General features: G+C 38.4%; 15 protein-coding genes and 5 long non-coding RNA genes across 33 annotated transcripts; 8 read left to right on the plus strand and 12 right to left on the minus strand.

The window, feature by feature from the left end:
• Window positions 1-21,065: 21,065 nt before the first annotated feature.
• On the minus strand, window positions 21,066-107,449 carry LOC115258710 (rab3 GTPase-activating protein catalytic subunit). 4 transcript variants are annotated; one of them, XM_062850548.1, is made up of 7 exons: window positions 107,235-107,449; window positions 100,002-101,553; window positions 32,730-32,944; window positions 22,751-23,493; window positions 21,833-22,090; window positions 21,665-21,753; window positions 21,066-21,592 (listed from the first exon to the last, which is right to left on the minus strand). In XM_062850548.1, exons 2-7 carry the CDS (start codon window positions 101,465-101,467, stop codon window positions 21,526-21,528), a joined length of 2,838 nt encoding a protein of 945 aa, XP_062706532.1. In that variant the 5' UTR covers window positions 101,468-101,553; window positions 107,235-107,449; the 3' UTR covers window positions 21,066-21,525. The 4 variants fall into 4 exon arrangements, with proteins under 4 accessions (XP_062706532.1, XP_062706535.1, XP_062706533.1 ...); XM_062850551.1 differs by having other exon boundaries at window positions 21,866-22,090; window positions 107,235-107,435; XM_062850549.1 differs by having other exon boundaries at window positions 107,309-107,364.
• A 14,137-nt stretch (window positions 107,450-121,586) lies between these two features.
• Window positions 121,587-826,926, plus strand: LOC109416537 (nyctalopin). Of its 6 annotated transcripts, XM_062850557.1 has the most exons (12): window positions 121,587-123,202; window positions 420,426-420,506; window positions 597,036-597,080; window positions 773,479-774,140; window positions 774,561-775,511; window positions 775,574-775,699; window positions 775,931-776,133; window positions 776,202-776,558; window positions 776,787-776,946; window positions 814,370-814,613; window positions 814,676-814,886; window positions 823,084-826,926. In XM_062850557.1, exons 4-12 carry the CDS (start codon window positions 773,979-773,981, stop codon window positions 823,214-823,216), a joined length of 2,547 nt encoding a protein of 848 aa, XP_062706541.1. In that variant the 5' UTR covers window positions 121,587-123,202; window positions 420,426-420,506; window positions 597,036-597,080; window positions 773,479-773,978; the 3' UTR covers window positions 823,217-826,926. The 6 variants fall into 6 exon arrangements, with proteins under 6 accessions (XP_062706541.1, XP_062706536.1, XP_062706538.1 ...); XM_062850552.1 differs by having other exon boundaries at window positions 775,574-776,133; XM_062850554.1 differs by having other exon boundaries at window positions 775,574-776,133; window positions 814,691-814,886.
• LOC134287743 (uncharacterized) lies at window positions 140,260-144,653 on the minus strand. The gene is made up of 3 exons (XR_009997505.1): window positions 144,146-144,653; window positions 143,730-144,081; window positions 140,260-140,379 (listed from the first exon to the last, which is right to left on the minus strand). It is a non-coding gene; the product is annotated as an uncharacterized LOC134287743 (long non-coding RNA).
• Window positions 171,296-177,601, minus strand: LOC134286209 (uncharacterized). Its single transcript, XM_062847793.1, has 4 exons — window positions 177,418-177,601; window positions 173,590-177,356; window positions 171,460-172,347; window positions 171,296-171,379 (listed from the first exon to the last, which is right to left on the minus strand). Exons 2-4 carry the CDS (start codon window positions 177,247-177,249, stop codon window positions 171,296-171,298), a joined length of 4,632 nt encoding a protein of 1,543 aa, XP_062703777.1. The 5' UTR covers window positions 177,250-177,356; window positions 177,418-177,601.
• Window positions 255,774-271,026, minus strand: LOC134287744 (uncharacterized). Its single transcript, XR_009997506.1, has 3 exons — window positions 270,441-271,026; window positions 257,737-260,474; window positions 255,774-256,110 (listed from the first exon to the last, which is right to left on the minus strand). It is a non-coding gene; the product is annotated as an uncharacterized LOC134287744 (long non-coding RNA).
• On the plus strand, window positions 279,972-299,221 carry LOC134286210 (uncharacterized). Its single transcript, XM_062847794.1, has 6 exons — window positions 279,972-280,011; window positions 280,369-281,705; window positions 281,771-284,126; window positions 297,075-297,325; window positions 298,216-298,423; window positions 298,497-299,221. The coding sequence occupies exons 1-6, from the start codon at window positions 279,972-279,974 to the stop codon at window positions 299,219-299,221; spliced, it is 4,917 nt and encodes a 1,638-aa protein (XP_062703778.1).
• LOC134287745 (uncharacterized) lies at window positions 613,673-718,309 on the minus strand. The gene is made up of 2 exons (XM_062850559.1): window positions 718,218-718,309; window positions 613,673-619,083 (listed from the first exon to the last, which is right to left on the minus strand). Exon 2 carries the CDS (start codon window positions 615,981-615,983, stop codon window positions 615,033-615,035), a length of 951 nt encoding a protein of 316 aa, XP_062706543.1. The 5' UTR covers window positions 615,984-619,083; window positions 718,218-718,309; the 3' UTR covers window positions 613,673-615,032.
• LOC109416536 (serine protease snake-like) lies at window positions 674,190-675,048 on the plus strand. The gene is made up of 2 exons (XM_062855076.1): window positions 674,190-674,391; window positions 674,466-675,048. Exons 1-2 carry the CDS (start codon window positions 674,283-674,285, stop codon window positions 674,936-674,938), a joined length of 582 nt encoding a protein of 193 aa, XP_062711060.1. The 5' UTR covers window positions 674,190-674,282; the 3' UTR covers window positions 674,939-675,048.
• On the plus strand, window positions 708,598-713,898 carry LOC134286212 (uncharacterized). Its single transcript, XM_062847795.1, has one exon. It carries the CDS (start codon window positions 708,598-708,600, stop codon window positions 713,896-713,898), a length of 5,301 nt encoding a protein of 1,766 aa, XP_062703779.1.
• LOC134286213 (uncharacterized) lies at window positions 755,773-766,866 on the minus strand. Its single transcript, XM_062847796.1, has 2 exons — window positions 766,449-766,866; window positions 755,773-756,938 (listed from the first exon to the last, which is right to left on the minus strand). Exons 1-2 carry the CDS (start codon window positions 766,864-766,866, stop codon window positions 755,773-755,775), a joined length of 1,584 nt encoding a protein of 527 aa, XP_062703780.1.
• On the minus strand, window positions 766,979-770,176 carry LOC134286214 (uncharacterized). The gene has a single exon (XM_062847797.1). It carries the CDS (start codon window positions 770,174-770,176, stop codon window positions 766,979-766,981), a length of 3,198 nt encoding a protein of 1,065 aa, XP_062703781.1.
• A 32,000-nt stretch (window positions 826,927-858,926) lies between the features above and the next one.
• Window positions 858,927-860,667, minus strand: LOC109416535 (rab3 GTPase-activating protein catalytic subunit). The gene has a single exon (XM_019690613.3). It carries the CDS (start codon window positions 860,433-860,435, stop codon window positions 858,927-858,929), a length of 1,509 nt encoding a protein of 502 aa, XP_019546158.3. The 5' UTR covers window positions 860,436-860,667.
• Window positions 860,668-861,389: 722 nt separating this feature from the next.
• Window positions 861,390-862,015, plus strand: LOC134289080 (uncharacterized). Its single transcript, XR_009998259.1, has 2 exons — window positions 861,390-861,827; window positions 861,897-862,015. It is a non-coding gene; the product is annotated as an uncharacterized LOC134289080 (long non-coding RNA).
• A 7,324-nt stretch (window positions 862,016-869,339) lies between these two features.
• Window positions 869,340-870,708, plus strand: LOC134289081 (uncharacterized). Its single transcript, XR_009998260.1, has 2 exons — window positions 869,340-870,040; window positions 870,108-870,708. It is a non-coding gene; the product is annotated as an uncharacterized LOC134289081 (long non-coding RNA).
• Window positions 870,709-881,070: 10,362 nt separating this feature from the next.
• On the plus strand, window positions 881,071-883,706 carry LOC109405612 (methylcrotonoyl-CoA carboxylase subunit alpha, mitochondrial). Its single transcript, XM_019678672.3, has 3 exons — window positions 881,071-881,291; window positions 881,364-883,140; window positions 883,203-883,706. The coding sequence occupies exons 1-3, from the start codon at window positions 881,260-881,262 to the stop codon at window positions 883,491-883,493; spliced, it is 2,100 nt and encodes a 699-aa protein (XP_019534217.3). The 5' UTR covers window positions 881,071-881,259; the 3' UTR covers window positions 883,494-883,706.
• Window positions 883,707-883,723: 17 nt separating this feature from the next.
• On the minus strand, window positions 883,724-885,447 carry LOC109405613 (zinc finger protein 99). The gene is made up of 2 exons (XM_062850560.1): window positions 885,245-885,447; window positions 883,724-885,117 (listed from the first exon to the last, which is right to left on the minus strand). The coding sequence occupies exons 1-2, from the start codon at window positions 885,295-885,297 to the stop codon at window positions 883,872-883,874; spliced, it is 1,299 nt and encodes a 432-aa protein (XP_062706544.1). The 5' UTR covers window positions 885,298-885,447; the 3' UTR covers window positions 883,724-883,871.
• A 32,308-nt stretch (window positions 885,448-917,755) lies between these two features.
• Window positions 917,756-933,845, plus strand: LOC109416534 (beta-ureidopropionase). The gene is made up of 4 exons (XM_019690612.3): window positions 917,756-918,157; window positions 932,603-932,865; window positions 932,924-933,336; window positions 933,393-933,845. Exons 1-4 carry the CDS (start codon window positions 918,054-918,056, stop codon window positions 933,771-933,773), a joined length of 1,161 nt encoding a protein of 386 aa, XP_019546157.3. The 5' UTR covers window positions 917,756-918,053; the 3' UTR covers window positions 933,774-933,845.
• Window positions 933,846-942,640: 8,795 nt separating this feature from the next.
• Window positions 942,641-1,042,990, minus strand: LOC109405615 (MAGUK p55 subfamily member 7). Of its 6 annotated transcripts, none has more exons than XM_029858677.2 (12): window positions 1,042,400-1,042,990; window positions 1,012,364-1,012,675; window positions 990,295-990,476; window positions 990,135-990,230; window positions 976,472-976,603; window positions 961,334-961,366; window positions 960,764-960,931; window positions 960,516-960,698; window positions 945,106-945,241; window positions 944,553-944,831; window positions 944,144-944,487; window positions 942,641-944,077 (listed from the first exon to the last, which is right to left on the minus strand). In XM_029858677.2, the coding sequence occupies exons 2-12, from the start codon at window positions 1,012,407-1,012,409 to the stop codon at window positions 943,901-943,903; spliced, it is 1,776 nt and encodes a 591-aa protein (XP_029714537.2). In that variant the 5' UTR covers window positions 1,012,410-1,012,675; window positions 1,042,400-1,042,990; the 3' UTR covers window positions 942,641-943,900. The 6 variants fall into 6 exon arrangements, with proteins under 6 accessions (XP_029714537.2, XP_029714540.2, XP_062706545.1 ...); XM_029858680.2 differs by having other exon boundaries at window positions 944,553-944,732; window positions 1,042,400-1,042,987; XM_062850561.1 differs by lacking the exon at window positions 1,042,400-1,042,990 and adding an exon at window positions 1,042,228-1,042,345.
• Window positions 979,424-979,973, minus strand: LOC134287747 (uncharacterized). The gene is made up of 2 exons (XR_009997507.1): window positions 979,679-979,973; window positions 979,424-979,619 (listed from the first exon to the last, which is right to left on the minus strand). It is a non-coding gene; the product is annotated as an uncharacterized LOC134287747 (long non-coding RNA).
• LOC134287746 (uncharacterized) lies at window positions 979,983-990,125 on the minus strand. Its single transcript, XM_062850563.1, has 2 exons — window positions 989,230-990,125; window positions 979,983-989,160 (listed from the first exon to the last, which is right to left on the minus strand). The coding sequence occupies exon 2, from the start codon at window positions 983,429-983,431 to the stop codon at window positions 982,241-982,243; it is 1,191 nt and encodes a 396-aa protein (XP_062706547.1). The 5' UTR covers window positions 983,432-989,160; window positions 989,230-990,125; the 3' UTR covers window positions 979,983-982,240.
• Window positions 1,042,991-1,048,750: the final 5,760 nt, after the last annotated feature.

Raw genomic sequence — 1,048,750 nt, forward strand, 5'->3', positions numbered from 1 at the left:
GATTTTAAAGTACTCACCTTTAATAATTAGGGATTTCATTGTTTTATTTCTTGATACGCACCAGAGACTTCTTAAAAATTCCGAATAAAACACTTCGGCAGCGACTAAAATTATTGATAACAATTTTTTACCCATTAAAGTGTAAAAAAATACTCATTTATAAGCTGAATAAGGATGATTAAAATGGGTATTTTTTCACCCTTTTTATTTTGATACATTTATACATTTTATGACAGATAAACATGCTATTCGAAAATGGGTGATTTTTTACCCATCAATGGGTTTTCACAAACAACCGTGTAGGGAACACTGACACCGTAGGGCGAAAACAATTTTTTTTGTCTGTGTGGTTAGTTACGGAGTTCTATTTTTAGCTAAATACTTCGAATTTCCAATAACTACAAAAGAACCTTCACAAGATAACGATGACAAGAAAACTGCAGTGCAAAATAGCACCAATCACAAACATAAACAATGACTGTAGCACAGGTAAAAACTGGGTTAAAAGAGCCGTAAAATTGCGCGAACGATTCACAACATTACACAGTTGTCACAGTTTCGGGGGGATTTACAAAACTGCAGATAACTTTTGATAGGAAAAAAAGACATCTATAATTTTTTGATATGTTATGTATAAATGTCTCAGCTTTCAATTGATGCAAAAATTTTGAAAATCGGTGGTTGCCCACATGGTGAAAAAATGTTTTGGTATAAAAATCCAAGATGGTGGCCAAAATCAATATGGCCGACCCAACTTTTTATTATTGTAAATAGTAGCTCTATCTTTCTTCTTTTCAACAACAATTTGTTTTGAGGTGGTTTTTGGAGAAACTTTCGAGCTATAACGGTTTATATGAGCCACCATTTGACCAAAATCGAGGGGTCTGCAAAAACTGTCGTGTCTCTAACTAACGGGGGGTCCATCAATTTGAGTAACCAAATGCATTTTTCTTACTTTTTAGCGAGGGCTTTCAGAAAATCGGCACCCTTAACATTTTTGAAGACAAGGTGTAAATAGTGGGCCGGTCTCAGCGAGAATTACCCTGTGATTTTCGAAATTTTGGGCTTCCATTTTAAAAATTGTTAGCTCATCAAAACGTTTGAAAATTTGACTATAAGTTCTTCAAGTAAGTCATAATAAGTGGAGAAAATTTCATTATTATCGGTTCAGTACTTTTTTTAACAATTAAAAAAAACGGGGTTTCAAATTTTGGGCACTTTTTAACATTTTAAAATCAGTGTGCATTATTTTGACTGTAGTATTGGCAACACTGTCCCGATTATTTTTTTTAACTTTGACAGTGTAAAATCGTTGTGTTAATCTGTTCTCAGTGAAAATTTCAGCCATTTTGATTGAACATTTTAAAAGTTAGAGCAGTTTGAATGTCACTATACCAAAAACCACATCTGCTTATTGTGGCATAGTGCTACATTGTATGGCTATAACTTTTTAAAGGTCAAATCAAATTGAATGAAATTTTGACACAATACATATGCATACATACTTTTTGTACAGAAAAATTTTCATTGAAATCGGTTCAGTATTTTTGGCTCTACAGTTTAAGGTAAAAAATGTGGTATTTTTTAAAGTGTTTGTTTGGCCCAAGATTCTCAAATGGTAAGTCTCTTGTTTCGACGATATCTCCGCCAACACTTAACCGATTTTGATGAAATTTTTTATGGTATTAGCTACACATAATGTACTATTCCTGGTCAAATAATCAGCTATTTTTGTGCACGCAATCAAAAGTTATACATTATTCTTTGTGTCTCATTTTTTTCAAGTCCAGTATTTATATCACATATGTGATGTGATTAACAAAAACTGATATCATTTTCAACAAATCACTGGTCGATTTTGTAAGAGAAAAATGAACTCAAGGTCAGATTTCGGCATGTTAGATTAAAATTGTCAAAATTTGTTGCCACTGCCTTATACAGGATCAAAGGAAATCCAGGAATGAATTTTTGAAGGACAAATTTTTAAATAAATTCTCTGTCTACAGGTCCTATTTCTAAAGGACTTCAAGAACAAAAACATTTATCATAATAATTTTAACAATAATAATACTTATAATTATTATTAGCTCAGGGTAACACAAAAACATGAGAATTACTCGAGAATTTTATAAAATCATTTTTTGGAAGAAACTCTAAAAGAATTTCTAGAATAATGCGCAGACAAAAGTCTGGATGAATCCTTGCAAGAATTCTCATGAACATGTGTAATCCTTGGAAAAATATTCAGTGAACTATTTGGAGGGTTCTTTAGGGGTGATCCATAAAGTACGTCGTGCTTATAGGGGGAAGGGGGTTTGCAAAAATATGACAAACACGAAAAGGGATGGGTTGGTACTTAATGGATGCTCCCTTAGTAGAACCCATAAACCACGTGGCTATTTTTTTGGGACTTTTTACCCCCCCCCCCCCCAATGACCACGTGGTTTATGGACAGCCCCTAATACCTATTTTTTTATTCTGATCTTAATTTTATTTTACGTCTTTTGAAATCTATTTCAACATGTTTTGGTAGGGAATTGCAAGAAAACGATAAGAGATAGAAGTTTGATGTCAAAGAACGAATTGTAGAGTGGAGCAGGGGCCACAACTTTGCCAAAGAAAGAATTTTAAATTATTACGCATTTTACAAAGATAATTGACAAACACAAATTAAAACACACTATTTTAGCTATTTTGCTCTAGAAAACTTAGTTATTTAACTAAACCAATCGGTTCAAAGATACCATTTGATAGAAAATTCAATAATCTTTCGAATAAGGGTAAAAAAAATTGCGATAAGTTTGACCATTTTAAAGTTACAGCCAGTTAAGGCAATAAGAGTCAAAAACATGGGGAGTTCAATAACTACGTAAAGGTTGAAGATTTTACCATATGCGTAGAACAATTTTTTTCATCATTTACGGTACTCTATCACCCTTTAAAAAGTTTGCACTCAGGAACCTAACACCCTGTATACATAAAGTGTTTTCGTTCGGTTTTTGTGAGCAATATGTAAGAAAGATGGGGTCTCCAGTCAGCCTAGTGGTTAAGGCTATGGATCGCCATTCCAGAGACGGCGGGTTAGATTCCCGTTCCGGTCGGGAACATTTTCTCGACTCCCTGGACATAATGTATCATTGTACTTGCCACACAATGTACAAATTCATGCAATGGAAGGCAAAGAAAGCCCTTCAATTAATAACTGTGGAAGTGCTCTAAGAACACTAAGTTGGAGAAAGGCAGGCCAAGTTCCAATGCGAACGTCGAGCTATAATGAAGAAAAGGAAGAAGAAATGTAGGAAAGATATAGAACTGGTTGTGCAACCATAGATAAAGACAATTCAATTAGAATATCATAATATTTTTACATTCAGAACAAATTTCAGTTACTATTTAAGGGGCCCATGGCAATCTGAATTTATCCTTTTATGGAAAAATATAATAGGGTATCGCGCCACTTGGGCGGTGGCTTCTATATTCGTCTGTTTGCCACTATAACTCAGTCAATTTTGAACCAATTGACTTGAAATGTTGTACACGGGTAGATACTATACCTATCTCACCACATTTCAAAAGTTGTGTCAAATGGTTCAAATTTGACTGAGTTATAGTGGAAAACAGACGAATATAGAATCCACCGCCCAAGTGGCGCGATTCCCTACTTTAAAAATTAAACATTGTTACTTGAACAGTATCTTTTCGATCTGTGTAGTGTTAAGTAGTGATGTTGAAGCAACCAGATTGTACCGCCTTTCGAAGTTTAATTATTATGAATTTTTTTGAGCAATCAGTAGAGGCGAACAAGGCACTTACAATGTTGTCCGGAGTGATATCGCTACCGCATATCTCTTACACACTCTACTTATGGTCCCCGAACTTCTCCTTTGTCCAGACATTTCTACATAACACATCTCAACATCTCAGGAGCCTCTGTAATAGCTTCTTTTAAGGCACGGTTCCGAACTCCGTCCGGACCTGGAGCAAAGACTTCGCCATCCATCCCCGCAAGTTCCTCATCGGTGACGCTGCCCTCATCGCCAGCCCCAGTCCCCAGTGGTCCTACGATAGGTGACCAAGTACTCGGAACATGACGCGGAAGGAGCCCCTCGATGACCTTCTCCAGCATCTCTGAAGACTGCTTAGTAGAACTCATTGCAGCGTCTAGTGTTACTAAGCATTAAGTCACATCTTGCGGAAGAGCGCGGGCTCGATTCCCGCCGCAGCCCATAGGAAAAGTTTTCGGCTGTGCAACGGGGTGTGATATACTAAGTCTCTGTGCAACGTTTAGCATTTGACGTATCCGTGTCTACGTGTCTTAAAAAAGAACATCGACTCAAAATTCTAAACGCTTCAAATGTTGAGCACATCAATCCCATGTCCTGCACACTAATTGAGCTGCAAACCCTTCCAAAACACATCCCATCATATAGGTGTTTCAAATCTTACATATTGATATGCATGCATGCCTAGTGACAGCACTCATTCGGAACACGCTAAATAAATGAAACATGCTAAATGTTTCCGTTCTCCCTAAATTCTCCCAACGAGGTTGGTGGTCTTTGTGTGTCAGCTCAGTGAGCTCATACATCCGGAAGGGTTTGATATACCCGTCGCGACGTCGGCCGTCGCGCCGGTTTTCCTCACATTTACTGTTGTCTATTAATATACGATAACCACCGCACATGTTTTCCCAAGCGCGCGCATTTTCTCCGTGGATCTCCCATAATTTTCCAACTCTCTGAAAAAACGTTTGATAGATGTGTATTATGCATTTATGCGAGAGCGGCACTTTTTTTAAATTTCCATGTTTTCCACAAATTTGCTCTGAGATTGTGAACTTTGCTGCGACCAAGGGAGAGCAAAGAGCTCCGTAAGTTTTCATCACTCTGGCTTGGATAACATTTATGATTCATACATCCCACCAAAGAGAATGTTTAGGAGAACTCTTTTCTGTTTGTTTGTTGAGCATCTAACTACACAGTAAAACCGCTCAGCACTAAAATGTGTAAGCCCTACTCATAAGTGCATAATTTCCAGACCACACAAAAATGAGTTACAGTTACACATTCTCAAAAACAGCTCGTACACTCGTCTAGATGCGAAATGTCGATATTTTTTTTGTTTTCCAAGGTCACTAGTAAACCTAGCTAGATTGCTGTACAAAAATTTTTGCTGATTTAACGATTTTGCGGACACAGGAGCCGATTTTGTGAATGTGCAAGGGTTACACATTTTTGGTGTAGTCTGGAAATTATGCACTTTTGTGCTGAGCGGCGGTAGCGTGTAGACACCGAAAAGATAACAGAGAGAATATTGGTGGATTTGCCAAAATGTGGAGTGCAGCTGGTGAATGTTTTGACTAGGTAACGCTGTTGTGAGGTGGTCCAAGGCGATTGCAGAAGGGAGTGGCAATGTTTTGATTCGAATATCGAACGGTGGAATGCATGGGTGTGTAAAAAAGGGGAGCACATAGGAAAAGGCCATAAAGTTTCAATCCATTTGATGCAGCACTAGCTAAACTTAATTCTGTCTTTTTACTCAAAATTTTACCGTACCAAGTTGGTAACACTTTTGTGAGTTGTTTCATTGCTTGAATGATTTTGAGTTGATATGTGCCTAAAGTTGTCGATTATCAATCAATGTCTAGTCAAATAGTTTCATAGGCAAAAGACACTCATAAAATCAGTGTAATTTGAAATGCACCAGGCCAGCGCAGCGGGACAAGGTGCTAAAAGCAGAAGAGAAACAATACACAGCAGTAAGAAATGATATCACGAAGATAGTATAGTTGTTGAAACGCAAGAAAGAATGGATCGGAACGATATGCGGTGATTTTACGCAACTGTCACAGGTGCTAGGTACAAGACTGCGTCAGTGCACGTCAGGTGCAGTGGCCAGGAAGGGAATTTCCTGACAGACACAACAATGGTAGCGTGGAAGCTAAGTGGAAGGAGCAGTTTTAAATAGTGTTCCAACGGTATCAACGAATGTGTACCCTGGAACTTAATTAACATACTTAGTTTATGCCGGCCAATAATGCTGGTTTCTGTGAGGGTCAATCAACAACGAATCAAGTCAATCACCTGCGGGTTAAACACGCCAAGTTTCGGGCATTCAACTTGCAGACTCACCATCTGTTAATTAATTTTAAAGCAGCGTCAATTTAGTGAAATGAAATGTGCTATGGTAGATAATGTAAGAACTAGACGTGTGCGCCGAAGCAGTTTTCACCGGCAGCGGCGCTTATAGTAATATAAGGCAGCGGTGGCGGCGACGTAATCGGCGTGGCCTTATTTTTTTAGCGATATGCTAAAAAACGTTTGTACAGAATAATTTGTTTTCTGTACTTAAGTACCGTAATGCGGAGTCAAATTGATCACTTTAAAACAACTTTTGCGGACAACATCAGTGACAATTCAGATATTGTCAAAAGAATTTCTTTAAAATCAGTACCCAGTAGATCTCCATGGAACCATGTGACAGAATTTTGTTCAACAAATTTAAACTTTAAGTTAAATAACTCCAAAAATCAAAAAATTGAAAATGCCACTTTGGGGCGAAATTGATCAGTATACAATTAAGCATCGGTTGGAAAAGAAAATTTCCTTCTCCGCGTAATTTCGCTCTTCTAAAACCGAATAACGCGTTTAAAATCTTACAACTAGCGAATTTAATACTTTGAATGCAAAATAAAATTTTGAAATTTTCCCTTAAACGCCCAAAGTTAGGCAATTTCATTTGAAATAAGTGGTTTCTATCACAATAAATGACTATTTCATCTTAAAATGAACTTTTTTTAAACTATTTCATGTTCTGATTAGCTACATAACTTCCCAATGAAGGCTCCACAAAAATGTTAAAACAGAGGATTAATGGGAAGTCCTATAAGCAATCAATTGTTTAGTTGCAATGATTTCAGCTAATGTGTGATACATTGCAAATTCCAACAAAAATAAGGCAAAACTAACTTTTTCCTATAAAAGCAAAAGTCTACACTCATCTCCAGACATCTACGAACCAGATGACGTAAAAAGTTTAAGATCATTACGACACTTAAAAGTTCCTAGTATGTAATTGCAAAGTAGTATTTGGATGATCAATTTCACCCCGTTTTACGGTACAATTTTCATCTATTTTATGCGGAAGTTTTAAACGTATTTAATCAGAAATTTCAATAAAAACTATCCTTGCAAGAGTTATGCCGGTCAGGGCCCGTGGCGTAGTTGGTCACACGTTCGCTTCATATGCGGATGGTCATGGATTTGATTCCAAGCCCCGGCACTTGCAATTTTTCGTCAGTTGCTCTTCACCGAGAGCGACAGCAGAAAGGCAACCAGTTCGATAAAAGTATAATAGAATACATCTAGGCGCTGTACAATACTGTAGATTCAGCCGTCAATTGAGATCGCTCACGTAGTGCCCTAGTGGACAAAAGAGCTGTAAATTAGGTTAAGTGATTAAGAATAAAAAAAGAGTTATGCTATAAATTTCAGAGGGAATCCTTGAGGACGTTTACCAGAAAATTTGTAAAGGATCCCTCTCGATAGAGATTCACAAAGTCGCACGTCTTTTCTAAGGATATTCTTTTCCAAAACTCATTTTAAACGAGTGCTGTCATGGTAAAATCTGATTTTTTTAGTTCTGTTAGGGCTCTTTTCAGGAATTCCTCGAGAAATTCTGTCATGCGTTTCTTCAGGAATTCCTCCAGAAAATTCTCAATAGATTCTGCTGGAAGTTCCTCCAGGGGGCTTCCTGGAAGATCCTCAGATATTCTTTCACGGGTGGGATCGCAAAATCTCTAGATATTTATGGAAACCTTCCTTCAGGGATTCTTTCAGATTTTTTTTCGGTGACCCTTAAAAGATTCCCTTCAAAGATTCTTCCAGGAGTTCCTTTAGAAATCACTTCAGGATTTATTTCTTGACTTTTCTCCAGGAATATCTCAAGAATATCTTTTCTTAGAATTACTGCATAGCATTCTCCAGTTTTCCAGGATATTTCTTTTCCGATTCCTTTAAGAATACTTTACAAGTTTTTCTAGGGAAATTATATCAGAGAGTTTTTCCATGCAGACATTGAGCAAGAAATTCTTTCAAGAATCCAGAATATCTCGAGGAGTTTTTCCAGGGTTTGTTCAAAATCATCCTTCAACAATTCGTTAGAGGAATTATTCAAGAATTCTTTTAGTACCTTTGTCTGCAATTTCTGCATGAATTCCCGATGAATTGTTTTCAAGGATTGCTTCAGAAACTTCTTCATGATTCGATTCAGAAATTCCTCAAGATTTTTTTAAAATGCCTTCAGGGGATACTTTTACAAGATTTTTTCGCAGAAGAGATTCCAGAGAGAAACCTTATAGGCATTTCTTCGGTAACCCCTGACGATATTTTAAACAGGAATCCTTGGAAGAATTTCCGAAGAAATAGCTGCAAATTCTGAAAATGAAAAAAAAAATCATGGAAAAATGTTTAAGGGCGAACGGGGACGGTCGAGGAAATATCCGACATTGCTCTGTTGCTACTAAGATGGTAATGTCAGATTCTACTTCATAGTTTGCAACAAAAACCTATCATTGTGTATGCTCACTTGCAGTGCATATGCTGATTGGTTTTAAGCATCTTTAGTGCGATAGAATTCGAGATTACCATCTTCAAAATTGCGAGGCAAATTGTTAGAAAGAGAGGCAAGATAGGAAAAATAACACGGCGTCCCGTTTCACCTTAAGGTAATTTCTTACCGACATTCATAAAAAATCCTTAAATTACTGAAGGAGTCTTAAGTGATATTTCAGAAGGGAATTCTCAGTATCCGTAGTAAGCTTAAAATGGAATCCATGGAAACAATTCTGAAAGAATCCTTCGAGGAATTTTCGAATAAATTTTTTATCTAATTCCTGAAGATTATGTGAAAGAGTCCCAAGGCATTTCCTGAAATAATTCTAGAAACATTTGCTAAAGAAATTTCTGGAAACTCTCCCTCAGAAACCCTATTTGTTATGGTTACAAAAGAGACTTACGTAGTACTTAAAATAGAATTATTGAAGATTTTCAAAGTATTGATATGATAAATCACTACAGTGAATCACATAAAAATGTTACAAAAGATTTACAAGAGCTTCAGAAAAATACGCCTAATACGCACAAGAAAAAAACAATAGAAACTGTTTAAAAATTATCACTTTTATTGCTATCAGGTTCGTAAAATGTTGGTGAGCAAAAAAAATTGTCGTTTTCTCATCGGCGTGGGAAATTTAGTTCGGCGGCGTGGCAAAATATGAACAGCGGCGCGCCGGGTCAATTTAACTGGCGGCGGCGGCGTGGGGAAATCGTCGGCGACGGCGGCGCACATGTCTAGTTAGAACATGGTTTTCCGGCTAAACTAGTTAAGCCTAAACGCAAAACACAGGATGAGTCAAAATTAAGTGCGCTTGAGACCTTAGATGGATTACAAAGCAAAACGACTTTATTTTTATAATTCGATTGCACTGGGTCATGTAGATCTTACAAATGTCCTCACTAACTTTTTGTCATATACACTTGATTGATTATTGCTCCTAGATGTAACAAAAGCCCAGTGAGCAATATTGCATTTTGTTTTAAGTCGCTATTTCACTATTGCAACTGAGCAAAACAGTGGTTTCGTTAGTAATTCCTTTAAATCCTAGGTAGAACTACGTGCCCACTTGGAGTTTAACTTCATTATAATCGCGAAGACAACGGTGACGATGCGTACAAAAGGAGAGAAACCGGGAAACTGAACGAAAGTAAGGAAGACTCAAGCACGTGTTTGCATTTCCTTCATGGATTGTGGGCTCGATATGCATATTAATGTTTCCGCTCAGGAATTTTCACGCCTTCGTCGCGGTTGTTGTCATCCGTTGATGGTATGGATTTCTTTCTTTTATTACTTACCCACTTCCGCATAACTTGGCGTTCGGTTTTATCCGGTGCTGGACGATGACAGCTTTTGTGGAAATTCTGAGATACATTCCTATCCGGACTGTATTATGATTGATTGAGCTTTATGCAGTATATGGAATAAATAATGAGCTCTTGGCATCAACGATTTACTGTAAATAAAAAAACTAATAGAAATGGGGCAGCTTTGGCTCAAAGTCTTTTAAAATTTCTGAACAAAAATCAATCAAAGTTATACGCTTCATGGAGCAAGAGATTTGAATAAGATCGATTATTCAGTATGCGAACATCATCAAGAACCAGACATATTGGCTAACATCAACATCACATAAAAAAAACCCTACAAAATGGAATTTCATGCTAGGTTGACAACCTAGCAGTACACTATAAATCATCAATTTTATTGATTCCATCTTGGCCACTGACTGCCGCATACCATTCGGTGAGAAATTCCCACGAGCCTCTGAACAAAGCAAAAATCCGACCACTTCTGATGGGGGAAACCACCCCCCTCCTCCCCCTATATCAATCTGGAAGATGATTATTGTGAAAAGGACAAACTTGGGCCGCACAGTTAACCATACCTAAGAAACTGGGAAAAAGTCCTTCTTCGGAATTGATAAATGACAGTGTTTGGAGTATTTTTTTTTCTTTCACGATTGCATGTCCATACTAGCAATGACACTCGCAGGAAGTCTATAAAGCATGACAGTGAAGAAATTTACTTTCTTAGGTTCGCGAAGAAAAATACTGGTTCGCACTTGTACGAACGAATAGCAGAAGCTTCCTAGAACCGAGAAGCATGGATCACTGCGACAGTTTTTTTTCTCGTGAGTCGAATTGATTTACTCGAAAGTTTTGATTTTTGGGTAGTCTTTAATTAGTTTCTATTAAATTCGGATGGCATGTCAGCTGAGACCCTAAGGGTTAGAACGTGAAATTTGGCAATCGCCGCAGCAATGACCGCACGGCGTTCAGTATCCAAAGAATCTTGTTTTGGATCGCCAGGTAGAGAAGTTCAAAATTCCACTTGTCAACTAGCGCCACCTAGCGGTGAAATCACCAACTAAATGTAGAATAACCAGATTGTTTTTGACTTCCTGAAGAACTTTGCCAAAGTTGACACCTTCCTATCTGCTGTGGATCTCGAGAGAGCGGTGTTTGAAACTTTACCAGACAACTAGCGCCACCTAGCGGAGGAATCACCAACTAAATATTTAATCACAAGATAGCTCTTGACTTCCAGAAGAACTTTGCCGAAGACGACAGTTTTCTAATTGCTCTGGAACCCCAGATAGAGAAGTTTGAAATTTTGCTTGACAACTAACGCCACCTAGCGTCAAATTCACGAACTTGTTGTTGAATCACCAGAAAGCTCTTAATTTCCTGAAGACGACACTTTTCTATCTGCTCTGGATCCCGAGATAGAGAAATTTGAAATTTTACTTGACGACTAGCGCCACCTAGCGATGAAATCACCAACTATTTGTTGAATCATTAGATAGCTCTTGACTTCCTGAAGAACTTTGCCGAAGACAACACTTTTCTATCTGCTGTGGATCTCGAGATAGACATTTCAAATTTTACTTGACAACTAGCGCCACCTAGTGGCGAAATCACCTACTATTTATTGAATCACTAGATAGCTCTTGATTTCCTGAAGAACTTTGCCGAATACGACACTTTTCTATCTGCTCTGGATCCCGAGATAGAGAAGTTTGAAACTTTACTTGACGTACCACCTAGCAGCTAAATCATCAACTAAATGTTGAATCATCAGATAGATTTTAACTTCCTGAAGAACTTTGCCTTAGACGACACTTTTCTATCTGCTCTGGATCCCGAGATAGAAAAATTTGAAACTTTACTTGACGACTAGCGCCACCTAGGGACGAAATTACCAACTACTTGTTGAATCACCAGATAGCTTTTGATTTCCTTAAGATCTTTGCCGAAGACGACATTTTTCTATCTGCTCTGGATCCCCAGATAGAGAACCTTGCTTGACAACTAGCACCACCTAGCGGCGAAATCACAAACTAATTGATGAACCACAAAATTGTTCTTGACCTACTGAACAACTTTGCTGAAGGCAGCATTGTTCCATATAAAGTAGATATTGAGATATCGCATGTGATAACTAATGAGTGCTTCTCCTGACGGGTGTACATATCAGCCACTTCTACATATCGCCTTTAGCGGTCAAATTGCCAACTAATTGGATATTAGTTGGCATTGTGTGGTAGAGCTATTCTAGTACTACAACTTTGCCAAAGAAAGTATGGTGCTATCTTGTAATACGCCTGAGATATTCGCTCACACCCCCAATTAGGCGAAATCCCATAAGCTCTGGGATTCCTACAACACGGACTGCCGTGTAATAGGAATCCGTGTAATAGGTGACCATGTAGACGGAAGCCGTGTAGTTAGTAGTATAGACTGCATATCCCTTTCGTGACGGAGCGCAAAAAAGTGAAATCTCCATACAAATGGCTCAACTTTGGCTCTCCAGAACTCTAAGATTTCCCAACAAAACAACAATTATTTTACCTCATTTGAAAGAACTACTCTTTATCTTTCGATTTCTAGCTTTGAATACCTAGATAAATCGGAAATAAAAAATATGCGACAGAAAAAACTTTTTCATATTTTACGGTTTTTATCCACTTTTTGTTTACCTTGTTGTGGTTAATCTCACAGGCAACGTAAACAAAAGTTTGTTTACACACAAACAAGTATAAGTAATGGCTGAATTATAGAAACAGTTTACATCAATGAAACAAAGTCTTAACAGATGAAAAAAATATGCAAAACTGTTAGCGCTCAACAGCACAATTGTGCTGGTTCGTCACGAAAGGGATATGGTGATTATGTTATGATAGAACCTCTGGTATTCCAGTCGATTTTGGGTTTTACATATATCTAAACGATATATTTCAATGGAAATTGCACAAAACTACTTAGCTGCTTGATTTATTGTCCTTTTACATCTGTAACATAGATCTCCAGGTTATCCGAAAGGTCAAGAAGTTTTGAACTTAGTTTACTGAATACAAATAATTTTAATTATTTTTTAAATCACTTGAACTTTATTCATTACATTCAAATATATCATAGAAGATCAGTTGAACCAGGTGATACTAGTAATTATACTAGTTATCAAGGATGGAAGAAAATCACTTCAAGCGATAAATGATACAGGATAGGGGAAGACGGGGTAAGACGGCCACCCTAAGCCTAAAAAATCATAACCTAACACTGACAATGGATTACACTAGTTTCAACACAGCATATCATTTTTCAAAGTGTTGGGCATGCAAGAAAATTATTTTTCGATTCGTGCAGTTGAAACTTTTATAATTTTGAGCCATTTGAAAATGTGATTAAAAAGCACATTATTTTTTGACGACGGGGTAAGACGGCCCACCAGCGGGGTAAGAAGGACCATAACTATTTTTTTTTTAATAATAGTGATTAGAAATGTTTGAATTCCATACGTTGAAATAAGATATGACTCCCTTAAGTCCCTCACATGGAAAATTGGTTAACATTAATTGTCCGGGGGTTACCATTTATTATTTTTATTGGGGTATCGTAAATATGGATACTCAAACACCCATTTACATCACAAAAATGTTCTTTCTGCTTACGTCCAGCGCAAACAACACAAATATGAGTTTATTTATGTGAAATGGCATATTTTCAACAAACAATTTTTGATAAATTGGGTGCAGCCATATTATTCTATGATCTGGAGGGTGGCCGCCTTACCCCGTTCGAGGTGGTCGCTTTTACCCCGCTTGAGCAGATTTTACTTATGAGGCTAGTTCATAAGGATTTTTGTTTTCAATCTCAATCTTATTCCTCTTATGTTTTGTTAACATTCCTGGTAAGTTATGAACGGGTTACTTTTTTGGTTTGAAAACGTTATTCCGAATCAAAATCCTTAAGGTTATATGCGACAAAATTAGATCAAATACATCATCATGGAGCAAAATCTTTGTTTTGTTTATTTGTTTTGAAAATCTAAATATAAACATTGCACAAAATGGCTCAAAATGACAAATATTTTTTACTTGAACAGAGTACTAGGTGAAAGTATATAGAAAACGGCATTTTCATGGTGAACTGCAGGTGGTCCGTCTTACCCCGTCTTCCCCTACGAATAATCCAAGATAGCCTTGTTATTGCAGTAGCATGATCCCGACGCCTCACACCGTGCTCGTATCACAGAGACAATCAAAGCATCTGATGCACGCTTTATCGCGTGATGACCCGTTATCGGATCATGTTACAACTCGTGATAAATTTGATTCATCAGAATTTATGCCACTTGTGCATCCGTAAACCGCATTCATGATTAGAAATAATGCATTTATAATCATATCTGGAAGTTAAAGCAGCAAGAATGCTCAAAAAGTGAATGAAATTACGAATTTATCATTTCGACTTCATGATAACGATCGCATCGTGTTCGCACATGCCGCGCGAATCATTTTTCTCGGACCGTAGTTTGTTAGGATGCTTGACGACAAAATGTTATCGTTGTTGCTATGATCGCGTGATGCCTTTCAACCGCAACACATTCGAAATCTGATCATGATCACTAGATTTCCATCCTTGCTAGTTATAGGGGCTGCAAAACGGTGAATCGAAAAGGAGAGCGTCCAACATAGCTCTGCCCCTCACAAGTTCCTGCCTCATGCTTCCATGGGTCAAGCGATGACAAAGACCGTCAACTAAATCACCAATTTAGTTTAGAAAAAATAAGTTTGAAAATTAAATTTGAAATGTTTTTTGAAAGTTTGTTCTAGCAAAAATTTCACTTGATCCCTTTCCGCCACTCCTAAATATCAACCGAAATCGGCATATCAAAGATATAACACAAGCGTCAAAGCGGCCAGGCCTACTGCGCAGTATTTAACGTAAAGATGACGCCTTGGATGACGCTTGGAAATGCCTCGACCTTCAAATGTTACGTCGAACGTCGTCGAAATAGTTCCAGAATCCACAGCGGCGGAAGGATGCGTGGACATACCGTACCAAACGCTGCAGGTAATATACAGTTGGAAATGGTAATACCTATATAAATCTAATTGCAAATGTAATTGAGAATATAAGTTAAGTAATATATGCTGGAAAGATCTCACCATCTGCTTAATATTGTTCGTTATCCAATGGTTTGCTTCAGATTCTTTTGAATCTCGATCATTGCCATCTTTCGGCGAATGTCATGCTTATGACATCAAGAATCACAAATGTTATTCCGCTATTCCGCTATTATCAACGCATCCCCTGGCTTTCGCCCATCTGCGTTGTCTTTTCACTAGGCAATACGTCTACCAATTGATGTTTATGGGCTTGCCGGACCAAGTCATGTAGCTAAGCCAAACACCCCACCTACAACTGTTGGGTAGGCACCATTGTCCCGCCCACTGGTCTTTTACAGCTAGTTGTAGGTGCATGTGTGCGTGTAAGTATAGGTGTATGTGTGTTAGTGTTGGTGTATTGTAGGCGCCAACTCGTTCTAATCCACTCTGATTGCTAACACCCTATTGAACCATTACCCTTAAATCTGGCAATCTATGAAATAGAATGAGTTAAGCGCCTGGACATAATAGTCAGTTAATCAAACAAGGAATATTAGTATTAAAGTGAAGATATAACGAAGCAACGCCCCGAACCTCGAGAGCACAAGCCCCAAGAACCAAATGACAGGCTGCGCGAATAGTCGATCGACTGGCCACCACCAGTGGATAACTAATCGAGCAAACCCTCCAGCACAAACCGCCACCAGCTCTCCCGACCTGCGCCCAACAAATCCGAGGCACAGCCCAGCCATAGCTTCACCTTAAAACCAAAATCTAGATTGCAGAGCACAATACTTCCCAAGTAACCACGCAGCTCGGGCCGCAAATCACGCACAACACGTTACAAATAAGACAAACACTACCCCGCCCGTACAACCGAAACCGATCTAGGGTAGAGAAGGGTCTCTTTCCACTCCAACTCGGACTCAACTGCACCCACAGGGTAGCGCACTCCACACACACTGCACTCATTCATCCATCACAACTCGAGCCGCAAGCTCACCTGGGTTGCTTCTATCTGCATGACCTCACCCAACCCGTAACACAAAGTTTAAATCCCTCTCTTGCATTACAAAGCAGTCCCTGTTCCCAAAGTTTGTGCGTGGTATAAATGAGATTATAAAGCTGAAGAAATCGTCACCAATACAACCGCCAACAATGAACACTCAATGGTGTCGACAGAATCAATGACGACCTCCTCAGTCCCAAACCCAATTATCCTACACTACCCAAGTAACCACAATGCTGAAGCCGTACGCACTGCATGTACGAAGTACATACATACCTAACCGCACCGCCTGAACAAACCACCTAGGCCGAACACAAGCGAAAAGCGGCGCCACCACTGTTAAACCACGACTATAGTAGGTATAATCGCAATTCAGCAATCGTAGATCCATTCCCCGCTCCTACTCAGCCCTAACGATCCATAGCAATGCTTGTCAATATATGCACCCCACACACGCAACCCCCACAACCCAACGGTATGATCACTTGAGTATCCCTGGGATTTTGATTACATGATGGTCAGGGATCACAGCCATCAAAACGTTCCACACTTTGCCAGGGCTTGCGACCTGTAGTCATGATGATTTTCGCTATGGGAAACCATGATGGCTAGCGGTGTTAAGAATCACAAATGTTATTATTGAAATAAATTTACTGAACTTTTTCGCGACGCAACCACCAAGAAAAAGCCACCAATTTCCAGGCAGCGTAGGAGTTAAAACGTACTAATAATTGGAAATAACGCGGCAACTTTCAAATGGTCGTCCGAAAAGCTAAAACGAGCTCCGAAACCCAAAGCTACGATTCAAAGCTTGATGATGTGTGACAAGTGACGCACAGCACTACGAATCACATTCAACAAAATCGTTACGCGAAAAAAGAACACGGGAAAAGAAGTCACTACAATTGTTCTAAGAATCTTCTCACAGCACTTCCGGAATATTTCCCTTTTTACCACTTTAGCAAATAACATTTTAGTCCGAAAGCTCTCCCATGATCTTGTGCTTAAAGAACCATATCAGCACCACACTATAGAAAATTGTTAACTTTCGTTCACTAGCCAAATTTTTATATCAAATCTTATTTGCAAATTTTCCCTGTTGAATCACCAGCAGAATACTTTTTCACCGGCCGGTTTCCCTGCGAAGCGAAAACGTCACGCGTACGAAAAGTCCGACTAATAAGCTGTATTTTGAAGTCGGAAACTATTTTGTTTTTTCAAAATTCTCATGTAAAATGGTTAATGCTTGGGTTAATGTGATTATTACCAGCACCCACGTGGCGCACGTTTTCAAAAATTTAGGGTGTTTACGGTTAACGCCCTGACCGTACCAAATTGAGTGTATATGAGATTTGACACAAGTCAGTACCCATGACCTTAATTTAAAGTGTTTAGGGTATTTAAAATATCATAATCGATACTTTATTGCCCTTTAATGGCAATGGAGTAATGCGACATACACTACATTAAAGATACGGGTAATGCTACAATAGATTTAAAAACTGGTCGCAGTGACAGGCCCGAACAGGAATAAAAAAAAGAGAATATCGAGTACATTTTGTAGAATAACAAGCTTCTTAAGAATAATTGCACCAAAACTTAAATTATCAACATAAAAGCAACAAAGCAAAATCAGTTACAATATCACTTTGGAAAAATGCTTGTTTTTATAGTTTTTAAAAATATGGAGCTAAATGCGTCATTATCGTGATCCGCATCACAAAAATATTTCACCATCAACTCCGATCTCCGATATCCAATGGGTAAAAAATTTGACCTAATATCATTTGATCAAAAGGGTCATTTCGTGGAATTCCGATTGACCGAAAAAATAATCGTAGGCTTAAATAATCCTGTTGTTATGGACTACAGGTAGAAACAGGAAATTTATTGTTTATTTTTTCGGAAACTTTAAAAATCTGTCAAAGAATCACTCAAGAGCAAACGTCAATTTATTGTTGACCACCGTTCGAATCTGATTGTAAGAGGAAACTTTTTCAGTAGCTTTAATTCCAAATTGGGCAGTATTGTGATCTGGGTAGCACAACAATGTTTCACACTCATCTCGAATAATCTCTGCTTTATTATTTAACATTCAAGGATGTATATCTGTGGCAGAGGTCTACATTTGCATATTTGTGGTGTTTTGCATTGAAATAGAGCAATTGGCTTCCTGAGCGAAGTGCAGATAATTCTATTGTCTGCATCTACAGGCAAAACTGGACCGAAATCCAAATTTTTATTCATTTTGAAAAATAGGTTCAAATAATCAATTTGAAATTGTATGGGAGCAATTTGATGAATCACTCCTCGTCGGCATTGGTGGGAAGCATCATGCGCTTGACGTGGGTTTTGTTCGCATCAAATACAATCTTTGCTCACGCGCTCGCGAATCCAAAAAGAGAGAACGGTTTACGATTTTCCGGATCGATGAACCAACACAAAACAAATGTCGAACGAGCAGAATCGCTGTTGGTTCACCAGAAGGATCACAATGTATAACACTTGGTTTGTTGCCATTTGTTGTACATTCAAAGGTAATTATTCGGATGTTTTTGATTATACTGGTCAGGTACCATACCAATAAACGATATCGACAAAAAAAGTTTACCAACATTTGATTTCATTACAGAAATATCGGCCGCGAACCTCTAAAATAAAAAAGCATCGCGCTTGCAAAAGATGCAATGCACTCGTTGGCGTTCGTGTCGTACGATCGTGAGCCACAGACGTACGACCACATCGCACAGCAAAGGTGTGCGATGCGATGGCATTTTTTGTGTAGCGCGTATCAATTGTTATTGCTCAAAGGGGATAATCCCGAGACGCTCGCTGGGGACTAGACCTTACAGGTCTGGTCATCAGGGGTTCCCAAACTCTTGGTCACAGGGTCGGCTCTTCGCGACGATCAGAAGTCCAAACACTATTAGCTATTTTCCACAGTTTATTATTAACTTACGGGTGTACGTGTAGGTCTAATATTTTAGCTACAGTTACAATTACAATCCATCTTTCATACAATATTGTGTACAATAAACAAGTAAGCCTTACGACAATAATTCATAACGAACAGTATATACATATGTTCTCGCTCTCCACCTAACCACCTACGATTCGCTCAGGAGTGGATCCTGTGCACACGTTCGCGATCAATTTCCACCACTGCTCGTCAGATATTGTGCTGGACTTAGCTGTCAAACAGTTGCCCAGCTGCTAAAAGGTGGAATTAGAAAATCTCTTTAAAAATGTAGTATCAAAATAATTTAAAATAGTAAAATCATAGTGGCTTAGAAAAAGAAGCTGTTTCGTTTAAAATAAAAAAATCAATCATTTTATTAAATTAGAAAACCCAAATAATGAAAACCAAAAACCTGGGACACTTCTTGCAGTCCTACGATATCACCACCATTCGAGCCCTTGTCATTTTCAACATGAGAACAGGTAGGCAGGGTGGGGCGGGGCAAGATGGGTCGCGGGGCAAGATGGGTCAGTGCCATTTTCGGGCGCATTACTTATGTTTTGATTATGTTAATAATTTTGTTAGATGACCAGCATGAATATACAAAAGTTTGGGGCATTGATTGAAAAATTATTCACTCTCATTGGAAATAAAAAATAAAATGGATTTTAGCCATTTTTCTTATGCGATACATTCCATATAATCTCCGTATAAACGGCCGCGGGGCAAGATGGGTCACCATCAATTTTGAACGTATTTTTGGAGCATTCAAAAGTTATTTATTTTTTATTACAAGACTATCTCATAAATGACTTCAATCAAGCGGAATGAACGCTCAAAATTATAACATAAAATTATGATAATTTTTTAGTGAAAACATCGATTTTCAAGTCGCCTTAGGGCCACTCAAATCGAAAAGTTTTTTATATTCCGAATAAATTTATAAAATGTTTACTAGTAGCTCTTGTTTACTCAGTATGGATATTAGAGTGGGTCAACGTTGTATGGAGAAACTTTAAATTTGATCGTATCAATTCGGAACAAAGCTTTTTCGATTCATTTTAGCGTCCAAAACAACTGTGCAAAATTTGGGAGCGATTGGTTGCTTCCCCGTATTCCGCATTGCGATTGAAATTTGTATGGAATTTAGTATGGGAAAACTTTGCTTTTTTGCATTTTTCTTATAAATTGAAATTTTTCGTCTGAAACAATCCAACCAATGACGCTAAAGTATAGCCTAGGATATGCCGAAAAACTTTGCCGAAGACCGCAAAGTGATCCGAAGATTATGAAAAAAGTTGTTCGTCTGGTAAGTTAGGCCAAAAATTGAGATTTTATTATTGATGTTATTCCTTTACATGTTAAATGTTAAGCACCACCGGGCAATCTGTACGTTATAACTTTTTTCACAAGTGTCGGATCACTTTGCGGTCTTCGGCAAAGTTTTTCGGCATATCCTAGGCTATACTTTACCGTCATTGGTTGGATTGTTTTAGACGAAAAATTTCAATTTATGAGAAAAATGCAAAAAAGCAAGTTTTCCCATACTAAATCCCATACAAATTTCAATCGCAATGCGGAATACGGGGAAGCAACCAATCGCTCCCAAATTTTGCACAGTTGTTTTGGACGCTAAAATGAATCGAAAAAGCTTTGTTCCGAAAAATCGACTTTGTTGACCCAGTCTAATGGATATGGAGCATATATGAATGCGGAACAAATCTTATATTTTGACGTTTTTCGTTGAGAAAATGTGAATTACCTAAAAGATAACCCTTCTTGCCCCGCACTTTTTTCACGGCGCAAAATCGATCACTTTTTAAAACTGCTTGTTTAACATCATATTTTGTATTAAATGAACTTTTTATCGACTTTTAGCATAGCCAAAACTAGTGTATTGAAGAGTAGCGGACGAATACAAACCAATACTATTTGTATTTACAAAGTTATGGTGATCCATCCTTAGGTGACCCATCTTGCCCCGCCCCACCCTATGTGATTATTAGGCTGATTATAAATCAGCCAGCGAGTTCTGAAAGTTGAAATTTTATGTCCATTTTTTTCACTTAGTATATAGACACGCTAACTGATAAATAATAATAATGATTGTATTTTTATAATAATGTACATGTTTATCATATTTTTATTCTCCTCAAAATATATGATCTTATCCTTTCTGACCTCCACTTTGTCCTTTCATTCAACTGCATCAACGATCTGGTATTAGATAGGGTGACCATGAAAATCTCATTACAGTTCGGACTCGATTATCCGGGGTCGGGTTCTGGCGCTTCCCATAATAAAATCTCACAAACGGAATGCTGTAAGAATCTGCAATTTTCACTGATCACTGATCAAAGTTGGCTTGACAAACTGTCAAAATTTCAGTTTTATAGAGCGTTCCGTTACCTAGATATATGATTGAGAAGCATGTGAACCCGACTCCGGATAATCGAGTCCGACCTGTATATTAGAACAGCAAACTTCGTCTTTTATTTCTCTGAAAATATGAAACAATGTTGAATTGATGAACCGCATGCATCATTCGTCTTAATAAAACGTTGTATTTTGGCTAAATGCTCCACATAAACGGAATTCATTATGGGTCAGTATTGCTCTAAAATGAAGAAAATGACAACATTAGTAAAATCAAGTTTTATAAATGTGTAAAAGGCAAAATCAAACATACCTCATAAATTGCGGCGAACCCATTCCTTTGTTGATAGTTTTACCGCCAAGTCTCAAAGTGAACTGCTTTTCAACCGGATCCGGCAGAGTCTGAAATGAAAAATCAAGCAAACAAACGCATTCAGTTCCTCCTGATTCAGCCCCATTTACACATTTCAAAATAGCGTACAAAATAAGCTCCATCAGCGAGCATAAAGCTTACCAACGCCACCGTTTGCTCGTTCGCCTGCTCGTTAGCCGCCATCTTCGCCTCGGTGAACATACCGAGAACTCGCTTCGAAATCGTGCTTTTCGCCCCATCGTCCAGTTCGGTTTCGAGTGCTTTCAGCAGTTGGGATAGCATCGCTTTCTCCACCGTCGTTTTATCCAAAGCTGGTTCGGTTTCATCTTCCGGTGGGGGGAAAAGCTTCTTCCGGAGGCTTCTTACCTGGAGTTGCCATGAAGGTAACAACAAAAACAGAACCCGGGTAGAGGTAAAATACTGACGATCAAAACATGATATTGGTTTGATTGATATAAGAGATAAAAGATCTGAAAATAATATCTGAAAAATGTTCCTGGAACATCTGAACAATATCAAAATTTGATATTTCAAGATCATATAAATAGCTCGCTGCTATTGGTTAGATCTTACAAAATCAAAATATGATTTGATGATGATGTTCCAGGAGTAAATTTTTGATTTTATTTTTAGATCTTTTATCTCTTATGTCAATCAAACCCATATCAGTTTTTGATCTCTATATCAAAATAAGCTATTATTGAGCTCTTTTCCTCTACTCGGGAAGTATTAAGTTGAATAAATTTTGTAAACTTATTGACGCCTAATTTAAAAAAAAAAGTTATCATAAAATTGACTTAAAAAGAGGTTTGATTGTATAAACATTTTGGAAATTCATCAAGACTCTGACTTGGCTAAGGTTTTTTGCCGTTTTAGCCTTTAGATTTTTATTTTATTATTATTTATAATGTTTTTTAAAAAGATGAAGAGGTTTTATGCCTTTTTGAGAAGTTTTTCAAATGGAAATCGCTCAAATTTTAGTTAAAAATAAATAAATAAATAGCATTTTGGAAACCATATTCTCACCTGAATTATCACATTTTCTAGCTGCGTGATATCGGACAGAAGACTCTCAAACTTCTTCACAGATGTTCCCCGAGGAGTCGGCGCAGAGCTGATCCAATTTTCCCGTGAAAGTTTACAACATGTGCTCATTACTTTTTCAAAATTCTCCGCAAAGCTGGGAATGATCTCGCTGTCCGTTCCAGCTTCGTCCTGCAGTGTTCTCAAAGCCGAATGAAACAACGCCGCCATGGTTAGCTGGGCGATCTGGCCCAAACTTCTCGAATCGAAATAGTGAAGCACCTTTTCCGCCTCCTTGGCGTCGTCGAACAAACGCCTCTGTCGTCTAGCGGGCACCGGTCTTGCGTCGTCCCAAACCGTCTGCCAAGTATTCCCCGGAATCATCATCCTCGAACTTAGATGGCCCTTCCTCCCAAAGGGGTCCCTCTCATCCGTATCCTCCTCAATCCAATCCCTCGGGCTGTACCACCTGATGAAGTCCTCCAGCTTCCCAGCCGGATTAGCTGCCTTAAAACTCTCCATGTCGGACAGCAACGAAGCGCTCATCATCTGGGTGCACAGCTCGCTGCCGGGCCCCAGTTTGAGCATCACTTCGGCGTCGTCTTCCAGCTGGTCTTCCGTTTTCGGCACCGGCTCTTGAGTGATCGGAATGTAAAGTGGTTCGTCCGAGTCGACCAGTAGCATTTTGCCGAGCTTCGACAGACGGCCAACCGGTTGGTTCCATGGGGCGTGACGCCTCTTGGATTCTGGAAGGAGTGTGTGAAATAAAGATATTATGATTTATTTAGATGCATGAATAATATGGTCCACTTGACCAGATCCTCCGTAAAGTCTATGTAGTTTATTGTCGGGCCCACCGTGATTTGAAGTCAAAACTTACAAGGAAATTGTACAATTTAGGATTTTTTTTTTTGTAGTAGGTTATTCAAAGTCTCTTCCATACAGATGCGACAAATAATCAGATTATTTACCATATAGAATGGAATTTATTTCAATGAACGAGGTAATAGAAACGGAAGCAGCAATCATGAATACTGTAAGTGAAGAAATAAGAAATGGTAATGTTATAAAACTTGTTGTGATTTGTCTAATGAAGTTTATTCGTCAAAACTTTAAAGGTTTTCACAATCTAACTAATAGTTGTTGCAAAAGCTCGTTTCCCCAAATGTTTTTTTTTTAAATTAGACATTTCTTATCTTTATCATTCCCGAAATGTGAAATGTGAAATGACCAGACATCGCTCTAATTTTATTATAGGAAAATACAGGTAAATAAAGTAATCATAATACAAATGCAATAATATTTAATCGGATATACAGGGTGACTGGTTATTCGTGTTACACCCGAATGGAGGTGAAAGTAGACCATATTTGCAGCAAAAAAATGTTCTACAGGTAGGTGGGGAAATCACTGCTAAGTGAATTATTCAAAAATTTGTGTTTCAAAATTACCCCAGCTTTAAACATCTCTAACTCAGAAACTATGAATCGTATAATCTTTCTTAGCGCATGGATAGGAAGCTTGAAGCTTTATCTATTAAAGCTCTTTGGACAGGTAATTGATAAAACGTCATTTTGATGCAGAAATATTAGGGGTATTCACAAAACAGATTAAATTGCTGCGTAAGCCATGATTTTCTGCTTATTTGAAATGTTTCATGATTTTGCGAATGAAATAATCGAAGATTGCCTTGGTGATCGCGACGTTTAATCAGTTTAATCAGTTTACGCTGTTGAGTGAATCCCCCTATTGACTTTTTTGTAAAAAGTGCCTAAAATGTACCCCTTTTTCACCTTTTTTGATAGATTACTCGTAAAAAAACGTAATAAATGTTAGAAATGTTCTTCTACAAAACATTCATTTTTTGATGCGCTACCAAACTGTCCTTTGGTGCAACATTGTATCTTTTGTAGTTTATCACAATCATGAATATAAAAATTTTGTAAAATAAATCAATGTTTTAATTGCAATACTGTCTGGTAACCCTACACGTTTGCTTGCTGTTGGTCGTCGTGCGCATGACAACGAAGTTCAGCGTCGCGGAGACGGTCATCGTTTGACAGAGGAAACTGAAGCGCAAGCTGCGCGTGATGTTTATGAATCAATCTCAAGACATCCTTTCATACGGTGAAAAATCAAGTGGGAAACGCAATGGGGCCGGCAACGGAATGCGGAAGTTCTTCGGTAGGGAGATTGAGGGCATAATGGACACCCTGAACAAATGAGTACGTTAGGCCTGTATAACAGAGTAAAACTTAACATATTATCAGTTGAATTACAACTTTAACTTGTTTCCTACGTCTTCCAATCATTTACAGGAGGTAGAATGTCTTTATTGTGAAGAAATAATGAATTGTAAACCGTGTGTTTTTAGGGCTGGCAGGAAAGGTACGGGGCAAAATGGACACCTCTGCATATTTTAAGCTAATTCTTTGGTTACATCGACCAGTTAAGTAATTTGCCTACGGAGATCAATACCACAGATATAATACTCCGTGTTAGACGAGTTTACATAATATCTAAGTTAATTAAATAAACTTTAACCTAAAATAATGGGATTGATTTTTTGCAAACTTTCTAAAACGCCTAACAGTATGCAATGCGCGTACATACATTCGTAATTGCCAGTGTTCATTTCGCCCCGAATCGACTACAACATTAAAATTGTTATTTTAAGTAAATTCTGTTCAAAAATAAAATACTTCATCCTTTGCTAAATCTTCGTATACATGTAGATAAGGAAACAATTCACTTGGTTTTATGGTGGACACACTCCAACACTCGTAATACCTTATTTGATGCTGCTTCGAAATTATAAGAATTTCACCATATGAAAAACACATTTCAATTTGAATGATATTTTGGTTATTTTGGAGCAAAATAGAACCATGACTTGTTCCTTTACACTTATGCATTAAAAGTTTAACATAAAAGTCAACGGTTTCGGCAAAAACAGGGGTGTCCATTTCGCCCCGGGTGTCCATTTCGCCCTGGGTGTCCATTATGCCCCTAATACCCCTATGTAGTAAAAAAAATCACTACTCTGCCGCTGCGGCAGCGCGCAATGACCGTGGATTTCCTGCGGTTAATTTCAAGACAACTTCAGTTCGATGAATAATAGGCCATATGAACAAAGTTACTCTTTACTAAATCTATGTGAAGTCGTGGAGTAAATCTCTGTGTATCTTCACAGAGATGTGTGTAAAGAGCATTTACTTGGTTTTATTCATGGGCTCATGTTTTGTTTCCTGAAAGAAGGGTATTATGTGCAAATCTGCAGTATTGCTCTTGCTCTGTCTTGCTCTATCGACAGAAATCTCAGGTTTCCTAAAAGCGTAGGTGTCCGGGTACTATCCAAGGTTTTGCAGTAAATGCTACTTTAAAAAAAAAAAAACAATCATTCGGTGAAGCTCCTCAAGTTCTCAAACGAAGCTGTGGGCTCAAGAGAAACGGATGATTTCAAAAGAAAGCTGGGGACTCTGGGAGATTTGGAAAGATGGTGTTTTTTATTTCCTCATGAAAATAGCTCTTGATTCCAGGAACAAGCTGGCTAGTTCTCGAAAATTCCCAAAGAGTACTTTCAGGAATTCCCCGATAATTCCTCCAGGATGTCCCCCAGAAGTTCTCGGGAATTCATTCAGATGTTTTCTTGAAATTCTTCCAGAAGTTCTTCAAGTTTTCTGGAATTCCAGTTGGAGTTCCCCGGAATCCCTCCTAGAATTTCTCCAGCAATTTCTCCCATGGTAAGTGCAGAAATTCCTCCGAAGATTTCTTCGGAAATCCCTCCGGAGATTCCTCCAGGAATTCCTCCGGAGATTCCTCCAGGAATTCCTCCGGAGATTCCTCCAGGATGTCCCTCAGAAGTTCTCTGGAAATTCCTCCTGGAGTTTTTCAGGAATTCCTCCGGATTTTCCCGCGAATTCCCGTGGGAGTTCATCGGTAATTTTTTCAAGCAGTTCCCGGTTAATTTCTTCAGAAGTTATTCAGGAATTCCTTTTGGAGTTTCCCAATAAACCCAGCACCCAGAAATTCCTCCCGGAAATTTCTTCTGGAGTTCCCCAGCAGATCCTCAATGAGTGACCCGGAAATTCCTCCAGTGATTCCCCAGGAAATAATCCAGAAGTTCACCAATAATTCCAGTAGGAATAATGATGGAAATTTTCCAGGAGTTTCTCAGGAATTTCTCTAGAAATTCCCGTGCAATTCTTCCATAAGTTCATCGGGAACACCTCCAGGAGGTTTTCGGAGAGATTCCTGGAGGAATAACTGGAGGAATACCCGAAAGAATTCCAGGAGGGATGTTCGGAGGTATTTCTGGAGGAATCCTAGAATGAATTCCTGGAGAATTTCCTCTGGGGAATTCCATTAGGAGCTCCCCTCTGGGGAATTCCTCCAGCGGTTCCCCTCTGACGAATTTCTTCAGTAGTTCCCTTTTGGAAGATTTTTCCAAAAGTTCCAAGAGAATTGCTCCAGGTACTCCTGGAGACTTTATCCAAAAGATCCGCGCGAATTTCTCCATGAGATCATTGTGAATTTCTCAAGTAGTAGTTTCCCATAATTTCTAGGGAGTTCCTCCAGGAGTACGCTCTTTCAGAAGCTCCTTGGGATCCTTGGAAATTTCTTCAAGAATTTTTCGAAAATTTCTCCAAAAGTTTCCCTGAAGTTTCTCCACCAGATGCTCTGGAATTCCTCCAATAGTTTCGAGGCAATTCTCCCAGGAGGCTCTTGGGAATTTCTTCAGGAATTCCTCAGGAATTTTTCCAGGACTTTCCCGGGAATTGTTCGAGAGGCTTCCAGGGGATTCCTCTAGGTTTTTCACGGTAATTCCTCATAGAAGTCTTCTGTAATACCTTCATGAGATCCTTGGGAGTGGTGCGGACCTGGTGTGATGGTTAGAACACTTGACTATTACGCCGAGGACCTGGGATCGAATCCCACTCCCGACAATCTTACGAACTGTGAGTTCTTCCTTCGGAAGGGAAGTAAAGCGTGGGTTCCGAGCTGAACTAGCCTAGGGTTAAAAATCTCGTTAATACAGATAAAAAAAAAAGATCCTTGGGAATTTCTCCAGGAGTTTCTCGATAATTCCCATACAAATTCCCAAAATTCTCCATTAGTTACTTGTGAATTCCTCTAGGGTTCCCCAAGAATTCCTCCAGGAGTTCCCCGAGAGTTCTTCCAGGAGTTCCTCAGAAATTCATCTATAATATCCCCGGGAATTCCTGCAGGGATTTTTCGAGGATTCCTCCGTTAGTGACCTGGGAATTTCTCCAGGAGTTTTTCGGGAAATACTCCTGGAATACCTTCTGAGAAATTACTTCAGGAATTTTGTGAAGATTCTTTCAGGAGTTCCCCGGAAATTTTCGGGCATTCTTGGAGGAGTTTTTCTGGAATTCCAGCAGCAATTCCCCGGACTTCCTCCTAGAATTTTTTAAGCAATTCCTCCGGTGGTTGCTTCAGGAACTTCTCCGATGATTTCTCCAGGAACTCCTCCGAACATTCTTCCAGGAATTCCTCCGGAGATTCCTCCAGGAGTTCTTCCGCAGATTCCTTCAGAAATTCCTCCGAAGATTGCTCCAGAAATTCCTACTGAGATTTCACTAAAAGTTCCGCCGGAGATTCCCAAACTAACAATCACTAACTTAACAGACATCATTCACGGTGTGCCAAAAACCGTTATTAACAAATAAAAATGTCCACCCAAATGGCACCCGACATTCGAGAGATATACTATTCTAGTATCTCCTATGAAAATTTGAAAATCTTTCATCGAGGGAAACTAAAGTTTTTGTGATTTGAAGATTTTGAGCCATTTCTATAGAATTTTCTTATATGAGTAAAAATGCGCGCACGGTGTGCCTGGAACCACTATTAACAAATAAAAATATACATCATATTGCCACGCGATATTCGAAAGATAATTCATTTTGGCATCACCTCAGAAAATTTGAATATGTTTCATCGAGGGAAACGAAAGTTTTTACTGTTTGAAGATTTTCCTCTATTTTCATAGAATTAGCTCATATATGGCAATATTGTCATAGGATGTTTCAATGGCTCTTCAAATCATAAACAAATATTAATAAGTTTCACAAACATCATCCAAAGATACAACATTCAAACAACTTCTCTGGAAATTTGACAACATTTCATTGAAACGATCGCAAATTACAGTGGTTTGAAAATATAAGATATGATTAAGTATATTGAAAATGTAGTTACTTCATTGAATATTATTTCAATTTCTCATGTTAATCATTTCTCGCAATGAATATATATTTTGTAACTCATCTAAAACTTTGATTAGGGTAAGTGTACCAATTATGGCTATAGTACCAATTATTCGCCATAGTTAATTTCCATCCTTTAACGATGTATATCAACAAGAAAAAATGTGTGAACAACAGATCACGTTCACAAAAGATAGTCGTACTCATTAAACCCCCCCCCCCCTTTTTTCTCAAATCATGGTTGAAATAAATCATTTTCCTTAAAATTTCGGCTTCCTTGCATCCTTTTTCGCCATAGTGTACCAGTTATGGCTAACCCCATAAGGAATGCATGCAAATAGTGCGAAAAGGAACCGAAGTTAAAAAAAAATGTAACCACAACTGGTACAGGGTTCCTATCATTGGCACACGCTGTAATCAATATTAAAAGTAGTTTTGGCTCCGTTTCTATATTTTTCCTGTAAAGTATGGAAACTAAGCTGTCTTTTAACTTATTGATGAAATTCGTTGATCTTCTCGTTATTTTTGTATAAATCGCTTTCCTTAGGTAGTGCCATAATTGGTACCCCCACCCTATATATCACATTTTTTGCGATACTGTTACAAAACTCAGTAGGTGTCTTTAACGTGTTTATAGACAAAGCGATAGTATGCATATCTCCAATGAAATTGAAATCAAGCTTAAAACTGATAATCATTCAAATGAAATATTTCTGAATTCACGCAAACACGTTAGTAACATGACGGTTAGTAAAACGATTAGCAATTAGGTATATTTCAAAAGCTTCAATATCTTAAACATTATACCAATGATTTACAAAGCTTCCTACGAATACCAACACCTTGGGCAGTTAATTCACTTTAATTCTCGTTTCACCATGAAACATTTTCAAATTCATCGACAAGATACCTTGCTTAAAAACAAAAAAAAAAGGTGTCAAACTCTTAAAAAGTTTATGTAATCAACGCCGTGAGCGTGTCACATTTTTGTTTGTATTCGAGTAACAGGTAGAACTGTGGAATATTAATTAGATTCTCACATCATGGTGATTAACATTCCACTCAATGAAATGTTGTCAAATTTTCAGAGAAGTTGCTTGAATATTGTACTTTTGAAATTTATGAAACTCATTACACCGTTCAACACTAGTTCGCGTTATGGGATGAGAAAAATAATAATAGGGGTTTGGAACCCTAGAAACCCTAATGCATATATCAATTGAAAACTCCAAGTTCTCAATTCAAACTTCGGTCTTGAACAGTGAAGTCCCGTTCCAATATTTTTCGAAAATTCTTTCACTATGACACTTCTATGGTTCCAAAACCCTGTTCTCGTTTTTCTCATCTCATAATACGAACTTTTTTTTTTAATTTTGTTGAGCAGTGTTTTTATTTGTTTATGACATTAAGAGCACCGTATGACAATATTCCCATATATGAGCTAATTCTATGAAAGTAGAGGAAAATCTTCAAACAATAAAATCTTTGGTTTCCTTCGATAAAACATTTTCAAATTTTCAGAGGAGATACTAGAATAGTATATCTTTCGAATGCCGGGTATTGGTTTGGAGTACATTTTTATTTGTTAATAGCAGTATCAGGCACACCGTGCGCGCATATTTACTTATTATCTATATCTATATATATAAAAATGAGTTTGAAGTTTCTTTGAGGCAACAAAACTCACGAATGGACGGACTTATCAGCATGACTCTTGCATGGTTCGATTTGTATTCATGGTGGGTGTGTTTATAAGTAAAAAAAATCAAAAATCGACTAAAAAGTAGGTAAATTGATAGATTACTGATTTTTCATGAGCTGGGAAGAAAATCAACACGATCGAAATAAAACCAATCTAGAGTGCGGTGCAGCAATGACTTCAACAGTTGTCAAACCAGCACATCTTGGCAAGACAAAGTTTGCCGGAACAGCTAGTTTTTAAATTCTATAGAAATGGCTCAAAATCTTCAAATCACAAAAACTTTAGTTTCCCTCGATGAAAGATTTTCAAATTTTCAGAGAAGATACTAGAATAGTATATCTTTCGAATGCCGGGTGCCATTTGGGTGGACATTTTTATTTATTAATAACGGTTTTTGGCACACTGTGTATGACGAATTAATTCAGCATAATGTTGAATAACATTTGAATTATTTTCACGTACAACTTATGTTCGGGGTTTGTTCACACAAATTTGGATAGGTTATAAAGCATCATGTTGTGCACCAACTTAATTAAGCTTTGGCAAAAATGACTGTAAATAAACAAAATGCAAAAATGTTAAACTCTCACGAGAGTAATTATTTGCTCTCATGTTGAGAACACCTATTATGAAAAAAGAATTACATATAAAATTACCAAAATCCGGATTAACACTCGAGACCTGTCGATTGCCAGCCGCATGCCTTCCTATCTGCGCCATCCTAGAGATGGTGAGTTGCAGCACTCAAAGCAAAACATCATCTTCCCATGACTCAATAATGATCACTCCTGATCTAGTGATCAGCAGTGGTGAATTAGCACAGCACGTGGTAATCAACGCCTAATACTTCAACTGCTGTTCAGCCAAAAACACGTGTTTTCCACTCTGTTCGCTGTCAGTATTTTTAACGCACGGTGAGTAAACTTGTATCAAATACGGACCAAAAGTGTTGGTACTTATTGAAGATATTGTTTCCAGACGTACTAATTGCGAAATGAATATGTTTTTATTTTTACTATTAAGTATCACATAGTGCGTTACGCGTTACACGTAAGGCTTTACAAACATACATATGTTAGTGAATATACAAGTAGTTTGTATAATTTACAAATTTTGGCTACTGTAAAAACTTTATCATAAGCAAACATGTGACTTTAAATGCCTTACCATATCATACTTTGTGGTTCTAAATTCTACCCCTCAACTTATTTGCTTATAGTAAATAATGTTTTTACAGTAACCAAAATTTGTAAATTATACAAACTACTTGTATATTCACTAACATACGTATATTTGTAACGCATTACGTGTAACGCGTAACGCACTATGTGTTACGTGTAGAATGTCATAGATAACCGTTGTCTCTTTTCGGGGTTCGCATACATGGGTTTGGTTCACTTTTATATTTGACCATTTCTAGTGGGACATCCAGAACCGGTTCAGGCACACTACCGGTAGTCACTAATGTGGTCTGAGCCTATTTGCAATCTAATCGTTCATTAGGTTATCAAAAAAGCCGTGATTTGAGGTGTCGCATGCAAGTGTTTGGTTCACTTTTATATTTGACCATTCTGGCGGGACACCCAGAACCGGTTTCGAAACACAACCGATTGTCCCAAATATAGTCTGAGAATATATTCTGGCAAACTATTCATCACGTTACGTAAAAGTCTTGATTTGAGGTGTCGCATGCATGGGTTTTGGGCTCTAGAACTATTCAATATGGGTGTCTCTGGTATGGGGAAAAAGTCTGGAGTCCAAAAATGGCGACCAGAATTTCCAAGCTGCCGGACTTAAATCCAAAATGGCGGCTCAAAATTCAAGATTGCGGCTGTTTTTCAAAAGTTTAAGACTCAAAAATCAAATGCCAGATAAACAATATGATCTATGATGTCATGAAATGGATTTCTGTGGAATGTACGAAAGTGCGATATCAACATGTCACTTGAGTTGTGTTGATATTTGTTTTCGAAGGCACGAGAAAGGCGCCATCACCACTAGGTGGATTAATTAGGGTTTTTGTTTTTACTATTCCCAAACAAAACCTTACCTTCCTCATCCTCATCGGAACAATCGAAGAACTCATCCTCGGAGTCGTGGTTTCCCTCGCGACCTTCCGCTCCGCCTTCTCCACTGCCGCCTCCACCAGTCATCGAGAAGGGTAATCCTCCCTCGCGAATTCTCCTCCGTTCCATGCAAACGTTCAGCATCTGCAGCTTCTGATGGAGCAGGCATGTTCTCGAATCCGGGAACCCAGCGGCAACACTGCAAATCAAAAAACAGAAGAAAATAACGATGCGTCAGTCAGTCATCAGTACCTCTAAGCCTTCGTCGTCAACAATTCGAATTGAGCCGCTCTTAACCGATCTCATTAGAATGTTAACCCCTCTCGATGAGGATTGGGAGAAGAACTCCTCCGATGGTAAAGTTGGTATCAGAATTTCGGTTAACAGATGTTGTACCATCGGCTTCGATATCGAGTGCAAGCGGTATAAATCAACGTTTGGGAAGTTCAGATACGAAACAAAATAGGTACAACGCAAAGCGAGGTGGCTCTAAAAACCTCTCGAAATCAATCAATGAGAAAACATAAAACGATGAACTTGTTCGTTTGAATGGTAAATGCTGTTCGGTGGGAACGATTATTCATCCAGAGATGACGCTGGGGATGACTAGCAGGAATACAATTACACAACACTTTGCCGGCTGGCTTCCCCTTGAAGCAGTATTTCAGCTAGCAGAAGTTAGAAATGGTAGAGCGATATGAGGCTGGAAAAATTGATTGAGATATTGCCTTGATTCGACATATACTTTAAGGAAAAGAAATGTAAACGTTATCAGTCTATCAGTATTCGACCAGGGAACCAAACCCTAATACAGGAAACTGAAGGAACATCGGTCATGATATGTTGGGCGCCCTAGTAAAGTTACTTAGTAGCCAACAAGATATCAAGGTATCCCTAGATCTTCCTGAAACTTAATTTCGTCTAAGCGCCCCCCATAGCATTCATATTTTTTTGTATTATTTCATGATTTTTTGCTTATACCCGGGAATGCATATCCAGCCTGTTTTACTTTTAGCATGTATCGAAACCAATGATCTAGTTAAGCCAGTCTGTTCAAGCGCATGTTTGGCTAGAGCCGCTAGCGGTTGCTCCATTTCCCACTTTCAGTAAAAGCTTCGATGTCTCGTCCTCGTCTCGTTTGTTTATCTTTCTGCTTTTTCTCCAAACTCGAAATCAATCGGGCTGCATTCCGGCATAACTAAATCATGTCGAGCAGCAGCAGCCGCCACCGAAACAGCCTGCAGCTACCAGCAACAGCAGCCCAATCGAATTGGGAATCGCAAAATAATAACAAACCACGCATCCATAATAGAGCACGCAACAACAGAGCCAAATTAACAAGTGCCAATGTTTCACACTTGAAGAAATCAGCGCAGATCATCATCGCCGCCCGGACCGGGGTCCGAGCTGAGCCGGTGCGGTACCAGCAGCAACAGAAGGAGCAGTACCGGGGGAAAAAGTGTGTAATAATAACTACGATGTCCGATCGTCGATCCACAATCTGCATCAAGCAGTATCAAGTTCATCGCGAGAAAAAGAAACATTGAAAAAATGTGGATTGATTCACCAGGAGATAGAAGTTGCTTCTCTCAAGCTCGCTTTTCATAAACAATATGATGTTTGAAGTTGACAAACATACCTACTTACTTACTTACTTACTTACTTACTTACTTACTTACTTACTTACTTACTTACTTACTTACTTACTTACTTACTTACTTACTTACTTACTTACTTACTTACTTACTTACTTACTTACTTACTTACTTACTTACTTACTTACTTACTTACTTACTTACTTACTTACTTACTTACTTACTTACTTACTTACTTACTTACTTACTTACTTACTTACTTACTTACTTACTTACTTACTTACTTACTTACTTACTTACTTACTTACTTACTTACTTACTTACTTACTTACTTACTTACTTACTTACTTACTTACTTACTTACTTACTTACTTACTTACTTACTTACTTACTTACTTACTTACTTACTTACTTACTTACTTACTTACTTACTTACTTACTTACTTACTTACTTACTTACTTACTTACTTACTTACTTACTTACTTACTTACTTACTTACTTACTTACTTACTTACTTACTTACTTACTTACTTACTTACTTACTTACTTACTTACTTACTTACTTACTTACTTACTTACTTACTTACTTACTTACTTACTTACTTACTTACTTACTTACTTACTTACTTACTTACTTACTTACTTACTTACTTACTTACTTACTTACTTACTTACTTACTTACTTACTTACTTACTTACTTACTTACTTACTTACTTACTTACTTACTTACTTACTTACTTACTTACTTACTTACTTACTTACTTACTTACTTACTTACTTACTTACTTACTTACTTACTTACTTACTTACTTACTTACTTACTTACTTACTTACTTACTTACTTACTTACTTACTTACTTACTTACTTACTTACTTACTTACTTACTTACTTACTTACTTACTTACTTACTTACTTACTTACTTACTTACTTACTTACTTACTTACTTACTTACTTACTTACTTACTTACTTACTTACTTACTTACTTACTTACTTACTTACTTACTTACTTACTTACTTACTTACTTACTTACTTACTTACTTACTTACTTACTTACTTACTTACTTACTTACTTACTTACTTACTTACTTACTTACTTACTTACTTACTTACTTACTTACTTACTTACTTACTTACTTACTTACTTACTTACTTACTTACTTACTTACTTACTTACTTACTTACTTACTTACTTACTTACTTACTTACTTACTTACTTACTTACTTACTTACTTACTTACTTACTTACTTACTTACTTACTTACTTACTTACTTACTTACTTACTTACTTACTTACTTACTTACTTACTTACTTACTTACTTACTTACTTACTTACTTACTTACTTACTTACTTACTTACTTACTTACTTACTTACTTACTTACTTACTTACTTACTTACTTACTTACTTACTTACTTACTTACTTACTTACTTACTTACTTACTTACTTACTTACTTACTTACTTACTTACTTACTTACTTACTTACTTACTTACTTACTTACTTACTTACTTACTTACTTACTTACTTACTTACTTACTTACTTACTTACTTACTTACTTACTTACTTACTTACTTACTTACTTACTTACTTACTTACTTACTTACTTACTTACTTACTTACTTACTTACTTACTTACTTACTTACTTACTTACTTACTTACTTACTTACTTACTTACCTCTCATGTCCCAATGACGATCAGTATCCAGTCAAAATCGCCATTGCAAGTTAACGAGTTTGTATATTTTAATAAGTATATTGTTGACATTCAACTGATTTGACCAGATATCCTCAAATACCGCCTTCAACCCTTTCAGGACGGTTGGGTCATTTGCACCTCGCTGTCGCGTTCTACAGCAGCGAGGTTTGTAGAAAAAGTCGTCCCGAAGGGGTTAAAAAAGATTTTTCACAAACTTTATCCACTTTCCTCGCCGCACGAAACATAACTGAGAAACGATTTTCTGTACCAAAGAAAAAAAAACTCAACCAAATGTCTGCCGGTGGTTTACTTACTCTCTTTTTCGCGGCGCGATTTGAAGAGAAAAACCTAGTATTGAAGCCACTTCGCCAGCCGGCAGCACCGTGAAACATAAACAGATTTATATTGCCGAGTCACTTGGCACCTATTCGGCAGGAGCCTAGCCACAGGCAGCTAGCTCGCTCCCAAGTAGACTACCTTTACACACGTTGAACCGTGGAGAATGATTTCGGTGAAATATGCGAACTTTGCAGCCGGTAGAGGGAACTGAAAGGCTGGAACTGGCGTCGGAAAAGTAAAGCTCTAGAACCATGTGGCTTAGGTCATCGTACTACGAATGGTATTTAATATATGTGTAGGAGATAGTACTGAGGCTTGAATAAGATCACACTTCCAGGTTTCTCAAATCGTAACGTAAATGAAGAAACGTGTTTGAAAATTGACGTATATATGAAAAAAATACGAAATAAATTCACCTAATTCTGATGAGATTTGAACCCAAGACTTCCCAAATCGCTAAACAAAACACGTTAACCAACTGCGCCACAGAACATAGAACGTCTGCGGAGCAGTGGTGTCATCAAGGTTACTCCAAGATACTCACTGAGTAGCCAGCTCTTAATATAAAAAAGTTCAACTTTCAGTATGAACGCTCTTGCAAATATAAGAAATAATATAGCCTGTGATTTTTACATGCAAGAAAATAGCTTCTTAGTGATATTCGGAATTGTTTCCACCCTATTAAAGATTATCCCTGAAATATATTTAAGAGCTCTGTGAATTCCTTTAAAAAACCCTGCAGGAATTCCTTTCGAGAAATCAGCGGATCTCTTTTGAATTTTTTTTAAACATCTTCAATGAACTTCAGAAATTTCTCCAGAAATTTCTCTGCAAAAGCTTCCATGGCACAATGGGTCCAGAGCCGTATTTACGAAGACAAAAATGTTTGTGCCTAAACCATAAGTTTTAGATACATGGTGTCTTTGGGAAAGTTTCTTCTTATTTTTTGACCTTTTTTCTCATTATTGTGAAATTAGGGTGGTCCCTCTAGTTTCGCTGATCCAAACATCTGCTTTTTAATAGTTTTATGTACGTTTACAAAATGTTCTACGAAGATGTAGAAGAACTTATTTAGAGCAAGTTTGCCGAAGAAATCATTATTCTATCTCTTATGGTTCCTAACTTATAATTTTTTTAAAGATTCATGTTAGGGTGATCCATGAATTTAAGTTTTCCTGAAATAACTTTTAATTCGTTCGTTTCTCGTAGATACTTTGTTCCGAGCACTTTTAGAACTATCAACGACGCATACTTTTTCCAAAGAGCTCAAAGTTCTAACTCTCATAGTTAAAAAGATATTGACATTTTTCTTCCAAAAATCACTTTTTTTTTCAAAGAGTCATATCTCAAAAAGGAGCAAATGGATTTTCAATCTCTCGGTTGCATTGGAAAGATCGTACTCTGTTCTATTTATGGTGAAAAAACTGCAGGTATCTATTTTGTTTAAAGCTTTTTCTTGAATTTTGAAAATACGGTTTTGTTTATGGAAAAGCAGTTGTAACTTTGAAAATCGATGACTTGGCATCTTCGACAAAATTGTGAGTTTTTGGGTGCTATAAAAGTTCCCAGAACAAAGTATTGCGAAAAAATCAACACATAAAATTATATTGAATAAAAACAGATTTTCATATGGAAACAATTTCAGCAAACTCAACTAGTCTTTGCTAGATAGATCGAAGTAACCATGTCGAAAATGTTTGAATTTGCTTATAATCCATAAATTGTCAATGAACTCAACTTAAAATGTGATTTTGAGCTGATTTCCATCAATTTAATTTCAATTTCATCACTTCAATGTATGGATAACGAAAATGTCAATCAATAGTATATTTTTATGTTAACGTAAAAGCCTATCAATGTTACATGATTTACTATATTTTATCAACATTGTGCCTAAATGGTGATGACAGTATAAATAAACATTGGTTCTAGAATGAAATAGATGACCATTTACGAAGCTACTTTGATCTATCTAACAAAGACGAGTTGAATTTGCTTGAAGTGTGTCGTTTTTCATATGAAAATATGTTTTTACTCAATATAATTTAATGTGTTGATTTTTTCGCAATACTTTGTTCTGGACACTTTTATAGCAGTCAAAAACTCACAATTTTGTCGAAGACGCAAAGTTTCTATCTCATCGATTTTCAAAGTTATAACTGCTTTTCCATGAAAAAAAATCGAATTTTCAAAATTAAAGAAAAAGCTTTAAACAAAAAAGGTACCTGCAGTTTTTTCACCATAAATAGAATAGAGTACGATCTTTCCAATGCAACCGAGAGATTGAAAATCCATTGGCTCCTTTTTGAGATATGACTTTTTGAAAAAAAGTGATTTTTCGAAGAAAAATGTCAAATTCTTTTTAACTATGAGAGTTAGAACTTTGAGCTCTTTGGAAAAAGTATGCGTCGTTGATAGTTCTAAAAGTGCTCGGAACAAAGTATCTACGAGAAACGAGCGAATTAAAAGTTATTTCAGGAAAACTTAAATTCATGGATCACCCTAACATGAATCTTTAAAAAAATCACAAGTTAGGAACCATAAGAGATAGAATAATGATTTCTTCGGCAAACTTGCTCTAAATAAGTTCTTCTACAACTTCGTAGAACATTTTGTAAACGTACATAAAACTATTAAAAAGCAGATGTTTGGATCACCGAAACTAGAGGGACCACCCTAATTTCACAATAATGAGAAAAAAGGTAAAAAAATAAGAAGAAACTTTCCCAAAGACACCATGTATCTAAAACTTATGGTTTAGGCACAAACATTTTTGTCTTCGTAAATACGGCTCTGGACCCATTGTGCATGGGCTTCCTCGCAAATTCATCCATAGATTCCTTCAGAAAATCCCATGTTAAGTATTCCTTCAAAAATGTCTTTAAAGAGAAAATCTTCAACGAACTTCTTCAGATATTGTTCCAAAGTTTCCTTCAATTTTTTTTCAAGAATTCCTCTTGATGTTTCCCTGGAGATTCCTTCTGATGTTTTTTTTTTGAGATTCCTCCATGAATTTGCCTAGGAATTTGTTCAGGTATTCATTCAAAGATTTTTGCTTATCACATTCAGCGATTCCACAGCACTCTGCTAGATTTATGCAGAACTTCCTTCAAAACATCCTCGATATATTCGTCAATGTATCTCGGCAGGAGAAACTTATTTAGAAATACTTACCACATTCTAAAGGAATTTCAAAAGGTATTCAAAAGAAAGTTTTTTTTTCAACAGATCATTACTAAAGCTTATCTGGAAATTTCTTCAGGTATTCTTAAAGGACTTCTTTCGGAAATACATCCACAGATTGCTCCAAAAATACACAAAATCCTGCAAGAATTTTATTAAAATATTTCTATAAGAATTTCCTTTAAAAAAATCCTCAAAAATTTCTTTAGGTATTTCTACAGGAAGTTCTTCGGACGTTCTTCCTGGGATTTCAAAAATTTCCCTGTCATTTCGTCAAATATTCCTATTCATTCATTCAAGAGTACTTTCTGAGAACAACAGGGAGTCTACTGGAGATTTCTCCAGAAATTCCTTCTGGTATTCTTTCGAAAGTTCTTTCTCGGATTCCTCCTGAAATTCTTTCAATAATTTCTTCAAAAGTATCTTTATAGACTTCTTCAAAATTTTGGGATTTTTCCAAAAATAACAGCAAAGGATTTTTGAAAAGCTCTTCTATGAAGTTTTTGAGAAATTCCTCTAATAAATTCATTTAAATTCCTTAAGAAATTACTTCGGAAATTCTTCCAAAGAATCCTCCAAGCGGTCTTTGAGAAATTTCTCCAGAGATACCTTCGGAAATTCCTACACATTTTTTTTTGGAAATTGCTTCTGCCGTTTCGTCAGAAGTATTTTCTGGGTCTTTTTAATAGAATCCTGCAGGAACTGCATGAAATATTCCTACAAGGATTTTTGCTTTATTTAAGAATTTTATTTAACGATTAGTTCTTCTAGAAACTGTTCAAAAGGTCATAGAAAAATTCTTGACAGAACTCTTGGAGGAATTTCGAAAGCGATCCCTAGAGGATTATCTGAAGAAATCCCCTAAAACGTCAGGTGATGTCTTTGGAGATTCCTAGTAGAAATTCTTGAAAATTGCTCGGGAATCGTGGGTAAAAGTTATTGAAGCCATTTTTGCAGTAAGGTTAGAAGAAATTACTGAATGAATGTCGCAGAGGGTAACTGAAAAAATCCTTTACATACAGTCATAGCACAATCATGGGTCACCCACAATTATGGGTCAATTCCATTTGAATTGCATGGTGAACTGTCTGACTAATAATTGTGACAGAGTGACCCATAATTGTGCAATGACTGTACCTTCTTCATTCCTAGAAAAGAATAATAAGAATCATCCCGAGGGACTGTGGAAGTAATTCCAAGGGAAAATAGCTTGAAACTTTTCTGGAGGTACTCCTGTAGATATCCATTGAGGTTTTTTTTAATCCTAAAGAATGGCTGCCGAAATTCCAGACAAAGATACTGGTGCAATTCTTGAGGAAATAACTCAATAAATTTCTGAGGGATGCATCGAAGGACTTTCTGAAGGAACCCTTGCAAGAACTCCTGGAGATGTTTCTGGAATGAATTTCTAGAAAAATTACAAAAATACGCAAAAATCCCTGAACTTCCTGAAGCAAATCATGCAGAAACAAAAAAAAAACCTGAATGAATTTTTCATAACGTAATTAAAAAATAGAACCATCTGCAAGTATTCATAGACGATTTCTTGAAAAATTAGTTCAAAAATGATACGAAATAGGTTCTGGAGTAATTTGAACGAATCGCTGAGAGATCTAAATAAATCCTAAGCAATCCCTGAAGAAATACCTGGAGAATGGAGGAACTACTGAAGTAACCTGGAAGAACTATCAGCATATCTCATGAGAATTTTCTAGTCCGAAAGTACTCCTGCAAAAAAATTTGAACTTCTAAAGGAAAACCCTCAAGGAATTCCTGAAAGAATCTGCGAAAATAAATCACCGGGAATGGAATCTTTTGAAGACATTTCCAGAAAAATGCCTGGAGAAATTCCTAGCAGAATGTCTTAAGAAATTTCTAGAAAAGTTTTTGGACAAATCCCAAGAAAAAAACTCTTATGATTCCTGGAGGAAATCCTTCAGAAATGTTTGAATAAATACGAGCTGATGTAGCTATACTTGAAGGAAAGTCCTAAAAATCCCTGAAGGAGTCCCAGAAGGAATTCCTGTAGGAATGTCTGAAGAAACCCGTGGACTATCCAGGTAACACATAAGCCGTTGAAATGCACCTTAACAGCAGGCTAAAAAAAGAAAATCAGCCGTATATGTGTCTTAAGTGCTGCTTAAATGCAGGTTTTGACGACTTGGCTTATCCCTCAGCCAATCAGAAATACAATTGAAAATATGTTCAGAACTCTACACTTCCACTTCCGCTGCCTTTTCTATCTCTCTTCCTTTACTCTTTTTTCCTTTTTTTATACTCTGCGCTTCAAAATGAGGTAGGCAAATTGGGCAACTTTGGATGTACTGCGGACAGTATTTTTGACTTTAGGGCCCAAAAAATTCGTGTATTTGAAATGCTAAGCATCAGCTGTCACACTTTCTGCAGCAGTTAAGTTGCTAATTTAGGACAGGTGGAATGTAGATACAATGCTGAAATATGGCTTTCTTATAGGTTTCTTCCAGGAATTCCTCCACGGATTCCTCCATAAAATCCTAAAGAAATTTTCTCGGAACTATTTCCTCCAATGAATACTCTAAAAATTGCTTCTGAAATTTCTTCTTGTAAAAATATTTTAGGAATATCTGCCAGAATTCCTTCAATATTTCCTCCAGGGATTCCTCTAGGAATTGCTCCACGAATTTCTCCAGAAAATCCTTAAGGAAATTCTCACGGAACTCTTCCAGAAATTCATCGAGATATACCTCTGAGAATTTCTGCCAGAATTCCCCGGGAATGTCTTCCGGAACTCTTCCAGGGATTCCTCGAGGAATTCCGCGAGAAATTTCTCCAGGGAATTCTTTACGGATTCGTCCAGGAATTTCTCACAATTTCTTCAGAAATTTCTCAAAAAAAATCTCAAGAAATTCTCCTAGGAATTGCTTCAGTGTCTGAAACATTCTTCCAGAAATTTCTCCAGAAAGTCTCATACTTCCTCTAAGAATTCCTACAGAGATCCTTCCAGGAATTTTCTTGTAGTAAAAATCTTTTACTCTGCAAATTTTGTTTGCTGGTATTCAGTTAACTTTGCTGATTTTTTCTTGTGCTGATTGTATTCAGCATTAGGAATTTACTGAGTATCAGAAATTATTTTCCTACTTGCTGAGCCATCCAGCAATTAAGACAGTTGATCAGCAACGTTGTGCTGAAATTCAGCAAAATTGTTGCTGTAATTCAACATTTTATTTTGCTGATTTTTTTGAACTAGAAGCATTTCAAAAAATTTAGTGTGTAGGAATGTCTGCCATAATTTCCCCAATATTTCCTCCACGGATTCCTCCAGGAGTTCCTCCTACAATTCCTCGAGAAAGTCCTCCAAGGACTCAATGGATTCCTCCAGGAAATTCTCAAGAAATTTCTTCAGGAATTCCTCCAGGGATTCATCCATGATTTTCTTCGGAAATTCTTTAAAAATTCCTCCAGAAATTCCTTCAGGGATTCCACCAGAACATCATTTAGAAATGTCTGCCAGAATTTTTCTAGAGAATCCTAAAGGAATGTCTTCCGGAACTCTTTCAAGAAATCCTCCAGAAATTTCTCCACGATATGTGCGAGAAATTCCTCCAGGAAATCCTCCGCGGATTCCTCCAGGAATTTCTCCTGTATTTTTTCCACGCATTTCTATAGGAAGTTCTCCCAGGAATTCATAAATAAATTTCTTTAGAATTTCCTTTAAAAAATCATCCAGAAATTCCTTCAGAAATTCCTCGAGGAGTTCCTTCAGACATTCCTCCAGAAATTTCACCAGCAAGCCTCATATATTTCTCCAGGAATTCCTGAAATAATTCCTACAGGAATTCCTCCAGTTAATACTTCAGGAAATCTTCCAGGAGTTTCTCGAGAATTACCTCTACCTCCAGGAATGAGTGAGTTTTTGGAGGCAAAGTGTACAGGCCGCGTTTTCATTCGGTCTACGTCGTCGTCTATTTGACTGTGCTCACCTTCGTGATTTTGGAGGCAAAATGAAGAGGCCATTTTTTTCATTTGGGCCTGCCGCGTCGTCGTCGTCGCAGATTTGGCTGTGCTCATCTTCGTACGGGGCGGTTTAGAGTGTTTTTTGAGGCAAAGTGAAAAAGCCGCTTTTTTTATTCGGACCGGCTGCGTCGTCGTCGTCGTCAATTTGAATGTCCACATCGTCGTACCCGTGTGTAGTTGTAGCGGTTCAGTGTGATTTCGGAGAAGAGGTCAGTTAGTGGAAGATGCTGTAGCACATACGCACTGGACACTTCGAAGGATGTTTATTGGTGAGCTCTTTCCATTTTATCAGAATAATAATAATAATAATTAATGCTAAAGGATCTATACAATTCTGCTCTGGTTTTTGTGTATTTATCTAACAAATATTGAAAAGTTCGTCACGTCATGTGTCGGCGTTAGTACCCAATGCACAATCAGTTGATAATAAATATGTTTCTTTTTTTTGCATTTACACAAAAATTTGAATGGTTTGTCATCTTCGGTGTCGACATTTGTAATATTTTAGTCAAAATGAATAAATGTTTTGACTCAATAGTAAAGGTTGCATGAGAGTCCGTCTTGGTTCGTCGTTGCATCGCGTCGTCGTTCTGTGTGCGTGCTTTTAGAGAAAAAAAAAACTAGTTTTTGTGCGAGTCGGTCGTGTGATGTCAGCAGCGGATTACATTTCAGCCCGTCTTGGTTCGTCGTTGCATCGCGTCGTCGTTCTGTGTGCGTGCTCATCTTCGTACGAGGCGGTTTAGTGTGTTTTTGGAGGCAAAGGAAGTGCCGCTTTTTTCGTTCGGATCGGCCGCGTTGTCGTCGACAATTTGAATGTACACATCGTCGTACCCGTGTGTTGTTGTAGCAGTTCAGTGTAATTTCGAGGCCAGTAAGTGGAGGATGCTGCAGCTCTGGTTTTTGTGTATTTATCTAACAAATATTGAAAAGTTCGTCACGTCATGTGTCGGCGCTAGTTCCAAATGCACATTTAGTTGATAATAAATAATTTCCTTTAATTTAAACACAAAAATTTGAATGGTTCGTCATCTTCGGTGTCGACATTTGTAATATTTTAGTCCAAATGAATAAATGTTTTGACTCAAATAAAGGTTGCATGAATTTCTGGAAAAAGAGAGGGTCGGTAAAAGATAGACGGCAAACCATGCGGTAAGATCTTTCTGATTTATTTATCACGTGTTATTTGGTTAATACTTGTGAATTGATCGCGTTCAGCATTGTCTCGCGCGGAAACGCAAACTACAGATGCGTCGGTGTTTAGCATTGTGTTCTCCTTAGTTGCGAATGAATAACTTATGTAGGGTGAGTTTTGAGGCACAAAAGATCGCGTTCGTCGTCCAAGGTTTAGAAGGGTATTTCTTCGCGAGCGTATTATTAATCGCGATTCAAAACATTACATTCGTTTACCACGACAAAATCCTTAACATATCTCCATATCCCCTGTCCAAACTCCTAGTGATTTCTCGTAGTAACGCAGAGAATTCCTCGGTTATTGGCCTAAGCGAGAATCACGTCATCACTTCCTTCCCTATCCTCAATTGACCTGCATTCGGACGCGGCCGGCGCTGGTATTGCTTATTGAAAAGTATTGGGATTCCAGCATTTACACAATGAAGAGAAAGCTAATCCCAAGCATCATCTGTTGGTTCTTTGTGTAAATGCAGTTGTCCTTGCAATAACAGAGGAGCAATCGCGGGCGGTCAATCATGCTCATGCTCATGCTCAATTACCTCTACCTCCAGGAATTTCTCCAGAGATTCCTCCTGACATTTCTTCTAGGAAAAATCTTCTAGGAATGTCTGCCAGAATTTTTCCAATATTTTCTCTAGCGATTCTTCCAGGAGTTGCTCCACGGATTCCTTCAGAAAATCCTAAAGGAATTCCTGCCGGAACTCTTCCAGGAATTCCTCGTGGAATTAATCGAGAAATTCCTCCAGGGATTCCTCCATGGATTCATCCAGGAAATTCTCAAGGAATTGCTTCAGGATTTTTTCAGGGATTCATTCTTCAGAAATTTCTCAAAAAATTCTTCCATAAATTCCTCCATCCTCCAGGGATTCCTCCAGAAAATTCACAACGAATTTCTACCATTATTCCTCCAGGAACTCTTCCAAGAATTCCTCCAGGGATTTTTCCAGGAACTAATTCAAAAATTCCTCCATTGATTCCTCCAGTAAATTCTCAAGGAATTTCTCCGGTGATTCCTCCAGGAAATCTTCCACGGAATCCTCCACATAATCCTTAATCAATTTGTCACGGAACTCTTCTAGGAATTCCTCCAGGAATACCTTCATGAAAGTCTCCAGAAATATCTCCAGGAATTCTCCAGGGATTCATCAATGAATTTCTTCAGATATTCCTCAAAAATCCATCCAGAAATTCCTCCAGGAATTCTTCGAGGAGTTCCTTCAATACAGGTATTCTTCGATATAACGTACCCTCGATATAGCGTACCCTCGATATAGCGGATTCGATATAACGTACATTTTGCTTCGATATAACGTACAACATTGAAAATTTTAATTTTTCCCAGGAATAACCCTCAGATAAGCTACGAAACCACTCAAATTAATGTTTTCTTGCAGTATTAACCTTGTTACCTAGAATTAGCGCAAATCGGGGAAAAATTTAGTGTACGTTATATCGAAGCAAAATGTACGTTATATCAAAGCACAAAAAACGAAATTACTTTTTCGTGAAAACTCATGTTTTTCATGATTGCTTTTTGTGAATTTCACCGAAATCATTATTTGGGGTTAATTTCACGTCGAAATCAGCAATATTAGCATAAAAAATATTAAATTTTTCTCTGCTTCGATATAACGTACACTTCGATATAACGTACGAAGAGAAAACTTTTTTGTACGTTATATCGAAGAGTACCTGTAATTCCTCCAGAAAGCCGCAGACATTTTTCCAGAAATTTCTCAAAGAATTCTTGCACGAATTCCTCCAGAATTTTTTCCAGGGATTAATTCTGGGCTGCAAATCGCTGAGTCCAGGAATTCATCCTGGAATGCCTTCACGGATTCTTTCAGGAATTCCTCCTAGGGTTGGTATCTTCACAAAAGTTCTTGGATATGTTGCTTGGAGCAACTTCGCTGAAGACGCCAAGTTCGTAACTCCGTTACTTTTCAAGAAACGTTACGTTTTTTATCATCTGCCCCTAGAAAAGGATTTTTCACAATAACTTTCTCAGATATGATTCTACATTTTTCTTATGTTCTACAAAGTTATAGATAATAGTAAAACACACAACTTTGCTGAACATAACACCTCGCTTTGCCTATATGAGCGCTTTTAATTTACTATCCCGACATGCATGGCAAATTGCGTCATATCATTCGCCGATGGTTAACCGTTGACACTCTAACCAGAACAACCTAGAGGGCTCTTCAAATCATCACAACAACCAACGTAGTAGTAGTAACAGCGGACAACAATGATGTCGACACCGCTTGACACATGTGTCAATCCGATGTGTCGTTTATAATTTATTGGAAATGTGTAACTTTCCTCTTCCCTATTCCAGTCGCACGACTCTCTAGGCTAATGAATGTCCTCGTGTGTCGTTTTTTGGAGAGAAATGTGAAAGTGATCCCTTTTCGTCTTGTGTCGTCGACGGAACCGGCCCGCAGGGATGCGCGACTGCTGCTGCAGCAATCAATATTTCAGCTCAGGCTTTTCGATGGCAATAAGACTGTCTGTTCTATCATCCCACCACCGCACCGCACCGTACCACACACAACATGAATCCTCGTTCGTTGGAAATGCCGAAAGACGCGACAGCGAGATGCGCGACTTTCCTTGCGGTTGCGACTCCCGAACAGAGGGTGGGTAATAAACCGACGGCGGCGGCGGAATCTTTCTATTCTAGGATTGTCGTTTTAATAAATCATTCACATGCCATTAGGCAGAGACATTGGCATGAGCGGGGTGGGGTGAGTTTCGCACCCAAATTGGGGAATGATGGCGCACGTGGATGGGACTGGGAGTATGTGCACTGCAGGCAGACCGATGATATGTTGGAGATGCGGGAGACGGAAGAAATTGGCTCCGTTGGTTCAGACTGGCAGCTTCCTGGCCGTACGTCCATAAGCACACACAACCCAGAAGACGGTAATAGTCAATAAACTGCGCCGAAATGGTTTCGAATTGCGGATATTTTTAGTCTGGCTGGTGCGGATTTGGTGTTCAAGGTCTGAGGGTGATATTATTGAATAAATAAATGTAATGCTCTTGAGATAAACTTGTTGACAGGAAGCGACGGAGTAATCAAGTGATTGGTTTCGACAGAATTAACAACAGTTGAGCTGGTAAGGGGCCATCCATTAAGTACGTCACGATCATATGGGGAGAGGGGGTTTGTGAAAATATGATAAGCAATGTATTAAGTATAGGAAAAAACTCGTACGTAGGGGGTTGGGCGATGAAAATCCACAATTTTAGCGTGACATACTTAATGGATGCTCTCTAAAGTGTTTCTAAAGTTTCGTTACGATTTCTGGGAGGTTTTTGGCAGACGAAACATTTTGTTCCTGTCGACTTTGGAGCGCCACTAAGCGTAGAGGATGAACACTTTGGTGGATAATTTTCAGCGCAAAGTGTGGGTCTCTGTGAAACAAATCATTTTGCTGACAATAATCTTCTATGAAAATAATCTTTCTAATCAATTCAATCGCTACCAGCCCTGTGCTTAAGTGAATGTTGTGTTTTTATCGCTCGTATTTCGGTCTTTTTGCACTGTTTTTTTCACCGCTTTAAAATATACGTTTGTGTTGGACTACGTTGCTAAAGTGTTGTACTGTGTCATCAGCATAAATACTCATTCAAAGAAATAGTGTTTTTCGTGAAAATCATTAATTTTGTGCCTGCAGCTGCTCGGTGATAAAGATCAAATAAATCACCATCTTCATCAGTGCTATACTGCGGTTCACTGCGAATTCCATCTCTCACCCGTGCTATACTGCGTTTTATTCGAGCTTCATCATTCATATCCGATATACTGCATTTCACCGTGAATTGCATTCTGCGAGATTAGAGTATCCCTACCGGTGTTCTATAGTAATACCAAGTTCGGTTGGAGTGCGCAATCATGGAGAAACAACTTTGTGGCGAATGCAACCTAGAGATAAATGATATCGAGCCTATCCGTTGCGGTTTCTGTGAAGCATTGTTCCACATCAACCAACAGTGCTGTGGATTAAACTCTCGCACCTTCAAAGAAGCGTTTTCATCAGGGAAGGCGATTTTCATTTGTCCTCCTTGTAGAAATGAACTAAACGGCCGTTCAATACAAGCTTATATTGCCGATAATCGCGACAGTCAACATGATGGGACGCCTAATTGCCAACTTGCTGATGTACCAAAACAAGTGCAGGAGCTGTTCACAGTGGTTAAAAAACTGAGCCAGAAAATCGACAATTTTACTGGTCAGCCAGTTCAGCCGTTTCAATCTGTCGCTGTTTCCTCGCCGTCAGCATGGCCAAGACTTGGTGTTAAACGGCGTCGAGAAGACCGTAGACCGGATGTGTCCGTTCCGCCTGTAAATGGTACGAAGACGATCGATCTTAGCGAGATCCAACTTTCTGTGCCATCTATCACGCAAGCCACAACACCCGACAAGTTTTGGCTGTACATGACTGGATTGAATCCGCTAATAAGCGACAACGATGTGCAAAAAGTAGTTTCACGATGTTTAAATTTACCTGATGCTCCAGAGGTTGTGCGTCTTGTTCCGAAAGGGAAAGACGTAACCACTTTGACATTTGTCTCTTACAAAATCGGATTAGATCCTGATCTTAAGGAAATGGCTCTGGAGCCATCATCCTGGCCTGTCGGCATTCGTTTGAGGGAATTCGTTAATTTCCCAAAAAACTAATCATGACTTCAACCAATACTCGACGTTCCGTTCACGGAGAACAAAACCGCATCAATACTCGACCACCGGGAAGCATTCCTTCGACATCAGCACTTGATTCACCAGGACGCACGAGCCACGGCATTATGGAAGCCCCCGACCCGTCTAACTCAGTCGAGCCCTGCTGCCAGCGTCAACTCAGCCGTCCTGGTCCTGTAGTTGAGACTGAGGAACGGGGCTTCCACCGTGCCTCGCCAGGCAAGTACCCTAATATTAGCATTGCTTCGCGATTTGATACGTCCTCCGCTCCTAGCACCACCGAATCCTTGCTTCCGGCCTCGAGATTGGCCTGTTACGAGCCCGCGGTGGCGCCATGCCGCTGCAAAACACGAAACGCACTGGAACGCAACCACGAACGCAACCCTTCGACGACAGTCTGCGACTAACCAGGACGCACGAGCCACGGCATTATGGAAGCCCCCGACCCGTCTAACTCAGTCGAGCCCTGCTGCCAGCGTCAACTCAGCCGTCCTGGTCCTGTAGTTGAGACTGAGGAACGGGGCTTCCACCGTACCTCGCCAGGCAAGTACCCTTACACTAGCATTTCTTCGCGATTTGATACGTCCTCCGCTCCTAGTACCACCGAATCCTTGCTTCCGGCCTCGAGATTGGCCTGTCACGAGCCCGCGGTAGCTCCATGCCGCTGCAAAACACGAAACGCACTGGAACGCAACCACGAACGCAACCCTTCGACGACAACCTGCGACTCACCAGGACGCACGAGCCACGGCATTATGGAAGCCCCCGACCCGTCTAACTCAGTCGAGCCCTGCTGTCAGCGTCAACTCAGCCGTCCTGGTCCTGTAGTTGAGACTGAGGAACGGGGCTTCCACCGTGCCTCGCCAGGCAAGTACCCCAATATTAGCATTGCTTCGCGATCTGATTCGTCCTCCGTTCCTAGCATCGAACCCTTGCCACCGGCTTTGGAACTGGCATGCTGCACGGTGTGTTGAAACAGGATTATTATCGCACTTTCATGAACCTCAAATATTTTTTCGTTATAAGTTAGCCTTAGCTGTATATATTAAGATTCTGGAGGTTAAAAAATCTTTCATCGGGGAAAATTAAAATAAATTCGATTTTAATAGTTTACCACTTTTCCCATATGATATGGTATTACGCAAATCTGATGAACCTAAACTCCGCTAGAAAAAGTCCCCTTTCTATAAATATTTTTGAAACCATTTAGAGAGAAACGAATGTAAAAGTCTTTACGAGTTTAAATTTGTTTGGCGTTCGTTTCATGTGTCCAGCCCACTACAGTCTGCCGAAAGTCATAAATCATAAAAGTCCACATTCCTTCCATTTGTCTGGCACATAGAGATTTGTAATGGAGGTAAACTTTGCCGAATAGAGTAGGGGTCGCACACGCATACCAAAGTCATGACAGAGTTGTAAAAGTGACTCTCCACGAGGTGAGTGTAATTTACATTCACCTCGTGGAGAGTTGCCTTTGCAGCTCCCTCACGATTTCGGTATGCGTGTGGGACCCCTACTCTATTCGGCAACGTTTTAGACAAAACCACAATGCAAAAGTCGTCCATACATCGTTTATTGATTCACCGCTTCTGAGTTGAGAAAATAGCAAGTGAGTGTAACTCTTTGCAAGTGAGTGTTCCCATCCTTGGTTGTCATATTATGTTAATGCATTCAAAAATGAGTATTCAACATTTGGTTTAAAATAAGGCACACTGGGCTAAGTTAAAACGGGTGGGGTAAGAAGAAACACCGGGTTAACGTGATATTATCTAGTCATGATAAGCAATTTGAATGTCATAACAGTTTTTTTTAATCAAACAATCATTTGGTCAAGGATAATTATACAAATTGTATTGAAATCTTTTTCAAAACACCCTAGTTTATTAAGAATTTACCGAATGCAACGCATGCTTAATATATGTCAATGTGAATGACATCTTATAGTATAAGCCTAAAATATATTGGAAACATAATTTGCAAGTAATCTGATGAATTTCAATAAATGGTAGTCTCGTGCAGTATTTTTTTCTATGTTCGTCAGGGTTATCAGTAGTTTTGTTTTATAAGACACTTTGGTCTTGATAAAAACTTCATGCATTTTAATGGTTTCAATGTTATGACTGCATAAAATAAAGTTCCTTTTTCCCAAGTGAAATCCCTTCATTTTTGCAAAGTGAGTTTGACAACAGATTCAGTGTGGGGAGAAATGTCACTTGTCCTTACAAAGCGTGATAAAAACGAATTAAAAAGTCACCCGTACACTTGAATGTGTAATAACTATTTGGCAATCTAAATCTATCCAATGTTTCCGAAATGAAGCATAAAATAACTAATAAAAGTTCTTAAAAAGTTGTATTGAAACCTTAAATTGCGTCAATCTTGCCTCACTTTACACATCACTGTTGTTGTTGTTTTTTTAAATATATTTTATGACATTCCCAGAACATGTCTTCTTAATATTGTTCTACATTTTCAATTTTCATTTTATCTGTAGACTTAGTTAAATTTATTCTCAGCATAAACAACAATGGATATATCTAAAACTCAGTAAAAAATAAAATAGAGTTAAGGGCTGTTCCTTTTAATTGCACTACGATTTTGCATTCTTTGATAGATACGTATTTCAACCTCAGTTGTTATGTCATCTTCAGTGTCTCGTACTTAATCCGATATTCTGTTTACGTGCATGTATTCCGCTTCCCAGGTTCATCATCATCAAATCTAAAACTGTTTCAATCAAACATTGATTGATTTCACAATAAAAAAGTGACTACATATGCTTACCTTAAAGTACGTGTATCAAGGGCGTGTGCCGAAAGAGTAATCAAAAGCTATTCTCTAAGGGCTGATTTCTTCACCTCGGATTAACCGGTAAACCAAGCTTACCCATATAGTTAAACCTGGTTTAACGCTTAAGCCAGGGTGAAGAAATCGGCCCTATGTGTCCAATATACATAAAAGTTCTTATTATATTCGAAGAGTTATAAGTATTTCTGCTAAACTAGCTCAAAACAAGTTAATTTACAGTTAACATGAATGTTAAAAAATACGCGTGATTAAGTCACCATATTTGTTTAATGATTACCCAATCGAAGCATCTTTCGTGGCCGTGTGATCGTCGTTTAGGTGCATCGTTACATGGTTTGGCATGCAAAGTATGTGCAACTAATACCCACCATTACAGGCAAATTAGCACATGAAGCGTATAAGCTGCAAATGGTATGAGTCACAGGTGTATGGCGCTTCCTCAAATGTATGAGTCGCACTAATGGGAAGTATTTGTTTCCCTCCATTACAAATCTCTATGTGCCAGATAAAAGGTTGGAATGTAGATTTTTATGATTTATGACTTTCGGCAGACTGTAGTGGGCTGGAAACATGAAACGAACGCCAAACAAATTTAAACTCGTTGTCAAGACTTTTATACATTCGTTTCTCTCTAAATGGTTTCAAAATTATTTATAGAAAGGGGACTTTTTCTAGCGGAGTTTAGGTTCATCAGATTTGCGTAATACCATATCATATGGGAAAAGTGGTAAACTACTAAAAACGAATTTATTTTAATTTTCCCCGATGAAAGATTTTTTAACCTCCAGAATCTTAATATATACAGCTAAGGCTAACTTATAACGAACAAATATTTAAGGTTCATGAAAGTGCGATAATAATCCTGTTTCAACACACCGTGTGCTGCAATGATTCCGAATCATCGCCGCATGACGCTGATCCGAATTCCTGCTTACCGGCACTTCCGACTTCATCGAGGTCCTCATCGTTCGCACCGTCCGCAACAACACGAACAAACGTTTCACCGGCCTCCGCAAGTATCCTGATGTACTATCAAAATGTTGGTGGGATCAACAGCTCTATCGCCGAGTACCAGTCAGCAATCAGTGACGGCTGCTACGATGTCTACGCTCTTTGTGAAACCTGGCTGAATGAAAACACCTCGACGAGTCAACTGTTCGACAACTCGTATTCCGTCTATAGGCAGGACCGGTCACCTTCAAACAGCAACAAAAGTTCCGGAGGTGGCGTTTTGCTGGCTGTGCGATCGTGCTTCAAATCGCGTGTGCTTAATCCCCCTGGCGGTCCGATGGTCGAGCAACTATGGATCGCTATCACAACAGCTGACGCAACGCTTTATTTGTGCTTGGTTTATATACCACCTGATCGAGTAAACGATGGCGATATGATCGAGAACCACCTCACCTCGCTCGATTGGGTTGTTGCTCAGTTGGGGCCCAGAGACAACGTTATCATCGTCGGAGATTTCAATCTGAGTGCAATTTCTTGGCAACGCACCTCCTGTGGGTACCTCTTTCCGATTTCTTCTCGATCCTCTATTAGCGCAGCATCACGACAGTTGCTCGACGCGTACTCCACCGCTAGACTTAGGCAGTTGAATGGTGTCGAAAATGAAAACAATCGAATCCTCGACCTGTGTTTTTTCAGCGAGGAAATATCCATGGACGGCGTAGTCATGCAAGCCCCCTCTCCACTCGTTAAAATCTGTCGGCATCATCCCCCTGTGCTAGCGAGAATGGAAATATCCCCTCAAATCCGCTTTTGCGATACGGTGGAAAATGTATCCTACGATTATAGTAAGGCTGATTTCAATAAAATCAACGACTTTCTGGCACATGTCGATTGGGACGACGTTTTTCGCGATTCGGATGCCAATCTCGCTGCGTCAACGCTTTCTGGAATTCTGTGGTATGCCATAGACCAGCATGTTCCAACGAAATCTGAACGTGCGGTGCCCAAGCCGGCTTGGTCAAATGCCGATCTAAGATGTCTCAAGAGGTTGAAGAAGGCAGCCCTTCGGCGACATAGCAAACATCGGACCGACGCTACTAGAGCAGTATATTTGGAAGTGAACACCGAATACAAGAAACTCAACGATCGTCTCTACAATGCCTATCAAGAGCGTCTACAAAACAGCCTGAAATCGAAACCGAAAAGATTTTGGCGTCATGTCAATGACCAAAGGAAAGAATCGGGATTGCCTTCTACCATGACCGACGGCTCGATCATGGCAGACTCTACCACGGATATAGCCAACCTTTTCCGCACTCAATTTAGCAACGTGTTTACCAACGAACACTTGAGCCCTCAAGACGTAGCAGACGCCACCGCCAATGTTCCTCGAATATCAGCATCGCTGCAACAGTTTTCAATTTCCGACGACATGATTATTGCAGCTGGAAAGCAGCTGAAATTTTCTACGGGTTGCGGCCCAGATGGAGTTCCTTCTTTGGTATTAAAAAGCTGTTTGGATTCATTGGCAGCACCTTTGGCAACAGTGTTCAACATGTCTTTGACCTCCAAGGTGTTCCCGGAATGTTGGAAGCTATCATATGTGTTCCCTGTGTTCAAGAAGGGCAGTAGAATGAATGTTTCGAATTATCGTGGTATAGCTGCACTGAGTTCGATTTCTAAATTATTTGAGGTGATAGTTCTGCAACAGCTAATTCAGAGCTACAGTCATTACATCTCGCCGGATCAACACGGTTTCATGCCTAAACGCTCCACGACAACTAATTTGGCATGTTTTACTTCGTTTGTGATTCGCCAAATTGAAGCCGGTCAGCAAGTTGACGCTATTTACACCGACCTGTCTGCCGCTTTTGATAAAATGAATCATCAGATTGCGATTGCTAAACTCGATAAACTAGGGATGAACGATAATTTGCTCCTCTGGCTTCGATCGTATTTGACCGGACGAAGCATGTCCGTCAAAATTGGAGACCATGTTTCGATGCCTTTCTCGGTTTGGTCCGGCGTTCCTCAAGGCAGCCACCTCGGTCCATTCTTGTTCCTGCTCTACATGAACGATGTCAATCTTGTATTGGATTGTCTGAAACTCTCGTATGCCGATGATTTGAAGCTGTATTACGTAGTGAGGAACTCACATGATGCGTCTTTCCTGCAACAACAATTGGAAATTTTCGCTCGATGGTGCCGTGTCAACCGAATGTCGCTAAATGTGTCAAAATGCTCGGTAATTTCGTTCGGCCGTAAACGCTCCCTATTACACTTTGATTATTCCCTGGCGGAAACCCGATTAAAGCGTGAAACTACAGTGAAGGATTTGGGTATTCTCTTGGATGTTCAGCTGACCTTCAAAGACCATGTGGCGTACATCGTTTCAAAAGCCTCGTCACAGCTGGGATTTCTGTTTCGCTTCTGCAAAAAGTTCACGGACGTATACTGCCTGAAAGCTTTGTATTGTTCTATTGTGCGTCCAGTACTAGAATACTCGTCCGTCGTATGGTCACCGTACTACAGGAACGGAATTCAACGGATTGAGGCCGTCCAGCGTAAATTTATTCGTTTCGCCCTTCGTCACCTCAGTTGGAGGCACCCGTTAAACTTGCCAAGCTACGAAAGCCGCTGCAAACTGATATGCCTGGAGCTACTCGAGCCGAGGCGCGACGTGGCAAAAGCGTGTTTTATAGGGGATCTCCTACAAGGCAATATTGATTGTCCGCTGCTCCTCAGCATGCTGGATATCAACATACACTACCGGAATCTTCGCCAAAATGCATTCATCCGTATTCCCCGCACCAGAACTAATTATGGATTCCATGAACCGATCCGCAGTATGTCTCGTGTTTTCAACAAATGTCATCGTGTATTTAATTTTAATTTGTCCCGTGAAACTAATAAGCTTAATTTTAGAAGAGTTTTATGTTAGTTTTAAGATAAACCATTGTCATTGGGGTGAGGATTTCACCTAGGGTTACCAGACGTACTCTTTTAAGAGTACATGTACTCTTTTACAGCAAAAAATTCGGCATACTATTCTTTTTGGTAAAATGTGCCCAATTGTACTCTTTTTTTTGAAAAATTACTCTCCTTTGAATTTTTTTTGGAAATTTTCTGATAAAATATACATATCAATAAAAATAACCTTACAAGTAGTAAAAAATCATTGTAACGATAGGTCTAATCTGCAGAAGAAATGCCATCTTTATTTTCCCTTTCTTCCATCGAAATCACACCAAATTATTCAGATTATGATTTGCTCCTTGATGAAAAATGTTGTTAAAATTGTCGTTTATTTATTTGCTTTGCAAAAATGGCTTCACTTTGGCGTGCAATAATCGGAAGAGTAAATAATAACGAAAGTATTTTGTTTCTGTAATATGTTAGCTATAGAAAGCAGGCTCAATTTTTTAAACTGTCTTGAACGAAGCAGTGAGTTACATTTTCAATTGAGTTCATTAAAGAAGTTTGTAATCTATAAACGAGATTTTAGCCCTTCCGAAGAGAGAACTCATATTTTGCGAGTTTTTCGGGATTGAGATTCGATCCTAGGTCCTCGGCGAAAGCGTCATGTGTTTTAACCATTACACTAAGTTCGTTTCACAAAAAAAAGATAAAAAAAAGTCTTAATACGAAACCTATTGCACGAAATTACAGTTCTCGCTCATTCTTAACGAAAGGAATTTGAAAACAAATTATTAACACACAAGTATTTGGATTGGTTAATAGTTGGCATGAATACTGAAAAAATGTGAGATTGGAACTGCTGTAATAACTATCCAGTGATGTATTAAGTAGACATAACTTTAGTTTTTCACTTCGTTAGAAAATTTACCTATCTTTAGGTGTCAAGTATGGTTAACATAATTTAAACATCAAAAACTTCAAGAGTGTCAAATTAATCGAAAAAAAAGATCAATATTTACACGATGACTGTACTCTTTTGTACTCTTTTATCAGAATTCTTGAATGTACTCTTTTCATGTGTGAACAATATGGTAACCCTAATTTCACCTGTTGACGAATAAACAATAAACAATAATAAAAACCCAACCACAAATGGTGCCTGTGGAGAATTAGGGCGTCCTCAACAGTATTACGCCCTTACTGCGCTAACCGGAGCAATGGTGCAGTGGACCTTGCGTTTCTCCGAGATAATCAGTTGCCCTTCTTCTTAAGTATCAAATTTGAGGCTAAATTAGGGCGGGATTATTCAAATGTTGTAAAATAGCTTACATTACTACCTATATGGGCTCGCTTAAATGCGTTTTCTCCATTGGAGTTTTTCAACTGACACCAATTTGGTTTATCGTTGACGTTTCCTTTTTGTGCTGTGATTGTGAAGAGTGTAATCTTGTCTAGTTTGGGTAGTGGCTACGGCTAGGAAACCTCAGATCAATTTCCAGCGTGAAAAGCGTGCAAAGCCCAAGTGGCTCTATTTCGAAAAGTTCATTTTCATAGGGTTACTTCTGTATAGGTTACCTTGTGAACCTAGTTTTGCTTCTTTCATTATAAATGAAATATCGTGCCTCAAGCATGCTCTACTTTAGAATAACGTTAACAGTATGTTTCAACCTTTCCTTATGGATGCTTTCAAGCAAGCTCTTGTTTTCAGCATCTTTTCGCTGATATTTGGCAGTAATGCTACGATGACTATATCATCTGAAGTAGCTCAAACTTTGATTTTAAATGCTTCAGTTTGATGGAATACTTAGGTAGTACAGTTCACTTATAACTTAACATAGAATTGCACCTAACTCAACTCTGCGTGACCAGCATTTGTCATCAGTTGACTGATTGGCATGTGTCAGATGAGGGGTCTGCATTTGGCCTTCCTTGCATATTTGAGTGTTCCTTCACATATTTTGCGTATTCAGGTGTCCCTGCTCAACAAACTAGAGAACCTGTACTAATTGGTTGCGATCACATTTTATGGATAACTTGCTTCCATTGCTACTCCAAGAGAGTTTCATTGTGGTTTTGTTACTACAACGCCCTCCATTGTGGTATACCATAACTATTGCTTTGAAAGAAGCTTGTCTTCTGCGGTCTGTGCGGACCGCAAGAGGTATTGCTGAATGGAACTCTGATCTGTTCAAGTTCAAAATATCTTCGGATCAACCAGTCTTTTCTATAGCTACGAACCTCTAGCTTCTGCTCCAGGGAAGAATGGAAAAATATTCGAGGAAATTCTGGGAAACCCCCTGAAAGAATTACTAGAAAAAATCATTGAGAATTTTCTAGAGCACATATCTTTGTTCAGATATTGCCGAAGGAATTCCAGAAAGAAACCTCTCGAGGAACTCCAACAAAAGTTTAGAATGTGTTCATGTAAAAAAAACTGAATTTCTGAAGGTATCGCTAAAGAAATTTTTGATGAATAAAGCCTGTATCCGCAATAATCGGGACACAGAAATATGGCTGTAACTCTGCAATAGATACATTAAAATTGCTCAAACTTTGCCTGATAATATCTTAAGATGTGTTCATTTCACCTGCAAAATTTCATGTGAATCGGTGAAGTACCTTTTGTCGTAGCAATGAAACAGTAGAATGCGAGCAATTGAATTTTGTACAGCCCCTGGTTTAGCTTGTCAGCGCTGTAACTTTTGAATTTGATAAAGAAAATGACTGAAATTTTGGACACAAACCTCTCAATCTACTTTACTTACATAGGCAAAATTTCAAAAAAAATCGATGCACTATCAACAATTTTGTAGTCGAAACGTATATTGGGGCTGACCGTGATTTTAGCCCTTCAGACAAGAATTAGTGAGCACCCCTTATTGTTTCGATTGTATTGTTGAAAGTACTACACCAATAATCATCAAATTTTGCAGGCATAATATACACATAATCAACTGCCTTCTGTGAAATTTTCATGAAAATTGACAGAGATATTCTAAAGTTATGAATGGGCAAACATCGCACATAAAAAACATGAAACATTTTCTCTAACACTATCCCCTATCAACACCAGTAACTTTCAATCCAATTGATAACAGTTGATGAAATTTTGCAAGAAAGTGTCTCTATAAGTATCATAACTGCTCACGAAGTTTCGTAATTATCCTCATAGAACTTTGAATTGTAGCGGAAAAGAACCATCTAGTATACGAATGAAAATTGGTGATGATTGTACAAAATCTTAAAAACATCGTCTGTTTGTTTCTCATCCACAGTTAAAAGTAATGCATCGATTTTTATGAAATTTTGCCCAAATAATAAACATATATCAAAGAGTTCTCAGTTAATTTTTGGCCAATTTTTATTGACTTAGTACAGAGTTACTGCCGTACTTTTGTGTCCCGATTATTGCGGATACAGGCTTTACCCGGAAGAACCTATGGAGAATGTCCTGCAAGAATCTTTTGAGGAATTATTGAAAATAAATAGCTGGACCTGGAGTAATCTTTGATGAAACTTCTGGAAGGATTCGCCAGAGGAACTCCTCTACAATCTGTTAAGTAATTTCTCCATAAATTTAATTCTTTGACGGAATTGCTGGATTAATATCCGGATAAACTCCTAGTAAAATGTCCTATCGAATTTCAGGAGAATTTTCTTGGAAAAATATAATAAAAAAAATCCTGAAGGAAAATCCAAATAAGTTTCTGGAGGTATCTTTTGTAGGAATTCTTGCTTCAATTATAAAAAGAGTTCCAACAAAAAAATCCAGAAAAAAAATCGTTAAATATATTTCACCCAGCAGTTTTATCGGAATAACATTTTGAACAGTATTGTTTGCGAAATTTCAGAAAGAATCTCCAACCATCTCTAAGGTAGACTATATTTTTATAAAACCACAACTCTAGCCCTACATTCAGAACAATGCAACGCATTCCTGCATTGCATTGACTGCCGACCAGGCACGCGAGAGCATCAGATCAGAGAAGGAATAATTTGCCGCGGCTTTGCTACCAGCCACTCATATCTAGGCGCGCACAGCGACCAGAGCATAATTGCAAGCAGCTGCAGCAGCAGCAATTCCACTGAATTAGTCGGCGCATTGAAAGAATCAGATTTAAAAAGCGCGCACGTTACAAAGAATAAGAGGTGCTATGTTTCAGAATCCACCCATTTGTACCGCCCAGCCTAGTTAGTCTCTGGCTTCGAACCAACAACAACGCTGGAACAAATGAACGGTGACTCTCCGCCGATGGCGATGGCTGGTTGGCTGGCAGACTGGAAGCTTGATCTTGAAACCTTCACACTACTGGAACTGTGGGTCCACGGGAGTCGTCGTCAGTGTTGGAGCCCGGCCGGAACCGGGGTGCATAATTACTGTTGCAAGTATTGCTGGATGCAGCCAGCTTTTCTAATCTGAACCAGCATACCGTTTCATATGGTTCTCCGTTGCATTTGGTCTGATGCTGCATAGAAGAAGAGAGCGGGGAAAAATATACCCTCTGGCATACTTTAGACAAAATGAATTCAGGCAGGATCTACATATTGTTTTGAATGCGTTTTCTTTACTTACTTATCCAAATTTACCTTTTTTTTTAAACTAGGGCACTACGTCTATCGGAAGTTGTATCTACCAAACGTTGGTATCGATCGTTATCTTGTTATAGAGGATTTTTTTTTTATTTTCGTACAAATTCGGCCGAAGGGTCTCAGATTTTCATGAAACTGTTTCCACAGGCAGGGCTCATGGATATATAAACAAAAAAAATTGAGAAAATGCAGGGTCGTCTATTTTCCCGGAAAACTCAGGTGGATTTTTTGTTTCCCTGACACTATTTACTTTCAAAAACCATAATTGAAAAACGAAGCATCGTAGAAACAAAGTTTATTTTAATAAAAATAAAAGCAAATTCTTTGAGAAATCCGAAAAAAAACTGGAAAAAGTTTTCCACAAAATTGTTCACAGTTGAGAAAATTCGTAAAGAAAAACCGGAAAAACTTTGCCCGAACTCGTGGAAAATTTTGAAAAAAAATAATTTTAGAAGGTCATTGCATAAGCTTTAATTGCTGAAATTTTTGGAATGCACTTTTGCCAATTTTGTTGAAAAATGTCCAAATGTGCCATATAAGCCTTTTCTTTGAAAAATCATGACTGAAGAACGAAGCATCGTAGAAACACAGTTTTTTAATGAAAATGAAAGCAAATTTTCTCAGGAATAAAAAAAATATGAAGCGGAAAAAGTTTTCCACAAAATTTTCCACCGTTGACAAAATTCATAAAGAAAACCCAGAAAGACTGCCCTGACTCGTGGAAAATTAATAAAAAAAAATATTCGAGAAGGTAATTTTATAAGCTATAAATTTTTGAAATGCATTTTTTTTCTTTCCTGAGTTATGGTCAAATTTGTGAAAAATGACCATGTACGCATATATTATATAGTCATTTTTCACAAACTTGATATATAAATGAGAGGAATATCCATTAGCGTATTTTCCCAATCGAAACATCTCACACCGCTTCTCTTTAAAATGCAAAAGGCAGCAGTCAGCTGAGGCGTCCATATAGAACAAAACACAGCAAATAGAGATGCTGATTCGCCTTCGTTTGCCATAATTCTATTCAATTACCCATCGCGCGTCTAGAAGAAGCAAGAAGGAAGCAACCGTGGTGGCTTGGTAACCAAACCAAGCGTTTATGTTTTGTGTGATACCAGGTCTCACCTCCTCGGGCTACTACTGAATGAATGGGTTGGTTGAAATGGGCAAAAGTGGGCACGAGAGGGGTGTCCATAATCTGTTTAAAGCTCGAACGGAATCTCCCGCTGATAAGGCGGCAGCTGTGTGGTGCAGTACGCTGAAGCCATTCAGCCAAAGTTATGCTGATGGGGATATGTATGCGCGTTTGTGCTTTGTGCGCGCTTCTTAAGATGAGCCGTTTTCTTATGCAAGTATGTATGTTCTGTTCGTTGCATCCTACTCGAGTAGTGTTGCATTTCCTGGTTGGTGCGAGCATCAGTTAGTCTAGAGAGTCTGTACCTAGAAGAAACCGGGAGTAAATGCAAATGTTGTTAGCGCTGTTGGGTAGTCTCGTCAGCCCTGAATGGTCATAAGCGTGAAACTAGACGAACATATTGTACAGTATGCTACGGTTTGGGAGATAAATGGTACGTGGAGGTGCTTTTTTTTTTCAATTTTCTGGTTTCAAACATTGTTTGCGTTCTTTTCAACTGCCGAGGTGCTTTAATATAATAATGTTTGTGCATACTATGCCCTAATCGAGATTTTATGTTGAATTATTCGCCAACAATTGAACGTTATCCAAATGTTGGACAGTTTAAGAAAATTTTATTATAAATCAAACTTAAGTAACTCTCGCTCAATGTATAGGTATGATGTGGATGCGGTTTTTTTGTCCCATCCTAGTATTTATATTCTAATTGTTCAATCCAGGCATAACTTAAATTACACTAGTTTACAGCATTTTTGAACTCGGTAAGCTGATGATCATTTTTGGTGTAGAATCATGCCCTGAGTTCGAAAACGCGAAGGAAAAAAATTACAGTAGAGCGGAAAATTTTTCGACTTTCCATACAAGGTTGATGATTTGAAATCGATTTTTTTTCTATTTTTAAGCAACGTCGCTCACTTCACACACCTCATTCTCCGTAATCAATGCTCCGATTGAGCTGAATTTTTTACTGTAACTCGCCCACATATGATATGTCAAATAAACGTCGAGAAAGAATTTTTAAGTTGGTTTTTTCTTATTGAAAAAAATACATTTCTTCAAAAAAATTAGGGAATTTTGCTAAAATTTAAGAAGATCGTCCCTAAAACTCGCCAATATCTTGAATTTCATCAATCTGACGCAAAACCTGTATTCAGATGACCGAATGGTATTGTATTCAGCTTTTAATTTATGGAAAAAGATTTAAAATTGGTTGAACAAAACGCAATATATTTGAATTTTAGTAAATTACATATTTTGAAAAGTTGCAAAACTCGATATTGAGCTAAATCTCAAAAACTGTTCTATTTTAAATTTTTTGAAGGTCGGTTTCGAAATCAGCACTAAATTGTGCTTCAAAAATTTTGGTCGTTGACAGAAGTTCACGACTTTCGTTTTATTTTGTAAACTTGTGTTATTAGCATGAATGCCATTTTTTTTCACTAATCGTGTATTTCAAGGATTTTCAGGAGCGTTCCAGGGAATGCTCCAGGAGTGTTGCATAGAGATTCAGAGGGTCAAGGGGGTCCCATGGGTGTTTTCGGGCATCCATGTGCATTCTAGGGGATCTCAGAAGCATTCCAGAGGTGTTCCAGCGAGTCTCAGAGGTTTTCAGGGACATTTCAGGGGCCTTTCGAGGGCTTTAAAGGGTTTGAAGAGCGTCCAGATGGGGTTTTGAGGGGTTTCAGGGGAAGTTCTAGGGGTCTCAGGGAATTTCAGGGTCGTTCAGAGCGTTTAGATAGGTTTCAGAGGCGTTCTAATGGGATCCCAAGGGGTTTCAGGGGCGTTCCAGTAGGGTGGGGCTAATTTCAAAAAATCTCTCCGATATATGATTTCTCAAGTGGGAAGTGATGTGCTAGTCGAAATAAGTCAGGTGTACAAAAATGAGCGATTTCGGTTGATATTTAGGGGTGGCGCAAAGGGTTCAAGTGAATTTTTTGCTAGAACAAACTTTCAAAAATCATTTCAAATTTAATTTTCAAACTTATTTTTTCTAGACTAAATCGGTGATTCTAGAACCCAATTGGGCCAAATTTGTGCTCCAAATTGCGATATCTCCACTGGTTTCCGAGATATTTGAGAAAAATGTCATATTTTGGTACCAAACCCAAAAAAATACTGAAAAACGGCATTTTTTTTCAAATATCTCAGAAACCAGTAGAGATATCGCAATTTTGAGCACAAATTTGGCCCAGTTGGGTTCTAGAATCACCGATTTAGTCTAGAAAAAATAAGTTTGAAAATTAAATTTGAAATGATTTTTGAAAGTTTGTTCTAGCAAAAATTTCACTTGAACCCTTTGCGCCACCCCTAAATATCAACCGAAATCGCTCATTTTTGTACAGCTGACTTATTTCGACTAGTAGATCATTTTCCACTTGGGAAATCATATATCGGAGAGATTTTTTGAAATTAGCCCCACCCTAGCGTTCCAGGGGTGTTCTTGGTGCGGTAGTTTGAACAGTAGGCAACTTTCCAGTGATTTTTGCTTCTAGTAATGTTAACAACGATGTAACAACGAAACTTTACTTGGCACCTCTCCCGCGTAAGAAATTAACAAAGAATCACTTTAACATTTTATTGCTGTTTCTTTCACTAGAACTTCTTCTACTCTAAATATTGTTGATCGTTTCTTCGCCATTTAGGCAATTCTTGGTCACCTTATCATCATTCTGCTCATCATCCCCGTTCCACACACTTTCCCGATTCGCCTACTCAACCGTATCCTGGATTTCTTGGGTGCACCGCATTCTCCACCGATCTCTACCCGCTCGGGCAACCCGTGCGTCCACGGTACCCAGGGGACTGTTTCTGCTGCAGCCACGGCCATTCGTCGCACTCTAGGCCAACTTCCACCAAGTACTTCTCAACTTCAACCTAACTTTTCCAGTCTCGTCGATATCACTGTCGTTAGACCGCACGGGACAGGAGCGGCTTCCACATGCAAAGCGTGTCTCGGTCTGACAAGAACTAATCCCTCTTTTCCTTGCCTGGATTGCATCACGACCCAAAACCATCGACGATTTCGTGGATGAGAGAAGCAATGAGCGTGAGAAACGTACTCAGTGCAATGATGGCGATCACCGTCGTACACTCGTGCAGATTGCCGTGCTCGAAGCGTGTCTCATGCTAGTGATCGTGTGACATGCACTTTTCTCTCACTGTGATGTTGTCTCTTCTCTCGTTTTCCAATTCGCCTTGACGGAGGCTCTCTGAGAGAATTGCGCTGTGCGTGAAAACAATTTTTTTTAACATGGGAAAGGATAGGAGCTGCATTTTCAAATGCTTCTAAAATATTTTAGGGACCTCAGATTGAAAAAAGTGTTAATGTTTTGCAATATACTTTCAATTAGCTACACTATAACTGGTTTTAGACAAAAAGTATTTAAATCACAATGTTATGTCTATAATATAGCGCATCAAAATCTCATTCGATAACATTAAGAACGTTTTGCTTAAAAAAGTTTCTATAAAGAATTAGAAGCATTTGAAAATGCAGCTCCTATCCTTTCCCATGTTAAAAAAAATGTTTTCACGCACAGCGCAATTCTCTCAGAGAGCCTCCGTCAAGGCGAATGGTTCTCGTCGCTTGGGTGTACAGATGCTGGTTGAGTATGTGTTCGCTGATGATACAATTCTACCGCGTGTTAGCGATGGCATGCGATGATGATTGGCTAGATGACATGCAAGGTTGAATATAAAACAAGGGGTGTAGAACCCCCGAACCACGGAGCAGTGCATACAATTATAGTTTGGCGTTCTGATCTTAATGCTTCAATTTTTAAACTATAAAAGCGCTAACATTTACAGCCAAACATAATAAAACGTAACAACGAGTTCATCTATAAATAAAACAATGAATTTCGGTTTATCTGTCTGTCTGACCCTTACAGAATAGAAAACTACTAAAACGATCAGCGTGATAATTTGAGTGCAGCAACTTTTAGGAGCTGGGGAAGTTTTTTAACATGGTCTTAGATCTCTCCCCCTCGGGAAAGGGGAGCTCTCATACAAATGGATTTGTGAGAGTTTTCTCTAATGGAGCTGAATGTTGACGTTTACCGGGACAGCTAGGGTAAAATAATAAAAACGTGTTATTATTGGAACTCAAGAAAAGTGCCTATTTTTCAGAGGAAATCATCAATAGCATTTGAACGGAATTACTAGCGCCAATCTCTGCACATGAATCTCGGTTTTTTTTTATTTTTCAAAGTCTTCAACGTCTTTGATGAAAATTTAAAAAAAGGCATTAGAACAAGCTCAATTAAAAATCATTAAATATTTATCTGGGCCAATTCAACTGAAAATTCAAAGTGAATAAGTTCATCATCTTGAAGTCTTGATCAACAGAAGTTTAGTGGCGGTACCTATCGAATTAATTAGTTCGATAAGCTCATCATCGGATTGCTTTTGGTATATGATCAATTTTGCCGAAGACGAAATTGTAAGTAAAATTTCTAAGATCTTTCAGCATCACCTAGTGGATGAACGTAGAATCGAATAGCTTATCATTGGATAGCTCTTTATATCCTGATTAACTTTGCCGAAGACGAAATTCTTCTATGTTGACTGATTTTCGAGATACAGAAGTTTAACAATTTCGCACTGGCGCCACCTAGCGGATATATAACTTGTAATTGGATAGCTTTTGATGCCCCGATAAATTTAGCCAAAGACGAAATTCTTTTATATTGTCGATTCTCAGGATACAGAAGTTTAGAATTTTGTTAGGCTTACTAACACCACCTAGCGCATAAACCTAGAATCAACTAGCTAATAGGGAAACCTTGCGGGTAAACCTTGACTCATCTCAATCAACTTTGCCGAAGACTAAATTCTTCTATGTGGTCTGACTCTCGAGATACAAAAGTCAATAATTAGACTAGCGCCACCTTGCGGATAAACCATGGATTACTATCCGGTTAACTATCGGATATGTAGTTCTTGATATCCTGATCAACATTGCCGAATACTCCGCACTTAACCCATAATGGTTTCAACTTATGCTAGGTACACAACGCATTGCAAAACCACGCTTGATGTTTACAACACGACCGCGACGATACTGGTAATGGCTGTTGAGTGTTGACACAACGCATATCGAAGCAAAAAGTTTCATGATCACTAGCGCCGCCTACTGAAATAAATATGTACTAAATTACGTATATGATCGTAGACTCCGTAATCTCTTCAACAACTTTGTTGAAGACTTTTTTCTTCCAACGTGCTTCATTTCTCCACGGTAATCGCAAAAGTTACTGATCTATAAATAGATCGCTGGGCGTAAATGGGTTTAACTAAAATTTTCAGTAGTGTTTTAGATTAAGTGGCTCGTTAATCCGAGGTGTTGACCCTCGGACTGAGGTCGCATAAGACGCTGTATTGCATTGCAATGGTGCACACCGTAAATCGCAAAGGATAACGCTTGAAGTCATATGGCGTTGCTATTGGCCCGCTGATGCCCGTTTATTGCCTTCGCTCGTGTACGCATAAGCCCTGAAAAAATGACGCGCGTTTGGAAGTGACGCGCGTAAAAGTGAAAAGTGACACGTGTTTGGGGCACATTGTCTTTGCTCGTGAAGTGATAAAAATGGATGCACACTTGGTAGCAAACAGTATTGCAGAATTCAAGGAGTAAATGAGTGCTTGCGGTCATCCGACGAAATGGAACTGGGTGAGATCACTCCGAGTTTTGTTTACATCCTAGAAGGAGTTGGTATGATTTCGCCAATGCGTTTTCAGAGGACTACTGTAGTCTGTAATATCTGCAAATTAATCTTGTAGCTTGTAGGCCTAATAATGAAGCGATAAAAATGTTAGAAAAAAATTATTGCAGTTCACAACAATCATTGAGCAAATTTAAAATAATTGGCTTAATTACCGCAACGGCTGTCGATCACAGGTAACACATGGGACAACTCTTAGTGTTTACAACGCCTCTAGCGTAGATACGCACCGTCCCATCCATCATCTCCATCCATACACACACTAGCTCACGCAGGTATGATACACCACCTTTGCTCCTGGGGACGTTGGTCAAACGTCATGAGGTGAGGCATTGTAAGTAGGACAATAATCAAAGTCAAGCATAGGAGAAAACAAGTTCACGTGCAACAAGCTACGGATTCTAATCTCTAGTAAAAACTAAAATTTTACTACTATTTCGCTATTTTTCTTAAAACCCTATAACTATAGTGCGAATACATCCAGGTAACATTTGTATGTGATTGAATAACGATGAAATTAAGTGAAAAGTGAATTTTCCTACAGTATTCATAGAACCCAATGAGCTGGAGTTTGTTCTAACCTAAATTATATCCTAAAACTAAAAACCTACATGGAAAGGTAAAATACTATTTGTAAAATCCTAATGAAATACTATATGACACAATTGTTTTAGTACGGATAAGATATAGTACGGTGGACTTGTAACTAGAACGACCAAGACTGTAGACACAGACACAATCGACCTTTGTGAACCTGATCACCCACGAACATTTGCACAGCGGGACTAAACGTAAGTTACAAGGGACAAAATACTAATTTAACATTTATCTCAACACTTAACGCTCTAAGATTAACCCTCTAATACCCTGTTCGATCTTGCCCCGTCGTCAGCGTCATCACTGGCTGCTGCTAGGCAAACCGAGCGTGTGCAAATTTCGGATATTCAAAATACTACACTGCTGCCCATTGTTCCATTCACAGCAGCGCACAATTGTCACCATCCAGCGTGCTGCTTCTCTGCTTTGGCGCCAATCCACAATTGCGCCAAACTGCAGAAAGCAGTGCGCGCGGCTATTAAAAATTGATGCATTGTTTATCCGTGCTGTGTGCACCTATAAAAGGTGCACACGAAACTATGTATGCTAGAATAGTAGTTGAAGATCACTCCCGAGCAGGCGTGTGCCTCTCGGGGGCTAATAAAATCCATTTAGTTTGGAAATAAGTTGTTTTCGTCGTCGCCTGGATTCCTCCTCTAATCTACCACACAACGTTGGGTCCGAACCCGGACGAAACATACCCAAATTTTTGATTTTGATCTAAACATCATTTTTCGTCATCTAAAATCGATTTAAGCATGTTTTGAAAGATGATTCTTTTCAATTCTCAATTTTGTAAATTTCGGTTTTTGATTTTTCTCGTTTTTATTTTTGAACATCCCCCCCACTTTTATATTTTTCCTGGAAGTCTTTTCGGGGTGCGGATTTTTTGAGACGAAAACATTTTGAGATTTTATGACTATTGTTGAAATATTGATATTTTAATTTATTTTCATGAAAATTTTTATTTTCCGTGTAATTTTGGGGAAAATAATTTTAGAGTGTATTCGACTCCCTTAAACTATTCTACTGTGATAGAATGATTTCAGAAAAAATTAAAATATGTTAATTGTAGCGATTCAATACAAAATAAACAATGACTTCTGAAAGGTGACTAAAACATCAAATTTTCAATGATTTTTAGAAAATGTAAATACGGTCTAACAGACACCAAAAACCTTTTTGAGATATACAGAACAGTCCTCAATATCAACCAAAAATATAAAAAGTTTGATTGTCCACGAAACAAAAATTATAAAAATGCTCAAACTATACCCCGTCTAAAGGCGGGGTTGGGTATTAGAGGGTTAAGATATGAAGCTAATTGAAATCATGCATCTAACCAATTGCAGGAATATACTAATATCCACTTTAAATGTAAATCCCATACCTCCGGTCGTTTGTGGTATTATTTATTTGGAAACACCCCCTTGTGCTATTATATGTTGGCAAATTCCCAACACTTAGTAAAATACATAATTCGAAAATATCTATCTAAGTTTGAAAGTATATTCTCCGTATACTCTAAGTTCAATACTGTGGGAAACGCGCGACTATTTCCGTGAGTCAGTCGGTTTTCTCGGTAGGGAGATGGGGACGCGAATATTGAATGCGAATTCAGAAGCGCGCGATAACTTTAGTGGGAAAGTCGGTTTTCACGGCTGTGTAAACGATCAATGCGGTAACGCGTTCAATATGGAACGATCGTTGATCCCAAGCAACACACATGTTATAATTGAGTTACGACAGCGCAAGTTTTGGTTCTATAGAAGTTTATTTTACGTAATTCTTACATTGTGTTGAAATAACGTAAAATAAACTTCTATACAACCAAAACTTGCGCTGTCGTAACTTTTATATAACATGTGTGTTACTTGGGATGTATGTGCATTACCCTTACTATCGCGACCAAATAAATCATAATCGGGAAGAAGACCGTGTCGTGTATTTTCATATAACTAGTGGATCATATCACCTACCAAAGGTGGCTCCAAGATCCACACCTTACCCTGCCCTACTAACAAATACTCCTTCTCGAGACAACTATGGGGATGCTGTGGATTCCACGGTTTCTAGTAACAATGGTTGTCGAACTAACATTCCTTCCCCTTTCCCGATGACCGTAAGGACGTGGCTGGCGCCGTTATTGACTTTAAAATATTGAACTCTCGAATTCTGCACATTGAGAGTGTGTAGCTAGTCCCAAGCACCATTCATTGGATCTCTGTGCAACTTCGATTGTTCTGGTCAATCACGGAGTAGCAACTACGATGTGTACGGTAAGTCCTTTTGTACGCATAAGTTCATTTGCTGCATCTTGTGTGTATTTTCTCGTATAAAAAAACGTGTAACACTGCTATTAACTTTTCAAGTAAATTGGTAGTCGGGGAACTGTGGATATTTATGCAGATGACCCCGACAAAGGATAGCAACAACGGCTTTCGAACTACCACATCTTCACTTTACTAATGATCGTAAGGATATAACCGATGCTGTTATAGACTTTATTACTGTTTCGAATTGTGCTGTGGATGGTTGTACACAACTGAGTGAACCACGACTCATAATTCGATAATCCCTAAACAATACAAAACTAGTGACAATCACTTCAATTTCTCTATTAACTATTTGATTGGTATGAGACATTCGCTAAAACTTCAGTTTTCGGACAAAATTATGGCCTCTAAATAAAACTGAAACGGCATGGAAAGAGGCAAAAGACAACATCGAATCATCAACCGTGCCTTACTGCTGTAAATTCCAACGGCAAACAAACGGTGTAAACTCCCCAAATCCCAACACGAGAATTTACATCCCTTATTGTATCCATTGCCATCCATCCATTCAGCATAAAATCAACATTGTCCTGTGCAAACATTTGGCATTGGCACTGCTTTCCCATTATTGTCTCTTCCCTGTGATTCATCCCGCGTTCGTCGCCTCAACGGTTTGGGACAGTGGACTTCCGGAGAGTAGAACCAGAAGCAGAATCCAAAAGCGAGAGTCAGTCAGTCAATAGGTCTCCCACCTTTGGGGTTACCATCTGAATGGTGGTGTTTGTTCGCTGGTAACACGTCGTCACCACCCGAAGGGCCGGGCGACCAAAGGCAATGAAAAAGCGGTGTCCATCAATTATGATAATTTTCAGAACTAACAACCCGGCACTGATCGGTATCCCCACGGCGGATCCTTTGATAGCGAGATTCATTCTTTCCAGCGCTCACAAAAGCAAATTCATTCAAAGCGACTAAGTGAGGTGTGTAACCATGGCACCAAGTGTCACGTATTATTTCGGTTAATTTATAGGAAGCGTGCCCCAATTTCGGGGGGATCTCGAGCCGTGCTAATTACTCGGCTGCTGCGTATAGTTTTAACGTCCCGCCCATGGGCATTAATTTGTTCACTGCTTGCGCCGCCACCGGTGTCTCTCTCTCACACATGGGCAGAGCTCATTAGAGGAAGGCAGGCCTTGTGCACAGTGGTCCAGAAGAGCGATTCCACAGTGGGTTATTCAATAGATTACATAAACGAGCATAGCGGGGGGAAGGTGTGCACTTGCCCCCTCCCCCTTATAAAAAAAAATCATGCACCATATTGAGACTATTTGAATTATATTGCCATTAAATGCAGTACACTGATATCATGCAACATCTTCAAGTTCCATGCACCATTTAATTCACATTTGTATTTTATATGCTCCATTTTGGCATATCGTACACCAAATTTTATTCCATTTTAAATTCCTTACCACATTATAATTCTATGCACCATTTTTGCAATTCTTGCACCTTGCATCTAACCATGCAATGTTGAGAATTACTGAATCATGATGACAAATAATGCACCACATCAATTTCTCAGTATTCCATGCACAACCATGATGTTCACAGAATCATTTAGGCATCTGCTGATCTCACGCACCATCTTTTAACTAATAAGTGATGTCAGCACCATATTTGAATAAGATGCACCATTTTGGCAATTCGTATTCCAAAACTGTATTCCATGTACGTGAACCATGGTGACTCTGGGACCACATTGAATTCCAAGCACCATTTTTGCAATTCGTGCACCTAGCCATACAAAATATAACATTGAATAACGGTAACGACTAATACAGCACACTAACATCATGCAACTTCTTCAATGCGTTGTGTTCACAGTATCATCTAGGTATCCACACATTATGCTGATCTCATGCACTGTCTTTTAATCAATTAGGAATCTAATGCATCATACTAATATGCACCATTATTAAATTTCATGCACCATCAATTTCCAAGCACCAATCGTGGTGTTCACTATATAATCTAGGCATCTATTGCACCATTATTATTATTTGAAGTTTCGTACAATAACATTTTATGTACCATCACACATATCGACTCTAATGCATCATCTTGACATCATCAGCGTTATCTTGGGATCCTGAACACCACGATGACATCATGCACCTTTATAGCCGTATGGTGTTCATTGTATCATCCAGGCATCCACAATTGAATTTTCTATACCATTTTTGTAATTCGCGCATCAAAATAGCATTTCTCTACTACCTCGATGAATTCCAGGAGAAATCCCTGGAGGCATTTCAGGAAGAATCCCTGAAGGACCTTCTGGGGGAATTCTTGGAGGAATTACTACAGGAATGTTTGGAAAATTCTTGGACGAAGCTCTCGTAAACTCCCGGAGGATTCCCTGTAGAAATTTCCAGAGAATTTCCAGGAGGAACTACTGGAGGAATTGCTGGAGAAATTATTGAAGAAATTCTACGAGAAATCCGTGGAGAAATTCCAGGTTAAATCTCTATAGATGTTTCAGGGGTAATTTCTGAAGCAATCCCTGGAAGCATTCCTAAAGGAATCCTTGGAGAATTTCCTGGAAGAATCCGTAGAGGAACTCCTGAAGGATTTCATAGAGGAATCCGAAGAGGAATTCCGGAAGGAATTCATGAATTTCTGGCGATATATAGCGCATTTAGTTCACCACTGGACTATCGCACGAGTTTTCAAGATTGCGAATTCGTAAATAAAATTTGCGATTACAACAAATCAACTCAGTGTGCTCAGAGAACTTATTCAGCATGAAAGCATGAATCAAAGAAATAGTGCGCCGAAGACATCAACTGGATTTGATGCAATCGCGCATTTTTATTAACGTTTTCGCACTTATGAAGATTGAGTGCGCAGTCCAAAGATGAACTCAATGCGCAATATTTCGAAAAATTCCCGAAGAAATTTCTGAAGGAATTCCTGGAGTAAATTCTGGGGAAATCCCTGGAAGAATCCCTGACGGAATCCCTGGAAAAACCACAGGAGGCATTCCTGAAGAAATTCCCTGAAGAATGCCTGGAGAATTCCGTGTAGAAATTCCTGGAGGAAGTTCAGGAAGAAAGCCTGGAAGAGTTTCTGGAGGAATCCCTAAAGAAATTTCTGGAAGGACATTTGGAAGAGTTTCTAGAAGAATTCCAGGAGGAGTTCATTGACGAATCCCTGTAAGATTTCCTAGAGAAATCCCTGGAGGAACCCTTGGAGGAATTATGAGTGATTTTTTTTGCAGAAATTCCTGGAGGAATCCATGGAAAATGCCTGGAGGTTGTCGTGGAGGAGTTCCTGGAAAAAATCGTTGAGGCATTCCAGGAGGAATTCCTGGAGGAATCCCTGGAAGAATCCCTGGAGGCATTGATAAAGAAATTCTTGGATGAAATGCTGCATGAAGCTTTGAATAATTCCTTGAGAAATCCCTGATGTAAATCCCTGGAGAAATTCCTGAAGGAATCCGTGAAGGAATTTTTGGATGAACTCCAGGAGGGATACCAGGAATCCATTAAATAATTCCTGGAGAATTCATGCATGAATTTCTGAAAAAAAAATATTTGAGGAATTCATTGACGAATCCTTGCAGAAATTCCTGGAGAAATCGCTGTAGGAATTCCTGGAGAAATTTCTGGAGGAATCAATGGAGGAATTCCCAGCGAAATTCCAGGGAGAATTTCAGGAGCAATCACTGAAGGAATTTCTGGAGGAATTCCTGGAGGCATTCTTGAAAGAGTCCTCGAAAAAATTTCTGGAAGAATCCATTGAGAAATTTCGGAGGAGTTTCTGGAGAAATTCCTGGATGAATTTCCTGGAAAATCCTGGAGCAATCCGTGGAGGCATTCCAGGAGGATTTCCTGGAGGATTTCAGGGGGAATCCTTCGAGGATTCCCTAGAAGCATTTCAGGAAAAAAATCTAAAAGGAATTTCTAGAGAAATTTCTGGAAGAATCCTTGGAGAAATCCCTTTCGGAATCCCTGGAAGAATTTCAGAAGGAATACCTGAAGGAATTTATAGAGGAATTCCTGGAGAATGTCTGGAGGAGTCCATGAAAGAATTTCTGAAGGAATTTCTGGAAGCATTTTTGAAGGAATCCCTGAAGAAATCATTAGAGGCACTCCTAAAGGAATCCATGGATGAATTGCTGGAAGATGCTCTGGAAAATCCCTGGAGGAATTCCTGAAGGAATCCATGGAGGAATTCCAGTATGAATCCTTGGAAGAATCCGTAGAAGAATTTCTGGAGAAATCCGTGGATGAATTGCTGGAGAAATTCTTGAAGGAATATTTGGAGGAACTCCTGGAGAAATCCCTGAAAGAATCGCTGGTTAAATCTCTGGAAGAATTTCAGGAGAAATATATGAAGGAATTTCAGGAGGAATCTCTGGAGCAGGGCCAGATTTACCGATGTGGGGGCCCGGATCTCTATTGCATTCATCAAGAGCTCGCCATGGATTCTTCCTTATTTTAGTGAGCAAATCTCTCAAATAAAAATACGGACTAAAATTCATTAAAACAATCTGCTTTAAATTCATGCTAGATTTTCTAAAAAAAAAATCAACAGTTTTGGTGTTCTCTGATTTGAGTAAGTCGTAAGATGTCTAAGAAAAATCAAACTCAAGAGTTCCAAATATACTTCTAAATTTCGAAATTACATACCCCTACATCCGTCACTGCTCTGGAGACATTCTTGTAGAAATCCTTGGAAGATTTACTGGAGGAATCCGTGGAGGAATTCCTCAAAGAATTTCTTGAGGAATTCCAGGAGGAATTTCTTGAGGAATTCCAGGAGGAATTTCAGGCGCAACCCCTTAAGGAATTTCTAGGGGCATTCCTAAAGAAATCCCTGGGAAAACTCTTGGAAAAATCGTGATGAAATCCAAGGAGGAATCCTTTGAGGAATACCCTAAATAATCAATGAAGGAATTCTAGGATGAATCCTGGAGGAATTCAAGGTGTAATTCCTGAATAAACTCCAGAAAGAATCCCTGGAGGCGTTCCCAAAGGAATCCGCGGAAGACTTTCTGGAGGAACTCCTGGTGGAATTTCTGAAGGAATTCCAGGAGAAATCTTCGGAGTATCCCCAAAGTAAGTCCATGTAGGAATTTCTGGAGGAATTTCAGGAGAAATCTCTGGAAAAATCCTTCTTGGATTTTCTAGAGGTAATTCTAGAGAAATTCCTGAAGAAATTTAATTTAGAAATCCAGGAGGAATTTCTAGAGGAATTTTTGGAGGAATTCTATGAGGAATTTCTGAAGAAATATTTGAGACTTCTTGGAGGAATGACTGGAGGAACTCCTCTAGGAATTTCTGAAGGTTTTTTTTTTAGGAATATCTGAAAAAATAAATCATTTATGAATCACTGGAATTATTCCTAGAGAAATTCTCGCAGAAATCCATGGAGGAATCCCTGGAGGAGATTGCCGAGGGATTCTTGGAGGGATTCCTGGAAGAGTTCGTGGAGATTTTTTTTATTTTCTGGAATAATCCGTGAAAGAATTCCTGGAGAAATCCCTAGAGGAAATCATCGAGGAACTCTGACTGAAATTTCTAGAGGAATTCCTGCAGGAATTGTTGGATAAATTCCTGAAAAAAATCCTGAAGAAATCCATGGAGGAAATCCTGGAGGAATTTCTCAAACAATTCCTGGAAGAGTTACGGGAGAAACTTCTTTGGGATTTGCTAAAGAAATCTGTGAAGGAATCCCTGGAGGAGTTCGTGGAGGAACTCCAGAAGGTATTTGAGATGGATTTTCTAAAGGAATTATTGGAGGAATTAATGGAGGAACCCCTTGAGGAATTCCCGGAGAAACTCCTTAAGGAATTCTTTGAGGTATTTTTGGAGAAATGCTTGATGCTTCCTGGAGGAATTCATGGAGAAATTGCTAAAGAAATTTCTGGAGGAATCTATGGAGGTAAACTTGGAGGAATTTTTGAAAGAGTTCCACGAGAACTTCCTTGAAGATTTTTTGGAGGAATCCGTGGAGGAATTCCAGGAAGAATCCCAGAGAAATTCTTGCAAGAAATCTTGCAGACATTCCCAGAGGATTCTCCGGAGGAATTCCTGGAGGAATTCTGGGAGGTATATTGGAGAAATTTCAGAAGGAATTTTTGGAGGAATTCGTTGATGAATTTATGGAGGAGTTCTTTAAGAAATTTCTGGACAAATATTTAAGGCTTCCTGGATGAATCCCTGGAGGAATTCCCGAAGAAATTCCTGGATAAATGCCAGAAGAAATCCATGGAAGTATCCCATAAGGAACTTTCGGAAGAGCTCTGTAGAAATTCCTGGACAAATTCAGGCAGAAATTCCTAGAGGATTTTCTGGAGCAATCCCTGCAGGATTTGCTGGAAATATTTCTGGAGGAATTTCTGAAGTAATTTTTGGAGCAATGTGCTGGAGGAATCCCTGGAGGAATTTATGGAGAATTCCTGGGGGTATTTTTGGAGGAGTTCTTTGAGGGATTTCTCGAGAAACTTTTGTGGCTTCTAACTTGGATGCTTTCGACTGCTGGGAGTTCGTACCGGGAGACTTTTACGGCTTTCAGTCTTTAGAGCGGTGTGATATCTTTCCAGATATCAACTGCTCGAGTCTACTGTTGAATAAAAACTGTCTTTATTTCATTCTTACAAGTTTACAAATCACTTAATTCTACATACATGGATTTGTTCTCTACACAATGCTTATCCTAGTGGGAGGTGCTTGGAGTTACTTTTCATTTAGGCAAACCAATCAGGGATCAATAAGAGGTTTGCAACAAGGATGGAATAATGAAGAAGGAAGAGAGAGAGAGAGTAACAGCGAATAAGGCATCAACGCTTGGTGCGTGATGCACTTGGCAGCAGTCTAAGTCATTTATATGTATGCAAGTATTATTGCCTGGGAACGGAGTACTATGCTGAAGGAGTCGAGTTACGGTTCATGTGGGGTTTTGCATTTGAAGTGATTTCTGAAGTGCCAATGACATGGGTCATTGCTATGTGACATTTGAGAATACATGAGAACGACGTGGGTCGTCGTTCTATGTTATTTGAGTATGAGTATAGGCTATAAATTATTTTAGGGTGCTGATTGTCGTTTTGTAACCAAGCAACAATTAGCTGATTATATGAAAGTTGTACGTTTTTGTCAAGTCGGTTACTGTGACTGTGGGAAAGTTACAATCACAGAACATGTGGTGAAGAAGTCAGGTGATTTATGATATGATGTAACTAAATACTCTACATCTTCCCCCTTTTGGAGAATGATGTAATAAAAATGGAATCATTCGTTATGACCTATCCTCCAAGTACCTCATCTAGAATGTTAATTATGTTTTCTCCCAACCGAATTGCACACTTTTTTTTTTTTTTTTTTGTTTTTTTTTTTTTTTTTTCATTTTTATGGATTTTTAGGTTCGGTTAATAGTTGAACTCTATTGCTTCACTGGAATTCTTGCTTTAAGTATTTGTATAAGTAATTGTAGTGTGTGTTTTCTTTAATTGCTAACGTTTATTTAGATTTTTATTGTTCTATTTTTATGGACTATTGTTTCTTTATGAGTGCTGTTATGTTTTACTGTACAATTTGGATCTGCTATTTTGGTTACTGTGAATGGTCCTATGTAAAACGGGTCAAGTTTTTTCCGATTTTCGTTTGTCAGATATACTAAATCTCCTATGTTTAAATCGATTTTATTGATGTTTTGATTGCATACGTTTTTACGTTTTTCTTTTTGGAAAATTAATTTGTTTCTAGCATTTGAGTTTGATGTTTGTAATTTATAGCGTAATTCTTGATAATATTGATCTGGACTATAAACTGGATTAATCATTAATAGGTTATCTTGCAAGTCATGCGGTAGTGTAGCTTTTCGACCAAATACAAGTTCGTATGGTGTATAGCCATGTTCAATATTTGGTGTGGTATTGTAAGAGAAGGCAAAAAATTTTGTCCAATCATCCCAGTCCGAATTGTGAGTATTGGTGAAGGATCTCAGATACTCATTGAGACATCTGTGGTTCCTTTCCAAAGCTCCGATTGTCTGAGGATGATAGGCTGTTGCAAATGTTTGCTTTATTTCTAATAATTTACAAATCTGTTCAAAAACATCGTTATTGAATTCAGTGCCTTGATCGGAATTTAATTGAAGAAAATTTCCATAAATCAAGATAAAATTTTCCACTAATGCTCTTGCCATTATAGAAGCTTCTTTTGTTGGTACTGGTGCAAGTACAATGTATTTCGTTAAATTACATTGTATAGTTAGAATGTATCTATTTCTATTGTTTGTAATGCCGAATGGTCCTGCGGTATCAATTGAAATTGTTTCGAATGGTTTAAAAGGGGTTGAAGTTACGATTACGGGCTCTTTAGTAACTTTAAACAGAGATACATCAGCTCCGCTATCTAAAATAAATGTACACTTACTGTTTGTCATTTCAACATATAAGGTTACGAAATTTACAGCATTTAAATTTATCGAATGAATTGTTGTTGAGGGGATGGACCCTGGTTCGCTTGGCCTAAAAAATTTACATTTTGATGGTGCCCTGCTGTCTGAATCGGAATTTGTTGAGGTAGATTTTGCATACATGGCATGTTTTGTGGCATAGGATGAATTTGTTCAGCATTTGTTACAAACATTTGTCGAGGTCGTTGGTCTCGCCGACCGCCTCGATTAAACCCGTAATTTTGGGGGGTTCGATTAAAATAACGCCCTTGATACCTGTGATAAGTATGCCTTCCTCTTTGTGCATTTTGGTTCCCTTCACGTCGGCCTCGATTATTTCTGGTATGATTATTATGCTTATGTGTACCATAAGTCATAATTTGTGAAGAGTTCTGTTGATTGGCTGCTGTTGGAGTAGCGTTTTCTTGTACTTTCTGCACAGCTTCATTGATATTGGAGAAGGTGCCGGCTTTTAAGATAATTTTTGTTTCATAGCTGGTGGTGCCATTAATTAAGGCATCTACTCCAGCTTTCGTGGCCATGGTCTTAGCCACCCCATCCGGGATGCCTTGGCCAACGTAAATGCTTTTCAACTTGTTGGTTAGTTTGTCTATTTCGTCACAAAAAATATTTGTGTCCCCTTTTTGTTTTGTTGTTTTTAATTTTGCTATTATGTTTGCAGGTGTAATTTGTTCTGAGCATCTTTGTTTGACATCATTGATAAGAGCATCGATTGTGTTAAGATTTTCCGCCAAGCCTAATCTGGCTTTTCCAGTCAGTCTGGTTTTTAAAAATCTTACTGCTGTTGCCACTTGATCAGCAGCAACATAATCCTTCAATAAATTCGCCGAATCCACGTAGGCGTCTAGATTTTCAGACGTTCCATCGTACACTTGTACGATGGAAGTTGCCGTTTTTATGTCGAATGGCATTGTTGTTACGTTTCTAGCTATACACTTTTTCAGTAAATTGTTAAAAATTACGGCGTAAACTACCGACTTGCAAGATACCGCTTTTTTATAATGCTTTAACTTTGTATTTAACAAAATAAGGGTTTCGTCAAATTCTTGACGAGCTGCTTTAATCAGAAAATTAAAATGTGAGCTTCCGATACGCGCCTCGTTTTCTAAGAGAAGGTCCGTAATATTTTTATATATTAACTTTACATTTCGTAATTTTTCATCAAGAGTGAATTTCAAATATTTTCGAAATGGAGCCTTTTTCAAGTTTGCTTTAATTTTGTGAATTTGTCCTATGAGAAGCTCGATTTCTCTTTCACCATTATTCATTAGAAATATTAATATTTGTTCGATGATCAAAGCATTACTTCTAAGTATTATTTTGCACTGTTAAAAAAAACATATCCGTTGATTTGTTTACGTTACCTTCCCGGTTGTCGCTCGATATGCGATCCTCGGCGTCTCGTTGCATCACATCGTTGTTGTTGTTGTTTGTATTGGCGCTGAGCCCATGCGCTTTCTAATCCCGCCGGTCGACTCCTGTCGACCGTGGTCTCGCCTGCAGTTGATTTGTTTGTTGGATTTTTGCACTTATTTGTGCTTTCACTTCATCACTATAAACGCCAACGGTGTATACTAACGGGTCACGAAACTGTTCTTATTCCACTTCGACGGTTTTTCATAATTGTTCGTATTACACTTGCAGCTTACTCGAGTTCTCTTTCAGGCACTAAACAGGGTTTTGCATGTTGGCTATTGATCTAGCAGCCTTCATTGCTTGCTTTTTGGTATGTATTTTGTACAGTTGGTAAAACATCACTGCTAACTGTAGACCGACTAATGCTAAAATGATGTTGAGTTTAAACTCGTGGTCGGCGTGATACTCTTCATGAATTGCAAGTTCATTCAGGATTTGGACTTGCGGGTCCCCTGAATTCTGAGCGGTTTTGGATTTATTATTACCCATTGTGGGTACTTCACAATTATTTTATAATTTAAACTGTTTCCGCATTTCAAGATTTTTCGCTTCCACTTGGCACTTTTTACAGTTTTAATTGACTATTGAATAAGTCTTCAGGCTCGGTTGCCTGTTCGCGGTCAGCCATGTGATATCTTTCCAGATATCAACTGCTCGAGTCTACTGTTGAATAAAAACTGTCTTTATTTCATTCTTACAAGTTTACAAATCACTTAATTCTACATACATGGATTTGTTCTCTACACAATGCTTATCCTAGTGGGAGGTGCTTGGAGTTACTTTTCATTTAGGCAAACCAATCAGGGATCAATAAGAGGTTTGCAACAAGGATGGAATAATGAAGAAGGAAGAGAGAGAGAGAGTAACAGCGAATAAGGCATCAACGCTTGGTGCGTGATGCACTTGGCAGCAGTCTAAGTCATTTATATGTATGCAAGTATTATTGCCTGGGAACGGAGTACTATGCTGAAGGAGTCGAGTTACGGTTCATGTGGGGTTTTGCATTTGAAGTGATTTCTGAAGTGCCAATGACATGGGTCATTGCTATGTGACATTTGAGAATACATGAGAACGACGTGGGTCGTCGTTCTATGTTATTTGAGTATGAGTATAGGCTATAAATTATTTTAGGGTGCTGATTGTCGTTTTGTAACCAAGCAACAATTAGCTGATTATATGAAAGTTGTACGTTTTTGTCAAGTCGGTTACTGTGACTGTGGGAAAGTTACAATCACAGAACATGTGGTGAAGAAGTCAGGTGATTTATGATATGATGTAACTAAATACTCTACAGCGGTCAGAACTAAAGCATGTGGCTTCCTGGAGGAATTACCGTAGGAATTTTTGAGGAATTGATGAAGGAATTCATGGAATCCCTGATATTCCTGGAGGAATTCTCGGAGGTATTCTTGGAGAAATTACTGCAGAATTTCCTGGAAAAATTCATGGAGAAATCGCTGGAGGAATTTCTCGAGGAATTCCTTCAGGAATTCCTGAAAGAATTCCGGGAGAAATTCCTTCATGATTTTCTGGAGGAATTCGTGAAGGAATCCCTGGAGAAATTCAGGTAGAAATTCCTAGTGAAATTTTTAGAGGAATAGAGGAATCCATGGAGGTATCCCTGGGGGAATTCCTTGAAGAGTTCCGGAAGACATTCCTTTTGGATTCGCTGGAGAAATGCCTGAGGAAATTCTGACAGATATGTCTAGAGGATTTTGTGAAGGAATTCCTGGAGGTATCCCTGGAGAATGTCTTTGAGAGCTTTCTGGAGAAATTGACGAGGCTTCCTGGAGGAATTTCTGGTGTATATTTGAGGAATTTATGAAGAAATTATGGATGTATTCCTGAAGAAATTCCTGGAGAATTTGCAGGAGGAATTCCTCGATGAAATCTTGGAGCAATTCTGCCAGACATTTTTGAAGGATTTTTTCCTAGACTTTTTTTTAGGTTTCTGGAGGAATCTCTGGAGATATTTCTGGATTATTTACAGGAGGATTTCCTGGAATAATTCTTTGAGGTATTTCTAGAGAAATATACGAGGCTTCCTGGAGAAATTCTTGAAGGAGTGGCTGAAGGAACTGCTCGGGGAAATTCTGAAGGAATTCCTGGAGAATTTCCTGGAAGAATTCTGTGAGAAATTCTTTTAGGATTGTCTGGAGAAATCCGTGGAGGAATTCCTGGAAAAATCCCTAGAGGCATCTTGGAGCAATTTCTGGAGGAATTCCGGGAAGATTTTCTAGGGGAATTTCTGGAGGAAATCATGCACGGGTCCTTGGAAGAATCCTGGAAATATTCCTGTAGGAATCTCTGTAAATTGCAAAAAGGATTCCGATCTAAATTTTCTATCCAGGAATTTTGACTCAATCTACGGAGTGATAGTTTACTTATTTCAACAAAAGTACATATTTGAAAAGAACCATCGACATTCCCAGACCACTGCGTAGCACCATTCTCCATCGTCCCACCCACGACCGTCGTCGTCTTCGTTGATAAGCCATCAGTTCGGTGCAGCAGTGTTCACGGCGGTAGAAAATTACGTGTAATCGTGGGAATATGAAAAGTTTTACGTCGGTGTTGTTGTCGTCGTCGTCGCCGGTCCTCTTTGCTGCTGCTGCTGTTGGTAATTACATCGAAGCCTGACCGAGCCGCCGTGCCGCCGGTGCGACAGCTAGCCGAACGCATTTCTCTGATTGTTACTTATTGAAGTGTAGGCTTTGTGATGCGTAAATTGTGCCGCTTTTTTTTCGAGAGGGAGACAGTCTTCACGGCCATGGGCACGTGGTCTTTGGACAACCATCAAACGCACAGACGACGGCGAAACAGAGAAGCGCAAATTTTATCACTTTTTAATTGACACGTTTGGGAGTCCGGGGAAGTTGTGGGAGGCAGGGATCCCATGGGGAACCAGAGAATGGGGCCATTATGAAACGGATGCCATAAATGTGCACCATCCGGTAGATGAAAATGATGGCGGCAGCAATTGTGGCGACGACGACGGCCTTGCCAAATAAACAGAGCATAAGTGTGCTAATGTCCTGAATCCTGATGCTTTGCGAATGGAATTGGTTTCGATCACAATTCCGGACTAGGCACAGGGACTCCGATATGGCGAGAGGAGAATTATCATAATGATGATGACGGAGACGTTTGTTGAATCTGGAGCGTCATCCGATACCATCGATATGATTGATTGCTGGAGGAACAGTGTGAATTGTGATCCGAGATTTCAGGAATGAGGAAGTATCAGCTATCTGCTGTTTGTATTAGCTGTTTGAGTGGTTTAGTGGATTTGGTGTTGATTTAAGCATTAACAACTGGATTGAGCCGCTTTTTAGTGTTCAAATCGAGCTTAGGTTTTATTCTATTTATTTGCAAGATAAAAGTCTGAATGACTTTAGACTGTGTGCTTTTCGTTAATAGATAAAGTGAAACATTGACAGAAATGCATGATACCTCCCCCTTTGCACCCTCCCTCCTTTTGTTGATAGCCGAAAATACGTGCCTTTTTTGTATTTTTTTTTTACTAATTCTACAAGTTTTTGCTCAAATGTCATCGTTTCACTAATCATCAATAGTTTCGACCGATCCTTGACATGCAATGTATCACAGCCCATCACAGTCTGTTGAAGTTTTCATACCAGCGCTATTCTAAGGCCTCCAAAGTACTCCGAAGTTTGTGTCACAAGTCCAACATTCTAACCCAAATTTTATACACGATGAATGATCACAGAACATAGTTTACGGTACTCACGAAGCCTCAAAGCATCTCTAGAAAATTCATGGTACATGAATTGGGTGATCTAGGTCATTAAAACTACTCTGGAATTTCTCAAGATCTGTTGGATCTATGTATCATCATTTGTGTTCACTCTGTTCAAGAAATTTAGTCACGGTGGTATCCATTAGACCTCGCAATGCTACGAGCAACTCGACATTGCGGTAGTTGGACATTCCTTTAAATACAAATGGCCTCCAATATACTTTGAAGTTTGGGTTACGATATCTACATACTGTACCATGCTGTATTTACATATAAAAAATATTCGTGGAATGTAGTGTATATTGCTATATTGCTGATGCAGCCTCAGTGTACAACTATAATGCTTCTAGTACATCTCTTGTTTCTCTTCACTCTGTCGGCATAATTCTTTCACGATTGTGTCTGTTGCGCCTCATAAAATTACGAGTATCTCTATGTGTTACTAGTTGAGTGTCCACTGGCATATACCTAAATGGACAACAATTTATTTTGAAGTACAGTGACCCCACAATTTATGAATCGGCAAAAATGACCACAGTTTATGGATCACTCCATTTGATCAACATGGTGATTCATAAATAGTGTACAAAAATTAAGGTGATTCATCGGCGTGGGGTCACTGTATGTGACGCAATATCTGTAACTGTTTAGATATTTTTATTGTAGCGAATGCTCGCGAAATATAATCTAAGTTACTCTTAGAGCCTCAGAGTTCTTCTTCTTCTTTTGTATGGTCCCACTGGAACTTGGCCTGCCTCGCTTCAACTTAGTGTTCTTTGAGAAATTCCACAGTTATTAATTGAAGGGCTTTTTTTGCCTGCCATTGCATGAATTAGCATATTGTGAGGCAAGTACAATGATACACTATGGCCAGCGAGTCGAGAAAATTTTCCCGACCAGAACTGGAATCGAACCCGCCGTCTCCGAATTAGCGATTCAAAGCCTTAACCACTAGGCTAACTGGAGATCCAAAAGCAGAGCCTCAGAGTGCAATTCTGATAACTTAGCAACATTTACTTGGTGATCTAGGTCATCCAAATTATTTTGGAAATAAGACCTTCTAGCTCTACAAGCTCTAGTCCTCTATCTCTCTAGTTTATCGGTGTGAATCTTTCACGCCAGAAATTGCTCTAGGGTACTCCAGATTTTTTCTCCAAAAATTCGTCAATGAATTCCTCTACAGGTTCCTTTAAAAAATACTCCTAGGATTCCTGCAGGAACTCCTATTGGAATTACTCCGAGATCATCTCCAGGGATTTCTTCAGAATTTTCTGAAGAAATTGCTCCAAAAATTTCTCTAGCAATTCCTTTAAACAATATAATTGTCATTACTCAAAAAATCCTCCGGGTATTCTTTCAAAGATCATCCAGGAATTCCTTAACAAATTTATCTAGAAAATCCTCAAAAAAATCTTCAGGAATCACACCAGGGATCAATCCAGGAGTAATTCCATGAATTTGTCTCGTGATTGCTCCGAGAATTCCTCCGGGGATTTGTTCGGATTTTTTTTTTCAAGAAAATTCTCCACGAAATCTTTCAAATACTGCTCCAGAAATGCATACAGGAGTACCTCCTGGAATTCCTTCAAGAATTCTTTCAGGCATTCCTGAAAGCATTCCTACAAAAATTCTTCCAAGAATTTCTCCAGGCCTTCCTCCAAGAATTCTTTCAAAAGTTACTCCAAAAAATCCTTCAGATATTGCTCCAAGACTTTCATAAAAAAAATCCTCAAAGAATGCCTCTAGGTATTTCTTTTTTTATCTGTATTAACGAGCCCTAGGCTACACACCAAAATTATTGAAATGCTTCCAGCACGCCAAAAATCAGCAAAAGAAATTGCTGAATTTCAGCAACATTTTTGCTGAATTTCAGCACAACTTTGCTGATCAACTGTCAAAATTGCTGGATGGTTCAGCAAGTTGAAAAATAATTGCTGATTACTCACACATTAGCGAGTTTGTCGGGAGTGGGATTCGATCCCAGGTCCTCGGCGTGATAGTCATGTGTTCTAACCATCCAACCAGGCCCGCTCCACAGGTATTTCTTTAAGAAATTGTGCTAATAATTCCACCAAGAATTCCTTCAGGAATTGTTCAAGAAATTCCTTGAAAATTCTTCCAGGAATTCCTCCAAGAGTTCTGTTAAAAATTCCTTCAAGAATTCCACCAGGAGTTTCTCCTGATAATCATCTGAAACTTCTACCAAGAATTCCTCAAACAATCTTTTTAGATATTTCTCCAAGAATTTCCGAAGGAATCAAGATTTCTGCCAAGAAATTCTTCAAGAATTCTAGTAATTTATCTAAGAGTTCTGTCAAAAATTTCTACGAGAATCCCACTAGGATTTTTTCCAGGAATTCCTTCAAGAATTCCACCAGAAATTTCTCTAGATAATCCTCTAAAACTTCTACCAAGAATTCATCAGAGAATCCTTCTAGGTATTCTTCCAAGAATTTCCCCAGGAAGCCCATCAAGACTTCTGCCAAGAAATTCTTCAAGAATTCCTCCAGGAATTCCTCAAAGAATCCTTCTAGATATCCTTCTAGAATTTCCCCAGGAAGTCCATCAAGACTTCTGCCACGAAATTTTACAAGAATTCCTCCATGATTTTCTCCAAGAATTCCTCCAGGAATTCATCTAGGAATTTCTCCAGGAATTCCTCCAAGAATTCCTTCAGGAATGTCTCCGAGAATTCCTCTAGGAATTTCTCCAAAAATCTTCGAAGAATCCCTCCAGAAACGCCAAGAAATTTTTCAAGGAATTCTCACAGAAATTACTCCAGGAACTGCTCCAAGAACTTCTTCAGGAATTGCTTCAGGAACTTCGTCAGAAACTCCTCGAACAATTCTTCCAGGAATTCCACCAGGGATTTCAAAGATTCTCTTCCAGGAATTCTCCAGAAAATCCTTTATGAATACGTTCAGGGTGCCTCAGGAAACCTTTAGAAATTCCTCAAGATTTTCTCCTGAGATTTACTCTAAGAAATCGTCCGAAGGTTCCTTCAGATGTTTCCTCAGAAATTCCTCTAAAAATTTCTTAAGGAAGTGCGCCAAAAATTTCTCCCGAAATGACTACAGGAACACCTTTAGGAATAACTGGATGTATTCCTCTAGGATTATTTTCGGAAATTCTTCTAGGAATTCCTTTAAAAAATCTTCTTGGAATTCCACCAGGAATTCCTCCAGAAATTCCCCACAAATTACTCTGGAAATTCCTCCTCTAATATCTTCAGGAATTCTATCAAGAATTCCTCCAGGAATTCCACCAAAAATCCCTCAAGGAATATCTCCAAGAATTCATCCAGGAATTCCTCCAAGATATCTGCCTAGAATTGCTCCTAGAATTCCTACAGAAATATCCCTAAGAATTTCATCAGGGATCCCTCTTGGACTTCTGCCAAGAATTCCTCCGAGAATCTCTTCAACATTTTCGCCAGAAATACCTCCCGGGATTTTTTTTTCAAGAAATTACTACTAAAATTCATTCAAAAATTCCTCTAGAAAATTTCTTCATAAATACCTCCTGAAGAATCTTGGAAACCTACAGAAATTCCTCAAGAAAATGTGTGAGCTTCGTGGCCGTGCGGTTAGCGGCATCAGTCGTTTAGGCGTATTGTGAGTGCCACGGAGTGAGGGTTCGATTCCCGCTCCAGTCGGAGGAAGCTTTTCGTCAAACGAAAAATTCTTCACTGGTCCACTGGGTGTTCCATGTTGTCCGTTGCCTAATGTAAGTGATTGTTCAGTCAATGTAACCTCTGGTTGAAGACGGTGTAGTGTCTTTTTAATACTCTTAGGTTAACTCCAGGGATTCCTCAGAGAATTCCTTCAGGACTACTTTCAAAAATTCTAGAAATACTACTTTCAAAAATTCTAGAAATACTCCTTTAATTTAGGAAAGAATTCCTCCAAAAATCCGACCAGGAATTCCTTCAAGAATTCCTCCAAAAATTTCTCCTAAAATTCCTCCAGGATTTTTTTTTTCAAAAAATTCTCCAGATATTCCCCCAGACTTCTGCTAAGAATTCCTCCAAAATCTTTCAAGAATTTCTACAGGAACTCCTAGAATAATTTCGCTAAGACCTGCTCCAATTATTCTGTCAAAAATTCTTCTAGAAATTTGGCAAGGGATTCCTTTAAGAAATTCTCTTGGAATACCTCCAGGGATTTTTCAATGAGTATATTCTTTTTTCTTTAAAAAAGACACAGACACGTTCAATGCTTCCAGTGAGCTTTTTCGTTCTTTGAAGGAAGCACGACACTAGACAACGGACTAGCATGCAATGCTCAGTGGCACAGCCGAAAACTCAGGAATTCTTCCAGGAAGTCCCTCAGAAATTCCTCCAGAAATGCCTTCAGGAATCCCCCAGGAGCTCCTCCGAGAATTCCTCCAGGAATTCCTCCAAAATATGCGCCAAGAATTCCTCCAACAATCCCTTCCACAATTCCCTTCCAAGAATTTCTTCGGGAATACCTCCCAGACTTCTTTCAAGGATTTCACCAAGAATCTCTCTAGGGATTTCTTCAGGAATTCCTTGAAGAACTTTTTCTGGAATTTCTCCAAGAATTCCTACAAGAATGCTTCCAGGAATTTCTTTAAGAATTTCTTGAACAAATGTCTAGAGGAAATCCCGGAGGAATTCTTGGAGTACTTTCTGGAAGAAATCATGTTGTTTTTTGTGAAAGAATTTTTAAAGAATTTCATGAGGGAATTCTCAGAGGAATTCCTGGAGGATTTTCCGGAGAAATTCCTGGAGGATTTCATGGAGTTTTTCTTCTAAGAGTTCATGAAGTAATTTATGGAGGAATTCCTAAAATAATACATAATGTATTTTCCGGATGAATTCCTGGAGTAATAATTGGAGGAATCCCTAGAGCCATTTCTGGAGGAACTTCTGGAATATTTCTTGTAGGAATTCCTGGAGTGTTTCCCGGAACAATTCTAGAGGAATTCCTGGATTAATTCCAGGAAGAATTCATAGGGTAATTCCTGGAAACATTCCTGGAGGAATTCCTGGAGGGACGAATGATGTAATTCATGGAAGAATTTCTGAAGGATTCGGTAAGCAGCATTCAAAATAATAAATATCTATATAAAACATGTCAAAAATTTAAAGAGGTGTTATTTCTGTAACTCAAGAAAAATAGTTGTAAAGTGACCAATTTATCTAGAAAATCATTAATATCTTTTGAACGGATTGACGTAGCAACATTCTCCGCACACGAAAATATGTGTTTTGGAAAGCTCTAAAGGTGGTTCTTTGACGACTTTGATGAGAAATTTGAAACAAAAAATATAGATCGATAAAACTATTTGTTCTTGCGCCACCTTATGAAAACTATGGAAATGCTTTAAATTTGGTCAAAACTGGTTTTTTTTGCTTTATCTATTTTATTTCAAATAGCTTATCAAAGTTGTTCAGAAAATAACTTTTAGAGCTTTCAAAAACGCACATTTTCGTGCGCGGAGAATTCCTACGTCATTCAGTTCAAAAGATATGATTTTCTAGTAAATTCACTTTACAACTATTTTTGCTTGAGTTACAGAAATAAAACCTCTCTAATTTGTTGATATGTTTTAAAAGAATATTTCTTTTTTTGAATGCTGGGAAAATATATTTTTTTTATCTTTGCCCAAATCCGTTATCGCCTTTTGAATAAACTATGATCAAAGAAAAACGTTCATAACTTTTGCTCCAAAAGAGATAACGATCGTATCTGCGCACGAAGCGACGCGTTTTCAAATGCTCTAGAAGTGATTGTTGAGAAACTGAAACTGAGAAAGATACAGACAGAAAACCGGTTTTTCTTGAACCGGTTACTCAGATAAACTCATATAAAAAACAATAGATCATTGATGTGTTCAGAAAAGTTGTTGAAAAGATTAGAGCTATCCGATAGTGATCCGATCCGATAGAGATCAAGAGCTATCCGATAGTGAGCTAGTTGATTCTAGATTTATGCGCTAGATGGCGTTAGTAATTCTTAGAAATTCTAAACTTCTGTATCCCGAGAATGGATTAATGAAGCCACTTGTAAAGAGAGGCGCCACCGTAAATGACCATGAACACTGTGCGAGCTGCGGGGTTATGTCAAACGCGCAAGGCTACGGTGGCACTATCTGTTCATTCCATAGCTGTCGTTTTAGTTATTTTAGTGATCCATTGAACCATATAAAAGACTGTCTTCGGCAAAATTGATCGAGCATCAAGAGTTATTCGATAACAAGCTAGTTGATTCTGAATATATCCCCTAAGCGGCGCTAGTAAGAAATTCATAACTTCTGTATCTCGAAAATCAGACAACATATAAGAATATCGTCATCGATAGAGTTGATCAGAACATTCGGAACTCTCCGATGATAACCTATTCATTTTGAATTTTCAGCTAAGTTTACCCAGATATCAAGGTCTATTTGATGCATATTCAATTATGTCAAATTGAGCTTGTTCTATTGCTTTAATTTTTTGTTTCAAATTTCACAAATAAAAAGTTGTGAGTGCGATTTGTGAGCTCAAAATCGTAAGTAGCTGCAAAAGTTGGCCATTGTGGTGGCCATCTTGGGATTTTAACGAGTTTGTCCTCAATAAACGAGAAGTTTGTATCAGTTACATGTATCAGTAATTATCCAGTTACATATCATACATAAACTAGTTGTTAATCGATTGAAACAGTTGCAATTTGTTTATCTTGTTGTCGTAGATAATTTGGTAAAGCCCAAAATTCCCTTTATTCGTGTAAACCAAATATTATCTGGTATCAGGTATCAGAAGGCCGGCTCCAGAGGCACGTTATCCTTTATTTGGGACATTTGTGCCATCGACATACATGTAAGCCTATTTCGTCATTTACCTGAGGGAGATGGGACAAGGGATGGGAATTTGATTAGAAAAGGGAAAGGTTATGAAATAGGAAGGGGTACTCTAGAAGACGGGATGAACGCATAATCGCAACGAGAGCTCACAGCCCATACCACAACGGTTTTAATCAGTGCCATCGAAAGCATCCTCAATATTAAAGAAATCACCCAAGCAAAAACTACGTTTGAGTGAGTACTTTCTTGAAAAAGTATACAGCTTTGTGTAAAAGGGTCACTGTGGAAATCCCAAATTGGGAGGAATGTGAGTTTACATGAACAGGCATGTTAGCCAGACGAACATCACAGATGTGATAATCAACGATGCGTTTCAAGCATTTCAGAAAGAACAAGTTAACCAGAAACATCTGGAACTCATTCCTTCTATAAACAACGCACGCACCCTTTGGGATAAAACTATGAAGTAATTTCACGCCATGAAAATACCCAATAGAAAGCTACAAGAGTTCAAAACATGTTTGAAATACTCAAATCCCACTGGTGAAAAATAGGGGTAAACTCCATTTGACACATTCCACGCATTACGTTTTGCGCGAGAATCAAACTTTTGCTTCCAAAAATGGTTATGTTGTTAAACACATCCCAACCAGTATATCAAACGATCAGATTTGATTAGAAGATTCATTTCATGCTTTGTAAATTAAAATAGAAACTTTTTACTTCAAGATATATTAAGAAATAGAGCGTTACGGGACACCGCCGCAAAAAATGTCAAATTTTGATTTAACGCAAAGAATAAGCTACTTTCTTGAAACATTTTTCTAAGTTTTAAGTACTATTTGAATGTATAAGTAATTATCTTCATTTTGGTGCAAAAAGAATCAAAATCGACACCTAGAGCACTGAAATATCGATCAACGAAGTTCAAAAACCGCGGTGTAGAAGTGCGTGGAATGTGTCATTTGCTCCTGGAGATTTGAAGTAAGCAGAGCTTTTTAGTGCCCACTAAATCGATTCTATAGCAACAATCCTCGTGGCAGAAGCTAGTGATTTGTAGCTTTACAAAAGACTGGTTTATCCGAAGATATTTTGAACTTGAACCGATCAGAGTTCCATTCAGGAATACCTCATGCGGTCCGCACAGACCGCAGAGGACAAGCTTCTTTCATAGCAATAATTATGGTATACCACAATGGAGGGCGTTGTAGTAACAACACCACAATGAAACTCTCTTGGAGTAGCAATGGAAGCGAGTTGTCCATAAAATGTGGTCGCAACAAAATAGTACAGGTTCCCCAGTTTGTTGAGCAGGGACACCTGAATACACAAACTTTGCGAAGGAAAACTCAAAAGTGCAAAGAAGGTCAAATGGAGACTCCTCATCTGACAAATGCCAATCAGTCAACTCATGACAAATTCTGCTTATGCAGAGTTGGGTTAGGTGCAATTCTATGTTAAGTTTTCCAAGAACTGTACTACCTAAGTATTCCATCAAACTGCATCATCTCAAATTAATGTTTGAGCTACTTCAGATGACATAATCATCATAGCAATACTGCCAAATATCAGCGAAAAGATGCTGAAAACAAGAGCTTGCTTGAAGGCATCCATGAGGAAAGGTTGAAACATACTGTTAACGTTATTCTAAAACATAGCATGCTCGAGGCACGACACTTCAAGCCAAACATTTCAATAGGTCCTATCTGCATTTGAGAGGCACTCTTTGTTTACTTTCTCTTTCAATTATTGCAATGTAATGGTACATTTTTCAACTATTTTTGCAGTACAAATTAAAAGACGATTGTTTTGACCATCGTTCAATGCAAGGAAACAATCATAATACAAATAAACAGCTGAGATATTAACGAAAGAGAAGGAAACCAAAGAGAGCCTCTCTTCTGCAGATAGGACCTTTAGACATGTTTGGCCTATAATGAAAGAAGCAAAACTGGGTTCACAAGTAACTTATGTATAACTCTACGAAAATTAACTTTTGGAAGTAGAGCCACTTGAGCTACACAGGATTTTTACGCTGAAAACTGATCTGAGGTTTCCTAGCCGTAGCCACTACCCAAACTAGACAGGATTACACTTTTCACAAACACAGCACAACAAGGAAACATCAACGACAAACCAAATCGGTGTCAATTGAAAAACTCCAATGGCGAAAACGCATTAAGCGAACCCATATAGGTACTAATGTAAGCTAATTTACAGCATTTGAATAATTCCGCCCTCATTTAGCCTAAAATTTGAGACTTAAGAAGGGCAACTGATTATCTCGGAGAAACGCAAGGTCCACTACACCATTGCTCCGGTTAGCGCAGTAAGGGCGTGGAGGACGCCCTAATTCTCCACAGGCTCCGTTTGTGGTTAGGTTTTTATAAGACCAACCCCCCCCCCCCCTCTCTTAGCATTCATTCTTTGGCAAGGTAAGCATAAAGTCGCCTAACACCATGAATTAGGGGTCACCTGTTTAGCGGACTCTTACCACTGGATCAGGCGGTTCGTAGTGTTATTCTTAGCCAATTGAGACAACCACTACCGACACTACACAGCTATCTAGGCTGATCGGGAAAAGAAGTTAATATTGATGGTCAACTTCCAAATGAGCCCAAACAGCCGTCAATGTCCTCAATAAACGAGAAGTTTGTATCAGTTATATGTATCAGTACCTGTGGTAGATCCTCTATTAATGTCCGTTTTCACTTCGTTTACTTCGTACGCACGCGAGTGCAACACGATTGGTAATGCGCGTTGATTGATTGGGTCAGTCTCTTCCCTACCGTGCGCCAGCATGGTTGGTCATATTCCGCAGCGCGTGTGGCATTAGAAGATAACATTAAATAGATCTTTTATGATCGTTACCACAGTACCTAATTATCCAGTTACATATCATACATAAACTAGTTGTTAATCGATTGAAACAGTTGCAATTTGTTTACCTTGTTGTCGTAGATAATTTTGTAAAGCCCCAAAATTCCCTTTATTGGTGAAAAGCAAATCTTATCTGACACAAAGCCGTAAACGATTTGCCTCCCAAGTCATTCTCAAACGCCGTGTGTAATTAACGAATCCATTCAATTTGCAGTTTATGTTTCTCGAAAATCAACTGTACAACGTATGTGATAGCGATCTACTGGCACGCCTCGCCTCGTTTCGCTTTGTTGTGAATACAAATCGTTCGTCAACCTGAGCAGAGTCACCTGTCTTTCGACTGTAGTATTACTACATCTTCCGCAACGGTCACGCTTTTCTCAACAACAACAGCCATCTAGAATGAACCTTTATCGCGTTCATCACAATCATAATCATCATCATCAGTGGTTGGCATCATTGCCCCTACTGCGTCGCTGATCGTGACGTCGTGACCTGAACGTGTGAGTGACGTCGCCAACGGCAGCAGCATCCACCCCCTATTCATGAATCGCAACCGTGCCGGGTGGTCTGTCTGTACAACCAACCACCCCCAACGACAAGGTGTTCATTGTCGCTCGCGATTCACGTCACTCGATTTGCCAAAGGGGACAAACTTGAATGTTGGTTCGGTTCACCAGCGACCGACGACGATGACCGAGAGAGTCAACTTGGCACATGGCATCCTCCCCGGTGCAACCCGAGTCGCCACGCCACTCGCTGTGCCATGCGCCCGGTTGCATTGAGAACCATGGCGGCCGCCGGCGGCGGTGCATCAGCATCGATTGAGGTCGACCACACCATCGCAGTTGCGGAGTTGGACATAAAAACTTATGTTGTGTCAGCGGTGAGGCCAAGAGGTGAGGCGGAGTTCGGTCTTACGACCGACAACGGTGCAACGGTTGAAGACACTCACCATGATGCGAGTTCCCCTTTACGGAAGAACCGAAACGCTGTTGTGACACGAAGGCACACGGGAGCGATGTGCAGAGAGTGGAACAGAGTCAGAACAAAGAGTGAGCAGAAATAGAGCTTACTCTTTTTGCCCCGAATGGAATGTTGTAACAATTATTAAACAAATAGGTAGTAAGTTATCAGAAAGCGTGTTAGCTAATCTTTGAACCTTGTTACATATACAGTAAGGACCCGATTTTCCTTGTAGCATTTTAGACTGACAAAATCAGGAAATTTTTTAAAATATTTTTTTTATGCATGAATAATTGTTTTGAGCTTGTCACAGAAAGAGGCATGCAAATGAGGGGGTCACGGAGATAGGTGGGAAGAGTCATTCATTCGGAGAGACATGAACAAAGTTCACTGTTAAGTTATAAATTGTCGTTTTTTATTAATTATCTCTTTTCCGACGAGTTCGATGCCAATAATGGTAACCCTGACGAGATTTGAATTGAACACGCAAATTGAACACGTAGTCTCATACTGTCCGAATAGGCTACGTTTCTGCTGCCGTTCCACTTTAATTTCCAGAGCTAAAGCTCTAATGAAACTCTGGAAAAATCATTGAAGAAATTTTTGGGGGAATTCCTGCAGAAATGACTCGAGGAATTACGGGCTGTAATTCTCAATGCATTCCTGAAAGAATCCGAGTTTCTGTAAATGAAACAATCCTTACTGTAATCTCCAAGGAAATCCCTACAGGCAACCCTAAAGAAATTCTTGTAGCAATTCCTGAAAAATCATTGGAGGAATTCCTATTGCAATCGTCGAAGAAATCTCTGTTAGGATCAGATGAAATTCATTGAGAAATTAATGGAAGAATTCCTGAAGAAAAGAACTGGAGAAATTCCAGGACGAATCACGAATCAGTTCCAGGATAATTTTCAACAAGAATTTCAGAAGCAATAACAAGAGATTTTCCTACAGTAATGTCAAGAGGTAACCCTGTAAAATCCCAAGAATTTCTATATGAGTAATAACTGGCATTAAAAGAGGAACATTTTTAGAAAAATCTAGAAGGACCCCCGAATGAATCCTAAGAGGAATTCCTGAAAAATTCCTAAATTTATTCATCAGTAGGCCAGCACCAGAGTCACGTTCTCCTTTTTCCTCCATTTGGGAAATTTATGCTTTCCGTAGATTCATTCATGGATGATTTCACGGAGCAATTCATAGAGGAATCATTTATTGCAGAACTATCTACAGAAATCTCAGAATTTAACACTAGAGGAGTTCTGTAGAAATGGAACTGTAAAAAGCCCTGTAGGAAAATCAGCAAGAATTTCTGGAGGGATTTCAACAGGTGTTTCTGAAAGAGTATCAAGGATAGCTTCTGGAGGAATCACAGGAGGAATGCTTGAAAAAATCTTATAGGGAAACATCTGAATGGATCGTTATGGAACCCCCGGAACAATTTTCGGCCAAATTCTTGGAAAACCAGCAAAAATACCTGCCTGAAGCGAAACAGACATCTTTAACCCTTCAGCGCGCGCGCTGTTGTAAAAAGTACAACACTACCGAAAAACCTCGCTCATCGTACGCAGCGCGAGCGTGGTGCAGTTTCGGTTGCTTGATGGCGCGCGTCCTGAAAGGTTAAAGCAATCCAAGCAGGAAGTCTACAACATAAATCTCATCATAGCTTTCTGAAGCAATCCCAACAAGTAAACCAGGAGGAATCCCAGAGATGTCGGAAAAAAGAAGTGAATTGGTAGACTTGTAATCACGACATCAGGCAACGTTTATTGTTTGTTCTATTCCCGAGGAAATTGAAAATAAGTCTTTATGACCACATAGCCAATCAGCAGAGTGCTGAGGAGACGAGTTCGATTTCCGGTTGGCCCAGATACGTTTTATAATGGAAATTTACATAACAGTAACAGTTATGTTACTTGTGTATAAAATATTTTAATGACTACCTCATATGCATAATAACAAGAATTTTCAGAATTTTAAGACGATATTGGTTTACAACATTGGCTAGGGTTGGGTGCTAAAATGACATAAATGTGTTAGTTTGCAAAAAAAAGTTACACGAGACTTGTTCATTGCGTTTTTTTTATATGGCGCCTAAAGACATTAAATGAATAAATATGGATTATAGAATGACAATGTTGAGTGAAAAAACATTTTTATTTTTCAACTTCAAAAACCCGATTTAATCCACCTATGGTGAACAGAACCCTTCTTACACTTATTAAAACTATTGTTGTATTATTTGTATTTAACATATTTATTTTGTTTGATGGACCAAAAGTTCTAGAAAATATTGTGGATTTGGCATCTAGTGAATTGGTTTCCAAAATAGCATCATGGACCATGGACTAAACTACCAGAAATACCAGACACCTTCTAGAATCTTGCATGATTTTTTTTTAAATAGCTTACATATTCTGGAATATTGTATCAATTGTTAACTGCCAGAAGATCTTGAATCGATTAACAAATGGATAAGAAAATCAGCGAGATACACTTTGTCTAATATCTCCTAATCAGTCGAATAAATTAGCACAGAAGTACTTGGTATTCATGGTTATGGTGTAAAAAGGACAAAAATGATATATCTACTATGTTAATCAGTTTTGGAATTAGCTAGTTATTTTGGCTGTCCAGTTCTTGCATTTTTCCCACAATATATGAATTTAAAGCTTTAATTTAACATATTGTTAGTTTTCATAGAATTCCTGTTTATTTGTAAATTGTTATTTATAATTTTATTGAAAACAATAACCTGCTAGTATACACTTTATATGAGGTCAGCATTATAGCATTATTAATTGAACAATAATTTCCCATAGACTGGTCAAAAGCTCATGCAAGATAACAAGCGAATATAATAATAAATAAAAAAAGGAATTTATTGAAATACTCTTCGAAAGATATCTCAGTAACCAAATGTCCAAACGAACTAAAATGGTAGGGCCTTTTACAAGGATACTGTAGCTTTCATTTGGTGCTAAGAGAACCCAAATCGGTTGACAGACGGCTGAGATATTTATTATGATACACTTAGTCAAAAATCTCTCAAAAGGTTAACCTGTATTACTCCCAAGTACTCTTTGAAAGATATCTCGATAACCAAACGTCTAATCCTAATAAAATTGTATAGGGTTCTACAAGGATGTTATAGCTTTCATTTGATGCCACGAGAACCGAAATCGATTGACAGATGGCTGAGATATTTATTATGATACCGTCGTTGGGGGTGAGAATGGGTCAAAAAAGGATACTCAAAGATTGTTTGCTAAATAACAAATGCAGTTGAAGTCGGAATAACTTTTTATTTGGTATGCACACTCTTCTATATGGTAATGATAGTTTGGCAAGAAAGTATCACATTATATGAATTGTCTATTAAACTACAAATGATTGAAAATTGACCCAATCTCACCCCTTAGAGGGGGTGAGAATGGGTCAAAGTATTCGAAGTCCTCTATCTAAGAATACAAGTTAATTTTATTCATCATATCTAGTAAACCTACTTAAAATACAATGTAACCATGTCGAATAAAAACTTAGGTATTTTTAAAAGATGATTAATCCACCTAAAAGGGCTAATACAATCGAAAAAATGGTTGAAATTTGATAAAATAAAGTTTGTATGTTGTAACGCCATTTTAGCCATCATAATCATCCTCGTTTAAAGTTCCAACCTCCATGAGAGGAGGGGGGATTACAATAAGGGAGAGGCGCATTGAAAGATTTATTGAAAAAAAAAACATAATATTTTTCGACGTTCGTTCGTTTTGTCATGTTACCGGTTTTATGGCCCCGGTATTTCCTGGATGCCACTACCATCTGCAGTTTCACGATACTTCCTTAAAGTTTCAAAAATGAGGAGAGAAGAAGAACGCTTCTAAGTCTATTTTGTGCGCTTATGATATTGCAGTACACTAAAGATTAGCTAATGATTAGACGAACTGTCCAACCAAACGCATGGGTGTATTGTTATAAATGATTTTAGATACTAAACGTATTCACACACTCGCTTCACACGTCTTGACATGTTTTCGAAAGAAAGCGTGCTTTCATTAAGATACGGTACACATGGCATCACTAAAACGTCAAATGGGGACTGGATAACAAGTTGAATTTTTAGTTGAGGTTATATGCACTCGATAACTTGCTTGACCCAATCCCACCCCCATTCTTAATATTTAGACATAGGGTCGAAAATATTGAATTTTTACATAAAAAGAACAATGCCAGCCCGTTTTTTTAATTGCATCAACCAGGTAATATCTACAGCTAACCACTTATAAGAAAATGTATGGTTAGGTGCTTGTGTTAAACATTACGAGGGAGAAATTTTTTCAGAGTGATTTACTAGTAGTTTCATCATATGAGTTTAGCCACAAATTTAACAAAAAACAATTATTGCTTAACATCTTATTCTGCATCATGACGTGTAAAAACATCTCTTCTTTGAAATAAAATAAAGTTTTCAATATAAATTAGCGATAGTTGATAGCTATTTCAAATTTTATGTTTCTTCGTTTTGACCCAATCTCACCCCCCAGACCCATTGTCACCCCCATCGACGGTACACTTGGTCCAAAATCTCAAAAAGTTTAGTTGTATAAATCCTTAGTACTCTTCGAAAGATATCTCAGTAACCAAATGTCCAATCGAGATAAAATTTCTGAGCGTTCTACTAGGATGTTGTAGCTCCCGCTTTGATACAGTTGTGCACAACAGTGTATGTGTTAGATGTTCATCTAATCCCATCCGAAGGAGGTTTGGATTGTGAAAAGAAGATAACCATGTGCGACTGTGGAATCGAGTTCAGTTCTAGGCCTGCTGGCGACGGAGATAGTCGAGTGACTCCATAGCTTGAAGGAATAGAAGCGCCCGTCTAGCGAATTGGGAGTCGTGAGTTCGAGTCTCACCGGAGTACGTGGATTTCTTTTCATAATTCAAATCTCAATTTGTTCATCGAGCACATGTTCTGTTGTGCACATGGATGTCAAAGCATTTTCAACAGTGTAATTTCCAACATGGCTTGGTCAGCCAAAGCAAAATCAAGAAATTGATTAGTAAATATTGTTAAATATAGATAAAACGTTTTTAGGACGTTTGATGAGAATAATCATTTGGTCGAAAGTTGGTTTCAAGATAATCAATTATACGACATTTGAGCAAATGTTAAGCAATCTCCTAATATTCCAAAACATAAAATAAACATACTTACCCCGGAATATAAATGCAACGTTCCACTCGATAGCGCATCTCCTGAGCAAACTCAGCCCACAGCTGGGCCACCGCACGTTTTCCACCATAATACGAATTACATGCAGCCAAGAGCTTGGCCAACCGATGAACCAATGAATCCGGATGGGCAGATTTTATTTTCAAAGGATCGAATTCCGTCTGTCCCGCCGACGGTATGTGATACTGGTGACTTGCGTCGTTTTGAGCATCGGGGAATAGGTAGTACAACATGTCTTTTAGCAGTTCGTCGTTCAACGGACCTTCAAGTTTAATAGTGTCCTTCTTCCCACCACTAGTTGCAATCCCCGGTATAACCGATGACAAAGTTGGGATCTTGGATTCCGTCAAGCGTTCCAGTGCTTTTGTCCCTTCCAAGTTCTGCGTAGCTCCGACGGCAAGTTCCGGAAAGTATTCAGTTATGGCCCGACGTGATTCGGAAACTTGCAAAAACTCCTGAACGCAATCCGACATGTAGCAAACCGGAGCATCTTCGAAGCGAGCCCTCAAGGTCCAAACTGGGGCCGTCAGTGGATCAAAATCCGAGTAGGATTGGGAATCGACAACTACGTTATCAGCGACGTGTGGCCACGTGCAATGCAGGATCAGTTCCGATACTGGATCGATAGCGACTCCAAACGGAAGCGATATGGTAGAATCTTTCTCATCTTCACCGTTGTTGGAGAATGGGATGTTCTTAGAGACTGCGAACGAAGCACTCAGAAACTTGGTCAGCGAGTAGGTGAACCGAACTGACACCGCCACCGGATCCGCATACGATACGCCAATTTTTCCCTTGAAAACATCCAGCAAACCCGAAAGATACTTGCACGTCGGCGGCGTTACATTCAAGTGTACAATGTCGAACGACAATCGCGTCGAGCCCGATTCGCAAACTCCCAAGAACACATTCTGGACCTTGTCCAACACCTGCACAAACACCGGAACGTCACAACCACTCTCCGACACAGCAATATGGATCGAACTCATCAGGATCCCAATTTGGCTCTCGTTGGTGATGGAGTTCTTCACCGGAACCACCACGACAAACTCTCGCAATCCGTACCACTGGGCCAGCGGATGCAGTTGTCCATCGTCAACCTTCTGGTCAACAATACAGTAGTCGTTTTCATTGGCCATCAAATCGACGAACGCTTGGCAGCCGTCTCGGACGCCATCCTCTCCAGTTAATTCCCGACCCGGAATGTTAGCTTTGTATCTGACAACATCCAGCTCAACGTCAGCAAATTTAATCCTTTCTTTCAGGTGGGTCCACTCGCAGAGTGAAAGTTGATTCTGTTCCAAGGAAGCATGGTACCCGGATGTCACGTAGGATAGCTTCCACTCGTGGAAAATTTCTTCCAACCGAGCGTTGAATATCTCCCACTCCGATGCGGTGGTGAAGTCCTGCTGGAAGAACTCCGAGTCATCTACTTCTTCGTTCAGCATTTTGGGTTGCACTTAAGTGGTTGTTGCTCGATGTCAAAGATTAACGCTGTTTAAAGTTGTACACAAAGCTTCTGCAGTTCGTAATGCTGGAAATATGTATTGCCAAACCGTTTTCGTGTTATAACTTTATTGAGAAGAAAATTAGGTTTTCACAATATGCCCTTTTCAAAAGTTAGGTGAAGTATATTGTAAAACAAATTACATGAAAAACATTTTCAGATAGAAATAAGTTCTAGCGTAACATGTGATAAGGGCATAAGCAAGGATGGGATCATTCATTTGCAATCATTTACATTCGCTTGCTGTTAACTCGCTTCAGAAACATCGCAGCATAATCAATGTATGGAACACTTTTTCATTTTTGTTTTATCTGAAACTTTGTAGAAGAATATATTAGCGTAGAATTAATAGTTTAGTCAACAGAAGGCAGCAAACACAACTCTCCACGGCGTGAATGTAATTTACATTCACCGCGTGGAGAGTTGCCTTCACAGCTCGCTCACGACTTTGGTATGCGTGTGCGACCCCAATTTTATTCGGCAAAGTTTCAGATAAACTACAAGGTTTAATTCATCCATACATTGTTTTTCGATAGCATGCTTCTGAACTGAGATAATAGCAAGTGAATGTAACTTTTTGCAAATAAATGCTCCCATCCCTGGGCCTAAGTCCAAAATGTAAACATTGAGAAATCTGCTTGAGAGGTTTCCATGTATATTCATAAACCCTATTTAGAAATCAAACACTCTATTAGTATCACTTATGCAACAAATGACGAGCATGACTGCTCCTTACATGCTGCCTAGTGTAAAAAATAGCATACTACATTGAAATTAGTATAAACATTGAGTTTCCGAACAGCAATGGACATTGGCCCTTTTGAAAATTTTCATCGACTTGGGCCCCAATACATTGGCCCTTTGACAAAAAGCAAATCACTTAGGCCCTAGTACATTGGCCCTTTGACCAAATACAAATCGACTTAGGCTAGAATCGCTGAAATATCAGTTCAGTAGCAATGACAGTGATCTGGAGTGCAGGTCAGTATCAAATCGTTGCCTGTCAATGTCGTCCTGGTATTGATCGGTCTGCAGTGATAGTGACGGTAGTGCAACATCAGTAGTCAACTGTCATGGCTGATATTATGCAGCTCTGCTTAGGCCCAAACGGAACTATGAATTTACTTACCTTTAAAAAATCATTCAAAAAGTCATGTTAAAATGGGTTTTTGTCGTGGGTGAGGAAGTGTATCGATAGATTACGTGACATTCATTCATTTATTTAGTTAACATCAAATTCATGATAATACTGAATCAACAATTTGCCGCCATAATACTCGATTTGCAGCTGCAGCTCTCCAACGTCGGTCACGCCCAACACTCGCCAGATCACGCTCCACCTGGTCCGCCCATCGTGCTCTCTGCACTCCACGCCTTCTTGTGCCAACCGGATCGTTAGCAAACACCAACTTTGCAGGGTTGATGTCCGGCATTCTTGCAACATGCCCTGCCCATTGTATCCTTCCGGCTTTGGCCGCTTTCTGGATGCTGGGTTCGCCGTAAAGTGCAGCGAGCTCGTGGTTCATCATTCTCCGCCACACACCGTTCTCCTGCACGCCGCCGAAGATCGTCCTTAGCAACCGTCGCTCGAAAACTCCGAGTGCTTGCAGGTCCTCCTCGAGCATCGTCCATTTCTCGTGTCCGTAGAGAAACACCGGTCTTATTAATGTCCTGTACATGGTACATTTGGTGCGGGGGTGAATCTTTTTCGACCGCAGTTTCTTCTGGAGCCCATAGTAGGCACGACTTCTACTGATGATGCACCTTCGTATTTCACGGCTCACGTTATTGTCCGCCGTTAGCAAGGAACCGAGGTAGACGAATTCTTCTACCACCTCGAAAGTATCCCCGTCCATCGTAACACTGCTGCCAAGGCTTGTCCTGTCTCGCTCAGTCCCACCTACCAGCATGTACTTTGTCTTAGCCGCATTCACCACCAGTCCGACCTTTGCTGCTTCGCGTTTCAGGCGGGTGAACAGTTCTGCTCTTCTGCTACCGTTCCAAATGTTCTAGCAATAATATCCATGTCATCCGCAAAACAGACAAATTGGCCGGATTTCGTGAAGATCGTACCCCGGCTGTTGAGCCTGGCTCGTCGCATAACACCTTCCAGGGCGATGTTGAATAGTAGACAGGAAAGTCCATCACCTTGTCGTAGTCCCCGTCGAGATTCGAATGAACTGGATAGTTCACCCGAAATCCTTACGCTGTTCTGCACACCGTCCATCGTTGCTCTTATCAGTCTGGTAAGCTGCCCAGGAAAGCTGTTCTCGTCCATGATTTTCCATAGCTTTGTGCGGTCGATACTGTCGTATGCCGCTTTGAAGTCGATGAACAGGTGGTGCGTTGGGACCTTGTATTCGCGGCATTTCTGGAGGATTTGCCGTACGGTGAAGATCTGGTCCGTTGTCGACCGGCCGTCGATGAAACCGGCTTGGTAACTTCCCACGAACTCATTTACTTCAGATGAAAGACGACGGAAGATGATCTGGGATAGCACTTTGTAGGCGGCATTCAAAATGGAGATCGCTCGAAAGTTCTCACACATTAACTTGTCGCCTTTCTTGTGGATGGGATAGATTATCCCTTCCTTCCACTCCTCCGGTAGCTGTTCGGTTTCCCAGATCTGGACTACTAACTGGTGCAGACAGTTGGCCAACTTTTCCGGGCCCATCTTGATGAGTTCTGCTGCGATACCGTCTACCCCCGTTGGTTTGAACGACACCTCATGCAAACCAACGGGGGTCGTTTTTTAATTTGAACTTCTAGTAACCCTGTGGACATCGAAAAACACACTGATGGTAACCGTTTTTGCTATTTTGTTTTGATTCAGCGTTCCGTTTCACCCCGTTCCATGAGCAGAATGACGTTTGAACCATTTTAAGTTTGAACGATGTGCAGATTAGAGGTGGTCAAATTAAAAAGCGTTCAGATTAGATGAGGTCAAACCAACGGGGATAGACGGTACCGTCCTTAGCCGCTTTGTTGTTTTTGAGCTGGTGGATGGCATCCTTAACTTCCCTCAGCGTGGGAGTTGGTTCGTTCCCGTCCTCTGCTGCACCAACATAGTCATTTCCTCCGCTGCCTTGGTCCTCCGTGCCTACATTATCTTCGCCATTCAGGTGCTCATCGAAGTGCTGCTCTACCTTTCGATCACCTCACGTTTGTCCGTCAGGAGGCTCCCATCCTTATCCCTGCAGATTTCGGCTTGCGGCACGTAGCCTTTGCGGGATGCGTTGAGCTTCTGGTAGAACTTACGTGTTTCTTGTGAACGACACAGCAGTTCCATTTCCTCACACTCCGCTTCTTCCAGGCGGCGCTTTTTCTCCCGGAAGAGACGGGTCTGCTGCTTTCGCTTCTGTCTGTATCGCTCCACATTCTGTCGGGTTCCATGCTGCAGCATTACCGCCCGCGCTGCATCCTTCTCCTCCAGAATCGCTCTGCACTCCTCGTCGAACCAATCGTTTCGTCGACTCCGTTCTACGTACTCGATAGTGCTCTCGACTGCGTTGTTGATGGCTGCTTTGACTGTACTCCAGCAGTCCTCTAGAGGGGCCACATCGAGCACACCCTCATCCGGCAACGCTGCCTCGAGATTCTGCGTGTATGCGGTGGCGACATCCGGTTGCTTCAGTCGCTTTAGATCGTACCGGGGCGGCCGCCGGTACTGTACATTGTTAATAACGGAGAGTTTTGGGCGCAGTTTAACCATCACCAGGTAGTGATCAGAGTCGATATTAGCGCTACGATAGGTCCTGACGTCGATAATGTCTGAGAAGTGCCGTCCATCAATCAGAACGTGGTCGATTTGCGATTACGTTTGTTGTGGTGATCTCCAGGTGTAACGATACGGGAGGCTGTGCTGGAAGAAGGTGCTACGAATGGCCATGTTCTTGGAGGCGGTGAAATCGATGAGGCGCACGCTATGTCCAAAGGGAGGTATTATGAAAAATGAATGTACCTGAAATGTTATTCCTTAGGATCATAAGTTTGGACCTCTAGTTTCAGAATATATGCGGATTAAAATATTTCATCTTGGGTTTTTTGATATTTTTGATTTTTTTCCTATTTTCCCATACAAATGTCGAAAAAAGTCATTTTAAGGTCAATTTCATCCCATATAAAAATGTATGGAATAAAACCCAAGATAGATGATTTTAAATAGCACAAATTCTGAATCTAGAGGTCCAAAAATACAGTTCTAGCGAAAAAACTTTGAGGTACATTCACTTTTCATAATACTTCCCTTTGGACATAGCGTGAGGCGTAGGCCATTTTCGTTCGTCAGCTGGTGGGCGCTGAACTTTCCAATCGTCGGTCTGAATTCCTCCTCCTGGCCTACCTGAGCGTTTAGATTCCCAAGGATGATCTTGACGTCGTGGTTTGGGCAGCGGTCGTACTCGCGTTCGAGCTGCGCGTAAAATGCGTCCTTGTCATCATCAGTGCTTCCGGAGTGAGGGCTGTGCACGTTTATTATGCTGAAGTTGAAGAATCGGCCCTTGATCCTCAACCTGCACATTCTTTCGTCGATCGGCCACCAACCGATCACGCGCCTCTGCATGTCGCCCATCACTATAAAAGCTGTTGCCAGCTCACGTGTGTTGCCGCAACTCTGGTAGATGGTATGATTACCTCTAAACGTTCGCACCATAGGTCCTGCAGCGCTACGATTCCGAACCCGCGGTCCTTCAGTATATCGGTGAGTATGAGGGTGCTCCCGATGAAGTTGAGAGATCTGCAGTTCCACGTACCGAGCTTCCAATCGCAAGTCCCTTTTCGTCGCTGTGGTCGTCGCCATGGGTATCGGTTCGCATTCTTCTCTTGTTGATTTTCCGGTGCTAGTCTTTTCTACGGCTGGCTCGCAGGGGCTGACACCAACCCACTAGCCCAGGGAGCTGGGCTTACCTTCCCGGAAGCTACGGGTTCTGCATTGGCATTTCCTCCAACTACAGTGCTAAATAGCTAGGCTCAAGCGCCAGTCTTCGCCGGGGGTGGTGTTTTTAATGGGATTACGTGACACTTGATAGGAAAAATGGAAAATCTCGTTTGTTCACATTTTCGACTTAGGCCCTTATCTCATGTTACGCTAGAGTTCATATATGAACATTTTATTTGACTTGAAAATGGTCTAGAAATGCTCCATTTCAATAAATTTCTTGTGTATCAGAGTACATTATTTCACATTTATTAGTCTTTTTCACTCGGGAAGCCAACTCGCTCACGCTCTCAGCACTACAATCCGCACACATTTCGATCTCCCAGAGCGAAACAACAGTTATTCCGCGGGGAGAAAACAGCGAAAACATTTCACGCACCGTGGTTTATCCACACTTGAACGAATAAAATCAACAAACCGCGCACCGTTCGTTGCCTCTTCCCTTCTAACCGGTCTTCCTGTTGCCTATGGAGAAACATATGTGGTCTCCCTTCGGAACGGTGCGGTCTGTGGTACGAGAACGAGAGCCCATCGGAGCAACAACGCAATCAACGGTCGGTGTTCGGAGAACCGCGCGAGAGCACAAAGTGGAACAACCGCGCGGCGGATCTCTCAAAGCTTACGGTACACCGACCGCGGAAGGGGTTCTCAGAGAACTTCTCGCCACAACAAGCTGGATTGGTATGATTTTTTAAGCACTACATATCGGAATTGGACTGCCTATACGGTGCAGTCAATCGGTGTGTTCAGATAGATTTTATCCTAACTTCACCGTCAGGGTGGACGAACCGACGACGGAGGTGAACGCGAGCACTAAAACCAGCCCGATTCAAACGTAGAGCTTACGCGTAACTAGAAGCACTTAGTAGGCACTCCAATCCGCTCGAGACTGACTCCGGCACATCTGATGCAGGAGGAATTTGAGTTCGGTTGAACACAGCAGGGTGGCCAGATAATTTTCTTCGTTGACAGTGGCATATATACATAAATTTGTTTGCTCAACATCACATTAAATTTTAAGATAATACCCGGTTCGTGGCCGCCGCTCTCCATCCTCAGTCACGCCCGATGCTCGCCAACTCACGCTCCACCCGGACCGCCCATCGTGCTCTTTGCGCTCCACGTCTTCTTGTGCCAACCGGATCAGTCGCGAATACCAACATTGCAAGGTTGTTATTCGGCATTCTTGCAAAAACCCTGCCTACCGTATCCTTTCGGCTTTGGCCACTTTCTGGTTACTGAAGTCGCCGTAAAGTGCAGCGAACTCGTGGTGCATCCTTCTCTGCCACACACCATTCGCTTGCACACCGCTAAAGATCGTCCTTAGCATGTGTCGCTTGAAAACTTCGACTGATTGCAGGTCCATGTCTTGTATCGGTCCTCTACCGGTCTTATTAGCGTTTTGTACATGGTGAGCTTGGTGCGTGGGTGAATTTTTTTTAGATCGCAGCTTCTTCTGGAGTCCGACGGAGATGCATTTTGAACGCTCATGATCTGAGAGCGCGCAAAAATTGTTCCCTTAAAGCTCTCAAGAGCATGTTCAAAATTTAGAACACAATCTAGACTACTAGATTGAACACCGAGCGGTGTTCAAAATTGACAGGTCAGATGCGTTTTGTGTGGATTGGTAAAGAGTTTTCTATCGATGAGAAAGCAACATTGCAATGCTTCCGAGTCCTTAGCTATCGTTAGATATCGTATGCCATTCTCATTACACTAGGTCGGGTGAGCTCTTCGATTCCGTTCCAACGATATTATGGCGTGCTCTTGGGCGTACTTTCCAGCCCTGTAGAGACCATCAGATACGCGGTAACGGCGCAGTAAGAATCACGCCATAATACCGTTGAACATAAATAGCCCAAGCAACACACATGTTATAATAGAGTTACGACAGCGCAAGTTTTGGTTGTATAGAAGTTTATTTTACGTAATTCTAACATTGTGTTGAAATAACGTAAAATAAACTTTTATACAACCAAAACTTGCGCTGTCGTAACTTTTATATAACATATGTGTTACTTGGGAGATGTCCGAGCTTGGCCGGGTGTAGTGAGAAGAGCCCTAATATTCGATACTTTTCGTGGAGCAGTCAAGTCTCCGTCGGTTGTCCCTGCAATGTGGGGACCACGCATTATGCCATAATTGCTCGGATGTCTTCCAAAAAGATTACTAAAATAAAAGATTCTGATATTCAATACCTTGAACCACCACTTAATTGACATATCATTTTATTCACGGTGTATGCCGTGATTTAATTTTCACTTCGAAATCCCATTTTGCAGTTTGGTACTAGGTGTAAAACACATACGGTAGCAATTTGTTGCTATCAGTTGCTACTAGCTACGAAGAGCACTGTGATTAGGCGCCTGAAATGTTTGAACATGAATACGGCTCATGTGAGCACAGCTCTTGAACAGAACATGAACAGAACGCGTTCAAATGCATCTCTGGAGTCCGTAGTAGGCACGACTTCCACTGATGATGTGCCTTCGGATTTCACGACTGATATTGTTGTCAGTCTTCCAGTACACGGAGAAACTGAAAAACTCAAATTTGAGTTCTTTTAAACTTACGTTACTGGCGGGTGTACTTCTGCCACCGTTCCAAATGTTCCGGCGGTGATAACGTCCATATCGTCCGCAAAGCACACAAATTAGCCGGATTTTGTGAAAATAGTAAGCCGGATGTTGAGCTCGGCTTGTCGCATTACACCTTCCAGAGCGATGCATAAGAGTAGGCATTAAAATCCGTCACGTTGTCGCTGTCCCCGAGATCTTAATAAACAGACTAATTCACCCGAAACCCTTTCGCAGTTTCGCACACCGTCCATCGTTGATTTAACCAATCTAGTCAGCTTCCCAGGAAAGCCGTTTTCGTCCATGATTTTCCATAGCCTCTGTCATATAGATACTGTCATATACCGCTTTGAAGTTGATGAACAGGTGATGCAATGGGACCAGGTATTCACGGAATTTCTAGAGGATTTTCCGTACGGTGAAGATCTGGTCCGTTGTCGTCATGTCGATGGAGCCAACTTGATAACTTCCCACGAACCCATTGGCTTTAGGTGGCAGACGACAGAAGAAGATTTGTGATAGCAATTTGTATGCAGCATTAACCCTTCCTTCCAGGATTCCGGTAGCTGTTCGGTTTCCCAGATCCTGACGATCAATTGGTGCAGACAGGTGGTCAACTTTCTGGGCCCATCTTGATGAGTCAGCTGCGATACCATCCTTTCCAGCTGCTTTGTTGGGTTTAAGCTGTTCAATGGCATCCTAAACTTCTCTCAGCGTAAGAGTTGGCTCATTTTCATCCTCTGTTGCATTGGCGTAGTCCTCCACGCCATTCAGGGACTCGTAGAAGTGCTGCATCCACCTTCCGATCACCTCACGTTCGCCCGTCAAGAAGCTTCCGTCCTTATTCCTGCATATTTCGCGGCATGAAGCCGTTGCAGGATGCGGGTTTCATAAGAACGGCACAGCAGTTCCGCTTCTTCCAGGCGGCGCTTTTACTTCCGAAGGAGGCGAGTCTGCTGTTTCCGTCTCTGTTTGTAACGCTACCAAAAAAAAATGGGTTTCCCTTCGGGAACATTCTCAAAAGAAAGTGACATTCACAAAGTGTTCTTGGGAGAAGTTGGATCTACCAGAATCCGTAAAAGATCTAACCCTCCTTGATCTGATGGAATCTGACGGTGTGATATCTGTGATATGCGTGATGTTACGTGGGGAAGGGAGGGGGTCTAAAATTAGTAACTTTTGCGTTACGTAATATGCGAATGAACCCTTAGGACGGTTTGGCCATGGCCCATACAAATTAAGAAAAAATATGAACGAAAGAATACGCAGGATCAGAATATCTAAGAAAATGATATGTGGTAACAGACATCAAGAAAACCTCATGCGATTATAAAAGGCACTCGAAGAGGATGCTCTTGAGCTAATGTCTGAGCAGCTACTTCTACGGGAACTATTTCGCGAGTGATTGAGAAACTGCGTGACCATTACGGCTGCCCAGAACAGCTGCTTGGAAATCTGCTTAAAAAGTCAAGCGACTGAACCCTCCTAAACCGGAACTAAGGACTTTCGTTAAGTGCATCACTGATGTCAGCGGCAAACACTAAAGACTTAAAAGTAAATCCGAGAATAGTATTCTCATCGGAGTAGACTTTAACTTCCGCATTGAATTTAATTTAGTAAGAGATAGATACGGGTTACGGTTAGTGCTGAAATAAGCAGGAGGAACTAAACTCGTTCCGAAATCGTGGTAGAAACCTGTGCGTGGAAGATGTAGGGAATAGCAAGCCCGTGCACAAGGGTGGGGTTTTGGGGGTTTAACCCCTCATATCGCCGATGTTCCATACACTAGGTGCCCCTCAGCCCTTTGTCAAAATAAGGGAAAACCCCTCCCTTGTCGCCTTTTCTGTGCATGGACCAGGTGAATAGTAATACTGATAGCAATAACATGAAAAAGTAGACAAACAGTAGCGAAAGCGGTTCGAATCCCGATCACTAGTTTTTAAATCATGGTTTTCCAAATACAAACGGACGGGAAACTAGATAATCGAATGACATTTGAGAGACGATAAAACCACCAAAATTCAAATCCTTGAAAAAGATCCAATTAACCGAGCTAGAAGTAGTTAGTGGGCTGTAGAAATTAGTGTGCATTTCCATTATTTGAATTTGAATATTTGAATTGTTTCAATAGCGAAGCATCTGTAGAACCACCTCAGGCAAACGAGCTAGGGTAAAGGATATACTATTGATCCTACGGTACTGAATCAAAAAGAAGGTTAATAGAAAAGGAAACCACTTTTTTGAATCTAGTGTTTGTCGAATTTAGCCATCCAAACAAAATATGTTGGCACTTTAGTAATAGGTTTGGAGGTTATGGCTTTCAGTCTTGGAGGAATAACTCAAAAACGGATTCTTAAGCTTTCATCCGACGTTTCGGTCACATTTATTGTGCCTTTCTCAAGGAATCTATGGAAAATGGTTAATTTACGTTGTTGTGGGGTGTGAGTATGGTTTACTGTTATTCCCCTTGTCTGTCCGTCCCCTAGCAAGCATCAGTGATAGCCAGTGCCATGACGACGGTGTCAGTGTGAAGCTACCTCATTTAGGAGAGGAGCTTTGGCGGAGCCAGAGAAAATAGGTAGAGAAGCGAAGAGTGAACAGCCGCCAGAACGGCAACACTTTTTCTGTTTTGATTTCATCGCTCGGATGCTGGCAACTGCAGCAAAGCAGATTAATCCACCCATCGAAGGTAGTGCCTATCTCGCATACCGCATTTGAAAACTATTTATACTGTTGTTTTATTAACTAGGCATTATCAAACTGATGTTCCAAAATGGAACCATTTTCATTAATTCAAGGAATCAATGTTATTTATACTGTTATCCATGATATTTAAAAACTTTGGTAAAAATATGTTTCAAATGATTGCAATACTTATCTTCACTTATGCGGTAATCGTCAAGGTTTGTTGATTTTGCTCGATAGGATACCAGTTTGACGGTTCGATAAGGTATTTTTGGCTTCACACTCTTCGCTTCTCTACCTATTTTCTCTGACAACTGCTAAAACGATGGTTGTTTGTCCCTTTGGCCTCGCGGTCGGTCGTCGTTGATTGACAGTTGTAAACATCACGAAGAAGAAAACATCGTCGATAGCAGAGAAAATAGGTAGAGAAGCGAAGAGTGAACAGCCGCCAGAACGGCAACACTTTTTCTGTTTTGATTTCATCGCTCGGATGCTGGCAACTGCAGCAAAGCAGATTAATCCACCCATCGAAGGTAGTGCCTATCTCGCATACCGCATTTGAAAACTATTTATACTGTTGTTTTATTAACTAGGCATTATCAAACTGATGTTCCAAAATGGAACCATTTTCATTAATTCAAGGAATCAATGTTATTTATACTGTTATCCATGATATTTAAAAACTTTGGTAAAAATATGTTTCAAATGATTGCAATACTTATCTTCACTTATGCGGTAATCGTCAAGGTTTGTTGATTTTGCTCGATAGGATACCAGTTTGACGGTTCGATAAGGTATTTTTGGCTTCACACTCTTCGCTTCTCTACCTATTTTCTCTGGTCGATAGCTGGCAGGAAAACAACAACAGAAGACCCGGTAGCGGGTTTTTGGAAGATAAATTGAAACTGGACAGGTGCTTACCTGAGCCAGGCATAAATTTGCCTTGTATTACGTCGTTTCAGCGGTCTCCAAGTTTTCCTGGATGGTGTCGATGCCCGAAGATGGAAATTTTGGATGCTCTCCCTCCGTCGACGAATTGGTTGGCACAGGCAGCAGGCAAATTTTAGATACTGGACGAGTGTATATCCCATCGGCAGTTCGCACTGTCACGACTCTGGTGATTCCGTCTGGTCCAGGGTGGAGTTCCATGATGCGAGCAGTAGGCCAGTGCATTGGTGGACAGTTTTCTTGGCGTATAATCACTAATCTGCCCCTTTCGATAGCAACAGGAGGCTGGCACCATTTGGTACGAGGCTGAAGTGACGATAAATACTCTGTGTTCCATCGCTTCCAGACGTCCTGAAAGATTTTTTGCGTTTGTTGCCAACGTTGAAGCCTGTTGAACGGAATAGCTGATACATCTTCGTCTGGAACTGCCTTCAAGGGTGATCCAATCAGAAAGTGGCCTGGTGTAAGCGGTTGCAAATCTGTCGGGTCGTCACTAATCGGAATAATGGGCCTCGAATTGAGACAGCACTCTATTTGGGTGAGAAGGGTCTCCATGTCATCGTAGTCTAATTTGTGCGGCCCCAGGACCCGAAACAGATGCTTTTGAGCCGATGCAATCGCCGACTCCCATAATCCCCCGAAATGGGAGGCTTTTGGTGGATTAAAGTGCCATTTAATGTCGTTGCTGGTGCACTCTAGGGCGAACGCTTGCCTATATTCATTGCTGCTTAGCAATTTTCGTAGTTCATTCGAGGCACCGACAAAATTTCGTCCGTTGTCACTATAGATTTGAGTGAAATGAATCGTCGAAAGGCCTGCATGAACTTCGCGGTCGTTAGATCCACAACTAATTCTATGTGTACGGCCTTGGTACAAAAGCATACAAATACTGCTACGTATGCCTTTCTTGCAGCGGATCGTCTAGTCACGGGTCGTAGATGCAATGGTCCCCAGTAGTCAACTCCTGTTACTCCAAACGGTCGGGCTGCAGTAACTCGAGTGGAAGGTAGGTCGGCCATGAATTGCTCCACTCTTTTTGGATGAGCTCTGAAGCAAGCGATGCAAGTGTGGACAACCTTCCTGGCCAAACTCCTGGCCCCTATTATCCAGTACCGATCACGAAGAAGAGTCAGAAGAAGCTGTGGTTGCGCATGCAAATTTCGGTCATGCACTTGTTTGACCAGAAGGTGCGAGTATGGATGATGAGCTGGAAGTAGAATTTGATGCTTGCTGTCAAACGGCTGCAATGCGTGTGTTAGTCGTCCTCCGATCCGGATGATTCCTTCGTCTGACATGAATGGGTTGAACCAACGCAGCTTTGACTTTGTGGAAAGTGGTCGTTTTTCGCTTAGCTGTTTCCACTCGACTGAGAACGCTTGTTGTTGGATGAGTGCGATGAGAGTGGCCTCCGATACCTTGATTTCTTCTGAAGAAAGGAATGTTTCGTCTGTGATGGTAACCTTTCGTGAACTCTTACGACAGTTTCGAAGAAAGCGGTTGCAGTAGGCCGTTATGCGCAACATGCGCTGGTAATTCGAAAACCTTGCCACAAATTCATCGATGAAAGACCGCTCGTGATCGTGATGGACGTTCAAAGCTACTGCTGGTGCCCTACGGGCTTCTCGAGAAATCGTGGGAGAATGTAGATCAGCATTGAATTCGGTTGGCCACTGATTAGGTGTCCATTGTAGCCAAGTCGGCCCGGTCCACCACAGAGTGCAGTTGAGAAGTGCTTCTGGCTTTGCGCCACGCGAAAGGATGTCTGCTGGATTTTCCTTCCCGGCGATATGATTCCAGGTGCAGTCTTTGGTGGCCAACTGTATTTTAGACACTCTGTTCGCCACAAACGTCGTCCAAGTTGATGGAGTACACTTCAGCCAGCTGAGGACGGTAGTGGAATCCACCCAGAAAAACGTTTCCATTCGAGATCGCATGGAAGCGCTAATTTTCTGGTAGAGCTCCGCAGCAAGGAGAGCCCCACACAGTTCGAGCCGTGGAATACTCTGTTGTTTGATTGGGGCGACCTTCGATTTCGAGGTGAGTAACGCACTTTTTACGAGGCCATTTGGATCTGTAGATCTAATGTAAGCACACGCACCGTATGCTTTTTCTGATGAGTCGGAGAAGATGTGTAGTTGCACAGTTTCGGGTGCTTGGCAAGTGATTAGACGATCGATCCGTAGTTCGTTGAGCAGGGGAAGTTGGTCCTCATACTGTAACCAGCGCTCTTGTAGAGAAGATGGAAGCTCCTTATCCCATCCCCAAGGCCTTCCGCTGTCCTGGAGTAACCAGAGTGACTGCATGAACAGTTTTGCTGTGGTCACCACAGGGCCTACTAATCCCAGCGGATCAAATAGGCGTGCGATGTAGGAAAGGGCCGTCCGTTTCGTAAGCGTTTCATCCTTCAGTGTCCCTGGAAGTTGAACCTTGTATCGTAGACAATCGGTTTGTGGCTCCCAGTGTAAACCGAGTGTTTTTATGCACTGATCACGATCGAGATCCACCGAGGGTTGCATAGCGAGATTTTCAGGCGAAACATCGGCAATGGCATCGGGTTCATTTGATGCCCATTTGCGCAATTGGAAACCTCCCCTATTCAATAGTGAATCCAACTGCTTACGACGAATCCTGGCTTCCTCGGTCGAATTTGCTCCAGAAATCAAATCGTCGACGTAGAAATCGTTGATCAGTATTTCGGCTGCTTCCGGAAATTCTGTGCGCTCATCATCTGCTAGTTGCTTTAGGACCCGTGTTGCCAAGAAGGGGGCACTAGCTGTGCCATATGTTACAGTTTTTAATTCATAGGTATCCAACGGAGCATCATTCGATGACCTCCAAACGATTCGCTGTAGCGGCGTGTCGAGGGGGTCCACTAAAATTTGGCGAAACATTTGCTTAATATCCGCAACAATCATTATTCGATGCATCCGTGAGCGCATAAGGATCGAACGAAGATCCTGTTGCAGTGTTGGCCCAACCATCAACGCATCATTTAGAGATGATCCAGTCGAAGTCCTACAGGAGGCATCGAAAACAACACGCATCTTGGTTGTCGTGCTGTCTTCGCGGATTACGGCGTGATGGGGGAGATGATAAACCCTTTCACGTGGCTGTTGATAGTCCACGATGCGTGTCATATGTCCAAGTGAAAGGTATTCGCTCATGAACAAGGAATATTGTTCCTGTAGATTTGCATCTGTAGCGAATCTGGATTCGAGCATTCGAAATCGCCGAGTAGCTGTTCGACGGTTGTTGTCTAGATTATCGAGAATATTTTCTTTCACCGGTAGGCGAACTATGTATCGTCCATCTTCGCTGCGCTTAGTGGTTTTCTGGAAATGTTCCTCACATGCTACTTCCTCCACCGAGAGACAGGACGTTGTGGCGCCTTCCTCCATAGACCAAAAGCTCTCCATAAGCTGATGCAGATCGGTGACTAAGGCCAAGTTTGCTGCTATTGGGGTTGATGTATTAGTGGCCACGCTGCTTCCCGTGACTATCCATCCAAAAACGGAGTTTACGAGGACCGGAAGGTTAATGCCAAGGTCGATTCGGCCACTCATACTGAAAAGATCGAAAAATAGCTCTGCACCCAAAACGATGTCGATGGAACTAGTCTTGTAGAATGCCGGATCTGCCAACTGGATTTCTGAAGGAATCTTCCACGTCGAGACGTCGAGCGACGATGATGGCAGGTCCATGGTCACCTTCGGCATAACGAGAAGTTCAACCGAAGCGGTATATTCATTAATCCTTGAGCGAATGGTAGTTAGCAGCATGCTACGGACATGTGCTTTTGATTGACCAATCCCAGAGATGGGCAGATGTACTTTTCTGCGTCGTGCTTTGATTAGTTGGGAAAACGATTCTGTTACGAATGAACATTCGCTACCGGAGTCTAGTAGTGCTCTGGCTGGGAACTCCCTCCCAAGGATGGAAGAAAATCACTTCTAACGATAAATGATACACCATACGAACAATCAAAGATAGCCGTTGCTCTTGCGGTAGCATGATGCGACACCCTCGCGCTGTGCGTGTATCACAGAGCATTCAAACATCTGATGCACGCTTTATCGCGGGATCTATCGTTATCGGATCATGTAACAAGTCGCGATAAACTTTACTCATCACGATTATGGCCACTTTTGCCCCCGGAACCAAAATTCATGATCTGGAGTATTACATTTATATGCAGATCGTGACGCTTCAACAATAAGAATGCACAAAAAGTGATCGAAAATCGAAATTTATCATTTCGACTTCATGATAACGATCGCATCGCGGCCGCACATGCCGAGCGATTCATTATTCGCGGAGCATGGGTTGTTATGAATGCTTGACGACAAAATTCTATCGTTGTTGCTATGATCGCGCGATGCCTTCCAACCGCGACACATTTGGGATCCTATCATGATCACTAGATTTCCATCCTTGCTCCCTCCCGCTGTCATCAACTACGATTATTATCGCTGTCGCAAGAAGAACTCGTTTTGGTTTTGCTCCTACAGCGGCGTGGCCGGAAATTTCGAGCGTTGCTGAGACCGATGCTGACGGTGGACTGGCTGCGGACTGAACGGAGGTGTCCGCTGGGGGAGATGCTTCTGCAGCCTTGGATTTGCTTGAATCGCATTCGGACTGTGGGCAGATTTGTGTGTGGTGATGACCTCTGCACCTTCGGCAGGTACTAGATGACGGACACTCCTTGGCCGGGTGGCCTTTCCGGAGACAATTTCTGCAAAGCTGATGACGGCGGATTTCCTTCTCCTTCTCTTCGATGTTCATCTTGGAAAATTTATTGCACTGGTACAACGGATGACTGTCCGGGCATACTAGGCATTTCCTAGAGTTGATGTGAGTCACCGCGTGACTGGAAAGTGGCCTTGATTGCGGTTTCTTTGCTGGTATGGATGACGACACTTCCGTTGCCTTGCCGATAGTTTGCAGGACGGTTACGCGGCGTTGAATAAACGAAGTGAGGTCCTGAAACGTTACAGCCTGCTGAGTAGCGCAGTATTCTTCCCAATCTCTTCGTGTGACGGAGTCAAGTCGAATGCTTAACATTCGAATGAGAATAAGGTCCCAACACTCCGTCCTTTCGCCGAGCTGCTTAAGTATCTTCACATTTGCTTCAAACTTTTCCACTAATGAATGAAGCTCGGTGGCCGACTCTCGTCTAATTGGTGCAAATTCGAAGAGGGAATCAACGTATGACTGCTTTAGCCGAATCGGATTCTGATAGTGGTCCAACAAGAGATTCCAGGCGACCATGTAGTTGTTGGCCGAGATTGCGATCGTCTGCACGAGTTTCAGAGCTTCCCCGGTGAGCGAAGAGCGAAGATAATAAAACTTCTGAATATTTGAAAGCTCGTGCGACGAGTGGACCAAAGATATAAAAAGATCGTGGAAGTTTAACCAGCGATCTAGGGTACCGTCAAACACAGGCAGTTTGATGTCCGGCAGGCGCACGTGGGACGTGGTGGAAAAGGGTTGCGATTGAGAACTCGACGGTGTTGTTGGCGTAGATGTAGGTTTACTGACTGATAGAAGGAACCCCTTGGCCTTGAAATAAGAGGTCTCGAAAGCGATACGATCTTGCAAATGCGCTTCTACGTTGGTGTCGTCGAGTGTTTCGAGCTCTCCTTGGACGGCATTGAAATCATTCCAAATCGAGACTAGATGTTCCAACCTAACGGGCACTTCATAGCAGTCCGTCTCTTCTTCGTATCCGTCCACGAATTTCACAACGAGTTGGAATGACGTCAGCAGACTTTTCTGCCTCGTCTTCAGCGACTTGATGCGTCGTTCCGTCGATGACATGGCGACAAAAGGCGAAGGCTATCTGGAATACGTAAGACCGCGTAGACCGAGAGGAGCGATGTAAACTGTATGGAATTATAATTACCTATTAAAGGCAATGCAAGTGCCTTGTATGACTCGAATAGAGGTAGATGTAGCCACAGACAGATGAAATAGCTCTCGCTGTAAGGTTTGATTCCGTAGGGTATCGTGGAGTGTTGAACGGACTCGTAGTTCCCACCAGATCGTGGCACGTGGTTTGACTTCGAAGAGTTGAAGGGCTGATGACTTTACGGTGTAGGAGGACGCAGTATTAACCGGAGCTGGCGAATAACCGGAGTTCGACGGTTATCCGGCTCGAAGGACCAATGGCGACGGCGCAGGGGAGCAGCGGATAAATTCTTCGGTAAGTACCTTCCTTTTCTTCCAGGTTCGTATCACTGAGCACCATAGGCGACGGCGGCGGCAAATATCAACGCTTCGATCGGTGAGTAACTACACTTTCTTTATTAGTTCAACGTTAATTTACTAGTTCATCACTATATTTCACTTTCTACATCAACTATAATTCACTTTGCTATCACTCTACTAAATCTAACTTCGTAAACAAATTACATTACTGACGTTTCTTCTATGTACCTTTCCCTGTCAGATAGGAAAAAAAGAGAGCAACATGACGTCTTGACGGTCCTTTTATAGCCACCGCAGGGCGGAAATTATTCTGTCTCCATATTGCTCAATATTACTACATACATTCTTTTACGTCTCGAACTTTCGATACTATATGTCAATCTGCTATAAATTATTCTACTTTTTTAAGATGTGCGACGAATCACGTTCAGATGGCGCAGGGTTCCCGTCGTGCATCGACCAACTGGGTTTAGCAGACTAAGCATTATACATATGTGGAAACACTATCAGCAGTATGATGGAACTGTGCCGAGCGCGCTAAGTGCCATTAGACCACTAGTGTAGTTGCGTTTAGTGGGTGATGAGGTACAAAAGTATCATTACAGCGTACTTAACCATTGTTGTAGTACTTAAAAATACTCGATATACTACAGCTTGAACCTATATTAGAAGATTGTTCGGAGCGTAATGATTCTAATTCTATGATACATTTGTGTGTCATTATGAGACTCGTTTCCTCTAAAAGACACACAAATTATTGATTCACTCATGTCAAATTTCATGTAACGTCTAATTGCACTAATTGTTTAAGCTTATACTCCCATGTCCCGCCAGCCAGATAACTGGGTTTTGCAAACTAAGCATTATATGTGGTAACACTATGAGTGGCATGATGGAACTATGCCGAGCGCGCTAAGTGTTATTAGACCGCTAATGTAGTTGCATGAAGTGGGTGATGAGGTACAACAGTAACATTACAGCGTGCTCAACCATTATTGTATCAAGACACTCGACAGACTACAGTTGGGAGAACACACATATACGGTTGTGTTAAATTTGAAAGTTGACGCATGAGAAAATAATTTAATTTGACGTAAATGCATACAAGCGCTCCAGGCTTAAGGAGTGAACCTATATTTGAAGATCCATCAAAGCATCTAAATGCAAAAGATTATTCTAAAAATAAAAAATAATGTAGAAATTTAAAAAGCTATTGTCCCTGCAATTGTCATTAATTAAACTACCTTGCAAGTTTGGCAGTGTATTTGTAAAAATTAAACAGCATAATACGATTTTTAGTAATGTGTGCGCTGCTGAAATTGCACATTAAGAATAAGTGGAGTGTCCCAGCCCTTATTCATTTGGATCTCAGTTCAATTGATACCAAATCAGATCCATCACGGCTGAGTATCCATTAACAAGTACAGTCAGTTTGAGCTAAGCTCAAAATTATAGATTTTGTATGAAGCGTAGCACAGCGCTAGACCCTCTCCTGACCCCCAGTGGAAGATGCCACTGCCTTGTGGCAACAGCACCGTATCTCACTCCAATCGTCGCCGGATCTGAGTTCGGAATGAGATTTCGTAGATCGACTCTTGATGGAGAAACTTGCCTTACTCCTACGATGATTCTTCAGCCGAGTAGTTGATCCACACCAGAAGTAACAAGAACTTGGTGAGGGGGGTTAAGCCCTGGGTCAATTCCCGGAAGCGACCCTTGAATTCCTTGAAAACCGGCAGCGTAGGTCTCTCGATCCCTTTCCGGCAGCTTCAAGATAACCTGAAGAGCCTCTAGCGTGATGGGCGATGAAGTTGCTGGTGCGGAAGGTCCCCCTGGAGGAAATTGTTCCACTCGAAGAAATCCAGCTTCTACAGCAAAGAAAGTAAGAAGAGAGGGAGTTGGATTAGGTGGTTTGGAACTGGTCAGAGAACTCGATTTTCTGGGCACCGAAAGTTACCAGTTCCCAGCAGTGCATTTCCGCGAACAATTTACTGTGGACCAATCACGAAATAAAATCGAAAAGGTGGTTTACTGCGATCAAAACAAACACGCTTAAAATGCATAAATGCATAAACGCATAACTCGAACATGTATGAGCGTTACGCAAAATCAACCATATCCCTTGACACTCATTGGGTGCCATGGGGTTTAATGTGAAACTGAATGATAACAATGGAATCTAATGTAAACCTATTGTAATCGTCACAAAGCATGAAAACTTGAAATATGCTAAACAATTCATTTACAATAGAAACCATTGTTAACATAAGAATGTATTGTTTTTCTTTAATTTTTACAATGCAATGGTTCATTTTTATACGAGTTCCTTTTGCTTGATTTGTTTATAAAATAAAAGAAAAAATTGTAGAAAAATAATTAGAAGCTTTTCGCCATCCTACAAGCAAAATTAACTTACAATATGAACAATATTAATAAAAATTGAAGAAAAAATTAGGTTTCGAAAGTTAGACGAAGAAAACTATAAAAAAGTAAATGATTGACGACATCAAGAGTGAAAATTTCAGATTTTTAATGTCATTCATATTAAAAAAAAAAAATGAAAATGCTCTATAGGTAGAAACTGTATTTTTTTCAAATTTTCAGAGAAGATGATTGAATATCATATCGAAAGCCAACGGAACCACCCAGCAATCGCTCAGGTTGGCCACCCTGACGACTCAGTTGAGTCCGGACACTCGCACTCGCGGCTACACTCCGCTCTATGTTGAGTGACCAAAAGCATAGCTAGCTACTACCGATAGGGCCGAAGAGATTGCCTTCTTGTGGACTTTCTTCGTGCATGCATGGTTGTTACGCGCGCCGCATTCCACACGCTGGCTGTGCTGTTCCGAATCCCGAGATCCGCCGCCGCCAACCGAACCGAGAGTTGCACCAGAAACAGCAAGCAGTCAGCCAGCCGGTCGCTTTAGTCACCTGTGAACGCTCGAGTCTGACGGACCGTTCGTTTCGTCGGCAACAACCGCCAGCATATAGGGAAGTGAATCAAGGAACGTTGTTGGTGCTTTTCGGTTAAGCCCGCTCTGGAGTGCGCGCGCGACTAGAGGTTTCTCTTTACGGACTTTTTTTTTCTGGTGGATTCTGGATCTGTCGGATCCCTGGATCAAAACGGGATTCGTAGCCCAATTAGTGGTGTGTTTTGCGCTGTTTTGTTTCGGTTTCATGTGGATTGGACGAAGAACCCCCGCCGTTTGTAGTAAGGAACACTCGCGGAGGTTCTTGGAGGATTTGTTTTTTTTTTGATCCGGGTTTTGAAGTGTCTTTCGAAGGATGATTTTATAATTGAGTGTGACGACGAGTAATCGCGATTGTCTCAGTGAGAGTGGTAATAATTCTGTGGAAACACTTGGAAGCGCGTAAAGTGGCTGAAAGCTAGCAGCCAACAGCGCCGCATCTTCGAACGGAGCGAAGCGAAGAAGTGTGCTTATGAGTCGAAGAAGTGCCGTTAGATTTTTGCGCCGTTGAAGAACGTGTGCTCGCTCGCCGCATCGCCGCCAGGGGGACGTGAATACTGACTTGAGAGTGCGCTGAAGAGTGCGAGAAATGTTATAATTCTCGTTCACGTTTTGATGAATCACACATTTCGAGGGGGACTGCCGGAATTGAATTCGTGCCCAAATCGAACAACATCCACAACCCCAATTGGGCCCACCTGTAACCGGTGAAACATTACCAATCCAGAGAGAGAAAATTCGTTAACGACTCCGGGGGAATCAGTGCTCTTCTAAGACCAATCAACCAACCAGATCAGTGATCACGATAATACGATAATTCGGCGAAATTGTTTTGATGAGGCACGTTTAGTTCAGTGTAGCACAAGAAGCAATACAGTGATTGCAATAAATTTTCTGTTCGGAAGCTGACCCACTTTGTGGCCCATTTTTCCACCGGCACCGTGTACTTCGGTTGGAAGGCAAGCAAGCAACCAGCAATAATAGAGAGATCCGAGGGAAACAGAGTGCAACTAAAACATACGGGGCGCGCCGTAGACGACCGACTCTCGGTGACGACTCTACTAGCATCGAACGAGAAGAAAAGCGTCGAGAGTGGAATAAATTGAATTATACACACGACGGGTCTAAAAACAAGTGATTAACGACTGGTTAACAGTTACAAAATTCGGGGTGAACATCGAAGCGCAAGGATTTCGTCGCGTGATTGTGTTGAAGGCTAAGAAGTGTAAAGAGTGTTACGTGATAGTGAGAGCTGAGTGTTGTTAAAAAATAAACAAAACGGAAGAACCGCCTTGTTGCTGGAGTTGAAGCTGAGGATCCGGTGAAGACAAGCAGCCGCCAGGAATTGACAGGTGTAGGTGTTCAAAATTATTTACATATTTATTCTTATAGAAGCTAAAATAGAATCATGAACTTTCGCTTTATGGGTTGGACACAATTTGTGCAAGTCAAACAATTTTGAAATTTGCTTTTCACATCAACAGCTGATTCGTTATGGATGAGTAAAATCCCAAAGAACTTGATCTAAATCTGAAATCCAAAAAGAACCACGACTTTAGATGGAAATAATTGTGAGTTTATTTTTTATTTGTCAAAACTAACGGTTTAAACTTAAAACAAAATCTAAAAATTAATGCTATCTGACTCAAAAGTTATTGCAAACATGTTAACAAATGTTATAGTTTGATATTATCGGACGATTATGTCGATTGTTCAACTCAGTGGTATCATCGAGGTTACTCCTAGTTACTCACTGTGTAACCAGCTCTAGGAATAACAAAAAAAACAAACCAAGTTCCTACCACTATGAGCGCCCATCCACTTCCTACATTTTTTCAGGGATTTCCTTACAAGGATTAAGAGTTCCTTACAAGGATTAATTGGCTTCTTTAACGGTGTTGGGATAATTTCATATGCTGGATTTGCATGCTAAACTGGACCGGAATCCAAATTTTTGTGATATTTGGTGCCGGACCTATTTAAAAATCAATTTCAAGTTTATAAAGGAGCGATTTGTTGGATCATCTTTAATCGCTTTACTGGGCGGAGCTGGGCGGAGCTGTCAAGCAGTTGCCCAGCTGTCAAAAGGTGATTTCCGAAAATCTCTTTGAAATTGATTTTAGGTATCAACATCAAGTTGTAAAAATCTGAAAAAAAATTAAAAAAGTGTCAGAAAAACGTGCTTTTTTGTGCAACAGTAAATTTTCCAGAATTTAAAAACCCAATTCAGATGTTTCTTTAGCTATTTCTCCAAAATTCCTCAAAAGATTATTAAAGAAAATCTTGCAAGGATTGCTTCAGAAATTCATTCTAAAATTTCTTCAGAAATCCTTCAGTGATTCCTTCAGGAAATCTTCGAATTATTCCTCCCATGGGTGTCCTCAGAAATTCATTCGTCCATTCTCGAAAAATTCCGTACGAGATTTTTTTCAGAGAATCATCCTCGGATTTCTTCACAATGCGTTTAGCGATTCCTTCAGAATATCAAAAGTTCAAATTTCTTCCATATTTTTTTTTCCTTAAGGAATTCTTCCAAAGCAGAAAGAATTCCAGGAATTCCTTAAGAATTTTCCCTGGAGATTTCTCCAGAAATTCTTTATGAGATATATTTATGAATTTGTCCAAGGATTCCATCAATAAATCTTCCTTGGATTTCTTTCTAAATTGCTCCATGTTTTTTTCAGAAGGTTTCCTTCAGAAATTCCCTTGATAATTTCTCCAGAAATTCATCCGGAAATTCTTGTAGGGTCTGGAACCATTTGGCCAGGAGCACCTATTTTGATCGGACAAACGCCGATTTTCATACAAAATGGCCAAGTTTGAGATGCTGTAACTATGGTTTGCTTTGATGGATTGAGCTCAATTTTTGACACGGAACTACAAATATGCTGAATTTTGTGTATACAAAGTATAAAATGTTTTCGTTCACAGATCTGGGCATGGTAAGGCGTTGAAAAAATTGCAAAAGTGATCGGACAGCGGCACGCGTGTAAATCAAAGGGGTACCGCTGTCCGATCACTTTTGCAATATTTTCAACGCCTTGCCACGCCCAGACCTGTGAACGAAAACATTTTATACTTTGTATACACAAAATTCAGCATATTTGTAGTTCCGTGTCAAAAATTGAGCTCAATCCAACGAAGCAAACCATAGTTACAGCATCTTAAACTTAGCCATTTTGTATGAAAATCGGCGTTTGTCCGATCAATTATGCACCACAGTGTACGTACAGTATCTAGCCATGTACAAAAAATCAAGCCAATCGGTTTGAAATTGTCTGAGTTATAGCAGCAAGTGCCCAACATAGTTGCTCCTGCCCAAATGGTCCCAGACCCTATGCACATTAAACAAATTTCCATGAGTTCCTTATGAAAATCCACCACTGATTTCCTTTGAAATTCTTCTAGAAATACATTTAGGAAACCTTTCCAGGGATTCGTTTACAAATTTCTACAGGGAGTACTTCAGAAATTCTTTCAAAGATTCTTTCGTAAATTCTTTCAGTGGTTTCTTTGAAACATTTACCAGAGATTTATCCAGCAATTTGTTCAAGAAGTCCACCAGAGATTTGTGCAGGAATTGCTCTAAAAATTCAACTGAAAATTCCCGCTATAATGTGTCCTGGAACTTCAACGGAAATTCATACATAAAATCCTGCAGGATTTCGTCCACATATTTCTCCATGTATTTCCGTGTAAATTATTCCAGCATTTTCCTAAAAGATAACTCTAAGAATTTCTCTGTGAATTATTTGATGAATTTATTCAGAAATGTTTTCTAAGAATTTGTTTAGAAATATCTCGAGTTTTTTTTTCCAACGAACTTTACAGAAGCCTATCTAGGCGTTTTTTTTTTCAAGTATTCCTACAGAGTTTTTTCAGAAATATGTCAACAAATTGCTTCAAAAATACTTTCAGAAATGCTTTTAGCGATTCCTTCATAAAATCAAGTTCAAAATTCCTTCGGAAATTTCTCCATGGATTTCTTCCACAGACTCAACAAGGAATTTTATCAAAGGATTTCCTCAAGAATTTTATAAAAGATTACTTGAACTTTTCTAGAAATTTCACCCAAGGCTTTTCCGGGAAACTGCTCCAGATATTTCTCTCGGAAGCTTTTCAAAACTTCCTGCTGGGATTTTTTCAAAAACTTTCCATGTTTTTTTTTTATATTCCTCTGAAGATTCATTCAAAAATTTTTTCATAGATTTTTACATAAAATTTATTGGAGATTTCTTTAAAAAAATCCTTCAGAAATTCCTACTCGGATTTATTGTGATATTTCATCAGGAATTAGTCCAAAAACATCTTCAGAGACTTCTTCAGAAATCTCTATGCGAGATTTCTTCAGCAGTTTTGTCATAACAGTTTTTACAGAATTTTTTCGAAAATAACTTAAATAAACCTACAGAGATTCTTTTGGGACTACTTCTAAGGGTTATTCTAAGATTTTTTTCTAGGACTCCTTCAGAAATTACTACACGGTTTTATTTTGAAAATTGCTCCTGTGGCTCCACCAGAAAAATCTCCTGGTGTTCTTTCAAATATTCATGAAGGGTTGGTTTCAGATATTCCTACAGGGATTTTTTTTCAGTACTTCTTCCAGAAATTGCACAAAAATGCCCGAAAGAGTTCTTGAAAGAATCTGAATTCTAAAGAAATCCCTGGATGATTGTCTGGAGGAATTCTTCTTCTTAAAAAAAAAACTCCTTGTTATAACTTTGGAGATACCTGGAAGAAATTTTTGAAAATTTTCTGGGGCAATTCTTGGACAAAAATTCCTGGGGAAGTTCCTGGAAAAACTCATTAAGATACCTAATTCGTAGAAAAAAAATCACGAAAAACTTCTTGAGGAACTCTGAAACTTATTTCAAAGGAAAGCTGCTTAAGCTATTTTTGAGAGGAGTCCTGCAGATGCCTGTAGAGAAATTTCTGAAGGAATCTATTAAAAATGTCTGCTAACATTCATGCAGAAATTGCAGACAAAAGTTCTGGTCGAATTCTTGTATAAAGGCATCAACACATTTCCCTGGAAGAAATTCTCCAGCATTTATTTAATAACTCCTGATGATACCTCTGGATTCCTCCAGAATCCGAAGAATAATAATAGAAGAAATTCTAATACAATTTCTTCAGGAATAACTACATAAAAATCTATGAAGAAAAGCTCCTGAAGAAAATCCGACAGAAATAATAAACATCCTGGATAAATGTTTTAGAGAACTTCTGAATGAATGTCTGAAAAAAAAAAAAGATTTATTCGAAAGAATCATGGAACAAAAAGAGAACCCTCTGCAGGTACTTATAGAAGGATGATAATTTCTTTGATCTCTTTGATTTCTTTGTAATTTGTAAAGCATCAACAGAATCAAAATATAAAAGAATACCTGAAGTAAAATCTAAATATACCCTAAGGAATCCTGGAGGAACTCCTGAAGGAACTTCTGGAGAATCCTCTGGAAGGACTTTTAGAATTTAAAAAAATTCTAGTGAATTTTTTTAAATAAATGTCTGAGGGAATCTCTGAATATATGGAATAAGACCTAAGGAAACTGTGAAGAAACTTCAGCAATAATTCCTGAAAGAGTTCCAAGAAAAATCTGCATTTCTATAAAAACCCTCTAGCTCTAGAGAAATTTTTGAATGAATCTCTGAAATATTCTTCGAATCTCTGTCAGTTTTTTTTTTCTTTTAAATGCAACTTTTATAGAAATCTTTGGAGCAACTCCCTGAGAAAGTTTGGAGCAATTTCCAGTAGAATTTTGATCGAAAATTCTTACCTACAGAAATATCTGCAGAACACATGAAGGAATAGATGCAAAAACCATCGTAGCAATCCTTGAAGGAATTTCCTAAATAATCGCTAATGGAAATCCAGGAAAATTGATTTCTAGGAAATTCTGCAAAAATTTTAGCGTTTTAATGTTCTGGAAACTTTATAGGTGTCTTTGCTGGGAAATCCTTCGGCAACTCTTCCAGAGGATTCCTCCTGGAATAGCTTCTGGAGGCTCATCCAGGAATGTGATGAAGCGATCCATCCAGGAATTTCTTCAGAGTATTCTCCCAGAAATTCCATCTGGGGATTCTTCAAGGAACAGCATCTGTGGAATACACCATCAGGAATACTATCGAGGGATTCCTTTATGAATTTCTGCCAAGGATTCTTCCAGGATCTTCTCTTGGAAATCCTTCAGAGGATTTCTTCAAGAAGTTAGCGTTAGCGTTAGCATAGTTACGATTTCAGCAAATTTCTTCCAGCAGTAATCAGATACTCCATCATAGGATCACTGCAGGACTTTTTACTGAGAGTTTCTCCACGAATGATTTCTCTGAGTTCCTTCATATTTCTTTTTGGATTTCTTCTGGAAGTTTCTTCAGATGTTCCTCCAGGAATACCAGCATCCGAGAATCCCGTCTGAGGATTTATCCAGGAACTTCTGGAAGATTTCAAGAGCAAACTCCAGAAAAGCTCCCAGGAGGGTTTTTAGAAAGAACTTCTGGAGGATTCCCAGAAGGAAATGCGAGATGATTCTCAGTATGAACTTCTGGAAGATTCTCTGAAGGAAATCTTGATGGATTCCAGTAGGAACAGATCTCGTGGCTATTCAGCAGAAGCTCTTGAAGGAAGCTATGAATAAGAATGAACTCTTTTAGGAATTCTTTGAGAAGATTCTAAGGAAATTGCTGGACGCATCTAAAAAATACTTTGTTTTTTTTAGCTTTGCGGGTTTCGGCGCGAAATATTCGAAGAACTCAAGATGTAATTTTTTGGTCAATCACAGAAGAAATTCCTGATCCTAGAAAAAAAAAATTAGAGGCGAAATCTCAGAAGTAATTTTTGAAGAATTTCAGAAAAAAAAACTTGAAGGACATCCCCCAAAACGACTTCTCGAAGAAATTTCTAGATGATCTCTTAATTTTTCAAAATAATCTAAAGAAATTCCAAGTGAAATCTAAGGAGTGTTTCGTAAATTAGTCGCAAATGTTAAAAACAGCCTTAAAAAATAATAATTTTATTTGTGGATATACTGTATAAATCCTAAAAAAAAAACAAAATGGCAGTTTTGATTTTCTAAAAATAATCATTTAACTTGAACTTTCATTCTTCTTCTTCTTCTTCTTATTTTTATGGCTTGACGTTCTCACTGGAACTTGATTTGCCTCTCTTCAACGTAGTATTCATTGAGCACTTCCACAGTTATTAACCTTCACGTACCCGACCCCCGACAACTCATTTTCAAAATTTTGTCATTTCGTCAATTTTCATCCGATTTTTTTGAAGTCGCCCTCAATCGATCATAAATTGGTGCTAGTTTATTATACTCAAGCATGCAATATCCGGAACCATTCCGGAGATATTCCGGATTGTTCTGGGGTCAGGGGGTGGGGGTGTTGTCTGTTTTGCCAAATAGCTAAAAGTGATTATTTCGTGTGTTATTGTGTTTGAGAGGCCCCCGCGGAACCTGTTCCAGGTGTTCCGAAGCGGCCACATCAGTTGATACATACTTCAGTCTTTTTTTCTGCCCCATTCTCTCGGAATCATGAAGATTGATACGTCGCACGGCATGTTTTGGTTGCAAACCAGAAATGACCCCGATGACACTACTGGGGACCCTGTGCTAGATGTTTCGGGGTGGCAATATTAGTTGATACAGACTTCAGTCTATCGTTTCTGACTCAGTCATTCGAAATCATGAAGATTGATATGTCGTATGGCATGTTTAGGTTGAAAGCCAGAAGTGTCCCACTTGAGGCCCCGTGGAACCTGTCACGATGATCCGGATGGGTCAATTTATTCAAATCTAGTTATCGCAGTTGTGTTTGACTGTTTAAAACAAAAATTTCGCTGCAAATCAATGATTCAAACACAATAACACGCGAAATTATCACTTTTAGCCATTTGGGCAACCCCCTGACCACAGTACAATCCGGAATATCCCAGGAATGTTTCCGGATATTGCATGGCCACTTGAGTATAATAATCTAGCACCAATTTATATAATCGATTGAGGGCGACTTCAAAACAATCGGATGAAAATTGATGAAATGTCAGCATTTTGAAAATGAGATGTCGGGAGTCGGGTATGTGTAGGTTAATTGGAGCGCTTTCTTTGCCTGTAATTGCAAGAATTTGTATATTGTGAGGCAAGAATAATGATACACTATGCTCAGGGAACCCGAGAAAACTCCCCGACCCGAACGGGAATCGAACCCGCCTTCTCCGGATTGGCGATCTATTGCCTACGACTTATTTTTTACATCTTGTGACCCTGTGGCTAATGGAACTCCACACCGAAGCGATTGTTCTTTTATTGTCAATTTTCGCCAATTCTGGAACTCGACAGCGACTCCCTTCTATGGACTCTCTTTCCGGCACTATTTGACGACAACGGCTCCGCACGTAGGTAGAAACCGTTCCCCGGTTTGATTGCCTGATTGCCTTTTTCGATTGCCCGGTGTGCTGAACATCACCACCACCACCGGTCAATCGGAGAAAATCATTCAAACATCAAATTGATGTCCATTGTTAGTTCCCGCAACGCAAATCCCGTGCCCGTGCCACAATGTCCCTCCCCAGCAAACACTTTGGCGCTACCGCACTGCTGCGCTGCTTCGAAGTTCCCCGAGGGAACACCGTTATCCGCGCGCTCGCGCTATTCTAATTAGGTTACACCCCAAGCCGTCTCATCATGAACGGCGTCGTCGTCGTCGCCGTGGTCGTGGTCGTCTCTTATGGAGCACACGTTCCCCATCTGCTTCCCGGACTCTCTCTCTCTCCCTGAATGGGACTTTCAAGTTCCCCCCTGCCTCATTCGAGACGACGACAACTGTTGAGGCTCGGGCGAGCAACACCATCCCAGCATCTTGGTCGTGCCGGTTGAGTAACACGTTGACCTAGAAATCTTGGGTCGCCGCACCATCATCGAACTAGCTGAACGACCAAACAGAACTTAACCCGCCGGTAGGTATTGATGGCCGGCCAGCACCGCATAGGAGAGGTACTAAAACACAATTGACGGATACCGGTTTTGGGTTCACGATCGATCGATTGTGGAACGTATTTTCTTCTCGAGAGGTGCGGTACCTCTACCAATAAGCGCCACGCCAATCTAGTTGAAGAGAGGTCGATCGGTCAAGTTGGGGAAGATGATGGGAATGGCAGATCTTCTTGGATGAGGTGAGCTACGAAACTGCGAACATAACCGGAAACAATTGGACGCAGTTTGCGCGCTGATGTTTTGGTGCGTAGATTTCACGCAGTTTATTATGATGGATTGCTGGAACCTCCTAGCTAGAGGCTGCGAATTTACCTGTGAGACTTGCTGATGGGAATTTTGTGTGGTAGACTGGGATTACCGCACCAGGGCGTGCGAAATTTATGAAAACCGCAATTATGAAACCATCATCAGCTTGTTTGGTTTATCGTTGGTTCGGGGTTAAATCTAGCATATCGGTCGGGGAGGTACGATTCGTACCGATTTTTTTTAAATCGAAGTTTATCGGAAACCTTTTGAGGAAAAGTACCGTAAAATGATAACTTTGATAGATTTTCTGCAGACTTTTTCAGTAGTCAGTTCAGTAGTTAGTAGGTTGGTTAATTACCCGAGCAAAGTTTCATAATAAACAGATAACATACTGTGTAATCTGATATCAAACATTATAAATTTTGATTTTGATAAATTTGATCTAAAAAGGTCTCCAGCTAGCCTAGTGGTTAAGGCTCTGGATCGCGAATCCGAAGACGGCGGGTTCGATTCCCGTTCCAGTTGGGTAAATTTTCTCGACTCCCTGGGCATAGTGTATCATTATACTTGTTTCACAATATACAAATTCATGCAATGGCAGGCAAAGAAAGCCCTTCAATGAAAAACTGTGGAAGTGCTCAAAGAACACTAAGTTGAAGCGAGGCAGGCCAAGTCCCAGTGGGGACGTCGAGCCATGAAGAAGAAGAAGAAGAAGAAGAAGAAGAAGAAGAAGAAGAAGAAGAAGAAAAAGAAGATCTAAAAACCCAAACATATTTGACCACACACTTAAAAGATCTACTCTCCCTATCCTCTAAATGTGCTATATTGCCACAATCCCTCACACTTGTTAAATCCAATGACCAAACCGTATTTTAGTTCGATTTTAGTCCGATCAAACACAGCAATATAAAACCGCTTGACCACAATCCAATCTAAAGCTCATATATGATATGCGTAAGTTTAAAATTATCCCCATGAACCCAGCCGCCAATATTGACTACTTTATATGATGTAGGACACCATAAGAGTTGTAACCCTTTCAGACCTGACGTATCGAAATCAAAAGTTTTATATAAATTGACTAGTTCATAGGTTTCCAAACTTTCAAGGGGCGCGACCCCCTTTGGCCAGCAGACGTACTTTTCGCGACCCACCATAGAAATTCTCTCATTTGTTGTATGTTACAGTAAGATATTCGATTTTCCCTCGCTACCCCCTGGATGAAGGCCGGCGACCCCCCTGGGGGGTCGCGACCCACAGTTTCGGAAACCATGGACTAGTTGATTATTATCGAGTATTTGTTTGAGGTTTCAAAGTTGTAAATTGTGTGAATGTTAATTGTTCTTTCCAAAAGTCTAATATATTCGGTAAAAATAGGCCCTGAAGAAGGTCCGATCCGAGGTCCAAAACGTCGACGAAAATAACAAATTATCAACGCTAAAACCAAAGACTAAACATGATCAATTGTTAGGTAGATTTTAACGTTTCATTTTTTTTTATTTAAAAACAACTGTTTCTGGGTCGAATTATATGAGGGAATCTTGTTGCTTTACCTTTTATGGAAATTTCAATTGTTATTCCTTGTATTTAAATTTCGTTCATTTTCTAGAACGAGTTTGAATTTGAAATATGAGAAAAAAAACGGCGAAGATATGAACTTTCTTGCCGTCTTTAAGAAGTGACTAAAACGTTCAATTAATATCAAAAGCTTTATTCGACTAATTGTATCGCCAGTTGGAGATAAAAGCTAAACCAAGTTTATAACCGTACAGAATATACAACGTTTTCGGAATATCTGCACAATTTCAACTTTAGGAAAATTTTAAGATAAGATTTGAATGTACAAAGTCCTTAACAATAGAAAAAAAAACTCATTATTTTCAGAATGGGATCTGAAATTATAAAACGGCTGAGTTATGAGTTTAGTAGGTACCATAAATCCTTAAAAGTTGAGTATAAGAGCTAATTTGAAGTGGCAAATTTAAAGTTTTGATTTTGAAAAGTTCCCTTCATTACAGTCCTTATATCGCACTACGGCTCTGGAGCCTTAAAGCAAAACTGCATGCATTTTCTTTTATTTTGTTTTTGATTCTTCAATGAAGAAATATTTACAAAACCGAATTTCATACACAGTTAGAGTAAGCATCAAAGTATCTCCTGATTTTTTTTCCGGGTGGAAAAGGAAATTTCGAGAAAAAAGGTTTCTGGAAAATTGATAATCTTTTTCCACCAGGAGGGACATTTAGGAAAAACTTTAGTCCTTACTCTAACCGAGTATGGAAACTGATTTTGAAAACAATGTCCAATAGGACAGATCGGTGAAGTACTAGATTTGTAGTACCTAATGAGCTGAATTTTAGTATGGTGAGAAGGTGAATTCTCCGTTTCGGCAAGGAAATTGTGCAAAAAGCGTGGGTATTATGATTCCTTGCCTTATTTGATGCGGTTTAAGCAAAACTTTGGGCAACAGTGTTGTTGTTTTCTCCATTTCTTGCAACATAAACAACATACAGGGGATGGCCAAAATGTTTGGGATAGGCTACTTTTTTTTCTCTCACAAAAAAATTCAACATGCTGTAACTTTTCATAGAGTGCATCAAGAAATCTCAAATTTTGACTGTTTGTCAACCTATTATATGTGCATCATTGGTACAAATTTGGGCTCGATTGGTCAATCTTTCGCGAAGCTAGAACTGTTCTCGTAAATCATTATTTTTTAGACTTCCAATTTTTGAACTGTCATATCTCCGAAACCAGTAAACCAAATTGAATGAATTTTTTAACGTTTATCAACAATATATTGATACTAAATACGACGTAATAAAATGTAATATTTTCTCACGGCGAATTAAATTATACCGAGTTGAAATTTTTACCCATATAAAGGAAAATAAGTCAAATTTACAATACCACACAAAAAATACCAAATGTCTTCTTCCTTCAATCTAAATAGGCTCTAATATATCTGATTAGAGATAACTTGAGAACAGAAGTGGAAAATCTTTGGATATCAACACTAAAATTTATTGACATTGATGTAAAAAAAATACAATTTTTCGAGAAAAATCCAAAAAGTGTCAATCCATGATAACTTTTTTCAACGTTTAAAAAGAACCTATGTTTTAATAGTTTGTGAAGCACTTACATATTGTTAGTGTACGTTCAAAATTTCATTCAATTCGGTTCACTCATTTCCGAGATATGACAGCTCAAAAATGAGTTGCCTAAAAAACAGTGTTTTACCCGATCGGTTCAAACTTTGCGAAAAATTAACCAATCGAGCCCAAATTTGTACCAATGATGCACATATAATAGGTTGACAAATAGTCAAAATTTGAGATTTTTTTATGCACTCAATGGAAAGTTATAGCATGTTGAACTTTTTTGTGAAAGAAAAAAAGTTGCCTATCCCAAACATTTTGGCCACCCCCTGTAGTTATCCAAAGTTTTGCTCAAACAGCATCAAATTAGACAAGGAATCATAATACTCACGCTTTTTGCACCATTTCTTTCCTTTTAACCCTCCGTGGACCAGCGTGGATTTATCTCTGGCCCATGCTCCTCTTCCCTATTCTCCACGTGAACTTTTACCTTGAAATGTATTTTTTTGTGTAGTTATTGATGTTTGTTGACTGTGAGTGTGACACCTTGTCTTCGAAAATGTTTAAGGTGCCGATTTTCTGAAAGTCCTCGCCAAAAAAGTAAGGAAAATGCATTTGTTTACTCGAATTGATGGACCCCCCGTTAGTTAGAGCCACAACCATGGCCACAACAATTTTTGCGGACCCCTCGATTTTGATCAAATTGTGGCTCATTTAAGGACAAACGTCTTGAAATCTCGCTTCAACAATGCATTAGAACTTTGAACGCACAAATCTCAAGAAGCAAGCTTCAAACAACAAAGCATTTACGCCGAGGACCTGGGATCGAATCCCACTCCCGATATACTCGCAAAATGTGAGTTCTTCCTTCGGAAGGGAAGTAAAGCGTGGGTCGTGAGATGAACTAGCCTAGGGCTAAAAATCTCGTTAATACAGATACATATAAGAAAAACAAAGCATTTTATTATTCTGTTCTTACTCACTTGTAATAAGCTTAAAATAAGAAGATCGGGTGCGCTGGTTTTGTTTACGAAGAGATTTGTGCCCTCGAAATCGTGAGTAGGTCCCAAAGTCGGGCATTGTGGCGGTTATTTTGGGATTCTAACAAGTCTGTCCTTGAACCGTTATAACTCGAAAGTATGTATGTATGTATGTACAATCCATCTCCCACAGACCGGCAGTGCTTTTATGGAAGAAAAATGTCTGCGCCAATTTTTAACTTGTATCCATAGATGCAAACACTTTTAGTCCTGGAGATGGAAGGCAAATATGACAGGGCTTCCACGTACATCTTGAGGTCATTTTTTGAAACAGTAAGCCCCGCATTGATGCATCCGGATATCAATTGTATATCTGAAATGCATTAACACTTCCCGAATTTGCATTTTTGTTTCTGGCGCATATTTGGTATGGTAAATATCCCATGTGTAAATAAAATGACGTTTTTTTTAATTAGAAAGATCTCACCAAGTTCTTCATAGTCTGCCGTGATGTAGTTGTATTCTTATATCTCCATTGGTGCAGCAACGACCGAAATAGAATTGATTTCATTGCCGCGTTCGTGGAGCGATCAACCGAGTCAGTGATTACTGGCATCACACCGAAACTCCCGAATGATACTACGCTGAATAATTACACTTTCACACGCGGAAAACTGGCTGGGTGGCGTAATACCAGTCCAACCACCAGCGAAATCGTCATACAAATTTCGTTTTGAGAACGCGCAAAAAAATGACAAGCGGTTAAAGTAGACACCCGTTTGCGACAACGCTACCCGAGCAGGAATGAATAACTGCCCCATAACTAGAGCATACCAAAGTCAGGTATCATACCAAGATTAGGTATTGGTCGGTTATCCAGGTATTGAAAATAACTTATATTGGTATTTTGTAGGTTTTGATGCAATACCTCAAGGAGTTATTGGTTTGGTGTTGAGGACTGCATGAATTATTATTGAATTATGAAAAAATCGCTATTTGAATGTGTTGTGAACGAGCATTCGTGAACCCCATGATCGGCTCGGCTCGTGTCTATCACGACGACGGATAGACGACGACCGCCGCCGCCGACGACGACGACGATGACGAACATATAGCAGACCAGAACGCCATCATCTGCAACAGCAGCAAGATGCTGCCCGCGCGCGCTCTCCGCGATGTTACTTTTAATTTGTAGTAATTGTAATGTTGTGTAAATAATGTATATAGTCCAATAAATGTGCTTGTTTTTATTATCGTAATGTCCGGTTGTGGAAGTTACTCTCTCGGCCGCATATCCTCATCCCCCGGACATGAAAGTGGCGACGAGGTTTAGCAGTCGGTTGTGAAAGCGCACGACCGACTCAACGGATCCTACGCGGGAGGGAAGATGGACGCAGAGCATCATCATCGTCGCACAGCAGAACCCGGCAGGAGTCGCACATCGTTAATGTCCTCCTGCAGGCGCACGGGTTTGCTTCCGAGTGATGATCATCAATCCCCATCATCCAACGCCATCACCGAATCTGGCAACCCAGTGGAAGTCCAGTGGGAGTCCGAACGCACAGTCAGCGTCCTCCCATGGCAGCTCGGTTCGATTCGCACGATGGATATCCCCTTCAGCATTGGCCAAAGGAACTGGCAATCAAAGTCCATCAGGAGTGGTACACTACTTGGCCGTGTCCTCCAATGGCAGCACGATTCGTTCCTGAAGTCGTTTGCTCCCCGTTATCCGTCAGCACCGCACCATTCGGACTATGGAGTCAAGCAGGAGTCTGATGTCCCACACAAAGCATCCTCCTGCATCACCATTCTTCATTCATCCAGAAGATGGCCGCTTCTCAACACAAACAGGAGCCAACACCATTCGAATCGCACAGCCCAGCAGAAGTTGGATGCCACACAGCCAGTGTCCTTCTGCATCAGTTCGGGTTCGATTGCGAATGTGCGCAGCGTCATCGGATGCATCCGGTCTGGTCATTCAGCTGCAACTGGTAATTCTTCACCTACCCCAGACAGTCAGCATCCTGCGGCTGCGCGGCGTCCTTTTAATGCAGCAACCAACAGTTGGCAGCATCAATCAAGACTTTCTTCGTCGCATGAAGAAGTGTTTCTTGATTCCAGGTTCGTCATATTAAAAGGGGGAGATGTTGTGAACGAGCATTCGTGAACCCCATGATCGGCTCGGCTCGTGTCTATCACGACGACGGATAGACGACGACCGCCGCCGCCGACGACGACGACGATGACGAACATATAGCAGACCAGAACGCCATCATCTGCAACAGCAGCAAGATGCTGCCCGCGCGCGCTCTCCGCGATGTTACTTTTAATTTGTAGTAATTGTAATGTTGTGTAAATAATGTATATAGTCCAATAAATGTGCTTGTTTTTATTATCGTAATGTCCGGTTGTGGAAGTTACTCTGTCGGCCGCATATCCTCATCCCCCGGACATGAAAGAATGGAAAAATCGCCGATTATTATTTAGGTATTACCATACCTGATGTCATTATTCACGTGTTATTCACAGAATACACACCAGTTATTATTTTAGGTATTTTACCTCTTATGCAGGGCTATTTAACCGTTATGTGGCCGGCAAACTTTTTGCTTTTTTCTACACCGTGTATTTTAAATGGGTGCTGGGTACCCGGGTACCCTGCCGGCCACATAAGGGTTAATACCTCATTCAGGTTGTAGGTATTTGGTTTTCCATACCTGAGTTAGTTATTCTTCAGCCATTTTCTCCTGCTCGGGTAACTTCGCCACCCACGTTTTTTTTTTCTCACTGGTTTGTCAAAATTCACTTTGCTTCAACATTTATTCACAATTCAACATTCTAATTTAAGCAAAATCAACGCGTTCACACGTGACAGAACTTTCCGGGTGGCGTAGTACCAACCAAACCACCAGCGGAATCATCCGCGTTCGCAATTGTCTCACGCGAAAACGAAAACATTGGATGCGCGGGTGTTTATGTTGTAACATACTGCGAATGCATATGGTTTGGTTTATTGATGTTGTGAGGTGCATACCGAACTGAATCATTTAGTCTCCTACCCCCTTCCTCTGATGATAGTTCAATGCAGAATCATTTGACAGCCTCATTGTGTTGGCATCACTGCATGAACCACTGCTGCACAGCGGATATCGAACATGCGCGATCGCGGGCTTCGCCATCGCCATTGCGAAGTACAGTGTCGAACGGTCAGGACGTATCTACGTGGATCGGTGTGTCTCGTGTCGAGTTATCCGTACAGTAATATTCCCGCAGGCTGTTATTCGCGTATTTGGTCGTGTATTTACATTGGCGATCCTGCCAGGAGGCTTATTATGTAAGTATTATAGTGATCAAAGGAATTGAAACGGAATTGCTCGGCACGGGAGCATAAAGTGAAAATTTGACGAAGTTTGTTGGTGTGTAATGGAAACCACCAGGAGTAACAAAATGGCGGCTAATGAATAGCTGGGAAAACAGTAAAGAAAACTGTACAGAAAGGTGTGTGTTTCAAAGGGTTTAAAAGACGAGTAATGGAAACCGTCTGGGAAAATTTCGAGCCTTACGGAAAATAGACGTGTAATGGAAACCGTCGAGGAGCAAGGCAATAGTCAGAAATGGGTGCGTAATGAAAACCGCCTGGAAATACCTTGCCATGCTGGACACCTGGCGGATGTGTAAAGAAAACACTACTTAGTAAAAAGTCACATGGGAAGCACTAATCGGCTCAAAATGAAACGGTAACGAAAACCGTATTCAATTGACGTATTGAACTTTTTTCCTTTCGCCAAACATGTGGGAAAAACGCTCTAGGTGCTGGTCAAATAAAAGTTTATTTGAAAGACTCGCAAAAACATGGATCGTGAAAATTAATAACAAGGTCTAAGTGCTACTCTCTCTTATTTTGCTATTTGCAGAAAGTTGGTAAGAATATTTCGAATAGTGGAAATGTCGGACGAGGGCAAGTATGTTCGTGCGTACCGCTTCAGCGACGATGATGACGAAGAAGAGAACGAAGAAGCCGGAAGATATGTTCGTGCTCCGGTGCTCTCCAACGAAGAATATGGGTACGACAGCGAAGAAGAAGACAACCTATGTGTAGCAACAACGGACGTTGAAAAGGAGAACGAAGTGCTTAAGGAACAACTTGCGAAGCTGAAGAGGACAGTAGAGGAGATAACATCGAGGAACAAGCGAACCCGGGACGCTGGTGTCGAAAGTAACGATGCTGAGGAAAGTTGGACTTGTTCTCGTAACCACCAGTCAACAATCGAAAACGCTCCCAACATCCGCTGGGACCAGATGAAGCCTTTCCCGAAGAACATCCCTGCCAACAAGATGTGGGAAGAATGGACGAAGTATATTGAGAACTTCGAAATTGCTGCCCTGTTGTCCAACGCTGTCGACCCTGTGCGCCGATCCCAACTTCTTTTCCTATCGATGGGCGAAGAGATGCAGGGAATAGTTCGCGCTGCTAAGCTAAGGCCAAACCTGAACGACAACGATTGTTATGCACTTTTCGTGAAGAACGTTGAAAATCATCTTCGCTCCATGACCGATACCGCAGCAGAGCATGAGGCTTTTTCGTGTATGCAGCAGGAGCGAGGGGAAACAGTGGTCAATTTTCACGCCAGGCTCATGGAGAAGGTGAGTCTCTGTCGATATAGTCCAAGCGACCAGGAGCGTTTTGTCCGGGCACAGCTGCTCAAAGGTAAAAATAACTTGAATGCTAAAAGAAAAAACTATTAGTTACTCCTTAATTGATTCATATTATTTGAAGGGATGGCAAACCGGGAGCTGGCGAAAACTGCAAGAACATTCGGCCATGAAACTAACTTCATTGTCCAATCGGCGACACGTGACGAGTCATACAGAACTGAATCTGCGCAGGCGAGTAATACGTACGATTCGGTGGTCAACCAGGTGTACAGCAGGACTCCGTTCAGACCTCCAGCGAAGCGCTACGGCAGCTTTGGGAAACTTGGCGAACCCCGTAACAAACAAGGCCGTTTCGATAACCGTTCTGTTAACAGCCGACAAGAGCATTGCCCAAGGTGCAATAAATGGGCGCACAAGAATCGCCCGTGTCCGGCATTGAGACTTAAGTGTCACGAATGTGGTTCCTTCGGTCATTTCGCGGTGGTATGTAGAAAGAAACGGATCAATGCCATCGATGATGCCAGCCCTCAGGAAGCGAAAGTAGAGCCTAAGGAAGAAGAGGTAAAATGAGTTGATATTGTTTTCAGTGAATTTCGAGAAATATAATTGATAACTTCAGAGCATAAAGTTTTTTTTTGTCTTCTATTCTTGACAACAGCTCAATGCATTATCTCTAGAAGACGTCCTAATTGAATGTCGAGTGGGATCTTCCAGTCCCGTTAAATTCCTTATCGATTCAGGAGCGGATGTCAACGTGGTTGGTGGAGATGATTGGGTAAGTCTACAGGTCGAGTACACATCGGGGGATGCTAAACTAGAGCCCATCGAGATATCTTCGAACCGAAACCTGAAAGCGTATGCTAGCAACGTCCCAATGAAAGTAGATTTTGCTTTCAAAGCAGAAATAGAACCACTACGGTCCAAGGACAAAGTCGCAGCAGAATTCGTCGTGGTCATGGATGGTAAAAGATCTCTTTTAGGCAGGTCGACTGCAAGCGATTTGAAATTGCTGTTCGTTGGCACACAGGTGAATACCTGCGAAGTCACGCCAAACAAAACGTTTCCGAAGATGCCAGGTGTCGAAGTCAAGTTTAGCGTAGACAAAAGCATACCACCGACCCGTAATGCTTATTACAATATCCCGGCCGCGTACCGTGAGGGTGCTCGCAGTCGACTGTTGGAAATGGAGGAGAGTGGTATTATAGAAAGGGTTACCACAGCACCAGATTGGATAAGCGGGATGTCGGCGGTGGCAAAGGGAAAAAACGACTTCCGGCTCGTCGTGAATATGAGAGCACCAAATCAAGCCATCAAACGCGAGTACTTCCGTTTGCCGATGTTGGATGAGATGAAGATCAAGCTACATGGTGCAAAATTCTTCACCAAACTGGACCTGAAAAGCGCATATTATCATTTGGAGCTCTGCCCAGAATCACGCGATCTCACAACGTTTCTGGCGGAGAACGGAATGTTCAGATTTACGAGACTTATGTTTGGAGTAAATTGCGCGCCAGAGATTTTCCAAAGGGAAATGGCTAGAATTCTGGAAACCATTGAAAACAAAATAGTATATATAGACGACGTTTTGCTGTTTGCCGACACCTTGGAGGAATTGCATGAAACAGTGGCTCAGACTCTCGAAATTCTAAAGGCGAATAACCTTACTCTAAACGAAGAAAAGTGCGAGTATGACAAAACACGAATTACATTTCTTGGTCATGAGCTAGATGAGGATGGCTTCCACATTGAAGAAGCAAAGGTTGATGCTATTCAAAAATTTCGTCGTCCTTCGACATCTTCAGAGTTACGGAGTTTCCTCGGACTAGCATCATTTGTAAGCCCGTATATAAGAAATTTTGCGAGCATATCGAATCCACTGTGGTCGCTGGCTGGATCGAAATCTTGGATTTGGAGTGAACAGCATGAGAAAGCATTCAACGAGATAAAGGATCGAATAATTCGTTGCACCGTTTTGTTGGGCTACTTTTCGGAGCATGAGGATGCCGTGCTATATACGGATGCTTCACCAAACGCACTGGGTGCTGTGCTGGTGCAGGAGTCAGCAGGTAGAAACCCTCGAATTATCAGCTTCGCATCAAAGGCATTAACAGATACGGAAAAACGATATGCTCAGAATCAAAGGGAAGCCCTAGGTGCCGTCTGGGCAGTGGAGCATTTTTCTTATTTCTTGCTGGGCAGACATTTTACTCTACGAACGGATGCCAAAGGAGTTACCTTCATTTTAAACCGTTCCCGCGAATCTACGAAAAGAGCACTAACCAGAGCAGATGGTTGGGCGTTAAGACTTAGTCCGTACAACTACACTGTGGAATATGTTAAAGGTAGCGATAATATTGCGGATCCATCGTCTAGATTGTACCAAGGCGTAGACAAACCTTTCAGCGAAGAATCGAGTCCCTGGGAAGTAGCCCACATAGAAGCGAATGTTGCCAAATTCCTGTCCGAAGATGAAATTCGCGAATTCACTTCCAGCGATAAGACTCTACAAAGGGTAAAATAATGAAATATGCATTTTATTTTATAGTAAATTCATGTATGCTTGTTTTGTCATCTTAAATTTATCAGGTTATAGAGTCCATGGACTCGGGAGAATGGCCAAAGCGACTGAGTAGGTTCCAGGCAGTTTCGGAAGATTTGTTTGTGAGAGAAGGCATGCTGACTAAACTTGGATGTGTTGTGATTCCGGAGAAACTACGTACCAAAACGCTGGAGGTCGCTCACGCTGGCCATCCTTTAGCAGCAAAACTGAAGAGTATTTTGCGTGAACGTGTTTGGTGGCCAGGGATGTCAACGGATGCTGAAAAGTGGGTAAAGTCATGCAAAACGTGTGCTATGAATGGCAGGCCAGAGAGACCGCCACCTATGCGGCGAATGTTTGCTCCGAAATCAGTCTGGGATACGATCGCATTGGATTTCAATGGTCCATATGCCAGGTTTGGCGGGATATCCATCCTTGTGATAATCGATTACAGGTCTAGGTATGCCATCGCTAAACCTGTTAAATCAACCAGCTTCGACAGCACCAAGAAAGTTTTGGATGACGTGTTCAATAGAGAAGGATATCCCCTGGCAATCAAATCTGATAATGGGCCTCCGTTCAACGGCGTCGACTACAAAAAATATTGTGAAGACAGAGGCATACAAACGATTTTCTCCACTCCGTTTTTTCCTCAGCAAAATAGCTTGGTGGAAAATTTCATGAAAGTGGTTAATAAAGCCATGTCATCTGCGTTACTGAATGCCAATAATTTTAACGATGAACTGCAGGCGGCCGTTAATGCGCATAATGCTTCAGCCCATTCCATCACCAAGATGGCACCGGAAGAAGTTCTGACTGGTAGGAAAATCAGACGGGGCTTACCTTTAGTAAAGCCTGGTAAAGTGAATATTGACGATCAGTTGCTGGACAAAAGGGATGCTGAAGCTAAGCTTTACTCCAAGGCCATCGGCGATTCACGCCGGGGAGCAATACCCTGCACTGTCCACCCTGGTGACGTTGTCATACTGGAACGACAAACAAAGGCTAAAGGCGATACAAGATTCGACGAGAAGCGGTATTCTGTTATCAAAGAGGACAACGGTAGCCTGCTTTTAAGTGATGAGAATGGTCAGTTGCTACGTCGGCATGTCACACAGACCAAAAGAGTACTTGAGTGGCGTAACCCGGATTCCAACTTGGATGTCAATGCGAAAGACGATAATCAGATTCAACAGTCAGCCATGTCCTCAAGATCGTCACGGCAGAGGAGAGCACCTGCCCATCTGTCGGACTATGTGAGACTAACAGAAGCAGATAGTTAAAGGAAGAAAGCTACGACGAATGTTGAGTAGAGTGTATAAATAAACGAGGTGTTGAAATTTACATTGCATACTCACAAAATTTATTTTCCATGCAGTTTGTTTTTCTTATTTTCCTAAGTTCGGGTTTCCCAGTCATTATTCCGAGCGGTACCCCTCTAACGTTGACACATCGGGGCCGGCGAAGCTTGCTGTGATTCCTCTTGGTTGAACGATTGTAGCGGGATGACAAGTTCGACGTAATCGCTATTACCGATCCCATTCAAAAAAAAAGGTCCTTGACCATAATTCTGATATGCAGGGCCAAGTGTGTCATTCCATACAAGGCGTCGATATTACTTTTCATAGCCAAACGTCTGAAATAGATCGCTGTAGTGCAAACACGGATGCTGCGCTAGCTGGAAAAGTTCTCGTGAGCCTTGAACTGGATCTGGAGAATGAAACATCTTCTTAGCTACCTTTATGTGCTATCATTATTGCAGATCATTGTTTACCTGAGGATGGTTTTCTTCCTTAAGTGTTTGGGGAGATGAGCAAAGCTGAAAATTAATGATTACGCGATAACTTTTTCGGAAGAAATTTAGAATGAAGCAGTCACTTTTGATTTGTTTTCATTTTTCTTCGATTTAACGGTGTGCATTTTGACAAAAGCTGCTGTCGTGTAAACTGTTCTAAAAACTGCCATACACTCATGAGCGTCGTTGTCATATTTATGCTGGTAGGGGCAACTGTAATACAAAGCGGTTCATTTGTCCACTGTCTATTTGAGTCAGAGAATCCGCAAGCGGCGCCTGCTGCTTATCTTTTGTGGGTGTGTTAATGTCGACTGACACCGCGTCCTGGGCTTGGTCGAATCCTGCTTGGAAATTAATTTGTGTTGCCGATGGGGATGGTCCGCGAAATCGCATTGTGTTGTTTGGGAAAGCGCGCTCGATGCATGGTAGGTAGGCGTATTTTGTTCGAGTTTGACGTGCCTGCACCCTCCCTGACTTGAGTAGCGTAAATATGTTAAAAATTATGTTTATTTGAGAAATCATGATAAGTGTCCATATATTTAATAGTGGTATCTACGCTCAGTTGTGTGAGGAGTAAGCTTGGGTTTGAGGGCTCGTTACAGTTCTCAAACTATATTTCAATTATTGGGAAAATGATAAACAGGAATCAGTTGTTCAAAGCAAATTCAAATGGACGTGTTTTCAAGCTGTAAGTTTGAGTTTGTGTGCATGACACCGTTCGGCGCCTGGTTCAGCGAGAATTTAAAACTTGAATTATCTTGAAAACAATAAGTATACTTTGTGTCGTTTATGCAGTGTTAGGGTTCCGGGAGAGTGTAGTGTAGAACGTTTTGTGGGAATTCCAGTATGTAGGATTGAGTTTTTTTAGAGAAGAAGGAGGATGTGAGGTGCATACCGAACTGAATCATTTAGTCTCCTACCCCCTTCCTCTGATGATAGTTCAATGCAGAATCATTTGACAGCCTCATTGTGTTTGCATCACTGCATGAACCACTGCTGCACAGCGGATATCGAACATGCGCGATCGCGGGCTTCGCCATCGCCATTGCGAAGTACAGTGTCGAACGGTCAGGACGTATCTACGTGGATCGGTGTGTCTCGTGTCGAGTTATCCGTACAGTAATATTCCCGCAGGCTGTTATTCGCGTATTTGGTCGTGTATTTACAGATGTGTCCTTTGTTGCGTTCAGTTTATTCCTGTGTGGAATGGTTCTAAAGTTTCTACTAAAGGGCGAACATGATTAAATTGCCACACAGAATATATTGTATAACTTTTGATTGCGTTCGCCAAAATAGCTAATTTTTTTACCATGAATAGTATATTATGTGTAGCTAATACCATAAAATTTTCATTAAAATCGGTTGAGTATTGGCGGAGATATCGTTGAAACAAGGAAATTGCCACTTGAGAATCTTGTGCAAACAAACGTTTTGGAAAATATCGCTTTTTTGCCGTTTCAACGCTGGCGCCAAAAATACTGAACCGATTTCAATGAAAATTTTTATGTACGTTAAGTATGTATGTAGAAGTAGTTTGTCAGAATTTCATTCAATTTGATCATACCGTTAAAAAGTTATAGCCATATATGTCGCACTATGTCACAATAAGCAGATGTGGTTTTTGGTGTAGTGAAATTCAAACTGCTCTTACTTTGAAAGTACTCAACAAAAATGGCTGAAATTTTCACTGTAATCAGTTTAACACAACAAATTTACACTGTCAAAGTTTTATAAAAATCGGGACAGTGTTACCAGTTCTACAGTCAAAATAGTGCACGCGGAACTAAAAATGGTCAAAAAGTACCTAAAATTTACCTTGAAGTGATTTGAGTTTGGATATTTACTAGAAATAGTAGTGAACCGATTTCGATCAAATTTTTACCACTTTTTTGATACTATGTTAAGAATATCGAGTGAAGTTTTCAAACGTTTTGATGAGGTAACAAAAAAGTTATAGACTAAGTAATTTTTTGAAATGGGTGCATACATTTTCTAAAATCTCATTTCATGATATCGACAATATATGCGCCAATACTCAACCGATTTTAATGAAAATTTTATGGTATTATCTACACATAATATACTATTCATGGTCAGAAAATTAGCTAATTTGACGAACGCAATCAAAAGTTATACAATATTTTCTGTGTGGCAATTTCATCGTGTTCGCCCTTTATCTGATGGGGTAAAGACGCGCGACAAGATTTCTTTTATAAGATATGTTTTCGTATAGAAAAGTGGACGATTGTGCGCGAAAGTTAGTGTTTATTAATCCATTGTCAAATTACACCACCAACCATAGGTGACTCACACATTGACAATGTACCCTACCATAATAACAAAAATTCCTTCCTGAGACAAACGTGGAGATGCAGCGATTTGTGGTATTCATAACAACCAACGTTTGTCTCACTAACATTCCCTCCCATCCTCGATGACCGCAAGGACGTGGCCGGCGCCGTTATTGACCTTGCTAAAGTCAAGAGCTTTCGAACTGTGTACATTGAGAATAGTAAGCTAGTCCCAAGCCCTATTCATTTTTTCCTTATGCAATTTCGATTGCTTTGGTCAATCACGGAGTAGCAACTACGAATTGTGTGGTCATCTATGCTCATTGCTCATGCTCATGCACTAAAACTGTTTTCTTCTGCTTGTTAAAAATCGATAAACAATAAAAATTCATGGAAACATATTAAGAAGCATTTGGCCATCCAAGGCTACTTGGCAAATTTTGAAGCCTGAAGTAAGCTTTCTACAGAAAAAATCATTAAAAATATCTAAAAAACGTTTAGAAAAAATGAAAGCATATGACATCTGGCATATATTAGCGATAAAGATTACTCTCAGTGTATTTTTTAAAGTCCTTCAATTATCCTGAAATATCTGAGATTACATTATTTCAATCCAACAAGCCATTTTCGAGTTAGGTAAAGAATATGCAAAACAAACATGAATAAACAATTTTGGATATAGGCTCATACATAAGCATAAGTGAATTCCGATTTAAAAGTTATTACTCATGGTCACACATTCAATTGTTTGATTGACTTCCTCACCTATCTTTTTCGCAATTTACACTACTATGCACCAAAATATTGGTACTCGCAACTCGCAACTGGAAGTTCAATTACGATGGCGGTACTAAATCGGAAACCGGTAAAGCGATATCGAAATCTTTTCGATACCTACGATAGCACTATAAGCTATGCAAATGATTAGTGTAAACAGCGTTCCGTTCGATTGTGGGCCCACGAGTGAGCAAGAGGTGCGAAGGTGTCCATCGATGGGAACACGCCAGCCCGAAGATGGGTCTACCTAAAATCGATAAATTTTAAGTTTCCGAGCTTCTGCTTACGGACGGCGAGCTGTTGAAGAATCAGACGAAGAAATCACACCGCCAAAAGGTGAATGATCTCTCCGTAGCGTACAGGTGGATTGGGTAGGTGGTAGCGCAGCGTAGTGAAATCATCGGACCGGTGAAAAACGGGTGACGAATATTTGTCTTAGTGCTGTGCTGTGCTGGGTGTGATGTGATGTTCAACAAGTTGGAACGCGTGGAATGCGAATGTTGAATCATCTTTGGCTGCTGATGCCGATGCCGCGATGGTCAGCTACGAAGGGGTTGGGTTGAGACTTGAGATTGCGGAACGAACGACACATTTCTCCATCGACGACGACGCGACGCGACGGGACGGTGTGTTTGGAAGAAGAATGGCTTTTTGTAAGGGATTGCGTGACACATTTTTCGAATGCCATTGTTACGGAGATCGTGAGGTGATTTCCATAAGAAATCGGGGAGTTTCTTTGAGTCACATGAAGTTCCAAGTAGGTTGGGGTAGAAGATGTACAAATGTAGGAATTTATAAAAATGTTTGATCAGTGTGAACTATACCTGAGAAGCAATATTTTTGAATCCCCATATCATATAGTGACTTCCTATTTGTTATACGATTTCGATTTTCAAACACTTTGTCCCACAATTAATTGCTTGTAAGCTCTACAAAAGGTTTGCAACACTGGCTTTCAACTCGACCACTTTGCAGAGTACTCAACGAGCATGATTTCTCTCAATCAAAACGGCCTTTTCCACGAGTCACTTTGAGGGACGGGAAATCCCTTATCACTTTCCAAGAAAACCCAGACAAACTTTCTCCCGCCGATGTTCCACATTTAGATATTTAGATGACATCGTTCCTTTCTCATGACGTCACAAAGCTCCGTCACAGATCTCTCGGGAGATTCCCCACTCTGATAAACTTCTTAAAGTACTCTCTCGCCACCACCACCACTGCCATCCCATCGAACCCCAAGCCATTATCATACGCTTTTCGCTCACGCCGACCAATCTCCCTGTCTGGCAACGGCGTGGACCCCTACCCGAAACGAAACGAATTCAATCCAATCCATCCCATTAGCAACCCCGTTAGCATTTCGGATTTTAAGCCAATCATTTTCCTAACGGCCGGCCGCGCGCCAAACCATCATCGCCGCTGGACCACACCATGGCGCAGAGCCGCCAAAAACAAACATCGTCAGCGTCTTCGGTATCGCACCGCCGCGCCGACCATGCCATCAAGAAGTGTGTCCGTCCGTCCGATGATTGCCATTTCTTCGAGTCTAGCTGGGAAGAACTGTTGCAATACGATGAGATGTTACAATTTTTGTTTCTTTCAGTCGATAGTAGGAGAAATATATGTTATGCGAGCTTTGTCTATCAGAATCGTCAACGCCCGATCATTCATGCGTCATTCAAACACCAATTATTACTCAATGGATATGGGAAAAATTGAGGGTTTGGCTCGATTTAATATCGTTTACGATATATGGAGGAAATACCTTTATCTCATCCCAGAAGAATGATCATCAATGGAGTGACATTAACTTTCTCAGTCTGGTCACTCCCAGCGGTTGGTACGCGATGTCCCCGTTCAATGGCTGCATTGTGCACACATTTGAATTGATGTCTACATAAAATATTACAACGCTGCACAGTAGGCCTGGCCACTTTAATGCTTGTAATACATTTCTGATGTACTGCAAGCATTAAAAATGACAAGAAAAATGATGAAAGTAGTCGATTCTAACATTAGAACTAGATAGTAACTAAACTAGAACTAGAAGTACTAGACTAGACCCGATCAGATGGAAATAACAACATTTTTACTAACTCTGATCAATTTAGTCAAATACAAGTTTTCAAAAAATACTTTTAGCCCACAAATAAGCTCAACTTTATCCGATCAGAGCAAAATATTACAACAATCATAGTTAGGCTTGTACCACGATTCGAAACCTTTCGGGAATCCGTGGTGTGATTCCCTCAGGAAGTTTTGCTGCGATTTTTCCAAGAATTTCTACTAGGACGCTTGCAGGAATCTCTACTGGCAAAATATTACAACAATCATAGTTAGGCTTGTACCACGATTCGAAACCTTTCGGGAATCCGTGGTGTGATTCCCTCAGGAAGTTTTGCTGCGATTTTGCAAGAATTTCTACTAGGACGCTTGCAGGAATCTCTACTGGTGTTCCTCCAAGAATTCTTCCGGAGATTTTTATAGTAAGCCCTTCAGATATGGCTTTGAGATTTTTTCCAAACATTTGTCCTGTGATACCTCCAGGAGTTGTTTCTAAGGATTTCTTTAGAAACTGGGATTCTCAAGAAATCCTTGCTAGCGTACCTGCTGAACTTTTCCGAAGGGTTTTTTACAGGAATTTGTCTAGAGATATCTCTGGGGATCCATGTAAGCATTTCTAAGAAAAACATCGATGAGTACCTCCAGTACAATTTACACATTAAAAAAAAATAAAAAAAATAGTATCTCCAGTTATTTCTCCAGACATTGATCGAACAATTTATCTCAAGAGATTTTTTCAGGATTTCTCCATAGGTTTCCCTACAGCCCCTCTTGCTATTACTTAAAGAATTGATTTTTTCCCAGAATTTCTCGAATTTTCCCTAAAATTCCTTTATAAATCCTCCTAGAATTTCTTGCTGAATCACTCCAGGATTTTTTTCCAGATTTTTTTCCATAAATTCTTCTAGGGATGTCTCTATGTATTTCTTCAGAGATTGCAATAGGGACTTATTTCAGAAATTACACAAGGAAGTTTCTGGAAATCCTTTAGAGATTTCTACAGAAATTGCTTACGAGATTCCTTCAGGAATTCCTGGACGGTTCCGTCCTGTTATTCCTCGAGAAATTTCTTAACGATTGTTGCAGGGACTTTTTCAGAAATTTCAACAAGAAAATCAGAAACCTCACAGAACCTTAATTTGAAAATGTTTGAGAATCTCTACTCGCCCTTCCCGAGTATAAAAAAAATCAGCAGCATAATTGAATATGTTATTTTGTCATAATAACTGGATAATGGAATCAGCTATTTTTATTTTAATAATAACATAACATATTATGATATGAACTTGTCTGTCATAACAAATATTTTAACAAAAGAATGTTTCTGGAAGACAAATTCAATAACATTAGATTCACGACCAACTCAATTACAGTATATTTGAAAACTTGTATTTCTTTTGTTATTGTTCATCACATATTTGTATATTCTCAGTATAATAATTAAACGTGATCTACATGAAAAAAAATATTACTTATTTGTTTTTAGTGGATGCATCCCAATAACTTAATCATAAGAATATAAGATTTCCGAACAAAATAAATGTTATAAAAAGGAATACTTTGACAGATTTATGATAACATATTAAAATATTGAAGAAATTGCCGAGCAAGAGAATGAAAACAAAGATTACTTCTCTAGATTCGGTAGATTTTCTGAACCAAATCAAGCGAGGATTTATTGGAAATTTTTGGTAAACCTTACGGGGTTACTGACTTCAAATATGTTTCAATGCTTATTGGCACCAGGAATATACAACTGTGTAGGGTGCCTCTCCAAGAAAATATGTCAACGTTTTATTATGGAAACTATTCTATTTGTTGATGCCATCGCCCTTATACCAAAACGCCGTTTTCTGTAGACTCTGTACGCAAACAGCTTAGCTAAAGTAGCATTTTTTGAATGACTATTGTTGCAAAAGTCATTTAGGTGGTGAATGATTAATTAAAAAAAAAAATGTTCATACCAATATGAAAATTTAAACAATTTATTTATGAGAAATGAACCGTTTAGTATCTCGATATTTATCGTGATTACGTTAACAGTGCTTTCTAGATAGTCACGTTTCAAGTTTTTCGTAAATTTCATTTTTTAGCATTCTCAAGGTATGTAAGCATGAAACATCTTTTTCATGTTCATCAACCATACTCAGATGCACATTCGTGTTATTTTCCACGTAGCTAACGATCATATCACTGAATGACTGATTGCTCCACGCATCGGATTAATTGCACCAGTGCTAACCCCTAGCACATACCAAGACCCCATCTTTCTCGGAACGTGATTTGTATTCGCATAAGAAGGATGATGCATTCTTACCAAAGAGATATTGGCCTGTTCACTAGTTGGCAAAGATGCGTTCCTATCCACCACCACAGAGCTCAACAACAACCACTTCGCTCGACATATTGATTAATCCTATCGTTTCTTGTTCAACGCCTTTCCTCCCGTTGCTAGCAGCTAGCAGCCGCAGCAGCATCAGTATTAGCATCAGCATAGGGTTCCTCCGATAGGTGCTGGAACATGATCAACAACATACTTTGCATACAATAAGACCAATAAGTACTGCATCATCTCGCAGTGTAGGTATGGTTCGCTTCATTGCCCTTTTGTCAGTTCCATGAGCTGACGTGTATGTAGGCGCGTACAGTGGTGGACAGAAAAATATTATCAAAAAAAACAAATACAAGATTCTAGTTATGAGCATTCACAGCTCCGCGTACGAATCGCGTAGACGCGATCTTTTTCATTTCAGATGAAATTTTGCTTCTATCTGAAATTGTTTTTCATTTTATTTGTTTTGCAGTATTCTTCACCTCACTTTTGAAGAAAAAAGAGTGCGAAAAAAAATCTAATTTGCTTGTAGAGAAACGGTTTATTGGATAGAAATAATGTCTTCAAAAAATTTGGAGGATATTTGTTGAAGTTTTAGAAAAAAAAATACACTTAGAGTAATATTCATCGTTTATATATGTTATGCGTCATATTATTTCAATTTTCCAAAAATCTTACCCTTTGTTTTTTTGTTTTTTTTTTCTGTAGAAAACCGAATTCTAGAAAGCTATGCATTAAAGTATACCAAGTAGATCAGGATGATCAAATGCTTCGAACTATTTTTTCCCGATTTTTTTTATTTTTCATCGATTTTTAAAACAATCAAAAGGAAACAATTTTCAGCTTGCTGATATAAAAAACAGTTTCTACGTATAAGTTTCAATGAAAAAACTAATCATAGTTTTTTCCTACATCCAATCATACTTAAGTGACAGAAAATTCAAAAATCAAAAAAATAAAAATAAAGAAAAAAATATTTGGAACTTGTTGAATGTTTTTCAAGATTGTCCGAAAATTAACATATACGAGAAATATTTGATCTTTTTTCATTCATTTTTTTATTTATTTTTTGATTTTTAAACTTGATGTAACTTAAATATAAGAAATAATCATGTATAGTTTTTTCATTGCAATTTCCATTTTTTTATTGCAATTTGCAAATTTTTGTTAGCTCGAATCCCATCAGAGGGCGATTTTCCACAAATTCATCTCTCCTTTTTTCAAATAATCGACATTATTATGGCAAAAAATGTCGCTAGAATTTTCTTTTTTTTTATATATTTTTCAAAAGTTTCAATGGAAGTATTCAAAAACTAAAAAAAACTGTTTGTCTCAGTATTTTATCACATGGAAAATCTAAAAGTTTAACCTGAAATTACTATTCTTCGTCCACCACTGTTCAATCCCAAGAGCTCTTCACCGCGGCCAACTCTAGTACTGGGTGCATGTAGCGCTCAAGAGGCTGATGATAACAATGCAGAAAACGGAAAGCTCTCGCCATTCGCGCTGCTGATGCACCCAAAGGTAGAGGTGAAGGTTCTTTTTCCTACCATACCGCCCGCCGTCCGTCCCTGGTTTTGTCCTTCACGGAATCCAAGATGCTGATGCTGCTGCGGCTTCGGCTGCAATCGAGAAGCCCTTGATCACGTCCCATACCACACACACACAACAACTGGTTGGACAAGCTTTTCTGATACCTATTGGTGAGGAGCTTCGAAGCTTGGAACATTTAATCGCGTCGATAAAACGTTTCTAGTGCGCGCAACCGAATCCGAGTCCGAGAGGATGTTGACGTTTAAAACCCCGTAAAATGAACTCAATTTTCCTCCTCAAATTGTACCTCCAAGAGTGCGCCGCGGTGTTAATTTTCTAAAGCGATAATCAAACAAACAAGTACTGCGATTGAGAAAGGGGTAATCGAAAGGTTTAAAGCTACGATGCCGGAACTGAGCCCGTGGCAGCATAATCGTTAGTGTCCGAATTCTCTTGTGCCCGTGGTTCTTATTCGGATCTCGAGTGGATTTCTAGTATTGGAAAAGTTTTTTTTACTGTACAATCATGAATAGTTTTACTAAAACGTATATCTGGGCATCGTTTGGTCATTGCCAAAACTTTTGTGATGAATGGCAAGTTTTTCCTTTTTTTCACGCAACAAAAATATGAAAATAATGAAAAAAATAAAAATTAACATAAAACAAAAAAGAAGGTAAAAATTTGTTAATTTTACAATTTAGATCACATTCAATAAAAAATAACCTAAAATAAAAAAAAATGAAAAAAAATAAATAAAAAAGATAGAAATATAGTAAGAAAACAAAAAATAAGGAAATAAGGATAAAATGTTTAACTTCACCGAAGATCACTTCAAATAATATAGCTACGCTGAACCAAAAACGAATGCTAAAAATAATAGAAAAAAATACAAAAATTAAAAAAAAATGAAAAAAAAATACAAAAATAAAAAAAAAACAAGGTATAACATTTTTAAAGTCTCATGCTTGCATGAAAAATCTATTTTGTGATATTGGAAGCTTTTCTTAAACTCTGTGAAATATAGGAAATCTATGCTATGCGTTTAAGATTTTTTTTACGCCCTTGTCAATTTCGAAAAAAAAACTGCTTTTGTGAATATTCTTTTGGGCATATAATTGGACAGTCATGAATATAAAAAAATGCCGTTTTTGATAATTTCAAGCTTGTGCACCTCCAAAGGTATAAAAAAACACCTCTATGGTCATTTTTTCCACTTTTCTAGGTATCACTCCGTTTATTTTTGCGCCCACAAAAGAAAAACTTCCTTTCTGATATTTCCTAACAAGCAAACAATGCCATTTTTCAAAATGTTCTGCTTCCCCAAATTGTAAGAAAAATACCTTTGTGAGTTTTCCTTTTTTGTGCCCTGACACGTGCAGAAAAAAAGAACTCTTTGATGTGGGGACTTCTTCCAGGAATCTCCCGAATAAAAGCAATGTTGCAGGGGTTCTTTAAGAAATTCGTCCAGAAATTTCTGTAGAAATTTATTCAAGGAATACTTCAAAACTCCCCTCTACGGGATCTTCAAGAAATCTATCATCGGTAACTTTTTGCATTTATTCAGATATTTAACAAGCTATTGGATTGATTCAGATATTTAACCCTCTAATACCCATCCCCGCTTTTAGACGGAGTATAGTTTGAGCATTATTGTATTTTTCTTGCCAGAGCCAACAATACTTGTTTATTTTTGGCTGATATTTAGGGCTGTTTTGTATATCTCAACATAGTTTTTAGTGTCTTTTAAAGCGTATTTATATTTTCAAAAAAGTCATTGGAAAATTTATGTTTTAGTCACCTTCTAGATGTCATTGTTTCTTTTGTATTGAATTGCTACAATTAGTATATTTTAAATGTTTCCTCAATCCATCTATTAAAGTAAAAGGATTTAAGGGAGTTGAATGCACACTTAAATGTTTTTTTTCCTAAAAATAAAAATAAAAATGATCATCATATCCTTAAATGTTTTCGTCTTATAAAACCGGTATGCTGAATAGGCTTCCAGAAAAAAAAATATAAAAGTGTAGGGATTTTCAAAAATAAAAATTTAAAAAACCATAACCAAAATTCTTAAAATCGAGAACTAAAAAGAATCACCTTTCGAAACGTGTTTAAATCGATTTCAGATGACGAAAAATGATATTTAGTTCAAAATCAAAAACTTTTGTATTAGAGGGTTAACACGCTATTCCTTTGGAATTTTAAAAAAAGTTTTTTTTTTCAGAAAGTCTCGTATGGATTACTTCCAAAATTCCTCCTTGAATTTCTGCAGAAGTCCACTAATGATTTAATTAGAAATTCTTTGAAAGATTTCCCCAAAAACATCGGAAGGTTTTTTTTAGAAAACTGTTCATTGATATCTTCAGAAATTTCTCCGTGGATCTTTGCAAAGAAACCCTTCAGGTGTTTTTTTTATAAATTCTGCCAGGAAAGCCTTCTAAGGTATCTTTGAAAATTCCTTCAGGAAATTCATTTTGAAAGTTCTCATTGGAATTCCGACTGGAAAATTCATTTTTAAAGTTCTCATTGGATTTCCGACTGGAAAACTATATCAAGTTTATATCATATTGTGTTATGATGTTGTAATATTCTTCTATAACTTATTATCCAGGATGATGTTAAAATAACTAAAATTGTAACAAAAAGTATACTAGTCTAATCACGATTATAACTTATTTTGGTATAATCATATCAAAATTATAACCAAATGTGATACGAATGTTAACCTCAGGATTACTAGTTTCTATCAAAATTAGATATAATTTTGTAGCATAATTTTTAAAGTGCCGAAGACTCAAAACTAAATTATAATACAATGAGTTATCAAACAACATTTATAACATAATGTAATATAATTGAATATAATATCTTCTAATAGTATTTTGAAAACACCAAGGATGTAGAACATGATTATATCCCAATGAGTTATAAATATCATGGTTTCTTAGGATTATGTTATATTTTTGTTACAACTCTATAGTCGGGTTGTTTCAGGTTTTTTCTAGAATTTCCCTCAGAATTTCCTCCTATGGATTTTCCAGAAATTTATCCATGAATTTCTCTAGAAAAACCTTCTATATGTGTCCTCAGAAATTCTTACATAGATTTTTCAGATATCCGTACGATAGTTCTTTCAGGGAATCATCCACACAATTCCTTAAGAAAAGCTTTCTGTGAATCCCTCTGAAAATTAAAAGCTTAGAATTCTTACAGAAACCTTGAAAGTGTGTTTTGAAAAGCTTCAGACTCCTTCAGAAATGCTCCCAAACATTTATTCAGAAATTCTTCCAGGGATTATTTTAGAAATTTACTTGCAGATTGCTTCAGACATTTTTCCATCCAAAATTGCTCCATGGATTCCTTAAACAATTACTCAAGCAATTCAGTCTTAAAATCTACCAAAGCTCCTTTCATAAACTTCTCCAGAGGTTTTTTTTTCAGAAGGTCTTCCAGAGATTCTTGGAAAAAAATCTCCAGGGCTTCCTTCAGATGTAGCCTCAAGAAGATCTCCAGAAGTGTCTCTTCTATGTTTGATAGCTTTCCATGTGGAACTTCGCCCAAGATTAGAAATTCTGATGGAGATTCGTTTATACATCTCTTCGAAAATTTCTCCAGAAACTCATTCAGAATTTTGCACAGGGATTCCGTAAAACAATTGTATAGATTTTGTTTTCATAAATTGATTCAGGGCTTTTTTGTGGGAAAATCTTCCACAGATTCCTTCAGAAACCTGTACAGGTTTTTTTTAAGAATTTCGTCAGAGTTTTTTGTTTCAGAAAATGCAATAGGGATTCTATTAAAAATTCATACTTCTTGAATGAGTCCAGGATTCTTTTTTCCGGGAATCTTTCAGAAAATCCTGCTGAAACTCCTCTAGAGCGTTTTGCTTTATTACTTTCAGGTAGAAATTCCTCCAGAGATTTCTGCAGGAGCTCATGCGGAGCCAGGATTTTCTCAAGAAATTTCTCCAACATTTCCTCTAAGGAAAGGATAACTCAACAAATTTCTTTACGGATTCTCCGGGGATTTCTTCTAAAATACGTTCACAGATTGATCCAGAAATACTTTTAAAAAATACTCAATAAAAATTTATTGAAGTATTTTTATCTGGAATTTTCCTAAATATTCTTTAATTAATTTTTCCATGATTTTCACCAACAGTGTCCCTTGTATAGTTTCCTGGTTTGCTTATGAAATTCTTTCAGAGATTTCTTTAAAAATATTTTTAGATGTTTCTTAAGAGTTTTAGGGATTTTTTTTTCAGGAATATCAGCAAAAGATTTCATCCAAAGTTCTTCCATGGAGTTTTTTCAGAAAATCCCCAAGAAAATTATTTAAAATTTATTCCTTTGGAAACCTTCTAAGAATTCCTTGAGAAACTCTTTCAGGGATTCCCACAGAAATCTCCACAAGGATTTTATAAGTTTTATTTAGAAATTGAACCTGCGATTCCGTCAGAAACATCTCCTGGAATTACTTCAGGTATTCCTGCAGGAAATGTTTCACATATATCTGTAGAGGTTTTTGCAGAAGTTTTTCTAGAAATTGCACAGACAATATTGGAGGAATTCTTGAACAAATCTCTGAAGAAATTTCTTTAGAAATTCTAGGAGTACTATCTGGAAAATCCCACAAAAAATTGAAAATTTTCCTGACATTCCTGGACAAAAAAATCCAGAAACAATTTCTGAAGCTTGGTTTGGAGAAAATCTGGAAAAACTCCTCAAGATTACTGCTCAATTTCTAGAAAAAAAAATAACGAGAAACTTCTAGAGAAACCTTGGAAGTAATTCCAGGAAACATTATTTGAGAAATTTTTGGAGGGATTTCTGAAGAAATGCAAAGAGAATTTCTGAAGGAATCTCCTAAAAATGTCGACAAAACCCACTGCAGTAATTGCAGATAAAAGTAGGGGAGACTGAGGAGACTTGATCCCTGGGGAGACTTGATCCCCCCATATTTTCTCGGAATCAAAAACATTTTTCTTCTAGCATAATTTTTCCAAAACTACTCCTGGACAAACGACTATGTTTTGGCTACAAGTGATTTCGATTGTACATTGCATTATTTTTTAACGGCTGATGGTTTGCTTTCAGTCCTTCAGAAATCTTTTAGGCGATTCCAAAAAATCTCAATAACTTTGTGAAAATTGAACCAAATCGTGTCAAAATTTCACAGCACATAGTTTAAATAAAATACTTTTAAACTTATTTATCCAAATAAGGCTGTTGTTAACATATTTAAATAAATTCGGCTTAGTATACACAACAGTGACATGGGGAGACTTGATCCCTCGAGGATTACAGACACATTATTCATGTGAAAAATAAAATTCTATTCGGAAGCCTCTATTTACTTGGAATTCTAGTCTATTCAACGATAAAATGTGTCAGGTAATTATAACTTTAGTACAAACCAAGAAAAGGGGGATCAAGTCTCCCCATTTTGAAAATACGGCATATCCTTAAAAATTTAAGGAAATCTTACAGTTTCAAACACTCCATGTTCATCGAAAATACAAGAAAACTCGAAAAGAAAATGAAAAGGAAGACTCTGGAATTATTTTTCCTTTAAATTAACCATGTGCTCAAAGGGGGATAAAGTGTCACCCATTTTTGAAAAATACATCATAAGACATGCCTCCATAAAAACACAGTTTTGAAAACGTTAACAATAATTTAAAGGCCTTCTGTTGTGTATTAACTTGCAATAGATGTTTACCTGCCATTTTGAACGGAAATCGGATCTAGTTTTGTGTTTTTTCTTAAAGTTTCAGGTAAATTAAGAAAAAGGGATCAAGTCTCCCCAGTCTCCCCTACAGGTGGTATTATTGATTAAAACCCTTAGAAATTTTCTGAGAGATTTTTTCAGAGAACCACTGGAGAATTTTTTGGAAAAAATGATTTTTCTATCGAATTTTTGGAAAAATGACTGGAGAAACCACGTTGAAAAAAAAAATTTGAAAAATGTCTAGTAATAGATTCTGTTCTGATTTCTGCAGGAATTGATGAGGGTCCTTGGGAATGTTTTTGAAAGAATCCCTGAAGAAGGTTTGAATAAATTCTAAGCAAAATCCGGAGGTATATTCGGAGGAACCTTTGGAGAAACCCTTGGAGGAACTTCCAGAAACGTTCCTTTAGAGTTGTCTAGATAAATGTCTTAATCAATATCTAGGAAAATCCCTGAATATATGGACTAACACAAGAAGGAATCGCTGAAATTCTAAAAGGGTTTCTTTCTAGACGAATTTATGGTAAAATTTGTGAAAAATCTCCGAGTCTGTGATAAAGATTGCAACTTTGGAGTTCCTGAAAAAATCGTAAAATAATTGCTTGAGAAATTCTTACAAAAATTCTGCAGAAATCCCAAAGAAAACTTCTGGAGGTATGTTAAGGAAGAAAATCGCTCAAAAGTTTTTCCTCTGAGATTGACCATATGGACCCTTTGGGTGCTTGTGTGATCTGAGAGTATATCGAGATTTTTATTCGCGATACAAACTCTTCGGCATACAGCTACAATCAATTCGATAACTTCTCCAATCCCCTCCATTAACGGTACCCGGTGTAGAAAACCCAATCAGTCGGACAAAGCACAAAGCTAGCTGATACAGTTTTCCCATTTTCCCCATTTATAGTGTACATCGCATCGGAGTGCGTGTGGAGCGCACGTAAGTACAAGCTCACCTCCGACAACATGAAAGCATTGCTATGTACATGTTTGCCTACCTCCAGTCTGGACCGCCAACCTTACCGCAACACAAACCGATCGCTTTAATATTTTCACCGAAGAAGACGATGTACCACTTCAGTGGGTTTCCTTCGCGGTACCTTGGTATTGCGCAGGTGGATTGCGCCGCGCAGCACCCACTTCATGGTCATGGTCAATGATTGGATCAAGGTTTTGACGGATGCGAGCGCGGGCGATCCGATCCGATCCGATACAATAACGATTATCAGCGTCGGGTCTCTTCTCTTCTTGGGTGCTCGCTCCACTGCACCACTGAATGACTGCCTGCCGCCGAGGAGAGCGCGGCGGCGCGGGTTTGGATGTTTGGATTGTTATGGTTTTGTGGTTTCGGTACGTTTCCACGAAAGAAATGGCTTTCTTTCTTGCGCTACAGTTATAGGGTGAGTGCGCTTGTTATAGTCTATGGAGACGAAATTGCTTGAAAAATCTAGCTTAAGCGAGCTTGAAATATGCTGGTTAGTAAGGAGAATAGGTACGATGTGTTGATGCAAATGCTCGTCCACCACAAATCGTGCATAGAACTGAATTGCTACTGTGAATTTAAAACTTTGTACTCCTTATTTTTGTTTTTTTTTTCGGTACACTTACCTTACGGCTGCGCTGCTAAAATATCTTGAATAAAGAGTCGCGCAGAGCATTCAGTATTGTACGATATTATTAGACAAGAAGAGAGCGCAGCGGAATGATGATGGTGATTAATGACGACGAAGGCAGTCGGAATTGTTGCGGTCTTGGTTTGGGTAGACAGGCTGTGGGTGGAAGGAGGCACTGATTTACTGGCGAGACGGTATGGATTTGTTCATCAGCGGAACTAAGGGTGTCTGAAGGTTTCCAGAAGAATGTCGATAGCGGTTCTTTCTAGACGTAGATTGTTGAACACCATCTTCTGTGTGGGATGCAATTCTTATCTATGAAGAATATGTACTATACCATCAGACCGAATCTGTCTAACAATTCGGCAACAAAAGAGCCGGCCTCTAGTTGAGAATCACCTTCGTAGTCTTACCAGAGACGCAAAGCTGACAAAAGGCGCCTTGTCATTTCTCAGAAACGTCTCAGCAGGTGTCCAACTCCCACCTCCTGTTCCGCCTTGCCTCCCCAAATCCACCTACGGTGTCTCTTGTTCTCCAGTTTTCATTGTTGCCGAAATTCTCCATTCACACCTTTCCGACCACCACGTGCCACTAAAAATAGACGGTCAGCCGTCGGTCCGGCCAGTCCGGTCATTTCCTATTCCGTGTGGTGCTATCCGGAGACGGAGTGAGGTTAGGTTCGGTCGGCTCTGGAAAAATGTATCGGACACCGCCTGTATCTTGAATGAACATGAGATTTCACACCACCTTCACGGCGCGCAAGAATCGAATACTGGGCAGTAGAACACGGGACAGCTGTTGCGTTGCGAGGGGGAAGAGTTTTCTAGTTTTTGGCTTTTGAGCACTTTGAATGGACTAGGACTGGCTACTGAGTTGAAAGTTTTTTAGGATGTGGCCACCACAAGAGATGATGAACAGCAGTGTGCTTTCTATTTTTGAGCTTCTATATTGTTTCGGACTGGGATGTGAAGGGAAAAGACAGCGTGAAAATTGTGATATTGATATGCAGGGATTCCTTTAAAAATCCCTCCAAATGAAAGAAATGTTTCGGAGATTTCTTTATAAATTTATTCAACTCCGGAAATTCTTCTCAGGCTCCTAAAAACCTATCAAAATGGAATTCGGAAATATTCTTTAGGGATTTCTGTAGTTTCTTGTAGGTGTTAATTCAGATATTTCACTAATAAAATATTTTAGAAAATCTTGCATGGATTGTTTCAGAAATTGAATTTCTTCAGAAACCCTTTGGTGATTCCTTCAAAAATTCTGCGAGAGATTTCGAAGGATTCATTTGAACACCATACATGGATGTTCAGGCATTTCTTCAGAAATTTCTCCAGCGATGTCTTCCAAAACCTACCTGAGATTTTTTTTAGAAATTCTGCCGGGAATGCCTTCGGACATTTTTTATTTAGAAATTCTACTGGAATTCGTCCATTGATTCCATTTGAAAATGTTTAGTTTCCTTTAGAATGTTCTCCAAAGTTTTCTAGAGATAAACCGGGAAAATAATTAAATCCTGAGCTTCCGATATTGCACCAGGAATTATTTTCAGAAAGTTCATTTTAAAAATCCTAATGAGATATCTCCATAAATCTTTTTAAGGATTCCGAATCTATAAAAATCTTGTATGGATTCCTCCCAAAATGAATCCATAGATTCTTTCAGAAATTGCTCTAGGAATTCAATCCTAAAATCTACCAGGTTTTTTTCTTCAGAAATTCGTTTAGGGGTTCTATAATAAATTTCTCAAGGGAAATCTAGACATAAATTTCTCCAGAATTTCCCAATTTTCAAAATTTTCTACAGGGATTTCTTTACCAATAATTTCGACGCTTCTTTCATAGTTTTTTATCCAGTGGTTTCTTCAGAAAATATTCCAAAGATTCCTTCAAAAAATTTTCCTGATTTTCCTCCTTGTATTTCACCAGAAAATCCGTCATTTTCTCTAAGGATAACTGCAATAATTTCACCACGAATTCTTTAAGAAATTACTTTAAAACTATTTCCTAAGAATTTCTACGGAAATTCCTTTCTAAATATCTCAAAAGTTTTTTAGGAATCTTTGTAGACGCTTATCTATGCGTTTCTCCAGGTATTCCAAAAGGATTTTTTCAGTAATTCATCCACAGCTATCTTCAGGAATACTTTCAGAGAACCTTCCGAGAATTTCATTAAAGGATCCCAAGTAATATTTTTTTGGCAAATAGACTAGAAAACGTTCTTAAATCCATGATAAAACCGAAATAAAAAGTATAAGGTTTTGAAACTACCCTTCACATGATTGATTAGCAACTTGGGATTTCTCCAAGAATTTTTCTACATTTTTCGCAATATTTTTTTTAAGAGTTCAGCCAAGACTTTCCTGATAAGTTTTTCGGGTATTTCTCAATGAAGTGCTAAAGTTTTAACAAATAAATAAATAAAATAAATTCCTCCTGAGATTCGTTTTCTCATCTGACATTCGTTTAGCCGAGGCAATTTTTTTTAAAAAGTGTCAGGAAACTCATACAAAAGATTATATGATAAAACTTTTTTATGGCAGTGATAGTATATCTAGTACTGTTTTATGAAAAGGTGATACATTACACTTACATATACACTGGAACAAAAACGAGGATAAAAACCATTTAAATGTCATTTTTTTTCCTAGACATTCGTTTAGCCGAGGTAAATGAAAAATTGGTTTTCAATAGAATTTTTGTAGTGTTTTTCGAGGATATACCCCAAGATATTTGGTTTATGACGTGTTAGCTAGATTATTGACCTTAAAAGTTTGTTTATTTGCATAAAATGTCGTGAGAAAATAATGTACATAGGTTTTCGGCTGATTAAACATCAAAATGGGATTGATAAAAGCTAAAATAAATAGTTCTGTGTAGTAATAAAGACGTATCCTAATGCCTCTGAAGTATAAAAGTATAATATTAGCATTACTAAATGAATTTGAAGACTGCCAAACGAAAGAACTGTAAGAACAGTCGGAATTTTTGAACCCTGTTTATTTTAAAGCAGTGCTCATACAAAAATACATGGTCAAAACATTGGCTTATTTCATTCAATCTGAAGAAACATATTATAAATGTATTCCAGATTTGAACCACATTCATTTTTAACATGATTTATTTGAAAAGAACGTCTAAATTATGAAACAAGTAGTTCATGCTAGAAATTTGAATATTTTGAGTACCATTTCTCAAAATGCTCAAAATATGAGGCGTCCAATGTACGCTAGAATACAGTCTAGCAAATATTGGGAGCTATAAGAAGACGTAGGGTATTGGTTCCCTTATTAAGCATGTGGCTCCCATTTTCATCCTTCGAAAAACAAAGGATTGAAGCGTAGTTTGTTTTGTTTCTTATTTTTGCATTTTTTGTTAGAAGTGAGCACGCATGAATACAAAAAGAACGGAATCAATCAGTGCCGTAATCGCTTGTTTTCGAATAGGATGAATATGGGAGCGTGAGATTACTGATGGAACACATACCCTAATAGTAGTAAACGCTGTGATTTATGCATGTTAAACTATCATATTTCATCAAAACAATACTTAAATATGTGATTTTTTATGGTTTGCAGCAATTTTATCTGATAAAACTTTGTTTTTCGTAGATTTTTGACCTGCACTCGTCGTGATACTGCTACTGGAATCTTTTAAACACTTCCGATGAAAATAACTACAACAAATCTCAATTTGGAAACATTTTCAATATTTTAACTTACTTATATGAGATGCATGTAAAATTAATATGGCAACACTTCTGAAAACGTTCAAATTCATGATTTACAAGTCGATCTATAATGCAGGTCACCATACAAAATGATTGTGTTGGATATAATTCGAAATTTGTTAGTTTTTATTATGGAATTTTGAAAAATGTACAATTCAGCTAAACGTATGTCTAGGAAAATTTAGGAAATCTAGGAAAACCATAAAATAAATAATATTTTGTTTCATCCCATTGACTAATGCAAATTATCTAGAAGATCCTCCAAAAATTAAAAAAAGAACATAAGTTGTGAAAAAAAAAATAGAAAAAATATGTCTCGGTTTAACGAATGTCTACTACTGTATATTCATCCACAGATCCACAGTACTTCCAAAAATTCTACTGTAGATTTCTTCAAAAATTCCTCCAGGGTTCTGTCAATAATTCCTGTCGGAATTCTTTCTGAAATTTCAGGGATTTCTTAGGCAAGGAATATCTTCAAAAGTTCTTCCATGTAGTTTTTCAGAAATTTTTCTTAATTTTGTTTCAGGGAATTCTTGGGAAATTCTTCTCAGGGTTTTTTCAAAAATTCTTTGAGAAATTCCTTCAGTGATTTCTACAGAAATTCCTATAACATCTTCAGGGATATTTTTAAAGATCCTTTCAGAATTTTCTACCAACTTTTTAAACATTTTAAGCAAAATACCCTCTTCGAATAAGTGTAACCAACTGTATTACACTCATTCGATGTCGGCAGAATTTGTTCAGATATTCCTCCAAGGGTTTCCCAGTAGTTTTTCCAGAAATTTCACTAAAATTACTGAATAATGACAATAATGACAATGCTCCAGTGTCTCAAGAAATCCTTGTACCGTCTTTTCGAACCCTCTAAGCAGAATACCCTCTTCGAATGAGTGTAATCAGTTTCGTACCTTTTAATTCCGCCCTATGTTGCTTATCCTTTGACAGATACGCGTATTTCGACTAACATTTGTAATCTTCCTCAGTGTCAGTTATCCACTTATCCAGTGGATAACTGACACTGAGGAAGATTACAAGTGGTAGTCGAAATACGCGTATATGTCAAAGGATAAGCAACATAGGGCGGAATTAAAAGATACGAAACTGATTACACTCATTTCAAGAAATCCATTTGAAAACTCCTGGAGATACCTTTCTGAGCATATTCTGGAGGAAGTCCTAGACAAAACTTTTAAATTAATTTCTGAAGTTATCTCTGGAGTAATTCCTGGATAAATGCCTAGGATAAAACGCAGTAGAATACCTGAAGAAACACTTAAGTTACTCCTCCTAATTTAAAAGGATCCCTGTAGCCACAACTGAGAGTGACGGTAGGCAAAAATACTTCATAGAAAATTCCGAGAGAAATTTTGGAAAAAAAATGTTTAAAACAATATTTTCATAAATTGCAGACAAAGGTAATGGTAAAACGCTTGAAGAAACCCGTCAACAAATTTATTAGGGATTCCTAGAGGATTTTCTGAAGTAATCCTTTGAAGAACTCCTGCTTGGTGATAACTTTTAATGAATCCTCAGAACGATTTCTTATATAACTGTAAGGATTAGTATACAAAAATCCATAAACTACTGCCTGGAGAAATTTGCGAAGAAAATCCTGCAGATTCAAAAAACATTCGGACGCAATTCTGTTCGCAACCAAAAGCACCCTAGAACCACAGAAGAAATTAAAAAAAAAACATTTTTGAAGGAATCTCTAAAATACTACCTAGCTAGAAGAACTGGATAACCCTTTGCGTGTATTCATAGAAACATTTCTTGGAAAATTTCTTAAAAAATGTTGAGGAACAGATTCTGGTGTAATTTCAGCAGGAATTGTTAAGAGAATTTTTGAAAAAAAAACTAAAAGAATCCTAGAACAGCGTTTATCAAACTATGGGTCGCGACCCACATTTTTTATAAAATCATTTCAGTTCCAACTAATGGGGATTTGCAAATAGGAAGGATATGCAAATTTTAACCCCTCCTGACCCAGACGTCCACCGGAATAAAACTGTCCCCGTGTTTCCAATTTTTTGGGTTGCCAGCACAATTAGACAGTAGCTCTGTAGCCATGATCGAGGATAGCGAGTGATCTACTCGTCAGTGAATCAGTGAAGTTTTTATACGTTTTTCCACCGGTTAAATTATTTTTTTTTCTCAATATCCACTTATTTGGTCGTGCTGAACCATATTCATATGGAGTTAGATTGTTAGTTGGCGTTATTATTACGGTTTTAGGAGCGATCATCTAGAGACATTAATTTGACCTCTTGGGCGTCCATTGTGTTCTTTTCTGGCATCTCCGTCGGTGGCACTCTGAGTGTTTTAACAACAAACGAAGCTCATCCGAACTATCTCGACTACATGTCCAGCAGAATGGCGAAATCTAATCTGGTACCAATTTCTCAATCTGAGTGCCGGTGAGTTCAACGAGACCAAGGTCGAACCACACAAAGTTGGCAGTGTGGAGAACCTGGATGATTTGCTGTACCGCATGGAGAAGCTTTTTAGTACAACCAGCGCAGCCATCGAAGCCAAAATTGAAGCTAGTAATACGCAACTGCGAACTGAAATCTCCTCACTCTCGAGGGAGGTGCAACAATTTAAAGCTGGTTGTCGTGAGGAAATTAGTACACTATCTGCTTCAGTATCTCAAACCCGAATGGAAGTTCGATGCAATGATGAACGGTTAGATGCAATGAAAAGAGCAAACGATTTGCTTTTATCGTGTGTACCATATTCACCAACAGAAGATTTACGTGGTATTATTGGCTCTGTAGCAATAGCACTCGGATATGATGAAATGTGTCTCCCAATAACGTTTTCAAAAAGACTAGCGCGATTACCTATTGCCGCCGGTACAACCCCTCCGATTCTTATTCAATTTTCTGCCAAGCTTGCTCGTGACGACTTTTATTACAGATATCATTCATTGAAAACCCTTTCATTGCAACACCTTGGTTTCGGTATCGATAAGCGAATTTACTTGAACGAAAATTTATTCGAATCAGCTAGAAAGATCAGGAAAAAGGCGCTAAAACTTCAAAAGTCAGGGAAGCTTCAAAATGTTTTTGTCAAAAACGGATGTGTATACATTAAAAACTCGATGAATTCCGAAGCGGTGGAAGTTCACACGTTAGAGCAGTTACCTGAATAGAGTTGATTTTCAGACTGTAAGAGATGTTTCCTTTTTTTGCTTATATCTTCATTTGATTCACTTGATACTTGTAGATTATACATTTTTGTAATCACAACACATTGTAAAATGATTTGTACTATAAAGTATTATTATTCTGCTGTCTATATGTTAGCTTTTAAGGTGCGTTCTTGTTGTTTTTCACTCAGAATTATTTCACGCGATGTTAGTTGATCCGTCTAATGCCCACATAAATAGGTCTTCTGAAAACATTCCTCGTGCTGTAATGAACTGCTCTCTGAATTCGAATAAGCTAAACATTTGCAGTATCAATATTCAAAGTCTGTGTGCCAGACAATTCACTAAATTTCATGAGTTTCAAGCGTGTTTCCTCGATAGCAAATTAGATATAATTTGTCTTACGGAAAGTTGGCTTACTGAAGAAATTCCAGATGATTTGATTTCTTTACAAGGTTATAAACTAGTTCGAAATGATAGAATCTACGGTCGTGGAGGAGGTATTTGTGTGTACATAAAAAATGATCTGAACCATAAAATCCTTTCGATGTCAGAGCATCTACTGGATGCAGCTTATTCCAATCTCACCGAATATATTTTTCTTGAAATTAGGTACCAACAACATAAATTTCTTTTGGCTACAATTTACAACCCCCCTCAATCAGATTGTTCTCAAGTTTTGTATGACAAATTTTCCGAGCTTTCTTTAAATTACACAGATGTCGTTATCTTGGGTGACTTTAACACGGACTGGAGTAAACCTTCTTATAAAACAGACAGATTGCGTAGTGTTACTGATTGCTTTGGTCTAAAGTGTGTCAATACAGAGCCTACACACTTTTTCACAAGTGGTTGTTCTCAAATAGATCTTGTATTTACTTCTGATATTCAGTTTGTTAGCAACCTTCATCAAGTATCCGCCCCAGCGTTTTCAAAGCATGATATAATATTTGCATCACTTAATATTTCCCGCATCGAATGCAATAGTGTGTATATGTTTCGTGATTACAATAGCGTAGATATTCCATTACTCGTAGATGCGATCGATTCTGTAAATTGGGACGTTTTTCGTAGCATAACTGACACTGATGTTGCTATCGATTTGTTCAATACAATTCTATCAGATTTGCATGATGTTTTCGTTCCTCTTCGCCGTTGTAATCCAAAACGCAACCCATGGTTCACTCCTGAAATTCAGAAGGCTATGATTGAACGCGATATAGCCTATAGACTTTGGAAGACTGATAGGACTTTTCATCATCATGCTCAGTACAGAAGATTACGGAATAAAGTTACTAGCTTAATAAATGCCGCGAAGTCCAATTACGTTGATTATCGCGTCAGTTCCTCTAACTCTAGTCAAAATCTGTGGAAAAAGCTAAAGCAAATTAACTCTATAAAACCTTCTACCAACCAAGAAAAATGGGAACATTCTAGCGACGAAATTAATGAATTTTTTTCATTGAAAAATATTGATTTTTACGCCTTTGCCACGTAACCTGCGGGTTAAATAAATACATTTTATAAGTTTCATAGGTTGTAATAAACTTATGTTATTGTGCTCTTTTGTTTTTTTTTTTTTGAAAAGTCTAAGAAAGGTTAAGGTGTCCAAGTTTACAGCATCAGTCAACTCTTAGTCTTAAAAATTTGAGATAAGATTCCAAGTTTCTAATATATTTAACCAGTTTGGCTCCAGATATAGTGATAATTTTATGCTTCTGCAGAACATTAAAATATAATATCGGTTGAAAATGCCATAGATATTCATAGAGAGAACATCAAGTAGTTTTTAGAATTATAGTACATACTGCTGGATGGTCAGATGCGTCCTCTTGAAATTTTAAATGATATCCTTCATACACACTTATTTTACAAAATGTAAATAAAATAAGTGTGTATGAAGGATATCATTTAAAATTGAAATCACGTTTTAGTTGTTTCGTTAATGTTCAGATTATCGACATTCATCTGAATATACTGAAGTTTGGTAAAAGTAAGGTTTCTTGTAGAAGTTTGTTATTTTTTTGCTGATTTTTAATATTTCTATTTTTTTATATTTTAACTGCAGAAACCGGCGTGTAAGTCTAACAGAAAATGCTAACTGCAAGCAACAACTTTTTTTTTCCAGTATACAAGTAAAATCTAACATTTTATCCTAATCTTGAAACTCCCGATTTAAAAATCATAGTTTTAGAAACGATTTCAGAACGCAAGCAGTAATTTCAGAATTAAGACTTATAATACAAAATTTTGAATAGATTTAAGGAGAAACCGAAATTCTAGAAATAACTTATCAGCCCACGACCTACCAATGGGCAGCGACCCTTACTTTGAGAAACGCTGGTGTTGGCTTCCTAGTCAACAAGGAGTGATTAACGAGAGGTTTTCTGATTTCTTAATTCCCCTTTTTATTGCGAGAGTTAAAATAATCCTACAAATAAATAAATTGACCCATTAATTCACATTATTCTAATTCAATTTTGGTCACTTACATTTAGTTCTCTCCCATTGTTCTTTTAACGGGAACACTCCTTTAAGGGTTAAGTGATCGACTCTGGAAGTTACCTGGAGCTAAATAAAGAAACTTGTATCTCTAGTATTTCAATTGAAATAAGTATACGCACTTCAATTGGAATTGGAATTCGATTGCGAATCCAAATCTATCCAGTATGAATCTATAAACTCTTCTCGATTATAGGTTACGATCTAATTCATCAATCTGTGGCATTTAGAATTCAGTTATATACTGTAATTAAGAGTTCATGGAATAAGGTTTACCTTACGTATTAACTAAATGGAATTCATAGGATACAATAATATTAATAATATAAGGGATTTTATCAATTCATATAGAACACGACTGCGTGCCACGTTTACACATCACTTCTCAATTTGCCTTTTCTCCTTATCATCTATACTACCTGCAACGATCAGTCATAATTTTGTCAAGAATGACTTTTGCGCCCGACGACCATAGTTGATCTAGAAGAACGATCGGCTGGATAGGAAGCGCCGACCGAGGGGTCGTGACACTCCCCCCGGGGTACGCCAGATGCCTGGCTTACCTCCTTATCGCGTCGTACATCCAGAACGGCGATCTTCGTTGCTGGTCGTTCGTAGATACCATTCACTGTTTGGATTGCAGCTGATCTTATACGATCGTCCTTTCCTCGGTTTACCCCAACGACTCGACCCTTCGGCCAGCAGTTCCGCGGAAGTGCGGGATCGACGATGAGCACGATGTCATTTTCCTCTATCGCTTTTACGTCGGTGAACCATTTCGTTCGTCTGGTTAATTCTGGAGAGTAGTCTCGCAGCCATCGTTGCCAGAAGATGTTTGCTTCAACCTGCGATGCACGCCAGGCTCTTCGCAACACAATACCACTATCGTCCAGGATTGAGGCTGGTTTGAGACCACTGGACGATCCCAGGATAAAGTGATTCGGAGTTAGAACAGGTGCTTCTGGATCATCGACAGGAACGTGGGTTAATGGGCGCGAATTTATAAGGTTTTCAATTTCCATTAGACAGTTGCGCAAAACTTCGTCGGTAGGGTGTCGTCCTGGTTTCAGTTGTAACAGATTGGCCTTCACAGTTTGGACCAACCGTTCCCAGGCTCCCCCCATGTGCGGGGAAGCTGGCGGAAGAAATATCCATTCGGTGTGTTCACTAACAATTTCTTGCATTACTCGATCCTGCTTTAATTCTTTAAGAGCTTCTTCGAGCTCTTTGCTAGCCGCCACAAAGTTTGTACCTCGATCACTATATATCCTGATAGGCACGCCCCGCCTTGCCATGAAGTTTCTAATAGCCATTATGCAAGAATCTGCGGTCAAAGAATGGGCTATTTCTAAGTGCACCGCCCTTACGGTCAAGCATGTTATGAGAACTCCCCAACGCTTTTCACTCCTTCTTCCCACCACCACTATTAACGGACCGAAATAGTCTATTCCGACGTACGAAAATGGTCGTGCAAATGCCGCCAGCCTGGCAGGTGGTAAATCTCCCATTAAAGGGGGATTTGGAATCGCTCGTTGAATCTTACACAATTGACAGGTCGCTCTCACTTTCTTGAACAGCACACGTAGTTTTGCAATCCGAAATACTTGGCGCAACTCGTTCAGTACGGTTTCGTGATTTCGGTGATGATACCGACTGTGGTAATCCTTTATGACCAACATAGTTATGTAGTCTTCCTTCGGGAGTATTATTGGGTTATGGGCATCAGCAGTAACGTACTCGCAGGCGCTAATTCTACCACGCATTCGCAGCACACGATTCTCGTCGAGAAAAGGATTTAGATTGAATATAGAGCTGTTCCTAGGAATCATCTTCCGCTCGGCTGCTGGACGTAACAGAAGACTTATTTCGTCCCGATAGACTCTGCTTTGAGCTTGTCGGTAGAGTATGTTTGAAGCTTGCTGCAACTCACTTCTGGAAAAAGGGCCAGTGCTGCACGCAGTCTTGCCGATTTTACTACGAATATTGGAGACGAATCTAACAACCGTCGCCGTCACTCTAAGAATGCGTTTCCACGTTGAAAATCGTTCAACTTGAAGAAGTGGATCTGGAACTACGTGGTGATACAACAGACTTGCTCGAAGCTCTTCTTTTGTAGAGACTGTTGAGAATGGTTCAGTGGGCCAATATTCGGTAGACCGCTGGAGAAAATCTGGTCCTTTGTACCACTTGCTGCTGCTACTGAGATCTACCTGTCGTTTCCATTTTGTAGCTTGATCAGCTACGTTGTCCTTGGAGCTGACCCATCGCCAGGTTTTGACATCCGTTGCGTCCAATATTTCACTGACTCGCCATGCCACATACGAAGAGTATCTGCGATGATCCGATCTTAACCAGCATAAAACATCACGAGCATCAGTCCAGTAGAAACATTCGTCGATTTTGAATGACAAGGCGTTTGATATCGCACTGGCAAGTCTCACACCAATGCAGTTCTAGTCTCGGTATAGAGACAAATTTCAGCGGGGCTACTCGCGATTTCGCTCCAACTATAGTGCACTCCACTGCGTCACCTTGCTGAAAACGTAGGTACACCACCGCTGCATATCCTAGTTCACTGGCGTCCACGAATGTGTGCAGTTGAACAAAGGTTTCGGAACTAATGGTGATCACAGATCGGTAGCAACGAGGAATTGTGACTTCTTGAACCTTTGGTAAAATGCGCAGCCACTGTTCCCATTTATCGTGTAAGTGGTCTGGAGTTTGGTCATCCCAGCCTATGGAGGATCTCCAAATTTCCTGGAACAGTATTTTGAGGAAGATCAACACGTTGGATAGCAGGCCCAAAGGGTCGAATATAGACATAAGTGTACGTAAAACTTCCCTTTTGGTGGGAACACGTTGTCCGTCTAGGAGCGAAGCACTATGTTTGGAAGACAATTTGTAGATGAAACTGTCCGTGCTGGTACACCACCACATTCCCAAAACTTTCTCCGTGGCCAACTCTGATCCAATGTTGAGGCTTTTTTGTTCCGTTTTCTCTTCCTCAAGGGCTTGAATGACAGCTGGTGAATTCGATATCCAATTCCTGATTTCAAAGCCTGCCGTAGCGTGTATGTCGCGAACATTTTGAGCCAATTGGATAGCTTCTTCCTCCGTTTCGACACTCAACAGCATGTCATCCACATAATGTTGTTTGGTGCAGGCATGAGAATGAGACATTTTTCTGTTTACCGTTCAACGATACTGGCAGTAAAATAAAAACAAAACAACGGCAGCACCAATACCATCAGACGCCGCGCCGACGGCAGTCAAGCAGACGCTTGATGGTTTTCGCTTCCCCACGAAAATATTTATGAGCAGTCATGCTGAGGCGGGTGATCGCGAAAAATGTCAAATATTTTCAAATGCTAATAACTCACTTGTTTTAATAAATAATTTAAATCTATTTGCACAAATAGCTAGAGCACACTCCTAGCTTTGTGATGCATGTAAAGAAGTTTGTCTAGAAGCGGTTTGAAACGCAGAAAAATGCGAAAATGGGAGAGACAGAAATTTTTGTCGTCGTTGTGCTCGAGTACTGGCGCTCTCGTGCTTGAAAACCGTTTCGAGGAAGAAGGCTGCAGGAAAAAAAATGTTATGACATTTATTTTTCGAACAGTTTGAGTTTGGCTGGGCTTGTGATGATCGTGTGGAAAAATGTCAAATGTACAGTCGGTAACAGTTTTTTCCAGTACATTTCTCATCCCTGGTTTGGTGATTGCTTCGACCGCTCTTGGGTGCTTGTCTGCGTACTTTTCAGCATTCGCGTTTTTAATATATTGGGCACAACTCGGAGAGCAACAGGCCCCAAACGTCATAACTTGTGTCACATACGTGCTAGGTGCTTCATCTGTTGGGTTTTCCTTCCATAGGAATAACTGACAATACTGATCTTCTTTGGCAATCAACACCTGCAAAAACATCTCCCGTATGTCGCCGCTGATCCCAATTTTGTTTTCTCGGAACTTGTACAAAACATCGTTCAGAGGAACGAGCTGGTCCGGTCCTTTTAAAAGCATGGAGTTTAACGACAATCCGTTGGTTTTTGCTGCCCAGTCCCATACAATTCTAATCATTCCCGGTTTGTTGGGATTGAATACGGGGAATATTGGAATAAACCACTTGCGATCAATTCTCATTTCGTCTTCTTCTTTCGTGAGCTTCCTAACGTAACCGAGTTTCAGGTAATCGTTGATTTTCGCTCTTACCATGGCACCCAGGACAGGATCTTTCTGCATTCTTGATTCCAAACAATGAAACCTCCTCAGTGCCACAGGTTTACTGTTTGGTAAGCGGAAGTTATCGTATTTCCAAAGAAGAGGGGTTTGGTAATGACCATTTTCCGTCTGAGTGACCGAAGCCAGAATCTGCTGGGCTCTTCTGTCTTCACAGGATAAAAGAGGAGTCTCGGGTTTGGTAATACCTACTCCTTCCAGTGAGAAGTATTCACGTATGGCATTTCCCAAAGAATCAGCCGTGTTTGCATCACATGTGCACGCTTGGATGCTGTGGTATCCAAGGAACGATTCGTTGGTTTCTGATCCTCCGTGAATTACCCATCCAAGGCGTGTTTTGGTTGCAATGGGTTCGAACATCTGTCCTTCTCGTCCTTTCAGTGGATAACTTAGATTCGCGTTGTTAACTCCTATGAGCAACCTCGGTTGCACATCTTGGTATGATTCCACAGGGATTCCACGCAAATGTTGATATTGAGCGCAAAGCTCCCGCACGTTCACAGATTGTCGAAACAGATCTAAGCTTGAGACCGTGTGAACTCCACGAATAGTGTACTTTTTATGGTACTCTTTAGTTCCAGAGATTTGCAACGTCAGATTAGATGATTCGTTTTCCATGCGACTTGTGTTTGCCGTCCACTTGAGGCATAGAGGTTCTCGTTTCCCTGTGATTGCTAACTCCTTCGCTAATGTTTCATCTATAAAGCTGAGCGACGAACCGTCATCCAGAAACGCGAAAGTTTTCAAACTCCTTCCTGCGCCGTACAACACAACAGGCACAACTCGAAACAGATTTTTGTTAGTCGGCATGTGATGAGTATTGCATCGGCTTTCGGATAATTCTCTGGATACAGAAGCTGTACTATTTCCGCAATCTTGATCCGTTGGGGCGACGACATCACGCTGGTTATTATGCAACAAGTAGTGGTGTTTATATTCACATCCATTTTTGCCACAGAGCTTTTGAGATTTGCACGCTCCTTTGTGGGCCCTCAAACACTTCCTGCATAGGCCCAGCTCCTTTATAGTGGCCCACTTGGAGTTGTAACTGAATTCCTCAAACCGTTGACATTTATCAACACTAGTACAGCTGCCTTTGCACACCAAACACTTATTGTCGGCTTGCTTGGGGGGCACAGATTTCTCGTTCACATCTTCGGCATGAGCGTTCAAGTATGTTGGGTAGTTTTTACCAGACCGATGGACCCTCGATTCGCTAGGCAAAGCCACAAGAGGACAGATTGTTTCAGCGATCTCGTACAACCATGCAGAAAAAATAGAAAGATTTACACTGGCGAAATCACGACGATATTTAGCCCACTCGAATTTTATCGATGGGGGAAGTTTGTCCACAAGCTCGCGAAGCAGTGCCACATTATAGGTGTACTCCTCCAGTTGGCATGCTTCAATCGTTGCACACAGGTTTTGTACGGCTAGAGAGAATTCGATGATCGAGTCCAATTTATCTACTTTCGGCGCAGGTGTAGAACTGATTTTTGTTATGAGATTATGTACGATGACCTCGGGGTTTCCGAATCGCATCTTCAAAGTTGCGATTATTTGTGGAACATTAGACGGGTGCATTAACATACATTTCACCGCATCGTGTGCCTTTCCAGAGAGGCACTTTTGCAAACGTACAAGATTCTCTTCAGGTGTGAAGCCGCACATGCTCGTAGTCGATGTGAAAGATGATAGAAACAGCGGCCATTCTTCAGGGGTTCCGCTAAAAACAGGCAGTTCACGCGACACAGCTTGACGAGCAACAACTTGACTCCGTGTTAAATTATTGCAATCGTCCTCTATCGTTGTAACATGGCTCGGTTCATCGATTCTTAATCTTCGATTGTGAATGCCGCGTGATGGACCCGTTTCGATTCTCATTCGACTAAATCCAGGGACACAGGATTGCTGGATGGGTACATCTGGTTGAGGAAAGGCGGCATTCTGATGCTCTGTCGAATTTGTTTGCCGGTGTAGAGTGGGATTTCTTCGTTGTGTTAGCTGAGTAGAAGGAGGCATCCCATGTTGCTGTGAATGCGAAGGTAATGGCCCATGTTGAGCCGGAATGTGATCCATATTCATCCCAACATTTAACCATTCGTCTACTATTTCATCTCGGTTCTCTTCCTCGACGTCTACTACGGATGAGGTTTCGCTTGCAATTTCCATCAGAAGATTGTATCGCTTGTGAAGATACTCTTTTTTCCTCGCATATTCCTGTTCTTGTAATTTCCTTTCCTCGTCGAGCATTTGCATCTGAAGTTTCAACCTTAACTGCTTCGAAGACTGCTTCGATGATCCTGAGTGTTGACTAGACGTGTCGCCGAAACCTTGCTTCGCGATGTTTCGTTGCATATCTGACGTCAACCGTGGCGGCTCATTCGAAGCATGTCCGATGGTTGGCACGATGGTACTCGACGCTAAGGGAATGTTGGCCATTGAAGAAACCGGTTGATGGAGGCTTGAAGGAACTGCCAGATAATGACTTTGGCTGGTCACTGTCGGGCGAGCTGTCGGGTATGCTTCTGAAGCTTGAACAGTCGATGGTATTGTTGGATTCAGAGGTGCGATTGTGTGACATCGTGCCACACTGCTTGCTAAAGTGAACGTACTTGGCATTACCGTGGCCTTATCTACCTCACGGAGCGCACTTGTTCTACTTAAAGGCGGAAATATCCTGTTTGAGCCGACATGCGTTAACATAGAGTTGTTGGTGTCACCGTCACATGCATTTGGCAAGGCGAATTGATTTGTTGGTATGTGAGGCACGATGCTCAACGGTACCGATGTCACCCTAACGGATGGATTTGAAGCAGACGTTTGTGTACAGACTGGCAGCCTGGCGGAAGCGGTACTCACGAAACCCTTTGGTATGGCTCCCCTGATTGGTTGACAGGTAGGACAGAGCCAATCCCGATCAGCAACGTCTTGGTCGACAGACACACATTCGAAATGGTACCAGTCATTGCATTTGTCGCACTGGACCATTCGTGTGTCGTCCTCGTTACGACATGATTTACAGTGATGGTCACGATTTACGGGATCCTCTTCACGTCTTGTCTTGGTGCCACTAGCCGCCGACGCAGATCTCGTTTTCATTGGGGTTCGGCCAATCATAATAAATGATTATTTTAATTTGTTGGCTTCCTAGTCAACAAGGAGTGATTAACGAGAGGTTTTCTGATTTCTTAATTCCCCTTTTTATTGCGAGAGTTAAAATAATCCTACAAATAAATAAATTGACCCATTAATTCACATTATTCTAATTCAATTTTGGTCACTTACATTTAGTTCTCTCCCATTGTTCTTTTAACGGGAACACTCCTTTAAGGGTTAAGTGATCGACTCTGGAAGTTACCTGGAGCTAAATAAAGAAACTTGTATCTCTAGTATTTCAATTGAAATAAGTATACGCACTTCAATTGGAATTGGAATTCGATTGCGAATCCAAATCTATCCAGTATGAATCTATAAACTCTTCTCGATTATAGGTTACGATCTAATTCATCAATCTGTGGCATTTAGAATTCAGTTATATACTGTAATTAAGAGTTCATGGAATAAGGTTTACCTTACGTATTAACTAAATGGAATTCATAGGATACAATAATATTAATAATATAAGGGATTTTATCAATTCATATAGAACACGACTGCGTGCCACGTTTACACATCACTTCTCAATTTGCCTTTTCTCCTTATCATCTATACTACCTGCAACGATCAGTCATAATTTTGTCAAGAATGACTTTTGCGCCCGACGACCATAGTTGATCTAGAAGAACGATCGGCTGGATAGGAAGCGCCGACCGAGGGGTCGTGACAGCTGGCCTAGGGGTATACCTGAAGGAACTATAGGAGAAACCCCTAGAGGAAATTCCAGAACAATCTCCTGAGAATTTTCTAGAGGAATTTCCAAATAAATGCACAAGAAAAACCTTGAATAAATAGAGTCAAACCTGAAGGAACCTCTGGTGAAATTCAAGAAATATTTTTTAAAAATATTTTCTAAAATTTCTGAGAAATTTTAATTTTGAAAAAAAAAATCTTCGGACAAATCCCTAATAAAAGCTCCTGGAAAAAACTCTGAGATAATTTGTGGAGGAATTCCTTCAGACATGTATACATGTTGCAATCCTTGAAGGAATTTCCTTTAGGAAATCGAATTTTAGAAGGAATTTCTGAGGAAACCCATGTACCAGTTTCAAGATGAATATTTTGAGAAATTTCTTGAAAAAGTTCCAAGGAAAATTCCTGGCGAATGCCTGAAAGAATCTCCGGATGAATCGCTGGAGACATTTCCAAAGAAATGTATGGATGGAGATGCATTTTTAAAGAATAGAAAGAATACTAAGAGTAGTAGTGGGCACTCTTGCCGTTAATCGTTAAAGCATATCGGACTACATTTAGTGAGTTTGTCGGGAGTGGGATTCGATTTCAGGTCCTCGGCTTGATAGTCAAGTGTTCAAACCATCACACCAGGTCCGCTCCCCGAGCTTTTGTTTCTATTCCCACATCACCTGAAAGTTCCCTATCAATGTTCTCCAATTTGCAAGTGAAGTTTACGTTTCTGTTCGTTCGGTTACATTGCGTTCGCCTCTCAATAACTAAGAAACCAAAAGTTCAAATTGAACTCTGTTCCACTTTTTTTAGAAAGGTACACTTAACTTGCCCATTGGAGAACATTGATAATAAATTTTTAAGTGATGTTTGAGGGAATAGAACCAAATATTCGTCCGAAATGCGTTAACGGTGAACGGCAAGCGCGCTCACCACTGACTAAGAGGAATCTTTAGAATTTTAATCATGCTAAAACCATTCAAAGAAATTTTGTAAAAAACTTCTTTCTGTAAAAATCCCCGTTTTTTATATTTTTGAATTTTTGATCCTGGAAGTACCTTCAAAGGAATTCCTGTCAGTGTCCCTGGAAGTAATCCTTGAGGATTTTCTATAAGTTTTAAGAAAAAGTCTTGCCAAACTCGTAAAAGGAGTTCCAGCAAGAATGTTCCTTCGTAATAATTACAAACAAATTTCGTGAAATAAACGTGCATGGATGGGTTTTTCCGGAATACTTGTTAATTAGGCGCAATAGTAAAATCATTTCCTTGGGGGCGTACCAGTATAAGGGGCGCTGGTATTTGGTAACCTTGAGTAAACAGCTCTGATTTTACAATGACAGCACTGTTTGCACTTCCACAGTCATTAAATTCGAGTTTTCTTTGCGAAAAGAGTATGTTTGCAGACAGCTGCAGCGTAGTCTTCATGGATCAAAGTTGTGCCCAATCGACCATTCGTCTTGATAAATTCCTTCACGTTCCCTCTACCATCGCCAACTTGAATACCTAAACACCCAAGTATGCCCTCTTACTCAATCCATCAAACAATTGAAATCGTTATTAATTTCTAGTACGAGCCAAACGTAGAATCCCGTTAACGCTGAACCACCGAATCAATTCTAACGGGAACCTTCACCATTTAGTTAGTCCAGTCAGCGCGATGCGAACTGCGAACGCACCACAACCGTGCGAGCGGGGAGTTTGAGGCGTGCTGCACTTATCCATTAGTTATCATTAGCGTTGATCGGGTTGCGCGGGATGACCTCAATTCCCCGGAAGGGGGTCCCTCCCTTAAACCTTACACCGAACTCCGGATTCCAAGATGCCCAAAAACTAACACCGAACCGATCAATTCCGCGCACCCAGCTTGGGGTGCTTTACTGTTTCAGGGGGCGATTAACTGGCACCATTTGATACCAATTACAGGGCGATATTGTTCCATCATCGAGTCAGTCGGTCGGTCGGTTGGCGGCAGTAACTGTACAAGTTCCTTTTTTTCGTTGGAAACAGCGCCGCAAAAAGACCGCCAATCAGTGCGATACTCATCAGCGCCACGGCGGCAGCACCCGTGGAGATTTGTTTTTCACAATTTTTAATTCGTAGGGAAATTAAAACCAACGCAAATTGTTATCGGTAGCATGGATCTGCATTGGCGCACTGTGGGTCGGAAGATGGAGTTGTGCGACAAAAATTGCGTGATGCTGCAATCCTATATGATGTTGAAACGAAATGAATGGTCCAGATAATAATAATGTCTTTTTGGTTTGTTCGGAAAGGTTTTTTCTTGTCTGTACTTCAGCATTATCAGTCAAATATTCAGAGAAAAAATTGAGTCTTCGTAAAATACAAAAAAAAAAGTGTCGCAAAATTTTATTTCTTCCATTGTACGAACTCACATAAAATCACTCAGATCAAAGCGCAAAAAGAAACCAATAAAGCACCCAATTTTACCATTCATTCGCGCGGGTTCGTCGCTTGTTCGCCGTTGCATATCGGAAATCTTCGATCGATCGTTATGTTTCTTATAGTAAAATGCACCAAAATTGCGCGCGCGATACATATCGCCCGGGGGCTAGGCAGAAAGTTAGAAGCAGGTGATTCCACGAATCGACATCATTTCAGCGCGTACGAAACGTGCCAGATGAAATTAACCGCGCGCTAGACGTCCCCGTCACCACCTCGCTTCACCGCAATGTCATCATCGTGGAGCATACACTCATTTGGACTGAAGCTCATTTCATGACTATGACGACGATGATGGTGGCGATGATGGAGAGATGAAATTTCTTGTTTCGCTTTCTGCTCGCAGCTTCCGTCGTCCGTCGGTTTGGTTGTTTGGAAAAGCGAACCAACACGCCGCCGCCGGACACGAGCGAATTTTCTCTCGTCTTTTGGCGAACAAGAAAACGCGAACAAGCTGCCTGTACATTAGGCTTTGGGAGTAGAGGCTGACGAAGGGAAGACGACGAGGGAAGAGGACGCGATGAGCTCTAATGTTTCAATCGGGCGCTTAATTGATGTAGCGTGTAATTTATTTATCCACTGGAAGACGTCCGTCCAACCTTAGGTGGAGCAATTAAGAGGGTATTCAGAAGATGTTTTGGGTGGTTGTGTAGTAGGTAGGTATAACATGAAGCTCATTCGTTTCTCTGTCCTGACTGGTGGTAGAAATAAGTACTTTTCATCATCAGAATAACTTTACGGAGTTTCTGAAACCATCGAATCGTATGATTTTCTAAGGAATCCTTGGCTACAATTTTAGGTTAAATTTACTCTCTGAGGGTACACGAGTCATCATAAAACCAAAATTAAATACTTTTGTTTCATCACGGCTTTCAGAACCTCTTCAAAACTCAGTGGTTTCCAAAATGTTGTTTGTGGAACAGGTCTTTTAAAGTCTGAGGAAAGAGCTCTATGAAAATTTTACAAACTAAATAGTAGAAATCTTTGAAGATCAAGATTTCAACACCTAGATATAAGGAATATTGGTAAAAAGTTTAGAAAATCCCTGAAGGTATCCTTGTAAAATAATTGAAAAAAAAAGTTTTTCAAAAAGTCTTCTTACCATTCAAATGGCCCTACTGTTAAACTACTAGGTGATGGTTAAAAAAAACTCTCGGGTGGAATACCCGGAGGAATTTCAGGGTGAAACCGAATGACTCCATGCTATTACTTTTTGCCCTTTTAAAGAATACCTAAAGACAAACATTTTTGACGCGATTACATCGACCCTAAGTGGCTATTGCGACAGAATAAATTATAATCATGCTTGGTGCTGGTGCGTATTTTCATATAGCTAGCAGTTCACAGCACCAACCATGGGTGACATCAATTTGCAAACATAACCCTGCCCTACTCAACAAGTACTCATTGCCGAGGTAACTGTGGGCATGCAGGTGAAAAGCAACATATAACTTTAAAAACCTAATGAGATTCCTTGCAGAACCAATGAGGAACTGCTTGTGAACACTCAGTACAAGTTGCTAGAGGATTTCCCAAGTAACAGTTTGATAGCCAATTAGTCTTGAAGAGGTTTTGGCAACCGTCTTCAAACCTAATATCTTTTATTTTGGTTTTATGATGGTTCTAAGAACTCTTCTAGTCTATTTGACTAAAAAATGTTACTTGGGTTTTGAACTAGCCTATTTAGATATACTTGGAGCAACTTCGTATGAACTATCCGAAAACTCCTCCGAAAGAATTTTCAGAAGTTATCGCTGACGAAAACACAAAGAGAATCCCTGGAGGTATCCTTTGATGAAAATCTGTAAATGGCCCTTAGTAAACTACAATAAAATCTATATAGCATTCTCTAAATGAATTTCAAGAAAGTTTCTGGGTGTGTTTCTAAAAAAAATCCAAAGAGAAGCCTATGAACCACTTCAGGAATTAATAAAGAAATACCAAGGAAATCAACAAAAAAAAAAGCCTAAATTATGGCTCACTTGGAAGAACACATCGGAAGCCACTAGAGAAATTCTTATAGAATTTCCGGCCTAATTTAACTGATGATCTATGGAAAAGTCTTAAAAATTTAAAAATAAGTTCAAGATAATTTCTTGAGGTTTTTTTTTAAAGAATAGCTATCATTTAGGTAGGGAATTAAATGTAGGGCACTTTCCAAGATAACTTAGTTATTTTATTAATTTCATACCAAATAATTAAAATGTTTGGCAATTTGCATAAGTCACGTAAATTGGTATAACAATGACTGAGGTATAGTGAAAAGTGCTCAAAATAATGCTCCCTGTTTAAATGATCCCGTTTGTAAAGAATTAGTTCAAGGTAAAATTCATTAATAAAAATAAATTATAAGTAAAATGAAATGGTCACGCACCTACAAGATTAACCCTTCAGGACGCGCGCTGTTGTAAAAAGTACAACACTACCAAAAAACCTACCAAAAAAATCCCAGTGGGAATATTTAAAAGAATCTTCTGAGACATCACCTAAAACATTTGGATTTACTCCAGGAGAATTTTTTTTGAAACTCTTTGGAAAAGTCTCTTGAATATTTCTCGGAACAGCTCCTGGTAAAACATAATAGGATGACACAAGGAGTGTTTAAAGTAGGTGGCACCCATGCTGTAATCCACTAAATTTGTTTTTCAAAAATTTGAAGTTTCTTGCTAATTTTCTGAAAAATTCCTAAAAAAGTTTGAAGAAGAAACTCTGAAATAAAAACCTTGAGGAATTTTAGTGAAATCCCGGGATAAATCTCTAGAAAGCAACCGGGATAAACTGGGAGAGCTCATCTGGAGGAGTGCTTTGGAAAATTTCAGAGGAAATCCACAAATCATATCTACCGTAAATTCATGGTCCAGTTCTAGTCCCAAAGATAGTCTTAGGAAAAATTAAGGAAAAAATCTCTGTAAAATCGCGGTCAATTCTTCTGAAGAGGTCTTCAAACAAACTCTTAGAAAGAATTTTAGGAGTCATCCCTGGAGTAATTTCTGGATGAATCCCTATGGTACTCTGGGAAGATTTTTGTAGCATTTTTTTGTGAAACACTTTAACGTATTCCTGAATATATTTTTATGAAGTTTCCGAAGGATGCTCTGGACAAGTGTTGAATTTTGTTTAAGTTAAAATACATATAATATGAATAAAAAACGGATGCTCTGGAGGAATTGCTGAAAAATTAATACACAAATCAGTATAAAACCTGGAGAAAATAGAAAATAAAAAAAAAACAATTATGCTTAAAAGAGTCTTCGGATACACTCCCGAATGAATTCCTAAGTGAATGTCAAGAAAATTATCCAGATAAATTCCTGTAGAAATCCTTGGAGCAATCCTTGACAGAATCCAAGTTCCCAGAAGGGACTGAAATTAGGACAATTCCATGGAAAACCTCTAAAAAAATGCAAACAATTTTTTGAAAAAAAAAAATCCTTGAGAAAACTCCCGAAAAGAAATACTTTAAATATCCCTGGAGTAATTCCAGGAGGAATTTTTTGTGGTATCATGGAGATTTTCTTATATCATTCTTGAAAGAACGCATGAAAAAATCCGTGAATAAATGTTAGAAGAACTTCCTAGAAAACTTAATGAAAAACTGGATCAGTTCTAGAAGAAAATGTCGAAAAAAAATCCTAAAAGAATCTATTAGAAGAATTCTAGAACGAATAATTGTAGATTTTTTGTTTGTTTTGTTTTTAGGCTCCACGTTCGCATTGGAACTGAGCCTGCCTGTGTTCTTTGAGCACTTCCACAGGTTTTTAATTGAATGGCTATCTTTGTCTGCCATTGCATGAATTTGTATATTGTGAGGCAGGCTTGTCCACACTGAGCGCATGAAAATTCTGCTCTTTGGATTTACACCATCAAGCACATCATAAATTAGAAATCTTTTCATCTTATCAGATAGAAGGATGTTGAAATATTCTAAATGTCATTTCGAACTGTCAAAAAACTGCACCGCAGCGCCGCACGGGCCGTTCAAAGTGAAATTCACTGGAGTGTTTTCACCCGGGTGAAAATCTCTTTGCGCGCTCCGTGTGGCTCTGCGGTGCGGTTTTTTGACAGTTCGAAATGACATTTACAATATTTCAACATCCTTCTATCTGATAAGATGAAAAGATTTCTAATTTATGATGTGCTTCATGGTGTAAATCCAAAGAGCAGAATTTTCATGCGCTCAGTGCGGACAAGCCTGTTGTGAGGCAAGCACAATGATACACTATGCCAGGGAGTCGAGGTAATTTTCCTTAATAGAACCCAAAGAAACCCCTCGTTAAAATTTCGAGATAATTCCCAAAAGAATCTCTAGAGGACAACCTGAAAGAGTTCTCAGAGGAATCCCTGTAGTGTGAAGTCTCTAAAGAACTGCCAGAAAAAATGTCCTGAAAGTAGCCCTGGTTAGATGGATCCTGGTGACGAACCACTCAAAAATATCAATAGAGCATTTCCGCCGAAAATATATTTTTTTTATATTTTATATTTGTATTATTTTTGTTTATTTCAAATTTTGCATAAGCGTTTTTCCTGACCAAAACAAACAATTTGCATCATTAGTTTGCCATTTTGACTCTAGCGTTAATTTTGAAAAGGATCTAAGCCAAGTATCATTGAAAATTAAAAAAAATATATCTCATTAACGATTTCCCGATTGATTCGACTATATGGAGAACGTATACACTGTATTAAAAAATTGTTTTTTAAATTTTATTTGAAAAATTAAACTTAAAAATTATTTTTTTCAAAAAATGTTTTTTTTTATTTTTGTTTGTTTTTTTTATATGTTATAGCGAATACTAAAGCACTATGGATCAAGATGGAGAAAGACAAACCAATATTCGTAGACACAGACTTTATTGCCATTAATTTTTTTTTTCATATTTTTATTATTTTCTGTAATTTTTTTTATTGCTGTTTACAAAGAAATAAGAGAATGAAATGAGCTTACCAATTCATATGCTTTCATTCATCACTTCATCGTTGGTCTTCCAATACAAGACCTATACAACCGATTATATTTAACTGCACTGTTCTTCAAACACAAATGGCGTGTGTACATCCCAATTTACTGGCAATTTCCACCAAGATAAACATTTGGAAGATCCATTACATTAAATTCATCCATCTTGTAAATCACCACGCAAACGCCTATCGACGACCATTTAAATATGATCCAACTTTTACCCGTCAAGCTTGACGGAATCCATCGCATTGGTTCGCATGTCCAATAACTGTGCCGAACCGATAACAACCATAAACCTTCAAGGCGAAGAAATTCCCATCCTGCACACACAAATGGACGATTCAATCGAAAGTTTTCCGCCACTTCTTATCACCACCATCGTGATGCGATGGACAGCAACAAGTAAAAGCCCATTCTCAAACCGAAATGTACATTGCGTTTCAGCGTGAACGGCAGCGTAAAATATGGAATCGGAACACGCTATCTGGCGGATCTTCCGATAGTAAACATCCATCTGATAGGGTTTTTGCACCACTACCACCCATTATCAAGTGGCATTTACAGGCACCCATGCACAAACGCGAGCCTCGGCTCGAGGGGATACATTTTTTCTGGTAGGTCGTAGTAACCATCAACAGATTATCTGATCCATTTATCTTGGTCAGTTCGGCCAAAACAAATATCAGTTCATGCGGTGGGGGAATGTGGGGTCAAATTTTTTTTATCTGTATTAACGAGATGTATAGCCCTAGGCTAGTTCATCTCGAGAACCACGCTTTACTTCCTTTCCGAAGGAAGAACTCACATTTCGTGAGTTTGTTGGGAGTGGGATTCGATCCCAGGTTCTCGGCGTGATAGTCAAGTGCTTTGGCCATCACACCAGTTCCGCTCCATCAGGTAAACTTAGACCTTTGAACTTTCTGAAAATGTTTTCTGTATTTCTGCGTACATGTGTGTATATGTATGTATGTGAGGGAGTATGTGCGTGACCAGTTAAAAAAACGTATTTCCGTAATTTTTTTTTAGAAGAGAGGTTTTGTCACCACTCGGATATATAATAGCTTTTTTATAAGTTTTAGAAATATGTTAATTTTTAAAATATTCTTTCGAAACTCTCACTGTCATTTGATTACTCCAAACGATTATTTCACCACAATCTCCACACCGCTCACCGATTCTCCGTATCACAACCGCAAGTGGCGACCTCGATGAACGTGCACGATAAAAGCTAGGCCAAATAAAAAAAAAATCCTGCCCGGTTCAAATTTCATCCGAAATTAAATTTTTCCAACCATTCATACATATGACGACCCCGGTCTCGGCTTGTTCCATCGCTTTTTTTATCATCCCATCGCGCCTAGCCATGCGTAGCCTATGGCCGATTCGTTCCTGGACCGGTCATATTTATCTGCACAGATGGTTTGAAGTGAAATTTCCCGCGTTTTTTTTTCGTTCGATCGCGCATCTAGCTCTATGTGGGTCTGGAAACCTCGATACAGTTTTTTATTTCGTCGGCGGCGCTCCCCCGATCCAGTTCTTGTGACCCATCATCGCAACGCAAGCCGTATGGACTGAGACTGGGGCAAGCGAGCGATGGAGGTCGTCGATTGATAGTGTCGATTATCAACGGCCGCCGATAGATGTTTTCATGCCGATGATGTTGAGGCATTCACACTTCATAGGCTGGTGCGGGGGCAGCTAGCAGGCACTCAATCAGTGGAAATTGTTTGGGGTTTGTTTGGTTAGGAGCGTTGATTTGAGTTATTTGCCCGAGGAATATCCGGAAATATGTTTTTTTTTGTTATTTTCGTTGGAAAATAAAGAATTTTTTGGAAATTTTAACCCTAGTTGTGCATCGGGGTCATTATGACCCAGACGAAAACACTGAACGTGTTCTACTTCAGCGTGGTGCGTATAAGCTAATGCACAAAGATACGATGATCGTTTTTTTTTGTTTTTTTTTTATTTATCTCAAATTTTGCATAAGAGCGATTCCAAGCAACAGCATCAAAATTAAGGAAATTTTTTAATTCATGATTTTCTATTGAACTGAAACATTGCACAGTTTTTCAGTTCCATCTAAATAGCCATTTTTCGATATCAAATTTTTATTTTGAATCACGACTAACTTTTCATGTGTATGTGAAAATGGTTCAAAAATATTCAAAAATCTGCACAGCCAAAACGGTTCGTTCGATTGCTATGAATTTTTCAGCAAAGTTAGATAACTAAATGGTGATTCCTAAGAAAATATACACTGTGAAAAAAAATCTTTTTTAACATGAAAAAATATAATTTTTGGCACAAAAATTCAAATATCTCAAAACCCTATCTTTTTACCAACGTAATTTTTTTTAGGGAAGACGGTCCATTGTATAAGCAATCTACCATAAAAATTTGGTGATGGTAAACTCATAAACAAAAAAGTTATAACATTTCAAACATTTCACAATTTTCACATTTGGTAAACATTTTTTTCTGTGTAAATTATTTCGGTCAGAAATCGCAGTTTGATGCTAATTTTATTGTTCAGCAAAGTTAGATAACTAAATGGTGATTCCTATGAAAATTTACACTGTGAAAAAAAATCTTTTTTCACATTAAAAAATATCATTTTTGTCACAAAAACTCAAATATCTCAAAACCCTATCTTTTTACCAACGTATTTTTTTAGGGAAAACGGTCCATTGTATTATAAAAATTTGGTGATCATAAAAATTTGGTGATGATAAACTAATAAACAAAAAGGTTATGACAATTCAAACATTTCACAATTTTCACATTTAGTAATATTTTTTTTAGTGTAAATTATTTCGGCCGGAAATCGCAGTTTGATGCTCATTTTATTGTAAATGGCCTTGCGTGAGTAAAACAAGCTGTTTTTATTGTGTATTATGTGTATTATATAGGGCCCATATAGCCAAGGCGGTAAACGCACGGGTATTCAGCATGACCATGCTGAGGGTGACGGGTTCGATTCCCGGTCGGTCCAGGATCTTTTCGTAAAGGAAATTTCCTTGACTTCCTTGGGCATAGAGTATCTTTGTGCCTGCCACACGATATACGCATGCAAAATGGTCATTGGCAGAGGGAGCTCTCAGTTAATAACTGTGGAAGTGCTCATAGAACACTAAGCTGAGAAGCAGGCTTTGTCCCAATGAGGACGTTACGCCAAGAAGAGAGAGAGTATATTATATGTACAGTAATGTTCCGATTTCATCACGCCCTCCGCGCATTAGTCGTTTATTCATTAATTTGCTGTTACATTTGAGGACAACTGTTTTCCCTCTTCTTCAAGATGGGTATTCAGCGTGTTTTGCAACGTTAAAAATATTGAAATGGGTATAGATGTTGAAGGATATTTCAAAGCATTATTGAAAAGGGGCGTGATTAAATTGTTTAAACAGATGTCGCTGATGGTACGGTGGCATGACTCTCTGCACTTAGCACTTCTGGCAATTTCTCAGTTGTTGTCGTTTTCGAACTTCCTGCGCTCTGCTTTACCGATGATATACAGTTGGTTCGTTTGTCAAAGTCTAGACGGCAGGACGTGCGAATGCGTAAATTTGTATTCAATGTGGACATTTGGGCATAACCAGTCTCTTTCAGTTTATCTATGGTGCTTTCGGTGATATTTCGTAACGCTTTTGAACATTTTTTTTTCATCAAACGGTCTACAAGAGAGCGTTGAGTTGAAGACCTTTGGAAAAGCGACTGTTCATGTTGTTCGTTAGATTATAATAAACAAAATCACTTATTAGTTTTGCCTTTCTCGTACACCAAGGTGTACCGAAAGGCTATATGTTCACTCCAAAAACGAAAATTTGATAGAGCCCCCGGAGGGCTCAAGTGTTATATACCAATCGACTCAGCTCGACGAGTTGAGATGATGTCTGTGTGTATGTATGTGTGTGTGTATGTATGTGTGTGCGTGTGTATGTGTGTATGTGTACAAAAAGGTCACCTCATTTTTAGATAGTAAATATGAACCGATTTCAACGACCGATGGTTCATTCGACGGGGTACATTGTCCCATTGTTTCCTATTGAAAATGCTTCAGATCGGTCCAGCCGTTCCGGAGTTATGGCCATTTAGGTGTTCCGGACCGGTACCCCAGGAAGGGGCCAGATATGAAAATGCAGCAAACCCATGCATGCGACCCATCAAATCACGGCATTTTCGATTATCTGATGAACGGGATGAAGGAAAATAGTCTCTGACTTTATCTGAACCGATAGTGTTCCGGAACCGGTTCCGGGTGTCCCGCCGGAAGTGGCCAAATAAGAAAGTGAACATAACCCATGCATGCGACACGTCAAATAGCGGATTTTTCGATAACCAGTTGAATGGTAAGCCGGAAAATAGTTTCAGACCATGTTTGAACCGGTAGTATTCCGGAACCGGTTCCGGATGTCCTGCCGGAAGTGGCCAATTAAAAAAGTGATCCAAACCCAGGCATGCGACACATCAAAGAGCGGCTTTTTGGATAACCAGATGAACGGTAAGCAGAAACATAGTTTCAAACCTAGTTTTAACCGGTAGTGTTCCGGAACCGGTTCCGGATGTCCTGCCGGAATTGGGCAATTAAACAAGTGAACCAAACCCAGGCATGTGACACATCAAACAGCGGCTTTTTCGATAACCAAATGAACGGTAAGCAGGAAAATAGTTTCAGACTATGTTTGAACCGGTAGTATTCCGGAACCGGTTCCGGATGTCCTGCCGGAATTGGCCAATTAAAAAAGTGAACCAAACCCAGGCATGTGACACATCAAACAGCGGCTTTTTCGATAACCAGATGAACGGTAAACAGGAAAATAGTTTCAGACTATATCTGAACCGGTTGTGTTCCGGAACCGGTTCCAGCTGTCCCGCTGGAAGTGGTCAATTAAAAAAGTGAACCAAGCCCATGCATGTGACACATGGAAGAGCGGGGTTTTTCGATAACCAGATGAACGGTAAGCAAGAAAACAGTTTCATACCGTATATAAACCGGTTGTTTTCCGGAACCGGTTCCAGGTGTCCCGTCGGAAGTGATCAATTAAAAAACAAAACCAAACCCATGCATGCGAAACATCAAATCATCAAAAATGTTCGTTAACCAGTTACACGGGCAGCAAGAAAATAGTCTCTGACCACACTTAAGATTACCGGCAGTGTTGCAGAATCAGGGTTGGATCCATTGCTAAAATTACGCAGGTGAACAAAATCGATGCAAGCGATTAATATGTGTAAAAGAACAAAATCTTGATAAAAATTTAAGCGATCTTGTCAAATTACATCATTTTAGATTCCTGAGGCGTCATTTTACAGTAGGATGGATCAACGTTCTGCTCTGAAATTACTGCGAACAATTTTGATGCAACTGGTTGAGTCCTCGCGCTCTGTAACACGGTAGAAATTTGAATGGGCTTTAATAGGGGAAATTTCGCTTGCTCGCACTTTTTTTTTGTCAAATTTTACAAGAATCTTATAACTAATGATAATAAAATATAGGCTTAAGTGCGCAGAAAAAAAATTGCCGAAATGTCTTGATAATGATCGGCATCCAGTGCTAGTGAAGGTGGTCAAGCAGTCAACTGAGAGATTTGATATTTTTCAGCTCGGCCTATACGTTTAACATAGCGTCGGACTATGAGCCATCAATAAGTTTCCAAATTCAATTATGGCTTTGATAAAATTCTTGCTTTTCTGAATAAGGCTGACACAAATTTTGATTTTCTCTTAAGTCCAGAGGGGCCCCCTTGGAAATTTTGGTCGGAATTCAACAACTTGAAGAAGTGCACAAATAAATAAACCAATAGATTTATCAATTTTAAAGTAAAATTAGAGTCTTCCAGAAGTTTTTTTTCTGCAAAAACGAAAAACATTTTATGCCGCGTAACAAAATCAGAATATACTCTGATTCATACTCAACATGTGCACGAAAACCGATTTTGAAAATATTGCTTCGTTATTTTATAAAAAAATCAAAAACCAAAAAAATTAGGAAATGCTTCCAGTTTCGCCTTAAGCGGTTTTGCTTAATTTTTTTTAAGAATTTTTTCATCAAATACATTTATTATTTATCAACTCCACCCCTCATTGACGAGTCAACGAGCACTGTGACAAAAGAAGAAAATGAGATTTATTCCGTTCTAGAGTATTCTCAGGATTCAGGAACACTTCGGCTCATGGCCGGAAAAAATGATGAGTACATATTCGACGAGAAAGGCACTATCACCACTAGGTGGATTAACCTGGGTTTTTATTGACTAGTTTGGTGTTGTTTGCTTGGCTGAAAAAAAAATACTATAAAATTTTTAATATCCATAGCGGTAGTATTTTTTTGCTTTTTCGTGAGCATTGTCATGGTATGTATACAGACAAACAAACGTAACACTGACGAAATTTTCATTGACCACGCCTTTAACGATCACTTTGAATCTTGGTTGTGGCTTTCATAGCCAGAAGAGCGCCCATCGTTTTTCTTTGCGTTTGACGCTTCACACTAGCGCCTTCTGATGACGATATTGCACAACGCAGTGTTTCGTGAAACATTTCCACCAGGTGGTGGTAGTGTGAACTGGGCGATGGATTTTCACGAAAATTGTTCTAGGCGTTTCGTCTGTTTGTCTGTGGTATGTACCTCTCATGCATTTGTTGTTGTTGAAGTTACTCGCATTCTTCCGATCATAAAGTATGTTCTCTAAGAGGTATTTTTTTTGCAGATAAACTAGACGTATACGCGTATTTTTGATCACAAGACTGGATCGCGTCTAAGTTTCAAATAGTAATTATGAATAATCAAACAAAACTATCATGAAAACAACTTGTTTAATTCAGGCGGTAGCTTTTACAATAAAATCAGCATCAAAATATAATTCTCGAAATAATTTACACAGAAAAAAAATTTTTTTTTTGTTACTAAATGTTGAAATTGTGAAGTGTTTGAAATGTCATAACTTTTTTGTTTATCAGTTTACCATCACCAAAATTTTATGGTAGATAGCTGATATAATGGGCCATTTCCCCTAAAAAATTGACGTTGGTAAAAAGATAGGGTTTTGAGATATTTTAGTTTTTGTGACAAAGATCATATTTTTTTAAAGTAAAAAAATAAATTTTTTACAGTGTATATTTTCTAAGGAATCATCATTTAGTTATCTAACTTTGCTGAAAAATTCATAACAATCGAACAATCCGTTTTTGCTGTACAGCTTTTAGAATATTTTTGAACTATTTTCGCATACACCCTTTTGAAAAGTTAGTCGTGAGAGAATATGAAGGTTTAATATCGAAAAATGGCGATTTAGATGAAATTGAAAAACTGTGCAAAGTTTCAGATATTTTTGAAATGGTCGCTCAGGATCGACTGACATGACCCCGTGGAATTCCTCATAAGAATTTGCTGAATCAGCTGGCTATTTGGACTCTAGTCTCACTTTTGCAAAAAATCAATGAAAATTAAAAAAAACATGTTAGAAACGGTTTGTTCGATTGATCAGCTATCTTCGGCAATATTTTTGACCATTCATTGCCCCGTTTTTACCCACAGTGCAATAAGTAATGTTGGATATTCCGAAAAAAAAAAAAATCATCACGACTTGGAAAATATTCGAAAATGAATTTCATAGTAAAATAGCTGTATCTTGGAAACGGAATTATTTAGCAAAATGTTGCCGTAGACCTTCTCAAGCCAAAATTATGCGCACTTTGCATCCTTATCCGCAATAACATGTTAAAAAACATAAATACCTAAATTATCTGATTTTTATGTTTTATTTATCAAATAAAACTAAAAATACAACAGTTTTTTTATACAGTTTATACGTTCTATGTATAGTCCCATAAAGTTTCTGAAATATTGCCGAAGACTGCTGATCCATCGAACAAATCAAACATATTTTATTTGAATCTGAGATATATTTTATTTTAAAAAAAATCAATGATGTTTTGGTGAGACCTTCTCAAAAGTAACGCTTGAGTCACAATAGCAAACCGATGACGTAAATTGTTTGTTTTAATCATGAAAAAAATAAATGCAAAATTAAGGATAAATAGAAAAAAAAAACAAATATAAAATTAAAAAAAAAACTCATTTTCGGTGGAAATGCTCTGCTTACATATATCAGTGAATTGGTGAACTCATATTGATTGTAATAACAATTGTCTCTACCGCTGGACAAGAACAACAAAGATTTAAGCCGATTTATCCTTTTGTCAGCGATGATTTGTGCCCGATACAAGTTTATCTAAAACAAAAAAAAATAGATATGAGTTAAAAAAAGGTGTATAGTCCTACTGCATACATTTCAGGTGAAATATTTTTATGCCTAATCTGAAAAAGTATGGTTTGAGAACATTTGAACATTTAAATACATTTTTGATGAAACAAGTTGGCCATCAATTACAAAAAAAACTAAATTTCTTGATAACAAGAAGATCGCCTAACGTAAACTTAACATGATTTTATCAGCTAACACAGGAAATTCCGATCCAATGAACCCACGCTTGCAAAAAATATAACTTCTGTTATTTTTATAGTAATGGTGAGTTAACAACGATCTCTTTACTAGTGTAGGTAGCTTATTAACTTTCCAGCAATGCAAGCCAATCATTGTAGGAAATCCTACGTATCTGCCTAAAGTGATCCTACCTAATCCAAGCTAAACGAGTAAAATTCTAAAAATTTAATCCTTGTAAAACAAATCCAAACCTCCTTGGTACGCACCCTTCCCGTCCGTATCCTTCCTCTTTGTTAGTCAATGCGATGCGTTCCTAAACCGAGTAAGCAAACAACAAGAAAAATTGCCCCACTGTTGATTGGCCTGGCTTGGCATGGCAACCAACAGTCACTGGTCTGGTCAGTCAGTCATGCGGCCCTAAAGGGAGTGAAAGTTTTGCACACGTGTCCTTTTTAGCACCGTCACTGCCGCTGCCGTCGCCACCGCCGTGCTAATCATGCTTGCACCCTTTACCGCCCATGGACCCTGTCCACAACGTAACGACGGATTTCAGCAGTAGTGTAGAGCGAGAGATGACGACAATGATGATCATGATGATGATGATGATGGAATGTGCATCACTGAGCTTGACGGAACGGTTCTGGTATGGACGAAGTCATCTTCCGGTTTTAGATCTGGTCAGAGTTGCTAATCTCGTCATAGAGGATGGATCTGCTGTGCTACATACTAGTACAGGCACGATGGATATGAAGTGGGAAAAACATTTTCGTGACAATTCAGAGAGAATTCAACAAATAAGGTCATAAAACCATCCTTAAATCAAAATCAATGTTCATTTAGGTTCTGTTACGGTTCTCAGAACCTCCTCAGAACTTACTGGACTCTTATATGTTGCATGAGATGTTCAAAGATGCTCAGGACCACAATATTGCCACTTCTTGTTAACGCAGAATAAAAGAAATTCTACAAGAATATGTAGATAATTGATCTTGGAAGCCCATTTTGTATCAAATAGATACTAGGAGGTCCTTCTCATCATCATAAAGCCAAAATAAAACCATTCCGAAACCATTCAAACCATAAAGATTCTCAGAATATCTCTAAAACTGATATGTACTACCCTAAATTTTGGATTTTTTGAAATAAGCCCATCATCCTCCATACGTCATTAATGGTTTCGGCCACGTCCTTGTGGACATCACGGATCGGAAGGGATGTTAGTAAATCATTTGTGGATGAATTTAGTGTATTTTATCATTGAATAAACTTAGTTGCTCCGTGATTTTCAACAACGGACTTGCACTTCAGTGCGGGTATAAATTTCAATTATCATCCTTTGTAAAGACGGGAGGTACCAGAAAAGAAGACACCAGAAGTGACACGAGAAGGCGCATGAGGAACCGACCAAGGTGCAATGCTCTCTCGAGAGGATGATGTGGGATGCTGTGCTTAGTTAATGCCAGTTGGTTGTGGGGGATAATTACATGCAGGTGATGTCTCCCGCACTCGGTGTCGGTGTACTCCAGAATCCTTTGCTGTTTGGGTGTGCAGCTCGCACCCAAAGAAGGAAGAAGCATCGTTGCCTTGGGTGTCGCTTGCTTTTGGTGTTGCCGCCCAGAAGTAGACAACCGTGAAGATTATGCACGGACAGACGGAGCCAGTTCCGGGCCAAGGGTTGAGCTAAGGGAATGGGGTCGAGGGGATGTGTGTCGCTTTTAAAGTGACTAAATAATGGACGGGTCATAATGAGTGTAATTTTGTGTGCACTTCTACTGGGGTGTTGGTTTTGGTCTGCTGGGTTAGGATGTACAGGGGATGGCCAGAATGTTTGGGATAGGCAACTTTTTTTCTTCCACAAAGAAAATCATCATGCTGTAACTTTTCATAGAATGCATAAAAAATCTCAAATTTTGACTGTTTGTCAACCTATTATATGTGCATCATTGGTACAAATTTGGGCTCGATTGATTAATTTTTCGCGAAGTTGGAACCGTTTGGGTAAAACACTATTATTTAGACAACTAATTTTTGAACTGGCATATCTCGGAAACCAGTGAACCGAATTGAATGAATTTTATAACGTTTATCAACAATATATTGATACTTAATACGACTTTTTAAAATGTAATATTTTCTCACGGCGAATTAAGTTATATCGGATTGAAATTTTTACCCATATAGAGGAAAATAAGTCAAATTTACAATACCTCACAAAAATTACTAAATGTGTTCTTCCTTCAATCTAAATAGGCTCTAATATATCTGATTAGAGATAACTTGAGATTAGAAGTGGAAAATCTTTGGATATCAATACTAAAATTTATTGACATTGATGTAAAAAAAATACATTTTTTTCGAGAAAAATCTAAAAAGTGTCAATCCATGATAACTTTTTTCAACGTTTAAAAAGTACTTATGTTTTAATAGTTTGTGAAGCATTTACATATTGTTAGTGTACGTTCAAAATTTCATTCAATTCGGTTCACTGGTTTCCGAGATATGACACCTCAAAAATAAGTTGTTTGAAAAATAGTGTTTTACCTGAACGGTTCTAACTTTGCGAAATATTAATCAATCGAGCCCAAATTTGTACCAATGATGCACACATAATAGGTTGACAAACAGTCAAAATTTGAGATTTATTGATGCGCTCTATGAAAAGTTATAGCTAGTTGAACTTTTTTGTGAGAGAAAAATAAGTGGCATATCCCAAATATTTTGGCAATCCCCTGTATCATCATCAATTTCTCCCAGTTGAGTAAAGTGATGGGTGTAAGTGAGAAGATGAAATATCTTGTACATTAGTCCTGAAGTAGCATGTGCTCCCACTGATGCAGTTTATAAGGAGAGTAATCTAGAAGTTCCCGGTTGCTATTCTTTAGAAAATTGTTGATGAATAAGTTTCTCAAAAAAATCATGGTATACAAAAGCACCGTAAAACTTACACATGTTGTCACTCATCGATCGACAGTTGTTTTCAAGAATAAATGTTTGAAAAATAAAGATTATTGCAAAATTGCAAAAATCAAATTTGAACGCATTTATTTATTTTTACATTTTTAATATAACAGTTCTGAACGAAATTGCTTGTAACAACCTCATTCGATCAACGACTATTCAGAGAGGAGGACCTTTGAGCCATCTTGAAACCAGAACAAAATTATTCCAGTTTTTTTAAGTTTCTCAGACATAAAAAAAACTAATGGAACTGAATACTGATTATTGTTTGTGTAACATATCATTTTTCTGTGATATTCTATAACCCTAAGAAAAAATAGTTTTTTTAGTTTTTTTTGTGTATTTTAATTTATGCTAATTCAACACTTAGAAAAAATAGTTTACTAAACGGGTTTAGTTCGGTTTTAAAACTTTAACTCACTGTTACTAGGCAGTGCTTCACCAGAACCCAAGTTCCTAAGTTTACCCGGTAAATTTTTGAAATTTTTCCTTTTTATGATTTCTTTTATTTTTGAGTCTCAAATAATAAAGAAAAAATGCAAATTTCATCAATGAAGCTATGAAATTACCAGGAAAGATTTGTAATATTATGAAAGAAAATTTCTAGAGGTGCTTCTTTCGGAATGTCTGCAAAGATTACTGGCGAAAAAATTTAGAAACAATTGCTTGCTTGGTCAAAAAACGAAAACTGCGTTTACCTGTGTTAAGCGGTAAACTATATGTAGTAACGATTTTATTAAACCAAAAAGCAATTGAATTCACGTTTCAGGTGTGTATTTTGCATTATCGAAGCAAGTTTATCTAAACAGTACAATTACTCCTACTTTTAAATCGAAACAAAAGGGCACGGTAAATGTATACCCTAAAAATCAATGGTCTCTATTCACCATGGCCCATGTTGCCTCATATACCTAGAAAAATATGAAAATTTGAACATTCGTTTTTCTAAATAAATCTTGCAAGTTATTGCTTGACATAATTATAAACGAAGAAAACTCACTTAGCTTGGTTGTTTTGACCATTTTTTAACAAAATAGAACGAATCTTCTGATACACAGTGAATGGGTCCCTACTACCAAGGTGAATGGTGACCTACCACGGAATCAGGCGATCTTCTCACCTTCTACTAAATGTACTACATCAATTAATTTTGTGACAAATTTTCTACTTTTGTGGATATTACTTTAAGTTCTACCTTTAATGAAGACAAATAACATGCGGTACCATCAATGTTTATTGGTAAAAAGATTGAAGATAAACCTTCATATTTAGTAGACTCTGATAGTTTTTCAGAAATTTCTCAAGATTTTACGACACAATTCGTTTTAAATCTTGTACCGACTTTTCGAACCCTCTAAGCAGAATACCCTCTTTGAATGAGTGTAATCAGTTTCGTACTTTTTAATTCCGCCCTATGACATAGGGCGGAATTAAGTCGTTTTAAATATTTATTTTTAAATTTTAGGAAAGGCAATTAAATATTTGGACATTTTTTAGGAAATAAATCTATCTTTGCTTCAGATTGAAGACCTTCTTGGAGTTGCCTCCAGGTATTTTGATTGGAGGCTTCGCTAGAAACTATTTCTATAAATCCTCCAGAGCTTCCTGAGTACTTCACTCAGGAATTCATGTGAAGGTTTCTCCCATAAGGGATTAAACTAGCATTCATTCGTCCAAGTTAAAACATTTTTTTGTTTTTTTTTTAATGGCAATGAATGAATCCTTCAGGCAGCAGCCCGCTGACGTTGTGTACGGCTTGGGTCAAAAATGACCCTAATGCCAAAGGAGGGTTAAATTAAAAGTTCTTCAAGGGCTCTCGACTCCGAAGAAATTTCGTAATAATGTCTACCAGAAGTTTTCTTTGTATTATTATTTTAGTTTAATTTTAAGATTTTTTTAAAATTTGCACCATAATTTAAAAACGATGGTTTTTTCCAAACAATAATTGCAAATATGATTTCTTGGTAAATTTCATCAAAATCCTGTCAGAATTTCTCAGCGACTAGAGCAGAAATCCGTCCGAAGGATTTACCAAGAATTCCTCTTTAGAATATACCAAGGCATAGTCCAAAAAATTTATTGAGTATTTTTTTTTCAGACGGGAGGTTTCTTTTTCCTGGTTTGTAGTTTGTAATTTGAAAATTTTGAATGTAATTCCAAAAATCCAAATGTAGCTTACTAATTCAGAAGTTTTAAAAAATGTTTTTTTTTGCTAGGTTTCTAGCTGCACTCTGAATAGAGTTGAAACCTCTACACTAGACCCGAAGATAGAAAAGAGTACGTAATCTTTCAGATGCACTTTGCCAGCCGTACGCGGAAAATGATATCCATTAAGACACTGTTGCAACTGACTCAGAAAGTTACGGTAGAAGATTGGAAAGTTTTCAATTGGTCAGTCAATCAGGATTTGCCTATGGTAGTGTTATGGTCACACGGTTTGTGTTTGTCTTCTTGTTTGATTTTGTGGTATGGTTCAATATGTTTTACTTCTCGTTAATTCAGTTGTCGTATGTTCGTTTTTTTCATCGAATCAATCGAACCCTGTATGTTAAAATATAGTCGATCCTGTGTCAAATTATTTTCTTGATTTCGCTAATCGTGTTCTGCTTCTCTGTGTTCATCTCTTGTGTCCTTAAATTGTCATCGGTCCAAAACCCACAGAAACATGTAACTGAACTTCTGATATTTTTCTGTTGTCGTCATAATATCATCTAAGAGATAAACAAAAATACGCCAAGTTGGTCAGTTGATTGTAATAAAATTTTAAAATAATAAAGATTTCATATCAACTTTCATTCCGCTACAAATACTATGAAAAATATTCAAATTCGTTCAATTGTCCTATCGGTCCTACCTAGATAAACCATGTCATTTTCTCAAGCGTAGCCTAGAAATGTCAACCTAGTCATACACAAGTAACGTTGTTCAGTTAATAAAAAGCAGTCAGTTTTTGTCCAAAATGTCACGTCGAACGCATTGACGTCAACAATGCGTTTAAGTGTTCGCACGTCAGCTTCGAATCTATCAGCACAATTAAGTGCTGCAAATCTCCTTCCCACTATTGATTCTTCGGTCGATTTTTATTGCTTTATTTAAAGAAAATATGACCAACTAACATTGCAAAAATTCGAAAAGCGACTATGACACTAATAAATTACTAATCAAAATCAACCGAGAAACGTGGGAAATAGAGCCCAAACAACATTTTGAAATCAGCTGGCTGTAAAAGGTTCCAAAACCTGTCACAAATCCTATAATAGTTTCATTAGGATTTGTAACGATCATCAAAACCTTCTCAAATTCAACCGACTTGGAACTATTGTTTGGGAATAGACTCTACTGAACCCCGGCGGTTCCTCCGTGTTTATCGAGCATATCTGATGCATATGATCAGCTATACTCCATCTGCAGCAGCCGGTTCGTGATGAACCGTTGGATGCACATTAAAGTGTTAAAAAAGTGATATGTTTCACTAAAGAACACTACATTAGAATAATCAAAATGAAACTACTTCACTTTAATACCGTCAACCCCTGCGAACTTGGCCAGGGAGTTTGTAGTTTGAAAATTTTGAATGTAATTCCAAAAATCCAAATGTAGCTTACTAATTCAGAAGTTTTAAAAAATGTAATGAAAAAATTTTTTTTTTGAGAATTTCCATAAAATATGATCATTTTTCAAAAATCGCCGTGGGGGAACCGTTAAATGATTTTTTAGAAAATCGAAATATCTACAAAAATGCCTCAATATGTACATCTTTCATTATTTTTTTTTTGGACAGCCTACCTCTTATGACTCTCTTAGCCTTACTTCCAATGCACTTCCCTGAGCCCTGCTGAAACTTCCCTTGAATGATCTTAAATCGTGGGGTTTTGTATCTGAATTATTTTATGCTCTTTTGTTATTCCTATAAACCTTAAGGGGGGAGTGAAATGGTTTTATAGGGATATCAAAAGAGCTTAAGGGGTTGTTTTTGAGTATGTTGAGGTCGAGAAAAAATTGATTTGTTTTATTCTTTTATGAATACTGTGTCAAATATTCATAGAGATCCAAGCAGCAGAAGCAAAGATACAGCGTTTTGTGCCTCGCTCCCTCACTGGTGCGTTGTGCATATTTAATATTGTATGACGTAAGAAGAGAATTTAAAAAAGCATGTCTACATACTTTTACAAATATTTAAACTTTTCCTTATTTTCACGCGCCTCAACATATATAACCCCTATAAGCGAGTATCCTCGAAGCTTCAGATCGTTTTAGGCAACCTGGAGTCTCCATGAATGATGGAACAGCAGGTTACCGGTGAAGCTTGTAAAGGTGCCAGGCATTAATTGCATCACCAATTAGCAAGTAAAAGCTTCCAGAAAAATTAAACAGGAAACAAAATAGTGCAACTTTTTATGTATTCTTTACTGTTTAGTTTAAAACGAGTGATCCCGTATTGGATGCGGTTTTTTTTTGAAAATAGGTAGTTCGCAATAATTTTAAAATTCTACTATGGAAGTCGTCCCTTCTTTGTCATGATAGATAAAGCTTATCGTTTGTTTTAGTTTATCCATCTTCAAAAACACTCCTCCTTTTGGTGAATACTTTCTTAGGCATTTTTTCTTCACTTAAGAGAAACTGGCTTACCTGATTGAGAACCAATGTGCAATACATACCTGAAAAAAAAATAGAAAACGGTCAGTATGCTATTCTATTCAAGCAAAAAAAAAACTTCAAATTTAATTAAACATTTACTGAAGTTTCTCTCGATTGTCGTTAGTTTGGAAGATATTTGCTATTTTGTTTATCCATATATTCTGTTTACTCTTTAAAATCGCTCTACAGTATGCGGCAGGAAAAAATGCGAAAGTGTTTTTCAACTTCAAACCTCATTTTCGTCCATTTGACGTTAACCAATCTATGTTTCAACGTTCCATGATCTCTAATAGGCTAGTTTTCTGAAAAGTCAATTATAAATTTTCCCATTTTGGTCCCTAACCTTTACAGGGTGGCGCCTGAAGCTGAAGACAATCAGAATTTTTAAACCGCAGAAAAGTACACAGGTCGCTAAATTTCGTACCTGATAAAACTAATTTTTTATTTTTTTCTACAACATCATCAAATATATGTACTTTTTTCATCTAGTACGTGAAACTACATGGTTCTGGATCAGTGTGGTCTGGTCGTTCATCAAATTTAAGCTAATTTTTATACTGTTATAGTCATTTTGTTTAATGACCATTGGGCGCGCAGTTTATTGATACCCGCTTATAAGGCTTACATTATCACATGTATGTTAATTTTTATTTTGTAGTGCTAGAATATAGACTTTGACTGCTACACTGTCATGAAAAAATAGTCATATACATCCCATATTTAGCGTTTAATAGTGCCTTGAACTTTTCGCATTTTTTCCTGCCGCACCCTGTAGTTTGAGCATTTTTTTTTTCCTCATAAGTTATCCAATCTTTTATTTTTTGCCTGATAGTTAGGACTGTTGATGTCTTTAATGTGTATTTACAGTTGCTTTAGGTATCAAAAAATTGATGTTTTGGGACAACTTTCAGATGGCATTGTTTCTTTTGTATTAAATCACAAAAATCTAATCACAGTACAATAGTTTAACGGAGTTGAATACACTCTAAAATTATTTTCCTAGAAGTTAATTTTCAAAATTGTCCATGAAAAAATATAAAAATCAAAATATTTTCAAAATGATAACAAAATCTTTAAATGTTTCATCTCAAAAAACCAATAGCCCAAATATAAGAAAAAATATTAAAGTTAAGGGATGTTCAAAGATGACGAAAAATCAAAATGAAAACTTCGGGTATTAGAGGGAATTAGAAGGAAGTATTGTGAAAATTTCGTAATTAGATTTCGGTCGTACTGAAAATAATTCAACATCTTAATACTAAAATTATTTACCTTTCTCACAAAATATCTGACTCATTAGCCACCCTTCCGACCAATTTGCTCATCAACTTTTCCCTTTTCTCTTTCCTTCATTTCAGGTAAGTCATCCGACGCTACCCACCAACCAGGAGGAAACTCAGCTCACCCAATTACCATGCATTCCAAACCAAAACTTCTCCAAGGACCACCCCACTACTTCTCAGCTCCATCCAGTCCTACCCCAGAAATCTTAATGTTCTTCAAAGTTTTTCCGGCGTTGCACATTCTTAAAGCTAGCTGGGAGCTTCTAACGTACCGGAATCACCCACCACCACTACTACCCGGTGGATCACAAACCGGAAATGCAGTGGAACGTGCCCGGATGCCTTTGGTGGAAGCTGTTCTGTAAGAAGGGGGACTTGGTGTTAAACATCTCAACTGCATCTTCTTTCTTAACAGTGGGGGCACTTATGAAGCTTCAATTGATTTTGGAAGACGATTAGTTTATTTTGGGTTCCTACAACATACAAAATTCAGCTGGACAATTGGGGTGGGTCTTATTGAAATGTTTTGTTTTGTAAAAAAAAACAGTTTGAAACAAAGTAGATTTCAATTTGTTAATTCAATAATTTTTGCAGTTTTCCAGAGTGAAAATTGAAAAATTGACAAATAAACAAAATAAACTAAACAAAATAAAATGTATTTAAATAATGAAATGAAATTGAAAAAAAAACTAAAATATAGTATAAGAAAACCAATTCAAAAATGTAATAAAATAAGATAAGGGCCCCTAAGCCACAGCTGTAAAGGTGTGGGTATTCAGCATGACCATGCTGAGGGTGATGGGTTCGATTCTCGGTCGATCCAGGAACATTTTGTAAAGGAAATTTCCTCGACTTCTTTGGGCATAGATTATCTTCGTGGCTGCCTCACGATATACACAATGGTCATTGGCAGAGGAAGCTCTCAGTTAATAACTATGGAAGTGCTCAAAGAATACTAAGCTTAGAAGCAGGCTTTGATCCAGTGGGGATATTACGTCAAGAAGAAAAATAAAATAAAAATTAGGTAAAATTTAACCCTTCAGGACGCGCGCTGTTGTAAAAAGTACAACACTACCAAAAAAAATTCGCTCGTCGTATACAGGGCGAGTGCGGTGCAGTTTCGGTTGCTTGGTGGCGCGCGTCCTGAAAGATTAAAAAAGCACATGTAATAAAATAAAAATAAAATAAAAAGCAATAAAACAATAAATAACATAGTTATGAGAAAAATAAAAAAAAAACAAAATAAAATAAAATAAAATAAAATACAGTAAAAAGTAAAGCAAAAAAATAAATAAAATAAAATAGAATAAAATTGAATTAAAAAATCCAGAAAATATCACGATGAAATCAAATCTTTCTCAACTCAAAGTAAAGTCCAATCTACTCGGTTTTCTCTAAACCTTCCCTGCCACTCAGTCTCTTCACTCACCGAGAAAGTATGTACCTCTTCTCCCTCAGAATTCATTCCTGACTGCATGCTAGTGTACCCTGTTTCCTTCCATAAAATGTCACTTTAATTGTTCTTTTGAAAGTAAAATTAGTGCCGGTGTGAGCAGCACAGTCAGCTACTCTCTGTTACAATTACCTTACCTCCCTTCCACCCACAGTAAGTGGGAAAGTGTCGCCGCCCGTCGTCCTCAACTGGAAACGACGAAGCGCATTCTTCGGGCGTGTGTAAATGGTTTGTAAAATTGAATTTTTGTTACATCCTTGCTACCGACTGCTGCGCTGCTGTTTGTGCAGGGGTGCCAGATATTTTGAAGTTCTTTTCTCGGCTCATATTCAAACAAATTTAACTGACCTTTTTGAAAAATAATAAAATTTCAAACCACACATAAGCTTAACAATATTTCTAGAATCTTTTCTGTTTAAATGTTTATAATATTTATAGAAAAATAGTTACACAAAAATATGGAAACATACAAAAAAAAAAAAAAATAGGTTGTAATTCATGAAAAAATGATTCATACAAGAACTTATAGAAGCTTTTACACCGTAAAATTTTGATAAATTTCTGATAAATTTAACCAAATCTTCGATTTGGGCGTTCAAATTCCTGAAATTTTATGAGATCTATCTTTCCGAATATCTGACATCACTGCTTTCATCTACCGTGCAGCCCAAAATGAAACCCAGAAATGTCCGAGCAAACTTGATTTATATTATTCAAAGCGTTCAAAGTTTCTCAGTTGCGTTGCGATGCAATCTTTCGACTACGACGACACCGGCGACGACGACGGCACCAACGATGGACGATGGAACTTTTTGGGTGACAGAATAGAAGAAATCACCGAAAATTGCAACACAGACAAACATTAGTCATCGTCGTCGTCGTCGACGTTGTTGACATTGCCAGCTGTCATCGGTGCAATAGTTAGAAGTTGTAGGAAGTGAAAAATAGGTACCCACAAAACACCGGATTTTACACGCCGATGGTCAGATGACTGTGAAAAAGCATCATCCACCACGAAATATACAGGGGATAGACAAAATGATCGGGACAGGCAAAATTTTCACTTTTCCAAAAATGTTCAACTAGCTGTAACTTTTCGAAAAATGCATCATATATTCTCAAATTTTTACTGTATGTTCATCAACTAATTGTGTATCAGTGGTCCAAATTTGAAAAAGATCGGGACATTTTCTACGAAGCTATAAAGATTCTTGAAAAAGGTAAAATTATCTGATAGCCAACTTTGAGCTATTATATCTCCGGATTTAATGAACAGATTGCAATGAAATTTTGATCATTCATGAACTCTGGAAAACATTTGACTTAACTTGAAATTTTTAACAAGAGTAAAAGGAGTAGCGATTTTATTTTTTTCACGATTTTTTAGCAAATTGGTCTATTTTTTATATATTACATTACTGTTATAATTTGTTGGCGGTTATGTTGTTACTTTACTTCAAAACACATTTATATATGAGTCAATTAGAGGGAAATTAACTGAACTATTATTTGCATCTTGAATTTTGAAACGATGTTGAAGTTTTGGATAATTTGGTGTTTTACTGGAAAAATAATCTAATCGTTATTATTTTCTTCCGTGTTAAGAATTTTAAGTTAAGTCAACGGTTTTTCATAGCTAATTATATAAGTCATAAATGGTCAAAATTTCATTGAATTCGGTTCATTGAATCCGGAGATATAACAGCTCAAAGTTGGCTATCGGATAATTTCACGTTTTCCAAGAATCTTTATAACTTTGTGGAAAATGGCCCGATCTTTCTCAAATTTGGACCACTGATACACAACTAGTTGATAAACTTACACTAAAAATTTGAGAATATTTGATGCACTTTTCGAAAAGTTACAGCTAGTTGGCGTTCGCTATTGTCTCGAGTGGAAATCAAAACAATAGATCCGCGGGTGTTTAGTGTTCAGTATTGTGTTGTTCTTTGCAGAGAAGAACATTAATTAAGACAATTAGATTATCGGCATTGAACCACAAAAATCACACAACAATTGGTGAGATCTTTCCAATATTATATATTTATAAATAATTTTACTTCAGTATATATTTGCTATATAACTGCATATAAGTTGAAAATTCGCTATTTTCAACATCCTTTCATCTATTGGAAGCTTTGCAATTCCATCCAAGAGTTGTGCAAGTATTCATGCTATGCTATGCTATGCTATGCTATGCTATGCTTTTCGAAAAGTTACAGCTAGTTGAACATTTTTTGAAAAATGTAAAATTTGCCTGTCCCGATAATTTTGTCTATCCCCTGTAGGCACAGTGGGTTGAATTTTATGGAATTTCACAAGGCTCCAATAAAAAATTGGAAAAAAACAGTCTATAGCGATTTGTTAAATCTAATGAAATTATCGTTTTTTTTAAGTAATATAAAACTAGCTCAGCAATAAGAGATAAGTGTCGCTGTTGCTGTCATTGCTGAGACGAGGCCGATTGGGGAATTCCTCGATATGCGTTCTTAAACATTCTTCCCATGCAACAATGTAAAATCGAATTTGTTCTGGGAAGGTTCTTTGAACTGCCATGAAATCTAAAAGCTTGTATGTTCTAATGGGTTCTTCAGAGCTATTTGGCATGAAAGTGTTAATTGGTTATTATTATTAATATTTATTAAAGACACTTTACCACTTATGTGGCATTCGTGTCTGGGTGTCAATTGGGTTGGATCGTTTCTGTTTGGATGCACAATACATTTACATAATCAGCACTCTGTTTTAAAGAAATAATAAAAAAACAGTCATTGATTAATTTTGGGTTTTTTTTAAGAAAATAAAAACACCTTGCTTTTCGCTGATGTTCAGCAAGAGTTTTTTCCAGAATTCTACTGCTGATCTCGGGGAAAACTAGGCAATACTTTGTTCATATTTTTCCATATTTGGCCTACAATAATTTCACTTTGTAAGCTTACGGTAACGGTGATAAAGCAAGACAGAAAAAAAGGATACCGAATGTTATGGCCATCAAAAACCGTAATATTGGTTGGTCTCTATAGAAGCAACTGAGAACCATGCCTGTGACCGTCACAGTGTGACGATGACTTGATGGCGATCATACTGTGGCTGAAATTCCCCATGAGTTTTGTTGTAACGAACGATGCATTTACGGGATTGTACGTGAACGTGCAATCCCTGGAATAGATTTCACAATTTGGGAAAGAATGTCAACACTCTCCAACTACATGAAATGGCAGCCTTTCACGATTTTTCGATGCAATGGGATGGGACGAAGCTAAGCTTATAGGTTTCTTTGAGTGTAGTTTGATCTGGAATTTTCCATTCCAACGAACTGCTACGGTTGTGTAGTTTATGAGAGGACTGCCCACAGGGCCCACAGGATAAGCATGGAAAACATGCTTCCCAACAGGGCTTTCATCAGCCTTCCTAAATAGCATTTCCAGCTCAATGCACGAATCGCGTAGATACGACCTTTTTTAATTTTAATGAATATTGTTCATGAGCTCCTATCCAGTAATGGTTTTTCATGTTATTAGTGGTGCAATTTTCTTCACCTACTTTTTTTTGCTCAAAAAATTTTAACTTAAAAACGGTTTGTTGGATTGAAATGCTGTCTTTGAAGATGTTTCAGATACACTGAGAGAAATATTGATCGTGGAACTACGTTAGATGCCATATTACTTCAATTTCCCAAAAACGTTAACCTTCGAACGTTTTAAATATTTTTCTATAGAAAGCTGACTAGCAGCCTCAAAATTTGCCAAGTAGCCGAGGATGATAAAATGCTCCTAAGTATTTATCTCAATTTATTTTTCAACGGTTCCCAAAACAAGCAGATGGAAACATTTCGTGGTATTTCTGATTCCAAAAAATAGATAATCCCACGTACAATTTCCAGTGGAAAAAGTGTGCATAACAGTAGAACAGTAAAAAAATCTTGATAAACTTTTTTCATGGTCCCATGCATTATTCTTGTTTTTGTTTTAATCCGCTGTAACTGGAATACGGTTGAATAAAGGAAAAAGGAAATATGTACACGTTTTTCATTGAAAAAACGTATTATCTACTTCTGGTATCGAAAATCTCATTTTTTTTCTCCTTTGGCTTGTTTTGAAAATAATTGATGATTAGAAAATTAGAGAACAAATAGTTGTAAGCATTTCACCATCCTGAGCTTCTTTGCAAATTTTGAGGCTGAAAGACAGCTTTCTACAGAAACAAAATTTAAAAAAAAATCTAAAAATAAGGTTTTAGGAAAATTGATATTATATGACATCGTACATAGTTCGGCGATAAATATTACTTCAAGTGTTCTTCTTTTTCTTTTTCTAAATGTCCCTCATATATCCTGAAACATCTTCCAAGGAAGCATGTTAATCCAGGAAACCGTTTTCAAGTTTTTAGAAGAAGATATTTTTTATACGCCCTTTTCAAAAGTTATGTGAGGAAAAATAATTATGTGTTGATGCAACAGTGAATGATAAGCGAAATCCAGCGCATGAACAAAATAACATTCAAATTGAAAACAATCGATTCAAAACAGGCATATTTTTTCTGTTTTGGGCTGGAAATGCTCTATAAGCAACAGACTGACGACGCCGACGACAACCCAGTTAGCAACGACGGGCGAGGAGACATCACTGGCCCATTACCTACAGGCTTCCATGGAACTGTCGCCGTCCATCGGAAAAGTCATTGCCATGTACACTCGACGGGATTTACCATATGGAATGCCTATCCTGCAGTTGAAAAACATCAAATCATTATAATAAACATCACAATTTACAGTGATGAATGAGGAGTGCGAATGATGGCCTTTACATCATACCCACCTACTGTTCGGTGATGTTCAAGTGAAACTAAACTATGAATGGTAAAACATTTGAATAATGTGACTATTTTCTTTTCTGTTACGGTCGCCATGTAATCATGGTCGCCACTATCTAAGCATAACTAGTGCTATAAAGTCTATTAGAAGCACATTAGGCCGTTACAAATATTTATTTCACTTTTTGTTCTACCACTCACTTTTTGGCTAATCGAGTGGGGGGGGGGGGGGATAAAAATAATAAAGCGTTTAATCTGAAAAATATTAAAAACTCATCGGATTTGTTAAAGAATTTTGACTATAACCCGATATTTTGATAAATATTTTTTATCTGCCCCCTCAAAATGCAAAATCCAGCCAAATTTTTTTCAAGGGGGGGGGGGAGACAAAAAGTCACAATTAATTTTTTATCAGCCTTATAAATAAGGGAGAATATTTAGGTGAAGGCGAAACTGGATGACTTTCCTCATTTATTGGTTGTGATTTTTTTCAAATTTTAATATTAATAACGGAGCAATGTTTTCAATATCGGTTTTGTTTTCATTTCATACACATATAGTGGAAAGATCAAGGTATCTTCTGATTTTTTTTCCTGATGGAAAATGTTTTTCAGTTTAAAAAAATCATTATTGAATAAAATTTTGGAAAACTATTGTTTCTGGAAAACTGAATTTTTTTTCAACTAGAAAAGAAAAGAAGATGACTCGATCATACTTCAAAATTCTATGAATACCGATTTTGGAAATAATGCTTGGAAACAATAAAAAACCAAAGAAATGAGGAAATGCATCTAGTTGCGCCCTAAATATTCATTTTGGATCAACCTTAGAAAAAAAAAGACAAATAAAAATAGAGTCTACAAAAATATTCAAAAAAATTCTTCAAACATAACTGCACATTTTTTTCTTCCATGACCAATCAAGTTGTTCGCGGCCTTAACAGATTCCTTAGACATTTTGTTTTAGAAAATGTTCAAAATTTCCTGAGAATTCCGGTTACAATTACAGAAAAAGTTCATCCATAGAGGTAACAACATTTATGGGGTTTTCATTTGAATCTCCAGCACAGGATTGCTGTTCCTTTTATACTCCTGTGGTGAAATTGTTTCAAAAATAAGTGTAGAGCAAACAAACAGGCTGAGTCAAAGTATTTCGCAAGACGCACGAAATCGCACGTATGTAGGTGGTTAGACTTTCCTTTAAGAATTTTAGAATGATGGGATTTGACATCAAATGCTCTCTTCGAACTTCTTCAGAGGATTTTTTTAAATACCTAATCTATAGAAATCAATAAAAAGCAAAATGTTGTTTCAAACAAACGTATTGAACGATTTTTCACAAGAAATCACATAAATTACTGTCATGCCACGTTTTAATTTTAAGTTTCTGTCCGAAAGTTTTTAGTAGATATTCTTCAGAAACTATTAAAAAAAACAGATTAATCCACCTAGTGGTGATACTGCCTTTCTCGTCGAATATGTACTCATGATCTTTCCGTCGACGTTAGCCAACATTTTTCTGAATCCTGATAACACTTAATATAGAGCCATCATCGATTTGGGAAACTTATTGATGGTACATATTCCGATGTTATATTCAACTGCATAACAGAGCTGAAAAATATCAGACCTCTCAGTTGACTGCTTGACCACCTCAAGGTTGAAGGATTCGTCATTGACATAACCGTCATCATTGAAACTTCGAAAGCAGTTTTCTCGTTCAAAGCTTGAATTTTCGCAGTGGGATTGTATTCACAGTATTGCGGGTGGGGAATGGAGTACAGTGAATACATTCTCAATGCAAACATTAATGTTTTGAGCGAGAAAACTGCTTTCGAATTTTCAATGATGACAATTTGGTCAATGACGAATCTTTCATACTAAATCCTAGTCGTGCATTCCGGTCATTATGACCCCATTCCATACGCTACAGCAGCGGGGTGCATGTCAGCTAATGCATGAAGAAGGTTAACTTTATTCACAATCACAGATCACTTTGTTATCTTCGACAAAGTTTTTTTTTCAGCACACTTTAGGCTATATTCTATTACCATTGATAACACGATTCGTGTAAAATTTGACCTCCTTACGAGAACAATTCAGAAAATGGAAATTTTCCATTAAAATTTCAATAGCGAGGACTCAACCCAAATTGTGAGCAATAATTTTAGAAGCAAATGGAGATTGAAGATTGAAAAAACTTTATTCGGTGTTGATGCGATTAAATTATATTTTTTCCATAAAACGTTAATCCATCCTACTAAATATGCACACCACAGGAATCTGAAATGGTGTGATTTGATGAGATCGCTTTGGTCACGATTTTTTTCTCTTGCATATATGAAGACTTCGACCATTTCTTCACTTATAATCTTACCCAACGTTTACAGGCTATCAAAAAGCCACGATTTGATTTATCGCTTTGACATTTATTTTCCATTCATTCCATTCACTTTTATAATTCCGCTAATTGATGTGTAGCTTGCATGAATGTTTATCAATTTTTTTCGTTTGACTACTTCCTGCGGGACACCTGGAACCGATTCCGGTTGTCTCAAATATGGTCTGAGACTATGTTCTTGTCAACTGTTCATCGGGTTACCTAAAAAGCCGAAAATTAATGTGATCTGAGGCTATTTTCTTGTTAAACGATCGGCAAATTTTTGAGGAAGCCGCGATTTTATGTGTCGCATGCATAATTTTGGTTCACTTCTAATTAATCTCTTCCGATGGAACACCCGCAACCGATTCCGTAATACTATTAAAAGTTCCAAATGTGGTCTGAGAATATTTTTGTGTAGACCGTTCATCAGATTATCAAAAACGCCGCTATGGTTTGGTTCCCTTCTATATTTTACCACTTCCGGCGGGTTACTCGTCTCGTCACCAGTTGATGAACACTACCGGTTCTCCCAAATATGGTCTGAGAATATTTGCTGGCTAACTGTTTATCATGTTACCGAATGAGTCATTGATATGTCGCATGTATTGGTTCTCTTTTACATTTGACCATTTCTGGCGGAACACCCGGAATCGATTCCGTAAAACAGTGATATGGCTTGCGTCTGTTTTCTTGCAACTGTTCATCATGTTACCTAAAAAGCCGTGATTTGAGGTATCGCATGCATGGGTTTGGTTTCACTTCCGACCCAGAACCGGTTGCGGAACATTGCCGGTAGCCTCTTAAACAGTCGAGCCTATTTGCTTGCTAACGTTTATTGAGTTATCAAAAAAGCCGTGCTTATCTGTGTCACATGCATGGGTTTGGTTCAATTTTACATTTAGCCGCTTTTGGAGGGAAACCCGGAGCTATTTTCGGCACTACTGGCAATCCCTAATGTGGTTTTAGCCTACTTCCTTGAAAACCGGTCATCAAGTTGTCGAAAAAGCCGTGATTTGATGTGCCGCATGCATAGGTTTTATTCACTTTTATATACGGCCACTTCCAGCGGGACACCCGGAACCGGTTCCAAAACACTACCGGTTCAGATGTGGTCTGAGTCTTTTTTTTATGCCAACCTTTCATTATCAAAAAAGCCACGCTTTGATATGTCACATACATGAATTTGGTTCACTTTATTATTTGGCTACTTTCGGCGAGACACCCGGAACCGGTTCCGGAACACTACCGGTTCAGATATGGTCTGAAACCGTTTTCTTGCTAACTGTTCATCAGGTTATCGAAAATTCCGCAGTTTGTTGTGTCGCATGCATGGATTTGATTCACTTTTATAATTGACCACTTCCGGCGGGACATCCGGAACCGGTTCCGGAACAGTACCGGTTCAAATATGGTCTGGGACTGTTTTTTGCTGACTGTTCATCAGGTAATCGAAAATGCCGCAGTTTGATGTGTCGCATGTATGTGTTTGCTACATTTTTATGTATGACCCCTTCCAAGCGTACTGGTCCGGAACACCTAAATGGCCATAACCCCGGAACGGCTGGACCGATCCGGATAAATTCGGTTGAGGTTTACTGCCAAAAAGTGGTGTGAGCTTTTTTGTACACATACACACATACACACACACACACACACACACACACACACACACACACACACACACACACACACACACACACACACACACACACACACACACACTTTTCTCTGAAGCAATACCTTCTTGGTGGTTCCGGAGAGACGTAGGGTTTGGCGACCATAGGAATGTGTTTTAGTGGGTCGAGGAGAGAGTAGTCCTGGCTTCTACCGGCATTGTAGAAGACGGCCTCATCCCCACACTACCCTAACCTTCCTGTTAGGGTGTCTGATGAGCAGATTTATCCCCCTATGGTTTAGAAGGAAAAAAAAAACACACACACACACACACACACACACACACACACACACACACACACACACACACACACACACACACACACATCCCCTCAATTCGTCAAGCCAATCAACTATTGGCATATGTGACTCGACCCTCCGGGTTTTCTACCAAAAAGTCATTTTTGGAGCCTTTCCAGTACATTTAGTGTACGAGAAAGGCAAAAAATAATTTGGATATACCTTCTAATCCAAATTTATGAAATCTGTCTTAAATTATTACATAAAACACAAATAAGTTACTAAATGCCGGGGTCCGTGGCGTAGTTGGTCACACGTTCGCTTCATATGCGGATGGTCATGGGTTTGATTCCCAGCCCCGGCACTTGCAATTTTTCGTCAGTTGCTTTCCCCGAGAGCAACTGACACTGACCCTCTTCTGAGCCCAATGGCTCAAACGGACCCGGATACCTGGACATCGGCGAACTGCTACTCATCATGGACCCCCAATCGGACTGGAAAGGAACAACGGCCATCCATCATCACCCTTGTGCTCATCATTCTACTAGGTATAAAGTAGAAAAAGTGAAAGCAGCAGAAAGGCAACCAGTTCGATAAAGTAGAATAGAATCTAGGCGCTGTACAAAATGTAAGTGCAGCTGTCAATTGAAATTGCTCACGTAGTGCCCCAGTGGACAATAGAGCTGTAAATTAGGTTAAGTGATTAAGAATAAAAAAAAAAAAGTTACTAAGTTGACCGTATCCTTTTCTGCAAATATCGGCAAAGTTTGTAAAAAATTATTAGTCCCTGCTCTAATTGGTTTTGGTTTTGAACTACAACATTGCCACCAAAAACTTCAACTGGAGTTTTTGTAAAAAAAATAATGGAGATGCGCATCATTCTCAAGGAATTGCTCAGGCAATTCCAAAAACTATAAAACTGCCTTCCAAGCAAATCGCCCAAAATGTTTCAACTGCCAGCTGAAGAAATTTTCTCAAAACTGCTACCACAGTTTTCCAATATAATTGAGCAGAGTTTGGCATTGTAAATAATAAATTGACTTTGGTTTATAGTAAAATGGCTGTGTGATAAATTTACAAATTAATTGTATATTTATTTTAGAAATTCACTTTCTTCACAGAACATTGTTTCCCAAAAGTTGACATAAAACTTCAGACCTGCTCCTTAAAAGTTTTTGATCAATTTCTCAGATTTTTGCTAAGATTTATTTCCAAAAACATACTTTATACTTGCCCCTTAAACTTCCACAGGGATCGAATTAGGATTTGATCGAAAATGTCTACAAGAATTCTTTTTGAAAAATGATGAATATCTTGAAGAAGTGCATCAATTGATTTGTCTTTATTAAAGAGACTTTCAGCCCTTGGAAGTGCATCAAAAATCTCTCGTTAAATTTAGCTCTAGTTCTAGATTTCACTTGGAATCCATAAAAAAACTTTTTTTCAGCAGTTCAACCAGACAGTCTTACAAGTTCTTTTAAGTTTATTATAGGAGTTCTTTCCCAAATATCCTCAGGAAGTTTTGCTTTTGTATCTCTCAGTTATTTTCTGACTTTTTTTTTATTCTTAATCACTTAACCTAATTTTACAGCTCTATTGTCCACTGGGGCACTACGTGAGCAATTTCAATTGACAGCTGCACTTACATTTTGTACAGCGCCTAGATTCTATTCTACTTTATCGAACTGGTTGCCTTTCTGCTGCTTTCAATTTTTCTACTTTATACATAGTGGAATGATGAGCACAAGGATGATGATGGATGGCCGTTGTTCCTTTCCAGTCCGATTGGGGGTCCATTATGAGTAGCGGTTCGCCGATGTCCAGGTATCCGGGTCCGTTTGAGCCATTGGGCTCAGAAGAGGGTCAGTGTCAGTTGCTCTCGGGGGAAAAGCAACTGACGAAAAGTTGCAAGTGCCGGGGCTGGGAATCAAACCCATGACCATCCGCATATGAAGCGAACGTGTGACCAACTACGCCACGGGCCCCGGCTATTTTCTGACTTAACGTCCCGAAAAATTATTCAGGTGGTCTCCAAGATTACAGAATCATATTTTTATGTATGTACTCAATAGAGTATTCTGCTAGAAGTTGTCATTTTTTATGATTTCCCCCAGCATACTTCTAGGAAAATCTTAGTTTTGAAAAAAATAAAGGAATTTTACCGATATATTTACTAGAAATTCCTGCGACTACATATGTAAGCTAGAGATAGTCACAACATATTAGCAGACTCCATCGAAAGTTATTCCGAAGAACTTTTACTTTAACGAAATTTAATATTCAGTTTGGACATTTATCCAGAAGAAAGAATACCTTTGAAATTCTTCCAGTCATTCCAGTCATTCACAATGTTCTCATGGCTTCGGCTTGAAATTACTGTCGAGGGTCTACCAAAAAAGAGATCCAAATAACTTCCTCGAATGCAATATTACAGGATCTTCATAAGTATTTTGTAGAACACATCATTAACTTTTTTTTAAAATTTTTGTTGTATTTTTTACAAAGTTTTACTACATTTTATTTTATCTAAGTTCATGCTATTTCATTTTACATTATCCTCTGTTTTAGTTATTTGTGACTTTATTTTATTTCATGCTATTTTTGTTTTATTCCATTTCATTTTGTTTTGTTTAATTTAACTTTATTGTTTTTTTTTATTTAACTGCATTTTATTTTACCTCATTTTTTATAATCTTTTATATTAAAAAGAAAAAAAAAGTTATTTTTTTGCTGTCCCTTTATGTACGCCACTTTTCGTAATAGTTATCGAAAGAAATTTTAATTGCTAAAGTCTCAAGCAACCGTTCGCTCCAGTTGGTGTTCCATTGAGAGTTTGGTAGCTTGATACAGAGCGTTCATGATTAACAAAAATTTTAATCATGATTAATCATTGATGATTAAAATTCCAATTTTGGTGATTACACTAGTTTACAGCATTTTTGAACTCGGTAAGCTGATGATCATTTTTGGTGTAGAATCATGCCCTGAGTTCGAAAACGTGAAAGAAAAAAATTACAGTAGAGCGGAAAATTTTTCGACTTTCCATACAAGGTTGATGATTTGAAATCGATTTTTGTTCTATTTTTAAGCAAAGTCGCTCACTTCAAACATCTCATTCTCCGTAATCAATGATCCGATTGAGCTGAAATTTTTACTGTAACTCGCCTACATATGATATTGCAAATAAACGTCGAGAAAGAATTTTTAAGTTGGTTTTTTCTTATTGAAAAAAAATACATTTCTTCAAAAAATTTTAGGAATTTTGCTAAAATTTAAGAAGGTCGTCCCTAAAACTCGTCAATATCTTGAATTTTCATCAATCTGACGTAAAACCTGTATTCAGATAATCGAATGGTATTGTATTCAGCTTTTAATTTATGGAAAAAGATTTGAAATTGGTTGAACAAAACGCAATATATTTGAATTTTAGTAAATTACATATTTTGAAAAGTTGCAAAACTCGATATTGAGCTAAAACTTAAAAACTGTTCTACTTAAAAATTTTTGAAGGTCGGTTTCGAAATCAGCACTAAATTGTGCTTCAAAAACTTTGGTCGTTGACAGAAGTTCATGACTTTCGTTTTATTTTGTAAACTTGTGTTATTGATTATGATTATTGATTATTTTGATTTTTAGTATGATTAAAGATTATGATTAATGATTAAAATTGGTTTTATCTGTGATTATTGATTATGATTTATGATTAAGAATGGCTCATTGATTAAAAATCATGATTAATCATGATTAATCAATCACAAAAAACTGGAAATGATTAAAATATTCTATTGTTAAACATGTTTTTGTAGTTTCAAAAGTAAAAGGTAACTCTGTCCGTGAGATTTTTGAAAAAAGAATCATAAATTATATTATTTAGAACAGCATTTGAACCAATTTAAATTGGATCATATTTTTTATATGATGAATTATTTTTGGTGATGAATGATTAATGATTGATTAATATTTTTTCTTATGATTATGATTACTGATTAATGATTAGATTGCAAAAACAGTGTGATTAAGATTAATGATTAATGATTAAATGAGATTATTTTGTGAGTATGATTAGTGATTTTGATTAATCTTAATCATTAATCATTAATCATGATTAAATTTATGATAAATCATTAACGCTCTGGCTTGATATGACTTCCTGATACGGTGGTTGCAGTAAGACATCTTCCTTTGGCCTAGGATGGCACCCGGAGCTTCTCTTGAATACACTGAGAAAAATAAACACATGATTTACATGCATGAAATTTGGACAGGAGCATTTGTGAAGATTCACATCTTAGCTTAAACTGACTATACATGATGATGGTTGCTACTGGGCGGTTGATCCAAACTGATACAAAAGACGATTTTTTTTATCCCCGCTGTTGGGAAAATAAAGCCACTGTATCCAATAAGCTGAACTTTTGTAGCATAAGGCACTTATATTCCTATGCATAAGGATTGGAACATACCACTAATCCACAATATGTATGGGAATTTAGCAGTTTATGCCATTCCAGATCAATAAAGGCACCGGCCAATCTCTTATAGTCAGTTGAGAAAGGAAAGTAAATACCAGGGTGTGATTATTATTGCTACTACAAGAAGTCAAGAATGCCTATGCATCTCCACAATCAACACAGGCAGTATGTTTAATAGCGGAAAAATATGAAGGATCTTGGAATCACTTTTTGTCGCTTCAGCTCTTGATTAAGAGGTGGGGATTTTTTTATTATCGTACAAATTGGTACGAAGGTTCTGCGAATTTAATGAAATTTTTTTCACAGATAGGGTTCACATATATATAAACAATCAGGGTCGCCTAATTTTCCGGAAAACTCCAGTGGAAAACAAACATTTTCCACAGACACCACCTACTTTGAAAAATCATAACTCAAGAACGAAGCATCGTAGACACATTTTTTTGTGAAATCATAAGCAAATTTTCTCAGCAAATGAAAAAAAAAATACAAAATGAAAGCTGTTTTCCACAACATTTTTCACAGTTTGGGAAAATCGGTTGGAAAAGTCGGAAAACCTTTGTTATGGACCATCATTAAATAGATCTGCGCCAAAAGCGAGAAAAAAATGAAAAAGTCGGAAAAACTATATAGGAAGTCCGGAAAAATTCTCAAAAAAAACATTTTTGGAAGGAAATTGCATAAGCTATATTCTATGAAATTTTCAAAATCTGTGCAAAGAATTATCGAGTGTTTAAAATAACGTACCATGGAACGAGCTCACCAGTTTACTGTTAAGCTTTCTTTCTACTGCTTTTGAATGTGCAAAATTAAAATGATACTTAGCGCAGTATCATAAGTTAAAACAAAAATAATTTTTTGAATCTGATGTTAGAATACAGTAAGACAACGAGATCAAAATTGATTCGTGTAATAAACCCACGTTATAGGTTTATAAATACATTCTTGTTGATTCCTATGAAATATCTTGAAAGACCATTTTTTTATACTTTTGAATTCAATATAACAAACACATAATGGAATAGTTTATTTTTTGTTTTTTTTTTCAAAATCTTGAGATTATACGTCAGAAGTCATTAACTAAACAGATTCAACGGAATATTATTGATACTATTGAAACAGATAATTTCTCGGTGTTTAGAACTACACCGCTTTCTTCCATACAAGTAGCTTCTAGCTTCCTCCAGGGAAGTTTTCTCAAAAGAAGGGCAACTACGTCCGCCACCACCACTTCCAATTGCAGTGGAATTCCATACCCGCGTAAGGAGCTACATAGCTCCTTACTCATAATGGAGCCGTTTTCTTCCAGGCAGCCAACACTCAAATCTTCGTCGTCCTCGCCCGCCAGAAGGTGCCGGCTGACTGGTAACTGTGTGTAGTGAGTAGTAAAGGATGTGCGATAATAGAAATTTATACGCTTTACAACAGTTGTTTAGTGTGCTGTTGTGTTGGAGTGGTCTCATCGGCTTCAGCCGGAAGCTAAAATACCTCTCTGTTCGCCCCGGAATGGAGGACGGAAATTCCTTAGCTGTTTTTCGGGTGCAAGTGTTCTTCTTCACTGAAGGTGGAATTTCCTGCGAAATGTCATCTTCGTGAGGCTGGGGTAGCCTTTGTTGGTGAGTGCCTTGCTTTTTAGGGTTGCTTACTATATGTAATGGCCAAAATATAAACGACTCATAAAAAAAGTGATCATTTTCCATAACATAATCAGAAACTGCCAATGAAGAAGTAGGGGTGGGAGCAATAATAAACTACAAAAATTTTGTTTATGGAATCAAAAAGTTCATAAATAAATCAAAATTTGCCATAAATAATTGATTTTCGAGCAATAAAAAATGTCGAAGTTTCCTCGCATAATTCAACAATCGCAATAAATAACTACATAAAAAATGTTTAAACTTTCCATAAATAAATCCGATTTTTCCATAATAATTTTGAAAATTCCCAATTGAAAAACATCAAAAAAGCAATTTAAAATTTAGCAATAAATACGAAACATCGAGCAATTATCTTGAATGAATTTGTAGCTAAAAATAGCAGCCGAGCCATGCGGCGAAGCCGCATAGAGGGCTGAGGAACCGAGGCGGCAGGATTCGGTTCTAGGCAATCCACAGATCCAAGACTTGCCCGGTAGGATGCGATGTGTGGCTTCGTGGTCGTGCGGCTAGTGTCACCAAGCATTTAGTCGCATCGTGCTAGGAGCACGGGTTCGATTCCCGCCGCAGCTGTCAGGAAAAGTTTTCGGCTGCGCCACTGGGCGTTGCATGCTAGTCCGTTGTCTAGTGTCGTGCTTCCTTCAAAGAGCGAATAGCTCACTGGAAGTACTAAAAACGTGTCCGTGTTCTTTTGAAGTTTTTGAGCTTAATTCAAATTATATCTTTCGGGTGTCAAGGTTGTTCGAAGCCTTTTTGAAAAAGAGTCTTTCACTCCAAAAATTATGAAAATTGATCAATATTTCGAAAAGTTATGAAAAAATGTTGGTTTTTGATCAAAAAATTGTAATATGCGATTGTTTTTCCAACGCATGGAATGGAATTGTAATGAAATCAAATTCGATATTTTATTTTGGGGCGTAGCTAGGTATATCTTGAAGATGCTTTAGCATGTATACCTTTTTGCAAAAAAGATTTGGAAATCATATTTTATACATAGTGGGGGAAAAGTTCGAGTCATGTGGCAACTTTAGGTAAAACCATAAAATTCTGCAAAATGTACATGTTATCCCTAAAAATGATGAAATCAGTGAGAAAATTCAAAAAAACATGATTTTGAAAACTCTCCTGTAAGAGAGCAAAATAAATGAAACCAGGTTCAGTTTTTTGTTTAAATGATACACCCTAATCAGGAGAACTGGTTAACATAATCAATTATTATTTCAAACTGTCGATTAAGGTGGCCCACACTTACAAGGGATAGACAAAATGATCGGGACATATAAAATTTTCACTTTTCAAAAAATGTTCAACTAGTTGTAACTTTTCGAAAAGTGCATAAAATATTCCCAAATTTTTACTGTAAGTTTATCAACTAGTTGTGTATCAGTGGTCCAAATTTGGGAAAGATCGGGCCATTTTCCACGAAGTTATAAAGTCGGATCACTTCGCGGTCTTCGACAAAGTTCTTTGGCATATAGTCACCTACAATATTACCAAAAGGTTTGATTATTGAACGCTTACAGCGCCACCTGGCGGCAAAATTCGAAAACTTAACAATTCTGCATACAGTTGGCCAAGTTTTCCCATACAAACTTAAAGCGTTTTTAGCGCCCCCTTAGGCTCAATCGATTTTGCTCAAATTTTGAAAGTAGATTCTGGGAGTGCAAAGCAACTGATTTAGGAGGTAAGACTTGGCATTTTTCGAAGTTTTTGTTTTTCTTATAGGTGTGGGCCACCCTACTGTCGATATTTTAATAATTAAAGTACTTCCGATGAGTTGCAAATGAAAAAAAAAAAAAAAAAACAGTAGAGATAATCGTCAAATTCAAGCATTTGTTCTTAAAAAAATATGCATCCCAAAGTGTTTTATTGATTGCCGCAAGATGAAGCAATACTTCATTCATCTTCAAAAAATATTAGGCTTTGGAAAATCAAAAAAAAATTGACTTATGGCCAGGAATTTGGTCCATTTACGCCTATGTGGAGCGTTAGCGACTTCGGACACCAAGCAATGGCCTGTTAAATTGCACACATAGTTTTTGCCATCTATTCGGCTTCTCTATCTATAGTTCTATGATGTATTTTTGATGTAATTTTTTCGTGGGAAAAATATAGATATTTTGTTGCAATTGTTGATTTATTTGTAGAAATTCAGGCATTTTTTATTGCTCGAAAATCAATCATTTATGAGAAATGTTGATTTATTATGAATTATTTATGGAAATGATTTAATTTATTATGGGGCGTTTAATTGGCTGCCTTACTATAAAAGTGACGTAGTGATTTTCTGGTAGAAACCCGACGGAAGGAATGCCTGAAATTTATCCATTGCAAGAATATTGAGATTCTATGCCGATGGATGTGATGAAGTCGTCTATTTTTATGCTCATCAATAGAATTTGTTGGTGGATTGATTAATTACATAACACAGAGAAAAAAAAAATATTGGATGAGTCATGCTGGAACAGTTTAGTTAACGTTAAATGTGCATTAGGATAGGACAAGTTTTTATGGACGAAAACAAACACTTGATGAACTTTTTAATGCAGTGATTTATATGATGTGATAAAACTTGGTGCAGTATTTGCCCAAATCAGTTTTTTTTATTTCATTGGCGCCAGTTCTATTTGCGTTCTTCGAGCAAATAAGCATTAATAATAATAAGAGCCTCTCAAAAGAAACAAAAATACAGAAAACAATGATCTAACAAACAACAAGCTTCAAGGCATTAATAGTTATTTATGTAACAAGTTGCAAAAAGTGGATTTTTTCAGCACGATAAATACGAAGAGTGCTGAAAAAATCGAGTTTTGCAACGAGTTCCATACAAAATTTCATGCAATGTTTTTTTCATTATACAACTCATTTGAGTTGCATAATATTCATAATGCAACCCAAATGAGTTGCATTATGAACATTATGCAACTATTTTTCATTATGCAACTCATTTCAGTTGCACAATGAATCAGTTCGGAAAAATTGGCCATTATGATACCAAAATGAGTTGTATAAAATAGAAATTATGATACGGAATTGCATAACATCATATAGGGTATGTGTGCCATCAGTAATCTCATGCTCCCATATTCATCCCATTCTACAACAAGCATTTACGGCACCGATTGATTCTGTTCTTTTTGTTTTCATGCGTGCTCACTTCTAACAAAAAATTCAAAAATATGAAACAAAACAAACAACGCTTCAATCCTTTGTATGAAGAATTTCGTAGTATGAAGAATTTCACTTTCATTTTCCATTTTTCTCAGTTTATCCTATGTTTGCGTTTTTACAAACACGATGAACCTAGATTTCACACTTTGTGGCAGCCCTTTTTCAGGTTCAGTGCCCATCGAGGCGCTCCCAAGCGTTTGGTGCATTTCCACTAATTTTTCTTTGGAGCAGCAGTCAGACCGACCGCCTTCTTGGTTTGATTGATAAGGGTCCTCCGCCTTGCCGGCCGGATTGATTAATTGTGTACAAGCAATTACTTTTCACTTTTCACTTGACCATCGTCGTCGTCGGTTCGGAGCGAGATCTTGTTGTTGAAAGGTTAAGTCAAAATTTGCCGCCTTCCAATAAAGGAGTAATCAGTTCTTACTAGAGTTTGTGTCGAACTTGAGGAATGAGAGGGGTTGCATTTGCTTTTCACTTTGTTTTGATTTCAATGTTGAAGGGTCAAGATCAGATGAGCGCTCGTTTTATTTATTTTTTTTTTTTTATTTTTTTGAAAGTCATGACGCTTTTAATGACCTACGTCTTCCTAGCGCCGGTTATTTCACAGTTCAGTGCGAATAAGAAAGATTGTTAGTTCTTGTTTGGATTAAAATTCATTTTCATTTTTCTTTATTTTGTTGTTAAAGGTTACAGTACTCTGTGACATTATTGAATGAGTGTCCTATAACAAAACTTCTTATAGTATAGTCATTTAAGGCGAAACTGGATCCATTTCCTCATTTTTTGTTTTTTTTTTTTTTTAATATTGCAGCAATATTTTCAAAACCGGTTTTCGTACACATGTAGGTAGAGTGAGAATCATGATATCTCCTGATTTTTTTTCCTGGTGGAAAATGTTTTCCGTTTTTGCAGAAACCATTTTTGAACAAAGTTTAACAAAAAATGGTTTCTGCAAAAATGGAAAACAATTTCCTCCACTAAAAAATTTCAGATGATACCTTGATCCATACTCTACATGTGTACGAAAAACGAATTTGAAAATATTGCTCCGTTATTTTATAAAAAATCAAAAACAAAAAAATAATAAGGAAATGCTTCCAGTGTTGCCTTAAGCGGCTCTACGCAATTGACACCTGAACATTGAATGCAACTAGCAAAACGTCGTTTTGCATAAGATCATTTGTTATAACACTTAAAACTGTCGCTTCGAAAAGATAAAGTAGGATTTTTGCTATGCAAAACGGCATTATCAGGAATGAGAAATGTCACGGAATTTCATGGAAAAAAATGTCATGACATTTATCAATTATGTACCACTATTTTTGGTGCAAATTTCCGTCCGTGAGCATCATCAATCCGTAATGCTTGTTAGTTATGGAAAGTTGGAAAGTTAATAATGTCGTTGATAAACATTACATTGACATTATCTACATAATAAACCAAAAGACATTTTTATGACATTTCCCATCCTGGGCATTATGATAAATTTCTGTAATGTGAAATTTTCATAATTCCAGACTAATCTCTTTCGCCACTTTTGACGTTTTCGTAAGCGACGCTTCATTTTAAAGTTATCTTTCTTCGCCTTCGACGGTGTTGTAATGCCGAAATGTGCAAATCATCAAATTTTCTTCACCTTATCCAAGTCGCCAGCTGTTGATAGAAGGCTTTCTTAAGGACAACAAGAAAAAAACATTGTAATTCTCTTCCAACGCCTTGAAACAGGAACCAGTCGGGGAATCCTAATATCTCTTCATTAGCCTAATGAGAGTGTAATTGTATGATAATTAAATCTCAGAGGTTCACATCGAAACCATTGGTCAGTCTTGGGCAGTTTCTAGCTAGCTAGCTAGCAAGTCAGCACCCGTCAAACAAACATGCCTTTTCCAAGGATGGGTTCCGGAAGTTTTTTCTTTGACTGTCCTTTTCCTTCATCCTAACCACCCTCAACATCATCCGCAGCCACCACACTGCCACTACCGCCACACCAGAGGGATAATTAATGCGATTAGCCACCGACCAACCATTCATCTTCCGACGAATCCGACGAAAGGAGTTTCGGGTGGACCGACCGTATGGATGCACCCAAGAAAGATTACTACAAAAATTTTACAAGGTCGGTTGTTAAACAGAAAGTTTCGTTGCCCGATTTACAGTTCCAGCGTGAAAGAAATCGCTTGACTAAAATTCACATTTTTATATTAAAATCCAGAATACCTGTCCAACAAATAGAAAATTCAGAATAGAAAACATTTTTTTTTTAATTTTTTGACTAATTGCATTTGTTGTGAAAATTCCTGTTGTCGATATTTCCAAAAGTATCGCTGAAGAAATTTCAGAAGAAATTTAAAAAAAGCTGAAGATAATTCTAAATGAGTTCCTGAAAAAAAAAAATATGAAAAAAAGGAATATTTTAAGAATTTATAGATGGATTTTCTGAAGATATTCCGGAAGGGATAGCCGAAGAAACATTTGGAAACCCCTAGGGAAATACCTGACAAAACCTCTTTTGATATTTTTGGAAACAAAAAAAATCCTGGAGAAATCACCTAATCCCAAACATTTTATTAATAAATTCCTGGAGGAATCCATAGAGAGATTCCTAGAGGTACGCTTGGAGGAAATTCTGGAGGAATTTCTGAGAAAATATATCGAGGAATACCCGTGGTGAAATTTCTGATGAAATCTCTGTGTAAATTTCTGCAGGGATCTCTGCCAGAATGTCTTCCAGTTTTTCCATAAGAATCCTTACAAGATTCTCTGAAAGAATCTGTAGAAAAACTGCTGAAGGACTCCTTGGAGGATTTTTCAGAACTTTCTTAAGAAATCCTTATAACAATTTCTGGAAGAGAAATGTCTTGAAGGAACATCGAAAAGAATGTGGAAAAATCTTGGGCATCTTCTTAATAATTCCTTAATAATCTCTTGTAGAATTTCTAAAGCAATCCTTAGAGAAAATTCTTCAGAAAGCATCTAAGAAATTTTGAAAGTGTTCTTAATTTCTGAACTTATAGGTATCCGTAAATCATTTTCTGAAAAAAAAATCCATGGAGTACTAATGAGAAAGTTCATGGAAGCTTTTCTAGATGAATGCTTTAAAAGATTTCTGGAGGAATCTTAATGAACAAAAAATCTGAAGGAATTCGTAGGTGAATTTCTGAGACAATCTATGCAAGATTTTTTGAAAAATATTCTTTAGGTTTTTTTTTTCAAAAGGATCCCATGCAACATATTTGGAAGCTATCCGTGCAAGACTTTCTTAAGGAGCTATTTGAGAAATTTTTTGAGACATTCCAAAGCCTAAAGGAATCCCTAGAAGATTTTGTGTAATAATTTCTGACTAAATTTTCTTTAAAATTTTCTGAATGATATTAAAGTAAATCTACGAGGAGTTTCCAAAGGCGTCCCTCTAAGAATTCCTTTAGGAATCCCTGGGAGATTGATTTTTAATGAATCCTAGGATGGATTTAAGCAAGGGCCCATGAAAAAATATTGCAAAATCTGTGGAAGTTTTTGCAAAGTAATCCTCGGAGAAATTTTTAAAGAAATCTCTAGAGGAAAATCTGGAGATATTTCTGGAGAAAAAATTAGTCGAATTGATAATAAAAGGGATTCTGAAAGAATCATTTGAGGAAATTGTGAAGGAACCTCTATGATAGTTTCTATTGGCATCCCTGCAGAAAATTCTCGAATGGATCTCACATTTTTTTAAAAAAAAGAGTCCCTGGGGAATTTTTAAAGAGACTCAGGAAGATTTTCAGACAGAATTTCAGATTATCGAAAAAAAATCCCTAGAGCAATTTCTAAAGCAAACCCCGAAGAAATTTTTGGAATAAATCCTAGAAGATCGAAGGATTTTTCGGAAAAAAAAAAATCTAGAAAAGTCCCAAAAAATAGCGTCAATCTCTGAAGGATTTAAAAAAAAAATCCCTGGCGGAATTTCTGCAGAAAGTCATACACAATTTTCTCACACAAGTTTTTGTGAAACTTCTAGAGGGATCCCTTGCGGTATTTCTGGAAAAAATGAAAGTTGCTGATGGTATTTCTGGTGAAATCCTTGTAAAAATTCCAAAGTAACTTCACCTTAAATTTTTGAAGGATTTTTTGAAACATTTTCTGAAAAAGTCTGGAATAGCTTCTGAAGGCATCGCTGAAAGTTTTATTAGAGGAATCTCATGAAAAATTTCTGAATAAATGTTTAAAAAATCGAAAGGAATCTTCTGAAGGAATTTTTGAAAGATCTCCTGGAGGAATTTCTACTCAAATTCATGGATATTTTTTTAGAAAAAATGGAGGGATTTCAGAAGTAAATCATTCAAGATGCATAATTTTGTGTAGAACTAAGTTTTTTGTTATCAGATTCAGCCGTACAGATTTTTTCAAAATTTGTTTTTATTGTAATTCTTATAAAAGTTTCCTCGTCATTTTTTTTTTGGAAATTCTTCTGCAAATTGTTAGACAATTTGTTTGGGAATTCCTACAGCAATTACTTTGAGAAAACCCTCAGCAACGCCTTTGGATAATATTTGTGAAGAATTAGCTAGTAAGTTAAACTCCACAAATAAAAACAGATTTAAAAACATAACAAAGACCATCGGAAGTTTAAGTGGCAATGAATTCCTTTGGACCCCTGTGCGGAAATTTCTGTGTAATTTCTTTTTCAAAAAATCTTTCGACACATCTAATGAAAAATTTCATCGGAAATTTATTTGAAAACTGCTTCGACAATTACTTCGGTAGTTAGCTTGGCAATGATTTTTGCAAACAGCAAACCCTTCGCAAATTGAAATAGCAGTTTTACAACAATCATTCAAGGAATTTTGCAAGTATTTTTCTGAAAATCGCTTTAGCAATTCTTTTGGTATTTTTTGCCTACAATACCTTCGGCGATCCCTTTGAGAATTAATTCGGTAATACCTTAAGTACATGGGCACCAAAGTGCGGCCCGCGGGCCTCACCTGATGTCCAGTTCTTTAGGCTGCCTTAGATTTTCTTGCATTATTTGTTATGGAAACTGTTCTACTCCCGATATAATCAAGAATAACGTGTTAAATGATTGACAAATCGCTCCAGGTGTTGCAATACGAGCTGTTGAAAAAAAACGGGCGTGAGGATCACTACCTTAAGTTATTAATTTGACAATGTCTCTGGGAATTGAATCGATTTTTTTAGGAAATTCCTTGAGCATATTCATTGCGAAGTCATTCAAAAATTTGCTTGTGAATTTTTGTGGGCATTTCAGTTGAAATTTCTTCAACAGCTTCATTACAATATTTTTCGGAAATTCCTTTAGGGATTTCTTTTGCAATTCTCATGGGAATTCCTTCGGCAGTTTCTTTGAAAATTGTTTCAGCAATTTGAGGCAGTTTTCCGGAATTTTTTTCATTTTTTTTTCGTGATAGTTTCTAAGAATTCGTTTGGAAATTTAATCAACAATCCCAATTTTAAATGTTGGATTTAATCACCGTTTCCTAGATATATTATTTCCATTTTCAGTTTAATTCTTGGAAAACACAATGTCTTTGAAAATTCCTTCAGCAATTCCAATAGTGAATTTTTGAATTTTCAAAGAATTGATTTTCTGAAATTCCAAATGAATGACCGAAGCAACTCACAAAGAAATTTCCGAGAGAATTCCCAAAATATATACCGAAGGAATTGTAGAATGAATTCCTAACCTACTGGCCTGTGAAATTTCCAAATAAATGGCGGAAACAATCTCTTGTAGAATTTTCGAAGAAAAAATAGAATGGAATTTCGATAGAAACTGTCGAAGGAGTTGCCAAAGGACTAGCTGAATAAATATAAAATCAATTCATATACAATTTTTTGAAGAATTTTCTAAATAAATTGTCGAGTTTTGGACAGGAATTTCTACAGAGATTGCTCCTGAGATTTCTACTAGATTTGAGATATCAAAACTTGTCCAAAGAGTTTTTTTTCTGAATTGCTATTGGAACTGATTTCAAGATTTCTAATAAAAATCCTCCAGAGACTTCTCCGTAGATTCGTCATGGGATTCTTCCCGGCATTCATGAAGGGATTTCTTTAGGAATTTCTCAAGTGATAACATCTTTGAGGGGTTTATTGGCATTTCAGTCTAGTTTGGTCAATTAAAAACAACTATATGTTTTCTTAACCCGACGTTTCGGACCGAAACGTCGGGTTAAGAAAACATATAGTTGTTTTTAATTGACCAAACTAGACTGAAATGCCAATAAACCCCTCAAAGATATCATCCAACGTACAGTCGATCACCCAAAGAAATCAAGTGATAACTCCTAGAGTTCCTCCCGGGAGTACTCTTGAATTGTTCTTCCGGGATTCTATGGTGGATTTTTTTCAGAATTTCTCCTAGAATAAGATTTCTTGAGAAATCCCTACACTCGAGTGCAATAAATATACCCATTATGTGTTGTTTAAACGGTTTTGTTAGCCATTTGGTTTGTATTATTTCTGTTGATAAAAAAGAACTTAAGAAAAGTAAAAATAATCAAACAAAAAGCATATCAAGATTTACTACAAAATTATATTGTATGATAATGATAGATGTATGACTTTGCCTCGATTTTTTTTCAACTCGCTTTTGGGTGCACCAGAGTAGGAGAGAAACACAGGGATCGAACAAATGGCTTGGGATGTTTGTCCCAAGACTGGCTTAACTTTGACTGTGGATGACAAAAGGAAGAGTTTCGTGCTCGACCGACGGGATGTTTACAGGACTTTGTTGTGACCCCGATTTTTGCTGTGAGATTCAGTTGGGAGAGACAAAATATTTCGTCTCATAAGTTGAAACAAGGGAATTTAACTTACAACTATGTTTTGAACCTTCCCCCAGATTTAATGCGTCGAAAAAATGTTTAAACTCGAACCCAACTAATTCGGGGATCTGATCCGAAACAAGTGCCATCAGCATTGTCCCACCTCACCCCCTAAGTTGGGAGTCTAATTAGTTTCCGTATTCAGCAAAATCTTACATTGTCCCATCTTCTTGGTTTGGAAAACGCCATACAACGTAACAAACTGTGACACAAATGAGACCACCCTTCTTGCCTATGATGATGATGATGATGGGAACTAAATGGAACACACAACAATGCCGCCAACAATTCCCGTCGAAGACGACAAACCTCTGGCGGGACCCCGAATGCACCATTATTAGAAAACGAGAATGGGGCACGCATGGGAGCAAAGTCCCGACCAGAATCGCATAACAAGATTGTAACAAAACTATAACAAATGCGGTTTCAAATAACAAACGTTGAAATTATTTTGTTCAATAGCATGTTCTTGGAAAACACTTATAACAAAATTATAACATATATATAAATAAATAAAAAAATAAACAAAACTTGTTATAATTCACAAAACGAAATATTATTGTGACAAAATATCTATGAAATTTGTTAGATTTTGTGCATAATCTCTTACTTTTGAAACAAAAGTCATAACATGTTGTCTCTGCAGTAAATAACATTACTTGTTATACCTAAGCAACATACATGCCATATAAGAGTTACGGCAACGCAAGTCTTGGTTGTATAGAAGTTATTTTGACGTTATTCTAACATAATGATAAAATTACGTCAAATTTACTTTTATACAACCAAAATTTGCGCTGCCGTAACACGTATATGACATGTGTGTTGCTTGGGTAATTTTGTTATTTTGGATCTTGTTATTATATTGTTGAAAATTAATTTTTTTTTTTTTTGCAATTTTGTTACTCCCATATGGTCGGGGTGCATTCCAGGTTCCAAAGCTGGCAGGGAACCCGCATTTGTCGACACGTTAGAGAAACGGGTACGCGCGGGTACTACTTATCGACACAGTAGGTACCAAACAGCAACAGGTGCTTTGTAAAGCACTTCTTCATTCTACACCAGCAGCAGCAGAAGAGGAAGAAGAAGAAGCCACTACTGGCACTACTGTTGTTGAACTTTGTGTAGTTTGAATTGGCACACTTGACACACACCCAGGCCCCACATTGTGAGTTGGTTGTTTGCGCGATGCTTTGTTCACTCGATGAAGCTAATCAGAATAAGAGTTCATAATGCTCCTCTGAAGAATGAGCGTTGTGCAACGTTAGAAATTCATTGTAATGTATGTTTAAGCTTGATAAGTGAAATTCTAAAAGGAATCCCTACTAACGAAAGTAGCTGCATAACAGCTTATGGAACAAACGCTCTTGGATAAAAGCTCGTTTAAGCAAAAATGTTAGTTGAGATGGCGTTCTACATTTTCAAAACTTAGCTGAAAGCCTGAGTTCTTAAGCATCCACTTACTGTAAGAAATGTGAAACAATAATTTTTTTCAAATGCATTGGAAGAGCGTGTGCTTTTTGGATCTCATGAACTGGGTATAAATTTAGCATGGTCTGAAAATCGCAATAATAAAGCTAACTAATAATATTGATAATCATCAATCTACATTTCCAAATTTCAGTATTTCTTGTAATGCTAAAGTCATTAGCAGTGTTGCCAAATTTTAATTTAAAACTTGTCAAAAAAACAAAATTGAACAATATCTTGAAAAAAATAGTCATTGAAACCCCAAAAATAGTGTTTCCATTGCGAGGGATGAAAATGAGACAAAGCACATACGTTCACATTGGTTGTTATTTGATGTTCAAAAAAGCTGTCGAATATAAGGAGTTTTCTTGTGTAATTCATAAGTTATTGAAGAATATTATTATTTACAATTCATTTATTTACGAATTTAAGTTAATTTATATTAAGCTGTATATATTTGAAAACTGACCTCTTTCATTTCTTGCAAGGTGGTAAAGTTGTAGCAAAAATCTAGATAAATTGAAGTTCATGGTTTCTAAGTTTTCTTCTACCAAAGTATTATGCAGAATTTTTTGAAATTTCCCCATGAATTATTCAAAATTTTCAGCATATTTTATGACAGAAACGATTTCAGTAATTCTCAAATGGTTCCCTATTATCTATCGAAATTTCATTTCGAAAACCAATAGAAATTTCTGGTGGAAATTCTGAAAATAATTATAAGAGAAAATGCCAAGGGGTAATTGAATCTAACGAAATTCCAGGTCATGGCCATTGAATGAAAGTTTTATTAACCATCAAACGAGCAATCGGAAACGGAATATTATTAGAAAAATATTCCAAAAACTGACACCAGCTCCAGCTTGCATCGTACATTATATAGTGAAGAGAATTTGATCAAATTTAACAAAATTATTAAAAAGATGTTACTAGGGAGACCACTCCTACTGAGTTCTGTTTGTAATGCTTGGTCGTCTTGATGGCAGCGTAGAAAGCTATCCGGTCAATATTTCAGCGGCATCGGTTCGTCATCATTATTACAGTTGTTTTTTTTTATGAACTCCTGTTCATTTATACAATCTGCGTTGGCGTACAGATTTAAGCTAATCGGTGCCATATAGGGTATGACCACCCTTCTTCAGTCTATGCTCCCATTTTCATCCTATTCCAAAAACAGACGATTTAAGCAGCAATTGCTTCCGTTTTTTGTTATGATACATGGCTCACTCCTAACAGAAAAAAAATATAAAAAGCGCTTATTAACTTTGTTTTCGATGGGATAAAAATGAGAGCACTATCTGGCATCCCTGATTGGAGAGCGCATTCATATTATTATTACTTAATAAAACATGATTAAATAAATACAATATTTTCAAATCATCACGTGACAAATTTTTAAAAACTTACTCATTTAAGGTGGTGACTTGATTTAAATTTAATTTCAATAAAGGTTGCATGGATCGCAGCATCCTGACCTGACAACCAATGTACACGTATAATAACATTTATAATCATGCATTTATCCGTGAAAGTTTTCTCGTCAATGATTCAGAAAAGTGCTTAACGTGCTCAAAAGTGAAAGCGATATACATACATTGACGGGACACTAACGACGCTATACGACATGAAGTATTATCTTATGCGATTTACGACGTACATTATTGCGATCCAATGTAGTATCCAACGTGTCCTAATATTAAAAAAAACTCTTGTAACCTTAGCGTCTGCCAAGGGTTCGACGCATTACCCGTGTCTACACCGAAGCTCCATCAGTGCAGGAGATAGAAACAGCCATCCGTAGCATGGAATCGAACAGGGCCCCAGGGCACATTGTTGCGGATGGCCCAAGAACGTGATCGAAATTGTTTTGACCATGAAAACATGATTTTTGATCTTTGGTGTCTTCGGCAAAGTTTTTCTATAAAATAAGCCCTAATTTATGGAAACATCAGTTTTGGGATTAATCCCCCTAAAAGTGAGAAACGATTTCTATCTTTTTTATTTGTAAGCTAAAAAAATATGTTTGTTGAGAGAAGTTGTAGACAATTTAACTAGAAATAACTTTGCCGATCTTACAAAATTTCGATCTTTCGATTTGTATGTACATTTGAGGCGGTTTGTATGAAGCACCCCTAAAAATCATTTTTCACAATTTCCAAATGTTCTAGCAAATGTTTCGCCTTATTAAAACGCGTAACTTTCTCGAAGAAAGTATATATCTATCTCTCACATTTATCATGTTATTGAAAATTTTACTTTAAAAAATGCTTATGTTTGACATGCCCATTTGTAAACTTTCGCACGTTTTCGCAGACCAGGATTTCCTCATTTGAAAATATGGAACGAGTTTTATTTATTGCAAATATAGCCAGTTTTAGCCTGATTTCGCCTGTATATTACAATTCACATACTAGAAATGACTATCATTATACAATGTGTCATTGTAAAATGATCAACATATCAAAAAATGTACTTTCCCACATGAACACGCAAAACCGTTTTTAAAGAATCACTTGGAACTGCATCACATGACTTTCCCATAAAATTAAAGTTTTTTTTTCAGATAAACAGTGGTTCTCAAAGTAGTACGATAAGTTTCTTCCACAAAATAAACGATATTGTTAAATGCTCTTGATAATCCTCATAAAATTTTTCGTGTTCATGTACACTTTGCAGAAATGTTAATTTTCAGAATGTTGAAATAACAGCATCTAATGATTCGATTAAAATTGGTTTTCAACAAAAAAAACTATTTAAAATTCTGAAATTATACCAACTATTAAAAAAAATATTTGCGGTTTTTCGGGCCCGTATGAAGTTGATCATCAATATTAACTTCTTTTCCCGATCAGCCTAGATAGCTGTGTAGTGTCGGTAGCGGTTGGTTCAACTGGTTAAGAATAGCACTACGGACCGCCTGTTCCAGTGGTAGAAGTCCACTAATCAGGTGACCCCTAATTCATGGTGTTATGCGGCTTTACGCTTACCGTGCCTAGGAATGAATGGTTAGGGGGGTCTTATAAAAACCTAATCGCAAACGGAGCCTGTGGAGTGCCAGGGCACCCTCCACAGTATTTTGCCCTTACTGCGCTTACCGGAGCAATAGTGCGGTGGACCTTGTGTTTCTCTGAGACAATCAGCTGCCCTTCTTCAATCTCATACTTAGGCTGAATAAGGGCGATGTTATTAATTAGTTTAAATTTTCACCTATATGGTTTCGCATTATGCGTTTTACACAATGTATTCTGTGCATCCTCGCCTTTGGCGCACTCAAATCGATACCGATCTGGCTTTATTGTTGCTGTTCTTTTTTGTGCTGTGATTGTTAAGAGTTTAATCTTGCCTAGTTTGGGTAGTGGCTACGGTTAGGATAGCTCAGACCAATCTTCAGCACAAAAGAACAGCAACGATCAATCTTTGTAGACTTATACAAAATGATACAGCCCAAGTGACGTTAGTCCAAGAACCTTACTTTCGTAAGGGGAATTTCTATCTAGAAAACCTTGTGAATCCGGTGTTTGCTACTTTCAGTAAAAATGAAATGGCAAACCCACGTGTTATGCCTCGAGCATGTGTGCTTGTCAACAACGCAATCGTTGCTATACTCATCTCTGCACTAACTACTAGAGATGTATGTGCTATCACAATCGATGTATCTGTTGGAAACCTCAACAGGAAATACGTCTATTGTTCGGTTTATTTACCGCATGATGAACCATCCCCTACGGATGCTTTCAAGCAAGTCATTGCATACTGCACTTCAAAAGGCCTTCCGCTTATTGTTGGTAGTGATGCTAATGCTCACCATATAATCTGGGGCAGCTCAGACATTAATTTGAGAGGCTCCAGTTTGATGGAATACTTAAGTAGTACAGATCTTGGATTACTTAACATAGGCAACCGCCCAACCTTCATGGTATCTGCTAGAAAGGAAGTGTTAGACATAACGCTTTGCTCTAGCAGAATTAGTCACGAGCTGACCAATTGGCATGTGTCAGATGAAGAATCTTTATCTGACCATCGCTACATCTTGTTTGAACATGTGAATGTTACTTCGCAAACTTTGCGTTTCAGGAACCCCCGGTCAACCAACTGGGATCTCTTTACCGATTTGGTTGCAGCCAAATTTCATGGATACTCACCATCCATTGACAATCCAAGTGATTTAGATGATGCCGTTGATACTACAACGGCCTTCATCATGGAAGCTTTTGAAGAAGCTTGCTCTCTGCGGTCTGTGAAGACCACAAGAGGAACCCCTTGGTGGAACTTTGATCTGGCAAAGCTCAGGAAACAATGTAGAAAGAGTTGGAACAGACGACGTTCTGCTGGATCGGAGGCTTACAGGTCGGCTCCCAAGGCCTACCAGAAAGCTCTTCGGTCTGCTGAACGATCCGGCTGGAAAAACCTTTGTACAAATGTTTCCAGTCTGAGTGAAGCCAGTCGGTTGAACTAAATCCTTGCAAAATCTAAGGATTTTCAAGTGAACGAACTTCGTTTGCCAAATGGTGATTTCACTTCCTCTGATGAGGAAGTTTTGGAATGTTTATTCAGTACACACTTCCCCGGATGTGTGGATATTACATCTTCGAATTAACCTGATGTCTTTTCTTGTAGTTATGATTCTTTAGCTTCGGCTCGGAGTATCATAACTTTAGAATCGATTGAATGGGCACTTAATAGCTTTGCTCCTTTCAAATCTCCTGGGGCAGATGGGATTTATCCTATTTTGCTTCAGAAGGGATTCGATCATTTCAAATATATTTTGAAACAACTACTTGTTTGCAGTTTTGCTACAGGGTATATTCCCAAATCCTGGCGGGATATTACTGTAAAGTTTATTCCGAAAGTGGGTCGTGCGTCGTATGAAGAAGCAAAGAGCTTCAGACCTATAAGTTTGACCTCTTTTCTTCTGAAATGCTTAGAACGCATTGTGGATCATCACATCCGTGATGTTCATCTGGCCAACGTGCCTCTTCATGTGAACCAACATGCCTACCAATCTGGTAAGTCCACTGTGACTCTTTTACACAAGGTTGTTTACGATATCGAGAAAGCATTCGCTCAAAAGCAGTCTTGTCTGGGTGTTTTCTTAGATATCGAGGGTGCCTTTGACAACGTGCCTTTCAATGCCATATTGGAAGCCGCATATCTCCAATGATTTCCAATTGGATTCACCAAATGCTCAAAAACCGACATCTCTTCTCGACATTGCGTCAAGCGGCGATTAGGAAATTGAGTGTTTGTGGATGCCCTCAAGGGGGAGTCTTATCACCACTTTTGTGGAATCTCGTAGCAGATACGCTATTGAGGTAACTCAATAATAGCGGTTTTCCTACTTATGGTTTTGCCGACGACTACCTAACATTGTTAGTCGGTATGTGTATCAGCACCCTTTTCGACCCGATGCAAAACGATCTTCAGGTAGTTGAGGGTTGGTGTCGCCAATATGGCCTTTCGGTAAATCCGCGTAAAACATCTGTTGCTCGTTTCACGGAAAAGCGAAACCGTAATGGTGTTCGATTTTTACGTCTCTTTTATTCTGAAATCAATGTGACTGAACAGGTAAAGTACGTTGGAGTCATTCTTGATTCCAAGCTTTCCTGGACACCTCATGTTGAGTTCAGAATCAAGAAAGCTTGTATGGCCTTCGGGCAATGCCGGCGAACCTTTTGTACAACTTGGGGTCTAAAACCAAGGTATATCAGATGGATTTACACAACTGTTGTTCGTCCAATATTGGCCTATGGATGTCTTGTGTGGTGGCAGAAGGGCGAAGTGAGAACGGTCCAATCAAAGTTAGGCCATCTCCAAAGGATGTGCCTAATGGCGATGTCTGGAGCGTTCTCTTCAACTCCCACGGCAGCGCTCGAAGTTCTCTTTGACGTTGCCCCACTACACATTCATCTCAAACAAGAAGCACTTCCTTGCACTTACCGCCTATGGGTTCTCGGTTTACTAGAGGAAACTCCTGTGAACCGCAGTTCAACACACACCTCGTTGTTTTGGTGAATTGGGACAAAGTTGTCCTTGCTCCAAGTGATCTTACAATTGCTTGTAATTTTCCACATAGGACATTTTCCACGAAATTCCCTTCCCGGGAAGAGTGGACATCTGGTTATCTGGAGAGAAGTATTTCAGACGGCATCGTATGTTACACTGATGGCTCCCTTCTCGAAGGTCGAGCAGGTGCTGGTGTTTATTCTCGTGAGCTAAGGCTGCATCAGTCTTATTCACTTGGTAGACACTGCACCGTTTTTCAGGCCGAAATCTTTGCTCTTGTGTGTGGAGTGCAATCAGCACTTCAGCAGCATGTAATGGGCAAAGTAATATACTTCTGTTCAGATAGCCAGGCTGCTATTTAAAGCACTTGCTTCGGCCAACTCCAGGTCGAAGATAGTTATCGCTTGTCGAACTCAAATCGAGGACCCGAATTCAGCAAACGCTGTTCACCTTGTATGGGTAGTCTGGCCATTCTTCCATCGCTGGAAATGAATTGACTGATGAGTTAGCTCGCACTGGAGCATCACATGACTTCATTGGCCCTGAGCCAGCTATTCCGGTATCCAAAAAAGTCTTGCGGGATTTATTTCGAAGTGTCAAAAGATTTATCTCGGAGTTTCTCCCGAGACTTCTCTTGTTTGTTCTTCGGTGTTGGTCCTGGGATATCCTTCAGATTTTTTTCTGAATTCACCCTGGAATATCACTTCTACTCTTCTGGATTTCATTCCGGAGAGGCTTCTGGGATTTGTGCAGGAGCTATTGCTGATATTTCTCTATTTCTCATGAAGTTCTTCTGTGATTTCTTTCAGAGCTTTTCCTATGCTTTTCCTCGTAATTGCTTACCGGATTTCTTGCAGTGATTCACTGGGATTTGTTTCACCGATTTTCTAGAGATTACTCCAAGAGCTTTTCTCGGAACCCCTACCAGAAATTGTCCCGCGATTCTGAATGCTCCTTGTGGGAAGTTCGATAGTTGCTCTCGAATTTCTTGCAGGGATTTTTTTCGAAATGTTTCCTAGAATAAGGCCATTACAAATATTTATTTCACTGTTTGTCCCACCATGCTTTGGCTGGTTGATGGGGGGGGGGATTTAATCTGAAAAATATTAAAAACTCATCGGATTTGTTGAAGAATTTTCAGCTATTTTGATAAATATTTTTTTATCTGCCCCCTCAAAATGCAAAATCGAGCCAACATTTTTTGAGGGTGGCGGAGTAGACAAAAGGCCAAAATGAAATTTGTTTCAACCTAACTTAAGGAATTCAGCTGAAATGTGATATTTTTTTCATAGCAAGCATGAGCATAGATGACCGTACAATTCGTAGTTGCTACTCCGTGATTGACCAGAACAATCGAAATTGCACAAGGAACCAACAAACGGAGCTTGGGAGTAACTACCGCTCTCAATGTGCACAGTTCGAGAATTCCAGACTTTATTAGTCAATAACGGCGCCGGCCACGTCCTTACGGTCATCGAGGAAGGAAAGGAATGTTAGTGTGACGTACGTTGCTACTAGAGACCGAGATCACCTCATCTTCTCCACGACTGTCACGGGAAGGAGTTTTTGTTAGTGGGGAGGGGAGAGTCACATGATTTGGATTCACTTTGGTAAGTGATTTGTTTCATGCAACCTTTACTTGAGTCAAAACATTTATTCATTTTGACTAAAATATTACAAATGTCGACACCGAAGATGACGAACCATTCAAATTTGTGTGTAAATGCGAAAAATAAAAGAAAAATATTTATTATCAACTGAATGTGAATTGAAAACTAGCGCCGACACATGACGTGACGAACTTTTCAATATTACTTAGATAAATACACAAAAACCAGAGCAGAATTTTATACATCCTTTAGCATTAATTTTTATGATAAAATGGAAAGAGCTCACCAATAAACATCCTTCGAAGTGTCCAGTGCGTATGTGCTGCAGCATCTTTCACTAACTGGCCTCTTCTCTGAAATCGCACTGAACCGCTACAATCATACACGGGTACGACGATGTGCACATTCAAATTGACGACGACGACGACGACGCGGCCGACCCGAATGAAAAAAAGCGGCCTCTTCACTTCGCCACCAAAATCACACTAAACCGTCCCGTACGAAGATGCGCACAGTCAAATCGGCGACGACGACGACGCGGCCGGCCCGAATGAAAAAAAAGCGGCTTTTTCACTTTGCTTCAAAATCACACTCTGTGATATTTTTTTCATAGCAAGACCGGTAAAAAGTGGTGCTTTGCTTATATTCATTCCATCAGGGCTACAAGTAAGCACCTACGTACTGTGCATAGATGAAAGTTGATACCGTCTGATGGATCACTCAACTCCACAATGTTGTTGCATTTCGAACCGCTTCTCCCAACGACGAAAAAACGAAAACGATTATTCGACAGCAAATTGACTGATTAGCCATAAATAATAGTCGCTAGGTTGGTTCATTCGCCCAATAAATCATCGGCGGATGGTTTAGGCGAAAAGTTAGCGGTAAAACTGTTGCTCATACGAAGCGCTTGGACACGCAGGACCCGAAAGATGCGGGAATGGAGCACGAGGGACCCAAGTTTAAATAGCCGGAAATTCTCACACAGATAGAGCAAATCGATGCAGCTGATGGTGGTTGGTGCTCATGGTCCCAAATTCACACCATTGCCATCAAGAGTCCAATAAGGTGCGGAGCACCCAAAGCAGTGCCCACGAAAAGGTTTACTCTTGTGGTGAGCATAAATTTATGTGAGTGCTACTCCAGTCAGCTCCATTGTTTTGTTTTGCTTCCGTGGCGGGCTGCCTGCCTGGGGTCGAACGGCGAATTTGCGTTCTTTTTCTTCTTCTGCGGGCGACCCAGATCCGGAGCTTGCCATTTATTTCCTTCTGATGTCGGTCGGTCGTCGGTGCGGTGGATCAGTTCGGTAGCCAGAATGTGAGTGGAGGGGTAGGAAAGTAGAAGATTCCGCCGCTTGGGTCTATGAGTTGAGTGGGGAACATACATAAATGCATTGGAACATTATTGTGGTGGAAGCCGAGAAGAGGTGCGAATGAATAATGTTTCAATAAATGAGCGAGGGGCTCACGTGATTAGGACCCGCGCAGTAATAAGCACTGTTAGGTACGAAGTTGATGATGATAGTGAGTGAGTCAGAAACGTGGGGAAAAAAAGGTGATAACCAAGAGCCGGGCGCCGTAGATTTATAATTACAGAGACGAAGGCGGATTTGCGGATGCCTTTCAAGGTTTTTAGCTGGCCGTTTTGCTATTAACGGCTTTGCGGTAGGTTGAGTGGATGAGTAATGGGCGTTTGGTAAAATAGGTTGCTAAAATAATTAGGTTAAGAGCTCAGGTTTAATCGATTTTTGCAATTTTTGAGTGATTACTGAAGAGTTTTAAACATTTCAACTAAGGTAGATAGTTTGTCTTTTCTGAGAAGAGTGTCAAATAACTGTAAATCGCGTAAAACATTTTCTCTGAGTACATATAATTAGTGTAGTTTTAAGAACTTAGCATGTTGTAGTATGAGCGTGCACTTGCAAATGCCATTGTAAATTTCACTGCTATATACAATAACGTTACCCATTCATCCTTACATACATAGCCACATGCCGGCATTTTTATTTTATTTTATAGGTCCTAGCATCAATTTAATAAGCTTCAGAATCTTCGCCATCCCACCGCACTCACATCCCTGTTTGCTTTTCGCATCGAACAACTCACTCCTGCCAAGAAAGCTTTTGAAACTGATTATGAGCCACTTGTTAATCTCTGCGTCGAACAACTCCCTTTTCAGGGTGTCTACTACCTGGAAAAATCTGGAACACCGGGAATCCTCAGGGAATATCGTGAATACTCAGGAAAATTTTGCACCGATGAATAAAATGTAGCTAATTTTATTACTTGTAGATCTGCTCAGAAATAGAGTCCACAGAGTTTACTTCATCACGGGGCTGAATAAAAAAGTTTTTTTTATGTAGTGTTGTGTATCCATCCATCTAGAAAATCAGCTGCAACGATTTTTTTCAGAAATTCTATCTGGGTTTCTTTTTGTAATTTCTTCGGAAATACCTCTTGAAATTCCTCCCAGGGTTCCTTCCGCATTTGTTTACGCCTTCTGTCTTGGTATTCCTTTTGTGGATTCCTTCCGGAGATTCTTCCGGATTCCTACCAGCATTTTTCCAAGATTCGAATATTTCTTTCCGTGATTCTTCCTTGAGAATCTTCCAGAATTCCGGAATTCCGATTGATTTCTTCTGGAATTTTTACGGGGATCATACAGAATTTCTCTAGAAAATTTCCCAGAGTTCCCGTGGGTTTCTACCACGATTAATCTCGAGACCTCTACAAGTTTTTCTCAGGATATACCGCAGATCTTGTAGGGGTATTTCTGTTAGAGTTTCTCTCGGGATTCCTCTTAAAGGAGTTATTCCTGGGATTTCTACTAAAACTCCTCCAACGGCTTTAAGGAGTTTTTCACAAATTTTCTACAGAACTTTCTTCCAGGACTGCTCCCGACGACTCACCTGTGATTTTTTCAATAGCTTTCTTCTAGAGTTTCTCCTTGGATTTCTACAGAAGTTTCAACTGGTATATTTCCCAAAGATTCTCGCGGGATTTCTTTTGAGATTTCTTTTGGACCTTCTGAGAGAAACATTCCTCATTTTTTCAGAATTTATCATGGACTTTCTCCTAAGATGTTTTAGAAAGTTTTCTGGGATTGCTGCAGGGTTTGTGCTGGTATTTCTGATGGAGTTCGTCCCGTGATTTTTTTCGGATATTTGCCAAAGCTTTTCTTTGTAGTTGATTATCTAATTTCTTGCAGTGATCAACCTGAGATTATTTTCTTATAGATATTCTTATAAATTTTCTCGGGATTATTCCCAGAGCTCTTCCCGGAATCTCTACCAGAGCCTCGTGATTCTGGATGCTCCTCTTTGGGATTGCCTTACAAATTGCTCCTCGAAATTTCTTGTAAGAGATTTCTTGTAAAAAAAAACCGGAGAAATGTCTGAATGAATCCCGGTCAAATTTGGCGAAAATGTCCACACAGACTTATTGGAGAAATATCGAGAGGCACTACGAAAGAAATCGTGAGAGAAACTGGGACATCTCGGGAAAAAAGTTCTGGGGCGAATCCCATGACAAAATATTAAGAAAATTTAAGGAGGAACTCTGAAAACCTCTAAAAGCAATCTCGGGAGAAACTACGTGCGAAATCACGCAAGGTAATCCACGAGAAACATCTGAAAGCTGTCCTGGAAGAACATCTGCAAACACCCCCAGAGAAACTCTTGAAAAACTATCCCGAAACCTCTAACCCAGGTAACACACTTGTCACAGAAGAGTCACGGCGGCGCAAGTTTTTGTTGCGCATAAGTCACTGTGACTTACTTCTAACAAATAAACACTAACTTGCTAGAAGTAAGTCACAGTGACTTTTGCGCAACAAAAACCTGCGCCGCCGTGACTCTTCTGTGACAAGTGTGTTACTTGGGAAGAGAAAGGTGTAAAAAATTAGTATAAGTTTAAATTAACAAAAAAAAAGTTAAAAATACTAAGAGAAAGTTTTGGAAGAACTTTGGAAAATTTTCGGAAAAATCTCCGGGAGAAATCCAGCGAGAAACTCTGGAAGAAAGCCCGGAGGTACATACTCTAGCAGAGACTCCGAGAAAACCTCGAAAAAACTGAAATCGTGAAAAAAATTCCGAAGGAGCTATTTATGGAAGCAAATACGTTAAAAACCTCTGAATGTACTTGGGAAAACTGGAGAAAGCCAGAAAAGAAAAATCTGATAATTTAAGGGAAAAACTCTGCGAGAAACTGGAAATGAATTTAAAGGAGCAATTCTGGAAGGATTTGAAGAAACAATCACAGGTAAAAGTTGGAAATCTCAACATTACTTTGTACACCACCAGAGTACAAACATTCAAGTTCAAATTTAAAACTGTAATTTAACTGAATTTAACGATCGTATAGTCTGTGGAATTACTGTTTAAACTCCTGAAAGTTTTTCCTGATTTTTTGGAGTATATGGATGTCATTGTTGGTGGAAATGTCAAAACAATTTCTTGAAATTTACCCCAAAAGAACTTTGGGAAAAGTTTAGAAATATTCCTCAATCGATTTTTGCATTATATTCGAAAGAGTTTTGTTAAACAGTTCTCAAAAGAATTCAGCGATTTGGTGGAATTGCTTAGATAATAAATCTTGCGCATTTTTCCTTAAAATTTTCAACGTAGGTTTTAGGCACTTATATAGGCAGAATATTTCTGTATAGTTTTTAAAAGCATAGAAATTTTATAAAATTTGGAAATTTTTGATATATTAACATTTAAAATTTCCCCCTGGAAAAACCTAAAAAACTCGGGGAATTTCATTTTGTCTTATGAGTAGACACCCTGCTTTTGACAAGGAACCTTCCGAATCTAGCCACGCTCACGCCACTGTTAAGTGGTAAAATCAGAGCTAATTACTCAAGGATCCTGAATTTCAGCGCCCCCTATACTGGATTCTCGGCATGGTTTCAATTATGCACCTTATGCATATAATTTGGATGACTTGATGATAGTACTTTGGTAAAAGATTGAAAACCCCATCCAAGGAAAAACGTCAGAGATTCCATCAGGGGTTCTTTCGACATTTACCGAAGTTTTTCTGCAATGCGAAAAGAAAATTCTTGTAGAAATTCCACCAGGGTTTCTTTTAGGAATTCTACCAGAAATTTTCCTTGGTGTTCCTTCCTAAGTGTCACAAGAAATTACTCAAAATAATCTTCTTGAAGCCAGTTCACGAGTTTCTACAGCAGGCCCGTGCACAGAAAAGGCGGCAAGGGAGGGGTTTTTCATAATTCAGACAAAAGGCGGAGGGGCCTCTAGTATATGGAGCATCGGCAATGGGAGGGGTCTAACCCCCTAAACCCCTCCCTTGTGCACGGGTTTGTTCTACAGGTATTCTTCCAGAGATTCTTTTAAAACACAGTTTCATGCAGGAATTTGTCCATAGATTTCCGCAGGAGTTACTTTGAAGATTTCTTCAGAAATTCTTGCAGGAATTTTTCAAGGAATTCCTTCAAAACATCAGATTTTTCCCAGATTTTTTTCAGAAACTATTGTTGGAACTCCTTTAGAGATTCCTACACGTATTCATTATTATAATTCTCCAGGGATACCTTCAAGAGTTCTTGCAGAAATTATCCTTGGGATTTCTACAACAAATCCTCTAGAAGTCGTCCAGGGATTGTTTCATAATTTCCACACAGGATATATCGAGACATTTCTTCTGACTCTTCAAGAATATCTTCCGAGATTCTCTCATGAACTCCTTCAGAAATTACTCCACAATGTTTGGCATCCCTCCAGATTTTTTTTTTTTTTGATTTTCTTTATAAATACCTACTGAAGGTTCTACACTTCTTTTAGGTATTCATTTGGAGATTCCTTCAAACAATTTGAAGAAATGTCTTCAATGATTCCTTCCAGAATTTCTCCAGTATTTTGTTTTCTAAAATTTCTGCAAGGTTTGCTTAAGAAATTCTTTCAAGCATTACTTCAGATATTGTTCTAGGATTTTCCTCTACTAAATTTTGTAGATTTTTTTACAACAAATTCCTCTACAAATTTCTCCAGAGGTATCCCCAGGAGTTTTTCTAGAGATTCCTTCAGGAAATCCTCCAAAGATTCCTTGAGATATTTATTTAGGGTTTCTTACAAGAATTCTTTCATTGCCTTTGTTTGTAATTTCTACATGAATTCCTGCTGAATGCTCTTCTAGAATCCTTCTGAAATACCTCTTGGGTTTCCATCGGAAGTTCTTCAAAGGTGTCTTTATGAAATCAGGATTTTTTTCTCGAAATTGACATTTTTTTTACAGAATTCCTCCAAAGGTGTCTCAAAGATTTCTTGAAAAAATGATCCAAATTGTTTCAGGGAATCCCTTCACAAAATGTTAAAGAATTTCCTCTAGGAATCTCTAGAGTTATATCCAGGGAGTCCAGCCTTCAGAAAATTGTGCAGGTAATCCTCCAGAAATTTATTAAGGGATTCATTAAACAACTTGTTGTGTAATTTCTATTAGATCCCAAAGAAACCCCTAAAGGAATCTATGAAATAGTCCCAGGAAATCTTTGTGATGGAATCACAGGAGCAGTTTAAAAATGGATCCTTGTAGCATTTTCTGTTGGAGTCCCTGGAGGTATTTTTCGAAGGAATTATTGAAGTAATCCATAGAATTCATGGAAGAACTGGAATTGATTCCTCTTCAGAATTCGTGAGTAAAATCCTTAGAAAACTCTGGGTAAATACATATAGGAATACATGGCAGAACTCCTTAAAAATGTAAATAAAAAGAAACAAAAAAAAAACGAAATACAAAAATTGAGCTCTTTTGAGGAAAGGGAGGTAATGCCATGGTCCCGAGATAAACTTACCCCAAGGGTTAAACAAGCGTTGTGACACATAGAAATTATATGTAAAAATAAAAGGAAAACTAAATTGAAAAAAAAATAATTGGTTGGATGTGGTCCTGAGATAAAAAAAAATATAAAAAAATAGAGAAAACAATAAGGTCGTTACAAATATTTATTTCCCTTTTTGTCCCACCACACTTTGGTTAGTCGAGGGGGTGATTAAAATAATGAAAATAACTCTCCCTTAGCAAGGGAAGTAAAATCATGGGAACTAGCCCTAGGGCGAAAAAAATCGTTATTACAGATAAAAAAATCTAAAAGGAATAAAATTAAAAAAAAAACATCTAAAAACATTTGTTGTACAATTGGAAACGATTTCTATTCTTGTATGTTTATATCTAACATAAAAGTATTTCTAAAACAAAATAAAGAAACCTTGTTGAGCTCAACATCCTCAAGCTTGTCAAGCTGGCTCACAGACTTAGTGGGAGAATGGCGGTAGTTAATTGAAAAATAAGCAATGAGGACAAACACAAGCCACCGTAATGTTTCATTTAGCATAATCCGAGTTTTTTTTTCCTTTTAGTCCGCAGAACAGAGATGCTTAACGAACTCCTGCTGTGCTGACTGAATCATTCTAGATTTGCACTGGATCTGAAATGGGATCATAAGGGTTTGAACTAAAAGAAGCATTCAATGGTAAACATTTCGCTGACTGGAGGGAAATTGAATCTACATAATTGATGATGCCATTTCAGATCAATTATTGAAAAGAAACCAAAAGTATTGCATATCGTTTTGAATTATGCTCCACTGAATTATTAAACTCTCAAATGTTTTATTGTGACTATTTTGACAAAAAAATACTTCAAAATTGCTATGCATCTATTAGAAAACATACATTCATCTGGTAAGAGTACCCAGCTTCAAATTTATTTACTTGAAGAGCAATTCAACTGAACTTCGGTTCAACTCTAATCCGAGAGAAGTGCTATTTTTGGAACCGTCACACCATAACGAAAAAAGAGTATCCTCCAACCGGAAACGAGACCTCCAAAGAGTCGAACGGCGACGACGGCAGGACCACAAAGCGAAGCACTCCCGACTGAAGGCAACGAAAACAAATTTCGCCTCGTTTCGCATCCTAAAAGCTGCAAACTCCGGGAACCGCCGGAGTAGTGACTCGACGACGACGACGACAACGACGCGCTCCTCTAATAAATAACATTAGCATACATATTCACCATATTTACAGGGGACATGACTCGCAGGGCACGAGAGAGACTGAGTGACTGACTCGTACTCTGGAGGGGGCGACGACGTCTATTTCCGTGACAATGTTTATTTTCATTTTTCCGCTGTTTCCATCACTGGCGTGGCACAGACTGATGCAATGGCGGCAATCGTGACGGTGAGGTTGATAAACAGGAGCTTGTGACTGGAATTTGGCAATCCCAGTTCTTTCCCGGGCTAAATAAAGGGGAGAAAGTTTTGGGGATGTGGTCCGATGTCGGTTGGAATGATTGCCAGTTGGATTAAAAAAATGAAATAAAATAAAATAAAACAAAAGGAAAATATAAAAATAAATAACCTAGAAGAAGGGAGGAGAACGTGCCTCTAGAGCCGACCTACTGATACCTGAACCTAGAAGAATAAAATAAAATAATATAAAATGTATAATAAAAATTGGACAAAATCAAATAAAAATAATATAACAAAAAATAAAACCAAATAGGATAGAAAAAATATTGATTGATTGATTTGTCTTTATTAAAAAGACTTTCAGCCCTTGGCTGGTTCGTCTCTAACATAGAAAAAAAAAATAGAAAATGAAATGAAATAAAATTAATTAAACAAAATATAGTACAGTTTCGTACCAAGTTTGGCAACACTCGTTTTTGGTAACATTTTTTTCATAGATCTTGGGAACACATATTTCTGACAAAAAATATTTACAGATAAATCATCTGTAATTTACATAATTTACCCTTACTTTATAAAAAAAACACAGAAATCATTATGTTTTCCAAAAACGACAATTCATGACGTAATTTATGAACGTCACTTAAGAGGAGCATTTTATAAGTTGTGGATAGACCATATTTATAATATAAGGCAACATAACGCATAAAATTAAAAAAAAATACCAATTTTGACAACACCCCATTTTGACATAGAATTTTACAACTCGTCTACAATTTATCAAGCAATTCCGACTCATTCTCAAGTCAATTTGCGATTTTCTTTAAACATACTCACTTCTCACAAATTTCCCACATGGAGGAGAACGTGCCTCTGGAGCCGACCTACTAATACTTCTCACTCTTGCTTTTCTCGATTCACTCTCGACTCATTTTCATCCTGACTCCATCTTGAATCACTAGATTTTCGTCTTATTCCTAACTCATTCTCTACCTACACTTACAGCTCACTCTCAAGACATTAATGGATCACTATCATATTAACGATAGATTCAAGTCAAGATATCAAGTCTGTAGTGACAGGTCATTATAATATCATTGTTACCACAAGTGGCTGTTAACTCACATTCACGTAACTTTTTCTTGTAATTCGCTGTTAGCTCACTCTCAAGTCATGGTTAGCCCATGATCAAGTCAGTGTTAGTTCACTCTCAAGGCAGTAGCCCTAGGTATTCCCTCACTATAAAATCACTCTTAGCTCACTCTCTGTTAGTGTGAAGAATTAGCCTAAGTTAAAATTCAGGAATAAAAAAAGTACTGTCACTTTTAGCTCACTCTCAAGTCACTGCTAGCTCACATTCAAATCAGTGTTATCTCACTTCCAAATAACTGTTGCCTCACTTCCAATTTACTATCAAGTCATTCTCAAGTCACTATAAACGCACTCTCATGTCAGCTTTAGCTCACTCTCAAGTCAGTATTACCTCACTCTCAAGTAACAGTTAGCTCACATCCAAAACACTGTTATCTCACCCTCAAGTCAGTGTAATTTTACTCTCAAGTCAATATTACCTCACTCTCCTCAAGTCACTGTAAGCTTACTTTCAAATTCTTATTAGCTCACTCTTGTTGACCCATTCTCAAGACAGTTGGTCTCACTCTCATGTAAGTGTCAACAAACTCTCATGTCACAGTGGGTCAATCACCGCTAGCTCACTCCAAAGCCAGTTTTGTCCCACTTTCAAGTCAGTTTTATCTTATTCTCAAGTCACTGTTGGCTCACTCCCAACATAAGACATGTTAAGCTCTTTTCTCAAGCTATTCATACTCAACTCACTTTGAATTTTCTTGAAGTCAAGTTGGCTCTGAGTTGACTCACTTCAACTCATTCATGAATCACTATCAAGCCTTTAAAAAAAATCTGGGAACTCCGTAGTTATCAGGAATATTCTAAATAAAATTAATAAAAAAATCAAGCATATGCCATCAGGAATACGGAAATATCTTATTGATTATTTTTATATATTTATAACTTACATTCGTAAAAGGAACACTGGAAGATTTGTCCCAGTGTGACAAAGCGTGACTAAATTCTGATCGACTGAGATGACCCTGGAGGCACCAGACAGGCAAAACAATGACACTTTCTCTGTAAATATTATGAATTCAAACAAACTGAACTGGCACTGTTCCAGCATCGAAACTATAAGCGCGGCAATGGCAAATGATATAAATTATTCGATGCTTGACAACAACAACAACAACAACAACAAGTTGTTTGAATAAATCTGGGCGACTGTAATTATAGATTGATGTTTGTTTAACTGGCGCAAATGGAGCCGACAATTTGGAGTGGGAAATATTTTATAGGGCTGCTGATTCGCGTTCGGAAGGATGTTAAAGCATTCGGTAAACAGAGACGTAGTTCTGTCAAGCTTCCAAACAAAAACTGAGATGCAATTGCGACAAATTTCAATAAAAATTGAAACAAAACGAGACGACATTGTGATTCAGTTGTGAACTATATTAATTTAAGACAAAATTGAGACCGCATTGATAAGAATTGAAAATGAGTCATTTTTGTGATAAAAGTTAGATAATATATTAAAAAAAGGAAAAAATATATCAAATTTAAAAAAAAATGTGATAAGTTTGAGATGGAAATGTGAGAAATTTTAGAAAAAAATAAGTAAAATTGCAATAAAATAGAGATAAAATGAAAAAATTGACAGAAGAAAAAAATAAAAAAAAAACTTAAAACTAAATTGAAAAAAAATTTAAATAAAATAGTGACAGAATTAAAAATAATTAAAATATTTTAATAATAATTTAAATAAAATTGATATACCATTTGAAGAGAATTGAGATCAAATTGATCTTCAGGGGAACTGACATATTTTTGGCCATTTTGTTTTCTTTATCAATGGGGTGTTTTTTTGAAACCTGCTGAACTCGAAATGAGGTTCTTTGAAGCCTGTTGGCCTCAAATCGTTCCCAACCAAGCTGAAATATAACACCATGTTTCAGGCAATTTGACCGACAAACACCCTTAATAACGAAGAGGACAAACCAGCCGATAATACCCAAAGCCACCCTATATAGAAAAAGATGGGTCATATTTTTGATATAACTGAGGTAGAATTTAGACAAAATCTAGATTAAATTAAGGCCAAAACAACATTTTTTCTTAAAGGGAGTAAAATTTTAAAATTTACGCAAAATTGAAAAAAATAATGCAAAACTGAAACAACATTGATATAAAGTTATGATAATCACGAAATTACGAGCTTCACATACTTGAGATAATATAGAGACCGGATTGATATCAAATGGCAATAATACTGTGAAAATTATGAAATTGTTAGAAAATTCTGATGAAAAATAAGTGAATTTGAGACGAAATGGTTAAAAAATAAATAAACGGAAAATTGAACAGTTAATTCAAAAAGTAGCACATTTGTTTTTAAATTATGATAAAATTTAAACATTTAACTTATGGCAAATTTTGGGTAAATGGAGACACAGTTGGAACATAATTTAGACAAAAACAAAATAAACAAATAAATAAAGGCAAATTAAGTGTGGGTTCGATTCCCGCTCCAGTCAGTGAAAACTATTCGTCAAACGGAAAATTCTCCACTGGACCACTGGGTGTTTCGTGTGCTGTCCGTTGTCTCATGTTAGTTATCGTTCAGTCTGTACAACCTCTGGTTGAAGACGGTGTAGTATGTTTTTAAAAGTATTTCAGAATACTAACAATACAACTGGTAAAACAGCAGAAAAAAAGGAAAAGAAGTTAAAAAACAAAATTGAGAATAAATTAAAAAAAAAAAACAGTGGCAACTGTGGTAAACATTTTAAATTTAATTCTAACAAAATTGAGATAAAATTGTGACTAGTTCTAAACAAATTGAGACAAAGTGAGACACAATTGGACATATCGAAACATAAGAAAATTAGACAAATGTTTAATCAAACTCAGATTAAATGGATGCAAAATTCAGACCAAAATGGCAAAAGTGAGCCGAGCTTGAAGTATAAATAACATCATGAAAAAGAGGTAAATAGGATTTTTATTTCAATTTTTTAAGGCAAATGATTAAATATAATTCGTGCGTTCTTTCTTGCATAAACTTGTAACAGGTTTGAATTAAAATTGAGACCAAACTGTTAAAAGAGAAGAAAAAAAAAAGAAATAAAAATAAACAAAAAAACTGAAACAAAATTGACATCAAATTAAAATGAGATACCGTGACCGGCCCTAATTCTGCGCAGTCCCTAATTCGGCGCACTTTCTCGAATATACCACAAAATCACGGACGCTAGTTCAATATTAGCTTCAAATATATTTTTTGAATATTGCTTCAATAGTAATGAAAAAGTTTGTGAAGAAAAAATTTTCAAATCAACGATCATTATTTTGTAAAAAAATAAAATGATGTTGCAAGTACTATAAATTGCCTGAAATCTGTGTCCGTTAGCGAAACTGCTAAAAAGTTGCTTCATGAGCCGAAGCCTTTTGCGACATAAATAATGAAGAGAATGTCTGCTTTTCCATGCGCATCCTGTACTGCTGTTTTCGAGGAATCAGAATCGGCAAAAAAACAATTGAGTTTTCTTCTTCTTTTTTCAATCTTCTTGTTCTTCTTAGGTGCGCAGAATTAGGAACCGGTATTAAATGGTGGTCCTAATTCTGCGCAGACATTTCAACACTAAGTTTTGAACATATAATTAATAAACAAACATCATATAAATGCCACCATAGTTATAACTAGGATATTCTATGTTTCTAGCAATCCGGTGATTGTAATTACGGCTCAACAAGTTAGTTTATGAACTTTGAAGGCTAATTTACGATTTTTGAATTTTTGATCTGATAGTTCGACCGGACTAACCACTTGTTTTAAACATTTGCTATCAACCTCGGGGGAAATTTTATGGATTCATACAAGCATTCGTCAAATGCGATATATGATGTGAGTTTACATGGAATTTTCTTAAACAGTGGAAACCCTGGAGTTACACAAGAAAGAAGTCTCAGTTTGCAAACAAAGATTGTGCCACCTTGTCATGGCGAAAAAGTTTATACTACCTTTACAAATGAAAGTAATTTTTACTAAAATGTGCGTATGCGAATAACTAAAAAGCTTTACGTAGTAGTATTCGATAATGCTACAAAATCCTTTTGTGTATTATGATTAAAATTGCCTTTGCTTAGTAATCAAAGTAGGTAGTATCAATGTTGAGGACATGCAAAGTTCCAATATGGTCGTAATGTCGTATAAAAGTTGAAAATGAAAAATTCAATTGAATTTCATCTATGAATCATGTTCTCATTACAATATGTAATCTTTTTAGAGTTTTTCCCATGTGCGCAGAATTAGGAACATTAGTGCGCAGAATAAGGAACATTTCAAAAAAGGGTGCGCAGAATTAGGAACAGAGACACACTTTAGAATTTTTATAATTTTACATATAAATTGAGTGTTTTGTATAAGAATTATATTTTTCTCTCATTTACAAAGCTAATAACTATGTGCAGTCAAAAATTGAGCCAAATCGGTTCGATTTGGAATTTGTTATAGCTGATTGAAATTGAAAAAGTCTTAGATGCGCAGAATATGGGCCCTCCACGGTAATTTGAATTTGATATTTGAAATTGAATGATGACTGTCATAAAACTATGCCAAAGTTAAGATAAATCGAGATACAGTTTCGACAAAATTAAGATTAAACTGGTCAAAAACAATCAAATATAGATAAATAGACATTTTTTCGGGGCTATCAAGATCAAATCAAGTTTAAAATGGTAACATAAAAAACTCAAATGGAATTTGACACTGGTTTTCGACTGGTAGATATTGATACTCGGAGTTTTCGGATATCCAGTCTTGCGAATTAAAACGGTAGTTTGTTAACTGCCCGACGTTTCTGCTGTGTTCGGCAGCTTTCTTCTAGTGCTCAGTGGTGAAAACTTTAAAAAATAGTAAAATTCCTAAAACCACCCACAGCTGAAGGCCAACAGACGTTTCCAACACACAACTATATTTTACACAGATTTACGCTAAAAGTGTACGACAAGCCAACACACGATATATGTACGCATACGCAAACGCTAGACCTGAGGACCTATCCATAAACTACGTTGACTCTTAGGAGGGGAGGGGGGATTTAGCCAAAGTTGAGGCAACATTTAGTTGCAGAGCGGACCACATGTGAGCACATGTCTATCACGCCGAGGACCTGGGATCGAATCACACTCCTGAAAAATCTGTAAGCTGTGGGTTCTTCCTTCGGAATGGAAGGAACTCAAGCCGTGGATCCCGAGTGAAACTGAACAACGCTTGGGCCAAAAATCTCGTTAATAAAGATAAAACTAGGATACGATTATACAAGGTTAAAAATTAGTAAAATGTTAAAATAGAAAAAAAGCAATAAATTAAATTCTTGATCTTGTACCGACGTTTCGAACCCTCCAAGAAAAATAACCTCTTTCAATGAGTGTTATCAGTTTTGTGCCATTTAATTCCACCCCATATTCCTTATCCTTTGACAGATTCGTGTATTTCGACTACCACTTGTAATCTTCCTCAGCGTCAATTTTCAAAGAAATTAGGATTTTTATTTCACTTTTTTTAAGATAACCAATGAAGTAATACAGGGAAACAGAAACAGCGTTCGTTTATCCCTTATTGGCATAAAATGGTGACAAGTATTTGATAAAAGTGAACTCAAGCGTGTAGAAAGGAAAAAAAGAAGAAAATTAAACAATATTGATATCTAATTAATATAAAATAATGGCACTTCTGAAATTGAACGATGACTGTCAACATTGGTGAATTTATGGTAAATCGAGATACGGTTTTTTCTAAAATTGAGATCAAACTAATCTAAAATGAAAAACATAGTTTTGATTCAATCAAGATCAAATGCAGACAAAATTGCGATGGAATGGAGTCCAAAATGATAACTTTACAAAAACAAATAATTTAGATACTTTTCAGTCAAGATATAAAATAATAAAAAAAACAGCTTTAGTTAAAAATTAAAAATGTATGAATAAAAATTTAAAATATTGACAAACCTATATGATGTGGGTTCTTCCTTCGGCATGGAAGGAATTTAAGCCGTGGAACCCGAGATGAACAAGCCTTGGGGCAAAAATCTCGTTAATAAAAATAAAAATAGTATATAATTTAGACAAAGTTGAGAATTGGTAAAATTTTAGAAAAAATATCAAAATGTCAATATCAAAATCTGGGAAATTGAGTTAACATTCAAGCATTAAAGAGGTAAAATTGAGAAAAATTGTACTGCAATCCACCTCTACGCCTCTGTTATAGCCCCCAGCAGTACATCAACTTGAAAAACTACACTTTGTAGTGCTCTCAAACATCATCCCGTTGGCGTTCGTTGGTTGGTGAGCCCTAGCTAAGCTTACAAGGCGGGGCAGCCAGCAACGATAACATAGTGATGTTCGAGCTGTTAAATTTTCAATTTTCCATTTACACCCTCTACATCTGCTGCTGTCTCCCATCCACCCTCACTGGAAACCATTCGCCAGCGAGCGTCCCATCATTCGGAGCGGCACAAAACTCGCCTCATAAATAATTATTTTCCACATTACTGATTCATTGCTTTCCGTTTTATTTACAGATGTGAGCGCGGATCCCCCCGAGCAGAACAGAGGGCACCATCACCTAAAGCCACCGTCATCGCCGGTCGGTGGATACCAAAATTGACTCCAGTCAGACGACGCTCTCGAAAATCTGGATGACGGGGGCTGACTGACTATTTGGTTATGGGGCTGTTTTCGGTAGCCTCAGAGGGTGGTAAAACCATTAGCTATCAGGTGTCACGTAATGACTCAAAACGACGCCATATGATCCCGGGTACTAAATTCGGGGGAGGGGGGGGGGGGGGTGATGGTTTCTTGGGTGAGAAAGCTGTGCCTTACAGGCAACGGTCGGTTACAGATTTGAAAGGCATCTGTGTCGAAGAACATTTGCGATGGAGGATAACTTGAGGAGAATAAGAAATAATACACAATTTAATTTTTGCCAAAAAAAGAGAATTTTTCAAAATTTTCATAAAGCAGCAAATATGCACTTTTTCTTAAATTTTTTTTTAAATTTCTTTCAAGTAATCTAGCTGTAAGTTTCTTCAAATGAATCTAGAGATTTCACAGAAATTCTCATTTTTACTAAAAAAAAATGAAATATATAATTGTTCATGACAAAAAATTATTTTGAAAAAACTTGAAAATATTTTTAAATTAATTTATTAGATCATTTTTATAATTTTATTATGCGTTCTTCAATAATTTTATATAAGTCTCACTAGACTAACATTTGAAAAGGATGTAACAATTTCTGCTTTTCCAGATCCTATTTCCCAGAGCGTATTTCCCATTATTAATTAAATCTCTGACCAGTGAGAGGTAGAGCAGACTTCCCAGATATTTGTTCAGGTTGTTGTTTTTCTCGAATATGTCACCTATTTCTCCAGGACCTGCATTGAAATTTTTCGTGAATTTTATGCGACGCATCTCTTGTATAAAAAAAAATCTTCGACTTTCATAGATAGTTTTAGGATAATTTTCGAAAACGATCGTTATTGTATCATCAAACAAAATCCAAAAGAACTCTAAGAGAGTACACGAAATAAATAAAGGATTTTCAATATTTTGGATTAATATTTGCAAATATTGCCAATAGAATTTTGGAGAAATAGATTAGAAGTCCCCCAAGAAGACAATCGGTCGAAAATTCTTGGCAAAACTCCTTTCAAAATTCGCAAAGTTTTACAACGCGTATTATTTTAAACACGCATCAGCCTTTTCGATAATTTAAGACAATTTTTTTTTGTGAAAGCTTGTAGTTGCAATGATTGTTTTATGCATTTTTTAAGAAATATGTTGTTTTTTTTTTCTTTCAAAACAAAAATCATTTAATAGTTGTGAATTAGGGTCATTTTTTACGTTTTTTGTTTTATTTATGTGTATTTAAACTTAAGCTAGTTCTACACTCATTAGGAAGGTTAAATTCTTTGAGTACAAGTAGTTGTTTTCTATATAACTTACAGCTATTATTAAAATTTCAATCAACATAATAAACTCCAGAGTACTTCAACAGTTCCTATAATCGAATGGAACCGTAATACTTCAATGTCTTGCAAATATTCACAAGCTACAGAAATGCTCAAATTACTAGTGAAATTCATTGCTTGAAGTTTTCGGATTGAACAACTATGAGGAAGCTTCTTTAATTCTCCCAACTTCAACAGGATAATGTCAGAAGGCTATTATAGTTTGACTCCTAATTTGAATACCATGGTTGATATACTCACAATCCAAATTTATTGAAGATCACACAGTTCATGATACCTGAGGGCAAACAATTATCCGCATTCAACCACCTAATTCAGTGGTGCTCATTCTGCGGCCCGCGGGCCGCATGCGGCCCTCCAAGCCTTAAGATGCGGCCCGCGGAGTACTTTAAGACGAATCGAAATTTTTGAACGATTATTTGAAATAACTCGTTAAATTTATTAAGAAATCAAACAAAAAAAAAATGCTGATCAATTTTTATAGTGAACACAAATTAAATGATAAATAAACAAAAAGAACAATCCGTTCTGGTAAGATTCGAAATCGCAACTCCGAAATATTTCGGCATTTCAGCTAAGTCACGAAGCCAGCTTATAGTTATTTATAAGTGGTACGAATCAAATGAAAGTTTGTTAAAAATGTAATCTTGAATCATTTAAAAATTTGTTGCAGTTTCTAAGCGCAGTCAATGCAACGCTGAGCAAATATTTCACATTTCGCCTTTCCCAAGAACATAAAAACACAAAGCCCGAAGTTTTTGTCAAAATTCTCAACAAATCTCAACTAGGTTGCCAATATTGTTTAATTTTCACTGTATGTTTAAATTTCTATTATAAGACTCACACATTTTTCGAAACAAAACTTACGAATCCAATTTGAATTGTCCAAGCGAAACTCCTGAACGAACTCAAAGAAGAAAAAAATCTAAGGCGAGATTCATAAAGCGACTCCTGTGCCCTTTTGGAGAAACTTTTGGATACATTTTTGGAGAAAGTCCAGGAAACATTATTGGAGAAAAATTTATGCAACTCTTAGCGAAATATATGGAGAAACTCAAATTATCCTGAAGAAACTCAATGAGAAAGTTGTGGCGATACTGCATGGAAATTATATGAGAATTTCCTAGAAAAATGATCCGGTGCCACTCTAACAGAAATTTCTAAAACAACTTTAGAATAAATTCCTCGAAGGACAAAAAAATAATTTTTGCATCAAGACACAAAAGATGCCTAGAACGCCTGAGGAAAATTTGAATAATAAATTTGAAGCAACTTATGCAGCAGCTTTAGAAGATAATGTTGAAGAAATTTCCGGGAACAATTGTTAAAAATCTAATGTTAGAAGAAATTTAATGATGAAGTATTTCATCAACTTTAGAAGAGACTTATGGAAAGAATTTACTAAAATCTTCAAGAAACTCCTGGAAAATTTTCGGAAAATTCCGGAAGCTATTCTAGGATAAATTCTTGGAAATGATTAATGAGGAATTCCTGAAGTAACTCCAGGGCAGTTCCAAAGGCAAATCTAAGAGGAGTTCTTGGAGGTGTTCCAAGAGAATTCTAGAAAAACTAAACAAAACTTCAAGAAATTTCTCGAAATCCTTCTGGAGCAACTCCACAAGAAATTTCAGGAGAAAATCCAGCAAACCTTGTTGGAGCGATTCAAAAGAAATTCTTGTAAAAGCTGCTTGACAAGTTCTTGAAGTGGCTTCAAGGCAATTCTAGGGGCAACTGCAAAATTGTTTGTTTGAATTTCAATTTGAAGCTCAATTGTTTTTCTCAACCAAACTTATGAATCTAAATTGAACAGTTCAGATTTTTAATAAATATGCTTTAGAATTGTTCTTTTTGTGCATCGATGGTTTATGCGGCCCGCAGGTCGATCCCGAATTGCAAATTTGGCCCGCGGTATCCTCCAGCCTGAGCACCACTGACCTAATTGATTCACCATCATCATCTTCAATGCAAACATAGGAACATATATATTTGTAACCGCATCGAGCACGATTCGCCTTGGTCCAAACCCTAACCGCTCCATTACGTTTATGGCCCACGTGGCACACCGCAAGATAAGCTCCATTGCAATAATTGACCTCCGTCAGGCAGCCTTTCCCTTTTCTTCCTCTATTGGATCAGCAATTTCACATTTCCATGCACTTGATTTGCTTGATACGGCGGCGGTAAAAGCTCAACCCAGTGCAAACTAATTATGGTTTCCCCGTTTGAACAAAGTCAAACAATTCCTCTGTATGGTGGCGATGATGGTGGTGAAGCATATCCTTCTCCTTCTCTTGTGCCCGGCTTGAGGGTTTCGCCCAAAGCCAAAATCCGAGAAAGTTTCACCCGCAAGATCCCGACCAATGATTGATTGCCACCGTTCATACTTCCGTCTTGTGTCGGTCGGCTTGGGTCCATAAACACTCGAAGGCTTGCAGATCCCACCCACCCCATCATCCCAGAGATCCGTCCAAAAAATGTGGACATATGTTAACCGCACACAAAGTACGATAGTTTTTGTCACTTGGCTGCCCTCGAGTGTTCCTCCGTCAGAAGATTTCAGGACGAGCGAGAATCCGGCACAAGCTGGGCGTCGTCACGCTCGGAGTGGCAGATGGAGAAAAATACACTTTCCCAAAGTGTGACACATATCAGAAGATAAGGGAATCGCCCTAGGACCCCCACCACGTCGTCGTCGACAGAAAAAAAAGAATGTTCCTTCTTATTCCCCGGGTTACCATATTGTACCAATCTTATTGCGCCCGAGAAGGTAATGAACACAAAGGGGAGCCGGAAGATGTTCGCTCTTTCGCTCGGAGATGGTGAAGCATCTTGTGGCCCTCACTCGCCTGGTTGCAACATTCTTGTTCTCATTGTTGCACAGTGGGTACAGCCGGAACAAAATGTGACATTATCTCTAAGAGCCCATATTTATTGCAGAAGCGGTAAACGCGCGAATATTCAGTAAGACCATGCTGAGTTCGATTACCGGTCGGTCCAGTAACTTTAGGTTATGGAAATTTCGTGAGTTTCTTGGGCATGCTGAACCCTCTATACCCTATTTTTTATTATGATCTAAATATAATTTTTCATCATCTAAAATCGATTTAACATGTTCTGGAAGAAGATCCGTTTTTAATTCGCGATTGTGAATTTTGGTTGTTAATTTTCTAATTTTTATTTTTGAACATACTTACACTGTTACATTTTCCTGAAAGCATATTTGGGATACCGATTTTATAAGATGAAAACATTTTGTGATTTCATGATAATTGATGAAATATTTTTATTTTATTTTTTTTCCAAGGAAAATTTTATTTTCCGTGTAATTTTGAGGAAAATAACTTTAGAGTGTATTCAACTTCCCTATACTATTTCACTATAATAGAATGATTGAGAATAAATTTAAAATAAGTTAATTGTTTCGATTCAGTACAAAAGAAACAATGACATGTGAAAGTTGACCAAAATATCAATTTTTCAATGATTTTTTTAAGAATGTAAATACGCTTTAAAAGCAACCAAAATAGTTTTCAGATATACAGAACAGTCCTGAATATCAGCCAAAAATATAAAAGTTTGGTTGCCCAAAAAAAAATGCAAAAATGCTAAAACTATACCCCGTCTAATAATAATAACGAATAATATGTTCTTACTATGTTCTTTGTTTGATTACTTTGACATTCATGCACACAACAAGAACACGTGTTTGATGAATAAATTGAGATTTAAATTGCGAAGAAAAGAATCCACGTGCTCCGGTGGGAATCGAACCAATGACTCCCAATTCGCTGAACGGGCGCTTCATTCCTCCAAGCTACGGAGCCACATGAACATCTCCGTTCCCTGAAGGCACAGAACTGAACTTGATTCTACTAATGCAAATGGTTTGTTTCTTTTCACAATCCAAATCACCTTCGGATTGAATTAGATGAGCATTAGGGTGCCAATGAAAATCGACTTTTCAAATTTCAAAAAGTTTCATTCCCTCAAAACAAGTCCCCATGCAAAATTTCAGCTCATCGAACTTCGCTAAGTGTTTGCCCAAAGCGGTCAAAGTTTGGCTGTTTTGAAACACGAAAAATATACATGTAAGGGATACATGAAAATTTAGAAATCGACATTTTTTTATGCCAAATGCCTTGAAAGTGCATGAAACGTCGAAATCTGGTGTTATCTAAAAAAATTGAAAAAATATAGCTTTTTGGACTAAGAAAATTTTTGAGTTGGGGGAGTAAAACGAATTTGAAATGGAGGATTTGAATTTAGTTGTCATATTTCGTTGGGGTGGTTCTCTTATTTTGCATTAGGGTGGTCCTTTTTGTAGAAAAGAAATTAAAAAAAGATAATAGTATTAAAAAAGTTTCTACAGTAGCCAAAATCTGTAAAATCTGCACCGGTGTTTCAGCATGGTCAATATAGAGTGAAAACAGTAGGCTCCCACATTGGTACTTCAACTTTGACGGTTTCTGTGGTCCAAACCACTGGATGAAAACAATTCAAATTTTGACCACAACGTCCCCTACATTTTCTGACGCTGCAGTGAAATTTGGAAGAAAAATTCAGCTCGGCTTTTTTTTGCTACTGAGTGTATACCTTAGCTTCTTGTAGGTAAGATTACCAAATAGCATACCGAAGTGGTGATTGAACCTAAACTCTAACGTGATGGGAGAACACTAGCGTGCGCAGGGTTCTTGCTTAGGGGGGGCACCATAATAATGGTGCAATATATGTATGATCATGGTGCAAAATAAAATGATGGTGTTACACCCACCCAATATGAATTCCCAAGTAGGGGTTTCAACATGTTGTGGTGCTAACATCGCCAAGTACTTCATATTGGAATTCTGGAGAAGGCTTCGGATGGTGATGATTTCAAGGCAATATGAAACTTTAATATGAAGTCACTATCTCGACTCTTATAAAATTTTATAAACGTATCAAATACAATGGAGAATATCGAGAAAATTATCAATTATAGAAAAAAAAATATTGTCGTTGTGAAAGAATTTTGATCCTGGACAATTAGTGATGCTAGAATTGGAGAATGTCAGATTTTTTAGATAGAACATTTTGATCGGAATCCTTGTTGCAATCTACAGAGATTCCTCCAGGATTTCTCCAAATATTCGTGCATGATTTCTCTAGGGATTTCCCCAAAAAATCTTACAATAATTCTTTCAGAAATTCCTCCAGGAAGCCTCAAATATTTCTCCAGGAATTCCTCAAATAATTCCTCCAAGAATTCCTCCAGTAAATACTCTTCTAAAATTACCTCCAGGAATTCCTCCTGAAATTTTATTTCAGAAAAAAATCCTCTATGAATGTCTGCCAGAATTCCCCCAATATTTCCTCCAGGGATTTCTCTAGGAATCGCTCCACGGAATCCCCCAGAAAATTCTAAAGGAATTTCTGAAGTATATTTTCATGGAATTCCTCGAGAAATTCCTACAGGAGTTCCTTCAGAAAATTATCCAGGAAATTCTCAACGAATTTCTTCAGGAATTCCTGAATCCATGAATTATTTCAAAAAATCCTTCTTAAATTCCTCAACAAATTCCTCTAGAAATTCCTTCAGTAATTTCTGGAAAAATAACGCCAGAAATTCTACAGGAATTTCTCCCAAAAAATCCTCCAAGAATTCCTCATGAAATTCCTCCAGGGATTTCTCCAGAAAATCCTCTAGGAATTTCTGCCAGAATTTCTCCAGAGAATCCTAAAAAAATGTCTCCCGGAACTCTTCCAAAAATTTTGCGAGGAATCCCTACAGGAAATCCTCCACAGATTTCTCCAGGATTTTTTCCAGGATTTTTTTTCAGGAATTCCTCCAGGGATTCAAAAATGAATTTCTTCAGAAATTCATCCACATATTCCATTAGAAATTCCTCGAGGGGTTTCTTCAGACATTTCTTTAGAAATTCCTCCAATATGCAACTAGTGACTTCTTTCAGGAATTCCTCCACGGATTCCTGCAGAAAATTCCAAAGGAATTTCTTCCAGAACTCTTCCAGGAATACCTCCAGGGAATCCTCCAGGAATTTCTTTAGGATTTTTTCCAGAAATTTCATTAGGAGTTTCTCCAGGGATTCATTACTGAATTTCTCCAGAAATTCCTCAGAATCCTCCAGTAATTCCACCAGGAATTCTTTCAGAAATTTGTCGAGGAAGAACTCCCAAAAATTCCTCCAGCAATTCCTCTAGGAATTTCTGCCTGAGTTCCCCAAGAATGTCTCCCGGAACCCTTCCAAGAATTTCTCGAGGAATTCCGCAAGAAATTTGTCCAGGAAATCCTCCACGGATTCCTTCAGGAATTTCTTCAGGATTTTTTCCAGCAATTTTTCCAAGAATTCCTGCAGGAATTCATTCATAAATTTCTTCAGAAATTCCTCAAAAAAATCCTCCAGGCATTCTTTCACAATTTGCTCGAGTAGTACCTTCAGGCATTCCTACGAGAAGCCTTCAGGGATTTCTCCCCGAAATTCATCCATGAACTCCACCAGAAAATGCTAAAGTCATTTCACCCGAAACTCTTCCAGGAATTCCTCCAGGAGTTCCTCGAATGATTCCACGAGAAATTCCACCAGGGAATCCTCCATGGAATCCCCTAGGAATTTCTCCAGGATTTTTTCCTGAAATTTCTTCAGAAATTCCTCCAGGGATGTAATAATGAATGTCGTCAGAAATTCCTCCAGATATTCCTTCAGAAATTCCTCGAGAAGTTCCTTCAGACATTCCTCCATTAATTTTCCAGGAAGCCTCACATATTTCACCAGAAATTCCTCATATAATTCCGCTGGTAAATACTCCAATAATTCCTCCAGAGATTCCTCCTGAAATTTTCTTTTAGGAATGACTGTCAGAATTCCTACAATATTTCTTCTGAGGATTTCTCTAAGAATTGATCATCGCATTCCTTCCAGAAATTCCTCCTAGCATTCGTCGAAAAATTCCCTCATGGATTCCTCCAGGAAATTCTCGAGGCATTTCTTCAGGTATTCCTCCGAGGATTCATCCATGAATTTCTTCAGAAATTCCGCAAAAATTCCTCCGGGAATTCTTTCAGAAATTTCTTAAGGAAGAGCGCCAGAAATTCTACCAGAAGCTCCTCTAGGGATTCCTCTAAAAAATCCTCTGGGAATTTCCACCAAAACTACAGGGATTTCTCATTGCATTCCTCAAAGAATTCCTCCAGAACTTTTTCTAGGAATTTCTCAAGGAGTTTCTGCAGGGATTCGTTGAAAAATTTCTTCAGAAATTCTTGAAAAAAAAAATCCTGCAGAAATTCCTCCAGAAAATCCTTCAGAAATTTCTCGAGGAGTTCCTTCAGAAATTTCTCCATGAAGCCTCATATATTTCTCCAGAATTTTCCCAAATAATTCCTCCGGGAATTCCTCCAGTAAATACTCCAGAAATTTCTTCAGAATTACCTCCAGGAATTCCTCCAGAATTACCCCCAGGAATTCCTTCAGAGATTCCTCATGAAATTTTTTCTAGAAAAAATCCTCTAGGAATGTCTGCCAGAATTTCTTCAATATATCTTCCAGGGATTCTTCTCTCCAGAAAATCATAAAGGAATTTCTCCCGAAACTCTTCCAGGAATTCCTCCTGGAAATTCTCGAGCAATTCTTCCATGGATTCCTCCAGGAAATTCTACAGGAAATTCTCAAGGACTTCTAGGAATTCTTCCAGGAATTCTCCAGGAATACCTCTAGCGATACTTCCATGGAATCCTCATGAAATATCTCCAGGGATTGCTGCCAGAATTCCTACAGAAAATTCTCTAAGGATTTCAACTAGAATTCTTCCAATACTGTCTCCAGCTCCAGGGATTTTTCCAGAAATTCCTCGACTAATTCCTCAGAAAATCCTAAAAGAATTTTTCCCAGTTCTTTTCCGGGAATTTCTCTAGTAATTCATCCAGAGATTTCTCCATGGATTCCTCCGAAATTTCTTCGGGAATTCATCCACGAGTTTCTTCAGAAATTGCTAAAAAAATTCTTTATTGTCCTTTATAATCCTTGAGTGTGTAAATGGGATTTCGTTCGGGTGCCGGTGTCGCGCGCTTTTGCTTCGGTGGTTCGATTCTTTTTCTATTCGGTAGTGAGCATTTCGACGGCGGCGGACTCATTGCATGTTCGGTCGTGTCATTTGCAGTGAAATATTTGGTGACTAGCTTCCGCGGTTCGATTCGAAATATTAAGTGACCACCTGACGCGGGTGGTCGATTGTTTGCTTTCCGCGTAAAGCAAACAATAGCGCGGCAACCAGCATGACACGAAGGTCATATTACTTATCAAAGTGAATCCAGCTCCAACGATACCTTTCCCACTAACAAACACTCCTTCCTGCAGCCTTTGGTGGAGTCGCAGCGGTAAACGCGGGCTTTCACTTAACAAAGGTTGTTACTAATATTCCTTCCCTCTTCCAACCTGACTGCAAGGACGTGGCCGGCGCCGTTATTGTACCGTTAAAGAGAGTCTCTGAAGCATGCACAGTGAGAATATTGACCACTCCCAGTCAATTATTCAGTTGATTCATTGTGCAACTGTCATTGGTTCGGGTCAATCACGGAATAGCAACCATAGATGTGTGCAGTCAGTCTAAGCTAAGCTAAGCTAAGCTAAATTGCTAAAAAAAATCCTTTATTAATTCCTCGAGGAGTTCCTGCAGACATTCCTCCAGAAGCTTTAAATATTTGTCCAGAAATGCCTTAAAGAATTCATCCAGGAATTTCTCTAGTTATTCCTCTAAGAATTCATAAATGAATTCCCCCAAAAAATTCTGGAGGAATTTATCCAGAAATACCTCCCGGAATGCAAACATGGATTCTTCCAGAAATTTCTCCAGAGATTCCTGAAGAAAATCATCCACTAATTCCTCCAGGAATGTTTCGCAAAAAATACCTCAAAGAATTCTTTCGGGAATTCCTCCAGGAATTCCTCCATTCATTCCTTCAAAAATTTCTTCAGTAATTCCATCTTGAATTTCTACAGGGATTCATCCAGGAATTCCTGCTCGGATTTCTCCAGAAAATCCTGAAGAAATTTCTCCCGGAGCTCTTCCAGGAATTCCTCGAGAATTTTTTCCAGGGATTTCTACAGAATTTTCTTTTCTAGAAATTTTCCAAGAATCTCTCCAGAAATTTTTCCTAGGACAACTGTAGGCTCCAGAAAATCCTAAAAAAAAATCTTCATGGATACCCCCTCTAGGCATTCCTCTAAGAGTTTATCCACGGATTTCTCCAGAAAACACTTCTCCCGGAACTGTTCCAGGAATTCCTCACGGAATTCCTCGAAAAATTTCTCCAGGGATTCCTCCATGGATTTCGCCAGGAATTCCATCAATGAATTTTTTCAGATATTCCTCAAAAATCCCTCTAGGAAATATTTCAGAAATTGCTCGAGAAGTTCCTTAAATCATTCCTCCAGGAAGCTGCAAATATTTTTCCAGAAATTTTTCAAAGAATTCCTTAATTTTTTTCAGGAATTTCTCCAGAAAAATCTTTAAGGATTCTTCCAGAAATTTCTCTAGGAATTCTCCAGGGATTCATCCTTAAATTCCTTCACAGATTCCTTCAGGAATCCCTCCTAGGATTACAGCAGGGATTTTCCCAAATCTTTTCTGGGTATTTCTCTAGGAATTCCTTTAGGGATTTCTCCATGGATTCCTCCAGGAATTTCTTCAGGAATTCATCCAGGAGTTCATCCATGAGTTTCTTCAGAAATTACTTAAAAAAATCCTTCACAAATTCCTCGAGGAGTTCCTCTAGACATTCCTCCAGGAAGCCTTAAATATTTGTCCAAAATTTCCTTAAATAATTCATCCTGGAATTTCTCTAGTTATTTCATCAAAAAATTCTTCAGGAATTTATCCAGAAATACCTCCCGGAATGCAAACATGGATTCCTCCAGGAATTTCTCCAAAGACTCCTCAGGAAAATCTTCCAGGAATTTCTCCAGGAATGTTTCGCAAAAAATACCTCAAAGAATTCTTTCGGAAATTGCTCCAGGAATTCCTCCATTATTCCTCCGGGAATTTCTACAGAGATTCCTCCAGGAATTTCTGCAACGACTCCTGAAGGAATTCCTGCTCGGATTTCTCCAGAAAATTCTGAAGAAATTTCTCCCGGAACTCTTCCAGGAATTCCTCGAAAAATTTCTCCAGGGATTTCTACAGACATTTTTTCATGATTTTTTTTCTGGAATTTTTCAAGGAATCTCTCCAGAAATTTCTCCTGGGACAACTATAAAAATTTCTCAATTAATTGCTCCAGAAAATCATTTAAAAAATTCTTCATGGATTCCTCTTAGAATTCCTCTAGAATTTATTCATGAATTTCTCCAGAAACAAAAAAACTTCTCCTGGAATTGTTCCACGAATTCCTCGAAAAATTTCTTCAGGTATTCCTCCATGGATCTCGCCAGGAATTTCTCCAAGAATTTCTTCAGGAATTCCTCAAAAATCCCTCTAGGAATTCTTTTGCTCGAGGAGTTCGTTTAATCATTCCAGGAAGCCGCAAATATTTTTCCAGATTTTTTTCAAAGAATTCCTTCAGGAAATCCTCCAGAAATTCTGCCAGGAATTCCTACATTTTTTTAGGAATTTCTTCAAAAAAACCTCAAGGGATTCTTCCAGAAGTTTCTCTAGTAATTCTCCAGGGATTCATCCTTGAATTCCTTTACGGATTTCTTCAGGAATTCCTCCTAGGATTTCAGCAGGGATTTCTCCAGGAATTTTCCAAAGCTTTCTCTAGGATTTCCTCTATGAATATCTCTAGGGATTCAGCCAAGTATTCCTCCTAAAAATCCTCCAGAAATTCTACCAATAATTCTCGAAAGAATGCCTCCAGAAATTCCTCCAAGATTTTTTTCATGGATTCTTCCAAAAATTCCTTCAGGAATACCTCCACTGATTCCTCCAGAAATTGCTCCACAAATTCCTCCAGAGATTTCTCCAGTAATTTCTGCGAGGATTCGTCATTGAATTTCTCGAGTAATTCTTCCACAAATTCATGCAGGAATTTTTCCAAAAAATCCTTCAGGAATTTCTCCAGCAATACCTCTTGGAATTCTTCCATGATTTATTTCATGGATTCCTTCTGTTAACCCTCCAGTGTTTCATCCTGTAATTCCTTCACGGATTCCTTCAGGAATTCCTCCAGGGATTATATCAGGGATTTCTCCAGGAATTTCACATAGCTTCTTCCAGGAATTCTACTAGAAACTCCTCCAAATGTCCCTCCAGAAATTTCCTCAGGGATTTCTGCAGAAATTCCTCCGGACATTCTTCCAGAAGTTCCTCCAGGAATTCTTACAAGGAAACCTCCAGGCATTCTTCCAAGGATTTCTGCAGGAATGCCTTCAGAGATTGCTCCAGAAATTCTTCCAGGAATTCCTCCAGGGTTTCTTCCAGGAATGCCTCCAGAGTTTACTCCAGGAAATCCTCCAGCGGTTCGTCAATGACCCCTGCTGGAACTCTTCAAGAAATTTGTCCAGGAGGTTTTCGAAATATTTCTCCACAAATTCCTCTATGAATTCTTTCACGAATTCCTCTACGGATTCCCCCAGGAAATTCTTCAAGGATTCCTTTAGGAATGCCTCCAGGGAATTCCTTCAATAATTTTTCCAGCAATTCCTCTAGTAGTTCCTCCTGCAAATTCTACAGGAATTTCTAGACTCCTCTTCCAGTTTTTGAGAGCTTCTTTCAAGAATTCAAGCACTTCTTTAGTAATGCCTTCAGGGATTCCTCCAGAAAGTCCTTCAAGAATTCCCCCTGAAATTTCTCCAGGGATTTCTCCTGGAATGCCTCCACGGATTACTCCAGATATTTCTCGAGCTGGTAAAGTGATTCTTAAAATGATCCACGGAATGCTTTTTTGATGCGCGAATCACAAAATGGTATATAAAATTCAATTGTGGATGATACAATGAACACCAAGAAGGTGTATGGAATTTTAAAAAGGTGTGTGATGTGAGTATGGTTTATTCTATACCTTAATGATCAGAGGAACGTCGAGATAATGCATGCGTGGCAAGTAATTGCATTTTGATTTATAGATTTATAGATAAAACATGTGATTTGGAGATGGTGTAAACATAAAAATGTTGGTGCTACATAAAAATCAAATTGCGTGAGGCAATAAAGGTGCATGATGTCACCGTGGTGTATAGGATCTTCTGGTAATACTGAGTTCATTGTTATGGTGCATTGAATGCTAATATGGAGCATGTCATTCAAAGATGGTGCTTGATGTCAGTATGATGCATTAGAGTTGACATCGTACAAGAAATGCTATTTCGATGTACGAAACTTCATACAATAATAATGGTGCAATAGATGCCTAGATGATATAGTGAACGCCACGATTACGCATTTAATACTTTAGTTATGCATGAAATTTAACGATGGTGCATTATTTCACAATTAGACACATATTTGATTCAAAGATGGTGCGTGAGATGTTGCCTAGATGATTATGTGAACATCATGGTGGTGCATGATGTCTGTATGGTGCATTCGCTTCACCATAATTCTGTTATACTCGTCATGTTTCATATTAAGGTGCACTTGCAATTCGTGCAAAGGTGCAGGAAACTCAATGTGGCCCAGAAATCAACATGTTCCAGGTACGTGGAATACTATTTTGTATGCGAAATGCCAAAATGGTGCATCAAATTCAAATGTAAACCACATTATAATGGTGCATAAGATACCTAGATGGTATAATGAATGCCAAAATGGTGCATGGAAGGCTTGGAAGAAGGCGTATGATGCTTTTGAGCTGCATTAGTTGTCACCGTTATTCAAAGATTATCAACATGTTGCATGGTTAGGTGCACGAATTGCAAAAATGATGCATAGAATACAAAATAAAAGTATTTTATGTGATGCTCACAACATAATGGTGCATCAGATGCCTAGATGATATAATAAACGCTGGAATGGTGCTTGGAAAGCTTTGATGGTGCATGAAATTTAATTATGGTGCATATCAGTATGATGCATTAGATTCCTAGTTGATTAAAATATAGTGCATGAGATCAGCATAATGCGTGGATACCTACATCATTCTGTGGACGCTTCGAAGAAGGTACATGATGTTAGTGTGCTGTATTAGTTGTCACCGTTATTCAGCGACACTCGACATTGTGTATGGCTAGGTGCACGAATTGCAAAAAAAAATGGTGCTTGGAATTTAATGTGGTGCCAAAGCACCATGGTTCACGTACATGGATTATGGTTTTGGAATACGAAATGCCAAAATGGTACATGTTATTCGAATATGGTGCTGACATCACTGATAAGTTAAAATATGGTGCGTGAGATTAGCCTAAAAATGATTCCGAGAACATCATTATTATGCATGAGATACTAAGAAACTGTATGTATCAGGGGTGCATTTGTTGCCACCATGATTCAGTGATTCTCAAAATTGGGTGGTTAGATCCAAAATTAAAAATTGCAAAAATGATGCATAGAATTTAATGTGGTGCGGAAGTCAACATGGATCAGGTACATGGAATAAAATTGGGTGTACGATATGGCAAAATCGAGCTTATGAAATTCAAATGTGAATTAAATGCTTAGATGACGCGTGAGATGGTGCTTAGATATTTATGTGATCATCATGGTGGTACATGGAATGCAAAGGAGCTAAATGATGTCTGTATGGTGCATTAGTTTTACCATGATTCAGTTATACTCAACAAAATCCATATGTAGGTGCACGAATTGTAAAAATGGTGCAGGAAACTCAATGCGGCACAGAGATCAACATAGTCCTGGTACAAGGAATGCTATTTTGAATGCGAAATGCCAAAATGGTGCATCAAATTCACTTGTGAACCACTTCATAATGGTGCATAAGATGCCAAGATGATATAGTGAATGCCAAAATGGTGGTTGGAAAGCTTTGAAGAAGGTGCATGATACTAGATGATGCATTAGTTGTCACCGTTTTTCAAAGCTTATGGTTAGGTGCACGAATTACAAAAGTGATGCTCAGTGATATGATAAACGCTGAAATGGTGCTTGAAGAGCTGTGATGGTGCATGAAATTTCATGATGGTGCATATCAGTATGAGGTATTAGATACTTAATTGATAAAATGACATTTCATGCGATCATCATAATGCGTGGATACCTAGATCATTCTGTGGACACCATGATGGTGCATTGAAAGCTTTGAAGAAGGTGCATGATGTTAGTGTGCTGTATTAGTCGCCTGGTCACCGTTATTCAGTGATACTCGTTATTTTGCATGGCTAGGTGCATGAATTGCAAAAATGGTGCTTAGAATTCAATGTGGTGCCGAAGTCACCATGGTTCACGTACATGGAATACAGTTTTGGAATACGAAATGCGAAAATAATGCATGTTTTTCAAATGTGGTGCTGATATCACTGATTAGTTAGAAGATGGTGCGTGAGTTTAGGTTAGATGATTCTGAGAACATCATAGTTGTGCATGAGATACTCAGAAATTGTATGTGTCAATGGTGCACCATAGCTCAGTGATTCTCAACATTGCGTGGTAAGATCCAAGGTTCAAGAATTGCAAAAATGGTGCATAGATTTTTTTTATAGAAGGGGGGGCACGTGCCCCCCCTTGCCCCCCCCTGTGCACGCTAGTGTGGGAGAAACATTTTAAGTTTTGTTTGGCTCTATAAGAGATTTTCGTGATCAATTTCATAAAACTTGCAATAAAACTGATTTATACATCAAAACCTCTTGATAACCTTTTTAAGAGCATCTTCCGGCTAAGGGGACCACTCTTGGAGATGTTTTGCAAACCGTTTTGAGAGGAGTAATAAAACTGTTTTAAAAACCTAGTTGAAAAATTTTCCATACTCGAAAAGCAGTGATGATGGTGGTTGTTTTTTTTTTTTCAACAAAACTATGACATCTCAAGATGCAGAGAAGGTTCTTCAATGGCACGTAAAGTTCAGGAAGAGATATCATTCGCAAGTAGGAAGCGATAATTTCAAAGTAATATTTTATTAGTTATTATCTCATTATAGACTGGTCACCAAAAGATTTGTGGGAAATCATGGTTTGAAGCTATACCAAAAATATTACCTGGATGAATTTTCTGGAAATATTTTTTGTTCTTAATTTGCAACTGAAAGAACAACCCTAATAGAAAATGCAATTCAAATACAAATACATCAACTTTTTTTTATTTTTCTACAAAAAGGATCATCCTTATGCGAAACAAGTGAAGCACAAAAAAAAAGATTCAAAAAAAAAAATGAGATAACATTAGATCTCGACGTTTCATGCAATTTTAAGGCATTTGGCATCAAAAAAAATTTTCGATTTCGAAATTTTCATGTATCTATACATGAATATTTTTCGTGTTTCAGAACAGCCAAACTTTGACCGCTTTGGTCAAACACTTAGCAAAGTCCGATTGAGCTGAAACTTTGCATGCGGACTTGTTTTGAAGAGACGAAACTTTTGAGCAACATGCAAGAGCATAACATTACGGTCTATTACTGGAAAGATTTATGTGATATGTTGTTATCTCTTCAACTGTCTGTCCAGTTTTTTTTACAAAATTTTAAATTTCTTCCAAAGTAGACCATTCCCTTCCGGCATGATTCTGCTTCCATAGGTAATCCTTGTGCTGATGGTGGAAGCACTTTTATCATCATCATCATCATCATCATCATCAGCAGCAGCATTATCATCATCATCATCAAATTTTAAATTTATTCCAAAACTTGTTAACATATTTTCATTACAAATTGTTAGTCTTGTGCAGTTGCACAAGATATTTTGTGGAAGAGCTCGAAAACTCTATATAATGAAAAGTCAGAGAGTTCCTGCTGAATATTTGTACTAATTACTGAAGAAATTTATTGAAAATATTCTGAAAAAAAAATCGCGGAGTTTCTAAAAAAGCTGCAGGGAAATGATTTTGTTCTGCAGAAAAAATTCAAAAATATTTTGAAATAGTTTTTAAAAGATTTTCAAGAATTTTAATCGAAATTCAGATGATTTTTTTAAGTTCTTAAGCAATAATTGACTTAGCCATCTAATTAGCACTTCGAATAAAACTTTATTTAAAAGAATTCTAACATGAATTCCAGGCAGATAATGTTGATGAGTTTTGGTCAGAACGTCTTTGAAAAAATATGACTGATTTCTTGGCAGATTTTCTACTTGAATCAAGGGCTTGATCAAGAGTAACACTCATGGTAAACTTTTGTCAAAGTACATCGATTTTCTGAAAAAACTTGATTGAAAAGTTTTGTGAAAATTGTTTGTAAAAATCTACAAAAACATCGTCGGGGATTTCCGCCCCAAACATTTCCAAGAGATTTTACAAAAAATACATTGAAAATAAAATTTCTCAAACAGTTTCTATCGAAATTTACGTTATAAATAGCACTACCACTACAACATTTCATTGCTCTATTTGATTTCTTTTCCGAAGCTTATTTCAGAATTTCAGTTTAAGGCGAAACGGGATGCATTTGATTTTTCATTAAATAACGAAGCAATATTTTCAAAATCGGTTTCCATACACAATTAGAGGAAGGATCAAGGTTTCTTCTAATTTTTTTTTTCCTGTTGGAAAATGTGTTTCATTTTTACAGAAACCATTTTCACTAGGAAAAAAAAAATGAGAAAATGAATCCATTTCTGCCATAAGATCTTTCATCCTTCCTTCCCAATTTCGAAAGTGTGTTATTATTAACCTCTAGACAGACAGCCGCGAGTACTGCGGCTTCCCAAACTAACATAGAATTAAGGCAACAAAAATTTGAAAAATGTAAAAACAATAATGACAACAATTGATTTCAGCCCCTGTGCGGCCGAGCCTTTCAAATAAACGAATAAGTAAAAAAGTTACGTTAGAACACTAGGTATGTTTCCAAAAAATCAACGTTAGAACACAGGTATGTTTCCAAAAAATCATGGTAATCGAGCAGTAACTGTTCCAAAGACTGCACTAGAGATTTTGCTAGAAGTTCTCTCACCACACAATTTTTATTGCGCAACCAATTTTTCAAAAATAGAACGTAGACTTCATTTTGTTAATTTGTCTTGAAATTTATCTAGGCGCACTGTTATGTTATGGATTCTGACTAATTCTATAGAATCCAATGCCACGATTACGCCCGAAAAAAGTGTTTTTTTTTTGTAATTGTACACTGAAGTTTTTTACGGCAGTAATGGTATCAGGTAAAAAAAAACAACGTAAAAAGTCAAGTTACGATAGATCTGAAGAAAAGGTTAAAGGTTTCTAGGGGTTCCGGGATGTTTCAGGGGGGGCTTTAAGGGGCGTTTCAGAACCGTTTCAAGGCGGTTACGGGGCGTTTCAGGGAGGTTTCAGAGGCGTTCTAGCAAGTGTCGGGGGGCTTTTAGGGGCGTTTCATAGGATTACATGACGTTTCAAACATGCTTCATAGGCGTTTTAGGCTCCAGGGAGTTCCGGGATGTTTCAGGTGGGCTTTTAGGGGCATATAAAGGCGTTTCAGGGCGTTTCAAGAAGTTGCAGGACGTTCCAGAGTGGTTTCAGATGCGTTTCAGGAGCTTTCAGGGGGTCTCAGGAGGTTTCAGTATGTTTAAGGGGTGTTTCAAGGGGTTACAGGACGTTTCAGGGAGGTTTCAGATGCGCTTTAGGGGGTTTGAGGGGGCTTCAGGGGGGTTTTAGGATGCTTCAGGTGAGCTTTTAGTTACAGGACGTTTCAGGGAACTTTCAGATGCGTTTCAGTGGCTTTTGGAGGATTCTAGGATGTTTCAGGTGGGCTTTTAAAGACGTTTCAATGCGTTTCAGGCCATTTAAAGGGATTACAGGACCTTTCACGGTGGATCCAGATGCGTTTCAGGGGTTTCAGGTAGTTCCATGATGTTTCAGGGAGCTGTAAGGGCCGTTTCAGGGCGTTTTAAGGAGTTACATGATGTTTCAGGGGGTTTCAGAAGCGTTTCAGTGATGTTTCAGATGCGTCTTAGTGGGTTTTAGGGGGCTTCAGGAGATTTTAGGATGTTTCAGATGGGCTGCCAGGGGCGTTTCAAGCAGAGTTTCCCATTGCTCATGTGTACAAAAATGTGACAGCGAGCCTCCCACCAAATTGTCTCCCAGCTCTTCAAAATCGCAGTGTGCTGCGCTGCTAGGAGGCTCACGAAAATCTGGTGGGTGCGAGCTAGGCACATAGCTCCCTGGGAGCTCGTCTCATGCGCTGCGTGAGCTGTTGGTATCTAAGGTGAAAAACACCTTCTTGGTAACGAAGAACCTCAACAACTTTTTTCCGTACACAACACAAGTGTCTGGTTGGTCTATGCGGTACGACTAGGGACTCTTAATGCAACGGTTAAGGTTTCAATTCTCGTTCGTTTAGGAAGTTTTTGTCGTGAAATTTTCTAATTTAATCAGCGCATGAGACGAAGCTCATGAGACACATCTTGAGAAAAATGAGGCGCACAACTTTCAGTCTCAAAATGTACTGTGCTCCTGGGAGCTAGCTTGCAATGTGGCTCACGTACATGGAACTACAGCACGTGTACACCAACTCTGGTTTCAAGGCGTTTCAGGGCATTTCAATGACGTATTCAGGGAGGTTTTGTAATGCTGCTGAAAATCGCTGAAAATCGTCCAGAACTCCCTGAAATCCCGTCCGACCCCCTGTAACGCACCTGATTCCCTCTGAAACCCCCGAAAACGCCTATGTAAAGCATCTGTAAGGTCTCGAAAACCCGCCGAAAATCCTCCAAAACTTCCTGAAATGCCTTCAAAATCCCCCTTTGAGCAGACGAATATGAAACGGTAACCACTAGACTACCAAGCTCGTCGTGCTTTTATTCTCTTTCCTAACCTTTTTATGTAATACATTGAAACGTTCGTTCGATGACTGATCTGTCAGTATTGACCTTTTGAAATAATGTTTTTCCCTACAAATACCGTGACCCATTTCAAATCCCTTCTTTCCCACTGTGCACTAGATCGTTGTTTTCGTCCAACCCGCTCGGTAAGAGGGTATGATTCCATTTGGGTGACTTTTACTTGGATGGTTTCCATTATTTTTTTTTTGTTTGTGCCAGCACGTCGCTTCACGCCGGAAGAAGTCTCCCTCCTCCCGACCGGGGTGCGACTGTTTGGAGTCTCCGAAAGCAATATGCCACCACCAACCAAGGGTTCCATCATGCCATCAGGAGACATCCAGCTAATCAGACTCGCAAGTCGTTGAATTTACATGAAAATGCCGAGGCTATGATTATGCACAGAGAGACGACAACTGAAAGGATTTGCATCCATTTAAGTCGGGAGATAATCGCGAAATTCAACTTTCCTTATCGTCGTCTTAGTCGGATTGTTCGGAATCATCACAATTTCTAGCCTTCTTCTATTGTTAGGGAGCCAGCTCAGTGGTTGTCTTCATATCTTAAAGATGCGCAAAATTTCGTCCGAAAATTAAATCGCTTCCATTAATCAAGCCATCAAAATGTGACGCAAATAAATCGTAAAAAATCAGCTACCCATGAAAATCATGATTGTTAAATCGAATTTTGCCTTGTCGAAATAAAAACACCAACCGCACTATTGAAACCTAACCCCATTTTTTGACCTGTCGACCGACAAGCATCTCTCGTTTTTTTTTTGCTGATGCGTCACACATCATACTCGAACAGCGCCCGAGTAACGGACGGATGTACTAACGAGACCGAAAAGCTCGAGCCAAGCGCAATTTCGCTGTTTTAACCGGATTTACTTATTTTTGTTCAATTAGCGCAACAAATTGGCGCGTTCGTTGTGGAGATGATGAAAGTACCGTCGTCGTCATCGATGATGGTTGTTTTAAGGCAGTAATGCGCGCGCCATGTGTGCGCCCCTAATAAATAGTCGAGTGGTTTCGTTGGTGTGGCGCATAAATTGGTGAGGAAAAATAAATCTATGCGCTACATATTTTTAAAAGATTAACATCCATCTTCCAATTGGAATCCACCCGGGTACATCGGGATGGTTTAGAAGATACACACAACTCCAAAAATATAGGATGTGTAATTCAACCAGTTTTTTACCAAATAACTAAGTTCTTCAAATCCACTAAGATACGTACAGAATTAAATTCAAACAAATTGAATGATTTTAGCGAAACGTGCCCTACATAAGACCTCCTGCCTAAAAAGTCCCACACTCTATACAGGGGATAGAAAAAATGATCGGGACAGGCAAAATTTTCAGTTTTCAAAAAATTTTCAACTAGCTGCAACTTTTCGAAAAGTGCATCGAATATTCTCAAATTTTTACTGTAAGTTCATCAACTAGTTGTGTATAACAAACTTTGAGTTGTTATATCTCCGTATTCAATGAATCGATTTCAATGAAATTTTGACCATTCATGACTTATATAATGAACTCTAAAAAACGTTTAACTTAACGATTTTTTTAGCAGGAGAAAAAGTTGTAGCGATTTAATTTATTTCACGATTTTTTAATAAATTGATCTATTTTTAATATGCATCCCATTACTTTCTCAAATTATTGTCGGCTATGTTGTTACATTCCTTCAAAACAAATTTATATATAAGTCATTTAGAGTGAATTTAAATAAACATTGCATCTTGAATTTTGAAACAATGTTGAAGTTTTGGATATTTTTTGGTGTTTTATTAGAAAAATAATCTACCCGTTATAATTGTCTTCAGTGTTAAGAATTTTAAGTTACGTCAAAGGCTTTTCATAGCTCGTTATATTAGTCATTAGTGGTCAAAATTTCATTGCATTCGATTCATTGAATACGGAGATATAACAGCTCAAAGTTGGCTATTGTATAATTATACCTTTTCCAAGAATCTTTATAATTTCGTGAAGAATAGCCCGATCTTTTCCAAATTTGAAACACTGACACACAACTAGTAGATGAACTTACAGTAAAAATTTGAGAATATTCGATGCACTTTTCGAAAAGTTAACGCTGCTAACTGTACGGCCACGAAACCCATAAAGAGAGAATTTCAATAGACAATTCTTAAAAATGTTTCTGATGAAATTAACGAAGGTTCGAGCATTTCACAGCCTTCTTAACCCTCTTAGGATGGTACACTGAACGCACCACGCTGGTTCAGTGTATGCTCATCGTACCTATCTGGATCATGTTGATCTCAATATCTCGAAAAGATGAGCCAGGCACGGGCTGAAAATTTCTTGAATATTGACATATATCTATCTGCAGTGACCGGCACAAAAAAGATCCATCATATAGTGGTTACAGTTTCTAATAAAAACTACATGCAAAAATGATAATATACACCTTTCAATGAATGCACTTAATTCATTTTACATTACTTTAGTATACTTTCTGTGTTGGCAAATGTTTGGATTTTGAGGAATACTGTGATTTCTGATAATATTGGAAAAGTTTAATAAAAAAACACCCAGATTAATCCACCTAGTGGTGATAGTGCCGTTCTCGTTGAATATGTACTCATGATCATTCCGTCGACGCAATCAATCTTGCCTTAGAGTCAGTGATCAGCCCCAAAGCTCTGTGCCTTGATAACGGATGAGAAGGAGGAAATTCTCATATCAGCGGTCTGGGACTGTACCACCTACGAATTTCTGAATCCTGAGAATACATTATTTAGAAAAACGAAAATTTTTAAAAATCATCATCGAATTAGGGGCACTTATTCCGATGTTATGTTCAACGTATAGACAGAGCTGAAAATATTAGTTCTCTCAGTTGACTGCTTGACAAGCTAGGATATAACTTTTTTCACAGGTCACTTTGAGGAGCTTTTTCTGCACACTTTAGGCTATATTTTATTATCATTGGTTACGAGATTCATGTAAAATTTGTAATGTAGTAATTTGAATTGCCAATTTTAAATCTTATTCAAATTTTAAACGCATTACAGAGCTCGCCCTCCTGTCGTAGCAAAATTGTGCGCAGTAATTTTAGACGCAAAAGGGGATTTAAAAAAAATGTTCGGGGCTGATGCGCTAAAATTTTAATTCCATACAACGTTGACCCATCCTACTGTATGTTAACATCTCAGGAATCTAAAATGTTGTGGTTTGATGAGATCGCTCTAGTATTTTTTTTATGTTTTTGGTTCTCTTACACATATCTATCGCTTGCATTGATTTTGTTCACTTTCGAAATTCCGTTGAAGCACTCAACGCTGCTTCTGCAACACCACCGCTAGCCTCTTATGTAGTCTGAGCCTATTTTCTTGCTAACCGTTCATCAGGTTATCGAAATGTCACGATTTGATGTGTGCCATGCATGAGTTTGGTATACTTTATACTAGACCACTTACGATGGGACACTCGGAAATGATTCTGGAACACTACCGGTAGTGTGGTCTGAGCTTATGTAAATACTAACTGTTATAACTGTTATCAGATACAGATTACTAAGAACTAGTAATACTACCGGTCAAGCTACCGGTAGTAACTTCTGTGGACTGTGCCTATTTGCTTATTATCCATGCATCAGGTTACTGACAAAAAAGCGATTTGATGTACCGCAAGCATGGGTTTGGTTTATTTTTATGTTGGTCCACTTTCGGTGGAACACTCTAAACCGGTTCATTTTTACATATGACCAATTCCTGCGGGACACACGGAACCGGTTATGGAACACTACCGGTGGTCTCTAGCTCTAGCTCTCTAGCCTTAGATGCTTTCTTTTGAAAACCGTTCATCAGGTTATCGAAAAAGCCGCGATGTGATGTATCGCATGCATGGGGTTCGGTTTCCTTCCACACTTGACCACTTCCGGAGGAACACCCGGAACCGATTCCGGGACACTATTAGTTTTCCCATTTATGATCTGAGATGTTTTTTTCTTGTTATTCGTTCATCAGGATACCTAAAAAGCCATTTGATGTGTCGCGAATATTGTTTTGGTTCTTTTTTACATTCGGCCACTCTCCGCGTGACAGATGTACAAGTAGTTTCTAATGTGGGCTTAGTCTAGTTTCTTTCTAACCGCACAATTAGGTTATTGAAAAGGCCACGATTTGATGTGTCGCATGTATGAGTTTGCTTCACTTTCATATTTGGCCACTTCCGGTGGACACCCGGAACCGGTTCCGGAATGCTACCGGTTCAGTGAGGCTATTTTCCTGTTTACCGTTTATCAGGTCGTAGGAAAAGCGGCGATTTGATGTGTCGCATGCATGAGTTTGGTTCACTTTTATATTTGGCCACTTCCGGTGGGACCCCCGGAACCGGTTCCAGAATGCTACCGGTTCAGTGAGACTATTTTCCTGTTGACCGTTCATCAGGTCATAGGAAAAGCGGCGATTTGATGTGTCGCATGCATGAGTTTGGTTCACTTTTATATTTGGCCACTTCCGGCGGGACACCCGGAACCGGTTCCGGAACACTACCGGTTCAGATATAGTCTGTGACTATTTTCCTGCTTACCGATCATCAGATAATCGAAAATGCTGTGGTTTGATGGGTCGCATGCATTGGTTTGTTGCATTTTCATATCTGGCCCCTTCCTAGGGTACCGGTCCGCAACACCTAAATGGCCATAACTCCGAAACGGCTGGACCGATCTGAACCATTTTCAATAGGAAACAATGCCGCGTCGAATGAACCATCGGTCGTTGAAATCGGATCATATTTACTATCTAAAAATGAGGTGACCTTTTTGTACACATACACACACACACACGCACACACACACACACACACACACACACACACACACACACACACACACACACACACACACACACACACACACACACACACACACACACACACACACACACACACACACACACACACACACACACACACACACACACACACACACACACACACACACGGGGCAGCAGGGACAGGGGTCCAGGGGCTTGACGAACCCCCCCTTCTGCGAGTCGGGTGGAAGCTTGGGAATTTTTCCTAAGCGAAAACTGTTCACACACCCGTGTGGATTACCACCATTGGCACTTCCTTTGGGAAGTGACCGAGCTTCTGGTTTCCAGACAGCTCAAGCAGAGGATGCCTAGGATGTGGCGGGGTTTTAACAGTGGGCTCTGTTGGATCCCCATAAAAAGCCACACATCTGCAAGCAACTCCGTACAAGCGACCTGGTACCGCTTCCAAAGTGCCTTAGCCCAAACACCCGGAGTGCCAACCGGCACATCAGGATCGATGCCAGTAACATCCTGATTATGGCATACTGGTCAACGCAAACGACAATGGACAAGTTACGGAATACGGATCGGATGGCGACGATGGGCTGGTACTCGTGCTATTCTACTCCCTGAGTAAAGTAGGGTGACACCAACTTGAAACGGCGAGTGGGCTAATGGTACGTTTGCCTCCGTCCCGGTAAAACCTTGGCAGGCCTCCGGATACGTTCATCATCTGTACATCATCTCTGATGCGTACTAGGCTCGGATGAACCATTCCCGACTAACGCTGATCTGGCTCTGGACATGAACCCCATGAAGGAACGTGTCCAACCCTCGCTTGGCCTCCCTGATCCATAGATAACCAAGAGATCACGAAAGCGACTAGATACAACGGATGGTGATAGCGGTGCGGAGGGGGGACCCTGAAGAATGGAAGATCAAACAACAAACAACGAAGCAGGAGCGGCAAATCCGTTTGCCAGAACTGGGTTGGCGAGGACACCACCATCGCAAACCCAGCAGGTGCAAAAGCTACAAGGGCAAGAGAAGGAGCACCAACAGATGCAGCAGCAGCAATACAGCGCATGGTCGAGAGTACCAAAACTACCAAGGGTAGAAGTAGCCAAAAAGCTGGTAGACGAGCTGCACGAATACGTCGACAAACGAAGCAACGTGCACAAGGACATCAAAGCGTTGGTGATTAAGATCCAAGGGGCCCTTGGATCGGCAGTTAAAGAGTGGAAGAGTATGGCACAGAGAGCCGAAGATGCAGAGAAGGAGCTCTTGGCAGCCAAGACTGCCAGTGAAGCAAGCCGAACGTCGGAAGCGAGAAGGCAGATCACTAACAAAACTGCGGAGAAAAATAGCGTGGTGGAAAGCATCTCCCAGAGGATGCAAACTACACCCTTTTTCACGCCGAAGAGACCAAGGGCATCGCCAGGAGAAGTGAGACCCGGTGGCTCCAAGAAACATAAGGACGCCCCCGTTACTGGTGCACGCCATCCAGTAGAGAATGTCGTCGCAGACGGCCATACCCCGTGGCAGGTCGTCGGCAAAAGAAAAGCGAAGTCGGCCGGTAAAAGCAGGTCCGACAAACGGAAGCTCATAAAGAGAAAAAATAAAGGTGACGCTCTCATCGTCAAAACAAGTGACGACTCGTACGCGGAAGTTCTGCGCACCATGCGGACTAATCCGGACCTTAGGGAGCTAGGGGAAGATGTGAAGAAAATTAGGCGCACCCGCAATGGGGAAATGATCCTCGAGTTAAGAAGGGATCCAAAAGGAAGCAGCTCCTCCTACAAAGAGCTTACCGAGAAAGCTATGGGCGATAAGGTCGAAGTCAGAGCCCTATGTCCGGAAGCAACCCTCCTATGCAAAGACTTGGACGAGGTCACATCGGAGCAGGAAGTTGAAGTAGCTATGAAGGAGCAGTGCGAGCTAGGAGAAGCCAGGATGACCATCCGTGTAAGAAACGGACCTTCTGGCACGAAGGTGGCATCGATCAAACTACCGATCGATGCAGCCAATAAGGCACTAAGAGTTGGCAAGATCAAAATAGGCTGGTGTGTGTGCCCCCTGAGTATCTCTCAGCAACCGGAAGTGTGTTTCAAATGCCTAGAGTACGGCCATCTGGCAAGAGATTGCAAAGGGCCTGACAGAAGCAAACTATGCAGAAGGTGTGGTGAGGAAGGCCACAAAGCTCACGATTGCAGGAAGTCCCCGAAGTGCCTCATCTGCGCAAACACAGAGAACAGCAATCATCCGACAGGTGGCCGAAGATGCCCGGCCTTCAAGCAAGTGAGTGCAACTAAGTCCCAGTGGAGGTAATCCAAATCAACCTCAACCACTGTGAGACTGCACAGCTTTTGCTGCGACAAGCCGTTGTGGAGCAAAACTGCGATGTTGCTATTATTTCGGAGCCATACCGAATCCCCCCCGAAGATGGAAACTGGACAGCAGATAGGGCGAAAACAGTAGCAGTCTGGACAGCGGGAAGATATCCCGTGCAAGAAGTGGTGTACTGCGCAGATGAAGGTTTTGTGGTTGTGAAAATCAACGGAATTTTTATATGTAGCTGCTATGCCCCACCAAGATGGACGATAGAGCAGTTTAACCAAATGCTGGACAGGATAACCGAGGAGCTAATCGGTCGAAGACCAGTCGTCATTGCCGGCGATTTTAACGCTTGGGCGGTCGAATGGGGTAGCCGTCTCACAACCCCAAGAGGAAGTAGTCTACTGGAGGCCCTAGCTAAGCTAAACATAGACATCGCCAACGAAGGTAGCACCAGTACGTATCGTAGGGAAGGTAGAGAGTCTATCGTCGACGTCACCTTTTGCAGTCCTGTTCTGATGGGAGCGATAAATTGGAGAGTATGTGAGGAATACACCCACAGCGACCATCAAGCCATCCGGTACCATATTGGAGGCAGGGCTCGGCTGGAGTCACGTGGGACACAAACGAATGAGCGGAGGTGGAGGACAGCGAACTTCGAAAAGGACGTGTTTGTGGAGGCGCTAAGGCTGGAGAGCAATTCACTGAACCTCAGTGCAGACGAGCTGGTAGCGGTACTATCCCGCGCGTGCGACGCTACAATGCCAAGGATGGGAAAACCAAGAAACAGTCGACACCCCGTCTACTGGTGGAACCCAACGATTGCTGATCTGCGAGCACAGTGCTTACGAGCTAGAAGAAGGATGCAGAGGGCTAGAAATGACGGTGATAGGGAGCAACGTAGGTTACCTTACAGAGCAGCAAGAGCCGCATTGAACAAAGCGATCAAGCTCAGCAAGAAAGCCTGTCTTGACAATCTCTGTCATAAGGCCAACTTGAATCCATGGGGTAGTGCGTACAAAGTAGCAATGTCGAAGATAAAAGGTCCTGCGGTACCACCCGACAGATGCTCGGAAAAGATGAAAGTTATCATCGAGGCACTGTTTCCGATTCACGAGCCGACAATCTGGCCGCCCACACCGTACGTCAATCAGGATACCCACGATGAAGAAATCAGGGTGACTAACGAAGAGCTGATCGCGGTAGCGAAAGTCTTGCCAATCGAGAGAGCCCCTGGCCCGGACGGGATACCAAACGTGGCCCTAAAAGCAGCAATCTACGAAAACCCGGATATGTTCAGGAGCACAATACAACATTGCATTCAGGAGGGCAGTTTTCCTGACATCTGGAAACGACAGAAATTGGTGCTACTGCCAAAGCCTGGGAAACTTCCCGGCGACCCATCAGCGTATAGGCCGATATGCCTATTGGATACCGTTGGTAAATTGTTGGAGAGAGTGGTCCTAAACAGGCTCACGAAATACACTGAGAGTGAGAGCGGTCTATCAGAATTGCAGTTCGGATTCCGGAAAGGCAGGAGCACTGTAGATGCCATCAGAACGGTTGTGGATGCTATGCAGACGGCGCAGAAGCAACAGAGAAGGGGAAACCGTTACTGCGCGGTGGTCACCCTAGACGTCAAAAATGCTTTCAACAGTGCCAGCTGGGCAGCAATTGCCGATTCGCTGCACAGGCTGAGGGTACCTGAGTATCTATGCCAGATTCTGAAAAGATATTTCCAGAACCGCAGATTGATCTACGAAACAGACGCCGGAAAGAGGAGTGTGGCTATTACGGCGGGCGTTCCACAGGGATCCATTCTGGGCCCGACTCTCTGGAACGTCATGTACGATGAGGTTTTGAAACTGAGCCTTCCCAGAGGAGTAAAGGTCGTCGGATTTGCGGATGATGTGGCGCTGCTTGTGATCGGAGAAACACGAGAGGAAGTAGAAGTACTGGCCACGGAGGCGATAGACACGGTGGAAGACTGGATGCGGGAGAAGAAGCTATCTCTAGCTCACCACAAGACTGAGATAGTTGTCATCAGCAACCGGAAGAATGTGCAGCATGCAACAATTGTGGTTGGCGAGTGTACTATCGACTCGAAGCGCGAAGTCAGGCACTTGGGAGTGATGCTAGACGACCGACTGAACTTCAACAACCACGTTGACTACGTCTGCAAGAAGGCCACGGTAGTGATCTCGGCACTATCCCGGATCATGCCTAACAACTCTGCGATCATCAGCAGCAAGCGGAGACTACTAGCGAGCGTATCATCATCCATCGTCAGATACGCAGCCCCAGTGTGGTCGTCGGCATTAAAGACTGGAAGAAACCGCGCCCAGCTGAACCGTACGTCCAGGCTGATGGCGATGCGAGTGTCGAGTGCGTATCGAACCATCTCGTCAGACGCCGTGTGTGTAATAGCCGGGATGATCCCTATCTGCCTTCTACTGGAAGAAGATAGCGAATGCTACAGGGACCGAGGCACAAGAGGAATTCGGAAGAGAGCGCGAGTCAGCACACTACACAAGTGGCAGCAGCAGTGGGATAACGCTGCGAATGGCAGGTGGACTCATCGTCTAATTCCCAACGTGTCGATGTGGATCACCAGAGCACACGGGGAGGTTAACTTCCACATGACACAATTTCTGTCTGGTCATGGGTGCTTTAAGCAGTACTTGTACAGATTCGGCCATGCCAGTTCACCGATCTGTCCTGAGTGTCGGGACACAGAAGAAACACCGGAGCACGTCATCTTCAGTTGTCCAAGGTTCGCGCATTCGCGAGGAGAAATGGCAGCAATTGTCGGCGTCGACGTAAATGTGGAAAATATCGTCGAACGTATGTGCAGCGACGAAGAAAAGTGGAACGTAGTTAACAGGACTGTAGTTCAGATCATGGTTGTACTACAGCAAAGTTGGCGGGAGGAACAACGATCGGTTTCGGGAGACATTCCTTCGCCGGGAAACTCTCTGACGGAGTAGAGCCGAGGGCTAGTAGAGTAGAACGCGTCGTAGCACCGGTCTGGGTCGTCGGAGCGCCAGTGAACCGGACGCCAGGACCCACCGGTATCGCTGGAGGGACTTCGGCACCCTGCCGGTAAGTTCGTAATGTCCGCAAGGCGTAGAAGATGTCTGCCTCCGGGCGGGTCTGCGCTGAATGGCGAAAAATGTAGGAGATTAACAAATTACTAACAGGAGCTAAATGGTTCAGCATAACGCATGTTGCTTGCTGATTGGCGAAACCTAACAAATTAACAACAAGAGCTAAATGGCTTAGCATGGAGGTAGCGAAAGAGCATAGAAAATTTTAACAATAACAACGTAGAATAACAAATTGGTGATGGTGCACAAGGCACATAACGCCTCCCCTCCGAAGAAATACTGCATGGTGGTACCGGAGGGGAATTCAAGGTGGAGGTGAACTAGGAGAGTGTTTTTAGTGGGTAGGCGCACATTCGAATCCCACACAGCGTCTTTTGAAGATTTTTGGACTTCTAGAATAAAAAAAAAAAAAAAAAAAAAAACACACACACACACACACCTACATACATACACACAGACATCATCTCAACTCGTCGAGCTGAGTCGATTGGTATATAAGACTTGACCTCTCCGGGGGCTCTATCCAATTTTCGTTTTTGGAGTGAACATATAGCCTTTCGGTACACCCTGGTGCACGAGAAAGGCAAAGAGGTATGACAGTAAAAAAAAGATCCACTTAGCAATTAATTCAGAAACTGGAAAATTTCATTTCATTTTGTTTCTTGGTGTGCCATTTGAAATTGATTTTGACAATAGTTTTGGCAATTTTAGGGTGATATGGGGTGACTTAATTTTGCATGGTGAGTATCATGGGGCAAATTTCCCCATGAATGAATGCTGCAGATCTACAAAATAATAATAATTTTTTTTTTATCTAGTTCGTTTATTTGGGGCTCAATCGCGTATAACGCTTTACGGAGCCGAGGATCTTGCTTTGTACTTAATAGTATACATTATACAGAGTAATAACTTTTTAATGATATCTGTTAGTAATGGGTGGAAGCCAGGGTACTCGTGGCAGCTCGAGGTTAGAAGGTCACATTTTGAGGGATGGACAGGGTAAGGATTGGGCCAAAGGTTTCACTGCTGCTCATCCGGGGGTGAATCGCATCTTGCTAGCGTATTCGGTGCCTTGTGGTGTTGGTACCAACTTGTTGTGGGACTTGGTTTTCCGGATGGCCAGGAGCAGCTTGGTAACACAAAGAGGACAAAACAGAGAAAAAAAAAAACTGGAGAAGAAAACACAAGCAAATTAAACTTTTATACCAGCAGAGCGAAGAAAGTCGAAAATACATCCCATGTATGTGACATCGCGGGTCCCCAACACATCTCTCACAAGAACAAAGGGTTGTCTACCTCGGGCCTCAAGGGTATCCAAAAGTAGCGCTCTGGAGGCGTCATTATCCGGGCATTGCCAAACTACGTGGTCGATGTCATCATAACCGGAACCGCACTTAGTACAAACATTGCTCAACGCGAGGTTAATCCTGTGTAAATGCGCGTCTAGCGAGTAATGGTTGGACATAAGTCTTGACATCACGCGAATGAAATTGCGACTTACATCCAGACCATACCACCACACTCGCAAAGAAACATTAGGAATAATGGAATGTAACCACCGTCCCAGCTGGCCATCTCGCCAATCATTTTGCCAACTTTGAAGAGAACTCTGGCGAACAAAATGGAAAAATTCATCATGTGAAATTCTTCTATCATAGATCTCACCTTCCTGTGCGCCCACCTTTGCGAGAGAGTCCGCCTTCTCATTGCCATAAATTGAGCAATGTGAGGGGACCCATACAAAGGTAATCTTGTATGATCTTTCGACCAGTGCACCCATCTGCTCCCTTATTTTTGTAAGAAAGTAAGATGAATGTTTTACAGGTTTCATCGACCGGAGTGCCTCAATCGAACTAAGGCTATCCGAGAAGATGAAGAAATGGTCTACGGGCATGTTGGAAATCATCCCCAAAGCGAAGTTGATTGCTGCCAGCTCAGCAACATAAACCGAACAAGGTTCCTGAAGTTTGCGGAAGGCGGTGAAATTTTCATTGAAAACACCGAAACCAGTGGATCCATTTATGCGAGACCCATCAGTGAAGAATCTCTTACAGGAATTGACATTTTGGTACTTTTCGTTAAAAATGCGAGGAATAGATATACATCGAAGTTGATCTGGTATTCCATGAATAGCTTGTTTCATGGACAGATCGTATTTAACAGAGGAACTGTCATTAGTGAAGTGTACACGGGGAGGATTATAACTTGGTAGGCTTATATCAGATGACATGTAGAACAGATAGATTCTCATGAATTTTGATTGAGTGTTCAGACTGAGCATTTCTTCGAAATTTTCAATGACAAGTGTGTTGCTCACTCCACCCTTGATAAGTAACCTTAGCGAGAGCTCCCAGAATCGGTTCTGGAGAGGTTTCACCCCTGCCAGGACCTCAAGGCTCGCATTATGCGTTGAGTGCATACAGCCGAGAGCAATACGCAAACAACGGTATTGAATTCGTTCCAACTTTATTAGGTGGCAGTTTGCTGCTGAGTGGAAGCAGAAAGAGCCATACTCAATAACAGAGAGAATAGTCGTTTTGTAAAGTTTTATGAGGTCTTCCGGGTGAGCACCCCACCATGTTCCGGTAATTGTGCGTAGAAAATTGATCCTTTGTTGACATTTTTGCACCAAATACTTGATTTGGGTACCCCAAGTGCCTTTTGAATCAAACCAGACCCCAAGGTATTTCGAAGTCAAAGACTGGTCGATTTCTATTCCCAAAAGATTGAGTTTCAGTTGGGCTGGGTTCCGCTTTCTAGAAAACACAACCAATTGAGTTTTTTGCGGAGCAAACTCGATCCCTAAATCTCTTGCCCAGATTGACAGATTATTTAGAGAATTTTGCAATGGTCTTTGCAACATTTCTGCATGTGGGCCTTTTAGAGAAACCACAGCATCATCTGCAAGTTGTCTTAGCGTGCATTGTCCTTCCAAGCAACTATCAATGTCTTTCACGTAAAAATTATAAAGCAAGGGACTTAAACATGAGCCTTGGGGTAGGCCCATGTAACTTATTCTGGAAGTTGTCAGTTGTCCGAGATTGAAGCTCATATGTTTTTCTGACAACAAATTATACAAGAAATTATTTAAAATTCCTGGAAGTCCACTATTGTGCAGTTTTTCTGACAATATTCCTATGGAAACTGAATCAAAGGCGCCCTTAATATCCAAGAAAACTGAAGCCAGTTGCTCCTTTTCCGCAAAGGCCAGTTGAATATCTGTTGAAAGCAACGCTAGACAATCGTTTGTTCCTTTGCCCTTGCGAAACCCGAACTGTGTATTTGAAAGCAAGTTATTCGATTCGACCCAATGATCGAGTCGTGATAGGATCATTTTTTCCAACAATTTCCTTAAACATGATAACATAGCAATTGGGCGGTATGAATTATGATCAGACGCTGGTTTACCAGGCTTTTGAATAGCTATTACTTTGACCTGTCTCCATTCATGCGGAACGATGTTGTTCTCCATGAATGAGTTGAACAGGTCCAGTAATCGTCTTTTCGCGATATCTGGGAGATTCTTTAGAAGATTGAACTTGATCATATCGCGTCCCGGAGCGGAATTGTTTGATGAAAGAAGAGCCATAGAAAATTCCAGCATAGTGAAGGGTCTGTCCAGAGGACCGTCTCCTGAGGATGTTTCCCAAGAAATCGGTTGTGCTGGGACTGAGTCTGGGCAGACCTTTTTCGCGAAGCTAAATATCCAACGGTTGGAGTATTCGTCACTCTCATTAGAAGGAGAGCGGTTTCGCATGTTGCGAGCCACTCTCCAAAGCGTTGTCATTGAAGTTTCTCTTGAGAGACCCTCAATGAAGTGTCGCCAATAACTACGCTTCTTCGCTTTCAGCAGGTTTCTCAGCTGTCTTTCGAGCTTTGCGTACTCTTGATAAAGATCTGAGGTACCGTGCCTACGAAAAGTTTTGAAAGCATCAGATTTTTTAAGATACAACTGGGTGCAATCATCATCCCAACCTAGTGTGGCTGGTCTTCTTTTGAAGGTTGCACTTGGAACACGTCGTTTTTGTGATTCTAATGCACTCTTATATATCAGTTCAGACAGGAATCGATACTCATCCAAAGGTGGGAGGGGATTGAATGATTCGATGCCAAAAGATACCGCTTCTGCATACTTTTGCCAATCGATATTCCTTGTGAGGTCAAAAGGAACCTGAATTGGATGGTCTGACCTTTCACTATTATGCTTTATGGTGGTTATAATGGGTAAGTGATCACTACCATGAGGATCCTCGATTACCTTCCACAAGCAATCGAATGATAGTGAGCTTGACCCCAGTGATAGGTCGAGACGACTTTCTTTGCCGTCAGATGCAATACGTGTCACTTCACCTGTATTTAAAATGTTCAAATTGAAATCGTCGCACAAATCATAGAAAATGGCCGCTCTATTATCGTCATATGGTTCGCCCCACCCTGTACCATGCGCGTTCATATCACCCAGAATTAAAACTGGATGTGATAGTGCAGAAACCGCATTCCAAAGATGACGGCGGTTAATTGAAATTCTTGGAGGAATGTAAACGGAAGCTACGCAAAGTTCTTTACCCTTTACGTTTATTTGGCAAGCGACGATTTCTACGCCAGGATGAGTCGCGATTGGAATTCTATAAAATGAGTAAGTCTTTTTGATCCCCAAAAGAACTCCCCCATAATGGTCATCTCTATCCTGGCGTATAATGTTAAAATCGTGGAAGTTGAGTTCATCTTCAGAAGAAAGCCATGTTTCACAAAGGGCAAATATATCACAATCAGAGTTGTGAATCAAAAACTTAAACAGGTCTAATTTAGGTTTTAGACTATGACAGTTCCACTGTAGCACAGTGATCATATCTTGTACCTCACTTGATGAATTATCCATCGAAAGATATGATCGCAGCAAGGAGGGGCCATGATTGTGTCAGATTCCGAAAATATTCTTCTACTGTAGGTATAAACATATCAATAATGCCTCTTAATGTTTCTGGAAGGCTGAGGGCATTATATAAGCGATCCACGAGAACCCTAAAAGTAAACAGTCCTCGCTTGGGTCTAGGAGGCTTGCTTGAACTGCGAGGAACTTTGGTAGCTTTTTTCTTGCTACCTTGTCGATTATTTCTCTTTGAAGTGTATTTAACAGGCGGAGACGGGGGTGACAGGTTCTTGCTACAACATGGAGCTGAAGCTAGAGGAACCTGATTCTTCGGAGTTTTTAAGTTTACCCCGTCTCCTTTATCATTAGGCAAACTTTTGAGGGAAGACTTTAAAAAGACCTTTCGGCGCAATCCCGGGGAAGATGATGACTTCCTTTTTCCAGGTGCGTGTACCTCCGAAAGAGATCCACCCTCATCAGTTTCGCCATCGTCCTGATCATCGGAAGACAACTCCTGATAGGGATTTTCAACTGGGACAGCTGATTCAGACACGGAATCTGGTGTTTTAAAAGATTTCACCATCTCCGCATATGTCTGTTTGGAGCGCTTTATGATAGAGCGACTCTCATTTCGAATGCGTCTTTTGTAAGCCGGGCAAACTTGCAAGTCGTGTGGATCTCCGCCACAGTAGCTACATTTTTCCGCTTCCTGTGTGCAAGAGTCCTCCAAGTGAGCTTGGTTGCATTTGCCACAACGGGGCTTGTTGTCGCAAAAGCTATCACTGTGACCAAACTGCTTGCATTTGGTACAATTAAAAACCTTCGGCCTAAAAAGATGCACTGGGTAAAAACCACCATCAATTACAACAAATTCCGGGAGGACGGAACCTGGAAAAGTCACTCGAAAAAACGCTGAAGGCGAGTACACCTTTTTATTTCCTTCCATGGAAACCTTAGATAAGCGTTTACAGTCTAGGATAGCCACATCAGGAATTGACCTATTTTTGAATCGACCAAAGCCGGTCTTGATGTCCTCACATGTCAGCATTTCGTCGAGGATCTTCCCCTCCACCTCCACTTCTCGTGCTGGCACATAGACCGCGTATTCAACAGTAAACGCTTCGTGTTGAGCAATTTCATTTGCTGCTTTGTAGCTAGGTGCGGTAACACGCAGCTTGGATGCTTTCACTTGGTGAATAACGGTCCCAGGATACTTACGCGTCAGCTCTCGAGAAATCGAAAGCATATTCAATGGTTTGCATTTGCGCCGGAAATAGACAACCCAAGGTCCAGGCGAAGATGGCTGATAAAACCGCGTACGAGCAATGATATCATTGGGAGGCGTTTCGCCTCCAATCGAATCGTCCATGTGGAAACAAATTTATGGAAAATAACTCAAAAGTGCAAAAGGGGAAGAGAAAAACCTTAAAGTATTTACAGTGCACTTTCTTCCTTAGGACGACAACTGTTTGGTTTGTAAACCAAACAATATTAATAATATATAGAAAATAAAAAATAAAGCAAAAAAAAAAAAAAAACTTGTATTAATAATATACGAATTCAATTCTTATGTTTATTTTAGCGCACCCTGTAGGATGCAAAAAAAACGGTATTGAAAAAAAAGAAAAAATAGCTAATAAAAAAAAAACAAAAAAAAATGTTCTGTTATTTACAGTTTGTACACCCTTACCCGTATACAGTAGTTTGGGAACCACTGTTATGGATGTCAAAAAAAAGCACGTGGTCGAATGTGGACTGGGGATACAATAGACAAAAGCGATTAAAACAAATTGGGCGGACAAAAGAGTGTATCGAAAGAGTGATACTTATCTGACCGGAGCAGGTAGATATTTATCACAGGCAGGCAGATGGTAAAGCTGTCCGTCGCGTCTGCCTTCGCACCCGTCGCCGCCGTCCTCTTTGTTGACGGAGGGGCTGATGATGGCGATAATGATGACTTTTGGATGCGATTATTCGTTGACCTTGATGTACGATGATGCAAGCACCTCGCTTCCGCGTTGCGCTGGATACCACCTTGCGACACTACACTTCGCACAAGCAGGAGAACGCACGATATAAAAAACCTTCCGCAATTGCGGGGGAAAAAACTCTACTTCTACGAGGTCTATCGCGTGGTGAGATACGGAGCACACGTCCGACTCGTCCAAATGCACAACAGGGAATGAAATAATAATAATTAAACTTGCAAACATGCGTTGATGCACTATTTCAGACCATTTTTATGGGTTTATACGATTATTTAGGATTATTTGATAACTCAAAGCACTCTTAAGCTTGCGTATCGCAATGGTCACCTCCATCTGCTTGTGGTAAAGCTTGCTGGGGGTATATTTTATCATATACACCTAGATAATTACAGGTTTTCAATATATTATCATTATATTCAGATTCATAACTTTCAACATTATCATCACATCACACTGGCGTTAAATTATGCGCACACATGAAATGAGTGATTGCAAGAAAGACTAATGTCAAATCATGTTGGTGTATTCGGCACACATATTCCTTGAATTCCAACGAAAGCAATTAAGGAGGTTAGAAGCAAAGGGGCGTAAGTGCCAAAATCCTACTTTTGAGTAAATGATTTAAACCTCATTGTTTGAAAAAAAAAAAAACATCCCATACAAAATGTATGGAGTTTCAAAATTGACCCAATTTTCTCCGATTTATTGTATTTTTTCTAATCATCGTGAAAATAATCTTAAAAAAGTTCCTAAAAACTTGAAATTTGAAGAATTTTTTGATATACTTATGTAGCTCAAAATCGACAAAATGGTCCCTTACACCCCTTTGCATCTGGGCCCCTCAATTACAAAGCACGGTGTGTCTAAAACCGTTGTTAACAAAATAAAATACTCATCTAAGCGGTACCCACCATTCGAAAGATATAGTATCCAGGTATCACCTCTGAAATTTTGGAAAGGTTTCATCGAGGGAATTGATAGTTTGAGCGATTTGAAATTTTTGGGCGATTTTCAATGAAATTCTCTTTGAACCAACCTTGCTATTTTGTGAAAACATAGGCGATTAGCCTTGAGTCGTTGTCAACAGCGAGCGAAAAGTCTCTTTCCACCGCAGCATCTGTGCAACCGCCCGTACGAATAGCACACGAATGGGTTCGACACCGATCAGCGATGTTGGTAATTATCTTTCGTCGCTGAGCGGACGCCTTGCAGTCAAGCCGTGCTTTTCATCGCTGAAAATGCTCATCACGAGTCATAGTTGGCTTGGTATGCGTGCACGTTTGTGTCGGTATATTCGAATGCTTTATCTGTGTGCAATGCAAGCGTTCGGTCCAAACAGTAGGTATCTATCCAATCCATTCGGTATGACCGAGCCGAACAAACGAGCGCGCTGCGACACAAGCAGATGCTCACACAGTCATTATGTTTTTCTTCCCATATCTTTGCTCTTGCCCATCAATAATCAGAGCACGGCATAATCGCGCGTGATTAAAATACAAATGATGAGCTTTGATGAGCAAGTAATCGGTGAAAAATAGCAACATTGCTTTGAACTATTAATATTCAATCGTGGTTGTATCACGATCGTGGCTATCGACCTGTCCCTCATAAATTTAGAATTCAACATTCGAAACGTATGGTATTCGAGTATTCTTACTGAAAATTTGAGAACAGTTTATCTACAAAAGGCAAAAGTTAGCGTGAATTGAAATTATAATCCAAATCCATAGGTTTTTATAGCATTTATAGCAAATAACCCCAAAATTATTGTTCTATTGTAGATTAATAGTATTCATTTATGCTTACAGATAGTTTCTGTAGTTTAGGATACTCACCATGCAAAATTAATTCGCCCCATATCACGCTAAAATTGATAAAACTTATGTCAAAATCAATTTCACATGTCAAAAATATCACAATAGCATACACCAAGAAACAATACGTGTAAAAATTTGGTAAAATTTCGAAGTTTCAGAAATTTTTATTAAGTGGATCTTTTTTTCTGTCAAGGTACCCCGGGGCAAGTGGGACCTAAAAAAGTGCTAGTTTGATTTTGTCATGCCAAAAAATTCTGAACATAAATTATTTTATAATTTCAATGGTTCTAAAAGACATTGTTGGTATATTTCTTCATATTAACGGGCATTAAAACTGTTTCAAAATTTTTAAATTCTATATATCATGCATATATATAAAAGTGTAGCAGATCTTCATTTACTCCGTTTCACGGAGCAAATGGGACCTATTCGGAATGTTTGTACATATGGCTTAATATAGTTGCTGCTTGTAAGGTAGCATAAGTATAAATATCTCGTACAAATAACTATGTTCTGAAATTTGTGTTGAAAGAGTTTGTGGTACCATAAATTACGTAACACATATAATAACGAATTACTGAGAGAAAAAGTTTATTTAACTCTAGCGGCTCATACAAAACCAATTGATTTTTTACAGCACCATAAAGTTAAATGACGGAAGATTTCAAAACTTGCTTTTCATATTACATAGTTTATGAATCTCACCAAAAGATTTTTCAAGATTTACAGATGTTATGTTTTCCCATACATTCCCGATTGATTACTTGAGACGCCCATTTTTACTTCACTTTTGTGTAAATTTTGACTTAAGCTGAAGAAAGCGAGATCAAACTATGAAATTGTGTTTGTTTACTCTCATAGGTCTCACTTGCCCCAGAGGCTGAAATGCACTGGGGTAAGTGAGAGCAGTTAACTAAAGGTAATAAATGAAAATAAATTACAGCTTTTTCGCTTGAATTAATTTGCAAGCACTCCAAATATTATTCTGAATTCGGAAAAGTTTGACTTTATTTGTTATTATATTATTAAACGACGAATGTAGTAGAGTACGTCAACCTCACTAAGTGAAATTAAAATGATATATGAACAACAATAAAATATATGGTCTCTTCGTTTGCCTTAAAAATAGATAATAATAAAAATAATAGCTGTAGGTCTCACTTGCCCCGGGGTACCTTACCTAATTTTACGCAACTTTCCCAATCTTATCAGAAATCACAGAATTCCTAAAACCAAACATTTTTAAACACAGATTTCGAAAACTATGTTTAATCGGTGAAGTGCATTCATTGAAAGGTAAGGAGTATATCGTAAAGTAGTTGCAAATATTCTCAACAGCCTTATACATAATTTAATACCTAGTTTAAGTAATTTTATTTTTGAAGATAATGTGTAAATCCTTGAAAAATTAAATGGCATTGTTGATTTTCTAAAAGTAATCATATGGCTGGGACTTTAATCTGGTATACTAAACAATTTTGCACACCTTTTAAAAAACTTAAATTGCGAGAAATATGCGATAAAGTGCGAACGTTTTATATTTTTGTGCAAATATATTCTCCCTCAGAATGCTCATAATATAGGCAAAACAAATTTCTCTAGAAAAAAAAATTCACTGCATTTTAGCGCAGTTCTTAAAAATCTAAAAAAGGCCATTTTTAAAGAACCATTTTTCTATGCTTCTCCAAATCCCGTTATGCATACAAAAAAACATAAAGTTTAAAAATCGAATTATTTAAATTAGGTATTTTTTTTTTAATTTATTGACGAATTAGTTATAGCAGAGAATGGAATTTTATAACCAATGAGGATATTTAAAGTAGAGCGTCAAAGTTTTAAAAAAGTAAAAAGAAGTAAAAATATAGGTTTTTGTAAGTCGACAATTTTGTAAACTTTAAGGATTTTTTTTATCAAAAATTGGAACTTTGAAAGTCGGTGTTGAGTGATAAGTTATCTGTATATAACTGCTAACAAAAATCAATAATTTCCAGATTTTTTATCGTACAAATTTTATTCAATACTGGTTATTGAATATCTGAAAATCTTTACCAAATCGCGTTTTATGCAGATTTTTATTTTATGAGGTGCATTCATTCAACCATATTTTCAATAATTTTAACATTTGCCGAATTTCTTTATTTTTTTTTAATTCTGAACTTGACTATATTGGGAAGATTATGTATAAGAGCCGACATCCAAAAGCCAACCCAGCTTTGAGATAGAGCATCCTGAACATTTTCAACTACTTTCCGATACACTCCTTATATTTTATCATTTTCGCATGGTTTTTTGTATTATAAACTGTAACCACTATATGGTGGACCTTTTTTGTGCCGGTCACTGTATCGATTCCAACTTCTTACTAGGTTCAATTGCCAATTGAATCATTGAAAAAAAACTGATCTGAATTTTTGTTGTATTTAAATTTAATAGATTATTGGTGAGAATGTTAAATGTAATTTTCAAGATTTGTTTGGATTTCTTGAAACATGGATCTATTTATATTTTTAAAATCAAAAATTCGACCACTGGAAAAAATCTGGAAAACGCAGGAGAATTCATTATGATTAATGAATATTAGACAAACTGTATTTGAATGAGAATGGAATGGTGTAAGACACGAATTGGCTAGAGAACGGGATTTGCACAATTCTTTCACAGCAGCGTGGGCTCCGATGTGTTCGCTTATAAAAAATCTGGAAAAGTGACAGAGAAAGCAAAAAAGCGAGAGAATCTGTATTAATGTAATAATTATGGAAGGATTGCTTAACGACTGGATATTGCAGCTAGAGAAACGTTATGTTTTCCGGCCATGGCAGTCTTTCAGAGCAGCAAGGACAATATTGCATCAATTTCCGACGGTTTCGGTAATATATTTTACCATTTTCAAGAAATCTATATGAATGATCGAATAATTTCTGATTACCTTTTTTTTACTTACAGAAGTTTTGTTCTCTTGTACGGAATGGTAGTGCTCTACATTGGATTGTCCATTCAATTTGAAATGGCGCTCGCTTCGGCTATGGATACAGTGTGATATTACTATCTTACATTTATAGTTACATTTGTCTACTCACTGCATGTGTGGCGATATTTTCGCACAGTTTTCCCGAAACCGAAACCGAATCCGTCGGAAATTGAAGCAATATTTTTCTTGCTGCTCTGAAAGACTGCCAAGGCCGGAAAACATAACGTTTCTCTAGTAAAAATTATGAATCGCGAGGTATTTCTCTATTGCAGTATGTCAAATAACCTCGTAGGCAGCGCTAAATTTGCCTTAACAGGTAATTTATGATGAAAAAAGAGTAAAACGAGCTCAATAATTTATTAGCATGTATACATTGCTGCATTGCCGACCCTGCACAAATATGAGACAGATTTCACTACTTATTGATGGTTGTTTACTCTGAGATCTCATAGAATTTAGATGAATATATTCACCAGCATCTTCACAGATGTCCTCAGAAACGATGTTAAACAAAAAATTTCAGACGTCTTTCGATGTTTCCAATCAAACGAACTTCAAACTCACCCAATGTTTCCATGCACAGTGGTACTGTTCGCGCCCATCGGGCGCTCCGGTGGCGAAAGTGACCCACTTTCCCATAAACGCTTTGGTGCCCCACTTTCCCCTACGAGATCGAACAGCGTCACTCGAGCTCCCACAAAAGTAAACACGGCGGCGACAACGATCCCAGTGCGGGACCACTCACCACCGACGATGATGATTGATGATGACAGCTGCGAGCGCGCGAGCCTCATCGCGGCGGCACCCAGTTGGAAGAACATGTGCAGGCCGCTCGTGAGTGACCGTGAGTTACTTCGTTCGAGCAGTGCAGCCAGATCGACGGAAGGTTCTAGAATGTTTTATCCGGGAATATTGTAGAACATTCTGGATGCCTTCCGGAGTGCTATAAAAGGAGAGCACCACCACCGAACAACGAAACAGTATCAATTGACCCGGCTAACGGTCAAGTAGTGTGAAGTGATAAGTGTAAAAGTGAAGTGTAATTACAAGCGTTGGCGTGGCTTGGACAACGCCAAGTTTAGTGCAATAAAGTAAAGTGCTTAAAGTGAAAACCCGTGTGTTCTTTCTTGCGAGAAAGAAATTCCCGTTTGAGGCACTGCGGAGCCCCAAACATTTTGGTCCTACGAACCGGATCAAAGGAGGATTTCTGGTATCCCAGGTCTCGCAAGCTCCGTCCCGCCAGGAATCCTAGAGCTCCTCGCTTGAGGCACTGCGGCGCCTCAACATTTGGTCCTTCGAGCCGGATCAACGGAGGATTCCTGGTACCCCAGGTCTTGCGAGACTCCATCCCGCCAGGAATCCAAGAGCTACCCGCTTGAGGCACTGCGGCGCCTCAACATTTGGTCCGTCCGAACCGGATTCAGTGCCCGTGGAGTGGAACCGGCCTACAGTCCCCGGTTCTATATCGAAGCGAGGAACCCCTGCCGGTCAGCGAGCCGACCGGAGCCAACGACACCTTGCCGCCGGCAAGGATACCAACCCGTCGAGGCCTTCTGCTGATTTGAGGAGCAATCAGTGGAAGCAGGACCCTATCCCTGGAGACCGCCGGTCAACAAGGGATCGTTACAGTGATTAGTTCCCCTGGTCAACGAGGCGACCAGCTGAGGAATCCCTGCCGGTCTGTGGACGATCGGCACCAACGGTGTCTTCTTTGCCGCCGGCAGAGGCACCATCCCATCGGAGGGTTTCCGTCGATCGACGAGTCGGTCGGCCCCAGCGAAGTTTCCTACTGGTCAACGAGGCGACCAGTCGTAGGATCCGTACCAGTAAACGAGAGGATCGTTGCAAACGGTGACATCCTTGCCGCTGGCGAGGACACCAGCCTATCGAAGAGTCGGTCGGCCGCAGCGAAGTGTCCTGCTGGTCATCGAGGTGACTAGTCGAGGAATCCCTGCCGGTCTGTGGACGATCGGCACCAACGGTGACTTCTTTGCCGCCGGCAAAGACACCATCCCATTGGAAGAATTCTACCGATCGACGAGTCGGTCGGTCACAACGAAGGTTTCTGCTGATCGAGGAAAGATCAGTGGAACCGAGATCCTTTCCCCTGGAAGATTTTCCGCCGATCAGCCAGGAGATCGGCACCAGCGAGTTGTTCCCCTGGTCAACGAGGCGACCAGTCGAGGAATCCCTGCAGATCTGTGGACGATTGGCACCAACGGTGACTTCTTTGCCGCCGGCAAATACACCATCCCGTCGAAGGAATCCCGCCGATTGACGAGTCAGTCGGTCCTGGTGAAGCATCCTGCTGGTCATCGAGGCGACCAGCTGAGGAGTTCCGTACCGGTCAACGAGAGATCGGCATCAACGGTGACATTCTTACCGCCGGTGAGGACACCAGTGTATCGAAGAGTCTGTCGGCCGCAGCGAAGCGTCCTGCTGGTCATTGAGGCGACCAGCCGAGGAATTCTGCTGGTCAGTATACGACGAGCATCAAGAGTGACATCTTTGCCGCCGGCAAAAGCATCCACGAGAAGATTTCCAGCCGATCACCGAGGTCATCGGCCCAAGAAGAAGTGTTTCCTTGGTCAACGGGCGAGAGGAATTACCGCCGGTCAGTGCAAGATCGGCACTGGATTTGTCATTCTTGCCGCCGGCAAGACCACCAAGAAGACAAGGTTATACCGGTCAGCGAGCCTTACGATCGGTACCGTCAAAGCCTTCTGCTGATCAAGGAGGTATCAGTAGAAGCGGAATCGCCCCTACAAATCGTTCCCCTGGTCAACAAGGCGACCAGTCGAGGATTTCCGCCGGTCAAGATAGATTGGCACCGTCGGTGAATTCTTACGTGGGCACCGGAAAGAGGACTTGTCGACCAACCACGACCGAGTGAAGCATTCGAGATGAGATACCACACACCGGAATTTGAGGCACCCGCCATGCATGAGACACAGCTGCTCATCCATCTCCGTGAGCAGGTCTCGCGGAAGACCCGGCACATCTTGGGAAACCTGGTAGAGGCAGAACACGACCCATCGAAGATGACATCATCGCTCCTGCGGGTGTACGAGAACAAGTTAAGCATGTACTACCAGGAGTACGCCAAGCTTCACCAGGAGATCTTGGATCGCATCCCGGCATCGGAGTTCGAGGATCAGGGTGACCTGGAGATGGACTTCTACCGGCTGCACACCGAAGCGCTGCTAAGGAGAGAGCAGCTATCCGCGAGCTTGGCTGGTGAGTACGAACTCAGCAAGAGTGAGCGCCGTGTTTTGAAAAGTTTCCAAAGCAGGCAGCGATCAGAACCTGCTCCAGAGGAGCTCTCAGGCCAGTCCAACGTGAAACCGCTACATCACGTTGCGACAACCGTCAGCAATATGGAGTCCGCTCAGGAAGAGCGCTCTTATTGGTCCAGTGTGACGCCAACAAATCACACTGTGACACCTACCCAGCCAGCAGCCAAGTCGCAATCGAGAGAGTGCCGAGCTTTTGGTAGCCTCCACAACCGGCATCAGTTGAAGTCCGTCTCAGAAGAACTCTACGACTCATCCAGTCTAGAGCCGCCGGCAATCTCTGAGACGTCCAAGGACGAACCGAACAACGTTTACAGGGAACACGATAGGTCGTCCTGTACGAAGGAATCGCGTCACACAACGAGATGTGGCGTACCAAGCACTGAAGATCGACAAGGCGCGGATTGGAAGCGGACTTCCCTCCGTACAGAGTTCACACCGACGAAGCTATCCAGCCAGTCCTGTGTGCAGCTATCGAGTGGCACTACGATCCCCGTCCAGGTAATCCAACCGGCCAGCAAGGATTGGATATCTTCAGGATGCTTGCGGATTCACAACCAAACGCAGTCTGGTCTCAAGGAACTCTCTGACGCGTCCAGAACAAACCACCAACCGAAGGATGTTCAGAAGGAGCACTGCAAACCGGTAAGTATCCGGAACCATCGCCAGTCGGAGTCCGCTCAGGAGGAGCTCTCCGGCTCACCAAGTTACACCGTGAAGTCTGACGAGTCAGCAGCCCCTGGTCTACTGCATAAAGTGGATCATCAACACCACTTGGAGTGCGATAAGGAGGAGCACTCCCGACAAGCAAGTGTGGGACCACATCCGAACGCCCATTCTACGACATCCGTCGAGCATCCGGAATCTGCTCGGAAGGAGTATTCCGAGCAGCTACGTCGAGTGGAGGCTAGCACCGAGACTGTAACAGTGGCAGCCGTGAAGCACCCAGAGTCTGCTCAGGAGAAGCTCTCTGGTCCGTCCAATGAGGAACAACCCGTTCACACTGCGACATTCGTCGAAGGGTCCGACTTCCTCCAGAGAATGCAGACCAGATCGTCCGGACTGGAGCTGACGAACCACGCCTCATGTACAATCGAGTCCACGGAAAGCACGAGAGAATCAGAGTCCGCTCAGGAGGAGCTCTCTGATTTGTCCTGCGTAGAATACCCTCTGCGCACTGTGACATCCGCCGTGGAACCAGAGTCTGCTCACAAGGAGCATTCCAAGTCGTGCAGTGATCTTCCAGATTCCACTGCAGCTAACCCGAAACACGTGAAGATCGCTCAGGATAAGCCGTCGCACGTAAAGCCATTGAGTAGTGCAACAGCTGCAATCCAATGGGAGATCGTTCTAGACGAACCGCATCTGCTGTCACACAGGGAGCTTTCACTTGTGACAGCCCTCGACCCCTTTTTCGACCAAGTGGAGTCCGTTCAGGTCGAACCCTCCAAGTTGTCGTTGGTGAAAATATCGATGAACCCGGTGTTTCCCAAAGGCTCAGAGTCGGACACAATGAAGTGTAGAACTCTAAACAGCGTGAAGTTGGCCCGAAGCACTGCTGTACGTGTCACGGTTTTTGACAGTAACAGCGAGAAGGGAAAGTTCCACGAGCTTCAAAGACTGAAGGCCACAAAGAAGTGGCACACAAAGCCATCGAAACCACCACCGAGGACTTCTGCAAATGCTTCGACGCCTGCTCTGGTGGGCGAGTTGATCAGTGCGGAAGTTTGCTGTGAGATGATTGTCGAGCAACTCAGCCCATCCAAGGAAGGACACGCTGGATTATCCAAACTGATGGAGATATCTTGTGTCAAAGTGCCACGACGAAGACAACAGGGAAACATTCCGACGAGTCGACCATCGCTTCAACTCAATCGCAGAGAAGCCAACCGTCACCCAATGCCGTTGCTTCGACAAGAGTGCTTCCAGCCCGGGGGCAGTATGTTCGCGCCCATCGGGCGCTCCGGTGGCGAAAGTGACCCACTTTCCCATAAACGCTTTGGTGCCCCACTTTCCCCTACGAGATCGAACAGCGTCACTCGAGCTCCCACAAAAGTAAACACGGCGGCGACAACGATCCCAGTGCGGGACCACTCACCACCGACGATGATGATTGATGATGACAGCTGCGAGCGCGCGAGCCTCATCGCGGCGGCACCCAGTTGGAAGAACATGTGCAGGCCGCTCGTGAGTGACCGTGAGTTACTTCGTTCGAGCAGTGCAGCCAGATCGACGGAAGGTTCTAGAATGTTTTATCCGGGAATATTGTAGAACATTCTGGATGCCTTCCGGAGTGCTATAAAAGGAGAGCACCACCACCGAACAACGAAACAGTATCAATTGACCCGGCTAACGGTCAAGTAGTGTGAAGTGATAAGTGTAAAAGTGAAGTGTAATTACAAGCGTTGGCGTGGCTTGGACAACGCCAAGTTTAGTGCAATAAAGTAAAGTGCTTAAAGTGAAAACCCGTGTGTTCTTTCTTGCGAGAAAGAAATTCCCGTTTGAGGCACTGCGGAGCCCCAAACATTTTGTGTTGTTCCGCCAATCATCACGTCGACAGCTCGCATCACTCCTTTGCGATGGCTGGGATGCAGCACATAGATCCGCTTGCACGGCTCGTTGGCTTCCATGCGATGAATTTCATCCGCTAGCGTCTCATGCTGGATAACGTTCACGATGAGTTCCGGAGACTCTTGTAGCTCCGAAATCGTCGGACGATGACTGGCAACACGCTGTGAGGCGTTCTTTAGTCGGCAGTTCCGAATAAATCGCTGAACTAGAGCAGTCACACGCTGTAGTTTCCGAAATGAGCTGTACTTCGAAAACACAGGCAGCTCATCTTGGTTGATGACCCATGCTGCGACGATCGGTGTTGCTCTAATCTCCGAGTTAGCATCGTCAGGAAGGTCTGCTAGAATCTCCACATCGTAATCTGCACATTGAAGAAACTTGGGCCCAGTCCACCACAACTCGCCGGTACGCAATGCCTCTGGCAGCCGTCCTCGCGAGACGACGCCAGCCGGGTGTTCCTTCTTTGAAATGTACCTCCATTGTACACTCGACGATCCCATGAGCAGCTGTATTTTCTCAATACGGTTCCGCACGAAGGCCTGCAGGGATACCAACGGTTTCTTCAGCTTGGCGATGTTGATAACCGGTGAAAGGAGGTCAATCACGTCGAAGAGCTTCCTGACTTCGGGTAGCACAGATCGCTTGGTCGGAGGTTTCAAATAGTCGGTAAGATTATTCGCGTCGAATGCAAACTCATCCCGCTGCGGACTCCAGGTCAAACCTAAAGTTTTCATGACTCTTTCGCAGCCGTCACTGAGATTTACCAATTCCTCACGATCTGATTCAGGGATACGTTCTAGCAGCTTCGTAGAGTTGGAGCTCCACTTATGGACAGGGAACCCCGCGGATTTCAGCATTCCAATAAGCTGGGTCTGGCATTCGATGGCTTCAGCTACTGTATCAGCTCCGTCGACGTAGCAATCTTCTCGGACGATGTTCTCAGCGATGGGGAAGGAGTCGGCCTCGTCGATACTCAGCTGCAACAAACACCTTGTCGCGAGGAATGGAGCGCACGCTGTTCCATACGTCACCGTTGTCAACTCCAGTACCCGAAGAGGTTGCGCAGGATCATCTCGCCAGAAGATCCTTTGGAAGCACGAATGGGCTGGAACTACCTTGATCTGCCGATACATCTTCGAAATATCAGCCGTGAACATAACGAAGTGCTTCCGGAAGCGAACGAGGATCACGAAGATGTCGTTCTGCACTGTTGCTCTTACCAGAAGCGCTTGATTGAAAGCAACGTCAGATGGCGAAGCCTTGGCTGATGCATCGAACACCACACGAAGCTTTGTATTGGAGCTCGATGGACGAAGTACCGCATGATGGGGCATGTAGTACCGGGGTTGACTCGGTGCATCGCAATCCTCGATGATCTCTCGGCAGTGTCCCAGGGCTTCGTAGTCGTCGATGAACTTGCTGTACTGGAGTTTGAGAGCAGGATCCTTCTTCATCCGCCTTTCGAGGGAAAAGAAGCGACGCAGGGCTAACTCTCGGTTGTCCTTCAGCTGGGGAGGATATTCTCGGAAAGGCAGCGACACAACATATCTGCCGTCCACGTCTCGATAGTGGGTATCCTGAAACTTCTTTTCGCATTCCTCCTGGTCCATATGCCAAAAATCGGAAAATTGATTTTCTAATTTATGTGTTTATATAATTTTTATGAATCAATCATGTTCCCAATAATGCAGAAAAGACATTTTTATGTAAGTTTCTGTTGCATATTTTGCTTGAGAATATGGGTCCTGTTATGCAATTTGAGATTCTCAAAATTTGTCGAAAAATCACGTGACATTTTAGTTGTACACCGCGTCGTCGTATATCAAAACCAAGTGGATTTTTAAATGGTTTTCAACGCGGAGAATCAGAATAGATGTTTATCTTCTGACTCAAAGCACCAAGAAGTGAAACTGTATGTTTTTGGACCAACGGGGATATGAGTAATAGGTACATAATTTCACCCATAGAATATATACATAATATAAAATCATGTAACATTTCAAACATGTTCTTAACCACATTTAATCAATCGTCAGCCATAGAATGATCAGATTTGAGTAGGAGAATCAATCTGTGAAGGTTGTAGCTGCAAATATCTGCATATAAGTTTGCAGGATGTATTGGAAGTTACCCTTTATTTTTATAAAAATATGTATTAAAATAACTACAAAATTATACATATACCAGTCTTTCTGTAACTGTCTAACAAACGTACCAAAATGACTGAATTTTTCACATGATATATTTCAATGCTTTTTACAATAATTGAGAGATATTTTGTTTGAAAACAAACTTTGTGATTTTTTTTTAATTATAAAGAAAAAATACAGTTCTGGAGGAATGACTTGCGATATGAGTACTTCCAAAACAACCATTCTCATTTGGCATCGTCAAAACTTATTTTTGTAATTGTCAAATTTGATAAGTAATTTCGAATTTACTGCCAACATTGACAAAATTTCCTCAAAATCCATCCAGTACCTAAAACTGTAGTGCTGGAAGAAGAAGGAGTAAATACGTTCTTTGAGTAATATTTACTGGACATAGATCTTTATATTCCCTTCCCAAATCTGAATGTTTTATCAATTTATCAACGTGAAATCTATACAAATAGATTTCTTTGGTACTATTGCAGGCGTCGAATTTATTGCAGGAGGAGTATTTGTATTTCTTTCATTAGGTTAGAGCTATCTTTGATTAAAATTACACGTACTATATTACTGGATAGCATTTCTAATGCAATTGCTAGATACAAAAACTACTGGAAATACTTGAATATTTTTCATTTTGCAAAACGCAAGCACATAAATCATATAGTTGGTTAAAGCAATATTTTTACGGTTTGAAAATTTCCTTTTACGTTCGTATTGTGAATTATTCCTGAATATTTGTTTGAAATAATTTTAGAAGTACCGTAATCCGGGGTCAAATTGATCACTTCAAAACAACTTTTGCGGATAACATTAGTGGAATTCTAAATATTTCCAAAAGAATTTCTGTAAAATCAGTACCCAGTGGATCTCCATGGAACCACGTGACAGAATTTCGTTCAACAAATTTAAACTTTAAGTTAAATAACTTCAACTATCAAAAAATTGTAAATGCCACTTTGGGGCGAAATTGATCAGTATACAATTAAGCATCGGTTAAAAAGGAAAATTTCCTTCTCCGCCTAATTTTGCTCTTCTAAAACCGAACAACAGGTTTGAAATCTTACAACTAGTGAATTTAATACTTTAAATGCAAAATTAAATTTTGAAATTTCCCCTTAAACGCCTAAAGGTAGGCAATTTCATTTGAAATAAGTGATTTCTGTCACAATAAATGACTAGTTCAACATAAAATGAACTTTTTTTTTTTTAACTATTTCATGTTCTTATTAGCAACATAACTTTCCAACCAAGGCTCCACAAAAATGTTAAAACAGAGAATTTACGGGAAGTCATTATGGTAATCGATTGTTTAGTAGCCATGATTTCAGCTAAATGAGTAATACATTGCAAATTCCTTAAAAAAATAAGGCAAAACTAACTTCTTTCTAAAAAAATAAAATTCTACACTCTTCTCTAGACATCTACGAACCAGATGACGTAAAAAGTTTGAGATCATTACGACGCAGAGTTCCTAGTATGAAATTACAATGTAGTACCCGCATGATCAATTTCACCCTGCTGATCAATTTGACCCCGGTTTACGGTAATTGACTCTGTAATTGCACTGTTGTACTACTGTTTCAGAATTATAACTATTGGGTATTAGGTACTGTAGTTAACCATACTAATTAGATTTGTGATGATTTTTCTGTGTTTCGACAGTGCAAACTACCTTATCTTTGAGAAAAAATCTTCAGTTTTTTCTTTTATTTTTGCAGCGGAAACAAAACCTACTAATAAGTCGCAATTATAATGCTAATACTGATACTATGAACAAGAATCTATTATGATACTGTCGTGCGATACATGGTTTAACGTGTAATACTTAGCAGAAATTCTTCAGAATTCAACCCAATCTTCGTAATAATTAAAAATATTTGATTACTGATTTCTGTGCAAAATAAAGCTTTTTTAATGATATTATCATTTATCATAAAAAAGTGTTTAAAGTTTATGTTTTTCAAGTGATGTTCATGAAAATGTACTGGAAGATCCTTTCCTAGTCATAACATTCTATTTCTGGTCACTTATAATGATTCTGCCCTTCAAAAAACGAAAAAAAAAGTTTTATGACCGCTTCCCTGAACAAATGGAACCACTGTGCCATGACGTGCTCATCAATGACATATAATAAATAATGTTTCATTTATCTTGGCGCAATGTTGCTGCCTGAGATGTGCTGATCGCCGCAAACATTTAAAGTCTAAATCTAGGTCCAAATAGTTTTGGAGAGGTGCTGTAAACTGTCATAAAACCAAATTTTGAATTGGTACAAAAAACTCTCAGTTGAGTAACTCTCGCTGAGACCGGTCCATTATTTACACCTTTTTTTTTAATGTGGAAATGATAGAAGAAAAAAAACACTTTAATTTTTTGATATGTTGTGCAAAACTGTCTCATCTTTCGATTGACGCAGAAGTTTTGAAAATCGGTGGTTGCCAACAAGGTGAAACAAAATTTTGGGTGTATAAATTCAAGATGGCGGCCGAAATCAAAATGGTCGACCCAACTTTTTATAATTACAAAAAGTAGCTGTATCTTGCCGCCTTTCAACAACATTTCGTTTTGAGATAGTTTTGGGAGAAACTTTCGAGTTATAACGGTTTAAATGGGCCAACAATTGGCCAAACTCGAGTGGATCGCAAAATTGTTATGGCTCTAACTATCGGGGGGGGGGGGGGGGGGGGGGTCCATCAATTTAAGTAGTAACCAAATGCATTTTCCTTACTTTTTTGGCGAAGATTTTCAGATAATCGCACCTTGAACATTTTTAAAGACAAGGTGTAAATAGTGAGCTGATCTCAACGAGAATTACTCAGTTAACAAGTGTGAACATGCTCGCTGACCACTAAGAAAATAAGCAGGCCCAATATTAGTTGGGATGTTATGCCATGAATACAAAGAAGAGGTCCTTATGTAGATCATGGCAAAGATTTGCATAACTCCAAGTGGCAAAAGTATGTCTAGTCGCATCGGATGCCCAGTCAATAAGAGCTCGAAAACATGAGCCTGAACAGTCTTGCTTCATGTATTCCATAACTCTCGAGTAATTTCTAGTCTTTCCAGTATAAATAGTTAGGTTATTGGATAATAAACGATCTTCCTTCCTGTCAATGTCACATCCCACGTCTACCAAGCATCTCCCGCCAGAACCGGATTCGAACCGCACATCCATTTCCGTGCTAGCAGCAATTACTTATCTGCAACAGCGAAAGGTCTTCACCGCCAACTCTCCGTTGATTGGCGCGCAGCCAGTCACTGAACCGTTATGGTGCACGATCATCCAAAGGAATGGATAAATAGGTACAGTCGTACAGTCTTCCAATTCCCGGTGTCACTCGATCTGTTGCCGTAACTCGTTCCCTTCTAGGTCACCGTAGTCGTCATCGGGAACCTCCGAACAAGCCGAGTTCTGGAACGGTTATATCATCCAGATGGCTGGTTTTTCTCAGCTTGCTTGTGGCGTGAAAGAGTGTGGGCTGAGAAATGCACTCGCCATGGTCACGGACGAGTTGCCGCCCGCCGCCACAAGAAGAAGGGTCCGGCCCGGTTGTTGTTACGCTACGGATGAATCGGAGGGGCCCTCTAGACGTGTTTGCATGTTGCACTACGTAATCGAACCTCGTCGGTTGGTTGGTTGAGTAGATTTAAATCCACGCCACCAATGGGAAAGGCATACGTCGGTCGTCATCGGCGAGAAAATGGGGGGAAAGTGCGGGGAAAACAGGAACACTTTACGGTACTCCCAGGTTTGGATGGGTGTTGCAGCGTGGCTGCTACCGATGATGATGCTGTTGCTGTTGCTGCCTCTGCTGGCCGAACTCGATCTTACGGTGATTTTCTATGCATGCTTTTCTTTCTATCGCTCTATGATGCTCGATGATGACTGCTGCCTGTTGCGATAAATAACGAATAAATATGTGGGTCAACAGGTTTCTTGGTTGGTTGGTCGGCTGTCGGTGGAAGTGGTCAGCTTCGGGATGTGAATCGCTCTATTGCACTAATGGTGTAAGAAGTGACGGTAGAACGGGTTGTTCTCAGGTGCTTCTGGATATGGAATGTGGTTTTGCAGTTGTAGGCACTAGTAACAGATTGTAGATCCAGGTGCATAATTTCTATTGCAACAAAATCGTGCATAAAAGAGCACTGAGTAACATGGGGATGCAAGTACGTTGAATTGATCTTAGAAAGTTAATTTTGATAACACGCATGGCAATCACTGTCCATATTTTATATTTTTAATGATTGATTTAAAAATTTCATACAGTGTCAGCTGGCCACTCGTGACGCTCACATCCTTTATTTCCAGTTTGGCATTAGCTCATTACGATCACTTTAACTGTAAGCTTTACTGCCAGATTTTTTCTAAGGAGGAGGCCACCAGGACATCTCAGGGGGTTTCGGGGACGTTTCAGGGGGTTTCAATGGCGTTTGGGGTCGCAACGGGTTTCAGGGGGTAATAAGGGTCGTTCCATGATGCGTTCCAGGAGTTTAAGGGGATTCAGGGGCATTCTACATGTATTCCATAGGGTTTCAAGAGATTGCAGGGGTGTTCTAGAAGTGTTCCTGGTGGTGTCAGGGGGGATGGATTTTGTCACCCTCAGCATACTTACCTTACCGGTCAGACTAAGGCCTGAGTGTCCTAACTCGGTCCATGGCTGCGTGTCTCCAGCTCCGCACTCTGCGAAGGGTCCGCAAATCGTCCTCCACTTGATCGACCCACCTAGCTCGCTGCGCACCACGTCTTCTTGTACCGGTCGAATGACTCTCGAGAACCATTTTAGTCGGGTTGCTATCCGACATCCTGATGACGTGACCCGCCTACCGTAGCCTCCCGATATTCGCGATGTGGACGATGGTTGGTTCTCTCAGCAGCTGATGCAGCTCGTGGTTCATTTGCCTTCTACAAGTACCGTCTTCCATCTGAACTCCGCCGCAGATGCTACGCAACACCTTCCGTTTGAAAACTCCAAGGGCGCGTTGGCCCTCTGCACGTAGAGTCCATGATTCGTGCCCATAGAGTACTACCGGTCTAATCAGCGTTTTTTAGATAGTTAACTTCGTGTTACGGCGAACTTTTTTCGATCGTAGTGTTCTGCGGAGTCCAAAGTAAGCTCGATTTCCTGCCACAATGCGTCTCTGAATTTCTCTGCTGGTGTCGTCGGCGGTCACCAGTGAGCTCAAGTTCACGAATTCATCCACCGCCTCGATTTCATCACCATCGATAGAAATTCATGGTGGCAGGCACGGTGATTTCTCCCTGGAGCCCTTTGCCATCATGTACTTTGTCTTCGACACATTATTGACTAATCCGATTCGCCTGGCTTTACACTTTAGTCAGATGTACGTTTCCGCCATCGTCTCAAATTTACGAGCTACATATGATCCCCGCTCTCCTTATTACACCTTCTAAGGCGATGTTAAACAGCAAGCACGAAAGACCACCACCTTGCCGTAATCCTCTGCGCGATTCGAAGCGGTGCGAGAGTGTCCCTGATACTCAAACTACGCACATAACTCGATCCATCGTCCTCCTTGATCAATCGTATCAGTTTATCCGGGAATCCGTATTCGTGCATAATTTGCCATAGCTGTTCTGCCACCCTCAGCATAGTCAGTCATGCTGAATACCCACGCCTTCACAGCTGTGGCTTTAGGGGCCCTATTAGGGACATTCCATATGGTTTAAGTGGCGTTACAAGGAGCTTCAAGGGAAGGAAGGGGTTTCTGTGGCTTTCCGGCGCGTTCCAAGGGTTTTTATGGGGTTTGAGAGTCATTCCAGGGATGTTCCAAAGGGTTTCAGGAGGTGTCGGGGTGGTGTTCTAAGGGTTTTCAGGTTTTTAAAATAACTTGTGAAATTTAACTATAGATAATCCTTCACACGGCGATTTTAGAAATTTTCAGGAGATTTCAGGGACTTCCAGGGGATTTCAGGAGCGTTACAAGGAATTTCAGGGGGTTTCAGGGGCGTTCCGAGGACGCTTCAGGAGCATTTCCACATGAGGCCACATGAGGTTTCATAGAGTTTTAGTGGCGTTCCATGAGGTGTCCCACAGGATTTCAGGAGCATTCTACAAGTTCAAGGGGTTTCAGGGGCGTTCCTGGTGGTTGCAGGAGGTTGCAGGAGCATTTTTTTTTTAATTTTTATTTTTGTGTCTTTTAACCTAAGCTAAGTCTACACTCGGTTTCAGAAGCATTTCATATGGTTTAAGTGGCGTTCCAGGGAGATTTAAGAGATGTAAAAGGTTTTAGAGGGGTTTCTAGGGCATGTATGTGCTTTTCAGGGGATTTCAGTAGCGATCCAAGCGATTTCGGGGACTCCAGGGACGTTTCAGGGGGTTTCAGAGGCGTTTCAGAGGTACTCCATATGGTTTTAAGGGATTTCAAGGATTTCCAGAGTTGTTCCTGGTGGTGTCAGAAGGCTTCAAAGCATTTTATAGGGTTCAAATAGCGTACCAGAAGCTTTCCAGGTGCACTCCAGGGTATTTCGAAGAATTTTCAGGAGGTTCCAACGACGTTACAGATTAGTGGTGTATTCAAGGGGATTTCAAGAGCGTGTCAGATGAATTTAGTGGCGTTCCAAGGTTCCTGGATTATTCAAGCACGTATAATTGGGTTTCAAGAGCGTTCCATGGTGTTTATGGGCACTCCGGTAGATTTCATGGAGATTCAGGGGATCTTAAAAACTCTCAGGGGCGTTCCAGGGGTGTTCTAGAGGGTACAGGGGGTTTCAGTGGATTTCAAGAACGTTAGAGGAGCTTTCGGGAGGTTTCAGAGGTTTTCAGGGGTTTGCTAGGGGTGTTGCAGGGGGTTTCTGGAGCATTCCAACGAGTCTCTAGGGATTCCAAGGGATTCCGGTTTCAGGGGTGTTTTAGGGAAAGTCCTGGTGTTTAAAAGGGTTGCAGGGAATTTCAGGTGGTTCCCTTAAAAGACCCTTAAAACTCCCCTGAAATGGCTTATAACCCTCTTAAACACCATGGTATAAATAGAAGTTCTATCGTATTATGAATTTGCCTCTGAGACGTCTTGGAACTCTCTTGGAAGCTAATTTAAGCCCTCTGAAAAATCTCTTATAATCTTCTTGGAAGTGGCCTTAATCCTCACTTCTAAACCCTCCTAAAACTCCCTGATACCATCTGAAACATCTTTAAAACTACCTCACCAATGAAAATTCCCTGACCCTTTCTAAAAATGATGCACGAAAAACAAAAAAAAAACAAAAATTCTAGTACATTTTGTAAATAAAATAAAATAACAGAATTTTCATAGTATTTAAATAGTTTTGATCCTGCATCAGCCCACTTCAGTTTTCAAATCCGAAGAGAGCTAATATTTTAGAGAATACACATGGATACATGACGACAACAACAGCATCAATCATAGTGGGAGATCTGTTAGACTTAAACCTCTAATACCCAACCCCACCTTCAGACGGGATATAGTTAGAGCATTTTTGTATCTTCCTTTCCTGGGCAATCAGAAGTTTTATATATTTGACTACTATTTAGGACTATTCTGTATATCTGAAAATGGTTTTTGGTGTCTTTTGAAGCGTATTTACGTTTTTTTAATCATTGAAAAATTGAAGTTATGGTCACCTAGTATAGTGAAAGAGTTTGAGGGAGTTGAATACGCTCTAAAATTATTTTCCTTGAAGTTAAACAAAAATAAAAAAAATCCATGAAGAAAAAATAAAAATACTTTAACAATATGTAATCATAAAATTTCAAAATATGTGCGTCGTAAAAATTCGGTATCCCAAAAAGATCCAGAAAAAAATATAAGAGTGTTCTTCTTCTTCTTCTTCTTTTTAGCTCTACGTCCCCACTGGGACTTGGCCTGCCTCTCTTCAACTTAGTGTTCTTTGAGCACTTCCACAGTTATAAATTGAAGGGCTACCTTTGCCTGCCATTGCATGAAATTGTATATTGTGAGGCAAGTGCAATGATACACTATGCCCAGGGAGTCGAGAAAATTTTCCCGACCGGAACGGGAATCGAACCCGCCGTCTTCGGATTGGCGATCCATAGCCTTAACCACTAGGCTAACTGGAGACCCCATATAAGAGTGTGGGGATGCCCAATAATGAAAGTTAGAAAAAGTAAAAACAATATTAACTGAATCGAGAATTAAAAGAAATCATCTTCCAAAACATGTTTAAATCGAAAAATTAGGCTGACACAAATTTCGATTTTCTCTCATGTTAACCCCCCCCCCCCTCGTAAATTTTTTGTCGGAATTTAATATTTTGAGGGGCGACACAAATAATTTATTTAGGAAATTTAAAAATTTTAAAGTAAAATTAGAGTCGTCGAGAAAATTTCTTAACAAATCCGATGAGTTTGACGATTTTGCCTAATTGTTTGGGTAATTTTTCATCAAATACATTTATTATTTATCACCCCCCGCCCCCCCTTGACGAGTCAACGAGCAAAGTGGCAAAAGAAGAAAATGAGATTTGTTCCGGCCTTATTTTTAGATCAAAAAAAAAGTTGGGTATTAGAGAATTAAATTGGTTTAGTAACTCTGTTTTACAATACAAGGACATAAAACATGCATGTATCTAGCCACTTTCAGTTGAATACGATAAAAATTGTTTGTTTTAGTTTCAGGAAAGTATATTTTTAAATTTACAGTTTTTTGCTCTAATAAAATAGTATACTAATTTATGCTTTTTTCCTTGTTTTCAGGTATATACATCTAGGGTAATTGTTCCCATCGTTGTGGTAGTACCTAATGTTGCGGTAATGGCAATTGAGCACTTTTTAGACTGAAATGTTACCAAAAGGTATTTTTAATAGATGTATGGTGCTTAAATTATGAGATTGCACCATTTGTTTGCTTAAGATTTGCCCAAAAATCTATTTAAAAAAATATATTTTCCTTAATGTGTTTGCTGCTGTGTTCCTATTGTTGCGGTAGTGCTCCTAATGTTGCGGTATCCCATATCCCATATGATTTCAATGGGATACCGCAACAATAGGAACAAATACCGCAACATTAGGAACAAATACCGCAACATTAGGAACACAATGTTCTTTCAAATAAAAACGAATAAAATGCTCATAACCAGGGCTGGAATTCTCATCAAAGTGTAAAAACGCAGTGAGCCACTGGCTGCGCGCATTCAATACAAACGAATGTGCTGCGTACGGATGCTCATTCTCACGGATCTTTTGCTCTTTGAGGCTCACTGCGTTTTGGCGCAGTGCGTAATGTATCTGTTTCTCGCAAAGAGTAAAGGACACATAATGCACGCATGCTCATTGCGCTGCTCATTGAGCAGTTGGTATGACTGAAATCACAGATAAACGAACGTAACACTGACGAAAATGTCTTCCTATATATCTCAGGATCCTGATAACTTACAGAGTTGGTGTTTTCGGCATAATTATTAGGCTGGTCAAGGACCTACTGGTAATGGGTAGTTTGATTCGGAATTCTTCCATTAGGCAGCGCTAGTGATCGAACAAATTTTATATTTCATATATCTCAGGACTCTGATCACTTAGAAAGATGGTGTTTTCGGCATTGTTGTTTGGTAGGCCAAGGGCTTACAGTTCATGGACAATTTGTTTCGAAATTTTGCCACTAGGCGGCGCAATTTACACATTTGCAAGATCATGCAAATGATTGATTTTTTTCATTAAATATTCAACATGCTGTAATTTTGTTTTCTTTGAACATATTCAAGTCAAGTCAAATGTTTTACAAAGACCAATATGTTAGCCGTAAATGTGCAAAATTTCATTTCATTCGGTTCACTAAATCCTGAGATATAGCAGTTTAATGAAAAATACTCAAATATGAATCATTTAACTAGAATTGCTCTAACTTCATGTAAAATTATCCAATCAAGCCCAAATTTGTACCATTTAGAGCTAACTAGTTGTGGAATACGCGATAAAAATTTGAGAATTTTTGGTGCACTCTATAAAAAGTTATAGGTTGCTGAATATTTTTGCGATAAATAATTAAAGTTGCATGCTTCTACTCATTTTCAACTAGCGCCACCTAGTAGTAGAATATTGAAATAATTTACCAATCAACGGAAAGGCCTTAACCAACCAAACAACATTGCCGAAGACACCATGTTTCTAAGTGATCAGAGTCCTGAGATATATGGAATATAAAATTTGCTTGATCGCTATCGCCACCTAGTGGAGGTATTTATAATCTAACGGCCTATCACTAGCAAGACCTTGACTAATCTAACAACTTTGTCAAACACACTAACTATCTAAGTAATCATAGTGCTGAGATATACGGTATGAAAATTTCCCAAGTATCACATCTTGTTGTCTGTGATTTCTGTTATGTCAGAGACAAACAGACGTAATACTGACGAGTGTTTTATACCAAATATCTCATGATCGTGATAACTTTGAGAGTTGATGTCTTCTGAAAAAATATTTGGCTGGTTAAGAATTTACCAATTATGATTTGTTTGAATAAAAATTCCTCCACTAGGCGGCGCTACAGAGCAAACAAAATTTATATTATATATATTTCAGGATTCTGATCACTTAGAAAGATGGTGTCTTCGGCAATGTTGTTTGGTTGGTTAAGGCCTTTCAGTTGATTGGTAAATTGTTTCAATATTCTGCTAGTAGGTGGCGCTAGTTATCAATTAGAGGAAGCATGCAACTTTCATTAATTATCGCAAAAATATTCAGCAAGCTGTAACTTTTTATAGAGTGCACCAAAAATTCTCAAATTTTTATCGCTTATTGCACAACTAGTTAGCTCTAAATGGTACAAATTTGGGCTTGATTGGATAATTTTACATGAAGTTAGAGCGATTCTAGTCAAATGATTCATATTTGGGTATTTTTCATTTAACTGCTATATCTCAGAATTTATTAAACCGAATGAAATGAAATTTTGCACATTTACGGCTAACATATTGGTCTTTGTAAAACATTTGACTTGACTTGAACATGTTCAAAGTAAACAAAATTACAGCATGATGAATACTCAATGAAAAAAAACAATCATTTGCATGATCTTGCAAATGTGTAACTAGCACCGCCTAGTGGCGGAGTTTCGAAACAAGTGGTCCATTTACTTTGAGCCCTTGACTTACCAAACAACATTGCCGAAGACACCAACTTTCTAAGTGATCAGAGTCCTGAGATATATGAAATATAAAATTTGTTTGACCTCAAGCACCACCTGGTGGTGGAATACTGAATCAAACGATCCATAATCTTTAGGCCCTTGAACAGCCTAACAACTTTATCGAAAACATCAATTCTCAAAGTAATCAGGATCTTGACAAATATAGAAAGCAAATTTCGTCAGTGTTACGTCTGTTTGTCTCTGATTTCACTTCGTTTCGCCTCACTCATTGTCAATTTACTTTCACTCTCTTTCACAGTGAGCAGAACAAATAACGCAGTGTGTAATGGCAAACTGCTCTCTGCGTGTGAGTTTGCTCACTGCGTTCTTTTTATTTCTCATTGCGTAGCCACCTGCTCTTTGCGCTTTGCGTTTTGAAACTGCGCATTGCGCGCAGTGAGTGAGGAAATGCCAGCCCTGCTCATAACAACATCAAAGTGGTAATATTTCGTTATTTTCTCGTAGATTAAGGATGGATTTTATTATTTTAATTCAATCCATGTAAAAAGTTTGCTTGGGGCGATACAATTGTGGTTTAAACAGGAATCCAGTGCTTAACTCCTCCATGATCGGATCAATTACCCTATATGAATAAAATAGACTGGAGTTTTTATGTCATGGATTTTCGTGAAACTGGTAATCGAAATTAAAAATATAACCTTTACACTGACGTGCAGGTTTCCAACGCGTGCCTGTAAAAATAAAATAATGCAAATTGAACTGGAAATCTGTAGTATTCAACTACACTCTCGAGAGGAAAAAGACAGCGAATTCAAAATTCCTTTCACAATGATTTCTAACTTACGACTTCGAATTTATTTGACGAAAGACTAATAGTAGACTATGACTAAACTTGCAATAGAATCACACGAATTACCTTCAGTTCAGTAATGATGTATCCCAGTTTTTGAACTACTGTATATTCAACAAACTTTTATTCAAAACAAAAAAAAAAACAATTCACTACGTCACCGAGCTGTTCCCAACGTGCATTAGGAAGGTTAAAGTCAAACAGTTCACTTAGATGATCATCAATTCTTATCTGAATTCCCACAAGGCCTACAAACTAGATTTGAGCAACAGAACTTTGGTAACATAAAAAAAGTAAAAGAAGATTTAAAAAAATAAAAATAATAAAAAAAAAACAAAAAATGAAAAAATCAATAAATAAACAAAAAAATAATAAAAAGAAAAAAATCAATTCTGAATATTGAGTTTAAAACAGAGTTTTAATTAAATTTATACTGTTGAAAAGAGAACTCGCTCAGCAAAAACGGGTTATTTATCTTTTCCACGATTTTTTAGCAACCGTCGTACTGAGGATCAGTAACATCGATTACTGAAGCTATCAAAAATGTGCCGATCAAGCGATCCAGAAGTAAGTGTGATATTGATTGAATTCTTTATGTGTTTCTATCCCACTCTTCCATTTTGAAACATTTTTCGATGTTATGCACACAATTTCTTGGACTATGTCACATTCTCTGAAAACATTTTCACTAACTTTAACAAGTCAAATGCTATGGATGAGTGTTTAGAATGATTGGCGATGAGAATCGAATTTCTACTGATGATAAGCTCAACATAAGCTCCATCAATTCCAAATATCCTTAGCCACGACCACAAACCCATAAGATCAACCGCAGACCTAATCCTGTGACAAGATCTTTGCACTTCAATTCATCTCCCACGAAAAGCCAATTCGTCACCTTTCCTCCGACACAAAAGCAAATCGAAATGGCCCAACTACCACCAAAACCGCAAAGTGAGCAGTGAGTGGGCGAAGAGATCTAATCCTGTGAATGATTAATGGGAAAACAAATGGACAATCGTTTTCGTCGTCACCGCGTTGTTGTCATTTGTAGTGTTGGTTCTACTGGACATCATCATCATCATCATCATTGACGTAGCTTCTACAGAGGAAAATTGTATGACGAGGACGACAGTGAAATGCACATTACATTTCAGTTTTCTGAAAAACCAGGTCACCCTTACCGGGAGATCTGAAACAGAAGGAAACGCACATTTGACGGTCGTCGTACCGCATCGTTGCTGATAAGAGTGTGGGAATTCCATGTGTGAAGCTCCTAATTCATTTTGTGGTCAAGTGTCCGTTCTGGTATCGTAGGCCGAACGACAGAAACGTGACACAGAGCGTAGAAAGGATGTTCCTCCTAGCCGGTACATGTGGTTGGTTGGTAGATAGCTCGATGCCAAGTGCAATGATAGTGCGTGATGGTCGTTAAACTGTCCGAGAAAATGATGGAAAGTCTAGTGACTGCTACGTGTGCTTCCCAAAAATTTTCTACGAATACGAAGACTTCTGTTTTTACGATGGCAACGACCACGACGAAGATGCATTCGATGTAAGGGCGGGTATCATCAAATATTTGAACTTCGAACGAGCATCGCACGCATATGTCGCTTTCACCGAAAAAATACGACACAAAAGCTTCAGCGGATGCCGTCGGAGGTTGTGACGACGGTGGCAGTAGGATGATGCCGATGATGATTGGATATGTCTCTCGGAGTCACTTCGTCACGGAGTTAACAGGACTGGTTTAACAACAGTGATCAGGAACAGGGTTGTCAAATTTAAGAATGTATTTACTAAAATAAAATTCATAAGTTCTAAAACAGACAAAATTAAAACCAAAACAAAAGATATATCTACGGTTAATATTTGTAATACAATATTTAACATGTGTCAATAAATACCAGGAATATTATTCAGCATTTTGAAATTGCTTGCTCATTTTTGAAAACATAAACTCAACTACTTAAACATATTTAAAAATATTAAAATAAAAATGTTTGCAAAAAATAAAAAATTAAATTAAAAAAAAAACGAAATCAGATTTTACAAACTCCTATACGTAAACATATATATTTGTGACAGATTGTAAGTTTAAAATTAGTTATTTTAAATTTTCAACACATTTTCAAACTTAAATTTTGATCGATAATTAATGAATTACACGCAAATGCCCGAGTTGCCGAAAACTTGTGAATCTGGCAACTCCGAATGGAGGCAGACCCAGGTTCCCTTTGATTGATCAAATAACGGCTATCATCGTCGTCGGTTAGCGATGAACTTGATAAAAAAAAGTGAAAGCACACCCAACAACAGCGAGATTTATCATATATAGCGCCCACTATTGACTGTTTGTTGTACGTGTAGGCTTAGGGTGTCGATTGATTTTGGTGACGATAGGTGATGAAATTGAGAAAGCGGCAGCTTAGCTGCCCTTCATTGGAACACGCGCATCGGCACCATATTCGGAGGAAGTAGGTGTCGGTTGGTTTGATTGGTCAATCGTATCAATTTTGAGCGGGATTTGGAGTTGTTCGATTTGGAATGAGTTAGTCTTCTTTATTTGTGGTTTTCATGTTATTTCTGAATGGAAAATGCTTTTGACAATTTTATATGTAACTAGCTGACCCGGCAAACTTTGTCTTGCCATCTTGTGATGGTTTGACAACTGTTGAGCTCAAAATTGCACCGCACTCTAGATTGGTTTCAATTCGATCGTACTGATTTCCTTCCCAGCTCATGAAAAAGCAGTACTTTAATAATTTTCCTACTTTTATAGTTGATTTTCACAACTTTTACTACTTATAAACACAGCCGCCATGAATACGAATCGAACCATGCAAGGGTCATTCTGATTGGTTCAGCCGTTCGTGACTTTTGTTGCCTCAAAGGGAAGTCAAACTCATTTTTATACATATAGATTTTAATTAATTATAAAAACTATGTTTATTTCGATATGATAAGCTTAATCAAAACTATCAATGATTGAGAAACTGAAGCTAATGAACTAATAATGATAATTGATTAAATTTCAAATGAAAAAAAAAATATATAAAAACATGAACTAATTTTAAAACACCAGGAATTAAAAATTTAAAAAGGTTTGTGCATTCTAAAAAAGATGAAATGCCTCGTATAATTTTAGAGAAAATCTCCCCCACCAGTTCTTTAAGCTATTTCAGATAAATTTCATGCAGACCAACAGAAAAAGTTATTAAACAATTCCTGGAAACTAATGTCTATCGAAACAAGCCATCGACATTTTGAATATACTCGAAATACATACACACTGCAACTTGAAAAGATCGCAGACAATCATTTCTTACAAACCCCAAGAAATTTTAGAAAATAATTGGCTTTGACCGAGGCAAACTATAATAAGGAACGATAAACTTGAAGAAACATTATTTTGAATCCGTTATGACTACCTAATGCCACAATGTTGCAAGCAACGAGATAAAATAGCTTGATAAGAAATCAACAGCGGCTGCTCGACCATGATACTACTCTGTTTTCTTGATTCGGTGAATCCGTTCGTTGATACTTATGCCTAAAGCTCACGGCAAACGAGAAACGTTTTTTTTCTAATATATCAAATTAGTCCAACTTACAAGTTTCGCTAAAAAACAATAGTCGATGGAATTTAAAGATGATTTGGGCTGATTTAGATCAAGCAGAATAGAAAACAATGTAAAAATAATAATATGACAGTGTTGCCAGATTATCAACTAGGGATTTATAAGAATGAATAACAATAAATTGCTGAAGTTTAAAATTTACATATTTTAATCCTTATTTCAATTGACATTCTATCTAGATGTAAACATTAATGTTGACGAAAGTGTTGCCAAACAATTTAATTTTATTGTAAAAATCAAAATTATATGAGAACTTTTGTATCAAAAGTTCTCATATAACTTGCCGTAGCGTGCAAGTTGCTATTCATTTTTTTCCCTTTTTATCCATTGTTTTGAACTTGCACGGAGAAAGGGAAGTTTCCAAAAGTGAGTTCAATCTACCCAACCTTGAGGTGGGCAATTTCCATTAACTCGCATACAGACAGAGTACTTAGAGTAGAAGTTTTTTTTAACCAACCGCCAGTTCAAATAACTGAACTATCGATACTATGTCACTTACTCATTTTTGGCTTACTGCATCGAACTATCAAAGTTGAGTTGTTTTGTTCTTCTTTTTTTTACAACAATTAAGAAAGCAAATCAGAGAGTATGCAAAAACAGCTCAAAATCAAGTTTAAAAGTAAAAGTTTCACGGAAAGGATTTTGGAGTTCCCGGAGAGTTGCATTGTTTCGCTACAGCACATGAAAAAGGATAAAGCGACAGATTAGATGGCACATTTAAAATACTAGCAACCCGGGTGTGCGTACAAAGTGTAACTATCCAGGCACCTGAACAACATTAAGGAGAAATATCAGAAAATATAAATATGGCTGCCACAATGGCCGATTTGGCCCCCTATTCACGTTTTCAAGAGCACCAATCTTGAAAATTAGTGAACAAATACTCTCGATTTGGAAAAGCTGCCTCTTTTTGCAAGTGAGCAGTGCCAGGATTAACAAGTGCGGCTTGATTCGATGCTTCGTTCGTTGGATTTGTGCCTCTATTAGAGGCCCTCTAAAGTTTGTTGTCTATTTTTATAAACACAGCTGTACATGCTGCAGCTCCTTCTGGTGCCGATTGAATCATAAGGAAAACAGTTTCCAGCCCAACTTCGGAGTCGCTTTTCAAAAAATTATCGCAAAAAATACGCACACAAAAGGTGCAGTGTACACTGAATGTCGGCTTGCGGTTGAAATTGCTATTCTGCAGGGTGAATTTAAATACATAACGCCATTAAATTTGTACAGACTGAATTTCATTTCAATTCAACAAATTAATGTCTTTGTTGACCACCGGATTCAAACCAAGAAACTTGAGATCACCAGGCTACCACTCAGCTATCGAACCGGTTGATATGAAAGGAAACAAAACAATGGTAAATTTGAAAACATCCATATGCTGGTCATTACCGCAAGTCGACTTTTAGTGTAGCAAAGTAAAGAAATCAAAGGGCAATGTGTGGATATCTGAAACAATCATTTTTTCGGTGAAATAAATGTAACGACACACTCGTTTTGAATATATGCTTCAAGAGTTCATTTTATTTTATCAGAATAATTTCTTGCCAATCGGTTCAGTAGTTTCCGAATCCATAGGGTCAGACAGACTGATAGACAGACAGAAAATCATTTTATGTATATAAACATTGACATACCCATATTTGATGAACTGGCAACACTGTCATATTTTCTTTTTCATGATCTTTCATTTATCACTGTTTTAATCAGCCCAAAGAAAATTGCACCTGATTTCATACGCAAAATCGTTTTTTATTGATTGGATTTGATACAAAAGTATCAAAAGTATGAAAATCAGTTTTTACAAGAAATAATGCTATATTTGGCAACACTTCCGTAAAAAACAATGTTTCAATAGAAATAATAACATTCAAAATAAGTATATTGATAGATACATTTTAAACTTTAACTATGTATTCTTATCCATTACACATAGTTGAAAAACTGGCAACACTGCCAAACTTTTTTCACACAATTTGCTGCTTCCCTTGATCTAAATCAGCCCAAACATCCTTTAAATTGCATCGAATAATGTTTTCTAGCGAAACTTAGCGAAACAAGCTTAAAATCGCTGTATCTCTGGAACGGCCAAAAAGACCTCGGGGAGTTAAGCTTTTTCGATTGGAAAATGTCCGATAAACACGATGGAATCAAACTTTTTGAAATCAAAATATACTCATTCGACGAAAAATCGATTTTAAATTTTTAAATTGAAAAATAACATGTTTGGCGACACTGTATCGAAAAAATAATATTTTTCCTGGATTCTTCTGACAATTTCCTTCAACAAAGACGAAGGTCACAATTGTGTATATGTTATAGTTTCAAAGCTATAAATTAAGAAAAGGAAGGGAAAACTTGGAGGGGTGCTGCCACGGGCCGAGGGGTGATCCGATCGGCACCAAAATTTGGATTTTTTCTTCCTCCATTTAAACAAACATTCCAACAAAATTTGGTCAAAGTCCGTGATGGTCGATAACACGTGGTGTGTTGTACACTTGGTGTGGAATGACCCATATGTAGATTCATTCATTTTTAATGCTGTTGTGAATGTTGCTAATTATTTTCCATACAGTCCTTACATAACATAACATAACATAACATAACATACTTTTTTCTACAAACGTCGGATAGCTCATTGGTGATTGACAAAGTATTTCTGCACATCCTCGGCTATACTTTTACATCGTCAGTTACACACAAAAAAAAACAAAATCCGGAACCCTAAACTGGTAAAATGAGTCATGATTTTGCGATAAACGTGTGTTTCAACCCTAGTCGTGTATTAGGGTCATTATGACCCAGACAGGCACGCTTAGTGTGCACTACGTCGGCGGGATGAACTTCAGCTAATCCACGGATGCTATACATATAAATACACCATAAAAATCGTCATGATATCGTCACTCCTTTGGTCCTATTTCAGTAACAAAGCCTTGGCTTTACGTTTTCCAATATTTAAATTGTAACATGATATTACAGGTCGGACTCGATTATCCGGAGTCAGGTTCTGGCGTTTCCCAAAATAATAACTCGGAAATGGAATGCTGTAAGAAGCTGAAATTTTGACTGATCATTAATCAAAGTTGGCTTGACAAATTGTCAAAATTTCAGCTTTATAGAGCATTCCGTTCTTCAGCTATATGTTTGAGATGCATCAGAACCCGACTCCGGATTAGACGTGTGCGCCGAAGCAGATTTCACCGGCGGTGGCGTTTATAGTATTTAGAGGCAGCGGCGGCGACGCCGGTGTCACGCCGTTCGCCCTATTCGGCGGCAGCGTAATCGGAATGAGCTTTTATTTTTTAAATAAATTTTTGAGAATTGCTACTGCTAGTCTATAAAAAACACCAAAATACAGAATAATTAGCTTTCTGTAGCCAAAGACCAATTTTCTCTTATTACTTCACAAAAATTTGGATAGATTTTTGATAGAATCTTTTGTAAAAAGAAAATCCTCTAGGTAGGAATTCAGCGCTCCATATACTGGTGTACCCCTACGGACATTCTTTTATAATCAAACCTATTTTACAATGTTTGGATGATTTTTCCTAATCAGGACGACAATTCTTTTGAATAGAATTTGAGGTTTCTTGAAACAATCAGGTTTCTCATTTCTTTCTTGGAGTTTCTTGAGAGGTTCTTAAATTATTTTCACGTCTCCCTATTGAAGCTGGAGCTTCTCCGCCTATAGTGCTACAATCCGCTTTCAAGAATGTGCGTGATGATTTCTACCAAAGGTACCTTTCTTCGCGTAGTTTGTCACTGAACCATCTTGGATTCAGCATCAATAAGCGCATCTACGTGAACGAAAATCTCACTGTTCTTGCTCGTCAACTCAAGGCGCATGCTATCAAGCTGAAGAAAACTGGCAAGCTGCACAACGTTTTCACCAAGGATGGGTTCGTCTTCATCAAAAGGAAGCCTGAGGACCAAGCGCAAATGGTGCTGTCGATGGACGGCCTGGAATAAGCATCATACCTTTCCTCTTACACGCTCTTTTCCTTGCCTCTATGGTCCATGACTCCGATCCTATAATTTCCATGTTTTCTTCCCCTCCTAAAAGTCAAATGCCATACCTTTCCATATTAGTTTCTGTTTTCTCCTTCACTATTATTTCCTATGATTCCGATCCACTAGCTTCCATGTTTTCTTCCTTCCTGCAAGTTAAATTGTTGGAGTAACGTTTTTCATCGGGCTGGAGTTCAAACACAATAATGCTGTTGCACTTATTCTGGAACCTGTTGCTGATGTGGTTACGCTGTTGCTGCTGCTGTATGGTTTCGCTGTTGCTGCTGCCTGAGGACTGGGGCCATTTGGTGACGGTTGCTGCTGCTGAGATGTTGCTCATTGAACTGGTAGTCGAGAGACTGTGTTGGTGTTTGTTACATGAGTTTTTGAATGAATACTGTATCATTGGTTCTTATCAAGTTGGGCCACGTAGCGATTATTGTTAGCAATTTGATTGAGATTTAAAGTTGTGGATAAAATTATTGTAATGGAGTTTCACTCACATTTTCTTTTTTATTCTAATTCCTCCTTCACTACCACGCATTTTCTGTCTTGTTTAGAGTCGTATACATTTGTTTCTTTCGATGTCGGTTGATATAGTAAATTCCTCTTCAAATGCAGGTGTTTCGTGTATTCCACGTGTTGTGATGAACTGTGCTTTGCATTCGGATAAGCTCAATATATGCCATATTAACATTCAAAGTATTTGCGCTCGGCAAATGAGCAAATTTAACGAATTGAAATTGTGTATTACTGAAAGCAAACTAGACATTGTGTGCATTACAGAATCGTGGCTTAGCGACAGTATTAATGATGACTTAATAGCTATTGATGGGTTCAAGTTGATTCGTAATGATCGGCAATATAGCCGTGGGGGTGGTGTCTGTGTATATTACAGGGATGGAATTTCGTGTACGGTACTCTCTAATTCCGAACTCTATGTTGGTATGGGTCATACCAACCTTACTGAATATTTATTCTTGGAAACTCGATTTAAGCATGAAAAGTTTTTGCTCGGGGTGGTATACAATCCCCCTCGAAATGATTGTTCTGAAATATTGTTTAATAAGTTGTCTGATTTATCCGGTAATTTCCCTAAGACTATCGTAGTTGGTGATTTTAATACGAACATGTTGAAATTAAACGAAAAAACTGTTAATTTAAAAGGTGCTCTTGATAGTCTCGGCTTTCTCCGTGTTAATGAAGAGCCTACTCATTTTCTGTCTAACTCGTGTTCCCTTTTAGACTTAATGATAACTAACGATTCCGATTTTGTGCTTAGTTTCAACCAGGTCTCGGCACCTGCCTTTTCTAAGCACGATATCATATTTTCATCATTAAATATTTCGCGAAATGAAAAAAATACTAGTATTCGTACTTTTAGGGATTACTATAATATTGATATGTCTGCTTTGAGTAGTGCAGCTCTAACGATGAATTGGAATTTACTTCATAGTATAAACGATCCCGATATTGCCTTGAACTTTTTGAATGACCGTTTATTTGCACTTTTTAGCTCTTTTGTTCCGATACGTACTTTGAAAGCTAAAAAAAATCCATGGTTTAATGACGAAATCCTTAATGCAATGGTAGATAGAGATGTTTCTTATGGTTTGTGGAAACGTACGAAGAATGGGGATGACTTCGACAACTTCAAGCGATTGAGGAATCGTGTGACTCATTTGATTAATGTTGCCAAATCTAATTATCTTTCTAGTCAAATAGCGTCTTCAAATTCCAATAAAGATTTGTGGCATAAGCTTAAGCAGTTGAACGTAAAAAGTAGTTCTGTTTCAGCGGCAGAAGTAACCAAAAGTGCGGATGACATAAATGAGTTCTTTGGTTCAAATTTCACAGCTTGTGACCGACATTTACCTGTTTTTCCTTCTCAGTACAGCGATTTCAGTTTTTCAACCATCGGGGAAACTGATATTTTCTTCGCCATGAACACTATCAAATCGAACGCTGTTGGAATGGATCTTATTCCATTACGTTTTATTAAACTGTTGTTACCATTCATAATTTCCGAGATTCGTCATGTTTTTAACTTAATTATAACTTCTTCGAAGTATCCGCAATCTTGGAAAGCTGCAAAAATAATCCCTATCAAAAAAAAGCCTAGAATCAACGGTTTGAATAATCTTAGACCTATAAGTATTCTCTGTGGGCTGTCTAAAGTTTTTGAAAAAATATTGAAAGGCCAAATTCATCAATTTGTTGAGTCGTTTAATCTGCTTAGCGATAATCAATCTGGCTTTAGACCAGCTCACAGTACTACCACTGCGATTCTAAAAGTTACTGATGACATCTTGAAAACCATTGATAAAAAAGGAATGGCATTCCTATTACTAATTGATTTTTCGAAAGCTTTTGATCGCGTTTCGCATGCAAAACTTATCAATAAGTTAACCACTCAGTTTTATTTCTCTCAGAATGCGTCTAACCTAATACGATCTTATTTGTCTGGTCGAGCTCAAGTTGTCCATATCAATAATACTGTTTCGCGGCCAATATCTATTCTATCTGGTGTACCTCAAGGGTCTATTCTAGGTCCTCTTTTATTTTCAATGTTTATCAATGATCTTCCATCCATATTAAAACATTGTAGCATCCTTATGTTTGCAGATGATGTTCAACTTTATTTGGGCTCTACTGAACTTCCAATTGATGCATTGGCTCAGCTTATCAATGAGGATCTGAACAGTCTTTTGTTTTGGTCTCAACAAAACTTTCTTCCTATAAATGCTGACAAAACCAAAGTTATGCTTTTATCTAGGTCAAGATTTGATTTTGATTTGCCTAGGATCTACCTAGGGCAAGATACCATTGAATATGTAACGGAAGCTGTACTTCTCGGTTTTGTTATACAACAGAATCTTGAGTGGGATTCACATGTAAATTCTCAATGTAACAAAATTTACATGGGCCTTCGACAGCTTAGATTAACATCGAGCATGCTAAATTATCAAACGAAAATGCAACTTTTCAAAAGCCTCATTTTGCCTCATTTTATGTATGGGGCTGAAATTCTGTTAAATGCATCGGCAAGGTCCTTGGATCGTTTAAGAGTGGCTCTCAATTGTTGTGTACGCTATGTGTTTAACTTAAACAGATATTCAAGGGTGACCCATCTTCAGCCACTGCTACTAGGATGTCCTTTTTACGAGTTTGCTAAGCTTCGATCCTGTCTGCTTTTGAATAAAATAGTAAGTAGATCTTCGCCAACATACTTATTTGAAAAATTACAGCGCTTTCAAAGCCCAAGAACTCGAAATTTTGTGATACCGAATTATAACACGTCTCACTATGGGAACACCTTATTTGTAAGAGGAATTGCTTATTGGAACCAATTACCAAACGAATTAAAAAATATTGATTCTGTAAATGTTTTCCGTCGAGACTGTATTGCGTGGTTTAATAGGAGGAATTAGAATTACTAGATTAGTTATTTAAGATTTTTAGATTTATAAGTACTTGATAAACTCTAGTGGTCTCAACTTATGTAGTCATTTAAAAGGGGCAGCCCTTATTCTACAGTTTTTGATTTAATAAATGAAATGAAATGAAATGAAATGAAATATATATATATTCCCTTTTGTTTTTCTTTTTTTTTTAGAAATTTCTCCTTTAGGATTGTTCTAGATGTTTCTTCAGGAAATCCTCCAAAAAATTCTTAAGAGATTCTTCTGGAAGTTCCTCCAGGAGTTGAATTGTAAACTTTCTCGGGATTTATAGAAATTTTTCTTCGGGGATTTGTTCAGAAATTTTCCGGTGAACGTTCGGAAATTCTTTCAGGAACTCCTTCAGAAAACATTTCAGTTCTTGGCGTTTCTCTAGGAATATCCCAAGAAATTCTTCCTCTATTACTGCTCATCATTCTCCTGTTTAAATCGCATTGCTTCAGAGATTCCTTAAAAAAATAGACATGATTTTGTCCTTTGGTCGGTCGTTTCCTTAAAATATATATATTTTTCATGAAATTTCTTGTGCAATCAAGAATTCTTCCATTTGATTAAAATTTGCTAAGAAAAATCCTTTAGGGAAACTAATTTATGGCTTTTTATCCACTAATACCTTCCAGACATTTTAAAAGATTTTTTTTTCAAGACTTCTTTCAAAAGTATCTTTAAGATCTCTTTCCAAATCATCCTCCAAAAATTTCTTCAGAAATTTATTGAGAACTAGCTGTCCCCGGCAAACTTTGTCTTGCCCGGTTGTGGTGGTTTGACAACTGTTGAGGTCATTGCAGCACCGCACTCTAGATTGGTTTTATTTCGATCGCGTTGATTTCCTTCCCAGCTCATGAAAAATCAGTACTTTATCAATTTTCTTACTTTTCTAATTGATTTACTTAACTTTTTGTACATATAAACACAGCCACTACGAATACGAATCGAACCATGCAAGGGTCATGCTGATCGGTTCATCCGTTCGTGAGTTTTGTTGCCTCAAAGGGACTTCAAACTCATTTTTATATATATAGATTTGTTCAAGAATTCCTCCACTACCATTATTTTCAGTTTTTTTTTTCACGAATTTTCGAACTCAAAAACTCCCTTCAGACACTTTTTCAACATTTAATTCAGAAATTCTTAAATCTATTCATGGATTGTCTCAGAAACATCTGCAGGATTGTGACCATAAATTTCTGCATGAGTTTCTCGTTAAATTCTTCTAGATATTTCTCTGAAGTCACCTCAAGGAGTTCCTCCAGGTTTGTCCCGAGGGATTCCTCCAGTAACTACTCCAACGATTGTTTCTGAAATAAACATCCAGAAATCTAATTTCCAAACAACGCTGCATTTATTAAGCTTGGGTATGCTCACATACAAAAAGATGCAGATAATACACATCAGTCGTATTTGTTTAGGGGTTTTCAAGATTGAAAAAGTGAATTGAACCCGTAATCGGCCATTGTAGCAGCTATATTTGTACTTTCTGATGTTTCACCTTAATCCAGGAAAACCTTCTTGAAATCTTAAAACCCACTACCTGGAAATCGCTCAATACACTATGCACATGGCGAGCTGTGGCGCAGTCTTATGCCACACACTATTGTAAGTTACAAAAAAAGCTTCGCATATTGCTCCGATCCATGCTTTACCGTTCGTTAGCTATCCCACTCTCTTAATACTGTTTTTTGTAGCAGTTAATTTCAACAGAAGCTCATAAAATCCTGCAGTTGATTAGCTACTATGTAGAGTAAAGTGGGGCAAGAGTTTTTTGTTTAGTTTTTGATTTCAATTCATTTTTTTTCTTTTGGATGTCAAGTTGTTCGAAGCCTTTTTGAATTGGAGTCTTTTATGAAAATTGATAAGTATTTCGAAAACCTATGACGAAATTTTAGTTTTTGATCAAAAAGTTGTAATTTGCAACGGTCCTTCCAACGCATGGATTGGAAATGTAATGAATTCGAATTCGGTCTTTTATTTTGTGGCGTAACTAGGTATGTTCTGAAGATGCTTTGTCATTAGGGTGGCCCACACTTATATGAAAAACAAAAATTTTGAAAAATGCTAAGTCTTACCTCCTGAATCAGTTGTTTTAGACTCCCAGAATCTACGTTCAAAATTTGAGCAAAATCGATTAAACCTAAGGGGGCGCTCAAAACGCTCGAAGTTTGTATGGGAAAACTTGGCCAAATATATGCAGAAATTTTAAGTTTTCGAATTTTGCCGCTAGGTGGTGCTGTAAGCGTTCAATAAATAAAACCTTTGATATTTTTGTAGGTGACTATATGCCAAAGAACTTTGTCGAAGACCGCGAAGTGATCCAATGGCTGTGAAAAAAGTTATACCCTAGGCAAAGTTAGGCGAAGTATTGAGATTTCATTATTGATATTATTCCTTTACATGCACTGGAAAAACAACAATAATGTCTTGCACATATAGTCACCAACAATAATACCAATGATCATTGAACGCTTACAGCGCCACCTAGCGGCAAAATTCAAAAAACCTAAAATTTCTGCATACACGCTTCGAAAAAACATTGTAAATTTATGTGATTCAACGCCGACATATTGCAGCGAGAAAAATGACGCAGAATTAGGTGCGAACTTTTTTTTACAATAGGTAAACTCTTGTAACTCTGAAGCATAACCTCAAAAAGACCAATCCTAGAAAATTCTACCCCAGTTTTTCTCAATTAACGATTTGTCGTGAATGTCGTAAGGTATTCTTCCATGGTTTTATTATTCAGTTAATTTTCCTACATCACTGAAAAAATAAAACTAACGCGGTCTTCTCCCGAAAAACGTTGCTTGTTGAGTCAACCACTGATTTTTTTATAGGGGGCGATGCTTTTTCGTGCACTGGGAGTCCGTTCCTCAGGGGAAGGCCGCATATGAAGCTTGATAATTTCCATCACAGGGTAGATATAAATCAATGCAGCGCTTGATGCAGGGTATTTTGTATCCAAGAAACTGAAAATAAGAAACATTTCAACCTCTTGCTTTTTCACTTCACTAATGCACCGAGAAGTACATATCTTAATTCCTTCCTACTTTGCAAATAATTACTTGCTGTTTCCGCAAGAAAGATTTCGAATTAGACGCACACATACAAAACGTGTTGTAACTCAAAATTGAAAAGACATTGGGCGTAACTTCGTTCAGCAATGTTCTAGCTCATGGATAGTAGAATCACGGTATTTATTTATTTTTATTTGCTGCGGAAAAAAAAATAATTTTCAACTAGGGCCGAACTTTTGCCCCACCTTATTCTGTCATGAAAAAATTTCGTAAAAACCTCTTCCAAATTTTGGAACAACTTCATTCCAAGGTTTCATAAAATGTGTGATTTTTTCCGAAATTCCGAAAGCCTTTTAAATTGATTTTATAAATAGTTGTCCTTAAAAATCTTCTCCCCAATTCGATTTCTTTCCTCGCTTACCGAGTGTATCCCGATCAATTTGCTCCGTCACCTGCCACAACAGAAATTCTCAAGTCATCCACCGACTTAAGGAAGCACTGTTTCTGTAAACTGAAAATCATCCTATCATCATCACCATCGCCATCGTTTTCCCCTGTCAACCTGTCGACCTACTTTTCAGCCTTCATTCTCGTTTACCTATATTGTAGTTTTGCGAAAAGATCACCTCGATTGGCGTTGTTGGTTGGTTGGCTGGCATTTCGTCATTGTCACCCGACCAGCAACGCTACGGCAATGCTGGGTTTGGATTGGAGATGCTGCTTCCGACGCGACCCCGCTGCTCCAGAAGAAAGAACCAGTTCTCCCTGTTCGGTGTGTGTGAGTCTAGCTCGGTCTAATTATGTTTTTGTTTTGCGTGTCGCGTCGCCGGGGAAAGAGTTTAATCTGGACGAAGTCATTCCGTTGAGATGTTGTCGGAAGGCAAATAATGGGAAGACAACTTCGGTATCTGGTGATATCGATCAACCACTGACGGTGGCTGTTGCGATAACTAGTTCTGATCGGCAATTGGCTTAAATGGTTGCACATTGTGTTGGGCTCTTCGTCTTGTTATCCATGGGAGATGCAAATCGGCAGCCGGCGATGAAGTCTCTTCGGCTAGCGGTTCCAATCACATTATATTGTGTAATAAAATCTAATTAATTGCGATTAAGCGATGTCGGTAGACAGTTGTTGTCGTCACGTTGCGTCTATTGAGATACGCCGGGACGTCCCGTTAGAATAACCTGTTCGTAGTAGTTAACAACTTGCAACGATGATGAAGATGCTCTCCATGTTGCTGTTGACCGCCGCAGAGAAAGATGTACCTACATATTTTTGTGTCTTACTGGACGATAAACCGAGTGAGAAAAAGTTCAAATGCTTGGTCTGCTCCGAACACGGAACACACAACAGGTTCATTTTATTGGTTCGCATCAGGAGAAAGTTCCATCAGCTTTATCTTCCGGAAAGTCGTAAAATACGGAGCAAGGCCGCAACTTATTACGTGTGAAGCTGTAGTCCACCGTTGGCTGGTTGCTATATGGTAACGGACAAGCAGAATTTGATAAGCTTTTTACTACCGAGTTTAGTGTTGCCCTATGCTGACCAGCACGCAGTTTGGTCAAAAGGTATGGCAACGAATTAGCAGGCAGCAAGATTGCTCGACGTGACACCGAATGGAACAATTAAAGCACGCATCGTACAGTGACTTCCAGGAGCGGAATTGTGACGAAAATCCACCTCAATCTTCCAAATATCACGTCCTTCCGCCCAAGTAACACCCGTCTCGACCCGAGCGGAAAAAAAATGTTTCAGACAATAAAATTCTTATTTTATCCTGCGACGTCCCCCAAATGTTGATTCTTCGCCACGTAGCCTAGTAGATCCGCGGGGTTCAACATCATTTGACCAACATTCTCCATCGCTCCATCGAATCCTCCGGAAAATCCCGACGAAATGATCCGTTTCAGCAAAATGGAAAAGAAACACATTATAGCTTGCTTTGGACCACGGTTACAGGCGACAGGACGTTCTCCATTCCCGCGTTGTTATCATCTCCCACAGAGAAATTATACTATAGACACTAGAAAGCAGTCAAATGGGTAGTCAGTATCGCGGGGGGGGGGGGGCCGACCGGAGACAAACAAAATTGTAATCTTCATCATTTACATAAGCATCACCATCATCAGAAGCAGCATCATCATTATGGGCGACGGCGACAGCAGCAATAGCTTCGACCACCACCACCATGGATGGGGCCGGATCCGGAAAGTCCCACCACCAAGAAGTAACTGGCAGCTGTAAGCCCGCGAAACAGCGACAATAATATTTTCATTTAGTTTCCGACGCATTACTTGGGCCGAGTGTTTGCTGCTATACTTTGTTGGGGTTTGCTGTTTTATGGTTAGACTTTTGTTTGGGAAACTTTTGTCACGAAGTGATGGTTTCATCTTGAACCTTTCAAGGGAAACTTTTCCATCTATAGCTGATGGCTTAATACACGAATTCAATTAATATCGAGACGATGGCTTAGCTTCTTCAGTTTTCTTAACTGTTTCGTACAGTGTTGAATTTACTACCGACTCTGTATCCTGTAAAATATCTTAAGGCTTTTTAAAAAACCTGCCTGATTCTGGTACAGGGCTGAATAAACAAATGTGGGGCCCGTGTGCTACAATTTATTGTGAGAGGCCCTTTTTCTAAATTATGTATATATTTTTGCAATATACAATGAAAAAAAAAACAGAAAAAGATATTCATCATTCTTCCGCAATAATTCTAATGCAGTTATGGAAAAATATGAACCTGCAACAATTAGCAGATATAAAAGAAAAGGATTGGCATCCGTTTTTTTATATGCATGACGAAAATCTAGCATTGATACTCAGTTTAAAGCCAACGATAAAGGAATTATTGAAAATGAAAAACAAAAACTTTTGGAAAGTATGTTCATGGCATTAAAACTCATAGATATAGTCGGGATTCATGGCTCTAATAAAGCATTTGTACACTATTTGTAAGTAACTTTAAAAAATTCATTTAACAAAACTAGCGCGATCGTTGGGGTCATTTTTTTGCGAAAACCATCTGTACCTGTTCTAGAGTACCGTCAATTCGCCAGTCACCGTGGGCTTTCGAATATTTTTTTATTATATCAATGTCAATTTTTCTTTAATTTCACCAATACAACACTAATGAATTTTTTCCATGTCAAAACGCGGGTTTTTTTTATTTTTTTTCTATTTTTTTTATTTTTTTTTTATTTTTTTTTTATATTTTTTTATTTGCGTTAGAAACTTTTTACAGTACCATTTTGACACTAAAGTGTGTTCACATAAAACAATATTTCACTCGTTCACTGCATTCGTAGTAAAAAAAACTGCGCTTACGTGATTTAAGCGATTGACTAAATGTAGTAACGATATTATTTCACCAAGAATCAATTGGATTCACCTATCAGGTATGTATTTTGGATTATCGAACCTTGACTTTTCTTGGCATAGAGTATTGTTGGTCCAACCACACAATATGCACATTAGAGTGGGTCAACGTTGTATGGAGAAAATATAAATTTGATAGCATCAATCCTGAACAAAGCTTTTTCAATCTACATTAGCGTCCAAAACAACTGTGCAAAATTTGGGAGCGATTGGTTGCGTCCCCGTATTCCGCATTGCGATTGAAATTTGTATGGAAGTTAGTATGGAAAAAAGCACTTTTTTGCATTTTACTCATAAGACCAATTCTTTTGTCTAATAACATGTAACTAATGAAGTATAGCCTAGGATATGCCGAAAAACTTTGCCCAAGATCGCAAAGTGATTCGACGCTTGTGAAAAAAGTTATTCGCTTGGTAACTATATTATTGATTTATTTCTTTACATTTTAAATGTAAAGTACAATCTGGGGCAATCTGTACGTTATAACTTTTTTTTACTAGTGTCGGATCACTTTGCAGTCTTCGGCAAGGTTTTTCGGCATATCCTAGGCTATACTTCAACGTCATTAGTTAGATCGTTCAAGACAAAAAACTTCAATTTATGTGAAAAATGCAAAAAAGCACGTTTTTCTATACTAAATTCCATACAAATGTCAATCGCAATGCGGGATATGGGGAAGCAACCAATCGCTCCCAAATATTGCACAGTTGTTTTGGACGCTAAAAGAAATCGAAAAAGCTTTGTTCCAAAAAATAGACTTTGTTGACCCAGTCTAAATTGCACATGGTCATTGGTAGAGGAAGCCATAATTGGAAACAATAATTGTGGAAGTGCTCATAGAACACTGAGCTGAGAAAAGGCTTTGTCCCAGTGGAGACGTCACACCAAGAAGAAGAAGAATACATTGATGAGTTTCTAATGGAAATATTAAATTGGGATTCTGGCCAAAGTTACTGGCATTTTTTTAGAAAATGGTGTCTTTTAGTGGCTACGTAGTCTTTATTCTCAAAGTAAATTTGTTTTTGTTACTTTATCCCGTACAGTAGTTTTTTTTTACTTTGATTGTTTCTAATGCATACACATATAGTAGTTATGTTTTGTTTTCTCGTTATACTGTCCAGATTAGATGCGTCCACTACCAGGGGGCTCAACTTGAGCTTTTTGGTGTGGGGGATAGTGGTGGGTAAAAAAAAGAAAAAAAAATAATCGACTATTATCTTGGTAAGTACAATGTTCTGCAAATTTTTAGAAAAAAAAAAAGGCATGCAAAAAAACCTCCATACATTGTTTTTTGATTCAATGCCTGTGAAGCGAGTGAACAGCAAGTGAATGTAACTTTGTTTAGTAATTGGCCTCATTTTTTCCGTAGTAATCACTGAAAAAAATTAAAAAAAAAACACTCTAGACCCCCCTACAGATTTTTTTGACCTTACCCTTAAATTAAAGAAGAATTCCTTATGGCAAAAATTCAGACTAAAATATTTTTTTGTTTTGAAGTTGCTCTACAAACACACCGTGTATTATTTAACAACTCAATTTAGAAATTGGATTTTTTTCCAGAACTCATGAATAAACTTTGTTGATTGAATAAAATGAACAATTTATTATTGATGGCAACACTGGTCATATAGATTCAAATATAGCTCAATATCTCTGATATGATGTGAGATGGTAATTTCAAATGTTCAACAATGTTATTGTGCTCCTCATGGGCAGTACATATTCCCACGTTGGGACACAAACAATATATTATTGCTGGCAACACTGGTCATACAGATTCAAATATAGCTCAATATCTCAATATGGTGCTCAATATCTCTGATATGATGTGAAATGGGCAAATCGAATGTTCGACAATGGTGCAGTACATTGTTTCACATTGCGACAACACTGGTCATGCAGTTTTAAATAATGCTCAGTACAGGTCCGACTCGACTACCCACATGACAAAAAAAAAACACCCCGGATAATCGAAATTAACGGATAATCGAGCCATACTTTTTTTTCTTTTATTGTTGATGATATGGTGCTTTAATTCAATGGCTGACAATATTGTTATCATAGGGGGATTAGGGGCATAATGGACACCCGGGGCGAAATGGACACTTCTGTTTTTGCCGAAACCGTTGACTTTTATGTAAAACTTTCAATGCATAAGTGTAAAGGAACATGCCATTGTTCTATTTTTCAAAAGTACTATTGAAATTCCTTTAAAATAACCAAAATATCATTGAAATTGAAGTATGTTTTTCATATGGTGGATTTCTTATACTTTCGAAGCAGCAGCAAGCAGCAGCAGCAGCGAGAGATTGAGTGTGTCCACCATACAAACAAGTGAATTGTTAGCTTATCTACATGTATACGTAGATTTAGCAATGGATGAAGTATTATATTTTTGACCAGAACACACTGAAAATAGCAATTTTAATGTTGTAGTCTATTCGGGGCAAAATGAACACTGGCAATTATGAATGGATGTACGCGCGTTGCATACTGTTAGGAGTTTTAGAAAGTTTGAAAAAATGCAATCCGATTATTTTAGCCTAAAATTTATTTAATTAACTTTGAAGTTATGTAAACTCGTCTAAGATGGAGTATTATATCTGTGGTATTGATCTCCGTTGGCAAATTACTTAACTAGTCGATATTCTCAAAGACACAGCATAAAATATGCAGGGGTGTCCATTATGCCCCGATGGGTGTCCATTTCGCCCCGTACCTTTGCTGCCAGCCCCAAAAACACACGGTTTTCAATTCATTATTTCTTCACAATAATGACATTTTACCAGCTGTAAATGATTGAAATACGTAGGAAACAAGATAAAGTTGTAAGCCAGCTGATAATATGTTAAGTTTTTGTCTGTTATACAGGGCTAACATACTCATTCGCTTAGGGTGTCCATTATGTCCCTAATACCCCTATATTTGAGAATTAAGTTTAAGCAGAAAAATCTGCATAATAAAAATAATTCTTGTTATCTAAAATTGTTTGCTTAATTAGTTGATCCCCCGTTAAACGAGCCATTTTTGCCAGATAATAGAATCACGGATAATCGAACTCCCGGATATTCGAATCCAACCTGTATCTTAGCTCCGGTATGAGGATTCTGTCACATTCGCCCGAAAACCATTTCGAATGCAACATTCGCTCAACTGTAACAAACGCCCGAAAACCATAATCATGATTTAGAAAACACTTTTCTGATATTAATTTCATCGATTGACTAAATACCATCCGGTCGAATGTAGATAAGCGGAAGTTACAAATGTCGATACGGCAACGCTGTTTGTTTTGTTTACAACAACTTCCAACACTTGCCACAAAGCTAGATGTTCGAACGATGTTCGTGACTTTGTTTTGGTGCAGGTTGTTTTTTTACGTTTGCTAAATATGATCGATTCTTTTTTTCCCAAAATTATGAACAAAAGCAGAACAATCGAAGAAATCTGAAATGCATTGCAAAGAATAGCGCTTATAAGAAAAGTTTGTATAGCATTATTTTCATGGTAAATTCATCAAAATACGTATGTCCTTTGTCCTATTCCACCATATTTTTAATGTTTGCTTCAAACTATCCTTTGAATTTCAAAGATTCTATCGTGAAAAATGATCTGCTTGATTGCAGTTTTTACCAAATGTGGTATTTTTTTAAGTGTTCTAGATTTCCATGTAATTTCTATAGTTAACTTAATAAGCACTTATAAGTTTGCAAAAGAAATATTTTATTTTCAAACTTCGAATGCAGTGCTTCTGTAGATATTAAGAAGCATATTATTGATCAATTTATTTGAAATTTAAGTATTTTAACGATTTTACCAACTCTAATCTGGTTTGATGTTCCTTGCAGAAACATTTCCATAAATGTATTGGTTGAATTGTTTAAAAGTTTAGAATGCATGACATGTCTCACCAACTGGTATACAATATTGAGATGAAAAAGGTACACACTTGCCATTTTTCATACAAAATAGTCAAGTTTGGAAACTTGTATCTTAAGTTTTAAGACACCAATCGAACAGAAGCTCAGAAGTAACTTGAAATTTCATTGGCAAAAACTTTAAAAATGTTCAATAACGAAAAAAAATGTGAACAAAAAAATTTCAAATATTTTGTAAACAATCAATTTTAGAGAATGAGTTTATTTAACAAACTTATATTTATTGTTAGAATGAATAATTTTGCGGAAGCATGTATTGCATAAACATTTACACTTTGGAAAAATTTCTATTTATTTTTTTTTAAAGTAGCAGTTTATTAATATTTTTTCAATTATTGTATAGAAAATTTCACTTCATTTCTGAGCTACAGTTAAATTTCAGGCCAATTGGTATCAGAAGGCCGATTCCAGAGGCACATTATCCTCCATTTGGGATACTTGGGCCCTTGTGAGTGGTAGGACCTTGGTTCAATAGGCCTACTACATATTACCAGAATGTATCTAGACTATCAGCTCGAAAGGATCAAACCTATAGATACCAATTTTCTAAAAAAAACATTGTATAGAATGCAAAACAAACAATTTATAATGGAACACTTTTCAGAAAAATGTGGTTCAAATTTTAATTCTTTCTGGTCTCTTCAGTGATACAGTTTTTTCCAGATAATTGTAAATAAACGTGTTGTCGTCAGAATTAGTCGTTTATTTTTTTTTTAAATTACATGCAGTGTTTTTTTATTTTTTTCATCAATGTAGTATTTAGTATTTTTTTCTTGCGAAAACTAAATGAATGATCTAAGTTACAACAGAGTAATTATTATTCATAGTTGGCCAGTCTGTGCAGTGAAACCACTTGAAAATATTGTCATTATCTGATACAATAGATGATTGTACATATATGCTAACATTACAATCAGTAACATGATTGGCAATTTAACTAATTATATATTTTACTATTTCTTTTCAGGTAAACTAGCACCGTGATCACACCGGTCGCAAGCATCGACTGTGTATTATACTTCTCTTTATAACATATCACTGTATGGGTAAGAACACACACATCGAAAAGCCAAGAAAAACATAAAAAAAAAATAAAAAAAAAAAGATCAACAAATAGTCACGTTTCAGCGGCTGAATTTTCAGACCGGTTGGAATAACATTTAATAGTATTCAATGTTGTTTTTTTTTTCAATTCACTGTTCCTAGGTTGGATGTAGGAAAAAAGGTATGTAAAGTTTTTTATAAATGAAAAACAAAAAAAATACTAAACCCTCAAAAAATATGTTTTTCCCATTTAAAAATCCATGAGAAACAAATATTTGAGACTAAATGTTAGAAGCATTTAACCATCCTGGGATACTTGGCAAGTTTTGAGGCTAGTAGTCAGCTATCTATAAAAAAAATAAAAAAAACAAGGGTAAGGCTTTTAAAAAATTGATATTATATGGCAGCTAACATAGATCCGCAATGAATATTACTCTCAGTGTATGTTTTGTAAAAGTTCTTCAAATATCCTTAAACATCTTGGAAGACATCATTTCAATCCAACAAACCGTTTTCGAGTTATAATTCTTTGGAGAAGAAAATAAGGCATTTTCATACGCCTTTTTAAAAGTTTAATAAGGAAAATTTGTTATGCGTTAATGCAAAAGAAAATGTTTGAAGAAATTCAGTGCTTGAACGAAAACTCATTCAAATTGAAAAATATCAAGTCATAAGTTATATATCTTATCGTTTTAAGCTAGAAATGCTCTTTTCAAACCTCTGTTGTTGGAATATATATGTCATTTCACTGTTTTATGCCCAATCCAGTATTACTATATGCTCGTTTCAAATATTTCCCATAGACCAAAATACAAATACTTTTGCATAAACTATTCCTACATTTCAACAGAAAGTCACGACCTAGCATCCTTCCGTATTGTTATCGAGCTGCATTCACATGCCAAATGCATAGGCCAGAGCACCCATATTCATATTTCCTCTGTGCAGCTAGCTACCGATTCCCGTGCCGATTCGATTTCTCCGGGGAAATAAAATTATTTAGAGAGCCCCTTCTGAACTCAAATGCAATGTTATCATCACACCACACCGAGCCACACCGGGGAACAGTCTCGAGAAGACCGACGACCAACAACGAGAGGAAAACGGATACGTTAGTGCCGCAAATAATATAATACTGGAGCTGGGCGCTGCCTTTTGGTCGAACTTCGAACACCAACCGGCTATCGAACCCAAAGAGAATAAACTTGGCGAAAATATTGCGGCCATACTTACACATTCAGGTTGCAAACTTGCAGAGCACGCCGCCCCAGCCGAGCATATCTACAAATGGGCGGGAAAAGCACTAAAACCGTATGCAACGTGCGCGCGATTCCACGATTCCAGAGAGAAAGAATTTCTATTTTGTTGGTACCGACTGAGTTTGAAATGGTTATGAGGTTGGAAGGTTTTTGCGATGATTGCCACAAAGAACTGGTTGTTCAAACTGTCATGGAGATCAGAACTTCAGATATACTTGCAAACACTTGTATATCCTTGTAAATATCATAAAACTTCTAAGTTATCCAAACTGTTCTGGATACCAGAACTTGAAATCTACAACTGTCATTGCTACTTCCGCTTTCTATTCAATGTTCTTCTTCGAGTCCTTCTTCTTCTTCTTTATGGCTCTACGTCCCCACTAGGACTTGGCCTGCCTCGCTTCAACTAAGTATTCTTTAAGCACTTCCACAGTTATTAATTGAAGGGCGTTCTTTGCCTGCCATTGCATGAATTTGTATATTGTGAGGCAAGTACAATGATACACTGCCCAGGGAGTCGAGAAAATTTTCCCGACCGGATCGGGAATCGAACCCGCCGTCTCCGGATTGGCGATCTGTAGCCTTAAGCACCAGGCTAACTGGAGACCTTATTGAGTCCTCCAAAAAGTCAACAAACCTTCAAAGAATAATTGGATTTCCATACAGTTTTGGAGAGGATTTGAGAACTGTTATAAAACCTTGTTTCTTTGATTTTGATTTAAGGTGAGCTTTATAATGACCTTTCGATTCCATTTGGCTTGCAAATGTTACTTGTTTATATTACTTAGATGATCCGGGATGTTCTATGCCATCCAACGTATCACGAAGTTCAGATCTTGAAGTCTACAGTTGTAACAGATTACTTTCGGACATTTTGTGCTCTCTATGGACTTGACAAACAAGCTGCTATCATTCCAGAATGCATCCCCTACATCGTCGTCGTTATAGTAGCTTCCATCCAGAGACCCGAGCGCGGTAATAGCTGATGTGTGACCACGCCCGACTCACCATCATATACCGGCACCGTAGTGAGGTATAAATATTAAACTACAAAATGCATAAAATATAAACCACAAAATTTGTCATCATCCCCTTGGCGAGGGTCCAACCAGCAGCAGCAGCAGCGGCAGCGAACCGCCGCCGTCGTGAAGCTCATCGCATCCCGGTTTGTGACTGTGACTCTTACTTGCGATGCGATGGTGGTCGGTTATCTTCCGTAATGGTGATGACTCGAAAGTCACAAATTTTATGACTGTCATTCGTGGAGGCGACTGGGAGTGCGAGTGGGATGTTAAATGTGATGACACGTGGAAAATGAACAGATGACCTAATAAGGCGCCAGAAATTATTTCACTAGAGAATAACAACGGAGATTGGAACATCCCTACTTCCGCCACCGGGAGAAGGGAAATATCCTGGAAGTTACAGTTTTACTCCAGCGCCAGCGCCGCTGGCCGTGCTAGACTACGGAGTGCGTTGTTCCCGTGGCAGAAGGCACGGTTTGAAAAATCCATTGAAATTTATTCATTGACTGTTGCACTATTATGCTGGAAGGCAGCTCCACGGTACGCTAGCGTTGCGCTGGTAAGTTGGCAGACGGTCGGTGGAACGGTTTTGTATGGAAATACTTTACGGGTTGTGCCTTCTTTGGCAGAGGGAAAATACGTAAAATGTGGCATTCATAGTGTTACTGTTCTCCGGGCTGCATTATTGTCATACGATAGGAGAAATGTTGATTGTGCTTTGGATATACGATTTTATATCATATCCAGCAACTTTAGGAGATATTCGCATCATTTTGACTAAGTTTTGCAACTAAAAACTATAATTGATTTCGGCTCCGTGATGCACAAAGGCCTCTGAGCCTTCCAAATAACTTCTATGTAGTTTCAGGAGACCTTTTTCCAAACTAAAAATATATCGACAGTGAGCTGAAAATTTCCCTTGGATTGAAATGGTGTCTTCGAAGATGTTTGAGGATATTTCAAGGACTTCTAGAAAAAAAAATACATTGAGAATGATATTCATCGTGTATTTATTTTGGGTGTCAAACATTTTTTATTTTCCTTGAACCTTACCCTTCGATTTTTTTATTATTTTTTCTGTAGAAAGCTGACTCTCAGCCTTAAAATTTGCCAAGTAGCCCAATGGATAAAGGGTCAAATGCTTCTAACTATTTTTTGTCTCGATTTTTTTTATATTCTGCATCGATTTTCAAAACATTGTTGAAATTTATTTTTATGAGAAGTAGATTCTACGTTCAGGTTTCAATAAAAAAAACTATGCATATTTTTTTACTGCATCTAACCATACTTAAGTTACAACGAATTCAAAAATTCAAAACAAATTTAAGTAAAATATATAAGACGTCGTGAAATGTTATTTGGGATTTTTTACAAAAATAATTATCAAAAAAGATTCAATTATTTCTCAGATATGTGAATGTTTAGACCGTCTAAAATGACATTTAACAAGATCCAATTTTTTTTCTCATATTTTTTTCATTTTTTCAATATACTGTTACTTAACTATGGTCGAACGTAGGAAAAAAAATATGCTAAATGTTTTCAGTACGTATAATCTTTGATATAAAAAAAAACACAAAACTTGTCTCCCTTCTTTTACCAGTTTGAATCGATAACACAAGTTTACAAAATAAAACGAAAGTCGTGAACTTCTGTCAACGACCAAAATTTTTTAAGCACAATTTAGTGCTGATTTCGAAACCGACCTTCAAAAACTTTTAAGTAGATCAGTTTTTGAGGTTTAGCTCAATATCGAGTTTTGCAACTTTTTAAAATATGTAATTTACTTAAATTCAAATATATTACGTTTTGTTCAACTAATTTTACAGGTTTTGCGTCAGATTGATGAAATTCAAGATAATGGCGAGTTTTAGGGACAATCATCTTGAATTTTAGCAAAAATTCCCAAAAAAATTTGAAGAAATGTATTTTTTTTTTCAATAAGAAAAAAAAACAATTTAAAAATTCTTTCTCAACGTTTATTTGACATTCCATATGTAGGCGAGTTACAGTAAAAAATTCAGCTCAATCGGAGCATTGATTATACACCAAAAATGATCATCAGCTTACCGAGTTCAAAAATGCTGTAAACTAGTGTAGTGGCCTCATAGTTTTGAAGTGGTTTTAAGAACTGTTACAAACATAAGTCAATTTTTCTAAAAATGTTGTTAAATTGTTATATACCGCAAAACCGTCAAGAAAATTGGAAAATGAGTAGAAATTTCAAAAAAAAAAATAATAAAAAAAAACGAGTTTTGCTTATTGGCGATCGTTTTCGTGCAAAATTTCAGGCACAAAATGACAATAACAGTACAGTTTGAAAGAGTTGTCTTATTACCTTTAACTCTAAAAGGGATACCTTCATGGCCTCAGTTTCGTTACCTCGCTGAGTGTGTTCCATCAAAGACGAGCTCTGAAAGGCGCCTGGGGTCCAATGGACCCCAGGTATCCCTTTTAGATATTACTTTATTTATATTTCCTCGGGTTCAAATTCATGACGCAGTTTTCGAATTCCAATGTTTTGTAATGATACCTCTTGAAACAACAACTCTGGTGGGGTGAGATGCTTCACATTCCATGTCCTTAGAACTCGCCTACATAAAAAAGCCTATTTTGATTTTCGTTACGACTGTTGGTGTTTGAACTGGCAGAGGGGGTGTTTTCGGCCTTGGCAGTCTCTAAACATGTGCAAAACGGTTATTGCATTTTTACCCGACAGTTTCGGTTATTTATTTAACCTTTTTCAAGGATTCTAAAAAGAATTTTTTTACAAACAGTTAATATTTTAAAAGGTGTTTTTCGGCCTAGGGCCCTATCTTTCTAACACTTACAGACGTACGTTAGCAGTTATTACAAGCCAACTAAGGACAGCTACAGTTAGACGAAACATAAGACCAAAAACGACCAAATTAGTTTTCCCTTGAAGAAGACGCTAATCCCGTGTCGAAACGTTGGGCAAGTAATAAACATCGTTTTTTAGCTCAAGACTGAGTAGCCGGTTTTGATTGATTGTTGGAACCATAAAGTCGAACCTCCAGCAGAATACAATTAAAAAAATTAATTGATTACTGATTAAGCGCATATTAAGCCATAAATCAGACTTCCAATGAACCTCAAATCAGCTAGAAGTTGAATAAAATCACCAAAATCAGATGAACTAAATAAAGGATTGTACCTCTTGTGCTCAGCTTTTGTTCAAATGAAGGCTGATTAAGGTAGAGCATCAAATTGTTACCTGGGGAGTGAAGGTCGAACTCAGTTATCCGGAGTCAAGTTCTGAAGCTTCACAAACATATATCTGACAAACGCAATGTTGTGCCAAAGTAAAATTTGGACTGAATACTTATCAATGTTGGTTTAACAAAATGTCAAAATTTCAGCTACGTACAACAGTTCGTTACTCAGATATATGTTTGGGATGCTTCAGAACCCGACTCCGGATAATCGAGTGCAATCTGTACAAAAATTAGCTCAGTACCTTAATATTACACTTTGGGCAAAAACTTTTAAAAAATCCATTCGAATTTTCCATTATAGATTTTGATTGTACACTCCCGTTAAAAAGTTTGGGGTCACCCCCTCAAAAACATGTCATTTTTTAAGGCCCATATCTCCGCCAATTTGCGTCCGATTCCAAAACCCTAGGTTTCATTCAAAAGATAATAAGTCAAAGAAACTTTGAACATGATTTAAAAGAAACTTTTTCAAAAAAATTTGTATGTAAACTTAACCCAAAGTTGCCAAATTTTCTAAAAAATGAATATAAACTTACGGCAGTGTCGCTGGAAATTGGGTCGACCAAATTTTAAGATGAGAGCGGTAATATGACCCATTTTCTATTAGCTTTCAACTGCTTTTTACAGAACTTAGCTAAAAAATCTAGAAAAAAAAGTTATTAAGTAAATTAATCCTCGATGTCATCGACCAAAAGTTTGGGGTCACCCCTCAATATGATGTATCGGCCAAAAGTTTGGGGTCACTATCGTAAAACATGGAAAAGTGATTTGTTGATATCTTTGTCATCTTTCATTCAATTTTAATTCTTCTTGGCTTATTTGAAACAAAATGAATGATACTTACTGCATAGACATTGAACCACACATATTTGGTGAAATTTACATACTAAAACTTAACGTAAAGTTGCCTCATTTTTTGAAGCGTGGTAAAATGTGCTAACTTTACATAACATTTTTATATACAAAAATCGTTAAATACGTTAAGTTGAAGACATCAAACGTAAATTTAGTTTATTATCTTTGAAATGAGCCAAAAATAATTAAAATTGAACTATATATGACGAAGATATCACCAAATTACTTTTCCATGTTTTACGAAAGTGACCCCAAACTTTTGACCGATACATTATATTGAGGGGTGACCCCAAACTTTTGGTCGATGACATCAAGGATTAATTTACTTAATAACTTTTTTTCTAGATTTTTTAGCTAAGTTCTGTAGAAAGCAGTTGAAAGCTAATAGAAAATGGGTCATATTACCGCTATCATCATAAAATTTGGTCGACCCAATTTCCAGCAAAACTGCCTTAAGTTTATATTCATTTTTTAGAAAATTTGGCAACTTTGGGTTAAGTTTACATACAAAATTTTTTGAAAAAGTTTCTTTTAAATCATGTTCAATGTTTCTTTGACTTATTATCTTTTGAATGAAACCTAGGGTTTTGGAATCGGACGCAAATTGGCGGAGATATGGGCCTTAAAAAATGACATGTTTTTGAGGGGGTGACCCCAAACTTTTGAACGGGAGTGTATGTTTGGAAAAGAACAGCATAAAAATTGGAAACTTGAAGGAATATATATTTTACAACATTTTGAGACAGCAAACATGTTTTTGAGAGCCAAATTAAATATTTAAAATCGGTCAAGCAATTGAAAAGTTTTGTGTCAAATATTGAGTAAAAAAATAAAAACAAAATGAATAAATACGAGTCCACAACCAGTATTTGATATGGATCTGACTAAAAAGAAATCCACAATATCAAAAGGAAGCATGCTTAAATGTGTAGAAACGATTGATAATTCATACAATTTAATTTTTTTATTCATAATTTTTGGTATCGGTCACCCTAATGTTTACTCACAAATCTACAAATCTTATAAGTTTTGGTTATGAACTATGAATTTTCTCCATGAGAATAATTTGCATTACACTTTTTGTAAACTTCAAAATAAATTTTCGGTAGGAATTTTTAAAATATTCTGAAATAGCATACTATACTAGTAATCGTTAATAGAGAATAAGATCTTCAAAGATTTACTACAATACTGTTGGAAAAAATCCAAAATTTTGTCTGAAAATAAAATCATACGATAATAAAAAAATCTACTGATTAAAATAAAATTCCTAAAACAAATATTACTACTATTACTACTACTTACTACTACTTCCTAAAACGAATACTACTATTTCACACTTTCCACCACCAATATTTCTGAAGGTCTCTTATTTTTTTTTCAAATTCTTCTTCTTCTTCTTCTTCTTGGCATGACGTCCTCACTGGGACAAAGTCTGCTACTCAGCTTAGTGTTCTATGAGCATTTCCACAGTTATTAACTGAGAGCTTCCTCTGCCAATGACCATTTTGCATGTGTATATCGTGTGGCAGGCACGAAAATACTCTATGCCCAAGGAAGTCAAGGAAATTTCCTTTACGAAAAGATCCTGGACCGACCGGGAATCGAACCCGTCACCCTCAGCAAATTATGATATCCGGATATATTCAGAATAAAATTATAACAGTAGCATTGAAACTTCATCAAAGAAGACTTATGGGTTGGCCGACGTAGCTGAATATGTTAACATTTGTGAAACTGCGAGTGCGAAAAGGCGAATCCCTATATTTATCTTATCAAAATGTGGTTAATTGATTATTGATTGGTTCATCATTTGGTCAAGCAAAATATTCGAAATAAATAAAACTAACGGTTTGTCAACAGAAAAAAAGGAATGGTAGGGTAATTGATCCGATCATGGAGGAGTTAAGCGCTGGGTTCATGTTTAAACCACAATTGTATCGCCCCAAGCAAACTTTTTACATGGATTGAATTGAAAATAATAAAATGCATCCTTAATCTACGGGAAAATAACGAAATATTGCCACTTTGATGTTGTTATGAGCATTTTATTCGTTTTTATCTGAAAGAACATTGTTTTTTTATTTATCATTTTTATTGATATTTTTGGCTCACCGAAAAATATCAATAAAAATGATAAATATCAGTTAACGGTGATTAACACAACCAATGAAAGAACATTGTGTTCCTAATGTTGCGGTATGTGTTCCTAGTGTTGCGGTATTTTGTTCCTATTGTTGCGGTATCCCATTGAAATCATATGGGATACCGCAACATTAGGAACACTACCGCAACAATAGGAACACAGCAGCAAACACATTTAGGAAAATATTTTTTTTAAATAGGTTTTTGGGCAAATCATAAGCAAACAAATGGTGCAATCTCATAATTTAAGCACCATACATCTATTAAAAATACCTTTTGGTAACATTTCAGTCGAAAAAGTGCTCAATTGCCATTACCGCAACAATAGGTACTACCACAACGATGGGAACAATTACCCTATGTAATGGCCCACAAATAAGGACTGGTCTGAAAACAAAAAAACAACCTAATTATTCCACCTAGCGGCCTTCGAAAACACATTTCATCACAACTCAAGTGACATGTTGATGAATACCGCACTTCATACGTCTAACAGAAATCCATTTCATGGCATCAGAGATCATATCGTTTATCTGGCTTTCGATGTTTGAGCCTTAAACTCTTGAGAAACAACAGCAATCTTGAATTTTGAGCCGCCATTTTGGATTTAAGTCCGGAAGCTAGGAAATTGTGGTCGCCATTTTTGGATTCCAGACTTCTACACCCATATTGAATGGTTTTAGAGCCCAAACCCCCATTAAACAGCCGCCATTTTGAATTTTGAGACGATTTTTCTACAGTTTGTTAAACCAACTGTGATTGTTGATTAGTCAAAATTTCAGCTTTGTACAGCATTCCGTTCGCTGGATATATGTTTGGGAAACTTCAGAACCCGACTCCGGAAAATCGAGTCAGAGCAGTGGTTCATTAAACAGCCGCCATCTTGAAGTTTATGCCGCCATCTTGAACGCCATTTTGGATATCATAACCGTCATTTTTGGACACCACACTTCTTCTTAATACCAGATATACTCATATGCATGGTTTTAGAGCCTAAAACTGCATTAAACAGTAGCTATTTTGAATTTGGAGCTGCCAGTGCCATCTACGATTTTAGACCGCCATTTTGGATATTCTGGTTGTCATTTTTGGAATCCAGACTTCTTCCCCATATAAAATATACCCATATTGTATGGTTCAGGTCCTGAAACTCCATTAAACAGTAGCCATCTTGAATTTTAAGCCGCCATCTTGGATTTAAGACCGCTATCTTGGATATTCTGGTTGCCATTTTTGGACTCCGGACATCTTCCTCATACCAAATATACCCATATTGCATGGTTTTAGAGCCTAAAACTATTGAAAAGTCGCCATCTTGAATTTGGAGCCGCCATCTTGAATATTTGGCTGCCATCTTGAATTTTGGGCCGACATCGTGGAGTTTCTAGTCTCCAGTGTTTATTTTCGCATAAAATTCGTCAACCATACTAAAGGTTACAACAATCGCCGCAGTTTGATGTGTCGCATGATGGGGCTTGGTTCAGTTTTATATACGGTCAGTTCCACCAGTGTCTGGATCACTGAAATGGCCATAACTCCGGAGCGCATCAACCGATCCGAACCATTTTTAATAGCAAACAATGCGGTAAAATTCTGGTTCGATTCGAGCTATAATCCGAAAAATCGGCCAATGGGAAGTGCCTTAAAAATGAGTGAACTTTTTTTGCGCACAGACATACATACATACACACATACAGACATCTTCTCAATTCGTCGAACTGAGTTGATTGGTATATGTGGCTTGACCCTTCGATCCTTCTATCGAAAATTCGTTTTTTAAGTGAACATACAGTACACTTCGGTGTACGAGAAAGGCAGAAATCAAAAACCAAAAAAAAAAATGAGGAAATGTGTTCATTTTTGGCTGAATGCCAGGTCTGGAACCTGATGACCAATTCCGTTTATCTTTCTATTCTGCAAATTGGTAACTTATTATACAGTATGCGGCAGGAAAAAATGCGAAAGTGTTTTTCAACTTCAAACCTTATTTTCGTCCATTTGACGTCAACCAATCTATGTTTCAATGTTCCATGATCTCTTATAGACTAGTTTTCTGAAAAGTTAATTGAAAATTTTCCCATTTTGGTCACTAACCTTTACAGGGCGGCGCCTAAAACTGAAGACAATCAGAATTTTCAAACCGCAGAAAAGTACACTGGTCGCTAAATTTCGTATCTGATAAAATAAAATTTTTAATTTTCTCTACAATATCATCAAATATATGTACTTATTTCATCTAGTATGTGAAACTACATAGCTTTGGATCAGAGTGGTCTGGTTGTTCATCGAATTTAAGCTAATTTTTTCACTGTTATAGTCATTTTGTTTAATGACCATTGGGCGCGCAGTTTATTGATACCCGCTTATTAGGCTTACATTATCACATGTTAAACATCAAATATGTTCATTTTTATTTTGCAGTGCTAGAATATAGACATTGCCTGATACACTGTCATGAAAAAATAGTCATGTGTATTCCATATTTACCGTGCCTTAAACTTTTCGCATTTTTTTCTGCCGCACCCTGTAGAATGAGTCGCCAATTTTTGAACACTTCTCAAATGATATCTTTGAGGGGTTTATTGGCATTTCAGTCTAATTTGGTCAATTAAAAAAAACTATATGTTTTCCTAACCCGACGTTTCAGTCCTTATTGGACCTTTTTCAAGGATTCGGTCCAATAAGGACCGAAACGTCGGGTTATGAAAACATATAGTTGTTTTTAATTGACCAAATTAGACTGAAATGCCAATAAACCCCTCAAAGATATCATCCAACGTACAGTCGATCACCCAAAGAAACACTTCTCAAATGTTGAGCAGTTTCTAAAAATCGTTTTATTAATCAAGCTTAAGTAATTCTCGCTTAATTTATAGGCAAATATAGAAGCGTAAACATGAGTGCTTCGATATTTCACCGACTTATTTACAAAATTTTACCTTAAAATATTGCACCAGGGGCACGTCTTTGATGCTTTTGCGTTGCTTAGAATAACCTTCTTGTCTGGATTTTATTGATTTTTTTATCACACTTTCATCATGTATCCATGTGATCCAATTGTTGAACAGTGACATTACCGAAACTGGCAAAACTGCCAGATTATTTTAGATTTCAGGAGCGTTTCAGGGGCGTTCTAAACCCAGGGGTATTCCACATGGTATAAGGAGCTTTCAAAGGATTTCATGGGCATTCCAAAGGTTTCAGGAAAGTTACGGGGGTCTTCCAGGGATTCCAGGGGTGTACCAGGGGTCTTCAAGAGGTTTCCAGTATATTTCAAGGCGTTACGGGGGATTTCAGCTGTACTCGAGGGGTTTTAAAGGAGCTTCAGGGGTGCAACAGGAGGTTTTAGAAGCACGCCAGGCGTGGTTCTGTGGGTATCATGAGCTTTCCAGGGGTTTTCAATGAGTGTATGGGTGTTTCAGGCGATTTCAGATTGTTCTAGAGGAGTATTCCAGGAGGTCCCATCAATCCAACGGAAGTCCCTACAGAATCCTCTTGAAAATCTTTTGAAATCCTACCTCAAACCCCCCTTTGAAGCTCCCTGGAACCCCCGGAAATTTCTCCGAAACCCTTCTCAAACTCCCATGTAACCTCAACATGAAAATATGATATATTTGTAATAGATACATTAAAATTTCAACAACCGGATTGAACCGTTTAATAATAAGCTACAATTGGTTAACATTAGGATAAACTAGCTAAACCCTCCTTTTTCATTACGGCCATTTTTCACTCAAACTGTACACTGCGTCACCGAACTGTTCCAAAAATGATGGAATAGAAAGGTTAAGGATGCGTTCAATATTTGGGTTCCCGACTTCCGCTATGGTCGTTTCAACTTCTTTTAGAAAATGGAATTGAAGGGCAATGACTTGATACTACCGTGGAGTTATGCACGGAAAAACAAATGTAAACGAAATTACCAGTACTAGCATTTGGGGAACTACCATACGGCTTCATAAATTAATATTTTATTCCTGCTTGAAGGATAGGGTAGTGGACGTATTTTGGCCTAAAATCTTGGCAAATTTTTGTTGGAAGTTCAAATAATAATTTGCCAAGATTCTTTTTTTCTTTTTTTTCCTTTTTTTATTTATTTTTTTTTATTCCTAATAATAATTTGCTAAAATAAATAAAATTCCCAAGGTGGGCCAAAATACGTTCACTATCCTAGTACTTTGTATTCGATGCTAAGGGACGGTACGCAAATTACGTCACGCTCTTAGGGGGGGAAGGAGGGTTATGCAGAACGTGACATAATTTGTGTATCACCCCTAATTTGTATAATTTGAAAAGTAGAAAATTTGGGAGGAAATAATAGAACTTCCGACAGTACATTCTTTCTGAGGCTACAACCAAACTGCGTATGTACCGATCTCCTCCTTATTCTACATTTTGACACCTCACCACGAATCAAACATTGCCTTAACTTCACCGCCATCCACCACACCGTTCTGATCCAAGAATGAAAGCCACATTTCCTTTTTATCTCCTCCTTTCATCCGCATCCACGAGGAATCTTTGGCTTGCATTCCCTTTTCAGCAAATATTTACGGAGAACGTCGTTGATTATCATATCCGGTGGTGGTAATCCCGTGCACGGTGCATTCGCCTTTACACTCACACATTCGCACGCTTTCCTTCCCTAGGTATTCTTCGGGAAAAGGTGGATGCACTTTGGTTCTACGTGGGCGTGTGTAACGCTTTTTCCGAATCAAAGACTCCGAACCGTTCCGTTCCATGGCGAATGAATAAGTTTATTCAAGGAATAGCCACAGGCCATAAACAAGGCGAGGAAAAACGGTGTTTCGTCGTCAAGCTAACCAACCAACGCAGAGTTTCGAAAAAAAATGATGAAAATAGTTGACTTATTGGAAATTTTGTCCCCTGTGGAAAGAGAACATCTGTACCACCTAAGCCCCAACCATCCACTGCCCGGAAATAGTTGTTAACAACAGCAGATTCCGGCACCGCTCATCGTCATTTCATTGCATTGGTGGCGATCACCCAGAAGTAAAAGTTTAAATTGTTCCCGAACTGTTGTAGTTCAGTTTGAACAGCACCCTCGTTCATTGCAAAAAAAAAAAACAAAAAAAAGTTGACCCGTACCCGGTGAGGAAACCCGGAGACATGGGACGCGATTGAAATCTCCAAACTGAATTAAAGCTCGATGACTAATTTATGGAGAACGAGCAGCGCTCAGCAGCTAGCCAGCCTGATGCAGTTTGATGAGTTAAGGACAAACGAGCCATGGTGCCATTTTAACAATTAACTACTTTTGCAAAAAAAAAGGTTGTTCGTTCACCCTCCGGAACTCGATTGGAAAATCTGTTTCCAGACTGGGAAGGCGTTCCAGACAGAGAGACAGAGCAAGGACAAGTTTAATGATTTCCATAATTTATCAATTATGCTTTCGGGATGCACTTTTGCGGGTGGTGGAAGTTGGACGGGATAGAAATGGCAAAGTGTCTTGTTGGTGTAGTTGAGAGTTTGGGCATTGCATGGGAGAATGTAAGCTATTAGATGCATTGAGTTGAAGAAGTAAAAGTTGACTTCTGTTCAGTACCTTACGTTATAGACGTTATTAGGAAATAACACTGTACGACAAAAAAAAACTTTTGCCGTGATCAGAGACCCCATTAGTAGGGCATAAAAGCGTATGAAAAATGTAGAAAAATGCCATTTACAAATTTGTTGGATCACCCCTAGAAACTTTTTGAGATGAGTTTGAATTTTATTCATTTTTGAAGGTTTGACACGAGCTTTAGAAATCATCATAAACACTTTTGAAATACAATATCTTTGAAATGCAATTTTGTGCACCGCTAAAATTTTCACAGATCTGAGAAGTAACTTTGATAAATAACTAGTCAAAATTTCAGCCTATTACGACATTCCATTTCATTGATACATATCCGGGAAGAATCAAATATGACTTACATAATACAAATCCTTGAAGTTTTCTCTTAATTCAATCACAAAAAGCAAGCCCCTATCCTTATCTTATCATGACAACATAACTATTTTACTTTGATTTGACTTCGAAATACTACACTTATGATCTAAATAATTGCATTCCAATTTTCGAGAAGAAAATCCGGTCGATCTTTCAAATTACTAACGTGGTAAGCCTGAGTAAAAATAAAAATAAAATCTAATACATTTTTAGATTTTGCGATCAGTACAAAGAAACGTTTCCAGTGTTTTCGTGGGTTGTCTATATTCACTTAATGTTTCGAAGAACCTCCTAGCCATGCCAAGGTGGTAAAATTGATAACTTTATTGAATAAAACAAACTTATTTCAATATAATGAATTGAAGCTGGCATTGCGCAGAAAACATGTTTTGAGTTCACGACTGTCCAAAACAATACAACCCTAAAAAGATGCGAACCAAAAATGAGAACACTCTCCATTTACTATTAGTAATCGTACAAGCACTGTTGCTTTTATCACATTTTAGTTAGTTTCACAATACAGAATGTGTATGTTGGGGCATTACCATTGAAGACACTTTTATGAAATTAATTGAATTTGTCATGTAGTAAAATATTAATTTCAAGCTCAATAATGTCCTCCACGATTGTATAATTGCTTTATAAGTTCCAGCAGTATAGGGTCTGGAACCATTGGGGCAGGATCACCTATTTTGGGCACTTGTGTCTATGACTCAGTCAATTTAGAACCGATTGACTTGATTTTAGAGACACGATCAGAGGCGCATATTATCTAGATGTGGAAAAAATCAAGTCAATCGGTTTGGAATTGACTGAGTTATAGCAGCAAGTGCCTAAAATAGGTGCTCCTGCCTAAATGATCCTAGACCCTATTTATTAATATAGTGTTAAATATTATCTATCCAGAAGCACTAAGGCGAGTTAATATAATTTATTTAGTCCAAATACACTCTTAGAAAAAATCATGTAAATTTAAGTTCACTTGGATGATGATGATGATGATGATGATTAATGTGTACCCACCATCAGCGCAAGGATTACCTATGACTGCAGAATCATTCCGGGAGGGAATGATCTACCTGATGGTTTGTTGTAGCAGGGTGAGTTAAAATCGCTGAATTCCTTCGGTAGTCAACATAAAGTTGCTAGCTCATGACAAAAGACTGGCTACTCCACGAACTTAAGTCCGGTCATCAGTTCAATTACCCCCTTAGGCTACCCCTCCGTGTAAGTGTATATAATCCCCGTAATATGAAATTGAAATTGTACAATTATATAATAATAAACAATGGAAAGTAAAATTAGGTAGATCTCACCAAATTTGTCTCCTGTTAAGAAACAAAACCTTATTCCTGAAGTCAGAAAGACTCGAAATCGCCGAACCACTTCCAGGAGTCAGGACGCCTCTCAAACGCAACGAGGGCAAACCTTCATCCTGCGAGAAATGTTGCGCATCTGGTTTGTTGTTCGTGTTAATTACGTCCAGTAGGAAGAACACCATGAACACTGACCACACCGAAAATCACACGGAAAACGAAGACGCGCACAACGAACTGACGCGACGACAACAGCACAACCATTTAGAATTCGATTTTTGTTTTAGAAAAAAAAAGTAAATTTAAGTTCACTTAGATGCACATAAAAGGAGCGGCCCGTTTGACACAAATTTACGTCTTCTATCACAAATAAAATCGAGCTAGCAATCGCTAGACCCGAAGCGAGAGATAAAACACATGTAAATAAAATAATGAACTGGATTCGAACTCTGATCCGCTGGTTGAGAGGCACGTACTATAACTCTCGGTGAAATCACCAAGTTGCGAGACAAACGATAAATGTGAAACTGTTTCTACCTATCTGGTCAGATAGGTTTGTTGACATATTGTGCAACCAACTCTAACTTACATGATGGATGTAAAATTGAGTCAAATTTGCCATTCAGTCATGAAATGTTTACGTACGTTGATGGTTTACGTCACGTGTAAAATCCTATTTTTTTAAGGTGAAACATCAAGAAATCCCATTGCAATTTTGCATACAAACTTTAGAGGCACAAATCTGACGAACGAAGCGTCGAATAAAGCCGCACTTCATTATCCTGGCTTTGCTCACTTGCAAAAAGAGGCAGCTTTTCCAAATCGACCGCATTTGTTAACAAATTTTTAAGATTTGTGCTCTTGAAAACATGAGTAGGTGTCCCAGTCGGCCATTGTGGCAGCCATATTGATACTCTTTGAAGTTTCTCCTTAAGAGTGTAGTCCAAATTAGTTTCAATGCAGAGGTCGTTGGAATAAGAATATCTTTTCCGCATCGTATTTATTTTTTTAAGAACATGGAACTGCTTGATATCCATCAGGTCAAGCAATCTGGAATTATTGCTAAGATACACACTAAATCATTGAAAAGTATTCTCATCTATATGCGATATATGGATATTTAAATTTGGGCATGACTTGAAATTCGATCAAAACAAAATACTTCCTTGAATTAAGTAGACGAAGTGTATTTTGCCTGAATTGTGATCCTAATCCATCGCATTCAAAATCGCAGTTTATTGGTATTTAAACATGATTATGAAAATAACATTTGAAGTCAAATGTTACAATAAACTTTGTTTATTTTCATAGGCGACAATTTGTTTTTTTTTTTGAAAACTGCAATTAGAACATTACATTTATTTGGAAAAGTTTTTCCTTAAAATACTCATGTTGACCTCAATGAATTAACTTTCTTCCTGTGGATCCTTTGTAATTATATCCTAAAATTTCTAGTATAGCTTTTTAGAATCATACTTAGTTAAACCAGATGTTTGAATTATAATTTTCATCTTCTTCAGTCAGAGACTGAAAAATATATTACCACTAGAAAACGGACGTCACATCTAGTGACCTACATAGTGGAGAACTTGTAAAGAAACGTTTTCTCCTACTGGAGCGGAAATCCATCCAATATTCCGAGGCGTACGAAGTATCCGAAAGACTGACGCTTCACGGCATTAACGCATAGAAGCTTTTTAAATGGATATGAATATGGGTGTGCTTTATGGGATTAGATTAATAAAAAAACCTAAAAGATTTTCACTATATAAGTCAGAGTTAGGCCTTCGCGGATATGTATCAATGGAACGGAATGTCGTAATAGGTAGAAATTTTGACTAGTTATTTATCAAAGTTGCTTCTCAGATCTGTGAAAATTTCAGCGGTGCACAAAACTGCATTTCAAAGATATTGTATTTCAAATGTGTTTATGATGATTTCTAAAGCTCTTGTCAAACCTTCAAAAATAAATAAAACTCAAACTCATCTCAAAAAGTTTCTAGGGGTGCTCTAACAAATTTGAAAATGGCATTTTTCTACATTTTCCATGCGCTTTTATGCCCTACTAATGGGGTCTCTGATCACGGCAAAAATTTTTTTTTGTCGGACAGTGTAATTCAGGGCAAAGCTATTTTTCGATTTTTTTTTCAATTATTTTCTTACTTCTAGCCTAAAAATTTGCGAAGTAGCCCAGGATGGTCATATGCTTTTATTTTTTCAGATTTTTTTTTATTCCTCGTCGATTACCAAAACACACAGATATATTTGATACCAAATAAAGATCCTTTATACAGTTATAATAATATGAAAAAAGTATACATATTTTTTTCTACATTCAACCGTACTAAAATTACAGCAGATCCAAAAAAAATGGGATTTAGATAAACATTATTCGATTTTTTTTTTTGTAATTTACTGATTAAGTCAAAAATAATCAACTATTTTTTGCAGATGTCCATTTTCAGACCGTCTCGAAAAACATTTTACAACGATAAATGATATTTTTCTTTTTTTTTGTTTTATTTAAGAATGGTTTTAAATTCTGAACTGGGCAGAATAAAGTGCACATAGGCTTTTTTCATAATAAATGCTCATATTTGGGAAGTTGAATCTCAGCTTCTTTCGTCTAGACATTCATATAAACTTGGAATTTGATCTGTGAAAAAATAAAAAAAAAACTGAGCATTTTTTTTTTAATACCTATCACAAAAATCCCATTTCAAGAAAAACCGCTAAATTACATTTTTTAATTATTTTGTAAGCTATATGTTTTAGCTTAACGGTTTGTTCAGTAAAGTTGTGTGTTTCGTTAGGCTTATCCACTTTTCAGAAAAAAAATATTCGTCTAAGAATTGAAATTTCGGGATTACTCCAAAATATTTTGTTTTATTTTTTTTTTCAAAATAAGAGATTTGCGATAACTTTAAAACTTTTGCATAGAATAGTTTAATTTCTTAATAAGTTAAATTTCAAGTTATTAAGAGTGTCTAGGTAAAATTTGAAGTCATTCTGTGCACTAGAAGCTGAGATGCAGAACTCCATACTTGGCCATTTTGTATGAAAATCGACCAAAGCGTACTTTATTCTGTTGATGCAATTTTTGGTATAAAAAATATCAAAAGTTGTTTCCTTCTGCTTACACAGCGTATTTTTTTTTTTGTTTCAAGAGCAAACTTATGTGTCTCATCGCTTAAAACTATCAAATTCGATTTTGTAAAATGAAATATTCTTCATGCGTCGTTACTTTAGATGTTAAATGACCAATTTACCCTTTGATTGCTTAAAACAATATCTCTATGCTTAATGGCTTGCAATAGAAAAGCGCAAAATCACATATTTTGCCAAATAAATTGAGGAATATCTTAAAATTGAGACGAGCTGGAGCAAATATGAGCCCGAATTCGGATTCAGTGGCCCAAAAACCGTCAGAGACACATAAGTTTGCTCTTGAGACAGACCAACAGTTATTTTTTGTTTTGCTGTGTTACTTTGTAAATCGATTGAAACAGAAAGTTTGAGAAAAATAATTAGAAACATTTGACCATCCTAAGCTATTTGGCAAATTTTGTGGCAAGAAGTCAGCATCCTACAGCGAAGTAATAAAAAGATCTAAGGAAAAATTGAAAGTATGTGACGTCTAACATACAACCACGACGAATATTACTCTCAGTGTATTTTTTTAAGTTCGTCAAATACCCTGAAACATCTACGAAGACAACATTTCAATCCAACAAACCGTTTTCGAATAACAAGAAGAAAATTTGTTTTTTTATCATGCTACCTTTTTAAAAAAATAGATGAATAAACAAATACCATGAAAAACATTTTCGGATAGAAACTCATGCATGAGCCGAAATTTATTTGAATTGAAGAAGGTCACGTCTTCACGATTCGTGCGTTGAACTGGAGATTCTTTATCGCGAAAGCGAAAACATTGATAGTTAGAAATAGTTTTTAAACGTCTCCGCTTGCATTTTCTTTCATCAATCTATCAACCTATCATCTAAAGTTTAACACATATTAGGGGTTCTCACTAAACAGATTAAATTGCTGCGTAAGCCATGATTTTCTGCTTATTTGAAATCTTTCATGATTTTGCGAATGAAATAATCAAAGATTGCCTTGGTGATCGTGACGTTTAATCAGTTTAATCAGTTTGATATTTAGAATTCTAAAATGTTGCGTTAGTTAGAATGCTTTAACTAAAAAACATACATCTCTGATTTTTTTATATATTACGCCGCATTTCAGCAATTTTCTGCTAAAAATATAAACAAAAACAAAAAAAGTTTTCAATCGGTTAACTGGTTCGAAAGTTATGATCTTTTGAAAAGTTTTAGTTTTTAAAAACCTTGATTTTTGGGACTACCCTATCTGAAAATTGGTCACCCTAATGACGAAATAAAAATATTAGGGTCTAATTAGGCCAGAACAAATCTCATTTTCTTCTTTTGTCACTTTGGTCATTGACTCGTCAAGGGGGTGGATGATAAATAATAAATGTATTTGATGAAAAATTACCCAAACTATTAGGCAAAATCGTCAAACTTATCGGATTTGTTAAGAAATTTTCTCTACGACTTTTATTTCACTTTAAAATTTTTAAATTTCTTGGATAATTTATTTGTATCCCCCCTCAAAATGTCGAATTCCGACAAAAATTTTCCGAGGGGGGGTGACATTAGAGAAAATCGAAATTAGTGTCAGCCTTATTTTCGATCAACTACAAACCCACCAAGTTTCACGGTAATCGGAGTTTCACTATATAGTGTTTCTATGGAATGGCTGTATTGTTACAGCAGATTCAAAAAAATAAAAAAAAATAAAACAAAAAATACATATATATATTTTTTTTATTTTCTCCTGTTTTACTGGTTTGGTCGAAAATAATCAATTATTTTTCACAGACCGTCTCGAAAAACATTTCATTTGAGTCTATCTCCGGTATCAAAAATATCAAAAGATGTTTCCCTCTGCGTTTTTAGAAATCTATGAAAAATAAAAATTCGAGAAAAATGGTTAGAAACATTTGATTATCCTAAGCTATTTGATGAATTTTGAGGCTAGAAGACAGCTTCCTACAGATAAGTAATACAAAGATCGAAGAAAGTAGGTTTTTGAAAAACTGAAATTATAAGACATCTAACATACAATCACGACAAATATTATTCCCAGTGTATTTTTTTCGAAAAGTTCTTAAAGTACTTCGAGACATCATTTCAATTCAAAAATCCATTTTCGGATAACATTTTTTTTGAAGAAAATTTGTTGAATACACCCTTTTTGAAGAGTTAGCTATAGAAGCCATTTTCAAGGCAAATTCAATTTCAATTGAGGAAGGTGGCATCTTCGAAATTCGTGCTGAAAATTCTCTAGAAATAGTTTTTAAACTTCTCCGCTTGCATTTTCTTTCATCGATCCATCAACCTATCATCTTCTAAAGTTTACCATATTTTGATTTTTATTTTCTCATGGTGAAGCAGAAGAGAATAGGCCAAGTGTATCCAGTTATCGCCGTAATGGGTGTTGAACCTTTTAGTACGCTCTATTTTCAAAATATCCACTATGGCCAAATAGGGAACCACCATAGCCATAACTATAGTACACTTACTTTTCTTATCTTGAAGAAAAGTATAGCTGGATTGTTGATGAAACTTCAAAAGTTTTTATAAGTTTTATTTTTTAAATATTTTTTTCCTTTTTTACTTTTTTTTAACACAAATTTGATAAAATTTCACAAATTTTTGGAACCATGCATTTTTACATATTTTTTTTTATTTATTGCATTTGAGGATCGACTGTTATTTTAACTGGAGACTTTTAGTGGCTACGCAGTCTTAATTCTAAAAACGGGTTTATAGTTTACCCAACGTTTTGGCACCATCCCTAAGTGAGAAGAAGAAATCTTCAGTTTTTTATTTATTTTTTTCTTTTATTGTACAGCAGAAGAAAATACATATGTTGGTATTATGGTCGGAGATTGAATAAGAGTTTTTTGCATGGTCAAATTATCAAAAATATGAACTCGTTTAAATGAATTACACCAAAAAAAATATAGAATCGTACTTTTAAACTTTTTATTTTTTTTGGATTGAAGAGAATACTTATCACATCTTATTTTTCTTCTGAATAAATAAAAAAAATGTTAATATGAATTCCAGAAAGGACTAATTTTACGTTTTAATATTTTTTTACATGTGCCTATTAACCCTCGAGCAGTTGCGTCTTCGGCCACCCTTAACGACACCACGCACCCACTGGGTACCACAAGCAGAGATGCCAGATAAACAGATTTGTCTGTATTGTACATATTTTTGGCCTTCTATACAGACAAGATAAAGAGTACAGAAAAATACAGATTTTAAAAATTTTACACAGATATCTCCAGAAAGCATAAAATTTGAAGGTATTTTCAATAAATTTAATGAAATTTTATGCTTAAACTTGAAAGAATTTATGAAAATTTGTTCATTCTCACACATGTTAAGAAAAATAAATACCAGTAGAAATTTAAAACTGTCGAAAAGCAGTACATTTTTCTTAGTTTCTTTTGAAATCTAGGACTCTCGGTGTCTACTAGACCCTGAAATACGGCGATACAGTAAAATCTGTATTGTTACAGATTTTTGATAAAATAATCTGGCATCTCTGACCACAAGCGAGCTTTTTTTCATGGTGCGTGTGTACTCAGTACACGACGCAACCACTCCCGGATGAACTCTCTAATACACCGAGGTTTTGAAACTTTTCTCTCCTTGACAATCAAAACAACAACAACCGTAAATTCTCAAAATGTCAAAGTAAAAAAATAGAAAAATCATGAACCAAAATTCGAAAATTGCTAATTGAAAAGAATCTCCGACCAAAACATATTTCAGGTCGAAATTTAAAAGAAAATGGGTAAAGTGAGTTAATATCATCTTATGTTATGATAAATAAATCGATAATTTTACCCATATTATCCTAACGGAAAGAAGCATTAAGTGTATACCCTGAGAACTAAGTAAATCTTCTTCACAAACGCGTTTCAACTATTCAACGCAATCGTCTCTCAACGTCCCAATAAACGTAAGCGAAACTTCAAGAACGCCATTCAAGCAAACCGACCGCCTCCGAACTTTTCCTAACAATAAACCCATTCGCCAATTTGTCGAGACTTTCCCATCCTCGGTGCAGTCGGCATTACCATAAGTATGTAGTGGCGGAATCGGCGGCAGCTCAGTAGAAAAAGTTTTTCTCCCCATCATTGGAGCAAGGGCTTTGTTTTGATTTGTCACTTGTTTTGACTGCTGCGGCAGTCTCGTGGTTCGCGTCATGACGCTATGGAGGAAAGCAAGAGAGGATGTGGAAGAAAATGGGAGTGGGATGCAATTTTTGTTGTGATGTAGAAGGGAGGGTGAGTAGGTATTGCTTAAATGCGTCAGTCAGTTGGGATTTATTATTATTGAAAAATAAAAATATACAAAAAAACATAGGTAGGGTAAGAAATCAAGCTTTGAACTAGTCAAATTGTAATCTTAATTTGAACCATTTCAAAATTCATTAAAACGACGTACTTTTCAGGCAAATATTGTCCCGAAAAAGATGTTAAACAGCTTTCCGTAATATAACCTAATAACATGGACTTTAAAAGCATTGAAAAAAGCGTTTTTGTCATGGAAAACAGGCAATTGAAAAATCACTGTGATTTCACTCATTTCCCCCAAGAGAGAGCACATTTTCGGTGCACTCGTACAGCTCATGCATTGTATCACACGCAATATATGAACACATCAAATGAAAGCTTATTTATCGTAGAATCGACCAACCGAATAAAATTCCGCATTATTTCTCATAAAATTATCAAATTTAAGTGATTCTTACTTGGAGAATGTTATCTTAAGTTGAACCATTTGTAATCTAAATTTGAACTAGTAAACGGGGGTGAGCTTCTAGTGTTGGCCTGTAGATTGCGCTAGTGGTTGCTTTGTTTACTCTTGGGAGATGGAAAAATCCAAATTTAGTTTCCAAATTCCTAAAGAATTTCGAACATTCTGAGTTGAGATTCCACTGCCTAATGAAAAATAGGTATGAGAATTAGCAGATTCGTGTGATTTTTCATTGTTTAGCATGGAATTGGCTGTTTTGTGAGTTGCTCGAGCTGCTGCCGCCAGTAGTTCAAATTAAGATTAAAATTGGTTCAAATTATGATTACGATGGTTCAAATTAAGATTAAAATCATTGTTGATGAAAAATCGAATATTTCAATGAAATTCGGTGCAAATACAAACTTTTCACCATTTAACAGAAAGCTTATACCCGTGGCTTTCATGTACATACGATTTTGGCGTAGTAAATTATTTCCATGTGGGAGAAAAAATCATTTAAAATTTGCACTGATTCAGAAAGCCGCAATTTGGTTCAAATTTTGATTACCTACCCTAATATTTTTTGGTCAACAAAAACATAACTTTAACAAGTCATTTTTAGATGGATCTATTGACATGTAAAAACAAGTTGTTAAGAAAACCATATCAATTACAAACAATAGTTTTATTTTTTTATTTTTTTTTTATTTTTTTTTATTTTCTTTTATATTTAAATGTCATTGAAAAATAATACATTCTTCTACTTCAAACAAGGCGTTCTATGTATAATAATACATTCTCATATTAATTTGGTAAATGTTGGTGAATTTGGTAACATTTTCGCTGCAAAACCTTTTTTTTTTAATACAAGTTATTTATGATGTCTTCTCTAGAGGCGAAAGTGGCAGCATTTCCTCATTCTTTGGTTTTTGATTTTTTTTTTTTTTTGATTAAAGACGGAGCAATATTCTAAAAATCAGTTTTCATACATATGTAGAGGAAGCATCAAGGTATATCCTGATTTTTCCTGGTGGAAAATGTTTTTCAATTTTGCAATAATGAAAAATATTTTCCACCAGGAAAAAATCAGGAGGTACATTTTTTTATCTGTTCTAACGAGATTTTTAACCCTAGGCTAATTCATCTCGGGACCCACGGTTTACTTCCCTTCCGAAGGAAGAACTCACATTTTGCGAGTTTGTTGGGAGTGGGATTCGATCCCAGGTCCTCAGCGTGATAGTCACGTGCTTTAACCATCACACCTGGTCCGCTCTGCTAGGAGGTACATTGATCTTTCCTCTACATGTATAAGAAACCCAAATTTGCGAATATTGCTCCGTTATACAATGAAAAAATATTTGAAAAATAACAAAAAATGAGGAAATGCAGTAGACCTTAAAACATGTGCATGAAAAATGGAAATGTTGACTGTACAATTAAACCTTTTTTTAATGTGCCATGTACTCGCTCTTCCACATTCCTCGACAATGATGAGTAAATCACTGTGAAAGCTCTATGAGAGAGATAAACCCAACAAAATTGTGTCTGGACCGAAATTGTTGTTTTCCCTATCCCCCAACCCAGTCATGGACGATTGCAGCAGGATCCGTCCCAACCAACAACTGAAACTGAAGTGAAGGAGTTCTGCCGCACGCCGTAATGATGACGCTGATGGTGTTATTATACGTACGTGGCACAAGGAGGTGTGCTTGTCCTCGTGTAAGTGGAAACGCGAAGTGGAGTGCTTGGTAGTGGCATGGCAGCCGGGTGATTGATACCAACAGGGTTGTTTGTGTCTTGGCACACGTTCGCACGGTATATAGTAAGACACAGTTTTTGTTAACATCGAAGAAAAGTATTTAGATTTTTCGATACATCCTTTCTAAAGCTACATAATTTTGGATTCTGATATGTTTTGTACAGCAATCATATGAGTAGACAACAAATAAAAATAAACATGATGATTTTTGTATTATTTATTTTTATTATTCATTTATATTTATTTTTTTATTTTTTATGACTAAACATTAAAACCACTTTCAAAGTATTGTAATATCTGTATAAGTACCAGAGAACCCTTTTAAAGACTACTATGTAGATACAAAGGTTTATTCAATCCCTAGTATCCAGTGCCAGATTTGGGCCTCGGGGGGCCCGGGGCAAACTCTATAAAGTGGGCCCCCAGAATCAAAGTTTCGAAAAAAATGAACCATACAATTACGTTTATTTTCTTAATCTTATGTATTATTATATTTTTAATGTTTATTGTTTTAGGCCTAATATTGAAAACTTCTGATTTCTGAACTTCTCTAAAATTTCGACAAATTGAAAATTGTACGAACATTCAATTTGTTATTTGGCTCAAATGTCAAAATACTAGCGTAAATGATATCTTGTTCAGATAATACATATATTTTTGTTTAAAAGCGTTCACTTAAAAATCTACTAAAACATGGAGCAACTTTATTTGAGATTGCACGAGATCGACGAGTATATCAAGATTCAGATTATATAAAAATAAGTCTCTTGGGAGCAACTGTAGCAATAAATCTTAATATCTCCAGAAAAAACTCAACATAAAGATATGGAAAGCTACTGTTTCGAGGACACTTGGTTTTTAAAACTAGCCTTAACACCCAAATATCTCCAGAATTCATTATCTTCTCTTTCCCATGATAGCAACGGACTGATGCAAATGATTATTAGGCATTTGTTTTCAGAGTAATCAACAGACGTTTGTATAATCATTGTGAAATAATAGATAAATTTGTGAAACTATTGAAATTTATATATATGTACAATTGCTCCCAAAAGCTTAATCTTTCATGCACTCTGCTTAGAGACACTTTTTGTAGCAACTTTTTTGTAGCAACTTTTTTGGTAGTGTTGGCAAGGTTTTTTGGTAGTGTTGTACTTTTTACAACGGCGCGCGCGCTGAAGGGTTAAGAGAAAATCCAGATAAATGGTCAGAAATAATTTAGATACATTTAGGAACCCAATTATAGGTTCTTTTTTTTGTTGGTGTGACGTCCTCACTGGGACACTGCTTCTCACCTTAGTGTTTCATGAGCACTTCCACAGTAACTGTGGAAGTGTCATTAACAAAGAGTTTCCTTTATCAATGACCATTTCGTATGTGTAAATCGTGTGGCAGGCACAAAGACACTCTTTACCTGAGGAAGTCAAGGATTTTCCTTTACGAAAAGTTCCTGGACCGACCGGGAACTGAACGCGCCACCCTTAGAATGGTCATGCTGAATATCCACGCCTTAACAGCTGTGGCTATAGGGGCCCTGTTTAAAATATGAACGCCTATTGACGTGAATTTTATATGGTTTCGTTGAAAAATATAAATTGTATTTCGGATTCTTGGGGGGCCCCCTTCATCGGGGGGCCCGAGGCACTTGCCCCCTTTGCCCCCCCCCCTTAAATCCGGGCCTGCTAGTATCAGAGGCTGAGAAATGTAACCGGCTTTCATATTGGCGTTCATATACTCATGAAAAGTGTTTTAAATTCACGTTAACCCTCTAATATCCACATATTTTATTTTAATCTTAGTATCATTTTTCGTCAAAAAAAATACTTTGGAAGGTAAGTTAAATTCACGATTTTATAAATTTTAGTTTTTAATTTTTCTAACTTTTATTTTTGAACATCTCTTCACTTTTTAATGTTTCCTGAAAGCCTATTTGGATACCATTTTTTTAGGGCAAAAACATTTTGAGATTTTATGATTATTGTGAAATATTTTAATTTAACTTTTCCCCTAAACTCTTTGACCAATGATAGAGTAAAAAATAATAAATATATTAATGTTCGATTCAATACAAAAGAAACAATGACATGACAAAACATCTATTTTTCAGTGATTAAAAAAAAATTATAATGAGGTATAAAGATCAGTCCTAAATATCAGCCAAAATTATAAAATTTTGGATAACTTAGGAAAAAAAAACAAAAACGCTCAAACTATACCCAGTCTAAAGACGGGGTTGGGTATTAGAGGGTTTTGAATTATGTTTTAACTACTTCTTAGCTTCATTCAGTGCCAAAAGTTCGTCAAAATCGCAAAGTACCAGCTTTGATTTGTATGATATGCTCGTACAGGTTGCCAAATCTTCGGCTGAAATATTTTATTGATTTGTCTTTATTAAAGTGACTTTCAGCCCTTGGAAATATTTTATGCTTTCACGTAAAAATTGTATTTGTTTCTTCCTTAATTTGTACGATTATAATTTTCTATTATATATTGAACATCATAACTCCGCATTAACTTATCATTTTTTCCTAAAATGTGAAATGCTCTTCAAAATCGCGTCGAAGAAGTTTTGCCTCTTTATCCTAACACCATCTGATGGAGTGATTTTTCCACATGCTCTTGAGTGACTTTTTCTTACCTTTCTATTTCCACATATGGCGGCGGTGTTTTATGAGAGCTAGTTCAAGTATTCTACGCTACGCCGTAAAGGTTAGACGGGTAGATAGGCAGAAGTAGTATTCTGCCATGAATGTCAAGTGTGATGTGAACTTGGTGTGAAAATTTAATTATGTTGCGTTGATGGCATTATTTCTTCGGAATTTTGTGCGCTGAAAATCATTATTTGTTTTAGACGTGAGCAATTCGTCGATGACAGTAGCTATTCGGTTGTTCCAAAAAAAACCCTGATTTAATCCACCTATAGTGAACAGAACCCTTTTTACACTTATTAAAATTATTGTTGTTTTATTCGTATTTAACATATTTATTTTGTGTGATTGTGCCTTTTGGTCATTCTAGAAAATATTGTGGATTAGGCATCTAGTGGATTGGTTTTCACTTGCTTTTCATTTGACTGAGTTATAGTGGAAAACAGACGAATATAGAAGCCATCGCCCAAGTGGAGCGATTCCCTACATATTTGCAGCATTTTTGAGGAACTTTTCAATTTTGTGAAATAATCACTTGGAAGATTCCACCATGCCAATTTTATGGAAAATTCCAAATTTTCACAAAAACTAAAAAAAAACTCAACTTTTCGTAATATTTTTTCAATTACAACAAGAACAAGCCAATTTTATAAAAAAATCATTTTTTTGTGTTAATTTCTGTGTATTTAAACTAATGCTCATTCTACACTAAAAAAAATAAAGTTTCCGCTAGGATGATTTTCTCTTTCCTGGGGCAATCAGAACTTTTATATTTTGGATTATATTTAGGACGGTTTTGTATATCTCGAAATGGTTTTTGGTGGTCTTTTGAAGCATATATTTTTTTTAATCATTTAAAAATTGATGTTTTGGTCACCTTTTACATATTATTTTTTCTTTTTTATTTCATCGTAACAACTAGCATATATGACAATGATTTTATTGCGCTTTTCCGGCAATACCAGTCGGCCAGTATGTCTGAAATAGACGTAAAAACTTAAAGTATTTTAAGGCAAAGTACGTTTAATTGGCAAATTGAGAGATAAATTTGTGAAAAAATGCCACTTGTTTTGGTGGGTTTCGAACCCACGACTCCGTATCGCTAGTCCGGCGCTTTAACCTACTAAGCCACAGAACAAGTACCAATTCTGTGAAATAGAAAGTCAAACTGGATTGCAAGCACCTCCCTAACTGGGTCCGTCTTTCACAACTTTATCTCTCTTCCGGCACTATCGCAGCCTACGAACAGCGCTCAACGCATACTGAGTTTGCACCGATCAGATGGTTGATGACGAAGTATGTGTCAGTCGAGCTTCAATGTTAACAATCTAAAAACAATACGCGCACACTTGCTGTTCGTAGACCGCGAGATTGCGGGAGATTGGCATCTAAGAGCCGAAAGAGAGATAAAGTTGTGAAAGACGGACTCGGTTAGGGTGGTGCTTAAAATCCAGTTTGACATTCTATTCCGTAGAATTGTAACTTGTTCTGTGGCTTAGTTGGTTAAAGCGCCGGACTAGTGATACGGAGTCGTTAGTTCGAATCCCAAAGGGGTATTTTTTCACACATTTATCTCTTAATTCGTCAATTAAAGTACTTTAAGTTTTTACGTCAACTAACATCTACTTAAAATTTTTCCTTAATAATTCTATTATTTTAAAGCAGTTCAAGGGAGTTGACAACACTCTAAAATTATTTTCCTCAAGTTACACGGAATATAAAATTTTCCATGAAAAAAAATAAAATAAAAATATTTTAACAATAATCATAAAATCTCAAAGGCAGACAATTAAACGTTCCATAATAAATACAAAATTTCCCATAAATAATTCGAAAATTCCCAGTGAACAAACAGGGGTGTAAGCAGTAATAAATAACAAAAGTTCCATAAACAAATAGAAAAATGCATAAATAAATCAAAAGTTTCCATAAATAATTGATTTTTGAGCAATTAAAAACGTCAAAAATGCAATGAATAAATCAACTGTTGCAATAAAAAAAGCCAATTTTCCCACCAAATAACTTCGAATTTTCCATAAATAAATCCGATTTTTCCATAATAAATTAGAAAATTCACAATAAAAAAATATCGAAAAAGCAATAAAAAATTCAAAAAATGCAATAAAAAATGATGAAATTACCCATGAAAAACAAATGCAGAAAAGTATGAGACAGTGAAATGCTGAATCGCACTTATATGACTGAATCGACTGAAAAGCTTGCGTAACTATTATTGCGATTTACCAAGCAATTGCTTGCTGTCCGAACTCGCTATCGCTCGTCGGACCTAAAATAAGGGATAACATCTATGTTTGCATTATACCGGGCAAATTCTTGGATCTGTGGTTTGCCTAGAACTGAATCGATGCAGTTGCGGTGCATCGGATATCGGAAACTTCGGCGGCCTTTTGCCGCCTCAGTTCCTCAATCCTCTATGCGGCTTCGCCGCATGGTCTATGTAATTTTTCACTCAAAATGCATTTACGTTTATTGCTCGTTTTTTGACATTTATTGATAATTTATTTTTTTGTTATTGCACTTTTTGAATTATTTATTGCTTTTTAGATATTTTTTTATTGTGAATTTTCTAATTTATTATGGAAAAATCGGATTTATTCATGGAAAATTCGAAGTTTTTTGGTGGGAAAATTGGCTTTTTTTATTGCAACAGTTGATTTATTCATTGCATTTTTGACGTTTTTAATTGCTCAAAAATCAATTATTTATGGAAACTTTTGATTTATTTATGCACTTTTCTATTTGTTTATGGAACTTTTGTTATTTATTACTGCTTACACCCCTGTTTCTTCACTGGGACTTTTGGAATTATTTATGACGAATGATCACTTTCTTATGAGTCGTTTATATTTTAGCCAATCTCAAAATGTTTTTGAAAAAAATCGGTATCCCAACAAGTCTTCCCGGAGAAATATAAAAATGTAGGGATGCTCAAAAATAAAAAAAAAGGAAAATTAAAAACCAAAATTTTCAAAATTACACCTTCTCAAATTTTTTTAAAACGATTTTTGATGACGAAAAATGATTTGTAAAGGGTGGTACGGTCAAAATTTGGTCAAACATTTTTTTCATAACTTTGGACTGCGTACACCAAAATAGCTTATTTTCGGACCAGTAATGGTGCATTATATGTAGCTAATGCCATAAAATTTTCATCAAAATCGGTTTAGTTTTTGCGGAGATATTGTTGAATCCTGAGATCTGCAATTTTGAAATTTTGTACAAAGAGGCTTCAAAAATAAGAACACATTTTTACTGTTTTATTTATAGAGCCAGAAATACTGAACCGAATTCAATGATTTTTTTTTCTGTATATAAAGAATGCATATCCAAATGTTGTGTAAAATTTTCATTCAATTTGATTTTGCCGTTTCAAAGTTATATTTGTTTATGTGGCACCCTGTCAGTTTTTTTTTCATATTCAAACTGCCACAACTTTGGAAGTATTCATACATTTATTTAGTTAACATCAAATTCATGATAATACTGAATCAACAATTTGCCGCCATAATACTCGATTTGCAGCTGCAGCTCTCCAACGTCGGTCACGCCCAACACTCGCCAGATCACGCTCCACCTGGTCCGCCCATCGTGCTCTCTGCGCTCCACGCCTTCTTGTACCAACCGGATGGTTAGCAAACACCAACTTTGCAGGGTTGTTGTCCGGCATTCTTGCAACATGCCCTGCCCACCGTATCCTTCCGGCTTTGGCTACCTTCTGGATGCTGGGTTCGCCATAAAGTGCAGCGAGCTCGTGGTTCATCCTTCTCCGCCACACACCGTTCTCCTGCACGCCGCCGAAGATCGTCCTTAGCACCCGTCGCTCGAAAACTCCGAGTGCTTGCATGTCCTCCTCGAGCATCGTCCACGTCTCGTGCCCGTAGAGAACCACCGGTCTTATTAACGTCTTGTACATGGTACATTTGGTGCGGGGGTGAATCTTTTTTGACCGCAGTTTCTTCTGGAGCCCATAATAGGCACGACTTCCACTGATGATGCGCCTTCGTATTTCACGGCTCACGTTATTGTCAGCCGTTAGCAAGGAACCGAGGTAGACGAATTCTTCTACCACCTCGAAAGTATCCCCGTCTATCGTAACATTGCTGCCAAGGCTTGTCCTGTCTCGCTCAGTCCCACCTACCAGCATGTACTTTGTCTTAGCCGCATTCACCACCAGTCCGACCTTTGCTGCTTCACGTTTCAGGCGGGTGTACTGTTCTGCCACCGTTCCAAATGTCCTAGCAATAATATCCATGTCATCCGCAAAACATACAAATTGGCTGGATTTCGTGAAGATCGTACCCCGGCTGTTGAGCCCGGCTCGTCGCATAACACCTTCCAGGGCGATGTTGAATAGTAGGCAGGAAAGTCCATCACCTTGTCGTAGTCCCCGTCGAGATTCAAATGAACTGGATAGTTCACCCGAAATCCTTACGCTGTTCTGCACACCGTCCATCGTTGCTCTTATCAGTCTAGTCAGCTTCCCGGGAAAGCTGTTCTCGTCGGAAGTATTCATACATAATGGCTCAAAATTTTGCTTACATTATATTTGTATAATAGTATTATACTGTAAAATTTTCATATGAATCGGAGCAGTATTAGTAGTTTTATAACCAAAAGTGTGCTCTACTGATCTTAAATTGTCAAAGACTTACTATGGAGCGCCTTTGTACAAAATTCTAAAAAAAGCAGGTCGTTGGTTTTATCTATATATCAACCAATACTTAATGGATTTTGATGAAAATTTTATGGCATAAGCTACATATAATGTAACATTACTGGTCCAAATATCAGCTGTTTTGGTGTACGCAGTCTGACGTTATGAAAAAAATTGTATGGCCAAATTTTGACCGTACCACCCTTTATGACAAAATTAAAAATTTGGGTATTAGATGGTTAATAAAATCTTTAAAAAAAAATTTTTTTTCATTATTTTTGTCTGATTTTATTTTCAGTAATGTATGCATTTCAAGTGCCTATTTGCTTTTTTGTAAAAAAAATGTTTCTGTCTCCGCTGGGCCCATCTGCAGCATCCACCCACGCACATCAGCACCCTTAACAGATAGCATCTATTTTTTTCTGTTTATTTGAACAGGCTCTGTACAACGTATTTTTTTTTTGAGATTTTAGTTCCGTTGGAAACCATACGTTTTTAAAAGTTGAAAAAAAGCTTATACGTTAAAATTTTCTTTTGACATTCTATCTATATACACTCATTATCTTGTTTGGAGGACGGAGTATCGAGTATCTGATCATTATTCTCAATTGAGTCAAAAAAGGATTGCATTTTAAGCTTGATGGATAATTGGTCAGCACCAGCGACCAATCGTTTTTTTTATCAAATAATGGAGCAATATTTTAAAAATCGGCTCCCACACGCAATAAGAGGAAGGATCAAGGTATCTTTTGATTTTTTTCCCGGCAAAAATGTTTTCTAGTTTTACAAAAACCATTTTCAACGAAATTTAGGGGAAAAAATGGTGTCTGAAAAACAGATAAATTTTCCACTAGGAAAAACATGAGATACCTAAATCTTTTTTCTAAATGTATATAGAAATGGATGCTCGAAAATATTGCTAAGTTATTTACAAAAACTAAAAGCGAGAAAATGCATCCAGTTTCTCCTTCAGATGGGCTATTCAATGTTATATAAACAATCAACACTTCACACAGAGTAGAAAATTTACGTCAAAATTGGACCATAAGGTGGCACAAATGCAGTAAATGTGGAATACATTTTGTTTCGCTGATATCTCCTCAAGCATGGTGTTTACGTTAAAGAGCTGTCCAGCTCAATGCATGAATCGTGTAGACGTTTTTTCTTACAAATCAAATGAAATTTACTCATGTATGAGCTTCTATCTGAAATGTTTTTTATGTTTTTTGTTTTGCAATATTCATTACCTTTCTTTTGAAAGGACTTATGAAAAAAAAGGAAATTTTCTTCATTACTCGTTTTTTTTTTCTGCAGAAAGCTAACTTCCAACTAGATGGTCTTGCCCAGGATTTCCCGGGATCTGAAACATCCCGGATCCCGGGATAGTTTTCTGAAATTCTCAGGATTCCCAGAAAACTCAAAAAATGCAATAATGTGTTCTACTTAAACACAACTTCTCACTTGAAATCTTCTTTATCAATGTTTCCATTTTTTATCCAATACTACGCTATCTGGCAGGTCTAGTGTTTTTTTTTCTACGGCAATCAAGCTTTAAATGAAAGCCCTTGTAATCATACCACTGAATTTTTAGCATTTTTATTTATTTTGCGTAGCATTAGAATATGGAATCTTAGGATTTATTTTAGGTTTTTAATGGATAATTCATCTGGTAGTATTCCTGGCATTGATACCCATGTTTAACATTTTTAGTAACAGATATTGCTCAAATTCGGTGAGAATTATCGTTACCAAAAATAATTAGACCCGTAATTTTTGTTTCGCCATTAGGGTGGCCAAATTGAAAATAGGGTGGTCGAAAAAGATTCTCATTATTTTTTTTATTTTCAAACCGTCATAACTTTTGAGCCAATAGACCGACGTGCAATGTTTTTTTCACGAATGAAAAGATTATTAGTTTTAGATTTGAGAAAAAAAAAAATCGCGAAAAAAATTAGTATTCTTTCATATGCAAGAATCGTCAAAATATCAGTTATTTTCTTATTTTCACAATGTTGGACCACAACGACTATATTTTTTTTTATTTTTTTTAAGTAAGCTTAACTATTTTTACATAACATATCAAAAAATTAGGAATGTTCATAAAGCCGTTTTCGAGCAGCATTTTTTTTTTGAAAATTTAAAGTCTTGTGCGCATATACATACCCATGGAATGACCATGCGTCTCCATCACTTTAAAATAGCTGTTTAGTTTATTTATTATTTATTGTTTAATGATTTTAATATATTTATATATGTATATGTAATATCGGAGCACTTTTATTTTCGAGTCCACTCTTTTTCATGGAATGACTGTTTGTATAGATTTTTTTTACAAAACATGTAAAATATGCAAAGGTAGAACTTCTGCATTTTTTTTAAATATTGTGTACAATATTTACATTTTTTTTTCCAAAGTAATCACCTAAGAATATGTACAGTATTGATACATAATGTTCAACTGACAGAGGCATATGATTCAGGAAAACTGACAACCAATTCGTAAATTCTGCAGGACTTTATAATCTCTGAGAAAGTTTTTGCCGAGCAAAAAAATGATCATGAAGTTTCGGGATGAAAGTCATAAGAGAATTTTAAAAATTGAAAGAATTTTATATGATTTTTAAAGATATTTTTTTTAAGATATAGGGAATCGCGCTACTTGGGCGGTGGCTTCTATATTCGTCTGTTTTCCACTATAACTCAGTCAATCTTGAACCAATTGACACAATTCTTGGAATGCGGTGAGATAGGTATAGTATCTACCCGTGTACAAAATTTCAAGTCAATCGGTTCAAAATTGACCGAGTAACAGTGGAAAACAGACGAAAATAACAGACGAAGAAAACCACCGCCCAAGTAGCGCGATACCCTACATATCAATTTGATAACATGAAGAAATTGTTGAAAAGGTCTAACTTGAGTTGTTTACTCTGGATTTTTTTACCACAGTTTCCTTAATAAATTCACAAACAAGACAAACTTTCATTTCCAAACAAATTAATAATTTTTTAACATGCAATTTTTCAGGCTAATCTGCGTCCTATTTCAAAACCCTAGGTCTCATTCGAATGATAATAAGGCAAAGTTACTTTGAACACGATTTAGGTAAAAAATTTACAAAAATATTTCATGTAAACTTAACCAAAAGTTGCCAAATTGTCTAAAAAATGAATATATACTTACGGCTGTGTCGACCAAATTTCAAGATGAGAGCGGCAATATAACCTATTTTTTAAATTAATTAACAATATAACTGCTTTTTTCGAACTTGGCCATAAAATATAGGAAAAAAGTTATTGAATAAATTAACTCTTGATGTCATCGACCAAAACTTTATGGTAACTTTCGTAAAACATGGAAAAGAGTGTACATACAAATATTGTTTTAAAAGTTTTACCTAAATCATGTTCAAAGTTAATTTGAATTATAATCTTTCGAATGAGATGGGTTTTGAAACCGGACGCAAATTGACGGAGATATGGGCCTAAAAATATGACAAGTTTTTAAGAAGGTGACTCTAAACTTTTTATCGGGAGTGCATGTACCATGAAATCCTTTATAAACTCCACTAGCCCCACAAGAAATCATTTGTGATCGTCAATGGAAGTTATGAAAGAAAATTATGCGACGATCATTACCATTGCCCTGTTTTATCTAAAGAAAAGCCCTCATTTATGTCACTATTAGACCATTCCAGTCAACAGCGTCAATCCACCACCGATATGAATATTAACACCGCGCACCGCTTTGTTCAACACGGTTCCATCGTCACTTCTTCTCGCGAGTCCAGCGTATCAATACCGATTCCCATAGTTCATTTGTTCATTTGTCGCATTGAAATTCCCATCACACACAGCTTCCCATCCCGTCTTGGACATGGCCGTCATCTCATGGTAACAACATGATTGGACCGATGCGGTGTGGAGAGTGATACCTTACATGACACTTGTAACGCGCATTCTTCTACACCTATGCTATTCTCATCGTTTCCTCGCTGACATGACAACGACCGCACCGCCAAAGGGTTTTGTTTTGAACAATTTCCACACCTGAACAGAAAAAGGGTCCATGATCTATGTGGAGTACTTCAAGTAAACGGGAGCCTGCGGATGAAAAGGAACTTCTCATCGCGGCCCAATAAATCTTGGCCGCGTTCGGCGGCTGCCTGCGGTTGGATGTATATGCCGCGCCGCCCTTAGAATATTTGATTACTCATTGTCGGAGCGGACGGCACAGATCCATTCCTCGCATCGTCGTCGTCGTCATTACCATATTTTTCAAAGTAATGTGGTGTGTCGGTTCACTAGCACAAGCAGCCAGCCGAGCTCCGCCCCGGCACTTATTCACCTAATAAGATTGGCGGCGGTGTTAGCCTGACGTTGACGAATGGACCTCACCGGACCCAACTCAGCGTCTTGGAGTACCGAGGTACAGAGCATCGTCATCTACAGCGCGGCGGCGGTGCGATGATGCGGTTGTTAACATGACTCGGATGGCGCCTTTCTCATCAGCTCGACGAAAGAAAGAAAAAAAGTTCGTCGCTGCCGCCGGGTGATTGAAGTCATCTTTCTTTCTTTATTTCTGGGTGCTTGTTAGGATGCCAAACGATGATGCCGCGGCGCGCGCGGCACACCACGCGAAGCTTCCTAAACGATCGACGCAGTATGAAGCCCTTTTTTATGTAATCTGGAAGAGGGCCTGTGGCCAACTGACTGCCCGATTGTGTTAGGTCAGGAGGATATTGTGTAATGCGGACTAACTATGTGGCTATGCGGAGAAAGGAATGCGAGCCCTATCATGATTGCGTGGCATAGCTGTTGCTAGGCGATATAAGCCGACTTTAAGACAGCAAGCGAAATCACTTAATTTGCGTGGGAAAATGCAGCGAGGAACGACAGATATGCAATGTTATGACACAATTACTCCGCTGTTGAGGAATGCATGCACTGCGTCCAATTAGCCGAACTTTAATGACACTATGAACCTTGCTTCAATGTTCACTCTTTTGGAGAAAGTATCATTCCTTAAGTAGTTGGGTGGCCACAAATTACAGGGAACCTTTTTGAAAAAGAACACTCGACTAAAAGTTCGATGTTACCGATCATTTGAATTAATTATGCTTTTTCATCAGTGACTTCCAACCTTTTAAAACCACGAGGAAAAAAAATGTTTTCAAAACATGTTCCACGTACGCACATACACTCCCGTTCAAAAGTTTGGGGTCACCCCCTCAAAAACATGTCATTTTTTTAGGCCCATATCTCCGCCAATTTGCGTCTGATTTCAAAACCCTAGGTTTCATTCAAAAGATAATAAGTCAAAGAAACTTTGAACATGATTTAAAAGCAACTTTAAAAAAAAAATGTATGTAAACTTAACTTAAAGTTGCCAAATTTTCTAAAAAAATGAATATAAACTTACGGCAGTGTCGCTGGAAGTTGGGTCGACCAAATTTTAAGATGAGAGCGGTAATATGACCCATTTTCTATCAGCTTTCAACTGCTTTTTACAGAACTTAGCTAAAAAATCTAGAAAAAAAAAGTTATTAAGTAAATTAATCCTTCATGTCATCGACCAAAAGTTTGGGGTCACCCCTCAAAATTCTGTATCGGCCAAAAGTTTGGGGTAACTATCGTAAAACACAAAAGTGATTTGTTGATATCTTTGTCATCTTTCATTCAATTTTAATTCTTCTTGGCTTATTTGAAACAAAATGAATGATACTTACTGCATAGACATTGAACCACACATATTTGTTGAAATTTACATACTAAAACTTAACGTAAAGTTGCCTCATTTTTTGAAGCGTGGTAAAATGTGCTAACTTTACATAACATTTTTATATACAAAAATCGTTAAATACGTTAAGTTGAAGACATCAAACGTAAATTTAGTTAATTATCTTTGAAATGAGCCAAAAATAATTAAAATTGAACTATAGATGATGAAGATATCACCAAATCACTTTTCCATGTTTTACGAAAGTGCACCCAAACTTTTGGCCGATACATCATATTGAGGGGTGACCCCAAACTTTTGGTCGATGACATCAAGGATTAATTTACTTAATAACTTTTTTTCTAGATTTTTTGGCTATGTTCTGTAAAAAGCAGTTGAAAGCTAATAGAAAATGGGTTATATTACCGCTCTCATCTTAAAATTTGGTCGACCCAACTTCCAGCGACACTGCCGTAAGTTAATATTCATTTTTTTAGAAAATTTGGCAACTTTGGGTTAAGTTTACATACAAAATTTTTTGAAAAAGTTTCTTTTAAATCATGTTCAAAGTTTCTTTGACTTATTATCTTTTGAATGAAACCTAGGGTTTTGAAATCGGACGTAAATTGGCGGAGATATGGGCCTAAAAAAATGACATGTTTTTGAGGGGGTGACCCCAAACTTTTGAACGAGAGTGTATATCCTAGAATGCCGCACTGCCCATATACGCATAGTTGACTTAAGTGCCACTGTAGTTTTTAGCGCACTTTTTCAATTTTAACAATGAATAGTACGAGTTCAAGATTTTTTCTACATTGACGTCTACCTAACGGTTGAATATTATACTCAACTGAATAAAACTGGCCAGAAATATGTATGTACATGCGTTAGATATTAACTTGCGTATTAGAGTGGGTCAACGTTGTATAGAGAAAATTAAAATTTGATCGCATCAACACGGAACAAAGCTTTTTCAATCTATAATAGCGTCCAAAACAACCTAACAAAATTTAGATACGGTTGGCACTATAATCGGAGTTGCGCTATATCGTTGCAATGGCTGTATATATGAAAGATTCAAACATCAGAACTATTGAGGGAAAATTACTATTTTATTAGGACACTACTCAGTGCATTTTTGTACATTTTTGGTCTACAATTTTGACCGAATTTTGAATGTTTGCTGATTGAAAGTACAGGTATACCTCGATTTAGTGGACCCTCGATTATATAGACCCTCGATTTTATGTACTTCGATTTTATGTACATTTTACCTCGATTTTATGTACATTTTTTTAATGGTAAATTTTTTAATATTCAATCAGTTTCAAAGTTGCATCTTGTATCATGATGACTTATAATGCAGGGGTTTTCAGCCTTTTGACACGCGGAGCACTTTAGATCAATAAGTTGTTTTATGGAGCACCCATATTAGTGCCAAAGCATACCTCATGAGATACTTAGTTCTATATATTTACCTTAATCTCATATTTCCCTTTCTGGCACTTTATTTTTTTTTTTTAATATCTCTGGCTTGCTTCGTAGATGATCACGATGAGCGAAGTATATGTATGGGGTGATTTTCTAGCGATATTTTTTTTACCTTAGCAATGACAATATTTTTGGCGGATGCATGCAAACTGCTCATTCGACAGACTTTTCTTCAAATTTTTCTAACTAACTTTTTTCAACATTTCTTATGACTTCCTCACCGAGAATAGGCACGATCGGTGAAGTACTAGATTTGTAGTAATGAGCTATGTGTCTGTATGATGAGAAGGTTATTTCTCCGTTTTTGCAAGGAAATGGTACAAAAAAGCGTGAGTATTTTGATTCTTTGTATAATTTGATGCTGTTTGAGCAAAACTATGGAAGACTTTGCTGTTAAAAAGACAAGAAATGAAATAAAAAAAACAACTTTCTCGCAAAAACAGAGAATTTACCTTCTCGCCATACAAAAATTTAGCTCATTACTACAAATCTGGTACTTCATCGATCGTGTCCTACTGCATTACATTCCTGATATTTTTTGTAGATGCCTGCTGATTGAATTCCAAAATTTGTAGCAAATTCCATAAAAAGGTTATTGTCATGCTTTAGAAGATTACAAGATGTGCGATAAATTATTTCTAGTGTTGTCATGGTATCAGTAGGTCGGCTCAAGAGGCACGTTCTCCTCCATTTGGGAAATTTGTGCCATTGTGCCATGTCATGGTAGAATCAGTACTAGTTAGTCAAGGTTCAGCGTCCCTTCACATGTACATTCCCAAGGATGAATTCCTGGAGGAATCATTAAAGGTACCGGTTGAGCAATTCCTGAAGGAACTGCTGGAACAACTTCTGAAAGAATCCATGGAACAACTTTTGAAGAAATCCTTGCCGAAATTTCTGCAGTAATTCTAGAAATATTGAAGAAGTCTCTAAAGATATTTCCAAAGTATCGCTGAAGTAATTTCAGAATGAATTTTGAAAAAATCTGAAGAAAATTCTAAATAAATTCCTGAAAAAAAAATTCTAAAAAAATATTTTTTTTTAGAATCCATAGATAAATTTTCAGAAGTTATTCTGGAAGGAATACCTGGAAACTCCTGGCGGAATACACAACAAAACCTCTTCAGATATTTTTGAAAAAAAAAATCGTGGAAATACAAATCCTAAACAAGTTTTTAATGAACTCATGGAGAAATCCATAGAGAAATTCTTAGAGGTACGCTTGGAGGAAATCCTGGAGGAGTTTCTGAAGTATTTTTGAGAAAGATCATGGTTTTCCAGATGAATATTTTGAAAAAACTCTGGAGGAATCTCAGTTAAAGAAATCTGAAGAAATTCGTAGATGAATTTCTGGAACAATCTATGCCAGATTTTTCAAATCCATCCAAAATTTCTGGAAACTGTCCGAGCAAGTTTTTCTTAAGAAGTTCTTGGAAAAAATTCTAAATGACAATCTAAAGTCTCAAGAAATCCCTAGAAGATATTATAAAGAATTCCTGTGAGATTTTTTCAGGAACTCGCGAACGATTTTTTTTTATTGAATCCTAGGATGAATTTCAGCAATGGCTTACGAAAGAATTATCGAAAAACCTGTGAAAATTTTTTCTAAGTAATATAAAAGCCACTAAGGATTTTCTGAAAGAACCTTTCGAAAAATTTGTGAGGAAACCCCCTGAGTAGTTTCTATAGAAAGCCCTGCAAAAAATTCCCGAATGGATCTCACATTTTATTAAAGAGTTCCTGGAGGAATTCCTAGAGAAATCCCAGAAAGTTTTTCTTACAGAAATTCAAATTCGATAAAAATCTCTGGAGTAATTTTTAAAGCAAACCCCGGAGAAAGTTTTGGAATGAATCTTTGTGAGATCGTTCAAGAAAATTATAATAGGAATTTTCAAAGGATTATTCGGACCAAAAAATCTAAAAATTTTGAAAAAAAGGTAAATCTCTGAAGATTTTTCTGAAGAAATCCCTAGAGAAATTTCTACAAAAAATCATACACAACTCTTTCTGAAACTTATGAGAGATCCCTAGTGGGATTTCTGAAGAAATCTCTGAGCGCAGTTTTGTAAGAATCCCTAGAGGAATTTCTTCTCAAATTCATGGATATTTTTTTTAAGTGGAGGAATTTCAGAAGTTATTGATTAAATATGCTTTGAAAGCATTCTTTGTGAAATTTATGGAATAGAAGGAATTTCTAAACAAACCTCTGAATAAAATTTGAGACTGAATCCATGAAATGATTTTTTTAAGAATCTGTAAAGGAATTTTTGGTCGAATCCTCGTCCAACATTCCGCAAACAAAAATTGAAAGACGTTTTAAAAGAATTTCTGAAGTAATTTTCGGTAGGTTTTCTAAAGAAATCTCCAAAAGATTCTCCAAACGAATGCCTAGGGAAATTTATAAATAAATAAATTAAGGAATTTCTGAAGTAATCCCTGGAAGAAATTCTCAAACAATCTCTGAAATGATTTGTGAAAAATTACGGAGGAATTGGTGAAGCAATTCTTGCCAAATTTCGTTAAATAATTCTTTGTGACTCTTTTGGAGGAACACGTGGAAGATTTTCTGAAATATTCTATAACATAATGATTTGATATGGGAAGTTTTAGTCGGAGACCGTCGGAGATAGCGACACAAACCTACACTACTTATACAGAAAGATCGTTCGAGAAATACAGCACATCCGGTAACCATGCCATGTCAAGTACTTTTCACGAGCCTCTTAATTTCTGAAGGAACCCCTTGAGGAATTTCAGATGGGATCCATTGAGAAATTTATGAAGCTATTCGTGAAGAAATTACAGGGTAAATAAATCCTCGGAGACATTTTCAAAGGAATCCCTGAACAATTTTTGAATTTTTTAGATGTTTTTGGACATTTATGCAAATAACGTTATTGTGTATGTCCATTGCTCAAAATGTTGGCTTCTTTCAACCATACATAGTTTTGACGACAAAAGATTTTGATAGTAACAAAATAGCGACGTTTATTCTTTATTTAGCGAGAATTACTAATATATGCCAAAAACTCCGAGCCTTTTATCAAAAACTAAATTTTCATGCATTTTTTATATGTTTTGGTACATTTTAGTAAAAAAATTTAAATAAAAATAAAATTAAAAATTTTGCTTCGATTTTATGTAAAATTCGATTTTATAGACATTTCAAAAACTGAAATGTCCACTAAATCGAGGTATACCTGTAATAATTTTCTTAAAATAAAAAAAAAAACTAGAAATTTCTTCAAATAAACCGGCACCATGTGCCAGAAAAGCTTCGTATCTGTGTAATTAATTTTGTCCCACTAAATTCCGATCCTGATGCTTAGTGTAATGCACAATGGTGCAAGAGCCCTACTTATCTGAAAAAAAAAAGTTTTACGCCTAAACGTTTAGTTTTAGCTATACGATTTCTTCGGGGAAGTTTTTTACTCATCAATTTTGAACTTCTTCCTATAGACGGGTCTAGTGGCTACCGCTTCTGATTCCTATGCAGAAGGTCCTGGGTTCAATCCCTGGCCCGTTTTCCTCCTACTTTGTATCTTTCTATATACTTTCTCCCTCCTCTCTACATATACAGCTCATGTATATTCACATGTTCATAGCTATCGCTAGAACATAAACAAGTTGAAAGAGCCCTTCATTCCAACTTCCACAGCACAGTGTCAATCTATCAAATATAACGCATTCAAGTTATGCAATCAAGCGAACTGTACTGCATTATTTTCAGAGTAGTAAATACACTAACCTATTACCTTACACCTGGCATCCACGCACCAATATGTGAACTTATTGCCAACCATATCCCACCAACACTCCGCTATCCGCATGAATTTGTTGCAGACGCAGAGGTATATTTCGTTTGCTGTGGATACAAACGATTGCAATAATCACTTCCTTCCCCTTCCCCTTGTATTTTTGTATGGGATGCCTGCTAGTCCCCGGCAGATATCTCATTGATTCCTTATGTGAGTGTAGCTGGTCTGGCGATACTGGAGTAGCATCTACGGGCGGTCAATCAAGCTCAAGCTCATAATTTTTTAACTTCTTTCTAATGTTGTAAAATTAAAATTAAATTTGTATACAAGACAGCAATGTTCTATTTCCTCAATTGAAAAGGTTATTCGTTAATTTCTTATAAAATGGCTTATTTTTTATACCTAATATCTCAAAATGGCGCCAAAAATGTGGTATTCAAAGTGATATGAAAAGTGTTGAGAACAAAGTTCCCCAAATAATCAACCAATTCAGAAAATCCTGTAATAAAAAAAAATAGTGAAAGAGAATCGTTTCTTCTAAGGAAGTCCGACCAGCCACTGAAATTTATTACAAGGAACGGTTTTCTTTCAATGGCTTCTGATTTGTTGATTTTTTTAGAATACTTTTATCGGTACACTTTTCATATTTTAATATCACACTTTGTTGTCAAATACGTGCACCTCGTATCTCTTAAATTTAATAATACGTAATACATATTTTCAACATTTGTTTAAACGTTTTAAACTAAAAATTCATTTTATTTTTATTTTTTCACCATAATAAGATGAGAATAGTCTTTCAATGAGACTGAGAGATTGAAAATCCACTTGCGTTAGTTTGAGATATTAGGTTTACAAAATAAGCCATTTTTTATAAGGGTTTTTTTTTTCAGTTGTCATCCAAACAAATAGAAGTTATTCTGCGTTAACGTGTTTCGTTCGTTTAAATTTTACAAGACTAATAATGATGTGGTACGTTGAATTCCATGTTGTTCAGATGAATAAACATTCTGTGGTATTATCCATGTAATGTTGACTTGATTTGGCATAACAGTTAAACAATAATTAAAGTAGTATTTTACCGTTTTTGGAAAACAATAAAAACTTGAATTTTGAAGAAGTACTCATCTTTTTTTTTTAACTTCGCTAATAAAACAATTGCTACTAAAAAAATCTTTGATACCAAACATAGCCAAGAAAAAAATAGTTTTTATGACTATATGTAACAATGCAGGTGATTCAAAAGCAGTTATGACATCACTCAAATAAAAAGCTTCGTTCCTCTACTTAAATGATATGAAGAGATTTATAATTGGAGAAATATGAAGCAAGCTCGGTGGTAATTAAATGGGTGCGAGTCAGCTGAGATACTGTATAATTGATTGACACGTTAGCTTAGTTGGTAAAGCGTATTCGTTTAGCGTTCATGGGTCTTGAGATTAATTCTCACCTGAACTGTTGGTTTTGTGCTCTTATGTTCACTCATAATTTATCGTCAAGCTGATTACAAATAATTATTGGCCAAAACTTATTCCAAAACGTTTCACTTGAGGAAGTAACAGTATGTGTTATATTTCTTTAACTTAATTATGTAGGTCAAAGTAGTTTCCTAAGGGCGATGTACATCTTTCATGTTACAAATATCGTTAGAAAGAGGATACATCTTTGATTCGTTGTTTCTGCAAGCACTGACTTATAGTTTTTTTTTTATGTTGGCTGACGCAGATTCCTTATGAGATAAATATGTAGTGTTTTTCCTTAAAGATTATCATTGTTTAACATCTAATAATTTCCTTTGTTTTTCATTACAGGTGAGTGTGACTGAGGAGTAATCGAGAAGCATTCTGATTATGTATAGCTTGAAACTCAAAAATATATTGTATTGTAAAATAATAAAAGTAAAACAGTCTAGAGGATTCCACCGTAGCTTGGAAAGCGAATGACCATGGGTTCAATGCCCAGCTGCTCTAGGAAATGTTTTATTTTTAAAAATAGTGACAGACTTTGAACTACTTTGTACGATTGAGCTGATTTTTTTTAATCATATCATTTTTGTGAGTTTTAAACTGATGCTAGTGCATACCGATCACAGACAAAACAACAAAATTGAAATGCAAAAATTGCGTAAAAAATCCACGTAGTTTTGGTGGGATTTGAACCCGTGACTCCTCAATTTATCAACTGTACTGCACCTATTCTATGCGGAAGTTGTAAAGCCTATTCTATGCGTTAGCTGTACTTTTTACCAGTAATCTACCATTATATTAAATGTTCTTTGCTAACATTTTAAGAAAGAACGAATAAAGCTTTATAAGATCACAGATGTTTTAATAAAACTAGGTGTGGATTATGCTAAGGGATGTAAGCTTTTTTGGGTTAAATATCCACTATAAAACATAGATTTCCATGAAAATATTCCATGTTATGTAGCAAATGATTGTTTCTACTCTACTCTTTCTTGAAGATCAAAAAAATTCGTAATAAATTTATCCACTTAAACCGTCTTATTAGCATGACTATTTTAAGCGTCACATAATAAATGAATGCTGCCTGAGAATTCAATTTCCTCAAAACAGTAAATCGTGAATAACTCTAAAGCGGACAGAAAAAACGCCATGCTGGCTTCGGCAAAGTTTTTCGTCATAACATTTCCTATCTGTTTTATGGAAATTGTTTCGAATCAGCGTTAGGTCGAACTGCTCTTTATGATGGGTAAACGCCATGGTGTACCGAAAAACGATAAATTACATTAAATTCAAAAATTCGATATCTAAAAATTTGCCGCAAATCATGTTGCTAATTATTTTTCCCAAGTAGTTTGGTACCATATAAACATGGATAGGGTGGGGTTTGCCAATTTTGGTACGGTAAAAAATTTTGGTTTGATATTTACTATACAAAATTGAAATTTTTCAAAAATCTCGCGGAGGTGAGCTTTAAACGCCATTTCTGAAAGTTGTTCTCATACAAAAGTTTGTTTCTTACACCCTTAGCTATCATTTGCTGGGTGAACCCCTAAGCTTTTTTACTATGCACAATTTTGAGACACCCTACTTACCATTTGAGAACCTTGGACAAACAAACATTTTGAAAAATATCACTTTTTTGCCTACAACTGTAGAACCAAAAAAACGACTCCAATGATTTTTTTTATACTTCAAGTAGGGTAAACCAAGGTAAAAACCAAGGTAAAAACACTAGACTTCGCCCCTCTAAAATTCTGCACTAATCTTCGCCACTTCATACATAAAAAATGACATTTGTATGGAGGGGCGAAGACTAGAGCCGTGGCGAAGACTAGTGCTTTTACCCTATGTATGTAGAAGTATTGTGTCAACACTTCATGCAATTTGATCTTGCCGTTAAAAAGTTAAAGCCATATATGTGGCACTATGTCACTATAAGCAAATGTGGTTCTTGGTATAGTGAAATTCAAACTGCTCTAACTTTGAAAGTATTCAACCAAAATGACTGAAATTTTCACTAAAAACAGTTTAACACAGTAGTTTTACACTTTCAAAGCTTTATAAAAACTCGGGACAGTGTTCCCAGTTCTACAGTCAAAACACTTATTAAAAATGTTAAAAAATACACAAAAAAAAACAATGTTTAAAAATGCACAAAAGAACATTTATTTTTGTTTAAATTTTTACTGAACCGATTACGATGAAATGTTCACCACTTATTATGCCTTACCTGGAGAACTTACAGTCAAATTTGCAGAAGTTTTTATGAGCTAACAACAAAGTTATAGACAAAATAATTTTTTAAATTGGATGCCCAAAGTTTCCAAAATCACATTTTATTGTATCGACAATATCTGCACCAATACAACCGATTTTGATGAAATTTTTATGGTATTAACTACACATAATTTGCTATTCCTGGTTAAAAAATCAGCTATTTTTGTGCTCGCAATCAAAAGTTATACATTATTTTGTGTGACTCAGTTTTTTCGAGTCCAGTCTTTATATGTACTAAAGGAGTTGTAACAAGAGTTGTTATTACATATGTTTGGCTTTATTAAGAAGGCTTTCCCGCGTTTGATACATTGCCAGCATTGACGGGGTTCCAAAAATTTATTTTAATAAAAAAATCTATTATATAGCAGGAAAATGGATCCACCGCACAATATGCCACTCCTCTATCGCATCTTGAAGTGCTGAAGCACATCTGGATAAGTCACTTGGCTGCTGCATGAAACTGCACAGAAAATCTACAATACATACTCCACGCTGCTGGCGCTGCTGGCTTCTAGTTGCTACGGAATGCTACGGATATTAGACATGGAATTCGGTTACCACAATTTACCGCCGTTTTGGCCACAATTTACATAGACTTTCGGGGCTGTGGTGATGCGGGAAGGCGGAGGCGGTTCCGGCTGCCAGCTAAAGCTCTTGAGTCAAGTCTTGCACTATACCTACTGATGCTGTCTGCAGTGCTGGATTGAGAGGAGAATGAAACAATTACCACAGCTGTTGGATTGTATTACCATCCTAAGGCGTATCGGTGTAGGATCCTGTGATGCCGAAGGATGCTTGGACTGACGGAGGGTTGAAGGAGATGGTGATGATGTGTTTGTGTGTTTGCTTCTGGGTTGAGGTCTTACATATAGATAGAGAGATGGTTCGGGGGAGATACTCGAGAAAGGATTAGAATTTTATGATGTCTCGGAATGGCACGTTCAGCCTCGTTCAACGGTGGCGAAGGAGGAATAGTTTTGTTGTGTTTGCACATTCGTAACCATAATTGTAATGGGAATTGAAATCGGTGAGAGATGTTACTGCAGATGACACTTGCTGGGGCTCTGGTTGTGACTTTATTACAATTTCCGACGACGACGACGACGACGACGGTCGATGCTGTGGTGGTTGGAACAGAGAGTTTTACTGTGGATTGTAATTACAAGCGCGTTGGAATGGTTTCTATGTAAAAAGGGAAGAGAAAGATGGAACGATTTTGTGGTTATGATACTCTTACTCCTAAATTGATTGTTGTTTGTTTAGCAATGATAAACACTTATTCTGAAGTTAAGATGAGCTATCCATCTTCAAAACATTGAAAACGAATCGCTGAATAATGATACTCTATTTATAGACATACACACGTGGCTTTCTTTTATTTTTTTTCTTGTAGGATGTCCTGTGAGGCGGCGCGGGGTTTCGATTTAGTATGCTATGATCTCTTTCTACTATAATCAACTGAAAGTTTAGATTACTAATTTCCCATGTTTGCATTCATTTTAAACTAGAGAATTTAACCTAGAAATTTTTTATTTTGTTTTCACTTTGTTACATTATGGATTAGAGATAATCGTTTTTATAAGCTTCAATTTAAACCACTTCAGCCTATATTGATTCTAGGTCATAATAGACGGCAAACCGCTATAACCGCTAGGCAATGGATCGCTCCTAAGAGTGGTTTACATTTCCACGGCACCTAAGTATATTCTAAATTATTGCTCTCGATTTGATAGGTTCTGCAAACCGCGCGTAACACATAAATACTTGCATTAGCTTTAGCTTAAAGCTACTTTGGAGGTTCTCGATCCAAGCAAAACTTGCTCCCTTTTGCTCACCTCGTTTCGTGCTGATCGCACGTCAACCACCTAACAGAGCAGCGGTCCAATGATCTGCATGTGCACTGCCACCACTAGTTCAAATACGATTGCTCCATGCAGGCAGACCTCCTAATGAACCACCACATTACCTCTGGTAGCTGGTGGCATTATTATTGCAAGTTAGTTGGTAGGTATGCACGGCGGTGGCAGCTGCTGCTGTGGTCTAGCGGTGGTGATTGCGAAACGACGTGGCGACGGTTAGTGGTGGACCTAACAAGCCAACCAATACGACAACATCAAGTGGTTTCGTTGATGCAAAAAAGTGAACAGGTTGACCGCGCGAAGCAAGATTCGCTCCGGGGAGCCTGAGAAGTAGCAACGTTGCGTTCTAAATGAGCCTGCGTTCTTCGACTGCCGCACCAACGCGATCGTTTAGCATCTCGATCAGCGACTCGGTAAACTCAGTGGACTCCAACTCGTCAAGTGATCGTTGTTGAGTTTCGAAAGTGGGGTTTCTAGGGAAAATTGTTTCCCACGACCCACGATGATCAATCTCCGTAGGTCGGTGGCAGCACCCAGATTTCGATTGACCTCATCTTGCACGAGAAATGATCCGGTTCTGAGCTGTGGCCCTGCCGGAGGGTTTGATGGTGTAATAGATTCTGAGTTTGGTCATTCTAAGGTGAAGTTTTTGTACCATGTCATGGCATCGAGTGTGATCGATGGTATCTAGTAATGAGGTGGGTGAACCATCTGCTTCTTCTTCTTTTTCTTTCTGTAGTTACGTACCAGCTTGACTAGGGACAAATTCTTAGCTTAATGTGCTATGAACTATTAGAAGACCTTAGAGCTTACCGTATAATAGGTAAGTCTTGAAAGCGGTCACTGCAAGCCTACAAGTTCCAGATAACTTATGTGTCCAAAGTGTATGTGAATTAAGGTCAAAACGAGAGTTAGTTCTGGTAATCAAATTCAATGTCAATATCTGCAGTTTTTTTTTCGTGTAAACAGAAGTTTTCTTTTAAATAATTAAAAATAAGAAATATTTAACAAAAAATATTTGACAATTTGCATAACTTTAAAGGTTTATTAAAAAAGGTAAATTAAAAGTTCATTCAAATAAAAAATATGGAAACCTAAAACTTTAACTTTTGAATGTGTCAAAATTAATTGGAGTTTTAGAATTTTTAACAAATATTTTCATGATCGAAATGCAAGAAAAAAATGTTGTTTTCTACTGTATACTACAATCCTTAATATGATGCTAAGTATCTACCCAGCCAGCAATTTTGTTGCTATATTGAAATTGCAAATGAATTTGCCACACATATATAGCACCGAAAAAATCGTATTCAATGCACAAAACAGGTATATACATACTGAAGTGGAGGTCATATAAAAACATATAGCCAATTACAGCGATTCCACGCAACATGATAAACGATTTCTCGAAAAAAATAACGATTTCGCCGATTTTCTCCGTCTAAGTATACGATAATGCATAATCTTATTACGATACGATTATGCGTAGCGATATACTCAAGATTTTGAAAAAATAAAAATAAAAATAAGTGTTCAGTGGGAATCGAACCTAGGTCCTCTGATCGAGAGTTGTTCGTTACTCCATTGGCTACAATGCCAACACAGAAAAAAATATGTAATTAAAACTCAGCGATAAATCATAACGGGAATGCTAGAGTTAGTGCACTTTTACATGAGATATAATGTAAAATTACATTACAATCGTGAAAATTTCCGCCAACCATCGCGAAATTCTTTAGAATGTAATTCTTCTATGATTTTTTTTCCTAAGTTAGGCCCTTACAAATATTTATTTCACTTTTTGTCCCACCGCTCTGGCTGGTCGAGGGGGGGGGGGATAAAAATAATAAAGCATTTAATCTGAAAAATATTTAAAACTCATCTGATTTGTTACAGAATATTCACCAAACACCGAGATTTTGATAAATATTTTTTCATCTGCCCCCTCAAAATGCAAAATCCAACCAAAATTTTTTGAAGGGGGGGGGGGGAGACAAAAAGTCAAAATATAATTTGTATCAGCCTTATTCGACAATCGTAGGTAATATTTTAGATATAATTTTATTATTATTCCTCTGGTGACGAATTTCTGAGAAGAATTCCGGATGGAATTACTGAATTAAAACCCTACAGTAATATTTTATGGACATTTGTTCAGATAAAATAAACGAAACGATTTCCACAGAAATGGGGTTCTTTAGTGAAATCGCCACTTCTATTTAATTATTCATATTTCATTCTTCGCACCGTATATTCAGCTGAGTTCGCTTGAAATAGCCGGGACCCGGAATCGGAGGAATTGAAATAGGATCCCGGAGTGGCCATGTGAGATCTCAAACAGTCACCACTTGCATTCCTACCAAACACAGTTATGAAATGATATGTTGTACTGGATGTTCAGCAGCCTTCACTTGACATGGTTGGAATCCGTATCCGGAAGAGCTGAAAGTGACTGTATGACCTCGGTGAGCTCAAATAGTCACCACTCACATGCTTAATGAAAATAGATATGAATTGATATGTCGCAGAGTTTATTCAGCTGACTTCACTTAAAATGGCCAGGATCCGAATCCGAAGGAACTGGACCAGGATCTGTAAGTGGCCATATGACCCCGGTAAGGTCTCAAATAGTCACCACATACATCCTCACCAACAACAGACACGGCATTATGTGTCGCACCGTATATTCAGCTTACTTTACTTGAAATGGACAGAATCCGGTTCCGGAGGAACTGGACCACGATCCGGAAGTGGCCGTTTGACCCCGATAAGGTCTCAAACAGTCACCACTCATATAATTATTGAAAATAGGAATGAATTGATATGTCGCACCGTATATTTAACTGACTTCATCAGAAATGGCCGGAATCCGGAGGAACTGGACCAAGTGGCCCTATAACCCCGGTAAGGTCTCAAACAGTGACTGCTCACACGCCTGTTGAAAATAGATATGAATTGATATGTCGCACTGTATTTTTAGTTGACTTTACTTGAAATGGCCAGAATCCGGATGAGCTGGACCAGAATCCGGAAGTGGCCATATGACCCCGGTAAGGTCTCAAACAGTCGCTACTCACACGCCTGTTGAAAATAGATATGAATTGATATATCGCACCGTATATTTAGCTGACTTCACTTGAAATGGCCGGAATACGGATCCGGAGGAACTGGACCAGGATCCGGAAGTGGTTTAATGACCTCGGTGAGATCTCAATTAGTCACTACTCACACGCCTGTTGATAAAAGATATGAATTGATATGTCGCACCGTATATTTAGCTGACTTCACCAGAAATGGCCGGAATACGGTTCCGGAAGGACTGGACCAGTATCCGGATGTGGCCGTGTGACCCCGGTAAGGTCTCAAATAGTTACCACTCAAATGCTTATTGAAAATAGATATGAATTGATATGTCGCACCGTATATTTAAGCGGACTTCACTTGAAATGACCGGTATCCGGATCCGGAGGAACTGGACCAGGCTCCGGAAGTGGCCATATGTCCTCGTTGAGATCTCAAACAGTCACTACTCACACGCCTGTTGAAAAAAGATATGAATAGATATGTCGCACTGTATATTTAGTTGACTTCACTTGAAATGGCCGGAATCTGGATCCGGAGGAACTCGACCACGATCCGGAAGTGGCCATGTGACCCTGGTAAGGTCTCAAATAGTCACCACTCACATGCTTATTGAAAAGAGGTATGAATTATCAATACATACATATGATGTCGCGCCGTATATTTAGCTGACTTCACCAGAAATGGCCGGAATCCGGTTTCGGAAGAACTGGACCAGGATCCGGAAGGCGGCCGTATGACCTCTGTGAGGTCTTGAATAGTCACCACTAACATCCTTACCAAAAATAGACATGAAATGACGTGTCGCACTCTATATTAAGTTGATGTGATTGAAAATAGCCTGATGCGGAACCCGGAAAACCAGGTTCGGGACCTAATAGTGGCCATAGAGACCACTTCCCATCACTTGCCGGTCACGAGACCATCACCAATCGATTTACCATGGTTTTTTTTCCTTTGGGATACATACTTTTTATTTTTTCAAAATAGCGGCAAAAAAAGTTCCGTTTTTTGGCTCCATTTTGCCCACTGTGGCATCGCGTAAACCATCATGGACACCAACCGGTTACGCGACTATTAGCGGAAATTTACACGAACGTGACGTAATTTTACATGATATCTCATGTAAATATGCGCTAACATTAGCATTCCCTTTATGTGCATGATTTTTCGCTGAAGTTGAAAGTAGAGAGTTCAAAGTGAATGGAGTGAAACGAATTAAATTTAGCATGATACTGTGCGATACTTGTGGTGCGAGTAAAAAACAAATTTATGATTAATACAAACTTTTAATATCCTCCATCACACAAAGATGTAAACAAAGTCCTTTACGATTTCAGAGATCAAGATTCTACTGCTAAAAGGCATATGCGACTGTAAAAATGAATATACGATTTCTTCGATTTTGTTCGATTCGTATACGACGCAAACGATCAATATACAACATTGTTATAGTTGTGATACATTCTACCGTGACGTTACAACGTTTTGACGCCTTTTCTGTCAGATTTTCTACTATAACTCGTAAATTCGACCGTAAACCCGACCGTAAGCAAGCTCGATTTAGCAGATTCATATACGATGTGAAGCGACAATTTCCACGATTCAAAGAAATCATGTATACGATGCTAGCGAACTTGCAGCTTGACACTAAGAATGTATGTTTTTTTTTCACGGTTCCTTCCGATTATGTACGATTCTACCGGCTATATTTATCACATCTTATGATCTAAGGAGACTGTGAAACAAAATTGAAATTGAGTTTTTTTTGCATAAAATGATTTATTACACAATCATTGTCAACAAATATACATATAATTATACAACTCTGATTCAATTTATTAAAATATACGATTTTGCCCATACAAAGATTTACGATATGTGGTTGGCTGGGCAGCGTTGCCAGCAGCAAAAATATTGTTGTGTCACGATGAGAAATAATGAACTGCACTTGAGATACACTTTGAGATTATAAAACATTCGAACTATATGTATTTCATCAGGTCTGATAGTTGTGCTTCATTGTATGCCATGTGACCAGTGTTGCCAACTACTACAAGAATATCTGAAACATAACACCAAAGATGCAACTTGATGTCTTCATAATCTTGAATAAAACTTCAAATTCGATAATTTGTCTCAAAACCGTGGCATTGATCAATGTTCTATGTTAGTGTTCGATTGTAGTGTTGCCAGTTTAAAAGATAATTTCTAAACGGCTCATTTTCTTGGGGCATCCGGATACCTCTTGCATGTTCTTAATTGCAGAATAGTTTGGATGACCTAGATTATCTCAAAAACTTTCCTCATAATGTGTTCCGTGATTCCAACGGCCATGTCATAGCTTCTTCTTCTTCTTGGCGTGACGTCCGTACTGGGACAAAGCCTGCTTCTCAGTTTAGTGTCCTATGAGCACTTTCACAGTTTTAAGCTGAGAGCGTCCTCTGCCAATGACCATTTTGCATGTGTACATCGTGTGGCAGGCACAAAGATTTTCTGCCCAAAGAAGTCAAGAAAATTTTGAAATTACGAAAAATTCCTTGACCGACCGGGAATCGAACCCGTCACCAACAACATCTAGGAGCCAAAACTATCGGAAAATGTCCATGCCATTGTATGGAAACGCTTCGAAAAATTGAGCCCATATGGGTTACCTCATAAACCTCACAGCTTGTTCTCTGCAGCAGATCTAGTTCAAGATTACCCGAGACCCAGACAAGACAAAATTAATGCAAACGCATCACGACTAGTTTCGTCATCATCTCACTACTAAGGGGACTCAGTAATGAGATCGCCGAAGACTACCAGGCACCGTTGAGCGCAATCTACGCGGGAGGTCTTGCCGATTTCTCGGCCCGAATCTCTCCGGTTGGCAAAAACAAAACGAAACTAGGTATCCGCCGCAGCAACCCCCCGAGAAATCGAGGCAACCGCGAATGGAAAGTAACGAGAGCGAGCTGCACAGTGCACACCGCACCGACCGACCGAGTGAGTGAGTCGGTTAATCAACAAATTACTTCCATGTAGCTCGGTCAATAACAGACTCCGGTACGGCGCGGCGCGGCCGGCGCTCGCTCACACTCTCTCTCTCTCCCCGTGGTGTGTTCATTGGGTTTCTGGGGCCTGCCACAGATAAGCTTCGTCGAGGTGCCCCTTTCGCTTCCCGTGCTTCGCAAAATCCGATCGACGCGCGTCGAGCAGCCAATCAAGTCTTGGCGGTGCAGTGGCGGCGGTGCTCTTCTCAACGAATGTGGTTCAAGGTTACACGCTTGGAAGACTTCCGCCGCCCGAAATGCGTGTGCCTTCACCTTTCACCATTCGCCGGTGCCGTTGGTTTTGCCTTTGGGGGTAATGTGAACCTGCAGGTTGGTTGGTTCTCGGCTTGAATGATAAATGCGTAAACAGCATAAACGCATTTGATTGCCCAGCCAAAGTTGTGGCGGTGAGTGTGTGTGGAGCCCCGTACGATTCCCCAGCATTGATAGTTTTGCGGTTTTCACGCTTTCTCGGGAGAACAGTTTGAAATCATTTCGCGATCGATTAAATCGGTGCAGGTTGAACAGTGGAGTGTATAAGTGTGATTGAGTGAAAGGGTTCGAAAGGGCCGCTTTGGATTGTGAGGTGTAGAAAGGTTCGTAAATCCCCACAGGTAAATGATGCGGAGAAGTAATCAATAATGACCAGCATCAAGTGATTCTCAAAATTGTGCCTTCGCAGTAAAGAAGGCACAATTTTGTGAATCGCTTGATGCTATTAAAAGAACTACCCAATGAATCAAATCATGGCGTTTCCAGTAATCATTATTGATTTAAAAAAATATTTGAATATACAGCAGCATGAGCCAAATGCAAGATCCAGAAGTTCCCAAACCAATCGGGATGGAGCATAGTTGTGTGAAAGTTTAGATTACAATTTGTTAACTGGTTTAGTTTCATAGTTTGCTTCAACAATAGAATAAATTTATCAATTTTAGACCTAGCTGATGCCAGTTTTTCGCAGCAACCCCGTTGAAGCGCCTAAAATGCTCCTGCAAATACCGTAAAATGATCCTAAAACATCTTGAAACAACCGATTAAACCCACGAAGCACCTTAAACATCTTCTGAAACCAGGGAATCCCCTGAAACCACCTAAAACCTATCTGAAATGCTCCTGATAATTCCTAAAACCCCCTTGAAACACTCTTGTAACCCTGTGAAACCCCATGAAGCAATCTTGAAATTTCCCGAAACGCTCTTAAAATCATATGCATACCCCTGAAACATCACGAAAACCACACACAAAAAGTGGAACTCTGGAAGTAACTACTGGAAGAGCTCTATGAGAAATCCACTGAGAGGCTGACGAATGTTGTCTGCGAGTTGCATTGGAGAAGTTCTAACATGGAGCTTTTTTGTAAAATTTCTAAAAGTAAATCCTGGAAAAATCTCTAAATGAATTCCAGAAGAAATCCCTAGTGAAATTTTGGGCAATTTGCGGGAGTAACTCTGAGAGAAATTCCAGTAGAAATTTGAGAAGAAACTTCGAGAAAAATCAATTAGGAAACTCCGGGAGAATTTGCCGATCCCTGTAACCTTTTTTATTTCAGGAATTCCTCTCTGGATTTGTTCAGGAATTTTATTTGGAATCCTACGTTGATGTTAAGGATTTTTTCAGCAATTTCATTCTGATTTCGGTGGAATTCATTCGCCAATTCTTTGGGCAAATTCTTCAAAAAATGTGTATGGGATTTCTTTTTGTTTTTTTTTGGCATTTTTTTTTGCAAACACCTTCAGGAATGCCTTTTTGGACTTCTTGTGGCATTTGTTCAGCAACTTATTTCGAAACTTCTTCGGCAGTTCTGTTGGGAATTGATTGAGATATTATTGAATTTGAATTGCTATGACTTTTCCTTAGTAAATTATTTCGGTAATTGCTTCAGAAACAAATTAGGTAATTTTTACGAGATTTACTTCAGCAATTTATTTTGGAGTTGAATCGGAAATCTGTTGGATAAATCCTTTTGTATTTTTTCGATTTTTTTTGGAATTTGTTTTTAAGCTACTCCGACCATCCGTTTAAACATTCTTTCGTCTATTCGTTAGTAATGGGCTTCAGCCGTCAGGGTTTCTATAGACATATCTCTTGAATTTGGCATTCCCTTGGGTAAATCCTTTCAGGAATTCCTTCTGCTGTTTCTTTTGGATGGCCATCAGATATTCTTTTGCAAGGATGTTTTTGATCACTTGGCAATCGTTTAACTTATTTGTTCATAACTCAGTTCAGAAGCCCTATATTGGAATGTTATGTTTGGCAAAGATGTAGATTAGTGTTTTTCCTACAATTATCACCAAAGACGCCATATTCTAACTCTAATATTTACGTAGCAAAAGTGTTAGTACCAGCTACTTATACTAAGCGATCGGATTTTTCGATCGTTTAGTAAGAGTAGGTGGTACTAGCGCTCTAGCGTCGTATTTATAAAAGTTAGAATATGGCATCCTTGGTGATAATTGTAGGAAAAACACTAATCTACAACTTTTCCGAATACCACAATTCGATATTAGGTTTCTGAACTGAGTTATGGACAAATGAGTCAAACGATTGCCAGGTGATCGAAAACATCCCTGTTCTTTTGTGTTGATAGTTCATCGATTGGTTTATTCTTTGAGGATTTTCCTAAAATTTCAAAAGAATTCCAAATGAATTTAAAATGGAATTTGCATAACAAAACCCAAAGGTAATTGCCAAAAAAAAAAAAATTGACCGTGGAATTTTTCAAAGCAACATTCCAAGAAGTTCACATATAAATTGCCGACGACATCCCTATGGAGTCCCGGAGAAATTTCCGAATTAGTATTCAAAGCGTGCTGCAGAATCATTTTCAAAAAAAAAAAAATATCGAAGGAATTCCCAAACGAATTGCTGAAAGAAATCTTAATAAATCGGCAATTTCGATGCAATTTTCAAAAAAAATCTGATGGAACTTTTTAAGGAGTTGTCGAAGAAATTCTCAAAGGAATTACTGAAGGAAATTGCTAAGACATTGTCAAAGAAATTTTCAATGAAATTTCTGACTGAATTGCAGAATTGTATTGAAAAAAATGCTGGGGGAATTCTCAAAGTATTACTGAAAAAAAATCAAATAAATTTCCGAAGGGAAACTAATAGGGTTGTCGAATAAATTCAACATAATAAATTTCCAAATTCATTTTTCAACAAGTTCCCTTATAATAATTGAATGAAATTCTCAAAATAATTATCGAAAACAATCCAAAGATTATCGAAGGAATTTATGAAGAAATTGACGAAGAAATTTTTCAAAGAATTACCAAAGGAGGTCCCAAGAAAATCGCCGAGAGAAAACAGAAAAATATAGCTAAATGCCCTAAGGAATTCCTGAAGAATTTCCCAAATGTAATTGGCTACGTTGGCCCCACGTTGGGCGCCATGTTACGTGAAATAACATGAAACTCTACAAATGCTCTATTCTATTTCATTTTTCACTTGGCCCTGCGAAAAACACTAAAATACACAATAATGCACGATTTCACAAATTGACACACACAAAACATAAATTTGATGCAATACAACACTGAACATAAAATTTGGCCTTCTGCCCTAATGGGTAACAATTTACGATCACAGGATGACGAGGTTTCATATTTGCTCTTGGTCCATCAGTCATCCTGGAGCTTGTGTTTTGTATGCCTGATTGCATTCTTGTCAACAGTCTTTGTTCTGTATTCATAGCTTAATTTTGTCTAGGAAAACTAATCCTAATTGGCCATCCCGAATCGGGTTTTAATGCAAGACAGCTGCATTTTGATGTCCGTGCTAGGAACCGTTTGCCTGTCATGCAGTCATTTATCGCTCGAAATAACCTGGAGGTATGCATCCGCTTTGGTTGCTAGGGTTATTTTCCTCCTGAGTTATGGAAGAACCCTATAAATACACATTAAAATTGTGAGAATATTCACAAGTTAAAATCGAACATGCAATAGCAAAATAAAACTGGTAACAAATTCCGAAAAGCGTTGCCAAAGAAAACCTAAAAGAGTTGCTTGATGAAACTTTTAAATATATTTCGGGAGAAGTTCTCAACACAATAGCTAATGAAATTTATAAAATAACTAGCTGTACCCGGCAAACTTTGTCTTGCCTACTGCGTTTTTGACGTTTCAAGTCCCTAACCAAGCGCCCAAGTCCCCGTTCAAAATGTATGAAACCCCGATTTTCAAAAACTCTCAATTTTCCCATGTTTTAGGCCTCATAAACCTTCCTTGGGTGAAAACTAACAGAACAAAACAAAGACGACCCAAATCGGACCACCCGTTCGCAAGTTATGCGCGGTCCCACGTATGCCACTGCATTTTTATATATATAGATTTCAAAATGAGTTCCCAAAAAAGATGCCAAATAAATTTCTGAATATTTATCAAAAACGTTACCAAATTAATTGGAAATTTTCTGTGTTTCTGTTTTCTGAAAAAAAAAATCGTTCAAAAATATCTTCAATAGACTGAATACCCAGGTAACAATTTTATGTTGATTAGGCGCTTCTCTAGCTTATGCAAATCAGCCTTCATTTGAACAAAAGCTGTGCAAAAGAACTGTAATCGTTTGTTCAGCTCTTAAACATCCGATTTTGGTGATTTTATCCAGCCATAAGTTGGTGTAAGCTCTCCGGGCGGCTTATATCCAGACTGGGAATAAGTAATAAATCTATTTATAGAACAGATAAGGAACAGATGAAGCTTTGGAATCGCTTAATCATCTTCAATTCAGCAATTAATCATCACTTATGCAGCTCTAACAAAAATAACATATGTGCCAAGGAGTTCTAGCCAGAATTACCATTAGGCTCTTGTAGGCATAGATACAGGATACAGTTATTGGTGAGAAGTGTTCTAGTGAAATAATGGGAGCATAGTCAGGGTGTCTACTCCTAAGACAAAATTAAATTCCCTGAGATTGACAGGTTTTTCCAGGGTGAAATTTTAAATGTTGATAAATCAAAAATTAACACAAATTTTATAAAATTTATATACTTCTCAAAAACTACACAGATATATCACCAAAACTTAAGGTTAGCATTTTAAGGAGGAACGCGTAAGATTTATTATCCAAAAGATTTCATCAAATCGCTGAACTAATTCAAGAACTGTTTAACAAAACTCTTTCGTATATATTGCATAAATCGGTTGAGGAATATTTCTAAACTTTTTCCAAAGTTCATTTGGGTTGATTGCAAGTAATTTCTTCGACATGTCCACTTACAATGACATCCAAATACTCTAGAAAATCAGAAAAAAAAACATTCAAGAGTTCAGTTAGTAATTGCACAGACTAGATATATGACCGTTGAATTCCATACACAGTTTTGAATTTGAACTTGGATGTTTGTACTCTGTGCTGGTGGTATAGTGATGTTGAGATTTCGAAATACTATCCATGATTCTTGCAGTTTTTCCATGAAATTATCGAAGATTTTTGTTTTCTGGCTTTCTCAAGTTTTCCCATGAATATTCAGAGGTTTTTACGCATTTGCTTACATAAATAGCTCCTCCCCAGATTTTTCACGATTTCAGGATTTTACGAGGTCTCCGTTAGACTATGAACCCAGGACTTTCTTTCAGAGTTTCTCGCTGATTTTTGAAAAAGTTCTTTCAGAAACAGTCTTCAGATAGGGTAATTGTTCCCATCGTTGCGGTAGTACCTATTGTTGCGGTAATGGCAATTGAGCACTTTTTCGACTGAAATGTTACCAAAAGGTATTTTTAATAGATGTATGGTGCTTAAATTATGAGATTGCACCATTTGTTTGCTTAAGATTTGCCCAAAAACCTATTTTAAAAAAATATTTTCATAAATGTGTTTGCTGCTGTGTTCCTATTGTTGCGGTAGTGTTCCTAATGTTGCGGTATCCCATATGATTTCAATGGGATACCGCAACAATAGGAACAAAATACCGCAACATTAGGAACACATACCGCAACATTAGGAACACAATGATCTTTCAGATAAAAACGAATAAAATGCTCATAAAAACATCAAAGTGGCAATATTTCGTTATTTTCCCGTAGATTAAGGATGGATTTTATTATTTTCAATTCAATCCATGTAAAAAGTTTGCTTGGGGCGATACAATTGTGGTTTAAACATGAACCCAGCGCTTAACTCCTCCATGATCGGATCAATTACCCTATTTCTCATGGATTTTCTTGCGGGATTTCACACGTAGTTTCTCCCGGGAATACTTTTAGATGTTTTCCTTAAATTTCCCTAATATTTCGTCCTGGGATTAGCCCTAGAACTTTTTTTTCGAGATGTCCCAGTTTCTCTCAGGATTTCTCTAAAAAAAACTCAAAATTTGACCCAAAATTTGATTCCTTTAGATATTTCTCCGAAAATTTCTTACAAGAAATCTCGTAAGTTATCCCAGAAAATATTCTAAAAAAACTCTTTGAAAAAACCCTGCAAGAACTCCGAGATCAATTTAAAAAAAAGTCCCAAAGAGCAGCATCCAGGAACGCGGCATAATTTCTTGTAGAGATTCCGGGAAAATAATGTCAGGTGGATCAATGCAAGAAATTAGTCCATCAACTACATAGAAAAGCCTTAGTAAATATCCGAAAACAAAATACGGCACGAATTCCATGATAGATATCAGCAGTAACTCCTGTAGAAATCCCAGAAGACTCTCTAAAACATCTTAGGAGAAAGTCTAGAATGAATTCTGAAAAACTCTGAGAGGTATCCCACGATCAACACCGGAAGCAATCTTTCTCTCAGAAGCTCCGAGAGAAATCTCAAAAGAAATCCCGTGAGAACATTTAGGAAATATGTCAGCTGAAACTTCTGTAGAAATCCAAGGAGAAACTCTAGAAGAAAGAGAAATTTTTTGAAGAAATCACAGGACAGACTTCGGAAGAAATCCCGGAAGGAATTCTTACAGAAAATTTGTGAAAAATTTCTTAAAACCATTGGAGGAGCTTTAGCAGAAATCTCAGGAATAACACCTTCAAGAGGAATCCCGAGAGAAACACTAACAGAAATTCCGCGACAACATCTGCGGTATATCCTAAGATAAACTCTTGTGGAGATCTCGGGATCAATCCTGGTAGAAAGCCACGGGATCTCTGGGAGCAATACTGGGAAAACCTCTAGAGAAATTCTGTATGATATGAAATTCTGTATGTAAAAATTCCATCGTAATTCCGGAATCCTAGAAAATTCTCAACGAAGAATCACGGAAAGAATATTGGAAAAATGATGGTAGTAATCTGGAAGGAGTTCAAAAAGGAATACTAAGACAAATGGCGTGAAAAAATATGGAAGGAATCATGTAAAAAACTCTGGTATTTCCAAAGAAATTCCAAAAAGAAACCCTGACAGAATTTTTGTAAAAAAACCGTTGTAGCCGATTTTCTAGATGGATACACTATCACTACATAATCGAAAACTTTTTATTCAGACCCATGATGTGTTTTTTTTTTTAATATTTATACGATCCATTTTTAGGATTTTTTGTGATCCACACAACTTTTTCACTGATGGTTAGAGGCTGAATAAAATAGCCGTAGTGCTAAACATTCAATATCCAAGATAAGCTGGATAAATAAATGTAGAGCAGATGAATGATCTTCTATTAAGTATCATATTCAGCATACGATGATAGGCTGTACAAGAGATACGCTATACACTGAAAAAGCTATAATTCAACTTGATATTCAGCTCTCATCTGATTCAGCTATTAACATCATTAACCAACCATTGTTGAGCTATGACTCTCACTGTTCAGTTGTCATAGTTACTTGGATAGATCAGATTTGTAAAAAAAAACTAAGTATACAGAGTGTCATTTTTGAACGAAACTCTAATTCTTCTTGAAAATGTCTGAGAAACTAGAACAACCACCGACTGATCTGCCACTTTCGCCTTCCAATCCAATCGTCGTCATCTGACTGTCCAGCTCACGCGTTTTCGCTTTCAGCCGAACTTTCCGTTGGTTGGCACCCTTTTTCCTTGTGACGTCCGTTCGAATCGTGTACACTACTGCGTGTGCAGCACTTCACACAATCAATTCGCGCGGTCACGAATTAATTAGGCAACGGTCTTTCCATCCAGCACCCAGCGCACTTTCGATGACGATGTCGAGATACCACCGTACCGTCCACCGTCCAGCTCAGGTCCAATCGTCCAATTCAATCAAGGGGAATCGAAAGTACGCAGACTGCGCTCTAATTGATGGATGATCTACTACCTACCTACCTACCTAGAAGAGTCGACCGCCGTACGTACAACAAGAGAAGCGCCATCATAGGGTGAGGGGAGCAAGCGTGCGAACTACTTTGCATTATCCACCATAGAAGCGTCGCGTCGTCGTCGTGTGGATTGGATCGAATCGCTCGTGAATCGAACTAAACCGGATTAGTCACGACTTTACGAGACTGGTTGATGGTGACCAGATTTTCTAGGATTTTTTTCACATGCCATTCCGAACGATCTATCAATTTTGATGCGGTTCTTCGGGTGATCGTGGAGTGGACTAGGTTCGAACGTGACGTTTCTATGATGTAAGTTTTCGCGTGGACTCGTTGGAAATATAGTATTTTTTTTTTTAATAAAGGTGGGAAAGGGGACCTTCCCCAGAATTGCGGTAATTTAGATTAATCGGATTTCTCTTAAAAAAACTAAAATATATAAAAACATCGTTAATGGTTGTATGGCTAAGTTGGTTAAAGCGCCGGACAAGAAAGATGGAGTCATAGGTTCACATCCCACTAGAATCAAACTTGTTTTTTTTTTTTGCAAATGTATCTCTGTCTGTGAAAGGTGTTAACGTTCTGTCATAGAATTTTGAGTGATCTTGCCTGTTTGCGAGTACACTATTCGACTAAATCCATCTTTTATCTTCTATCATTTGTCTTCTATATTTTATCTTCAATCATCTGTTTCGATTATTTTTTCTATTTCATTTTTGATCCTCGATATATCTTGAAAGCGTCATGTGTATCTGGAAACAACTTCGATTTTCACTGTTTTACATTTATTCGAATTATAGTTGAGCTAAGTTTTGTCCCTTTGTTTTCGATCACTAACAAATTAATGACACATGCATTCCATTTGCATCAACATACACACTTCGAAAAAATCCTGTAATTTTGTGTCATATAAGTCCGACATATAAAAGCAACACATTTGACGCAAAATTGTGTGCGATCTTATTTTTACAGGAAACGGAAAATGTTGGCCTCATGTAATTTTACCGCAACAGCTCAGTGCGTCGGCTGCTTGTATACATGATTGAGAACTGTGCTATTTATAGCACCGAATATTGAAACAAAAAAAACACAAAAAAGCTCCATACGGGAATCGAACTTTGATCCTCAGAGTGTCAGTTTTCGATCTTGCTCTCTCGGCTGACTCACCATGTTGAAGAGATGGCAGTCGAAGATGAACAACTTCTACCATAAACGAACTTGCCGGTTCGGCTGTCGCGTCGTCACTGCTGGAGTGTATGTATAGACGAGTGCACCGATGAACTGAACTCATCGCGGTCCGAGAATTTTGACACTACAGCGGGGTCGTTCCCAATCAGAATTGTTCAATTCTGATTGGAAATCTTTCACTTCTGATTGGAAGCGACCCCGCTGTAGTGTCAAAATTGTCGGACCGCGATGAATTCAGTTCATCGGTGCACTCGTCTATTGTATACTGATACAGCCGTCATCGCAGCCAAGCAGACAAAGGCGCCTTCTGATTGACTGAGCGTGGCTGTTTTCGTTTACCACTGCATCGGCTGATGGCAACGGATTGTCATTTCCAAGTTTGTGGCTTTACTCGGTGTTAAATTTATGAGTGGTTTACATGCTGTTTCACCAAATTTCCAATCGACTGCAGTCGTCATCTGATTTTGTAAGGTGCTGTTTGACAGTTCAACATCAGTAAACATTATGTTTCTGTAACATATCGCGTAAATTTACAGCATAGAGAACTAAATTATCAGTTCTGTGATTTAAAATTATGGCTGAAAAAACTCAAACAATATAAACTTAATACGAACGTCACAAAAAGTGTAAAAATGTGGCACATTTATGTTTATGTCAAAGCTTTTTCAGGCAGTTCGATCAATTGGGTCACTATTAAAATTGAGATTTTTTTAGTGTGTACAACTTCATCGACAATGTAAACTTACCGATTCTCAAATAAAATCACCAAGTCAAACTATGTATCCAAACTCACCTGAAAAGAAGAGCAAACAAAAAGTAATTAGAAAATCACATCCCCAACACAAATCTATCGGTAAACAACTCCAACTTATTCATAAAGCAATTTCTATCCGTATCCATTACAAGGCAACGAATCTGCCAGACACTGCCACACAGTCATTAGGTCGTGTGTACAATATACATACCCCTCGGGGCAACACTTACATCACCTTTCCCCCCTAAACGCTCAGACGTAGCTGTATCATCCCTGCTTTCGTATTTTGATTGCAGATCTCAGCAAATCCGTCTTGGATTTTGCTCACATTTCAATTTACTTCCCATTGCAGCTTTGCAAGCTAAGAAAGACGTTTCAACCTCAGCACAAAACTATCTTTCCCGGTAGCAGTAAAGAACGGAAGATGGTACACTATGCGGAAGGATTATCTCACTAAATCATTAATTTATGAGTTTACTTCTAGTTCTGGCTGACTAAGGTGGTGGTTTCATCTTTTGCGTTGGCATCTTGCTTGAGCTCCGTTTAAACAAACTCTATGTGTTAATTTTTTGAACTTATTTTCTTGACGTAACATTCCTACTAAAACAAAACCTGTATCCAGCTCAGTTTTCAGCTTGAACTGGAACATTTGTTAACTAAGAGCTTTTGTGAGAAGTTTCACAAACTTCCACGAGAAGTTCCACAAGATTCTATGACAACTTTCACGAGCTTCTACGTGAAACTTCACAAGCTTCTGTGAGAAGCTGCACAAGCTTCTGTGAGAAGCTGCATAAGCTTCTGTGAGAAGCTGCACAAGCTTCTGTGAGAAGCTTCACAAGCATCTCGTGAGAAGCATTATACGCTTCTCGTGAGAAGCTTCACAAGATTCTCGTGAGAAGCATCTGAAGCTTCTCGTGAGAATCTTCACAAGCTTCTCGTGAAAACCTTGACAAGCTTCTCGTGAAAAGCTTGACAAGCTGCTCTTGAGATGCTTTACAAGCTTCTGTGAGAAGCTTCACGAGTTTCTCATGAGAAACTTCAGAAGCTTCTCGTAAGAAGCTTCATGAGCTTCTCATGAGAAGCTTCACAAGCTTCTGTCAAAAGCTTAACGAGTTTTTGTGAGAAGCTTCACGAGCTTCTGTGACAAGTTTCAGTGCGAAGCTTCACAAGCTTCTGGGAGAAGCTCCGCAAGCTTCTGTGAGAAGCTTCACAAGCTACTGTGAGAAGCTTCGCAAGCTTCTGTGAGAAGCTTTGCAAGCTTCTCATAGAAGCTTCGCAAACTTCTATGAGAAGCTGCGCAAGTTTCTGTGAGAAGCTTATCAAGCTTATGTGAAAAGCTTCACATGCTTCTGTGAGAAGATTCACAAGCTTCTTGTGAGAAGCTTCACGAGCTTCTCGTGAGAAGCTTCACGAGCTTCTCGTGAGAAGCTTCACGAGCTTCTCGTGAGAAGCTTCACGAGCTTCTCGTGAGAAGCTTCACGAGCTTCTCGTGAGAAGCTTCACGAGCTTGTTGTGAGAAGCTTCACGAGCTTCTCGTGAGAAGCTTCACGAGCTTCTCGTGAGAAGCTTCACGAGCTTCTCGTGAGAAGCTTCACGAGCTTCTCGTGAGAAGCTTCACGAGCTTCTCGTGAGAAGCTTCACGAGCTTCTCGTGAGAAGCTTCACGAGCTTTTCGTGAGAAGCTTCACGAGCTTCTCCTGAGAAGCTTCACGAGCTTCTCCTGAGAAGCTTCACGAGCTTCTCCTGAGAAGCTTCACGAGCTTCTCCTGAGAAGCTTCACGAGCTTCTCCTGAGAAGCTTCACGAGCTTCTCCTGAGAAGCTTCACGAGCTTCTCCTGAGAAGCTTCACGAGCTTCTCCTGAGAAGCTTCACAAGCTTCTCCTGAGAAGCTTCACGAGCTTCTCGTGAGAAGCTTCACGAGCTTCTCGTGAGAAGCTTCACGAGCTTCTCGTGAGAAGCTTCACGAGCTTCTCGTGAGAAGCTTCACGAGCTTCTCGTGAGAAGCTTCACGAGCTTCTCGTGAGAAGCTTCACGAGCTTCTCGTGAGAAGCTTCACAAGCTTCGCAAGCTTCTGCGAGAAGCTTCGCAAGCTTCTGTGAGAAGCTTCGCAAGCTTCTGTGAGAAGCTTCGCAAGCTTCTGTGCGAAGCTTCGCAAGCTTCTGTGAGAAGCTCCACAAACTTCTGTGAGAAGCATCAAAAGATTCTGTGAGAAGCTTCACAAGCTTCTGTGAGAAGCTTCACAAGCTTCTGTGAGAAGCTGCACAAGCTTCTGTGAGAAGCTTCACAAGCTTCTGGGAGAAGCTTCACAAGCTTCTGTGAGTAGCTTCACAAGCTTCTGTGAGAAGCTTCGCATGCTACTGTGAGAAGCTTCGCAAGCTTCTGTGCCTGTGTGAAGCTTCGCAAACTTCTGTGAGAAGCTTCACAAGCTTCTGTGAGAAGCTTCACAAGCTTCTGTGAGAAGCTTCACAAGCTTCTGTGAGAAGCTTCACAAGCTTCTGTGAGAAGCTCCACAAGCTTCTGTGAGAAGCTCCACAAGCTTCTGTGAGAAGCTTCAAAAATGTCTAATAATTCCAGTAAACAGATTTTTCGCACATTTACTGATGAACAGCTTTTCAATATTCTGGGACAAAATATTCAGGCCAGGAGCTGCTCATCATCGACAGATCATCCGAGCAACCGTGCAGAAAGCCGCCAAGCTCATTTCATTTCCAATCGCGTCCCAAATGGCGCAAAGTGCATCCCACTGTGAAATTACCGGCTGGCCGCAATTAGCTAATATAATAACACCGATATGATAGGGTCATAATGCACAGCACAACACATCACACACACACACACACACACACACACACACACACACACACACACACACACAAAGCCTGGTCCTAGCCGGATATAGCCTCCAAGCACCTACGTATGTCTGTTCATAATAACCAAATTTCCGAAACGAATCAGCTGCATCCATGTGCGTACTACAATCAGCAGCATTAGGATTGCCTAAATATGCAAAGTGCACATCCAGTTGGAGTAGATAGAGTGCTTCCCGGAACTTTCCTCCTCTACATGCTGCTTAGTTCTTCTCGAAGCTTCACAGGCTTCTGTGAGAAGCTTCCCAAGTTTCTATGAGAAGCTTCACAAGCTTCTATGAGAAGCTTCACAAGCTCCTGTGAGAAGCTTCTCAAGTTTCTGTAACAAGATATTCTATGAAAATCGTTGAGAGTTTCAGTGAGCAACTTCAAAAGCTCCGGTGAGAAGCTTCACAAGCTTTTATGAGAAACTTCATTAGCTTCTGAGAGAAGCTTCACAAGCATGTCATGACATTTTTCAACCCTGGTTAGAATATAAATCACTAAGAAGTGTATCACCGTTTGTTGTGTTTGTATATTTTTCAATTTAAAAAAAAAATGAAAAAAGGAGAAATTTTGAGACTTTTTTTTTTTAATTTCAACTTTTTTTGTTATGCATCTGTTACACCTTCCCAATCGGGACACCCACCGACCGACACCCAGAATTATGATTAACGATGTTCCGGTTTTGGCTTTGTGGGTTGATGTTAGGCAGCCAGTGCGCGTGGTGGCACCGCAAAGCTTGTTGCGTTCGTCGCTGATAATAATCAGTTTTCGGGGGGCCCGATTTCCGAAAGCTCCCAAATGTCGAAGAGAGGGTGGTGCAGTGGGGTGATATGCGAAACATATTTTGCATAAATTTATGCCACTGCCAAGCCTCGACCGTGGCCACCTCCAAAACGACTACGACCCGATTGCATTGCATTGGTTCGCTTTGGTGCCCGATATTGTGTAGTTATGATGGTTTTGTTTCTGTTGCCACAGTTTTATCGAGTCATTTCTCTTCGAGGACTCTTGGAATGGAGGTGGCTACCACCGTGAAGTGATATATGAGTGGTGGCCTCTCTCACTGCCACTAGTTCAAGTGGCCAGCTGTCATGTGTTCGCTGCAAAGGGGGTCTGACTGGGGTCAATCTGTGGGGGCGGGGCTGCCGTAGATATGCGGTGGATACGGAATAATTTATCTGAGGGGTATAAATTTCAGATCGCTGTGGATGCTAATTGGTAATGTGCTCGCAGTTTTTGAGTGCGTTGTGTATCCGTTTATCATTTATAAGAGTGGATGAATTAATGTTCAAGTTTTTTTTTCTCATCTACAATTTTATTTTCTTATCATTTTTATCAGCACCGTTTGAATTTATGAGGTAAATATGTTGTGAGTCAGTTGCACTGCACTGTTTATTTCAACAGCTCTGCAGATAATTCTTCTTGAAAAATTCACAAGTCCTGTGAGTTTGTTTGCTTTGCATTTTGTGAGGATGGTTTTAAGCAGATGTTTTGAACCTCTAGAATCATTTTTTTTTTATTCAGTTAGATCTAAGTATTACTTTTTTTGGCAGGGCCCGTTGCGTAATGGCTACACGTTCACTTCATAAATGGATGATCATGGGTTCGATCCCAGCCCCGGCTCTTGCAATTTTTCGTCAGTTGCTCTTCCTCCCGAGAGCGGCTGGCACCTGACCCTCTTCAGAGCAACGGACGCGGAAACCTGGATATCGGCTAACGGCAACTCATAATGGACCCCCCAATCGGACTGGGAAAGAAACAAGAGCCACACATTAATATCCTCGTGCTCATCATTCTACAATGGCACAATGGGAAAAAATAGGTATAAAACGCGAATAAATTCAATATCTCTGCTCGGAGTGGATGGATTCGAATGAAATTTTGACACAAACTGCAAAAATCTGTACAGTTTCAGATAAGAAGTGTGTCGTTCGCCGCACGATGCTGGAAATCAATGTATCGGCCCCGTTTTACCCCACTCTGTCTCTTTTTCACCTTTTTGGGAAAATCTTGATGTGCAAAATTAATGTTTTATTTAATTCGTGTTTGAGTAAAAACTTCGTAGTATCGAATGGAGCAGATTTGGCTCACCGTACGGCCCTAAAAATTGAAATATCTGCAAATAACCCCGATTTCCCCTATTTCTTTACACTTTCACATGCATCTCCGATCGGAGTGGAACGCAATCGATAGAAGCAGGACCAACCCTATGTCGAATTCCCGATACTATGGAAGGTTTTACACAAATACCAGTTAAATAAGGCATTTATTTTGCACACCAGTCGGCAAACATATGTGAGAAAAAGAGAGCGGGGTAAAACGAGCTCAATACACTGATTTACAGAATCGTGCGGCGTATGACATCATCCTTATCTGAAACTGTAGAGATATTTGCAGTTTGTGTCAAAATTTTATTCGAATCCATCCACTCCGAGCAGAAATATTGAATTTATTCGCGTTTTATACATATTTTTTCCCACTGTGCATGGGTGCAAAAGTGACATCAGCGCAAAGGCAATCAGTTCGATATCGTAGAATAAAAATACAATACATTTAGGCGCTGTACAAAGAGTAAATGCCGATTGGAATCGCTCACGCAGTGCCCCAGTCGACAATAGAGCTGTAAATTAGGTTAAGTGATTAAAGAATAGAAAAGTATTACTTTTAGTCATCTCAAATCAATTTTAACAGTTTTTGGATGGAATTTCTTTTTTATTCGCGATGTTATCAATTTTTGTTTTTGATTTTTCTAATTTTTCTTTTAGAACATCCCAAATTTTGTATTTTTTTTTTTGCTGGAGGCCTATCAGTGATATTTATTTTTAAACACGAAAACATTTTAGGAATTATTAATATTTTTTAAAATATTTTACATTATATTTTTTGCCAGGAAATGTTTATTTTCTGTGTGATTTCGAGGAAATAAATTTTGGAGTGTATGTAGCTCCGCTTAATTCTTCGATTTAATTCCTAATACCATGATAAAATGATTTGATAAAAAATATCTCATTTTTTTGCAATTTCATACAAAAAAACTATGACATCAGAAAGGTGACCGAAACATATTTTTTATGAATTCAAAATTGCAAATACGTTTTGAAAGGCATAAAAAATTAGATATGCAGAACAGCCGTAAATATCAGCCAAAAAGATAAAAGTTTTGATAGAATACAAAGCAAAAAGTCCCCGCTTTAAGACCTGGTTGGGTATAAGAGGACTAGCAGCTGTTAGGAGAACCGATTTTCACACTTCTGAAACTGAGTTGAAGCCAGCAGGTTGCAACGATTGGACTCGATGAAGTATTCCAAATGTTTTTTTTTTTCATTTATTATTATATTGTTTCAATAAGAGCATGTGTAGTTCCTCAGTTTTCGGTTATTTTCAAGTTATTCTAAGATTATCATCTGGTTCAAATAAGGTTTTTTTTTTAAATCAAAAATTACGAAAAGCATTATAATACCTATTTGAAGAATTTCTACCAGAATTTATGTACAAACCTTCATATAACTTTTTGAGGAAATAAAACCAAAGATTCTTAGATAACAATCCAAATACATAGGATAAATTTCTGAAAAAATCTGGCAAATTCAGTTTAAACGGTTATAGATTTTGAAAAATTAAAAAAAAAAACTTGAAAAAATTCTGCCGTAATTTATAAAAGTTTCGTGCGATATTTGTCAAAACATTAAGAGTTTCGTTGCTAGGTATTCTTGAAGAATTCCCGGATGAACAGTTGGGGAATATTTTGGGAAAACTCGTAGAAGAGATGGTCTGACTGATTTTCTTGGGATTAACTGTTAACAAGTTTAACCTGTAGATTGTTTTTATTATTTTTTTTTCATTCTGCAAGAAACAAATTATCAAAATTTACCCGGATTATTTTTTTCTTAGCTTACTGAATTCCTGCTATCATATTTGATGGAATTGTTGAAATAATCTTAGTATATTCCGTGAACATACAGTATTTCACTGTGCACACTTCGGCCTTTAAACAGTCTGCAAAAATTGCAATTGGAATCAAGTAAAAATAACGTCACAATTCCTAGAAATTTTAACAGATTTCAAGAATGTTGCTTATTGGAATTATTACCTGAAATAACAAATACACCAGGGATTCTCAAACTTTTTCAGCTCGCGGCCCATCCTCAACTGCAAAAGCATTTGTTGATCAACTTTCTTTCATTTTGATGGCATTAATAAATTCAGAAAATTCTTACTTATTTTTACAAAAAAAAAACCCATAGTTTGAGAAGTGCTGAAATACACTATATGGGAAATAGGTGAAAAAAAAAGGTCAGTGTAAGTGTTACGAAAGATTTTGAGTTTGGTGAAACTGGCAGATCTGGTATACCTTATCATATAGAGCTGTACAAAAGTTTGAAAACAGAAGAAGTAGAAGTAAAAGTTATGCGATGCTTGTTTCTGGGAATAGCAGTAAAATACTGTAATGTAAGTTATATTGAGGATTAAATAAGTTTGAATTTATATCTTGTACCGACTTTTCGAACCCTCTAAGCAGAATACCCTCTTCGAATGAGTGTAATCAGTTTCGTACCTTTTAATTCCGCCCTATGTTGTAGGAAGATTACAAGTGGTAGTCGAAATACGCGTATCTGCCAAAGGATAAGCAACATAGGGTTGAATTTATAATGAAAATAAATAATATTTCAGTTAGAAACTGATCGCAAAAATATTGCTTTCAATAAGTGTTCGTTCACCCTGGATCCGCATTCTAACAGTAACCTAAGGCAATCATAGAAAGCTCATGAATAATCCTTTTTTATTTAAAAAAAAAAAACAAGTATAGTTCCCAAGGTATACGTATTTGCAATATAATTCCAGAAATATTATCTTTTCAAGATTTGTTTCGTTGAGAGAGTCTGCAAAAATACAAGATTTACTGTTACGTTATTTCAAAATATTTCAAAAATATTCTCTAGTTAAGTTTCGTGAAAATTATTTTAGTGGAATCTGGAGCAATTTTAACTTTTAGTTGGATTAGGAATATATTCGAAATTTGTTTGGCAGAACTCATATACAAATATATAAATGAACATCTAGAAAATAATCAAAAATAATCTTTAGTGGCAATTACATAGTCTATTAATGAAATTCCTGAAGGTGTACTTGCAAAAATAAGTAGTAAGATTACTAATAAGAGCTCAAGAAAATTCTTCAGAAATTTTTCCATGACTTTTGCCATTGAAAAAAAATGAAAAACTCTGATTTAGCGGTAATAGTCTTGGAAAAGTTTCTGAAAAAAAATCTTAAGCAATATACTGCCGTTCTACGCATAATTGCCCCATGTTATATGGGATTCCCATAAAAAGCATGGTACACTAATTACGTAACGCAAAAATTGATCATTTCAGACCCCCTCCCTCCCCCCATGTAACGCTTTTTGTATGAAAAGTCAAAAAAAATTGTATGGGTCGTAACGCTGAGCTAGACTCCCCCCCTCCCCCTATAGCGTTACGTAATTTGTGTACGATGCCAAACGTGGGACAAACGGCAGTAAAAGTTGTAATTCCATCAAGAATATCAAAAAAATAATAACTTTTTTTGTTTCGAAACTATTACCCAAATTGCTCAATGAATTTTTCGAAAATTTTCCTAGAGTTTTGACCATTAAACAGTTGCCGTTTTCATTTGTATTTAACGGTTAACGTCTTGGAATAGAAGATAAACACATTTGAAACAGTTTTGTGGATCACTTAGATTTTCTATAATCAAAATATGTTTAGGTTACATAAGGCAATTTTTGAAAAATGACCATTTTTCATTAAAACTCAAGAAAGAATTAGTTGTCTTAATAGGGTTGTTTTGATCTAATCCCCGTTTAACTAAGCACCAACTAATAATGTTCGGCTTTATTCTTGGCCGCATTGCCAATTTGGTATAAATTATTCATTTGTAAATTAGCTTCCATATCAAGTAAAAAATATTGTGAAAGAACTACAATTTTTTTAAAATAATAAGATTGAGTAATTGTTCCTCGAATTCTGTTTTCTACTAGTCCACGTCTATTTCGGCCACAACCTGAATTCAATTACCAGCACACCTTCTATGTGACACTATGGTACATAGGATGGTCAAAAATTATGATTTTACCCGTAGATGTTTATTCGAAAAGTCGGTTGAATTCTGCGCAATCCAAATCAAATCATATGTTCATATCGATTGAGCAGAAAGCTTTTGTATTGACATGAATTGAGTTTAAGAAAAACGACCAAAATATAAATCTATCAATATGTTTGTCCATTTGATAATAATACACCATCACAGTGCACTGCAACGAAGAAATTTTTTAAAGGCAAAAATGTCCTGAATGGAGGATAACGTGCTTCTAGAGCAGGCCTTCTTCCTAGTCGAGGACAACTTGTGGTTTACATTTTACCGACGGTAAAAAAGTAATTTATTCAGTTTATTGAGTAACTTTGTCTGCATTCTGCAGCAGTGAAATTTAACTTTGAGGTGCCACAGAGCGATTGTGAGATGTGAATTGAAGGTTGGTACAAAAAGTGAAGCTGGCGAAGCTAAAACTGAACGGTGGTGAAAAAATAAAAATATTTTCCAACATTTTTGAACTTTTCTATGATGGTAATTTGAAATTTCGTGTTTATATTGACCTCGCATTATTTTTTTTGTGTTAATGAAATGAGCATTTCTCAGCTGAATTCACTAGACTGATTGTAAGACTAAGACATAGAGATAATAATGACAGGGATTGAGGATAATAATATAGATTGAGAGATACACTGCCGTTCTAAGCATATCTGTACCATGTTGTTTTTCTACGCATACTGTCCCACTGCTCTAACTTAAGTTTTATCTTAAAATTAATGTTTGAAAGAGGCTTAACGTTATCGTGAAATATTTATTTGTGATGCAAATTGGAAAAAACATCAAATTAACTTCAAATGACTCTGTTACTGAGAAAAACATGGCTAGAATGCAAAACAACATGGGACAGATATGCTTAGAAGGGCAGTACAGTGATTAAAAAACAGGCAGAGAATGGAAGCCAGACAGATATTGAGAGTGACATAGATTAAAAAGAATAGAGATCGAGAAAGTCAGAGATTGGGATTCAGAGAAACAGGAACTAATGTAAAATTTTGAAATTTCGAGATTTAGAAAATAAAAAAAAATTAGAAAGATATGGAATGAGAAAAAAAAACAAATTGAAAGAATTTGAGAGAGTCAGATATTAACTCTTACGTGGCCAACATGGTACCCAGCGCCCATTTAAAAAGCACGGTGTAGAAAAAAGCAAAAGGTTTGACGGACACATAACGGTTCAAAAGGAAGAATGATTGGAATAGGCGTGCATTGACAAATGCAGAAATTCAAAATGATGAAGAATAAGAGAGACAGGAATTGAGAAACTTAGATCGAGAGAGACAGAGAACGTGAGAGACTGTGATTGAGAGAATACAGAGATTGAGCTTGTGAAGCTTTTCACAGAAGCTTAGGGAGCTTCCCACAGAAACCTATGAAACCTATCTCACACAGGCTTGCGAAGCTTCTCACAGAAGCTTCTCACAGAAGCTTGCCAAGTTTCTCACGGAAGCTTACGAAGTTTATCGCAGAGGTTTGTGAAGTTCATTTTAGAAGCCTGTAAAACTCCTTTCAGAAGCTTGCGAAGCTTCTCTCAAAAGCTTCTCACAGAAGTTTTGAAACTTCTCACAAAAGCTTGTACAGCTACTCACAGAAGCTTGCGGAATTTCTTAAAGGAGCTTGCGAAACTTCTCACCTAAGCTTGCGAAGATTCTCACAAAAGCTTACAAAGCTTCTTACATAAGCTTCGGCAGCTTCTCACATAAGCTTCGGAAGCTTCTCACAGAAGCTTGTGAAGCTTCTCACAGAAGCTTGTGAAGCTTCTCACAGAAGCTTGTGAAGCTTCTCACAGAAGCTTGTGAAGCTTCTCACAGAAGCTTGTGAAGCTTCTCACAGAAGCTTGTGAAGCTTCTCACAGAAGCTTGTGAAGCTTCTCACAGAAGCTTGTGAAGCTTCTCACAGAAGATTGTGAAGATTCTCACAGAAGCTTGTGAAGCTTCTCACAGAAGCTTGTGAAGCTTCTCCCAGAAGCTTGTGAAGCTTCTCACAGAAGCTTGTGAAGCTTCTCACAAAAGCTTGTGAAGCTTCTCACAAAAGCTTGTGAAGCTTCTCACAGAAGCTTGTGAAGCTTCTCACAGAAGCTTGTGAAGCTTCTCACAGAAGCTTGTGAAGCTTCTCACAGAAGATTGTGAAGCTTCTCACAGAAGCTTGTGAAGCTTCTCCCAGAAGCTTGTGAAGCTTCTCCCAGAAGCTTGTGAAGCTTCTCCCAGAAGCTTGTGAAGCTTCTCCCAGAAGCTTGTGAAGCTTCTCCCAGAAGCTTGTGAAGCTTCTCCCAGAAGCTTGTGAAGCTTCTCCCAGAAGCTTGTGAAGCTTCTCCCAGAAGCTTGTGAAACTTCTCCCAGAAGCTTGTAAAGCTTCTCACAGAAGCTTTGTGAAGCTTCTCCCAGAAGCTTGTGAAGCTTCTCCCAGAAGCTTGGAAAGCTTCTCATCAGAAGCTTGTGAGGCTTCTCCCAGAAGCTTGTGAAGCTTCTCCCAGAAGCTTGTGAAGCTTCTCCCAGAAGCTTGTGAAGCTTCTCCCAGAAGCTTGTGAAGCTTCTCCCAGAAGCTTGTGAAGCTTCTCCCAGAAGCTTGTGAAGCTTCTCCCAGAAGCTTGTGAAGCTTCTCCCAGAAGCTTGTGAAGCTTCTCCCAGAAGCTTGTGAAGCTTCTCCCAGATGCTTGTGAAGCTTCTCACAGAAGCTTGTGAAGCTTCTCCCAGAAGCTTGTGAAGCTTCTCCCAGAAGCTTGTGAAGCTTCCCCCAGAAGCTTGTGAAGCTTCCCCCAGAAGCTTGTGAAGCTTCTCCCAGAAGCATGTGAAGCTTCTCCCAGAAGCTTGTGAAGCTTCTCCCAGAACCTTGTGAAGCTTCTCCCAGAAGCTTGTGGAGCTTCTCCCAGAAGCTTGTGAAGCTTCTCCCAGAAGCTTGTGAAGCTTCTCCCAGAAGCTTGTGAAGCTTCTCCCAGAAGCTTGTGAAGCTTCTCCCAGAAGCTTGTGAAGCTTCTCCCAGAAGCTTGTGAAGCTTCTCCCAGAAGCTTGTGAAGCTTCTCCCAGAAGCTTGTGAAGCTTCTCCCAGAAGCTTGTGAAGCTTCTCCCAGAAGCTTGTGAAGCTTCTCCCAGAAGCTTGTGAAGCTTCTCCCAGAAGCTTGTGAAGCTTCTCCCAGATGCTTGTGAAGCTTCTCACAGAAGCTTGTGAAGCTTCTCCCAGAAGCTTGTGAAGCTTCTCCCAGAAGCTTGTGAAGCTTCCCCCAGAAGCTTGTGAAGCTTCTCCCAGAAGCATGTGAAGCTTCTCCCAGAAGCTTGTGAAGCTTCTCCCAGAACCTTGTGAAGCTTCTCCCAGAAGCTTGTGGAGCTTCTCACAGAAGCTTGTGAAGCTTCTCCCAGAAGCTTGTGAAGCTTCTCCCAGAAGCTTGTGAAGCTTCTCCCAGAAGCTTGTGAAGCTTCTCCCAGAAGCTTGTGAAGCTTCTCCCAGAAGCTTGTGAAGCTTCTCCCAGAAGCTTGTGAAGCTTCTCCCAGAAGCTTGTGAAGCTTCTCCCAGAAGCTTGTGAAGCTTCTCCCAGAAGCTTGTGAAGCTTCTCCCAGAAGCTTGTGAAGCTTCTCCCAGAAGCTTGTGAAGCTTCTCCCAGAAGCTTGTGAAGCTTCTCCCAGAAGCTTGTGAAGCTTCTCCCAGAAGCTTGTGAAGCTTCTCCCAGAAGCTTGTGAAGCTTCTCCCAGAAGCTTGCGAAGCTTCTCCCAGAAGCTTGTGAAGCTTCTCCCAGAAGCTTGTGGAACTTCTCACAGAAGCTTATGAAGCTTCTCCCAGAAGCTTGTGAAGCTTCTCCCAGAAGCTTGTGAAGCTTCTCCCAGAAGCTTGTGAAGCTTCTCCCAGAAGCTTGTGAAGCTTCTCCCAGAAGCTTGTGAAGCTTCTCCCAGAAGCTTGTGAACCTTCTCCCAGAAGCAAGTAAAGCTTCTCACAGAAGCTTGTGAAGTTTCTCACAGATGATTGTGTAGCGTCTCACAGAAGCTTGTGGCGCTTCTCACTGAAGCTTGTGAAGCTTCTCACGGAAGCTTGTGAAGCATCTCACAGAAGCTTGTGAAGCTTCTCACAGAAGCATACGAAGCTTCTCAAAGAATCTTGTGAAGCTTCATACAGAAGCTTGTGAAGCCTTTCACAGAAGTCTGCAAAGCTTCTCACAGAAGCCTGCAAAGCTTATCACAGTAGCTTACGAAGCTTCTCGCAAAAGCTTGTGAAGCTTCTCACAGATGCTTACGAAGCTTCTCAAAGAATATTGTGATGCTTCACACAGAAGCTTGTGAAGCCTTTCACAGAAGTCTGCAAAGCTTCTCACAGAAGCCTGCAAAAGCTTATCACAGTTGCTTACAAAGCTTCTCACAAAAGCTTGTGAAGCTAATCACAGAGGCTTCTGGAGCTTTTCACAGAAACCTTTGAAGGTTCTCCCAGAAGCTTATTAATCTTCTCACAGCGGCTTGCAATGCTTTTCAAAGAAGCCTCTTTAAGAAAATTGTGAAGCTTCATACAGAAGCTTGTGTGATGCTGGAGCTTGTGAAGTTATTCACTGAAGCTTGTGAATCTTCTAACCGAAGCTTTTTAAGAATCTCACCAGAAGTTTCTGAATCTTTTCCCTAAAAAATTTTTGAAATTTGTCTCAGATGTTTGTAACGCATTTTGGCGAGTGGCTTACAGCCGTTTCAAAAGTCTGTCATCTTCGGCCATTCATAACCAAGATAGATTATTACATCATCAAACAACTCAGTCACTGGTCCCCGTATTTGCTCAAACCGAATTTCCATTACCCATCATCGTTTGTTTTCGGATATAGCTTTGCGCAAACAATTATTACGCAAAAGCGTCGTCGCCATCGTCGTGGGAGCCTAGAAGCAGTCGAAAAACAAACGTTTTGCGACTCGATAAAAGCATCATCGGAATGAAACATAAACCACCACTTCCCCTCGCTAGTGCTGGTGTGGTTGCGCTGCCTTGCCTATATTTTGTGACGTGAGAAAATGTGCTAAAATTTTTGGATTTCTTGTTGAGCGCATAAAACGCGCCCCTCGATGACCCCCGAACTTTATATAATGTGACGCGAAGGAAAACTTTCCTCCCGAAAAAAAAAACTAGCAGACTTAGCCTAGGTAGCGTAACGAGAGTTTGAATCGACACAACCAGCACAAGAAACAACTCTGAGCACGTTGATTAGTTTTGGAAATTCTTCCAAAACTTTCTTCGGTTCCGTGTGCCAGCCCGTTGCAAGAAATGTACCGCCTCGGTTGTTTAACAACAATCGGAATTCTTTCTTGCAACAACGGTGCTGCAACTGCTAAAACGCATTCGGTCGAGGTTTTTAGTAGCCAAGAACAAAATCGGGGAGAAAAAATGGACTGGAAAACAAGCTGCCAGGGTAAAGTTTTCCTCCGTTTGGACAGGCTTGTTTTTGCTCTTTGGAGATTCAGGGTGATGCACAGTGGGAATAAATTTGTGAAAAATTTCTGAAACTGTACTGTATTCAGCATGAGAAACAATTTGCATAATATCCTCATTTTTTTTCTTTTAAACTTTATCTCGTCGGCACAGAAACAAATATTATTTTTAAATTCTTAAACATACCCTAAATTTATGGCAATTTCTGAAAATTCTGAAAAAAAAATCCGGATCGAGACGATTGAAGATTTTTAAAATATTGAAATGTATGCCAGGTGGCTGAAAATCTCTGAGAATCCGTAGGAATTTTCAGAGATAGTTTATTAATATTTTGGGAAGCTTTTAGGTTTTTTTGAAAACATATGAAACAATTTCTTAATTTAAGAATTTATTAGGTTAGGAATTTCTCAAAATTCTTTAGAATTTTTGAAAATAAATTAAATATATTTCATGGAGGTCAATAAATTAAATGTACTTAGAAAAGTCAATGGAATCTTTTTTTGATGGAATTTATTTTTGATGTATCCTAATTTGGTCGGCTCAAGTGATGCCGAGCATGACGGAGCCGGAAACATTAACAGTGCGCATTGTTTGTAATCATCTTTCCAAATTTCCTATAATTTCCAACATTTTTGTCCCATTGTACTCAACAAAACGGAAAAGAGAACACACCTTCGGAACTGAGTTTGACAACTGTGCAGCAGAACATAGACCTTTTCAAAAGTGTCCAACCGTTGACACGCTGCTTGAGCATTCAACAATCGACCAACCGACGACGACAACATGATCGGTTTGGAGTTGAGCCAAAAACTCAAAAAAAGGAAAGAAAGAACCCAACATTATGAACATTATGCGCTTAGGTTTGTGTCAGCCGGTTGTTTTCCTGTTTATTGCCGGTTGGCGTTCGGAATTCTGGATCTGGAAGGGTGCGTGGGACTGGGAAGGAAAAGTGCAGAATCAGCTTCAACTAGTTTCATCCGTCGCTCTGTTGTTTGCTGCGGAAAGGATTTTGGGGACGGATTTTCTCGGCATTATTATGGAAAAGAACCAGAATAAAAAAAAACTTGGAAGGATAAAGAAAAACTAGCAATACGGGGAAGCAACACGGGTTAATGTGATTTTAATGGACGTTTATTATGCACCGGATGATGTCGACGTGATGAAGTTTGACAATGTTTTGCGGAGAGGTCTGATGTTTTTGATAAATGCAAGTTTAAATCGTGTTGTCCAATCAAGATTCCTCTCCTCTTCTTGGCGTAACGTCCTCACTGGGACAAAGCCTGCTTCTCAGCTTAGTGTTCTATGAGCACTTCCACAGTTATTAACTGAGAGCTTCCTCTGCCAATGACCATTTTGCATGTGTATATCGTGTGGCAGGCACGAAGATACTCTATGCCCAAGGAAGTCAAGGAAATTTCCTTTACGAAAAGATCCTGGACCGACCGGGAATCGAATCCGTCACCCTCAGCATGGTCATGCTGAATACCCGTGCGTTTACCGCCTCGGCTATATGGGCCCTATCCAATCAAGATTGTACATTGAAAATTGCTAATAAATTGTTTTTTGCTTCTTTGATTTCAGGTCCAATCGTATGGGACTGTAACAATGATGGAATGGATTTGAAGGAACAGCAGGGAATGACGGATACTAGCTGAATAAAAGGTATGTTGATATCACCGAACAGACGATAAATCCATCATGATTATAATTACATGAGGAATCGAATCTCAAGAAACGAATATTCATCAAATTTGCTTTATGGCGACCATAAGCTGTATCAAAGAAACATTTACTACACAGTTAGAAAAAATCACCGACTTCGGTAATGTTTTACCGAAATCTCAACCGTTAAGTTTGTTTTACAGGAAAAATTCGGTAAAGGTAGCAACTTTTGCCGAAGTTCGTTAGAGTTTGACAGATAAACGATAACATTTTACCGAAATTTGTTATTTTTTTACAGAATTTCGTTGAAAATCCATTACCGAACGCTCAGCGGTTGAGATTTCGGTAAAAATTACCGAACGCGATTAGCTGTGTATATGGTGACCGTTGTTGTGCCACAAGTGTAATATAAAAAACGGAAATAGTTTTGAAAGCTTTCATAAAATCTTGAAAAGAATCGAGAATTAGAAAATTTTGTTTTTTTGTTGTATTTTTTTAGCTAAATCGACTCCTCTGTAGACCATTCAGTTTGATGAGAAACTTTCCAAGCTTCTGATGAGAAACTTTTCACGCTTCTAAACTTCTGAAAAGAAGCATTCCAAACTTCTGAAAAGAAGCTTTCCAAGCTTCTGAAAAGAAGCTTTCCAATCTTCTGCAGCGAATCTTTCCGAACTTCTGAAGAGAAGCTTCCCAAGCTTCTGAGGGGAAGCTTTCCAAGCTTCTGAGGGGAAGCTTTCCAAGCTTCTAAGGAGAACTCTTTCCAAGCTTCTTAAGAGAAGCTTTCCAAGCTTCTGAGAAGAAGCTTTCAAAGCTTCCGAGGAGAAGCTTCCCAAGCTTCTGAAGAGAAGCTTTCCAAGCTTCAGAAGAGAAGCTTTCCAAGCTTTTGAAGAGAAGCTTTCCAGCATCTGAAGAGAAGCTTTCTAAGCTACTGAAGAGAAAAAGCCTTCTAAGCTACTGAAGAGAAAAAGCTTTCCAAGCTTCTGAAAAGAAGCTTTCCAAGCTTCTGAAGAGAGGCTGTCCAAACTTCTGAAGAAAAGCTTTCCAAGCATCTGAAGCGTAGTTTTCCAAGCTTCTGAAGAGAAGCTTTCCAAGCTTCTGAAGAGAAGCTTGCCAAGCTCCTAAAGAGAAGCTTTCCAAAATTCTGAAGAGAAGCTTTCCGAGCTTCTGAAGAGAAGCTTTCCAAGCTTCGGAAGAGAAGCTTTCCAAGCTTCTGAAGAGAAGCTTTCCAAGCTTCTGAAGAGAAGCTTTCCAAGCTTCTGAAGAGAAGCTTTCCAAGCTTCTGAAGAGAAGCTTTCCAAGCTTCTGAAGAGAAGCTTTCCAAGCTTCTGAAGAGAAGCTTTCCAAGCTTCTGAAGAGAAGCTTTCCAAGCTTCTGAAGAGAAGCTTTCCAAGCTTCTGAAGAGAAGCTTTCCAAGCTTCTGAAGAGAAGCTTTCCAAGCTTAAGAAGAGCAGCTTTCCAAGCTTCTGAAGAGAAGCTTTCCAAGTTTCTGAAGAGAAGCTTTCCAAGCTTCTGAAGAAAAGCTTTCCAAGCTTCTGAAGAGAAGCTTTCCAAGCTTCTGAAGAGAAGGTTTCCAAGCTTCTGAAGAGAAGGTTTCCAAGCTTCTGAAGAGAAGCTTTCCAAGCTTCTGAAGAGAAGCTTTCCAAGCTTCTGAAGAGAAGCTTTCCAAGCTTCTGAAGAGGAGCTTTCCAAGCTTCTGAAGAGAAGCTTTCCAAGCTTCTGAAGAGAAGCTTTCCAAGCTTCTAAAGAGAAGCTTTCCAAGCTTCTAAAGAGAAGTTTCCAAGCTTCTAAAGAGAAGCTTTCCAAGCTTCTGAAGAGAAGCTTTCCGAACTCCTGAAGAGAAGCTTTCCAAGCTTCTGAGGAGAAGCTTTCTAAGTTTCCTAAAAGCAACTTTCCAAGCTTCCGAGGAGAAGCTTTCTAAGCTTCTGAGGAGAAGCTTTCCAAGCTTCTGAAGAAAAGATTTCCAAGCTTCTGGAGAGAAAGCTTTACAAGTTCCTGCAGAGAAGCTTTCCAAGTTTCTGAAAAGAAACTTTCCAAGCTTCTGAAGAGAATGTTTTCAAGCGTCTGAAGAGAAACTTTCCAAGTTTCTAAAATGAAGCTATCCAAGCTTCCGGAATGAGGCTTTCCAAGCTTCCGAAATGAAACTTTTCAAGCTTCTGAAGGGAAGCTTGCCAAGCTTCTAATGAGACTCTTCCCAAGCTTCTGATGAAAAGCTTTGCAAACTTCTGAAGAGAAGTTTTCCAAGTTTCTGAAATGAATCTTTTCAAGCTTCTGAATAGAAACTTTCCATGATTCAAATTCCAAGCTTTCCAAGTTTCTGATGAGTAGTATTCCAAGCTTTTACTGAGATGTTTCCCAAACATTAACCTCTTCTCTGAAAATAACTCCAAAAATTCTAAGCTTTTAAAGCCGTTCCCGATTAATTTTGTGACTTTAGTGACTCGCCTTTTATCATCCATCAATTTAGAAACGAAAGCAAGCAAACAATATCAAACAACACCACCATCAGTCCCAACGAAGGACGCCGCGACAGGAGGGAACTAGCATTATCCTTGTTGACGAACATGGTGGTCGAACAGCGTCATCCACCTCATCAACTAGCACCAACGTCGCGCCATCCAGCGCCAGCGGGAAGCACAGTTTCCAAGAAGTCTACGCCACTACACGGTCGTCGTCCCGGAAGCTAGGAAGGGGAACTTTACCAAGAATTAATTAAGCCATAAAACTGCGGCGTGCAGCTGTTGTGCGACCATTTTCTCCGTTGTTGTCCCTGGTCGGGTCCCGTCGTGTCGTCGGGTCTATCTGAGTGTATGTGTGTTCCTCCCAAGTCGGCCTCCCGCCATCAGTTCAAAGGATGTCACTCGCCGGATTCCGAACAACTCTCCTCCGGACAAGGAAAACAATCAAATATTGGCACACCCGCAAGAATCAGACGGCGGCAGCGTTGAAGATTGATTTCGATTCGCAATTGACGGTCTCTTTGTTTGCGTGGAGGGAGGTCAAACCGGAAGTTGGCGACGGCTAATTAGTGTGTTTTAGAGATCGAACTCGATGCTGCCCCGAAGATGCTGAGTCCTGTTGAAATCGATAAGTTTGAGTTGGATGGAAGTTTTGGCGCACAGCTTGATTGATGGCGTTTATCTTGTGCTGAATCAGAGAAATTTTGAGTAAACGATGGTGTGGATTCGGCAATTGCTAGGGAAGGAAGAGGATATCTTGTTTAGACAGAGAGGGTGCTTTTATTTGTGCTTATCGATTATTGGAAGAAATCCAAAAAAAATATGAAAAGTCATTTACCATATATAAATATCGAAATAACAACTGATTACGCCATTTAAAATTAGGAAAAATCAAAAGTTGAAGTTTAAAAAATTAATAAAAAAAATTAAACTTTTAAAATAAAATAAAAATACCGAGGGTTCCAGCTACTTTGGCAGTGACTTCTATTTTGGGCACTTTATCGCTATAACTCTGACAATTTTGAACCAATTACTATACCTGCCTCAATGCGTTCCAAAAATTGATCAAAACTGACCCAAGTGGCTCGGATCCCTATAAAATAAAAAAATTTTGAATTTATGAATTTATAAATTTATAAGTTTATAAACAAAATATTTAAAAATTTAAAATTTGAAAATTGAAAAAAAAAATAAAATTAAAAAATTTAAAAATTTGAAAATTTGAAAATTTGAATATTTGAAAATTTAAAAATTTAAAAATTTGAAAATTTTAAAATTTTAAAATTTTAAAATTTTAAAATTTTAAAATTTTAAATTCAAAAATTCATTCTTTTACATTGGCTCACAACTTATATCAGCTTCACAACCAGCCGAATTTTGTTGTAGTAGGCCAGCTCATACGCCTTACTCTTAAATACCAATGACCCTATTGATTGTTAGTCTCACATCTCTAATAAACTCGCTTCACCTTTCACACAATCAATCAAGAACGATGCAGCAGTACCGTTTCGAAATGCTCCACTCTGATGTAGTCCTTCAGGTACACTCATTCCGTAGGTAACGAATGGTTTGCTTTGAAATTGTTAAATGTTTTAGACTTCTCTCTTTGACATTCCACTAACCTTTGACCTACTGGGAAGATCACTAACCTTTGACCCTCTGACTAGGTAGGATCGTTGGGCAGTAGGGATTTAACCGCCAAGTGTGCTGTGAAATGACGATTCCAATTCCGGGGTTGTTTGTTTTGTTTTACTTTCGGATGCAAATGGGTGTGGACGATGATGGTTTAGAGAGCAATGGGACTCCCAATCACTGTTTCTACGGGGCAGCGTTTTGTAGTAAAATTATCAAACATTCATTAGCCAAAAATTTGTAGCTCTGGCTCTGCTGTGGATCTGCTCTGGCTCTGCTCTGGCTCTGCTCTGGCTCTGCCCTGGCTCTGCTCTGGCTCTGCTCTGGCTCTGCTCTGGCTCTGCTCTGGCTCTGCTCTGGCTCTGCTCTGGCTCTGCTCTGGCTCTGCTCTGGCTCTGCTCTGGCTCTGCTCTGGCTCTGCTCTGGCTCTGCTCTGGCTCTGCTCTGGCTATGCTCTGGCTCTGCTCTGGCTCTGCTCTGGCTCTGCTCTGGCTCTGCTCTGGCTCTGCTCTGGCTCTGCTCTGGCTCTGCTCTGGCTCTGCTCTGGCTCTGCTCTGGCTCTGCTCTGGCTCTGCCCTGGCTCTGCCCTGGCTCTGCTCTGGCTCTGCTCTGGCTCTGCTCTGGCTCTGCTCTGGCTCTGCTCTGGCTCTGCTCTGGCTCTGCTCTGGCTCTGCTCTGGCTCTGCTCTGGCTCTGCTCTGGCTCTGCTCTGGCTCTGCTCTGGCTCTGCTCTGGCTCTGCTCTGGCTCTGCTCTGGCTCTGCTCTGGCTCTGCTCTGGCTCTGCTCTGGCTCTGCTCTGGCTCTGCTCTGGCTCTGCTCTGGCTCTACTCTGGCTCTGCTCTGGCTCTGCTCTGGCTCTGCTCTGGCTCTGCTCTGGCTCTGCTCTGGCTCTGCTCTGGCTCTGCTCTGGCTCTGCTCTGGCTCTGCTCTGGCTCTGCTCTGCTCTGGCTCTGCTCTGGCTCTGCTCTGGCTCTGCTCTGGCTCTGCTCTGGCTCTACTCTGGCTCTGCTCTGGCTCTGCTCTGGCTCTGCTCTGGCTCTGCTCTGGCTCTGCTCTGGCTCTGCTCTGGCTCTGGCTCTGGCTCTGGCTCTGGCTCTGGCTCTGGCTCTGGCTCTGGCTCTGGCTCTGGCTCTGGCTCTGGCTCTGGCTCTGGCTCTGGCTCTGGCTCTGGCTCTGGCTCTGGCTCTGGCTCTGGCTCTGGCTCTGGCTCTGGCTCTGGCTCTGGCTCTGGCTCTGGCTCTGGCTCTGGCTCTGGCTCTGGCTCTGGCTCTGGCTCTGGCTCTGGCTCTGGCTCTGGCTCTGGCTCTGGCTCTGGCTCTGGTTCTGCTCTGGCTCTGCTCTGGCTCTGCTCTGGCTCTGGCTTTGATCAACTCTAGTTCTGCTCAGGGATGGGAAATGTCATAAAAATGTCATTTCGTTATTTGTTAATTCTACTACATTTACGTATGTAGTCGGAAATGTTAATCGACGACACCATCGATTATCCATAACTACTCAGCCTTACGGACTGGTGCTGAGTACGAACAGAAATTTACACCGAAAGTGGTGTAAATAGAAAAATGTCATGACATTTTTTTCATGAAATTCCGCGACGTTTTCCACTCCTGGCTCTGCTCTTTTTTGGCTCTGCTCAAGCTCTGCTCTGGCTCTGCTTCTGATCTGCTCCTTTAACATTGCTTTTATACATTCCTTCTGTAAATCCTATTAGAATTCTTAAAGCAATCTTCTCGTGAATTTTCAGCATTGCTGCAAGGAGTTTTTTTTTTTGCAATTTCTTTGGAGCTCTTCTTGGAAATTTCGAAGAGAATCGCACTCTTCTGAAAATTCTCAAATTTTTATTTTATAAATTCCTTCCACAGCGAAAGTGCTTCTTTGAGAATGTCTTCGGCAAATCTTTTGTAATCTTCTGCAACGTTTTCTTTAGAAACTTCTATGGTAATTTTAATGAGAATTGATTCGATAGTCATATCAGGAATTTTGATTACGGTTGTTTTTCAGGTAATACTATTAACATTTTATCAAAATTTCCTCCGATTTTTTTGTTTGATATTTATGTTGCAAGTTCATTGAGCTGTTCTATAAAAATTCATTTGAAAAGCTCTATCGGGAATTCCTATGGACATTCCTTTAAGCAGATTCTTTAAAACAATGTGGGAGTTCCTGTGTAATTTCTGTGGTATTTTTTGAACAAATCCAGGTTCTAAAGTATTTTTGATAAGTTTTTTGGAAATATATTTAGTGAGATTAGTTTTTTTTTATTTTTCAAAATTTTGTCGATTATTTTTAACTCCGGCTTATTTTTAATTCCTTCAAAATTCCCTCAGCATATTAAGCTGATACTATTTTGGTAACCTCTTCGGCATGTTTAGTAATTACTTGATGGGTTTAATCACCGTTAACGAGTATATCTCTTTATTGTTGATATTTCTCGGTGAACGAATAAAACAAACTTGTTTTTTGCGTGACGTTTCGGCCTAATCACATTTCGGCCATCTTCAGACGCAATTTGATCGCCGCAGCTGATGCTACCTCCTATCCAGCTGGGAGATCACGTACCACTGAGTGGTACGTGATCTCCCAGCTGGATAGGAGGTAGCATCAGCTGCGGCGATCAAATTGCGTCTGAAGATGGCCGAAATGTGATAAGGCCGAAACGTCACGCAAAAAACAAGTTTGTTTTATTCGTTCACCGAGAAATATCAACAATAAAGAGATATATATGTTTAGTAATTGTTTTAATCAATTTCTCGAAAAATGTTTTCGCATTTTTTTCAGAATTTTTCTATGAAATTAATTAAAAAAATTGTCGGCAAAACTCGTTTGGAAAATCCCTTGGGAATTTCTTGGGCAATTTCATTTGTAAATCCTTCGGCAATTTTTTTTGGAAATTTTGTAAATTGATTTGGATATTCCATTTAGAACTCCTACGGCAACTGCGCTGAAAATTGACTATTTCTACTGTAATTTCATTGTAAATTTGAAAAAGCTAAAACTTCGGAAATTTTGTGGATGACTACGCAAGTTCTTTTTATTATTTTTCAGCAAAATTTTTAATACTTTTCTGGCAATTACACATAAAATTTTAAAATTTTCTGGCAGTTTTCTGGGAAGGTTCGTTAGGTAATTCCCTTAAAAAATTCTCCAAAACCTCCTTTGGAAACTTCTTGGGTTTTTAAACTGATTTTACCAATTTCTCTGAAGATATTTCCGCAATTTCTTCAGGACTTCTTTTGGAAATTTGTGTAAAAGTTTCTTCGGCAACTCGTTTGGAAATTCCTTTGATTTTTTTTTGGAAAAATTCAATTTCAACTCCTTCAGCAAATTCTTCGAAAACATTTGAAAATTTCTTTGGAAATTTGTTTATAAATGCTTGCGTAATTTCTTGGAAAATTTCTACAGAACATCCTTTGGAAACTTTTCAGGTTATACCATTGAATTTTTTTTTGATGATATTCTAGATTCTAGAATCTAGATTTTTTTTTAAATTCCTTTTACAACTCGGCTGACACTTGTTTTGTAATTCATTCTGTGATTGCTTTAAAAAAATATTCAAAAATTCTTTGGGTATTTTTTGGAATTTATTTGGCCAATTTATCTGGAAATGTCTCCGCAATTTTTTGAGGATTTTCTTTTGAAGTTTCTGTGGCATTTGGTTTAGAATCGTTTGGCAATTCTTTAAGAAAATTCTCAAATAGTTTATTTGATTATTTTTTTGCAGTGTATTTGTTTATGAAATTTATGAAATCCTATTCGGGAATTCTACTTGAAATTCATATGACACCTCTTTTGGAAATCGATAATTTCTTCTGTAACACCATTGTTAATTTGAAAAAGTTTGGATTTTTTTTTGTTTGTGTTTTATTCATTTGTTATTTTTTTTTTTGAAAATTATCCAAAAACTCTTTGGAAAATTCTAAGGTTTTATTTTTTATTGACTTAGCCATTATCTCTAAACATGTTTAGCAATTTCTTCAGGACTTCTTTTGAAATTTCAAATCATCGGAAATATCATTTTGAATGCTTGTATAATTTCTATGGAAAATTTATTCAGCAATTGTCTCCTTTTTTCGAAAATTCTTTCGTTAACTGCTCCGGTACTTGTTTCATAATTCCTTCGGTAATTCCCACAGAAAATTATTCAAAAACTCATTTGGGAACTTCTTCGGAATTTTTTTTTCTTTGAATTTATGGCCAATTTCTCAATAAAAATGTTTCGACAATTTCTTCAGGAATTATTTTGGAAATCTGTTTAAAAGTTTCTCCTGAAACTTTTTTGGAAAATTCTTTGGATTTTTTAATAACTTTTTGAAAATTCTTTTGGAACACTCTCGAGCTGTTTTACAATATCCTTTGGCATTTCTTTGGAAACTGATTTGTGAGATCCACTTGAAATTCCTGCGGCAACTCTGTTGGACATTTTTTTTTCTCTGAAATTCCATTGCAAATTTGAAAAAGCTTGGAAATTTCATCGGAAATTTCATTGTGAATTTCTTTAGTAAATTTATTTAGAAATTTTCTTATTTTTTATAATTCCTTTGATAACTCCTCCGGTACTTGTTTTATGATTCCTTAGGTAGTTTCTTCAGAAAATTATTTAAAAAACTCTTTCAGGAATTTCTACGGTTTTTTTTGAAATGATATGGCCAATTTCTTCGAAAATTTTTCGGCTATTTCTTCAGGAATACTTTTGGAAAGCTGTTTAAGAGTTTTTTCTGCAACTCTTTTAGAAACTCCCTTGGAAATTTCCTAAGCGATTTCATTCGTATTTTTCTCTGCAAATCATTTGGAAAATTCTCATGCAGTTTTTTTAAATTTCCTTCGACATATCTAAAATTAATTCGGAAAATCCACTAGAAATTACGGCAATCCTTTTGTAAATCGTTACTTCCTGCTATAATTCTATTGAAATTTCTATCAGCAATTTTGAAAAAAGAGAAAGAGAAATTTCCAAAAGAATGCTAGAAAAAATTCTCGGGAAATGCGCTGAAGAAATTGTGAAAAAGATTCCTAAAAGAATTGCCCAGAACAAATTCCTAACGAATGACCCAAGGAGTTTCCAGAGGAGTGACCAAAAAAGTTTCTTAATAATTCGGCAATTATTTTGGAAACTATCCGCTTGAAGTTCCGGCGGTATTTTTTTCTGAAATTCCATTGCAAATATGAAAAAGTTTGGGAATTTTATCGGAAATTTCATTGTGAATGCCTGTGCAATTTCTTTAGTAGATTTATTCAGAAATTTTTGTTTTCAAATTCATTTGATAACTCCTCTGGTACAAGTTTTATGATTCCTTCGGTAATTTCTTCAGAAAATTATTTAAAAAAAACTTCCTCGGGAATTACTATGGCATTTTTTTTGGAATTGCCCTTATCAAGTTCTTCGGAAAAGTTTCGGCAATTTCTTCAGGAATACTTTTGGAAAGCTGTTAAGGAGTTTTTTCTGCAACTCTTTTAGAAATTCCCTTGATAATTTCCCAAGCAATTTCATTCGTGTTTTCTTCGGCAAATCATTTGGAAAATTCTCATGTAGTTTTTTTTTTAATTTTCCTTCGACATATCTTTTGGAAATTAATTCGGAAAATCGACTAGAAATTACGGCAATCCTTTTGTAAATCGTTACTTCCTGCAGTAATTCCATTGCAAATTCTGTCAGCAATTTTGAAAAAAGGGAAAGAGAAAAGGAAAGATAAATTTCCAAAGGAATGCTCGAAAGAATTCTCGGGAAATGCGCTGAAGAAATTGTGGAAAAGATTCCTGAATGAATTGACCAGAAGAAATTCCTAACAATTGACCCAAGGAGTTTCCAGAGGAGTAACCAAAAAAGTTTATTATTAAATTTTGAATAAAACTCCAGAATAAAATTCAAATCGAATTACAAAAGTAATTCTCAAACAGATTGCCAAAGAAATTACAGAAGGTATGTCCAAAAGAAATGCCGAATTTTCCATTAGAAAATTATCACTTTGGGAACTTTTTCGGCATTTTTTTTTTGGAATTAATATGGCCAATTTCTTCAGAAATGTTTCGGTATTTTTTTCATGAATTGTTTTGAAAATCTGTTTAAAGGTTTTTCCTGCATCTCTTTTGGAAATTTCCTTGGCAATTCCTTAGGTGAGTTCATTTGTAATTCATTCGGCAATTATTTGGAAAATTTTGAAGCAGTTATTTTTTTTTTGATAAATTCAAAATAAATTACAGAGGCAATTTTTAAAGGGAAATCATAAAAAATTCAGATTGCCGAAGGAATCCCAAACTGCCGAAGGAATCCGATAAAGAATTACTGAATCAGTTTTTCAAAGCAATTTCTGATAAAAAAAAAAAGATTATTCTGTAGAAATTCCCAAAGGCATTACAAAAGGAATTTTCACACGTAAATGAAGTGGAATTCTTAGATCTAGGAAGTTCAAGAACTCATAATCTGAACCATTTCCGCTTTCATCAGTATGCTCCGTCGAAGCAAATGACTTCAAACCCCGTTCATGAAAAAGACGACATCTAACGACAATATAACCGCCGCCGTCATCGCGTTGACCACTTTCGACCTGCCGTGTTTGCCTATGTAAAACTTCTCCAACTCGACTCGGTGAAAGCAAGTCTCATTCCTGCAGCCCAGCCGCTTTGTTTGACCATGCAAATTCCGAGGATGAACCCTGGGTTTTCCTGCAAAGAATACCGGACCGCAAGCCCAACGCGACAAAACAAAAATCTCATCTCACACGCAATTTGACCGCCCGGGGTCCGCTCTGAATGGCACTTCGGTTTCCACCCCGAGAAACACGCAGGCTGGAGCTGGAGCTGGACCTCAATGTTTATCCAGCAGTGCCGGGTTCACATCCGAAATGCAATCTTCTCCGTCGGTCGTCGCCATTAGGCTTTCCACGATGTTCTGCTGAATGGCAGCAGTAAACCTATTATGGTGACACGGTCACCATCGTATTGTGGGTGCTGCGAGTTTACAGATGTAAATTTTTGGGGGCGTTGGGTCAAACGAGGCATCAGCCGTCATCGCCAGAACGAACGAACGGAACGGAACGAAACGGAATGGTCCGAACAACACCGGATGTCATTGGATAATGACACAAACTCGTTCGAATGGTGTACGGACGCATGCACAGACATACGCACGCACATACACACACACAGACCACATACAGACGGAACCGGGACACGGAATGATAACAGGACAGCTGTTGGATCTGACCACCGGCTCTCATAAATCAATCTCCCGGAATGTTGTTGGAAGCCGAGAGCCACACACTGACTGACTGCAATTGGAATGGAAATCACTTGGATGCATTGCAGAATACTGTCTGTACCAGGATCATAGAGGATACGGTTTTCCGCTTGTTTGTCGGGGAACATGCGGCGATGAATACGAACCTTGTAGTTCTGCTGTGATGGTCAACTAGTTCAGGGCTTTTTTTGTCACTCAGTTCTCATTCGACAATAATTTAGTTTGAGGATTTTTTCTACTGAATGGAGAGTGCTGCAGTTGATGCTTTTAGATGATGACACCAGAACGATGGATTGCGGATTTTTTGACGAGAAAGTCCATTGAAATCGTTTGAAATGCTTTCAATGAAAATCTCAATCCACCGTTTTCATAGCACACAGTCGCTTCAATCTGAAATTCATGGGTAACGGATTTCGGAAGCACTTTTTAAATATGGTTCACTAGATTGTTTTAAAAAAAAATTCCAGGACGTAGGGTAATTCGCCAATTGTTGAACGGTTAGTACTGGCATTTTGGTTTTCGTTTGTTTTTCCGTGCATAATTCCACTTTAGTTGAAAAATATCCAGCGAACGTCTAGATCTACTCATCCCTTATACTGCCCATTGAATTTGTATTCCCTTAAATTCCATTTTCTAAGAAAAAATAGAACATTTGTATGGGAAGTCTGTAACCCAAATGTTGAACGCTTCCTTGAGCTAGCTCATCCTAATGTTGGACGGTTCTCGCCAATTGTTGAACGGTTGAAGCTTTGTTCGTAATTGATGACGTATAACCCGACATCAACCTATCATTCACCTGTTTTTATTTTGGCCACCAAACCCAACATAGACCCAACAATTATCCGATGTGAGTCCAACAGTGGTCAAACATTTGATAAAATTTGACCCGACTTTGACCCGACATCCGATATTTTTTCACTCTGGCGGATTTTTTCCGGGTTTTTCGTGTTTTGTGCCCAGCTAGTCCGAGCTAGTGATGATTCATTTAAATGGCAAGGAATTGCTCATTTAAAACAACTCCAGTGGACTGAAAACGTTTTAAACATGACTAGATGCAAAAATGGCTGAAAAGATTTGATTAGAAGCGAAAACGACAGAAGAAAAGTATGCCTTTGAAAGCCCCTGAAACACTTCTGGAAACCCATGGGACCCACTCAACCCCCAAGAACACTCGTGGAACTACCCTGAAATCCCTTGAAAACCCGTGGGTTGCTCCTGAACCTCCTGGAACGCCTTGAAATACTCCTGGGACCCCCTTAACACTCTGAATTCCTCTTGAACAACTCTGGAACGCCCTTGAAACCCATTAAAAACCACTGGAATCTTTCTGAAGCCCACTGGAACACCCCTAGAACATCCCTGGAACGCCCTTGAAACCCCATGAAATGCACGGTTAGGTAAAGTGAAAAAAAAAATCTAGCAGTCATGCTAACATCGTAGGTTATGCCAGTGTTCAACAATTGGATCATGGATGTATAATGATAGCGTGATAAGAAAAATATTTTTTCAAATTGAAATACAATGAAAATGTGATTTTAAACAATGTTAAACTGTTAAGGACATCCTTCCAGTTCTTGTAACTATGGTGTGCCTTGGATATTTGTGATCGATTTGCCCGCAAAGCTTATTTCGTAACAACAATTTCTTAAAATAAATCTTAAGAATTGTGCAGTTTTCGTATCATCAGCGGTACTAAATTTTCAATCAATTGTTTTGACATAAAATATGTATAATTTTGTAACTTAATAAGAACAATATCGTAACCCATATGTATATGCATCTACATCATACGTTTACGTTGGATGAAAATTACTAAAGTAAGATTTATAATAAAATATTCAGAAACTGTTCAACATTTGGGTAGTGTTCAACAATTAGCGAATTACCCTACGTAAAAAATCATAGAAACTAATTTTATTCGACCTTTATCAATGATATGAGTATGATCTTCTTATTCTTCTTCTTCTTTATGACTCTACGTCTCCACTGGAACTTGGCTTGCCTCACTTCAACTTAGTGCTCTTTGAGCACTTCCACAGTTATTAATTGAAGGGCTTTCTTTGCATGTCATTGGATGAATGTATACATTGTGAGGCAAGCACAATGATACACTATGCCCAGGAAGTTGAGAAAATTTTCCCGACTGGAACTAGAATTCAACCCGCCGTCTCCGGATTGGCGATTCATAGTCTTGACCACTAGGCTAACTGGAGACCCCTGGAGTATGATAAATGATAAATTATTCCTAAGTTTTTCTTTTAACAAACTAGATAATACAAAAAATGGGAAAATTTTAAAAAATTTAAAAATTCCAAAAATTTTGAATTTTTATTTTTTCATGTTTTTTTTTTTTTTTTAATTTAAAGTTGTCCTCGAGACACTCCCTACCAACCTTAATTGAATGCCCATGTTAAGTTGTCTGTAACTTGTGCGGTTAGCTGAGTTTGGTACGGAATGTTTTGAGGTCGACTATTGCTTTAAAAAATTCAAAGCAAAAAAAAATTTTTTAAAAGATCTTTTTTTTTCATTTAAAAAAATAAAAATTTAAAAAGATTTTTTTAAATTAACTGATTTGCTTAAGGACAAACTCCTCATTACTAATAGAACAATACTGACAAAAAAGCAAATGTCACCTTGTAAAAAATCTCAAATCTTAAAAAAGAAAAAAAAACAAAACATTTGAAAATTTGAGGTTGTTTTTTTTCAAATAAATTTTCTCTAGCGAACCGTCCCAAGTATGACCAATACTGATTCTCAGCTAAGTGTTCTTTGAGCTTGTAGCTAAGACCTTCCCCTGCCTTTAATAATTTTGCATATGTTTATCGTGAGATAGATACAAACTCTATGCCCAAGCAACTCAAGGAAATTTCCACTACGAAAAGTTGTTGGACAAAACGGGAATCTAACCCGTTACCTTCAGTATGGTCTTGCTACATACCCACGCGTTAACTGCTGGGGCTATGTAGGACCAAAATGTAAATAATATTGTCTTTTTTTTTTTATTATAACAAGTTTTAACCTACCTTTGGTATCACGTTAGCTCGCTGGCGTAGTGTACGAGCTGGTTACTCAAGGTTTCCAAATTTCAGCGCCCCCTTTACCAATCCACATTGAGGAAATGATTTCATACTTGCGCCTAATCAAGAATTTTCCTGGAAAACTCCTTCATGCATCATTATTCAAGGATTTTTTTCTTTAATTTTCGAGCAAGGAACATTCTTGCTGAAATTTCTGAGTTTTTCAAGAATTCTTCTTCAAATTTCAACTCTTAAGGGACACCGTCATAAACTTTCTTGGAGATTCTTTGAGGATTTGTCAAATATTTTGTTGAACAGAAAGAAGGTTCTCGCAGGATATCTTGGAATAGTTTTAGCATGAGAGATGCTAAAGTGCATTGCTATTACTTCAAAATGCATTGCTATCGAATTTCCTAGATAATTTTTCCAGAGATTCTTTCAGGAACTACCCCAGGAAATTTCTCCGGCACTTCTTCAGGAGTTTCTCAAGAAATTTCTCAAAAAATAATATTGAAACTGATCCATGGGTTTCCTAAAAAAAATTCTTCCGAAATTTATCCCTAAACTTTTGGGTATACTATTCCTTCAAGGATTGATACAAGACCATGCTTGGATTCCGTCATGTATTTCAAACATATCTTTAAGTAGGAATTTCTCCAGGAATATTGTCAGATATTTTCCAATAGTTTTTTTTTTGGAATCCTCCGGAAATTCTTCCGGGAATTTCTCCAGAAGTTTCTCCAAGAATTTCTCGAAATGTTTATTTTCAAAAGATTATTTTACAGAGATCCGAAGATTCTTTAAAAAAATCCTCAAGGTTTTTTTAATTCAGAATTTTTACTTTTTTTCGGAAATTATTGTTTGAAATACTTCAGAGGTTTCTTCAGGTATTACCTCATTTATATAATGATTTTCTAGAACTTCCATTCTTCAAAAAAAATCTCAAAAGATTTTTCAGGAAGTTCCTCCAGGCGTTTCTCCGACAGTTCCCTCCATTGGATTTCTTCAGACCTTCATTCAAGGATTCTTTCAGATTTTTTCTCAATGGTTCTCTTAACAGTTCCTGCAGAAATTACTCCAAATTAGTTGCACAGAATTTTTCAAGGAATTTTTATAGAAATTTATCTACCAATATCTGCGGAGCGTTCTTTAGTTCGTTCAGGTATTATTCCAAAGATTCCCTAAATTAATTTCTTCAGTGGTTCTCTAAAGTATTCCTCCTGGTTTTATCTTATTGTTTTTGCAAGATTTCCTTCAGATCATTTATCCAGGTAGTAGGTTAAGGATTTGTGTGCGCAAAATTCTCCAGAAATTTTATAAGATTTTTTTTCTGAGAATATCTTTGGCAGTATCTTTAGGAGTTCTTACAAGGATTCATTCAAAGCATCCTCCTGGGATCCCCCAGAAATTAATTGAGAGATTTCTTCAAGAATTTCACCAGTACTTTTAACTGTATTTTCTACAGTCATTTTTAGAGTTTTCATCAGAAATTTCTCTCCGATTTTTTCCAGGAATACCTCCTCAATCTTTTCAAACATGTTTTCCTTGGGATTATTTGCAGAGTTCCTCCATAACTTTTTTATAATTGTTTTTTTTTTTTCAATAATCTAGGGGTGTCTTAAGGCGAAACTGGAAGCATTTCCTATTTTTTTGGTTTTTGATTTTTTATAAAATAACGAAGCAATATATCGGTTCTTGCGCACATGCAGAGTATGGATCACGGCATCTACCGATTTTTTTTTTGAGGTGGAAAATGATTTCCATTTTTACAGAAACCATTTTTTTGTGAAATTTTGTTCAAAAATGGTTTCTGTAAAAATGAAGAACATTTTCCACCACAAAAAAATGCTCTACATGTGCACGAATCTCGAATTTGAAAATATTGCTTCATTGTTTAATAAAAAAAATGAAAAAAAAATGAGTAAATGGATCTAGTTTCGCCTTAAGGTGTTTCTTTTAGTTGAATAAACAATAATAGGCTCTGAGAACCATGATAGAACCAAAACAAAAGGTATAAACCTTATTGACGGTTATTAAAACCTCTACATGACCAATTGGTCATTAACAAGTTACTTAAGGAATTGCTCAAAAGATAACTTCAGAAATCGCTTTGGAAATTTTTGTCCAGAAAATTATCGAAAATTGTTTCCAAGATTTTTTTCTAAGAGTTTCCAAAGGCATCTCCAGAAGTTTTAAGGGATTTCTTAAGGCAATCCACCATGGATTTCTTGGAAATTCTTTCAGGGATTCCTTGAAAAATTTTTCATATTTTTTTGTGATCCGTGCAAAATATCTGAATGAATAACCAAACAAAATTTCAAGTATCTCTAAAGAGATCCCAGGAGATATTTCTAATGGAACCGCAGGACCAATTTAAAAAATCTTTGTAGGAATCTCTGCAGAAATAACTAAAAGAATTTCTCAAAGAACTTTCGGAGAAACCGTGGGAAAAATTTCCAAAGCAATGTAGCAATTATATAGGAGTTTTATAAGAATTTCTGATAAAATCCAAATCCATGGAAGAACTTTTGAAGAAATCCTTTGCAGAAATTCCTGAAACAATCCTTAAAATTTGTATGAAGTCTCTGGAGGTAAAAATATTTCCCCAAAAAAATGTCAGATGAATTTTGAGGAATGCATAGGAAAATTCATGGAAAAGTTCTTTATAACAATTCCTGAAGGATTTTCTAAAGATATTCTAAGAGAAATTTGAGGCTGAATTAAAAACAAAAACAAAAGCTAAAAACCTGGAGATGGAAAAGCGTCTCCAAAGCAAAAACTATTGTGTTGGGATTCCGGACAAATTCATGTGATTTTTTTTTTTGATAAATTATCTTGAAGTATCCATGGAGAAATTACAGGAGTTATGCTTAGAGGCAACGCCGGATAAATTTCTGAGGTAATACATAGAGGAATATCTGGAAGAAACCCTGTATGAATCTTTGCATAAAGTTTTGTTGGAATCTCTGGTGGAATTGTTGCCTGAGTCACTATAATATGCAAGATCCTCTGGAATAATCACAGTTGGAGTTTCTGGATTAATCCGTGGAGAAATTTTTGGACACATTGATGTGAGAATTTTCATTACAATTCCTGAACATATCTCTAGCTCCTGAAAAAATACCTCAACGAATGTCTGAAGGAATATTTGGAAAAATTTCAGTAGAAACAACTGGGAGAATTTATTAAGGATACTGAAAGATTTAAGAAACCCCTGCACAAAATTCTGAAAAAATCCCGTGAGAAATTTCTGATTTTTTTAAATGAATCGCTAGAACTAACCCATGGAATCTGAAAAAAAGATTTCTAGGGGAAATCCATGAGGGAATATCTGTAGCGACCCCTTTTTTAAATCTCTTGAAGAATCCCTGAACGGGATCTGGGTAGAATTCAAGACCGGAATCTTGGCGTTATTAACCCTCGAGCAGTCGCGTCTTCGATCACCGTCAGTGGCGCCACGTTCACGTTGTGTACAATAAGCGTGTATTTTTTCATGGGGATTTTTAGGAAACCTATGAACATTTTCTAAGGAAACTTCTCCAAATATCGTGGAGGATCCTCTAATAAAAATTCCGAAGGGAGTTCTGAAGCGATCCATGGAGGAGGTTCTAAAGAATTTTCATAAGAAATTCATGGATGACTTTCCGAAAGAAATTCCTGGAGTATTTTCGAAAGAAATCGGAAGAAAGATATGGGAGGCTATATAAAATATTTCCCAATATTTTGATTGAGGTAGTTTCTAGAAAAACTCTGGCGAGAATGCTAGAAGAAACTAAGAGTTTTCTAAAGGAATCAATGGATGAATTCCTGAGGTATTTCTCAGAGAAATCTCCGTAGGCATTCATGGTAAAATTTCTGTAAAATCCCGTGGAAAACTCAGGGCTGTTACACGTGGCGCGGATTTTGCGTTTTTCGCGTTTTTTGCGTTTCGCACGGATTTCGCGCGTTTTTGCTAATTTCGGCGCGGATTTTGCGGAAATCGTTTTCAAATACACTTACATTAAATATTTGGACATGAGGCTCAACACAATCAGTAAAAAATAATGAACATTTTCAAATTAGAGTTCTCCCCATAACTCTTTCTTGGACTTTCATTGTGATACTGAATGCTGTTTTTTATGGAAATTGTAAAAAGACGCCTACCGGAAGTTTTGGAGAAACACTTGGTTGAATTTTGAAGACACATTTAATAGAATCTCGTAAAAATAGTCATTGGTTTTGTAGATTGTATGTGTCTTGAGAAATCAATCTGATTGGTTTTCTGACACAGTATGTCGTGAAAATTCAGATATTCCTGAAAAAAGATACAGGTAAGACGTCCTGAAGATTTTTATGATTGCATTCTTAGAAAATTCCACGGAAAAAAGTTCGGAAAAACTCTAGTGATTTTTTTTTAACACGCAGGACTTTTTTCATTCATTATGGATGAGTTTAACGGAGATCACGAGATTCCTGAATCAGTTATTTTTGGAATTCATGTGGAATCGATTTTTTTGTTAAAGTTCTGATAGAATTATCCTTAAAATACGTAAACGTCTGTTGCAAAATTTCTCTTTGATTTCCAGTCGGAGCACTAGTTTTAAGGGGATTTTCAGAAACAGTTATTAAAAGGTTTCTTGGTAGATTTTTTTTACAGAAAAATAGAAGAAATTGTTGAAGCTTTTGGAATCCTAACTTGCTAAAATTTCACTGAATTTCCAGACTGTTTTTTGTTTAAAGTGCTTTCTTTTTATAAACATGTCTCTCAGAAGTATTTGTATCTTCATAAAATAAATTTATGTAGAAAGTAATTCATGAAATTCTCAAGAAGTTTCTGAAAATTATCTCTCAATTCTCTCGAACGATCTTTTGGTATTGACTACAGATTTTATTTCAGGATTTCCACCATAACGTTGGTTATAAATTGTTTCAAAAGATTCGCTAAGAATGCTCCTTTTTCCCTTGAGATCAGGAAAACCTATTCTCGTAAAATAGCAGACACACTTTTGAACTATCGATTCAAAATTTTTATTCCAATAAAACAAAACTAGCTCATGTATAAGTTGTCATCTATTAAAAGTCATAGATCAGTAATAGTTAATAGTTATTTATGCAACGAGTGGCAAAATGTGGATTTTTACAGCACGAGTCGTACATTTATCCAACGAGCCTTGCTGAGTTGGATAATTATGACGAGTGCTGTAAAAATCGAGTTTTGCAACGAGTTGCATACAACATTTTTTGCAATGAAAAAAAAAACTATTCATTGGAATATGATGATTAACATCAGTATCGTCGTACTTCTCGGTGACTCAATGGGGATACCCACGTGTTCCATCATGCTAGACATGAAATTTAAATCAAGCAAGCCGTGCTATAACCGTCACAGTTTTCCAAGCTCTTTCCGCGGAGACCGTGGTTGTCAATCAAACAAATGCATTATGGTTCATAATGCAACCCAAATGAGTTGCATTATGAACCATAATGCAATTGTTTGATTCAGTAACGAAAAGTAGGCCGTAGTGATACTGAAACGGCAAGTGAAAAACAAATTTTATAGTGCAGAATTGCAAAAAAAAATAATTTTTCATTAGAAATGCTCTTCATCTGGAGTATAACAAAAGTCTGGCTTTTATGAGCTTCAGTCATCAAAACTATATTTTTTTTGTACTGGCGCGGATTTGATTACCTCGGCGCGGATTTCAAATGGCTTGGCGCGGATTTTGCGGTTTCCAAATCGACACTTTTGTAACAGCCCTGAAAACTCCTCCTTTGCTGCCGTTTCTCTGCATAAAAATATCGAAAAAACCAACCAGGTGATTTTTTTTATAAACTGTGAGACGGAACAATTTCTAATTACACTAAAAAGCTATTTTCTTACATGTTAGAATGCACAAAAAAAATATTCAAAATAGGTGGTTCTTCTTATATTTGCGAGGGCGCTCATACTGGTAGTTAAGAAAAAAGGAGCGGACCTGGTGTGATGGTTCGAACACTTGACTATCACGCCGAGGACCTGGGATCGAATCCCACTCCCGACAAACTCACAAAATGTGAGTTCTTCCTTCGGAAGGGAAGTAAAGCGTGGGTCCCGAGATGAACTAGCCTAGGGCTAAAAATCTCGTTAATACAGATAAAAAAAAAAGTTGAGAAAAAAATGTGTGGCCTCAAGAGCTGGTTACTCAGTGAGTAACTTTGAGTAGCCACGATGACACCATTGCCAACCAAAAACTAAGGCTTTTAAAGTATTGTTAGTTTTACTAATTTCAGAAACTTAAAACTCACCTCATAAACTTTCAATTCCCAGCACACTCCTATTTTCGTTTGTCCGATGAAGATTTATAAGTACCCAAGAAATATATTCCATTCAATCTAACAAAAACACCAAACGATTGGCCCAGTTGAATCCGAAATTGGTCATGAATCCCGACAGCACCAAACTGTCAGCTGCTGATGTCGTCGCCGCAGTGTTTCAGATCATTCCAACACCGCTCCTGCATATACACAAGTACATACAGACAGACGGAAAGACAACGGCTGCAAATAAATGAATTTTCCCGCTTTGGTTCTGGCTGCTGGCTCCCAAACAAATTCCCCAATTTAAACTGTCCTCCAGCCCCCCTCAGGGAGGGGGACGAGAGAACTTTCGACCGTTCGTTGGGCTATGGCCTGCCTAGGATCGTCGGTGGGAAAAAGCACCAAGTTCCGGTCCGCGAGAGAGCCATGAGCCAGAAGGACGACGAGCGAGTGCACTTGAATCGAATTCGAAATCAAGATGAAATTATGTAAATTTTCTCAATTCACCTCCTGAATCACTAGAGGTACCTACTGTTTTAGGGTTTGGACAAGGAAGATTGGTCTTTGGGCGGGGAGGTTGGACAAGGAAAACACTTATTTCGGGATGCCAACCGCCGGTTTCCGGAAAGTGCAGGCGACTGCATCGTCCGCCAAGGCGCGACGACGACGGTAATCTGTATTTAGATTTGCTTGGAAGACGGGAATTGTCCTTCCGAAGCGAACGAGACTAGAGAGGGATAGAGAGTGATGGTCTGCCGGCGTTCTATTTTGGGATGGAACAAATGCATTTTGTGTATAATTTAATTAAGGATTTAAGATTCCCTTTTGTAGGGAAGTTTCCGGTTGGATGAGTATGGAAATTGATTTCGAGTGAGCAGCTGATCCGCTCGAGGAGGGAAAGTTTTGAAGTTCGTTGAAAGATTTGTAGTATTTCTTGGTTGATACTTGTTATTGTTCAATCAAAAAAGCTCAAAAGGAGCCCGAGCAGGAAATAATAACAACTGAATAATATATTGAGGTATTCATCCTAAATACCATGATTTGTCGCAGAGATGCCAGATGATTTTTTGAAAAATCTGTATCACTCTTTAAAAAAAGCTGCATTCTGTACAAAATTGAGGTGAAAAATCTGTCTCCCATAAAAAATTAAATTGCCCTTCTAGCACCACAATCTGTATTTCATATAAAACGAAATCTGTACAGATGCTCAAAAATCTGAATGTATGGCATCCCTGATAATAAGAGACAAAATAAAAAAAATCCATTTTTGAATACCTAACGCGTAGAACATAACACGTCTTGTTAATACAATAATGATTGCGAACTTACATACAATGGATGCATTTTACAAAATTTAGCCATGTATTAGTTTTACTGCAAATTATACGAATTTTCATTTAATTTAATCAAAACGATTTGTAAAAGCGTATTTCAAAAATTAAAAGAAATAGCTTTGTTTTCCATTATATTTTTCTTCTTCGCCCACAGTGCAATAAAGTGTGGACATAAAACCGCAATAAAATATCAACAAATGAAAAAAAATCTTTTTTGTGATAATGTTAAAGTTTTTTTTTCGTTTATTCGGAAGGCTCGGGCGCTAAATGTTTAAGTTTTTATGTAACTAAAAGTAAACTTAAAATAATAGTAAAATATTAGGCCGTTGTAAATATATAAGTTGTTCAATGTCACCCCTCCCCCATCAAAAGTTCAAAAAATATTTAAGGGGCAAAAAAAATATGGCGGCCACAATAGTTGAAACATATTTTTTCCAATAGTGGGTATAATTTTAAAATTTTCAAAGGTTTTTTTTTATATTTGTCAAGCTTATTTTTTTGTTTCTAATTATTTTTTGTCCCTTCTTCGCACCCGATGAGAGGTCTCGGAAATAGACGATAAATGATATTTGCATCGGCCTTATTTTATTAAAATTATTGAAATATAACTTTACAACGTTTACGTTCTACGCATGGTTTCATAAATTGTCTAGAATATTGCTAAAGATAGAAAATAATCGGACATACCGTTTCCAAGTTTTTTGAAAACCTTTTTATATTTTTTTAGCTACGTCCTTCTAAAAGTAAGGCTGAAGTCAAACTGGTGAACTTATAATTGTCTTGATCATTAAAAATGCTTATGCTAAAGTTGACACAAAAGACCCCAGAGGAAACTCTTGAATTAACTCATAAGATGAACGCTCGAGGTACCATATAATGTGTTTCTAAGAAATTTTCCCGAGAAAAATGCTGTGATTATCATGGGAACATAGCATTAATAAAAAAGTTATAATCCAACACGGATTTTTTAGATTGTTGGGATTTGATTTTAAGCTTTCTTATTTTTTATATTTTTTTTCATTCGTATTTCTTTAAACAATTGCATTGGAAAATTCTCAAGCTTGTTTTTTTAATTGCTGCAGTAATCATTTTGGAAATCGGTAATGTCTCTGTATCTCCATTGCAAATTCTTTCAGCAATTTTGTTAATTTCCAAAGAAGTTGGTAAAGAAATTTCCAAAAGAATGGTCGAATAAATTCTCGTGGAACTCGTTGAAGGAATTGTGGAAGTGATTCCTCAAAATTATTGCCCCAAAAATTTCCTTAAACCCAACCAAAAAGTTTTTTGAGTAACTTTGGAAAACAATTATATAACTAAAATTTAAAATGAATTACAGAAGGATTTTCCAAAGGATATTCGTAAGGAAATTTAAAATTGATTGCCTAAGGAATATCCAAAATAATTGCCGAATCAGTTCACAAAGGAGTTCTCGATGAAAATACAATCAAATTACTGACGAAATTCCAACGAAATTCCAAAGATGTAGCAACAGGACTTAGCAAAGGAAATGAAAACATATTCCAACGAATCATTGAAAAAAAAAATGGAACATCCGTGGTTTTGAGCGAACCGACGTAATTTTTTGTAAAAACACATTGAAATTTTTTCAAACTGTGTAAATACTTCGGAAGATGTGACTCATATGGTTTGGAAAACTTCTTCCATAAATAGTGCTCTTCAATGGAAACTTATCAAAATTTCTTGTTTTTCAGTTTTCATAGAGGCGAAATTTCCAGGGAAAATATTGCTTACATCATTTTTTGAAAATTCTTTAATATTTTTTTTTCAAAATCTTTAAGCGATTCAAGTGAGAATTTCAGTGAGCTGTCGATAAGGTTTCCAATTGAAATATTTTGAAGTTTTAGTTCGGTTTTGAAATTTCTTTTAACGAAATGTCTATGAAAATTTTGAATGGATAACACTGTGAATATGAGACTCTTGGAAAATTACCCAAAATTGCTTTTAAAGATTCCATTACATATTTTAATTACAATTCTTCTATGAGGAAGGATAGTGTAGCGAACCACTTGGGCAGCGGCCGGTATTTTAGGCACTCTTCGCTTTAAGTCAGTCATTTCCAAAACAATTGACTTGAAATTTCGTACACGGCTAGATACTATACGTATCACATCGCGTTCCAAAATTTGTGTCAATTGGTTCAGAATTAGCTTAATTATAGCAGAAAAGTGACCAGAATAGGACCCCTGCCGAGATGGTTCCACTTGCCTATTCTTGAATTATTTTTCCTGAAATTCTTTATTGCTGTAAGTAAGTCTTGAGATTGCGTTGAGTCGTCAAAGTTCACTCAGGCCCCGATCCCGTAGAGCTAAAAGACCACCTTTAGGAACTCTAACATCTTTCCAAAGAGGTTTGAGGTTTTTCCTGGCAAATTTTCAAAGAAAATTCCGAACAAAATGTCTGTGGAAATTTTGAAATAAAAAACTTTGAGTAAATATGAGAAGAATTTCCTAAGACGAATAATTTTAACTATTTTTAGAAAAAGGAGTGTTTCAAGAAACACTTAATAAATTCTCCGAGGATGTTGTTTTTCGGAAATTGCTCGGAAAATCCTTCTAAAATTCTCCCTAGGATTCTATCTATTTTTTTATTTTTTTTTTTTTTTGAAAAAAAAAGTCTTTGAATAGTTTACCGGGAATTCCACAAAAGGTTTTCTAGAATTTCAAGGAAAGACTATTACCGTAAATTTTCCGAAGCTTCCTTCAGAAAGTTCTCCAGCTTTTCCAGAAATTTATCCTTAATCACTTTGGGCTTTTCTCAGCAAATCTTTTGAGAATTATTCCAAGAATTTCTTCAAAAATTCCATAACAAATTCTTGCAGATATTGCTCCGAGAATATTTCTTTGATTTTTTTTTTTTTTTATTCTTTTGGAATTCTCAATAACACCCCTCAGCATGTTTTTTTTTTATTAAAGTTTAATTTGTATGAACGCTCGGCCCGTGTTTTCTCGATCTTGTCGAGTGTTATATATTTCCGTGAAGATTACTCCGGGGATCACTGCCGATATTCTATTAAGGATTTTCCACAAGTCCGTCCGAAGATTTTTCCAAAGTTTCTTACACAAATTACTTCGTTAGTTGTTCCAAGATTTTTTCAGAAATGCCTTCATGGGTTATTCCATATGGGTTTTTGGATATCTTCCAAAAATTCCTCTAGATGATCCTTGGATGATTCCTTTAGAAATATCGCTTCTCGAAATTCCTTCGAATACCCTTCCAAGGAACGTTTCAAGAATTCTTCCGAGAAATCGACCAGTTCGAGGATTTTTCTTGAAATTACTCAGAAGAGTCCTTCTTAAATCCCCTCAATGATTTCATCTGCACCCTAAAATGAAACAACACAGCGCACGAGTAACTTTCACGCAGCGAGCGAAAAGACAAAGGATTTTTCACTGATATTTGTGTACGACTGGATCAACACAAACAGTGTGCTGATCCGGTGATACACAAATCTGCGTGATGATTCTTTTGTCTTTTCGGTCGCTGCGTGAAAGTTACTCGTTTCTCTGTGTACATCGAGTTCTGTGTGTGTGATTACTATTGAATTTCCTAAAACGAGTTTTTTTTTTAAATTCGCCGAGAATTTCTCAATTTTTTTTCAGGAATTTCTCCTAAAATTACTCTGGGATTTTTCAGTAGGTCTTCTGAAGATTGCACCAAGAATTCCTCCAAAGATTCCGTTGCAAATTCTACCTCCAAAGATATTGCTTGAATATTTTTCCTGAAATCTTTAGGATTTTTTCCTCGGAAGTCTAGTCAAGTCTATAGTCTTCGGAATAACGCATTTGAAAAATCCCACAAGCATTTTTCCAAAAATCTCATAGGCATTTTTTTTAAATCGAAAAAAAGCATTCCTGTCCACTTAATTCTAAAACAAACAAAATAGGCGTTTCCTGGATAAATTAAAAAAACAATTCTTCAAAAAAAATCCGAAAAATGTGGGGGGAAAATTATAAATGAAAAAAAAAATTGTAAATATATGAGAAGGAATTGCTAGAGTTATAATTTAACTTATTTTTGAGAAATGCAGGAAAAACTGAATCAATAACGATTTGTTTCCTGCAAGATCAATAAATGATTTGTTGAAAATAATATCGTTTTTTTTTCATTACTTACCATGTGTTATTTTCTTATATCATGCAAGCTGGCTCTGTACTTGGGTTTCTCGGCCATGTAAAGGGTTAAATATTGCCGTGAAGATTCCCCCGATTACTTCAGTAATTCTGTTAGGAATTCCTCCAGAAGTACGTCCGAAGATTCCTCTAAAATTTCTTACAAAAATTACTCCGGGCTCTACCAAGGATTTCTTCAGGAATACTAATGTGCATTATTCCATCAATTCTTTTACAAGATTTTTCAAGGGTTACTCTCTAAAAGCTTTTAAAATAACTTCAAAAGAAATGTCTCCACTAGAAATTTCTTCAAAAGTTGTTTAAAGGAACACTTCATAAATTTCTTAGATGAATGTTCCATAAGTTTCTCCTTTTCTTTAAATTTCTTTAGAAACTGTTAGGAGGAGTTCCTCTAAAATTCTCCCAAGGATTCCCTCTGAAACTTCTCCGATGACTCTGCTAGAACTTGTTTCAAGGATTTCTCTGACACTTCCGTCTAGAAGTCGTCAAGAATTCTCACGAAATTTTTATGTCCAGAAAGAGTTTCCAAAGAAGCTATCTATGATTTTTTTCCAAAGACAGCTCCAGAAATAACTACAAGAATTCTTACACAATATTGTTCTAAAATGTATGTTAGAATTCCTGAAAAGAGATCTTCTAAATATTCTTTAGGAATTCCTCCAAAGTTTGTTTTTGTAATAATTACAGGATTCTTTTGAAAATTTCTTCAAAGTGTCCTCCAAAAATGTTTCTCAAATTTCTGTGAAAATCTACCATTCTTTCCATTATGCCATTACAAACTCCACTCAAATCCTCCAATAGTTTTTCTTGGAATTTTCTCCAGGAAATCTTTAAAAATCTATATAAATAAAAATGGAATGGTGTTTGTATGTAACGAATAGGCTCGGGAACGATCCAACAGATCTACACCATTCTTTCAGTATTTCATTTGTGCAGGGCACCGACGTGGTCGTATGAAAAAATATTTGGGAAAATCGACCGAGAACGCACCGAAAACGAAAAAGTTTGAATTTCCATTTTGCGGGACATTTTTCTACAGAGCTGCATGTCAAAAACACAGAAGGCAGGCAGAAGGGCGTTTGCCGGGACAGCTAGTCCTTAATAATATCTATTATTTTTTAATTTATATTCTCAAATATTGTTATGATGACTTCATCAAAACATATTTTCATGACAATTCAAAAAATATTTTCATGTTCTAAATGCGAGGAAAAAAATTGAAAAAAATATCCTCCAATGTGTTCTCTATCCCTAAATATGATGCTAAGTATCTGGTTTGGAGTAAAAAATTGCATGTTTAGCAGTTTTTGGTGGAAAGTATCATATAAATTACTACTTTGACGAATAGTTTGGTTGGGACAAAGATAGGCAACAGAAATATTTTCAAAAGCAGGCTAAAAAATTTGAAATTGGTCAAACGATTGAAAAATTATCGAACTTTTAAGTTTTTTTTTGTAAAAAAAGAAAAAAATAAATTAAATCTTTAAAAACTTATATTTTGAGTGACTTTGGAAAAATTTAATGTTCTACGCGTTTATTTGAAATTTAATTTGAGAGATTCATAAAAAAAGATTAAAAATCAATTGAAAATTGAAAAAGTTATGGCAATTAAAGTGAAAACACTTTTTTATCACTCGAAAATTCAACTTTGAGACGATTGCGCCACCTCTAAATCTCAATAATTTTGGCTCAAATTCAGAGGTTTCTTGGAGGTTTCTCTTTGTATATCATTTGAATCCAGAAGAGCTTACGAATTCCAGGTTTCAACAACTTTTGAAAAATAAGCCGCAGCCTAACAAGTATACAACAGCTTGATCCAAGTCAACTGTTGAGCCTGAAGGGTTTACGTGCTGACAAGCCCTATCAGCTCAATGAATTATGTCGTAATGTTACCGTTTGATTGATGACGATGTGCTCTCAGGCTGCCTGCAACTCCTGCAATGCGGTAATCACTCAATTAATATGCACCACACCAACCAATCAGCAGAGAATTCAATCCTCCCCACTCCTTACGGGGCATTATAGATTCGTTCGAATGATGAAGTAATTCGCATCGGAAAACCACAAGCCAATATGAACCATGCAGTCAAGGACACCAGAAGACTAAGTGACTGTATCGAATTCCATCTTAACATTGGAATAAATCATTTTGTTGGAAACAGCAAAACACTCACTGCTGTCTGTTGGCGCGACCTTTGTTGGCCCCGAAGCTACATGATTTACACTTGCTTAAAGGATTCCTACCCTGCTGCTGCTCTGATTGTCTCAAATTTATCCTTGGTGACAGCAGCTCAGTGGCGGCCGGCACCTAAGACAAACAACCCGAATAACCGATCCGATGTTTGCGCTTGTACGACACCACCACGGATCGGATATATTGTAGGTAGGCCGTAAAAAAGTTGATATTGAAATTCATAATTTATCGCCTTCGGTCGGGAGGTTAAGTTGTGTCGATTCATCCGGGGTTCCACCGCCATGTGGTGGCGGTGGAAGGATCGGATTGTCATGCGACAACAATTTATGATCTAGTTTCCAGCTGAAGAAAAAAAAATCTGTATCGAACCCATTTCCACACAATGTCAGGCGATTTTTTTTGCGTACCGCAATCAGATAGCAAATCGTTGAAAGATATCGCTACAGGGAGGAGGAATCATAAAGTACCTACATCGAAGCAAACACAATAAATCTCTTGTCCCTGGGCTGAAGGAACGGAAGTTTAAGCATTCAACCGGGCCCAAACCGTCAATCAATTTCGCCTCCGCCACCGGCTGTCTTAAAATAGAGAACATCGAATAGAGAGAAAGCCGGCCGCCGGACAGAGATCTATTCCTAGCCATTAGGCTTCAATCCAGGGATGGCGGCATCAAAGCTCTGAGAATTCTGCGCTATTAGCCTACCCTCTTTGATGGATCGTAACTCATCCGACAGCATGACTTTCTTCTCCGCCCTGGCCTGGTCTGAACCGTTTGGATGAAGGATGTCGAATTGGATGGGTAAAGTTGACCCATCAATCACATCTGTGCGAAAAGGACCGGGGGAGCTCATCTTACCAAGGTCAATCTCAGAGACGGCACGATTAGAATCCCGAAGTTTACTTGTTCAATTAGAAGCGGGATAGATAAATTGCTGACCTTTGCTTAGAATTTGTTCGAGATTTATATCTTGATCTTTCTGCCTTCCTCATACAACAAAGTTATACTGTAAAAATTATATTCCAATAAAATGATTAGTAGCTTGATGTAGCACATTTCACACACATATCAACTATATCGTAATTACGTTCCGAATGCCATGTACTAAACTACCATTCTTAAATTCCGATTGATCCATACTGCAAAATTCATCGTTCCAATTTCCACCAAGCTGCTCTTAGAAAACAAATACCCAGTTCCGCCTAAGGCTTCCTATCCTATTGGCATAGATATGCCATGCATACACGGTGGATTGGATACCAGATTCGTTCACGGACGGACGGGGTACCAACCATAATTACTATCATCGAGACACGGGTTTGAAACACGCCGATTCGGCACGGCCCACCGTTTAATCATACGAAGAAAACCATTGCAAATTTGCACTGCTACTGATGCTGGTAGATCACTTTGGTGCTGCTGCTACCTTTGCGCTGCCTGGATGCATGCATGCAACTAGATAACTACCACCAGATATGTAGAGCAAAGCGTCCAACGAACGCTTTGATTAACACTTTGCAAATGGGAGCAATCGTCAGCAGTAGAATACGGCTTTGATTGATCTCACCATGAAAACAGTGATCAACTACACTTGTTTGAATTTCGAAGTTGCCTATTACGAAGGCATTCTCATTTCTGTGCTCCAAATGGGTTACTGAAGAGGAAAAACAGAGTTCCGAAATCGGAAAAACGTTTATTCAAAATAAATAAGTATGAATTTGATTACACCACTGATTTCACTAGAGCTTAGTGAATATCTCACTCATGAAGTTTTACCATATTTGTGAAATCTTCAAAATCCGGTTCTGTGGAGAGTTGACTTAATTTTTCTCACCTTTTTGATTGTTCTATTTTAATCCCCTTATAACTGTTTTCTCCTAATGCTTTTAGCTCGCCTTCTGATTATTCACTACTTTGCCTTCTTTTATATTTTACTTCTCCTTCGATTTCTATTTTGATTTTGTATTTCTTTCTTGCTCTTTGATTTTTTTTTTCTAGGATTTGCTCGTTCTGAGTCTGTCCTCTATAGTATTGAATGTCTTATGATTTTCATAATTTGGAATAATGGATCATATTTATGAAAACCCTTGTGAAAACCGTTACGTTAAGACAAGTTAAGAAAGGTTTCATATGAAAATCTAAAGTAAGGTGGACGTGTAGGATTGAAAACATCCAAACTTGTACTACTCTTTAGAGAGCTTTGTATACATATCTCTTACAATGGCACACCTCTAATCATTCATTATTCAAATCCTTTTGATTATTTTGATCCTCTTAAATTTGTTTATCTCTTAGATCTGCTTTCTTCATTCTTTCGAATGTCTTAAGCGTCTGAATTATCAATATTCGATTGATGTCCTTGTTTTTCCTGTTCGCTGTTCTTCTCGAATCTCTCAATCAGTGTCTAAGACAATGTACACAGTGGGAAAGTAAACATAAAAACAACAACAAAACAACATCGAAAATTAAGCGGACAGCAAATTAGGGAAATTTAGACTACATTAATCTCACGGAATGCCGCTCAGGTTGCCGAGACCATTCTCAAAATATAAACCAATCAACGACGTTGAAGCCACTGGGCATCAGTGCCGATGACTATAGTTTGACAAATGCATACACTGTTATCCAAATACACTAGTTAACTAAATATGTGAAAAGTTTTCTATCCACAATCCAAATGTTGGCGCATAATTTTACATTAGAAATGATCATTAGCTTGTCGAACTCAAAAATGTTGTTAACTAGTGTTACCATTATTCTTTAAATTCTCATGGTGTTCCTGGCCTTCTAACATTACTTTTTTTTGTGTTTTTGTTACCTTTTAATCATTTGAGTTTCTTGATTCTGAGATTTTTTTTTTAATTTCAAATTTTTACTTGTTTTATTAACTAGATGAAATTGTTTCTATTTTCAACTAAAATTACTTATTTTCATTTTTTTTGTCAAATTTCATAATAATTCATAATAATTTATTAAATATTTATTTTCTCTTTTTTCCAGGTACATGCAACAAACAGCAACAGATGAAAAACATGGGACTATTTTTCAAAAGTGTGTAAGCCAAAGTTAATATTCAAGCATTACGAAATAAAAATAAATACAAATAATACTGTTGAAAATGCTTTGACATCCATGTGCACAACAGAACATGTGCTAAAAAAAATCAAGAAATTGACAAATACAAATAACTTCAAACTTTAGAAAGTGCATATAGAAGACATGACTATTAGTTTACTGTGCACCCAATAGTCATCACAAGAAACGGTTATTATGGTAACAATTTTGACTCCATTTCAATGAAAAGCTTCACAGTACTAACCTAGAGTGCTGAAGTTTTACATTCTAGGTAAAATAGACACAAATTCGATATTGTTCCAAAGAAAAAAAAATAAAATAAGTTATTCAAACATGTAATTTTGAATGAAATTTGATTTTCAACAGTTGAACATTCTTTTTGTCTCAAACTTCAGGTGCTGCCTTATGGCGGTTGTTGACAAACAATAAAAATACATACTTCACATAACTTACTTAGGAGACAATGACCTGATAGCGATGATGGGAAGTCAAATCATCCATTAGTTAACGTCAAATGAAAAAAATAAGGTTTGAAATGAAAAATTACTATCGCATAATTTTATGCCGCTCCCTAATGTATGCATCTGCGTTGGAATAGAAATTCGTCTAGATCATCCCACTATGGGGCGGCTCCATACAAACAGGTGGCCAAAAATATTTTCGCGTCAATTTTATAATGCCTTGCTCCTATTCGTAGGGTTTAAGCCTGAAAAATGTGAAAAACATGTTGAACAGGTTGTTTCAACACGACAGTTTCAAAGAGCATGGAATTACAAGGGCATTGCATATTTTTAGGCGTTTAAGGATTTCTGTTCCTATTTACAAAATGGATTCCGCTTCGCTAAGACATCCAATACCAGATTCAGACTGCACTGTGATTGATCTATCGATAAAAGTGGCCATGACGACCAAATGTTTCCTCAGAGGTATTTAATGGTCAATAGGGAGATTTTATCTAGCACTATCTCAGTCATCGCCGACAACATGATTGGAATTTCAGAATAGCAGCTAGTAGCAGCCAAATTTGATTTCAATGCCTCCCAGGGAACCTAAACAAAGACATAGAAGTAGTCCCGAAGCGAAACTCAGCGAAACTTTTTTTGTATGGAACGGATTGTACGCGAAAAATTTTAATTTTTTGATGTGGCATCATTTAATTGTTTTACAATCAACATTTCTACGTCTGTTACGTCATTCGAAAGGTTTATAAGTAAGCTTTTAGAAACTACTTTAAAAGTTTGACATTTTTTATTTAAGCCAAAGGTATGCTAAGTTGAACATTTCATTAATTTCACCAAAAATTGGCAATGGTCTCATTCTGCTGCCAATATCTCGATAAGTATTGGAATTAGCAAACTAATACTCTACGGTTTACTGGTCCAAGTGGTCTTCTTCCAACTACCGAACCTGAATCTCAAATTGAATAAAGTCAATTTTCGATTTTTGGCCACCTGAATCCCTTTAGTTCATCCCAACAATTTTTTGGTGATTTTTTTTCCAGATTTATTTCCTTATTTCAATTAAAGGCATTAATGGACATTTATTATCATTTTTGGGGTTACTCGAACATCGATTCGATATAATCAAGTCTATTTGGACCCATGACAAACTAGTCGAAAAATTTTCGGGCTTTTCGACCCTTTATAGTAAATACATTTGTAAAAAGATTGCCTACCTTCACCATGAGGTATTGCCAGGTGCGATTTTTGTCTAATGGATGTTCAGCATCATTCGTCATTGGATAATTCTTTCAAGAAAATACAAGAATTCTTCTTAAGGTTTGATTCAAAGAGAGAATTTCAGATGCTTTCAAAATAGTCTGACATTTTTTTTGCTGAAGGAATTTACTGTTACTGTTTCTGGTAAAATTTTTGGTTCAAAATTTTATGTACAATATAAATAATTTGTTGAATGAAACAGTCAATTCTTGCGAATCATCTCAAACATTCCATAACATAAATCATTGAGGAAGTCCTACCAGAGCCGAAATATTTCATAGAGATATATTCTGTTGAAATCAAAGAAAACATGAAGGAAATATTGTTCAAATAATGTCTTATTTATTTATTTTTGTTAGGGTATTTGTGCCTATCTTAGTCTCATTAAGGATGTGCAACATGAAAAATCACTCACAGCGCAATGTATACGCTTCAAACTGAATGATACAAACCTTTAACACACGTGCTCACTTCCACTGTTGATCTTACGATGCACTAGAGTGGGATTTACCTTCAATATTTGATTTAATTGCGATCACAAATCGCGAGCCACTCGCACCTATCTTCAGCACACCGTAAAATTTTCATCTCATCGCGGTCCACCGGGTGGCTCCTTTTTCATCTCAACAGTATTTACAGCAAATCCACAACCACTCTCACATTTTCTCATCGTAGAGCATTCTGCACTCACCCACTAACGCACTCCCTTTCCCTAGCAGGTGACAGTTTCATTGTGATTGTTTTCCTCTATCGCAAAGGAGAAGTCACAACAATGTGCGGCGCGACGAATCGTCTATGCTCGCTCCCCACGTTTTGCACTCGCATACATTCACAGCTGATTGGCAAATCAGTGCTGCCGAACTGGATGATAGTTCGTAAAGCTTGAGCGGTAGCAGCATATTTAGATGAAAACCAAACCAAATATTTTGAAAGAAATGGCGTTGAAAAATGAAATTATTGATCGATTTGCGTAGAAGTTCGATTACCAAGATGTTAAACCAAGAAACGACCATATTCTGATTGAAAAAACATCGTATTTGTAGTGACCAAATCTCATTCAATTAACTACTTGTTTCTTGATGTCTGGCACCGCTGTGATGCTTGCTTTGGTGCTTCGGCAGAGATGTGCGCCGCGGTTAAAACATCATTTTTGGTCGTCGGCGGCGGCGGCGTTAAAAATGAGATTTCAATATTTCGCTCTTTTACATCTCATATAGCGAAACATTTTAACAAACTATACTTTGCATATGAGAATGTAAATACACTAAAACCTCAATTTATGCATGTTATTTTAATGCACTTTTTAATTTATGCACCTTTTTTATGACCTGCATAAATTAAGGGAAAGCTACTCACAACCAATATTGTGCATAAGAATATTTAATAATGACGGTAACTATTGCAACGGCGGCTAAAGGGTGTTTATAAGGATGAGCAAATGGAAGTCACAGGGGAGTTTCAGGGAGTTCCCAGGGGTTTCCGCGAGGTACCAGGAGATCTCCGGGGGGTTTTCGGGGGTCTGAGGGGGTTTTCGAAAGCATTGCAGAGAGTTTCAGAGGATTTTCGACGGGGTTTGGAGGCGTTACGGGTACGTTTTCGGGGGTTTCCGAGGATCTCACGTGCGTTAAACGGGTGCAAGTGGGTCTTAGATGGATTCGGAGGCGTTAGGCAGGCGTTTTTGGGGTTTCAGATGCGTAACATTGGGTTCGAGGGGATTTAAGAGGGATTTTGGAGGCATTTCAGGAAGTTTCAGAGCATTTTTGGCGGGATTCAGAGGCCTTATGGAGGCGTTTTCGGGGGTTTCGGAGCGTCGCAGGTGCGTTACATGGGGTACGAGGCGGTTTAAGGGGAATTTTGGAGCCATTTCAGGAAGTTTCAGAGCATTTTCGACGGGATTCAGAGGCGTTACGGAAGCGTTTTTTTTTATGCCCAAATTTCCCTCATTTTATGCCTTTTTTAATTTATGCACCCCCAGCCAGAGATGGCATGCTCCTCAGTGCGAAACGTGAGAAGAGAAAACATACACTCTACTCACGACTTTCAACGAGAGCGAGGGTGAACTACGCAACTTTCTTCACACACAAACCAGCCGCTCACTCTCTGGCATCCATCGCGGCACCCTCAAAATGAGTGCTCAAACAAATGTTAGATCAAATGTTTTTTCAGTTTCTGTGTGCACATTTTGTGCGCGCAGAAAATGTGCACACAAAAATTCGTGTTGAGAGCGCACTCAGTCGTGCTTCCAGTGCAATACTGTGTGTACCACAGGAGTATGAAAGTACTTGCTTGTCTAAGATATCACATAAATCACAGACAAATAGTATGTGACACTAACGAAATTTCAATCTCATATATCTCATGATCCTGATTACATAGAAAGTTGGTGTCTTCGGCAAAGTTGTTTGGCTGGTCAAGGACTAACCGATAATAAGACTTAAGTTTCAAAATTCCACCGCTAGGCGGCGCTAGTGAGCTAACAAATTTTATTTTTCATAAATATCAGGAAAATTTGCAAAAAAATGCAACTAGCGCCGCTTAGCTGCAAAAACTTGAACCAAACGGTAATTATTCCGAAAGCCCTTGATCTACCAAACAATAGTGCCGAAGACACCAACTTTCTACAAAATGAGGATGCTGAGATATGCGAAACTTAAAATTTGTTTGCTCTCTAGCGCCACCTAGCGGTGGAATTTTGAAACTTAAGTCTTATTATCGGTTAGTCCTTGACCAGCCAAACAACTTTGCCGAAGACACCAACTCTCTAAGTAATCAGGATCATGAGATATATTAGATTGATGTTTCGCTAGTGTCACATCTACTTGTCTGTGATTTATGTGATATCTTAGACAAGCAGATGCAACACTGACAAAATTTCCATCCCATATATCTCAGGATCCTGATTACTTAGAGAATTGGTTTCTTCGGCAAAGTTGTTCAGCTGGTCAAGGGCTTTCAAAATATGGGCCGTGTGATTCGTGATTTCACCGCTAGGCGGCGCTAGATAGCGTACAAATTTTACATTTCACATATCTCAGCATTCTGATTCTTTAGAAAGATGGTGTCTTCGGCAAAATTGTTTGGTAGATCAAGGGCTTTCAGAATAATTATCGTTTGGTTCGAGTTTCTGCAGCTAGGCGGCGCTAGTTGCAACTTTTTGCAAATTTTCCTGACATATATGAAAAACAAAATTTGTTAGCTCACTAGCACCACCTGTTGGTGGAATTTGGAACCAAAATATTGATCAACTGTAAGTCCTTGATCAGCTTAAGACGTCTGCTTGTCTCTGATATCACAGGATTTGATACCCCTTAGCGGGTTTTGGACATATTCTGGCATGCTTTCGGTTCACCAAATGCTCAAGCAACATTGACCCCTTTGAACACACTGCGTGTGCACTGAGTTCTGTTTTTTCTGCGTGCGCGCAGAAATTACGCACTGGGATTATGACTTGCGGGCTCTCATTGCTCTCACGCAGCACTCTAATCACCCGCACAAAAACTCTGCGCGAGAGAAATTATGTACATTTTATTGTGCGTTTTTTCTCTTTCTCTTTTGTAAGGTAAATGAAACTGAGAAGTTCAGTGAAAGATGAGCGTAAATGGGCACAATTTCTGCGTGACATGCCATCCCTGCCCCCAGCCATGTGCATAAATTGAGGTTTTAGTGTAGTAACTTGTAATTGCGCACTCGTATATAGTGCGGCAGACAATTAAACGTTCAAATGACATGCATTCATTTTGGGAGCGTTTAAACTTAAATCGATTATTTTCTGAAGATTATTGGGGAAATTCTAAGTTCGGCGGCGTGATGAGTTTTAAGCTGGCGGCGTGCTAGAAAATCAAAACATCCGGCGGCATGAAGTAATAAATCTCGACGGCGCACATCTCTAGTCCTTGAGACAAAATGAGATGAATATAGGTACTAGGCCGAAGAAGGGGGCTTTTACCCTACTTTGTGCTTTTTCCGAAAGTCCTTGAGGATTTCTTAGACAGATTTCTTGAACTCTTTTCATGGAAATGTTAAAATAATAATAATTATTATCATTTTTCTTTATTATCGAGATTATCAGCCCTCGGCTGGTTCATCTCGGTTAAAATAATATCATACATGATTCCTGTCGAATTTTGAAAAGATTTCATATTAGGTTGCTTAGGTTAAGTTCTCACGAATATATAAAGAAACTTCTGTAGACAATGATCTCATTGCTCTTTCCCGGTTATACAAGTTGACCAGTATGTCTGAAATAGACGTAAAACCTTGAAGCATTTGAAGTCAAAGTGCGTTTAAGTGACAAATTGAGAGATAGATTTGGAAAAAAAAACACTTGTTTTGATGGGATTCGAAACCACGATTCCGTATTGCTAGTCCGACACTTTAACCAACTAAGCCACAGAATAAGTTATGATTCTGCGGAATAGACAGTCAAACTGGTGGCTCAGAGCACCACCCTAACCGGGTCCGTCTTTCACAACTTTATCTCTCTTCGGCACTTAGATATCAATCTTTCGCACTCTCGCGGCCTACCAGCAACAAGTGTGAGCTTTTTGTTTTAGAATGTAGATATTAAAGCTCGATTGACATATACTTCGTTACCGACCATGTGATCGGTGCAAGCTTAGTATGCGTTGAGCGCTCAACGCAGTCTGACGCACTACCGACCAACTGACCGAAACTTCTGTAAAACATTGTTCTAGGAAATTGGGGTTTAAATCTTTTAAAAACTTTCTATATTTTTTCATTCACTATATGCACACAATTCTGAGAACGATAGTATTTTTATTTTATTTTTCTTTTCACTAGAAATCATAATCAAAAATCCATAAAATCCATAATTAAAATCCTTATGAATGAGTTCCTTCTTTTGACGGTCCCTTTCCTCAATGACAGCACATCACTAGAAATTGTGTTATTGATTAAAATCCTTTATAGTCAAGAAGCTCTTTCTATACAAATACATAGCACTTCTGGTTTGTCGTGTATGGTTTGTTTTGATTTTGTAAGAGAGATCATGGTGTGTGGTGCGTGCCATGTTGTCAAGACGAACCTAAATGAATAGTATGCGGGACTGCCCATGTCTTGTCTTTGCATAATTGTTGAACATTTTAAATTACCATTTTAAAATAGTGTATGCAAATTATTAAAAGATTGAATTAAAAAAAAATCGAATATAGATTTTGAAAATTAAATTATCTTAACACCACTAAGACATGCAAAAACTGTCGCATTTTTTTCATATCTGTGAATTATTGTTATGGCATCCAAATACTTCGCAATAACAATTTAACAGTTCAATTAGAAAAAAAAATGATGGTATTTTCTGGAAAATGAAATGAAAGATTCCAAATTTGTCAGTTTCTCCTGAAAAATATCCAGGAGATCCTCAAAGAATCATCCCACAAATGTTAAATAACATGCTCTTTTTCTAAAGTTTGGTAGATATGGAAGACTTTATCTTTAACTGTCAAAAAGAAAAAAAATATGGGATTTAAATTTACTCAGCCTAATAGCGTATAGTTTAACCACAGAGAAACAGACGTCACACTCTACTCCCTTCCCATCGATTTAATTTTTAACGGTTGATTAAAACATTCGATAATTGGTCAATTGACCAATCGCGGCGCTGGCATCGTTTTTGCTCTTGTTTGACGTTTACTCACTACCGCCATCTAGTGGTGGCTTGTCCAAACACGGCATGATTAGCATTGAGCGATTACGATTTCGTGACGATGATTTTTAATATAATTTGTTATAATTGTTACGTCTGTTTCTCTGTGGTTTAACCTATGTCTCGTTGAGAACAGAACCAGTTTATCAAGCTGGAGTATGATAATATTCTAGAGGTTATATTTAATTGACCGCCCGTAAATGTTACTTCAATACCATCATGATGATTGATCAGTTGCACTCATACTAAAAACCAATAAGATAATTTCATCGGAGTATCCTAGGATTAGTAGCGTAGCTTCCATGTTCAATTGTTCATCCCGTTTCAAAGCAGATATTTGCGGCACCGGTTTTTGTTCTTGCCGTTATCATGGATAATTACACTTAACAACATATACCATAGAAAAAATCCAATAGCGCTTAAATCCTTTTGTTTTGAATAGTAGCACTGCTTGAAATGAAAATGGTAACCCTACTTATGCTGGTAAATTCCAGACAAGAACATCAAGTCTGAATGCTGGATAATTCTCAAGCAACCAAAACTTCAGATACGAGGGTACTCTATAAGCTAAGCAGCTTTTTCAAGGTTGCTCTCGGCAGCTTTATTTTTAAGTAATTTTGGAAATTGAATGTTCACATAAGGTAGCTGGATAGCCTACTAAGCAGCTTCTGATGGAACTTTGTCAAAATTCATGCAGAAATTAAAATGTATTTTTCAGATTCATCACAACCTTTTCGGTATTGCGATTCATGTCTGGAATTGCTTCTGATAAATATATTTTCCCACACGTCGCCTCGCCATGTAGATTTGAACTGGATTCTCCTGCGTGGAAAGCTGCTAACTTACCGCTGCGCTGCTGAAAACACTTGACAAAGTCAAGCTAACTTCACTACTGTACAAGTGTGCATAACTAGCTGCCGACAGAGAATCTATTCAAGGTAACGTGGTAGAGCGTAGGGCTTTCACGCAGCGGCTGTCGGTTCGAATCCGGTGGGCGGCATATTTGTTTTTGTTCAAACCTTTTATTCACTGGTTTGATAAATTCATATACAGGGTGTTGCGGGGGTTGCGGTGATTCAATCACAAAACTAATTTTTAGAGCAGACACCAACTTGTTTCTCGGTCGATCAGCTTAAACTAAAAGAGATTTTATTTTCATGTAGATATCATTAAATCTAATACTTATTTCTACTTACAATTTACAGTTTTTCTCCCGCAATTCAGCTACAATTCAATAACCGTGCAATTGGTTTCAAACCGTCTAAAAACTACAATAAATCTCAACTTATTTACTATCAGTTTGCGATCGACACTTCCAGTGCGGGATTTTCTCTCAAACTACTCATTCTGCTTGTTCTCTCTAACTGTCTTGTTATGCTTCAATTAATAGGGTTAACAAGTGTGTAACCGCGCCAACACAGGGGATGGCCAAAATGTTTGGGATAGGCAACTTTATTCCTTCCACAAAAAATTCAACATGCTGTAACTTTTCATAGAGTGCATCAAAAAATCTCAAATTTTAACTGTATGTCAACCTATTATATGTGCATCATTTGTACAAATTTGGGCTCGATAGATAAGGTGAAGCTCCCTGCAGATCATAACAAACATTCTGTCTCCTTTCGAATCACCCTCCCAACCACCCACTCAAACAAAGCAAACCAAGCGGTGCACAGAGTAGTGTACGGTGGCCAAAAACACGAAAGAAAATCTCGGCTAAATTCATTTTAATCAATTAACTAGTATTAATTTTTCATTTTAGAAGTACGTTATATTGACTTCGTGGACTCAATCGCATAACTCAGCACGACCGGGTTCACAAAAAAACAAATTTTAATTTTTGTTGTGGTCCAGTATTCATAAGTGCGCACTGTGCGCCGTTTTATTTACATGTTTTGGCAATCCTGATTTCTCTCTTGGTGCGTTTCTCTCGAACCGTTTTACCGTGATACGGGGTGATATTGATCAATGCAAAAATTAATGCACAATCAGCAAATTAACTGTTCTTCTCCAATTTTACAACGTGCTCGCGTGTACTTTGAACGTAATATTCTAAATATATGCAATCATTGGCAAAGATAACTGTTTTATCTGATAAACGTTGGCATCGAACGAATATATTACATGCAGCGTTGAACAACGGCACTTAGTTCTACGGTACGCTTTTCAGTTCGCTCTTGTTGCTTTTCTAACCGCGATCGAAATGGAATTGGGTTTTCGACCACGAATGTGAAAAAATAACCGATATCGGGCGACAAATTGCATGTCAAATGAAAAAGGAAAGAGTTTTCAGTATTCTATCAAATTCTTGAAGAGCTAGTTTATTTAGAAGTGCATTTAAGCATCATTTGAATAAAATGCAGTACGTGCCAGTGGACGAGAAAAGTGCATTGAGTGCTACGTTTTTACACGAATCTGTGAAAAAATAGTTAATATTTAAATGAAGATTTACTTATCGAAGAAGAAAACTATTTATGTAGCACCAGTAGCAATTGCATTGCATTTTATGCAGGTAAGTTTGCTAAATCTAATGCATTTGTTCGTCGACATCCGTACTCGTTCAAGGTTAGGGCTTGGGGAAGACGGAAGGCAGGTGCCAGTGGGCGCCATACTGCCTGCCATTTTGTAACTCTAGCAACCTCGTCCTTAATGTTTCGCAAAATTAGAACCGTTCTGGTAAAACACTTTGTTTAGACAACTCATTTTTGAGCTGTCATATCTCGGAAACCAGTGAACCGAATTGAATGAAATTTTGAACGTACATTAACAATATATAAATGCTTCACAAACTATTAAAACATAGATACTTTTTAAACGTTGAAAAAAAGTTATCATGGATTGACATTTTTTGGATTTATTTCGAAAAAATATATTTTTTTACATTAATGTCAATAAATGTTAGTGTTGATATCCAAAGATTTTTCACTTCTGTTCTCAAGTTATCTCTAAACAGATATATTAGAGCCTATTCAGATTGAAGGAAGGACACATTTAGTAATTTGTTTGTGGTATTGTAAATTTGACTTATTCTCCTCTATATGGGTAAAAATTTCAACCCGGTATAACATAATTCGCCGTGAGAAAATATTACATTTTATAACGTTGTATTAAGTATCAATATATTGTTGATTGGGGGCGTCCATAAATGACGTAGCTTTTTAGGGGGGAGGGGGGTGTTTGTGATTTTGTGACGAAGTGTGACGATAGGGGGGTAGGGGTTTATGATATGCTACGTAGCTTTCTACTAAGCCTATTGAAAAAAAGTATTTCGTAATTAATAAAATTCTTACTCGTTATCCAGTAAATCTAAAAACAAAATACACTGCATGATTTTTTTCTTTAACATCAATGTAAATAACCAATAAAGGAGATTAAAAGCAGCCTCATTTAATAAGACATGCAGCTATCGGACGCAACAACTGCAGCTGAGAAAATGGTTTTGAAATCCTGCGTAAAGAATAATGTATTGTGTTTGCAGACACAATTTCATTTCGCTCAAATGTTTCTCACGACCAATAGTTTGTTGCTTGCTATGGAGCACTGCTCACCACTAAGATTACAAAGGAAATTTTTTTCAGGACTTCCTCGAAGAATTCCTCCAACAATTTCTTAAGGAGCTCCTGTAGCAGCTTTGTAAGGAGTTTCTCATGGTGTTTTTTATAGGTTTCCCCAACAGGAGAAGGATAACATTTCCACAAAAATTCCTATTGGGAATACCAAAAAAAAAAACTTCTGAAAACATTCCAAAAGGATTTGGAGGAATCACTGAAGGAACTTCCAGAAGAATTTCAGAAGGAACTCCTGGAGGAATTTTGAAAGGAAATCATAGAGGAATTTGAAAAGAAACTCCGTGAGGAGTTCCTTGAGCAATTCTAGATGGAGCATTCGGAGAAATTTTGAATAAACTCCTGGAAGAGTCTCAGAAGGAGATTCCTCAGAAGGAACTCCTGGTTCAACTTTTAGGGAATCCCGGAAGATTATCTGGATATAACACCTGGTGAAATACAAGAAAAAAAATCCTGGAGAAATTCCAGAAGGAACAATGAGAGGAATCCGTAAAGGGATTCCTCGCAGAATTCTAAGAGAATGGAGGGATGCCGGAAAAAGTTCCTGGAGGAGTCCCGGAAAAAAATCCTGGATAAATCCTAGAAGGAAGTCCGCGAGGAATTCCAGAAGAACCCTGGAAGGAATTCCTGAAGGAATCCGAAAAAGAACTCCTGGAGGAATTCCAGAAGCAATTCCTGGGAGTGCTTTTAAAGAATGCCGGTGCGGTTTCCTGCCGAGATCTCGGATTGAATATCTGAGTGAATTCCTGAAGGAAAGCAAGTAGGATCTCCTGAAGGAATCCCGAAAGGAACTTTTTTGGAAAACATAGAAGTTTTGATGGAATCTCAAAAGAAATTCCCGTTATATCCCTAGAAAGACGTCCGAAGAAACTGCTGGTGGAAGAGAGGAGAAGAAACCCTTGAAAGAACTCTTGAAGGAAACCAGAAAAAAACATTAGAACACAAACTCGCGGAGAAATCTTAGAAGGAACTTTTTAAGGAATCTAAAAGGGAACTCTGGTAGGATATATTGGAGGGATCTTTGAAGGAACCTCTAAAGGAATACAAAAAGGAGAAATTCTCAAATGGAATCCCAAAGCAAATTCTTGCAGAAATCCCGGAAGGAAGTCCTGGAGGAATTAAAAAGGGAGAAATTCTCAAAAACGGGAATCCGAAAACAAACTCCTTGAAGAATTCCAAAATGAACTACTCTAAGAATTTTAGAAGAAACTCCTGCAGGGTCCTTAAAATGTTGTTATTCAAATGAAACCAATTTGACATTCTGAAGAGATTTATTAGTGAGCAAACTAATATCTTCGGAAGAGCTCAGGTAATATATTGGGAGCATCAATTTCCTGTTCTTCGGCATCCAGCAGAATGATGGGTGGTTTATTCAGTTATTAGCTTTGGTGATAATCTCCACTAGTTGCACCTATGGTCTTGATGTCAGCGATCTGATCCAGGCAGTCGGCAATGTTTTTTGCTATTGTTGTTTTTTCATAATATTCTAATAATATTCTATAAACAACAAGTTAGAATTGAAATCAGAGCTAAATTTGAGTTTTTTTTTTGTTTTTTGACATGAAATTTATTTAAGAGGGGGGGGGGTGTTTAAAAAACTACGTCATTTACAGAGGGGAGTATCTGAATTTGTGACGAAATGCTACGAGGGGGGAGGGGGTATTAAAAATCGCTTAAAAAAGCTACGTCATTTATGGACGACCCCAACGTTAAAAAATTCATTCTATTCGGTTCACTGGTTTCCGAGATATGACAGTTAAAAAATGAGTAGTCTAAAAAATAGTGTTTTACCCGAACGGTTCTAACTCAGCGAAACATTATTAATCGAGCCCAAATTTGTACCAATGATGCACATATAACAGGTTGATAAACAGTCAAAATTTGAGATTTTTTGATGCACTCTATGAAAAGTTACAGTATGTTGAATTTTTTTGTGGGAGAAAAAAAGTTGCCTATCCCAAACATTGTGGTCACCCCCTGTATTTTATGATAATCAATCACCCATACATAACTTTTTTTTGTAGATAGTCAGTTTTTTATTAAACACATTAAAAAAAAAATCGGCTAGAAAAGTTTAGCTCTCTTCAAAAGACAGTCTTGAAAAAGTTGAAGAAGTTGAGTTTGCAAAGTGGCTTATCTAGGCAAGGTTTCCAAGAAAATTTCACTGTAATCTGAAAGGGTAGTGCCAACATTTGTTCATGTTGGCGCAAAAACCGTCAATATACAAAACAAGACACAAATCTAACATTTGAAATGGGAATAGTTAACCTACACGTGCAGTGAAATCTCAAGCGAGAATATCGTCTATCAAGTATGAGTACTGTACAATAAATGAATAACTATATGATAAAAAGTAAAGTGTTGATGCAATCGCTCGTCTACGACAGACGAGCAGTTCGGGTTCGTTTGGAAGTTGACCATCAATGTTAACTTCTTTTCCCGATCAGCCTAGATAGCTGTGTAGTGTCGGCAGCGGTTGTCTCAATTGGCTAAGAATAACACTACGGACCGCCTGATCCAGTGGTAAGAGTCCACTAAACAGGTGACCCCTAATTCATGGTGTTATGCGGCTTTATGCTTACCGTGCCAAAGAATGAATAGTTAGGGGGGTCTAATAAAAACCTAACCACAAACGGAGCCTGTGGAGAATTAGGGCGTCCTCCACAGTATTACGCCCTTACTGCACTAACCGGAGCAATAGTGCAGTGGACCTTGCGTTTCTCCGAGATAATCAGTTGCCCTTCTTAAGTCTTGAATTTGAGGCTAAATAAGGGCGGGGTTATTCAAATGTTGTTAATTAGCTTACATTACTGCCTACATGGGTTCGCTTAATGCGTTTTCGCCATTGTCGTTTTTCAATTGACACCGATTTGGTTCGTCGTTGATGTTTCCTTTTTGTGCTGTGATTGTGAAGAGTGTAATCCTGTCTAGTTTGGGTAGTGGCTACGACAAGGAAACCTCAGATCAATTTTCAGCGTAAAAAGCGTATGTAGCCCAAGTGGATCTACTTCAAAAAGTTCAATTTCGTAGGGTAACTTCTGTATAGGTTACCTTGTGAACCCAGCTTTGCTTTTTTCATTATAGATGAACTGTCGTGCCTCGAGCATGCTATATTTTAGAATAACGTTTACAGTATGTTTCAACCTTTCCTTATGGATGCCTTCAAGCAAGCTCTTGTTTTCAGCATCTTTTCGCTGGTATTTGAAGTAGCTCAAACATTGGTTTGAGATGCTTCACTTTGATGGAATACTTAGGTAGTACAGTTCATGGTTAACTTAACATAGAATTGTACCTAACGCAACTCTGCATGAGCAGAATTTGTCATGAGTTGACTGATTGGCATGTGTCAGATGAGGACTCTCCATTTGACCTTTTTGCACTTTGGAGTGTTCCTTCGCAAACTTTGCGTATTCAGGCGTCCCTGCTCAACAAGCTAGGGAACCTGTAATAATTGGTTGCGATCACATTTTATGGATAACTCGCTTCCATTGCTACTCCAAGAGAGTTTCATTATGGTTTTGTTATTACAACGCCCTTCATTGTGGTGTACCATAGCTACTGCTTTGAAAGAAGCTTGTCCTCTGCGGTCTGTGCGGACCGAAAGAGGTATTCCTGAATGGAACTCGGACCTGTTCAAGTTCTAAATGTCTTCGGATGAACCAGTCTTTTGTATAGCTACGAATCTTTAGCTTCTACCCCGAGGATTGTAGCTATAGAATCGATTTAGTGGGCACGAAAAAGCTCTGCTTACTTCAAATCTTCTGGGCTTTGTCCTATTTTTCTCCAGAGGGATTTGAGTTTTTCAAACATGTTTTGAAGTTCTCTATTGGGTATTTTCATGGCGTGAAAATACTCTGTAGTTTTATCCCGAAAGGGTGCGTGCGTTGTAAAAAGAAGGAATAAGTTCCAGATTTATCTGATTACGTCGTTCTTTCTGAAATGCTCGAAACGCATTGTCGATTATCACATCTGTGATGTTCGTCTGGCTAATATGCCTGTTCATGTGAACTCACATGTCTCCCAATTTGGGATGTCCACAGTGACTCTTTTACACAAAGTTGTATACGTTTTCAAGAAAGCACTCGCTCAAACGTAGTTTTTGCTTGGGTGATTTCTTTAATATTGAGGATGCTTTTGATGACGTGCCTTTCTATGTCATATTGAAAGTCGCATGACGTCGCAAGCTACCTCCAATGAGCTATAGGCTCTTTTTACGCTTATGCGTTTTACAGTGTCCGTTTCAGGGCACTGATTAACCCCGTTGTGGTATGAGCTATGAGCTCTCGTTGCGCTTATGCGTTCATTCCCTCTTCCAGGGCACCCCTTCCTATTTCATCACCTTTCCCTTTCCCAATTCCCATCCCTTGTCCCATTCTCCCTCAGGTAAATGATGAAATAGGCTCATGTGTATGGCGATGGCACAAATGTCCCAAATGGAGGATAACGTGCCTCTGGAGCCGGCCTTCTGATACCTGATACCTGATTCCGAGATATGACAGTTAAAAAATGAGTAGTCTAAAAAATAGTGTTTTACCCGAACGGTTCTAACTCAGCGAAACATTATTAATCGAGCCCAAATTTGTACCAATGATGCACATATAACAGGTTGATAAACAGTCAAAATTTGAGATTTTTTGATGCACTCTATGAAAAGTTACAGTATGTTGAATTTTTTTGTGGGAGAAAAAAAGTTGCCTATCCCAAACATTGTGGTCACCCCCTGTATTTTATGATAATCAATCACCCATACATAACTTTTTTTTGTAGATAGTCAGTTTTTTATTAAACACATTAAAAAAAAATCGGCTAGAAAAGTTTAGCTCTCTTCAAAAGACAGTCTTGAAAAAGTTGAAGAAGTTGAGTTTGCAAAGTGGCTTATCTAGGCAAGGTTTCCAAGAAAATTTCACTGTAATCTGAAAGGGTAGTGCCAACATTTGTTCATGTTGGCGCAAAAACCGTCAATATACAAAACAAGACACAAATCTAACATTTGAAATGGGAATAGTTAACCTACACGTGCAGTGAAATCTCAAGCGAGAATATCGTCTATCAAGTATGAGTACTGTACAATAAATGAATAACTATATGATAAAAAGTAAAGTGTTGATGCAATCGCTCGTCTACGACAGACTGTATATGTCATAGTTTCTGCACGATTTCATGCAGATGTCTAGATGTTGATTTGTGAATTGTCAATTTGAGGGTATTTTTTTTTTGCTAGCGTGACATTCCAACTGAGACACAACATACTTCTAAGCTTAGTGCTCTTTGATCATTTCCACAGTTATTATTTGACAGATGTATGGATCGATTGACTTTTTGCGCTCATACATCGTGTTAAAGGCACAATGATACTCTACGCCTAAGGGAGTCAAACATGTTTTCGCTTCGAAAAGATTCTAGACCGGTCGGTAATCGAACCCGTCGCCCTCAGCATGATCTTGCCAAATATTCTAACATTTTCGCTTCGGCAGAATGGAACCTTATTGACGCTAATAGGGAGATGGATTGATTTTTACAATATAGATTCCATGGTTGTCGATTTGCAGGCGGAGTTGAGAAAAATATACATGAGATGTGATTATTTAGATCCTCTTCAGAAGATTTACAAAGTAGGTAGAAATACACAAATTAGAAGAAAGTAGCGCCAGGAACTCAGGTCAGATGCACACAATCCACACAAAAATAATTTATGAGTTAGTTCTTCTAACGTCTAGATGTCTGATCAGTCTCTAAACAGTACCACACTTAGCATGTCCCTTGATTGCTGTAACAATCGCTCCATTACAGCATCATCAACAATAACCGCGCTAGCAGCACATATGCGTCCAACCCTCTACACCGTAAAACAATTGTCCACAGTCCGGGCCAAACGACAACCACTCTGTGACTGTGAGGAAATAAATTAAATTGAGTTAGGAGCTTAATTAAATTACACAAGAGAGCTACGGCTGCATATGTATCCAAACCATCCATGTGATACAGACGCAGCATACCACTCCGTTTCAGGAGGCACCGCTGGTGCTGGCTGATTGTGTGCGACGATTCTTTTCCAAGCGGAGCGCTTGGGTTATCTACCTTGAACACAACAAGAAGACTACAGCGACCGACCACACCGCACCGGTGGGAACTGGAGCGTTGCAACCCCGTTTGCAAGCATTTTTTACGGACGGACCGCATGTGCCGACACCCTCACATGGAGTTCCACCTCGTGTTCCGAGTGGCAGTCGCCGTTTTCACACCCAACTGAATTGATCATCAATCAAGGTGGTTACTGTTACAGCTGTGAGGTGACACAAATGTTGCAACCCAATTCTTCATCAACTCAACCAGCAGCACAGTGTCGCAGTCTCTTCAAGTAAATCATCTACTTGTCACCGCACACTCGAGATTGCTTCAAGTCGCCATCACCTATTCCTCTAAAGTCTCCAAACGAATCCAATCAAAGGTTGTAAACAATATCCGTCATCATCATCTTCTTCTTCGCTCGTTTCAGTCGTTGGTTGTTGGTACTTTCTCGGACTCAACCCACATCACACCGTCGTCGTCGCGAGAGTACCAACAACGTTTCCTGTTGTTGCTGTTGTACGTACCACTGTCGTACACCAAGTTGTGTACACATTTTGGTTCCCAACGCCAGCACTCCACACACTGTGTGTAAAGCCGTAATCTCCGGACCCACTTATCCACTTTACCGAACGAGCAAAACGTAATCTATCCTGCCATTCCACATTGGTCGGGCTCCATACAAAGGGGCGGCCAAAACTCTCAAAAAACGAAAATGATATTTTTAAACTTTATTTCAGCTTACAACAAAGTTAATGTATTGTACTTTTATGATTCTTAATTAAAAGCATACCAGCTTTTGTATTTCAATGACATTTTCACTGCCAAAGTGGCCTAAGTCATAAAATTGAAAAATGAATTATTCGAAAAAAGTAAAATAATAATATTTTGAGAATAGAATATATGTTTTAAGTTATCCAGCAGATGAAAGCTTGTTATTGGACTGTTTGAATGCACGTATGGTGAAAAATTAATATGTCACAAAACTTTTCAAATTTTCATATATTGTACCTTAGAAATTTTGGTAATTTTTAAGTTAAAAAACGGTTCGTGTCGTCACGTGTCGCCGCAATTTCGAATAGTACATCTTAAACATCATGCTTAGAGCTGCCTAAAAACGTTTAAATATTTTGCAGAAATTTGCAATTTTTCAAATTAGAGCTATTTAAAAAAGTCATGTTTTTTCATATATTTTACGATATTTTTCCATTTTTTACTGAAATAAAATTTATCTTTCCACATTTTTCACACGTTTTGAACAAACTTGATTGGATTTGATCGGAAGATGATCATTTATTTAAATTCGAATTTTTTTTCTAACAAAATACGCGGAAATATGGGGTTTACTGATTTTCACCGTTTTTGAAATTATTGAAATTACGTAAGTTTTGAATATCCCTTTTTAAACATTAAAAATACTATATAACATATCTAGGCAACCTATAGCTTCGATTAAACACATAAAAAAAGTTTTGGCCGAACTTTATCTTTTTCCGACCATTGTGCATTCGTTCCAATGCTGTAAGTCCAAATCAAATGCGATGAATTGTTTTACGCAGCCCGCCCGCGCCACCGCACCGTGGCGTGATGGTAGAACTGCTCCCATCATCATTCGTTTTGATTGGTTTTTGTGATTGTGATGAGTGTGGTGTACCTGATGATGGAACGATGTCCATCTAGCTGGCAGGACACTTTTCATAAAATCAAAAATAAAGACCGTTAAGTGAGTGTACCAAGTGCGTACCATAGCGTACCTAACGGGATTTTGAACGTACCTGACGAATTCTTAGAAAACAGGTGTCCTGCTGGATCGATGGTGGTTTTTTTGAAAATCTCCATGAATCTTTCCGACGCTAAGGTTTTCTGCATGTACCAACAGCGTACCTTCCGAATCTGACCTCCTTTTTTAACGTACCTCAAAATTTCCCATACTTTCTTACATAAAACTTTTCAAATTACATTATATGTTTAATAAAACAGCTTCATTGCATTCCTTGTAAAATTCTAGGTATGTTTGACCTAAAAAAGTTTATACTTAAGTTCAAATTTGACTAATTTATGGCAAAAAACGTATTTTAAATAGGTTTAAGCAATATACTTGATAAACTCCTGAAAGTATGCTAACCAAGTATCATTGCAAATAAAAGCCTAAATGTATGCAATAGGAAAAACACAAAAACAGCTCTAAGAGATAACTGACTGGTAATAACATAACATATTGATTGAACATAATATAAAATGAAAATAATACGAAAATAGATAATTTCGTTGAAAATTTCTCGTAAGTAATATAAATCTCACTTAACTTAACTTAATTTCATCCCAGCAGCATTGCTAGAAGTATAAAATATGTTTTGCAAATATTCACATTCAACGTACCTCGAAAATAATTGACTTAGTTAAACGAATTCGTGTTATATAAGAGAATAAGTGAAAATTATGCTTCTTCAGAGAAATCTGTTAGGTATGTTGAATAAATCTCACTGAATTGTTAATAACTCGACTTGGTATTATTGTTGGATGTATAAAATATGTTTTGCAAGTATTCACATTCAACGTACCTCGAAAATATTTGACTTAGTTGAACTAATTCGTGTTATATAAGAGAATAAGTGAAAATTATGCTTCTTCAGAGAAATCTATTAGGTACGTTGCATAAATCTCACTGAATTGTTAATAACTCGACTTGGTATTATTGTTGGATGTTTAAAATATGTTTTGCAAGTATTCACATTCAACGTACCTCGAAAATATTTGACTTAGTTGAACTGATTCGTGTTATATAAGAGAATAAGTGAAAATTATGCTTCTTCAGAGAAATCTATTAGGTACGTTGCATAAATTTCACTGAATTGTTAATAACTCGACTTGGTATTATTGTTGGATGTATAAAATATGTTTTGCAAGTATTCACATTCAACGTACCTCGAAAATATTTGACTTAGTTGAACTAATTCGTGTTATATAAGAAAATAAGTGAAAATTATGCTTCTACAGAGAAGTCTAGTAAGTACGTTGCATAAATCTCAATGAATTGTTAATAACTCGACTTGGTATTATTGTTGGATGTTTAAAAAATGTTTAACAAGTATTCACATTCAACGTACCTCGAAAATAATTGACTTAGTTGAACTAATTCGTGTTATATAAGAGAATAAGTTAAATGTTATGCTTCTACAGAGAAAGCTATAAGGTACGTTGCATAAATCTCACTGAATTGTTAATAACTCGACTTGGTATTATTGTTGGATGTATAAAATATGTTTTGCAAGTATTCACATTCAACGTACCTCGAAAATATTTGACTTAGTTGAACTAATTCGTGTTATATAAGAGAATAAGTGAAATTAATGCTTCTTCAGAGAAATCTGTTAGGTACGTTGCATAAATCTCATTGAATTGTTAATAACTCGACTTGGTATTATTGTTGGATATATAAAATATGTTTTGCAAATATTCACATTCAACGTACCTCGAAAATAATTGACTTAGTTAAACGAATTCGTGTTATATAAGAGAATAAGTGAAAATTATGCTTCTTCAGAGAAATCTGTTAGGTACGTTGCATAAATCTCACTGAATTGTTAATAACTCGACTTGGTATTATTGTTGGATGTTTAAAATATGTTTTACAAGTATTCACATTCAACGTACCCCGAAAATAATTGACTTAGTTGAACTAATTCGTGTTATATAAGAGAATAAGTGAAAATAATGCTTCTTCAGAGAAATCTGTTAGGTACGTTGCATAAATCTCACTGAATTGTTAATAACTCGACTTGGTATTATTGTTGGATGTATAAAATATGTTTTGCAAGTAATCACATTCAACGTACCTCGAAAATATTTGACTTAGTTGAACTAATTCTTGTTATATAAGAGAATAAGTGAAATTAATGCTTCTTCAGAGAAATCTGTTAGGTACGTTGCATAAATCTCATTGAATTGTTAATAACTCGACTTGGTATTATTGTTGGATATTTAAAATATGTTTTGCAAATATTCACATTCAACGTACCTCGAAAATAATTGACTTAGTTAAACGAATTCGTGTTATATAAGAGAATAAGTGAAAATTATGCTTCTTCAGAGAAATCTGTTAGGTACGTTGCATAAATCTCACTGAATTGTTAATAACTCGACTTGGTATTATTGTTGGATGTTTAAAATATGTTTTACAAGTATTCACATTCAACGTACCCCGAAAATAATTGATTTAGTTGAACTAATTCGTGTTATATAAGAGAATAAGTGAAAATATGCTTATTCAAAGAAATCTGTTAGGTACGTTGCATAAATCTCACTGAATTGTTAATAACTCGACTTGGTATTATTGTTTGATGTATATAATATGTTTTGCAATTATTCAACTAAGTGAAATTAATGCTTCTTCAGAGAAATCTGTTAGGTACGTTGCATAAATCTCATTGAATTGTTAATAACTCGACTTGGTATTATTGTTGGATGTTTAAAATATTTTTTGTAAATATTCACATTCATCGTACCTCAAAAATAATTGACTTAGTTAAACGAATTCGTGTTATATAAGAGAATAAGTGAAAATTATGCTTCTTCAGAGAAATCTGTTAGGTACGTTGCATAAATCTCACTGAATTGTTAATAACTCGACTTGGTATTATTGTTGGATGTTTAAAATATGTTTTACAAGTATTCACATTCAACGTACCTCGAAAATAATTGACTTAGTTAAACTAATTCGTGTTATATAAGAGAATAAGTGAAAATTATGCTTCTTCAGAGAAATCTGTTAGGTACGTTGCATAAATCTCACTGAATTGTTAATAACTCGACTTGGTATTATTGTTGGATGTATAAAATATGTTTTGCAAGCATTCACATTCAACGTACCTCGAAAATAATTGACTTAGTTGAACTAAATCGTGTTATATAAGAAAATAAGTGAAAATTATGATTCTTCAGAGAAATCTGTTAGGTACGTTACATAAATCTCACTGAATTGTTAATAGCTCGACTTATTATTATTGTTGGATGTATAAAATATGTTTTGTAAGTATTCACATTCAATGTACCTTGAAAAAAAAATTGACTTAGTTGAACTAATTCGTGTTATACAAGAGAATCCAACAATAATACCAAGTCGAGTTATTAAAAATTCAGTGAGATTTATGCAACGTACCTAATGGATTTCTCTGTAGAAGCATAATTTTCACTTATTCTCTTATATAACATGAATTAATTCAACTAAGTCTAATATTTTCGAGGTACGTTGAATGTGAATACTTGCAAAACATATTTTAAACATCCAACAATAATACCAAGTCGAGTTATTAACAATTCAGTGAGATTTATGCAACGTACCTAACAGATTTCTCTAAAGAAGCATAATTTTCACTTATTTTCTTATATGACAGGAATTAGTTCAACTAAGTCAAACATTTTCGAGGTACGTTGAATGTGAATACTTGCAAAATATATTTTATACATCCAACAATGATAACAAGTCGAGTTATTAACAATTCAGTGAGATTTATGCATCGTACCTAACAGATTTCTCTGAAGAAGCACAATTTTCACTTATTCTCTTATATAACATGAATTAGTTCAACTAAGTCAAATATTTTCGAGGAACGTTGAATGTGAATACTTGCAAAACGTATCTTATACATCCAACAATAATACCAAGTCGAGTTATTAACAATTCAGTGAGATTTATGCAACGTACCTAACAGATTTCTCTGAAGAAGCATAATTTTCACATATTCTCTTATATAACACGAATTAGTTCAACTAAGTCAAATATTTTCGAGGTACGTTGAATATGAATACTTGCAAAACATATTTTATACATCCAACAATAATACCAAGTCGAGTTATTAACAATTCAGTGAGATTTATGCAACGTACCTAACAAATTTCTTTGAAGAAGCATAATTTTCACTTATTCTCTTATATAACACGAATTAGTTCAACTAAGTCAATTATTTTCGAGGTACGTTGAATGTGAATACTTGCAAAACATATTTTAAACATCCAACAATAATACCAAGTCGAGTTATTAACAATTCAGTGAGATTTATGCAACGTACCTAATAGATTTCTCTGTAGAAGCATTCACTTATTCTCTTATATAACACGAATTAGTTCAACTAAGTCAATTATTTTCGAGGTACGTTGAATGTGAATACTTGCAAAACATATTTTAAACATCCAACAATAATACCAAGTCGAGTTATTAACAATTCAGTGAGATTTATGCAACGTACCTAATAGATTTCTCTGAAGAAGCATAATTTTCACATATTCTCTTATATAGTTCAACTAAGTGAAATATTTTCGAGGTACGTTGAATGTGAATATTTGCAAAACATATTTTATACATCCAACAATAATACCAAGTCGAGTTATTAACAATTCAGTGAGATTTATGCAACGTACCTAACAAATTTCTTTGAAGAAGCATAATTTTCACTTATTCTCTTATATAACACGAATTAGTTCAACTAAGTCAATTATTTTCGAGGTACGTTGAATGTGAATACTTGCAAAACATATTTTAAACATCCAACAATAATACCAAGTCGAGTTATTAACAATTCAGTGAGATTTATGCAACGTACCTAATAGATTTCTCTGAAGAAGCATAATTTTCACATATTCTCTTATATAACACGAATTAGTTCAACTAAGTCAATTATTTTCGAGGTACGTTGAATGTGAATACTTACAAAACATATTTTATACATCCAACAATAATACCAAGTCGAGTTATTAACAATTCAGTGAGATTTATGCAACGTACCTACTAGATTTCTCTGAAAAAGCATAATTTTCACATATTCTCTTATATAGTCCAACTAAGTCAAATATTTTCGAGGTACGTTGAATGTGAATACTTGTAAAACATATTTTATACATCCAACAATAATACCAAGTCGAGTTATTAACAATTCAGTGAGATTTATGCAACGTACCTACTAGATTTATTTATTTTATTTTATTTTTTTTTTATTTATTTATTCAGTATTTATTCCGTAGTACATAAGTGCAAATAATGTTCCCGAGCTGAGATATGGACTACCTTTCAACAGCTATATAATTCAATTTCTGCAATCTAGCGCTTAACAAACAACTTCAAAAATATTATCAAATAAAGGAAAAATTACAAAAAAAAAACCTTTGAAGTAGCAAAAAGTGTTGGTATAGTTGGAGGAAAGTATTATTCTTAACCTAATATCACAGTTTGTTTATGTAGCTAGTTGTTGTAGCAGCGGATTTGCTGAAGAGGCGCATCCCATCCAAAACCTTGGGAGCACACGCTGGAACCAATCGTCGATTCGTTCTATTTTGGCAGCCCTATGAACGTCATCAGTTGAGTGGAACGCATTCAAGTTCAGCATCATTTTTAAAATTCTATTCTGCTTTATCTGAAGCTTCTTCTTGTGAGTAGCTGCACAATTATGCCATGCTGGAAAACCGTAGGTCATCGCTGGTTTGAACACCGTCTTATATAGCAACAGCTTAGAGTTTATGTCCAGGTGCGAACGGCGATTTATCAGCGGGTAGAGCATCCTTATAAGTTTGTCACACTTGCTTAAAACATTTTTTATGTGTGTGGCAAAAGTTAGTTTCCGGTCTAGGGTTAAGCCCAGATATCCTACGTCGTCTAACCAAGGAACTTGGCGACCCCAAACTGTAATCTCGTTTCTCGGGAGTTTTCGAGGACTTCGTTTCCGGGTAAAGAAGATTGCTTGAGACTTGTCAGCATTTGATTTAATCTTCCATTTCTTTTGATACCTTTCGATTGCGTTTTGGGCTGCTTGCAGCTTGGTAATCACTATAGCTGGATCGGAGTCCGAAGCGATAAAACCAGTGTCGTCAGCGAAAAGATAGTATTGGACATCATCCAACTTGACCAAGTCGGCGGTGAAAATATTGTACAGCGTGGGGCTCAGCACAGCCCCTTGTGGTACACCGAATGGTATTTCGTGTCGATCTGAAGAATGTCCATCAACAGACACATGGTAGCAGCGGTTTGACAAGAATGAGCGGATTATTTTCGTCAGATACATTGGAAAGTTTCCTTGCAGCATCTTGTGTAGGATTGCTTCCTGCCATACTGAGTCGTACGCTTTTTCGACATCCAGAAGCACCATACCGGAGGACTTTCCTCGCGTGAAGTTGGTACGAATTTCCCTTACGAGCCGGGTAAGTTGGTGGTTGGTGGAGTGACCTATTTTGAAACCGAACTGCTCATCGGGGACAATCCGTGTATTCTCCAAATGTTGCTGGAGGCGTTGAAGAATCACCCGTTCCAGTATTTTACTGAAAGATGATAGCAGGCTGATCGGTCTGTAGTTGGATGGAATCGAGGAGTCTTTATTCGGTTTCGGAATGGCGATTACCACGGCGTGTTTCCAACTGGTTGGAAAGTATCCAAAGCGAATACATGCAGAGAAGATTTTTGCGAGAAATATGAGGGCTTTACGAGGTAACTTTTTTAGCACACAGTTTCGAATTTTATCCTGACCAGGAGCTTTTTTTGATTTGAGCTTTCGTATGATTTGGGCTACTTCCTTTGGACGAATCAGCCACGGATGACCTCCAGTCAGGTCAGTCTGATTGATATGAGCGATTGATCTATTTACGGCTATGACTGTTTCGGGATCGTCCGGCAGCTGATTAGTGTGCGCTTTCGCGAAACTCCTTGCCAGAAGTTTCGCTTTCTCTAGAGGAGAAGCAACCATGCTGTCGTCTTGGCGCAATGGTGGACTGCACTTGGTCGACTTCCGCAAAGCCTTTGTTATTTTCCACAATGCGTCACGATCTCCGTTCAACGAACGAAGAGTCTCGCTGAATCTGCTGTAATTCGCCTGATCACATTCTTGACGGATTCTACGGTTCAGCGCTAGCACAATGTCCCGATATATAGGATCCCTTCTTCTGTACCACTGCCGCCGGCGTTTGTTCCGCAGCGCGATCAATCTACGTGTAGTCTCTGGAATTTCCGCTACTTTGTAGGTACTTTTCTGGACTTCCGGAACCGAAATAGCTTCAGCGTCCAATAACGTTGTTGTCAGGAACCAAATGGCGGCATCAACGTCAGCTTCGTTGTTGAGGGTTGTAGTGACCGGATCAAGCAAATCCAACTTACTGTTGATTTCACGCTGGAAACGCGGCCAGTCCGCTCGTAAGTAGCAACGGTACTTCGGTGTTGATGCTATGATTGGAGCAGAGAGCATTCACTTATTCTCTTATATAACACGAATTAGTTCAACTAAGTCAAATATTTTCGAGGTACGTTGAATGTGAATACTTGTAAAACATATTTTATACATCCAACAATAATACCAAGTCAAGTTATTAACAATTCAGTGAGATTTATGCAACGTACCTAACAGATTTCTTTGAAGAAGCATAATTTTCACTTATTCTCTTATATAACACGAATTAGTTCAACTAAGTCAATTATTTTCGAGGTACGTTGAATGTGAATACTTGCAAAACATATTTTATACATCCAACAATAATACCAAGTCGAGTTATTAGCAATTCAGTGAGATTTATGCAACGTACCTAATAGATTTCTCTGAAAAAGCATAATTTTCACATATTCTCTTATATAGTCCAACTAAGTCAAATATTTTCGAGGTACGTTGAATGTGAATACTTGCAAAACATATTTTAAACATCCAACAATAATACCAAGTCGAGTTATTAGCAATTCAGTGAGATTTATGCAACGTACCTAACAGATTTCTTTGAAGAAGCATTATTTTCACTTATTCTCTTATATAACACGAATTAGTTCAACTAAGTCAATTATTTTCGAGGTACGTTGAATGTGAATACTTGTAAAACATATTTTTAACATCCAACAATAATACCAAGTCGAGTTATTAACAATTCAGTGCGAATCATGCAACGTCCTTATAGATTTCTCTGTAGAATGTGAATACTTGTAAAACATATTTTTAACATCCAACAATAATACCAAGTCGAGTTATTAACAATTCAGTGCGAATCATGCAACGTACCTTATAGATTTCTCTGTAGAAGCATTCACTTATTCTTTTATATAACACGAATTAGTTCAACTAAGTCAACTATTTTCGAGGTACGTTGAATGTGAATACTTGTAAAACATATTTTATACATCCAACAATAATACCAAGTCGAGTTATTAACAATTCAGTGAGATTTATGCAACGTACCTAATAGATTTCTCTGAAGAAGCATAATTTTCACTTATTCTCTTATATAGTCCAACTTAGTCAAATATTTTCGAGGTACGTTGAATGTGAAAACTTGCAAAACATATTTTAAACATCCAACAATAATACCAAGTCGAGTTATTAGCAATTCAGTGAGATTTATGCAACGTACCTAACAGATTTCTTTGAAGAAGCATTATTTTCACTTATTCTCTTATATAACACGAATTAGTTCAACTAAGTCAATTATTTTCGAGGTACGTTGAATGTGAATACTTGTAAAACATATTTTTAACATCCAACAATAATACCAAGTCGAGTTATTAACAATTCAGTGCGAATCATGCAACGTACCTTATAGATTTCTCTGTAGAAGCATTCACTTATTCTCTTATATAACACGAATTAGTTCAACTAAGTCAACTATTTTCGAGGTACGTTGAATGTGAATACTTGTAAAACATATTTTATACATCCAACAATAATACCAAGTCGAGTTATTAGCAATTCAGTGAGATTTAGGCAACGTACCTAATAGATTTCTCTGAAGAAGCATAATTTTCACTTATTCTCTTATATAGTCCAACTAAGTCAAATATTTTCGAGGTACGTTGAATGTGAAAACTTGCAAAACATATTTTAAACATCCAACAATAATACCAAGTCGAGTTATTAGCAATTCAGTGAGATTTATGCAACGTACCTAACAGATTTCTTTGAAGAAGCATTATTTTCACTTATTCTCTTATATAACACGAATTAGTTCAACTAAGTCAATTATTTTCGAGGTACGTTGAATGTGAATACTTGTAAAACATATTTTTAACATCCAACAATAATACCAAGTCGAGTTATTAACAATTCAGTGCGAATCATGCAACGTACCTTATAGATTTCTCTGTAGAAGCATTCACTTATTCTCTTATATAACACGAATTAGTTCAACTAAGTCAACTATTTTCGAGGTACGTTGAATGTGAATACTTGTAAAACATATTTTATACATCCAACAATAATACCAAGTCGAGTTATTAGCAATTCAGTGAGATTTAGGCAACGTACCTAATAGATTTCTCTGAAGAAGCATAATTTTCACTTATTCTCTTATATAGTCCAACTAAGTCAAATATTTTCGAGGTACGTTGAATGTGAAAACTTGCAAAACATATTTTAAACATCCAACAATAATACCAAGTCGAGTTATTAGCAATTCAGTGAGATTTATGCAACGTACCTAACAGATTTCTTTGAAGAAGCATTATTTTCACTTATTCTCTTATATAACACGAATTAGTTCAACTAAGTCAATTATTTTCGAGGTACGTTGAATGTGAATACTTGTAAAACATATTTTTAACATCCAACAATAATACCAAGTCGAGTTATTAACAATTCAGTGCGAATCATGCAACGTACCTTATAGATTTCTCTGTAGAAGCATTCACTTATTCTCTTATATAACACTAAGTTCAACTAAGTCAAATATTTTCGAGGTACGTTGAATGTGAATACTTGTAAAACATATTTTATACATCCAACAATAATACCAAGTCAAGTTATTAACAATTCAGTGAGATTTATGCAACGTACCTAACAGATTTCTTTGAAGAAGCATAATTTTCACTTATTCTCTTATATAACACGAATTAGTTCAACTAAGTCAATTATTTTCGAGGTACGTTGAATGTGAATACTTGCAAAACATATTTTATACATCCAACAATAATACCAAGTCGAGTTATTAACAATTCAGTGAGATTTAGGCAACGTACCTACTAGATTTCTCTGAAGAAGCATAATTTTCACTTATTCTCTTATATAACACGAATTAGTTCAACTAAGTCAATTATTTTCGAAGTACGTTGAATGTGAATACTTGCAAAACATATTTTATACATCCAACAATAATACCAAGTCGAGTTATTAACAATTCAGTGAGATTTATGCAACGTACCTAACAAATTTCTTTGAAGAAGCATAATTTTCACTTATTCTCTTATATAACACGAATTAGTTCAACTAAGTCAATTATTTTCGAGGTACGTTGAATGTGAATACTTGCAAAACATATTTTAAACATCCAACAATAATACCAAGTCGAGTTATTAACAATTCAGTGAGATTTATGCAACGTACCTAATAGATTTCTCTGTAGAAGCATTCACTTATTCTCTTAATTAACACGAATTAGTTCAACTAAGTCAATTATTTTCGAGGTACGTTGAATGTGAATACTTGCAAAACATATTTTAAACATCCAACAATAATACCAAGTCGAGTTATTAACAATTCAGTGAGATTTATGCAACGTACCTAACAGATTTCTCTGAAGAAGCATAATTTTCACTTATTCTCTTGTATAACACGAATTAGTTCAACTAAGTCAATTATTTTCGAGGTACGTTGAATGTGAATACTTGCAAAACATATTTTATACATCCAACAATAATACCAAGTCGAGTTATTAACAATTCAGTGAGATTTATGCAACGTACCCAACAGATTTCTTTGAAGAAGCATAATTTTCACTTATTCTCTTATATAACACGAATTAGTTCAACTAAGTCAATTATTTTCGAGGTACGTTGAATGTGAATACTTGTAAAACATATTTTATACATCCAACAATAATACCAAGTCGAGTTATGACCAATTCAGTGAGATTTATGCAACGTACCTAACAGATTTCTCTGAAGAAGCATAATTTTCACTTATTCTCTTGTATAACACGAATTAGTTCAACTAAGTCAATTATTTTCGAGGTACGTTGAATGTGAATACTTGCAAAACATATTTTATACATCCAACAATAATACCAAGTCGAGTTATTAACAATTCAGTGAGATTTATGCAACGTACCTAACAGATTTCTTTGAAGAAGCATAATTTTCACTTATTCTCTTATATAACACGAATTAGTTCAACTAAGTCAATTATTTTCGAGGTACGTTGAATGTGAATACTTGTAAAACATATTTTATACATCCAACAATAATACCAAGTCGAGTTATGACCAATTCAGTGAGATTTATGCAACGTACCTAACAGATTTCTCTGAAGAAGCATAATTTTCACTTATTCTCTTGTGTAACACGAATTAGTTCAACTAAGTCAATTATTTTCGAGGTACGTTGAATGTGAATACTTGCAAAACATATTTTAAACATCCAACAATAATACCAAGTCGAGTTATTAACAATTCAGTGAGATTTATGCAACGTACCTAATAGATTTCTCTGAAGAAGCAAAATTTTCACTTATTCTCTTATATAACACGAATTAGTTCAACTAAGTCAATTATTTTCGAGGTACGTTGAATGTGAATACTTGCAAAACATATTTTATACATCCAACAATAATACCAAGTCGAGTTATTAACAATTCAGTGAGATTTATGCAACGTACCTAACAGATTTCTTTGAAGAAGCATAATTTTCACTTATTCTCTTATATAACACGAATTAGTTCAACTAAGTCAATTATTTTCGAGGTACGTTGAATGTGAATACTTGCAAAACATATTTTATACATCCAACAATAATACCAAGTCGAGTTATTAACAATTCAGTGAGATTTATGCAACGTACCTAATAGATTTCTCTGAAGAAGCATAATTTTCACTTATTCTCTTATATAACACGAATTAGTTCAACTAATTCAATTATTTTCGAGGTACGTTGAATGTGAATACTTGCAAAACATATTTTAAACATCCAACAATAATACCAAGTCGAGTTATTAACAATTCAGTGAGATTTATGCAACGTACCTAACAGATTTCTTTGAAGAAGCATAATTTTCACTTATTCTCTTATATAACACGAATTAGTTCAACTAAGTCAATTATTTTCGAGGTACGTTGAATGTGAATACTTGTAAAACATATTTTATACATCCAACAATAATACCAAGTCGAGTTATTAACAATTCAGTGAGATTTATGCAACGTACCTACTAGATTTCTCTGTAGAAGCATTCACTTATTCTCTTATATAACACGAATTAGTTCAACTAAGTCAATTATTTTCGAGGTACGTTGAATGTGAATACTTGCAAAACATATTTTATACATCCAACAATTATACCAAGTCGAGTTATTAACAATTCAGTGAGATTTATGCAACGTACCTAATAGATTTCTCTGAAGAAGCATAATTTTCACTTATTCTCTTATATAACACGAATTAGTTCAACTAAGTCAATTATTTTCGAGGTACGTTGAATGTGAATACTTGTAAAACATATTTTATACATCCAACAATAATACCAAGTCGAGTTATTAACAATTCAGTGAGATTTATGCAACGTACCTACTAGATTTCTCTGTAGAAGCATTCACTTATTCTCTTATATAACACGAATTAGTTCAACTAAGTCAATTATTTTCGAGGTACGTTGAATGTGAATACTTGCAAAACATATTTTATACATCCAACAATAATACCAAGTCGAGTTATTAACAATTCAGTGAGATTTATGCAACGTTCCTAATAGATTTCTCTGAAGAAGCATAATTTTCACTTATTCTCTTATATAACACGAATCAGTTCAACTAAGTCAAATATTTTCAAGGTACGTTGAATACGAATACTTGCAAAACATATTTTAAACATCCAACAATAATACCAAGTCGAGTTATTAACAATTCAGTGAGATTTATGCAACGTACCTAACAAATTTCTTTGAAGAAGCATAATTTTCACTTATTCTCTTATATAACACGAATTAGTTCAACTAAGTCAATTATTTTCGAGGTACGTTGAATATGAATACTTGCAAAATATATTTTATACATCCAACAATAATACCAAGTCGAGTTATTAACAATTCAGTGAGATTTATGCAACGTACCTAACAAATTTCTTTGAAGAAGCATAATTTTCACTTATTCTCTTATATAACACGAATTAGTTCAACTAAGTCAATTATTTTCGAGGTACGTTGAATGTGAATACTTTCAAAACATATTTTAAACATCCAACAATAATACCAAGTCGAGTTATTAACAATTCAGTGAGATTTATGCAACGTACCTAAAAGATTTCTCTGAAGAAGCATAATTTTCACTTATTTTCTTATATAACACGAATTAGTTCAACTAAGTCAATTATTTTCGAGGTACGTTGAATGTGAATACTTGCAAAACATATTTTATACATCCAACAATTATACCAAGTCGAGTTATTAACAATTCAGTGAGATTTATGCAACGTACCTAATAGATTTCTCTGAAGAAGCATAATTTTCACTTATTCTCTTATATAACACGAATTAGTTCAACTAAGTCAATTATTTTCGAGGTACGTTGAATGTGAATACTTGTAAAACATATTTTATACATCCAACAATAATACCAAGTCGAGTTATTAACAATTCAGTGAGATTTATGCAACGTACCTACTAGATTTCTCTGTAGAAGCATTCACTTATTCTCTTATATAACACGAATTAGTTCAACTAAGTCAATTATTTTCGAGGTACGTTGAATGTGAATACTTGCAAAACATATTTTATACATCCAACAATAATACCAAGTCGAGTTATTAACAATTCAGTGAGATTTATGCAACGTTCCTAATAGATTTCTCTGAAGAAGCATAATTTTCACTTATTCTCTTATATAACACGAATCAGTTCAACTAAGTCAAATATTTTCAAGGTACGTTGAATACGAATACTTGCAAAACATATTTTAAACATCCAACAATAATACCAAGTCGAGTTATTAACAATTCAGTGAGATTTATGCAACGTACCTAACAAATTTCTTTGAAGAAGCATAATTTTCACTTATTCTCTTATATAACACGAATTAGTTCAACTAAGTCAATTATTTTCGAGGTACGTTGAATATGAATACTTGCAAAATATATTTTATACATCCAACAATAATACCAAGTCGAGTTATTAACAATTCAGTGAGATTTATGCAACGTACCTAACAAATTTCTTTGAAGAAGCATAATTTTCACTTATTCTCTTATATAACACGAATTAGTTCAACTAAGTCAATTATTTTCGAGGTACGTTGAATGTGAATACTTTCAAAACATATTTTAAACATCCAACAATAATACCAAGTCGAGTTATTAACAATTCAGTGAGATTTATGCAACGTACCTAAAAGATTTCTCTGAAGAAGCATAATTTTCACTTATTTTCTTATATAACACGAATTAGTTCAACTAAGTCAATTATTTTCGAGGTACCGTAATCCGGGGTAACATTGATCAGAAATTTTGATCTTTCTTGAATTATTCTCTTGTTAAAGCAAATGTTACATGTTTTATATTTTTAAAACAAGTACTGGCTTTCTGATTATGCGATAAGCTACTCAAAAAAGTATTATAAAACTTTTAAACATGTTTAAATAGGCTTTTTAGTCTAATTTTTGATTTTGTTGATTTGGGGTAACATTGATCATGTCAGTGATCAATGTTCATTTGTGTTGAAGATACCCTTACATACTAAGTTCGGGGTCGCTGATTTCGAATATGTTGTCCAAATTCTTACAAGTTATGTACTTTTTGAGTTATTTTAAGATTAAAATCCTCCAAACTGCGTATAACGCCTAAAGGTAGGCAATGGCCTAAGGAATTGATAGCCTACTCTAAATAAATCATATGTTTTATTGCAAAAGAGCATTTTCATATAAGTTTTGTTGATTAAATCGATTTCTAGGATATCATATTGAAGTAATACAGTGATTTCGAACCTCATATTGCATCTAGTGTTCATGCCAAGCATGGATGTTTGACAATGTATCTCATTGCGCTACAAAACACAGTTATGGAAAAATCAATTTATTTCAATGTTTATGAAATACAATTTTCAAGAATTACATGTCATTTAATAGCATAATAACAGCAGATTACGATATACCATTCGATAGCAGTAACTGATTCAATGTAAAATACGTGTTTGAACATTTCACGAGGTCGGTCAAGCCGATCAATGTTACCCCGCTGATCAATGATTCCCCGTTTTACGGTACGTTGAATGTAAATACTTGTAAAACATATTTTAAACATCCAACAATAATACCAAGTCGAGTTATTAACAATTCAATGAGATTTATGCAACGTACCTAACAGATTTCTTTGAAGAAGTATAATTTTCACTTATTCTCTTATATAACACGAATTAGTTCAACTAAGTCAATTATTTTCGAGGTACGTTGAATGTGAATACTTGCAAAACATATTTTAAACATCCAACAATAATACCAAGTCGAGTTATTAACAATTCAGTGAGATTTATGCAACGTACCTAATAGATTTCTCTGTAGAAGCATTCACTTATTCTCTTATATAACACGAATTAGTTCAACTAAGTCAATTATTTTCGAGGTACGTTGAATGTGAATACTTGTAAAACATATTTTAAACATCCAACAATAATACCAAGTCGAGTTATTAACAATTCAATGAGATTTATGCAACGTACCTAACAGATTTCTTTGAAGAAGCATAATTTTCACTTATGCTCTTATATAACACGAATTAGTTCAACTAAGTCAATTATTTTCGAGGTACGTTGAATGTGAACATATTTTATACATCCAACAATAATACCAAGTCGAGTTATTAACAATTCAGTGAGATTTATGCAACGTACCTAATAGATTTCTCTGTAGAAGCATTCACTTATTCTCTTATATAACACGAATTAGTTCAACTAAGTCAATTATTTTCGAGGTACGTTGAATGTGAATACTTGCAAAACATATTTTATACATCGAACAATAATACCAAGTCGAGTTATTAACAATTCAGTGAGATTTATGCAACGTACCTAACAGATTTCTTTGAAGAAGCATAATTTTCACTTATTCTCTTATATAACACGAATTAGTTCAACTAAGTCAATTATTTTCGAGGTACGTTGAATGTGAATACTTGCAAAACATATTTTAAACATCCAACAATAATACCAAGTCGAGTTATTAACAATTCAATGAGATTTATGCAACGTACCTAACAGATTTCTTTGAAGAAGCATAATTTTCACTTATTCTCTTATATAACACGAATTAGTTCAACTAAGTCAATTATTTTCGAGGTACGTTGAATGTGAATACTTGCAAAACATATTTTAAACATCCAACAATAATACCAAGTCGAGTTATTAACAATTCAGTGAGATTTATGCAACGTACCTAAAAGATTTCTCTGAAGAAACATAATTTTTACTTATTCTCTTATATAACACGAATTAGTTCAACTAAGTTAAATATTTTCGAGGTACGTTGAATGTGAATACTTGCAAAACATATTTTATACATCCAACAATAATACCAAGTCGAGTTATTAACAATTCAGTGAGATTTATGCAACGTACCTAACAGATTTCTTTGAAGAAGTATAATTTTCACTTATTCTCTTATATTACACGAATTAGTTCAACTAAGTCAATTATTTTCGAGGTACGTTGAATGTGAATACTTGCAAAACATATTTTAAACATCCAACAATAATACCAAGTCGAGTTATTAACAATTCAATGAGATTTATGCAACGTACCTAACAGATTTCTTTGAAGAAGCATAATTTTCACTTATTCTCTTATATAACACGAATTAGTTCAACTAAGTCAATTATTTTCGAGGTACGTTGAATGTGAATACTTGCAAAACATATTTTATACATCCAACAATAATACCATGTCAAGTCATTAACAATTCAATGAGATTTATGCAACGTACCTTACAGATTTCTTTGAAGAAGCATAATTTTCACTTATTCTCTTATATAACACGAATTAGTTCAACTAAGTTAAATATTTTCGAGGTACGTTGAATGTGAATACTTGCAAAACATATTTTATACATCCAACAATAATACCAAGTCGAGTTATTAACAATTCAGTGAGATTTATGCAACGTACCTAACAGATTTCTTTGAAGAAGTATAATTTTCACTTATTCTCTTATATTACACGAATTAGTTCAACTAAGTCAATTATTTTCGAGGTACGTTGAATGTGAATACTTGTAAAACATATTTTAAACATCCAACAATAATACCAAGTCGAGTTATTAACAATTCAATGAGATTTATGCAACGTACCTAACAGATTTCTTTGAAGAAGCATAATTTTCACTTATTCTCTTATATAACACGAATTAGTTCAACTAAGTCAATTATTTTCGAGGTACGTTGAATGTGAATACTTGCAAAACATATTTTAAACATCCAACAATAATACCAAGTCGAGTTATTAACAATTCAGTGAGATTTATGCAACGTACCTAATAGATTTCTCTGAAGAAGCATAATTTTCACATATTCTCTTATATAGTTCAACTAAGTGAAATATTTTCGAGGTACGTTGAATGTGAATATTTGCAAAACATATTTTATACATCCAACAATAATACCAAGTCGAGTTATTAACAGTTCAGTGAGATTTATGCAACGTACCTAACAAATTTCTTTGAAGAAGCATAATTTTCACTTATGCTCTTATATAACACGAATTAGTTCAACTAAGTCAATTATTTTCGAGGTACGTTGAATGTGAATACTTGTAAAACATATTTTAAACATCCAACAATAATACCAAGTCGAGTTATTAACAGTTCAGTGAGATTTATGCAACGTACCTAACAAATTTCTTTGAAGAAGCATAATTTTCACTTATGCTCTTATATAACACGAATTAGTTCAACTAAGTCAATTATTTTCGAGGTACGTTGAATGTGAATACTTGTAAAACATATTTTATACATCCAACAATAAAACCAAGTCGAGTTATTAACAATTCAGTGAGATTTATGCAACGTACCTAACAAATTTCTTTGAAGAAGCATAATTTTCACTTATGCTCTTATATAACACGAATTAGTTCAACTAAGTCAATTATTTTCGAGGTACGTTGAATGTGAATACTTGTAAAACATATTTTAAACATCCAACAATAATACCAAGTCGAGTTATTAACAGTTCAGTGAGATTTATGCAACGTACCTAACAAATTTCTTTGAAGAAGCATAATTTTCACTTATGCTCTTATATAACACGAATTAGTTCAACTAAGTCAATTATTTTCGAGGTACGTTGAATGTGAATACTTGTAAAACATATTTTAAACATCCAACAATAATACCAAGTCGAGTTATTAACAATTCAATGAGATTTATGCAACGTACCTAACAGATTTCTTTGAAGAAGCATAATTTTCACTTATTCTCTTATATAACACGAATTAGTTCAACTAAGTTAAATATTTTCGAGGTACGTTGAATGTGAATACTTGCAAAACATATTTTAAACATCCAACAATAATACCAAGTCGAGTTATTAACAGTTCAGTGAGATTTATGCAACGTACCTAACAAATTTCTTTGAAGAAGCATAATTTTCACTTATGCTCTTATATAACACGAATTAGTTCAACTAAGTCAATTATTTTCGAGGTACGTTGAATGTGAATACTTGTAAAACATATTTTAAACATCCAACAATAATACCAAGTCGAGTTATTAACAATTCAATGAGATTTATGCAACGTACCTAACAGATTTCTTTGAAGAAGCATAATTTTCACTTATTCTCTTATATAACACGAATTAGTTCAACTAAGTTAAATATTTTCGAGGTACGTTGAATGTGAATACTTGCAAAACATATTTTAAACATCCAACAATAATACCAAGTCGAGTTATTAACAGTTCAGTGAGATTTATGCAACGTACCTAACAAATTTCTTTGAAGAAGCATAATTTTCACTTATGCTCTTATATAACACGAATTAGTTCAACTAAGTCAATTATTTTCGAGGTACGTTGAATGTGAATACTTGTAAAACATATTTTAAACATCCAACAATAATACCAAGTCGAGTTATTAACAATTCAATGAGATTTATGCAACGTACCTAACAGATTTCTTTGAAGAAGCATAATTTTCACTTATTCTCTTATATAACACGAATTAGTTCAACTAAGTCAATTATTTTCGAGGTACGTTGAATGTGAATACTTGCAAAACATATTTTAAACATCCAACAATAATACCAAGTCGAGTTATTAACAATTCAGTGAGATTTATGCAACGTACCTAATAGATTTCTCTGAAGAAGCATAATTTTCACATATTCTCTTATATAGTTCAACTAAGTGAAATATTTTCGAGGTACGTTGAATGTGAATACTTGTAAAACATATTTTATACATCCAACAATAAAACCAAGTCGAGTTATTAACAATTCAGTGAGATTTATGCAACGTACCTAACAGATTTCTCTGAAGAAGCATAATTTTCACTTATGCTCTTATATAACACGAATTAGTTCAACTAAGTCAATTATTTTCGAGGTACGTTGAATGTGAATACTTGTAAAACATATTTTAAACATCCAACAATAATACCAAGTCGAGTTATTAACAGTTCAGTGAGATTTATGCAACGTACCTAACAAATTTCTTTGAAGAAGCATAATTTTCACTTATGCTCTTATATAACACGAATTAGTTCAACTAAGTCAATTATTTTCGAGGTACGTTGAATGTGAATACTTGTAAAACATATTTTATACATCCAACAATAAAACCAAGTCGAGTTATTAACAATTCAGTGAGATTTATGCAACGTACCTAACAGATTTCTCTGAAGAAGCATAATTTTCACTTATTCTCTTATATAACACGAATTAGTTCAACTAAGTCAATTATTTTCGAGGTACGTTGAATGTGAATACTTGCAAAACATATTTTATACATCCAACAATAATACCAAGTCGAGTTATTAACAATTCAGTGAGATTTATGCAACGTACTCAATAGATTTCTCTGAAGAAGCATAATTTTCACTTATTCTCTTATATAACACGAATTAGTTCAACTAAGTCAATTATTTTCGAGGTACGTTTAATGTGAATACTTGCAACACATATTTTATACTTCTAGCAATGCTGCTGGGATGAAATTAAGTTAAGTTAAGTGAGATTTATATTACTTACGAGGAATTTTCAACGAAATTATCTATTTTCGTATTATTTTCATTTTATATTATGTTCAATCAATATGTTATGTTATTACCAGTCAGTTATCTCTTAGAGCTGTTTTTGTGTTTTTCCTATTGCATACATTTAGGCTTTTATTTGTAATGATACTTGGTTAGCATACTTTCAGGAGTTTATCAAGTATATTGCTTAAACCTATTTAAAATACGTTTTTTGCCATAAATTAGTCAAATTTGAACTTAAGTATAAACTTTTTTAGGTCAAACATACCTAGAATTTTACAAGGAATGCAATGAAGCTGTTTTATTAAACATATAATGTAATTTGAAAAGTTTTATGTAAGAAAGTATGGGAAATTTTGAGGTACGTTAAAAAAGGAGGTCAGATTCGGAAGGTACGCTGTTGGTACATGCAGAAAACCTTAGCGTCGGAAAGATTCATGGAGATTTTCGAAAAAACCACCATCTATCCAGCAGGACACCTGTTTTCTAAGAATTCGTCAGGTACGTTCAAAATCCCGTTAGGTACGCTATGGTACGCACTTGGTACACTCACTTAACGGTCTTTATTTTTGATTTTAAGAAAAGTGTCCTGCCAGCTAGATGGACATGATGGAACGTTCTAACCAGCAGCAACGAGAATCCGTGCGTACTTACGAATGTTGCGTACACTCGGGGTCCTCGGTCCTCGGTACTCGCTTCGTACTGAGATTTCCAAACGCAAACACCATCAGACCGAACCAGACGCAGGCAGAGAGAAAGCGATTTGATTACCACCCGTCAAGCGTGGGAAATGTTTATTTACACGGTTGTGTGAGATTGGATTTGTTTGGCTTTAGCTTGCTTGGGCAAGGGCTTCTATTGCGGATGATTTTGGGCTCTTGATGGGAAGTTCAATGCCATTGGGCTGTGGAGTACCTGCTCCGGGATAACACTTCATCGAGTGCTAAAACCTTGAAAGATATGGAAAAGCTCAGTCACATTGAAATAATGCTGGATTTGGTGTTATATCTGAACTGCGAACAATCATGAGCTAGCAAAGCTTCTCACAGAAGCTTGTGAAGCTTCTCACAGAAGCTTGTGAAGCTTCTCACACAAGCTTGTGAAGCTTCTCACAGAAGCTTGTGAAGCTTCTTACAGAAGCTTGTGAAGCTTCTCACAGAAGCTTGTGAAGCTTTTCACAGAAGCTTGTGAAGCTTTTAACAGAAGCTTGTGAAGCTTTTAACAGAAGCTTGTGAAGCTTCTCACAGAACCTTGTGAAGTTTCTCACAGAAGCTTGTGAAGCTTCTCACAGAAGCTTGTGAAGCTTCTCACAGAAGCTTGTGAAGCTTCTCACAGAAGCTTGTGAAGCTTCTCACAGAACCTTGTGAAGCTACTCACAGAAGCTTGTGAAGCTTCTTACAGAAGCTTGTGAAGCTTCCCACAGAACCTTGTGAAGCTTCTCACAGAAGCTTGTGAAGCTTCTCACAGAAGCTTGTGAAGCTTTTCACAGAAGCTTGTGAAGCTTTTAACAGAAGCTTGTGAAGCTTTTAACAGAAGCTTGTGAAGCTTCTCACAGAACCTTGTGAAGCTTCTCACAGAAGCTTGTGAAGCTTCTCACAGAAGCTTGTGAAGCTTCTCACAGAAGCTTGTGAAGCTTCTTACAGAAGCTTGTGAAGCTTCTCACAGAACCTTGTGAAGCTTCTCACAGAAGCTTGTGAAGCTTTTCATAGAAGCTTGTGAAGCATCTCACACATGCTTGTGAAGCTCCTCACAGAAGCTTGTGAAACTTCTCACAGAAGCTTGTAAAGCTTCTCACAGAAGTTTGTGAAATTTCTCACAGAAGATTTGGAAACTTCTCACAGAAGCTTGCGAAGCTTCTCACAGAAGTTTGTGAAGCTTCTCATAGAAGCTTGTAAAGATTCTCGCAGAAGCTTGAGAAGCTTGTGAAGCTTCTCACAGAAGCTTGTGAAGCTTCTCGCAGATGCTTGTTAAGCTTCTCGCAGAAGCTTGTTAAGCTTCTCGCAGAAGCTTGTTAAGCTGTTGACAAATAATTAAATGTTAAATGTTAACTAAAAGCTTCTAGCAGAAGCTTGTGAAGCTTCTCGCAGAAGCTTGTGAAGCTTCTCGCAAAAGCTTGAAAAGCTTCTCGCAAAAGCTTGTAAAGCATCTCACAGAAGCTTGTGAAGCTTCTCAGAGAAGCTTGTGAAGCTTCTCACAAAAGCTTATGAAACTTCTCACAGAAGCTAGAGAAGCTTCTCACAGAAGTTTGTGAAGCTTCTCACAGAGGCTTGTGGAGTTTTTCACAGAAGCTTGTGAAGCTTCTCACAGAAGCTTGTGAAGCTTTTCATAGAAGCTTGTGAAGCATCTCACACATGCTTGTGAAGCTCCTCACAGAAGCTTGTGAAGCTTCTCACAGAAGTTTGTGATGCTTCTCACGGAAGCTTGTGAAGTTACTCACAAAGGCTTGTGAAGCTTTTCACAATAGCTTGTTAGGTTTCTCACAGAAGCTTGTGAAACTTCCCACAGAAGCTTGTGAAGCTTCTCACAGAAGCTTGTGAAGGTTCTCACAGAAGCTTGTGAAGCGTCTCACAGAACCTTGTGAAGTTTCTCACAGAAGCTTGTGAAGCTTCTCACAGAAGCTTGTGAAGCTTCTCACAGAAGCTTGTGAAGCTTCTCACAGAAGCTTGTGAAGCTACTCACAGAAGCTTGTGAAGCTTCTCACAGAAGCTTGTGAAGCTTCTCACAGAAGCTTGTGAGGCTTCTCACAGAAGCTTGTGAAGCGTCTCACAGAACCTTGTGAAGCATCTCACAGAAGCTTGTGAAGCTTCTTACAGAAGCTTGTGAAGCTTCTCACAGAAGCTTGTGGAGCTTTTCACAGAACCTTCTAAAGCTTTTCACAGAAGCTTGTGAAGCTTTTCATAGAAGCTTGTGAAGCATCTCACACATGCTTGTGAAGCTCCTCACAGAAGCTTGTGAAACTTCTCACACAAGTTTGTAAAGCTTCTCACAGAAGTTTGTGAAATTTCTCACAGAAGATTGTGAAACTTCTCACAGAATCTTGAGAAGCTTCTCACAGAAGTTTGTGAAACTTCTCACAGAAGCTTGTAAAGATTCTCGCAGAAGCTTGTGAAGCTTCTCACAGAAGCTTGTGAAGCTTCTCGCAGAAGCTTGTTAAGCTTCTCGCAGAAGCTTGTTAAGCCTCTCGCAGAAGCTTGTGAAGCTTCTCGCAGAAGCTTGTGAAGCTTCTCGCAGAAGCTTGTGAAGCTTCTCGCAGAAGCTTGTGAAGCTTCTCGCAGAAGCTTGTGAAGCTTCTCGCAGAAGCTTGTGAAGCTTCTCATAGAACCTTGTGAAGCTTCTCACAGAAGCTTGTGAAGCTTTTCATAGAAGCTTGTGAAGCATCTCACACATGCTTGTGAAGCTCCTCACAGAAGCTTGTGAAACTTCTCACAGAAGCTTGTAAAGCTTCTCACAGAAGTTTGTGAAATTTCTCACAGAAGATTTGGAAACTTCTCACAGAAGCTTGCGAAGCTTCTCACAGAAGTTTGTGAAGCTTCTCATAGAAGCTTGTAAAGATTCTCGCAGAAGCTTGTGAAGCTTATGAAGCTTCTCACAGAAGCTTGTGAAGCTTCTCGCAGATGCTTGTTAAGCTTCTCGCAGAAGCTTGTTAAGCTTCTCGCAGAAGCTTGTTAAGCTGTTGACAAATAATTAAATGTTAAATGTTAACTAAAAGCTTCTAGCAGAAGCTTGTGAAGCTTCTCGCAGAAGCTTGTGAAGCTTCTCGCAAAAGCTTGCAAAGCTTCTCGCAAAAGCTTGTAAAGCATCTCACAGAAGCTTGTGAAGCTTCTCACAAAAGCTTATGAAACTTCTCACAGAAGCTAGAGAAGCTTCTCACAGAAGTTTGTGAAGCTTCTCACAGAGGCTTGTGGAGTTTTTCACAGAAGCTTGTGAAGCTTCTCACAGAAGCTTGTGAAGCTTTTCATAGAAGCTTGTGAAGCATCTCACACATGCTTGTGAAGCTCCTCACAGAAGCTTGTGAAGCTTCTCACAGAAGTTTGTGATGCTTCTCACGGAAGCTTGTGAAGCTACTCACAAAGGCTTGTGAAGCTTTTCACAATAGCTTGTTAGGTTTCTCACAGAAGCTTGTGAAGCTTCCCACAGAAGCTTGTGAAGCTTCTCACAGAAGCTTGTGAAGGTTCTCACAGAAGCTTGTGAAGCGTCTCACAGAACCTTGTGAAGTTTCTCACAGAAGCTTGTGAAGCTTCTCACAGAAGCTTGTGAAGCTTCTCACAGAAGCTTGTGAAGCTTCTCACAGAAGCTTGTGAAGCTTCTCACAGAAGCTTGTGAAGCTACTCACAGAAGCTTGTGAAGCTTCTCACAGAAGCTTGTGAAGCTTCTCACAGAAGTTTGTGAGGCTTCTCACAGAAGCTTGTGAAGCGTCTCACAGAACCTTGTGAAGTATCTCACAGAAGCTTGTGAAGCTTCTTACAGAAGCTTGTGAAGCTTCTCACAGAAGCTTGTGAAGCTTTTCACAGAACCTTCTAAAGCTTTTCGCAGAAGCTTGTGAAGCTTTTCATAGAAGCTTGTGAAGCATCTCACACATGCTTGTGAAGCTCCTCACAGAAGCTTGTGAAACTTCTCACACAAATTTGTAAAGCTTCTCACAGAAGTTTGTGAAATTTCTCACAGAAGATTGTGAAACTTCTCACAGAAGCTTGAGAAGCTTCTCACAGAAGTTTGTGAAGCTTCTCACAGAAGCTTGTAAAGATTCTCGCAGAAGCTTGTGAAGCTTCTCACAGAAGCTTGTGAAGCTTCTCGCAGAAGCTTGTTAAGCTTCTCGCAGAAGCTTGTTAAGCCTCTCGCAGAAGCTTGTGAAGCTTCTCGCAGAAGCTTGTGAAGCTTCTCGCAGAAGCTTGTGAAGCTTCTCATAGAACCTTGTGAAGCTTCTCACAGAAGCTTGTGAAGCTTCTCACAGAAGCTTGAGAAGCTTCTCGCAAAAGCTTGTGAAGCTTCTCACAGAAGCTTGCGAAGCTTCTCACAAAAGCTTGTGAGGCTTCTCACAGAAACTTGTGAGGCTTCTCACAGAAGCTTATGAAACTTCTCACAGAAGCTTGTGAAGCATCTCACAGAACCTTGTGAAGCTTCTCACAGAAGCTTGTGAAGCTTCTTACAGAAGCTTGTGAAGCTTCGCACAGAAGCTTGTGAAGCTTCTCGCAGGAGCTAGTGAAGCTTCTCACAGAAGCTTGCGAAGCTTCTCACAAAAGCTTGTGAGGCTTCTCACAGAAGCTTGTGAGGCTTCTTACAGAAGCTTATGAAATTTCTCACAGAAGCTTGTGAAACTTCTCACAGAAGCTTGTAAAGCTTTTCACAGAAATTTGTGAAGCTTCTCGCAGAAGCTTGTGAAGCTTCTCACAGAAGCTTGTGAAACTTCTCACAGAAGCTTGTGAAGCTCCTCACAGAAGCTTGTGAAGCTTCTCACAGAAGCTTGTGAAGCTTCTCACAGAAGCTTTTAAAGCTTTCTCACAAAATCTTGTGAAACTTCTCACAGAAGCTTGTGAAGCTTCTCACAGAAGCTTGTGAAGCTTCTCACAGAAGCTTGTGAAGCTTCTCACAGAAGCTTGTGAAGCTTCTCATAGAAGCTTGTGAAGCTTCTCATAGAAGCTTGTGAAGCTTCTCAAAGAATCTGAAACTTTTCCCATAAGCTTGTGAAGTTTCCCACAGAAGCTTGGGAATATTTTCACAAAAGCTTATGAAGCTTCCTATCAAGTACGAGGGATGTAGGGTACAAATATATAAAAGAAAAAAAGAAAAAATAAATTGTAAATTTTTAAATTATACTCACCATTAAAAAATTATTTTTCAGCTATTGACAAATTGAAATTTGAAAACATTTTTTATATTGAAAACGGAGACATGGGCCGCCATGTTTTTTTTCATCCCTTCAATATTTTGGGATTTTGAAAGAAGAGGTGACATAAAATAAATTAAGTATTAGTATCAGGCTTTAATTTGCAAAAGAACAGCATTGAACAAAAGAAGTACAATCAAAAATTCTTCCACCAGTTTCGGGAAAATTTCATCGGAATTTTTTATCAAGATTTTCCTAAACTACCTTGATCAGCTCATCTTGCCGTATTGTCATTTTTGTACTAAAACTCTGTAGTAGAATTCCTTTCAAAATATTTGACAGAATGTTATGCTGAATATATATAATATATTTTTAACTATTCTCTCATGTATTTCTAATAAGAAGCATATTCGATAACTTTCCAGATAAAGTCTTCAGGAATGGACAAAATTATTAGGACAGAAAACATTTTCCTTTAAAAAAGTTCAACTAGCCGTAGTTTTTTTGTTTTTATAAAGCACACCAAAAATTCTTTAAATTTGACCATTTGTTGATTAGCAGTGAAAGTTAAAGAATTTCAATGTGCCTTGAAAAAAAAATAGATAGTTTGTGAAATATTTAAATATTTTTAAAAAATTAAAAAAAAATAGTCGGTTTATCTCTTTTGATCGATTTCAGAGAAAGGGAAGATCCCTTTCGAATTTTTTGATTTTTTTAGAGCAAGTCTTTATTTGTATAGAAACTACTGACCAAACTTTTTGAGAAAGTACAGAAGCAGAAAAAGTCTGAAGATTACACAAAAGAAGACATTTTCAAAAACATTCCAGAAAGTATGAAAAAGAAATGTTGAAGAAATTCAAGACACTTGTAAAATATTTGTCATTGGAAAAGGATACAATGCATTCAAGCATTATTTGAAAAAATCGTAAATAAATCATTGGAAATTTTGCCAACAAGTCTGTCCTCTAGAAGAATGCTAGAAGTGACTTCTGAAGAATCCTTAGATAATCGTGGAAGTTAGACTGCAGAAATCATTGGAGGAATTCTTAGGAATACTCTTGGTGGAATTATTGGAGGGCTTGAGTATGAGTAATGCCTAGAGGAATCTCAAGCAGAGTTTTATGAGAAACCCTTGAAAGAATTTCTGGTGAGGTTCGACGCAGAAATGCGGAAACTTGTAAAAAATCTTAAATCAATAATACTTGATGAAGTTAAGAAAAGGAAAACCAATAAGAAAATGGTAAAGCTTCCTGGAAGAATTTTTAAAATTAGAACTCAAAAGAAGTTTTGGAAAAAAATATATAAGAACTTCAGGAAGGTTTTCAAAAGGATTTTCCAGATAATTTTTTCTTACAGTTCCCGGAACCTGAACAAATTAAATTAAAAAGAGTCCCAAAGGTAGTCTTGGACAAGTTTTGGGAGAAGACTTGGAGATATTAGGAAAAATCAGGAGAAATCCATACAGCCATTCTGGAAATAATCCCATATGAAATTCCTGAAATAAAACGAAGAAGAGTTACTTTAGGAATTCCTGGATGCAGAATCCAAAGCAGAAAACCCGAATGATTTTTTGAAGGAAAACCAGGAGTTGAAAGAATCACACGAGGAATTCGGGAAGGAGTCCGTGCGAGAAAAGTGGTGATATCACTGGTCAATATTCCGAAAGAATTCAAGTGGAATTCCCGAAGCAATCCCGGAAAAAAATCGAAGGCATCCTGACAAAAATGTCTGCAGGAATCCCAGCATAAATTTCTGAAAGAATCCCAAGAAGATTTTTTTAAAGAAATTCCCAAAGGAGTTCCTGAAAAATCTTGAGAAGTTCCAAGACCAGTTCCTGAAAAAATCTTAGGACGAAACCCTGAAGGAATCCCTCGCAAGTTTCCTTCAAGAATCCCTGGATAAATTCCTGATTAAATTCCTGGTGAAATTTTTACTGTAAGAATCCCTGAATTTATTCATGAAGCGATTGCTGGAGGAAATCATTAAAAATTTCTGGAGAAATTTCCGAATCTGGAATCCAAAAATAAACCTGCAGTATTACTAAGAAGAGTTCTTAGAGGTGCAGATTCGTGAAGGAATCTCTTAAGGATTTTTTTGAAATCCCTAGAGGAATTCTTGAACGAATCCCTGAATAAATTCCAGAAGCAATCCCTGGAGAAATTTTTGGAAGAACCCCTGGAAGAATTTTTGATGAACTCCCTGGAGGAATGCCTGGAAGAATTTTAAGTGGTGTTCTCGGAGGAATCCTATGAGGAATTTATGAAAATATTCTCTGAAGGAAATTGTATCCTTCAAGGAATTGTATCGTTGAAGAATTTCCTGATAGAATCCTTAGATGAGATAAAGTAATAAGTAATAAGTAATAAGTAATTCTTAGGAAAATTCGCAAAGATTTTCTAGATTTTCCCAGAGGAATTCTATAAGGAATTTACGAAGAGTTCCCTGAAGGAACTCTCAAAGGAATCCTTGAAAAAAATTTAGAACTAATCGTTAGAGGAAACCCTAAAGGAATGCCTGGAGGAATTCTCGAACAATCTCTGGTGGAATTTATGAGAGCATCCGAGGTGATATTCCTGGAGCTATACTAAGAAGAGTTCTCGAAAGTATCCCAAAGGAATAGGTGGGGTAATTATTGAATTGATCCCAGATGAGATTACTGAAGGAACTGTGGAAAGGAATTCTAAAGAAATCCCTGGAAGAGATCCTGAAGATATAACTGGAGAAATTCCTTAAGAAATCCAGGTGCAACTAGAGAAGGCAGCCCAGAAGAATTTTCTGGAATAATCCCTGGTGGATTTTCTAAAAGAATCCCAAGTGGAAATCCTGAGAAAATCTCTGTTAGAATTTCACAATGAATCCCTGGAGAGAGTCCTGGAAAAATCCCTGAAGGAATTTCAAAAGGAATCATTGGAGGAATGCCTGGAAGAATCCTTAGTGAGATTCCTACGGGAAGGTATTTACAAAAATATATTCTGATGGAATTCCAGATTGAATGTTTGAAAGAATTATTGAAAATAAATGCCGAGTAAAATTCCTCGAGTAATCCCCAAAAGAATTCCTAATAGAATCTCTAGAGGATTTTCCAAAGAAATCCCTAGAGGAATTCCTAAAGGAATCTAAGGAGGAACTCTTGAAAGCTTCCCAGTGGAGATTCCTGAAGTAATACCAACAAGAGTTCCTGAAAACGTTCTAGTAGGGATTCTTAAAGGAATACCTGCGGGAATTCTCTAGGAATCCGTGGTAGAATTCCTGAAAGAGTTCGAGAAGTTTCTGAAGGAATCTCTGAAGGAATTCCGGGAAGAAGCAATCTTTACATGACCTCGCAAAGATTTAATTGGATTGCACGACCTGCCGTGGGCGAGGGGTCTCCAGTTAGGCTAATAGTTAAGGCTATGGATCGCCAATCCGGAGACGGCGGGTTCGATTCCCGTTCCGGTCGGGAAAAATTTCTCGACTCCCTGGGCATAGAGTATCATTGTACTTGCCACACAATGTACAAATTCATGCAATGGCAGGCAAAGAATGCCCTTCAATTAATAACTGTGCTCAAAGAACACTAAGTTGAAGCAAGGCAGACAAAGTCCCAGTGGGGACGTACAGCCATAAAGAAGAAGAGAAAAAAAATAAGAAAAAAATCTGCCGTGGGCGAGTGAATGCTTAGTCTTTCCTTTCCGCACTTACACTAATGTAGACATTTACGCAATTGGTGCATTGGTGCAAAAATTGACGCAAAAAATGAGAATAGGAGCTGCTACGAGTTAATCAAGTTCATGCTCAAGCTCTGCAATTTAGAAACTTCAACATAATTGCTTAGATGAACTGAAGCCTGGCGTTTCAAACTTTGAACAGCTTCTGTCTCAAGAACCATTTTCTTAAATCATTACTTTAATGGACCACCTGGCACTATTTTGTAATGCCACATTTCCACACACAGACAGAACAAGAACTTGGCAAACCACGCTCCATTAGATATCCTACTATTTAACAACCGACCGACAGGTAGCCATTCAGGCCCCTGCGCTGCCTCCGAGTCTTGTCAGACTAAATCTTGGTCAACGACGACGACGGCTTCTACCAAGAAGACGACGGTGGTACGGTGAAGCAATTCATTCTCCAGAGCAAATGTAAACACTTAACTACGTCATTAAGTTGTTACACTTGGAGTGCCGTTGTTGTTGTGGGTCTAGCTAGAGAGATCGCCGCTGGCTACACTTCTCCCCTAAGTTCCTTCCAAAAGCAGTAGAGAGCATGAACGGCGACCAAGTGTGGGAGGTAGCGTAGCTCAGCTTTTACTTTTCCCCATGCTACTGGAGCGATGCGAGGAGACACAACGACGCGACGGTTCACATGTGCCACTTGTGTACTATTTGTACTGCCGCCCGGTCGCCCTTAGGGTAAGCTGGAAATTGTTGTCTTAGCCCATATCGTACCGACGAACGGACGACGACGAGAGCGAATGAGATCTGACGAAATCTTCATTAGCAAACAAAATGATAGCATGCGAAGGGGGAATGTGGGTAAAAGGTATTTCGAAATAATGGTGACCCATCGATCTTTAGTTGAGAGACACTGCAATAATTATCACTACCACTCCTCTCTTCTTCCTTCTTATTGAGTAACGTCCCCATTGGGACAAAGCCTGTTTTCAGCTTGTTCTATGAGCACTTTCAAAGATGTTAACTGAGAGCTTACTCTGTCAAAGTTTATCGTGTTGGGAAAAGTGTCCAGATCGACCGGCAATCGAACCCGCCACCCTCAGCATGGTCATGCTGAATGCTCACGTCTCCACACCTGTGGCAATAGGGGCCCTCACTATTTTTGTGAAAGTGTTGGAGGGCCACAAATACTAATTAAACATAACTTTTACCTTTTTTAAAATTTTACGCATTTTTCCTTTTTTTTCTTTACTTTAACGCTTATACTGGGCCTTGATACTCCGGTTGGGAAACACTGAATTTTCCACAATGTGAAGTAATTTCAAAGCATATCCACAAGAATTTTATTGACCTCATCAATAATTTTATTATTTACCAGTTTGTGTATTTCAATTTTTTTATCAAAAATAAATTTGAGGTGAAAATTTAAAATACTTTTAAATTTTACCCTAAATCATCATACACAATAATTTATGTTAGTTACCCAATTAATTCTAAAGCTACTACCCCAGATATTCATAAAATGTAGAAGCTTTTACAGGAGTTCTTCCACGATTTAACGAAATCCATTCTGAAGTGTTCTCGAAAATTCCTAAAAGTTGTGAATCAAGGAAGTAACTCCGACTGCAGTACTCTCACAAACTGATTTAACAACCAATTGTTGTATTTTTTCTGGAATTACATTAATTTTTTTCACAGAAGTCCATAGATAATATAGTCCAGATTCTGCCATGATTTTCTAGGTTGTCATAGAGATGTTTGTATCTAGAAATAAATCTGTACAAATTCTGAGCATCCATTTTTTTTTTTGTAACTAATGGTAACTGTATATTACAATAAATGAGGTAATTCTCATTGGTTTTCCTAGAAATCTTCGATAAAATACAATTGTAATCGATAATCAGCACTGACATTAACTGTATATAATCGTGCAGAAGAAAATCACACAAATAACACAGAAACAAGAAATAAAACTACGAGTCCAGGGAAAAAATAGAGACAGATTTTTTTAAAGGAAGAAATCCCAAAAAAAACTGTTGAAGAATTTATTATGAAAATTATTTAGCAATTTCTGGGGAATGCATGGGAAATTTTCCGATAAAATCCCTGGAGGAGTTTGTGAAAAAATCCAAAAAAGAAAGGTAAGGAAATCTCTAGCGGGATTTTCAAAGTGAATTTTGATAAAATTTTAATCACTGAAAAAACTGAAAAAGACAGATGGAAATTCTGTACTTATACGTTTTTAAAGGAATTCTAAATTCCAGATTTCAATCCAAAGAGCAATCCGAACGTTTTCCGAAAAAAAAATCTCGAAAATGCATGGAATATTTTCTAGAGAAATTCTGGCAAGAAATTAGGGAGGAATCTTTGGATGAAATTCTTGAGGAACCAGAGACATTATTAAAGAGATTAATTGAGAATTCCTAGATCAAACTAAATAAAGTTTACTTTAAGAGTTCATGGAAAAAATACTCAAAAGCCCTATAGAAGATTTACTGAAAGGAATTTTTGGAGGATTTTTTTTGAAAGAATCTATGCAACAGTTTCGAAAGCAAATCATGGAAGACTTCCTAAAGGAGTACCAGAAAAAAAAATAAACTGGGAAGATTTTTTTTAATCTCAGTGGGAAATGTTTGAAGCAATTGTGAGAGGCACAGCTCATGGGGTATTTTCTAAAAAAATCCATCGAAAAGAAACTCTTGAAGGAGTTTGTAAAGAAAAAACCTGGATGAACTTTTTGTCCTAAATGTCAAAATGATAGAATATTTTTTTCAAAATTACAACAAAATTGAAGCAATATTCAAACAACATTCGGTTCAAATCGAAATAAAATTGATACAAAGTGGTGAAAATAATAAAAAAAAATAAATAAAGGAAAAATATTAGAAGAAAATGTAATAAAAATTAAACATAGTTAAACCTAACTGGACACAAAATTGAAGCAAAATTAAGACACAATTAAGTTGAATAAAAAACAACAGCAGTTATAAAATTACGAGAAGCTGATTTGAAAACTTTGAGACAAATTAAAAACAAAATGAACACAATCCAGATCAAATTTATCTAGAATTTAAACAAAATAAAGAAAAAAAATACAACAAAAAAACCTGAAAATCTAGTGCAAATGGAGTAGCACATTAGAAAAAAATATATTATAAATAAGACTAAGCTGAACTAAAAATTTAAAAAAAAATGATCGAGTTGGAAAGAAATTATCAAAAAAAATATGAGAAAAATTAAACAACATTAAAGAAAAACAGGACAAAATGGAAATGAAATTGGAAGACGTATAAAGACGATTAAATTCAAAACAATTGGTCGCAAAACAGTGCAACTGACAAAAATAGAAACAAAATCGAAACATCACTAATAACAAAGAAGAGCAAAATAGTGGCAAAAGCGAAGACAATTAAAAATAACATTGAGACTTAATGCGGGAAAAAAAAAAGAATTTGAGAGACGGTTGTAATTTAATTTGCGACAAAGCTTACACAAATCTGTGACATAATTGAGATGAGAAACGATATAAAACCAAACAATTCGAAGCTGAGACAAAATTGAGCTTAAAAAGATGCAAAATTATGAAAAATAAATAAAGTTGAGACAAAATATGGGAAAAATCGGAGAAGAAATAGAAAAAAGTGGGTATGTAGTGGGCAAAACTGTGACAAAATTTAGGCAATCTTGTGACAAAAAATTTTAAAAATCCAAATTTTTAATTGAAACGAAATTGACAAATTTCAGACAAAACTTGGATTGTGACATAATAAAAAATAAAAACAAAAAAAAAATGAATGAATATAAATTCAGTTGAAATAAGGGTAAAAATTTAATAAAATTGAAAGGAAGTTGAGACAAAATTTAGGCAAACATGTGAAAAAAATGAGTAAAAATAGAAACCAGAATATGATAAAATAAAGACATAGATGGCTAAATGAGATGAATTTGAGACAAAAATGAGGCAAAATTTAGATATATTAAGCATAAATAAAGACAAAGTGGTGAAAATATTAAATTAATTGAAAATAAATGGAGAAAGGAAATGATTGAGAACCAGAAGAGGACAAACTTTTTTTATTCAACATAAAGTCAAAATTGAGACAGAATTGTAAAAATATAAAAGCAAAACCCTAAAAAAAATACCCCTCGAAAAAATCGTAAAAACCTGAAGAAACCTTTTGATGAATTCCTGGACGTATTTCTACAAAAATTGTGAATTAAAAAATAAATAAAAAAAATCAGGATGAATTGCTTATGAAACATCTGGAGAAAATACTGAAGGAATTTCCAAATGTATTCTTGAAGAGTTTTAAAAAAAACATGTAGGTATACCTGAATCATTTTCTGGAGGTCATCGTAGGGAAATTTTTGAAGAAATATTTGGAGAAATTTCTAAAAATTAATATGGAATATTTTCTGAAAAAAAAATCTGTGGAAGATTTTCTAAAGCAATCTCTTATGGACTTTCTAATGAAGTTCTTGGAGAAATTTCTTAATAAATATCTAGAGAAATGTCCGAACAAGTTCCTGTTCTGAAATAATTTGTGAAGAAATCTATGGAGAAATTGTTAAAGCGATACCATATTAAGTAGCCCATGGAAAATTTTCTAAAAAAATGCCTAGAAAATTTACGGAATAAATCTTTTTTATTTGAAGACCTCTGTAGGGTTTCCAATGAATTCCTTCGAGAAATTTCGGGAGAAATATCTAGATGAATTTCAAAATTAATCACTTGATAAACTCCAGAAGCAATTCGTGGAGGAATTTGTTAACCACACTCTTAACCCTCTATTACCCAAGCCCGTCTTCAAACGGGGAATATTTTAAGAATTTTTGTATTGTTTTTTTTTTTTGAATTTAAACTTTTATATATAAGACTGATATTTAGGACTGCTGTATATCTTAAAATGCTTTTTGGTTTCTTTGGGTCTGCTTTTAGAAGTTGCTTAGAGATTGCCTACTGAAACTTCTGGTATTGTTGCAAGAACCCTTTTCATGATTTCAGAAGAATTTTCTTCAAAGATTCCTTCAGAAATTCCTTTGGAATTTTGTTCTGTTTTTTTTAAGATTTTTTTAGGAACTCCTCTAGATATTTCTCCAGAAATTCCCAAAGATATTCCTCGTCACGTTTCTCCAGTTTTTACTCAGCCAGAGTTTCTTGCAGGATATTTTCCAGAGATTCTTCCGAGTATATATCCCGAAATTTGTCCAGCTTTTTTTTTTTTTTGCTGCAACAAAATCATCGTTGAAGCTCCTCGAGAGGTTCCTTTTTGGAATTCCTCTGAAGATTGTCTCAGCATCTCCTCCAGAAAGTTGCCAAAAGATTCTTCTAGAAGTTCTTCAAGGGGGTTTCTCAGAAGTTCCTCAAACATTCCCTCAGAGATTGCACCATAAACTTATTCTGGAATTCATTGGGACGTCTCTTCAGGGATTCTTTCAGATTTTTTCCGGAGACCCTTCAGGAATTCCTCCAGAAATGTCAGAGATATCAGAAACCGCTTTCGAAATTAGTTATTTGCGTTTCTACAGGATTATCTCTTGAAATTCTTTGTGGGTTAACAACAGAGCATTCTCCAGATTTCCAGGCATTACTTAAGAGAGCGCCCTGTACCGTCCAGGGGCTGCATTAAACACTACACGGAATGTGATATCTTTCATTTCATTACAGTCCGACAACATCTTTTTAATTAACTATATTGAAGTATCACAAACCATCACTTATCTTATATTACAACGATTCACTTTTTTCTTATATCACCTTAACATTTTCTGTATTTCTTCACCGAACTACTTAAGCATAACAATCTAGACACTTCTAGCTTCTTCTTAACCCGACTACTAAGTCCTACCTACAGCCTTAGGACAGTATCTAGAGGTGTCCCACATGGGATCTCAAGACTTATCCGATATGCTGCCTACTCTAACGTTGAAACTGAACTCCCGACAACTGATCCACAACAACTGACCCCGACTGAAGCCAAAGCCTCCGTATTTATAGCCTAAATTTCCTAGCAATACCCGAACCAGCTTGGGCGTGTCTAAAACTCCAACCATCACTCTCGTTTTGCCGAAATAGTCACGATACTTCCTAACAATGCCCGAACCAGCTTGGGCGTATCCAAAACCCTCTCAAAAGTAAATACTCAAAGTCCAAAACCTAGTACTCTACCTATCCTACTCGTCATTATCATCATTACCATCATCATCGTTATTGTCGTCAACCAACAATAAATAAATAAATAAATAAATAAGAGAGGGCTTCGAAAAAACCCATTTCTTTTGAAATACACTTTAGTGTTTCCTTCAAAAATCCTTCCAGATTTATTTCAAGTGTCTGCTGGATTTCCTCCGACAATTCCTCTAACGATTGCTTTGGGTATTTTGCAAGAAAAGCTTTAAAAACTTCTCCAGAAGTTTCTCCTGCAGTTGTATCAGGTTTGCTTCAGAAAATCCTCCGAGAATCCCTCTTCAGCAATGTATTTGGGACTTAATTCAAGAATTCCTCTAATACCTTTGTCTTTAGTTTCTTCTAGGATTCTTAAAGATATTACTTCCAGGATTCATCCAAAATTTTTTCCGGGGTAACTTCAGAAATTACTCAAGAGTGTCCTTTAGATATCTCCTCAGAGATTTTTTAAGAAACTCCTCCATTTTTTTTCTCTCATGTTTCCAAAAGTTTCACATAAAATTCTTCTAAGAATTCCTCCAGAACTATCCCAAGGGGCTCCTCCAGGCATTCCCCAGGGATTCCTGTAGAAATTCCTCCAAAGATTACTTAAAAAAATGTTTCAGAGAGTTCCTGAGAGAGAGAATTCCTTCAGGAAATTTTTGAGAATTCCTTCAGGAAATTTTCAAAAAAGAACTTGGAATATCTAGAAGCGTCTCCAGAAATAACTTTAACAATTCCTTGAGTAAATTCTTGAAAAATTTCTCTAGTATTTGTAATATTATCAAGTACTTCTATAAAATCTGTGAAGGAATAGCTAAAAAAAAAAAAACCCTAGAGAAATATCCGAAAGAATCCCAGAAGATGTTTCTAGAGGGCCGCAGGCGCAGTTTTACAAAAAAACTTCCAGAATTTTCTTCAGTAACTCGGCGTTTCCCAATTTTTAAAAAAAGCTGCAAATGAATTTCTAAAAAAAACAAATCCTTGAAGGAATACCTTAAATAACTCTAGGGAAATTCCTTTGGTTTCCTTTTAGAAATTTATTAAGAAATATTCAGAGGAATTCCGGAAGAAATCCATTATCAGAATTCATGGAGTTTCTGAAAGAATTCCCGGAGAAAGTTGTGAACGTTTTTATTATGGAAATCCTAGAAGAATGTCTAGAGAAACACTTAAACTTCTTTACAGTATAATAGAAAAATCTCATGACAAATTTCCAAAAGAATTTCTGTTGCAGTTTCTAGGGGATACCTAGCTTCAAAAAAACTGAAAGAATCTTTGGAAGAAATCCAGGAAGAATTTCCGAGAAAATACATTAAGGCATACACGAAGAATCGTCTGAATGAATCTCTGTATAAATTTCTGCAGAAATCTCTGGAGGAATAGCTGCTTGGATAAATTTATTTGAAAAAATCTGAAAACTGATGAATTTCTGAAAGAATGTTTGGATAAGTTTATGAAGGAATTCCTAAAGCTATTTTTCTAAAGAGAAAACGTCTATAAATGAAGTCACGCTTTGAGGAGGGAGTGAAGTTTAGCTAAGTGTGTAGACCCATAGACACATTTCTGAGATCCCATACAAAACGTTTTCCATCGAGGGGATGGAGAATGGAAATGGACAAATTTTGCGTGTCGCTTGTTATAGACTTCCTATCAATAGAGCAATTTTTGAAAAAAAAAATCCATACAAGATTCTCTTAAAAAAATTAATAAGAAAATAATTAAGGAATCCCTGGAAACGTTTTTAAATATATCTATGGAAGAATTTCTAAAGGTTACTTGGGAGGTAATTCTTAACGAATCTATAGCATTGTTGGATATATAATTCGGTAAGAATATTTGTATGATTTTATGAAGAAATTTCTTAGATTTTCTTAGAATTATGTTATTTTTATCGCTGTTAGAATTTCTAGAATCTGTGGAAGTTTTTCTAGAAAAATTCCTGAGGAAATTTCTGAAATAATTCAAAATTTATTAAGAATCGAAGATTTCTTAGAAAAAAATCTTGGAGGTTTTCCTGAAGGTTGTTCTAGAGGGAGGATTTTATTAAGAAATTTATTATGATTTACGGGAAAATTACCAAAGTTCTTATGAAATTTGGTAAACAACTATGCACGCCTATGTCCAATCCTACAATATTTAAAAGCAATTCACACCAACATTGAGATTTTTTTTTAAATGTGAAAAAATTAAAAAAATGGCACTTTAACACAATTTGGCCAATTCAATGTATTTTATTTTCTGAAAACTATTATTTTATATCTATCAAAAACGAATCTTCAAATCGGCGAATTGGTTCAAAAGTGTTGTTTTTTTTTTAATTTTGATTTATTGTACCACCCTATATTCAAATTGATCACCCTAATGACGAAATAAAAAAATGCTGAAATACAAATGAAAATTTGAAATGACTACGGCCAATGATAAACTCTTTCCAAACAAACGACGCGTTTCACAGGGATTCCCCCTTAAAGACCCCGTGAGAATTCCGGTCACCGGTCGCCATCCCTCCCGGACAAAGAACAATCATTTTGATTTTAAGCGACTACTGTCTCACCCCTTTCGCTTCGTCGCCGAAAGTGAGTGAAGCAACCATCCCCACCCCGTTCTTGAAAGACAAAGTTGCTGCGTTTTGGTTCTATACTTCGAGGTTGTGGGGGGGCGTGTACGGGAAAGTTCGTAAATCTTGCTCAATTTTATGAGGGAACAACCAGATGACTAAGATGAATGTATATATGTGTGTCACTGCAGCACCCCCTGGGGTCCGGTCGGTAGGTAGGTAGGGCTCATGGTCGTAAAAGTTTCCAGCTTTGGATCATGACGATGAACGATGACGACGACAAAGAAGAAGACGAGGGTCATCATCCTAAGAGCTGAAACAATGACGACCAACGCCTGGCAGCGGTTTGTAAAGCATGTAAAGTGTGCCTGGCTTCAGCTGGGTTTACGATGTTAAACGTTTATGAAGGGTTTATAAACGTTTTTCTGTAGTTAAGCTTTCACGCGGGAGATAACAGATTTAAATATGTAGCACATTTGACATAGATTGCGATCGACAAAAAAAAATATAAAAACATAAATGCTTGAAATGTAACTAACTCCAAACAAATGTGAACAACCCTTTCCAATGAGTTTCACGTAACTTCGTTCAAGTGAATAACTCCAACTTTGATATGATGAAATAGCCAAGAGAATTAAGGCGTGCTATTTGAGCTTAACGGGTCACAGTTCAACTCTCGGCCCATGATTTTTTGTTTTTTATTTATTTATTTTTTTTTTGTTTCCGTTTTTCAATCAAGTGTTTTTTGACGGTTAATTTATTGAATTTATTGGATAATTATTGACTAGAAATAACTTTAACGTCTACAAAAAAATGCATATTTTGTTTGCTGCGTAGCAAAATCTAATAAAATGTTTTGCTCTAGGTTAGTTACTTAATTTTCAAGTTGAACGTTACTGTGAACTACTGAAATGATCAATTACGATCGCTTTTGTTCTCTTTTATATGCCAATTTCTTACGTAAAGTTTCAAAAGAGACACGAAACTACAATTTTCCACCGGAAAGTGGGCAACTAAGTTGTAAAAATCCGCCTTTAAGCTGACTTATTGAGTTAGTGGTCCACATCCGAAGGTAAGCATTGTGCACCGAATGTTTTACAGAGTCTTTCTCCATTTTTCTCAAGACCTTCCGCATTCTTCATTTCCATAAGCCAAACAGTAATCTTATATTTGCACATTGCAACTTTTCAGACATCTAGTGTAAAAGAAATTGAAAAAAAAAACTTTTGTGCATTCACACGTTGCAATTTCCGAGAACTGGTGCCCAACTCACTTACCAACAATAAAGTCACGTGAACTTGCCTTCGTAGTACGCCCCAGTTATCGCACACGTGCCACATCCCGAGAGAAGAATCATCTCGCCAGGAATGCCGGAAACGTGACGAGTCAAATCTTGGAACAACGCTTACGGAAGCCCGTATTTAGTTCCATAATGCCCTAGCCCCAGCCAGACAAAAACGCAGAATGATATTAGCCAGTCATCGCCGGTCGGCCGGCTGCGACATGGCACTATGGATTCTTCTTAAGCTTCCTTCCGATATCGGGCAGCTTCCTCGCTGACAACAATGCCATTCCGGTTGAATTTGTGCTGGCGTGGTGGTACGGAAAGCTATTAAAATTGTTTAAAAATAAAAAAAATAAAAATAAAAAGAAATAAAAATAAAAACAAAAAAAAAATAAACCAAAAGCGTGAAATATTTTTTTTTAATTTCATGGAATTTCAACTTAATTTTTGGCTATTTTTGAAGCAACTAAAGTCACAAAAAAATAAAACAATAAAATAAAAATGGGAAAATCTATAAAAATACCAAAATTTCAAAAAAATACTTGTACATTTTTTTAACTTCTAACAATTCATCAAAATGTGGATTCATCTCGAATAGACCGGCCCACATTTGTATGGCGAGAAAAAAAAGTTGGAAAAATTCACGGGGCACCCTCTAGAATCGTGCCTTTGGATGAGAAGAACAATCTGTGAAAGATTCAGCTCAATCGGTTTGAAACTGAGCTGGCGCAAATGAGTTGAAGGTTTGTATAGGATTTGAAAATCCGTCCAAATATATGGGAAATTGGATGACCTACAGTCTCTCACTCAGTACGCCGCTTCAGCGAGTTCGATTTAGCTCAGAATTGAAAGAATGGTAGTTGATACCCTAAGGAACAACTTTGTAGAAGACCATATCATGATAAAACTTAATTTAGTTGCGGTTTCAGCTAACGAAAGCAGGATGAGGACATCTTCCCCCGTTTACTCTCGGTTGTTACATGTAGCACGTGTTTGTCGGTCGAAGCTTGCGCGCTACATCATAGGCAGCTATGTAATTCTTCATTGTTTCGATACCCGCCCACGTGCGTGAGCAATTGAAATGAAGGACAACATAGCCGCCTATGATGTAGAGCGCAAGTTTCGAACAGCAAACACGTGCTGCATGTTACAACCGAGAGTAAACGGGGGAAGATGTCCTCATCCTGCTTTCGTTAGCTGAAACCGCAACTAAATTAAGTTTTATCATGATATGGTCTTCTACAAAGTTGTTCCTTAGGGTATCAACTATTATTTTTTCAATTATGAGCCAAATCAAACTCTTTCAACCAGCGTGCTGAATGAGAGACTGGAGGTCATTCAATTTCCCATATATTTGGACTGAAGATCCCATACAAACCTTCAACTCATTTGCGCCAGCTCAGTTTTAAACCGATTGAGCTGAAATTTTCACAGATTGCTCTTCTCATCCGAAGGCACAATTCTAGAGGGTGCCCCGTGGAATTTTTCGACATTTTTGTATTTGGGCCAGTCTAATCTCGAACTATCTTTGTTCCATCCCTGATTCAACCCAGAATTCCCGACAAAGGGAACGGGTAAGTGGTACTCACAAACCGATTATCGGTCGTTCCCATTCCCGCCCGCCACCGGGTCGGATCGGATTCCAACTATGATGGTGGTGGCTCATCGCCACCACCCGATAGACGACGCTCCATCCGGAACGGAGAAGGAAAAGGAATGGCTTCCAAGCCAATCCAATCCAATCCGTGCACGTGTTGAATAAATTCCGGCATGTTATTGTCCTTACTGGCTGGTGGAATTTGCACGTCCTTTCGGTGTGTGGGGCGGAATGGAAGGTGTTGTTCCTGGCCAGGAAGTCATAACTATCTGATTACGTGCAAATATGTAGTGATTGGGGTTAAAGGTGCAAAGACAGGTGGCGAATGATGAGGTAGGGGCGTCTATATATACTAACATAAAGGTGGTAATGTGCAAATGAGGGATTATTTTTGGGATTTTCGATCTTTTTGCAGCTAAGCTTAGCCATTTTGCACTGTATTTGGAGGAAAATTCCAGTAAAAAGCCTGAAGTTTATGGAAAGGTAAATACTGGCATTCCACAAAATAGAATTTTTTTTATCGAACATAAATGATGTATTTACTTTTTTTTATTTATTTAAGCATTTTTCATTTTTTTATTTTAAGTATTGATTCCACCCCTATTTTTATTTGGACATTTTGGAGCTTTATATAGGATTTCTTTATCTTTAACAATAAAAAATATCAAGCTTGAAAACATTCGTCAAACGGATAAAACTAATCGCCAACTATAAATCAGATCCACTCCAGCCAAAAACCACAGACGACAACTTCAGAAATAAAAAAAGCATACCTAAAACCATCCGTCACCGAAATCAACCAAGCCCAGCAACGAGTAGTGCTGCTAGTTCATTCAAATTTAAATTTTCTCTATAATCTCAAGATGCTGATGTTTCATTCTTCGTTCTTTCATCTTCACAGTCTGAGACGACGATGCAGTTTTTTTCCGTTTTTTTTTTTCTTGAGCTACAGCTCGATTCGAAACTTTGTGTGTGTGTGCCTGTTTATTTGCGCGATTACGAAATCTTTCCATTTAATCGTCCCAGTTTTGTGTTCTTCACAGTTTCAGTCAGTAAACGACGGTCAAGAGTAAGTGGTGTAAGATGAATGGACGATGCGACTCTGTGGGAATTTGTGTTGCAATTATCAACAGAATGGTATAATCAAGAAAGATGACAAATTGAGTAAATAACAAAATTATCAAAATTGAGAAACTTGAGAATATTTTCTAAAATGTAAAAGACAAAAATAATAATAAAACATATACATACACAAAATTAGGGCAGTTTTAAGGTTTTTACTCAGAAAAAAATGACTAAAATGGATAACATTTAAACAAAAAATAGACAAAAATTTAGCAAAAAAAATAAAAAAAGCCAGCATTTATCAGAACGAACAAAAAACTCAACAAATATGAAGACAACATTAGGACTGAATAAATACAAAATGGTGGTATGTATTTTGATTTGAAATAAGCAATTGAAACAATAGTCATACAACATTCAGTAAAAATCGTGATGGAAATGAAACAAAATGGAGAAATAAATAAAAAAATAAATGGAGGAAAAATAATAAAAAAGGTTTAAGTTGAACCAAACTGGAAACAAAATTGAAGTAGAATTAAGACGCAATTGAAACAGAGTTGAAATAAAAACAACGACGAAGATAATATTATGACAAGCTATTTTGACAACACTGAGAAAAATTTAATAACAATTTTGAACAAAATGCAGACCAAACTTATTTAAAATTAGAACAAAGTAAAGTAAAAAATTAAATAAAATCCTGAGAAATGTAATAAAACGGAGTAGAAAATTAGAAAAAAATATGATAAAAATAAGACTAAATTGACGATAAAGTTATGAGAATAATTAAACATACATTAAAAAAAAATGGAAAAGAAATTAACAGACGTCTATACACGATCAATTTTAGGAAAAATGTTAACAAAACTGTGATACCATGTGTGAAACCGACAAAATCAGAATCAAACTCGAAATATCGTTGATAAAAAAAATAGGGCAAAATAATGGCAGTTAAGCGAGAATATTTGAAAATAAAAACGAGACTAAAAGCGAAAAAAAAACAAAAAAGATTGTTGATTTTGAGACAAAATTAACTCAAAACGTGATCGAGATACAATTCGTAACAAAACCGAACTGATTGAAACTGAGACAACATTGAACCAAAAAGAAAAAAAACATGCAAAAAGGTGAGAAAATAAATAAAATTGATACAAAATAAGGAGTGTATCGGAAAGTAGTTGAAAATGTTCAGGATGCTCTATTTTGAAGCTGAGTTGGTATTTTCATTTCGGTTCTTCTATGAAATCTTCACAATATAGTTAAGTTTAGAACAGCTTGGAAAAATTTGGAAAATGTTTAGTATTACTGAAAATATGATTGAATGAATACACCTCACAAAATAAAAATCTGCACAAAATGCAATTTTATTAAAATTTTTCAACATTTCAAAAATCTGTAATGAATAAAATTTGTACGATAAATAATCTGGAAAATATTGATGCTTGTTAACAGTTATGTACACATAACATATCATTCAACACCGACTTTCAAAATTCATATTTTCGATTGAAAAATCTCTTATATCTATAAAATGGTCCACTCCAAAAAACGCCTATTTCTTGTCAAACTTTGAAGTTCTGCTTTTAAAATCTTAAAAAGTTATAAATTTCCATTTTTTGCTCTAACTTACCCGTCCATAGAATAAAAAAACATACCCTCTTTAAGAAAAATGCGATTTTTTTTCTTTTATGTATTTTTTATTTGCGTAAACATGATTTGGAGGAGCAAAGAAAAAAGGAGTTCCTCAAAAATGGCCTTGTTTCATTTTTAAGAGTTGTGCTTAAATGCAGTGGAAATTGTTCTTAAAAAATATAATTTGCCTATATCACGAGCATTCTGGAGCTTATTATATTTGCACAAAAAAGTAAACAATTTTCGAACATCATCGAACTTTTTTCGTAACTTCAATTTTTAAGAAGGTGTGCAAAAATTTAAAAACATGTGTTCAGTAACCTAGGTTAAAAACCCAGTTAAAAGAACATTTTTAGAAAATCATAAAAGCCATTTCTTTTTTCAAGGATTTATACAGTATCTTCAAAAATAAAATTACGTAAAAGTTGTATTAAACTATTTTTGAGGCTTTTGTAAACATTTTTAACTACTTTACGATACACTCCTAATGAGCAAAAAACAGAATAAAATGGAAAGGAAATAGAAACAAATCTGTTGTCCTAAAATTTGGGACTGAAAGTAAATTGGTAAAATTCAGACAAAATTCGGATGAAATGAGACAAAATGATGAAAAAAATAAAAAAAAGATCTACTTAGCGAAAAAATACAATATTAATGAGTCTAAGTTGGACCAAACTGCCGACAAAATTGAAGAAAAAATACTCAAAGCTAAGACAAAATTGAGACGGAGTTTGGAATTATTAGCGGTAAAGTTAAGACAAAACCTTGAAAAATGATGAGAAAAATGAACCAAATTTTGATAAAAACTACAAGAAATTGAGACAAAACTGCGGAAAGATTGTAAGACATCTATATGCAAAAAATAAATAAAAGATAAACTTGGGTAAACTAAACTGTGACAAACTTGAGCCAAATCAAGTAACGATATTAAGACAACACTAAAACAGAAATTTGATAAAATTGTGAGAAAAAAGAAAATAGAAAAAAGCGAATGAAATAAAATTCTGATAAAATGAGGGCAAAAATTAAACAAAAATAGATAGAAATTGAAACAAAAATTTAGAAAAACTGTGAAAAAATTGAAAATAAGTCGTAACAAAATGAGATAAATTTGAGACAACACTGAGGAAACACTGGGAGGGAATTGAGACAAAATTGAGACAATATCAAGGCAAAATCCAGATACATTTTGGCATAAATCAAGACAGTAGTGCACGTATTGAATATATTGGAGAAAAAAATAGAGAATAGAAATGATTAGGAAGCAGAACGGGACAAAATTTTATAAAAAAAACTCAACAATAAGTCAAAATTAAGACCAAATTGTAAAAAAAGAAATATAATAAAAAGAAAATTAAAAAAAATAAATAAAAAAGTTTAAAAATCAAAACAAATGAGACAAAATTTCAAAAACATAAAGGAGTCTACAATTCGCAAAACTGTACAAGAATTAAGGCAAATTTAAGACAGAATTGAGACAACATTTAAGCGAAACCGTGGCACAATTGAGATAAAATTCGAAACTAGATCGAGACAAAGCTAAGGCACATTAGAAACAAAGCAGCGCCAACAATAAGGAATTGTTGATACCTTTGAATCAAAATTGTGGCAAAATTCATTCGAAATTGTGACAAAAGCTCTAAAATCCGATCAAGATTAAGCCTGAATCAAAATAAAATAAGATGATTTTTTTTTGAAAAATGATAACACTAAGTAAAAAAATGAAAATGAGAAAAAATATAAAAAAATGAACGAAAATAAAATTAAAATGTGATTCAATTGATTCCGAGTTGGAAAAAAAACGACAAAATTAAGACAAAGTTCTTAGGAAAAAAACATGTAAAATTGAGATAAAATATGGAATAATTGAAACAAAATCAATAAAATAATAGCCTCATCTGTAGACCATAAAATTGAAACAAAAATATAAACAAAACTGTTAAAATATTGGGATTAAATTTGAAACAAAATCGAGATAACTTTGAAAAAAAAACATATTGCAACAAATGAAAAAATTGAGACAAAATTTAGTCAGAACTGTGGCAAAATGAGATAAATTCTAAACAAGATCACCACTGCGACAAAGTGGTGAAAAAAAATTGAGAAAAATGAGCAAACATATATTACGTACAAACATGGAAACAAAATATAATGCGAAGCAAAAATTATTACAAAACCTAGTTGGAAAATATAAAAAATATGGGAAAAATAAAACAAGCTTCAGATAAAAACGAGCAAAAATTTGTTGACATTGGAAGAGGTCTATAGGCCATACACTCACACATAACTGTAATAAATTTTGACAAATTTAGTAACAAAATTGCGACAACACTGAGGTAAAATTCATTAAAGTCAAAAAAAATCTGGAAAAAAATGTGTTTCAAAAAACTGAAAATAAATAGAAAGGTCTGCGATCTACAAAACTGTCACAGAAGCAGGATACAAGCCCGTGCACAAGGGGGGGGGGGGGAGTTTGAGGGTTAAACCCCTCCCAATATCGACGCTTCATACACTAGGCGCCCCTCCGCCTTTTGCCAAAATTGGGGAAAACCCCTCACATGGGGCCACTTCTGTGCACGGGCCTGGTAGGACATATATGTGACCAGATTGTGACTACATTTAGACAACAGTAGGTATAATTAAGCTTAATTTCGAAACTAGATCAGGACAAAATTGATTAAAAAAATAAAAAAAAGAGTCAAAATTAAGGTATTTTCGACAGCTTTGAGATAAAATTGAAAAAAAAAAATCCAGACAAAATTGAGTCAAAAACCTAAAATTCCAACAAGAACAAGCTAACATCAAAGTGGAGACCAGATTAGGAAAAAATGCTGAATTATGAATGAAAATATAAGGAGTAAAAAATGAGAAATATGATAACCACAACATGATAAAGTTGAGCCAAAACCACTTTAGGCAAAAATACCCCAAAACTTTGGTGAAAAATCGTAATAAGAATACAAATATGGGAGTCACAACGACCGACTTGAACCCCTTTCAAGAACACGTTTTTTTTTTAAATAATCCTGGAAAGTTATTGAAAAAATGTTTCTAAATTGGACTATCAGCATCTTTTTGCAAGTGAGCAAAGCCATGACTAACAAATGCAGGATGCCTAGATTCTTCCTCCGTCAGCATTGTACCGTATGCAAATTTGAAATTCATGTTTCAGTTTGAGATAAAATTGATACCGAGTTGGAAAGAAAGAGAGTTCCGAAAAAATGAACCAATATTAGGAGAGAAAAAAAATAGGAAAATGAAACAATACCTTTACAACCTTTGGACACAATTAGAAACAAAGTCGAGATAACGCTGAGAAACTATAAAACAAATCGTGACAAAACCGAAAAAAAGAAAAACGAAGTTGAAACAACATCAGGCAACAAAAAAGAAAAAAAAACAAAAAAAAAAACAGAAAAATCTTAAATTGAGATAAAGTGTAGACAAATCTGTGGCAAATTCAGATGAAAAATGAAACAAGATCAAGAAAATACTGTTATATAATTGAGAGAAGATTGAGAAGAACTTAAAACAAAATTGAGACATGAGTATTGCAAATGTGAGCTAATATAAAAACAAAGCGATGATGAAATTGAGATGACATTAGGGAAAGAATTTAGATTTTAGATAGAGCTGCGTGGTGATGAACAAATTGAGACAAAATGATAAAATTGAAAAAAAAATACTAATTTAAAACCAAACCTTAAAACCTCAAAACCTGAAAAAATGGATAAAATTAAGAAAAAAAAAATGAGAACATGACGATAAAAACGGAACAAACTCCGTACCTACAAACTGTAACAAAATTGAGTCAAACCTATAAACACAATCGAGACGCAACAACTAGACAAAATTGAAGTAATTCATAACAAAATCGAGATAATATTATAACAAAACGGGGACAAAATGGAGGTGAAATTCTGATAAAATTGAGAAGACATTGAAAGAAGTCTGCAATCAAAAATATTCAAAATTAAGGCAAAATTATGACAAACTCGAAACTCGAGATAAAATTCGAAACAAAATTGAGACAAAATTGATGGGAAATTAAGACAAATTTAAAACTACGACAAAATCGGCACCAGGAATGGAAAATGTCACAGAAATGGCATTTTGTGGTTTGCCGTTTCCACTATCAAGTGTTCATCGCCGACATCATTAATGTTTCATGACCATCTACAACCATTGATTGTTGATGCTCACGGATAGAAACTTGCACAGGGAATTGGGGGCTTAAAGAGTTATGACATTTTAACCGTGACATTTTCAAACCCTGATTGGGACACATTTGAGACGAGATTGTGACAAAATCGGGGAAAAAAAAGAATCAAATGATAAAGTGAGATAAACTTGAGACAAAGCTCATACAAAATTGATATTGAATATTTTTTACATAAATTGATACATTGCTTAGTATGGAATGTTTGTCAATGAAATCATTAATGTTTCAAAACTAACTACCATTATGAATTGTTGATGCGCATGAATAGTAATCCGCAAAAGAAATGGCGAACTTAAAATGTCATGGCATTTACACCATGACATACTGTGACATTTTCATACTCTTATTGAGACACAAATGAGACGAACTTGAGACAAATCCGAGGAGAAATTAAGTTTAAATTAAATCAAACGTTATTCGGATCTGAGAAAGAGTGATGACAAAATTGAAAAAAATATAAGAAAAAATGTCGTGAAATTTTAACCATGACATTTGCCGAACCTGATTGAGACAAAACCGAGACAAAATGTGATTTAAAATTGGAACAAAACTGATACGAAGGCGAGACAGAGTGAAGTGCCCCACTCAATAGATACGTTTGCGTGTGCGTGACAGTAGTTTGACAAATTTCCCATGGGAGAACTATCAAAAAAACGCAAACCTTGACGGAACGGACGCTATGTGCTTCAGGCTTGATGCCTAAATTATGTGTGTAAGATTGAGTTAAAGTCATGATTAGTAAAACTCAGTTGTATTGCAAAAGATAAACGTGGACAAAGCTTATACAAAATTGGTACAAAATTCTTACTAGATCAAGACCGAGTTGTGACTGAATAAATACAAAATTGTAACGAAATCAAATACATGAGATCAAATTGAAGCAAAACTGTTACACAATTGAGATAAAATTGAGAAAAAATTCACAACAGAGTGACATTATTGAAACAAAATTGACCTAAATTTGAGACAAAAGTTTGGACAAAACTATGAAAAAAACGAGACAAGGTTTGAAAAAATTCAAAAAATGTCCCTTTATGTCAAATCCACTGCCTTGGTCGAAATGTTTATCAATGAAATCATTAATTTTTCATTACTAATTACCGTTATTGATTGCTGATAAACATTGATGGTAATTCACACATTGACATTGCCAAACTCTTATTGATACACAATTGAGATGCGATTGAGACAAAATCAAGACAAAATTAATTACTTTTGAAACAAACTTTATACGAAACTGAGAAAAAAGCGCGAGAAACACGAAATGAAATTGACAGTAATAATAATTTTCACCAATATCATGATAAATGAGACTCATTTGTAATGAAAATGAGATAAACTTGAAGAAAAATTTTGAAAAAAAATTAGATGAAATCGGTACAAAATTCTTACAAGACGGCAAAAATATCCCAAACGGATGAAACGGTGCCTCTGTAGTCGACCTGCTGATAATTAAGACAGAGTTTTGACTAAATTGAGATAAAATTGAGGAAAAGTATGAACAAAACTGTAATAAAATCAATTGAAAATTCATATTTATTTGGAACTGATACGTAATTGCGACAAAATTTAACACAAGGGCAATTTTCATTACCGTACGGGCTTTGGCCGAAGTAAAAAAAATATGAACTGGACAAAGTTCTCCACAAAATTTTCCACAGTTGAGAAAATTCGTAAAGAAAAGCCGGAAAAACTATGCCCGAACTCGTGGAAAACTTTCAAAAAAATATTTTTGAGAAGGTTATTTCATAAGCTTTAAATGCTGAAATTTTTGGAATGCACTTTTTTTCGTTTTTTGAGTTATGGCCAATTTTGTTTAAAAATGTCAAAATGTGCCATATAAGCCTTTTTTGAAAAATCATAACTCAAGAACGAAGCATCGTAGAAACAATGTTTTTTTAATGAAAATGAAAGCAAATTTTCTCAGGAATCCAAAAAAACTATAAAATGGAAAAACTTTTCCACAAAATTTTCCACCGTTGAAAAAATTCATAAAGAAAAGCCCGAAAACTATGTCCGAACTCGCGGAAAATTTTCAAAAATATATTTTTGAGAAGGTTATTTCATAAGCTTTGATTGCTGAAATTGTTTGAATGCACTTTTTTTTTCATTCCTGAGTTATGGCCAATTTTGTGAAAAATGACCATGTACGCATATATGGTCATTTTTCACAAAATTGGTCATTACTCAGGAACGAAAAAAAATGCATTCCAAAAATTTCAGCAATCAAAGCTTTTGAAATAACCTTCTCAAAAATATATTTTTGAAAATTTTCCGCGAGTTCGGACATAGTTTTCCGGGTTTTCTTTATAAATTTTCTCAACAGTGAAAAATTTTGTGGAAAACTTTTACCATTTTATAGTTTTTTTTGGATTCCTGAGAAAATTTGCTTTCATTTTCATTAAAAAACATTGTTTCTACGATGCTTCGTTTTTTAATTATGATTTTTCAAAAAAGGCTTATATGGCACATTTTGACATTTAGTCCCACAAATTTTTTTTTTTGAAAATCTTCCGCGAGTTCAGGCACAGTTTTTCCGGCTTTTCATTATGCATTTTCTCAACGGTGGAAAATTTTGTGAAAACTTTTTCCACTTCATATTTTTTTAATTCCTGAGAAAAGTTGCTTTCATTTTCATTTAAACACTTTGTTTCTACGATGCTTCGTTCTTGAGTTATGATTTTTTCAAAGAAAAGGCTTATACGACACATTTGGACATTTTTCAATAAAATTGGCCTTAACTCAAAAACGAAAGAACAGTGCATTCCAAAAATTTCAGCGATTAACCCTCTAATACCCAACCCCGCCTTTAGACGGGGTATAGTTTGAGCATTTTTGTAATTTTTATTTCGTGGAAAACCATTTTTTTATATTTTTGGCTGATATTTAGGACTGTTTTGTATATCTCAAAATAGTTTTTGGAGTTTTTTTTAAGCGTATTTACATTTTTTTAAAAATCGTTGAAAAATTGATGTTTTAGTCACCTTCTAGAAATTATTGTTTATTTTGTATTGAATCGTTACAAATAACATATTTTTAATTTTTCCCGAATCTTTCTATCTTAGTTTTATAGTTTAAGGGAATCGAATACACTCTAAAATTATTTTCCTTAAAATTACACGGAAAATAAAATTTTCTATGAAAAAAATTTAAAATAATTTTTTTTAACAATAATCATAAAATCTCAAAATGTTTTCATCTAAAAAAATCCGTACCCCAAAAAGGCTTCCAGGAAAAATATAAAACTGTGGGAGTGTTCAAAAATAAAAATTAGAAAAATCGAAAACTTAAATTCACGAGATCGAGAATTAAAAAGAATCATCTTCCAAAACATGTTTAAATTGATTTTAGACGACGAAAAATGATATTTAGATCAAAATCAAAAATATGGGTATTAGAGGGTTAAAGCTTATGAAATAACCTTCTCAAAAATATTTTTTTAATAATTTTCCACAAGTTCGGACATTGTTTTTCTAGCTTTTCTTTAAGAATTTTGTGGAAAACTTTTTCAAGTTCATATTTTTTTGGATTTGTGAGAAAATTTACTTTCATTTTCTAAAAAAAAACCTTGTGTCTATGATGCTTCGTTCTTGAGCTATTATTTTTCAAAGTAAGTAGAATCAAGGAAAAACAAAAATTTCCACATGAGTTTTCCGGGAAAAAAGGCGATCCTGATTTTTTCTTATTTTTGTTGTTCATCATCCATGAGTCCTGCTTTGGAAAAAGTTTCATGAAAATCTGGGACCCTTCGGGCCAAACCCGTACGGTAATAAAAAAATGCCCAAAAGCATAACCGTAATTTAATGATTGAGAAAATATTTTGTTTGTAAGTTTTCATTTTCTTTCAATATTTATAAAATCCTAAAGTATTTTTTTGATCCCAAATCAAGAATTTTCAAACCGCCATTTTCTACCGCCAGAATGCAGCCCAAAACATCTTCCACAAGAATGAAGGGCCATAAAAAAAATGCAATGACGGCTCTCGAACTGCTCGCTTCGCTTTCACTACTGAACAGCCAGAGTAGTTGGTCCAGTCCATACCTACTGCTTTCCCTCCAGAGTCCAGTCAGTGCAGTCAGAGCAGTGTGGTTGTCGGTCCCGGTTGTCGGTTTCGGTGGACATTTAACGACGATGCCAGTGGGTACGTACTTTACTGCTACCTACTACCACTACACATAGTGGACGATTTGCTCTGCCAACAACAAAGTGAAGTGGCACTTTTTGCTCAAAATTTTTCGTATTTGCTTGCGCGTCTTTTGAATGACAGTGCTTGGAAGGACGCGGCGTGGTTGGTGTGTGGGTGGCTCCGGGAGGTTCATTCTTTTTATTTTGTACGAATGAGATGCATCCTTTTTGATGGCGTTCTCATAGCTGGTGGTGGTCGGGTTTTGTACGGATGACCGGTTCAATGCTACTGCTGCTGTTTGCTGCATACTGAAGTGGCAATTAACTGAATGGTCAAATTTTGTTTGCCTTGAATGACGATCCGGAGTGGCCATTATGAGCGCTATTTACGAGTTTGATAAACAGTCGGATAAATGCGTTCTTTGTGATGGAAAGGACCTTCATTGGCTCTGGTAGTTTATCTGCCACTAGCCTTAATCCTTTGTTTCCGATGTTTTGTCAACCCGATTCCCGTTCAAATTGGCCAATCGTTCAATGCCCGCAGGAAAAATCAGAACTCTTACTCCTCGCATAAATATGCCACAATTTTCAAAATAAAATGATCGCCTTTCGAATTGGAGGCGAATAAACCATGAAATTTGAAACCATGCAGAAAAAAATATAAAAAATAATTTAAAAAAAACAAGATCTGTATACCAACAAGAACTGTATAATATGCGTACAGTCCATTGTCTAGTGCACAAATAATAGAAATAAAAACAACAAAAAAGGAACAAAATAAAGGAAAATAAAATAAAATTAAAAAATGAAACAATATAAAATAGAATAAAATAAAATAAGATACAAAACAACACAAGAAAAAAAAAGAAAATAAAAGAAAAGTAAAGAAAAGAAAATAAAATAAAGGGAAAAAATAAAATAAAAAAGCATCACTGTTTTCATCAAGACAAGAGTTTTCATAGTCTAAACATTAGGTACTGGCTATACAGTCCCTGTCCAGAACCGGAGTTACTTGTTTATTTATTCATTTTTATATTATTTTTTACTGCCACACTGGCCTTATTATTATGAAATTCAGTGCAAAAATGACAACATGCCATCCATCCCTCGTCCCACCATCGAAAAGGAAGTCATGAATCCGGGTTACACCCGGATATTCGCCATCTCCTCCTGGTGGGAAAACGCCTTAAGGCACCCAACCGGCACACCGCAGCTTACCCATCCAAGACGACTGACAACGAACGGCAACGACCAAAACGATGATGGCGCTGCGCTGGGGAAATATTTATGCTATCTGGGGTTGGAGATCGCGCACTACCATCCCAACCATCCGAGTAGTAGACCAAAATTACGATGGCAGCAGCAGTCAGTGGCGGCGGCAACCCGCCCAACCACCAAAAGTCAAACGGTGTTTTCCTAGTTTTCCCAGAATGTGTGCAGTAAGCCTCAGGCGTACGACGACGACGACGACGCCAGCTAGCAACCAACCAACCACCTTGTGTGCTGCGAACAAAGGAATTCATGTTCTTGTGCGACTTGGGTTTGAGTCGCGAGCGCGCGCTCGCCTCCACCGCCGTCAAGAAGCTTTTCCAAGACACAAAGTTATGTACGCGTTAATCCTCCGAGGACCAACCGTGCCGGGGCGGTCGGTTATCCTCTGCTATTGCTAGCTAAATGGAAGCAAGCTGGACATTGTAATAAGAAGCTTGTGCTTTGGATGGTTGGCTGGCTGGCAGGCTGTCTGACATACGCCTGAACGACGACGTTGGGAAGTTCGTGGTTGCGGTTGGAGGTGGGGATGGATTTTGATATAAGATAGATCCGATGGTAAATTTTCCGACTTCTGGTTTGCGCAAAGTTATTTCCCGCGCTCACAAAGGAACGTTATTTGTAGAATGATTCGAAATGCTGTCATAAGAATAGGTTTATCCTTAATCCAGCGTACAGAAGGGTAGTAGTGATGAAATGAGAATCGATACTAAATGACTCTAATGCCTGTGGTTTATTATGCTCCAGCTCGTTAACAATCTTCTTCTTCTTCTTCTTGACGTAACGTCCCAACTGTTTCTACTATTCTATAAGCACTTGCTTATTAGCTGAGAGATTCCTCTGCCAATAATTATTTGGCATGTGACAAGCACGAAGATATTCTATGGTTTAGTTAACAGTATTCTACATTAAAATTATAAGTCCTTTTTTCTGAATCATAATAGTTTTATAAGAAACCTTTAGATTCAAATACCAATCAACTAAATCTACTTTAACAAGGGGATATGGAAAATATCCGAAATCTGCATGATGAAGCGAAGTATTCCATTCCAAATGATGTTGCAATAACATTCCTTCTCTTCCCCATGAGACCGTAAGGACGTGGCTTGCGCCGTTATTAACTGAATAGTGGTTACCTACCTTACCGATCAGGCTAAGGCTGGGGTGGCCTCTGCTGTACATAGTAGCCGTCTCCATTCCACTCGGTCCATGGCTGTTTGTCTCCAGTTCCGCATTCTGCGTAGGGTCCGCAGATCGTCCTCCACTTGGTCGACCCACCTAGTTGGTCCTCTGCACGTTGGGTCCATGTTTCGTGCCCATAGAGAACCACCGGTCTAATCAGCGTTTTGTAGATAGTTAACTTCGTGTTACGGCGAACTTTATTCGATCGTAGAGTTCTGCGGAGTCCAAAGTAGGCACGATTTCCTGCCACAATGCGCCTCTGAATTTCTCTGCTGGTGACGTTGTCGGCGGTCACCAGTGAGCCCAAGTACACGAATTCTTCAACGGTCTCGATTTCATCACCATCGATAGAAATTCGGGGTGGCGGGCGCGGTGATTCCTCCCTGGAGCCCTTTTGCCATCATGTACTTTGTCTTCGACACATTAATGACTTATCCGATTCGCCTGGCTTCACTCTTTAGTCGGATGTACGTTTCCGCCATCGTCTCAAATTTATGAGCAATTATATCAATATCATCGGCGAAACCAAGCAGCTGAACGGACTTCGTGAAAATCGTCCCACTCGTGGTTATCCCCGCTCTTCTTATTACACCCTCTAATGCAATGTTAAACAGCAAGCACGAAAGACCATCACCTTGCCGTAACCCTCTGCGAGATTCGAAAGGACTCGAGTGTGTCCCTGATACTCGAACTACGCACATCACTCGATCCATCATTGCCTTGATCAATCGTATCAGTTTATCCGGGAATCCGTATTCGTACATAATCTGCCACAGCTGTTCTTGATCGATTGTATCATACGCCGATTTTAAATCGATGAACAAGTGGTGTGTGGGCACGTTGTATTCGCGGCATTTCTGCAACACCTGGCAAATGGCGAACATCTGGTCCGTAGTAGCGCGTTCACCCATGAATCCAACTGAATAGTGGTTGGTACTCTCAAAGATGCAGAGTAAGGAGCATCATCAAGTATTGTTTACAACAAACATTTTTTTTTTTGTACAATTAGGTTGTAGTTGGGGTCTAGTTGAACAAAAAATAAACAAACACCCTAAAAGTTGAAAAAGTTTTATCTGTCGTATACAAAATCATTATTCTTTTTGTTTCTATAGCGAGATGTAGCCATCTCCATCGCATTTCAACAAAAAAATGGGAAAACTTAATAAACATTATGTAATTATACAAAGAGAGGATTGATGAACAGAAATCGAAAATGTCAAATGTCAGTTAGGCCCTACTGAAAATTCAGTGTTTATTTCAGGTATGCAGGGATAAATAACAATAGAAATAGAGTAGCTCTGCGAAACAGTGAAGACAAACTGGTATTTTATATTTATATTTTTGGGTTGTCAAAGTGGGACCAGCACAATTGTGCTGATCTGTCTCCAAGGCGGCCAAAGTTCCATAAGAAATTGTCTACTCTTAGGCGTTTATGGTATAGCAGATTTCGTGTTCCCTGAGTTGAAATTATATGTCTTAACTTTTATAAACTGAACACTTGTGGTTATTCAATAGGAAATCTGGTCCTGATTTGACCCCAAAAAATGAATGGATGGATAAAGTACCCGAAGAAAAGCAAGTTTTGTTCTAGAAGATGTACACATGTATTTGCATATATCCAAATATCTAAAATCATTATTCTAAAAGGCATTTTTTTTCTTTTCCTTTCAGGTACGAGCATAAATCACAATGATCGTAAATGATCATCATTCAAGGTAAAATATTTTAGATTAAAATGACGTGAATGTTTCTCTGCTTGTGCAACTATTGAAATGATTGGCATCATATAAACAAAAAAAGGAAATTCATTAGGTCTAACCTAACCAGGGCCGTAGCGAGTGGTAGACCAGGTTGGCACCCGTAAAAGGTACCAGCCTCAGAGGGACGCTCAAGTCCAGAGTAAAGAATTGTCGAATAAAAGGAAGAAGAAGTACTGAATATCTTTCTATCTTTTTAATTCCAAAGAATTCCTCCAGAAATTCTCACGGAAACTTTTGGCCGGGATTTAGAAATTTTGAAATTTTCCAGAGTTTCCTTCAAAAATTCATATAGACTTTCCTGCAAAAATATCTTCAAGGATTAATTAGAAACCCTCCAATGTAATTCCTCCATATTTCCATAGAACATTGTGCAGAAATTCCTTCAGAATTCCCTTTGTCTCTACGCATTCCTTTAAAAATTCTTCCTGGGGTTTTTTTTTAATCTTTTGAAGATTTCTTTAGAAATTCGACTAAAGCTTCCTTTAAAAAATCTTCTGTGGGTTATTTTGGAAAGCTAAAATCTCTCACTTACACGTCAAATCTCTCATTAATTCTGTCCGAAATTGTTCCATGTTCACTTGAGATTTCTACATTAATTTTCGGCTAGAATATCTCTAGAAAACCCTTCATGAATTTCCCCATAAATTCCTCCAGAAAACCATACATTTGGAATGCCTTCAAAAATGTGTCCATGTTTTCGTTAGAAAACCAAATGTTCTTTCGAAAGCCTTCCATGGATTCCTTCAGAAATTCCTCCAGGAATTTCTTTGTAAACCTTCCAGAAATTTGTTCTACACCGTGCTTTTTTAAATGGACGCTGGGTACCCGGATACCCTATCGGCCACATAAGGGTTAACGCACTCTGTCACTGTCAATGGTAAGCAAATCACTGATTTTGATAGGCCGACTGCGATCCAAGTCAGCGTGTATGGGGAAGATGTTTGGAGTCCAATAATGGCGACCATAATATCCAAGATGGCGGTCTAAAATCCAAGATGGCGCCTCCAATTCAAGAAGGCGGTTGTTTAATGGAGTACTAAAACCATGTAACATTGGTATATTTTGTATGGGGAAGATGTCTGGAGTCCATAAATGGCGATCTGAGTATCCAAGATGGTGATCTAAAATTCAAGATGGCGGCTCCAAATTCAAGATGGCAGCTGTTTAATGGAGTTTTAGGCCCTAAAACCATGCAATATGGGTATATTTTGTATGGGGAAGATGTCTGGAGACCATAAATGGCGATCTGAGTATCCAAGATGGTGGTCTAAAATTCAAGATGGCGGCTCCAAATTCAATATGGTGGCTGTATAACGGAGTTTTAGGCCCTAAACCATGTAATAATGGTATATTTTGTATGGGGTAGATGTCCGGTGTCCAAAGGCGACCTGAACATTCAAGATGGCGTTCTGAAATTCAAGATGGCAGCTTCAAATTCAATATGGAGGTTGTTTAAAGGAGTTTTAGACCCTAAAACCATGCAATATGGGTACATTTGGTATGGCGATATAAAATCCAAGATGGCGGCTCCAAATTCAAGATGGCGGTTGTTTAGTGGAGTTTTTGGCTCTAAAACAATGCAATAAGAGTGTGTTTTGTATGGGCGAGATGTCCGGAGTCCAAAAATGGTGACCTGTATATCCAAGATGGCGGCTCCAAATTCAAGATGGTGGTTGTAAAGTGGAGTTTTTGACTCTAAAACCATGAAATATGGTTATAATTTGTATGGGGAAGGTGTCCGGAGTCCAAAAATGGCAACCTGAATATCCAAGATGACGGTCTAAAATTCAAAATGGCGGCTTCAAATCAAGATGAAGGCTGTTTAATGGAGTTTTAGGCCCTAAAAGTATGAAAAATGGGTATATTTGGTATAAGGAAGATATCCGGAGTCCAAAAATGGCGACCACAATTTCCAAGAGGGCGATCTAAAATCCAAAATGTCCAAATTCAAGACGGTGGCTGTTTCACCTTCACGTACCCGACCCCCAACATCTCATTTTCAAAATGCTGTCATTTCGTCAATTTTCATCCAACTTTTTTTAGGTCGCCCTCAAACGATCATAAATTGGTGCAACCTTATTACCCTCAAGTGGCCATGCAATATCCGGAACCATTCCGGAGTTATTCCGGATTGTACTGGGGTCAGGTAGAGTGCCGAAATGGCTAAAAATTATTAATTCGTGTGTTATTGTGTTTGAACCATCGATTTTCAGCGGAATTTTTGTTGCGAACAATAAAACACAACTGCGATAATCAGATTTGAATAAGTTGACCCATCCGGATCACCGTGACAGGTTCCGCGGGGGCCTCATTGGGGACACTTCTGGTGTACATCCAAAACATGTCGTGCGACATATCAAACTTCATGATTTCGAATGACTGAGTCAGAAACGACAACCTGAAGTCTGTATCAACTAATATGGCCATCCTGGAACATCTAGCATTGGTTCCACGGGGGTGACATTGGGGACATTTCTGGTTTGCAACCAAAACATGCCGTGTGACATATCAAACTTCATGGTTTCAAGAGAATGGGATAGAAATAAATGACTGAAGTATGTAGCAACTGATATGGCCGCTCCGGATCACCTGAAACAGGTTCCGCGGGAGCCTGTCAAACACAATAAGACACGAAATAATCCCTTTTAGTCATTTGGCAAATCAGACAGCCCCCAAAACCCCCTGACCCCAGTACAATCCGGAATATCTCCGGAATGGTTCCGGATATTACATAACCACTTGAGTATAATAAACTTGCACCAATTTATGATCTATTAAGGGCGACTTCAAAAAATCGGATGAAAATTGACGAAATGCCAGCATTTTGAAAATGAGTTGTCGGGGGTCGGGTATGTGAAGGTTAAAGCAGTTTTAGACCCTAACTGCATGTAATATGGGTATATTTGGTATAGGGAATTTGTCTGGAGTCAAAAATGGCGACCGCAATATGCAAAATGGTGGCCTAAACACCAAGATGACGGCTCCAAATTCAAGATGGTGGCTGTTTTATGGCGTTTTACGCTCTAAATCCGTGTCATATGGGTTTATTTGATATAGAGACGAATTGTGGACTCCAAAAAATGGTGACCAGATGGTGGCTGTTCAATGGAGTTCTGGGCTCTAAAACCAAGCAATATGGGTATATTTGGTATGGAGAAGAAATGTGGAGTCTAAAAATAAAGACCAGTATAGTCAAGATGGCGGACTTAAATTCAAAATTGCGGCTCAAAGTTCAAGATAGCGGCTTTTTGTTATGTGAAATGGGAGGGCGTCCAGGTGCATTTTTGACTCGCATGTTTGAGAGCACCGATCTCGTCATCTTCAAAACGCCCGAAAACGAAAATGCTACTCAATGTTTATCACGAGTGAGCAAGGCTACTCATTACTTTTTCAGCTCTGTTAGTTGTTTAGATGACGAGATCCGTGCTTTCGATATTTGCAAGGTAGCCATTGTGACGGCCATCTTTGGATTCGCTCATATATGTCAATTTGGATTTGTTCGTCTATAACATGCGTATGTGGTGTATGGATGTCAAAGCATTTGAACATTGTTGATTTGTGATGTGATAAACACATACCCGGGGTCTCCAGTTAGCCTAGTGGTTAAGACTATTGATCGCCAATCCGGAGACGGCTGGTTCGATTCCCGTTCCTGTCGACAAACTTTTCTTGACTCCCTGGGCATAGTCTATCATTGTACTTGCCTCACAATATACAATTTCATGCAATGGCAGCCAAAGAAAGCCTTTCAATTAATAACTGTCGAAGTGCTCAAAGAACACTTAGTTGAAGCGAGGCAGGCCAACTCCCAGTGGGGACGTAGAGCCATAAATAAGAAAAAGAAGAAGAAGAAGAAGAAGAAGGAGAAGAAGAAGAAGAAACACATACCCTAGATAAAACAAATAAAAATATAAAGTCAGAAAATGAATCTATCAGACAACCAACGATTTTACTGAAAACATAGAATTCAATATATGCTGCGCATCTCATGAATCTCAGAAGGGTAAGGCCATTGGCGTAGCAAGATTTTTTTCTTACTCACTCTCCTAAACAAGCACATGAAAGAGCAGGATACAAGAAGGGGCCTGTGCCCTCTCTTTCCTCCTTCTCTTCTTGTGTTTGTTTAGGAGAGTGAGTGAGAAAAAAGAAAACGCTAGCTACTCCAATGGGTAAGGCAGAGATTTATTAAAATTTCCTAAAGGTTATTATGTCCCCTATGTCTAATACTGTATTTGACAGTATCTCTGAGCAGTGCATAACAAATTTAGCGTAAATTGCACCTGCGCGGTTTTATATGGTGTTGGGTGATCAGAAGACCCTATCACATTGCAATTCAATTGTGTTTTGGGCCGTAGCACAAATGACCAAAACAACAAGAATGGAAAGTAGTAAAAATGTTCATTTAAAAAGAAAAAATAAATGGAAAACATAACTTCCAAAAAATTGCATAACGTTCCTATTGTGACAATCTGCACTGAGCAATAAATCTTGCACCCCACTAACTGGTTACAAAACCACCAGCCTAATCAAATCGCTAACTCGACGGACCAGCCCCATTTGCGAACCAAACCCATTGCACTACTGCGCTGTCGTGACATCTTGCCCACTAGAAGAAAAAAAAAACCAAAACAATTGTCCACCACTTGCTTTTGTCTTTTGCAAGTTACTTTCCATTCGCTAATCATCCATCGTTGCCGACGCCACAGCCAGCCGGCCGCCACGCCGAGCCTGGCCAGGGTGGGAATTCGCGTGGCCATGGGAAAATAGTCATGGCGGGTTCATAATCGCGCAATTATTATGAAGGGGGTGCTGATGGCGGGCGTCGGTACCGCGCGCGCTCCGCGCTCGAAGATGATCTGCATATTACGGCGGTGGCCACTACTGTTTTCGTGTTTTGGAGTGAATGCGAACGACGCCGTCATCCGGTGACGGGCGGCGGTGGTGCTGCCACCAATTGTAGGAAAATAAATCGACACCAGGGTCGTGAATAGTGGCGGATGCGGGCAGCGCGCAGCATAGCCAAAAACAGTCACTTTTGATGATGAATCGTCGTCGCTGTCGCTGTTGTTGCCGCAAGAGTGACTGCTGTCGGAGTGCTGCATTCACCAGTACCAGTCGTTATTATGTCGTAATTATTCAAATTGTTTTCCCAGCGGAGATTTGAAATGCAGTCGCACTTCACGAATTTGACGCTTTTTGTTAGTTTAAAAATTATGATCTTTTTAAAGGGTTGGAGGTCAAACGCTTAGTCTTACATTTACAGGTGCCACCCACTAACTGAGGCTGAAGGCTGTTTTGCTGTTTTTCTATTATGTATGTATTATGTATTTTTTATTGGGACAGAGCATATTTGTTTAGGAATCTTCTACTTATCTTTTTTTATTTTACTTTTTCAATATGATAAAGCCTTCTTATCAGTTAAATGATCTATGAGCATATGCACAGACATTGACTTCCTTTGTCTTACTATTGTACGATATTTACGCGTTTACCGGATGAGCTATCCTAAGCAAACGTATTTTATGGAAAATTAAAATAAAAACTGTTTTACAAGTTCCATTTCTTATAAACTTTTTTCGTCCACCAAACCCGAAAATTCACCAATTCCATTTAAAATCCTCGAAACTCTCCACCCCAAATTGATTCCCTCGTTAAATAACCTGCTATCCATCCAACCTGATGCTGGTGGAAATGAAACCGCACGACACGAGGATGACGAAACCACAAACACTGACTGGACGGAGGTAGCGGCGCCTCCAGCTCCGGTGAGAACCAGCGACCTCAAAGCATTCGCTCCGCCGCTATTCGCCCGCCGTCCATTCGCCCGATATTAGAAATTTGATCTGATTACCGAAACCGACCTTCCACAAACGAAGAAACAATCCAGTTCGCTGCTCTCGATCTAATTGAGGCACGACGGAAAATCGTGACCGACCACTGACTTACTGCAAGTGATTCCGAGAGAGCACAAAATCAGGTAGCCTCATCAGCTCGGGGGTCGACTGACTGACCGACACCGCGTGTGGATCTCGTCTCGATGCGACGCGACGGTGGATTCGATTCGGATGGAGATTTGGCGGGTGGCTGGCGACGAACCCTCCTGCCCCGTCGTGGCTCACATGGGAGCTCTGTTCGTCGGGGAGTTTTGACTGACATTGTCTCGGGTGTTGGGAAATGTGTAGCAAAACTAGAGCAGCTGTGCTGCTGTGCGATTAAGAACATGGTTATTAAGCCAAATCGCGAAACTATATGACTGAGAGGACAGGAATCGCAAATAAAAAATATATTTCGACTTATAATTTGACATTCATGAGCATTGATCGTCTAATGCCCAAAATTCTGTTTTTAATCCTAATATATTCTTACGTCATCTAAGGCCAATTTTATAATATTTTGGCAGATAATTATTTTTAGTTCGCGATTTGATTAAGTTTTGTTTTAGATTTTTCTAATTGTTATTTATAAACATCCCTACACTTTTACATAATCGGTGTGTGATCGGTTGGTATAACATGGTTCGCTTCGGATAACAAGTCCTGACTAAAAAAATTGGACATAACCAGACTGCTCCATCGTTGTCTGTATTCCCGGACCACTGCTGCAATGATATGCTATTGTTATGCTACGGCAACGGCTAAGCAGTTTCGAGGTAATCAAACGATACTATTTGATTTTACCCAACGTTTCGATCACTTTTTTGGTCTTCTTCAGGGGTTCTGGAAGGTTTATTGTATATCCAATTGACTTTAGTTTTTGGATGATACCATCCGTGAGATATCGCAGCTCTTTCGAACACTGAATGTCTTTGAATGGACGAATACATCTGATTTTACTCATTTTGTAATCTGTAACATAGAAAATATTTTCCAATTGTTAGTTTTGAACGAAAATATCACAACACATATAATTAAAATGTGTATTTAAAACTTACCTTTGCACCAAAACGTGTTACACTTTCCTTTAAAATTATTATGTTATCAAACAACACTGGATCTAGTTCAAAAACACTGGATTATTAGCTGAAATTACTATGAAATCACTATGCTTCTAGCAACCTTTCTGCATTTACTGTTTGGTTTTCCCTAGTAGATACTGGATGAATTCAGAACCGAGTCAGACATTATTATACAGCTCACGGGTATAAATCATAGAATGCTGGGTAAAGACTGCTGGAAGATAGGTAGAGTTGAACGCTCAGGTATCGTCAGGTACGAGTTTGGAGAGTTGGAGCGAGGTAGATTTGCTGGCGTAGGTATATTGTTATTGAAGAAGATTGTAAATTGTATATACCTGGAATGAATAAAGAGTGCGGCGGTTGTTGATTGAGGTATCAGTCGGCAGCCGTCTAGTTTGATGGAAGGTGACTAATATTATACTAATATTATACCAATTTTAATCAAAATTGGCTGAAATCTTGCGAAAAGCTGGAATTATACTAATGTCATCGTGTCAGACTACGTTGATTTGATCCACTTTTTTGTTTATTGATCTTTGTTCTGCCGCTTGTGTTGTGTGTAAGAGGTAGCGGTCGCGTTCGAATGAAATAAAGCAAGCTGACACCCGACCGCGACAACGAAACGAAGGCAGTGAAAAGTGTCGAATGTTTACAAGCCTGGGCCAGCGTGGCCATGGTGGACTAGTTCCAACAAAGACCATGTTTACAATCACCAACTGTACGTAGTACAGCTAACTGGTATCTAATTACCTGTATCTAATACTTATTAGCACGTTTTCAGCAGAAGGCAATAAAAACCACTGGAAGAAATCATTGTTCTTGATAGTGGGATGTTGTAACTTGTTTCAAAATACTTCTAAGGCAGAGAATTTCACTCAAATCTTTAAGCTGTCAGTGTCATTTTAACTCAAAATTTTCCAATCTTTCCGAAAAAAATACTTTTGAAACTGGAGAAACACGGAGTACATCCGAAAAGGGCTAAAACTTATTAAGTTATCAAAAAAATCAATATTAAATTAGTAATATCTTCTAAACGGTGCATCTTAGAAAAATGTTACCGAAGTACTTTTTTCTTGCAAATTTGATGTACTTTCATAAAATTAGGGCGACAAACTTTTTTGACTTTACTTAATAGCTTTTTTTGAAAACCGTAATTTTTTAAAACATTTTTTTTTTTCATTGTAACCTATTTTTCTCCAGAACAACCCACTGTGCACTAGGTAGCATTTTCAGTCAGCTATAACATAAGGATAATAAAAAAATATTGACATGTCACTTTTGAGGGAAAATCTATATTTTAGTTCAAATCACAAAAACCAAACATTTTTTTTTACCGTGCATATTTTCTCCATATAGCACCAACAATTGTCTAAAACTTCGCCGAAGACACCAAACCGATCGGACAAACCGTTTTCGAGATACAATTTTTTGAAGATATCATGTGCATTTTTCATAGGCCCTTCTCATAAGTAGATTCAAAATGGCGAACCAAGTATGCAAAACGGCGTTTTTCTCCCCCAAAGACTTGTATGCAAGGTTTCATCCAAATAAAGATATATGAAAATTACTCGTTGCTGAAATGATATGGAACCGCTCTATAGTTTTTTTTTAAATCAATGAATCTAACTTACAATCGCTATTATCGTTTTTCGTTTAATTTTCTGCATAAAACTGTCGGGGTCTGGTTAACTATTTTGCACATCAAGCTAAAACAAACATACATTAATGAAGAATTGATGAAGAATTGATTGCATTCGGAATACTTCCGGGAATTCTTCCAGAAGAACTTCCCTACCTTTTTCTCTATATCTTCGGTAGATCACGTTGAACTCGCCGGGGTCCGTAGCGTAGTAGCTACACGTTCACTTCATAAGTGCATGGTCATGGGTTCGATCCCAGCCCTGGCACTTGCTATTTTTCGTCAGTTGCTCTTCCCTCCGAGAGCGGCTGACATTTGACCCTCTTCTGAGAATATGCTCCAACGGACTTGGAAACTTGGATATCGGCTAACGGCAACGTATAAATGGACGCCCAACTCCGGACGGAGAATTCCTCGGTAAATTCTATGAAGAATTCTTCTGGGACGTTCAAGGTGAATTCCTTCGATAATTATTTTTATCTGTATTAACCAGATTTTTAGCCCTAGGCTAGTTTATCTCGGGACGCACGCATTACTTCCCTTCCGAAGGAAGAACTCACATTTTGTGAGTTTGTTGGGAGTGGGATTCGATCCCAGATTCTCAGCGTGATAGTCAAGTGTTCTAACCATCAGACCAGGTCCACTCCACATCCTTCGATAATTAAAAACGGAGTCCAAAAGGGAAATGCAAGGCAAATTCCACGAGAAATTCTTCCGGAAATTGCTAAGAAAATTCCTCCGAAAATTCAAACGGAAACCAATTCTGGGATCCCAAAGAGAATCGAGAAAGGAACTACAAGAGGAATTCCAAGAGGAATTCCCCCGGAAATTTCTCCGGGAACTCAAGGATGAATTCCAAGGGACACTCCACCAGAATTTCCAAGGCAAATTCCGTTGAGTTGTGCGAAGCAAATTCCTCCGGAAATTCCTGAGGAGGTTCCTCCAGCAGTTCCAAGGGAAATTGCTTCAGGAATTGCAAGGGAACTCTGAAACTTCCTACAAGGATTTCTCTCGAATTTTCCCAGATTTACTACGAGAATTTTTCAGAAAATTCCTACACAAAGTCTTCCGGAAAATTCCACACAAAGTTTTCCGAAAATTTTGAAAATTTTTATAAGAATTCCTACGGGATTCCTGCGAAAGCTACAAAGAACCCAAGATTTTATGCTAGAATTACTCCGGGAATTGCCACAAGAGTTTCAAGGAAAATTCCTCCAGGAATTCATTAAAAAAAATCGTACGGATTTCTCCTGGAACTCCTACGAGAATTCCTCCAGGAATTCCTTCGTAAATTCCTCCGGAAGATCCTGCCAAAATTTCTCCAGAAATACCTCTAGAATTTCCTCTAGGGATTCCTCCGAAAACTCCTTCAGGAGGTCCTCAAAAAGTCCTCCAGGAATTCCTTCAGATTAACCTCTTGGAATTCCTGTAGAAATCCCTCAGGAGTTCCTGCAGTAATTCCTCCAAAAAATCATCGAGCCATTCCCCAGGCGATCCTCCAAAGAATGCTCCAGGAATTCTCAGATGGATTCCTCAGGGAATTCTTCTTGAAAAATCAGCAAAAGTTCCTCCAGAAATTCCTCCAGAAATTCCTTCAGGAATTTTTCCAGAAAATCCTACAGAAATTCCTTCAGAAAATTTCCCAAGGATTCCTCCACTTATTCATCCTGAAAATCCTGCAGAAATTTCTCCAAGGATAACTCCCTCAGAAATTCCTGTAGGAATCCACGAAGGAATCCCAAAGAGAATTCCCGGAGGGATCCCTGAAGGAATTTCTGGAGGAATCGCTGAGGGAATTCCCGGAGAAATCCTTCAGAGAATTCCCGGAGAATTCCCTGAAGAATTCCTGAGGGAACTCCCGGAGGAATCCCTGAGGTATTCCCTGAGGAATTCCTGAGGGTACTCCGGAGGAATCCCTGGGAGAATTCCGAGAATTAACGAAGAATGTCCTGGGGGAATCACCGGAGGAATCCCTGGGGAAACTCTCGAAGGATTCGCTGAGGAAATTCCTGAAAAAATTCCTGGGGGAATTCCCGGAGGAATCACTGAGGGAATTCTCGGAGGAATCCCGGAGGGGATTTCCGGAGAAATCTCTGTGGAAATTCCCGGAGGAATCCGTGAAGGAATTCCAGAAGGAATCCGTGAGGAAATCTCCGTAACAAATAATTCTGGGGGGAATCCAGGGAGAATTCCCGAAAGAATTTTTGGTAGAATCCCTTATACAATGTTAAAGGCATTTCTGGGTTGATTCTGAAAAGCATCGCCAACGAAATACCCTGGAAGGAATTCCTGAAACAACCCTTGAAATAATTTACAGAGGTCTTTAAATGAATCCTTGCAGAAATTTTCGTAGGACTTGATGAAGACATCCTTAAATACCCAGACATTTTGAAAAAACTTCCTATTAAAAATCTCGAAGAAATATCTAGGCTCAGTGTACCAGTTATGGCTATAGTACCTCAAATTCGCCATAGTTGATTTTCATCCTTTAAAGATGCAAACCAACAAGAAATATTTCGTGAACAACAGATCACGTTCACAAAAGTTGATTGCAATCATTCAAACTTCACAATTTGCTCAAATTGTGATAGAAATAATTCATTTTCCCTAACTTTTCCGCTTCCTTGCACCCTATTTCGCCATAGTGTACCAGTTATGGCAAACCCCGTAAGAAATGCATGTAAATAGTGCGAAGTGGAACCCAAATTAACAAATGTGTCCATAACTGGTACAGGGTTCCTATCATTGGCACACGCCGTAATAAATACTAAAAGTGGGTTTGGCTCCATTTTTATATTTTTCCTGTAAAGTATGAAAACTAATCAATCATTTGACATATCAATGACATTCGTCAGTCTTCTTCTTATTTTTGTAGAAATAGTTTGGTAGTGCGATAACTGGTACAGGCACCCTACTATAATTCTTGAAAAGATTTCCAAGGGATTTTCAAGGCAATACTCAAAGGGATTTATTGTGATTTCCCCAAAGGGAAACCACTGGAACAATCTTCGAAGGAGTTCCTAAAGGAAATCAATGCAATCTCTGATTTTTTTTTTTGAATGAACTACTGGATGGATCCCCGATAGAATTTGTTGAACAATCCTTAAAAAGGAAACAGCGAAAGAGTATCTGGATAAATTGCCGAAGGAATACCCGAAGCTATTAGCCGTACAAAATACGAAACCATTCCTCAAAAGATTACGAAAAGGAATACCGTTTGGTCCCGAGCAGGAACGAATAACTGACACATAACTGCAGCATACCAAAGTTAGGCATCATACCAAGCCAAGGTATTGGTCAGTTATCCTGGTATTGAAAATAACTTATTTTGGTATTTTGCAGGTATTGATGCAATACCTAAACGAGTTATTGGATTGGTGTTGAGGACTGCTTGAGGTATTATTCAATCATGGAAAAATCACTATTTGTGCTTAAGTAATCCAAGTTATACTGGATCGGCGTCTCATACGCTGTAGAGCTTACTACCATTAGAGTAGATAGTATTAAAATATGACTATCTTATTTTGAAAAAATGTCTTATGTCAAATACCCAAAAAACATATATCTTTTATCTTTTATATGTTATAACAAATTTCCTGAATTATCTGATGAAAATATAAAACCAGAGTACCTCTTTGTTTCCGCACAATTTGGCCCTTTCAACGTAATCAAAAATTTAAAAATTCCAAATTTAAAAAAAAAGAAAATCGGCCAACTGGTGCGAGCGTTGATTTTTTGCAAATGTGAAATTTTGGAAAATGTTGTTTTTTGCCCTTGGCAATGTATATCCTTTATTTAAGGGTTGAGCACCTTGACTTTTCGAGCATCGATTTTTTTTAGGAGAGCCTAGTAAACAAACGAGTTCAATGGTTGCTATGTACAGCTACCGCTGTGCGGAGCAAAGCGAGTTTCTCAGAGTTGCTCAAAGTCTGCTCATTCTCAGCCTTGTGGGCAAAAGTTATCACCCCCTTTGCATTTTTGTAGAACATTTCGATTTACCAAAAAAAAAACATTTAAAGGTTCCGCAAGGGCAAAGTTCGAAAAATTACCCATTTTATAAAAAATCACAAAAAAAAAATCGTAGTGTGTTTTCAACTTCTGAAATTTTTTAATATTTTTGTATCTGTCTATGAACCTCTACGCATTCTTGAAGGGTGTTGATTTTGGAAAAGTTGTGTTTATATCTTCATCAGAACCATTTTTTGATGATAAAAGGACTACTTTAGAGCATTTTTCATCAAAATTTGCTAAAAAAAAGTACATGCTTTTTTTATTTTCAACCATGAAAGTTTTACCTGAATCTATTTAGTATTCATATGCGTTGTTTCTCTGAGAAATATGTAAAATATTTTGTCCAGAAGCAGAGATATTACGCTGTTAGTGAACACACATATATACAAAAATTTTGAGAAATTGAAAAAAAATATTACGAAAAAAAAATATTTTTTGAGAATTTTCATGAACAAGGATATTTTTTCAATAATCGTCCTGGCGGAACCTCTACACGATTTTTTAGAAACTCAGAATGCTCAACAAAAATGCTTCAAATATGCAAATCTTTCATTTAATGGTTGTGCATCTTGACTTTTCGAACATAGACTTTTTTTGGGACAGCCAATTGTTCACGCAGTGAAAAAAGCGTAGTAGAAAAAGATAATTCAGCAAATCTGTAAGCAAATTCCGGTGCACAATTTCTTCGAACAGATGAAGCTTTCTTCCGAGAAAACTTTCTTTTTATCTAAGAAATCCTGCGCCTGCTGCTCCGGAATGAACATATCTACGGCAACATATCCCGTAACAAAAAAGTAATAAATCCTACGCCGGAATCCACCTACTGGTGTGGGAAAGAGAGTGTCTGCTGTATGCTTATGCCCTTTACGCCTAATGCTTATGCGGAATACCAACATTTTCCATAGACACCACCTACTTTGAAAAATCATAACTCAAGAACGAAGCATTGTAGACAATTTTTTTTTGCGAAATCGTAAGTAAATTTTCTCTGCAAAAAAATACAAAATAAAAAATGTTTTCCACAAAATTTTCCACTGTTGAGGAAAATCGTTTGGAAAAATAATAACTCAAGAACGGATAAAAATCAAATCTTGAAAATTTTACAGCATATAGCCTTCCAAAAATCTATTTTTTTTTAGAATTTTCCCGGAGTGCGAAAAAAGTTTTTCCGACTTTTTCAACCGGTTTTCCTCAACAAAGCAAAATTTTGTGGTAAATAATTTTCATTTCGTTTTTTTATGATTATGATTTCACAAAAAATATTGTGTCGACGATCGTTCTTGAGTTATGATTTTTCAAAATAGGTGGTGTCTGTGGAAAATGTTGGTTTTCCACTGGAGTTTTCCGGAAAATTAGGCGACCCTGTTTTTTTTTTCAATTTTGTTTTTTGTAAATATATATGAACCCTACCTGTGAAAAAAATCATTGAATAACGATAAAAAAAAATCCCCACTCATAAAAGTTGGAACTAACCGCGATTTTGGTCCTTCAGGCAGCAGGTTCAAACCCCCCTCCGAACAAAACCGTGCGATATTCATTAGAATTTTGAATAACTTATCAAAATCACATCGAGCTATGACAGCAAAAAGTGTTCGATTTGAGATATGATTTAGATATTCTCGTCTACCCGGGAAGTTTAAACGGTGTGTTTTGTTGCGTACTAGTACCAGTATGTTGAGAAAATAATCTAAACCGGCAAAAGTATTCACAAGGATAATTCAGAATCACGTAGAGTTCAGGAAATAGCCCAAAAAGCAAATACAATAACGATGACGATGTCGAAAGCAAAATTGCAATAGTACCAGTAGTGTACTTCATTGACCAGAACGCACAACTGAGACTCGATTCGGAATCCGAAAAAAGTCATCCCCAACCCGACGTCGCTGTTCGTCTGCCAACAGAACCAGCAACGGCAGCCGGTGGACCATCAAAAATCCAATCAATTTTGATGGTTACCAAAATGAGAAAAACGTCAGTCTAAATTTATTGAACAATCATTGAGCGCAACGCGGCTGTTGGTTGGTACCAGCAGGGGAACTATGACAACTCGGTCCCCACCAGGATGAGACTTCGTCGTCGTCGACTAGCAACTTCTCTCTTTATTCGTCTTGCGGAGTTGCCTTGATTGCATTAGGATTTCCGAGATACAACACAACCGATTCCGGCGATGGTTCTTTTCCTAACGACACAGATGACGAGGGCTCCAGTTCGGGAGGAAATGTGTGCAATACTCGTCGCGTGTACAAATATTAGGAAGAGCAATCCGGAAAACGGTCCATCTCCGAAGCCGGGGAAGTCGGAGATGTTCATGAACGTTGTTGTTGCTCCAGGTGGCTGCTCTGTGTCAAATGATTCCGAAATTCCAATCCAATCGTCTTGTTGGTCGTCGTTGTCGTCGTCGTCTGTCGTCGTCTGTCGACGACGTCGGTCTTCGTTTGGCTGCTGCTGGTCTGGTTGGTGCAAGAACACTCGACTGGACGTCTTCAAATGTGATTTTGTTTATTTATAGCTACTTATGCACAAGGTAAGCCGATTGATTGCAGACGAAGATGAAGATGATGATGGCTGGCAATTTCCGTCGTTTGATCTGGATTTTGTTGGTTGTGGGTGGGGAGAGGGAGTACTAAATTTCTAGATTGTTAGGCTGTTTAGAGCGTTCCTCTTCCAGAAGATGGAAAAAAGTTTTACGGAACTTTTGGAACTTTCTTTTTCTGTACAGTAGATCAGAAAGGATAAAATCCTTTTATCAACAACCACGAAATTGGCACGAGAGTGCGTCAAAGTGGGTACGCCAGTGTTACAAAAACCGTAGTTTTTTGGCACGGTAAAGGCTGGGTATGTTGGGCAATTCAGATCCCATTGTGATCCACTAGCCTCTGCCCAGCAACTCCTATCCCTACCTCCTCGTGGTACCGGCCAGAAACTATGAGCAACCTTAGGGAAGATCGGGTAACCAACCCCGGTGGAAACTTTGGTCGTAGGCTGACAGGAGAGGGGGGGGTTTGCTACGGTAAACCTGAGCGTCTGTTCTCCAGGAGGAGTGGCTCACAACAGCGTCTGATCTCCATGTTAGGGGTGGCTGATCTACGTCCGAGTGCCAGGGAAGGACTCTAAGCTCAACTGTGCACTATGGTCCTCCGGAAAGTAGGGGGTTGATGTCAGGCCCTACGAGCCAGCCGTAAAAACCATTGTAACGGAAAATCAGCAACAGAATAATACGAACCGAGACCAACGGCAACGACCCCAGCGAACAAAAAGGACTTGCGATTGGAAACTCGGTACGTGGAACTGCCGATCTCTCAAGTTCATTGGGAGCACCCGCATACTAGCCGATCTACTAAAGGACCGCGGGTTTGTCATCTTAGCGCTGTAGGAGATGTGTTGGACAGGATCCATGGTGCGAACGTTTAGAGGTAATCATACCATCTACTAGAGCTGCGGCAACACACGCGAGCTGGGAACAGCTTTTATCGTGATGGGTGATATGCAGAGGCGCGTGATCGGTTGGTGGCCGATCGACGAAAGAATGTGCAGGTTGAAAATCAAGGGCCGATTCTTCAACTTCAGCATAATAAACGTGCACATCCCACACTACGGAAGCACTGATGATGACAAAGACGCATTTGCAAGGCCAGGAGGAGGAATTCAGACCGACGATTGGAAAGTTCAGCGCCTACCAGCAAACGAACGAAAACGGCCTAAGACTCATTGATTTCGCCGCCTCCAAAAATATGGCCATACGTAGCACCTTTTTCCAACACAGCCTCCTTCATCGTTACACCTGGAGATCACCACAGCAGACAGAATCTCAAATCGACCACGTTCTGATTGACGGACGGCACTTCTCCGACATTATCGACGTCAGGACCTATCGTGGCGCCAACATCAACTCCGACCACTATCTGGTGATGGTCAAACTGCGCCCAAAACTCTCCATCATCATCAATGTACGGTACCGGCGACCGCCACGGTACAACCTAGAGCGACTGAAACAACCGGATGTCGCCTCAGCATACGCGGAGAATCTCGAGACCGCGTTGCCAGACGAGGGCGAGCTCGATGAGGCCCCTCTAGAGGACTGCTGGAGTACAGTTAAAGCAGCCATCAACGACGCAGCCGAGAGCACCATCGGGTACGTGGAACGGAATCGACGGAACGAATGGTTCGACGAAGAGTGCAGAACGGTTTTGGAGGAGAAGAACGCAGCGAGGGCGGTAATGCTGCAGCAAGGGACTCGACAGAACGTGGAACATTATTAACAGAAGCGGAAACAGCAGACCCGCCTCTTTCGGGAGAAAAAGCGCCGCCTGGAAGAAGCGGAATGTGAAGAAATGGAACTGCTGTGCCGTTCCCAAGAAACACGGAAGTTCTATCAGAAGCTCAACGCGTCGCGCAACGGCTTCGTGCCGCGAGCCGAAATATACAGTGATAAAGACGGAGGCCTCTTGACGGACGGACGTGAGGTGATCGAAAGGTGGAAGTAGCACTTCGATCAGCACCTGAACGGCGTGGTGAACGGCAACGGAGGAAACGACGACGTCAGTGCAGCGGAGGACGGAAATGAACCAACTCCCAACCAAGTTAAGGATGCCATCCACCAGCTCAAAACCAACAAAGCAGCTGGTAAGGATGGTATCACAGCTGAACTCATCAAGATGTGCCCAGAAAAGTTGTCCAACTGTCTGCATCGACTAATAGTCAGGGTCTGGGAAACCGAACAGCTACCGGAGGAGTGGAAGAAAGGGGTAATCTGCCTCATTCACAAGAAAGGCGACCATTTGGAATGTGAGAACTTCAGGGGGATCACTATTTCGAATGCTGCCTACAAAGTTCTATCCCAGATCATCTTCCGTCGCCTGTCACCTAAAACAAATGAGTTCGTGGGAAGTTATCAAGCCGGCTTCATCGACGGCCGGTCGACAACGGAGCAGATCTTTACCGTACGGCAAATCCTCCAGAAATGCCGTGAATACCAGGTCCCAACGCATTACCTGTTCATCGACTTCAAAGCGGCATACGACAGTATCGACCGCGCAGAGCTATGGAGAATCATGGACGAAAACGGCTTTCCTGGGAAGCTGACTAGACTGATTAAAGCAACGATGGACGGTGTGCAAAACTGCGTAAGGGTTTCGGGTGAACTATCCAGTTCATTTGAATCTCGCTGGGAACTGAGACAAGGTGATGGACTCTCATGCCTACTCTTCCACATCGCTCTGGAAGGTGTGATGCGACGAGCCGGGCTCAACAGCCGAGGAACGATTTTCACAAAATCCGGTCAATTTGTGTGCTTTGTGGACGACATGGACATTATTGCAAGAACATTTGGAACGGTGGCAGAGCTGTACACCCGCCTGAAACGCGAAGCAGCAAAGGTCGGACTGGTGGTGAATGCCTCAAAAACAAAGTACATGCTGGTAGGCGGAATCGAAAACGACCGGATCCGTCTGGGTAGTAATGTTACGATAGACGGGGATACTTTCGAGGTGGTGGAGGAATTCGTCTACCTCGGATCCTTACTGACGGCTGACAACAACGTGAGCCGTGAAATTCGGAGGCGCATCATCAGCGGAAGTCGGGCCTACTACGGGCTCCAGAAGAAACTGCGGTCGAAAAAGATTCACCTACGCACCAAATGCACCATGTACAAAACGCTAATAAGACCGGTGGTCCTCTACGAGCACGAGACATGGACCATGCTCGAGGAGGACCTGCAAGCACTCGGAGTTTTCGAGCGACGCGTGCTAAGGACGGTCTTCGGCGGTGTGCAGGAGAACGGTGTGTGGCGGAGAAGGATGAACCACGAGCTCGCTGCACTTTACGGCGAACCCAGCATCCAGAAGGTGGTCAAAGCCGGACGGATATGCTGGGCAGGGCATGTGGCAAGAATGCCGGACAACAATCCTGCAAAGCTGGTGTTTGCAACTGAACCGGTTGGCACAAGAAGGCGTGGAGCGCAGAGAGCACGATGGGGACCAAGTGGAGCGTGACTTGGCGAGCATTGGGCGCGACCGAGGATGGAGAGCGGCAGCCACAAACCGAGTATTGTGGCGTACTATTGTTGATTATGTCTTGTCTTAATGATGTTGTACAAATAAATGCAAATGTATGTAGAATAACGTTTTCTGAAAGAATCCTTGAAATCCTTGAATCCTGAAGCAAACCCTGACAGAATTCCTGGAGATTTCTTGGCAGAATTTCTTGCAAAACGGTATTAGTGGACAAAAATCTCTAATGCAATCCTTAGAGCTTAGTGGATATTTTGGAGGAAAATTTAGCAGCAGAAGTTCAAACAAATCTGGAAGAATTCTTGAAAGAATTGCCAAAAAAATTTCTAAAAAATCTATTTTTTATGGAAGCTTTGAAACAATTCTTGGAAAACTGGAGAATTCCTTGCAGTAATTTAAAGAAAAAATTCTTGATTTCTGGAGAAACACCAAGAAATAATCCTAAAGGGACTTTAGAAAAAAATCATCGAGAAATCTCTAAAAGGATTATTGAAGAATCCTCGAGATAGTTTCTGAAAGAATCCCTAAAGAAAGGTGCCAATAACTGCCAAGAGAAGTATATGATGCAACTGCAGGAGAAATATTCGATAATCTTCTGAATATCCGGAAGAACCTCTGGAGAATTTTCTACATGAATCTCTTAAGGAATTACTGAAATAATAACTGGAGCGATTTCTGATTATACCGTAAACACCCGAAACGATCTACTTTTGGCAGAAATGCAATATCTTCTTTGATTTAAAATATTTTATCCTGATTTTTTTTATAGTTGTGCTATGAAATGCATGGTACCTCCCCCCTTTGAACCCTCCCCCCTTTTGTTGGCAGCCAAAAATACGTGGCTTTTTTGTATTTTTTATAAATTCTACATGTTTTTGCTCAAATTTCATCGTTTTGTTAATCATGAATAGTTTTCACTGATCCTTGACATGCAATGTATTACTATGCAATGCATCATAGTCTGTTGAAGTTTTAATCCCAGAGCTATTCTAAGGCCTCCAAAGTACTCCGAAGTTTGTGTCACAAATCCAACATCTTATACCAAATTATGTGCACGATGGGTTATCACAGAACGTTGTCTGCGGTACTCAGAAATCCTCAAAGCACTTCTAGAGAATTCATGGTACATGAATTGAGTGATCTAGGTCATCCAAACTACTCTGGAATTCTTTTTCCTAAGATCTACAACATCTACCATCATTTGTGTTCACTCTGATCAAGAAATTTAGTCACATTGATGTCCATTAGACCTCGCAGTGCTACGAGCAACTCGATATCGTCGTAGTTGGAATATTCTGTGAAATACAAATGGCCTCCAAAACACTTTGAAATTTGGGTTACGATATCTACATACTGTATCATGCTTAAATTGTAAAAAATATTCGTGGAACGCAGTGTATACTGCTGATGGAGCCTCAATGCACAACTATAATGCTTTTGGTATATTCATGGGATATTCCAGGCTTGCCAAACTATTCTGGAATTACGACCTTCAAGGTCTACAGGCTCCACTCTTGGTTTCGTTCACTCTATCGGAATAATTCCTTCACGATTGTGTCTGTTACACCTTGTAGTATTACGAGTATCTCTATGTGTTGCTATTTGGGTGTCCACTGGCATACAAATGGACCCAATGTATTTTAAAGTATGGGTCGCAATATCTGTAAATCTAAGGATATTTTTATTGTAGCCAATGCTCGCGGAATCTACGCTATTCTTTAAGCCTAGGAGTGCAATTCTGATAACTTAGAAACATTCACTTGGTGAGCTATTTCATCCAAACTATTCTGAAATTAAGACTTTTAAGCTTCACGAGATCTACTCTTGTATCTCTCTATTTTATCTGTGTAGTTCCTCCGAAAAATCCAAGCAATTTTTCAAGGAATTTCTACAGAAATTACTTTAATTGTCCTGTAGCTTAACCACGAGAATCTTACAAAAGTTTTTATTGATTGTAAATCCTTCGTAAATCCATCAGGAGTTCCAGAGAAAAAAAAACCTCTAAATAATATTCCTGAGTTAATCCTAAGTAGGGATTTTGTAATTATTCTCAAAATAAACTATCTTGGGAATCCTTAAGAGGTCGTCCAAAAGAATTCATGAAGAAGAAACACTTTCCGTCCTAATCCTTTAAATCACACACAATAAAACCCCACCAAAATCAAACGTGACCTCGTCATTCTCACCGTCGTCATCGTTTTGTTGTTTGTTTTATGGCCCACCACGTAGCTACCTACCCACAAATCATTTTTATACCCCAAATAACGATTCATTTACTACCGCTGTCGACTTGGAGCATTGCTGATTGAAGAGTTCAGCGGAGATTGCAGCCATCAGCACCCAGATCTCCAAGCAACACCTTCCAACCGAACCGCAACCGCTCAGTCAATCTCACGACACCGACGACGCCCGCATTTACGATGGAAACTCTTTCTGATAAGCGTTCAACCGGAACAAGGCGCGCGCGAGCGCAATTGACTGATGGCGCAGCCAAAGGGATGCTACACATTCAACTCAGCACTCCACCCTTTGTTCGTGCAGGCAGCAGCAGCACGTAGCCTATTTATGGATGGAAGTTTTCGGAAAATAAAATTTCGGAAAAAGGGTAGACGCTTGTGCGGTAAAATCGGAGTCAAGGTGGAGACTGGCGACGATGACGATGTCACGACCTGTAGCGGGTGGTGTTGTCTAAATTGATTGAGTCACTTGGTTAAATTTATTTGTGTCATTACCTTTTCGCTGGGTGGTTCGCGACCGAGTGCGGTGGGATACTGAATGGATGACTTGGCAGATTGAGGAGAAATTCACGAACAAATAAGCAAAAATTGAATAAACGAAAAGTTTTCGGATTCTTTCTTATGGTTTACGAACTAATAGCTGAAAAGTCTTCGCCTGAAAATCGCAAAGTTGAATTCTTAAGAAATGAAGAAAATTTTAGCCTTTTGCAGTTAAGATAAATATTCAGAAATGATATTAAATTGTTCTATACTTACATTTATTCAGAAATTAAATTAGTAATCTCTACCTCTACCTTTTTTTAATATTTAGCTTTGCAATACATTGCATTATTAAACACAACTTGGTTTACTAATTTTTGGAGTAAAATTGTTGAGTTTTTTGATGTGGGAAAGAACAAAGAGACAATAAAATAAAAATAAATAAAAAAATACAAAATTATATTAAAGAATATAAAAAAAATTAAAAAATATAAAATACAAACATAAAATAAAAGTTGTGCCGGGCCCGTAACGTAGTGGCTACACGTTCACTTCATAAGTGGATGGTCATGGATTCGATCCCAGCCCCGGCACTTGCAATTTTTCGTCAGTTGCTCTTCCCCCCGAGAGCGGCTGACACCTGACCCTCTTCTGAGCATATGCTCTAACGGACCCGAGAACTTGGATATCGGCTAACGGCAACTCATAATGGACCCCCAATCGGACTGGAAAAGGAACAAGAGCCACACATCAACATCCTCGTGCTCATCATTCTACCATGGACAGGGTAGAGAAGTGACAGCAGTGCAAAGACAACCAGTTCTATAAAGCAGAATAAGAATAGAATACATTTAGGCACTGTACAAAGTGTAAGTGTGGCCGCCAATTGGAATCGCTCAAGCAGTGCCCTAGTGTTCGAAAGAGTAGTAAATTAGGTTAAGTGGTTGAAGAATAAAAAAATAAAAGTTGTATGTAGCAACAATTTTTCCCCTTCGTCATCTCAACCCACTCGGGTTGTTTATGATCCTATCCTAAGAAGGATGTGTTATCTTTTCACAACTCATTAAATTATTGCGATTTTCACCTCCAGCTGCGTAAATCGTTCGTTTCTTTGGTATTGCACACACACACAGCTTGGAATTGCGGTGAGCGTTTTTGAAGAAACGACTCCGTCTGAAATCTGTCTGAAACGATCCGAAAATGGAAACCATTTCTCACTGGCGCATTGTAAATGCCAGGGGACACAGCAGCTTCCCAATGTTAGGTAGTATGAATATTTGCTCTTTTCCCGCGACAAATACGTCTTTCGTTTCGGTGAGAATAAATGCACTGCAGGAAGGATACGATCCTGTCGTTGCTCCAAGGGCTTCCGACAAGAACGGTGGTGGATGGATTTGAATTTGTCGCATAGGTACTCACACATACCCAGGTGAAGGTGTTTCTCATGAATACAGACAGCATAGTGTTGCTCCTTCCGGGAGGTTTACTCGAATTGTGTCGTAAGGAAGCAAAGGAGTTTGGAACATGATTCCAATTCATTAATATGGATTTTCCCAAAATAAGAATTTGGTGTTAAGGCGAAACTGGTTGCAATTCCTAATGTCTTGGTTTTTGTTTTTTTTTAATTAAATATCGGAGCAATATCATTAAAATTGTGCTCCCTACACACTTAGAGATAGGATTCAGGTAGCTCCTGATTTTTTCCTGGTGGAAAATGAATTTCAATTTTACAGAATCTATTTTTTAAAAAATAAAAAAAATGGTTTCTAGTAAACCAATAACACTAGTTAAAAAAAAGAAAACACGAAAGTCGTGCACTTCTATCAAATTTTTGGTGAACGATTACGTGCTGATTTCGAGACCGTGCTAACAAAAAAAAAAATAAAATAGTTTCAAATTGTATCTGAAAATTGTGTTCTACAATTGTCCAAATTATGGATTCTTCTAAAACATAGATATGCATTTTACCTTGCACTCAACCAATTTTCAACCTTTTTGCATTAACAAAAAGCTAGATATAACATGTTTCGATCGTCTTAACACATTTATAACGTCAGATTGATACAAATTGGGATTTTGATGGGCATATGGGGCAATCTCCTTAAAATTAATACAATTTTCAAAAATTAAAAAAAAAAAACAATTTAAAAATACTTTGTCATAAGCTATAGTAAAAAATTCTGCTCAATCGATACATTGCATTTGTTATGTAGAATGAGATCTATGAAGCGAACAATAGAGCAGACAGCAATTTTATGTCGTCAGTCGCTCTACTGTATTTTACAGAGTTTAAATATGCTGTAAACTAGTGTATTCATTTTCAACCAGGAAAATACTTTGATTGTTCCTCTAAAGGTGCCTGGAAAGTAATTTTGAAGTTATTGTTCCGTTAAATATTTCATAAAATATAAATAAAACAAAAAAAGAGGACTTGCATCTAGTTTAGCCATAAGATTATATTCAATGTGGAAATTGGTTGCATCGCTTATGCATTTTTAACGGTCAACCAATGTGAAAAATGAGAAATACGAACATGAAAGGGAGCTAAAAATCAACATAAATGGACCACCTTAAGGCGAAACTGGAAGCATTTTCTCATTTTTTCGGTTTTTGATTTTTTATTAAATAACGAAGCAATATTTTCAAAATCGGTTTTCGTGTACATGTAGAGTACGGATCAAGGTATGTTCTGATTTTTTTTTGAGGTGGAAAATCTTTTTCATTTTTGCAAAAAACCATTTTTTTGCGAAATTTTGCTCAAAAATGGTTTCTGCAAAAACGAGAAACATTTTCCACTACAAAAAAAATCAGAAGATACCTTGATCCATACTCTACATGTGCACGAAAACCGATTTTGAAAATATTGCTTCGTTGTTTAATAAATAATCAAAAACCAAAAAGTTAGGAAATGCTTCCAGTTTCGCCTTAAGCTCATTGTGATTTTTTCCACAACTAAAACTTTCTTAGAGAAACTCTAGTAAGAACTAGCCAACCCTTGAGTACCTTGGCACTTTTTAGTAGTTGGTTGGCGAAACTCCTAAAAAATGAATGCATAAAAATAAGCAGAAAAATGGTTATAGTATTTCAGCCAAATTCCCCAAAGAAATTTTGGAAAATTGTGAGGGAATTATTGAAAATTTTCGTAAAATATCTGAAAAAACTTCCAGTTTTTTTCAACAAATTTTCAAGAAACTAGCGAATAAAGTTTTCTCGCAAAAAATGGGAATAAATGGTGCAGTATTCTTGAGGTAATGTGTTGTGAACGCCTGGGATATTTTACACGATTATTCAATTACTACATAGATTTGGAGGCATCGACCATGTAATCTAATTATTTTTTTTTAATTTAAAAAAAAACTTCATATGTAACATATTTTTTTCAATTCTGGGTTCTCAACGAAGATAATTACTAGAAGTTCTGCTCATACTTTTTATTTCGTTAGGTTACCAAAAAAAACTGATAAAAGACCTTTCAGCTACTTCGTTTTTTCCAAAGCGTTCTCTATGAATTTCTGCATACGTGGGATATAGTTATTGACACGTATTTTCCTCAACTCTCTTAATCCAATCACCAAATTTACAGTATAATATTATTAGCCTTCTTATCCCTATAATATACTATTACTATAATATTTTATTATGCACAAACTATTTTCTAAAGTGTTATCAGTAATGGTATGTTTTGAATAAAATCCTGAATTTGTTACTTCTGGACATTGTTTACCATTCTAAAAAAAAGGATTCCAATAAAAAAAACAAAATCCGTCTATCATCTTTGATTGTTGTTTTATTTAAATTGTTTTGGTTTTGTGGGTTTATGTAGAATAGAGTGGCCCACACTTATATGAAAAACAAAATTTTTGAAAAATGCCAAGTCTTACCTCCTGAATTGGTTGTTTGGGACTCCCAGAAGCTACGATCAACATTTGAGCAAAATTGGTTGAGCCTAAGGGGGCGCTTTGCTTTGCCAAATGTATGCAGAAGTTTTCGATTTTTTACCGCTAGGTGGCGCTGAGAGCGTTTAATGATAAAAACCCTTTGATATTATTGTAGGTGACTATATACCAAACAACTTTGTCGAAGACCGCAAAGTGATCCGACGCCTGTGAGAAAAGTTATACCCTAGGCAAAGTGAGGCGAATTATTGAGATTTCATTATTGATATTATTCCTTTACATGCACTGTGGAAAAACAATCATAAATTCTTGCCCCACTTTACCTAGTGTATATCTTTTTTAATAGGCGTCGTATCACTTTGCGGTCTTCGACGAAGTCACCTACAATAACACCGAAGGGTTTTATCATTAAACGCTTACAGCGCCACCTAGCGGCAAAAAAAGAAAACTTAATATTTCTGCATACACGTTTTCCCATACAAACTTCAATCACTTTGAACGCCCCCTTAGGCTTAACCGATTTGGCTCAAATTTTGAATGTTGCTTCTGGGAGTCCAAAACAACCAATTCAGGAGGTAAGACTTGACATTTTTAATTTTTTGTTTTTCATATAGATGTGGGCCACCCTAATGTAGAAGCTTCATTTTTGTAGGGAAGAGCAAGTCAAAATGCTTTTTCTTAGTTTCATGCGACATTTGCGGCAACGTTCTTGAAGAAATTTCTGACGAAACACTTGGAATGTCCCCTGAAATTCTATTAAGTTCCTCTAATGTTTTTGAACGAAATTGTTTCTTCTGTTTGTAAGGTTCTCCAAAACTCCTTCAGAAATTCAACTTTAAAAATTCACAAGAAATTTAATTCTAAAGTTTGACAGATTTTCACGCGGTAAACAAAAATCCTGTTACGGCACATGCAAAATTATCTCTTCTTGTTTCTGGTTTTACCAGTAATAAAATTGTTTAAACAAAATCCTGGATGAATTCATCTTGATGTTGTACTTACATGCTTGTCTTTCGCGAAAACCTTCGGAAATCCATCACAAATTTCTCCAAACGTTCAACTAAAATTCCCACGGAAGTTTTCTTCTAGAACAATCTGGTCGGTGATTCTTCTTCAAAGGTTTTTTTTTTCTCATAAATTTTATAAACAATTTTACACGAATTTGTTTAAACATAGCCTAACTTAGCTAAACATTGTATTGTGATTTCCATCCGAAATTAAATTGAAAATTCCTTCCAAAATAAATATAAAAAAATGTTTTGATCTTCTACAAGTTGCATCAACACTCTAATTAATAATTCAGTCAAAGTTTTCCAAGAGTTTCGCAAAAATAAAAATATAAATAACCAAAACCATTGAAATACTTGATAAAAAAAATTATTGCAGAGAAAAAAAAATATCCGTGAACGATTGCTTTTTAGATTTAAAAAAAATGTTGTTCAAAATCATGGATGAGTTTTTGAATATCATCTCTGAATAAATTTGGGGGTAAATATCTGAGGAACATTTGGCTGCATTCAGAGAGAAAGAATACATCAAAAACTTAAGAAAATTTTAATAACAGATTTAGGAGAAATCAACATCTGGTTACCCCTTTTTTTAGACTAACAAATCCTGAAAAAATCAAGGATTTTCTTGAAATAGTTCAAAATTATATACACACTTTATAAATATTTCATGACTTTTGCATTGGATTAACAAATTCTCTCAGAATCTATATATCTCTCAAAACTACCCCGACTATGTTGCGAAAACTTTTCAAAATTTTAATTTTCTCGTGAGTTCGATCGGAATTCACGTTGATGGGTGTTATTGTTATGGATCAAGTCAATTTTCTCAGAGTTTTCATCACCAAAAGATTCCATTCGTTTTTTTTTTCTAGAAAAATGTGAAAGTGATCAAGGAAACTGAAACTAATTCCATGAAAATCAGTCTACAACAAATTCTAGCAGATTTTCTTTTCGACAAATCTCGCTGAAAATTTCTCGAAAACAATATTCGCTGGATGTCATCAAAACTCAGAAGACCCATAAGTCACTGGAGCAGTCTTAAAAACAAATTCGGATTTTGTTTAAAAAATCTCTCCTAATTTTGTGATACAGATTGAATAAATACAAACAGTATTTTTTCTGAAATGTCTCCATATGTTCCATATGTTTACAAGGTCAACAAAAACCAACAAAGGTTGATCACAACACTGTTTCAGTAGTTTCAGTTGACTTTTTGCGGCAACTTTGACATAACGCTGTATTTTGAACCATACTTCAATAAATCTTGCTCGAAGAAGAAATTCACTCAAAGATTGCGCCAGATATGACGCTGAGAATTCCTTTGATTTGTATTTCCATAAGAAATAGTTAATAATTATTATAACAATAATAATTATTATATGTGTGTTACAGCTCGCTGTGATTTCATATGTTAAAATAACTTGACTGATATATCCCGAAATCCTTACGGAATTCTGCATATTAAAATATGACATTTATTTTCACCTGTTCTGTCCTATCATGTTCCTTGCGAAATAAAAAAGAAAGCGTTGTTGGATGTCATCGAATTGGTAAGTATTGTCCTTTTACTCAGACATTTTTGTCATAATTATGTAAAGATTTTTTCTAGTAATTTCGCCAAAAACCATTAGAAAATATTACTAGAGAGTTCAGAGTTTTTCACCGAAATGCAACTACTGTTTAATAAAATATTTTAAAATTTAAGAAATGCTTCAAGAATATTTTTAAGGAAACAAAAAAAAAACTTAAACCCTTTAATACCCAATTTTTTTTATTTTCATCTGTATTTACAAGATTTTTAGCCCTCGGCTAGTTCATCTCGGGACCCACGCTTAACTTCCCTTCCGAAGGAACAACTCACATTTTGCGAGTTTGTCGGAAGTGGGATTCGATCCCAGGTCCTCAGCGTGATAGTCACGTGCTTTAACCATCACACCAGATCCGCTCCACACCCAAATTTTTGATTTTGATCTAAATTCATTTTTTATTTTTCATATTTTATTTTTGAGCATCCTTACACTATTATATTTTTTCCTGGAAGCCCTATTAAGGGTACCAATTTTTCAAGACGAATTTTTATTTGAATGAAAATTTTAAGATTTTATGATTGCAAAAATATTTTATTTATATTTTTTTTTCATAGAAAATTTTATTTTCCGTGTAATTGCAAAAAAAATATTTTGAGTATATCTAACTCCCTTAAGCTCTTCACTATAATAGAATAATTGAGGAAAAAATTAAAATATGTGAACGCTCGAGCGATTGCGTTGTTGTATTTTGTACAACATGTTGAAAAAATCTCGTAAAACGCATAAGCTGTCCCATGTCATTTTATATTTTTCTCAAAAGCTATCCCATGTTGAATTTATATGCATAAATAGCTATCCGTGCATCTCTGAGGGAATCCTGAACATTCTCCAGAAATCCTGATATAACTTGTAAAATTCAACATGGGACAGATTATGCTGCAAAACTCGACATGGGACAGCTTATGATGAAAATCATAACATGGGACAGCTCATGCTGAGAAAATTCCGAAAATTGCTAGATTTATCGGCATTACAGTCACTCCAGAGTTTTTCCTTAAAAAAATCAAAGTAAATTGAATGTTTATGAAACTTTTTGTTCATACTTCAATGATAAATACCAAATCTAATGCTATGCTGATGAATTCGCTTGCCTGTAGAGATGGAAACAAGGCTGAAACTTGAAACGCGTTTTTCTCAGTTTGCTGTTTTGGAACATGGGACAACTATGCTGCAGTAAAAGCTATCAAAAACTATTTTGAGGTATACAGAACAGTCCTAAATATAAGTCAAAAATATAAAAGTTTTGATTACCCGGAAAGTAAAAAGACAAAAATGCTTAAACGCGGCGGGGATTAAAACCCCAGCTGTAAATATTCAAGTTTTCTCACATATTTGTTGAAGTATTTTCCCACTGTATTTCTGTTACAAATCCTTGTTTTATCAACTTTTTACGAACTGCAGAGCAATAACATTCTGAAAAATGCTGGAAAAACTGATTACACTCTTTAAGCAATCAGTCAGCCTGCATTTCGGCTAGATTTGCAGAAAAAAACTATGTAAGAATTCTAAATCTCCTTTTGAGGAACTCCTAGAAATTTATACAATCATTCTTCTTAACCTTCCGTAACTCGCGCGGTTGACTACCTGCGTCAGCACCACGCTAATGCTGACTACAAAAAGCGAGATTTTTTCACCGTGTTGTACAGAATACAACAGCGCGATCGCTCATGGGTTAAGCACCACCGATACGTTTATTTTTTTTATTATTTTGTATTTTTTTTCTATTTTCTGGTGAAAAAAACCTTTATTATGAAAGTGTCTCCATGAACAGGCTATGAAATCCTTTAACATTCGTAATGTTTTTTAATTGGGACATTACGCTTAAAAGTAGGAGAGTTAGCAATTTTAACAAATATTCTTCAAGAAATCTCTTACATTATCATGGTCAGTGATTTTCGACTGAGTGTCTTTTCATTAGCAGGTGGAATTAAAAGCACAAAACTGATAACACTCATTCGAAGAAGGTATTTTGCTTAGAGAATTCGAAAAGAAATACAAAAGCCTAAGGGTCTGTCCACAAACTACGTATACTCTTATATACTATACTTCCGCAGTTATTAATTGACGGGGCTTTCTTTGCCTGCCATTGCATGAATTTGTATATTGTGAGCCAAGTACAATGGGGCTGTTCATAAACCACGTAGACCAAAATTTGGTCATCTCAGACCCCCTCCCCCCTCGTAGACTTTTGTCCATACAAAAAAATTGAAATTTGTATGGAGCGTAGACTTTGGTCAGACTCCCCCCTCCCCCCAAAAAGTCTACGTGGTTTATGAACGGCCCCAATGATACAATATGCCCTGGGAATCGAGAAAATTTTCCCGATCGGAATGGGAATCAAACCCGCCGTCCCCGGATTGGCGATCCATAGCCTTAACCACTAGGCTAACTGGAGACCCTAATTTTGAGTAGATGTTAGCACCAAGAAAGTTTTGGACTTCTTTTGTGTTCGAATGCCTTACATTATGTGATGGATGGCGATTCCGTCCATTGCTATGGATATCAGCAATACCGATAAGAGTAGAAAAATCAATCTGTTTTCAACTGTTTTTTTTAAATGGCGTTTATTCCATTATCCATCCCCACTCAGAAAATCATTTCATGCAACGTTAAATCGATCTTGAACAAATAAAACAAGAGAACGGCACTGCAAAAACACTCGAAACAGACAGATAAACAGCAACTGTTTATAGATAGCTTAAACTTGAAAACATTTTCATCATTTCCCACTGCCAGTTCCCAAAATCCAAACTAATAAATTTTTCGTTTCTGTTTCCTCTCTGTGTCCTCAGGTAAACAAACTTCCCGGCCGGAGGAATAAAACTTCCCAATAATCGATCATGACAGACAGGACGACCGTGTCGTCGGGCAAATCAGTGTTGTTCCATGTTCCACGTTCCGCGGTATGCCACCTCTTCAGGGGTAAGAACCTGGCTAAAAATCCCGGCCAGCTAATCCGAGAGCCATTTCTCAAATTGGCCATCTGCTTTTTTGTGCTTCTTCCTTCTAGTTCTATCGCTTGGTTCATATCCTCAAAACACACTCACAATCGATTCAAGCACGGCAATCCTCGGTTTCGGTTGGCGTGGCGTGCCGAAGAAGAAAAATCATCCAATCGAAATGAACCAATTTATCTCTTGTTCGATTGAAGAGAGACTAGACGGAAGTGCAGGAAAAAAACGCGAGACTTGGTGGCCCGATTAACAAAATTGAAAATTTAAATTTAAAACATTTTAGAGTGTAATTTGGAATATCCTATGTTCATTATTCTAAAACAGAATAATTTTTTGAACATACTAGAAAACTTGTAATTAGAAGGCACGAAATGTTGCTAGCTGACAAGTTGAGAGATGAAATTTGTGAAAAAAAAATCGCGTTTTGGTGGGATTTGAACCCACGACTACCGCATTCACTAGACCGGCGCTTTAACCAACTAAACCACACAACATGTAACGATTCTGCGGAATAGAAACCCAAACGAACTCCGAAGCCACACCATGAACACTCCTTTTTTTATTTTGAACACAATAAAAAATTATTTTGTTACGTTTTTTTAAATTTTGTTTCTTTGTTTTTAATTTTTGTTGTAGTTTAAACATATTGTACAAAAGAAGTTTTATAACATTGATTTTCTTATTCTTTTTTTATTCATCTTTCTATACAAAACTTTATTCCTTCTAAAATTTAACAACTTATGTTCAAATAGTTGATTATGTTCAACGTAAGAAAATACGTACTTATTGTTTTAATAATTTTATTCTTTTGTTTTACAATTTTGATCTGAAAAAGTTCAATGACACTGACTTTAAATTATTTTCTAAATTCAACGTTACACAGAGATATATTGACGCACAATTGATGGAAACCTCATTGATATTCAATCTCACGTTCCGTAGTTCACGAATGAAAAAAAGAGAAAAAAAAGAAAAAAAATGAACCAAATTTCAAGATTTTCAATTCTGCAATTGTTAATTTGGAAAACATTATTTAGCAGAGATAATTTTATCCGGGATCCACGCTGTCCAAACGGTGATTGTGCCTAGCAGAGATTTAGTTGGACTACTTCAATGGAATTTTTAAATCATCTTGAAATTTCACCACTCTGAACTTTTCCCCCTATCATCTTCTTCTTCTTCTTCTGTATGTCTCTACATTCTCACTGGAACATGGCCGGCCTCTCTTCAACTTAGTGTTCTTTGAGAACTTCCACAGTTATTAATTGAAGGGCTTTCTTTGCTTGGCATTGCATGAATTAGTATATTGTGAGGCAATCACAATGATACACTATGCTCACGAAGTCGAAAAAATTTTCCCGACCGGAACAGGAATCGAACCTGCCGTCTCCGGATTGGCGATCCATAGCCTTTATCACTAGGCTAACTGGAGACCCAGTTCATATTTCATACCCTATCATACTTATGCTGAAATTTTACGAGGTTCGTGACAATTTCGTGAATTACTTCGAATAACTGAAACTGTTTCTTAATTAGCTGGACATTATTGATATGATCTAATCATCTGTTTCCATTAAAGGAACAAATTATGACAACTTAAACGCATTGACTTCAAAAACTTTTGATTCTTACCCGTCCATCGCATGAATGCACTGGAACAACAGAGGCACCCATTCATACCGATGACCCTTGAACTAAAGTAATGAAGCAGAGCGACCGGCTTCTCTATTATCCACGCTAAATAGTTGTAAACAGAGAGACTAAACATAGGAAAAAAGCACCCAACAAACATAAAATGGCGTAATATCAAAAGAAAAAAGCCTGCCCCACAACCAGAGTTCGAAAGTCAAAAGACACGATCTTCTATAGATGGATGGCTGGGTGGTTCAGGCATCCATTGAAATCCACTCGAATGGAAATTTATTCTCCCACGAATGCTGCTGTGCAGCAGTGCAGCATGCAGCTTATGCATGTCAGCGCAATTCATTAGCGTAGATGATGCGTGATTGAAAAGTGCGTATGAACCATTCGAATGCGAGCGGTGCGTGCCTGAGGATGGTAGTGAGCCATTAATCGATTGACTTGTTGCACATTACATCAGAGTACAAGTAATTTGAAACCATAGACAAACGGTTATGCATTACTCAAATTTACTCCAAACATTGCTAAAAAAAACAAAATTCGCAAAAATATAGATTTTACCAGTTCAATTGTTTTAACTTTTTCCAGACATTTTTGGGAATTTGGAAACAAATGTATCCAATATGACAACATACGTGCCCTCTTCTGGAGGTAGCTCTAATGCTGTTTGAGATATGGGCATTTTTTTTTATTATCGAACAAATTCTGCCGAAGGGTCTCAGATTTTCATGATTTTTTTTTTCCACAGGCAGGGCTCATGGATATATGACCAAAAAAAAATGAAGAAAATTCAGGGTCACCTATTTTCCCGGAAAACTCAGGTGGGATTTTTTTTTGTTTTCCCCTGACACTACTTACTTTGAAAAATCATAACTCAAGTACGAAGCATCGTAGAAACAAAGTTTTCCAAATCAAAAAAAAAATATATGAACTGGAAAAAGTTTCCAACAAAATTTTCCACGGTTAAGAAAATTCGTAAAGAAAGACCGGAAAAACTATGCCCGAACTCGTGGAAAATTTTCGAAAAAATATTTTTGAGAAGGTTATTACATAAGCTTCAATCGCTGAAATTTTTGGAATGCACTTTTTTTTCGTTGTTGAGTTATGACCAATTTTGTTGAAAAATGTCCAAATGTGCCATAAAAGCCTTTTCTTTGAAAAATCATAACTCAAGAACGAAGCATCGCAGAAACAATTTTTTTAATAAAAATGAAAGCAAATTTTATCAGGAATACAAAAAAAAAGGTGTGGAAAAATATTTCCACCGATGAGAAAATTTATAAAGAAAAGCCGGAAAAGCTATGTCCGAACTCGTGGAAAATTTTCAAAAAAATATTTTTGGGAATGTAATTTTATAAGCTTTGATGGCTGAAATTTTTGGTATGCACTTTTTTCTCGTTACTGAGTTATGGTCAATTATGTGAAAATGACCATGTAAGCCTATATTACATGGTCATTTTTCACAAAATTTGTCATAACTCAGGAACGAAAATTAAGTGCATTTCAAAAATTTTTGATCGCTGAGCTTATGAAATTACTTTCTCAAAAATGTTTTTTTTTTTTAATTTTCCACGAGTTCGGACATAGTTTTTCCGGCTTTTCTTTAAAAATTTTCTCAACGGTGGAAAATATTTACCATTTCATATTTTTTTTTTGGATTCCTCAGAAAAATTTTCTTTCATTTTCATTAAAAAACTTTGTTTCTACGATGCTTCGTTCTCGAGTTATGATTTTTCAAAGAAAAGGCTTTTATGGCACATTTGGACATTTTACAACAAAATTGGCCATAACTCAAAAACGAAAAAAGAGTGCATTCTAAAAATTTCAGCGATTAAAGCTTATAAAATAATCTTCTCAAAAATATTTTTTCGAAAATTTTCCACGAGTTCGGGCATAGTTTTTCCGGCTTTTCTTCACGAATTTTCTCAACTGTGAAAAATTTTGTGGGAAACTTTTTGCAGTTCACATTTTTTTTAGATTTCTGAGGAAATTTTGTTTTCATTTTCTAAAAAAACTTTGTTTCTACGATGCTTCGTTCTTGAGTTATGATTTTTCAAGGGGAAAACAACAAAAAAATCCACCTGAGTTTTCCGGAAAAATAGGCGACCCTGAATTTTCCTCAATTTTTTTTGTTCATATATCCATAAGCCCTGCCTGTGGAAAAAGTTTCATGAAAATGTGAGACCCTTCGGCCCAAATCCGTACGACAATAAAAAAAATCCCCATATTTAAAAATTATTGTTCAATACTGGTCATTTTTAAGTCATTTTTAAATGAAAATGAAAGAAGTTTCTTATAGCTGCTTATTTTGTTGCAGCTCATACTGGGCACTAGTTTATTTGTTCAATATGTATAGAGATGTAAAATATGGGGATTTATTTATTATTTTGCAAATTGGTACGAAGGTTCTCAGAATTTTGTGAAATTTTGTTCGCAGGTAGGGTTCACATATATATGAACAAAAACTAAATTGAAAAAAAATCAGGGTAGCCTAGCAAACATTTTTCATGGACACCACCTACTTTGAAAAATCATAACTCAAGAACGAAGCATCGTAGACACTTTTTTTTGTCATAAGAAAATTTTCTCAGCAATTGAAAAAATATACAAAATGATAATTGTTTTCCATAAAATTTTTCACAATTGAGGAAAATCGGTTAGAAAAGTCGGAAAAAATCTAGGAAAAAATATTATGGAAGTCCGGGAAAAATTCTCAAATAAATAAAATTTTGGAAGGAAATTACATAAGCTATACCGTAAAATGGGGTGTTAAGTAGCATTGGGCAAATCTGGCTGAGACATCGATGTTTGCAAATCGATTCGAATCGGATCAACAGACCGACATTATCAAGAAAAGAAAGCAAGATTATTCCGGTATCTTGAAAGGAATTCTCTCTGAATACTTTCAAGGGTTTACCTAGAATACTGAGATAGATTATTCCATATCTATGAGACGGATTGTCTCAGAGCTCCGAGAGAAAGTCTTCCAGAATCCTGTGACAGATTGTCTCAGAATCATAAGAGAAGCTTCCTCTTGGGACACTCCCAAAATATTCCAGAATAGACTGGCCCAAATACAAACATGTCGAAAACTTCCACGGGGCACCTTCTAGAATCGTGCCTTTAGATGAGAAGAACAATCTGTGAAAGATTCAGTTCAATCGGTTAAAAACTGAGCTGGCGCAAATGAGTTGAAGGTTTGTATGGAATGTTCAGTCCAAATATATGGGAAATTGGATGACCTCCAGTCTCTTATACAGACGCCGGTATGGTGAATTCGATTTGGCTTAGAATTGAAAGAATGGTAGTTGATACCCTAAGGAACAACTTTGTAGAAGACCATGATCATGATGAAATTTAATTTAGTTGCGAATTCAGCTAACGAAAGCAGGATGAGGACATCTTTACCCGTTCACTCTCGGTTGTTACATGCAGCACATGTTTGTCGGTCGAAACTTGCGCGCTACATCATAGGCAGCTATGTAATTCTTCATTGTCTCGATACCCATCCACGTGCGTGAGCAATGGAAATGAAGGACAACATAGCCGCCTATGATGTAGTGTGCAAGCTTCGAACCGAAAACACGTGCTGCATGTAAAAACCGAGAGTGAACGGGTGAAGATGTCCTCATCCTGCATCGTTAGCTGAATTCGCAACTAAATTAAGTTTTATCATGATATGGTTTTCTACAAAGTTGTTCCTTAGGGTATCAACTACCATTCTTTCAATTCTGAGCCAAATCGGACTCACCAAACCGGCGTGTTGTAGAAGAGACTGGAGGTCATCCAATTTCCCATATATTTGGACTGAACATATCATACAAACCTTCAACTTATTTGCGCCAGCTCAAATTTTAGCCAATTGAGCTGAATTTTTCACAGATTGTTTTTCTCATTTAAAAGCACGATTCTAGAAGGTGCCCCGTGAATTTTGAAATTTTTTGTTTCGCTTCATACACATGTGAGCCGGTCTATTCCAGAATCCTTGGAGAGATTATCCCAGAATCATGAGAGGAACTCGAGGATTTTTTCACATTCTTAAAATATGAGAGAAATTCTCACAAAAAAAAAAGATTTTCGAAATCTTAAGATGATTTCCCTAAGAAACTTGAAAGAAATGACCTAGAATCCTGAAAAGAGTAGCTCAGAACCCTAAAAAGATTGTCAAAGAAACTCGAGATATACTTTCACAGAATTCAGGGAGGAAGGATTCCCCCAAAATCATGAGAAGAATTCCGCCAGAATCCTTTTCAGTATTCTCCCAGAATTTCCCTAAAATCTTGGGTGGATTCCTTTAGAACATTGAGAATTATTCCGCCAGAATCCCAAAAGGTATTCCCCAGAATTCTACGACTTATTCCCCCAGAATCCTGAGAGGTATCATAAAAGGGATTCTTCCAGATTATTGAGAGAAATATATCTAGAAACCTAAGAGAGATTTTTCTGAAAATCCGATAAGGATTTATCCTGGAAGGGATTACGAAAATTTCTAGAATGGACTAACCCAGAACCCTGAGAAGGATTCGCTGGCATTTTAAGAGGTATCCTCAAAACAAAACAGAAAAATTACCTCAGATTCCTGAAAGACAGAATCTTTGAAAGGGCTCCCTTTAACTCCTGAAAGGGATTGTGCTAGAACTCTGAGTGTGATTCCTCTAGAATACATTAAATTAATACACTACAATCTCAAGAGAATCTTCCCATAATCAAGTCAAGGATTTACCCTGATTACTAAGAGGGATTCTTCCATAGTCCTGAAAAAAAAATTCTGGGAGCAACTGCTCCAGAATACAGAAAACAGAAGTCTACTGGGATACTCGTAGAATGCTGAGAAAGATTTCTTCCGAACCTTAAGAGGAATCACAAAATCTATGCGAGGGATTCTCCAAAACCCAAATTCTTCTCAATAATCAATAATTCTAAAGAAAGTGCCCTAGAATCTTAAAATATATAACCCCAGAATCCAAAGGATTTCTTCAAAATCATGAGACAAATTCCACAGAATCTTGAGAGAAATTTTCCCAGAATTCTAACGGGGATTATCCCAGAGAGCCGTATTTTCAAAGAATCTTGGGAAGTGTACCCGCAGAATACTTAGTGATATTCCCCCAGAATCTTAAAAGGATCTTACGAAGAATCCCGAGAAGAATGCTACTAGAATGCTGTGTGCAATTCCTCACCCCCCATTTTAAGAAATATTACCCTTGAATTCTGAGAGGAATTTCGCCACAATTCTGAGAATGCTGATTATGATTCCCCAAGAAGTCTGAGAGGACTTCCTGAGAATGCTGAGAAAGATTTCCTCAGAATTCTGAGTCGGATACTAAGTGAGGGTCTTTCAGAATCCTTAGAGGAATCAATCCAGATCAGGAATTTCTTTGAATCCTGAAAAGGATTTCACCCTTGGTAGGGAACCCTGGTAGGGAATATTCCAAAATCCTGAAATGAATTCCCTTCTGATAGGTAATCCCACATAATAGTGCTGAGGAAAAATCCTCCAGAATTTTTAAAGGGACTCCTCCACAATTCTGAAGATTCCTCTAGAACTCTTTGAGAGAATCCTTCAAAATGCTGAAAATTGTCACACCAGCACCCTTACCAAGAAAGAGAGAAAGACTCTTCCAATAGGAATTATCCCTGAATTCTATTAACGATTTCCCTAGGATCCTGGGATGATTGCTCCAGTTTTCTGAGATGGATTCTCTCAGAAACTTAAGACGAGTTCTTCCAGAATCCTGAGGGATTTCCTCAGATTCCCGAGCGAACCCATCTCGGGAATCCTGAATCCTGGTGGTGGATTGCTAAATTTTTAAGATGTGTTTTTCGTTCCTGAATTACGATCGTTTTGTGCAAATTAATAATTAAGACGGTCGAAAATCAACCACTACCTGGACAATTTCCACAAAATTGATCATTACTCAGGAACGAAAAAAAAAACACATCTTGAAAATGTCACAGAACATCATGTATTTCCCTTCCAAAAATATATTTTTTGAATTTTTTTCCGGACTTCCTAAATGTTTTCCAAATTTTCCAACCATTTTTCCTTAACGGTGGAAAATTTTGCAGTGAATGATTTTCATTTTGTATTTTTTTTTTTGGATTGCAGAGAAAATTTGCTTACGATTTCGCAATAAAAAAAACATTCTGTCTATGATGCTTCGTTCTTAAGTTATGATTTTTCAAAAAAAAAAAACAGCTCATATATGTAGCACATCTGGACAATTTCAACAAAATTGGTCATAACTCAGCAACGGAGGAAAACCACATCTTCAAAATTTCACAGAATATAGCTTATGTAGTTCCCCCCAATTTTTTTTTTTTTTTTTGAAAATTTTCATTTTTTTTTTCAATTGTTGAGAAAATTTGCTTATGTTTTCATAAAAAAAAATGTGTCTACGATGCTTTGTTCTGTTATGAGATTTCAAAGAAAACGGCTCATATAGCACATCTGGACAAGGATAGGAAAGAATATAGCTTTTCTTTAAAAAATTCACGATGTGGTTTTTCTCCGTTCCCGAGTTATGACCAATTTTGTGGAAGTTGTTCAGATGTGCTAGATGAACCGTTTGTTTAAAAAATCATAACTCAAGAACGAAGCATCGTGGACACAATTTTTTTGTGAAATCGTAAGCAAATTGTCTCAGCGTTTCAAAACAAAATGAAACTTTTTTTCCACAAAATTTTCTTTCTATAAGACCACGAGGCCTCACTACTAGTGTTTTCAACTCATTGATTGATCAAATATGCAATGAGAAGGAAAAACATGACAATACCAAAAATGCATTTTCTTTCCCATTACTGCGCCATCACCAAAACCGTACCCCGGAAAATGAGTTTTTTTCATTTTCCCAAATGTACGAGCAAACCTCAAAATTGAAAACAATTACTCTAATGAAAATTGACAGCAATGAAACGAGGGAAAAACATCGAGCCATTCACCGCAGCTAGCAGTGCACACATCGCATCACGCGACAACTGATAGCCGCATATAAATGCACAACAAACGTGTTTGTAAGCCGGGAAAATTACGCATGAGAAACTGCAGTTAAACACAGTGGCAGCAAACAAACAAACAAACGTAGGCATACAAAAAAAATACATGAAATTCGAGACGGAATGCACATTTTTTGTGCTGAATTGAATAAAACGATTGCGCTGTTTTGCTGTCCCGGTCCGTGATTACTGACGATCGGGGAAAAAAACTGTGATATATTTAATCTGTGATATAGAACAAAGCAGCATCGCCGGCGCAGTAATCGGTATGGTCAGGGTTGTGAGACGTATAAGTTTTGGATTTTCGGCAAATCTGCATTACCGGAAAACAAAAATCTTGGAATAATCCACCTGAATAAAAGAATTACTCACCTACTGGTGAATGTGAAGGGACTTAAATTCAATCAAAATATGACAAAATCAATCATTGATGTGAATTCTTCCTATAACTTTTGTGGATGTGCAGAGTTAAATGTGGTTTCCAAACAACAAAAGCTTCTTATCGACACACCTTTATTCCCAAAGTGTTGCATGGAATGCAATAAGTATTTAACAACAACTTTAATTTATCCTAATTAAAAAAAAATAAAAAAATATGAAAAAATAAAATTTAAAATTAAAAAAAAATAAAAAACCTGCTTTAATAAGAATGGAGATAACGTATAACTTTAACCCTCTAATACCCAAATTTTTTATTTTGATCTAAATATCATTTTTCGTCATCTAAAATGGATTTAAACAAGTTTTGGAAGATGATTCCTTTAATTCTCGATTTCGTGTATTTCAGTTTTTGATTTTTCTAATTTTTGTTTTTGAACATTCCCACACTTTTATATTTTTCCTGGAAGCCAATTTGGGGAACGGATTTTTTGACATTAAAACATTTTGAGATTTTGTGATTATTGTTGAAATATTATTATTTTAAATTGTTTTCACAGAAAATTTTATTTTCCGTGTAATTTTCAGGCAAATTATTTTATAGTGTATTCGATTCCCTGTAACTATTAAACAAGGATATAATGATTTGAGAAAAATTTAAAATATGTCAATTGTAGCGATTCAATACAAAATAAACAATGACTTTTGAATGGTGACTAAAACATCAATTTTTCAATGATTTTAAAAAAATGTAAATACACTTTAAAATACACCAAAAACCATTTTGAGATATACAGAACAGTCCCAAATATCAGCCAAAATTATAAAAAAAATTGATTTTCCACGAAACAAAAATTACAAAAATGCTCAAACTATACCCCGTCTAAAGGCGGGATTGGGTATTAGAGGGTTAAATCAAGTCTACAATCACATGAATATAGTTGCAAACTTGTGGTTAACGAAAAAAGATAAAAAAATTAACTCAAAAAGAACAATTTTCACCAAAACCTTATCTACCAAAGTGATATTAAGCCATTTCAAAAGTACCAGCGGAACATCTGACAACCGCGCTCACACTGGACGATAATGGAAAGGAAGATTAATGCAATGGCAAAAAATAACCGAACCAGGAACGCAGCAGCAACTGACCATTGTGCATCGCCAGCCGGAGACAGTAACGCAAACAAAAAAAGGGGTAATGCTGCAAGCGGCACAGGATAAACCCATGGATTTTTCCGCGTTGTTATTATTTTATTTAATGAAATTTATTTAATGACTTGAATGTGTCCGTCCGTCTCTAGGTCCACGGCCACGGACGGCGGCCGGTGGTCGCTACGAGAATGACTGACCCGCGAGAATTTTCACATGCTTCGGTGTGGTGTCTCGTGTGTATTATGTTCAAAAAGGCGAGGGCCAAAGGGTATGATCCTCTTGTTGATCCCTTGATCGTGTCGGTGGTAAATTAATTTAATATTTTAATATGGTTTATTGAAATAAATTATAATCGGCGATATGAAGAGGATGTCTTTTTTGCTCGGGAAAGCTCGAGATGGGGAACAGTAATTAATAACGTATGAGTTATGCCATCCAGAGGGGACTGTGGGGAATATTTCATAATAAATCATTCTGCTTAAAAGTGAAATAAAATGCTTACGCATGTTGGAAATAAAGAATAGTGCAATTAATTTTCAGTAGGTAAACATATTGCTCAAAACACCTTTACCGATTGGAAAGCGGAGTAGATACCCAACAAACATTTTTGCTGTACAAGAGTGTGAACAAACAACTCTTATTTAAACAAACTTTATCTTATGAAAATGTTATTCAGCTAGTTATGTTACTTGGGTAGATAAGAAGTATTCTGTAGAACCATCATGACATCTAAGAAAAAAAAATGCAGGTTTTATAACTACAAATCATATCAAAACGTGTATTAGGCTTCAATTAGATAGAGTGTAGAATAAGCATCTAAGTTAAAATACACATAAATAAAAACTAAAAAAAAATCAATTAGATACAAATTTAAAAAAAAATTACATATTGGACAAAATTGTCGCATTTGGTGGACTTTTACCTCCGGAACAGGTGGTCCGTAGTGCTATTCTAAGCCGGCAGCTACACAGGCAATCAGCTATAGTTACTGGAGGCAATGAGATACTTTAATATTCTTCAGGGACATAGGCGCCAACTTAGGGGGGGCAAGCATGGTTTTGCCCCCCCAATATTTGACGATTTTTCGATTTTTCCATACAAAAATTAAGAAAAAAAAACCCGATTTAATCCACCTATGGTGCACAGAACCCTTCTTACACTTATTAAAATTATTGTTGTATTATTTGTATTTAACATATTTGTTTTGTGGAATTGACCAAAAGTTCTAGAAAATATTGTGGATTTGGCATCTAGTGGATTGGTTTCCAAAATAGCATCATGGACCATGGACTAAACTACCAGAAATGCCAGACATTTCCTAGAGTCTTAAATGGAATATTTAAAAAATAGCTTTCATATTCTGGAATTTTGTATCTTTTATTAACTGCTAAACGATCTTGAATCGATTAACAAATGGGTAAGAAAATCAGCGAGATATACTTTGTCTAAATCAGTCAATTAAATTAGCGAACGTCCAATCAAAAAAAAAAATTCAATAGCGTTCTACTAGGATGTAGTAGCTTTCGTTTGGGGCCTTAAGAACCTAAATCGGTTGATAGACGGCTGAGAAATTTATGGTGATACACTTTGTCAAAAATATCTAAAATAATTAAGTTGTACTACTCCCTAGCACTCTTTGAAAGATATCTCGGTAACCGAACGTCCAATCAAAATAAAATTCAATAGCGTTCTACTAGGATGTAGTAGCTTTCATTTGCTTCCAAGAGAACTCAAATCGGTCAACAGACGGCTGAGAACCGTGAGTGACATTTTTTGTAACATACATACACACACACACACACATACACACACACGCACATACAGACATTTGCTCAATTCGTCGAGCTGAGTTGATTGGTATATGTGACTCGGCCCTGCGGGCCTCGGATCGAAAGTCGGTTTTCCAAGCGGTATTTATACCCTTCTTATGGGTGTAAGAAGGGTAAAACGGGAAAATCAGGCTTTGCCCCCCCAATAATTTGACCAAGTTGGCGCGTCTGTTCAGGGATATCTGGAATCTTCTAAACTGTTTAGTCTTCAACATCCACAGCCGTACAATAGTTATTTTCGCTATGAAATAAAACATTACGTGGAGTGAATCTAGTGTGATGGTTAAAGCACGTGGCTTTCACGCCGAAGACCTGGGATCGAATCCCACTGCCGGCAAACTCAGAAAATGTGAGTTTTTCCTTTGGACGTAAAGCGTGGGTCCAGAGAAGAACTAGTCTAGGGCTAAAAATCTTGTTAATACAGATAGAAAAGATATAGAAACATTGCATATCCAGCTACCTATTTTATGTTTATATTTATGTGTATTTTAACTTAAGCTAATTCTTCACTCGCTACAATCTATAAACCCCTTCAAATTGTACAAAACCATTCCATAATTCTTTTCGGATATTCCAGGCCAACCAAACTACTCCGCAGAGCAGAACATCAGATCTACACCCACTGCAGTAGTCACACTCGCTACACAGAGTATCGTTTTGAAATCGTTTATCGTTACTGAACGTACTTGGAGACGAATAGATATGTTCAAATACTTTTGGGACATTCAGGTTCGTCTAAACTGTCTTAGAATTTTGTCCTTGACACCAAAAGCCATCACACCAGTTATGACCCCAGTTTATGACCCCTTGGAATTGTACGAACCTTTCTATGTACTCCAAAGTTTAGAAATACAGATCTACACTCTTATTTATTTATTTATTTATTTTTATTTTTAACTGTAAATTTTAGAAGAGGGAAAAGCCCCCTTGAGTGATTAAAGATCTACACTCGTCATAACCGCTATTCAGAGAGCTTCAATTCTACGCTTTTTCCATAAGCCGTTTGCATTACCCAACGGCACTAACACTCCCTGAAGATCGGGATGACCGATTGAGGGTTATTAAGGCCAAGATTAATGGTTAAGTTTTAGGAGCATTTGATAGCATTTCAGGGACGTTTTAAGGAGTCTTCAGGTACATTTCAGGTTTTCTGGAGTCAAGGGGTTTCAGGAGCAATTCAATTTTTTACGGTGATTTCAAGGGCGTATCAATGGAGTTTTGAAGGTTTCAAAGGCGTTTCAAGGCCTTTCATGTAATGTATCAGGAATCCTCTCAAAACCCTTCATGGGCCCCATGTAACTCACCTGAGGCCCTTTGAAACCCTTAAAAACGCCTGCGTAGCCTGCCAAAATCCTCTGAAGCTTCCTCAAAAGCCCCTGAAATCTCCATAAAACTCTAGCCCTGAAAACGCCTGCGTATAGAGGTCGAAGAAAATCCCTTGAAACTTCATGAAATGCTTCTGGAATCGCCTTAAAACCCCCTTGGTCCTCATGTTATGCTGAGAACGCCTCTGTAACGCCTCTGAACCCGCCAAAAATGTTCTAAAACTTCCTAAACCCCACTAAGACCAGATGTAACGCTGAGATCTCCTTAAGCACCCCTGAGACCTCCTGGTACCTCTTGGTTCTCCCTGAAATGCCCCTGAAAATCTCTGAATTTCCCTTCAGTCTCGCAGGAACCCCCTGAGACATCTAGAATCGCCCCAGAGCCCCCTAGAATCACCATGAGACCCCCTGGAATGGCCCTGAAGCGACTCTAAGGGACCCTGAAACGCCCTGAAGTATCTCTGAGATAGAGCCCGCTTAAATCCCTTGGGACCCTGTTGTTTAATTTCCAAGAAATGGAGAAAACAACAACACGGCTACTAAAAGTTTTGCTCAAACAGCATCGCATTAGGCAAGGAATCATAATACCCAGCCTTTTTGAACCATGTCAATGCAGAGACGGAGAATTGACCTTCTTACCATACAAAAATTCAGCTTATTACTTCAATTCTAGTACGTCACCGATCGTGCCCTATCCTTGGTGGAATTCAAAGGAACAGTACTTAACCCGATTTTCTTTTTTACTCACAACGACTCTACTGTTTCACATTCGAAAGCAAAACTATTTTAACGAAACATGTCACAAAATTAGAAGTGTTCTTATAGTCGATTTTGCGCTCCATTTTTATGAAATTTCAAGTTTTGTGCTCATATACATATGTATCAGGGTGTCTACTCATAACTCAAAATAAAATTCCCTGAGTTTTCCAGGTTTTTCCAGGGGAAATTTTGAAAGTTTATAATTCAAAAAATAAACCAAATTTTCTAAAAAATTGGGATGTCTATCAAAGTTCCTTACTGGATTTCTGCAGAATACCTCCCGATATTTCTTCCAGAGGATTCCGATAGGCTTCCAGAGTTTCTAGCTGCATTCCTTCTAAAGATCCTTTCAAAATTATTCAAAGTTTCTACACGCATGTCACTTAGTGTTCTTCCAGGATAGCTTTCACACAGTCTCGTTTTTTTTTTTGGATAGTTTTCCAATATTTCTCTTGGATTTCCGCACGGAATTTCGCTTGTAGCTACTCCCAGGATTCCATGAGATTTTCAGAGTTCCTCTTGGGGTGTCCTTAATATTTCCACTCGGGATTACTCTTTGAACTTTTTTCGGAGATGTCTCATTTTTTTTTTCAAGTTTTTCTTGAAGTTCCTGTCAAAATTTCTTCAATAAGATTTTGCGGACTTTCTCACAAGATGTCACTTGGATTTCTTTGAATATTTCTCCGCATATTTCTTATAAGGAACTTCGTAAGTTATCCCAGTAGACATTCTGAAAAAAACCCCGTGGAAAAATCCCCGCAAAAACTCTGGGAGTACCATTAAAGACATTCCTAAGAGAGTATCCAGAATCTTGGGACAATTTCCGGTAAAGATTGCGGGAAGAGTTCTAGTAATAATGCATAGAAAGAATTCACGGAAATAAGAAATATCAGCAATAGCTCCTGCAAGAATCCTAGTCGCTCCGGAAAAATCTTAGAAGAAAGTCCAGGGTAGATTTAGAAGAATTCTTAGAGATATCCCAGCACCAACAACGAAAGTTATCTTTTGAGAGAAGTTCCGGGAGAAACTCCGAATTAAATCTCAGGTGAATCTTCAAAATAAACCCCACGAGAGCCTTCAAGCAATATACTAACCAAAACTCCTGTAGAAAGCCAGAAAGGAACTCAAGAAGAAAGCTCACATCAATTTCTTGAAGATTTTACATAAAAAACGCTGGAAGTAATCTCGGGAGGAACTCCTGCAGAAAATTCGTGAAAAAATCCATAAGAAATTCTTGGAGGAATCCTAGTAGAAATTCCGGGAATGACTTCTGTAGCAACTCTGAGAGAAATTCTGGGAAAAATCTCCTGGGGAAGTTTCAAGAGGAATAGCGGAAAGAATCGCGTAAAATCTTCAAGAGGAATTCCGCGAGAAATATAGGAAAAAAAAATGAGACGACCTCTACTATTTATCATGATAGGAATTCTTACAGAGAATTCAGGATAAATTATGTTAGAAATTCTACGATTTTTTTTTCGGCCAATACGCAGGAGGAACTCCGGGAAAATCTTACGAGGGGCTCTGATAGCAATCCCGGGAAGAAATTCTGGAAAGAAATTATGTGGTATCCCCGTGAAAAACTCCAGGAGAAATCGAGCGGAATTCAGGAATCTTGGAAAAAAAGCTGAAAATGAATCCAAAAGTTCACCTATCCGGGAAAATTTCAAAAAGTAATACCAAGAAAAAAGCTAGAAAAATACGGAAGGAATTTTGTGAGAAATCCTGGGAGGCATTCCAAGAAGTATTTCTAAAGAAGTTCCAAATAGAAACCCTGACAGAATTTCTGGAAAAATCTTTGTAGCAGAATTTCTATATGAATTTTAACATCCAGGTTTATCCACGTTCACCTGGAATTTGCAGCGTTTTATCGGACTCGTCGTTTTGTTGGAAATTTGATAGGTTGCAAAAATATTTGTTTAGTCAGTTTGTTCTTACTACAAACATGTAGTAAAATCTCATTTTCGAAAGAAGAAAATACTACATACTCGAAAACTGTTTTATTCATATGAACAATTCAGTCATCTCTATGGACTCTTGTTTTGAGTAGATATACAAGTAGTAAACTTCACTACTTTTTATTCATATGACCCTATGTTTTATTTTTTCATCTGAGTAAAAGTTCCTTGAGTACCCAAGAAATTCCCTGAGTATTCCAGGTTTTTCCCTGATAAATAAAATTCCCTGAGAATTCCCGGTTTTCCAGGATTTTCCAGGTAGTAGACACCCTGTGTATGGAATGACCATGCGTCTCCATCGCTTTCCGGCCATTTGACCGAATGCCGTTGGGCCAAATCATGATCAAAAGAATTCAGAGGAAGTTTTTGACATTCTAACTGCCAATATGATCATCAGAAGTATTTCCTTCTTTTAATCATAAGCTATTCTTTCTTGGTTCAATATGCAGGGATTAGTTTTCGTTGAAATTGCCAATTTTTATCCAAGATTTTCCCTTCTTTGAATCATAAGCTGTTCTTTCGAGACGGAGAACAGTGGTATGATAACTTAAGTTCATCATTCATTTTTCGGTCAAATGACCTTTTCAGCCTAATGGCATTCGTCCAAACGATCTTTTCGGTCACATGGCGTTCGGCCAAACGACCCGAAACCGTCTCCATCATTCTAAAAATTCCGTTTATTTTTATTTTTTAAATTTTTATATATTGACAATAAAGAGCTACTGGGTGAACTTCAGTTAGTAAAAAATACCAGCGAATTCGCCTGCTGCAGATTGATAATCCTCCAAGAATTGGTTCAGGCATGGCAGACAATTAAACGTTCCATAATAAATACAAAATTTCCCATAAATAATTCGAAAAGTCCCAGTGAAGAAACAGGGGTGTAAGCAGTAATAAATAACAAGAGTTCCATAAACAAATAGAAAAATGCATAAATAAATCAAAAGCTTCCATAAATAATTGATTTTTGAGCAATTAAAAACGTCAAAAATGCAATGAATAAATCAACTGTTGCAATAAAAAAAAGCCAATTTTCCCACCAAATAACTTCGAATTTTCCATAAATAAATCCGATTTTTCCATAAAAAATTAGTAAACTCACAATAAAAAAATATCGAAAAAGCAATAAAAAATTCAAAAAATGCAATAAAAAAATACGAAATTACCCATGAAAAACAAATTGCAGAAAAGTATGAGACAGTGAAATGCTGAATCGCACTTATATGACTGAAACGACTGAAAAGCTTGCGTAACTATGATTGCAATTTACCGAGCAATTGCTTGCTGTCCGAACTCGCTATCGCTCGTCGGACCTAAAAAAGGGATAATATCTATGTTTGCATTATACCGGGCAAATTCTTGAATCTGTGGTTTGCCTAGAACCGAATCGATGCATGGTCTAAGTAATTTTTGACTCAAAATGCATTTAAGTTTATTGCTCGTTTTTTCACATTTATTGATAATTTATTTTTTTGTTATTGCACTTTTTGAATTATTTATTGCTTTTTCGATATTTTTTTTATTGTGAATTTTCTAATTTATTATGGAAAAATCGGATTTATTTACGGAAAATTCGAAGTTTTCTGGTGGGAAAATTGGCTTTTTTTATTGCAACAGTTGAATTATTCATTGCATTTTTGACGTTTTTAATTGCTCAAAAATCAATTATTTATGGGAACTTTTGATTTATTTATGCACTTTTCTAGTTGTTTATGGAACTTTTGTTATTTATTACTGCTTACACCCCTGTTTCTTCACTGGGACTTTTGGAATTATTTATGACGAATGATCACTTTCTTATGAGTCGTTTATATTTTAGCCGTTCAGGCATTCCTTCAGAAGTTTTTTTTTTCTGAATTCCTCTATAAATTCCTTCTGATCTTCCTACCAAAGTTTCATCTCAGGTTCCTCCTAGAGTTCTTTCTAAGATTTATTCAGGAGTTCCTTCTGGAATTCCTCCGGGAGTGCCTTCAGCGATTGATCTGAGAGTTGTTTCTAAGATTTCCCCAAAGGTTTCTTTCGAGGGACCCCCAGGAATTCCTACTAAAATTACTCCAGCAGTGTTTTTTTCTGGCATTCCTCCAGGAAGTAAATCTTCTTCTTGGACTTAGTTCCTTAGGATTTTCTTTTCTGAGAATTCCTCCAGCAGCAGCTCCTTCTGAGAATTCTTCAAACATTTCTTCTGTGATTTTTCAAGGAGTTTTTTTTTCAGATATTCCTCGGCGAGTTTCTTAGTGTCTTTCATGGATTGCTCCAGAAACTTTTTCGAGGATTCCCTCAGGAGTTCCTATACGAATACCTCCTGAAGTTCCACCAGGGATTCCTCCAAAATTGTCCAAGATGAACTAAAAGGTGCGTCTGGGATTTATCCAAAAAATCCTTCAAAGATTCATCCTTCTGGGGATTTTCAATTGTGATTTCTTCTGGAATTCACTCCCTTCTTTTAGGATTTCTTTAACAGTCTTTTGGGATTTTTAAGGAGTTTCTTCTGAGATTCCTCCTTTGAAAATTCCGAGATTTTCCATGAATTCCTTCCAGGATTCTTTCTGGATTTTTTTCTCCTAGATTCCTCAAAGAGTTTCTTCTGTAATTCCTCAAGAAGTTTGTTCTGAGATGTCTCCCAGAGTTTTTCTGGGATTGATCCAGAAGATCTTTCCTGGATTACGTCAAGAATTTCTTGAGAAGTTTTTAATTTAATTAGCTCTTATATTCCAGGTACAGGAGTTTTAGAATTTCTTCATGAATTTCTCTCATACTTTCTTCTGGGATACCTTCAGAAATTTTTCCGGAGATTACACCAAAAGTTACTTGTGGGATCTTTTCAGGAATTTCCCCTGGATTTATTCTAGGTTTCCTTTAGAAGTTCTCCCCGGGATTAATTATGAAGTTCCTTCAACGCATTCTTTCAGAAATTTCAAGAAATCGTCCAGGAAAAACTTCTTGGGGGATTCCTTCTAGTACTTATTACGGATTATTTTACAGACTTCTTCCAGAATTACTTAGGGATCACGACGCGGCGCGGCATTCCTTCTTCATTAACATCTTTTTTTATGGAATGCTCCAGCAACTTTGTTAAAATTCCCCCAGATGTTTGTTCTGCATTTCCTTGAAAATCTCCTTCTGAGATTACAGTTCTTCTTCTGGGAACCTCGGTGGAAGTAATTCTGAAGCCATTCAAAAAAGAACCCCATTCCCTGAAGGAACCTTTATAGACATCTCAGAAGGAATTCTTGGAGGTATCACAAAAATATTTCCTAGAGGATTCCTGGTACTCCTGAATGCATGTCAGATGGAACCTCTTTAGGAATTTCAGAAAAAAAAACTCCTGGTACAATCACAGAGGAACTTCTGAAGTAATTCTGGATAAGATCCCTGCGAAAATATCAATTGAATCACTCACATAAAATTACGTTGGAGTTTTTCAGAGGCACTCAGAAGTTTCCTCGGAATCTTAAGAACCCCCTTGAAAAATCCCAGAAGGCTTTTGAAGAAATCATAAAAGGAAGGAGTGAATTCCGGAAGAAACTTCTGGAATTCCGGAAGAAAACACGGTTGAAATTCTCAGAAAGAGGAATCTTTGAAGGAACTTCTGAATAAATCCCAGAAGCCACTTCTGGTCAACCATTAAAAATTTTGGAGAAATCCTCGAAGGAACTTCTGGAGGAATCTAAGAAACTTCTTGAGGAATCTCAGAATGAAATAACAAGTGTAGCCTTTATGGCAATATGAAGTTTCAGATTTGACTAAAGCCACCAAAACATCGGATCAGAGGGTGGATTAATTTTAAGTCATTCCCTATTGATCGCCTTTCAACAATAGAAACGAGTGGTGGTACAATATCAGTAGTCAACTTACATGACTGATATTGCGCAGCTCTTGTTTTAAGAGAGGGTTTTAAAAGGGGTTTCAAGGCGTTTCCGGACACTACATGGGGTTTGACAATTTCAAATAGTTTCAGAAGGATGCAATAATAGGTTTTAAGAAAAAATTCAAGGCATTTCAAAACATTTCAGGGGCATTCTAAAGAAATTTCCGAGTTGCAAGGGGTTTAAAATGAATTTTTAGACATTTCAAGGCGTCTCAAATCGTTTCAGGGGGTCTGTGAGGGTATTCATAGAGTTCCTGAAGGGGTTTCCGGAGATTTCCAAGAGAGTTTCAAAGCGTTATGATAAGAGTTTACCGGCATTTCAGGGAATTTAAAGACGTTCCAAGGGGCTTCCGAAGATGTGGACGGGCTTGGTGGTCTAGTGGCTACCGCTTCTGATTTATATGCAGAAGGTCCTGGGTTCAATCCCTGGCCCGTCCCTTTCCTCCTACTTTGTATCTTTCTATATACTTTCTCTCTGCTCTCTACATATACAACTCATGTATATAAACATGTTCATAGCCGTCGCTAGAACAGAAACGGGTTGAAAAAGCCGTTTCCCTTCCTTCCCAAAAAAAACTTTCACAGCACAGTGTCACAATCCTATTAGAAATCACCTACAAGTTTTGCAATCAAGCGAACTGTGCCGCACATCTTCAAAATAATAAAAACACACAATTCTATCACCTTCCCCTGGTATCCACACACCAATGTGTGAACCATCTGCCAACCAATTCCCACCAACACTCCAACATCCGCACCCACCAACACTCCAACATCCGCATGAGTTTGTGCTGGCGCAGAGGTATATTCGGCCAGATGTGGATACAAACGATTGCAATCATCACTTCCTTACCCCTTCCCCACATTGACCTGCAACCTGACGTGGCAGGCGCCATTGTCGCCTAAAAATAGAAGATCACCAACGCTCACACACTGAAGATGCCTGCTAGTCCCCGGCAGTTATCTCATTGGTCCTTGTGTGAGTGTAGCTGGTCTGGAGATACTGGAGTAGCATCCACGGGCGGTCAATCAAGCTCAAGCTCAAGCTCAAGCTCAAGTTCCAAGGGGCTTCCGAAGAGTTTTTGGGAGCTTCAGCGAGTTTCAGCGACGTTGAAGAGGGCCTCAAATGGCTTACAGGGGAGTTGTTAGGGGATTTAAGAGAAATATTAAAGTGTTTCTAGGCGCTTTCGAGTATTTCATATGGTTTCAGGAGCCTCCTGTACCCTCGTGGAAGCCTAGTGGTAGTGGAGCCTCGTAGGCGTGCGGTTAGGATCACCATGCTTGTAATCGCACCATGCTGTGGGGTGAGGGTTCGATTCCCGCTCCGGGCGATGAAAATTTTCGTGAGAATAGTTTTTTCTCCGTATCCACTGGTGCATGCTCCGTATGTGTCCCTTGTCTAGTGCTAAGTTTTGTTCAGTCTGTACAGCCTTTGGCTGAAGACGGTGTCCGTGTCTTTTTTTAACATGTACCGTTAGTAGTTAATATCAGTGTCGAAAAAATTCAGCACAATGATGTTCAATTTGTGTGAAAACGAGCACAAATAAACAAACACAGTTACCCATAGACACGAGGCCGAGAATGAACATGACAAAGAGAGACGAGACAATGAAAGCGGCGTCTTGTGGTGTCATCCACTGTAATTGAAGTTCAGTTCAGCTGAACTTCAGCTCGATGAATTCGAATATGAATTGAAATTGATTTATTATGGTTTAGGCATACAAATACCGATATGTTACCTTAATTCAATGCATTATAGTTACTTTTGGTGAGTGATGCAAAACAACTGCATTTTTTGCTTCTGCATCGTGCTTAATTAAATATAATCAGTTGAAATTGAAAATACTGACCTTGAGTATCAGTAGGTGATTGAAGTTCGGCAGACAGCGGTCAGAAGAATTTCGAAAGCATACATTTCTGAGAATGCCGCTCGGGTTGTCAAGACGACTATCAAAACAAAAACAAATCAACGACGCTGGCGCCGCTGGGCGTCGGTGCAGACGACCGTATTTTGACAATTGTCGTCACTGAATATAACAATAAATCAAACTCAAACTCGTTCCAATTAAAACAAAAATATAACAAGTTGAGATATAATCGTAACATAATTATATCAAATTTTGTTAGACTAAACTTGCGAAATTATAACAAAATTATAACAAATTGTGTTATATATTTCAGAACAAATTTGTTAAAGTTTTTTTTTATAAATCTTTTAGCTCAAATGACCAAAATCACATAAAAATATCAATCTTTTTTTGCAAATACGCTAAATATCTAATAAATTCTGAAATAATTTTGTTACAAAAAATATAACAAAGATTGCAAAAAACGTGTTACGAAATTATGTTAGAGGCAATTATATTGTAATGCATAATATAACAAATGTTGTTACACATCTGTGTGAATAAAAGAAATCAGTTTTGTTATAATTTTGTTACTAACATTATAATAAAAAGGTTTCTGGGATTCAACGGGATTCAAAGATTTTTCAAGAGCGCATAAGGGAGTTTCAGAAGGTTTTCAAGGCGTCTTAGCGGGAGATTGGAGAGAGAGATTGGAATTCAGTAGATCCGATAACCTCAAAAGGAGTTCTCAGTAAGTCTCGGCTTCAAATAAAAAAAAATCCACTCTCACTTGTAGTTATTGAGCACAAACGCGGGTACACAACACACAAAATTGGCATCTAAGCCGAAAAAAAGATGGTTCGTGATAAAAGGAATGTTCATGGTGTGGGCTAGGGTTCAGTTTGGCTTTCTATTCCGCAAAATCATTACCTACCTGTTCTGTGGCTTAGTTGGTTAAAGCGCCGGTCTAGCGAATACGGAGTCGTGGGTTCGAATCCCACCAGAAAGCGATTTTTTTCTTCACAAGTTCATCTCTCAATTTGTCAACTAGCAACATTATGTGCCTTCTAACTACACGTTTTTTTCTGTAGGAGTTCTCAACTTAACATAAAATAGCGTATTCAGCTGGATACCCTTAGACAGTTCAATATGATCTCCAAGCTCCAAAAACCTTTCAACATAAACTCTCGAGGACATGCAAACAGCAAAAAATCGCATCGATATGTGGACTGCCAGTTGGTAGGAGCAATGTAGCGATAAGTTGTTACTGTGATGTTGTGGCTATGCTTCAGACAGCTGTAGATGTCATTTGGACGTATGGAGAGTTCTAGAATACATATAGTACCGAATGCATGGTATAAAGACCCACTCGATCTCGCGCAAAAACGGTTGTGACATTTTAGAATTTCGTCTTCTAAATCTCGCACAGAATTCGAAAATCATTGATATCACACCGGAAATCTGACTCGTCACTACAAGCAAACACACTCGGTGTCATGGCATTCGAACGACACCCGCCATCGCGCCTAATCACCCGGGCATAATTGATGAATAATAAATCAAAATTTGTCATATAACGGGTCAGGAGAAGCGTTAAGAATTTAGCACACAGGCGCAGCTACCTATCATGTTCGCATACGCACAATAATGGTTTACCCCGTCGCGGCGCGTTGTCGGTTGTCGGCAACGAACGAAAATGACAGCAGTGATGATGTGAGTTCCTGTGTAGAATCAATCAAATTGTGGATCACATACGCGCGTCGCGATACGATGACGAAACTGTGACAAGCAAATGCGAATATGCTACTCAAACAGCTCAAATCCGCGGTGTTGGGTGGGTGGGATATTCGTGGACGATGATGATATTCATCATACGGTAGTCAGCACCGCCGAAGAACCGTTATAATAATATACTGGATGCTAACGTATGAAACCTATTAGAGAATGATGACAACGATGACTTGCTCCCGTATATGTCATTCACATCCGGAGAAGATTTGATGACGGAAGTGCGCCTATACTCTATCGTTTGCATGATTGATTTTGGTTGTGATGTGATGAAACGGATCGGAAGAGCTTTCATCGAAAGCTGGATTGCAATATGCGCGAGCACGCGAGAAATTTGAACAATATGTTATTATTGGCGGTCAACGTCAGTTGAGCACTGATCCGGGCAATTGCATTGGAGAAAGCGATCAGGTCAAATTTTCATCGAATTCCGTTGAGGATTCGCCACCATGAGCTCTCACGGTCTGCCTCTATGACGGTGCCTTGCTGGGTTTCAGTCTTAATCCGACGAATTCTTTCTCTCGTCACGGTCATTATTCTAGCTCGATTCCTGTTGGATATAATTTATACGATTTACCCAACCGAAATTCATCCGAATTGATTCCCCTCAACTCAACCAAATGCACCAAAAGCACAATAATCAGTGCATAATTTCATCAGAATGCAATTTCCGGACTGCAGCTGCTCGCCAATCGTCGAAATCGCCGAAAAGTCCATTGGTCCAATCCTATCCAACCATCGTCCTCGCCAACATCATCATCATTGTCATCATACTTCCGGTTCAATCAACTCATTTCCTGTCGTTTCTCGGCGTCCCTCTCTCCAGTACAGCGCAATAAAACCCTTTTTCGGCGATTATTATTGCCATCGATAGAGAAGCTTGGTGTTGTTGTCCCGATATAAAAAAAAACTGACTGGAGGACCATTACCAGCTACCAATGCCGTCAATAACCGTGATAATAGCGGTCCACAAGAATTACATGAATGGCATTCAGGCCCCACACTGTGCACGTACTCGCGTACGCAAGGGGAGAAAAGTCTGGTTTCGTCCGTGATACTGTCGTATGTCTCCTTGAAATCGATGAACAGGTGATACGTATGGACCTGGTACTCACGGCATTTCTGGAGGATTTACCGAACGGTGAAGATCTGGTCCGTTGTCGACCGGCTGTCGATGAAGCCGGCTCAATAACTTCCCACGAACTCATTCGTTTAAGGTGGCAGACGATGGAAGATGCTCTGGGATAGCACTTTGTAGGTAGCATTCAAGATGATGGTAATCTCCCGTAAGTTCTCACATTCTAAATTCTTCATTCCTTCCTTCTGAGAGCTGTTCGGTGTCCCAGATTCGTAGTGCATTTTCCACCCGGCACCCCTAACCCGCTGGCATCGTACACTGCCGTGGCTGGATTCCAAATTTTCGCACCACAAAAAAGTGTTTCCTGAAGCTATAAAATAAATATTTTTATTTGTCCACCACCCGAATGTTGAACACTGCAGCCACCACAACCCATAATGGAGCAGCAAGCGAGGCGGATCCCCATTGTCGATTGTCCATTGTCCATTCCTGAATACCCAACGGTATTGGGGAAAAAAGGACATTCTTCCCACCCACCCCTCTAACAGAACGTCAGATGGGATGCGCGCGAACGGGAAGCACCTCCAAACCAATTCGTTAAACGGGCAGGCAAAATAAATATGGACGCGGATTTTCCGGCGGAAATTCCGTGGATTGACACTTTTTTATGCAGTTCATTTTTCCGATATGAGTTTTCAAAAAAAAAAAAGATGAAAAAATTGGGATGAGGCCCCCGCGGGCTCGAATAGCAAGCGAGGTGTCAAATTCATGGTGGCATTTTTTGCGATTATGAGTGGTCACTTAAGGTTCAATGGAGCTGTATTTCGGATGTATTATTCACAAGCAAGGATAGCGATCAGCAGAATAAATCGGTTCGAAACGGAAAATGTTCAATTTATGAGTTGCGCAATAACAGCCTTTTGGGCTGTTGATAACAGAAAAGTTGAATGCGTTACATAACAATTGATGTATGATTCTTATGGAAGATGAATTGTACATTACAATCAATTGAAATTGATCTAACATTGAAAGCATATCAACCTTATAAGTTTTATCGGAAAACCATGTACTATTAAACTCATTTCTTTCCTTTTGATCGTTAATACACTGCTCCAAAATCTTTAACCAGGGAAGAGAATAATTGTCGGACAAAAGAGGCACAAAACAAGCAACAAAGAATACGTGGCGATTACTCGTTCTCCCAACGGATTTAGGACAGAAGGTCGAAGGACAAACTGTCGAAGGTTCAAAAGGTCGAAGGTTCAAAAGGTCGAATGAACAAAAACATTGCTAGACCAAGTTACCAGCTGGTGTGTCTCACTTATAAGAATAAATATTTCATGTTGTTGCTCATTTGTGCTGTTATAGTAATCATATGTATTTCAGCCACTGACATTTCTTTAGAAATTTTTTCCTTCTTTTGTTTATAGGCTGTTCTTTCAAGTTGTGTTAATGTAGTATTTAATGGCAATTTAGTTTGATATTTTGTTCAGAAACTTGTCCTTCTTAAATTTATAGGCTGTTCTTTTAAGTTGTGTTACTATCGACTCTTTAGGTACTTATAACTCAATCAATTTGCCTTCTTTTATTGTTGTGCTGTTCTTTCTATCTATACTCCAGAAACTACTACTACTTGCGATAAGTGATCATTCCCTCTTGGATTGATAGGTGGTTTATTTATTTATTTCACTGTCTTCAGCTATGCTGCACAGATTGAATAATCTTAATCTAATTGCCCAATACTATTTCTAAAACTATTTCTACTATGATGGAAGTCAAACATAAAATCGATCTCATTTAACAGATTAAAACACCTTTCAAGAGAATGGATCTGACCGTACTCAGTGCGATGAAAAACGGACCAAAACAGCGATCGATGTCTCGTAAACGTCGTACCGGAACTGAAAAGTTTACCTGTTTCAAGAGGGCCGGACAATCGATTCGGCCACTGAGTAAGGGCCTGTTCATAAACCACGTAGACCAAAATTTGGCCATCTTAGACCCCCCCTCCCCCCTCGTAGACTTTTGTCCATACAAAAATTTTGAAATTTGTATGGAGCGTAGACTTTGGCCAGACCCCCCCTCCCCCCAAAAAGTCTACGTGGTTTATGAACGGCCCCTAAACATCCTTCGGAGTTGTCTCTCTCTCTTCTTGGCGTAACGTCCTCATTGGGACAAAGTGTTCTATGAGCACTTCCACAGTTATTAACTGAAGAGCTTCTTCTGCCAATGACCATTTTGCATGCGTATATCGTGTGGCAGGCACGAAGATACTCTATGCCCAAGGAATTCAAGGAAATTTCCTTTACGAAAAGATCCTGGACCGACCGGGAATCGAACCCGTCACCCTCAGCATAGTCATGCTGAATACCCGTGCGTTTACCGCCTCGGCTATATGGGCCCGGAGTTGTCTTTTGTCAATTATACCTTTTGTCCATTCGACCTTTTGTCCCATTCGACCTTTTGTCCCTCGACCTTTTGTCTTTCGAATTTATGTCTTTCGACCTTTTGTCAAAGATTCTCTCCCAACTGGTAACAGATAATGGCATGATCTCGACAATTTTGGTTGGACACAAAGCAAAAGATGATTTTGTTGCTACCTTTTCAACTCGAGAATAATCGATAATTACTAAACAAAATCGTAACTGTTCGTAAGTTCGATAGAACAGGCAGTACCCCAGTCCTTGGCGGCCCTCTATTGACTTTTGTATAAAATCATCACATATTATTCTCGTTCATGAGCATATCCAGCTCAACGCCCGCATCGCATAGACTCTATCTTTTTCAATTCAAATGAAATTTTGCTCATGTATGATCTTTTCTATCTGAAAATGTTATTCATGTCATTTATTGAACAATATTCTTCAGCAAACTTTCGAAAAGGGTATATGAAATAATCAAATGTTCTTAAAAAAAAAAAAACAAATTGAAAACGGTTTGTTGGATTGAAATGATGTCTTCCAAGATGAGACTTTGAAAGGCTTTAAAAAAATACACTGAGAGTTATACTCTCCGTGGATCTATGATAGATGTCATATAATTTCAATTTTCCAAAAAAAAACTTACCCTTCGATTTTTTTTTCACTTTTTTTAATAGAAATCTGCTTTTCTGCCTCAAAATTTGCCAAGTAGCCCAGGATAACCAAATGTATCTAGCTTTTTTTTTCTTTTTTCTTTTTAGTTTTTAAAAACAAGCAGAAGGAATTTTTGATACAACAGATTCTACGTACTGCCGTCATTGAAATGTAAACCTTGAATGACATTGTACAACACAGTTAAAAATAATGAGATTTACACGTCATGTAAACTTCATTTCAGCCATGTAAACTTACTGTTATGATGGTTTACATGATATATTATGTAAATTTGTGTTATATGTCATGTAAACACTTAGAGTCATGCTGAATTACATGACATATAATGTAAGTTTACATGATATTTTATGACATTTACATGACATTTCATGTAAACTTCTGTGATATACCACGCTCCAATCATGTGCATCATATGTCACACAATTTTACATTCTTTTTTCGATCTGTGAAGGTTCCAGAAGTATGAAATTCATCAAAATTTCCCCGTTTTTTCCAAAGTATCCGAATTCTAAACTTTTTCAAAAAGTTGTATTTTCCTAAATATATTTGAAAAAAAAAGTATTTATTGTTTTTTGTTGCTATTGCTGTTTTTCTTTATAAATTTCCTAACACATTCCATTCCTTACCTTTCGGAAACTGATAGCTGCTCTGAATAAGAAATACCTAAATAATATTGAAGTTTTCTGTAAGATTTTCTATAATTTATCAGGACATCAAACCATTTTTTTCCTTTTGACGTGACTACTATTATGCTTTTTTTAATATTATTTAGCCCTCAGAAAATTGGAGTTTTAAGTGATACCAACACAACTGCATGAGTATTACTTAAATATCGATCAAAGGAGGCTGAGAAATTCATCACCAACTTTTGATAATACGAGGTTCATATCCATTATCCATTCCATTTCGGTTCTTCTATCAAATCTAAATTGTGGAGTCAGCCTGAAGAAATTTTGAATTTTTTTTTGATTTTTGAAAATTCATGTGTTGACCATGAAAAACAATCTGTACAAAACGATATTTTTTAGATTTTAAAATTTAAATTTTGAAATATTTCGGAGAATTATTAGATATTGTAGCAGTTACGGCCCATATAGCCGAGGCGGTAAACGCACGGGTATTCAGCATGACCATGCTGAGGGTGACGGGTTCGATTCCCGGTCGGTCCAGGATCTTTTCGTAAAGGAAATTTCCTTGACTTCCTTGGGCATAGAGTATCTTCGTGCCTGCCACACGATATACACATGCATGGTCATTGGCAGAGGAAGCTCTCAGTTAAAAACTGTGGAAGTGCTCATAGAACACTAAGCTGAGAAGCAGGCTTTGTCCCAGTGAGGACGTTACGCCAAGAAGAGGAGAGGAGAAGCAGTTATGTACACAAAACATCTTACCCAACAACGACTTCAAAAATTCTTATTTTCGATCGAAAAATACTGAACATTTATGTAATGGTCAATTTTAAAAACCACTACCTTTTGGTCAAACTTTGACGCTACTTCAATCTTAAAAAGTTTTAAAACGTCGTTCCCTGGTAGAACTACCTCGTCAATATTTTCAGGAAAAGAATATAGAATATAGAATTTTCAAATACATTTTCACAGTCCCCAGAATTTTCAAAACATGTGCTTATTCTTTGAGATAAAAGTCAAATTAGATGATTATTTTTAGAGAATCAGAACTTCCATTCCGTGTTTCAAGAACTTATACAGTATATCCAAATATAAAATTATTTATTTTTATTTTATTAACTATTTTAAAGGCTGCTGTGGATATTCTCAAATAATTTACTGATATACCTACTCCTTAAGAAACATGTACGAACTTAAGCGATTGCTTACAAACGGGGAGAATAACGTAGAGAACACTTGGAATAACAATTTGATGGTTAAAAAATAAGCTAAGAAAACGGCTTGTTTCAAATGTATGGTAGATTTATAGGAGCCAATTATTTATGAATTAGTGAGTAAGTATTTAAGAAAGATTGTATATCCCTTTCGTGACGAACCAGCACAATTGTGCTGTTGAGTGATAACAGTTTTGCGTATTTTTTTTCTTCTGTTGAGTCTTTGTTTTACCAGATGTAAACTGTTTCAATAATTCAGGCATTACTTATACTTGTACACTCCCGTTCAAAAGTTTGGGGTCACCCCCTCAAAAATATGTCATTTTTTTAGGCCCATATCTCCGCCAATTTGCGTCCGATTTCAAAACCCTAGGTTTCATTCAAAAGATAATAAGTCAAAGAAACTTTGAACATGATTTAAAAGAAACTTTTTCAAAAAATTTTGTATGTAAACTTAACCCAAAGTTGCCCAATTTTCTAAAAAATGAATATAAACTTACGGCAGTGTCGCTGGAAATTGGGTCGACCAAATTTTAAGATGAGAGCGGTAATATGACCCATTTTCTATTAGCTTTCAACTGCTTTTTACAGAACTTACCTAAAAAATCTAGAAAAAAAGTTATTAAGTAAATTAATCCTTGATGTCATCGACCAAAAGTTTGGGGTCACCCCTCAATATGATGTATCGGCCAAAAGTTTGGGGTCACTATCGTAAAACATGGAAAAGTGATTTGTTGATATCTTTGTCATCTTCAATTCAATTTTAATTCTTCATGGCTTATTTGAAACAAAATGAATGATACTTACTGCATAGACATTGAACCACACATATTTGTTGAAATTTACATACTAAAACTTAACGTAAAGTTGCCTCATTTTTTGAAGCGTGGTAAAATGTGCTAACTTTACATAACATTTTTATATACAAAAATCGTTAAATACGTTAAGTTGAAGACATCAAACGTAAATTTAGTTAATTATCTTTGAAATGAGCCAAAAATAATTAAAATTGAACTATAGATGACGAAGATATCAAAATAGTTTGAATCATTGCTGATTTAATCACATTTCAGATGTCATTGTTTCTTTTGTATTGAATCGCAGTAATTAACATACTTTAAATTTATCCTTAGTCATTCTATCATAGTGAAAAATTTAAGGAAAGTTGAATACACTTTAAAATTATGTTTACTAAAATTACATGGAAAATAAAATTTTCCATGAAAAAAAATGAAAGAAAGTACATTTTAACAATAATCATAAAATCTAAAAATATTTTCATTTAAAAAAATCGATATTTCAAATGGAAGCCTATGGAAAAGAGTTTAGGGATGTTAAGAAGTGAAAATTAGAAAAATCATAAGCCAAAATTCACAAAATCGCGAATTTAAAAGAATCACCTTCCGAAACATGTTTAAATCGATTTTAGATGACGAAAAATGATATTTAGATCGTTGACCGATTTACATTTGTCTATCGTGTTGTAGGCACGAAGATCCCGGGAATCGCCACTAACACTGCCACTTCTACAACGTTATTGCTAAATACCCGAGCGTTAACCGCTTCATCTATATGGGATTAATTTTCTATCGTATTAACCTTTTGAAGACAAAAAAACTACAATTTTATTGAATAATACATGCGATTTTTTTTTTCAGTTTCAACCGCCACAGAAAAATTGAAATACGAAATCAAATGAACAACCGACCGAATTTCCTGCCATGAATTCTCCATTTGATTCATATTCATCAAACAATGAAAGCACATCCAAAACGACGCTTGACCTGGTACAGCCTGAGCAAAACCGAATCCATTGAATTTGTTAAAACCCCACGGGTACAAACGAAATCTCACCATGAACACATTCATAACGATTCTCGCGTGCATTTGAAATATTGATGTCCCTCGAACAAAAAAAAAATAAAACTCCAAGAACAAAACCAGCCAAATCGAAATTTCCAATTTAATGACCACAAAAAATGTGTCCCTTTTGCCGGCGCTTGCCGCGCGCGTTTGGGCATTGTTTTCCCCCGGTGATGCGACCCGTTTCGTCCCGGGTGGGTGCAATTGCAATGCGGGGAAAACTAGCTGTCGTCCGTCGATGGTGAAAACGTGCCTCCGAAAAGTGTGTGTGTGTGTGTGTGTGTGTGAAAAACTGGTTATTCCAGTTGGTCGTCCGCTTGAGCACCTCGATAATTGAAGGCGGTTTTTTGGGGGTGCAACTCTCTGGTCACCACCGAAACGTCATCGACAGAACTCGGGTTTCGTCCTCTGTCCTCAAAACGATGCTGCTTCACCGGCGGTGGTGCTACTAGAGTTCAATATCGGTTTTTCGAATGATTGCTTTCTTCTGATGGCGGCAAACGGTTGAAAATTCTAGGTGCAACTGGCACCAAGAGGTTTCCCGCCCGGTGCTCCATCCATATGAATGTTAATTAAACAAGAAGCACGCAAAACGTGGAACGCAGAAAGTGTGCGGCGCTTATGCGATGCGATGAAAACAAATTCGAATCGACTAGCTTCGAGGATTAAATTTTTAACGAGAAATCTGCGTTTGCCGGAGTTGTGTGCTGTGTGAAGCGTTGTCGCAAATGGATTTTCAGATCAAATGCATTTCTCCAGATTGAATCATGTTAGGGAATCCTTTGGCTGATTCTGGTAACGGATTTCAACCATTTTACTTTGATTGGAAATTTTACCCATTTTGAATGGAAGATTGGGCATTTGCACCCCGTCAAAGTACTTCAGGGTAGAGAAAAAACGCTCGTAGGGTATTGGTTCGCTTATCCTTCCACTCAGTTCTACTTTTAAAAACTGGTCACCTCCTAACATCTATCAGTAGGTCGGCTACTGAGGCACGTTCTGCTTCTTTTGAGAAATTTGTGCCACCATTGGACCTAACATATAGGCAGCCCACTAGTTAAAGCGAACCCGTTCACTCAACTACCAACAACCGCCACAACACATGGTGATGCAACCACAATGGTATGTCAGTCGTTCACCAGTAGACAAGTAAATACATAATCAATCCGTCCCATTCCCCTGCATCTTATGGCATGCACTGAGTAAAGTCGTTAGTCGCAATAAACCTAGACAAATTCGTATATAGTGTTGCATAGAATCAAAGAAAAAAAAGAATGTTGTGGTTTTTCAAGCGACTAGACAAGTGGCGCTCTCTAAGCGTATCAAGGTGGAAGCTCTCTGTATTAGTGTTCGTGAATTGTCCTAAGAGAAGATGGTGTGCGTAAGTTTTTGTATCCGCCATTTTGAATTTGGAGTCGCCATCTTGTATTTTAGATCGCCTTCTTGGATATTTGGGACCATTTTTGGATATTTGGGACTCCGGACATCTTCCTCATGCCAAATATACCCATATTGCATGGTTTAAGAGCCTAAAACGCCATTAAACAGCAGCCATCTTGAATTTGGAGCCGCCATCTTGTATTTTAGATCGCCATCTTGGATATTCTGGTCGTCATTTTTGGGCTCCAGACATCATTCCCATACAAAATATACCCATATTCCATGGTATTAGAGCATAAAACTCCATTAAACAGCCGCCATCTTCAATTTGGAGCCGCCATATTAGATTTTAGATCGCCATCTGGGATATTCTGATTGCCGTTTTTGGACATCTTCCTGATACCAAATGCGGTAAAATTCCGGTTCAATTCGAGCTATAATCCGAAAAACCGGTCAATGGGATGTGCTTTAAAACTGAGTGAACTTTTTTTTTGTGCACAGACATACATACATACACACATACAGACATCATCTCAATTCGTCGAACTGAGTTGATTGGTATATGTGACTTGACCCTCCGAGCCTTCTATCGAAAATTCATTTTTTGAGTGAACAAAAATCTGGTGGAATTGTTGCAGTTAACAAAGCTTAACTAAATTGCAACATCAAATCTAGGTGTAGTTCCAAAATGATGTTTTTAAGAAATAACGTGAAAAAAATCTGTTGAACTCTTGGAAACTACTGTTTTAGAATTGTGGAGAAAATAGGTGATGATATTCTTGAATTCTTTATGGTTGATTTTTATATAAAAATTCTGAAGATGCTGGAGATATGAAAAACTTATACAAATGGGTGTAATTCTAAAAGCAAAGTTCTAAGAACTATTTCTAAATCCAAACAAAAACAGTTCCTGATACATCCTTTGAGTAATGCCAACAGTTTGAGAAGTTTTACCTTTTTTTAAGTCCACAAAAAGCACCCTAAGGCAACACTGTATGAGTTTTCTATTTTTTTTTTGTTTTTTGTTTTTTTTTTTTTATTCGAAGCAATATTTTCAAAATAGGTTTTCATACTCATTTAGGGGAAGGATCAAGGTATCTGCCGAATATTTTTCCTGATGGAAAAAGTTTTTCTATTCTATTCTAGTGCTTGCACAGCCAGTATTGAAAGGCAGCCTGGAGATATCAAAATTTCATTCGATATTTTCTTGTCAGCATTAATATTTGCAGCATGTCAGAGACATGACACAAATATTAAAATTCAAACAAGATTTCAAAATAAATAATTATTGTTGAAAATTGAAAACATTTTTCATTTGGAAAAGAATTAGGAGCTATTTCTAAAAAAAAGTACAAAACTAGCAGTGAATTTTGGATAAACTACGAAGATTTCAACCTATGGGTGACGCTAATTTTAGATGTGTCTCAAAGATCCAATTGGATGTTGCAGGTGAAATGTACCAGAATCTCAACATGATCTTTAAAATAGCCTCAATTACGTTGTTATGCCTCATCTTTTTATACATTTCCTGCAATTATTCTAAGTTAAAAGCATCATTCCTCTGATTTTTATTTTTGAATTGTAATGTAAATTTGTAAACTAAATTTGAGTACACCTTAACCTAATTTTACGTCCACTATTGGCTTAGCGAAATAAAATTCTACTGCCAAAATAATAATTAAAATAGACTTTTTATATTTTTGTACACTTCTCCTAATCACGGAGATGTTTTCAAAAATATAAAAATGTTGAGTTTGCTCATTTTCTTGGCGGCAGAATTTTTTGTCGCTAAGTCATGCATGGACGTAAAAAAAGAACAAGGTGTAGAATGTAAAATCTAAACGGAAGATTTCACATTCTACTCAATTTTTTTTAAAGTTAATTTTACATATTTTTTTCTGTATCTCGGGACCCATGCTTTACTTTCTTTTCGAAGAAAGAACTCACATTTTGTGAGTTTGTTGGGAGTGGGATTCGATTTCAGAACTTTTTTTAGTTATTTTGTAAAGGTACATTCAAGTTGTTACAATAGATCTAAAGCTGGTCGCAGTGACAGACCATGAACATGATTCATGAACAGGAATAAAAAAAAAAGTGTGTCGACGATAGAAAGTGGGTCGTGAGAAAAAGGTTGAGAGCCTCTGCTTTAATGTATTAAAACTCTTTAAAAAATCAGTGAAAATCATAAAGAAATGTTTTTTTTTTCTTAAAGGACTAGCTAAGCAAATATTTATACGATTTTATTCAAGTGACATGATAAAAAAAATCATATTTTTGCAATTTGTTTTCTTACAACTCTCTCAGAAAGTTCCACAAACAACTTAACATTTCCATCAGAATTTTCAATCCTAAAAATTTCCATTTAAAAAATTTCACTGAATTTCATTTTTTCGTGAGAAACAAAAAAAAAATCATAAGGATATCTTCAAAAACTTCCGATAAAACCCATCAGATTGTTCCCAAAGCTTCGCCAGAAATTCTTAATAGTTTTTTTTTTTCTTAGGTTTCGTTACCTTTTTTCAATTTTGGTAAAGAACTGTAATAAATCAACTAAAATATATTTGAGACTTCCGTGGAATATGTCCACACTAATATCCTCAGGGAGCCCAAGAAGTTTAAAATGTTTTTTATGCATTGAAAAAATTAAAACAAAAATGTCTCAACGTCTGATTAGATATTCTTACAAGTTTTTTCTAAGCTTTTCCAATGATTTTTTATTTTAAACTTTCAAAATGACTACATTTTCATTCATTCATGAAGTCAGAAATTTTACGCAAAATTTTCATTTGATTTATAGTAAAAGTTGGTAAAAATACATTCAAGGGAATATGGATAGGCGCCAGAAAGATTCAAAAATGCTAAGAGCTACTTTTATGTAATTTTTGTCCAGAAATTCAACTGAGATCCAACAAATATTTTCTTGAAAATACTTTGAGAGGTGAACTATTTTCATAAAATTTTAGAATGTGTTTCATTGTTTCTACTAGATTGCACAATGAGTTCGGAACCGCACTTTTTTTTTGTTTTTGAGTTATGGCCAATTTTGTTGAAAAATGTTCAAATGTGCCATAAAAGCCTTTTCTTTGAAAAATCATAACTCAAGAACAAAGCATCGCTGAAACAAAGTTTTTAATGAAAATGAAAGCAAATTTTCTCACAAATCCAAAAAAATATGAACTGAAAAAAGTTTTCCACAAAATTTCTCACCGTTGAGAAAATTCATAAAGAAAAGCCGGTAAAACTATGCACAAATTCGAGGAAAATTTCCAAAAAAAAAATTTTGAATATGTGATTTCATAAACTTTGATCGCTGTAATTTTTGGTATGCCCTTTTTTTTCTTTCCTGAGTTATGGCAATTTTTGTGGAAAATGACCATGTAAGCCTTTATTATATGGTCATTTTTCATAAAATTGGGCATATCTCAGGAACGAAAAAAAGTGCATTCCACAAATTTCAGCGATCCAAGCTTATAAAATTATCTCCTCAAAAATGTTTTTTTGAAAATTTTCCTCGAGTTCGGACATAGCTCTTCCGGCTTTTCTTTATGAATTTTCTCGAATGTGGAAAATTTTGTATTAAACTTTCTCCACTTTATATAATTTTGGATTCCTGAGAAAATTTGCTTATATTTTCATTAAAAAACTATGTTTCTACGATGTTTCGTTCTTTAGTTATGATTTTTCAAAGTTAGTACTATCAGGGAAAAACAAACGATTTCCACCTGAGTTTTCCGGGAAAATAGGCGACCCTGAATTTTTCTCATTTTTTTTTTTTTTGATCATATATCCATATATATCATATATCATATATCCTGCGGAGTTTCATGAAAATCTGAGACCCTTCCGCCCAAACCCGTACAGTAATAAAAAAAATCCCCATCTGTCAAATAAAAGCTTTGAAAACATGCTCACACTATTCGGTACGCTTCGACATTATTTCACGCCAGTCGTTCATTTACTGCAGTGATCCTCAGCCCTACCGTCTTCGCGGGCCAAAATTGATTTTAAGAAAGAGGCTGCGGGCCACTAGTCATTCAAGAATTTGTTTTCAGCAGTTTACAGGATCCAATACAAAATTTTAAAAATTTCTGAAAGAATCTATTCATTATGTAATGGTACAATTAAAGCATTTTTTAAATAATTTCCAAAAAAAAAAATGCTAGGGAAATGTTTTGATGATTTTTTATTTAAATTTTTGCGGAATTTCTTAGGAAGCCAATGAAGACGTGCCCTGAAAAGCTGCAGTCATAATCTTTAAGAAATATTTGATGCCAATTTATGGAAAATAATTTTGCAAAGATTGATAGAGAAATTTTCAAATGAGGTCCTGAAGAACGTCTGATACATTTCCATACAGAATGTTGAGAAAACTCTTTAGCTGATAACTCCAAGGAAGAAAAAAAAAGTCCAGTGGAAATTTATACAGATTTTAGAAATTTAGATTTCTTAAAATAATTCTTACTGGACTTGTAAAAGAATGTATTACAAAATTCTGAGAAATTTAAAGTTTTATAATATATTTCTTAAGTATGTTTTGCATACTTTTGATTTCACATTTTGTAGAAATGTTTGTAAGCATTGCTAGAGAAGTATCTTGCAGAATCCCTGACATTTTTGTGGAATTCAGAGAACAACATCAATCCTATGATGTTTTTTTTTATTGAACAGAGTATTCTTGATGAATTTTGCAAAAATATAGCATCAATATTTAAGGAAAAGTACAATATTCTCAGCAAAATTGAGCTGATGAATGTAGCCGATTCAAACGGGAGTATGATCGATATTTTAAAATTGTCTAAACTTCTTCGCAAATTACAATTTTGAATATTTTCAGAACAAAATTCAGTATATTAGAAAACATATCAATATTTGGTACAATTTGTGATATCTCGGATTACTAAAGTCTTCTACGGTTCGGAAAACTAATAAATATCCTTTCAAAATTGTAAAGATCAGATAAAATTATTTGGTACATAAAGTAAGCCAAACTCAGTTTTTTGAGAAATATCATTGGCTGTCAAACTTTGGAGGCCATTTATTCAGAGTTGAATATACTGACTCAGAAAAGTTTTGCAATTTATGCATGCTACTGTTGAAAATTTCTCCACAAATCACACAGTAGCTCAGTAGTTGATAGCCATTCTCATGCAAATTCTAAGATAAAGTAATATTTCTGATTGTCATCATAAAACCTGCCAGCGGGCCATATTCTAATTTATTTCAAAATCAGTTCGCGGGCCGCACAAAACCAATTCGAGGGCCGCATGCGGCCCGCGGGCCGCAGTACCAAACCACCAAGACCACTGATTTACTGGATTTGGTGTTATTTTTCAAAAATCATGAGAAGGAAACCCATTCTCATATTGAATATTTTTTTTGATAAATTGCTTCGGAGAAGCGCTTGTGTATGTTCTTTTCGACCCTCTAATACCAAAATTTCAAATTTTAATCTGAATATCATTTTTATCATCTAAAATCGATTCAAACATGTTATGGAAAGTGTTTTTTTTTTTGAATCCAAAATTGTGTCAATTTCGGTCTTAGATTTTTCTGCAGTTTAATCGCAAATCGCCATTGATCAGAAGAATCCAATCATCCAATAAGTTTTCCCATCCCTTTGGCACAAGATCTGAACTCGAAAGATGAAATATATTGCTTCCGGTTCCGCCCCTCCCATAAGGACCAAAAGTTAAGAAATTGAATTTTAAAAATTAACTATCGTCGAGCGGGAAAAACGGAAGCAGAGCACTCTGCAATCATCAAAAAGGAAACCAATAACAAAGACCACTAGGTACCGAGCGACTCGATAGAGATGGATGTGGTGCAGTCCAAACTCCGAAGGAGGCGATTCGATGCCCTGCCATGATTTATGGTCAGACCATTAAAATCGATCCGCGGGATGGACGGCGACAACGACGTCGGATATCGGATACAGAAACAATAGGGGGAATTTTGATTTACACAACTCGAAATGACCGATTTGATTTATGTTTATGGAAAACAAGTTTATTTGAGGAAGATTGATTCGTGCATTAAATAATCCGCTGTTTTTGTGTTCTCTCTTTTTTTTAGATAAATCGATCATTTATCAGCTGTTTCAACCAAAATGACAATAAAGTAAGTATCGGAACATACACTTCAATCGAATTTCCTAGAAGGGTTTTCCTTAAGTTCGTTTCATAATCCCATCTTAAATATTTTTCCTGAACCTCCAACCACCAAACTCGTAAATCTCGACAAACGACAGCGAAAGTGAAAAATCCTTTTCCCCGTAAATTCTTCCATCGAACTATGTTCAACAGAATAGCAAACTATACCTCGTACGAGCTCACAAAGTAGCATCGCCGTAGCACCAACTGCCGGCTGCTGCATTCCTCCTCGTGACAGCTTCAACACATGAAAAAACCGAAAACTTCTAAATACCAATCACTGACATAAATCAAAAGTGGTTAATAAAATCCGCTTCCCGGAGTTTTTCGCTTTCAATCCCTCTTACTCCGGCGGAGATACCAGACCATATATTTCCCGTTTATCTGAACTCTTTTGGAGTGCACTCTTGTCCTCCGGGGCTCCTCACTGCACTGTCCTCCTACATACAGTTCGACTTGTTAGCTTCTTTATGTTTAAACAGTTTGCATCGCCATCGTCATCATCCTCGTGAGATGATCACCAACCATCTGTGTGCCTTCTCTTGGTGGTCCCTACCTACCTAAATCCTGGAACCGGGAAACGTGTGTACCGGAATCATCCAACAGCAACAGCACACGGAAAGAAGACTGTGGATAGTAGAGGGATCTTTCGAAGAATGAGGAGGTCATGGAAGAATCCGAGGGTAAAGCCGGAAAAATATGTGCATCCGACGAATTTACGTTCGTACTTTCTTCCGCTTGATCCACTCCGAAGGCAGCTACAGGAAGTTGACTGCTTGCTGGAACATTGCGATACGTACATAGTTGTGTGATGGGTTTTGGGTTACTTTTTCATCGCGTGGACAGTATTGTGTTTCAAAAAGCATATCTCAAAAACTAGAAAGCATATTTTTTTGAATTTTGTGTACCATATACTAATCAAATTTGTTGATAAAAATATTAAAAAACAGCTTGCTTGCTCTCTTGGATTCAGGATCATGAGAACAAAGTTTCAATAGTTCTATAACATTCACCCGAAAACCATTTACCCGAAAGACATTTACCCGAATGACATTTACCCGAACGTCATTTACCCGAATGCGACACTCATCGGAAAAATTAAAACAAATGTGTACTTGATCCCCATATGATTTGTCAATAATAAATATGTTATGGCCCGGTATCATATAGCAGGCTTTGGTTAAACCTAATAATCATCAGACTGAGTGATCATCAAGCACTCTGGTACAGGACTAACTGGCTGTCACAATTCTATTTTAATCAGAGGATTTTTGTTAATATTCTTTTCTTTTACGGCTCCATCCAATTAGCCCGAACGCCAATCCGAATCAATCAGGAGATCGCCAAAAAAATGCTCACTGTGGATAACTTATTAAAAGTTGATGAAACTTAACCAGTTAGAAAAGGGTAACCCTTGGGGTAATCTGTAACAACGTTGTCTTTCATGAATAAGAAAGGTATGTGGAAACGTAAGAAGCAAATGCAATGCATTTGAGAAAACTATGACGAAGGGAGAGGTTTCAGATTCAAACAATTTGCCTGATGTGTGCTTTTACAGTATGCGGCAGGAAAAAATGCGAAAGTGTTTTTCAACTTCAAACCTCATTTTCGTCCATTTGACATTAACCAATCTATGTTTCAACGTTCCATGATCTATAATAGGCTAGTTTTCTGAAAAGTTAATTAAAAAATTTCCCATTTTGGTCACTAACCTTTACAGGGCGGCGCCTGAAGATGAAGACAACCAGAATTTTCAAACCGCAGAAAATCGCATAGGTCGCTAAATTTCGCATCTGATAAAACAAAATTTTTGATTTTCTCTACAATATCATCAAATATATGTACTTATTTCATCTGGTATGTGAAACTACATGGCACTGGATCAGTGTGGTCTGGTTGTTCATCGAATTTGAGCTAATTTTGTTACTGTTATAGTCATTTTGTTTAATGACCATTGGGCGCGCAGTTTATTGATATCCGCTTATTAGGCCTACATTATCACATGTTAAACATCAAATATGTTCATTTTTATTTTTCAGTGCTAGAATATAGACATTGACTGATACACTGTCATGAAAAATAGTCATATGTATCCCATATCTAGCGTGTAATAGTGCCTTGAACTTTTCGCATTTTTTCCTGCCGCACCCTGTAAAATTTGCTTGAACATTTGCTGTTGACGCTGACCACAAATCATATTAAAATAATGAATTTTACCTTCTTTTTATCATTGGCTGTTCTTTGGAGCTGTAAAATGCTGTTGCAATATATAGCTGTAGATTTGTTTTAGAATTCTCCTTCTTAAGATATGGCTGTACTTTCGAAATTATAGTTAATGCTATGAAAACCATATGTATTTTAATCTGAAATGTTCCCTTCTTCCAAATGTTGACTGTTCTTTTCATCATAATTCATTTGTTACGGAATATTTGCCTCAGATCTTGTCAACTGGCTGGCTTTTTGATGAATGAGAATGAGCAAAAAATTGTCCAGCCATTCGGCCAAAAATTATTCAGGTCGAAAGTCATGAGGATGAATGCTAAATTGTCACCCAGAATTATGGAATGCTCTTAGCATAACTGAAGAACATCTGAATGTGATGACTTTTTCATTACCAATCTATCACATTTTTTAACACAGGCTGCTTTGAGCAGCTACTTATATACACTTATATACACGGTCACAAACTGGCGCCATACTGCAAGTGGTCGGCGTTAAGTCAAAACTAGACTTAATTTCTAGAAAAACGACTTTAAAGTTTGCAACTGTATAAGTTTTGAGTTTTTCAACAAATGTTCTTGAACTTTTGTCGTAAATCTCAATAAGTATTCATCACAGCAACGCTCTGTATTGATCGCGAAATAACGTAAAATAAAGCTTGAAACCAAGAAATTGCTAAGTAATTGATTGCACTTAGTCAACTCTGACTGAACGGTTTTTTGGAAAATCTTCAACCAACTACAGTTCACACTCAAGTTTTTACATATTAGTTAATAGGAGTGGTGTACAATGTGAGCTGGAAGTTTGGAATTTGATATTTCTGTTATTACACTGTTGATTACCGTTTTCAATTTTTATGTTCAGTCAGAGTGGACCAAGTACAACAGTTTAATATCACATGAAGGGTAGTCAATTAATGAGCTATTTAAGAATTTTTAACTTGAATATTTAATAGCTTACAACTTTTGAATGTATTTTCATGGTTAAGTACGTTTTTGAAATATTGTAGTTAAACAGTTCATAATAATTTATTCAGAGGACTGGCATTTTTCAAAAAATCGTTCAGACAGAGTGAACCAAGTACACAATTCTTAAATAATCGGTAAAATCAATTTCTTCATGAAACGGGTATTGGTACATTTCAATAGGATGCCCAACAGCTACTAAACAAACATATTTTGATTTGGAAAGGATTACGAAGAATAAGGTAATTTCAACTATTTTTCTTAGAGACACATGGTCCACTCTGTCTGCACGCGAAATGCCACAATATGCTTCAACACGATGATCTGTAAAATACGATATTGAGCATAATAAATTTGAATTTAACGTGCTTTCTTGATCAGTAATCATAAGAAAATGCGTTAGGGAGTCATACGATTTGGAAATGTATCACATTTTGATGATAAACTATTTTATTTATTGAATTTTCACCAATACATATTTTTTCAACTCTGTTGGCATCATGCATATGGTCCACTCTGACTGCACACTTTTATCGATTTTTGCAGTTCAATCAAAAGAAAATTGTGCTATAACTCTCGTTAATTGTAACATTAAGAAAATTGGGTGAATGTTCCAAGTAGCTTTTGTAATAGTTGAAGTGGTGAATTGAAACATTTCAAGTGGTGAAAAAAATTAGTATGGGAAATTGATCGATTGCAGCGCCACGCTATTGCCACTTCTGTTGCCGATTTCAAAAGACCGTTAAATTCCTTACACAGTTCCAGAACTGGAGTTGGATGTCTGTTCTCTGTGATGAAATGCCTTAAAAATCTAATTTTCTTCAATTTTGTTACTTGGTCCCCTCTGACTTAACGTCGACCAAGTATTCTCCACTTCTTCTACGATTTGCCTTCTTTTTAAAATAGGCTGTTCTTTTGAATTTACATTGTCCACCCGTGAACTTTTGATGAGTTGGACGGCTGGTACTGACTAAAATGGTAATTTCTCGAAAGAATTTATTCCTTCTTTTCATAAGAGTTGAAATGTTATATAGTTTGTTTGCAGACGAACTACTAACTCCATAGGAGACCCGTGAATCCATCTTTCCACCTACATATATCCTTTAGGTAACTAATATACTTAGCTATCGGGATGATGACCCATTCGGGATAATGGCTTTTGGAATAATGTCCTATTCGAGGTTATAATGGCATTCGGGCCGTGGCAGTATTAGGGGTATTAGGGTATAGTTACTGAGTCCCTTCTTCTCTTCAAAGGCTGTTCTTTCGAGTTGCACTGCTGCATATTTTGTTGACGTTCGAACTACTAACTGCACAACAAAGATTGTTGCTGTACAATAGACGAATAAGCTATTCATAAGCTTTATTTTTGAAATTTTGGTTGAATTATCTGTTATTCAGCTACCATTGTTAGTTGGGATGTATATAAGTTTTGTCCTTCTTTAGATTATATGATGTTCTTTTAAATTACACTCTTACATGATTGAGTGATGAATTCTAAGTCTACATCTAATATTTTTTCCTTCTTTTGATAATAGGATGTTCTGTTTGGTAAACAATCTGCAAACTTCTCTGTCATTTTTTTTTCTATTGATATGTTGATTTTCCGAGGGCTATTTTCTAATCGTTTTGAGCTAATGACCATTTGGCCTACAAACAGAGATTTCCTCTTCTTCAAATCATAAACAGTTCTTTGCTTACCAAAAGAACAGTTTATGCATCAAAGAAGGGTAAATATCTAGAGTGAATGCTAACAGCGTTAACACAACAAATGTAAGCTGCAGTGATTAGTTTTATTCAAGCATATGCCCTGTAAATTTCTATCGCGGATCATTTCAGAGAAAATTTGATAAAATGTGTTCTTGAGGGGTCTCCAGTTAGCCTAGTGGTTAAGGCTGTGGATCGCCAATCCGGAGACGGCGGGTTCGATTCCCGTTCCGGTCGGGAAAATTTTCTCGATTCCCTGGGCATAGTGTACCATTGTACTTGAATCACAATAGAGTAGCGAACCACTTGGGCAGCTGCCGGTATTTTTGGCACTCTTCGCTGTAACTCAGCCAATTCCAAACTAATTGACATGAAATTTTGTACACGGCTAGACACTATACGTATCTCATCGCGTTCCAAAAATTGTGTCAATTGGTTCAGAATTGGCTGAGTTATGGCAGAAAAGTTCCCAAAATAGGACCCCTGCCGAGATGGTTCCACTTCATTATACAAATTATTGCAGGCAAAGAAAGCCCTTCAATTAATAACTGTGGAAGTGCTCAAAGAACACTAAGTTTAAGCGAGGCAGGCCAAGTCCCAGTGGGGACGTCGAGCCATAAAGAAGAAGAAGAAGAAGAATCGATCCTAACAGCATTCCGAGCTTTTCTCCATCTGTGTCTGGAGTTTTTGCAGAGATGAAGGATACAGGATTTCGTGGCAGATAGACAAAATCACTTTTAGCCCACTTGTTGACTGCAGTCATCAACTGCTTCTATTAGTTTACTTCGTACTTTCGGAAGGTGTTTGCAAATTGCGACCAGAGCTATGTCATAAGCATAGACTAAAGCCATAATGTTTTTGGGGATAACTTCCAATACTGGGTTAATAGCAAGCAGGAATAAGGTGACAGCTAACACGGATCCTTGGGGAACACCATTGCACTAAGGGCCAGAATCGCAATCTAGCGGAACAAAATTAATTACTCCAAAACGAAGCATTTCCGACACATGGTGTCTTCGACAAAGTTGTTCTACATTAGCAGGGGCATCTATTGCTATGAACGTAGTAGTTCGCAACTCGTCCGCATAGGTGGCGCCACCATCTAACTTCTTTGTTTTACGTCCTAGAGATTTGGCGTCTTCGGTAAAGTTGTTTATTTTTGCAAAATAAACAACTCTTTCTCAGACGTCAAAATTCCACAGCCTACTGTTTTCGAGTTATTTAAAAAATAAAAACCAATCAATGAAAAAACAGTTTTTTAAGCTTATTTTGACATTTTTACTAGAAACCATGTGAGTTTTTATTTTTTCCTAATGCATATGTGTCAAACCAAACACATTGTACGGGAATATGTTGAATATTATCATTAAAAATTAAAAATAAAAATACAAATTCGAAAAAATAGTGTGAATTTCAAGGCCTAATATCTCACAAAGCGCAAAAAATCGCAACTTCAAATTTTCAGCAAATACGGAGCAATACTATGTGAACATACTGCCAAAAATTTGGAGAGGTATTTTTTGGTGTTTTTGGGATAATAGCTTTTTAGTAACAGTATAAATATAAGTAGTGCCAGCATGTAACTTTTTACTGTTACATATTAGAGAGTTTATGTATTCGAAAAAGTTGTTCATTTTGACTAAATAAACAACTATTTCTTAGACGTCAAAATTCCACGGCCTACTGTTTTCGGATTATTGCATATAAACTAGATAATATTGATAAAAATGACAATAGAACACATTTTGATGCAATAGTATGAAGTATTTTTTATTGTTTTTACTTTTACGATACATAGTAAGTCATGAAAATATCAGCTTACTATTGTCAGCATGGGTCAAGATATCTTTTAATCTTTTGCATTGTCTTGTGTCCGCTCCGTCGATAAAGAGCCCCCATAGGACGCCGATCACTGAGAAAGTTGCTAATACAACTCCGAATACGTTTTCCAACGTTGAGTCTATCAATTTGTTGCATAATATGTGAGCGCCAAACTTGATCGTATGCTTTATTAATATCAAATAAGGCAAACCCTGCAGATCAACTACCAAGCGAGCTTCTAAAATACGGTGGAGAAACACTGGTAAGAGCACTACACTGGGTCATTACCAAGATTTGGGAGGAGGAAGTATTACCGGAGGAATGGATGGAAGGTATCGTTTGTCCCATCTACAAAAAGGGCGACAAGTTGGATTGCGGGAACTACCGCGCGATCACACTACTGAGCGCTGCCTACAAGATACTCTCTCAAATTTTATGCCGACGTCTATCACCGATTGCAAGAGAGTTCGTGGGGCAATATCAGGCTGGATTCATGGATGAACGCGCTACAACGGACCAGATGTTCGCCATCCGCCAGGTGTTGCAGAAATGCCGCGAATACAACGTGCCCACACATCACTTGTTCATCGATTTCAAATCGGCGTATGATACAATCGATCGAGAACAGCTATGGCAGATTATGCACGAATACGGATTCCCGGATAAACTGATACGGTTGATCAAGGCGACGATGGATCGAGTGATGTGCGTAGTTCGAGTATCAGGGACACTCTCGAGTCCCTTCGAATCTCGCAGAGGGTTACGGCAAGATGGTCTTTCGTGCTTGCTGTTCAACATTGCTTTGGAGGGTGTAATAAGAAGAGCGGGGATAAACACGAGTGGGACGATTTTCATGAAGTCCGTTCAGCTGCTTGGTTTCGCTGATGATATTGATATTATTGCTCGTAAATTTGAGACGATGGCGGAAACGTACATCCGACTAAAGAGTGAAGCCAGGCAAATCGGATTAGACATTAATGTGTCGAAGACAAAGTACATGATGGCAAAGGGCTCTAGGGAGGAATCACCGCGCCCACCACCCCGAATTTATATCGACGGTGATGAAATCGAGGCGGTTGAAGAATTCGTGTACTTGGGCTCACTGGTGACCGCCGGCAACGACACCAGCAGAGAAATTCAGAGGCGCATTGTGGCAGGAAATCGTTCTTACTTGGAACTCCGCAGAACTCTACGATCGCATAAAGTTCGCCGTAACACGAAGTTAACCATCTACAAAACGCTGATTAGACCGGTCGTCCTCTAAGGGCACGAAACATGGACCCTACGTGCAGGAGTTTTCGAACGGAAGGTGTTGCGTACCATCTACGGCGGAGTGCAGATAAAAGACGGGACTTGGAGAAGGCGAATGAACCACGAGCTGCATCAGCTGCTGAGAGAACCAACCATCGTCCATACCGCGAAAATCGGGAGGCTACGGTGGGCGGGTCACGTCATCAGGATGTCGGATAGCAACCCGACTAAAATGGTTCTCGAGAGTCATCCGACCGGTACAAGAAGACGTGGAGCGCAGCGAGCTAGGTGAGTCGATCAAGTGGAGGACGATCTGCGGACCCTACGCAGAGTGCGGAACTGGAGACAAACAGCCATGGACCGAATGGAATGGAGGCGGCTACTATGTACAGCAGAGGCCACCCGGCCTTAGCCTGATCGGTAAGATAAGTTGATGTTCTACAGCCCAGATCTCCCCATTTACCGATTTTGTAAATATTGCTCCGTTAAACCAAAATATGGAAAAATACATCCAGCTTCACCTTAAATTGAAAATTCTTTCGAAATAACAGTACAAAAACTTAAAGCTACAGTTATTAGAGTGTTCTGAGTTTAAAAATAAATGTTCCTTTTTGTACCATATCCCAAAATATGATGCTGAGTATTTGAATTTTGGTAAAAATCATAAAAAAAATCAATTTTCTATGGTATGTTTTGTCAGGTTCTTATGATAAATAATATAGAAATGGTTTCTCAAAATAAGTTTGTACACAATACATATTTTTAGACAACATAAACTTCTTGAAAAGCATGGTTAAGAATTTGTAATTGGTCGAGCAGTTGAAAAGTTAATGTGAGAAAATTAAGTAAAAATCATATTTGGATGTGGAAAAAAAATTGTACAAGTTAATTAACTTTTGAAAAAGGCGTATGAATATGAACCTAATAATTTTGTTCCAAAAATTGTAATTTGAAAATGGTTTGTTGGGTTGAAATAGGTTTCCGAAGATCTTTTAGGATGTTTTAAGAACTTTAGGAAAAAAATACACTGAGAGTAATTCCCATCATGGATCTATGTTAGATGTCATTAATTTCAATATTTCAAAAACATCACCTTTTTTATTTTTTTTTTCTGTTGAAAGCAGGATTGTCAAATGCATCTAACATTTTTTTCTAGTTTATAATTTTCATCGATTTTCAAAACAAGCAGAAGATCACAATTTTAGATATTTTCGATACCAAAATTGGATTCTACATACAGTTTTCAATGAAAAAATATGCACATTTTTCCTACATCGAACCGTTTTGAAATAACAGAAAAAAAAAATAAAAAAATTAACTTTGTGAGATGTTACGCGAGGCGGTCTGAAAATTCACATATGTGAAAATATAAAAAGTTTTATCATTGGAAACTGTATGTAGAATCTATAATTGGTATCGAAAATATCAAAAATGGTTTCTTTCTGCTTATTTAAAAAACGAAGAAAAATTTAAGAAAAATGAGAAAAAAAGTCAGGATAAATCACCAATTGTTGCACGGCTAAAAATTCGTGAATTGTTGGACACCTCATATGATAAGAATTAAGTTGCAACACTTGGCGAAAATTGGCTAGCAGCATTTGACCATCCTAGGCTACTAAGCAAATTTTGAGGCTGGATGGCAGCTTTATACAAAAAAAAAAAAATAAAATAAAAAGAATGGTAAGGTTATTGGAAAATATAATCCATATGATATTCAACATAAATCCGAAATGCATATTATTCGCAGTGTTATGTTAAAAAAAAATTCTTCAAATAATCTAAAACATTTTCAATCCAACAAACGTTTTCGAGTAATATTTTTTTAATGGAAAAATGTTTGTATATGCCCTTTTCAAAAGTTAAAGGTCCCATTAGACGTGACAAATATTTGGCCAAACAAGCCCAACAAATGACCAACACAACGTGAATCATAGCAACCTTGGATGAATGTCGGGCTTCAATAGCAAATATTTGTCATAATGACAAACAGTCTTAAAGCACCTTAAGTGAGGAAAAATTCATCTAAATAAAAAGTGTAACATGTTGATGCAAAATAATTCACAAAATCCAGTGCGTGAACAAAACATCATTCAAATTAAAGAATATCGAGAAATGGCAAATGTTTTCGTGTTTCGGGCTGAAAATGCTCTTGAACAGCATACGAATTAAAATATTCAACAACTTTTACAAAACCAAGCAGCACGGTACATCTAATAATTAGTCTTCGGAATAACCATCCAAAACCTATTTTGATGCGATTTTTTTTTTCCACCCTTGGAACCTCCAAAAAACTGTTGAATCATTCTTTAATATTATAATTAAGGAGTAGAACACTTGCTCTTCGCGAAAGCGTTCTGTGTGACCGCTCGAAATTTATATTCACAATTGTTCTTAACAAGAGGTTGTGCTTAATGTTGCCGTCAGATTTCCGTAAAAAAAAACAGATATTCTACAGCGATTCCCACAGAAAGACTTCCTGAATATGACAAATGTCTTAAGACCACATTCAAAACACTTCTTCATTGCCTCCGCTGAAAACAGTTCTGTGAATTCTGCCGAGAAAAAGCTCAGAAAATTTATCAGAATTTTATTTGGGAATACCGTTAGAAATTTCATTACGTTTATCACAATCTCCAAGAAAAACCATTCGGTGAGTATGCCATACTTTCCTTGAGAATATTTTAGCTGGAGATTTTTTCCTAAATTTCCGCCTAAAGTCCTTGAGATACTCAGTACGAAAAAAAAACTTCTCACTGAACTCAATCATAAATTGGTCCTTGATTTTTTTAATTCTCTAAATGATTTGGATAGAAAACAGTACGAGTACCAACATCACAGTGGTCCACGAACCAGATTTACGAGGAAGGATGCATTCAACGCCTTCAAACGAGTTTTTAGGCAAATATGGTCTTCTACAAAGTTGTCCCTAATAATAAGGCCCTCTTTAAAATGTGCATGAAAATTAGGGTGGTCCATATTTTCAAAGAAATTGGTACCCAAACTTTTTTACTTGCTAGAATAACTGTATACATTCTTCGGGAAAGTTGTAGATCTATCAATTTTGAGCAAGTTTGCTGAAGACACTTTTTATGTAGCTTTAAAATTGACCGATCTAGAGGTATTTTTCTGAATAAACCGGTTTTCTGGCGATAACTTTTTGAGTTTCGATTTTTCATCAAAGTCACCCAAGGAACACTTGTAGAGACTTTGAAGACGCGTCGTTTCGTGCGCTGAGATGGACGTTATCTCTTTTGGTTCAAAAGTTACAGGCATGTTTCTTAAAAATTCATAGTTTTTAACAAGGGTTTATGATGGGTTGGGGCAAACATAAAAAATATCTTTTGCCCGCATTCAAAAGAAGAAATGTTGTTATAAAACATATCAAAAAATTAGAGTGGTGTTATTTTTGTAACTCAAGTGAAAAATACTTGAAAAGTGCCTATTTTTTTTCTAGAAAATCATCAATATCTTTTGAACGGAATGACGAAGCAACATTCTCAGCACACGAAAATGCGCGTTTTTGGAAGCTCTAAAAGTGGTTCAAAGGCGACTTTAACGAGAAATTTGAAACAGAAAAGATAAAGCAATAAAACCATTTGTTCTAGCGTCACCCTATGAAAACTATGGGAAAATGCTCCAAATTTGGTCAAAACAGTTCAATCGCTAAGTAAGAGAACATAAAAGGTGTTTTTGATCTCACAATCGGACTGCAAAGCCGAGAAATTTTCCAAAGAATACTTAAATTGTTCAAAAGAAAAAAAAAGTTATTGCGAATGTACTTAGGTATATTTATAACATCATCCCATAACTTGTTTTCAATTTACTGTAGGATATTTTGTTACTTGCTTTCAAAACATATATATATTCAAGTCAATTAGAGGGAACTTCAACAAACTGAAATTACCATTTAAAATTTTGAAACGGTATGGACATTTTGGCTAACTTGGTGTATTATTAGATAAATATTCTAATCAATCGTTATGATTTTTTCCGTGTTACAAATTGAATCCGGAGATATAACAGTTCAAAGTTGACTATCGGATAATTATGCCTTTTTTTCAAGATTTTTTTTACTTTCTTGTAGAGTAGTCCGATCTTTCCTAAATTTTGACCATTGATAGACAACTAGTTGACCAAGTTACAGTAGAATTTTTGATGCACTTTACGAAAAATTACAACTAGTTCGTCAGTTTTTGAAAAGTGAATTTCCTGTCCCGATCATTTTGTCTTTCCCTGTATGCGAAGTGCAAAATGTATGGGATATGCATTCTTTTCTATCACAAAAAAGTTCAATAAGCCGTAACTTTTCATAGAGTGCATCAAAAATTCTCAAATTTTGACTGTTTTTCAACCTTATGGTATGTGCATCATTGGTACAAATTTGAGCTCGATTGGTTATTCTTTGGCAAAGCAAAAACCATTCTCATACAACACTATTTTTAGAATACAAATGTTTGAGCTGTCACTTTTGAAGGCAAATGACATTTTTTTATTTCTGTTCTCAAGATATCTTCAATAAGATTCATTATCCTCTATATTGATGAAACATCAAACTGATAAATCTTTATTCGTTGTGAGAAAATGTTACATTTTATAACGTCATATTAAGTATCAATATACTGTAACTAAATGCTCAAAACTTCATTCAATTCGATTCGCTGATATCGGAGATATGATAGTTCGAAATATAGTTAGCAAAAAATGTTTTTTTTACGAGAGCGCCTCTAGCTTCGCGAAAGATTTACAAATCGAGCACAAATTTGTACCAATGATGCACATAAAATAAGTTGACAAACAGTCAAAAATTTAAGAATTTTTGATGCACTCTATAAAAAGTTATAGCTTGTTGAACTTTTTTGTGAGAGAAAACAAAAGTTGCCTTTCCCAAACATTATGGCCACCTCTGTAGGTTCTCGCGCTACGCCATCAAAATAAGATTCGCAAGAGCCATAAGCAAGGCCACTTCTCTCCAACTGTGGATTTCCCCCAAGTTTTTCGTGACGTAACAAAGTTGGAAAGTATTTGTCGGGTGGGAAAAGTCAGTCGCAGAAGGAAGCACCTGACTGCACTCTGCTACATTCACGTTTTTCCTCAACTAACCATCCAAAGACCGTCGATGTCGTCGTCGTTCTCGTCCTCGTCGTCGTCGTCGTTACCATCGAAGGCAGCGCGCTCACAAGTCACAAGGAAGCAGTAATAAAATAATCCAGTGGAAAAACAGTAAAACATTTTACACCCGCTCCCTTGCGGTCAGCTGACAGGGTCCCACCAGGGATAAGATGACTGTTGTCGTCGTCGTCATCTGTTGTATGATTTTTTCCGCGGATTATTGAGGAAAAATTATTCTCAGCATTTGCTTATCGAAACGGCACATAGGACACAACTAAGTGCAACAAATTCCGGTTTGTGACAGCTCACGAAACCGTTCACGAGTGTTCGTTCAGCACTGTGGGCCCGGCACGTTGTTGCACTCCTTTTCTTCTTGTGTTTGTTTATTGGACGGGAAGGAAAAGGCAGAGGTATCACCCACATCCCCAGCACCAGTGGGGCGATTACTTCTTGTAATTGTTGCAATCGAAGTTTGCAGCAGTAAAGCAGCCATTGCCCTTTCTCCAATCACAAAAACGTAGGTGGTGCAACGTGATTCTTCTCTTACAGCTGGTACGTGGTTCAGGACAGGAAAAAAGCGCACACACAAACCGACCGGAAAAGTTACGACGGGGGAGTGTTTGTGTTTGTGTATGTGCAGAGCGCTAATAGTGTACCAATTGGGGACCCGACTTTCGCACGGATAGTGTGACTGAGGAGGAGGATTAGCTTTAGCTTTTCCGATGCAATTGGCGCACGAGCCAGCAGCCGGCCTTATGCTGCTCCTTCAAGCGAACGTGAGAAAAATATAAAACGCTGCGCGCTCTGCTGCCTAGGAAATTCACGTGGGCAAAAATGCTAGTGAAGGATTAACGACGAATAAATAACTAGAGGGGAAAAGTGTTTTTCGACTTGGCAGGTACTTTGTATCGTATTTTGAATCGTGACGATTGAATTTTGCCATTTTGTGGAACAGCTTTCCAAAATGGAATGTTCTATTCTGGCAACATTATAATTCAATTTCTGACATCAATAAAGTTATTATTAATGTGAATTTAAACAGACGAGCTTAATGGTCTAGTGCAGTGATCCTCAGGCCTATTTTTTTGAACTGCTTTTGTTGCACCTCCTGTACGTTATTCTAGATTACTTTGGAAGTACAACAACCTCCTTAACAAACCGACCGCTGCACAGTGGGAAAATTCGACCCAAAAAACGGATCTTTTAACGCCGCTGGTTTCGGTACGTGAAGTGAACCATTTTTGACGTAAGTGGGAAGTGGTCTTCTTTGCCCCATCTCGCCCTATTTTCATACAAGAAGTGAATCAAAATGTACTTTCAAACAACCAACACTACTGTAGATCGTTGAAAATAGTTGCAGATTTAATTAGAGTTTAATAGCAATCATAGGAATATATGAAATATCCTTTTGAATGCTTATTTTGCCCTTTATGCCCCAACAATTGTTAGAAATTCACACTTTTACCGATTTATGTATGAATATATTTTTAAATGTTACTGTTTTGAAGTTGATTTTTTGGCATAAATAAGAAGTGCTAAATCTTTCATCACCAGAATCATCTTCGGGAGTTGTTCAATTTACCCCATTTTGCCCTATTTTCGTAGAAAAAATGAGATTTTCAGTATATTTATAGGAAAAAGATACTGCAATGGAACGTTGAAATTAGTTTTAGGTGCAATTGGAAGCCAACAGTAACCATGTGAGTTTATGAAAGATATTTTCCCTATTTTACCTTACAAGCCCCAAAAACTGCTGGATGATAACATTTTTTTGTATTGTTAATACGGTTTTGATAAGCTTTAGAATCATTCATAAAATGCTTGTTATGCCCTGAATTCCCCATCAAAAGCTGATTTTTATTATATTTTAAAAGTGAAATTATAGAAATACAGGGGATAGACAAAATGATCGGGACAGGCAAAATTTTCTCTTTTCAAAAAATGTTCAATTAGCTGTAACTTTTCGAAAAGTGCATTAAATATTTTCAAATTTTTACTGTAAGTTCCTCAACTAGTTGTGTATCAGTGGACAAAATTTGGAAAAGATCGGACAATTCTTCACGAAGTTATAACAATTTTTGAAAAAGGTAAAATTATCCGATAGCCAACTTTGAGTTGTTATATCTCCGGTTCAATGAACCAAATGCAATGAAATTTTGTCCATTTATGACTTATATAATGAGCTATGAAAAACCATTGACTTAATTTAATATTCTTAACACGGAAGAAAGTTATAACGATTAGATTATTTTTCTAAAAAAACACCAAATTATCCAAAACATCAACATCGTTTCAAAATTCAAGATGCAAATTATAGTTCATTTAGTTTCCCTCTAATTGACTTATATATAAATGCGTTTTGAAGGAAAGTAACAACATAGCCGCCAATAAATTGAAAAGGTAATGGGATGCATATTAAAAATAAACCAATTTACTAAAAAATCGTGAAAAAAAATAAAATCGCTATAACTTTTTCGCTTGTTAAAAATTTCAAGTTAAGTTAAATGTTTTCCAGAGTTCATTATATAAGTCATGAATGGACAAAATTTCATTGCAATCGGTTCATTGAATCCGGAGATATAACAGCTCAAAGTTGGCTATCGGATAATTTTATCTTTTTAAAAAATCTTTATGACTTCGTGAAGAATTGTCCGATCTTTTCCAAATTTTGTCCACTGATACACAACCAGTTGAAGAACTTACAGTAAAAATTTGAGAATATTTGATGCACTTTTCGAAAAGTTACAGCTAGTTGAACATTTTTTGGAAAGTGAAAATTTTGCCTGTCCCGATCATTTTGTCTATCCCCTGTATATGACTGTCATTTTGATAACATTGATTTTAATACCAATGCAAATAAGGGAAATCAATTTATTTATAACATGACAAAAATCAGGGAAAATTGAGGTAAAATGGACAGCTATTCATACTATTCCGAGAACGATTCTAGTATTAATCGACAAGCCACATTAGTTACATTAAAATGATCAATGACTTGCAATGTTTGCAACCAGCGACATTAATAAGCCATACAAAATATGTTATTATCCAGCAGTTTTTTGGGCATATGGGGTAAAATAGTGAAAAGATCTTTCATACATGCGCATGATAACTGTTAGCTTCCAGTTGCATCTAAAACTAATTTCAAAGTTTCATAGCAGTATTATTTTCTTATAAATGCATTGAAAATCTCATTTTTTAATGAAAGTAGGGCAAAATGGGGCAAGTTGGACAACTCCCGAAGATGATTCTGGTGAAAATATATCTACACTGAAACCTCCATTTAAGTCGATGCATGTCTGATCGAAAATAATTTTTACCGTTCAGGCAATGACTAAACTATACAGTTTTATATTTTTTGACAAATCTCCTTTGACATGCGAAGTGTTAAAAAATATAAAAGTCTATGGTTTTGTCATTGCCCACATGGTAAAAATTATTTTCGATCAGCCATGCATCGACTTAAATGGAGGTTTCAGTGTAGCGCTTTTTATTTCTGCCAAAAAGTCAACCTCAAATTAGTAACTCTGAAAATCCATTCATAAATAGGAAAAGTGTGAATTTACAACAGTTGTTGGGGCATATGGGGCAAAATAGGCAATTAAAAGGATATTTCATATATTCCTATGATTACTATTAACTTCTAATTACACCTGCAACTACTTTCAACGATCTACAGTTTTGTTGGTTGTTTGAAAGTACATTTTGATTATCTTCTTGTATTAAAAAAGGGCGAAATGGGGCAAAATGGACCACTTCCCGTACCGTGCGGTGAGTGAATTTAACACCAATCGATTTCTCGTACTTTTTTACGTCAGAAATGGTCAACTTCACGTACCGAAACCAGCGGCGTTAAAAGATCCGTTTTTTGGGTCGATTTTTCCCACTGTGCGCTGGTCTAGTGGCTACCGCTTATGATTCGTATGCAGAAGGACCTGGGTTCAATCCACCCATGCTGGTTGTGAGGATGCAGATTGCAGAGTGCTCTCGGTTTCTAGTAGCAACAGTCACCACACTCTAACATCCTTTCCCTTGCCAACTGACCGTAAGGACTTGGCCGGCGCCGATATTGATCCAAAAATGTATGAGCTACTTAAACCGCAGTTTAAGAATTAGTGGAGTGTCCTAGTCCCTTGTTCAATTGGATCTCAGTGCAATTCATACCAGTTCAGCAATAACGGACAGTGGATTGACCATTGACATGTATAGTCAGTCCAAGCTAAACTTAAAGATAATAAAGTTATTATTAATGTAAATTTAAATAGCAATATGTATTAATGTTTTTATCGATAGCTTTATGAAAATGAATATCAATACCTATACAGCCATTCCATAGAAAATCCGAATGCCGTAATACCTGGTACATTTGTAGTTCAACGAAAATAATTATTGGTATTTTTTTTAACTTAATAATTTTATGGCTTTTTCGGTCTTTTTCTACTCAGGGTATATGGGAGTAGAGATCAAAGTGGATAATGAAATGATAGATATGATAGTATTCGCTAGGTTGCAAACAAGTATGAAACAAGGTGAAATTAGGCAAGTAGGACATGTATTGAACGAATACTTCGAATGCGTGAAACTTCTGTCGTACGACGTGTGCTTTTAAACAGATCGGCTTGGTTGGTAGTTCATACCACCTTACCAAGACTGGCAAAATTTTCAGACACCCGACTGCCTATGTATTGTTCTGTTTTCATCATATCATATCTATCATTTAATTATCCACTTTGACCTCTACTCCCTTATACACTGAATGGAAAAAGACCGATAAAGCCGTAAAATGATTAAGTTATAAATAGAATACGGTCGATGAGTCAGAATGTTCGTATTTTTTTATTTCGTCATTAGTGTGACCCATTTTTGCAAACAAGTAGTTGTTTCAAAACATGTTTGAAATGATCAAATTCGTTCTGAAGCAAAATAGGATAAATCCCATCTGCCCCGGGAGATTTGAAAGGAGCAAAGCTATTAAGTGCCCATTCAATCGATTCTAAAGTTATGATACTCCGAGCCGAAGCTAAAGAATCATAACTACAAGAAAAGACATCAGGTTCATCCGAAGATGTAATATCCACACATCCGGGGAAGTGTGTACTGAATAAACATTCTAAAACTTCCTCATCAGAGGAAGTGAAATCACCATTTGGCAAACGAAGTTCGTTCACTTGAAAATCCTTAGATTTTGCAAGGATTTTGTTCAATCGACTGGCTTCACTCAGACTGGAAACATTTGTACAAAGGTTTTTCCAGCCGGATCGTTCAGCAGACCGAAGAGCTTTCTGGTAGGCCTTGCGAGCCGACCTGAATGCCTCCGATCCAGCCGAACGTCGTCTGTTCCAACTCTTTCTACATTGTTGCCTGAGCTTGGCCAGATCAGAGTTCCACCAAGGGGTTCCTCTTGTGGTCTTCACAGACCGCAGAGGGCAAGCTTCTTCAAAAGCTTCCATGATGAAGGCCGTTGTAGTATCAACGGCTTCATCTAAATGACTTGGATTGTCAATTGATGGTGAATATCCATGAAATTTGACTGCAACCAAATCGGTAAAGAGATCCCAGTTGGTTGACCGGGGGTTCCTGAAACGCAAAGTTTGCGAAGTAACATTCACATGTTCAAACAAGATGTAGCGATGGTCAGATAAAGATTCTTCATCTGACACATGACAATTGGTCAGCTCGTGACTAATTCTGCTAGAGCAAAGAGTTATGTCTAACACTTCCTCTCTAGCAGATACCAAGAAGGTTGGGCGGTTGCCTATGTTAAGTAATCCAAGATCTGTACTACTTAAGTATTCCATCAAACTGGAGCCTCTCAAATTGATGTCTGAGCTGCCCCAGATTATATGGTGAGCATTAGCATCACTACCAACAATTAGCGGAAGGCCTTTTGAAGTGCAGTATGCAATGACTTGCTTGAAAGCATCCGTAGGGGATGGTTCATCATGCAGTAAATAAACCGAACAATAAACGTATTTCCTGTTGAGGTTTCCAACAGATACATCGATTGTGATAGCACATACATGTCTAGTAGTTAGCTCAGAGATGAGTGTAGCAACGATTGCGTTGTTGACAAGCACACATGCTCGAGGCAGAACACGTGAGTTTGCTATTTCAATTTTACTGAAAGTAGCAAACACCGGATTCACAAGGTTTCCTAGATAGAAATTCCCCTTACGAAAGTAAGGTTCTTGGACTAACGCCACTTGGGCTGTATCATTTTACATAAGTCTACAAAGATTGATCGTTGCTGTTATTTTGTGCTGAAGATTGATCTGAGCTATCCTAACCGTAGCCACTACCCAAACTAGGCAAGATTAAACTCTTAACAATCACAGCGCAAAAAAGAACAGCAACAATAAAGCCAGATCGGTATCGATTTGAGTGTGCCAAAGGCGAGGATGCACAGAATACACTGTGTAAAACGCATAATGCGAAACCATATAGGTGAAAATTTAAACTACCGTATGCGTGATAATGTTTGCACCATCGGTAAATAACGTTCCAGTTTTACTTGTGAATACAATGTATTGGTTTTATTTGCAGGCATTTAAGCTATAACTCATATAATAGTAGGCTGTGAATAAAAAGTGTTGATTTTCTTAGTTTAACACTTGCATAATGACTAAGTGGCAACCTAGCTCGTGATTTGTCCACGCGTAAATGTCGAAAAGTGTCCGTGGTAGTGTCAAACTCAATATTAACAATTTTTGAGTTTATTTTTTTATTTTGACATTGCCTAATGGTGTAGACATTGACACACAAACAGAATTTAATATAACTATTGATTCTGGAATTTGGTACGGATCGATAGTTTTTCGGAAATCGAAAAAAACGGATGTTGCGTTCAGGCAAATTCAAGACATTCTTATATGGCGCTACTCGTAGCTCCTGGATGCCATTGGTAATAATGTAAGTTTTTTTTCTATGGTCGAAGGATCATAAAGGCCACCGTAATTTTCCTTTTCGATATGCCATGCCGTTAAGTTGCTGATTTTGCGTTTCTTTGCCATTTTTTCTCATTGAGCGCATATAATTCACCCAAATCTTCTTTTTGGTGGCAGCGATAGCCTTCTTAATCCATGTTAACCTTGGACGACCAGTGGACACCTTCGGGAATAGTTACCCTTGCTTTTTGTTGGTCTAAGTTCGTTTTACGGTTCTCCAGAACACTCCTGAAATGTCTTTTTTAACATTTGCGCGTGGACAAGACCCGACTACCGCTGCCACCCCTTCATGGTGCAAACTTTAAACTTAAGAAATCGGATTTTTTTACCCGCAACCTACTGTGATATGAGTTAGAGCTTACGTGCATGCAATAAAAACCAAGACATTGTGTGTACAGGTGATATGGGTACCTTATTTGTACGATGGTGCAAACATTATCACGCATACGGTAATTAATAACATCTTCATAATCCCGCCCTTATTCAGCCTCAAGTATGAGATTGAAGAAGGGCAGCTAATTGTCTCGGAGAAACACAAGGTCCACCGCACTATTGCTCCGGTTAGTGCAGTAAGGGCAAAATACTGTGGAGGGTGCCCTGGTACTCCACTGGCTCCGTTTGCGATTAAGACCCCCCTAACCATTCATTCCTAGGCACGGTAAGCGTAAAGCCGCATAACACCTTGAATTAGGGGTCACCTGATTAGTGGACTCCTACCACTGGAACAGGCGGTCCGTAGTGCTATTCTTAGCCAGTTGAACTAACCGCTACCGACACTACACAGCTATCTAGGCTGATCGGGAAAAGAAGTCAATATTAATGATCAACTCCATACGGGCCCGAAAAGCCGTTAGGTTCATCCAGCTTTTTACGCTGTGGTGGGGGGTGATTTATTTTTGACAATTCTTGCCGACAGCCCTTGCAGCATCACAGTTGCCGGAAATTCCAGTTCACTGCTCCAGATTTGTCAAAAATTTTCACCTGATGTTACCCTGGTTACCAATGCTATACAGAGATGGCATACTCCTCAGTGCGAAACGTGAGAAGAGAAAACATACACTCTACACCCTAAAACGAAAGTACACAGCGAATGAGTAACTTACGAAAAGACAAAGGATTTTTCACTCATATTTGCGTGCGACTGGATCAGCACAAAAAATGTGCTGATCCGGGTTTACACAAATTTGCGTGAATTTTCACACAAGTTTGCATGAAATCTTTTGTCTTTTCGATCGCTGCGTGAAAGTTACTCCTTGCTCTGTGTACATCGATCTTTCCGTGTACACACGACTTTCAACGAGAGCGAGTGTGAACTACTCAACTTTTTTCACACACAAACCAGCCGCTCACTCTCTGGCATCCATCGCGGCACCCTCAAAATGAGTGCTCAAACAAATGTTAGAACAAACATGTTTTTTCAGTTTCTGCGTGCACATTTTGCGCGCGCAGAAAATGTGCACACAAAAATTCGTGTTGAGAGCGCACTCAGTCGCGCTTCCAGTGCAATACTGTGTGTACCACAGGAGTATGAAAGTACTTACATGTAAGTACATGTACATGTGACACTAAAGAAATTTCAATCTAATATATCTCATGATCCTGATTACTTAGAAAGTTGGTGTCTTCGGCAAAGTTGTTTGGCTGATCAAGGACTAACCGATAATAAGACTAAAGATTCAAAATTCCACCGCTAGGCGGTGCTAGTGAGCTAACAAATTTTGTTTTTCATAAATATCAGGAAAATTTGCAAAAAAATGCAACTAGCGCCGCCTAGCTGCAGAAACTTGAACCAAACGGTAATTATTCTGAAAGCCCTTGATCTACCAAACAATGTTGCCGAAGACACCATCTTTCTACAAAATAAGGATCACGCTAACGCCGCTCAGCACTAAAGTGCATAATTTCCAGACTACACCAAAAATGTGTAACCCTTGCACATTCACAAAATCAGCTCCTGTGTCCGCAAAATCTTTAAATTCGCAAATATTTTTGTACAGCAATCTAGCTAGGTTTACTAGTGACCTTGGAAAACAAAAAAAATATCGACATTTCGCATCTAGACGAGTGTACGAGCTGTTTTTGAGAATGCGTAACTGTAACACATTTTTGTGTGGTCTGGAAATTATGCACTTATGAGTAGCGCTTACACATTTTAGTGCTAAGCGGTTTTACTGTGATGCTGAGATATGTGAAATTTAAAATTTGTTTGCTCTCTAGCGCCGCCTAGCGGTAGAATTTTGAATCTTAAGTCTAATTATCGGTTAGTCCTTGACCAGCCAAACAACTTTGCCGAAGACACCAACTCTCTAAGTAATCGGGATCATGAGATATATGAGATTGAAATTTCGCTAGTGTCACATCTACTTGTCTGTGATTTATATGATATCTTAGACAAGCAGATGCAACACTGACAAAATTTCCATCCCATATATCTCAGGAACCTGATTACTTAGAGAGTTGGTTTCTTCTGCAAAGTTGTTCAGCTGGTCAAGGGCTTTCAGAATATGGGCCGTGTGGTTCGTGATTTCACCGCTAGGCGGCGCTAGATAGCATACAAATTTTACATTTCACATATCTCAGCATTCTGATTCTTTAGAAAGATGGTGTCTTCGGCAAAATTGTTTGGTAGATCAAGGGCTTTCAGAATAATTATCGTTTGGTTCGAGTATCTGCAGCTAGGTGGCGCTAGTTGCAATTTTTTGCAAATTTTCCTGATATATATGAAAAACAAAATTTGTTAGCTCACTAGCACCACCTGTAGGTGGAATTTGGAACCAAAATATTCATCAATTGTAAGTCCTTGACCAGCTTAAGACGTCTGCTTGTCTCTGATATCACAGGATTTGATACTTCTTAGCGGATTTTAGACTCACTGGCATGCTTTCGGTTCACCAAATGCTCAAACAACACTGACCCCTTTGAACACACTGCGTGTGCACTGAGTTGTTTTTTCTGCGTGCGCGCAGAAATTGCGCACTGGGGTTATGATCTGCGGGCTCTCATTGCTCTCACGCAGCACTCTAATCACCCGCACAAAAACTCTGCGTGAGAGAAATTATGTACATTTTATTGTGCGTTTTTTTTTCTCTTTCTCTTTGGTAAGGTAAGTGAAACTGAGAAGTTCAGTGAAAGATGAGCGTAAATGGGCACAATTTCTGCGTGACATGCCATCCCTGAACAAACATGATACATCGAAGAGATTGCCTGAGTATTCCTCGTAAAGATTTCCCGGAAGTGATCGGATGGAACAGATTCTCGGATGGATCTGATAAAGGATTCCCCGGAAGATTCTGCCTAAAGAGAAATTGCTGGAGGATTCCCCAGAAGCAATTTCTGGCGAATACTCCGGTAAAAAAGATTCTCCAAAATAAATTGTTGGAGGTTTTTTTGGTCCATTGGTAGTGGAAGAAATCGCCAGAGGATTCTCGGAAGGAACTACTGTAGAATTCAGTGAGAATACAGTGAGAACTATTTTTCCAGGAGTTCCCTTTGGAGATTACTCCAGGAATTCCTACTGGGGATTCCTGAGGTAATTCCAACCCGGGATTCCTCTGTTTTCTCACCGGTGATTCCTGCGGGTATTTATAGCGGGGAATTTTCCAGAAATTCCCACCGATGATTTCATCAGAAAGTCAAACCAACGATTGCTCCAGGTATTCCCATCGATTATTACTTCAGGAATTTCCACCGGATTCCCCCGGTGGGAGCTCTTAGAACAATCAACGGTAGATCAATCCTCGATGGGAATTTCTGGAGAAATTTTATGCGGACGGCGAGATTAAACACTCCTGAGTTGAGTTCGGAGACTACACACCCACACGACCCACAACCCGGTGACGAAGAGTGTATCAAATGCGTCGGACGGAAACTAAAGGAACGTTCAGGTTTCGGAAGAGCACCTGGTGGGATGGGAAGCAAAGGTGTCCCGGGTCCGTATGTTAGCCCGGTGGACAAATCGTACCACGCAAGCCACGTAAAGACAGCCTAGAGCCCCTTTGCACTCCACGAGGGCCCAACGGAAGTTTGGACGAACGGGCGGCAGCACGGCACTAGGCAGCATCATCGAGATTCCACACTAACACCATACACGAATTATCCGTAAATACAGTTGTAATTGGGCAGAAATGGGATCATAGGGACGATAGGAATCTCCTAATTAAAGCCACAATCGTAATCCATTGTTTTCCCTCTTCTTGCGATGCCTCGGTGGAAAGTTTAGGGCTGGGAGTTCATGGGACTGAGCGGGCGTAACGAAGGCTGTCCTCGGTGTCAACTGGTTTCATGGTTGAAGGTGGCGAATACCGATCACAATTCTAAAAAGAAATATTTTTTTAAATCATAACAAACGTTCTATACTAGCTGAAAAAGTTCATGGTGAAAATTTTTGACAATCCGGGAGCAATGAACTGAAATTTCTGGCTACTGTGTGACTGCATGGGCTGTCGGCAAGATCCGTCAAAAATGAATCACCCCTCATCAAGCGTAAAAAGCTGGAATCCGGCGATATAACAGCTCAAAGTTTGCTATCGGATAACTATACCTTTTTTAGAATTTTTATAACTGCAGAATAGTCCGATCTTTTCTAAATGTTGTCCACTGATACACAAATAGTTGATAAACTTACAGTGAAAATTTAAGAACAATTGATGCAGTTTTCAAAAAGTTACTGCTAATTGGACATTTTTTGAGAAGTGAAAATTTTGCCTATCCCTATCATTTTGTCTATCCCCTGTAGAAACCGATGTAAAATTAAAAAAAAACGACTAGTCATTATTCGCGAGTTTTTTTTTTTTCAGAAATTTACTACTAAGTGCATCAGTCCTTTCCAATAAAATTCAAAAAATCTTTCAAGACATGAACCTATTTAGAAATGTTTAAGGTATTTTATCTAGGAAACATTTTAAAATTTTGTAAAATTGTAAAATTTATGAAATTTAATAAATTCATGTGTAGTAAATCTAGTCAATTTTGAGAACTTTTTTTTAAATTTTCTTACATATTTCAGTCAAGTGTACTTCAAGATTTTTAGAAAATAAAACCTTAAAATATTTAAAAAAAAACATCCACCAGTAAACCCCTACGGAATTTCACAGTTTCTCTACAAAGAACTCAAACAAAAATGTCTACGTAAATTCGTCAATAAGCACTGAAATATTGACAACTGTCCTAGAAATATCAAAATTATCTGCCGATTATTATCAATTCAATCGGGTATTCCTCTTGCAATCCATTTGGTAATTTTAACATAATTTGAGTGTCATATAGCGCCCTGCCATCCACATTCTAGCCTCCGCAATTTATCGGTTCACCTATATCCAAATGAGTTGATTTAAGTGGTTGTGTTTAGAGCGTAGCTTAAATTTTATGCAAAAATTTCTTCAAATTTTTTGTATAAAATTACAAATTTTCGGAAGCATGTTAATTTAAAAAAATTAAAAAATGATTTATTTTCGAGTAGTACTTATAAAATTTCCCAAAAAAATGCATATTCTCGCCCTCCAGAAAATTTCTCGAGAATTTTTTTTTCGTAGATTTTTTTAGAATTTCATTCATAATTTACGAGAAATTTTCAGAAGTGTCATGTAGCTCTCGATAAAAATGTGAACAACCCCATCCAATAATTTATTGTTTGAAGAATTGGCTTAAGTTAAAATTCACGAATAAAAAGAAATAAAAAAAATAATAATTTATTGCAGAATTTGTAGAAACGTCCACAGCAATGTGTGCATAATCAAGACATTATTTTTCGCCATATCTCCCATAGAAAATCGTCAAGACACTGGTAAAACATTAAGCCAGATGATGATGAACCTGGGCCTGTTAGTGGAATACCTGTAAGTAAAAAGAAAATCGTGTTAAGTACTGTTCTTTTTAATTCCACTAAGATTTTTCATCCTTTGACAGATACGTATTTCGACCTCAACTGTTAGGTCGTCTTCAGTGTCTTGTACTTTAGTCGAGCCAAGTACAAGCCACTAAAGACGACATTACAGTTGAGGTCGAAATACGTATCTGTCAAAGGATGCAAATTCTTAGTGAAATTAAAAGGAACAGTACTTAACACGATTTTCATTTTACTTACAGTTCTTCCACTATAACATAATAATCTAGTAACATTGCATGCCCTTTGCCTTTATTTACAACCGGCTTATTTATTGCCTAATAGTGACTTTTAGAATTACTAAACAGCCTCATGACATATTTTATCACACGTACCAAAAGTGAATATCCAGCAGTTTTATGAAAACGGTTTCAAAATTGGTTTGAGAAAATTGATTTAAATCAAAAATAAATGCCAGCTTATATTGATTTAATATTAGACCGCAAAAGCAAAATAGCATGTTCCATGCCACGATGAAACCATTATGAATTACCATGAAAACCAAACGGTTGTGAAATTGTTACTTAGGCTGGATTCTTCCTCAAACTGTGCATGGAAACCGATTTTTCAAATATTGCTCCGTAATTTCATAAAAATTGAAAAACTTAAACATGAAAAAATTTCAGTAAGTAATGATAAGCCAGCCAGCCAAAATCACACAGCAATTTTGGTGAAATTGTAGAAACAAAACTAAAACTGTTTTCATGAAAAAAAAAATACATTAACATAAGTGGCAACTTGTGACGTACTTGGAGAGGGGGTAGATGGGGGGCGGGGGTGGTTTGGGGCAAGGCCTCTCAAAATGAATGAAATTCGAAAAATATCGACGCAATTCGTCTTCTTTGGGCTTCACTGATCAAATTTTAAGCTACTATGAATGCTCAAATGAAATTTGAGATCAATCGATTCTTTGGAAGCTGAGATTCACTCCCCTAAACATGAGCATTTAGTATGAAAAACAGCCAATGTACACTTGATTCTGTTTAGTACTGTAGTTATATCCAGACTTACAACCTGTTCGTAATAAAATTTTCGTTCTCGTTCTCTCGTATGCGATGTCATTTGGTCCAATGAAATTGAGAGAGGTGCATCTGTAAAAGTCACGTGAAAACTGTTAGTGAGATTGACATTGATTGATAAGGGTATAGACAGCTATTTACCGTTAGAGTAATGATCATTTAAAACTATTGCACAGAAAATGTATGCCGTAGCGTTTCTAAATATTAAAGAAAGTATAGAAGAAATTAGTGTTTTGAGTGTTGATGAAAAACTCGAAAGTATCCGTTTTTGAACTTCATAATTATTGTTGCAGTCGTGATCGTCAGTATCGTTCTAATGATGGGTTATCATCATCAATATCACTATCATAACCAATTTCATTGGTTATCTACAACATGTCAGCAAACGAAAGCAAGAGCAAAAACAGAGCGACGAGAAAGAAAATACGTCATTTGACTACTGTTACGGTAACGACTTTATTTACCAAACATTACTAGCTAGCAGAAACTGTCGCTTTCACGATAGGCATCATCATGAGTGTTAAGTTGCTGTGAGCTATAAATGATGAGTAACTCTCGCTGAGACCGTCCCACTATTTACCCTTGTATTCAAAAATTTTTTAGGTGGCGATTTTCTCCTAGCTCTAGTAGCTCTATCTTTCCTCTTTTCAACAACAATTCGTTTAGAGGTGGTTTTTGGAGAAATTTTCGAGTTATTACGGTTTAAATGAGACACCATTTCATCAAAATCGAGAGGTCCGCAAAAACTGTTGTGGCTTTAACCAAGAACGGGGGGTCCATCAATTTGAGTAACCAAATGCATTTTCCTGACTTTTTTAATGAGGACTTTCAGAAAATCGCCGCCTAAAACATTTTTGAAGACAAGGTGTAAATAGTGGGCGAGAATTACTCTGATATAAATGATAATGATGTCGATATTGATAGTAATGATGTTGAGAATAATGATACTGATGATATTTTACATCTTCGTTTACAATACATAACGTAGGGTATCGTGCCACTTGGGCGGTGGCTTCTATATTCGTCTGTTTTCCACTATAACTCAGTCAATTTTGAACCAATTGACTTGAAATGTTGTACACTTTCATTTTCATTTTCATTTTCATTTTCATTTTGCAGCATTTGGTGGGGCAATGAGAGCGCAAGTCAGTCCAAAGCCGATGATAAGGAGGGGTAATGGCTGAATAGTCTTTGCTGACCACATAAACGCCATGGGATAGGAAAAGGGTATTTTGGTGTGGGATTAGGGTGTTGGTGTAGACTTGACGATATCAATGCTATTCAGATGCAAAATAATTTTAAGGCTCAATAGTGAATCGCATACCTTCCAAAACCAAAAAACAATAATTCACAAAATACCCAGCAAGTCATAGAAAGAAAAAGTGCCCGATTGCTTATTTTGTCAATTATAACAAACGGAAACTTCTACCCTCTCCGGCTCGCCAGTCACCCCGGAAAAAATGTCCCTTCAGTTCTGGAAAATATATTATCCCCAATTAAGCCTTTAATCGAATTGTCCGCGTGGTCTTGTAGTACCCCTGCTAGGTAAGAATCAGTCATTGCCATACATATTAAATGCTAGACATGACCCCATGGATAGCATTTGCATATGTAAAAGCTTTGCTGATGTGACTTTCCTATTAGGCAATTCTCTCATCTCATGTTTGTCTTCAAAACCTTATCAAGCTTAGAAAATTGAAGTTGATAAACAATACATTACAAGGTTCGAATTCCCATAGAATGAGATCATTCATTCGCACTACAACACCATAGGAGATAATACCACATTGGCTGATTACAGTACAAATGTGAAAAATCTCCCTTTTCCCCCTATCCGCAACCCGGGGACGCGCCCTGTTGGATTTCGAAAACCTCGGAGAATATTACAAACTTTCAATTGCATTCCCATAAACTAACCCACATTGCCCATTCAGGGGTCTGACTGGGCCTATTACCCTCCCTCAGTTCGTAATATTCTCTCCAACTTGGAATTATATTTTCCCGGCACATAAATGACTTCGACAAATGTTCGATATACTATGCAGCGTCATGATCAGTATAACTATATCAGATGACTTGAAGATCTGATTCTTACAGAATTGTTTGCCATTGATTATACATTCAGCTACTCCAATCATTACTGCAAAGGCCATCGACCACATGCCTGAAATCAAAGCTTCCTGGAAGATATAATCCAAGCCCAGGGAATTGACTTGAAATGTTGTACACGGGTAGATATTATACGTATCTCACTGCATTCCAAAAATTGAGTCAATTCGTTCAAATTTGACTGAGTTATAGCGGAAAACAGACGAATATAGAAGCCACCGCCCAAGTGGCGCGATACCCTATCTGATGAAAATTTTAACTAGTAACAGAAAAAAAAATCAAAGGAGCAAAGATTCATGTTTCTATCAGAGAATGTTATCATAGAAGGGGTCCACATTTCTCTACTTGTAAACCCTCCTTACGGTCGTTACACGAGGGTGGCAATTCTTGAGGTATGCAAACAAGTTACCACAAAATATTGCCTATTTGGCAAATCATCAACTGTCGCTCAAACTAAACGGTACCTGCCAAGGCATTTGATATTTGTCCCCGTTACGAAATGCCCTACATTTTCCGTCGTCATCGACGACGGGATGGTAGTTGACCAAACCCGACGACGGCGGAGAACGATCATCAAACTCGTTAGACTAGTTACATCCTAGGAGAGACGACAAGGTGGACACAAAGTGATGGTTAGCACTGCACAAAATTCTGCTTGAAAGAAAGTGGGTTACTTTTCTACTGTCTATTTCTTTCTATGAGAAACTATAAATTAAGGCAAAGCGGTAATCGTTGTTGTTGGGTGATAGTTGCTTGGATTCGACTTACAAAGACAAAAGAGGATTTCTAAGATAAGAATTATGTTACATTTACCAAAGTAAAAATCTTTGAAATTTTATGCCCTGTGAGTAGTCAGAAATTGGCAAACTTTGATCAAAAACACCCGGATCCCAATCAACGATATACTCGAAGCACCCTTTGGTTCTACTTCAACCTCCATTCAAAGAAAATTGCCCACACGTCTCTGATTACTCATCAAACACAGCGCAAACCCAACTGTTTGGCAAATTGTGTCAACACACCTTAGCACCCTTAACGATTTCCGTCGTCACCCACCACCTTTCGGCAGGAGCTAGAGCTAGGTAGAGTGCCAAGACAAGTACCATCGCATCGAAGATGGGACGACCTTACAGTTCCAAATTAGAACTGTAAACCTACGTGGTGCAGTTTGTGTACCCACTACAGAAGTCGATGCGACGGTAGTCAGACACGCATCATTCAATGCTAATGTGGTCTGATGTAGGTACCTATCTGATGTGTACTCCTACTACATAACTAGAAGAGCGTAGTACAGCCGGTTGCAATGGATTCATCCCATCCATCTCATCAATTCCGTTCGTCATTCGTCATCGGTAGCTGTAGCTAGGTGTGTTGCCGAGCCCAACAGGCTCCGATCAGGACGGGATAATATACTATTATTTGGTTTGATTGGCTTTTATCGGTGAATTGTAATGAAACTCGCATGTATTTCTTGTGCGTAACGCGTTTCGGCTTACTACGCTTCAGCCATCATCAGACGCAACATGCTGATCCAGACCGAACAGCTTGGCTGGATAATATAGTTGATACAAAAGAAAAAGTATGTTTTTTTGAAAATCATTTTTAAATTTCATCAAAATAACTCCTAATCTTGAAATCAGGAATAATAATGATCAAGGATGGGAAATGTTACGGAATTTCATGAAAAAAATGTCATGACATTTATCAATTTTCACCATTTTTTGTGTAAATTTATGATGTCGTCGATCAACATTTCCTACTAGGGACATAGAAATTAGCAAATAAACAAAATGATTTTTTTATGAAATTTCCCATCCCTGATGATGGTATTGAAATTAATATTGATACTTATATTGATAACTATCAATATGAATATCAACATCATTTTAAAATCATCATGAGGGATGGAAAATTTCATAAAAAGGAATGTAGTGACAATAATACTGATGTCGATACATATTAATTTTTAAATTGATATCGATATTGTTATTCATGTTCATATTGATTTTGATACTGATGTAGACACTGATATTCCTATTCATAATAATATCGATATTGATAGTCATATTTGTATTGATATTGGTATTGACATTCATATTGGCTTTGATATTTTTATCAACTGCAAAATTAATATTTATTGATTTGGTTGAAAATGAGATCAAAATATTTAAAAATCTAATATCTTCATATTTAGAAGCACTCATGTAAATCCAGAGTTCAACAATCAAGAGTAACTTTTGTTATATTTTTGTTATTCCACTCTGATCGGGAGCAATCCCAATATCGAGGCAGATTCTACCTAGTATCGTTTTACCATACGTAGAATTGAGTGCGTTGATGACTTTACTTCCCACCTGATCGGTGTTGTGTGTTGTATTTCGGTCTCAACGATGCTCAACTTTGGTAATCATCATCTACTGTGGACCTTTTCACAGTATTCGACCAATATTCGCGTGTTCACTGACGTTCGCACCCACCATTGACACGCTGCAGCAGTGAAAATTGACTTTGGCAAACCCGCTCGTCGTTGCGAGTCTCATCAACATTAGAATCGTTGCGCTTCCGAGTACCTAGTACCTAGTGGGGATGGAAGTATGCAAATTATACGAATCCAACCCCTAATAAACTCCCTCGGGTGAGCACCACTGAGCAGATAGTGTGGTCGGTGGCGCCCCATGGCCAAAATCGAATGCAAATTAGATTGACATGGGCCAGCCCCGATGCACTACACTGTAAAAGTGTCGAAAACTTCCTGAGCGGCTTTGCGGTGTGCAATCACACAGGGCTTGGGTTTGACGAGCGTGGTTGGAACATACTGACTGACTAGAGGTTGATTTTCGGGCGCCATCAAAGTGTGTTTCCTCGGGTCGGAATGGCACTTGAGTGTGGCGACAAGTAGTAACAACATTCGAACTAGAACATGTATTTTATGAATTTCTCTGATATTGATATTGATACTGATACTGATACTGAACTGACATTGGTACTGACACTGATACTGATACTGATATTGATACTGATACTGATACTAATACTGATATTGATACTGAACTGATATTGATACTGACACTGATACTGATATTGATACTGACACTGATACTGATATTGATACTAACACTGATACTGAACTGATATTGATACTGACACTGATACTGATATTGATACTAACACTGATACTGATATTGATACTAACACTGATACTGACACTGATATTGACACTGATAATAAACTGATATTGATACTGATACTGAACTAATATTGATACTGATACTGCTACTGTTACTAATATTTATACTGATACTGATACTGATTTTGATACTGAACTGATATTGATACTGAAACTGATAATGTTACTGATACTGATACTGATAATGATATTGATATTGATATTGATATTGATATTGATGTTGATATTGATATTGATATTGATTTTCTTCAGACTCTAGTTTAATTTAAAAACACTTCACTAATACTTTACTTTTGCAAAAGAAAATAAAAAATGAATAACTCTTTTAAAGAAAAACTAGAAAGGACGAGCAAATTCCTTTTAATTCTACTACTGTGCTTATCTTCGGACACGTCCGAAGATAAGCACAGTAGTAGAATTAAAAGGAATTTGCTCGTCCTTTCTAGTTTTTCTTTAAAAGAGTTATTCATTTTTTATTTTCTTTTGCAAAAGTAAAGTATTAGTGAAGTGTTTTTAAATTAAACTAGAGTCTGAAGTAACAAGTTCTACTAAAAGCTCTAAAGTAATAGTAAATTGATATTGATATTGATATTGATATTGATATTGATATTGATATTGATATTGATATTGATATTGATGTTGATATTGATATTGATATTGATATTGATATTGATATTGATATTGATATTGATATTGATATTGATATTGATATTGATATTGATATTGATATTGATATTGATATTGATATTGATGTTGATATTGATATTGATATTGAAATTGATATTGATATTGATATTGATATTGATATTGATATTGATATTGATATTGATATTGATATTGATATTGATATTGATATTGATATTGATATTGATATTGATATTGATATTGATATTGATATTGATATTGATATTGATATTGATATTGATATTGATATTGATATTGATATTGATATTGATATTGATATTGATATTGATATTGATATTGATATTGATATTGATATTGATATTGATATTGATATTGATATTGATATTGATATTGATATTGATATTGATATTGATATTGATATTGATATTGATATTGATATTGATATTGATATTGATATTGATATTGATATTGATATTGATATTGATATTGATATTGATATTGATATTGATATTGATATTGATATTGATATTGATATTGATATTGATATTGATATTGATATTGATAAAAAAAATTACACCTGATCATCGCATCGAATAAACACGCCTATGTCTCTATGATGATATTTTTAGGAAAGTGCTAAAAAGTCTCCCATTTTTCATCTTTTTCACTCCACTCACATAGTGATTAAGTAATCCGAATAGCTACAAATCACTTATGACTTAACCTGCTCCATATTCGAAACCAGTTGGAATGGGCATAACACGTAAATTATTTCACACACCCCGTGCATGTCCCGCGCATCTTGAACTTGAAACGTAACGGATTTCAAACCTTTCACCATTTCCACCTGGCATCGTCTAAGAAAGCCGTCATCAATTAACCGACTCGGCTCTAGCAGAGACACCGCAAACTGGAGAAGACGCCACAGCCACAGCCTATCCGAAGGGCGGACAACCGGGCGGGAAACCGGCCGATGGATGGAATCTGGTACAAATTCATAACCATAATCAGGTGAAAAATGATGATACAGAGACGCAGGCACGCAACCGACAATTATCGTGTACACACTTAGCGCTGGGACTTGATTTATGTTGTCACGATGGATAGTGGCAGGCGAGGCTAGATGATTATCTCATCGAGGGTATCCCGCTCTGCTACGTTGTCTGTCTTTGGATGAATATCAATTTGAAAATGATAGTTTTACTAGTTTTCTATCAGGGATTTCTTCAAGAATTTCACCTAACAAAATATTCTGTATTTCGTAGCAATACTTGAAAAAATCATTTTTCTATTTCCTATTCTAGTTCCATCAGGGATTCCTCGAGGGATTCCTTTTGATATTCCTCCAGGCATTTCCTCCTAAAATTCCTCCAGTGATACCACCTGAATTTCCTCCAGGGATTCCTCCTGGAATTCTTCCTGGAATTCCGCCTGATATTCTTCTTGGAATTCCCCAGGAATTCCTCCTGGAATATCCCAGGTATTCCTCCTGGAATTTCCCAGGAGTTCCTCCTGGAATTCCTCCTGCAATTCTCCTGGAATTCCTCCTGCAATTCCCCTGGAATTCCTCCTGCAATTCCCCTGGAATTCCTCCTGCAATTCCCCTGGAATTCCTCCTGCAATTCCCCTGGAATTCCTCCTGTAATTCCCCTGGAATTCCTCCTGGAATTCCCCAAGAATTCCTCCTGGAATTTCTCCTGGAATTCCTCCTGGAATTTCTCCTGGAATTCCTCCTGGAATTTCTCCTGGAATTCCTCCTGGAATTCCTCCTGGAATTCCTCCTGGAATTCCTCCTGGAATTCCTCCTGGAATTCCTCCTGGAATTCCTCCTGGAATTCCTCCTGGAATTCCTCCTGGAATTCCTCCTGGAATTCCTCCTGGAATTTCTCCTGGAATTCCTCCTGGAATTCCTCCTGGAATTCCTCCTGGAATTCCTCCTGGAATTCCTCCTGGAATTCCTCCTGGAATTCCTCCTGGAATTCCTCCTGGAATTCCTCCTGGAATTCCTCCTGGAATTCCTCCTGGAATTCCTCCTGGAATTCCTCCTGGAATTCCTCCTGGAATTCCTCCTGGAATTCCTCCTGGAATTCCTCCTGGAATTCCTCCTGGAATTCCTCCTGGAATTCCTCCTGGAATTCCTCCTGGAATTCCTCCTGGAATTCCTCCTGGAATTCCTCCTGGAATTCCTCCTGGCATTCCTCCTGGAATTCCTCCTGGAATTCCTCCTGGAATTCCTCGTGGCATTCCTCCTGGAATTTCTCCTGGCATTCCTCCTGGAATTCCTCCTGGAATTCCTTCTGGAATTTTTCCTGGAATTCCTCCTGGAATTCCCCAGGAATTCCTCCTGGAATTTCTTTTGGAATTTCCCAGGAATTTCTCCTGGAATTCCTCCTGGAATTCCTCCTGGAATTCCTCCTGGCATTCCTCCTGGAATTCCTCCTGGAATTCTTGCTGGAATTCCTCCTGGAATTCTTGCTGGAATTCCTCCTGGAATTCTTGCTGGAATTCCTCCTGGCATTCTTCCTGGAATTCCTCCTGGAATTCCTACTGGAATTCCTCCTGGAATTCCTACTGGAATTCCTCCTGGAATTCCTCCTGGAATTCCTGCTGGAATTCCTCCTACAATTCCTGCTGGAATTCCTCCTGGAATTCCTGCTGGAATTCCTCCTAGAATTCCTGCTGGAATTCTCCTGGAATTCCTGCTGGAATTCTCCTGGAATTCCTGCTGGAATTCCTCCTGGAATTCCTGCTGGAATTCCTCCTGAAATTCCTGCTGGAATTCCTCCTGGAATTCCTGCTGGAATTCCTCCTGGAATTCCTGCTGGAATTCCTCCTGGAATTCCTGCTGGAATTCCTCCTGGAATTCCTGCTGGAATTCCTCCTGGAATTCCTGCTGGAATTCCTCCTGGAATTCCCCAAGAGTTCCTCCTGGAATTCCCCAGGAATTCCTCCTAGAATTCCCCAGGAATTCCTCCTGGGATTTCTTTTGGAATTCCTCCAGGGATTCCTCCTGGAATTCCTCCTGGAATTCCTCCAGGGATTCCTCCTGGAATTCCTCCAGTGCTTTCTCCTGGAATTCCTCCAGGGATTCCTCCTGGAATTCCTCCTGGAATTCCTCCTGGAATTCCTCCTGGAATTCCTCCTGGAATTCCTCCTGGAATTCCTCCTGGAATTCCTCCTGGAATTCCTCCTGGAATTCCTCCTGGAATTCCTCCTGGAATTCCTCCTGGAATTCCTCCTGGAATTCCTCCTGGAATTCCTCCTGGAATTCCTCCTGGAATTCCTCCTGGAATTCCTCCTGGAATTCCTCCTGGAATTCCTCCTGGAATTCCTCCTGGAATTCCTCGTGGCATTCCTCCTGGAATTTCTCCTGGCATTCCTCCTGGAATTCCTCCTGGAATTCCTTCTGGAATTTTTCCTGGAATTCCTCTTGGAATTCCCCAGGAATTCCTCCTGGAATTTCTTTTGGAATTTCCCAGGAATTTCTCCTGGAATTCCTCCTGGAATTCCTCCTGGAATTCCTCCTGGCATTCCTCCTGGAATTCCTCCTGGAATTCTTGCTGGAATTCCTCCTGGAATTCTTGCTGGAATTCCTCCTGGAATTCTTGCTGGAATTCCTCCTGGCATTCTTCCTGGAATTCCTCCTGGAATTCCTACTGGAATTCCTCCTGGAATTCCTCCTGGAATTCCTGCTGGAATTCCTCCTACAATTCCTGCTGGAATTCCTCCTGGAATTCCTGCTGGAATTCCTCCTAGAATTCCTGCTGGAATTCTCCTGGAATTCCTGCTGGAATTCTCCTGGAATTCCTGCTGGAATTCCTCCTGGAATTCCTGCTGGAATTCCTCCTGAAATTCCTGCTGGAATTCCTCCTGGAATTCCTGCTGGAATTCCTCATGGAATTCCTGCTGGAATTCCTCCTGGAATTCCTGCTGGAATTCCTCCTGGAATTCCTGCTGGAATTCCTCCTGGAATTCCCCAAGAGTTCCTCCTGGAATTCCCCAGGAATTCCTCCTAGAATTCCCCAGGAATTCCTCCAGGGATTTCTTTTGGAATTCCTCCAGGGATTCCTCCTGGAATTCCTCCTGGAATTCCTCCAGGGATTCCTCCTGGAATTCCTCCAGTGCTTTCTCCTGGAATTCCTCCAGGGATTCCTCCTGGAATTCCTTCAGGGATTCCTCCTGGAATTCCCCCAGGGATTCCTCCTGGAATTCCTCTAGGGATTCCTCCTGGAATTCCTCCAGGGATTCCTCCTGGAATTCCTCCAGGGATTCCTCCTGGAATTTCTCCAGGGATTCCTCCTGGAATTCCTCCAGGGATTCCTCCTGGAATTCCTCCAGGGATTCCTCCTGGAATTCCTCCAGGGATTCCTCCTGGAATTCCTCCAGGGATTCCTCCTGGAATTCCTCCAGGGATTCCTCCTGGAATTCCTCCAGGGATTCCTCCTGGAATTCCTCCAGGGATTCCTCCTGGAATTTCTCCAGGGATTCCTCCTGGAATTCCTCCAGGGATTCCACCTGGAATTCCTCCAGGGATTCATCCTGGAATTCCTCCAGGGATTCATCCTGGAATTCCCTAGGAACTCTTCCTGGAATTCCCTAGGAATTCCTTCTGGAATTCCCTAGGAACTCTTCCTGGAATTTCCCATGAATTCCCTAGGAACTCTTCCTGGAATTTCCCAGGAATTGCTCCTGGAGTTTTCCAGGAATTCCTCCTGGAATTTCCCAGGAATTCCTCCTGGAATACCCAAGAAATTCCTCCTGGAATTCCCCAGGAATTTCTCCTGGAATTCCTCCAGAAATTATTACAGAGATGCCGAAATGGATTCCTCTGGAAATTTCTCCAGGGATTTCTTCAGGAAATCTTCACAGATTCCTTCAAGAATTCCTCCAGGGATTCCTCCAGGGATTTCTCCATGAATTCCTCCAGGAATTTCTACAGGTTTTCCTCCAGAAATTTCTCCAGCAACTCCGCCAGGACTATCTCCAGGAATCCTCCAGGAATTTCCCAAGGGATTTCTGCAGAAGTTACTCCAGGGATTTCTCCAAGAATTCCTCCTTGTATTCCTCCAAGAATTTCTCCAGGAATTCATCCAAGAATTCTTTTAGGAATTCCTGCAGATTCCGTTAGGAAATCCTTCAGAGATTCTTCTAGAAATTACTCCAGGAATTCATCAATAAACCACTTTTATAACATGGCAACTCAAATGCACCTCATCGTAACACAAATAGACTAGCATCAAATAAATTTCCAACAATTTTCCCTGGAATCTGGTCCCATTATTCAATCGGGCCCAAAACTGACGCACCTCTACCTTCCCAGTCAATGAAGGTCGCCAAATTGTTCCCAATCCCGTTCCGTTTACGTTATTGTCATCGTCACCGTCGCCGTCGCCTTCGTCATCGCCGCAGTCAATCGCCGACGTCGTTCCAGATCGGTCCATATGGATGAGACTGACCTATAAATTATGTTGTTCATTTTCTTCACTCGATTTCGTTGCTTTTAATTGAGACTGGGCATTATTGGCGGGCGCACGAGCGCTCGCGCGTTCCGCTCATACATAAAAGCCAGTTCCAGTTCGGAGACTTTCTCCTTCTGTGGGATTGCCCGTTTTATTTTTTTGCCTCTCTTCTTCCTCTCGGGAAGATTGTGTGTATTTATTCTCTTTGGTCCATTTCGGATTGTGATTGTTCATTACGTTTTTTTTCGGGAGGTTTGGCTCGATGCATTGGTACTGCAGGGTCCAGCCAGGGAGTTACAATTGAGAGAGCGGAGGCAAGAAAGTGCGGTTAGATGAAAATCACTTTCAGAAACGAAACGAAAGCGAGCAATAATGTACTGGATATACGACGAGACGGACGGTGTATTACTGGACGTTGGTCAACTTGAACCAATGCTGTTTTGGGGTAAATAGTAGAAAAAGTGAGAACGATTCTGCTTGATGGTTTTTGAAAATTAAAATTCATCCATCCTAAGAGCTGAATAAGTGACTATATCCGACAGCATCAATTTTAACCGAGATCCGGTCAATTTGTTCGCTTCGCGAATGATATGACGTCCGAATATTTGGAACAGTGGTATTGTGAACCAAACTAATTGAACTTTCACTATGCTAGTCATTGTGTGCATCTCAGCTCAGAATATCAGTTAAGATTACTTCGGCCACGTCCATGCTGATAAAAAATAATACATTGAAAATGACAATATTTATTGTTACTACAAATACAGATACAGTTTACTACTGCAGTCCTTAGCTTATCGTAGGAAATTACATGTTACATAAAAGAGAGTGGAATATTTGTAAGAGTTTCTCAAATAAAATAACTAAGAGTAGACAATTCACAAGTATGATTACGGCTCTACCTACACCACTGCGTCAACTCCCATTTAACCCAAAGCAAACCAAAGATGTAACTTTTACCACCCAAAAAAAATGGTCCAACCCCAACATCAAGACAGACGACAACTCTGTGCAATTGTGCTCTCGGGTGCAGACAGTAGCTACAGAAGTGCAGTGTGTGTGTAGCTTGCCCGCTTTCTGTACTTCCAACATTGCTGTACTGCCGGTGATTTATGGCTATTGACTGTTACAATTCTGTGACTGGCCCAACTCGAAAGCAGCAAGAGTTGTTTTATAGTTTCAATGCATTCTGTGCTGCTGCACAAGGCTTTTCTCCTTGCAAGGAGTGACGGCAGTAACTTTTATTCACCGACTGTGGACATGGTGGGTGATGTTAAGTCGTTTCGACAATGCTTTTACAGACGTCTTTACTAGGGCACTTTCAAAAAAAGGCTTTGAAATCCCAAAGTTTGGATTGATTCAAATCATTTCTGTGCGAAAATGACGTTTGTTCAAATCTAATTTTAATTATATTTAAATAACATGAAATGTTGACAATACATCAAGGTCTTTTTTTTACACGGGTAGTTTTTCTGCTTTAACTCGGTCAATTTTGAACCTACCTATCTGATTTTCCGTACACAGGTAGTACTAACCGTGTCTACCTGTGTACAAATTTTCATGTGAATTGGCTCAAAATTGACCGAGTTAAAGCAGAAAAACTACCCGTGTAAAAAAAGACCTTAGTGTATAAAACCTTCAAAAAATTAAAAGGTAAATTTCAGAAATTCTAAATTATTCACAAAACACATATTTGCCGTTCAAAGAAACTACCGCATCGGGTGATTGTAGAATAAAGCAGAAACCACAAACACGATGCGTCTCTGTGTGTAGAAAAAAGTCCTCCCATCTATCAACCATAAAAAATAAGATTAAAAGCTGTATATCATTATCATCTTCCAGGCGATGACAACAATGACATCGTCCACGGTACAGTTGCTGCTGGTGGTTGATATCCATGTAACAGTAGCGCTCAAAAGTCTTTGGATAGTAATCACATTTTGAACAATATTTGAAAAAAAAAATAGTTTTTCCCTCTTGAGAACTCAAATATTGTTGTACGATTTCTCTGAATCCCTCCCCCCATTAACACTTACGCGATTATTGCATAGGCCATAAGACAAAACTGGAATGATTTCCTCATTTTTTAGGTTTGTGTTTTTTTTAAAGTTTTTTAAACAATGTTCTTAAATCGGTTTCCATGCAAATTCAGAGAAAGAATCAAGGCAGCTTCTAACTTTTTTTCCTGGAGGAAAATGTTTTCATATTAAAAAATGTAAACGAATATTGGTTTGGGAAAATGGTTACTGGAAGCATTTTCCACCAGGAAAAAAACGAAAATACCTCGATCCTTCCTCTAAATCGACCATATAATTTGGAAAATGTTGCTCTGTTATTTACAGGGGATGGCCAAAATGTTTAGAATAGGCAACTTTTTTTCTCTCACTCAAAAGTTCAACATGCTATAACTTTTCATAGAGTGCATCAAAAAATCTCAAATTTTGGCTGTTTGTCAACCTATTATATGTGCATCATTGGTACAAATTTGGGCTCGATTGATCAATGTTTCGCAAAGTTACAGCCGTTCGGGTAAAACATTATTTTTTAAACAACTCATTTTTGAGCTGTCATATCTCGGAAACCAGTGAACCGAATTGAATGAAATTTTGAACGAACACTAACAATATACAAATGCTTCACAAACTATTAAAACATAGATACTTTTTGAACGTTGAAAAAAGTTATCATAGATTGACACTTTTTGGATTTTTCTCGAAAAATGTATTTTTTTACGTCAATGTCAATAAATGTTAGTGTTGATGTCCAAAGATTTTCCACTTCTGTTCTCAAGTTATCTTTAACCAGATATATTAGAGCCTATTGAGATTAAAGGAAGACCACATTTAGTAATTTTTGTGTGGTATGGTAAATTTGACTTATTATCCCCTATATGGGTAAAAATTTCAACCCGGTATAACTTAATTCGCCGTGAAAAAATATTACATTTTATAACGCTGTATTAAGTATCAATATATTGTTGATAAACGTTAAAAAAATCATTCAATTCGGTTCACTGGATTCCGAGATATGACAGCTCAAAAATGAGTTGTCTAAAAAATAGTGTTTTACACGAACGGTTCTAACTCCGCGAAAAATTATTCAATCGAGCCCAAATTTGTACTAATGATGCATATATAACAGGTTGATAAACAGTCGAAATTTGAGATTTTTTGATGCACTCTATGAAAAGTTACAGTATGTTGAATTTTTTTGTGGAAGAAAAAAAGTTGCCTATCCCAAACATTGTGGCCATCCCCTGGATTAAAAAAATTGAAATCCAAAATTGAGAAAATCAATCCAATTTCATCTTCATTATATGTATTACTGTTTTTCATACAACTTTATTATGTTTAGACACCTATCTCACGCTCTTAAGCATCGATTGTCTTCAATTTCAATTACAATTAAAACATATCTTAAAATTAAATCCGTTAAAAAATTTAAAAAAAATGTTAAAGAGTCTGTCCATAAACAACGTAGACTTTGAGGGAGGAAGGTGGTTTCTGGCCAAAGTCCACCATCCATACAAATTTCAAAATTGTCTATGGACGAAAGTCTACGAGGGGGGAGGGGGTCTTAGATTGCCAAAATTGAGTCTACGTAGTTTACGGACAGCACCAAACAGTAACTCATAGCACAATGATGATGGCTCACCCACAATTATAGGTCAATCCCATTTAAATAGCATGATGAATTGATCGACCAATAATGGTGACAACCTTACCTTACCAATCAGGCTAAGGCCGGGGTGGCCTCTGCTGTACATGGTAGCCTCCTCCATTTCACTCGGTCCATGGCAGTTTGTCTCCAGTTCCGCACTCTGCGTAGGGTCCGCAGATCGTCCTCCACTTGGTCGACCCAATGATGGTGACAAACTGACACATAATTGAGCAATAAATTCCAACATTATCAATTTGAAAACAAAATTTAAAAAAATAAAAATTTCAATATTTTTTGAAATGTGTCTACAAAATTGTTCGAATTGAAATCACTCCAACTATGTCAGCCATTCGGATCCTTACAGCCTAAATAAGATCAACTAAACTTCCCAAATAGATTATTAAAAAAATCAAATTTTTTTTTTTTATTCTTTTTTTAGGAAAAAATTCAAGAATCATCCGCATAAACAAATTGTTTTGAAATTTTGCGGCTCATGCTTCAGACTGATCAATATTCTACATACAACCTCATCACAGGCCTCAAGGCCTGTAAAACCGGACTGTTTTATGAGAAAAATTACCGAAGTACACTGAACAGCACTGCAACAGTTTAGTTTTTTTTTATGAATTTTAGATTACTTACATCTAGTTTCCCAACGATCTATTCGAACATAGAGTGTCAATGAACAGTTAAAAGAGTAACAACGATTTTTAAATGTAGCATCAATAGCTCAGTTAATTTCTATCAAGATGGTTAATTAAAACCCAAAAAAGTGGATAATGGAAATTAATTTGTATTTTTAAAAATACATCTCCGATAATTTATGACAATGTATTTCCAACATGTCGACATCTCTGTGCTTTGGTTTATAATGTAAAACATACTTGCAAAACAAATATTCGTTGCACACTTTCTGTCAGTTTGTTTTACTTATATATTTTTTTATTTATTTATGTGTATTCCAACTTGATCGAATTCTACACCCACATTTTTTTTTATAAAAATGTATTTCAGGTATAAATGAAATTAGTAATCATAAGGTTGATATACTACTTATTAGAAAGTAATATTAAAGTCCCTGATATGAACCAATGATTATGTTTTCGGGATTGCATTCTCTAATTTATAAATAGGGTAATTGTTCCCATCGTTGTGGTAGTACCTAATGCTGCGGTAATGGCAATTGAGCACTTTTTCGACTGAAATGTTACCAAAAGGTATTTTTAATAGATGTATGGTGCTTAAATTATGAGATTGCTTCATTTGTTTGCTTAAGATTTGCTCAAAAACCTATTTAAAAAAAAATCTTTTCCTTAATGTGTTTGCTGCTGTGTTCCTATTGTTGCGGTAGTGTTTCTAATGTTGCGGTATCCCATATGATTTCAATGGAATACCGCAACAATAGGAACAAAATACCGCAACATTAGGAACACAATGTTCTTTCAGATAAAAACGAATAAAATGCTCATAACAACATCAAAGTGGCAATATTTCGATATTTTCCCGTAGATTAAGGATGGATTTTATTATTTTCAATTCAATCCATGTAAAAAGTTTGCTTGGGGCGATACAATTGTGGTTTAAACATGAACCCAGCGCTTAACTCCTCCATGATCGGATCAATTACCCTAACACCATTTCAAACCAGTTTGTGCTCTATAAGTACATAGTATGTCAATGTTCCTTATTTTAGCAAACATGCTGATCTCAAGACTCTTGTCATCAAAAATCATAAAGTTTTGAACTTTCAAAGATGCATAGATGACAAGCTAACCCCAAGCTCCATTTGTTGATTCTATGTGAAATTATGATCATTGTACTCGAACAAGGAATTGCTACCACGAATTGTCATCTATGCTCATTCTTATGCTCATTTTTTTTTCAAAATAGAAAAAAGGCAAATCCAGACAGTTTTTTGAAAACTTTGATGTTTTTTAAAAACTTTCAGTAATGTTATAACACCTCGTCCTTTTTTTACTTCCACCATCGGCTGAGCGAAGAAAAATTCTAACTCCAAGACAATGAGCAGCTTAAAACTTTTATATTTTTTAAACCCTCTCCACAATTGGCAGAATTTTATAAAATTATGAAAATGTAAAGTTTGCTCATTACCTTGTTGGTAGGATTTTTTTACAGCCCAGCCAATGATGGACGTAAAACGAGGTTAAAGTGTATCTATTTGTATGCCGGATCAGTCCTTCCATTTTTTTTTTGTTATAAAGCATTAATTGCCGGGGTGCGACGAAGTCCAATCACGAAGGATTATACATGTTTCTCAATAACATTTCAAGAAACGATATTTTTAACATATTTTTAAAATTTTAAAAGGGATTTCATATTTTTAAGATTTTCCAGGAAAGAAAATCATGGTTAAATCAACGTGGAAGCTCAATTTGAATTACTTGAATGCAATTCTTTCGGATTCCATTTAGGAATCGACGCCAAAGGTAAAATTTCTAGTGAAATTGCAGCAAATAATAGGTATTGTAATTTCTGAAAAAAGTAGTCAAATTTTAAAATTATTTCTTGGCGAAAATCCTGAAACATTCTTCAATGATATCTATGAGGCAAAGTATTTCTCAGATTTTTATGAGAAAAATCCATATGAAAATCTTGGAGGCAGTCTAGGTGGATTCCTGAGAATAAATATCAAAGAAAAGTAAAGAATATTTCTTGGGAAAATCGTTTGAGAATTTTTTAACCACTGAAAAAACTTTATGTTTGGAGTAATCCTGTATTGTTTTTTGAAGTGCCAGTTTTTTTTTAATCTTAACTGGTCTTCCTGTCTATTGCTTGGCTTCCTGAAAGAATTTTTTTTTTCATGGAGTAATTCCAAAAGAAATCACTGGGAAGATCTCAGCATGATATATAGAACACTGTTGAAATATCCGGAAGGATTCTTTCAAAACACCATGAACAAATTTCCGAAAGAATTTGTACATGAATGGTATATATGAAATTCTTAATGAAATCAACTCCCTGGAAAATATTGCACAGTGTTTGATTTTGCCGATTTCGTGCGCTTTTTGATAACTTTTTAACCGTTGATTTTTGCGATATAGTTTCTTGGGAGAAGTTTCTACATATGACAAAGAGCATTTTTTGACGTGAAGAGCTGGATAATCAATCCACCTATAGGTGAGATAAAAAAATATTTTTTCAAAAAATGCAGATAGACGTTTGATATCTTCGGCAAAGTTGTGCAAAATGCAATTTTGAACAACTTTGTCAAAGTCGTCATAATGCTAAATCTCATATTATACGAGATATATTGTGTTGTATGTGCATGACCCCTAGGAATCATATATTTCATCATAACTTTTTAACGGGATTTTTGACATATTTTTCGTCTTCTACAAAGTTGTTTAGAATGTAAAAATACATGTTTTGCTGAACATCGAAAAACGATAGCTTTTGGAATAAAAAAGTTATCTACAAATTACTGATTTTTATATTTTGAACACATTTAACTGCTTTCGGCGCAAAATAGCGCAGAGAACCGTTTGGAATAATAAAACAACTGTGTTTCTACTTTATGAAAATGACTTAAACTTTTGTATGCAAGTGTTCTTTATGCGTTATGGTATAAAAACAAACAATTATCAAATATTGAAATTATTCAATAACTTCTTCAATTTACGAGATAGAGTGTCGTAATGTTCAGCAAAATTGTGTATTTTTGTATGCTCAACAACTTTGCAGAATATGTAAGTAATGTAAACATTCTGGATTCAAAGTTATAATCAAAATAAATTTCTGAGTGATTTTTTTATATGTTTATTTTTATAAATCGTTTAAATGATCATAGCTTTTTACCAAGATTTTCTACATTTTTTGCATGTTCTAGAAAGTAGTTAGGCATACAAAAATACGCAGTTTTGCTGAACATTGCGACATTCTATCTGGTTAAATTAAGAAGTTAATAAATAAATTCAATATTTGATAACTGTTTGTTTATTCACCATAACACATAAAAAATACACTTGCATACAAAAGTTTAGGCCATTTTTATAAAGTAGAAACATAGTTGTTTCATGATTCGAAGCGGTTTTCTGCGCCATTTTGCGCCGAAAGCAGTAAGACGTGTTCAAAGTTACCCTATAAAAATCGATAATTTGTAAATAACTTTTTTATTCCAAATGCTAGCGTTTTTCGATGTTCAGCAAAAACATGTATTTTTACATTCTAAACAACTTTGTAGAAGACGAAAAAAATGTAAAAAATCCTGTTAAAAAGTTATGATGAAATATATGATTTCTAGGGGTCATGCACATACAACGCACTATATCTCTTAAAGTATGACATTTAGCATTATGACGCTTTGACAAAGTTGTTCAAAATTGCATTTTCACAACTTTGCCGAAAACATCAAACGTCTATCTGCATTTTTGGGTTAGGGATCCATGTATGTACTAACTCTTCGAAGACTGGAAAGTGCTAGTACGCAAGGAACATACTAGAATCCTTATTACTGAACACATGTTCCATTATTGGAATGATATTGCTGCTAATGTTAAAACCCGGGTCCTAAACTTCCTACTGGGGAGAATTTAGCAGTAAAACAAAGGTGATGCTAGGTTTCCGATGCATGGCCAATATCAGTACTCTTGTTTCGTTTTCTAAGAAAACAAAACAAAAACTGTATCAAAATCGATACTTTATTGCCCCTCAATGGCAATTGAGTAATGCGACATGCACTACACTAAGGATACAGGTAATGTCACAATAGATCTAAAAACTGGTCGCAGTGACAAACCCGAACAGGAAAAAAAAAAATCTGCATTTTTTGAAAAAATATTTTTTATCTCACCTATAGGTGGATTGATTATCCAGCTCTTCACGTCAAAAGATGCGCTTTGTCATATGTAGAAACTTCTCCGAAGAAACTATATCGCAAAAATCAACGGTTGAAAAGCTATTAAAAAAGCGCAAGAAATCGGCAAAATAAAACACTGTGTATTGTGGGGAAGGTTTGTAAAATGAAGTAGTCACTTAGTATAAAACTATATTCGAATTTTCAGTTTTTTTTTCATAAATATAAAAGAAGTTGCATTCATACAAATATTGTGATATGGTTTTTAAATTAATGTTCAACGCTTTATGGCGGTATTCATTCATACCGCAAATTGTTAGATTGAATGTTGTGCAAAGCACCTACTGATAAACTGCATTGATATATTCTTGTGATCAGTGCTCTGGACTAGTGATTTTAAATTAGCTTCACTTCAAAGCTCTTGTGATTCACGACTATGAAAAAAATAAGAAATTGAAAACATAGAGGTTCTAGGGTAATTTGGGAAGAAGGACCTATTTTAGGCACTTGCTGCTGTAACTCAGCCTATTTCAAACCAAATTGACCTGTTTTTGTTCATGGCTAGCTACTGTATGAATGTAACCTCAAAAATCAAATCAATTGGTTCAAAACTGACTAAGTTATGGCAAATGGTCCCAGATCCTAATTGCTCTTAAAAAGAGTTTAACTTTTTCACATGGTTTTAAAAACTATCATTCAAGACCTTTCAATTGAGATGAAGATATGATGAGAAAAGTTTTATGTGGCGGAATTTTGTGAAATGAAGGGTGTCCACGATGAAATTGGCACACAGAAAATATTGTATTCAAAAGTTGGCAGTTTTAATGAAAATTTTATGGTATTAGCTACACATAATATACTATTCATGGTCAAAAAATTAGCTATTTTGGCGAACGCAATCAAAAGTTATACAATATTTTCTGTGTGCCAATTTCATCGTGGACACCCGTTATCATGAAGTTTCTTGGAAAGATATCAAAACATTAATGTAAATGTATACAGTACAAGCAAAACTTAAGTGCACACTGGTAATTTTTTGCATACAACATTGGGTGTATCAATATAATCACAAAATTCTATTTTAAGAATAAAAATCACATTTTTTTCAAATTTTAATTATTTTAAGATGTGAATGTTTTGGGCAATATACAGGGGGTGGCCAAAATGTTTGGGATAGGCAACTTTTTTTTCTCTCACAAAAAAGTTCAAAATGCTGTAACTTTTCATAGAGTGCATAAAAAATTATCAAATTTTGACTGTTTGTCAACCTATTATATGTGCATCATTGGTACAAATTTGGGCTGGATTGGTCAATCTTTCGAGAAGCTAGAACTGTTCTCGTAAAATAATATTTTCAGACTACCAATTTTTGAACTGTCATATCTCCGAAACCAGTAAACCGAATTGAATGAAATTTTGATATTTTATCAACAATATATTGATACTTGATGCGACATTATAAAATGAGCATGCATGAGCATGAGCATGATTGACCGCCCGCGGTTGCTCCTCTGTTATTGCAAGGACAACTGCATTTACCAAGGGGACGGCAACCTATTTTTTCACTATGGAGTTTGACAGGTTGGATTGTGCCTCCTTACGTGGAGCATAAATTTATGCTCCAGCCAAAATATTCACCAACACTGTCGTGAAATTTGAATGTTTACCTTTTTACGAGGGATATCGGTGCAAAACGCTTACAACACATTAGATCTCATAAAAGTGTTGATCATGAAAAAGCGGCATTAATTGATAATCAGAGTGTCGATGTTTAGGTAAAGTTCCTACAAAGAGTGGGGATTGCTTGTGAAAATACACACAACACCTCTTTTCGCAAAACTTTGTTCGCCAAAGTGCGTTTTTCCTTATTTTCTCCCGCTGCTGTATTGAGTGAATGTTGGTATTAGTGAGCACTGGTTGCGCATGATAAGCGGCAACAACATCAGATCACCGTAGCACCCCCGTGGCATTTACACAATGAAACAACAGATGGTGCTTGGGATTAGCTTTCTCTTCATTGTGAAAATGCTGGAATCCCAATACTTTTCAATAAGCAATACCAGCGCCGGCCGCGTCCGAATGCAGGTCAATTGAGGATAGGGAAGGAAGTGATGACGTGATTCTCGCTTAGGCCAATAACCGAGGAATTCTCTGCGTCACTACGAGAAATCACTAGGAGTTTGGACAGGGGAAATGGAGATGTGTTGAGGATTTTTTCGTGGTAAACGAGTGTAATGTTTTGATTCGCGATTAATAATGCGCTCGCGAAGAAAAACCTTGGACGACGAACGCGATCTTTTGTGCCTCAAAACTCACCCTAAATAAGTTATTCATTCGCAACTAAGGAGAACACAATGCTAAACACCGACGCATCTGTAGTTTACGTTTCCGCGCGAGACAATGCTAAACGCGATCAATTCACAAGTATTAACAAAATAACACGTTATAATTAAATCAGAAACATCTTACCGCATGGTTCACTGTCTATCTTTTACCGACCCTCTCTTTTTTCCAGAAATTCATGCAACCTTTATTTGAGTCAAAACATTTATTCATTTAGACTAAAATATTACAAATGTCGACACCGAAGATGACGAACCATTCAAATTTTTGTGTACATGCAAAAAATGAAAGAAAAATATTTATTATCTACTAAATGTGCATTTGGAACTAGCGCCGACGCATGACGTGACGAACTTTTCAATATTTGTTGGATAAATACACAAAAACCAGAGCAGAATTTTATACATCCTTTAGCATTAATTATTATGATAAAATGGAACGAGCTCACCAATAAACATCCTTCGAAGTGTCCAGTGCATATGTGCTGCAGCATCTTCCACTAACTGGCCTCGAAATCACACTGAACCGCTACAACAACACACGGGTACGACGATGTGCACATTCAAATTGTCGACGACGACGCGGCCGATCCGAATGAAAAAAGCGGCACTTTCACTTTGCCTCCAAAAACAAACTAAACCACCCCGTACGAAGATAAGCACGCACACAGGACGACGACGAACCAAGACGGACTGAAATGTCATCCGCTGCTGGCATCACACAACCGACTCGCACGAAAACTATTTTTTTTCCTCTAAAAGCACGCACACAGAACGACGACGCGATGCAACGACGAACCAAGACGGACTCATATGAGAAATATGCACAAATAGATACATGATAGACAAAGTGAAAGAGATAATTTTCAAGATGCAACTTTCGACATTGACAACAAGAAACAAGTCGACACTCATGGTGACGAACTATACAAATTTGATCAAAATGTTCAAAAGATACATATACACATAATGAATAAATAAAATAATGAAAAGAGAGACATCCAGAAAGAAATTAACAAAGAAGCAGCAAGGAACAATCTCACAAAATAAAAAAGCCCACCACGACCACACGTCGACGCACGGTCCGACGAACCCGAGCTATCACTTTTCACTGATGGCTAGGTGGCTACTTCTTTGTAGCACCGCCATCCTGAATGCCGTATCTTGATGCGACATTATAAAATGTAATATTTTCTCACGGCGAATAAAGCTATACCGGTTTGTCATTTTCACCCATATAGAGGAAAATAAGTCAAATTGACAATATTACACAAAAATTACTAAATGTGTTCTTTTTTCAATCCAAATAGGCTCTAATATATCTAATTAGAGATATCTTTAGAACAAAAGTAGAAAATCTTTGGATATCAAAACTAAAATTCAAAGACATTAATGTACATAAAAGTTACATTTTTTCGAGAAAGATCTAAAAAGTGTCCATCCATGATAACTTTTTTAAACTTTTTTTCTAAAAATACCTATGTTTCAATAACTTTGATGCATTAATATATTGATGATAAACGTTCAAAATTTCATTCAATTCGGTTTACTGGTTTCTGAGATATGACAGTTCAAAAATAAGCTGTCTAAAAAATAGTGTTTTACGAAAACAGTTGTAGCTTAGCGAAAGATTAACCAGTCGAGCCCAAATTTGTACCAATGATGCACATATAATAGGTTGACAAACAGTCAAAATTTGACAACTTTTGATGCTTTCTATGAAAAGTTACAGCATGTTGAACTTTTTTGTGAGAGAAAAAAAAGCAAGGAATTGGCATCCCTATCCCACCAATGCAATGTTTTCGTAGCCAGCATAACAGCGGCTCAAGCGTAGGGCTCAAGCTGACAACCTATCTTTTAACACAGCAGCATAATTTAAATGCGGGGTAAGAAAACAAGAAGACCGTAACAGTCCCCTGAAAAAAAGTTGCCTATCCCAAACATTTTGGCCACCCCCTGTATGCTTCGACAAAATTGCTAACTTTAACAATACATACATGTTTGTTGATCATACACAATCACTGGAAATGATAGTTTTCAAAATATTTCAAAATAGAATAGGGTCTGGGACCATTTGGGCAGGAGCACCTGTTTTGGGCACTTGCTGCTAAAACTCAGCCAATTTCAAACCGATTGACTTGAAATTTTGAACATGGTTAGATACCGTGCCTATCTGATCGCGTCTCCAAAAATGAGTCATTCGGTTCAAAATTGACTGAGTTGTAGCAGCAAGTGTCCAAAACAGTGCACAAATGGTTCCAGACTCTATTCACCTGATTGTTTTTTCAATATAACATTATAAATTTTCAAATAACTTCCTATCTTCGAGTAAAAATCTCGTCGATAAAGACAAAAAAACTTCGGAGCTTCAGTAAAATTTCAGGTTGATTAGTGCATTACAACTGGAAATAAAGGTTTTCAAACTAGACCCTTTTGCTCGAAAAATAACCAGTGTGTACTATAGTTTTGCCAATACTTCACACGGGAAAATTTAACTTTTAAAAATATATTCAAAATTCCAAAAACCGATGATTCCCTGCATTTTCTCCAAACAATGTTACTATAATACATGCTGTAAAATATTAGCCATTCCACAGAAAATTAAAATGATGGATCTCCGAATGTCGTGATAACTAGTGGGTTGTAGATTATCGAAAAAATGAATCCCACATTATTTAATTACATCGTTAGCATTACCAATTTTAGAAAAAAAAAAGTCTAAAATGTCAAGGCTTTTTAAAACTTAAAACTATAATATTTTTTTCTTCCAAAAATAAATATTAGAAAATTTACACTATTACAACAATGATGGGCACCTTTATCCTAAATATTAATTGGCCCTTCCAACGTATTTTCCCGAAAACTACAATAATTGTATAAATACGTTGAAAGGGCCAAATAATATTTAGGATAAAGGTGCCCATCATTGTTGTAATAGTGTAAATTCATTAAAAAATTGATCGTACCACCGAATTATGCAATACTTCTACTAATAGTTGGTTATAGAGATGATTTTGTAGGTTTTTCAGCAACATAATTTTTTTTATCTATGAAAATATAGGTCCTATTAAAAATTTTCGAAAGCAAAGGTGCTTAAAAGGAAAATCGTTCTTATGCCCGCTAAATTTCGTTCGACTCAAAAACAGTGCTGAGAAGGGTTGGCGGTAAATTTGTTAATTAACCGTTATGTGTCCGACAAAATTTTTGCTTTTTTTCTACACCGTGCTTTTTAAATGGGTCACATAAGGGTTTAAAAAATCTATTCATATTTTGTTTTAAAAAGCGGCCACATAAGGATTAAAAAAAATCTATTCCTATTTTGTTAAAAAGGTTCACTCTATTGGCAAATTAAAAAAAAAAACAAAATATATGAAGATTCTTTGCTGAAACGTTGACTGCAGTTTCAATGTTTATTTGTGTGACAATAGATCATTTGTGTTTAATTTTGATCAATTTATGCGACATCACTAGCACGAGACTAATTTTCTGAAAGTTCACTATAAATTGAACTCGCAGGTAGTTTTACATAAGTGGCCCGATTTTGTCAGCCCCTTTTCGGAACACATTTTATGCTCTCCAAAAAACCTGAGCAGTTTTTCAAACATTTTATCCCCCTATGTTCTGCATTCCAACTGTAGTTTGATGATAAATACAAATTATTTGGTAAAAGTTTGATGGTGAGGTAACGAGAGGAAAAAGTTTGTCGAAAAATGGGGCTGACAAAATCGGGTCCTTACTGTATAACGTAATAATTTTCACTGCAAAAGTTTCTATTTTTATCTTGTACACAAAATAGAGATTTTTTTAACCGGTCGAAAACTACAGTTCAGTACTTTTGTCATGACTTTTGTATTGAAAACAACTTCATATAAATTTGACAGTATAAATTGAAAATTCCCTAAATTTCAATTACAAAGTATTGAAATGAAATAGCTATAAAATAAAATGTAATAAAATTACATATAATCATTTCATGAATCGTGAATCATTTTCTATTGCTTAAAAATAACTGTGAAACTGGGATATATAGAACAAGTTTTTTATGACAGTGCAGTGTAACAGTCAATGTCTATATTCTTGCAATACAAAATAAAAAGAAATATATTTGATGTTTAATGTATGATAATGTAAGCTACAAAAGTGACCATCAATAAGCTGCCCGCCCAACTGTCATAAGACAAAATGGGTAAAATATTAAAAAATTAACTCATGAACATGAGTAACTTTGCTCAACATTTCCTTCAATTAACCTTAAATTTTATCTTATTGTCTCACTCCCCGTTTACCAGAGTTTGTATTCAAAAATGGAATGGGTTATTTTTGAAAAAAAAAAACTCTTTAAAATGACGACAAAAAGGACAACAAAAACATTTGTAGATTATTAGAATGTTTGGCAAAGTTACTCGTATTGATTCAATGAAGAATCATGTCAATGATAGGCATGCTTCAACCATAAACCTTTTGAGGGTAACAGCCAAAATAGTAAAAAAAATGAATTAGGAACATTTTTAGAAGCTATGTGTCTTGGTATCATGATCAATTTATCTGAAAAGTGTATTGAGGAATCCCGAATAATTCTAAAAATATAATTATTTAAGACCAATATTCAGCTCGAAACATGAAGGAAAAATAATTCAAAAATATGAAATAAATTAGCAAAACCTTGGAAGTGTTCTGAAAGTTTTGGCGAGTACAAAATTCAGTGAATCTACTAAATCTTGTCGAATAGCGTTTGTACGCCACTGTACAACACAGACGAAGGCAAAATCATTGTCGCAGTAGATATGACTATGACATGATTCCCCACACACAGTAAGAATACGCCCGTGTCAGCAGCGAGCTCGTCCCCATCATCATCGTCTCGGAAGAATGATCAGCTTAGAAAATGGTGAGATAATAAGATATTAAAGGGCCATTTCAGGCGACAATAATGGCCCCTTGGCGGTCGGTCTGTCGGTCCGTTGGTCTACCGAATGAAAAATCTAATCTGACTGGTGGCTGACTGGCAAGTCGGAGCCAAGACAAGGATCATCGTAAACGTCTTTTCTTCTCGTGTCGGTTCCGCTTCCGCTCGGTGGAGTAGGAAGATATCAAACACTGAGACGCTGCTGCTGTGGCAGGCTCTATGTGTGTGCGTCGTTCGACTTTAGCGGCTTTGTTTGGTTTTACGGTGGCTGAGATTTGAAGGATAATTTGCATGCCAACAACGATGAGGTCAATTCGAAGTGCCGGAAATAATTGAATGTTTGTTTATTGGGATGCCGTCGACGGAGAATGGCTCGGCAGATGCTTTCAGGAAATGGACTCGATTCGTTTGGTTTTATTCTTTAGAAAATTCTGTGTCGTCGTAAAATTTAATAGCTTTTAGATAACCATCTTATTAGCTATTTGAAGTGCTGCGGCAAAATAGAATAGTAAAAGTGAAGAGCTCTTTGTTTCCAATTGATCCGATTCTGATCTTCAAAAATAGTCATAAAATGTATATTCAGATCTTTTGCTTGAGATGAGTTGAACTTTTTTATAACATGTTTTGATGGGCAATCTTATTTTGTTATGATCAAGTTTTTGAAATGTATCCACTAAATAACATTTCAATAATATACTTTGTTGTAGATCAAGTCGTGTTATTGTTCTACTATTGAAAATGTACAAGAATGTGTTGAACTATAACACAACAGTAACAAGTTTTCAAATTCACTGCAAGAATCATTGTTAATAAGTTGTTATTGAACCTAACAAAACATGTTATTAAATTGGTTTTCCAGGAACATTTTTTGTTATGATTTTTGTTATTTTGCCGCTTATGACAGACAAGTTTATAACATAATTAGAGTTGTTAATAACATCAAAAAATACTGATTCCATTATACAGTTATTGTGTCAAATTAACATTTTTTGTTATGATGTTGATATTCTCTTCTGCTCGAGTATGCCCATAAAGTCAAGGAAATTCCTACTATGAAAAGTTTCTGGACTGATCGGAGATAGAACCCGTAACCCCAGCTATAAGGGCCAAATATGGGTAGCCCAGATATCGCAAATTTGCAATCAATTTTCAAAACAATTAAGATTATATGCAACAGTTCCAGCAATTATTTTGCTAATCCCCAAATCCATCTGTTCCCCACCTCGCTACAGGAGCCATCGTTACGAATCGCTTACAACATTTTCGCCTACACCCATTACTTTGGCCGCTCTATTCATAACTCTTCCCAAAAACATGCCTCATTTGCTTCTTCGGTTGCTTTCTACACGCATGAAAACACTCCAGTTCCACTCCATCTTGTAGGTACTTCTTCCATTAAATCGGAAAGAGAAGAATGCGATATCATTTTCCCGACTAAGACGCCGACGACGACGACGACGACGACGTGACGGCCCCCTTCTTCACAACAATTTCACATCCTTGCAGTTGGATTATGCAATGGTTCTTCTACAAGTAGTACCACTGAAAGAAATTCATCCTACTGGGAGAATGCTATTTTTAAAATTATGTTTTATCGAGCAGAAGAATGCGACCCGGCCCATCCGCCTTTAGCTTCCAGGAACATCTCCAGTGAATTTATTGCGCTGGCTGCTCTCACGAATGCCGTAGTCGAGTGGTGGTGCGTACCTACAGGAAGTGAAAAAGCTTTCTAATGCAAAATCCATATGCTTCACTTTACAGCAGATGTCACTCCAGCATTTTATTTTTTATATGTAGCACTGCTATATACGATTTGAGTGGCACCAGCAATGCTGCAAAGGTGATCGGGTTCGAACAAAATCGAATATTAATCCTGGCATAGAAAAAAAATGGGATCTTTGTGAAATGACGATGACGATGGGAGGACGAAACGACGATGGTACCTGTATGAATAATGCGATGTCAAGGGTAACATGTGAGAAACGCAGTGATAAGTGTATAATGCACGAGGAAAATAACGATAAAATTCATGAATCTTCACAGCCTACATACGAGCAAGAGAAATGGAAATGAAATACTTATCAGACCATCACAACATAGGAAAAATGGTCACGGTCGCCATAACGAAGTAACATTTGCGATCACGGTCGCCATCTTAAAGTGGCTGCTGTATCCTGCTGCTGTATTCACAGATCTTATCAGAACTGCTAGCGAAAACTGATGGATGAAATGGTTATTTTAGTGACCATGGTTTTGATAACATACATACCTACATTTATTTGTTCAACATCACATTCAAGACAAGACATAATCAACAATAGTACGCCACAATACTCGGATTGTGGCTGCCGCTCTCCATCCTCGGTCGCCCATCGTGCTCTCTGCGCTCCACGACTTCTTGTGCCAACCGGATCAGTTGCAAGCACCAGCTTTGCAGGGTTGTTGTCCGGCATTCTTGCAACATGCCTTGCCCACCGTATCCTTCCGGCTTTGGCCACCTTCAGGATGCTGGGTTCGCCGTAAAGTGCAGCGAGCTCGTGGTTCATCCTTCTCCGGCACACACCGTTCTCCTGCACACCGCCGAGGATCGTCCTTAGCACGCGTCGCTCGGAAACTCCGAGTACTTTTAGGTCCTCCTCGAGCATGGTCCATGCTTCGTGTCCGTAGAGGACCACCGGTCTTATTAGCGTTTTGTACGTGGTGCATTTGGTGCGTGAGTGAATCATTTTCGACTGCAGTTTCTTCTGGAGCCCCTAGTAGGCCCGACTTCCGCTGATGATGCGCCTCCGAATTTCACGGCTCATGTTGTTGTCAGCCGTCAGTAAGGATCCGAGGTGGACGAATTCCTTCATCACCTCGAAAGTATCCCCGTTTATCGTAACATTACTACCCAGATGGATCCGGTAGTGTTCGGTTCCGCCTACCGACATGTACTTTATTTTTGAGGCATTCACCACCAGTCCGACCTTTGCTGCTTCACGTTTCGTACTGCTCTCTGCCACCGTTCCAAATGTTCTGGCAATAATGTACATATCGTCCGCAAAGCACACAAATTGACCGGATTTTGTGAAAATCGTTCCCCGGCTGTTGAGCCCGGCTCGTCGCATCACACCTTCCAGTGCGATGTTGAAGAGTAGGCATGAAAGTCCATCACCTTGTCGCAGTTCCCGGCGAGATTCGAAAAAACTGGATAGTTCACCCGAAACCCTTGCGCAGTTTTGCACACCGTCCATCGTTGCTTTAATCAGTCTAGTCAGCTTCCCAGATCCCAGGAAAGCAGTTTCCGTCCATGATTCTCCATAGCTCTGCGCGGTCGGTACTGTCGTATGCCGCCTTGAAGTCGATGAACAGGTGATGCGTTGGGACCTGGTATTCACGGCATTTCTGGAGGATTTGCCGTACGGTAAAGATCTGGTCCATTGTCGACCGGCCGTCGATTAAGCCGTCTTGATAACTTCCCACGAACTCATTTACTTTAGGTAAAAGACGACGGAAGATGATCTGGGATAGCACGTTGTAGGCAGCATTCAAAATAGTGATCGCCCTGAAGTTCTCACATTCCAAATGGTCGCCTTTCTTGTGAATGGGGCAGATTACCCCTTCCTTCCACTCCTCCAGTAGCTGTTCGGTTTCCCAGATCCTGACTATCAGCCGATGCAGACAGTTGGCCAATTTTTCTGGGCCCATCTTGATGAGTTCAGCTGCGATACAATCCTTACCAGCTGATTTGTTGGTTTTGAGCTGGTGAATGGCATCCTTAACTTCCCTCAGTGTGGGAGTTCGTTCATTTCCGTCCTCCGCTGCACTGGCCTCGTCGTTTCCTCCTTCGCCGTGGGCTCCCGTGCCTACGTTCTCCACGCCATTCAGGTGCTGATCGAAGTGCTGCTTCCACCTTTCGATATCCTCACGTCCGTCTGTCAAGAGGCCGCCGTCTTTATCCCTGCATATTTTGGCTCGCGGCACGAAGCCGTTGCAGAATGCGTTGAGCTTCTGATAGAACTTCCGTGTTTCTTGGGAACGGCACAGCAGTTCCATTTCTTCACACTCCGCTTCTTCCAGGCAGCACTTTTTTTCCCGAAAGAGGCGAGTCTGCTGTTTCCGCTTCTGTTTATAACGTTCCACGTTCTGTCGAGTCCCTTGCTGCAGCATTACCGCCCTCGCTGCGTTCTTCTCCTCCAAAACCGTTCTGCACTCTTCGTCGAACCATTCGTTCCGTCGATTCCGTTCCACGTACCCGATGGTGCTCTCGGCTGCGTCGTTGATGGCTGCTTTCACTGTACTCCAGCAGTCCTCTAGAGGTGTTCGAGCTCGCCCTCGTCTGGCAACGCGGCTTTGAGATTCTGCGCATATGCTGAGGCGACATCCGATTGCTTCAGCCGCTCTAGGTTGTACCGTGGCGATCGCCGATACCGTACATTGTTGATGAAGGCGAGTTTTGGGCGCAGTTTGACCATCACCAGATAGTGGTCGGAGTCGATGTTGGCACCACGATAGGTCCTGACGTCGATAATGTCGGAGAAGTGCCGTCCGTCAATCAGAACGTGGTCGATTTGAGATTCCGTCTGCTGTGGTGATCTCCAGGTGTAACGATAAGGGAGGCTGTATTGGAAAAAGATGCTACGTAAAGCCATATTTTTGGAGGCGGCGAAATCAATGAGTCGTAGGCCGATTTCGTTCGTCTGCTGACGAGCGCTGAACCTACCAATCGACGGTCTGAATTCCTCCTCCTGGCCTACCTGAGCGTTCAAATCTCCTATGATGATCTTGACGTCGTGGCTTGGGCAGCGATCGTACTAGCGTTCGAGCTGCGCGTAAAATGCGTCCTTGTCATCATCAGTGCTTCCGAAGTGTGGACTGTGCATGTTTATTATGCTGAAGTTGAAGAATCGGCCTTTGATCCTCAACCTGCACATTCTTTCGTCGATCGACCACCAACCGATCACGCGCCTCTGCATATCACCCATCACGATGAAAGCTGTTCCTAGCTCGCGTGTGTTGCCGCAGCTCTGGTAGATGGTATGATTACCTCTAAATTCCGGAATGCTGGCTTTCTCAGTCTTGGGTAAATCAAAACGGCAAGTTTTGCTTTTCCCGACGTTTCGGCTTTTTATTAAGCCTTTTTCAAGGGGTAAACTGTCAACCGTTTCTCGTTACATAAAGTGTTGCCGGATTTTTAGGAGGGAGCTTCTCGTATACAATTTTGTACATTAGTTCTACAATTTTGGGACACTGGGATACTACGGTCGCACCATGGATCCTGTCCAACACACCTCCTGCAGCGCTACGATGCCGAACCCGCGGTCCTTCAGTAGATCGGCGAGTATGCGGGTGCTCCCAATGAAGTTGAGAGATCGGCAGTTCCACGTACTGAGTTTCCAATCGCAAGTCCTTTTTGTTCGCTGGGGTCGTTGCCGTTGGTCTCGGTTCGTATTATTTTGTTGCTGATTTTCCGTTACAATGGTTTTTTACGGTTGGCTCGTAGGGCCTTACACCAACTCCCTACTTTCCGGAGGACCATAGTGCACAGTTGAGCTTTGAGTCCTTCCCTGGCACCAGGACGTTGATCAGCCGCTCCTAACATGGGGATCAGACGTTGTTGTGAGCCGCTCCTCTTGGAGAACAGACGCTCAGGTTTGCCGAAGCAAACCCCCCTCCCCCCTTCCCTGCCAGCCAACGACCAATGTCCCCAACGGGGTTAGTTACCCGACCTTCCCTAAAATTGCTCGTAGTTTCCGACCGATACCACGAGGAGGTAGAGATAGGAGTTGCTGGGCAGAGGCTAATGGATCACAACGGGATCTGACTTACGCAGCATATTCAGCCTTGACCATGCTACTCAGATATGAATAACTCAAAAAATCAGTCTCTAAATTCGGATCCGTATTCCGTATTATTTTTTTTACATAATATTTGGCTATTTTGGACATTTTACTAGAAATTTCTTGGAAAATCAATTCACAGATTCTCAAATATATTGTACAGAAATGCAAAAAAAAAGATTTATTTTTTTCACTGTGCATCTGTAAAGTAATCAACTTAAACTCGTCTATATTTCCAAAAATAGTGAAAAAAAAACAATAAATTGTCATGACAAACCTTTTTTACACCCGTTAACTTTGAATTTGGCATTTTGAATGTTTCTGAAAAGTTCTATTGTAGTTCACCAGAAAACAAACAGTATTTTTTTTTTCGATTTACAACCCTTTCTTCAAGATGAGTGTTAACGGCGCCCTTGGCAGTAAAAAAAGAAAACGCGTATAAATTTTGTAAAAATTCAAATATTTTTGAAAAAGGGGGCGGTCAAATTGGAGCATTATGTGTATTACACCCAAACCTCCATTTAGGCTACGAGTCGGGACTGCCTAAATAGAATTTTTACCTAAATGGATTCAGTTCATTACCTAAATGGATTTCAAGGTTACAAAGAAGTTTGAGAAGAGCAAGTGACTTGCAGATGCAAAGGGGGGGTGGGGGGGTGGAAGCTTTCAGATGTAAAGTGGGGATGGTCAGAGGGGTTTCAAGGGAGTTTTTGTGGGGTGGGGGGAGGGGTGTGTTGGTGTTCGTTTGTCAGAGGCGTTTCCAAGCGTTTCAGGGCATTTCAGGAGGTTTCAGGGGGCTTTTAGGGGGCTTAATATGCTCTCAAATGAACTTCACGGGAGTTTCAGAGGCGTTCCCAAGCGTTTCAAGGTGTATCAGGGCATTTCAGGAGGTTCCAGTGGTATTTGGGGGGGGGGGGGAGTGGGCAGTGCGCTTCACATGGATTTCGTTTGTGTTTCAGATGTGTTTCAAGGCGTTTCAGTAAGTTCCAGAGATTTCAGGGGGTTTCACAGAGGTTGATGTGAGTTTCACGGAGGTTTCATGGCAGTTTCAGAGTCGTTTCAAAGCGTTTCAAGGTGTTTCAATGCGTTTCAGGACGTTTCATGGTCTTTCAGGAGGTTACAGGGGTCTAAAGGTGTTTTCAGAAGGTCGTAGCTGAATTTGACGGAGGTTTAATATGGATTTTAGAGGCACTTCCAAAGGTACATTTTAATGCGTTTCAGCTTAAGCTAAGGGGAGCTACAGGGGGGCTTAAGGGGGCTTCCGAGGCTCGCAGGTGAATTTCACAGAGATTTCATGGGGGTTTCAGAGGCGTTTCAAAGCGTTTCAATTCGTTTCAGGGCAATTCAAAAGGTTTCCGATGAATTTGAGGGGGCTTAAGAGGCTCGTAGGTGAATTTCACGGATGTTTCGTGAGGGTTTCAGAGGCTTATCAGGGTATTTCAGAGCGTTTGAGGAGGTTTCACAGGGACTTCAAAGGCTCTCAAGTGAATTTCACAGAAGTTTTAAAGAAATTTAAAAGGCATTTCAAAGCGTTTCAAGGCGTTTTAGAGCGTTTTAATGCGTTTCAGGGCGTCCCAGGAGGTTTAAAGAGAGTTTTAGGGAGCTTCAGCGGCTCGCAGGTGAATTTCACGGAGGTTTCACAGGGATTTAAGAGGCGTTTCAAGGCGTTTCAGGGCGGTTTAATGCGTTTCAGAGCGTTTTAGGAGGTTTAGGGGACCATAAGGGGGCTTCAGAGGCTCGCAAGTGAATTTCACGAAGGTATCATGGGGGTTTCAGAGGCGTTCAAAGCGTTTCAAGGCATTTTCAATGCGTTTCAGGGTGTACAGGGCATTTCAGAAGGTTTCACAGGGGTTTTAGGGGGCTTCAAAGGCTCTCAGGTGAATTTCACGGAGGTTTCATAGGGGTTTCGGAGGCGTTTCAAAGCGTTTCAAGGCGTTCCTTGGAGTTATTGGACACCTAGTTCTTCGAACTCAAAACTTGATAGATCATAGTTACCTGAGGTTGTATGAGTATGAACCTTAGTCGTAAATCTCTTAGAGACAACCAAATACGTTAGTAGATCCGATGACCTATACTCAATGAAGTTCTTGGAGATCCTCAAGCTGACAATGAACTCAGTACTAAATAGCACATAGCTACATGAGGCTGTATAAGCATAAATTTCATTCATAATGCCGCAATAGATCACTGATTACACTTGTAGATCAGATGGCCTTAACTCCAGGGAGTTTTCGGATATTCCTATTCAATCATAGAACCCACCGCTTGATATACCATGACCATGCCTGAGGCTGCGTGAGTATAAACCTCATTCTTAATGCTCTTAGATACAACTAGTAGGTTTCGTAGATTCGATGACCTATACTCAAGGGAGTTCTTGGAGAACCTTAAAGAATCATTGGTAGATCCGATGACCAATACGCAAGGAAATTCTTGGAGATCCTCAAACTGGCAACAAACTCACCACCTGACAACACATAGCAACATGAGGCTGTGTAAGCATAAATTCCATTCATAATGCTCCAATAGATCACTGATTACGCTCATAGATCAGATGGTCTACACAGATAAAAATAATGAAGTTTACATTTCATGTAAACTTAATTTAAGTCATGTAAACTTCTAGTTATGATGGTTTACATGATATATCATGTAAATTTATGTAATATGTCATGTAAAAACTCTGAGTCATGCTGAAATACATGACATATAATGGAAGTTTACACGATTTTTCATGAGATTTACATGATATATCATGTAAACTTCTGTGAAATCCCACGCTCCAATCATGTGCATTATATGTCACAGAAATTTACACTATCTTTTCGATCTGTGTAAACTCCAGGGAGATCTCGGATGCTCTTAAACTTTTAACTCTAAAAAAACCTTCGTAAACGTTCCTTAACTCGTAAATTTGTTTTTTTTTTCGTAAACCAACTTTATCTGTAATCCTGAGTACATACTCCAACTGCTCTAAACACAATCAAATTCTATTTAGGTAACGTTACCTAAATGGAGGGACTTAAATAGATTTTACCTAAATGGATCCTACCTAAATGGAGGTTTCAGTGTATTTCAAGCTCACTTTCTGTAAAAAAGTGATACTGAATCAAATCTGGTAGCATATAATGTGTTCTCAAAATTTTTAGTCAACTGAATTACCCTTAAAATCATACAAAAGATTGGAACCCTGTCGAATAGATGCAAAGTTCTCGAGTGCCTAATTTAATCTTTTACTTTGAAAATTGAAAAAAAAATTGAGAAAATTGCACCTTACTCATACTTATGACTACCATTAAAAAAATGTATTCCAGAAATTTTTCATAGTTTCAATTTGATACTTTCCATGATAAAAGATTGAAGTTTTGTTGAAAATTGAGAAAATTATTGTTATAGAGAGCCAAGTCACATCCAATTACAAAACCCTTACCCCTTTTCAAAATTTCAATATTTTGAGTACAAACTCGGAAACTTTTCTATAAACAAAGCCAGAAAGCATATAAATTCATATGCTGAAGAATTGATTTAGGCTAGAAAAAAGTTTTAGATAGTTTTAAGAAGCGTGAATATTTATTATATTCAAATATCTAATATTTAACAATTATAAATGTTTGCGACTCATATATTCAGTTCACAATTTCTTTGACAGAACATGTATAATTAATTAACACAAAAATTTTATAATAAAATGATGCCTATTATTTGAAGAATTTTCAATAAAATACTGGCAGTTTCGGTGCCAACTTTTCTCTAAACGATAAAATTCGAAAAAAAAGACTAAGATCAAGAGAATGAAATATTTCTGATGATCAAATTTGCAGATAGAATGTCGCAAATTTCCTTAAAGTTCTTCAGATAATAATTCGGCCAGATGGAATTCATCCAAATGGCGTTCTAGATCAATGGTACAGCTACGACACTCTGTGAAAATAAAAAGAACACATAAATATATAAAAAATTGGTTCATTCAAAGATAATGGGCAATTCTCGCTGAGACCGGCCCACTATTTACAACTTGTCTTCAAAAATGTTAGTTAAAGCCACAACAATTTTTGCAGACCCCGCGATTTTGGTGAAATGGTGGCTCATTTAAACCGTTATAACTCGAAAGTTCCTTTTAAAACCACCTCAAAACGAATTGTTGTCGAAAAGAGGAAAGATAGAGCTTCTATTTACAATAATAAAAAGTTGGGTCGGCCATATTGATTTTGGCCGCCATCTTGGATTTTTATACCCAAACATTTTTTTCACCATGATGGCAACCACCGATTTTCAAAATTTTTGCATCAATTGAAAGCTGAGACATTGATACATTTATATGAAAAAATTAGAGATGTCTTTTTCTTCTTTCAAGGGGTCTGCAAAAATTGTTGTGGCTTTAACTAACGGGGGTCCATCAATTTGAGTAACCGAATGCATTTTCCTTACTTATTCAGCGAGGACTTTCAGAAAATCGGCATCTTAAACACTTATGAAGGCAAGGTGTAAATAGTGGGCCGGTCTCAGCGAGAGTTACCCTAATGTTACGCGCAACCCTGGTGGTTAGTTAAGAGAAGAGTGTAGAGACAATTGAATTATTGTCAACCACATATGCTCGAGGCATGACACGTGCCAATAAATTTTTACTGAAAGTTACAAACACCGGGTTCAAAAAAAAATCTTGATAGAATCTCTCCTGACAAATGTAAACATCCTGTGTTTAATCCACTAGACCTGCTCAATGTTGCATAATTCAACTAAGCTTGATCGTCTCAGAAGAATTTCTACGAAACATCAATCCCCTTGTACCTACCATCTGCAAGTCAAACGTAAAAATGTCGTAATAATGTCCCCCTATTCGGATCGAGTGCAATGAAACTACGAGCAAAATTCTAACCGGGCCGGGGCCAGCACCTACCGGAAATGAATTTTCGATCTGTTGAAAATGCCATCCGTGCTCGTTCCCTTCGTTCGGGAAATAATATTATTATTTGTCATCATTCATGTCATCATCTTGTCATGACATATGTATGCGCTGCACCGAAGGGGAATGGTAACAAACTATGCACCTCCATACATAGAAGCACAGATCAGGAAAGTAGTTTGCTACTCGTTCGTATCGTTAGAGGTACAGTCCTTGTACCTAGTTTTCAGACTCAGACAGATACGGGAAGGACAGAAGCAAATAAATTGGCTTCCGTAAATGTAGCAACGTGATCCGATTTAAAAACATAAAAGCCTCACCTGGGCAGTACGACGACGGTCACTGTAGACACTACTGGGATCGGATCCCAGAGAAACCGAACGATGACGAACGAGTGACGCGGATGATGGAAGGAATTTTATAACTCGACTGGTCAATTCTCCGACCGAACTCAACCGTAGTAGCTCAGGTACCGGGGTATTAGGGGTTTCTTCTAAACTGATGGGATTTTAAAAGTTGTTCACCGGGGACACATCTGCCCGGATGGACGACGAGTTCTAACCATCCGGAGTCCGATTCCAATAAGGAAGGGGGGTGGGGGTGAGACGGGGCAGATTCCATCAACTTGGGGTGACGACACGTGACAGAGTGCATCCCAATTCAGGTTAGGAAAAGGGGTGGCAGGCTCGGAAAAAAATGTCTGATTGCATTTTTGCTGTCTCCGATTGTGAGATGGTGACAGGCGAAGATGCACAACATTGAGTCATTGGGAGTTATGATGTTCGTTGTCATGCTCGTTTGGGAGTTTATTTGAGAATTCGGGATTGTTAGAAATTCTTTACATGTTCTGAGGTGAGACTGATCCTAAAGAATAGGTTCATTGGACTTTATTTGGGAGGCTTTTGAAAATAAATGGCTTATAAAGCTGAATGCAAGGATATAAAAAAAAAACCCCACAGAGGGTGCTCGGGATCAATTTTCGGTCGATTAAGAAGCTTTTCGTAATAAAATGTTTTTGAGAATTCCGAAATAGCCATTGTCAAAGAAAGCACGAAGTTAATACCAATGAATGCTGAGAAGCTGGCTGTGTTCCAGTTGGGACGCTAAATCAAGGAGGAAGAAGAGGCTTTGCATCTAATACCCACCGCTGACGTAAGACTAAATCATTAGTGAAAATTTTAAACAAGCTTTCGCATTCAAATGCCTATAAACTCGCATTTGCACAGGACGACATGACGACCGTGATAATACAAAAGATGGCGACCGCAAAAAAAAATCAACACTTTTTTTTTAATTACTTAAACTAATTTACAGCTCTATTGTCCACTAGGGCACAGCGTAAGTGATTCCAATTGGAAGCTGTACATACACTTTGTACAGCGCCTAAATGTATTCTATTTTTTTAAATTATACTACATCGAACTGGTTGCCGTTGCGCTGCTTTCACTTTTCTACCCTATCATGGTAGAATGATGAGCACGAGGATGTTGATGTGTGGCTGTTGATTGTTCCTATTTCCAGTCCGATTGGGGGTCCATTATGGGTTGCCGTTCGCCGATGTCCAAGTATCCATTTCAGAAGGTCAGTGTCATCTGCTCTCAGGTGTAAAGAGCAACTGACGAAAGTGTCGGGGCTGGGATCGAACCAATGACCATATGCTTATGAAGCAAACGTGTAGCCTCTTCGCCACGGGCCCCGGCTCCTAAAAATAATCAACACTTGGTGTCACTAGATCAAAAATCTAACATGAAGAGACAATCTACTTGTTACCTTATTAAATGTATCCTAAACTCGTAAAAACTCTAACATTTCTAACTCCTGCGATTTTATGGCTTTTATTGAGTAAGTAGTAGATAATTGAGTGTTATCACAGCATCCAATGCAATATCGTAGACTAAACTTTGTTTCCATGAATAGATGGCAAAGAAAGTGTTTTAAAATGTATGGTGAATAAAAAGAACTCTACGTCGAAGTTTGGTCATAAGACTTCCGATCGCCAGCAACTCACCATACCATGCTGCACATGGATGCACTTCACTAACGCTAATGGTCCTACATAACAGTAATCGTATTTTCCGATTTGGCTAGTTCTGCAGTCGGGTGTGCTCATCGCTGCCTAGATGCACTTTCATCTTGTAACAACGAACGACCCAAAGAGCAAAACTCTCCGATTTCCCAGCAAGTTTTTTCGTTTTTTTTTTTGCCATTCTCATCCGGAAGCTCGTTCAATCTGTTCAGCAGGAGACGATGGCAAATATTCACATGGTGCCAGGTCATTCTGGGTTCCCAAATGGCTTTCAATGACACTATTCATTGCATGCATTGCATACACGCAACTGAAACATTCGACTGTTCTGCTAACGACAACGGCTGTCATCGTTGTCCAATCATCATTAAGAGAGAGCCAGTGAGATTTGAAGTGCATCATTTCCAACATAATCTCAGTTTTATGAAAACATTTTCTGAAAATATTTCTTTTCCGGGCTTTAATAACATCCTGTATAAAATAGAGGTTCCTTAGTGAAGCACAGTTTTTTTTTTTAATTCGAGTTGAACCGTTTAGTTTATGGCAAAAAATGTAACATTGTACAACATTTTCTACTCAAAATGTGAGGTAAACTCCTCGGTTTTGACTATATCTTGAAAAAAAAAACAGAACATTTATTCTCTAATATTAATAATAATAATATAATTTCATTTCGTTTTTGATTTCTTTCAATTAATTTTTATGTTTTTTCGTTTTCTTTTTTTGATTTCTATTCTTATAGTTTACTTCTTTTTGTTATAAATACTTTCTTTTATTTCTATCTTTTTCTATTCTTTTTTTAATTATTAACTGAGAAATACGTTCGAAATCAATTTTCATACTTAGTAGAGGATTAACCCTCTAATACCCAAATTTTTGATTTTGATCTAAATATCATTTTTCGTCATCTAAAATCGATTTAAACATGTTTTGGAAGATGATTCTTTTTAATTCTCGATTTCGTGAATTTCAGTTTTTGATTTTTCTAATTTTTATTTTTGAACATCCCCACACTTTTATATTTTTCCTGAACGCCAATTTGGGGAACGGATTTTTTGAGATGAAAACATTTTGAGATCTTATGATTATTGTTGAAATATTATTATTTTAAATTTTTTTCACATAAAATTTTATTTTACGTGTAATTTTAAGGAAAATAATTTTAGAGTGTATTCGATTCCCCTAAACTATTAAACAAGGATAGAATGATTTGGAAAAAAACTAAAATATGTTAATTGTAGCGATTTAATACAAAATAAACAATAACTTCTAAAAGGTGACTAAAACATCAATTTTTCAATGATTTTCAAAAAATGTAAATACGCTTAAAAATACACCAAAAACCATTTTGAGATATACAAAACAGTCCTAAATATCAGCCAAATATATAAACATTTTGATTTTCCACGTAACAAAAATTACAAAAATGCTCAAACTACACCCCGTCTAAAGGCGGGATTAGGTATTAGAGGGTTAATCAAGGTATCTCCTGATTTTTTCTCGTGATGGAAAATGTTTGTCGCTTTTGAAGAAATCATTTTTGAACAAAATTTCGAAAAACATGGTTTTTGCAAAAATGAAAGTTCACCAGGAAAAAAAATCAAGTGATACATTTTTTTGTCTTTATCAAAGAGATTTTCAGCCCTACGCTGGTTCATCTCCGAGGAGGTGCATTGATCCTTCCTCTACATGTATCCGGAAACCAATTTTGAAATAATTACTCCGTTATTTTATAAAAAAATATATAAAACCCCAAAAAGAGAAAATGCTTCTAGTTGAGCAGCCAATTAGGCTCCGTGAATAGATTACAATACTTCAAGATATTTTACCATAATTGAAAAAAAAACAATCGTCAAATTCAAAAAAAAAATTGTATTCAAGAAGCTAATTTTGAAATATGGGGATTTCTTCTATTATCGTACAAATGGGTTCGAAGGTTCTCAGAACTCAATGAAATTTGTTTCACAGATGGGGTTCACACATATATGAACGAAAACTAAATTGAAAAAAAATCAGGATCGCCTAATTTTCCGGAAAATTCCAGTGCAAAACAAACATTTTCCACAGACACCACCTACTTTGAAAAATAATAACTCTAGAACGAAGCATCGTGGACACATTTTTTTGTGAAATTATAAGAAAATTTTCTCAGCTGTAGAAAAAAAAATACAAAATGAAAATTGTTTTCCAAAAAATTTTCCACTGTTGAGGAAAATTGGTTGAAAAAGTCGGAAGTCAGGAAGTTCGGATTTTTTTTAAATCATTTTTGGAAGGCAAATACATAAGCTATATTCTGTGAAATTATCAAGATGTGTTTTTTTTTCGTTCTTGAGTTATGACCAATTTTGTACAAATTGTCCAGATGTGCCGTTTTCTTTGAAAAATCATAACGTAAGAACGAAGCATCGTAGACACTGATGGTAAATGGTTGGAAAAGTCGGAAAAAATATTTAGGAAGTCCGAAAAAAATATTTAAATAATAAAACATTTTTGGAAGGTTATTACATAAGCTATATTCTGTGAAATTTTCAAGATGTGTTTTTTTCGTTCTTGAGGAATGACCAATTATTATTTTTCTTGTGTTATAAATTAGGCTGGAGTAATCCACTCACAATTTCATGCGCCAAAGGTTGTGTTGGGGAGAGGTAAAGTAAGGCAATCTTTCGCCAAAATCAAATACTTTTGAATGTTCAAGATTCTTAACGCCTTAAAGCTGGCTGTCATTCAAACAGAAACATCAGATACTTTAAAAATAAAAAAAAAAAATAAAAGTTCGGTTTTCTATACTTTTACCCATTAAGGCGAAACTGGAAGCATTTCCTCACTTTCTAGTTTTTGATTTTTTATTAAATAACGAAGCAATATTTTCAAAATCGGTTTTCGTACACGGTTAGAGGAAGGATCAAGGTATCTCCTGATTTTTTTTTTTTCAGGTGGAAAATATTTTAAATTTTAAAGGAAACCATTTTTGAATAAAATTTTAATAAAATATGGTTTTTGAAAAATTGGAAAAAGTTTCACACCTCAAAAAATTTCAGGAGTTAGCTCTATCCTTCCTCTAACTGTGTATGAAAACCGATTTTGAAAATATTGCTTCGTTATTTAATAAAAAATCAAAAACCAAAAAAAATAGAAAATGCGTCCAGTTTCGCCTTAAGGGAAAAAATAAAAAATGGAAAACCACTCATATCATTTTTTTGTGATATTTAACACGTCATTTAGAGTTTTGAACAAAATGAATACAATGAAAGAAGCGGGTCGAAATCTTGTGAAAATTATCTTGTACAATAAAGGAACAGTCCTATACATGGTGTACCATGTTAAGACTAGCGTTATTTATGGGGAGGGCCACTGAAAAAAAACCGCATATTCTGTCTAGTAAAGGCAAGCATGTAAAAAACATGTAAAAAGGAAGCTCCCTATTCCATGAATTCCTCCTCATCGTTAACATATATAAACCCAACAATACTCAACGTTACTAATTAAGTTATTTTATTTTGTTTCAGGTACGTACAATATCTTCAGCGCGATGATAACAGCTCAGTCTTAAAGGTATTCCCATACACACAAATCGCTTAAATACAGTTTTGTCGTTTTGACCGCCCTTTCGCCCACCGTGGTTTCTCGGCACTTTCGCACCCCAGTGACAGTGCAGTCCCACGTACCTTTTTTTCTAAGCTCTTGTCCTTTATAGCTATAGCATTTACATTGATTTGAATAAAAACAGCAAATCAATTAAACGCTGAGGACTGTTCTAAATGTCAGTCCAGAAAAAATAAAATAAAATTGCTTAATAAGACGAAGACCACACAACTAACAGAGATTTGATTTTTTCTTGTACGTGCTTTTACTTTTTCATGACAAAAAAGGACAATTTGCATAATCAGATGACAGTTAAGAGATTTTTTTAAAATTGAAAAAAAAAATGTTGGAGCAGTTTTCGGAAATATTTTAGATAATTCATGCGACTATAAGTAGTGTATCGGAAATTAGTTCAAAATGATCATCACAGCCTTAAAAATGATTTATTCGAAATATAAATAATTTTATTTTTGAAGATATGTACTGTATAAAATCTAGAAAAAAGAAATGGCAGTTCTGATTTTCTAAAAATAATCATTAATCTAGGATTTTCATCTCAAAGATCAAACACAGGTTATGAAAAAAATGGACACCTCCTAAAAGTTTTTAATCGAAAAATTTTAGGAAAATATTGGATTTGTTTTGGGCAATTACAGTCGGGTCTCCTATTAAAAGCTACCATCCAGTTTACACCCACCGCATATTCCAGGCTGTCCTCCAGCCAATTTAGTTCATTTTTTGTATGTGATGAGTAGTCTATAGTAAGCTCTAACTGCACTTAAAAAAATTAGCTGGATTGGATATAAGACAGCTGAGAAATAGCGGTAGGCGTAAAGTGGGTGGTTACGTTTAATAGGAGACTCGACTGTACATTCTTTTCCAGATACATGAAGGTAAATATTTCCATTTTTTAAATTTGGTATGATGGACAAAAAAGTTATTTTTGTTTAAAAAAAAGTCGGATTTTTTAAGTCGTAGAAATGCCATGCTATTAAAAATTGTTTTCCAGATTTTAAGAAGATAGGCATAATGTGCAATAAATTGCTTTTTGGAAAAATTAAGTGCTACCGTTTCCGAGATACAGCAATTTTATTATAAAATTTACTGAAAATAATCAACCTTTGATTGTTTTCGAAGAGTCTGTATCACTTGGAATTGATTTTGTTAGGGGTAATTCAATATTACTAATTAAAATGTGAGTTAAAACGTTAAAAAATATGGACAAAATACAGTGACCCCACACCGATGAATCACCTTAATTTTGTACACTATTTATGAATCACCATGCTGATCAAATGAGTGATCCACAAACTGTGGTCATTTTTGCCGATTCATATATTGTGGGGTCACTGTATTACAAATTAACAAAAAAAACACAAACTAAAAGCAATTGAGGGGCCCAGACGCAAAATAGTAGCATTCGATTTTGTGCTAAGCATATCACAAAATTCTTCAGATTCCAAGCTATTAGGAACTTTTTTTAAGTTTATTTCTACGATGTTTAGAAAAATCACAATAAATCGGGAAAAATTGGCCAGATTTTCAAACTCCATACATTTTGTATGGAATGAAAAGCTAGTGAAGAATATTACACCTCATCAAATTTTTGTCACCTATACCCCATTGCTTCTAACGCCCTCAATTATTTCACGAAATGTTAAACTGTGTTGTCCAAAATTTTTCCATCTTGATCCATAGTGAAATAAACTGCATTATAGGATACTGCAAGCACCTGATCTATATAACCTTCCCTTTGTTTGACAGTTCAGCGAGCTCTATCGAAAAACATTTTTTTCGCCGGATCACCGCCAAAAACTAAGTCCAGGTAAAGAGCTCGAATAATTTTAGTATTTGAGGAGAAACTTCAAAGCATACAAACATGGCTGCCACAGTGACCGTTTTGATCCCCTACTCACGTCTTAAAGAGCACCAATCTTGAAAATTCGTAAACAAATGCTCTCGATTTGGAAAAGATGCCTCTTTTTGTTGCTCAGCCAGGATAAATAAGTGCGGCTTTGTTCGATGCTTCGTTTGTCAGATTTGTGCCTCTAAAGTTTGTATGCAAAATCGCAATGGGATTTATTGATGTTTCACCTTAAGATACTGTAAAATTCCTTCAAAAAAATAAATGTCAGTGTAAATTTTTTTAAAATAATCACTTAACCGGGATTTTAATTAAGAGTATTAAAACTTGCTTTTAAATTTTTGCACACCTTAAGAAAAGGAATTGTAAAAAATATGCGATATTGTTCCAAATTGTTTGTTTAATTTATTTTTTTTTTGCTTCAAGTTTTATTTGCTACAAGTTTTTGAAAACCTGAAAAAACTTTTCAAATTAGCATTTTGTGCAAATTTGTGTTTTGTGATGTGTTTTCATTCAGCTCTATTATGAACAATACTAAACATTTTCCAAATTTCTTCAGGCTGTTCTAAGAAGATCAATGAAGCTTAAAGATAGAGCATCCTAAACATTTTCAACTACTTTCCGATACACTCTTTAGTCGCATCAATTGTCAAATCATTGCCCACGACAGCGTTATATATTTTTTTAGAATTTTCAATGAGAATTTTCAATTGAGAAAAAATAGTTAGAATAATTTGACCATGCTGGGCTTCTTGGCCAATTTTAAGGCTGAAAGTCAGCTTTCAACAGAAAAATAATAAAAAAAAGTCAAAGGGAAAGCTTTTTGAAAAATTGAAATTATATGACATCTAGCACAGATAAGCGATGAATATTATTCTCAGTGTTTTTTTTTCAAATATTCTACAGACACTCCGAAAACATTTCAATCCATCGAGTTATAATTTTTTGAAGAAGGAAATTAAGGTTTTTCCTTACGCCCATTTTGAAAGTATCATCAAACGATCAAAAACGATCAAATCTGACTATACATGTCAATGGTTGCTACTCCGTTATTGATCTGAGCTGGTACCAATTGCACTGAGATCCAAATGAATAAGGGCTGGGACACTCCACTTATTCTCACAGTGCAATTCTAGCAGCTCATACATTTTGGATTAATACCGGCGCCGGCCACGTCCTTATAGTCAGTTGGGAAGGGAAAGGAATGTTAGAGTGTGCTGGTTGTTGCTACTAAAGACCGAGATCACCTCTGCATCCCCACATCCAGCACGGACTGGGGTATTTGTTAGACGGAAAGGATAGGAGATCTGGGAGTCACCGTTGGGTCGGTGATGCGATCCATGGATAGGGAGTTATTTATAGTGTTCGTAAGATGATAGATTGTGTGGTGAATGAGGTGAATAAGGTCAAGCGGCACAGCACGCTTTGGTTGCATAACTTGTAGGCGTTATATACACTGTGCAGTGAGTGGAAATTGGAAGGGAGGGAAACGACTTTTTTCCAATTCGTTTCTGGTTCTAGCGATGGCTATGAACATATGAATATACATGAGTTGTATATGTAGAGAAGAGAGAGAGAGATAAAGTGGATAGAAAGATACAAAGTAGGATGAAAAGGGACGGGCCAGGGATTGAACCCATGACCTTCTGCATACGAATCAGGAGCCGGTGCCACTAGACCACCAAGCCCGTCTAGTATGGTGAGGAAAATGGTGTCAAATGTGTTGAAACAAAGGTAAATAAAGCACGAAATCCAATGCATGAAACGTAATTATTTTTCAAAATTTTATATTGAAAAAAATCCGAGTCAAAAAATGACATTTTTTTGTGATTTGGGATGGAAATGCCCTTTAATTTCCTACTAGAGCATTCCTGCATAACCAGAATTTTTGCATTTATTCCTTAAGAAATTCCTCACTTTCTTCAATAAAAAATATGTATAGTAAAATAAATTGACGTGGAAATCCCAAAAAAATAAAAAATAAATTGCCGTCGCTATTAATGAGATGGTTTAAAGTTCATACCGATGGATTCCCCAGGCAATAAAAAGCGTTTACACTAGTTTACAAAATAAAACGAAAGTCGTGAACTTCTGTCAACGACCAAAATTTTTGAAGCACAATTTAGTACTGATTTCGAAACCGTGCTTCAAAAATTTTTAAGTAGAGTACTTTTTGAGTTTTAGTTCAATATCGAATTTTACAACTTTTAAAAATATGGAATTTACTAAAATTCAAATATCTTGCGTTTTGTTCAACCAATTTCAAATCTTTTTCCATAAATTAAAAGCTGAATACAATACCATTCGATCATCTGAATGCAGGTTTTGCGTCAGATTGATGAAATTCAAGATATTGGCGAGTTTTAGGGACGATCCAACCTTAAATTTTAGCCAAATTTCCAAAAATATATGAAGAAATGTTTTTTTTTTTTTCAATAAGAAAAAAACAATCTAAAAATTTTTTCTCAACGTTTATTTGACATATCATATGTAAGCGAGTTACAGTAAAAAAATCAGCTCAATCGTAGCATTGATTACGGAGCATGAGATGTGTGAACTGAGCGACATTACTTAAAAATAGAACAAAAATCGATTTCAAATCATCAACCTTGTGACACCAAAAATTTTTAAGTAGAGTACTTTTTGAGTTTTAGTTCAATATCGAATTTTACAACTTTTAAAAATATGGAATTTACTAAAATTCAAATATCTTGCGTTTTGTTCAACCAATTTCAAATCTATTTCCATAAATTAAAAGCTGAATACAATACCATTCGATCATCTGAATGCAGGTTTTGCGTCAGATTGATGAAATTCAAGATATTGGCGAGTTTTAGGGACGATCCAACCTTAAATTTTAGCCAAATTTCCAAAAATATATGAAGAAATGTTTTTTTTTTTCAATAAGAAAAAAACAATCTAAAAATTTTTTCTCAACGTTTATTTGACATATCATATGTAAGCGAGTTACAGTAAAAAAATCAGCTCAATCGTAGCATTGATTACGGAGCATGAGATGTGTGAACTGAGCGACGTTACTTAAAAATAGAACAAAAATCGATTTCAAATCATCAACCTTGTATGGAAAGTCGAAGAAAATTCCGCTCTACTGTAAATTTTTCCTTCGCGTTTTCGAACTCAGGGCATGATTCTACACCAAAAATGATCATCAGCTTACCGAGTTCAAAAATGCTGTAAACTAGTGTTATTATACACAAAGATGAGATAACGTAATTATAGAACCTCAAATGATAGCAAGCGGTTCAATTAATTCGTTTCGATTCTTCAAGACATAACTCTTATTATTGTCTTAATTAGTGGGGTTTGATTAAGTTCCACATGCTTGCTAACATGCAAAATATTTGCTTTATATTTGCAAGCAGAATGGAAATACAACAAAACACAACCACACCTTATCAGTAGTCGTTTCAAATAATCGAAGCAAGACGTTGCGGCCACACCGACTGTGACATAACACTACTGTGGGATCGCTACAATGTTCATTATCTGCCGTGTTCATACTAGTATTAATTTCAGATGATTTAACCTTCTCTATAGTGAATTTCCGAAAGTCGTGATACTTGGTAGAGTTTTGATTCATCGAAAATAATTAGATCCGTATTTTCCTTCTATCGTCATTAGAGCATCGGAGTGTCTAGTTCCATAATAGAATGGCCCTAAAAACCAAAATTATCAAAAAAAAAAAAAAAAGAAAAATCATAATTATTGAGCTGGTTGGCCGATATACATTTTTGGATTGAAAGATATTGGGTTTCAGTTTTCAGGAAAATACATTGAAAAGGCTAATTTTTGTTTAGGTGCACCCTGTTTTTATACTGTTATCTAAAAATTAAAAAAAAGTGTGGTATGACATATCAGAAAATCAAGTTATGTTTGTTTTTAATTTTTGAGAAATAATTGTTCACAGGGACCCCTCTAGATATTTCCATTGAGGTTTCTTCAGGAATGCTTGCCGGAATTATCAAAGGCATTCTTCCTGTGATTCCTTCAGAAATTACTCCTGCGATCCCTTCAGAGACTTCCCCATGGATTTCTCCAGAACACTTCTACTAATTGTTTCAGGGATATCTCTTAATCTTCCTTTGTTCAAGAAACTTCTCTTAGGATTCCTCTAGACATTTCTTAGGTATTTACTCTAGTAATTCCTGTAGAGATTCGTCAAGCAATTTCTCCTCGGCCTTCATTAGATATTTCTACTATAGTATCTACCGGAAAACTTCTAGGATTCGCCTAGGATTTTTTCCTAGGATTCCTTCAGGAATTCTTGCTGGGATTTTTCAAGAAGTTCTCCGGCGATCCCTCAAGGATTTCCCTCTGAGATTTTATCCGGGGGTTCCTGCAGTAACTCCTATTGATCTTCCTCCAGGAGCTCCAGCTAGAATTTCTCAAGCAATTTCCGCTATGGTTCTTACAGGTTCGACCAAGGATTCCTCTAAAGCTTTCTGCTGGCATACTTGCTGAGATTCTTCCTGCGATTTACTTGGACTTCTTGGACTCATCCAAGAATTCCTTTTCGTATTCCTACAGATATTTCTTCAATAAACTTTTCTCAGGACTCTTTCAGGAGTTCCTGAATAGCGTTTCTCTAGAAATTTTTGTAGAGATTCTTCCAGCAATTTCTCCCAAAATTTCTCTAGATATTCCTTTTTTGATACTTTCCGGAATCATTCTAGGGATTCCCCTTGGAATTCTCGCAGGAATCCTGAAACCGCCTAATATAACATTGTCTTCGAAAACGAGACAACGGACGTTACTGGGTTAGAAAGTCACCACCGCTGCTAGGTGAATTGATTTTATTCCAATTCCTGCCACACAGCACTTGTGAAGCTGTTCATCGACCATCCATGAATAATGTACTTTTTCATAAGAAGAGGTTGTAACCGATCTTTCTAGGTTTATTCATTTCTGTTCGCCACCATGATCACCTCGCTTCCAGTTGTTCAACTGCTAGCAATTGTTTCGGTCATCGGCCGTGGTACGGCTTCCGTGGTTCGAAGAGATGCTACACGCCGCTTGGCTGACATTAGTGAGTAATATTTCATTGGAAATTCTACCCAGAATCAATAACAAGGATCGCTATACATCCGCCCACGCTTCCAGAATGTAAGGAATACAGTGAGCTTGCAAAATCCACCTACATCTATTGCTCTCCGGACGACTGGAAAACGCTAGATTTTCCTCATCAGGCCACTCTGGGGCGCAAACAACTGAATTACCCCTACAAATTTGAGGTTGGATGCGGTGGAAGTCTAATCAGCGAGTGGTTCGTATTGACGGCGGCGCACTGCGTGATTGTCCAGGGCAAGCCTGCGCCAAATGTAGTTCGACTGGGTGCCGTTGATCACGAAGATCCGGTGTGCAACTGTGAGGCAGACTTCAGCATAGAACGCAGTATAAAACATCCAGATTATAAAGCGAAACTTCCTTTTCCTGACATTGCGCTGGTAAAGCTAAAGGAAACGGTTGAGTTCACCTTAAACTACAGACCAGCTTGTTTGTGGTCGTCGATGAATTTGAACTTTAATTCGGTCTTTGCAACCGGATTTGGCGCCACGCAATTCGTCGGTGAGTAAATGATTCTACAAATGTGTTCAACATCATATCAATAGCAGATTCGTCTTTCCCAGACAAAACGTCCAGCGTGTTAAACATGGTTGAGTTACATGTATTGCAACCCGACGTATGTGTTAAACAGTTTGCACCCAAACTTAATGAGAGTTATATCAATGAGCAGTTATGCATAGGAGCGCTGGAAAAAGGTGACACATGTTCAGGAGATTCCGGGGGACCTGTGCAAGTGATTCGTCAAAACAGAGGGTGCTTATGGTACGTTGTCGGTTTGACCTCTAAGGGATGCAGTTGTGGAAAAAAGAACACCCCTGCCATATACACCCGTGTAGCCAAATATATAGATTGGATCGAAAAAGAGGTCTGGGGAAATGAGACTAATGTTCTAAAGACTAATCGTTGATAAAATAAAATCGGAAAATCTGGAAAATTTCCTGACTGTTTTCGGCAATATTTGCGCAAGCGATTCCAAACCTGCCAAACTAATAAAACACTGCCTTCAAATCAGCATATCCAAGAACAAAGTACTGAGTTCAGCTGTGCAAATGTCGAGATCGAAAAAGTCGAACAACTGGAACAACCATGGTTTTGTATCAAACATACCTACAAATAATATATAATTAACAATAAATCATCGAAAAACCAAATTGTTTTTTTTTCTCCGGCAGTACAACAACAAACAGTCTGACAAAAGCAAGAAACCCTGAATGATTCTCTGGGGAAATCTCTGAAGAAATCCTTGGAGGAATTCCCGGAGGAATCCCTGGATGAATTCCCAGAGGAATCCCTGGGGGAATTCCTGGAGGTATGCTTAAAGGAATCCTTGGAAGAATTTCTGGAGAAATCCCTGGAGGAATTTCTGGAGGAATCCCTGGAGAAGTCCCTGGCGGAATTCCTGGAGGAATCTCTAAAGGAAATTCTGGAGGAATCCCTGGAGGAATCCGCGGACGAATCCCTGGATTAATTCCTGAAGAAATTCCTGGAGGAATTCCCGGAGGAATCCTTGAAGGAATTCCTGGAGGAATCCTTGAAGGAATTCCTGGAGGAATCCTTGAAGGAATTCCTGGAGGAATCCTTGAAGGAGTTCCTGGAGGAATTCCTAGAGGAATTCCTGGAAGAATTTCTGCAGGAACCACCGGAGGAATTTCTGGAGGAATCCCTGGAGCAATTCCGGTAGAAATTCCGGGAGGAATTCCTGGAGGAATTCTTGGAGGAATTCCGAGAGGAATCCCCGGAGGAAATCCTGGAGGAAATCCGGGAGGAATTCCGGGAGGAAATCCTGGAGGAATTCCTGGAGCAATTTATGGAGGAATTCCGGGAGAAATTCCTAAAGGAATTCCTGGAGGACATTTTGGAGGAATTCCTGGAGGAAATCCTGGATGAATTCCGGGAGGAAATCCTGGAGGGATTCCGGGAGAAAATCCTGAAGGAATTCCTGGCGGAACTCCTGGCGGAATTCCTGGAGATATTCCGGGAGAATTAACTGGAGGAATTCCTGGAGAAATTCCGGGAGAAATTCCTGGAGGAATTCCGGGAGAAATTCCTGGAGGAATTCCGAGAGAAATTCCTGCAGGAATTCCTGGAGGAATTTTTGAAGGAATTCCTGGAGGAATCCCCAGAGGAATTCCTGGAGGAATTCCTGGAAGAATTCCTGGAGGGATTCCTGGAGGAATCCCTGAAGGAAATCCTGGAGGAATCCCTGAAAGTAATCCTGGAGGAATCCCTGGATTGATTCCTGTAGGAATCTCAGAACGTTTTCCTGGAGGAATACATACCTGGATGAATTCCTGAAGGAATCCTTGGTGGAATTCCTGGAAGCATCCCTGGAGGAATTTCTGAAGGAATCTCTGGCGGTATTCCAGGAGGGATTCATTGAGAAATCCCAGGAAGAATTCCTGGAGGCGTTCCTAGATTATTTCCTGGAGAAATCCCTGGAGAACTCCTTGGAGGAACTCCTGGAAGCATCCCTGGAGGAATTCCTAGATTCATCCACGGATGAATTCTCGGAGGAATCCCAGAAGGAAATCCTGGAGGAATCCTTGGAGGAATTCCTGGAGGATTTATTGAAATCCCTGACGGAATTCTTGGAGTTACCCATGGAAGAATCCCCGGACGAATCCTTGGTGGGAAATTCCTGCAGGAACCCTTGAAGGAATCCCTAGAGGAATCTCTGAAGGAATCCCTGGAGGAAACTTTGGATAAACTCTTGATGGAATTCTTGGAGAAATCCATGGAGGAATCCGTGGAGGAATTCCTCGAGGAATCCCTGGAGGAATTCCTGGAGGAATTCCTGAAGGAATCCCCGGAGGAATTCCTGAAGGAATCCCCAGAAGAATTCCTGAAGGAATCCCCGGAGGAATTCCTGATGGAATCCCCGGAGGAATTCCTGATGGAATCCCCGGAGGAATTCCTGAAGGAATCCCCGGAGGAATTCCTGAAGGAATCCCCGGAGGAATTCCTGAAGGAATCCCCGGAGGAATTCTTGAAGGACTCCCTGGAGGAATTCCTGAAGGACTCCCTGGAGGAATTCCTGAAGAATTGCCTGGAGGAATTCCTGAAGGATTCCCAGTAGGAATCCTTGAAGGAATCCCCGGAGGAATTCCTGAAGGACTCCCTGGAGGAATTCCTGAAGGAATCCTTGGAGGAATTCCTGAAGGAATCCCCGGAGGAAATTCTGAAGGAATCTCCGGAGGAATTCCTGAAGAAATCCTCGGAGGAATTCCTGAAGGAATCCCCGGAGGAATTCCTGAAGGAATCCGCGGAGGAATTCCTGAAGAATTGCCTGGAGGAATTCCTGAAGGATTCCCAGTAGGAATTCCTGAAGGAATCCCCGGAGGAATTCCTGAAGGACTCCCTGGAGGAATTCCTGAAGGATTCCTTGGAGGAATTCCTGAAGGAATCCCCGGAGGAATTCCTGAAGGAATCCCCGAGGAATACCTGAAGGAATCCCCGGAGGAATCCCTGAAAAAATCCCTGGAGGATTTCCTGAAGGAATCCCCGGAGGAATTCCTGAAGGAATCCCCGGAGAAATTCCTGAAGGAATCCCCGGAGAAATTCCTGAAGGAATCCCCGGAGAAATTCCTGAAGGAATCCCCGGAGAAATCCCTGAAGGAATCCCCGGAGAAATTCCTGAAGGAATCCCCGGAGGAATTCCTGAAGGAATCCCCGGAGGAATTCCTGAAGGAATCCTTGGAGGAATTTCTGAAGGAATCCCCGAAGGAATTTCTGAAGGAATCCCCGGAGGAATTCCTGAAGGATTCCCTGTAGGAATCCTTGAAGGAATCCCCGGAGGAATTCTTGAAGGATTCCTTGGAGGAATTCCTGGAGGAATCCCCGGAGGAATTCCTGGAGGAATCCCCGGAGGAATTCCTGGAGGAATCCCCGGAGGAATTCCTGGAGGAATCCCCGGAGGAATTCCTGGAGGAATCCCCGGAGGAATTCCTGGAGGAATCCCCGGAGGAATTCCAGGAGGAATCCCCGGAGGAATTCCTGGAGGAATCCCCGGAGGAATTCCTGGAGGAATCCCCGGAGGAATTCCTGGAGGAATCCCCGGAGGAATTCCTGGAGGAATCCCCGGAGGAATTCCTGGAGGAATCCCCGGAGGAATTCCTGAAGGAATCCCCGGAGGAATTCCTGAAGGAATCCCCGGAGGAATTCCTGGAGGAATCCCCGGAGGAATTCCTGGAGGAATCCTCGGAGGAATTCCTGAAGGAATCCCCGGAGGAATTCCTGAAGGAATCCCCGGAGGAATTCCTGAAGGAATCCCCGGAGGAATTCCTGAAGGAATCCCCGGAGGAATTCCTGAAGGAATCCCCGGAAGAATTCCTGAAGGAATCCCCGGAGGAATTCCTGAAGGAATCCCTGGAGGAATTCCTGAAGAATTGCCTGAAGGAATTCCTGAAGGATTCCCAGTAGGAATCCTTGAAGGAATCCCCGGAGGAATTCCTGAAGGACTCCCTGGAGGAATTCCTGAAGGATTCCTTGGAGGAATTCCTGAAGGAATCCCCGGAGGAATTTCTGAAGGAATCTCCGGAGGAATTCCTGAAGAAATCCTCGGAGGAATTCCTGAAGGAATCCCCGGAGGAATTCCTGAAGGAATCCGCGGAGGAATTCCTGAAGAATTGCCTGAAAGAATTCCTGAAGGATTCCCAGTAGGAATTCCTGAAGGAATCCCCGGAGGAATTCCTGAAGGACTCCCTGGAGGAATTCCTGAAGGATTCCTTGGAGGAATTCCTGAAGGAATCCCCGGAGGAATTCCTGAAGGAATCCCCGAGGAATACCTGAAGGAATCCCCGGAGGAATCCCTGAAAAAATCCCTGGAGGATTTCCTAAAGGAATCCCCGGAGGAATTCCTGGAGGAATCCCCGGAGGAATTCCTGGAGGAATCCCCGGAGGAATTCCTGGAGGAATCCCCGGAGGAATTCCTGAAGGAATCCCCGGAGGAATTCCTGGAGGAATCCTCGGAGGAATTCCTGAAGGAATCCCCGGAGGAATTCCTGAAGGAATCCCCGGAGGAATTCCTGAAGGAATCCCCGGAGGAATTCCTGAAGGAATCCCCGGAGGAATTCCTGAAGGAATCCCCGGAGGAATTCCTGGAGGAATCCCCGGAGGAATTCCTGAAGGAATCCCCGGAGGAATTCCTGAAGGAATCCCCGGAGGAATTCCTGAAGGAATCCCCGGAGGAATTCCTGAAGGAAACCCCGGAGGAATTCCTGAAGGAATCCCCGGAGGAATTCCTGAAGGAATCCCCGGAGGAATTCCTGAAGGAATCCCCGGAGGAATTCCTGAAGGAATCCCCGGAGGAATTCCTGAAGGAATCCCCGGAGGAATTCCTGAAGGAATCCCCGGAGGAATTCTTGAAGGACTCCCTGGAGGAATTCCTGAAGGACTCCCTGGAGGAATTCCTGAAGAATTGCCTGGAGGAATTCCTGAAGGATTCCCAGTAGGAATCCTTGAAGGAATCCCCGGAGGAATTCCTGAAGGACTCCCTGGAGGAATTCCTGAAGGATTCCTTGGAGGAATTCCTGAAGGAATCCCCGGAGGAATTTCTGAAGGAATCTCCGGAGGAATTCCTGAAGAAATCCTCGGAGGAATTCCTGAAGGAATCCCCGGAGGAATTCCTGAAGGAATCCGCGGAGGAATTCCTGAAGAATTGCCTGGAGGAATTCCTGAAGGATTCCCAGTAGGAATTCCTGAAGGAATCCCCGGAGGAATTCCTGAAGGACTCCCTGGAGGAATTCCTGAAGGATTCCTTGGAGGAATTCCTGAAGGAATCCCCGGAGGAATTCCTGAAGGAATCCCCGAGGAATACCTGAAGGAATCCCCGGAGGAATCCCTGAAAAAATCCCTGGAGGATTTCCTGAAGGAATCCCCGGAGGAATTCCTGAAGGAATCCCCGGAGAAATTCCTGAAGGAATCCCCGGAGAAATTCCTGAAGGAATCCCCGGAGAAATTCCTGAAGGAATCCCCGGAGAAATTCCTGAAGGAATCCCCGGAGGAATTCCTGAAGGAATCCCCGGAGGAATTCCTGAAGGAATCCTTGGAGGAATTTCTGAAGGAATCCCCGAAGGAATTTCTGAAGGAATCCCCGAAGGAATTCCTGAAAGATTCCCTGTAGGAATCCTTGAAGGAATCCCCGGAGGAATTCTTGAAGGATTCCTTGGAGGAATTCCTGGAGGAATCCCTGGAGGAATTCCTGGAGGAATCCCCGGAGGAATTCCTGGAGGAATCCCCGGAGGAATTCCTGGAGGAATCCCCGGAGGAATTCCTGGAGGAATCCCCGGAGGAATTCCTGGAGGAATCCCCGGAGGAATTCCTGGAGGAATCCCCGGAGGAATTCCTGGAGGAATCCCCGGAGGAATTCCTGGAGGAATCCCCGGAGGAATTCCTGGAGGATTCCCCGGAGGAATTCCTGGAGGAATCCCCGGAGGAATTCCTGGAGGAATCCCCGGAGGAATTCCTGAAGGAATCCCCGGAGGAATTCCTGGAGGAATCCTCGGAGGAATCCCTGGAGGAATCCTCGGAGGAATTCCTGAAGGAATCCCCGGAGGAATTCCTGAAGGAATCCCCGGAGGAATTCCTGAATGAATCCCCGGAGGAATTCCTGAAGGAATCCCCGGAGGAATTCCTGAAGGAATCCCCGGAGGAATTCCTGAAGGAATCCCCGGAGGAATTCCTGAAGGAATCCCCGGAGGAATTCCTGAAGGAATCCCCGGAGGAATTCCTGAAGGAATCCCCGGAGGAATTCCTGAAGGAATCCCCGGAGGAATTCCTGAAGGAATCCCCGGAGGAATTCCTGAAGGAATCCCCGGAGGAATTCCTGAAGGAAACCCCGGAGGAATTCCTGAAGGAATCCCCAGAGGAATTCCTGAAGGAATCCCCGGAGGAATTCCTGAAGGAATCCCCAGAGGAATTCCTGAAGGAATCCCCGGAGGAATTCCTGAAGGAATCCCCGGAGGAATTCCTGAAGGAATCCCCGGAGGAATTCCTGATGGAATCCCCGGAGGAATTCCTGATGGAATCCCCGGAGGAATTCCTGAAGGAATCCCCGGAGGAATTCCTGAAGGAATCCCCGGAGGAATTCCTGAAGGAATCCCCGGAGGAATTCCTGAAGGAATCCCCGGAGGAATTCCTGAAGGAATCCCCAGAAGAATTCCTGAAGGAATCCCCGGAGGAATTCCTGATGGAATCCCCGGAGGAATTCCTGATGGAATCCCCGGAGGAATTCCTGAAGGAATCCCCGGAGGAATTCCTGAAGGAATCCCCGGAGGAATTCCTGAAGGAATCCCCGGAGGTATTCCTGAAGGAATCCCCGGAGGAATTCCTGAAGGAATCCCCGGAGGAATTCCTGAAGGAATCCCCGGAGGAATTCCTGAAGGAATCCCCGGAGGAATTCCTGAAGGAATCCCCGGAGGAATTCTTGAAGGACTCCCTGGAGGAATTCCTGAAGGACTCCCTGGAGGAATTCCTGAAGAATTGCCTGGAGGAATTCCTGAAGGATTCCCAGTAGGAATCCTTGAAAGAATCCCCGGAGGAATTCCTGAAGGACTCCCTGGAGGAATTCCTGAAGGATTCCTTGGAGGAATTCCTGAAGGAATCCCCGGAGGAATTTCTGAAGGAATCTCCGGAGGAATTTCTGAAGGAATCTCCGGAGGAATTCCTGAAGAAATCCTCGGAGGAATTCCTGAAGGAATCCCCGGAGGAATTCCTGAAGGAATCCGCGGAGGAATTCCTGAAGAATTGCCTGGAGGAATTCCTGAAGGATTCCCAGTAGGAATTCCTGAAGGAATCCCCGGAGGAATTCCTGAAGGACTCCCTGGAGGAATTCCTGAAGGATTCCTTGGAGGAATTCCTGAAGGAATCCCCGGAGGAATTCCTGAAGGAATCCCCGAGGAATACCTGAAGGAATCCCCGGAGGAATCCCTGAAAAAATCCCTGGAGGATTTCCTGAAGGAATCCCCGGAGGAATTCCTGAAGGAATCCCCGGAGAAATTCCTGAAGGAATCCCCGGAGAAATTCCTGAAGGAATCCCCGGAGAAATTCCTGAAGGAATCCACGGAGAAATTCCTGAAGGAATCCCCGGAGGAATTCCTGAAGGAATCCCCGGAGGAATTCCTGAAGGAATCCTTGGAGGAATTTCTGAAGGAATCCCCGATGGAATTTCTGAAGGAATCCCCGGAGGAATTCCTGAAAGATTCCCTGTAGGAATCCTTGAAGGAATCCCCGGAGGAATTCTTGAAGGATTCCTTGGAGGAATTCCTGGAGGAATCCCCGGAGGAATTCCTGGAGGAATCCCCGGAGGAATTCCTGGAGGAATCCCCGGAGGAATTCCTGGAGGAATCCCCGGAGGAATTCCTGGAGGAATCCCCGGAGGAATTCCTGGAGGAATCCCCGGAGGAATTCCTGGAGGAATCCCCGGAGGAATTCCTGGAGGAATCCCCGGAGGAATTCCTGGAGGAATCCCCGGAGGAATTCCTGGAGGAATCCCCGGAGGAATTCCTGAAGGAATCCCCGGAGGAATTCCTCGAGGAATCCTCGGAGGAATTCCTGAAGGAATCCCCGGAGGAATTCCTGAAGGAATCCCCGGAGGAATTCCTGAAGGAATCCCCGGAGGAATTCCTGAAGGAATCCCCGGAGGAATTCCTGAAGGAAACCCCGGAGGAATTCCTGAAGGAATCCCCGGAGGAATTCCTGAAGGAATCCCCGGAGGAATTCCTGAAGGAATCCCCGGAGGAATTCCTGAAGGAATCCCCGGAGGAATTCCTGAAGGAATCCCCGGAGGAATTCCTGAAGGAATCCCCGGAGGAATTCCTGAAGGAATCCCCGGAGGAATTCCTGAAGGAATCCCCAGAGGAATTCCTGAAGGAATCCCCGGAGGAATTCCTGAAGGAATCCCCGGAGGAATTCCTGAAGGAATCCCCGGAGGAATTCCTGAAGGAATCCCCGGAGGAATTCCTGAAGGAATCCCCGGAGGAATTCCTGAAGGAATCCCCGGAGGAATTCCTGAAGGAATCCCCGGAGGAATTCCTGAAGGAATCCCCGGAGGAATTCCTGAAGGAATCCCCGGAGGAATTCCTGAAGGAATCCCCGGAGGAATTCCTGAAGGAATCCCCGGAGGAATTCCTGAAGGAATCCCCGGAGGAATTCCTGAAGGAATCCCCGGAGGAATTCCTGAAGGAATCCCCGGAGGAATTCCTGAAGGAATCCCCGGAGGAATTCCTGAAGGAATCTCCGGAGGAATTCCTGAAGGAATCCCCGGAGGAATTCCTGAAGGAATCCCCGGAGGAATTCCTGAAGGAATCCCCGGAGGAATTCCTGAAGGAATCCTCGGAGGAATTCCTGAAGGAATCCCCGGAGGAATTCCTGAAGGAATCCCCGGAGGAATTCCTGAAGGAATCCCCGGAGGAATTCCTGAAGGAATCCCCGGAGGAATTCCTGAAGGAATCCCCGGAGGAATTCCTGAAGGAATCCCCGGAGCAATTCCTGAAGGAATCCCCGGAGCAATTCCTGAAGGAATCCCCGGAGCAATTCCTGAAGGAATCCCCGGAGCAATTCCTGAAGGAATCCCCGGAGGAATTCCTGAAGGAATCCCCGGAGGAATTCCTGAAGGAATCCCCGGAGGAATTCCTGAAGGAATCCCCGGAGGAATTCCTGAAGGAATCCCCGGAGGAATTCCTGAAGGAATCCCCGGAGGAATTCCTGAAGGAATCCCCGGAGGAATTCCTGAAGGAATCCCCGGAGGAATTCCTGAAGGAATCCCCGGAGGAATTCCTGAAGGAATCCCCGGAGGAATTCCTGAAGGAATCCCCGGAGGAATTCCTGAAGGAATCCCCGGAGGAATTCCTGAAGGAATCCCCGGAGGAATTCCTGAAGGAATCCCCGGAGGAATTCCTGAAGGAATCCCCGGAGGAATTTCTGAAGGAATCCCCGGAGGAATTCCTGAAGGAATCCCCGGAGGAATTCCTGAAGGAATCCCCGGAGGAATTCCTGAAGGAATCCCCGGAGGAATTCCAGAAGGAATCCCCGGAGGAATTCCAGAAGGAATCCCCGGAGGAATTCCAGAAGGAGTCCCCGGAGGAATTCCTGAAGGAATCCCCGGAGGAATTCCTGAAAGAATTCCTGTAGGAATTCCTGAAAGAATTCCCGGAGGAATTCCTGTAGAAATCCCTGGAGGAATTCCTGAAGAAATCCCTGAAGGAATTCCTGAAGGAATCCCCGGAGGAATTCCTGAAGGAATCCCCGGAGGAATTCCTGAAGGAATCCCCGGAGGAATTCCTGAAGGAGTCCCCGGAGGAATTCCTGAAGGAATCCCCAGAGGAATTCCTGAGGGAATCCCCAGAGGAATTCCTGAAAGAATCCCCAGAGGAATTCCTGAAGGAATCCCCAGAGGAATTCCTGAAGGAATCCCCGGAGGAATTCCTGAAGGCAAGCTTGTCATTTGATGAAAACATTCGCGAAATGATGCGATTTGCTTTCGACAACGAATACGTTTTCACCCATCCTCGCTTTATTCAATCAACCTCCCATACGAGTAGCACACGAGCGGACTCAACACTGATCAGCATAGTTGACTCTTCCTTTTCGCCGTTGAGCCGTTGCGTTCTAGCCAAGCATCTCTTTTCATCGCTTTCGATGCTTTTCGACAGCTTATCGCGAAGCATCGTTGGCTGGAAGCTTTATTAGTATGGTATCGGTACATGCGAATGTTGCATCTGTGTGCGTGTCGAGCGTTCGGGCCGTAGCTTCGCAAACCAACCTATTCGGTATGGTTCGGCTGTTCGGGCGAGCGTGTGGCGGCACAGTCAGATGTGTGCAAAATCGTTTGTGGTTTACATCATGTTCGTTTTGCCACCTCTTTGCTGCTGGTCATCGCTGATCAGTGCACAGTTCAATCGCACGCAATAAATATACAGTTGATGAGTTGTGATGAGCACTAGTGAGGTGATAATTTGCATCATTGCCTGAAGGAATCCCCGGAGGAATTCCTGAAGGAATCCCCGGAGGAATTCCTGAAGGAATCCCCGGAGGATCTCCTGAAGGAATCCCCGGAGGAATTCCTGAAGGAATCCCCGGAGGAATTCCTGAAGGAATCCCCGGAGGAATTCCTGAAGGAATCCCCGGAGGAATTCCTGAAGGAATCCCCGGAGGAATTCCTGAAGGAATCCCCGGAGAAATTCCTGAAGGAATCCCCGGAGAAATTCCTGAAGGAATCCCCGGAGAAATTCCTGAAGGAATCCCCGGAGAAATTCCTGAAGGAATCCCCGGAGAAATTCCTGAAGGAATCCCCGGAGGAATTCCTGAAGGAATCCCCGGAGGAATTCCTGAAGGAATCCCCGGAGGAATTCCTGAAGGAATCCCCGGAGGAATTCCTGAAGGAATCCTTGGAGGAATTTCTGAAGGAATCCCCGAAGGAATTTCTGAAGGAATCCCCGGAGGAATTCCTGAAAGATTCCCTGTAGGAATCCTTGAAGGAATCCCCGGAGGAATTCTTGAAGGATTCCTTGGAGGAATTCCTGGAGGAATCCCCGGAGGAATTCCTGGAGGAATCCCCGGAGGAATTCCTGGAGGAATTCCTGGAGGAATCCCCGGAGGAATTCCTGGAGGAATCCCCGGAGGAATTCCTGGAGGAATCCCCGGAGGAATTCCTGGAGGAATCCCCGGAGGAATTCCTGGAGGAATCCCCGGAGGAATTCCTGGAGGAATCCCCGGAGGAATTCCTGGAGGAATCCCCGGAGGAATTCCTGAAGGAATCCCCGGAGGAATTCCTGGAGGAATCCTCGGAGGATTTCCTGAAGGAATCCCCGGAGGAATTCCTGAAGGAATCCCCGGAGGAATTCCTGAAGGAATCCCCGGAGGAATTCCTGAAGGAATCCCCGGAGGAATTCCTGAAGGAATCCCCGGAGGAATTCCTGAAGGAATCCCCGGAGGAATTCCTGAAGGAAACCCCGGAGGAATTCCTGAAGGAATCCCCGGAGGAATTTCTGAAGGAATCCCCGGAGGAATTCCTGAAGGAATCCCCGGAGGAATTCCTAAAGAAATCCCCGGAAGAATTCCTGAAGGAATCCCCGGAGGAATTCCTGAAGGAATCCCCGGAGGAATTCCTGATGGAATCCCCGGAGGAATTCCTGAAGGAATCCCCGGAGGAATTCCTGAAGGAATCCCCGGAGGAATTCCTGAAGGAATCTCCGGAGGAATTCCTGAAGGAATCCCCGGAGGAATTCCTGAAGGAATCCCCGGAGGAATTCCTGAAGGAATCCCCGGAGGAATTCCTGAAGGAATCCCCGGAGGAATTCCTGAAGGAATCCCCGGAGGAATTCCTGAAGGAATCCCCGGAGGAATTCCTGAAGGAATCCCCGGAGGAATTCCTGAAGGAATCCCCGGAGGAATTCCTGAAGGAATCCCCGGAGGAATTCCTGAAGGAATCCCCGGAGGAATTCCTGAAGGAATCCCCGGAGGAATTCCTGAAGGAATCCCCGGAGGAATTCCTGAAGGAATCCCCGGAGGAATTTCTGAAGGAATCCCCGGAGGAATTCCTGAAGGAATCCCCGGAGGAATTCCTTAAGAAATCCCCGGAGGAATTCCTGAAGGAATCCCCGGAGGAATTCCAGAAGGAATCCCCGGAGGAATTCCTGAAGGAATCCCCGGAGGAATTCCTGAAGGAATCCCCGGAGGAATTCCTGAAGGAATCCCCGGAGGAATTTCTGAAGGAATCCCCGGAGGAATTCCTGAAGGAATCCCCGGAGGAATTCCAGAAGGAGTCCCCGGAGGAATTCCTGAAGGAATCCCCGGAGGAATTCCTGAAAGAATTCCTGGAGGAATTCCTGAAAGAATCCCCGGAGGAATTCCTGTAGAAATCCCTGGAGGAATTCCTGAAGGAATCCCCGGAGGAATTCCTGAAGGAATCCCCGGAGGAATTCCTGAAGGAATCCCCGGAGGAATTTCTGAAGGAATCCCCGGAGGAATTCCTGAAGGAATCCCCGGAGGAATTCCTGAAGGAATCCCCGGAGGAATTCCTGAAGGAATCCCCGGAGGAATTCCAGAAGGAGTCCCCGGAGGAATTCCTGAAGGAATCCCCGGAGGAATTCCTGAAAGAATTCCTGGAGGAATTCCTGAAAGAATCCCCGGAGGAATTCCTGTAGAAATCCCTGGAGGAATTCCTGAAGAAATCCCTGAAGGAATTCCTGAAGGAATCCCCGGAGGAATTCCTGAAGGAATCCCCGGAGGAATTCCTGAAGGAATCCCCGGAGGAATTCCTGAAGGAGTCCCCGGAGGAATTCCTGAAGGAATCCCCAGAGGAATTCCTGAGGGAATCCCCAGAGGAATTCCTGAAAGAATCCCCAGAGGAATTCCTGAAGGAATCCCCAGAGGAATTCCTGAAGGAATCCCCGGAGGAATTCCTGAAGGCAAGCTTGTCATTTGATGAAAACATTCGCGAAATGATGCGATTTGCTTTCGACAACGAATACGTTTTCACCCATCCTCGCTTTATTCAATCAACCTCCCATACGAGTAGCACACGAGCGGACTCAACACTGATCAGCATAGTTGACTCTTCCTTTTCGCCGTTGAGCCGTTGCGTTCTAGCCAAGCATCTCTTTTCATCGCTTTCGATGCTTTTCGACAGCTTATCGCGAAGCATCGTTGGCTGGAAGCTTTATTAGTATGGTATCGGTACATGCGAATGTTGCATCTGTGTGCGTGTCGAGCGTTCGGGCCGTAGCTTCGCAAACCAACCTATTCGGTATGGTTCGGCTGTTCGGGCGAGCGTGTGGCGGCACAGTCAGATGTGTGCAAAATCGTTTGTGGTTTACATCATGTTCGTTTTGCCACCTCTTTGCTGCTGGTCATCGCTGATCAGTGCACAGTTCGCACGCAAATCGCACGCAATAAATATACAGTTGATGAGTTGTGATGAGCACTAGTGAGGTGATAATTTGCATCATTGCCTGAAGGAATCCCCGGAGGAATTCCTGAAGGAATCCCCGGAGGAATTCCTGAAGGAATCCCCGGAGGAATTCCTGAAGGAATCCCCGGAGGAATTCCTGAAGGAATCCCCGGAGGAATTCCTGAAGGAATCCCCGGAGGAATTCCTGAAGGAATCCCCGGAGGAATTCCTGAAGGAATCCCCGGAGGAATTCCTGAAGGAATCCCCGGAGGAATTCCTGAAAGAATCCCCGGAGGAATTCCTGAAGGAATCCCCGGAGGAATTCCTGAAGGAATCCCCGGAGGAATTCCTGAAGGAATCCCCGGAGGAATTCCTGAAGGAATCCCCGGAGGAATTCCTGAAGGAATCCCCGGAGGAATTCCTGAAGGAATCCCCGGAGGAATTCCTGAAGGAATCCCCGGAGGAATTCCTGAAGGAATCCCCGGAGGAATTCCTGAAGGAATCCCCGGAGGAATTCCTGAAGGAATCCCCGGAGGAATTCCTGAAGGAATCCCCGGAGGAATTCCTGAAGGAATCCCCGGAGGAATTCCTGAAGGAATCCCCGGAGGAATTCCTGAAGAAATCCCCGGAGGAATTCCTGAAGGAATCCCCGGAGGAATTCCTGTAGGAATCCCCAGAGGAATTCCTGTAGGAATCCCCAGAGGAATTCCTGAAGGAATCCCCGATTGATTCCTTGGAGGAATTCCTTAAGGAATTTCTGGGAGAACTTCTGAAGGATTCCCTGAAAGAATCCCTGGAGGATCTGAAGGAATTCCTGAGGCATTCCCTGGAGCAATTTCTGAAGGATTCCCTGGAGGAATTCCTGAAGGATTCCTTGAAGGATTTCCTGAAGGATTCCCTGGAGGAATTACTGAAGGAATCCCCGGAGGAATTCCTGAAGGAATCTCCGGAGGAATTCCTGAAGGAATCCCCGGCGGAATTCCTGAAGAAATTTCTGAAGGAATCCCCGTAGGAATTCCTGAAGGAATCCCCGGAGAAATTCCTGAAGGAACTTCCGGAGGAATTCCTGAAGGAATTTCCGGACGAATTCCTTAAGGAATCCCCGGAGGAATTCCTCAAGGAATCCCCGGAGGAATTCCTGAAGGAATCTCTGGAGGAATTCAATAAAGATTTCATGGAGGAATTGCTGGAGGAATCCCTGGAGAAATTCTTTAAGGAATCCTTGGATCAACTATCCCCAGAAACAACATCCTTCAACTCTTACAACTTTTAAATCGTTTCCCTAATTCAACTTCGTCCCGATTTAAACAAACTCAACTCGAAAGTTTCCGCAGGACGCGTACCAGCAGGAAATCTTATATCCATCCAACCTCGAACCTGCAGCAATAGAACTTTCGTTCAAATACCAAATAAACTGCATTATCCTCCACCATATATGCCACTCGAGCACTCTCGCGCACATCCGACGCTCAAACTTTGAGAATCACTTCCGATCGCGTCACATGCATTGCATATCCTGCTGCTCGCTTGACAGGCATGGGGCAGGGACCCTCCGAGTAGATTCGGTCGGTGCATCCTGTCCTGGCTGCCAGACGGGTGCGGTGGTGCGGGAAGGAAGGAACCGACAAAAAAGCACTTATTCATTCTTCGTCCTAGTTCGATGTTCGTCCCAGCCAGCACACATATTGGCACGGCAAAAAGACGTCAACGACACCAGAGACGACGACGCCGACGAAGACGTCGGAGGCATCTTAACTTTAATCCACTTGAAATCTCTTCCCACTTTATCCTAGCTCACTTCAACACTCGCCGCACTCTTCCGGGGCTCGGCTTTCCGTATGAGCTGGGGCACTAACTGGGCCAACAGCCAGCCAGCCAGCCTTGGCTGGCTGTCAGGATGAATCGAAAATTGCACAATAAAACTTGACACCGAAATGGGAGCTTCCTTGAGTGTTTGGAAAGAAGCAGGAGAATTTTCTTTGAACTTGCTGTAATGTGGCGTTTGGATGTCCGATGGCTTCCGATGCGATCTCTCACGTCAATAATGGTTGGGAATTGTGTTCTCACATTGATGGATGCAATTGAGAGATTGGATTGAGTATAATGGTACTAAATTGGAACAGGGCATTCTATGACTTTCAAGGATTTTAAGAGGGTTTTACAGAGATTTTTCTGTGATAAAACTTTTACAAAACCATATTAAAGCCAACGTGAGAGACGAAAATGTGTACGGGATGCATTAGTGTATTTTTGTCATTACAAGCAACAATCTGTACTAAACAGAAAAAAAATCGAAAATAAGGGAAATGAAAAACAAGAATTTTTTGACTGCAAATGGTTTTAATGAGGTTTTAAAAGGGTAACACTGCTTAAAATCACATTAACATAAATTATAAGAAAAAGAATCAAGTAACAGTAAAAACGCTCTAACTCCACCTAACCAAAAGAACAAAAAGTCATTCCTAGATGACAGAATGATGAAGAAAAGTGTCTTCCATAAGCTTTGTGCTTATATGCACAGTAATGTGGTATCACGTACCAGACTTGATTGTAGGAAGTCCCGATAATGGCTTCCTTTTCGCCTGGCCGTTGTCGTGTGATACGTTACTTATTCGTACCGGCAACAAGAAGTAACCACACGAACATACACTTCTACATTCTACACCCTAGTGGGAGATACTTATTTCAGCGCGAACAACATCCATCATCCCGACGTCCGTCGTCTTCGTCGTCGTTGCAGCGAGAAAGCTGAACGTGAACAGAGGAACATACTTCGAGCAGCGCTACGAGAGCTAAAAATTGACGGAACATCTCAAGAGAGTAAGCCGCGCCACGCCGCGGTGAGAGATCTTCTATTCGTTGGAAATATGTCTTCGGCGACAAGTGAGTGATGATGGCTGCAAAGTGCATCCCGTTCCTGTCTCATTTTTTCGCGTTTATTTAGGAGGTCATCATCGACGAATGGTTACAAAACAAATTGTGGACGTTTCACGGACGAAGATTTATATGTGAGGTGTTCTGAGGAGCTCATCAATCAGAACGTTGGTTCCGTTTGTTGGCTTGTTCGCAAAAAATGAGTTACCGGTTGATCTTCCTTAAATCATCATTTGTTTGCTTTTATTTTCGTTCTAATGCACAATGGTCTATGAATCAGTCTTGGAGGCTGAAGATTGGCTTTGCGTTGTAAAATGATTTCTAATACAATTTTTTCCTTCAAATGTTGATTGAGATGAACTAGCCCATCAATCTTTAAATGTTCCTTTATCTAGTCCATTAAAGATCTTTCCGCATGTTCCTCTAGGATGTCCTCAAAGAATTTCATTACAACTTTTTCCAGGGATTGCATCATTAATTCTCTCAGAGATTTATGGAGAGGTTGGAATTTCCTCTAGGATTTCGTCAGGTATCACTCGGGATTTTTTGCGGGATTCCCTTTATGGATTCCGTTGGGAATTTATTCAAGAATTGTTTCTGCGACTATTTTTTTGATTTTTTTTTTTCAAAACTTTCTCAAGAAATTGCATTACGGCTTCCAGAGGTTCTCTCATGTGAGTTTATTTTTTCGGAAATTCCTGCAGGATTTCTCTAAGAATTCCTTCAGGAATTCTTGCAAGAAATCTTTCAAGAATTCTGCAGGAATTCCTTCAGAGATTGCATCATCGAATTCTTTAAGGACTTCTCCGGGAATTGCGCGGATGCCACCAGAAATTCCTGTAACGGATTCTCCAGAAGTTTCTCCTGGACATATATCTGCTATTCTCCAGGAATGATTTACTGTCTAAGGAGAACGTGTTTCTGGAGCCAATCTACTGATACATGACTACCTAAATAGAGTTTTTACATAAATGGATTCAGTTAATTACTTCAATGGATTTCAAGGTGTCAAAGAAATTTCAGAATTGTTAGTGTCTAGGAGAATTAAAGGGGAGTGAGAGGTCATGTGATGTTTTAAAGGGCTTTAATTAGAGTTCCAATGGTTTCAAAGGCATTTCCTTCCCAGGCATTACTGGGCGTAGCAGGAGGTTTCAGAGGGTTTGAAGGGGCTCCACAGGTTCTGCAATGAGCTTCACGGGGGTTTTAGGGGCGTTTCAGAATGTTTGCAGGATTGCTTCAGGATATCCTCCAGGGATCCCTAAAGGAGCTCGTCCAGGGATTCGTTCAGAAATTCCTACAGAGATTCCTTCAGGAACTCCAACAGGGTTTCCTCTGGAATTCCAATAAGAATTCCTTCAGGAAATCCAATAGGGTTTCCTTCAGGAATTCCTTGTGGCGCTCTTTCAGAAATTCCTCCAGGGCCTCCTTCAAGGATTCCTTCAGGAACTCCTTCAAGATTCCTCTATTAATTCCTCCTGGGATTCTAGGGATTCGGGAATTCATCCAGGGATTCCTTCAGAAATTCCTTCAAAGATTTCTCCAGGAAATCCTTCAAAGATTATTTCAGGAATTTCTCCAGGAATTCAACCAGGGCTTCCTTCAGAAACTCTTTTAGAGATTATTTCAGGAATTCCTCCAAGGATATCTTCAAGAATTTCCCCAGGGATTGCTTAAGGAATTCCCCCACGGATTCCTCAAAGAATTCCTCCAGGGATTCTTCCATGAATTCCTCCAGGAATTCTTTCAGGAAATCCTCCAGGGATTCTTCCAAGAATTCCTCCAGGGATGTTCCAGGAATTCCTCCAGGAATTTTTACAAGCATTCCTCCAGAGAGTTTTCCAGGAATTCCTCCAGGGATTCCGCTAGAAATTAATCCAAGGATTCTTCCAGGAATTCTTCTAGGAATTCGTCCAGAAATTCATCCAGGGATTCTTACAGGAATTCCTTCAGGGATTCTTCCAGGAATTCCTCCAGGGATTTTTCCAGGAATTTCTCCAGCGATTTTTCCAGGAATTCCACCAGAGATTTTTCCAGGAATGCCTCCAGAGATTTTTCCAGGAATTCCTCTAGGAATCCGTCTAGGAATTCGCCCAGGAATTCCTCCAGGAATTCGTCCAGGAATTCCTCCAGGAATTCCTCCAGGATTTCGTCCAGGAATTCCTCCAGGAATTCGTCCAGGAATACGTCCAGGAATTCTTCCAGGAATTCGTCCAGGAATTCCTCCGGGAATTCGTCCAGGAATTCCTCCAAGAATTCGTCCAGGAATTCGTCCGGGAATTCGTCCAGGAATTGATCCAGAAATTCGTCCAGGAATTCGTCCAGGAATTCCTCCAGGAATTCCTCCAGGGATTCCTCCAGGAATTCCTCCAGGAATTCCTCCAGGGATTCCTAAGGGATTCCTCCAGGGATTCCTCCAGGGATTCCTCCAGGAATTCCTCCAGGGATTCCTCCAGGAATTCCTCCAGGGATTCCTCCAGGAATTCCTCCAGGGATTCCTCCAGGAATTCCTCCAGGGATTCCTCCAGGAATTCCTCCAGGGATTCCTCCAGGAATTCCTCCAGGGATTCCTTCAGGGATTCCTCCAGGGATTCCTCCAGGAATTCCTCCAGGGATTCCTCCAAGAATTCCTCCAGGGATTCCTCCAGGAATTCCTCCAGGGATTCCTCCAGGAATTCTTCCAGGAATTCCTCCAGGGATTCCTCCAGGAATTCCTCCAGGAGTTCCCCCAGGGATTCCTCCAGAGATTCCTCCAGGAATTCCTGTAGGAATTCCTCCAGGGATTCCTCCAGGAAATCCTCCAGGGATTCCTCCAGGAAATCCTCCAGGGATTCCTCCAGGAAATCCTCCAGGGATTCCTCCAGGAATTCCTCCAGGGATTCCTCAAGGGATTCCTCCAGGGATTCCTCCAGGGATTCCTCCAGGGATTCCTCCAGGGATTCCTCCAGGGATTCCTCCAGGGATTCCTCCAGGGATTCCTCCAGGCATTCCTCCAGGGATTCCTCCAGGCATTCCTCCAGGGATTCCTCCAGGAAATCCTCCAGGGATTCCTCCAGGAATTCCTCCAGGGATTCCTCCAGGCATTCCTCCAGGCATTGCTTCAGGAATTCCTCCAGGAATTTCTCCAGGGATTCCTCCAGGAATTCATCCTGGGATTCCTCTAGGAATTCCTCCAGGAATTCCTCCAGGAATTCCTCCAGGAATTCCTCCAGGAATTCCTCCAGGGATTCCTCCAGGAATCCCTCCAGGGATTACTCCAGGGATTCCTCCAGGGATTACTCCAGGGATTCCTCCAGGGATTACTCCAGGGATTCCTCCAGGGATTACTCCAGGGATTCCTCCAGGGATTACTCCAGGGATTCCTCCAGGGGTTCCTCCAGGGATTCCTCTAGGGAATCCTCCAGGAATTCCTCCAGGGATTCCTCCAGGAATTCCTCCAGGAATCCCTCCAGGAATCCTCCAGGAATTCCTGCAAGGATTCCTCCAGGAATTCCTGCAGGGATTCCTCCAGGAATTCCTCCAGGGATTACTCCAGGGATTCCTCCAGGGATTACTCCAGGGATTCCTCCAGGGATTACTCCAGGGATTCCTCCAGGGACTACTCCAGGGATTCCTCCAGGGATTCCTCCAGGGATTCCTCCAGGGATTCCTCTAGGGATTCCTCCAGGAATTCCTCCAGGGATTCCTCCAGGAATTCCTCCAGGGATTCCTCCAGGAATTCCTCCAGGGATTCCTCCAGGAATTCCTCCAGGGATTCCTCCAGGAATTCCTCCAGGGATTCCTCCAGGAATTCCTCCAGGGATTCCTCCAGGAATTCCTCCAGGGATTCCTCCAGGAATTCCTCCAGGGATTCCTCCAGGAATTACTGAAGGGATTCCTCTAGGAATTCCTCCAGGGATTACTCCAGGGATTCCTCCAGAAATTCCTCAAAAGATTCCACCAGGAATTCCTCCAGGGATTCTTCCAGAAATTCATCCAGGAATTCTCACAGGGGTTCCTTCAAGAATTCCTCCAGGGATTCTTTCAGAAATTCTTCCAGGAAATCTTTCAGGGTATCTTTTAGGAATTCCTCCACGGATTCTTTCTGGAATTCCTTCAGGAATTCCTCCAGGAATTCGCCCAGGAGTTTCTTCGGGAACTACTCTAGCGATTAATTCAAGAATCCTTCCAGGAATTCCTTCAAGAATTTTTCCAGGGATTACTTCAGGAATTCCCCCAAGGCTTCCTCCAGGAATTTCCCCACGAATTCCTCCAAAAATTCCTTCAGGGATTCTTACAGGAATTTCTTCAGGGATTTTTCTAGGAATTCCTCCAGGCATTCTTGCAGAAATTTGTCCAGGGATTCTTTCAGGAATTCCTCCAGGGACTTTCAAGAACTCCTCCAGAGATTCTTCCAGGGTTTTTTGCAGGAATTCCTCCAGAGATTCTTCCAGGAATTCATCGAGGGATTCCTCCAGGCATTCATCCAGAAATTCTCACAGGGGTTGCTCCAAGAATTCATTCATGGAATTTCAGCAGGTTTAAATGGAGCTTTGATGGGCTTCACAGGTGTCAGGGGATTCAGAGGCATTGAAGGCATATCAATGCGTTTCGAGGCGTTTCAGTGCTATAGGGCGTTTCAGGATCGTAGAGGGTTTCACATGCTCTCAAATGAGCTTCACGGAGGTTCAGGGGGAGTTTCCAAGAGGATTCAACGCGTTTCAAAACGTTCCAGAGAATTTCAATGCATTTCCTGGCATTTCAGCGGGATTTAGAGAGGCTTCATAGCCCAAGCAACACGACTTGTTTCAAGCCAGTACCAACAACATCAGTGCAATTGGTTCACTGTTTGTATTAAGAACAACAGAACACAATTGCTTCTTCTTTGCAACGCAAAAAGCGCAGATTTTAAATCGTTATGCAACTTGAGCTAGGGGGAATGATAAAAAATGAAAAAAAAAACATGTCGGGACTCGAACCATGGACACCAGGAGTATTAACCACTCACCTTACATACTGCACCAGAAGCTCTGTGGGAGAATTGCTGCTCAACACACCATAAACGCTACTGAAGTTACGCGTTACTTCATTGCACCTTTTTTGTCACAAATTAGAAAACTGTCAAAATGAAAAGACACGCAAGTTTTCCGCAACATATTTGGAACCCAATCTGAACAAACAAACCAGAGTAAGATGTTGCATGTGTGCTACATAGCACATTTAATGCAAGCTGACTGTATTGTTACTTGTGAGGAATATGTAAGCTCCGCCTCCATAAATTGATGTGAAATACGATGTTATTTGTGATTCATATGAAACAAAGCCGCAACTTAACGATATTCGGAATTTAAATGCAACTCAACTGACAAGATGGAAGTTGCGTGTGTTTTATTGCAACTCTTTTAGACCAAAGCATAGAAAGCCACATTTTGGATGATGTTGCAGGTGCTGCTTGAGAGGCTCTCTAGTGAGCTAAACGGGGGTCTTAGAGGCGTTTCAAGGCGTTACAATACGTTTCATGAGATGCAGAGGGGTCTTGGGAGGCTTGAAAGACTCTGAAGTTTCAGTGGGGTTTCAAAGGCGTTTCATGGCGTTACAATTTGTTTCAGGGCATTTTCAAGGTTTCGGGGTGGCATTAGGGAGCTTCGCATGCTCTCAGATGAGCTTCACGGGCGTTTCAGAGGAAATTCAGAGGCGTTTTAAGGCATTTAACGCTGCGTTTTTGGGCTGTTTAGGTTTCAGAGAAGTTTTGGCGGGGCTTCACAGGCCCTCGGGTTAGCTGCAAAGGGGTTTCAGGTTACGCTTGTCAATCCGATGCTTTTATCGACAGACCTATCGTGGTGCTTAAATCCATTCTGACCACTACTGCCCCCACTCGCATAACAGTCCTATTTGCAGAAAGTAGAAATTGAGAAAACCGAAGCTTGACAACTCGTTTCCATGTAAACTTTAAAAAATCGTCATACCTTGAAAAATATTTCGATCATCTTGAAACTTTCACAGATTGCTTTGCACCTCAATACATAACTGTGAAAAATATCACGTTTACTACAAAATTGTTCAGTTTCGTGTTACAGGGTACACAAATCCATGATGGGACTGTTATGCGGGTACTTTCAATATGTGACGCTCATGATTTGGTATTTTTTTCGCACATTGATATAAAGGTTTTTAAAAGTATGTTATAAAAATGATGACTATTCATAAGTGTGAATGGACGAACAGTCTAATGGTACTGATATGCGAGTGGGGGCAGACTACCTGGTGATGGCCAAATTTATTTCTCCGGAAGTTCAAAATCATTTTATTCACTCTGACAGGGAGAAAACCCTTGAGGAATCTCTGAAGGAATTCCTAGAGGAGTAACTGATGAGTGGTGGAGTCCCTGGAGAAATCCCTACACTAATTCCTGGAGGAATACCAAGAGGAATTCTTGCAATTTCTAGAGGAATCCCAGGAGGAATCTCATGGAGCAATTCGTGTTTATAGTTCGTCTCCAGTTTATTGAACTCAAGAACTGACTTCAACTTCGTCATCCTAGATATTCAGGAATCTTATTGAGGAAGTTAATTCATTCGTTTCTGTAGCTAACGGCAATTTTTCGTGTACAACTAACTCTAATTGTTGTCCATGTACGGTTCACTGAAGTCAAGGCCTGACTTCAGTCAGGTTGTCAAAATTTTTGCTATACTCTTTGATTACACAAACATTGTTCACTTTTAAGAGTAAAAGAGCGATGAATACAAAAGAAAATAGTATGTGAAAATTAGTTCGATCACCTATTTTCGATTGGGACGGATTCGGACAATCTATCGAGCTATCCAAGAAATTAGTTAAAAGGCAACAGGTATTCAGAGGATAGCTGCAATAACGTCTGAGGTGAATTAGCGAACTTCAGCTCGTGTTTCAAATCATTTAAAATCAACACACGTTAGCGTAAATTACGAATGTTCAGAAGTGTTGAATATCACTAAAACTCAAAGAAATCATCCCAAAAATTCAAAACTTCAAACCGATGGCAACTCCAACGATTATCTAGAAGCTAAACATGCAAATTTCTCTTGAAATATGGAGTTTATCAGAGATGCTTGAGGGTGCAAATCGTACTTGGTCATTTTTTACCCGACCTGACCCAGTGACCCACCGACCTTACTCCGTCCAGAAGTCCAGTTTCTTCAGGGAGGAATATCTTCTTGAATTCCTGGAGAAATCCGTGGAATAATTCCCGGTGAATTCCCTGGAAGAATTCCTGGAGCAATCCCTGGAAGAATCTTTGGTGGAATTTCTATAGAAATCTTAAAAAAAAAATCCGGGAATTATTCTTGCAGGAATATCTCAATGAACCTCTGGAGGATTTCCTCAACGAATTTCTGAGAGATTTCTTTAGATATTTCTGGAGTAATTTATGAAGGGAAGCATTGGAGATATTCCTGGAGAAATTTTTGGAGGATTTCCTGAATACATTCCTGGAGGGTTTTTTGAAATTCCATTTTTGTTTATTTTAAGAATATTCTTCGGTTCTACAAAATTACTCTAAACCTAGAATAGATATGTATATGTACAGATAAAATGCTATTGGTACCTGAACCATCATTCATATATTACTGAATTGAAATCATATACTGCGTTCCATTTTGGTTGATTGTTAAACCAGGAGATTAAAAATCCAAACAAGAATAGCTGAAGTTTGACTTCCAACAATTTATTTCCCGGAACAAAATAGCTGCCACATTGTTTAGCCATACCGTGCCCGTCATCCTTGTTACTGGAACTAAACCCGCTGTATCACTTCAGCTATAAACCCACGAAGGATTACTGTTTCAACCCTCATCCGCGCACATAGTGACGATCATTATGGCGACCCACCTAACCAACCAGCGCAGCGCAATCATAGTTGATGATGGCATACCTTCAAGAAATAGCAACCGACTAGCAACTTCACCCTTGTCTACACACACTATATCGTGCATCATACATTCATGACAGATGAGGGTCTGTGGTGCGGTCGCGGTCGTTCCATCCATTGGCGTAACTAGGATTTTTTCCTGGAGGGGGCCCAGGGGGGGCCTGACTTGAGATGAATTTTAAGCGGGATGGGCGCCAGATATGTGAATATGTAAATCAGTATTGTAGTTTTGAGTAATCAAAATGACTGTTTTAGATTTGTTCATAGTTTCGTAAACTATATGAGTACGAACAATTCTTCTAAGATTTTTTTTTCCATTGCTTGCTTCAGTGATTCTATCATGGCTTCTTCCAGAAATTCAATCAAGAATTCATCTAGGGATTCCACTAGACATTTTTTCGAGGTTTTTTCCTGGGATATCTTTAGTGGTTCCTCCAGTAATTGTTCCAGAGCTTTTTTCGAGGTTTCCTTCAGGAATTTTACCAGAGATCCTTTAAGGTATTTCTGCAAGTATTCAGAGATTTCTACAGGAATTTCTCCATATATGCCTTTCAGAATTCCACTAGAGATTGCCCCAATAATTACATCTGGAATGATTTGAAGTATTTCTGCAGAAAAGTATTCCTGAAATTATCTTAGAAAGTTTTACTTAGCGAATATTAAAAAATATTCCAAGAATTGTTTGAAAAATTTGTACAAAAAACCTTTAGGGATCCTAGTTTTCCTTCAACAATTACTGTAGACATTGATTTCTCCATTTTTTATCCAGGAATATTCCTACAAAAATTCTTCCAGGTATTCGCTAAGAAAGCTCTCCTGAGATTCCATTAAGAGTTCCTCATATGGCTTGCTTCCGGGATTCCTCATCGGGTTTCTTCAGAAATTACTTCAAGAGTTCCTTCAGGAATTCACCGGAAATTTCTTCTGTTATTCTTACAAAAACGAATTCCGAGATTATTTTAAACATTTCTAGAAGAGTTCTTATTGGGATTCCTTAAGAAACTCCCGCAGGAATTAATCCAGGATTTCAGGATTTCCTCAGGAATTTCAGCGGTTTCTTCAGTATTTCCCCTGAGAATTCTTCAGAAAATCCTCCTGGAATTCCCTCAGATATTGAACTTTGTATTTCATCAGGAATGAATCTTGAGATTCCTCCAGGAACTCCTTCGGAAATTCCTCCCAGATTTTTTTCAAGAATTATACTAGGTATTCCTTCTGGCATGCCTCTAGGATTTCATTCAGCCTTTCTCCAGAGACTGCTGCAAGAGTTCTACCAGGAATTTCTCCAGGTTTTACCCCAGGTATTTCCTCAGGAATTACTCCAGGAATTTATTCAAGTTTGGATCCAGGAATTCTTCCGAAAATTCTTCCAGGGTTTCTTCCAAGAATTAAAACAGGAATTTCTTCTCTAGGGTTTCCTCTGCACATTCCTCCAGGATTTATATCATGGATCCCTTCAGGAATTCCACTGATGATTCCTGCAGTAATTCCTTTCTGAATTCCTCTAAAAATTTCTCCAGGAATTCCTTCAGAAATTTCTCCATGGATTCCTTCCAGAATTCCTCTAGAGATTCTTCCAGGAATTCTCAAGATATTCATTTAGGGATTCCTCCTGGAGTTCTTCCATGAATAGTTCCACGGAATTTCCCCAAGATTTCCAATAGAGATTTGTCCAGGAGTTCCTCCTGAGGTTCTCCCAGAAATTGTTTCAGGGATTCCTCCAGGTTTTTTTTAGCAAGAATTCCCCCAGGGATTCTTCCAAGTAATTCTCTAGAAATTCCTCTAAGGATGCCTCCAGGAATTCCTCAAGAGGTTACTTAAGAATTACCCCAAGAATCCCTTCAGAAAGTCCTCCAGGAATTTATCCAGGAACTCCCATAGGAATTCGTTCAGCAATTACTACCACAATTCCTTCAGAAATTCCTCCTGGGATTCCTCCAAAAATTCCTCCGGGAATTCCTCTAGAAATTTCTCTTGGAATTTTTTCAGAAATTTCTCTTGGAGTTTCTTCATTAATTTCTCTTGAAATTTCTTCAAAAATTTCTTTTGGAATTTCTTAAGAAATTTCTCCATTAATTGCTACCAAAATTTTTCTCGAGATTCCTCCAGGAGTTCATTCAAGAATTCTTCTAGGGATAGTTCCAAGGAATTTCCCCAAAAATTCCTTTACAGATTAATCCAGGAATTCTTCCTGGGATTCCGCAAGGCATTTGTCCAGAACTTTCTGCAGGAATTTGTCCAGAGAACTTTCCAGGTATTCCTCCTGCGGTTTCTCCAGAAATTGCTTCAGGAATTCCTCCAGGGATTTTTCCAAGAATTTTCCCAGGGATTCTTCCAAGAATTTCTCTAGAAATTTCTCTAAGGATTCCTCTAGGAATTTTTCAAGAGTTTTCTTTAGAAATTTCTCCTGGAAGTTTCTCCATGGACTCATCCCGGGATTTCTCCAACAATTCATCTAGAGATTGCTTCGGGAGTTCTTCTAAAAACTCCAAACTCCACTAGATTGCTCCCAGAGTTCTTCTGAAAACTCCACCAGGAACTCATCTAGTCCAGGAATTTCTCCAGGGATTCTTCAAGGAAATTCTCCAGGGTTTCCTCCAGGGATTTCTTAAGGAATTTCTCGAGAGATTCCTCCAGGAATTGATACAGGCATGTCTCCAGGAATTTATCCAGGGGTTCCTCCAGGCATTCCTCCAGAAGTTCCTCCAGAGATTTCTATAGGGATTCCTCCAGGCATTAATCCAGGATTCCTTTAGAAATTACTACCGCAATTTCTCCAAGAACTTGTCTAAAAAATCCTCCAGGGATTCATTTAGAAATTACCCCAAGAATTCCTCCCGGAGTTTATCCAAGAAATATTCCAATAATTCTTCCTGGGATTCCTGAATGATTTCCTCCTGAGATAACTATTTATTTATATTTATTTATTTGACAACATCTTCGGCTGAATGCCGCACAGAATGATTAGCTAGACTTAATTCTATTTTTAAACACTAATTTACTTCTATTAAAATCAAACGAGTCACACACATCATTAAACAACCTACAACACGATTCAAACGGGCTGTGATATCCGTAATCCGAACGATGAATGGGAATCCACAGCTATCTTGAATTGCGAAGGCGGCGGGCTGGAGCGTGGAAGTGCAAGTTGCTAAGAAGACAGCTGCAATCGATTTTGCCGGTGATTACACCGGTAACCACGTCTCTAGGAATTCCTTCAAATATTTTTTCAGGAATCCTCCAGGAAATCCTCAAGTTATTCTTTTAAAAATTTCCCCAGAAATTCTTTCTGGAATTTATTCAAGAATTAATTCAGGTATTCCTCCTGGCATTCTTCCAGGATTTCATCCAGGCATTACTCCAGCGACTCCTCCAGGAGTTCTACCACGAATTTCACCAAAAATTACCCCAGGTATTTCTTCAGGAATTCCTCCAGGAATTTCTTCGGAAATTCGTACAGCAATTACTTCAGGAATTGTTCCAGGAGTTCCTCCTGAAATTCTTCCAGGGTTTCCCCCAAGAATTAATCCAGGAATTTCTTCTCCACGGTTTCCTCTACACATTCCTCCAGGAATTATTTCATGGATTCCTCCAAAAATTCCACCGACGATTTCTCCAGTAATTCTTCCAGAAATTCCTTCTGAAATTGCTCCTGTAAGTCCTCCAGAAATTCCTCTGGAAATTTCTCCTGGAACTCCATTAGAAATTCTTCTCAGAATTCCTCTAGGAATTTCTCTAGGAATTTCTTTAGGAATTTCTCTAGGAATATATTCAGAAATTTCTCCATGGATTCCTTCCAGAATTCCTTTCGAGATTCTTCCAGGAATTCATTGAAGGATTCCTCAAAGAATTGATTAAGAGATTCCTCCTGGAATTCATCCATGAATAGTTCCATGGAATTTCCTCAAGATTTCCTAAAGAGATTTGTCCAGAAATTCCTCCTGAGAGTCCACCAGGAACTTGTCCGGAAGTTCCTCCAGGAATCCCTCCTAAGGATACTCCAGAAATTTGTTTCAGGGATTTCTCCAGGGTTCTTTCCAAGAATATCTCCAGAGATTCGTTCAAGAATTTCTGTAGAAATTTCTCTAAGAATTTTTGCGGGAATTCCTTATGAGGTTTCTTCAGACATACCCCAGGAATTCCTTCAGAAAGTCCTTCAGGAATTCATATAGGAATTCCTCTTGGAATTCCTGAGAAATTACTACCGCAATGTCTCCAGGGGCTCCTCAAGAACTTCCACCAAGATTTACTGCAGATATTTCTTCAGAAATTCCTACAGGAATTTCTTCAGAAATTGATCCAGGAATCCCTCCAGGAATTTCTTCGGGAAATCCTACAGCATTCCTCCAGGAAATTCTGCAGGAAATCCTTCAGATATTGCTTCCGATATTCTTCAAGAAATTCTATAGAAATTTATCCAAGGGATTCCTCCGGAAATTCTTGCAGGTTTCCTCTAGGAATTAATCCATGAAATTCAACTCCAGGGATTCCTCTAGAAATCCGTCCAGGAGTTATTTCACGGGTTCTTCTAGAAATTCCACCAGGAATTTCTCCAAGAATATACCAGAAATTCCTGCAGGGATTCCTCTAAGGATTTTTCCGTGAGATTCCTCCAAGAATTCCTCCTGGAACTCCTCCAGAAATTCCTCTGGGAATTCTTCTAAAAATTTATCTTGGAATTTCATCAGAAATTTCTCTAATGCTCCAGGCATTACTCCACGAACTTCTCCAGGGATGCCTCCTTCAGAAATTTATCCATTAACTTTTCCAGGGAATCCGCCAGGAATTTGTCCAGAAAATTTTCTAGAATTTCCTCCAGAAATCCATCTTGGAATTGCTGTGAAAATTTGCTTATGATTTCACAAAAAAAAATGTGTCTATGATGCTTCGTTCTTGAGTTATGATTTTTCAAAGTACGTGGTGTCTGTGGAAAATGTTTGTTTTTCACTGGAGTTTGCCGGAAAATTAGGCGACCCTGATTTTTTTTCAATTTAGTTTTTCAAATATATATGATCCCTACCTAATTTCATTAAGCTGCAGAACCTTCGTACCAATTTGTACGATAATAAAAAAATCCCCTAATGCTCCAGGCATTAGTCCAGGAACTTTTCCAGAGATTCCGTATGGATTTTTTCCAGAAGGTTCTCCCAGATTTCCTCCAGAAATACATCTAGGAATTCCTCCTGTGATCTCTTGAAGAATTCCTCTAGGGATTTCTCCAGGAATGCATCCAGATTCATCTAAAAAATTTTCTAATAATTTCTAGAGGGATTTCTGATGCAGATTTTCCAGATTTTCTTTCTTGAAATTACTAGCATAATTGCTCTTCGGATTCCTCCAGAATTCATCCAGGGATTTCTCCAGGTATACTTTCAGAAATTACTCCAGGGATTCCTGCAACTATTGCTCCGAGAATTCTTGTAATGATTTCTTCCGAAATTTCTCTCGGGATTTTTTTTTTTAATTTTTTTAGCGGTTAGTTAAAAAATTACAGTATTCCGTTCATAATGTTTTGCAGGGATTCAACCCAGGATTTTTTTAGGATTACTTGTAGATTTGTTGAATAATTTGAAGGATTTCGAGAGGAATTCCTTCAGAGATTTGTATTGAAATTCTTTTAGATAACTTTAGAGGGACATAGAAGCCAAAAAATTCGCCAAGAAGTCATCCAGGAATTCTTTCACAATTATCTCATGAATACCAAGTCTTTTACAAGTCCAATCATGAATATCTTCAAGATTACGATTACCCCATGCAGTACCAGCTTTTAAATATATTAAATCTTCCCCAATGACCATTTGAATTTGTGCGTTGTTTGATAGATGCAAAAATACCCCTGGCCCACGAAATAAAAGAAATTAATAGTCACCTACAGCATGGTTTTAATGAATACACTCGCGTTTACACTTCAGCTACGTACATCTATTCTCACTAGGAATTCAAAAACTCCATTGCAAATTCAACCAGATTTTTTTCCCACATGATACTTGATTTCCAAAAAGAAGCACTTAACCATATTTTGCAGTAATGCTGCTAGAAAATTCAAAGATTCTTAAAGATACCCATCCAGGAATTCCTGGAAATTATCATTTAGTATTAATTTCTCAGTTGAGAATTGTCTCCAATAACTGTCGATTTAAACACATATTATGCCAAATTAATGTCTATTATAGGGCTCTGCACTGCTTTGATTTTGTATGGGATTTTGACGTTTCGTGGCCTTGTTGTTTACAAAATTTCTGTAAGAGTGAAAGAGAAGGAGATAATTTCATGCACTGCCCTATAGATCTACTAGCTGTACCCGGCAAACTTTGTCTTGCCTACTGCGTTTTTTGACGTTTTAAATTTCTAGCCAAGGCCAAATCCCCGGTCCCCGGTATGGAAGATCGATTTTCAAAAACTCTCAATTTTCCCATGTTTTAGGCCTCATAAACCTTCCTTGGGTGAAAACTAACAGAACAAAACCTGGACGACCCAAATCGGACCTTTCGTTCGCAAGTTATGCGCGGTCCCACGTATGCCACTACATTTTTATATATATAAGATGTTTGTCACCACGACAGTGGTTTTAGATTTTTTCTAATTTCCATATATAAAGTCATGACAAATTTCTGGGGGGGGCCTGGCGGATTCTGGGGGGGGCCTGGCCCCCCTGGCCCCCCCTCTAGTTACGCCAATGGTTCCATCCCAGCCCCACAGGAGAAAATGAAAATGCACTCAACTATTATCCTCGAGAACGAAGCCCATAATCGTCGCGGTTTCACCACCTCCGAAGGTCGTTGGCGGCAGTCAACGCGCGAACGGATAGTTGCATTTTATCGCATCATCACCTTGCCTTTACCATCATCATCCATCGCATCGTATAGTCGTCGTTGTCGTCACCTTCGTTTGTTCTATCTATCTAGTGCTGGTTGGAGAGCGCGAACTACGCGAAGAGGTGTTTTGATTAAAAGCTGTCAGCGGAAGCGTCGTCGTCGTCGACGCTTTCTCGACTGCACTATGGAAGTTTACATTATACCTACCTACGTACAACACACAATAATTTGCTTGTCTACTCTAGGATGATTAATAACTGCGCGACGTTCGTTCCGAGAATGTAGGTAGTACAAAGTAACATAGTGCTTCATGAGAAGACTGATTGATTGATTGATGTTCGATCAGGCGGCAAGTATGCGTAGCATGTATGCAGCATGCAAGAGCATTATCAGCGAATACTGCGATAATACTGATTTGTGTAGCGGAAGCCGGATGATCCTGATTTGCTCTGCTCCGATTCAAGGGAATCGTTTGATGGATTACGATGGGTGAACATAACATACAAATGAGTCCCTGTGCAGGATTCCGTTGTGACGCAATTCAGCAGAACGATACTCACCTGGAATGGAAGGGAGAGAAAAATGACGAGATTTAGTTAAAACAGTGTTAAAGCAGGAAATAGTGCTATGGTAAAAGATAAACATAAACGGAAAGTCTCTGAGAGATATTAAAAGAAGTAGATATCAGATTATGAATGTTTAATATAAATAGCATTCAAATAGTATTGGTTTCTAAGAGCATTGCCTCTTTCTTAGCGTAATGTTCGCACTGGAACAGACCCTGCTTATCAGCTTAGTGTTCTATGTAAGCGTTCTCTACAAATCTCTACAAATTGAATGATTTTTTTTGTAACTCTGTAAAGATGTGAAGTTTCAGTTCATGATGGTAACTGTACACTACTATCAGTCAAAAGTATGAAGGTACATCTGATTCTTCGCTGGCTCAATCTCATGAAGATATGAAGTATTTGGTTCTATTTCTTGTTGTTTTGCTCACAAACAATTTATAATTAATCCTTTTTTAACTTATATTTTTTTCTCTTTCTTTTTTACAGGTAAGCTAGCTGACTAGAGTGTTGATTATGGATGGTAAAATTTTGAAAATGTTATACATACAGTGAAACCATGTTTGTTTTTCTTCTTTCACTTATAATAATTTTACAGCTTTTTTACATTTCGACTCCTGTACTGTATTTGCACAGCGCCTTACCTTGATTGGTGTTTGTGTTAACACTCTATCTGATTTATGCTTCGGATGTCATTCGTATCTGTACAGCTATTATTATAACAGTTGTCAATATCATGGCTACCAAGGGCTACCAAACTACTCGACAGTGAGATGACCGCAGAATGAGTGAGAAAGATAGGGAGGTGCTGAACGGCAGCATTAATTGGCGCGTGGAGTAACTAAATCATATAGGTGCTCCGGGTTTAAACTTCTAGAGATCTCCTAGAATCATCATTCTCTGTACGGCCACCAACTAGCTAAGATCAACCGCCATCTAGTCAAGTTTTAAAGTGTAGTAATTAGTCCAATAAATGTATAGTCTGTAGTGTTAATAAAAGTGTTATGTAAAGTGTACTAAATGTAGTTAGTGTCAGTGAAATAAAGTGTTTTAAAGTGTAAACGTTGTAACTTGCACTGCACCTGGAACCTACGTTTCTTGAAACCGGAACATCTACATACCCGCCTGGGCACTACAGACTCCGGATCCTGGAAAACCTAGACGATCACAGGAATCTCTGGTGGAACACTTGGTTAAGGTCACAACATTGGTGCCGTGACCAGGATCAGTGTTCCAAGGAACGGCGTCGGTTGGACCTTCTTTGAGTCAACGGACAAAGGACTTACGCCATTACGCCATCATTGCAACTTGGTGCATTGATTCGAGGCACAAAGGACTTACGCCATTGCAACACTTGGCGTCAAGTAGGCTTGAGGGCGCCATTGGGACTCTTTGGAGTAGCCGGTAGAGAATCAGCATTCAAGGCCTGTTGAACAGGCTCACAAGGTGAGTACCTGTCCAACAAATATCAAAAAGCTTTCATCTCTACCTGGTCATTTTCTGCCCCTCTCGGTACTATTTCGGGCGTGGACTTGGTGGCTGAGAACGAGCCAACGGGATCTGGAACCAATCCGGATCGGAATCCAGGACAATCGGATCGGAATCTTATCGTTGACGACTCAACGATTCTTGGTGTCATCTTGGACGATTTGGTGGTGCGACACGGACTTCTACCGTGCATTTGGACCAATCGGCCTTGGAACAACTTGGGACGAATCCTAATCGTCAACCGGAAATCAACGTTTCTGTGAAAGCTGCGGTGTGCACAAAAAATACAAGGCCTATTAAGACAGGCTCACAAGGTGAGTACCTGTCCTATTTCATTACTGGTGTGTCGAAGGGTGCTCCGCTTGTGCCATATTTGCAGAATCGGCTCTGGTCAACGTGCTCGTGGCAATTTTGGCGCTTCAACGGTAGATTACACTTTTGTACTGGTGATTGGCATTTCGGATTTGTTCGAAGGAGTTGTAGCAGGTTCCAGAGAGATAATTTGTACAAGGCCTAATTGACAGGCTCACCAGGTGAGTACCTGTCCAAATCCATAAATCTCTCTTGGAAAGGTTCCACGCTTTGCCCCGTACATTCGCAGGCCAATTCCTGATACTTCGACGCTCTACCATCATCGAAAACGCTGTTCGCCATGGGGAAGAAGCTGAAAGCCAAAATCCACGTCAGGGACAACATTGTGGACTTCCTGAAACGTACTGCGAAGTTCTTGGCCAGCAGTCAGGCAGCGGACGAGAATCAAATACGGTTTCGTTTGGAGAAATTGGAGGCCAAATGGGACGAGTTCGAGGAAGCACAAGCAGACATCGAGGAAACGGACGACCACGAGGAAAACATGGAGGCACATCGAGAGGTCAGGGAAAATTTCGAGGAAATGTATTTCGAGGTAAGGGCAGGGTTAGTTGGCAAATTACCACAGAATACGCAAACGCATTCGATACAAGGGCCTTCTCTATCAGTATCCCAGTCGGAGTCGACAAATGTTCATGCCTATGTACGACTTCCTCAAATCAATCTTCCCGAGTTTGATGGAAGTTTTGATAAATGGTTACCCTTTCACGATACATTCAAGGCCCTGATCGATTCTTCCCCTGATCTAAGTAGTATCCAAAAATTTCACTATTTGAGAGCGTCTCTAAGAGGTGATGCGTTGAAACTGGTAGATTCTTATCCCATGAGCGAGGCTAATTACGATGTTGCTTGGAATGGTTTGGTCGCTCGGTTCTCCAACGGGTATCTTCTGAAGAAACGCCATCTGAACGCCATGTTCGAGTTCCCGAAAATTAGGAAGGAGTCAGCTATAGGTATCCATGACGTCATCGACTGTTTCGAGCGCAACACCAAAATTCTGGACCAGTTAGGAGAGCGTACCAGCAGCTGGGGCGCAATGCTGACTCATCTGATGGTGTCCAAGCTGGATGACGTCACACAAAAACGCTGGGAGGAGCATGCATCTGATGAAGCTGAGCCATCTTTCGCCGTCCTATTGGAGTTCCTGAAAAAACAGACAAGGGTACTTGATGCAGTCTTGGTGGATCAAAAGGTTTCTACTGCACAAGGTCAACCTACGTTGGGCGGAATCAAGTCTCGTCCTCCCAAAATCTCGGTCAACTCGGCGACTGAGCGGAAGGTCCAAAATTGCGTCTCTTGCGGTGAGCAACATTCGATCGTACAATGTCCGTCTTTCAATCAACTTCCGGTCGATAAGCGTCTACAATTGTCCAACTCGAAACGGCTTTGCAGCAACTGTCTAGGTCGGAATCATTTGGCTCGTGACTGTCCTTCCAAATATCGATGCAGAACCTGTGGCAAGAAGCACCATTCGTTGCTCCATCCTGGATTTCCTGGTTCCGGTTCTACGTCCACGTTTGATTCGGAAGCTTCGACGGCACAAGGGGTGCATATCGCAGGAACAACGACCTCGGACGACGCTTCGGGCTCTGGTGGTACTGTTACTAGCTCGTTGGCATCTATCGCAACCAACATGGCGGTTGAGCATCCTGGAAAACACGTCTTCTTGCTCACTGTGCTACTCAAAATCAAGGACAACTGGGGCAGGACACATCTGGCACGAGGCCTGCTGGATTCTGGATCACAAGCAAATTTGATGTCGGAAAGGCTTTGTCAGTTGCTCAAACTTCCACGGCGAGCGAAACGGGTGGAGATTACTGGCATCGGTCAAACTCGGAGGAATACAGCGCACAAAGTGTCTGCGTCCATCTCGTCACGAATTCTGGACTTTTCTTTGTCGATGGATTTTTTGGTACTGGGGGAGGTCACAGCTGATCAACCGTCTTCTTCTCTTCCATTGGCAAAATGGGTACTGCCAACCGGCATGCAACTCGCGGATCCAGAATTCCACGTTTCCGGACCTATAGATCTGGTACTTGGTTCTCAATTTTACTACGATTTTCATCTGCTCGATGGTGGCCGGGTTCAAGTTCGTAGGCTCGATAGTACGCTTCCGATTTTCGTCAATACCGTTTTTGGTTGGGTAGCTGCTGGTGAATCTGAACGATCTAGCACAAGCACAACGGTTTCTTGTCATCTGGCGACTGCGGAACCACTGGATAAGGCAATCGAGAAATTTTGGACCATTGAGGAGATGATGGACAAACCACTACGTTCCCAGGAAGAAGAAGATTGCGAGCAACATTTCCAAGCCACAATTACGCGAGACTGTACTGGCCGTTACGTTGCGCGTTATCCGAAGAAGATTGGATTCCACGAGAAAATAGGCGATTCAATCAGCACTGCCTTGCGTCGATTTAGTCAATTGGAGAGGCGTTTGAATCGAGATGCAAATCTACACCGACAGTACAGCGATTTCCTACAAGAGTACCTGGATATGGACCACATGCGCCTGGTTGGCACGGTGAAAGATGTAAAGGACGAAGGACGAACAGTTTTCTACCTCCCCCACCATCCCGTTTTCAAGGAGTCGAGTTCAACAACAAAAGTCCGGGTGGTTTTCGATGGCTCTGCGAAGACGACAACTGGCTGCTCTCTAAACGATGCTCTGCTCACTGGCCCGGTCATTCAAGATGATTTGATTGACCTCATGATTCGTTTTCGCAAGCACTCAATAGCTCTGGTAGCGGACGTAGCCAAAATGTATCGGCAGGTGCGGATTCATCCAGACGATACGCCTCTACAGCGCATTCTGTGGCGGTTCAATCAAGACGAGCCAATTCAAATTTTCGAGCTGCAGACTGTCACGTATGGTTTGTCACCATCATCGTTTATCGCCACACGTGCCCTCAAACAACTTGCGAATGACGTTGGTAGCAAATACGAGCACGCAGCCACGGCAGTAACGGAGGACTTCTACATGGACGATTTTCTCTCGGGAGAGGATTCGGTGGCAACGGCGAAAATACTGAGAGACGAAGTCCAATCTCTTATGGCCGAAGGAGGATTTGAACTACGCAAGTGGAGCTCGAACTCGCCCGAGGCATTATGCGACCTACCCTCGGATGCTCTTGAAGGACAACCGACGGTACACTTTGAAGGAGAGCAGAAGGTGAAGACACTTGGAGTAGCGTGGGAGACGAGGTCGGATTGTCTGTCCATCGACATACCTGCAATAAACGTGGAGCAGCAGTGGACGAAGAGAAAAATATTCTCAGCGATCGCTCAACTCTACGATCCGCTCGGCTTGGTTTCTCCTGTTGTAGCATGGGCAAAAATAAAAATGCAACAACTTTGGCTGGTACCAATCGACTGGGATGACCTTGTCCCGGACGAGAGCGTCGAAAAATGGTTGGAGTTTTGTATACAGCTTCCCCTTTTACAAGACTTCAAGGTTCCTCGGTGCATCCTAATTCAAAGTCCCACCACTACTCAATTCCATACCTTCTGCGATGCATCGGAGGTTGGTTACGGAGCATGCATTTACATGCGGTCCATCAACGCCGAAGGTAGAATCGAGGTTCAGCTTGTTGCAGCAAAATCTCGGGTTGCTCCAATCAAGCGACTTAGTCTGCCACGTCTCGAGCTGTGTGCGGCATTGTTGGAAGCAAAACTCTACGTGAAGGTCTCTACAGCGCTGAAGATGGAAGGCACACCCTGCTGGTTCTGGTCGGATTCTATGGTCCCGTTGCATTGGATACAAGCACCCCCAAATACATGGCAAACCTTCGTGGGCAACCGTACGTCTGAAATCCAACTGTTAACACATGGACATAAGTGGGCTCACGTGAAAGGAACTGACAACCCGGCTGATCACGTGTCCCGTGGCATGCTACCAGGTGATTTCGTCAACAACTCACTCTGGGTGCAAGGGCCCCCTTGGTTGGAAGGAGCCGAAACATACTGGCCAAAACAATCGAACCTACTTCCCCTGGCCGAAGATGTTCTCGAACGAAGAAAAACAGTCTTGCTAGTTCAGTCAACACTGGAACAAAACCCACTTTTTGAACGCTATTCCTCCTATTGGCGCTTGGTGAGAATTACCGCCTACCTCCGCCGATTCATCAACCGATGTCGTTCAAAGAATCCCCTTCATGAACCATTCCTCACCACTTTGGAACTGCAAGAAGCAAAAGAAACACTGGTCAAGGTAGTTCAACAAGAGACGTTCTCCGAAGAAGTGAAGCAACTGAAGCAGAAAGGCCCGTTACCGAAGAAATTTCCTCTAAAGAATGGTCGTCCAATCATCGACGAGAAAGGTATTCTGCGCCTCGGTGGCCGGCTCAACTACTCCAACGAGAACTACCAAACCAAACACCCCATAGTCCTTCCTAGCAAGCACACATTTTCTCGCCTCATCGCAGCTCATTTTCACGCCCTCTGTTTACACGCTGGCCCCCGCATGACATTGGCAACCATGCGTCGTGAATTCTGGCCAATAAGTGGTAAGAAACTTGTCAACAATGTGTGTCGAAAATGCGTTAAATGTTTCCGCCAAAACCCTGTCCCTGTAATCCAACCTCAAGGCCAACTCCCTCAAGCACGAACCGTACCTAGCCGACCCTTTTCGACCACCGGTGTAGACTTCTGCGGGCCGATTTACTTGAAGCCTGTGCACCGCCGTGCGGCCCCGCAGAAAGTATTCATCTCCGTCTTCGTGTGTTTCGCCACGAAGGCAGTTCACCTTGAACTGGTTTGCGATTTGTCGACGGATGCCTTCATCGCCGCCCTTCGTCGGTTCATCGCTCGACGTGGTATGCCAGCGGAGATTCAGTCCGACAATGGTACTAATTTCCAGGGCGCGAAGAACAAGCTCACTGAATTGCACAACATTTTCAACTCGAAGCGAAACCAGCAGTTCATCGTTGACGAATGCAGCAGCAAGGGAATCATCTGGAGAATCATCCCTCCACGAGCACCAAACTTCGGCGGCCTTTGGGAGGCGGCCGTAAAAACAGCGAAATCTTCATTGACCAAGACGATTGGATGTCAACAACTCTCCTACGAAGACATGGTCACTGTGCTGTACCAGATCGAAGCGAACATGAACAGCCGCCCTTTGACACCCCTCTCCGACGACCCTGCAGAACTAGATGTCCTTACTCCTGGCCATTTCATCACCGGCGGACCTCTGCTGAGTCTACCAGATCCAGACTACACAATGGTACCCACGAATCGACTGCGCCACTATCAACAGCTCCAACAAGTCATCCAAAACCACTGGCAGCGATGGAGAAAGGAGTATCTAACCGAACTCAATCAACAGTGGCAGAAGTCCAAACATCCTACGGATATCCACGTCGGACAAATGGTACTTCTGAAGGAGGACGGTAAACCTTCGATCGCTTGGCCACTCGCACGGATTGTTGCAGTCCAACCAGGTAATGACGGTGTAGTTCGTGTGGCAACCATTAGGACGAAATCGGGATCGTACAGACGCGCTGTCAACAAACTTTTTCCTCTTCCTATCGACCATGAACTCCAGCAGCAGTATGACATCCAGCAGCAGTCAACATCGCAGTAGCTAAAAGTAGAACAGTGCTCTAATATTCGAAATAGTTACCTTGTGCAGGCATAAAAATCATTATAATTAGCTGTAAATTTGTCTCGCAAATTGTAGGTGGCCGGCAATGTTTGTGTTAACACTCTATCTGATTTATGCTTCGGATGTCATTCGTATCTGTACAGCTATTATTATAACAGTTGTCAATATCATGGCTACCAAGGGCTACCAAACTACTCGACAGTGAGATGACCGCAGAATGAGTGAGAAAGATAGGGAGGTGCTGAACGGCAGCATTAATTGGCGCGTGGAGTAACTAAATCATATAGGTGCTCCGGGTTTAAACTTCTAGAGATCTCCTAGAATCATCATTCTCTGTACGGCCACCAACTAGCTAAGATCAACCGCCATCTAGTCAAGTTTTAAAGTGTAGTAATTAGTCCAATAAATGTATAGTCTGTAGTGTTAATAAAAGTGTTATGTAAAGTGTACTAAATGTAGTTAGTGTCAGTGAAATAAAGTGTTTTAAAGTGTAAACGTTGTAACTTGCACTGCACCTGGAACCTACGTTTCTTGAAACCGGAACATCTACATACCCGCCTGGGCACTACAGACTCCGGATCCTGGAAAACCTAGACGATCACAGGAATCTCTGGTAGAACACTTGGTTAAGGTCACAACAATTGGTTTGAACCTTCGGCACCCACGCCGCCTCTGCTGATTCGCATCATCCGTCGTTGATTGTTCTACTGGAGGTTCGTTGTCATACATTGACAACATTTTGGCAACTTCTCCAAAGTTTTCCCTATGACAGAGTAGAGTTTGATGCACGGTTTTATTGTTGAATTTGTTTTCGGAATTGCAAACTACATGAAGTTGTTCAAGAACGTGTACCTCGTAAGCCATCGTTTGCCAACATTGGCTCTCGCGACCCCCGAGTCTGTTGTCACCCCACTTTTTGTTGAACAATTGCAGCGTACCTGCAAGCAGTAGGGGGGTCGCAAAACGAAGGTTGGGAAACCACCCACCCAACCACATATCGTAAATCATTGTGTGGAAAAAATCGTATATTTTCATATATTGAATCAGAATTGTATAATAGTATGTATATTTGTTGACAATGAATGCGTAAAATCGCATTTCATTCCAAATTAAATTTCAATTGCGATTTTGTTTCATATAGTCATCTCCGATCATAAAAAGTGCGAGATACTATCGGTAGGATCGCACAAAATCGGATAGAATCGTGAAAAAAATATACATTCTTAATGTCAAGCTGCAAGTTCGCTAGCATCGTATATATGATTTCATTTAATCGTGGAAATCGTCGCTTCACATCGTATATGAATCTGCTAAATCGAGCTTGCTACCTAAAGATATGATGAAAATCGGTGAAATCGTATACAACTATAACAATGTTGTATATTGATCGTTTGCGTCACACTTGCGTCGTATTAGAAGTGAATGAAATCGTAGAAATCGTATATTGATTTTTACAGTCGCATATGATTGTTACTGCACTTTTAATAGTCGAATCCTAATCTTGGAAATCATAAATGGTTTTGTTTACATATTTGTATGATGGAGAAAAAGAAAAAAAAGGTATTCCTCACAAATTTGTATTTTTGTTGTTGTTAACACATTCCAACCATGGTAGCAATAATTTCAACCAAATATATAGGTTTTCATACTAGCAGATGACTTCCAATAAGTGATGTATAGATTCCAACAACGATGTGAATTCCGGGTCTCTTGCACGGCACCACTTTTGGTGCCACTCAATGCACAACAACAACGCTCCCACCACAAGTCTCGCACCGTGTCATGCTTATTTATATTCGTTTCGTGCCATTCACTTTGAACTCTCTATTTTCAACTTGGCAATATAGCCAATAGAGATGACGCGCAGTTCTCAATCAAAGGACCTAAGTTCGATTCCTATTGAACACCAATTGTTTTTTTATTTGAAAATCTTGAGTCGTATATTGGTACTCTCAATCGTAATAAGATCATGCATAATCGTATATTTAGACGGATAAAATCGGCGAAATCGTAGAAATTTTTCGAGAAATCGTAAATTATGTTGGATGGAATCGCAGTAATCGTATATATGTTTCGATATGGCCTCCACTTTAGTATGTATATGCCTGTTTCGTGCATTGAAGTCGATTTCTTTGGTGCTATATATGTGCGACTATTTCAGCTGCAATTTCGATATAGCAACCAAATTTCTGGCTGGGCATGTCGTAAGCCTTCAGCATCAAACTCAATGTTCACTAAACTAAACCATGGTGGTCTCCAGATTTGCAAAACACACGAAACATTCTCTAGAAGTTACGAAATTGATGTTTCAAGTCCGACAAAAGTAAACTTCGGAAAATGGAGAATACGTACAAAATTCTCCTTGGCCCCACCCACGTAAGAGAATCACATGTCCAAGCTTCAGTCAAATGTGAAAAAGAATCCATAGCTCTTTTGAAGCTTGCCTATTATACGGCAATTTAACTTGAAATTCAATCCACCATCTTTTTGGAAAATTTATAGGAAATTATTTTAGGGATTCCTTTTACAATTTTTTCACAATATAATTTGGAAATTCCTTCGGCAGTTTCATTGTGAATTTTTTCGGTCTTCTTCTTCTTCTTTATGGCTCTACGTCCCCACTGAGACTTGGCCTGCCTCGCTTCAACTTAGTGTTCTTTGAGCACTTCCTCAGTTATTAATTGAAGGGCTTTCTTTGCCTGCCATTTCATGAATTTGTATATTGTGAGGCAAGAACAATGATACACTATGCCCAGGGAAGTTGAGAAAATTTTCTCGACCGGAACGAGAATCAAACCCGCCATCTCCGGCTTGGCGATCCATAGCCTTAACCACTAAGCTAACTGAAGACCCTCTTCGGTCACTCCTTTGGGAATTTCTCAATTCAGAAATTCCGAATTGGAATTGCAGAAGGAATTTAAACAGGAATTCATTACATAAGACTTTGGAATTTCTAAAAGAATATATGATTGAATCTCAAAATATAATTGAGGGTCTCCAGTTAGCCTCGTGGTTAAGGCTATGGATCGCTAATCCGGAGACAGCGAGTTCGATTCCCGATCAGGTCGAGAAATTTTTTTCGACTCGGCATAATGTATCATTGTGCTTACCTAAAAATATACAAAATCATGCAATGACAGGCAATTAAAGAAAGCCATTCAATTAATAAGTGTGGGAGTGCTCAAAGAAAACTAACTTGAACTTGACAGATCAAGTTCCAATGGGAACGTAGAGCCACAAAGAAAAAAAAGATGGAATTCTCATAGGAACTGTCTAAAGAAACCGATAAAACTTCCCAAAAACTGAGAAAACTCCAAATGGAGTTTCCGAGCAAATTCTCGAACAAATTGCCGAACACATTTTTAAAGAAATTGCCGAAGGAATTCCTAAAGAAATATCTAAAAAAGCTTTCAATGGATTTGTCAAAGAAATTTCAGTAGATAATTCCGCAGGAATTCACCAAGCATTTTTGGAAGATCTCTCAATAAGAATGCTGAAAAAAAAATGTAAGAAGCAGCTCACTGACGTACTGCACGCATTGTGTAAAAAAAATGATCCTAATGCACAAGGAGGGAAAGCTTTGTAGCACGTTCCAAAAGAACTTCCGAAGACATTCTCAGACTGTCGCAGAAACTTCCAAAAGCATATCAAAAGAATCCACGAAGAAATTGTCTAAAAAATTCGTAAGAATAAATTCTTTCTGCCAGGATTTTTTTTAAAGGGATTACTTAAATAATTGCCCACGGAATTCCTAAAGAATTAACAGAAAATATGTTCGTAAATATTACTGAGAGAGTTCAAAGGAAATTTCCCAAGAGTTTTGCGAAGATATTTTAGGCACTATGTAGGACTCGAAATTGGATCAAGTTTTACCCTTTTTTTTTGTAAAAAACATCACAAGACATGCCTCAAATTCTGTTGTGTATATACTTGTAATCAATGTGCACCTGCCTGTTTCTGTGCAAAAATAGGATCAGCTTTTGTGTTTACCTTAAAGTTACAGGCAAGTCAAGGAAAATCTATCCAGTCTACCCAGTCTCGCCAGACCAGCTACACTCACACAAGGAACCAATGAGATATTTTCCGGGGCAAAGCAGTTATCTTCAGATGTGTGTGAGTGTTGGTGATCTTCTATTTTTTAGGCGGATTTCGGAATGTTGGTGGGTTATTGTTGGCAAAGGGTTCACACATTGGTGCATAGATACCAGGCGTAATCTGGAAGATTAGCGTTTTATTACTCTGAAGATAGTGCAGCACAGTTCACTTGATTACATAACTCGTAGGCGTTACATACATACATACATTTATTTGTTCAACATCATTAAGACAAGACATAATCAACAATAGTACGCCACAATACTCGGTTTGTGGCTGCCGCTCTCCATCCTCGGTCGCGCCCAATGCTCGCCGAGAAGTCCCAAAAAAAAATGACCACGTGGTTTATGGACAGCCCCTTAATGATGATTCGACGCAGAACACCGCAATGTTTGCCAATGGACTACCCGCTTTGCGCGCAGCCACAGTTGATCAGCAGGAGTAAATCAATTTAATTTTGTATGACGAAATGCATCTAAATTTTAATTACTTGAAATACAAAGCTTTTCCCGAAAACATATTTGGTAGGCTTAATAGTGGTCACCATTGTGCACAACCACTACCAAATATTTTTTCGAATAATGTGTTCCACTTTGAAGAATTTGCCTTTAGATGGTATTCGCAATACAATATTTTTGCGATTTACTTTTACCGATTTTTCGCGCATAGAAGCTAGCGCCACATTGGTCGATGCGGAAAGTAGGAAAACAGCCGATGTAGTTAATTCATTGATCATTTGTTCATTCTTATAATGTGTGGCCGGCTCGCATGAGGAATTCGATTCTTTGATGGAATGGAGGAAAATCTGTATATCCTGCATTTTACTAACGTCATGCTCAGGCGTATGTGTATACCGTCAGGCATGAAACCAGATTTTCTTGGAAACTAAGCAAGAATGTACGAAAAGTAGCCGGCTCACATAAAAAATCAACATTTTTTTCCAAATCTTGGGAATAAGTTACTGAATCGATCAAAAGAGTCGACTCCTTTTTGAGAGTGAATCGGAGGCGATTCACTCTCAAGATTGAATCAATTTTCCCATCTCTACACAGGGGACTGTTCAAATATTTTGATGAATCAAACGCATACCAGTGGATCAAAAAAAAAAGGCTAAGGGTCGATTTCTTCACCTTGGCTTAACCGGTAAGCCAGGTTTACCCATATAGTTGAACCTGGTTTAACGCTTAAGCCGAGATGAAGAAATCGACCCTAAGAGACATTACATCTTAAAATATCAGAGACAAACAGACATAACACTGACACAATTTCCCAACCATATATCTAAGGGTTTTGAATACTTAGAGTATTGGTGTGTTCGACAATACTGTTACGCAAAATTGCATCTCTAGGCGGCGCGAGTTACAAATTTGCAATAGGTCGCAAATGATTAGAATTTCTAAAAATGTTTTCAACAAACTGTAACTTTTTCCCTTCAGACATATTTGAGTCAAGTTTAATGATAATCAAAGATCAATGTATAAGTCATATATTTTCAAAATTTCATTAAATTTGGTTAACTTAACCGTAAGATATAGTAGTTTAATGAATTGCAGTGAAATAAGGAGTATTTTATTAGAAACACTTCAACTTCACGTAGAGTTAATCAATCAAGCCCAAATTTGTACCAGTTATAGCTAACTAGTTGGGAAATTTGCAGTCATAGTTTGATATTTTTTGGGGCACTTAATAAGAAGTTACAGCTTGTTTAAAATTGTCTAGCTAATAATTAAAATTTCTATGTTATTGCAAATTTGCTACTAGCGCCACCTAATGACAGAAACTATAACCAAAAAATAACTCGACCGAAAGTCCTTGATCTTCTGAACGACTTTGCCGAAGACACCATATTTATAAATAATCAGGATCCTGAGATATGTAAAATTTAAAATTTGTTTTCACTCTAGCGCCGGCTAGTGGTAGAATTTCGAATCATACTGTTCATCATCGAAAAGCTCTTGAGCAGACGAATAACTTTGCCGAAGACACCAACTCTCTAAATATATGGGAGAGAATTTTTTTCAGTGTTACGTCTGCTTGTTTTTGACATCACATAAATCACATACAAATAGATGTAACTGTAACGAAATGTCAATCCCATATATCTCAGGACCCATTACATATAGCTTTGGTGTCTTCGGCAAAGTTGTTTGGTTGGTTAAGGACTTACAGATGATGGTACGTATGATTCGAAATTCCAGCGCTAGGCGGCGCTAGAGTGCAAACAAATTTCAAATTTCACGTATCTCAGGATCCTCATTATTTGGAAATTTGACGTCTTCGGCAAAGTTGTGTGGTAGATCAAGGGGATTGATTTGAATTATTGTTTTATTCGAGTTTCTGCCACTAGGTGGCACTAGTTGTAAATTGTGCATGCAAATTTTAATTATGTGCTAGAAAATTTTCAACAAGCTGTAACTTTCTATTGAGTGCATCAAAAACTTTCAAATTTTGACTGATGGTTGCCCAACCAGTTAGCTAACCTGAACAAAATCCTGCGATATATAAGATATATGAAATATGCGTGCTCAGTAACGCCACCTATACGTGGAGTTCCAAATCATACGGCACAACATCTGTAAGTCTTGACTTACCCAACAACTTTGCCGGAATAATCATTTCTGTAGGTGCTCTCTAGGATCCAGAGATACATGAAATAATAAAAATTGCGCCATCTATGTGGAATTTTCAAACGAACGGTTCATCATTAGTAAGCACTTGGCCCAATAAACAATTTTGCCAAAGATACCAAATTTCTATGTGATCATGATCTTCATATATCATATATCATATAAATCTGAAGGAAGATTGACGACTGTATACCATACGAGAAGGTGATTTTTTTCGGCCGTATCAGCAGGCTTGTCCCGCACTGAACGCAAAAAATTCTGCTCTTTGAATTTACACCACCTTAATGATCATAAACTTGCAATGTTTATTGCTTAACCAATAGAAGGATATTTGAATATCCTAAATGTCATTTCGAACTGTCAAAAAACCGCACCGCAGAGCCGCACGGAGCGATCAAAGTGAAATACACTAGAGTGCGCGCACTCAAGTGTAATTCTCTTTGCGCACGCCAGCGCGGCACTACGGTGCGGTTTTTTGACATTCAAATATCCTTCTATTGGTTAAGCAATAAACATTGGAAGTTTATGATCACTAAGGTGGTGTAAATTCAAAGAGCAGAAATTTTATGCGTTCAGTGCGGTCTGCGTATCAGTCTTGGTAGCAGCAAATTCGGTAATTTATTTATCGAAACCGTCGGATGTAGATGCAAAACCGTTTTTGCTGCTACCAAGACTGATACGGCCGAAAAAATCACCTTCTCGTTTGACCATATACTTAATACTAACATGCTCACTAGCGCCACCTATGGTGAAGTTCTTGATCAAACGGACCAGCATATATCAGTCCTTGAGCAACTCAACAACTTTGCCGAAGATACCATCATTCTAGGTGATCAGGATCCTCAGATATATTAATATAAAAATTGCACGCTCAGTAGCGCCATCTATGTGTGAAATTTTCAGACAAACGATCCATCATTAGTTGACACTTTACCTAATAAGCAACTTTGCTGAAGACACCCAATTTTTATGTGGTCAGGATCTTGATATATTGGTGCTCAAATACTTTACATGCTCACTAGCGCCACCTATATATGAAATTCAGAATTAAACAGTCCAGCATCTGTCAGTCCTTGACCAACCCAACAACTTTGCTGAAGACACCGATCTTTTAATAAGTCAGGATCATAAGATACAGAAGATCAAATTTGGGGTCCAAATGGACCACAGGTTTCCGCAATGGACCATCATGTAAGGTTTCCTGTAGAGGGACACTGAGCTGTGAAAGTATGAAGGAAGGGAAACGGCTCTTTCAATCCGTTTCTGTTCTAGCGATGGTTATGAACATGTGAATACGTGAGTTGTATTTATAGATAGAAGGAAGAAAGTATATAGATAGATACAAAAATAGGAAGAAAAGCGCCAGAGACACGTTCTCCGCCATTTGGGAAATTTGTGCCAGAAAAGGTACAAACCAAGGATTGAACCCAGGACCTTCTGCTTAGGAATCAGAAGCGATTGCCACTAGAACACCAAGCCCGTTCTAATAATGACTATTAGCCATCATTTATCGGTCTGAAACCTTCGAGTAGTATGCACTTTCCCATTCGGCACATTAACGCCTATTCAATCTCCCTTATTCCGGCCCACTAAATTGCCACGGATCTGGAGAAGTGCATCAATTGTTGCACAATCTCCGTCTGTCGGTTTCAATTGAGAGCTCTTGTCTGCAATTTATGAGCCACCACTGGCGCATATCCCCATCCGATGCTGAAGCGGCCTATCCTATTTCACTCCACATGTTCTGTCATCATGGGGCCAATCAATTCGATTCCACGACGATGACGACGACGACGGGATGCACTGGAGCTGGGACAACAGGTGCACCAAAACCCGAGCAGGAATGAATAAACGCCGCACGGCTGGTGTATCCCAATGTCGAGTATCAAGATATAATTCGGTAATTTTTATTTTAGGTACATTATCTCCTATGAATGGCAAGTTAAAACTTTATTAAGATTACAGGTAATAGATTTTACATCTGAGTTTACTATTCTACAGATATTTTCTCCTGCTCGGGTATCGTCCGTCTATGACGATCCACGCGTTTCCCAGCACAAGTGTTGACGACCATTTGATGACTTTAATATCTCTATTCAATAATTCATACTGGCCGGTCGCGCAGCGGTGGGGAAATTGCATAATCAGATAATAACAGGGAGCAATAAAATTATAATTATTACCGGTTTGCACCCGATCTCAATTGGCGTATCAATCAACTCTGATCGGTTTATGTTGCTCTAATGACGACGGCGAGGCGAACGCGGGTCATGTTTAGAGTTGATGCTATTTGCTCGGGTTCAATCAGTAAGTGAGCTGGGGCATAAAGCGTGTGAACCCTGCCTGACTGCAACAACCAACAACAACGGATGTAAAAGTGTGTGCTCCAATTACCCATTGATTCGTTCCGGTCGGGTAATCGACAACGCACCGGGAGTGTGATCGAATATTCATGAGATTGATTCTTCCTCTTGTATGGCCAAGCTGTGCACTAACTGCAGCAGTTAAGGGTCCATTTATGCGAGGATGTGCAAAATCATGTTGTTCACAGACAGTATCCGGTTCTTCGGGGCTTCTTGAGTTGTTCGAGGTTTAATCGAACAAGAAACGAACGAGAATTCCAGCACGGCGGTAGATAAATCATTTCTGTCAGATGTCCGACGATTTGAAAACTTGAACTAACCAACCTGGGCTATACCGGTTTTAAATCCAGAGGGAAGATTAATCAGTTGCTTGTTATGAACCAAAGAAGCACATAAAGAGTAAAATATTGAGTCAGGTCATGAACTGATGCTACGGATATTTATCGCCTTCTTTGAAATAGCTCCGATCATACCTGATAAGGACCGAACATGATGTCCCGAACAAATAACACGATTTATGGTATCATTCGCACGATAATGTGACGCCCAATTTCCTAATTGTCTCGCCAATTGTCATAATGAAAGAAAGAAAGCAAGCACCCCGGCAAAGTAGTCGTTAACCTACACATGCCATAAATTTGAATCGCCATTATCCCGAGAACACCAACGGGAAGCCATCGATCCCGGGGCGTGAAAACGCCGTAACCATAAGTCTTCACCAACAACAACAACAGCGCGTTGGCGTTGGCAACTTGCTCGATGGAAGATGGAAGAAAAGCACTTTCTCCTCATCCCGTCCACCCAACAGAACGTTAGCGAACATATTTATTACAATTACTTTTCCCGGACGATTGCTCCCGGGAAGTCTGTCCGCCAGCCGCTAGCCAGGAAGTGCCTGGTCCGGACAAGGGCGAAGACGATTAAAAGCTTTCCCATCCTTTGGTTGGTTGCTTTTAGTTGGTGGAATGAACTCTAATAAAGCTGCCACGCCACCGCCACAGTATCCCGAATCGACAGAGGATGCGATAAATTTTGTTCACTTCCTAGCCTCTCCCTCTAAGGACCTCTCAGAAGCAGTTAACAAGCTTTCGACACAACCGCGCCACGCCGGGATAACAAGATAATGCAATGGGCTGACTTATTCAGAAAGTCGGAATTAATTACCATCAGTTTGGAGTCTGGTGGATAGTGAAGTAAGAGTACCTGCAGTCAGTCTATTTATTGGGGGACAACATCGTTTGTTTGTACCAGTGGGAGGTACTCAAGCAGTTGGTGAAAGATTGCGGTAGTCCGGAAGTAACAACGGAACCAATGATAATGATTCGTTTTCATCAGGTCGTTGTGTCGTCTTCTTGTTCTTATTCTTCTTCATGACATTACGTTCCAACTAGGACAAAATCTGCTTTTCTACAAATACTTCCACAGTTAATAATACACACTCTGCCATGCTATAAATCACTTACACCAACTGCCCCGTCTCAAAACAGTGGGAATGGTACTTGAATAACTAGTTAAAAATTAAAAAAAAATACTTCACTATTCACTTTTTTAAACATTCAAAAAGGGTCTCCTGCTAGCCTAGTGGTTAAGGCTAAGGATCGCCTATCCGGAGACGACGGGTTCGATTCCCGTTCTAGTCGGGAAAATTTTCTCGACTCCCTGGGCATAGTGTATCATTGTCCTTGCCTCACAATATAAAAATTCATGCAATGGCAGCCAAAGTATGCCCTTCAATTAATAACTGTTGAAGCGTACTAAGAACACTAAGTTGAAGAGAGGCAGGCCAAGTCCCAGTGCGGACAAAGAGCCATAAAAAGAAGAAGAAGAATAAGAAGAGGAACATTGCAAAAAGAAAAACTAAAAAACGAAACTTTAAAAGAAAAACTAGAAAAGTACGAGCAAATTCGTTTTAATTCCACTACTTTGCTTATCTTTGGATAGATAGGCCTATTTCGTCTGCGACTTCTTCAGTGTCGAGTGGAAATGGTGTTAACTTTTTATATCTCAGCCGCTTTTAAACAGTCCGAGTTGTAAAATAACATGTAAATATAACATGTTTGAAATATTGATTGGTTCAAATTTGTATTTTTGTGCACTCAAAAACTCGGAACAAGTACTCCAAAAAACGTAGTTTTTCTGGAGTAATTCCAAATTAATTCCAAAATTCGGATATACTTTGATGCTGAATGCTCGGTATTGATGAAGGAAAAACATTGCAAAGAAATATCTAGAGATACTCAACCTTAAGAATATAAAATCTTCACAAAATTACGTATTATACAAGAAAATTTGAATTTTAGGTTTGAACTCAACATTCATCGCTACAACCTCTGTGTTTTGTTTTTTTGGATAACAATCTCGTGTACACGGAACAATTTTCCAGGACAATTGATTCATAAAACGTTCAAAATCTTCACAAAACTACATATAATACAGGAAATTTGTATTGTCGGTTCGAACTTCACATTAAGCGCGACAGCCACTGTGTTTTACTACTTGAAAATAACCACGTGCATATAAGAATATATTTTCAGATCGATTGTGAGAAGTATAAATCTTGAAAACTACAAAATTTTCACAAAATTACGTGTAATACAGGAAATTTGTATTTTCCGATTAAACTACACAATCAAAATCGGGGCCATCACTGTGAATTTTTATTTCTGAAAACAATCACGCGAACATAAGAAAATTTTCCAGGACCATTGAGAGAATTTTGATTCATAAGCCTACAAAATGTTTACAAAACTACGTTAAATACAGAATTTCTTTTTTGATTGAACTTCACATTAATAATCGTGACCACCCCTGTGTTTTATTACTTGAAAACAATCACGAGTGCATGAGACTACTTTTTAAGAGTGATTGTAAGAAGTATGAATTTTAGAAACTACAAAAATTTTCAGAAAATAACGCACAATACAGGAAATTTATATTTTCGGTTCGAACTAAACAGTCATCGCGGAAACCTCTGTGTTTTTTTATATTAATCACCTGTACATGAGGAAAAATTTCCAGAACAATTGAGAGAACTTTGAATTCTAAGACCTACAAAATCTTTACAAAACTACGTAAAACACAGGAGAATTGTGTTTTCGGGTTGAACGTCACGTTCATCGCGATAACCTCTATGTTTTATTTCCTGAAAACAATCCAAAGTACATGGGAATAATTTTCCAGAACAAAAGTGAGAAGTTTCTATACATAGAACAGTGAAATCTTCACAAAATTGCGCTAGAAATCATCGCATCACAAGAAATATGTATATTCGGTACGAACTCAGTATTCATCGTGACAACCTCTTTGGTTTATTGCTTGAAAATAATCAAATGTAGTCAGGGTTTTTTACGCGTTTTTTTACGCGGTTTTCATTTACGAGGTTTATTACGCGAATTTTTGAATTAACGCGGTTTATTTTTACGCGGATTTTTGAATTAACGCGGTTTTCATTTACGTGGATTTTTAGTTTTAAGCAGGAATTTTTCTAAGCATTGCTATAGAGTTTTCCTACACATTTCTGTAGTTTTGGAGCTTAACGGACTGAACATTCACTAACATTAGACAACGGACAACACGGAACACCCAGTGGACCAGTGAAGGATTTTTCACTCCGTGGCACTCACAATACGCCTAAACGACTGACGCCGCTAACCGCACGGCCACGAAGCCCACTAATGATTTACTGCCTGTACTTCGACATTTGTGCGACACCTGTGAGTTGGAGCCTTAAAAACGAATCGGTTTAAACCAGTGTTGCAAAACTTCATCGCATTCATTTGACCATCAAATCTTTTCAGTCATTTTTCCTTCTATTCATGTTCAAAACGATTTCATTCAATCAGAGCACCTAACAAATGAGAAGCGAATCCTTGTCAATTGAATACATTGTCACTCTAATGAGTAGCTGGGCACGAAACACGAAAAACCCTGAAAAATTCCGCCAGACTGAAAAAATACCGAATGTCGGGTCAAAGTCAGGTCAATTTTTATCGAATGTTGGACTACTGTTGGACCAACATCGAACAAGTATTGTGTCCATGTTGGGTTTGGTGGCCAAAACAAAAATAGGTGAATGATAGGTTGATGTCGGGTTTGACGTCATCAAGGATGGTAAAAGCTTTAAACCTTTAAACACTAGCTTGGCAGTTTGTGTGACTTGTAGAAATTTTGAGTGACAGGCAAAAATCTTAAAATGTTGTCTTAAAATAATTCGTTGAGTTTATTTTTTAATATAAATCAAGAAGGAAATTATTGAGTTAAAAGTTATAAAACATGGTTTTCATTTACGCGGATTTTCGAATTAACGCGGTTTTCATTTACGCGGATTTTTGAATTAACGCGGATTATTTTTACGCGGATTTTTTAATTAAAGCGGTTTATTTTTACGCTGTTTTTTTACGCGGTATGTATCCCCCGCGTAAAAAAAACCTGACTGTACCTTCTGTAATGTCTTTGTATTTAATTGTATCAATATTTATTCCTCCGAAAACTGCTTCAGCAACTCCTTCAGGGATTCCCTCAGCAATTTTTTTGGGAAACTGTTTGAAAATGTCTTCAAATCGAATGAGTGTAATCAGTTTTGTACCTTTTAATTCCGGCCTATTTTGCTTATCCTTTGACAGGTACGCGTATTTCGACTACCACTTGTAATCTTCCTCAGTGTCAGTTATCCAGTGGAAATACGCGTAAAGGGTGGTACGGTTAAATTTTGGTCACACATTTTTTTTTATAATCGCCTCTGTCTGCCGTCGCCCCCCTTCCATTCGTCCTCTTCTTGTCGTTATCTACCGATAAATTCTTTTCTTTTTGGTTCCGTTACAGATAAGGACAATTTGTCCCATCAATGTTTTTAGTATAAGTTAGCAAATAATTTAGTTTTAACCTTCCGTAACTTGCGCGGTTGGCTACCTGCGTCAGCACCACGCTAATGTTGAGTACAAAAAGCGAGATTTTTTCAACGTGTTGTACAAAATACAACAGCGCGATCGCTCGAGGATTAATCCCTCCTTCCCATTTTTTTCTCAATCCTTAACCTCGAAACAGCTGCGAGTACTTCGGCTTCCGAAACTAACATAGTATTAAGGCAGTTAAAAATATGTTAAATGTAAAAGCAAAAGATTTCGGCTCAGTTATGCCCATGTGGAGCCCGAGCCTTTCAAATAAACGAATAAGTAAAAAAATGTTTTTCATAACTTTAGACTGCGTACACCAAAATAGCTGATTAACATGTTATGTACCATTACTGGTCCAAAAATAAGATGTTTTGATGTACGCAGTCTAAGGTTATGAAAGAAAATGCGACCAAATTTTGACCGTACCACCCTTTATCTTTCAAAGGATAAGCAAAATAGGGCGGAATTAAAAGGTACAAAACTGATTACACTCATAAGAGGGTACTCTGCTTAGAGTGTTTGAAAAGTCGGTACAAGATCAGAATGTCTTCAAAAAATAGTTAGTGAATATTTCAATAATTCTCCACAGTTCCACAGGGATACTGACATTCCTTCGGAAACTTATTAAAAAGTACTCATGATTTTTTTTTTATTTCTTCGATAATTCTTTTTCGAAAATTTTATAGGCAGTTTCTACGGCAATTTTACCAGAAATTATATCATCCAGGCAGAAATGAATCTGAAAATGGAATTGCCATAATAATTTCCAATGGACTTTAAAAAAAACAGAATGAAAAGTTACCGAATAAATTTTCAAAGTTATTTTTAAAGAAAAATCTGGAAACTTAATGTTTCAAAAAATGTCAATAGAAATTTTTGCAAGCATTCACAGCGAAATTTCTGAAGGGCAAAGAATATGCTGAAGGAATTTCGGCGAGGATTCCTAAAAGAATTGCTCGTTGAACTAAAAAGTAAAATCCGAACTGTTTTTACATAGACTATGCCAGAGAAGACCCTAAAGCACTCCTCAAAGGAATAACTGAAGGCGTTTCCGAAAGAATTTTCAAAAGATTTGGCAAATTATTTTTTATGCAATTTCTGCCAAAGAATCCGGAAAGTATTGCCGAAGATTTTTCAAAGAAATTCCTAAGAATACCTCAGAGATATTTGCCTGAGAAATTTTCTGTCGATGAAATTCCTAACTAAAGCTTCGAAACAGGTACGAAAGGAATTTCCGAGGAAATTCCCAAAGAAACACCCCCAAAAATATCTTAAAGCATCACTGAAGAATTAAAGAAGAAGTTGTAAAAAAAATCACAGGAATTGCATAACGATTTCACAACAGAATGTTTCTGCATGGAATTCTTGAAGAGATTATTGAAAGATTCCTCATAGAAATAATCGTCAAAATTCCGAAAGGTATTGATATGGAAATTCCCAAAGGATTTACAAAGAAATATGCCCGAAATATTTGCTCAAGAAATTCTAAAAAAAAATGCCGAATGAATTTCCAGATAAATTTTCCAACAAACTCCCAAAATCATTGCCGAATTAATTTCTGAAGGTATAACCGGAAGAATTCTCAATGGGATTGCCGGAATGATTGCTAAATTCAAAAAAAAAAAGAATTTCCAAAACAATTGCAAAGAAAACTACCGAAAGAACTGCTTAATTAATTAAAAAAATGCATGAGAATTTTCCAAAATGATTGGCAAAAAAAAACTCCCGTAACAACTTCCGAAGGGCATGGTGATGGACTTGTCCAAGAAGTTTCTAAATAAATTACCGAAGAAATTTATAAAAATGTGCCGAAAGATTTTTATGAGAAACTTCCAAAGATATTTCCGAAGGAAACCCAAAGGAAAAGCCAAAGAAACTCCCAAAGTCAGCGACACCCTAATTTCCAAAGGCGTTACTGAGGGAACTATCAAAGAAATTGATGGAGGAGTTCCCATATGAATTGCATTCAATAGAAACTTTCAGCCTTGGGCTGGTTCATCTCTTAATAAATTGCTTAACAAATCCCAAAAAAAAAATCGATAAAAATGCCGAGAAATTTTTAAAAAGACTTACTGGAAAACAGGAATTTCCAAAGAAAAATTCAAAGCATGCTCTGGATGCTCTCATGACTTTAAACAATTGAACCGAATAGTAAGTATTGTTTACTACATAACATCTTAAGAGTGTTAGAGACGAATGCCCCAGAGGTAAAGTCTCTCTAAACAAAAAAAAACATCTTAAGAATATTAGAGTACATAAGATGAAAACAACTCTCATCTTCTGAGAGTACCCATCAAAGAATCTATGACAAAAGGTCGAAAGACATAAGGTCGATAGACATAAGGTCGATGGACACAAGGTCGAAAGACAAAAGGTCGAATGAACAAAATGTCGAATAGGACAAAAATGTTGAATAGACTAAAGACAAATTGGAAGACACGAAAAAGTGATCAGAATTCGACAGAAAAACTTTTGGGGTAACGCCTATATGAGCAAATAAATGAAATTGTTTACTTATACAGTATAATTCTTATGATCTACCTATTAACCCAAGAGGAGATGATCACTAAGCACAAGTAGACAATGATTTTTTCTGCAGTACAATTAGAAACAACAGCTATTGAAAAGAAGAAGGCAAAATTTCTAATTGAAAAATAAGTCTCTATGGAGTCAATAATTATTTCGACACTGATTTTTCATTTGGACATAACTAACATTTTCGAGTTCTCTTCATCGATCCTCTCTTTGTGTTATCACAGAATGTGTATTGAGTTTTCCGAAGATTTCTTGATTGAAATGCGAAGAAGACGACTACAGGTTGCTATAGAAACAAAAAAATAATAATGGTTTTGTTTGTTTTGATCAAGTTATTGGCGAAAGAGAGAGTCGAGGAAGAGAAATCGATCAAGTCAATTAGGCCCTTATGAAAAATCATTTTCGATTTCAATAACAAAAGTTAAAAAGCCTATAAATTTAAGAACGAAAAATTCCTGAACAAAAAAAATCAAACTAAATAACCTTTAAATACTATACAGTGGCGTTTCGGTTTTATCACTAGTCGTTTTAATCACTACTCGCTCAAATTCACTGTTTTCTGTTCGATTATATCACGATTTTAATTTCGTTTTTATCACACTTGTTTTAAAACATTCCGAAATCAATATAAAATCAATACAGCACTGTCCAGTCCACTAAAACAGTCGAGTCAAGTACAAGACACTGAAGACGACCTTACAGTTGAGGTCGAAATACGTATCTGTCAAAGGATGCAAATTCTTAGTGGAATTCAAAGGAACCGTACTTAACCCGATTTTCTTTTATTTACAGATATTCCCCTAACAAGCCCAGGTTAATCATCACCACTAAAACAGTTAAAAAAATATAAGCTACGGCTTATATATTTTGCAGCTGAACGATTTTGGATAAAAAAATTACATTTATTTCTCGTTTCGCTAAATTCACGATTTCGTTTTTATCACGGTAAATTTTTTTTTGACCGTGATAAAACCGAAAAACTACTGTATTAACACAACTTGAAAGAACAGCCTATAAACAAAAGAAGGGAAAAATTTCTAGGAATGTTAATAGCAGAAATACATATATTTTCTATAATAGCACTACAATGTTTCTCTCAATGATCGGCAACAAAGACTTCTCAAATATTTTTTTCTTATGTGAGACATACCAGCTGGTAAACTGGTCTACTAAAATTTTTATTCATTTGACCTTTTGCCCCATTCGATCTCTTGTCCCATTCGACCATTTGTCCACTTGTTTACTCATAAATATTTGTATGTAAACTTAACCCAAAGTTACCAAATTTTCTAAAAAAATAATATAAACTTACGGCAGTGTCACTGGAAATTGGGTCGACTAAATTTCAAGATGGGAGCGGTAATATAACCTATTTTCAATTAGCTTTTAATTGGTGTTTGCCAAATTTAGCTGAAAAACATCTAGGATAAAAGTTATTAGGTAAATTTACTATTGATGTCATCGACCAAAAGTTTAGTAATTTTAGTAATAATTTTCTTTGATTTCCCTGTAATAAGGAATGTATTCGAATCTGTCCAAGAACAAGGAGAACAATAAACGTTCTAGTGTCATCCGAACAGAAAAAAAACGTCCCAGTGTCGATAATAATCCCTTCCTATGCCCTTCGATAAACTCGATCAAGAAGCAAATTAAAATTCAACAATCTTCAAATTAATTCGATTACGAGACACTTCGCTTTTACAATGTGTTGAAATGTAATGGACTGATTTCCTACAGAGAAACGAAAAAAAAAAAACCTGAACATAAATCACCCTGAACCGACCGACTGGCGAGGTGTGATGTACCTGCTTGTCAAGAACCGAACCACTGGCAAAAACCTGCTGAAGGATTGAAGGAAAGTCACTCTTCTTCACTTCCTGGCGAGAGGAAAACTCGTCACGTCACCGCCACCATCACCAAAGAAGGGCAGAGGACGGAAACCAATTGTGGAACCATCCCTTGACATTTCACCGTACACCCATCCACTGCTAAGTAGGAAATGATTTTACCTCTGCTTCGAGGGGTGTTTTGCTGCCACTACTGTAATGGCATTCTGGGGGTAACCGTGAAATGGCGTGACATTGATCGATCGGTTTTTTAGGGACGTAAATTCGAATACGACCAATCCTGTTTGTAATTTTATCTGAAATTCTCTCGCAATTCGTCTTAAATATTGCTCCGGCAAATCGTTTGCCGAGAAGCATATTTAGGCTTGTCAAACCGATCAATGTGACCCCATCTTTCAGTACTGTAATTTCCAGTACCACTTGCGCTATTCTAGACGATCGCTAGACAACTCGTTTCCCCGTGCAAAGAAGAGCAGAAAAGTCCGGGGGATGCGATTATTGGAAACGATGAGACAGCTAAAACTCCGAGAACGTCTTCGTCTTATTCGCCACCTGCCGCGCCGCTCCATTGAAGAAGACCCAGAAGCCAGAAAGCGAGGATGTGCTAGGAAGGGGAAAAGGATTTCCACTCCCGGCTAAGGATATTACAAACGGTGCTGCTGGTGGTGGTGCTTTAGCTGGCTAACCAAATAAATCATTCCGGTAACATCTTTTTACCTTTCAATTTCGTTGTCGTTCGGCTAAGCTGGCTGTGCTGACTTTTCTGCTTGTATGCGTTTGTGGAAGCAACGCGGCAACAGAATTATTGACTTTTTTGAACGTGGGTAACTACCAATGCGATGATGATTCGAGGTGTACAAGCGAATACACCTTCGATGCCAAACGAGGAGAAAGTAGCTGCAGTTTGATGAAATTACACTTTGATTACGGGACATTATCAGGGTTAATAGGCGGACGTAAGTGGTGTAATTGAAAGGAGGGAAGTTTTTTGTTTGGCAAATCGACAAAGTTGAACTGGATTACAATCGTTTGCCGGGATCATTTCGGCTGATGGATGGTCTCGAGTTTGTTTACTGAACATCAGTTTCTTCCACTTTCATCGAAGGGCATTTTTGATGCTATACAAAAACGAGTAAACATACATAACATGCATATTGAATAAGGTGCCGTAGAGCCTTGAGACAGTGAGATTTTATGCTTTGGCGAGATTAGGAATCTCCTGAATAGTTAATCTGTGAGTCATAAGATAAACTTCAAAAGAAGCTAAGATGTGGTACGACTCAAATCCATTCAACTGCGATACACGCTTTTAGCAGGAATCGAAATTTTCTTTTTTTTCGTATCTGTTTTACTGAAAAACATTTGTTTATCGCGTCTACTCGTACGAGTTTAAAATTTATTAAATGTACGTATTCAAACCAAAATTCAAATTTGTGCGACTCTAAAATGTGGAGATAAGAGGAACATAGTTACCATGCACGAGTTTTTTAATCATAGAAAAAAGTTTGTACTGTCAAACCTCCATAAATCGATATTGGACTAATCAACTCGAACTCATGGTAATATCCACTCATAGAACATTTTTCTTTTTTCTTTTTAATCTAACCTTTAAAATTAACCCTCTTATAGTCGTGGAGCGAACCTGGTGTGGTGGAAAGAACACAAGACTATCACGCCGAGAACCTGGGATCGAATCCCACTCTCGACATACTCACAAAATGTGAGTTCTTCCTTCGGAAGGGAGGTAAAGCGTCCGTGGGTCCCGAGATTAACTAGCCTAGGGTTAAAAATCTCGTTAATATAGACAAAAAAAACCCCTTCAATACCCAATTTTTTTATTTTGATCTAAATATAATTTTTCGTCATCTAAATCGATTTAACCTGTTTTGGCAGGTGATTATTTTTAATTCGCGATTTTGTGAATTTTGATTGTTAATTTTTCCAAATTTAATTTTTGAACAACCCTACACTCATATAGTTTTTCTGGAAGCCTACTTAGGATACCGATTTTTCAAGATGAAAACATGTTGAAGTTTTATGATTATTGTAAAAAAAAAATAGTTTTATTGATTTTTATGGAATATTTTATTTTCCGTGTAACTTTAAGGAACATAATTTTAGAGTATATTCAACTCCTCTAAACTCTTTAACTATAATAAAATTATTAGGGAAATATTTAAAATATGGTTATTGTTGCGATTCAATACAAAATAAACAGTGACAACTGAAAGGTGACCAAAACATCAATTTTCCAATGATTAAAAAAATTGTTACGCTTTGAAAGATACCAAAAACAATTTTGTGATACACAGAATAGTCTTAAATATTAGCCAAAAATTAAAGTTTTGATTGCCCAGAAGAAAAAAATACATAAATGCTCAAACTGTACCCCATTTACAGGCGGAGTTGGGTATTAGAAGTTAAAGAAATTGTAAATCTAAATTGTAATTATTAACAGCCAAGACCAGTACAAGGCTGGTGAAACATCTTAGCCATTACGTTACTTGGCAAAAGTTTCAGCAAAACCAACTAACATTTTTATGCACATAGAGTCAACGTAGCACATTTTCATGTAGGATTAGCTTGAGTAGTAGCCGTTGTAAAAATCGGTTCATTTAACACTCAAATACCCAACGCGGGGTTTAGTTTCAGCATTTTTGTTTCTTTTTTTTTAATTGCGTTGGTACCGTCAAGGCGCCATTCACCGTGGGGGCTCCATTCACCGTGTGCCTTCGGATATTTTTTCATTATTTCCATATTACGATTGAATGATATGACAATTTCCTTTCAATTTCACCAACACATCACTAATGTATTGTTACCATGTCAAAACGCTTATTAGAAACATTTAGCGGGTTTCTGCTCGTTCACTGCATTCATAGTGAAAAAACGAAAACTGCGCTAAGGTGATTTAAGCGATAAACTAAATGTAGAAACGTTTTTATTCCACCAAGAAGCAATTAAATTCACATATCAGGTATGTATTTTGAATTACCGAAGTAAGTTTAACAAGAAAGTACGATCACTCGTACTTTTTAATTGAAACAAAAAGGCACGGTAAATGGGTACCCTAAAAATCAATGGTCTCCATTCACCGTGCCCCATATTGTCCCATATATCTAGAAAAAAAAATGAAAATTTGAACATTCGTTTTTCTAATAAAATCTTGCAAGTTATCACTTGAAATGAATTTAAACGAAGAAAATTCCCTTGGCTGGGTTGCTTTGATCATTTTTAAACAAAATAGAATAAAATTTCTCATACACGGTGAATGGGTCCCTACTACCACGGTGAATGGTGACCAGTCTTGCAAAATATCAGTCTCAGTGCCTGTTTTTCAGCCGAAAATGAATGACTGCGGCGGTCGTTTTCAGTTCCTCGATGTGAGAACTGACAGAGTCCGAGAGCTCCATTCGTGAGCGACCCAACAAGATCAAGTCCCAATCATCCACACACAACTCATGCTGAAAGGCCATTCGTCTCAAGCGGTGGCTTGTGAGAGTGAGTGCCCTATACGTTAGCACGGGTGAAAACACTCAACTACAGAAAATTGAATGGAAATTTAGCCCTGTCAGCTCTCGCTTTCAGCACGCTGCATGCGAGTGTGAGTAGAGTACCTATTTCATTTCGCTCCCGTGTTGCTAATCGGAAAGCAACTTTGACAGGAAAACCAAAACGGAGAAAATGAAAAAAGCAAAATATCGCTATCATAAAGGCCTGTCGAAAAATTGCAGCACTGATGGTGACCTACCACGGAATCAGGCGACCTTACTACCCTTTACTAATTGTACTATATCACCAAATTTTGTGAAAAATTTTCTACTTCTGTGGATATTGCTTTAATCTTAACCTATAATAAAGGCAATTAAAAGCGGCACCAACAATGTTTATAAGACTGGTGTCAAATGACAGCCCTTATTTGCCCCGAATCCTCTTAGATCCACGGTGAATGGTACCTTGACGGTAATCAAAACTTTTATATTTTTGGCTGATATTTAGGACTGTTCTGTGTATCTCAAAAAGATTTTGGTGTCTTTTAAAGCGTATTAATATTTTCTAAAAGTCATTGAAAAATCGATGTTTTGGTCACCTTTCAGACTATATTGTTTCGACAGGTTTTGATAAAAAGCCCGCATATTAAAAGGGCAAAAAAGGCTAAGGCTCCTAACCTTACTGCTTCCCATGTTGAAAAACGGCTGAGTTTTGCAAAAGCTCATATGAACTGGCAGTGGAATTTGGTAAGCTTTGGTTGAATCTTGTTTTTCGAAACATTCAATATTCCACTGTGGCTCTGAAACTGGTAAAATATTCTTGATTTTTATTAAACATATTTAGACAATCTTTAGCGACGAAAAGAAGTTTAATCTGGATGGTCCGGACGGCTTCAATGGATACTGGCGCGATTTAAGGAAGATGGAACATTATTTTTCAACTCGGAACTTCGGGGGTGGCTCATGCATGGTGTGGGCAGGGTTTTGCGCAACCGACAAGCTGAAGATAGTGTTCACATCCACCAAAATGAATAGTAAGGAATACATCAGCACTCTTCAAGAACATCTTCTCCCTTTTTTGCGCAAATATCGTCGGAAAAAGTTTACATTCCAACAAGATAATGCCGCGCCGCTATTCATACCAGCAAGGTAACGAAGCAATGGTTCATGAGCATGAGCATGAGCAAAGATAACCACACAATTCGTAGTTGCTACTCCGTGATTGACCAGAACAATCGAAATTGCACAAGGAACCAATGAATAGGGCTTAGGACTAGCTTACTATTCTCAATGTACACAGTTCGAGAGCTCTCAACTTTAATAGGGTCAATAACGGCGCCGGCCACGTCCTTACGGTCATCGAGGATGGGAGGGAATGTTAGTAAGACAAACGTTGTTATAAAGACCGCGAATCGCTGCATCTTTACGTTTGTCTCAGGATGGATTTTTTTGTTAGTAAGGTAAGGTACATTGTCAGTCCGGGAGTCACCTATGGTTGGTGATATGATTTGACAATGGATCAATATACACAAACCGCCGTTAACAACCGACCACTTTTCGACGCAAAAACTAGCCAAAAAGAAAATTCTATCGCGCGTCTCCACTCCACAAGGGAGCAGAAACCTTTAGTCTATTCCACACAGAAATACACTGAACGCGACTCACTTGTCGGCGCCCGGATTGTTTTCGACCGGCGAGCCCGAACTAATACTTTTCACTCTTTTGTGTAAATGCAAAAAATGAAAGAAAATAAACTAAAAGTGTATTGGGAACTAGCGCGACGGGAAGCTAAAAATTCGGAACCGACTCGATCCACGACGCGTCCACCGCACGCTCACCGCCGTCGAAATGCTCACTACGGAATACAAATACGCTTACACTCCGAACCCGCACGACGAAATCACTTCGAACGACTGGCGGTGGATTTCTTGAGCCACCGCCAGCGAGGTTGAAATGGCGCGCAAATCCAACCACCGCGCTTACACTCCGAACCGCACGACGAAATCACTTCGGACGACTCTCTTAGTGACTCTTTTTATCAATGATCGACCAAATCTGTTGAAAGACATTCCCAAAACCGCAATTTTCATTCAACACACGCAACACTTTGCAGTTTGACATTGGTGCCAGATCACACTTTGTTATAAATGGCAGAAAATCTGAGGAACTGTGAGGAATTCTGAACAACATTTCGAACACAGATTTCCTCTCGTTAGATTTGTCTTGTCCCTAGCTTTCAACATATATCGTCGATCATTGATAAAAAAGAGTAGCTCAGAATTTCTCAGAGTTGCATTCAGGTAACGAAGCAATGGTTCAGGGACCAAAAAATCGATTTGCTCAACTGGCCGGCACGTTCACCTGACTTGAATTCAGTCGAAAACCTTTGGGGGATTTTGGTTCGCAGGATTTATGCTGAAGGAAAGCAGTATGCCACTGTTGATGAGCTGAAGTCCGCTATAACGACAGAATGGGACAAAATTGAGAAATCTGTTCTACTGAGTTTGGTCAATAGTATGCCCAATCGAAGCAAAGCTACGGATTATTAAACTGTATGTTCTGATGCTGATTTTTATAAGTTTTACCCAATGACAATGTGTAATATTTGAGATGGTCTTATAGAGACGAAAATATAAAGTCTTATTACAAAAGTAATAGAAAGCATTTTTATTCAAAATAAATCTTAGTCAAAAAATTTATGTAATGCATTATACAATTATACACACATTGACCCAAAATTACTATTATTATAGTTGAGTTGAATCAATTTGGGGGTGGTCTTATAGAAGTTGGACAGAGTGTAGTACCATTGAATGTGTTTAAGTTGAAAAAAAAATAATAGAAATAATGGATCAAAACACTTTTTCTCATTGCAATTCATCTTTTTGTCTGATTTGCTGAAACTATTCAGCAATGTGGTGGTGATCTCCACGGTCGAGCTCACTGAAGTATCAGCACAATTTGCTGACCAATCAGTAAACTTTCGATAACCACGATGACAACCGAAATTGCTGAAAGTTTCAACAGCTTTTTTTACTGAATTGATTGCTGAAATTACAGGTCGGCAAAATTCAGCAAAACTTTGCTGATTTTCAGCGAAAAAAATTGGTGTGTAGGCGTTATAGATTGATACTGTACTGGTTAAGTTTGAAGGAAGCGAAACAGCTTTTTTTTTAACCCATTTCTGTTCTTGCAATGGCTATGAACATGTAAATAGGTGAGTTTTATTTATAGAGAGGAGGGAGAAAGTATATATGTAGAAAGATACAAAATAGGAGGAAAGGGATGGGCCAGGTATTGGACCCTGGAACTTCTGCATAGAAATCAGAAGCGAAAGCTACTACACCACCAAGCCCGTCGCTTAATAATTTTGGCTTCTTTACATGGAAAAGTCCTTTTATCCCTGGAATTTGAACTTTGGTAATGTTGCATGCATTCAGTGATGAAAAATTTTAGGAGTTCGCCAGTTTTCTTTAAAACTACTACAGGTTATGAAAATTAATGCATTCTCACCCCTTTGAGGGGATAAGAATGGGTCAAGGGAGCCGAATATGCTCTGCATTGACAACAAATCAAGTTAATGAAGTTCTGGTCAAGCTTGATACTACTGACCAAATATGATGGCTATGAGTTTGAGATTCAAAAATATATCAATCCACCTTAACGTGTGATATTTCATCTAAAGCTTGAGGGGTCAAAAAATAGAAAAAAATGCTTATTCTGAATGTCATTCCGAGGTGAAAAGCCTCTTAATTAAAGACAAATAAATAAATAATCTGAATATATATTAGCTAGATGATATGCATTCCAAATTTCATAAAAAATGGAGAATTAGAACCAAAGTTACAGCTCATTGTAGCGCGCGCTCTCCATAAGGACAAGTCAAACGCGAAACTTTAAACGCGATTATCTCAAAATGATGTTTTCAAAACACGATATCTTAGAAACTAGTTAACCGATTGCAAACTTTTCTTTATACATATTGATCGTACTTCAAATCTCGAGGTACTGAATGGTTGACTTTTTATAAATTAATGCTTGGTTGAGTTTAAAATCTTTGTTGCAATGTTTTACACCAAAAACAACGACTTTTTCGTTAAACATGGATTTTTCCGTGGAAAAAAATCGTTCAAGCTATTATTGCGTAATTTTGATAGTTTTACATTAAATATTGCGAATTATTTCATTATTTCATTACTTTGTTGCAATGTTTTACACCAAAAACCACGACTTTTTCGTTAAACATGGATTTTTCCGTGGAAAAAAGTCGTTCAAGTTATTATTGCGTAATTTTGATTGTTTTACATTAAATATTGTGAATTATTTCAATGCTGATTGATTTTAAGATAAACAAGCAACAATTTGGTATAGGCTCGCATAGGATGTAAGATGCGTCAGTTGTAATAAATGGGTAAAATTACAGTTTGGTTGAGAAACCAAACTATTTCGAATTAGTTCAACGACAATATTTCAATTTTATCTTACAGAAAGCTATTTACCATCTTTTCTAGGACAATATATGTCCAAAAAGTATATCGTTTAAGTAAATTTCGAAATGGTTCAAATTATGCATTCTTACCCTGTTGTAAAAAAAATGTAAAATAGGATAAAGACTTTGACCAAATGGTTTAAGAATCCAGTTTTAAGCTGAAAATGTAACTAATTATCGAATTTTGTATCTCGTGTGTCACTATAACACTTAGGTGTCTGTAATCATTGCACATCATTATCGTTTCCGAGCAAACATACCGCAAACTGTAATTAACTTTTGATCACTCGCAGTGCCCCAGCAAGAATAGCTTCACAGATTTGTGGTAGCTTGTTAACCCCATCGGCGGTGGTCCGGATTACATCCGTTTATCTCTGTCGGACTTCGCAATCGTAAGCCTTTCAATCGCTTGCTTACACTGTTCAACAAATGTTAAATGTTGAATGTTGATCGAATTTTATCAATTTTGCTTTAGAACTTCTTCAGATCCTTAAGATATTAACTTAAGCTTTCTTATAAATTAGACACGAATGCCACACAGGTGGTAAAGTGTCTTTAATAAATATTAATAATAATAATTTCTTATAAAAGCAATCATAAAATGCAGCTATTAATAAGCAAACATTTGGCAGGAGCTAACTGAGATTAACAGGATTATATTCTCAAAGAAAGCTCTCACATTATAGCAATGGAAATATCTTAGAAGACTAGGGTCAATTGCTGACCAAAGGAGAAGAAGAAGAAGAAATGACTTTTTGGAAACGATCATTTCTTTTCTAGCCTTCAAGTAATGATTGAAAAAAAAAAACTAAAACATTTTACTTAAAAAACAGTTAACATGGGAGTACAATTGGATTCAGCACTTTCTAGTCGAAAATTCAGTAACAGAATAACTTAAAGTATTGCCGTAAGATTTATTTCAAGACGTACGGTGTTCTCCACATCCAGCGTAGTTCTCCACACGGGGTCCAGTCTGTGGCGTGGCATTTCTAAATATTTAATCACAACCAATTTGCAACCATGCCGGTTTGTTTGTCGACGCGAATATTAAATGACCAGTAATTGTTCCAAGCGGGATAACTCCAGCCCTGCTGGAACACATTGTGAACCATACATACATTATCGCAAACGGTGATCCGTTTTTAATTAATTACGGCTTCGTAGTTCTTGCGTGTGCAGAGTTGGATTCCAAGTGCTCGTTGAAGCTTGAAGGGGGAAAGGAAGGATATCATGGAGTGGTTTTTAATGATGATGGGGTTCTTTACCTACGGCTCACTTGATATATGATCCTAGGCGGTTAGGTTGGTCGGTCACCCCTCAAGGGTTTGTGCATGAAGATGGATTTCCAGTTTGATTCTGTACTTTAAAACACAGGAATCTTGGAAGGAAGGTTGCATTTTTAAATCAAATCACGTACTCGAAACGATTCGATTTGTTCCAACGAAAGAATTTAATGAATAACACTATTTCGAGATGAGAATCGATTTGGCCATCGCGTGCCTGACTTGCGAATGGCGTAATGGATTTTCGATAACGTGAGAATGTGGCACTGCAATAGAAAAGGGAATCTATTGCTACCAATTGTTTTAATGTAGTTTGGCTCATTGAATGGGGCTCTGTTCAAGTAGATTTCATTTCAAATATTTCTTCTTATACTTTTCGATGGCCTAACTAGGACAAATTCTGCTTCTCAGCTAAGTGTTGTATGAACATTTCCACAGTTACTATCTGATAGCTTTATCTGTCAATGACTATTTTGCATATGTATATTGTGTGGCAGACACACTCTATGGCCAAGGAAGTCAGGGAAATATCCTTCACCAAAAGATCTTGGACCAACCAGGAACCGAACCCTTCACTCTCAGCATGGTATTGCTGAATACCTGGATACTTACTGCATCGACTATATGGGCCCTTTTATTTTATTTCAGCTGTTGGATCTAATAAACTAATATCTGAAGATATGATTGCAAATTAATGATAAAAGAAAAACAGCCTGTTCCATGTACACATACAACTTAGTTTTAACTCATCGATCTGTTTACTACCATAAGCTTATAAAACTAGGATTTAAATAGCCTTAATCTAGCTTCACAAAATGACCACATCAAACTAAGGTTAAATTCGATCCCCTATTGCCGAAGCATTACAAGATTTACGATTATCTTTTCGCCTGTAACCCTTGAACATAAAATCTCTTCTCTTCTTACGAGACGTCCTCAACTATCTACTTATCCCGTGGCCTACCCCGCAATAAAACCCCTCGACATAAACAATTTATCCCCCGCATCATGGCTGACCTTAATAATCAAAATTGAATATTTATGCTGCTAGGGAAACGAAGAGAGATCCTATATTTACCACCGCCGCTACGCAGTGCCCATCGTCGTCTAGATCCCCACACATATGCCCCATCAATAAAAACCAGCGACAAAACTGCACATAAACTTCATAAGGGGATCACGGCTCGGCGGGCGCGGCGTGGCAGCTCAACGGTGGAAAGTGCTGGAGAAAACGAAGCTTCTAACAGCTAAATAATCGCACACATAAACTTGATCATGAAAAAAAAACGAGTGTATTGCGCCGACCTCTAAAACAAACAACGGCATGCACCTAGCTTTTACGTTGCTGCTTGCCATGCCTAGTAGTACTCTACTACGCCTTGTTTGTTCAAAGTGGAAAAACGGGGTGAAATGTGTGTCAGTGATGAAAAATTAACTACCTCAGCATTACACTGAGATTTAAACCACACACAGTGTGGTACAGTGTGCCGTGGGCGAGTGATTGCATAATCACTCTTTCCACCTCATCCGAATTGGCCAGTATTTCAACATGATTGGAACAATTATCATATAAGACATAAATTATCAGCACTTTATTCACTAAAGATTGGTTACTTGTGAAAGTACATCTAATCTAGCGATACTAGAGTAACACTACGGGTGGTCAACTTTAATGAACACGTATACTTAACCTTGAACAGAATCTTTCCACACATAACGCTTTTCACCCCTTTCTTCTCCAAACAGCACCGGTGGAAACAGACCAAAACAAATGCAGAAATTTATGTAATCATCAACACCCTCTCGCGCCACTTCCCGCTTTCATCAACAGCCCCCCTCTGATCCGACCCTTCCCACACGGGTGGGATCCTCGACTCGTCAGAGCAATAACTCGCAGCAGCAGAGCCACTGAAGCTCGAGCCCCGTTCCACTTGGGAGGGAATGGAATTGGAAGTGATCATAAATTACGCAAATCCTCTTCGGCAAGCCTTCCCTCTCCACAACACCGACAACACCACACGCGTGGCCCAGAGAAACCGGACGACTTCAGGCGGAACCGAGTTTTTATCCCACCAAAGCAGACAACCGTGGAAAATAGGTCCTTTGGGGCTGTCCATAAACCACGTGGTCATGAGGGGGGGGGGGGGGGGGGGGGTTCGGCCAATGACCGTTTTGTATGGACGAATAAAAAAATTTGTATGGACTAATGACCACGCGGGGGGGGGGGTTGAGAAGTCCCAAAAAAATGGCCACGTGGTTTATGGACAGCCCCTTTCCTCTGGCTGTGCGGATCACACGCGGACGACGACGCGGTGACGAACCATGGCCGAGGACAATTTTTCTCCTCTCAAGGTGATGCGTAGGTAATACGTCATCGGAAGTTGGTCGAGTTTCTCGATTTGCTGGTTACACCGGTCAACAATATTTTTACGAGGTTCGTTCTACGGGCGAATTGTAGAAATTTACCTGCCCTTGTATTGGGCGATGTTCCTCCAGGGCGAATCTTTAGGGTTCCCAGCCCAGTAACATTTTTAGACAAGCTGAGAAACAAACAACCATCATAAAACCCAAAAAAAGGTATTAAGTTTTTTGACGGTTTTCAAGACCTTTTTTTTATTCTTAATCACTTAAGTAACCTAATTTACAGCTCTAATGTCCACTAGGGCACTACGTGAGCAATTTCAATTGACAGCTGCACTTACATTTTGTACAGCGCCTAGATTCTATTCTACTTTATCGAACTGGTTGCCTTTCTGCTGCTTTCACTTTTTCTACTTTATACCTAGTAGAATGATGAGCACAAGGATGATAACGGGTGGCCGTCGTTCCTTTCCAATCCGATTGGGGGTCCATTATGAGTAGCAGTTCGCCGATGTCCAGGTATCCGGGTCCGTTTGAGCCGTGGGGCTCAGAAGAGGGTCAGTGTCAGTTGCTCTCGGGGGAAAAGCAACTGACGAAAATTTGCAAGCTCCGGGGCTGGGAATCAAACCCATGACCATCCGCATATGAAGCGAAAGTGTGACCAACTACACCACGGTCCCCGGCAATTCAAGACCTTTGGAAGACTAATTGTGGCGGTCTACGAAGCCGATGACTTAGACTTACTACTTAGACTTATTTTTCGCTCAATTTCACTCTTCCACCGCAGACTTTTGTCCATACAAAATTCTCAAAATGTGTATGAACCCCATATTTCTCAGTCTCGACAGCCTTCATTGCCAAGTTAATTCTTACTGTCTCCCTATTCAGAGTAGCAAAAGTTATCTCCACTGCTTTTCGATCGACGCAAAATAGCTCAACATCCTCCGGAGAGCATAAGAAGCGTCAGGGATCGCTTGAGCATAATCAGTTTCGCCAGAAAACCATGTTCCACCATTATCTGCCATAGTGTATTGCGCTTGACTGATGTATGGAAATAGACTAGAGGGTAGCAAGTCTCAAGATGATCTTCCGCAATTAGCATGGAATCATTCTTCGATAAAATTCAAGCAGATTTTCAAAGTTGTAGGTAAGCAATGTATCCCCCGGCTGGGATAGGAATCAAACCCACTCTCTAAGGCTTACGAAACGACTAGCTCCGTACACAGCACGGTTTTCATCGAGAGCTGTTTAAAAACTTGTAGCAGAAATTAAGAGAAATTTCGGAAGAATTTATTCTAAAATATTAATAAGTACAGGTATACCTCGATTTAGTGGACATTTCAGTTTTAGAATTGTCTATAAAATCGAATTTTACATAAAATCGAAGCAAATTTTTTTAATTTATGTTTATTTAAATTTTATACCAAAATGTACCAAAATATACACAGATCGAAAAAAGAGTGTAAAATTCTGTGACATATGATGCACATGTTTGGAGCGTGAGATATAACATAAGTTTACATGACATATCATGTAAAAGTCATAGAATATCATGTAAACTTCCATTATATGTCATGTAATTCCGCATGACTCTGAGTGTTTACATGACATATAACACAAATTTACATTATATGTCATGCAAACCATCATAACACTAAGTTTACATGACTAAAATGAAGTTTACATGACGTATAAATCTCATTCTTTTTATCTGTGTTTAAAAAATACATGGAAATTGAGTTTTCGATAAAAGGCTCGGAGTTTTTGGCATATATTAGTAGTTCTCGCTAAATAACGAATTAACCACTATCTCGCTATTTTGTTACGATCGAAATCTTTTGTCTCCAAAACTATGTAGGGGGATAGACAAAATGATCGAGAAGCAAAATTTTCCCTTCTCAAAAAATATTCAAATAGCTGTAACTTTTCAAAAAAGTTCATCAAATATTCTCAAATTTTTATTGTGAGTGGATCAACTAGTTGTGTATCAGTGGACAAAATTTGAAAAAGACCGGGCTATTCTGTACGAAGTTATAAAGATTCTAGAAAAAGATAGATTTATCCAATAGCCAACTTTGAGCTGTTATATCTCCGGATTCAATGAACCGAATGCAATGAAATTTTGACCATTTACGACTTATATAATGAGCTCTGAAAAACGTTTGACTCAACTTAAAATTATTCACAAGAGAAAAAGTTACAGCGATTTCATTTATTTCATGATTTTTTAGTAAATTGGTCTATTTTTAATATGCATCTCATTACTTTTTCAATGAATTGCCGGCTATGTCGTTACTTTCTTTCAAAACATATTTATATTCAAGACAATTAGAGGAAATATAAATGAACTATAATTAGCATCTTGAATTTTGAAACGATGTTGAAATTTAAGAAAATTTGGTGTTTTATTAGAAAAATAATCTAATCGTTATAATTTTCTTCCGTGTTAAGAATTTTAAGTTAAGTCAAAAGTTTTTCAAAGCTCATTATATAAGTAAAAAATGGTCAAAATTTCATTGCATTCAGTTCATTGAATCCGGAGATATAACAGCTCAAAGTTGGCTAGCGGATAAATATACCTTTTTCTAGAATCTTTATAACTTCGTGCAGAATAGCCCGATCTTTTCCAAATTTTGTCCACTAATACACAACTAGTAAAAATTTGAGAATATTTGATGCACTTTTACAAAAGTTACAGCTCTTTGAATATTTTTTGAGAATGGAAAATTTTGCCTGTCCCGATCATTTTGTCTATCCCCTGTATGGTTGGTTGAAAAGCCAATATTTTGAGCAATGGACCTAAACAATAACGCTACAGGGGATAGACAAAATGATCGGGACAGGCAAAAATTTCGCTTTTCAAAAAATGGTCAACTAGCTGTAACTTTTCGGAAAATGCATCAAATATTCTCAAATTTTTACTGAAAGTTGGTCAACCAGTTGTCTATCAATGGTTCTAATTTGGGGAAAATCGTGCGATTCTACATGAAGTTATAAAGATTTTTGGAAGAGGCATAATTTCCGAAGCTGTTATATCTCCGGATTCAATAATCCGATTGCAATGAAAACTTTACCATTTACGACTTATGTCATCAACTCTGAAAAACATTTGACCTAACTTGAAATTTTTAACAAGAGAAAAAGGTATAGCGATTTTATTTATTTCACGATTTTTTAGTAAATTGGTCTATTTTTAATATGCATCCCATTACTTTTTCAATTTATTGGCGGCTATTTTGTTACTTTCCTTCAAAACACATTTATGTATAAGTCAATTAGAGAGAAATTCAATGAACTGTAATATCTTGAACATCTTGAATTTTGAAATGATGTTGAAGTTTTGGATAATTTGGTGTTTTATTAGAAAAATAATCTAATCGTTATAATTTTCTTTCGTGTTTAGAATTTTAAGTTATGTCAAAGGTTTTTCATAGTTCATTATATAAGTCATAAATGGCCAAAATATCCCAAAAAATTAAAAAAAAATAATCAGAAATACATTCTGGGATTCCTTTGAAAATTTAGAGATTCGTGACAAGCACTTGATAGAGCATGGTTGCTGGTAGTGCTGTATTTGACAAACGATCTTTCTGTATGAATAGTGTAGGCTTGTGCCGCTATCTACTCGGTCGCCTTTTGTGGCAATTCTGAGGTGTTAAATAAAACTAAGTGAACCCAGATTTTCGGCCGCCGAATAACTTCCCACCTCAAACCATCATGTTGCATAATATTTTAGAAAATCTTCCATGTGTTCCTTTAGAAGAGTCACTAAGAAATTTGCTTCACCAATTCCTACATGATTTTTCACAAATCATTACAGAGATTTTTTGAGAAATTCGCCCAGGGATTACATCAGGAATTCCTCCTCCTTATGAATAAATAATAAATTTCTCTTGACATTCATTCGGAAAATCTTTGGGAGATTTCTTTAGAAAATCTACTAAAAATTTCTTCAGAAATGCTTGTAAAACATCTTTGTATTTTCATTTGCGGCAACTTGTCCGAGTATTCGGCCAAAAAATCCTTCACGGATTCTTTCAAAAAATCTTCCATGGATTCATTTTGAAATTTTCCTCAGAAATTTGTTTAGAAATTCTTTCTATTCTATAGATTTCACAAAGCATTCTTCCAAAGCATGATTTTCATGATTTACTTCTGAAATTCCGCCAATTTTTTCTCAAAAAAAAAAATTCAAAAATTTAGATAGAAATTCCTCTAGGGATTCTTACAAAAATGCTTTCAGAGATTCCTTCAGATATATCTTTAGATATTTGTTCGCAAATTTCTCCAGAGATTCTTAATTAAACTTTCAGAGATGCCTTCAGAAACTATTTTTCAAAAAATGTTTCATGAGCTCCTTCAAAAATTTGAACTGGGGTTACTTTGGAAATTCTTCCAAGGATTTCACCAAAAAATGCCACAACAAATTCATACGGAAATTTCACTAGTCACTAGTGATTTCTCCAGAAGTTTCAGAATGAGTTATGTATGATTTTTTATGTGGGAATTCCTCCAGGGATTTCTTCAGATAATCCTCAAGTGATTTACCTTTTTTAACGAGACTTTTTTAGATTTTTTTTCCGAAAAATCCTTCGAATTTTTTTTAAGCATTCTCTCAAACGATCCCCCAAAGATTTACTTCAAAACATTCTCCAAGGTTTGCTTTAGAAATTGCACCAGGGATTTTCATGAATCTGAATTTCTGTCAGAAAAACTTCATGTGGTTTCTCTAGAAATTCCTCCAGGGACTCTTTAAAAAATGTGAGATCCATTCGGGATTTTTTTGCAGGGATTCCTGTAAAAACTACCCCGGGGGTTCCTTCAGAAAATCTCCCATGACTTTTGTTATAAATTCGACTAATAATTTCTTCAAAAATATCTACAGATTTTCCTCCAGAGATTTCTTTACAAATTTCTCCATTACATTGAAAATACTTTCACAGATTTTTCGATACTTCTTTCATGAATCCTTGCTGAAATCCATCCTAGGATTCGTTCAAAAAAATTTTCACGAGTTCCTGAAAAAATCTTTGGAAACTGCTCATAGATTTACTTAAAAAATTCATCCAGGAAATCCGAAAGAAATTCAGTCAGATTTTTTTTTCACAAAATCTTCTAGGGATTCCTCTAGACTTTAGAATGATATTTTGAAATTTCTCCAAGAACTCCTTAAAAAATTCTTGCACAAATAGCTTCCAAAAGTGTTGCATGGGTTCAAAAAATTTTGGATAGATTGTTACAGAAATTCATCTACGATTTTTTTGGGGACTTCTTTAATAGAGATTTCTTCAGAATTTTTTCGAAGCATTCATCTAAAAACCTTGCTTGAAGTTTTTCGAAAATATTCCATGAACTTTTTTTAGAATGATACACGGGTACATTGAGAATCAGAAACTAAAAACTTCTTCAAAATTTTCTCAGAAGCTTTCGAAAGAACTATCCTCAAGGATTGCCTTAGAAATTCTACGAGAGTTATTATTAATAAGGATTCCCAAATTTATTGACATCCCTTTAGATATTGCTTTAAGACCTTTCATTTCCAGAAATTGCTCCAAGGATTTCTTAAGTAAGTCTTAGGAAATCCTTCAATGATTACTTCAGAATTTTTTCAACAGATTTTGCAGATCTCCACAGAGATAGCAATTCTGGAAGCAAGGCTGGAAGACAGGAATTTCTTAAAAGTTGTTCCATGGATTCTTTTAGAACTTGTTCCAGCAGTTCCTTCAAAAATTGCTTAGGCGGTTACTTCAAAGATTTCTCCAGGAATTCATCCTTGGTAATGTACTCGTGAAGGGACGCTGAAGTCGGGGAACCTTGACTAACTAGCTCTGATTCTACACATCTTGTCAGTAATCAGTCGAAGCATTACAATGACCTTATTATAGAATTTGCTACAAATTTTGGAATTCAATCAGCAGGCATCTACCAAAAATATCAGGAATATAATACAATTCTCGGTGAGCAAGTCATAAGAAATGTTGAAAAACGTTTGTTAGAAGACTATGAGGGAAAGTCTGGCGAATGAGCAGTTTACATGCATCTGCCAAAAATTGTGTCACTGCTAAGGGATCTGTAAAAAATATAGCCAGAAAATCGCCCAAGGCACAAATGTCCCAAATGGAGGATAACGTGTCTCTGGAGCTGGCCTTCTGGTGTCATGAGGTATGCTTTGGCGCTAATATGGATGCTTCACAAAACAATTTATTGATATGAAGTGCTCCGCCTGTCAAAAGGCTGAAAACCCCTGCATTATAAGCCATCATGATACAAACTGCAAGTTTTAAACTGATTGAATATTAAAAAAAATACCATTTAAAAATGTACATAAAATCGAAGTACATAAAATTGAGGGTCTACATAATCGAGGGTAAACTAAATCGAGGTATACCTGTATAAGCTACATCCAAAGGTTCCCCACGAATTTCTCATATTTTTTAAAGGAAAAAAAAATCCAAAAATTACTGCCAAAACTTTGAGAACCTAAAAATTAAATTGGTCAGGCCTTTTACCAGAAATATGTATGAACCTCAACATACGAAGGCTAAAAATCCTTCCAGGGATTTTGTAATAAAGTTCTTCATGAGTTTTACCAAGAATTGTTCACGCATTCCTCACTGGAGTCATCAATTGCCTCCAATAAAACTTCGCCAAAAATTATCCGCAAAATTTATGTTCGGAATGCCTCTAGAGATTTCTTATTAAAATTTGAAATAATGCTAGAATACCGACATTTTTTTTAATAGATAACAAAATTTTATCAGCAAGTTTTTCAACAAATTCAGCTTGAAACATTCGAGCTATTAAAATGATCAGAGATGCCACCTGAAGCATTATAATCAAATAGCGAAGAACAATCGGTTTCGGTTAGTCATCTAATCGCCCAGGATTGCCCGTAATTCCTATATTTTTCCACAAAGTTTAGAAAAATAAATATTGATAGTGCCCACTGTACATTATCTCCTTTTTAAATATTCTTTAAACCCTACGATACCAAAAACTACGGCAGCAGCAAATACAGTAATATATTTTTGAAAAAGTTTCAGAAGTGCATGCACCGATCCTTCAATTGTTTCCAAAACCTCCACCATGTCAGAGTTACACACTTAAAACAGAATGCCGAGATCGGCTGTGCAAATCTCGGTTAAAGTTCATTTGCTGAATCTCGGCTAAACACTTGACGGTAGAAGTTTGACGCCGGCGGCACCCATAGGTGCTGCTATGAATAAAATTGATTTTTTGTCGACATGTCAGTTAAATTTAGGTTTCCGAGCACTGGCTGTGCAGATCGCGGCAAAAGAATGAAAATTAACCGAGCTCAACTAAGTGTGTACCCAAAAATTTTATTCCAACATAACTATCTAATTTAATGTCACCACTGAGAAGGGTATTATCAGTGCACTAAGGGCCAGGATTGCAATCCAGCGGAACAGAATTAATTACACCCGATTCTTTTTTTGCACGGGTCGTTTTTTTTTGCTGTAACTCAGTCAATTTTGAACCAATTGACCTGATTTTTGTACACTGATAGTACTAATCGTACCTACATGTGTACAAAATTTCATGATAATCGGTTTAAAACTGACTGAGTTATTGCAAAAACCAGACCCGTGCAAAAAAAAGAATCGGGTGTACTCCGAAACGAAGCATCTCCGGCACATGATTTCTTCGACCAAGTTTTTAGTAACGATCAGGGGCATTAATTGCCATAAATTTAGTACATCTGCATCAGAAAATAATGGTTTTTCGTTAAAAAGCCAAAACAAGGTTAAAAGCTGATTTTTGACTATTTAAATTTGTTGCTAAAATAACTCCAAAACAGTAGGTTGTTGATTGATTTGTCTTTATTGTAGAGACTTAAGTAGGTTGTGGAATTGTTACGTCTAAGAAAGAGTTGTTCATTTTTTCCCTGTGCAATTTCGATTGTTCTGGTCAATCACGGAGCAGCAACTACGAATTGTCGTCTATGCTCATGCTCAGTAGAATCGTTACCTCTTCTGCGGTGTAGTTGGTTAACATACCCTGTTAAGCGAATTGGGGAATCATGGATTCAAATCCCTCCAGATCTACGTGGTTGTTCATAGCAATTGTTCCGTTTCAATTATTCAATTAAATATTGAATATTGAGCACATTTGTGCCTATGAACTTCAGGCTTTTATGTATGTTCATCATACCATTTCTGCTGGTTATTGGTAATTTCAAGGTATGTAGATCAAAAGCAGAATTTCTTTTTGTTCCACCATGTTATCACTCGGCCCGAAACGGGGAGAGGGCACGGTTGGCCACCGCACAGCCGCAACCACCTCGGGCGGTTCGCGTTTTGAACTAGTTAAATTGATTCAATTTGTAACCTTCATCAACGACGTGGCCAATGTTTCACTCGGCTGGCTGCCTGTCTCCGACAAGTGCGATGTTTTTGCGGTTGGGGGCGAAACCGCGCGCACAATTTATGTAAACCCACCACATCCCTCTAGCCTAAACAGTAGACTGGACTACTGGACAGTAGTCGGCAGGCGGCGTGCGGGCGGCGCGGTGTCCAATCCAGCAGTACTTAGTCCCAGAATTATGGCTGGAATGCAAATATATCACTACCGCCACCATATCTCTCTCTCTGCTCTGTTCAAGGCCGGACGGGTCGGGAACTAGTGGCGGTCCAAACGTCAGATGCAATTCAATTTGTCCCGCCACATTTGTCCGATTAGCATTTTTCGACCACTGCTGCGGCGGTACGGCGGTGGTTGATGATGATGGTCAAGAGTGCGGGGGGATATCGGTGGGAAGACGGGCTGAAGATCACACAGAAGTTCAGCCCCGGCGGCGAAGATGGGTGACAAAATCCAAACCCAATGCAACGGCCTGGAATAGTTGCTACCGAATATAGGTACGTAACCGGCAATAGTAAGAGAAGAGTATTTTAAAATCTGATCAGGGAGGTCGTTTAAATATTTGCAATTCAAATTAATGCCGGCAATAGTGCCATGCTAAATCGGCTTTTGGTAATTAGGAGAGCGCGACGGCCATTCGGAATGAGCCCCAAGGAAGAAGCCGGGGAAATACCAAAGTTTGATGGTAAATAAAACTAGTGCAATGGAACTTTTATGAGCCATTGACAATGAAATAAAAATAGTTTTTATGGGGCATGAATGGGATATTTAAAGAGGATGGCAGGTAGCATTATGTATGACTTATTCTCTTGAATAGATTTTTGTTGTTGTTGTAAAGTAAATGTAGACCTGGGGCATACTGTAGATATGGATGGACAACACATAGCACATCCCGAGAAGGATAAAATAGCTGAAGAATAACTAACTCAGGTATGGAAAACTGAATACCTACAACCTGAATGAGGTATTAAGTAGCCCTGCATAAGAGGTAAAATACCTAAAATAATAACTGGGGTTTATTTTGTGCATAACGCGTGAATAATGACATCAGGTATGGCAATACTTAAATAATAATCAGTGATTTTTCCATACAAATAGAGATTTTTCCGTAATTGAATAATACCTCATGCAGTCCTCAACACCAAACCAATAACTCATTGAGGTATTGTATCAATACCTACAAAATACCAAAATAAGTTATTTTCAATACCTGGATAACCGACCAATACTTTGTCTTGGTATGATACCTGACTTTGGTATTCTCCAGTTATGTGTCAGTTATTCATTCCTGTTCGGGATATGAAACAGCTAAGAAACTTGACACTGAAGGTAAACATACACCCCATCTAGAATACAGCCTATACAGCCATAAACCAAAACTTTTTTTCACCATGATGGCAACCACCGATTTTCATTTTTTTTTTTTTGCATCAATTGGAAGCTGAGATATTTATAAATAACATACCAAAAAATTAGAGCCCTATCTTTCCTCTTTTCGACAACATTTCGTTTTGAAATGGTTTTTGGAGAAACTTTCGAGTTATAACGGTTTAAATGGGTCACCATTTGATAAAAATCGAGGAGTCTGCAAAAATAATTGTGACTCTAACTAACGGGGGTCCATCAATTTGAGTACATTTACATTTATTTATTTATTTGCCTTTGAGCCTTTGGCTCGTAGAGACTGATCAAAAAAACATAGTTACTAACAGATAATTACAAATACGTAGTTTAAAAACAAAAATTGAACAAGAAATAACTGAACAAGTATACAGTATAGAATTAACAAACAAATTACAAAAAAAAACAACTCATGAATTCATTAAATACAGGACTGGTTGCTTAATAACACATTCTTCAATTTGAACTTAAAGCTATTTTGTGGAAGAAGTTTTAGTTCCTGTTGGAGACTGTTGTATAGCAAAGTTGCCTTATTGACCGCCGAATTCTGTCCAAACGTTGTCGTGGATTGTCTATGGGATATCAAGCGATCTCTTCCTCTGGTGTTGTGGTGATGTTGCTCGCATGAACGGTTGAGGGTTGTATTCGTATGTACATTGCTTAGCAAAATACGATGAACGTGGGTACAGGCAGCACTAGTGTTGACACCGAAACTCTTGTAGCGATCCCAGATAAATTAAACACGGATGTTTATGGGATGTGCTTTAGCTGTAAGTTTATTTAGTGGTATTACATTTGCATGTGCATGAATTAAGGAGTACTTACAAATTTTCAGTATATCTTCAAAACAAAATTCTTCCCTTATCGTCTTCCAATTTAGGTTATAAAATTACTAGAATAATAAATTTGCATGAAACGCATGTATAGGTTACAAATTGCAATAGTACTTACATTTAATTCAATTCAAGCAACAATAGGAAATCTTTAAAGTAATTTTTAACCACTAGTTTAGGTAAATCCACTAATTAATCAATTATTTTAGGTAGATCAAATTCAATCACGTTTCTGGGTGACTAAGAAATTGTTGTTTTCATTCCAATTGTTCAATTGTTCCACCGATTCCTTATCATTCATCCCCACGCATTAACTGTCAGCAGCAGACCCGATCAAAATAGAACGGCGTTAGGCTATCTCCATCGCAGGGAGGGTTTCGTCGTAACACCCCCCCACCCGTGAATCACTACCATCTTCTTGGTGGGGTTCACTATTTTCCACGACATCGAGCAAGGCAAGGTTTGCCACCGACCTGCGATCCACTCCTCGGCTTGTGCGGACCCAGACTTGCCGAACGCGTCCATCTGCTCCCAGCAGCACTCGTTCTACTCTTCCTCTGGTCCATTGGTTTCGTATCGCAGAATCTACCACCAATACCAAGTCTCCCTCCTTCAAATCTCTCACGTGATCGAACCACTTACAGCGTCTTGAAATCACAGGAAGGTACTCTACAATCCAACGTCTCCAAAACTCATCAGCCAAGTGCTTCGCCAAGTTCCAACTGCTCCTCAAAGTCGTTCGATAGTCTGTTGGGAGAACTGGAAGCTGCTTGACACCTGATGAGCTTCCCAGCAGGAAATGGTTGGGGGTTAACGCCTCCTGATCTGCTGAATCTAGCGGAATGTACGTTAATGGACGTGTGTTAATCATACCTTCGGCCTCGATGATCACGGTTTCCAAAGTTTCGTCGTCTGGCTTCCGAGACTCGTCCAACGTCGATTTTATGGCAGCCTTAACCGATCGAACCAATCTCTCCCAGACTCCACCCATGTGGGGTGTTCCAGGGGGGTTGAATGACCAGCGCATATTGGAATTGGTAAACACCGTCGCTAGTCTCTGATTTCTCTCCTCAATGTCCTTTCTCAGCTGATTGTTTGCTCCGTGGAAGTTGGTACCATTATCCGTGAAAAATTCGGCTGGTGAACCTCTACGGGAAACAAAACGACGTATTGCTTGAATGCATGACTCAGTTGACATGCTATGGACAACCTCCATGTGAATTGCCCGAATGCTCAAGCACGTGAAAAGTGCAATCATCGCTTGGCATTGCTGCGCCCAACCTTGACTAGAACAGGCCCAAAATAGTCCAAGCCTACGAATGTGAACGGCCGCACAAACGACGTTAGTCGAGCTTTCGGCAGCGGCGCCATTGGAGGCGGCCGTGGAACAGCTTTATGTATACGGCAGAAGATGCAGTCTCGAGCAACTTTCCCTAGCAACGCTCGCATGTTTGGGATATGGAACGCCTGCCTCATCTCGTTTACGACCGTCTCCCTATTCGCATGACGGAAACGACGGTGGAACTTATTCACGAGAAGAATCGTGATATGTGACTTCGGCGGTAGAATCGTTGGGAACTTCGCTGCATACGGAACGTGTGGCGCTGCACCAATCCTTCCCTGCATTCGCAATACCCCTGACTGATCTAGGAAGGGACACAACTTGAAGATCTTGCTGGATTTTGACACCGCAGAACCACGAAACTGCAACGATTTCTCCTTCCCGCTGAGCTGCTTTATTTCTTCGGCGTAGAATTCTCGTTGCGCTTGTTTGAATAGCGTGATCTCTCCATCCATCAACTCATGTTGCTTCAACACTCCAAATTCCAGTTGTTCTCCTTGTTTCTTCCGGGTGAGATTATTGATGAAACGATGAACGTACGCCGTGGTGCGATTTAACTTTTCCCAGCTGCCAAATCTTCTAACTTCTACCAGCGGTACGGGTTGCTCGGCATGCACACCAACTCGACGAATTTCTTCACTTGTAGTAGGCGGCACTGTCTCCTGCTTCGGCCAGAAGCTTTCTGGTTCCCTCAGAAATTGTGGCCCACGGAACCACGGGTTATCTCTATCGAAGTTTGGTCCTTTACCCCATTTCGTTGCAAGATCAGCGACGTTCAGCTCGGTATCGATTTTCCTCCATTCTTGCACGTTTGTCGTGGATAGAATCTCTGCCACGCGAAAGCCCACGAACTGCTGATATCTTCGGTGATCGGAGCGCAACCAGGCAAGAACTGTCTGCGAATCGGTCCACAAAACACGGCGACTAACTGGGAGACCATGCATTGCAGCAACACTGTTGAGTAATCGCGTGCCCAACACAGCAGCTTGAAGCTCCAATCGTGGAATGGACATCATTTTGAGTGGAGCTACCTTCGCCTTTCCAGCAACTAGCGCTACCGCCGGTCCATCTCTAGACTCTATTCGAAAGTAGACTACACAGGCATATGACACATTCCAGCGTAACGGGACACCGCGAGGAACTAACTTTCGTGAACAAATGGCGTCTGAAATCAATTATAATGTTTATGATCATATGGTTTAACAGGTTTTATAACAAGCTTATTAGATGTACTTGCTGATACAATACTTGTTCTATGGGGTTTTGGTTCCAATTTACTTTATATAACATGTTACATTTCGTAACGGGACACCATCGCAGAAATCTTCTTTTTAACATTTTCAATCTGAAATGCGTATATTAGCTCTGTTATGAAGTTTTGAATAATAGAGTCTTCTAGACATTTCTTCTTTGGATTGATGTGAACAAGATTGCCGAAGTGAGTTTTACTGAGAAATGTATAGTTTTGGAAATATTCTTGATTTAGTTTTGGGAGCGCAGCGTTACGCTCGCGTGAAAACAGTGTTTTGCAAATGGTGTCCCGTGACGGCTAAAGACATCTATTTGTAGATTGAATGCTTTGCTAGATAGAATGTTGGTGTCTTCGGCAATATTTTTCAGACAGATAGTAGCTGTCCGGCAGGACAGCAATAGTCCTTCAAACCCACTCTGGTCCTATGGTGGCCATCGGAATGGGCCCTGGGGAACCTGTTTCGAGTTTTATTTAACATTCACGTATCCGACCCTCTACAACTCATTTTCAAAATGCTGGCATTTCGCCATTTTTCATCCGATTTTTTTTAAGCCACCCTCAATTGATCATAAATTGGAGCTAGTTTATTATACTCAAGTGGCCATGCAATATCCGGAACCATTCCGGAGATATTCCGGATTGTGCTGGGGTCAGGGGGTTGTCAAAATGTCTGAAAGTGATTATTTCGTATGTTGTTGTGTTTCAACTATCGATTTTCAACGAATTTTTTGTTGCGAATAGTGAAACACAACTGCTATAACCAGATTTGAATCAGTTGGTCTATCCGGATTCCCGTGACAGGTTCCGCGGGGCCTCATTGGGGACACTTCTGGCTTTCAACCTAAACATGCCGTGCGACATATCAATCTTCATGATTTCGAATGACTGAGACAGAAACGATAGGCCACAGACAAACAGACGTAACACTGGCGAAATTTCTATCGACCATGCTTTTAACGATCATTTTATATCTTCATACTTGTCGCTTTCACAATCAAAGGCGGGCACATCGTTTTTATTTGCGTTTGACGTTTAACACTAGCGCCTTCTGTTGACGATATTGCACAACGCAGTGTTTCGCAAGGTGTTTCGTGAAACATTTTCATCAGGTGATGTTTGAACTGGGCGATGATTTTCACGAAAATTGTTCTAGGTGTTACGTCTGTTTGTCTGTGGATAGACTGAAGTATGTATCAACTAAATGGCCACCTCGGAACATTTAGCACAAATTCTACGGGAGTGTCATCGGGAACATTTCTGATTTGTAACCAAAACATGCTGAGCGAAAAAATGGGATAGAAAAAATTGACTTAAGTATGTGGCCGCTTCGTAACATATGGAGCAGGTTCCGCGGGGGCCTCTCAAACACAACACACACGAAATAATCACTTTTAGCCATTTGGCAAAACAGATCCCTTCCCCACCCCCTGACCCGAGTACAACCCGGAATACTACATGGCCATTTGAGTGTAATAAATAAGCACCAATTTATGATCGATCGAGGACGACTTAAAAAAAAAAATCGAATGAAAATTGACGAAATGCCAGCATTTTGAAAATGAGTTATCGGGGGTCGGGTACGTGAAGTTTAATTGTATCTCCAAAACTATGGTTGTGCGACGTATCTATCTTCTCGGTTTTTTCATATTCTACATTATAATGATCCGAAGAAGATTCAATGATATCTATAGTACATTCTTCCAACATAGTCTTTTCAAGCATATGTCGCATGTTGCTTTAATCCTTTATTGGTAGGCTCATGCGCCTTGGGAATAAAGGAGCCAATTTTCGTTGAAATAAATTTTACATTTTAAAGGGGATTTTTCTTTTATTCTATGTTAGTTTTGGGGAACCGTTGAACTTGCCGTTTGGTCGAGGTTAGAGAGAACAAAGTTTTTTTTTGGAGGGGTTGGGATTGTGGGGGCTTTTCGTTGATATTTAGCTAACGACAGCCAGTAACGATACAAACAAACGGATTTCGAGAAGAAAAAAAAGTTGTCAACCAAAACGACAAGAGGGAGGTCGCTAGACTTTCAATCAACGGTTACTAATTTATGTTGTCACAAAAAGTAATGCTACGCCATTTTCGTGATGCATTTTACACATTTTTTCAATAAGAACATAAGCTTCAAAATATGTTTGTCGTCATAAAAGTAAATTATACGATGATGAATGGGGTAAAGAAGGAATGCCAACCATCACATCGGGATCTTCAAGTTTTGAACGCTGTGTGATTCTATAAACCTTTTTATACATCATGGTGGTAATTCATATGACATGTTAAAAAGTTTATAGCTTTTAAAGAGTATGCTGTCATCACAAAACTTAATAAAACATCACTTTTTATACTGATCCACCAGAATACCTGCCCTTTGTTTACGTAGTTTACGTGGAGAGCTGAGAAGTGGCCTTTGTTCCAGTAGGGGCGTTACACCAAGAAGGATAATGAAAATATATACACCCTATAATATCATTTCATCATGGTTACAGATTTTTGGTTAAATATTTGACCAAACCAAACTTATTGATCCACTTATGAATGTCTTTAAAATTTTCGTAACGGGACACCATATCTACGCACCCATTGTAACGCCTAAGATAACGCGTCGATCAAGGTAACCCATATGTTGGAAGAAAGGTCTCCACGAGTACTAAGAGAATCCTGAAAATCATTTTTCTAGAGCTAGTAATAAATTCGCTATTACAACAAATATACTATTTTCGTAACGGGACACCATTAAATTGCGGCTATTGCAAAAAGTGCTTAAAACATATCAAAACCCATTTTTATGAAAAGTGTCCTTTGGGTGTATAAAATATACGTTATTATACCACATTGATAAAAAATAGGTATAATGTTTTCGAACTTCACCGTGCCAGCAGGCATATTTGAAAATTATCGATGAAAAATTTCATTTTGCTTACATAAAATGCTATTACTTCACATAGCTATTTAAATACGTAACTAGTCAAATTTTAAGTAAAACAAATGGTTTTCCTTAGATTGAATCTACCCTTTTTCATATGCTGGAAAGCTTGGGGCGAAACAATCACTTTGATATTTCACACCCTTGGCGTAGAGGTGCGTGGAATGTGTCATAAAACTCTTGCTTATCCTCTAAGTTTCTTTCCATAGATGATAGATTACGACTAGATCTTGCATTCTAATACAGCAGGATTACCACAATGCTATTTTTACACCAGATATTATATATAATATACCAAAAAATATCGACATTTTGAATGGCGCTTACGTCACTTTGCAGAATTACGGCAGTGCCGCCACTGTTCGCGTTGTCTCCGCAGGTGGCGCTCGACAAAAAGGGATTGAATTACTGCCCTCTCAATTCAGCGTTTTTATTTATTATTATTACCATTGCTGCCGACGACCATCATCAATGCAATGCAATATGGCCGTTTGTTTGTGTGCGACTCGTTTATTCTTGTTTTTTTTTTGCTCCTCGCACGCAGTTATTGGCGACTGTCATTGTGCCCATTCAAACATTTAGTCAAACATTAATGAAACGATCACGATGCGGTTGCTCGCCGTAATGGAAGTGACACGATTTTCCGGGCTTCCTCCCATCATTCGTTGTACTCTCGCTGGCGCTTCTCCGTCGCGGAATCAGTTTAGAAAACCATATAGGACTATCTGGCCTTGAACTGTGGTAGAACATGGACCTTTTTATTTTATTCATTCTATCGCTAATTATGATAGTTCATTAAGGGTCCATGTAGACAAAGTCTTAAATACGCGAGTATTAATCAAGGTCATGCTGAGAGTGATGGGTTCGATGCCTTTCGTAATGGACAAATTTTTGACTTCCTGAACTTGCCTGTCACGATATACAAATGCAAAACCGGTCATTGGCAAAGAATGTGGAAATGTTTGTAACACTGTAACACTAAGCTGAGAAGCAGGGTTGTTTTAGAAACGAAACATATTTTGAGTTTCAAATTACAAAATCCGGTCCGTTTGTTTGCTTCGCGGGACGTGTACCGTTGTGTAATGATAATCTGACTTAAGCAACAGTAAAGCAGCAGTATATAAGTTATATCGTATCGAATCCTGTATTGCGCGCATTTAGCATACCGATTACAAGTTGCTAATTTCCAAGAACCAATCGACAATTATCGGGGTCACTCGATTAAGAGTTAATTTTCTAACAGTACCTAGTTCGTTCTTCAATCCCCAACCTCAACTAGAACGCGACCACCAACGAGATAATCGGTTCCTGTCGTTTGATAACCGCCGACCGAAGGCACAGTCCGATATTGTTGTTAACAAGTTTTGCGTAAGTGCTTCGCGTTCACGGTGGATTACAAACTAGATCAATTAGTGTCCGTTTTTATAAAATCACCTCAAGCCCTGTGCGTCGTCGTCGACCGCTTTCGCATATAATACCTCTTTGATTGAGCTTAATCTTGGCAAAAATAAACAAACCCTCAGTTACTCGCTTGCACAGTAGCTACTAATAGTAGTCTTGAACGCTTGCAATGCTCAGGAACGCGTTGAATAAACAGCCTGGAGCTATGGCATTTCCGCAAACTCGTGTCAGTCGGAATGATGCCCCTCTGCCAGTTTACCATGTACTGGAACGCTGTGCATGAGTGCAATCATGAGCGAGATCTGTCGTTGGACGCATCTGGGTGCGCTCACGCGACAGTTGAACAAATATGTTTCGGCAGTGATTGGTGGTTGGGTTTGTTGTTATTTGTTCTGAATGGTGTACTGGGGTTCGAATATTCAGTTGCTGTCTTAAAAAAAGAACACATAATATTGGTTACCACGTAATATACGGGGCTTACTTTGAAAGTTGAGTAGTCCATCAATATTTCTTTCAGGAACTAAAATATTGCCATTAGTTCTCCGGGAAACTGATAGGGTAAGAAGCCAATTCAAAAATTCTCGAAAAAATCTTTGCTGATATCCCGCAAGAAATTCTGTGGGCAAATCAGTCAAAACTTCAGCAAGGGTTTTGCCAGTATTTCCAACATGAATTTAGTCAGGGCCTTTACACTTAATAGAGCTTCCAACTGCGGGGCCTCCAGAGATTCCAGAAATTCTAAAAACTTTTAGAGACGATCCTGCAAAAGATCTCTCATGGATTTTTTCAAGAAATTTTCCGTAGAAGACACATTCCAGCGTAACGGGACACCTCGAGGAACTAACTTTCGTTAACAAATGACGTCTGCAATCAATTATAATGTTCATGATCATATGGTTTAACTGGTTTTATAACAAGCTTATTAGATGTACTTGCTGATGCAATACTTGTTCTAAGGGGTTTCGGTTCCAATTTACTTTATATAACATGTTACATTTCGTAACGGGAATCCATCGCAGAAATCTTCTTTTTAAAATTTTCAATCTGAAATGCGTATATTAGCTCTGTTATGAAGTTTTGAATAATAGAGTCTTCTAGACATTTCTTCTTTGGATTGATGTGAATAAGATTGCCGAAGTGAGTTTTACTGAGAAATGTAAAGTTTTGGAAATATTCTTGATTTAGTTTTGGGAGCGCAGCGTTACGCTCGCGTGAAAACAGTGTTTTGCAAATGGTGTCCCGTTACGGCTAAAGTCATCTAGTTGTAGATTGAATGCTTTGCTAGATAGAATGTTGGTGTCTTCGGCAATATTTTTCAGACAGATAGTAGCTGTCCGGCAGGACACCAATAGTCCTTCAAACCCACTCTGGCCCTATGGTGGCCATCGGAATGGGTCCTGGGGAACCTGTTTCGAGTTTTATTTAACCTTCACGTATCCGACCCTCTACAACTCATTTTCAAAATGCTGGCATTTCGCCAATTTTCATCCGATTTTTTTGAAGTCGCTCTCAATTGATCATAAATTGGAGCTAGTTTATTATACACAAGTGACCATGCAATATCCGGAACCATTCCGGAGATATTCCGGATTGTGCTAGGGTCAGGGGGTTGTCAAAATGACTAAAAGTGATTATTTCGTATGTTGTTGTGCTTGAACCATCGATTTTCAACGAAATTTTTGTTGCGAATTGTGAAACACAACTGCTATAACAAGATTTGAATCAGTGGAATCCCGTAACAGGTTCCGCGGGGCCTCATTGGGGACACTTCTGGTTTTCAACGTAAGCATGCCTTGCGACATATCAATCTTCATGATTTTGAATAACTGAGTCAGAAACGATAGACCACAGACAAACAGACGTAACACTGGAGAAATTTCTATCGACCATGCTTTTAACGATCATTTTATATCTTCATATAGTTGTCGCTTTCACAACCAAAGGCGGGCACATTGTTTTTATTTGCTTTTGACGTTTAACACTGGCGCCTTCTGTTGACGATATTGCACAACGCAGTGTTTCGTGAAACATTTTCACCAGGTGATGGTAGTGTGAACTGGCGATGATTTTCACGAAAATTGTTCTAGGTGTTACGTCTGTTTGTCTGTGGATAGACTTAAGTATGTATCAACTAAATGGCCACCTCGGAACATTTAGCACAGGTTCCACGGGGGTGTCATGGGGAACATTTCTGGTTTGTAACCAAAACATGCCGAGCGACGTATCAATCTTCATTTCGAAATAATGGGATAGAAAAAATTGACTTAAGTATGTATCAACTGATATGGCCGCTTCGTAACATCTGGAGCAGGTTCCGTGGGGGCCTCTCAAACAACACACACGAAATAATCACTTTTAGCCATTTGGCAAAACAGATCCCTTCCCCACCCCCTGACCCGAGTACAATCCGGAATATCTCCGAAATGGTTTCGGATACTACATGGCCATTTGAGTTTAATAAATAAGCACCAATTTATGATCGATCGAGGGCGACTTCAAAAAAAAATCGAATGAAAATTGACGAAATGCCAGCATTTTGAAAATGAGTTATCGGGGGTCGGGTACGTGAAGTTTAATTGTATCTCCAAAACTATGGTTGTGCGACGTATCTATCTTCTCGGTTTTTACACATTCAACATTATAATGATCCGAAGAAGATTCAATGATATTTATAGTACATTCTTCCAACACAGTCTTTTCAAGCATATGTCGCATGTTGCTTTAATCCTTTATTGGAAGGCTCATGCGCCTTGGGAATAAAGGAACCAATTTTCGTTGAAATAAATTTTACATTTTAAAGGGGATTTTTCTTTTATTCTATGTTAGTTTTGGGGAACTGTTGAACTTGTCGTTTGGTCGAGGTTAGAGAGAACAAAGTTTTTTTTTTGGAGGGGATGGGATTATGGGGGCTTTCCGTTGATGTTTAGCTAAGGACAACCAGTAACGATACAAACAAACGGATTTCGAGAAGAAAAAAAAGTTGTCAGCCAAAACGACAAGAGGGAGGTCGCTAGACTTTCAATCAACGGTTACTGAATTATGTTATCACAAAAGGTAATGCTACGCTATTTTCGTGATACATTTTACACTTTTTTTTAATAATAACATAAGCTTCAAAATATGTTTGTCGTCATAAAAGTAAATTATACGGTGATGAATGGGGTAAAGAAGGAATGCCAACCATCACTTCGGGATCTTCGAGTTTTGAACGCTTTGTGATTCTATAAACCATTTTATACATCATGGTGGTAATTCATAGGACACGTTCAAAAGGTTATAGCTTTTAAAGAGTATGCTGTCATCACAAAACTTAATAAAACATCACTTTTTATACTGATCCACCAGAATACCTGCCCTTTGTTTACGTAGTTTCCGTGGAGAGCTGAGAAGTGGGCTTTGTTCCAGTAGGGGCGTTACACCAAGAAGGATAATGAATATGGTATATGGGGGCAAGATGGGTCAGGGGGCAAGATGGGTCAGTACCGTTTTCAACCGTACTATATATTTTTTGAATCTTTCAATAATTTTCCCAGATGAACGAAGTGGATACACAAAAAAGTGATATATTGTTTTGAAAATTCTTTACGTTCCTTGCACAGAAAAAAATAAAATATTTTTTCGTTATACTCCTTATGCTATACATTCCATATAACTACGTGTATTGTGTAGACGGGGCAAGATGGGTCACCCTAATTTTTCGGTATGTTTGCATAGTTTTTGAAAATGTTTTATTCTTCATTGAAAGGCTATTCTGTGACCTACATTACCGAAGCAATTAGAGCACTGAGAGTTTGTGAAACTATTTTTGAAATTTTCCTACAAAAAATATAGGTTTTCAAAGTCCGTTCATGGCTACCTGAACAAATATCTTCTAGTTCTGAGAATAATCTACCGATATGTTTCAACACTTTTTTTTATGTAATCTTTACGTCTGTGCAGCTTAGATGTATAGAGAAAAAATAGAAGATATAGTATTTTTTGTTGGAGAAAAATCGAGTTTTCTGATAGCTGACCCATCTTGCCCCCGTAAAAATGAGGTGGGGCAAGATGGGTCATGTTTTGAAAATTGCTTGTCAAGAAGCAGGTTTCAAATTTTAAGACCTTTCTATACGTTTATATCATAGCTGACTAGTGTATCAGAGAGTCGTGGTAGAATACAGAGAAATGCGATTTATATTCAGACAGTTATAGGGGTCCATTTCTTAGGTGACCCATCCTGCCCCCACTTACCATATATATACACCCTATAATATCATTTCATCACGGGTACAGATTTTTGGTTAAATATTTGATCAAACCACACTTATTTATCCTCTTATGAATGTCTTTAAAATTTTCGTAACGGGACACCAAATCTACGCACCCATTGTAACGCCTAAGATAACGCGTCGATCAAGGTAACCCATATGTTGGAAGAAAGGTCTCCACGAGTACTAAGAGAATCCTGAAAATCATTTTTCTAAAGCTAGTAATAAATTCGCTATTACAACAAATATACTATTTTCGTAACGGGACACCATTAAATCGCGGCTATTGCAAAAAGTGCTTAAAACATATCAAAACCTATTTTTATAGAAAGTGTCCTTTGGGTGTATATAATATACGCTATTATACTACATTAATAAAAAATAGTTATAATGTTTTCGAACTTTACCGTGCCAGCAGGCATATTTGAAAATTATCAATGAAAAAATTCATTTTTCTTACATAAAATGCTATTACTTCACCTAGCTATTTAAATACGTAACCAGTCAAATTTTAAGTAAAACAAATGGTTTTCCTAAGATTGAATCTACCCTTTTTCATATGCTGGAAAGCTTGGGGCGAAACAATCACTTTTATATTTCACACCCTTGGCGTAGAGGTGCGTGGAATGTGTCATATGCTGATTTGCTAGCATCCACAAAAACGTGAATTTGAAGTGCGGAGTACGATTGGTAATCAGCGGCCGCGAAATAGCAGCGGGGAATTCGGATAGAGTTGAGTCCCGGAAGAAGCGCCGTCCAACGCCACCATTGTTCGCACAGTTCGGCATTGATAGGCTCGTCCCAGTCTACTCCGGATGCCCAAATGTCTTGCATGAGTGTCTTTCCGTGGATGATGAAGAAGCTGATCAAGCCCAGTGGATCAAACAAGCTCATAACAACACGTAGCACTTCTCGTTTGGACGGCCTGTGGGATTGATCCAGTGCATGTCCAAGATTACCTCGTACTACAAAGTTGTAAGTGAGGTCATCTCCAGTTGGGATCCATTTCATACCAAGAACAGACTCCACGTTGTCTTCCTTCTCGGGCTTGATTGTTTTCTCTGTTTCGGCAGATGTTGCCCCCACTTTTGCTGCGACCGTTGCATCATTGGAAAGAAAATTCCGGATCTCGAACCCGCCGGCAGCGTGTATCCTCCGAACTTCGCTTCCGACCTTCATTGCCTCCGCCGCCGTTGGGAAACTGTCAAGGTAGTCGTCGACATAGTGATACCGGATGATTGCTGCCACTGCTCTAGGAGATTCGTGCTCAAATTCCTTCGCATTAACATTCTTAACGTGTTGAGCGGAGCTTGGAGAGCACGTCGCACCGAATATGGCAACATCCATGACATAGATCTCGCCACAAAAAACGTTGATATTGTCGATCCTCCGGTCTGATGAACAGGCGATGAAACATCTCCTTGATGTCTCCCGTCAGAGCAACGGCGTAAAGACGGAAGTGATAGAAGACTTCGACCAGAGAGGCAAGATAATCGGGTCCTTTAAGGAGAACCGAATTGAGCGATACTCCGTTTACCTTTGCGGCGGCGTCCCAAATAATGCGCACCTTGTTCGGCTTCTTTGGGTTCAGCACTACTCCCAGTGGCAGGTACCATGTCCTCTCTGAACTTGTGGTAGCTAGTTCTTCTTCGGTAGCACGATGTGCGTAGCCTTTCTGCTGATACTCCCGCATTTGCTGCCGGACGCTATCGTACAGCGGTTGATCCTTCTCCAGACGCTTCTCTAGGGAGTGTAGCCGACGTAACGCCATCCCATAGCTGTCCGGTAGCTGGATGTAGTCCCATTTCCATAACAAACCGGTCTCGAATCGATTTCCGACCCTACGCGTGGTAGTTTGAAGCAGCTGTTGAGCCCGTTTATTCTCCTCCGACTCTAGAGGAGTGAGCGGTGGTTGAACACCAGAGTTGTCCAGCGTTATGCAATCTCGGACCAGTTGGTTCAACTCACCCTCCGAATTGGTCCATCCTCCAACGTGAAACCCACAGGTGAATGATTCCGTGACTGAACGTGAGCAACCGTAGATGCTCCAACCCAAACGGCACTTGGCTGCCATTGGTTGCCCCCAACGTCCTTCCCGAATTTTCAGTGGAATCGTGAGTTTCAGGTTGTCAAGACCAATAAGGAGTTTCGGTGTGACGTTTTCATAGTCGGCAATCGGCAATCCTCGAAGGTGCGGATACTTTTCCGCCAGGTTCCGGTAACTTAGTGATTGTGTTGGCAACTGGAGACTTTCGACTGTTCGTGCATCCATCATCCTGTAGCGCTTGGTGGACGTCTCGCCGGAGATATTCATTTCGATGACACGGGAGTTTACCTCTTCCCGCGTTACGTTTCCGGTCCACTGGAGATTCAACGTATTTGACGGGCCAGTGACTCCCAGCTCATCGGCTACTGCAACATCCAGAAGAGAAATTTGTGATCCTTCATCCACAAATGCGAACACTTCAACTCGTTTCTCCTTCGCGTACAGTGTTACAGGCAAAATCCGGAAAATCGGGCCACTCTCACTCAGTAGTTCCGAATGGCTAGTGGACACTACTAGCGGAACCGCTGGTTCACAAGTATGTAATAACGTATGATGACGAAGACGGCAGCCTTCTATGTCGCATCCTTTCCATGTCTTACATGGCCATTTGCCGTGTTGGTTCAAACAAGTCCTACAGAGTGCATGCTGACTGACAACCTTGAGACGACCATCGATGTTCATCGCCTTGAACAGGAAGCACTCTGTTACTTTATGTCCCTCCTTCTTGCAGACAACACAGACCTTCTTTGTCGGATACACTGGAGATTTCGGATCGTTCTGTAAAGAAGTGCACTCCACCGAAGTACTATCCGAGTGTGCGTGGATGAAATTTCGGTCCTTGGGCTTTTGTTGTGCTGTTTTTGTTGCATTCGACATTGGCTGGTCATCCATCACTTCAAAGGCTAGCTCCACCACCGACGACATAAAGCTTCCAAACGTTCCTAGATTGACTATCGGAATTTCGGTTTTGTACGATGACCACTTCATTCGGTATTCCACAGGAAGCTTTGCAACCAGGTCATGCAACAATGCCGGATTCGCCAAATGCGCCTGTTGTTTCGCTGTCTTCAAGTGTTCCACCAGACTGTCCACCGCTAAACCGAAGTCGACTATGCTGTTCAAATTATCCACTTTTGGAGAAGGAAGCTGTCGAATCTTTTCGGTAAGCGCCCTTATCAGTGTTTCTGGACGACCGTACCGCATCTGAAGAGTCTTGATGACATGCGGAACGCTTGCAGGGGAAAGAAGTCTGGAACGTACCATTTCCATCGCCGGGCCTTTGAGGCTGCGCTGAAGCCGGATCAGGTTTTCATCCAAGGAGAATCCACACGTAGCAGTAGAGCGTTCGAAGTTACTTATCCAGATGGGCCAGTCTTCTGGATTACCCGAAAAGGTGGGCAAATCCTTTCCCATGACTTGCCGGGCTGCCAGCTGCCGACTAGTCGGGCCATTGTCGGTAGGATCATACATGCTCCCGCTTGCTGCACCTTGAGCTGCATTCCCTGCTGTCAGACGTGGACGAACATTGTACGCGACGTCTTCACCATCATCATGCTCCTTCCTCTCGCGAGGCATCTCCCTGAAGAAGCTCTTCTTTGCTACGTTGAAGATAGGTTCCTGTGCTTCGTTGAATTTTATTTCTCCGGAAATTTCCGGAAGTTTGCTGCTATCCTTTGCTGCTGACGTGGATTGCATGTTTCCCTCTGTCTGCTCGCCGGACTTTTGCAGCCAACGTCGCACCTTTTCCTCGGAGTTCGTCACCTCACTAGCACTGACACTGGACACTTCACTACCGCGTTGAGAGAACTGTCGGACGATGCTCTTTTTTGCTTCTAATGACAGACGTTTCATCTCCAACATCGCTTTTCGGGTTTTCTCCTCTTCTTCTAATTGCTTTTCCTGAAAAGCCTTCTCTTCAGCTAACTTTTTGCCTTCTAAAGCTAACTCGCGGTCCCTGTTCTGCTTCTCAAGTAATAACTTTTTATTTTTCATCACGAGCTCGGCCTGAAGTTCTTCCGCCCTAATCTGGTCCTGCTCATCTACCATCTTTAGCTCGAGTGCGAGCCTTGCCCTAGCACTAGACGTTGAACTTACTTGATCTTCCGCTCCGGATTTCTTACTTTTCCGCGAGGTTCCTTTGCTGACGACGGATATCTTCGAAGACTTCTCGGGACCAGCAGGGACCGTCAGCCGCTTACTTCCTTTCTTCGCGTCTACCTTACGAGCGCCTTTCTGTGGAATCGGTGTTTGATTCAATATCCCGCATGATCCGCACGTCCACGGAAGGTTTGCGACGCTTCCATCAACATCTGCGCAGCTATAGTGGTACCACGACCCGCAACCGTCGCACGCCACCATGTCCTCGCTGCTGTCCGGGCGATCACAAGCCACACAATTCGACGGTGATTTGGACGAACCATCTATTCCACCCGGAAGACTCATCTTGCAAAAGGGGATTTCGCACTGAAAATTTCTAAAGAAATTGTTGACACCGAAACTCTTGTAGCGATCCCAGATAAATTAAACACGGATGTTTATGGGATGTGCTTTAGCTGTAAGTTTATTTAGTGGTATTACATTTGCATGTGCATGAATTAAGGAGTACTTACAAATTTTCAGTATATCTTCAAAACAAAATTCTTCCCTTATCGTCTTCCAATTTAGGTTATAAAATTACTAGAATAATAAATTTGCATGAAACGCATGTATAGGTTACAAATTGCAATAGTACTTACATTTAATTCAATTCAAGCAACAATAGGAAATCTTTAAAGTAATTTTTAACCACTAGTTTAGGTAAATCCACTAATTAATCAATTATTTTAGGTAGATCAAATTCAATCACGTTTCTGGGTGACTAAGAAATTGTTGTTTTCATTCCAATTGTTCAATTGTTCCACCGATTCCTTATCATTCATCCCCACGCATTAACTGTCAGCAGCAGACCCGATCAAAATAGAACGGCGTTAGGCTATCTCCATCGCAGGGAGGGTTTCGTCGTAACAACTAGTATACAGATTTTCGACGCTAAGAAGGCTTTGTTTCGTATGGATGAGAGCGGTTGGTGTTCTACGATGGTAGCCGAACAGATTCTTGATAGCTTTATTTTGAATTATTTGTAGAGGTCCTAGTGCTGTTTTGCTTGCTGCTACCCACACTAATATTCCATACGTTAGGTGACTATGGAATAATGTAAAATATAGGTTCCGCTTGGTATCCAGCGGTACAAGATCTGAAATTCTTTTAAAAACGCCAGCAACTTGAGCGAGTGTAGTGCTCAGCTTGTTTATGTGTTCGTTCCACTTGAGTTGTTCATCCAGAAGCACTCCCAAGTATCGGAATGCTTCAACTCTCTCGATCCCGGTGCCACCATATAAAACTACAATGTTGTTCATTTTAGAGACGTTAAACAGCATGAATTTTGTTTTCGAAAGGTTCACTGTGAGTTTATGCTGATTCATCCAATTACGCAACAATATCATGTCCTCGTTGATGAGCTGTTCAAGTTCCAGGCAGGATGCACCAGGGTAAATGAGCACTACAGTATGCGGCAGGAAAAAATGCGAAAGTGTTTTTCAACTTCAAACCTCATTTTCGTCCATTTGACATTAACCAATCTATGTTTCAACGTTCCATGATCTATAATAGGCTAGTTTTCTGAAAAGTTAATTAAAACATTTCCCATTTTGGTCACTAACCTTTACAGGGCGGCGCCTGAAGATGAAGACAACCAGAATTTTCAAACCGCAGAAAATCGCACAGGTCGCTAAATTTCGCATCTGATAAAACAAAATTTTTGATTTTCTCTACAATATCATCAAATATATGTACTTATTTCATTTGGTATGTGAAACTACATGGCTCTGGATCAGTGTGGTCTGGTTGTTCATCGAATTCGAGCTAATTTTGTTACTGTTATAGTCATTTTGTTTAATGACCATTGGGCGCGCAGTTTATTGATATCCGCTTATTAGGCCTACATTATCACATGTTAAACATCAAATATTTTTATTTTTCAGTGCTAGAATATAGACATTGACTGATACACTGTCATGAAAAAATAGTCATATCCCACATTTAGCGTGTAATAGTGCCTTGAACTTTTCGCATTTTTTCCTGCCGCACCCTGTATATCATCGGCGTACACGAACAATATTCCATGTAGTGGTAAATCCTTCAAGTTGTTGATAGAGTAACCAAATGCATTTTCCTTACTTTTTTGAGGAGGACTTTCAGAAAACCGCCTCCTAAACATTGTTGAAGACAAGGTGTAAATAGTGGGCCGGTCTCAGCGAGAATTACTCTTGTTCTTTCATAAATATTTTTTTTTTTATTTTCGATGGGTAAGACACAACGTCATATAGAATTATGATGAAAACTTCAAAGTTTATATCTAGTGGGTAATTTATTTTATTTTTTTACAGGGGATAGACAAAATGATCGGGACAGGAAAAATTTCCACTTTTCAAAAAATTGTCAACTAGCTGTAATTTTTCGAAAAGTGCATCAACAATTCTCACATTTTAACTGTAAGTTAGTCAATTAGTTCTTATGAACAATTTCAAGTTAAGTTAAAAGTTTTTCAAAGCTCATTATATAAGTCATAAATGCTCAAAGTTTCATTGCATTTGGTTTATTAAATCCGGAGATATAACAGTCCAAAGTTGGCTATCGGATAATTGGGCCTTTTTTCTAGAATCGTTCTGACTTTATGTAAAATAGCTTGATCTTTCGCAAATTTGGACCATTGATAGACAACTAGTTCGCCAACTCACAGTAAATGTTTGAGAATTGTCGATGCACTTTTCAAAAAGTTACAGCTAGTGTTGATCATTAAAAGTGAAAATGTTGCCTATCCCGATCTTTTCGCCTATTCCCTGTACATACATTTTCACATATCAATACTATACAGTATACAGTATGATTGGTAGGAACTACCTACTAATCCAAAAAGGAATGCATACTTTATCATGTTTTCAATATTAAGTAACTTAAATCTAAATTTGGACTAACATCCTGAGCCCTATTTCTGACTTTAATACCGGAAACTGGATAGTATCATACATGTCAATTTCAAGCCAAATGCTCCAACCCATTTTCGTTACCCATCATCATTGGCAAACCAATCATTCATCTCTCTGCCGAACGTCAACTCACTTATCCGTCGACAAATAGTCCCCCCGAGACCGACCCAAGCCAGCGCGCAGTACCAAAAAGGATACAACGAAGATTAAAAACTGTGACATACTCGTCATCATCTTCGGGTTTTTCTTTTCCGTCGTCGTCATCGTCATCCAACTGCGCTGCCTGCAAGTACCGATCCCATCCGGATCCAATGAGAGGAAAAGCACTTGACATCTCTCCCCGGCCCGGAATCCTTCCAGGTCAAGTTGGTACTTTTCCTCGCCGAGCCGTGTCTCTTGAGAGTCTTCGGAAGCCATAGCAGCAACCGAAGAACAACCCCATTAGCTAAAGAGGTTCCTGCTTTAATAGAAATTGATGACCACGGTTCGATGGGTATGATCCACTAGCAGCAAGAGTAACATTGAACTTCACACAATTTAATCACCATTCATAATCTGCTGCCGTCGTCTTCGTCGTGGTGTGGTTTCTCTCCTCGTTGAAAATCAAACTTATCATCAATCATATTTTGTATCTAAGTGCCTAGTATAGCTCCGGCACTGCACTATAACGGATTTCTACATTGGTTCTCTCTTTTCTTCTCTCCCGCCTCCCCATTGCAGATTGCACCGCCAGCAGATTGTACGGCAACAACTTCATCAGCATAACATCGAACACCAGCATCAGAAGCGCCGCCGGAATTGAGTTCGCTCGCACAGCTGCTCCGACGACGACCAGTCACGCGTTTCATCCTAGATCCGACGTCACGCGTCAAGTAGTGCGCGATAACGAGTCACGCAGCAGACCAACAATTTCTCGATTTCCAATGAGATCCCGCCGATGGTTGACCGACCGATCACAGCAGCATCTTGATCTTGAACAGCACTGCAATCGCCAGTTAGGCTACGCCGCCATCGGTGCCACCGCCGGTCCGATCAGCAGTAGAAAACCGTTTTGATTGGTTTTGGAGGGCTTGTTCAGCCTCGTTCCACAGCGGCCATCACCGACTGACTGCGTTGACAGTGGGTGTGGTGCGGCTTCGTTGATTCGTTTGTAGGTTTGTTGTTTTGTTTTACGTAGTTTTATTGTTTGTTTGGTTAACTAGTGTGTAAGGGTTCCGATCATGGAAATGCTACGCCGTTTGAGTCTGCTGCTTGCGACGGCACTTCTGCTCGTCCGGTCCAGTGTGGCCCAGTGCCCCTGGCAGCGGGAGGTCCCCGATCTGCAAACTTCGTGTCTATGTGCCTATAACCTTGGACAGGAACTGTCCGTGCAATGTGATCAAGTAAGTATTGTAGGGTAGGGAATAGGGCACGTTCGGTGTAGTACTAGATTTGTAGTAATGAGCTGAATTTTAGTATGGTGAGAAGGTCAATTCTCCGTTTCTGCAATGAAATGGTCCAAAAAGCGTTGGTATTATGATTCCTTGCCTAATTTGATGCTGTTTGAGCAGAACTTCGGATAACTATGTTGTTTATGTTGCAAGAAATGGAGAAAACAACAACAATGTTGCCCAAAGTTTTGCTCAAACAGCATCAAATTAGGCAAGGAAACATAATACCCACGCTTTTCGGACCATTTCATTCCAGAAACGGAGAATTGACCTTCTCACCATACTAAAATTCAGCTCATTACTACAAATCTAGTACATCACCGATCTGTCCTATTCCGGGATAGTTAGTTCAATATCATCTCTCCCTTTCAGGTCGATTTTCCCATATTAGTCGAAGCCTTAGATAAGTACGCCCGAGCGACGCCGCTCGATCTGCTCTACGTCAATAACTCGACCATCGAAAGGCTCGAAGCCAATGTCTTCGAGAACCTCAAGCTGTACAACGTGCAGCTGAGCAGTTGCAAGATCCGCAGGATCGATGACTTCGCTTTCAAGGGTCAGGAAGATATTCTGAAGAATCTAAATCTGCAGGACAACCTCCTGGATGATGTTCCAATCCGATCGCTTAAAATCCTGAACATTTTGAATCTGCTGGATCTATCCAAGAATCGGATACACACCATTCCCAACGATGCCTTCATCGGCTTATCAAAGCTGTCTACGCTCAAGCTGAGCGATAACAACGTAACTCTTGCGCCCTTCGCATTCCGCGGACTGGAGAACAGCTTGAAGAATCTGAACCTGAAAGGGTCCAAACAAAAGCGAGTCCCCGAGGCAGTGCGAGGCCTGAAGTTGCTCGCCTTCCTTGATCTGTCGCAGAACGGTATCCGGGAGCTGCCGGGACCTGGAGGTATGCGAACCTTCGAAGGTCTGGACTCTTTGACGGCGCTCAATCTGGAGCGTAACGTGATCCAAAGTCTGGGCGAGACTGCCTTTTCCGGTATCCGGAAGACCCTGAGCTCGTTGAGCTTGCTGAACAATCTGCTTGCGGAGTTCCCCGTCGGTGCTATTCACTCGTTGCGCGAGCTACGGGTACTCGACATTGGTTTCAATTTGCTAACTGCCTTGCCGGAGACGGCATTCCGCGGCAATCCGGCCGTTACACTGCTAGCCCTCGATGGCAACCCCCTTCCGACTGTGCCTGAAAAAGCTCTGCTACATCTGAATCGAACCCTGCGAGGCCTATCGCTGGGTGGTCGATTTCTACACTGTGACTGTAAGCTCCGGTGGGTCGCCGAATGGATCCGGAATGGTGACTTGCAGGTAAGTGTTATAGGGGTTGAAGTCTAAGGTGTCAAGGCTGAATGTCTTTTCTTGTCTTCCAGGTCACCTCTCGCGAACGTAACCCACAGTTCTGCGGGTCTCCGAACCGCTTCCGCGATCGCGGCTTCTACTCGATCCAACCGGAGGAACTAACCTGCCCGGATGCTGAGGTCAGCATCGAAGGCCCGGTAGGTGTCGTTGACTCACTGCTTCCAAAGACCACCTCCACCAGCCCTCGACCCACTACGGTCCTTACCACTCTGCCACCAACGTCACTTGCAACGAACACCACCCTTAGCAGCACCACTATTCTATCGACGACTGCACCGACAACCACTCCTCTGTCTTCGTCGTCTTCCCAAGAAACACAACCACCGACCACGACCACCGAGAGTACCACACTAACAACTACAACACAGTCTACGACCAAACAGAGTACGACAGCAGCGGCAACGACGACAACTGCCACAACCACCAAAGCCAGCGTCAAGAACAACAACTGGCGCAGCAACAACAACTCTCCTCCTCACAAGCAAAGACCACCGCTGGTCTTGGGATTCCCGCCACAACGAGGCACTCAGATCGATGACTCCAAGGAGGTCCAAGTTAAAAACGCCTTCAGGTAAGTTCTCCCCATTGAACCTTCCAACTCTACCCAGTATTCTTACAAGTTCCACCCTTCCGCCACAGTTCCCGCCAGGACAGCTCGGTCATCATCCAGTGGGACTCGGACACCGCCAACATTCTAGGCTTCCGTGTTGTTTATCGCCTGTTCGGCGATAAGAACTTCAAACAGGGACCGCCACTAGAGGCCAGCGAGCGGGAGTTCAAGATCAAGAACGTCCCCACGGCCGAGTGCATCATTGTGTGCGTCGTATCGCTGGAGGAGATCAACGTGACGCCCGACTCAGTGCCTTACAGTCAGTGTCGCGAGGTGCGAACCGTCGCATCGCCCGCTTCTAACATGGACAAGATCACGATCGCGGCCAGTGCTGCCATCTGCGGTACGATCTTCGTGGCCGTCATTGTGTTCATCGCTGCCAGCAGGTATGTTTGCGTACTTTGCTAGAGCTATTCTGATCTACTGTTGTTTTGAAATTTCTATTTTCACATTTTCATGAAGTCAATCACACTGACGTTACACTTCTTATCTGCCCTCTCCCTCTTTCAACCTCAAAATTTGCACGTTTCTTACATCATTTCCTGCACAACCACCACCACCACCACCACCACCAATACACACGCACCCTTCACAACGCCACTCTACAACGGAAGGATCTTTTTCAGACGGCGCTCGAAGCAGCTGCAGTCGCTGTCCCAGCAGAAGAGTGCCCTCCCGATTGCCGGCCTGCCGGTGAACTGCTGCGGCCCGACGCCCAGCCCGAACGGACCGCTGGGCTCGCTGGCAACCCTGTCCGCCTTCAACTCCCACAAGGTAAAGCGAAGCTTTTTCGGCAACCGTAACAAACTAACGATTACCAAGCTTTGAGAGTGTAGGCATTTTAGCGGGTGTTTGTAACAATCTGGGAGTTTTAGTTTTATGTTTCGTTTATTTGTGTGTTAACAGTAGGTTTGTATCTGTGACTAAATATCGATAGATCTGCTTCCTAACTTGATTTAACTGAATAAGTGTAACTAATAAGTTTGATTATTTAACCAAATGTCATTGTAAGCAGTAGTGAAGTTCTAAATAACAATACGTTTAAGCAATCTAAAAACTCAAAAAGACAGGGTCTGATTCGATTATAAGGGTATTTTAGAAAAGTGTACAAATCAATCTTTAGAAATTGTTAAGCGAAGGCGGGAGTCTTTCAAAAGTGAGTTAAAATAACTAACTATAAGTAAATTTCAACAGATTCAATAGATTTCAACGATTTTCTAATCAGATATTCGTAGTATGGGACACTGGCAGGACTTACAAGATATGCAGTGCACAGAAATTCATTCCTAGTTCTAGATCAGTATGCTTGACAGACAGCTGGGAAAGTCTTTTCGAAGATCGTTCGAAACATGTTTTGTCTACCATCTTCACTGACATTTCGTCTTTGTCTTTCAGTGGAGCCATCCGCAGACAAAATCTCCCCAGAGATATCTCACTCCATCTTTCTTTTGTGTCTTTCAGCTTTTTCTACTGCTTTTCCAACAGTTGATAAATCCGATGCAATCTCTTCCGATGCAATCTCTTCCGATGCAATCTCTTCCGAGTCCTCTCACTCCGACAATTTGTGTTGTCCTCCGGTTTTCTCTAGTGCCTGTCAGTTGAGCCATGTCGAGATTTCTCGCTCCGGCATTTTTGTCTCCCACCTTTCTCCACTGTCCTTCCGTCTATGAAGTCATCCGGAGGCGCATATCTCGGAGACCTCTCACTCTGGTATTTTTTGTCATCCACCCTTCTCAATTGTCCATCTGTCTTTGGAGCCATCTGGAAGCGCAATCTCATTGGAGACCTCCCGCTCCGACTTTTTTTGTCGTTAGGCCTTCTCTACTGCCCTACTGTCAGTTAAATCATGGCGAGACCACTAGCTCCGGTTTTTTTTTGTCTCCAACCTTTCTCCACCAACCAACCAAGGACAGTACTGCCTTCCATCTATGGAGCCGCAACTTCTAGGAGACTTCTCGCTCTGGCTTTTTGTGTCTACCGTCTTTTTCCACTGTTCTGTTGTCGAGAACTCTCGCTTCGGCATTTTTTGTCTCCCACCTTTCTCTACTGTCCTTCGAACCATGGAATCACCCGGAGACGCATCTCTCAGAGCTCTCACTCTGGTATTTTTTGTCATTCGCCCTTCTCAATTGTCTTTCCCTCTTCGGAGCCATCTGGAGACGCAATCTCATTGGAGATCTCCCGCTCCGACTTTTTTTTCGTCTTTAGGCCTTCTCCACTACCCTTCTGTCAGTTGAACCAAGTCGAGACCTCTAGCTCCGACTTTTTTTTGTATCCAACCTTTATTTCCTACTGTCCCTCCATCTATTCTATGGAGTCCTTCAGAAACGCATCTTCTCAGAGACCTCTCGCTTTGGTACTTTTTTCCATTGGAGAACTCTCTCTCCTTTATTTGTTTACTAGCTTTCACCACTATCCTTCTGTTAGTTGAGCCATGTCGAGACCTGTCACTCCGGCATTTTTTGTCTCCCACCTTTCTACGCTGTCCTTCCGTCTATGAAATCATCTGGCACTTTAAATTTTGTCTCCATCTTTTTCCACTCACTGTCCTTCCATCTAGTAGTCATCCAGAGACGCATCTTCTCAGAGACCTCTCGGTCTGATAGTTTTTTGATCATCCGGCCTTCCCAACTGTCCTTCCGTCTTTTGAGCCATCTGGAGACGCAATCTCATCGGAGATCTCTCGCTCTCGCATTGTTGTTTATCTCGCATCTTTCTCCACTGTCCTTTCGTCTATGAAGTCATCCGGAGACGCAGACTATCGAAGACCACTTGTCCTGTCCTGTCCTGTCCTTGTCCTTGTCTTCTCAACTGTCCTTCCGTCTTTGGAGCCGGAGACGCAATCGCATCGAAGACCTTCCGCTCCGACAGTAGAGCCATGCTGAGACCTCTCTCTCCGGCATTTTTTGTCTCCCGCCTTTCTTCATTGCCTATGGAGTCATCCGGAGACACATCTAAGACCACTCGCTCTGCTACTTTTTTCCATCGGCCCTACTCAACTGTGCTTCCGTCTTTGGAGCCATCCGGAGACGTAATCTCATCTGAGACCTCCCGTTCCGACTTTTATATTTGTCTTTCGGCCTTCTCCACTGCTTTTCTGTAGGTTGAGCCATGCCGAGACCTCTCGCTCCGGTATTGTTGTTTTTTTGTCTCCCATCTTTCTTCACTGTCCTTCCGTCTATGGAGTCAACTGGAGACGCATGTTCTCGGAAACCTCTCGCTCAGGTACTCAGTACGTTAGTGGAGCCATTCACATACACAGTCTCCTTTCATCATAATGTTTTAAGCAGCTGTCTATCAAATACGTTTATCTGGAACTGAGAAAGTATTCAGTTTCTATGCAAAGCTTATGATATTTGCGAAATATGCGAAGTTTATTATTTCCGTATCATATTGAACTTATTTTATAACAACCCAACAAACATCTGCAGTCTGCAGTTAGTCTAGTGGTTAAGGCTATGGATCGCCAATCCGGAGACGGTGGGTTGCATTCCCGTTCCGGTCGGGAAAATTTTCTCGACTCCCTGGGCATAGTGTATCATTGTACTTGCCTCACAATATACAAACTCATGCAATGGCAGGCAAAGAAAGCCCTTCAATTAATAACTGTGGAAGTGCTCAAAGAACACTAAGTTGAAGCGAGGCAGGCCAAGTCCCAGTGCGGACGTAGAGCCATAAAGAAGAAGGAGAAGAAGAACCCAACAAACATTATGGCTAAATAAACCACTCTTAAGCATGATTTTGAAAATTTTGGCTGAATAAGCTATTGTTCAGCTATCATTGTTACTTGGAAGCACTGAAAGTTTCATGCGCTCACAGCTTTGTAAACTATGCGTTGCTTTTCACCATGATTTTAAGTAACTGTATACTACATTCTTACTAGAATAAAGCCTGCTGTGACAGTGTTTCAAATATTTGCTGTTCAGCCCTATCTTACTGATGCTAATTCAGCCATTACATAGAAAATTGATATAATGAAACTTCGAATGTCGTGATCCTTGATGACTTTGTAGTTGACCTATTATTATTTTCTATTTCGTCACAATTTTAAGAAAGGTTTTCCGGAAAAATACGTTGTAAATCGTGTGGCAGGTACGTAGATACTCTATGTCCGTGCCCATGAAAGTCAAGGAAAATTCCAATATGAAAAGCTCTTGGACCGGCCGTGAATCGAAGTTGTCACCGTTTTTATCCAACTATTTAAGGTGAAACATCAGGAAATCCCATTGAAATTTGGCATACAAACTTTAGAGAGGCACAAATCTGACGAACGAAGCATCGAAACAAGTCGCACTTGTTTATCATGGCTTTGATCACTTGCAAAAAGAGGCAGCTTTTCTAAATCGAGCGCATTTGTTAACGAATGTTTAAGATTGGTGCTCTCGCAAACGTGAGTAAGGGTCCAAGTCGGCCATTGTGGCAGCCTCTGAAGTTTCTCCTTAAAGCAGCCTTTATTTAAGCAAAAGCTGACCACAAGAGGTATAATCATTTATTCAGTCCCTAAAAATCTAATTTTGGTGATTTTATTCAACCTTTAGCTGGTTTGAGGTTCATTGAAAGGCTGGTTACAGGTTTAATATGCGCTTAATAAGTACCTACACTAAACACAAATGTATACGTATCCTCGAACACGAAAGCATTACTTGTTGTGTCTGAATAATTAAGAACATGAGTTGAACTTAGCCTTGAGGCTGAAGAAGCGATGTAAACGCTACAAAAAACTTATTTGGGTCAGCTTATTACGAAAGTAAAATGGGCTCTACCAATACTCGGGCCCCACGTTGGGCGCCATTATTACGAAAAAATAATGAAGCACTACAAATATAAAAATGGAACATGTTGTAGTGGAACACTACAAATGCGTGATAAACTAGGTCATCACAATTGGACATTTACAACACAGAACATAAATTTTGACCTGTTATCCTATTGGATAACAATTTCCGATAACAGGATGACGTAGGGTGTCCCAAAATAGAAAAAGTGTGAAAAAGTTAACTTGCTCACCCTTAGAATGATAGATTAGGGTCCTAGCAACAATAGTTCCATACATGGAAACTCAATCAAAAAATATTTAGAGGTTGCACGCATCGGTTTTATGAAAAATGGACAATTTTTGGTATTTTTACCAAAAAAAAGCTAATATGAGTTGAAAAATAAAAGAAATAAAAGTCATCAATCAAAGTAAATCATAGTTCTGGGTCCCGCAAACAAAGTTTGGAGGGAGTTTAGGTCATCAAAGCTGATTTTATATATATGGCAAAGGTTAAAATATCAAAAAATCGCGATTTTTTTCACCAACTTTTTCAAAAATGCTCAATTTATAAGGATTTTGAAATTTTTCCTGCGATTCGCAATTCCCTTATTTTATAGCAAATTTTGTGTAGATTATTTCGGCTGAAGACAGTTTTGAGCTATCTCTTTCATGAGCTGAGATATCGGTATTATAATGATAACACAATCAATGAAAAAATCGTGTTTTCTTACGTTAATCGATTTTGTTCACTAGTTTCCATGACTACCATGCAAAAAAAAGCAAATAACAAGTGTTAGACATGTTATGTTATGCAAGTACACATGTTTGAAGATTTTCAGAAACAATTGGGTTACTTTGATAATTTTACATTGATTGTGCTTACCGGTTCAAAGAAAGACTCAAAAAGTGAATCGCTGCGAAATTTCAATAATATAAGTGATTGCAAGTCAGACTTTCAAATTCCACGTGTGAAGTTCTATGATATATTTTGAATGATGTGTAGATCGCTCAACAATGTTAACCTTTTTAAATAGAGTTTGGTGCTCTTGTTAAGCAAACATGTAGGTTCTTTCTAGTTATACCAGAACTAGTGCTCTAGCATTGAAAACAACTAAAGTGCAAATAAAATAGCTAATAAAAACTGTAAGAAAGAAAATATAGCTTTATAGTTTCAGCCAATCGACATACAATTTAAATACATATGTGCATGGGAATGCAGGTATTTTTACGAATTTTAGGATATTTTTTTCTTCCTTTTATTCGCGAATTCTAACTAAAGCTAATTCTTTACACAATATTGAGATCTATTATAAAATTTGATTTTTAAAAGCAAACCATTAGTGCACATATTTGCAGCTAGGGTTGGATTTTAGAAAGCATCAGGATGCTCAAATTCCACTATGTATTATTGAAAAAAAAATAAGTACAGCTTAGCGACTGGCCTGATATGTTACAAGAGGTGTTAACCAAAGAAATGTCAATGTTAAAACCTTTCTGCTGCCCAGCTTACTTGTTAACACATAATTTTCAACCAAAATTACAAGTTTTGAATTGAAGGCTTGCAACTGTTATCTGATCAACAGATGAAATCTAAGAAAAAAAAAACACTTTTCGTATTCACAAAGCGGGTGTGAAAAGTTATGTTCAGCATATGTAGATATAAAACGATGATTAACTCTCAAAACCTTCACATATTGTTACTGCCATGCAGTATGAAACAGTAGTGATCAAAGCAACCCAATTATTCCTGAAATTCTTAAAAAATGTACACTTGCACGTACTATTATGTCAAACATTTGTCGTGTGTTGTTTTAATTGCATGGTAGTCATGGAAACTAGTGAACAAAATCGATTAACGTAAGAAAACACGATTTTTTCATTGATTGTGTTATCATTATAATACCGATATCTCAGCTCATGAAAGAGATAGCTCAAAACTGTCTTCAGCCGAAATAATCTACACAAAATTTGCTATAAAATAAGGGAATTGCGAATCGCAGGAAAAATTTCAAAATCCTTATAAATTGAGCATTTTTGAAAAAGTTGGTGAAAAAAATCGCGATTTTTTGATATTTTAACCTTTCCCAAATATATAAAATCAGCTTTGATGACCTAAACTCCCTCCAAACTTTGTTTGCGGAACCCAGAACTATGATTTACTTTGATTGATGACTTTTATTTCTTTTATTTTTCAACTCATATTAGCATTTTTTTGGTAAATATACCAAAAAATGTCCATTTTTCATAAAATCGATGCGTGCAACCTCTAAATATTTTTTGATTGAGTTTCCATGTATGGAACTATTGTTGCTAGGACCCTAATCTATCATTCTAAGGGTGAGCAAGTTAACTTTTTGACACTTTTTCTATTTTGGGACACCCTAAGACGAGGTATCATAAATGTTGTTGGTCTGTCAGTCAATCCTGTTATCGTATTTCTCTGGTAGGTTGCCTTTTGCTCGCAGCCTTAGTTGCTTTCATAGCTTGAGTTTTGTCTAGGAATTTCTAATCCTAAGGGGCATCCTGAATGATTTTAATTTGAGACGTCTACATTTTGATGTCTCTGTTAAGGAAGGGTCTACATGTCTATCAGTTATTAATTGCCCGAAATTAACTAAATGTAGGCCATCAAAATGATATCACTGATTTTTAATAGTGCCCTATCACTTCAGAGCACTAGAAATGTGCATTAAACTTGGGTAAAAGTTTACAAGTTAAAAACGTACATACAACACAATAAATAAAACTTGTTATAAGCAGTCAAAAATTATTTGATTAAAGGTTGAACAAGAGATGATTAATTCTACATGTTGTTGTATGTTTATTAAACTGGTTACACAGATGAATAATATTCTATTCAACTTGATATTCAGCCATCTATGTATTGCTGACTTAGGATGTTGAACAAACCAAACTTCAGATCAATAGTCAGCTGTCGTTGTATTCAGTCTCTGACACCATTGACCAGCCACTGTTCAGCTATTACTCTCATTGTTCAGCATTCATTGTTACTTGGGTTGTTTTTGTTGAACCTTCACAAAGAATGCTCAAAATAGCTTCTGTAAAAATTTGAATTATTTAACCATTTGTTTAATTTAAATTTAACGTGAACTCTGAAAAGAATCTTGAGAGTGCACATTTCAATGCAATGGTCTTGTTGCGGTCTCAGTGGCTTTTTTACTCCAAGACCTGGCGAACATCATAAGCTAATTCACCGCCTCATGCCTACTAGTACTAATTCACAAAAATAACACAAACTCAAAAGTTCATTCCGGTTGCACCGCACACTTCCTACGGTGCAAACCAACCAGTCGGCTAGCCAGTCTGCAACAGCAACAGCAGCATTCTCATAGAAATCAAAGGGCTACATATTTACTTTACTGGTCTGGTGGTGGTCTGCTTCTGTACTCCGACCGACCGTCAGACCCCGAAAAAAAAAGGTTACCCAAATTGAGCAGCAACTTTTTCTTCCCCGTCTCCTAAAAGCAAGACGACGAATTTAATTTCGGATAAACAACATGTCAACTTATTTGCCGCCGTTTGTCAGTTATGTGCCAGAGAGCCGAAGCGGATGATGACACGGTGTTTGGCTAGTGAAGTGTTTTAAGTCAAATGTGGCAAATTGTTTGATACTCAGTTGGCATTTATATCTTATTCCCGTCTAGCTAATCGCCGACCAATAATGATCGAGTATATTCTTATGATTAATTTGGAATCAATTACTAATTTATAAATTAGCTTTCATATAATCAAAAAAATGTGAATGAACCCCAATTTCCTTAGAATAGTAAGATTGAACAATTGTCCCTCTAATTCTGTTTCCGTCTATTCCACGTCTATTTTGTGCACAACCTGAATTCAATTCCCGGCACACTTTCTACGTGACACAATAATGGTACATAGGACGGACAAAAAATATGATTTGACCGTAGGTGTTTTTTCGAAAAGTCGGTCAAATTCTTCGCAATCCAAATAAAATCATATGTTTAAAGTACGATTCAGCAGAAAGCTTTTGAATTGAAATGGATGTAGCTTTAGAAGAACGACCAAAATATTTCAGTTATTATGTTTGCCAACCAGATCATAATGCGCCATCATAGTGGAACGAAAAAATCATTTTCTGTGGTTGTGAAATACCGATGTTTCATATGCAGAAAATTCACACGCGCTTTTGCTTGCATGCATACTGCCTGGACGATGAAAACCTGTTGTTTACATTTTACCGACGGGAAAAAGTGATTTATTTGATTAATTGAACAACTTTTGCTCCATTCTGAAATCCAACTTTGAAGTGCTACACAGCTTTTGCGGGGTGTGAATTGAAGGTTGGTTCAACAAGTGAATCAGGCGCGAAGTGAAAGTTGAACCGTGATAAAGAGCAATTTGGCTAGCTGCTGCTTTGGTGCGGTTGCCTTCGTCGTACACAAAACGAGATAAATTTTCAATTCTTAAAGGGAGTAGAATTTCGATTTTTAGTGCTATATGGGCTGATTATTGATAGTTTAAATTTTTGTTTTGCTTCCATCTGATATGACGGGAATTAGCGCATAGATTACTACAAGCAGGGATGGGAAATGGCATAAAAATGTCATCTCGTTATTTGCTAATTTCACTGTACTTAGGCGGAAATGTTAATCGAAGATATCATTGATTATCCATAACTAATCAGCGTTATGGACTGGTGATGCGTACGAACAGAAATTTACCCCAAAAGTGGTGTAAATAGAAATATGTCATGACATTTTTTTCATGAAATTCCGCGACATTTTCCATCCCTGACTATAAGCAAGTGGTGAAACGTCGAAATGACATTCAGTAATATTATTGATTATCCAAGAAATTCTTAAGAAAATAAAAAAAAAACTGTGATTAGGATCTATATAGATTGACTACATTATGCGCCAGAAACATAAAGCATGATAATTGCGATTATTTTGAACAAACAATTACATGAATCAAAAGGAAAAATCGATTAAATCAACAAGGTACCAAAGAAAATTAATTGTTGATTCGTAAAATTTTTCTTTCTAAAAGTAACGTTATGAAGGCTTATTATTCCGAAGGAGAGTTGCCAGAAGTACACAAAACGTTTCAAAATGGCTACACAGTGCCTACTCCTCAGCTCAGTACATACAGGGTGTGGCGGAAATTATGCGAAAGTGTTTTTCCTTTCAAATTTTATTTTCATCTATTTGACATTAATCAATGCATGTTTAAAACTCCCATCATCTCTGTTAGGTTATTTTTTCATAAGTTATGCGAAGTAATTTTTAATTTTTGCCAATAAACTTTATAAGACAGAGCCTTGTTGGAAACAAGCAGAAAAAAATATGCTGTTATTTTCTCCAGAATAGTATCAAACGTAAGTGTTTATTTCAACTACGGCCCTCTTGATTAAAGACTGGACTCGAAAAAAGTGTGACACTCAAAATAATGTATTACTTTTGATTGCGTTCACAAAAATAGCTGATAATTTAACCAGGAATAGCATGTTATGTGTAGCTAATGCCCTAAAAGTTTCATTAAAATCGGTTCAGTATTGGCGCAAATATTGTCGATACAATAAAATGTGATTTTGGAAATTTTGGGCTTCCATTTTAAAAATTGTTTAGGCTAAAACTTGGTTGTTAGCTCATCAAAACGTTTGAAAATTTGACTGTAAGTTCTTCAAGTAAGTCATAATAAGTGGTGAAAATTTCATTATAATCGGTTCAGTACTTTTTTTTAACAATTCAAACAAAAAAACGGGGTTTTCAAATTTTGGGCACTTTTTAACATTTTAAAATCAGTGTACATTATTTTGACTAGTATTGGCAACACTGTCCCGATTTTTTTTTTTTGAAACTTTGACAGTGTAAAATCGTTGTATTAATCTGTTCACAGTGAAAATTTTAGCCATTTTGATTGAACATTTTATAAGTTAGAGCAGTTTGAATGCCACTATACCAAAAACCACATCTGCCTATTGTGACATAGTGCTACATATATGGCTACTAGTATGGCTATAACTTTTTAAAGGTCAAATCAAATTGAATGAAATTTTGACACAATACATCTACATACATGCTTTTTGTACAGAAAAATTTCAAACTGAAATCGGTTCAGTATATTTGGCTCTACAGTTTTAGGTAAAAAATGTGATATTTTTTAAAGTGTTTGTTTAGCCCAAGATTCTCAAATAGTAAGTCTCTTGTTTCGACGATATCTCCGCCAACAGTTAACCGATTTTGATGAAATCTGTATGGTATTAGCTACACATAATGTACTATTCCTGGTCAAAAAAACAGCTATTTTTGTGTACGCAATCAATGGTTATATATTATTTAGGGGCGGTTTTGTATTGGCTCGGCAGTCTTATTTAATCATTAAGCGAACTACAATTTCTTCGCTCCGACGTTTCGATCCTGGTTTGGGACCTTCTTCAGGGATAAAGAATTGTTCGCTCTTGTCCTAAAACTTTTAGCTTGTCGTGTTGTCCTCTTTGTTTGAACATTTGTGGAATCTGTTGTAGGTGGTACTGAACGATGAACGGTATCGTGTTCAAGTAGTGGGAGTATTTGGTTTTTTTTTCTTAGCACTGTTTCACTGTCGGGTGTAGAGGAGTCTAATGTTTTCCTATTTCTACTGCCTAATGGGGGTACACTCCCAAAATAGATTGCTGCACAAATGGTCCCACATTCTAAGTATGTAATAACAAAATTTGAAAGCTTACGACCGACCGAATCGGTCGGTTGAACCGCCCTAATGCCGTTTCTCAGATAAACTGCTCAATTTAAGTAGTCATATGTTAACACTTAGATAGATTTTCTGGAAAATTTCGTAGAAAAAGCAAACAACTTCTTTCAGTTGTTTATGTTGTAACAACAAAGATTTTTTGCCGCATTGGTGCCTAACAAAATTGTAGATTATCATCTCAACTTTATTATACACGTTTCCAGCAGATATTTCAGATTTTTGGGGTATCAATGGGTCTAAAACTGGGAACATGAAGAACATATGGAATTTCTATTGTAAAAAAAATACAGAAAAGAACAGAAAGATGGCAGAAAGTTATCCCGGCAACCCCACCACAAATTTGGGTAAAATTGAGAATTCTGCAAGAATTTTTTTTTTCTCGCGAATATTCCAGGAATTAAAATTAAAAAAAAATGCAAGAGTTTTTCTTAAAAAGTATATTATTGCAGATGCTTAACTAGGCATTCAGCAATATGTTTGTGAGATTTTGTACCTGAGTTGTGGTTTATCTTTAGGTTGGTGCTTATTTTTCAAACATTGTTAAAACGTATGCTCTTCAAGCCTAAAATCACAAAAAAAAAAAGAAATATTGGGTTTTATACCGCAATGGCTTAAATATATTGATTGCAGTAACTATGCCCCGAACATTGAAAAAATGGATTTTAGAGGTGACGTTAACGCCGCAAAGTGGAAGTTTCTAGTAATGAAAAGATTATATTACAGTCAGGTCTTTTTTACGCGGTTTTCATTTACGCGGCCGCGTAAATGAAAACTCCATACAAAAAAAATTTCATCGTCTTGTTTTTGCATGATTCGTCGAGAAATTGTGAGACTTTTTTACGCGGTTTTTTGAATATTGAACTGAGTTTTTTTACGCGGTACGTATCCCCGCGTAAAAAAACCTGACTGTACTTGAAGTGCAATAACTATCTCAATTTTCAACCAATTCTAAATATTTTGAAATTGAATTTTAACAAACTTGTAGAACAATACTGTTCCAAAAACACGCAAAATCTGTATTTTTATTGTTTTTTTTTATTTTTCTTTTCTCCTTTTTACTTAAAATAAGACCGCTAATTTTTGAACTGCTTAGCCAATCTCATGATTTTTTAGCATGTTTTGCAGATATTTTAGTTGTTTAAATGTGTCACGTATTAATTATTAACACTTTCAAAGTTATAGGAAGATGTTTTTTCAACTCAGAGTTAAATACGCAGGAAACATTTAAAAATAAAAAAAAATATCTGCAAAAGTACGCTAAAAGATTTAAAATCGGTCAAGCAGTCGAAAAGTTATTGGTCTTAAAAGATAAAATTTTGAAAAAAAAGAAAAAAGAAAAGAAACAAAATTTTAAAAAATCATGTTTGCATGATTTGAAAAAAAAAAATAATGGTCTACAAATGTGAAAGTTATGGCACTTTAAGTGGAAGCAACTTTTTATTACACGAAAATTTCTCGAAAACTATTGGGTTTTAGAAGTGGCGCAACAACCTCTAAAACCCACTATATTTTACTCAATCTAAGAGGTTAATCTTTTTATGTGGTTTTAGTCCAGAAAAGCATACGAATTCTAGGATTTTTTTGGACATTTTTTGAAAAATATTCCACACCCCAATTATCACTTTCCAACATTATAAAATACATTGATACAGCAAATAGTACAGATTTTTAGATACTGCCCCACTGAGATAAAGCCTGCTTCTCAGCTCAGTATTCTATGAGTAATTCCACAGGTATAAACTGAGAGCTGTCTCTGCCAATGACCATTTGCATGTGTTTATTGTATGGCAAGCACGAAGATACTTTATGGCCAAGGAAGTCGAAGAAATTTACTTTACGAAAGGTTCCAGGACTTACCAGAAATTGAACCCGTCACCCTCAGTTTGCTCATGCAGAATACTCACGAATTTAAAGCTGTGGCTATAGGGGCCCCCAATCAACCTTAACTATTTTTATTTAACTTGAAAGGCGAGCGGATTAAAAAAATGCAGTTATAGTTAAAAGCTTGTCAATCTTTTCCTATTTTGAAAATTTGCCTCACTTGTTCCAGCAAAAGCACGAAGCACATTTGAAATGTACCTAAATTGTACACACCGCTTAATCATAGTATAAAACATTGAGAAATGGAGCAAAAAACTCCACATTTCTCTCCCATTTTTTTTTTTACTACCCGAGGAAAGCAGTGCTAAGGGACGCAAAAGTTGTTACTTGTAGTGAATGAAAATTTATGCGCTTTCATCGCATTCTGTCGCTAACAACACAGCCAACAGTGGCATCGCTGCGCTGCTCCCATCGTCGGCGCCGAGGAGTGGCTGACGACACCAGCGCCACCCGAACGAAATAAATAAATTTCCTCTTCATATAACTACCAACCTACGTTTGTTGGATTGCATTCGGGGTTTTCGGGATGGGAGGAAAAGCTTTGATTAATTCGCCTTGAAGGGATGTGTTTATTGTCACTATTTTTTCGATTGTCATACAGGATTGAAACCAGTTAGCGAAATGCAAAAAGAAAATCGGATTACACAAAACGTTTGTTTGGACAAACATAACTTGTTTAATTTCTTACAGCAATTGCACATTTATATCCTTACTGATTTCATTAACTTAAATGCTTGCTATTCGTTACAATTTTGTTGTACGCGAAACATAGGAAAAATATAGCAATAACGATTCCCTCTGGTAGACTGGTAACGCCCATCCTTTTCCTCCTCGAAATTCACCCTGACTCCTAGAATAGTAAGAGACTTGGTATAGCACCACAGCACTAGATCTAATGGTGAACCGAGAATAAGGACATGTAATTGCGCGCGCGAGACCGGCATGCATAATTGTATTATATGGTTTAACTGTGCCTTCACAAAGCGTCATCCAATGAAAGGACTAAGTTGAAAGATAAACTACCATACCGTGGCGTATACACACATATAGAGTAAGGTGGGGCAAAAGTTCGACCCTAGTTGAAAATTAATTTTTTCTCATGAAATCGAAGCAGATATAAATAAATGAATACCGTGTGGTGATTCTACCATTCATGAGCTAAAATTTTGCTGAACAAAGTTACGCTAAATGTCTTTTCAATTTTGAGTTACAACACTTTTTGTATGTGTGTGTCTAATTCGAACTCTTGCCCCACCACTGGGGTAAAAGTTCGAATCTAGTGTTTGTGGTATTTCGCTAACCGTAGCACACTATTTCCACACTTTGTTAAGTGGAATACCTAAAACCAATTAATATTTGATGTTAGAACCGGAATACACTTTAAAGTTCGATCAGAATTTTACCCAAATCAGGGTTAAATTTACTACACCGTTTTCCGCCAAATTCAGATAAAACAACAATTTTTTTCAATTTTGATCAAATTTTCTCACTGATTCCATCATTTTTAGAGATAATATGTACATTTTGCAGAATTTTAGGGTTTTACCTAAAGTTGCCACATGACTCGAACTCTTGCCCCACAATTCGAACTTTTGCCCCACTATATGTAAAATATGATTTCCAAATATTTTTTGCAAAAAGTTATACATGCTAAAGCATCTTCAAAATATACCTAGTTACGCCCCAAAATAAAACATCGATTTCGATTTCATTACAATTCCATTCCATGCGTTGGAAGAGTCATCGCATGTTACAATTTTTTGATCAAAAACCAACACTTTGTCATAACTTTTCGAAATATTGATCAATTTTCATAATTTTTGGAGTGAAAGACTCTTTTTCAAAAAGGCTTCGAACAACCTTGACACCCGAAAGATATCATTTGAATTAAGCTCAAAAACTTCAAAAGAAACTCTTGCCCCACTCGAACTTTTGCCCCACTTTACTCTACACCTATCCACCACTAGAACATCATAGTTCCCACCAGGTCAGAAGTTGCGAGTTGGGGAGATGAGCGGAAAGAATAGAGATATACGCGAACAAGTAGCGTTAAGCACCGTGGTGTAAATGGAAATGTATGCGAACTGACCCAGACCAGGGGTTCTCAATCTGCATCTGATTTAAAAATGTTAATCAAGAGACAGAGTAGAGCTCAAAGAGATCGACCCAGAAACTTATAGTTAAGGAAATTTTATTGACTTCCTTGGGAACAGAGTATCTTCGTGCCTTCCACACAAGCTACACATACAAAATGGTCATTGACAGATGAAGCTCTCAGTTAATAACTGAAGAAGTGCTCATAGAACACGCAGTTGAAAAGCAGGCTTTGTCCAAGTTTGGACGATACATCAAGAAGTAGAGCTTAAAAAATGGACTGATGACCATTCGGTCTAACGTTCATTCAACCTAATAACTTTCGGCCTAATGACCTTCGAATAACATTTCGAACTATAAAATCGGTTATCTCGAGGGGAAAAAATCAATTCTGAAATGGTTTTCTAAGGAGTGCATCGGAAATTAGTCGAAAATGTTCAGGATGCACTATCTCCAAGCATGATTGATTCATTTTCGTTCGTCTATAAAATCTCTACAACATAGTCAAGTTTAGAAAAGCCTGAAGAAATGTCGTAAATATTTACCTAGTATTATTGAAACTATGGGTGAATGAATGCACCAACCAAAAAAAAAAAATCTGTGCAAAAGGCATTTTTTAAGATTTTTCAAAAAAAAATCTCTCCAAAAGACAGTGGATTATTCTTTGTTTTTTTTTTGAAAACTTCAATTCAATTATGAGCATTCTGGAAAAGAACACATTTGCGCAAAAAAATGGAAAATGTTCGAATATTTTCTCACAGTTTTGGCATATTTTTTTTTTTTGATCTAAGTTAAATTATAATCGTTAAAAAGCAGAACTGCCATTTCTTTTTTCTTGTACCTTTAAAACTAAAATTATTTATATTTCGAATAAATTGTTTTTTATACTGTTGTCAATATTTTCAACTTATTAACGATACACTCCTTACTTATTTAAGAAGAGGCCTGCTTTTCGAATTGGTATTCTTTGCAATCTTATGGTAAACACGACAATGCGTTATACCTGTGAAGGTCAAGAAACCCAAGCAACTCAAAAAACATCCGATACACAAGTTTACAAAATAAAACAAAAGTCGTGAATTTCTGTCATTGACCAAAATTTTTGAAGCGCAATTTAGCGCTGATTTCGAAACCGCGCTTCAAAAAAATTTAAGTAGAGCAGCTTTTCAGTTTTAGCTCAATATCGAGTTTTACAATTTTTTAAAATATGGAATTTACTAAAATTCAAATATCTTGCGTTTTGTTCAACCAATTTCAAATCTTTTTCCGTAAATTAAAAGCTGAATACAATACCATTTAATCATCTGAATGCAGGTTTTGCGTCAGATTGATGAAATTCAAGATATTGGCGAGTTTTTGGGACAATCTCCTTAAATTTTAGCAAAATTTCCAAAAATATTTGAAGAAATGTTTTTTTTTTTCAATAAGAAAAAAACAATCTAAAAATTCTTTCTCAACGTTTATTTGACATTCCATATGTAGGCGAGTTACAGTGAAAAATTCAGCTCAATTGGAGCATTTATTACGGAGAATGAGATGTGTGAAGTTAGTGACTTTGCTTAACAACAGAACAAAAATCAATTTCAAATCATCATCCTTGTATGGAAAGTCGAAAAAATTTCCGCTCTACTGTGATTTTTTCCTTCACGTTTTTGAACTCAGGGCATGATTCTACACCAAAAATGATCATCAGCTGACCGAGTTCAAAAATGCTGTAAACTAGTGTAATCGACCAGGATTTCTATTTTTTTATTTTTTTTCGAAAAAAAAAATATATATTAGAATTGCTGTATTTTGGAAATGGTAACATTAGATAAATTATGCACCATTTTGATAGCATATTCTGCACGATTCCATATACCTCATTTTATTTGTATTCCATATACCCGAACAACATTAAAAGTAACTTATTTCAGTATGACAACGGTCCATTTGATCACACTATTTAAATAAACTGGCTAACAGTCACAAAAGATCAAAATCATAATGTTTGAATTTTTTATAAATAAAAATTGTGTGCACAGGAAAGCTGGAAAATTGCCAAAGAAAATTTTTCCATCGCGGTGTTAGATTTTAAACATACTGAGAAAAGTTTTTAAAAAATATGTTGACTTTTTTCTTTTTTTTATCTTTTTAAAAGATAAAAGCTCACTGGAACTAGAGAAAGCTTTCGTGGTTAAGTTATTTTTTTATGTAAATTAGCTAGTTTTTTAAGAAGCGAAAATCACATTTAATACTTGTCGAATCCAACGTGTGCCTTGTTCAATTGAATTTCAATATTTTGGACACGAACTCATAGGCGTAGTACAGGTCGGACTCGATTATCCGGGTGACCCCAAAATTATTTCACCCCGGATAATCGAATCACCCGGATAATCGAGCCATGCTTCTTTTCTTTTATTTTTGATGTTCTTCAATCAAAAACTGGACCTTAAACATAAAAGCTAACATACATGACGTTGTAGTGCCTAAACTTAACGTCTGGTATTATTACAAGCATGTTTTTTGAAAATGAAATTTTAGCTGAAAAATGTGAAAAAATAAAAACAATTTTCAAATAGGCTAAATCTTATTTACAGGTGTTGTATTTGATGTTTATCACATTTTTTGACACACTGTAATCAAAAAGTTTGTAAACAAAGCAAAAACAAAGTTTTCCCCGGATAATCGAGCCATTTTTGCCGGATAATCGAGCCCCGGATAATCGGGCCTCCGGTTAATTGAACCCCCGGATAATAGAGTCCGACCCTCCATTTTATTCCATTTTAGTCCCACATTTGAAGTATATTACAAAATTGTCTATAACATCTAGCATTTGGCGGGAGCTTTTGTTTTAAATTAGACGAAAATAAGAGAACCATGCTGAATATAGATACCATTCCCCTACTAGAATTTTCCCAGGACATTAATGAATAATTGTAAACTAAAAGCAACGAATCAAAATCATGTAGTTACTTTAATTAAGTATATTTCCTGGTCAGCAAAACTCGTATGGATGATATTTGTTTGGATTTCATATTTGGGCAGTTGATAGGCGACAACCAATTCGAAACCACACCACATTTTCTCAAGGATTTCTAGGACATTTTTGACCGACAATTGTAATTTTTCATCATCTAAAATCGATAAAACACGTTTTGGAAGGGGATTCATTTTAATTCGCAATTTTGTGAATGTTGCTTTTGGTTTTCAAAATATCTAATTTTGAACCTACAATTTTTTTTATATTTTTTCCTGGAAGCTTAGCAATCATGTTTTTAAGATGAAAACATTTTTAGATTTTGTGATAACAGTTTACATATATTTTTTTTCATGTTACATTATATTTTCCAACTTTGAGAGTAAATGGCGAAGGCATTTCAATTTTTTTTTATTTATTTATGAAAATTTGTAATTTTAGTTTTTTCTTCTTCTTAAGAATGTTGTTCTGAAGTTAAAAAAAAAACAACAACAACATTTTCTTTGCTACAATCGCGGACGTAACTACCAACAATAACATTTCTTAAAAAAAAGCTCTCAGATGTTCCTTCACATGCCCACAAGAAATATAATTATTCACTGACTTCTTACATGTTTTCTCAATGGATTTCCCCATAAGTCCATAAGGCACATTTCATCAGTTCAAGCATTGCTTTCCATCGTAATTCTACTTTACTTAGCAAGTATCATCAAAAAGACACATGAGGCGTTGTCTACAAACTACGTGTTTCTCAAACTATGGGTCGCGTCCGGTTTGACCGATACTGTAACAAATATTTTTCTTAACTTATGTCAACATTTATTGTGAGTCCCTTTTGAAATTCAGTCAAATAAAAAATCTAAAATTACTTTTGCATAACTTGTTTTAGTTTGGAATACATTGGAGCTTTTGTTTACGTTCTGAAATCGGTTTTGGAATTGTGAATCTGGAACTTTCACAAGGCTTAAGAATCTGGTAAAATTTGATTTTCTTTTTCATGTGTTCTGAAAAGATGAGATCATGTCCACAAGACAGTGGTTTCCGTTAAAGTTTAGTTTCGATATAAATTTTACTGGATTTATTGATATTAGAACATCTGAAAAAGTTAATTCGAAAAAGTTGGGTATCGAGGATTGGATTATTTTTTATCGATTTCCTATATAACTTATCAATACTACAATTTTAAAAATAATAAAAAAAAATAAAATATTCTACTTTATGTTTATGCGCCTACATTTGAAATGAAATGCTTTATTTTGAAGTATTAATTTGTTACTTCAAAAGCTTCAGATATTGCTTTTGTTGTTTTTTTTATGTTCACTTTAATCCTTAAATGTTTGACAGCATCCCAAAAATTTGTGGAGTTTTGTAGTATTACATGGAATCGAAATGGTTAAAATTGGATTAAAACATCCCAACTTCCCTCAAATTATTGAGATAAAGATCTCGCTATGACTGATTGATTGTGTTTGCTTGAGCATTTCAACCTTGTTTTGTTTTTTTTTTCAAAAACAAAAAAAAACTGTAAATATTTAAAAAAGAAATTGAAATTTCAAAAGTAAAGCATGAGGCTTTGCACAATTTTTAATTGAATAATTTGGCACAAATCAACTTATGTCACTATGAAAGCAATTAAATGTACATATTAAAACATTCTTTCCATATTTTCTAAAATGACATGTTTTTCAAATACGTGCTGGTGGATCGCCAATTTCTACTACAATCAAAAAAGGGTCGCAAGGGGAAAAAGTTTGAGAACCCCTGAGACTCATTTTTGTTCATCTCAGATCCCCCTTCGTAGACTTTCGTCCACACATAATTTTGGAAAGTTGTATGAATTAAAAAGTTGTTCAAATTTTGAATATATGCCCTTGGATCTCGATTGGCGGAGGCCAATTCCCTGCCCAATCAAGTAATAAATTGTCTCGATTGTAAATGTTTTCTTTTCCCAAAACCAAGGCAGTGGGTTAGAAAAATTGACAAAAATTGTTATTTTAGATGCCAAACTATGAAAATAGTGGACAAATAATGACCACGATCCGAAAAATTAACTGGAGCTAACTTAAACCATAAAAAAATAAAAAAAAGACAAAGGCTTTTCAAAATCTATGTTTATTTGTATGCTAGGGGCTCACAATAGAATTTGTGAGCAAATACTTGAAAAATTACGGACGACAATGTCAGAGATAAACATTTAGTATTTTATTTATTTTTTATCGGGATATCAAAAAAAAATCTGAGTGATATTTTTGGTAGAAAATAACGAAAAAATATTTGTGGTTTCAGTGGAAACTCAAATCAGTTGTATATCGAAGCTATTGTTGATATTTCCTGAAGATTCATCAGAAGAATCATAGGGAAGTGACCTAAATCCTTTTCAGCAGGCTTTTTGTTGCTATTCTTAAAATTAGTTCTGGCAAAAATATTTGAAAAAAAAACTTGTAAAATTACTTTGAAATATTGTTTCTGGAGAGAATTTTTTTTCTCGGTAAATTTCTTGAAGAATCATAACGAATAAAACCTCTGGATAATGGACGAGTTTTTTTTTTGATAAATTGGTACAGAAAATACGCTACCAAAAAAAGGCTTGTAATATTTATAGATAAGTTTTCATTTTTTATTATTCTTTTGCAAAATATTCCTCATATTTCTTCACAGAATTTAAAATATGAGGAAATTGTTAACGGCGAATTTTCTCGGAAAATACTCTGCAACGTGGCGGTATCTTGTATGTGCGGAAAATCGCTAAGTACTCTTTCCCAAAAATAATGTGTGACGCACATGATGGCGCATAATATTAGGAAATAATGTCATGAAAATATTTGTCAAATAGTGAAAATGTCATGTAAAACTCTTATCTAATCGATTTTTTTTTTTGACATTTGCCTGCTGAGTGTCTCTTATGCATGGTGTAACTTCTGAAATGCTAAAATATTTTCCGGCATATTTTCACTTTGTGGAAATATTTTCCGGCATATTTTCACTTTGTGGAAATATTTTATAGATATTATTAACGAATATCCTGCGACAGAAATTCTGAATTTATAAAAAGTTTCTTTGCAAATTCCAGTAGGATTTTTTTTTTGAGAATTTCTTGAAAAGCATGGGTTTTTCGTCAGATAGATTTCATAGTAACTATGAGAACTGTTCGCAATGCAAGGTGACATTGTGTATTATTGGCAGGTTTGTTTTCTTCGTCATGAGGGTTTAGAGTCGTCAAAATTCGTGGTTGCCTATTACTTGCTAATGACCATTTTGCAATAGTCAAGCAAACAAGTTGAAAATTGTGATTTCCGCCTGTTCCTAGTTTCTATTTTCAAGACGGGCAATCACAATTTTCAATTATTTTGAACTTTTTTGCTAACCGAAATGTCAACTAAGTAAATCAATGATTACCAAGTCACTCAAAAGTGACTCTACCAACTACTGGTTGGCAACCAGAATAGTAGCTGTTGTGCACAACGATCACCAATATCTTGCCTACCAAGTAGTTTCTCGAATTGAGGTTAGATTTTCTGAAAAAATTGAGATATAGAGTTGTTTCATTGTGTACAATGTAATAGTTTCACTGCTTAAATATCAGAAGAAAGTTTTGGAAAACTCTTGGGTTTTATCACAATAAAACTTAAGAAATTAAATAGCAAATAAAACTTCGTGACGTGCATTATCATCAGCGACCGACAAAGCATCCTCGACGACATTGACCGAAAATAAAACAGGGAGCTATAGATTTTGCCATTCTCTTTTGTCTTCTTCTGCAATGACGAAAACCGAACATGTAATCATCAGATGGCATTTGACTGCAGACAAAAGGCGAACCAGTCAAGCTTTTAATTGATGATTTAGCCTCCACCCTTTCGAGTTGCTGAATTATCTCTGCTGGTATGCTTGTTGCACTGTGAATCCGAAGGTTTTTGGTTCAATTCCGAATCAAGCCTGTTTTTTTTTGCATTTTTTTTTCTGGTCAGCCGTTTTCGCGATGTTGATTATTCCATTGTCTGCCCTGTTCGGTGCAAGCATTTCGACGAAAATGCAGACAAAGAAAAACAGCAAAACGTTTTCGTCGCGACTTGCAAACTGACTGTTGATGTTTGAACGAAAATATTCAAGCGCTGCTGATTCAGTGACGCAAGCTCTTTATAACCCGTGGTCGTCAGTGATTCTTCTTCAGCTCCGATGACTATTAACAACTCTGTTCTTGGCAGTCTTGTAGGGAATGAAAACGTTTAATTTTAGTAATGATCAACATCTAGGCATATATTAAAAAAACAGAGCTTATCATAAAAATCAAGCGAGATTTGAAATCTCCCAAACCAGCAGTTAAAACCTTTATTCTCTTCTAAACAGCAATTGTAAATGTATCCTGCTTATCTCACAAAAATGAAAATAGTGAATTTGTAACAGAAAAAGTGATCGTAATAAAAATCCCTTAAAAATAGGAACCTGTTGGTGGTTTGCCCAAAAATAGTGGCTAGGTCACTACATAGTGTATATTCTATACTACCAGGCAATGAACGACCAATCAAGTTGGAAATGTACAGAAGTACGTATAAATTAAATAGAAAGGGAAAGGTTCCAGTGAATCAGGACCAGAAAGAATGCGTAGAAAAAAGAGAAAAATACAAAACAGTAAAAGAAGAAAAGCACAAGGTTTTTAAAAAAAAAATAATGAAATCTATTAAGAACGGGGAATATTATGTTCAAAATGCCTAGAAGAACAACATCAAATCAAACTGAAATGTGAGCATTGAGAACCCCTGACCTATGTAATAGTGGGTGGTAGTGATGCAGCCAGGTTTAGCTAGTCGACTGGGATCATACCAAAAACTAAGAACTGTACTAAAAACACCAGAGAAGAGTTCAAGCGATAAATACGATTATACGCGGAAGCCACCACCACGTCGTCGTCGTCGTCAGTCCGCGGTTTGGCCGACCAAAGGTCGCTACCAAAGTTCAACTTCGGTTCGCCGGTTGAGCTGAAAACTTTATCCTCGCACTCTTCAGTGTGCAAGTTCTTTTTTTTTCCTAATTCGATGTTCAACCAGAAACGTCATGAAAGTTTACCGGCAGCAGTCATCTCGGAAATTGATTTAGTTGAACCGCACGCCGCGCCGGCAGTCGTAGTTAATAAAATTAAATAAAATAAAAATCAACCCGCAAATATGGCGAACCGAGCGGGGTCGGATCGGACCCAGCTAACGCCACGGGCCAAGAAAACTTCCGATAAGCGTTGTATTTTTTATTTTATTTTTCGGCAAGAAATGAGAAAAGAAATTCCTTCCTTCCTGATTCACTTAAGTCACCTCGTGTCGAGCCGGGCCGAGCGGCCCTAAGCGTTCTCAGCCAGGCGTAAAATGGAGAAAAGTTTTCCCTTTCGGCGTGCCGCCGCGCCGTCTGATCCGTTGCGAAACTTCTTTCTATTCCTCCCCGTTGCGTTGGGTGCCATATACATCGTTTTATGCTGGCTATGGCATTGCGATGCGTTGTGATGCACTTTCGTGAGCAGCACGAACAAGTGCACCCTTTCTTCGGTCGGTCGGATGCATGATTACGATGCTCCGGTATTTACACTCTAATTATTATTCTAATTTTGGTCCCATTTCGGTTCACCGACTGCCGGCGGCTAATTTCAAGGTGCGCGGATGAGTGAACAAAACGCATATATGGGAGTTGATTAGCTATAGCACTTACGATTGGTATCGATTTATCTGAAGGGAATTCTGCTCCTATGATGTGTACAAGTGTGAATCAGAAAGGAAGGGGCATCTCTCATTGATTATAGCTTTTGATACTAGATTTCAATACTTTTTTGTCTGTAAAAGGTTTTCAGCTTGAGAGCTGGTTCGCCTCCGATTTAAATACTTTTTAAATCAATGTCCTTTGGATGAAATTAAGATATGATAAAAGCTTCGGGTTACCTATGAAAAACTGATATTAGGGTGCATCTCGAAAGAAACATCCTTAACAGATAGCTTGAAGAACGTGGGTGGATGCACATGGGCCCTACAGTGACAAAAATATGTTTGTTTACGCAAAGCAAATAGGCCCTTTTCAAATGTTCGTCTAGTATTGTAGTAAGAATTTTGATTTCATTGAATGCGCAGCTTCACAGTACTAATCAAGAATGTTGTAGTTATACATTGCTGGTGAAATCAACACTCAACACTTAGATGAGGATGATGATGATGATGATGATGGGACGTCAACACATGCATTAGTTTATGTCAAATGGGTGAAAATATGGTTTGAAATAAAAAAAACATTTTCGTATAATATTCTACCGCACACCTTTCGAGTATCAAAAGAAAATGATAAATAGATTGAATCTTCTACTTTTCTTTGAACAACCAAGTTTTTTTTTACATTTTCATATTTAAGGCTTCCTAAAGGAGGGTTAAAGTTTGAACATTTTTGTATGTTTTCTTTGCTGGGCCATGAAAACAACTGGAAAAGCTTGAAATAAAATTGCACAGAATGTTGTTGTTGTGGGGGTGGAAAGTTTCCCAAACTCTCTTGAGCAAACCGCGTTTGTAGGTGGTAGGTAAGCTAAAAGCTGAATAAACTTTATTTGAACGATTTCGATTGAGCTATTTTATGTTCAACTTACAATTTTTGGTGACCTTCAAACGGTAGGGTCTTATCACAAGTACACCGGATCGGTCTCGTTACGGCTAGTTCGTGTGCTGTAGGTTAAGGAATTCTTAATAATACAAACTAGTTTGCTATCAGATATACTTACAAACTGATATAGGAATAGGATTTTCAATTGTTGAACTTTCTATAACTTTTTCTAGCACGAAGCGTATGTTTAGCGGCTACCTTGAAGATATAATGAAATTCACTAAAGGTTAAATACAGCATAATTTAAGGCAAAGTTTTCTCTACCTTTGTACTATAGATTTTAAGCTAATATTGCATGAAATAGCACTAAGCCGCAAACACTTTAGATAAGTTCCAATTCAAACTAATTTTAGATATAAATTTACTAAATACGTATTAGAATAAGGAATTCAATTGGTTAACACCACAAGATGATTTGCACTATTGAGATCAATCAACATCTACTTCGGTTTGTTTTGATTCTACCGTTCTATGGTCTTTCTCCTCTTCGCATGGTCAACCTATCGCTGTAGTGGTCCGAACTAGACCATTACGACGGCAACAGTAAATCGACCACAGTTGATCTGTTGCAGAGGGGTGACGTGACAGTTGTTAACTGACAAATTGAGAGTTGAATTTGTAAAAAAAACGCGTTCTGGTCACCACGTTGTATTCGTTAGACCGGCGCCATAATCAACTAAGCCACAGAACATGTAACGATTCTGTGAAAGAGAAAGTCAAACTGACTACGAGCCCACACCATGAACACTTTTTTTTTCGACTTAGATGCCAATCCACAACACACTCGCGCGTTTGTGCGCACACACAAACTACAAGTGAGAACGAATTCTTTTTAGGAAGCCAAGACTCACTCTCGCACTTCGCATACCTAGCACCAAGCAATCTGTTTGCTGGTGTCTAATTTATTATGCGTCGAGACTAAAAATTGATGTTTTGGCCACTTTTCAGATGACATTGTAGCTTTTGTACACTCTTAAAAATTAGGAATTTACCCATGACGTAAACCAAAAACGTACGTAAACATTTCATAACTGAAGGGCCAATTTGAATGGATTTTACATCCATCATGTAAGTTCGAGTTGATTGCACCAGATGTCAACAAAACTATCTGACCAGGTAGATAGATTTTTTTTTTTGTTTTTATTAATGTGTATTTTAACTTATAGCTAATTCTACACTTGGTAGATAGAAACAGTTTTACATTTATCGCTATCCCTACAACTAGGTGATATGGCTGAGAGGTATAATCCGTGCCTCTCAATCAGCGGATCAGTGTTCGAATCCAGTTCATTATTTTACTTTCATATGTTGCATCTGTCGATTCGGTTTTAGCAATTGCTAGCTCGACTTTATTTGTGATAGAAGATGTAAATTTGTGTCAAACGGGACGCTCCTTTTATGTGCATCCGAGAGAACTTAAATTTACTTGACTTTTTCTAAGAGTGTATTGAATCGCAACGATTTACACATTTTATTGCCGCCAATCATTCTTTCATTATAAAAGATTGGAATGAAATGAATATACTATAAAATTGATTTTCTCAGGAGAGTGTTTTTGTATGGCACGTAAGATTTCTCAAACCCTCCTCCCCCCATAAGCCCTTACGTAATTAATGGACAGCCCCAAAAAGGCAAACGTGGATTTAAACTATACATATGAAAGTACATTTCGGAGGTATTTTCATTACAACCAAGCCTGTGTTAAACTTTTTGGACTAAAAATAGAATTTGTCGATATCTTCGTCATTCATAAACGCCTGTAAACAATCTGCTGTACAACTCTGATTATTTTTTCAAGGAATGGCCAGTTCGGTAGATTGGTTATGGTAGATTCTAAATCTGGTACCAGGTATCAGAAGGCCGGCTCCAGAGGCACGTTATCCTCCATTTGGGACATTTGTGCCATCGCCAAAATAACAGCCTATTTCATCATCTACCTGAGGGAAAAGTAAGGAAAAGGGATTTGGATGGGGATAGGGACAGGTAGGGAAATAGGAAAAATACCCTGGAAGAGGGTACTAACGCACAAGCGTACCTCAATGGGTTCAAACAGCGCCCTGAATAACGCTGTAATAACGCATAAAGCGAAAGAGAGCCTATAGCTCTTTACCACAGCGGGTTAAGAACAACAGAATATCCTGAAGATTCAGGTTTCTGAAGTCAGTTTCACTTAATAAGTGTTTACCGAATACTCGGAAACGCAGTTGCGCGAAGACTGGGCAGTTACATATCAAATGATACGAAGTTCCATAATCGGATTCACAGCTATCACAGGCAAATGAATCAGCTTGCTGAATATTCGCCATGTGATAGCTGAGTCGGCAGTGGCCAGTCAATGCTTTGACCAGCATGCTGCAATTCTGCTTAGACAGATTAGTTAGATACTTCGCCACCCGTAGAGATGGCTCAGCACTATACAATTTGGTTTGACGACATGACTTCAAACTATTCCAATATTGTCTGTGTTGAGTGACAGCCCAGGTGTGAATCTGAAGCTTAATCCAACACTTCGATATCGGAATAGCTGGCTCAGGGCCAATGAAGTTATGTGATGCTCCAGAGCGAGCTAACTCATCAGCCAATTCATTTTTAGCGATGGAAGCATGACCAGGTACCCATAGAAGGTGAACAGCGTTTGCTGAATTCAGCTCCTCGATTTGAGTTCGACAAGCGATAACTATCTTCGACCTTTAGTTGGCCGAAGCAAGTGCTTTAATAGCAGCCTGGCTATCTGAACAGAAGTATATTACTTTGCCCATTACGTGCTGCTGAAGTGCTGATTTCACTCCGCACATAAGCGCAAAGATTTCGGCCTGAAAAACGGTGCAGTGTCTACCAAGTGAGTAAGACTGATACAGCCTTAGCTCACGAGAATAAACACCAGCACCTGCTCGACCTTCGAGAAGGGAGCCATCAGTGTAACATACGATGCCGTCTGAAATACTTCTTTCCAGATAACCAGATGTCCACTCTTCCCGGGAAGAGAATTTCGTGGAAAATGTCCTATATGGAAAATTACAAGCAATTGTAAGATCATTTGGAGCAAGGACAATTTTGTCCCAATTCACCAAAAGTGAAAACAACGAGGTGTGTGTTGATGTGCGGTTCACAGGAGTTTCCTCTAGTAGACCGAGTACCCGTAACCGGTAAGTGCAAGAAAGTGCTTCTTGTTTGAGATGAATGTGTAGTGGGGCAACGTCAAAGAGAACTTCGAGCGCTGCCGTGGGAGTTGAAGAGAACGCTCCAGACATCGCCATTAAGCACATCCTTTCGAGATGGCCTAATTTTGATTGGACCGTTCTCACTTCACCCTTTTGCCACCACACAAGACATCCATAAGCCAATATTGGCCGAACCACAGTTGCGTAAATCCATTTGATATACTTGGGTTTTAGACCCCAAGTTGTACCAAAAGTACGCCGGCATTGCCCGAAGGCCATACAAGCTTTCTTGATTCTGAACTCAATGTGAGGTGTCCAGGAAAGCTTGGAATCAAGAATGACTCCAATGTACTCTACCTGTTCAGTCACATCGATTTCAGAATCAAAGAGGCGCAAAGGTCGAACGCCATTACGGTTTCGCCTTTCCGTGAAAAGAACAATAGATGTTTTACTCGGATTAACCGAAAGGCCATATTGGCGACACCAACCCTCAACTACCTGAAGGGCGTTTTGCATCAAGTCGAAAAGGGTGCTGATGCACATACCAACTAACAATGTTAGGTAGTCGTCGGCAAAACCATAAGTAGGAAAACCGCTATTATTGAGTTGCCTCAATAGCGTATCTGCTACGAGATTCCACAAAAGCGGTGATAAGACTCCCCCTTGGGGGCATCCACAAACACTCAATTTCCTAATCCCTGCTAGACGCAATGTCGAGAAGAGATATCGGTTTTTGAGCATTTGGTGAATCCAATTGGAAATCATTGGAGATATACCATGACTCCGTGCGGCTTCCAATATGGCATCGAAAGGCACGTTGTCAAAGGTACCCTCGATATCTAAGAAAACACCCAAACAAGATTGCTTTTGAGCGAATACTTTCTCGATATCGTAAACAACCTTGTGTAAAAGAGTCACAGTGGACTTACCAGATTGGTAGGCATGTTGGTTCACATGAAGAGGCACATTGGCCAGATGAACATCACGGATGTGATGATCCACAATGCGTTCTAAGCATTTCAGAAGAAAAGAGGTCAAACTGATAGGTCTGAAACTCTTTGCTTCTTCATACGACGCACGACCCACTTTCGGAATAAACTTTACAGTAATATCCCTCCAGGATTTGGGAATATACCCTGTAGCAAAACTGCAAACAAGTAGTTTTTTCAAAACATGTTCGAAATAATCAAATCCCTTCTGAAGCAAAATAGGATAAATCTCATCTGCCCCAGGAGATTTGAAAGGAGCAAAGCTATTAAGAGCCCACTCAATCGATTCTATAGTTACAATACTCCGAGCCGAAGCTAAAGAATCATAACTACAAGAAAAGACATCAGGATCATCCTAAGATGTAATATCCACACATCCAGGGAAGTGTGTGCTGAATAAGCATTCCAGAACTTCCTCATCAGAGGAAGTCAGATCGCCATTTGGCAAACGAAGTTCGTTCACCCGGAAATCCTTAGATTTCGCATGGATTTTGTTTAACCGACTGACTTCACTCCAGCTGGAAACATTTGTACAAAGGTTTTTCCAGCCGGATCGTTCAGCAGACCGGAGAGCTTTCCTGTAGGCCTTGCGAGCCGACCTGAAAGCCTCCGAACCAGCCGAACGTCGTCTTTTCCAACTCTTTCTACATTGTTTCCTAAGTTTCGCCAGATCAGAGTTCCACCAAGGGGTTCCTCTTGTGATCTTCACAGACCGTAGAGGGCATGCTTCTTCAAAAGCTTCCATGATGAAGGTCGTTGTAGTATCAACGGCATCATCTAAATCACTTGGAGTGTCAATGGATGGTGAATATCCATGAAATTTGGCTGCAACCAAATCAGTATAAAGATCCCAGTTTGTTGACCGAGGATTCCTGAAACGCAATGTTTGCGAAGTAACATTTAAATGTTCAAAAAAGATATAGCGATGGTCAGATAAAGATTCTTCATCTGACACATGCCAATTGGTCAGCTCGTGACTAATTCTGCTAGAGCAAAGCGTTATATCTAACACTTCCTCTCTAGCAGATACCATGAAGGTTGGGCGGTTGCCTATGTTAAGTAATGCAAGATCTGTACTACTTAAGTACTCCATCAAACTGGAGCCTCTCAAGTTAATGTCTGAACTGCCCCAGATGATATGGTGAGCATTAGCATCACTGCCAACAATTAGCGGAAGGCCTTTTGAAGTGCAGTATGCGATGACTTGTTTGAAAGCATCCGTAGGGGATGGTTCATCATGCGGTAAATACACAGAACAATAGACGTATTTCCTGTTGAGGTTTCCAACAGATACATCAATTGTGATAGCACATACATCTCTGGTGGTTAGTTCAGAGATGAGTGAAGCAACTATTGCGTTGTTGACAAGCACACAGGCTCGAGGCATGACACGCGAGTTTGCCATTTCATGTTTACTGAAAGTAGCAAACACCGGGTTCACAAGGTTTCCTAGATAGGAATTTCCCTTACGAAAGTAAGGTTCTTGTACCAAGGCCACTTGGGCTGTACCATTTTGCATAAGTCTGCAAAGATTGATCGTTGCTGTTCTTTTATGCTGAAGATTGATCTGAGCTATCCTAACCGTAGCCACTACCCAAACTAGGTAAGATTAAACTCTTCGCAACAACAGCCCAACAAAGACCAGCAACAATAAAACAAAATCGGTATCGATTGGAAAACGCCAAAGGCGAGGATACACAGAATACACTGTAAATCGCAGAGACGAACCAGCCAAGGGCTGAAAGTCTCTCAAAAAAAGATAAATCAATCAATCAATCAACTGTAAATCGCATAATGCGAAACCATATAGGTGAAAATTTAAACTAATTAACAACATCTTCATAATCCCGCCCTTATTTAGCCTCAAGTGAGACTAAAGAAGGGCAGCTGATTGTCTCGGAGAAACACAAGGTCCACTGCACCATTGCTCCGGTTAGCGCAGTAAGGGCTACATACTGTGGAGGGCGCCCTGGTACTCCACAGGCTCCGTTAGCGGTTAGGTTTTTATTAGACCCTCCTAGCCATTCATTTCTAGGCACGGTAAGCATAAAGCCGCATCACACCATGAATTAGGGGTCACCTGTTGGTGGATTCTTACCACCGGAACAGGCGGTCCGTAGTGTTATTCTTAGACAATTGAGACAATCGCTACCGACATACTCATACAGGTTCATCTGGGGGTTTTTCTAGGATTTTCCCATACAAATTTCCCGTGATTATCTTTTTCCACGATTTCCTCTTTATAGTTCGCAAGGAATGTCTTTTGGTGTTCCTTCCGGAATTTCTTTACAAAATCTTGCTGGGAATTCATGCTAGAATTGCTCGTTTTGTGGGCATTTGTCCATGAAGTTCATCTGATCTCCTAACAGGGATTTCTTCAGAGATTTCAATAGAATTATTATTTTAGGAATTATTCTACAGTTTTATAGGGATCCCACTAGGGCCGGGTTTAGGGAGGCGAAAAGAGGACCATGGCCCTGGGCCCCCACATTTCAGCAATCAAAAGAACTGAAATATGCTGTCTACTGACGTGGCCTATATGCAGTGTCGAAACATCAGGTGAATAATAATACTCATTTTTAAAGCTTTATTTAGATGGACTGTTGAATTTTAGTCCGATTTTTTTTGAGTTAAGGTTCTTACTTTATTAAAAAATAACTACTAGAGTTTTTCCTGAATCAAGGATGTAATTGATGACCAACTTTTGATGAAATGCATAGATTCCTGGACGAAATAGCAGAAGAAATTTGTAGAGAAATTTCAACAGATCTAGAAAGAATTTAAGAAATTTTTAAACATTTGTAGTAAGTCTGGAAAATTTTGTACTAGATTTCTGATTTCCAGGAAATTTCAAGAATGATTTTCTAGAAATGAAAACAATAATTCTATAAGGAACTCATCATGAATTTCCACTAAAATTTATTCAACAGTTTCTATTAGAATTCCCGCTTAGAATGTCCCTATGAAATTTCCTTTGCTCCATGATGTTCCAGCAGAAGTCAAAATCTTTTAATAGGTCCTCAGAAACACCCCCAACCCCCCCCCCCCCCCCCCCCAGCCCCCAACCCAACAGAACTTTGTATTGGCTATTGTTCTGAATCATTTTTTCCACAACCAACATTAGTACTTTTTGTAAGAATTATAAATGATTGTATCTTTTCTTTTGAAAGAAATGAGTTTTTCTACTAAAAATTCATTCCACTCAATAGAACAGGGTATTTTGCTTAGAGGATTCGAAGTCGGTAAATAAAACAAATTTTCACAATTTTTCATGTACATCCTCAAAAAAAAATGGGCTTCCACAGCACTGTCGCCCCGGGACGCCCCTTTAGTTAATCCTGCTCATGATGCCTCTAAGGATTTCATCAGAGATTGCAATAAAGGTTCTTTCATAAATTACTCAAGGGATGAATCTGGAACTCCTGTAGATGTTTTTACAGAAATTACCTACTTCTAACTTTATTTGGATGGTAGCTGTTGTCTTTTATAAGATATTTTTCCTTCTTTCAAACATAGGTTGTTTTCAAGTTTCTCATTTCATTGCGTTTTTATTAACCAACTGCTGATTTTTTTAACATAGGCTGCTCTTTCGCTATGCGCGTAACTAGAGCACAATTGAAGCCCAGCTCCAATATTGTGCAGCGCACATGTAATGTATTACAGCCAGCGCGCAAAACGTTGGACCTGGGGAGGCAATTGCGCACATATGTAATATGTTTTAACATGTTTTAGCTAAAGGGTGATACGGTCAAAATTTGGTCACACAATTTGTTTCATAACTTGAGACTGCGTGCACCAAAACCGCTGATTTGGACCAGTATTGGTACATTATATGTAGCTTATACCATAAAATTTTCATCAAAATCGGTTTAGTATTTGCGGAAATATTGTGAATCATGAAAACTGCAATTTTAAAATTTTGTACAAAGAGGATTAAAAATAAGAACACATTTTTACTCTTTTTTTATAGAGCCAGAAATACTGAACCAATTTCAATGAAAATTTTTCTGTGTGTAAAGTATACATATCTTATCAAAATGTTGTGTAAAAATTTCACTCAATTCGATCCAGCCGTTACAAAGTTATATTTGTTTAGGTGTCAAATTTTGGTCACACAATTTTTTTCATAACTTTAGATTGCGTACACCGAAACAGCTGATTTTTGGATCAGTAATGGTACATTATATGTAGCTTGTACCATAAAATTTTCATCAAAATCGGTCTAGTATTTGCGGATATATTGTTGAACGCTGAGATCCGCAATTTTAAAATTTTGTGTAAAGAGGATTCACACATTTTTACTGTTTTATTTATAGAGCCCGAGATACTTAACCGATTTCAATGAAAATTTTTCTGTATGTGAAATATGCATATCAAAATGTTGTGTAAAAATTTCATTCAATTTGATCCAGCCGTTACAAAGTTATATTTGCTTAAGTGTCACCCGGTCAGTTTTTTTCATATTCAAACTGCTACAACTTTGAAAGTATTTATACAAAATGGCCCAAAATTTTACTAAGAACGTATTTTCATAATAGTACTATACTGTAAAATTTTGATAAAAATCGGAGCAGTATTGGTAGTTCTATAATCAAAATTGTGCTTTATTGACCTTAAATTACCGAAAATTTACTATGGAGCGCCTTTGTACAAAATTTTAAAAAAGGTAGGTCGATGGTTTTGTCTATATATCAACCAATACTCAATCGATTTTGATGAAAATTTTATGGTATAAGCTACATATAATGTAGCATTACTGGTCCAAAAATCAGCTGTTTTGGTGTACGCAGTCTAAAGTTATGAAAAAAATTGTGTGACCAAATTTTGACCGTATCACCCTGTATTACAGCCGCTGATTTTTTCTCCTAACTTTTCGTCAAATATTTTTCTATCTTTTATCCCTGTTATTTTCCTTTTGAATTTCAGTGAGTATCTTTTGACCAAATGTCTATTCGACGAGTTTTCCATTTGACTAAATGTCATAAGTTTTTTCTTACATAAAATGGTTTTCGACCAAATGCTATCCAACCAAATGTCTTCCGACCAAATGTCATGGGTTCATTTCTTTGAATATTTTTCCACATATTCCTCCTGGGATTTTTTGGAGGTTACGTTTTGGAAATTAAAGCGGAAACGGAGTCGAATCGAGTAGTATGTGGTAATGCAAAACAAAACAGTGGGACAAAAATTTGCACATATTCAACTATAATATGTGATATTCCAATTATTAAAATAGACATAGATACACATAGACTTTGTATGCGTTGCGTATAGATGTTAAAAGTTGAGTCGGTTTTCTTGATGGGGCGATGGAAGTGCGAGTGAAAAATCCGGGTTCAGAATCGCGCTACAATATTCGTTGGTCAGTCGGTTTCCACGGTAGGGCGATGGAAGTGCGAGTGAAAAATCCGGGTTCAGAATCGCGCTACAATAATCGTAGATCAGTCGGTTTCCACGGTAGGGCGATGGAAACGCGAGCACGAAATCCGGGATCAGTGGTCATCGTGATCAAATAAATCATAATCGTGATGAAGACCGCGACGTGTATTTCCATATAACTAGTGGATCATATCACCTAACAGAGGTGGCTCCTAGATCCACACCTTACCCTACCCTACTAACCACCATTCCTTCCCGTGACAACTGTGGGGATGCTGTGGATTCCACGGTTTCTAGTAGCAACGGTTGTCGAACTAACATTCCTTCCCTTTCCTGACGACCGTAAGGACGTGGCCAGCGCCGTTATTGACTTTAAATAGCTGAACTCTCGAATTGTGCACATTGAGAATGGTTAGCTAGTCCCAAGCTTTCACATTCATTGGCTCTCTGTGCAACTTCGATTGTTCTGGTCAATCACGGAGTAGCAACTACGATGTGTACGGTTATCTTTGCTTTGCTTTGCTTTGTTGCGTATAGATGTTAAAAGTTAATTAAAATGGTATTGCTCATCAGCAAAATTATGCTGGTTCGTCCCGAAAGGGATGTGCGTGTTGCCAGGTTTCAGTTTACCAGTTTAGTCACATTAGTATGTTCTATAAATGTAATCTCACATGTAAAAATGGCATCGATTTGGCAAAGAGATATCTTTTTTTTGGGAATTATCTGAATAGAGAAAAATGTTTGTTTTAGATCTGAAGTAAGAACTTCTAAACTAAAGAAACAAGACAAGCATATTTTGGGGACTAACTTTTTAAGGGCCGATTTCTTCACCTCGGCTTAACCGGTAAGCCAGGCTTACTCATATAGTTAAACCTGGTTTAACGCTTAAGCCAGGGTGAAGAAATCGGCCCTAAGAGAATATTGTTGAATATTGCATCTTTTGTTCATTGCCAGAAGCTCTTGGAATAGGGTAACAAATAGCCTTAAAAATGAGTAGGATAAACTGAGTTATGCATTGCTCAGATTGTGAGAAATTGGCATAGGCATTCTGGAATATTGCATCTTTAAGTTCTGCTGGAGGTTCGACTGTATGGTTCCAACAATTAATTAAAACCGGCTACTCAGTCTTGAACTAACAAACGATGTGCATTACTAGCCATTGCCAATAGTCCGTTAGAAGTTATTACAAGCCAACTAAGTCATGTACCATCAAACAAAAAACAAGACAGTTACAGTTAGACGAAACATAAGACCAAAAACGACCAAATTAGTTTCCCCCTGAAGAAGACACCAACCCCGTGTCGAAACGTTGGGCAAGTAATACACATCGTTTGTTAGTTCAAGACTGAGTAGCCGGTTTTAAATAATTGTATCTTTAAGCCTGTAGGTTCAGGAATGACGAAAATATTATATTGTAACTAATTAGGGGCTGTCCATAAACCACGTGGTCATTTTTTTGGGACTTTTCACCCCCCCCCCCCCCCCCCCCGCGTGGTCATTAGTCCATACAAAATTTTTTATTTGTCCATACAAAATCGTCATTGGCCGAACCCCCCCCCCCCCCCCAATGACCACGTGGTTTATGGACAGCCCCTTAAGCTCCTTTAGCAGTTAGCAGTACTCAGCCATCGCATTGCATTCAGTATGAGAATGTAAAAATATGTACTTTAAGTAGTCGAAAAGAGTACATACACACTAAGAATGAATCGCAGAATTCTGTGAAAGAATTCACCGAAACTAAACTGTAAAATATGTTTTCGCAGAATTTTCTGTGAAATCCGAAGTCTTCCAGTCCAACTGTCAAAAGTTTACTGAAAATTCGGCGAAGAGAAACAAGTCACCGATTTCTGTGAAATTTTTACATAAATGTTCGGTAAACATGAAAATGTCAACCGTGCATTACGATTTTCACCGAATTTCTGTAAAACCCGCAGGCGGGAATATTGCCAAGCACGGATTGTCAAAACGGAATCGATTGTATTTAAATGTTATTTCGTGATGGTGCAAAGTGAAAACCATACAATAATTTTCAAACAAGTTCAGATGATTCCCGAAGAATCCTCAGCACATCTCCCAAACTCATTGAATGCAACTTCTTGCAGGCATTTCTAAGGCAATTCTTGAAGAAAAGGCTACATTTTCGAATGAATTATTGTATCGGTTTTTGGAAAGATCAGACAAAAGGCTGTCTATTTTTTTTTGTTGGCAGTTTGGTGCAAATGTTGGCGATTTCATTGAAGATTTTGTCGAGGATTCTTAGAAAAATATATCAATAATTTCTTTAATCAAATAAATAAATTCGATAATAAATTTCATTTTACAAAAAAAAAACTGTAAAGATTCACAGAAAACTTCGGTGAACCGCCAATCATCCAACTGAAAAATCACCGTAAGTTTGAGAAAATTCACCGAAACGTTCTGTGAAACCTACAAATATAAACAATGAATTCACAGAAAACATGTAGAAAAATCACCGAACTGTTCGGTGCTTTTGACAGATGCAAATTTACAATCTTTACAGATCGTTCGGTGAACCAAAATTTCACCGAACAGATCACCGAAAATTCTGCTGTTGAGATTTCGGTGAAATTTCACAGAATTCTGTGATTTATTCTTAGTGTGTAATTTTCCAAGAATTACGTTCTAAAGATTTTTAAAAGAGATTTCAACAGAAACGCTTGGCTTATCCCATAATTAACGGTGGTGTTGTTCTATTTCTGTAGACGCAAGACTCAAGTACCCACGGATTCAGTGGGCCATCCACTACTGTATAGCACACCCAAGCGAATATGCACCACGCTAATGTTCCATGTGAATAGTAGAAAACGAAACTCGCAACAAAGTATTTCAACCTGTACACTTCATGTCCTTGCGTCATCGTTGTCGACGTCGGTCGTCGAGGGAAAAACTGCACCAACTTCAGCATCTCTCAAAAGTACTCAAAGTCACATATTCAAACGCACAGCCCGTCCACATAATGTTGCGAATGTAATTGAGTCGTTAGCTTATCATGTTTATTGCATTTAATAATCTGGAAAACTTTGAAGCACCAAGTAAACCGGAGAGTTCCGCCCCTGCTGTGGTGGTGGCAACAAAGGTGGTGGAACCACCACACACACAAACACACATACACACATACTCCGGTGGTTGTGGTACTAAAGGTCGACTTGCTTCACCATAAGTGGGCGGGAAAATTGCGGAAAATGAGCTTCACTCGCCAAACAACGCTGCTGCTGCTGCTGCCACGGCATACCGGTATCTTCGTCGTCATCAACGTCATTAGGATAGAGCTTTTTTCCTCTATCGCCGCCGCGCCATGGAAGGTGAAGGTGCAAGGGGATATGCTACTAACAAATTACACTTGGTGACGGAACTGAATTGATGGTGTTCTTGGATGCCTCGCTGCATCGCCGCGTATAAACCCCCCCGGGCCCGGGGGATGCGGTTGTTTGCCGGAGGAGATGGTGACGGTGGTGGAAGACAAATAGACGACAGAGCCCAATTTAACGCTCCATTTGAGACAGAACCAGCCCTAATGCCGAACGAACCTTTTCTTCCGGTTTTTGTTTTTTCTCTGCTGCTCTTGCTTTCGGCTCATTTGGGAACTGTTGCACCCGGCTAGGACTGGGATCAAGTTTCGGCCTACAGTGGCCGTTCGATTCCCCGGCCCCGGATCTACCCGATGGAGAACCAAGCCATACCGGATGACCTGCGTAGCCACGTGTCGCACTTTTCGGCCGTCGGAGGCAAAGTGGGCAAGGCTCGGTCCATCGCCGACGGACAGTCCCACCACAGCTACTCGAACCACTCGCAGCGAGGCTACCTGGGATCGGCCTTCCCCAGCAATCTCGTGAACTCTCGACCAGGTGGGTCCAAATATGCGAACCTTGGACGGAGGATAATTGTAGATATTTATAATCATTCTAAGATCTTGCATCCGCAGAACTCAGACAATCGCGCCAATCTTTGGCGGCCGCTTCGGAACGGATGTCCAGGGCTTCCTACGCCGGATCGATAGTGCACGGCGGTCCGGCCCACAGTATAGCATCGAGTACGCGCCGGACCCGACCGAGATCGCGCTCCCGTGACCAGTTGAATGGAACGCACGTCCACACCCACCAGCATCGTCCCGGCAGTCGGTAAGTTTTAAACTGTTTTGTCCAAATTTAATATAAGTTTAAGTAATACCTAATCAGCAGGCACCGAAATTATCTGATAGAAGGTGATACTATCAATTATCTGATAGAGCACTGACTGATACTATCAATTCGGGCAACTAATACTATCAGTTCTTTTCTATCAGCGATAGTATCAAAGATAGAATGGTTTCTATCACGGATAGAAAAAGCCAAGGTAGTAGTATCTCTATCAGTAAAAACCCTAATTAATCCACCTAGCGGTGATGGCACCTTTCTTGTGCCTTCAAAAACACATTACAACACAACTCAAGTGACATGTTGATGAAAATCGCACTTTCATACGTTATATGAAATTTATTTCATGGCATCAGAGTTCATATTGTTCATCTGACTTTTGATTTTTGAGCCGCCATTTTAAATTTAAATCCGGCAACTTGGAAATTCTGGTTGACATTTTTGGACTCCAGACTCTTCCCCATACCAGATACACCCATATTAGATGGTTTTAGAGCCCAAAACTCCAATAAACATCCGCTATTTTGAATTACACAGCACAACATTTGTTTGCCTCAAGAGCAAACTGATGTGTCTCTGACAGATTTTGAGACGCTGAATCCGGATCCGGGCTCAGATTTGCTCCAGCACGTCACAATTTTGAGCTATAGCTCAATTTATAGGGCAAATAATGCGATTTTTGACTTTTTTGACTGCAAGCCATTAAGCATGGACATATTTTTTTTGAAGCAACTAAAAGGTAAATTGGTCAATAAACATCTAAATTAACGACTCATGCAAAATATTTCGTTTTACCAAATCAAATTTCATAAATATAAGCATTTTATGTTAGTATGTAAACTTGCATGCAACTTTTGGAGGGTGACTTGTATGAGAAATATCATACCTAACAAAAATCCCTTAAAACTATCAAATTCGATTTGGTAAATCGAAATATTTTGCATGAGTCGTTAATTTAGATGTTTATTGACCAATTTACCTTTTAGTTGCTTCAAAAAAATATTTCCATGTTTAATGGTTTGTTGTCAAAAAAGCCCAAAATCGCATATTTTGCCCTATAAATTGAGGTATAGCTCAAAATTGTGACGTGCTTTAGCAAATCTGAGCCCGGATCCGGATTCAGCGGCTCAAAATCTGTCAGAGACACATAAGTTTGCTCTTGAGACAGACCAAAAGTTAATTTTTGTTACGCTGTGTTATGAGAAGCCATATTGGGTCATCTAGTTGTCATTTTTGGAGTGCAGACTGCTTCCCCATATCAAATATACCCACATTACATAGTTTCAGGTCCAGAAACTCCACTAAACAATCGCCATTTTGAATTTTGAGACGCCATCTTGGATAATTTGGTCGCCATCTTGGATATTTTATTCGTCATTTTTGGACTCCAGACATCTTTTCAATACTAAATATACATATATTGCATGGTTTTAGATCCTAAAACTCCATTAAACAGCCGCCATCTTGAATGTTGAACCACCATCTTGGATATTCTGATCGCCATTTTTGGACTCCTGACATCTTCACCATACCATATACACTCCCGATCAAAAGTTTGGGGTCACCCCCTCAAAAACATGTCATTTTTAGGCCCATATCTTCGCCAATTTGCGTCCGATTTCAAAACCCTAGGTCTCATTCAATAGATAATAAGTCAAAGAAACTTTGAACATGATTTAAAAGAAACTTTTTCAAAAAATTTCGTCTGTAAACTTAACCCAAAGTTGCCAAATTTTCTAAAAAATGAATATAAACTTACGGCAGTGTCGCTGGAAATTGGGTCGACAAAATTTTAAGATGAGAGCGGTAATATAACCCATTTTCTATTAGCTTTCAACACTTTTTACAGAACTTAGCTAAAAAATCTAGAAAAAAGTTATTAACCTTCCAGGACGCGCGCCATCAAGCAACCGAAACTGCACCGCCGGCACGTTGTATACAACGAGCGAAGTTTTTTGGTGGTGTTGTACTTTTTACAACAGCGCGCGCGCTGAAGGGTTAAGTAAATTATTTCTTCATGTCATCGACCAAACGTTTGGGGTCACCCCTCAAAATGATGTATGTATAGGCCAAAAGTTTGGGGTCACTATCGTAAAAAATGGAAAATTGATTTGTTGATATCTTTGTCATCTTTCATTCAATTTTAATTCTTCTTGGCTTATTTGAAACAAAATAAATGATACTTACTTCATAAACATTGATCCACACATATTTGTTGAAATTTACATACTAAAACTTAACGTAAAGTTGCCTCATTTTTTGAAGTGTGGTGAAAGGTGTTAACTTTACATAACATTTTTATATACAAAAATCGTTAAATACGTTAAGTTGAAGACATCAATCGTAAATTTTGTTAATTATCTTTGAAATGAGCCAAAAAGAATTAAAATTGAACTATAGACGATGAAGATATCACCAAATCACTTTTCCATGTTTTACGAAAGTGACCCCAAACTTTTGGCCTATACATCATATTGAGGGGTGACCCCAAACTTTTGGTCGATGACACGAAGAGTTAATTTTCTTAATAACTTTTTTTCTAGGTATTTTAGCTAAGTTCTATAAAAAGCAGTTGAAAGCTAATAGAAAATAAGTTATATTAGCACTCTCATCTTAAAATTTGCTCGACCCAATTTCCAGCCACACTGCCGTAAGTTTATATTCATTTTTTAGAAAATTTGGCAACTTTGGGTTAAGTTTACATACATTTTTTTTTGAAAAAGTTTCTTTTAAATTATGTTTAAAGTTTCTTTGACTTATTATCTTTTGAATAAAACCTATGGTTTTGAAATCGGACGCAAATTGGCGGAGATATGGGCCTAAAAAAATGACACGTTTTTGAGGGGGTGACCCCAAACTTTTGATCGGGAGTGTATACCCATATCGCTTGGTTTAATATCCTAATACTCCATTAACAGCGGCCATCTTGAATGTTGAACCGCCATCTTGAATTTTAGACCGCCATCTTGGATATTCTGGTCGACATTTTTGGAATCCAGACTTCTTCCTGATACCAAATATACCCATATTGCATGATTTCAGGTCCTAAAACTCCATTAAACAGTCACCATCTTGAATTTGAAGCCGCCATCTTGGAATTTCAACCGCCATCTTGGATATTTTGGTTGCCATTTTTGGACTCCGGGCATCTTCGTAATACCAAATATACCCATATTGCATGGTTTTAGAGCATAAAACTCTATTAAACAGCCGCCATCTTGAATTTAAAACCGCCATCTTGAAAATTAGACTGTCATCTTGAATTTTGGGCCGACATCATGGAATTTCTGGTTTCCAGTGTTCATTTCGCATAAAATTCGTCAACCATATTAAAGGTTACAAAAATCGTCGCAGTTTGATGTGTCGCATGATGGAGCTTGGTTCAGTTTTATATACGGCCAGTTCCACCGGTTCTGGTCCGGATCACTGAAATGGCCATTTCTCCGGAACGCCTCGACCGATCCGAACCAGTTTTAATAGCAAACAATGCGGTAAAATTACGGTTCGATTCGAGCTTTAATCAGAAAAAAAATCGGCCAATGGGGAGTGCCTTAAAAATGAGCAAACTGTTTTTGCGCACAGACATACATACATACATACACACATACATACATCATCTCAGTTCGTCGAACTGAGTTGATTGGTATATGTGACGTGATCATCCGAGCCTTCTATCGAAAATTCGTTTTTTGAGTGAACATATAGCCTTTCAGTACACTTCGGTGTACGAGAAAAAGGCAAAAAGGTGAGAATGATACTATCGACAAATCTTCTATCAATTGGGTTTTTAAATTTAGAAAAGTTGGTCGATTTTTTATTTTTAAACAAAAGAGCACCTTTTTCTGAGCCACTATGATTTTTTTCAGATTTTTAGAACATTATTTTGATATCTAAAATCAATTTCAAAGATATTTTCTGAAATCACCTTTTGACAGCTGGGCAACTGCTTGACAGATCCGCCCTGTACAAAATGCGACGAGGGGTTATTCAACAAATCGCTCCCATACAAACTTCAAATTGATTTTTAAATAGGTTCCCGGCCATCAAAATTCATGAAAATTTGGATTTCGGCTCAGTTTGGCATGCAGATTTAGAATATGGAATTATTTCAACTCCGCTAAAGAAGCCAATTTGTGGGACAATGAGCTTGATGTTTCATACGCCGTCATAAAATTCACGGCTAGAAGCAGAATTTTGAAAATTGATGGAAACTTCGGAACGGGCTCGAAGAGTAGCCGAAAATCAATATCAGCCGCCATTTTTAAATCCAAGATGGCAGCCATCGAATTTCAAAAATCGATAGAAACCCATGCAATATAAATATTTTCAGATCGAGCTCGATGAGTAGATGTCGGAAATCGATGTTCGCAGCTATTTTGAAATCCAAGATGGCGGCAATCGGATTACGGCAATCGATAAAAAAAACCACACAATATTACGATTTCATTATCATTTCTTTTGGAAATTTCTCATGAGATTTTTCTATTACACTTCACAGAAGTTTAATTGCGTTTTTAGAGATTCTTCCAGGATTTCTTAAAAAAAAACTTCAATATTTTTCTTCGGGTATTGTGTCTAAAAGACAATCTGAATTTTGATGAGGGATTTCTCCAGGAATTCCTCTAAACAAATTCCTATAGGAAATTCCACCAAGGGCTTGTCAAGCAGTTTTATAAAGGAACTTACTCAAGAAATTTCTTCAGCAACATCTTCTAGGATTCCTTCGGGGAATTTCTCTTTGATTCTTTTAGATATTCCTCCAGATTTTTTTTAAAGAATATCTCCAGAGATTTCTGCATAAATTAGACAGAAGATTTTTTTCAATAGTTCCTCCACGGATTCTTTTTGAAATTTCTTCAGAAATTCCTCCAGAAATATTTCTAAACACCTCTCAAGTAGTTTAAGGATTATTCTATGAAATGTCAGCATTCACCAGAAATTCTTCCATGAATTTTTTATCTGAAATTCATCTACAGGTTTTTCTCAAAAAATCTTCAGGATTTTTGAAAATTCATTCGGACGGCTCTTCCAGGAATCACTTAAATTTTGTCAAGGTTAAATGAAAAAAAATCTTCAAGCTTTATTTTTGGTACAGCTTTAACGGTTCCTTCAACAATAGGTATCTCCTGGAATTACTTCAGAGATTCTTCCAGGAATTCTTTCTGATGGAATATCCTACAGAAGTACTTCGTAAAATTGCACAAAAATACTGGATTTTTTTTTTTTTCAAAGATTCCCTAAAGGAATTTGTAAAGGGATTCCTAGAGATACTTTCTGAAAATTCCAAGAAAACATTTTGAAAATTTCCAGAAGAGATTCCGGAACAATATTCTCTGAAACAATTTCTGAAGTAAACTTTGGAGAAGTTTCTGCAGGAATCTCTGGGGAATACCTGGAGGAACTCATTGAGATGGCACTGGAGGAACGTTATGCGAAAAACAGTATGAAGTAATCTTTGGAGAAGTTTCTTAAGGAACCCCACGATTTCACTTTAGAGAAATTCCTAGAAGAATTTTACGAGGAGTCTCTTGAAAAAATCCCGGAAGAGATTTCTAAAGGACGCTCTTGAGGAATTTCTGAAGTAAACCTCAGAAACCTGGATGAATGCTTGAAATAATTTCTGCAGGAATCCGAGCAGAAACGGCAAACAAAGCTATTGGAAGAGTCCTTGAATAAATCTATAATAAAACTTCTGATGGAATTCTTGGAGGTTGTTCTGAAGCAGGCAGACATTTCTTCGAAGATTTGTCTTGGGATATCTGAGGAGGAGAGGCACTTCCAGTAATTGTTCCAATGCTTTTTTCAAGGTTTCCTTCAGGAATTTCTTCAGAGATCTTTTAAGGTATTTTAGCAGGTATTCCTTCAGGGATTTCTTCAGGGATTTCTCCATATATTCCTTCCAGCATCCCGCTAAAGATTGCTCTAATAATTCCGTCTGGAATTATTCGAACGATTTTGCAAGAATGCCTTCCAGAAATTCTTTCAGAAAGTTTTACCAGAGATTTTTCAAAAATTTATCCAGAAATTGCCTTAAAAAATGCAAAAAGAATCCTTCGAATAGTCCATCCAAGTATTCCTTCAATAATTCGTCCAGAAATTACTACAGACATGGATATCTTCAGATTTTATCCAGAGATCTACAGAAATTCTTCCAGGAAATCGCTAAGAAAGTTCCCCTGAGATTCCCTAAGGAAAACCTTATGGGATTGCTTCCAAGATTCCACATGAGGTTTCCTCCAGGAACTCCTCCATGTATTCCTTCTGGAACTGCTACAGAGATTCCTTCAAGAGTACTTCTATTTACGTACTCTTTTTAGGATTTCCTCAAGAATATCAAAGTTTAGGTTTTCTCAGGAATTTCAGCGTTTTTTTTTTGGTAGTTCCTCCCGAGCAGAGGGAAAGAAAAAACTTCAGAAGGTTCAAGAATAAATTTATGATATTATTTTCAATACTTTTACCTCTAATCTCAATCAAACCAATACCACGTTTTGATCGTCAGTATTTGACCTCCACCCGGGCTTCTGAGATTTCTTCAGAAACTCGTCGCAGAATTCTCTCAGGAATTGCTACTTGGATTCCTTCAGGATTGTTTTCTGGGATTCCTCCAGAAATTCCTCCTGTACTTCTATCAGGATTCCTCAGGGAACTCCTGCAGGGATTTCTCTGAAATTCCTGCAAGGATTCGTCCAGGTCTTCTTCTAGGAATTCCTCTAGAAATTTCTCCAGTTATTTCTCTAGAGATACCTCAAGGAAAACCTCTAGAGATTCCTCCAGGGATTCTTCCAAGAGTTCCTGCAAGGATTTTTATAAGGATTGCCCCAGGAATTCCTTCAGAAATTCATCCGGAATTGATCCAAGAATGCCTCCAGGAGTTCCTTCGAAAATTACTACGGGAATATCTCCAGGATTTCTTCGGAAATTCCCCCACGTATATAGCCTGAAAATTTTCCAGGAATTTTACCAGGTATTCCTCCAGGAGTCCATCCTGAAGTTCTACAAGGAGTTCTTCCTGGCATTCTTCCATGATTTCATCCAGCCATTTTTCCTGGGACTCCTTCAGGAATTACCCCAGGTATTTGACAAAGGAAGCGCTAGGGAATGGGTCCATGGAGGAATTAACAAAGCGGCATATGGAGAAACTTCAGGATCCCTTTAAAAAAATCTCGATGGGGTATCTGAAGATATTCCTGATTGAAGGACTTCCAGAAGAAATCGATGAAAACAACACCGAAGGAATCTCTGGAAGAATTCCTGAGTAAATCTCTGGAAAAAGTCTTCAATCTCTAAAAGGTGTTGAAAAACAATACTCAAGAAGTCCCAAACGGAATCACCAGAGGAATTTCCGAAAGAAACCCTTGAAATAATCTAGAACAGGAAAATCGGGAAATCACTGGAATTATTCCAGAAGTAATCTCTGAAACAAACTTCAAGGGAAGTGCTGAAGAATGAATCGCCGAAATCTATGGAGACATTCCCAAAGCAATCTCTGAAAAATTTCCCACTAAATTCTTAGTGTAATTTCGGGAGAAATTTCTGAAGGAATCCATTGGTCAATGTAAACGATTATAGTATTTGCGAACTCGTATTCACTCTTCGCATTAACGCGATTGCATTGGTACACCAATGCGAGTTAAACTGGCAAGTTTTAATTGCCAAGCGAAGTCGTATTGTCATCGCAGTACGCAATTATGCGAATTCATTGGACACTTTGCGAGTTCGCTTGCACACTTTTGCGAATAAGCTAAGTTCATCGCAATATTATTTTACTACGATGTAGCCATACCATATAAAAGTAGAGTAGATTTGTATTCTTATGCGACTTTTCCAGATACATCGTAATAGGTCCAAAAAATAGTATCATATGCGATGAAAATTGTCCCTCGGCCGTACATATATGCGATATTAAGGACAAACGTCTTGAAATCCCGCTTCAACAGTGCATCAGAACTTCAAACGCACAAATCTCAAGAAGCAAGCTTCACACAATAGTGCATTTCATTATTCTGTTCTTGCCATGAGACACACATGCCAAGCAACAATTCGATTTATCCATGAAGTATGAAAATAATATGAAAATATATTTATAATTTCTGCAACATATTTCCTGGAACACACATATTACGTATACATCAAATTATAATTATTATTATCTTATTTTTTCATTCTTTCGTCCATCCCACAGTTACTCCACCGCCGGTTCGACGCACACCCTGAACAACTACTGCGACACGTCCGACAACTGGACCGACCACGACATGGACATCTACATGGCGCGCAATCCAACAACCCGGAACGGCGGCATGGTGCCATTATGAGAATCACTTCTCGCTTCCCCCTACTCCTGATGCTACGACAACTACGACGATGACGACGACGACGACCACCACGTGATGTTTGACCGTCAACGCACCCAACCACCACAATCACCACCGGCACTGGGGGCACCACCCTTCCTTCTGATGACCGCCACCTGACAGCGACCGCCCGCGGCGTCTTCACAGACGCCGTCGGGCCCCAATCCGGAACTGGTGCTAGATCCTCGCCGGTGGTGGTGCCGTTGTGACCAACCGAATGCCCCCATCTGCTACGGGGATGACGACGACGATGGGTACTATCACCATCAGCAACGAGGGCCGCATCAGTACCGACCAGAGTTGGACGAGCTGCTGGTCGTGGAGCTGGAAGAAGAGGACGAACCCCCACCGGACTACGAGTCGGATGATCCGGGTGGGGGCCAGGCAGTGGCCACCGCCGCCGCCGGTCCCTCGTCAATGGTGGAGCAGCGCAACACGTCGTCGTCTTCTTCGGTTCACGTTCGCAATAACAACAACAACAACAGCGTCATTAGCAACAGCAACATCAATGGTCAAGTGAGTTCCGGGACCGGGACCGGTTTGGGGGCGGCTGGGCAGCCAAGGCAGGAGACCAGCTTCGTCGAGTGGGAAAACTATCGTAATCGAATGAGGGAGAATCTGCGGTGCTGAAGGACGACATCCGTTCGGTAGATCTGGCGGTTCAAAAGATGGAGGTTTATGTGTGTATATTTTCCGTTTTTCGATTGACCCGGTTTTCTACACATTTCGTGGTGCTAGGTTGGGACGTGTCAATAAGTACAGTGGCGCAAGTTCAATTTTGTACGGAGAGGAGAGGTGTTTTCCGACTGAAATGTTTTAACTTTGCCGACACCTGTATCAAATGTGAAATACTATATCTTTAAACCTTTGAAGTCGGATTTTTACCAAGCATTATTATATAGTTTTTTCTACGTATTTCTGTGGTTTTGGTGCTCAAAAGCATAGAAAGGGTAGAATATGATGCAGAATATTTTATGTGGATATCCTAGGTCATCCAAATTGTTCTTGAGTTGAGATCCTAAAGCCTACGCGTGTAAGGTGTAACGGTTACTTCTTTCATTATACAAAGCTACGATATGTAATCTATCATGACCAGTAAGTCTTCTGGAAGTTCAATAGACAGTGTCAGAACCATCAGGATATCCTAGGTCATCCAAACTGCTCTTGAGTTCAGATCCTAAAATTTACGGGTGTAACGGTAATTTATTTCATTATATAGCACTACTATTTATATTTTATCATGTCCAGTAAACCTTCTGAATGTTCAATAGACAGCATCACATTAGTCGGGATATCCTAGGTCATCCAAATTGTTCTTGAGTTTACATCTTAAAGTCTACGCGTGTAATGGTAACTTCTTTCATTATACAAAGCTACGATTTGTAATCTATCATATCCAGTAAGTCTTCTGAAAGTTAAATAGACAGTATCAGATCAGTCGCCTAGGTTATCCAATCTGTTCTTGAGTTTAGATCCTTAAGTCTACCGGTGTAATGGTTACTTCTTTCATTAATACAAAGCTATGCTTTGTAATATATCATGTCAAGTAAGTCTTCTGGAACTTCAATAGACAGTATTAGAACCATCGGGATATCCTAGATCATCCAAACTGTTCTTGAGTTCAGATCCTAAAATTTACGGGTGTAACGGTAATTTATTTCATTATATAGCACTACGAGTTATATTCCATGATGTCCAGCAAGCCTTCTGAATGTTCGATAGACAGTATCACATCAGTCGAGATATCCTAGGTCATCCAAATTGTTTTTGAGTTTAGATCCTAAATTCTACGGGTGTAACGGTAACTTCTTTCATTATACAAAGTTACGATATGTAATCTATTATGTTCAGTAAATCTTCTGAATGTTAAATGAACATCATCAGATCGAATCATAATAGTTTGGATGACAACTATTGTGATATTAAAAATCTAGCATTTCCAGCAATTGAAGTTTCTGTTGTAATGATTGCGTCTTGGTTCGTGGCTGCAGTCCTTATCCTCAGCCGCGTCCCACATTTGCCTTCAGATTTGTTCTCGAGATGTGGCTTCGGCATATGTTCACCTTAGCTGAAAGTTCTTAGTTGAAGGCAAGCTTAGTAATCCTAAAATATCACAAAGTTATTTTGGGATGGCTCTGAGTTTCACAGAAGTTCACGAATCTGCATGGGTTAGATTAGTTAAAGTAACTTTTCATAGCCCAAATAATGACTCCAACGAATGCAGATTTCAAAAAATGAGTTCCATAAAAGTTTGAACAACCATAAATGTTTCAAAGGTACAGAAGAACAATCCCTACTAGTCTTTGTAGAATATTGGTAAATATGGTTCATTATGAATCATTTTTAAGTGTAGCAGACTAGCATTGCAAGTGTCAATATAAAGCTGTGTGCTCCATGAAAGATTGGATAACCTAAATTATCACAAATCTAGCATGAAGTGACCCTTGAGAGTTAACAGATTCATGGACCCTATTTGGTAGTGTTACGTTACTATCTAAAACGAAATCACCTCATGTTACAGGGGTTGTGTTTATCAACTAAGCCCCATAACAGTAACGATGGCCCATAATATCGCAAAAATATATAACAACGCCTATTGTTCCTAGAATTACTTTGATAAATACAGTGGATGTAACACTACTTAACGTACTGGCAAAAGCTATTAACACAAGTGTAGACTTGAAGCTAAGGTCTCCGAAGTAGTTCGGATGATCTGGAATATTTCAAAATCAGCTTGGAATGACTCATGCAATTCCAGGGGGATAACAGATTACAGTTGGACCCTTCTGGGTAAAGTCTCTCTAAAGAAAAAAAAAATACAGCTGGATCTGTAATGTTACTGTTCAGTGTTAGAATTACTTCTGCTACTGTCAAGAGCTGAACTTGAACAGTTTGGTCAACCCTTGATGTCTCAAAGGTTCATAATAATATATAGTAGACTTCAGGTTAATCCAGTAACCGCGATTGATTACACTGCTCGACAAAATTTTACAAAATTTTGTGTTATGGGATGAGACAAAAAAGAACAGGAGTTTGGGACCCTAGAAATATCATAGTGAAAGAATGTTTGAAAAATATTGGACCGGGCCTTCACAGTTTATGACCGAAGTTTGTATGGAGAACACGGGGTGTTCAATTGATATGCGTAGAAAGATCGTGCCGACACTTCTAGGGTCCCAAACCCCTGTTTTTTTTATCTCATCTCTTAACAAAATTTAGTGTTGGACGGTGTTATGCAACGTTACCGAGTATATCAGATATGGCTGCTGTGACGAGCGTAGATCTGAAGTTCAGAACTCCAAGACAGTTAGGCTGACCTGGAGTATTACTATAAAGTCTATAACTGACATTTGAGATTTGAAGAGCTTCACGGATCCCAGCATATAATGCAATGCTATTAGTTATGGCGAAAACACATAAATTTATTCTAGTATACTTGAAGGACTTCATTATAGGACAGTTTGGATGACCCTGAATGTCCCAAAGGTTTATAATAATATCCGGTAGATTTCAGATTGGTCAAATACCCACGGTTAAATATGCAACGCTACTCAGTACAGCAGATATGGCTGCTGTTACGAATGTAGAACTGAAGTTCTGAACTCCAAGACACTACCTTGGCTGACCTGGAATATCCCAACAGTGTCTCTCAATGACATTTGAGATTTCAAAAGCTTAATAATTTCTAGTACACTTCAGATTGATCCAGTAAGTGCAGTTATTATGCAACGTTACTCAGTATAGCAGATATGTATGGCTGCTGTTACAAGTGTAGACTGAAGTTCTGAGCTCCAAGGTAGTTTGGCTGATCTGGAATGTCCCAATAGCATCTCTAAATGACATTTCAATAGCTTCACGGATCTTAGCTGATTATGTAATGATACAATTTATGGCGAAAACACATAAAGTTACTCTTGTAGATTTGAAGGACTTCATTATAGGACAGTTTGAACGACACTGAATGTCCCAAAGGTTTATAATAATATCAAATGAACTTCACATTGGATCAGTAAGTGCGGTTGATTATACAACGCTACTCAGTATAACGGATATGGCTCTTGTTACGAGTGTAGACCTGAAGTTCTGAACTCCAAGGTAATTTGGCTGACCTGGATTATCCCTATAGTGTCTCTAAATGACATTTGAGATTACAAGTGCTTTACGGACCCCATCAGAAAATGCAAAGCTATCATTTATGGCGTTACATATGAACGTAACCCATATCCAAATTCAGCTTTTAGAACAACTGGTATGTCCATTAGTTCGTTTCCTGTGATATTTGAGCAAGCCTCAACTATTTCGCTTGAAATCACCACTCCGTACAACCATGAGATTGCGTCACTGTACACCTACGGTTAGGAAAGTCAAACGAGCGAAAATTTCAAACAACTTTAGGAAATTTATTACTGAAGAAGAGAAAAAAAGAGAAAAGAGATATTTTTTTATTGCGAGTTTTTTACATTTAGTCTTTTAGAGTACGAAAAGCTGAGGAAAAGTGGAGGAATTTTTGTAAGCAAGAAAGCGATAGACGAAAAAAAAAGTGAAAGTCACCAAGGGAATTCATCAACTTAAGTGGAGATGTACAATGTGCAATGTGAGTTGAGCGAGTGTGCGTGTGTGTGTGCGTGTGTCTATAAGAACCTAGGTTATTTATCTCGATCGGCTTCCGTTTTTTTCCTCTAGTTGTGTGGTGGAAAATCGTTCGCTCAGAAGGAAACTGCACCCCAAATTGGGATCCATGATCCATAGTACGGCGTTGTTTGTTACTGCTACTGCTGGTTTCGCAAACATCATCATCATCCTGATCCTGATCCAATTCGCTTAGCCGTGGGAAGGGGAACAGAAGTATGTGTATTTTATAGCTTTTTAGAACAATTTTTATAGATCGTTTGATGGGTATGAGATGGGAAAATATGTCCCTTCCTACGAATCACGCACGAAAATACGGGAAGGGCGACGAATGAGTGATGAGTAGCGAATATTTGCACCGTTCTGCGGATGATGAATGGATGAGTGGATACGGCAGAAGGGCTAGACTGGTTTGGGGGATGCTGGGGAATGTGGAGTGGATTTTTGACACGATTAGCTACTAATCAGTTATTGACGAACACTGAAATCACTGAAACTGTACTGGAAAATACTGAAGAAATTTGAACGTCGAAAATCTAATCTACAACAACATCCGATAACGCTACACAGTAATCTTGGCCGCTTAAATGCTCGTAAAACATCTCCGATGTACTGCAAGCATTCATATTGACAAGATTCCATCATTTTCCAAAGGAATAATCACTGCAGATAACATTTCATCCATAGAGTTAATAATAAGAATGTAAATACATCAAAAGAGTCTTTTTTTTTGATCTTGTGTGACAAGTTGTGTCCCACCCCTAGCTTTAAACTCATGATTTGAGTGAATTTTTATTACCGTGTGCGTCAGATAGGAACATATTTAAATCCCCAGTGTGAAAAATGTCGAACTTCAATCACGTCGAACTTCATCATCGACCTTAAATGTCAAAGGAGAATTGTTTACCATTTTAATTATATCGAGTTTTTTTTAAATTATTCTTTCGTTTTTGAGTTCGGGAAAAGTATTGTTTCCATCAGAAAATCATGCTAGAAGACCATATTATTCAATAAAAACGGGATTTTAACATAAACTTTGGGGCCCTATTACCACAGACCCGTTTAAAACTGAAATCGACATATGAAACTTTTGAAACTGCAATTCTGAGGAAATTGGAGAATGTTTGTTTTGTTTTAATTCTGTAATTTATGAATCAGTCTGCTGCCACACATGAGAAGCAATTTTTTATTTCCATACAACTCAACAAAACTCGATAAAGCGTCAACATATTTGTGCATACTGGGGTGGCAAAGCGGCATATAATGCACCGTTGAGTCAAAAAATGCCACTAAATGTTGATCATTGGTAATTTAAAGGAATATTTAGGTAAAATGTGATAACCTTGTATCGCTTTAGTTACGTAGGTTAGGTATAACGTATCCAAAACCCAAAAAAAATATGGAATTTTCTATACCTTGAACATGTTAATTACTTCAAGTGCAGATAGAAACGTCAAAATGAACGCCTAAATGTATGCACAACACGATGCATATCGGAGACTTTTCTCTTTGGTGTATAAGGCACTTGCTGGCTAGTGTTAGTTAGGCACTCGAGACACTTTAAGGCCCAGCTAAATCAAATAGGTCAATTGGGTACACTTTTGATTCCTCCCGAGATGAACTAGCCTAGGGTTAAAAATCTCGTTAATACAGACAAAAAACACTTTTGATTGCTGAAGACGCCTTCGTTACTTCCATTAGGCACGTGAAACGCCGAATATGTTGGAAACCAAACATACAGCTGCCCAATGGTTGGGTTACTCTCTTTAGTAAGAGCATTTTAACCTCCATACCGTTCAGAGGAAGAAAAAATACTCCAACTGTGATGCCACAGTCAACCCCTAGAAAATAAAAAGCTTTAAAAGCCCAGCATTTTTTTTGCGTGGTCTCAAAATACACAGTTTACCTGCGTTTTCGAAAGCATTCGCGCGTGCCGGGTGCTGACGCAGCGTTGTCCACCGCTGCTGCTGCAGCACACCGCAGTACATATACATGCATAAAGTAGTGTCTGGAATTATTAATTTAAATATCGGCAACAATAACGACAATAATCGATTCGATGGCTTCAAAGGGCTCTGGCTCAAACGCACAAACAAAAGCTTTACCGAGTCACAGAAATCGGGTGATTGTTTCATCACTCAAACGAACGACTCTTTTCTCGATTGCCAATTTTTTCTTAAATTTCCTAAAAAAAAGACTTACAAATGTCGAATAGTAACCCTAAAAAGGTTGTACAATTTAATAAGTTATGCATTTCAGAATTTCACTGTCTATGAACATTTGATTACCTGTTGAAAATACTGCAGAATCAATAAGTTTCAGCACACTACTGTAATCAATATCAGATTGTAAGACACTACAAATGTTACCACATCAATTCTACTCAATTCCCAAATAGATGCTATAAAAAGTACAAAAAATCATAGTAGTTGAATGAATTTAAAACGCAACAAAACTGTAATGTAATTTTGGCAGCAATTTCTGATAAAATATCTAAAAAATGTTAAGGTAGGTAATTTTCAGATAATAATTTTGGATATTGTATCTAAAATTGTATCTGAATGTAATATCACTTTATGAGTTAGTTGACAGAAACTGGTTCAGTTACCCCATACCTCATACGACATATTGAACCACCCTTTAAACTCACTGCGCCAATTCGACCAAAACATAATGGAACTTTAATTACTGCCGCCGCCGTAATTGAGTCCATGTATCTGTGTCACTTATGCGGCAATTGATGCCTCGTCGATATAATATTGACGGACAAAAAAAATATGTGAACCCTCTCTAGAGAATCGTAAACCACAATCAGCCCGTAGCGCTCAAAAGGCTCAAAAGCCGACCTCTCCCTTTGATTTAAATTAAAGTTAAGGTTTAGTGCGTGTATCGATTTAAACAACAACAATGGTTATTTTCTACCACCCAAGCCAGGCATTCATACCTGCAGCAATATGGTGCAGCATATTAAATCGCGAATAAATAAATTAATAGGTGCGCCACTGTTTGGGATTTCGACAATATGCGAACCCGCATGCGGCACAGAGAACGGACGTCCAAGATAGAATCAATTTTCGCTTCAAAGTTATGTAGTTCTTTGACGTCTGTCAGTTGTTACAGTTATCGAATTGCTTTTGATTAGTGAAACGTAAATATGTTGCAGTTATCGAACGTCTACTGTATTGGAATTCATCAAACTTAGAGTGGCGGAACAGGAATCATCTGTCAAATCCATACAAATTCCTGTTCAAAACGAGCAGGAGACCTGTCAAAATTGGAACATGAAGCCACTCTCTCCTCCAGTCACTCTAACCAAACTAAAATACGTTGGAAACACTCACGTTACTAAACTGCAATCGATCAGTGGTGAAATATTAATACCTATCTAGATAAGTTCTGTATTTACCACAACTGACAGCATCGTAGAAACTTTGCGATAGTAGCGCCGCCACGATATTGCTATTTATGATGCCATCCCAAATGATCGTTAAGTTCTGTGCACACTTTTAATATAGGACTTGGATGTTCTCTACTTGCATATGTTGGTGTAATAATAACGAACAGGATAGGGAAATGAATGAGATGACAAGAGGAAGGTACTATTCGGCGTGCATTGCATACAACAAAGCGCTACTGCCATGCTGGAACAGGAATTCAAAATCCACTGCGTGTATACAACGTCCAAAGCTTACAGTGAACTGAAACGTCAATAACAAATGCAACTATTCAATGAAATGTGAAGAATTTGCATAATTTATAAACGAAAATAATACTATTCAATGAAATTTGTGCCGTAAATTGGGTTACTGTTACAGATTCTGTGGCAATAATAAGAAGGAAGAAAGACACGAATGGAGGCCCGTATGCACCATTGCGGATATTAAGGTGAAGATATGACGAAGCCACACCTCGAATTTTCAAGAGCACAAATCTGAAGAACCGAAAGTCGGTTTGCGCTGAAAATTTGATCGATTGGTTGTCTGCAGGTGGTGACCAATCGATCAACTTTTCAGCGCAAACCGACTTTCGGTTCTTCAGATTTGTGCTCTTGAAAATTCGAGGCGTGGCTTCGTCATATCTTCACCTTAATGAATCGGTTTACACCCACAGTTTCTGCTCTAGAGCGTGGACTAAATACACTAAATGAATACACGGAGAATGTTCCAATTGGAATTTCGAGTCTTTGTCATTCCAACCGAGCAGAAGACCTGTCAAAAGTGCTTTGAATGCGCTGCTCAGCGGTATCATCGCAATGAGAGTATATTACAGGTGAGGAAGAAGAAGAGATAGCTATGTATTAGTAAGCAAAGAAAAATGTAAACACAAATAGTGACGTCACTATTTGACACGCGTTCTTATGGGAGCTCGCTTTGCTTGTAGTAGTGACATGTTTTGCACCAGACAAGGATCTCACGCACACGAAGTATGTATCTCTTCCACACCTTCATTAGACTCTCATTGGTATCATCGTCATGATGTGCAGTTTATGCACTCAGACAAATAAACTAAATATTTTCATAAGGTTCAACTGCTAGATTGAGTTTAAATAAGGGTGAATGTAACATGATCGATTTCTCTTAATCGAATCTCTCTTCTTCAAATAAAAGTGACAAGATGCAACTTGTCATAAGCAGTCATAACTAGCACGATTAATTTTCATACGGTATTCTTATGGTATTCATACTTTGGTTGGAATTCATAAAGTATTTTGATGTATTCCGTAAGATTACTTCGCTAGATGTACAGAACAGAAAGAAGAATGAAGGACTGATGTACCATTGCAGATAATGGATCGTTTAATATTGAAATTATCTCTGCATCATGGTTTTTTTTTTTAATTTTGGGTTAACATTACATTTTTAAATTTTTAATCCAAAAGATAAGTAGTACTTGGTAATGTTACTGCGTGGTAGCTAGGTTGTCAATTTATATGTAATTTTGTTGTAAATGCACACACTAAACTCCATTATGGCAAAAATTACCGATTAACTCGATATCACGAATCTGAAAGTGCTAAATGCACTCCAAAATTTCATTTCTCCGAGACTCAGTACTCGACTCGGCGACAAGGAAAAATGATGGCAGTCACAAGGACAGTTGATGGCCTTGATTGTTAACATACATTACAATTATCGTCTATTGGTTAAGTGAGTCTTCATTAAAGGACGCTTTTGTGATTCTTTCCAGATTTCTTCAAGAAAATCTTTCAAGGGTTTTTCCAAGAATTAACCCAAGGAATCCCTAAGAATCCTTATATGAATTTATCCAGGCATTTTTATAAGATTCCATCATGAATTCTTCCATGAATTCGTGCTAAAATTCTTGTAACAGTTTGTTCAGTAGTTCAATTAAGTTTTTCAAAAGATCTGTTCAAAACTTTTCGTTAAGGAATCATCCGAAAAATACATTTTTTTTTTCAAGCAATAACTTACTGGAATTCTTTTAAGAATCATCCCAGATTTTCTGCAGAAATTTTTAAACGGTTTTGCAGGAAATGTTGTCGATTGGATGTCCAGAAATTCCTCCGGAATTTCTTCCAAAAGATTCCTCCAGAAATTATTTTAAAGATTTCCTTAAGAATTCCTCCACTTCACTATATCATCCATGAATTTTTCGTAAATTCCTTTGAATTTGTTCTAAGAATATCTCTGATGATTCTTTTGAAGATTTTTTTTAGAGCTATCCTAAGGATTTTTGCAGAAATTAGGTTTTTTTTGCAGCAGTTACTGGACAAACTTTTGGTAAGAATTCCTAAAAGTGTTCTTGGATTAACTTATGGAAGGGTATCCGAAAGTATTTCTGTAGGGATTTGAAAGATTCGGTGAATTCGGTTTTCAAGATAAATCTTTGAAGGTATTTATTGAATTAGTTCTGGAAAAATACCTGGAGGATTGCTAAAACACCCCTAGATGGTTCTCCGGAGAAGTTTTCTAGGGTTTTTTTTGAAGATTTTTCTAGTATTAGTATTAGATTTCTATTAATAGATTTCTCCAGTTATCCTAGTGGTTAAGGCTATGGATCGCCAACCCAGAGACGGCGGGTTCGATTTCCGTTCCAGTCGGGAAAATTTTCTCGACCCCCTGGGCATAGTGTATCATTGTACTTGCCTCATAATATACAAATTCATGCAATTGCAGGCAATGAAACCCCTTCAATTTATAACTGTGGAAGTGCTCAAAGAATATTAGGTTGAAGCGAGGCAGGCCAAGTTCTAGTGAGGACGTAGAGTTATAAAGAAGAAGATATTTTTTTTTGATATTTTTTTGAGAATTTGTTCAAACACGCTTTGAAGGACTCCTCCAAAAATTTCCAGGAAATTTTGCAATAATTTGAAACTTTTCTAAGAATAATTCCTAGAATTTATGCAGAAATGTTTCTAGTGGTTTTTCGAGAAATTTTATCGACCCGAATGTCCAGAAATTCATCCAAAGATATTTTTAAGAATTCATCCGAGGTCTTCGCTTAGGAAATCTATCCAACCCATATGCACGAACTTTTCAAAGAATTCTTCGAAAACGAATTTCAGGAATTTCTCCGACATGCCTGCAGGATTTCTTCTAGATCACAGACTAAAATGGTACTTCTTCTAAGAAATCTTTCAATTTGATAAAAAGATTTGTCCAGAAATTTCTTCGCTGATTTATCAAAGACAAGGATTTCTCTTTTATTAAGACTCCTCAGGAGTTTTTCCTATGATTTTGGCAAGAATTAGTCCAGGTCTTCTTGCAAGAATACTTCAAGTAATTGTTCCAGTGAGCTTTGCAGTTATTTATCAAGAGGTTTCTCCAGAATTTCTGGAATTTCAGGAATTCTTTCAAGGATTTATAAAGGCGCTCTTTTAAAGATGAGTCCAGGAATTCTTGCTAGAATTTCTCCAAAAATTCTCCCAAGCATTTTTTAGAAACTCTTTCCAAGATTTTTTCAGTAATTCTTACGATGATTCCATTTAATTATTATAAAAATATTACTGGGATTTTTTTGAAGATTTTTACAAAACTTTTTTAAGGATTTCTCTAAAACTCTTCTAGGATTTTTTTCAGCAGTAACTGGAGAATCGCTCCGTAAGATTTCCTAGAAGTGTGCTTGGAACAACTTATGGAGGGATCTTCGGAAGTGTTTCTGTAGGGATTTATCACATTCGATGAAGGATTTTCAGTGCTTGGAATGCCTGTATGCATTCTAGAAGAAACTCCTGAAAGATACCCTGGATAAATTCCTAGGAATAACTCTTGAGCGATTACTTGGAATTATCATTACAAGAAGCAATTCCTTTAACATCTGAAGAGAGTCCGAAGTTCATCTGGAGTGGCTCCTGTCAGCTGCAGGCCCTGAGGGAGGTGATATTTTAACTTTAATTAACTGAAAATATCACAGTATCTAGAGATAAATATAGGCCACCATTTACCATCTATCGATGAGCAATGTTTTATCTTCTAAATAAGTATCTGAAGAAGTAACATTTTGGGGATGATGGTGATAAATCACCACAAATTTTTGGAGGGATTTCTAGGGTATTCCTTGCAATAGTTTTTTGAGAAATTTATAAATGAATTCTTGGAAAAGTTTCAACAAAAATACTGCAAGAATACCCGGACTAATTTTTGGAAGAATTCCTGATCAAATTTTCTGAATTTTGAAAGATTTTGAAGTTACAAAGGAATTGATGAAGTATTTCTTGAGTAATTTTAGTAATTTAAGTATAATTCTTTGAAGACATTCTGGTGGATTAACTGGAAAACTTTTTGGATTAGTCTTAGAAAAATACGCGGATGAACCATTTAAAGAACCTTTGGAGAAATCCTTGGAAGAATTCCTAGAGAAGTGCTTAAATGTTTCCTTGACAATTTGTGAAGGAGTCTCTAGAGATTTCATAGAAGACTCGTAGAATAATTCTCAGATGATTCCGGGGAATCCTTGGATGAATTCCTGGAGATGTGTTTGAAAACATTTCAGAAGGATTCCTTAGGAGGGTTGTTGGAAAAAATGTTTGAAGAAGTCCTTGGAGGAATCTGAGGATAAAATAAAGAGTAGGTTATTGAAATAATTCTTGAGGGAAACCTTGGAGGAATTCCTGGAGCATACTTTGAAGGAATTTCTTTAGGAATCCTTGGACGAAATTCTGGAAGGAATCTTCAGAGCAATTCGTGGAGGAAATCATGAAACAATATATTAAAAGTGAAAAAAATCCTGTAGAAATACTGGGAGAGTCACATTTTTCAATTTACTGGAAAAAAACCATTATTTTTTTCTTTATGATTTCCAAAAATATATTTGAAAAGTCGGCCTTCGGTCTCTTCGGTAAATATTTGCAAGAAGTTATTAATTATGAAAATAGTGAAGACTTTCCTCAGGATTCCTTAAAAACCTCATTCTTTTATCCATAATTTCTTCAGTTCCTGATAAATATCGTCAAAATAAATCCTCTTCAATAACGTCTAAGGAAAATATATGCCAGAGTTCTTAGCAAAAAGAAAAAAAATGATTATTGATTGTTTTGCGGAATTTATCTGATGTCTTGATGTGGAACATCTCCCACGAGGTTATTTTAATGCATTTTCCTGCGAATTAGTTGAGCTTTTGATCAAAATGAGAAAACTGCAATTCCTCAAAGCTGGATTGAACAACTATGACTCTTCCCTGATTCACAGCAAACTTACGACCTATTCAATTCGAAGCCCAGAGAGAATTAAGTGAGGGACTTCTGTCAGATCAGGATTAATGAAACATATTGTGACGTATATGAAAAAATAAAATGTTGTGAAGGAATGATTCCATGACAATTATTTTGGAAACACTAGGGGAGTTCTGCCTAGGTTCATCATCAACACTACGGAAGTTTAACAGAGAATGTATGTTTCAAATTTGACCAACAACTTTTTAAGACTTTTTAAAGATTGGACGGCTACTCATTTTTTCAGTTATAAATTCAAACACTCCGATTTGAATCGATTTGGAAATCAGCGTTGCGAATTAGAAACTTTTAAACGAAACTAACGAAACTTCTAAATTTTCAACACTAGAAATTCGCTTGTGGTACATTCTCACTCTAGGCTTTGATCTCTTAAAGCTTCTTCATAGAGTGATCTCTATCTCTAGGCCTAGCACAAAGAAGCAACGAACTGAACTAACACAAATCGATCCCTTAATTCATTTTCCTTTCGCCATTACCACAAATATTTTTTTTTTATTTTTGTCTCAATGCAGCTTTATAACCAAATCTTGACTATGTTATGACAAATGTCAATTTCTTGATTTTGATTTGGCTGACCAAGCCATGTGGGAAATTACACTGTTGAAAATGCTTTGACATAATTAAAAATAACTTCCTCTCTCGCTTTGACATACATGTGCACAACAGACAATGTGTTAGATGTTCATCTAATCCCATCCGAAGGGGGTTTGGATTGTGAAAAGAAGATAACCATGTGCGATTGTGGAATCGAGTTCAGTTCTAGGCCTGCTGGCGACGGAGATAGTCGAGTGACTCCGTAGCTTGAAGGAATAGAAGCGCCCGTCTAGCGAATTGGGAGTCGTGAGTTCGAGTCTCACCGGAGTACGTGGATTTCTTTTCATAATTTCAAATCTCAATTTGTTCATCGAGCACGTGTTCTGTTGTGCACATGGATGTCAAAGCATTTTCAACAGTGTATGTTATGACAACCGAAAAAAAAAACTATAAATGCTACGTGTCATGTCAGCGAAATCTCCATTGGTGCATACGGCCCTATTCCACAGACTGACAAAAAAACGCCTAAATACATGCAATCCTATCTCCCATACATGTCCGACCCAGCCAAGCGCTGCTGAAAGAATCCTTCTCATCCGTTTTAACGAATACTGTGAAACCTAACGGCATGCCCATAGAACTCATGTGATTGTAAATGTGAAATGTATGTGAATTTCATTTGATTTCCTCAAAAAGCGAGCGAACTGACCCATCAAATGCAGCCGAACGGAAGCCCAAATCGATCCAGTTAACACGAAAATCTCTTAACCCACAGTTAACCTCCTCCGGGGTAGACGATCGGAAAACTCGTTTCTAGACTCGGCGACTGCTGCGGAGGATGTAGAAAATCTATTCTAAAAATACTTAAGCGCTCTGGCTTTGTAAATAACGGATTTTAGATGATAGAATTATAGGGTAATTTTTTGAGGTAATTATAGGAAACGTGTAGTTAACTCTCTCCACAGCAATAATTGTATGCGTGTGCGTGTGTGTGAATGTCTACAATTGATTGTTATATGTGTAAGTAGAATCTAATAAGAATTAGTGCAATTTTTTATACGTAGTTACTTTGTTGTTATACCAATTTCCGCACCGATTGGTAATTTGGAATATTTTACTCTCCACTGGAAAAAAAAGTTTCGTTTTCATTGTTTAAAGTATTCTGAATTATCAAACCCCTAAATGTATGCACCCGTTTGTCGTGTTTTCTTTTCAACAGCGTCTTGTCTTTCACTTTAATAAGTAAGCCAAACAGAACGCCGAGAAAACTTCCAACACTTTGGTTAAGCGCTGCTCAAACACGAAATGAATAGTAATTTGCTTTTGTGGTGACAACCGGAAACAGCGCTGGCGAAAAGTTGTTTGCTGTTTACCGGTTCTGCGGTGGCAGCAAACTGAAAGAGAAAAAAAACGAACAGCAACAACCCGAGTCCGATTTCTAGAGTTTTACGTTAATTAAATAACAACCAAAACATGCACACAAATAACTTAAATGGAAGCAAGTTACTTTCCATTCATGCCGGCGGATAAGGTACAGAACAAGTTTTTCCCTTTTCCATAGAATGCTAACTAAGGTCTAGTAGAAAGCCTTTTCATGTTTTTATTTTCACCTTTCTATTGGGGAACTGAAAATGTAAACTAAATTAAATTAACACCGATGATGCCATACCGGTAAGACTGGCAACACTAGCTGTTGCCAACCTTTCCGGTGCGAAATCCTCACCAAAACACAGAAGGTTCGATAAAACGCGGTGTAGAACACAGTTTGTACAGATAGCACTACGAAGAGCAATTATTTTTGTATGAAAGTAGTCGCAACACAGTTAACTGACAGAATACTCAACAACATCAATATTTATAGGCAAATTAAACAAAAAAATCACCATAACCCACAAACAAGGAATTTACTGTACATTGTAACGAGTAAGCATAACTAATCAAAGCAAGTACGAAAAACAAGAAATGATTTATTAAGGAAGAAACCGAAACATTTCATTTAACAAGTATTTATCTAAAGGAAAGCATATACATATATTAGAACACTTTATTTAAAAAATGTTTAAAAAACGATGAAAACAACCAACGACTTAGTATAGGAAACTGTTTCGCCCTTGGGTTCGTCTTTAACCTCTCTCCGTTTAGAGACTAGTGTCGAGTTTTCCACTGTAACCTATTTTCACATCCTGAAACAAGTACTAGTTTGAAAAATTCAAAGAAAAATCGAAACATTTCATTTCTTTGTAGGTATTTCTCGAATCTCGAACTCAAACTTTTACCCGTTTTTTGCGCGTTTCCGTTGGAAAACTTGACATTACGCGGAAAACGAGAAACAAACACAGTTGAAAGTTAACAAAACACTTATTAAGCAACAGATTGGAACAGACATAACGGAAATCTGGCCAGATATATAAAACGAAGTACGGTTCGGAACGTGTGTAGAGAAAAACTAAGTGGGGAAAATATATTGGGTAAAGGGGAGAAACACTAGGTTAGATTTTGAAGAATGTGTGCTTGAAAAGGGTATGCGTGACAGAATGTATGTGTGTGTGTGCGTATAACAATAGACGCGGGGAAATCCGAAAGCTAGCAACCAATTATTAGCGCAGAATTTAAGAGAAAAAAATCAGATTAACATGGAACAAGTTAACTTTAGTATTAGATGAAAAAAAAAATCGAAACAGTGTCTAGTTGAATGATAAACGAATAGAAGTAACTCATTGTAACACGCAAGTTTTTTCTACACCCTATACAGTTACACTTAAATACATACACAAACACATATATATTTATAGAACAATTGAGACGAAACTAAAAAAAAAATGACGAAGCAAAAAAATATATATAATCAAGAATGGGAACAATGTTGTGTACAGTTCTGTAGTGTGTAGAGCGTGAACGATCGTAACCGACACCGAAGAAGTTGTCGAAGAAGTTGAAACAGGACGACGATAAAAGACATCAAAATTGAAGATATTTATATACGATTGATCGACTCTGTTGTTATGGGCAAGATTTGCAATTAGAGCCGGATCATGCGCGACTGTATAAAAAGGACACGTGAATAAAAATGATAATAAATTTGTAAAACTGCTCGTTTTACTGCATAAAATATCACAATGATCCATGATTGCCTACACCTTGGTTCACACATTCTAAAATCTCTGCATCTGTCTCTGCCTGCAACCATTTAAGTTGAACAGCATTCGTTGTGGCTACGCTTGTTGGCAGTCTTCAAGGTGCAGCCCCGCGCGGATGTGTAGCCGTGCTCACACTCTCCAATGAACATTAGCTCCGAGTTCATGCATGCACACGTCGGGATGAACATGCACTCGAGCTCAAGCTCAATGCTCATGTTTTGCACCGCGCTCGCAGCGGCGCTCACAGCCGCGCTGAAAAAATCGGTGCTTGCAGCTTCGCACTCGTTTCGGTTTTGCACTGCGGTCAAGCTGGGTAAGCTGAGAAATGTTCTAACGGTTCAATGCCACATTTGCAGTTGCTGTCGTCACAGTTGTTGATGGCGTGATTCACCGGTGATGATAAATTCTTTTTTTTCTGGTCCACTTCGATTAAGTATGGGTTGTTTTTATATATTTTTGCAATTTCTCATCGTAATAGGCTGTTTTACCTGACGCAAGTCTGACAGGAAAAGGCCTAATTTCCCGCACCAAATAAACAGTGCTGTAATGGTTCATTACAGCACTGATTTGCGTTGCGTAATGAACCATTACAGCACTGTTTTCAGTTTTGATCAACTTCTTGATGCTTTCTGGACGCAGTTTTGAAAAATAGTGACAACTACACAGTATTAGATTTTCTTAAATAAGGCTATGAACATCAGTGTGCAGTTTGATGGAAAAGTTTTGTTAAAAACTAACCTCAAGCGGTAATTTATGAAATTGCAAAATAGTAGTTTACGCAACAAGGTGCAGAATGAAGATTTTTACAGCACGAGTCGTACATTTATCCAACGAGGCTTGCCGAGTTGCATAATTACGACGAGTGCTGCAAAAATCGAGTTCTGTACCGAGTTGCGTACAATGTTTTTTGCAATTTCATAAATTACCGCTTGAGGTTAGTTTTTAACAAAACTTTTCCATCAAACTGCACACTGATGTTCATAGCCTTATTTAAGAAAATCTAATACTGTGTAGTTGTCACTATTTTTCAAAACTGCGTCCAGAAAGCATCAAGAAGTTGATCAAAACTGAAAACAGTGCTGTAATGGTTCATTACGCAACGCAAATCAGTGCTGTAATGAACCATTACAGCACTGTTAATTTGGCGTGGGAAAGTAGGCCTTTTCCTGTCAAATTTGCGTGAGGTAAAATAGCCTATTACGATGAGAAATTGCAAAAAACATTGTACGCAACTCGGTACAGAACTCGATTTTTGCAGCACTCGTCGTAATTATGCAACTCGGCAAGCCTCGTTGGATAAATGTACGACTCGTGCTGTAAAAATCTTCATTCTGCACCTTGTTGCGTAAACTACTATTAATAAACACATTGCTGGTCGCCATGACGTATTTTAGGCCTCCGAAGGGCGGCTGGGTTAAAATATTGTAAGTTTTTCAGTTGGGTGTTTTTTGAAGCTTCCGAATTAAATTTTATATTAAGCAACATTTGTAGTGCTGAAGGTCGCTGTCGATAGTACGTACTAGAGTTGTTTTAGGAAAATTAGAATTTGTCGCATCAACTCGGGAACATTTCGTTTTTTTTTTTTGAATTTTTATTTACGTGTATTTTACCTTAGGCTAATTCTACACTTACGGAACATTTCGGTCCTTCTTAGCGTTCCAAAATAACCGTGGGGAAGGGGCGTTCATAAAGCACGTAAACTTCTAGATAAGAGGGGAGGGACAGGGGACTAGCCAAAGTATACGCTTAATAAAAAAAAAACCCTAATTAATCCACCTAGCGGTGATGGCGCCATTCTCGCGCCTTCGAAACCCAATTTCAATAAAACTCAAGCGAAATGTTTATGTATATCGCACTTTCATACAATAAACAGAAATCCATTTCATGATTCCAGAAATCATATCGTTCATCTGGCTTTTAATGTTTTAGCCTCAAACTCTTAAGAAAAAGACGGTATCTTGAATTTGAAGCCGCCATTAAGGATTAAAGATTGCCATCTTGGATGTTCTGGGCGTTATTTTTGGAATCCAGACATCATCCCCATACCAAATATACCAATAATGTATTGCTTCAGGCCCTAAAACTCCATTAAACAGGCGCGATATTGAATTCGGAGCCACCATCTTAAATTTTAGATCGCCGTTTTAGATATCCTGATCGCCATTTTGGACTCTGGAAGTCTTCCCCATACCAAATATACCAATATTGCATGGTTTTAGAGCCGAAAACTTCATTAAACAGCCGTTATAGACTAAATTTCCATCAAACAGTCGCCATATTGGGTTTTAGATCGCCATCTTGTATATACTGGTCGACATTTTTTGACTCCGGACATCTTCCATGATTTTACAGCCTTAAACTTCTTTAAACAGACGCCATCTTGAATTTGAAGCCACTATCCTGGATTTCAGATCGCGTTCTTGGATATTCTAGTCGCCATTTTAGGAATCCAGACATCTTCCCCATATTAAATATTCCCATATAGTATGCTTTAAGAGCCTAAATCTCTAGTAAACAGCCGCCATCTTGAATTTTGAGCCGCCACCTTGAACATTTGGCTGCCATCTTGAATTTTGGGCTGATATCGTGGAGCTTCTGGTCTCCAGTGTTGATTTCCGCACAAAACTCGTCAACCATGCTAAGGGTTACAAAAATTGCCGCAGTTTGATTTATCGCATGATGGGCTAGTTCAGATTTATATACGGCCAGTTCTGTCGGTGCTGGTCCGGATCACTGAAATGGCCATAACTCCGGAACGCCTTAAAAGTGAGTGAACTTATTTTGCGTACATACATACATACATACATACATACATACATACATACATACATACATACATACATACATACATACATACATACATACATACATACATACATACATACATACATACAAACATACATACACACATACAGACATAATCTCAATTCGTTGAACTGAGTTCATTGGTATATGCGACTTGACCCACCGAGCCTTTTTTCGAAAAATCGTTTTTTGAGTGAACATTTTTTAGTTTTTTAGTACACTAAGTGTGCGAGAAATTTAAAACACTACTTTCGAGCTTTTTTGCTTTAGTTATCTAACTAAACCAATAGATTCCAAAATCTTTTTGGTAGCAAATTTAATAATCTTTCAAATGCGATAAGTTTGGCCATTTTCAAGTTATAGCCAGCTTGAGACAAGCAAAGTCAAAAACATGTAATGTTCAATTACTACTACGTTCGACCATATGCGTGAAACATTTTTTTCACCGGTCGGAACCTGTTTGCTTGCTAACTTTCATAGGGTTATCAAAAAATCCTAGCCTTGCTGTGTCGCATACATAGGTTCAGTTCAATTTTATATTTAGCCGCTTTCGGAGGGACACTCGGAATTGGTTACGGCACTACCGCCTGTCCCTAATGTGGTCCTAACCTATTTCTTTTATAACCAGTCATCAGGTTATAAGAAAAGCCGTTACTTGTTGTATCGAATGCATGGGTTTGGTACTCTTTTATATTTGGCCACATCCGTCGGGACCCCCGGAACCGGTTCCGGAACACTACTGGTACAGATATGGTCTGATATTGTTTTCCTGTTAACCGTTCATCGGGTTATCGAAAATGCCACTGTTTGATGTGTCGCATGCATGGGTTTGGTACTCTTTTATATTTGGCCACTTCCGGTGGGACATCCGGAACCGGTTCCGGAACACTACCGGTTCAGATGTGGTCTGATAATGTTTTCCTGCTAACCGTTCATCGGATTATCGAAAAAGCCGCTGTTTGATGTGTCGCATGCATGAGTTATGTTTAATTTGATATTTGGCCACTTCCGGCGGGACACCCAGAGCCGATTCCGGAACACTACCGGTTCAGATATGGTCTGAGACTATTTTCCTGCTTACCGTTCATCAGATAATCGTAAATGCCGTGGTTTGATGGGTCGCATGCATGGGTTTGGTGCATTTTCATGTCTGGCCCCTTCCAGGGGTACCGGTTCCGGAACACCTAAATGGCCATAACTCCGGAACGGCTGGACCGATCCAAACCATTTTCAATAGGAAACAATGGGACCATATTCCGCGTCGAATGAGCCGTCGATCGTAAAAATCGGTTGATATTTACTATCTAAAAGTGAGGTGACCTTTTTTTTGTACACATACACACACACATACACACACACACACACACACACATACACACACACAGACATCATCTCAACTCGTCGAGCTGAGTCGATTGGTATATGAAACTTGACCCTCTGGGGGCTCTATCGAAATTTCATTTTTGGAGTGAACATATAGCCTTTCGGTACACCTTGGTGTACGAGAAAGGCAAAAAATCAAGTGTTTGTGTGATCAAAAGTCGATGGGGGGAGAGGGGTTTCTGAAATCACCAACATGCAAAACATGAGTGCAAATTTTAATGTCTTCACGGTCCGCATGATGATTTGTATGAGTTACCGTTGGGGAAAATGTTGGTAAAAATGAAGAAAAGTCAAATTTTAACCACAAGATGAAACATGAACCATGTTGATCTCTCCAAATACGTATTCTCTGGCGTCACTCGCTAGCATAGCGCGGTTATCAAAAGTACGTGTTGAAGGTAATTGTTGAAGTGATTGTGGTCTACAAAAGACTGTAGACGACAGTAAAAACGGAACTGGTTAGCACAGCATGAATCATAAGTTATGATTCATAACACCTAGCTTTCATTAGCTGTCAACGCATGTAAGGGCCGATTTCTTCACCTCGGCTTAACTGGTAAGCCAGGCTTACCCATACAGTTAAACCTGGTTTAACGCTTAAGCCAGGGTGAAGAAATCGCCCCTAAATGAACCAACAACTGATTGCTAAGTATGTTTTAATTCATACTGCCTGAACTGGCTCCCTTTTCGCTAACTTTCCGTTTTAATTTCCCAAGTGTTTTAGTCGAAATCATCGCATGCTGCATGTCCATGATACACATTCAATACTGGGAGCGGTTACGCCAATAACAGAAGAGGACGCTAATCACAACAAGCAAAACTGCTAAAAGAATTCTTGAAGATTGTACTAGAGGAATCCATGTATTTTTTTTTATTTTGAAGGAATCTGTATTGAAGGATCCCAAGAGCATCCTGGAGAAAACTGAAATCACTTGAGAAATCCTTGGTAAAATTCCAAATAAACGTTCTGGAGGAACCCGTGGAAGAAACCTTTCACTGCAATTACCATGAGCAGAGCAGTCTTAGCAGTAACCATATCACTCCGTCATGAGGTGACCTTTTTTCAAGAATTAGCAAAGAGCACTAGGATGTAACATTTTATTACAGATCTGTTTCTCTAGGCGGCTATCTCGCGCGTATGAATACGGCCGCATGCGGGTAAAAGCATTGTGGATTTACTGTCTACTGGCTATTCCACCGGTCACTTCAGTAGGGCCTCCAATGTAGCCGTTTAATAAAAAGAAGGACTTAAAAATGAGCTTTAACATTTTTTGTTAATGCGCGATTATTTGTTGACACCAGCTATTCAATAACGTTATTTTTCGAAAATTAAGTTGATTTTAATATGAAAACGGCTTGTTTGGAACGGTTGCTTAAGGCGAAACTTCCATTTTTTTTGACATTTTTGGTTTTTTATTTTTAATGAAATAACGAAGCAATATTTTCAAAATAGGTTTTCGTACACATGTACAGTAAGGATCAAGGTATCTCCTGAAATTTTTTCGTCGTGGAGAATGTTTTTCGTTGCTGCAAAAACAATTTTTAAACAAAATTTCACAAAAAAAGGTTGATCCATACTCTACATGTCCAGAGGTAGGCACATTTGCCGTAAACCGTTAACGCATTTTAGATGAACATTTGCCTCTATTTCCATAAAGGCCACTTCAAAGTTCTCTATCAATGTTCTCCAATCTGCTAGTTAGGTTTACCTTTCTATTGAAATGAAAAAAGTTCAATTTGAACTTAAAGTTTTTGAGTTATTGCAATTTAACGGTTTACGAATAGTTGTTGTTAACCGTTAACCGTTAAATTGCGTTCACCTCTCAATAACTCGAAAGCCCTCAAATCGAACTTTTTCCACCTCAATAGAAAGGTACACCTTACTTTCTTACCAAATTGAAGAACATTGATAGTAAACTTTTAAGAGGCAAATGTTCGTCCAAAATGCGTTAACGGTCAACGATGAGTGTGCCCACCTCTGTACATGTGTACTAAACCCGATTTTAAAAAAAATATTGCTTCGTTATGTAATAAAAAATCAAAAAAATTGAGACATTGGAAGCATGTCTGTTTCGCCTTAAGTACATGTTTATTTTGATTAGCATATTAACCACTTGAAATGAGACCAACAAGCAACGTTTGACTTCAAACGATATTGTTAAAAAAGTGTTGGATAGGGTTAGGCGTAGAAATGTGTTACTTTGTTAAATTATTTAGCCGTTTTCAAGTAACGCGAAATTTGTGCGTTACGTAATGTATATATGACGCCAAAAGATATTAACTGAACTAATTTTAATTATAAAAAGGCAATGCAAACTAGAACACTTCTTTTTCTCTTTCTCAAAATTGATTGGGTAAAATCGGATAAAAAAGCCAGCAAAACCGGGAGTAGACTAAATCGGGGATTTACAAAATCTGGTCACCACTGTATGACACTGCGATCGAAGATCTTATCTATTTGGTAATCGGCGGCAGCGTGAAAAGCATGCGGCTAAAGAGCAGCAGCAACAAACCCAGGAATCAACTGCGGCATATCAAATTTAGTCACTAAAAAAATAGTAAACATTGTTCTCGATCACTTGAGAAACCGCACACCGGTGTCACGCAGGCAACGGCAACCCACCTAGCTTTGCCACCGCGCACCGCCTGCCGAAGAACGACAAACACAAGCTGGCTAGTAGGCTCGCACACACAGCTTAAGCTTGAGCCTGAGTTTTGCGCTTGAGCTCGAGCCTGAGCTCGAGCGCGCCGTGTTCATTTGTTCCTTGCCTGCTCGATGCTCTCGACAAACACGAACATGAGAGAGAATGCGCGCTCGGGATGAACGCGCACTTGCAAAATTGAGCTCAGGCTCAACGCGGCTCGTGTTTTTGGGAAGACTGCTTGTTGGCTGTCCAGAAAATCCAGACCATTTAACGGAAAAATTCGTACTTTCCCGAACTTTCGTAGTTTTTTGGTCAGAATAACACCAACTTTTCTGGATAAATATGCAAATACAGTGGTGACCCGATTTTGTCAGCCTTTTTTAGGTTCCGGGTCATTTGGCCGAATGCCATTTGGCCGAAATCCATTTGGCCAAAAACGGAATAATGAATTTAATGAGGCTATTTTTTTAACACGTTTGATTAAAACCAGCTGGGCTACAACTCGTAGCGGTGAGTCTACGCCTCCACTGGTCTCGGTCCTGGGTCAATCGCTTCCAGTCGCCCCACTCTGGGGCAGGATTGAAAATACACGGAAAAAACCTCTAGCTCGTCGAGATGTCGAGATACGTACTTGGTGTCTTCAGAGAAAATATTTCTATGAACAAGGTCGATATTCTGAACGGTGGTATATTTTTCTTACGTTATTCGCATAAAAGTCCTATAAGTCATTTTGGCCATCTTTCATTTTAGCGGTATGGTGTCTTCGGCAAAGTTGTTCGGTTATTTATGCTAAAAAAGTTTGCCGAAGACGTCAAATTTCCAAAGCCTACTGTTCTTGAGATATTAGTCGTTTTATAAAATACCTACCTAAAATCGAGTTTTTTCATTAAATTACGTTTGTAAACAAATTTAATGTCCGTTTTCGAGTTATAATAATGAAAAATACTAAAATAAAACATATGTAAAATAAATTAGTTGGAAAAAACAAAATATGCATTGATTTTTCATAGAAAGTTCCTCAAAATCACGCAAAATGTATATAGGACGTTCTTGCAGTCGGGCAAGTTCGGGCAAGTTTTTTCATCGGTGATCACCTAAAAAATACATAAGCTTTCATGTAAAATTTTTTCACCGACATGATATTTGATGATTGTGTTTAGGACATTTTTATGTTTTACAATTTGTTTGGAGCTTAAATATGACTAAACCTGTAACTAGATTGCATTTATACTTCTCATGGTTCACTTGGCAACATACAACATGGTAAAATATGTGCAAAAATGTTGTACTAATTCACACAAAACAGTAAACTTTGAACGCTATTTAAAAAAAATCATCAAATATCATGTCGGTGAAAGAAATTTACATAAAAGCTTATGTATTTTTTAGGTGATCGCCGATGAAAAAACTTGCCCGACTGCAAGAACGTCCTATATGCATTTTGCGTGATTTTCAGGAACTTTCTATGAAAAATCAATGCATATTTTGTTTTTTTCCAACTAATTTATTTTACATATGTTTAATTTTAGTATTTTTCATTATTATAACTCGAAAACGGACATTCAATTTGTTTACAAACGTAATTTAATGAAAAAACTCGATTTTAGGTAGGTATTTTATAAAACAACTAATATCTCAAGAACAGTAGGCTTTGGAAATTTGACGTCTTCGGCAAACTTTTTTAGCATAAATAGCCGAATAACTTTGCCGAAGACACCATACCGCTAAAATGAAAGATGGCCAAAATGACTTATAGGACTTTTATGCGAATAACGTAAGAAAAATATGCTACCGTTCAGAATATCGACCTTGTTCATAGAAATATTTTCTCTGAAGACACCAAGTGCGTATCTCGACATCTCGACGAGCTAGAGGTTTTTTCCGTGTATTTTCAATCCTGCCCCAGTGTGCGCCCTGAACGTTTAGATTTCTTAGGTCCTCCTCAACTGGAAAAAGCCACCGTGTGCGCGGCCTACCACGAAGCCGACGGCCCCTTCCTGGTTCTCTGCTGAACATGGTTTAGCTTGTCGATTTTCCGGCATACGAGCTACGTGCCCAGCCCACCGCAGCCTGCCGTGTTTTATTCGTTTCACTATATCCATCTCTTCATATACAATTCGTACAATTCGTGGTTCATACGACGCCGCCAGATGCCGTCCTCCAGTATACCGCCGAGTATTGTTCGCAGCATTTTACGTTCGAAGACTCCAAAGGGGCTCCGATCAGCTTCTCTCAACGTCCACGATTCATGGCAGTACAAAGCGACCGGAAGTCTTGCACAACGCGAGTTTTGTCTTCGTTTGCGAGACTTCAGCTAGTTTCGCAGACCGAAAAAGGCCCGATTTGCAGCTGCAATCCGTATTTTCACCTCGTGGATAACATCATTTATCGCACGTTACTAGAGTACCAAGATAAACAAATTCCACCAAAACATCTAACTTTTCACCACCTAGCACTTCGTTACCCCACTACCACGACCGGACCCGACAATAACGTCAATTGACCACCAGCAATCATGTGCTTGGTCTTGGTGGTGTTAAGGTGAATATATGACGAAGACACAGGGCCCATATAGCCGAGGCGGTAAACGCACGGGTATTCAGCATGACCATGCTGAGGGTGACGGGTTCGATTCCCGGTCGGTCCAGGATCTTTTCGTAAAGGAAATTTCCTTGACTTCCTTGGGCATAGAGTATCTTCGTGCCTGCCACACGATATACGCATGCAAAATGGTCATTGGCAGAGGAAGCTCTCAGTTTAAAACTGTGGAAGTGCTCATTGAACACTAAGCTGAGAAGCAGGCTTTGTCCCAGTGAGGACGTTACGCCAAGAAGAGGAGAGGATGACGAAGCCACAGGCAAAATTTTCAAAAGCACAAATCTGAAGAACCATTGGACGGTTTGCTCTGAAAAGTTGATCGATTGGTCACCACCAGCGGGTAACCAATCGATCAACTTTTCAGCGCAAACTGACACTGGGTTCTTCAGATTTGTGCTCTTGAAAATTCGGGCTGTGGCTTCGTCATATCTTCACCTTAATCGTTAGTCCAATCATCGCAGTCTCCCTTTGAAAAGGTATGAACGCCTCTTCCCTTCCATGGCCCGACGGTCGATCCCGATGATGTCGATATCATCCGCGAAGCCCAGGAGCATATGCGACCTCGTGACAATGTTTTCGCTCCATTACTCACCAGCTCTTTTGATAGCTCCATCCAGCGCTTTTCAGCTTCGCCGGAAAACCATGTTCGATCATAATCTGCCATTACTCGTTTCTCTTCACTGAATCGTACGCCGCCTTGAAATCAATAAACAGATGATGGGTCTGCAAGTTGTACTCCCGAAATTTATCGAGAATCTGTCGTTGATCGGCCCTCACGAAAACCCGCCTGGTATTCGCCGACGAAGGACTCCTCAATCGGCCCCAGCCTGTTAAACAGAATTCCGGACAAAATTTTGTACGCTGAATTGAGAAGTATTATTCCTCTGTAATTCGCTCACTCCTGTCGATGCCCTTTTTTGTATAGAGGGCAAATGAGACCATCCACCCAATCTAAACAATAGGACAGAACGGTGAAGTACTAGGTTTGTAGTAATGAGCTGAATTTTAGAATGATGAGAAAGTCAATTCTCCGTTTCTGCAATAAAATAGTACAAAAAGCGTGGGTATTATGGTTTCTTGCCTAATTTGATGCTGTTTGAGTAAAACGTTGGGCAACAGTGTTGTTATTTCTCCATTTCTTGCAACATAAACAACATAGTTATCCAAAGTTTTGCTCAAACAACACCAAATTAGGCAAGGAATCATAATACCCACGCATTTTGTACCATTTTATTGCAGAAACGGAGAATTGATCTTCTCACCAGACTTAAATTCAGCTCATTACTACAAATCTAGTACTACATCGAACGTGCCCCATTACTGGAAGAATTTCAGGAAGATTCCCTAGAGTATATCTAGGAGAAATTTCTGAAGCAATCACTTGAAAATTCCTGAAGGATCTTCCAGAGGAATTTCTGGAAGAATCATCGAAGGATTTACTGAAAGAATCCCTGGAAAAATTCGTGGAGAAATCCCTGGAAAATCCCTGAAAATGTTCCTGGAGGAATTATTAGCGGAATTCCTGGAGGAATCCCTGCAGCAATTCCTGGAAAAAATTCAGAAGGTATTCCTAGAGAAAATCCTGGACGAATTTTTAAAGGAATCCGCGAAGGATTTCCTGAGGAAATTCCTGGATGAATTGCTGACAGAATTTATGACGGAATTCCCAGATAAATTCCTGGTGAAATTCTTGGAGGTATCCCTGAAGGAATTCCTGGGGTTGATTCCCGAGGAATTCCTCGAGGAGATCATGGAGAAATTCCTGGATAAAATCTTGGAGGAGTCCCTGTAGGAATAAATGAAGAAATAGCTGAAGGAATCTCTGAAAAAAATCCTGGAGAAATCTGCAAGACTCCAAGGACGAATCTCTGGAAGAATTCCTTCATAAATTCCTGGAAGAATGCCTAAGAGAATTCCTGGTGGAATTCTTGGAGGAAACCTTAAAGTCATTCCTGGAAAAATCTTTGGAGGAATTTATTTAGGAGTCCCTGAAAAAAATCCTTGGAAAAATCCCTTGAAGAATTCCTGAATGAGATCCTGGAGGAATCCCTGAAGCAATTGCTGGAGGAATATCTGGAGGAATACCTGCAGGAATCGCTGAAAAAATTCATGGAGAAATCTCTACAAGAATCCAAGAAAGAATGCCTGGAGTAATTCTTGGAGGAATTCCTGAAAGAATTCCTATAGGAAATTTTGGAGGGATGCCTAGAGGAATGCCTGTAAGAGGGAAACAGCAGAGGAACTCCTGGAGAAATCTCTAGAGGAATTTCTGGCGGAGTATTTGAAGGAATTTTTTAGAGAAATCCCTGCAGGAATTCCCAGAAGAATTCCGGGAAGAATGTCTGGGTGAATTTCTGATGAAATTTCTGGAGAAATCTCCTATGAAATTCGTAGAGGAACACCAGGAGTAATTCCCGAAATAATCGCAAATGGATTTTTTTTGAGAAATTCTGAAGGAATCTTTAGAATAGTTCGTGGAAGAATCCCTGTAGCAATTCCTGAAGAAATCCCTAGAGCAATTCCTGAAGTAACTCCAGAAGGAATCCCGGGCGCAATTTTAAGAGGAATTCATATGGGAATATCTCAACAGTTCGTGGAGGAAGTACTAAATAAATTCCTGGAGGAGTTTATTAGAGAATACAAGGTGAAATTCTAGAAAATCCTTAAAGCAGTTTCAGGGGGAATCTATGGAAGAATTTTAAAAATAAATTGTTCCAGAAAGTATCACAGAATGAATACCCGATTGAAATCCTGGCAAAATTCTTGGAGAAATCCCTGAATTCCTCCAAGAATTTTGACAGGATTTCACTCGGGAATTCCTTCTGGAGAAGTACTAGGGGAATGCCTGCAGGGATTCCCGGAGGAATATCTGGAGAAACTCTTGGAGAAATCTCTAGAAGAATTCCTGGAGAAGTCTCTAGAGGCATTTCTGTAGAAATCCCTGGAGGATTTTTAGAGGAATCCCTGCAGCAATTTCCAGAGGAATCCCTGGAATAATTCGTGGAGGAATCCGTGTGGTAATTCGTGGAATTCCTGGAGGAATCCCAGGAAGAATTCCTGAAGAAATCGCACATGACATTCTTGGAGAAATCCTGAAGGTATCCTAAGAAGAGTTCGTGGAGGAACTCCTTGAGGAATCTCTGTTGCAGTTCCTGAAGGAATCCCTGCAGGAACTCCTGAAAAAAAAAAACCCAGGAGGAATCCTGGAAACAATTCCAAAAGAAATCCTGACGGAATTCTAAAGATTTCCAGGGGGAATCCTTGGAGGAATTTCCCAAGAGTTGTTTTTGAAAGAATCACAGAAGAAATTTTCGGGTGAATCTCTGGACGAATTTTTGGAGGAATCTCAGGAAAAAATCCTGAAGAAATCACAGATGAAATACTTGGAGAAATCCTGAAGGTATCCTAAGAGGAGTTCGTGGAGGAACTCTTTGAGGAATCCCTGTAGTAGTTCCTGGAGGTATTCCTGAAGAAACCCCAGTAGGAATCCCGAACGCAATACCAAGGGGAATTCCTAAGGGAATCCCTAAACATTTCCTGGAGGAAGTACTGCATTAATTCCTGGAGGAGTTCCTGAAAGAATTCCAAAAGGAACTCCTGAAGGAATTCTAAAAAAGCTCCGGGAAAAATCCATGGAGAATTTTTTAAAATAATCTCTGGAGTTGTCGCTGAAAAGAACACAGAACACACGGCTGAATCGCTGGAGGAATTTCCGGAGGAAAACCTGGAGTAATTCCTGAAGAAATCTCATGAAGAATTACCTAAAACATTCCAGGAAAGCATTCTTAACAAACTCCTGGAAGAATTTCTGTGTATAAACCTTTATCACATAAGCAAACTTGCGTTGTTATGCTGATATGATTTGAATAAAAACAAACTTTTGAAAATTGTTGAAATTTCGTGGCCTTGGTGATTACGATTTCATCAGCTTTCCATGAGTGATTTGATCGATTTTAAAATGTGAGGTTCACGTACATGGAAAAGTGTACTGATTCATGACTAGCTTGTGGCACCCCTTCAGGAGCTCTTTCTGGGATTCCTAGGAAGTTCTTTATGATATTCTTCCGGGGGTTCATATAGGATTCTTTCGGAAGTTCTCAGGGATTCTTCCAGAAACTTCATTTAAGATCTCAAAACAGGCTCCATCAGGAATTAATCCAGGAAGTCCTCCCGGCATTCCGTGGGACTCCTTTCGAGATTTCTCAAAGGATATCTTCTGGAATTCGTCCAGAGGTTCCTTCTAGGATTTCTGCAGGTGCTCTTTCATAGGTTCGTTCAACTCGGGATATCTGCCGGAATTCCGTCAAAAAATATTTCTTTCTATTGGGACTTTTCCAGGTATTCCATGAGACGTTCCTCCAGGAGTTGCAGAATCATTCCAGGAATCCTCCAAGAAATTCTTTCAGGAACTCCTTGCGGGATTCTTTGTGGGATTCTTCCGGGAACTACTTCCTGGATTGCTTTAGGAATTCCTTTCAGGATTCCATTGGGAACTCCTTCTGGGATTCCTGTAGGAACTTTTTCCGAAATTCTTTCCGAGATTGCTTCAGAGATTCTTTCAGGATTCTTCCGGAATACCTTCGAGAACTTCTGTGGGATTCTTTCAGAACTTCATTTCTTCAGGAACGTCTTCAGGATTCCTGTAGAGATTGTTTTCTGGATTCCTCCAGATATTTTTTAATTTCTTTTTATTCGTGAATTTTCAGTCATGTTAATACAATAATTGTATTATATTATTCACAGAAGAGAGCGGTCTGATGTGATGGTTTAAACACGTGACTATCACGCCGAATTCCACTCCAGACAAACTCACAAAATGTGGGTTCTTCCTTCGGAAGGGAAGTAAAGCGTGGGCTCCGAGATGAACTAGCCGGGGGCTAAAAATCTCGTTGATACACATAGAAAAAACCTCCAGAAGGTCCTAATGGAACTCCTGTAGATCCTTCAGGAAATCTCCGAAATGTTCTCAAGATGGAAATCCTTCATGAGGTTATTAGGAAATTTTATATTGAGATTCTTTATGGAACATCTCTAGGAGTTCCTTATGGAATTCCTACATGAGTTCCTTGAGGAATTTCTCAAACATTTTTGCATGGAACTTCTCCAGCACCTTTGCAAGGAAGTGCCCGCGGAGTTCCTTCTGGTTTTCCCCCCTATAGCTCCTTCCGGGGCATCATTATCACAGGAATTCGTTTTGGAATCTCGACAAAAAAAAAACTTCTGAAGACATGTCAACAGAAACTGCTGAGAATCTCGGAAGCAATTCCTGGAAGATTTCCGGAACTACTGAATAAAAATCTAGGAAGGATTCTCTTTAAATTTTAGAAGGTTTGAGGTTCCATGGAAGCAGTTCCAAGAGGAGCTGCAGGAAGCATCTCAGGAAGATTCCCAGAGGGAAATTTTGAAGGAATCTCAAGAAGAGTATCAGAAGGAGCTCCTGGAGGAATCACAAAGGAACTTCCAGAAAAAAACTTGTAATAAATTTCTGGATAAACCACAAAATTTCGGAATAAAATTCTGAAGGTATTGCTAAAGAAGCCCAGAAAATCCAGGACGAATTCCAGAATGCATTCCTTATGAATACGGAAAATATAATCTGTAGAGCAATCCCTGAAGTATTTTCTGGGGAAATCCTGCTAGAGCTTCTGGAAAAATCCCAGATGAAACTAATTTATGCAGCTAAAACAACTATCGAAAGGATCCCAGATGGAGCATCTGAAGGAATACTCAATAAAACCACGAAATGAACTCATCAAGAATTACATAGGAATCCAAGAAGAGGAGTCCTGAAAGTAATTTGTAGACTATCACGCCGAATCCCACTCCCGACAAACTCACAAAAATGTGAGTTCTTCCTTCGGAAGGGAAGTAAAGCGTGGGTCCCGAGATGAACTAGCCCAGGGCTAAAAATCTCGTTAATACAGATAAAAAAAAAAAAAATTTGTAAAGATACTGCGAAGGAATTTTGGAAATTATTTGTGGTTTGGGTCGTGAATTGCAGAAAGTTTGCCCAATTCTGGTAAGCATGTATTCAGGGCAGTGGACCCCGTCACCACTACATCATTCAAAATATCATTTATCACAGCGGCGACGATTAGCCTCCTGAAGAGAGGTTATGTTTTGTGAAATTCCATTTCGTGTTTAAGTGATTGAGTCGTTTCCACGTATATGACATCCCTATTCCCACCCAATAGAAATGTTTGCAGCCACATCAATTGGGTTCCCCCATTGACAATGCATTTGAGTTCTCTAAACATTAGTACAAGATGTGGGAATTGAAAACGTGACGTCATCGCACCCTATTTTTTGTGAAAACAGTGTTGAAAAATTCGGTTTACCGGTAAATTTTCCAATGAATTAATGATTAAGCTAATAAGGAACTTTTTTTTTCAAACTTCCAAATTTACACGACATAAATTAAATTTTTAATCATCAATAAGGCAGAACTTTTTTTACGATCGACTGTTGATTCATAAACTTGGCGTTTTTCGGCCTTGCAGTCTTCGGTGTGCAATCAAAACGACATACAATTTCCATGTCCGACGTTTCAATGATCTAGCCATCTTTCTTAAGGGTGCTATTCAAGAATTAAACGTAGTACATATAAAAAAAACAAGGTGAACCCAAAACTTACAGAAAAATCGTTCTTCGTGTGGTGGTACGAAATGCGCATAGAATGTCATTGTTTGTAAAATTTCTTAAAATTTTACAAACAATGACCAATACAAGCAATTTATCATTTTCAAAATGACCGTTATTGACATGTATGAGCGAATCCAAAGATGACCGTCACAATATCCTGCTCTGCTAATACCGGATCTCGTCAAACGAACATTGTTACTCAATACTTACTCACTCGTGATAAACATCGAGTAGCATTTTCGACTTCAGTCGGTACTAATGATTGTGACAGAATGACCCATAATTGTGCAATGACTGTACGTTAGGCCTGTCCACCTTTTCAAAAATGTTCTCTGATTCTCAAGTCCACCCCCGTATTTTGATTGGCTTCCTAAAAGAAGTAACTGGTCAAAATTTCAGCCAAACTCATTGAAATTAAGAGGTGCATCAAATCAATTTTGTGTTTTTCGACTATTTTTGAACTTCAAAAAATCATAACTACACTCAAACTCGTCAAAACTTAATTCTTTCGGCAGAAATTGAAAGCTATACTTGTTTGCTACAACTTCTCTGAACAACGTGTGCCAATCTGGCAAGGGTTCTTCCAGGAAATCCTCCTGGAAATTCTCAAGGATTTTTTTCAAAAATTCCTCCAGCAATTCCTCCCAGAATTCCTCTGGAGATTTCTTCAGGAATTCTTCCAGGAATTGATCCAAGTAATTTCTCCAGAATTCCGGCTGGGTCTTATCCAAGTATTCCTCCAGGAATTACTCCCGGAATTTGTTCAGAAGTTTCTTCAGGCATTCCTCCAGGATTCTTGCTAGAGATTTTCCCAGGATGTTTCAAGGATTCATCCAGGAATCCATTCTGGTATTTCTCCAAAAATTTCTCCAAGAAATCCTCCAGAAATTTATGTAGGATTTCTTCTAGCACCTCTTCAGAAATTTCTCTAGGTATTCATTCCATAATTTATACAGGAATCCCTCCATGTATACTTTCAAAAATTCTTCCAGGGATTCCTCGGGAATTTCGCCGGGAATTCCTCCAGGGATTCTACAGGGCTTCCTCTAGGCATTCCTGTAGGAATTGCAACAGGGGTTCATCCTGGTTTTTCTTCAGGAATTTATCCAGGAAGTCTTCCAGGGATTTCTCCGGGAATTCCTCATGTGATTTCTTCAGAAATTCCTCTCAGGTTCTCTTCAAATATTCATTAAGGAGTTCCTTTGGCAATTTCAGCAATCCTTCAAACATCTTGTTAGGGATGTACCCAACAACTTTTTCAGGATTACATGATGTGTGTTTTTTTTAATTACAGTATGCGGCAGGAAAAAATGCGAAAGTGTTTTTCAACTTCAAACCTCATTTTCGTCCATTTGACATTAACCAATCTATGTTTCAACGATCCATGATCTATAATAGGCTAGTTTTCTGAAAAGTTAATTAAAAAATTTCCCATTTTGGTCACTAACCTTTACAGGGCGGCGCCTGAAGATGAAGACAACCAGAATTTTCGAACCGCAGAAAATCGCACAGGTCGCTAAATTTCGCATCTGATAAAACAAAATTTTTGATTTTCTCTACAATATCATCAAATATATGTACTTATTTCATCTGGTATGTGAAACTACATGGCTCTGGATCAGTGTGGTCTGGTTGTTCATCGAATTTGAGCTAATTTTGTTACTGTTATAGTCATTTTGTTTAATGACCATTGGGCGCGCATTTTATTGATATCCGCTTATTAGGCCTACATTATCACATGTTAAACATCAAATATGTTCCATTTTATTTTTCAGTACTAGAATATAGACATTGACTGATACACTGTTATGAAAAAATAGTCATACATATCCCATATTTAGCGTGAAATAGTGCCTTGAACTTTTCGCATTTTTTCCTGCCGCACCCTGTACTGCAAGAATTTGTGGAGGAATTCCTCCAGCAAATATTATTAGAAAATAATTTAAAAGGGGTGCATACAGGAACCAAAAATATCTAGGTTAGTCTTCGAAAAAGTTCAAATTTTCAAAAGATTTCAGCTATAATTTCTTCTGAATATTTTGTAGACTTTACCAATATAAAAATCAGAGCAAAATAATGCACGAGTGCATAAAAATCCTTAATCTTCCAAAAATTGGTCACCGCTACTAGCATCACGTTGATTTGTATAGATTAGATAAGCTTTTTTTTAACGTATTGAACAAAATACCACAACGTGACAGCTGAAGGATTAAATAATATTTAAGGAATATTATGTTAATATATTCAATTTCATCGTGCGTTTAATTATAAAAGCTAGTAGGAACAAATTTGCTAAGGGTGCTTGACAAACATTCAACAAAAGCCGTATGAATAAAGCTGAGTATTCTTTACTAAATCTATGTGAAGCCGTGGTTCAAATCTCTGTAAATCTTCACAGAGATCTGAGTAGAGAGTATTTACTCAGTTTTATTCATTAATAACTGTTCGTTTATTAGCTCAATCAGCACGAAACAATGTAGTTGAAAAAGTGTTAGAAATATATTCAAAATCATTGAAGACGTGGTGGTCTTTTGAAGGCAACACATTTTCAGTTTCGCATTCGATAACTTAAGTTATCTGTAACTATTTCAGAAAACATCATGTACTTACCCTGGTATCTGAATGCAGCGTTCCACTCGGTAGCGCATCTCCTGGGAAAACTCGGCCCACAGCTGCGCAACGGCACGTTTCCCACCGTAGTAGGAATTACACACGGCCAGCAGTAGCGCCAGCCGATGGACCAACGAATCCGGATTGGCCGATTTAATCTTCAACGGATCGAACTCCGCTTGGCCCGGGGAGGGCATCTGGTACTCGTGCTGCAGGGCATCCTTCTGCGCATCGGGAAACAGGTAGTAGAGCATATCTTTCAGAAGGTGATCGTTTATGGGTCCTTCCAGTTTGATGTGGTCCGGCTGTTTGGATCCGCTGGAAGAGGCTCCCGGCAGGACCGACGTTAAAGTCGGGATCTTGGACTCGGTTAGACGTTCTAGGGCCTTGGAGCCTTCTAGGTTTTGGGTTGCTCCGAATGCAAGCTCCGGGAAGTATTCCGTGATGGCCCGACGAGAATCGGATACCTGCAGGAACTCCTGGATGCAATCGGACATGTAGCAAACCGGAGTGTCCTCGAAGTGGGCCCTCAGACTCCAGAGTGGGGCTGTTAGAGGATCAAAATCGGAGTATGTTTGGGAGTCGATCACGACATTATCAGCGACGTGTGGCCACGTGCAATGCAGAACCAATTCCGATACCGGATCGATGGCCACTCCAAATGGAAGGGAAATTATTGCATCTCCGGTGTCTTCGTCGTCACCGTTGGGGGAGAACGGAACCTTCTTCGGGACCACGTAGGAGGCACTTAGAAACTTGGACAGAGAGTACGTGAAACGAACGGAAACCGCGACCGGATCCATATAAGGTACCCCAACTTTGCCCTTGAAAACATCCAACAATCCGGACAGATATCTGCACGTCGGCGGCGTAACATTCAAGTGCACGATATCGAACGACAACCGCGTCGAGCCGGATTCGCAAACCCCAAGAAACACATTCTGGACCTTGTCCAGCACTTGCACAAATACTGGAACGTCGCAACCGCTCTCGCCGACCGCGATGTGGATCGAACTCATCAGAATACGAATCTGACTTTCGTTGGTAATGGAACCCTTCACCGGAACAATCACGACAAACTCTCTCAATCCGTACCACTGAGCCAGTGGATGCAACTCTCCTTCGGCTGCCTTCTGATCAATGATGCAGTAATCATTCCCGTTAGCCAGCAGATCCACAAAAGCCTGACAATCACCAGGCTCCACATCCTCGCCAACGGCCACTGCGTCCTCCTCACTGTTCACATTAGCCTTGATCCGCACGACGTCCAGCTCAACGTCTGCGAACTTTATCTTCTCCTTAGCGATAGTCCACTCGCAAAGCGATAGCTGGTTTGGTCCCAACGGTGCCGCCCTAGGGCTTCCCATCGACGCCCCACCGTAGGACAGTTTCCACTCGTGGAAGATTTCCTCCAATCGAGCGTTAAAAATCTCCCACTCCGAGGCGGTGGTGAAATCCTGCTGAAAGAACTCGGTGTCGTCGACTTCCTCGTTGGCCATTTTCATTGGATCAGCACTAGCGAGTCTGTTGCTAAAAGCTGGTTAACTCCGGATGATTTAGTCAGCACAACACAATCGGAACAAATTCTGGTGAAATCACGCGAAAAACTATCCGCAAAACGCGATTAGAACACGAACGATTGGAACATCAACAAAAAACTGCTGATTGCACAGCTGTTTCACACTCGTGACTGTTATTGTTTAGAATATGCACGGGAAAAGGGATGACGATGCTCTTATCACTGCGCGCACCCGCTCGTAAACACGAAAGACAGAGCAAAGCAAAAGGCCAGAGGGGAGTGTTGCGGTGTAATCGCGTTCCGGAGATTACACCGACAGTATAGTTGACCTAATCAGATTAAATGTTAATGGTTTACGCAAGGATTTGCGAACAAGGGTTCAAATATTACGTAACGTTAGGGAGGAGCGAGGGGGTCTAGCGCTGTGTTACGCTTCATACAAAATATCAAAACTTCCCATGCAAAAGTCGTTACGTGGAGGAGGGAGGTGGTCCAAAATGATCAAATTTCGCGTTACGTAATATTTGAACGAGCCCCAAGTCGATGAATCAATAAATATATTGTTTCAAAAAAAAAAATACAGTCTGATTTTTTTTGTTTACCATATTTTTAACATCCGATGATCGGGGTGACAGTTGAACACAAAGGAATTTGTTAAGCACCAACGACACTTGATGAAACTTTGTTAAGTTGTACTCACACTACGTTTACACTTTTGGCTGTCACCCCCGTCGCGAAAAGTCGTCATGGATAAGGGAACGTCCATAAATTACGTCACGCTTTTAGGGGGGAGGGGGGGTTTAGTTAAGTGTGACAACCCATACAAAAATTTCAGAGGTCTCATACAAAAAGTGTGACATAGGGGGGAGGGGGGGTTGAAAATTGACAATTTTTGCGTGACGTAATTTATGGACGCTCCCTAAGGCAATCCATGCGCATAGTGAAATACAGTTTGTGTTAATCTCCACACAGTATGTCTCCTTTATCTGTTACTGTTACTGTACCTCGAACAGATGCTTTACTGTTGAAACTATGAAAATCGAAGCATTCAATCATAAAGAACGGTCTAAGTAACGCATACCAAGCTGTAACAATATGTTATATTGTGCAGAAGTTGTCGAATAATATAGTGATGAAAACTCAGTAGACATGGTGGCAATATAGAATGACCATTTCTCAAACGGTTTGTAATTTTATTTGTGCAACACACTTACACATGCGCGTTTCACTATATGCCACTTAAGTTCAACAGTTTGCCAAATAGTTGCTTGCATTGGTATCTGCTCCTGCTCCTGCCCACGATCGAAGTGAACAACTATCTGAAAATTTGCCTCGGAAAACGTATTGAAGCACCTGGAGCGGTCTGGCTGAAACAAGGGTAAGTTTTTCTTGATTTGTACATTTGTTTTTTTGTGCCATATCTCATCGGATGCACATTGTTTTGCAGGATTCCGGAACTTAAAGTCAGCGGTAGAAACCTGATCCGGCCTGACTATGCGACTGCGAGGCGTCCCAATAACGGGTGTTGTGAAGGATTCGGCCTGCGGCAGGCGGAAATTGGAAGCTGCTTGCGATAAAAAATCCGCTGTCACCAGTAATCGTCAATTAATAAATCAATCGCCGTAGGTATTAACAAGCCCAGCTTGAAGCGCTGAATTTTTTGAATAAAAAATCTGATGAACTCACAACCGCTTTTTTATTTTTAAACGGTTCAAATATAGCAGAACCATATATCATAAGCTTAAAATACCATGAAAGACCAAACATCAATTATAACCCATACAGTGTTTGTTTTTCTTCTAGATTTATTGTTAAACTGTTCCCTTACAATTTATTGTGCAGTGAATTGTCTGAAAAACTGGATAATATATTGACCATATCCTGTACTGTATTGCGAAAAATTTGTTCGGGAAAACGAGCAATTTTTTATGGTAACCTATCTTAACCGCCTATTCCACATACTGTAAATTAGCGGATTACCGTTTGCCAAACAGGCAAATCTGTACATGGAATGGTTAGCTTACTGTTATCTCCGACAGTCTGAGAAATGGTTAAATGACAATTGCTAATTGTCATATACAGTATGAGAAACAATGCATTTACAGTTTGTGATTATGCGGGAGATGCGATCAGCTGATTTTCTTTGTTTACCATGTATTTTTGACATTCGTCGATCGGGGTGACAGTTGAACACAAAGGAATTTGTTAAGCACTGAGAACACTCGACGAAAATTTGGTAAGTTGCACGTACACTGTGTTTACAATTTCCGCTGTCACCCCCATCGCGATATGTCGTCATGGATTGCCTTATTGTCTTATAGAGGTAATTACGTTCAAATGTATGCGTGCCTTTTTTGTAGATGTAGTTGTGAAACTGCGAGGAAAATATTTGCACTCTTGCCCCGGACGTTAGTTTTATCATTATTTACCCGTTTTACCCAATTCGATTGGGTAATATTTGCATATGCAATCTGAATAGTCTTTCAATCGACGTGCACTTTTGTGTGAGGAAAAACTTGCGCTAGTGTTCGTGTGTTGAAATATCACTTATCTCTATTGCCTTATTTAAGGGGTGTTTGCAGATCAGAAGGAATTTCTCAGCCTACCCGGATAAAAAGTTACCATTCATTACATGGTAAATATTATTAACATATGACTGGTTTTATTGTTTACAATAAAACACATAGTAGATATATTGTTACTTTTTACAATAGAAATCAAGCCCATATAGTTCGTACAATAAGTGAACATTAGCTTTATTAGTGACTAATTGATTCGATTGTTTTTCAATAGTTCTATAATAATTTAAAGTTACTATCAGTAAAAAATAATTTAAGTTGTTTTTATATAGTTGCAAAAGTGCCTGCAAAGTTCTCATGGACTTTTTGTTAAAAAAGAGTTAATTTCTCAATTACACTTAAAAACAATTCGTCGCAAATTAATAACAATACATATTATTGTTGCTTGGATCATGTTATTCTACTCTGTATTGCGATTTTTTTTCGACTTAGACTTTGATGCGATAAATTTCGTCGTACTCATATTTCGCTTTCGATTTCGCTGTCAATCTCAGTCGCAGGGTTTTTGCAACTCGCCCGATAATGTGAAAGTTTTCGCCGGCCGTCTCAATGTTTACCATTAAGGTCTTTTGTTCTTGGCCCACCAGCTGGTCATGTTTACATAACAAAATCAGCTGGTTCACCGATGTTTACGTTCATCCTTATTGTTCTCGGTTACCAGCTGTTTATGTTTTCATAACAAAATCAGCTGGTTTCGCCTGAATTGGGGAAAGAAGGCGAAAATGTGTCATAAATGTTAGGTTAGTACCATATTAGGGCGAGTTCAAATTCGTCGCCATAGTCTGATTATTCGTAAAAAATACAATATAATCAAATACAAAATCACTTGACATATTTTTTTTAGTTTTCGTTTTAAATTTGAGTACAGTAGATATTGGCAAGGGAAGCTGTCTATTAAAACCTGAGAAAGTACTTATAGAACACTTGCTGAAAAGCAGGTTTATCCAAGTGAGGATGTTGACACCGCGCTTAACAGCGAGTGAAGGACACGGCGCGAACATTAACGGAGTGCGGCAAGTACAGAATACTCGGCTCTGAAACAGGTTCCAGACTAAGAATGCCCAGGATCTACTTGCCCGACTAAGGAGGGACAGTATATCGGCCTGGGGGAAACTTGGTTTGGATTGCTGGTCAGAGTCTTCAAACAAATCGGGTTACAGGCTAAGAATGCCCAGGATCTACTTGCCCGACTAAGGAGGGGCAGTATATCGGCCTGGGGAGAAACTTGGTCTGATTTTCTGATTAGTTTAATTATGTTTGGAGATGGATGGTTTCGGATGAAAGCATCGATGAGTCGCTTGAGTGTCAATCAAGAAATGTTTATTCATATGAAAAGGTTGGTCTTATATAGCCCAAAATTTTGGAATTGATGCTCAGTACGCATGCGCATCTAACTTTTCCATGCAATGTCCTAATCCAGCTTTCTCTATACACTTGCATTTAATCTAGCCCTTTTTTTTGGTACTAGCCTTACTAAATGGCTGAAGCATTATCAAACCCTAGCTTCTAGTGCCTGCGACCGAGCGTCTTCCTTAATCTAATACTTACTCTCGTTTTATTGCTCTAGCGCTTAGCCAGAGTCTTCTAGAACCCTTACTAGTTATTGCTTAGCGTCCTAAAGGGTATGCTTGTTCAATTGTTATGAATCGGCTGTTCACTGATAGTAAAATTTTATTACTCATTTGATTACAATGAAATTCGTTTTTGTACTATGCCACGACCTTCAAGCAGCGACCCTATCGCAGAGCATGTTCAAATCTTCAGTATCGTGGCCTAGCCTTTCGTTTCTGTTCTGACACTATGAGACGTTATACTTTGGTGACTTACAATGCATTCTTATGAACGACTGCGTACAAGTTTGTGGTCGTAAATTACGCTTCTTTATTACGTGCGTACTGCCTCTATCTGCAGCCAGGTTCCTTGCTTTTTTCATTGTCGGATCTCTCACGCTGCTACCGTGGAGGCAAGAAATGGATTATCAAACTTGACTGTGGTTCGGTGCATTTTTCTGGCTAGAATTGGGTTTTTAAATTAAGAAAAATTCAATGATTTTTCATTTTTAAACGAAAGAGCACCTTTTTCTGAGCCACTATGATTTTTTTCAGATTTTTAGAACTATTTTGGTACCTAAAATCAATTTCAAAGAGATTTTTTGAAATCACCTTTTGACAGCTGGGCAACTGCTTGACAGCTCCGTTCAGTACAAAATGCGACGAGGGGTGATTCGACAAATCGCTCCCATACAAATTTCAAATTAATTTTTAAATAGGTTCCCGGGCACCAAAATTGATGAAAATTTGGATTTCGGCTCAGTTTGGCATACAGATTCAGAATATGTAATTATCTCAACACCACTAAAGAAGCCAATTGTGACGAAAGAGAGTAAAAGGATTTGAAAATGACTCAACTCTAGGTGCTGCCTAATTTGTGCGTGCCATACGGTATTGGCTGCTGATAAGACGTGGGCTTAACTTCTGGGTGTATTTATTTTTATTGCGAACCGAGCTCTTTGATGGTGCTTACTTGCAGCTAGTTGGTTTGGTTTTTGTGTCTTTCTTTTGGTCTAACGATCTTTTCTTTCCGTGATTCCTTACTTTTTATTTATTCGTAGGTCAATGACCAATCGTGAGAATTTTATATTAATTTGTGAATAATTGCAATGCTTGCTTTCGTAACAGAGGACGTTACGACAAGAAAAAGATGAACAATGATTTTTCTAATGTTTTCGAATAAATTAAAGGAATCTAGTAAATAGTAAACAACCACTGATAACAATACAAATACAATTTGTTTAATGAGGTCAATAGGGTCCTAAAATTAAAGACGAAATCTCGCTTATATTGAATAATACGATCAAGCATGGTATTCTAATCGGAATTGCACTTTTCTCCAACTTGAAAAATAAAGGAATAATGAGAAAATTCGAAATATGTAAAATGGTAAATAGTTCTACTTTGACATTTGAGGTCAACCTTGTGTGACTGAGCTCGACATTTTTCGCACTGGGATTTCAAAAATGTTCCTATCTGACATACACGGTGAAAAAAAATCACTCAAAGTATGTGTTATAAGCTAGGGACGAGACAAAAGGCGAAACAAAATAAAAATTATATATTTTCAACTACTGTTAATAAAAACGTCAAAAAATGAGTAAATATGTACTTTTGAACCATATATTGTGGTTTAAAACAAGAATCCCGATAGGACTTTAGGAGCCTATTGAACCGATGTTAAAATAAACATGCAATAATATTTGTTGTTATGTAAACAGATTTCGGCTTTGAAAAACCAAAGAATTCATATTTTTCGTTAACATTTTTCTTCAGCATTTACAGATACTAATGGCCACATGAACTGTGAACGATTTATGGTATGGATCATGCGACCTGAGGTCTGACTTGTGATATTTGGCATTTATTTGAAAAGATTGATGATAGATCTCATCAACAGCTGCCAAGCAACACATACCAGACAGACATCAGAGTGTTTGACTCTTATCATAAAATGTGCATATCATTCTGGCGGCCGTTAGTGCTCGTAAATGCTGGATATAAATGTTAGCGGGAAATATAAATTCTATGGATTTTCAAAAGCGAAAACTGCTTACAAATAACAACAAATATTATTGTGTTTTTATTGAAACAACGATTCATTTGACGCTATTCAATTAATTGTATTTGTATTGTAAGAACAATGAAAAAACAATAAGATATATTGTTTTCTTTTGAAAATTGCCCTAAAAATGTCTCATAAAAACACAATACATTCTATTATTTTTCGCGAGAAGGTGTATGAAAAATTTCTCAAAATTTTATGGTTAAGATACATAACAACCACCATTTTTTATTGTAAAAGTGCCATTTACCATTCGCCGAATGGTATAGAACAATAGGGGTGATGTTGGTGTGCCGTGTAAATTACAATACGTTTAAAGGTGAATATTTTTCGGAAAAATGGTGTTGTAACTGTTGATCACAGCAACCGGAAGTCGATGGTCACGATCACAGCAACCACTGCAGAAGTGACAACTACTTTTTCTTTTCATTCTTATTCCAACCGCTACTGAATAAAGACGTTACTCAAACCACTGCTTACTCATTAGGTTATTGGCCCAGATACGAGAAGAGAGTTTTAAACCAAGTAAAATGGAGGACGAGAAGAAGTGGATTTTCGACGGAAGGAACTACGATCAGTGGGCGTATCGGATGCGTGTATTGTTGGAGGAAAAAGGCCTTGCAAGTTGTATCGAGGAATCCATTAACGAGGAAGATTTTGCTGAACGCCCTGGAGATACTGCGGAGGTAAAGGCGAGGAAGAAGCATCAACTCGAGGAAAAATGGAAGCTTGATCGGAAGTGCAAGAGTCTGATCGTACACCGCGTTGCCGATAGCCACCTGGAATTCGTGATGGAAAGGCGAACTGCGAAGGAATGCTGGGATAGCCTGCAAGGAACTTTTCAACGTCGAGGTCTCGCTAACCGTTTATACTACCGAAGAAGACTTGGTTTACTGAAGTTGAGGAGCGGTACGAGCATGCAGAATCATTTGTTGGAGTTCGACAAGCTATTGCGAGGACTGAAGATGACTGGTGCCAAGGTTGAAGAAGATGATGCCATCACTCAACTACTGCTCACGTTACCGGAACAATACGACGGTCTGTGCACGGCGCTGGAAACAATGGCATTTGAGAAGCTGTCGATGGAATTTGTCAAGAACCGTTTGCTTGAAGAAGAAGCGAAGCGTTTTGTGAAAAACGATTGTCTCGACGAAGAACCTGGCTCGGAATCTGCGTTTGCTGGAAAGAGGTTTTCGTTCAAGTGCTACAACTGTGGAAGAGTCGGGCACAAGCGCTCGGAATGCAAAGCGAAGATTGCGGATGTTTGCGGAAAGCCACGTGAGTATTCGAAGTTTAACGGAACACGGAGAGGACGAGGAAATGTGAATTGTGCTACCGATCAAGCTGCCGATATTGCCTTCGTTGCGACCTGCGAGCCGGAGCTAGCAGCAGCAGTTACGGAGAAGACAAACGATTCTTTCCAGTGGTTTCTGGACTCAAGAGCATCTGATCATATGGTGAAAGAGAGAAGCTATTTCGAGGAACTACACCGTTTGCCGAGGGAGATAACCATCGCCGTTGCAAAAAGTGGCCAATCGCTAATCGCCAAATATGCTGGAACTATCCAGCTTTTTACGCTGGCTATAAAATGACCAGGGGTGATTTGATTGTGACATTTGTTGCCGACAGATTTTATAGCTTGGTATTAGTAGGCACTATTTGCGATTGTTGATTTGAATGTCAAAAATTTTCACCTTTGTTTTGCAGTTAAAGGTTTCTTCACTTTACGTATTATAGCGTATTATCATTATTATTTTCCGCATTTAAGTAATGGTATTTTAATTTTAGCAACGAAAAACTACCAGACGGCTATCAGAGGGAGAATATTTTGCCGATTTTTTCTGCTTCAGGAAGTGCTTGAACCGTGATATTATCGTCGCACCACCAAATCGAAGTCGTCGCTAGAAGCACATGCGCAGTTGCAGCTGCGAAGTAAATTTGAATCTATTTTTTCTGTTGCGCATCATTAAGCTAATTAAGAGCAACAATATGCACTAATCCAAATTGAGTTGCGACATTTCTAAGTAGGTCAAAAATCAATTTTCGCACGTTCGGTTACTTTGTATTTCGACCAAAAGCATAATATTACGTCGAGCAACATTCCCCATCGGTTAACGTTTGAAACTTAAGACTCGACATTGGGAATATTCCAGGAAATTAAATAGTGTTCAGTCATTGTATCCAGAAAATTCGGCAGGATTTAAAATATTTGGAAATATATGGGATTATAACGAACTTTAACAAATTTTGAAAATCGGGTACTGTTCCTATCATCAAAAGTAACAGTTCTTAACCCGATTTTCTTCGATTCCACTAACACGCCCAGTTTTATCATCAACAACATTTGAACAAATCGTTAGGATAGCGCTTCAGATGCAATCCCGGCGGAAATCTTAGGGGGGAAATTTGAAGGAATGTTGGGATAATTCTGAAGCAAATTTTCTACAGTATATTATTTGAACTTTTCATGAAATGCACAGAGCTACAGATTTTTTTAAGGGTATTAGAACCCTTCCGGCATTCCCCCCGAATTCCCCGGATTTGTTATGAACTCCACCACGTTTCGTCCTCCAAGATAGTTTAAATAGATTTTCCACAGAAACACCCTCTTCCGCCTTTAAACATCCAGCATATGAAAAGTCACAACCAGAATCGATGCTCAATTTTATTAGTATACTTTAAAAAAATAGCTTGGGTTGCAAGAGGCACAATCCGGGTACTATACAATAATGAAATAATTCCATATCTTCAACAAACGCAGTATAATATTGTTCCGAGACCCTCGACAGTTCGTCTCCCACTTTATCTGCAGATAGAAATTCTTTATGACTTTTGAATCCCAACTTGTAATACCAAACAATAGCTTCTACTGAAACCTAGAAAGAAAAATATAGAATTAGTTTGAGAACTGAATAAATTTCACATTGTTATACAGACGTGAAAATTGTTGACGTTTCAGCATCAACAAAAAAGTTACTCAGCATACTTTGATCAAACCATAATATCCAGCTTTCCACGCTCGCCATAATGGCGGATGCTATAAAACAATTTGACAGCATCTGTGCCCCAGTTAACGCAACGACTTATTTCACCCATAGCAACCTGTGATAAACAAATTTTTCTCTTGGTTTCTTTTCCAACCAGGCAAAAGATTCGTTTCCACATGAAATATTAAGTTTTAAAACAAGTATTTTTTCTAGCCTGGAGCCTGGATTAATTAATATCATATAAAACTCTCGATAATGGACACCGAAACGGAAAGGGGACACCGATTGAAACTCCAGGCTGCTATTATAGACTGTGTGACCAACGGCAGCCGGCGGGCTGGGCTTAAATGGTAACTTTCGGTCCTCGAGTCCCAGGGTCCTTTGGAGGTTTTGTAGAGAAGTTTTAGAACGTAATTGACTGATTTTGGGAATTAGATCAAGAATTTATATTTACTCTTGAAATTCTAAATAACATAGATACTGGTGGGGCGATTCCAACGACGGTAAAGGCCAGCGCAAGCACATACCGATGATGGTACCCCAGGTTAACGGGGTCGACGAGGATCATGGTCAGTCAAGAAGACCGACGCCGGGGACCAAAACGTGGGCTAGCGAGTACGGCCGCTGAAGGGGTCAGCGAGGGAGGCCGATAACTGCGATTACCGTAGAAGGATGAAGGTAGCGTGGTGACTTGATAAAGAGGGCGAGAAATTCTATCCGGATCAACAGTCCGTGGCCAGCCAAGATGAACGGTGCCGGAGCCAAAACGTAGGCCAACGAGGGTAACCGCCGAAGGAGGATGGCAATGGGAAGCCGTTAACAGCGAATGCCGTAGCGAATGCCATAACTGTCCATGTTTTTGTGATTGATTAATCATGATTTTTAATCAATGAGCCATTTTTAATCATTAATCATAACCAATAATCACAGATAAAACCAAATTTATTCATAATTCATAATCTTTAATCATCCTCAAAATCAAATTAATCATTAATCATAATCAATAATCACTAAAATAAAAATTTTAATTTTCAATTATTAATCATGATTAAAATTTTTGTTAATCATGATTAATGAATGCTCTGTGTCTAACCATATTAGTCATTTTCTATGATGACTATTCGCGACTACGAATGTGCGTGAAGGTTACGGACGAAAAAAAAACGAGAGGGAAATATTTTTTTGCTTTTTTTCACGCACATTCTGATAGTTTCTTACAAGGTTTGGACAGTGTGACAGAGTTGGAAATTGGAATCTCTTTCAACTTCGGCGTCGCTTATAACGAGTAATTAGGCTCGTAGTAAAGAGCTTCAAGTGATTTACATTCATATTTATTTGGTACAGCATGAATATTGACTTTGCCTGATACACTATCTCTAGTGGTTTATCTGAGGACAGTTTCTCTAGCTCCGGGAAAGTCATCGTTAGGACCTCCTGTGGACACGCGAGGCCAGCGCCTGTAGCTTACGACGAGACCACTGCTGACCGTTTGTGCCATCAGGAATTGCCAGCCATCCGTTGTTGATGCGGTGCTCACAACCATTGTAAACCGCCTTCTGGCCGCTTCTAAACACCATGTGCTCACCATCGTGGAAAACCCTCTCGCTGCTGGCATACCGCCTTACTGCTGCGAAGGACAAGTGCTCACAGCCTACAACATCTCCGAATTCTCCGAACCACGGTACTGTTGGAAGACAATCACACCATCACTATCGTCGCGGCGTACGAAGAACTCTCCCGCACCAACCGGTAGGCCAGACGCTTTGAAGCCATCGCCTTCGATGTCGCCAGTCGCCTAAAGGCCTCCCACCGGCACTGCTAGACGGAAACTATGATTTTTTTATGCTAGAAGAGAGATACAACTAAGTTTCAGTCATATTCTGAGACCATAAATGAATATCAGTAAACCCATTTTTACCTTTCGAAGTGATTACCCGAATAGATTTTTACTGTTCATGGTATCGTGTATATCATAAACTTTCTGTTTACTGAATGATAATAATACATGTAATCATTGCTCAATGATCAGATGATGCAATATCTAAAAATAGGATTATTCAATACTTTTTATGTATCATAGCACAAATGATTATAATATACTCTATGATAAATTTATAGTTTTAAATAATTGGGTATTCCAAAATTTTACGAATGTTTATGCTTATGGAAGTGAGAAATTAAAAAGGCTAGACAGGAAGGATGCACAGGAGCTGTAGAAGCCCTGAAGGCTTCTAATCGAGGTCACTATAATCAATCCACACAAAGTGCACGTAGGTGTGGTATCTATCTTATGATCTGTCCTATGATCATGAAAAATGCCCTCAATAACGCGCTGCAATGTAGTCGTACTGAAGCATATTTTGCTGTACCTGTTACTAACTTTTGGCCTCGCTTTTGGCACTGTTATTATGTTGCAAGTATAAATTATACACTCTTCAGTGTTGAGGAGTTATTACCTTAGTACTCAGATAACCTACCTTGCAAGTAACTTCATAGTTGTGTGGTGATACATAGTTGAAACGAGCAGTGAAAACTAAAATCAAAGTTCCATCGGGTCGGTTCTCGGCGTTCACCTTTGAGAAAACTGCTTTTAAAACAGCTGCGAGCACAGTGCCTATGTGGCCCAGCAAGTAAGCACCGCGCGAGAAAAAGCCGAGTCAGCCCACCAGCAGCCAACAGTTCGATTCCAAACTCCGTGACAAAAAACTTCAAGCATCACCAAAATAAACACGACGTCTCGACGTCTCGCACTTTGACAGCAATTGGATCTGCAGGGGTGTATCATTTATGAAGTCGGTAAGGCAGCACTGTGAAATATTTCAGTTTTTATTTTCATTATTCAGTGTATCATAAAATTAATGATAAAATGATTATAGGGTGAATAATTTGACAAAATTTTTGTTCGAGAAAATCGTTGTTTTTGAATGGTAACGATACTTAACAACCCATTCGGTCTATCATTCTAACTTTGATTATGATTCATGCTATCATGAATACGATTGACATTATCATTTATCTATGATCCATTTTATGATACCACTAATAATCAGAAAATGATTGGCTGTATCACAACTGTATGATATCGTTTTATTCGGGTATTTCAACTATTAGCGAGACGATTAATATAAAATTTTGAGTAATGTTGCTTGGGAATAATGATGAAGTTTACAACTTTTGTCGGGATTGTTTTCCGTTGTCAATGAAAAATGTGTTTATCACATGTTGCTATGGGTGCAATAAGTCGTTGCGTTAACTGGGGCACAGACGCTGTCAAAGTGTTTTATAGCATCCGCCATTATGGTGAGCGTGGAAAGCTGGATAATTTATAGTGTCGGCAAGAATTGTCTAAGAGGGGTGATTCAAATTTTATGGCAGGCGAGCGTAAAAAGCTGGATTCGGACCTGTGGAGAAGTAGATGGAAGGAAGATATTCTCAGTTGTCGAAGAAGTACTCTACGTTCCTGGATTACACCTGAATTTGTTCTCCATCAGTCGTCTGGAAAAGAAAGGTATGGTCATTACATTTGCCGGTGGAAAAGTGGGAATCAAGAAGAATAATCAAACTGTCGCAACTGGTCGGAAATGTGGAAGACTCTATCAGCTGAATGTCACCTTGAACAAGTCAGGAGAAGCGTTGCTGACCAAGGAGGTTGAACTTGAGCTCTGGCATCGAAGATTTGGTCACCTGGGTGAAGCAAATTTGCAAAAGCTGTGGAAGAATGGAATGGTGAGTACGAAAGCGACGTTATCGGCAGGAGTTAAACAAAAATCGTGCGAAGTGTGCCTGAGTGGAAAACAAGCTCGTCAACCATTTGGAAGTGGTGAAGGACAACGATCGTCAAGGATACTGGAGCTGGTACATAGCGACGTTAGTGGACCCTACACGCCAGGAACCTATGACCGCAAGAGATTCTTCGTTACGTTCATCGATGACTTTAGTCATTTTACCGTGGTGTATTTACTGAAAAGCAAGGACGAAGTTTTGGAATGTTTTCAAGAATACAATGCGAAGGTTACAGCTCATTTTGGCGTGAAGATAGCGAGGATACGATGTGACAATGGTGGTGAATATACGAGCGCAGACAGACGTTCGAGCTCGAACAAATTTATTCAAATTTTCTATATAAATTTTCACTAGCGACACCTAGGCAATCGATTGCTACGGTACAGTTGACAGATTGCAAACCCATGTGCTTTCGGCCACTCACTCACCACCCAGTTCACCACCCACTGAGAAATGAAAACAAAACAATCACCGTTAAAATTATTCTCACATTTTTGTTACTCCCACACATATTTGACGAAGCGAGTGAAATTAACGCAAATGTCGTTTTATTCTTTTTAATCTATACAAAATAGTTTTAATCATTTGGTAAATTGTTTACAAGAACCTAAAGCAAATTGATGCAAAAAATATTGGACATTCAGTAATTGTCACTCATCTGGCACAAACAATGTGTAAATATTCTAAGCGTGAAGCACGTGCACTTTTGCTCCGCCATCCAGCTCGGAGATGATCGCGACGACAGTTGTTTGTCGAACGAAAGCGATTGAATGGGAACGCTGCTAACGCCATCTGTTCGCCGATTGCCACTTGGCAATTTGTGGCGGCCATGTTTTTTACACATGCTGCTGAGTCAAACTTGAACGTCTGTCTGCGATACGAGCAAGGCGTTTCGAACATTTTGTCGTGGAGAAGGAATTTCCATGGAATTCACGGCTCCGTATACCCCCCAACAAAATGGAGTTGCGGAACGTATGAACAGGACCCTACTGGACAAAGCTCGCTCGATGGTGTTTGATGCTGGATTACCAAAAAGTTTATGGGGAGAAGCCGTCTTGACTGCAGCGTATTTGTCAAACCGTAGTCCATCAAACGCACTGGATGTCCAGAAAACTCCCTACGAAGTATGGTACAACAGGAAGCCGGATATAGACAACCTAGGGGTGGGACAGCTCGTAATATCGGCGCTAATACCGTCTAATAAATATTAGTTTCCTAATCTTTTCGTTCACCGAGCCATTTTATTGTGTAGTATGTCATGACTTTTCATGCAACATCCAACTGTCATGAAAACGAGAAATGGAAATACGGTTTGTCTGTGATTTTTCTTCAATTTATTCAATTTTTAACACTAATTTATGTTGATCATTTCAGCTGCGAAAAAGTGCACTTCAAATACGCTATAGAGGAGCTGGCTTTCGAAAGACCGTGTTGTTGACCGTGAAACAATCTTAAAGGAGGCTTGATCAGATGTAATTGAAGGCGCTTTGAATTCTGGACTTCTGGATTCTGGAAATCTCGTGAATAATTGTTGTTATCTAATTTAGATATTCTGAAATAAAAACTAAATTAAATAGGTAGTTTACTACGTCTTCAAACTTCCATTGATCATAAGGTGGTTTGTTTCTTATCGTTTGCCAAAAGTATCCCTAAGACGATTGTGTGAGCTGATCAAAATCTAAAATGGGAAACAATGGGCATTAAAAGAATGGGGAACATTTATGCTTATAGATGCTTATGAGGAGTTGTACTCCAATGCCTTTTCAAGCTTGGACGCTACTGCTAGTTTCAGTTTGTTGAGGTTGGCTGATTGAATATTGACCAATCTGATTCGTACGGGGACTCACGATATGCTATCAGTTGGAATGATGGGAGCCTATCAAAAGGCGGAAACTCGAAAGGCAGAACACCTTAATAGTGTAACGAAAGGCGGAAAATAACGTAAGGCGTAATTTCAAAAAGGCGGAATAAGTAATAAACCATCGTAATTCTATGCTTTTTTTATTTAGACATTCAAATTATTTAGTATGTCACGTTTCAGACATGTTCGTTGTACTAAATTTTGAGTTGACTCAACTCTGCCAAGTAATAAGAAATTAGCATTCGGATTAAGTATTCAAATATAACGTTAGATTTGAACAGGTCGTATCTGCATAAAATTCTAGAGAAATTGCGAAACACCATCGATTACCTGAACTAGTTTATTTTATAGAAATTTACGGCTGCTATCTTCCTGGAAGGCTGAATCTTCCTTACGAAGCAGGACGATGCTGAATATATCTGGGTTCAATTGACGATGACATAGTTCAAAAAATTTTCTGGTTGGAAATGTCCTCAACTTCTTTGAAGTGTCTTTGTGTTAGCAATGTGTAATTGCAATTGATTGGCAGAATTCTAACACGACTTTCGACTTAAAAAATCTTGTTAAGGAATACATGAATACATGTTTTCCACACAATACACCGATTCGCCATCCCAATGGGTCGATAAACCGTAATTGTCAATAGCGCTAACGTCGACTATTCAACGTCAAACTGAAACTAAATCAATCAATTGAATCACGTTGCAAATATGAAGAGGATTGCTTGTTCAAATGACCAGCTGGATAAGATTATTGATATTGAATCTACTGATAATTTAATCCATGATTTTTTCCTTCTTTTAAACATAGGCTGTTCTTTCTAGTACCATTGCTAACATGGTTTTTGGCGCTGAAACTACTGATATTCAAATCATAAATTTTTCCCTCTTTTGAACATAGGCTATTCTTTCCAGTGTTAAAATAGTTACTGGCAATAATTGTTAAAAAAGGTAAACAAAAAAAAAAACAGATCGTTTTCCAGTTTCGTTATTGTTAAATTGCAATTCGTCCTGATGACAATTCGGCCGAATGACCCAGCATCACCCGCAACATACATTTTGGCTTGCCAGCAAGTATTTCAGAAGCTGGAAAGTCTATTAATTAGCGATTTTGCCCCAAAGTACACATTTCCAATCCCTAAGGGAAGGAACAGTTGCGGTTTTGGCTCCCCTTTTACATTACTCTTATGGGCAATAAAGTTGCGGCGTTTTATTAAATGTGTCTGTTATTTTCATGAGGATTTGTCGCGTGGAATTTAGTGCAAATGCGCGTTTGGTAACATTACAACGGCAGCGTGGTGTATAAAATTCAGCATAACAGTCAATTTTCACTTTCAAAGAGAAAAAGTGTCAATTTTGTTCATAGGCTCCGAAATTGATAAAGAAGTGGGTTGACAATTGGAGGCATATACACTAAACTATGCCAACTAACATGTCATGAATGTTAAAATCACATAAGGCTAATTAAAATTTGGCGAACTTTTTGAACCAGCAGAGCAAACGGCCGGCCGTTTGCTCTGCTGGTTCAAAAAGTCCGCCAAATTTTAATTAGCCTTATGTGATTCTGCCTTTTGTGATTCCGCCTTTCGTGATAATGCCTTTTGTGCCTTTCCGCCTTTCATTGATTCCGCCTTTTGTATTTCCGCCTTTCGTGATTTTGCCTTTCGTGTTTCCGCCTAACATAGGACACCCGCTAGTTTCAGTTTGTTTAGGTTGGCTGATTGAATATTGACCAATCTGATCTGTACGGGGACTCACGATATGCTATCAGTTGGAATGATCTGTGTGCTTGGAGTCCTAGCTTATAGATATGTACCAATATTTGGGACGCAGATGTGAATACGACGTTCCGCTTCCATTCATTCATGCAACGGAGATGAAAGTAAAAGCACACATTTCTTGTTGACAATTCAAATCAACTCAAATCAAGGCTTACTTCGTTCATAAATGGATTTCGTCTGGTATTAATATGTTTAATACTGCTTAATACCACTAATCTATATTAGAGCTGTCCCGCCCCTAGTAGACAACCTAAGAGTATTCGGAGCATTTGCGCACACGCACGTACCGAAGCAATGCAGAGGAAAGCTGGATCCCAGGTCCGAGAAGAACTACATGGTAGGATATGCGTCCAATGGCTACAGAATATGGGATCCGCGGAGAAGGAAAGTTTTTGTGAGTCGAGATGTTATCTTCGATGAGAACAGCAGGAAACTAATAACAAGCTCAATCTATTTTGACGATGGATCGGAAGAAGAATCGTTTGAACTAGAGAAGGAGGTGGAACCGCAGCCTGAAGTAGAACCAAACAATAACGAGCAAGACGATGGAACTCAAACTCGAAATGAAAACAACGAAAATTTTCATGGAACTGAAGTTGATGAACCCGTTGGAAATTCTGGTGATGTCATTCAAGATGCTGGTGAAGGCCCGAGTCGTAAAAGAACGCATGTAATGGACGAAACATTCAGCGACCATCCCGTGACGAAACGTATTGCAAACCCCCCCGCCTGGATGAACGATTATCACGTGTCATACAGCAGTGTGGAAACGCCGACGGCCTATGCCTTGAACGCAGAAGCTTTTGTAGAAGATATTCCGAGTAGTATAGCTGAATTGAAGAAGAGGGACGATTGGAATCGATGGAAAGCAGCAATCGAAAGTGAACTGCAGAGTTTGAAGAAAAACAGAACATGGAAGCTAGAACCCAGACCTGAAGGAAAGAACATCGTGGAAAGCAAATGGGTATTCCGTATCAAGCGTGACGATGATGGAAATATTGAGCGGTATAAAGCACGTCTCGTTGCCAAAGGATACTCCCAGAGGAAGAATTACGATTACACCGAAACCTATGCTCCAGTGGCCCGGATTACGACGTTCCGAATCATGCTGAGTATTGCGAACCATTTCAAGTACATCATACACCAAATGGACGTGAAAACAGCGTTTCTAAATGGAAACTTGAAGGAAGAAATTTATATGAATCAGCCAGATGGATTCGAGGAAGGAGATCGAAATTTGGTATGCCGCCTACAGAAATCGCTTTATGGACTCAAGCAGGCGCCACGAAGCTGGAATGAAGCATTCAATTCATTTGTGCTGAGTTTGGGATTCAAGCGCTCCAATCATGATTGCTGTTTGTACTGGAAACGAAGTGGAGATGTCATTGTATATTTGTTGCTGTACGTGGACGACATTTTGCTGATGACAAACAATATCGAAGAAGTCAAACGAATCAAAGCACAACTTTCTGAAAAATTCGAAATGACCGATATGGGAGAAATTAAGCAGTTTCTTGGAATAAAAGTTGAACGAGATGTCAACCAGGGACGATTGAAAATCAGCCAGCCGAAATACATTGATGGTATGCTGAAACGTTTTGGAATGGAAGATTGTCGGCCAACATCAACTCCAATGGAACAGAAACCTCAATTTGGACTTCGAGAAAATCAGGAAGTGACGAAATACCCGTATAAGGAACTAATTGGATGCCTGTCGTATCTAATGCTATCAACAAGACCAGACATAGCTGCGGCAGTCAACACGTTTAGCAGATATCAATCAGCACCAACGGATGAACATTGGAATCACCTGAAAAGGATTTTGCGGTACCTTAAAGGCACAAGAGATCTTGGATTAGTGTATTCCCGCGCAACAGACTCCAGTCCATTGGTAGGATATGCAGATGCAGATTGGGGCAACGATGGCGTGGACAGACGATCCGTCTCAGGTTTCACTTTCCAAATCTATGGATCAACCGTTTCATGGACCACCAGGAAACAGAACACCGTAGCGCTCTCATCAACAGAGGCAGAATATGTTTCATTAAGTCAGGCAGCTTGTGAAGCAATATGGCTACGGAATGTATTACAAGAATTTGGAGTCAGTATTGTAGAACCTATACAAATATTTGAAGACAACCAGTCATGTATAAGGATTGCTGAGGAACCGCGAGATCATCGAAGAATGAAGCATGTGGATATCAGGTTTCACTTTATTCGAGAATGCATCCAGAACAAAACTATACTGCCAGTTTATATATCCACCAAAGAGCAAGTTGCTGATATATTTACGAAAGGGCTTCCTGCAGGACCGTTCCTACATCTTCGGAAGAAGCTGAATCTCTTCGGTTGAGCAGGGGTGTTGATCACAGCAACCGGAAGTCGATGGTCACGATCACAGCAACCACTGCAGAAGTGACAACTACTTTTTCTTTTCATTCTTATTCCAACCGCTACTGAATAAAGACGTTACTCAAACCACTGCCTACTCATTAGTAACAATAAAATTTATCGTATTTTTATGATATTTTTTATCAGGGTATCTTGATGCATATGGGAAATTCCTTGCCTGAATTGCTCAAGAAACCGTTTTTTCATCGATCGCAGTACGCAGTAGACGAGTGCACCGATGAACTGAATTCATCGCGGTCCGAGAATTTTGACACTAGAGCGGGGTCGTATCCAATCAGAAGTGAAAGATTTCCAATCAGAATTGAACAATTCTGATTGGGAACGACCCCGCTGTAGTGTCAAAATTCTCGGACCGCGATGAATTCAGTTCATCGGTGCACTCGTCTGTTGCGAAGAAATGACAGATCAAATGGCAGTCACCGTAGAAAGTTTCTGCCTGTAATCGGTCAAGAAGTTTCTTGAACAATTCCTGTTGAACTCGAAACTGGGCTTAGTGGTTTACATTGGCGAAACTACGAATTTTTGCCAGGGGGTGCACTACAAACAAAATATTCATTAGTTCATTCATTCATCATTCATCGCCCCATATCTCACAGTAAAACATTCAAATTCTAGGGGGTGCCTGGCACCCCCGGCACCCCCGGTAGTTTCGCCTATGGTGGTTTACGCAAGGATTTGCGAACAAGTCGATGGTCCACTGCACGAATCTGTTCTGGCCTGCTTACTCTCACAGAAAATTTGACGTTTGAGAGGTGCCGACACCGCCCAAACGTTAAATTTCGTGTAAGAGTTCGTGCACTACACCGAGAAAAATTTCTACTCAGTGGCTGAGTTAGTCTTACTCAGAAATCGAAAAATCCTTTGTTTTCTTACTCAGTTTCCGTTAAAAGTGGGACAACCCATTGCCAATGGGTTGTCCCACTTTTAGCAGAAACTGAGTAAGAAAACAAAGGATTTTTCGATTTCTGAGTAAGGCCAACTCAGTCAATGAGTAGAAATTTTTCTCTGTGTAATCCAACCGATTATTCCATGCACCACTCAAAAAGTGTTACCGACGCTGACAAATTCTAGATTACTTCGCATGAAATTCTGAGACGAGACTCGCGAAGACGGTCTTCTTTTTCTCCAGTTTGTTATTTTTTTCTTCTTCCTATCTGTGTTGACATTATGTTTTGGGCTGGTGGTTCAAACACGAACGTGACCGCATCATCTCACATGCAGTGTCACTGTATCCCATTCACGCACAAAATCATGTTGAGGTGAAATTTTACATCGCCAACAATCCCTAAGCAAGGTAATTTTGTTTTCAATTTATTTTTGACAGTACAGGAGAAGAAAATGCTGCTCGGAGAGAATTTTTGCTTCAGAATTTATCTCGGATAGCAATACTTTTCTCGTTTTAGGTTACGTAATCAAACGGGCTACAACTGACAGCTCAGTTGAGCTACACAGCTACACTTGACGTTGCTTTTTTTCCTCTTCGCGAGTCTCGTCTCAGATGAAATGCAAACAGCGCAAACAGCAAATGAAATTTTCATGAACTAATTTAAGCGGCGCCTCCTTGGCAACTGTTTTGAATTTTGCGTCAAAAACTGCGCGGAAGAGCTGCATGGAAATTGTCAGTCCAGCACATCAGAATAAGCAGGCAAGCACGACGAACGGGGAACCAACTCTCATCCTGCAGGGAAGGAAGCAATCATTCTTGATTACTTCACCAATTCTGAACGTAACAAGCGTGGAGTTCCTGTTCTAGATTTTTAAAATCTTCGGCCTCTGGATTCAACTTCTCAAAAATGCTATTCAAAGTGTGGCACGCAGTGGCCGGGTAAGTATCGCACTGTTTTGAGTTATGTAATTTCGTCGACGTAATTCACGCATCAATATTACGGTATTGCAGCGGTGGCAGGTTCCTGTCGACCAGCGCGCAGCGGCACGGCGCAAAGAGTGTTCCCACCCGGCAGATCAACAAGCTGCTAATTGCCAATCGTGGGGAGATCGCGTGCCGAGTTATGAGGACGGCCAATCGACTGGGCATCCAAACGGTGGCCGTTTTCTCCGACGCGGACGAGCGATCGCTGCATGCCAAGATGGCCAACGAAGCGTACAACATCGGACCGGCTGCTTCGCAACAGTCGTATCTGCGAGGAGAGAAGATCTTGGAGGTCGCTAAGAGGGCAGGGTGTCAGGCCATTCATCCGGGATACGGATTCTTGTCGGAGAACGTGGAGTTTGCGGACCTGTGCCAAAAGGAAGGAGTGGTGTTTATCGGTCCGCCGGCGAGTGCTATCCGGGATATGGGAATCAAGAGCACTTCGAAGCATATCATGAGTGAGGCTGGAGTTCCGATCATCAACGGGTATCACGGGGAGGATCAGTCGGATGAGCGGCTGATGCAGGAAGCGAAGAAGATTGGATTCCCGCTGATGATCAAGGCGGTTCGCGGTGGCGGTGGAAAGGGCATGCGAATTGCCGAGACGGAAGCGGATTTCTTCCCGGCACTGCAGTCGGCCAGGACCGAATCCGAGAAGGCTTTTGGGGATAGCTCGATGCTGCTGGAGAGGTACGTGCGATCGCCAAGGCATGTGGAAGTGCAGGTATTTGCCGATCATCATGGCAATGCGGTTTACCTTTATGAGCGAGATTGCTCGGTTCAGAGACGCCATCAGAAGATCATCGAGGAAGCCCCTGCTCCGGGATTGTCGGAAGAGCTGCGCGTTCAGCTGGGCGAGGCTGCGGTCCGAGCGGCTAAGGCCGTGAATTACGTCGGAGCCGGAACGGTGGAATTCATCTTGGACAAAGAGGATTTATCGTTCCATTTCATGGAGATGAACACCCGTCTTCAGGTGGAGCATCCAATTACGGAAATGATTACCGGAACGGATCTCGTTGAATGGCAGATCAAAGTTGCCTCCGGAGAGCCCCTTCCGATGACGCAAGAGCAGATCCGTAAGACCGGTCACGCATTCGAAGCCAGAATCTACGCCGAAGATCCAGCGGGAGGATTCCTGCCCGGTGCTGGTCCGCTGAATTATCTCTCGACGCCAGAGCCTTCGAGCACTACCAGAGTGGAAACCGGAGTCCGCCAAGGAGATGAAGTGTCCATCCATTACGATCCGATGATTGCCAAGCTGGTAGTGTGGGGTGAGAACCGCCCGAGTGCTCTCCAGTTGTTGATCGAACAGTTGAGAAACTATCAAATTGCTGGACTTCAAACAAACATTAACTTCCTCATCGATTTGGCTAGCCATGGCCACTTCCAAGCGGCGGATGTCCACACCGGTTTCATCGATCAGCATATGGCAACCTTGTTCCCGGTGAAAACCGTTTCCAACGAAAAAATCGCTCAGTTGGCACTGGCTTACGTTCTGAACGAAAATGCCAGCACCAGGAAGTCATTGAATCGGTTGAACCCGTTCGATCTAGAGCTTAACTTCCGACCCAACTATACTCCGACCCGGAAGTTCCAGCTGAAGGTAGGTGAGAAGGAGCACCAGGTGGAGGTGAAATCCAAAGGAGTAGACTTTGAAGTTCGTGTCGATGGAGGCGCCTGGTTGAACGTGAAGGCCACTAGGAAACCACACGAAAATCGGTTCCTGCTGCAGACCAACATCAACGGACACGTGTCGTGCTTCAACACGGTGATTGAGAGTGGTTCCATCGCTCTGTATGATGATGTAAGTGCGATTGTTTTCTGCCATAATCCCAGTGATCTGATTCTTTATTCTGTATTTCTCAGACTGGCCTCACTTCCGCCGAAGTGGTCCAACCCAAGTTTGTGACTGCCGATAGTGCCATGGAGGGAGCCAATGCCGGTTCCGTTATCGCTCCCATGCCGGGAGTGTTGGACAAGGTGTTCGTTAAGCCGGGAGATTCCGTTAAAGCCGGTACGCCCCTGGCCGTGTTGATTGCCATGAAGATGGAACACGTCCTGAAGGCAGCGATGGACGGAGTGGTCAAGGCCGTGCCCAATGCTGAGGGTTCCAACGTGCAGAAGGGGGCCGTTTTGATAGCATTCGAATCGAACTAGGAGATGGGGACAGGCAACTCCAGAATTATGAACCAGTCGTGCATTTACAATCAACAGTAACAGTGACAAATCGTGCATTTATTAGAACTATTTTGTTAATTTCTATTGTAGGATAAAAAGCGGGTAAAGCAAGAAACAGCAGCATGGATCAAACGCAAAGCGTTTTTAGATCCTATTATCGACAATAAAAGTCTTCCAATATTTCAAATTCAATTGAACGATTTTCATGGATTTCGGCATAAAAGGAAAGGGTACTTACGTTTTGAAGACGAACTGTTTAATTGACTCACCCGAAGTTGATTGATCCACAAAAAAACGAGGATCGTTTGATGACGTTGATGAATACAAAAGGACATGATGCTCTGTAAAACTTGCTTCCTAACTGTCCTCTTTTTTACGATGCGTCTTCTGGTGTCTTCTCAAATCACCTGCCAAGTAAAAAGAAGCTGAACACTCATCGCACTTTTGCGTCTTGACTCCGCTGTGGATCAACTTGTGCGCTTTCAAGTGACCTGCCGCTTTGAATCGTTTCCCACACTCATCACACGCAAACGGTCTCCCCTCGGAGTGCCTAACCAGCACATGCCCCTTCCGATCGTTGCCATTCTCAAACAGCTCATCGCACTGATCGCAAGGGAAAACGGCCAGCCTCGTGGCTTCAATTCCCATTTCGGCGGCCATCCGGTGCTTTTGTCGGTGCCGATGAAATATCGTCGCACTGTAAAATGCTTCCGGACACTCCGTACACAAATACGACGGTGCTGCCGCGTGCCTCAAATTTCGATGTTTATTGAGATCACCAACTCGTGCGAATCCCAACGAACACTCGTCGCACTGGTACGGTCGCTTACCCGTATGACTTTGTCGATGCTCCGCGACATGCTGCAGACTTTTGAACACCTTCGGACACAAATCGCACGCATACGGATTCTGTCCCAAGTGAACCCTCCGATGCAGCAACACAACACTCGAATCCTTGAACACTTTGTAGCAGATATCACAGAAACTGCCGGCGTGACTTTTCTCCAAATGCCGAACCAATTCCTCCAAACTTCCTGACATTTCATCGCAACCGACGCAACCCTTCAATTTTTTCGGTCCATCAGCTTGCTTCATCTCTTGCCACTTAAAACTCTTCTTCCACCTTCCAATCGAATCCGCATGTCCCTGCTGACAGTGCCGCAGCAACTGATTCCGTGCCGGAAACTCCAACTCGCAAAATTTACACCGAAACAAGGACTTCCCACCGCGTCGAACAACCACTCCCGGTATCGTGTGATATCCGTCCATGTGCCGTAGCATGTTTTTGCTGCTTCCGAATGTCTGACCGCAAAGCTCACAGATGCACTGTGCTGCTCCTTCGCTCGGTCGCGGCTCACTTGGCTGCTCATCCGGTGGGGTCGCTGTTTCTCCGGAATCGTCATTCGAACGTTCAAGTGATTCCAGGTAGCGTCGTTTCAACGATTCAAAGGCATCGGCTTTGATCAAGAGTTTTTTCAAGGCTCGGAGTCGTTTCAACCGATGCTTTTCATCAAGTAGTGGAGTGTCGGCAGGTTCATCGGGTGGTTCCAGTTTTACCTCGATGCTTTCCTTCCAGGGTTCTGGTGTTTCGGCTGACATGCTTCTGATTTAAAGAAAATGATAATGTAGATTTATGTGTATTTCTACTAGAGACGAACCAGCCAAGGGCTGAAAGTCTCTCTAATAAAGACAAATCAATCAATGTATTTCTACTTGCTTCTATAAAATACCTAATTTTTGTAATTGATTCAAATAGAGGCTTGCATCGAAAACATAACCTCATCGAATTCTCATACGATTTGTAAACATTGCCCTCAAATTTTTTTTGAGGGCAAGGACGGCTTTATGGACCGACGCCGAAGGAAAGAAAGAGAAGGAGACAGTGATGACGTCAGCGTGCAAGCGCTCATAAATTGAAAAATCTTGTAAAATCTCTTAGTTGCTGTGATTAGAAAATAATGAGCAAAACAGAATGTAAAAAAAGCAAAATGAATAACAGGGTTGAATGCACAATAGGTCAACAAGTTTTACACCGTCTCACCATCGATATGAGATTCAGTTTCGAATACACTGAATAGTGGTTTCCAATTGATTGATGCACCAAGCGAAAAGAAGAAGAAGTTTTGACATCCAAGCGGTGTGCCGTCGATTAGATCCTCGTCGCTGATAGGCCTTTTCATGTGACAGATCCGTGCATGCATTTGTTTACAAAGCTTGAACAACAGCTGCTAACAAGAACGTGTCATCTTCATAGAAGAACTGTCAAACGCCCGAACAATCAGCTGATTTAAGACGTCAAATGAAAAGGCCCATTGGTCGATGGATGTAAACGGCACACCGCTTCTCTCTAAAATAAAAACTCTCATTTTTGAGTAACGCCCATGCCGCACAGGGACTGTGTTGGAAACACACATTTTTTTAAATTGCTCGTACGCTCACATTTTTGCAAAATATCAATAATTTTCGGTATTTGAAGGTGGTTTATAAACCCAGTGAGGTTTCCATGTCGAAATTATTGCAAAATATATGCTCATGTGAGCGTACGAGCAATTTTTAAAAAATGTGTGTTTCCAACACAGTCATGTGCGGCATGGATGTTTACTAAAAATGTGCAGGCCGAACACATTTTTGAGCGTAGCCGTTTTTGCGTGTTGGATGTCAAAATTCTTCTTCTTACCGCTTGGTGCATCCATCAATCAATCGAAAAATACACAGCTAATCACGTTCGGTAATTTTTACCGAAATCTCAACCGCTGAGCGTTCGGTAATGGATTTTAAACGAAATTCTGTAAAAAAATAACAAATTTCGGTAAAATGTTATCGTTTAACTGTCAAACTTGAAGGGGGGGTTCGTGGCGTACACTTAACTACAAATCAACCCAAATTTAAGTTGTTTTGACACAATCCCGGTCTTCCGTGGAATAACTCAAATTTGCATTAAACAGCGAAAGTGGTGAGTGAGTAGTTCTCGTTTGGGAGCGGCAAAAAAATTAATCCAGTGGTAAGTTATTTTCACCCAACGGAGGCCTCAAATGACGCAAATTTGGGTTAATTCAAGAAAACCCAAATTTGGCTTCTTCCATGGAAGAGCAGCGTGCGGAAGAGCAGCGGATGCGTTGGTGCTTCTCTCTTTGTTTTCGACAACATTGCGGTGGGGCGAGGGAGAAAACAACCCAACTTTGAGTTAAAACTTTAAGCAGTTTAGCCAAATTTGAGTTTTTAAAACTTATTCTTTGGGTTATAATATTTTTCCATGTAGTTGGCTACACGTTCGCTTGATAATCGGATGGTCATGGGTTTGATTCCCATCCCCCCCAACAAAAAACTCGTCAGCCGCTTGAAGAGACACAGAGCCCACCCGTCCAATACTATGGCCGTCTGGAAGCGGACTGACGACTGACAACCCAAGTAACCAAAAGTTCAGATAAAAGGGTACTTTATAAGCTAAGCAGCTTGTTCGAGGTCGCTCATTAGCCTTCTAAGCAGCTTCATTTTTAAGTAATTTTGGAACTTGAAAGTTCACATAAGCACGCTGGATAGCCTTCTAAGCAGCTTCTGACAGAACTTTGTCAAAATTCATGCAGAAACAAAAATGTGTTTTTCAGAATCATACCCTTGTTGGGGTGGGGGGGAGGTCGGTTTGTGATTCACATCTGGAAATTGCTACTGATAATTATATTCCCACATACGTCGCTGCTATGTAGATTTGAACTGGATCCTCCTGCGTGATAGCCTGCCAACTTACCGCTGCGCTGCTGAAGACACTTGACAAAGTCAAGCTAACTTCACTACTGTACAAATGTGCGAAACTAGCTGCCGACAGAAAATCGATTCAAGTCAGACTTTACCTGCTTTCCACTCAATCGCAGCTGTAGTACTGTGGTAGAGCGTAGGGCTCTCACGCAGCGACTGTCGGTTCGAATCCGATGGGCGGCATTATTTTTTTTTTGCTCTAGCCTAGTATTCATTGATTTGATAATTTAATATTTGTCTTTTATTCGTGTACGCTTAAACAGTTTTTTTCTGTAAAAGAAATAAATTTAATCTTCATTGAAACACAATGCTACTGAACTGAACTTCTATGAACTTGAAAGTTCCGACAAAGTTCCGACATAGCATCTTAAGCAGCTTTAAAGTACCGCGAAGTTCAAATAAAGTTCCGAATGGAACTTTCTGGCTGCTTAAGAGGCTAATAATTAGCCTTGCCGGAACTTGTGACCGAAGTTCCAGCAAGGCTCATCGTTAGCCTCTTAAGCAGCCAGAAAGTTACGTTCGGAACTTTATCTGAACTTCGCGGAACTTGAAAGTGCATTTTGTCATGGGAAGCGGAACTTTTGGTTACTTGGGAACTGACCCTCTTCTGAGCAAACTTGCTCTAATGCACCATACCCGGATTACGGCAACCGACCAACGGCGATGAACAATGGACCCCACTTTGGACTGATGAAGCAGTATCACGTGCACTTCGATCTACTGGCACAAGTAGAGAGTGCAAAAGAGGCAACGTCGCAGCAGATCCAAAAAAAAATAGAATTAAGTATCCACTTATCCGCGAGCGGTAATGGCGGCGGCGGGCACAAATAACCGATTCGAATTTTGACGTTTCTTGGGGATCGCAATCGGTTGGCGCCACCAAACGGTTGGTGAAGGGGTGAGGAGGAGAATGAAACTGTTTCGACTTTCCCCCAACAAACGTCAAAATCCGAACCGGTTGGATATGCCCGCCGCTGCCATTATCGCTCGCGGATAAAAGTGGATTGTAACAGTACTATTTAGAACCATACTGTTATTATAGACACCACTGTAAAAATAAAAAAATAAAAAACAATAAGATGTAATGTAGACACCATACGGCGAATTGTAAATATTGCTTTTTTCACTGAAAATTTTTCTTGCTTCGCTGAACAACATGACGTTTTCTTCCAGCGAAGGCTTACGCGATACAGAAAACCGCTGAATTTCACACTAACACTGCAGAAAATCTGTCAACAATAACTCAATACACATGCATTTTTAGCGAAAAGATCTATTTGCGTGACAACAATTCACTCCCATGACTACCGGGCGGCCGCCGTCAAATATCAGGATTGCCAACTGTCCGGCGACTGCTGTCAGTTTTCTTTGTCGCCGAATCTGGCGCTGGGTCTTCGGCGCGGAAACCCAAAGGTGGGAATAAAATTTTTGGGGTTTGCGCGCAATAAGATTTGTACAATATATTATACAGGTTGTTAAGTATCGTAACAATACAAAAAAATATTTTTCTCCGCAAAATCATACATTTTATTGTAAATGAATTGTTCTAAATACTGATACGTGGGCTTTAATATACCGTACAGTTTTAAACAATAAAATGTACCATAAATATATCCACTTATCCGCGAGCGATAATGGCAGCGGCGGGCATATCCAACCGGTTCGGATTTTGACGTTTGTTGGGGGAAGTCAAAACAGTTTCATTCTCCTCCTCACCCCTTCACCAACCGTTTGGTGGCGCCAACCGATTGCGATCCCCAAGAAACGTCAAAATTCGAATCGGTTATTTGTGCCCGCCGCCGCCATTACCGCTCGCGGATAAGTGGATTGTTTTCAATTGTATTTTCACTACTGGCTATACATTTAATCAAATGGTTTAGGAATCGTTCTTTTTTGTTATGTTGTATTGTTTTACATTACATAAACCATAAAATGTTATATTATCTCGTCATGTTCCTTCGTTAATAGCAGTTCTAGCCAAACTAACCTAAGCTCGTCCAAGTCTGACTAGACTCTGATTGCATTAACAGTTGAAGCTTAGGCTCCCATGTCCCACCAGCCAAATAACTGGGTTTTGCAAACTAAGCATTATTTGTGGCAACACTTTGAGCGGCATGATGGAACTATGCCGAGCGCGCTAAGTGTTATTAGCAGTGACGGATTCAGGCTTCGGAGCCCGGGGCAAACTTTATAGAGTAGGCCCCCAAAAGCAAGATATTAAAGATGTGAAGCATGTATTAATTTATTGTCAAAGTTGTGTAATTCGTATTGAATTTTTACAGTTTTTTTTTGCGATTGCAATATTTTACAAATACTTCAAGACTTAGACTGAGAAAAAAGTAAGGTCTGTAGCAATAAATTCTCGAAAACGTCAGTGAAACCCAAAATATAGATATGTGAAACCACCCAACTAACAATTGCAAGTCACAAACAAGCAAGCTTGCTGAATTGTTGCTTAATAATGGTAATGATAGCTGAACTAAAATTATGCTCTACACATTACTGTTTAAATGATTTTTCAATTGAGAAAATAGCCAATGTTCGGCTTTCCTCATCGGTATCAACAATGATAAATTTAAACACTTTTGAAAAGTTTAACAAGAAATTTATTCGACAAGCATTGATTCCTTAACAAAGGAGTTTAACAAAACATTTGTCTGCATCTTATTAAGCTGATGCATCGGTAAGCATATGCTCCTGAACAATATGCTTTTCACTTGTCAAATAAACGCCTTCAGCCCGTCATAGTTTGACTCGGAACTTTGTTCGGATTATGGGATAAATCATGGCTAAAACTGTTTAGACTACCAAGTGATTGAGGAACCAAAATTTTAAACGAATCACATAAAATAAAACAGAATAGAATTGTGTAGTTTAACATTGAGTGCCAAGAGACGTAATCAACGTAAAAATGAGGCATTTATTTGTTATGATTAGTCTGTAACAAGGAGAACTTGAACCTTGATTATTTTTTTTTAATTTTCCGCAGCAGTTCGATTGTACTAGACGCTTGGATCGATGCATTTGACATTGCAGTCCCGTCGTGTTTACTGAATCCCACATTCACCTAGATAATCAAACAACATTCAGAAATCGACACATTTCAAGTACCTCTAAACATCCTTATGCACTATATCACAGAGAACAGACATCCAAGTCCAGTTCCGAAACTGTGTAAGGAATTTAACGGCCATTTGAAATCGGCAACACAAGTGGCAATAGCGTGGCGCTGCAATTAGTCAATTTCCCATACTAATTTAATTCACCACTTGAAATGTTTCAATTCACCACTGACTGTGGCAATATGGTGTTTGATGGCGTTAGTGTTGTCTTCGTGTATTGGTTTGCAACCTTACTCAAGTAAAGATTCAAATCCTTACACAACTTTCCGAATGAAATTTGTTCTAGCCTGGATGTCTGTTCTCTGTGACTATCCACTTATCCGCGAGTGGTAATGGCGGCGGCGGGCATGTCCAACCGGTTCGGATTTTGGCGTTTCATGGGGGAAAGTCAAAACAGTTTCATTCTCCTCCACACCCCTTCACCCACCGTTTGATGGCGCCAACCGATTGCGATCCCCACGAAACGTCAAAATTTGAATCGGTTATTTGTGCCCGCCGCCGCCATTACCGCTCGTGGATAAGTGGATATATTGAACATAATATCACAGATAACAGACGTTTATGTTTATATTGGCAATGTGTGTAAAAATGCTCAACGGCCATTTTGTATGTAACGAGCAGCTGAAACTCATGTGGCAATCATTTAGAGATGGCGCAGTGATCGATAGTCAGTGATCGCTTTCAAGATTGCATGCACTACGCAATTTTACATTCAAGATTGTATTCGATCTTGAATGAAAGTGGAACTTTGAACTATTCTTGCATTCAAGTTAGATGTAATGTCGCAATCAGTTGAGTAGATGGCGGTAGTGAGCCAACGTATATCGTTTTGAACATTTACACAGAATTCTGCGAAAAATTTGTACTAGCATAAACATCTGTTATCTGTGATAATATCAAGATTCCATGACATAAGCATAAATAAAAAAAATGCTTGACGGATCTTCGACTGAGCATGAGTACATTACCTGAACAGATGCTGTGAATGTACCATGCACAAGACCATACCGCACCACATATTGTCATACATTTTAAAGATCGATATTTAATAATAAAAATAAAAACATATTCATATCGCAATTAGTTCGTCTGGAAACAATATTTTCAAAAAGGACCAAAACTTTTTGGCCGCATTCGATACAAGTTTTTTCACCGTGCGATAAAAATACTGAAAGCGAAATCAGAATGGAAAACACGTGTTTTGAGCTGAACAGCTGTTGAAGTATAAGGCGTTGTTCAGTTGATTACCACGTGCTATGCTAATTCACCACTGCTGAACACAAGTTCAGGGGTGATCATTATTGAGTCATGGGAAGATTATGTTTTGCTTTGGGTGCTGCATCTCACCATCTCTAGGATGGCGCAGATAGGAAGGCATGCGGTTGGCAATCGACAGGTCTCGAGATCTAATCCGGATTAAGGTAATTTTATATGTAATTCTTATTTCATAATAGGTGTTCTCAACATGAGAGCAAATAATTACTCTCGTGAGAGGTCAACATTTTTGCATTTTATTTATTTTCAGTCATTTTTGCCAAAGCTGAATAACAACTTTCTTGTACATTTGTAAAACGCTTTGAACAACAAAAAAATAAGTTGGTGCACAACATGATGCTTTACAACTTCTCCAAATTTGTGTGAATAAAACCCGAATATAGGTTGTACGTGAAAATAATTCAAATGTTATTCAACATTATGCTGAATTAATTCGTCATAATGGTGCCTGTTAAATGAGTGATTGTTAGTTGGGCACTGCTCCAAGATGTTTTTGAAAGCTACGTCACAGAGTGGCTACGTTTCCAAAATTGATCCGAATTTCCTAAGCATCTCCTGGAATAATTACCATGTCTTTTCCATAAAAACATCTGTTCTCAACGAACTGAGGCAGATGGGTATTAAGCAGGTGTTTTCAGAATATAATCGTATACTTTTGGTAACCCAATTAGAACTACTCTAGGACAACTGCATTTTATATAAGCTCGTTAAACAAAATATATATAGTGCTTCGGGATTCTTGGGGGGGGGGGCCCTCAATGGGGGGGGCCCGGGGCACTTGCCCCCATTGCCCCCCCTTAAATCCGGGCCTGGTTATTAGACCACTAATGTAGTTGCATGAAGTGGGTGACTAGGTACATAAGTATCATTACAGCGTGCTTAACCGTTATTGCAATATTGAGGCTCCAGTTTGATTAAACTTTGAAATATGTACATAACAACTCATGAGAAAACTGTCAAGTTCGATTCAACTATAAGTTAGGTTAAAAAGCGAAGACGAACTTATATCAGAAGTCGTTTCAGTGTCCAGTCCAGTCCATATGTTAAAAAAGGCTCTACGTCAAAGATAAATCGCATTTAACTCGGTTGTGGTACAAGGCAAGTTCACATGAGAGAAGGGGAGAAAACTCCCCCAAATGCAAATACAGAAAGAATAGTGTTGAACTCATCCACTGATTTACGGTAATCTCACCTGCGTCTTTCCGGGTTGACCTACATTCGTATTCCTCTCATCGCACTCTACATATCTAGCCCGCTATATCTCTTGGATCTGCAGTTAGGACACCTGGTTTACTACTTATTTAAACATTTTATTGACTTTAAATAAATAGATTTTGACTTTAAATCTCTTTCCTTTCCTTTGCAACAAAAAAGTCACGAACATCAACAAAATAAAGCACGAAAAATTCTAAAACTGAATAAATAATTAAAAATGCACGGGAAAAGATTGTTTCGGAATAGTGAATGGTTCAAAATTAAGAAAAACAGTATAATATATTGTTACATAAAGATCGGATGTAAATGTATAGCAGCTACAATGTGCACAGCTTTTAGCGAACCATTCCATTACAATACACTATATTGTAGCTGGTACACTGTATGGTACAGAAATGGTTTTCACCAAATACTCTATGGTTAGTTTTTATACGGATATCGCTCTCGTGATGCCCATGCGAAAAGAGCTTGTAGTGTATGGAAGGTGATACCTATGTAGAATAAAAGGAAAACTCCTGTTGCAAAAAAAAAACTGTCAAACTCTAACGAACTTCGGTAAAAGTTACTATCTTTACCGATTTTTTCCTGTAAAATAAACTTAACGGTTGAGATTTCGGTAAAACATTACCGAAGTCGGTGATTTTTTCTAACTGTGTATGGTCATAAATATTGCATCTTTGGCACCGTATTCGACCCTCCCCTAGGAAGATTCATTTATTACGTCCATTGTTTTTTTTTGGGATTTCTAGACCCCACCTCCCCCTCTGTCACGCTATTTTCCTATCCACTTATCCACGAGCGGTAATGGCGGCGGCGGGCACAAATAACCGATTCGAATTTTGACGTTTCGTGGGGATCGCAATCGGTTGGCGCCATCAAACGGTGGGTGAAGGGGTGTGGAGGAGAATGAAACTGTTTTGACTTTCCCCCATGAAACGCCAAAATCCGAACCGGTTGGACATGCCCGCCGCCGCCATTACCACTCGCGGATAAGTGGATACCTAATATTGTTCGTGCAGTTGAAAATCGGAATTTTTGACACGCGAAAATCGATGTTTCTCCTAAACGGTGTGTCGGACGTACGTCGGACACAGTGCGCTGGATAGAGGGCCAGGTCCGCTGTCCAGCGCACTACGTCCGACGTTAGGTTTCACGCACATAACATAAGTGGAACTCTGGCTCAAAAAGTTGATGCCTTTTCGAGTTCGTACGCTGGTATACAGGGCATCGAAATGTCAAATGCTTTATAACATTATTGCCATACCATTTTTCAGCATGTATACCATTTTTCATTGCTGTGAAATAAAACAAAGACTTCATAGATCTAGACTGGCAGCACGTGGAGATCTTATATAGGGCATAAATTGTGATGAAACTTGGTAAACTCAAGTCAAACATACGTTTTCTAGCTTGAAATATTGCTTTTTTCACTGAAAATTTTTCTTGCTTCGCTGAACAACATGACGTTTTCTTCCAGCGAAGGCTTACGCGATACAGAAAACCGCTGAATTTCACACTAACACTGCAGAAAATCTGTCAACAATAACTCAATACACATGCATTTTTAGCGAAAAGATCTATTTGCGTGACAACAATTCACTCCCATGACTACCGGGCGGCCGCCGTCAAATATCAGGATTGCCAACTGTCCGGCGACTGCTGTCAGTTTTCTTTGTCGCCGAATCTGGCGCTGGGTCTTCGGCGTGGAAACCCAAAGGTGGGAATAAAATTTTTGGGGTTTGCGCGCAATATAAAGGGAGATCGATATGTGAAACGTGGATGTGTTATTTCGTAGATTTCAATTGATTTTTGATGAAATGCATAAATGGATTTCCAGCAGCTAGTTTTGCGCATATCTCAGGTGACAATCTTCATTCCTGCATTCTTTGCCAAAACTGGAATACTGGTTGGATCAGATGTTTTTTGTTTACCAAAATAAATGACAGTTCGACGCCTTTTATAAAAGATATAACAGTTTCGCGTGCTGGAAAAGGATACAACTTTTGCCTTCGCCCTGACTCTGGAGTTCCACTTATGTTATGTGTTTCACGTATGAGAAAATTGGATTGTCGGGTGTGAGGAAACTTCGGGTTTCAACCGCGACGACAATACACGTACTGTCACACTTTCTTAGACCCCCCTCCCCCCAAAATGTTGGACGTAATTTTTGAACGTTCCCCCTACAAAAATTATATGTTCCACCCAAGGTTCCACCATAACATGTTCTAACCAGTTTCAGTATATTTGTTTCGCTGCTAGAATTTTTCAGCGTCGGTAACACTTTTTGGGTGGTGCATGGAATAATCGATTTGTTTGCTTGCTACTTCCTTTGGTGTTTGACGTGTGAATAGGGTACTGCAAGCACCTGATCTAACCTCACTTTGTTTGACAATTTAGCGAGCTTGTTTATAAGGTGTTAGAATTTTTAAAGAGTGGGGAAAATTAAATTTACGTTTTCCGTCCCGAAGCCATTATGATACGGAAATATCGATTATATTCAATCCTACTAGTACAAAACCAATCGTCTAATTACCGTTTTACTGAAATTGTATCGAAAAACAGTTTTGCCGGATCTCCGTCAGAGACAAAGTCCATGTAAACAAGCTCGCTGAACTGTCAGTGCACGGCTTCGTGACGTCATCTTGCAGTATCCTATACATATTTTAAACGATTGTACATTTGCACGGTAATCTAAAAAAAAGCAAGATTCAATATTTTCAATATTGCCTACTAAATGCGTTTAGACCTACATGTTGTCTGGAAGAAATGTGCCAAAAAAAACATGCCAAAAAGCGGATTTCAAATTTTCCCGTTTTTCTTGCTTTTCCGATCGATTGTCCCTGCTCACAAGGTGCCGTGCACAAATTACTGACGCTAAAAAACCGAGCTTTAAAACAAAGAGGTCGAAAGCACAAGGTTGGAACTTTTACATCGTTCATTAAGACCAGGTTCAGTTCCAAATACAATAAACAATGGGTGGGTTCAGGGCCGTATATGCCGGTGCGAAAAAAGCGTGTGCTTCACACAATCTCAAGAGCTTGTCTCCCGTTTAGCCGAGAGACAGAAACGTATGAGTGAGAGCTTTCGCAATTGTGCAAGAGACAAATCGTAGCACTAGCTCTACGGTGCAGGGAGTAATGCACGGTGCTTGGGACTGTGCTTGTCACAAAACTGAAAAAAAAATAATAAATAAATTGAAGAGTTTGTGTTTTCGGCAAAGTTGTTAAGTTTGTCAAGGGTAGACAAGTGATGGGTCGTTTGATTCGAAATTTTCTAAAAATGCGTAGTATCAAGTATCAAGCCAAGTGCAAAGAACGGAGACAAGCACCGAGAGAGTGCATACGACAGTGCGTGAGAGACAGGAGCGCTCCAGCGCGCGGCAAAGTAAGCGAGCAACACACAACCGAGTGCACGTACTCGTCTCCTTCTGGTTTGTTGTGCTGTCTCGTAGCAGCGTGTGCGGCACGCAAAGAGTTTTGAGTCGCACTCCATACCTGGAGAAAAAGAGTTGAATTTGCTTGAATTTTTGAAAAGGGTCTAACAATGAATGACTAATTTCAGTTTTTCTTGTATAATACGATCACAGACAAACAGACGTAACTCTTGGAAGAAATTCATCAAAAACTTTTGCCCGGTGTCATTTTCATGAGCACACTGCCACCTGTTGGTAGAACCGCGCGCGACACTGTGGGCCATGATTTGACGTTTATCTGACACGTGTAGGGTCCCAGTCGGAAAGGGCATCCGCAGCGGCCAAACTTACCCGGATTCGAGACCACCGATTACACGCACCGTCTCCAGTTCTTCGATCCCATCACTCTCCCAAACACACACCTCCTGTCACACACTACACGCTCATGTCTAACAACCCTATCGGCATTTATTACACACTTAATACAAACCCTACAAATTAATGCTGGTATGAACCCTACACCCCCATCCTTCTTTAAATAAACAGGTTCAGGATTACTCATCTTCCCAATAGCATTTGCCCACCTTGTGGGAATAATTTTTATTATTTTTTTCAACTGTTTTTAGTTCACAAATATGCTGAACATTCCATGGTTGACGTGAACACCACAATTGACAAAACCACGATTTCTTGTAATAGCCAACCACACCTGATGCTTGCCATGTGAACCCTCTCCCTCCACTTTTATAGAACCGTTGCCATATATTTCACTGTAATGTGCCCTAACTACTGAATGAACAATTCTGCTATTGAAAAGTGAAAATATAATTCAAACTTCTACCTAGTCGGACGTGCATAAATCGTGGAACTGTCTGGAACACATAGTGTACGATACGTCTGGGTTGGCGGCAATTAGATCAATTTCTCATGAATTTTCTGTCAAAATTCTTCCATGACTATACGCATTTGCAAAACCCTACCCAAAGCATACAACATAAACTTTTCAAAACACAAAAATCTGATTGTGTTTATACATTTTTTTTAGCCTCTGGTCACTTCTTTAGATCAGATCATCTTCTGAGTCAACCTTAGATCCTCACAACTTAAATCACCAAAAACATTTTCTTTCAGAGCATAGCAAGTTTATCTAAACGTAGACTTATTATCAAGCCGTCACATTAAGCACATCAGCGCAATCAGCGGTGATAACTATCCGCACATACCAACATATTGGTAGAAACTCATTAAATTCATAAAAATAAGTTCTGCATACGCTATTCCCTACTCGAACTCGTACATACAAACAGCTGACCAGAATATATTCTGTCATCTACTTCAACACATAATTTTGTATTTAAAAAACCATCCAAATTTAATTGCAGAAACAACATGAAATCAGACGTTCGATTCTAACAGGTCCTAAGTTTGCTGTGATACCTTGGACCTTCGACCTATTCAAACTAAACGCCAGACCTATTCCCTTTTAGGACTGTTCCCAGCAGTGAGTGAGCAGTTACCTAAATCATCTTTTTCAAATCACACTTCTCGGATCCACCCATTTTTGTCAATTGATAACACTCCTCGTAACAATCAATAAACCTCTCTGTATGATAATATCCATTGGAAAATAAGTAAGCAGGAGCCTTTCAGTGTTCTTGTCTAGTCGATAAACAAATTACTATGTAAGACCACACAAACTTCACCGGAAAATATTGAATAAATTGAGACTTTGTACTCCCACCTCTTGACAGATATACACAATTCCACGGAACACCACAAAAATCAAAAATCCGCATACAAAACTACTCTACTGTCACAGAAGAGATAAGCCTCACAAGAACCTCTGTACAACAACATGCCCAATGACCTATTAGGCTTCACGCAGGCTATCATCATGAGTGGAATAAACCGGTCATATAAATCTCACATTTAGAATAAATCACAGTATTCGGTGAAAAAAATCACCGAAACTGGTCTGTAAACAAGAAAACTACAGTATTACGGCGAAATCGATGAAATTACAAGAGAAAATCGGTGAATTCTAAGAAATCACCGAAGAACTGGTGAAATCAGACAAATTTACAGGAGATCTGTGCATATTTTACCGAACAAACCGGTAAGGGAGTATTTTACCGTACTACTGTAAAATGCGTTTGACAGCCACGCCGGCAGCTTTGAGCTTCAGTTCTATTAGAATTTGCGCATCATCTCCAAGCAAGACTCTCTTGTACAGTGGCAGCAAGTGTGGTTCCTGATCAGAAGGCCGTGTATTCAATCCCATGATCGACGTTTCTATGAAAATAGAGATTTTTTTGTGCTCTTATAAAATCACCGTATATTTGTGAAAAACTACCGTACGGTCGGTAATATTTACGGATCATTTGTAAAATTTACCGTACGTTCAGTGATATTCGTAAACAAACATACCGAACGTTCTGCGATTTTTACGGTAAATTTGTAAAAAGTACCGAACGTTCCGGTAATTTTGACAGATGCATTTTTCTGAGATTCACAGTACGTTCGGTGATTTGAAAAATCACCGAACTTTTTACCGTACGTTCAGCTGTTGAGATTACGGTAAAATTTTACCGTAATCCGTCATTTTTTCTAAGTGTACATCATTTCCAAAAACACAAGGAAGCATCACTGGTCATACAACATTCATGACATTTTCATTTCTACTCCAGCAGCCAGCTTATGATAAAACTGTACTTCAAGACCCTCAACAACTCACTCTGATTACATAATTGATATCCAATCCAGACCAAAAAGGTAACCAAAACCGAACTTCGTCAATTTGGACTCCTCTCATCCTTCTTACTTTAAAATTTCTAGCATTGATATCATAGACCGATCCAAAAGACTAAGAAGTAGCGACAATAATCATGTTGTTCTGAACTCCAAGTTTGGGTACACAATATTCACCAGCTCGTATTTTTTTTTTCCTCCCCTGTTGGGGAAATTAAGCCACTGCGTCCAATAGGCTGAACTTTTGTGGCATGTCCCGTTTTGATATTCGCATCTAGCCAGCTAATTACCATGTGTCAAGTAATCAGCTACTGCCACGACGCGTCGTCTCCCAGTCAGGTGCAATGGAATTAATAAACTCCAAGACCTTCCCAGGTTTTGCAGACCAGATCTCACTGGGTTGCAAGCAACCACTATTTAGAAATCTTTGCCTGCGCGTGTATAAAGCACCACAACTGCAAAGCAGATGTTCCGAGGTTTCACGTTCCGTATTACAGAAACGACAGATATCACTCTGAATATGGCCAATATTTTTCAAGTGATACCTGCTCGGGCAGTGTCCAGTTCCTAGGCCAGTGTATGTACAAAGAGCTCTCTTGTTGAGCTCTAAGAGCTTTTTGGTTTTATAGGCATTTGGTGTTATAAATCGTTTTGACTGATTGCAATTTTTGACGTCCATCCAATTGGATATCACCCTCTGCTCAGCCCAGCGTTTCAGGTCCATTTTAATTGTACAGTTTGATATACCACAGAATGGTTCTGGACCAGCAAACTGTAAATTGGAACCACTTTTAGCAAGCTCGTCTGCCATTTCATTTCCTTCAATGCCACAGTGACCTGGAACCCAGTATAAGTTTACTGGATTCCCTTGGCACAGCCTGCGCAGTGAAAGAATGCATTCCCAGACAAGCTTTGAAGTACATTTGTAAGCGCACAATGCTTTTAGTGCAGCTTGACTATCTGAGAAAATACAAATATTTGCGTATCTGTATTTTCTCTCAAGGCAGATATTTGCGCATTTCAAAATAGCAAGAATCTCTGCTTGAAACACCGTAGGATAGTGTCCCATCGCCACTGAAATTTGTATTCCAGGGCCGTAGATTCCCGCTCCCGTTTTTATTCCAACTTTTGAGCCATCTGTGAAGAATTTGATTGACCCTTCACGGAAAAATATTATAACCCAAAGAATAAGTTTTAAAAACTCAAATTTGGCTAAACTGCTTAAAGTTTTAACTCAAAGTTGGGTTGTTTTCTCCCTCGCCCCACCGCAATGTTGTCGAAAACAAAGAGAGAAGCACCGACGCATCCGCTGCTCTTCCGTGGAAGAAGCCAAATTTGGGTTTTCTTGAAGTAACCCAAATTTGCGTCATTTGAGGCCTCCGTTGGGTGAAAATAACCTACCACTGGGTTAATTTATTTGCCGTTCTCAAACGAGAACTACTCACTCACCACTTTCGCTGTTTAACGCAAATTTGAGTTATTCCACGGAAGACCGGGATTGCGTCAAAACAACTTAAATTTGGGTTGATTTGTAGTTCAGTGTTGACGAACAGTGGGACCTCCGACTTCCCAATCTGCACGAGTTGTTTCGTGCAACTTGTAAGGAACATCATGGTTCTCCACAGGTTTCATCCAGTCTTTAATCATTTTCATTACTGGTCTATTTTGGAAGTATTGTGAAATGCTCAGGTGACCTATAAGATCACCTGGCATAAACATTTCAACTCGTTCAAGTCTCAGCAATTCCTTTTCTGCTTCTAATTGCACGTACTCGTGCAAAGGTAGCAGATTGAGAATCGCATCTAAAGCTTTTGATGGAGTGCTTCGCATCGCTCCTGTAACAGCAATGGACGCAAGACGTTGAATTTTGGCAAGCTTTGTTTGTGTGGTAGCCTCTTTCGTTTTTAGCCACCAGACAAACGAAGCATACGTCACTTTTGGGCGGATTATGGCAGTATAAATCCACATTATCATTTTTGGTTTCAAGCCCCACTTCCTGCCAATAGTTTTGGAGCATAACCAGAACGCACTTGTTGCCTTACCGATCACGGACTCAATTTGAGCATTCCAGTTCAGTTTAGCATCCAGTATCAAGCCTAAGTATTTGACTCGATCACTAGGATGAATTTGTATCCCTCCAAGCCGAAAAGCTTTTAGGTTGATCTTCCTTCTCCTAGTGAAAGGGACAATTACGACTTTTGACGGGTTGATGCTAAGGCCCTCCTTAATACACCATGAATGTGTATAGTTTAGGGCCCTTTGCATTCTCTCCGAAACAGTTTCGTCATACTTTCCTCTCACTATTATGACTATATCGTCTGCAAAGCCCACAACTTCGAAACCTTTTTCCTTCAAGCTTCTTAGAAGATCGTCTACAACTAAGGACCACAATAGTGGTGAGAGGACTCCTCCTTGAGGGCAACCTTTCGTTGCCCTTACTGTTATAGAAAAACTTCCCAGCTCAGAGGTGATTTCTCTTTTTGCAAGCACAGTATAAATCCAATGTATGATACATTGGTCGAAGTTTTTGTTCTCCATGGCACGCTTCATAGATGAATAGGAGGCATTATCAAATGCTCCTTCTATGTCTAAAAAGGCGCATAGAGCTATTTCTTTTGCTGAAAACGTTTTTTCCACTTTTGTTACTAGCGAATGAAGTGCTGTAACCGTTGACTTACCAGATTGATAAGCAAACTGGAAGTCAGATAGGGGATGGTCTTTTATGTAAGAAGAATTGATAAAATCCTTCAAAACCTTTTCCATAGTCTTCAACAAAACTGAAGAAAGACTAATTGGCCTGTATGCTTTGGGATGCGTCTTGTCTCGCTTCCCCTTTTTTGGTATAAAGATAACTTTTACAAGTCTCCATTTTGATGGAACGTAATTCAATCTTAAACTAGCCTTGAACATCTCAATTAGTGATGGTACCAACACCGCTTCTCCATTTTGAATCAGTGCTGGAAATATTCCATCAACTCCTGCAGATTTAAAAGGCTGAAAAGATCTAATTGCATTTTCCACTCTGGCCTTCGTGAAGATTTCATCAGCTAAATCTGAGGTGGTGTTTATTGTCCTAGTTGACTCCGAAGAGTTTATACTAGGACATCCTTCACCTTCCAGAGATATAGTATCATTCACGCAGAAAAATAGATTGTTCGCTCAACAAGATATTGGGTCAAACTCAACAAACATGTTTGTCATCTCAGGGCTAACAATCGTTTTTGTTGAATTCAACCCAACATGTTTGTCGATTTTTACAATCGAGATTGTTGTTTCATTTGCGTGAAAATTTTCTCATTTCAACAATCATTTCGTGAAATCAACAAACGTTTTGTTGAAACATTTTTCTAGGTTAGGTTCGAATGACCTCGATGGAAAGCTTTGTTTTGTTTTTTTTTTATTATGAAAATTTATAAAACACACTCGATTATTTTACGTTCATGTTTATTTTCGAAAAAATAGTATAATTTTGTGGCGCCTTTATGGTAGATTGTGACTGTGGGTGACTTCGTGTAACTGCATGCATTCAATGGTTCGGGTGAGTTGAGAACCGAGCTGGGAACGATGTTGTTGCTTGTCTGGAAAGAAACACCTTATTATTTCCAATTCGGCAATAATCTCCAATAGTCCAATGTACTTACCCATGAATCGTTCAGCTGATTCAGCTGATTGGCTGACAGATCCAGAGGAGTGTTTTTCGTTTTCGATCACTAATTGGTTTGCCAAGCTTAATAACAATATTAACTTATTGCAAACTAAAATCGCAACATTTTGTTTTATTTTCGCTGGAAAACTTTGTTTGACGTTGCGAAGTTGCACTCAACATTATTCGTACACTTTAAACAAAGTATACATATTATCAACAAACTAGTTAGTTGAAACGACTAGTGTCATTGTCGATTCAACAAAATGTGATTATTAAGTTGATACAATTTGATTGTTGGTTCAACAAACTGGATAAGTTGAATTCGACTATCAAAATTGTTGATTCAACTATGCGAAATTTCTCTGCGTGTTGGAATCCACACTTAGAACCGAACCCGGAAAATGGGTTTCCATCATTAAATCCAAAGTTTCACGAGGAGTTTTGGTAAAAGCTCCATCGTCGCGCTTCAGGTTTCCCAATTCATTCGAATGATCTTTTGCGAGCGTTTTCTGTAGTCTTGCAACTACAGGAGTGCTGTTTATGTTTTCACATGTCAGCATCCAAGACTTTCTTTTAGATTTTCGTATTTCGTTGTTGTACTCAGTCAGGGCTTTCCTGTACTGAGTCCAATCTCCCGTTTGTTTCGCTCTATTGAACATTTTACGAGAAAATTTTCTAAGGCGATCCAGTTTAAAGTTCCACCATGGCACGTCTCTAGTAGAAGACGATTGTATGGTGGGACAACTTCCGTTAAAGGAAATGATGATACTTTCATTTACCCTTTGAGAAAATGATTCCAACTTTTGGGTTGAATCAATAGTTTCTCCCATTGTAAATGAATGCGTATTCAACAATTCTACATATTGATCCCAGTTTGTCCTCCTGGGATTTCTAAATGCGGTTCTAGAGTAATCTCCACCACTCCAATTGAAGATTATGTGTTTATGATCAGATAGAGAAATCTCATCTGACACGTGCCAGTTTGTGATCTTGTCAAAGATTGCAGCATTGCACAGTGTTAGATCCAAGACCTCTTGTCTGATTACATTTGAGAAAGTAGGTTTATCACCATTATTGCAAATGTCTATATTGTTGGAAGACAGATACTCTAATAGTGACTCACCTCGACTGTTAATATCCGTACTACCCCAAACCGTGTGATGCGCATTGGCGTCACAGCCAATGATAAACGATTTGTTGTTTTCTTTACAGAATTGAACAAATGATGCGATCTCAGGAGGAGGTACCTCAGGAACATCACCAGGAAAGTAAGCTGAAGCCACAGCGATCTCAGTTTTACCTCTAGTGGTTGGTACCTCTACCATGACCGCAACAATGTCCTTTCTAATAAACTCTGTAATAGGATAGCATTTTAACGTTTTGCGTACTAAGACAGCGGTTCTGGGAGAATCTTGTTGCTCATCATAAAATAGTTTACTATTTTGTGTCAGAACACCAAGAATCTTTCGTTTGTTGGACCACGGCTCTTGAATAAGCGCCACTTCCAGTCCTTCTTTTTTAAACCTTCGACTCAACACAGCAGAAGCACCTTTTGCGTGATGAAGGTTTACCTGTACGAACTTAATTCCTGCCATAAAAAAAATTTCATTTACCCACTTTTATTGAGCCTCGGAATTGAGACGTAAGAAAAGTGGCCGATTATCCCGGAGACAAATAAGGTCCACTGCGTCATTGCTCCGTTTAACACAGTAAGGGCAACATACTGTGGAGGGTGCCCTGGTACTCCACAGGCTCCGTTCACGGTTAAGTTTTTATTAGACCCCCCTAACCATTCATTCCTAGGCACGGTACGCTTAACACCATGAATTAGGGGTCGCTTGTTTGGTGGACTTTTACCACCGGATTAGGCAATCCGTAGTGATATTCTTAGCCAGTTGAGGTAACTGCTACCGCCACTACACGGCTATCTAGGCTGATCGGGAATAGAAATTAATATTGATGATCAACTTCTTTAGAGCCCGAACAGCCCTCACCAGCTCGTATACCTCGTGTGTACCCCGACAAAATTTTCAATTACATCATTAAATACTACCTCTCTCTTCTCTCTTCTCTCTCTTGGCGTAACGTCCTCATTGGGACAAAGCCTGCTTCTCAGCTTAGTGTTCTATGAGCACTTCCACAGTTATTGACTGAGAGCTTCCTCTGCCAATGATCATTTTGCATGCGTATATCGTGTGGCAGGCACGAAGATACTCTATGCCCAAGGAAGTCAAGGAAATTTCCTTTACGAAAAGATCATGGACCGAGCGGGAATCGAACCCGTCACCCTCAGCATGGTCATGCTGAATACCCGTGCGTTTACCGCCTCAGCTATATGGGCCGAGTAAAATAAATTCTATTGTTGAACAACAAATCATATAACTATCTGTTTTCCTGCTGAAAAACCGTACTGGAACTGCAATACGTGTACTATCAATAGCACCAATAATAAAACACCTTTAAATGAATGGTAGTGAACTTGAGTTTGTTCCACAAAATATGATTTTTTAAAGGTACTTAACAACCCCCATTTTGTATTGCATACCCACGTGTTATTTATCCTTCTTTAAAATCGAATTGAGCATATTATCAATCTGGCAGAGTTGCCATGAAAATAAGTTTTTCTGACTCCTGCGTCAAGAGCACATTTCGTCTTTACTGACTCTCGCCTTAATGGAGCTCACTGATCAAATTATCTAACTTCAAATGCCTGTAACTGTGTCAATCAACTATTCCTTAACATATCCGAAACTGATGAGAAGTTCTTCTTCTATACCAAAAGCTAGACCAGAAGCCTTTACAAAATGTAGAATAAACAATTAATTTCCGGAATTCTCTTGCCTTAAGATGACTCTCGAAAACACTACTTTGTTTCCAAGTATAAGCCTAGACAACTGCTTCCAGATTCCTGCAAGCCACGAGAAATTGTCTCACTAGCAAGCAGCCTGTTTACTCAATTCAGGCCAAACATGTCTAAAGGTCCAATCTGCAGAAGAGAGGCTCTCTTTGGTTTCCCTCTCTTTCGTTAATATCTCAGCTGTTTATTTGTATTATGATTGTCTCCTTACATTGAACGATGGTCAAAACAATCGTCCTTTGATTTGTACTGCAAAAATAGTTGAAAAGTGTACCATTACATTGCAATAATTGAAAGAGAAAGTGAACAAAGAGAGCCTCTCAAATGCAGATAGGACCTATTGAAATGTTTGGCCTGAATTGTCAGTTATATCTTTCTAGTTACTATTTTCAATACAGTGCGCCCACGTTAACACAAAGGCCAACGGGAAAGATCTCCATATTTGACGACTCCTTGCCATTGCCCCAACCTATGACCTGGTCAAATTTCCATCGAGTACTGGGCCTAGCTCTTTTGCGATGTTCTGCTAAGCTCCATCCGAGGTTCCATCTCAACACTTGCTTGCAGATTTCTTATCAGCTCCTGCGTAGAGTGTGGGCAACAGAGCTCCGCTTCCTCTTCCATTCTTTTGCTGAAATTCAGCTTCGCTAATCGGGTCGAAGTCGTGACCCTCGAGGCTAATCGCTAGCGAAGTATCCCTCGGGGAATCCATGCAGTATTCACATCGACAATATAGTTCGGCAACACAAATACAATCATGAGCCAAACCACTCCTCCGAAATCATCAAGGTATGCTGCCATCTTTAAAGTGTTCCTAAGCCATGGAATTATTAGTTAGTTCTAAAGAATCTCGCTTGCATTATCTGTGAAGACATGATACATAGAAGAACACATTACCTTTTTCCCATCCACGTGTAAACTACTCATCCACTGTATATTCATCAACCGGGAACCCACCACGGCTTCAATTTTTTATTTTGACCGGCAACCCGCTACGGTCACATCTTCTTCTATGATCGGCAACCCGCCACGACCATCTTTTGACCGGCACCCGCAACGGTCACAATTCTTTTGATCGGCTCCCGCCACGATCATCTTTGAGCTTTGACCGGCACCCGCAACGGTCACAACTGTTGTTATGATCGGCTCCCGCCACGATCATCCTTTGACCGGCACCCGCAACGGTCTCAGTTCTTCCAGTGATCGGCTCCCCGCCACGATCAAAATTGCCCTCAAGACCGACGACCCGCCACGGTCACAAAACAGAACAATTCCCACATTGGCGCCAACCACTAGAATTCCTCCAATTTCACTTTATTTCTACTCTACTTTCTTATTTTTCTTTTTCCAACAATGCAACTATGTAAATTTTCCAAACAGGCGTCCCTCACATGCTACGTATGCCACATCCTACTTACCGAAAGTAACAACAACCGACCTACCGGAAGCATCTTTTATGCTCTCCTACTTCCAAAACAGTGACGTCATTAATCACCCAATCCTCCAACATCTCACACTGCAAACATCACAAATTGTCGAGCAAATTGTTGCCACCTCTTTCTCTTTCATCATTTGCTAAAAACCTTTCCTGCGAACCAAAACCCAAAACAAATTAACCACCGACGAACCGACGTGACAGTGGTGATTCAAAAGCACCGACGAACCGACGTGACACAGTGGGATCATTCTGAAAAAAGACGATCAAAACCTCTAAGAGCCGTTAGATGACATTTTAGCATACAGGTGTCTTTGGAAGATGTGTTCAGAAAAATCGTCTCTATTTTTATGCATATTCACTGTATGGTAAAACTGTAGGGTGAACCCGAGCAGAAAAATATTTTTTCAAAATAATTTTTTAGAGGGTAGATGTCTTCAGCAAAGTTGTAGAACAAGTAATTTCAAGTATCTTTGCTGAAGACACCATATAGTTTGGACTTCATTTTTTGGGAGAAAATATGAAAGTTTGAAAAACAACCTCAAAATCAGTTTTTTGAACTTTTCCATGATTATATCGTAAAATTTCAACGTGATATGTTCTACAAGTTTGTAGATACTACTGGAATACACTATCTTGCTGAAGACACCAACTCTGTAAAATTGAAAATTGCTCCAGTAAACCAATTTTTTTGAAAATTTTTCACTATTTTCACTATTGAATATTTTTTGGATAGGCACTTTTTGGCAGACGCGCTATCAGAATTTCAATGCTTTATCATGTCCAATGCATTTGTTTATGTTAAAATATATACATTAATCAATCAACTAAAACAATGATAACATTTTTTTTCATTTGCTATGTTAACATTATAACTGCGGTTAAAAAACTAAAAAGGCGAAAATATAATGAATGCCTCTACAAGTTTTGTGTTAAAAATAAAAAAAAATAAAATAAAACGAGTGAAACATTGTTACATCACATTGAAATAGCCAGTATCTGTTAGAGATATTCTAGGTTGTAAATCTTACGTCATGATGAAAATTCTTCACAGATGTTTTATTGAATTTATTATGCTATTTGATACTCTTTAAAATTTATTTTTTCCAGTTTTCAAGAACTGCGTCCGTTAGGTCGATTCCTGTCCATGATTTTCAAAATTCCTTCGTCGTAGACATACTACCTTGGGTTATCCCTTGACAAGCCCGCATGAAGATCTGGGCTCGATATGGATACTTTTCCGGAGAAGCCTTTAGTTTCAAGTTTATATTATAACGATTTTTTGAAAAGATAAAAAGGTTTTGTGCCTTTTTGAGAAAGATTTCGCAGATGAGGAAATCACTCAAAGAGGCTTTTCCCTCTTTCAAAATTCGTAGTTCAAAATAAGTGATAATAACAGTTGAAATAGTCTACATTTATTTAACTTGCTTTTTTTTTATTCAGAATTACTACTTGGATGAGCTAAAAATAATATCGAAAGGTTGTATGAGACTTGTGAATATTTTCTTCGAAAATTACTATTAAAAAGCTTCAGATATCAAAGTGCCTTATCAGACCCCATTGTTAAGTCAATTTTGGTCTATTCTGGACATAATAAACCATAGAAATTTTGACAGCACGGCTGCCAAAAAGTGCCTACTCAAAAAATATTCAATAGTGAGTTTTCACCTCATCTAAAAATTAAAAAGCGATATTTTTGTCGGGTATTCAATGTAAAGTCAACCACAGTGTTAGAAATGTAGACTATTTCAACAAGAAAACTATTTTATTTAACAAATATTAATGTCGAAAAGTTCTCGTGAGTTTTCAGTTTGTATTAAATGATTTGTATGAAATTTGTGAATATTTTCTTTGAAAAATGACTATTAAAATAGCATCAGAAATCAAAGTGCCTTATCAGACCCGATTGTTAAGTCACTTTTGGTCTATTCTGGACATGATAAAGCATTGAAATTTTGATAGCACAGCTGCCAAAAAGTGCCTATTCAAAAAATATTCAATAGCGAAAATAGTGAAAAAAATTCAAAAAAATTGGTTAACTGGAGCAATTTTCAATTTTACAGAGTTGGTGTCTTCGGTAAGATAGTGTATTCCAGTAGTACCTACAAACTTGTAGAAAATATCACGTTGAAATTTTACGATATAATCATGGAAAAGTTCAAAAAACTGATTTTGAGGTTGTTTTTTAAACTTTCATACTTTCTCCCTAAAAATGAAGTCTAAGCTATATGGTGTCTTCAGCAAAGTTACTTGAAATTACTTGTTCTACAACTTTGCTGAAGACATCTACCCTCTAAAAAATTATTTTGAAAAAATATTTTTCTGCTCGGGTTCACCCTACAGTTTTACCATACAGTGAATATGCATAAAGATAGAGACGATTTTTCTGAACACATCTTCCAAAGACACCTATATGCTAAAATGTCATCTAACGGCTCTTAGAGGTTTTGATCGTCTTTTTTCAGAATGATCCCACTGTGCGTGACAGCTAGAACAAGTAAATTCAAATTTGTTGTCCGCGACGCCATGATGAAAAATAGCCGAACACTATCGCCACCTCTATAACGGCTCGCGATGATTTGATATCTCGACACCAAACCCCCGTGTGTTCATATACGAAGCGGTTCGCGTCTGCGCTGATTTGACAGAAGCGATCGCTTGCTTCAGTGGTCGACCGTTAAATTTGGGGGGGGGACACTTTTGAATCACCACTGTCACGTCGGTTCGTCGGTGTCAAAAGTGTCCCCCCCAAATTTAACGGTCGACCACTGAAGCAAGCGATCGCTTCTGTCAAATCAGCGCAGACGCGAACCGCTTCCTATATGAACACACGGGGGTTTGGTGTCGAGATATCAAATCATCGCGAGCCGTTATAGAGGTGGCGATAGTGTTCGGCTATTTTTCATCATGGCGTCGCGGACAACAAATTTGAATTTATTTGTTCTAGCTGTCACGTCGGTTCGTCGGTGAATTAACTGCAAACCGACTCACAAAAATGCACCCACCGCAAATGCGAATGTCCATCCCATCCTCGTCGCCAGATGTAGGGTCCCAGTCGGAAAGGACATCCGCAGCGGCCAAACTTAAGCCTGGAACACATAGCGTCCGTTCCGTCGAGGTTTGCGTTTTTTTGACAGTTTTCCCATGGGAAATGTGTCAAACTACTGTCACGCACACGCAAACGTATGCATTGTGTGGGGCACTTTACCCGGATTCGAGACCACCGATTTACACGCACCGTCTCCAGTTCTTCGATCCCATCACTCTCCCAAACACACAACTCCTGTCACACACTACACGCTCATGCCTAACAACCCTATCGGCATTTATTACACACTTAATACAAACCCTACAAATTATTGCTGGTATGAACCCTACAACACGCACACTACTACATAAATTGCCTGTTATTTTCGTTTGCATCATTCAGCAACGTGTACACTGGCAAACGTCAAAGCGATCAAACACAAGCGCCTCTAGTGGAACAATCGCGCAAATCAAATAAAATTTGAATTGATCGTTAAATGCATGTGCCAAGCTGTTTTGAAGAGTGTAACGTATACGATAGAACATGGAGAAGTGATTGCAACAGCACTTCACCCTTATTTGGATTTGGGCCTATGATGGAAGAACTGCGAAATCATATGAAATTTAAATGCATCGTTAAATGCAAGCCCTTTTGAAGAGTTTTACGTCTGTTTGTCTGTGCTGAAATTCACAACCCGTAACTCCACTAGTTGTTCGTGAGAAAACACTCGTGTTTGTTTTTGTTCTCGTTGTGCTTCATACTCACGAAGCAGACGGGTACGAGTAAACTCAGACACGGATAACTTTCTGAGCAATGAATGGGCCTTTTCATTTGACGTCTTAAATCAGCTGATTGTTCGGGCGTTTGACAGTTCTTCTATGAAGATGACACGTTCTTGTTAAGCTAGTATGACACTCTTTGACCAATGCCAAATATTTGACCACTTTTGACAGTTAAATTTTGACCAAGGTGTACCTGGCAAACAAAAATGTTTGTCACTCTCGAAAAAGGAATAGGGACAAACAAAGCCAAACAACCTACCAAAATTTATCTGTCAAAAGTGGTCAAATATTTGGCGTCTGGGCAAAGAGTGTAATAGCACCCTTAGCAGCTGTTTTTCAAGCTTTGTAAACAAATGCATGCACGGATCTGTCACATGAAAAGGCCTATTGTTGAGTGTGTATTATTCAATTGATCATCCCCCGTTATCGAGACAACTTTTATATTGTTAATACACCATGACTAGGAATCTGTTTATATACACTCCCGTTCAAAAGTTTGGGGTCACCCCCTCAAAAACATGTCATTTTTTTAGGCCCATATCTCCGCCAATTTGCGTCCGATTTCAAAACCCTAGGTTTCATTCAAAAGATAATAAGTCAAAGAAACTTTGAACATGATTCAAAAGAAACTTTTTCAAAATATTTTGTATGTAAACTTAACCCAAAGTTGCCAAATTTTCTAAAAAATGAATATAAACTTACGGCAGTGTCGCTGGAAGTTGGGTCGACCAAATTTTAAGATGAGAGCGGTAATATGACCCATTTTCTATTAGCTTTCAACTGCTTTTTACAGAACTTAGCTAAAAAATCTAGAAAAAAAGTTATTAAGACCAAGCCCACCCATGGGCTTAATACTACACATGCAACAGCACGTCGTTAACGATTTTTAATTTCGTTATCAACCCATTTTCGCACCGGTCGTTCGTTTCCATGTGAGTAAAATAATGATCGGTCGCCTTTGCGCACCGGTGGTCTCTATTCTCTCCGTACCATCGGTTTTTTGCACTTCTGTAAATCATCGCAATATTTTGTGTATTTCTATGGGATTATTGCAAATCTTATTCAGTATAATAATTTGTGCTCATATTATGAAAGATGGGGTTTTGAATAAGACTGAAAACTGTTAGTAAAAATTGAATTCAAATAAATAATTCCCTTGGAGATTTGTACCAGTTTTGGTGCGTTTAAAGATATCATTTTCTCAATAATTTATGATTGTATTTAATCCCGGAATTCAAGCAATCTTTTTTTAAATAATATGTTTGTTGCTTACTGTATGACTTGTAGGTTGAATTTTTATCTAAAATAATATCCATCTCTTCAATATTCATGTTGCCTTTCTCGCAAGAAATTTATCTGAATTTGAGATTACGAGTATCTTTTTTAATAATTAGATTTATTGAATAATTACATCCCTTGCATTTCCAACACATTTATAACGTAGTTGTCTCCTTTACAACTTCGCGTAGGTCAAGATTCTTGAATCCTGGTCATAGTAGAAGCTGTCTTCCAACAGTCTGCGATAAGTTTGCGCAACCTTTTTTCATTAACGTGTATTTTAACATCAGCTAATTCTATACTCAGTCACAACCTTTTAGTTACAAAGCATCACTCGCAAATCTTAATATACATTGCGATCTTTTGGATGCTGGTATATGAATATTTTGTTGGAAGCAGATTCTATGTGCTTGAAGTAGACTGCGTATTTGTCAAAGTACATAATGAGCCCACTCTCCTTTTTGGCACTTCATACAACAATTGTTGTATTTTAACATCCAACGCCTTGCTTTTTCTATAACGAGGAACCTACAATATGGCAGTCCTGCACACCGCCTATTTTAATTGGTGAAACTTGGCAGCTCGACTACATTTTTTAAGATTTTTATCGGTATGATTTAGTTTTTACAAAAAGAAATAACTGTAGTGTTTCTATGATATCTGAGTTGAGTTAGGTACAGTCAATGCATCTTTGAAAAATCGTAACTACTCTTATCTAATCTCATACATACGCGGAATCACCCTGGAAAGCAATCGTGTTACTTTTCATGTCAATACTGATGCTTGCAGCATATCAGAGATATGACACATGCATCAAAGCGGCCTGGTCTATTGCGTTGTATTTACGCGCAAAGATGATTCTTCGAAATACTTGGAGTACAGAATATTTTATTTCGGCAAGGTACTTCTCGAATTTACAGGGGAGGAAGGATGCGTGGACGTGAAGTTACCCATTTTGCACACTTTCTTCCTAATGTCTCGTTTATTTAATTTATATTTTTAAATTTATATTTAATAAACCACCCACTGACGACCACCATTTTCAAAAACAGCAATCAAACCAAAACTCTTTTGCCTTTTTGAAATATACACGACAAAACGAAACGCAAGGCACAGCTCTTTCAAAGCGGAGGATCTCAGCCCGGAAAGTGAAGAAAGAAAACCTTGTGGTCACTTATTACCGTCAAATAGTTTCTTTTCGGGTTAGAAAATACGCACATCTTCTCACCGGAATCTGCGTCGGATGACGATAATTTTGAAACCTGTCGGAACGAACTTCGCGAGTAATTTATTTGGACATTTTTCTAAATGTGCGAAACTAAGCTTTACTTGCTGCGTAGAAAACCCGGCTCAAACATGTACGTGTTAAAACAGCAAAACTCACTGAATCACTATACATTTCTTCAAATATTAGTTTCGAAATGATCGGCCGAATCAAAAACTAAAGGTGCGATTATGAGCAATCGTAACTATTTTTAAGAGAAAATCAATACATTTTCGATATGCATGATCTTAAAATTGGCGAAGAAGCGAAAACTTTATTCATAACATACTTAAGCAAAGCTTGTCAATTTAAACCTATTATTTTTCTGCGTTTGTATTGTCACTCTACCACAATTCTATGTCAAACAATTTGTTGTGTTATTCGTGTAACGATCTATGATATTGATTGGTTGAAAATTTCAAATATTTGATGCAATCTAAAATAAATTCCTACCTATACAAAACAAGAAAATCATTCTCTAGAAACTATATACCGGGCAACAAATCCATACTCATGTTCTTTCGTTTCCTCTTTACGCTACCCAGAGAACTAAACGCGAGAGAGCGCACGAGCCTACGGATAGAGACCGTACTTTGCGTGTCTCTATATTCTAAGCCCTGCTACGAACCGTACGTAAACTTTTCGCTTTCGAGCCCTACTTAGCAGCGACCGGTGCGGTTCGCTTCTTTGTTCGGGGCTCTACTTAACGTTAAAACGCTTGATTGAGCCCATGAGTGGGCTTGGTCTAAGTGAATTAATCCTTGATGTCATCGACCAAAAGTTTGGGGTCACCCCTCAAAATGCTGTATCGGCCAAAAGTTTGGGGTCACTTTCGTAAAACATGGAAAAGTGATGTGGTGATATCTTCGTCATCTATAGTTCAATTTTAATTATTTTAAAACTTTTGAACGGGAGTGTATCAGAGTCCCGCAAAGCAAAGTCATCGTCTTTTGATAATTCAGTAACAAATTTTGAAAACGACGTATAATCAATGCTACACCATTGATTATACGTCGTTTTCAAAATTAGTTACTGAATTGTTGTTTTTCTTCGTCAGACTTTGTATTCATATTTTTGCTGGCGTGCTCGATGATCCATTTTACGAGACGTTTCGGATCGTTTCGTAAAATACACTAAAGGTAGTCGTTTTGACCATTCGATAGACGGATTTGGATTGGATTTGATTTGGATTGGATTTGGATTGGATTTGGATTGGATTTGGATTGGATTTGGATTGGATTTGGATTGGATTTGGATTGGATTTGGATTGGATTTGGATTGGATTTGGATTGGATTTGGATTGGATTTGGATTGGATTTGGATTGGATTTGGATTGGATTTGGATTGGATTTGGATTGGATTTGGATTGGATTTGGATTGGATTTGGATTGGATTTGGATTGGATTTGGATTGGATTTGAATTGGATTTGGATTGGATTTGGATTGGATTTGGATTGGATTTGGATTGGATTTGGATTGGATTTGGATTGGATTTGGATTGGATTTGGATTGGATTTGGATTGGATTTGGATTGGATTGGATTTGGATTGGATTTGGATTGGATTTGGATTGGATTTGGATTGGATTTGGATTGGATTTCGATTGGATTTGGATTGGATTTGGATTGGATTTGGATTGGATTTGGATTGGATTTGGATTGGATTTGGATTGGATTTGGATTGGATTTGGATTGGATTTGGATTGGATTTGGATTGGATTTGGATTGGATTTGGATTGGATTTGGATTGGATTTGGATTGGATTTGGATTGGATTTGGATTGGATTTGGATTGGATTTGGATTGGATTTGGATTGGATTGGATTTGGATTGGATATGGATTGGATTTGGATTGGATTTAGATTGGATTTGGATTGGATTTGGATTGGATTTAGATTGGATTTGGATTGGATTTGGATTGGATTTGGATTGGATTTGGATTGGATTTGGATTGGATTTGGATTGGATTTGGATTGGATTTGGATTGGATTTGGATTGGATTTGGATTGGATTTGGATTGGATTTGGATTGGATTTGGATTGGATTTGGATTGGATTTGGATTGGATTTGGATTGGATTTGGATTGGATTTGGATTGGATTTGGATTGGATTTGGATTGGATTTGGATTGGATTTGGATTGGATTTGGATTGGATTTGGATTGGATTTGGATTGGATTTGGATTGGATTTGGATTGGATTTGGATTGGATTTGGATTGGATTTGGATTGGATTTGGATTGGATTTGGATTGGATTTGGATTGGATTTGGATTGGATTTGGATTGGATTTTGATATGGTTTGGAATAGATTTGGATTGGATTTGGATAAGATTTGGATTTGGATTGGATTGGATTTGGATGGGATTTGAATTGGATTTGGATTGGATTTGGATTGGATTTGGATTGGATTTGGATTGGATTTGGATTGGATTTGGATTGGATTTGGATTGGATTTGGATTGGATTTGGATTGGATTTGGATTGGATTTGGATTGGATTTGGATTGGATTTGGATTGGATTTGGATTGGATTTGGATTGGATTTGGATTGGATTTGGATTGGATTTGAATTGGATTTGGATTGGATTTGGATTGGATTTGGATTGGATTTGGATTGGATTTGGATTGGATTTGGATTGGATATGGATTGTCTTCTCTGTCTTCTCCGTCTTCTCTGTGTTTTCTGTCTTCTCTGTCTTCTCTGTCTTCTCTGTCTCCTCTGTCTTCTCTGATGTCTCTGTCTTCTCTGTCTCCTCTGTCTTCTCTGATGTCTCTGTCTTCTCTGTCTTCTCTGTTTTCTCTGTCTTCTCTGTCTTCTCTGTCTTCTCTGTCTTCTCTGTCTTCTCTGTCTTCTCTGTCTTCTCTGTCTTCTCTGTCTTCTCTGTCTTCTCTGTCTTCTCTGTCTTCTCTGTCTTCTCTGTCTTCTCTGTCTTCTCTGTCTTCTCTGTCTTCTCTGTCTTCTCTGTCTTCTCTGTCTTCTCTGTCTTCTCTGTCTTCTCTGTCTTCTCTGTCTTCTCTGTCTTCTCTGTCTTCTCTGTCTTCTCTGTCTTCTCTGTCTTCTCTGTCTTCTCTGTCTTCTCTGTCTTCTCTGTCTTCTCTGTCTTCTCTGTCTTCTCTGTCTTCTCTGTCTTCTCTGTCTTCTCTGTCTTCTCTGTCTTCTCTGTCTTCTCTGTCTTCTCTGTCTTCTCTGTCTTCTCTGTCTTCTCTGTCTTCTCTGTCTTCTCTGTCTTCTCTGTCTTCTCTGTTCTTTCGGTTTTCTCTGTCTACTCTGTCTTCTCTGTCTTCTCTGTCTTCTCTGTCTTCGCTGTCTTCTCTATATTCTTTGTTTTCTCTGTCTTCTCTGTCTTTTCTGTCTTCCATGTTTCATCTGTTTTCTCTGTATTCTCTGTCGTGTATGTCTTCCATGTTTCATTTGTTTTCTCTGTATTCTCTGTCGTGTATGTCTTTTTTGTTTTATCTGTCTTTTTTGTATTCTCTATCGTGTCTGTCTTCTTTGTATTCTCTGTCTTCTCTGTTATCTCTATCTAATCTGTCTTCTCTGTCAGGTCTGTCTTCTATGGATTATCTTTCTTCTCTGTATTCTCTGTCTTCTCTATATTCTCTGTCTTCTCTGTCATTTATGTTTTATTTGTCTTCTCTGTATTCTTTGTCGTGTCTGTCTTCTATGTTTGATCTGTCTTCTCTTTATTCCCTGTCATGTGTGTCTTTTCTGTTTTCTTTGTCTTCTCTGTTTCGTTTCTCTTCATTATTTTTCTTTCTTCTGTATCTTGTCGTGTCTTTCTCATCTTATCTGTCTCTATGTGTTATCAATATCTTCAGACTTTTCTGTTTTCTCTGCCTTCTTTGTTGAAATATTTATATAATAGCTTTTAATTTAATGATTGCCTTCCAAATCCTCCCACAGCCTTTTGGTAATTTAAAATAAGGAGATACTTTCACATTTTGCAAATTGAGATGATGTATAAATTGATGATGATAAATTGTAGATTTTTATCAAACAGTTTTGACTTGTTATTATTATTATTGGCTCCTTATTATGGGGATTTTCAGCCCGAGGCTGCTTCATCCCCAGTTTTGACTTGTGCCAAAATACATTTGAATATTGATCTTCGTGTTGTGAGTTGACATGTGTTAATCGATTTTCTTGCTTAGGTATCTGCAATACAGACTTCATTGAACTGAATAATCGTCTTTCGCGCCAAAGCTAATCAGCTGAACTTCAACACACTTCCACTATCTAGCCCTGTGCATGTGGCGATAGACGCCGGTCATTGGTTGGTGGCTGAGACGCTCTACAATACCTATAGAAAGCCGCTTCAAGTTTATCAGTTAACCGAGTGACCAAACAACACAAGTGCGCTTGATTTACAACCGCTACAACAAAAACGCCAACAACGACCAAGACGATGAATATGAACTGTATGGACGATTACTGCGACGCGGTTCATTCGTCAACGGGCAGTTGTACAACTTGGCTCGTGCTGTGCACCGCGCTCGTACAAATCGTAGCATATTAAATAAAACTTTGTCGTCCGTCGTCGTCAGACAGTCCTATCTAGCTTACCTAGACGGGTTCCATTCACTAATTCAGAAACAGACGTCGTCGTGTGTTCAATAAGAAGTATACATCGTCGTCGCGTGGAGGTCAGTCGCTCAGTGCTTAGTGCAATCGAAGCGTTAAGTAGTTCAAGTGCTCGACCGATCGAAGCGAAGCTTAAGCAGCAGTCAGCATGTCGGATAGTAAGTTTGTCAGTTTGGAGGATACTTTGGAGCGGCACATCCCACCGGAAGAGCTGCGGGAAGTGAAGAGGATTCTGTACGGACGGGAAGATGAGTAAGTAGAGAGTTGCAGGTAGAAGATTCGCTTAGGTTAGATCTGTTCAGAGTAGAGTGATAGAGATAGTAGAATTAGTGCAACGCCCTAAGATAAGCGTAGTTTCGCGTACCAACCTAGTGTGATTGGACTAAAAGTATAAGATTTCAAATTTATTAAAATTAAGAGCTGATTTAAGAGTATTGACAGAGCTGCAAAACTTGTTTCACAACTAAAAGTTTTCTAGTAATGTTTTCAGACCAATGTGGAATGGCTAACGCTCTTACTGATTACGACAGAATGGGGCCGAGGAGTCCTCTGCATGTCCAGTCCATAAGCCTCGCAGTAGAGAACAATATTGGTTTCAACAGATAGCTATGCAATTGTAACTTGCTAATTTAAATAGTCTTGAACTGTTATAGGAAATATTATAGCCTGCAATATTTCCTAAGAAAGAAAAAGAATATATTGAGGCAGCTCTATTCAATTTATAAAATTTAGTGATGAATATACGGTGTTGGGCTGGCTATATCAATCAATTTGAACTATTGAATGTGTCGCATAAAAAATGAAAACTTAAAGATGACATACCGTATGATGTTTGGACAGCTGTGGAACAGTGATACAAGAAACTTGGAGGAATAGTAGACGTGCTAATTCGGATCTGTTTATATAGCAGTTCGCCATTTTCGTTTGGCCAATGAACGCGACATCGGAAGCGATAATCGTGTTTTATTCATTATCATTTGATTTCTGTCCATCATTACTGGCAATTTGGTTGGTGATTCGTTTCGTAAAAAAAGAACAGAGCAAGTTTTATAGTAAAATCAATATTAAAATGAAATGTTCGAATCTCTCGTTGAACGGGAAAATACTCTTTTGTATATTTGAAGCTAAGAATGATCCATGAAAACAATCCAAATGATCCATTGATAACTTTTTAATATTCCATAGAAGTATTCCAGAAAACCATCAAAAAGTCACATGGATCCATCAAAATGCTCGAATAGTCCTTTATTTTCGTAAAGTTTGGCAATAGGAAGTTCTACAATTTCATAAACTGTTCCATGAAATGCCTGAACTTAACTTGGCCATGATACTCGAACTATGCACATCACTCGATCCATCGTCGCCTTGATTAATCGTATCAGTTTATCCGGTAATCCGTATTCGTGCATAATCTGCCATAGCTGGTCTCGATCGCTTGTATCATACGCCGATTTGAAATCGATGAACAAGTGATGTGTGGGCACGTTGTATTCGCGGCATTTCTGCAACACCAGGCGGATGGCGAACATCTGCTCTGTTGTAGCGCGTTCACTCATGAATCCAGCCTGCTATTGCCCCACGAATTTCTTGATTCACCCCATTACCAGATAATTACTGACTGAATATGACATTCTTATAACTTAAAATTATGTATTGAGTATGTTTTAAGTCTAGTCTAGTCTAGTCTAGTCTAGTCTAGTCTAGTCTAGTCTAGTCTAGTCTAGTCTAGTCTAGTCTAGTCTAGTCTAGTCTAGTCTAGTCTAGTCTAGTCTAGTCTAGTCTAGTCTAGTCTAGTCTAGTCTAGTCTAGTCTAGTCTAGTCTAGTCTAGTCTAGTCTAGTCTAGTCTAGTCTAGTCTAGTCTAGTCTAGTCTAGTCTAGTCTAGTCTAGTCTAGTCTAGTCTAGTCTAGTCTAGTCTAGTCTAGTCTAGTCTAGTCTAGTCTAGTCTAGTCTAGTCTAGTCTAGTCTAGTCTAGTCTAGTCTAGTCTAGTCTAGTCTAGTCTAGTCTAGTCTAGTCTAGTCTAGTCTAGTCTAGTCTAGTCTAGTCTAGTCTAGTCTAGTCTAGTCTAGTCTAGTCTAGTCTAGTCTAGTCTAGTCTAGTCTAGTCTAGTCTAGTCTAGTCTAGTCTAGTCTAGTCTAGTCTAGTCTAGTCTAGTCTAGTCTAGTCTAGTCTAGTCTAGTCTAGTCTAGTCTAGTCTAGTCTAGTCTAGTCTAGTCTAGTCTAGTCTAGTCTAGTCTAGTCTAGTCTAGTCTAGTCTAGTCTAGTCTAGTCTAGTCTAGTCTAGTCTAGTCTAGTCTAGTCTAGTCTAGTCTAGTCTAGTCTAGTCTAGTCTAGTCTAGTCTAGTCTAGTCTAGTCTAGTCTAGTCTAGTCTAGTCTAGTCTAGTCTAGTCTAGTCTAGTCTAGTCTAGTCTAGTCTAGTCTAGTCTAGTCTAGTCTAGTCTAGTCTAGTCTAGTCTAGTCTAGTCTAGTCTAGTCTAGTCTAGTCTAGTCTAGTCTAGTCTAGTCTAGTCTAGTCTAGTCTAGTCTAGTCTAGTCTAGTCTAGTCTAGTCTAGTCTAGTCTAGTCTAGTCTAGTCTAGTCTAGTCTAGTCTAGTCTAGTCTAGTCTAGTCTAGTCTAGTCTAGTCTAGTCTAGTCTAGTCTAGTCTAGTCTAGTCTAGTCTAGTCTAGTCTAGTCTAGTCTAGTCTAGTCTAGTCTAGTCTAGTCTAAAACCAATACACTGGTTTTTCAGATCGAACCTTGATATACAAGGAATTTCATATTTTCAAAAATTCCTGTTTTGCCCAGCTAACACCTGGTAATCCAAGAAAGTCATATGGAACAATAAATTCCCAAAATACATGCAGATAGACTAACTAAATAAAGCTATTCAAGTAACAACTTTGCCATGATATACAGCTTGATTGCATTGCATCCTCAAGCAGACGGTTGTATATACCACGCCGTGTTATCTCTACAATGAAGCAGGTGATTAAGGCGGCAATAGATGAGATTATTTTTTCGGTCGGTCGATGCCTCGCTGACGCTATTCGCGGGTTATGTTTGAGATAAAGTGATTCGAAAAATTTACTTTTATCATTATCACACGAAACGCCTGACACCAATCAACCGCTAGATAAACAACAAACTTGCTCTCTGGTGGCTGCTTACTGAGATGATACCACAGGACACTGAATAACCGAATCCGTTGATTACTTTAGTTAATTTTACTTTTATGGGGCAACGCGATTTTTTGCGCGTGTGTTTATTTGGTTTTTTGACGGACAAATTTAATACCGTCATGTGATGTGACGCCACGGGCAGAAAAATCGGTTGCATGCGTTGGCCTAAAAATAATAAATGATTGACGCGTTGGCGGCGGGTGTGTTTCGACGATGTTTACAGCGTGGATGCGCTGGGGGATGCTAAAAATGGGATCAGTCTGTGATGGCAATTTGGGATGATATTTATTGTTTTTATTTTGATGGGTGAGAACCATGTACGACGTCATTATACAGCATCTCAATTTTCGCGATGTGATAAAATTTGCGCTTCGCTATTAAAATTATCAAAAAACCTGGAAGATTTTTATGGAAATCTTGAAATTAAGAGTTAATGTTTATTTTCATTAGAGAAGACAGAGACGGAAGGGAAAACAGAAAAGACAGGAGGCTGATAAGACAAAGACACAGAGAAGATAAAAAAATACATACACAAAATTTAGATAAGAAAGACAGAAAAGGCAAAAACGTCAAAGGAGAAATAAAAAAAAACGAGAAATATAAAGACAACAGTAGAGAAAGAAAAAAAACACAAAAAAGAGAGAAGACAGAGAAGACAGAGAAGACAGAGAAGACAGAGAAGACAGAGAAGACAGAGAAGACAGAGAAGACAGAGAAGACAGAGAAGACAGAGAAGACAGAGAAGACAGAGAAGACAGAGAAGACAGAGAAGACAGAGAAGACAGAGAAGACAGAGAAGACAGAGAAGACAGAGAAAACAGAGAAGACAGAGAAGACAGAGAAGACAGAGAAGACAGAGAAGACAGAGAAGACAGAGAAGACAGAGAAGACAGAGAAGACAGAGAAGACAGAGAAGACAGAGAAGACAGAGAAGACAGAGAAGACAGAGAAGACAGAGAAGACAGAGAAGACAGAGAAGACAGAGAAGACAGAGAAGACAGAGAAGACAGAGAAGACAGAGAAGACAGAGAAGACAGAGAAGACAGAGAAGACAGAGAAGACAGAGAAGACAGAGAAGACAGAGAAGACAGAGAAGACAGAGAAGACAGAGAAGACAGAGAAGACAGAGAAGACAGAGAAGACAGAGAAGACAGAGAAGACAGAGAAGACAGAGAAGACAGAGAAGACAGAGAAGACAGAGAAGACAGAGAAGACAGAGAAGACAGAGAAGACAGAGAAGACAGAGAAGACAGAGAAGACAGAGAAGACAGAGAAGACAGAGAAGACAGAGAAGACAGAGAAGACAGAGAAGACAGAGAAGACAGAGAAGACAGAGAAGACAGAGAAGACAGAGAAGACAGAGAAGACAGAGAAGACAGAGAAGACAGAGAAGACAGAGAAGACAGAGAAGACAGAGAAGACAGAGAAGACAGAGAAGACAGAGAAGACAGAGAAGACAGAGAAGACAGAGAAGACAGAGAAGACAGAGAAGACAGAGAAGACAGAGAAGACAGAGAAGACAGAGAAGACAGAGAAGACAGAGAAGACAGAGAAGACAGAGAAGACAGAGAAGACAGAGAAGACAGAGAAGACAGAGAAGACAGAGAAGACAGAGAAGACAGAGAAGACAGAGAAGACAGAGAAGACAGAGAAGACAGAGAAGACAGAGAAGACAGAGAAGACAGAGAAGACAGAGAAGACAGAGAAGACAGAGAAGACAGAGAAGACAGAGAAGACAGAGAAGACAGAGAAGACAGAGAAGACAGAGAAGACAGAGAAGACAGAGAAGACAGAGAAGACAGAGAAGACAGAGAAGACAGAGAAGACAGAGAAGACAGAGAAGACAGAGAAGACAGAGAAGACAGAGAAGACAGAGAAGACAGAGAAGACAGAGAAGACAGAGAAGACAGAGAAGACAGAGAAGACAGAGAAGACAGAGAAGACAGAGAAGACAGAGAAGACAGAGAAGACAGAGAAGACAGAGAAGACAGAGAAGACAGAGAAGACAGAGAAGACAGAGAAGACAGAGAAGACAGAGAAGACAGAGAAGACAGAGAAGACAGAGAAGACAGAGAAGACAGAGAAGACAGAGAAGACAGAGAAGACAGAGAAGACAGAGAAGACAGAGAAGACAGAGAAGACAGAGAAGACAGAGAAGACAGAGAAGACAGAGAAGACAGAGAAGACAGAGAAGACAGAGAAGACAGAGAAGACAGAGAAGACAGAGAAGACAGAGAAGACAGAGAAGACAGAGAAGACAGAGAAGACAGAGAAGACAGAGAAGACAGAGAAGACAGAGAAGACAGAGAAGACAGAGAAGACAGAGAAGACAGAGAAGACAGAGAAGACAGAGAAGACAGAGAAGACAGAGAAGACAGAGAAGACAGAGAAGACAGAGAAGACAGAGAAGACAGAGAAGACAGAGAAGACAGAGAAGACAGAGAAGACAGAGAAGACAGAGAAGACAGAGAAGACAGAGAAGACAGAGAAGACAGAGAAGACAGAGAAGACAGAGAAGACAGAGAAGACAGAGAAGACAGAGAAGACAGAGAAGACAGAGAAGACAGAGAAGACAGAGAAGACAGAGAAGACAGAGAAGACAGAGAAGACAGAGAAGACAGAGAAGACAGAGAAGACAGAGAAGACAGAGAAGACAGAGAAGACAGAGAAGACAGAGAAGACAGAGAAGACAGAGAAGACAGAGAAGACAGAGAAGACAGAGAAGACAGAGAAGACAGAGAAGACAGAGAAGACAGAGAAGACAGAGAAGACAGAGAAGACAGAGAAGACAGAGAAGACAGAGAAGACAGAGAAGACAGAGAAGACAGAGAAGACAGAGAAGACAGAGAAGACAGAGAAGACAGAGAAGACAGAGAAGACAGAGAAGACAGAGAAGACAGAGAAGACAGAGAAGACAGAGAAGACAGAGAAGACAGAGAAGACAGAGAAGACAGAGAAGACAGAGAAGACAGAGAAGACAGAGAAGACAGAGAAGACAGAGAAGACAGAGAAGACAGAGAAGACAGAGAAGACAGAGAAGACAGAGAAGACAGAGAAGACAGAGAAGACAGAGAAGACAGAGAAGACAGAGAAGACAGAGAAGACAGAGAAGACAGAGAAGACAGAGAAGACAGAGAAGACAGAGAAGACAGAGAAGACAGAGAAGACAGAGAAGACAGAGAAGACAGAGAAGACAGAGAAGACAGAGAAGACAGAGAAGACAGAGAAGACAGAGAAGACAGAGAAGACAGAGAAGACAGAGAAGACAGAGAAGACAGAGAAGACAGAGAAGACAGAGAAGACAGAGAAGACAGAGAAGACAGAGAAGACAAGAAGAAAGACAGAGAAGACAGAGAAGACAGAGAAGACAGAGAAGACAGAGAAGACAGAGAAGACAGAGAAGACAGAGAAGACAGAGAAGACAAAGAAGACAGAGAAGACAGAGAAGACAGAGAAGACAGAGAAGACAGAGAAGACAGAGAAGACAGAGAAGTCAGAGAAGACAGAGAAGACAGAGAAGACAGAGAAGACAGAGAAGACAGAGAAGACAGAGAAGACAGAGAAGACAGAGAAGACAGAGAAGACAGAGAAGACAGAGAAGACAGAGAAGACAGAGAAGACAGAGAAGACAGAGAAGACAGAGAAGACAGAGAAGACAGAGAAGACAGAGAAGACAAAGAAGACAGAGAAGACAGAGAAGACAGAGAAGACAGAGAAGACAGAGAAGACAGAGAAGACAGAGAAGACAGAGAAGTCAGAGAAGACAGAGAAGACAGAGAAGACAGAGAAGACAGAGAAGACAGAGAAGACAGAGAAGACAGAGAAGACAGAGAAGACAGAGAAGACAGAGAAGACAGAGAAGACAGAGAAGACAGAGAAGACAGAGAAGACAGAGAAGACAGAGAAGACAGAGAAGACAGAGAAGACAGAGAAGACAGAGAAGACAGAGAAGACAGAGAAGACAGAGAAGACAGAGAAGACAGAGAAGACAGAGAAGACAGAGAAGACAGAGAAGACAGAGAAGACAGAGAAGACAGAGAAGACAGAGAAGACAGAGAAGACAGAGAAGACAGAGAAGACAGAGAAGACAGAGAAGACAGAGAAGACAGAGAAGACAGAGAAGACAGAGAAGACAGAGAAGACAGAGAAGACAGAGAAGACAGAGAAGACAGAGAAGACAGAGAAGACAGAGAAGACAGAGAAGACAGAGAAGACAGAGAAGACAGAGAAGACAGAGAAGACAGAGAAGACAGAGAAGACAGAGAAGACAGAGAAGACAGAGAAGACAGAGAAGACAGAGAAGACAGAGAAGACAGAGAAGACAGAGAAGACAGAGAAGACAGAGAAGACAGAGAAGACAGAGAAGACAGAGAAGACAGAGAAGACAGAGAAGACAGAGAAGACAGAGAAGACAGAGAAGACAGAGAAGACAGAGAAGACAGAGAAGACAGAGAAGACAGAGAAGACAGAGAAGACAGAGAAGACAGAGAAGACAGAGAAGACAGAGAAGACGGAGAAGACAGAGAAGACAGAGAAGACAGAGAAGACAGAGAAGACAGAGAAGACAGAGAAGACAGAGAAGACAGAGAAGACAGAGAAGACAGAGAAGACAGAGAAGACAGAGAAGACAGAGAAGACAGAGAAGACAGAGAAGACAGAGAAGACAGAGAAGACAGAGAAGACAGAGAAGACAGAGAAGACAGAGAAGACAGAGAAGACAGAGAAGACAGAGAAGACAGAGAAGACAGAGAAGACAGAGAAGACAGAGAAGACAGAGAAGACAGAGAAGACAGAGAAGACAGAGAAGACAGAGAAGACAGAGAAGACAGAGAAGACAGAGAAGACAGAGAAGACAGAGAAGACAGAGAAGACAGAGAAGACAGAGAAGACAGAGAAGACAGAGAAGACAGAGAAGACAGAGAAGACAGAGAAGACAGAGAAGACAGAGAAGACAGAGAAGACAGAGAAGACAGAGAAGACAGAGAAGACAGAGAAGACAGAGAAGACAGAGAAGACAGAGAAGACAGAGAAGACAGAGAAGACAGAGAAGACAGAGAAGACAGAGAAGACAGAGAAGACAGAGAAGACAGAGAAGACAGAGAAGACAGAGAAGACAGAGAAGACAGAGAAGACAGAGAAGACAGAGAAGACAGAGAAGACAGAGAAGACAGAGAAGACAGAGAAGACAGAGAAGACAGAGAAGACAGAGAAGACAGAGAAGACAGAGAAGACAGAGAAGACAGAGAAGACAGAGAAGACAGAGAAGACAGAGAAGACAGAGAAGACAGAGAAGACAGAGAAGACAGAGAAGACAGAGAAGACAGAGAAGACAGAGAAGACAGAGAAGACAGAGAAGACAGGGAAGACAGGGAAGACAGGGAAGACAGGGAAGACAGGGAAGACAGGGAAGACAGGGAAGACAGAGAAGACAGAGAAGACAGAGAAGGCAGAGAAGACAGAGATCCAAAATCTAATCCAAATCTAATCCAAATCCGATCCAAATCCAATATAAATCCAATCCAAATCCAATCTAAATCCAATCCAAATCCAATCCAAATCAAATCCAAATCAAATCCAAATCCAATCTAAATCCATTCCAAATCCAATCCAAATCCAATCCAAATCCAATCCAAATCCAATCCAATCCAATCCAAATCCAATCCAAATCCAATCCAAATCCAAATCCAAATCCAATCCAAATCCAATCCAAATCCAATCCAAATCCAATCCAATCCAATCCATCCAATCCAAATCCAATCCAAATCCAATCCAAATCCAATCCATATCCAATCCAAATCCAATCCAAATCCAATCCAAATCCAATCCAAATCCAATCCAAATCCAAATCCAATCATATCCAATCCAAATCCAATCCAAATCCAATCCAATCAAATCCAATCCAAATCCAATCCAAATCCAATCCAAATCCAATCCAATCCAATCCATATCCAATCCAAATCCAATCCAAATCCAATCCAAATCCAATCCAAATCCAATCCAAATCCAATCCAAATCCAATCCAATCATCCAATCCAAATCCAATCCAATCCAATCCAATCCAAATCCAATCCAAATCCAATCCAATCCAATCCAAATCCAATCCAAATCCATCAAATCCAATCCAAATCCAATCCAAATCCAATCCAAATCCAATCCAATCCAAATCCAATCCAAATCCAATCCAAATCCAATCCAAATCCAATCCAAATCCAAATCCAATCCCAAATCCAATCCAAATCCAATCCAAATCCAATCCAAATCCAATCCAAATCCAATCCAAATCCAATCCAAATCCAATCCAAATCCAATCCAAATCCAATCCAATCCAAATCCAATCCAAATCCAATCCAATCCAAATCCAATCCAAATCCAATCCAAATCCAATCCAAATCCAATCCAAATCCAATCCAAATCCAATCCAAATCCAATCCAAATCCAATCCAAATCCAATCCAAATCCAATCCAAATCCAATCCAAATCCAATCCAAATCCAATCCAAATCCAATCCAAATCCAATCCAAATCCAATCCAAATCCAATCCAAATCCAATCCAAATCCAATCCAAATCCAATCCAAATCCAATCCAAATCCAATCCAAATCCAATCCAAATCCAATCCAAATCCAATCCAAATCCAATCCAAATCCAATCCAAATCCAATCCAAATCCAATCCAAATCCAATCCAAATCCAATCCAAATCCAATCCAAATCCAATCCAAATCCAATCCAAATCCAATCCAAATCCAATCCAAATCCAATCCAAATCCAATCCAAATCCAATCCAAATCCAATCCAAATCCAATCCAAATCCAATCCAAATCCAATCCAAATCCAATCCAAATCCAATCCAAATCCAATCCAAATCCCAAATCCAATCCAAATCCAATCCAAATCCAATCCAAATCCAATCCAAATCCAATCCCAAATCCAATCCAAATCCAATCCAAATCCAATCCAAATCCAATCCAAATCCAATCCAAATCCAATCCAAATCCAATCCAAATCCAATCCAAATCCAATCCAATCCAATCCAAATCCAATCCAAATCCAATCCAAATCCAATCCAAATCCAATCCAAATCCAATCCAAATCCAATCCAAATCCAATCCAAATCCAATCCAAATCCAATCCAAATCCAATCCAAATCCAATCCAATCCAATCCAAATCCAAATCCAACCAAATCCAAATCAAATCCAAATCCAATCAAATCCATCCAAACCAATCCAAATCCAATCCAAATCCAATCCAAATCCAATCCAAATCCAATCCAAATCCAATCCAAATCCAATCCAAATCCAATCCAAATCCAATCCAAATCCAATCCAAATCCAATCCAAATCCAATCCAAATCCATTCCAAACCCAATCCAAATCCAATCCAAATCCAATCCAAATCCAATCCAAATCCAATCCAAATCCAATCCAAATCCAATCCAAATCCAATCCCAAATCCAATCCAAATCCAATCCAAATCCAATCCAAATCCAATCCAAATCCAATCCAAATCCAATCCAAATCCAATCCAAATCCAATCCAAATCCAATCCAAATCCAATCCAAATCCAATCCAAATCCAATCCAAATCCAATCCAAATCCAATCCAAATCCAATCCAAATCCAATCCAAATCCAATCCAAATCCAATCCAAATCCAATCCAAATCCAAATCCAATCCAAATCCAATCCAAATCCAATCCAAATCCAATCCAAATCCAATCCAAATCCAATCCAAATCCAAACCAAATCCAATCCAAATCCAATAAAAATCCAATCCAAATCCAATCCAAATCCAATCCAAATCCAATCCAAATCCAATCCAAATCCAATCCAAATCCAATCCAAATCCAATCCAAATCCAATCCAAATCCAATCCAAATCCAATACAAATCCAATACAAATCCAATCCAAATCCAATCCAAATCCAATCCAAATCCAATCCAAATCAATCCAAATCCAATATAAATCCAATCCAAATCCAATCTAAATCCAATCCAAATCCAATCCAATCAAATCCAAATCAAATCCAAATCCAATCTAAATCCATTCCAAATCCAATCCAAATCCAATCCAAATCAATCCAAATCCAATCCATATCCAATCCAAATCCAATCCAAATCAATCCAAATCCATCCAAATCCAATCCAATCCAATCCAAATCCAATCCAAATCCAATCCAAATCCAATCCAAATCCAATCCAAATCCAATCCAAATCCAATCCAAATCCAATCCAAATCCAATCCAAATCCAATCCAAATCCAATCCAAATCCAATCCAAATCCAATCCAAATCCAATCCAAATCCAATCCAAATCCAATCCAAATCCAATCCAAATCCAATCCATATCCAATCCATAAATCCAATCCAAATCCAATCCAAATCCAATCCAAATCCAATCCAAATCCAATCCAAATCCAATCCAAATCCAATCCATATCCAATCCATATCCAATCCAAATCCAATCCAAATCCAATCCAAATCCAATCCAAATCCAATCCATATCCAATCCAAATCCAATCCAAATCAAATCCAAATCCAATCCAAATCCAATCCAAATCCAATCCAAATCCAATCCAAATCCAATCCAAATCCAATCCAAATCCAATCCAAATCCAATCCAAATCCAATCCAAATCCAATCCAAATCCAATCCAAATCCAATCCAAATCCAATCCAAATCCAATCCAAATCCAATCCAAATCCAATCCAAATCCAATCCAAATCCAATCCAAATCCAATCCAAATCCAATCCAAATCCAATCCAAATCCAATCCAAATCCAATCCAAATCCAATCCAAATCCAATCCAAATCCAATCCAAATCCAATCCAAATCCAATCCAAATCCAATCCAAATCCAATCCAAATCCAATCCAAATCCAATCCAAATCCAATCCAAATCCAATCCAAATCCAATCCAAATCCAATCCAAATCCAATCCAAATCCAATATAAATCCAATCCAAATCCAATATAAATCCAATCCAAATCCAATCCAAATCCAATCCAAATCCAATCCAAATCCAATCCAAATCCAATCCAAATCCAATCCAAATCCAATCCAAATCCAATCCAAATCCAATCCAAATCCAATCCAAATCCAATCCAAATCCAATCCAAATCCAATCCAAATCCAATCCAAATCCAATCCAAATCCAATCCAAATCCAATCCAAATCCAATCCAAATCCAATCCAAATCCAATTCAAATCCAATCCAAATCCAATCCAAATCCAATCCAAATCCAATCCAAATCCAATCCAAATCCAATCCAAATCCAATCCAAATCCAATCCAAATCCAATCCAAATCCAATCCAAATCCAATCCAAATCCAATCCAAATCCAATCCAAATCCAATCCAAATCCAATCCAAATCCAATCCAAATCCAATCCAAATCCAATCCAAATCCAATCCAAATCCAATCCAAATCCAATCCAAATCCAATCCAAATCCAATCCAAATCCAATCCAAATCCAATCCAAATCCAATCCAAATCCAATCCAAATCCAATCCAAATCCAATCCAAATCCAATCCAAATCCAATCCAAATCCAATCCAAATCCAATCCAAATCCAATCCAAATCCAATCCAAATCCAATCCAAATCCAATCCAAATCCAATTCAAATCCAATCCAAATCCAATCCAAATCCAATCCAAATCCAATCCAAATCCAACCCAAATCCAATCCAAATCCAATCCAAATCCAATCCAAATCCAATCCAAATCCAATCCAAATCCAATCCAAATCAAATCCAAATCAAATCCAAATCCAATCTAAATCCATTCCAAATCCAATCCAAATCAAATCCAAATCAAATCCAAATCCAATCCAAATCCAATCCAAATCCAATCCAAATCCAATCCAAATCCAATCCAAATCCAATCCAAATCCAATCCAAATCCAATCCAAATCCAATCCAAATCCAATCCAAATCCAATCCAAATCCAATCCAAATCCAATCCAAATCCAATCCAAATCCAATCCAAATCCAATCCAAATCCAATCCAAATCCAATCCAAATCCAATCCAAATCCAATCCAAATCCAATCCAAATCCAATCCAAATCCAATCCAAATCCAATCCAAATCCAATCCAAATCCAATCCAAATCCAATCCAAATCCAATCCAAATCCAATCCAAATCCAATCCAAATCCAATCCAAATCCAATCCAAATCCAAATCCAATCCAAATCCAATCCAAATCCAATCCAAATCCAATCCAAATCCAATCCAAATCCAATCCAAATCCAATCCAAATCCAATCCAAATCCAATCCAAATCCAATCCAAATCCAATCCAAATCCAATCCAAATCCAATCCAAATCCAATCCAAATCCAATCCAAATCCAATCCAAATCCAATCCAAATCCAATCCAAATCCAATCCAAATCCAATCCAAATCCAATCCAAATCCAATCCAAATCCAATCCAAATCCAATCCAAATCCAATCCAAATCCAATCCAAATCCAATCCAAATCCAATCCAAATCCAATCCAAATCCAATCCAAATCCAATCCAAATCCAATCCAAATCCAATCCAAATCCAATCCAAATCCAATCCAAATCCAATCCAAATCCAACCTAAATCCAATCCAAATCCAATCCAAATCCAATCCAAATCCAATCCAAATCCAATCCAAATCCAATCCAAATCCAATCCAAATCCAATCCAAATCCAATCCAAATCCAATCCAAATCCAATCCAAATCCAATCCAAATCCAATCCAAATCCAATCCAAATCCAATCCAAATCCAATCCAAATCCAATCCAAATCCAATCCAAATCCAATCCAAATCCAATCCAAATCCAATCCAAATCCAATCCAAATCCAATCCAAATCCAATCCAAATCCAATCCAAATCCAATCCAAATCCAATCCAAATCCAATCCAAATCCAATCCAAATCCAATCCAAATCCAATCCAAATCCAATCCAAATCCAATCCAAATCCAATCCAAATCCAATCCAAATCCAATCCAAATCCAATCCAAATCCAATCCAAATCCAATCCAAATCCAATCCAAATCCAATCCAAATCCAATCCAAATCCAATCCAAATCCAATCCAAATCCAATCCAACTCCAATCCAAATCCAATCCAAATCCAATCCAAATCCAATCCAAATCCAATCCAAATCCAATCCAAATCCAATCCAAATCCAATCCAAATCCAGTCCAAATCCAATCCAAATCCAATCCAAATCCAATCCAAATCCAATCCAAATCAAATCCAAATCCAAATCCAATCCAAATCTAATCCAAATCCAATCCAAATCCAAATCCAATCCAAATCCAATCCAAATTCAATCCAAATCTAATCCAAATTCAATCTGAATTTAATCCTAATCCAATCCAAAGCCAGTCTAAATCTGTCCTCTGAAAACCTCACCTGGCTACCTGATTTTTTTTGGCGGAATATGTACTACGTGACCAGCCTACTGTAGTTCGCCGTATTTCTCATGTTTATATTCGTTTATTTGTTCACTTACAATGTAGTTCGTGATTCACGCTTACTTACTCTCTCCGTTTAATCTTTTCAGTCACCCACTACATTTCTCCGAGGAGGCCACCTCGCTGGCCAAGGAAGTCGGTGTTGAGCTGAAGGGTTACGTGTTCACCGCCCGTAAGGAAGATCTCCGCCGGCCGCGGATTGTCCGCGTGGGCCTCATCCAAAACTCTGTCGACATTCCAACCACCGCCCCGATTCACGTCCAGCGCGATGCCCTGCACGAAAAGGTTTCCAACATCTTGCGGGTGGCGTCCGCCGCCGGGGTGAACGTCATCTGCTTCCAGGAAGCTTGGAGTAGGTTGGATGTTTTGATGGAACGTCGAATTGTAGATAATCTCGGTCGTATTTTTAGCTATGCCGTTCGCGTTCTGCACTCGGGAGAAATTCCCATGGTGCGAGTTTGCCGAGGATGCCGAGAATGGTCCAACGACCAAATTGATGAAGGAACTGGCCAAACAGTACAACATGGTGATCATCTCGCCGATCCTGGAGCGGGATCCCAATCACAACGACACCCTGTGGAACACGGCGGTGGTGATTTCCAACAACGGAAACTACATGGGAAAGCACCGTAAGAATCACATTCCTCGGGTGGGCGACTTCAACGAGTCGACCTACTACTACGAAGGCGATACCGGTCATCCGGTGTTCGAGACCCAGTTTGGACGGATCGCTATAAACATCTGCTACGGACGGCATCACCCGCAAAACTGGATGATGTTCGGCCAGAATGGGGCGGAAATTGTGTTCAACCCGTCGGCAACGGTGAGTAATCTATTCCTACAAGGATGAATGTACAACTGTAACCTTTCTATCCGTAGATTGGAGCCCTGAGCGAACCCCTCTGGAGCATTGAAGCCCGTAACGCAGCCATCGCCAACAGCTACTTCACGGTGGCCATCAACCGCGTAGGAACCGAGGTGTTCCCCAATGAGTTCACCTCCGCCAATGGAAAACCGGCGCACAAGGACTTTGGGCCCTTCTACGGGTCGTCGTACGTGGCCGCTCCGGATGGTTCCAGAACTCCGTCCCTGTCGCGCGATAAGGACGGCCTTTTGGTGGCCGAAATGGACCTGAACCTCTGCCGACAAGTGAAGGACTTCTGGGGCTTCCCGATGACTCAGCGATTACCGATGTACGCAGAAAGTCTGGCCAAGGTCGTTCGATCGGATTACAAACCTCAGCTGATAAGGGAAAATTAACAAGCATTGTATTTTTTGTATTTCAAAGAATGTTTATTTTAATGAACTGGTTTCAATGTATAATAATGTTTAGCTGTTTTTCTTTTAATTTCTTCTCGGTTGGTGTAAAATTTACAGTTGTTTTTCTCCTGCTTTTTGTGGTTGGTATTAGTCGAAAAAAGTGGATCAATTTTGCCACGTCACTGAATCACGTCGTTTCTCCTCTAAGGGGGGTTCCTCTAAAACTAATCAACAAACAACATCTTTTTTTTGTAATTGGTTTCGCTTTGTTTTTAAAGTTTAGCTTTGTCACAGTGACCTTTGTCGGTAAATTTTAAACGTTTGGGTTGATTTCTCTGAATTGTGGCAATTGGTTTTGGTTGGTTTTAGTTTCATGGTTTCAGGTTTCCCTTTCAGGGCGTTAGTGCTTCCAAACATTTGAAAGCATACAGACTGAATTGAAGAGAGTTAAAGTTTTTTTTATGTTCCATTCAGAAAGCGAAGAACATCGATAGGAGCTGACAAAGCCGTTTCAGTTTTGCCTCTTGCGTACCGAAATGAAAATTTATATCTATGAACACTCAGCAAACAGTCGATTCGCGTACATTTGTCCACTTTTGCCGTGCTTTTGGTTTCGCGTGTACTAATGTTCACTAATATTGTCTCTTACGTGTGTGCTTTCCTACCTCTACCTGTTAGTAATGATTTTCTTAATTCCTTTCTCTAGTGTCCTTGTTTCAACAACAACGGATTGAGTTGCTTCACCGTACTTCTATCATTCCACGTGGTCGATCTGTTTTATGTTTCGGAATGAAAAGCCAATTTATTTTCAACTATGTATTTCGTTCCAACTAATGAAAGTTTTGTTATGAGCTGAGGGAAAGACAATTTTAGTTTTGTTTCTTGAATATAGAACAAGTTTAGCTAGTAAGTTTCAGTGAGTGTAGGTAGTCGATTCTCTATTTTAGGAGGTAAATACTAATCGTCGAGACACTGTACACTTCGAAATCTTTCTTAGATGCTTGAGATTTGTTAAATCGGTCGGAAAATATACAGCTCTGAATTCTGTGCCATTTCTGTTAGTATAGAGGAGTTCCAGTTTCAATCTGTTTTGCTATAGCTACAAAGTTTTAGTTTACAGTGATTATCTGTTCAAGTTCTAACGTTGGGTAGGTATACATCTAATTCAGAGGCAAGCATTTTGTTTTCTGTTTTCCAGATGTGAAGACAGATTGTTTGTCTAGGAATCTACACCTGGCGGGAAAAGTATTCTTGAAATGGCTCATGCAGTGGTGATATCACAAATCTGGATAAACATAAGAAAAAACCTCCAGAAAAATAATATCTGCTTTGCAAACGTTGCTCATTGCCATTGATCGTGCTTCAACCTGTCCGTCCATGCTTATCACATACAGAAATATTGTGCCGATATTGTTCTGAAATTGACTCAATAGCAACGTTCAAATAATTAAGGAATTAAATTAAAAAAGTCCAATAAACAAGTTTGAATAGTGGAAGCAGTACTACACCAAACACGCAGTTATGCTTGTTATGTGTAGAACTTCAAGTTTCATGATGATAAGATATCAAAAATACACAACTAGTGTGACGAGACTGTAAATAATGACGCCGAACAATAATTGTGCCATACTCGGTTCACCATTAGGAGTTTTTGTTTTCAGAATATTAATATATTACAGGAGAGATTGGAATAGGAATGACTTTTGATATTTTAAAGCTCCAAACGGTTTTTTAAAAAACATTTCAGAAAATATTTCGGTAGTTGATTGAAGAATTTGAAATAGAGATCTTTTTCAAACTCTTACAGAAGTTTGTACGAAATTTTCTCGACCATTTTTGTCATCCGAAGCTGTTGATTTCACATGAAAGCTCAAGTTTGGAGCCAGTTGCTGGATACAAGGCTCCGGGAATTCACGCTGTTTCACTTGTCACATTAGAAGCTTACCAATAGCGAACGGTAGTCGTTCTCCTTTGACACTTGGATGAATATTAATTGGTGAGCTCATTCCTACACATACAAAACCATTCATTGAAAGAAATCTGAAAAATGATAGAATCGACTAATTTAATCATTTTTCTCGTCATTACTAATACTTGCAGCACATTAGAGATGTATTGCAAGCATTTAAGTGGCCAGGCCTACTGTGCAGCGTTACTATTGTTATTGAAATCAAAGAGCGGGGACATCTTGTACCAACCGTATACGTGACATAAATATGAAATGTTACCGGTGGGAGTGACGTTGCTAAGAAGGTAAACGTCACTCCATGGTCCATTTTCCAGGGATGGGACACAGGTATTTAATATCCCATGTGCCTAAGCTTTTTTGCCAAGGCTTAAGCATCTTAACTCGTTCTCTGAAACAAAAAAAAAATAACCCAAACGCCCACTAATACAGCAATGCGGGTAAAACATAAAACGTCGTTATGTACAAGTTGAACGGAATTATTTAAAATTCATGACACCGTGAAATACTCTCCTTCAAATCAAAATATCACACAAAAAAATGCACGACCATAGAATTCTAAATTACACATTGGATTAAACTTACCAATTACCACCCAAATGATTTTTTTTTGAGAAACAGCGATGAAAGTAGCAGCCACCCGCGTGCACGGCTTGCTTTAATTGGTGAGTTCGTTCCATAGTATGGCCTGTTCTTAAACAACGTAGACACTGAGGGAGAGGGGGGCTCTGTCTGGCCAAATTCTACGGTCCATTCAAAATACGAAAATTTTGTAAGAACGAAAGACTACTAGAGGGCAAGGGGTCTGAGATTGCCAAAATTGAGTCTACGTGGTTTATGGACAGCATCTTATTGAAATGCCATTTTGTCATCTATTTAATAATAATCAAAATTTTCTCAGTAATGCTCACTTACTGGTTGTGTGTCATCTCTCGCAACTGGAAATATAGAAATCAAATCAGGATTTGCTAAATCCGGTTTAGTCTCGTGGTCGAAAAAGTTCTGGTTTTCAAGAAGAAAGGCTTGCCTATTCATCTTTCTCCTCTATTCTGGCTGACTCGAGTAAATGTTTTTTAAACTGATTTGCTATCAAATGGACAACTAGTCGGTGATTGTTCGGTGATTGGTCGAAAATGATATCCATTTGCTGCGATCAGATCGCTCAGAGGCATCTTGTTATCATCGAACGTCATCACTCTTGCGCAAAATCGCTAGCATGCAATGATCACCATGTTAGTTCCCAACTTGGAACTTCCAAATTTGTTTCCAATTTCTTGGGAAATGGCAATTTTTTTGGAAGTGCTTTGTCGTTTATTTGGCAACATCTTTGGATGTTTATTTCGATAATTCCTTTGAAAATTTGTTCAGCAATTACTTTTAGAATTTAATTTGAGATTTTTTTTCCAAAAATTCGCCTATAATTTTTTTGGCCATTTATTTGGGAATTCCTTTGGTAATGCCTTTAAGAGTTCTTTCTGCAACTGCGAGAGAAAAATCTTCTTCGACAATTCCTTTGCGTTTTATTTTGGCAATTTCTTTGGGATTCTTTTTTTGGCAATTCTTGTGGCAATTTATTTGGAAATTCCTTCGACAATTTCTTGGAAAAATGCTTTGGGAGATGTTGTACCATTTTTTTGGGTAGGTAAATCTCAAGTAGTTGCATTTAGTTTTGGAAATTTCTTTGAAAATTCCATTGTAAATGTTTTCAGTAACCCTTTTGAAGTCCCCCAAAGAATGTATGATGGAATTCCCAAAGTAGTAACGATCGGAATTCCAAAATGAGATGCCGAAGAAACTTTCAAAGGACTTAAGACAATTTCCAAAAAATGCTTGAGTAAGTTGAGGAGAAATTGACGAAGTTTTAAAGGTATTGACTTTTGGTTTTTTTTTTTTTAAATTCTTCTGAAATTCCTTTGATGTGCCTTTGGCTATTGCTTCGGGAAATGCTTCGCCTATATTTTTTTTTGGAAATTCCTTTGACAATTACTCGTAAATTATTGAAGTAATTCTTTTGAAAAGAATATGGAATAGAATTTCAGAAATTTTAACAGACGGAATTCCACATAGAGTCGCTGCAGTAATTTGCAAAGGAACTACCATTGAAATTTCCAAACATGCTTGAGCAACATAAGAATAAATTGACAAAGTATTTTATAATGTTTGAGCATTTTGGAAATTCCTGTGAAGTGCCTTCACCAATTTCTTTGGAAATACTTCGCTTTATTTAAATTTCTCTGGCACTTACATTTGGTTTTGGAAATTATTATGAATTCTTTAGAAATTCCCAACAAAATATCTGACAGAATTTCAAAAGGAATTGCCGAAGAAACTTTCAAGGAACTGCTATTGAAATTACTAAAATTGATTGAGCAATTCAAGAAAAAAAAATGACAAAGGAATTTTTAAAGATATTGCCTTTAGAAAATATTTGCGGCAACATACTTTGGAAATTCCTGCTGAAATTCCTTCGGAGCGCCTTCAGCAATTTCTTCGGTAATGCTTTACCTATTTTTTTGTTACTCTGGCAAATACTTTTGTTTTGGGAATTCATTTTTACATTTGTCAGAAATTCCCTTAAAAATATCTGATGGAATCTCCAAAGCGATAACAGACGAAATTTCGAAAAGAATTGCCGAAGTAATTTCCGAATGAACTACCAAAGAATTTTCCAAAAATTCTTGAGCAACTTAAAATGAAATTGACGAACACATTTTTAAAGGTACCTATTGTCTTTTGGAAATTTTGGTGGCAGTTTCTTTTCCGTTGTAAACTCCTTTGGTAATTACTTTTGTAAGCTCAACATAATTTCTGATGAAATTTCCAAAGTAATGGCAGATAGAATTCTAAAAGCAATTGTCGGTGAAATTTTCAAAGTAACTGGTGGAGAAATTAAAAAAAAACGTGCTTGAGCAATTTACGAATAAAATGACAAGGACGTTTTGAAAGAATTTGCGCTTTGGCTAATTTGGTTGGATATTTCTTTGGATATTCCTTCAGCAATTTCTTTGGGGTGTTTTCGGAAATTTCTTTGTATATTTCTTTAGAATTTGCTTTGGGAAGTTTTCCGCAAATAATTAAAGAATTTCTCTGGCAATTTTTAAATCCCATCGACAATTTCTTTGAGATTGTCTTTCAGTATTTCTTTTGCAATTTGCGGATTTGGGATCCCCAAAAGAATATCTGATGGAATTTCCAAAGTAATAACAGACGGAATTCCGAAAGGTATTGCCGAAGAAAATTTCGAATGAACTACAGAATGCGTCTCAGAAGGAATTGCCAAAAAAATCAAGGAAATTACTAAAGGAATTTATGGCGAAACTCCAAGAAATTGCTGAAGGAAATCGCGTAGCAATTTCCGAAATAATTTTCAACGGTGATGCTGTAGCTAATTTTAGAAAATAATTCCCAAAACAAATGCCAAAGAAGTTTCCAAAAGAGTACCCGATTTTTTTTAAATAAATTATCAATGTAAAACCAATGCCGAAGAGATGCTCAAACCAAAATATGAGAGATGATAGTGCGGATTCTCAAAACAATTGCTGAAACAGTTTCCAGTATGAATTTCCAAAAAAAAATGAAAAAAATATATAAAAAACTAACAAAAAAAAAGTGTGAAACAACTAACCAAGGAATTACTGGTCAAATATTTAAAGTAACTGTCGAAGAAGTTAAAAAAATCCAAAAAGATTCATAATGAAATTGTTGACGGGACTTTCATAGTACTAACTTAACAGCTGAAAGAAATAGATGGCTGAACTCCAGAACAGGTCAACGCTTATATCAAACTAATATACCTTGACAGCACTAGCGTTTAGCGAAAAAATATGAAAAAAAAACGTCTAAGGAATGGCAATATCGTTTTTTTAAACATTTACTGAAACAGTTTCCAATAGATTGTCGTAAAATTTCAAAAACAAGTTCAAAATTCAGATAGAAATCACGTGAGGAGGACTTCCCAAAAGTATTGCTGAAGGAGTTTGCAAAGCAGTTGCCAAAACAATTTCTAAAAATATTCCCTAGGAAATTGCTGGAAGGATTTTCTCAAAAATAAACAAAAATCTGAAAAAAAATGCTGAAGGAACTCCAAAGCCGGTCAACGCTTAAGTAAAACTGATATGTAGCTCATAACAACACTAGCGACACGAAATGAAAATACCGAAGCTTCCATTCTTCTGAACATTTTTCCTCAGGCAGCGTCCTTCAAAATAGTTCAGAGTGCGAGATGTTGCTCCTTAGAAACTAATGCCACATAATGAGCGAATTCCGAACTGAATTGTTTTCCACGTAACAGCTTTTATTCCTCTGAGCAACTCGGCCGAAACCTTCTCAATAGTCTAAAACGTGAGATACATGACGCATAAGCTAAACGCTGGCTTATTACAACACTAGCGCCACGTAGTGAGCGAATATCGAATTAAAATGTTTTCTAGAAGACAGTATACTTCTACCACAGACAAACAGACGCAACACTTCGAACATTTTTCGATTCAAATCATAGTCACGGAAACGTATTCGCCAAATGCTAAAAGGTCTAAGTTTGGCCGACCACCAACTAGGTGGCGGTAGTGAGCAAACGTCAAACCCGAACAAAAACTATGCGAGCGTCACGGTTGAGCAGTTGGCCAACTATCAAATTTTGAAAAAGACCGTTAAATCGGTGTACGATGAGAATTATCAGAGTGTTACCGTGATTTCGGGTGAAATTGATCAGCGTGAGGACCATTTTTATTTGTTAAAAATAACGCTTTAAATCTAAAATGATTTGTAAAAAATGTTCATCATTTGGATCAAGAGTTATTGAATGATGAGTTTACATGTTTTACAGCCACATAAACACATATTTCTGTATAAAATTCGATATTTTTCGAAATTGCGTGTTGGGCGAACTTCAAAGACACTTTCAAACTTTTGTTACCGTAGCTGTATCGCAAATGTAATGAATACTCGAATAAATGTTTCTAGCTGACAAGTATTCGCTAAACCCGATTTCGTCATCAAAAGTTCTATAAATATTGAAATTTAAGCATAAAATTGTACTTTTCTGGAAGTTATACCATATTTAGTATGGGCATTGCATACTTGTAGGCGTTTCCTTAAAATTTATTAAACTTTAAACTTAAATAATTAAAAAATTAGTAGACTCGTAAAAGTTTTGCATAGCTTTTCGCATTCTGGGGTGGTAGATGCAGGTGGAAAAAATATTTTCAGCACTTACAACAATATTCCACTGACTGATCAATTTCACCCCGAAAGTAAAATTTTTGATTTTTTATTTCAAATGATATTTTTTGTAATAAAATGATTTGCAGTAGAATTTTCAAGCTCGGCGATTGATGAAAACCATGGTCGTACTTGTTTTAATGCATTGAATGTAACCATATCGATTAGTATTCAAAAATTATTTACCAAAAACTGCGAAAAGTGATCAATTTCACCCGAAATCACGGTACGTCTGTTTGTCTGTGCTTCTACGTGATTCATAACGCGAGATATGCAACGCATTGACCAAAATGGTAAATAGCAACGCAGCGCAGAGCGAATTTCGAACTAAATTGTTTTCTTCACCTTTCTGTTGCATTACCTTGGGAACAGCACTAGTCAGAGCTCTGACATAGTGTACGGTTTGAATCTATGAGGTATGTTAATCCTTTTGAGATTCTTTTCCAAAGTCAACATTCTTCTAAGTGATCCATAACGCGATATATTTTTCTATGGATTCTGTCCTTAATTCTTCCTGATTCTTCGCCAAGAATCTTTCATCGGAAGATCATCCAAAAATTACTCTTTTTTCCTCAATTTTTTTAGGATTTTTTCTGGCAATTGTTTTTGCTTTTGTAAAATCGCCATTCGGTAGTTCCTTCAAAATCTGTTTAGGCGATTCCATTGTAAATTCTTTCTCTTGGGAATTTATAATTCAATAACACGCAGAATTCCAAAAAGAAATGTCGCAGGTTCTTTTGAACAAAACTGCCGAAAGAACTTTACAAGTAATTGCTGGATAAAATACGAAGGGTGTTACCAACGGCTTTGCTGGTGAAACTCCCAGAGAAAATGCTGAAAGAAATCCTATGAGAAGTGTTGAATGAGTTTTCTAAGGGAATGATGTAGGTATTTTCAATTCCCAGAACAAATGCCGAGGATCTTTTCAAAAGAGTTGCCGAACAGAATTCAAAAGCAATCACTGAACTAACAGGCATCTGCAGTGTGTGAGTGCTGGTGATCTTCTATTTTTTCAGGTGTCAATGGCGCCTGTCACGTCAGGTTGCAAGTCAATGTGGGAAAGAGGAAGAAAGTTATGATTGCAGACCGAATATACCTCTACGTCTGCAAAAAAATCATGCGGATATCGGAGTTTGGTGGGATATGGTTGGCAGAGGGTTCACACATTGGTGCGTTGATGCCAGGCGTAAGGTAGTGCTTTGTTACTCTGGAGATAATGTGACACAGTTCGCTTGATTGCATAACTCGTAGGCGTTATCTGACAGGTTGACACTTAACTGTGAAAGATGGAAGGAAGGGAAACGAATTTTTCAACCCGTATTTGTTCTAGCGATGGCTATGAACATGAATATACATGAGTTGTGTACGTAGAGAGGTGAGAGAGAGTATATAGAAAGATACAAAGCTGAAGGAAAGGGGCGGGCCTGGTATTGATCCCAGGACCTTCTGCATATGAATCAGAAGCGGTACCCACTAGACCATCAAGCCCGTCTTGCTAGAATAGTATTCAATGGGTTGGCGAAAAATTCAAATAAACCGAAAATGATAAGATAATGTTTTTGAATGTGTTTAAAAGTCTTCACGAGAGTTCAAACGTCCCCAAATGGCATCCCTGGTTACAGTTATAATGAACTTTACCAATATTACTTATCTGGAAAATAAAAATGACATAGAAAGAGTATACAGAACATAAAATCTTAGTTTATTCAAATGTGCAAAATATCAATCATTACCGTTTCAAGAAACTTCTCACATGTCCGATGAAAAATAAAAACAAGAATCAAAAGCAGGTCACAAAAGAAACAGAGGATTTATTTGTTTCAAGAAATCAACCAGCGAAGTTTACTCCACGTTTGTTCGTGTTACCTACATAAACCAAACTGACTCTGAATGGGCAGTGAAACGTATCCTTTTACTGTTTATCGTTCATTGAATCTGAATACTAATCAAACGTGACCTACCAGAAGGTATTTGTTTCGATTAATCTCGTGATTTCTAGTAAAACATATCAATTTTTAAGCGAAATTAGGCACGTTTCTTGTCAAGGGAGAAATTACTCAATCATTTAGAAGCAAGTCAAATCATTTCCTTATTGCCAACTGCACATTATTTGGGTGTATGTGTCGGTTGATGAAATTGAACCTATGTTTGAATCAAAAAGTAAAAACTATGTTAGCGCGAACAAACCGATGACAAACCTATATAAATACTCTAAGAATGGACGTTTGGTAGTCTGAGGGACGTTGAGAACTCGAAGTTCTCAACCCATGGAAAATAATTGAGCTACAAACTTATCTAAAACGTTGATCTACAACTGTGGTTCTTGTTTATAGGGGTAAATGGGGATATGTTTCTGACGATGGCAATCTTCTTTAACAGCTAAAATGCTATGTCGTTTCCAATTCATAATCATACCGGATATCCTAGAAACTGGTAAGCCTGAAGTCGTTACACTTATTTGACAATTCGTTATGGAACTTCAAGAAACCCGAAAATGGTTTTACTGCCTCGAAAGATTGCAACAGTCAAAAACATCATATTTACCATTTATGAATTTATGAAACAGCAAAATAAAATAATATTTCAACTAAAGTCTAGTTTAACAACTAATCGCCTTTTCGTTAACTTCCATACGCCTTTCTCGCGGTGGGCGTTCTTCCTAGCACATATTCGGCACATAACGTATATCGCTTATTCATAGACGGTTCCAGGGAGTAGGACGTCTCCCAATACCCAGTCTATCAGCGGAAACAACAAAAACAAAAAAGAACTATTCAATTGGTTTACAGTTACGAACACCTTCTGATCGCTCTCCCCAAGTAAGCTCAACAAACTCCGGCCCGGCAGCAGCGGCATCGGTAGTGGCAACAGTAGTAGAAGTAGCAGCAGCAGCAGCAGTAGCAGTCACGACAGCACTTGCGGCGGCAGAGCAGATGTGCCTTCATTGTACCCAACTGGCCGGAGCCCACAGCGGTTCCGTTTCGGACTTGTTGGCCAGGTGGACGAGCTTCTCGAACGCTTCCGTCAGGTCACCGTTGACGATCTCGTCGTCGCAAAAGTGGCCGTACAGGAAGTTGATCCGCTCGTCCGATTTGATCATCTCGTTGAACTCTTCGTCCTGTTTCGGGTGAAAAAAGAATTGTGAGTCGTTCAAACGAAGTCATGAAACACTGCTCCAACTTACCGTGAATCCTCTCGAGTTGGTCTCGTCGAACGTTGACCGAGCGCGAGCCTTGGTCCGAGTTTGCTTCAGCTGGTCGAATGGCGGTGGTCGAATGTGCACGATGTACGGTTTAAGCTGAGCGGTCCTCAGCGATTTCAACGCCTGGTAGTGCGGACTCAGAACACAAACGCAGCTTGCGTTAACGATAGTCTTCACGCTTTCCGCCGACGTCCCGTACAGATGCCCCTTGTATTCGCCGTACTCGATGAATTTCCCATTGGCAATGTCGCTTTCCATCTTTTCACGGGACACGAAGAGGTACTCCCGTCCGGCTACTTCACCGGGACGCATGGGTCGAGTGGTATCTACCGAAGAAGCAGATCATAAGTATTCCCTATAAACGTTCCCAACCCCGTTATCCACAACTCACATGGCACACAGCTCTTGTATCGCTCCGGATCCCGCGCCACCAGTCGGCGTTTCAGCTCGTTCCTTCCGACACCGGGGGCTCCGATCAGAACGATCGGTCGGTACACCCCGGGCCTGGGGTACAGCTTGGCCACCTCTTCGTACGTGGCGATCATCTCCCGGTCGAAGTCGTCGTTCTCCGCTGTATCGTACATAATCTTTTTAGTTTTCGGCCCTCGACAGGGAATGTTGGGATTGGGCGAACCCGGTGGTGTCGAACAGATGGAGGCACATGAACCTTCTAATAATGGTACACACGCGCGTATCATGCGGGCAAGACATTCACAGTTCACACACATGGGCACATAGATATGAGTTTGTAAAATACAGTGGTGGATCCGAATTTGTTTGGGGATGGCAATGAATGAGTATGGAAAAGCGCAAGAAAAGACATTTGGGTTAGTGGTGAACGAGTTTTATGCTTGATTGCCAATTATTATTAATGGATGATTGATTAGCGCTTATAATCAGAAAGAATTATTTAATAATGATAATGAGAAAGAAACAAAACTTACTTTTGGCTTCGCCGTTTGTTTCCTTTTGAGTGCGATCGTGTAGGATTCGCCTTTCCTGCAGTGCACGGCTAGGAATAAGACCGGCTCTCGTTGTCTTTTCGCCTTCTTTCCGAGCTTGCCACCAGTAGGAATCGTCCTGAAGTTAATAAAATATGGATGTTTTTTTTTATTGATAGGTTGAACTAGCTAGTGAAGACTGTATAGAAGCACCATACACCATTGATTGATACCTCGCGCTCTTGAAAGAATCAAATACTACAGCATCTTCAATCAAATGTGAGGTAAGTTAACGAAAGATTTTCATCTTTGGAAGCAAACGTAACATACATTTTTTTAAAGTTACCAGAACCTGCAAAAACTGCACGATTCTTCCATTTGTATTATTAGTAATTCAGTATATAGTGCGTAAATTACTGTTTAACCCTTATGTGGCCGACAGGGTACCCGGGTACCCAGCGCCCATTTAAAAAGCACGGTGTAGAAAAAAGCAAAAAGTTTGTCGGACACATAACGGTTAAAAAAAAAGTGCCGCCTGCGCCTTGTTTTACAATAGATCACCAATAGGCTAATCCAAATTACCCTCAATTGTAGAGGCGCTTGGTGAGATAAGTGCAAAATCGTTTGTTTACATAAAAAAGTCATTTTTTTGTCGTCAAATTTTACTCATTTTTTGCTCTTAGACTAGACTCTAACTAGACTAGACTAGACTAGAAGTTGCTATTTTCCATTTGCATTGGCTTCCATTATCATCATTCTTGATGCCCATGCCGACAGATACCGGATTGGCCAGCTAACAAAAAATCCGGAAGATCGCCCGCCGGAGGCATAGCAAGAGCTCCTCAAATTAATCACATAAATTGTTCGTAAGTACCTACCGGATCTTAGCGCACCTGAAAGAGAATTAAATTTTCTTTCCTATAGTCGTCTGATATTAGACTCATGTTTGAAGTGTTTCCTTTAGTAATTTATTGTTCAGAGATTCCTCTTGAACTTTCTTTATTGATTCATCCTGTGGATTTCATCCGGAATTTTTACCGAAATTTTTTAATTGATTATTTCCGGGTTTCCTTTATAGGAATGTCTCCTGGAAATCCTTGATTATTTTTTTCCCAGATTTTCTTAAGGATCTTACTTGGACATTTGGTGGGCCACGATTCGCTTCGTTGAATCTTCGCGAAGTTTGGCTTCGTCTGCAAAATACGCTGCCGTTATTTTGCAAAGTGATGTAAGCGCCATTCTAAGTTTCGAAATATTTTGGTGTATATCTGGTGAAATAATTACACTTCGGTTTGCCTGCTATATTAGGATGCAAGATCCAGCCCTAATCTTACAATTATGAGAAAAAAACTTGGACAATGATAACCAGTTTGATGCTTAATAACAAAAAAATGTGCCAAAATGGTTGACGTTGCTTACGTCACTTTGCAGAGTTACGGCAGTACGGGACTTTAGCTGGTTGTGGAGGCCGTAGAAAGTGCGATTCACAGCTATGCAAGACGCCTTTTCAGTTCGCGGGTAACATCATCATCGCCGTCACTAAACTTTCAAAAATAATACTTCCACTTTTTCAAATTTTCCATCGTCTATCAAGTTCTTGCTAGCAACATTACTTTTGGATGTGGGTCCATTCTACCAGCGATAATGTATTTCGTCTTGCTGGTATTGATTGTGGGACTAATTCTAGCTGGCTTCAATCTTGATATAGCTTGTATCTCGGCCTTTCTAGCAGTAACGGAAAAGTTGAAAATGAAGCTCCACTAGATGTCCAGATACCCTTTTGATCTTGCTCGTGACACAGGATTTTTCAGGGCCTCAGAGATTCAGTAGAGCAGTATGGGTAGCGTTCCTGCTCATGAGGTCGCGAATGAAGTTGAGCCACGTATCAATGTGCTTCGACTTCCTCCTTCGGCTCATAGCAGTGCAGCTCTGGTTACCTTCCCGGACGATGATTGATTTAGCAGCTGTCTCGTCAACGTCCTTCTATAACATCTGTAACCAGAGCTACTCTTTGCATGCCTAGCTAAGACCGTATTTCACATCAGCGGAAGAAAGCGGTATGTGCTATTACTTCCGAGCAGCCCAGGAATCGTGGGGGCCCGGGGCCCTGGACCAACCGCCCCCCCTCAGATTCGGCCCTGAGTCCATATATCGCACTTAGTATAATGCGGGCGTATCTACAGAAATCGATTTCTCTTCATCGAGTTTCGCTTTGATTAATAACTTGACCGACACATCATTTTCGGTTGCCTTTATTGATGTACATGCTAGCCCTAGGCATCCTTTATCGAACGTTTTTCCCAGAATAATCCGAAAAGAAAATCGACGAGATATAAACTTTTTCGCACCTCGCTCTGGGCTTAAACCCAGTCGTCTGTCTCTTGGTCCCTTCTAACTCTCCGTACAGCTATGCTGATTTGTGACTCACTTGTAGCTTCCTTCACGCGGCAATCAACAAGGGTCTAACACCTTGTCGCTTGCCTTGTCGTAATCCGTACCATATGTCTGACTGAACCCTTGGGCGACCGCCTACTAGTCTGGTTTCGTGTTGGATGCTGTTGCCTTCACCATCCATCTTCCTCTGGTACGCCCACTTGCAATCAACGGTTTTGTGGTCTTTGGGCAAGGGAACGACTTCCTCAAAGTCAGATTTTCAAGCAAAGACTGAATCCTGTCCCACGGTAGTGCGAGACAGATACTGCTTGATGACGGTTTCGCCGGACCGAATTGGTTCCTCCCGGTCATCTTTTCGTTAGCTGTCTCGAATGTTATCCATGAGCTACTTTCTCCAGCTTTCTCAAACATAAGGTGTACCGTTGTTGGCAACTGTGCGGCCAAAACCATGCAGCGAGCCATCTACACTAGCGGGCGATTTTAACGTTCCAAAATTTCATTCTATACGCTGTGAACAAGTACTGGGTGATATATTGTTGACGACTGAAACGATACAAAGCTTCAGTACTGAGGTACTCAGTGCTCACCCTCATGGTCCGATCGGATCATTTTGAGAGTTCTTCTAAAGATGTTCTTGACGTACAGTACGCACTCTTGAATCCGCTCAGTAACTTCTGATTTATTTTTCAAGAAATAGGGTAATTCGCTAATTGTTGAACACCACCCAAATGTTGAACAGTTTCTGAAACTTTTATTATAAATCTAGCTTAATTAATTTTCGCTCAACGTAAACGTATGATGTAGATGCGTATACATGTGTGTCACGATATTGATCCAATTAAGTTACAAAATTATACATATTTTACGTCAAAAATATTGATTGCAAATTTTGTACCGCTGATGACATGAAAACTGCACAGTTCTTAAGATTAATTTTAACCTTCTTCGTGAATTAGCTTGCGCTCACCTCGCTGACCTAGTGCACGTTTTGGGGTCATAATGACCCCAATGCACGACTAGGGTTAAAAAATTGCTCTTACGAAATAAGCTTTGCTGGCAAATCGGCCATAAATATCAAAGTCACACCATAGTTACAAGAACTGGAAGGATGTCCTTAACAGTTTAACATTGTTTAAAATCACATTTTCATTGTAATTTCATTTGTAAAAAATATTTTTCTTATCACACTATCATTATGCATCTAGGATCCAATTGTTAAACACTGACATAACCTACGATGTTAGCATGACTGTCAGATTGTTTTTCCACTTTACCTAATCGTGCATGTCATAGGGTTTCAAGGGCGTTCCAGGAATGTTCCAAGGGTGTTGCAGAGGGCTTCAGGATGGTTCCAGGGGTTTTCAATGGGTTTCAAGGGCGTTCCAGAGGTGTTCCAGATGGATTCAGAGTTTTAAGGTGGTTCCAGAAGTATTTCAGGGCGTTCCAGAGGGGTTTAGGAGCGATCCACGAGTTTGCAGGGATTTCAGAGTCATGGTAGGGGTGTTCTAGGGGGTTGAGTGGGTCTCATGGGTATCCAGGAGTGTTTCAGGGGCTTTCAAAGGCGTTCTTTTATTGAATCGTTTTCGCTTCTAGTCAATCTTTTCAGTAAGTAGATGTAAAAACTACTCATGATGTCATGTGTCATGAAGCGATTCCCTGTCATTTGAATAAATTGCCGCTCAAATGACGAAAAACCCGGAAAAATTCCGCCAGAGTGAAAAATTTTCGGATGTCGGGTCAAAGCCGGGTCAAATTTTATCAAATGTTGGACCACTGTTAGACCCACATCGGACAACTGTAGGGTTTATGTTGGGTTTGGTATCCAAAATAAAAACAGGTCAATGATAGGTTGATGTCGGGTTATACGTCATCAATTACGAACAAAGCTTGAACCGTTCAACAATTAGCGAGTATCGTCCAACATTAGGTTGAGCTAGCTAAAGGAAGCGTTCAAAATTTGGGTAACAGACTTCCCATATAAATGTTCTATTTTCTCTTAGAAAATGGAATTTAAGGGAATTTAAATTCAATGGGAAGTATAAGGTATGAGTGGATCTAGACGTTCACTGGATATTTTTCAAGTAAAGTGGAATTATGCACGGAAAAATAAACGAAAACAAAAATGTCAGTACTAACCGTTCAACAATTGGCGAATTACCCTATACGATGGTGTATCGGGAATAATCATAGATCTTCGTTAGCAAGTAACGACATCCCCCGGGCGTCAACGTCTGCATCGGTACACAAATGTACATGTTTTTCCTCGATCTTTTGGGAAACATTTAACGCGCCTTCTTTCTCCCTCTGTAGCATCCACCTGTTACGTAGTGCCAACGGTCTTCGATTCGAATTCATAGGCTAGAGCTGGATAACATCAGTCATGTCAGTTGACTACTGATGTTGCACTACCTTCACTAGTCATAGTTGCATTTTAGAGAGCGAGTGATGGCGCTTAAGTATAGGCCTGAAGTGCCAGGGTACGGAGAATATCTTTGTTCCATCCCTGGAAAATGAAGTCCAAGGAGTGACATTAGACACATTCTACCGTAACGTTACAAAGTTTTGACGCCTTTTCTGTCAGATTTTCCTCTATAACTCGTAAATTCGACCGTAAACTCTCAAATATTTTTGCATATTCGGATTCCTTGTAAAATTTCCAATAAGTTTAATCTGTAAACAGGTAGATTTCATTGGAAAAGTATGTTAAAAATAAGATTTAGTAGCGTGACGTTACAACGTTGTAACGTCACGCTACTCATTCCCATTTTTAACATTCATTCCCATTGAAAACTAACTGTTCAACAGATCATACTTTTACAAATTTTACAAGGAATCCGAATATGCATAAATATTTGAGGGTTTACGGTCGAGTTCACGAGCTATAGTGGAAAATCTGTCAGAAAAGGCGTCAAAACGTTGTAACGTCACGGTAGAAAGTGCCATTTGCATTTTTGATTACATCACTCGCACCGATTTTTACGAATTTGTTTTTTATAAAGCTGAGTGGTTGGTTCGAGATGTCCCCACTCAAGAATTGTTTTGTAGAATCAACAACGCTGTACAGTAGGCCTGGCCGTTTTAATACTTGTAATGCATCTTCGATGTACTGCAAGTATTCATAATGGCAAGAAAAATGTTAGAAATCGGCACGAACTTTTCAAAAGGGCGTAACTGCATTTTGAAACAAACCACTCTTTCACATCTGTGGGTCATATTTTAAGTTTCCCACGAAATTCCCACGAAAAAGACAGAGAAATTGCTCTTTTTTCCAATACTGGCGGTGATTTGCATGGCGGCATTGAAATACGATGTACAGATGTGAAAGAGGGATTTGTTTCAAAATGCAGTTACGCCCTTTTGAAATGTTGGTGCCGAAATAGCCGATTCTAATTTTTTAGGATTCTTTCAATGAATGGCTGTGTATGTGTAGCCTGGACTAGACTAGATTCAATTGGGAACGGCCTTTTGGGCACCTTTGTCTCAAGCTTCGGCTTCCATGTTCCGTAGGTGCTTCCGTTTAGCTTTGAAACCCCCAAACGATTGATTCAATTCAATCTTAATAAAACTTGAACACCATCAATTTCTTCAGGGATACTTCCAGGGAAATTTTCCGATACTTCTTTACAGATTTCTCCCGGAATTGCTTAATTGAATGCTCCGAATCCAAGGTGCAGAGATTTCTTAAAGGGTTTCTACAGGAATCTCTCCCGGGATCATTTGCGGGATTTCTTAATTGATTTCTCCTTCAAATATTTCTGCAAAGATATTTTCAGGAATTCTCTTAACACTTAAACTACTGAGGGAGTAAAAACTCCCGCGAACTACCAAGGGTCCAAAAAAAGTCGGAAGTCCAACTTTGACAAGGCATTTCTCGGCCGTTTTTCAACCGATTTCAAAACTTTTTTTTGCGATGGAACCGGACAGGTTTCAAGATCATCGTCCATTTAAAAAAAATATAAAATAGGTGCGTCTGCACAAAGTTATTAAGCAAAAGGCACTACCTAGTTTTTTTGAGAGCGCATTTTTTGCACACATTGATCAATAAAACAAAATTTAAAGCGATGACATATGGGTTTTTCGACTCTAAATCATGCGTACAGCTGGAGTGAACATGTTTATGCAAAATTAGTGATTTTTTAAGTACACTGATATTTTACCTTACTCAAAAAACTGCTAAAATACCCTATTTTTCACATAAAATAAGCAATAAATCAAAATTCAAAGCGATGACATATAGTTTTTTTGGTCTTAAATTGTTCGTAGGATTTGTCGTGAATCCAAAACGGCTGCAAAACCTGCCGTCGGCCGGAGCGACGCACGAACACGTCCGTTCGTTCCAAAATCTGTCTAAAGAAGGACGAGTCAAACAAAACCGAGCATGCCTGAAGCTTGGCTTGCTTCGTCGGATTCCCTTTTGTCGGTGCATCTGTCATTCCACCGATTCGTTATGTCGACTATCAGTGTTGGCAAATGCACTGAAATAATTTTACAACTTTGAACCGAATAAGTTTTTCGTTAAATTTCAAACACAGTTTTATTTACTTTCGTTATGTACACTACATTCTTCCCCTCCTCTACTCTTGTTGTGGAATTATATGCAACAAAGACTACATGCACAGTGCATAGTTCATATAACACTAAACTACACATTTGTTTATTTTTTTTTTATTTTCCAATCCAAATGATTTGTTTCAATTCCCTTTTTCATTACCGTATGTTTTCTTCTCTATAGTAAATTAATGAAAACTCAATCGGAATCCAATAGAAAAACAGTCCGCATTTACTTTCAACCCATGTACTGCCTGGATCCAATCCAAAATTCAATCCAAATGCAACCAAGATGCAAACTTATTCCATTTCCAGTTCAATCAAAATTATATTCCAATTTATTCCACATCCAAACCAATTGCCATACAATTCCAATGCAAATCCAATTCAATGCATTCAAAATGAAAACCCAATTTTATCCTCATCCAATCTAAATCCAGTCAAAAATCCGAACCAATTCCAAACCGTCTCCTAACTAAATCCAATCTAAGTTCAACCCCAAACCTAATCCAATCCTAGTCCAAATTGAATCCAATTCCAAAAAAGAAAACAATACAAATCTAATCCACATCAAACTCAAATCCAATCTAGTTTCAATCCAAACACATTAAAGTCCAATACAAATTAAACCAATATAAATACAATCCAATTTTAATACATATCCAATCTAATTGCAATCCATTTTCTATCCAAATATAAACCAACTTCCATCCAATCAAAATAAATTGTAAATTTAATCTTAATCCAATCTACATACAATCCAAATTCAGTTCCAATCATATTGAATTCTAACCTAATCTAAATCCGATCATTAGCTGAACCAGTCAATCTAGTGCAACTCCAATATCAGTTCAATTCAATCAAAATCAAATTTCAATTCAATTCACATCCAATTTAGATCCAGTAAAAATCCAAATCAATGGATCATTGAAGCAGACTTTTCCGCTACTCACCGCATCAAAACAAAAGCGCTACCGTATATGGACGATAACACAATGACAGCAGTCGAGTTACGTCAAACACACAAAGCTATGGAGGCGCTATCTGTTAATTTCATAGCGGCCGTTTTAGTTATTTTAGTGATTCATTCCCATCCATATCCAATTAAATTCTTATCTCAGTTCAAATCAAAATTCAATTAAAACCCAATTCAATTCCAATTAAAGCTCAATTAATCCAATATAAGTCAAGTCTCATTTAAATTCATACCCAATCTTAATACAAACCAAATCCAATCGCTATTCAAACGAATTTCATCAAAACTTATTCCAAATCCAAAGTCACACACATCCAATCCAAAACCAATCCCAACTTAATGGACATTTGTCAAAGAGTAATCCTAACTCAGCCCAACTTCAAGATCCCAAAACTCTTCTTCACTGATCATCCAACTTAACTTTCCACCTTTCTATCTCCATACTCTCTCACTCAAAAACAAATCATTCCTATGCTTTTTTGTTTTCGCACGGCGTCCTCTCGCACCGGCGAAACACTTTTTTTTTTGCTAGGCGTCCTCCCGCCCCTGCGTACAATCTATTCTGCACGGCGTCCTCTCGCACCGGCTAACACATTTTTTTATTGCACGGCGTCCTCTCGCACCGGCGAAACACATTTTTTTTATTGCACGGCGTCCTCTCGCACCGGCGAAACACATTTTTTATTGCACGGCGTCCTCTCGCACCGGCGAAACACATATTTTTGCTAGGCATCTTCCCGCAACTGCGTACAAACTATTCCACACGGCGTCCTCTCGCACCGGCTAACACAATCTTAATTTTGTTTATTTTGATCTCTCCCACCGACAAAAGCACATTTTCAACCCGCACGCCATATTACACTGGCAATAGCACACACTTTTCCTTGATTTCCTCATAATTTTCTTTTATATTCTTCAAAAGTCCAAGTTTTTCACAATACTTACAACATCCTGGGAGCGTGGCGCCTACCGGCTACGCCATTGTCGTGAATCCAAAAAGGCTGCAAAACCTGCCGTCGGCCGGAGCGACGCACGAACACGTCCGTTCGTTCCAAAATCTGTCTAAAGAAGGACGAGTCAAACAAAACCGAGCATGCCTGAAGCTTGGCTTGCTTCGTCGGATTCCCTTTTGTCGGTGCATCTGTCATTCCACCGATTCGTTATGTCGACTATCAGTGTTGGCAAATGCACTGAAATAATTTTACAACTTTGAACCGAATAAGTTTTTCGTTAAATTTCAAACACAGTTTTATTTACTTTCGTTATGTACACTACAGGATTGTGTTCGACATTTTTTATGAACAATGAAAATGTTCTAATTACACTCTTATTTTGTTTTACCCGGAAAACTACGAAAATTCCATACTTTTTACACAAAGTAGTCAAAAAAACTAAATTTCAAACGAGAACATCTAGTTTTTTAGCCTTGAAATGTTCGTAGCAGTTTGGGGACATACTTGAAGAATAATAGTGATGTTTTCATTACACTCAAATTTTGATTCACTCAAAAATCAACGAAAATACCACATTTTTCACGCAAAGTGGTTAACAAAAATAATGGCTTACAATGCAAAGTAGTTTTTTACCTTTAAATCATTCGTGAAAGCGTACTGGACGTTCTTGATGAGTAATAGTGATGTTTTCATGACACACTTAATTTATTTTACTCGAAAAGCTACAAAAATACCATAATTTTCATATAAAACTGTCAGTAAAACAAAATTTAAAGCCATAACATGTAGTTGTATGGCCTTAAATTTTCCGTTACAATGTACTGGACCTGTATTTGATAAAATGTTGATTTTTACGTTACACTTATATTTTGTTTTATAAAAAATGCACGAAAATACCACAAAAAAGCGAATAAGCTAAAATTTAAGGTAATGATATGTAGTTATTCAACTTTGAATGTATCGTAGTAGTTTAGTGGATTTATTCAAACAACCCTAGTGAACTTTTTATTACACTCATATTTTTTTTCACTCGGAATACTAGGAAAATACCACATTTTTCACACAAAGTAGTCAACAAATAAAAATATAAGGCAATGCATCCTGGTTTTGGAACTGGGAAATCTCGGAAAAAAAGCTCTGGTAGGAAATATTTGGAAAATTCATGAAAGAACTCTAAAAATCTCTAAGAGAAATCCCGGGAGAAACTCCGGATGAAAACCAGCGAAGAAATTCAGGAGAAATATCGGAGAACTCTTTGGCAGAAATTCCAGAAGTAATTATCGAAAATCTCTAAAAAATATCGAAAAAAACCACGGAAGGAACTATTAATGGGAGCAAATAAAAGAAAAACATTTTGCATGGGAACTAGGATGGAAACTTGAGAGAACTGGAGAAAGCCAAAACAAGCTTCGAAAATGCTCCAGGACAAAAAATAAGAGATTCGTGAAAAAATATGACAATATTCTAAATGATTCTTTGATGGATTCATTGAGAAAATCTATGGAAGGTTTTCTAAATGATTCCTTAGAAAAATTTATCAAGCAATCGCTAGAGGAATTTCTGATGAAAACCCAAAGGAATAATTCACGGAAATATTTCAAAAGTTTTCTTTAAAAAATCATCGAGAAATAGAACCCCTAAATATATTCCGCAAGCATCCTTGATGTTTTTGAAAATATCCCTGAAGGAATCTCTGGAATATTTTTGAAACATTTTTGAAAAGAACTCACGACAAAATATTTTGAAAGAATCTCTGAAAGATATCCTATAATATAAATGCACCTTTTGGGGAATTTCTGAACAACACATTTATATAGAAGAGTTTCTGAAGCAATAAAGTAAAACGGGGTAGCTTTGATAGTTTTGCAGAAAATTTCCGTAATATTATTCCATGTATTTTTCCTGATTTATTAATTTTAAAACAAATACTGGCGTCTCAGTTATAATTGCAATGCAAGGATTGGACAGTTTTAATTGTTTTGGGTGATCAATATTTTTTTTTTTTTCATATGAGCGAAAATCACATTTTCATTTTGGGGAAACTTTGATAGTGCTCTGAAAAACATATTAAATCCCAAAAAATATTACAGATTGCAACGCAAAGAGTATCAGTATAATGGGAAAAGCCGTATGAAATTAGTTTAATAATATTAACCTTGAGGTTGAAATAAGGTTAATTTATTGTATCAAAACATGAATAATTTCATAAAATTATAAATAACAAAGTGAGTCAGTATTCCACTTGAGTGAAAATCTCAGTGCTTTTAGCTATCAAAAATAATTTTCTGTGTGAAAATATATTTTTTAAGGTACATCAACATGTGACTATATGCTGCGCATAGTAAGTTCTCTTCATTTGAATTGTTTTTGATTTTTTATTAACAAATTTAGAAAACAACGAGTGTAATTGAAAGATCACTATTGTTTATCAAACAAGTATAGTACTTTTTTACAATTAATTTCATGGCAAAAAAAACTATAATGCATTGCCTTATATTTTTATTTGTTGACTACTTTGTGTGAAAAATGTGGTATTTTCCTAGTATTCCGAGTGAAATAAAATATGGGTGTAATAAAAAGTTCACTAGGGTTGTTCAAATAAATCCACTACGATAAATTCAAAGTTGAATAACTACATATCATTACCTTAAATTTTAGCTTATTCGTTTTTTTGTGGTATTTTCGTACATTTTTTTATAAAACAAAATATAAGTGTAACGTAAAAATCAACATTTTATAAAAAACAGGTCCAGTACATTGTAACGGAAAATTTAAGGCCATACAACTACATGTTATGGCTTTAAATTTTGTTTTACTGACAGTTTTGTATGAAAATTATGGTATTTTTGTAGCTTTTCAAGTAAAATAAATTAAGTGTGTCATGAAAACATCACTATTACTCATCAAGAACGTCCAGTACGCTTTCACGAATAATTTAAAGGTAAAAAACTACTTTGCATTGTTGCATTATTTTTGTTAACCACTTTGCGTGAAAAATGTGGTACTTTCGTTGATTTTTGAGTGAATCATAATTTGAGTGTAATGAAAACATCACTATTATTCTTCAAGTATGTCCCCAAACTGCTACGAACATTTCAAGGCTAAAAAACTAGATGTTCTAGTTTTTTTGACTACTTTGTGTAAAAAGTATGGAATTTTCGTAGTTTTTCGGGTAAAACAAAATAAGAGTGTAATTAGAACATTTTCATTGTTCATAAAAAATGTCGAGTACAATCCTACGAACAATTTAAGACCAAAAAAACTATATGTCATCGCTTTGCATTTTGATTTATTGCTTATTTTATGTGAAAAATAGGGTATTTTAACAGTTTTTTGAGTATTAAGGTAAAATATCAGTGTACTGAAAAATCACTAATTTTGCATAAACATGTTTACTCCAGCTGTACGCATGATTGAGAGTCGAAAAAACCATATGTCATCGCTTTAAATTTTGTTTTATTGATCAATGTGCGCAAAAAATGCGCTCTCAAAAAAACTAGGAAGTGCATTTTGCTTAATAACTTTGGGTAGACGAATCTATTTTATATTTTTTAAATGGACGATGATCTTGAAATCTGTCCGGTTCCATCGCAAAAAAAAGTTTTGAAATCGGTTGAAAAACGGCCGAGAAATGCCTTGTCAAAGTTGGACTTCCGACTTTTTTTGGACCCTTGGTAGTTTAGGAGTTAAGGGTTCCTTCAGGATTTTTATCAGGAATTCCTTCGGGACTTTTTTCTCGGATTATTATCAAGATTTTTTCAGGGATTGCTCCAACATTTTTCCAGGGATTGCTCTAGAGATTCTTTTAGAGATTTTTCCCGGTTTCTTTAAGGTTGAAGGATTCGTCATTGACATAATCGTCATCATTGAAAATTCGAAAGCAGTTTTCTCGTTCAAGGTTGAAATTTCCGCAATGAAAATGTATTCTTCGCTGTATTACTGACGCAGGAATGAGTACAGTGAATACATTTTTAATGCAAACATTCAAGTTAAGAGCGAGAAAACTGCTTTAGAATTTTCGATGGTGATGGCTATGTCAATGATGAATCCTTCAACCTTAAGGGATTTATTCCGAGTGTACTTGATGGATTCCGTCCAGGTCTCTTTCTAATTAAGAGATTCTCCTTTATTTATTTTGGGGATTACTTCAAGGATTTATCTCGAATGGAGATTCTTCAGGGATTCCTCCAGGTATTTCTCCAGGATTATTTCTAGGATCACGTGTGATTCATTCTAGGATTCTTTCTGGGTTACCTCAAGGGATTTCTTCTGAGATTCCGTCTGAGATTCTATCCATGAATCTTTCAGGAATTCTTTCTGAGATTGTTTTAGGGATTCTATGATGAATTTCTCCCGAACCTTCTCCAGGGTTTCACAAATTCCTACAATATTAATGCATGGATTTCTCTAGGGATTCAGGGGACCCTACAGATTCCTTCAATGACTACTTCAGAGATTTGCTTCAGCGATTCCTCTAGGTTTATTGTAAAGATTTCTTCCGGGATTCTTTCTTGGTTTCTTTTAATGAGTTTTTCGGAGATTCTTATTTGGGAGCGTCCATAAATTACGTCACGCAAAAATTGCCCATTTTTAACCCCCCTCCCCCCTGTGACACAATTTTTGTATGAGAGCTCTGAAATTTTTGTATGGATTGTCAAACTTTACTGAACCTCCCTCCTCCTAAAAGCGTGACGTAATTTATGGACGTTCCCTTTCAGGAATATTTCCAAGATTATGTTAGATATCCCAGAGATTCCCCTTTCAAGATTCTTTCGAGGAATCCTCATGAAAGTATTAATATGAGGATTCTTCAAGGTGTTTCTTTCTTTCAGGGATTCCTCCAGGAATGCCTTCTGAAATTCCTCTTGGGATCTCTCCCAGGAATTCTCTCTGGACTCCTCCCAGGATTCCTTTCGGGATACCATTCAAATTTCGTTTAGATATTTCTTCCCGGATTCATACAGAGATTTTTTTAACGAATTCTTTGAGGAATTCCTCATTTGGTCGTATTCGTTATTACTCCCGATTATAAGGATAATCCCATGATTTTCGCTAAGACTTTAGTCTTAGAGATATTATAGCTCTTGAGCTATTGAGATATTATAACTCTTGAGCTATTTATAGCTTTTGACAGTTTTTTCGCGCTTTCTGTGAGGAGTAATCCCCAAGTAGTGGAAAATCAGAATCTTTCATGATAAAACGAACCATTCGGGAGCAGGAGAATGTCAAAAGCTGATAAAAATGCCGCCTAATTTATGGATACGCTTTTACAAAAAGGTCCTGGATTGTTCGGAAACCTAGACACTGTCAGCATGGACCTGTTGTATAAAAAAACATCGAATTTCTATCATATAAGATTACCCCCCTTCCATACGCGCCAAATTGTGACGTAGTTGGGGGGGCAAGGCATCTCAAAACAAATCGAATGCGGAAAATATCGATGCAATTCATCTTATTCAGGCATATACACGTGAAAACTAGTAATCCTACATTATAGAGATCCGCGGAGGCGGCCATTGTGAGCCAATCGTGCAGAGAGAACTGTCAAAGTGTGAGCCAAATGAGCATGCTTATCGTTCGTAGGAAGGCGTCGTTTGAACGGTATTGCAATCGGAACTAAATAAATTAAAATTATTTATTTTTAATATCGAGATATTGGCGGCATATGTATGTTTAGTAAAAAGATAAAAATTTATTAATTCTGCTTTCAAAAGCTCATGCTTATGACGACACTTTTGTTGCTGAACTTGTCGAAAAAACATCCATTGCTGCTTCTTACTTCACTTCTGCCGATATGATTAGCGTAACACTTTTGCAATGAATTTCAGATTTCTTCGATTGCTCGGCTATTTCAACAAAATTTTGAAAAAAAAATTCTACCATATAGAAAATATAAACAAAACAACTTGAACCACAACGAAGTCACGCACAAAGTTTGAACATCTAACTTTGTAGCAAGTGTTGGCAGCTGTTGTAAACAAAACAAACAGCGTTGCCGAATCGACGTATATAACTTCCGCTCATCTCTATGTAGAGGATTTCTAGTGAAAACTAGTGCATTGGGCTAAAAAAAGTTGAATTTTGTCCAATTTTGGAGAGCTTCGCCCCCCCAACTACGTCACAAGTTGGCGCCTATGCCCCCTTCTAAAACGAAAAACTGGAAATATTGTGAACCACAAAGTTATTTCTGTAGTGAGCCGTAATATTATCTTTTTTACTATTATGATCCTATTATCATCTGTTACGCTTGTTTAGAGTTGCTTAGAATCTATACGGATCAAAATTGAACGATAATATATAAGTTCTGTTGAAATAAAACTAAAAAGAATATTTCAGATGCTGAGTATTTTTTACAAGCCTATGATGTAAGCTTTCGAATTTTTCATGAACTGGAATTTAATTGTAACTTGACTATTGACTACATTTACGCTGGTAGACGTATGAATTGAATAGCTTGATAGTTTGCACTGCAAAGCAAACAATCATTCTTCGATCATTTCAGATTTGAATATTTCTAACTGATTTCACGTTACAATACTCACCTGTGAAACAATATGCAGGATATCTCCCGGACCGAATCCCAACCCGGCCTCCTTGCAAGGGATATAGGGATCATTCTCCGGTTCGTAATCGAAGTACGCCTTCACGCGTACTTTGCTCTCCCGCTGGTCCAGTTTGCCGTCCGAGGGAACCAACTTGAACGTAATCGTTCCCTCTGAGTTTTGCTATAATTGAAAGAAAAATCATAAGTGGGATTCAAAATTTATTATCAGGATCTGATGCAACCAACCAGTATCGACAGCACATCGCTAGGCGTTTTGCCCTCGACGTTGATGTTGTTAACTTCGATCACCTCGTCGCCCACGTGGATCAGTCCGGACCGGTCGGCTGCTCCACCGTGCATAATTCGGGCGATTATGATTTTGCCCGTTTCCTCGTCGGTTTTGATTGTGGCACCCTGTAAGTTCGGACAAAATAGTTAATTTCTTTGCTTTTTTCGGGAATGATGCACTATTTGGTGGGTCTAAATCTGAAATGATTAACTTTTGAGTACGATAGAGGTGATTCGATCGAATGAAGCTTAGAATGTGCTCGGAAAATTACCGGAATGCTTAATGGGAAAAATTTGTCACTACAACTCAAGTGTTAGAATATAACTTCAATAAACCTTTAGAACAAAAGTCGGCAGCACCAAGAACGAAAAGAAAAACCTGTCAAATCTAATTGCAAACTGAGTGGAATCTGAATGGAGAACGAAAACCTAATGCGATCGTTACACGGAAAACAGAGGGAAACTAAACGTGAACATCGAGAAAATCATACGCGACACTGGCCAAACGGAGAGAACCGAAATACTTACTACGATTGGTTCCGCACTCTGTGCTCCAGCACACTGGCGCAGCAAAACAAATTTTAGGTAATTGTAGTAATACAGTTTTCCCGGGACAAAAGTAACATAATCACTAGCATCGTTTTTTTTGAGGGGTTTTATTTAGGAAAAGCGTTGAATGAAAAAATATGAACCATCGAAAAGGTTGAAGCGAGACAAAGAGATTATGAAGAAGGCAAAAAGTGGCAAATTCTAGATAACAGAACAGCACGATTTCAGAGAAAGGAAAGTTAGTCGCGATATAGACAAAAAAGTAACTATTTTCGATATTTCATTTGATTTATGGGGTAGCATAATGATGATAGAATGAAGAATATGGAATAGTCGTTGCTTTAAAGATGATGAAGATTACAGGGAAGAGTGCAGCTATCTACTTCATACTCGCACATAGTGTCATTTTAAAGTTGAAAGCTACTGAACATGGTAAGGGGTTCGAAAAGTAACATCAATGTCATACTGCATGCAATACTTTTTGACCTGCTGATGGTTAGATAGATATTTCATAGAAACATTGCAGATTTCGTGCACTGAAAACGATTTTCTGGAGAAATTCTTCGGGAAAACCAATATACAATATGCGTGAGAATTTAAAGCAGATGGTTTTACCGATGCAATGCTGACCAAATTCTTGGGAAGATTTTTGAATAAAATTTCTGTTTCTGAAATATTTTGATAGGGTATGTGTGCCATCAGTAATCTCACGCTCCCATATTCATCCTATTCGAAAACAAGTGATTACGACACCGATTGACTCCGTTCTTTTTGTTTTCATGGGTGCTCACTTCTAACAAAAAATACAAAAATAAGAAACAAAACAAACAGTGCTTTAATCCTTTGTTTTTCGTAGGATGAAAATGGGAGCCATATGCCTAATAAGGGAACCAATACCCTATGTTTTTTTTTGTTGAATTAAGTCCAAATTCCGAAAAAGGTTTTTTCTCTACAGATTTTGCCAACATTGCCCTTAGTGACTCATATATATAGGGAATTGCAAAAATAAATATCAGAGCGAAAAATTCCATTGCATTTTTTTTTGGGAATTCACAACTCTTTCTGCAATTCCATTGCAAGTTCAGTCAGCAATTCCAGTTGAGAATTTCTAAGTTGAAAAAAAAAATGTCCGAGATATTTTCAAAAATGATTAGCGGCGAAATTCCCGTGAACTACACACTTAAAAAAATCATCGACTTCGGTAATGTTTTACCGAAATCTCAACTGTTAAGTTTGCTTTGGTGTTTATTTTACCGAATTTCATTTAAACCCGTTACCAAACGCTCAGCAGTTGAGATTTCGTTACAGAAAACAATTACAGAACGCGACTATCTGCGTACCATGACGGAATTATGATGAAATTTCTAAAGAAATGCCTAAGATAATAAATCACTTTGAGATTTTTTAAAGATATTGCCAGAAAAGTTTCCTAAAAATTTTTTTATCAAACTTTAAAAGAAATTACGTAATGATTTTCAAAAGGTAATGCGAAAGAATTCTCACACAAGTTGCTAAAGGAATTCCTAAAAAAATGCCGAATAAATTTTTAAAGATATTATCATGGGAATCCTCAAAGCCGAAGCAGTTTTCAATGTCGCTGTCGATTACAGTACAAAGAAATAATGAAAAAAAAAAAATAACAAAATTGCCAAAGAAAATTCCAAAAGGTATTAAAACAATTCTTTAAGAAATTGTCACAGAGATTTACAAACGAATGACCAAAGAAATTTTCAAAAAAATCGCTAAACAACTCAACAAACATAATTGCAGATGAATAAATTGCCGCTTGATTTTAAAAATTTAAGCTGAATAAGCTGCTTTTCAGCTACCGTTATTAGTTGGGACATTTCAATGAAAATACTGATTTTTGTGGAACCAATAATGCTTTTATGGAGCGGATCTAGTGTGTTGTTTGAAACACGTGAATAAAACTAATAAAAATACTGAAATCTTTTGAGATTTGTTTCAGTAGTTTCTTTGGAATTTGCTTAGACATTTCCTTTAATCTTTTGAATGATTTTTTTGAATTTCTTTGAAAATTATTCTGCAATTTGTGAGGTAATTTATTTGTAAATTTTTTAGGCATTTCCTGATGCTTTTTTCAGTAATGCTTTTGGAACTATAGTTTTAGTAATAAATTTGGGAATTTTTTTAAAACATTTCGAAGGAATTTTTCAGCATTTTTTCGGAAATTTTATTGGTACCGTCAAACGGGGTTACTTGCAACAGCGGTGTAACTTGCAACACAATGACATACACTAAATGTGAAGTATTTTCTAATAATAATGAAAACTAGTATGCCCTTCTATTTAGGTTATAGAGATTATGTATACCGAGGATCGATTTAGTGGAAAAATTAGTTTTGTTTCTTTGTTTATTGTTTAGTTACACTGTTAAAATGGTTTGCTCATTTTATGCCATAAAAACAAGTATGAAAATCGTGTTTCACCTCTCCCCTATGGTAAGTGCGATAAGTCTGATGACCTTGGTTGCAGTTAGGGTACCTAATAGTAAGCTTAGCTAAACGATAAAAGTTTAATATACTGATCGACTAAATAATGCAAAAAATCATTATTTCATTCGTCAACTACTATGGGGTAACTTGCAACAGTTAAATTTGACAAAACCTTCTATTATTTATCTTCATTTAACGATATTTTTGACAGAAATAACCGAATCGGATCAATTCTTGATTACGTAACGAGTTCATTTTCAAATGACAACTCATTTTTTACATTTTTTTTTTTGAACGTGATTTTCAAACATCGTTAGGAAATACCATATTATGGAGTTTTATTCATGTTACATCTTGTTAAAAGTTTAATTTAGTTTATGGGTGCTTTAAAACAATTACCAACATCAATTCTGAACCTAGATGGTCTAAATTATTTCAGCTGAGTACCCAAATTAGTGGCTTTGATATTTACAAAGTTCAATAGATGTGTTTCAATCATGTTATTTTAGCTGAAATTGTCAAACATCACTTCAAACTGAAAACTACTTAAAGATGACTCACTCTACCTTTTCAAGAAATGACAATTACACAAGTTTACAAAATAAAATGAAAGTCGTAAACTTCTGTCAATGACCAAAATTTTTGAAGCACAATTTAGTGCTGATTTCGAAACCGACTTTCAAAAAATTTAAAGTAGAACAGTTTTTGAGTTTTAGCTCAATATCGAGTTTTACAACTTTTCGAAATATGTAATTTACTAAAATTCAAATATATTGCGTTTTGTTCAACCAATTTTAAATCTTTTTCCATAAATTGAAAGCTGAATACAATACCATTCGATCATCTGAATACAGGTTTTGCGTCAGATTGATGAAATTCAAGATATTGACGATTTTTAGGGACGATCTTCTTAAATTTTAGCAAAATTCCCAAAAATTTTTGAAGAAATGTATTTTTTTTTAATAAGAAAAAACCAACTTAAAAACTCTTTCTCGACGTTTATTTGACATATCATATGTAGGCAAGTTACAGTAAAAATTTCAGCTCAATCGGAGCATTGGTTACGGAGAATGATATGTTTGAAGTGAGCGACTTTGCTTAAAAATAGAACAAAAATCGATTTCAAATCATCAACCTTGTATGGAAAGTCGAAAAAATTTCCGCTCTACTGTAATTTTTTTCTTTCGCGTTTTCGAACTCAGGGCATGATTCTACACCAAAAATGATCATCAGCTTACCGAGTTCAAAAATGCTGTAAACTAGTGTTATCATTGTTGACACTTTGTTACGCGTACTTTGTCACGAAATCCATATATTTTATATTTGAAGAACGTGAGATCTGCTGTTAAACGATATACTCTCACTTGCAATAACTATCAACCCTGTCATGAAAAATTATATGTCAATTGGTTAGTGTACATCTTAACAATGCATTTTTCATTCATTACATCAAAAATTTACAAATCGACTAAGCACTAGAATGTTCGTGCTGTTTAATGATAGCTAACTTAACTTCATGTCTGTGTTGCAAGTTACCCCACAAGTGGGGAAACTTGCAACAAGCATGTATTTCGCACCTCCTGATTAGGTGACAACATATTTTGATAAATCAATTGCTGCATAGTATTCTACTCTGGGTAATTAGCGTACACGATGCTTTACAGGATGGTTCAAATGTTTAGATTTTCACTGATATTGCTTCAAAGTCGAAAAGTGTTGCAAGTTACCCCATTTGACGGTAATTCTTTTGAAAACTTTTTCATCTCTTTTTCAAGTCACTGAAAATTTCTTCGTCAATTTTTTTTTGAAATATTTGTAATCAATGCTTAGTCTCTCTGTAACTCCTATAAGAAATGTTTAGACAATCGCTATGTGAATTTTTCAGCAATCATTCTAGGAGTTACTTCAGAAATTTCTATAGAAATATCTCTTTTTTTTTTAAATCGCCCGATTCTCTAAATTTACAAAAAAATTCGTGCATGTTTTTTTACATTCTTTGAGAATATTACCAGTAAATACTTTGTAAACTTGTACTTGAAAAAATACTTCAGTAATTCCATTTATTTTCAAAATTGTTGTGGAAATTCCTTTGAAAAAAATCTATTGAAAACTTCTTTGTTTACAGCTTTGGAAACTTCTTCGGTTAATCCTTTGGTAATTCCCGCAGCAATTTCTTCGGAATTTACGCAGCTTTTTCTGCAATTCCATCAAGAATGCTTTTGGTAAATTTGTTTGTTTTTTTTTAGATATTTTTGTGAACAATTCCTTCGCAAGCAATTGTTTTCGAACTTACTTTCGCTATTGTTTCGATATGTTCTTTGAGTCCTTTCGGGAATTTCGTCAGAGTCATTTTCGGAAGTTCCCATAGGAATTGATTTGGTTTTGGTTATTACCGGTATTACGGTTATTACGGTCACTATCATAAATTTCTAATAAAAACTTCTCCGGAATTACTCCTTTAGAAATGTATTTAAAATCTCCTCTGAAAGCTTCTTATGCCAATTTTTTGGGAATAGATTTGGCCAATTCATCGAAAAATGCTTTCATAATCTATTTAAGAATTATTTCGGTAATTTATTTTCCTCGGCAATTGCTTTGAAATTTTCATTCGAAATTTCTAAAGCAATTTCATTTTAAATTCCTCCAACAATGATATTGGTATATCTTCGGAAATGTATTCTACAATTTATTTGGAGTCTTTTTCGGAAATTCCATTGAGATTTGATTTGATAATACTATTCTAAATTTCTGGAAGGAGAGGTTTTTTTTTTATTTTAAGTAAATAAACACTTTTTTCAATCCCATAACGTTTCATACTTCACTTACAATTCAGATGTTTTGTTCATAATTAAAATCCTTGAATATGGAAATAAAAAAGTTTGCAATTAACAATGTACTGTAGTAAGTACAGGGAATAAAAAAAGTCATCGGGACAGGCAAGATTTCGACTTTTCAAAAAATAATCAACTAGCTGTAAATTTTTGCAAAGTGCATCAAATAATCTCAAATTTTTACTGTATGGTATAAAAATCCGATAGCCAAATTTGACCTGTTATATCTCCGCATTTCATGAACCGAATGCAATGCAATTTTGAGCATTTATGACTTTCATAATGAGTTATGAAAAACTTTTCAACTAAATTAAAATTCTGAGCACGAAAAATCATAACGATTAGATTGTTTTTGTAATATAACACCAAAATTTGAAATGGTAATTATACGTCATTTGAAGTCCCTCTAATTGACTTGAATAAAAATATGTTTTGAAGGAAAGTAACAAAATAACCGGCAATGAATCGAAGAAAGTCATAGGATGCATCCTAAAAATTAATCAATTTACTAAAAAATCACAAAATAAATTAAATCGCTGTGACTTTTTCTTATTAATTATTTCAAGTTAAGATAATTGTTTTTCAAAGTTCATTATATAAGTCAATTGCATTGCATTCGGTTCATTGAATTCGGAGATATAACAGCTCAAATTCGGCTATCGGATAATTATGCGTTCTTCTCAAGGTTCTTCTAATATCTTTCTAACTTTATGTAAAACAGCCCGATATTACTCATATTTGAACCATTGATACACAATTAGTTGATCAACTTACAGTGAACATTTAATATTATTTGATGCATTTTTCCAAAAATTACAGCTAGTTGACCATTTTTTGAAAACTGAAAATTTTGCCTGTCCTTATCATTTTGTCTATTCCCTGTAGTTCATAGTCCGTTTTGCATAGTCGGTTTTGCACATAGTTTTGTTAGTATGAAAGCCACTGCATTTGTTCCAGGGATGAAACCATGACATTCATTACCTTTCAATCTAAAACTAACTAATCAACAAAGAATTTCATTTCGCTAATTGTGCATACTTCGCTTCACCAGTAATCGTTGCGCACAGCAGTTGACACCAAGCAACGCCGACTCCATCTAAATAACCAAGGATAATGTCAAATAAACACAGCAACAGATTGCACTCTGATATGCAAATATGTGCACTCTAGAGATGGTATAGTCACTCAAAACTAAAAGAGAAAAATATGTACACGTACAGCAAATGAAAACAAAAACCTAGAGCCTAGTTGCCATTGTTCCGGTGCAATCTACGGTGTAGTGCAGTGCAGGTACCTAGTTGAAAGGTGCTTGAGTAAACCTCGACCACTCCAGGTGCCAACTGTAGCAACCTAACTACTACTAGACTAACTCTAAGAGGGCTGTCAGGATTTTCCAGGTTAATGAGCAGCACTCGCGATGAGCTCTCCCGTCCGTCCCGAGAAGGATAAAAGGAAAAGCTTGTTTTTGTTTCTCGAGATCCTCCGCGCACGTTGGCAATTTGAAAAGAAGAAGGAACGCAGGAGAGTACTTGTGGGTGGCGTTTGTAGAGTGGGTTGGGAATATGGAGGGAAACAGTGATACTACTCCTCTGGATCACTTGGGAGTAGTCTTTGGGGGAGTTTGAGTGCCCAGCGTGGGTCATCGAATGGGTTGTAGTCTAGCAAATAGCAGGCAACTCGTGTATACTGTGAATAAAAGTTGTATAATAAAAAATCCAGAAAGAAATGATGGCTGTTCTTTTTAACGCTCTCTAGAGTAGCGTGCAGAAAGATTGGAGGTGATGAAGTTTACACATGGACGAGCACAAGTTTGAAACATGGTGATGGTGTTGTTGAGTAAGCGATGTTAGGTGCTATCATACAAATTAAAATTGTTTGCAACTGTATAATGGAAGAATGTAGCACATGCTGCACAGCAAAATAAAAAAAAAACTTGCATAACTAGAGCTAAAAGTAGTATGTAAGAACTTGGAGTGGAATAGAGTAGCTTAAATTCAAATGAAAAATATTTGATCACTAGTAACATGTTCAAGTCAAGTAAATTCCAAGAGGAATTCAGAACGGGAAAATCTTACATAGGTTCTGATCACCGTATACTTTGTTTGTTGGTAAACCAGAAAAACCAATTAAAACCAACAAAGAAAAAGAACGGGAAAATATTATTTTGCACATAAAAAGCTACGAACGATCCATGAAAAATTGACAAATGATCCATTGATAACAATGGTCAAATGCTTCTAACTATTTTTTCCCAAATTTTCATGTTTCATTGATCTTTGAAACAATCGAAAAAAAAATACAATTTTTGAAATTTTTGATATCAAAAATAGATTCTACGTACAAAGTGCAACGAAAAAACAATACTTTTTTTCCTACATCCAACAATACTTACGGCTAATCCAAAAAAAATTAAGACATTGGACCTTGTTGTTAATCTTTTTTTGAAAAACTAATAACAGTAAAAAAAATCTTAAAACATCCATACATTTTTCTTGATTTTTTAACACGATCTGGAATTAGAGTTGAATAATGTGGATGACAAAGTTCCTGTCATGCAAACCTCATGGCGACCGTGATAGGACGCTAAAACACGGAATTATTCAAACAGTAAATTTCATCTGTTTCAGATAGAAAACTTCATTCTTGCATTATACTATTTCTCCTTTGTTCCTCTGATTCTATGCACTTTCTCAATCGAGTGAAGAATTCACACAAAGTCAAATTTCAAGAGATAAAAAATGAAAAAAAAAAGTTAGAATCTCTGTCACACGCTACTCAAGTAACAATCTCAACTCCATTTGGTTTTATTTATTTTTATGATGGTTTTATCGAAGCATTTTATATTCTTGTTGATCTTATCGTAGTTTAACCTGAGTACAACTATTCTTCATCAATCTGTGGTTTTAAGAACATCTCCAAGAATACTTGGGACTCAGTTCATAGAACCATAAACACAACTAGGCTGGTTGAACTTCTGGATTTCAATGGAAGCCATGTTGGGAAAACTCATGAACAATGTTCTCATGGCCAGAAATAATAATTTTTAAATATTTTATTGGTGCATTATAATCTAAGCGCGTTGCAATTTTTAGAAGTATCTTGCAACATATATACGATAAATTTTGCTTGGCAGTAGACAACCTTGTTACACTACGAAAATATTCCCAATTTGTGTGAGAAAGTAATCCCAATCATAATTATGTACCATTATCATTTTGCTTTTCCAGATTCAATTATCTTCCAACATGATAGCGCTGAAGCAGTAACAGATGCTGACAAATTTATTATCGTTTTATCGTGCGCTTGAAGAGCTCTACAAGCAGAGAGCAAGTCACCTAGATTATATCTTCGGAACAAGGTTTGAGAGAATATCAACTCTCCAAGAGTGTCTTAGGATGGGCCGCTTTCGTCTTATAGGGGGTTTATGGTTGAGTTGATGTCGTTATGCAGATCAAATTGGTTTATGTTTAGTTTTATAGAACAGATGTTAAAGAATTCTTCAAAAGCATCATAAAATTAATTTTGCTACTTGGGTACTAATCGATAGCAAATAGGCAATCAGTTACTATGGTCAAGATAATCATATCATACACCATCTGGAAATCGAGTTGGAAAATCTCAATGACAAATTTGCTGTCGTTATAGGACATGGCGACCGTGACAGGACTTCAAAACGTGGAAATACACTAGTTTACAGCATTTTTGAACTCGGTAAGCTGATGATCATTTTTGGTGTAGAATCATGCCCTGAGCTCGAAAACGCGAAGGAAAAAAATTACAGTAGATTGGAAATTTTTTCGACTTTCCATACAAGGTTGGTGATTTGAAATCGATTTTTGTTCTATTTTTAAGCAAAGTCGCTCACTTCACACACCTCATTCTCCGTAATCAGTGCTCCGATTGTGCTGAATTTTTTACTGTAACTTGCCTACATATGACGTGTCAAATAGACTTTGAGAAAGAATTTTTAGATAGCTTTTTTCTTATTGAAAAAAAAAATCATTTCTTCATATATTTTTGGAAATTTTGCTAAAATTTAAGGAGATCGTCCCAAAAACTCGCCAATATCTTGAATTTCATCAATCTGACGCAAAACCTGTATTCAAATGATCGAAAGGTATTGTATTTAGCTTTTAATTTATGGAAAAAGATTTGGAATTTGTTGAACAAAACGCAAGATATTTGAATTTTATTGAATTTTATATTTTAAAAAATTGCAAAACACCCGACATTGAGCTAAAACTCAAAAACTGCTCAACTTAAAATTTTTTGAGCGGCGGCTTCGAAATCAGCATTAAATTGTACTTCAAAAATTTTAGTCGTTGACAGAAGTTTACGACTTTCGTTTTATTTTGTAAACTAGTGTTTTTAAAACATAAATGCCATCTTCTTCAGATTAAAAACTTTGAACTGGCATTCGAAATAATTAATTTTCTTCGGGTGAAAAATTCGCATTAGTTAAAATTCAAAAGATTAAAAATAAAAATAGATCATTTTTTCAATTTGTAGAGACTTTTCCACTGTCTACCAGTGAAGAGAATTGTCAGACAAAAGTGGCACAAAACAAGCAACAAAGAAGGTGCGACGATTACTATTTATCCCTACTGGTAACATATATTGACATGATCTCGAAATTTTTTGTTGCAGACAAAACGAAAGCAGAATTTGTTGCGTACTTTTCAACTCGTGAATAATCAATTATTGCCAACCCAAAGTCGAAACTGTTTGATGATAGAGCTTCACCAGAGTTGCAGTGTTTACCGACTCGAAGTTACCGTTCGAAAATCGCAATACAAGGCTTAAAAATCTCTAAACTCGTGGTGTACGATGTTAAGGTGAAACGGGACGCCGTGTTATTTTTCCTATCTTGCCTCTCTTTCTAACAATTTGCCTCGCGATTTTGAAGATGGTAATCTCAAGTTCAATCGCACTGAAGATGCTGAAAAACAATCAGCATATGCACTGTAAGTGAGCATACACAGTGATAGAATTTTTTTGCAAAATATGAAGTAGAATCTGAGATTACCATCTTAGTAGCAACAGAGCAATGACGGATATTTCCCCGACCGTCCCGTCCGCCCTTAATCCCATTATTTTCAAGTTGGGACAAACTTATGTCGCATGGGCTTGTTTGTCGCAACAAATACAGGTTGCGACATTGCCATTATTGTTGCGCGATGGTTGAATTTTGATTCACTGCTGTCTACTAATTGATAGCAAATAGTAAATAGTTAGTTACCATGATCGATATAATCATATCATACACCATCTGGCAATCGAGTTGAATAATCTGAATGGCAATGATCCTGTCGTGTCAACTACATGACGACCGTGACAGGGCTTCAAAACGTTGAATTATAAAACAACGAGAAATTTTATTGGAGATTTACAAATTGAACCACGATTACCCAAAAAGTTATTCTAGAAAATACATTGTTATTCTAAACCATTATGTCTGCCATAAATGTAAAAGGAGTAATGACTACTTATCCGCATTTTTGCTGAAAGAAAAACAGTAATGTATTGAATTTAGGAGTCTTTGGATAGGAAGGCACTCGGTATTAAATCCCCAAGCAACACACATGGTCACAAAATAATGACGGCAGCGTATGTAAGGATGCTGAGAAGTCACTGTGACTTACTGCGCAACCCTTACATACGCTGCCGTCACTGTTTTGTAACTATGTGTGTTGCTTGGGTTCCCTTATCCCCTCCACTTAAATCCGAACCTGGCTAATATATTATGTATAGCTGCATCGTTGAGAATTAGTGATATTAGCTTCATTCAGAAAGATTCATTAGTAGAGAATTGAAAGTAACATCTTGAAGTACTTATTGAAGAACTTCAAAAAGAGCACCAAGGGGTCTCAGGGAGCATCTAGGGAGTTCTATGGGATCACAGAAGAGTTTCAGAGACTTTTCAAGGGTGTTGCAGGATGTATCTGTGAGTCTTGTCTGTGTTGTATGGTGTTTCATTGGGTTTCGAAGGCGTTTCAGGGGTAATTCAAGTGGTTTCAGGTGCATTTCAAGTATTTTCAATGGGCTTCAAAGGATTTCAGGGGTCTCAGGGTCGTTCCAGGAGTGTTCCTGGGGTCTCAGTGGCGTTCTGTGGGGCTTCAGGGGTATCAAGGTCTCAAGGGAGTATGATAGCGTTTAGGGAGGTGTCAGGGTCGTTACAAAGGAGTTACTGGTGTGGAGAGCTACCACCATCATCCTCAAAATGTTACCTGCTTATGTAATTATTTTGAGGGTAAAAGGTTTATCATCGACAGGTAAATGTATTATTTACCTCTCGATATGTACCCGTGTTCTGTATAAATGGCTGTAAGATTTTGTAAATAAACTAGAGTTAAGGTCACATCCTTCATACGGCTGAGCTTTCAGAATCGAGTTCTAGTTTACGACACGGAGGTGGGTAGGAAGTGATTTCACATAACCTCAGGAGTCCCGCAAGGTTCCATCCTTGGTCCGGTGTTATGGAATGTCATGTACGACGAGGTGTTGAGGTTAGAGTACCCAGTGGGAGTGAAGATTGCCGGATTTGCCGACGACATTACGCTCGAAGTCTACGGTGAAACGATCGAGGAGGTGAAGTTGACTACCGACCACTCAAGGTCGGAGGCGTGGTTGTGGATCAAGGTTGTGGAGGCGTGGATGCGGTCCAGGAAACTGGAGTTGGCTCACCACAAGACTGAGGTGACGGTTGTTAACAACCGGAAGTCGGAGCAGCAGGCGGTGATCAGTTTAGGAGAGTCCACTATCTCGTCAAAGCGCTCCGTCAAACAATTGGGCGTGATGATCGACGATAAGCTTACCTTCGGTAGCAAGGTTGATTAAGACTGTAAAAGAGCCTCCACAGCTATTGCGGCACTGTCCTGGATGGTGTCCAATAGTTCTGCAGTGTGCGTCGGTGTAAGCTTCTGGCTAGTGTCGCTACGTCCATACTTAGGTATGGCGGCCCGGCGTGGGGCACCGCGCTAAGTACTGAATGCTGCCGACGGCCTACAGGCTTATGTGCCTGAGGGTTGCGAGCGCGTACCGTACCGTGTCACACGACGCTCTCTGCGCCATTACTGGTAGGTATGGTGCCTATCAGCATTCTTATCAGAGAGGACATGAGTGCTTCGAAATGCGCGGCACAAGAGGCATACGCAGGACTGCCAGGATGGCCTCTATGGTCAAATGGCAGCGCGCGGGGGACAGTTCCACCAAAGGAAGGTGGACCCATAGCTATGCATAGGTTGATACCGAGGGTAGATAGTAGGATTAATAGGCGCCATGGGGAAGTTACATTCCACCTGACACAGGTCCTTTCAGGTCATGGTTGCTTCCGACAGTCCCGTTTCGGGCATGCGGATTCTCTCGAATGCCCAGTGTGCAATGGTTTAGAAACGACGGAACATGTTTTGTTCGTGTTCCCGCGTTTTCGCAGAATGCGTGACCGTATGCTTGCGGGGAGGCCAAACTCCGGATAATCTTGTCCAAAGGATGTGTAGGGATGAGTTTGGCTGGAACGCCGTTTCAACGGCTAAAACCCATATCGTCTGGGAGCTACAGAGGAGGTGGCGTGTGGAATTAGAGAATGACTAGTTCAGATGCGGTACTAGAGGTGGTCCAGGGGTTCGGGATCGGCTTCGAAGGTCATACCGGTGTCCTGCGGTCGAGATCGACCCTTACAGCGATTAAGTGGCCGCGGAGAGGAAGTCCCGGTAGCGTTGCTGTCGTGGCGTCGGTCTAGTGGGTGGGATCCGACCCCGCGGTTGGAAAGGGTCCCCGGCAAAGGTCGGGGCAGGTGAGACCCCGCTGTGTGCATCCTTCGGGTGCATCTGATAGGGCCTGAAGTGATACCCTTCCTTTGCGGGCAGGTCAGATCGGGTTGCACGTGGGCATCAGTTCTTGATGTCTGCTTATCAGTTGGGCGCGGGCGGGGTTGACCCTGCCCGCCTTCCGAGGACAAAGGGAGTGGTGAGGACCACTCGAGAAACTGTCTAAGCGCCAGCATGCTACCGTGATGGACTCTCTAAAGCAAGTCATCGATGTTCGTTGCTGCAGGCTACGCAGCTAACCTTGAGGGTGCGATGTGCACTAGCCCCTCTCTGAAGCAATGCCTTCTTGTTGGTTCCGAAAAGACGAAGGGTTTGGCGACCATAGGAATGTGTTGAGTGGGTCGAGGAGAGAGTAGTCCTGGCTTTTACTTTTGTTGTAGAAGACGGTCTTAACCTCACACTACCCTAACCTTTTTGTTAGGGTGTCTGTTGAGCAGATTTTCCCCCTATGGTTAAAAAAAATACGGTGGAGCTGGCAGGAGCCACTCCATTAGGACAACGTCGGATTTACCTCACTGGGGTCTCAGGGGCGTTCATGGAGTTTCAAGGGCTCAAATGTGGCATTGCAGAGGGTCTCAGGGAGTTTCAGAGCTGTTCCACGGGGTTCCAGGGGGTCCCATGGTCGTTCTAGGAGTGTTTCAAGGGGTCTCAGAGGCGTTTTACTAGGCTTCAAATTGTGTTTAGGGAGGGTTAAGACATTTCATGTATATTCCAGGAATCTCAGGGGCATTCGGGGAGTTTCAGGAGCGTTCTAGGGGTTTCAAGGAGCTTCTGAGATATTCCATGGAGTTTCATGAGGACCCACGGTTGTTGTAGTTCTAGGGATGTTCTAGAGGGTTTCAGGTTCGTTCTAGCGATATTCCAGGGAGTTTCATAGGCGTTGCAGGGGGTTTCAAGGGATTTCAGAGGGTTTTTTGACATTCCTTGGCGTTCCAGAGGTATTCCAAGAACTTCAGGGACGTTGCAGATGTGTTCTGGTGGTCTCATGGGGTATAAAAAGCAAGGTTGCGACCATTCATTTGCAATGATTTACATTCATTTGCTATTATCTCAGTTCAGAAGCATGCTATCGAAAAACAATGTATGGATGAATTAAACCTTGTAGTTTTATCTGAAAGTTTGCCGAATAACATTGGGGTCGCACACGCATTCCAAAGTCGTGAGCGAGCTGTGAAGGCAACTTTCCACAGCGTGAATGAAATTTACATTCACCGCGTGGAGAGTTGCCTTCACAGCTCGCTCACGACTTTGGTATACGTTTGCGACCCTTATGTTATTCGGCAGACTTTCAGATAAAACTACAAGGTTAAATTCATTCATACATTGTTTTTCGATAGCATGCTTCTGAACTGAGATAATAGCAAATGAATGTAAATCTTTGAAAATGAATGGTTGCAACCTTGATAAAAAGCATTCTAGGGCGTACATCCCTGATACCACCTGAAACGCCTTGAAAGCCCTCTGAACATTTCCTGAATTTTTATTGAGAGATTCTTACATCATTCAAGTCTGAAAAATGGCTTTATCTAGACATACACTGGTCAATTTTATACCACCGTTTTTTCGTCGTTGAATTATGCACGGAAAACAAATGAAAACAAAAATTTCAGTACTAATAATTATTAACGTTCAACAGTTGGCAAATTACCCTACTGAAAATGCTTAAAGAGCATACTTTGTTCAATATTACTGGAAAAACCATAATAAACACAAGCTACTTCTCATTTTGGAATGGATTGGATTTTCGCTTAACTAACTACTTTTAGTGCTTTAAAATATTTATTGAAATGTTGTGCACGGGACATTCCAATCCATTTTAATCGAAAATTGATTGATTTTGTAACAGCTCTAAATCAGACTTAACATTTGGTAAAAATTGAATTATAGAAGTAGAAAAACAGCTATGAAGCGCAGAATAGAGTCGAAGCCAGCATTCATTACAATAAAAGACAAGGAATCAAACGATGTTCGGTCCGTTCAACACACCCACCCAAGCTCTACTTACCAATGGTTCATTACTTTTCACTAGCTGTACAATTTTGATGGTTTCCTCGTCTTCGTCCACTTCGACGGGAATTTCCGGCAGGTGAGGGTAGAAGTCTTTTTGCGCTATGGCATCGTGTGCGAACAGGAGGCTCTAGCAGTTTTCCGATGATGCGATGGCAGGCGTCCGGAAACGGGTGCGTGCGTGCGGATGACGGATATGAAACGAAAAAAGGGTACACACACATGACATCGGTGCTATCGGTTAGAGATATTGGAATCGGGGACATTTGATGAGGTTTCATTTCCAGCACGTAGCCCAAACGCTTCGGTCGGAGGAATTTCAATTAAAATTCGGAAAATGCCTTTACTATGCAATTAAAAAACGGGGAACCTGTACGATGTGATGGTGGGCCCCCATGTGGGATGTGATTGATGCTCGATCGAACGGGCTCAGCGCAATCATGGCGAATGCTGTCGTGTTCAATAAACGTTCGATTTTCACGCTCGGATGGGGGTATTTGATGCGAAAAATGGGCGGTAGGTAGGACACGCATTCGTGTCCTGCGGTGGGAATTGACGCGAGTTTGTCGAATATCCAGCTTGCTGTGCATACCGATTGTTAAATTTTCAACCACAGGCGGAGCAGGGTTCTTCCAATTTCTGTAGGAATCACTTCCTCTAAGAATTCTTGAAGAAATCCTGGGAAGAATTTCCGAAGCAACCCCTGTAGCATTTGTGAAGAAATGTTTGTAATAAGTTTTGAAAAACTGGAAGTCATGGAAGAACTTTTGAAGAAATCTCTTGCAACAATTGCTAAAGAAATCCCCAAAATTTTGATGAAATCTCTGGAAATAAACATATCTCAAAAGAATTTCATAAGGAATCCCAGCAGGAATTCTTAAAAAACCCTTAAGAATTTTCTGAAGAACTTTTAAGTAAAATCCTTGTGGAAATATGTGGCCGAATATCTGAAAAAAATCCTGAAAAAACAGACAAACGTTAGTTACAATTGCCATTGTCCGGCAATTGTAACTAAAAGAATTAGGTTCTTCGACAAAGGGCTAATAGAACCCTTTGATGTTTGGAGAACAAACCCAATTACGGTGGTTCAATTCATTCGAAATGTGGCACCGTGTTGGGATACCGCTTCTGGTCAAAGTCTGATTATCACCAATACCAATGGTGCTACGTCGACTTGACAAAGCTAAACAAAAATGGGGCATATGTCACAATAGATCTATCAACTGGTCGCAGTGACTTAGATACCCAACAAGGAATAAAAAAAATAATTGGTGTTATTGGAGTTATCCTTTGAGGAAATGTCGGAAAATTGTATCTGACAATACAAGGAATATTCGAAGTATAAAGACTGGACTGAGACACAATAGTAGTTTACGCAACAAGGTGCAGAATGACGATTTTTACAGCACGAGTCGTACATTTATCCAACGAGGCTTGCCGAGTTGGGTAATTACGACGAGTGCTGTAAAAATCGAGTTCTGCACCGAGTTGCGTACAACGTTTTTTGCAAGTTCATAAATTACACTAGTTTACAGCATTTTTGAACTCGGTAAGCTGATGATCATTTTTGGTGTAGAATTATGCCCTGAGTTCAAAAACGCGAAAGAAAAAAATTACAGTAGAGCGGAAATTTTTTCGACTTTCCATACAAGGTCGATGATTTGAAATCGATTTTTGTTCTATTTTTAGGCAAAGTCGCTCACTTCAAACATCTCATTCTCCGTAATCAATGCTCCGATTGAGCTGAATTTTTTACTGTAACTCGCCTACATATGATATGTCAAATAAACGTCGAGAGAGAATTTTTAAGTTGGTTTTTTCTTATTGAAAAAAAAACATTTCTTCAAAAAAATTTGGGAATTTTGCTAAAATTTAAGGAGATCGTCCCTAAAACTCGCCAACAGTCTTCAAAGATCATCATTGCAAGCACGAGTTTTTGAAAAGCATGCGCTGACAAACTCATTGCTGCGCGATGAATTTAAACATTTGCATTTTATTGCTCCTGTGCTCCTTTGATCAAAAGTAGTGCATCAATGATTCAAATCATTTGGATTATTTTGGGCTCGATTACGTCTGAATGTTACGAAGTAGATGAACCTCCAATTGTTTTTATTTCTTCAATCTTTTTAATTATGAAAACAGCGATAGCTTTGACAACATTATTGACACTCATTGGTTGTCAGAAATCGTTTTCAGAGACCTTGAGGAAGCAGCAATTAGTTAAAATAAACCCACTCATAAAACGAAATAAGCATCACACCGCAATAGTTATTGCGTATGTTCAACTGTAAACTGATTTTGTCTGCAGATCTCCATTACGTCCGGAAATTACAGGTATATTATTCTACGAGCCACTCTCGGGGTTCGGGTTTGCCGGCTAAGGAGCTCACATGGATAGGGTTCTGCGGAAGCGCACCAAGCGGCTTTTCCAATCATATTCAAATTACACACCCGTGGATTGTAACTCATTTTTGCTTCTGTATTTATATTGTGGATTTTAGAATTTTCTATAGGATTAAAATTTTCTATAGGATGTCGAAGTCTATGAATAAAAAAAACTTTCATTTCTAGATGAACATTTGAAAAGGGCCTATCTGCTTTTTGTAAACAAACATGTTTCTGTCTCTGCAGGTCCCATCTGCGCCCACCCACGCACATCAACACCCTTAACAGATAGCTTAAAGAACACTCTTTCTAATAAGGGTGTTGATGTGCGTGGGTGGATGCAGATGGGCCCTGCAGAGACAGAAACATGTTTGTTTACAAAAAGCAGATAGGCCCTTTTCAAATGTTCGTCTAGATTTTCGATATTTCTGTTCGAATGTGTTTAGTATTCTTCATGATGTTTGGGTGACGTTTAGTTCTTTTTAGCAGAGCCCCGACCATTTATAGGTGCTATAAGTTTCCCTCGATCATCTATACAGCATCAAGTAAAGAATACATAACACGATTTAAGATACTAATTTATTGTTAAAGCTAACATAGAGAAAATGCATGGCTGGTAACTTCAGGTTGAAGAAAAACGTGGACCAACAACATCCGTAATTGAGCGAGCAGATAGCTGGCAGAAACGATCCATCAACGCGTCGATTCCCACAATTCTCAATGTTTTCCTGATGCCCTCTATTTGCTGGATAGCGCCACCACTAAAAAATAAAATTTAAAACAATTACATCTTTACAATATTTTTAAATCAATTAAATACCTCAAACATTCCCGACTTTCAACTGGCACAAATTCGGTGATAATGAAAATTACGAAAATTTTCAGTCGCTAACAACACGACCTGGTTGCTAGGCCTACCATGAGTGTTCGCAAGCTCATGTAGCGCACTCAACCAGTGTGAAGCATTGTGATTGATTTGCATCATTGATGCAGTATTTTGCTGAAATGATCGGCACGAATCATAGCAATGCTGATTTGGAAAAATAAGGAGCATGCATTCTCATGCTCCTCGTTTTTTAGATCAAAGCAATGCAATGCAAAAGAATTTTTGAAGACTGCTCGCCAATATCTTGAATTTCATCAATCTGACGCAAAACCTGTATTCGGATGATCGAATGGTATTGTATTCAGCTTTCAATTTATGGAAAAAGATTTAAAATTGGTTTAACAAAACGCAATATATTTGAATTTAAATAAATTATATATTTTGAAAAGTTGCAAAACTCGATATTGAGCTAAAACTCAAAAACTGTTCTACTTAAAAATTTTTGAAGGTCGGTTTCGAAATCAGCACTAAATTGAGCTTCAAAAATTTTGGTCGTTGACAGAAGTTCACGACTTTCGTTTTATTTTGTAAACTTGTGTTACCGCTTGAACAAAATTTTTCATCAAACTGCATACTGATGCTCATAGTCATGTTTAAGAAAATCTGATCATAGCAGGTTATACTGTGCAGTTGTCACAATTTTTCAAAAGTACATCCAGAAAGCACCAAGAAGTTGATCAAAACTGAAAACAGTGCTGTAATGGTTCATTACGCAACGCAAATCAGTGCTGTAATGAACCATTACAGCACTGTTAATTTGGTGTAGGAAAGTAGGCCTTTTCCTGTCAGATTTGCATGAGGTAAAACAGCCTATTACGATGAGAAATTGCAAAAAGAATATTGTATAACTGTTGATTGCGTGCACAAAAATAGTTGGCTTTTAGACCAGGAATAGTACATTATGTGTAGCTAATACCAGTGAAGAGAATTGTCAGACAAAAGAGGCACAAAACAAGCAACAAAGACGGTGCGACGATTACTCTTTATCCCTACTGGTAACAGATAATGACATGATCTCGAAATTTTTTGTTGCAGACAAAACGGAAGCTGAATTTGTTGCGTATTTTTCAACTCGTGAATAATCAATTATTGCTAACCCAAAGTCGAAACTGTTTGATGATAGAGCTTCACCAGAGTTGCAGTGTTTACCGACTCGAAGTTACCGTTCGAAAATCGCAATGCAAGGCTTAAAAATCTCTAAACTCGTGGTGTACGATGTTAATCCCATTATTTTCAAATTGGGACAAACTTATGTCGCATGGGTTTGTTTGTCGCAACAAATACAGGTTGCGACATTGTCATTATTGTTGCGCGATGGCTGAATTTTGATTCACTGGCTAATACCATAAAAATTTCATCAAAATCGACAATATTTGCGCCAATACTGAACCGATTTTGATGAAATTTTTAGGGCATTAACCCTAAAATGGCCTCAGTTTCGTCACCTCGCTGAGTGTGTTCCATTCCATCGAAGACGAGCTCTGAAAGGTGCCTGGGGTCCAATGGACTCCAGGTATCCCTTTCAGGGTTAACTACACATAACATGCTATTCCTGGTTAAAAAATCAGCTATTTTTGTGAACGCAATCAAAAGTTATACATTATTTTGGGTGTCTCATGTTTTTCGAGTCCAGTCTTTATTCTTAAGGAATCTCTGTATGAACTCCCGCAGGAATTTCTGGAGGCATTCCTGCCAGAATTATTGAAAGTGAAGATTCGTTTCTACAGTAATTCCTAGTGGAGTTTTCCTAGTGGAGTTTCAGAACGAACCCATATAAATCTATCTAAAAGGATGTGTAGAGTAACTTCTTCCGAAATTTATCAGGGAATATCTGAAGGAAGCCCTGGAGAAATTTCTTCAAGAATCTCTGGAAGAATTACCAGGAAAAATAATCGGCGGTGAATTTTCTGAAATAAACCTTGATAGATTTTAAGACCCAATTTCTGGGATATAACTGAGGAATCCATGGATCAATTATGAATAAAACCTGCAGAAGAATTTTTTGGACAAATTCATGGAGGAATCGCATAAGAAATTTCTGAAAGAATCTCCAGGATTTTTTTTTTAAAGAATCACTGAAAGAATTTCTGGAGAGGTTTGTGAATGATTTTCTATCTTTGGAAAATTTTCTTGAAGAACCTTCGATTTGCTTAAAGAATCGCTTAAACCATGTCTGAAGGAATCCGTGGATGATTTCCGGAAATTATTTCCGTATGGAATCCTGAAAAAACCTTTGGAGGAATTCTTAAGGAAACCTTCTTTGACGAAATCCTCAAAGTAATTTCTGGACTAACATTTGAAAAGCGTGTAACAACCATTGCGATTTTCTGCTTCTCCTATTCCTTCTGAGCGTATGTCCTATTTCAGGTAATCTTTGACTAGTAACAGGTAGAGCAGGCTCCCTTTTATCTGATAACGGGCTATATAAACTGAAATACGCTTAGGAGGAAGAAGCTGAGTCGTGAAATGGTTGTTCAGCCCTTTTCAAATGCTGATCTAGATTTGAAAAAATCTGCTGGTATTTCTGGAGGCATACCTGGAGAAATTCTTGGGTGCATCTCTGTAAAAGATGATGATAGGATTTCTGATATTTCTGAATAATTTTTTGAAGAGATCCCAAGAGGAATCTTTGAAGAAATTATCAGAGTAATTCCATGAGGAATCGTTGAAGCAATTCCCGGGACAATCCCTGGAGGAAATTATGGAGCAATCCAAAGAGGAGTTCATGAAGAAATCCTTGGAAAAAATTCTGGATGAATCTGAATGAAAAGTTCTTGGAGGAATCCCTGGAGGAATTCCTGGAGGAATTCCTGGATCACTCCCTGGAAGAAATCCTGGAGTTATCCCTGGAGAAACTCCTTGAACAATCACTGGAGGAATTCCAGGAGGAATCGTTGGAGAAATTTCAGAAAGATTTTTTGGATAAATCCGTGGTAGAACTATTGTAGTATGTTTTGGAAGAATTCCTGGAGGTATGCCTGGAGAAACTCTTGGAGAAACTTTTGGAGAAATGCCTGGAAGAATTCCAGAAGAAATACATGAAGCAATCTGTAGAGATATTTCTGGAGAAATCTGCAGGGATTCCCGAAGGAATCTTTGAAGGAATTCCTGGAGCAATCTTTGGAAAAAGTTACGGAGCAATCCCCTGAGGAATTCCTGAAAGAATCCTTGGAGGAGTTCTTGGAGGAGTACATAGAGAAATTTCTGAACGAATTTAAGAAGGAATTCCTGGAGGAATTGATGAAGCAACGCCTGCAGGAGTTCTTGAAGGGAATCCCTGGGGAAATCCCTTGAAGAGTTCCCGGAGGAATCCCTTGAGAAATTCTTGGAGGAATCCCTGGAGGAATTTCTGAAGGAATCTCTGAAAAAAATTCTAGATAAGTTCCTGGATGAAATCCTAGAAAAATTCCTGGAGAAATGTCTGGCAACATGACTAAAAAAATCAGGTGAAATGCCTGGAAGAATTCCTGGAGGAATACCTGAAGCAATCGATGGAGAAGAAATTTCTAGAGGAAGCCCTCGAGGAATTTCAAGATGAATCTCTGGAGGAATTTTTGAAGTAATCCAGGATGAATCTTGGGAGGAATTCCTTGAGGAACTCCTTGAAGAATCACTGGAGGAATTCCAGGATAAATCTCGGAAGGAATTTCTGGAGAAATTCTTGGAGCAATTCCTGGACGAATTCATGGAGGAATGCCTGGAGAAATTCCTAGAGAAACTATAGAGGAATTCGCGGAGCAACCCCTGGAAAAAATTTACGAATCAATCCCTGGAGGAACTCCTGCAGGAATTCCCTATACATGTTCTTCTTCTTCTTCTTCTCTTCTTCTCTATGGCTTTACGTCCCCACTGGCACTTGGCCTGCCTCGCTTCAACTTAGTGTTCTTTGAGCGTTTTCACAGTTAATAATTGAATGGCTTTCTTTGCCTGCCATTGCATGAATTTGCACATTGTGTGGCAAGTACAATCTTACACTATGCCCAGGGAGTCGAGACAATTTTCCCGTTCGGAACGGGAATCGAACCCGCCATCTCAGCATTGGCAATCCATATCCTTAACCACTAGGCTAACTGGAGAATGTTCTTGTATTACATGAATAAAAATTACAAAACTTAGCAATTCAACAATGCTTGTTATTTGGTAAAATTCTGAGATAAGATTGAAGTGCTGCTCATAGAATCTAAGACTTAGACAATGACTTTACGAAAATTTCCTGTGGCTTTCAATAGATTTTTTTTGCAGAAATTTCTGAAGGATCCTCTAACAAAAAATTCCTCAGAAAGTTCAAAAGAAAACATTGGAGTGATTCATGGAAGATGTGGAAAAGAACATTTAAAATAAAAGAATTTCTGGAGGATTTTGTAATGGAGTCCATGGAGCAATAAAAAAAACAGGAAAGGTTTTATAAAAAAGTTATTAGATTAACTTATGGGGTAATCTTCAGAAAAATTTGGAAACAATTCTGAAGGAAATTAAAAACTTTCTGAAGGAATCAATGGAAGTTGTCTTGAAGATTTCTAAGATAAATCTCCAAAGTCATACATGGCATTCTCTGGAAGATTTTCTGAAAGAATCGCTGGAGGATTTTCTGAAGAAATACCTGGAGGAGTTTTGGATGAATTTTTGAAGATATCCTTGAGGAACTGAACAAAAACTTGGAAATAATACGAATGAATCAGGAGGAATTTGTTGGGTAATCCATGAATATAATTCTGGAAAAATTCCAGGACGATTCTCAGTTAGTTCCATTTACTGGAAATACGCAGAACCCCTCCCTTGCCGCATTTGCTGTGCATGGTCCTAAAAGGCGTAAAATATAGATAAATTCCTATGCGATCTTCTTATATCAATTCCTAATTTCACTGAGAAGCTTTTTATAGGTTTGTTCTTCTTATATTCTTCTTCTTTTTCTTCTTCTTCTTCTTTATGGCTCTACGTCCCCACAGGGACTTGGCCTGCCTCGCTTCAACTTAGTGTTCTTTGAGCACTTCCACAGTTATTAATAGAAGGGCTTTCTTTGCCTGCCATTGCATGAATTTGTATATTGTAAGGCAATGACAATGGTACACTATGACCAGGGAGTCGAGAATTTTTCCCGATTGCAACGGGAATCGAACCCGCCCGTCTTCGGATTGGCGATCCATATCCTTATCCACTAGGCTAACTGGAGACCCCTCTTCTTATATTTTCGAGGGCTAAATTTTTGAATGACCTCAAAAGCTCAGGTCACTCAGTGAGTAACTTGGAGTAACCATGATGACAAAGACGTGTGTGTTTCCGCCATGTTGTTTTGATTATAGGATTCGACTGGATGACTGTTGATTTTTCTTAGAGAAATTCGGCTTGCAGTCTGATAAATTGCGTTAATTAATAGTTTATCATCGCCGATGTTTCGGTTCGGCTATTGGACCATCTTCAGGGCCTAAATATTTTATTAAAATTGGCACAAATTAACAGTAAACACATAAAATTACATTACACAAACTCACTCGATACGCTAATCAACAAGTTACACAATTTGGTTCAAATTCAAAACTGTCGGGTTGAAAAAGGTCATGCCGTCTGGTACACGTTTGGACCATTCGTTTCGATCGGATTTGGGAAATCCCTAGCTGGCGCACGGGTGCAGATGGTCGCCTCTACTGATCAGCTGTTTATCCGTGTGTACTGGTATTAGCCGACGGTGTCATCTTGTGTTGTGTGTCTCGCATCATTGTATTGGTTTCTCGATCCATCTGTGCGTCTGTTTTCTCTCCGGAGATCGTCTACCGATGCGATGAGAAAGCTGTAGATAGCGCTCATGTCTTGTGTTTTGGAAATGTTCCACATTCTCACCACTCCACAAACGGTGAACCGTCGCACCGATACGGAAGACATGAGCGCTACCTACAGCTTTCTCATCGCATCGGTAGACGATCTCCGGAGAGAAAACAGACGCACAGATGGATCGAGAAACCAATACAATGATGCGAGACACACCACACAAGATGACACCGTCGGCTAATACACACACGGATAAACAGCTGATCAGTAGAGGCGACCATCTGCACCGGCAGGTAGGGTATCGGGATGCTTCGTTGGCATAGTTCCCACGTTTGGCCTATCTCAACGTAAACCAAAAACTCAAACAAACACGCATAACTGGATATCGGAAAAGCTATGCGCCAAACAACTGTAACATTTCGTTTCAATTTGAGCACTTTGGATTGTTGAAATCGAATGAAAATGTCACTTTGTTTATGTTTTGTAGACGCCATGATTCTTCGGCTTAGTGGGTAGTCTATACACATGATCATTATTGGCATGATTTTGGAACATTTCGAATCGACTTTTCAATAACTGAACATTTGATGCGACGGTCAAAGACGCTATTTTGAACTTGTATATTTGTTTTCAACGAATAGTAACTATTTTACAAATTGAATGTGGGCCGAATATTGAGGACATTTTTTTCACTATGTACCCAAATCTTGGCCCATCAGTAAAGTGACGTCAACAACACCGATAAAGTGACGTCAACAACATTGCTTGCGTAAGAACCAGAAAGAACGAAAAGGAAGCAAGATTTTGTGCGCGGTGACTGTAAAAATATAACACAATAATAGGGTTGCGTTGTTTTCCTTACTAAATTTAGAAGAAAAAAAAACTTTAGTTTAAGTAATATATTTATAGTTTTTTGAAAATTTGGCTCCGAAAATGAAAATTAAAAGTAAGATTGGTGAACAAACAGAGATAATACTTCAGAAAAAATATTGAAAAAAATGAGATAATAAGTGGTTCTAGTGCATGGAAAGCAATAGGCCAACGTTGTATCCACTAATAGGCCAAGTTTTGTACCATAGACCAACATTGCATACCAACGCATCGAATATTTTCAACTTAATTAAGTAAATTCTTGAATATTTACGTTAGTTTACTTCCAATTGGTGAAACAAGCATTGCCTAGAGTGTGTAATATGGTCAACATATTATTTCTAGTGCTATTAATTGATGAGTTTTGGTCAAAATTGTCAAGGCGGCTTACAAATTAGGCCAAGGAATGGTACATATACCCTAGTACCCGGGCGCCAGCTAGGGATTTTCCTAGATCGGAACGAATGGCCCAAACGCGTACCAGACGGCGTGACCTTTTTCAACCCGACAATTTTAAATTTGAACCAAATTGTGTAACTTGTTGATTAGCGTATCGAGTGAGTTTGTGTAATGTAAATTTATGTGTTTAATGTTAATTTGTGCCAATTTTAATAAAATATTTAAGTCCTGAAGATGGTCCAATAGCCGGACCGAAACGTCGGCGATGATAAACAATTAATCAACGCAATTTATCAGACTGCAAGCCGAATTTCTCTAGGAAAAATCAACAGTCATCCAGTCGAATCCTATAATCAAAACAACATGGCGGAAACATGATGACAAATTATTCGACCATGAAATAGATTTTTGGTAGCAATATCGAACCTTTGCCATAGGTGAATACTTAACAATGCCCTCGAAACTTTGACTCGGAGCTGCAACCCAAGTAACCACCCGAGCAGGAATGAATAACTGCCACATAACTAGAGCATACCAAAGTCAGGTATCATACCAAGACAAGGTATTGGTCGGTTGTCCAGGTATTGAAAATAACTTATTTTGGTATTTTGTAGGTATTGATACAATACCTGAACGAGTTATTGGTTTGGTGTTGAGGACTGCTTGAGGTATTATTGAATTATGGGAAAATTGCTATTTGTATGGATATATTGCTGATTATTATTTAGGTATTGCCATACCTGATATCATTATTCACGCGTTATGCACAGAATACACACCAGTTATTATTTTAGGTATTTTACCTCTTATGCAGGGCTACTTAATACCTCATTTAGGTTGTAGGCATTCGGTTTTCCATACCTGAGTTAATTATTCTTCAGCTATTTTCTCCTGCTTGGGCAGTAAGCACTAAAATGCTGCATTCTATCAGCATTATTTGTGCATTCAATGCAATCATTTTGTGCATCCTTGCTTTAAATGTTCATGTAATGCTAATATAATGCCAGAAATGGCAAAATAGCTTGCTGCTAGAATGCAGAAATGGAAGCCCAGCACTGCATTGCAAGTGCTACAATTCGACAATAGGACAAACGTCAGTTTTTTCGCCCTTCATGGTACGCAGCCTTGCACGCAGCCAAATAGATGATAATCAAAACAAACTAAAGCGATGAATGAAAATATGGGACTTAGGAAACGAAAATGACAAAACTTAGGGGTTTGGGCGGGATCACATTCCATTAGTGTAATGTTCTATGATCTTCTACCTTTGGAATACGATAATTGCTCCATCCTCTTCGTGATATGTAGTGATGGAAATTTCTTGCATACGTCGCGAACTAGGTACATCGGGTGTGTTGAAGTTGCTCCCTTGTCGATTTGGCCATACATGACAAACATGATGCGGCCTTATCAGCATCATCACCGCAATACAAGGGCTTTTATATTTTGTAAATGCTGGTACTGCGCTTATTTACATTGTTAATGCTGAATTCTCTCTTATAAGTACCACCAATGCTGATTTGAGACCAATTATTATTAATGCTTATGGTTACTTAGGAAGTGCTGCAATATCAAAATGTATAGTAAAATTCGACTCAGCAACTACACAGTTCAAAATTATTACATCGAATTCGCAAAATTACCTAAATCATTTTCGACACAATTCTCCATCGGACTGTAAAATCACAGTTTGTCTGCAGCATGTACCTCGCTTATAATTTTGCGTGCAACAAATTCTTTTATGTAATATCGAATGCAATGAAATAGATATTCAAATAGTCTAATATGTACATCAAGTGTAGTTTTCAAAATTTCTTTCTGTGTGTACTTACAGAGGACTGAAACTTCTGATCCATCCTAAAAATATGAGAAGAAGGCAAATCTAATGAACTTCAGATCCGGCATTGGACATAATTCGACAGGATCCTCAGAAGGAATTTTAATAAATGTATCACAAAGAAACAACAACAAGGGCTTAGGCCCGAAAGCCTTTAGGTCCTACACACTAATAGATTATTTTAAAATGCCGATGGATGAATGGCAGTTACTATTAAAAAAATAATCATAGATTATACATGGAGAAGATGACCCTCTCGACTCGTACGCCTCTGTGTTCCCACCACTCCACTGGTGGTACTTTGCCCACGTGTATCATTTTGTCGGTCGAATAAATAAATGGCTCGGAAAGCACACGTTGCCATCGCACCACCGTTGGAAAATTACTAGTGTTCTCGTATGCCTCTGCATAGCAAGCAGATCCTGTTGCACTTGGTCCCAGACGGCTATGGAGGATGTAGGTCCCAAAGGTAATGGAACAATAACACAATGTCCGGTATTGCTTTTTTCGTCCTCCGTCCGGCAGGAATGCTGCTGCCACTATGCACCTACAATCAATGGGAAGAATGCAACTGCAGATCGTCGTCCACTTCGCTGACGCGTGTGAGGGTTCAAACCTGCTGCGCATTGTAAAAGGTAGAAGGTTTTTGCAACAGCTGAAGAATCAAATTTCAATAATTCCATTGCATCTTGGGCGATAATGCATGAATCACGAGTTGTATCAAGCTCAAGGCTGCGTTGGGCTGGTTATGTCACAAGGGCGCTGAAAAAATGGTAGGCGAAAATAATTGACCGATAAGGATCAGCGAGGATTTTTTTGCGGTCGAAGAGGACCGGAGACTGTACCCTTACAATATACAACCCGAGTAGAGGAAAAGAACTCAATAATAGCATATTTTGATATGGAGATCAAAAAGTGATATGGGGTTGATTGACATAAAGAGATAAAGAGATAAAAGATCTAAAAATAAAATCAAAAATTTACTCTTGGAAGATCATCATCAAATCATATTTAGATTTTGTAAGATCTAGCCAATAGCAGCGAGCTATTCGTATGATCTTGAAATATCAAATTTTGATATTGTTCAGATGTTCCAGGAACATTTTTCAGATATTATTTTCAGATCTTTTATCTCTTATATCAATCAAGCCAATATCATGTTTTGATCGTCAGTATTTTACCTCTACCCGGGAAGCGATGATCCACGTTATACATTCTACGACCACTTATAGATGGCTATCATTTTGAAATGCGTCAATTCTCAAGGGAAAACATGGAAACCAAACCATACCGAGTGCGCCACGGACATTTGTTTACAGGAAAAATGTTTTGCCCTCTGCATTTCCATGCAAGAACAATGTTTTGCCTCGTTAGAATTTACCATCGTCGGCGAAATGTTGGAATTCACGGACGGTGAGCACACGTGGAAAAGCAATACCCATCGTGGCGCTTGATGTCGGTGAAATTCTTGCAGGGAAATTTGTGCATGAATTACTTCTACTATGTATGTACCGTACATACCTGCAAGTGTGGCGTCTGCAGCAGATGGAATACTTCCTTACACAGTGGCGAGATGTGGCACCGGGGTGCTAGTAATTCTAAAACTTCGAGCAGCACCTGAAGCAAAATAGGGGAAAGTTAGTTGGGTGGAGCGTGAATTCCAAGGGGTAGTTCAACCAACCTGCATGGATGCCGACAGGAGCGGTGCTATCCGGTCATCCTTGTTGATTTTGGCAACTTTGCTGTGAACGTTGACGAGTGCGTTGAGTTCCTTGGACTGGAGTAAGTTCTGCAGAAAGCCCAGGTCCTGCTCGTCCGATAAACTGTCCGCCTCCTTCAGGGATGTGATGAGTTTGGAAATCACTGCGAGGGTAGAGAAAGAAAAAACAATATTTGGGTCAACGCATTTTTGCTAAAGAAGTACAGCACTCAAGACACTTTTTTTGCTAAACAAATTCCAGGTGGCCTTTAAAAATCAAGAGAATAAAATCAATTAAACCAAAACCTAGTTGATGGTTTTCAGAACTTCTGTGATGCTAACTGGACCTAAAATCGTTGAAATGTCTATTGAATGAAATCATAAGTACATAGATCATGAGGAAGATAAAGGCTCCAAACCTTTTTGATTTTATTGAACAAAAGAAAATGTTCCAATATCAGACACAGTCGGTATCTAATCCTGCAAAGCACATACAACAAGCATCAGACAATCTATTACCTTCGAATGAACAACGTTGTTAAACACAATTTTCGCAGTCTAACGCCTTCCGCTTCATAATCCAATGGCCGTAGCCTGAAGGTTGCTTGCTGGAAGTATCCGGCGGATGCATAAATATTTGCTGCAGAATCGGTATGTACAAGCTATCCTTACATACCGAAGCAGAAACAGTAGGTCTGTCTGTAGGAGTAGAGTAAACGGGACGCACAGTATTACGTCGTCGGCTGAAACGTTAATTGAGGGGATATTTGTTTAGGGCGGGTCAAGTGCTCAACCATGATAGAGTTAATACAGTCGAGGCGAGAGGAAATTGAAAAACCGCAACTCCCCTTTTTGTCTGTGTGGAGGAAGGATTCAGACCAGGGTATCCTTCCGTACGCGTTAAACAGAATTTATTATAATTTCAGTATGACATTCCGTTTCGTACAACATTTGATTATGGTGTTACCAATGCCCTAAATATTTCATTTGAGGATTCTACATAGTTCATGGTTCACAGTTCATGAATAGTCCCTATTTAGATGAGAAAAACAAAGTTATTACAGGTAGGGCGGGTTAGAAGCAAAGAGGTCCCGAGCAGAAGAGTATAATAACTAAATAACATATCAAAATATTGATAATAAATACTCTCATACCTTGACATGCCCTTCAATAGGTAGTAATAAAAGGCAAAATAACAAAAACGAATACCACAATTTTATATAAAACACACATAGAAAATAGATATCAAATCTTGTTATATCAATAATGCATGCATATCTAAAATTTAAATTACTGTATTTGTTATCCAAAAGGTATTGAATAACAAAGTAATAACATGTCTAATTGCACATTTATCGATAGCTGATTGATGTAATAGTTAAACTTATTCATCAATTACTTTCACTGCTGAATCAACGAATACCACATCAGTACCAAACTCTGCTCAAATACCTCCAATTGTTATTGTGATGTACTCATAACATTTTGTACAATAACATTTCAATAAAAATTTAAGGTATTACTGCAACGTTTGGTCTTTGCACGGTATTTGTAAGGTATTCCCTTCTGCTCGGGGTGTAGGTGACATAAACCCACTTTCGAGTAAAGCTTTTTACCAAATTTTCAAGACGGGCTTGGTGGTTTATTGGCTACCGCTTCTGATTCCTATGCAGAAGGTCCTGCGTTCTCAATCCCCTATGCCCGTCCCTTTCCTCCTACTTTGTATCTTTCTATATACTTTCTCTCTCCTCTCTACATATACTACTCATGTATATGCACATGTTCATAGCCATCGCTAGAACAGAAATGAGTTGAAAAAGCCGTTAGCTCATAATCGACAGAAAGGTTACTTACATCCAGGGACACTCAAATTAATTGACTGATAAATTGTATGTGCGCTAACCACATAGATTGCTGGCGAGAGAGAGAGAATCACTCGGTCATGTGCAAGTAATAAAATCTATAAGTAAGACATATGATTTATATTATTACTAGAATATATTCCAAGTGTAACCGCATAATAAGTAATCTTCTGTACATAAAACTTAAAAACAAGCCAAACAACAAGAAACCACAATGGCGCGCACAGGAGGCGAATGTTTTGCACGAGAGCGTGCTGCTGCCCAAGTAACCACAAGCATTATATCATTGCACGAATTAGACTGAATATCAACCTTTGCAATGCGAAATGCAGTAATTCCACACTTCTCATGCAATATACCTTTAGATTGGCATTATCAATGTATTGATGCATTACATTTTTTCTTTACATTAGGGTGCATTAAAAGGTGATATACGATAATTCAATAATTCAACACTGCAAAAACTGTATCAATGCAATGTACAAACTAGCAAAGGTTGCCCTAACAATACAATTATAAAAGCTTGACTCTAATGGTAAACAAATAAAGTAAAGAAAAGTTAACAACTTCATGGTCAACTAAAGCGGTCTTCAACACTTCTGGTTCGACTCCAGACCAACTTAATCCTCGTTTGAACCACCGATCGACGACTTTCTTCAGAAAACCCTTTTTAGAGATGACCTTTTCTCTTTTTTGTTGACTGCTATCGCATGCCAATTATGATGGAAACCACAATTAGCATAATATTATGAGCATTGTACGAAAGGTGTTTTAATTTTCTTATATTGATTAAATATCTTCTAGAATGCATTATGTATTTATCAGCGATTTATCAGAATGTGATTACGAATCCCTGTAATTACATATGCCATAGTCGTTTTGCCCTCTACTGAAATGGTTGTGGCAGAAGAACAGTTTCCTTTTAGTTAATGAAATATCGGCTGTTATCACTGCAGCAGAAACGGTCCACAGCACCAGCGCGTATGGAACTCATCAAGCGGTCTTCAACACTTCTGGTTCCACTCCCGACCAGGCAACAAAAAAAATGGTTAAATCATTCATGTGGGGGGCATTAGTACCGTCGATAACGAAACGGTGCTAAAAATAGATTTTTGTTTTGGTTTTTCGTGTTGCACGTATTAAGCATGTGCAAACGCAAATGTACAGCACATGCATTTATGTCACTTTAGCTATGGCTGTCAACGTGCAGCAATATGTGGCACTAATTTAATTTTAGTGGGGCCCTTTTCGACTTTAATATTGCTTCAATGAGGTGTTTAAAGTAATGCAGCATTATTTACACAGTTTTAAATATAAATATATGGCAAAATTGATGCACTTATATACGGCTTCGTGGTTACTTGGGTGAAATCCATCGGTCAGCCAGAATAATGGATATTTCGATGGATATTTTCAGAGGTAAGTACGTAATTCTTTCTTCATAACATGTCCAGTGTTAATATTCAGTCTAATCCTATTGCAGCATCGGAATCGATCGCTTTTATAGCGACAATAGTGACGAACTTCCACAGTCGAAACAGTCATCGTGCCAACACCCAGCATCCGGTGGATTCCCCAAGTGCTGAAGGAACCGAGGAAGGAACAGTGGAGTCCACGACGGGATCACTGCAGCAATTTCTTTTACAATAGCTCTTGTGTTAAGTATCTGGTCCTTTATTCATGAAATACAAAAAGCTCGATTGACAAACTTATCAAATTTTGCATTTATTTACACTTTGAAGCCAATCCCACGTGGAAATGCGTTTATTATTCATTCCATTGTAACCCATATTCTAAACCATTGAAAACCAAAAGCGACGCACATAAGTTGTATCATGATTGAATCGGCAAAGATTTATCAGCACTGCACATAATTTTCAAGTGTAAAAGCAACTGGTCATAATCTAAGTGCAGAACTTTTAGAATTGATATGTTATTTATTCTGAGTGGAGAGTATATTAAAGGCGGGGAAGAAGAAGAGATGGCTATGCATTAGTAAGGACACAAATTGTGACGTCACTATTTGACACGGGTTCTCGCTTTGATTGTAGTAGTGAGCTGTTTTACACCAAACACGGATCAAACGCCACACGAAGTGTCTTCTTCGAATTACTGGAGGATTAAGGATTTTTCTTTACTCGTGTATTATTTCTTCTGGAGCACATTTTTTTTTGTTGAAATCTTCAAAACTTTCGTTTGAAAGACGAGCTTGGTGGTCTAGTGGCTACCGCTTCTGATTCATATGCAGAAGGTCCTGCACGCTAAGATCAGTTTACCTATTTTTCTAAAATATGGGTAAATTTTATTCAAATTTGCGTAAACTTGACGCAAATATGGTTAAATAAAACTCATATTTTGGAAAAGTGCACAACCTCATTTATAGGTAATATTAACCCATATTTGGGTTACAATTACTCATATGTGTGTCCACATTACCCATATTTGAGTTTTGTTAACCTATATTTGAGTATCATTTACGCATATTTGCGGTTGTGCACTTTTTGGAAAAAAGGTAAACTGAAGGGCCCATATAGCCGAGGCGGTAAACGCACGGGTATTCAGCATGACCATGCTGAGGGTGACGGGTTCGATTCCCGGTCGGTCCAGGATCTTTTCGTAAAGGAAATTTCCTTGACTTCCTTGGGCATAGAGTATCTTCGTGCCTGCCACACGATATACACATGCAAAATGGTCATTGGCAGAGGAAGCTCTCAGTTAATAACTGTGGAAGTGCTCATAGAACACTAAGCTGAGAAGCAGGCTTTGTCCCAGTGAGGACGTTACGCCAAGAAGAGGAGGAGTAAACTGATCTAAGCGTGTGGGTTCAATCCCTGGCTCGTCCCTTTCCTCCTACTTTGTATCTTTCTATCTACTTTCTCTCTCACTCTCTCTCTCTCTCTTACATATACATCTCATGTATATTCGTATGTTCGTGTAGCGATCGCTTGAACCAGAAACGGATTGAAAAAAAAAACCGTTTCACTTCCTTCCAACTTTCATCACAGCACAGTGTCAATCTATCATATAACGCCTACAAGTTATGCAACCAAGCGGACTGTGCCGCTTCACAGTAATCTTCACACAATCTATCACTTTACGCCTGGCATCCTTGCACCAATGCATAATCCATGTGCCAAAAATTAAAAAAAAAAAACATTTTCCACCAACATTCGCATGACCTTGTGCAGGCGCAGAGGATTCAACGGCCTGATGTGGGCAAGCGATTGCAATCATCACTTCCCTCCCCTTCACCATTGACCAGCAACCTGACGCCATTGTCGCCTAAAAATACAAGACCACCAACGCTCACACACTGAAGATGTCTGTTAGTCCCAAGCAGCTATCTCATTGGTTCCTTGTGTGAGTGTAGTTGATCTGGCGATACTGAAGTAGCAACTGCGGGCGGTCAATCAAGCTCAAGCAAGCTTAAATCTTCAAAACTTTTGTTTGAAATCATAACTATACTATTTTGGAAATTACCAACTCTTTTTAGGATCAGCCCAGCATTTTCTTCATGTTTTCCTTCAACAATTTCTCGATTAGAACATAATGGAAACCCGTCCAACTATTTTTTTTTTGAAAATGTCAACATAATATCTTCCATATCTAGGTAATTGGAGCTATTTCAGAAATTATTTATCCAGTTTGTCTAAAATTCAAATTTCTTCAAGTTAAGTTTTTTTTTTATATTTTTATTTCTGTGTATTTTAACTTATGCTAATTCTACACTTAATAAGTTAAGTTCATAAAAACGTTAATTCAAAATTAATCATATATTTTCCCCGGAATCATAAACAACGCATTAAACACGTGATCACATAGCAAGACCTAAATAACAAAGTAGTGTTTCCACTCCCGATCCAAGAAATTATTGTAAAGATGAATGATATATTAATAAGAATAGTCATTAGACTAAGAGAGCTCCAAGGTAATAATCGTAGAAGTGCTCATGTAACACAAAACTGTGAACCAGGATTTGTCTCAGTTAACATGTTACGATAACATAATCATTTCTATTAAAAATTAGTTACCCTTCATTTCGTAAAGGAGTAAGATAGAACTCTGAAAATTTTCATCCAATATCCAATGTACACTGGGGTCTCCAGTTAGCCTAGTGGTTAAGGCTATGGATCGCCAATCCGGAGACGGCGGGTTCGATTCCCGTTCCAGTCGGGAAAATTTTCTCGACTCCCTGGGCATAGTGTATCATTGTGCTTGCCTCACAATATACAAATTCATGCAATGGCAGGCAAAGAAAGCCCTTCAATTAATAACTGAGGAAGTGCTCAAAAAACACTAAGTTGAAGCGAGGCAGGCCAAGTCCCAGTGGGGACGTAGAGCCATAAAGAAGAAGAAGAAGAAGAAGAAGAAGAAGAAGCTGCAGATCAAAATTGGGATCTCCAGCTTCCGGAGAACGCGAACAGATTTTATAAAAAAAATGGAAAACATCTCTGCAGGGAATTAGGATGGAATTTCTAGAGGAGTTCCTGGTACCTTTTCTAGAGAAATTCCGGGAGGAATCCCTGGAGGATTCTGAATTAATCTTCCCTGGGCGGATTCCTGAATAATCCACCGGAGAAATGTCTGAAAGAATCCCTGGAGGAATTATTGTAAGAATTCCAGATGGAAACCCTGAAAAAATTCCTGAAGAAACTGCTGGAGTGATTCACTAAGAAATCCCTGAAAAATTTCTTGAACAATTTTTGGAGAAATTCAAAGAGAAATTTCTTGAGAAATCGCTACACAAATTTCGGAAGGAAATCTTTGATGCAGTCCCTGAAGGAATGCTAGGACAAGTCCTAAAACAGTGGAGACATTCACGTGAGAATTACTGATGACACAGTTTTGAAAGAACCCCTGAAGGACTTTCTAATGGAAGGACATCTCTGAAAAATCTCCTAGTGAAATCCCAATCCCGACAAAATGTGAGTTCTTCCTTCGGGAGAAAAGTAAAGCGTGGATCTCGAGCCTAACGCTAAAAATATCGTCAATACAGATTAAAAATCTCTGGAATCCTCTAGGAGGATTTCTTGAAAAAAAAAAGAATCTCAGGATTTATTCATGAAATAATTTCAGGAAGAACTTCTGAAGGAATTCCCTTACAGGAGCTGCAAGAGGTATTCTTGAAGAAATTCATGGATCGATTCCTGAACAAATCCTTGGATGAACTCCTAGAAGATTTCTTGGAGATAATCGTGAAATAACTCCTGGATGACTACTTGGAGAATTTCCCGGCTCCTGTATGGCCCCTCTAAAGTTATCTTGAAAAATTCCGAAACAAATCGCTGGGAGAATTCCTGAAGAAATCCTGGAGGTATTTCATAAAATCTTCAGGTAATTCTGGAGGAGTTCTTAGGTTCATCCCTGAAAAAGATTATGGAAGTGTTTTTGAAATTTCTGAAAGATCACGATAGGAATTTGTGGAGGAGGGAGGCACCCCTGGAGGAATTTGTGATAGTTAACCTGGAGGAATTTATGGAGGAATCTCTAAAAGAACTCTAGGAGAAATCCTTGGAAGAATTCCCGGAGCAATCCCAAGATTAATTCCTGGAGAAATCCCTGTTGGAATTCCTGGATGAATCCGTACGTTTCGAAATTTCCCCAGGAATATCTGCAGGAATGCCTGGAGGAAACCCTGGAAAAATCCCTGTTTGTATCCCGGAAGTAATTCCTGAAGGAAATTCTCAGAGTGCATCCGGAGGAATTCCTGGACAAATTCTTGGAGGACCTGGAGAAACTCTTGGATGAATTTCTGGAGCAGGCCCGTGCACAGAAAAGGCGGCTAGGGAGGGGTTGGCCCTAACTTCAGTGAAAGGCTGAGGGGCGCCTAGTATAAGGAACATGAGCAATGGGAGGAGTTTAACCTCCAAAACCCCTCACTTGTGCACGGGTTTGTCCTGGAGCAATCTGTGATAGAAATCCTTAAGGGATCCATGGACAAATTCCTGGAGGAATTCCTGATGGAATCCCAAGAGGAGTACTCAGAGGAATCCCTGAAGAAATATCTTTTGCTAGGGGTTTTCGACTGGTAATGGTTTGTTACGGAAATTCTGGCTTTCTCAGTCTAGGGAATCCAAACGACTAAATTTGCATTGCCCGACGTTTCGGCCTGATATACATATTTGACCTATTTCAAGGGTAAACTAAAAGAACAATTTTTAAATAGTTAGATGCTAGTGTTCGGTCAAAACTACATTCACATGTTCATCTACACTCCTCTGTATAATGATGCATGCATTAGTTTTAGTATATATAAATAGATAATAAAGAAGATTGCAGTACATCTTGTGCCTCCGCCATGGCAGGACGGCGGTGTGAACGATTGTGTTTTATTTCAATTAAATCACAACGTCAAGGGTCCGTAAAGCCCGTTGCGCGATCAGCTAGTATAAAACAGATTAACATTTAAAGAAACCTACGCTGTCTATCGTTTTTTGTTTTTATCATTAGTGCCACAGTTTGTTTGGAGCTTCTTGTATCCTATGCCTGTAAATTATAATTTAGCTGTTTCTGTTTTTGTTGGAGTTTTTGAGTGGAACTTGCATATAGTTTTGAGGTAAATTACTAAATATTTTTGGAGGAATATCGACACTTTTTCACATTCATCAATTCACTCTGTACTGATCGCAGACTGAGACTGAGAAAGCCAGAATTTCTGAAGAAATATCAGTAGAAATCTCTTATGGAAATTCTGGAGGAATCCTTGGAGGAATTCCTGGAAAAAATGCTGGAGGAATTCCTAGAAGTACCCCGAAGCAATTCGTGGAGAAATCTCTGCAGGAGGAATGCCTGGAGGGAAATCTGGATAAATTCCAGACGGAATCCCTATGGTAATTTCTTGATGAATCCCTGAATCCCTGGAAAAATTCCTGGATGAATCCCTGGGGGAATTGCCTGGTGCAATCCCTGTAAGAATTCCTGGAGGGATCTCTGGATGGATTCCTGGAGAAATTTCTAGAGAGAGGAATTCTGGCAGGAACCCCTGAAGCAATTCCTGGAAGAACTGGCCCCCTTTCTCCCTCCTCCCTTCTTTCTTTTTCCTTGCTACAACTATGCCCAATCCTTACAGGGTGGAATCTGGTGGCTTACAGGCGTAAAATAGAAAGATTAATTTTTGATTTGATGACTGGAATATTACTACAGGGGATAGACAAAATGATCGGGACAGGCAAAATTTTCACTTTTCAAAAAATGTTCAACTCGCTGTAACTTTTCGAAAAGTGCATCAAATATTCTCAAACTTTTACTGTAAGTTCATTAATTAGTTGTGTATCAGTGGTTCAAATTTGGAAAAGATCGGACACTTCTCCAAGAAGTTATAAAGATTCTTGAAAAAGGTAAAATTATCCGATAGCCAACTTTAAGCCTTATATCTCCGGATTCAATTAACCGAATGCAATGAAATTTTGATCATTTATGACTAATATAATGAACTTTGAAAAACATTTGACTTAATTTGAACTTATTAATAAGAAAAAAAGTTATAGCGATTTCATTTATTCTATGTTTTTTTAGTAAATTTATCTTTTTTTCATATGCATCCCATTACTTTTTCAATTTAATGTCGGTTGGTTGCTTTCTTTCGAAACAATATAAATATATTCAAGTTAATTAGAGGGAATTTAAATGAACTATAATTATTTACTATCTCGAATTTTGAAACGATGATGAAGTTTTGGATAAATTGGTGTTATAGTCGAAAAATAATCTAATCGTTATAATTTCCTTTCGTGTAAAGAATTTTAAATTTAGTCAAAAGTTTTTAAAAGCTCATTATATTAGTCACAAATGATCAAAGTTTCATTGCATTCGGTTTGTTGAATCTGGAGATATAACAGCTCAAAATTGGCTATCGGATAATTATACCTTTTTCTAGAATCATTCTAACTTCGTGAAGAATAGTCCGATCTTTCCCAAATTTGGGCTACTGATACACAACTAGTTGATGAACTTACAGTAAACATTTGAGAATATTTGATGCCCTTTTCGAAAAGTTGCAGTGAGTTGAACGTTTTTTGAAAAGTGAAAACTTTGCCTGTCCCAGTTATTTTGAGTATCCCCAGTATGTGTCATATTTTCCTTGATAATGCAAGATTATTAGCTGTTGATCGGTTCAAGAAAATTGATTTCTCATTTATTTACGGTTATGATTTTGGTACGGTTATATATTGGTGGAGTAAATATAAGTTATCATTTTTGTTATGTTGACTCGTAATTCAACCTAAATGATAACAAACTCAATTAACGAATGATAACCAGGTAACAGAACGTGTTATCATTTTGTTATCCACCTTTGCTCGGGCCGTCTGCCCTTTTCCTTGCTACGACTATGTTCGATATTTTTTATAGCAAGACAGGAGTTGGGTGTTTCCAATGGTGAAAAAAATATAGTTATATGGATCAATAGTAGATATGAGCATTTTAAATACTGTAACGTATGTAATTTTATGCACCGTTGCCTGAAAGTTAACAAGATTTGTTATACATTTGGCTGTAGCGAGATTTTTTTTTGTATATTCATACTTGATACTAAAAAATGTTTATATTTAAATAAAAGCGGATAACAGCTCAAGCCATTACAAATCACGAACGAATAACAAAATTGAGTTTTTATACCTTTTGCAATACAATTTTTTGGTATGAATATACCAAGCTTACAACAGGTTTAGTTATGCATTTAATATCTTGGTAAGTTTGTGCTACTTTCTTCTGATCAATGCATCAAAAAAAGCTACCTCAGGACTCCATTTTTTACTACTTCTTCCTTATACAAGCGAAAAAAAAGACAACGAAACAAAATCTTTGTAGAACGGGTTTCGTCTCGTAAGCGACTTATACTTGCAGAGTTTTATCGCTTCTGAAGAGCTGCTGGTACGAAGTGCTCTAGTGTATTGAAATTTGACGCCGGATACTTGATAGTTGACATTGATGATGATGATGGAAGTTTGCTTGTGCTTGGAATCGTTGGGAGGTTGTGCATATAAACATGGAAGCATATGTTGGCATAGAATGAATCGATTGTTTCAGAATGAAAGACAATGAAAAGACAATCTCGTTGGTCGAAATGAATTCGAAGCATGGATCAATGGAATTCATACATCAGAGTAGAGCAAGCAATATATGTATGCATAAAAAGTTTCTAGTGGAATGCTGTAAACCGATCATTAAAATTTCAATATTATTTCTTAATTATATGTATCTTCACTTATGTTACTTCTTTCGAAAAGTCTTTGTCTCCTTTATACTCAGCTAACACGGTAATCTTTGAAGCAACTGAATTGAATGATGATGCTAAGACATCGTACCAAGGCAAGCTAAAACTTTTGACTAAGATTTGTGATCACAGTTTAATTGCATCCATCCAACACACCAAATGAAAAGCACTCAGAAGAAGCACTAGTAATGCTAATCACTCATCCTTAACATCATTGCATCCAAGCTTCATCATGTTATAAGCCAACATACATCTCCTCCCTAAACATCATTACGTCACTTCAAACGTCCGGGTGCCGAGCAAGATCTAATAACACTCAACTAATATTTGTATCGCCTAGGGGCTATCTTGAAAAGGCACATAACCCACACGCAAAGCTCGTTCGGTCCCCATGTGGTTCCTGTTTCCTACCGACCATTAGACCATCATCTCTGTTCCATTCCGTTTCCTGTGGCTACGATGTGCGAATACTGCCGATGCAAATTTAAATTCCAGTATGGGCTTTTCTATAGTGAACCAATACCACACTGGTTGGTTTTCCACTAGATGGAAAAGCGTTTTCTCTGTAGGACAGAGTAAACGAAATTAGGTGCTTGGTAAATCTGTTAGATGTTTGGTATCGTAATAGGGCTTATTAATGTCAGCTTCGACAAGAAAGCTAAGAGGATCCTTTGATTCGGATTTAATTGTTTTTTTAGTGGTTAAGGTTATGGATCACCAATTCGGAGCCGGCGGGTTCGATTTCCGTTCCGGTCGGGAAAATTCCATGGGCATAGTGTATCATTGTGCTTGCCTCAGAATGTACAAATTCATGCAATGGCAGGCAAAGAAAGCTTTTCAATTAATAACTGTGGAAATGCTCTAAGAACTAAGTTGAAGAGAGGCATGCCAAGTACCAGTGAGAACGTAGAGCCATGAAGAAGAAGAAGAAGAAGAAGAAGAAGAAGAAGAAGAAGAAGAAGAAGAAGAAGAAGAAGAATAGATTGCGCTGGTAGGTTTCACGGTATAAAATAAAGATAATAGATATTGATCACAGCCCGGGTAGTGGTCAAGTTCTGACGATCAAAACGTGATATTGATTTGATTGAGATAAGAGATAAAAAAATTGAAGAAAATATCAAACATTTGTTCTTGAACCATGAAACTTTAGAAATATTGTCAGGGGGACCTAATCCTTGAGAAAGGTGTTAAATACATCAAAACATCGGACATTAAAACATATTAGCTTTTGATATCATTAATTAATTAATTTTAAAAGACTGCCTTGCCGATGAAATATCTCTGCCAGCTTATTCCAGTCGATAGAATTCCTCCGAAATTCGTGAACTTGAGGTTCCTTTTTCAAATACGGTACCGTAAACCGGGGTCGAATTGATTTATGGGTTTATAATGTGTTTCTTACTTAGACGAAACAGTTAGTACTAAAACATCACATACTGTGAACTTTCTGTGTTAACATTTTTATGGAACCTTTATTGTGATGTTATGTAGCTAGAATCAGTTATTAAACTGTTGAATTTTGTTTAAAAAGTAATTTAATGTGGCTGAACTCGCTTATTTTATAGGAAACTAGCTGACCCGGCAAACCTTGTATTGCCCATTTTAATTGTTGCTCTTGCACAGTTTTTCTAATGTTTTTGTTAATTTTCTTAGCTTGTTCTACATATGAACATAGCCAGCCACCCACCATGAGGACAAATTGAACCGTTCAAAAATCTTGTTCATCATTTCATTAAATAATTAGTTGTATGGCTCCAAAGAGTATGTAAACTCATTTGTATAAACATCGGAAGCCCGGCTTCAGAGGCATGTTATCTTCCTTTTTTTACATTTGTCTCAGATAAAGTATACTGTTTTGTTGTTTTGTTGCTAACCAACTTTTTATCAATGAACTTAAACGGACAACTCATCCCCGTAACGTAGGTAGATCACCTTAGAATGGTGCGTTGCGGTGTAAGATCTACCAAATCAAATTTTGATCTTGATATTTTCCGAATTTTTAAATATTCCAAGATCAAAGTTTGAAGCTCTTTTCCTTGTATTTTGTAGTATTTGTGTTTTAATGTACTGCTAATTAACATTTTATTTCAGCAGGATTCAGGTAAATGCTAGGGTAAATGTATGATACGATATAAATAATATTTAAAAAATATGTAACTGTGGCGAGCGTATCACTAATATGTAGCTTATTTGACGTACGATGTTAATATTATTTTATATTTCAGATTATTAACCGAAAAATCTAGTAATTCAGCCAAATGCCAACAAAATGACTAGGAAACTAGGATGAATTGGACAGACAACTGATTCGAAGCAGTCTAACAATGGTGTGCCTGAACGTTAACCAAACGTTCCTTTGGAGTTTACCCTTCCACTAACAACATCCAAATTCCCGTGACACCTAGGCCTGAGAGATCGTAGAGTTGTCTACATTTTTCATAGGTGTCCAAAACTAACCATCCTTTCCCATTCCTCAGCAGTCGCAAGGACGTGGCCAGGACAGTGCTCGACCATTGGAGGATTGTGTCAGTCTTGTCTAAGAGTCAGAGATTAGTCCCAAATCTTTGTGCTTTGGTTCGGACGGGAAGGAGGCAACCCTCATAACAGCGGTCTAGGACTGTACCACCTACGAATTTGTGCGACTCGCTTAATGCTAATGCTAATGCTAATGCTAATGAACTTAAACGGACAACTCGACCATAGAATTTACAGCTCAACTGCCATAAACTACACAACAGCGCCACTCGAAAAAAAAAAACCTTCGATAAAAAGAAGGAAACATTTAGGTAGGGTTTCGAACTATTTGGTTAGTTTGTCCTATTTTGGGCACTTTCCGCTATAACACAGTCAAATTAAAACCGATTGACTTCAATTTTTGAACATGATCGTGTCCTAAAAATCAAGTCGATCTGTTCAAAATTGACTGAGTTATAGCAGCAAGTGCCCCAAATTGGCCCCCCTGCCCAAATGGTCTCCGACCCTATGTTGTAAGTTTTAGCAGTTGGTCCGTAAAGAAAATGGAACAGTGTGACTTGAAAGTTACCTGTATGCTAAGAACCTTCCCGGCCCAAATATATCTACCTACAAAATTCACAGCAATCGGATAAGTAGTTTCCGAATGCATAAGGGTCAGACAGACAGCGCGAGTATTACTTTCCTAGAAAAATTCCCAGAGGTATTTCTGCAGTAATTCCATGAAGAATTCTTGCATGAATATCTGGATGAATTATTGGAGGAAGAATCTGTAGTGGAATCCCTGAAGGTATTCCTGGTAAATTCCTCGAGAAATTACTGGTAAAATACTGGGAAAACCTGGTGGAATTACTGGAGGTATCCCTTGAACCAATTCCTGGAGGAATCCCTGGATTCTTGGAATAATGCGTGTATAAACTCCGGGAGGATGATTTCTTCGATAAATTGTCGTTGTAATTTCTGAACGAATAACTGCTTTAATGTCTGCTAGAATTCCTGAAGTAATATCTGTAGGAGTTTCTGGGGTACTTCCTGGTGGAATTCTGAAAGGTATTCCTGGAGGATTCCCAGAATCAAATGCTGAAGAAATACCTGCATGAATTCCTGGAGGAATCCCTATAACAATCCCTGGAGGAATGCCTGGAAGTATTCCTAAAAAAATTCCTGGAGGAATTTCTAGAGCGATCCCTAGAGAATTCCCTAGAGAAGCTCCTGAAGGAATGCCTGGAGACATGCCTGTGCGAATTCCTGGAGGAATATCTAGAGAAATTTCTCGTTACTCTCAAACTCCTGGAGGAATTTCTGGAAGATTTTCTTGAAGAATCGTTTGAAAACTTTCAGGTAGAATCCCTGGAGAAATTCTTTAAAGAATTTCTGGAAAAATTCCTCGAGGAATCCCTAGTGGATTTTCTACAGGAATTTCATGAGGTACCGTAAAATGGGGTATCTTTGATAATGCGGGTAACTTTGATAGTGCGGCAGGCATTGTGTAATTTATCTCATAACTATGATTCCTTCAACCAGTTAAGAAAAAGGTAAACGTAAATCAATTTTATACATATGAGAGTTCATCTTACACGTATTTTCATTCAAATCTAGTTTATGTACAACTTTTTGGGCAGAAAATAAAAATTGTTGATATTTTTGTCATTTATCAACCCCTTCAAACAATCTGCTATACGACTTCGTTACAACTATTTTTTCAATGAATGGACTCTTATTCTCGATAGATTCATCATAGTAGATTCCAAATCTGGCCTTGAACCTCTTAACGAAGTGTGTTTTTACGAAATGGAAGCAATTTTGTAAATTGGGATATTAATCTCCATACATTGATAAACGCCTGAAAGTATGCAATACCCTTGTAATTTCATGTAGATAAATGTGTGTTGTTCAAAATTTGTTAATAAAACATTAAAAAACAACCCAAAAAAAGAAAACTAACCATGAATAGCATGTAATCATATGTTGATGTACCATTAAGCATTTATTATTACAAAAATAATGATTTTTGATAGCTAAATTTATTGTGTTTTGCACTCAATACTCCACAAACTCATATTTATATGTAGAATTGAGTAAAAAATCATTGTTTTGATATAAAAATTCTATCTAATATATTCCATAAGCCTTCTCTCATCATGTTCATATTCCTAAGATTTCAATCTGTGATTATTTTTTGAGATTTGATGTGTTTTTAGGGCATTATCAAAGTTACCCCAAAATGAAAATCTGATTTTCGGTTATATGAAAAACTAAAAGTTATCCCAAATATAGCAGATTATGGAATCTTCTAATTGCAATTGATAACTGATACCCCAGTACTTGTTTTAAAAATATAAAACTCGGGGAAATACTGTTACATGTAAAAATATTGAGAAAATTCGCTGAAAAAATATCAAAGTTACCCCATTTTACGGTATCTCTAGATAAATACCTGGAGTAATTCCTCGATGAATCCTTGATAAATCTGCTTGAGGAATCCCTGCAGAAATTCCATTAGCAATTTCCAGAGGAATGTCTAGAAGAATTCCTGGAAAAAATCTTAGAAGAACATCTGGATGAATTATTGGAGGAATTATCGAAGGAATTCCTGGAGAAATCTCTGGAAGAATCTTTGGAGGAATCCCTGAAGGAATTTCTGGTTAATACCTGGACCTAAAGGAATGCCTGGAGGAAATGCTGGTGGGATTCCTGGAGGGATCCCATGAATCAATTTCTGGTGAAATCTATGGAGGAATCCTTGGAGCAATACCTGGAGGAGAAATTTCTGGAAAAACTCCTCAAGGAAACCCTGGAAGAATTCCCGGAAAGAAAATCCTGGAGGAATTACTGAAGAAATTCTTAAAAGAATTTCAAAAAGTAATCCCTGGAGGATTTTCTGGATCAATTCTTGGGGTGATTTCTGGAGGTATTCTTAGTAACAATCCTGCAGGAAAAGCCTGGATGAAATCCAGAATTCCTGAGGTAAATTCAGCAGGAATTCCTGAGTTAATATCTGCAGGTATTCCTGGGGTAATTCCTGGTGGAATTCTCAAAAGCATTCCAGGAGAAGTACCACAATTAAATCCAGAAAGAATGGCTGGATGAATCCCTGGAGGAATGCCTGGAGGTATTTCTGAAAGAATTCATGGAGGAATTCCTAAAGGAATTCGTGGAGGAATTCCAAGAGCAATCGCTAGAGGAACTCCTGAAGGAATGCCTGGGTGAGCTTCTGAAGGAATACCAGTAGACATACCTGAGAGAATTTCTGGAGAAATCTCTAGAGAAATTCCTTGAGCTATCTTCTAAGGATCTCGTGGAGAAATCTTTAGAGAAATCCCTAGAGGAATTTCTGGAAGGTTTTCTTGAATAATCACTGGAGAACTTTCAGGAAGAATCCCTGGAGGAATTCTTTGACAAATCCCCGAAAGATTTCCTGGAGAAGTTCCTGGATGAACTCCTGGTGGAATCTCTAGAGGAATTGCTTAAGGTATATCTAGGGGAATACCTGGATGAATTTTTAGCGGAATCTCTAGCGGACTTTATAGAGGAATTCCTGGACGAATCCCTGTAGGAATTTTTAGACGAATCCCTGAAGGAATTCACAGAGGAATCCTGGAAAAACTTCCGATGAAATTTCTGGAGGAATCCCAAGCAGAGTACTTCGAGTCATTTTTAAAATAATCCCGAAAGGTTTTGTACCAGAAGCCTTTACCACTCACGTGAAATAATTGGCCACCCGAACTTCGTCTGGAGTCCCGTTGCATTCTGGGCTTTTAGAAAATAGTTTGTCTGGAAGAATCCATGCCTCGTGTTGTCCAGAAGTCCGACCTACAGCACCAGACCATGTATTCTGCCTTGAGTCCAGAGGAGTCCAGCGTCGTCTTCGACGGACCGTCAAGTTCTACGTGGTGCCAGTTACTGGACACCACTCACGTCGCATTACCCCCTGTTGTAGAATAGATAGAAATAAAATAGGTACATACGTACTAAGCGGATTTAACCACTTTTCAGGACCACCCACATCCGAAAACTTCCCCACACTTACAACGCCCTGGGACCCGGGAGCATAATAAGCCTTCTGTGCCCACCCCGAAAGCGGCCGCGGCTCAGACCAGCTGCTTGGGGCCTAGTGAAGTTTCCTTCTGGAGCGTCAATATTCTCCCGGGGTCAAAAGCGGGTTTCACGTTCCATTTCGTGTGCCTTTAGTTAAAAAAATGAACCACTTTTGAAATGTTTATTGCACATAGCTGTCCCGGCAATCGTCGTACTGCCTGCCTACTGTGTTTTTTGACACACAGCTCCTCAGAGTAGTGCCCCGAAGACTCATCTGCATGGGAGCCTCCCGTTCCAGAGACCGGAGAGGTCTCACACCAAGCTAAGAACATTCCCCGGCCTCAAACATACCCACATACAAAATTTCACACCGATCGGTTCAGTAGTTTCCGAATGCATAGCGGTCAGACAGACAGACAGACAGACAGACAGACAGACAGACAGACAGACAGACAGACAGACAGACAGACAGACAGACAGACAGACAGACAGACGGAAATTCATTTTTATATATATAGATTGCCTACCTTCAGGTGTTTAAGAGTCAATTTCAAAAGTTAATTTAGACTTTCAACAGCCAAATTCGCAAGTTGTAAGAGTTTTGACACGTTATTCGTGTTCAGAAGGTCATAATTAAGTAGATAAGGCGATTTTGAATTTTAACTGATGCTTAATTTAATGCTGATCAATTTCACCCAAAAATGTTATTTTCATTTTTTAGAGTTTGAAGTTATTTAACTTTGTTTTTTTTTTTTGAGAGATGATTTGTTTCCTGATTTGTGGAACCAAAATTGTGTCACGTAGTTTTGTACAGGTCCGCCCAGTACTGATTTTTCGGAAATTCGTTTAACACTAGTGTTAGTTATTTGGATTGGTATTCACGTTATAAGCAAAAATAATTTCAAAGTGATCAATTTGACCCCGGTTTACGGTATGATTGAAAAATTCGATAAGTTCACGCAAACTGGCAAAGAAATGGAGGAATTCTAGTAGAAATCATTGGAATTTAATAATCGAGTCAAAAAATATGTATTCAATTGAATTCTCTCAAGGAGTTCAAACATGAATCTCTCTAGAGAATCTCCGGAAGGAATCCTGGAAGAAATTCAAAAAAGCTCCTGAGTAAATAACTGAAGAATTTTCTGAAGGAATGCCTGAAAGAATTACTGGAGTAATCGTAGTAAAAATTCCGGACGGAATCCGTGGAGGTATTTCCAAGAAAACTACTAAAGGAATTCCCTAAGGAATCTCGAATTTTTTTGGTGAACTCCTTGGATAAATTCGAAAAGGAATCATAGGAGAAATGTTCAGAGATATCCCTACAGAAACTTCGAATGAAAGCCCCTGGAGCAATTTCTGATGGAATTAACTGACAAGCCCTGCAGCAGACCTTCGAGGCATTCTCGGAGAAATTTCTAAAGGATTTCCTTGGCCAACTTTCGTAAGAACCCCTGAGGGCAATTTTAAAGGATCCAACTGAAGAACATCTCTGTAAAAAAAATCCTAGAGGATTTGCTGGAGGAGTTCCTAAAGAAATCAATGGATAGCTTCCTGAAGTTTTTTCCAGGAGAAAAAAAATGGAGAGTATTAAAGTATGAAAGAAACGCAGGACGACTTTCAAGGAAATCCTTGCTGGCACATTCTTGTAGGAAGTCGAGGATGGGAAGGGGAGGGAGATTAACTCTTGAACGAATCCGTGAATGAACTCCCTAAGGTTTTCTTGTAGTAAATTAAATTTAAAAGAACTCCAGGAGCTCCTGGGAGAATCCCTGAAGGAATTCCCGAAGGAACTCTTAGAACAATTCCAGAAGAAACTCCTGGAGCAATAATTCCTGGAGGAATTCCTGGACGAGTTCGTGATTGAACTCTGGGACAAATTACTGGAAGAACTCCTGAAGAAATTTTGAAGCAATTCCTGCAGAAATTCCTGGAGAAATGGGGCACAATTATTACAAGTTTTATTTTTTTGTCACATGTCCCATTTTAATCTGTAAGCATCTCCTCAATTTTAATGCACATTTATAGCGCTCTGGTGTCTTAAAGCCTAATGAGATTTCAGCAGTGGCCTACTTTCAGGTTATTTCGTGCGAAAATCAACTGTAAGATATGGGAATCGTTCCCTAACAGGAACATCAGAATGTAGACGTCTCGTATTAAAATGAGATTCAGCATGCCCCCTTAGGATTAGAAACTCCTAGACCAAACTCAAGCAATGAAAGCAACTTAATGCTGCGAACAAAAGGCAACATGCCAGAGAAAATACGATTACAGGATTGACTGATGGACCAACAACATTAATGAAACCTCGTCATCCTGTCATTGGTAATTGTTATCCAATAGGATAACAGGGCAAAATTCATGTTCTGTGTTGTGTTTGTCCAAATGTAATGTCCTAATTTATTACGCATTTATAAGGTTCCACTACAAGATGTTATATGTTAATATGCATATGTAGTACTCCATCATTTTTTCGTAATACAATCGGGGAAGTACTAGAATTGAAGTAATGAGCTGAATTTTTGTATGGTGAGAAGGTCAATTCTCCGTTTCTGCAATGAAATGGTGCAAAAAGCGTGGGTATTATGATTCCTTGCCTAATTTGATGCTGTTTGAGCAAAACTTTGGATAACTATGTTGTTTATGTTGCAAGAAATGGAGAAAACAACATCACTGTTGCCCAAAGTTACTACATTACTCATTACTACAAATCTAGTACTTCACCGATCTGTGCTATTGCTGGTGGGAATCTCGAAAGATTTAAGGGAATCCATGGATCAATTCCTGTAGGAATCTCTGAAGGAATTTCTAAGGGAGTCTTTGCAGTAACTTCTGAGGGAATGCTGGAGCAATTCTTGGAGAAATTCTGGGAAGAAATGCCTGGAGTTGTTCCTAAAGAAACCCCTAAGGGAATGCAAGATGAGATTCCTAAATGAAGAATTCCTAATCTTTCTTTATCTGCTACCAGTGGAATGGAAATGCGAAAAGAGCACTGCTGAGCCGGCTTGGTCATATTGGGTTAAATTACACCAGAAGTATTTCAGAGGAACCATTGGGGTTACAGGAAGAACCAGGAGACCTCAGGGGCATTTTCAGGTCGCCTCAGGGGGTTTCAGGTAGTTTCAAGGAGTTTCAGGGGGTTTCAGGGTGTTTCAGGGGTGCTACAGGGGATCTATGGTGTACTCCAAGTGTCGTAAGGGATGTCTAAAAAGTTCCAGAGATTCTCAGAGAAGTTTCAGGGGCTTTAGCAGTGTTTCAGAATGTTTCAAAGGGTACCAGGAGATCTCAGGAGATATGAAGGAGGTTACCGGAAGTACTCAGGGACAAAAAGAAAGTCGGGTTAAGTACGGTTCCTTTGAATTCCACTAAGAATTTGCATCCTTTGACAGATACGTATTTCGACCTCAACTGTAAGGTCGTCTTCAGTGTCTTGTACTTGACTCGACTTGAGTCCATTTGAAATATCCCTTGGAACACTCTTAAAAGTTTTATGAAACCACTCTGAAACGACCTTGAGAACCCCTTCAAACGCGTCTGAAATGCTACAAAACGTTTCAGAAATCTCCATAAATAATCCCATTGACATAACCTTGAAATCCCCGTATTAAAGCTGAAACGTCCATGAAACTCCCTGAAACACATAGAAGCGCTCTTGAAATGCTATTAAATATTCCTTACGGTTATTAAACCCCCTGAAACTCTCTGAAATGCCTATGAAAGGCGCCAACCACAAATTACGTAATAGGTGGGGAGGGGGGGGGGGGTGTGAGCATGAGTGAGTATGGGCGAGAGTTACGGAGCATACAAAATATTTCAGGTTTACATACAAAAAAACGTTACGGAGGAGGAAGGGGGGTTTGAAAAAATGCGGATATTAGTGTTGCCTTGAAATGCCTCTCAAACCCCTTGCAACGTCCTTTCAGAGGCTCCAAAGACCCCCAATGAATCACCCTTAAAGTCCTTTGAATCGTCCCTGAAATTCCCGTAATCCCATTGTAGCGTCAACTAAACATGTCGGAACGCCCTGCCCTGATACACCTCTGAAGACCCGCGGAATCCTCTTTTTGGGCTCTCTGAGAACTTTCTGGAATCTGCCTTGGCCCCCTCTCAAATGCTCAGCAGCAAGACCTGTTCTCGTGAACTAAGTTTTCTTGTTAAAATATAAAATTCATTTATGCACAAAATTCCCTCTTTTTATGCCTTTTTCATGTATGCACATTTTAAATGTATGTTGCCCAAGCCCTTTACATACTTAAAAAGGGGTTTCAGATAAGTAGAAAAAATAGACTAAGAAAAAAAATAGAAGAAAATAAAAGAACAAGAAAGATGTCTGTAGTCGAGGAAATCTTCAGGTAAACACTTTGTGCGTCAACTTAAGAATGTGACATTATTCTAAAAGTTTTCTTAGATTATTTATGAATAACGTTTGGCTTTTCTACATTTTTGATGATTGCAATTATTTACTCACCTGGATCATAACTGCCATCGGACGCCGCCATAACTGCAGCGGTCATTATCTACTGTTAACTACAGGAAAGCAATCTTAATTCTAGCGCTGAAAGCTTCCGCTTTTTCTTTGCCGGTAGCTCCACGTGTTGCAACTGGCACCTTTACGTTTTCTCTTCTCAGTTTCACTATCACTTCACTTTGTGCACAACTTTTGCGCTATTTGCCACATACAATCTCCTGTTTATTCTTTCTTCTCTGTAAAACAAGCACAATCTTCAACGCTATTCGGCACCTTCTCGGAGAAACTTGGCCATATTCTCATTGCAAAAACCTGTACGTGAAAAGAAAGGAAAAGAATAGTATTAATTTTCTGTTTCAAACAGGTACACTTTATTATTTTTATCACAATTTGAGAATCTATTGACAGCCATTATCTCTTTCTCTATTAGTGAGAATAACTCGCATGATATTCAATAAAGTCCTTCAAAGGGAACGCCATGTCTGACAAATACAAATATTTAAATTTAATCAACAGTATCACATTCAGTAAAAAATATGTACGCTACTATTACGCTGATGGCACCCGGATGTTTATCCCCATTATGCGAAGATCCATTTGTTCGATTTTATCATCCGGCAAACACACGCACATGAACTTTCCAATTAACGCTGCTTTGCAAATTTCCGGTCACATTTTTCGACCCTATAGACCGGGTATAATCGAGCACCGGAAATTCCCTTTGGATCGCGCTTTTATTTATTCATTCGATTGACCAAGAACACTTGCCATCTGCCATCTGCGGGTTTCCCACCGTCTACTGACTACTAGCTGTGGACGCGAAACATGTTTGAATATAAAAATAGCCATACCCAATGCCATTAGGTGTCACAATTACTCTGGTGTGGTCGGTGTCGTCGCTGGCAGGCTGGATGGAGCATGCAGGCGGAGAAACTCTTTTCTTCATTAATGGTGTGTGATTTTTCACCTTTCCCATTCAACACCACCCAATACCACAGAACGTAACGTAACGGGCGGAGATGACCGGGCGACGACGCGACATACCTACATGGAACAAACAGGACGCTGAAATGTTGACTTGGCTGGTTAGGATATTTTTAAACTCTCTCCAATTAGGATCAAATGTCACCGCGTTCACTCGGAATAGTGGAAATGCCGCCGACGGCAGTTTGGATGAGAGATGTGTAGTGCATATGCTAGACTGGGTCAACAGAGTCGATTTTTTGGAACAAAGCTTTTTCGATTCATTTTAGCGTCCAAAGTAACTGTGCAAAATTTGGGAGCGATTGGTTGCTTCCCCGTATTCCGCATTGCGATTGAAATTTGTATGGAATTTAATATGGGAAAACGTGCTTTTTGGCATTTTTCTCATAAGTTAAAATTTTTCGTCTAAAACAATCTAATTAATGACGTTAAAGTATAGCCTAGGGTATGCCGAAAAACTTTGCCGAAGACCGCAAAGTGATCCGACACTTGTGAAAAAAGTTATAACGTACAGATTGCCCGGTGGTACTTAACATTTAACATGTAAAGGAATAACATCAATAATAAAATCTCAATTTTTGGCCTAAGTTACCAGGCGAATAACTTTTTCCACAAGCGTCGGATCACTTTGCGGTCTTCGGCAAAGTTTCTCGGCATATCCTAGGCTATACTTTAACGTCATTAGTTACATTGTATTGGACAAAAGAATTGAACTTATGAGTAAAATGCAAAAAGGTACGTTTTCCCATACTAACTTCCATACAAATTTCAATCGCAAAGCGGAATACGGGGACGCAACCAATCGCTCTCAAATTTTGCACAGTTGTTTTGGACGCTAATATAGATTGAAAAAGCTTTGTTCCGGGTTGATACGATCAAATTTCAAGTTTTTCCATACAACGTTGACCCACTCTAATATGCATACACCATGAAGCAGGTACTACAATCTCATAGTGAAAAAGAGGTTGAACGCAGAGCAAGCTTCAACATCGCTAACGACTAGAGGAACTGTGGGTAATACGTCCATAGGGGAGTATCACACCAGGTCCGCTCCTCACTACGAAATCGTTGAAATAAGTATAAAAATGTTTACAAATTTTCATCAAAAGTTCAAGTCACACAGATACTAAAAACCCTCGGTAATCCACCTAGCGGTGATGGCGCTTTCTCGTGCCTTCGAAAATCCATTTCAATAAAACTCAAGTGTCATGTTCATGAATATCGCACTTTCATACGTTTAACGAATATCCATTTCATGGCACCAGAAATAACATCGTTTTTGGCTCCTGATATTTGAGCCTTGAACTCTTGAAAAAAAATGCCGCAATCTTGAGTTTTGAACCGCCATTTTGGATTTAAGTCCGGCATCTTGGAAATTCTTCCTCTTCTTCTTCTTCTTTGTGGCTCTACGTCCTCACTGGGACTTGGCCTGTCTCGCTTCAACTTAGTGTTCTTTGAGCACTTCCTCCTCCTCTTCTTGGCGTAACGTCCTCACTGGGACAAAGCCTGCTTCTCAGCTTAGTGTTCTATGAGCACTTCCACAGTGATTAACTGAGAGCTTCCTCTGCCAATGACCATTTTGCATGTGTATATCGTGTGGCAGGCACGAAGATACTCTATGCCCAAGGAAGTCAAGGAAATTTCCTTTACGAAAAGATCCTGGACCGACCGGGAATCGAACCCGTCACCCTCAGCATGGTCATGCTGAATACCCGTGCGTTTACCGCCTCGGCTATATGGCCCCTATTGAGCACTTCCACAGTTATTAATTGAAGGGCTTTTCTTTGCCTGCCATTGCATGACTTTGTATATTGTGAGACAAGTACAATGATACACTATGCCCAGGGAGTCGAGAAAATTTTCCCGACCGAAACGGGAATCGAACCCACCGTCTCCGGATTGGCAATCCATAGCCTTGACCATTAGGCTAACTGGAGACCCTGGACTGGAAATTCTGGTCGCCATTTTTGGACTCCAGACTTCTTCTTCATGCCAGATATGCCCCAATGAATTAAATGCTTTGGCTGATTTACTACTCTCCGCATCGACCAATGTGGCGGTAGCTTCTATGCGCGAAAAATCACTTAAAGTAAATCGCAAAAATATTGTATGGCGAATGAGCCATTTTACGAGACGTTTCGAATCAGCTGATCGCTCATTTCATGAATGAAAATTTGACAGGAGGTTGCGCCCAAGCCCGTGAGTGTTAATATCAATATCAACACTGTTGTCGTTTCGTAAAATAGACTATAGCATCTAAAGGCGTGTTTCTCGAAGTGAAACACATTATTCAAAAAAATATTTGGTTGCGGTTGTGCACAATGATGACCGGTTTGTTGCCTACCAAATGTTTTTTTTTTGGTAAAAGCTTTTCATTTCGAGAAATCCGAGCTTAGATGCTTTTCGCTATACAAAATAAAATAATTTTACTCCTGCTGATCAACATTGAACGCACTCCCTGCGGGTAATTCATTGAATGGTTTTAGAGCCCAACACACAATTGAACAGCAGCAATCATAAAGTTTGAGACGTCATCTTGAGCATTCTGGTCGCCATTTTTGAACTCCGGTTATCTTCCCATAGCAAATATACACATATTGAATGGTTTTAGAGCCTAATTCTCCATTCAAAAGTCGCCATCTGAAATTTAGAGATGACATCTTAGATATTTTGGTCGCCATCTTGGATATTTTATTCGCCAATTTTGGACTCCAGACATCTTCCCAATATCAAATATACCCATATTGAATGGTTATAGAGCCTAAAACTCCATTAAACAGCCGCCATCTTGAATGTTTAGCCGCCATATTGGATTTTCGAACGCTATCTTGGATATTCTGGTCGCCATTTTCAGACAACTTACGGGTCTGGTTTAAAAAAAAAAAGACGCGGACACCGTCTCCAGCCAAAGGCTGCACAGACTGAATGAAACTTAACACTAGACAAGGGACACATGGAGCATGCACCAGTGAATACGGAGAAGAAACTATTCTCACGAAAAGTTTCATCGCTCGGAGCGGGAATCGAACCCTCACCCCACAGCATGGTGCGATTAGAAGCTTGGTGACCCTAACCGCACGGCTACGAGGCTCCAGATTTTGCTATAACTCAGTCATTTTTTAACCGATTCTCATGAAAATTTGTACACTGATAGTACTAACCGTGCCTACATGTGTACAAAATTTCATGAAAATCGGTTAAAAATTGACTGAGTTGTAGCGAAAATCAGACCCGTGCAAAAAAAGAACCGGGTGTATTACGATGTCACAATGGACATTTTAATAATTCGTGATGTGCAGATCGGAAAAGGATTGTTCAATCCACTTTCCGACGCAAGAAGTAAATCAAAATTTATAAATACAAGACTGTTTGCTATGATGACAAATATTTGGCTAAACAAATTAACAAATGACCAACACAAAGTGAGTCATGGCAACCTTGGATAAATGTCGGACTACAATGACAAATATATGTGTCCGTCTAATGCACTCTTAATAAGTACGTAGACTGCAGAAACGCTTCCATCAATGCTTCATTCGAGCTCTGTCAGAAGATTATCATAAGATTTTTTGCATTATTCGAGGGAGTTTGTAAAATGAGTTCATATAAACAAAAATTCTTCTGGAATTACAAAAGATATATTTTATAAATAGTGCCAGATACTGGCTCCGTGGTCGTGCGGCTAATGTAACCAAGCTCTTAGTCGCCTCGTGCTGAGGAGCGCGAGTTCGATTCCCGCCGCAGCTGTCAGGGGCTGTGCCACTGGGCGTTGCATGCTAGTCCGTTGTCTAGTGTCGTGGTTTCTTCAAAGAACGATAAAGCTCACTGATACTTGTATACACATCATAAAGGCATCCTGGATCATGCGAACTATTCTGAAGTTGAGAAATATGGTACCCAGCCAGCCATTCTGCCAGCCATGCCCACACCCCCGCCAGCCATTCTGCCAGCCGAGCCCATATCATCTCGCCAGCCTCCCACCCCGTCGGCCGTTATACCAGCCAAGCCCACATCCCAATCACAACCCGTAGCACAACAATGATGTCAACCAGATACAGCAACAACCAGGGATGTCCCGTCCTCAACCGAATAGATCCACTATCATCGATCACAATGTCCACCAAACGTCATCATCCGCAAAAGATCACACCTGTAGCGACACCGTCACCAATCCTTCGTGCACCGATAATCCAGCAGCAGAAACACCTGAAACAACCAATAATGTTAAGATATACAGAGCAATACCATATGTACCCGCGCTTTCACAACGAATCACCAAAATTTTAGCAAAAGATTATCCAAACATTGCCATTGCAACAAAACAGAATCGCGTAATTAAAAACCTCCACACACATGTAAAACACCCCGTAAACAAAGACGACGTTAGTAACATTATTTACAAAATACCATGCAATGATTGCGCAAGTTGTTATATTGGTATGACCTCAAACACTCTACGGAGAAGATTAACTGACAAGTATATGACATCCCCATACCCACCCCATAGGATTGTTTGCAGCCATCATCAATTGGGTTCCCCCATTGACAATGCATTTGGGTTCCCTAAACATTAGTGCAAGATGCGGGAATCGTAATCATGACGTCATCGCACCCTGGTGTTAACTGGACACCGAGCGAATATAAACAAATCGGAAAAACTGAAAAATGATAACAACACTAACACAGAAATAGCTAAAGCATCACTCATAGAAACTACGACAGCACTAATACAACATTGTATAGAACAAGATCACCGATTTGACTTAGAACACACACAGATTGTTGACCATAGTTATAAGAAATCCACACTCCCGTTTTTAGAAATGTGTCACATCACCAACACAGACCACACAATCAATAAGAGAACAGATATAGACAAACTCAGCACAACATACGCAGCAGTGTTGCACGACATAAAGATCAATAACGAACGAAAAACGACTAGGAGAGATAATAACATTAATGAGAGGGACTCAATATCACCGATAGGGCACGTTGACCATCCATAAGACAAACGGAAAGATAGTCAAATTTCGCCATTGCCGATACAAGTTGTGCGAGGAAAAAAGAATAATTTTTACAGTTTGAGTTCAGAAAGGTAGTGTTGTTAAATATTTTACAACAGTTTCATAACATAACAAATTTAAAATTCACAGTATGTACCTAAACCAACTTCCACGACAGTTACCGTTAGACTAAACATTGGACATATAACGAAACGAATATTGTAAGTCATAGCAACTAAAAATTAACACATAAATGTACAAACAAACATTAAATTACAGTACCCCCTGAAGATGACACCAATCCAGTGTCGAAACGTCGGGCAGATAGCTTAAATTTCGTTTGATTCAATAAATACTGCGTTGCCGAAAATCATAAGATATATCAAAAGTAGTGCACAAACATCAGAGTTTGCCCATTTGATTCATACACATTGTGCAAGCCATGGAAGAGAAGTTTCCAGAGCATCAGAAATATCTGAGGTCACCTTTCAGTATTATGTGGTTAAGGCCTTCAGATCTACACTCGTAACAAAGCATCCTGCACGTTCAAAACTATCATATAACATAAAGGTGTTCTAGATCATCCAAACCATTCCACAGTGGGAAAATAATACAGAACCGACAAAGAATTCTGTAATTTTTGAAAACCATGAATGCGGTTTTCGAAGTCATACTTTTCTGATGTAAAAATTTGCGGGGAATCGAATAAAATCGGTTTCATAGCCCGCACAGATCGTTAACATGCTCATTTTACCCCAATTCCCCAACTTTCAGCCTTTTTTTTTCATAGAAATTCATGTATTTTCAAAAGCGGAAGTGAGCTTGAAGTATAAAAACTCGACCAATCAAACTCATATATATTGCGGATATGAATATAAATGTTAAAATTGACCGCATGAATGATTGTCATGCCCGTTTTACAAGATTCCCCCAGATTATCGCATTTCTGGTAAGATATGCCATTTATCTAGGGAGATAATCAGTGAAAATCCATCAAATTGAGTTTTTACCTGGTAAATACATTTGTGCCATAGAATAAATCGGGATATAATATCGAACGAACTGGTATTTTGGTCATTTTGTCTTGATGCTTCAAAAATATCATTTTTTGAACTGGTGAGTTCTGCAACTTTTGAAAATCATTAATGTGGTTTACGAAGCCATACTTTTCTCTTTTCTGATGTAAATGATGTAAAAATGTTCGGGAATTCAAATGAAACTGGTTTCATAAGCTGCACGGATCGTTAACATGCTCATGTTACCCCACTTCCCCAATTTTTAACCTTTTTTTTTAATGAAAATTCATGTATTTTCAGAAGCAAAAGTGATCTTGAAGTATACAAACTCGACCAACCAAGCTCATATACAGGGTGTTTGGTTCCGAGTTTTGGATATTTTCAGGGCCGATAGATCTTGATGAGAGATGAAAAAGTTCCCATGGAACATAGGGTCGGAAATCACTGCTAAGTGAGTTAATCACATTTCAAGTTTTTGAATTTTGCTTATCTTTGAAGTCGTGTATCTACTAAACTATCAATCGTACAAACTTTCTCAGCGCACGAATTGAAAGCTAATAACTTCTACTTTCTTGCCTTTGCAAAAACTACGAAAAACCCATCCCCTTCCGTCTTTTTTGTGCAAGAGCCTGAGGTGATGATTTGCTACGGATTGTAGATATGAAGGCCTTAACCATATGCTATTACATGTGACCTCAGATATCTCTGACGCACTAGAAATTTGGCATTATACATGTATAAACCAAATGAGCAAATTCTGATATTTGTGCACTTCTATTGACATGCAAACCATATGTCTCATTTTCTGAATAGTTTGGATGATCCAGGAAGCTTCTAAAGATGTATATTCAATCATCACATGAATCAACTGATCTTCTATGACTATCAAAATGAGTTATAATGAGTTTGACGTGTTGACGATGCTTTCTTACGAGCGTTGTGGCTCCAGATCCTTAAGAGGAAACGAACCATCATCCTTTACCAGAAAATCAAAAGCAGTTTTCTCACTGAAATCACATCCAATTGTAATGAAAATTTATCACTGTACTCTACTCAGCATCTGGATAGCAGTGAAATAATTTTCATTGACGGATTTTGGATTTCTACCAAGAAAACTGCTTTTGAATAATTGATGATTGCTGATGACTGAATGATGGTTATTTGAGCCTTAACCACATAATACTGAAAGGTGACCTCAGATATATCTGATGCTCTGGAAATTTCTCTCCCATGGCTTGCACTATGTGTATGAATGAAATGGGCAAACTCTGATGTGTGTGCACTTCTGTTGATATACCATTTCAAATTCAAACCATATTTCTCAACTTCAGAATAGTTCGGATGATCCAGGATGCCTCTATGATGTGTATACAAGTATCATCCCAACTAACAATCACTCATTTAACAGGCACCATTATGACGAATTAATTCAGCATAATGTTGAATAACATTTGAATTATTTTCACGTACAACCTATGTTCGGGTTTTGTTCACACAAATTTGGAGAAATTATAAAGCATCATGTTGTGCACCAACTTAATTTTTTGTTGTTCAAAGCGTTTTACAAATGCACAGGAAAGTTGTTATTCAGCTTTGGCAAAATTGACTGAAAATAAATAAAATGCAAAAATGTTAAACTCTCACGAGAGTAATTATTTGCTCTTATGTTGAGAACACTTATTATGAAATAAGAATTACATATAAAATTACCTAAATCCGGATTAGAACTCGAGACCTGTCGATTGCCAGCCGCATGCCTTCCTATCTGCGCCATCCTAGAGATGGTGAGATGCAGCACCCAAAGCAAAACATAATCTTCCCATAACTCAATAACGATCACTCCTGAACTTGTGTTCAGCAGTGGTGAATTAGCACAGCACGTGGTAATCAACTGAACAACGCCTTATAGTTAACAGCTGTTCAACCCAAAACACGTGTTTTCCATTCTGATTTCGCTGTCAGTATTTTTGTCGCACGGTGAGAAAACTTGCATCGAATGCGGCCAAAAAGTGTTGGTCCTTATTAAAGATATTGTTTTCAGACGTACTAATTGCGATATGAATATGTTTTAATTTTTATTATTAAATATCGATCTTTAAAAATGCATGACAATATGTGGTGCGGTATGGTCTTGGACATGGTGCATTCACAGCATCTGTTCAGGTTAATTTACTCATGCTCAGTCGAAGATCCGTTCAGTATTTTTTTTAATTTATGCTTTTGTCATGAAAACTTGATATTATATTCAATAAATAGTACATAAGGATGTTTAGGGATACTTAAGTATCTTTCATCATTTCATCATTTCAATTGAAATGTGTCGATTTCTGAATGCTGTTTGGTTATCTAGGTGACTGTGGGGACAATATTCAGTAAACACGACTGCACTGAAATGTCAAATCCAAGCATCTCGTACAATCGAACTGCTGCGGAAGATAAAAAATATAATAATCAAGGTACAAGATATCTTGTTACAGACTAATAATAGTAAATAAATGCCTCCTTTTTACGTTGATTACGTCTCTTGGCACTCAATGTTAAACTACATAATTCTTTTCTGTTTTATTTTATGTGATTCGTTTAAAATATTGATTCTTTGAAAACTTGGTTGTCTAAACAGTTTTAGCCATGATTTATCCCATAATCCGAACAAAGTTCCGAGTCAAACTATGACGGTCTGAAGGCGTTTATTTGACAAGTGAAAAGCACATTGTTCAGGAGCATATGCTTATCGATACATCAGCTTAATAATATGCAGACAAATGTTTTGTTAAACTTTTTTGTTAAGGAATCAATGCTTGTCGAATAAATTTCTTGTCAAACTTTTGAAAAGTGTTTTAATTTATCATTGTTGAAACCCATGAGGAAAGTCGAACATTGACTACTTTCTTAATTGAAAAATCATTTAAACAGTAATGTGTAGAGCATAATTTTAGTTCAGCTATCATTACCATTATTAAGCAACAATTCAGCAAGCTTGCTTGTTTGTGACTTGCAATTGTTAGTTGGGATATGATTCAACTGATCTTCTATGACTACCAAAACGCAGCATATCAAGTTTGAAATGCACCCGATGCGTTATTACGGGTGTAGATATAAAGGCCTTAACTCCAGAACGATTTGGATGGCTTAAGGTATCGCCATGGATGTGCAGTTAGTCTTTCATACTCTGATTTACATGTATGGATCTAATGAGATCAGTTCTGACATTCATACATTAGCTTGATATACTAATACAGGTAAAGGCCTTACAATCAGAACTCCAGAGCTATTTTAAGTTGCCTAGAACATCGCCAGGTCATGACTACCATCATTTCATGTTTCAAAATGTTTATTTCAATGTAATTCATCAAGTTCAAGTGATTTAAAAAGTGAACACAACTATTTGTATTCAGTAGACAAAGTTCAAAACTTCTGGACGTTTTGGATAACCTGGAGATCCATGTTACAGCTGTAAAAGGACATAAGACATTTCTATCTAACAGCCCCAACCCAAACAAAGAATATTGAGCAATTTCTATTGAAATATAAAGACTGCCCCAGAAAGTATGGACGTACCTAATCTTCAGTTGTCTGGGCCTGATCGATGGTTCTTGTTTCGGGCTCCGTTTTGTCTGTTTCTGTTTACTATAGGATCGAAAATTCAAACGTTCGTTGACACGATGAACATTGGAATTCGAAATGGTAACTTTTTTGGTCATTCCCTGCTCTGTGTTAGTTAGAAGGTTTTTTGTTGTGCTCAAACACCTTCATTATTTGTTTATCCCAACGAGGGATAGCAGGATCTGTATTTTTTTACCCAATTTTTGCCTATGCTTTAACGTGTTATTCCCATCGTGGTTGCTAATTGCTGGTTGCACAATTTTCTTACTTATTCCCACTATATTTTGTTCTTTTCCTAAGTGACCTTTCAAACTGTGTACATCGTTTGTGCACATTTTTCCAATGATGTTCCGTTGAAAGTTCATGTATTTTGAAATACACAGTTGGAACCGCAAAAACCGTCATACAAATGCTGAGAAAATAGGTTGACCAACAGGATGTAGCTTTCAAAAAGAACTAGTCATCAATAGTTATAAAATGCCAGTATTTTCTTACTGCGTCCATACTTTCTGGACCGGTCTTTATCACATGTACAAGGAAATAAAACGCGGAATAGAGTGAAGAACAAGTGGTGTACACTACATTTACAGCTATATCTCCAAAATGTTCTAGCATAACATAATCTTCATATGTGCATATGATAACACAACTAATCCCCTTGATAAAAACATTTTGGTTTTGAAAATCCACCCACTGGGTCAAATGCTGTAGGTAAAACTATGCAAAAAAGTTGTCCACATCCTTTAAGGGTTAAACGTGTGCGTGTCTTTAAAAACCATCATCTAAATATAAACGATTAAATATACCTTACCACAGTTTTCACTACAAGTCCGCAGGATATATGGAATCAATTTCGTTACTCGACTCGTTACGTAAAGGGTAATAAAAATTTCAATCGTTTTAGATCGGCACACAGCGCCAGTTGTCGTCCAGGGAGTGCCATTGATTTCACAGTTGAATCGATTTTACTCTCCATTAAGCGTAGATATATACTTAGCTAGATTCTCAGCTCCGCAAATTGACTGTGGAATTAAATTTTCAGACTGCATCAATACTGAGCCCTGTGAGTTCAAATTAGATTGCCTTCTCCAATCAATCATGTTTCATTCTGTGCAGCCCAGAAAGGCCTTGTCCTAGCATGAAAAATTAATTCAAATCACTATTTGACTTCCCGCAAACAAAGACCATTTAATGACCAGTAATAAAGTCAGTCCATCCATTTCTCTGGGTTCTCGCTAGAACTCATCCCGACGTGCATTTAAGTGCTTGCGAAACCATTCACAAAAGCCGCAAAAGGGCCGCAAAGGGTTGGCTTGCAGCATATAAAAATAAAAGACCGCCGCCGTCTACGAATCGTCCGTCCGAATGGAAAGCAGAAAGCGGAATATTTTATTTTCGCTTCTCCCGTAGCCGCCGAAAAGTATACGCCACTAAAAATAGACTCTTTCTGGCGTATTTTCATCCTTTCACCTTGTCAGCCAGTCAGCAGCGCCAGCAGCCGGCGGCGTTTCTGGCTGGCTGGCATCAACGGAATGGGATGATCAGAGAGCATACAAGAGTAGCTTCCGAACCGCAGCTTCTGCTTCCTCCTGAGTGATGATGTTTCCGCTTGTTCCGAGATGTTAATTTCAGGATTTAACGGTGTACCGTCGTGCGGGGCTTCTTTTGAAACACGGGGCTACTTTGGACACTTTTGAATATGGATTTTTTGAATTTGAAATATGGTTCAAATCTGTTTGATGTCTTTGGGACTATTATGACGCAATATTTTCCCCTTCATTTGGTTGAAATTGTTTTTCAAACAAACCCTTTATTGCTTGTCAGGAGGCGAACAAAACATCGAATGAATCATAAAAATATACATAACGTATCAGAACATTTGCTCTGTAAGCATTGTTTCTACAGTTCATAAATTTCAGAGGGTTGCTCAATTCGTGCACAAAGTATCGACGTAGCATATACAATCGAATATTTGTATCGATACACATTATAAATGACCGTTTAACCTAAATAAAGGATTGATGGCCCCCAGACAGCCTTTAATTCTATATTAAAATATCGCGCTGCTCATAATACCAAAGGTAGCACAGACCCACCTAAAAACGCATATATTTATTGAAATCATGTATGTTATAGGATACAACAGTACTGGTACAAAGTAGTATTTTAAATAAACCCGGAATTTTAACTGCAGCTTTGTTTTAATTATAAATGTCCAAAGTAGCCCCCCTTTGGTTCTATATGAGATGTCTCCGATTGGTGTATGGGCAACTTTTTTGTTTATTGATGGATTTAGTTCAAATTTTGCATGCATCCTACATACATACTCACAATTATTATGTGTAAAAATTGTGGAAATACATTCACTACTCTGGGAGTTATAATGTCATAAAGTTGAAAAACCGTTAAAAAGTGTATAAAGAAGCCCCGCACGACGGTACCCCCGGAGGTGTACTTTAAGATGAAGTACTCGTGAGATTCTTTCATTGAAGTCTGCTTTTCAGTCAAAATTTCTACATAAACTTCATGTTTGATTATCCGATCCGAGGTGGCGTTCTGAAGCTTCTCAGATGTATAGCTGGAGAACAAAAAGCTGCATGAAACTGAAATTGTCGATCAGTAATAGGGTATCGGGATGCTTCGTTGGCATAGTCCCCTCATTCGGCCTATCTCAACGTTAACTAAAAACTCAAACAAACACGCATAACTGGAGATCGGAAAAGCTTTGCGCCAAACAACTGTAACATTTCGTTTCAATTTTAGCATTTTGGAGCATTAAAATTGAATGAAAATGTCACTTTGTTTAGCTTTTTTAGACGCCATGATTCTTCAACTTAGTGGGTAGTCTATACACATGATCATAAATGGCCTGATTCTGGAACATTTCGAATTTACTTTTTGATAAATGAAAATTTTATGCGACCGTCAAAGACGATATTTTTGATCGTGTATATTTGTTTTCAACGAAAAACAACTATTTTAGAAATTAAATGTGGGCCGAATATTGAGGACATTTTTTTCACTATGTACCCAAATCTTGGCCCATCAGTAAAGTGATGTGAACAACACCGAAAAAGTGACGTCAACCACATTTCTTGCGAATGAATCAGAAAGAACGAACTGGAAGAACGATTTTGTGTGCAGTGACTATAAAAATATAACACAATAATGGGGTTGCATTGTTTTCGTTACTTAATTAAGAAAGAACTTTAGTGTAAATGATTTATTTATAGTTATGTGAGAATTTGGCTCCGAAAATGTAATTTGAAAGCAAGCTTGGTGAACAAACAGTGATAATACTTCAGCAGAAATATTAAAAAATTATAGAATAAGTGGTTCTAGCGTTTGGAAAGCAATAGGCCAACGTTGTATCCACTAATAGGCCAATTTTTATACCGTAGACCAATGTTGCATACCATCGCATCGAATCTTTTCAACGTAATTAAGTAAGTTCTTGAATATTTTCGCAAGTTTATTTCCAATTGCAGAAACATGCACTGCCTAGAGTGCGTGATAAAGTGAACACATCATTTATACTGCTATTAATTCACGAGTTTTGGTCAAAATTGTCAAGGCCGCTGGCATATTAGGCCAAGGAACGGTACACATACCCTAGTTACTATGACTTTTGTTTGGTAAATATACCAGCTTTATACAGCATTCCGCTCACCACATACATGTTTGGGAAGAGCTTCAGATAGACAACAAATAGAAGTCAACAGATTGAAAGAAGGAGTAGCAAAGATATCAAACTATTGGCTAGAGAAGAAAAAAGAGATAAGATTATGACATAAGATATAGAGAAAGCAGAGAAGAAAAAAAAAGGAATTTGGAGAAAATAGAAGAGACACAGAAATAAAGAAGACAGAAGAGATATAATAGCAAAGAAAAATAAAATACGAAAAGGACAGATGAGACTAAAAACACAAAAGAAACAGAGTAGGTAGTAAGAAAGATTGCAGAGATGGCAAAGAAGACATTAAAGATATTTTTTTACGAGGCAAAAATGCTATGGTTTTATTTGCATTGGATTAAAATATACCATGCGCCATCTATGTATACTGTTAAAGAAATTTGCTGCTATAACTTTTCCCGTTGAACATAAGCTGGTTCATTTACCGCGCAATCCTGTTCCACCAGCCATCTCGATCCGAGAGCATCTCTGATGAACGGACACCGGAAAGCGCTTGCTCTCAGACTCACACTCTCGATTAGGCATCCAACCGCAGTGTATACATCACAAGTCACGCGGCTTTTCTCTAATTTTCCCCATTATCCGAACCATTTCGAAGAAAAACCACAGAACACCATACCGTTTGAGGGGAGTTGGGGCAGAGGATGAGCGGGTTTGCGGTTTTTTGGTAGAACGGTCTGCCGTTCGGATGAGTGCAGGATGTTGACAGCTGTTTGTGTGGTTTTCCCTTTTGGGTGCGGATTGCCGATAGTGACACCGAACAATCGAGGTTTTTCACGGAAGGTCGATGAGCAGTGTTGAATCAATTTTGTTTGGGCAACGACTGACACCGGGAACTTAGTGAGTGGATGAATGACATTTTTAATCATAAAGTGGAACGGTAAAGGTGAGATTTGGTCATGGGCATGTCAGTTTTACCACATGGCGAAAAATTAAAAAAAAAAACAACATTATAATACAGATGATTATATTCGCATAGTATTTGTGGATTTAGTGTCAATTATAATCGGAAGCAGGGGGAATGAAACTTTCTCTGCAAACCGGAAAAATCCGCATTTATCCGTTGCTAACCGTCGTTAACCGCGTCTAACTGCTGCTCAGTTAGCAGCGGTTAGCGACGCTTAGGAACGGATAAATGCGAATTTTTCCGGTGAACAAAGCAAGTGTCATTCCCCTTGGTCGGAAGTGGGCACACTGGTTTCTGTTGCCGTTATGCATTTTATCGAATGTTATCAGCTTTATAGCGCAGTTCATGTTCTTACTATCCCCGACCAGATCTAGATATCCAGATATCCACCCTAACCGGGAAGGGAATTTCGTGGAAAACGTCCTATATGGAAAATTATGAGCTATTGTAAGACCACTTGGAGCAAGGATAACTTTGTCCCATTTCACCAAAAGTGGAAACAACGAGGTGTGTTGAACTGCGGTTCACCAGAAGTTTCCTTTAGTAAACTGAGTACCCATAGGCGGTAAGTGCAAGAAAGTGATTCTTGTTTGAGATGAATGTGTAGTGGGGCAATGTCAAAGAGAACTTCGAGTGCTGCCGTGAGAGTTGAAGACAACGCTCTAGACATCGCCATTAAGCACATCTTTTGGAGATGGCCTAATTTTGATTAGATTGTTCTCACTTCACTTTTTCGCCACCACACAAGACATCCATAGTCCAATATTGGACGAAAATCAGTTGGATTTTAGACCCCAAGTTGTACCAAAGGTTCGCCGACATTGCCCGAAGGCCACACAAGCTTTCTCGATTCCAAACTCAATATGAGGTGCCCAGGAAAGCTTGGTATCAGGAATAATACCTAGCGTACTTCACCTGTTCAGTCACATCGATTTCAGAATCAAAGGGACACAGGTCGAACGCCATTACGGTTTCACTTTTCCGTGAAAAGAACAATAGAAGTTTTACTCGGATTTACCGAAAGGCCATATTAGCGACACCACCCCTCAACTTCCTGAAGGGCACTTTGCATCAGGTCATAAAGGGTGCTGATGCACGTACCAACAAACAATGTTAGATAGTCATCGGCAAAACCATAAGTAAACCTGCTATTATTGAATTGCCTCAATAGCGTATCTACTACAAGATTCCATAAAAGTGGCGATAAAACTCCCCCTTGGGAGCATCCACAAACACTCAATTTCCTAATCCCTGCTTGACGCAATGTCGAGAAAAGATGTCGGATTTTTGAGCATTTGGTAAATTCAATTGGAAATCATTGGAGATATACCATGATCTCGTGCAGCTTCCAATATGACATCGAAAGGCACGTTGTCAAAGGCACCCTCGATATCTAAGAAAACGCCCAAGCAGGATTGCTTTTGAGCCGAATGCCTTCTCGATATCGTAAACAACTTTGTGTCACAGTGGGGTCACAGTGAAATTTCCAGATTCGTAAGCATGTTGGTCCACATGAAGAGGCACGTTGGCCTGATGCACATCACGGATGTGATGATCGCCGATGCGTTCTAAGCATTTCAGAAGAAAGAGGTCAAACTGGTAGGTCTAAAATTCTTTTCTTGTTCTTACGACGTACGACCCACTTTCGGAATAAACTTTACAGTAATATCCTGCCAGGGCTTGGGAATATACCCTGTAGCAAAACTGCAAACAAGTATTGCGACATTTGCACCCATTTAGACTCGGCCGAAATTCATTATCATCACAGTCGAATTTCGCACACGACTTCGCAGCGGCTGGCATACACAAGTTCGGTTGAGTTCATGACAGGGGCGTCGGATGCACAAAAGGTAAACAAAATAAGTTTGATTAGTGTGAAATTTCGCTGGAAAATGATGATTCAGTGGATTCTCAAATTATCACAGTAGTCTAAACATTAATGAGAAACCCAATATTTTTTTCAAAACATGTTTGAAATGATCAAATCCCTTCTGAAGCATAATAGGATAAATCCCATCTGCCCCAGGAGATTTGAAAGGAGCAAAGCTATTAAGGGGCTGTCCATAAACCACGTGGTCATTTTTTTGGGACTTTTCAACCCCCCCCCCCCCCCCCCCCCCGCGTGGTCATTTTTCCATACAAAATTTTTTATTTGTCCATACAAAATGGCCATTGGCCGAACCCCCCCCCCCCTCATGACCACGTGGTTTATGGACAGCCCCTAAGTGCCCACTCAATCGATTCTATAGTTACAATACTCCGAGCGGAGGCCAGGGAATCGTAACTACAAGAAAAGACATCAGGTTCATCCGAAGATGTAATATCCACACATCCAGGGAAGTGTGTGCTGAATAAGCATTCCAGAACTTCCTCATCAGAGGAAGTCAGATCGCCATTCGGCAAACGAAGTTCGTTCACTCGGAAATCCTTAGATTTCGCAAGGATTTCATTTAACCGACTGACTTCACTCAAACTGGAAACGTTTGTACAAAGGTTTTTCCAGCCGGATCGTTTAGCAGACCGGAGAGCTTTCCTGTAGGCCTTGCGAGCCGACCTGAAAGCCTCCGAACCAGCCGAACGTCATCTGTTCCAACTCTTTCTACATTGTTTCCTGAGTTTCGCCAGACCAGAGTTCCACCAAGGGGTTCCTCTTGTGATCTTCACAGACCGTAGAGGGCATGCTTCTTCAAAATCTTCCATGAAAGCTTCCATCATTGTGAGCCAACCTGGAAGTCTCCGATCCAGCGAAACGTCGTCCGTTCCAACTCTTTCTACATTGCAATGTATTGTTTCCTGAGCTTAGCCAGATCAGAGTTCCACCAAGGGGTTCCCATTGTGGTCTTCACAGGCCGTAGAGGGAAAGCTTCTTCTAAAGCTTTAATGATGAGGGCTGTTATAGTATCAACGGCATCATCTAATCTTAATCACTTGAAGTGCCAATGGATGACGTGACGAGTAACCATGAAATTTGGCCACAACCAAATCAGTGAAGAAATTCCAGTTGGTTGACCGGGGATTCCTGAAACGTAAAGTTTGCGAAGTAACATTTAAAGGCTAAAAAAAGATGTAGCGAAGATCAGATAAAGATTCTTCATCTGACACATGCCAATTGATCAACTCTTGACTAATTCTACTAGAGCAAAGCGTTATGTCTAACACTTCCTCTCTAGCAGATACCACAGGCGGTCCATAGTGTTATTCTTAGGCAATTGAGAAATCGCTACCCCCACTACACGCTATGTCCGAAGGGAAGTATTATGTATTTCCCTTGGATCGTAGCTTTGGACTTCTAGTTTCAGAATCTGTGCGGTTTAAAATATTTCATCTTGGGTTTGTTTTTATATTTTTGATTTTTTTCCTATTTTCCCATACAAATATCGAAAAAAGTCATTTAAAGGTCAATTTCGTCCCATATAAAAATGTATGGGAAAAAACACAAGAAGGATTATTTTAAACTACATACTTTCTGAATCTAGAGGTCCAAAAATATGGTTCTAGCGAATGAATTTTGAGGTACATTCACATTTCATAATACTTCCTTTTGGACATAGCGTGCACTACACAGCTACATATCTAGGTTGATCAACAAAAGAAGTTGATATATGATCAACTTCAACAGCCGCTAGGAGAGATTTTCCTAGAATCCTGGCAGAGATTATCCCAGAATCCTGGAAGAGATTTTCACAGAACTCTGGGAGAGATGCTCCCGGAATCTTGGGAGAATTTCTCCCATAGTCTTGTGAGAGGGTCTCCCAGGATCCTGAGAGAGATTCTCCCAGAATTCAGGGAGAGATTCTCCCAAAATCCTGGGAGAGATTCTTTCAGAATCCTGGGAGAGATTTTGTCAGAATCCTGGGAGATTTTTTCAGAATCATGGAAGAGATTTTCCCAGAATCTTGGGGAGGGATTATCCCAGATCCCTGGGAGAGATTTTGACAGAATTCTGAAAAGAATTATCTTAAAATATGAAAGGGATTCTTACAAAATCCTGAAAAGGACTATACTAAATCTCCAGAGTAAGCAGTAGCCTAGGACACGGTTAAATGGGAAAAAAATTGAGAAAATTAAAGTTCCTGTATACTTTTTGAGTTCCATTTTGGTCCCATTTCAACTGTGCAAGATTTCAACTCGATCGGTGAAACTATGTTTTAGTTACAGCTTATATAAATTTTCATACGATTTACTATAAGGAATATTACTTTTTCAAAGAAAAATTGCCAGAGGCTACCCCTTGCTCCTAAAAATAATTCGACAAATGATTTTGTAGAAAACTTTACGAGGAATCAGGCCTCCGATAAAATGTTTATGATGAAGGTTATTCAACAATACTCTATCGGTAATATAAATTTTATTATCACAGCGCAACATTTTTTTGTCTCAAGAGCAAACTTATGTGTCTCTGACAGGTTTTGGGCCGCTGAATCCGAATCTGGGCTCAGATTTGCTCCAGCACGTCACAATTTTGAGTTATACCTCAATTTATAGGGCAAAATAAGCGATTTTGGGCTTTTTTGACTGCCAGCCATTTAGCATGGACATATTTTTTTAAGCAATCAAAAGGTATATTGGTCAATTAACATCTAAATTAACGACTCATGCAAAATATTTCATTTTATTAATTCAAATTTAAAAGTTTTAAGCGATTTATGTTAGGTACGATATTTCCCATAAAAGTCAACCTCCAAAAGTTGCATGCAAGTTTACTTACTAACATAAAATGCTTAAATCTATCGAATTTGATTTGGTAAAACAAAATATTTCACATCAGTCGTTAATTTAGAGGTTAATTGACCAATTTACCTTTTGATTGCTTAAAAAAATATTTCCATGCTTAATGGCTGGCAGTCAAAAAAGCCCAAATTCGCATATTTTGCGAGGTATAGTTAAAAATTGTGACGTTCTGGAGCAAATCTGAGCCCGGATTCGGATTCAGCGGCCCAAAATCTGTCAGAGACACATAAGTTTGCTCTTGAGACAGACCAATAGTTAATTTTTGTTACGCTGTGTATTCATTATTTACATGTCAAACAACGTTGCCTTGCTTTTAGGGTTTCAGGTTATAACCTTTTCACATGCGTAAGATCATTTTGCAGTCTTCGAATAATTGGTTCCTCGTGAAATTCCCAACAGAAATCATTCGATTTATTTTAAGGACCTAAGGGGCAGCCTGTGTTGATTTTCTATGAAAAAGTAATTTTTCCTATAGTAAACCGTATGAAAATTTGAAATGGTCAACGCTAGAATATACTTTCTCCAATCGAACTGAAATTTTGCTTGGTTCATATGGGACCAAAACGGAGCCCATACGGTGTACAGGAGTGAAATGTATGTTTGAGTCCCAAGCTAGTAGGCTGTAGGTAGTTCTTTAACATTCTTAATTCGTCTTACCCTAATAGTATAGCCAGTAAAGAGAATTGTCAGATAAAAGAGGCACAAAACAAGCAACAAAGAAGGTGCGGCGATTACTCTTTACCACAACTGGTAACAGATAATGACACGATCTTTAAATTTTTTGTTGATGACAAAACAGAAGCTGACTTTGTTGCGTACTTTTCAACTTGTGAATAATCAATTATTTATTACTAACACAGCGTAACAAAAATTAAGTTTTGGTCTGTCTCAAGAGCAAACTTATGTGTCTCTGACAGATTTTGAGCCGCTGAATCCGAATCCGGGCTCAGATTTGCTCCAACACGTCACAATTTTGAGCTATACCTCAATTTATAGGGCAAAATATGCGATTTTGGGCTTTTTTGACTGCAAGCCATTAAGCATGGAAATATTTTTTCTGAGCAATCAAAAGGTTAATTGGTCAATTAACATCTAAATTAACAACTCATGAAAAATATTTCGTTTTACCAAATCGATTTTGATAGTTTTAAGCAATTTATGTTAGGTACGATATTTCCCATACAAGTCGCCCTCCACAAGTTGTATGCAAGTTTCCATACTAACAAAAAATGCTTAAATCTATCAATTTTGATTAGGTAAAACGAAATATTTTGCATGAGTCGTTAATTTAGATGTTAATTGACCAAGGGGCTGTCCATAAACCACGTGGTCATGAGGGGGGGTTCGGCCTATGAGCATTTTGTATGGACGAATAAAAATTTTTGTATGGACAAATGACCACGCGGGGGGGGGGGGGGGGGGGTTTGAGAAGTCCCAAAAAAATGACCACGTGGTTTATGGACAGCCCCCAATTAACCTTTTGATTGCTTAAAAAAATATTTCCATGCTTAATGGATTGCAGTCAAAAAAGCCCAAAATCGCAAATTTTGCCCTATAAATTGAGGTGTAGCTCAAAACTGTGACGTGTTGGAGCAAATCTGAGCCCGGATTCGGATTCAGCGGCCCAAAAACCTTCGGAGACACATAAGTTTGCTCTTGAGACAAAAAAAATGTTGCGCTGTGTAATCAAAAATCGAAACTGATTAATGATAGATCTTCAGCAGCATTGCAGTGTTTGTCGGATTGTGCGATATTTGCCAGAAAATCATTCGCCATAATGCCATTGGCCAGAAAGACATTTGCCAGAAAATACCATTTCCCAGAAAACCGTTTGCCAGAATGTACCATTCCCCAGAAAGTACCATTTCCCAGAAAGTTCTCAATCCAGAAGTGTTCCCAATCTAATGATATTTTAAAACATTCTTAATGGAAAATAAATCGTGTTTTTTATTTGTTTGGGATCGATCAGCCCACGATAACGATTGTAAAAATGTAAAATTTTATTTTTGTTCAGATTTATATGCGAAAGTTAAATAAATTATTGGAACAGATGTAAGAGCAAACAAGAAATGTTTTTAGAGTAACTTTTAAAGAAAAGCCGGCAAAGGAGGAGGAACGGCAAATCACTCTGAAATAAAAAATTGATGTGAACTCAAACCTTTTAAACTTCACAAAACATTAAATCTTTTATGTTATTTATTTATTTTATTGCACACAACAGCTTATTTTTTTAATTAGAACATTTCCTTAAATTTGTATTGTGGACAAGTTGATCATGATTTGGATCCATTTGATCAAATATTTTTTTAACGAAATTTGACCAATACTCATCAAAGATTTAGCTTTCTTCAACACATAGGATGTTCTTTCCAGCTTTTACTGATATGGAATTTTTGGCTTACCTTGTATTTTTCAAAGATTCCCTTTTATCAATTGAAAGTAATTTTTAAGCTAATTTTTGGCAATAACAATAACATGATCACTTTAAATAATATTTTTTGTGCCAAACAGCAAAATCACCCGGAATTGTTGATCACACACTTAAGTCAACCGAATACCATAACAAAAACCTTCTGGAAGCAACTAGTAAAATACACAGAAATAATTACTTAAGTGACGGTTTGACCTATACCATTAGCCAGACTGTCACTGCCCGAAAGCCAGTACCCGCAATATCACAAGCTTGAATGTACCATTAGGCCGAATATCACTTGATTGAATACTATAAAAAGCTTGTTGTTGAGGAAATCAATTTCAATAATTCCAGCAGAGTTTTTTCCTTCTTTTAATCATCTGCTGTTCTTTCTAGATATTTTTTTTAGTTTATTTGCGCCATTTCTAACCAATATATTCCCTTATCACGGTGCTTGTAACATGTGAGCTTAACAAATTTGGGGGCAGCTATATTAACGCACAATTAAAAATTAGAAATTAGCAATAAACTTCATCAAATTCGCCTAACACTTTGTGGGGCAACACTCTAAAATACGCTAAAGACATGTTGCTTATTATACATTGCACTCCACACATCCAGGAGAAATTCTTAGGAGAATTCCTAGAAGGATTCAGGGAGGTATTATAGTAAGAATTTCTGGAGGAGTCCTAGGAGGAATTGCTGGAAGAACCACAGCAGGAATTGTTTGAAGAATCCTGCTGGAATTCATGGAGGAATTCTATGATAAATGCATAGGGAATCTTTGGATAAAATCTCTTGGAGGATCTTCTGTAAGAATCGCAGGAAAATCTCTGGAGGAATTATTTGAAGGATTCTGGGATATATCATTGCAGGAATTTCAGCAGAAATCAGAGGAATCGCTGGGGGAAATTTCTAGAGAAACCCCGTTAGGAAAAAACTTGAGGAATCCAAAGAAAAAAAAAACCTTAACCCTTCAGGACGCGCGCCGTTGTAAAAAGTACAACATACAAAAAAACATCGCTCGTCGTATACAGCGCGAGCACGGTGCAGTTTCAGCTGCTTGATGAGCAAAAAAATATTTCGAGGAATACCTCGGGAAGTCCCTGGAAGAACCAATGTATATATAAATTCCTAAGGAAATCACTAAAAATAATTCCTTAAGGTACCATAGTTAGAATATCTGGAGGAGCATTTGCTGGAAGAACTGCAGGAGGAATTGTTTGAGGAATCCTTGAAGGAAGGATGTCTGCAGGAATTCTATGAGGAACTTGTAGCGATATATATGGATACTAGACTGGGTCAACAAAGTCGATTTTTTGGAACAAAGCTTTTTCGATTCCTTTTGGCGTCCAAAACAACTGTGCAAAATTTGGGAGCTATTGGTTGCGTCCCCGTATTCCGCTTTGTGATTGAAATTTGTATGGAATTTTGTATGGGAAAACATGCGTTTTTGCATTTTTCTCCTAAATTGAATTTTAGGAGAACGCAACCAATCGCTTCCAAATTTTGCACAGTTGTTTTGGGCGCTAAAACAGATGGAAAAAGCTTTGTTCCGGGTTGATGCGATCAAATTTAAATGTTCTCCATACAACGTTGACCCACTCTAATGGATACAATCTTTGGATAACTTCCTGGATGAATCCTTGGGAAAATCCCTGGAAGAATAACCGAAGGAATTTCTGCAGAGCTCCTGGAAGATTGCAGATTGGAATTTCTGCAGAGCTCCTGGAAGAAGCTTTAGATGAATCTTTAGAAAAAAATTGAAGTGTCACAGTTAGAATTTCTGGAGGAGTCTTAGCATGAATAGCTGGAAGCTGGAAGAACCGCAGCAAGTATTGCTTGAGAAATTCCACCTGGATTTTTGTGGAGGAAGGTCAGGAGGTGCTCCTCGAGGAATCCCATGAGAAATTACTGGAGGAATCCTTGGATAAAATCTCTGAAGGGATTCTTAGAGCATTCACCGTAGGAACTTCAAGAAGAATGTCAGAAATATTGCCATAAATAATTTCGGCAAAATTGCTGAAGAAATCTTACGAGAAATATCTGGAGAAATCCCTAGAAGATTGCCTGTAGTAAGAATTTCTGGAGGATTCTTTGGAGGAATTGCTGTTAGAACCACAGTTGCAATTGCTTGACGGATCCCAGCTGGAACTCCTGGTTAAAATCTCTGAAGATGTAGAGGAATCACCGGAGGAACTAAATACTGGAACAATCCATTAAAGATTGTCTCGAATGGTCCCAAGATTCTTTAAGGTATTTCTGGATGAATACCTGGAAATCCGAGGGGTTTCATAGAAGGAATTTTTTGGATAAATTTTATTGGGATATTCTGGAAGAATCTCTTAATAAATTATTAGAAAAACCCCATCAAGTATGTTTGAGGAATTCAAAGAGAAATTCCTTGAATCAATACCTAGATAAATACCTTCAGTTCTCTTAGGAAGAACCGGTAGAGGTGTTCTGCACATGGACTCCATGGAGAAATCCGTGATGGAATCGCAAGAAGCATTTCTAGAGGAATCTCAGGGAGATTTCTCTAAAGTATTGCGGTAAGTATGCCAGGAGAAATCCCTAGAGTATTCCAGGAAGAATCACAGTTAGAATTTCTGGACGTGTCCTTATGGAATTGCTTGAAGAATCCGAGCTGGAATTCATGGAGGAAGGTCGATGGGAGTTCCTGAAGAAATTCCTAGAGGAATTTCTGGGAGAACACTTCGATGAAATCAAAGGAGGAAGTCCTAAATAAATCCTTGAAAAAATGCCTAGATAATTGCCCTGAAGAATCCCAGCAGGAATACTTGAAAAAACCTCTAAAGGCTGTAGCGAAATTCCGGGAGGAACCACAGTTAAAATCAGGTTTTTATTGAATTGCTCGAAATTCTATGGAGATTTTTCAAAAGTTTTTTGTGCAGATGATGAAAAGATGGAACATCTCTCTGTTATAATAGACTTAAATAGTTGTCGTCAATATTTTTGTAAGATATTGGCTATTGTTAGTTTCTGCCGTTTCAGTGCGCGTTAATATTTCAGTCATATTTGGGCTTATGGTATTATGACTAGAAATGCTCTACATAGAGATGAGCGGAAGTTACATATGTCGATTCGACAACGCTGTATGTTTTGTTTACAACAGCTTCCAACACTTGCCACAAAGCTAGATGTTCAAACTTTTTGCGTGACTTTATTGTGGTGCCCAAGTTTTGAAAAAAAAAAAAAAAATAACAGTGCAATCGAAGAAATCTGAAATGCATTGCATAGCGCGAATCAAATCGGCAGAAGTGAATCAAGCAGAAGCAATGCAAGTTTTTTCGAGAAGAGCAGCGACAAAAGTTTCTTCATGTGTATATGCTTTTGAAACCAGAAATCATCAAATATTATCTTTTTACTAAATTTACATATGCCATCAAATTCTCGATAATAAAAATAAATATTTGTAATACGTTTATTGTCGATTGCAATACCGGTCAAGCAACGCCTTCCTACAAACAATAAACATGTTCATTTGGCTCACACTTTGACAGTTCTCTCTGCTCGATTGGCTCACAACGGCCGCCTCCGCACATCTCTATAATGTAGGATTACTAATTATGACTAATGGCGCTCCGGTTACTGTTATAATCTTAATATCAATGATGTTAGGGCATTCGGCTGAAGGCCGTTGGGTCGAATGTCATTTGGTCGCAGTTCATTAGGTCAAAAAGTTATTTTGCCGAATGACCATATTTTTTTGTTTTCTCCTTCCTTTAATTGTTGAGGATGAAGCTACTGTATTTACCCATGAATCTTTCCTTTTAAATATAGGAACAATAAACGGGTTTAAGATCTGTTGATTTTTTTAAAATTATTAAACTATTAGTTCCGTAATACCAATATTGCTTTATGGTCCTAACGTAATCAACAATTTATGCTAAAAGCTAGTCTTACAATGAAACTAGAAAGAACAGCCTGTGTTTAGAAGAAGGAAAAAATCACTATTTGAACTAGAGAGAACAGTTTTGTTGCAGAAAAATTGTTTTTTTGCGTCGAAGCCGTTGATGTTCAACTAGTGAATCTAGCCTTCTTTTAAACATAGGCTGTTCTTCTTAGTTAGTAAGACTAGATATTGACATTAGTTGTTGATTGCGGTAAAACAATAAAGCAATAATAATATTGTAGAAGTATCAGTTAATTATTGGAAAACCGAACAAATTTAAGGAACCGTTCCGATTCCTGTTCCATAATCACTGAATTGCGATTCGTGATCGTCATTCTACTCATTGACCATTCGGCCTAATGGACTTCGGTCAGCAGTACTTTCATTATACCAGATGTTTGAGGATCTACGCGCTTATAGCCTAATTACATCGATGTCTCACGCTTAGTATCATACAGGCGTATCTGCAATGATCGATTTTCTCTTTGCTCAAAAACTACCGGTGAATCATTTCGTTGTAGTTGTTGTTTTCGTTGTTCTAGCCCTAGTCGTCCTTTATCGAAACAAACCAAGAGATCATCCTAGCAGTGAACATATTGAATTATTGTAAAAGATTGAAACTGACGACATTTTTTATGTAAATGGACTGAAATATACCCACCAAATTCTCACAATCACATCTTTAGTTTCAATTCATTCTTAGAAAACGGAGAAAATTTCAATTTCCCGAAAGTGCCATTTGCCAGAATGTACCAATCCCCAGAATTTAATATTTAATATTAAATTCTGGGGATTGATACATTCTAGCAAATGGTACTTTCGGGCAAATGGTTTTCTGGCGTTTGTCATTCTGGCGAATCGTTTTCTGGTGAACGGTTTTCTGGCAAATATCGCACAATCGTTTGTCGACCCAAAGATACTGATCGAAAATCATAATGCATGCCTAAAAAATCTCTAAAACTCGTGGTGCACGATCTTTATCCTGTTCAAGTTGGGACAAACTTATGTCGCATTGGGTGGATTGTCACAACAAGTGCAGGTTGCGACATTGTCATTATTGTTGCATGATGGTTGAATTTTGTTTCAGTGAGTAAGTATAGCTATAGCAAAATCTTGTAAAAATGAATTGGGATTCTATAGTAAAATTTGGGTTTTATGGAGTACAAGTGGTTTAATGAACTTCTAGATGTATCAAAATTGCATCAAAATAGAAAATGTCTTCAAATCACCATAGTGTTGACATACTCTAGATGAGCTTAAGAAAATAGCAAAAGTTTGCCATATTGAAGATGAATCGATATTTCATTAGACCCGTTTTTAATAAGGCCTGTACTCGGAAAAATGCAACACAGAAAATAGTGTATAACTTTTAATTGAACGCACCTAAACAGCTGATTTTTTAAACAGTGATTGTGTAGCACAGAGGATACTCAAAATAACTAAGACGGGTAAAATTTTCACTTTTCAAAAAATGTTAAACTAGCTGTATTGCTGTGTGCATTCAGAATGCAAATATCAAATGCGGGAGCACCAAATGCGGTAAGATTTTCTAATAAGTAACCCGATGTCAGTGGGAGCTTTCGAATCCTAGGTTGGCGGTGATATTGGCTATGGTTGCTACGTTGCCTTTGGTAACATGTGTTACCGCGTTTGAAGCGCATTTGTGCACCGTTTGCATCTTGAACGCACACAGCAATAACTTTTCTAAAAGAACATCAAATATTCTCAAATTTTCACTGTGAGTTCATCAACTAGTTGTCTATCAGTGGTCCAATTGTGGGAAAGATCGGGCTTTTCTACATGAAGTTTGAAAGATTCTAGAAAAAGGTATAAATATTCGATAGCCAACTTTTAAGAGAGCAATCTTTTTATTTGTTAAAAATAACACTTTAAAAAATAAACTTGACTCGACTCAAGTACAAGACACTGAAGACGACCTTACAGTTGAGGTCGAAATACGTATCTGTCAAAGGATGCAAATTCTTAGTGGAATTCAAAGGAACAGTACGTAACGCGATTTTCTTTTTATTTAATTTGTAATAAATGTTCATCATCTGGCTCAAGAGTTATTGAATAATGAGTTTACATGTTTTACATGTTTTTTTTCTGTATAAAATTCAATATTTTCCGAAACTGCCTGTCAGGAGAACTTCAAAGACACTTTCAAACTTTTGTTACCGTAGCTGTATCGCTAATGTAATGAATATTCGAATAACTGTTTCTAGCTGCCAACTATTCGCTGAACCTGATTTTGTCATCAATAATTCTATAAATATTGAAATTAATGCAAAAATTGTACTTTTTCGTAAATTATAACATTTTTAGTACGGAAATTGCATACTTTCAGGCGTTTTCTTAAGATTTATTAAACTTCAAACTTTAATACAAATTAAAAATTTAGTAGACTTGTAGAAATTTGGCATAGCATGCCGCATTGGGTAGAATGTCGCAACAAATACAAGTTGCGATATTGTCGTTATTGTTGCGAAATGATTGAATTTTGATTCAGTGAACAACACCGATTTTGAAGGTTTTCAGGTAAATTTGATTTTTTGATAAAACTTCCAATTTCAAGTTTTTAAAAACAGTTCCAACTTACCCCAAGATATTTTATCTTTCAAAACTACGAATTTTGATATGTCACATGATGATGTTTTTACGCACTACTGCATAGCCAGCAAATTTTGCAGAAAAATGTGTTGAGATTTTTGTAAGGGTTGATACTTATGAAGAATAAAATGACAATAAAAATAACTCAATTTAGGAGTTAACCTTCCGTAACTCGCGCGGTTGGCTACCTGCGTCAGCACCACACTAAAGCGGAGTACAAAAAGCGAGCTTTTTTCAACGTGTTGTACAAAATACAACAGCGCGATTACTCGAGGGTTAAAATACCTCATCACAACGAGAAAAAAAACTGTAAAAATACCAAAGTCACCCTTTAACAGGACTGCTGAACAGTGACTTTTCTTTGCACTTCATTACTGTTTTTCCATTTCTAGTCCTTTTGGTCAAAGTTTTGTGTATACATTTTTCTATTATCTTATAATATTAAAATATTATCTCTTCTAAACTACTGTTTTGCATGTTACCATTTCAAGAAGTTGTCCAGCTTCAACGAAACAAAAAGTCATAACAATGGTCCCTTGACAGTTGCCGTGCGCATGGTTGTTACGAATTTCACTGCCACCACTTTCCATCGAAATGATAAACACAAAAAAGTGACATACTCACAGAACGTTGTGGCTAGGCTAGGCATGTATGAACTGTCTGGCGAATGATTTTGCTGATGCGTTCCCACTTGCATCGATCTTCTATTTTTAAATTATCGCGACCCAATTTTGCATCACTCACATGGCTCGATGGTGTTTAGTCTGAGAACAGCTGGATTCATTAGATCTGTCCTCGTCTTCCGTGCGTAATTCCGTCCATTTATGGGTATTATTTTGTCATGCTTGAGAAACACGTTGAAAAAATCGCCCCTTTAAAAAGCGAACCAACGAGGAAAATGAGAAAAACAAAGCACTGAACACATGCCAATGAACAGAAAGGACAAAAGGGAAAACGCAAAAGGACGAAACCAGATCAATAAACCTGTCCCCTCTTATCAGCACGTAGTTTTTCACCATAGGAACAGCACACATAGCAATAGAAGGAGGCTCGTCCTTCAGCTGCCAATAGATTCACTTTTCAACGCACAATTTTCAAAGGGATCACTGTCAGCTGGGAAATTTCCCTTTTATGTAGGAAAAGAAAATCAATTCACCTTGGCGAGCACAGGAACGGGATAACCCGCGAGAAATTCACACGTTCGGGTAGTTTATTTCAGCAGCACTAATTTTCACAGACACATCACTTTCGCGTGCGTATCGTGCACACATATGGGAATGGGACACTCTCTTCAGCCAGATGCCCGACTTGGGACGACGACCGGGATGAAAAATATTTGACACTGAGCGAACACGGGGATTTGACTTGACTCGGTAGACCGAGAAGGAAAGCGATTTCTTATTTTGCTGCCGCCGCACCGTCGTCGTCGTCGTCGTTGATCGTCGACCGTCTCGAATTTCTATTTTATTTTCTTCGCGTAGCACATTTTTAACCAGAATTGCTCAATGGTTCTTATTATCGTGCTCTGGCTTCTTCCCCTTTGCGTTCGGTTGTGGATCACCCTCCGTTTCACCCAATGTGTATATTCACTCACATTCCACTTGATGGGCCACTACAAGCACGGCGACGAAAGCCAACTCTCACACGGCACGATATTCCCAATCCGCAGTCAGTCGGTGACTGAGTGTATCCGGACGGACCGAGGAAAAATCGTGATGTCTTGTGTCGGCGGTGAAAACTGTGTGTGGTGAAAATGTGTTGGAGTTTGTCATTCTTATACTAGGTAGGTACTGCTTTCCAAAGTGATATGGCCACGTTTCAAAAATGAGATATTGGCGGATTTAATGCAAAGGAACTCTAAGTTATGTGGCATTTAATTATTTTTCTAGGTAATTAATCCATATCCGCCCAGCGTCCTATTTATAGAACAGCCCAGGTAACAATATGATGCTGTACAAACGTTTCTCCAACTATTTTAAATCAGCCTTCAGTTGAACGAATGCTGAGCACATCTGGTACACTCCTTTATTCAGCTCCTAAACAACTATGATTTAAGGTCTAATATGCGCTTAATCAGTAATCATTTAAATTTATTGATTGTGTAAAAAAAATAAAAACACTTTCGTGAGCCTATTTTTACCATTAGCTGCGTCTAGTTCTAGAAGAGATGTTTAGGCGCTGTCCATAAACTACGTAGACTCATTTTAAGCCATCTCAGGACCCCCCCTCCCCCTCCGTAGACTTTTGTTCATACAAAATTTTCGAAATTTGTATGGAGCGTAGACTTTGGCCAGACCCCTCCGTCCCCCCCTAAGAGTCTACGTAGTTTATGGACAGGCCCTTAGGATTGTATAAATTCATCTGTGGGAAAACTGGGAATTGAACTCGAACCTTCACATTTATAGTTACTCACCTTACCATCTACAACACACACAATTGTATAAATATCCACAAAAACAAGAGCATTACTTGTTGTGTCTGAATAGTCCAGAACATAAGTTGAACTAAGTTTGTATTGAGGCTGAAGAAGCGATGTGGACTTCACGAAAACATACTTGGGTCAGCTGTCAAAAAATATTTGATTAAATGTTGAACAAAAGATGATTAATCCTGCATGTTGGAGTTTGTTTTAAAGCAGATGAATAATATTCCATTCAACTTAATATTCAGCCATCTATGTATTGCTAATTAAAGATGTTTAACAATCCATACTTCAGACCAATATTCAGCTGTCATTGTGTTCAGCCATTGACACCATTATCCAGCAATTGTTAAGCAAATAATCTCATTGTTCAGCATTCATTGTTACTTAAGAGTGCTTTTGACGTGAATATCTCCAGAATTAAACAAAACTTTAGAATACTTTCTTCAGAGAAGTTGTTCTCAACATTCATACCTTGTTTCATAGTGGACAATATAGTTTGCGGCTGGTTCACTAGATGGCGTAAACGATAGCCTAGGATATGCTGAAACACTGTGCCATAAACCGCAAATTGATCAAAGGCTTGCGAAAAAAGTTATTTGCTTGGCAATATAGGCCGAACATTGAGTTTTTATTATTGATGAGGATGTTCCTTTACATGTTCACCCGGGAGCAGTCGCGTCGTGTACTGAGTACACGCACCACGAAAAATGCACGCTTGTGGTACACAGCGTGAGCGCGGCGTCGCTTTAGGTAGTCAAAGACGCGACTGCTCGAAGGTTAATTGCTACGCACCTTGGGACTATCTGTACGTTATCCCGGGTAGAGGCTAATGGCAAACAAAGGACAAAATAATAACTGGTTTTGCCATCATATATCGTTTTGCCATTCTTCTGTTATTATGAAAAACTTAAAATGGCAAATCAATAGCGCAATATACAATCATAGCAAATCTTGCCATTGATATGTTATTCATGAATAATGCTAAATAACATATCAATAACAAAAATTACTATCATGGTAAAATTTGCAATTTAGCATATTTTATAATGAATTGTATAAAATATCAAAACAATAACATAATTTACATTCCTAGCTAAATTTGCCATTATTTTGATATTGTGAGAAATTATTTATAAACATTAGGCACCATAACATATTTTACCCTTAATATACCATTAACTATTATATTGTATATTTCAAGCACAGACAAACAGACGTAACTCTCAGAGGAAATTCATCAAAAGCTTTTGTCCAGTGACATTTTCATGAGCACACTGCCACCTGTTGGTAGAACCGCGCGAGACACTGTCGGCCATGATGGATTCCGATTTGACGTTTTGCTGACACGCACACTACTACACAAATTGCCTGTAATTTTCGTTTGTATCATTCAGCAACGTGTACACTGGCAAACGTCAAAGCGATCGAACACTAGCGCTTCTGATGGAACGACCGCGCAGATCAAATGAAATTTGAATTGATCGTTAAATGCATGTGCCACGCCGTTTTGAAGAGTGTTACGTCTGTTTGTCTGTGTTTCAAGCATAACTTTTCAATTCGACGTATCTCGCAAATGTTAACAAATCCGGATTCTCAGCTGTGTGTTTGATTCGCAATGGATTCTATTTGATGCACATCAATTTATGTTAATTTAGAACTCAAACAATTAATAGAAATAGCTCATTTTACCTTTCTTCTGCTACTTTGAAATAATAACTGAATCTACCATTATTTTAAAAAAGAATTTGAACAACTAAACCTACCATTATTTTGATCGCCACATAAACAGCTAAATTTGTTCTTATTCTGTTATCAATAACTCAAGAATGTCATATTTTGTTATTCACCGATAACAGTTAATTTGGGTCTTATTTTGTTATTAATATCTCAATAATAACTTATTTTGTTCTTCAATTTAATCCGCATGCTTTACCATTACTTTGTTATTACAATGGCAAAATAAGTTATTTTTAAGTTTTTCTGCTACCAAAATTTTGTTATTATTTTTGTTATTTTAACTCTTATTTCAAACAAACAAATAACACATTTTGCCATTCAAACATTCTGTTTTAATGGTAAAATTTGCCATTCTTTTGCCATTAAGCTCGACCCGGGATAACTTTGTTTACAAGTGTCGGATAGCTTTGCGGTCTTCGACAAAGTTTCTCGACACATCCAAGACTATATCTTGACGTCATCGGTTACACAGTTGAAGGAAAATGTAAGCCCCTTATGAGAAAAATGCAAAAAAGTGAGTTTTCTCATACTAAATCGCATACAAATTTCAATCGCAATGCGGAATACGGGGGCGCCACCAATCGCTCTCAAATTTTGAACAGTTGTTTTGGGCGCTAATATGGTCTGAAAAAGCTTTGTTCCGGGTTGATGCGGTCAAATTTCAATTTTCTCATACAATGTTGACCCATTCTAATATCCATGTTTGTTACGGCATAACTCTGGAATGCGTCAAGAAATTTTTATCAAATTTGGTATACTAGTTCCTTAGCTTGTCGAGGAGGTTATAAGGGTATTGGAGTTCAAGATGGTACTTTGGGTTCCAAGATGAGTCTCTATTGATCTATCGACACCATTTCAAAAACCAAGATGAAGGAGTTTAATTCATAATGGTGGCCATGGAATGGTATTTTGAGCTGTGATACCATGTAATATGAGTATCTATCGATCGGACTTGATGAGAAAAGTAAAAAATCGAAATAAAAGTTAAAACACTCAGGAAAAAATACCAGTTTCAGTAAATTGTTTACCGAAATCTCAAAAGCTGAACGTTCGATAATCAGTTCGGTAAACGAATCAATTACTGAACGACCGGTAAACAGCAATTTTCTACTGAAGCATTCAGTAATTAAGTTCTTTTTCCATTTGGTTCCTCCAATGCTTTTCAAGCTGGAAAAGTAAAGATAAATAAATGTGTCACACGATTTTCTATGATACAACTTTATTCAGCTGTTTTTTTTTCAGCATCAAGATCTGCTGTAGAGAGAAGATGTCGCCAATAAGAAGAAAGAAGTACGCCTGGAGCTCAACATCTCGGGCAGGACCGATCTTTTACGTTGTAGAAAAGATCGTGTTTTGCTGCGGAATACAGAAAAGTTAATCGCTTTGCCTGTATCACATTACGTTGTATACATACATTTATTCCTATTTCCAACTCTGGAAAACCTTCGGACAAATGTTGCTAAAGAATCAGTGGCTTTTAAAATGGTCACAATTCGTCGAAACCGTGCCGACCAGAAGCAAAGATTCAAAACTTGATGTTGTCAGTACCAGTGCCGGCCACGTCCTTACGGTCATCGGGGAAGGGAAGGAATGTTACTGTGACATTCGTTGCTACTAGAGACCATGTGTACCTCCGCATCACCACGGTTTTCACAGGAAGGAAGTTTGTTAGTGGGAGGGGATAGATAGTTACATAGATCTGGATTCACATTGGTAAGTGATGTGAGCTATGTAACCCTTGATATGGTTTAGTCTTCCAGCAGCCGGCTATCGGAAGAATACAATAATTTTATTGTATGTTTGTGTATATAATTAACCGGGTGTGAATAAATTTTAAACCACGCTTATGTCGGATCAAATCGTATTAATGCACGTTCTAAGCTTATCGTTTCTCAGTTATAAAATAAACTGTATGTAAATCCGTTGAGTGCCAATGCTCAAAAACTGAAATACGCGCCGTAGCTTTACGAGACAAGTGAAGCTAAAAAGATGCCAATAAATATCGCTAAACGATCGTTGTTTTTGAGTTTCACCTATGTTTATGTACATAAGTGACCCGATTTTGTCAGCCCCTTTTCGGAACACATGTTTTGCTCTCTGCAACAACTCAAACACTTTTTCAAACTTTTTTTCTCTGTATGTTCTGCATCTCAGTTGTAGGTTGATGATAAACAATAATAAATTAATTAAAATTTGACTGTAAAATAATGAGAGCAAAAAGTTTGTCGCAAAATGGGGCTAACAAAATCGGATCCTTAAAGTATTACTCTTTTCTCCCGTGTTTATAAGATTGCGGATAATTAAACCACTGTACATATTTATTATCCGTGAATGCTCGCAATGCGTAATATAAGTTGAAAATGTGAACAGAAAACATTATTTCAATTTTGCTTAAAAAATGAATTTACCAAAAATTATCGTACGTGTTTGAAAAAACGCAAAATTATGGAACTTGGCACGAATAAATCGACGCAGACAACGTAGTCTACTTGTCGCTGAATCGTACGGAAATCTTGACCTTTCGCCGATTTGATCGCTGATCTGAAATAGAAAATAGTATTAAATGGTGATACGTTCTCTACAGTTATATTTTTTGGCTCTACCCCATTTGGCATAACGCCGTTTGGTATAATGCCATTCGGCATAAAAGCCATTTGGCATAACGACCATTTGGCATAACAATTATTATGCATATTCTTACCAAGAAGGCTGTTCTTCGTGTTATGCCAAACGGCATTATGCCAAATAACCATTATGCCAAATGACCTTTATGCCAAATGGCATTATGCCAAACGGCGTTATACCAAATAGGATAGAGCTATGAAAAAATATTTTAAAAAAAGTGTGAAAAAAATTACAGTAAAAACCAAATCTTGATCCTGGAAGGATCCTGCATTTGAATTAACCAGGCTGGAAAATAGCAAGATCAAAATTCGATATAGTAGATCTTACGCTGTAACGCACCATTCCAAGGTGATCTACCCACGTTACGGGGTAAGACGTTAAGGATTAGAGAAGATGATATTTTCTCGAGATACCTACAGGAATTCTTTCCGGGATTCCTTCAGGCATTCCTCTTGAAAAATTTTCCACGATTTCTTCCGGAATGCCTCCAGATGTTCCATCTGAAATTGCGTAAAGATTGCTCCTTAAATCTCGTCAGGGATTTCTGCGGGGATTGTTTTAGAAAATCCTGAAAAGATTCTGTTAGTTTTTCTGTTAGGCATTCCTTCAGGGATTCGTGCATGAACTGCTTTATAGATTGTTTCCGGCATTCCTCCCGAAAAAATACGAAAGAATATAGATTTCTGCCATTTTTTTAAGACAGTCCTAGATTTTTTGATG

The sequence above is a fragment of the Aedes albopictus genome, chromosome 2, assembly GCF_035046485.1.
Source record: "Aedes albopictus strain Foshan chromosome 2, AalbF5, whole genome shotgun sequence".
NCBI classification, from domain to species: domain Eukaryota; kingdom Metazoa; phylum Arthropoda; class Insecta; order Diptera; family Culicidae; genus Aedes; species Aedes albopictus.

Bases quoted from the DNA above. Each gene is read 5' to 3' on its own strand.
- LOC115258710 (XM_062850548.1), bottom strand. From the start codon at position 101,467: ATGCTGAACGAAGAAGTAGATGACTCGGAGTTCTTCCAGCAGGACTTC. The intron at 22,091-22,750 runs GTGAGAATATGG...TGGCAACTCCAG, and splicing joins TAGAAAATGTGATAATTCAG to GTAAGAAGCCTCCGGAAGAA. The intron at 21,593-21,664 runs GTATGTTTGATT...TCTTCATTTTAG, and splicing joins GGTTCGCCGCAATTTATGAG to AGCAATACTGACCCATAATG.
- LOC134286209 (XM_062847793.1), bottom strand. From the start codon at position 177,249: ATGATTGGCCGAACCCCAATGAAAACGAGATCTGCGTCGGCGGCTAGT. The intron at 172,348-173,589 runs GTACTGGAAAAA...TACCGAGACTAG, and splicing joins CCAAACCAGGGATGAGAAAT to AACTGCATTGGTGTGAGACT. The intron at 171,380-171,459 runs GTGAGAGCGACC...ACCACCTGCCAG, and splicing joins TACGTGTGCTGTTCAAGAAA to GCTGGCGGCATTTGCACGAC.
- LOC134286210 (XM_062847794.1), top strand. From the start codon at position 279,972: ATGGACAAGTTACGGAATACGGATCGGATGGCGACGATGG. The intron at 281,706-281,770 runs GTGAGTGCAACT...GAGACTGCACAG, and splicing joins GATGCCCGGCCTTCAAGCAA to CTTTTGCTGCGACAAGCCGT. The intron at 297,326-298,215 runs GTGAGTGACCGT...TGCCGCCGGCAG, and splicing joins AGAACATGTGCAGGCCGCTC to AGGCACCATCCCATCGGAGG.
- LOC134287745 (XM_062850559.1), bottom strand. From the start codon at position 615,983: ATGGAATACTTAAGTAGTACAGATCTTGGATTACTTAACATAGGCAAC.
- LOC109416536 (XM_062855076.1), top strand. From the start codon at position 674,283: ATGATCACCTCGCTTCCAGTTGTTCAACTGCTAGCAATTGTTTCGGTC. The intron at 674,392-674,465 runs GTGAGTAATATT...CCACGCTTCCAG, and splicing joins ACGCCGCTTGGCTGACATTA to AATGTAAGGAATACAGTGAG.
- LOC134286212 (XM_062847795.1), top strand. From the start codon at position 708,598: ATGGGGAAGAAGCTGAAAGCCAAAATCCACGTCAGGGACAACATTGTG.
- LOC134286213 (XM_062847796.1), bottom strand. From the start codon at position 766,866: ATGAAGGTCGGAAGCGAAGTTCGGAGGATACACGCTGCCGGCGGGTTC. The intron at 756,939-766,448 runs GTTGGACGGCGC...ACTTTCGAATAG, and splicing joins ACTGTGCGAACAATGGTGGC to AGTCTAGAGATGGACCGGCG.
- LOC134286214 (XM_062847797.1), bottom strand. From the start codon at position 770,176: ATGAGTCTTCCGGGTGGAATAGATGGTTCGTCCAAATCACCGTCGAAT.
- LOC109416537 (XM_062850552.1), top strand. From the start codon at position 773,979: ATGGAAATGCTACGCCGTTTGAGTCTGCTGCTTGCGACGGCACTTCTG. The intron at 776,947-814,369 runs GTAAAGCGAAGC...GCACCCGGCTAG, and splicing joins CCGCCTTCAACTCCCACAAG to GACTGGGATCAAGTTTCGGC. The intron at 814,614-814,675 runs GTGGGTCCAAAT...AATCATTCTAAG, and splicing joins TCTCGTGAACTCTCGACCAG to ATCTTGCATCCGCAGAACTC.
- LOC109416535 (XM_019690613.3), bottom strand. From the start codon at position 860,435: ATGAAAATGGCCAACGAGGAAGTCGACGACACCGAGTTCTTTCAGCAG.
- LOC109405612 (XM_019678672.3), top strand. From the start codon at position 881,260: ATGCTATTCAAAGTGTGGCACGCAGTGGCCGG. The intron at 881,292-881,363 runs GTAAGTATCGCA...ACGGTATTGCAG, and splicing joins GTGTGGCACGCAGTGGCCGG to CGGTGGCAGGTTCCTGTCGA. The intron at 883,141-883,202 runs GTAAGTGCGATT...TGTATTTCTCAG, and splicing joins CCATCGCTCTGTATGATGAT to ACTGGCCTCACTTCCGCCGA.
- LOC109405613 (XM_062850560.1), bottom strand. From the start codon at position 885,297: ATGAGGTTATGTTTTCGATGCAAGCCTCTATTTGAATCAATTACAAAA. The intron at 885,118-885,244 runs GTATTTTATAGA...TCTTTAAATCAG, and splicing joins GAATCAATTACAAAAATTAG to AAGCATGTCAGCCGAAACAC.
- LOC109416534 (XM_019690612.3), top strand. From the start codon at position 918,054: ATGTCGGATAGTAAGTTTGTCAGTTTGGAGGATACTTTGGAGCGGCAC. The intron at 918,158-932,602 runs GTAAGTAGAGAG...TAATCTTTTCAG, and splicing joins CTGTACGGACGGGAAGATGA to TCACCCACTACATTTCTCCG. The intron at 933,337-933,392 runs GTGAGTAATCTA...TTCTATCCGTAG, and splicing joins TGTTCAACCCGTCGGCAACG to ATTGGAGCCCTGAGCGAACC.
- LOC134287746 (XM_062850563.1), bottom strand. From the start codon at position 983,431: ATGAATTCGTCCAGGAATTGCTCCAAGAATTTCTCCAGAAATTCCTTC.
- LOC109405615 (XM_029858677.2), bottom strand. From the start codon at position 1,012,409: ATGACCGCTGCAGTTATGGCGGCGTCCGATGGCAGTTATGATCCAG. The intron at 976,604-990,134 runs GTATGTACGGTA...GAAAACTGCTAG, and splicing joins TGCAGACGCCACACTTGCAG to AGCCTCCTGTTCGCACACGA. The intron at 960,699-960,763 runs GTTGGTTGCATC...TTTCAATTATAG, and splicing joins GCGATGTGCTGTCGATACTG to CAAAACTCAGAGGGAACGAT.